We start from the raw sequence: 849,064 nt of genomic DNA, 5'->3' as shown, positions 1-849,064 counted from the left end.
GGCTAACGATGCTGCTAGTTCTCCTGTCTCCTCAGTATCCGGGAACTGGAGCTCGAGGCCCCTACCGCCCGGGGCTCCGACCGATACCCTCTGACAGGATCTTCCATTGAACCGGGGCTGAGGTAACACCCCTTTCATCCATTCCCCGGTTCCCGTTGAAGTCTTGTTTCTCTCTCCAAAGAGGCTGATTAACAGCAATTTCTAGTTTTATTTCAGCTTTCCGCCATCTATTGAATTTTGTTTTCGGATGCTATGCAACTGGGTTTTTAACCGCAGGAATGTCGCTCTCATGCATTCATTTGAAAGGGTAAAGGGATCTTTTTCAAACACACACCTCAGTTTGAATTTTACATGCAATCTTTGCTGGTAAGAGTTGCTCGTTTTACAACCAAGAAACTGCAAGAGTTTAAAACAATGTCCTCTTCGTCGCAAAGTTCTATTCTACAATTACGTTAATACTTTTTGTACAAGCTTACATTTTTAACATAGTTTGAAGAATTTTGAAATAAAAGTTGCATTTCATTGCAAAGCTGAATACATGTGTATTGTACTGGGTTGATCAGACCCAAAAAAAACAAATAATTTGAGTGTCCAGGAGATGTGGTAAAAAGTGTACGAGCACAACAGAGTAACTTAAGCCTAATTATCATAAAATAGAAAGCACAAATAATCCACATAAAATACTACGTAGTATTGTCACAAAGATTTCAGGGTTCTTGGTCGCTCCTCGATTGTCGCTTCTGTCAGGGGACTTGATTAGTGCTGTTGTTGGGGAAACTCCGAATTGTGACTCGTGAAATCACCGTGTCCGTCCTCGGCATCGATCGCAATCTCTCGGTCTGGGTGAAGTCCCAAGAACTGAGCGAAAGGTGCCTCAATAAATAGGTGTTCAATACATAAGCATAGCGAGACAGAGACAGGTAAATTATTTCACCTTTTCTTCTCATGCCCCTAACTCAGCATGGTTTCTTTCATTCAAACAACTTGTGTTAGGCAGACATCCTGATGCCACTGTGCCTGAAGCCAGGGAAGACTCCAGCTGCTATCAATAAACATTAGTCATTAACAATCCTGCAGTGTTTATGCTTGTACAGACACAGTGACACCTTACATTTTGCGAGCTAACAAAGTGTCACTTGGAGCTCTTCAGATTTTCATCCAATATTTGACAAAATTTAATACATTAGAACAACTTGTATTAATGTTCAACAGTTTTATTTGAAAAGTTTATAAGTGAGAAACTATGTAAAGTTTTAATAAGACCAGAAGATATAGGAGTAGAATTGGGCCATTTGGCCCATCCAGTATGCTCTACCATCCTATTGCGGTTGATTTATTAACCCTCTCAGCCCCATTTTCCTGCCTTCTCCCTGTAACCTTTGATGCCCTGATTAATCGAGAACCTATCAATCTCCACTTTAAATGTACTCAATGACTTGGGCTGCAGAGTCATCTCTAGCAATGAATTCCACAGATTTGCTACCCTCTGGCTAATAAAATTTCTCCTCATCTTTGTTCTTAATGCATGTCTCTCTAGTCTAAGACTGTATCTTCTGGTCCTAGACTCGATCACAATAAGAATTGTCCTCTTGAAATCCACTCAATCTAGGTCTCTCAATGTTCGATAGGTTTCAATGAGATTCCCCCTCATTCTTCTAAACTCCAGCAAGTACAGGCCCAGAGCCATCAAATGCTCCTCATACATTAACACTTTCATTCTCAGAATCATTCTTGTGGACCCTCTCAGTGCACGTTATTGATGTGCAGTTGATGTTCTATGGCATCCACTGTTTTTATTAGTGAGAGATGAAATCATTGGAAGAAGCACAAATGAGAAAGCCAACGAAAAGAAGCAAACATCAGAATCAGTAGGCAAGGATCAAGGAAGATTCAATAAGTGTTTCAATAACAAGTATAGAGCTAGCAAATGTTCATCTTAATAAATTTAATTCCAAATGATATGAATAGTGGCATTAATCAATGAAGCTTCTTTCTGTTTTGTGAATTCTGCCTGTCTTCTGCTAGTGAATCAATTCTCCAAGGTGGAAAGAGAAATAAGGACCTAGAAAGGGCATGGATTGGGAGCTTTCATAGAGTAGCTTGGCTACACCACTGGATGACCGTCAAAGGATACAGGTACCAGATTGGACCCATGGCAGTAGTGAGATAACCAACAGAAGAAAATAAGATGTCCTTGACCAGTCTAGCTTTTATAAATGTGTGATAATATTGGTATGAAAGACCACTGCACAGACTTTATGCAGGCTAAGTGCTGTCTTCACACTGAGCACACCCCTTTTTTGTTTGCTAAAGCTGATTGATTCATAACAAATCCAGCACCTCAACATTATGTATGTGTCATAAAATTGTATTCCACAACAGTCTTTAACCTCATTGCTTGACATTCCTTGCTACAGGCTGCTGGAAGTATTTCAGTTTTCAACTTTTGGAAATCTATATAATGAGATAGCTTGGGGATAGAATCCAAGTCTAAACACTAAATTCCATTTACATTAGATATACAACTTATACATATACGCTGAAGTTAGTGTTATATAATACTTCAAAAATAATTTTGTGCATGAAACAATACTATGTACATTGAACCATCAGAAAGGTAAGCTGTCACTACCTCAGCCACTCATGTTGACAGTCAGCGGCTATTTGGCATCGCCTTCATACCCAACTTTTAATTTATGTGCGACCGGTAAGCAGTCTTTCTCTTATACTTGATCATCGTACATATGTACTTAACAGCAAAAATTACTAAATACTATTAATATAACGAAAATCTAATGTGTGCGGGGTAACAAAAGCAGTATTGGGAGAATACCTGAATAGGTTGTTAAGCAACAACAAACAACAGTAGGGTTTCAGTCTTCACCTATGATGTTGTGTTTTGATTAAAAGTTATAGTACATTGTGTTTGTATTTTACTTTTTTTAGGTTTTATATAGGTGTAAAATCAAAAGATTGATCTTAAATACAACGAAAACTGAGAAAAGGCAACATTTTATTTTTAGTGCAAGAACACACTCAAATATGGGATTTTAGTGGAGATGAAATTCAGATTTCACACTGTATTGTAATTACAGAAATATCTAATGTTTTTCACTCACAAAATAAGTTAAATCCAGCACCAAACACTGCACCTACAGCAGGTCTGAGAAATTTGAGGGAGAGGGTACATCATTGTGAGGAGGAACAGAAGAAGCAGTTGAGGGACCTGGAAGCTGATGTCCTTGGGATGAGGAGGCACTGTGCTATATGACTTTTTTAAAATATTTCTTCCAGTGTCGTCTGCTTCATTGACAAAGATTTTTGTCATAACAATCTTCCTTTGATTTTATAAACTGACATGATTTCTTGTTCTATTTGAATGCATGCTGCCTTTCAATAAGTCCATCATGTTTTCACCATTTTGCCTGTGGGCACCTTTTCTACTGTGTTAACAATATGATCTTCACTGTTTATGATCAGATGCTTATCACCAGTATTTTTCTATTTTTCATTAACCAGCTTAGAACTTTTCACAGTTTGTCCTTCAGTTCCTTCACATCATATATACTGGTCATTCCAACACCATACTACTGTGCCAGATGCTTCACACTTACACCACTGTCAAGTTTTTCCAATAATTTGTCTTTCTGTGTTATAGCTAAACATAAGTACTTCCTGTTTTTACCCATAAAGGTAACTGCAAGCCTTCTTACATTTTCAACAATATCTTCACTGCACAGAGCAGAGATTAAGACACATGGTGATCACTGTGAGTAATGCACGAAGGTCCAGCTATGATGACTGCTGAAAACAAACTGGCGCCAACTGGGCCCCACTCAGGGTGTGTGAGATCACTCTCAGAATTGTTTGTGGTGTGCAGAGACCTGCACATTGCCTGGAAACCTTCCCAGCACCTTGTGGAATTTTGAATTTGTGACATCATGTCAGCGCTCAAAAAATTTCATATCTTGGAGTGTTTTGGATATTGGATTTTCGGGTAAGGGGTCTCAATGGCTCTCCGCCCAGCCTTGGAGCACCTGGACAATGCAAATACCTATGTCGGGATGCTGTATAGCTCAGCATTTAGCACCATCTTTCCTGTAGTCCTGATCAAAAAGCTACAGAACCTAGGCCTTTATACCTCTCCCTGCAACTGGATCTTCGACTTCCTAACTGGAAGAACACAATCTGTACGAATTGAAAGTAATGTCTCCATCTCGCTGACAACTAACACTGGCGCTGCACGGGGATGTCTGCTTAGCCCACTGCTCTATTCTTTCTACACACATGACTGTGGCTAGGCATAGCTCAAGCAGCATCTATAAATTTGCTGATGATACAACCTTTGTTGGCAGAATTTCAGATGGTGATGAAAGAGCATACAGGAGTGAGACATACCAGTTAATTGAGTGTTGTTGCAACACAACCTTGCACTCAGCATTAGCAATACCAAAGGACCCATTATGGACTTCAGAAAGGATAAGACAAGGGACTACAAACCAATCCTCATAGTGGGATCAGAAGTGGAGAGAGTGAGTAATAATCAAGTTCCTGCGTGTCAATATCTCTGATATTGAGGACCTAACCTGAACACAACATTGATGCAGCTGTGAAGAAGGCAATGCAACGCCTATATTTCATTTGAAGCCTCAGGAAATGTTATGATAGTCATGGGAGATTTTAACATGCAGGTCCATTGGGAAAATCAGGTTGGTAATGGATCTCAAGAGAGTGAATTTGTTGAATGCCTATGAGTTGGCTTTTTAGAGCATTTTGTCGTTTACCTACTTAGGGGATCACCTATACTGGATTGAGTATTAGGTAATAAACCAGAGGCGATTAAGGAGCTTAAGGTAAAAGAACCCGTGGAGCCAGTGATCACAATATGATCAAGTTCAACTTGAAATTTGGGAGGGAGAAAGTAAAGTCTGATGTAGCAGTACTTCAGTGGAGTAAAGGAAATTACAGTAGTATGAGAGAGGAGTTGGCCAAAGTAAACTGGAAGGAGCTGCTGGCAGTGATGACAGCAGAGCAGCAGTGGTGTGAGTTTCTGGGAAAAATAAGGAAGATGCAGGACAAATGCACTCCAAAAACGAAGAAATACTCAAATGGCAAAATAGTACAACCATGGCTGACAAGGGATGTCAAAGTTAATGTAAAAACAAAAGAGAGGGCATACAACAAAGCAAAAACTAGCGGGAAGATAGAGGATTAAGAAGCTTTTAAAAACCGAAAGAGAGCAACTGAAAGAATCATTAGAAGGGAGAAGTTGAAATATGAAGATAAGGTAGCAAACAATATTAAAGTGGATAGTAAAAGCTTTTTCAAGTATGTGAAAAATAAAAGAGAGATGATAGTGGATATAGGAGAATGGGCACAAAAGTGGCAAATGAAATATAATGTTGGAAAATCCATGGTCATGCACTTTGGTAGTAGGAATAAATGTGCGGACTATTTTCTAAACGGAGAAAATCCAAAAATCTGAGTTGCAACGGAACTTGCAGAACACCCTAAAGGTTAACTTGCAGGTTGAGTCAGTGATGAGGAAGGCAAATGGTCACATTCATGTCAAGTGGTCAAGAACAGCCATTCTCAATGGGGGCCCTGACACATTTCAAGGGGGCCTCCGAAAACTGTGAGAAGGGGAGCCCCAAGTATTTATGGGGGCCTTGGTAACTGAACTAATGAAATACCCAAACAGCAATCTTCATTAGAGTCAATAGTTTCCCTCCTATTTATAATATCTTTCCAACACACCGTTTGAATTCGGCGCACCTGGTAAATTCATTGCTTAAGCTCCTCTAACACAGCTTCACTTCAGAGTCAGTTGCGAATCAGTGCACCAGGTCAATGTATTCAATCAATGGTTCTCCCATCCATTATCGCCATACTTCATCCTCCAAAGATCAGCGTGTCTTGCTAGGCCTTTTTTAGACCAGTAACTTTAAAGTATATGTGTTTGGATATATTATACTTTAAGGTAGGTTGTGAAAAGTGTTTATTACTGCATATGAAGTCACCAAAAAAAAAATCCCTGGCTCCGAGTGAAGTACAACCCACCCAAGTTGAGGCAGAAACTCAAGAGAGTTTGATTGATCTTCAGAGTGATATAACTGCACATCGTCAGTTCAGTCAGTTTCAAAAAGATTTTTGGATCAAGAGTGATCTGCCAAATAAATTTACAGCACTGTGGGAAAAAGCCCAAAGATTTTTTATTGCCTTTCCCTCAACATATTTTGTTGAGAGCGGATTCTGCAAGGTAGTTTCCTTGACAAAATCCAGGAACAGAATTGCTATCGCAACAAGAGGTGACCTCCAACTGTCATTGTCTAATTTGGAGCCTGATATCATGAAACTTGCAGAAAAGCACCAAGCTCAAGGATTGCATTAGGCCTGACAGATGTTTAATTTAATAGTCCTTTTTTTAAGTTTTGTCCAGTATGTCAGAATGTTCAAGTTTTCTTGGTGTTCAATAATAAATGATTTTCTGTCTGTTTGTGTTGTATCCATGTTTGAAAAGGGGGCCCTGGAACCTGAGAAGAGCTCCTAAGGGGGCTGTGGCCAAAAAATGGTTGAGATTCATTAGTCTAGAATACAAGAGAAGGAATGTGATGCTGAGGCTTTATAAGGCACTGGTGAGGCCTCTCCTTGAGTATTGCGTACAGTTTTGGGCTCCTCATCTTAGAAGAGATGTGCTGGCATTGGAGACAGTGTAAAGGAGGTTCACAAGGATGATTCCAGGAATGAAAGGGTTATCATACGAGGAAAGTTTGATGGCTCTGGGTCTGTACTCACTGGAATTTAGAAGGATGAGGGGGAATCTCATTGAAACCTTTCGAATGTTGAAAGGCCTAGGCAGAGCAGATGGGGAAAAGATGTTTTCCATGGTGGGAGAGTCTCAGACAAGAGGGCACAACCTCAGGATGGAGGGGTGTCGATTTAAAACAGAAATGTGGAGAAATTTTTTTGGCCAGAGGGTGGTGAACTTGTGGAATTTGTTACCACAGGCAGCTGTGGAGGCCAGGTCATTGGGTATATTTAAGGCAGAGCTTGATAGATTCTTGATTGGACATGGCATCAAAGGGTACGGGAAGAAGGCCAGGAAATTGGGTTTAGGAGGGGAAGAAAGGAACAGCCATGACTGAATGTCGGAGCAGACACAATGGACCAAATAGCCTAATTCTGCTGCTACATCTTATGGTTTATGGAGATTTGGTTTGTCAACTAAAACACTCAAAAACTTCTACAAATGTACCATGGAGAGCATGCTGACTGGCTGCATCACCATTTGGTGTGGGGAGCTGCTGTACAAGATCAAAATAAATTGCAGAAATTTGTAAAATTAGTCAGCTCCTTCATGGGCACCAGCCTCTGTAGTATCCAAGACTCCTTCAAGGAGCAGTGCCTGAGGAAGGCAGTGCCCATCATTAAGGATACCCATCACCCAGATCATTGCCCTCTTCACACTGTTACCGTCGTGAAGAAGGTAAAGAAACCTGAAGGCATGAGTTCAGCGATTCAAGAACAGCTTCTTCCCCTTTGCCATCTGATTTCTAAGTGGACATTGAACCCATACTACTTTTTTTATTTCTGTTATTTTGCACTACTTACTTTAACTTAACTATTTAATAGACACATATATACTTAGCGGAACTCAGGTTTTTTTCCTCTATTTATTTATCATGTATTTTATTGTCCTGCTGCCATAAAGTTAACAAATTTCACAACATATGCCAGTGATACTAAATCTGATTCTGATTCATATATATACCTAGCAACTTGTGGAAGTGCCAGTACATTTATCTTCCATCACCAGCAAATCACATTGCATTTCGGTTTCCACCTCCAAAGCTAGATCATCTGTGCTTAAATTCCAGATACCATTCTGATGCATCTTATGGTACAGCACTGCATTTCAAGTAAATGACTCCGCACCACCTCCTTGGATATCTAGAGACAAATGAGAACAGTTTTCCAGAGATAAGTGTAAGTTATTGCTTTCAGCATTCATATACTGTATATTCAAAGAGACTTGCAGGTGTGCAGTCTTTCAAACAGTTTGTCTTTTTGTAATTTGTAACTAATTAAGTAGTAATTAGCAAGCCTAACAAATATAAACAAAAAGCGACATTATTGTATTCAAGAGCCCATTTTATAGAAGTGGTTCTATGCATTTTGCCTGGAAAATTTATACTAGAGCTACAAATTCATTGGGAGGAGAGCTTCAGTGATTTTTGCTCACTCCAAGCATTGGGATGTTTAACTGTCCTTTTACTTTGGCTGTTTTTAATAGATCAAGCAAATACAACAGGTACTAAATAATGGAATTGTGCAAAAGCTTATATTTCATCCTTCACAATAGTATTGTCATATATTCTTCCAGATCTGTTCTAGCATTTCATAATTATCATTTGAATTAGGGTGGATAATACTTGCATCAGGATCTGGCAAATCTGAGTTGTTTCTTTGTATATCTGGCAGATAAATTTCAGATGTCTGTTTCAGTTACCATTTGCTGCATAACATTTTTGTAAAGTAAATAAATCTTTTAAAAATAAGTAATTCTTATAATTGCTTGTTATTGTTCTGAAACCTTGTCCAGATAACTAAACTGTTTTAAATTTTAAAACAAATATTGGCCAGGTTTTCCCTCCTTGAGTATCAAGTTTGGGATTCCCACCCAAGTGTGCACAAATGCAGTTTTAAACCTTTGTTCTTGCATTTACCAGTAGGTTTCACATTTATTGTTTAATACCAGTTGTCCTTAAAGTGCTGATAAGTTTCTTGTTGAAGTGCTGCTCTCCTTCAAAAGAAATTACTCTCCTAATACTTTTGACCAACCTTGATGAAGAATAACAATGTATTTCCAAGTCAAAAAGTTATTTACGTTGAAGAGGGACCTGGAGGAGTAATCATCCAGTGCACCTGCTATCCTTGGTTATAGATTTGGTCTGCTTTTCAGAACATGAAGATAAGTAGTTACACAATTTTTATATGCGGTACACAGTGTAACCACAATGTACCAGTGATGGAGGGAATAAATATTTAGGATGGTATTCAGGAAGTGCTCTCTTCTCATTGCTGCCATCAAGGAGGAGAGCCTGAAGGCACACACTCAGTGATTCAAGACCCACTTCTTTCCTTCTGCCATACGATTCCTGAATAGACATTGAACCCATGAACATTACTGTATGTTTTTAAAAAATACTATTATTTCTGTTTTTGCACTATTTTAATCTATTCAATATACACATATATGCCTACTGTAATTGAGCTTTTGCTTTCTATATTATGTATTGTATTGAACTGCTGCTGCTAAGTTATCAAATCTCACGACATGTGCCAGCGATAAATATTCTGATTCTGAAACAAAATATTTCACGACATATGCCAGTGATATTAAACCTGATTTTGATCTCCCAGTTAAATAGGTACTGTTTTCTTATGGATATTGTCAAGTTTCTTACTGGTGCTTGACTTAGTACTCATCCAAGCAAGTGGCAAATATTAAATCATTACATAATCACTCTCTTTCTTTCTTTTTAAATCTTTTTATTGAATTAGTACACAAAAGGTAAACCAGATAGGCACTGATACACTGTTGCAATATAACTTTACAAGAGATATTAATACACAAAAACAAGTACAAACAGTGCAGTTTAGATATAAAATAACAAGGTAATATAATAGTATACTAATTTTCATGCATGTCAATAAGGAAAAGAAAAAAAAAACAAAAAAAACCCACCGTGCAACTAATCTAAAAAGCAAAGCAAAGCAATGGGCTAACTAGGTATCAAGTAGAGTTAAACAACTTAAAACAATCACATCCTCAAACCCGACCTCCATTAAAAACAGTTAAAAAGCAAGAAGGGAATGTAAATATGGACAGAGAGAGAAAAAAAGTTACATTAAATGAAGATGTTGAATAAAAGATCTCCAGGTCTGTTCAAATTTAACTGAAGAATCATAAAGATTACTTCTAATTTTCTCCAAATTCAAACATAGTATCGTCTGGGAAAACCAAAAGAACGTAGTTGGAGCATTAATCTCCTTCCAATGTTGTAAAATACATCTTTTCGCCATCAAAGTACGAAATGCAATCAATCTATGGGCTGAAGGGGAAAGATTATTGGAAATTTTAGGTAATCCAAAGATAGCAGTAATAGGATGGGGAGAAATATCTATATTCAATACCTTTGAAATAATATTAAAAATGTCTTTCCAAAAAGTTTCCAAAGTAGGACAGGACCAAAACATATGAGTTAAGGAAGCTATCTCCCCATGACATCTGTCACAAAGAGGGTTAATATGAGAATAAAAACGAGCTAATTTATCTTTGCTAATGTGCTCTATGGACAACTTTAAATTGAATTAGGGAGTGTTTAGAACAGATAGAGGAAGTATTGACTAGTTGTAAAATAAGCGCCCAGTCATCCGCCGAAATAATAAAGCCCAATTCCTTTTCCCAATCTGACCTAATCTTATCGAATGGAGCTTTCCTAAGTTTCATAATAGTATTATAAATAATAGCCGTTACACCTTTCTGACATGGATTAAGGTTAATTATAGTATCTAAAATATATGTGGGAGGTAGCGTCGGAAAGGAAGAGAGTATAGTACTTAGGAAATTTCTAACTTGGGGATATCTAAAAAAATATATTCTTGGTAAGTTATATTTGTTAGATAATTGTTCAAAAGACATAAGGGAACTATCTAAAAATAAATCCAAAAACCGTGAAATACCATTAGTCTTCCAAATTTGAAAGGCACGGTCCGTGGAAGAGGGAGGAAAGAATATGTTGCCTAAAATAGGATTTGCAAGCCCAAATTGATTAAGATCGAAAAATTTTCGGAATTGAAACCAAATACGTAAGGTATATTTAACTATCGGGTTATAAACCTGTTTGTGGCGTTTCAAATCAAAAGGGAGAGAAGAACCTAAAATGGAACCTTGAGCAGATTGTAATTCCAATACTACCCATTTAAGAATGGATAGTGTATCTTGATCAAGTAACCAAAATTTCATGTGTCGAATATTAATTGCCCAATAATAGAATCTAAAGTTAGGTAATGCCAAGCCTCCATCTCTCTTAGCTTTCTGTAGATGTATTTTACCCAATCTCTGGTTTTTATTTTGCCAAATAAATGAAGAAATTTTAGAGTCAACTTTATCAAAAAAGGATTTTGGAACAAAAGTCGGTAGTGCCTGAAATACATATAAAAATTTTGGCAGAATAAACATCTTAACAGCATTAATACGACCAATCAAAGTTAAATAAAATGGACACCATTTAAATGAAAGTTGAGTAATGTGATCGATTAAGGGTAGGAAATTAGTCTTAAATAAATCTTTATGTTTACAGGTAATTTTAATCCCAGATATGAAAAATGATTATTAACCAATTTAAACAGAAGATTCTGATATAAGGGAACTTGCTTATTAATTGGGAAAAGTTCACTCTTACTGAGATTTAACTTATAACCTGAAAAAAGACTAAATTGTGCTAATAAATCTAAAGCAGCAGGGATAGATTTTTTGAGGATTAGAAATATATAAAAGTAAGTCATCAGCATAGAGTGATACTTTATGGGACTTTAAACCCCGAGTTATCCCAATAATATTTGGAGATTCTCGAATAGCAATTGCAAGAGGTTCTATTACACAATCACTCTCATCAATGGAGATGAATCATTGCCACAGGATACAGAATCTCTCAGCTGTTTTTGATGAGCTTACTAATGAATGCTGTCACACAGGGAACAGTTTAAATTAGACCTTGCCTAACATTTTTTGTATGTATTATTTCAAAAACTTCTCATAAATACATTCTATTAAGTTGACTTCTCAATTATTTTGTCAATTTGTTTTACCTATTTCTTTTATTTACTGAAGATAATTTAACCCATTAGATTAACTTTGCTCAAAATTTTTTTTCGATTAATTTTGTCTCTAAATAGGTGGCCTTCAGACATTCTAACATGCAATTCTTGTTCCTTGTTATATCTTAGTTCCATCCACACTCGCTTCTCCAGGTTGAGATTGCATTCTTCATCATTAGGGCTTCCCTCTTTTGTCTGTCTTTTCAGTAGTCAACTATTGTCACCGTACAGCCATAACTTTGTAACAGCAATTAGTCAGATCTATTTTATCCATTAGGTATCTGTTTGTTTTGAATGTTAGCTAATTTTTAACCACTTTTGAAAATTGTATATTTTAATAGGTATACGGTAATGATATCAGTAAACACCACTGCAATTTTCTGTCATATTCTGCTTGATACCCAAATTGCTGCTTTTTTTTTAATTTAAAGCCAGCACTTACTGTTGTTCTTCAAAAGGTTGTGATAAACTGCTGTCTTGAACCACAACTGAAGATAATCCCACAGTGCTGTTGCGCAGGAAATTCCAAAATTTAGATCCAGCAATAATGAAAGAGTGACAGTATATTTCCACATCACTTCTATGTTTCAGAATCAGGTTTAATATCACTGCCATATGTTGTGAAATTTGATGTTTTTGGCAGCAGTACATTGCAATGCATAATTTTTAAAACTATAATTTATAATAGCAAATATATATTTACAAGTAAAATAAATAATTTATTATTAAATAAACAGTGTGAACAGTGAGCAAAAAAAGTAGGCATAGGTAGTGTACATGGATTTATTGTTCATTCAGATATCTGATGGCGGAGGAGAAAAAGCTCTTCCTAAAACATTGAGTGTGTGTCTTCAGGCTCTTGTACCACCTCCTTGCTTGTAAGAATGAGAACGGGGCATGTCCTGGATGATGGGAGTCTTTAATGACGGATGCCACCTTTTTGTGGCATCACCTTTTGAAGATGCCCTCAATACCGGAGAGGCTAGTGCCCATGATGGAGCTGGATGAGTTTGCAACCTCCTGCAGCTATTTCCAAACCTGTGCAGTGGTCCCTCCATTCCAAGTACTGTAAGTTCCATCCCAAAGAAGGCACGGCATCATCTGTACTTTAGAAGTTTGAACAGATTCAGCATGTCATCTAAAACTTCAACAAACTTACGTAGTTGCGTAGTGGAATGACTGGTTGTATCACTCAAAGCGCAAGAATGAAACAGCTTACTAAAAGAACTAGATACAGCCCAGTCCATCACAGGCAAAGCCTTCCATGCCATAGCACATCTACAAAGTGCACTACCCCAAGAAAGCAGTATCTATCATCATGGACCCTCACCATCTAGGCCATGCTCTCTTCTCACTGCTGCCATCAGGAAGGTGGCACAGGAGCCTTAGGTCCCACAGCACCAGTTTCAGGAACAATAATTACTCTTTAACAATTAGGCTCAAAGTTCAAAATAAATTTTATTATCAAAGTGCATATATGTCACCATATATAATCTTGAGATTCATTCTCTTGCAAGCGTATGCTATAAGTCTGGAATAATAACTAACAATGAAAGACTGCCCAACTAGGGCATTCAATCAGAATGCAAAAGTTAACAAATTGTGCAAATACAAAAAGAAGAAGTAATAATGATAATAAGTAAATAAGCAATAATTATTGAGAACACGAGGTGAACCCTTGAAATGAGTCCATTCACTGTGGGAACATTTCAATGATGGGGCAAATGAAGTTATCCCCATTGGTTCAAGAGCCTAATGTTTGAGGGGTAGTAACTGTTCTTGTACCCAGTGGTGCAAGACCGTAAGATATAGGAGCAGAAGTAGGCCATATGGCCCATTGAGTCTGTTCCACCATTCAATCATGGACTGAATCAATTCTTCTAGTCATCCCCACTCCCCTGCCTTCTCCCATACCCTTTGATGCCCTGGCTAATCAAGAACCTATCTATCTCTGCCTTAAATGCACCCAATGACTTAGCCTCCAAAGTGGCTCATGGCAACAAATTCCACAGATTTACCATCCTCTGACTAAAGTAATTTCTCTGCATCTCTGTTCTAAATGGACGTCCTTCAATCCTGAAGTCGTGCCTTCTTGTCCTGGACTCCCCTATCATGGGAAATAACTTTGCCATATCTAATCTGTTCAGGCCTTTTCACATTCAGAATATTTCTATGTGTGAGTCCTGAGGCTCCTGTACCACTTTCCTGATGACAGCAGTGAGAAGAGAGTATGTCATAGCTGGTGGGGGTTCCTGATGATGGATGCTGCTTTCCTGCAACAATGTTTTGCATAGATGTGCTCAATGGTTGGGAGGGCTTTACCTGTGATGGACTGGGCAGTATCCAATTCTTTTTGCAGGATTTTTCATTCAAGGGCTTTGGTGTTTCCACACCAGGCTGTGATGTAAGCAAGTCAATATACTGTCCACTGCACGTCAATAGAAGTTTGTCAAAGTTTGAGATATCATGTCGAATCTCCACAAACACTTAAGAAAGTTTTGAAGGGATGATGGTTTTGAATACTGAGCTGTAGTGGATAACGAGCATCCTGATGTATGCATCTTTGCTGTCCTATAACATTATATGTTCTATAATTGACAGAAGAGCCAATGAGCTTGCATCTGCGGTAGACCTGTTGGTCCAGTATGCAATTTGGAGTGGATCTAAGTTACTTCTCAGGCAGGAGTTAATATGTTTCATCACCAACCTCTCAAAAAACTTCATCACTGTGGGTGTAAGTGCTACTGAGTGATAGTCATTGAGGAGGTCACCATGCTCTTCTTGTGCATCGCTATGATTGGAGCCTGCTTGAAGCAGCTGGATACCACACACTGCTGAAGCAAGGAACTAAAGATCTCAGCAAACACTCCAGCTGGCTGATAAGCACAGGTTTTTAGTATTTGTCCACATACCCCATCTGGACTGGATGTTTTTCGTGGATTCACTCTCCTGAAGGCTGCTCGCACATTGACTTCAGAAACTGAGGGCATAAGATAATGGGGAGATGTGGGAGTTTCTGATGGTACCTCCATGTTTTGATGGTCAGAGCACGTATAGAAGGTATTAAGCTCATCTGGAAGCAAAGCCCTGCTGTCTCCTATGTCACTTGATTTAACGTTATTAGAGGTGATTGTATTCAAGCTTGGCTACATCTGTGAACATCTTTCATTGATTCAAGTTTGGTCATGTTAAGAGTATTATTTATTTACTAGTTTTTCATTGATTCTATTGTATTTCTTGGTTCTTCTGTGACTGCCTTCAAAAAAATAAATTTCAGTATTATTATACTTTGATAATAAATTTACTTTGAACTTTCAGCTTGAACTTTAAGTATATCAGCCAAACTTTACTTTTCATTCTATATTTGTTACTCATTTTTGGGCACAGCAATTGGATAATAGTTTATTCACATCATATTCTCCCGCAGTCCCCAAAGAAATTCAGCAATGTATGTGACTAAATATATCTTTTAAAAGTTCGATTACAACTTCCTCAACAAAGCATAACATTTGCAATGACTCTGTGATCAGAATAATGTGCAACAATTTGTTCATACAGGTGTCCCAAACCTTTGATTGCAACATCACAAAGAATGTAACTTCTTTGACAACAACTTCTGGATTTCTGCATTTAACCATACATGTGGATACCAGAGATTAAGTAAATTGCAGAGTAATGACATCAATTACTAGTGGTTCTGCTGTCCTCGTAACTAAATCTCTGGGGCAACATGCTAGAGAAGTGATCAGAAACTGCAAGCATTTTATACAACATTATAATAGTCAGTGGACAGATCTTCACCTGAGAGAGGGGGACTAAGAGACATCAGTGAGTGTCCTGATCTCCCCCTGAGAAAGAGGGATTGAAAGGAACTGGTCAGTATACAGATCTCCCCCTGAGAGAGAGGGATTAAGAGAACCCCATCAGTGTACAGATCTCCCCCTGCGAGAGAAGGACTGAGACACCCCGGTTAGAGTAGAAAGAAGAACTGAGAGACACTGCTCAGGGTACAGATCTACCCCTGAGAGAGGGGAATTGAGAGGAACTGGTCAGTGTACAGATCTCCCCCTGCAACAGAGGGACTGAGACACCCCGGTTAGAGTACAGATCTCCACCTGAGAGAGAAGAACTGTGAGACACTGCTCAGTGTACAGATCTACCCTTGAGAGAGGGGGATTGAGTGACACTCATTAGAGTACAGGTCTCCCCCTGTGAGGGAGGGACTGTGAGACACTGGTCAGTGTACAGATCTCACCTTGAGGGGGAGGGGATGAGAGACAACAGTTAGTGTACAAATCTCCCCCTGAGAACAAGAGACTGAGAGACACTGGTCAGTGTTCAGACAACTCCATGAGAGAAAGCAACAGTGAGACACTGGTCAGTGTGCAGTTCGCCTGAGACTGAGAGGCACCAGTTAGTGTACCGATCTCCCCCTGAGAGACAACGTTCAGTGTTCAGACAACTCTCTGAGAGAAAGGAACGCTGAGACACTGGTCAGTGTGCCATTCTCCCCCTGAGAGAGAGAGAGAGAGAGAGAGAGAGACACACACACACACACCGGTCAATGTACAGACCTCCCCCTGAGAGAGAGGGATGAAGAGACACTGGTCAGTGGACAGATCTCCCCCTGAGAGACACCGGTCAATGTACATATCTCTTCCTGAGAGCAAGAGACTGAGAGACACCGGTCAGTGTACAGAACTTTTCCTGAGAGAGAGGGACTATGAGACACCAGTTCGTGTGTAGATCTCCCCTGATAGAGAGAGACTGAGAGACACCTGTTAGTGTAAAGATCTCCCCAAGAGAGAGGTATTGAGAGACACTGGTCAGAGTACAGATCACCCCCTAAAAGAGGGGGTCTGTGAGACACCAGACAGTGTACAGATCTCCCCAGGAGTGGGAGGGACTGAGAGATACTATTCAATGTACAGATCTCCCACCACCCTGAGAGAGAGGGATAGAAAGACACTTGTCAGTGAACAGATCTCTCCCTGTGAGAGAGGGACTGAGAGACACTGATCAGTGTCCAGATCTCCCCCTGAGAGAGAGGGACAAAGAGACTTCATTCAATGTACAGACCTCCCCCTGAGAGAGAGGGATTGAGAAGCACTGGTCCATGTACAGATTTCCCCCTGAGAAAGAGCGATTGAGAGACACCGGTCTGTACAGATCTCCCCTTGAGAGAGAAGGATTGTGAGATTCCGGTCAGAGTACAGATCTCCCCCTGCGAGAGGGGGATCAGAGAGACACTGGTCAGTGTACAGATCTCCCCCTGAGAGAGATGGATGGAGAGACTCCGGTCAGTGAACAGATCTTTCCCTGAGAGACAACGGTCTGTATACATACCTCCTACTGAGAGAGAGGGACTGAGGGACACCATTCAATGTGTAAGTAGGTACAGAGGGGATGTCAGGGGTAAGTTTTTTTAACGCAGAGTGTGGTGAGTGCATGCAATGGGCTTCCGCAACAATGGTGGAGGCGGATACAATAGGGTCTATTAAGAGGCTCCTAGATAGGTACATGGAGCTTAGGAAAATAGAGAGCTATGGGTAACCCTCGGTAATTTCTAAAGTAAGCATTGTGGGCCGAAGGGCCTGTATTGTGCTGTAGGTTTTGTATGCTTCTATGCCATAAGAAGGGAAAAGATTAAATATGAAGGCAAACTAACCAATAATATGAAGCAGATACTAAAAGTTCTTTCAGTTATATAAAGAGTAAAAGGGAGGTGAGAATTAACATTGGATTACTGGAGGTAGTGATGCTGGTGAGGTAGTAATAGGGGACAAAGAAATGGCGGATGAACTTAATGAGTACTTTGCATCAGTCTTCACTAGCAGTGTGCCAATGAGTGTCAGGGAGCAGGAGTGAGCGCCATTTCTTGCAATGGAAAAAGTGTTAGGCAAACTGAAAGATCTTAAGGTGGATAAGCCAATTGATGGACTACATCCCAGAGTTCTGAAAGAGGATGTTGAAGAGATAGCAGATGAATTAGTCATGATCTTTCAAGAATCACTTGATTCTGGCGTGGTCCCAGAGGACTGGAAGATTGCAGTTGTCACTCCACTCTTTAAGAATGGAGGAAGGCAAAAGAAAGGAAATTATAGGCCAGTTAGCCGAACCTAAGTGGTTGGGAAACTGTTGGACTCCATTATTAAGTTTAAGGTTTCAGGGTACTTGGAGACTCATGATAAAATAAGTCAAAGTCAGCATGGTTTCTGTGAAGGGAAATCTTGCTTGACAAATCTGTTAGAGTTCTTCAAGGAAGTAACAAGCAGGGTGGACAAAAGAGAGGCAGTGGATGTCATCTTGAATTTTCAGAAGGCATTTGATAAGGTACCAGACGTGAGGCTGCATAACAAGGTAAAATCCCATGGCATTGGCATGGATAGAGGTATGGCTGACAGTCAGAAGGCAGCGAGTGGGAATAAAGGGGGCCCTTTCTGGTTGACTGCCAGTGACTAGTGGTGTTCCTCAGGGGTCAGTATTAGGAGCACTACTTTTCACATTGTTTTGTCAGTGATTTAGATAATGTAATTGATGGCTACGTGGCAAAGTTTGCAGATGATACAAAGATAGATGGAGGGGTAAAGCAATGCAACTGCGGAGGATTTAGACAAATTGGAAGAATGGGCAAAAAATTGGCAGATGGAACGCAGTGCTGGGAAATGTATGATGATGCATTTTGGTAAAAGGAACAAATGTGCAGACTGTTATCTAAATGGAGAGAAAATTCAAACATCATAGGCAAAAAGGGACTTCAGATTTGTCGTGCAGGACTCCCAGAAGGTTAATTTACAGGTTGAGTTTGTGGTAAAAAAAAAGGGAAATGCACTGTTGACATTTATTTCAAGGGGAACAGATTATAAAAACAAGGGGATAATGCTGAGGCTTTATGAGATGCTTGTCAGATCGCATTTGGAGTATTGTCAACAGTTTTGGGCCCCATATCTCAGAAAAGATGTGTTGTCATTAGAGAGAGTCCAGAGGAGTTTCACGAGGATTATTCTGGGCATGAAGGGGTTAACATATGAAGAGCATTTGGCAGCTTTGGGCCTGTACTCACTGGAATTTAGAACAATGTAGGGGAATCTCATCGAAGCCTACCAAATGTTGAAAGGACTAGATAGGTGGATATGGAAAGGATGTTTTCTATGGTGGGGTGTCCAGAACTAGAGGACATAGCCTTAAAACTGAGGGTGAGCCTTTAGAACAGACATAAGGAAGCATTTTTTAGCCAGTGAGTAGTGAATCTGTGTAATGCTCTGCCACAGGCAGCTGGGGAGGCTAAGAGCATGGGTAGACTTAAAGCGAAAATTGATAGTTTCCTGATTGGTCAGGGCATCAAAGGTTATGATGAGAAGGCAGGTGTATGGGGTTGAAAGGGAGCCTGGATCAACCATGATAAAATAGTGGAGCAGACTTAATGGGCTGAATGGCCTAATTCTGCTCCTATGTCCTATGGTTTTATGCCCATTGATAAATGGATCAAAATTGCATGGGTACAGATTCACATAGCAGGAGACCAACGCTTTCTAATATTATCTAATTCTGAACAAGAAAACTTTGTTAAGTAAGAGAAGTGGTTTATGCTTTATTCATTTGCAATAAAATTGCTACCATGCATTTGCAAGTTTTGAACTAAATTACTGTTCATTTCTGGTAAATATGGCTTTGTGCCACACTAAGCCTGAGAAAATCAGAAATATATGGTTATACTGGACATAGAGAATCATTTCTTTGCTAGGATGGCAGAATTCATATAAGTGCTTTGGCATTGCATAACCTTAAAAGATGGAGTGACATACAGATTTAATTCATCTCAACTTGTAAAGGATTGGTGCAACAGTAGCCTAGTTTCAGTTAACTGCAACTGCTTGCAGCAATTATATAAATGCTAAAATGTGCCAGATTAACAGTGTAACCGAAAAATCTGAATCTGGAGTGCAGCTGAACCTCTTGGCATTCAAGTCGTTCTTTCAGCAATTGAATGGAACTTATAATCAGAGCACAGTAAAAGTATTGTTGAATCAGATGTTGGCTCCTCAGATGCATCTCATGATTACTCAAACCCATTCTGTATATGAAAGTCATAGTTGATTGCTTCAGTGAAGGAATTTGCTTGATTTCTTCAAGCAAACACATGTATGATTTCACTTATCATTCTCCTCATGCTGTATAATAAAATATTTTAATGTTTTGATCAGAGTAGTTTTAACTTGATACAGCTGTTTTTCTTCATACTGCAAAGTTAATCATGAACCACCAGAAAGAATGGGTTGTCTTTGGATCAAGGCCAGTTAGGATGTCAAGAAAAATATTTTTTTCAAGAGGGTCAAGCATAAGAAACAACTGTCGTGTACATACATCTACTGATAACTCTGGACACATCTTCAGTGATGTTCCTGGAATCATCAGGTGTTTTGGGTCTTTCAGCATCATACACCCTCCTCCAGGTGACCCAGCCGGGGCTGATCAGACCCCAGCTTGTGTCCAGATGGCTAGCTACTTATGACTCCATGGCTCCCCTCTTTTGAGCCACAGCCATCTTGAGGCCCTCTCTGCCGCATCGGTGGTACTGCGGATGGCTCTCCTCTTCCTCTCTCCCTCGATGCCCAAATTGCTGAAGGCTCTGGCTAAAGAATGGGCTGCAAATCCCCTACATTCAACCTCCACTGGGAGACACCTCGCTCTCCATCCAGCCTGCTGACAGTTGCTGACCAGTCCTGCATACTTGGAGAGCTTCCTTTCAAAGGCCTCTTCCAAGCGATCTTCCCATGGGACTGTCAGCTCCAGCAGCACCACTTGCTTAGTAGACTCAGACACAAGGACAATATCTGGTCGCAGGGTGGTTGCTGCGATATGGTTGGGGAACTTCAGCTGCCGTTCGAGGTCCACCAAGAGCTGCCAGTCCCTTGCAGAGGTCAGAATGCCTGCAGATGTTCTTTTGGCAGGTATTGGCTGCTCCCCAGCTCTGACAAAGGCAATGGCTTGCTTGGAGGGTGGGGACCACCAGGTCTTCAGGACCTGATCATGCCTCCATCGGTACCGTCCCTCCCCAAGTGTCCTTGTACAGCTGCTGAGGATGTGCTCCAGGGTTCCTTGCTTGGAGCACAGTGGGCACACGGGTGACTCTGCTTTGCCCCATGTGTGCAGGTTTGATGGGCTTGGAAGCACATCGTACACTGCCTGGATGAGAAATTGGATGCGGTGTGGTTCGGCTTTCCAAAGCTCAGCCCAGGTACCTTTCCTCTCAACCGCATTCTCCCACCTTGTTCAAGCTCCCTGTTGCTTCATTCCCACCGCCTTGCAGGTTCTTGTCTCCTCCACTATTGCTCTCACCTCCTCCTGAACAAGGCAACGCCTTTCCTTCCCTCTTATGGTGTCCATTTGGGGAGTTGGAAAGGGTCCTAGCCCAGCTCGGCCTCGTGAGACCACTCCCACCAGCCTCCTGTGACGCAGCCTTGCCTCTGCTTCCTGAACAGCTTCCTCTGCTCTCCACTTCCTGCCAGTCCTGACTTGGATCCTTGCTCTAGCCACCTTCGGATCACTTGAGTCCCAAAACTGTACCACTTCTCTGGCTCTTGTTACCTTGAATTCTTCCTCCAAGGATTTGAAGGGCAGTTGCAGTTTGTTGTGGTGTCCACAGAGTGCGATGCTGCTCAGGCTCTTTGGCAGCCCCAGCCATCTCCTGAGGTGGTTGCTAACCCTCCTCTCTCAGGTTTCAACTGTCAAGATCGGTAACTGCATAAACAAGGAGGGGCCACAGGAATCTGGGAAGAATGTCATGCTGATACACCCGGGCTTTGAACTTCCCAGGTAGGCCAGACTTGTCCACAGATTTCAGCCAGCCATCCAGCTCAGTGCAGGTCACCTGAATGGATGTCGTGTCCCTTAAAGAGCTGTCAAAAGCTTTGCCTAAGCTCTTGACTGGCTTTTCTGTGATGGTTGGGATGGCTGTGCCTGCGATGCTGAACCAGAACTTGTTCTCCACCTTCCCTTTCCTCAGCACCATAGATCTTGATTTGGCTGGTTTGAAACGCATCCGAGCCCACTCCACCTGCTTTTCGAGCCCCTGCAGAATCCACCAGCAGCCTGGGACTGATTCTGTAGTGACTGTGAGGTCATCCATGAATGCCCTGATAGGTGGTTGCCATTGAGCGGAATTCATTCTGGGCCCTCTGCACTCTGGTTCAGGAGACTTAGCGAGCATGTTCTGAGAAAAGTGTCACTGAGATCGTGCACCCTGTGATGATGCTGATCTCCAACTAGCGCCAGGTTGATGTAATTGCTCCTGAAGAGACCCTCATCCTGAAGTTGCTGAAAAATCAATGATAAGGTCTCTGATTCTGCGGGGGACGTGATATTTGGTCAGTGTGAACTGCACCAGCTTGTGCGGAATGGAGCCATATGCATCTGCCAGATTGAGCCACAACACTAACAAGTTGCCCTTGTTCTCTCTGGCCTCCCTGATGAGCTGTGTCACCACACCAGTATGCCCCAGACAGCCTGGCATCCCTGAATGCCACCCTTCTGGACTGATGTATCAATATAGGTGTTCTTTGCTAGGTAAGTGCACAGCCGATTGGAAACGGCACTGAAGAAGATCTTCGCTTGACACACAGCAGGAAGAAGATGCAGAACTGGTCTGTCTGGGTGGCGTTTTCCTCCTTTGGGATCCACACCCCTTCAGCCTCTCTCCACTGTTCTGGGATCTTCCCCGTTCTCCAGAAGATTCTCAGGATCTTCCACAGATGCAGCAGGAGTTTTGGGCAGTTCTTGTACCCTTAGTACAAGGTGCTGCTTGGTCCTGGAGCCGAGCTTGCCCTTGCTTTGTGGACGATCTCTCTTGACTTCCTTTAGCTGCAGCCCTGACATGTCGAACTGCACATCCAGTTCAGGGGGGTCTATCAAGATGTTGCACATTTTCAAAACAAAAATGGTTATGGTGGCCTGAGAAAGAAAATGTTGTGCTTGGGTGTCTACAAATGGTGGCGAGGGAGCATCTGGTCAATCTTGGTGTATCGAAAATATATCCAGTGATACCTTTCATGAAATTGTTTTTCATTTACTCCAACTTCATAACTTTTCTCCCTGTTTGTGAAATTTATCCCCCATCTTGTGTTAGACTGGTTAATTCTGAATGATTTTTCCATAATATGTTCATTGAGGCTAGTAATTGCAATTGCTTGCAGCAACTATGGAAACACTGCAGCAGAATTTGTAGAATTTGTAAATTAGTTTTCAGTCTGACTGTTGTATATACTTTGTAACTTGAATTTTGACAGCATCACCTGAGCCCCTTCAGTTCCACCATTGTTTCAGCAGTTTTCCCTCCGTAGCTTGCGTAGCCGATGCCAGCTGTAAATTTCATTGCCATTTACTGTGTTCTCCAGAGTGTATAGTTATCTGATTCATATGTTCACTGAAATTATGTATAGTATGCCTGACTGAACTGGATCCATGATTTGTATAAGCTGAGAGTCACTTCCTAACATTTCTGTTCTATGCCTTTGGCAATACAAGTCGACACTATTTGCTGCCTTTATTTGTTGGATAATACTAATCCCCAAAATACTTTGTCAAATGTAATAATATCATTTTGGGGATTATAAAGAGGTGCAGAGCAAAATATGCCCACAGTATAATTTACAAGATTTTCCATGCAATTGTTTTGTGGGGCATATTTATCCAATTTCCTTTTGAAGGCTTCAATTGTATTTCTCCCTTGAGTCCAGAAGGAGACATTCACCCTAGACATTTTCTTATTTTTAGGCAATCCTCTTTCATTTTATTCCATGGACTTCAATTTTGCTAATGACCTGATATGGGGTAATTTATCAAATGCGTTTTGAAGGTCAATGTAAACTGTACTATCTTTATCCACACTGTTTACTTCATAATATAAATAAGCAGGTTAGTCAAACACCACTTGCCCTTAACACATCCTGCAAGAATGTAAGAAGCTGCAGAGAGTAATGTGCTCAGCCCAATACATCATGGACATATCCTTGCCCACCATTAGTAGTATCTACTTGAGGCACTGCCTCAAGAATGCAAAATCCATTATCAATGATCCCAACTGTCCAGGCCATGCATCTTTTTGCAGCTACCAACAGGCAGGAGATATGGAAACCTGAAGTCCCACACCATCAGTTTCAAGAACAGCTACTTCTCTTCAGTCATTTGGATCTTGAACTAACTTGCACAATCATAATCACTACCTCAGTATAGCAACACTATGACCACTTCAAACACTTCGCACCACAAATGGATCTTGGTTTTGTTTTTTGTTCTAATTGTGTTATTTTTGTAAAAATTGTGTGTAATTTATGTTTTCTTGTGAATATTGAGTATCTGATGCAATGCAAGTAAATCTTCATTTCACCTTTGCATACATGTACTTATGCATATGACAATAACTTTGATTTTGACACCTATGCTTGCTCTCGTTTATTGGAACAAGCTTGTTCAAGTGACTGATAATATTTTACAAATGTTGTTTTGAAAATCTTTGCATCACTAATCTTAAATTGACTCACTAGTAACAGCCAAGCTTACCCCTTGTTTTTTGAAAATTCAAAATGTACTTTGTAAACACAAAGTCCCGAAGCCTTCCTTTTTGATCCATTCTCCTTTGCTTCCTCCTGCTTAGCTTATTTTAAATAAATTGCAAAAGCATTTCACCTGTATCAAAATTACAGATTTGGAAACTTTCCTGCTGTGTTGCATTGTGTCAAATTTCCTTGGGAAAATCCAAATGATATTTTTTCCCTTTCATCTGGCTATCTCCTGAAAGCTTCATATGGCATTTATGTGCCTGGGAAGGTTTGTATTCAGCTGCCCCCAAGGCACTTGGGCCACAAGTTTCAGCAGAGAAAAAATCCTCTTTAAACTCATACTGCTCCTCTATTGCTCATACGCTTTGGATGTTTTCAAATTAAGGACAATTATAAACATTGAATTGCGTTCATTCAAAACTAGTGAATATTTGCTCTTGGTCTTTTCAATTGTTTCTCTTCATTGTAATGAACAAAATTGTATTCATTGGGGCAGAGAATTGTACACAGCACATATGTTTATGAGGAATCCAACATTGGAGCACATATAGTGAAACCCAGCACAGAGCTAGTTCTACCCCATTAGGCCAGGGTACAGGTAAATGCAATCGGTAGCCAATACACTAATGCAAAGCATGCAACCAGCGACTGTATAAGTTAGGAAAGGTCAAAATAATCACTGATTGTTTTAGTCCAGTAATATGCTTGAATCAGCCAATTTGATAAGACTCCATTGAAGAATGGTGTGTTAAAAATAAGTTATGAGCTGTTGTTCAAGCTAAGCAATACCAAATAGGAGACTTTATAATTGAGCTGACCTCAAGACAAGGCTGCAAGTCACAGCAAGAAAAATAATTCATAATTCTGTTCATAAGGATCTGAAAATAGATTAGCTTTTTCAATGCTTTATTTAACTGGAAGCCAGGATAACATGACAAGCACAGAGGTAGTAGGTTCTTTCATTGACACAGACAACCAGAGCATAGAGGTAAGGGTTTGGATGATAATTTCAAAAGTGAATAAGTTCAATATTAGAAGAGTTGAAATAGGTAGACTTAATATAGGCACAGGAATGAACTCTCAAATTCAACTTGAGGTCAAAATGTCATCAAGTTTGCTTCCATTCTATCAGAAAGTAACTGCTGGAATCATTACATAGATGAAGATCTTGCATATTTTTATTTCCAACAGGTTTTGTGTTCATCAATTCTCAAGTTTGAGAGAATAAGAATTAACATTACAGTCAAATTATCTTTGTGTAACTAAAGTAGTCAACATTCTCAACAGCAGATCATCACAGAGATAAAACAGTGTAAGAGAAAACACATTAAATCAGAATGTAGTTATCAAGAGCACAAGAGATTCTGCAGTGCTAGAAATCCAAAGCAACACATACAAAATGCTGGAGGAACTTAATAGATCAGGCAGCATCTATAGAAATGAGTAAACAGTCTCTACACCAAGACCCTTCATCAGGACTAGAAAGGAGGGGGATAGAAACCAGAAAAAGAAGGGGAGGGGAGGGGAAGGAATACAAGCTAAAGATAATAGCTGAAGCTTGCCCACCTGGCTTCCCCTATTACCTTTTAGGTTATGCTTCTTACCCTCCTCTTATTCTAGCTTCTTCCCCCATCCTTTTAAGTCCTGAAGAAGGGGCTCAGCCAGAAACATTGACTTTATTTATTTCCGTAGATACTGCCTAACATCTACAGGAAGGGGAGAGAAGATGGCGGCGCAACGACAGCGCGCGCGGCCACTTCGGTGATGAATATCTGTTATTTGTCAAGTAGGGGACCGTGCACAATCCTCATTTGATGGAGACAGACGTGAGAGCACAGCAGAACATCTGGAAAACTTCTGAAATGCCTGCTTTGCTACTGTGTGGTAACCGGAATCTCTGGAGCTGAAGGCCCCGAAATCCTCGGCCTTGCGTGTTTCAGCGGCCGGGGAGAGGTCGAAGGCGTTCGGCAGAGGATAGCGCTCGGGAGGCTGTATCGGAGAGGCTGCTCGGAAGCTCGGATTTTTCAGACGGATGGAGTCAGGGTCGGCTGTGGTCAGCTGCTTCCAAGGTATCGGCAAGTTGACGGTGCCTGGAGGTTTATGGCAGGGAGTTTCTCCCTTGTGCCGCCTGCTGTCGGGGACTCGGGCGTCGATCGACTCGAGACTTTGAGAAATTTTTTTACTGTGCCTATGGTCTGTTCTTTATCAAATTATGGTATTGCTTTGCACTGCTGTAACTATATGTTATAATTATGTGGTTCTGTCAGTGTTAGTCTTTGGTCTGTCTTGTTTTCTGTGATATCACTCCGGAGAAACATTGTATCATTTCTCAATGCATGTATGTATTTCTAAATGACAATAAAAGAGGACTGAGTGTTCTCATAATCTAATCTAACCTGCTGGCATCCTCCAATATTTTGTATGTGTTACTCTGTAGCTATTAGGACATGACAAACTAAGATTTCAGGGCTATAAAAGAAAGCAATTACTTATCATTTATTGGGTCCATAGTTATGAGATAGAGAGAAATAACATGAGAAAAAATATGATTAAAGTTTATTCCTACACAGGCTACAGAGAATATATGAGTAAACGGTGCTTTTGGAACTTAACATGAACTGCAATGCAAATCTTAGAGTTAGCTTGATCAAGAAAAGGATTGCAAAAGGGATGGAGAGATATGTCAAGTTGCCAAGAAAACTGTGAAAACTATTTGATTTCACATGGGGAAAATGCACTGGAGTAGCAGCTGAATCCCACTTGAAGTGTGTTTTTTGTTTATTGCTGCCTTATTGACAGTCAGGCAAATCAGTTAGGAAGGGGTGAACAGTCACTGGGAAATTCATAAACATCAGTTTTGGACACAACATTGGATCTTCCTATGGTGACGGTGATCATTCTTGGGCTCTGCATTCGTTGGATCTTTACATTAGAATGTAGGCTAGTATGTTGATATCAATTTGGATGCTTCAGTTGTGGATCAGTTGGTATCTCTCTTAACTATAAGCCAGAAGGAGCCGGGTTTATATTCTGCTCCAGTTGTCTTCTGCTCCACAAAAACTTAAACTGACACACCTGTGCAGTTCTGAAGGAGTACTGCTTTGTTGGATGTGTAGCCTTTTAGATGAGATGTTAATTCAATATTTCCTATGTCCTCTGAGGATAGACATAAAAAATTCCTTTGCACTAATTCAAAGAACAGAGGAGTTATCCTTGCAACTTAATCCCTTGAATATCAAATGAATATTATGGTGGTGTTGTTTATTTCGGACCTTAAACACAAGAGATTTTGCAGATACTGGAAATCCAGAGCAAAACACACAAAATGATGGAGGGGCTTGCAGGTCAAGCAGCATCTATGAAGCAAGAAGCCAGGAGGCAATAGGTGGAAGAGGCTACCAGACAGGGCCATTTTGTCGAGCACCCTTGCTCCATCTGCCACCCATTTTAAATTATACTTCCCATTCCCATTCTGACATGTTGGTCTATGGTCTGCTCCACTGCCACGATTTGCCCACTCTCAGCTTGGAGGAGCAACACCTTATATTCACTCTGGGTGGCCTCCAACCTGACAGCATGAATATTGATTTCTCTAATTTCCAATAAATTCTCCCCCTCCCCCTTCTCTCTTTTTTATTCCCGATCTGGCTTCCCTCTAAGAAAAGATGTGCTGACATTGGAGAAGATCCAGAGAGGTTCACGAGAATGATTCTGGGAATGAAAGGATTAATGTATGAGGAACATTTGATGGCTCTGAGCCTGCAATTGCTGGAGATTAGTAAAATGAGGAGGGATCTTATTGAAACCTATCAAATATTGAAAGGCCTAATTTGTGTGGATGTGGAGAGGAAGTTTCCTACAGTGGGTGAGCCTAAGACCAGAGGGCACAGCCTCAGAATAGAGGGATGTCCATTTAAAATAGACATGAGAATAAGAATTTCTTTATCCAGAGATTGATATATCTGCATAATTCATTGCCATGGACGGCTGTGGAAGCCAAGTTATTGAGTATATTTAAGGTGGAGGTGGAAAGTTCTTGATTAGTCAGGGCATCAAAGGCTACAGTGATGAAGGCAGGAGAATGGGGTTGAGAAGGATAATAAGTCGGCTATGATTGAATGGAGCATACTCAAAGGACTGAATGGCCTAATTATTGTGCTCTTCTCACCTGCCCTCATGTTCTTCTGCTGCCTCCCTGCCATCCCATGATGCACTCTCCTATCGGGTTCCTTCATCTTCAGCCCTTTATGTTTTCCACTTATCACCTCCCAGATTCTCAGTTCAACGCCTGCACCTGGCTTCACCTATCACCTGCCAGTTTGTACTCCTACCCCAACCGCCTTCTTATTCTGACTTCTTCCCCCTTTCTTTCCAGTCCTGAAGAAGCTTCTCGGCCAGAAACGTCGACTGTTTATTCCCCTCCATAGATGCTGCCTAACCTGCTGAGTTTCTCCAGCAATTTTCGTGTGCTATTTGAGACGTTGCTGTGTTTCTTAAATTACAACAGTAATTACAATTTACATGTAATTTCTTGCTTGTAAAACACTTCAGAGCACCATTCAAGATTGCCATATAATTGTAAGTCATTTTGTGAACCAGCAACAAGCAATTGTACCTAATTTTCAGTTCTGTTAAGTGCAACCGTTCATAAAATGCAGTTGATTTACCTACTGAGTTTTACACTCAGTTGAAAATCTAACCCAACATTTTCAAAAGTTTTATTTGGAGAAGGAGTTTTTGATAGAGCTGGAGACCCCTAAGATGACTTCGGGTAGCCATATGCACATTTGGATAAAAGATGGCAATAAACAATGATTTAACTATAACTCCACACTACAAGTGGGTTGCAGCTGTTGCTCAAGTGCAAGAAAATAGTTGCAATTGTGCCAAGTGAAATATTGAGTTGTTGTTAATCTGTGATAAATAAAATCTGGAATTAGAGAAGAATAAGGGGTTATATAAACTACATTATGGCTACATTATTAGGTACACCTGTACACCTGCTCGCTAATACAAATATCTAATCAGCCAATCATGTGGCAGCAACTCAATACGTAAAAACATGCAGAGTGAGTCCAGAAGTTTAGTTGTTGTTCAAACCAAACATCGGAATAGGGAAGGCATGTGATATAAGTGACTTTGACCATGGAATGATCATTGGTGCCAAACGGGATGATTTGAGTATGTCATAAGGGGGCATTGGGAGCGGACCCAAATGCAAGACACAGACACAGGAACTGGACTGGACGAGAGTTAGGGATGGGACTGGACTCAGGCAAGAGGCCCGACTAGGAACAGGAACACAGATTTGGGCTAGGACTTTGGCTAGGAAAGCGGGACCAGGACAAGGAACTGGGAACTAAGAGCCTGGGTGTGGCCTCTGAGCCAGTGACCGGACAAGGACCCAGAACCTGGGTCTTGACTGGGGCTCGGACCCCGGAACTAGGCGAGGACATGACGTGGCTATAGGACTGGACATGTCTTGGGTTCTTCGAGGCTTGACTACAGGACTAGGCGAGGCTTGGGTATGGACACCGAGCCAGAGACTGGGCAAGAACCCAGAACCTAGGTCTAGACTGGGACTCGGACCCCGGAACTATGCGAGGACATGATGTGGCTATAGGACTCGTCAGGGTTGGGGATCGTCAAGGCTGGGGCAGAGAACAGACCTGCCTCAGTGTAACGGAAGGGCAGTCTGGCTTACCCCACAGAGGCGAGGACGGATCCAACTGCAGGTTAACGGCAAGCAACACATATCAAAGTTGCTGGTGAACGCAGCAGGCCAGGCAGCATCTCTAGGAAGAGGTACAGTCGATGTTTCAGGCCGAGACCCTTCGTCAGGACTAACTGAAGGAAGAGTTAGTAAGAGATTTGAAAGTGGGAGGGGGAGGGGGAGATCCAAAATGATAGGAGAAGACAGGAGGGGGAGGGATGGAGCCAAGAGCTGGACAGGTGATAGGTAAAAGAGATACAAGAGGATCATGGGACAGGAGGTCTGGGAAGAAAGACAAGGGGGGGGGAACCCAGAGGATGGGCAAGGGGTATAGTCAGAGGGACAGAGGGAGAAAAAGGAGAGTGAGAGAAAGAATGTGTGTATAAAAATAAAATAACAGATGGGGTACGAGGGGGAGGTGGGGCATTAGCGGAAGTTAGAGAAGTCGATGTTCATGCCATCAGGTTGGAGGGTACCCAGACGGAATATAAGGTGTTGTTCCTCCAACCTAAGTGTGGCTCCATCTTTACAGTAGAGGAGGCCGTGGATAGACATGTCAGAATGGGATGTGGAATTAAAATGTGTGGCCACTGGGAGATCCTGCTTTCTCTGGCGGACAGAGCACAGGTGTTCAGCAAAGCGTTCTCCCAGTCTGCGTTGGGTCTCCCCAATATATAGAAGGCCACATCGGGAGCACTGGATGCAGTATATCACCCCAGCCGACTCACAGGTAAAGTGTTGCCTCACCTGGAGGACTGTTTGGGGCCCTGAATGGTGGTAAGGGAGGAAGTGTAAGGGCATGTGTAGCACTTGTTCTGCTTACAAGGATAAGTGCCAGGAGGGAGATCAGTGGGGAGGGATGGGGGGGACGAATGGACAAGGGAGTTGCGTAGGGAGCGATCCCTGCGGAAAGCAAGGTGGGGGGAGGGAAAGATGTGCTTAGTGGTGGTATCCCGTTGGAGGTGGCGGAAGTTACGGAGAATAATATGTTGGACCCGGAGGCTGGTGGGGTGGTAGGTGAGGACCAGGGGAACCCTATTCCTAGTGGGGTGGCGGGAGGATGGAGTGAGAGCAGATGTACGTGAAATGGGGGAGATGCGTTTGAGAGCAGAGTTGATAGTGGAGGAAGGGAAGCCCCTTGGACAGCCTGACTTACCCCACGGAGGCAAGGACAGGAAGGGAGCTCAATCTGGGGTGGGTCCGAGTCTCGGGGTGGCCAGCAACCTTGGCTGGCAACGGAAACAGCCAAATCCATACCATGATGATTGCTCTGACTAGAGACAACAAGGCTCCATGAAGCAGTGGTCCTCCAACCAGGCCTAGAGATCACAAATGGCTGCTCTAGCTTTCCACCAGCGGGTTGCTCCAAGGTGATACTGACAAGACAAACCAGCACCCACATTCGATCCCAGGGCCACTTATATTCCCAGCCCCAAGAGGAGCATTAGGCCCAAATGAAACAAGGGACAGCTGGATGACCTGGAGTCCACGGACTGGACCGTGAACCGGAATGCAGCTTCACGGAGCGGACCATGACACAGTATCTCTGAAACTGTTGGCATCCTGGGATTCCCATGCACAACAGTCTCTGGTGTTTACAAAGAATAGAGTGGAAAACGAAAAAACATCTAGTGAGTAGCAGTTCTGTGGGCGAAAATGTCTTATTAATGAGAGAGGTCAAAAGAGAATGCGGAAACTGGTTTAAGCTGACTGAAAGGCAACAGTAACTCAAATAACTAAGTGTTACAACTGTGGTGTGCAGAAAAGCATCTCTGAATGCACAACACATCGAACCTTAAAGTGGATGAGCTACAACAGCAGAAGGCCACAAACATACACTCAGTGGCCACTTTATTAGGTACAGGGCATATCTAATAAGGTGACCACTGAGGGTATATTAGTGAATTGAAGATACCAAGAGATATTTGTGTTAGTACTCTTGTTATTGCAGTTTCCTCAACATGCAAATACTTCTTGGCTTGATAACTGACAAATCATATTTGTGCTCTGCAAACGTGCATGACAATTAAAAACCCTAGCCACTTTCATTTATATTCAACCTAACCATCAGTCTTCAGTCGTCAGCTTGACTTTGACCAAAACTTAATATTTCAACCACAAATTATATGGCCATTAGGACAAGTCAAAGACAGGTATTTTGTATTAACTGTCTCACCTCCTAATTTCTGAAGACCATTTGCCATCTGTGAGTTATATCCGCAGCTTGACAGAATACTGACTTGGATGTGTATGCACACTTATTCCCTTAATTTTCACTAGATCAATTTGTTTGTGTTTTCTGTCTCATGGCATTATGGATGCACCTTCAATTTAGTATGTTGGCACACCAACAACAACATAATTCCAAACAACACAGGTGGCCTTTTAGTCCATTGAGTTTATGCTGACATTTGGTGCAATCTCATTACTACTGAAAGTCAATAAATGTTGGGAAATTAATACTGGCCCTAACAACAGCTCTATCTTTGTAATGAGTTGTAATTGTACTAAATAAACAAATTTTGGCCAACTTTCTCTAGCCTGAAGATAGTGATTTTTCATTTCCAAAAACTACATCTGTGGTAGGTCATACCTGTTGCCAATTAGTGAATTCATTCTCTTTGCCTAATGTGGTATGCATGATGCCGATCTAAGACATGTCATAAGGTGCATGTGTTCTTCAACTTGTGCTCCAGTTCCTCCTTGCCCTCAAGTCAACCATCAACATTCACACAGTGCCCAAAGATTCAGGAAATCGGCAAATCACTCCACAAACATCTTCAGAGATGGCTGCAACATGGATAATGCTTTCTTGGTCACATTCTCTCTCAGCTGATTTTACTAGATGATTGTTTTGGCCTAAATGATATTGACTGTTAGTTTCACCAGCAGTATTCTGTGTAATTTATAAGATTTTAATGAGCTTTTTACCAAAAGAATAATTATATTTAGTGTACTGTCTGATAATAATGGAATGTGATGATAATTAAAATAACACGTTGCATAAGAATACAAATCTATCCATTCATGGTGATTTGCCAGTTTTGATTTTGTCATCAATAGAAAACATGGAAAGAACAGCTAAATGTGTGCACCAATTTGGCAGTTGTGTGTGGCCAGATTTAAAGCAGTATACCTGATTAACTGTTCACTCTGGAAGTGTAGATGAAAAGGAAAATATATTATTACAATAAAATTTGTGTACAAGGTTTAATAACCAATTCTCAGTTTAGTCTGTCTGTATTGCAAGAAGGAAGATGATTAAAATATCAAAGTAAAGATTTAAGCATTTCCTTTTGAAGACTATATACATCAACAGTATTTAGAATCTTTAAAAAGAATGTTGCAGTTGGAAGGCTCAGTTACGTTTGGAAAACATAAAGAGAACAGTTAAATTCTATCAGTGCCAGATGTTCTTTAACAGCTGGAAGACTAGTGCACAAACACCAAAAGTACTGGATCTGTTTATAATTGCTGTAATATAATATACTGCAAGTAATGATCTCGACCCAAATATATTTTTGTGTAAATTTAAAATCAGTGGTTATGTGCCTTGTGATTTCCTTAGATCTGTAAACCTTTGATTGGGACTTTTATATTACTTTAAAGTCTAAACAGTGTGACTAATGAAGTCTTTCAAATATTGATGGTTTCAGTGCACACTTTCTGATTTAAAACCCTGTAAAGTACTGTTACAGATGCATTGGTTGTTATATTATTGGATGTGTACAGATATAGTTTCCATTTTTGGTGCAGTTGGGAAATTGTGCCAAATTATGCTAGTTTGGTTACAGCTCAAGTTTCCACAAAATTTTATTTGCATAATGACATACATAATATTTATATGAACCAGAGCAATTCAGGGAATATGACTGAATGTAATTATTTTTTCTACTCTGTTCAAAGGTATTGCTGAATGTTTTTATAAGTCTTAAGCTGGACATTTATCAATAAAAAATGTGTTTTTCAATGAAAATGTCTTTCCAATAGAGTGCCACAGTAGCATTATGGTTAGCATGATGCTATTGCAGCTCAGGGGTTCCAAAGTTTTGAGTTCAGTTCTGGCATTGTCTGTAAGGAGTTTGTACATTCTCCTTGTGACAGAATGGGTTTCTTCCAGGTGCTCTGGTTTCCTCCCACAGTCCAGGATAGAAGGTTAATTAGTCATTGCAAATTATCCTGCATTTAGGCTTAGTGTTAAGAGGATCGCTAGGTGGTGCAGCTCATTGGCCTAGAAGGTCCTATTCCGCACTCTATCTCTACATAATAAATAAATAAATAAGTGTTCAGTCTTCTATAATGAAGACAATTAATTTTAAGCATACTGAAAACTGACTTTGGAAGTAAAACTAAACTCAGCATTTAATGCATTCATTGAAGTAACCTTATAAATTTTTTGTTATTTAATATTTGAATAATTATTTTAAAACATATCTATTCATGTCTTACACCTAATAAATTTTGGATTTAGAATAAGTTTGTTCAGATAAGTTTTACTTTAACATAACATTTTTGAAATCTATTTTCAATACACTGGTAATATTAATCTTTTGAGTACAATTTAAATTGGGTAATCAATATAATGCATTTTAATATCACATGCCTTTAGGTTTTTATCCATATAATCTTGATTTCAGTCAATATCATTCAGGCCAAAACAATCATTTAGTAAAGTCGGTTGAGAGAGAAGGTGATCAAGAAAGCATTATCCATGTTGCAGCCATCTATGAAGATGTTTGTGGAGTGATTTGCTGATTCCCTGAATCTTTGGGCACTGTGTGAATGTTGATGGTTGACTTGAGGGCAAGGAGGAACTGGAGCACAAGTTGAAGAACACGTGCACCCTATAACATGTCTTAGATCGGCATCATGCACACAACATTAGGCAAAGAGAATGAATTCACTAATTGGCAACAGGTACGACCTACCACAAATGTAGTTTTTGGAATGAAAAATCACTATCTTCAGGCTAGAGAAAGTTGGCTAAAGTTTGTTTATTTAATACAATCTAAAAGGAAAAACAAAACAAAATTAGAAAAATATGTTCAAAGTAAAAATTGATCAAGCACAGTGCCCATGTATAAATTCCTCTGCTATTTCTAAACCATATATATTATTCTGGAAACCATTTCACAATCTTGCTTCCTTCAGTTTCAATCAGTGTACTGTCCTTAAAGTGCTGTGTTGTGATACTTAATGGGACAAGTGTTTGTTACAGATCTGTTGTTTCATTTAATGGAGTGAGATAACACTAAGCATAAATTGACAACAATCATCTTACTGATGAATGATATTGCATGAAATAGCAAAACAATTAGAATACAGGCAAAGCAAGACATGGTGAGTAGAAAGTTATATAGTACATAGGAATGTATTAGAAACATTGCAGGCATAAACTCCTAAGGTGCATCTGGTTAATGTCGTTGGTAATTTAGGATTCCAAGTTTGACAGGTTACAATGCTAAACAAGTGAAATTTCAAAACAAGTCTGCCCTTTATTTATCATTAGATCTTTTGATGCCAGGATAGATTTGTTACAATTTTTTTTAAATGCTGATTTTTATAGAGTTCCAATAGACAGTGGTAAAGAGTTGAGTGCAGGATCATATATGTACTTTCCTGCATTTTGAATTTTCCACTTTGCTATTGTGCATGAAAAGTGGGGAAAAAAGCAGCTGGATTACTCCATGTGTTGAGAAAAGGAAATCAAAATAATTATAATCCAGAAACGAGGTCTTGTATTTCTGAAGCTGCATCAGCAGAAACTGTGGGGAAGTGTTTTCAGTCCAAGGCTCTGCACTGAGAACAAAGAAGTTAGGATGAGAACTATTTGAGGTCTTCAAAATCATGATAGAGTAAAAGAAAAAAAACACAAAGATGGTCAAAGACCTGAGGACACAGACATGGTAATTGACTGAAAAAAACGGATGAGCCCCAAATAATCAGTTAAGACGGGAAATTTACTGCCTGAAAGAAGTTAAGTGCTAGCCTTTTCAAAATACAATTAAATAACTAATCAAATTGGGAAAAGAAAATGCTCTGTTTTGGCGAAAGAGCAAGGGGATGGGTCAAGAGCAGAAATGGAACAAATAATTCTCATTCAGAAATAGAGTCATAGAAAAGTCCAGCATAGAAACAGGCCCTTTGGCCCATCTAGTACATGACAAACCATATGAACAGCCTACTCCCATTGACCAATTTTTTCAAAAACTTTAATAACATAGGTATAGGTTTTTACTTATTGCCTTTAGTCATTCTGTAATTAATATTTAGTCTGAGCATGAGAATCTGCCTATAAATAACACCTGTCTCAAAGCAACCAAAGTCAGAATGTTTGCAAAGAGAAGAACAATCAGATATGATACAGAAATGCATGTTGCACTGACCTAACTTGAGAACTTTGCATTTCCCTATTCCTCCTCTGAACATAATGACTATACTTGAAGTACGTATATTCCTAAACTGATCTTAACTGTCTGACTCTCCTGTACATCCTCCTCTATTGTGTTATTGCTGCCAGAACGACTGAGGAGCTATGTTTAGTTTGTTAATGTAGTCTATTGGATACTCAATGTTTCTCAGTCAACTCAAATTTTTAAAAAATGGATAACTGCAAAGAACAAAGAATTGGTCATTTTAATCTTTTTATTATTTATTCATTTTTTGAAAAGTGGACATCAGTGACATGGCCAGCATTTATTGCTCATCCCTCACTGTAGGATTTAAGTTCAGTTGTTACTCCATGCCACTGGGTTTCTCGTCCAGGAACAAAAACTGCACCACCATTGTATCAAATGAATGAGAAAATGTACTGTTCTATATTCTATAAACGAAGGATATGGACATTGTGTAGGCAGAAGGGATTAGTTTAGCTTGCTAGTTGATTCCTAATTTAATTGATACAGCACAACATTGTGAGCCAAAGAGCCTGTTGCTGGGCTGTACTGTTCTACATTCTTAAAATTGAAGGATAATTAAAGAACTATTTACATAGAACATAGAATAGTACAGCACAGTACAGGCCCTTCGGCCCACATTGTTGTGTCGACCCTCAAACCCTGCCTCCCATATAATCCCCCACCTTCAATTCCTCCATATACCTGCCTAGTAGTCTCTTAAATTTCACTAGTGTATCTGCCTCCACCACTGACTCAGGCAGTGTATTCCACGCACCAACCACTTTCTGAGTTAAAAACCTTCCTCTAATATCCCCCTTGAACTTCCCACTCCTTACCTTAGAGCCATGTCCCCCTGTATTGAGCAGTGGTGCCCTGGGGAAGAGGCGCTGGCTATCCACTCTATCTATTCTTCTTAATATCATGTATACCTCTATCATGTCCCCTCTCATCCTCCTCTCCAAAGAGTAAAGCCCGAGCTCCCATAATCTCTGATCATAATCCATACTCTCTGAACCAGGCAGCATCCTGGTAAATCTCCTCTGTACCCTTTCCAATCCTTCCACATCCTTCCTATAGTGAGGTAACCAGAACTGGACACAGTACTCCGAGTGTGGCTTAACCAGAGTTTTATAGAGCTGCATCATTACCTCGCAACTCTTAAACTCTCTCCCTCAACTTATGAAAACTAACACCCCATAAGCTTTCTTAACTACCCTATCTACCTGTGAGGCAACTTTCAGGGATCTGTGGACATGTACCCCCAGGTCCCTCTGCTCCTCCACACTACCAAGTATCCTGCCATTTACTTTGTACTCTGCCTTGGAGTTTGTCCTTCCAAAGTGTACCACCTCACACTTCTCCAGGTTGAACTCCATCTGCCACTTCTCAGCCCACTTCTGCAACCTATCAATGTCCCTCTGCAATCTTCGACAATCCTCTACACTATTTACAACACCACCAACCTTCTACCTCCACATCCAGGTCGTTAATAAAAATCACAAAAAGTAGAGGTCCCAGAACCGATCTTTATTGGACACCACGAGTCACAACCCTCCAATTCGAATGTACTCCCTCCACCATGACCCTCTGCCTTCTGCAGGCAAGCCAATTCTGAATCCACCTGGCCAAACTTCTCTGGATCCCATGCCTTCTGACTTTCTGAATAAGCCTATTGTGTGGAACCTTGTCAAATGCCTTACTAAAATCCATATAGATCACATCCACTGCACTACCCTCATCTATATGCCTGGTCACCTCTTCAAAGAACTCTATCAGGCTTGTTAGACACGATCTGCCCTTCACAAAGCCATGCTGACTATTCCTGATCAGACCATGATTCTCTAAATGCCCATAAATCCTATCTCTATGAATCTTTTCCAACAGCTTTCCCACCACAGACGCAAGGCTCACTGGTCTATAATTACCCGGACTATCCCTACTATCTTTTTTGAACAAGGGAACAACATTCGCCTCCCTCCAGTCCTCCGGTACCATTCCCATGGACAACGAGGACATAAAGATCCTAGCCAGAGGCTCAGCAATCTCTTCCCTCGCCTCATGGAGCAGGCTGGGGAATATTCCATTTGGCCCCGGGGACTTATCCATCCTAATGTATTTTAATAACTTCAACACTTCCTCTCTCTTAATATCAACATGCTCCAGAACATCAACCTCACTCAAATTGTCCTCACCGTCATCAAGTTCCCTCTCATTGGTGAATACCAAAGAGAAGTATTCATTGAGGACCTCGCTCACTTCCACAGCCTCCAGGCACATCTTCCCACCTTTATCTCTAATCGGTTACCATAGAAACCATAGAAACTACAGCACAGAAACAGGCCCTTTGGCCCTTCTTGGCTGTGCCGAACCATTTTCTGCCTAGTCCCACTGACCTGCACACGGACCATATCCCTCCATACACCTCCCATCCATGTGTCTGTCCAATTTATTCTTAAATGTTAAAAAAGAACCCGCATTTACCACCTCATCTGGCAGCTCATTCCATACTCCCACCACTCTCTGTGTGAAGAAGCCCCCCCTAATGTTCCCTTTAAACTTTTCCCCCCTCATCCTTAACCCATGTCCTCTGGTTTTTTTCTCCCCTTGCCTCAGTGGAAAAAGCCTGCTTGCATTCACTCTATCTATACCCATCATAATTTTATATACCTCTATCAAATCTCCCCTCATTCTTCTACGCTCCAGGGAATAAAGTCCTAACCAATTCCACCTTTCTCTGTAACTGAGTTTCTCAAGTCCCGGCAACATCCTTGTAAACCTTCTCTGCACTCTTTCAACCTTATTTATATCCTTCCTGTAATTTGGTGACCAAAACTGAACACAATACTCCAGATTCGGCCTCACCAATGCCTTATACAACCTCATCATAACATTTCAGCTCTTATACTCAATACTTCGATTAATAAAGGCCAATGTACCAAAAGCTCTTGTTACGACCCTATCTACCTGTGACGCCACTTTTAGGGAATTTTGTATCTGTATTCCCAGATCCCTCTGTTCCACTGCACTCCTCAGTGCCTTACCATTAACCCTGTATGTTCTACGTTGGTTTGCCCTTCCAATGTGCAATACCTCACACTTGCCAGTATTAAACTCCATCTGCCATTTTTCCAGTTGGTCCAAGTTCCTCTGCAGGCTCTGAAAACCTTCCTCCCTGTCTACTACACCTCCAATCTTTGTATCATCAGCAAACTTGCTGATCCAATTTACCACATTATCATCCAGATCATTGATATAGATGACAAATAACAATGGACCCAGCACTGATCCCTGTGGTACACCACTAGTCACAGGCCTCCACTCAGAGAAGCAATTCTCTACCACCACTCTCTGGCTTCTTCCATCGAGCCAATGTCTAATCCAATTTACCACCTCTCCATGTATACCTAGCGACTGAATTTTCCTAACTAACCTCCCATGCGGGACCTTGTCAAAGGCCTTACTGAAGTCCATGTAGACAATATCCACTGCCTTCCCTTCATCCACTTTCCTGGTAACCTCCTTGAAAAACTCCAACAGATTGGTCAAACATGACCTACCACACACAAAGCCATGTTGACTCTCCCTATTAAGCCCCTGTCTATCCAAATGCTTGTAGATTCTGTCTCTTAGTACTCCCTCCAATAACTTACCTACTACTGACGTTAAACTCACCAGCCTATAATTTCCCGGATTACTTTTCGATCCCTTTTTAAACAACGGAACAACATGAGCCACTCTCCAATCCTCCGGCACTTCACCCATAGATAGCGACATTTTAAATATTTCTGCCAGGGCCCCTGCAATTTCAACACTAGTCTCCTTCAAGGTCCGAGGAAACACTCTGTCAGGTCCTGGGGATTTATCCACTTTAATTTTCCTCAAGACAGCAAGCACCTCCTCCTTTTCAATCTGTACAATTTCCATGGTCTCACTACTTGATTCCCTCAATTCCATAGATTTCATGCCAGCTTCCTTAGTAAATACAGACGCAAAAAACCTATTTAAGATCTCCCCCATTTCCTTTGGTTCTACACAAAGCCAACCACTCTGATCTTCAAGAGGACCGATTTTATCCCTTACAATCCTTTTGCTCTTAATATACTTGTAAAAGCTCTTTGGATTCTCCTTCACTTTGACTGCCAAGGCAACCTCATGTCTTCTTTTAGCCCTCCTGATTTCTTTCTTAAGTATTTTCTTGCACTTCTTATACTCCTCAAGCACCTGATTTACCCCCTGTTTCCTATACATTTCATACAACTCCCTCTTCTTCTTTATCAGAGTTGCAATATCCCTTGAGAACCAAGGTTCCTTATTCCTATTCAATTTGCCTTTAATCCTGACAGGAACATACAAACTCTGCACTCTCAAAATTTCCCCTTTGAAGGCTTCCCACCTACCAATCACATCTTTGCCAGAGAACAACCTGTCCCAATCCACGCTTTTTAGATCCTTTCTCATTTCTTCAAATTTGGCCTTCTTCCAGTTCAGAACCTCAACCCTAGGACCAGATCTATCCTTGTCCATGATCAAATTGAAACTAATGGTGTTATGATCACTGGAACCAAAGTGCTCCCCTACACAGACTTCCGTCACTTGCCCTAATTCGTTTCCTAACAGGAGATCCAATATTGCATCCCCTCTAGTTGGTCCCTCTATATATTGATTTAGAAAACTTTCCTGAACACATTTTACAAACTCTAAGCCATCTAGACCCCTAACAGTATGGGACTCCCAATCAATGTATGGAAAATTAAAATCTCCTACCACCACAACTTTATGTTTCCTGCAGTTGCCTGCTATCTCTCTGCAGATTTGCTCTTCCAAGTCTCATTGACTATTGGGTGGTCTGTAATACAATCCCACTAATGTGGCCATACCTTTCCTGTTTCTCAGCTCCACCCATAAGGACTCAGTAGACAAGCCCTCTAATCTGTCCTGCCTGAGCACTGCTATAATATTTTCCCTAACAAGCAATGCTACTCCCCAACCTTTCATTCCTCTGCCTCGATCACATCTGAAACATCGGAACCCTGGAATATTAAGCTGCCAGTCCTGCCCCTCCTGTAGCCAAGTTTCACTAATTGCTACAACATCATAATTCCACGTGTCAATCCACGCCCTCAACTCATCCGCCTTCCCCGCAATACTCCTAGCATTGAAATATATACACCTCAGAAGATTTTTACCACCACTCACAACCTTTCTATCAGCGGATTTGCTTAAACTTTCAACATCATTTATTTTCACCCCAGCCACACTCTCAGCTCTGGCACTCTGGTTCCCATCCCCCTGCAAATCTAGTTTAAAGCCTCCCCAATAGCACTAACAAACCTCCCTAAAAGGATATTGGTCCCCCTGTGGTTCAAGTGTAACCCGTCTCTCTTGTACAGGTCCCATCTGCCCCAGAAGACGTCTCAATGATCCTGAAATCTGAAATCCTGCCCCCTACACCAGTTCCTCAGCCACTTGTTCCTCCTCCAGAGCATCCTATTCCTACCCTCACTGGCACCTAGCACAGGTTCTACCTTCACTCCTGTCATCCTTTTGGTCTTCACATAATTGAAGGATGCCTTGGGGTTTTCCTTTACCCTACTCGCCAAGGCCTTCTCATGCCCCCTTCTTGCTCTTCTCAGCCCCTTCTTAAGCTCCTTTCTTGCTACCCTATATTCCTCAATAGACCCATCTGATCCTTGCTTCCTAAACCTCATGTATGCTGCCTTCTTCCACCTGACTCGATTTTCCGCCTCACTTGTCACCCATGGTTCCTTCACCCTACTATTCTTTATCTTCCTCACCGGGACAAATTTATCCCTCACATCCTGCAAGAGATCTCTAAACATCGACCACATATCCATAGTATATTTCCCTGCAAAAACATCATCCCAATCCACACCCGCAAGTTCTAGCCTTATAGCCTCATAATTTGCCCTTCCCCAATTAAAAATTTTCCTGTCCTCTCTGATTCTATCCTTTTCCATGACAATGCTAAAGTCCAGGGAGTAGTGGTCACTGTCCCCCAGATGCTCACCCACTGAGAGATCTTTGATCTGACCCGGTCCATTACCTAATACTAGATCTAGTACTGCTCCATTCCTGTTCCTGACTTCCACCCATATTGACTCAAAAGAGGATCCTGCTTCATTACCCACCCTTTCTGTAGCTGTAATAGTATCCCTGACCAGTAATGCCACCCCTCCTCCCCCCTTTTCCCCCCTCTCTATCCCTTTCAAAGCACTGAAATCCAAGAATATTGAGAATCCATTCCTGCCCTGGTGCCAGACAAGTCTCTGTAATGGCCACTACATCATAATTCCATGTATGTATCCAAGCTCTCAGTTCATCACCTTTGTTCCTGATGCTTCTTGCATTGAAGTACTTGCACTTCAGCCCTTCTACCTTCCTACCTTTACACCCTTTATTCTGCTTCTCTTTCCTCAAAGCCTCTCTATATGTTAGATTTGGCTTTAGTCCATGCACTTCTTTCACTGCTCTATTGCTCTGGGTCCCATCCCCCTTGCAAATTAGTTTATACCCTCCCGAACTATGCTAGCAAACCTACCTGCAAGAATATTGTCCCCCTCGAGTTCAGGTGCAACCCATCCAATCTGTACAGGTCCCACCTTCCCCTGAAGAGATCCCAATGATCCAAAAATCTAAAACCCTGCCCACTGCACCAACTCCTCAGCCACGTATTCAACTGCCATCTCTTCCAATTCTTACCATCACTATCACATAGCACTGGCAACAATCCTGAGGACGCCATCCGTGAGGTCCTGTCTGCCTAGTTCCCGAAACTCACACTTCAAGACCTCATCCCTCTTCCTGCTTATGTCGTTGGTGCCATCATGTATCACAACTTCTGGTTACTTTCCCTCTTGTACCAGGATGTCATGCACCCGGTCAGAGACATCCTGGACCCTGGCACCCAGAAGGCAACAAACCATGTGGGTGTCCTTCTCAGGTCCTTAAAATCTCCTGTCTGCTCCCCTGACTATAGAGTCTCCAATGATGACAGCTTTCCTCTTCTCCGTCCCACCCTTCTGCACCACAGGGTCAAACTGAGTGCCAGAGGCCCTGCCACCATGGCTCACACCCGGTCAATCGTCCCCGCCAACAGTATCCAGGACGGTAAACTTATTATTCAGGGGAATGGCTACAGGGGTGCTCTGCACTACCTGTCTGCTCACCTTCGCTTTCCCCCCTCTGACTGTCACCCAATGACCTGCTTCCAACAGCCTAGGTGTGACTACCTCCCTGTAGCTCTCATCTATGATTGCCTCATTCTCCCTTATGAGTTGAAGGTCATCCAGCTGCTGCTCCAGATTGCTTACAGGGTCTTCCAGATTGCCCAGCCGCATGCACTTCTGGCAGATGTGACCCTGCGGGAGAGGGGAGTTCCCCCAAGACTGCCACATCTCACATGAGAGGCACCTCACTGTCTCAGGAGGTATTGTAAAGACTAACTGGGAACAAACTCGTCCTCCGCCTCTTCTCGTCGAAGCCTCTGGAGTCAAAACCTCAAAGCTCCACTCCTTCACTGGCCCACTCACTCACTGGCCGCTCCGCTTGAGCTACCTCTGTATTTATTTGTTTGAGCTGTTCAAACTGCTTGGTCACCTGACCTCAATTGCCTAATCAGCTGCTTTGTGCTGAATCTGAGCTATTCAAATCTTGATTGTCTAATCAACAGCTTTCTGCTGAGCTATTCAAATCTTGATTTACTTGATTGCACAGTCCAACTGCCAAAACTGACGGAATCTCTCAAGTCAAAGCCTCAAAGCGCCACTCCTTCACTGGCCCACTCACTCACTGGCCGCTCTGCTTGAGCTACCCCTCTACTAATGTTTTTGAGCTGTTCAAACTGCTTGGTCACCTGACCTCGACTGCCCAATCAGCTGCTTTCTGCTGAGTCTGAGCTATTCAAATTTTGATTGTCTAATCAACAGCTTTCTGCTGAGCTATTCAAATCTTGATTGACTTGATTGCACAGTCCAACTGCCAAAACTGCCAGAATCTCCTGAGACAAAGCCTCAAAGCTCCACTCCTTCACTGGCCCACTGAACTCACTGGCTGCTTTCCACATTTAGTGACACATTATGATGGAGTGAAGGTTTCAAATAATTTGTGATGAACAGAAAGTGCTTGAGAAATACGAGGTATAGAGAATCTTAAAAATTTCAAATCCTTGGACAAAATATTTACTGCTATTATTTATAATTTTAAAATATTATCTGTATAAGGTAAAAGAGATGAGTGAGTCCTCTCTCAACTGTTCTGCCAAATTAATCAATGGACATTCTAGGTCAAAATAATCTCATTTATACACTAAGATTCACTGATATGTGGTCTCAAAAGACCAACGTATGCACCTTAGATGGAGGATCCGTACAGCACCTTTTAAAAGTAATAAGATTAGGTAATATCTAAGAATCATTGTTAAAGCTATAAGTTTGTAAATAGTATGCTGAATTGGACTTCGACATATTTACTTCTCTTGCACAAAGCTAGTATGTTATCACTTAATTGAATGTAAACAAGAATGAAGATTTTAAAGTTGAGGTGTTGCTTAACCAAAATGCAATTTTATCCTTATTTCACCAAAGCTTAGCCAAGTCAGAGAACAGGGGTAGCAGATAGATAGATGGGGCTTGGTGTTGGTTTGAACATTGCAACAGAGTTTTGAAAAATCTCAACTTGATAAAGATGAAATAATGGAAAGCTTGCCAAACCACCATATTAGAGCAGGTGAAGATGGGGAAAGTATTAGCAACAGTCACCTTCTGAGGAAAAACATAGATTTTTTATTTTATCCTGAGAAAATGCATTATGTCAACTTTGTGCCAATTCTGGAACTTAATGTTAATTTCTATGAAGTTGTGTCCAGTTAATCATGGACTCTAAGGATTATGTTTATTTTCCCCATGAGTTACAACTACAGTACTTCATGAATGTCTAGAAGAAATTGTCACCAAGTATATTGTATGATTTAGCAATAAGGAAAATGTTTATCTTTGATATGATTGAATTGCTTTTATTATTTGGTAAAAAGTTGTAATCAGTGGATATGTGAATGAATAATCAAGCATGTGCTTGGCTCTGCATGGTTTAATATAATTTAAACAAGTCCATTTTAATGTATTTCATACAATAATAACAATACAGTAATTTGCTTTTATGTAGGTCTTTAAATAGTAAAGTGTCCCAAAGTGTTTAACAAATGAGTTATCAAACAAACATTTACACAGACCCAAATACTAGGTACAGATGACCAATAGTTTGGTCAGAGAATGAGTTTTAATGTACGTCAAAGGATTTTTAAAAAGTCCAAAAAGTTTAGGGAAAGAATTCCAGAGTTTAGGACAATGCCCCTTGTGATGGAATAGATAAAAACAGAAATCAAGTGGACAGAATTATAGCACAAATACTGTATCTTGAATCGTTGCATAGTGAAAGACATTGTGAAAATTGAGATGGTGGGGGTTTTGTAAATGAGGATGAGAATTTTCAAGTTGAGTGTTGCTTAACTAGAAAATTATTCTGATATGAAAGCACGGGGCTGATTGGTGAACAGGATGGCACAAATTAGGACAGCAACAGAGTTTGAGATTTTCTAAAATTGATGTAGGTTAAATAATAGGAAACTGGACAACTGAGGATAGGAAATGTGGGCAACAACCACTAGCTGAAAGCAAACATATAACATTTTGACTTTATCCCACAGAACTGCATTGTGTTTTCCTCTCTTTGTTTTGTTAATGTGCTGACTCTGATGGCTGTGTGCTCTCCTTCAAGACTGTTTCCCCTTGATCTCTGAAAAGGGTCCTTTCCCACTACCAAATGAGCAATGTCGCTCTGTTTCTTTGAGAGGTTTGGGAAAGCTTGTGGCTCTAATTGACTACAGTGTATTGCTCCAGAATGTTTCTGACAGGATTTGATAAATTCTTCCTCACAAAGAGTTTGAAGACTCTTTTATACCTGTTTGGCCATGAAGAATAGATGAATTTGTTACATTATAACTCCATTCTAATTTACAAACATTTGTATATATACAGTACTTTAATTCATTTTTTTCTATATCATGATTGCATTGTACTGCTGCCGCTAAGTTAACAAATTTCATAACAGATGCCGATGATATTAAACCTGATTCTGATTGCTGAAGAAACTATTATCAATCCCAGACCCAAAGAAAACCTCAATGGCTGGTGATACTAGTTCTTCTCTCTAAATTTATCAGGACGTTCAGAATACTTTTCTACTTTTGTCATGGTCCGGTCCGTGAAATCCGCATTCCGGTTCATGGTCTGGTCTATATTCCTTATTCCAGGTTTTCCGGTTTTCCCCAGTTTCTGTTGAGGCAGCTGATTCTCGTTTCGCCTTCGCTAGGTAGGTCCGGCCGTCTGCCACTGCCTTGTGTTGGGAAACCGTCTCGTTGTATTCTACATTCTGTGTAATGAGCCCCAGCCCTACGTCCTGTTTCCAAGGAGGGGTCCCAGCTCTGTGTTCCATGTTCCTGTCTCTCCCTTGACCAAGGCTCTGTATTCCTGTCTCTCTCTCGACCAAGGCTCTGCGTTCCTGACTCTACCTCGACCAAGTCTAGGCTTCGGGGTCTCATCCAGTCCTAGCCGCGATTCAAGAACCTTGTCCTGTCCAAGCCAAGGCTTTGTGTTCTCGTCATGTCCATGTGTCTCGCCCAACCCAGGAGTACATGGTGCTGGGGTTCCCTCGTCCTGTGCTGGGGTTCCCTTGTCCTGTCCAGGAGTCTCACGTCCACTCCTGTTGCCACTCCTCGTCCTGTAGCCATGTCTTGTCCTTGCCTAGTTCTGGAGTCCGAGCCTGAATCAGGTCCCAGGTTCTGGGGCCTTGCCCAGTCTCTGGCTCGGAGTCCATGTCCTCGCCTCGAGGAATCCAAGCCCCGTCATGTCCTCGCCTCAAGGAACCCAAGCCCCGCCATGTCCTCACCTCGAGGAACCCAAGCCCCACCATGTCCTCGCCTCAAGGAACCTAAGCCCTGTCATGTGCTCGCCTCGAGGAACCCAAGCCCCATCATGTCTTCAGCTTGAGGAACCCAAGCCTCGTCATGTCTTCACCTAGATCCAGGGTCCGAGCCCGAGTTAAGACCCAGATTTCGGGTCCTTGTCCAGTCTCTGGCTCAGAGTCCAAGCCCAGGCTCCTAGTTCCAAGTTCCATGTCCTGGTTCCACTATTCTAGTCAAGTCCTGGCCCAGGCCCTGTATCCTTGTCTTGTCCAGGGCCTGTGTCATGTCCAGCGTCCTTTCTTCCCCATCTCCCTTGCTTTCTTGACTACCTAGTCCTGTTCCTTGTACTTCAGTGTCTGTGTCTTGCATTTGGGTCCGCTCCCAGCGCCCCCTTATGACAACTTTATGTTAAAATCCAAGCATAGTATGTCAATGGACCTTGTTGATTTCTGGTGTTCACCTGAAAGAAAACCTCCTTGATTCACTTACGGAATACAGGCAAGGTCAGCATTTATTACCCAGTCTTAATTGCTCTCAGGAAGATGGTGATGAGCCTCTTTTCTGAAGTCTGTTTGGTATTCCCACTGTAAAATGGTAGATTGATTTTTCATTGTCACTTTGTTTTCCATGCCATCTGTAGGAGCCATGTATTCTGTGTTGTGCATTTATTATATTTATTATGGTAACTAGTCACTTTAGTGGGGACATGGTAAAAGCGAAGGGAATAATTTATGTATTAATGCTTAATTTGAAGCAGTTTGTAGTTTGGGGCCAGCGGAGGTGTTACCTTTGCTGATCACTGAGATAATGCTTAATTGTATGTTTGCCAATTGCCAATAAAGGATCAAAATAAGGAATTCAACTCTTTGGAACAATCATTTTATTGGAGTTGTGGGTGTGTCACGCAAGTATGACAACCCCATGGCAGACGTAGGCAGACAGCAATTGTTCTGGTTGACCTTGGATCAGTTTTGCTGCTACACCATCCATACAAATCATTTCATCACATCAAGACATCAGTACACGTGTTAGATAAGAAGTTGCAGTATATACATCCAGCAGTTGTGATGTACCTCCATGATATGAACATGCGTTAGAGGTGAAACTACAAGTGCTATTATTACCGTGCACCTACTGTCCTCTTTTAAGTGATTGTTATGACGCAGGCAACCCATGATGTTAGTTGGAAGGACTATTCATGTTTTGTTCCAATGACAATGAAATATGGGGAAAGATAACTAAACAGAGGTGTCATAAAAGTTAGAGGAGAAATAGGAATTGATTGTGGTGTCATGGTAATGGAACAATTGGTTTGTTGAAAACCCACACTTCTTTCATAAACCTGAGTCAATTTAGTTATTTCCAGTCACCTCAGTCATTATGGGTTTATGAAGACACCAGAGAGTTTGCGGATTGCAGGTGCTGGAAATCTGGAGCATTACACTAAGGAACTGACAGAACTGGACAGGTCAGGCACCACCAATGGATGAAAAATGGAAAGTCGATGTTTCAGGTCCAGACCTTGAGAGACTGTTCTCTTACATCTTATCTAATCAGCACAAATTGAGTAATTAGATGCCCATTTCTGGCTCTAAGTGCTTTGGAGATTTGGTTTGCGATGAAGGCAAAATGCACCCAACATATTATGACTGAACACCGAATTTCATTAGATCTTTTTTGATTGGTTTGAACTGGACTTAATCATGTTGTTATAATTTTGGAAGCTTTCATAATTCATAGGTGTTATAATTTTCAAGATCTGTGTAAAATGTCAATTATGGACAGTTTCACAACCAGTTCAAAGAAATAAGCCAATTTGGTAAAATTTTGGTTCCAATACCGACGTTTCCTCACTGTGAACCAAAGCTAAGTTGACTTCATTTGGAATATAAGTGTGTCTGTGGATCACTCACTGGTTAAGGTGTCAGATCTGTTTCCCGCTCATGCAGTAAAATATAAACAAAATGTTCAAACGGTCAAGCAGCAGCTGTGGCAAGAGTAACAAAGTTAATGTCGGTGATCTAATCACTTCTCGGCTTGGTAAATTCTGTCATTAACCAACTTGGCAGTGAGCATATATTGGACTTATGGAGGCGAATGATAGGGGGGAGTTTTCAGTGTCATATGCTGCTTCTTTTCCTAGGTTTGTTCACGTGAACCTGGTGACATCAGAATTACCCTTGCATCGGCATCTATGTGCTACCCCTCATCAATATTAGCTGCTATGCTGATGAAGAGTTTTGACCTGGAATGTTGACTGTCCATTTCCCTCCAAAGAAACTGCATCACCTGCTGAGTTTCTCCAGCTCGTTTGAGTGATGCTCCTGATTTCCAGCAACTGCAGTGTGTTGTGTCTCTGGTGTTGTTATTGGTAATCAGATGTATTTATCAATATAGATACATAAATCAATATATTTAAAAGTTTTACCCAATGCAAATTGCTTGCCAGCATTTTCATTTAAGGTGAAATAGACCAGAACGATTTTTTTAACACAAACATTTCACATTTACTGTGGCAGCTGACAGGCAAGTTCCAGAAATAATAACCCAGTCCGTAGTATTTATTGATGTTACAATCATCCATGAAGTGTATTTTTCTTTCATTTTGCAGAACAGTTCTTTGATGGGCTTGCTTTTATTTAATTTCTGAACAGTGTCTATTTGACCTCCACTGATCTCTAATCTCCCAGGTATTTTCAAAGTGCACTGTTCATTGTTGTACAAAGAATTTCCCCAAGGCCATTCTCAATGCGCTCCTTGAAGGTTGCTTGGGAATTTTCGCCTGTCAGTGTTAGTGTTAAAGCTTATCAGATGAAAACAATGGACAGTAACCGGCACATGTCTTTTTAAACATTAGATGTAACCCATGAATTTTTCTTGGTTGTCATGACTTGAATATACAAGGTATACTGAGATGTACTACTTATTTACCTACTGAATATTGAGTGGATCTGGAGAAGATGTTTCCAATAGTGGGAGAGTCAAGGTCCAGGGGGCATAGCTTCAGAATAGAAGTACGTTCCTTTGGAACAGAAATGAGGAGGAATTCCTTTAGCTAATGTTTGCTGAATCTGTGGAATTTAATGGAGGCCAAGTCATTGAGTATATTTAAAGCAGAGGTTGATAGGTATTTAATTAGTAAGGGTATCAAAGGTTATGGGGAGAAGGCAGGAGAATGAGTTTGAGAGGGACAATAAATCATCCATTCCTATGTCTTATGGTCTTAAATATACATGAAAATATCAATAGTTAAATAGTTCAATTTAATATCAGAGAATGTTTACAGTATACAACCTGAGATTCTTACTCTTTACAGACAACCTCGATACTTACAAGTATATGTTCAACCATAAGACATAGGAATGGATGATTTACTGACCCTCTCAAACCCATTCTCCTGCCTTCTCCCCATAACTTTTGATGCCCTTACAAATTAAGCACCTGTCAACCTCAGCTTTAAAGAAAACCCTGAAGAATGAATAACAGAAAAATGTTAGAGCCCCAAAACTACCCTCACCTCTCCCAAGCACAAACAGCAGCAAAGCATCAACCCTCCCCCCACCCCTTGTTCCAGCAGGAAGCATCAGTGCCATCACCCATCAAGCAAGTAATAGCAAAGCCCCCAAAGAGACCATAATCTGCAGTCCAACAAAACTATTGCTCACTCAACAATTCAACATGCAAAGGGCTATCTCTCTTTCTCTCTCGCTCACTCTCACTCTCTCACTAACAAGAGACAAAGAGGAGTCCTTCCACGTAAGAGGGGAGACCAACAAGCAACTTGCTGTTTCGATGTTACAGTCTGCCGCTTGGCTTTATATTTCAAGTTTCATTGACTCAAGGATCAACAGCAAACTTACCCCCAACATCGAGAGAGAATGAGTGATTCCTTGAGTGTAGAGGCCTCTGACAACTGCACCCACTGTCTTGGAGTTTTGTTCTTCCACAAAGCCTCGGTTGCTGTCACCAGTGAGGAATTTGAGTCCATAGGGCCACACGCAAGGTGACATCCCAGGGCGCCCAACTTCTAAGCCACATCCAGAGTTATCGAAAACAGTTATTTCTACTGTACTAAGGTTCATAATATGAGACAGTTCTATTAAATCACATTTAACATTCTCTACTCTAAAATGACCAATACTAGTTGGACCAATACAATAATGTCCCTCCACATCATTGATGTCATATTAGGGTTCAAAAATGAAGATTGAATATATATCAGCAGATGTGAGCACAGTCTTTGATCCATTGATAAGATAGTGTTTGAAGATCAAACCCAGCATATCAAGGTCTACTGGGAAGCAATGGTCTCTGCTCTCCTGTGTGTTTCTGAGACTTGGACCACCAATAGCAGGTGTTTCAAGACACTGGCAAAATACCTTCAATGTTGCAATGCTCTACATTCACTGGAAGGGTAAGAGAACTGATGTCAATCTCCTCTTCCAAACACACACCCACAGTATCAGAATCACATATATTATCACTGACCTATGTCATGAAATGTGTTGTTTCGTGGCAGCAGTACAATGCAAGACATAAAAATTCATCATGGCTTGGCTTCGTGAATGAAGATTTAGAAAGGGGGCTGCCCCCGTCTGCTGCAGGCTCGCTGGTGGCTGTCGAGGCCAATATGGGACAGGCAAGTCCGGCCACAGCGGCTGCAAAGGAAATTCTGTTCTGGGTTTGGTGCTGCTGTGTCACGGTTCTTCCTCCTTCTCCTTTTGTCCTCAATGCCAGCCCTGCGTGCGTTCTCGAAGGAGGAGACAGACTGGTGAATGGTGTGTCGCCGGGCCTCGCAATTGGAGGCTAGATTAGACCATTGGCGATGGTCAATGTGACAGGCACCAAGGGATTTCTTCAGAGAGTTCTTGTACTTCTTCTTTGGTGCCTCTCTGTCACGGTGGCCAGTGGAGAATTTGCCATACAGCACAATCTTGGGCAGGCGATGATCCTGCCACCCTGGAGACGTGCCCTGCCCAGCGCAGCTGCATCTTCAACAGCGTGGCCTCGATGCTGGTTACCTCCACCTGTTCGAGGACTTCAATGCTGGTGACAAAGTCACTCCAGTGGATGTTGAGGATTGTGCGGAGGCAGCGCTGGTGGAAACGCTCAAGGAGTCGTAGGTGGTGACGGTAGGTGATCCACGACTGGGAGCCATACAGGAGCGTGGTCAGTACAATGGCTCTGTAAAAATTACAATGTTACAAAATATACATAAAACATAGTGCCAAAGAGGAATAGCAAGGTAGTGTTTATGAGTTCATGCGCCATTCAGAAATCAGATAATGGAAGCTGTTGCTAAAATGTTGAGTGTGGATTTTCAGATTCCTGTACCTCTTGCCCCATAGTAGTAAAGAGAAGAGGGCATACCCAAATCGTGAAGGTCCTTAATGATGGATGCTCCCTTCTTGAGGCACCACCTTTGAAGTATTCGGTCGACTAAGTTTGTCAGGCCCTGTTCTTCGCATGCTAAACACCAGCCTCCTGACACACCATTCTAAACTCTACAAAGAGAACCCCAGGAGAGCAGAGGAAACCATTCAAGAACGTATGCAAAGCTTCCTTACGGGAATGCAACATCTCCATCATCTCTTGGGAATCTCTGGCCCACGCTCGTGCAATGGGCTGAAGGAACATTGGGGATGGGTTTGAGAACGTCACGGTCACGCTGCAGGACAACACAAAGGCCCTATGTAATCAACAGAAGAAGAGGACCACCTCCAAAACTCAGCCACCCAAGTTGGTCGTCCCCTGTCCCATTTGTGGAGAAGCCCATGGTTCTCACGTTGACCTCTTTACACATCTCAGAACCCACAGAAGTGGGAATGGAAGCAAAAATTTCAACATTTAAGAAAAATGTATTTCTTATTTATGTGGCTCACTTGAGTAGTGGCAGCTGGCCCAAGGCTTGGTCCTTGCCCTTCCTTGTCGTCAAACTGTTGAAAGACTGTTAACCAAAGGGGAACTGATTCCATCCTGACTACTTTAAATGGAGGACGATTCGTTTTATTTTAACGGTTAAATCATAAATAAGACTGCAACTTCGATTTTATCTGTTTTAGTGAAGGCAAGTCATGCACTGTCGTCTATTTAACAATGCCCCCTCAAATATCCCAGATTTAAAGCGGATATATTTCCCAACGTGTCTAAACACCACTTATTTGTCATTGAACAAAGGGGGCGAAATTCAGTCACAATCTTCCCCTCCCACTTTGAAATCTCTATACTAGCTCTTCTTTGAGTTAGTCCTGACAAAGGGTCTGGGCCCGAAACGTCGACTGTACCTCTTCCTAGAGATGCTGCTTGGCCTGCTGCGCTCACCAGCAACTTTTATGTGTGTTGCTTGAAATTCCAGCATCTGAAGATTTTCTCGTGAAATGGCTGACGACTTGAGTTGGATGCATGAGGTAACATTGCAAAGGAGATCGCCTTGACTTTTCCTTTGCCCTGCACTGTTTCTTTTGCAGTCGATTAAGCTGCTTGTTTCACAAGCAATGATTTTTAAAGGCAGCGTTTTTCCTTAATTAACTTTGATAATATTCTCGCCTCCAGACAAACGATTTGACGTGATCATTTGCAACAATTACTCCCAGATTTAAAGCGGATATATTTCCCAACGTGCCTAAACATCATTTATTTGTCATTGAACAAAAGGGGGCGAAATTCAGTCACAATATGACCTCAGCTCTAATGAGCAACAGGCGTTGCTTTTGATCCTGGTGGCAAAATACACTGAAATTTAGAACGCTTCAGGAGTTGCAACGCAGAAAGCGGTCGGTAAAAGACATAGCAAATGGAAACTTATTATTATTTGAAAGTGTGTTAAACCTCAATAACATTTGCCTCAAACAATTCAAGGGTCACTATTCAGGTCCATCAGATAGTCGGTTTATCGGTGATCTACTCAAATATGTGACGTTTACACCTAATATCCTTGTATTTCCCATGCTGAGAAAGAATAACGTGCACTTGTATTTCGTCTTTCTCGTCCCGGGGCTTCCCAAAGCCTTTCCATATGTGCAAAACTACTCTAAAGGTATAGACTGTTTATTGGTGGAATTATCACTGCCAATTGGGCTCAGCAAACAATCAGCAACACCAGATAATCTTTTTTTCACATATGTGTGCAATATCTAATCTTGCTAAAGATTTATACGTGTACAATAATATATTTATATGTGGTAAATATAGAGTGTTATATATGCTATGTATACAATAAATCAATATTGATGTTCATTTATATGTACAATTTTCATTTTGTATATATATATACACAATATAATTGATTAATGTCTAAATGTCTGAACTGAGACAGCATCCCCTGCTCTTCGGACCAAGTTGTCCTGCAAAAGGAACTTCGTTTAAGGACGGTATATGTATAAGGTTATTCGTCCTTGCCGGGATTCAAATTGATCCTGTATTTTCTTTTCAACTGTCTCGAGCGTATTAACCTTCTCATTCAAATACAAGAGAGCTACTCCACCGTGACGTGCGCAAGAAATGCGACAGTTTCATATCGGGACGGCGAAACACTTTTGAAACAGGTTTACCGTTGTGAACATCGGATCCACCCAGGTTTTGATGGCATGAGTTACGTTCAGGCGGTGATCATTATACATGGAACGAATGTGCTTAATTCGGGTATCGAGCGAGCGCTTGGGAATCTGTGCAGATCTGCGAAATAGAGTTGCACAGCAGGGAAACATGCCCTTCAATCCATCTCGTTCATATCAACAAGTTGTTTTACTGAACCAGTCCTATTTGCCTGTGTTTACCCATAACCCAAATATTCCTATCCGTATACCTGTACAAAGTATTGTAAGCGTTATAATTATACCTTCCTCTACCACTTTCTCAGGAAGCTCGTTCCACATGCTCATTACTATCTGTGTGGAAAAAGTTGCCCCATCGGATCCTCTTTTATCTTTCCTCTGTCACTTTAAAATATATTCTCTGGATTTAGATTCCAATGCCTTTGTAAAAGGGCTGTGACCTTTTCTTGGTCCCTCATGATGTCATGTACCTCAAAAAGGTTATCTATCTCTCAGGCTCCTGCGCTTCAGGCGAAATCGTCCAAGCCTGAGTTTCTTCGGCTGTCCATCGATTTCGATGTTGACTGTGCTGAGAGTTTAGTCTCTGCAGGCACATTTATGGGCCACAAGACCAGCATTGGATCAGCATTGTCTCCCACGTCAGTTGCATTTGTGATTTGAGTGGTCTAGCACCGAATGTCTGCGTTCATGACCTGCTTCATATTTCTTCTGCCTTTTCTCCTCGATAGCTGGGATTGATTTCTTGACAATGCAGTGCCAGCCTCTTCTGTGCAAAGCATCTTTCTCCTGGGTGTTGACATTCATGTCAGTGTTCTTCATGTGGCGCTTAAGCACACCTTTGTAGCGCAGCTTCTGACCACCATGCTTCCTCTTTCCTTCATGTAGTTCGCCATTGAAAACAGCTTTGGGTAAACGATCATCGCTCATTCTTGTGACATGACCAGTCTAACGCAACTGAGAAACTGTAATGAATGATTCTACGCTGATTGTCCCAGCACGTTTGAGCACCTCCACATCTGGTACCCTCTCTTGCCACTTGATGTGTAATACTTGGCGTAAATGCCTATGTTGTGTCTTGGTCAATTTCTTGAAGTGCCTCTGATACAATGTCATCGTTTCAGTTGAATAAGGCAGAGATGGCAAAACAGCTGTGTTATACACTTTGACCTTGGTTGCCATTTTAATGTCGTGGCGAGACCAAAGTCGCTTCTGCAAAGCACCAAAGACTTTTGTAGCTGATTGAATTCTCCTCTCAACTTCCAGATCTGATGAGCTGGTGTTGGTCACAGCACTTCCTAAGTATGTGAAAGAGTCAGAATATTTCAGCACTACCCCATTGACCGATATGACTGGTGGTTGGGTCTCACTGGGACTACACAGAGGAAGAGGCTGGTACAGAAGTTCGGTTTTGGAGACATTGATTCTTAGGCCAAAAAAAGTGGCAGCAAACGAGAAGCGGTCTACAATTTCTTGAATCACATTAACATCAGTAGCAACCAGGACTGAGTCGTCTGCATACAGAAGCTGTCTGACACATACCTCTCTTGACTTGGTTGAGGCTTTGAGTCTTGACAGGTTGAACAATTTTCCATCTGAGCGAGTCCTGATGTACACACCTTTGTCCAAATTATGATCCATTATTTCCAAAACTGCAGCAAGATATGGTGTGAACAAAGTTGGAGCAAGAACGCACCCCTGTTTTACCCCGTGGTTGATGGCGAAGGTTGTGTAGTCCTTCCCTTTTGCAAAAGCTATCCTGTCCTGGTAACATCCCCGTAAATGATTTCTGCACCTTTTTCAACTTAATGAATCCTTCCAAAACCTAAGCGTCTAGAGCTGTACGCAAGATTTCAAATGCAGCCCCTCTAGCGCCTTGTACAGTATCTGATAATTTCTCAACTCATTGCCCTGTCCAATAAAGTCAAGCATGTCAAAGGCCTTCTTCGCCACCCTTTCTGATCTGTATCGCCAGGGGACTCCACACTTGTACCTACTCTGTTCTACTACCGTCACCGGGGCACTGCCAATTGTTGTGTAAAATTCGCCCTAGTTTTAATTTTACAAACGCAATACTTGGCATTTGTCCAATTATTTCTAAAACATTATCGAATGTTGCCTGATCACACTAATATCAGTGCTCAAAGCCCATAACTCAGCACAACTCCTCATCCCACATCTCAAATTTGAGGACGAGTAGCAACGGTGATGCGAGCTAAAGGAAGCAGGTTCATTCGCACCCAGTGGTGATTTGTGAGGAATTCAGTGCCACTCAGTTTCTAGTTCAAAAAGCAGAGGTCACGTCCGAGGTTGGGAATCAAATTTAATTCTGAAAAGTCGTTTGGATCAACTGCGATTCTGCTTATTTCTACTTATTTCTACTTATTCCTACTTATTTCCAAATTTAAAATGGAAAAAACCAAGAGTTAATGCCCCAGAAATTAAAATGATCTAGTAGAGAAATGGGACAAATGGGCTTGTCGCCGATAGTAATAGTGACGAGCAGTTTAACGTGCTGTTCACTCAAAATCCTTGCGGACAGGGATTAAGCAACCTCTCAAATATACTTCACTCACAGCTATTAATATGAGTAAGATTCACTTCAGCTTTAGCCGTCGCCAAGCTTCTTTACATAAGCTTTGCAGTCTCCCACAATCAAGTTACATACAACGCTACAGTCAGCGCCGAACGGGTTCTCCAATTTCTACATCCCTCGCCAAATGGGAGAACAATCTTGTGAAGCCCTCTTCAAAGGACGAATACTTTGAAAAGGTGCGTCACCTTCTTTGACTTCAACCTTCGATTCCTACGAAATCTACTTTTGCTGACACTATATTCGAAGATGAATGAGTTAATAGGATGTGAGACTGATGTACTTTTGGCATTGGCTGCTTTTGATCAGAGTCCAATCCTCTGGGTTGCACAAACTCAACTTCAATACATTTAAAAGGGCTGAACCGACATTTAAACGTAAATATAAAGGCCCTGACTTCAGATTTTTCAGAAGGTAAAGCTACTTGCCTAGTCCATAATACTGTATATAGTTACTTCCTTTATCTAGGGCTCAATTACACTATTTTAATAAAATTAAAAAATCGAACACCAATGCATTTATAAATGCCGGAGTAGGATATGATCATAACTAAGATTAATGCGACCAATTGATTAATTACAGAATAAATAAACTAAATTTGTGCCATCCCACAGACTCCGTGTGATTGTTAAGGACATTTTGGAGGACTATACTTGAATCTATATACAGCAATCAGCTCCGAGGTATTCGTCTTTTTCTTGAGTTTTCTCTTGCCTTGATTTCTAGGTTTCGTTTTATATTAATTTATATATTATGTCAATCTTTTAGCAATAATACATTCAAAACAAACCTTGCTCTACGAAAGAAACGTGCGGTCAACTGGTCTGGCGAAAACGGTCCGCAATTTTTACCACATTTAGAAACATTGGAGGATTTCATGAAATACTTAAATACACCATACCAATAGCCTCAAATCACTTCCTAGTTTAATCAGGCACATTCTATATTAAAAATATCAACCAGAATCTCACCACCTCACTATTTGCTTTAAACCGATTCGTCACTAAAACTTTGCTTTTACCTCGGCCGGGTAAAGCAAATAACAATCAAAATCATAATAATGAGAGAAAGTGAGGACGAAGTAATCATCAGCAGAAAACTCTGAATGCAAAAAAATGCGCTTTGGGTATGTAAACTTTGAATTTCTTTTTGATTTCTTTTTAAATACCAATTACATTTTCTGGCGGCGGAACTGATAATGAGAACAATCTATCAAAAATGACAAATACTGATGAATCGCATTTGGAAACTCAAAGGTACAGTTAAGAAGTCCATCCGATTTAAGGTGTTGGGATCTATTTAGCCAATTCATTGCTTCTGCGTCCTTCACTTAGTTCGACTGATCTGAGTTCTCTAAAGTATTACAAAGTTTTAAAAAACGAAGGGATAGGAACACCTCTCGTTTCTGTGTACCTACATCCAAACGTCTTGAAAATTTATCCTCCTCCAGCGTGCTGAAGAAACCGTGAACTCCTCCCGGAAGACTTGGTAAACTTTGAATAACAAAATATTACTTACACATTTAGAATTGTCACTACGCAACTAGAGAAAAATAACTATTAGTACACAGACTGTACTGTAATGTAGTTCCACGATATTTACAACTAAACATAATAGATTGCCTTTAATAATGCAGTCGCGAGCTACTGACCTTGACAACCCATTAAAACTAGGGTGAAGTCTTCACTTAATTCGCGGAGAAGTGTGTAATATTTCCAATAAACAACTCTTGTACAGTTTATGATAGTAGCATCGGCTTTGCAAGAAGCTAGAGTGATTTAAACACATTAAGTGGTTGGAAAGACACATTTTAATGCAATCGTCGGTAAAGGTAACTGATCCTTGCGATGGCTCTGCTATTTATTATAGGTTTCATTACACAGGGAGGTGTCATTATTGACATTCTGATAGTTCATTACCGTTGGTCTTCATGCATAGTTATGGTCGCCTTTAAGGAAATTAAATATTATTTAATATTGAATGACATGTTATTATTATCATAAAGATATGCAACAAAATAAAGAGATCATGAAATAAGGAATTTTTGTGATTTTGCGGAGAGAAATTAAAGAGTGTTCTTTACGAACAAATGCATGCTTTCGATACGGAAAGTGGCAACTGTATTCCTAAACAACATTGGGTGGGGGAAGGGCGGGGAAATCAAACCTATTTATTTACTCAGGAATTATAGTATAATAGAAGGTTTCCAGTGGAGACATTCATGTTACATTACAGCAATTTTCTTCATTGGCTATGATTTCTGTGTGGTACCTTGTGTTTTTAAAAAGACTCATTAATTTTCATTCGGTAATGTCCCATTTCAAATTCAGCACACCAGTGACATTCTGTATAGAATATAATAGATTTATTTCTGAGATTGAAATTAGGACTATCCGGATGGAATCTTTAGCCATGGCATACAAATTTATGTTTGTAGAGTTATTTGCCGTTAACCATCTGTTTACCACGTTGCCTACTGATGAAGCAATTCCAATGAGTTGCCTTCAAATGACAGACGTCAGCTGCAGTATATACGTTTTCTCTGTATCGAACAATAAAAAGAAGAAAGATGAATCTACTGAAGGTTTGTGGTAGTTTTGAGATACGGCATTAAGTTGTTCTTGTGAGAACCTCGGTCTGCGGGTGAATCATCATTAAAATGTTTGAATGATCCACCCACGTCTATGATATTTAAAACACCACTGCCTATTCCGTGGCGTCAAAACTGTAAATACTTATGTTCATTAACTTTACTTCTTTTAGAGCACAATGTCGGTGCCTTTTTGACAACTTTGCGACCCTGTTATTTCAGCTTCAAAATATATGAAAGCGGTCCATTCACATAATGTATTGCCTGAGGTTGTAACTACCAGAGCCTCTCTAAATCGAGGCAATGTCATAAATATTTCAGAAATATGAGCCAACTTTTTTTTAATCCCGGAATTCACTTCACACTGTTTTAGGAATTTGTTTATATTTTTATAAAATGATATTTTGGAAACTATTTACGCCTGCTACTTGCATAGAATTGATTGATTTACTATTGAACTATGAACTTTTCAAAATATTAAATACATGTAAAATCGCGTTGTTCTTCTTGTATTAGGTTAGGTATGTTGGGGCATATTACTATGATTTATGTGTATGTTAATACTCTTTATAATGTATATTAATATCACATAAGGATATTAATGTACAATCTATCATCTGAAAGTATATGTCAAATATCTTTGGAATACCATGAGTAAAATTAATATTCTAGTTTGACTATCTTTATGTAGTATATCACGATGATACATTGCAATCCAACCTTAGTGAATATTATGTATTGATTGTACAACGTATACTGATTGATGTGTTGTATAAAATCAAATGTAGAGAAACAATTACTTTGTGCAATTCATTACAGCTATAGCAAAATTTATTCTTTTTTCTGTTTGGCTTCTGGCCGGAGAAAGATTTAGGATGGTAATGATACGATTGAAAAAGTAGATTCTACTTTTCTCTGCCATTTGAAGTAATGCCTCTGGAATGGACGAGAGTTCCCGTCTCTTCATTCACAATCTGGAAAATCAAGAGGTGGTTGTAGTAATAATTCTATGGCACGGGACCGACAAATCAATGCTAAGCGCTTGCTTTTGCTTCTTACGTTTACAATGTATGACATGTAATTCTTAAATCTCAGCATACTTCTGAACACGGCCTCTCTTTTACACAGCCACGCCGCTTAGATTGAAGAGATTTTGCTAATCTTTTTGTCTATGTTTCTATGTCAGTAGAGTTACGTTGTGCTTGTTATTATAGGAACAATACACAGACATGTACATATATCCCTGCGGATATGTCTGACTTGCTTACGCTTAAGGGTTATGAGAAGCTTATTCACATTTGTAACGCTGAAATGCAGTCAAAGCACCTAACATCGCTTTCCACACCGACTACCCTTTCAGGTCCAACACGATTACAAAATGAATTCAATGAAATAATGAGACTACTCTGCATTCAGAATAATCGATTATCCTGATATTTCGCACAACGGTCTTGCTAAAAGCCTGCAGCATTGCCACTCCGAAGAAAAAATACTAAAGCCTATTTTTCATAACAGTTTGCAATCACTCTTACTAAAACGCTAGATGTATAAGCACACAACTGGTTTTAAAACGATCCTAACTTAAAAACAGCGTGGACTTTGGGGGTGGGGGGGGCGGACTCTGCATTCATAGAAAAGGAACACAGGTGATCCAAGGCAAAGACTGCAAGACGCCGCGCTGTTCACAACAAAACTCTCGGACTTAATCTGAGGACTAAAATAAAATAAACTAGAAAAGAAATGAAATGTTGCTTGCCGGTCCAAATATAGGTGTAAAATAGCCACTTTAAATTCAAAACTAAACCTTTCAGTTCTAGGATGGATTTGGGAGAAACTAGCTTAGACAGGGAGGACATGAAAAAAATACTTTTCCTTCTGAAAATATTGTCCACAAACCAAGCGTCCGTTTGTGAAAGCGTCTTTCCGAAAAACACATACAAGCAAGTTTCGGAACGAGGGTCAGTGCCAACCACCACAGCCAGTTCCACTGGAAGGATAAAAGAACCAACGTCAGTATCCTCACACAGGGCCAATGTCCCCAGCGTCCGAAAGATAAAAATTATCATATCATTGTCTGAGAATGCATCTTCGCGTCGCTCCAAAACTCCGCTTGCGCCGCTGCGCAACACAGTTTTCCAATGCAACAGGTGTTCCCTACCCACCTGTGGACTTAAACTGACATAAGCTTAAACCTATTTCATATATCACCCTCTGACTATTTGAATATATTGAGTATTTTAACTGGAGAACGCGAGTCATCAAATAGTTAACGCAACGTTATTAAAGTATTGTATACTCTGTAATTTAAACAGAGAACACTACTGTTTTGATTGTACGATAGGAAGTGATTTATGGACAACTTGAACGCTCCAGTGTACAAAGAATCTTTTTGCTCTCCTCAATTCAAACCAATTATGGTATCGTGTCGCCAAAGCCGAATATATTTACATTATAACTTTTTGCAAGAGGTTGTCCCTTAGAGAAAGTTGGTTGTTTTCCATTCACTCCTTTCATGCGAAGCCATCTCAGCATAATTATTCCCAACAGTCCTAGTGCTTATATGAAGTATAGAAACCTAACTTATTTGGTTGTCATTGCAAAGATCCGATGTATATGAGCACAGAAAGAAAAGAAAATGAGGAAAGAAAGGGAAGAGATGGCTCGTATGAATGTTAAACAGAATGGAACAAGGCCGTTTCCTTGTGATGTAAAAGATATAAAAAATCAAGCTAAAATCTTTTAGTTTTCTATATTTTAATTATGATTGACCATCTATTTAAATAAGTAATATTGGTAATATTAAACCAACCGCTCCCTGAATTAAAATGCACATTATATCAAATTGGGCGCTTGTAACTCAAACCACAAGCAGCCCGGGACGCGTTATACTTGAATAACAGTTTTAAACTTTGATTTGCAAACATTATAATCAAACGAGAGAGTTTGTACTCCAGTTAAAAGTTAATCACAAAGCCACCAACTATCGCAAAGCCTCACAAACAGAAAATACTAATTTGGCATTGAAGAGGGATATAATGAATATTGTTTATCTTGGAGATGGAACAATGAATTTGGGAGCTGTTTGTCCAGGTGTTCACGTTTGTGATTTTTTTCAATGATCTTCGGCCTACAATAGTAAAACTAAGATTTTAAATAAAGCTTCTTTCATTAACCCCAGAATAAAGGTTGGACTGTCAGTGTAAATTGCACTCTCCCACGTTATTAAATAGGCCAGTGAAACATTTGTGAATAACGTTAACAGGACAGCTGAAATAAATTTGCATCGCTACAGTTTCCAGTGTATTCAGTGTCTTGCCGAATAACCGAGTAGGCATTTAAACCTTGTGTTGTGAGCGGTTGTTAGAAAAGCCTACTGTCTCTCAGTCGCTGATATCTGGAATTAGCATGTACTCTCGATGTTATTTAGGTTTGAACCCAATGGAAGATTTGTGAAAGAAATACTTTCTTTAAAAAAAAGTGCGCAGGCTCAAATGCCTATTAAAGAAACACATCTTCAAATTACCAGTGAAAGCGTTTTTTTACATAGTCACGCCACCAAGACTGGAATCCGGAATAAGACATTTTTTTTAAATCACCATAATTACGTAGACAAATACATCCCGGCCCAATAGAAAGTCTTGGGAAAGAGATGAAATACGTTATTATTCCACAGTTCATTTGTAAACCTCAAAATTAGCGCCCTCCTCTCGCTTTAATCGCCTTATTTAAGAATACTGCATGAATTTTAATTTGCATTTTAGGTAGGCGTTGTTTTGTTTTATTTTTACAACATCCAACTGAAAGAAAAAAAACAAAAATAAAAGATAAAATGGGTTTATTTTTATTATTCACATGCTTCCATTTTTCTCATTTGCTGATTGGAAATATAACAGTAAAAAACATTTTATGTACACATTTTGAACACTATTTCGAACAGTAATATGTATCAAACAATTGAATTACATGAGTGCGGTTATTGTCTGTACTTTTTTTTGTTTTGGTTATTTGTTTATTAATTCATTTATTTTATACAAGTATTCACAGCAAATTCAAGTAACGCGGAGTGGCTTGGCTGACGATTCGCTCAATATTCCGCCCGAGGGGTATGTGTTAGGCTGTGCCGCCGCAGGTCACAGTTACGCCGGAACACTTTGCCGCACTGCTCACAGTTGTAGGGCTTGATGTCTGTATGGGTAAGAAGGTGAGTTTTCAGGTTACTTCTTTGATTAAAGGTTCTTCCGCATGTGGGACATTTGTGAGGAGATTCCTGTTCAGATTTGAAGCAAGCAAATAATTAATTCCTCTCTCTTAAAAAAAGAAAGAAAACCATTGTGAATTCCTTCTATCTTACATTAGCGGTATAGAGCCATAGAATAATCGTGCATTGTATATTTTAGTTTACTTTTTTTATTTTTAGAGTAGGTAATAGAACTGTTAATTGCAAGATTGTAACGTAAAAAATACGGCTGAATGGATTAGACATTAATGATAGATTTAATACTTTTTCCAAAGCTGAATCGGCCCATTATAAATAACTGGTAGTCGTACGAAGCTTCCGCACACCCCTAAAATTATCCGCAATACTTCCCACAGGATTTGTCAAAAGTTTTATCCTTTAGATTTAAAGTTGCTTTAAATTGCACGGAAACTTGGTGTTGACCTTACCTGCATATGTAACGTTTTGTGAACTGCTAAGGTCCTTGACTGACAAAATCCTTTCCCACACTCCTGACACTTGAAAGGTTTTTCTTTGGAATGAATATATCTGTAAATCAAGCCAGTGGTAATTCTGAGTAAGGCGTCCGTAAATACACACACACGCACGCACGCACGCACGCACAGACCGTGATACCGTGGCCTGTTCATTTATGTGTCTATCACAATCACTGTGTTTTGAATTTGCTGATGGCGATTAGTTAATGATTCTTTAGCTTCCTGTACTCCTTGCCCTGACCACCCTCAGGATACGAGCGGGGCTCTTTAGGCGCCGATCTAGCGCCCCCTTCAGCTGGAGAAACGCAACGCCGATTTCCAACCCACTTGGGATCCGGACGAAGCCGGTGTGGTTTGTGGTGCTGGGGGTGGAGTAGAGGAGAGGCGTGGAGGGTGATGAGGTGGGCAATATCTCAGCATGATTGCATTTCTGAGATACACTAAAACTAGAGACTACAAATGTAAAACAAAAAAATACATTCTCATATTTCATAGTTAAAATGTAGGCGAATATTGCTAAATATTTAAATCAATTAAATAACAATTGTTTAAAAAATAAGCGGGACATAAAACCCTCTTCTAAATAAAATCCCATTCACAGGAAATTCCTCGGTTCTCTGCGATTCCGCTTGAACCCCCACATACAAAATCTTGAATAAGCTTTCATTAATAGCTCTACGCACCAGGCACGCTAACGCACTAGTACCCCGGACGTCAGTAAATTCATTTACTGATATTCGTTATTTGGCCTCGGTAAAATGGAATGGGTGGTGGATCTGAATGATGGACGAACGCTTACCTGTGGTCCCGCAGGTGATCCTGTCTTCTGAAAGCCTTGTGGCAGATGTCACAGGTGTAGGGTCTCTCGTCTGTGTGGGTCCTCTCGTGTATGAGGAGATTGTAGGATTTGGTAAAATGTCGACCGCAGAACTTGCAAATGAACTCCTTTTTGGTCTTGGATGGTAACCTTCCCCTAGAAGGCTTTCTGTCCAGGGTTAGTTTCCCCACTTCCCCGTGGGAGCCTCCTATCTCGGGACTCAGTTTGGGAAAGTCTCCAGGCTTTGGCGGATCTTCTTGGGTCGCCGCCAGTGCCAAGTTGGCAAAGTCAAAACGGGGCCGGTCTTTCTGCAGGGAGGGGATGATGTGGGCGACCGTACCCTGCTTCGGATGGAAGACATGTGTACTAAACGGCAGTGCCGGAAACGGAAACCGGCCGTCCATGAACCTCTGAGCTGCGGCCATCTCAGTGAAGGTAGACCTGGCGATTCCGTGGAGCTGAGGGTAACCCAAGGTCCATTGGTTCATATGCATGGTTTGAACAGTGCTGAGTCCGTACAAACCCTGTAGGTGGTCCACCGCCGAGGGGAAAGTGTTCACAGCTTGCAAGAAGGAATAGTTGGTCAATTGCAGCGGGGGGTGAAGGGGTATCGGAGCAGGCAACGTTTTGCTTCCCATCTCGGCGGAATGGTAAACACTTGGGGAGTCCACTAGTTGGCCAATTCCTCCCGCCAGCGTCTAGAAAGAACAGAAAGGGAAATAATTTAGTCGTTGAGCGAACTGAGCCGAGGGACCAGATTCAACAAGGGACCGTAAGCCAGATAAAGTTCAATTCAAGTAGAAAACATTTTGAACTCTCGGAGTTCGTATTTCGTGTATCTTTTTTCCCGCTGTGCTTCAAAGCAATCTTGGCCTGAGAACCACAAGAATGACGATAGTCCTTTTCGTTCTCTGTATATATAATGCAAATGAATGGGAAATAATATGAAATATTCACATATCTGAAACTACTCGCACTCCTCCCCGGAATACATTTTAGCAAGGTTGTGCTGCACAGAAGGCCTTGGTGGTATATGGGTTACACTTTGGATTAGAGCGTAGAGTAACTCCCTGAGCATCTAATGGTTTCGCTTTACTTCATGACTTGCAAATCTACATAAATAAATTACTTTGCAGATGGCAATGTATTACATTCTCTGCTCAGTCCTCATGCAGTTTTTTTTACAATAAGGATGAGATCTAATGCCATAGTCACTTTAACTTTACGAGGTGACAGCAGCGGTTGGTAAACACCCTACCAGCATAAATAAAATCGAACACTTCGAAACCCAGGAAGGTAAATAAAAGTCACCACCACCTTGGATGCCGATGAGGGGCAGGTTCGCGGGGACTGTGAATACGCTCAGTTCTTCCCCTGTTACAGTGACCCTCTGAAAACGCCAGCTATATGTCGAAGGGATTACTTCTCACACATAGCCACTCACACTCTCGTCCCTTTCATGGCAGCTTTGATGTTGTGCGGGCTCTTGTTGTTTTCTGTAAATACACTTTTGTCACCCCTTCTACCCCACCACCACGGCTAGCGAGAGAATGTAAACGGTGCAAACACGCAATGTCACTGCGGAGACAGGACCCCGGGCGGTGGAATCGAACTGTCGGGATTCGAACAGACTGTTTATTTTTCTTCCTTCAAGAACAACTCGTTCATCAAGATAATTGAAGGGGGGGTGGGTGGGGAAAGCAACACTTTAGCAAATGCCTCGTGCGCTAAGCAAACCCACTTCTCAGCACTGGTTACCTGCAGAGTGAAACATGTTTACTTTACTCGTAAGAGAATATCTAGCCTTCAGGAACTTAATTTGAAAATGTTCATATACGTTTGATATTCATTAAAATCACTGAACATTAATTGGTTCTGATCCATTTTGTGATCTGCTGCATTATCAGGGCGAGAATTTAAATGATTAAGCATTTCAAACAGGAAGGATTCTGTGAAACAGCTATCACTCTGCAGTAGAAGTTCATGTTGTAGTGACGATATTCGTTCTGTTATTGTATTCAGCGGGAACAGGAAGGTTCTAAGTCTGTTCCCATATGATATTTCAGGGAAGGACTGAAGAATTTATATACGTGCTTAGTTAAAATGAAATTTCTGGTACAAACGCAGAAACGTTGAAACTGCAAATCCACGCTGTCCCACTTACGCTGTTACGCTTTTTAAAAATATTAAACATTTATGACAATTCTCCCAGAGTAGATTCAACTGTTTGCAAATGTGGGGACCTGTGCTCAGACAGTCGCATCAAAAATTTTAAAAAACACACCGTTTTGACAAGTTTTATTACATGAAGCAGGACGCCTCAGGAGGAAAAAGTGACTTGTTTTGTTATTTAAACTCGTATTTTGGCTGTGATATAAATCTGCCCTTTTAGTGAACGCTGGGTGTTCAGTTTGAGCTCAGGACGAATACCTCTGCAGTGACCTGAAAGGACCGAGCCGATTATATTGACCTGTCAACTTTCGCGTTACAGATGACCCTGAATCTTACATATTGCCGAATAGCGAGTAAGGGGTGAATTGTTTGCTGCCTCATCTCCTTCCCTTAACTGCGCTTATCAACTTCAACGCAACAAACACTTTATCAGCCGACCACTAATCGATTTTTCTTATGGAGATCAAATCAGGTTTTGGGAAGGCTAATCTCATTCTTTAATTCTGTTCTGATCAGACAATTAGGGCTCTAGAAACATGTAGATAATAATTAGAGCAAAATTCATTTCGATATTGTGTATACCGTTTGTCACTTCAGGAGTTACCCTATTGGCGCGATTGCTTAACTTTGATAATCATTCCCAATATGGATCTCGACATAATGGCCAGTTTGCATTTATTAAAATAATCGCAATAGCCATCACGCACACCTTTTTAAACGTTACAATATTTATCTGAAATACGTCCCCGTGGTTAACCGGCTGGTACGTCTATTTTCCTGGTGTTCTTTTTCAATAGTTTAGCCGCAATGTTATCTCCTGGAAGTGAAGGGTTGTGCAGTGTGATGGGGTGATTTAAGTCAACGGGCTCTCCCCATAGTGACATTTCTTGTCAGTCTCTCAGATAGTGAGGTCCACATGTGCGGGGAACTATGTTGTCGTCCGATATATGGCGGGAAGGAATCTGTGTATTTGTATGTTTGCATGTGCGTCTTTTAGTGACTGCGTATGTCGGCGTGTAAAGTGTATGGTGTTTGTGTGTGGGTTTATGTTTGTCTGTTGCGCTGGAGTGGTATTTGTCGGTGTCTGTTTATCAGTCGACATGTGTATGTTGTGCAGATACGTGGTGTATATGCATGTTTGTGTCTATGTGCGTTAATCGGTGCTTTTGTGAGTGTGCGAATGAGTGGGACCTGTGGCACTTTCACTTTACACAACGAAAAAACTATATTTAAAAAGCCTGTTTAAGGACTTCGCCTGGAAGATTCTCACACAACCCCGGGCTTTCACACGCCTGCAGTTCACAGCTGTCATGGCACCTAGCAAGAAACCTATACATCCCCGAAGACGCAGGCTTTTCGCTTATGCACTGACCTTCACCATAATTGCCTTAGCAGCTATCAACTTGCTTCAAATTCCACTAAACGCCAGTTTTTAACTCGTTCACAAAGCATGTCCATTAAACTCGTGTGCGGGAGAGCTTCACATAATTTTTTAAAAATGGTTCCGGGCTTCTGTACGCGAAGGCCAGAGCGATCTAACTAACGTAAACACCCCTACAGTGCATCGTGCAAAAACAATTAAAGTAAATCAGAGTTTTGTTCAGTCTCTCACAACGTGCGCGTTTGCAGTTCTACCTTTGAAATTACTGTGCGGGATATTATACACTATGCGGTGCCAGGTTCGTATCTCGACAATATTGGCCAGGTCACTGACGAGAAACAACAGGCAGCGCTAATTTATTTTACTTTCTGTTTTATTAAAGTATTTCCATTTTAATGTGAACCGCATGACTAAGTGCGCTATGCAATATCTGCTTATTAACGTTTTATATATGTATATAACATCAATAAGGATATATACCTGTTTATAAAGCATTAATGTGTGTGTGTGTATGTGTGTGTGTGTGTGTGTGTATGTGTTGACAAAATAATTTATTCCAGCCGGGTTTGTTAATTATTGGATGAGCAAAAGAAGTGAAAGAAACAGAGAAGTAATACAGCGCCGTTCTTCCGTTACTGGAGTAAATGTCTCATTTTTTAAAAAACGTCCAGACGGAGAATACATTGCAGGCCGTACTCTCCAGAGTATGTTCTCTCAGGCAATGTTTTATGCTGTGGGAAATATTGTGTGTAACACAATCCCAAAAACAGCTGTAAAACAGGGAGGCAGATTCACTGTAAAGTTACATTGAGATTTCGACCCCTGTAAGGTTGTCCCTGGTTCATGTATTGAAATCCTGTATTTCACATTCCTGTTCCTTCTTTATAGGGCGTGGAATTGCCTTTCATACTGAACAGAATTCCTAAAGGTAAGCACTTCTTGGGTGCTGTTCAGGCATTTTTTAAACAGAACAAGGCCGATACACATTTTGTCAAATCTGTTATAATTAAAACTTTACAAGACATTTAACGGCACAAACTCACTATGCGCGACATATTTTATTTCCTTTTTAACCATTCCCTTTCCTCCTATTTTACCACCCCATCTAGTTGTCTAACAGCCAGGACCAGTGACTGATCACATTGATTACCTACCACTCCATAAGTGTTACTATATAAAGATGCGAACTTGGAACTATACCTCACTATGATACATCGAGTCACGTAAAACATAAGATATAGATCAACAGCGTTTATATTTATTGTTGTAGCTAGTTTACAAAAATGACCAATATGGTTATTATTAATAATCTTTCAATTTTATAATAAATGCCGTATAATCAAATATCATATAATCACATTCTCCACCATATTTGGAGTATTGAGGAGCTGGCTACTTTCAAATATGCGGACTATATTTTGTTTGGACTGGGGTTGTAATAATACACTAGCATGTTTTCATAATTATTATTGTACAACTTTAACTTCACGAACAAAACCTGTCACCGGAAAATGATTCTCCCCAACTTTTACGTGCAAAGTGCCATGACATGCTCTTGTTACTTGATCATCCCCCTAGTGTCTATGAGTTCCACGAAAGCCCCTCTCCAATCTATTAAATAATACTATCCCGAACTGAACACGTCAGGCGAGCGGCAAGAGTTCACCAACGCACTCCGCTGACTTTGCCACGGGAAGCTTTTGCTCTCCTCCACAAATTCAGTCGGATTCGTCTCGAGAGCAAAGTGCCTGGAAGATGGATTCAAGAGGTGAAGGTAAGCTCACATAATGGGAGAAAATTGGGAATTTACAACATTCCAATTGTTAAAACAATGGTAAACGCGTTTGCAGTTTGTGGTAATCCAACAGGGACCACTGGTTGGGACTGTAAAGTATAGATACGGGCATCTTTGCGGAAAGAACATAGGTGACAATTGGAATTCAGACAAGGGAGGAATTGTTATTATAAAACCTCTGAGGACTACCGCGATTGTGGAAACGCTTTACAGGTGCGGCGTCAATTTTGATCAATGGTTTTCTCAAGCTAACGAAGAAGAAGGTAAGAAAGAGCTACACGCTGAGTTTGGAGTACTCAGCGATGCCCAGAGATTGAACAGGATTGTCAGGACTGGTGTTTATACACACACACAAAGACCATTTTCTTGGGAGAGCCTCAATTCAGCGTGATAGCGGCGAATGACCAATGAAATGAACCGAGGCTTCCTCGTTTCCTACAGTTCTTGGCTAACACTTGTCGATTAACAGAATCTCTCTCTCTCTCTCTCTCTCTCTCTCTCTCTCTCACTCACACACACACACCCCGCGCCCGCTACCACTGTGTTGCACAGCTGTACGCAGCTTTCAGGAGGATTGGCTATTTCAGAATGAATCGCCGTCGTACAGAGTGCTCGGCCCCAGTCCACTGTTAGTTTCGGCGCTGATAAATCCTTGGCCTCAACGAGAAAAACGAAAGAGCAAAGCCTTCGACTCAGATCTTTGCTTTATATACGCGCTGGCACACATTTAATACACACACACAGAGCCTGCGCATAGCCCAACACCAGTTTGGAACTTTGCAACTGAAGTTTTCAACCTGAATAAATACCTTGCGTAAAGCACCGTTAACACTTCGAGAAAATCCAACATATTGCACGGAATTCCAGGTGACTACCTTCACTTTTCATGATGGACTAGTTCACACACGTATCAAAACCCTTACCGGTAACGGGGGATCCCAAACTATGCAACAATTCCAGCGATGAGCAAAAGTAACTTCTTAAATAAATACTGTTTAATCCAGAACGTCAAGAGTGAATCATCCAGGCGAATTAGGAAAAGCTTTTCAACTTGTCCCTGGTAGCTGACGGCATGCTCCGCCAGGGAAGGTCTGTTTTACAGGGGCAGTGGGTGTTGGAAGGTTTCAAGAGCCGTGTTGCAGGCTGCGACCGAGGCTGATGGTGAGTCTTTTCTCTCTTCCTCTCGATTTCTCTCTGAACTCAGTCTCCAGGCTCCATCACATTTCACTGCAGCCCAGGGCGGGCAGCGCGCTTGCGCACAGCCGGGGGGATGATTAACTCCAGCAGTGACTATTGACATGGGTTCAATGTCTCAGTAATGTGTTTACTTCTGTTTGGGTAGCAACACGTCCTTAAAGGGACGGCAGTCTTTTTTAAAACATGATTTGTCTACGATGTCAAAATTTAGGGCGGGCGACGAGAGGTGTGTGTGTGGGGGGGGGGGGCGCTCACTTAATGTTAGTGAAACGAGGAGGGAGGGGGTAGGTAACACCGCGTGCCGAAAAAATCCTACCGAGGCAATAGAGGTGGTTAAAAATTTAACTAAAAAACTTCCATGGAGGAAATTGAAAACAACAATAGTCTAGTTCGAGGAAACTTGCTGAATAAAAAGCGGGTTTGGACTTTTGAAAGTTTTTTATGTATAAAATTGCTAATCTGACAGACTGAAAAGCGAATTCACACAGCAATTACTTCACAGATTATTTCAGAAACAAGCAAAGCACCTACGGATCTCTATCCAGCAAACACAAACATTCCCTCTTTGTAAATGGTATTTTTTATATATGAAAAGGGACATCAGCTTGCCCGTAACAATCTGGGCAAAATTTCAATCTTCTTCACTCACCAACGGAACGCTCGGGTTTGGATGGACAATTAACTTTTATGCATCGTCTAATTTTACCTACTTTCCATATCACCGCATTCATTTGTTGTGCTTCACATGCGTTGGCGTTTGTTTGGCTCTTTAAGAGGGGAGGGGTTGATTTCAATTATTGCATTATGACTGTAGCTTAATTTAAAACAAAACTGCTGAGTTTTTTGTTAATATCCTTAAAGATATGAAAGCTTATTGGCTTCGTTAAAGAATTTACATGCTTTCGCAAACAATGAATTGACAGTAAATGCTAACAAATTAATCTTTTAAAATAGTTATTGTTAATCACTGTAATCATTTGGATTACGCTGCATTGTATTATAAAATATTGAAATATTTTTTATATATTCCGATAATTCTATATATCCTTAGAAGAATTCCCAGGGTTATATAAAAAGTTATTTTAATATTTTATGGAAGTGGTCCATTTTACTATTGCCTCTTGTAATTTTCACCCAAAATGCTTACCTGAAGACCCGGTAGCTCAGACGGACACAACAAAAGCATCACCGTGACTGGGAGTCCGTAACTCCCTTCTCGTATTTAATAGAAACGGATTGTTTTATTTAAAGGAATTAAACCCAAATATTGCTCAGCGTCTGGAATTGGTAGAATAACAAGGTTTGAGTTATTTTTAAGGAAAGTAAAATATACTAATGACCTTAAAATAATCCGTTGTATATGCAGCTGTGCGGCTACTTCGGAAATAGACGTGCTTAACATGACACTGCTGAAACTGACCCGTTCAGAATGAAATCCCAAAAATTCAAAAACGTCTTATTTCCCTTCTTATCCCCACCCCCACCTTCAGATGACCCCTCGTTTCCCAAAAGCGCTGTCGATTCAATTATGGCCGTGGGTTAATCACCGGCATAATATTTTCTGGTAGCCCTAACCTTTACCAATCACGGCTTCTGTAGTTCTACGTTAGAACGCCGCTGTTTGCTTGAGATTTTGCGTTGTATTGGTATAACCTGAATCAAATCCGTCTTATTTTTAAACACAATCCTGTATGGTGACTCATAGAACATATATTTTCCCCAAGGAATTTCACGCCGCACAGGAGAAATGTTAACTCCATCAGACTGCAGAAAACGAGTATAAGGAACTAGACATATATTTGTCAATTAGATGTTACCAAACCAAGTTTTTGGGAAGTTCCTAAGCAGTGCCAATAGGCTAGCACTTGGGCTTTTTTAAAATCAGTAGTTGGGTTTTTGTAGTTATCCTGTTGGAGAAATTAGGAAGCTTGACATCAAGGGATAGAGGCTGTAAATCTGTCTGTTGCAATGCGTGTTCGTGTATCAGGAAGCGGAACTGTATTACGTGGGCACATATCTTCTTTCATACACTAGAAATACAGTATCCACCTAAAACGCACGTCGGTCTTACGGCGAAGAAACCCCGCGTGTTATTTTTAGTTCAATTTCCTCCAAGATATCAGCGAATTTCCTGGTAACCAGGTAGCAAAGAAATGACTGTCACTTTATGCACCATTTTCCTCTCAGTTACAGTCTTGGCGAATTAGACACTTACGCCGGAAGAAGTGAAGATATTGCAAGTGACAATGCGCACAATTTTAGTGCGACTTTTTGATCCAAAATCAAGATATCTCTGATGAAGAAGACGTAAATATCTGTAGAATTCTACATAATTCAACAATAATTAGGGTGCTAAATTGGGCTGATTTGCTCAAGTATTGCGCCAATTTTCCCAAAGAAATCTTTCACTCAGCTCCAGACTTGATTTAATTTACTCGAAGAACACAATTGTAAATCTACATGTACAGCTCAAGTAGCATATCAAATTAGCATCCATGGTCACTTTGCCGCTGGGTCAAAAACCTCGAGCACCCAACCAGATTTCTGTATGGGAGAACCTTCACCACAACAATCATAGTTCTGGGATGGTACTTGCCACTTTCTCAGGGACACCTGGGGATCGGTATTCAACGCTAACCTCACTAGCGATCCCCAAAATCCATAAATGTTGAAAAGTATCAGTAGTCAGCCACTTGTCATACTGCCAGGGCGCGTTTCACCAAGCAAGCAGCACGATTTTACTTGTTATTATGTTTTTTTTCATTTGGCATTGTGGGAATAATATAAAAAATATGATTCAGTGTATGTGGGAGAGAAACGTTCTTCGAACCATTGAGATTTAAAACAAAAAAATCGAATTTATTATCGCATATTTGGGTAAATTAAAATTCAGCAATATTCCAGAAATTGGATAAACTGTGAAGTTACTTAACTGTTAATTTGTTTGTTTGTTTATTTATTTGTTTATTTATCCGTTTTCAATAGATGCCGTCTGTTTGGCTTCATGGCCAGTTTATAATCAACCAAATCAGCATCATTTGCCTTACATATTATATCCGTTTCTGATTCTGGTTCAGAATACCCAGGTAACTCGTCAGCAGGCCCTGTTGATCGGGAAACTGATTAACTTAAGAAAAGCAATGTCAGTGATTGCTTAGTAATCATTGCCGGAATGTGTGTATGACAAAGGAAATCAGAACAGACTGGAAATCTCCGGAGCCTATTCCTTTAAAATTTAAACGACTTAATTCTATGACCACAGCTTGTCCTCTTCCTACCCATGAGGGTTTCCTTTCTCCCATTCAACTATGAGATATAATCTAGAAAATTATGGGCCAAATTTAGTATGAAACAAATTTCAATCCATTGCACATCCAACCCTCAATTTAAATCGCCCATAAATTGTGAATGGTTATCTAATGTGAGAAGTAGATAGGTAGGTCGGAGGGGGTGAGTATATTAAAACTACACCTAATTGGAAGTTGAAAAGCATTTTCGGACTTCAAATTTAAAGGCGCTGAGATGTAACACACCGTGATCTAACACCCCGCCAATAAAATCCGAATGCCCAGGCTAAGGGATCATCTTTATAACTAGTACTGAAATGCAAAATATATCTAATTAACCACCAGATGAATATCTAAACTGATTTACTGATTATATTTTTTTTAAACATACTGTATTATTTTTGGGTCCACCTTGGAATATCAGCCTTAAATACAACAGCAAAGGGTGATTATTAAAGAACTTTAGTTTCTTACTAGTTCGCATTTAGTTTCAATTATTCCTCTCTTTCAAAAATATTTTTAAAGAAAATTCTTTGTTCTGCATTTTTTTGATAAAAATCAGATGTGATTTTTAAACAAGCCTACAGTGGATTAGCGACGGTGATAAATGGTTCAGGTACCAATGATCAAACGGCATAACAAAATGTAGAACATCAATATGCTAATATTAGTTATTCATACGAACAAGTGAAACGGTTAGTTTGTACATTGGATTCTGCAATACATAGTAGTTATGAAATAATATTCAAAAGAATGCAATCAGCTATGCAATTTCATGACGTCGCAGCTTTTCAGAATGTTATTGATTTAAAAGCTGGAGGCTTGGAAACATTTGGTAAAATGTTTCGAGAACTTTGCAAACTCTCTGAAGTGGCAGATCGAGCAAGCATTTGGGAGCCGGTTACCGGCTTGGAGCGCCGCCCAGCGGCTGCCACGGAGAATAAAGACCGGAGTGAAGGAAACGATAAAGCAGTTCCCTCAAAACGTACCTAACTTTAATATTTTCCACCCAGCTAATGCATACCAGATTAAGAAAATCAATGATGTAAAAAGAAAACTATGCGCGACAAATTTAAACCAGAGTGAACATAACGTGATTTTTTTTGAATGAACACTGAAGTTTTGCTTCGGATGTTGGGCACGATGATGACCATTTGGTTCTGACATGTTGTAACACCGGCAAAATGTTTCTTTAAATCGTTTACAGTTTAAAACCAAAAAACATTGGAACAACAAAACATCTTCGTTATATTATGTTAGGAAGAACCGAACATGAAAATAATATCGCGTAATCTCGCAGTTTCTTTTTAAAGAATATACCATAGCTCTTACCTCTTGCATTAATAAGTGGTTGTTTAACAACAAACAGAACCGAAGGTTGCTTTACAGGTGAAGTAACCACATACTTCGTTTCATAATAACCATTAAGAAACGTTTTTATGAAGCGGAGTTTAACACAGATGTGAAGAATTTAATCTGCCCCATAAAGTTGGTGTTAACGAAGTGTCAAAATGTGATTTGATCCCACACTAGGGAACCAGTTCTACCAAGTTGCTGCTATCTGGTAGATTATTCGGACTATCGTTAAAAGTTACTGATTAGTGAATGGGGCTCCACTCGATGGGCACAATAGCGGTTTCACAAATTAATTTTTATGTGTTTTTAAACTCCGATGAGATAAACAATAGGACAATCGAGTCTCGCTGACCAACTTTGCATTTGGCAATCACGCCTTTGTCAGATAAACATAAATAAACAATGAAATATTTGCAACAAAAACAAAGCTTGTACTTTGCCTCTATATGGTTTTCATGTGAACATGAAATACGATTTAGGACCATATGTGCCTGCCCAACGTTCAGTTAAATAGCAGCAATAGCGTCAGATAGATGTGCAATGGTTTTAGTCTTTATATTAATCTTTCCCAATCTCTCCTTTTGTGGTTTGGTATCAGATCTGTTTTCTCGCACTCCCCTGAACGGTCACAACGGTTAGTGGCGCGGCGCAAAACGGGGTGTTATTTTTAATGGACGCAACACGCATTATTTCCTCTGTACACCTGTGTGCTCTTTGCCTTTGCGCCGGCCCGTTGTTCCTCTAGCGACATCCATTGAAATAAGGTCAGAACCGCTCAAGGGAAACTAAGACCGTAGTCTAGTTCGTGTTGGTTAAATGACCTATCTCCAAACTCATTGCCAAAGAAAAAGAATCAGATATTTCCACACAGAGTATTTAGTTGCCTTCCTTAGTACACAGAGGAACTGTAATATCTCACGTTCTCGCTTTAGATTTTCACGCCAAGTCATAGACTGTCACGTCGCCATTATTTGCAGAATTTTGGAAAGCAAAATAGCGATTATTGTCAGGAATCAAACTCAATAAACTTTTTGTATTCCGTTTTATCATTTAAAGTAACAAATATTTGGCTATTATCTAGCTTATATCACAGGCGCCCAATCCATATTTTAAAGATAATATTTGAGGAAACCGCCGACATCGATACTCAAAATAGAACGGATTAATTGGTTTCATAATCAATAATGCTACCTGGTAAATCAGGTATGTTGAAGAGTTATGACCAACACTTAAACGACCTACGAAGAGGCTTGAGTAAATTTTAAGAATTCCATGCATACGCATTTTTGTTATGATTAATGTATATTTTTTCTCCGCAGATGTTGACTAACCTGCCTTTTCTTTTTAGATTTCAAACATCAGCAAATATTATTGTTTTATTTCATTTAGTTCGTTTTCAGAATACAGTACGTTTGAGAAGATGTGTGATTTCATGTTTCGCCGCAGGTACCGTATACCTGTATCGAGAGCGACTTAATCAAAGTCAACCCAAACCATCCTATGGATTTGGCCACTCTTGGAATCCTTAATTTCAGAGCATTAGAAAAGGTGTCGGCATCATTCCATTCTTGTGCTCTGTGCTGTTTAATTTTCATTGTGAGTGCTCACCACCAACTTTAAAGAAACTCATTACTTTGAATAAATAAAGTTTTCCAGCTTTGGATATGTGTACGAAATTCTTGTAATACATCAGTTCAAACTATCCCCTTATGTGAAATGCTCAATGGGACGTTTGTTTTGGCCAAACACCGTGCCGCAGAATTATATGAATGATGTAATTTCCTTAAGTGTAATGTACTTCACAAAACAATCTGCTTCGAAAGTATCATTCCGTCCCGCGCTCATCATCAATACATTTACTCCCTTGGAACAACTTTGCCAGATTTTCTCTGAGCAGGGAAACTCGAAGAATTTAATATTCCCACGTGCCCATTACAAATAAAGTTTGAAATATCAAATCAGTTCGTTATTAAGATAAGTATATACACCCAACCTTGATTCAAAAGCTGGGATTTATTTTGAGAACTTAGAAGAAATATGAAATTTTTAAAAACCTTCTATGTCAAGGGTTCCGTTTAGGGTCAATTAGAAACAGCTCTCCCGAGGAGACAATTGTTCTAAGAAAATTAAACCGTTTGAACTGATTAGTAAACTTTCAACCGTATCTATGAAGTGACCTAGGCTTCAAGATGTTTTTAGATTTAGGATCTGTTGTTTGCGTATTTTAAAATGTTATCAGAGAGACACAGAGAGTGCGTTCCATTTTAAAACGAATAACATTGAGTTAAATTGGGCATCGCCCCTCGGTTCTGTTATTGTACATCATTTGAGGGTTGTTTTACGGTCAAACAATTAAAACTAAACATCCTGAAAGCGCTGTACATTCAGCGTACATTACAACCAATTGGAAAAAGTAAGCAGTTGTTATGTTTTGTTTTTACAAATAAACTTCAAAGTTCATATTAAATTTCACTGGAAACTATTCCACAGCAATGCCATGACAACATATGAACAAACCAATCAAAACACAAGGTGGAACTCAGCTCTTCCCTGGTTCATTGTTAACAGTAACAACCATTTGCAATGACCTAAGGGGATGTCCGGCAAAGGCAGAAAATAATATACTGCACAATGATAAAGCCATCAAATATTCACTGAAGTGAAGAACTTAGGCGTTTGGTAAAAAGAAACACAAGTGACATGGAGGCAAAAAAGTAACCAACGTTTACAAGAAGTCAGAGACTTAGTTTGATTTATTATTTATTCAGAGGCATCGCAATCTCAGAATTGATGAGTAGAAAGGCTGTGCCTTTCAAAATGATAAAGCATTGAGACTCAGGTTAGTTGGAAGAAGCTTAGGAGACAAATGGGACAAATAGGCTGAGCACTATTGATAGTACTTTGGAAGAGCCTCAACCAGCCAGTGAGGGACCAATGTACAATTCACCTTGGGTATCATGACCCATGTCAAAAAGATGTAGCTTCGAGTATGAGAACATACCTATCAGCAGCTTATTTGGATGAAGACTAAGGACAATTTATATAATAGCAATTAATGCCACAGACACAAAGACTTGGATTAACTGAAGGAGCTTCCATGAAATTGAAGGAACAGGAGCATGTTGATGAACTGTCTTATAATATTATGGACAAACTATGTGACATGCTGAACTTATGCCCATGAACTCCCTAATTCATGATTAAATCCCTATGGCCCCAAATTGCTTTGAACCTTGAGGGAAGACAGAGAGTGACTGAACAGTGCAATGTAAAATGAGTGATGGGATAATAAAGGCAGACACTGAGGGGAAGAGAGAACAGGTCCTCTATTGCTCAGTGGGGAGATGAAGATATACATGTATTGTTGATGAGACTAGACAGCTGAATGATTATATTACCATTATTCACAGCAGATAATACAGACTAGTGTGGGAAATGTCAGAGTATGCTGGAGAATCAGCCTTCTTTCTCATTCTTTGAAAACTGATGTTTAAAAATCAAAAACAGGTGCAAAAATGGCAAAAGCAATGTTCACTGGGATTTTTTGAAAACTTGTAAGATACAGTACAAAAAGCACTGCATCAAAAACAACAATGTGAAATTGATGGGCAACATGTGGATAATGAGTGAACTAAACTACACTACCATCACTTCTAAGTGAAGTAAAGCAAACTTACTTCATGTTTAACAAAGTACAGTGCAGCATACGCTGCATGGGCTCATCACGTTTCATTAACCTAGCCATGAAGAGAAAAACAAATGCCAAAATGAAAAATAGTTTGTAATAGTAACTTCACTGATACACTTCATCAATTCAGCAGGATGTTTTAATTCCTGGAAATTAAGGACGAATCTACACAGAAAATATTGTAGATAAATAAACAAAAATTATGTGCTTCACGTTGGTGAATTGTATTAAAACAAATCCAAGTAAAACAGTATTTATTAAGCATTAATTTTGAAGATGTTTAAATATATTTAATTAAATGTTTAAGGTTTAAATAAATAGTTTTCAAAACAAAGTATATTATAGAATTTTCTAAGCAGAGTAGGCTGCTTTCTCATTAAATAAAAGGGCATCACATAGCAGATTTGATTGAGCAGTTTCTCGTCAGGCTACTTCCATCCAGTCAAAGCAATCCCGAGGTCAGAACGTATCCAGCTAATAAATCATTAAGTTAACAGATCATTCAATTAGTAGTCACCGCAGCACTAGAACACATCAGAAGGTTAATTGCATTCAGTTAATTAATCCTGCATAATATTCGACAAGAGGAGTCGTGGCAGAAGACCTGACTCCAATATTTCAATTCTCTCTGGTTACCGCAATGGTGCTGGAGGTTTGGAGGATGGCTATTGCTGCTTTGAAAGGGAGGAAGGGATAAGCAGAGTTATTTACAAGCCATTAGTTAGACTTCATGGTGTTGGAGTTACTGGAATCCATTGAAAGAGTTGAGAGAATAACTTAAATTTTAGAAAGATTATAGATAGGCTGAGTTTATTCTCACTGAATTGTAGGAGTCTGAGTGATTTATATATCCAAAAGTATGTAAAATTATGAAGAGCACAGATAGGGTAGATAGTCCTTTTTCAGGCAGTGGAGACAGGTTTATCGTGAGGGGGTGATACTTAAATGTGATGTGAAGGGAGAATTTTTCACAGAGGCGAGGTGGTTATCTGGAACAAGCTGCCCTTGGAGGTGCTGGAAGCAAATGCAATTACAATACTTAAGCAATGGTTGGACTGGTACTTGGACAGGAAAGGTGAAGAAGGATATGGGCCTAATATGGGCAAATGAGATTCATGTAGATAGGTAACCTGAGACAGTCAACAGAAGGTCATAGAAAAGTACCACACATAAACAGGCCCTTCTACTCATCTAGCCTATGTCAAACTATTTAAACTGGCTAACCCCATTGGCCTACACCTGGACCATAGCCCTCCATATCACTCCCATCAATGTACCTATCTATGTGTCTCTTAAATGTTGAAATTGAAATTGCATCCACCACTTGCTCTGGGAGTTCGTTTCATACTTCCACCACCCTCCAAGGGAAGAAGTTTTCTCTCTGTTCACCTTAAACATTTCATCTGTCACCCTTAACCCATGACCTCTAGCTGCAGTCTCACCCAATCTCAGTGGAAAAAAGTCTGCTTGCATTTACCCTATTATACCACTCATAATTTTGTATATCTCTATCAAATCTCCCCTCAATATTCTATGTTCTAGGGAATAAAGTTCTATGCTTTTCAATCTTTCCTTATAACTCTGGATTTCTAGATCCAGCAACATCCTTGTAAGTTCTCTCTGTACTCTTTCAACCTTGTTTATATATTTTCTGTAGGTAGGTGACCAAAACTGCTATACTCCAATACACCAACATCTTATATAACTTCAGCATAACATCCCAATTCCTGTACTCAGTACTTTGATCTGTGAAGGCCAATGTGCCAAAAGCATCCTTTCCAGCCCTACTTGTGACACACTTTCACTGAATTATATACCTGTATTCTCAGAGCACTTTGTTCGACCACACTCCTCAGTGCCCTACTGTGTAAGACCTACCCTGGTTGGTCCTCCCATACTGTAACACTTCACACTTGTCTGCATTAAACTCAATCTGCCATTTTTCAGCCCATTTTTCCAGCTGGTCCAGATCCTGCTGCAAGGCGCAATAGTCTTCCTCGCTGTCCCACTACACCCCCAATCTTGGTGTCATCTGCAAACTTGCTGATCCAGTTAACCACCTCATCATCCAGATAATTGATATACAAGGCAAACAACAATGCACTGATCCCTGCAGCACTTCTCTAGTCACAGGCCTCCAGTCAGAGAGGCAACCATCTACTATCACCCTCTGGCTGCTCCAACACAAAGCCAATATCGAATCTAATTTACTACCACATCTTGAATGCTGAGCAACTGAACTTTTTTGACCAACCTCCCATGTAGGGCCAAGTCAAATGCCTTGCTAAAGTCCATGTACCAAGACAATATCTACTACCTTGCTTTCATCACCTTTCCTGGTAACTTCTTTGAAAAAAAACTATACAATTGGTTAGACACAACCTACCATGCACAAAGCCATGCTGCCTATCTCTGCTCAGACCCTGTGGATCCAAACTCATATATCTGATTCCTTAGAATACCTTCCGATAACTTTCCCACGACTGATGTCAGGCTCACTGGCCTATAATTTCCTGGTTTATTTTTTGAGCCTTTCTTAAACAGTAGAACAGCTTCAGTTCTCCTCCAACCCACCGGTAACTCACCTGTTGCTATGGATGATTTAAATATCTCTGCTAGGGTCACTGCAATTTCTGCTCTTGCTTCACACAGGGTCCATTAGAATACCTCGCCAGGTCCTGGGGAATTGTTCACCCTAATTTGCCTCAAGACAGAAAATACCTCTGTATAAGGTCCATGACCTTGCTGCTGCTTTGCCTCCCTTCTGCAGACTCTGTCTCCTGAGTAAATACAGGTGCAAAAAATCTGTTCATAATCTCCCCCATTTTTTTAGCTCCACACATGGATTACCATTCTGATTTTCCAGAGGACCAATTATGTCCCTTGCAGTGCTTTTGCTCTTAACATTTCTGTAGAATCCCTTAGGATTCTCCTTCACCTGGTCTGCTAAGGCAACCTTATGCCTTCTTCTAGCCCTTCTGATTTCATTCTTAAGTGTTCTCGTGCAATTCTTATACTGAAGAAATGTAGCGGTGTCCTACACACAGAGCTAGAAATAACGACACGCAGTCTGTAAGTCGCACTCAAGACTGATTTATTCAAACTTCACTGCACTGGCTTTTAAGCAGTTCCTTTCCAGCCCTCTCCGGGTAGAAATGACGTCAGAGGTGCATTACAAAAGTCTCTCCCCACGCGGGGGCTATTTTGTGAGCCAGTTCGCCTGTGTAGAAAGTGGGTCGCCATATAACCCCCCCCAGAACTGGCGATACACCCCACAATGTCCACAGCCTGGATCAGTCTCTGTTTCGGCGGTCTCCCTCTGCACCGTAGTGCCTGAACCTCGACTGGTTACGCCAAGTCCACATGGGCTGGTTTGAGTCGGTCCACCGTGAAAACCTCCTTTTTCCCTGCAATGTCCAGAATGTACATGGACCCGTTGTTACTGATCACCTTGAACGGCCCCTCGTACGGCTGCTGTAGCGGTGCCCGGTGTGCGCCCCTTCGTATGAATACAAACTTACAGTTTTGCGGGTCTTTGGGTACGCAGGTCGGGATCTGTCCGTGCTGTGAAGTTGGTATGGGGGCCAGGTTGCCGAGACTTCCGCGTAGTCTGTCCGGAACTGCTGCGGGTTCTTCCTCTTGCCCCCCCTTGGGGCTGGTTTGAACTCTCCTGGGATGACCAGGGGTGTGCCGTACACCAGCTCGGCCGACGAGGTGTGCAGATCCTCCTTGGGTGCTCTGCAGATTCCAAGCAGGACCCAGGGAAGTTCATCCACCCAGTTAGGCCCCTCCAGGCGGGCCATGAGAGCTGACTTCAGGTGACGGTGGAAGCGTTTCACTAGTCCGTTCGACTGTGGGTGGTAGGCAGTTGTGTGGTGTAGCTGTGTTCCCAACAGGCTGGCCACAGCCGACCACAGGCTGGAGGTGAACTGGGTGCCCCTATCGGAGGTAATGTGGGCCGGTACCCCGAAGTGGGCTACCCAGGTTGCAATCAGCGCTTGGGCGCAGGAATTGGCGGTGGGGTGTCGGTGAGCGGGACCGCCTCTGGCCATCTCGTGAACTGGTCTACCATAGTCAGGACCTTGCGACACTGGCAGGGGCCCCACGATATCCACATGAATGTGGTCGAACCTCCGGCGGGTGGTTGAACTGCTGCGGCAGGGCTTTGGTGTGCCGCTGCACCTTGGCCGATTGGCACTGTGTGCATGTTTTGGCCCATTCACTGACCTGCTTACGAAGTCCATGCCACACGAACCTGTTGGAGACCAGCTGGATGGTTGTCCTGATGGAGGGGTGCGCCAAGTTGTGTATGGGGTTGAAAACTCGCCGCCGCTAGGCTGCCGGGATGATGGGGCGAGGTTGGCCGGTAGCCACGTCACACAGGAGGGTCCTCTCACCTGGGCCTATGAGGAAATCTTGCAGCTGCAAACCCGAGACTGCGGTCCTGTAGCTGGGCATCTCGTCGTCTGCCTGCTGTGCCTCTGCCAGCGCTGCACAGTCCACCCGCTGGGACAGGGCCTGTATGGTAGGTCTGGATAGTGCGTTGGCCACAACGTTGTCCTTTCCCGAGACATGCCGGATGTCCATCGTGTACTCGGAGATGTAGGACAGATGTCGCTGCTGGCGGGCTGACCAGGGGTCAGACACCTTCGTGAACGTGGTCAACGGTTTGTAGTCCGTGAATGCGGTGAACGGCCTGCCTTCTAAGAAGTACCTGAAATGCCAGATTGCCAAATATAGTGCCAACAGCTCCCGGTCGAAGCCACTGTATTTGAGTTTGGGTGGCCGTAGGTGCCTGCTGAAGAATGCCAGGGGTTGCCAGGGCCCCTTGATGAGTTGCTCCAGCACCCCACCGACTGGTGTTGGATGCGTCCACTGTGAGGGCGGTTGGAACGTCCATTCTGGGGTGCACCAGCATTGTGGCGTCTACCAAGGCTTCCTTGGCTTTAACGAAAGCGGCCGCGGCCTCTTCGTCCCAAGTAATGTCCTTGCCTTTACCCGACATCAGGGTGAACAAAGGGCGCATGATATGGGCTGCTGAGGGGAGGAAGCAGTGGTAGAAGTTCACCATACCAACGAACTCCTGCAGGCCTTTGACTGTGTTGGGCCAGGCGAAGTGGCAGATGGCGTCTACCCTGGCGGGCAGAGTCGTTGCCCTGACTTTGGTATTCCTGTGGCCCAGGAAGCCGATGGTGTCGAGTCCGAACTGACATTTGGCCGGGTTGACCGTGAGGCCGAGATCACTCAGGCGGGAGTAGAGCTGGCGGAGGTGGGACAGATGCTCCTGACGACCACTGCTGGCTATGAGGATGTCGTCTAAATAGATGAATGCAAAGTCCAGGTTGCGTCCCACCACATCCATTAGTCTCTGGAACATCTATGCGGTATTCTTCAGGCCGAACGTCATTCGGAGGAATTCTTCAGGTCGAACGGGGTGATGAGTGCTGTTTTGGGGATATCTTCAGGGTGTACCAGGATTTGATGGTATCCCCGGACGAGATCTACTTTGGAAAAGATGCTTGCCCCGTGCAGGTTTGCTGCAAAGTCCTGTATGTGTGGCACAGGGTAGCAGTCTGGTGTTGCAGCCTCGTTCAGTCTGCGGTAGTCACCGCATGTTCTCTAGCCCCCGGCTGCTTTGGGCACCATGTGCAGGGGGGAGGCCCATGGGCTGTCGGACCGCCGTACAATCTTCAATTCCTCCATCCTCTTGAACTCCTCCTTCGCCAGGTGGAGCTTGTCCAGGGGGAGCCTTCGTGCGCAGGCATGGAGGGGTGATCCCCAGGTTGGAATGTGGCGCTGTACTCCGTGTCTGGGCATGGCTGCCGTGAACTGTGGTACTAGAAATGATGGAAAGTCCGCCAGGATTCTGGTGAATTCATTGTCAGACAGCGTGATGGAGTCCAGGTGTGGGGCCGGCAACTTGGCTTCACCCAGGGAGAAGGTCTGGAAAGTCTTGGCATGGACAGGTCTTTTCCCTTGCAAGTCGACCAACAGGCTGTGGGCTCGCAAGAAGTCCGCCCCCAGGAGTGGTTGGGCCACGGCGGCCAGTGGGAAGTCCCATGTGAACCGGCTGGAGCTGAACTGCAGCTGCCCTGTGCGGGTGCCGTAGGTCCATATCATGCTGCCGTTTGCCGCCCTCAGGGTGGGTCCCGACTCCCTGTTGTGGGTGTCGTACCCCGTCAGGGGTAAGACACTGATCTCCGCTCCGGTGTCGACCAAGAAGTGGCGTCCCGGCTGTTTGTCCCAGACGTACAAGAAGCTGTCCTGGTGGCCAGCTACCATAGCCATTAGTGGCGGCTGGCCCTGGCGTTTCCCGGGAACTTGCAGGGCGGGTGACAACGGTGGGCTTCTGTGCCCCACCGCTGGTGGCAGAAACACCACTGTTCATGGGCCTCCTTGCTCCTGCCTCTGGGTTGTTCATTGGCCTCCTCGCTCCGTTGCCAGGCCTGGTCTGGCCTGCTGTTGGGCACGTGGCTTGGTAATCTATCCGACAGATGCCCCGCTCTCCCTTTTGGCTTTCCACAGCACGTCTGCCAGGGCCGCCACCTTCCGGGGGTCACTGAAATCTACGTCGGCCAGCAGCAGATGTATGTCCTCGGGCAGTTGCTCTAGGAATGCCTGCTCAAACATGAGGCAGGGCTTGTGTCCTTCAGCCAGGGCCTGCATCTCGTTCATTAATGCTGACGGCGGCCTGTCTCCCAAACCGTCCAGGTGTAGCAACGGGCACCTCGCTCATGCCGTGAGAGGCCAAAGGTCTCTATGAGCAGCGCTTTGAATGCTGCATATTTGCCTTCTTCCAGGGGTGACTGTATGAAATCCTCAACCCGTGTGGCTGTCTCCTGGTCAAGGGAGCTCACCACGTAATAGTAACGCGTGGAATCTGAAGATATCTGCCGAATCTGGAACTGGGCTTCTGCTTGGTCAAACCACATGCGTGGTTACAGCGTCCAGAAAGTTGGCAGTTTTAGCGAAACTGCGTGAACAGATGAAGAGTTGATCATCTTTGGTCCAAATCCCGTTTGGACTGTCGGGGTCACCAATGTAGCGATATGCAGTCTGTAAATCGCACTCGAGGCTAGTTTATTCAAACTTCGCGGCATTGGCTTTTAAGCAGTTCCCTTCCAGCCCTCTCCGGGTGGAAATGACGTCAGAGGTGTATTACAAAAGTTTCTCCCCGCACGCGGGCTATTTTGTGAGCCAGTTCACTTGCGTAGAAAGTGGGTCGCCACAGAACCTCATTTGTTCCTACCTGCTATGCACATCATTTTTTTCTTAACCAGGGCCTCAATATCGCTCAAAAACCAAGGTCACCCTCAACCATTTATCCTTAACATTTATTCTGACAGGCTTCGTACTCTCAAAATTTCACTTTTGAAGGCCTCCCATTTACCACGTACACCTTTGCCAGAAAACAGCCTGTCCCAGTCCACACTTGCCAGATCATTGGCCTTTCTCCAATTTGGAACCTCAATCTGAGGACCAGACCTGTCTTTTTTCATAATTACCTTAAAACTAATGGCATCATGATCACATAGGTTTATTAATGGAAAATTGTGCTTGAGTGATTTGATTGAATTGCTTGGGGAAGTAAAAAGATGGACACAGTGCAGTTGACATTAGCTATTGTACATGAATTTTAGCAATGCTTTTGACTATGTCCCATGTAGCAAGGTTGTCCAAATTGAAAACACCATGCCCGCCAAAGCAGAGTGTCAAACCATTATTATGAATATTTTGACATGTAAGCTGTGTATAATTTAAGTTAATTTAAATTTAGATTAACTCATTTTGTACTGTAATATGTTGCTGCTGCAAAAAGCTTATCTTAAGGACACTCATACCCTGTGAATGTATTCTATGACAAAGATTTGAACTTGAACCTGAATCCTAAACATCTCTGCGGCGATTGGCACTTTTGTTACTGGAGGTTGTTGCCTCTGGGGTTTCACAGGGTTTAGCCCTCAGTATGCTTTTTATTATGTAAATTCTAATGATTCAGACAAAGGTGTATGGGACATGATAACGAAACAGGCAGGTAATTTTAAAAACTGGCTAAATTGAAGAGGAGCAATATAGTTTGCAACACAAGCAAAATGCTGGGGGAACTCAGCAGGTTTGGCAACATCTATCGTCCATTCTGTTCTGCTCTCAGATTCCTTCTTCTCCAGCCCTTTCCCTCGACACCCATCTGGCTTCGCCAATCACCTTCTAGCTTGTTCTCCTTCCCCTCACTCCACTTTTTTATTCTGATGTCTTCCCTCTTGCTTTCCAGTCCTGATGAAGGGCCTCAGCCTGAAATGTCAACCATTTCTTCATTTCCATAGATGTTGCCTGACCTGCTGAGATCCTCCAGCATTTTGTGCGTATTGCTCTAGATTTCTAGCATCTGCAGAATCTTATCATTATAATATAGACTGCAGCCAGCTGGGTAGAAAAATGGGAGATTTAATCTAATGCAGAGAACTGTGTGATAATATGTTTATTCAAATTTCAAAGCTCCAAGCAGATTTATTATCAAAGTCTGTAGATACATGTTACCATATTTGACTCTGAGATTCATTTTCTTCAAAGTTCAAAGTTTAAAATTTCAAAGTAAATTTATTATCAAAGTACATATATATCACCACATACAAACCCTGAGATTCATTTTCTTGCTGGCATTCTCAATAAATCCAAAATAGAATAATAACCATAATAGAATCAACGTAACACTGCACCAACTTGGGTGTTCAACCAATGTGCAAAAGACACAAACTTTACAAATACAAAAAGCAAGAAATAATGATGATGATAATAATAATAATAATAAAGTAAACAATAAATATTGATGAAGAATCCTTGAAAGTGAGCCCATTGATTGTGGGAACATTTCAATGATGAAGTGAAGTTGAGTGAAGTTATCCCCTTTGACCATAAGACAAAGGAGAAGTCGGCCATTCGGCCCATCGAGTCTGCTCCGCCATTTTATCATGAACTGATCCATTCTCCCATTTAGTCCCATTCCCCCGCCTTTTCACCATAACCTTTGATGCCCTGGCTACTCAGATACCTATCAATCTCTGCCTTAAATACACCCAATGACTTGGCCTCCACTGCCGCCCATGGCAACAAATTCCATAGATTCACCACCCTCTGACTAAAAAAATTTCTTCGCATTTCTGTTCTGAATGGGCGCTCTTCAATCCTTAAGTCATGCCCTCTCGTACTAGACTCCCCCATCATGGGAAACAACTTTGCCACATCCACTCTGTCCATGCCTTTCAACATTCGAAATGTTTCTATGAGGTCTCCCCTCATTCTTCTAAACTCCAAGGAATACAGTTCAAGAGCGGACAAACGTTCCTCATATGTTAACCCTCTCATTCCCAGAATCATTCTAGTGAATCTTCTCTGTACCCTCTCCAACGTCAGCACATCCTTTCTTAAATAAGGAGACCAAAACTGCCCACAGTACTCCAAGTGAGGTCTCACCAGCGCCTTATAGAGCCTCAACATCACATCCCTGCTCCTATACTCTATTCCTCGAGCAATGAATGCCAACATTGCTTTCGCCTTCTTCACCACCAACTCAACCTGGAGGTTAATGAACCTTTGGTTCAAGAGCCTAATGGTTGAGAGGCAATAACTGTTCCTGAACCTGGAGGCGAGTGTCCTGAAGCTTCTGAAGCTTCTTCCTGATGGCAGCAGCGAGAAGGTAGGACGTCCTGGATGGTGGGAGTCCCTGATGCTGGATGCTGCTTTCCTGCGACAATATTTTGTGTCGATATGCTTGATAGCGGGGAGGACTTTACCCATGATGGACTGGGCTGTATCCACTAGTTCTTGTAGGATTTTCCATTCACAGGCGCTGGTGTTTCCATATCATCCATATGATGCAGCCAGTCAATATACTTACATTATTCAAATTTTTCTAAATTTCTTGCTTTCTTTGTGATGGCATTTATGTGGTGGGCCCAGGACAGGTCCTCTGAAATAATAATACCAAGGAATTTAAAGTTGCTGACCGTCCCCACTTCTGATCCTCCAATGAGAACTGCCTCATGGACCTCTGGTTTCCTCCTCCTGAAGTCAATAACCATCTCCTTGGTCTTGCTGACATTGAGTAAGAGATTGTTGTTATGGCACCACTCAACTTTTTTTTCAATCTCTCTCCTATATGATGATTTGTCACCACCTTTGATTTGGAGTTGCATTTAGCCACACAGTCATAAGTGTAAAGCAACTAGAGCAGGGGTCTAAGCACACAGCCTTGTGGCACACTTGTGCTGATAGAGACAGTGAAAGAGACCTTGTTGACAATCTGACCTGACAAGAGACTATCTGAGCCTGCGTGAGGAAATCAAGGATTCAGTTGGACAAGGAGGTATTGAGGCCAAGGCCTTGAAGTTGATTGATTAATTTTGAGGGGACTGCCGAAGTGAAAGGTCAAAGATCTCAGAGAACATACCAGCCAGTTGGTCTGCACAGATTTTTAGCACTTGGTCAGGTACCCCCTCACCCCCACCGCCCCAGCTGGATGCTTTTCATGGGTTCACCCTCCTGAAGGATGCTCTTATGTCAGGTCAGAGATTGAAATTACAGGATCATCAGGGGCCGTGCGAGGTCACGATGGTTCCTCCATGTTTTGATGGTCAAAGTGACCATAGAAGGCATTGAGCTCATCTGGAAGTGAAGCCCTGTTGTGAACTGTGTCACTTGATTTAACTTTATAAGAGAGTATTCAAGCCCTGCCACAACTGTTGAGCGTCCTTCGTTGATACTAGTTTAGTCTGAAATTGTCACTTCATCTGTGAGATGGCTTTTTGGATCAATAAATTTGTGGATGAAGCCAAGATTGGTGGTGTAGTGGACAGTGGGAAAGACTATCAAAGCTTGCAATGGGATCTGAACCAGCTGGAAAATTGGGCTGAAAAGTGGCCGATGGAATTTAATGCAGACACATTGTGGGAGGATCAACTGGGGTAGGTCTTATACAATGAGGGGTAGTATACGGAGGAGTGCAGTAGAAAAAGGGATCTGAGAATACAGGTCCATAATTCAGTGAAAGTGGCGTCACAGGAGGATAGGGTTGTAAAGAAATACTTTGGCACGTTGGACTTCACAGACCAAAGTACTGAGTACAGGAGTTGGGATGTTATGTTGAAGTTGTATAGGATGTTGTTGAGGCTTAATCCAATCCATAATTCTTTGAAAGTCCTATGTCTGTCTATTTGCCTTTTTTCTTTCACTCTTTCTTTTTCTGTTCTCTTTTTCTCATTTATCTCTTCTGTTCTTTCTTTCCTGCCCTGTCTTTCCTAATGTACCTCATCTTATTCACATTTCAGATCAAATCTTTCACTTGGGTCTCTATTGTCGGCTTGGCTGAAATCCACTTAAACTGGGCTGGGGAACAAACAATTAAGGTAGTAAACTGGATTTGAAAAAAATTGTAGTGAGAGAGGTTTGTATCAGAGTAAGTTTATTTAAAGTGTTGGGGGTGTCAAGCAAAATGTTGATTTAGGCAAAATCAAGGAGGCTGTGTCAGCAAGGAGCAGAGATTTTAATGGAGGTAAAAGAGATACTGTAATCTGGAGCAAAAAAACAAACTATTGGAGGACCTCAGTGGGTCAACAAGCAACCGTTGAGGGAAAGGAATTGCTGATATTTTTGGTTGAAACCTTTCATCAGGACCAAGAGTGGGGAAAGATATCTGGCATAAAGAGGAGAGGGAAAGTGGTGAAATCATAGAGGGGGAGAGGTGAGAGAGGGTCTCATAGAATTTCTGTCCTTGAGAGGAGGAAAGCTTCTTGAAAGTGAGCATACCTTGAGGACACTTTGCAGTGGAGTAGTAAACTGGAGACATACAGTAAGGAACTATAGATGCTGGAATCTGGAGCTAAAACCAAACAACTGAAAGAACCCAGTGATTTGAGCCTAGAGTTTAATAATAGTAATGGGGCATAAAACGTCTTAGCAGGTTCGTTCTACCTCCAAAATCCTTTGAACCATCTATAGCAGAGTAGAAGCAGCCACTATGCCCCGACCTTTCAGCAGATTCAGTTGGTTATGAACTTCTAGGTAATTAACTTGAAATTATATCAAACGTGATGTGCTAACACAATGGTTAAATTCTGGTTCAGCAGCCAGAGAGTCATGAAAATGAAATCATGTTGGGGAAGTTGGAGAATTTAACATAGAAGCATACAAAAACCTAGGAATCTACAGCAAATTACAGGCCCTTCGGCCCACAGCATTGTGCTGACTATATAACCTACTCAAGAAACTGCCTAGAATTTCCCTACCGCATAACTCTTCTAAGCTCCATGTATTCTAAGCTAAATGTCTCTTAAAAGACCCTATTGTTTCCGCCTCCACCACCGCTGCTGGCAGCCCATTCCACGCACTCACCTCTCTCTGCGTAAAAAAACTTACTCCTGACATCTCCTCTGTAACTATATCCAACCACCTTAAAACTATACCCCCTCATATTAGCCATTTCAGCCCTGGGAAAAAGCTCCTGGCTAGCCACATGATCAATGCCTCTCATCATAAATAAAAATAATTAAATAAATCTGGAATTAAAACAAAGGGAAGCATAAAGCTACTGAATGGTTTTATTTTTAAATCTCCTAGTTCACTGATGTCCCTAGGGAAGAAAAGCTAACATCCTTTGAACCTAAGAAAGAGAAGCGACATTGTCCAGTCGTCTCTCACACCTACTCCCCACAGCTCAAACACCATCTGTAAATAGGCCAATGACACTAATGTTGGCAGAATCTCAAACAGTGATGAAGAAGCATAAAGAGCGAAATAGATCAGCTGGTTGAGTGGTTATTTTTGCCCTCATTGTCTGCAAGACCAAGAATTGATTATGGAAGAATACACAACAGTTCATATTCAGGGGTCAGCAGAAGGTAGGGTGACCAGCTTCAAATTTGCTGCATGTCAGCAAGTCAGGCAGCATCTATGGAGGGGAATAAGCAGTCAACATTTCAGGCCAATACTCTTGATCAGGACTGAAAAGGAAGGGTTCCTTCATTTTCAGTCCTGGTGAAGGGTCTCGGCTTGAAAGGTCAACAGTTTTTTCCCTACTATAGATGCGACCTGACTTGCTGAGTTCCTCCAGCATTTTCTGTGTGTTGCTCAAGATTTCCAGCATCTGCAGATTCTCTTGTGTCTCAGGGGATCTATTTGGGCCCAACACATTGATGCGTTCATGAAGGAGGCATGGGAGCAGCTCTACTTCATTGGTAGTTTGAGGAGATTTAGTATTTCACCAAAAGCGCTCGTAAATTTCAACATATAATAAATCTAGTCAAGAAGAAAAGAAAAGCTTACAAAAGGTTCAGAGAGCTAGGTAGTGTTAGAGATCTAGAAGATTATAAGGCTAACAGGAAGGAGCTTAAAAAGGAAATTAGGAGAGCCAGAAGGGACCATGAGAAGGCCTTGGCGGGCAGGATTAAGGAAAACCCCAAGGCATTCTACAACTATGTGAAGAGCAAGAGGATAAGACGTGAAAGAATAGGACCTATCAAGTGTGACAGTGGAAAAGTGTGTATGGAACTGGAGGAAATGGCAGAGGTACTTAATACTTTACTTTTGTGTTCACTATGGAAAAGGATCTTGGTGATTGTAGTGCTGACTTGCAGCAGACTGAAAAACTTGAACATGCAGATATTAAGAAAGAGGATGTGCTGGAACTTTTGAAAAGCATCAAGTTGGATAAGTTGCCAGGACCTGATGAGATGTACCCCAGGCTACTGTGGGAGGCGAGGGAGGAGATTGCTGAGCCTCTGGCGATGATCTTTGAATCATCAGTGAGGCTGGGAGAGTTTCCGGAGGATTGGAGGGTTGTGGATATATTGTTCCTTTATTCAAGAAAGGGTGCAGAGGTAGCCCAGGAAATTATAGACCAGTGAGTCTTACTTCACTGGTTGGTAAGTTGATGGAGAAGATCCTGAGAGGCAGGATTTATGAACATTTGGAGAGGTATAATATGATTAGGAATAGTCAGCATGTCTTTGACAAGGGCAGGTCATGCCTTAGAAGCCTGATTGAATTTTTTGAGGATGTGACTAAACACATTGATGAAGGAAGAGCAGTAGATGTAGTGTATTTGGATCTCAGCAAGGCATTTGATAAGGTACCCCATGCCAGGCTTATTGAGAAAGTAAGGAGGCATGGGATCCAGAACTGGCTTGCCCACAGAAGGCATAGAGTGGCTGTAGACGGGTCATATTCTGCATGGAGGTCAGTCACCAGTGGTGAGCCTCAGGGATCTTTTCTGGGACCCTTACTCTTCATGATTTTTATAAATGACCTGGATGAGGAAGTGGAGTGATGGGTTAGTAAGTTTGCTGATGACACAAAGGTTGGAGGTGTTGTGGATAGTGTGGAGGGCTGTCAGAGGTTACAGCGGGACATTGATAGGATGCAAAACTGGGCTGAGAAGTGGCAGATGGCGTTCATCCCAGGTAAGTGTGAGGTGGTTCATTTTGGTAGGTCAAATATGATGACAAAATATAGTATTAATGGTAAGACTCTTGGCAGTATGGAGGATCAGAGGGATCTTGGGGTCCAAGTCCATAGTAGGCTCAAAGCAACTGTGCAGGTTGACTCTGTGGTTAAGAAGGCATATGGTGTATTGGCCTTCATTAATCATGGAATTGCATTTAGGAGCCAAGAGGTAATGTTGCAGCTATATAGTACCCTGGTCAGACCCCACTTGGAGTACTGTGCTCACTACAGGAAGGATGTGGAAGCCATAGAAAGGGTGCAGAGGAGATTTACAAGGATGTTGCCTGGGTTGGGGAGCATGCCTTATGAAAACAGGTTGAGTGAACTCGGCTTTTTCTCCTTGGAGCGACGGAGGATGAGAGGCGATCTGATAGAGGTGTATAAGATGATGAGAGGCATTGATCGTGTAGATAGCCAGAGGCTTTTTCCCAGGGCTGAAATGGTTGCCACAAGAGGACACAGGTTTAAGGTGCTGGGGAGTAGGTACAGAGGAGATGTCAGGGGTAAGTTTTTTTACGCAGAGAGTGGTGAGTGCCGGCAACGGTGGTGGAGGCAGATACGATAGGGTCTTTTAAGAGACTTTTGGATAGGTACATGGAGCTTAGTAAAATAGAGGGCTATGGGTAAGCCTAGTAATTTCTAAGGTAGGGACATGTTTGGCACAACTTTGTGGGCCACAGGGCCTGTATTGTGCTGTAGGTTTTCTATGTTTCTATATGTACAGTGGAGGACATTCTGACTGGTTGCATTACACCCTGTATGCTCCAATCTGCAGAACTGAAAGAGGCTGCAGAGGATTGTAGACTCAGCCAGGCCTATCGTGGACATAACCCTCCCCATCATCGAGGTCATCCTCAAGAAGCGGTGACTCAAGACGGTGGCATCCATCATTAAGTACGTTCACTCTCTGGGGCATGCCCTCTTCTCATCTACTACCAACAGGGAGAAGGTACAGGAGCATAAAGACCCACATTCAATGTTTTATTAACAGCTACTTTCTCTCCATCTTCTGAATGATTCATAAACCCAATGCCCCATCCCACTATACCTCTTCCATACTACTTGTTTATTTAATTATTATTGTAACTTACAGTAATTTTTATTTCTTACACTATACCCCTGCCACAAAACGACAGATTTTACAATATACGTCAGTGATAATAAACACGAGATTCTGCAGATGCTGGAAATCCAGAGTAAAACACATAAGATGCCGGAGGAACTCAACAGGTCTAATAGCATCAATGGAAAGGAACAGAGTAGATGATTCGGGCTGAGACTCCTCGTCAGTCCTAATCAGTCTGGGATGAAAACTACCTGGTCTCTGTGGCTCTGGGTTCCCAACACAAAGGCCATCTGTGACAGAGAGCAATGATATTAAAAAATGTTGTTTGGATATGCTGTTCCTCTGAGGCCAAGGTGCAAAGCACAGTATCAACAGCACACAGCAAACAGCACATATAGTTATGAAAGCAGGAAAACATACAGTCACAAATAAAGTATAGCCCAAGTCCCTGAGCAGCCTGACCTGTAGGTTGATGGTGTTGTCCTGGCCCAGTTTGTCTCCCATCGAGTGAACACCAATGGGGTGGGGGGCAAGCTATCAATGTAGTATGGATTTTAGCATGCCCACAGAGGCCTCTGCTCTCTCTCCCACACTGCCTCCATAGTTTACACTCCCGGGTGGCAGAAGGGCCTGGTCCACACAACATCTGAGACAATGCTGCTCCTCTGCCACCAGTCTCGCCAGTGAATCAGTGAACCAGATTTGCAGGATCTACTTCACCAATGTCAAACAGGGTCTTGCGATCGCAACAAAAACATCCAAGATAATCATTTACAGCATTTGTTGGACCACGTACTGCCTTCACACAACAGTATGCAACAGATCCACGTGACAACATGGTACTTAGTTCCATTGCTATCAAACAGCTCACTGATGGGGACCTGCAGTACCTGATGTTCTTAATATTCAGCAGTGTCTTGCAATCATAAGTAAAGACGTTGAGGGGAAAACAATTGCATCTTTGTTTGGACTCTGAGAGGCCACTGTGATTGTGTGCACTGCCACTTTATCTTACAGGAACCAAGATTATCAGAAACAAGCTTACTATCACTGACATACATTATGAAATTAGTTGTTTTGCAGCAGCAGTACAGTAATACAGAGACATTGCTATAAGTAACAAGAATTTTAAAAAAGTGCAAAAGAGTAAAATAAACAGCCACATAGACATGGGTGTAGAGAGTGTAGAGCAACAGCCTATGAGATCCTTGAGATGTGCCTGTGTTGATTACCAGCGAGGAGTAGATGGTATTTCTGATGCGTATTGACTGTATTTCCAATGAGGAAGTCAAGGATCCAGTTGCTGAGGGAAGTATGGAGGCCCAGGTTTTGAAGCTTTAATTAGTAGTGAGAGGACAATGATATTGAAAGCTGAACTGTAACTGATAAACAGCAGCTTTATGTATGCATTGCTGCTGTCTAGGTGCTGCAAAGATGAGTAGGGAACCAGTGAGGTTGCATATACGGTAGACCTGTTGTGGAGTAGGCAAAATGCAGCTAGTCCAGATTCTTGCTCAGGCTGAAGTTAAGTCTGGCCATGACCAACCTCTCAAAGCACTTCGTCATAGGGGGTATGAGTGCTTCTGGGCAATAGTCATTGAGGCAGCTCACTCTACACTTCTTGGGCACTGGTATGATTGATGCCCTTTTGAATCTGACTGCATCAGGGAAAGATTGAAGTTATCCTTCAACACTCCAGCCAGTTGGTCCACACAGATTTTCAGTACCCTGCCTGGTACACTATTGGGGCCTGATGCCTTCTCCCTCTTGAAGGATGTTCTGACATCAGTCTCTGAGACAAAGATCACAGGGGCATTAGCAGCTACAGGGATTTGAAAAGGTGCAGTTTTATTCTTCCTTTGAAAGCATAAAAGGCAATCAGCTCGTGGGGGGGGAGGGGTGGGGTGTGAAGCATCACCACCATTTATGCTGTCAGGTTTCGCCTTACGGGAAGTGATGGTATGCAAACCCTATCATATGGATTCTGAAAGTTATTCAGAACTGCTTTTGCTGAACCTGGAATTTGGAAAGAGTTGACCCTACTGTCAGTTGCTAATCCCCCATTTTGAATTAGTACACCCTTTTGCATTGCCCTGGGGTATTTGACCCTCTTGTCCGTTTTGTAAAGAGCTAAAATAGTGTTTCTTTTTGGCAGATATCCACAGTCAGCTTTTGCAATGTCTTCTGCCACTTTGAGGGTTATGTTAGTTATTATTAGTGGTGTTTGCATAACTCTTGCTTGTTTTGAATTACTCACAGATCTATGATGTTATTTTTGCACTAAATATTTTGAATTATTTCCAAAATCTCAACTAAGTAATATAAATAACACAACAATAGCACAAATTTGTGCTAAAATTTTGATGATTAGTGAGTTTAGATACTGTAATTTTGGATTAAGGAGCGTGGATATCTTTGTTTCTGAGTCATGGACTCTCTTCACTGTGTCACATTGGAATTGTTTTTCTTCCAGTATGGCAATTTAGGTCCTTGTACTGCACTGATACCATAGAACACAATCTTCACATTATCAAAATCTGATTCTGACGTTCGCTGCCACTCAGGTTCGCAAATTGAGTACATAAGGCAACAACTTGTGGCAGTTTGGTGTTTTCGGCAGCGACCAATCGGAAATCCGAAGCATGAGAAGACGTATCTCACTCAGGTTCACAAACTGAGTTCATAAGTCATCGACTCGCAGCAGTTTGGCGTTTTGAGCAGTGGCCAATCAGGGATCGGGATTGATTACAAATTACAAGAACAAAATAAAATAAGGCAGGGATAAGCAGAGTAGCCATTCTCGGAGTGGACAGTGTTAGAGTGGGGATTTTGAGGTTTTAGCTCTTGGAGGCTTCAGAGAGGAGAGGCTTGAGTGAGAGAAGAAAGAAGCTGTAGGTAGATTATTTTCCTCCCAGTTTATTTATTGTTTTCCCTTCTTTATATTTGCTCAGTTGGAACAGTAGGGATGCCAGGCAGGATAGTTGGATGCTCCTCTTACATAAGTGTGGGAAGGCAGGGAGACCCCCAGTGTCCCTGCCAACTACACTTGTGAGAAGTGCATCCAGCTGCAGCTTCTAACACTCCATGTTAAGGAGTTGGAATAGGAACTGGATGAATTCCGAATCATTCGAGAGGCTGAGGGGTTGATAGATAGAATATATGGAGAGATGGTTACACCCAAGGTGAAGGACACTGGAAACTGGGTGACAGTCAAGAAGGGGAAAGGGATTAAACAGCCAGAATAGAGTACGCCTGTGGCAATCCCCTCTCAACACCAGGTATGTCACTTTGGAATCTGTTGGGGGGGGATGACCTAGCAGAGGTAAGTCGTAGTGGTCGGGTCTTTGGCACTGTGTCTGGCCTCAGAAGAGAAACAGGGAGATGAGGCGAGTTGTGGTGATAGGGGATTCGTTAGGTAGGGGAACAGAAAAGAGGTTCTGTGGGCAACAATGAGATTCCCAGATGATATGTTGCCTCCTGGGTGCTAGGGTTCAGGACATCTCAGGTCGAGCCCTTTGCATTCTTAAGTGGAAGGGTGAGCAGCCACAGGTTGTGGTCCATGTAGGTATCAATGACATGGGTAGGAAGAGTGATGAGGTTCTGCAAAGTGGAAAACGGCCAGTGAGTGAGTGGGCCAGTGAAGGAGTGGAGCTTTGAGGCTTTGTCTCGAGAGATTCTGGCAGTTTTGGCAGTTGGACTGTGCAATCAAGTCAATCGAGATTTGAATAGATCAGCAGAAAGCCGTTGATTAGACAATCAAGATTTGAATAGCTCAGACTCAGCAGAAAGCAGCTTATTTGGCAATCGAGGACAGGTGACCAAACATTTTGAAAAGCTCAAACAGATAAATAGAGGGATAGCTCAAGTGAAGCGGCCAGTGAGTGAGTGGGCCAGTGAAGGAGTGGAGCTTTGAGGCTTTGACTCGAGAGGCTTTGACGAGAAGAGGTGGAGGATGAGCTTGTTCCCAGTTAGTCTTTACAATGCCTCCTGAGACGGTGATGTGCCTCTCATGTGAGATGTGGCAGTCTTGGGGGAGCACCCCTTTCCCACAAAGTCACATCTGCCAGAAGTGCATACGGCTGGGTGATCTGGAAGACCGTGTAAGGAATCTGGAGCAGCAGTTGGATGACCTTCGACTCATAAGGGAGAACGAGGCAGTCATAGATGAGAGCTACAGGGAGGTAGTCACACCTAGGCTGTTGGAAGCAGGTCGTTGGGTGACAGTCAGAGGGGGGAAAGCGAAGGTGAGCAGACAGGTAGTGCAGAGCACCCCTGTAGCCATTCCCCTGAATAATAAGTTTACCGCCCTGGATACTGTTGGTGGGGATGACCGACCGGGTGTGAGCCATGGTGGCAGGGCCTCTGGCACTGAGTTTGGCCCTGTGGTGCAGAAGGGTGGGACGGAGAAGAGGACAGCTGTCATCATTGGAGACTCTATAGTCAGGGGAGCAGACAGGAGATTTTGTGGACGTGAGAAGGACACCCGCATGGTTTGTTCCCTCCCGGGTGCCAGGGTCCGGGATGTCTCTGACCGGGTGCATGACATCCTGATACGAGAAGGAAAGCAGCCAGAAGTCGTGATACATGTTGGGACCAATGACATAGGCAGGAAGAGGAATGAGGTCCTGAAGTGTGAGTTTTGGGAACTAGGCAGAAGGCTGAAGAACAGGACCTCAAGGGTGGCGTTCTCAGGATTGTTGCCAGTGTTACGTGACAGAGATGGTAAGAATTGGAGGAGATGGCAGTTGAATGCATGGCTGAGGTATTGGTGCAGGGGCAGGGTTTTAGATTTTTGGATCATTGAGATCTCTTCTGGGGAAGGTGGGACCTGTACAGGTTGGATGGGTTGCACATGAACCCGAGGGGGAACAATATCCTTGCAGGCAGGTTTGCTAGCATGGTTCAGGAGGGTTTAAACTAATTTGCGAGGGGGATGGGACCCAGAGCAATAGAGCAGTGAAAGAAGTGCATGGAGTAAAGCCAGATCTAACATATAGAGAGGCTTTGAGGAAAGAGAAGCAGAATAAAGGGTGTAAAGGTAGTAAAGCAGAAGGGCTGAAGTGTGTGTACCTCAATGCAAGAAGCATCAGCAACAAAGGTGATGAACTGAGAGCTTGGATACATACATGGAATTATGATGTAGTGGCCATTACAGAGACTTGGCTGGCACCAGGGCAGGAATGGATTCTCAATATTCCTGGATTTCAGTGCTTTAAAAGGGATAGAGAGGGGGGAAAAGATTCAAAGATTCAAAAGATTCAAAAAACTTTATTGTCATTCTAACCGTACATCAGCTCTGCAGGGCAGAATGAGACAGCGTTTCTCAGGAGCAGTGCAATCATAACATAACAAACGCAAAACTAAATAATAAACATAACAATAAATAGTAAAACACAACAGCCACATGTCAGTTAAAATCAAGTTATAAGTGTCCAGTGCAAGTTAAAAGTGTCCAAAGCAGAGTCTGGTAGAGCAGCTATTTAGCAGTCTGACTGCCTGTGGGAGGAAGCTGTTTAGTAGCCTTGTGGTTTTAGTTTTGATGCTCCTGTAACGTTTGCCTGATGGCAGGAGAACAAACAGTTCATGGAGAGGGTGTGAGGGGTCTTTAATGATGTACCGTGTCTTCTGGAGGCATCGACTCTGAAAGAGGTCTTGGACAGAAGGTAGGGAGACCCCAATAACCTTCTCTGCTCCCCTAACCACCCTCTGCAAGGCTTTTTTGTCGACAGCACTGCAGCTGGAGTACCAGGTTGTGATGCAAAAGGTCAGCACACTCTCAACCACGCCTCTGTAGAGTGTAGTTAAGATGTTAGTGGGGAGTGATGCTTGTTAAAGCTTCCTCAGAAAGTGCAATCTCTGCTGGGCCTGTTTCACAATCCCAGTGGTGTTCCTCGACCAGGTGAGATTGTCCGAAACCTGCAGCCCAAGGAACTTGATGTTTTCCACTCTCTCCACTGTGGAGCCGCTGATGCTGAGGGGTGTGTGCTCAGGCTGAGACTGTCTGAAATCGACGATCATCTCCTTGGTTTTGGTGACATTAAGCATCAGGTTGTTATCCCTGCACCAGTTCTCTAGGTGTTTGACCTCCTCCCTGTACATTGTTTCATCTTTTTTGCTGATGAGCTCCACCACTGTGGTATCATCTGCAAATTTAATGATCAGGTTCTCCTTGAATCAGGGGAGGAAAGGTGGCATTACTGGTCAGGGATACTATTACAGCTACAGAAAGGGTGGGTAATGTAGCAGGATCCTCTTTTGAGTCAATATGGGTGGAAGTCAGGAACAGGAAGGGAGCAGTTACTCAATTAGGGGTATTCCATAGGCCCCCTGGTAACAGCAGAGATACAGAGGAGCAGATTGGGAGGCAGATTTTGGAAAGGTGCAAAAATAACAGGGTTGTTAGCATGGGTGACTTTAACTTCCCTAATATTGATTGGCACCTGATTAGTTCCAAGGGTTTAGATGGGGCAGAGTTTGTTAAGTGTGTCCAGGACGGATTCCTGTCACAGTATGTAGACAGGCCGACTAGGGGGAATGCCATACTAGATCTAGTACTTGGTAATGAACCAGATCAGGTCACAGATCTCTCAGTGGGTGAGCATCTGGGGGACAGTGACCACCGCTCCCTGGCCTTTAGCATTATCATGGAAAAGGATAGAATCAGAGAGAACAGGAAAATTTTTAATTGGGTAAGGGCAAATTATGAAGCTATAAGGCTAGAACTTGCGGGTGTGAATTGGGATGATGTTTTTGCAGAGAAATGTACTATGGACATGTGGTCGATGTTTAGAGATCTCTTGTAGAATGTTAGGGATAAATTTGTCCTGGTGAGGAAGATGAAGAATGGTAGGGTGAAGGAACCATGGGTGACAAGCGGGGTGGAAAATCTAGTCAGGTGGAAGAAAGCAGCATACATGAGGTTTAGGAAGCAAGGATCAGATGGGTCTATTGAGGAATATAGGGAAGCAAGAAAGGAGCTTAAGAAGGGGCTGAGAAGAGCAAGAAGGGGGCATGAGAAGGCCTTGGCGAGTAGGGTAAAGAAAAACCCCAAGGCATTCTTCAATTATGTGAGGAACAAAAGGATGACAGGAGTGAAGGTAGGACTGATTAGAGATAAAGGTGGGAAGATGTGCCTGGAGGCTGTGGAAGTGAGCGAGGTCCACAATGAATACTTCTCTTCGGTATTCACCAATGAGAGGGAACTTGATGATGGTGAGGACAATTTGAGTGAGGTTGATGTTCTGGAGCATGTTGATATTAAGGGAGAGGAGGTGTTGGAGTTGTTAAAATACATTAGGACAGATAAGTCCCCGGGGCCAGACAGAATATTCCCCAGGCTGCTCCATGAGGCGAGGGAAGAGATTGCTGAGCCTCTGGCTAGGATCTTTATGTCCTTGTTGTCCACGGGAATGGTACCGGAGGATTGGAGGGAGGCGAATGTTGTCCCATTGCTCAAAAAAGTTAGTAGGGATAGTTGGGGTAATTATAGACCAGTGAGCCTTACGTCTGTGGTGGGAAAGCTGTTGGAAAAGATCCTTAGAGATAGGATCTGTGGGCATTTAGAGAATTATGGTCTGATCAGGGACAGTCAGCATGGCTTTGTGAAGGGCAGATCATGTCTAACAAGCCTGATAGAGTTCTTTGAGGAGGTGACCAGGCATATAGATGAGGGTAGTACCGTGGATGTGATCTACGTGGATTTTAGTAAGGCATTTGACAAGGTTCCACACGGTAGGCTTATTCAGAAAGTTAGAAGGCATGGGATCCAGGGAAGTTTGGCCAGGTGGATTCAGAATTGGCTTGCCTGCAGAAGGCAGAGGGTGGAGGGAGTACATTCAGATTGGAGGATTGTGACTAGTGGTGTCCCAAAAGGATCTGTTCTGGGACCTCTACTTTTCGTGATTTTTATTAACGACCTGGATGTGGGGGTAGAGTGGTGGGTTGGCAAGATTGCAGATGACACAAAGGTTGGTGGTGTTATAGATAGTGTAGAGGATTGTTGAAGATTGCAGACAGACATCGATAGGATGCAGAAGTGGGCTGAGAAGTGGTAGATGGAGTTCAACCCGGAGAAGTGTGAGGTGGTATACTTTGGAAGGACAAACTCCAAGGCAGAGTACAAAGTAAATGGCAGGATAATTGGTAGTGTGGAGGAGCAGAGGGATCTGGGGGTACATGTCCATAGATCCCTGAAAGGTGCCTCACAGGTAGATAGGGTAGTTAAGAAAGCTTATGGGGTGTTAGCTTTCATAAATCGAGGGATAGAGTTTAAGAGTCACGAGGTAATGATGCAGCTCTATAAAACTCTGGTTAGGCCACACTTGGAGTACTGTGTCCAGTTCTGGTCACCTCACTATAGGAAGGATGTGGAAGCATTGGAAAGGGTACAGAAGAGATTTACCAGGATGCTGCCTGGTTTAGAGAGTATGGATTATGATCAGAGATTAAGGGAGCTAGGGCCTTACTCTTTGGAGGGAAGGAGGATGAGAGGAGACATGATAGAGGTGTACAAAATAATAAGAGGAATAGATGGAGTGGATAGCCAGCACCTATTCCCCAGGGCACCACTGCTCAATACAAGAGGACATGGCTTTAAGGTAAGGGGTGGGAAGTTCAAGGGGGATATTAGAGGAAGGCTCTTTACTCAAAGAGTGGTTGGTGCGGGAATGCACTGCCTGAGTCAGTGGTGGAGGCAGATACACTCGTGAAGTCTAAGAGACTACTAGACAGGTATATGGAGGAATTTAAGGTGAGGGGGTTATATGGGAGGCAGAGTTTGAGGGTCGGCACAACATTGTGGGCCAAAGGGCCTGTAATGTGCTGTACTATTCTATGTTCTATGAGTTCAGGAAGTTAGGTGCTAAATTAAAGGGCAGGACCTCCAGGGTTGTGATCTCAGGATTGCTACTCATGCCACATGCTGGTGAGGCCAGAAATAGGAAAATTGTACAGTTTAACATATGGTGTAGGAGGTAAGGTGTTAGATTTTTGAATTGTTGTCTCTCTTCCAGGGAAAGTGGAACCTGCACAGAAGAGACAGTTTGCAACTGTACTGGAGGGGGACTAATTGTCATGGTCCAGTCTGTGAAGTCCGGATTCCGGTTCACAGTCCGGTCCATCGTTTATTATTCCAGGTTTTCTGGTTTTTCCTTTTTTTCTGTTGGATGCTCTAATTGAGGCAGCTTATTCATATTTTAGGCTGGCTACATAAATAGCTCCTTGGTTCAGCTTCAGTTGCTGTATTGTTCCTGTCAAATCCCCCTGTCTGAATCCCTTCTTGGCCCCTTCCTCCTGAAGCCTTGCCCTGCAACCATTGTCTGAAGCCTAGCCTTTCCTTGCCTGCAAGCCTTCCCTGCAATCTTCTCCTGCTCCACTGTCAAGTTCAACTGTCGGAGCAACTGGAGCCTTGCTGTGTCAGGATAAGAAACTGTCTGTCATTGTTTGGAACTGTCTGTGTCCATGCCTTCACTAGGTAGGTCTAGCTATTTGCTGCTACCTAGTGTTGGGAACTGTCTCTGTGTCTCTGCCTTCGCTAGATAGGTCTGGCTGTTTGCCGCTACCTTGTGTTGGGAACTATCTCTCTGTGTTCTGTGTACGAGTCCCGGCCCTATGTCCTACTCCCTTGGAGGTGTCCTGATTCTGTGTAGAGCCCTGGCCCCAAGTCCAGTTCCCAAGGAGGGGTCCCAGCTCTGTGTTCCATGTCTCTGCATTTGTCATAATGGGGGACGCTGGAGGCGGACCCAAATGCAAGACACAGATACCGAAGTACAAGGAACAGGACTAGGTTAGTCAAGAAAGCAAGGGAAATGGGGAAGAAAGGATGCTGGACATAACACAGGCCCTGGACGAGACAAGGATACAGGGCTTGGGCTAGGACTTGACTAGGATAGCGGAACCAGGATATGGAACTTGGAACTAGGAGCCTGGGCTTGGACTACAAACCAGAGACTGGACAAGGTGCCAGAACCTGGGTCTTGACTTGGGCTTGGACCCCGGAACTAGGCAAGGACATGATGAGACTACAGGAATGAATGACGAGAGGCAACAGAACTGGATGTGACATTCCTGGACAGGACAGGGGAACCCCAGCACAGGACCAGGGAACACCAGCACCAGGCTGGGCAAGGTACTCTTGGGCTGGGCGAGACACATGGACAAGACGAGAATACAAAGCCATGGCTTAGACAGAACAAAGTTCTTGAATCGCGGCTAGGACTGGATGAGACCCCGAAGCCTAGACTTGGTCGAGGGAGAGACAAGAACACAGAGCCTTGGTCGAGGGAGAGACAGGAACATGGAACACAGCGCCATGACCCCTCCTTGGAAACAGGATGTAGGGCTGGGACTCATACACAGAACACAGAGACGGGACCCCTCCTTGGGTACAGGACATAGGGCTGGACTCATTACACAGAATGCAGAATACAACAAGACAGTTCCCAATACAAGGTAGCAGCAGACGGCCAGACCTAACTAGCGAAGGCGTGGACACAAGCAGTTCCCAACACTAGGTAGCAGCAAAGGCCAGACCTACCTAGCAAGGGTGTGGACACAGACAGTTCCCAACATTAGGTAGCAGCGAATAGCCAGACCTATCTAGCAAAGGCAAGGACACAAAGACAGATCCCAAGACTAGGTAGCAGCAAACAGCCAGGCCTACCTAGTGAAGGCGTGGACACAGACAGTTCAAAACAACGATAGACAGTTCCTTATCTTGCTCCGGCAATTGAACTTGAGAGCAGTGCAGGTGAGGCAACAGAAGGTAGGGGAACAGAAGGGATTCAGACAGGGAATATGGACAGGAATAATCCAGCAGCACAAGGCTATCTGTCTGTATCTTGTTTTACGGCGGTTGGCATCTAGCTTAATGGTGCATTACCACCACCCTCTGCTCCGGAATGTGCACTGGACATATATTCTAAATCCCTTCACCCAAGCACGCACACACACACACAAGCAGCACAAGGCTGCATCCTGAAGCTATTTATGAAGCCAGCCCAAATGAGAATCAGCTGCCTCAACACAAACTGGGGAAAACCAGAAAACCTGGAATAAGGAACATGGACCGGACCGTGAACCGGAATGCGGATTTCACGGACCAGACCATGACAGCGTTCCTGTCCTCTCACGTCCAAGGCTTTGTGTTCCTGTCTCCCAAGACCAAGGCTCTGCATTCTGCGTTCCTGTCTCTCCCTCGACCAAGTCAAGGCTTCGTCCTGTGCTGGAGTTCCCTTGTCTCTCGTTCTGTCCTGTAGCCTCGCCTAGTCCTATCTCCCAAGACCACGTCATGTCTTTGCCTAGTTCCGGAGTCCGACCCTAAGTCAAGACCCAGGTTCTGGAGTCAGAAACCAAGCCTTGTCATGTCCTCACCTCAAAGAACCCAAGCCTCATCATGTCCTCGCCTTGAAGAATCCAAGCCTCATCATGTCCTCGTCTCGAAGAACCCAAGCCTCATCATGTCAGGACCCAAGTTCTGGGTCCTTGTCGAGTCACCGGCTCAGAGTCCAAGCCCAGGCTTCTAGTTCCCAGTTCCTTGTCCTGGTCCCACTTGCCTAGCCAATGTCCTAGCCCAAGTCTGTGAACCATAGAACCATAGAAACTACAGCACAGAAACAGGCCTTTTGGCCCTTCTTGGCTGTGCCGAACCATTTTCTGCCTAGTCCCACTGACCTGCACATGGACCATATCCCTCCATACACCTCCCATCCATGTATCTGTCCAATTTATTCTTAAATGTTAAAAAAGAACCCACATTTACCACTTCGTCTGGCAGCTCATTCCATACTCCCACCACTCTCTGTGTGAAGAAGCCCCCCCTAATGTTCCCTTTAAACTTTTCCCCCCTCACCCTTAACCCATGTCCTCTGGTTTTTTTCTCCCCCTGCCTCAGTGGAAAAAGCCTGCTTGTATTCATTCTATCTATACTCATCATAATTTTATATACCTCTATCAAATCTCCCCTCATTCTTCTACGCTCCAGGGAATAAAGTCCTAACTTATTCAACCTTTCTCTGTCACTGAGTTTCTCAAGTCCTGGCAACAGCCTTGTAAACCTTTTTCTGCACTCTTTCAACCTTATTTATATCCTTCCTGTAATTTGGTGACCAAAACTGAACACAATACTCCAGATTCGGTCTCACCAATGCCTTATACAACCTCATCATAACATTCCAGCTCTTATACTCAATACTTCGATTAATAAAGGCCAATGTAGCAAAAGCTCTCTTTACAACCCTATCTACCTGTGACGACACTTTTAGGGAATTTTGTATCTGTATTCCCAGATCCCTCTGTTCCACTGCACTCCTCAGTGCCTTACCATTAACCCTGTATGTTCTACATTGGTTTGTCCTTCCAACGTGCAGTACCTCACACTTGTCAGTATTAAACTCCATCTGCCATTTTTCAGCCCATTTTTCCAGCTGGTCCAAGTCCCTCTGCAGGCTCTGAAAACCTTCCTCGCTGTCCACTACACCTCCAATCTTTGTATCATCAGCAAATTTGTGTTCTTGTCCCAGCTCCTAGTCTGCATCCAGTCGCATCTAGTCACATCCCAACCCAGCTCTCTAGTCAAGTCCTGCTCCTAGTACTTCAGTGCCTGTGTCTTCCATTTGGGTCCACTTCCAATGCCCACCTTGTGACACTAATATCTTAGCAGGAAGGTTTTCTAGTGCTGCATGGGTTTGAGGGGATGTGGGGGAGAGGTTTAAACTCCCTGATGGCAGCAGCAAGAAAAGAGCATGGCCTGGGTGGTGAGGATCTTTGATGACGGATGCTGCTTTCCTACAGCAATGTTTCAAGTAGATGTGCTCAATGGTTGGAAGGGTTTTACCCATGATGTACTGGGCCAAATCCACTACCATTTGTAAGATTTTCCACTCAAAGGTATTGGTGTTCCCATACCAGGCCATAATGCAGCCAGTCAGCACATTTTCCACCATGCATCTACAGAAGCTTGTCAAGGGTTTTGATGACATGCAAACCTCCACAAACTCCGAAGGAAGTAGAGGTGCTATTGTGTTTTCTTTGCAATGAAAAGAAAATGATGGGTCCAGGACAGGTCCTCTGAGGTGTTGGGGTTCCTAAAGGCAGAAAAGCTGTTTGTCACGTCGGTAGACCACATGTAAGTAGTAGAAAATGTTTTTGGCAGAGCAGACAAAGCTTATGATGAGGCTTGGGCACACATTCCAGGAGAAAGAAGATATGGTCCAGGTTGAGAAGACAAATCACCCTACTATACCCCTACTAATGAGGGAATGGGACAAACTAGAGTTGGGGAACAAAGGTTTATACAGGGTCACATCTCCTCTAGACAGACCTCGGCCTTTCCAATTGGTTTTGCCTGAGAAGTACTGGATGATTGTACTAAAGTCACTTCATGATGATTCATGATGCACCTCTTCCTAGAGATGCTGCCTGGCCTGCTGCGTTCACCAGCAATTTTTATGTGTGTTGCTTGAATTTCCAGCATCTGCAGAATTCCTGTTGTTCATGATGATTCAGGTTATTTGGGGTTTGACAAGACTCACGGATTAGTCTGAGATTGGTTCTATTGGCCCCGAGTAAAACCTGAAGAGTACTGTAAGTCATGCATTCGATGGATTCAGAGGAGAATGTTGCCTATGAGAGTTGCTGCCTTATCTCACTTACAGAGTGCAGGACCACTTGATTTACTGTGTATGGATTTCCTCTCCATAGAGCTTGACTCAAGCAACACAACAAATGTCTTGGTCATAAGAACATAAGAAATAGGAGCAGGAGTAGGCCATCTGGCCTGTTGAACCTGCTCTGCCATTCAATAAGATCAAGGCTGATCTGGCCATGGACTTGTCTCCACCTACCAGCCTTTTCCCCATAACCCTTAATTCCCCTACAATGCAAAAATCTATCCAACCTTGTCTTAGATATATTTACTGAGGTAGCCTCCACTGCTTCATTGGGCAGAGAATTCCACAGATTTACCACTCTCTGGGAAAAGCAGTTCCTCCTCATCTCCATCTTAAATCTACTCCCCATATCTTGAGGCTATGTCCCTCATTTTAGTCTCACCTACCAGTGGAAAAAACTTTCCTGCCTCTATCTATCAATCCCTTTCATAATTTTATATGTTTCTATAAGATCTCCTTATAGTGGTCATCACTGATCACTATACCAGATATGCTCAAGCCTTCCTCATAAAGCGTTGGAGAGCATCCACTGTTGCCCAGGTGTTATGGGAGAAGTATTTTGTTCATTATGACCTCAGAAGAAGGAAACACAGTGATCAGGGAAGGGATTTTGAGAGTCATCTCATACATGGATTACTGGGCATGCTTGGAGTCAAGAAGTCAAGAACCACATCGTATCACTGGCAGGGTGATCCTCAGCCTAAAACGTTCAGCTGAACATTGCTAGACATGCTTGGAACTCTGGATACCAACAAAAAGGACAAGTGGAGTCAGGATATTGGGCATCTGGTACACTGCTACAACTGTATGCAAAATGAAGCCACTGGATACTCGCTATACTGTTTGATGTTCAGGTGCAAAGTGAGATTCTATAGTCGTACCATGGAGAGCATTCTGACAGGCTGCACCACTGTTTGGTATGGAGGGGCTACTGCACAGGACCGAAAGAAGCTGCAAAAGGTTGTAAATCTAGTCAGCTCCATCTTGGGCACTAGCCTGCAAAATACCCAGGACATCTTTAGGGAGCAGTGTCTCAAAAAGGCAGTGTCCATTATTAAGGACCTCCAGCACCCAGGGCATGCCCTTTTCTCACTGTTACCATCGGGTAGGGGGTACAGAAGCCTGAAAGCATGCACTTAGTGATACAGGAACAGCTTCTTCCCCTCTGCCATCTGATTCCTAAATGGACATTGAAGCTTTGGACACTACCTCACTTTTTAAAAAAATACACAGTATTTCTGTTTTTGCACATTTAAAAAAATCTATTCAATATATGTAATTGATTTACTTGTTTATTGTTTTATTTTATTTATTATTATTATTTTTCTCTCTGCTATATTATGTATTGCATTGAACTGCTGCTGCTAAGTTAACAAATTTCATGTCACATGCCGATGATAATAAACCTGATTCTTATTCTGAGATTACCTGTAGATCTCTGTCTTCCAGCCAATGGTGAAGATTTGCTGCAGAAGACATATCTCAAGTACATGTTTGACATGAGGAGAGAACTGCAAAAAGCTTATGAGCTAGCAGCAGTTTCTGCACCAAGCAAAACCAAGGAAACAAGAGGAGGTATGATCAAAATATTAGGTTCTCTCAATTGATGCCTGGAAAAAGTGTTTTAATAAGAAAATTTGGGGCTTCCGGGGAATAATAAGTTGACCAACCACTGGATGTCTACACCTTACATAGTGGAGAGCCAGACGCCAAATGTGCCAGTTTTCCTGGTGAAGGCAGAGGATGAGGATGGTCATGTCAAAATTCTCCATCGGAATCACCTTCTACTCCTTGGGCAGGAAGTATGTATTGACCCAGAGCCACACCTAGTAGGAGAACTCTGCACAGTAGGAGGAGAACAGAAAGCCTGACAACAGTGATTCCAGTGGAAAGACCTGAAAAGGGACCAATCACTGAGTACTGTTCAGACTGAGAGGATGAGGAAATGGGGGTGTGGTATGCTTTACCTTATGCAAACTCCCCAGGAATTGATGCAGAGATTTCTGAATCTCCCAGCCCTGACTTGGAGAGAATGGGCAGGACGACCGGTGGACAAGCAGATGTGACAATAGACAGTGAGGGGAATCTGGGCTCCATTATAATTGGGGATGAAGCTGAATTCAGTCAGGTAGCCAGGGGACCTGAGCAGCTGGAAAGTACAAGTGATAGACAGTCACAAGAAGGGCCTGAGGCTGCAGAAGCTAACAATGAGATAAGAAGGTCTCAGAGGGTCAGGAAACCCTAAGATAGGCTGTCATATGATGCAACAGAGAGTTGCGTCCATCCCAATAATGAGATATGTTACTGCCTTTTACAAACAGACTGGGGGGTGGGGGTCCTGGCAAGCAATCTGTGAGCCACATGGAGAGGATATTGATGGGCTCACAGAGTGCATCACTGATTTCATCAACTTCTGTGTGGACTGCAATGTTCCGACAAGAACTGTCCTTTGTTATTCAAATAACAAGCCATGGGTGACAAAGGACATTAAGGACATCCTGAACGCTAAAAAGAGGGCGTTTAGAGATGGAAATAGGGAGGAGCTGAGGGCAATACAGAGGGACCTGAAAGCCAGGATCAGGGAGGCTAAAGACAGGTACAGGAGGAAGCTTGAGTGGAAACTCCAGCAGAACAACATGAGAGAGGTCTGGAGGGGGATGAGGACCATCACTGGGTTCCAGCAAACTAGCAACAGAGGAGCTGAAGGCAGTGTGGACAAGGCCAATGAACTTAACCCGTTCTTTAACAGATTTGACATTGTGACCCCTGCCCATCCCCCACATGAGCCATCTGTTGTCGGCCCCCAATCAACACATGTTCCACTCTCCCCTCCTACCCCTCCTCACAGTCCCCCACCCTGCTCTCATGACTATACCCCTTCCCCAAACAAAACCACCACAGTGGGCTTCACAGCTGAACAGGTGAGAAGACAGCTGAAATGTCTCAACCCAAGCAAGGCTGCAGGACCGGATGGTGTCAGTACCAGGGTGCTCAAAGCCTGTGCCCCTCAGCTATGTGGAGTACTTCGCCATGTGTTCAACATGAGCCTGAGGCTCCGGAGGGTTCCTGTTCTGTGAAAGACGTCCTGCCTCGTCCCTGTGCCGAAGACGCGGCACCCCAGCAGCCTCAATGACTACAGACCGGTGGCATTGACCTCCCACATCATGAAGACCCTGGAGAGACTTGTTCTGGAACTGCTCCGGCCTATGGTGCAACTGTAACGAAAACCAATTTCCCCCGGGATCAATAAAGTATGACTATGACTATGACCATGACTAAATCAGCAAATTAATTTGAATACTGTGTTATTAATAATGGTTTAATAAGTTCCAAGGTCATGAGGACATGACTATTTTTGGTGGTGGTGGGGGGGGCAGGGAGAAGAATGTGATGCCCCAGTTAAGGTTTCTATTGCTATGCTGTGAGCTGTTTTATTTTAGTTTTCTGTAAAAGCAGTGAGTCCTGCTGGTAGTGTTTTGGTTCTGGCTAAAGATGAAGATCCACGTTGTTTAATTTAGGAATGGTGTGTCAGCCGATCAGGACAGTGGGATGGAAAAAAGGTTCTCCAGAGAGTTGGGCAGAGAGAGATTTCTGATGGATAGTAGTCAGAGTTTGTGGTCTTTGGCGGGAGATGTGGAGAGGATTGGATCAGTGAAGATGCCTGGAGAATCCTATTTGAAGGGAAGACCTTAATGGAAGGTGTGCTTAATGAGACGAAGGTGTGCTTAGTGCCAGAAGGGTAGTTCTGCCTGTGATTGGTGATGATAATTCAGCTCCATGAGTGAATTGGTACACCCAACTACTACAGACATGAGCAACTTTATTGTGCACTTTTAAACTGGTTTAACTGTAATAGGCCCTTTTATTATTTTTCTCCATTTCTTTTCTATTAACTGTTTGATAAAGCTGAAATTTGGTAAACGTACATTCTTTATAATTTTATGCTGGTGTGTGATCTGTCATTTCTGGTCTACTGATAACAGTGTAAGGGCAGTATTTACACAGCATTTGCTACAACCTGTGTCCCTTAATTGGAACATCCTAACTTTCCTGTTTGGTTGAGCCCCAAATCATACTGACCCTGGACGTATATTGTTTATGAAAGGTGGCCTTCTCACCATTGAGTCAAGTGGCTGTTAGCAGAGATAAGTAATGAGCCGAGTTTGTGTACGAGCCTCAGTAGGTGGGTTACAGTGGGAGGCCTTCCAACGTGAAATTTTAAGAGTACAAAGCTTGTATGTGCGTGTCAGAATAAAAGATGGAAGTAACAGGCTTTAGAAAGATTGGTTTTCAAGAGATATTGAGGCCCTGGTTAAGGAAAATAAGGAGGTGCACAGCAGGTATACCCAGGTAGGAACAAATGAGGTATTTATGGAATATAAGAATGCAAGAGAACACTTAAGAAAGAAATCAGGAGGGCTAAAAGGAGGCACGAGATTGCCATAGCAGACAAGGTGAAGAAGAATCCCAAGGGATTCTACAAATATGTTAAGAACAATAGGATTGCAAAGGACAAAATTGGTCCTCTGGAAGATCAGGATGGTAATCCATGCATGGAGGAAAAAGACATTAGTAATATTTCATGCATTTTTAAATCTGTATTTACTGGGAGATGGACAGAGTCTATAAAAGTGAGGCAAAGCAGCAGTGAGGTCATGGATCTTAAACAGATTACAGAGGAGGAGGTGTTTGCCATCTTGAGGCCAGTTAGGATGGATAAATCCCCAGAGCCTGACAAAGTGTTCCTTTGGACCTGTGGGAGGTAAGTTCAGAAATGGTAGGGGCCCTAGTAGAGATATTTAAATCATTCTTAGCGACAGGTAAGGTACCAGAGGATTGGAGGATAGCTAAGGTTGTTTTACTGCTTAAGAAAAGCTCTAAAAATAAACAGGAAATTATATCCCGGTGAGCCTGACATGAGTAGTGGGAAAGTTATTCGAAGGTATTCTGGGGGACTGGATATAAGGCCATGACCATAAGATATAGAAGCAGAAGTAAGCCATTTGGCCCATCGAGTCTGATCTGCCATTCAATCAAGGGCTGATCCAATTCTTCCAGTCGTCCCCACTTCCCTGCCTTCTCCCCATATCCTTTGATGCCCTGACTAATCAAGAACCTATCTATCTCTGCCTTAAATGCATCCAATGACTTGGCCTCCACAGCCGCTTGTGGAAACAAATTCCACAGATTTACCACCCCCTGACTAAAGTAATCTCTCTGCATCTCTGTTCTAAATGGGCCTCCTTCAATCCTGAAGTCATGCCCTCTTGTCCTAGAATCCCCTGCCATGGAAAATAACTTTGCCATATCTAATCTGTTCAGGCCTTTTAACATTCAGAATGTTTCTGAGATCCCCCCTCATTCTCCTAAACTCCAGGGAATACAGCCCAAGAGCTGCCAGACGTTCCTCATACAGTAACACTTTCATTCCTGAAAACATTCTCGTGAATCTTCTCTGAATCCTCTCCAATGTCATTCCATCCTTTCTAAAATAAGGAGCCCAAAATTGCACACAATACTCCAAGTGTGGTCTCACGAGTGCCTTATAGAGCCTCAACATCACATCCCTGCTCTTATATTCTATACCTCTAGACATGAATGCCTTCTGCACCACCTACTCAACCTGGAGTTTAACCTTTAAGGTATCCTGCACAAGGACTCCCAAGTCCCTTTGCATCTCTGCATTTTGAATTTTCTCCCCATCTTAATAATAGTCTGCCCATTTATTTCTTCCATCAAAGTGCATGACCATACACTTTCCATCATTGTATTTCATTTGCCACTTCTTTGACCATTTTCCTAAACTATCTAAGTCTCTCTATAGGCTTTCTGTTTCCTCAACACCACCTGCTCCTCCACCTATCTTTGTATCATTGGCAAATTTAGCCACAATTCCATTAATACAATAGTCCAAATCATTGACATACATCGTAAAAAGCAGCAGTCCCAACATCGACCCCTGTGGAACTCCAGTGGTAACCGGCAGCCAGCCAGAATGGGATCCCTTTTTTCCCACTCTCTGTTTTCTACAAATTAGCCAATGCTCCACCCATGCTAGTAACTTCCCTGTAATTCCATGGGCTCTTATCTTGCTAAGCAGCCTCGTGTGAGACACCTTGTAAAAGGCCTTCTAAAAATCCAAGTACACCACATCTACTGTTTCTCCTTTGTCTACCCTGCTTGTAATTTCCTCAAAAAATTGCATTAGGTTAGTCAAGCAGAATTTTCCTTTCAGGAAACCATGCTGGCTTTGGCCTATCTTGTCATGTGCCTCCACGTACTCTGTAATCTCATCCCTAACAATCAACTCCAACAACTTCTCAACCACTGATGTCAGGCTAACAGGTGTATAGTTTCCTTTTTGCTGCCTCCCACCCTTCTTAAATAGCAGAATATCATTGTTAATGCCTCCGCAATCTGTCCAGCTACTTCCTTTAGAACCCGAAGGTGCATTCCATCAGGTCCAGGAGATTTATCCACCCTCAGACCATTAAGTTTCCTGAGCACCTTCTCAGCTGTAATTTTCACCACACATACTTCACTTCTCTGATACTCTTGAATGTCTAGTATACTGCAGATGTCTTCCACTGCGAAGACTGATGCAAAATACGCATTCAGTTCTTCTGCCAGCTCTGCACCTCTGATTACAATATCTCCAGCATCATTTTCTATTGGTCTTATATCTACCCTCAACTCTCTTTTACCCTTTATATACTTAAAAAAGTTTTTCATCTCTTCTTTGATATTAGACACCAGCTTCCTTTCATAATTCATCTTTTCTTTCCTAATGATCTTCTTAGTTTCTTTCTGCACATTTTTAAAAGCTTCCCAATCCTCTATCTTCCCATTAGCTTTGGCTTCCTTGTATGCCCTCTCTTTTGCTTTTACTTTGGCTCTGACTTCACTTGTCAGCCACGTTAGTGTCCTTCTTCCATTTGAAAATTCCTTCTTGTTTGTAATATATATGTCTTGCATTCCCTCATATTTTGCAGAAACTCCAGCCATTGCTGCTCTGCTGTCCTTCCTGCTAGTGTCCCTTTCCAGTCAACTTTGGCCAGTTTCCCTCTCATGCCATTGTAATTTCCTTTATTCCACTAAAATACTGACACATTGGAATTCTCCTTCTCAAATTTTGAAGTGAACTCGATTATATTGTAATCACTGTTCCCTAAGGGTTCCTTAGCCTTAAGCTCTCTTATCACCTCCGGATCATTGCACAACACCCAATCCAGAACAGCTGATCCTCTAGTGGGCTCAACAACAAGCTGTTCTAAAAAGCCATCCCTTAAGATATTCTACAAATTCTTGAGGTCCAATACTGACCTGGTTTTCCCAAACCCAATCCACTTTCATGTTAAAATCCCCAACGATTATCATGACATTGTCCTTCTGACGTGCTTTTTCTTTCTCCTGCTGTAATTTGTAATCCACATCCTGGCTGTCATTTGGAGGCCTGTATACAATTGCTATTAGGGTCCTTTTACCCTTGCCATTTCTTAACTCAACCCATAGAGACTCTACACCTTCCGATCCTATGTCATCTCTTTCTAATGATTTAATATTATTTCTCATGCACAGGACCACAACACCTCCTCTGCCTACTAACCCATCTTTCCGGTACACCATATATCCTTGGACGTTCAGCTCCCAATGGCAGCCATCTTTTAGCCAAATTTCAGAGATAGCCACAATGTCATACTTGCCAATCTGTAGCTGAATTTCAAGATTGTTCATTTTATTTCTTATGATGCGTGCGTTCAAATATAAGACTTTCAGTCCAGTATTTGTTGCTTTCTGTTTTAACTGCACCATGCCTCTATTGCCCTGTAATTCATCCCACTGGCTGTGATTATGTCTCATCTCCTGCCTGTCCTTTCTATCATCTCTGTTGCATGCGGTCTTTGATTTATTTCTGTTTCCCCCTTCCTCAGCCCTATCACTCCGGTTCCCATCCCCCTGCCCAATTAGGTTAAACCCTCCGTAACAGCTCTACTAAACCTGCCTGCTAGGATATTAGGGTTCAGGTGTAACCTGTCCTTTATGTACAGCTCATACCTCCCCCAGAAGAGGCCCCAATGATCCAGGAACACAAAGCCCTGCCCCCTACTCCAGTCTCTCAACCGTGCATTAATATGCTGACCATGCTATTCTTACACTCGTTAGCATGTGGCACAAGGCAGCAATCCTGAGATTACTATCCCAGAGGTCCTGCTTTTCAGCTTCCTACCCAACTCACTGAATTCTCTCTTATGGGAATATGGGAGCATTTGGAAATACATGGAATCATTGGATATTGTCTGCACGGTTTTGTACATGGTAGGTCATGTCTAAATAATCTTATAGAGTTTTTGAAGAAGTTACCAGGAAAGTTGCTGAAGGTAAGGCAGTGGATGTTGACTACATGGATTTTAGCATGACATTTAACAAGGTCTGCATGGGAGGTTGTTCAAGGGGTTTCAGTCGCTTCGCCTTCTCGATGAGGTAGTAAATTGGATTAGACATTGGCTTTGTGGGAGAAGAGAGTGGCAGTAGATGGTTGTCTTTGACTGAAGGCTTGTGACAAGTGGAGTACCGCAGGGATTGGTGCTATGAATGTTGTTGTCTGTCATCTATATCAATAATCTAGATGATAATGTGGCTACTGGATCAGCAAATTTACTGATGACATCAAGATGGGAGTGTAGTGGACAGTGTGGAAAACTATTGGAGTTTGCAATGAAATCTGGAATAGCTGAAAAAATAGCAAATGGAATTTAATGAAGACAAATGCGAGGTGTTGCACTTATGTAGGACAAACCAGGATAGTCTTACACAGTGAATGTAGGGCATTGAGGTGTGTTGTAGAACAAAGGTACCTGTGTATACAGGTCCATAATTTATTGAAGGTGGCATCATAGGTAGATAGGGTTGTAAAGAAAGCTTTCGTCACATTGGCCTTCATAAATCAAAGTATTGAGTACGGGCGATGGGATGTTATGTTGAAGTTGTATAAGATACAGTTAGGCTTGAGTCATTCAGTTGTTCAGTTGATGGTTAAATTTTTGTCCATTTTTTCCAGATGAAAAGTTAGATTTATAACATAAACATGAGTTTCAACTTACTTAGTTACAGGATGAAAAATAACCAGATGTCATAAACATGTTGACATTTGGTTCAGTCAATTATTGGAGGCAGATGGATTAAAGTTCATAGTGAACTGTGTGTCCCATTTTACTTTCTTCAGAAGCTGAACAGAATATTTTGTTAAATTGTGATACAATGGATGTTTTTACACTTTAAGGTATCTTATACTGGTGTAAAGCCACACTATTCAGTGGAAGAGTATTCTTGTAAGATATGCTTCAATAAATTTATGATGTATCCAAATAATTGATGCATTTTTGCAAAGCTGTTCTATCCAAACCGCATGCTGCATTAATTTGTAAATGATGATAGCAAGTTCCACAATTTAAAGAATGCCATGTTGAAGAGATGATTCCAGAAACCTTTAAATAATCACACATCTGGCTCCATAGCCAAGTTGGGGACTGTGTTCCTACTTACAGTATATATGAAGTGTGAAGGAAAATGATCACAGTCAATATAAAAAGGCGCAGGACAAATGGAAAACGGATGAATTTTATTCCTAACCACATTGGACTATTTATTAAGACTGGGGACCCATTCTTATTGTACATCAACAAAAGAATTAACCCAAATGTTCCAACATAATTCATAAATCAAACAAAAACTCTTCTGTGTGTAGAGGATATTACATTAAGCAAAATTTGTCAATGGAAATTGGCTACAATCTCTATACACAATTTATTAACTTACTGAATTAGATTCTAGAAGCCTGAACTAACGATCTAGAGACTAGAGGTTAAATCCCACCATGTCAAAAGAGGAATTTCGAACTGGCTGATGAAATAAATCAACTATTTGTATGTATAATTGTGAATGTACCTTTAAGAACGAGGTGTATCAAGTGGCATAATTTATGATACAAAGCTGTACCAGCCATCGCTGTTACTTTATTGTTAACTGTCTTCAGTAAAGAATGCATTATTGGTGGCATATCCTTTTTGCTTGTCCAATATCATAACAACAAGGGCTTATGGCCACTGTAGGATCTGTAAGACTATCGGACAGTCTTTCAGAAATTATTGGATTCATTAAAGTTCTTCAGGGAAAGAAACCTGCTGCTTTACCTTATTTTACTATGGTTGAAAGGATTTTAAAACGTAATGCTCCCTGGTCAGTTAGTTGCATTCACCAATAGATAAAATAACAATCTTCAAATGAAGGGTAAACTTATTTTCTTAAAGCTTGAACAAAAACCTTCCAAAATGTCTTGGATCAAATGCTGTTTTACAGGAACATTCCTTAGCAACACACATAAAATGCTGGAGGAACTGGGCAGGTCAGGAAGTACACGTGGAAAAGAGTAAACAGTCGATGTTTTGGGTCAAGACCCTTCTTCAGGACATTCTTTGCTTCTTATATGAAACATCTATTTATGCATAATGAGAAGTAGCATTCTCAGTAATTCTTGGAACTTATTCATTCCATCGTACACACACAGACCAACATAGAAAGATATGCACAAAGTTGATACATCCATGCTTTTGTCAGAGCTTTTAAGGAAATACTGCATACCACCACTGTGTTATATGTAAAATGAATGAACATGTATGGCAGGTGGGGTAAAAGGCACTATTTCAAGTAAGTAAGTTTGTATTTGACTTCAAAAGATTTGAATGAGGATGTAAGATTATGACCAGTTTTGATGAGATAAGGGGGTTGGGTTGGGATACTTATTCCAACAATAAGTATCTTTAAATGTGCTTCACATCTGCTGAACACGTTGATATGGCCTAGAGTGAGGGAATCACTTTTTAGAAGTGTTTTCCTTCTTACAACAATACCTGTCAGTATAGAAAATGGGGATGCAAGAGATTGCAAATGCTGGAACCTGGAGCAAAAAAAAAAGCTGCTGGAAGAACTCAGCAGGTTAGGCCGTATCTGTGGCAGGAAACGGACAGTCATCATTTTGTTTCGAGACCTGATCAGCTGACTCCAAATGAAAGGTTTTGACCTGAGATGTTGACAGAAACTTTCCCTCCACAGATGTTGCCTGACTGAAGGTTTCTAACTTCTCAATTCACTAAGTAAAGCAGGTCTATAACTTCTCAATTCCCTAAAACTCAGTTGAGGAAAATCTGAAATAGAAATCACATAAAATAGATTTTACACTTGCTTTTACCAAAAAGTGAATGCATGGAGGCTTTTTTCCCCTCAGTTCCTCCAGCAGTTTGTTGCAGTATAGAAAATACCTGGTTGTTTGTGAATTTCATTCAATGGAACTTCAAAACTTGTGACAAAGACAAGTAAAGCAGGTTTATAACTTCTCAATTCCCTAAAACTCAGTTGAGGAAAATCTGAAATAGAAATCACATAAAATAGATTTTACCACTTGCTTTTACCGAAAAGTGAATGCATGGAGGCTTTTTTCCCCTCAGGTTGGGTAAGACTAGAACTAGAGGTCAAAGGATTAAGGTGAGAGGTGAAATATTCAAGGGGAAGCTGAGGGAAAACTTCTTCACTCAGATGGTGGTGTTAGTGTGGAATGAGCTGCCAGTGGATGTGGTAGATGTGGGTTCAAATGTAAGAGAAGTTTAGAAAGGTTAATGGACGACAGGGTTTTGAAAGGATATGGTCTTGGTGAAGGTAGATGGGACTATGCAAAAGATCAGGTCGGCATGGACTGGATGGGCTGTGATATACCATTTGTCTAAAAGATCAAAAATCCCCTCAGTTTTATGGTTCAACCAAGACAAAGGAAAGGAAAAAAATAATGGGTGAAGAAATATAGTATGAGGTTTCAGTGGCAAATTATGTTAATAGAAGTAAAGTGTAATGCCCTGTTATGCTGTAGTCATTTCACTTAGCAGTTCTCTAAGAGCAGTCTGTTCTGCTTTCACCCTGTCTGGGTTATTGTTGAAGATAAGGGATGATGAGGAATGTGTGCCACCTAATTAGAATGGTGGAACTGGGGAGAGGTTTTTTTTTAGTGAGGGACATTAAGGTTGGTCTTGGGTCTTTGGTTTGGCGGGAGATGAAGAGAGAAAACGCTGGGGAGAACCGGTCGTAGGATATGACCTAGTGGGAGGCCCATTCGTTCAAGGTAGATTGCAAGTGACGCTCGGAAGGTGATGTGTGCTTTCACGCTGACCGAGAGCCCAGCACATGAGTGACAGAGAAGTTCAAGGTGAGCTCCAACTTGTGCACATTTGACTGTTTAATTAAAATGAGCTCTTTTCTTTTTGTTGTTCTTTGCTAACCCATTAATTATGTTAAGATTCATGAATATAATTCCTTTAATTGAATGCAGTGTACTGTCAGTTATTTGGTGGCACTGAATTATAACAGGGTAGCAAATGACACAGCATCCACACAAACTGGGGTTTGAGGTGGGAGAGCCAATTCAATCTCATGAGTTTGGCAGGACGGGAGAGTGTCTTCCCTAGACTTTCATAGCCAAGAAAACCGGGGGGGGGGGGGGTTCACTAGGCAAAAGAATCTGATTTGCTAACCAGCAATGAACTACGATATAAACAAGGATGTTATTGGCACTGGAGTGCTTGAGTTTTAAGTGGAGGCTTGATAGGCTGGGACTTTTTTTTTCCCAGGAACGAAGAAGGTTGAGGAGTGACCTGTAGAGGTTTATAAAATCATGAGAGGAGTAGATAAGACAGATGATCACAGTCTTTTTTCCCAGGCAGGGAAGCCCAAAACTAAAGGCTATATGCTTAAGGTAAGAGGGGAAAATTTTCAAAAGTGTTGAGGTTTTTTTTCACACAGAGGATGTGGTGGAGGCTGGTACAATTAAAATGCTAAAAAGAGATTTGGACAGGTACATGGATAAGAAAGGCCAAGAGGGACATGGGCCAAATGGAGACCAATGGGACGATCCGAGATGAACATATTGGTTGACATGAAAGAGTTGGGTCTCAGAGTTTGTTTCTGTGCCACCTAACTCTATGACTCATGATCTTGAACCTTCCTCAATGAGCCAGTGGTGAAGGAATCATTATGTCAAGTTAAGATAACAGAATTAAAAAATCATTGTTGGGTGGATATACTAAACAGGTGATACAGCTATTGGGTGTGTGTGTTGTACTTTATAAGTGAATCCCACTGAAATCAAGAACTGATAGCTGACACCAGGTGACATGGTAAAAGTAGTACAGCTCTCACCACAGAGATCGTTAGCTTGTGTGGGAAGTGATAAACTCTGTTGCTTTACTGCTGATCTCAAACATTTGAAAAAGATAAAGATTAGCTTTTTTGTGACATGTACATCGAAACATTGAAACACACAGCGAAATGTATTGTTTTCGTCAAATCAAATAAACGAGATTGTGCCAGGCAAGTGTTGCACACTTCTGGCACCAACATAGCATGCCCACAACTCATTAACCGTAACTGTACATTTGGAATGTGGCAGGAAACCTGCAAAGTCATGGTGATAATTTACAAACCCATTACAGACAGCGCCAGATTGAGCCCTGATCTGTAATTGCTATAGAGTGATGAACTGATTGCTACACCACTGTGCCAACTGTTGTCCATTGACTTTGCTCACAAAATTCTGGAGGAACCCAGCTGGTCAGGCAGCATCTATGGAAATGAATAAAGAGTCAACGTTTTGGACCGAGACCCTTTATCAGTCCAGCATCTAGTGTGTATTGCTCTGGATTTCCAGCATCTGTAGGATCTCATATGCTTACAATGATAGTTCTGTCTCTAGATATTAATCTAGTAAATCAAAAGTTGAAGAATAATTATTTCATGCTTGCAAGTTGCCAGCAGTTTGCATATATTTAACATATTTAACACCATTAACCACCATTTACTTAATTCACCGTCAAGGGTACGTAAAAGTAGAGAAGGAGAAACAGGAGCATGAAGACCCTGAATGCTATGTACAAGATGAGGGAAAGGAATCTGGTTTGCACTTTACTGTCACCTGCTACCCTTTCACTGTAACATTTATGATGCTTACACAACCTCCTCCATAAATTAAATTCATGCTCTGTCTTCATGATGCAAAAAATATTTGTCATGAAGATCTGAAATAAAAACTGAAAATATTTTAAGTACAATGCATTTGTCCTAATCTGAAAAAAAATGTTTTATATAGAGTCATAGAGTTAACCAGCACTGAAACGAGCCCTTCAGCCAACTTATCCATGCTGATTGTGCCTTCCTGAACTAGACTCATTTGCCCATAACTCTCTAAACCTTCCCTATCAATAAGCTTGCCAAAGTGTCTTTTAAATGTTGTAATTGTAACCAACTCTACCACATCCTCAGTCAACTTGGTCCATTACCCACTACTCTTGGTATGAAAAACTTGCCCCTCAGCTTCTGTTCCCCTCTTATCTTAAACCTATGTCCTCTAATTTTAGAGTCCCCTAGGCTGAGAAAAGAGTGTAACAATCCCTATTATCAATGCCCCCCTCCATTTGAAAATCTCTATAATCTCTATAAAGCTGTCCTAGCCTGTACAGTCCCTCCTCATAACACAAGCTTGCAACATCCCTGTGAATCTTTACTCTCTCTAGCTTAATCACATAATTCCTGTTGTATGGTGACTAGAACTGCATACAGTACTCCAGGTGTGGTCTTACCAAAGACTTATACCACTGTTAACATGACTTCCAAACTCCTGTATTGAATGCCCCATCCGATGAAACCAAGTGTGCCATACGCATCCCTCAACACTTAGGCTACCTGTGTCGCCATTTTCAGGGAACTTCTGCAGGTATTTGGGTGAGATCTTTGATAGGATTGTTAAGATTGGGGGAAATCATTTCCTATCTGCACAAATGATGATTAAACTCTCAAATAATCCTACAGTGTTTTTCATTTTTCCTTAAAAGGAATTTTGCCATCTCTCCTTCATCTGGCCAGACCACCTGATATTGGTGAGACTTAGTTCATGAACAATGCAGGTTGAATAGTAAGTAATGGCCTTGCCAGTAATGTTCAATTGCATGAATTAGTAAAGTATAAAATTAAAAGCATTATTTATTAGAATTCCAACTATCCGACACCCTTTGGATATTGGTACTGCTGGACTAGCAGATTTTCCTGATTATTAGATCAATAGAATCAGAAAAAATTACAGCACAGAAACAAGCCCATTGGCCCATCTAGTCTGTGCCAACCATTGAAACGGACGACTTCCTTTGGCTTGCTCTGGGACCATAGCCCTCCATACACCTACCATCCATGTACCTAGCTGAACTTCTCTTAAATGTTGAAATCAAACTTGCATGCACCACTTACGCTGGCAGCTTGATCCACACTCTCACGACCCTCTGAGTGAAGAAGTTTCCCCTCATGTTCCCTTTAAACTTTTCACCTTTCACCTTTAACCTTTAACCCATGACCTCTAGTTGTCATCCCATCCAACCTCAGTGGAAAAAGCCAGCTTGCAATTCCCGTATCTGTACTCCTCATAATTTTGTATACCTCTATCAAATCTCCCCTCAATGTATTATGTTTCAAGGATTAAAGTTCTAACCTATTCAGTCTTTTCTTATAATCCAGTCCCTGCAACATTCTTGTAGGTTTTCTTTGTACTTTTTCAGCCTTATTTACATCTTTCCTCTAGGTAGGTGATCAAAACTGCACACAGTACACCACATTAGGCCTTACCAACATTATATACAACTTCAACACAACATTCTATCTCCTATACTCGATACTTTGATCTATGAGGGCCAATATGCCAAAAGCTTTCTTTATGACCTTATCTACCTTTGATGCCACTTACAATAAATTGTAGACCTGTATTCCCAGATCACTTCATTCTACAGTATCCTCAGTGCCCTTCTGTTCACTGTGTAAGACATACTCTGGTTGATCCTACATAAGTGCAACACCTTGCACTTGTCTGCATTAAATTCCATCAGCCACTTTTTCAGCCCATTTTTCAAGCTGGTCCTTTTGCAAGCTCTGATAGTCGTCCTCACTGTCCACTACACGCCCAGTCTTGGTGTCATCCACAAATTTGCTGATCCAGTTAACTACATTATCGTCTAGATTGTTGATAAAGATGACAAACAACAATGGACTCAGCACTGATCCCTGAGGTACTCAGCACTGATCCCTGAGGTACTCCACTAGTCACAGGCCTCCACTCAGAGATGCAACCATCTACTACCACACTCTGACTTCTTGCACAAAGCAACTACCTCATCGTGAATGCCTAGCAACTGAAACTTCTTGACTAACTCGCATGTGGGACCTTGTCAAATGCCTTGCTAAAATCCATATAGACAAATTCACTGCCTTGCCTTCATCAACTTTCCTGGTAACTTCCTTGGAAAACTCAGTAAGATTGCTTAGGCATGACCTACCATGCATGAAGCCATGCTGACTATTACTAATCACTCCATGTTTTTCGAAATACTTATATAACCAGTCCCTTTCCAATAATTTTCCACTACTGTTGTCAGGCTCACTGAGCTAGTTTCCTGGTTTATTTTCAGAGCCTTTCTTATAGAGTAGAACAACGTTGACTATCCTTTAATCCTCTGGTACATCTGCTGTGCTAAGGATGATTTAAATATCTCTGCTAGAGCCCTGCAATTTTTGAATTTATCTCCCACAGGGTCCAAGGGAGCACTTTGTCAGGCCCTGGGGATTTATTTAACCGAATTTGTCTCAAGACGGCAAACACTACCACTTCTGTAGTCTGTATAGGGTTTCTGAATTTCCAAGTAAATATAGATGCAAAAAAGGCATTGAAGATCTTTTGGCTTCACACATGGATTACTATTCTGATCTTCCAGAGACCAATTTTGTCCCTTGCAAAGCCCTTGCTCTTAACTTATCTGTAGAATCCCTCACCTTGACTGCTAAGCCAACCTCATGCCTCCTTCAGCCCTCCTGATTTCTTTCTTAAGTGTTCTCTTGCACTTCTTATACTCCATAAGTATCTCATTTGTTCCTACCTGTCTTTCTTGCTATGCAACTCCATTGATTTCTTAACCATGGCCTTACTATCTCTTGAAAATCAATGTTCTCTAAATCTGTTATCCTTGCCTTTTATTCTGACAGGCACATACAAGCTTTGCACTCTCAAAGTTTTACTTTTGAAGGTCTCCCACTTACCAAGTACAGCTTTGCCAGGAAACAACCTATCCCATTCCACACTTGCCAGATCCTTTCTGATACCATCAGAATTGGCTTTTCTCCAGTTTAGAATCTCAATCTGTAGATCAGATTTTCCACATTTACTTTGAAACTAATGGCATTATGATCACTCAATCCAAAGTGTTCTCCTACACAAACTTCTGTCACTTGCCCTGTCTCATTCCTTAATAGCAGATCAAGTATTGCACACTCACTTGTTGAGACTTCTAAATAGTTATTAAGGAAACTTTCCTGAACACTTTTGAAAAATAAACTCTTCTCAGGCTTCCAGGGGACAGGTATCAATTATAACTGATGTTTCAATGACAAACTCTGCCATCTTCTTCAGGGATGATGCCTGGGCAAGTCCAGTCTGTCCTTCTTGATTGGTTAGTCCTCATCCAGTCAGATTTCTGTTCTCTCACCATGTTTACAATCAAATTCCAGTTCTTACTTGGAGCAAGACCTTCATCTCTGTTAGAAATCTTTTTCATTAGTTTTATTTCGATGGCTTCCTTTACCGGGCAGTCCCAAAAGCCATTGTTTTGTGCCATCAACATCAATCTGAGGGATCCTGCTGTAGAATGTTGTAGGTGGCATCACCCAGAATCTGTTGGACCTTCATGTCATATTCCTCCAAGGACATCAGGACCACTGTGACTGGGTTTTGTCATTGTGCACCACAGAAAACATTCTGTCTAGATGCATAACAGTCTGAAATGGTAACTGCTCTGCACTTGACCACAAGAAGCAGCTGAGAGTTGTGGCACAGCTCGGCACATCATGGAAACCAGCTCCCCCTCTATGGACCCTGTTTATGTATTTCCTGATGCTTCAGTAAAGCAGCCAAAATAATCAAAGCCTTGAAGCATATACCACCAGGCTCAGGGACAGCTTCTACCCACAGTTATAAGAATAATAAATAGTTCCCCCATAAGACACAATGGACTCTTAACTGCACAGTCTATCTCTTTATAATCTTGCACTTCATCATTTGACTGCACAGCACTTTCTCATAGTTAGTGATACACTGTGTAATAAATTGATCTACCTATATGAAGAGTATGCAAGACATACTTTTCACTGTATCTGTGACAATAATAAACCTATTCCAATTCCAGTGAGCCTGTGAGTTTAAAGAGAGCAAGAAATAAACAGCAATCCAAACTTCAAACCTAGCCACAATTCTGCACACTTTCCTGACCTTAAGCCTGGCTGCAGCCAAACCCACAGCCCACAGTTCTAACCTCTGATTGGCTGTACTTTGGATCCAAGTTTGATCCACACATCTCATTTGCAGTCTGAAACCCAGATCACATTCTGGACTAATGAGTAAGTCAGATGTCAAACCATCACGATTTCTGAACAAGTGAAGTTTATTAGATTACTGAAGTTTTACTGTAATTGTTTCTCTCTCCTGAGCTGTTATTTTTCTTTCTCTCCAGGTACCTACGTATAATTAAAATGAGAATTATCAGATGAAAGTAATACTGTGATGAGCTTCCAGGAATGGTCAACAATTTCTACAAAACTATGTCTAGAAAACACTGCCAGGGTGGTGGTAGAGGCTGGTGCACAAAGTACATTTTAGAGACTCTTAGATAGACACATGAATGTAAGAACAAAAGAGAGTTATGGGTTGTGTGGGGGGAGGGGTTAGTTTGATCATGTGGTAGATTTACTGTATTCTGATTGGCATATCCTGGGCCTAAGGGCCTGTACTGTACTGCACCGTACTGTGCATGTTCTATGCCTTACTGGACATTACCTCAGAAATATTCTCTCTAGGTACAGCTGTGATGTTCTCCCTATTAATGACACAGTACCTCCACCTCTTTTACCTCCAGCTCAATCATGTCTGTAGCATCTGCCACTGCATCAGTCTAATTTTGCTCTGCTCCTGAACAACTGCAGCACATGTTTGGTGATCTTCCATAGAGCTTTATTAATATGCAATTTTAAAAGAGCTACAATGAAATGGCCTGCCATAACACAGCTCACAGACTTCTTTCTTGATCTGTATTATATGCACTATAAATAGAGGGTTAGTTGTTGAATCTTCTCTGTATTTGAGGACTGTCCTAGAAATGTGCTTATTTTTCCGATCAGTGACCTCCATCATTTAGGTTCCTAATGTTTATTTTTGTAATTTGATGATTGCACTCAACTTTCAGGACATTTTTACGGCTCACGTACCCCTTATTCCACATGCATTTTAATGACTGAATTGTAAGGATTATGAATTATCCCCACATGCTTTGATGAAGAAATAAAAATAGCATTATCTTAATTCTTCAAAGATAAGGTTTTTTTTTGTACTTTGTGGGACAAAATAACACCTCTCACATTGAGGAAGATGGAGACTATTTACAGGAATGTAAAAAAAATGGAAAAGTAAACTTAAATCATTACCAGAATATTATATACTTTAGGAAAACAGGACCATAAAGTTTAGCTTCTGTTGCAAAGGTTGCCTTCATAGTGAAAAAATGAACAAATATTTACATTGTATTTTACAATATATCAAGATAGTCTAAAAACATCAGACAATTTGTCCATAAAAGAGTAAAGCATTTGTCCTCTCAAGCTTGCTCTACCATTAGTAGAATCTCAACTCATCCCACATTGCTCAGCTCCATGTTCCTGTACTTTCCTTGTATTGTCCTTTTTATTATCTGTCTTATCCTTTAAATACCATCAAAGGTTCTTCCCCTACAGATTTCTGCAATAAGGATTTCCAAAGACTTGAAATCCCTCTGAGCCAAAATTCTTCCTACTCTCAGTCTTGAAAGGACACCTTCAGCCCAACTCAATCAAGTAGATCAAGTTGCTTGTCTGAGCTAGTCCCATGTGCCTGCATTTGACCCATATCCTCTTAAATCTTTCCTATCCATTTATCTATTTGAAAGTCTTTAAAATGTTGTAATGATACCCACCTCTACCCCTTCCTCCGGCAGCTCATTCCAAATATTAACTACACGCTGTGTAAAGAAATTCCTCATTAAGTCTTTCGCATATCTCACTTTAAATCTTTGCCCTCTAGTTTTAGATTTTCCTAACCTGTGAAAAAGACTGGCATTCACCTTATCTCTCCTTCCTATGGCTCTATAAATTGCTATAAGGTCACTCCTCTGCCTACTTCACTCCAAGGAAAAATGGCTCCAGTCTATCCAGCCTCTCTTCATAAATCCAGCCCTCCAGTCCCATCAACATTCTTCTCAATTTTCCTGCACTCTCTCTAGCTTAATCACACTGTTCCTACCATATGCCTACTAGAACTGTACACAATGTTCCAGCTGCAGTCTCACTATTGAGTGAAACAACTGCTCTAACCCTTGTACTCAGTGTCCTGTTTGATGAAAGTAAGCAGGCTATATGTCTTCTTCATATGTCACCACTTTGAGGGAAATACGTACTTGTACCACTCGGTCTCTCTGTTCTACAACACTGTCCAAGACTTTGCCTTTTACTGTGTAAGCCTGCTCTTGTTTAACTTACCAAATTACAACACTTCCCACTTGTCTGAGTTGAATTCCATCTGTCATCGCTTGACCCATTTTCTCAGATGATCTCTTGTAATCATCCCTTTCCTTGCTATTTTGCCCTCATAGTTTACTTCCTCTTACTTTAATATCTTGGATTATGAATTTATCCTGGTCTTTAGGTCTACCATTAACTTTCACTTCTTTATGCCTTTTCTCTTTCAATTTAATACCCTCAATTTCCATATTTAGCTATGGTTGATTCATTCCTTCCTTTGAAAATTTTCCTCCATACTGAGGTATATTTTGTCGAGTGTCATATCTCCTTAAATGTTTGCTTTGTTTTTCTCCTGATTACTTTTAGAGTCATAATGTTAGAAAGTGTAGCAGCACCATAAACAATAATAAATGTAGGTTATCAGAATCAGAATTGGACTCATTATCACAGTTTCATATGACACAAAATTTGTTGCTTTGTGTAGTACAAAGGTATAAAATTACAATAAATTACAAAATAAATAAATAATGCAAAAAAGGGATAATGAAGTAATGTTCATGGACAATTACACAGCCATTAGAAATCTGATGGTGGAGGGGAAGAAGCTGCTTATGGATTACTGAATGTGGGTTTTCAGCCTCCTATACTTCCTCCCTGATGTTAGTAATAAGAAGACGGCATGACCTGGATGATGAGGGCCTTTATTGATGGATACTGCCTTCCTGAGGCATTGTCTCTTGAAGATGTCTTTGAAGGTTGTGGCTATGATGGAGCTGGCTGAGCCTACAACCCTCTGTAGCCTCTTATAATCCTGTACATCAGAGCGTCCATACCAGGCTGTGATGCCAACAATCAGAATGCTCTGCATTGTACATCCATAGACATTTGCAAGGGCTTTTGATGCCATCTCAAATCTCCTCCAGCTCCTAATGAGACAGAGCTGCTAGTGTGCCTTCTTCATGATTCCTTTACTGTGCTGGGCCCAAATTCATGATGGTTTCCTTGGTTTTGCTGATGTTGAGTGCAAGGCTGTTGTTGTGACACTACTCAACTGCCTGATATACTATGTGACCTGTACCCCTCTTCATCAGCGTCTGAGATTTTGACAGAGGAGTCATCAGTGAATTTACAGATAGTGTTTGGCATACAGTCATGAATGAGGAGAGTGGAGCAATGGGTTAAGTACCCAGTCTCGAGGTATGCCTGCGTTGATTGTCAACCAGGAGGAGATGTTATTACTGATCTGTCTCCCAATGAGGAAGTCAAGGATCCTGATGCAGAGGCCTGTGTTTAGAAGCTTGGTGATTAATACTGAGGGGTGATAATATTGAACACTGAGCTGTAATTCATAAATCAGCCTGCTGTATATTTTGCTGTTGTCTAGGTGCTCCTAAGTGATAATGCATCCAGCTTAGACCTGATGTGGCAGTAGGTGAATTGCAGTACGTACAGGTCCTTGCTAAGGCAAGAGTTAATTCTGGCCATAAACACCCTCTCAAAGCACTTCATTACAGTAGATGTGAGTGCTACCAAGTGATAGTCATTGAGGCAGCTCATTCTGCTCTTCCTGGGAATTGGCATGATTGGCCCTTTGAAGCAGGTGGGAACTTCAGACCTTGGTACTGAGCAGATCAAGATTGGCTTGAACACTCCAGCCAGTTGGTTGGTACAGTTTTTCATTACCTGGCCAGGTATACAATTGGGATGGTTGATGTTCTGACATTGGACTCCAAGACAGAGATCACAGAATTGCCAGGTGCTGTGGGGATTTTCACGGGAGTAATGTTACTCTCTCTTTCAAAGTGTGTACAAAAGTCATGGAGCTCACTGGGGAGTGAAGCATCACTGCCAAATATGCTGTTAGGTTTTGCCTTATAGGAATAATAGCATGCAAGCCCTGCCACAGCTCTCATGCATCCGATTGTGTATCTAATTCCACACAGAACTGCCTTTTTTGCTCTCATGAAATATAACGTTTTCTTGTTCTAATTATAGTAGAAGCTTGGTTCCATGTTTTAGTCATGGGCCAATACCAAAGCAGAAACCAGGTCAACTCTTTATTAAACTGTATATTTGACTGCATGAATTTGTTTCTTTACAGAATGTTGGTTGAAGAATAAATGACAAATAATCTTGGTAGTACAAAACAGTGCTGTCATATTGCAATGCAATGTGGAGTGATAAGACGTAGCTTCCTGACTATTGTTTTCAATTTTTTGAACCTCTGGTATTCAGGTTGCTGCTATATGCTCTACTTAATACTTGTTATTTGACAGGACTTGATTTCTTCACCTACAGCATATGACTTTGCTCCACTGTCCTTCTCTATCACCATGCTGAATACCCTTCCAAACTACCTCATCTTCCAATTCACATCTACATCCAATTTCCCCTACCCTCCCGGTCAAGCATGTTACCATCCCCCAGAATCAATTTAAAATTCAATACTCTCAGAGGATGATCATTTCCTGAATTTTCTGTATCTATTTCAAATTTTCAGAATCCACATCATTTGCCCTTGATAATTTCAAATAATGATTTAGCTTCAACCATTAATACATTCTCTATAAAATTATTATATCTTTATTTGTCACTTATTCCTTTTCGTAATTTAATCTCTCTAGCCTTCAACCCTAACTTCACATTTCCCTTTTGTTTTCACCTCTCAATCTTGAAACTGCTTTCCTAATACTGTTAAAGGAGTCAAAATGTTCCAAGTGAAGAATGATACCAACCTACTGCATATTTTTGCTGTTTCAGATATCACATAAGTTCATTTTCCCCGCAATCACATCTTCTACATCTCTCCTACAGATGCAGACCCTTATGATTCCATTATTTCCTGCAGTTCCATGACCCTGACACTCAGTGGGCCCTTCCACACATTGCTAGTTTGCCTGAGACTTCTAAAAATGGAAGTGTCCTGGATGGTGTTGTGACCTGGGGAGAAAAGGGAAAGGTAGGGTATTAAAAGAAAATTCTTGAAATGTTGTTTGAATAGTTATTGAAATATCATTGCTGGCGATAAAAGTTGACAAAAATCATCCAATCGGGTAGAGATGATCCTATTTCCCTTTACATAACCACGTCTTCTTTTTTAATATGCTTTAGTTTGAATAGTTATTGAAATATCATTCCTGGCAATATAGATTGACAAAAATCATCCAATCGGGTAGAGATGATCCTATTTCCCTTTCTACAATCACGTCTTTCTTTTTAGTAATGCTTTAGTAAGACTTTGGTTACAAAACACACAATTCATTCCTGCATCATTTCCTCCAAACCCCAAACAATAAATAAACTATGATGAATATGTCACCTAATCATTGGTCACGCTGGCACTGTATAATTGAGTTTCTTTTCTTATTAAGGCTGGAGACTTAGGTTAAGAAGACACACTCACAAAAGACATTCCTGCATCATTTTCTCCAAATCCCAAACCGTAAGTAAACCATAAACATGTCATCTGATCCCAGAATCCTTCATTCTGGTCTGACATTCCCAACCACGATGATCCTGCCGTGCTGAAATTGATTGACAGGCCGCTGTAGCCAAAGAAGTGGCGCAAAGGCAGCTGGTGAGCCATTGGCGTAGAAGGTGGGCGGCCACCACAGCAGCTGACCGTGGTGACGTTGGGCAGGCTGGGTAGTGACCGTGTGCCGCGAGGACGCGGGTTTGAAAGGGGGCCGTTGTTACGGCCGAGCCCAACCGTTTGCCCGATTTAAATCGCTGCAATGGATCCGCCGGCGCCAAAAAGGTAGTGACCTTCCCCCTGGCTGGGAGACGCGGGGAGAGGAGGGGGGCGAGCCCTGGCATCTGACGGGTGCTTGTAGGAAGAAAAACTTGCCTAGAATTCCAGCAATCACAGACAAGTTGTGGTTTTGTTTTTGCTCTCCACTTTATTTCCGTCTGGCTTTTTTTTTCACGATTGTTATAGAGACCAGTTTCTGATTTGAATATTGCTTAAAACGCTCATTATTTAAAAACATTATTCAAATATAAATGATCATTATTTTGAACAAAGCTGAATTAGACAAAATCAATATTTGAAATACGTAGAAATAATCATTGTTAAGGCTAAAATAGAAACTTTTAAAAATAGTCATTAATTTAAGTAGTGTGGCATGTGGCCAAGTGGTTAGGGCGTTGGACTAGTGATCTGAAGGTCATCGTGGTTTCGAGCCTTGGTCAAGGTAGCGTGTGTGTCCTTGAGCAAGGCACTTAACCACACAATGCTCCAGTCTACCCAGCTGAGAATGGGTACCGGCAAAAATGCTGGGGGTTAACCTCGCGATAGACTGGCGTCCTAGTCTGGGGGAAGTCTCGTACTCTCAGTCGCTTCATGCCACGGAAACTGGCATAATGGGCCACAAGGTTCATGACAGACCTTAATTAATTTAAGTAGAAGTGATGTTGTACAGCACAGCTCAGGAACAGGCCCTTTGGGTAACCATGTCTGTGCTGAACATGATGCCAAGAGATTCTGCAGATCCCACCTCCCCTTGGTGCTGCCCTCCTCCTCTTTCTGCCATAGTCCACTCTCCTTTCCTATCAGATTTCTTCATTTCCAGCCCTTTACCTTTCCTGCCTAATACCTTCCAGCTCCTTACTGCACCCCTCTCCCTAACCCACCTGGCTTCACCTATCACCTTTTAGCTTGTTCTCTACCCCCTCAGCTAACCTTATTCTGGCATCTTCCCCTTTCCTTTCCAGTTCTGATGAAGTTTCTTGGCCTGAAATGTCAGCTGTTTATTCGTTTCCATGGATGCTGCCTGATCTGCTGTGTTCTACCAAATTTTTGCTAAATTAAATCTTTTCTGCCTGTGCATGATCCATATCCCTCTATCCCTGCATATTTGTGTGTTTAACAGCCTCTTAATGTCACTGTCAGATCTGCTTCCACCACCCACACCTTTATTCCCCTCCATAGATACTGCACAACTTTGCTGAATTCCTCCAGTATTCTGTGTGTGTTGCTCCTTCCTGCCTCCTTCACCTTAAATTTATGTCTTCAAACATTTGGTACTTCAGCCCTGGGGAAAAAATTCTGACTGTGTGCCTATCAATACCTCTTGTAATTTTATAAACTTCTAAAAGGTAAAAATAATAATATTCGGTGTTATTCTTCAGTTTTTTCTCCATCTCCTGTCTCAGGACAGTGGTGTCAATAACCAGGATAAAAGATACAATATGTTAGAGAAGGGGGGGGTTCTTATTAAAGTTCAGATGAAGGTAATAAATAGTATGATTCCTCTTTGGCCATTGTGAATGGTCTGACATTCAGTACTGGATAAGGAGACAGTGATCACAAACTCTAAGCGACCAATCCTTTTCACTGGTATTTGTCTCAAACTGAACCAGATTGATTGCAGACTTAGAAACAGAAAACACAGGCAGTACTGAAGGTAGCACTCTTGAAGGGAGTCAATGACCTAAGTCAGTGATTGTTCATCTGTAATCTAATGGAAGGTCAGTGACCTGAAATGTTAACTGTTACTTTCTCCACTTACACTTCAGGACTATGATATTTTCTATTTTTATTTGAGTTCTAATATCCATGATTTTTGGTTTTTGATGCCAGACTTGATGGACAGCTACGTAGATAGGAAAGGTTGAAGATATGGACCAAAAGCTTAATATGGCTGAGTTAGACTGACGGACCTGTTTCCTTGCTGTATTACTTTGTAATGTTTGACATTGTTGTACTTTTGATCTTGTAGCTATCGATTAATGAGACCATTTATTTCAAGCTCTATATCAGTTGTCTGATGCAGCCCTGCTAGTGAAGCCATCTGTTAACTCAAACACAAAACTGAAACTCAGTTAGCTTCTCTCATTCTTTCTAGAATATGAACACATAATAGACATACAAGACTGAATAGTCTTTCATCCTCATTCTATCATTCAATATGATTATGATCTTAACTTGATGGCATTTCCCTGCACTAAATTTATATCCAAAAGTAAACCTACCTCTGTTTTGAAATACTGATGGTTGTGCTGGAAAGCATATTTCCATAACATGAATTGAATATAAGGCAATCAATTAATTACACTTTGTATTATGGAGACCAAATTGGTTGTAACACACTTTTGATTGGGAACAAGAGGAACACATAAGTTGACAAGTGAAAGAGTGGGGGAAAGAAAGCAGGAAGAAAAAAGAAGGGTGGGTTTAATAACTCCAAAAGACTGAGGTAGGGTAAATACAGAAAGGCTTTTATTCGCTGTACAATACGACTTCCAAGCTAAGTGTCTGCCCCTGGACTGAGTGGGAGGGGCAAGGTGAAATCACCTTTATTCAGGGATCTGTGGGAGGGGCCACGGGGCAGTCAGCAGAGGGGCATGTCCAGACGGTTAACCCAGTTACAACATATATATGGTTTACCACATTCACCCCTCCCTTTTTTTAAGAGTTCCGCGGGGTGAAATGACTGACAATATTTAAAACAAGTATATTTACAGGTTAAGTCTATCAGGCGGTCGAGTCCGTCGCTGTGATCTACGTAGCACCGCGGGTGATTGCACCGGCGACAGCGGTTGTGCTGGCTCCGGCCTGACTTGAGGTGTCAGCACGTTAAGTGTCGGTAATCCCTCGTGTGTGTATGCCATGCCCGGTATGGGAGTGTCGTGTGGTGTCTGTGTAGGGCTTGGAGTGCGCGGTGTCTGTTGGGTACATACATTGGTGAATACAGGGTTAATAGTCACCACGGAGTGTTCAGGGTAGGGGCCCGGTGCTCCTGCGGGCGCCAGGTCGCGGATGGAGACCGTGTCCTCCCGCCCATCAGATAAAACCACATAGGCACACTGGGGATTCGCATGAAGTAAGTGAACCCTCTGGACCATCGGGGAGTATTTATTGCTCCTCGCATGTTTCCGGAGCAGCACTGACCCCGGGGACGTCAGCCAAGTTGGTAGGGTGGTTCCAGTGGTCGACTTTCTGGGAAAAGAAAAGAGCCGCTCATGAGGGGTGGCATTGGTGGACGTGCATAACAGGGAGCGGATGGAGTGGAGTGCCTCGGGAAGGACCTCCTGCCAGCGGGAGACTGGCAGTCCCTTTGACCTGAGGGCTAAGAGTGTGGCCTTCCATACCGTGGCATTCTCCTTCTCCAGCTGTCCATTCCCCTGGGGATTAGAGCTCGTGGTCCTACTGGTTGCAATTTCCTTAGCCGGTAGGTATTGGCGCAGCTCGTCACTCATAAACGAGGACTCTCTGTCATTGTGGATATAGCATGGGTATCCAAACAGAGTGAAGAGCTTGCACAGGGCTTTTATTACTGACGTGGTAGTGGTGTCGGGGCAGGGGATGGCTAAGGGGAACCACGAGTACTCGTCGATAACGTTAAGAAAGTACACATTGCGATCGGTGGAGGGAAGGGGGCCCTTAAAGTCAACACTCAGTCACTCAAAGGGGCGGGTGGTCTTGATGAGTTGTGCCTTTTTGGGTCGGTAGAAGTGCGGTTTGCACTCTGCGCAGACCTGGCAGTCCCTGGTCATCATCCTGATCTCCTCAAGGGAGTAGGGCAGGTTCCGGGCTTTCACGAAGTGGAAAAGCCGGGTGACTCCCGGGTGGCAAGGATCTACATGTAGGGCATATAGCCGGTCGATCTGTGTGCTGGCGCATGTTCCCTGGTATAGGGCATTGGAGGGCTGGTTGAGCTTCCCAGGACTGTACATGATATCATAGTTGAAGGTGGAGAGTTCGATTCTCCACCTCAGAATTTTACCATTTTTGATTTTGCCCCGCTGTTGGTTAATAAACATGAATGCGACTGAGCGCTGGTCAGTTAGCAGGGTGAACCTTTTGCCGGCGAGATAGTGCCTCCAGTGCCTAATAGCTTCCACTATGGCCTGGGCCTCTTTCTCCACCGCGGAGTGCCGAATTTCAGGGCCTTGAAGGGTACGGGAGAAGAACGCCACCGGTCTTCCCGCCTGGTTGAGGGTAGCAGCTAGTGCAAAGTCGGAGGCGTCATTCTCTACTTGGAAGGGAATGGTCTCATCCACCGCATGCATTGCTGCTTTGGCAATGTCCCCTTTTATGCGGCTTAAGGCCGCACAGGCCTCAGCTGAGAGGGGGAATGTGGTGGACTTGACCAGGGGCGGGCCTTGTCTGCGTAGTTAGAGACCCATTGGGCGTAATATGAAAAGAAGCCCAGGCACCTTTTGAGGGCTCTGAGGGTGTTGGGAAGAGGGAGTTCCAACAGGGGGCACATACGGTCGGGGTCAGGGCCAATGACTCCATTCTCCACGACACACCCAAGGATAGCAAGTCAGGTGGTCCCGAACACACACTTGTCCTTGTTATAGGTGAGATTGAAAGCTTTGGCCGCTTGGAGAAATTTTTGGAGGTTGTTGTCGTGATCCTGGCGGTTGTGACCACAGATGGTGATGTTATCCAGATAGGGGAATGTGGCCTTCAGTTAGCACTAGTCCACCATCCGGTCCATTGCCCTCTGGAAGACAGATACACCATTTGTGACACCGAAGGGGATGTGCAGGAATTGATAAAGCCTGCCGTCCGCCTTGAAGGCAGTGTAAGGGCGGTCCTCCCGGTGGATGGGGAGCTGATGGTAAGCGGATTTTAGGTCTATGGTTGAGTACACCTTGTACTGTGCTATCTGATTGACCATATCCGCGATGTGGGGTAGAGGGTACGCGTCGAGCTGCGTGAACCTATTGATGGTCTGGCTATAGTCCACGACCATTCTATTTTTCTCCCCGTTCCAAACAACGACCACCTGCGCCCTCCAAGGACTTGTGCTTGCCTCAATGACCCCCTCCCTGAGCAGCCGCTGCACCTCCGACTTAATGAAAGCTCTGTCCCCCGCGCTGTACCTCCTGCTTTTAGTTGCCACAGGTTTACAGTCGGGGGTCAGGTTGGCGAACAGCGGTGGGGGCAGGATCCTGAGGGTGGAGAGGCTGCAAGTGGCGTCGGTAGTGCGGCAGTAGGCATGATGTTGGGTGGGATGTGCGGGTCGGGGTGGGTGTGTGATCAGTAGCGGGGTATGTGACGTATCCCTACAAAACTGGGGATTTACGACAGTAATTGGTGGGAGGGGCCCATCATACTCCATTGTCATGCTTTTCAGGTGGCTCTGGAAGTCGAGCCCCAATAGCACAGGGGCACACAGTTGAGGCATGACCAGTAATGTAAAGTCTCGATATTCTGTGCCCTGCACCACTAGCGTCGCTACACAGCCCCCCCGGATGTCTGTTGTATGCGACCGGGAAGCCATGGTGACCCTCTGACTTACTGGCTATATCATGAGTCCGCAATGCTGCACCGTGTCCAGGTGGATAAAACTCTCCGTGCTGCCTGTGTCAAACAGGCAGCTTGTCCTGCGCCCCTCCACCAGGATGTCCATCATTGACCTTGCGAGCTGGTGGGGGGCGCTTTGTTCGAGGGTCACGGAGGCCAGGGTAGAGTTGCTGTCTTGGTCCGGTGTGGTGGGGTGCCCTTGTGAGCACCTGTTGGTCGTAGGCGATGGGAGGGGGCACCGACCAAGATGGCCGCCCCCATGTCTCGCACATGGTGGCGGCGTGCAGGGAAGATGGCGGCCCCCATGTCTTGCACGTGGTGGCGGCGTGCAGGGAAGATGGCGACCCCCATGTCTCGCACGCAGCGCTGCTCGATCCTGCTCGCGGTTTGGACTTACAGACCTTGGCGAAGTGGCCCTTCTTTCCGCAGCTGGAGAGGTAGCTTGTCAAGCCGGGCAGCGTTTCCAGGGGTGCTTCTTGAGTCCGCAGAAGTAACACTTCGCAGAATCGCGACTGGCAGCAGCCGAGGTCGATTTGCTGGTGGGTTGCGGGGAGTCACGACTGGCAGCAGCCATGGTCGATTCGCCGGCGGGTTGTGGGGTCTGCGGTGCCCACGAGGCCGTCGGGGGATCATGTGCCTGGAGAGCCTCAGAGTTGTGCAGAGCGGCCTCCAGCGTGTCGGCCAGCTCGATCGCCGAACTTAAGGTAAGATCAACTTTTTCCAACAGCCGCTGGCGCACATACACTGACCTGGTCCCCGTGACAAAGGCATCTCTCACTAGGAGCTCTGCATGCTGTACTGCTGTCAGTTCTTGGCAATTACAGACTCGCATGAGCGTCCGTAGGGCCCGGACGAACTCAGCATTTGATTCCCCAGACCGCTGGTCTCGAGTCGCTAAATGATGTCGCGCATAGACGCTGTTTATCGGCCGCAGGTATTGTCCGCCGTCGTAGCTCGGCTGGTCTCTGATCAGCGAATAGGCCCGTGGACTGACCCTGGAGAGCAGAACTCTGCGCTTCACTGTGGAGTCGGTCGCTTTAACCTCCTGTAGGTACAATTCAAAGCAGGCCAGACAGAGTTCGAAAGCATTTCCAGCTTCAGACGATTGCGGATTGAGATCTAACTTGTTGGGTCTCGGCGTGTTCCATGCTTTAAAATTACAGCAAATAAAATTGAAGCACCTTCAATAACTCCAAAAGACTGAAGTTGGGTAAAATACTGAAAGGCTTTTATTTGCTGTACAATACGACCTCCATGGTGAATGTCTGCCCCCGGACTGAGGGGGAGGGGCAAGGCAAAATCACCTTTATTCAGGGGTCTGTGGGAGGAGCCACAGGGGCAGTCAGCAGAGGGGCGTGTCCAGACAGTTAACACAGTTACAGCACATATATGGTTTACCACAGTGGGCATTGGGGATGAGAGTGTTTCCATGTAAACTGTAACCTCTCTGCAGTAATCAGATACCCTTGTCTTTTAAGAAAACAGACTACTAGTTTCACCCCAGGAAGCCAATGGAAATTGACAGATAATTGTTTATTGATATTTGTGCAAGGAGATTTTATTATACAATATAATATTTGGCCTTTAATATTTAACAAAACAAACACCTACTTTAAATAAACAAAATGCCTCAACAGGTCAGGCAGCACCTATGACCTGATGAAGGGCCTTGGCCTGTTAATTCCTCATCATAGATGCTGCCTGACCTACTGAGTTTTTCAGAATTTTGTGTTTGTTGCTCAGGATTTCCAGTACACGCAGAATCTCTTGTGTTTATTTAAAAGCTGTGTGGAAAATTAACTTTGCCACCACAGATCTGAAATTCTAGACCTGAACCCCCTTTTTCCTAAAAAAAAGGATCTAGTGCTTTTCTGGCGTGTACGTTGAATAAATGTTTCTTGGGCTTCCAGCCAATACATGTATCGATTATAACCTATGTTTCAATGACAAATTCTGTGATCTTCATCAGGGATGATGCCTGGGCATGTCTAGTCTGGTGGCATATTACGTTCCTGCTGATTTGTTAGTCCTCATCCAATCAGGCTTCCACTTTCCCACCTTGTTTAAAATTGAATTCAAGTTCTTACTTAGAGCAAGACCTTTGTCTTCGTTAAAATTCTTTAAAATTTAAAACAAAGGTTTCGCTCCAAGTAAGAACTGGAATGCAATTGTAAACAAGGTGGGAGAGCAGAAACCTGATTGGTTGAGGACTAACCGTCAGGAGGGAAGGACTACGGGGGGTGGGGGGGGGGAGGCGTATTAATACCACTGAACTAGACATGTCCAGGGATCATTCCAAATCTCCAAATTCATTATTAGCATAAGTGAACCAGTGTTTGGTAAAATCTTAGATGGCGATGAGGAGTACAATAGATTGGCTGGTTGAACGGTGTTGCAACGACAATCTCACACTCAATATCAGCAAGACCACGGAGTTGATCATGGACTTTAGGGAGGGGCTGAGAAGTGACAAATTAGATTAGATTAGATTCAACTTTATTGTCATTGTGCCAAGTACAGATACAAAACCAATGAAATGCAGTTAGCATCTGACCAGAAATGCAAAGAATAGTATTATTTACAAAGTAACTGTGAATAAAAAGTAAGTGCCACAGCACACAAATATAAAAGTACTGAGACAGTACAATATGGGCGCAATACTACTTAGCACTGTGATGTGAGGTTCAGCAGGGTCACAGCCTCAGGAAAGAAGCTCTTCCTGTGCTTGCTGGTGCAGGAGCGGAGGCTCCTGTAGCGCCTGGTGTGCGTGCACCAGTCGTGCATGCAGCCTGTTACAGCCGTTCCGACAAGTATTCTTACTTTTTCAATTTAAGTTTTTTTTTTGTTTTTTTTCACGGTAACACGTTGAAGCTGCACCCTCTCTAACATGCTGGTTGAGAGAGTTTTATTTGGGTTTTTAGCGCTGGAAATAGTTACATGCCGACACATCTCATTAGCAGGGCAGAAGCATGGTCGCATTGTTTATTCCAGGGACCAGCTGATTGAGTTTATGCCGGCCGGTTTAGCGAGCAGAGCAGCGGACACCCCTGCTGAAATCTGGAGGAAAACACACAGAGGATGCGGAGGAGGGTCACGAAGGCGAGGAAGGAGGACCGGGTCGAGACAACAGAGACTTATGGAGAAGAGGAGTTCGGTGGGTAATAAAATGGATGAGTTCACGGCGCTAGCCAGGCGTCAGAGAACATTTCAGGAGAGCAGTGTTATGTGTTTTACTGGAACGGGGCTGCACAAGGACATACCCGATCAAATCTTTTCCATGGAGGACTTCCAGACCGTTCGGGCTGACTGGAAGTGCACTGAGAGCAGTAACCGTAAAGGAGTTGGGTGCTTACTGTTCTGGTTAACAACAGATGGTGCAATCCGGGTCATATTACGATCGAGGAACGTGTTTGTAGACCGGATATTGAACTTTTTACTATTGGACTTGGGCCATATTCCACTGAGATACAACACTGGGCGGCACGGGAGGTTGTTCCTGCCTGTGGACATCGAACTTTGCAGCTCCTCCCATGGAGGGTCAGACACCCTGAGCCAATAGGCTGGTCCTGGACTTATTTCCATCTGGCATGGTTTGCATTTTGTTGTTTGATTGTTTGTGGTTTTTGTATTGCTATATTTACGCTCTATTCTTGGTTGGTGCGGCTGTAACAAAACCCAATTTCCCTCGGGATCAATGAAGTATATCTATCTATCTGTATATCTATCTATCCATCCACCGGATGGGAGGAGAGTAAAAAGTCCATGGTTAGGGTGAGATGCATCCTTAATAATGTTTTTTGCCCTGCCCAGGCAGTGTTTATAGTAGATGTTCTTCATGGTGGGCTATTGGGTGCTGATAATCCGCTGGGATTAAAAAATGTGAATTGCCACATTTTGGAAGGTTCACGATGGCAAAGTACGAAGTCAATTGTAGAATTCTTAGAAGTGTGGAGAAACAGGGATCTTGGGAACCATTTCCTGAGATCCCTCAAAGTTGCTGAATAAGTTAATAGAATAAGTTAATATGAAGACATGTGATGTAATGACATTCATTAGTTAGGGAATTGAATTCATGATGTAATGTTGCAGCTCTATGAAATCTTGGTTAGACCACACATGGAGTTTTGTGTTCAGTACTGGTCACCTCACTATAGGAAGGATGTAGAAGTATGGAGAGGCTGCAGAGAATAATTACCAGGATGCTGCTTGGATTAGAGAATATATCTTGTGAGGAAAGGTTGAGTGAGCTGTTTGCAAAGGAGGATGAGAAGTGACTTAATAGAGGTATAAAAGATGATAAGAGTCACAGATAAAGTGGAGATCCAGCTCATTTTCCTAGGGCAGCAATGGCTAATATCAAAGGACATCCTTTTAAGGTGATTGGAGGAAGGTTTAGGGGAAATGTCAGCAGTAGTTTTTCTTACACTCCAGGGATGGTGGGTGAGGCCGATACATTAGGGACATTTAGGAGACTAATTTAAAAGGGACATGGATGAAAGAAAAATGGATGGTTATGAGCTCTGTGGGAGGGAAGGGTTAGATTAATATTGGAGTAGGTCAAAAGGTTGGCACAACATTGTGGGTCGTAGGTCCTGTACAGTGCTGTACTGTTCTATACTAGATTGCCGCTTTATTAGGTACCGTCAAGGTTCGATGTGTGTGCATTCAGAGATGCTCTTCTGCACATCACTGTTGTGGTGTATGGTTAGTTGAGGAACTGTCACCTTCCTGTCAGTTTAAATCAATCTGGTCATTCGCCTCTGACCTAGTTTCTTAAAAATGTGTTTTTGCCCACAGAACTACTGCTCACTATATGTTTTTTGCACCATTCTCTTTAAGTTCTAGTGGCTGATGTGCATGAAAATCCCAGGGGATCAGTAGTTTCTAAGATACTTAAATCAGCTTGACTGGCACCAACAATGGTCAAAGTCACTTGGATCGCATGTTTTCCCCATTCTGATATTTGGCCTGATGGATTGCTCTGGGTGCCAAGCCAATTCAGGAAAAATCAAGTGCAACTTCGGGCTGGGCGGTAAAATCTGTGCCTGGAGTGAGTGCTGGGTGTTGTGGTCTAGGCCCAGAGCCTTTCACTGCAGTGGTGCCCGAGTCCTAATGTGAGGTACGATATGCTGTTTCGACAATTTAAATGCCAGCCCCAATAGACTGGAAAGACAGGGTATCAGGATCAGCAGCAAGAACTGATTTTGCTCGCTCTGCTGTGATGTTCATTCCTCCCTCCGTGGTGCTGAGGCTATGAAGACTGCCGCGGCTGCTGTGCTCTGTGCCAACTAATATGATGAACCGAGACTTTGGGCATACTCTGGGCTGCTCTGGGTTTCGGATCTAAGACCTCATTTTGGTGTGGAATGTTGTTGCTTGCTTCTATTGTTTGCATGACTTGTGCTTCCCCCCCCCCCCCCCCTTTTTCTCTGCATCACATGTTGGTCTTTTTTTTAAAGTTGGGTTCTTTTGGGTTTTTTGCTTTGTGGTTGTCTGAAAGCAAACAAATCTCAAGTTTGTGTAATTATACATTCTTTGATAATAAATGTACTTTGAAACTGAACTTCTTGATCATGTCTGCATGCTTTTATGCACTAAGTTGCTCCTATATGATTGATTAGATAGTTGCAAGCAGGTGTACCTAATAAAGTGGCCACTAGTGTATAATCTACGTACGTGGTGTGCTCTCTGACTGGTTGCATCATAGCGTGGTGTGGAGGCCTCAGTGCACAGGATTGCAGGATGCTGCTGAGACTAGTAGACTCTGATAGCTCGATCACGAACATAACCTTCCCCACCATTAAGGACATCTTCAAGAGGCAGAGCCTCAAGAAGGTAAGGACCCTCCTTAGCTAAGTACGTGCTCTCTTTTTGTTGCCACTGTCAGGGAGGAAGTTCAGGAATATGAAGACCCGCACTCAGTGGCTCAGAAACAGCTTCTTCCCCTGCGCCATCAGATTTCTGAAAAGTCCATGAACACGTTCTTTCCTATTCTCAATTTATTCATTTTGATCATTAGTTCCGCTCTGCACCTTGTGGCGCATCGGGTGGGCACCCTTGCTGTTTCTTTAGTATTTGTCTTTTTTTTTTAATGAGGCTGAGTTGCTAGTTTGATGCTTGGCCCAGCATGGATGGAAAGTGTGCAAGGAACTGGCGAGGTTCAAACCCAGAATTTGAAGTCTAGTGCAGATGCCACTGTACCACGATTATATTTATTTTGTAATTTATGGTAATATTATGCCTTTGAACTCTACTGCTGCTGCAGAGCAACAAATTTCACATCATAAAAGGTGGTGATAATATACCTAATTCTGATTCCCACCAAGCATCCCAGCATGAGCCTTTAATTATTTTCAGCTAGACTTGCTGGTTGGATCACATCCTCCTGCCTACTTCAAACTGCTTGGTTGATGTGGCACGAAATCTCTATGAGAACAAAAGTACAATTCGAGGATGTTCTCAAAGATTCTGATTTGCCTATTAGCCCACGACTGTCCAGAATGGAGAAGAAACATTTGTGATGGCACTGTCATAGAACACTACAATACAGAAACAGACCTTCAGGTTATCTAGTCCATACCAAACTAATGAATAGCCAAATTCCATAGATCTGCACCCAGACTATAGCCCTCCATATCTCTTCCAGTCAGGTACCCGTCCAAATGTATCTTAAATATTGAAATCCATCACACTGCTGGCAGCTCGTTCCATACTCTCATCACTTGCTGAGTGAAGAAATTCCTCCTCGTATTCTTCCCCTTTAACATTTCACCTTTCACACTTTACCCATTACCTTTAGTTCTGGTCTCACCCAACCACAGTGGAAAATCTTGCCTGCATTTACCCGATCTATATCCCTCATAATTTTGTATGCCTCCCCTCATTCTTCTACGTTCCAGGAAATAACATCCTAACCTATTCAACTTTTTCCTACTACTCAGTCCTCAAGTCCTGACAAAATCCTTGTAAATGTTCTCTGCACTCTTTCAATCTTATTGATCTCTTCCCTGTAGATAGGTGACAAAACTGCATATAATACTTAAAATTAGACTTCAATGCCTTGTACTTCAACACAGCATCCCAACACTTGTACTGAATACTTAGATTTATGAGGGTCAATGTGCCAAAAGCTTTCTTTACGACCCAATCTCCCTGTGATGCCACTTCTAAGGAATTATGGATCTGTATTCTCAGATCCCTCTGCTCTGCCACACTAATCAGTGCCCATCTGCTCATCGTGTAAGTCCTATTCCGGTTTGTCCTCCCAAAGTGCAACACTTCACACTTGTATGCATTAAAGTTTTTAAAAAAGTTGAAATGATATTCATTTTCTTCCATTCAAAATTAATGAATCCAATAACCTAAACAGAATCAATGAAATACTGCACCAACAAGGCAGACAACCAGTGTGCAAAAGATAAGTTGTGCAAATACTAACAGAAAGAGAAAAAAATAATTAATGAGTAAGCAATAAATATCGAGAACATGAGATGAAGAGTCCTTGAAAGTAAGTCCATAGGTTGTGGGAACAGTTTAGTAATGGGGCAAATGAAGGTGAGTTAAGTTATTCCCCCTGGTTCAAGAGCTTGATGGTTGAGGGGTAACAACTATTACTGAGCAACACACAAAATGCTGGAGGAACTAAGCAGGCCAGGCAGCATCTATGGAAAAGAGTAAATAGTTGACATTTTGTGCCAAGACACTTCATCAGGACCTGAGAGTCCTGAGGCTCCTCGACTTTCTTCCTGATAGCAGCGGTGAGAAGAGAGCATGACCAGGGTGGTTGAGGTGGTGAGGTGTCCTTGATGATAGATGCTACTTTTTTGTGTCACAGCTCCATGTGGATCTGCTCAGTGATTGGGGAGGACTTTACCTGTGATGAACTGGACCGTATCCACTACTTGTAGGATTTTCTGTTCAAGTGCATTGGTGTTTCCATACCAGGCTGTATGGTTGGCCATGTAGAAAACATCCACTACCTTATCTTCATCAACTTTCCTGGTAACTTTTTGAAAAATTCTGTATGAATTGTTAGACGTGACCTACCATGCACAAAGCCATGTTGGCTGTCCTATGTTGACTTGTTGCTTTAATTTTGGCAGTCTATAGATCTCACACTGACCTCAGCCATTTCAGAACCCTGGCTGGAGTAACAAAATGGAGACATAAGACTAAATAGAACCCACAGAATGGGAGTCAAAGCCAATCCTCCTCAACCCCAAGAAATTACCATATAACAAGCACACTTCAAAGTTGCTTTGTTGCCTGAAGTGCTCAAGGCTTCCTGATATTATGAAAGGTGCACTAGAAACTTTTACCTTGTAATAATGTTGTTGAGGTCAACAAGTAAAGTCTAATTTTTTGATTAATGCCGTGGTATGTTTTGATTATATTTGGAGTTAGGAAAGACATCATAATGTCTCATCTAGGACTCCCTTCCACAACTATACTCTGTGTTCTTTACTGCTGTATCAGCTTAGAATTTACCTCTTAAATCTCATTAGTTGGATGATCCAGAATAACACTAGAAAATCTAGAAATACTCATCAAGCATGGCAGATTTTGAGATGGAAGCAAAATCTTTCAAGTTGATGAACTTCCATTTGTGGGAAAGCCTGTTGCAGCATTTTATATCTGTCAAGTATGTTGAGGGAGCAATTTGAACTGTATCTCATTAAGGGACAAAATTTCACTGATACCTTGTATGTGCAGCAGGTATAGTTGTAACTTTGGAGCAAGGTAAGGACTTAATTGATAGTGAGAGTAAAGATGATTCTATGTCAGATGTTGCAGAAATATTTGCACCATTTTGCAGGCAGTGTCTGCAGTTTTGTAGGGCGGTTTGATGAAGTGGTGTGCTCAAAGGGAGCCACCTTTATCGTGTTCTCTTACCCAGAGGCCAGTAAGTTGATTGCTAGGATTTCAGCCTTTTCTGTGAACAGAGTACTATTGCCTTTGGTCACATTGCTTTTAGATGCAGCTCGTCTTCTCCGCTCTGTACTGAAACCAAAAGTTATTCTGCTTCAGCGGAATATGCAGCAGGTATGTCAGTCTTGGCAACAAATCATGTAAGCGAATGCCTGGTGTAAATGATGGCCTCTTTTTTTTTGATATTTTACTGTACCAGCTGCATTTGATCCACTATTTGTTGCCAACACATGCGTAGTTGATGACAGACCTAATGATTACAGCATGCAACTTATACAGGTGTAAGTGAAGGCTATGTGTCTACAGTGAAAGTTATCTTGCTACAAAATCTGAGCTGAAATGACTGTTTCACTGATGGTGTGGAGATGATCTGCTACACATCAGACCATTTTGACATCAGTAAAGGACAGCACTTAGTACTTGCTCTATGTAAAATGGAGGATCCAAAGCAGATGATTGCATTAAGGCTGGACTGTTCTTGCATGGAACTACAATTTCAGTATTCCACTTGGTATGTAATCATTAAAAAAAAGTGGTGTGCTACTTTGAACTACTGCAAGCTGCTTGATTAAGGTTCTCCTACATACTCTCATCTTGTGTGTTGGAGATGTTAGAAAAACTTCAGGAATTCTTGAAGTGAATCTCTATTGAATGAAGGCCAGTTCTACAGAACTTTTCTGTTGTAGGGTAGACTTTTCATTCCAGTAATCATTTCTATCATTGAAACATTGTGGCCTCTTTAAGGGAGTTTAATCTTTTTTAGGCAGGCAAAACTACATGTAATGTAATAGCACATTAAATCCTGAAGATGAACAGTTATGTGTGTAAACTTGGTGAATAACGTAACATCATCCAAGGTGCTGCACACCAGCTGCCCTGAATATATTGTTGGATAGTGACCAACATGGAACCCAGATTTAAACCATTTTAAACCCTTTAGATTTTTTTGTCACTCTCTTGAGATTGTATGTTGCTTGGATGGGGTTGATGATCTTTTTCTCTGTTATATTTATGTGCCTTATCTTGCAGTACAGTACTCCCTTTGCACTACTTCATGCCGGTATAGATTATGCATTGATATTCTGCAGTGGGGTTTGAAGGCTGAATCTTCTGGTGTGGGAATTACATCTGGAAATTTCTAAGCCTAGGAAGAGTATCATCACTTAAAGGTATTCACACAAGTTTTGACCTGTATTATTTTTTTGCGAAGATTATGGGCTATTTGATTCCAATTATGTTTATAATTGAGTTGCCTTGTATTTAAGTTCATATATTTTCTGAACATTTTTAAGATAAAGAGATGCAGAGGATACTATACAGGTGTCCCCCCGCTTTTCGAACGTTTGCTTTATGAAACCTCGCTGTTATGAAAGATCTACATTAGTAGACAATAGACAATAGGTACAGGAGTAGGTCATTCAGCCCTTCGAGCCAGCACCGCCATTCACTGTGATCATGGCTGATCATCCACTATCAGTATCCAGTTCCTGCCTTATCCCCATAACCTTTGATTCCACTATCTTTAAGAGCTCTATCCATCTCTTTTTTTTTTTAAAGCATCCAGATACTTGGCCTCCACAGCCTTCTGGGGCAGAGCATTCCATATATCCACCACTCTGGGTGAAAAAGTTTTTCCTCAACTCCATTCTAAATGGCTTACCCCTAATTCTCAAACTGTGGCCTCTGGTTCTGGACTCACCGATCAGCGGGAACATGCTTCCTGCCTGCAGCGTGTCCAATTCCTTAATAATCTTACATGTTTCAATAAGATCCCCTCTCAGCCTTCTAAATTCCAGAGTATACAAGCCCAGTCGCTCCAATCTTTCGACATATGACAGTCCCGCCATCCCGGGAATTAACCTTGTGAACCTACGCTGCACTCCCTCAATAGCAAGAATGTCCTTCCTCAAATTTGGAGACCAAAACTGCACACAGTACTCCAGGTGTGGTCTCACCAGGGCCCTGTACAGCTGCAGAAGGACCTCTTTGCTCTTATACTAAATTCCCCTTGTTATGAAGGCCAGCATGCCATTAGCTTTTTTCACTGCCTGCTGTACTTGCATGCTTGCTTTCAGTGACTGATGTACAAGAACACCTAGATCTCGTTGTGCTTCCCCTTTTCCTAACTTGACTCCATTCAGATAATAATCTGCCTTCCTGTTCTTACCACCAAATACTTCACATTTATCCACATTAAACTGCATCTGCCATGCATCTGCCCACTCACCCAGCCTGTCCAAGTCACCCTGCATTCTCATAACATCCTCCTCACATTTCACACTGCCTCCCAGCTTTGTGTCATCGGCAAATTTGCTAATGTTACTTTTAATTCCCTCATCTAAATCATTAATGTATATTGTAAACAGCTGCGGTCCCAGCACTGAACCCGGCGGTGCCCCACTGGTCACCGCCTGCCATTCTGAAAGGGACCCGTTAATCGCTACTGTTTGTTTTCTGTCAGCCAGCCAATTTTCAATCCATGTCAGTACTCTGCCCCCAATACCATGTGCCCTAATTTTGCCCACTAATCTCCTATGTGGGACTTTATCAAAGGCTTTCTGAAAGTCCAGGTACACTACATCCACTGGCTCTCCCTTGTCCATTTTCATAGTTACATCCTCAAAAAATTCCAGAAGATTAGTCAAGCACGATTTCCCCTTCATATGTCCATGCTGACTTGGACCAATCCTGTTACTACTATCCAGATGTGTCATAATTTCATCTTTTATAATTGACTCCAGCATCTTTCCCACCACTGACGTCAGGCTAACCGGTCTATAATTCCCTGTTTTCTCTCTTCTTCCCTTCTTGAAGAGAGGGACAACATTCGCCACCCTCCAATCCACAGGAACTGCTCCTGAATCTATAGAACAGTGGAAAATGATTACCAATGCATCCACGATTTCTAAAGCCACCTCCTTAAGTACCCTGGGATGCAGACCATCAGGTCCCGGGGACTTATCGGCCTTCAGACCCAACAGCCTATCCAACACCATTTCCTTCAGTTCATCCATTACCCTAGGTCCTTTGGCCACTATTACATCTGGGAGATTGTTTGTGTCTTCCCTAGTGAAGACAGATCCAAAGTACCTGTTCAGCTCGTCTGCCATTTTCTTGTTCCCCATAATAAATTCACCTGCTTCTGTCTTCAAGGGCCCGATTTTGGTCTTAAATATTTTTTTTCCTTTTCACATACCTAAAGAAGCTTCTACTATCCTCCATTATATTCTTGGCTAGTTTACCTCGTACCTCATTTTCTCTCCACGTATTGCCTTTTTAGTTGCCTTCTGTTGCTCTTTAAAAGTTTCCCAATCCTCCGGTTTCCCACTCGTCTTTGCTATGTTATACTTCTCTTTTATTTTTATACCGTCTATTACTTCCCTTGTCAGCCACGGCCTCCCCTTACTCCTCTTAGGGTCTTTCTTCCTCTTTGGAACGAACTGATCCTGCTCCTTCTGCATTATTCGAAGAAACACTTGCCATTGCTGTTCCACTGTCATCCCTGCTAGGGTATTGTTCCATTGAACTTTGGCCAGCTCCTCTCTCATAGCACCATAGTTCCCTTTGTTCAACTGTAATAATGACACTTACGAGTTTCCCTTCTCCCTCTCAAATTGTAGATTAAAACTTATCATATTATGGTCACTATCTCCTAATGGCTCCTTTACCTCGAGGTCCCTGATCAAATCCGGTTCATTGCACAACATAAATCTAGAATTGCGTTCTCTCTGGTAGGCTCCAGTACAAGCTGTTCTAAGAATCCATCTCGGAGGGACTCCACAAACTCCCTTTCTTGGGGTCCAGTACCAACCTGATTCCTCCAGTCTACCTGCACATTGAAGTCCCCCATAACAACTGTAGCATTACCTTTGCGACATGCCAATTTTAAGTCTTGATTCAACTTACACCCTACATCCAGACTACTGTTTGGGGGTCTGTAGATAACTCCCATTAGGGTCTTTCTACCCTTAGAATTTCTCAGTTCTATTCATACTGACTCTACGTCTCCTGATTCTGTGTCCCCCCTCGCAAGGGACTGAATATCATTCCTCACCAACAGAGCCACCCCACCCCCTCTGCATATCAGCCTGTCCTTTCGATAGGACGTATATCCTTGAATATTCATTTGCCAGGCCCTGTCCACTTGAAGCCATGTCTCTGTTATTCCCACAACATCATACTTACTAATTTCCAACTGTGTCTCAAGCTCATCCACTTTATTTCTTATACTCCGTGCATTCATATACAATACTTTTAATTCATTACTCCCCTCACCTCCCATATCAATTCCTATATCACTTGGCCATACTGTGTGATCCCTTCTTGAGCTTTCTGCTCTGTTGATTCTGCTGTCATTCTTAACTTTTCTTATTCTCACTTTCCCTTTATCTCCATCCTTATGTTTCCAGTTCGTCCCTCCCCCCCCCCCCCCCCACTACTTAGTTTAAACACACCCGTGTTGCAGAGGCAAACCCGGCTGCCAGAATGTTGGTGCGCCGCTTATTAAGGTGCAACCCGTCCCTTTTGTACAATTCATCCTTACCCCGAAACATACCCCAGTGGTCCAAGAATGTAAATCCTTGCTTCCTGCACCAGTTCCTCAGCTACACATTCAGATCCATTATCTCCCTGTTCTTGACCAGTCCAGCACGGGGAACTGGAAGCAAACCGGAGATAACCACCCTGGAAGTCCTGCTTTTCAGCCTTCTTCCGAGTTCTCTGAAGTCGCGCTGTAGAATGTCTTTCCTCTTCTTCCCCACGTCATTTGTGCCGACATGCACCACCACCTCTGGATGTTCACCTTCACTCTTGAGGATCCTGGTACCAAGGAGGCAACACACCATCCTTAAATCTCACCTGTTGCCACAGAAACCCCTTTCTGTACCTCTCACTATGGAGTCCCCTACTACCACGGCTCTGCTTGACATCTGTCTCCTCGGCTTTGCCTCAGCGCCAAATGTTGACTCGCAGACCCGTCCGCCTCTCAGGTTGGCAGTCTTCTGTCGCGACAGCTTCCAAGAGGGAGAACCTGTTTACGAGAGGCACATCTCCCGGGGTCTCCTGTACTTCAAGCATCCTTTCCTTGCTCATTGTCGTCCTCCTACTCTCTCCCTGTATCCTGGGTGTAACGACCTCACTGTAGGTCCTGTACAGAAAACTCTTGTTCTCCCGGATTAACCTATCGTCATGCAGTTGCCTCTCCAGTGCTGCAACATGGTCCCTCAGAAGCTAAATCTGGACACATTTTCCGCAGGTGTAGGATCCAGAGGCACCATCAGTGTCCCTGACTTCCCACATCATGCACGCAGCACACTGAATCAGCCTAGCAGTCATCTCTTCTCCACTTCTCACCCTCTCCAACTGTGGCGTAGTCTCTTCCCTCAACCTCCTCGCTGAAGACTCCTGAGCCAAAGACTCGCACTTTTCTCGCAAGGCCCTAGAGAAGCCTAGCTTATGTTTGCTGATAATTTGAGTAATTAGCTTCACCTGCCCCGCCTCCGCCAACCTGGAAGGTCTGGTTAGCTCACTGCTTACGACCGGCTTTTTAAATCAGCCGCTCCTTCTCAGCCAATCCCCGCACTCGCTCCTTCACCTGCCTCGCCTCCTCCGACCTCGAAGTTCCCTGTTTTTGCTTTCAGAAGGTGTTTTCACTGTTACGATAAAAAGGAGCGCGTGATAAAAAATTCAGCGCGTGAAAAAAATCAGCGCGCCATGAAAGGCCCCAAGCAGCCGCTCTCCCCCGGATTGGGAATGGCATTGCTTTAACACGTGCCTGTGAGCAGCCGTTTGCAAGATGAGTTCTATGGTGTCGGAAAAGCCTAAAAGAGCTCGTAAGGGTGTTACACTTAGCGTAAAACTAGACATAATTAAGCGTTTCGATCGTGGTGAACGAAGTAAGGACTAAGTGAGTTTGGCTTGTGGAAGCTGACGAAGATGATGTTGAAGAGGTTTTGACATCCCATGACCAAGAACTGATAGATGAAGAGCTGATGCAATTGGAAGAGGAAAGGATAACAATCGAAACGGAATGCAGTAACAAAAGTGAAGCAACTGCGTGAGATTTTCGCTGCAATGATAAAGTACGACTTTAATTTTGAAAGGGTACGTAGGTTTAGGGGATATTTGCAAGATGGTTTGAGTCCTTACAAAGAACTGTATGATAGAAAAATGCACGAGGCTCAGCATTCAAAGCAGGCCTTCCACATCAGCCACAGCAGACGACGAACCTCGACCTTCGACATCGAGGTGGGCAGTTACAGGAGAAGATGAGCTGCCTGCTCTAATGGAAACAGACAATGAGATGACACCCCAGTGACCCACCACCCCAACACCCCGGCCGCGGACAGATACTGTACTGATTCGCGGAGAATACAGCAGTAGCCGGGAGGCACACAGCACATCTTTAAGAAAAAAGCTGAAATAAACATGCTAATTAATTAGGTGCCACCCCACATGTAAATGTCGGCCCAGATCAAAGGCGATGCCATCGGCACTGATCTGCATCGACAATTATGTGTCGGGCGGCACCTAATTAATTAGCATGTTTATTTCGGCTTTTTTCTTAAAGATGTGCTGGATGCCTCCCGGCTACTGCTGGACCCCTGCGTGCCTCGCGGCAATGTATCGGTCGGCAGCCTGGAGGGTGGGGGCCACTGCACCAGCCAACCTGCGACCACTCAGTCTAACGCACCATCATCAGTGTGCTCTGCGCTGTCTTCCCAATTCCAGTAAGTGATACTACGCTGTACATACATTATTTCTACTTTATATCGGCTGTGTATTTTTACATGTTATTTGGTATGATTTGGCAGCTTCATAGCTTAAAGGTTACTGGAGAGCGTTTGCGCTGTGTTTTTGCCAACAGTGCTTGTATGAGATTTTCTGCCGACGGAGCTTGCGTGAGATTTTTGCTATGGAGAACAGTGCAGTAATGATTGTGGAGAAGTATTTCTACTTTATCTAGGCTGTGTATTTATCATATCATTCCTGCTCTTACTATGTGTTACTGTTATTTTAGGTTTTATGTGTTATTTGGCATGATTTGGTAGGTTATTTTTGGGTCTGCAAACGCTGACAAAATTTTCCCATATAAATAAATGGTAATTGCTTCTTTGCTTTACGACATTTCGGCTTATGAACCGTTTCATAGGAACGCTGTACCTTCGGATGGCAGGGGAAACCTGTATATGAAGTACAGGACAGAAATTTGTCAATCATTCCTCTTAATGACTACTGTTTAATGGTATATACCTCTTTCTGCTCTATGGAAATTTATCAGCATAATTTTTTATTTCTGTTGCATTACTGTATTCATCTCAATTTTATTTAAATGCATCTATATCATACGTCTCAAACAGTCAATATAGTAAGGAGATCTACATTCTTTCCATGCACTTGATAGTTAAGTTTTTCTTGAATTTCTTGTTGGATTTATAATTTTTGTATTTGTTTCCACATTTCTGAATTTGGCATTTGGGCTAATGTTTCTGCTGACTCTCAGATCATTTCCATCACTTCCATTTTCTTATTTAGTTCCCTGTAACATATATACAGATATACAGATTCTACAGTATAAAACCTTTGTCTCAATAGACCAAATTGTCCAGCTAAAATAATCATGTCCCTGAATTGGAGCACTGAACTTCAGTGCACCACGGGAAACTTATTAGGGAAATAAAACTGATAGTTAAAAAGGATCTTTTGCTTTCTCAGCGTATAAGACATATTAACTCTTCTCAGGCTTCCAGCTGGGTCCAGGTGTTGATTTCAATCAACGTTTTAATGACAAACTTTGCCGTCTCCATCAGGAATCCCTGATGAAGATTATGGAGTTTGTCATTGAAATATCATTTAAAATTGATACCTGGACCCGGCTGGAAGCCTGAGAAGAGTTTAAAACTGATAGTTACCGAGGTAAAACACACAGACAGATGTGATTCAGTGCTATGATTTAAATATAAAATACATGAAAAATGTTTGTGTGGGTTATGTTATGCTGAGTACTTGTTTGTTTACAGTCTACAATAGCTTAGATGGAGGAACCAACATTAATGTTTCCAACTTGGGGCCCAGTATAACATATTTGAAGTTGTTGATGGTAGTTTAAAAGAAAGCTCAGGGCACAAAATCTGCAAAGATGTAGGAGCAGGCTGATGAATGGGCAAAATGCACCGTGCATGTAGAGAAGCATTAGGCTGTATACTTTAGTAAAAAGAATTTTTAAAGACTGTTAATTACATTCAGCATTAAATGTTGATGTTTAGGCAGATCTGCGTATATGAGACACAAATTTAGCATACAGGAACAAATAATTACGAAGGCCTGAGCAAGGACTTGGTCCTGCTGCAATAGGTCAGAATCCAAGTTTAGTATCATTGGCATATATGGTGAAACTTATTATTTCATGGAACAGTACAGTGCAATACATAATAAATAAAAACATTACAATAATAAAGTGTATATATAAAGTTAAATAAGTAGTGCAGAAAGAGCAAAGAAGTGTGATAGTGTCCATTCAGAAATCGAATGGTGGCATGGAAGAAACTGTTGTATACATAGACTAATTGTATGTACATGAAGTGATGCTAGGTGATGTGTGTGAAGTGTTGGTGGAGTGAGTTAATGGATGGAGGTGATGATCAACCTGATGGCTTTGGGGAAGTAACTGTTTGAGAGTATAGTGGATGCTGAATAGCCTCTTCCCTGAATGGAACTTGAGGCAATCACAAAGAAGGCATACAACAGCTATATTTATTTAGGATTTTGAGAAGGTTTGGTGTGTCATCCAAGAGTCTTACAAATTTCTATAGATGTATGGTGGAGAGCAATCTGACTGGATCCATTTCAGTTTGGTTTGGAAGCTCCAATATACAGGATTGCAAGAGGCTGCAGAGGGCTCCAGACTCATCCAGAGGCACAGCTCCCCTCACCTTTGAGGATATCTTCAAGAAGCGGTGCCTCAAGAAGGTGGCATTCATTATTTAAGGACCCTCACCAACTGAGTTATGCCCTCTTCTCGTTACTACCCTCAGGGAAACAGTGCAGGAGCCTGAAAATCCACACTAATGATTCAGGAGCAGCTTTTTCCCTTCCATCATCAGATTTCTGAATTGATCATGAATTCCTGAACTTTTTATTGTTGTTATTATTATTATTATTATTCCTTATTCCTTTTTTTTGCATTGGTTATTTTGCACTGTTTTGCTGCATAGCAACAATTTTTCACAACATATAAGGCAGTGATAAACCTGATTCTGAAGTAGAGAAGTGTAATGGAAAATTGGAGAATGGAAGTCTTGCTGAAACTCTTCCAAGTTTAAGACCAAAAGTAGTTACAGTATTAAATTTTGAATTATTTATTTAAAGAAGGACATACTGGCTCTTGATGTGGTGCAGGAATGCCTATTTGGTTTGATTCCTGGGAAGAAAGGATTGTCTTATAAAGAAATATTGGACAGTATAGGCCCTGTACTCTTGGGTGTAGAATAGTAAGAGATTATCATAGTGAAACACAATATTCTGAACAGGATAGATGCTGTGAGGATATTTTCCCTGGGAATAAAGGAACATAGTCTTGGGATAAATGGTTGAACACTTTTCAATAAGATGAGGAATTTCTTCTGGATCACAGGGCAATAGAGTTGAACTCAAAGATTGGGTCTGTTAACAAGCTTTGTAAAAGCAAAGTAGGCTCTGGAGGCTGTAGACTAATCCCTACAATCTACTTTTTTTTTTGTAAGAGGATCCATGGAGAAGTGGTTTAAGATGATAATTGTAAAGTTACATTTCAAAATTATTATGGTACAGGTGTCCCCCGCTTTTCGAACGTTCGCTTTACGAAATCTCACTGTTATGAAAGACCAGGTATTTTCAGTTACGAAAAAAGGCAGCGTGCGAAAAATATCAGCGCGCGGAAAGATAATCAGTGCGCGCCCCTAGCAGCCGCTCTCCCCTGGATTTGGAATGGGATTCTCGCCGGCATTGCCTAAACACGTGCCTGTGAGCAGCCGTTTGCAAGATGAGTTCTAAGGTATCGGAAAAGCCTGAAAGAGCTCGTAAGGGTGTTACACTTAGCGTAAAACTAGACATAATTAAGCGTTTAGATCATGGTGAACAAAGTAAGGACGAAGTGAGTTTTGCTTGTGGAAGCTGACGAAGATGATGTTGAAGAGGTTTTGGCATTCCATGACCAAGAACTGATAGATGAAGAGCTGATGCAGTTGGAAGAGGAAAGGGTAACAATCGAAACCGAATGAGTAATGATAAAGTACGACTTTAATTTTGAAAGGGTATGTTGGCTTAGGGTATATTTGCAAGATGGTTTGAGTCCTGACAAAGAACTGTATGATATAAAAATGTGCGAGGCTAAGCAGTCAAGCAAGCCTTCCACATCAGCCACGGCAGACGACGAACCTCGACCTTTGACATCGAGGCGGGCAGTCATTGGAGAAGATGAGCTGCCTGCCCTAATGGAAACAGACGATGATGAGATGACACCCCAGTGTCCCACCACCCCAACCCCCAGGCCGCAGACAGATACCAATTCACGGAGAATGCAGCAGTAGCCAGGAGGCACACAGCACATCTTTAAGAAAAAAGATTGCCGATTGCGTCGCCTCTGATCTGGGCTGACATTTACGTGCTGGGTGGCACCTAATTAATTAGCATGTTTATTTCAGCTTTTTTCTTAAAGATGTGCTGAGTGCGTCCCGGCTACCGCTGTACCCCTGCATGCTTCGCAGATCGGTTTCGGGTCGCTGCCCGAAGGGTGGGGGCCACTGCACCACCCAAACTCCGACGACTCAGCCTAAAACACCATCATCAGTGTGCTCGGCGCTGACTTCTCGATTCCGGTAAGTGATACACTGTACATACATTATTTCTATTTTATATCGGCTGTGTATTTTTACGTGTTATTTGGTATGATTTGGCAGCTTCATAGCTTAAAGGTTACTGGAGAGCCTTTGCGCTGTGTTTTTGCCAACAGCGCTTGTGTGAGATTTTTCACTACCGAGAACAGTTCAGGCAATGATTGTGGAGAAGTATTTCTACTTTATATGGGCTGTGTATTTATCATATCATTCCTGCTTTTACTATGTGTTACTGTTATTTTAGGTTTTATGTGTTATTTGGCATGATTTGGTAGGTTATTTTTGGGTCTGTGAACGCTCACAAAATTTTCCCATATAAATAAATGGTAATTGCTTCTTCGCTTTACGACATTCCGGCTTACGGACTGTTTCATAGGTACGCTCTACTTTCAGATGGTGGGAGAAACCTGTATCAAGAATGCTTTAGGCTGAAGAGATTTTGTTCAAAAATATCTGGAGGTGTTTTAAACAGTGTCCAGAGGATCCATTCAAGCCTGTCCCCTTTAGATTTGGGGAAAAAGAATGTAAGTTGGGGCAATATCATGGTAGATAGGAAGGTCAGGTGGCAGTAAGTTTTATTATGGACAATGACATTCACAGTGGAATGTGGGAACGGTTGAATCAACACAGGCGTAAAAGTATTGTGATCAATAGAGGTTATAGGCTGAATTGATTGGAACTTTGAAAGTGCATTTGCAAGTGATTTGTTGGAAATAATTTCTTTAATCGGGGTGTGGACAGAAGAAAATAGAGTTAGAAAGAAGTTGTCTTGTGTGAAGAATATGAACACTCATGGATTGTGATGGGAAAAGGCTGTACCATAATTGAATCAAATCTTGTAGGTTATCTGTTTTTCAAATTTCCAGGATACATTATTGAAAAAGGTATAACTGAAGACATTATATCTTTTCCTCCTATTTTTTGGTATTTTGCTTCTATTTTCAATTTTGGTTTTAGCATCAGAGACTTCAATGTGGCAAAATTTATTGGATGAATCTAGGATGGTTTCTTGAAACAGTAGTTCAACGGGAATGGGCCATATCACATCTTGGACTCTGGACAAGTGATCCGAGTTCCAGTGGGAGAGCAATTTGTGTGTAGTGATTATAATTCTGTAAGTTTTAAGATATTTATGGATTAGCATCAGACTGGACCTTGGTGGAATATGTTAAATGGGTAGAAAGCTGACTACAGCAATATTAAGTAGGAAATGTAGGAGAGTATATTGGGAGCAGATCTTATTAGGCAAGTCCACTCCTGACATATGGAAATTACTTAAAGACATATTCCTGTGAAAGTGAAGGACAAGGATAGCAGGGTTTGGGAACAGTGGATGGCATGTCATGTTGCAAATTTGGTCATAAAGCTTATATTTGGGAAGCTGAAATTGAACTGGCCCCTTGAGGATTAAAAAGGAAGCAGGAAAGAATGTAAATAGGGAATGACAAATGTTAAAAAGGCACATGAACTGTCCTTGGCGAGTGAGATGAAAGAAAATCAGAAGGCCTTTTTGTACATGTATTACAAATGAGGGTTACAAGGGAAGGGGTAGGACCACTTGAATACTAAGGAGGGAATATATGCCTGGAGTCATGTTGCAAATTTGGGTGAGTTTTTAAATGGATACTTTGTCAATGAAATGAATACGAAGGTAGTGAGATCAGGGAGGGATATGCTGCTAATATAGGGCATATTAATTTTTTAAAAATTATTCATTTATGGGATGTGGGCATCACCAGTTAAGCTAGCATTTATTGCCCATCCCTAGTTGCCCTTGAGAAGGTGGTAATGATCTGCCTTCTTGAACTGCTGCAGTCCCTGAGGTGTAGGTACAACCACAGTGCTGTTAAGGAGGGAATTCCATGATTTTGACCCAGCAACAATGAAGGAACGGCGATATGTTTCCAAGTTAGAATGGTGAGTCTCTTGGAGGAGGATTTCCAGCTGGTGGTGTTCTCGTATTTCTAGATGGTAGTGGTAGAGGTTTGATTGAGGCACGACTGTGCAGGCGCATGGACGTCAGCAAATTAGACTGGCAGGAAGAATTTAAAAGGAAAGCATTTTTTCATGAGCGGTTTAATCGAGGCATGACAGCGCAAGGGCACAGACGACAGCGAGTTAGACTGGTGGGAAGAATTTAAAAGGAGAGTATTTTTCTTCAGCGGTTTAATTGAAGCATGACTGCGCAGGCACATGGATGTCAGCAAGTTAGACCAACAGGAAGAGTTTAAAAGGAGAGCAGTTTTTCTTCAGTGGTTTGATCGATATATGACTGTGCTGGCGTGTGTACGTCAGCGAGTTAGACCGGCAGGAAGAATTTAAAAAGAAGACAGCTTTATAGAGTGGGTGTCAGAGTAGAGGGAGTCAGATTAGGAGGGCTTTGGCTCAACAGGGCTTCAGTGATAGCGGGTGAGGCGAGGTAAGTTACTTGTGAAGAATAGGAATAGGAAGAACGTCTGCAAGGCTGGTGTTCTGTACTGATTGTTGGATGTGGGATGTCCGGGAGATGGCCAGCCTCCTGGATGGCCACCTGTGTGCCAGGTGCGTCACGCTGCAGCTCATTAGGGACTGAGTTAGGGAACTGGAAATGCAGCTCGATGACCTTCGTCTTGTCAGGGAAAGTGAGGAGGTGATAGATACATTCCAATAAGACAGGGAAAAGATGGTAGTGTACAGGAACCGTGGTATACAAAGGCTGTTGAAAAGCTAGTCAAGAAGAAAAGAAGCTTACGAAAGGTTCAAAAAAACTAGGTAATGATGGAGATCTAGAAAATTATAAGGCTGGCAGGAAGGAGCTTAAGAATGAAATTAGAGCCACAAGAGGCCATGAAAAGGCCTTGGCGAACAGGATTGAGAAAAACCCCAAGGCATTCCTACAAGTATGTGAAGAGCAAGAGGATTAGAGGTGACAGAATAGGACCAATGAAGTATCTCAGTGGAAAAGTGTCTATGGAACCAGAGGAGGTGGCAGAGGTACTTAATGAATTATTTGACTCAGTATTCACTACGGAAAAGGACCTTGGCAATTGAAGGGATGACTTACAGTGGACTGAAAAGCTTGAGCATATAGACATTAAGAAGGAGGATGTGCTGGAGCTTTTGGAAAGCATTACGTTGGATAAGTTACCAGGACCGGATGAGATATACCCCAGACTACTGTAGGAGGTGAAGGAGGAGATTGCTGAGCCTCTGGCAATAATCTTTGCATCATCAATGGGGAAGGGACAGGTTCCAGAGGATTGGAGGGTTGCAGATGTTGTTCACTTATTCAAGAAAGGGAGTAGAGATAGCCCTGGAAATTATAGACCAGCGAGTCTTACTTCAGTGGTGGTAAGTTGATGGAAAAGATCCTGAGAGGCAGGATTTATGAACATTTGGAGAGGCATAATATGATTAGGAACAGTCAGCATGGCTTTGTCAAAGGCAGGTCGTGCCTTATGAGCTTGATTGAATTTTTTGAGGATGTGACTAAACACATTGATGAAGTTAGAGTAGTAGATGTAGTGTATATGGATTTCAGCAAGGCATTTGATAAGGTACCCCATGCAAGGCTTATTGAGAAATTAAGGAGGTATAGGATCCAAGAGGACTTGCTTTGTGGATCCACAATTGGCTTGCCCACCGAAGGCAAAGAGTGGTTGTTGATGGGTCATATTCTGCATGGAGGTTGGTGACCAGTGGTGTGCCTCAGGGATCTGATCCGGGACCCCTTCTCTCCATTGTTTTTATAAGTGACCTGGATGAGAAAGTGGAGGGATGGGTTAATAAACTTGCTGATGACACAAAGGTTGGGGGTGTTGTGCATAGTGTGGAGGGCTGTCAGCGGTTACAACGGGATACTGACAGGATGTAAAACTGGGCTGAGAAGTAGCAGATGGAGTTCAACCTAGATAAGTGTGAGGGTGGTCATTTTGGTAGGTCAAACACGATGGCAGAATATAGTATTAATGGTTAGACTCTTGGCTGTGTGGAGGATCAGAGGGATCTTGGGGTCCGAGTCCCTAGGGCACTCAAAGTTGCTGCGCAGGTTGATTCTGTGGTTAGGAAAGCATACAGTGCATTGGCCTTCATCAAGGATTGAGTTTAGGAGCCAAGATGTAATGTTGCAGCTGTATAGGATCCTGGTTAGATCCCACTTGGAGTACTGTGCTCAGTTCTGGTCGCCTCACTATAGGTAGAATGTGGAAACCATAGAAAGGGTGCAGAGGAGATTTACAAGGATGTTGCCTGGATTGGGGAGCATATCTTATGTGAATAGGTTAAGTGAACCTTGCCTTTTCTCCTTGGAATGACAGAGGATGAGAGGTGACCTGACAGAGGTGTATAAGATGATGAGAGGCATTGATCCTGTGGATAGTCAGTGGCTTTTTCCCAGGGCTGAAATGGCTAACATGAGACGGCACAGTTTTAAGATGCTTGGAAGGAGGTACAGAAGAGATGTCAGGGGCAAGTTTTTTACGCAGTGAGTGATGAGTTCGTGGAATGGGCTACCGGCAACGGTGGTGGAGGCGGGTAAAATAGGGTCCTTTAAGAGACTCCTGAACAGGAGGGCTGTGGGTAACCCTAGGTAATTTCTAAAGTAAGTATATGTTCAGCACAGCATTGTGGGCTGAAGGGCCTGTATTGTGCTGTAGGTTTTCTATGTTTCCATTTCTATGTTCTAAATTACAAAAATAAACAGTAGGAACCTAATAATGGAGGGCACTGATTTGAAAAATGAGCATATTTCTGGGTCAGTCCTCAAATGCAGAGAAGACTCGACAATTAATCCTCTATTTATAGCACATATAATACGGATCAAGAAGGATGTCTGTGAGCTGTGTTATGGGAGGCCATTCCATTGCAGCTCTCTTAAAATTTCGTGGTAGGAAAGTTCTATGGAAAATCACCAAAACGTGTGCTGCAATTGTTCAGGGGCAGAGTTTGCAGAAGTTCATAACATTGCAAAATTAGACTGATGCAGTGGCAGATGCTACAGATATGATAGAGCTGGAGGTAAAAGAGGTGGTGGTACTGTGTCATTAATAGGGAGAACATCACAGCTGTACCTAGAGAGAATATTTCTGAGGTAATGTCCAGTAAGGCATAGAACATGCACAGCACAGTACAGGCCCTTAGGCCCAGGATATGCTAATCAGAATAAATTACCACATGATCAAACTAACCCCTCCCCCCACACAACCCATAACTCTCTATTGTTCTTACATTCATGTGTCTATCTAAGAGTCTCTAAAATGTACCTTGTGCACCAGCCTCTACCACCACCCTGGCAGTGCTTTCTAGACATAGTTTTGTAGATATCGTTTACCATTCCTGGAAGCTCATCACAGTATTACTTTCATCTGATAATTCTCATTTTAATTATACGTAGGTACCTGGAGAGAAAGAAAAATAACAGCTCAGGAGAGAGAAACAATTACAGTAAAACTCCAGTAATCTAATAAACTTCACTTGTTCAGAAATCGTGGTGGTTTGACATCTGACTTACTCATTAGTCCAGAATGTGATCTGGGTTCCGGGGTGCAAATGAGATGTGTGGATCAAACTTGGATCCAAAGTGCAGCCAATCAGGGGTTAGATCTGTGGGCTGTGAGTTTGGCTGTATCACTAAGTAAGAGCTACAGAGAAAGTGCTGTGCAGATAAATAAATAATGAAGTGCAAGATCTTGCTCCAAGTAAGAACTGGAATTCAATTGTAAACAAGGTAGGAGAATGGAATTCTGATTTTTAAAAAAAATTATTCATTTACGGGATGTGGACTTCACCAGCTGAGCCAGCATTTAATGCCCATCCTTAGTTGCCCTTGAGAACGTGGTGATGAGCTGCCTTCTTTAACCTCTGCAGTCCTTGAGGTGTAGGTACACCCACAGTGCTATTAGGGAGGGAATTCCATTATTTTGACCCAGCAACAATGAAGGAACAGCGATGTGTTTCAAAGTCAGGATGGTGAGTTTCTTGGAGAGTGATTTCCAAGTGGTGGTTTCCCAGGTACTTACTGTTCTCCTTCTAGATGGTCATGGGTCTGGAAGGTGCTGCCTTAGGAACTTTGGTGTGTTGTTGCAGTGCATCTTGTAGACAGTACACACTGTTGCAACTGTTCGTCAATGGTGAAACGAATGGTTGCTTGTGGAAGAGTACCAATCAGGTGGGCTGCCTTGAACTGGATAGTGTTGTCACTCATCAAGGTGAGTGACGAGTATTCCATTACACTCCTGACTTAAGCCTTTGTATATAGTGGACAGGATCTGGGGAGTCAGGAGGTGAGTTACACGGAGCAGGATTGTTACCTGGAGTATTCCTCTTCTCACCCTGTCTCTTGCAGAAATGTCATCCCCTTCTCGCAATTCCTTCGTCTCCGCCGCATCTGCTCTCAGGATGAGGCTTTTCATTCCAGGACGAGGGAGATGTCCTCCTTTTTTGAAGAAAGGGATTTCTCTTCCTCCACCATCAACTCTGCTCTCAAACGCATCTCCCCCATTTCATGCACATCTGCTCTCACTCCATCCTCCCGCCACCCCACTAGGAATAGGGTTCCCCTGGTCCTCACCTACCACCCCACCAGCCTCTGGGTCCAACATATTATTCTCCGTAACTTCCGCCACCTCCAACGGGATCCAAACTCTAAGCACATCTTTCCCTCCCCCCGCCCCCCGTGCTTTCTGCAAGGATCGCTCCCTATGCGACTCCCTTGTCCATTCGTCCCCCCCATCCCTCCCCACTGATCTCTTTCCTGGCACTTATCCTTGTAAGCGGAACAAGTGCTACACATGCCCTTACACTTCCTCCCTTACCACCATTCAGAGCCCCAGACAGTCCTTCCAGGTGAGGCGACACTTTACCTGTGAATCGGCTGGGGTGATATACTGCGTCCGGTGCTCCCAATGTGGCCTTCTATATATTGGCGAGGCCCGATGCAGACTGGGAGACCGCTTTGCTGAACACCAACGCTCTGTCTGCCAGAGAAGGCAGGGTCTCCCAGTGGCCACACATTTTAATTCCACATCCCATTCCCATTCTGACATGTCTATCCACGGCCTCCTCTACTGTGAAGATGAAGCCACACTCAGGAACAACACTTTATATTCCGTCTGGATAGGCTCCAACCTGATGGCATGAACATTGACTTCTCTAACTTCCGCTAATGCCCCACCTCCCCCTCGTACCCCATCCGTTATTTATATACACACATTCTTACTCTCACTCTCCTTTTTCTCCCTCTGTCCCTCTGACTATACCCCTGCCCATCCTCTGGGTTCCCCTCCCTCCCCCTTTTCCTTCTCCCTGGGCCTCCTGTCCCATGATCCTCTCATATCCCTTCATATCCCTTTTACCAATCACCTGTCCAGCTCTTGGCTCCATCCCTCCCCCTCCTGTCTTCTCCTATCAGTTTGGATCTCCCTCTCCCCCTCCCACTTTCAAATCTCTTAACTAGCTCTTCTTTATGTTAGTCCTGACGAAGGGTCTCGGCCCAAAACGTCGACTGTACCTCTTCCTAGAGATGCTGCCTGGCCTGCTGCGTTTGCCAGCAACTTTGATGTGTGTTGCTTGATTTTCCAGCATCTGCAGAATTCCTCATGTTTGCGGAGCAGGATTCCTAGCCTTTGACCTGACGGTGTTTGTATGGCTAGATCAGTTCAGTTTCCTGTCAATGGTAACCCCTAGGATGTTGATAGTAGGAGATTCAGTAATGGTGATGTCACTGAATGTCAAGGGATGATGGTTAGAGCCTCTTTTGTTGGAGATGGCCGTTGCCTAGCACTTGCATGGTTTGAATGTTACTTGTTACTTGCCACTTGTCAGCCCAAGCCTGGATATTGTCCAGGTCCTGCTGCATTTAGGTATGAACTGCTTCACTATCTGAAGAGTCACGAATGGTGTAGAACATTGTGCAGTATTCTGTGAAAATCCCCACTTCTGACCTTATGACTGAAAGAACGTCACTGATGAAGCAGCTGAAGATGGTTGGTCTTAGGATACTTTCCTGAGAAACTCCTGCAGTGATGTTTTGAGGATGAGGTGATTGACCTCCAACCACCACAACCATCTTCCTTTGTGTCAGGTATGATTCTAACCACTGGAGGGTTTTCCCCTTAATTCTCATTGACTTCATTTTAGCTAGGGCACCTTGATGCCATACTCATCAAAAATGCTACCTTGATGTTCAGGGCTATCACTCTCACCTCACCTCAGGTATTTACCTCTTTGGTCCATGTTTGGACCAAGGTGATGATGAGGTCAGGAGCTGAGAAGCCTTGATGGAACCCAAACTGGGCATCTGCATGCAGGTTGTTGCCGAGTAGGTGCTGCATGATAGCAGTGTTGCTGACCCCTTCCATTACTTTGCTGACAGAAAATGTCATTAATGTCAGGAAAAAAGAGGTGTTGATTCTCTTTAAGACCCTCAGGGCCTGATAGGGTCTATCCAATGTTATTGAGAGAGTCAAGAAAGAAGATTGTTGGTACCTTGACAAAGATCTTTGTATCTTCTTTAACCAGAAGCCTCAGAGGACCAATAACCAATGTTTGGTTGTTTTAGAAGAGAAAGAAATAACACGACAAATTATATGCTTGTGAGCCTTCCATCAGTGGTAGGGGAATTATTACTCACATTTAGGAAAACATGGGTTTATTATGGATGGCTTTGTGTAGAAAAGGTCCTGTTTTACGACCTTAATTGAATCCTGTGAGGAGGTGACAAAGATGATTGATGATGTATTTTCTACATCGACTTTAGAAACCCACTTGAAAAGGTCCCTCTTGGCGGGCTGATCCAGAAGATTTAGGCACATGGCATGAATGGTGACTTGGTAAATTAGATTCAAAGTTTATTTGACCATAGAACACAGAGGATAGTAGCGGAGAACAGTTATTCTGACTGGAGGTATTCCACAGGGAATCAGTACTGGGACATCTCTTTATGATGTGCATAAATGATTTGAATGAAAATGTAGGTGGGCTAATCAGTAAGTTGCAGATGATGCAAAAATTGGAGTTCTAGGCACTTGAGGAGGTTGTCAAGGAAGAACAACGGGCTTAGATCATTTGAAAAATTGGTCAGAGAAATAGAAGGTGCAGTTTAATCTGGACAAGTATTATACTTTAGGAAGTCAAATGTCATATCAAAGTATAAAGGAAATCATAGGACTCATGGGACAACTGATGTATAGAGAGGTCTTAAGGTGCATGTTCATGGCTACCTGAAAGTGGCTTCACCAGTGGATTGGGTGGGAAAGGAGGCATAGTGCTTGGCCTTCATCAGTTAATACTTCGAGTATAAAAGTTGGGAAGTTAGTTTATAGCAGAATGTTTATAGTAGAATGTTGGTTGGGCCATATTTGGAGTAGAGTCATAGAACACTACACAGAAACAGGCTCTTTGGCCCATCTAGTCCATGCCACACCATTAATCTGCCTAATCCTATTGACCTACACCCGGGCCAAAGCCCATACCCCTCCCTTTCCATGGACCTATTCAAATTTCTCTTAAGTGTTGAAATTGACCCCACATCCACCATTTGCACTGGCAGCTCATTTCACACTCTCACCACTCTCTGAATGAAAAAAGTTTCCCTTCATGTTCCCTTAAAAGTTTCACCTTTCATCTTTTACCCTTAACCCATGACCTTTATTTGTAGTCTCACCCAATATCAGTGGAAGAAACATACTTACATTTATCCTATCTATACCTTTCCTAATTTTGTATAACTCTATCAAATATCCCCTCAATCTTCCCAGATCCTTCTTTTCTACTGTATTCCTCAGTGCCCTATTACTCACTGTGTAAGAGCTACCCTGGTTGAACCTCCTAAAGTGAAACACTTCACACTTGTCTGTATTAAACTCCATCTGCCATTTTTCAGCTCATCTTCCAGCTGGTTCATATCCTGCTGCAGATTTTGATAGTCTTCCTTGCTGTCCACCGCACTCCTAATCTTAGTGTCATCTGCAAATTTGCTGATCCATTTACCCACATTATCATCCAGATCATTGACATAGATGGCAAACAACAATGGAACCAGCATCAATCCCTGCTGCAAACCACTAGTCACAGGCCTCCAGTCAGGAGGCAACCATCTATGACCACTCTTTGGCTTCTTCCATAAAGCCTATGTCTAATTCAGTTGATTACCTCATCTTGAATGCCAAGGGACTGAACCTTCTTGACTAAACTTCCATGTGAGACATTGTCAAAGACCTTGCTAAGGTCATTTAAGCGCCATCCACTGCCTTGCCTCGATCAACTTTCCTGGTTACTTCTTTGAAAAATCTATAAGATTGGTTTTCATGACCTACCACACACAAAGCCATGTTGACTATTGCTGATCAGTCCCTGTCTATCCAAATACTTGTACATCTGGTCCCTTAGAATATCCTTCAATAACCTTCCCACTACTGGGAAAGCTTTTAATTTCGTAGCTTATTCTTAGAGCCTTTTGTAAACAATGGAGCATCATTGGCTATCCTCCAATCTCTGGCACCTCACCTGTGGCTAAGGATGTTTTAAATACAGGTTTCCCCCGCCATCCGAAGGTAGAGCGTTCCTATGAAACGGTTCGTAAGCCGGAATGTTGTAAAGCGAAGAAGCAATTACCATTTATTTATATGGGGAAAAATTGTGAGCGTTCGCAGACCCAAAAATAACCTACCAAATCATATCAAATAACACATAAAACCTAAAATAATAGTAACACATAGTAAAAGCAGGAATGATATGATAAATACACAGCCGATATAAAGTAGAAATACTTTTCCACAATCATTGCTGCACTGTTTTCCATAGCGAAAATCTCACTCAAGCACTCTCGGCAGAAACACTCTCTCCAGTAACCTTTAGGCTATGAAGCTGCCAAATCCTGCCAAATAATGCATAAAAATACACAGCCTATATAAAGTAGAAATAATGTATGTAGTGTAGTATCACTTACCGGAATTAAGAAGATAGCACCGAGCACACTGATGATGGTGTGCTAGGCTGAGTCATCGGAGGTTGGGGTGGTGCAGTGGTCCCCAACCTCCAGGCAGCAAACCGATACCGATCTGTGGAGAATGCAGGGGTACAGCGGTAGCCAGGACGCACCCAGCACATCTTTAAGAAAAAAGCCGAAATAAACAAGCTAATTAATTAGGTGCCGCCCGGCACATAAATGTTGGCCCAGATCAGAGGTGACGCAATCGGCAATTGCCTCTGATCTGGGCCGACGCTTACGTGCCGGGCGGCACCGAATTAATTAGATTGTTTATTTCAGCTTTTTTCTTAAAGATGTGTTGGGTGCATCCCGGCTACTGCTGCATTCTCCGCAGCAATGTATTAGTCTGCGGCCTGGGGGTTGGGGTGGTGGGACACTGGGGTGTCACCTCATCATTGTCTGTTTCCATCAGGGCAGGCAGGTCATATTCACCTTCAGTTCCTGGACGACTTCACTTTCGGTCCGTTCGCTACTGCGTTTGGTTTCGATTGTTATCCTTTCCTCTTCCAATTGCATCAGCTCTTCATCTATCAGTTCTTGGTCATGGAATGCCAAAACCTCTTCAACATCATCTTCGTCAACTTCCACAAGCCAAACTCACTTTGTCCTTACGAAGGGTCTTGGCCTGAAACGTCGACTGTACCTCTTCCTAGAGATGCTGCCTGGCCTGCTGCGTTCACCAGCAACTTTGATGTGTGTTGCTTGAATTTCCAGCATCTGCAGAATGCTTGTTGTCCTTACTTCGTTCACCACGATCGAAACGCTTAATTATGTCCAGTTTTACGCTGTGTAACACCCTTACGAGCTCTTTCAGGCTTTTCTGATACCGTAGAACTGATCTTGCTAACGGCTGCTCACAGGCACATGTTTAAGCAATGCCGGCTAGAATGCTGTTCTGGGGGAGGAGCTTGGCTGCTCGGGGCGCACGCTGCTTTTTTTTGCACGCTGCTTTTTTCGCGCACTGCTTTTTTCGCACACTGCCTTTTTTCGTAACAGTGAAAACACCTGTTAGCGAAAACAGGTAACTAATGTAGGTCTTTCGTAACAGCGAGGTTTCGTAAAGCCAACGTTCGAAAAGCGGGGGACACCTGTATCTCTGCTAGGGCCCCTGCAATTTCTGGACTAGCCTCCCTTGGGGTCTGAGAGAATAGCTTGTCAGGGCCTGCTGAACTATCAGCTGTAATTTACCTCAAGACAGCAAACACCTGGAATTAACTCAGAAAGTCATGGCGCAAACAAACACGTGAGATACAAGAGAATTCTAAGAAGCATGGTTTTCTGCAAGTGGTTCAATAAACAGATATGTAGACCTCAATCTTATTTATAAGCCAATAAAGGCAAAATTACAGACAACGCACAGAGTTCTTCATGTGATCAATCAGCGATGAGACCCCCTCTCTACATCACAATTGAGTTTCTGTAATGACGTCCAGTCATTGATAAATACATAAAAGCTAAGCATTCGGAGGACATGCCACAAGTGAACAGTGCACTGATGACATCTCCTCATATGGCGATGAAACGTTTGCAAATGCATTGCCAAGATCGGAGAACAACTCAATCCAACACAGCAAACATGTCCTCCTCTGTAATCTGTATAGGGTTCATGACCATGCTGCTGTATTGTCTCACATCTCATGTCCGTTTCTTAAATAAGTACAGATGGAAAAGAAATCCATTTAGGATTTCCCTCATTTCTTTTGGCTCCACACATAGATGAACACTCATCTTTCAGAGGACCAGTTTTGTCCCTTGCTATCATTTTGCTCTTAATATGCATATCTGTAAAAGTCCTTGGGAATCTCCTTAACCTTACCTGCTAGAGCAACCTTGTCATCTTTTAGCCCTGCTGGTTTCTTTCTTAGTGTTCTTTGCATTTCTTGTGCTCCTCAAGTACTGCATTTGTTCCTGCCTGCCTGTACCTGCTATGCACCTCCTCCTTTTTCTTAACCAGGGCCTCAATATCTCTTGAAAAGTAAGGCTTCATAAACCTGTTATTCTTGCTTTTTATTATCACAGGAACAGACAAACTCTGTACTCTCAAAATTTCACTTTTGAAGGCTTCCATTCGAAAGAAGTGGTCATCATCACCATCATCATCAGGTGCCGTGCCCAGTTTGAGATTTGACTGCCATGGCCCACACACTCCTGTTTCGGGTCAAGTGGATCAATTCATTGGTATTCATTTCCAGTTCTCTGGCTGCTGTCTCCATCATCATTTGTCATTGTCTTCCTCTTGCTTTTTTCCCTTCAATCTTTCCCATAATTACGGTGCATTCTAACTCCTCTTTCCTAATCACATGACCAATGAAGTTACGTTGCCTTTTCATGATCTCATACATTATTTCTCTTTTTGTGTTTGCTCTGTTCATGACATCCTCGTCAGAAATTCATTTCGTCCATGATATTCTTTGCATCCTCCTCAAAAATCACAACTCTGCTGCTTCAATTCGTTTCCTCATGCTACTAGATATTGTCCAACATTCTGAGCCATATAACATAACTGGATAAACTTAACGTTTCAGTACTCTGAGGCGGGTTGTAATGCCTAGTTTAGTGTTGGTCAGTATACCCTTCATTCTCATAAAGATGTCTTTTGCCATCCCTATTCTGCTTTTGATGTCCATGTCGCACCTGCCATCTGATGTCACCCAGCTTCCTAAGTAGCAAAAGTTCTGTACTTGTTTTATGTCTTCCCCGTTTATTCTCAGCCTGCAGATAAGATTCTCCTCCTTTTTGGATATCACCATACATTCTGTCTTTTTGCAATTGATAGATAGACCCATTTTTGCACTTTCTTCAACAATTATATCAATTAAGTTTTGTAGTTCTTCCTCCGTACTTGCAATTAACACAGTGTCATCTGCATATTTGAAATTATTGATGTTTTTACTGCAAACTTTGATTCCCAAGATGGCTTTTATCTTTTTGTAATATTGTTTCACTGTACACATTAAATAAATTGGGAGAAAACACACCCTTGTCTAACACCTCTCTTGATTTTTGTAAACTGACTCACTTCTCCAGCTATTCTTACAGCGGCAGTTTATTCCCAGTACAGATTTCTGATTAGGCGGAGGTCCTTCGAATCTGGATCTAGAGTTTTCAAATAACTTATTGTGCTTCACTTTATTAAATGCTTTTGTGTAGTTGATAAAACAAACAAACAAATCTTTTTGCACTTGAATAGCTCGTTCTGATAGTATCCCTAACAGCAATATTCCGTTTCTTGTACCTTTGTCTAACCGTTCTTATTCCTCAGTTCTACTCAGAAAGCCTCATTAGACAAGCTGTCCACTCTGTCTTGACTGAGCGCTTATGTGAATTTTTCTCTGACTCCCGTTTTAATCCCTCCCATCTAACACATCTAATACAATGGAACCCTGAAACACTGAGCTGCCAATCCCACCCCTCCTGCAACCAAGTCTTGCTAGTGGCTAAAATGCCGTAATTCCACGTGCTGATCCATGCTGTAAACTCATCTGCCTTTCCTACAGTACTACTTGCATTGAAATCTGCATATCAAAACATTAGTCCCACATGCTCGACATTTTGAATCCTGACTTTGTAAATAGGATTAACATAGTCACGTATGACTATGACTATTTCTCCACAACCACCCCAGTATCTGTTCTGGCTCTTTGGTTCCTATTTCCCTGCAACTTTAGTTTAAACGCTTCCGTGCAGCATAGCAAACCTTCCCATTGGATATTAGTCCCCCTCAGGTTCAGGTACAAACCGTCCCTTCTGCACAGGTCTCACCTTCCCTGGAGGTTTGCCTAGTGATCCAAAAATCTGAAGCCCTCCCTTCTGCATCAACTCCTCAGTGTTAAGTTCTTTCTCCCTCTGCACAATCCGGTGTCTCCTTGGGACGATGGTGTGCAAAAAGTGCTGACTGCCCCTGCGCACTTTAATTCTCTCCCTCCACTCAATGCGGTGTCTCCGTGGGATTGTGGCATGCAAAATGTGTTCTAATATTAAAGTGGTGATTATGTAGGTGTTGTTGGTATTTTGAAATCTTGAAATGAGCTAGTATAATTTGCAGATGTGTGATGCTTTCGTTGATTAGACCTTTTCAGTGGATAAAGAGATGCAAGTCTGGACAGATATTGTACTTTCTGACAGCTGTTGCATTTTTGAGAAATGTGCCTAATAACTTCAGTTCCAGTCCTCCATATTTGCTTTCATGTTGGTGTGTATATAGATGACGGTGAAAGGAAAAGTTGTGTATCTACAAGCCAGTGTTGGTTTCACCTATGGTTAAATAAGAGCCAACAGCAGAAGTTTCTGGTTTACTGGCAATACCAAATCCTTTTGAATAGTTTTGGAGCATTCATTCACCTTTGGCATACAAATTAAAAGTGGCACTTTAGAGGTTAGCAGGAATTGTAGCAGGAATGGGAATAATCTAATTTTTGAAAGCCTGTTCACAATCAACTATTTATTACCCTTTCTGGCATCAGAATATATTTAAAACATACTTCAAAATTCAGACAAATGCTTTGAGAGGGTGCAGAGGATATTTAATAGACAGGTACCTGATGTGATGAATTTGAATACTTACAAGAATGGAGATTGCTCTACTTAAAATAGTTGAGAATAAGTAATTTTATTTAAGTGGCTTTTGCTAAAGTAAGGAAAGCTGCTGCTGCCAGGAAGACAAAATCCATTAATATAACTGGCCAAAGTAGAAGGGGTGAAATGAGATTTGATTTCTCACACACGATGTAATATGGATGCATTTTCTGAAAAACTGTGGCTGTATTTCACTTATTGTTTCCAAAATGATATAGTATATATTCATAAAAATGATAAAATTTGGGTTAAATTGGAAAATTCTTTTAAACTTCTGATATAGACGCCTCTTTCTAGGCTGTATGAAGCCTTTTATGTAGGTGGAAATTTTTGTATGGAACTCTCTTTGCTCTACCATGTTTGAGTGAGTGTGTTTTTATATCTTGGTCAAGGTATCGAAATTGCAAATGAAGTTAGTACTGTTTCATTTGAAATTTGCTCAGTGACAATATGTATTGTCTGTGTTTCTTGTATTTGTGTGTCTTGTATTTGTGATTTTAGCTATCTGCTCTGACCTGTACAGCACTTTGGTCAACGTGGGTTGTTTTTAAGTGTGCTATATAAATAAATTTGACTTCAGTGGATAAAGAGGCAGATATTGTACTTTTTGACAGCTGTTGCATTTTTGAGGAATGTGCTTAATAATTTCAGTTCCAGGCCTCCATATTTGCTTTCATGTTGGTGTGTATATGGATAATGATGAAAGGAAAAGTTGTGTATCTACAAGCATTATTCGATGGAAGCTCTGACTGATTATTTGTAGGGGACAACTTTAATTGAAAGTCAAATGTGCTTGGTAAGTCAAGGAGTGAATCTAGTTCTTAATGTGATTATTGTGATATCAGGTCTACAGGAGAAGCAGGTCTTCAAGTTGATTACACATTTTGGATACAAAGTTAGTTCAGTCCTTATTTATCATTAAAACTTACAAATTTGTATGCCTGTAATTGACCTTGTGTGTGTTTTTTACCTGTATGGGATGTTGACCCGCTGTCACAGCAGCATGTGAACTCAAGTCAAGCTGTCACCTGTCCCACTTATAAGATTTGAGCAATTATTGAAATATTTTTTGAAATATAATTAGTTTTGTAATGTATGGAATGTAGTCTATTTGTACGTCAGCTGCCGTATTATAGTTATCAGGAAATCTGCTTTTCTGAATGGAATTGACTTCAGGTGAAGTTCTTAACTAAAGTTCATGCTGACCTCTGGCAGTAAGGCATTCACTCTGTTCTGCGCAGTAAAGCTGGACTTTATCTGGTGCTCACAATTCCATAGTAGAAATTGAAATAGTAGTGTCCTGATTCAAGGTGACAATGATGTTTGTCAGAATATCACAGGAGCTTGCTTTCATGTAGTGTAGAAATCTATATCACTTGTCCTCTAATTTGAAAGATTCAAAGATGAGGAATTATGTGGATGTATAAAGAAGTTAAGAATTGTGCTGCAGTTTGCTAAGGGTATTTGAGGATATGGATTTATGATACAGATTAGTGGAATGTAGTCTTACTGAGGAGCAATAATTCTTGGCTTTTATTCTTCTTAAACTTGTATTACCTACAGAAGGCATCTCAAGGCACTAGAAAGATATCACCTTTGTTATCTCTGCAAACTTCTCTAAGTCCACCAGGATGATAGGTGAACCAATATCAGCATGGTCTCCAAGGCTGATATGCTCAGTATATTAAAGTCCTAATAACACTCAGTCGGTCCTTTAGGATTGGCTACATCGTTCATACGCCCAATACCAGATGGCATATTCTAATAATTCTACACTATATCCTGAGCACTGTCACAGAGAAGTATTCAAGCCTGTTCTCAAAACCACCTTAGTAACTCTACACTCATGATTGCTTAGGGTAGAGGAGGAGCATTTGGGATGACATTTACAAGAGGTGATGTCTCCGGAAGCACACACATAAAAGTTGCTGGTGAACGCAGCAGGCCAGGCAGCATCTCTAGGAAGAGGTGCAGACGACGTTTCAGGCCGAGACCCTTCGTCAGGACTAACTGAAGGAAGAGTGAGTAAGGGATTTGAAAGTTGGAGGGGGAGGGGGAGATCCAAAATGATAGGAGAAGACAGGAGGGGGAGGGATAGAGCCAAGAGCTGGACAGGTGATAGGCAAAAGGGATATAAGAGGATCATGGGACAGGAGGTCCGGGAAGAGAGACAAGGAGGTGGGGGGGGGGGACCCAGAGGATGGGCAAGGGGTATATTCAGAGGGACAGAGGGAGAAAAAGGAGAGTGAGAGAAAGAATGTGTGTATAAAAATAAGTAACAGATGGGGTACGAGGGGGAGGTGGGGCATTAGCGGAAGTTAGAGAAGTCGATGTTCATGCCATCAGGAAGGTGGAATCCATCATTAGAGATGCTTACCATCTTGGCCATACTTTCTTCTTGATATTGCCATCAGGCAGGAAATACTGGAGGCTGAAGAACTGCACCTTAAGGTTCAACAACACCAGTTTCCCCACTGTCTGGTTCCCAGTTGGGCCTCATCAGCCACCCAGAATCCATAGAACCAGTGCAAAAATTCATGATTGCCCCTGTGGGACTGCTTAAGGAGGAAGAGAAGAACACAGTCATGGTTGATGTTCAGAATCAAATTAATTGCTCTCTGTCTTAATTCACTGACTCCCTTGATACCACTTTACATTGCCTCAAGTATTTTTAGAGAAGAGTTGGCATCTGCACAAACAAATACTTTTCCAGTAACAAGTTGCAGACCAGGATACCATATTTTTATGCTTTATTTTCGGCCTTATCATTCCAGACAGGCAGCCATTTACATTGCAGATGGTTTTACAGACTGTTTTACTTATTCAGGAATCCAGAGGTCTAAGAGGATCTGTTGACTGCTCCATTCAGTAAAGTAGCCCTTAATTGGAATAATACTCATTCAGATGGCTTATAATACAACCCGTCATTTACAATTCGTTAATAATTGAGATAATGTGGGAAGTGGAGTCAGAGCGAACATGAAATGTAGAACAATATAGCACTGCAGCAGGCCCTTCAGCTCATGATGTCTGTATTGAACATGATACGAAGTTAAACTAAGTCTCTTCATATTACTCTACACCCTGCATATTCCTCTGTTCAACTAACAACCTCTTGAATGCCACTATTGTATCTACTTCTGTCACAACCCTCAGCAGCCTGTTTCAGGCACCTGCTACCCTCTATATAAAAAAAACTTGCTCTGCACATTTCCCCCACTCAACTTAAATGCATGCTCTCTACTATTTGATCTTTTTTATCCCAGGGAAAAGATTCTGACGGTCAATCCTATCTATGCCTCTCATAATTTTATGAAGCTCGTATCAGGTCTTACTCTGCTTCCTGTGCTCCAGAGAAAACAACCCAAGTAGTCCACCCTCTCTTGGTAGTTGATAAGCTCTAATCCAGGCAGCAGCCTGGTAAACCTCTTTCCAAAGCCTGCACATGCTTATTGGAACGGGGTGACCAGAATTCCACACAAAACTTGTGTGTGGCCTACCAAAGTTTTATATAGCTGCGTCGTTACTTCCATACTCTTATATTAAACACCGCAGTCAATGTTGGCAAGCATGCCATATGCTATCTTACCAGCTATCCACTTGTGTGGTCACTTTCAGGGCACTGTGGACTTTGATTTCAAGATCCGTCTGTACATCAATGCTTTTAAGGATATGCCCATTAATCATTTACATTCCCCTTACTTTTGATCTCCCAAAGTGCAACGCATCTTTGAGTTAGAACAGGGGTCTGGGGGTGATGAACTTGTATTCCAATACTAGTTTTACCTTTTCTGTTGATACTTTGGTGTTAGTTTTTTTCTGTCACTACCTACATATTCTTTTCCATACATATTCCTGGAACGTTTGCAGAATATAAACCTTTTAGAGTTATAGATTCAAGTAGCAAACTGCCCCTTTTGCTCACCAAGATAATGTGAATCATCCAGCATCCAATGAACGTATCTCACTTTATTCCCCTTACTATCCTCTCTACTTCCCCCATATTCTACCACTCATTTAAACATTAGGGAAATTTTTCACAGGGCACTGTAGGCCCTTCATCGAATTCAGTCTGTGTCGAAAGCTGTTTTTCTGCCTGGTCCCATCTACCTGCACCATAGCCCTCTATAACCCTGTCTTCCAAATACCTTCTCTTCTGTTGGAAGCTCATCCCACATTCACACTACCCTCTGAGTGAAAAAAATTCCCCCTCATTTTTCCTTTAAATATTCACCTTTCACGCAAACCTATGACCTCTAATTTTAATCTCACTCAACCATGGGGAAAAAGACTGCATATATTTACCCTATTTATACCCCTCATAATTTTGTATACCTCTATATGATCTGTCATCATTCTCCTATGCTCTAGTAAATAAAGTTCTAACCTATTTAACCTTTCCCTGCAACTCTGGCAATATCCTCTTAAATTTTCTCTGCATTTTTTTTGAAACTTATTGATATATATCCTGTTGGTAGGTGACCAGATCTGCACACAATACTCCAGATTTGACCTCACCAATGTCTTACACAACTGCAACATAACATCCCAATTCCTGGTTGCTCTGATTTATGAAGGTCAAAGTGCCAAAAGCTCTTTTTACTAACCTATCTGCCTGTGATGCCACTTTCAGGAGTTGGGGATCTGTATTCCCAGATCCCTTTGTTCTACCATACACTTCAGTGCCCACTCATTCACTGTATGTGATACCCTGGTTTTTCCTGCCAAAGTGCAGCATCTCACACTTGCCTGCATTAAATTCCATCTCCTTTTTTCAGTTGGTCCAGGTTCTGCAGCAGCTCTGATAATCTTCCTTTGTGTCCACTATGCCCCCAGTCTTGGTCAATCATCACCCAATTAACCTACCAACTTGTATGTCATTGGATGTAGGAGGAAATGACTACCCAGAGGAAGCCTGTGAAGTCACAGGGAGAATGTGTGAACCGAATAGCACCGGAAGTCTGTATTGAATTCTGATCATTGGAATGATGAAGCAGTAGCTCTCTGGCTGTGCCATTGTGCTCCCCTTTTAGTTTTATAAAATGCTGTTTTTATGTCTTTCAGTATATTTTGAATAAGTAACCACTTATCTGTTATGCTAATTCCTGGTTGCAGACCACCGATTAAATGAGTCAACCCAGTACAAAAGCAGATAAAGACTTGGGCATAAGTAGCAACCTCAACATTGTGGGACTGTTTTAATAAAAGGACTGGAACATATTCAGAGAGACATCTATCTACGACCATCACATTAACATTGATGAATATGCGAGATCTGGGTGTGGTTATATAGAGAAGTGCATTGTGGATGCCACTGTTATTAAACATATCTATAACAGGGCAAATCAGAAGCCATGGCTGACAGCAGAGGATCAGGCATGGCTGAGATTGGAATGTTACCTTCAGATTGAGGGATAAAATGGTTCACAGGTCAGCAAGAGCTGTGCTTTTCTTACACCATTAGGAAGGCAAACGGGATTATCCACAGAAGATATGTAGCCATTTCTGTGACACCAGAGACACAGGTCCTTCAGCCCACCATGTGCTGAACATTTACTTACTTTAGAAATTACCTTGGGTTACCCATAGCCCTCTATTTTTCTAAGCTCCATATACCTATCCAGGAGTCTCTTAAAAGACCCTATCGTATCCGCCTCCACCACCATTGCTGGTAGCCCATTCCACGCACTCGCCACTCACTGTGTAAAAAAAGGAGAAAAAAAACTACTTACCCCTGGCATCTCCTCTGTACCTACTTCTAAGCACCTTAAAACTGTGCAGTCTTGTGACAGCCATTTCAGCCCTGGGAAAAAGCCACTGACTATCCACAGAATCAATGCCTTTCATCATCTAATACACCTCTATCAGGTCACCTCTCATCCTCTGCCGCTCAAAGGAGAAAAGACCGAGTTTACTCAACCTGTTCTCATAAGGCATGCTCCCCAATCTGGGCAACATCCTTGTAAATCTCCAATGCACAGTTTCTATTGTTTCCATATCCTTCCTGTAGTGAGGTGACCATAACTGAGCACAGTACTCCAAGTGGGGTCTGACCAGGGCCCTATATAGCTATAACATTACCTCTCGGCTCTTAACCTTAATTCCATGATTAATGAAGGCCAATACACCATATGCCTTCTTAACCACAGAGTCAACCTGCACAGCTGCTTTGAGCGTCCTATGGACTCAGACCCCAAGATCCCACTGATATTCCACAGTGCCAAGAGTCTTACCATTAATACTATATTCTGCCATCATTTTTGAACTACGAAAATCAACCACCTCACACTTATCTGGGTTGAACTCCATCTGCCACTTCTCAGCCCAGTTTAGCATCCTATCAATGTCCCGCTGTAACCTCTGACAGCCCTCCACACTATCCACAACACCCCCAATCTTTGTGTCATCAGCAAACTAATCCATCCCACCACTTCGTCATCCAGGTCGATTGGTGAAGGAAATGCAGGGCTGGAGAAGGGAGAATCTAATTGGAGAGGACTGAAGGCCATGGAAGAAAGAAAGTGGGGAGGAGCACCCGAGGGAGGCGATGGGCAGGTAAGGAGATAAATAGTGAGAGGGAAAACAGAATTTCTCTGCAGTTTTACATTGGCTCTTCCTCACATCAACTGTGGCCAGACAGAGTGCCTGTTTCAAGGGCATTTGGACCATAACAAACTTCAAACCCACCCTACACATCAATGACAGTGACGCCTCTCTTCCTGATAGGCCTTTACGCTCAGTGCTGAGTAAAGTGCCAGTGAGGAAGGCCTGCCACCCCCCACCCCTGAGGAGCAGGCACTCTGTCTGGCTGCAGCTGATGTGAGGAAGAGCCAACCCATGTAAAACTGTGGAGCAATTCTGTTTTCCCTCTCACACTTTATCTCCTTACCTGCCCATCGCCTCATCGCCTCCCTCGGGTGCTCCTCCCCATTTTTTTTTCTTCCCGTGGCCTTCAGTCTTCTCCTATTAGATTCTCCCTTCTGCAGCCCTGTATTTCTTTCACCAATCAACTTCCCAGCTCTTTACTTCACCCAGCCCCCTCCTGGTTTCACCTATCTCTCTTTTCTACCACCCCCCCCCAACCATTTAACTCTACTCCTCATCTTTTTTTTCTTGAGTCCCTCTGAAGGGGCTCAGCCCGAAGTGTCGACTGTACTCTTTCCCATAGATGCTGCCTGGCCTGCTGAGTTCCTCCAGTATTTTGTGTGTGTTGCTTGGATTTCCAGCATCTGCAGATTTTCTCTGGTTTGTGATTGGTCATTAACAAACCTGGTTGAGTGCTGAGGGACTGTGCACCCCAGTTAACAGAGGTTCTAACAGACATCTTCAATAATTCCCTGGTACAGTCCACTGCCCCCATGGGCTTGAAGGTGGCCACCATCATCTTAATGCCCAAGTAAATGATAGTAACCAGCCTTAACAACTATCATCCAGTGGCACTGACCTCAACAATAATGAAATGCTTTGAGCAGCTAGTTATGGATCACATTAAATCCCATTTCCTATTTTCTTGCTATATCAGACCCCTTCCAGTTCGTTATCACTGAAATCAGTCTACTGATGAAGCCACTGCTTCTGCAGTCTACTCTGTCCTGTCCCACCTGGAAAATGGTGCTTTGTATACCAAGATGCTGTTTATCAACCAGGTCTGGTGTGTAAACTGTCCTTGTTGGGTCTCAATAGCTCTCTCTAACTGGATCTTGGACTTCTTGACAGAAAGGCCATTGGCAGTCCATGGTGGTAGAAACGTCTCTAGTTCCATCATGCTAAACACCAGCACCACCCAGGGTTGTGTACCAAGGGCACCTGATGCATTGCTGTGCTGGTCAATCCAGTTCAAACTGAATCATCAGATTCGCTGATGACACACCTATGGTTGGCCAGTAATGACAAGACAGAATACAGAGAAGAGGTAGAGTGGCTGGTAGAATGGTGCAACCTCAATAACTTGCGTATCAGCGTGAACAAGACTGAATAGATGATTGTGGACTTTAGGAAGGTGCAGCCTGACTACTCCTCACTGCACATAAATGGCTGCTGTGTGGAGAGAGTTAGGAGCACCAAGTTTCTGGGAGTGCACATAATGGATGAGCTCACCTGGTCCCTCAACACTACCTCTTTGGTCAAGAAGGTACAGCAGCATTTCGACTTGAGGAGATTGAGGCAAGCGAGGCTTCCACCATCCAACAGGAGCATCATTGAGTGTATTCTGACCAGCTGCATCATTGTTTGGTGTGCGAATTGCAAGGCATCTGACTGCAAGTCCCTACAAAGGATTGCAAGGAACTCAGCAGGCCAGACAGCATCTATGGAAAAGAGTATAGTCGACATTTTGGGTTGAGACCCTTAATCAAGAATGGAGAAAAAAAGATGAGCCAGAATTAGAAGGTTGGGGGAGGGAAGGGGGAAACACAAGGTGATTGGTGAAACTGGGAGTGTGGGGGGAGGTATAAAGTAGATCTGGGAAGTTAATTGGTGAAAGAGATACATGGATGGAGAAGGGGGAAGCTGAAGGGAGAGCACAGAAGGCCACGGAAGAAAGAAGAGGAGCACCAGGAGGAGGAGTTAGGGTGAGAGAGGGAAAAGGGTATGAGGAATAGTGATGGGGGTGGGTGGTGGGGGGAGGCATTACCGGAAGTTCGAGAAATCGATGTTCATGCCATCAGGTTGGATGTCACCCAGACTGAATGTAAGGTGTTGCTCTTCTAACCTGAGTATGGCCTCATCGCGACAGGAGAGGAGGCCATGGACTGACATGTCGGAATGGGAAGTGGAATTAAAATGGGTGGCCATTGGGAGATCCTGCTTTTTCTGATGGATGGAGCATAGGTGCTCAGTGAAGCAGTCTCCCAATTTATGTCATCAACGCTTCTCTCAACCACACCATTTCCATATCGCACCCGTCTGCCTCACCCCATCATCACCTACCACCCCACCAGCCTCTGCGTCCAACACGTAATTCTCCACAACTTCTGCCACCTCCAACTGGATCCCACCACCAAGCAAATCTTTCCCTCTTCCCCCTCCCCAACTTTCTGCTTTCCACAGGGATCACTCCCTTGTCTATTCATCCCTTCCCACTGATCTCCCTCCTGGCAATTATTCTGGTAAGTAGAGCAAGTGCTACACCTGCCCTGACACCACCTCCCTCACTACAATTCAGGGCCCTAAAGAGTTCTTCCAGGTGAGGCGACACTTCACCTGTGAGTCTATTGGGATCACTTACTGTATCTGATGCTCCTAGTGTGGCCTCCTGTATATCGACGAGACCTAACGGAGATCAGGAGACCACTTCGCTGAGCATCACGGATCCGTTCACCAGAAAAAGCAGGATTTCCCATTGGCTATCCATTTTAAATCCATTTCCCATTCCTTCTGTTGCAATGAGGCCACACACAGGTTGGAGGAGCAACACCTTGTATTCTGCCTGGGTTGTCCAACCTGATGGTATAAGCATTGATTTCTCGAACTTCTGGTAAGGCTCCCCCTTCAGCCTTCCACCATTCCCTTTTCCGTCTCTCACTTTATCTCCTTACCTGCCCATCACCTTCCTCTGGTGCTCCCCCCCCCACCCCACCTTTTCTTCCATGGCCTTCTGCCCTCTCCTATCAGAATCCCCCTTCTCCAGCCATGTATCAATCAACTTCCCAGTTCTTTACTTCACCCCTCCCTCCCCCCCAGTTTCACCTATCGTTTTGTGTTTCTTCCTCCCTTCCCCCCACCTTCTAACTCTGACTCCTCATCTTTTTTTCTCCAGTCCTGCCGAAGGGTCTGTGCCTGAAACATCGACTATACCGTTTTCCATAGATGCTGCCTGGCCTACTGAGTTCCTCCAGCATTTTCTGTGTGTTGCTTGGACTTCCAGCGTTTGCAGATTTTGTTTTGCTTGTGAAAGGATTACAAAGACTGCCGAGAGGATCATCAACATCTCTCTTCCTTCTGTCAGAGATATTTATCTGTAGCGTTATGTACGCAAGGCTGTTAGCAGTGTCACTGATTCCTCCCTTCCATCCAGCAATCTCTTAGGCCTCCTACCATCAGGCAGAAGGTACCGTCGCATTAGTACAAGATCTATTATGATAGGAAACAGCTTCTTTCCCCAGCCGTAAAGCTATTGAGCCCTCTGCCACTACCCAGGTCTCATCACATATGAAATGCCATAAGTGCTATGCTGTTTACTTTTTAAACTTGTCTCTGAAATGCACCTTAGTGTTTGTTAATTTATTTCTGGTAATATAACTTTATGTTGTGTGCGTGATTTAATATGTACTGTTGCGCACCTTGGTCCGGAGGAACATTGTTTTGTTTGGCAGTGTACAGTTGAATGACAATAAACTAAACTTGAAGTTAATAACTTCATCAAATGTTCGAAGGGACAAATAGATAAATGATTGTTTGATAATTCAAACAATACAAAAATACAACAGATGCTGGGACTCTGAAGTAAAATGAGAAAATGTTGAAAACACATATCAGGCAACAGCAGCAACTGTGGCAAATTGATGTTTCAGGTCAAAGACCCTTCATCATGTTTTAACAGAAGGTCTTTGACCTGTGGTGTTGGTTCTTTTTATCTCTATAGTTGATACTGGATAGACCGAGGACTTGCTGCAATTTCTGAATATTTGAAAAACTATACATTTCTCTACTTATACAGTTTCTGTGCTATGGAATTGTAAAGAATATGATGTGTTTTCAGACTTCTGAGAGAAAATAAGTTTTTGCTTATTTGGAAATCAAATTGGTGGCAGGTACTAAATAAAATGGAAACATTCATCACAGTATCTGTAAGCTTTTTTGTGTAATACAGTTACTACAATTGACATAAGTCCTTTTCCTGCAGTTACAATTCAAATTGATATTGATGCTCCTGTTTGGCAAAATGGAGGAGGCCACAGTTCAAGAAAATGGTGGCTTGCAGTTTTTAAATATTTGCTATTGCGGAATAAAGGCCTTGTTGTATTGACATGATAGTGGTGGAGGCTGAATTTTTAAAAATTAAACAACAATATGAGAGAATAAAATGAGACATGGGTGTTTTTCATAAAGAAAGCACAGGATATATCTTTGGATAGATGCCCAGATAATTATTTAGTAGATTAATATAATAGATGAAGGCTGCAGAACAGATGGGGTGATGTAGTTGAAGTTATGGAAATTCAGAGTTTCCAGATGGATAGAATTTGTTCTCTTAATTTTTCAGGTGATGGCTAATGCAGATCGTTTTGACCTTAGTTTCAATTGCAGTGAGAAGAGAAGCCCAGATAGTTCCAGTAGGTTGTGGTTATTAGTTGGCTACAATTAAAAGAATACAAATTCAGAGGACGAAACCAAAGAGACAGATGTTTGGTTTGAATTGTGTGGTTTCTGTAATTCCTGTTGTATTAAGTAAAAAGTTATGTGAGTTTTCAATCAAGATGATTGTGCTAAGTATCATGTTGCCATGACCACTTGGTGACCAAAGGCCAATGGCTCTGATGCAGCAGCCATTGGTTGTGAAAAAGAACTTACTTTTTTCCGGTAGTTCTAGACATTTGAGGAATCAAAGTATTAAAACACCTATAGAAAAGAATTCTAGTACACTTCACATACAGTGCCATTCCCTGAAGCTGTAGAGGATGAAGCAACTTCTGGCTAATGCCATGGATTGCTGCCAATCCAGATAGCTGGCAGATGTCAGTTGCTTTTTGTGAGCTAGTTATTGTTATTTTATGGAGTTTGTGATAGACTTCTATCAATTGCCACGATCAGGAACATTTATCTTCTTTCTCTGTGTTTTGTATAGTTATTGTGTAAGGAATTCTTAGTATCTTAGTGTGTGCATAGAACTCTTACTGTATGCCAAGGTTACATTGAATCATTTTACTCAGCAATTGTGTAAATCTAAAACAGGGAGAAATCAGATACTGCAGATTTTTTTTGCCCAAACAGCTCTGCAGGGCTGTTAGATTTGGCTTATATTTGTTTTTCATTTTAGAGATTTACTAGTTAGACTAAACTTATGCTCACAAATTTCACCTGCTTAGCTTTCATAGTGTATTAGTTGCATGTAGTAGTTTGTGGCAATCCATCATCCCAATATTCATTTTCAGTGTTGCATCAAATTTTATTTGTGTTAAAATGTTTTCACTTAGCATTATACTTACAGGAACATAGGGCATTTTATAAACATTGATGATTGGTCCAACAAACCTGTCCCATTTTTAGTAGATCTGCTTTCTTGGCTTATTACCAAATCCCACAGTCTGTTCTTTCTTCAGAAATTTATCTAGTTGTCCCTTGAAACCATTTATGTTTGCTTCAACAACATTCACTGGTAATGTATTCCACATGTTTACTAGGCTTGGTGTGAAACTTCTCTTTGATTCCTTACTTACCCACTGAGTTAGAATTTTCTGCTGTATATAGAACCCTTTATGAATATAAATTGCCTGAGTCAACTCCATTTTATTTTCAGAACTTCCCTTGTCACTTTGTCTCATTATAAACATTCAGTTTCTTCATGATGGTACCATTTTTGTTATATTCATCCTCATCCTCATCCTCATCCGCATCCATTTTTGTTCTCTACTTTCTCTTTACATTTGTCTACTATGCACTTGATTGGTTCAGTCTGTAAAGTAGGAAGAACTTGGACATGAAGTGCTTTTTAGATCTCTGCTGTTTTCCAAGGTGTTTTCCTACCCATGCATTGCTTAAGATATGCAGTCTCTGGTCTTTGGGTAACAGTAATCGGTCTCTGGGAACATCAAACTCTTCTAAGCAATTGGTTAATCTATTGGTTGATGTTAGGTTTTGGGCAATGTATCAATTTTTCTTTAATTACTACCAAGAAATATTTGTGTGCCCATCTGCATAGGTAGACATTGTACCTGGGTATGATCCTAAAGAATTGGTCTAGGCTTGGCGCTGAAACCCTTTGTTCTGATTTTAGTAAGCATGTTAAACTGACAATAATTACCTTTTGTGCTTACGTTGTTTTGAATTTGTTTTCATCTTTTCTCCGATACTTTTTATGCCAATGGTTTGTAAACTTATGAAACTTTGCTTCTAGAACTGTCATTAAAGTAATTGCTTAATTCATAAAATGTTCCTGGCAATCCCTACATTATTTTCTGATAATCCCATTCCACCCATTTATGGTTATCCTGGTTTGCTGTTTTCAGTCAAGTTTCTGTGTAGCACTTTGTACTTCTTTCCACAATTGCTTCAAGCTATTAACCTTTAGCCTAGAAGCTTGTCAAAAGGCTTCTTTTTAAAATATAATAACTCAATTTTCATTAGATTTCCTTCACATATTCTGACAGGTCTACTGGTTTCTAATTTTGACTTGATCCTTTTAAAAATCCAATGGATTCTGGTTAATTGGAACACATTGGGACCAGTACATTTTGGCCCAATTAGCCAAAGTTTTATGGAAATAGTTAAGAAGTGATGGAAAAATTGTTTAACTGAGTAACAAATTATGTATTTAAATGAAATATAGACAAATTAGCACACTACCTATACTACTAATTTACTATAAAACTGAGGATTGGTTCCCAATCGACGGAGGAATTCATTCAGTTTATGCTGCCATGTTTTTTAGATTGACTGTAAATAAACAAAATCAATGCAGATACCTAGTGTAGATAATTGACTGCCTTCATACAGTCCTTAAACGATTGCATCCTCTAAATCTTCGTTTTCATTGTAACATTTAAGATGACATCAAAGATATCAAAGTATACCCTTAGAGATTTGTTTGCTTCTAGGCAGGCTCAAATCAAGAAACCCACAGAACACAATTTAGAAAAGGATCTTAACCACTATGCAGAGAAAGAGGGGGGAAAAAACATACATCATGCAAATAATAGATGCAAACGACAACATTTTGAACCAGATTTAATGTTTAGATCAGCTCCCTGGAGCAGCCGTAGTAGTAGGCACAAGCCTCGATCTCAGTTCATCATATTAGTGGGGCAAAACTCACATAGACGACAGCTACCGGATTGAGGAATGAACATCGAGGGACAGCGAGCAAAATCAGCCTGACCCTCACTTCCAAACTTGGGATTTCCAGTCTATCTGGTCCGGCATTTAATCTGTCTTAGCACCAGATAGTAACTCGCTCCAAGACCTGGGCCCCAGCCCAGCAACACACCTGAGCTGCACAGCCGGAAGCCGTTTTCTATCTCTTAGAGCAAACCAGCGTGGAACCCAGCTTAGCTGGATGGGCATTGAAACTCTTCTGCATCAAATCCTCTCCAAATCGTTCACTCCAACAGCAATAGCAATACCAACTCCATTTGTGACTGCATCTTGAATATATTGCATTCCGGCTTTGCAATACACCAGTAGGGCTCATGCTTCGAATCAGCTTCGCCTCCGTTTGCTTCTTCATTGTTTGCAGTGTTAGTTGACCATAATTTACATGAGAAAAGGTGTTATTAGTAATGTTTTAGTTGTGTACCTTGCCTTCTGGACTACCATTAAGCTGTCGCACATCTTCAGTAGCACCATCTTATTGACCTCATTCCCAGCCGTTTCTGGCATCTCCAAACCGATTTGGTGAAACGGCAGTGAGGAAAATAGTTCTGAATTGTTTTACTGCTTATTTTTTTTTTTACCAACTATCAGTGATACAAAGCACTGCTTTTTGAACACAAACACATGCAACTGACACTATTTTAAAAACTGTTCACTCTAAGCATGGTGTAGTGTTTAACAAGGGCATGCAACTGAAGCTAGTTAAAAACTTTGGCACCAGTCTCCTGTTCCAATTCCAAATAAAGGAAAAGAATCCCAGCTATTTTCTTGATTAGCTTTTGTTCTTCATGAATTGCCCCAATAAAGTTGCTGCCCCGAATAATCAATGGCCCAATTAACCAGAATCCTTTGTAGTTTTAGTTTTGTTTTGTCTCATTAACTAGTTACTTTGGGCAATCTATTTTAATATGCATTTTAACCGTTTGTTTCCTCCTAGTTGTGTTTGTTTTCTCTGATGTATTCAATAATTTTTAATAATTCAATAATTTCCCATTTAACAATCTTGGGCTTTAAACCACCCTTCAAAGCTTAGATATCTTGATTTGTCCAGTTTGGTTGATTTGTATATTGACACCAATCCTGCATGTATTTTCTGTAGTTCAATGGCTAGATTTTATCATTGCTGTTGCACATTATGAAGATCTGCATTCATCTGTCATTTGGAGGTATAGCTGGGGGAGATTTAGCTGACTTCTGATAATTCCAGCATACGTGGTGATGTCAGTCTTAGTGAGCTGTTCATCTCTCCTGTTTCCTTTTGCATAATGCCATGTAGTTTCTATTGTCACTATTATTAAACATTTGCATCTTGAAATTAATGTTAAATGGGATTGACAGCAATCCTGTATCACATTATATACTTATATTGCAAACTATTCGTCCTAAATAAATTAAGTCTTGGATGCTATTTTTACTGTAAATTTTTTCTCATCATTTTTGTACAGGTGGTTGATTTTAGGACAGTATTTATCTCTGGAGTCCCTTGACATATACAGTAGTAAAGCACGATACTTGTATTTGGAATGATCATTGAGTAGCAAACTGAGGAATCTTTGTCAGTGAGGAAAACCAGTCTTACCTGGTATACATTATGTGAAAGGAGTATGACAAATTGGTTGAAATACAGGTTTCACCTATAAAGTGCATTTGGGGTCCCAAGAGATGGGAATGGGTTGAAGCAAGAGTTGCCGTATTGTTTTCTCAATTATCTTCCATTACCTTGGCTCATATTTACCTTTTAATATTCTTAACTAAAAAGAAGGGACTGAATTTCATTTCTCTTTCAGGCCACCTGATTGTTTTGTAGCTAATGAGTTAATATAATAAGCAAATTTTAAAATATCAAGCTTCAGAACACAGCAATGTGATACGCAAAGATGTCTTGACTTTAGTGAATTGATTGAAGAATAATGGCTAACACGAGAGGGCACAGTTTTAAAGTGCTTGGAAGTAAGTACAGTGGAGATGTCGGGGTGGTGAGTGTATGGATTGGGCTGCCGGCGACGTTGGTGGAGGCGGACACAATAGGGTCTTTTAAGAGACTCTTGAGTAGGTACATGGAGCTTAGAAAAATAGAAGGCTATTTGTAACCCTAGGTAATTTCTAAAGTAATTACATGTTTGGCACAGCATTGTGGGTCGAAGGGCCTGTGTTGCGCTGTAAGTTTTCTATGTTTCTATGTTTAATGCGTTTTGACTACACCTCTAAAGGTAACTTGCATGCTTTTTTTTTGAAGCAACACATTAGTGAACTGCATCGTTTCTTCTGGTAAATCTATTTGCACGGCGTTTGTGTAAGTAGTTCGAAGATATTAACTCAGCAAATGAGAAAAATATTTAAATTCCAGTGGTAAGCTGAGAGCTCTGCCCTCATCAGAGGTTTGGTAAAGCTGATCAAGGGGATTCAAAGGAGAACTCTCTGGTGGCTGAAATCCAACCTCCCAGAAAGGCAAATGGTGTAGCTGTTGAGCGGGAGTAGGGCACCAACTATTCATCACTTGCATATTAGTGTATAGCTTCCGCCCTTCTGATTTTCCTACCAGCCGACTGCACTGGCATACACTGGGGCTTATTTTACAGTAATCAGTTAATCTAACAATCAACTTGTCTTTGGCACATAGGAAAAGGATGGAAGCACCCAAGAGTAATCCACATAGTTACAATAAGAACATGCAAACTCAGTTTAGATGGTACTGGAATTCGGGATTGAATCTGAATTGCTAAGGCTGTGAGATGTTTGCACAACCTGCAACACATTTGTGCCCATCTCTGCCATAAATGAGCAAACCTTTATTTTTAAACAGTGATCCCTAGTCCTGGTTTCTTTCTCATGAGGAAATATTTTTCCACTTCCACTCTGCCAACATCACCCAGGAGCAGAATTGGGCCATTCAGCCCATCAAGTCTGTTCTGCTATTCTATCATGGCTGATTTATTATCCCTCTCATCCCCATTCTCCTGCCTTCTTGTAATCTTAGACACCCTGACTGATCAAGAACCTATCTGTCTTTGCTTTAAGTATACCCAATATCTTGGCCTCTATCTGTGGCAATGAATTCTAAAATTCACTACCCTCTGGCTAAAAAAATTCCTCCTCATCTCTGTTCTAAATGGACATTCTTCTATTCTGAGGCTCTTCCCTCTGGCCCTAGACTCCGCTACTATAGGAAACGTCCTCTCCACATCCACTCCATCTAGGCCTTTCAGAATTCAATAGGTTTTGGTGAAATTCTCCACCCTCTGCACCCTCCCCCCCCCCCCATTCTTCTATGTTGCAGTGAGTACGAGCCCAGAGCCTTCAAATGCTCCTTATCGCACCACACAAAATGCTGAAGGGTCTCAGCCTGAAATGGTTGACTCTTTTCCATAGATGTTGCCTGGCCTGCTGAATTCCTCCAGCATTTTGTGTGTGTTGCTTGGATTTCCAGCATCTGCAGATTTTATCTTGTTTGTGAATGCTCCTCATATGTAAGCCCCTTTCAGTTTTGGAATCTTCTGTATGGTTTACATAACTTAAAAACATAGTCAATTTACTTAATACTTGGGATCATTTAGGGCCCATTTTAATGCTATCTGTCATGGAGATGAGTGAGTGAGAAGATGGAAGAATACAGTATTATTTGTAAAATTTAAAAAGAGAGGTCCACTTTTGTGATCAGAAAAGAAAAGCAGAGTATTTGTTAAATGTTCTTGTATTTGTTAAATGTTCTTATATTTGAATGTGTTGATGTTCAACTAGACACTTAGCCAATTCCTTGGGATTATGGATGGTTTAGTTCACCGAGCAATAGATGCTTGATTTCTTTTGACAGCCATTGCTCATTAGCTATCACGCATCTTGACAGAGCAATGTATTGATCCAATGGCTATGAGGTCCAAAGTAATTGGAAATTAAGCTGTGCTGCAGACCTGGCACACAGACATCCACCAGGTTCATGTTGCCATATTCTGACCATCCTAAACACCCTAAACACAGAAACTTTATTAGCACCCTTCCTTTGACATCTTCCAATTACCCTGATTATCTCCCTTGTCTTCCTACTTCTGATCACTTTTCCCTCAGTGTCTCCCTTAAGTCCTCACTCTCTTAATCCCCTTCTCTCTGAAGTTCTTTCACTTTTTCCTGGTTAGCCCATTCTCTTTCTTTTCCCCACTTGACTACCACACAATATACTGCTCCAGCTGCCTGTTGCTTGCTCTTTCTAAGAGTGAGGTCACTTACCAACTGTTGTGGCTCATCTTCTTCCTGGGTTGTTCCCCAGTTGCCTCACTCCTGCCAACACCCACCTACAGGTCCCAGCATCTGTGCCACTTGAAACCGACAGCCAAGTTCTAGAATTCTAGAATTCTCCTAAGGTGCTTGCACACATAACACTCATGATTAACGTGCAGATGCAGCAGGAGATTAAAAAGGCAAATAGTATGCAAACTTTTGTAATGAGAGCATTTGGTTATAGCAGAAAGGAAGTATTGTACAGTACTTGTCTTATTTTAGAATCAGGTTTTTTTAAATCACTGTCTTATGTGAAATTTGTTGTGTGGCAGCAGTATAGTGCAAAGACATAAAATTGCTATAAATTACAAAATAATAAATAGTGCAAAAGAGAACATTGAGGCAGAGTTCATGGACTATTCAGAAATCTGATGATGAAGGAAAGAAACTACTGCTGAGTTGTTGAGTGTGGGTCTTTAGGCTCCTGTACCACCTCTCTTGAAGTAGGAATGCAAAGAGGGCATGCGCTGGATTGTGAAGATCCAAAATGATAAAAGGTGCCTTATCAAGACACTGTTTCTTGAAGATATCCGCAGGTGGAGAGAGTTGTGCCTTGATGGAGCTGGCTGATTCTACAAACCTCTGCAGCCTTTTGTGATTTAGTGCATTGGAGCCTCCATATCAGGGTGCGATGGAACCACACTTCAGAATGCACTTCACTGTAAATTGATAGAAATTTGCAAGAATATTTGATCTTGCTCAAACTCTGAATGAAATAGATCCACTGGTGTTTCTTTATAATTAGAATTGATGTATTATTGTCATATGCACTGCGGTAGAGTGAACATTTGACGTCCATACTGCTTGAACAGTTCAACTCATTACATGGTACATTGAGGTAGTATAAGGTTAAACAATAACAATGCAGAATGAAGTGTAACAACTACAGGAAAAAGTGCAGGTAGACAATAAGGTGCAACATCAAAACAAGGTAGATTATGAGGTGAAGAGTCTATTTTATCATACTAGGGAACCATTCAATAGTCTTATAACAGTGGGTTAGAAGCTGTCTTGAAGTCTGGTGGTACGTGCTTTCAGGTTTTTTAAAGACTTCTGCCCAATGGGGAGAGAATTTCCATGGTGGGTGGTTGCTTTGATTACACTGATGGAAGTTAAATACAGATCTCTGAACAGTAGCCAGGAATTGGGCTACAAATTACAATAGAAAAGGCATGTAAAAAGAGCTATGTTGTGATAATCGTGGGGCATTTCAATATGCAGATAGATTGGGCAGATCAGATTAATGCTGTATCCCAAGAGAGGGAATTTGTAGAATGTCTACAAGATAGCTTTTTAGAGCAGCTTGTGGTTGAACTCACTTGGGGACCGGCAATTCTGGATTGGGTGTCATATAATGACTCAAATTTGATCAGAGAGCTTAAGGTAAAGGAACCCTTAGGAGACAGCAATCATAATATGATTGAACTTTCCCTGCAATGTTGGAAGGAGAAGCTAAATTCAGACGTATCAATATTACAATAGAGTAAAGGGAATTACAGAGGCATGGGAAAGGAGCTAGCCAAAGTAGATTGGAAGGGGACATGAGCAAGGATGATGCAAAACAGCAAAGGCTGGTGTTTCTGGGGGAAATGTGGAAGGTGTGGTAAAGATGCATCCCAAAGATGATGAAGTATAACAAGGGAAGTCAAACATAGAAACTAAAAAGCCACAGAGAGAAAAGATGAAATATGAAGTAAGCTAACCAATAATGTAAAAGAATATATAAGAAGTTTTTCAGATAAATAATAAAAGAGAGATGAGAGTGGATATTAGCCCACTGGAAAAGACACTGGCGCAGTAGTATTGTGGGACAAAGAAATGGTGGACAAAATCAATAAGTATCTTGCAGTAGTCTTCACCATGGAAGACACTGGCAGAATGCCAGAAATGTGAATGTTAAGGGGAGAAGTGAGTGTCATTGCTATTACTAAGGAGATGGTGTTTGGGATGCTGAAAAATCTGAAGGTAGATAAGTCACTTGGTCCAGATGGACTATACCCCAGTGTTCTGAAAGAGGTAGTTGAAGAGATTGCAGAGTCATTAGTTATGATCTCTTAGGAATCACTAGATTCTGAAATGTTTCTGAAGGACTAGAAAATTGCAAATGTCACTCCACTCTTTAAGAAGGGAGGGAGGTTGAAGAAAGGAAATTATAGGCAACTTAGCCCGACTTAAGTGATTGCAAAGATGATGGAGTCTATTATTAAGGATGAGGTTTCAGAGTTCTTAAAGGCATATGATAAAATAGTCCAAAGTCAGCATGGTTTTCTGAAGGGGAAATCTTGCCTGACAAATCTGTTGGAATTCTTTGAGGAAATACCAGGCAGCTTAGACAAACGAGAGTCAGTGGATGTTGTTTATTTGGATTTTCAGGAGGCTTTTGACAAGGTGCCGTGCATGAGGCTGCTTAACAAGATAAGAGCCCATGTTATTACAGGAAAGGTATTAGCATGGATAGAAGATTGGCTGACTGGCAGGAGTAAAAGAGTCTGAATTAAGGGGGATATTTCTGATTGGCTGCTGGTGACTTGTGGTGTGTCGGAGGGGTTAATTATGGGACCACTTCTGTTCACATTATGTCAGTGATTTGGATGAAGGAACTGATGGCTTTGTGGCTACAGATGATATGAAGATATTTGAATGGCAGGTGGTGTTGAGGAAGCTGGGTGTCTGGAGAAGGTCTTGGATTGGGGGAATGGACAAAGAAGTGGCATATGGAATGTACTGTAGAGAACTGCATGATCATGCACTTTGGCAGAAGGAATAAAAGACTATTTTCTAAATGGGGAGAAAATTTAAAAAATCAGAGGTGCATAGGGACTTGGGAGTCCTTGTGCAGGATTCCCTAAATGTTAAGTTGCAGGTTGAATTGGTGGTAAGGAAGGCAAATACAATGTTAGCATTCATTTCAAGAATATAAAAGTAGGATATAATGTTGAGACTTTATAAAGCACTGGTGAGGCCACACTTAGAGTATTGTGAGCAGTTCTGGCCCCTTATCTAAGAAAGGATGTGCTACCATTTGAGAGGATCGAGCGGAGGTTCACGAGAGTGATCCCAGGAATTAAAGGATTAACATACGAGGAGCATTTGATAACTCTGGCTCAGTATTCTCTGGAATTTAGAAGAATGAGGTTGTGGAAGGGGGAAGGGGTATCTGATTGAAACCTATTGAATATTGAAAGATCTTGCTAGAGTGGATGTGGAGAGGATGTTTCCTGTAGTAGGGGACTATAGGACCAGAGTGTGCAACTTCAGAATTGAAGGACAACCACTTAGAACAGAGATGAGGAAAAACATCTTTAGCCAGGAGGTGGTGAACCTGTGGAATTCATTATCACAAACAGCTGTGCATACCAAGTGAATTTAAGTCTGAGGTTGATAGCTTCTTGACTAATCAGGGTATCAACGGTTACAGGGAGAATGGGGTTGATAGGGATAATAAATCAGTCATGATGAAATGCCAGAGCACACTCAATGGACCAAATGGCCTGATACTATTCCTATGTCTTATTGTCTTGATGGCAGCGAGAAGAACTGACAGAGTTCATGGAAGGGCAGCTGGTTTCTGTGATGTGCTTACTTGTGTCCACAACTCTGAGTCATTGATTGTATTGATGTGTTGGGCCCAGCACAGATCCTCGGAGATGTTGTCATCCAGGAACTTAAAGCTGCTCACCCTTCCCACCATTGTCCCCTCAATGAGGTTTGGTGAATGTTTTGCTTTGCCTATGATGAGATGAATTATGCCAGGTACCTGTCCCCTTACTTTGCTCAGATGATGAACCTCCCAGAGAAGAATCCTTCTGTATATGAGGCCTTCAAGACAGGCCAATTCTCAGTACAGCTGTCAAGTAACAACCCCTTTGGGCAGATCCCTGTGGACCAGGGCTACTGAAGCCACAGTGAACAAAGACACATACAGACTCCTGGAGGCACATCACGGTTCAGCCTGAATGCTGGAGCTATCCAGCTGAGCACCGCAGTGCATTCCTGGGACAGTTAAGGGAGATGGTGCAAGGCAACAAATCAGAGCTTTGTCCTGTGGAGCTACAATGGCTTAGAATTCAGAAAGATGAGGAAGTAGTCTCAGCAGTGGTTAGCCTCAAACATGAACCGGTCAACCCATTTGCAGAGAAGCGGGACCTCATTAGCATCTCTACGGCAAAGGCAGCCCCCAAAGACATTGCCTCCGACCTGATGAAGGCATATGAGATTGGCGAGCAATGCTATGCAACCTTCAAGGATGAGAGACTAGAGGAAGACCCACCAGCAAAGAAATTCCATGACCCAATGAAAACCAACAAGCTGAAAACATTCAGTGATATGTGTAAGAAGAGAGAAGTGAAATCAAATGGGAGGGCGATCATCTTGAAAGCAGGCAGGTCTTTGTTTGGATGCATCATAGTGATGGCCCAAGGGTGCAGTCTACGTATGGAGGATATCCTTTCTCATCCCCTTGGATCATTGCCCTGGGCCCTGTCCACACCAGAAGGATTTCTGAGAAAGACAAATAAAGCTACTTTAGCCACAACCTTGAAGAAAAATATACCAGTAGAAAAGCAACTCCCAGGAAACTCTGCTACAGTAGTTGATGGAATGAACTTGGTCCAAAGAATGTAAGGTGATCCAGTTACTTTCAGAGATGTTGCCACAACAATTCTGGGTATGGCTCTGAGGGAAGGCAGTCAGAGTAGCAGAATCAATGTTGTGTTTGACACTTACAAGGAGAACTCTATAAAGAACAGTGAAAGATCTCTACGGGGTGAAGAGACTGGTCATGAGTTGCAAGGTATCACAGGCACACGGATGGTGAGGCAGTGGAGGAGCTTCCTGACCAAAGTCAGTAACAAAAATAATCTCATTAACTTCATAGTCCATGAATGGAGGAAGGCGGAGTACAGAGCAAAGCTACAGGAGAAGTTCCTGTATGCAACTGTGAATGACAAATGTTACAGAATCACATCTCAAGACAGTGAGGAGGTGTCAACTTTTCAGTGTCAAGAAGAAGCAGATGGCCGCCTACCTCACCATGCTGCCCATGCCACAACAGAGGGATACCAATCTGTAGTGATCTGCTCAGAAGACACAGATATCTTTATCATGTCTAGATTGAGGCCCAGTTGTTCCAGAAGTGTAGCACTAGAACCCGTGCAAGGCTTGGAGACATCAGGAAGTTTGCTGCCACAGTTGGCATAGAGGTTTGTAGGGCTCTCATTGGGCTGCACGCATATACAGGATGTGACACTGTAAGCGCTTTTGCAGGCAAAGAGAAGAGAAATGCCCTAAAACTTCTGACCAGCAACAGGGAAACTCAGGACACATCCTCAGAGTTGGGTCAGGAATGGGACCTCTCCCCAGAACTGATGGACAAACTGGAGGCATTTACATGTCTCTTGTATGCCCCAAAAGCATCGACCACCAAGGTTAATGAGCTCAGGTATCACCTTTTCTGTGAGATAAAAGGTGATATGGAAAGTTATCAACTTCCACCATGCACAGCGAGCCAACTATCAGGCTGATATATGGAGAAGATGCTTGGAGAAGGACCCACAAGTGCCAAGCCCTGTTGGCAGAGGATGGAAGATGGAGAGAGAAGAGGAAGCTGAACAGTTGGTGGTGCACTGGATGGAAGGCCGGCCAGCACCCGATGCCGTCTGGGATCTACTGGCCTGTAACTGTCCAAAAAAATGTTCACTCCCAAGATATATGTATGATTATTTACTAATTTTAACTATTTTTAATATTTGTAATCCAGGGAGTGTGAAGCGCAGAATCGAATATCACTGTGATGATTGTACGTTCCAGTACCAATTGTTTGGCGACTATAAAGTATGTGTGTTGCAAATGGCCTCAGGTGAACTGACATGTGCAGACTGGCAGACTGTGAGAACCAGGCATCCACCTCAGAGAGTGTAGAAAGTTCAGATGAAGACGTGGAAGACTTGGAAAATTATGATTGTTAATCGGTTATAAAAGTATGGAATGCAGTCTTTGATTAAGTATATTCATTTTACAACCAAATGGGGCCTAGGTTATGGCCGTGTGGAACCCCACATTTGAATTACTGTACTGTAATTCTATATGCTATGAAAAAAGCTTAAGATTGTTTTGAATTTGATACAACAATATGGAAAATATCATGGCATTGATAAAACTCCAGAAAACTTTCCAAATGAGGTTTTTTACCTTTTGGGGGTGGGGTAACATTTTCTGCTGTACTGATGTTAATATGGAATATATACAAAAAATGATTACATATTTGAATTCCTGAATAAATTCTCTACAAATCCATGTGATTATATGTGTCCTAGGGTTTTTATTGACTTTTCCAAAATAAACAACAGACAAATATTTTTCTAAAAATAAAATGATTCACTCTACTGAAATCGGGCACTGTGCTGCGAGTGCCACCAATGACATAGTTTTCAATGTAGGATTTTATAACAACATTTGATGAAAAGTGCTTGAACTCAGCTATCATTGTGACAGATCTCAATGTTGAGGGATCACTGATGACAAAGTACCACTAGGTTGAATATATATGTTGTACTTTATATTGGCCACTTTTCAGAAATGCTTATTTTAGGGTAGTGTTATAAAATGCATGATAGCACACATAAAGCTACCACTGGTGCAATGCTATCACATATTTTCTAACTCTAGAGGTGTATACCTTGCCAAAAATCACTATGAGCAATATTCCCCTCAGCTGGTACCGACTGTCACAAAAAACTGTGGGTCAATTGTTTAAGAAAAATAACCAAATGGCTTGAGTCGCAAAAATAAATAAATAAATAAATAAATCCACTCTCAGACTAAACACAAAAGAAAACTAACCCCAAAGCCTTGGTAACTTGAGGCTTATAACCACTAAGCCCCCCCGCCCCCCCAAGACCAACCAAAAGCTAATTGACTCAATTATCCAATTAAAGATGGTATCCTCCACATCAGCACACCTGTGCAGGTTGCTGCTGCCTCTATATGAGACAGCTCCATGCAGCAGCTGTTTCAGGTCCAGTCACTATTACTACTGGGGATGAGTATTGTACCAAGTGCCCCATGTGATGTCCGTAATCAGTGACAGGCCTTCGTCACACTGACCAACCCTACTGGCTCACGGACTATTGAGCTGTTCTTAGCCATACAGTCATGAGTATAGTGAGAGTAGAGCAGTGGGTTTAGCATACATGCTAGAGGTGTGCCTTGTTAAGGTCACACTTCAAGAACTGTGTACAGTTTTGGTCTCCTTGTGTAAGAAAGTATGTACTGTCAGAGAGGGAGTCCATGGAAGATTCACCAGACTGGTTCCAAGGATGGCAGGGAATAAGGAAACATTGAGTATGCTAGAATTATATTCTCTAAAGATTAGGAGATTGAGGTATCTGAAAATTTCTGAAAAGGCTCAACAGTTATGGGGAGGATATTTGTGACTGAGGAGACTGGGGTCAGGGAATGCAGTTTGAGAACATTCAGCAGGCTGTTAATTTTTTTCCATTGAGAGTATGATGAATCTTTAGCATTCTCTGTCCTTGGAAGGTTGTGGAGACTTGGCCAACAAAATCATTCAAAGTAGTAGATCAGTAGCATTTCTGCATATTCTGAATATTGTGATGGTGGAAGAAAATGGCACTGAGGTAGAGCATAGAATTGTGTAACACAGGACAGGAACAGGTTCTTTGTCCCAAGATATTGTCCCGAGCTAATATAGGTAATGTCTAATTAAATTAATCCCTTCTTCCTACACATTAGATGACAAGATTAGCCATGATTTTGTTAATAGCAAAGTGAGTTTGAAAGACTGGAGAATCTTTTCTTCCTCTTATTTCTTATATTTATGTGATTAAAAATAGTAAGTACTGTAAATACTCTGCAGGTCAGGCAACATCTTTGGAGAGTGAAATGGAGTCACCATCCTGAAATATTGCTTCCATAATATTTTGTTGAGACAAGTGAGCTTTATTTGGAGCCTGTAGATTCTAGTTAAAATTGGTTTCAGTTATTAGTTTTTGGTTGTTGCTTAAAATGCTTCATTTGTTAATTCAACATTGTATGTAACTCTTCCCATAAGTGCATAGTCCTGCTGTGAATTTTTTCTTGACATTAAGAAAGTTTCATTGTCCCAGTTTGGGTTACAAGTGGATAACAACCTCTGAATGTAGAAATAAAGGATTCTTATTCATGTTTCATTTTTTTAGAGGCTAAAAGAATAAAATAAATTATGAGCTATAAATTATCAACAATTCCTTGTTTTTTTTTCTTGGCATTCATACATTGTGATGATTTTTTTCAATTGACACTGTTTTAGTATAGATAATTAATGTTGTACATGATGGAAAACATATTGTTTAGTTGAGAATTGATAGTTATGAATTGTTGCAGGAATTTCTATTACATTGGAATTTGGTTCCATGCAAAATTGCGTCTGAATAGAATATTAATATTAACCATTGCCTTAAATATTGCAAATGCAATTTAGCTATATATTTCACAGATGGTTCCTGTGTACAACACTCCCATAATCTTCTGGAAAGCTCATGAAACTTCATTTCACTTCTGTTATGTCGTCTAAGTCTGCTTTTCATCTTGAGTTGTGATCTGGAACTGTTGGAGTTTGTGATTTGCAGTTTGGAGATTGTTTGGGGGGGGGTCATTGCTTTGCTATCTCTGAGCGAATTCTGGGAGGTCGAGGCAGTAAGCGCGAACCTCATGGTGAGAAGACTGCGGGACGGGCGCGAGCTAATTCAAGCTTCCGTTGTCCGCTGCAGCAATGAGGGAGATTGAAACATTGAGGTGAATGCCGAAGTGGAATGCCAGCTGCCTGTCTTTTGACCGCTGGTGGGATTGCTGTGCTACCAGAGAGGGTAAATTGCCTTCTGATTGCTGGTTGGATTGCTCTGCTACCAGAGATGGTAAACTGCCTTCTGATTGCTGGTGGGATTGCTCTGCTGCTGGAGAGGGGGGACTGCCTTCTGATTGCTGGTGGGATTGCTGTGCTACTGGAGAGGGTAAATTGCCTTCTGATTGCTGGTGGGATTGCTCTGGTACCAGAGAGGGTAAACTGCCTTCTGATTGCTGGTGGGATTGCTGTGCCACTGGAGAAGGGGGACTGCTTTCTGATTGCTGGTGGGATTGCTCTGGTACCAGAGAGGGTAAACTGCCTTCTGATTGCTGGTGGGATTGCTCTGCTACCAGAGAGGGTAAACTGCCTTCTGATTGCTGGTGGGATTGCTCTGCTACCAGAGAGGGTAAACTGCCTTCTGATTGCTGGTGGGGTTTCTCTGCTACCAGAGAGGGTAAATTGCTTTCTAATTGCTGGTGGGATTGCTCTGCTGCTGGAGAGGGTAAATTGCCTTCTGATTGCTGGTGGGATTGCTGTGCTACCAGAGAGGGTAAACTGCCTTCTGATTGCTGGTGGGATTGCTCTGCTACCAGAGAGGGTAAATTGCCTTATGATTGCTGGTGGGATTGCTCTGCTACCAGAGAGGGGGGACTGTCTTCTGATTGCTGGTGGGATTGCTCTGGTACCAGAGAGGGTAAATTGCCTTCTAATTGCTGGTGGGATTGCTGTGCTACCAGAGAGGGTAAACTGCCTTCTGATTGCTGGTGGGATTGCTGTGCTACCAGAGAGGGTAAACTGCCTTCTGATTGCTGCTGGGATTGCTCTGCTCCTGGAGAGGGGGGACTGCTTTCTGATTGCTGGTGGGATTGCTCTGCTACCAGAGAGGGTAAATTGCTTTCTGATTGCTGGTGGGATTGCTCTGTTACCAGAGAGGGTAAATTGCCTTCTGATTGCTGGTGGGATTGCTCTGCTCCTGGAGAGGGGAGACTGCTTTCTGATTGCTGGTGGGATTGCTCTGCTGCCAGAGAGGGTAAATTGCTTTCTGATTGCTGGTGGGATTGCTCTGCTACCAGAGAGGGTAATTTGCCTTCTGATTGCTGGTGGGATTGCTGTGCTACCAGTGAGGGTAAACTGCGTTCTGATTGCTGGTGGGATTGCTCTGCTACCAGAGAGGGTAAACTGCCTTCTGATTGCTGGTGGGATTGCTCTGCTGCCAGAGAGGGTAAATTGCCTTCTGATTGCTGTTGGGATTGCTCTGCTGCCAGAGAGGGTAAATTGCTTTCTGATTGCTGGTGGGATTGCTCTGCTACCAGAGAGGGTAATTTGCCTTCTGTTTGCTGGTGGGATTGCTCTGCTACCAGAGAGGGTAAATTGCATTCTGATTGCTGGTGGGATTGCTCTGCTACCAGAGAGGGTAAACTGCCTTCTGATTGCTGGTGGGATTGCTCTGCTGCCAGAGAGGGTAAATTGCCTTCTGATTGCTGTTGGGATTGCTCTGCTGCTGGAGAGGGGGTACTGCTTTCTGATTGCTGGTGGGATTGCTGTGCTACCAGAGAGGGTAAATTGCTGGTGGGATTGCTCTGCTACCAGAGAGGGTAAATTGCCTTCTGATTGCTGGTGGGATTGCTCTGCTACCAGAGAGGGTAAATTGCCTTCTGATTGCTGGTGGGATTGCTCTGGTACCAGAGATGGTAATCTGCTTTCTGATTGCTGGTGGGATTGCTCTGCTACCAGAGAGGGTAAACTGCCTTCTGATTGCTGGTGGGATTGCTCTGCTACGAGAGAGGGTAAATTGCCTTCTGATTGCTGGTGGGATTGCTCTGCTGCTAGAGAGGGGGGACTGCTTTCTGATTGCTGGTGGGATTGCTGTGCCACTGGAGAGGGTAAATTGCCTTCTGATTGCTGGTGGGATTGCTCTGGTACCAGAGAGGGTAAACTGCCTTCTTATTGCTGGTGGGATTGCTCTGCTACCAGAGAGGGTAAACTGCCTTCTGATTGCTGGTGGGATTGCTCTGCTACCAGAGAGGGTAAACTGCCTTCTGATTGCTGAGCTGCTGCGTCCTTCCCCGTGTGTCCTGTCACTGTGCCCAGAGAATGTTACCCAGGTTTTTGTGTTTTGGATATGGATATGGACTTGGACTGTGGACAATGGACTTTTACTCCCCCCCCCCCCCCCCCCAGTATTACAGTTTGTTTTGTATTCTGTGTTTTTTGCCTGATCCTGTTTTCTTTCGTGCAGGGGAGGAGTTATTTGGTGGGTTGATGATCCTGTTCTGTTTTTCATCTGGTTTCTGGGCAGGAGAGGGGGATTTTGGGGTTGATGATTGCGTTGCCTTTCTTTTCTTGGTTTTGTGGCTACCTGGAGAAGAAGAATTTCAGAGTTGTATACAGTCCGTGAGGGATTAGTTCCGAGACCCCCCGCAGATACCAAAATACGCAGATGCTCAAGTCCCTTATTTAACCTGTCTCCGTGTGGGTGGACTTTCGGACCCAGAGCAGCACAGGACCTGCCGCCCTCAGTGTTTCTGTTCCGTTGACTTATAATACCTAATACAATGTAAATGCTATGTTAATAGTTGTTATACTGTATTGTTTAGGGAATAGTGACAAGAAAAAAAGTCTGTACATGTTCTGTACAGACGCAACCATCGTAGCTGTTTTGAGAACGCTGATGTTGCCTCGGCATCAGCAGATGCCGATTCTCCTGTGATCTTTAAGTTCTTGAGGTTGTAGCGCTTTACATAGCCAGCCAGCCCTCCCTAGCACTAACACTTCCACGAATTTCAGCTTCTTTCTGCTTTATTGTACGAATGCTCGATTCATTCTTACCGACCTTACGGTTCACTTCAGAATGCGACATGCCACTTTTCAAAAGATCTAATATTTCTAATTTTTCGGTGAGAGATAGCACTTTACATTCCCTCTTAGCCTTTGAGGAACTGCTTTGACCATGCAATTGCTTTTTAGGAGCCATTTTTTCACAGAAACTAAGTAGCGAACGAATGAGACATGAGGTGAACAATGCTGGAACAACGAGTGCTGGAGAGAGAACTTCTGAGTTTTCCCGATTCGCGGTTGGTTGAACTTGCGCATGCGGAACTTGCGGATAAGGAGGGCCGACTGTACTTTGATATTAAGTTTAACCTTGGATTCAAAATGACTTGAGTGGGTGTTCATTTGAATGTGTATGTGTGCCATATGTCATTTGTGGAACTGGAGAAGCCAACACTCTGGGCCACTGCTATACCACCATCAAGAATGCTTACCATGTCATCCCATGTCCACACTTTGGAAAAGTCTGATCACATGGCTGTATTTCTACTCCCTGAGTATAGCCAATGACCACAGCACCAGTAGAATGAACCAAGAAGCTATGGACAAGGTGGAGGAACGCTTATAATACTGTTTTGAGTTAGTGGACTGGACAGTATTCAGGGATTCATCTTCGAGTCTGAATGAATACACCACAGTTGTCAGTGACTTCATTAAAATCTGTGTGGATGAGTGTGTGCCTATGAGAACATACTATACATATCTGAAACAAAAGCTGTGGATGAACCAGGAGATTTGCAGTCTGCTGAGGGCCAGATCTATGGTGTTCAAGTATGTTGATCCAGTACTATACAAGAAAGCTAGGAATGAATTACGGAGGGCTACTTGAAGAGCAAAAGGACAATTCCAATTGAGGTTAGAGGCAGAATCAGATACATATCAACTCTGGCAGGGTTTGCAGACTGTTACTTCTTACAAAGTGAAACCTAACATCGTGAATAGCAGCGAATCATCACTCCTACATGATCTCAATACACGCTTTGAAAGGGAGAATAAAAATACAGCTATGAGGATCACTGCAGCATCCAGTGACCATGTGATCTCTACCTCAGAAGTTGACGTCAGAATGTCTGTCAAGAGGGTGAACTCTCGCAAGGTAACTGGCCCCAGTGGTGTACCTGGGTACACTCTGAAAATCTGTGCCAACGAAGTGGCGCGTGTATTCAAAGGCATTTTCAATCTCTCATTGCTACAGTCGGAAGTTCCCACTTGCTCCAAAAAGGCAACAATCATACCAGTGCCCAAGAAGAGCAAAGTGAGCTGCCTCAATGACTATCATCCAGTTGCACTTGCATCTTCTGTGATGATCATGACTGGAATCAACTTCTGCCTAATCAAGGACCTGGACCCACTGCTATTTGCCTATTGCCACAACAGGTCTACATTGAATGCGTATCATTGGCTCTTCATATTGGCTGTGGATCATCTGGACAATACTAATACTTGTGTCAGGCTGCTGTTTATTGACTCCAGCTCATTGTTTAACACAATCATTACTACAGTTCAAAAGACTCCGAAACCTGGGCCTTTGTACCTTACTCTGCAACTGGATCCTCAACTTACTCAATGAAAGACCGCAGTCTGTGCAGATCGGAAATAACATCTTTACCTCGCTGATAACCAACAAAAACCTCAACTGCTATACTCTACCTACACCCTTGATGGTGTGGCTAGGCACAGCTCAAGTGCTATCTATAAATTTACTGATGACATAAGTATTGTTGGCATAATTTCAGGTGGTGATGAGAAGACGTACAGGAGTGAGATAAATCAGCTGGTTGAGTGTTGTCGTGGCAACAACCTTGCACTCAATGTCAGTGAGAATTGATTGTGGACTTCAGAAAGGGTAGGACAAGGGAACACACACCAGTCCTCAGTGAAGGATCAGAAGTGGAAAAGGTGAGCAATTTCAAGTTGTCAAGAGTGTCAACATCTGTGAGGATCTATCCTCAGCCCAATGTATTGATTCAGTTATGAAGAAGGCATGACAGCAGCGATATTTCATTAGGAATCTGACAAGTTTTGGTAAGCCAGCAAAGACACTCACAAATTTCTACTGATGTGCCATGAAGAGTATTCTAATTGGCTGCATCACTGTCGAATATGAGTGGGGGCTCTGCACAGGATGGAAATAAGCTGCAGGAGGTTGTAAACTCAGTTAGCTCCATCACTGGCACTAGCCTCCCCAGCATCCAGGGCATCTTGGAGGAGTGATCTCAAGAAGGTGGCATCCATCATTAAGGGTCCCCATTACCCAGGTCATGCCCTCTTCTTATTGCTACCAGCAGGGAGGAGGTACAGGAGCCTGATGGCACACATTCAATGATTCAGGAACAGCTTCTTCTTCTGTGCCAACAGTTTTCTGAATAGACATTTGAACCCATGAACACTACCTCACCACTTCTTTTCTTTTTTTGTACTACTTATTTAATTTAACTTTTTAAAATATATATAGGCTGTAATTTACAATTTTTAGTATTAAGTGTTGCAACGTTCACCTGCTGCATAGAAATATAGAAAACCTACAGCACAATACAGGCCCTTTGGCCCACAAAACTGTGCCAAACATGTCCTTACCTTAGAAATTGCCTAGTGTTACCCATAGCCCTCTATTTTTCTAGGCTCCATATACCTGTCCAGGAGCCTCTTAAAAGACCCTATGGTATTTGCCTCTACCACAGTTGCTGGCAGCCCATTCCACACACTCACCACTCCCTGCGTTTTAAAAAAAACACAACAACTTGCCCTGACATCTCCTCTGTACCTACTTCCAAGCATCTTAAAACTGTGCCCTCTCGTGCTAGCTTATTTTCTCAATAAGCCTTGCATGGGGTATCTTGTCAAATGCCTTGCTGAAATCCATATACACTACATCTACTGCTCTACCTTCATCAATGTGTTTAGTCTCATCCTCAAAAAATTCTATCAGGTTTGTAAGGCACGACCTGCCTTTGACAAAGCTATACTGACTATTTCTAATCATATTATGACTCTCCAAATGTTGATAAATCCTGCCTCTCAGGGCCTTGTCCATTAACTCACCAACAACTGAAGTAAGGCTGACTGGTCTATAATTTCCAGGGCTATCTCTACTCCCTTTCTTGAGTAAAGGAACACCATCCGCAATCTTCCAGCCCTCCGGAACCTCTCCCGTTCCCATTGGTGATGCAAAGATCATTGCCACAGGCTCAGCAATTTCCTCCCTTGTCTCCCACAGTAGCCTGGGGTACATCTCGTCCGGTCCCGGTGACTTAGCCAACTTGATGCTTTCCAAAAGCTCTAGCACATCCTCTTTTTTAATATCTACATGCTCAAGCTTTTCAGTCCACTGCAAGTCATCCCTACAATTGCCAAGATCTTTTCCGTAGTGAATACTGAAGCAAAGTACTCATTAAGTACTTCTGCTCTCTCCTCTGGTTCCATACACACTTTTCCACTGTCACAATTGATTGGTCCTGTAACAACAAATTTCACGATATTAAATCTGATACTAAACCTGATTCTGATTCTTCTGTATGTATTTGTGCTAAGTGAGGTTAGGGTCTTGTTGCTAACTGCTACTACAATCGTATAAATTAGAATGTTCGTAATTACAATTAATCTTGATCAATAATTCCTGATGGGACTTAAGTAATGTAAGTTCTCTCAGACTTGAGTACTTGTATTTTTTTTTGCACTTAGGTACCATAAATCATCTCCAGCTGAGGTGGGGATTAGGGAACTTGATATTTGAGATCTACCAATTACTGTCTGAAACAATCCGCAGGGAGATGTGTGACCATAACCTGTGAGAAATGCCTAATAGTGCATTTAGATTTTGTCATTTATTTAGCAAGTGGCTGAAAATTGAGATTTAGACCTAAAGCAGCGATGTGGATTGCATTCAGCCACTGAAGATTGTAGTGGGGGGAGAAACCTGAAAGAGTTAAAGAATTCTATGTAAATATAAAAGGATATTGGAGCATATTTTGAAGAGAAATTTCCTTCTTAAATGCAATATGGCAAATGATATTAAAGGCATGCATTAATAAATAATAATGTCTGAAAGCATAAAGTGCCTTTTGTATGTAATGGAATTCTCTGAAATAAAATAACTTGTTAAGCAAATAAATTACCAATTATTGATCACCACTTCATCTGTTCTATTTGAAGAAAAATATTCAGCCAGAATATTAGGTATTCTACCTCCCCTTTTCTCTTTGTATGCATCTGAACCCCTCAACAATGGCGGAATTAAAACTCAGTGGAATAAATAAACTATGATAACATTATGGAGTTGTATTTATTACTTGAAAATCAAAATAACTGCAAATCTAAAATAAAAACCAAACATATTGAAATGCTAAGCAGGTCATGCTGCATATGTAGGAATAGAGGCTACTAATATTTTGGGTATAAAACCCTAAATCAGAATCATTTTGAAAGGTCTTTCAGTTGAAATGCTAATTTTCTCTTCTCACAGGTAAGTGTAAATATTTCCAGCATTTTCACTTTTTTCTTCTTCAATTTTTCACAGTATGGGTAAGGCTGGCATTTATTGCCATTCCTAATTACTCTTGTAAAGTTTGCGTGAGCCATCTTGAAATGCTGTAGTCCTTCTGCCTAAGATACATCTGCACTGATATTTGGTAGGATGCTGTGCAACTTGAGAAGAACCAGCAGATGATGGTGCAGTCATGTGCCTGCTTCTGTTGTTCCTCTTGATGGTAAGATTGGAATAGGTTAAGTTATCTGCAGTGTATTTTGTGGCTAGTAGTACATTTTACAGTTAAGGTGAACAGTTAGTGTCTTTATGGTCATAGAGGGAATGCCATTTATGGGCTTGGCCTGTTTTTGATTAGAATATCATTTCTTGAGTGTTGGACTCCATGGAGAGTGTCATAATCCTGCAATAAATCTTGTAGATGAAAGGAAGTGTGTCACTTTCCACAGGATACCTTCTATTGTAGTTTAAAGTTCAAAGTATGTTTATTATTGAAGTATGTATACATTATACAACCTTGAGATTCATCTCCTTACAGGCAGCCACAAAACAAGAAACCAAAATGAATCTATTAAAAAAGACCAAGAACCACTCAATGCACAGAGAAATGGAAAAAAAAACACTTTGGATTGTTAACAACAGGAATTCTGCAGATCCTGGAAATTCAAGCAACACACATCAAAGTTGCTGGTGAACGCAGCAGGCCAGGCGGCATCTCCAGGAAGAGGTACAGTCGACGTTTCAGGCCGAGACCCTTCGTCAGGACTTCGAAGGGTCTCGGCCTGAAACGTCGACTGTACCTCTTCCTGGAGATGCCGCCTGAGCTGCTGCGTTCACCAGCAACTTTAATGTGTGTTACTTTGGATTGTTGTTGTTTTTATTAATGTGTATATCGTAGTTGAGTTTCTGGTCAGTGATGACCTGCAAGATGTGGAGAACCTAAGAGTATTGACTGTTAGTGGTATGTGATTGGACTGTCATAGAGCCATAGAACACTACAGCATGGAAACAGGCCCTTCGGCCCATCTAGTCTAGGTGGATCTATTAATCTGATTAGTCCCACTGACCTGTACTGGGCCATAGCTCTCATCTGTGTACCTGTCGAAATTTCTCTTAAATGTTGGTATCAAACCTGCATCCACTACTTGCGCTGGTAGCTTATTCCATATTCTCACCACCCTCTGAGTGAGGAAGTCACCCTTCATGTTCCCCTTAAACATTTCACCTTTCACCCTTAATCCATGACCTCTAGTTCTGGTCTCACCCAACGTCAGAGGAAAACCACTTTTGGGATGGTTGTTGACAAGCACTTCTGTGACGTGAATCTGACTTTACACTTATCAACCTTGGCACAGTGTTGTCTATCTTTGTATTGCTGTGTGTATGATGAACTGTTTCATTTTGTGAAGAGCTGTGATTATCAGCCAATGTCCTTTATGACAGAAAGAAGGTCATTGATACAGCAGCTGAAGATGGTTTGGCAGAGGACCCTGCTCTGAAGAATTAATACAGTACTATCACAGGGTTAGGAACTTTGTCTTTTCCTGTATGTAATCTGTTACCTTGACATTGTAACGTGCCTTCAAGGGGTTGTGTGTTCAGGTCGCTGAAGTAGATCTTAAACCCACAACAATAACGACAGGGAATTCTGCAGATGATGGAAATCGAGAGCAACATACAAAATACTTAGCAGGTCAAGCAGCATTCATGGAAAGGAATCAGTAGTCAACATTTTGAGCTGAGACCATTAGGATGTAATGTTAAACGCTGAAAGTTCTTATTCAGTAGTCACTTTATTACATCAGCCACCAAATAGAAATAAATGATGGAGTATGAAAAGGGTTTCTTTAATGGTCGTTTTAACTGTAATCAATACTAATTTTAGTGAGGTTTTCGAAAATCAAAGTCAAATTTAGTAGCATATGCACAAGTACATGTATACACAAGTTCAGTGAAAAGCTTACTTGCAGCAGCTTCACAGGCATGTGGCATCAGGTAAGCAGCATTCATAAGAAAAACAGAAATTAAATATTATACACAATTTTCTGAAGGAAAGAACACAATTAGTCAAAAAATTTCCACTTTAGTGCAAAGTGACCAAAGTGGTCATAGTGTTGCTAAATTGAAATAGCTGCTATTCAATGTTCAAAGTAAACTTATTATCCAAGTACATAGTTCTTCAACCTGGTGGTATGGGATTTCAGACTTCTCTCCCTCTTGCCCAATGATAACTGTGAAAAGATGGTCTGCTTTATATAATGTGAATCTTTGATGATGGCTACAATGGTATACAGTATGTCGATGGTGCATTGGAGAGGGTCCACAATTGTCTGCAGCTTCTTCTGTTCCTGCACATTTGAATTGCTCTATCATACCATGATGTAATTTGTCACATGTGCTATAGCACTTACTATTTCATTATTCCTCTGACATTTAATTATTGAGCAAATCAATGTTTTCGCAACTGCACAGGTCATTGACAGGTCATCTGTTGATATTTTGAATCAGTAAAATAATTTTCTACAGTAGAATTGTTGAGAACATTTTTTTGCACAATGTAATTTTGAAGGAGCTGGAAGGGTAATAAATACTGTTTGGAAGTAATGAGATACTTGTTCAGAATTCAACTTCTGGCGGCATTCACTATTTAGAAATTCTGTTGGTGTTTTGTTTTAAATGATCCATCTTGCAGTGATTAGGGCAAATTTATTTTTGTTTGCACAAATTGATTGTATGACTGATAGCTCAATTATTTACAATATAAATAGAGGATGTTAGAAATGCTCAAGTTAGGCAAAGTCTGTGAAGAGAGTAACAGCGTTAGCACTTATAAATTATGATCTTGCAGATTTTCAGGTTTTAAGTTTTTTGCTATTTAATTGGCTTTGTCCAACTTTAATCCAATTTCCTTGCGTATGAAAAACATGTTATTGTCCAGTTTGACAAATTTCTATTGATACAGCTTCCTCTCAAGAGCAGGGATGGAGTTCCCTTGGTTTCTTTCCTTTACACCCCACCAGCCTCATTACTCAACAGGTTATTCACTACGTTTTCCACTATCTTCAGCATTTACACCACTAGACGCATCTTCCCTTATTCAACTTTAAGCATTTCAAGGGGCTATTCCCTTCACGAGTTCCTGGTCCACTCATCTGTTCTCAACAACCACCCTTTTTGGGCATTTTGGTTTGCAGTTGCAGAGAGGGACCCAATCAGTCTTATGAAATGAAACAGTGGTTTACTTACAATTTTTCCTATCCGGTGTTCTGCACCTGGTATTCACAATGTGGCTTTCTCTACAAAAGCAAAACTAAATGTAGATTGGGTGACCACTCTGCATTCAGTCTGCAGTGATGACCCTGAGTTTCCTGTTGTCTCCCACTTCATTGTCAGGATCAGGTTAATCGTGAAACTTGTTGTTCTAATGGCAGCAGTACAGTGAAAGGACATGAAAATGATGATAAGTTACAAAAATAAAGCCAGAGGGGAAAGAAGCTATTCCTAAATCACTGAGTGTGAGTATTCAGGCTTCCTGTATCACCTCCCTGATTGTTGCAATGAGTAAAGGGCATATCCCAGATGGTGAGGACCCATTGTGATGGATATTACCTCTTTGACATACTGCCTCATGAAGATGTCCTCGATGGTTGGGAGAGTTGTGCCCCACCCTGTGTGGCCTCCTGTACTGATGCAATGAGGCCTGGGGTACAGATGAGTCCAGCACTTTATCTTCCATTTTGGGCACACAAAATGGATTTGACGTGACTTGGATTTGGGTCCAAGCCATGTTCAATCTCAGGTGATTTTAATTTGTGTCTTTTGCGACGATTCAGTTGATTCTATTTTCTTGATGCATCTACATTATTCATTTACAAATATAACAATTCACAATGAAAGTGAGCTTTGCAGTAAAACTGACCTTTATTTTCATTATCACAGAAACGTTGGGAAAGAATTATAATTGTTTTAGTCCATTAATATCTAAAGTTTTATGACTTATTTGTGACGGTGTACTCAAGAAAATACCATTGACATCATAAACATGTGACAAAATTTCAGTATGTGTATGACTGTCTTAGTCTTAGTGATGTTTGCATTGTTGGTTTCCTTATGTGGTAGATGAGAGAGTGGATGCTCAAGGGCTACAAACATTCCCAGCCTGAAACATGAGTCTAATTTAGTGTAAGGAGCCTGGGTGTCTGTTCTACAGAGAAATACAGATGTGCATGATTTGGTTGATGTTTGTTAGATATCTGTTTTTGGGTGGAAGTTTTCTACTGCAGAAGTTGGGAAATGGGCTCTGTGTTATAGCAGAAGTAGATAAATTTTGTGTTCTTTGGACGAAGGATGTGACAGTTTTTATGCCATGGACCCTTACTGAGGAGTCTGTGGACCCCAGGTTGGGAACCCCAACTTAAAGAGATAGTAAATAAATATTAAAAAAGCACTGAAGAACAGGGGCCCAGTGGCGTGATATCATGGATCTGGCACAGGCAAAATAGGCCAAATTGCTGGCTCAAAGTTGGAAATATCTTAGATGCTATAATTGAAAACTTTTCTCGACTGTGAGATCTGAATAAATGCAGTTTGCTTGAGCCAAAATGGAAATGTACTGTTGTGACTAATTTATTTTTTATGCTGAATAGTATTTTTTTGAGGAAACATCAAATGCAGCAATATTTAGTGCACACAAATAAACAAGTGGTATCATTATTATGATTTATTATTTGAATCTTAAAACTGTGCTCTTCCTTTGTAATTTCTCCTTCATCTAGTGGAATTTTTAGTAGGAAGTAATTTGTCCACTGTAGAGCCTTTGAAGGGAATGATGACTAATCAATTAGTTGACCTTGTTGGAGAGCTATATACCTACCCACCTACCAACCCACCCCCTCCCCCGGCCCTTAGAGCACAGCAACTTCCGATTTACCTCTTGCCTAATCATAAGAAAATTTACAACGACCAATTAACCTCCCAATCGGTACGTCTTTAGACAGTAGGATGAAACTAGAGCACTTGGAGGAAACCCATGCGGTTAAGGGGAGAACGTACAAACTCCTTCCAGGCAGTGGTGGGTATTGAACCCGGGTTGCTGGCACTGTAATGTGTTGTGCTAACTACTGCGCTACTGTGTTAGTGGAAATGTGATGAACACATTGAAAGTTGAAGATTATAAAGATGTGCTGATAATCTCCATGTTTTGAGGTGTTGACAAACGTTATTCTAAAATTTTTGGGGGGTATTTTTGAGGCATATTTGTCGATAATAGGAACAAAAATGAAGCTGCAAAGCATTTATATCATATTTGGCAGCATTAAAATCACTTGGGAATTTAGGAAATTCCAGGAAAACTGCATAGTATGTTCAGAATAGAAGACCTTTTGGTACAGAAACAGTTAGTGCAAATGAAGCCTGGTTTATTTAAAGAAAGGCATCACTAAACATGGAGAGAAAGGAATAGAAGGATACGTTGATGGCCTTAGATGAAAATGGGTCCATTAGGTTTAGTGGGATATATTTAGCTCAATAAATCTAAACCAGTATTCACCTTTTATAGTCTTACAATGTGGGTAATCTCTGTTTTTAATTGCAAGTAAAAATCATATTTTAGGAACAAGCATATTGTTGTATTAGTAGCAACACATAAAACTTTGGAGGAACCCAGTAGTTCAGGAAGTATCTGTGGAGGGAAATAGACAGTTGAAGTTTTGGGTCAGAACCCTTCCTCTGGACTGGAAAAAAAAGGGAGTTAGCCAGGAGGAAAGAAAGGCTGGAACAAGAGCTGGCAGCTGATAGGTGGATGCAGGTGAGGGGGTGGTGATAGCAAATGAGGAAGGGGAGAGGGTAAGAATGATGTCAGAAGCTGGGAGGTGATCGGTTGAAGTGACAAAGAGGTGAAGGTGAATCTGTTTTATGATGAATTTCATCTGTATGGCGATAATTGTATATGGTATTTAGGAGTGGATGCAAAAGGTGCATATCTTAATCCATACTGCATTGACTTCTTTAATTTTTTTTTTAGCAAGTTGAAGAAACTGAGTGAAGACAGCCTCACAAAACAGCCTGAAGAAGTTTTTGATGTATTGGAAAAGCTTGGTGAAGGGTGAGTGGCATAATGTTTCAGATTTTGTTCAGAGAAATGGTATTCTCTGGATCCTTTCCTGCTGTTACAGAAAACTGGAGTTGTTATTCTGCTGTAAACTAACATGGCTTGAAAATAGTCTGGGTTCACACTGTAATGACTTAAGTGCCGAGGTTTCTGATGCAAATTTTAACCATCATTTTCTTTGCCTCCCCTGCAATATGCAAACCAATTCACCAGTGTTTTATTCTTCTTCTCTGAAAAGCTGTAGAATGGTGTTTTTATCACTTATTTAATTGATCAAAATTATTACTAAATTATTATATTTTTATGTCATTACAGTATATATTGCTTTTTATAGTCAATCATGTTAATCATTTAAACGTTGTTCTTCATTACTAATAGTCCTTAATAAGTGAGTGATTTTGTTAGTCAATTTAGTTACCTGAGATATGATTGTTTTTAGAAAATTGGATTTGAAGCTTAAGTAGTTTTGGAAGTAATTGAATAGAAGTCTTTGTAGTTACCTTGCAGAAACATTATAAAAATTGCAGTTGTTTTAAATTGGACAAAGGTCAGAAACTTTCCACTTTGCATCTTTAATTTATTCCCAAGCTAGGTTTATCCTATCAGCTGTGCAGTTTTGGGGAGCTGGTGAACAAAAATAAATGGAGAGAATAAAAGCATTGAGATTAATATAGGATTGGTAAAAATTAGCAGTTGGTGATTGGCGTGGACTTGGTGGGCTGAAGGTGTTCTTTAACCTTTAATATACCAACCTATGAAACTGCTTAAAATCTGTCTGTTAGTCCCCCACAGCAGCTCTCTTCCTTTTTGTCTTGATGTGTGATTTTCTAATGATCCTTTGGCCCATTTTCATTCAGGATGCAAGAGAAATGCAGATTAGCTGAATAATTCAAATGAATTATTTTGTTTTAATTTTCCTTGTTTTAATTTTCCTTGTTTAAATTATCCTTGTTTTAATTTTCATTGCAACAGTTTAATAAATGTGACTGTGCTAAAGGAAATTGGTATTTGCCTTAATTGTCTGTTATTTCAACAAATGGTAAATTGTTCATGATTGGCATGGGCTGATTGAAATATTTGGCAATATTTTGAATTTAATTGTATTTACTTCAGCCATTACATGAATAAACAGATTAATGTACATAAATGCAAATATATAAGTCCTATATTAACTATTAATTTATTTAGTATATATATTAAAAAAAAATCCTTTTCCATTTCTTTGTTCCAGATCTTATGGTAGTGTTTTTAAAGCAATCCATAAAGAATCAGGACAAGTTGTTGCCATAAAGCAAGTGCCAGTGGAATCTGACCTACAGGAAATTATTAAGGAAATTTCAATAATGCAACAATGTGACAGGTATGAGTAGTGGAATGTGGCAATTTCACTTAGCAACATAGTGTATTTTACAGATGTTTAACCCTAAGCATTATAATTTAGTCAAAACGTAAAACCAGAATATTACAGAGATCAACATTTTTCACTATTTTTTGAATCAAGACTTTTAGAGTTGCTGTGATACGGGTTTGTAACATCTGTCCTTTTCCTTTTCCTTTTATTTGTTCATTCTTTTTCATAGTTCCCATTGAACATGCTTCGAGCAATCATATTTTGATGAATTATTTGTGTTTAAATAGACTATTTTGGTACTGCAATTTAGAATTTGCCATCATTATTCTGTCCGGTTGCTACTGGTCCAAGACCAGCAACTGCAGAATCTTTTAGTAAGAGGCAGAACCTTGTTTATACTGTTTGGCATCAAAGTGAATTCTTACAGCTCTCCACATGCTTCCATGTGTATACTGAGCTCCACCCATTGTTAAGTTTTATATGGTTTGAGAGTGTTGAAATATTTCAGTCGATTTTGTGCAAATTTCAGAAGTATTTGGAATGATTAGTATTGAATGTGTTTCCTGTGCTTTAATATTCAGCTTACATACAACAGATTTGCTTGTGGGTAGGGGTGGGCTTTTACTGCTGCCTCAAAGTATGTCGTGAATCTGGCAGTGTACATTTAGAAGTTTAACTTAAACCAGGGAGCCAACTTGTATCTCCAAAAGGTACTATAATTACAGTGATCTCAATTTCCTGAAACAGGAAAAAGTATCAGGAGTGAGTTGCCACACACCATTCAGATGGTACAGTGGGCACTGATAGAATCATTAAAGTGATAGGGATTGGATTCTCATATGTTATAGGATCTGCTCAACTGCATTGGTTGATTCTGTTCAAATTAAGAGTCATTCATGAAGTAGTATATTTGAGATACTCATAAAAATAATGATTTTTGATGAATATTTTAAAGTTATTTACATAGATTTTTAAAGTTGTTATCAGAATAGGTAAGAAAAAAAGTTGGCATGGTGTATCTGGACTTATGAAGGCCTGTCAAAAGATGCCCCATGAAATTATATATACAATTGGGTCACACATTATTGGTGAAATATTCTAACATGCATTGAAGATTGGTTAACAGACAGAAAATGATTAGTGGAGTGCTGCAGACCGTGCTGCTCAGATGCCAGTTTTTCACAACCGATCTCAATAATTTGGAAGAGGAGATCCATGTTTGCTAATGAGCAAGGTTGTGAAGTAGTGTGGCCCGTGAAGAGGATGCAGGGAAGCTTGAGGAAGATATGGGCAGATTAAGTGAATGAGGAAAGACAAGGCAATTGAGATGTGCTATAGGAATATACGAGGCCATCTATTTGGAAGGGAAGATTAATTTTTAATTATGGGAGATTGAAAGGTATTGCTGTTCAGAGGAATCTCAATGTCTTTGCAAACAAATCAATGAAAATTGATAATTAAAAGCCAAAAAGATTCAGATGTTGGAATTCTAAATCTAAAAAAGAAAATGATGGAATCATTCACCAGGTTAAAAAACATCCAGTGAAAGATTTAAAAAAAAGTTAACATTTCAGTTCAAAGAAGCCTTATTTTTTTTCTATCAAAATAGACAGCTTCATATTGTAAACACAAGTTTCTGCAGAAGCTGGAAATCCAGAGCAGTACACTCAAAATGCTGGAGGAACTCAGCAGGTCAGGCAGCATTTGTGATGAAGAAGAAGAAGAATAAACAGTAAACATTGAAACCCTTCACCAGGACTGGAAAGGAAGGGGGAAAAAGCCAGAATAAGAAGGTGGTGGGGGAGGGGAAGGAATGCAGGTTTTGTGTGCTGCAGTCCCGAGGAGTCATCAGATGGCATAGAGGGAGTGAGAGCTTAAAAGAAGCAATTAGGGGCAGTTGGCACACTTTGTATGCCACAGTTCCCAAGGTGTCATTGGATTGCTCATAATGAGGCGCTTGGGGAGGACCCATAAAAAGATAGGTTTAAGTGCTGCAGCCATTGTGTAAGTGGGCTAGTGTTGGAGAGGGCAGTTTGGGCAATGGCTCATGAAGGCTTCTGCAAGGAGAGATGTAGGCTGTAGGTAGATCCTCCGCCGCCCCCCACCCCCCAAACAATTATTTATTTGATTATTTATTCTTTCTTATTGCACATTTAGAGCAGGGTTGCCATTCAGGATACTGGAATGCTGTACTTGCAGTTTGTGGGAAGACAGGGACTTGTACGCCTGGTGACTACACCTGCAAGAACTGTATCCAGCTGCAGCTTCTAATAGACTGTGTTAAGGAGCTGGAGCTGGAGCTGGAGCTGGAGCTGGATGAACTCCAGATCACTCATGAGGCTTACCAGTTGATAGACATACAGGAAGGTAGTTACATCAAAGTGCAGGACACGAGTAACTGGGTGACCGTCAGGTGTGGGAAAAGAGATGGGAAGCTAGTGCGGAGTACCCCTGTGGTGTTCTCTTCATCAATGGGTATACCATTTTGGATACTGTTCAGGGAAGACATAGCAGAGGAAAACCCCAGTGACTAGGTCCCTGGCATTGAGTCGTGCTCTGTGGCTCAGAAGAGAGGGGGGAGAAGAGGCAAGCTGTAGTGAAAGGGGATTCATTGGTTAGGAGAACAGAAAGGTTCTGTGAATGAGAGCAAGATTCCCAGATGGTTTGTTGCCTCTCAGCGACATCTCGGTGAGCAGTCGGAGGTCGCGGTCCTGCAAAGTGCGTTCACCAAGTTTGTTGCTAAGTTAAAGGACAGGCTACCTTTATGGTCGCCGGTGACTTTAATCGAGCGTTGCTGACGGAAGTCTCTCTGAAGTTTTGTTAGCACATCCAGATGAGCACTCATGGAGATACCGCACTTGACCACTGCTACACTCCCTTCCGCAAAAGCTCTCCTTCACCCAGCTTTTGTAAAATCAGATCACTCTTTGATCCTGCTTTTGCCGACGTACAGGCAGAAGCCGAAACAAGAGGCGGCCATAGTTAAAACCATCCACTGTTGGTCCAACCAGTCGGCCTCCATGCTGCAGGACTGCTTCGATGACGTCGACTGGAATTTCTTCCATGATGAGGATGTCTCTGAGTTCACTGATGGAGTCACGTGCTTCATCCGGAAGTGCATTGACGATGTTGTACCCCAGAAGTTGGTCAGGGTCTTCCCGAACCAGAAACCCTGGATCAGTAGTTCTGTGTGAGCAGCACTTACCACACGACACAAATCTTACGCTGCCAGCAATCAGCAGAAGCTGAAGAAAAGCAGCTATGATCTGTGCAAAACTATCAGGGCTGTGAAACAACAATACAGGGACAAGATTGAGTCAAGATTCACAATGAATAGCATGTGTGACTTGTGGCAAGGGTTGCACGCCATTGCAGACTTCAAAGCCAAATGTAGTGGTGCCACCAACATCGTGGCCTCTCTCCCAGATGAGCTCAATTGCTTTTACGCTTGGTTTGATGTCGCTAACTCTTTTCCTCCGAGGAAAGCCACCGGTACAATCTGCAACCTGGTCATCTCTGAGGCTGAGGTACACAGATGTTTACGAGTGGACAGTTGCAAGGCTGTAGGACTGGATGGCATCCCAGGGCGAGTACTCAGGATGTGCGCAGCCTGTGTGTTTACAGACATTTTTAATCTCTCCCTCTCCCAGTGTACAGTGCCCTCTTGCTTCGAATTATCCATCATTGTCTCTGTACCAAAAAAGACCAAGGTAACATGCCTGAATGACTGGTGTACTGTCACACGCATCTCAATGATAAGCAAATGCTTTGAGGGGCTGGTCAAGGTCTATATCTGTAGCTTGCTACCACCCTAACTGGACCCCCTACAATTCGCCTACCAACACAATCGATCGACAGACAACGCAATAGCCACTGCTCTACATATCATCCTCACACATCTGGAGAAGAAGGATGCTTACGTGAGAATGCTGTTCTTCGACTACAGTTCAGCATTCAACCATAATTCCAGGCTCAACAGGAAGCTCAGAGACCTCAGCCTTGACCCTGCCTTGTGCATCTGGATCCTGGACTTCCTGTCAGATCGCTGGCAGGTGCTAAGAATGGGCTCCCTCACCTCCACCCCTCTGACTCTCAACACAGTAGCCCCTCAGGGCTGTGTACTAAGTCACCTCCTTTACTCCCTGTATAGCCATGACTGTGTCACCACCCACAACTCTAAACTGTTAATTAAAGTTGCTGATGACGCTACATTGATTGGCCTAATCTCAAACAATAGCAAGATGGCCTACAGGGAAGAAGTCATCTCTCTGACACAGTGGTGTCAAGAAAACAACCTCCCCCTCAGTGTCGCAAAAACAAAGCAGCTGGTTGTGGATTACAGGAGGAATGGAGATGGGCTAACCCCTATTGGCATCAATCGATCTGGGGTTGAGAGGGTAAACAACTTCAAGTTCCTCGGTATAAACTTCACCGTGGATCTCAAGTGGTCTGTGCATACTGGCTGTGTGATGAAAAAAGCACAACGGCGCCTCTTTCACCTCAGGCGGTTGGAGAAGTTTGGTATGGGCCTCCAAGTCCTAAGAACTTTCTACATGGGCAGAATTGAGAGCATCCTGACTGGCTGCGTCACTGCCTGGTATGGGAACTGTACCTCCCTTAATCGCAAAATTCTGCAGAAAGTGGTGCGGACAGCCCAGCGTATCTGTAGTTGTGAACTTGCCATGAATCAGGACATTTACAAAGACAGGTGTGAAAAAAGCACGCAAAGGGTCGTTGGGGACCCAAGTCGCCCCAACCACAATCTATTCCAGCTGCTACCTTCTGGGAAACGGTAGTGCCGCATAAAAGCCAGGACCAACAGGCTCCGGGACAGTTTCTTCCACCAGGCCATCAGACTGATGAACTTGTGCTGATCTGAGTGATCTATATTACATTGACTGTTCTATTTATTATAAATTACTATGATTGCACATTGTACATTTAGATGGAGACATAACATAAAGATTTTTACTCTTCATGTATGTGAAGGATGTAAGAAATAAAGTCAATTCAATTCAATGCAGGGCAAACTGGATAACTCATCTAGTGAGGCTTTTTAGGTAGAACTGAGGAATAAGTAAGTTATGACCAAGTTAATGAGATTATATTATAGATCTCCCACAGTGCGTGGGATTTAGAGGAGCAAATTTGTAGAGAGATGGCAGAACTTTTCAAGAAACATAAGGTAGGTGATTTTAACTTTCCACATATTGATTGGGACTTCCATACTGAATGGGAAAGAGCTTGTCACATGTGTTCAGGAAAGTTTCCTTTATCAGTACATAGGAGACCCAACTAGAGAGAATGTGATACCAGATCTCCTATTGGGGAATGAGACAGGACAGGTGGCAGAAGTTTTGTGTAGGGTAACACTTTGTACCTAATGATCATAATGCCATTAATTTCAAGGTATAGTACTTAAATACCAGTATGTTTCTCAACATTTTCTACTATTTATTGTGTATTCCCTTCATTTACATTTTCTTCCCAAAATCTTTTGTCATATTTCTTCTGATCCCTTTATAATTGCCACTTCTCTGTCTGCATGACAAATCTATTGATACCTTCCCGAGGTCTATAGTTTCTTCCTTCCAGGCCATTTTTGCAATTTCTGGAAGTCATTGGTTCTACATTTAAGTGTAATTTTTTGGCATAAAGCACAGAAAAATCAAGGGACTTCCCAGTGAACCCTGTGAAAGCCCTCTGCAGCAATTTGGCAGTTCAAAATCTGGCACCTGCTAAAACAGACAGGGATTTGTTATCCTAATTTTAGCTTCAAGATCTAGTCAATTAAATATCTAATTGACTGTAAGTGACTGGTGGGAGGAGAAGATGGCAGCGCGACGCAGCTTGCAGCGGCCACTCTGGTGAATGATATCTGTTATTTGTCAAGTAGGGTGCCGTGCACAATCCTGATTTGATGGAGACAGACGTGAGAGCATGGAGGAACATCTGGTGAAACTTCTGAAATGTCTGCTTCGTTGCCGCTGCTTCTGTGTGATCCAGAATCTCCAGAGGGGAAGGCCCCGAGTCCTCGGATTTGCTTGTTGCTCGGTGGCCGGGGCAAGGTCAAAGCGCTCGGCAGTGGATGGTGCTCGGTGTCGGAGGGCTGGTCGGAGGCTCGAAGTTTTCGGACGGACTCAGAGTCGGCTGCGGTCGGGTGCTTCCAATGCATCAGCAAGTTTGCGGCACTTGGAGGTTCATGGCAAGGAGAGTTTCTCCCTTCTACTGTCTGCGTGAGATGATGGGGCTATCGGTACTTGAGATTTTGTTTTACCGTGTCCATAGTCTGCTCTTTATCAAATTATGGTATTGCTTTGCACGGTTGTAACTATATGTTATAATTATGTGGTTTTGTCAGTTTTAGCCTTAGTTTGTCCTGTGTTTCTGTGATATCTTTCTGGAGGAACATTGTATCATTTTTTAATGCATGCATTTCTAAATGACAATAAATGAGGACTGAGTGTCCTCATCATCTAATCTAATAATCTAAAACAATGGAATCGGTACGCACAAGTCACTGATTCGGCAGTGCATTTTTAGAAGGAAAAAAATATTTTCTGATATCATAACTCTCTTCCTCCTGGTGCTTAGGTTGTCAGAACTATTTGCTTGAACTCGCCTACTAAGGTCCGCAGTAACAATGGAATGTCCTCCTGGGAAGTGCAAGGAGTGAGGGGTCTTTGGTTCATTGAGGATTCATGAGGGAATCGATGTTCACCTGTTTATGTTGACATAAGTGTGTTTACAGATACAGCTGATCAGCTGTTCTAACATGCATCTCAGTACAGCAGTAACATATCTGGTAAATTGCAGCCTTAAGCTTGCATGGAGCTCTTCTATCACTCAGTTTTGCTGCTACTTTTTAGTCAATTATCACATGAAAATTTCTGATATACTAACACATTTTTTGATTTAACCTGGACCCACAGCACTTCCTTACTAGTCAAGCAGGCACAGCAGCGTCTACACTGTTTTGTGAGGAGGTTGAGAAGTGCAAAGCTCTCTGTCCCCATTCTAACAACCTCCTGAGGAGCACCATTGAGAGTATCCTGTCTGGATGCATCATTGTGTGGTATGGAAGCTGCAAGGCATCAGACTGCAAGACCCTACAAAGTATAGTTAAAACCACTGAGATGATCGCTGGGGTCTCCCCCACCTCTATTTGTGACATTTACTGGGACTATTTCAGACAACGGGCCCAAACCATTATTGAGGATCCCCATCACCCATCCCATTATCTCTTTGACCCACTACCATCAAGAAGGAGGTACAAAAGCATCTGGACTAGGACTGCCAGACTGTGTAACAGCTTCTCTTGGACTGTGAGACTAATGAATATTCTGCTACCACCAAGTTTCGTCACTAGGTCAGCGTGCTGTTTACGATATACTCCACTGTTTACTTGTGCTGCATGCATTTTGAATTATATTTTATTCATTTACTTATGGTAATATTTTGGTTCATGCGCTGTGTTATGTTTTGTGGGTGTATCGTGGTCCTGAGGAAAATTGTTTTGTTTGGTTGTATAATTACAATCGGATGATAATAAACTTGAATTTGATCATCCATTTTTAGTCTCTGTTTCATATGTAATATGATACTTGCATTTTGGCTCAATGCTCCCAATTTCTTGCTGAAAGAATTTTATAAATGAATTGATCTAAGCAAATGCTCACTATTAACTATTCAAATCCAACTGGTTCTGTTTCTTATTCTTTAAAGTATTATTAACATCAGTAAAGGAACTTGAGCTTATGGATATTTGAAATGGGGAAGTTTAAAACCTTGATGAATGCCAAATTAAACTTTAAGAATTGTTATATATTGGATATTTTCTCAGGTACGGGAGTACATAAATTTACATTTGCATATAACTACAGAAGAGAAGTTAGTTGAAAAAGCTTCATTAGCCTCTATATTTCTGTTTGTATAATTTCAGCTCTGCCTTTTCTAACATTATGCAACAGACCATGATAAGTTGGCATTTGTGTTCTGTTGAATTTGTTCCTGTCATCATTTAATCTTTTTTTCTGGAATGTAATACTTCACACATTCAAATCCTTAGTAATATTATTCAGCCATCTGTCTTCACGGTTTACGTAAAGACATGGAATATAATCCACTTGATGCTGCTTTTGTGTAAGTTTGATTATGTATGTATTATGTCATGAAATTTGGCCAATAGTTCCACTGGGATAATGTGGTAAGGGATTTTTAGGGGTTATTCTATTGTAAAGAAGCTGTTTGCATTGTGGTTAGTCCTCACATTAAAAAAAATGCCTATCGGTTCCTTTCATTAAAAAAGCAAGCTAATACCCTTTAGGGCAGAATTTTATTTTTTAAAAAGCTGGTTTTAATTCCCCAGTGGTAATAGGGCAGTAGCTAGTTTTTGTTAAATGTTTGCAGTAACATCAGATCTGTATTGTGTGAGTTATGGGAATTAACAATTCTACTTAGTCAAGGCATGGGCCTATTTTGTCATGTTGTATGTGCCAATTGTCTTGCAGTATGTCTTCAAACTGTTAACTAATCTGTTCCTGGGTTTCCTAAATTGTTAAAAAACTGTATGTCTCTGGAGGAGCAAATCATGTGGAAGGATGGGAAGTTTTAAAATTAATACAAAGGAATTATAACATTACAGCATAAGTTTAAATATTAATAATGAAATAACCAAATTGATGAAATATTTTGAAATTAAATTAGGTTTTCACGTTTCTTTTCACGTATCATTTGCTGGAAATTTTAAGAGTCACTTCAATAAAATCATTGGATTTCTTAGTGCAAAATAAATAACAATATGAAATGCTTGAGTAGTTTTCACATAATGCAAGAAGATAGTGTGTTTGCCTGGTGGGTCTTTAGTATAATGAACAAAGTTGATGCACAGCTGGAAAATGGCTTGGAACAGTGCTGGCTGGTTTATCTTTCTTTTGTTTACTTTAGAGAAAATCAGACTCTTTTGAGGCTGATAATAGAAAAATTATGATTTTTAATGGTTATTTTGTTTTATTTTCAGTGCATATGTAGTGAATTACTATGGCAGCTATTTTAAAAATACGGATCTCTGGATAGTTATGGAATATTGTGGGGCTGGTTCTGTGTCTGATATTATCCGACTACGAAACAAAACAGTAAGTATGTTAAGTTTGTCAACATATGTTTAAAGTAATGTAACTGAATTTTTTCCCTCTTTGCTGAATACTGAAGTAAGTATAATGAGAGGATCAGTTATCGTAGAAAGTACAGAAAAATAGTATCTGGTGTGAGGTGAATTGTGCTGTTCAGACGGATCTGGTGCCTTCAAACAAAAAACATAAAGTGAATCTGGAGATGCAATAAGTAATTGGAGAAGCAAATTAAAAATTGTCTTCTTTATTGCAACAGAAGTGTCCTCATAAAATGCCCTAGAAGTTAAAGCAGATTGCCCTAGAAGATTGTAATGTGGGCCTTAACAGGTTAGATGCTGGGAGAATGTTTCTGTTGATGGAAAATCTCAAACTAAGCAGGATAATTTCAGCATAAAAGAATTCCCTCGCTGGCAGCCATCATTCTTCAGAATTCTTGAACTCAAGCAGCTATGGATGTTCAGTTTTTAAGCATACTGAAAACTGGGGTAGATTTTTGATTACAGGAACATTAAAGGCTATGGGAAACAGATAGGAAAGTGGAATTGAGGCCAATGATCAGCTGTGAATGGTCACATGCTCTACTTTTGTTCCTATTTCTTAAGAAGAGTGACTTCCTTTAGAAATTTGAGGAAGTTTGCATGTCATTTGAAATATGGGATTATATTAAATTTCAAAGTTATTGAAATAAAGTGAGCTTTTTGTGATTCATTGTTGAAAGAATTTGCTCACATCAATCAAATGTGCTGGATGATGAGATATTTTTACTGGTCAGAATTTGCAGGCATTATGTGATAAAAATGGTTCTGAAGAAAATTTCAGTTTCATTGAAAGCTAAGGAAATGCTCAAGATTACACCACCCTCTTCTGATGTAAATTTGCTACTACAGGTTAGTTAAAAATGTTAGAGGAAAGATGTTTGCTCATAAATCAAAGTTTATTTTCATCAGTATAGTTTTATAAAGATTTTTTAGTTGTTAGTATTTTTTTAAGTGAAATTATCATAAAGGATTTTTAGCCTCCAGTGTCTTTGCAGGAAAACATCATTTTATAAATTCTGCTGAAAGCGATATTGGGAATACTGACAGAGCGTCAACTAACAGTCTAAGGTAACTGAATTAATGTCATCCAGCATCCTTCAGCGCCTTGACTTCAGTTATGTATTTTAATCAGTGCCACCTGCAGTTCATTTGATAGTTCGAGTCAGAAGCCTGTGGATTCAAATCCTACTCCAGAAAACACAAAAATCAAAAAGTAGTTGGGATGCTGTAAGGTCAGAATCCTCGATCTCTCTGAGGTTAATCTGCTTTCAGCTGGATATTAATGGTGTTGGAGAGTAAGAAAGTTATTCCTATAATCTTGATCAATGCTTATTCTTCAATTAATTTCAGGAAAACTAATGATGTTATCAGTTTATTGTTGTTTTAGGGGATTTGCTGTGTGCAAATTGATCACATAGGATATAATTGAGCCTTTTCATAATGGCGTGTTTCCTTGTTATGACTTTTTCAAATAAATCTTATCAGTATGGCCTTCTGTTCCTCTGAATTCTATCAAATGCAACAATTTTGGATAATCAGCTTTCCAATTCTGATAAAAGATTAACCTTGTAATCTTAACTCAGTTTTTCTCTTTCAGGGTGTTTCTAGCAGCCATATTTTTCAGTTTCAGCATAGTTGTTTTAACTTTAGTCCTGTAAGTTCCCTTTTGGATTTCTTCATTTACGTTGATGGCTTCAGGTTATGTTCTTTTTCATGGAAGTGTTTTCCCTGCTTTTATTATGTCATCTCTTAGCTACCTTTTCTCATTGTCATTGTCTTCACTTCCTTTCAGTGATAATCAACATTCTCTCAATGCGATTGAATCAAGATTTGTTAAGAATGTTAACTTCAGTTTTGAGTTTTTTTTCCTTCATTCATTTTTAAACAATGGTGTCCCCTTTAGGTTAGAAAGAAGGGCTCTAGATAAAGGATTGGAGGTCAGTGGAGATGAGGAAAAACACTTGAAGCAGAGCTTTAGAGAACTGAAAACACTCACGATATTTAAAAATGCCTAGATTTTTACCTGAGGAACTGTGGCCCACAGAGTTATAGAGCAAACGCTGGAAGGTATAATTAGGTTGAATGTTTTTTTTAATTTTATTGTCATAGTCTTGCTTTGCTAAATGGCCTCTTTTTATGCTGAACATCATACAAGATTACATTCCATATTTCAAAATCCATTTGCTCCTTATCCTAATCAGTCTCGCATCTTTCATGTAAAATGTGATCTATTTTTCCTGCTAGAATATACTGATGTGTTTATCAAAGTTTCTGCCCTTTGATCATTCTGCAACCTTTTGAATGTACTCTGGATACTTGTTACAATCCTCATTATTGATCATCCCTTATAATTTTTGATTCAAAATTTTAAATGATTAATGGAGATCTGGAATAGCAATTGGTCACAATACTGATCCACGATTTGCCTACTGTTGTGAATAGCAATTGATTTTCACTTCTGTCTGTTTACTGTTTTGAAACCAGCTCACAATCCTGCTGATCAGATCCTGCTGCATCACTATGCAAACTGCACTGTGACAGACAGGAAGGCTCTGCAACAGGTAGTCAAAAGTGCCCAATGCATCACCAGCACTAACCTACTCACCATTAAGGACATATGTGCAGAAAGCTGCTGGAAATGGGCCAGTAACATCATGAAGGATCCCACCCATTCTGTTCATAGACAGTTTGTCCCACTCCATTCATACGTAGTATACACATCAGGACCACTGGACTCAAAAACAGTTCCTTTCCCAAGCATGAAGGCTGATCCACCCACTAATCCACCCCTTCACATCCCCCACAACCATTACATTATTATTTTCTGTGACAGTCACCCTACGTACAGACATTCCTATGTCTAGCATCACTTTATGGACGTACAATCAATCTATATATTAAAGCTGTCTAATGTATTTATATTTATAGCGGTTTTTAAAATTATTGTGTTCTTTATCTTATTATCTTATTGTTTGTTTTTTTTTGGTGCTGTATTGGATCCAGAGTAACAATTATTATGTTCTCCTTTTCAATTTTGTACTGGAAATGACATTAAACGATCCTGAATCTTCAATTTTCTTTGTTTTAGTTACTGCTACTCAGATGACTTCCTACTTTTATGACTACAATCAAGTCTAATTTCTTTTCTCCATTATTAAATTTCTTAATAAATCTTCTCTTGTTGGACTTTTTATTTATTGGGTTGGAAAGGAAATCTGTCTATGTTGTCAGAACTCCATCCCTGTGTGGAGTGGGAGATTGTGGAGTGAGTTGGAGACAGTTCCTTGTGGACTTTGTGCGCCAATTTTAAAAAGCAAGTAGGGCTTGTTGGGACTTGTCTGCTGAATGGGAGATCGCAAATTGACTTGGAAACAGTCCCTTGTAGAATAATGCACCTGTTTTAAAAAGCAAAAGGGGCCTGTTGGAGTGGGAGTTTGCAGAGTGTTTAGAGTGTTCCTTGTGGACTTCATTTGCCAGTTTTACAAAGCGAGTGGGGCCTATTGGACTTATCTGTAGAGCTGGAGATTGCTTGGGAGTAACTTAACAATGGCCAATAAGAAGAAGCAAAGTTTAACCAGGATGACCATTGTGCAAGCAGCCATTGTTGGAGCGAGCCAAGGTTAGAGTAGGAGGCTTTGGCTCAACAGGCTTTGGCAAGAGCAGACAGAGGCTAAGGGTGCTGAGTTGATTGGAATCATTTAGTTGATTGTAAGATTTAAGGTTAAGAAGTTAGAGCCAAATGTTTAGTAAGTGTAGGCAGGAAGGTTGTTAAGGCAGTGGAATCCTCCTCCTTTGTAAAATGTGGAATTAGAAACATAGAAAACCTACAGCACAATACAGGTCCTTCAGCCCACAATGCTGTGCTGAACATGTACTTACTTTGGAAATTACCTAGGTTTACCCATAGCTCTCTATTTTTCTAAGCTCCATATACCTATCTAAGAGTCTCTGAAAAGACCCTATTGTAGAATGCCTTGGGGTTTTCCTTAAACCTGCTCACCAAGACCTTCTCATGGCCCCTTCTGGCTCTCCTAATTTCAATCTTAAACTCCTTCCTGCTAGCCTTATAATTTTCTACATCTCTGTCATTACCTAGTTTTTTGAACCTTTTGTAAGCTCTTCTTTTCTTCTTGACTAGATTTTCTACAGCCTTTGTACACCATGGTTCCTGTACCCTACCATCCTTTCCCTGCCTCATTGGAACATACCTCTGCAGAACATCATGCAAATATCCCCCTGAACGTTTGCTACATTTCTGCCATACATTTCCCGGAGAACATCTGCTCCCAATTTATACTTCCAAGTTCCTGCCTGATAGCTTCATATTTCCCCTTACTCCAATTAAACGTTTTCCTAACTTATCTGTTCCTATCCCTCTCCAACGCTATGATAAAGGAGATAGAATTGTGATCACTATCTCCAAAATGCTCTCCCACTGTGAGACCTGACGCCTGATCAGGTTCATTTCCCAATACAGCCTCTCCTCTTGTAGGCTTATCTACATATTGTGTCAAAAAGCCTTCCTGAACACACCTAACAAACTCCACCCCATCTAAACCCCTTGCTCTTGGGAGATGCCAGCAATATTGGGGAAATTAGAATCTCCCATCACGATAACCATCTTTCCAGAATCTGTCTCCCTATCTGCTCCTTGATGTCCTTACCACTGCTGGGTGGTCTGGAGAAAAAAATATAACACCCAGTAGAGTTATTGACCCCTTCCTGTTTCTAACTTCCACCCACAGAGACTCAGTGGACAATCCCTCCATGTCTTCCTCCTTTTCTGCAGCCATGATCAGTTGTGCCACACTCCCACCTCTTTTGCCTCCGTCCCTGTCCTTCTGAAACATCTAAAGACTGGCACTGGAAGTAACCATTTCTGCCCCTGAGCCATCCGAGTCTCTGTAATGGCCACAACATCATAGCTCCAAGTACTGATCCATGCTCTAAGCTCATCCACTTTGTTCATGATACTCCTTGCATTAAAATAGACACATCTCAAACCGTCAGTCTGAGCACATCCCTTCTCTATCACCTGCCTATCCTCCCTCTCACACTTACCTACAAGGTTACTCTATTTGTGAGCCAATCACCCCTTCCTCCGTCTCTTCAGTTCGGTTCCCACCCCACAGCAATTCTAGTTTAAACTCTCCCCAATAGCCTTAGCAAACCTCCCTGCCAGGATATTTGTCCCCTCGGATTCAGGTGCAACCCATCCTTATTGTACAGGTCACGCCTTTCCCAAAAGAGGTTCCAGTGATCCAGAAATCTGAATCCCTGCCCTCTGCTCCAATGCCTCAGCCACGCATTTATCCTCCTCCTGTTGCATGGCACAGGCAGCAATCCTAAGGTTACTACCTTTGAGGTCCTGCTTCTTAACTTCCTTCCTAACTCCCTGTGGTCTGTTTTCAAGACCTCCTCCCTTCTCCTGCCTATGTCATTGATACCAATATGTGCCATGACCTCTGGCTGTTCACCTTCCCACTTCAGGATATTGTGGATGCAGTCAGAAACATCCCAAACCCTGGCACCTGGGAGGCAAACTACATCCATGTTTCTTTCCTCTGTCCACAGAATTGCTTGTCTGACCCACTAACTATAGAGTCCCCTATCACTGCTGTCATCCTGTTCCTTTCCCTACCCTTCTGAGTCACAGGGCCAGACTTTGTGCCAGAGGCACGGCCACTGTTGCTTCCCTTATGTAGGTTGTTCCCCCAACAGTACTCAACAGGAGTACTTATTGTTAAGGGGGACAGCTAATGGGGTACTCTCTAGTATCTGACTCTTACTCAGGGATTGCAGGGTACCTAATTGTCTCCCTGATGATTACATCTGCAGGAAGTACACACAACTTCAGCTCCTGACTGACAAGCTCAAGGAACTGGAGCCGGAGCTGGATGTGCTCGGTACTAACCGGGAGGCAGAAAACCTCGTAGATGAGTCTTTAATGAGGTAGTCACACCCAAAGTGCAGGCTTCAGATAATAGATGGGTGACCTTCAGGAGAAGTAAGGGGAGTAAGTTGTTTGTGCAGGGTTCCCTGTGGCCATTCCCTTCAGCAACAGGAATACCACTTTGGATGCTGCTGGTGGTTTTGACTTATTCGGGCACAGCAGCAGCAGCCAGGCTAGTGGCACTGCAGCCAGTTTTCAGGCTCAGTAGGGAAGGGTAAAGTCAGAACAATAGAAATGGGGTACTCAGGTAGTTAAGGGGATGATTAGAAGATTCTGTGGCTGTGATAGAGATGCCAGATTGTTGTGTTGCCTGCCACGTGCAAAGGTCAAGGATGTCTCAGAGTAGCTGCAGAATATTCTCAAAAGGAAGGGTAAGCAGTCTGAGGTCGTAATGCACATGAGCACCAATGACATAGGTGGAAAGGTTGAAGAGGTCCTGCACAGTGAATATAGGGAATGGGAAAGAGACTGAAGAGCAGGACCTCCAAGGCAGTAATTTCTGGATTACTCCGCGTGCCATGTGCTAGTCAGGGCAGGAATATGATGATGGTACAGATGAATGTGTGGCTGAGGTTTCTGGGTGAACGGGGCAGAGTTTCAGATTCTTGGATAATTTGAAACTTTTTTCAGGCAGGGTGACATCTACAAGAGGGCTGTGTTGCAACTCAGCTGGAGGGGAACCAATATCCTGGCCAGAATATTTGGTAGCGCTGCTCGGGAGAGTTTAAACTAGTTTGGCAGGGGATGGATACCAAAGCACCAAGTCAGAAAGTGGAGGGGTGGAGAGGAGGATGGAGAGGAAGACGGATGTCAGGGCTAGTAAAAACAGGCAGGAGCAAAGTGATAGATACAATGGGAAAGATAGTTTGAAGTGTATGTATTTTAACGTTAGGTGTATTATGGATAAAGGTGATGAACTAAGAGCATAGATCAGTACATGGAACTTTGATACTGTGGCCATTGTAGAGACTTGATTGAGAGAGGGACAGGAATGGGTGTTTAATATCCAAGGGTTTGGATGTTTTAGAAAAGATAGGGAGGTATAAGAGCTGGGGGAGTTGCACAACCAGTTGGGCAATATCACAGCTGTTCTCAGAGGGGAAATAATGGAGGGCTCGTCCACAGAGTCTGTATGGTTAGAATTCAAAAATAGGAAGAGTGTAATCACTCTGGGATTGTACCACAGGCCCCCTCCCCAATAGCCACTAGAACACTGAGGAGCAGATATACAGGCAGATTAAGGAAAGGTGTAAAAGCATTAGGGCTGTTGTCACCAGGGCTTCAGCTTCCATAATATAAACTGAGTGTAAGAGGTTTAGTTGGGCCAGAAGTAGTTAGGCATATGCAGAAGAGCTTGTTAAATCAATATGTAAATAGTCCTACAAGAGGAGGGGCTACACTGGACCTGGTTTTGGGTAATGAGCCTGGATAGGTGGCTGACTTGTGAACAGTTAGGGAATGCTTAACACAAATGCTTAAATTTTAAGATAGCTATAGATAAGGATAAGTATGGACCTTGTGGGAGAGTATTAAATTGGAGCAGGGCAAGTTACAAGAACGTTAAGCAGGAATTAATTTGAATTAATTAGCGACATCTGTTTTTGGGCAATTTCCCATCTGATGGTTTTCTTTGCAACCATCCATGAACACAGAAGAGTGCCCCAAAGAATGAATGAAGTTAAATGTTAGAACCCCAAAGCCTCCCCCAGCTCCCCCCTCCCATGTGTAAGCAGCAGCAAAGCAACGAATCCCCTCCCCCACCAGCAAAAAAAAGTATTGGCACTCTCCACCGAGCACTCAAGCGTGCAGCAAAGCGCCAATAAAGACACGGACTTGCAGTACCCCAAAAACTACTGGTTCACCTGGTATTTGACATGCCACAGGCTCTCTCCTTAATAAGGGAAAAAGAGATGTTTCTGTTTCACAGCGAGAGGGGCGACATAACAAATAACTCATTAATTTATGATGTTAAAAGTCCGTTGTGTCACCTTTTCAAAGCTCTGTGCCCAAAGACCTCATTTCTCTGGGCACACAACCAGCAGCCAGCTTGCTGCTTTCAATCTTCCACCTCCCATGACACACCGATTTCCTGCAGAGACACCGACCTTCGGTCCGCCCGCCTCCAGAGCCATGAAATCCCGAAACTCCGAAGGCGAGCTAATTAGGCCACGTCTTGGCATATCGAATAATGACCAGTCGTCAGACCCTGAGAGCAGGTCGCATTCCCGCAAAGAACCAAAGTCAGTGTGTAACTCCAGGAAAGTGAAAATTGAGATAGAAATAGAGCTGTTTCCGAAAATGCAAACGAAGGAATTGCTGTTAGGTGCCATTGTCTCTCTTAAACTGCTCCTCCTTTTATGAAGTTTGATGAAGCTTTCAAATGTACATGCCAGAAGCAGTATCAATTATATCTTAAAAATGAGGAATTAGCTTTGTGAAACTGTAACATGTATTAAGCAGCAAAAACATGGAATGGACAGAATCCTGTCATTTAATTATCGACAGATCAACATGAATTTCTGCAGCCCTATATCAATTAGCTGTAAATGGTGGTGGGCAATTATATAACTAACAGCACAAGGAGTATCCAAAGATAATCACTTCCTCAAAATGATGATAAGGCATGTGAATACTCAAGGCAGAGCTACAGCTTGTGCAATCATGTTAAATCAGGGTTTCTTCCGAGGTCCCTGCTATCACAGAAGTGAATCTTCAGTCAATTTGATTTGTTTTATGTGATGACATGAAACTATGTAAACACCCAAAGACACCCTTGTCCTTTCCACCACTTTTTCTAGATTCAGTAACTATTCTAGCACTTCCAAGGATATCTTAATCACCAGACTCTTGAAAATAAAGCCTGCCAAAAAACGTTACAGCATTCTAATTTGTGGGTAAATTTGGAATGCGAACCCGATAGCCTTTAGATCTTCTCATTAGTGAGTTCCTAGCCTGAATTTCATTACCTCTTCTTCATTTGATTTCTGGAGAGTTATTCATCCTCCAGATAGTCAAGTGAGGCTAGTTCCTTGGGGATGATGCCAGGACTGGAGTGCTATAGTTGTAATGAGTAACTGAATAGACTGGGGCTGTTTTAATTCTGGAGCATACGAGACTGTGCAGTTAAAAGGGGCATAGAAAATCATGAAGGGCATACATAAGCTTACATACTTCTCTGGGGTAGGGGACTATAAACTAGAAGGCACAGGTTAAAACTGAGAGGGAAAGATTTAAAGGGGACCTGAGGGGCAAGCTATCACAGAGAGAGTGATGGGTGTATGGAATGAACTGCCAGAGAAGTGATAGAGGAAAGTTATGTTTCCAAGTCATTTAAACAGGTACATGAATAGGAAAGGCTTAAAGGGATATGGGCCAAATGCAGGAAAATGGAACCAGGTATCTTGGTCAGCTTATAGAAGGTGAACCGAAGGACTTGCATGCCATGCTATAAAACTCAATGTTATTACGATTCCAGACAAAAGAAGGACTTTTTAAAAAGTCAAGTCTTAGGCGTGCCTTCTGGAAGCAATTCATATATTTTTCACACAATGGTAACGTCTTTAAAATTGTTAATTCTCCCAGGGTACTTCGTCGAAGCATTATCAGGCTCACTTTGACATCAGGAATTCTAGAGTTTGGGGCCCAGGCACCACTGTCAATGATGGAGTGATGAAAAGTGAAAATGAGCAGAAGGCCAATTCTTTCAGAACAATTGGATTTTGGAGTATTGAATGGAACTGGCAAAAATAAGGAGGATCATTGGAAGGAATTTGTGTACTAACCATGTGTTTTGAGGATGTGACAAAGTTTAGTGCAGGACACTCAAAATGCTGGAGGAATTCAGCAGGTGAGGCAGCATCTGTGGAGAGGAATAAACAATTGCCATTTTAGGCCAAGACATTTCATCAGGACTGGAAGACAGGGGGCAAGAATCCAAAAAAAAGGCGGGGGTGGGTGGGAAAGGAATACAAGCCAGAATGTGATAAGTGAAGGTGGGTGGGGGAGGGGAGAATGAAGTGAAAAGCTGGGAGATGACAGGTGAAAGAGGTAAAGTGCTGAAGAAGGAGTCTGATAGGAGAGGAGAATGGTCCCTGGAGAATGGGAAGTAGGAGGGACACCAGAGGAAGACTATGGGCAGGTGAGGAGCCAAAATGGGGAATGGAAAAAAGAGGGAGGAGAAAGTACTAGAAGTTAGAGAAATGGATGTCCATACTATCAAGTTGGAGGCAACTCAGATGGAATATAAGGTGTTGTTCCTCCAACCTGGAGTGGCCTGATTGTGGCAATAGGGGAGGCCATGCACCTACATATCAGAATGGAAATGAGAAGTAGAATTAAAGTGAGTGGCACTGGGAAAGCCTGCCTTTTGTGATGGATGGAGCGAAAGTGCTTGACAAAGCAATCTCCCAATCTATATTGGGTCTCACCGATGTAGAGGAGGCTGCAGCAGGAGCACCGCTTATAGTAGACACCTCTGACAAACTTTCGGGTAAAGTGTCACCTTACTTGGAAGAATTGTTTGGGCCCTGAATGTGGTGAGGGAGTTGGCATGGAAGCAGCTGTAGCACTTGTCCTGCTTGCAGGTGTAAATGCCAGGTGGAAGATCAGTGGGGAGGGACAATGAGTTTAGTATTATTTAAGTATCCTGTGTTGATTTAAAAAAAAACTTCTCTTTATGATTAAGCTTTTAGAGTATCAAGTACAAGCTGTAGATCATCATATATTATCCAGGAAACTATATCATCAATGAACGTTAAGAGATTAATGCATTTCAGGATGTTGCTTTTTGAGAATATGAAGCCAAACCATATAATACTCCATAAGGAAAGAATGTCAACAGCCCAACATTGGCAGCCATAATTTCTTTCAGCTTCAACAATGCAAAAGACTTCTTTTTTTGTTAAACATTGTGAACAAAATCATATGAAATGTCTTTTGATCAGGGAAATTGGCATCATGCCTCTATGCATACTGTAAACCATTCACTAACAGTGAGCACGGAATCAATTTGTAAATTTTTGCTAAATCCTGCTGATTGAGTGAATAGATAATTCAATAGATAGGACACTGAAGGTATTTTTCTGCCAAATCATTTCAGTATGTTTAAGATTGTGTGTAATTTATAATCAGTGAAGGAATTGCATGATCCACACTTGGTGGAAACTGAGAAATGTGTGGAATGTCAGATCCTATGTTATTCTGTTTGATTGTTGAAACCACCAGAATTATTCAGTGAAGATATACCTGAGGCCTGACATGCAAAATCCTTGTTAAAATACTCATTTGTCATTCATCTATTTTCTGAAGTGTGCAGTGGTGTGCCACAGAGATTGTTGCTGGGTTTACTGTCACTTGACTTCTGCATTAATGACTTGAATGGCAGTGTATTAGCATGGTTAGTAAGTTTGTGGCTGATGCCAGAATTGGTGGTATAAGTGATGGTGAAGATAACAGAATCCAGATGAACTGGGGAAGTGATCCAATGGCTGGCAGATATAATTCAACTCTGACAAGTGCAAGATTTTGCATTTTGGTCAGTTAAACCAGTGCAGGGCTTGAACAGTAAGTGGTGGGGTCGTGGAAGATGTTGTGGGACAGAGAGACCAAGTGATACAGGAACTTATTTCCCTGAAAGTAGTAATACAAGTAAACAGAGTATTGAGTAAAAGAGTTAGGACATCATGTTACAACAGTGTAAACTATTGGTGAGACCTTACTGGGATATTCTGTGTAGTTCTGGTCACAAATCTGTAGGAAAAGATGCAGATGCTACTGTGATTGGAGGGCTTGAGTTATAAGGAGACTGCACAGCCTGAGAATTTTTTTTCCCCCCCTACTGTAGCGTAGGAAGCTGTGGGTGACCTTAGAGGTATATATAAGAGAAGATCAAGTGGATGGTCATAGTCTTTTCCCTTAGTTTGGGCATAGATTTAAGATGAGGAGAAAAGATTTAAAAGGAACACGAGGAGCAAATTTTTTCACAGGAAGTGTGGTGGTCCTATGGATTGAGCTGCCAGAGGAGCATAGAGAACAGTAAAGGCTGGAACATTAAGTAATTGTAGGTACTTTTAAAAGACTTTCAGACAAGTATAGGGATTAAACAGGTGGTGGGGTGAAACTATGTGTCTACCAAAGGAGGTGTAAGGCGCTCTTTCCCTCCACTAGCCTGCAGGTCCCCCTTGGGCAAGTGTAGCACCTGCTTAGCCCGTCAGTCAGGGACACATGAAGTCTTGGGAGCAGGTGGTAGATTATCATATGAGCTGCTGGTACGTGCCATGTCCTGGTTATGTGACCACTGATGCCAGGCAGACAGTCTCTGAAGAGTATTGATGTTGGCTGGGGTCACCAGTCTTGTAAAGAAGAAGGCAATAGCAAGCCACTTCTGTAGAAAGATTTGCCAGGAGCAATCATGGTCAAAAGACCATGATCACCCACATCATATGGCACGGCACATAGTGATGATGCTGATATGGATTACAAAAAGTTGAGAGTGATATGGGTCAAGTGCAGGTAGGGGGACTAGCTCAGATGGACATTTAGGCTCATGGAATAGCTGGGTGAAGGACCACTTTTTGTGCTGTGCAACTCTGAATTTTATAATGCTGTGAGTCAGGGAATCTCAGCAAGTGTGATAGAAGAATGAGTTTTTGTTTCTGAACCTCATTTATTGTGAACTTCAAAATATGTTTTGTATTTTTCACTATGGTGCTCTTTTTAAAGTTAATCTAAATGTGAATTTTTGACTGTGGAAAGAATACATTCATATTGTTTCAACCATATATCTTCCAAGTGGCCTTAATTTTGGTGTTGTGGAAAATGTTTCACACATTTTTGACTATAATGCATTTCTATATTAGAATATTAGGGAATGGATTGATGGGAGTCTTGTTAACAAATAGTCTTAACACCCTCCCTACTTGATAAGGATTTTTGCAATAATAGTAACTCTATTGCTTGACTTTGGCTCCTGGTTCTCATTTTGCATTCTAGTCTCTTTTACTGAGTGGTTATTATGGTTATACAAGGAAGGTGTGGCTAATATGTTTCCCTACCATGGTATCTAATAGGAGAAATGTTCAAAGATCTTCACTTTATATATGTATTCTGCACTCTTCAAAGTTCTGCAAGAAAGGGAAAAGAACTCGTTTCAAGTGGTCATTTCACATTAATCTGCAAGGCCACAGAAAATTTGGTTATCTGCAGTGAGGAATGCTGACAAAGCTCTTGACTCCTTTAATTTGTAGTATATGGGAGTTCATGCACAATCTGGGGTGCAGGAAAAGAAGATTAGAATGGTAGCAACTTTATTTTTGTACCAGAAGTGAAGATTTTCAATTTTGCAGACAAATGTGCATCTTTTTATTTGGGGTTAAATTCAGAAATAGCATTTATCTATTAAGTTCAGAAATAGCATCTGTGTTCTAGTACACAGATATATCAATTAATTTTAGTACAGGTGACTCCCGCTTTTCGAATGTTCGCTTTACAAAACCTCACTGTTACGAAAGACCTACATTAGCACCCTGTTTTCGCTAACAGAAGGTGTTTTCACTGTTATGAAAAAAGCAGTGCGCGAAAAAAATCAGCACGCGCCCCGAGCAGCTGCTTTCCCCTGGATTCGGAACTGCAATCTTGCTGCATTGCTTAAACACGTGCCTGTGAGCAGCTGTTAGCAAGGTGAGTTCTATGGTATCAGAAAAGCCTGAAAGAGCTCGTAAGGGTGTTACACTTAGTGTAAAACTAGACATAATTAAGCATTTTGATCGTGGTGAATGAAGTAAGGACCAAGTGAGTTTGGCTTGTGGAAGCTGACAAAGATGATGTTGAAGAGGTTTTGGCATCTCATGACCAAGAAGTGATAGATGAAGAGCTGATGCAATTGGAAGAGGAAAGGATAACAATCGAAACCGAATGAGTAATGATAAAGTACGCCTTTAATTTTGAAAGGGTACGTCGGTTTAGGGGATATTTGCAGGATGGTTTGAGTGCTTACAAAGAACTGTATGATAGAAAAATGCAGAGGCTCAGCAGTCAAGCAAGCCTTCCACATCAGCCACAGCAGACGACGAACCTCGACCTTCGACATCGAGGCGGGCAGTCATAGGAGAGGATGAGCTGCCTGCTCTAATGGAAACAGACGACGACGAGATGACACCCGAGTGTCACCCCCCCAACACCCAGGCCGCAGACAGATACCGATTCACGGAGAATGCAGCAGTAGCCGGAAGACACACAGCACATCTTTAAGAAAAAAGCCAAAATAAACATGCTAATTAATTAGGTGCCGCCTGACCTGTAATTGTCCGCCCAGATCAGAGGCGATGCAATTGGCATTCGGCACTGATCTGGGCCGACAATTACGTGTCGGGCGGCACATAGTTAATTAGCATGTTTATTTCGGCTTTTTTCTTAAAGATGTGCTGTGTGCCTCCCGGCTACTGCTGCATGCTTCGCGGATCGGTATCGGTTCGCTACCCGGAGGGTGGGGGCCACTGCACTACCCAAACTCCGACGACTCAGTTTAACACACCATCATCAGTGTGCTCCGCGCTTTCCCAATTCCAGTAAGAGATATCACACTGTACATACATTATTTCTACTTTACATTGGCTGTGTATTTTTACGTGTTATTTGGTATGATTTGGCAGCTTCATAGCTTAAAGGTTACTGGAGAGTGCTTACGCCGTGTTTTTGCCGACGGCGCTTGCGAGAGTTTTTCGCTATGGAGAACAGTTCAGGCAATGATTGTGGAGAAGTATTTTTACTTTTTATAAGCTGTGTGTTTATCATTATCATTCCTGCTTTTACTATATGTTACTGTTATTTTAGGTTTTATGTGTTATTTGGCATGATTTGGTAGGTTATTTTTAGGTCTCTAAACGCTCACAAAATTTTCCCATATAAATAAATGGTAATTGCTTCTTCGCTTTATGACATCCCGGCTTACGAACCGTTTCATAGGAACACTGTACCTTCGGATGGCAGGGGAAACCTGTATTCTCGATTGTTGAAATATGTTTGTATTTGCATTATAATTGCAGCCTATTTTATTTTCTTCTGCATTACTCAACACACTTTCCATTTCTGTTAATCATTCAATCACTTTGTACTGCATTTCATCAAGAGTTTATTATAGCCATCTAAGAGCTAACAGAAATTGCTTTTGTTTAGAATAAGCAAAACATAAAATACGCCTTATTTTGGTCATATTACAGGCTGGTTAATCTCTCGCCAAGTATGAATCTGTGGAAAAAGTTAAGATTTGAAAAAAAAGCTTAACATCATGATTTTAAAATCAAACTTTTGCTGACTGCTTTTCTTGCATAATTTTGGGGACTTTTTAAGTGTTTAATAAATTAAAAAAAAATTGAGGCTGATGCACACAATATTTTTAAGCACCCTTCTATTGCTTTTCTTTTGTAGCCATCTCCTAATTTCCAAAAAGACAAGTCTGAAGATCTTGTAACTCTAGTCTGAAGCATGTTGGATCTTTGTTGTGCATAGTTTCTTTTCTCATGCTTTAATATTTCTTACAACATATAGAATATATGATGTGGTGTAGACCATCATTTAGGTGTTGACTTATTGGTAAAATGGACCAATGTGGTTTGTTACAGAAACACTCAAAAATTTAGATCTGTACTTTTATTCAAATCCAGGTAGACTCTACATGCAGTTTGTCTGATAACTAATGTAATTGGTTTGGGCAATTCTCTTTCAATGACCCACAGGGACAAAAAATGCAGGAAAAAAAACCCTTATGTTTTATATGAAACTGAATGTATGTGGGTTGAGATAGTGCTATGCAAAAATCACATCAGATGTGGGTGAAACAGGGAGTTAGTGTTGGAGGGTAGTTTTTGGGATGGGGGTGGTGAAGAAAAATATTAGAAAAAATAGTTTTGGATTTGGTTAAATATCAGAATAGAATCATGGGAAATGGTTTATTTATTTGACACCAAGTTGGCAAAGTTTTATCTAATAACTCAAGTCATTTTTATTGGATATTTTTCAAGTCTTGTTTGTGGAGTAGGCCTTTTTGGTTCTTAGAGCTACACCACCCCAGCAACCCCAACAAACCCGATTAACCATAACCTAATCATAGGACAATTTACAAGGACCAATCAACCTACCCAGTGCATCTTTGGACTTTGTGAGGAAACTGGAGCACCCAGGGAAAACCCATGTACAGAAACTTCTTACAAAACTGTGCTGGAATTGAACTTTGAACTCCAGATCACCCCGAGCTGTAATAGTGTTGTGCTAACTGCTTTGCAACTGTGGTGCCCAATCTGGGGTCAAGGTTGGTTATTGGAAAATGTATAAGTTTATATATTTCTAATACTTATTCTTGAAAAAATGGGAATCTTGGCAAACAAACATCAGCATCAGTAGATATAAATAATATGTTAACTGGTTAGAATTCTGCAAAATTAATATTTATGGTGATGTATTTTGAAGTGATTAACAGGTCATCATCATTGTCATCAGGTGCTGTGCCCAGATTGAGCTTTGACTACTATGGCCCACACACTCCTGTTTCGGGTCAAGTGGGTCGAATCATTGGTATTATTTTCCAGTTTTCTGGCTGCTGTCTCCCATCATCATTTGTCTTTGTCTTCGTTTTGCTTTCTTCCCTTCAATCTTTCCCATAATTACCGTGCGTTCTAACTCCTCTTTCCTAATCACATGTCCAATGAAGTTACGTTGCGTTTTAGTGATCTCATACATTATTTCTCTTTTTGTGCTTGCTCTGTTCATGACATCCTCATTAGATATTCGTTTTGTCCATGATATTCTTTGCATCCTCCTCAAAAACCACATCTCTGTTGCTTCAATTTGGTTCCTCATGTTTCTAGATATTGTCCAACATTCTGATCCATACAACATAACTGGATAAACGTAACATTTCAGTACTCTGAGGTGGGTTGTCATGTCCAATGTTGGTCAGTATACTTTTCATTCTTGTAAAAGTGTCTTTTGCCATCCCTATTCTTTTGATGTCCATGTCGCACCTGCCATCTGATGTCACCCAGCTTCCTAAATAGCAAAAGTTCTGAACTTGTTTTATGTCTTCCTCGTTTATTTTCAGCCTGCAGATACAATTCTCCTTCTTTTTGGATATTACCATACATTCTGTCTTTTTGTGATTAATAGACCCATTTTTCTCAACCAGCAGTACAGAGAGATAAAACAAGTTTGGAAATGGTCAACTTACATCAAATGAAAATGCTGAATAAATGGCCTCCAAGTTTTTTCAAGTTTATTGGAAGGGTCATAAACCGCACTTCTAATTTTTTCCAAATCCAAATACACCATAGTTTGTGAAAACCAATGGAAGACAGTCGGAAGGTTAATCTCTTTCCAATTCAGCAAAGTAGATCTTCTGGCCATTAGAGTAAGAAATGCAATCGTCCTACGTGCTGAAGAGGTTAGATAACTTGAATCTATCATTGGTAATCCAAAGATAGTAGTAATTGGGTGAGGTAATAAGTCTATATTCAAAACTGTTGAAATAATGAGAAAAATATCTTTCCAATATTTTTCCAACAAAGGACATGACCAAAACATGTGAGTTAAAGAAGCTATCTCGCAATGACATCTATCACATATTGGGTTAATGTAAGAGTAGTAATGAGATAGTTTATCTTTGGACATATGGGCCCTGTGCACTACTTTGAGCATTTCCAAACTTGTTTTATCTCTCTGTACTGCTGGTTGAGAGGAGCGGAGTCGTCGACACTAAGGTTTTCTTCTTTCCCATTTTTAAGTTGTTAGTACTGCCCAAGTCTTTAGTTTAGTTGACTAATTCTGTTTAGTTTAGTTTTTTTTGGGATAGGGATTTTTTTTTTCTTTTTTTTTCTTTTTCATGTTTTTTTTCAGTTTTTTTTGCTTTGTATTATTCATTCCTATTCTACACGATTGAGAGTTTTGTCAATTTATACTATTTGGTCTTATAATTATTTATTTTAACTGTACCAATGTATCTCCTACTATTTGTAATATTATGTTATGTTTTCATTCTATGAAATTAATAAAAAGATTGAAAAGAAAGATAGACCCATTTTTGCACTTTCTTCAACAACTATATCAATTAAATTTTGTAGTTCTTCCTCCGTACTTGCAATTAACAGTGCCATCTGCATATCTGAAATTATTGATGTTTTCACTGCCAAATTTGATTCCCAAGATGTCTCTTATTTTTTGTAATATTGTTTCACTGTACACATTAAATCGGGAGAAAACACACCCTTGTCTAACGCCTCTCTTGATTTTCGTAAGCTGACTCACTTCTCCATCTATTCTTACAGCGACAGTTTGTTCCCAGTACAGATTTCTGATTAGGCGGAGGTCTTTCGAATCTAGATCTAGAGTTTCCTGTAATATTTCTAATAACTTATTGTGCTTCACTTTATCAAATGCTTTTGTGTAGTTGATAAAACAAACAAACAAATCTTTTTGCACTTGAATAGCTCGTTCTGATAGTATCCTTAACATCAATATTGTGTTTCTTGTACCTTTGTCTTTCACAAAACCACATTGTTCTTTGCCTATTTCAGCTTGTACCTTACTTCTTGCTCTTGTCATCAAAATTTTTAGAAGTATCTTAGTGATAGGACTCATTAAACTTATGGTCCTATGTAATTCACATTCTATTGCTCCAGGTTTCTTAGGAAGAGTGATAAATACTGATTTTTTTTCATCTCTTCTGGAATTATTCCAGTCTCATAAATGTCATTGATTAAATCAGTAAGTTTTTCAATTCCATAATCTTCAAGGGCAATAATTTGTTCTCTTACTAATTCATCAGGACCTGCTGCCTTTCCTTTCTTCATCTTACTTATTGCATTACGAACTTCAAATTTTAAAATACTTGGACCTTCAACATTCTTCTTAATTTCTGGTTTTTCGCCTTGATCATCTTCAAACAATTCTTGAATATACTCAGTCCATCTGTTCATAATTTCATTTTTTTCCATGATAACGGTACCGTCCTTTGCTTTCAAACATCCACCTGAAGAACAGAGGAGCTTTTTAACCAGTGATATTCTTGATTTGTTGATGTACCCTTTTTGGATCAGTAATAGGGATTCTTTCTGTTTGCTCACGTTCCTGGTTTAACCATTCTTCTTTGGCTTCTTGACATAAGCTTTTAACTTTTTTTTATCTAAGGACTTGTATTCCATAGGGTTTGCTTTCTTCAGTCTCCTTTCTTCCATTAGATTTTTGATTTCATCTGTCATCCATTTATTCTTTGTGCTTTTTTCTTTTTTAGGAATCACTGACTTTGCTGATTCTTCCAAGGCATTCTTCAGAGAGTTAAACTTCATTCCTATATGATTGCTATCATCTTGAACGGATTCCATTTCTAGACTTTCAAATCTATTCCTTACTTCAATTGTAAATTTTTGTCTTGCATTTTCTTCTTTACTTGCAAGTAGTCAAGGGATTGTTCAGGTTTTTGCTGCTTTAGTTTTTTAAGTTTTACTTTTACATGACATATTACTGGGTTATGGTCACTATTACAGTCTGCACCTGGATATGTTTTGCATTGAGTCACTGAGTTTCTAAATCTTTGGTTTACTAGTAATATAGTCAATTTGATTTCTGGTGCTGTCAACTGGACTTTTCCAGGTCCTCAAGTGTCTTGGATGGTTTTTAAAGTAGGTATTCATAATGACCTGATTATTTATCTTGCACCATTCTACCCATTTCTCGCCTCTTTTCTTTCTTTTCCCTAGTCCAAATTTATTGTAAGAATGTAAGAACTCTATACCAAGCAGGAAGATTGGACAATGTGATACATGAAATGGAAAGACTAAAAATTAACATCATGGGAATTAGCAAAGTTCGTTGGACAGGTGCTGGAGTATGTCAGAATAGAAGTAAAACACTAATTTATTCTTGTGGAACATCCCATACTTCCTACTAATGGAGTAGGAATTCTTATGGATGAAGACATGGCAAAAAGTGTTTTAGGATATTGGGCAATATCAGAAAGGGTGCTCCTTTTTGATTTAACAATTATATAGGTATATGCATCAACAACAGATGGAACAAATGAGGATATAGATAAATTCTATGAAGAGCTTGAATAAGCAAAGAATGGATGCAAATCTCAAGATATTGTTATTGTCATGGGAGATTAATAGGTAACCAATGTTTAAGACCATTATGTATGTTAAAACTTCGTAGTTTTTAGTAAATTTGATAATATTTGCAACTAAATTATTTTTCCTATTCCTTCTCAAATTGAACAAAGTTACATCTCCACAATGTTATAATATTTTTAGAATATTAAGAATTTTAAAGTAACTTTCCTTTTCTTCTATAGAGTAAGGGTTTCAACTGAAATCCAAATTGATTATTGCAAATACTTAGGAATATGCTTTGAAATTTTTTTCGAGGATTTGTAATCATGTTTCATAAGTTCTCAATATAACTGAATGTGGCAAGAGCTCCTTTCCAAAGTTACCTGTAGCAAAATACTGACCAACACTACCATTTACCATATGCTACCTTGAGATTCATTTACTTGCAGGCATTTAAAAGAAAATAAAGAAGTACAATGGAATATATAAAAAAAAACTATACGCAAAGACCGAGAAAAATCTGATGTGCAAAAGAAAACAAATAGTGCAAAAAATAATACTGAGAACATGAGTTGTAAAGAGTCCTTGAAAGTGAGTCTTTAGGTTGCAGAAACAGTTCTAAAACTACTAGGTATACATCTTCTAGTACATCTCAAGATACTTGTGTGATTATTTGGAGATTATCTTATTGGAGCTTATAACTATTGCTTTTTTTATGACAGAGATCTGTTGTGATCAGATGGTTCATGAAAAAGCTCATTTGTAAAAAAAGTTCTTTAAATTGGAGCTTGAAACTCCATACTTTTTATCAATAAGCAGCCAAATGGAAAATCACTGTTTTCTATAAATGTATTTTATATGTTTGAGAGTGTTTGAAATCCCCCTAGCTGCATTATTCCTGGAGTAAATTTGGGATAGTGTACATTTTAAACAGCTGATTAGATACAAAATATTTAAGTTAATATGATGAATCTGATTTTCAAAAGCTTTGGAAAAATCTAATCCTTGAGTTTGATGTATTTTTCTGGAATATGCAATTGACATCTGACTTGATAGTTAGAATGTGCGAATGAATAACATTTTTGAAATATCCTATGGGATTAGAATTTGACTGTTGTGGCAGATTTTCAGTAAACAGCTATAACTATGACCTTCTGCAGTGTAGGCATACTGCAATTAATAAATGGTCTCTACCATGTTTGTTTTTAGAGTGTTATGACAATAAATTATCAAAGAATGAATACAGTTCCATGAACCTCTCTGCATGGTATTGTTTATTTCTTCATGTTTCCATTACTCTGTGTGATCATTATGTTCTATAGACTACATTGATGGTGTGTACACAAACATTGGCTCATTCCAAGTAAATTCAAGGCGATCTTTCAAATGTCAGAAACACCTAAATAGCCTCAAAGCACATGTGTTGCATGTTTAAATTCAAAATTGCCTTTTGAAGTGGACTTTATTGATATAGCTCATTAATTTAATTGTTTTGTTAAGGCAAACATAATTTTATGATGTTTACTGTGCCATTCAATATCTGATCAGATTGTAACCTCAACTCTTGCACTCCCATACTTATCAAGTATTGATCATTTTCTGCCTTTTTTTCTTTTGAGGTAGAGTTAAAAACACTCACATTTTGCTGAAATTTTTTTAAAAAATTCTCAATTGTCCTAAATGGGTGACCCCCTCAATTTTAAATGTTAGTCTATAGTTCTGGATTCTCCAATTAAAGGACACATTCTCTCAAAGTCCACAATATCAGCACCCCTCAGAATCTTGTATGTTTTGAAATGGATCACGTTTTGCTCTTCCAAACTCAGGCAGATTCAAACCTCACCTATCCAACATCCCTTCTTAAGGTAACTCACCTTTTCCAGGTATTAGTCAAGTAAAACTTATCTGAAGTGCTTCCAATGCATTATCATGCTTCTTTAAACAAGATGTCCTCCAGATGTCATTTTATCAATATTCTATGTTGCCAAAGCATAACCTCTCTTTTGTATTCAGTTATCCTAGAATAAACAATAGCGTTGTTACTTCACAATACTTGCATACCAGCCTTCTGTGGATCATGTTCTATGAAACTTGTATCCCTCTGCATCTCAGAATTCTGCATTCTATAACCATTTATTAATAAATATTCTGCCAATCTTGACACTTTTAATTATTCCCTTTCAAATCCAATTTTCTGCCTTCTTCCTGTAACTGCTGACATTTTTCTAATCAAGAGTCTATCAACCTCCACTTTAAGTTTACCCAATGACTTGGCCTCCACAGCTGTCTATGCCAATTAGTTCCACAGTTTAACCATCTGGGTGAAGAAATTCCTCCTCATCTCTGTTCTGAAAGAACATCCTTCTGAGGCTGTGCCCTGTAGTCCTAGCCCAACTCCCCCCCACACTACTGAAATGCCCCCTCCATGTCCACACTCTGGAGGCCTTCTAAACTCTGAGTACCGACTCAGAACCATTAAATACTCTTGTTACCACCTTGCATCTTTATTGTCTGCCTGTGCTGCACTTTCTCAGTAACTGTAACATTTTATTATTATCTCATCCAAAGATCCACATATAACAGTGCAGTTTTGCTGAGTAGTATTGGTATTGATTTATTATTATCACATGTACTAGGATACAGTGAATGGCTTATCCTGTATACAGTTTATACAGATCAAATCATTACACGGTGCATTGAGCTAGAATAACGTAGAACAATAATAATACAGAAAAAACACAATAAGTACTGAAAATGTGCAGTGCAGGTAATCAATGACATAATAAGATCATAACGAGGTGGATTGTGAGGCTAACAATACATCTTATCGTACAGAGGTGTGTTCAAGACCATAAGACATAGGAGCAGAAGTTGGCAATTCAGCACATTAAGAGTCCGATAATGGTGGGATAGAAGCTGTCCTTGAGTCTGGTGGTCATGGTTTCAAGCTTTTATATCTTCTACCCTATTGGAGAGGGGAGAAGAGAGAATGTCTGGGCTGAGTAGGGTTTTTGATTATACTGGCTGTTATTTTGGATTATATACTTGAATCTAATGACAGACAACAGTAGTTGTGGAGGGTAGGTCATTATTTTATTAATTCAACTGATTGGAAGTGTGAAGTAATTCTACTGATTATTTAAATGCAAGCGAAAAGGGACAAACTTGCAAACTAAAGATGCACATTGAGCACAAATATAGGATGATTAGATTACATGTACGGTGACATTTCCTTGCACAGGTGCCATTGTGTTCAGTATTTCTGTATATGTGTAAAGTCCCATACCTATTGGCAGTTGTAAGCTGGCAAATACTAGACAGTGCAGTTCCATTAAACTCCTTATTGAATCCAGCTGTGAGTTGAGTCATTTCCCCAGCACTAGGACTGGAGAATCTACTAAAAGTATTTGCTTCAGATCAGATCTGATAAATGGAGTTCTCTCCCAGGATTTCAGTGGCAGAAGAATATTATATAGATCAAGGTGTTTGCTTTTGGAGTTGAATTAAATCTTTTCAAGTATGTTTGTTTATACCAGCGTGTATGGGACTTTAACATAAATAAAAATCCTGAACTCACTGGCACCTGCACAAGGAACTGCTTGCACTTCCCCTTAAAATTCAGCCTTTCTTTTTTTGGCCCAGAGCATCCATGCGGACCTTATTGGCAATCTACAATAATCCTCTCTTGGGTCTGTGTTTTCCTCTGCCTAGCCTATTCAAATGCTCAACTTCAGGAACTGACACCACTCATACCCTTCTTTACATAAGTGGCACAGCAGTTTCAAACTCCTACGAGTGCACATCGTGTACAATCTCTCATGGTCCCAGAACACATCCTACACAATCAAAGCTCACAAATGCCTCTACTGAAGGCTGAAGAGAGTCGTCTCTGCATATTAGTACTCACAACCTTCTACCAATGCGCAGTAGAGAGCATTCTAACATGCTGCATCGATGAATGCATGGTACAGAAGCTGCAGTGCAGTGGGTAGTCAAAATTGCCCGATGCATCAGTGTCACCAGCCTACACGCCATCAGGTACCAGAAAAAGGTCATCAATATCATGAAGGACCCCACCTTCCCCCGCCACCCCCCTAGCCTGCTCATGGATTATTTGTCCCATGAGCATCAGGGAGGAGGCTATGCAGCATTAATGCCAGGACTGCCAGATTTAAAAATAGTGACTTTCCCCAAGCAGTAAGGCTGATCAACTCTTCCTTCCACTCACACCCCTGACTACACCCCCCCCCCCACTATCACCACATTATCATTTTCTATCAGTCACCTGATATACAGACACTCTTGTACCTAGCATCACTTTAGGTACATACAGTCAACCTATGCACATAAGCTATCTTAGGTATTTATATTTATTGTGGTTTTTTAAATATTGTGTTCTTTATCTTTTTTTTTGTGTTGCATCGGATCTGAAGTAATCATTCTCCTTTACGCTTGTATACTGGCAATAAACAATGCTGAATCCTGAACTCTGTTTTAAAAAAGAACTTGCCCCTCTAATCCCTTTGAAATTTCCTTTCTCCCACGTTAAGCCTATGTCTTGTTTTTGATATGCCAACCATTAGGAGAAAGCATCTGACTATCTACCCTATGTATATGTTTTATAATTTTATATACCTCCATCAGGTAGCTCCCTCATCCTGCTTTCCTCCAGGGAAAAGAAACCCGGCCTACCTAATCGCTCCCCCATAACTAAGTCCTCTAGTCCAGGTAGAATGTTGGCGAACAACCTCTGCGCTTTATCCAGTACAACCACATTCTCCCTGCAGTGTGGTGGTCAGAACTGCATTGTATTGAAGCTTTGACGTAGCCTCAAAGCAGAAAATTGGGTTAGCATTTAATAGTAGTTCATCAGTGGGCAGAACACAAGTACATTTGTACATTCTATATGGTTTAGGTTTATTTTGAATGACTTCTTTTGTTGCGGGGAGAGGGGGATTTGGGGGCCGATGTTGTGTTTTGTGGGGGGTGGGTAGGCTTGGGGGTCGATGTTCTCGTTGCATTTTGTATGGGAGGAAGGGGTTTTGGGGTTTGATGATCATGTAGCCAGTCTTTTTTGTGCAGGGTGGGTTTGCTGTTTCTCTCTAAACTGACTTTCATAGTTTGCCTTTGTTTCCTGGCTGTCTGGAGAAGAAGAATCTCAGGGTTGTGTACTGCATACGTAGTTTGATAATAAATGAATCTTTGAACCTTTATAATTGCCAAATAAAGGAGCGTGTTCAATAGGTGGAGTTTTGGAAAGCTATGGTAATAAGTTGAATGTTTAAGGAATGATTATTGAAAATATTCCTAAGAAAATTAACTATACCAAAGGGGCAACCACAAAAAAATATAATCCTTTATTGGCCCATCAGAAAATGCTTTGCAATAAATCAGCAACACATCAGAAAGTTACGGAAATGTTTTCCAAACGAGTTTTGTTGGCAGACTTCTACATGATCAAAGCATATACTGGGATTCCTAGCCTGTTGATTTGGACATTGTCAAGATTTCCTGTCTTAATGGAAAAATTATACAATACGTGCTGATCCCTAAACTTTTATCATGAGAGTGTTAATTCATAACATCTGCGTTTTAATATACTTTGTTTTATTAAGTTCACTGCACAATAATCTATGTTAACTGATTAGCAAGGAAGTTGTTCCATCAAGATATTGGCCTAGAATTTGCAGGAGTGGTTCATTTTGCAAATACTGTGGCTGTTCTTCCTTGTGTTTCAGCTTCAATTAGTTTTGCACTGCAAATTGGCTAAGTGTGAATTGATAGTGTTGAGGGAAGGTTGACTGGGCTTATAGTATGTGATATATTGATGCCGTCATGACAAAGGTATGCCAACGATTATGCTTCATTTATAGTTTGAGTAGATCTGGTGTCACCAAACACACTAGCATATTTCTACAGATGTACTGTGGAGAACATTCTGATTTGTCTGGTATGGCGGCACCAATACACAAGATTGTATGAAGATTCATAGGGTTTTATGTATAGCCAGCTGTATCTTGGGCATTAGCCTCCCCACCAATGAGAACATCTTCCAAAGGTAATGCCTCAGGAAGGCTGTTTCTTTCATTACTGACCCTCACGATCTGGGACATGCCCCCTTCTCGATACTGCCAACAGGGAAGAGCCTGAAAACAACACTCAAGTTTAAGGAACAGCTTCTGCAGCACCCCTCCCACCCATATCATCAGATTTCCGAATGGTCCATGAACACTTGCACGCCATTCCTCTTTCGCATGATTCATTTATTTATTTGTTTGTTTGTTTATTTATTTATTTTCATCATAATTTAGTGCTTTGTTATGCCTGTCTTGCTGCCACAAAACAACAAATATCATAAGTTATGTCAGTAATAATAAACTCGATTCTTATTCTAAATGATTGGCTCAGTAGCTTATCTTCTGAGTGAAATTTACTGATGAAGAGGGATCTAAAATATAATGGAATGAACTTAAATGCAGAAAGTAAAGGGAGGAAGGAAGATGAGATCAAGAGTAAGAAAAATAAGATAGAAAGAAAAGGCAGGAAATATTTTTAATGATCTCTTGTAATTGTTTATGTAACTGCAGCAGTGAGTGGACACATTTGAAATTGGGTCTTTGGGTATGGGTGATTCCTCAGGGCAATAAATCTCCTCACACTCTCTGCATTATGAAGTAACAGCCCAAGATAGAACTAGTACAAACTCAGCAAAAGTTTGACTCTCATGGAGATGGTGATGGTTATCATGTTTATGCAAAACTGATTGAGTAGTTATACTTATTTCAGAACTCGTATTTCAATTAAAAGTATTTTACACCCTGCTATTGTTGTTCATGGAGCCAAACAAGTTGTCTGTCTGAGCTAGTCCTATTTGTCTCTGTTTGGCTAGTATCTCTCTAAACCTTTCCTATCTATATACCTGTTCAAATATCTTCTAAATATTCTAATTGTGCCCACCTCTACAGCTTCCCTTGGGCTCATTTCAGTTGCCCATCACTCTCTGTATGAAAAACTTGACCCTTAAGTCCTTTTCAAATCTTTTCCCTGTCCTTTAAACTGTTTCCCTCTAGCTTTAGACTCCCCTAATCTGGGGGAAAAAGCTGTCACTTTATCTCTAATCCTTATAATTGTATAAACCTATTTAAAGTCATCCCTCAGCCTCCTAAGATCCAAGGATAAAAATAGTCTCTCTTTATAATTCAGTCCCTTCAGTCACAGTAACATCCTCGTGAATCTTTCCTGCACCCGTTCCACTTTCTTCCTAAGCCTCCACAACCAGAACTACAAAAATATAGTTCAAATGTGGGCTCACCAGTGACTTGTACAGCTGTAGCATGACATCCCAATCTTTGCATTCAGTTCCCTAAGTGACAAATTCAAAGTGTTCTAAATTATGAAAGCCAGTGTGTCAAGTACCTTCTTCACTGCCCTGTCTTCCATGGTCTCCACTTTCAGGGAACCATGTCCCTGTCTCTCTATGTATTATGTACTATCTGTCTCTGTTCTACAACACTCTCCAGACCTTGCCATTTACTGTGCAAGTCCTGCCCTGGTTTAGCCTGCTGAAGACCAACAGCTCATAATAGTCCGAGTTAAATTCTATCTGCTACTCCTAGGCCCACTTCATCAGAATGGGAAGAACGAACAACTACTCCTTTTGGCACAAATGTAAACACTACACTCTATGGAAAGAGACAGTGACATTAAAACTTGCATTGAATTTCAATGAAGTTATTAGGTAAATAAAAATGGTATAAAGAGATTATGTTGTGGGCCTGGATTTAAATTCCAGCCATGACAATAATCATATTATGCCAGTAATTCTTTGCCATTCAGCTCTGTAGTCAGCCCGTGGCTTCTTAGCACACGTCTTGATTTGTGTGTACTTTTTCGTTGAGTGTATTGTATTTCTTTGTTCTACTGTGAATGCCTGTAAGAAAATGAATTCCAGAATAGTATATGGTTACATATATGTACTTTGATAATAAATGTACTTTGAATTTTGAACATAATGGTTTATGCTGATGGGTCTTACTTTTTAGCTACATTTTAACTCTGTGTCCTGAATGTACCATTATGCTACAAATTGGAAAAAAAAATTGAAGCATAACTAATGTTTTTGTATGTTTATATGTAATATATTTTGCAACAGAACTGTTATTTCCATTAAAGATATACACTTGTGTAATTTAATAGATGTGATGACAGAACAAATTGCAAAGCTTGTCCTTTTGTACATTTGGCATGTGGTATAGAATGCTATTGGAGAGATTGGATAAATGGTGGTATATTTTGCCTCGCCAATCTGCTTTTGCTCTAAAGCAGACTTTCAGGATTTCTCCACAGGGAGAAAACAACAGAAGCAGTTCCATTCTGAGCTGCTGTCCTACTGAGAATCACTTTAGGAGACAGATTTTAAAGCAGTTGGAATCATCTAAGCTTTGATGAACACAATATGAGCTGAAATGACAAGACTGCCTAAAATGTTATTAGGTCCTGAGTAGACGCCTCAGCTTCAATGCCCTACACCTCCATCTTATTGTGTCTGGCATAGTGTTCAGCTGTTCTGCTTCTGTTGTGTTCTCTGGTTCATTGAGGCATGGCATACTCCCACACTCTAGACACCGTGCTCCAGTCCAAGGGGTTCTCAGTCCACCTAATGGCAGAATCAAGAAAGGGCAGAGATGGCATATCTGCTTCATGATAAAGTCATCGTGAGCTTGGGTGTAGTGGTCTCCTGACCAGACTATCTGATCGTTTTACTTCCTGAGAGAATTCTGTGCTGTGATCCCGACCACAGTTTACATACCACAGTTCACACACCGCCAAAGGAAGATGTTACTGTAGTAGCACTCGATGCATGATTAATAAGTGATGCTGTTTACCCTGATGCCATTCACATCCATCCTGGGCATTTTAATCAGACTTGCTTGAAGAAATCACTGCCCAGTTACCATCGGCACATCACCTATAGTACCAGAGAACCCAACACACTCAGCCACTGCTAAGCTGCCATCAAGAACACATCTCTCAACCACATTTCGGGAAATCTGACCATTTGGCTGCCTTCCTCTGAGCTGCATGAAGGCAGAGGCTAAATAGCAAAACACCGGAGGTAAGGACAATGATGAGGTGGTTATGGGGCACAGAGGACTGGCTTTTGAAGTGCTTTGAGTTGGTGGACTGGGCCACCGACTCATCAGTGGACCTGAATGAATATGCCACAATTGCTGTGGACTATTGTGGACACTTGTGGATGACTATGTCCCCATAAAATCATTTAGATTCTTCCCCAACCAGGAGCTCTGGGTGAATCAAGAGATTCACAATCCACTGAGGGCTAGGTGGGTGGTGTTCAGAACTTGTGATCCAGTTAAGTACAAGAGGTCCAGGTATCAATTTCTACTGATGGTAAGAGGAGGACTATTTCTAGTACAGTTGTGTAAGAAACTCATGCTGTTAAATTTATATTGAGATTTTTATTAGTCACCTGAAGTAGCAGATAAAAGCATAAGGGACTTTTGAGAGTAAAACATCCCCTCAATACTCTGTTTTATCATATTAAATTAGTTCCAGTCCTGGAATTGGGCTTGAGCCAAAATCTCCTTAATCAAGCTTATGAACATGTGGAAATGAAGTAAAGAAGGCAAAAAAAAACAGCTAGACTATCATGCCTGCCTATTGTCATGGTATGACTTATATATATGATCAATCCCATCTGTTTGCCCCACCCACTAACTCTGCAATTGTCTAGCGAAAGGGAAATGAAAAATAGCTGCTTTTTGGTAAAGTAAATTAGTGAGGGATCTCATCTCTGACCTCCTGAAAGTGATCAAATAAATCCTACGATATAGTGCCTGTGAGACACATCCACCTACCCTTTACTTGCCCATATGCAAGAAAATCCCTAGCTCACAATTAAAATACAGTGTGAGTCTTTGGAAGATGCTTTTTTAGATCACTTGAATCTTCTGGAAGTTACCCAGTTAAGGCTGTATGGCAATGATGCTATACCAATATGTTGAACTACTAATTGGCTTCTGAACTGGCCTCTCAAGTTACTGTTGTTTCAAATTGGGGACTAGTTATAAATTCTGTCCTCGGAAAAAAAACACAATGAGGTGTTTGCTAAGTTGAGAAAAAAAAAGAGCATTTCACCGGTACAACATGATTTCATTGCTTGATGAATCTAACAACTTTGAGAACCATACAACAATAGATATTCTGTAAAATGTAATGGGCCTTTTGATAGATTAAGTTGGCAGTTAAAACATGCATACCAGAAGGATTATTATGTCAAAGCAAGGATATTTCAAATTTGGAGAAGCAGTTAAGCCTACATAGCAGATTCAGAGGCCTTTGGGAAAAGTAAGTTGCTCTTGATGCTGTGAAGTTTAATAATCTTCTGATGGCAGATGTGATTGGGAGAAAAAGAATCTTTGGTGTTAATTAAACCAACTTTTCCACTTTTAGAAATAATGATGTGTTCTTTGTTTTTCCTAATACAAATACCAACTTCTGTTTCTGCTTAGTGAATTTTATGTTAGTATTTCTCCTGTCTGATTATTAGGTATAAGGCTATTCAGAGCTCATTTATAATAATACTCGTTTTACACTTCTTAGTTGTTTTGATGGCTAGCCAGTAAAGAGCGAAGAATATTACTCTGACTCTGAGTACTGTATTAAGAAATAAAATGAGCATATTATTAAAACTGATAACTGATGCCTACAAGTTGGGGTTGACCTCTTTGCTGATGGGCTCTTTGATAAGGTTCTTCATGTAAGGCTCATTCAGAAAGTAAGGAGGCATGAGATCCAAGGAGACCTTGCTTTGTGAATCCAGAATTGGCTTGCCAAAGAAGGCAAAGGGTGGTTATAGATGGTTCGTATTCTGCATGGAGGTTGGTGACCAGTGGTGTTCCGCAGGGATCTGTTCTGGGACCGCCTACTCTTTGTGATTTTTATAAATGACCTGGATGAAGAAGTAGAAGCATGGGTTAGTAAGTTTGCTGACGACACAAAAAGGTTGCGGGTGTTGTGGATAGTCTGGAGGGCTGTCAGAGGTTACAGCGGGACATAGGTAGGATGCAAAACTGGGCTGAGAAGTGGCAGATGGTGTACAAGCCAGATAAATGTGAAGTGGTTCAAATTTGAAGACAGAGCATAATATTAATGGCAAGAGTCTTGACAGTGTGGATGCTCAGCAAGATATTGGGGTCCGTGTCCATAGGACACTCAAAGCTGCTGCACAGGTTGACATGTTGTTAAGAAGGCTTATGGGATTACGTTCAAGAGCCTTGATGTAATGTTACAGCAAGACAAGACCTTGGTCAGAACCCACTTGGAGTACTGTGTTCATTTCTGGTCACCTCACTACAGGAGGGATATGGATTCTGGAGAGACAGTGCAGAGGAGATTTGCAAGGATGTTGCCTGGATTGGAGAGGGTGCCTTATGAGAATAGGTTGAGTGAACTTGACTTTTTCTCCTTGGAGCGACGGAGGTGACCAAATAGAGGTGTCTAAGATGAGGAGAGATATTGATTGTGTCGATAGCCAGAGGCTTTTTCCCAGGGCAGAAATGGCTAACACAAGGAGGCATAGTTTTAAGGTGTTTGGAAGTAGGTTACAGAGGGGATGTCAGAGGTAAGTTTTACATACAGAGAGTGGTGGGTGCGTGGAATGCACTGCTGGCTATGGTGGTGGAGGTGGATACAATAGGGTCTTTTAAGAGACTCTTAGATACGTACATGGAGCTTAGAAAAGTAGAGGGCTATGCGGTATGATAATTCTAGGCAGTTTCTAGAGTAGGTTACCATGTGCTGTAGATTTCTATGTTCTAATGCACAAATGGGTGATTTGCATAGAAAATGGTTTAAAAAAGTCAATTCATGAAATAAGATGATTTTCGTCCTCAATCATGTGGAATAATTTTATCTGCCAGTTTCCCAAACAGTAACTGTTTGCATACCTCACAGCTGTCATGTCACTGCTGCATTGATAGATGGGCAGTAAGTCAGAAATGAACACACTACATCAACAGCCATCGTGCTGCGGTTACCAGTGAGTGAGAGAAAACCCAGGGAACGGAGTACATGACGATATCCTATCTGTCTGAATACCAACCACAACCTCCACCCACCATTCTAACTTAAATATTTCTTGAAAAAACAACTTGGCCAGAGCTGCCATGCAGTGTAGCATCGTGCACTGAGGTTCATAATATCGAAGTTCAACAACCCTTGTCAATGTTGCCTGTGTTTAAAAATACAGTACCAAAAAAAGTCTGCCAGAGGATGTTGGTAAAACATTGGTGTAGTGGTGAGGATTCTTCAATTTGCTTTCCTTTGTTGACTTTTTCTTTTTGCCTTACTGTGAGGGAAAACACAGATCATATATCACACCTTCTCCTGTCTACTTGTATTGGCAAGTGACCACTGTGCACTGGATGATGTCATTAAATATGTGTTTGACCATAGGCAAATATCATAACAAGTGCTGAGGTGAATCATACCCAGAAGTATCTGTTTGATTATCTAGATGATTGCTAATAATCCTGGCAATTTTATAAATGTGATTTAACAGATATAGAACATAAAACATTACAGCACAGTACAGGCCATAGAGCCTATGATGTTGTGTCAGCCTTGTAACCTACTCTTAACCCTTCCCTTCCACAATAGCCCTCTGTTTTTCTATCATGCATGTCTTTGTTTATGAGCCTCTTAAATGTATCTATCTCTGCCACCACCTCTGGCAATGTGTTCCATGTAACCACGACACTGTGTAAAACAAAGCAGTTTACCTCTGACATCCCCTTATCTTGTTCCTCCTGTCATGAACCCCGTGACGGGTTGAAAAGAACCAGCAGAAATGGAACACACCTGGAGTCTGATTTACTATAAATTAAGACCATATTTATTACTACTACGAATTAATATAATTAAACTGAATAATACAATACAGGTTATAAACTATTTATTTATATATATATAAATATTTATATATATATATGTGTGTGTGCGCGCGCGCGCATATATATATATCCATAAATGTGTGTGTGGATACAAAAAAAAATAATAGTCTAGGAGGTAGATATCAGTCTTACGGTGTCAGGTAAATTTAAGCAGTTCAGTTCACTTTGTGTTGCGTCGAGTTGAGTTGATGGGGGGGGAAGAGAGAGAGAGAAAAAAAAATGAGAATTGTGTTGATGTTCAAGTTGGCAGCTTTAGTTGTTCTTGCTTCCGAAGTCTTCAGAGTCACTTCGTGTGACCTCCACACAGACACAAATGGACAGAGCCCCTTCTAGGGAACAGTCTACTAACCCACGGCACGGGTTCACCACCAACAGACCCCCACAGGCAAGCTCTTACCCGCACTGGTAATCACAGGTAGAAATTAATCGGTCCGTCGCCTCCACCCTCGTGGTGGTCTACCAATGGTTTCGCAAGTAGCTTCCGCAGTTCCCTCGTGTCGTGTCTCCTCTGCCCTTATCAGACCGAAGGATCAACTTTTGAAAATCAATCCAAAATTACAGCATCTGTTAGCTCAACCACTTTGAGCTGTTACCATGGTGACTTCCCAGCTCGTGTCTCAGCTCGCACTGTATTCTCTCTCTCTTTTAATTGCCTCCTTGTTTATTAGACTGCTGCACTTTCTGGCAGTTTCTCACCTGCGTGACATTCCTATCACATTAAAATTATGCCCCCTCGTGTTAGCCATTTTTGTCCTGGTAAAAGTCTCTGGCTATCCATTCAATCTATGCCTCCTATCATCTTGTATCAAGTTACCTCTCATCCTCCTATGCTCCAAAGTGAAAAGCCCTAGCTCGCTCAACCTATCCTCATAAGACATGCCCTCCAATCCTGACAGCGTTTTGGTAAATTTCCTCTGTACCATCTCTAAAGTTTCCACATACCTTCCTATATTGAGGTGACCAGATCTGGACACAATATTCCAAATGTCTGATTTTTTATAAAGTTGCAACATTACCACATGGTTCTTGAACTTAATTCCCCATATAATGAAGGGCAATACACCATATGCCTTCTAAGCAACCTCATCAATTTGTGCAGCAACTTCGAGGGATCTATGGATGTGGACCCCAAGATCCCTCTGTTCCTCTGTCCTGTCATCCTGTATTTTGCCTTCAAATTTGACCTTTTAAATGTATCGCTTTGTACTTTTCTGGATTGAATCCCATCTCCCACTTCTGAGCATGTCTTTGGCATCCTATTAATGTCCTGTTGTAACCCAAAACAACCTTCTGCACTATCCACAGCACCATCATGTCATGTGCATCAATGGAGTCTTTATATGCAAATTTAAGTTTTAAATGGGGAACATATGACTGTTTCTTGGTGGTGTTGTCCTCAGAGTCATAAAGTCACACGGCATGGAAACAGGCCCTTCAGTCCACTCATCCATGCTGACTGATTGTAAAGTGAGCTCGTCCCACTTGCCACTGTTTGGCCCTTAGCCATCCAAACCTTTCCTACCTATGTATGTTCTTATGTAGGTGGCTTTTAAATGTTGCAAATGTTCCCTCAACCACATGTTCTGGCAGCTCATTCCAAATATGCACCAACCTTTGCATATGACATTCAAAGTGGACATATAGCAAGGTGCAAAAGTGAGGAGTATAAGTAATTCTGGCACATTTTTGAAACTGAGACCAAAAAGACCTTGTACAAAGAGACAAAGGTAATATTTTTGCTGTACTTTACAACATTTATTTACATGGTGAAAAATTTTTTGACTTAGACGATCAAATTTAATTCTTACTCAACAGAGTTCTTTTTTTGACTTCTATTGGTCTTTCCTCGCCCTCGTGTTATTTATTTTTTCTTGTGCACTTGGTCTTTTAATTAAATTAGGTTAGATTCAACTTTATTGTCATTGTGCCGAGTACAGATACAAGGCCAATGAACTGCAGTTAGCATCTTACCAGAAATGCAAAGAATAGTGTTATTTACAAAATAACTGCGAGTAAAAAGTAAGTGCTACAGCACACAAATATAAAAGTACTGAGACAGTACAATATGGGTGCAATGTTGCTTAGTGCTGTGATGTGAGGTTCAGCAGGGTCACAACCTCTGAAGAAACTCTTCCTGTGCCTGCTGGTACGGGAGTGGAGGCTCCTGTAGTGCTTACCGGATGGGAGGAGAGTAAAAAGTCCATGGTTAGGGTGAGATGCTCTTTGCCTTGCACAGGCAGCGTTTATGGTAGATGTTCTCAATGGTGGGCAATTGGGTGCTGATAATCTGCTGGGCAGTTTTCACCACACGCTGGAGTGCTTTGCAGTCCGATACGGGACAATTGCCGTACCACACTGAGATGCAGTTGGTGAGTATGGTCTCAACGGTACAGGGGTAAAAGTCCGTCAGTACCTGGGGGCAATGCTTACCACAGCTCATGAAGAAACAAAGAACAGTACAGCAAAGAACAGGTCCTTTAGCCAACAGTGTCTGTGCCTGCCACAATATCAAATTGAACTAATCCCATCTGCCTAAATATGGTCTCCCCATTCCCTGCCTGTAAGCCCAAATGCCTTTTAAACATTTCTGTTGTATCTGTTTCCACCACCTTTCCTGGCAATGTCAAAAGGGCAATGTTATGCTAGTCATGGGAGATTTCAACATGCAGATCAATTGGGAAAATCACGTTGGATCTCAAGAGAGTGATTTTGTTGAATGCCTACATGATGGCAGTTTGTCGTTGAGCCTACTAGGGCATCAGCTGAACTGGATTGGGTGTTATGTAATGAACCAGAGGTGATTAGGGAGCTTAGCATAAAAGAACCCTTAGGGGGCAGTGACTTCAACTTGAAATTTGATAGGTGAAAAGTAAACTCTGACATAGCATTATTTCAGTGGCTTAAAGGAAATTACAGTGTTATGAAAGAGGAGTTGGCCAAAGTAAATTGGAAGGAGATGCTGGCAGGGAATGCAGCAGAGCAGCAATGGCATGAGTTTCTGGGGAAAATGAGGAAGGTGCAGGATAGATATATTCCAAAAACAATGTAATACTCACATGGCAAAATAATAAAACAGTGGCTGATAAGGGAAGTCAAAGCTAATGTAAATATAAAAGAGAGGGCATACAACAAGGCAAAAATTAGTAGCAAGACAGAGGATTGGGAAGCTTTTAAAACCCTATAGAGAGCAGCTAAAAGAATCATTTGGAGGGGAAAAGATGAAATATGAAAGCAAGCTACCAAACCATATCAAAGTGGATAGTAAAAGTTTTTTCAAGTATGTAAAAATAAAAGAGAGATGAGAGTGGATATAGGACCACTAGAAAATAAGGCCAGAGAGATAATAACGGGGGACAAGGAGATAGCAGATGAACTAAGTGAGTATTTTACATCAGTCTTCACTGTGGAAGACACTAGCAATGTACTAGATGTTTAAGGGTGTGAAGGAAGAGAAGTGAGTGCAGTTACTATTACAAGAGAGAAGGTGCTCAAAAAGCTGAAAGACCTAAAGGTGTATAAGTCACCCGGACCAGATGAACTGCACCTTAGGGTTCTGAAAGAAATAGCAGTAGAGATTGTGGAGGCATTAGTAATAATCTTTCAAAAATTATTGGACTCTGGCTTGGTGCCAGAGAACTGGAAAAGTGCAAATGTCCAACCACTCTTTAAGAAAGGAGGAGTGCAGCAGAAAGGAAATTATAGACCAGTTAGCTTGGCCTCAGCGGTTAGGACGTGTAGGAGTCAGTTGTTAAGGATGAGTTAAGGTGTACCTGGAGACACAAGTACAAGATAGGACAAAGTCAGCATGATTTCCTTAAGTGAAAATCTTGCCTGATGAACCTGTTGGAATTTTTTGAGGAGATTACAAATAGGATAGATAAAGGGGATGCAGTGGATGTTGTATATTTGGACTTTCAGAAGGCCTTTGACAAGGTGCTGCACATGAAGCTGCTTACCAAGTTAAGAGCCCATTGTATTACAAGAAAGTTAGTGGCATGGTTAGAGAATCGGCTGATTGGTAGGAGGCAGCGAGTGGAAATAAAAGGATCCTTCTCTGGTTGGCTGCCAGTAACTAGTGGTGTTTTGTAGGGGTTGGTGTTGGCGCTGCTCTTTTTATGCTGTATATCAATGATTTGAATGATGGAATAGATGGCTGTGTTGCCAAGTTTGCAGATGATATGAAAATAAGTGGAAGGGCAGGTAGTGTTGAGGAAACAGGAAGGCTGCAGGAGAATGCGCAAGAGATTGGCAAATGAAATACAATGTTGGAAAGTGCATGGTCATGCACTTCAGTAGAAGAAATAAATGTGCAGACTATTTTCTAACTGGGGAGAAAAACCAAAAATCTGAGATGCAGAGGGACTTGGGTGACCTTGTGCAGAACACCCTAAAGGTCAACTTGCAGGTAGAGTCAGTGGTGAGGAAGGCAAATGCAATGTTAGCATCTAGAGTAGGGATGTGATGCTGAGGCTTTATAAGGCACTGGTGAGGCTTCACCTTGAATATTGTGAATAGTTTTGGGCTCCTCATCTAAGAAATGATGAGCTCGCATTGGAGAAGTTTCAGAGGAGGTTCACAAGGATGATTCTGGGAATGAAAGGGTTATCATATGAGGAATGTTTGATAACTCTGGGTCTGTACTCATTGGGATTTAGAAGGATGAGGTGGGATCTCATTGAAACCTTTCGAATGTTGAGAGGCCAAGACAGAGTAGATGTAGAAAGGATGTTTCCCATGGCGGGGGAGTCTAGGACAAGAGGGCACAGCCTCAGGATAGAGGGCTGTCTGTTTAATACAGAGATGCGGAGAACTTTCTTTAGCCAGAGGGTGGTGAATTTGTGGAATTTATTACCACAGGCAGCTGTGGAGGCCAGGACATTGGGTGTGTTTAAGGAAGAGCTTGATGGGTTCTTGATTGGACATGGCATCAAAGGTTACTGGGAGAAGGCTGAGGAGTGGGGCTGAGGAGGGGGAAAAGGATCAGCCAGGACTGAATGGCAGAGCAGACTTGATGGGCCAACTGGGCTAATTCTGCTCCTATGTCTTATGTTAATGCCAATGTGTTCCAAGCACCTACCACACTTAGTGTAACAAGAAATGTCCTGAATGTCTCCTATAAACTTTCCCTCTCTCACCTTAAAGTTGTGCCCTTTAGAATTTGACATTTCCATCCTGGGAAAATGAATCATTATATGTACCTATGTAAGCCTCTCATAATTTTATATACCTCCGTCAGGTTTTCCTTTAGCTTCTGAAGCTCCAGAGGAAACAGTCCAAGTTTGTTCAACTTCTCTTGATACTCTCTAATCCAGGCACCATCCTGGTGAACCTTTTATGTACCCTTTCTAAAACTTCCACACCTTTCCTGTAATGTAGTAATCAGAACTGAATACAGTGTTACAGGTGTAGCCTAACCAAAGTTCTATACAACTGCAATATAACTTTCCAACTTTTATACTCAGTGCTCCAGCTGACAAAGTTAAGCATGCTGTACATCTTCTTTACCATTTTATACATTTGCGTTGTCACTTTCATGGAGCTTTGGACTTGCATTCCAAGATCCATCTGTGCATCCATGTGCCAAAAATTTCTGCTATTTACCTCTTACATTTTCCTCTTACTTTTGACCTCCCAGATTCCATCACCTTAATCTATCCTGGATTAATTCTCCATGACAGTAATAATTTCCTGAAAATAGGTAGAAATTGCTTGGCATAGAACTAAGAGTGATGGGAAATGATATAGCAGGTTAACACATGATTACATGTGGCAAGTAAAACAATAGAATAAAGTACCATATACATATAACTTCTTATCTACTTTGTCTATATTCTGTGTTATAAATTGATTTTAAAAGCAGCCTTATCATTTTATCTTTGAACATTGACTTTCAGTGATTAAAATATACCTCCTACATTCTCATCTGTAATTTATATAAATTGCACACAGGAAGAGTCCAGCACTAGTCCCTATAGTGCAACACTTTTTACAGCCTTCCAGTCAGAAAAACACCTATTTACCATAACCCTCTGCTTACTACCCAGCCAATTTTGTATCCAGTTTGCCAACATATCTCCAATCCCCTATGTCCTAACCTTTTGGATTATCCTATCATGCAGTATCTAGTCAAAAGTCTTGCTGAAAACCATGACTATGGTTATGGCTTCATTAAGTTTTCAAGACACCTAATCAAAAACTCAGTTGAATTTCTGAGACATGATCTCTTGAACAAATCTATACTGACTTCTCCTAATCATTGTGTGCCTTTCCAAGTGAACGTACACCTTGTCTGTCAGAATCTTCTTTGGCCAATTCACCACCACTGAAGTAAAGTTCACCAGTCTTTAGTTTCCAGGCTTATTCCAACTGCCCTTTTTGAATAAGAAGCGTTAGCTGTCCTCCAGACACCTGGTACCTTAGATGTGGCTAACAAAGATGTAAAGAGCCAGCAATCTCCTCCCTTGCTCCATTTGGCATCTCAGTGTGCTCTAATTTGTCTATCACTTCTTCCTTCCCAAGAAGCACTTCTTCCCAGACATGCTGCAGAAGATCAGCCTATATTTCCCTAACTTTTCAGCTTCCATGTTCTTTCTCCCTGGTAAATACCAATGAGAAGTATTTGTTTTGGTTCTGAATCCTATTCCTTGGCTTACCTTTTGGGTTTCTGAGCTAAATAGATTACATTTTGGATCTCTGAAGCAATCTATTCATAGCTTAGTGACAGCATGCCCATAGTTCCTTGAAAATGGCAAAACAATGGGTAGGATAGTAAAAGAGGCATTTATTATGCTTGTCTTCATAGGCTGAAGCATAAGAATTTAGATGTCATGTTACGGTTTTACAGAACAGTGGTTAGATTGCACTTGAAGTATTTTGTGAAGTTCTGATCATTACACTACAGCAAGGATGAGATACCAATAGGGATTATAGAAAAAATTCACCAGAATGGAGGGTGTGAGTATGGGTTTATCTTCATCGGGATGTAGCAGGATGATCTTAATGGAGATTTATAAAATAATGAGGATAGAAAATTTTTCCCAGGGCAAGGGGGTTGCGTCTCAAATTAAAGGGCACATGTTTAAGGTGAGAAGGGAGAGTTTAATAGAGATAATAGGGTTAGCTTTTTCCATATACTGCAGTTAATGAAGCAAGCTGGCAGAGGCAGTGGAGGCAAACACAATTATGAAGTTTTAAAGGTGTTTAGAAGGTTGTTGAGAGATGTAGATGTAATGCAGGGAAATGGGATTAATGTAGATGAGAATCATGGTCAACATGGATGAGGTCGGCCAAAAAGAACATTTTCTATCCTGTATGTTGCTAAAATACTGCAAAATAGAGTAATCAGAGATGTAACAACATCAAACCCCTGATCACCTCTAATTTTTCCCCACACACAAATGCACCATCTTACTTATGTGCATGTGATGTGGACAGAGCAATAAATTAAATTTTCAAATTAAGAATTGAATAAATGTGGGTTCAAAAGTCATAACATAAAATATTAAGCTACTTTACACCAAATAAACAAACAGGACATTTGAGGTCAAGTTCGCAGCTTGTTTGATACAATTTTTTCACATAAATTTATTGTATTTGTTACATGACTTCATATAATTTAATTATTCATTACTTAATCAAAATTTTATTTCCCCTTGTCTTATACCTTGTTACCCTTTCAAAAGCTCTTTGTTGTCTCTTGAACCCACAAATTATCTCTTCATACCCTGTTTCTGGTTTATGTTTGCTCATAGACAAGTTGTTTTGAAGACTTGATCAATAGATGTGAAATTGACAAGGCAGATTAGTTCAAAAGCAAATACCTGGAAATCTGAATTTAAAAAAAACATTAAATGCTAGGGATATTCAGCATGTCAGGCAGTACTTAGAGACAGAAACAAAGTTTATATTTCAAGTTGATGGTCTTCCATTAAGATTCACAAGAACAATCTAATTCAGGCTGAGTACATGACTAAGTGACCAAATTCAGGTCATAGATCAGTTCAGAGATGCAAGAGGCTGCAGATATTGAAATATGGAACAAAAGATACGTTGCTGGAGGAACTCAGTGGGTCAATTAGCATCTGTAGAGGGAAATGGGCAATCGATGTTTTGGGTTGAGATCCTTCATCTAGTAAGATGAATAGTCTCAACCTGGAGCATTGGCTGTTCACTTACCTCTGCAAATGCTGCCTGACCAGCTGAATTCCTCGTGTAGTTTGTATTCTTTTGATCGTATGTTAGCTACCAGCTTCCTAAAATTCATGCAATTTGCTTGTAACACGAAGTAATTTGTTTCACAAGTGAGGAAATCATTTTTTTACATAGCCAGTGGTTAGGGTCTGGAATGTCTTGACACAGATAAGAGTGGAAAAATATTAAATTGATTCATTTAGAAGAGAGCTGGATCAGCATTCCAAAGAAAATAATTTGCAGGGCAAGAGAGAGAACATTGGCAAATGGGTCCAGCTGAATTTCTCCAGCATGGAAATCTCTCTTTAGAGAGTCAAAAATTCCCTCAGTTAACTGGATCAGGCTAGTTCTGCTGCTATAAAGTTCATATGACAAAAGCATGGAGAAAATGAGACAGCAAAGAGAGAGTTTAGGAATTTTATGAAGCCTTATTCATATCCCTCCTTAAGCATTAAGTCTTAATTAGCAAATTTCTCAAACTAAGCCATGAAGTAAAGCATTTTTGATACTTATTAGGTTAGACCTACACAGAGTTATAAATAAGACCATAAGACATAGGAGCAGAATTAGGTCATTCAGCTTATTGAGTCTGCTCTGCCATTCCATCATGGCTGATCCTGGATCCTTCTGCCATCTTGCCATATCCTTTCATGCCCTGACTGATCAGAAAACTTATCAACTTCTGCCTTAAATATACCCACAGACTTGGCCTCCACTGCATTTTGGGTCAGAGCATTCCACAGATTTACTACTCTCTGGCTACAAAAATTCCTAGTTACCTTTGTTCTAAAGTGTCGCCCCTCAATTTTGAGGCTACTCTCCCTTGTTCCGGATACCCCCACCATAGGAAACATTCTCTTCACATCCAATCTATCTAATCCTTTCAACATTCGGTAGGTTTCAGTGAGGTCCCCCTACATTCTTCTAAATGCCAGTAAGTACAGGGCCAAAGCCGCCAAACATAGCTCATATGTTAACCCCTTCTTTCCTGGAATCATCCTCATGAACCTCCTTTGGACTCTCTACAATAACAATGTTTTATTTTGTATCTTGGGACAAATTTACAAAACAAATTATGTTGTTAATTATGAATATTAATCATCATATGAATGGTATTATTAACATACACACATTGTGAAAGCCAGTATAACAAATGGCACTCAATCAGTAATTCAATATAATTACAAGATGCATAGATGAATAAACTCTTCTCGGGCTTCTAGCAGGGTACAGGTATTGATTATAACCGATCTTTTGATGACAAGTTCTGCCATCTTCGGTTGGCAGAGTTAGTCATCGAAACATTGGTTATACTGTAATCAATACTTGTACTCGGCTGGAAGCTCAAGAAGAGTTTATTGGTTATATATGCCAGGAAAGCACTAGATCCTTTTCCAATATACATTGAGTTTTCATTCTAATGTTTACCTCCAGTGTTTTTGAATTAGTATAGCCCATGGCAAATGATGGTAATGAAGATTATGGAATTTTTTATTTTCTCAAAACTATTTTATGTATCTCTTATTACTTAAATTCTGCCTTGTATTACATGATACACTTATTGAGTTCACTATTTTGTCTCCTTTAAATATACTGCAACAAAAAAGAAGCAAACTACACTATATTCTTAATTGGTGCAGAATAGATGGCAATCCTTATTTGACACTGGCATTATTTGTAACTTCTTATGCTGGGTTATCTGAAGTGCCTGATATAAGTGAATCTTAACTTGGAAAACTTTGGGATGCTATATGGATCTAAAGTGAATCACATTTTTTTTTTTGGCTGAATTCGCATGGTAATTGGTTAAAAGTTCTTACCTTTAATGTTTTGTCATGGGTACAGTTTTGTTGTAATCATCTTGTTAAAATTCTTGACAGTTAAAATGCCCATTTCGCATTTTAAAAAATGAGCCTTTGTGAGCCTTAACTGCCTTACTTTTATGATCTATTTCAATTGCAAAAGTTTGTAAAGTGTTACCTGCTGTAAATAATTTATTTGATTAAAAGTTAGGCTGTGTTTTTGAGGCAGTTGATTTTCATTTCTTGGTTGAAGAATTTGAAGTAATATTTCCCATCAATAGTTTCCTCTGCTTTCATTTTAGCTATGTGTGATTTAACATGCTTAATCAGGAATGCTGTCCAGATGTTTGTAATAATCTTATCAGCCTTTGAATTTTTATGCTGTATTGCAGAAATTGATTTATTCTTGATTAGAGGAAGTTTCCTTTATTTTGTTAAGTCAATCCCTTTGCCAATTCTACATTAATGTAGTGTGGCACGGTTATTAATGCTCCTTGCTATGATAATTTCAGTAATCTGATCCTGTTGTTTGCAATGGGTTCCGCTTCATACAGAACAGAGTACTCTTGGTCTTCTCTAATCTACTTAAGCACAAACACTAGTCTTACACTGTATTTTAATTGTTGAATGTGTTTACATTTAATTTTTCCTCATAAATCTTCAATTACTAGGTTGTCATTAATTCTAAATTATTTTTCTCAGCATTTGATTTGCATACTGTTTCAGCTAGGCAAAGAGAAGGCGTCGTGTAACATGTTCTTGCACAAAAAATCTGTTTTATCAGTTTTACATTAAGCATTTTGTGCATTTTCCTTCTGAAAATTATAGTGCATTTTGAAAATACTTCAGGCTCTGTAACTGAAATATCACATCCTATTCATTTATATAAATACATGTAGTGTTGTACAAGATTCAACTGCATTATATTGGTGATATATATCAGTAGGGAATGGGCATGAAATTTCAAAATAGCTATACAAATTGTGATCTCCAGGCTTCAGAAAGTTAAGTGCATCGCACAATTTAACTGGCAGTTTTTATTTTAGTGAAAATATTATTGAAGTATTGCTCCTTTTTTGCCAATCTAGTTCTTCATGCTTTGCAGATGATTAGGTTAGGATGCGTTCTTTATGATCCTAGCAAACTAGTTACATGTGGACTTTGTTATTATTGCATCTTACTGTGAATCTGATCAATTTTTTCCTCTCTTGCAATTTTGGCTTCCAGTGGTGTTGTACATTCCATTACCACACAATTTGGTATTGTGTGATTACCACATCAAACAACAAATGGTAGCTGTGGTCCCTTGTGTTTAGTTGCCTTTTGGTTGAACTCGAGTGAGTGGGTGTTTTTTTTTACTGTGCACTGAGAATGAGTAGAGCTGAGGCAGAATCTAAGTTTTTTTTCTGAGTTGATATGCTTAGTTTTTGTGTAGGTTCTTAAACTGTGGCGCAGTGGTGCATATTCTACTAGATATAAGACTATAAGACATAGGAGCAGAATTAGGCCATTTGGCCCATCAAGTCTGCTTCACTTTAACCATGGCTGATTCTTTTCTCCCCTCCTCAGCTCCACTTCTCCCCGTAACCTTTGGTGCCATGGCCAATCAAGAACATATCAATCTCTGTCTTAAATACAACCAATGACCTGGCCTCCATATCTGCCTCTGGTAACAAATTCTACAAATTTACCACTCTCTGGCTAAAGAAATTTCTCCACATCTCTGTATTAAATGATGCCCCTCTAACCTGAGGCTCTGTCCTCTTGTTCTAGACTCTCCCACCGTGGGAACCAGCCTTTCCACATCTACTCTGTCTAGGCCTTTCAACATTTGAAAAGTTTCAGTGTGACCCCCCCCCCCCATGATAATCCTAAATAATAGAGAGTAGTAAATCTATAGAGTAGAAAATTTACTTGGCCCTTTCCTTCTGATATTTGATGCAAAGACTCTTTTGAGTAGTCATTAAAGTTATTGGTGTTGCCATCCTGACAGATTTAAAAATAAGGCCCCCCTACTTACTTCATTGAGCATTGTAGTAGATGAGTACACCAAATGATTTAACCTAATGTGTTTGCTGGTCGCAATGAAGATTGCTGTGCTGGTAGCTGAACCTAATTGGCTCAATAAACTGCATATGAAGAAACTCGTAGATGTTACGTTGGCATTGAGTTGGCTTTTGGCCCCAACATCTGAGGAAAGATTGCTGGCCCTGGATAGGGTCCAGAGGAGGTTTACAAGAATAATCCATAGGAATTAAAAGCTAAATGTTGTTATAAGTAGTTTAAAGAATGAACTCATAATTACATTTGAAATTGTGTAACTTCAATGTGAACTATTATTTCATGAAAGTTTTGTAAGTTGCATGTAAGTACCATTATGAAGAAAGTATGGCAGTGCCTCTATTTTCTAAGAAGTTGACAAAAATTCAGCATGCCATTTAAAACTTTGACAATCTTCTATAGATGTGCGATGGAGAGAATATTGACTAGTTGCATCAGAGCCTGGTATGAAAACACCAGTGCCCTTGTTTGGAAAAACCTACAAAAAGTAGTGGATATGGCCCAGTCTATCCCCAGCCAAGGTGGCACTTGTGAACCATGGCAGTGTTCTGAGGGATATGTACAGTATTTCTAAGTTTCCCGAACATCTACACTCACCCCATCTTCCTGCCGCCTTAACAGTGATAGAGTTCCTCTTGTCTTTACCCGCCACCCTGTCAGCCTCCACATCAACTCATCATACACCATAACTTTCGACACTTCTAAACATCTTTTAACACCCGCACCCCACTCTGCATTGCGCAGGGATCACTCCCTATGCAATTCCCTTGTCTATTTTTCCATCCCCACTAATCTCCCTCCCAGCACTTCTCTTTGCAAGTGACCTAAGTGCTACTCCTGCCAATTCACCTCCTCTCTAACTTCTGTTCAGGGCCCAAAACAGTCCAAGGTGAGACAACACCTCACCTGTTAATTTGCTTGGGTTTCTATAGTGTCCTTTGTTCCCGATGTGGCCTTCTCTACATTGGTGAGACCTGTCATAAATTGGGGGACCACTTTGTCGAGCACCTCCGCTCCATCTGCCACAAGCGGAACTTCACACTGGGCAAACATTTTAATTCTGATTCCCATTCCATTTACGACAGATCAATCCATGGCCTCCTTTTGTGCCAAGATGAGGCCACGCTCAGGGTGGAGGAGATTAATCTCCTTCCAGTTTAGATGTCTCTTCTGTACAGGTACCAGCTTCCCTGGAAGAGAGTCCAATGATCCAAAAACCTTTTGCCCTCTCTCCTACACCTACTCCTTAGCCATGTGTTAAACTGTATAATCTTCCTATTTCTGGCTTCACGAGCATGTGACATGGGTAGCAATCCTGAGATCACTAGCCCCTTAACTTAGCCCCTAACTTCCTGAACGCCCTTTGCAGAACCTCATCATTCTTCATACGTTTATCATTGGTAACCACATGGATCACGAGCTCTGGCTGTTCATCCTCCCACTTAAGAATGCTGAGGACTTGATCTGCAATGTCCTGGAATTTTGATTAACTTCTATAGATGTGTAATGGAGAGTTTATTGACTGTCTGCATCGCAGCCTGGCATGGAAACAGCAAAGTCCTTGTACGGACAGTCCTACAAAATGTAGTGGATATGACGTAGTCCAACGGGGGTAAATCTCCCCACCAGTGAGCACTTCCACATGGAGTGTTGTTGCATGAAAGCAGCATCCATCACCAGGGACCCCACTACCTAGGTCATGCTTTCTTCTCGCTGCTGCCATCAGAAAGAAGGTTCAGGTATACCTCAGACTCACACCACCAGGTTCAGGAACAGTTATTAGCCATCAACTATCAGGCTCCTGAACCAGAGGGGATAACTTCACTCAATTTCACTTGCCCCCATCACTGAAGTGTTCTCACAACCTATGGACTCACTTTCAAGGACAATTCATCTTATGTTCTGTATTTATTGCTTGCTTGCTTGTTTGTTTATTATTTCTTTCTTTCTTTATGCATTTGCACAGTTTGTTGTCTTTTGAACACTGGCTGAACCTTAGTGGGTGTGGTCTTTCATTGATTCTATTATGGTTTTTATTCTATTATGGATTTATTGAGTATGCCCACAAGAAAATGTATCTCAGGGTTATTTATATATGGTGACATACTTGTTTTTTGATAATAAATTTATCTTGAACTTCGACTCCAGTGCATTTGATGCCAAATCACTGCCAGTGAGCCTAGAGCCATACTTTAGGTAGTGCTGAGAACTGCCAAAAGAGTGATGTTTTCCTCCTTATTTATCCCATTACTTCATTGGAAGGTTTTGTCACACCTTAAGCTTTGAACTTCTTCAGATGAAGTGTGACATTCCAACCTACTTGTATCTCTCTGCTTAGATGTTGGTCTGACCCATGAGGAATGTGTGTAAGTCCACATAACCACATTTGGGTTTTTAATTAGGTGCTGCTACCAGAAATGGGGAATATTTAATTATAAAGTAGCAACTAAATTTGTATGAATGTAAAGTATTACTTGCATTACGTGTGTGCAAATAACATTGATTCTTAATGCTGTTACGTGATCTGATTATAGCTAACTGAAGATGAAATAGCAACAATTCTGAAATCCACCTTGAAAGGTCTGGAATACCTGCACTTCATGAGAAAAATCCACCGAGATATCAAAGCTGGAAATATTCTACTGAATACTGAGGGCCATGCAAAGCTGGCAGACTTTGGTGTTGCAGGTCAGCTGACAGTAAGTAATCAGTAAGAATAAATCTAAATAATTAATACTACTCAGACATTGCTTGAGTTGAAAGATCTTTTCAAGGGAACTTGAAGACTGGGGTCAAAACTAGCCTTGTCAGTGATAAATCCCAGAGAGGAAAAACAAAGCAAAGCAATTCTTACTTTCTTTAGCCCCAGAAATGTAGCTCATTTCATCTTTGAGGTTTGCTTTGTGCCCTTTCTCAGCAAATTTGCCAGTAAGAACATTTAGAGGCAGTCTTATGCATCACCCTTCTACTTGATAAGTACATCCAAAATGTCCTTCATTCAATGAAGATTTATTTCAACTGACTGGATTCAAATCACAATCTCATAGCTGAAGCTTGTTGACATGTTAATTTTCTCTGACATATTACCAATGGGGATGGATGCTTAAATCAGATAATGGAAATAAACAGCAGTATGCTCAACATTTTAACAAAAATCCATTAACATGTAATATTAAAGTAAACGTGTGCACAGCCTCTGTATTATTTCTGTAGTTCAGTCAATTTCCACTGTCTCATCTGCTACTGAATTATCCTGATGTGCAGCTGTTACAAGATCTGATAGTGATATTAGAATAGTGGTTAAATTATTTGACTTGCAGCCATCCATGTGCTCATCTAAGAGTCTCTTAAATGTCCCTATTGAATGGAGAGAAAATTAAAAAATCTGAGGTGTATTCTTTTCAAGAGGACTAGAATATAAAAGCAAAGATGTAATGTTGAGACTTTATAAAGCACTGGTGAGGCCTCACTTGGAGTATTGTGAGCAGTTTTGGGCCCCTTATCTTAGTAAGAATATACTGACATTGCAGAGAGTTCAAAGGAGGTTCATGAAAATGATTCCAGGATTGAACAGCTTGTCATATGAAGAGAGTTTGATGGCTTTGGGGCTGTATTCACTGGAATTCAGAAGAATGAGGGAAGATCTGGTTGAAACCTATCGAATGGTGAAAGACAATGATAGAGTGGAAGTGGAGAGAATGTTTCCTATGGTGGGAGTGTTTAAGACCAGAGGAGAACACAGCCTCAAAAAAAAAAAAAATCCCATTCCATGGCCTCCTCTACTGTCGGGATGAGGGCATACTTGGGAGAGAGGAACAACACCTTGTAATTTTTACCTTTTTTATGGTCTTATGGTATCATTCTTTACACCCATTCCAGGCAGAGGCAGATTGTTCCATGCACCCATCACTCCCTTGGTGAAAACAAAACCTCTTCTGACATCTTCCCTATAATTTCCTCCACTCACCTTAAATGTGTGTCCTCTGGTATTGGCCATTGCTGCTTTCGGGAAAACAAGGTGCTGGCTGTCCACTCTATCTATGGCTCTTATAATCTTATACATCCCTCTTGAGTTGCCTCTTATCATGCTTTGCTCCGAAGAGAAAAGCCCTAACTTACTCTGCCTTTCCTCAGAAGATAAGGTTAGGGAGAAGAGAGTGCGAAGGTTTGAGACAGCTGTTGGAGGGAGATAAGCAGAAACACAAAGGGCTACCCAAAATTTTAAATCTCAATATGACAGCTGTCATACTGGTATCAATAAGAAAGGTAATTTATAAATCTAGTGTTTTTTAAAAAAATGTCTAGAGAGGAAGCTTGCCACTCTTACCAAGATGATCTGAGATGTAGGTGACTTCTTCCTCAATTTCACATTTCATGTTAGCAAATTTTCTTCAGAACTGCGAGGAGAGTAGAGGGCTTACAGTTTGCAAAGCAGAGATGGGGGTGGAGGTGGTGGCTGGAGTGAGATGTGAGATAAAAGCCTATGTGAAAAAGGTTTAAAAAATCATATAATGAGGAGTAAGTTGTGTACATACATCTACTGATGCTTCTGGACACATCTTCAGTGATGTTCCTGGAATCATCGGGTGTTTCGGGTCTTTCAACATCATACAACCTCCTCCAGGTGACCCAGCCGGGGCTGATCAGACCCCAGCTTGTGTCCAGATGGCTAGCTACGAATGACTCCATGGCTCCCCTCTTTTGAGCCACAGCCATCTTGAGGCCCTCTCTGCCGCATTGGTGGTACTGCGGATGGCTCTCCTCTTCCTCTCTCCCTCGATGCCCAAAATGCTGAAGGCTCTAGCTAAGGAACGGGCTGCGAATCCCCTACATCCAACCTCCACTGGGAGACACCTCGCTCTCCATCCAGCCATCTGACAGTTGCTGACCAGTCCTGCGTACTTGGAGAGCTTCCTTTCAAAGGCCTCTTCCAAGCTATCTTCCCATGGGACTGTCAGCTCCAGCAGCACCACTTGCTCAGTAGACTCAGACACTAGGACAATGTCTGGCTGCAGGGTGGTGGCTGCGATATGGTTGGGGAACTTCAGCTGCCGTTCGAGGTCCACCAAGAGCTGCCAGTCCCTTGCAGAGGTCAGGATGCCTGCAGATGTTCTTTTGGTGGGAAGATATTTTAAAGAAATGGAATGAGAAAAGGACATAAGCAAGATGATGGAAAATAATGAGAGAGCAACTGGTTAGAAAATAAATCAGTTGAGACACAGAAATTGTTAAGACACAGGAGGCCACTCAGCTGATCGAATTAGTCTTGGCTAAACCATTTGGAGTCATGGTATTTTGTTTGACTATTTTTTAAGAGTTTAAATTCTTAAAGATTTTTAATAGCTAGCAATATACAGTGGCATGCAAAAGTTTGGGCACCCCGGTCAAAAATTCTGTTACTGTGAATAGCTAAGTGAGTAAAAGATGAACTGATTTCCAAAAAGCACGAAGTTAAAGATGACACATTTCTTTAATATTTTAAGCAAGATTACTTTTTTATTTCCATCTTTTACAGTTTCAAAATAACAAAAAAGGAAAAGGGCCGGAAGCAAAAGTCTGGGCACCCTGCATGGTCAATACTTAGTAACACCCCCTTTGGCAAGTATCACAGCTTGTAAATGCTTTCTGTAGCCAGCTAAGAGTATTTCAATTCTTGTTTGGGGGATCTTCGCCCATTCTTCCTTGCAAAAGGCTTCTAGTTCTGTGAGATTCTTGGGCCTTCTTGCATGCACTGCTCGTTTGAGGTCTATCCACAGATTCCCAATGATGTTTAGGTCAGGGGACTGTGAGGGCCATGGCAAAACCTTCAGCTTGAGCCTCTTGAGGTAGTCCATTGTGGATTTTGAGGTGTGTTTAGGTTCATTATTCTGTTGTAGAAGCCATCCTCTTTACATCTTCGTTTTTTTTTTACAGACGATGTGATGTTTGCTTCCAGAATTTGCTGGTATTTAATTGAATTCATTCTTCCCTCTACCATTGAAATGTTCCCCGTGTCACTGGCTGCAACTCAAGCCCAAAGCATGATCGATCCACCCCCGTGCTTAACAGTTGGAGAGGGGTTCTCTTCATGAAATTCTGCACCCTTTTTTCTCCAAACATACCTTTGCTCATTGCGGCCAAGAAATTCTATTTTAACTTCATCAGTCCACAGGACTTGTTTCCAATGTGCATCAGGCTTGTTTAGATGTTCCTTTGCAAACTTCTGATGCTGAATTTTGTGGTGAGGATGCAGGAAAGGTTTTCTTCCGTTGATTCTTCCATGAAGGTCGTATTTGTGCAGGTGTTGCTGCACAGTAGAACAGAGCACCACTACTCCAGAGTCTGCTAAATCTTCCTGAAGGTCTTTTGCAGCCAAACGGGGGTTTTGATTTGTCTTTCCAGCAATCCTACGAGCAGTCCTCTCGGAAAGTTTTCTTGGTCAACTTGACTTCCACTGTTCCTGTTACCTGCCATTTCTTAATTACCTTACAAACTGAGGAAACGGCTACCTGAAAACGCTTTGCTATCTTCTTATAGCCTTCTCCTGCTTTGTGGGCATCAATTATTTTAATTTTCAGAATGCTAGGCAGCTGCTTAGAGGAGCCCATGGCTGCAGATTGTTGGGACAAAGTTTGAGGAGTCAGCGTATTTATGAAGCTTTGAAATTTGCATCACCTGGCCTTTTCTAATGATGACTGTGAACAAGCCATAGCCCTAACAAGCTAATTCAGGTCTGAGACTTTGGTAAACGTTATCTGGGAGCTCAAATCTCTTGGGGTGCCCAAACTTTTGCATGTTGCTCCTTTCCTTTTTTTCACTCTGAAATTGTACAAAACAAAAATAATACACTAATCTTGCTTAAAATGTTGAAAAGAATGTTATGACTTTTGAGAAAAAGAAAAAGACTTTATGACTTTTGGAGACCAGTTCATCTTCTACTCACTTAGCTATTCACAGTAACAGAAGTTTTGACCGGGGTGCCCAAACTGTACTTTAATACTATTATAGTGGTGTTATCTATTCAGATTTCAATAGTACAGAAGGTAAATAGTAGTAAAATATGTGCAATTAGTGGGTTTCTGCATCTATTTGGTATATATTGATGAATCTGATTTTGTGAATGAATTGCAATTGGAAGCAGATGGTTTTGAGGGGATGTGATACAGGTGGGTGATGACAGGACTGTACTGAGCACAGTACATACCAGTAATAAAGAAACAGACGTTCCTTGATTTTGAAATGGGGTTCAAATATATTATATTTCCTATGGGAGTGGCCAAATTTACATCTTTGTCAGACATATTTCCAAAATTGTTCTTTGCTCTCTCATAAATGACATGTTGAATTGTATCCCCTGAGCCTTTGGTTCGTATATTTTTAAAGATTTCTTTGTTTCCCTCATACTTGCTTGATTCTACAGTAAGTAAATAAAAAAAGAAAGAAAATTGAAAGATACATTAAGGAAAATATGTAATTGGAATAAATTTACTGTGTTTTGTCTTCTGTTATCACACAATATATCCATGTGGACATCATTCATCCTATAAAGATTCTATAAAGCTGCATTATTGTAGGAAATGAATATAACATTTGTAGTACTGGTCATGTTTTTTATGTGTATTTTTGATAGACCCAATCTGAGTTTTGATAGAAACATATTAAACTTGTTAACTGACATGAGAAGCAGATAGGAGAAAGTGAACTGAGTTGTTACAGGAAGCAATAACATGCACTGTAATATCCAATAGTTTGCCACCATATGACTATCAGAGAGGACTAGAAGGGAAACTACGAGGTGCTAATGTGAATAAGTTGACACTGGACGATGTTGAGCATGTAGTTCTCCTATGTAATGGAGAATAATTTAGGTCTACCTGTCATGAAACAAGAATCCTTTTTTTTTAAAAACAAAGTTGTGTCTTTTTAAAAGTTACGGATCTGTAGAAGCTTGTGACCAAGTTGTTCTGAGGCAAGGAAAGTTCAAAGTAAATTTATTATCAAAATATGTGTATGTGCCATATGTGAAAAACCCATGGATTTTCTATATTTCATGGCTATCTGGAGAAGTCGAATATCAGAGTTGTATTGTACATGCATACTTTGACAATAGCCAGCCAGTGGTTCCTGAGTTCAAATCTAATTGGCTCCTTCAATGCTTTCTGTCTGTGCTGGGTTGAGTGTAGAGCTAGCTTCGTAAAACAAAACTGACAAATTTTACAGATTTGGCAAAAATCTCACCTGATCTGCGTGAAACACCCTGGTTTCCTTGGCTGTGTAAGTCTGGGGAAGACATTCTCAAGTCCCGCCAAACTCGTGAGATTCAGATGGCTCGATCCCACCCCAAACCCTGATTTGTGTGGATGCTGTGTAATTTGCTACCCTGTTACAAAATAGTGCCACAAAATAGCAGACAGAACACTGCATATGATTAAAGGAATAATATTTATGAATCTTAACTTAACTAAAGGGTTAGTAAAGAACAACAAAAAAAAAAGGACCTATTCTAATTAAACATTCAAATGTGCACAAGTTGGAGCTATCTTGAACTCTTTAGTCACTCGTGTGCTGGGTCCTTGGTCAGTGTGAATGCCCACAACACTTTCCGAATGTCGTTCGCAATCCATCTCGAACAATCCATCTCACTGACCAGATTGTAAGCTGTGACTGGTTCTCCCCAGTGTCTTATCTCTTCACCTCCCACCAAACAAAAAAAAACCCAAGCCCGACCTTAGTGTCCCTCACCAGAGAAACCGCCCCTTAATTTGACCATCCTAATTGCATGGCACACATTTCTCCTCATCTCTTATCTTCAACAATAACCCAAACAAGCTGAAAACAAATCGCTCTTACAGACCTGCCCAAAATGAAATACATACAGCAGAACAGTAAAAAATATGGACCAGGGCATTACATGCAAAAAGGAACAACAATACTTTGACAATAAAGTGAACTTTTGACTCTTTAGTGGAATATCATATATTTCTCAAATTTCCTGATTTTTTTCTAATTGTTTTCCGTGTTAATTAGCTTGCTTACTACATTGCTATCAAACTTCATAATGGGTCTTTCAAAAATGAACATGAACAGGTTACTAGTACATCAGACAAAGTCGAATTACTTTCCATGAGAATGTCACCAAAGCAGTATACAAACAGCAGAGTGAATGTGACCTATGTGGAGGTACCACAAGAATGCATCTTTGAAAATTAGCCTACAATCTTGACTTTAAAGCTAAAAAGGGATTGAAAGTAATAGATTGAGGATTTATTTTAAATTCATCTTCTTTACAGTGTTCACAGAATATTCTTCAGAACATTAGTAAATTTCTGAAGTAACATTTAATGCTGAATATTTATTTGGTCCTTGTGCATCTTTGGCCCAGACATCCCTCCTTTCAATTTTATTACAATTACTTTTATTTTAAAATAATTTTCTATTCAGCGCTGAATGAGAAAGTTATGCAAACCCTGAGATGCTTGTGGTCTATTTTTAGAAAAAATCACGTTATTTGTTTTCACTTTAGATACACTGCAATTGGATCTCTGTTAGTTCTAACATGTGTTGGGTCATCTGAACAAGAACCATATGGAGTTGAAATTCCAGCCATTCCCTCCCCGTAATACGAATGGGATTCTGGTTGAAGCCCATGGAAAACATTTGAAATGATAATTTTCACCATTTTCCAATGAGAGCTGCAAGCATATCATCAGGGTTGTAAAATCATTGTTGGAACTCTTAGAATTTTCTCATTATGTAGTAACACAAAATATAATAACTTGTCCGTCCATTTAAAAGGAGCCAAATTTAGTTTTGTTTGCAGAGTATAAGTAGATGTTAAGCTGACATACAGAGACAGGAACCAAGGTTGAGCATGATGGAACTAATGTTCTGCATTGCATCTATCTGAATGCAAGGATTATTGCAGGTAAGGCAGATGAGTTTAGAGCATGGATCAGTATGTATAATTACGATATTGTAGCCATGACTGGGACTTGGTTGTAGGGGGCATAGGACTGGCAGCTCATTGTTCCGGGGTTCCGTTGTTTTAGGTATGATAGAGGGGGAGATATTAAAGGAGGAGAGATGGCATACCTAATCAGCAAAAATGTCAGAAAGGACTGACTGGAGGACCCATTTACTGAGACTATATATGGGTGGATCTGAGGAACAAGAAAGGGATGACCACATTAATGGGATTATATTATATGCATTGGTCAGTAGGATTTAGAGGAGCAAATTTGTGTAGAGAGAGAGAGCGCGCAAGAAAAATAAGTTGTGATAGGAGGTGATTCCAAAATTCCACAAATTGACTAGGATTCCCACAGTATAAAATAACTGGATAGAATAGAGTTTATCAAATGTGTTCTGGAAAGTTTCCTTAATCAATTTATAGAGGCTCCAACTAGAGAGAGTGTGATACTGGATCTAATATTAGGGAAAGAGACAGAGCAGGAGACAGAAGTGTGTGTGGGGAAGTACTCTGGAACTAGTGATCATAATTACATTAGTTTCAAGATAATTATGCAGAAGGATAGGACTGGTCCTCAGGATGAGATTTTAAGTTCGAGAAAGGCCAATTTTTATGGCACCAGGAAGGATCTGGCAAGTGTGGATTGGTATAGGTTGTTTAATGGCATAGGAATGCTTAGTAAGTGGGAAGTCTTCAAAAGTGAAATATTGAGAATACAGACTTTGTATGTTAGAATAAAAGGCAAGGCTAACAGGTTTAGGGGACCTTGGTTTTCAAGAGGTATTGATGTCCTGGTTAAGAAGGAGTTACATAACAGGTAAAGGCAGCAAGGAACAAATGAGCCTCTTGAGGAGTATAAGAAATCCAAGAGAACTCTTAAGAGGGATATCAGGAGTATTAAAAGTAAGCATGAGGTTGCTCTAGCAGACAAAGTGAAGGAGAATCCCAAGGGCTTCTATAGGTATATTAAGAGCAAAAACATATAGCAAGGATCAAAACCATGGAGAATAATTCTGCAGAACCTGTCAAGGTGTCCTCTCAGATCTTGTGGGAGGCTAGTACAGAAATTGCAGGAGCCCTGGCAGAGGTATTTAAAATATTCTTAACCAAGAGTGAGATGCCAAAGTACTGGAGAATAGCTAATGCTGTTCCATTGTTCAGGAAAGGCTCTAAGAATAAGCCAGAAAATTATAAGCCTGGTGTCAGTCATGGGTAAGATGCTGGAAGGTATTCCAAGGAACAGGATAGATACGGCCTGATTAGGGATAGTCAACATGGCTTTGTGTATGGTAGATTGTCTCTAACAAGTCTTAGAGTTTTTGAAGGAAGTTACCATTAAAGTTGATAAAGGAAAGGCGTTGGATGTTGTCTACTTGGACTTCAGCAAGGCCCTTGACAAAGTCCTTCATGGGAATTGGTCCAGAAGGTTCAGTCACTTGGCACTCAGGATTTAACAATGGTGCAGTGGGAAAAGCTAGTGAGTGGTAGTAGATGATTGCCTCTCTGGCTGGAGGCTAATGACGAGTGGTGTACTGCAAGGTTAGGTCCATTGTTGTTTGTCATCTATGTTGATGATTTGGGTGATAATGTTGTAAACTGGCTCAGCAAATTTGCCAATGAAGACAAGACTAGGGGCATAGTGGATAGCGAGGAAGGCTATCAAAGCTTTCAGCAGCATCTGGATCGGCTGGAAAAATGGTTGAAAAATGGTTAATGGAATTTAATGCAGGTTTAAAGTGCTGCACTTTGGGAGAACAAACCAGGGTAGGATTTACTTTGTGGAATATAGGGCACTGAAGAGTGCTATAGAACAAAGGGATCTGGAAATACAGATCCATAATTTCTTTTAAGTGGCGTCACAGGAAGATAGGATTGTAAAGAGGGCTTTCGGCATGTTGGCCTTCATACATCAGAGTACGAGTACATGAGTGGAGATGTTACCTTGAAGTCATATAAGACGTTGATGAGGCCAAATTTGGAATATTGTGTGCAGTTCTGGTCATCTAGTTACAGGAAAGATACCAATAAGCTTGAAAGAGTGCAGAAAAAATTTAGAAGGATATTGCTGGTACTTCAGAGGCTGGGTTATCAGGTAAGGTTGAATAGGTTAAGACTTTTTTTTTCCCCTGGAGCGTAGGAGAGTGAGAAGAGATTTGATAGGGACATACAAAACTATGAGGGGAATAGGTATGGTTAATGCAAGCAGGCTTTTTACACTGAGGTTGGGTGAGACTAGAACTAGAGGCCACATGTTAAGAATGAAAGGTGAAATATTTAATGGGAATCTGAAGGGCAACTTCTTCACTCAGAGGGTGGTCCAAGTGGAAGTGGTAGATGTAGTTTTGATTGCAACATTTGAGTGAAGTTTGGATAAGTACATGGATGGAACGGGTATCGAGGGCTATGGTACTGCTGCAAGTCGATGGGACTGGGCAGAATAACAGTTTAGTACAGGTTAGATGGGGCCAAGCGCCTGTTTTGGTGCTGTGACTCTATAAGTACTTTTGCACATTATTTCAGTTTTTTAAATTCCATATTAAATTCCATACTTCCAACATTGATGCAAGTCATTCTGTTCATTGAGAATATTAGAAAAGGTCTGATGAATAGTAGTCCACATTTGCTTAGGAAAATGTGTTTATAAATTCATTCAGATCTTTAAATTTTTTGGCAGTTAATAATGTTAAATAAAATGTACCTTGCAGGACACAATGGCGAAACGCAACACTGTGATAGGAACACCATTTTGGATGGCACCAGAAGTGATCCAAGAAATCGGCTACAATTGTGTTGCAGACATTTGGTCTTTGGGAATCACCGCAATTGAAATGGCTGAAGGCAAACCGCCCTATGCAGACATTCATCCAATGAGGGTAAGTGTGTAAGATTCATTTTGACGAAAAGTATTTTAAGTTTAAATTACTTCATCCTGAATGCCAGTTGTTCTAATCATGGGGAACATACGCCATTTTGTCAGGAGACTTTACAAAGATTGCTGTAAATATCAGCTGCACATTCTCCCCAGGTTAGGGGCAGGGTTCAATTCCTTTGAACCTTTTCTAACTTGAACAGCTCTTGCAAGTCAGAAACGTGACCACAAACCAGACATCCAGGAGGCAAAAATGCTTACAGTCCCACTGCAGCCAGCAAATCCATCCTACTTGTCTCCCAAATGCTTGTTTGGATGAACGGACTGTATTTCTAACTTGGGAAGGGTTGCTATATGTTTGGAAGTAAGACTGTCCATGTATTGAGGTCTTTTTCTTGATTTTGTACTTCCTGAATGTTGAGCTGCTCTAGGTGAGGATCTCACAAGAAGAACACTGATTGAGAGCTTTATTTTATTTGTATGTTCTTAGCTACATTGAAAAATGCATAACTGCTGTGTGATATTTAAGTTTCAATTATAATCAGATGTAGTTGATTGGGAAGTAGGTCTGATATTGCATTCTTTCTGAGTAACGTAGGAAAACTGTGAGGCTGAAGCTGATTTATAAGTACAGTCACAGCAGCTTGTAGCACAAATAAGCCAAGGTCAAAGACAAGAGGAAACTGAATCTGGGGAGATTGAAGGTAGCTTACTGAGTGATAGTCTATTTAATGTGTAGATCATATAAACAAATTAACACTGCTGAAAAAAGCACAGGTATTATGTTGAACATGCAGTATTGATTGGAATCAATTAAAAAGGTAAGGAGATAAATGCTTACAAGGTAAAAGCCTTATTTTTGGACATTAATTCAGAACAAAGGAATTGAAAAAATGTTTGGTAGATTTGACAGTTAAAATGCTTGGAGTTAACTTCTGTATTGCAGGGCTTAGAAAACTGATGCAAGCAGAAAAATTAGATTTTGAAACTGCAAGTGAAGCCCATTTATGGCTATTTGGGTGATAGAAATTCGTCCTTGCAAAATTCACAAATCACCATCCAAAAACTTAAGGTGTGGAATAAAATTCATTTTTATTGAATTTATGTGGAAAATAAATAAGGAAGCATGAAATGTAATTTTTGAACCTGTGTTTCCTGATGTATATGCAAATAATGTGGCTTTGTGTAAGGGAAAATCACGGTATAGATTGCTTTCTAGGAACTCAACCTCTACCCCCTCCCATAACATTGGGATTCCTGTAATTCTAAATGAGGCATTAGATGTTAAACTTGAATCGTTGCAAATGAAATGTTTTTATGAAATATCTTGGGAGTAATATTTCTTGAAATGTATAAATGTTAACTAATCCTCTGGGTAAAAATTAAATAAAATAATTAATGTTGCTGATTTTTTTCCTGTTTTGTGTTTTCCATATGTTATTAGAAAATTTAATGTATTTTTTTTTTGCATTTTGCCATTATTAACAGTTGTATTTGGTGTGTGCAAGCCAGAAAGTCTGTACAAATTTCTGTGCTTTTCCTCGAGCTAGGTAAAGATTTGTAGTCTTTAGTGCTAGAATTTATAACAATAGAATGCACATTCGAATTATCTTGTGTTTGAATTTTGCTCCAGACCTGTTGGCATTTTGCAAAGGAACTAAATTGTGAGTATACTGTCTTCTGAGCAAGGATACTTCTCCTTACAGTGGAATGCAAAAGTTTGGGCACCCCCAGTCAAAATTTTTGTTACTGTGAATAGCTAAGCGAATAAAAGATGAACTAATTTCCAAAAGGCATAAAGTTAAAGATGACACATTTCTTTAATATTTTAAGCAAGAAAACTTTTTTTATTTCCATCTTTTACAGATACAAAATAACAAAAAAGGAAAAGGGCCCAAAGCAAAAGTTTGGGCGCCCTGCGTGGCAGTAATTAGTAACACCCCCTTTGGCAAGTATCATAGCTTGTAAACGCTTTTTGTAGCCAGCTAAGAGTATTTCAATTCTTGTTTGGGGGATTTTTGCCCATTCTTCCTTGCAAAAAGCTTCTAGTTTCTGTGAGATTCTTGGGCCGTCCTGCATGCACTGCTCTTTTGAGGTCTATCCACAGATTCTCGATGATGTTTAGGTCAGGAGACTGTGAGGGCCATGGCAAAACTTTCAGCTTGCGCCTCTTGAGGTAGTCCATTGTGGATTTTGAGGTGTGTTTAGGTTCATTATCCTGTTGTAGAAGCCATCCTCTTTTCATCTTTGGCTTTTTTACAGACAGTGTGATGTTTGCTTCTAGAGTTTGCTGGTATTTAATTGAATTCATTCTTCCCTCTACCAGTAAATGTTCCCCGTGCCACTGGCTGCAACACAAGCCCAAAGCATGATCGATCCACCCCCGTGCTTAACAGTTGGAGAGGGGTTCTTTTCATGAAATTCTGCACCCTTTTTTCTCCAAACATACCTTTGCTCATTGCGGCCAAAAAGTTCTATTTTAACTTCATCAGTCCACAGGACTTGTTTCCAAGATGCATTAGGCTTGCTTAGATGTTCCTTTGAAGGTTTTGAATAGAACTTTTTGACTGCAATGAGCAAAGGTATGTTTGGAGAAAAAAGGGTGCAGAATTTCATGAAAGGAACCCCTCTCCAGCTGTTAAGCACGGGGGTGGATCGATCATGCTTTGGTCTTGTGTTGCAGCCAGTGGCACAGGGAACATTTCACTGGTAGAGGGAAGAATGAATTCAATTAAATACCAGCAAATTCTGGAAGCAAACATCACATCGTCTGTAAAAAAAAAAACGAAGATGTAAAGAGGATGGCTTCTACAACAGGATAATGAACCTAAACACACCTCAAAATCCACAATGGACTACTTCAAGAGGCGCAAGCTGAAGGTTTTGCCATGGCCCTCACAGTCCCCTGACCTAAACATCATCGAAAATCTGTGGATAGACCTCAAAAGAGCAGTGCATGCAGGATGGCCCAAGGAACTCACAGAACTAGAAGCCTTTTGCAAGGAAGAATGGCAAAAAATCCCCCAAACAAGAATTGATAAACTCTTAGCTGGCTACAGAAAGCGTTTACAAGCTGTGATACTTGCCAAAGGGGGTGTTACTAAGTACTGCCATGCAGGGTGCCCAGACTTTTAATTCGGGCCCTTTTCCTTTTTTGTTATTTTGAAACTGTAAAAGATGGAAATAAAAAAGTTTTCTTGCTTAAAATATTAAAGAAATGTGTCATCTTTAACTTTATGCCTTTTGGAAATCAGGTCATCTTTTACTCGCTTAATTATTCACAGTAATGGAAATTTTGACCGGGGTGCCCAAACTTTTGTATGCCACTGTATGTGGAACCATTATCTCTAAAAGTTTCTCAAGATAGGAAGCAGCACATACAGGAAAGACAAGCTTAGTTTGTCATCACTATTATAATAAGATTACCTTTATTTGCCACGTGTATATTGAAACGTACAGTGAAATGAGTTGTTTGTGTCACTGACCAACTGAGGATCTGCTGGGGCCAGACTGCAACCTTCACCTTGGTTCTGGTGCCAATATAGCATGTCCACAATTTATTAACCCTAACCCGTAAGTCTTTGGAATGTGGGAGGAAATTGGAGCACCCGGAGGATACCCACACAGACATGGGGAGAATGTACAAGCTCCTTATAGACAGTGGCAGAAATTGAATCCCTTATGCTGAGTAAGGGTGTTGTGGACGAGGATAAAGTGGTAACCTCATGATTCAAAAACTGCATTCAACCCTTTTGAGAACATATTGAAGTATAGAGGATTAAGAAAAAGCAATTTAGAAAGCAAAAAAGGTATCACTCCTGGTAACAAATTGATATCTTAAGAATAGGACCAGATGTATGATGTAAGAATATAATGTGTTTAGCCTCATTAGAGGCTGTAGGTATGTTGAGATGGACTTGATCTTTTATCTTGATATAAACCTGTGAGAATTGGCAGGGCAGTGGAATCCAAAGCAGATATGAGGCAGATGGAATGCTGGAAGTTGAGTTAGAATTCAATGACAGTAAGGTCAACAGAGGTAGAGGCATACCATGAAGCAAGGAAAGACTGCTGGATTAAATTGTATTTATTTCAATGCAAGATGTCTTGACGGGTAAGGCAGATGAACTCAAGGCACGAATAGCTACATTGGAATGGGATATTGTAGTCATTACAGAAACATGTTCCAGGCTACAGGTGGGTTAGAGGGGGTGTGGGGTTGCTTTTCAATTTAAGGAGAACACGATAACAGTAGTCCAATATGAATTCATTCTGTGAGACTCTTTAGGTGAAACTGAGAAGTAAAAAGGGGGTGATCACTTTGTTGGGATTGTATCGTACAGTATGCCCCCTAATAGTTAACAGGAATTAGAGGAACAGATATGCAGGGGGATTGCTCAAAGTTGCAAGAATAATAGGAAATTTTAAATTTTCTAATATAGATTGGGACTGCCATAGATTTAGGGACTTGGATGAAGTTGAGGCTGTTAAGTGTGTACAGGTAAGTTTTGTCATGCAATATTATTGAAGGCCTTACTAGGGAAAGGGCAGAGCATCACCTATTCTTTGGAAATGGGGCGGGACAGGTGACAGAAATGTCAATGGGGGAGCACTTTAAGACCAATGATTATAGTTATATTAGTTTTAAGTTAGTTTTGGAAAGGGACCAATCTGGTCCTCAAGTTGAAGTTTTAAACTGGAGCAAAGGAAATTTCACTATGTTAGACATAAACTTGCATAACTTGATTGGATTAGGTGGTTTGCAGTGAAAGGGACTTCTAGCAAGTGAAAGGCTTTAACAATTGAGATATTGAGAGTTCAAGATTTGCATGTTCCTTTTAGAGTTAAAGAGAATGCTGACAGAAGTATGGAACTCTTGATGATGAATGCTATTTAGGTTTTGGTTAAGAGAAACAAGGAGAAAAAGGTCAGGTATAGTCAGCTGTGATCAAGTGAATCTGGGAGGACTATAATGTTTGCAAGAGTATTCTGAAGAAGAAATTCTGAAGATTAGTATACTCAAGAAAGAAATCAGTAGGGCTAAAAGGGGGCATGCGATAACTTTGGCAGAGAAGATTAAGGAGGATGCAAAGAGATCTTGTAAGTATATTAAATGAAAAAGAGTAACTAGAGAGAGACTATGGCCCCTCAGTGACTACAGGGAAAATACTTGTTTGGAACACAAACAAAATGCTGGAGGAATTCAGCAAGTCAGGCTGCATCTATGGTTGGGAATAAACCGTTGATGTTTTGGGCCGAGACCTTTCACCTAAGACCTGATGAAGGGTTTTGGCCTGAAATATTAGCTGTTTATTCTTCTGCATAGATGTTGCCTGACTTGCTGAACTCCTCTAACAGTTTGTGTGTGTTGCTCATGATTTCCAGCACCTGCAGAATCTCTATATTTATCATCTTGGTATGGTGATGCAGGAAGTGGGCAAAGTCCACAATGAGTATTTCTCCTTTCTGTGGAGAAGGAAATGAAGACTTAGGATCTTGAGATTGTTAGTGGGAATGGCTTGGGAATAGCCTGTATTACAGCAGAGGAGGTATTGGATGTCTTAAAATGTATGAAGGCACTTAAATCTCTTGAGCCTAATCAGGTATATCAAAGAATACTCTAGGAAGTTAGAGAAGGAAGGAAGTTGGAGAAGTAATTGCGAAAGCCCCTGGCTGGGTTATATACATCATTATTAGCGGTGGGTGAAGTGCCAGAAGATGGGAGAGTGGCTAATGATACATTTTTACTTAAGGGCTGCAACGGACAGCCCATGAAATATAGAGCAGTAAGCCTAATGTTTTTGGTAGGTAAGTTATTAGAGAAGACTTTGTGTCCATCTCCCGAATAAGTACGGATGCAAAAAATCCGCTTAAGATCTCCCTCATTTCTTTTGGTTTCATGCATGAATGGCCATGCTAACCTTCAAGAGGACCAATTTTGTCCCTTGCTATACTTTTGCTCTTAAGGTAAAATATGACTGTAAGACCATAAGATACAGGAGCAGAATTAGGCCATTTGCACCTCAGAGTCTGCTCCATCATTCCATCATGACTGATTTGTTATCCCTCTCTCTCCCCCATTCTAGTGCCTGCTCCCCTAAATTTTGACACTTTACTAATTAAGTCCCTATCAAACCTCTGCTTTAAATATACCCAATGTCTTGGCCTCCATAGCTGTTTGTGACAATGAATTCCACTGATTCACCATCAGCTGGCTAAAGGAATTCATCATCTCTGTTCTACAGGGAAGTCTTCTATTCTGAGGCTGTGCTCTCTGATCCTAGACTCCCCACTATAGGAAACATCCTCTCTACATCCATTCTATCTAGGCCTTTCTATATTCAATCAGTTTCAATGAGATCCCCCATCATTCTTCTTAACTCTAGAGCCATCAAACACTTCTCATACGCTAGCCCTGTCATGCCTGGGATCATTCTTGTGAACCTCCTCTGAACCCTTTCCCATACCAGCACATCTTTTCTTAGATAACGGGCCCAAAAATGCACACAATACTCCATGTGGTCTGTTCAATGGCTTATAAAGCCTCAGCATTGCATCCTTGGTGGGATATTCTAGTCCCCTCGAAATGAATGCTTACATTGCATTCACCTTTCTTACCACCGACTCAACTTGCAAGTTAACCTTTTAGGAGTCCTGCATGAGGACTCCCAAGCCCCTTTGCACATCTGATTTATGAATTTTCTGCATGTTCAAAAAATAGTCTATGCCTTTGTTCTTTCTACCAAACTCCATGACCATACACTTCCCTACTATCTGCCATTTCTTTGCCTATTCTCCTAATCTGTCTGTTGTTCTGCAGTCTCCTTGCTTTCTCAACACTACCTGCCCCTCCATCGATTTTCATATCATCCACAAACATGGCCACAAAGCTGTCAATTCCATCATCCAATTCATTGACGTATAACATGAAAAGAAGTTTCAACACTGAACCCTGTGGACAGGGCCGGACTTTAGGCAGGGCTAGGCTGGGCTGCAGTCCAGGGGCCAGAGCTGCAGAGGGGCCCAAAATAGGTAGCTGTCATCATGGCGGACGAAAAAAATACGGGAATAGAGCACAGAGAAGTAAAAAGAAACAAGAACAAGAGGACCGTGAGAAAGAAGCATTAAAAAAACATTGAAATTAACAGAATTTTTTAAACCTGTTCTCTTTTTAAATCTTTTTATTGAATAAGTACACAGAATGTAAACCATATAGGCACTAATACACTGTTAGAATATAATATATTACAGGAAATATACAGAAAAAAATTAATACAAACAGTGCAATTTAAACATAAAATAACAAGGTAACATAATAGTATACTAATTTTTATATATATCAATAAAGAGAGAAACCCCCCCCCAAAAAAAACCCACCATGCAACTAAACTAAAAAGCAAAGCAAAGCAATGGGCTAACTAGGAAACAAGTAGAGTTAAAGAACTTAAAATCACGTCCTCAAACCCGACCTCCATTAAAAACAGTCCAAAAAAACAAGAAGGGAATATAAATATGGACCGAGAGAAAAAAAAAATTACCTTAAATGAAAATGTTGAATAAAAGATCTCCAGGTCTGTTCGAATTTAACTGTCATCACTGGAACGCCTTTTCTTGGATTGAAGATTGACACGAGCGTCTGATGGTCAGTCAACAGAGTAAACTTTTGGCTATACAGGTAGTGACTAAATTTCTTGACTCCCCACATGAGGCATAGGGCCTCTCTGTGAGTCTGTGCGTAGTTGCGTTCAGCTGACGTTAACGTATATACAGATATACATATACATATATACAGATCAATACGCTCCTAATAGCACATGCTCAGTAACGTGTTACTACGACATAAAATAGTACAACATGATTTTGGGGCATTCAGAAACCTGATTGAGGGAATTCAGAACAAAGTTAAAGACAATTTGAGAGGTGTCGTGTCAATAATCTTACAGAGGAGAGGAAACTTTGGGATAGCCATGAATTTAGTAAGGATTGGGTTATATAGGCTGGAGAGAATGCTTGGAAGATCATAGAAAGTAACACTGCTGATGTAGAACAGGAATAGATCCTCTACCCCATATTGTTTGTGCTGACCATGATATCAATTTCAATTAATTTAATCTGCCTGCATGAGATTTGTAAAGTTTCTATCCCCAGTTTACTCAAGTTTCTGTCTATGTGCTTCTTAAACATTGCTGTTGTAATTGCTTCCACCACCTTCCCTGGCAGTGTATTCCAGGTGCCTGTGCTTGTTCTGTATGTATTTAAAAAAACTTCCCTGTAAATCTCCTTTAAACTTTCTCCCTCTCACCTTAAAACAATGCCCTCTAATATTTGATGTTTCAGCCTTGGGGATAAAGATTGCAACTATCTACTCTTTCATGTACTGTAGACATGCTATGTTGGTGCCAGAATGTGTGGCAACACTTGTGGGCTGCCCCATTCTTTAGGTGTGTTGGTTGTTAATGCAAACATCACACTTCTCTGTATATTTTCATGTCCTTGTGATAAATAAATCTGAATCTGAACTTGCTTTATGGTGGCGCTATGAAGGCAGTCAGGGTGATTGGCCATTCAGAGAAGAGTTTCTGCCACTGCTACTTTCAGTGCTTAAAATACAATATATACTGCTACTGAAAAGCTGAAATATAAGCAGAAAATGCTGTAACACTCAGTAGGTCAGGCAGCAGGAGTTATTGATTTATGTTGAATTCCTTAACTTTGCCCATAGAACATAGAGCATAGGGAAAGACCCTTCAGTCCACCATGTGTGTTCTAGCCATGATACCAATCTAAGTTAATCTCATTTACTTGCACATGGTTCATAATCCCTCCCTTCCTTACTTCTTCATGTGTCTGTTTAAATGCTTCTTAAATGGTGCTGTTGAATGTGCTTCTAGCTCTTACCCTGGCAGCCCATTCTAAGCATCTACTATGCTTTGCTTTATAAAAAAAAAAGGCATTAAAAATCTTTTAAACTCCCTTCTCCTCAACTTAAAGTTCAAGTTTATTTTCAACTGTCATTCAACCATACAGAGGAATATAGCCGAATGACCAAGGTGCAAAACACAGTACCACTGTCTAGCCTCTTCTTAGAGATAATAATCTCTAATCCTGCCAACATCCTGGTGAACCTCTTCTGTGCCCTCTCCATAGCCTCTAGATCCTTCCTGTAATACAGCAACCTGAGCATGTCAGACATCATCTGTACCACCTTGTCTACTTGTTATGCCAATTGTAGGGAACAGTAGAACTGCACCCCAAAATCTCTCCATTCATCTGTGCTCCTAAGGATCCTGCCACTTACTGTATACTTTTCTCTTGCATTTGATCTCCAAAATTAAGCTCCTCTCTCCTGCCTGGATTAAACTCCATCAGCCTTTTCTCTGCCTGAACTTCTAGCAAATCCTGCTGTATTCTTGGATAACTTTCCACACTATTCCACAGTTCCACCAATTTTACGAAGTTCACAAACTTAGTAATTAGTCTATCTACGCTTTTGTTCGAATCATTAATATGTCCAACTAACAGATGCCCCACCACTGATCCTGCAGAACATGATTGACCTGATGCTACAACATTGATCTGGACCATTGCTGAGGACTCTCAGGCCTACTTTTGCCTGGCAGTATGCCATTAGCAATGATGGATTTGTCTTGCTGGTGTGGCAGAAGGTACGGAGAGATTGTCGATGATGGAATGTGGCACATTATCTGTTAGGTATAAATCTATGAGTACAATTCTATGCGACTGTTGTTTGGACACCAGAAGCCAGATGTTTGTGAGGAGGATTTTGCTGGATCAGCAGGGCTGGGAGTAACCTCTGTGTGAAGTTGATGCCAAGTGGTCCATCCGGTTTTATTCCTCCTTTGTGAGCTTAAAAGTACAATTCTGTGGCTTGTTTGGCAACTACAGAAAGTATTTAAGACTTATACACTGGGATAGGTCGGAATACACAGTGTCAAACCAAAGTCTGGTTCAAGTAATGATGTCAGAATCAGAATCAGGTTTATTATCACCGACATGTGTAGTGAAATTTGTTAATTTAACAGCAGCAGTTCAATGCAATACATAATGTAGAAGAAAAAAATAAAATGATAATAAATAAATAAGTCAATTACAGTATACATATTGAATAGATTAAAAATTGTGCAAAAAGAAATAATATATATTAAAAAAGTGAGGTAGTGTTCAAGGGTTCAGTGTCCATTTAGGAATTGGATGGCAGAGGGGAAGAAGCTGTTCCTGAATCACTGAGTGTGTGCCTTCAGGCTTCTGTACCTCCCACCTGATGGTAACAATGAGAAAAGGGCATGCCCTGGGTGCTGGAGGTCCTTAATAATGGGTGCTGCCTTTCTGAAACACAGCTCCTTGAAGATGTCCTGGGTACTTTGTAGACTAGTATCAAAGGTAAATTTACAACCCTCTGCAGCTTCTTTTGGTCCTGTGCAGTAGTCCCCCCCAATACCAGACAGTGATGCAGCCTGTCAGAATGCTCTTCACAGTACATCTATAGAAGTTTTTGATATACCAAATCTCTTCAAACTCCTAATGAAGTATAGTCACTGTCTCACCTTCTTTATAACTGCATTGATATGTTGGAACCAGGTTAGGTCCTCAGAGACCTTGACACCCAGGAACTTGAAAGTGCTCACTCTCTCCACTTCTAATCCCTCTATGAGGATTGATATGTGTTCCTTCATCTTACCCTTCCTGAAGTCCACAATCAGCTCTTTTGCCTTACTGATGTTGAGTGCCAGGTTGTTGCTGCGACACCACTTCACTAGTTGGCATATCTTGCTCCTGTATGCCCTGTCATCACCATCTGAGATTCTACCAACAATGGTTGTATCATCAGCAAATTTATAGATGGTATTTGAGCTATGCCTAGCTGCACAGCCATGGGTATAGAGAGAGTAGAACAGTGGGCTAAGCACACACCCCTGAGGTGCACCAGTGTTGATCGTCAGCGAGGAGGAGATGTTATCAACAATCTGCACAGATTGTATTCTTCCGGTTAGGAAGTTGAGGATCCAATTGCAGAGGGAGGTACAGAGGCCCAGGTTCAGTAACTTCTATGATGTTTCTTGTTCCTAGGAGAGGAAGGAATTGTTGATAGCACTATGGAATTCTTGATGGCTCATATAAGCCTCTTATGGCTCATACAAAATATCTTGAAATATGGATGCAGTAGGAAGTTCAAGGTGTAGAAATGATGACTTAATATTTGGCTGCCTGCATATTTTTATAGCTTATGTAACATGGGGCGTGCATCCCTTTAAGAATTCTACTGTGACCAACTGCTCTCTATTTTTGTTACAGTGTGAGCATTTAACTAGCAGAGACTGGTTGCCTGTCTGAGAGCATACTTGCTGAATAAGAAATGCTCAGTCCTCTCCAAGTTCTTCACTTGAATTTTGCAATTTAGTAGTTAATTCACTGGCTTTTCTCTAGAATCTTGGAGAGAAATACTGACTCATGGGCTTGTTAATAAAGAAAATATTAAACTGTTGAAAATTTATAAGAAAGCCACTGGAGAGGGAAGAATCGAAAATTAAAACCTAAATTGATGTGGGGACTGGAGGTCCTCAAGGACCTGTTTTTTTAAAATGACAATCAGTCCTGATGTTCAGTGAAGCAATTATGTCAGGATAGTTAGCAGAGCTCTAAAAATTAAGGTCGGACAATCTGATGTATGAAAATTGTGCCATATTTATTTACGTCATTGCACATAAGCATGTACTAGTTTTCCTAAATCTTTCTGTCGTAGATGCTATGCGTACTACTGTAAAATAAAGCACCATCATGACACATTATTTTAAGTGTTATCTTGACCTGCTATCCAGGAAATTGATATGCATGCAATAATCCAAATATCTGTTCCAGATCATATAGATATGATTGTCATCCCATTGTACAAATCCATTATAGTGTGAATTATAAGTGTCAGATTGTTAGACCTCTTAAAGGAGTCATTGGCGCCACTGAAATTGAGATGACAGACTCAAGGTTCATGACAGCACCAGACTTTAATGTGCTAATAACAGTTCTCACATGACACTAATTATTGCAAGCTGCTGATGATACAGTTTTATGTGGGTATTGTAGTCAAAATTTGTGACCAAACTTTGACTTGGCTGGCTGTCCTTCTGCCTGCAAACAGGCAGAGGCTAAAGAGCAAGGCTCCAGAGATTAGGACAACAAAGAAGTAGTCACAGGAGGCAGAGGAGCAGCTACAGGATTGCTTCAAGTCGGTGTACTGGGCCATGTTCAAGGACTCATCTGTGGATCTGAATGAATACACCATGATTGTCATTGACTTTATAAAAACAGTCATAGATGAGTGTGTCCTCACAAAATCATTTAGAGTCTTTCCCAACCAGACGCCCTGGATGAACCACGAGATCCGCAATCTGCTGAGGGCCAGATCAGAGGCATTCAAGTACAGGTTTCCCCCGCCATCCGAAGGTAGAGCATTCCTGTGAAACGGTTCGTAAACTGAAATGTCGTAAAGCGAAGAAGCAATTACCATTTATTTATATGGGAAAATTTTGTGAGCGTTCGCAGACCCAAAAATAACCTACCAAATCATGCCAAATGACACATAAAACCTAAAATAACAGTAACATATAGTAAAAGCAGGAATAATATGATAAATACACAGCCTATATAAAGTAGAAATACTTTTCCACAATCATTGCTGGCACTTCACCAAAGCGAAAATCTCACGCAAGCGCTGTTGGCAGAAACACACTCTCCAGTAACCTTTAAGCTATGAAGCTGCCAAATCATACCAAATAACATGTAAAAGTACACAGCCTATATAAAGTAGAAATAATGTATGTACAGTGTAGTATCACTTACTGGAATTGGGAAGACAGCGCAGAGCACACTGATGATGGTGCGTTAGACTGAGTGGTCGCAGGTTGGGGTGGTGCAGCTCACCCTCCAGGCCACCGACCGATACATTGCCGCGAAGCATGCAGGGGTCCAGCGGTAGCCGGAAGGCACACAGCACATTTTTGAGAAAAAAGCCAAAATAAACATGCTAATTAATTAGGTGCCGCCCGACACGTAATTGTCAGCCCAGATCAGTGCCAATTGCCGATTGCATCGCCTCTGATCTGGGCCGACATTAGGTGTCGAGCGGCACCTAATTAATTAGCATGTTTATTTCGGTTTTTTTCTTAAAGATGTGCTGTGTGCCTCCCAGTTACTGCTGCATCCTGTGCGAATCAGTATCTGTCCGTGGCCCGGAGGTTGGGGTGGTGGGACACTGGGGTGTCACCTCATCGTCGACTATTTCCATTAGAGCAGGCAGCTCATCTTCTCCTATGACTGCCCGCCTCGATGTCGAAGGTCGAGGTTCGTCGTCTGCTGTGGTTGATGTGGAAGGCTTGCTTGACTTCTGAGCCTCACGCATTTTTCTATCATACAGTTCTTTGTAAGCACTCAAATCATCCTGCAAATATCCCCTAAACCTACGTACTCTTTCAAAATTGAAGTCGTACTTTATCATTGCAGCGAAAATCTCACGCAGTTGCTTCATGTTCATTTTGCTACTGCATTTGGTTTTGATTGTTATCCTTTCCTCTTCCAATTGCATCAGCTCTTCATCTATCAGTTCTTGGTCATGGGATGCCAAAACCTCTTCAACAACATCTTCATCAGCTTCCACAAGCCAAACTCACGTTGTCCTTACTTCATTCACCATGATCGAAACGCTTAATTATGTCTAGTTTTATGCTAAGTGTAACACCCTTACGAGCTCTTTTAGGCTTTTCCAATACTGTACTTCAGAACTCATCTTGGAAACGGCTGCTCACAGGCAGGTGTTAAAGCAATGCCGTTCCGAATCTGGGGGAGAGCGGCTGCTCGGGGCGCACTGCCTTTTATCGCATGCTGATTTTTTTCGTAACAGTGAAAACACCTTCTGTTAGCGAAAACAGGGTACTAATGTAGGTCTTTCGTAACAGTAAGGTTTCGTAAAGTGAACTATCGAAAAGCGGGGGACACCTGTATATTGACTGGCTGCATCACAGCCTGGTATAGAAACACCGAAGCCCTTGAGTGGAAAATCCTTCAAGAAGTAGTGAATATGGTCCAGTCCACCATGGGTAAAGCCCTCCCCACCATTGAGCACAACTATACAGTGTTGTTGTTGCAGGAAAGCAGCATCCGTCATCAGGAACCCCCACCACTCAGTTCGTGCTTTCTTCTCACTACTGCCATCAGGAAGAAGGTACAGGAGCTTCAGGACTCACACCTCCAGAAACAGTTATTACCTCTCAACCATCAGGCTCTTGAACCAGAGGGGATAACTTCACTCAACATCACTTGGCCCATCACTGAACTGTTCCCACAACCTAAGGACTCACTTTCAATGACTCTTTAGCTCATATTCTCAATATTTATTGCTTATTAATTTTGTGTTTGCACAGTTTTTGTCTTTTGCACCCTGGTTGTCCACCCTGTTGGTGTGGTATTTCATTGATTCTCTTTTGGTTATTGGATTTATTCAGAATGCCTGCAAGAAAATGAATCTAAGGTATTTTTATTTTGATAATAAATTTACTTTACTTTGAAAAGCATTCCAGGATGTGTGTCTTGCTTGCAGAAACAAATAGAGGATCGAGTCATTCATCCCCTCACTGTATTCTGACATTTAATTGGTTCATATCTTATCTGTACATTTTTTGACCCATGTTAGTAAATGTTCAAAGAAAACCTTTCAATCTCACTTTGAAAATTTCAAGTGACCCAATATGCACAGCCTTTTGTGAAGGCAGAATTAAAGATCTTGTAGGAAGTACTTCCTCTGATCACTCCTATCAGCACCTGCCCTACTTACCTTTTCCTTGCTGAAGAAAGTATTTTCCATCTACTCCATTGAATCTCTCCGTCCTGTCTTGTTTTACGGTGGTTGGCACCCAGCCTAATGGTGCGTCTACCCCATTGAATCTCTTCATTTTTTTTCAAGATTAATCAATTTTCTGAAATTTAAAAAAAAAACAGAAAATGTTGGAACTACTCAGCAGATCATGCCACATCTGTGGGAAAAGAAACTGAGCTGGAATTTTGGGTCAAAGACCCTTCATCAGATTTCCAGCATTTGCATTCTCTTTGATTTTCACTCAAATTTTTTTGAATTTGAGCAATGGTGAATCAAATTTACACGCTGCCCTCATGGTTTAGCTCCTGAACCCTAGGTGTTGTTTCATGTTTTACTTTGCAAGTACTATTCCATGTATTATAACTAATTGATATCTATTAAACACGGAACATTGGGCTAAAGGAACATAGCACTCACCTGAAATGCACTGTGCATTTGTCTAATACTGTACAAAATCTCTGAATCAGTTTGGAACATTTCCTGCTCACTTCCTTATGGAAGAACAATGTTCTACACTTGTATTATTCTTTGTATGATCAGGAGTCTGAGTCACTATTCAAACTGGATCACAGCTTCAAGGTACCTTGATTCCATTATTCACTTTTGATATTCATCTCTAAACACATAGAGCAGTGCAGAAAGTAACAATGTTATTCAAAGTTTCCAGCCAGGGTGAAGGTAATAAACCAAGAATTTCTGCAGATGCTGGAAATCCAGAGTAACACACACACAAGGAACTCAGCAAACCAGATAGCATCAATAGAGAGGAATAAAGGGTTGATGCCTTGTGCTGAGACCCTTCATCAGTGAATCTAGTTGCAAGATGACCCAGACCCATAGACAATATTCTGGATTTGAACTTACCAGGTTCCTATATAAGTGGAACTAGACATCTCTGCTTTTATACGCAAACTCTTGCAATGAAGATCAAAGTTCATTTGCCTTTCTAATTGCTGCCCTGCATATTAATGACATGTGATTATTTCTTGTTTTCAAACACACTTGGGTCTCTCTTAGCCTTTCAGTCTCTGACCATTAAAAATATATTTCTATTTATTTTACCAACTAATTATTTTTGGAGGAAACTTGAGTTGCCACCCAAGAATACTGCTGTGATTCTAAGCACATGTCCCAATCTATCTTCAGTTCATTGGCTGGCAGTGAGCGCTCTGAATGAAAAGAAAATCTTTTGTCTTTGTCTTCAGCATTTCTAGTTCGAACCCTATTTTAACCCCATAATATTCCATTTGCATCGTCTTTGCATATTCACTTAGCCTGTCTGATTTCCCTTGAAGTCTCTGCACATCATTTCCCTCCATCTCAGAGGAAATCCTCCCACTATCAATTTTGTCCAGACCCCTCATTACTTTATATACTTCTGTTGGATTTCTCTTCAACTCTCCTTCTTCTCAAAAGAAAACAGTCCCAGCCTCTTTAATCTGTCTTTGTACTTATAGTCCTTCATCAAAGGAAGCATTCGTATAAATTTTTACTGGATTCTCTCCAATGTTCTCACATGTTTTCTATAATGTGGCAATCAGAATTCAGTCTGAACCAGTGTTTTATAAAGTTCCTTGCTCTTATACACTATGTCTCTCTTAATAAAGCACAAAGTTATCTATGTGTTATTAGCCACATTCTCAATCAGCCCTCCCTTACTTAAATGATTTGTGCACTCATGTCCAAGGTCTCACTACTCATGCATCCCTTTTAGAACACGATCCTTTATTTTATGTTGTACTTCCCCATTCTTCCTACCAGAATCATCAGCTTAGGTTTCTCTGCTTTAACTTTACCCACTCATTCCACCTTATTTCTGTATCTTGCTACAGTCTGTTACGGTCCTCCTTACTATTCACAATTCTACCAAATCTTACTTAATTGACAATTTTACAGGACTAGGTCATTACTACAGATTTTTTAAAAAGAAAGCCAAGGTCCATGGGAAGTGTCTGTCTTCACCTGCCTCTTGCCTGAGAAGCAGCCATTCACCATGATCTTCAATTAGATATTACTTAGAACACCTCTTATCCATTGTTGTGCTTCACATGTACTTGAAATGCAATTATTTGCTTTATCAAAATTCACCTTATAGCTCATGTACACCACATCAATTGTAGGACCCTTGTTGATTCCCTGTTATGTGATCCATATATTCTATCAAATTGGATAATCATAGTTTGCCCAAACTGGCTTTCCTTATGTCATTTTTTTTTATTGGCCCTGTTTCACATCAATGTTTCTAAAAGCTTTCCCATCACCACAGTTGCATTAACTGGATTATACCTTCTGGGTTTATCTTACTCCCTTTCTCGAACTCACTGTGCTGATACTCCTTTGATGTTTAGGAATTTCCATATGTGGATATCTGAATTCTTTTAAGCTCCGAGTTCATGTCCCTCATTATTGGAGGAAATCATTTTGTCCTTCTCAAGTTCATAGCAGATAACTTATATGCAAGGAGGTGTAAGAGACTGCAGATGCATGAATATGGAGCAACAAGAGCTGGAGGAGCTCTACAGGTAAGACAGCATTTGTGGCAGGGAAAGGAATTGTTAACATTTCAGGTCGAAACCCAAAATATTGACAGTTCCTTCCCCTTCCACAGATGCTACATGACCCACTGTGTTCTTCCAGTGGGTTGTTGGCTTATACACTCAATGGCCACTTTAGTAGATACCTCCTGTACCAAATAAAGTGGCTACTGAGTTTACGTTCATGGTCTTATGCTGTTGTAGCCCATCCACTTCAAGGTTTGACATGTTGTGCGTTCAGAGATGCTTTCTTGCAAACTACGTTGTAACGAGTGGTTACTTGAGTTGCTGTCCCCTTCCTGTCAGCTTGAACCAGTCTGGCTATTCTCCTCTGACCGCTCTCATTAGCAAGGCATTTTTGCCCTCAGAATTGCCACTTACCAGCTGTATTTTGGTTTGTGTACATTATTTGTGCACTCAAGAGACTGTTGTGTATGTGAAAATCCCAGGAGATCAGCAGTTTCCAAGATACTCAAAACACCCCGTCTGGCACCAACAATAATTTTATAGTTAAAGTCAGTTAGATCACATTTCTTCTCCATTCTGATGTTTGGTCTGAGCAATAACTGAACCTGTATACTTTAATGCATTGAGTTACTGCCACATGATTGGCTGATTAGATATTTGCATTAATGAGCAGGTGTATAGGTGTACCTAATGAAGTGGCCACTGAACACGAATTGAATTTCATCTGCCATACTTTGTCTTGCAATCACGTGTGGTGTCATGGTCATGCCCCCACAACTTGACAGGGCTTACTGTTTAGTTCATCCTCAAATCCATTTATTTATTTATTGAGATACAGCGTGGAATAGGCCCTTCCAATCCTTCAAATGGCACTGCTCAGCATTCCTCTGATTTAATCCTAGCCTAATCACAGGACAATGATCAATTAACTTACCAACCTGTAGATTGGGGTAACAATTAATTTATCCAAGTAATTAATATATGGTAAAGCCAAGGTCATGGTACCAAATCCGTCGAGCACTCTACTTGCCACTTTCTGCCCATCATATAAGGTTTCTCTTATCTTGTTTTCTATCTGCCAGCTAATTACTAACCCTTATCGAACATTCCATGTAGACTAACTAAATTATCTCTTATGCAGAAGAAATGTCTTCAGGATGTTTTCTCGTGTTATTCAAAGATTCAAAGTGCATTTATTGTCAAAGAATGTATAACTTGAACAACCTTAAGATTTGTTTGCTTACAGGCAGTCTCAAAGCAAGGAACCCAAAAGAACCCAGTTTAAAAAAAAATAGGACCAACCCCCAGGGGCAGTGAAAAAGAGGGAAAAAACAGAACAAATCATGCAAACAATAGAAGCAAGCAACAGCAACAGCATTCCAAACCAAATTAAGTCCTAAGATCCAAATCCCCGTACAGCCTGGCATAGGCCCAAAGCTTCGATATACAGTTCATCATATTAATCGGGCAAATCGCTACAAGGTTCACAGACATAAAGCACAGCAGCCAGGGCAGTCTCACAGCCTTAGTGTCATGGAGAGAGGAGCCCCCAAACTAACTGGGCTGGCGTTTAAATTGTACAGACCTCGCACTAGGACCTGTCCCCGCTGCGGAGAATCACTCTGGGCCTAGATTTTGCTGCCGGAGAAGTTGATCTCAACCTCATTATTTATGTATGTGTTAATGTGTATGTCAGCTAAATTGTAGATAATTCGTGCCACTTAGTTTAAGGAAATAGCATCAAACTTAAATGAGCAATTTCAATGTGACTATTAGCATATTACTGTCAAATTTCCCAGAATTTACTGTTCTTTATCAAATGATACTTATTTTGGATAGCAAAGTAGAAACTTGCTGAGTCATGTTGGCATGATATTAAAACTTAATAAATTTAGACCCAAGGGGGATTAAGCATGCATTATAAGAAAATCATGCAGAATTCAACAGTAAACTAACTAATGCAAACCTTTTAGGATTCAGTTAAAATTTACCACTATTTTATGGATTGAAAGTGCTGATTGGTGTGAGATGAGCAACTATTAAAATAGACAGCTCATTCTTAACAATGGGTCGTACATTTTGTTCTGGCTGCGACTAGTTAGCTGATGCATTTCTGTGGATCATCATGACCTAGTTGATAGGAGAGAGAACTTTATAATAATAACATGTATATGTATAGTCAACTACCATCATCTGGTCTATGTTATTGAGAATAAACTGAGTGTCCTGCATTGAATTAGATTAATTGTAATACAAATAGAACCCTGCATAGCTCCAGTCTTATACAGGAAAGGGAGAGGATTGGACAGATTGTTCTGTTTGATAAACTGAAACTGAAGATGTAGGAGAATGGTTTCAGTGCATAAATTTTACTTCCTCTATTTCATTCCTCAGACTTTTTTTTGCCATCTTATGAACATTACCATGAACTATGTTCCAATGAATTTCTGTGTTCACCAATAAGATTTCTTTAGTTTTCTTTTAAATAAAAGAATCTGATTTTGCTTTTGGTTTGCAAAACCTAGTGCCTCTTGAAACTGATGGGCTTGGTTTGCTGGAAGTTTGGCTCACCTCACCATTTATGCATGAAACACATTTTTAATGACACTAATGCTATTTTATTGAATTTAGATTGGCTATATTTATCACAGTTCTTAAAGGGAGGCACCTTCTGTGATCAAAGAGGACAGAGTGGTGCAGGGAACTTTAGCTTCAAACTCAGTTATAAAATGAAGTGAGTGAGATGAGTTTATTCTAGCAGCTCAAGTAAAATGCTTTCAGAAGCAATGGCTGTTAGATTTATTTTTACCTTAGCATGATTAATACTTTACTTAATTTCTCAATATTTGTTTTTGTTTACGGGAAAGCTGAAAGCACCCAAATCAGTTGATAAATTTAAAGCTCTTTTGTGGTAGTTTAGAGTAACATAATGCAGGATGAACCCAAATTATATGCAAGTATTTTCCTGCTATTATTTAGTAGGCTAGCTGTTGTTAATTCAGGTTTTCCAGAAATGCTTATTATCCCAGGAGGCCTGAAAACAAAGTTATTTTCTATTCAGGCACAGGGTGAAGGTGTCAGTGCTGGACCAGTACATAATGCTCCTCTTTAATTACCCCTCTGAAGGTAGTGGTAAGCTCTTATCTTGATCAACTGCAGTTCTTACACTATGGATGTTCCCAGATTGATATTGGATAGGGAGTTGTAAGATTTTGATCAGTGATATGTATTTCCTTGTATGTGACTTGGAAAGGATTGTATGGATAGTAGTGTTCCTACACATAGGGAGTCATTGTCCTTTGATCGAGTTTACAGGTCTGGAAGATGCTTTCAAAATAGTTTTGCGAAGTTGCTGTAATGCACTTTCTAAGTGTGGCTGCTGCTATGTGCCAGTGTTGGAAGAAGTGACTATTTATGCTGTTCAAGTGGGCTGATTTGTCCTGTTTCAATAGTAAACATTTGACAATACTATCCCTTTTCTAGTTCTGACTACGTTATTGAGATGAAAACAAGTAGAACTTGTAATTACAGAATATAGTATGTAACATTGAAATACATTATGTAGAATCATCTGTGGCACTGAAGGGAGGTTAGTTGCCAAATTGTGTTCTTGCCAAACAAAATTGAACTCATTAATTTTGACCCTATTTTTACTGAGTCCATAGACTTAGAAGTTATAGAAACCCTTTCTCATGTTTATATTGACCTTCATTGAAACTCTGTTAGAGAGCAAAGAGAGGGCAGAATATGATTTGAAGGAAGAATTAAATTGCTAGGCATAAGTGCAGGTTTTCTGCAAATTAATTGATTTCTTCAAGAGGGGACCACGTATGAATAACAAATGCAGAACGCTAAGTTGAAAGAGGTTTTGGTGACTTAATACTTTACCCAGAAGGTGTGTTTGGAGCCCTGGATAACAATTAAAAAGAGAAATAAAAGAACAAGCTTTGATTCTTCTGTTGAATGGGAAAATACAGGAAAAGGGTAGTGTGTCTTGCTATGAGAAGCGTGAAGCAGGACATTATGAAGGGAACAGGAAATAGAGAGGGGCCAGGTAGATGTGCCTGGTAGTTGCATTATACTGAAGGTGACTAATTATATGTGAGGGCTTGTGAGTTGGAAGGTGAAGAAAAGGATAACTATAATCTTGTATTTGCTGGGAGGAAAGTGAGTGAGAGCTGAAGTGCAAGAAATAAACAGCCATGGCCGAGTGCCCCCTCAGCTATGCTGGACAGGGAACCATTGCTAAGGATAAAGGAAAGATGTGGGGAGCACTGGCATGTAAGATGTCAATGTCAGAACAGATATGGTGCAGCCATGGATACGATGAGAACAGACTGGAATCCTTATAAGAAATAGCGTGGGATTAGGTGAAGTCACATTCGGTGTAGGAGTCAATACAATTGAATAGATATCTGACATTAATGTGTCTCATGAGATGGAGAAGGAAGTGAGGAAGGGAAGGAAGGAGCCAGACACTGACATTTGAAACTGAGAGTATGATGTACTGTAATCGGTAGGAAAGAAGTTGGGATTTTATGTTGCAGTTGTACAAGATGTTGGTGAGGCTGCATTTGGAATATTGTGTTCAGTTTTGATGATTCTGCTATCAGACAGATGCTATTAAGGTGGAAAGAGTGCAGAGGATATTTACAAGCATATTGCTGGTTCTCGAGAGACTGAGTTAAGTAGAGAGGTTGAGTAGATTGGGACTTTACTCATAGGAGAATGAGTGGTGAGAATATAGAGGTTTATAAAATCATGAGGGGCAAAGATAGAATGAATGTGCATAGTTTTTCCCCCAGAGTTGAGAAATTAAGAACTAGAGGGCTTCGGTTTATGGTGAGAGGGGAGAGATTTAATTGGAACCTGAGGGGCAACTTTTTCACCGAGAAGGTGGTTGGTGTATGGAATGAGCTGCCAGAGGAAGTGTAGTTAAGAAGACAATAAAGTGCAAGGCCATAACAAGGTAGATTATAAGATCATTTTATTGCACAAGAGGTCCATTCCAATAATCTTATAATACTGGGATTAAAAACTGTCCTTAAGCCTGTGGTATGTGAGTTTTCAACTTATTTTTAAATCTTCTGCCTGACAAGAGGTGGGGGATTATGGATTCCAGTAACAGAACCCTCTTTTCAGAGAAGGTGAATGAAGTTAAAGACTAAGTTGTTCAGTATGAGAGTTTAGCTAGAAAATATGTTTGATGGATGGGTGCTAAGTTGGTCCGCTGTTCAAGGAAGAAGCAGAGGGTCCCTTCAGACCAAGTGTTGTAGGATAGAGATAAAGGGACTAGAATTTAATCTTTTTGGCATAAATAACCTTGAGTACTTAACAATAAATCCAACAGTTCCAGAACGTTAGCCTTTCCAGTCAGTAATTTCTAAAATGTATGCATACTGGCAGAACAACGTATCCTAATTGCCTTTAGATAGTGCCCACCTTCTTGAATTGGTGTACTACTTTCTCGTGGTGGTCTTCTCACAATGCTAATGGAGAAGGAGTTCAGGAGCTGGGACCAGTGATGGAGTAATTTGTGTTTCTCAGTCAGAATGATGTGCAGCTTGAGGGGAATCTAGAAGTTGTGGTGTTCACATGTGGCTACAACCCTGATTTTTCTAGGTGGAAGATACTGTTTGCATGATCTAAGCAATTCATGCACTTTATAGGTGCATGACTCTCTCCTGATTTGTGCTTTGCAGTGGGAGAAAGGTTTTGTGATGTCAGGACATAAATAGCAGGATATCCATCCTCTGAGCTGCTCTTATAGTCCTCATAGTTAAGTATCTGGTTCAGGAACTTCTGGTTGCTGGTGACCACCAGGATGTCGATGAAGGGGGCTCGGTGCTGGTAATGCCATTGAGTATGGAGAGTAGATGATTAGACACTTGTTTGAGATGGTAATTTTCTAATAATTTGGTGGCATGAAATCTGCTCGTCTCCGATTTTTGGAAGCCTGTGTCTGAATGTTGTCTAGGTCCTGTTGCAGACATGCATTTCATTTGGGCTCATCCACTCATAATAAATATTAATGATTTTGATGAAGTAATGTCTCTAGTTATGCAATTAACACAAAGTTGAATGGAGTGATAGGTGTTTGCAGAGAGCCACCAGAGTGATTTGATCCAGTTGAATGACTTGGTTGATATTAATAAAAAATAACAGTCAAAGCAGAAAAGCAGATGATAATTTGACTGGAGAGGTACTAAGATATGGGAGGCGCAGTGAGACCTGGATGTTCTTGTGCATCTATCTTTGAAAGTAAGCATACAAATATAGCAGATATAATTTTCAATCCACATAGTCTGTGGACTTCTGATGAGGAAGTTGAAGCAGGTATAGATGCCCAGGTTTTGGAGTTTTTCCGTAAGACCATAAGAATAGGAGCAGAATTAGGCCATTAGTCTGCTGCACCATTTCATCATGGCTGATCCAATTTTCCTCTCAGCCCCAATTTCCTGCCTTCTCCTTGTATCCCTTCATGTGCTGACCAATCAAGAATCTATCAACCTCTGCTTTAAATATACAGAAAGACTTGGCTTCTACGGCTACCTGTGGCAAAGAATTCCACAGATTCACCACTCTCTGTCTAAAGAAATTCCTCCTCATTTCTGTTCTAAAAGGACATCCCTCTATTCTGAGGTGATATCCTCTGATCTTAGGCTCTCCCACCATAGAAAATATCCTCTCCAGATCCACACTATCAAGGCCCTTTCACCATTCGATAGATTTCAATGAGGTCATCCCTCATTCTTATGAATTTCAGTGAAGACAGGCCCAGAGCCATCAAACGCTCTTCATATGACAAGACATTCAATCCTGGAATCATTTTTGTGAACCTTCTTTGAACCCTCTCCAGTAACAGTACATCATATTTAAGATAAGGGGCCCAAAACTGCTCTCAATACTCCAAGTGAAGCCTCACCAGTGCTTTATAAAGTCTCGACATTACATCCTTACTTTTATATTCTAGTCCTCTTGAAATAAATGATAACATCGTATTTGCCTTCCTCACCACAGACTCAACCTGTAAATTAACCTTTAGGGAATCCTGCACAAGGACTCCCAAGTCCCTTTGCATCTCACTTTGTTGTATTTTCTCTCCATTTAGAAAATAGTCAACCCTTTTATTTCTTCTACCAAGTGCACGACTATACACTTCCCGACACTGTATTCCATCTTTCATTTCTTTGCATATTCTCCTAATCTATCTTAGTCCTTCTGTAGCCTCTCTACTTCCTTAGAATTACTGGCCCCTTGACTTATCTTCATATCGTCTGCAAACTTTGCAACAAATCATCCAAATCATTGACATATTGCGTAAAAAGAATCGGTCCCAACATAGACCCCTGTGGAACACCACTAGTCACTAGCAGCCAATCAGAAAAGGCTTCCTTAATTCCCGCTCTTTGCCTGCTGCCAATTAGCCACTGCTTTATCCATGCTAGAATCTTTCCTGTAATACCATGGGCTCGTAGCTTGTTAAGCAGCCTCATGTGTAGCACCTAGAGAGCCTATGAGATGGCTTTTTAGAGCAGCCCGTAATTGAACCCACTAGGGGATCAGCTATTCTAGATTAGGTGTTGTGCAATGAACCGGGATTAATTAGAGAGTTTAAGGCAAAAGAACCCTTAGGGGAAAGTGATCATAATGTGATCGAATTCACCCTGAAATTTGAGAAGGATAAGCTAATGTCAGATGTATCAGTATTACAGTGAAGTAAAGGGAATTACAGAGACATGAGAGAGGAGTTGCAAGAATTGATTGGGAAAGAATACTGGCAGGGATGATAAGAGAACAGCAACGTCTGGAATTACTGGAAGCAATTTGGAAGGCACAGGGTATATACATCCCAAAGAGGAAGAAGTATTCTAAAGACAAGATGACATAACTGTGGCTTACAAGAGAAGTCAAAGCCAACATAAAAGCCAAAGAGAGGGCATGTAATAGAGCAATAATTAGTGTGAAGTCAGGGGATTGGGGAGCTATTAAAAACCACCAGAAGGCGACTGAAAAAGTCATTAAGAAGGTAAAGATGGAACATGAAAGTAAGCTAGCCAATAATATTAAAGTGGATACCAAAAGTTTCTTCAGGTACGTTAAGTGTAAAAGAGAGGTGAGAATAGATATCTGACTGCTGGAAAATGATGCTGGAGAAGTAGTAATGGGGGACAAAGAAATGTTGGATGAACTGCATAAGTATTTTGCATCAGTCTTCAAGACAATTAGCAGTATGGTGGCAGTTCCAGGTGTCAGGGCCCTGGAGTGTGTGAAGTTACCATAACTAAAGAGAAAATTCCTTGGAAACTGAAAGGCCTGAAGTTAGATAAGTCACCTGGGCCAGATGGTGTACACCCCAGAATTCTGAAAGAGGTGGATGAAGAGATCGTGGCGGCATTAGTAATGATTTGTCAAGAATCACTAGATTCTGGAATAGTTCCAGAAGACTGGAAATTGCAAATGTCACTCCACTCTTCAAGGAGGGAGAGAGGCAGAAGAACGGAAACTATAGGCCTTTTAGTCTTCCCAACCTCAGTGGTTGGAAAGATGTTAGAGTCGATTGTTAGGGATGAGGTCTCAGGGTACTTGGAGGCTTATGATAAAATGGATCATAGTTAACATGGTTTCCTCAAGGGAAAATCTTGCCCAACAAATCTGTTGGAATTTTTCGAAGAAATAACAAACAGGATAGACAAAGGAGAATCATTTAGCAGGGGATTTTCATCAGAACTGTAGTAATTATTGTGTTAAATGCTGAGCTGTTGTCAATAAAAAGCAGCTTTTCATAAGTTTTAGTATTGTCCAGGTGATCCAGGACTGTGTGAAGAGCCAATGAGATCGCATCCTCTGTAGGCCTATTGTGGCAATAGGCAAATTCTAGTGGGTCCACGTCCTTGGTTAGCCAGGAGTTGATTCTAGTCAACAAAAACCTCTTGAAGCACTTCATCATTGTAGGTGTGAGTACTACTGGACAATGGTCATAAAGGCAGCGCATCCTGCTCTTCTTGGACACTGATATGATTGTTGCCCTTTAGAAGCAGTTTCGTACTTTGAACTGTAGCAATGAATTAGTAAATCCTTCGGAACCCAATTAAACCCCAACCCATTTTTAATTAATTTATTTTTCAAGTTTCCCAGTGAAGGAAGATTGGGAAGTTAAGTGAGAACATGACAATTGGGGCTTAGCAGATCTGGAGGGAGTGTGGGGAACTGTAGCCTGGTGAATAGAAGTGAGCATTGGAATCATGGCCCTTCAAGGCAGTAGAGAGCATAGAAACAGGGTCTCAGTGAGTTGTAGAGAATACGGAAAGGTGGCACTCCCAGTGAGTGGAAGAGAGTGTAGGACTGAGCCAGGGCTGTCAGAATGGGGCATTGGAACTGGGGCCCTGGTGAAGCAGAAAGGAGCGTGGACACCTGGCACCTGGTGAATAGTAGTGAGGTGTGGCTATTTCTGCTTGGGATTGTTTTCACTGAAGTTTCAAAGAATGAGAAGGAATTTTAATGAAATTGTTGGCCATTTTGGAGAATTGTGTATAGTTCTGGTCATCACAGAATAGGAAAGATTCAATTAAGCAAGAGAAGGTGCAGGGGAGTCACAAAGATGTTGCCAAGATTAGAGAACTTGGAAAGGGGTGAAAATGAGAAACTAGGTAGGCTGGATCTGTTTTCTCTAATGTAAATGAGGCTGAATGGTGACATTTTAGAGGTATAGAAAATTGAGAGGCGTATTTAGGGTAGATGGCCAGTGTTAGTTTCATATCAGACTCATCTGCTCATGAATGAATTTCAGATTCTAACTGCTTGGCAGTTTATCTCAGATCTGTGCAAAGTGATTCCTTTGTCCATGTGATGTCATAACTGGGAGATGCGCTCCTTTCTGAGATGGTCTCCATTCCATTTCTGCAGCCCTTAGGTGACTGAGGTCAATATGGGATCTGCAGACAGCTGTGGGTGTGTGGTGCACTTGGTGTGTTGGATGAAGTGGGTACTTCGATTAGTGGTGTCTTTCTTCCATTGCTTCCACTTGGCTTTTCTCTGCTGTTGATCATGAATTCAAAGTTTTTATGTTCAATCTAAATTTTCAGAACTAAGGTTACTCTAAAGCCTTTGAGCTTGGACTCTGATACTTGCGTAAATGTGTTTGAGGTTGGAGTAACCTTGGTTCTCAATTGGAGGCAACATAGTTTGAACAGTTGGCTATCAGACTTGTATAGTTTATCTTTACCCCAGTAGCAAGCTTGTTGGCATTGTGATGAGAGATATGGCAAAGTGCTGGGTCAGTATTGTGCCCTAACTTAGCTGTACCAAGATTAGATATATTTAGAACCAATGGTTAGAATCATGAAGCAGGTATGAGATAGAGATGAATTTATGCAGGACACCGGATTTGAGAGGGGTACTCAAAGTTCCTCACAACTGTTGGGGTCAAAACATTTAGTGGTGTCTAAAAAGACCATGTGTACTGTTTTGGTGCTGCTCCCTGCATTTCTTGGAGTTACTGTATATTGAAATTATCTCCACTGTTTCTCTTGATAGACTGAATGCACACTGCATTTTGAGTAGTAGTTCTGCATCCACTGGGGGGTGGGGAGAGGAGAGGTTGAGAAGGATCCTGGGAAGATTTGCAAAGGACAGTCAGATTTGTTTCTTTCATAATGGCAATTACAGTAATTGTGTCTCTGATGTTCTCAGACCTGTTGTCTTCTTCCTGATGAGGGAGATGAGATAGAATTCTGTCAATATTAGGGTTTAGAACTTTAGTAAGAATATCACATATAAGTATAGTATGGTTGGATGCATTTTGTGTTTAATGATAGATAACTGACAATGTAATGGCACACTGCTGTCTCAACTTTTGTTGGTGGATGTTGTTTTTGTGGAGTTTGCACATTCTCTCTCGGACCCTGTGGGTTTCTCTAGATGCTCTAATTTTCTCATTGATTGGTAGGTTAATTGTGCACTGTAAATAAGGTGGCAATAGAATTGGGAGTTGATGGCCATTTGAAATAACAAAATAAGAAGAGTGTAGGGTTGGTGTAAGTGGGTGCTTGATAGCTGTCACAATTAGACTGAATAGTCTGTTTGTTTGGCCAAATTATCTTTGTCTGTGCTGTATAGCTTTTTGACTCTATCCAGCTGATGAAACTGAACAACATTTTGTTTCAGTGCTATATTAATTTTGCTAACTCTTTTTGTATCTTGTTTATTTTGTTATTCATTAAGATTTTAGAATTATATTAAAATCTGTAGTGAGAATACATTTAAAATTAAAAAAGATTTGCTGTTTATTGCTAAATCATAAACCGTACTTGGTTTAATAGATATTTCATGTTGTCGAGGTTTATTCTGTTGGTGGGATGGTGTGCGTAGGATAACTACGGTATTTTGTAAGGGTAAATTTCCTAATTTTAAACAAATTCCACTGTTTTCACAGTCTTTCCTCAAGGAGCCATTCAACAAATGAATTCAGTTGCATTTGACTCCCAATTGACAAGCCATTTTTCAGCGTTAATGAAGTGTAATTAGAAACAGCAATAGATGCAAGCATTTTCTTGCTGAAATGATGAATGCTTATGCACACCATGTTTTTCATAAAGCACTCTATTCTGAGCAATGACTAAATGGCAAAAAAAATTTATTTATGTGCCAATGATTTAAAACTTAGCATATAATTACCTTTTAAGCAGTGTAAGACTCTTAGTCACTGATCTTGTAAAATGGTTTACACAATGCTGTGCCAAATCAAAAGATGATTGTTAGGGTAGTGTGTTAAACATAATTAAAACCGGTTTGTTCTAAATCTACTCTTTGGAAATATTGTCCAGTTTGTTAGTTTGGGGAGCTATCACATTTTAACTGCTATTTTGATAAGTGCTTCTTTGGCTGAAAGATACTTAGCAATATAAAAAGAGTGAAAAGTACATAGTAAATAGCCTTTTATTAAAATAACTACATCATTGTGACCTGCTTTCATTTTCATCAAAACACTTAGATTTTCAGTCAGTTCATTTTCCCATGTGAATGTCTCAACTCTTGTGCCTGCCATTCGATGGGTGTGGTAGGAAGAGAAAGGTTGGATTAATTTGCAAACAACAGGAATTCTGCAGATGCTGGAAATTCAAGCAACACACATCAAAGTTGCTGATGAACGCAGCAGGCCAGGCAGCATCTCTAGGAAGAGGTACAGTCGATGTTTCAGGCCGAGACCCTTCGTCAGGACTAACTGAAGGAACAGTGAGTAAGAGATTGAAAGTGGGAGGGGGAGGAGGAGATCCAAAATGATAGGAGAAGACAGGAGGGGGAGGGATGGAGCCAAGAGCTGGACAGGTGATTGGCAAAGGGAATATGAGAGGATCATGGAACAGGAAGATCGGGGAGAAAGACAAGGGGGGGGGAACCCAGAGGATGGGCAAGGGGTATAGTCAGAGGGGCAGAGGGAGAAAAAGGAGAGTGAGAGAAAGAATGTGTGTATAAAAATAAATAACGGATGGGGTACGAGGGGGAGGTGGGGCATTAGCGGAAGTTAGAGAAGTCAATGTTCATGCCATCAGGTTGGAGGCTACCCAGATGGAATATAAGGTGTTGTTCCTCCAACCTGAGTGTGGCTTCATCTTTACAGTAGAGGAGGCCGTGGATAGACATGTCAGAATGGGAATGGGATGTAGAATTAAAATGTGTGGCCACTGGGAGATCCTGCTTTCTCTGGTGGACAGAGCGTAGGTATTCAGCAAAGTGGTCTCCCAGTCCGCGTCGGGTCTCGCCAATATATAGAAGGCCACATCGGGAGCACTGGACGCAGTATATCACCCCAGCCGACTCACAGGTGAAGTGTCGCCTCACCTGGAAGGACTGTCTGGGGCCCTGAATGGTGGTAAGGGAGGAAGTGTAAGGGTATGTGTAGCACTTGTTCCACTTACAAGGATAAGTGCCAGGAGGGAGGTTTGTAGCAGTGGATGGGAGATCCCCTGAGTGGATAAAGTCGGTGATGGTGTGGGAGAAAATGGCCAGATGCTCCTTAGTGGGGTCACGATCGAGGGGTAAATAAGAGGAGGTATCCGCGAGTTGTCGCTATGCCACACCATCACCGACTTTATCCGCTCAGGGGATCTCCCATCCACTGCTACCAACCTTATAGTTCCCACACCTCGCACTTGCCGTTCCTACCTCCTACCCAAGATCCACAAACCTGCCTGTCCTGGCAGACCTATTGTCTCAGCTTGCTCCTGCCCCACCGAACTCGTTTCTGCATACCTCGACACGGTTTTATCCCCCCTTGTTCAATCCCTTCCTACTTATGTTCGTGACACTTCTCACGCTCTTAAACTTTTCGATGATCTTAAGTTCCCTGGCCCCCACCGCTTTGCTTTCACCCTGGATGTCCAGTCCCTATATACTTCCATCCCCCATCAGGAAGGTCTCAAAGCTCTCCGCTTCTTTTTGGATCCCAGACCTAATCAGTTCTCCTGTACCACCATTCTGCTCCATCTAGCGGAATTAGTCCTTACTCTTAATAATTTCTCCTTTGGCTCCTTCACTTCCTCCAAACTAAAGGTGTAGCTATGGGCACCCATATGGGTCCTAGCTATGCCTGCCTTTTTGTTGGCTTTGTGGAACAATCTATATTCCGTACCTATTCTGGTATCTGTCCCCCACTTTTCCTTCGCTACATCGACGACTGCATTGGCGCTGCTTCCTGCACGCATGCTGAGCTCATTGACTTTATTAACTTTGCCTCCAACTTTCACCTTGCCCTCAAGTTTCCCTGGTCCATTTCCGACACCCCCCTCCCCTTTCTAGATCTTTCTGTCTCTATCTCTGGAGACAGCTTATCCACTGATGTCTGCTATAAGCCTACTGACTCTCACAGCTGTCTGGACTATTCCTCTTCTCACCCTGTCTCTTGCAAAAACGCCATCTCCTTCTCGCAATTCCTCCGTCTCCGCCGCATCTGCTCTCAGGATGAGGCTTTTCATTCCAGGACGAGGGAGATGTCCTCCTTTTTTAAAGAAAGGGGCTTCCCTTCCTCCACCATCAACTCTGCTGTCAAACGCATCTCCCCCATTTCACGCACATCTGCTCTCACTCCATCCTCCCGCCACCCCACTAGGAAAAAGGTTCCCCTTGTCCTCACCTACCACCCCACCAGCCTCCGGGTCCAACATATTATTCTCCGTAACTTCCGCCACCTCCAACGGGATCCAATCACTAAGCACATCTTTCCCTCCCCCCCCCCCCGCTTTCCGTAGGGATCGCTCCCTACGTGACTCCCTTGTCCATTCGTCCCCCCCACCCCTCCCCACTGATCTCCCTCCTGGCACTTATCCTTGTAAGCGAAACAAGTGCTACACACGCCCTTACACTTCCTCCCTTACCACCATGCAGGGCCCCAGACAGTCCTTCCAGTTGAGGCGACACTTCACCTGTGAGTCGGCTGGGGTGATATACTGCGTCCGGTGCTTCCGATGTGGCCTTCTATATATTGGCGAGACCCGACGCAGACTGGGAGACCGCTTTTCTGAACACCTACGCTCTGTCCGCCAGAGAAAGCAGGATCTCCCAGTGGCCACACACTTTAATTCCACATCCCATTCCCATTCTGACATGTCTATCCACGGCCTCCTCTACTGTAAAGATAAAGCCACACTCAGGTTGGAGGAACAACACCTTATATTCCGTCTGGGTAGCCTCCAACCTGATGGCATGAACATTGACTTCTCTAACTTCCGCTAATGCCCCACCTCCCCCTCGTACCCCATCCGTTATTTATTTTTATACACACATTCTTTCTCTCACTCTCCTTTTTCTCCCTCTGCCCCTCTGACTATACCCCTTGCCCATCCTCTGGGTTCCCCCCCCCCTTGTCTTTCTCCCCGGGCCTCCTGTCCCATGATCCTCTCATATCCCCTTTGCCAATCACCTGTCCAGCTCTTGGCTCCATCCCTCCCCCTCTTGTCTTCTCCTATCATTTTGGATCTCCCCCTCTCCCTCCCCCTCCCACTTTCAAATCTCTTACTAACTCTTCCTTCAGTTAGTCCTGACATAGGGTCTCGACCTGAAACGTCGACTGTACCTCTTCCTAGGGATGCTGCCTGGCCTGCTGCGTTCACCAGCAACTTTGATGTGTGTTGGTTGGATTAATTACATCAGTTGACTTCTTCAAATTTAATTTTTTATTCATGTTCCTTTCACAGGTTTCTCAAGTATTGCTGTTGATTGACATTACAGGAAATTTGCTAGGTTGTTCTTTTGACTAAATACACAAAAAAAAAATTTGCATCTATGATACAACCATAGATTTGTGCTATGCTCTACAAGTAGCAGTTTGGAAAGCAGATGGAGCAGGCTAAAATAAACAATGGAGTATAAGCATAAGGAAACTTTAAAAGGAATTTCAATGCAAATATATATATAAGTAGGCCATTTATATTTCTATTTCTGAAGGTGGAAGCAAGTTATTTGAATTTGTGGGATTTGACACCAAAACTAGAAGGCTGTGGCATACACAGACAGAAGATGTGTTGTTTCTTGTTCAAAAATAAAAGCTTGCTTTCTTTAAGATGGTGAAGTGAGGTATCAAATAATCTAAACTTTGAATATATTTTCTAAGAGGTGTTTATTATTTGCATATTGTGTACTGTGTGCTGTCTGATATGAAGAAATTCTTTGCAACAAGGTGTTAAATTCTGTGCTGAGAGTACTGACTGGAGGAGGGGACAGATGATATTCTCATTCACCACTGGTAGTCAAAGTGCTGTGTGTTGCGGATTTGTGTGTGGAGTCTGATTTTATATTTTAGGAGGGTCGAGGGTAAAATTAATTTTAAGTTGCAAAGCAGAGGAGGTAGGGTCGAAAGGACACTGAAGGATTGGGAATTCAAGAGTTAAAGAAGGAGAGGGAAGAAAGAAGACATTGTACATCAATCTTGGATTATAGCTGGATTTACAAGGCTGAAACGAAGTGACAGTGTTTCGACTCATCAGGCAATGATGGAGGCTGGTATGGTCATGAAGGTCCACTGCGGAAGAATAAGAAACAAAAACTCAGAGATGATCCTTTAAACTGAGATGAGGAGTAATTTCTTCAGTCAGAGCGTTGTGAATCTGGAATTCATTGTCATTTGATGTGTATAAGTCAGAGTTTGATAGCTTTTTTTGTGAAGTGTTCAAAGTCATCACGGTGGTGCTAAATTTTAGTGATTAGGGTTTTGCTGATTTGTTCAAGATCTGACTGAAGGGAATTAGTTTCTGAACCTGGTGGTGCAGGGCTGAAGGATTCTGTACCTTCTGCCTGATGATAGCTGCGAAAAGATGAACTGTAAATCAAGCTGGACAAATTTGCTTGAATTCTTTGAGAATATGAAAGGGAGAATTTATAGAGAGAAACCTACAAGTTGTTTGTTTTAGATTTCCAAAAAACATTAGGCAAGGTGCCATATAAGAGGCTGGTGCCTCAATTAAGTGTGTTCACGTAGATTGAAAACTGGCTGTCACATAGAAAACTGAGAGTTAGAGTAAATGAGTCCTTTTCAGGTTGGAGAGATGTAACTAGTGGAGTACCACAGTGAGTAGTTTTTGACTCATATTTCTTTATTAGTTGCATTAATGACCTGGATGAAGGAATAAAATGTAGGTTTCAAGTCTGTCTGTGATATGGAAGTGGTAGGGCATGTTGCCATGAGGAGATTGTGATCATGCAATGATATCTAGATAGGTTGATCGTTTGGACAAAAACCCCAAAAAAATAGTTTTGTGGGGAAGTGTGAGGTCATGCACTTTACCAAACGGAATTGGAAGGGAGATTATTAACTAAATGGAGAGAGACTGCAAATGAGTAAAATTCAGAAGGATCTGTCTTATCTAGTGCATACTTAACAAGAAGCTAGCAGGCAGGTCCAAAAAGTAGTTAAGAAGGTAAATCACATTTTGGACTTCACTGCAAAGGGATTAGAGATAAAGGTTTTGTTGTAGTTGTACAGGGTGTTTGTGAGGCCTCAGCTGGAATATTGACAACAGTTTTGGTTCACTTAGCAAAAATCGGATGTGACATTGGAGACAATCCAAAGGAAATTCACCAGGCTAATTCCTGGGCGAGAGGGTTGTTCCATTAAGAGATGCAAGGGAGTTTGGGTCTGTATTTCTTGGTTTTGGAAGAACGACTGTGATTTGATTCAGACATATAGGACCCAGATGAACTAACAAAGTATGGTGCCTATAAAAAGTATTCACCTCCCCCCTTGGAAATTTTCATGTTTTATTGTTTTACAGCATTGAATCACAGTGGATTTAATTTGGCCTTTTTGACACTGGTTAACAGAAAAAGACTCTTTCATGTTAAAGCGAAATCAGATCTCTATAAAGTGATCTTAAATTAATTACAAATATAAAGCAAGATAATTGATCGCATAAGTATTCATTCCCTATGAGTCAGTATTTAGATGCAGTTTTGGTAGCAAATATAGCCTTGAATCTGTGAATTGGTCTCTATGAGCTTTGCACATCTGGATACTGCAATATTTCCCCATTCTTCTTTACAAAACTGCTCAAGATCTGTCAGATTACATGGGGATCGTGAGTGAACCTCCCTTTTCAAGTCCAGCCACAAATTTTCAATTGGATTGAGGTCTAGAATCTGACTTGGCCACTCCAGGACATTAACTTTGTTGTTTTTAAACCATTCCTGTGTAGCTTGGGCTTTATGCTTGGGGTCACTGTCTTGCTAAAAAAACAAATCCTCTCCCAAGTCATAGTTCTCTTGCAGACTGCATCAGTATTTCCTCCAGGATTTCCCTGTATTTTGCTGCATTCATTTTACCCTCTACCTTCACTGGCCTTCCAGGACCTGCTGCAGTGAAGCATCCCCACAGCATGATGCTGCAACGCTTCACAGTAGGGATGGTGTGTGCTGACGTGCAGTGTTCGGCCTACACCAAACACAGCGTTTAAGTCTGATGGACAAAAAGCTCAGTTTTATTTTCATCAGATCACAGAACCTTCTAGCTGACTTCAGAGTCTCCCACATACCTTCTGTCAAACTCTAGTTGAGATTTCTTTCTTTTTAAATCTTTTTATTGAATTAGTACACAAAAGGTAAGCCATATAGGCACTGATACACTGTTGCAATATAACTTTACTAGAAATATTAATACACAAAAGGAAGTTAGTACAAACAGTGCAGTTTAGATATAAAATAACAAGGTAATATAATAGTATACTAATTTTCATACATGTCAATAAGGAAAAGAAAAAAAAAACCCAAAAAAAACCCCACCGTGCAACTAATCTAAAAAGCAAAGCAAAGCAATGGGCTAACTAGATATCAAGTAAAGTTAAACAACTTAAAACAATCACGTCCTCAAACTTGACCTCCATTAAAAACAGTTAAAAAGCAAGAAGGGAATGTAAATATGGACAGAGAAAGAAAACAAGTTACATTAAATGAAAATGTTGAATAAAAGATCTCCAAGTCTGTTCAAATTTAACTGAAGAATCGTAAGGATTACTTCTAATTTTTTCCAAATTTAAACATAGTATCATCTGGGAAAACCAAAAGAATGTAGTTGGAGCATTAATCTCCTTCCAATGTTGTAAAATACATCTTTTCGCCATTGAAGTAAGAAATGCAATCAATCTACGGGCTGAAGGGGAAAGCTTACTGGAAATTTTAGGTAATCCAAAGATAGCAGTAATAGAATGGGGAGAAATATCTATATTCAATACCTTTGAAATAATATTAAAAATGTCTTTCCAAAAAGTTTCCAAAGTAGGACAGGCCCAAAACATATGAGTTAAGGAAGGTATCTCCCCATGACACCTGTCACAAAGAGGGTTAATAGGAGAATAAAAACGAGCTAATTTATCTTTAGACATATGTGCTCTATGGACAACTTTAAATTGAATTAGAGAGTGTTTAGAACAGATTGAGGAAGTATTGACTAGTTGTAAAATATGCGCCCAGTCATCCACCGAAATAATAAAGCCCAATTCCTTTTCCCAATCTGACCTAATCTTGTCGAATGGAGCTTTCCTAAGTTTCATAATAATATTATAAATAATAGCCGTTACACCTTTCTGACATGGATTAAGGTTAATTATAGTATCTAAAATATATGTAGGAAGTAGCGTCAGAAAGGAAGAAAGTATAGTACTTAGGAAATTTCTAACTTGGAGATATCTAAAAAAATGTATTCTTGGTAAGTTTTATTTGTTAGATAATTGTTCAAAAGACATAAGGGAGCCATCTAAAAATAAATCCAAAAACCGTGAAATACCATTAGTCTTCCAAATTTGAAAGGCACGGTCCGTAGAAGAGGGAGGAAAGAATATGTTGCCTAAAATAGGAATCGCAAGCCCAAATTGATTAAGATCGAAAAATTTTCGGAATTGAAACCAAATACATAAGGTATATTTAACTATCAGGTTACAAACCTGTTTGTAGCATTTCAAATCAAAAGGAAGAGAAGAACCTAAAATGGAGCCAAGTGCATAACCTTGAGCAGATTGTAATTCCAATACTACCCATTTAGGAATGGATAGTGTATCTTGATCAAGTAACCAAAATTTCATGTGTCGAATATTAATTGCCCAATAATAGAATCTAAAGTTAGGTAATGCCAAGCCTCCATCTCTCTTAGCTTTCTGTAGATGTATTTTACCCAATCTTGGGTTTTTATTTTGCCAAATAAATGAAGAAATTTTAGAGTCAACCTTATCAAAAAAGGATTTTGGAACAAAAATCGGTAGTGCCTGAAATACATATAAAAATTTTGGCAGAATAAACATCTTAACAGCATTAATATGACCAATAAAAGTTAAATAAAATGGAGACCATTTAAATGAAAGTTGAGTAATGTGATCGATTAAGGGTAGGAAATTAGTCTTAAATAAATCTTTATGTTTACAGGTAATTTTAATCCCAAGATATGAAAAATGATTATTAACCAATTTAAACGGAAGATTCTGATATAAGGGAACTTGCTGATTAATTGGGAAAAGTTCACTCTTACTGAGATTTAACTTATAACCTGAAAAAAGACTAAATTGCGCTAATAAATCTAAAGCAGCAGGGATAGATTTTTTGAGGATTAGAAATATATAAAAGTAAGTCATCAGCATAGAGTGGTACTTTATGGGACTTTAAACCCCGAGTTATCCCAATAATATTTGGAGATTCTCGAATAGCAATTGCAAGAGGTTCCAATGCAATATCAAATAATAAAGGACTAAGAGGACAACCTTGTCTAGTATCTCGAAAAAGAGGGAAAAAAGATGAGCTTAAAGAGTTAGTATGGACTGAGGCCATAGGAGAATGATATAACAATTTGATCCAGGATATAAATTTCGGGCTGAAATTAAACATTTCAAGCACCTTAAATAAGTAAGGCCATTTGACTCTGTTGAAGGCTTTTTCAGCGTCAAAGGAAATGACGCACTCAGGATCATTTTGTGAGGGGTTTAACAGTGTGCAAATGTTATAAAAAGAGTAACGAACTTTAATAAAACCTGTTTGGTCTTCCAAAATAATATAAGGAAGTGCTTTTTCTAATCTGTTTGCTAACAATTTAGAAAAGATTTTAGAGTCAACATTTAATAAGGATATTGGTCTACAAGATGCACATTGAGGAGGATCTTTATCCTTCTTTAATATTAAAGAGATCGATGCTCTATAGAAGGATTCAGAAAGTTTGCCAAATTTTAATGAGGCCTCCAGAACCCTGAATAACTAAGGGATTAGTGAAGATGCAAAACATTTATAAAATTCCACGGTAAACCCATCAGGACCAGGAGCTTTCCCCAGGCTCATAGAGAAAATAATATTCTTAATCTCATCAGTAGTAAAGGAAGTGTCTAGCATAGAAGATATATCATGTGAAATCTTAGGGAAATCTAGGTTATCTAAAAAGTCATACATATATTTAGAGTCTCGTGGAAAGTCTGTTTGATATAAGGAGGAATAAAAATCAAAAAAGGATTGATTAATCTCAGCTTGATCAAATATCAGTTGATCTTTTTGATTATAAATCTGATTAATTTGAAATTTAGAATAGTTAGTCTTCAACTGATTAGCCAACAGTTTACCAACTTTGTCACTATGTATATAAAATTCGCTTCTTGTTTTCATTAATTGATTTGCAATAGAGGACAAAAGTAATAAACTGTGTTCCATTTGAAGTTCAGTTCTTTGTTTATACAACTTCTCAGAGGGAACTGTAGCATATACCTTATCAATTTCCTTAATCTTGTCTACAATAACCAGTTCCTCGTCCTTCAACCTCTTCCTCAAAGCAGCAGAGTACGAGATGATCTGACCACAAATATAAGCTTTAAAAGTATCCCAAAGGATGTTCATAGAAATATCTTCTGTATAGTTGATTGTAAAAAAGAGATCAATCTGTTCATTCATAAAGTTAACAAAATCCGAGTCCTGAAGCAAGAGCGAATTAAAATGCCATTGTCTATTATTTTGTGTGTTGGCCAGTATTTTAATAGAAAGCTTAAGTGGAGCATGATCCGAAATGGTTATAGAGTCATATTCACATTTAACCACTGAAGAAATAAGACGAGAGTCAATAAAAAAAAAATCAATTCTTAAATAGGAACGATGAACATGTGAAAAAAAAGAAAAATCTTTTTCCTGGGGATGCAAAAAACGCCAAATGTCCGTCTACCCGCAATCTGAAAGGAATGAGTTAATCAAAGTTGCAGATTTATTGGGTAAGGTCCGTAAAGGAGCCGAACAGTCCAAAGATGGAGATAAACAAGTATTAAGATCCCCGCCCCAAATTAGTGAAAACTCATTCAAATTCGGGAACAAATTAAATAATGATTTGTAAAATTCCGGACAGTCCATGTTAGGAGCATAGACGTTAACCAAAACTACCTTTTTATTAAAGAGTAAACCACTAACCGATAGAAATCTGCCATTCGGATCAGAAGTAATATCGTGTTGTACAAAAGTGATTGAGGGATCTATAAAAATAGAAACTCCTCGAATCTTAGTGTTGGAATTCGAATGGAAGTGTTGATCCTTCCAGAATTTGAAAAAACGTAATCTGTCCCCGCTCCGCACATGGGTCTCTTGTAAAAATAGAACATGTGCTTTAAGTCTCCGGAATACTTTAAAAACTTCTTTTCTTTTTATTGGATGATTAAGACCATTAGTATTCCAAGAGACAAAATTAATAGTAGACTCCATAAACCCTAAAGTCAACCCGCAAAAGAAGGAGGATTGACAATAGATTCGTCCCACGCACCCGGAAAGGTAACAGAACAAACAAGAGATAACGGGAAGGAGAATGCGACCAATACTTTGGCAATGTAAGTAGCCCAAGAAAAAAAACCTAAAAAGTGAAGCCCCTCCCACCACCCCCCCCGAACCCCCAAAGCTAAATCTAAGATAGACCAGCCAGAAAGAAGCAAGCGCTAGAACTAACCCCATGACTTCCGATAGACGCTCACTAAAAAAAAGTGTATCTATAAGAGGATCAGCTAAAGTTATAAAACAGTAGAGAAATTTTTAAAAAATGTACACTGATTAAAGCAAACCCGATATAATACAAAGAAAAAACAGGTAAATATAAAGAAAACCATTAACCAACAACAGACCATATAGTTAAACGAGAAAATGAGACCATTAGCATAAACTAACAAGAAAAACTACAAAAAGTATGTTTGAAAACTACGAAGTTTAAGGCCTCAAAGGAAATACGTAAAATGATGCTGAGGGAATAGTCACTCAGAATCCTGAGGGAATAGTCACTCAGAATCCCAAGGGAAAAAGAAAGGAATGACGCAGTTAGAAAAAAATTGGCAACCATATTAATTAAACCGAAAAAAAACTTTTCTGCTCTCATATAAAGCGAAAAAAAATTTAAAAAAAATTAAACCAAACAGATTAACTTCCTCCGAACAAACAGAGATGATTTAATAATTGCGATTAAGATGTTGAAGGCGAAAATGGATCCAGGTAACTCTGGACTTCCGATGGAGAGTCGATAAAACGGGAAGGCCCATCAGGCGATCGAATCTTCAAACATGCGGGATAAAGCAACACTGGTTTTAAATCCATCTTATAAAGTTCCGACATCACAGATCTGTAACGGACACGTTGATCCCGAACCTGCTTACTAAAGTCTTTGACCAGGCGGAACCGAAGCTGCGAGTAATCAATGTAACCTTTAGGTGGAGCGAATCGAAGCAATTTCTCCTTGTCTTGAAAATAATGAAAACGTAAAATAACATGCCGAGGTTTATCTGACTTAGACGAATATGATGGAACTCTGTGAGCCCGATCCAATAGTGGTGGTTGGTCAGGAAATAAGGTAGGAAGTGCATCTTTTAAAAGTTGAGAAAAAAACTTTATAGGGTCATCAGATTCAGCAGCTTCATGAATACCAATAATTCGAATATTCTGTCGTCGCATTCTGCATTCTAAGTCATAGAGTTTTTAAAAGTCAGAAAGTCAAGTTTTTTCTTCATTACAGTAATTGTTTCTTCAATTTTCCCCCATCTTGAGTTCATTTTGTTGCGTGGATTTTTGAAGATTAGATATAGCAGTCTGGTGTTCCCGTGATAGACGTTTCCATTTTATCGATTACATCAATAATTTTCTGCAGTTTAGTTGAAATTTCCACACGAATCAGATCTGTTATAGTAGTTGAAATTTCCGTTTGAATCAGATCCAATATAGCTTTCAAAGTTAACGGTGGTTCAATCGGAGGAGGATTGGTAACTTTCGGTCTAACCGGAGGTTTGCCGTCTTTCCCGTTCTTAGACATAGTAGACCTTAAAAGCACCCAAATATCAAAAAACACAATTTGTTGCAAGGTATTATAAAAATCAGTGCCTTAATGGTTAGCTTAAATATAGCTGATCATAGGAAAAAACTCAGAGGTAATGGAGCGAGTCAAGAACATGACTTCACTCCATGAGCTCTACCGGAAGTCTCCCGAGATTTCATGTGAGATTTTTCAACCGTGGCTTTCTCTTTGCCACTTTCCCATAAAGCTGCAACTGGTGAAGCACCCGGGCAACAGTAGTATGTGCAGTCTCTCCCATCTCAGTCACTGAAGCTTGTGACTCCTCCAGACTTGTCATAGGTCTCTTGGTGGCCTCCCTCATCAGTCCCCTTCTTATGCGGTTACTCAGTTTTTCAGGGTGGTCTGCTCTGGCCAGGTTTACAGCTGTATTGCATTGTTTCCATTTCTTGATTGACTTAATTGTACTCCAAGGGATATTCAGTGACTTGGGAATGTTCTTGCATCTGACTTGTGCTTTTCAGTAACCTTTTGGCGGAGTTGCTTGGAGTATTATTTTGTCTTTACGGTTTACTTTTTGCCAGGGTACTGACTCATCAGCAAGTGGACCTACCAGATACAGATGTAATTTTACTGCCATCAATTGAAACACCTTGACTGCACACAGGTGATCTCCACTTAACTAATTATGTGACTCCTGAAACCAATTGCCTGTGCCAGTGATGATTTAGTGTATTATGTTAAAGGTGGTGAATACTTTATGCATCAATTATTTTGTGTTTTATATTTGTAATTAATTTACATCACTTTGTAGAGATTTGTTTTCACTTTGACACGAAAGGGTCTTTTTGTGTTGATCAGTGTCAAAAAAGCCAAGTTAAATCTCCTATGATTCAATTGTTACAAGAATCACCCCTTGTAATAATGATCGGTGAGGCACAGAGAATCTGTAGTTACCGACAAGTAACTTTTATTGTTTCAACTAAAAGCACATGGGTTCACAAACTGTCTCTGTGTGCACCCTACTAGAATCCCTGACAGTCCATGAACAGTCAGTGAAGAGAAAAGGATATTAACCGGGAAAGGAGTTTACGCTGACCAAGCGTTCCTCGTGGCCCGGATCTCCACATGTCCATGGGGTCCTCGTTATCTGCAGTGGTTGGTCTCTGCCTGCTGGAGAGTTATCGCCCCTGTGTATTCGAACCTCCTGAGTCTTGTGCTGTTCCTCATCAATTGGACCATTGGATCTCCATCACATTGGCTCAAGGTCACCTGACCTACCTGAGTCACCTTCTTACTGGTCATTGTACAGGTCTACAACCAACACTGTTTCATGGTTCTGCCCACTGCAGCTTTGTGTCTCAGTGCCTTTACACTCTTACTGGTCCAAACCAGTGAAATGAGCCACCCAGACAGAGTCTAATGAGATTACAGATGGCTTCTTTGGTAGGTCTGGCATTTTGCATAACAAGTAGCTACTCTTCGGAGAACGATCTCTGAAAATTGCTCTGATTAGATTGTCCCAGAGTCAAGAATCAGTTCAGAGTCCATGACCTTTACATAACAAATGGTTACTTGTTTGAGAATGGTCTCAGTTTTAGCAGATCATTACCTGAAGCTTCCTGTATCCACGTTCAGTTGCTGAATCAGTTTAAAGCAAGAATCAGTTTAGAGTCCACAAAAAGGGGCTTGTTTGGAGTCCACAAAAAGAGGCTTCTCCGTCCTTGATTAGACTGTAGTTTCTTCTGGCCAACACAATATTTAAAATGATAAAACACGATAACTTCCCATGGGGTGAATACTACTTATAGGTACTGTAGATGTTGGGGTATTTCAGAAGTGAGACAATCACGAACAGGAGGACATGGCTACAAAATAAGGGCTCAATCACTTATAATAGAGTTGCTTGACATTTCTACTCTCAAAGGATAGTTAATTTCTGGAATTCTCTGAAGGCCAGATCTGTAAATATCTTTAAGGTAGAAATAGATAAATATTTAAATGATTGAGGAATTGAGGTTTAATTGGAACTGGCGCTGAAGAGTTGAGACCAGTATAAATCAACCATGATTATACTGAATGGCAAGGGAGGCTTGAACGGGCCAAGTGGCCTACTCCTACTCTGATTTTCCTGTATTGAGAGTTTGCATTTCAAGCCCATGAACTTTCATCAGAAACATCCCCTGTCCTTGAATGCTGCCAGAGTACTTCTAGCATTTTACATTTTATTTCAGATTCCTACCAGCATTTTGCTTTTCAGTTGTTGATAATATCGACAGCAATTACTTCAGTAAATATGTAGTAATTACCTTGTAATCATAAAAAGGAAATCTGGAAATTCATCCAGTAGATATCAGTAGCAGGGTGCTGAAGTTGAAGGCCATAGAAAGTTATTATGGGATTTTTTTTTGCCTCCTTCGGAACAACTATTTTATGATCTCTTAAAAAAATACACATAATAAAAATGTTACTTCAGTTCAGAAAAGCCAGGTACTGTTAATGATCTGAATGAGGAATTCAACCTCTTGTATTACTGCAATGCAATAAAGTTAGCAATCCCACACTACTGTAATTTAAAACAGTGCAGTGTTACAGATTTATGAGACTCTATATTGTTTTATAGTTACTTTACAAGAACTTTACAACATGCATAAAATTACATATTAATGTTATTTATTTAAATATTATATAAAACTGCAACAGGAGTCACTTACTTTAAAATTGTTACAGTAATATACTTTATTCTGATCTTTAACTCATAGTAGACACTAATACTTTATTCCTAGTGCTAGGAACCTCTCGAAATATAAGAAAATTCTATTGTTCACTCTGGAACCCGGCTTCATCAGCACCTCACTCAAGTTTTCCCTTCTGTTTGAATTGTTGACTGTTTGCATCATGTCATAGCACTGAATGAGCAAATATTTCCTCCAATTAAATGGTGCAGAAAGTGAATTTCGGTTTTATGTTTCTTTAAGTTTAAGTAACCTTCTTTATCACTAGATCACTGTAATGAAGTTAAAGGTTTGTTGAGTGAAAAAAAGAAAAGATTGTAAAAAGAAGGTGAAATATTGTCCATGGATGTGTGTTTTACAAGAGGTTTTGAAAGAGTTGGAGAAGCTGAGGTGGATTTAGCAATGTTGAAATTTTAAAGAAGTTTGGAATGGTAAGTTGACTAGGGAAGTGTCAAAACCATGAATGAGGTGATGTGCTGGATATGGTGAAGTTAGTTGAGGTCATTGATATTTGTGGTTGCGTTTCTTTGGAGTTAGAGACTCATTGAGAAGATGAATTGACACAGAAGTGCAAACAAGCTGAGGTGGCCACCTGACATTGGAGTTGGGAGCAACAATGCAGTGTTGTGGAAAGCTTGATGTAGATTTGAAGTTTCTTTTTGCTCTTATTTCATTTTCACTTGAGGTCTCAATATTTGTTGTACCAACTCGCACAATATTTCTTCCTGAAATTTTTAGCTATTTAATAGTTCATTTGATGGCCCTTAACATTTGCTTCTTGATTTGTAATGTCCTTATTTTTTTGGTCTTGATAGTTTTCATAAAGGGATGTGATCTTCAAATCTGCTGAATCTCTATTACAATAAAGAAATAATTGTTGAGGTGTACATTTACTAAGATTATGGTACTTTTACAGTTCTAGGTGCGTCAGCTGTTATCAGTGATGTACAAAGGTTTGTCAGTCCAAAGATACCAGTTTACAGTAGTTAATACATAAGCAAAACCAGTAATTAAATAACTAGCAATTGCAATAGTTGTGAAGAGATTGCTACCAGTATTTAGACCACCCTGCTATCCTTGTTGCCAGATATAATTATTCTTCCATGGTTTTAGTAGTTTCTCTTTTGGGTGGAGATTTGAAATACTGAATATTTGTAATTGAGATATTTTTTGAGCGATTTGATTGGAAATTATCCTTAAAACACTCAACTGCACAGCCAAAAATACATTCTTTCCATAGAAAAAGAGTTAGGTGACAAAGAATATAAGTTTAGATTTATTTGTGCTGGAGCGGACGGGATATGGCAGTACTGGTTGCTAATTCCTTTCTATTTCGTAAATATTATTAACTTTTAAATAATTTGTATGAAAGCTAGTATAACATTTACACTGCTAAGATAAAAATCTCTGGCTGAGGACTTAAACATGCAGCGTTATCTTGCATAACAGACAAGGTATCTCCTTTATGGGTGTGATGACTCTTTGTTTATGACTTGGCCAATAGAAATCCAGCATGTTAACTTTGATACTTAGAATGGATTGCCTTCCTCAGTCTCAGTCCCTCCACCTCTCTTCTGCTATAAGTCCTACTTAAAATTTATATACTTGACTTTTAGTTACCTCATGAAATGTTTACTCTTTTGGTTCAGTTTCAAAGTATATGGAATTCAATTACCAAACTGTAGCAAACATGTTAGCACAGGCTAACATAATCTGGATATTTCTTAAATTATTTTGAGTGAAGATGCATACAAAACTTTCACTTGGTCAGAATTGGGTTGAATATCACAGGCATATGTTATGAAATTTGTTAACTTTGTGGCAGCAGTACAATGCCGTACTTAAAAATAGAGAAAAAAACTATTTGTGTATGTGTGTATATATATATATATATATATGTATTTTATTTATTAATAAAATAGTTAAATAAAATAAGTAGTGCAAAATAGAAATAAAAAATCTTCTTTAGTAAACTCTTTCAATTAATGTGTCTTTTTTGCTTGATAGTTTTAACCCACTTTTGTCTTTGACAACAGTAGCAGGTAGACTGATGCACAAAGCTATAAAATATCTTCAAATTAATTAATCATTTAATTAATTTATTTATTTATTATTTGGAGATATCAGCATTGGAAAACATCAATGGGAAGCTTGTTTTTATTGTACGAGTGACAGATAAACTATTTGTGTGTGAGAGGGATTTATTTGGAACTCTGAATTTGCCTTAGTGTAGTTTTTTTTGTAGGTTCGCCATTGCATCTTGACTTTTCTGTTTCGTATCTTTTGACATAAAACCAAGCATTTAACAGTTTTTCATGATTTAATTTATTTTTAATTATTTAAGAACCTGAGTTCCTAAATCACTTTGAGTATTTTACCATATTTTTCCCATTTTCGATACATTTTATATTTTAACCATTCTATCATCATTACTGACTTTTACGTGTTTCAATCTTAAGAATTATTTACTGTGCCTCATATTTTAACACGTCCAGCTGAGATTGTCGCAATACCTATTAGCTTTGTGTCTAAATTACTGACTCGAAAGTTGGAAGTATATTTATTATCAGAGTATGTATATGAGATACAACCTTGTAATTTGTCTTCTTCCAGACTGTCACAAAGCAAAGAAACACAATAGAACTCACTTAAATATCCCCACACAACAAAGACCATCAAACACTCAATGTACAAAAACAAGAACAAGTTGTGCAACAATAAAAAAGTAAACAAATAACACATTGAATATTAACCAAAGTTCAAAGTACTTTTATTATGCAGTATTCAACCCTGAGATTTATCTTCCCACAGACAGCTACAAAACAAAGAAACACCATGGAACCCATTCAAAGGAAACATCAAGCACCTAACACGCAAATCCCACAAATAGCAAAAACAAGCGAAAAACCCATAAAAGTAAAATATTAAACCACATTAAGTCATTGAAACAATCTAGGAATGTTCAGTTCCGTTCAAGTTAGCGCTGTGTCATTCTTTGACTGCAGGCCGCAGAGCCAGTGCGCTCCAATCAAAATCACACAAAAAGCAATAGAAAAGGAGTAACCAGAAACCATAAAGTCCCCGAAAGTGAGTCCACAGCCAAGGAGCCAATTCAGCACTGAGGTGTGTGCTGATGGTTGCAGGTCGCAGCTGCAGAGTCAGTTCAGTGATGAAGCAAGTAAACCTTGCAGGATAGTGAACTGAGCACCTGTTTGTCCTTTGCCCTAAGCCTTGATACCTTGATCAAATTGCGCAAATATTAAAAAGAAGTAAACGAAAACACACGGAATGTGAACTGCAGAGTTTCTGAAAGTGAGTCCACAGCTGTGGAGCCGTTAAGCACTGAGGCGAGTGAAGCCCATGCAGCAGCCTGATGGCTGCAAGGCAGCAACTCCTCCTGAACTTGCTGGTGTGGGACCCAAGTCCTGCACCTCCCACCCGACAGTAGTAGTGAGAAGAGAGGGAGGCCAGTCAAACACAGGCAGATTGCACTGTTTGTTTTCCTCTCTAGTCCTCGAAAATTTTAATCTTGTTGACACTCTATTCAGCGCAGAGTATTGGGCCTTTGGGTTTAACACAGTGTCAATTCCCAGCGATGGCTGCCTCATCTGTACCTGCACTCTTGTGAGTCTAATTTGCTGAATCTCCCGGGAGATCACAGAAGCACCAGATCGTTTAGTCAGATCAAAAGAATATCCTTAAAACAGAAATTACAGGCTGCAGACTGCAGCAATTGCAGTTCAGAAGAAGAATCATATCTACTAGAGAGTATACCAGGATCAGGTTTAATATCATTGGCGAATGCCGTGAAATTTGTTAATAATTATAAAAACCACCATTAATTACATTGTTTATGTTTGTCCCCATTATAGAGATGGTGAAATTTACAACTTTTTGCAGCTTATTTCAATCCCATGCTGTTCCCCACGCCCCATACCAGATGGTGATGCAGCCAGTTAGAAAGCTTTCCATGGTACATCTGTAGAAATTTGCGAGTGCCTTTGGTGACGTACCAAATCTCCTCAAACCCCTAATGAAATATACCAGCTATTGTGCCTTCTTTGTAGCTGCATCCATATTTTGGGTCCAGGATGGATACTCTGATATTGATACCCGGGACCTTGAAATTGCTCATTCTTCCCACTTCTGATTCCTCTGAGGACTGGTGTGTGTTCCCTTGTCTGACCCTTTCTGAAGTCCACAATTTCTTCTTTGGTCTTGCTGACATTGAGTGCAAGGTTGTTGCTGTGACGCCACTCAACTAGCTGATCTATCTCGCTCCTGTATCTTTATTTTTCCCTTTCAGGGTTCTTTTGAAGACCCTAACCTGGAGTTACACACTGACTTTGGTTCTCTGCGGGAATGGGTCCAGTTCTCAGGGCTTGAGGACCGGCTGATGTTCGGCATGCCAAGGGGTAGGCCTGAGACGAAGCCTAAGATCTCGGGGCTCTAGAGACAGGCGGATCAAGGGTCGGCGTCATGGCAGGAGACTCATGTGTCGTCGGGGAGGCCAGAAAATCTTTCGCTGTTGGCCCGAAGACCTGAGATCTTTGCGATCTCCAGGCACAGAGCTTGTAAAAACCGACAAAACAAACTTTTTAACATCATAAACCAGTGGGTTGTTGTTAGATCTCCCACTTGCTGTGAAAATCGGGGACACCTCCCTCTCCCTTATTAGGGAGAGAGAGAAAACCTGTGGTTTGTTGAATCCCAGAGGAATTGCGATAGTCTTTGGGGTAACTGCAAGGGCTGTGTCTTTGCAATCGCTTAGCTCATGCTTGTGCTCAGTAGTGGGCACGCTTTTTGTTTTGCCAGTGGGGGGAGGGGGATTGTTGCTCGCTGCCGCTTACACACAGGAGGTGGGAGCTGTGGGGAGGAACTTTGGGGTTCTCGCATTTAACTGTTGTTCATTCTTTGGGTCACTTCTCTGTTTTTGTGGAAGTTTTGCGAAGAAAAAGCATTTCGGGATGTATATTGTATACATTTCTCAGACATTAAATTGAACCTTTGTATGCCTTATTGACACCATCTGAAATTCTGCCAACAATAGTTGTATCGTCATTTCAGTAGTTGTATTGTCACGTCAATTGTGTATGGAACCAGAGGAGATAGCAGAGGTACTTAATGAGTACTTTGCTTCAGTATTCACTACGGAAAAGGATCTTGGCGATTGTAGGGATGACTTACAGTGGACTGAAAAGCTTGAGCATGCAGATATTAAGAAAGAGGATGTGCAGGAGCTTTTGGAAAGCATCACGGTGGATAAGTCAACGGGACTGGAGGAGATGTACCCCAGGCTACTGTGGGAGGTGAGGGAGGGGATTGCTGAGCCTCTGGCGATGATCTTTGCATCATCAATAGGGACGGGAGAGGTTCCGGAGGATTGGAGGGTTGCGGATGCTATTCCATTATTCAAGTAAGGGAGTAGAGATAGCTCAGGAAGTTATATACCAGTGAGTCTTACTTCAGTGGTTGGTAGGTTGATGGAGAAGATCCTGAGAAGCAGGATTTATGAACATTTGGAGAGGCATAATATGATTAGGAACAGCCAGCATGGCTTTGTGAAAGGCACATCATGCTTTACAAGCCTGATTGAATTTTTTGAGGATGTGACTAAGCACATTGATGATGGTAGAGCATTGGATGTAGTGTATATGGATTTCAGCAAGGAATTTGATAAGGTACCCCATGTAAGACTTATTGAGAAAATAAGGAGGCATGGGATCCAAGGGGAAATTGCTTTGTGGATCGAGAACTGGCTTGCCCACGGAAGGCAAAGAGTGGTTATAGATGGGTCATATTCTGCATGGAGGTCGGTGACCAGTGGTGTGCCTCAGGGATCTGTTCTGGGTTCCCTACTGTTCGAGATTTGTCTAGATGACCTATATGAAGAAGTGAAGGGATGGTTAGTAAATTTGCTGATGATACGGAAGTTGGAGGTGTTGTGGATAGTGTGGAGGGCTGACAGAGGTTACAGCGGGACATTGATAGGATGCAAAACTGGGCTGAGAAGTGGCAGATGGAGTTCAACCCAGGTAAGTGTGAGGTGGTTCATTTTGGTAGGTCAAATATGACAGAGTATAGTATTAATGGTAAGACTCTTGGCACTGTGGAGCATCAGAGGGATCTTTGGGTCAGAGTCCATAGGACACTCAAAGCTGCTGTGCAGGTTGACTCTGTGGTTAAGAAAGCATACAGTGCATTGGCCTTCATCAATCATGGGATTGGGTTTAGGAGCCGAGAGGTAATGTTGCAGCTATATAGGACCCTGGTCAGACCCCACTTGGAGTACTGTGCTCAGTTCTGGTCGCCTCACTTAGGAAGGATGTGGAAACCATAGAAAGGGTGCAGAGGAGATTTACAAGGATGTTTCCTGGATTGGGGAGCATGCCTTATGAGAATAGGTTGAGTGAACTTGGCCTTTTTTCCTCGGAGCGACAGAGAATGAGAGGTGATCTGATAGAGGTGTATGAGATGATGAGAGGCATTGATCATGTGGATGGTCAGAAGCTTTTTCCCAGGGCTGAAATGGCTAGCACGAGAGGGCACAGTTTTAAGGTGGTTGGAAGTAGGTACAGAGGAGATATCGGGGTAAGTTTTTTCCTCAGAGAGTGGTGAGTGCGTGGAATGGGCTGCCGGTGACGGTGGTGGAGGCGGATACCATCGGGTCTTTTAAGAGACTCCTGGACAGGTACATGGAGCTCAGAAAAATAGAGGACTATGGGTAACCCTAGGTAATTTCTCAGGTAAGGACATGTTTGGCACAACTTTGTGGGCTGAAGGACCTGTGTTGGGCTGTAGGTTTTCTATGTTTCTATGTCAGCAAATTTATAGCTCTAGATATAATTTAAAATCTAGTAGTTTCATGAGCTGTCTGCAAAATGTCGCCATTGGTGGCTGGTGCCATCTTGCCTAAAGGTTCACTCATTAAGTAGATCCTGACAGAACACCACCACCCACTTTAAGAAATCATGCTTAATTTCTTCATTATACTTTCTAACTGATTTTTTTTTTGATTTTCTACCTGATTTTAATCCTATTTTAATCCTCTCTTTCAAATTTAATTTAGCAATGTTTTCTATTTTTGTTCTTGAATCTTTACAGGAATGTTTAAAAGTTTATGACATCTATAAATTCAAATACAATCTTGAAAGTTTCTTTCCTCTTATCCTCAGTTAAATCATATTCCGTTTTTACTAAAATTGGTCTTTTACCATCTAATTCTATTGCTGGGGCTTTAAAAATTATGTTTCCTGCTGCAAGGTACTCATGCACTTGAAGCTAATTTTCTAGTTTATTATGTTACTCAGGTACCAGCGTATAATTATTTCAATGAGCTAGAGCAGAAATTTTAGGGGAATTAAGAAATTTTTGAAAATAACCAGTGGCATTGGCTATATATATAAAGCACTCTAGAGCTTGGAGTTTGAGGCCAAGAGATGGTAAGGAGAGGTATTGGGAAAAATGTCATGCAGGTCTGGAATGCGTATTGATATGAAGACTTTAAGGGAAAAGAATAGATTCGGAAAAAAGTGCTTTCCAAGCAATGTGCTGAATTTTTGATTGCTTGAATAAAGAACTGACACAATACCAGATCATTTGTTGTCTCCTCAATGCCAGGGTCAAGGACATCTTGGATTGGAAGAAGGGTGGCTGAGCAGCCAGGGGTTGTAGTCCACATTAGTGCCGATGACATGGGTAGGATGGGTAATGAGGGTCTGCAAAGTGAGTTCAGGGAATTAGGTGCAAAGTTAAAGGATTCGACTTCCAGGGTTGTAATCGCAGGATTGCTACCCATGCCACATGCAAGTGAGGCTAGAAATAGGAAGATCATACAGTTTAACATTTGGCTGAAGTGTTGGTGTAGGAGGGATGGCTTCAGATTTTTGAATCATTGGGCTCTCTTCCAGGGAAAGTGGGACCTGTACAGAAGGGACAGTTTACACCTATCCCTGGAAGCAGACTAACATCCTAGCGGGAGGGTTTGCTAGTGCTGTGGGGTGAGTGGCAGGGGTAGGTGGTGATGGCTTAAAGTTTGCTAGAGTTGCAGAGGAATGGGAACCAGAGTGCTAGAACAGATGGTGGAGTGGCTGTGGTAAAAGATATTGTTAAGCCTACATTCAATGCCAGGAATGAAAAGTTAGAATGGTGGGACTAAAGTTCTGAGCTACATATATTTCAATGCAAGGAGTAGTGTAGGAAAGGTGGATGAGCTTAGGGCAGGACATGGATCATCACATGGAATTATGACATTATAGCTATTAGTGAGACTTGATTGCAGGAAAGGCAGGACTGGCAGCCCAATGTTCCATGGTTCTATTATAATAGATATGATAGAGCAGGGGAGATTAAAGCGGAAGCAGTGGCATTACTAGTCAAGGAAAATGTCACAGCAATATTCAGTCAGGATAGATTGGAGAGCTCATCTAGTGAGGTGTTTTGGGTAGAATTGAGCAATAGGAAAGGTATGACCATGTTACTGGGATTATATTATAGACCACCAAACAGTCTGTGGATTTAGAAGAGCAAATTTATAAAGAGATCGCAGGCAGTTGCAAGAAAATAAATGATTTTTTACTTTCCACATATTGGCTGGGACTCCCGTAGTGTAAAAGGACTGGATGGGAAGATGTGCTCAGGAAAGTTTCCTTAATTAGTCCGTAATCAGTCCCAACTAGAGAGTGTGATACAGGCGGTCCCCAGGTTACGAACGAGTTCCGTTGCTGAGTCCACCTTTAAGTCATATTTGTATGTAAGTCGGAACAGGTACATCCGGTATTATTTAGTATCAGTTAGTCAAACATTTGTCTTAGTATATAGTATATTTTTCCTTTCTATGCATATAAAACACTTAAGAAGCGTATGTATTTCAATAATTAAACCACTGCGTTGCTGAGTAATAATTGTAGCTTTCATTGGGGCAGGGCCTTTCACATGCTCCATTATTCTCACTTCATCCTTTATCCTTTAAAATTGTTCCGATCGTTGACCAACTGTAGCCTAAAGCTTTTCCAATGACAGATGGCATTTCACCTCTTTCCGATCGCTTTATTATTTCCACTTCATTTTCAATCACGATTGTTTTCCGTCAACGGAACAGAAACACTGTGGGTTCAGCAGCAACGGGTCCTGTGCTTCCCCGGGTCCTAAGGTCCTCCAGCACTGAGACAGGTTAAATGGGACATATGGGGTTGGTGCTGACTGGAAAGTGGGGCGGGGGGGGTCAGGGTGAATCTTGCTAAGAAATATTTCAGCCAAATACAAAGTTACACACTCAACACAGTGTTAATGGCAACAACTTAAAATGGTGAACGGCGTCGTGATCCAACTTAAAATGACGGACGGCGTTCTCCTTCCTCTGTTCGTAAGTCGGATATTTGTAAGTCAGGGACTACCTGTACTATATCTGAGGTTCGGGAATGAGACAGGGCAGGTGACAGAAGTTGTGTAGGGGAACACTTTGTATCTAATGATCATAATGCTATTAATTTCAAAGTAATTATGGGAGTCTGGTGGTTGAGTAGAGATTCTAAATTGGAGAAGGGCCAATTTTGATAGTATCAGAAAGGATCTGGCAAGTGTGGATTGGGATAGGCTGTTTTCTGACAAATGTTTACTTGGTAAATGGGAGGCCTTCAAGAGTGAAATTTCTAGACTACAGATTTTGTGTGTTCCTGTCAGAGTAAAAGGGAAGGATAGCAGGTTTATGCAACCTTAGTTTTTGAGAGATATTGAGGCCCTGGTTAAGAAGAAAAGGAAGTGCATAGCAGGAAAAGGCAGGCAGGAACTAATTAGGTACTTGAAATGCAAGAGAGACACTTTAGAAGGAAATCAGGAGGGCTAAGAAAAAGTTAGGAGGTTGCTCTAGCAGACAAGGTGCAGGAGAATCCTAAGACCCTTCATCAGGACAGCATCTGCAGATTTTCTCTTGTTTGGGACTCAGTCTTGGTGTTGGTGGATGGTGTTCGAAATTACTCCGTTCTGACTTTTCTCCACTTCGCACGCCCCAACTCCATCTCGACCTTACTCCAACTTTGCATTGCACCCGCACGCCTTGACCTTTGAGTCAGCCTCACCTCCGCTCGCCTCTTCAGTGTTTGTAGTGATCGCTAACCACAATTTTTACAGAAGTAGTTTTATTAATAAACTATTTAGTTTTATTTTTTGCTTTATGAACCACCAGTAAGCTGTCTTCCGTCTTCAGGAACACCATCTGTGGCTGTCTTGGGGCAGATTAGGGTGGAGGGCCTGACCGTGTGTTCCCTTGGACCAAGTGGGAGGCTAGTGCAGAAATCGCAGGGACCCTAACAGAGATACTTAAAATATCCTTATCCATGAGTGAGGTGCGGGAGAATTGGAGGGTAGCTAATATTGTTCCGTTGTTTAAGAAAGGCTCTAAGAATAAGCCAGGAAGCCAGATTGACATCAGTAATGGGAAAATTATTAGAATTTATTCTAAGGGACCGAATATCTAAGGACTTGCATAGACAGGAACTGATTAGGGATAGTCAACATGGTTGTGTGTGTGGTTGTCGTGTCCAACCAATCTTATAGACTTTTTTGAGGAAATTACCGGGGAAGTTAATGAAGGCAAGGCAGTGGATGTTGTTTACATGGATTTTAGCAAGGCATTTGATAAGGTTCCCCCAAGGGGGGGGTTGGTCAAGAAGGTTCAGTCACTTGGCATTCAAGATGAGGTCATAAATTGGATTAGACATTGGTGTCGCAGAAGAAGCCATCCACCATCTTGCTGATGGTTGCCTCTCAGACAAGAGGCCTGTGACTAGTGGTGTGCCATAGGGATTGGTGCTAGTTCCGTTGTTGTTTGTCATCAATATCAATGATTTGGATGATAATGTGACAACATGGATCAGCAGGTTTGCTGTGGCATCAAGATTTGGGGTGTAGTGGATAGTGATGAAGATTATCAAAGCTTGCAGTGGGCTATGGTGCAGCTGGAAAAATGGGCTGAAAACTGACAGATGGAAGTTAATGCAGACTCCTTCTTTTCTCCTATGGTCCTCTTGCCTCTCCTATCAGATTCCTTCCTCTCCAGCCCTTTATCTTTCCTACCCACCTGACTTCACCTATCATCTTCTAGCTATCCTCCTTCCCCTCCCACCACCTTTTTTTTATTCTGGCATTTTTCCCTTCCTTTCCAGTTGTGAGGAAGGGTCTCTGCCCAAAACATTGACTGTTCATTTATTTCCATAGATGCTGCCTGACCTGCTGAGTTCCTCCAGCATTTTGTGTGTGTGTCTGTGTGTGTGTGTTTTGCCTCACACAATAACCCTTTCATTCCCAGAATGGTCCTCCAATGCTAGCACATCTTTTTTTTTTATATAAGGGGCAGCCAGCTGCTCAAACTACGCCAATTGTGGTCTGACCAATGCCTTAGAAAGTCTCAGAATTACATCCTTGCCCTTATATTCTTGTCCTTCTTGAAATGAGTGCTAACATTGCATTTGTCTTTCTTACCCCTGATTCAACCTTCAATTTAACCTTTAGGGAACCCAGCATGAGGACTCCCAAGAACCTTTGCACCTCAGATTTTTGAACTTTCTCCCTGTTTAGATAGTAGTCTGTCTTTATTCTTTCTACCAAAGTGTATGACTATATTCTGTTTGCCACTTCTTTACCCATTCTCCCAATATGTTTAAGTCCTACTGCAGGCTCCCTGTATCCTCAACACTACCTGTCCCTCCACCTATCTTCATATCCTCTGCAAACTTGACCACAAAGCTCTCAACTCCATCATCCAAATCATTGACATATAACGTGAAAAGAAATTATCTCAACACCAAACCCTATGGAACACAACAAGTTACTGGCAGCAAACTTGAAAAGGCCCCAAGCCCGTGCGCTGCAACTTGTCAAAGACCTTATGAAAATGTAAGTAAGCAACATCCATAAACTATCCTTAGTCTACCCTGCCTGTTATTTTCTCAAGGAATTCTAATGTTTCTGTCAAGTAAGACCTCCTCTTAAGGAAACCATGTTGACTTTAGCCTACTCTATCATGTGCCTCCAAGTACCCCAATACCTCATCCTTAATAATTGACTCCAAGCATCTTCCCAACCACCGAAGTCAGACTGACTGGCTAATAATGTCCTCTGCTTTGGCTCCCTTCCTTCTTAACGAGTGGAGCGACATTTGCAATTTTCCAGTCCTCCAGGACCTAGTATTCTAATTTGTATCATCCTGGTGCAAGGTCTTAATGCTGCCTAACCTGCTGAGTTCCTCCAGCACTTGATTTATTGCTCCTGCTTACAGCATCTGTAGTCTGTTGACACCTCAATATTATATTTATCTCTGGTTTTTGATGGATCACTGTTTCCAATGTGTGGGGCAAGTGTTGGGATTATTCATTTTCCCCCATGCTTCCTACTGTGCATAAGTTCTCAGATAAACTTATCATAGAAAAGGGAAGCAGGATTGTGGCCACATCCCCCAATACTACAAATTTAATTATTCCCTTTTTTTTGGCCACGTTTCATGGACCATCCTTCTCCTGGAATTTACTTGAGAACTACTGCCAGTGATATATAAAATTAATCTTTCTGGTGTGCAAGCTCTCTGTGGAGGCCAAGAGGAACTGTTTATTTAACCTGAAGACGTTAATAAAACCACCAGTTCAACAACAGGACCTCATTGGTCATCTTTTTTTGCTTACAATTGTGTTAAATGTGGCGCAGACAACTAATTTCTACTTATCTCCTGGGATTGGAGGCCTGCCTGCGTGTGAGTGGGTGGGAGGGTGGAAAAGGGGCTTGTTTTGTTGTTGTTGTTTCGCTGAACATTTTGGGCATGCTATGTTGATGTAGGAATGTGTAGCAACACGTGCAGGCTGCCCCCAGTATACCCTTGGGTATGTTGGTTATTAATGCAAAAGACACATTTCAGTGTATGTTTTGATTTACATGTGATAAATGAATAAATCAGAATCTGAATACAGTGCAATTGTTTATATTTTAACTGAAAGTAGAAGCTTTCAATATGAGCAGATGTTTAGCTGGAATAAAATTAGATTCATTAACAAAAGAAAGTTCATTCTTTTTTTGAACATATTAATATTACTTATTGATTTAATGTAAGAAAATTGTTTGGAATGCTATTACTATACTCCTTGGCTTTAAATGCAGTGACCACTGATAAAATTATTCATAACTCAAACTGGACAACCCCCATTTTGATAAAATAACCCAGTTTATTGGTACTTGAATTCTGTATAAAAAATATTGTGCCAGGATGTACTTTGAGCAAAAAGGTAGTTTTACACATGCCATATACCAGGGTAATCTTCATTATCTTTGGACTTTAATTGGCCAATGTTTGAAGCTCAAAGTTTGAGGCATGCTAATATAATTATTCTTTATTATCTGATGAATCTCTATCACAGCTTGCAGAGAGCAGAAAAACTAGCATATGGAGTTTACTTTGCTGAATGGCTTCATTGATAATAATTTGCATCATTTTATGAATGATCATATATAATTTGAATATGACTTAAGTGAACCAGTTACAATCTTGTGATTATACTCTGTCGAAATGCATGCATCTGAGTTTTATGTTGTCTTTGCACTTACTTACATAAAGTGTAATAAACCCCTCAAAAAACAAGCAGGACATACATTTGACTAAATGTGCTTGAGCTTGGTATTATAAGTTGGTTCATCTTCTGGGTACATTTTTGTTGCTCTGACGCTGACAGTTTGAATGGTGTGTATTGAACATGCATGCCTGATGTCAGAAATGTCACTAGCTTGTATTATATCTTTGGCCAAAGTAGTTCAGATTCTGATGAAGGAGCAATTTTTTTGAAACTTCTGGCAGCTCCAAACTTGCCTATATTTCATTGTTTCCTCTCATGGAAAAAAATTCAGTTGTTTCTTAAAGTGCCTGCATGATGGCTGGAAATGGTAGTAGAGCTTAAACTGCATTGAAGTGATATAATGAGCTTTGTTGACTTGGATGATCTTCGCTCAATAATTTTGTTTTGTTCCTAATACTTGGAGAAGATTCAAATGTAGGGATAAGTTAAGAGTTTACTTTATCTCTATTCTATATGATGTTGGAATTCCTATTTGATAGGTTCAGTTCATTGCAGTTTGGAATTTGTGATAAATAAGTTGCATAATCAGTATGATAATTCTCAAGTGCTTATACAGCAGTGCTTCTCAGTGACTGCTTAGCAGTATAATAATGCTGTGGTGCACTACTATTAACCATCTGTCTTTCATTTTCCCCAGTTGTTGATAGGACAGGAGGCTTCTTTCTATAGAACGAGATCAGGGGAGAATTTTATTCAGGCTTCCACCTCTGTCTCACTTGCTCAACTCTAAGGATTGGTGAGATTAGGGATCTTACAATGATTGCATGGTTTCTACACTGGAATCTTTGGATTTATTGATACTTCTCAGTTTTATTTATTTTACTTTCTGAAGTTCAAGTTTTGTACTTTATGTTCATGTAAACTTTCATTCTTAATAAGTGCTTGAAAACAGCATTTAGTAAAAAATGAAAAGTTGATCTGAGCTAGTAACACAATAATTTAAGAACTGCTAAGTAAATTTATAGACAATAGCATTGAATGGCTGATTCCAACAAGACAGGACAGTTCAGGAAAAGATTTACTGTCTCTGTAAAAACAAATAAAGCTCCAGTAAGTATTGTATGTCTTTTCTTGTATGTTTGTCAAGTTATTTTCAATTATGATATGTCCAACTTCATAAATTCTGTAAAGGGAGTTCGACAATATGTTTCTTTAGTTATACTGATAAGCTTCTGATTTTGGCATGCAGGCAAGAAAATCAAACAAGGATCTATGTTTTCGCAAACCTTAGCATTGTGTCTGGTTTTGCCAGTTTTGAAATTAAGTTGACAATCTGTGGCTGGGTACTCATCATCTCATGTATTTCTTGTAACACCAGTTGAAATGCTACTTCTCTGATAGTCAACGTTGTGCTGTCAGGAGTTTCAAAATCATTTACCTTGCCCATTGCACAGTGGATTGCAGACTGGCTCTAGAGAAGGTGGAGATGAGAAAATAATTTGATTACTTTTCTCTCTCCTTTCTATAACTGCAATAAACTCTTGTCAGCCATTCTTCATTATCGCATACATGCCTCACATGTGGTAATGGACTCAAATGCAGGACAAAAAGGAGCTTGGGAGCTTGCCAAATATTTTAATCATTAAAGTCTGTTCAAGTTTGTAGAGAGTGCACAGATAATTCAGAACTGCATTGTGCTACATTAGTGGTAAACAAGCTCGAAGTGTCCTTGGTACCTTATTGGCTATGTTTCCCTTCAACCTGTGGTGTCCTCCAATATTGTTTTGAGTGCTAGGAATTGCGTTACCACCTGATGTACTTGAGTACTTCAAAATAGTATTTAGTTTTAGATAGATTGTTGCATTTTAACACAGAATCATCTTTTCCTGGACTTTGGAAAGGAATATGGCCGATTCTTCTCATTCCTTCCACATATCCCATGAAGTATAGAAAATGCTAGAACGCCTGCATTGTGCTATTTTATCCAGGCTGGAAAATACTTAAAAATATTGCCATTTTGGTTATTTTTGAGGCAGATTGCAAATTAAGACCACCATCATCGTAGTGATCGTTGTCAGAGTGGACAAAGTTACTGTGGTGATCTTGAGGCTTAAAGTGAACAGAGCCACAGTAGTGATCTGAGGCTTTAGCTCTTCGCAGCTTCAGTCAGAGAAGGCAAAAAAAAAGAAAAGCTCAAGATAAAGATTTCTTTCCCTTCTTTATATCTGCTCAGTAGAGATGCCAAGCAGGATAGTTGAAATTCAAAGTTGAAAGTAAAATTTATTAGCAAGAGTACATGCATGCCACCACATACAACCCTGAGATTCTTTTTCTGCGGACATACTTAGCAAATCTATAGAACCGGAGCTGTAAACATTAAATATCAGGAACTGTAAACTGTAAGCAAACTGTGCAAATGCAGATATAAATAAATAGCAATACATAACAAGCACGAAATAACAAGATAAGAGAAGTCCTTAAATGAGTGTAGCTATCCCCTTTTGTTCAAGAGCCTGATGGCTGAGGGGTAGTAACTGTTCTTGAACCTGGTGGTGTGGATCCTGAGGCACTTGTACCTTCTACCTGATGTCAGCAGTGAGAAAAGAGCATGGCCTGGGTGGTGAGGATCTTTGATGATGGATGCTGCTTTTCTACAGCAACATTTCATGTAGATGTGCTTTATGTACTGGGTCAAATCTACCTTTTGTAGGATTTTCTGCTCAAAGGCATTGCTGTTCCCATACCAGGCCCTAATGTAGCCAGTCAGCACACTTTCCACTTGCAGGATGTGAGAAGGCAGGGAGACCTCCAGTGGCCCTGATGAATACAACTGCAAGAAGTGCATCCAGCTGCAGCTTCTGACAATCCACATTAATTTTATGTATTTATTTATTGAGATACAGCACTCAATAGGTCCTTCCGGCCCTTCAAGCCATGCAGCCCAGCAATCCCCTAATTTAAAATCACAGGACAATTTACAATGACCAATTAGCCTACCTTTGCATCTTTGGACTGTGGGAGGAGACCGGAGCACCTAGAGGAAAACCCACTTGATCACAGGCAGAGCATGCAAATTCCTTACAGGCAGCAATGGGAAATGAACTTGGGTTGCTGGTACTGTAAAGCATTGTGCTAACCACTATGCTATTGTGTCACCCTAGGACATGGAGCTGGAACTGGATGAACTCCAGATCATTCGGGAGGTTGAAGTGGTGATAGATAGGACATAGGTAGTTACACCTTAGGTGGAGGAAAAAGGAAACTGGGTGACAGTCAGGAAGGGGAAAGAGGTTTATCAGCCAGTGCAGGGTACCCCAATGGCCACCCCCCCTCAACAACAGGTTGACAACACTTTTGGTGGGGGGATGATCTGACAGAGGAAAGTCACAGTGATTGGATCTCTGGCACTGAGTCTGCCTCTCTGACTCAGAGGGAAAGGGAGGAAAAGAGCCACGCTGTTGTGATAGGGGATTCATTATGGGAATACCATCTATAAATTTGCTGACGACACAACCATTGTTAGTAGAAGTTCAGGTGGTGGCGAGGGGGCGTACAGGAGCCCTCTAGAGGAATGGTGTTGCAGCAACAACCTGGCATTCAACGTCAGTAAGACGAAAGAGCTGACTGGACTTCTGGAAGGGTAAGATGAAGGAACATATACCAATCCTCATAGAGGGATCAGAAGTAGAGAGAGTGAGCAGTTTCAGGTTCCTGGGTGTCAAGAAGTCTGAGGATCTAACCTGGTCCCAACATATCGATGTAGTTATAAAGAAGGCAAGACAGCACTATACTTCATGAGAAGAGATTTGGCATGTGAACAAATATATTCAAAAATGTCTATAGGTGTACTGTGGAGATCATTCTGAAAGGCTGCATCACTTTCTTGTATGGGGTGGGGGGGGGGGGCGACTGTACAGGACCGAAAGAAGCTGCAGAGGGTCGTAAATCTAGTCAGCTCCATCTTGGGTACTAGCCTACAAAGTACCCAGGACATCTTCAGGGAGTGGTGTCTCAGAAAGGCAGCTTCCTTTATTAAGGACCTCCAGCACCCAGGGCATGCCCTTTTCTCACTGTTACCATCAGGTAGGAGGTACAGAAGCCTGAAGGCACACACTCAGCGATTCAGGAACAGTTTCTTCCCCTCTGCCATCCGATTCCTAAATGGACAATGAACCCTTGGACACTACCTCACTTTTTTTTAAATATACAGTATTTCTGTTTTTTGCATGTTTTTTAATCTATTCAATATATGTGTACTGTAGTTGATTTACTTGTTTATTATTTTTATTTTATTATCTTTTTCTCTGTTAGATTATGTACTGCTGTTGCTAAGTTAACAAATTTCACGTCGCATACCGGTGATAATAATTCTGATTCTGATTCTGAATGGACAGGAGGTTCTGTGGGTGAGAACAAGATTCCCAAATGGTATGATGCCTCCCAGGTGTTAGGGATTGGGACATCTCAAATCAAGTCCTCAGCGTTCTTAAGTGGGAGGGTGTAAGGCCAGAGGGTGTGGTCCATGTAGGTACCAATGACGTGGGTAGGAAGAGTGATGAGGTTCAGCAAAATGAGTTCAGGGAGTTAGGTGCAAAGTTAAAGGGCAGGACCTTCAGGCTAGTGATCACAGGAATGCTACACGTGCCATGTGCTAATGAGTCCAGAACTAGGATGATTAAATGGTTTAGCACATGGTTAAGGTTGGTGTAGGGCAGGGGTCCCCAACCTTTTTTGCACCGTGGACCAGTTTAATATTGACAATATTCTTGCAGACCGGCCGACTGGGGGTGTGGTGTTAATCACGACCTGAATATAGGTGATAAGTCTACTATAAGTCACTTATAGGTGGCTAATAAACTCAATTTCGTTTCTCAAATTCCAACGAATTTAATATTAAACACACAGCGCATATTTTCCTCGCATGAATATAATGATGAGTCAATTATAAGTCACTTTTAAGTCAATAGCATCATAACGTTTTAAGTAACGTTTGGATATTAAACACACAGTGCATATTTTCCTCGTATAAACATATAAAATCATTGCAACATACCAATATCACTGAATCAGTAGGAGCCCTGGTCTTGTTTCTGGCAACAAGACCATTCCATCGAGGGGTGATGGGAGACAGTGATACTCGAAGGGGGTTCCTTATGTCCAGTCTATTCCACTTCGCAGAGATATGATGTTGGAAATGGAAGCAACGTTTTCAGTGCTTTTGTGGCTATCTCAGGATATTTAGCCTTGACTTTGATCCAGAATGCTGGCAGAGATGTTATGTCAAACATAATTTTCAGCCCGTCGTCATTTGCAAGCTGGAGGAGTTGATCTTCTTCCTGCACTGACATGGATGACGTGTGCGTGATAACCTCGCATGCATTCAAGTTCAACAGTGGGCATGACAGGGAATGAGGAAAGGTGCAGCAGGGTTACCAGATTGGCGTTTTTGGTGCCAAATTCCAGAAACCTGGCCTTTTTTCAATGTGGTTGGCGTCAGAAATTTCATTTGGCTTTTGGGCTTTTTCCTGGCTTTTTTACATGCTAAATTATCTGCTTGAAAATTACATATCATCCTTTTTCTGAAACATTTTCCTTTAAGAAAAATGTTTTTTGGTCAGTTATGTTTGGCAATGTTTCTGCCGCCGAGAGTCTGGGCAAGAAGGTGCCGACTGGCAAGTTGGCAACATGATCACGTCGCCAAATCATATCGTTTCCTCGCGGCCTGGTGGCTAGGGACCACTGGTCTATGGTACAATGCCATCAGAATGATTTCACCCTTCCTATCTTTGAGTTCTACCCATATAGACTGAGAGGATGAGCCCTCCAGTATTTCCCCTTTGAGTGCAGCTGTGATATTGTCTCTGATTAGTAGTGCATCGCCCCTCCCCCTTTTACCTCCTCCTCTATCTATTCTAAAACATCGCAACCCAGGATATTAACCTGCCAATTCCTGTTGGCTTCTCAACCAAGTCTCTGTAATGGCCACCAACATCATAGCTCCTTTTACCGATCCATGCTTCAAGTTCATCATCTTTACTCATAATGTTTCTCACATTAAAATGCACACACTTCAAGCTATCCATCCCATCATATCTATTACTTTGCTCCAGCCTGTTTCTACTGGCTCAGGCAAAAACCTGCTCTCTATCTTCCACTTTCTGACCTGGTGCTCTGGTTCCATCCCTTGCCAAACTAGTTCTTTTTCCTGATTTTTTTCCCTTTACTTCCAGTATTAATTCCCAAGATTGTGTTAAAAGGAAATTAGAGACCTTTCATTCAAACCTCTTGACGACTAACTAATCCAGGCATGAGCATTCATGTTATATTTGATGTATATCCTTCTGACAAAAATTGAGGCTATTTGGCCAATTGAATTTATGCTGGCCCTCAGAGCAATCACATTTTTCTTCATTTTCCCTTTAACCTATTCTTTCACACAAACCAATTAATTCGCCCCCGATTGTCCTGCCATGCCCTACCATGCATTTGGGACGTGGAGGGAAATAAGAGCATCCAGAGGCAATCTATGCAGACATAGGCAGAAGGTGCAAATGCTGTGCTACCCACAATAAGGGTCAGGATCAAGCAACACACATCAAAGTTGCTGGTGAACGCAGCAGGCCAGCCAGCATCTCTAGGAAGAGGTACAGTCAATGTTTCAGGCCGAGACCCTTCGTCAGGACTAACTGAAGGAAGAGTGAGTAAGAGATTGAAAGTGGGAGGGGGAGGAGGAGATCCAAAATGATAGGAGAAGACAGGAGGGGGAGGGATGGAGCCAAGAGCTGGACAGGTGATTGGCAAAGGGGATATGAGAGGATCATGGAACAGGAGTTCCGGGGAGAAAGACAAGAGGGGGCGGAACCAGAGGATGGGCAAGGGGTATAGTCAGAGGGACAGAGGGAGAAAAAGGAGAGTGAGAGAAAGAATGTGTGTATAAAAATAAATAACGGATGGGGTACGAGGGGGAGGTGGGGCATTAGCGGAAGTTAGAGAAGTCGATGTTCATGCCATCAGGTTGGAGGCTACCCAGACGGAATATAAGGTGTTGTTCCTCCAACCTGAGTGTGGCTTCATCTTTACAGTAGAGGAGGCTGTGGATAGACATATCAGAATGGGAATGAGATGTGGAATTAAAATGTGTGGCCACTGGGAGATCCTGCTTTCTCTGGCGGACAGAGCGTAGGTGTTCAGCAAAGCGGTCTCCCAGTCTGCGTCGGGTCTCGCCAATATATAGAAGGCCACATCGGGAGCACTGGATGCAGTATATCGCCCTAGCCGACTCACAGGTGAAGTGTCGCCTCACCTGGAAGGACTGTCTGGGGCCCTGAATGGTGGTAAGGGAGGAAGTGTAAGGGCATGTGTAGCACTTGTTCCGCTTACACGGATAAGTGCCAGGAGGGAGATCAGTGGGGAGGGATGGGGGGGGGGGGGGAGAACGAATGTCCAGCTCTTGGCTCCATCCCTCCCCCTACTGTCTTCTCCTATCATTTTGGATCTCCCCCTCCCCCTCCCACTTTCAAGTCTCTTACTAACTCTTCCTTCAGTTAGTCCTGACGAAGGGTCTCGGCCTGAAACGTCGACTGTACCTCTTCTTAGAGATGCTGCCTGGCCTACTGCCTTCACCAGCAACTTTGATGTGTGTTGCTTGAATTTGCAGCATCTGCAGAATTCCTGTTGTTTAGGGTCAGGATCAAACCTGGGTTCCTGGAGTTGTGAGGCAGCAACTGTTAATCAGTGTTTCCATTTTATATCAGAGAATGTATGCAATGTACAACCTGAAATTCTCACTCTCCACAAGAATCCTCAAAACAGAAGAAAACCCCCCAAAGCACCCTACCCCCTCCCATGCACAAGCAGCATCAACCTTCTCCTTCCCGCTCTTATTCTAGCATAAAGCATCAGCATTCTCACCACCCATCATGCAAGCAAAGAGAGATCATGATCTACAATACATCAAAAACTAACTGTTCACTCCTATATTTCAACATCTAACAGGCTCTCTCTCTCTCTCATAAACAGTGAGAGAAAGCTATCGCTCCTTCCACAGCAGAAGATCAGTTCTCTAGTTGCTCCCCATCTGTAAAAAGCTGCTTTGTGTTTATTTCTTTATAAGGGAGGATCCCGTATCCTTGTCCCTTCATTTTATTCACACTAAATTTGACTGTCTCAGTGTTCTTCCTAGTCCTAATGCCATGTGATACTGTGAACATCTCCTTTCCTTCTGTCACTGTCCCTCTTCCATCACAAATTCATTAACTCTTTGAAACAGAAAGAGGTTTCGCCTAGTAGTCTGTGATGTGTAAGTTGCCTGTGGTTAACTGGGAAACAACATTACAAGTTATGATGGTAGACAGGCAATCATCAGCATTTTAGGAAATAATTGCTGATTTGAAAAACATGTATTTTGTTAAGGTAAAAATAATCTGTTGGAAAATTTTTAGTCCTTGGCTGGCAAAACAATCAAAGGAAGAGGCTGATAAAGATGCCAGAAATAACAATAGGCCTGACGACTGGGACTATTATACAACTCAGCAAAGGACGACCAAGAATTGATTTAGAAAGGATAGACAGAACAAGAGAGTAAACTGGTTTAAAAAAAAACAAAATAAAAGCTGACTGTAAGAACTGGTAAGGGTATGTAAATTGAGAAATAATATTTTTTCAAATGTTTGTTGCCTTACAGACAGAAATCGGAAAAATGTAGAATAGGAAATACAAGAAAAATTCATTGTGTTCTTAGTTGAGATTAAGACACAAACAATTGCCAAATATACTAGAGAATTGTGTACCTAGCAAGAACAAGGAACTGAAGGTTAGAATTAGTAAAAAGAAAAATACTTAGGTAAGACTAGATGCTCAAAAGTCCTAAAGGTGTGATGATCTAGATCACAGACATTTGAGCACTATAGAATACAGTAGATGTATCGGTTTTCATTTTTCAAAATTAGATTCTGAAGTGGTTCGTTCATTTTGGGAGGTAACAAATGTGACTCCACTATATACAAAGAACAGATAAAGCAGGTATAATTTTTGGAGAAATGTTGGAATCTAAAGTGTGAGTTGTAGTACAGTATACCTACATTTTCAAAAGCCTTTGATTATATCCCACAGGAGGTGTTGGTCAGCAAGCTGAAGGCATATGAATTTGGAGGATAGGAACGTAATATATTGGTGTGAGAAGAGATTAAGAGTTGGACTAATTAGCCCTTTTCAGATTAACAGGATGTGACTACTGAACTACCACAAAGATCATTGCATGTCCCCAGCTCTTCACAATCTGGATAAAAATGTTGGTTAAGGGACCTAAGTGCCATACTTGTAAGTTCACAAATCTAGGTGAAATTTTGAGTAGGAAGGAGGATGAGAAAAGGCTTAATTTGTAAGTAGACAAGCTGAGTAAATGGGCAAGTTGAAAATATTGTAGAAAAAATGTGAGGTGATCCGTTTTGGTGCAGAAAAGTAAGACAACATGTTACGGCTATGAAAGTTGTTGGTGAGACCACACTTGATGTGCGTTTCTAGTCATCCAGCTATAGGAGGGATGTTATGAAATTGGAAAAGGTACAGAAAAAATTTCAGTAAGATTTTAACAAGAGCTTAAGTTACAAAGGGGGGCTGGATACGCTGGAACTTTTTTTTCCTTGGAGTGTAGAAGGGTGAGGTGTGGCCTTTTAGAGGTATATGAAATCATGAGAGGCATAGATAAGGTGAACAGTTATGGGCTTTTTCCCCAGGGTAGTAGAGTCCAAATATTAACTGAATCAAGGGATAAGATGGTTTGTACAGAAACATAGTGCTGAGCTATATCAACTATGATTTTGATAATTAGTGGGGTATAAGGTTGAAGGATCCAAATGACCAGCTTCTACACTTGATTCCCATGTTCTTACGTGCTGAATTTGCTTGCAATCATTTTTCTTTAATTGTCTATGCAGAGCTCAGTTGAATGCTTCATTAACATGCATTAGAGTACAACTTCTCTGTCAAATGAGAATCAATTCTTCTTTACAATCCACGTGTATCTGTAGCCCACAACAGAAATTGAATTGGACAGCATCTGTGGAGAGAGAAATTGTTAACATTGCAGGTCAGTGTCCTCAGTTGAAACTGGGCAAGTGAGAAAATAAGCATGTTTTAAGTTGCAGAGAAGATGGAGCAATTAAATATATTTAAGTTGGAAAATGGTAGACAACTAAACTATTAAGTAGTGAAAGGGTATGGGGGAAAGTGGTGATGAGGTCAAGATGGGATCATCCAAGTTCTTTTAAATAACAGAGTAGGTTTGAGGGGCCAGTTATGACGTTGTGTAAAGGGAGTGTTGTGATAGATTGGAGACTGGATTGTCTAGGTGAGACAGAGCTGGTCTTGGTGCCACCTTAGAGAGGGAATTAAATGTTTGTTAGTCATAGCTGATCTGCCTGGGGGAAAGAAAATGGATAGGGGCAGTAGAGATAAAAAAGAAACACCCTTGAAATGCTGGAAATCTGAAATAAAAGTTATTCCTAGAACTGGAATGGGTAGCAACTGTGGAAAGATAAAACCTAGCTGCTTGTATTCATTCAGTTCTTATGCAGTTCTGGAGTCTCTTTGCCACCGTACATTGACCTTAAGGTGGCTATGCTGGGAATTATAGTTTATGTCAAATTGCTGAGCACTGAGAGTTCCCGTGGTGTTGGAATGTTCATGGGCATTCATGGTGAATGTGATGATAATGTAATATAAATCTTACAGTATATGGCCTGTCACAAAAATGCTGATATAGAAATGTACTGTGTCATATATTTATGAGTACAGTCAACATTTCGGGTCCTGACGAAGTGTCTTGGCCTGAAATGTCAACTGTACTCTTTCTCATAGATGCTGCCTGGCCTGCTGAGTTCCTCCAGCATTTTGTGTGTGTTACTTGAATTTTCAGCATCTGCAGATTTTCTCCTGTTTGTGTCATATATTTGCAAGTTTTAATGAGTAAAGTATTATTATGGTAAATCATATTTCAGATTCATATATTTATGTACAAACATATTGTACAATAGAATATTCAAATTGTATTCCCCTATTTCTATATTGATGTTAAATGAGTGAAAGACATTGATAAGAAAAGAGTTAAAATGTCATATTAATTTATCCTTTGAATCAGCAACATCAGCATTGTTGATCGTATCTGATTAAACACAAAGTCAAAAGGCATCAGAAAAGAAACCTTTTATATCTGTAGGAAACTTCTTCACCAATAATCTGACATGACATTGTGAAAAGAATCATGTTTGTTGTGAAACTACTTAACCAAAATTTAAAAATTTACAGTGAATTTACAGTGATATTTTTTACAAATGTTAAATAGGAATTCATATTTTGTACAATCAGTCTGTTTTGGAAGTGATGTGTATAAGTGATGAAGTACATAATTGTTGTGATGTGTATAATTGACAGAAAGGATGTACTTGGTCTCTTTATTAATTTTGTTGTTAATATGCAAACAGAAACATGATTTTAATAGGGTTTTAAATTCTTTTGAAACTTAAAATTGATGTTGATCAAGAGCATGGTCCTCCTTTTTTCGTCATTCTCCATAAACACAACCTGTCTATATCTGAATATTGCAAGCTCACCCATGATCTTTGCTGATGTAGTAATGTGCAACTAGTAATTTAAAATTGGGAACTACAAAATGACCTTGCAATCAACAATTCATTAACCAATCCCTGTGCTTGTTAATTTGATCTTCCTGTTCTCCTGATGTCTCATATTACAAAATCCTCATTCTCCTGTTCAAATCTTTTCTGTAGTCATAACACTTTTATTGCTGAAACCTTGACCAGGCTCACAACTTGCCAAGCACTGTAGATTCCAATGATCCTTTGCACCCTCTGACTCTCTTTAGTCCATCAGCATTGGCTTTGCCTTCATCCTTAAATCCCTACCTCTCCTCTCAGCATCTCTGCCCTGAAACCTGCTGTCCTCTTCGAAGAATAAGTCACACTTCCAAAACTCACTTTTTCTAGATTACCTCAATTTTATACAATATTCAGAAAGTTTTCATTGCTAAAAGTGTTAGTTATTATATTGTAGCAGTGACCTGACTATAATTTTGACTTTAGTTTTCTATTATGCTGTCCTGAGAATTAATTCATGATCACATAGATTGATTATTAAAATGGCTAGAGCTGTTGATATAGGATGATGGACTGAAGACAGTTTTCCAGCCAAAAGTGTACTGGCAGCTTCATTGCAAATCTTTTTCTCATAGCTTTGATTGGCGGTAGTGTCTGAGAATGATGATTTCATGTTTGAAATCTTACTAGATGAGTAAAGTTCATCTCAAATATGGCAAGGAGAGGACAGTGTTCAAAAGAAAATCAGACAAATGGTTTTAATAGTTAAATCTGTAATTTATTGTGTGATACTAAAAAATGTTGGTTGATTTACATGAGGCTGCCATAACTTTGGCAAAGTTACAGCAATTTGGACCTCTAATTTTTCTTTTGCGCTACAAATCACCACACAACAAATCTGTGTTGATTTATGATGGTCATTGTTAGCTTCACCCCAAAGATCAAAGTATAGCAGGCAACAACATAGACTAGATTTTTGTGCATTACATGAATGTGTAATATTGTACTGCCTCTAATATAAATCTAGTGACACATTTTCATCAGAGCACCAAATACATATGGCAACTTTAGAGTTCTGGACTCAAATTGGGAATCTAGCATTTATTGGTGTTACACAAGCTGAAAGTTTAGAACTGATGGTTTGTAATGCTTTAGAGACAGCTTGTGTAGTGCTGCAACAGCATTTTTTTGCTGGTAAGAGTTCAATGCTGTGTAATTTTTGCTAACGCATTAAAATTATGATAAATGACTGGGCCGCCTTCAGATAGCTGCTGTTTTCAAATAGCTCAGTAATTGGATGAATGAATTGGTTCTGTGATGTCAAGAATGACATCACATGTGGTTTACCACGTCTTAGAAGTCATCTCAAATGAGGGCGTAAAAGTTAATCATTCAAAAATAACTATTTTGATATTGTATTGAGATGTATCTCTGACAGAAATGCAGATTAAAGCAGGTTTATTTTTTAACTTTATGGCTTATGTACTTTAGCCATGAGGCTTTCTATATGATGTGGTACAAATCCAAATCCAGTTTCTACATTAGATTGGAGCTTACTGGATGACTGACAATATCATGAAACAATCACAAAGAAAAGTTTAGATCAAGAGCAATTCTATCGTGATCTTATCTGAAGGCTTTGTTTATTTAGACAACCCAAACTTTGTGTTTTTACACTCTGCTGTGTAAGTCAGCATAGCAGTCCAATTAATAAAGCTCTTTGCATTTCATGTAAAACTGCCCCATTGTTAACTTTCATCAAATAGTTTGCTAACACTTTGCAATCTACTGACAGCTTATGATTGACTATAAGTGAGGATTTATCTTGGACAACATTAAAATTCTTTCACCTCAGTGATTTTGCAGATAAGAGTTATTCTTTGAGGTGGAACTTGGGTCATAATGAATCCTTCTCCCTGAATGAGGCACCTATTCTGTTTGAAGAAAGAAGTGCTGACAGTAAAAGTAAATATTGATATCTACCGCGAGGCTCGTGATGGGTTCAGTTTAACAGATAAAATTGCAATGTCTTTTTTCACAGCTGTAACCAATTGTCTTGCATAACCCTGCAGGCAATAAAGTGCTGGTATAAAGGTTTTATTGAATTTTTAGACTTTTTGTGCAATACAGAAACTAATGGCCAGTGAAAGTTCAAGCATAATTTTTGGAGAAAAATTGCATGTTACATCAATAATTGAAGGAGGGTTGCTCCACATATAGTTAAGATCTAATAATAGAGAGCAACAAAGTTTAAAGAAGATTGCCGATTTTTTTTTCATACGACCTGCTTAGCTGAGTAACCTTCTATTTCAAACAAACCAATTGTTTTTCAGGGTCATCCTCCTAAACAAGGTTCCACAAGGCTATCATAAAGACACCTGTGTGACTGTTAAAGGGATAGTAAAGAATTGTTACCCGTTTTCCCATTTGCAAGTCGGATTTGAGTTATACTAAAGGACATTGTTTTCTCTGGGAAGGTAAAATGAAAACTAGAGGGAATGAGTTTAAGATGAGAGGTGAAAGATTTCAAAATGACCCAAGGGGCATAATGCAGAGGACAGTGAACTGCCAGAAGAGGCAGTGGTTAAGCTGGGTGCAATAATAACATATTTGGACTTTTGGATAAGTACATGAATAGGAAGGGTTTGGAGCGATGTGGCTCAAATATGGACAAGTGGGACTAACTTGATGGACATCATGATCAGAATAAACATACTTGGCTGAAGGGTCTGTTGTCATGGTCTGTAGCTCTTCAAAATTGATTTATGACTCTAAGCTTTTGATTTAAGAGCAGTATTTCTCAATCCTAACTTTTAAGCAATGGAGTACTTTGCAGCATGAGAGACTGCTGTTTCTTAAGAAGCCTCTGAAGCAGCTGTGGGTAGAAGAAACACTGTTGTAGCTTGGGTGATTCAGCCATGTTAGAATGCCAGGGAAACCACAAATCCTTTGTGGTTGTATTGTGTTGGGCAAATGGATCATAACATATCCTTAATGCTTTTTTAATTTCAACCTTGCACATTTTTTTACTGAAAGTTAAGGTCCTACTTAAACCACCAGAGTTGAACTTCAAAGAGTTGAACCTGTAGTTTAGTCAGTTCAGCCCAAAGTAACATTGGCAAATTGCCTACTCCCCTTTCCTTTTCTCTCCTCCTGATTTATCCAATTACTCCTGCACCCACTCTAACACCCTCCTCCACTCATACTGTCTTGGTTCCCTCCTATCCCATTGCTCGCATTTGTCTTCCCTACCACCCTTATCTGGTTTCATGCTTTACTTTCCTTTCCTATCAGATTCCATGATCAGCAGCTCTTTAATACTCCTGTCACCTCCAAGCCTCTGTCGCTATTTCCACACTTCCTTCTTCCATCTACCTATACCCTTTCCTCATCTGGACCACCTATCATGTGCCAGCTCTTGCACCACTTCTCCCCATTTATTTATACTAGCTATCTCCCCTCTAACTCTCAGTCAGGGGGTCTTGATCTATAACACTGACTGTCCATTTCACTCCACAGGTGCTGCTTGACCAGCTGATTTCCTCCAGTAGTTTGTTGTTTGGGATATAAATTAGAATGGAGCCATGTGGGATCTCTGTGGGATATTAATATCATTGGTAGCATTATTCCAATGGTAATTGAAAGGCCTGGAATAATGATTGCAAGGCATGGTCATATCCATCACAACAGGGAATTTAAATTCAATTAATTAAGTAAATCTTGAGTAAAAGTTGTATCATTCATTTTTCTCAAGAAATTCTATAATACCATCAATTTTATTTTATGAAGAAATAGTCCACTTATTTCCAGTACTAAGAGACAAGTCAGTTATTTCAAAACTTGTAAAAAAGATTACCAAAGTGATTCAAAGTTATTAATCTCCCTCACCTTCTCAAGAGCATTTCGGGATGGCAGTGTCAACAATCATTCTGTTAATGAACACAAAAATAAAGCAGAGTGCACACTAAGCTTTGTTATACCGATGGATATCCTATGTTGAAAGAATATACAAATATCCTTTGACAATTAAATGCTGATTATTGGTCACAAACCTGCCATATGTGAAAATTGTGGTATTGAATGTACATATTTTTGCTGTGCAGTTGATATTTGTGAATGCACAGCAAGCTTAATAGCCAAAATCTGTCTGGATCAGGTGGGGAAGTTGGTTTGTTACTTTTTAAAAATTTTCTTTCTGCTCAGCATAACAAAACTTTCAATTTACAGATACATTTACATTTCTTCCCCTCACAGATCTCAGCTATCACAGCACTTCCATCAAAATACAGACATCACCGCAACATCCTATACAAAAGCCCTTATTAGTATAGCAGACAGGTTTACATCTGCAGAAAAGGTTGCCATGTTTTATGAAAACTATTTGTTTTTGAGTGTACCATACATGTCAGAAAGTCCAAAGGAATGTATTCCATGATTAATCTACGCCAACCAAAAAGTCCTGGGGCCTTATCGGATATCCAACAAAGTAAAATGTTCTTCCTTGCACAAAAAGTCGGGATGTTAAAAAGTTTTTTCTGATGTGCATTAATAATATGACTGCTGGGTAAGCCTAAGAGAAAAGACACTGGGTCCAGTTCAAGTTCCATCCTCAGAACCTTTACCATTTCACCCAAAATGTCACTCCAGTATGCCTGAAGCTTGGGACAAAAACAGTGAGTGAAAGTTCCAGTGTTTACTTTACATTTAGAACATATTGGAGAAACCCCCGTCTTAAATTTCGAGAGATGATCTGGAGTCAGATGGGTTCTATGCAGAATTTTGAGTTGCAGTGCTTTAGTGCTATTACAAACTGAAATTTTCTTTGCATTATCACAGATGTCTTCCCATGTTTCAGCTGTAATTTCTACTCAGCTGTTCCTCCCAGACCTTTCCCAGCTGCTCAGCCTCTCCACAAGAACATTCCCTCAGAATGCTGTAAAAGTACTAATGGAGTCTTCACCCTTAGAATAAAACACCCTCTTTTCTATGTCAGAACTATAGAAATCAGTTAACAATGATGTTTTTTTCTGTATATAATCTCTTTATCTGAAAGAAACGAAAAAGATCCTTGTTGGGTATGTTAAATTTCTGTACTATTTGACTAAAAGACATCATCGTTCCTTCATCAAACAAATTTCCTAGATGGAAAATACCCTTAGAAATCCAAAGTTTAAATCCAGAATCCATTATGCCAGGCTGAAAAACTGGACTGCCGGTTGTTGGAGTGAAGGGCGATATTTTCGTTATGTTGCCCTCAATTTATCACACCGCCCTCCAAACCCTGATTGTATTAATTGTTATTGGATTGTGAAAATATTCCTTAACTAGTTTCATCTTATTGAGGAAAAGCAAATTCATAAGACGGCATTTTGCTTGTGAAGCTTCAATGTCTAGCCAAATTGAGGAGGGGTCCCTGCAAACCCGGTCAACCACATAAAATAAAAAGGAACTTAATTGATATTTTTTGATGTCTGGAAAATCCGGACCCCCTAGACTACTGGGAAGCTATAACTGAGACATTTTAATACAGGGTCTTTTTTTCTTCCAGATGGAAAAAACAAACCAGCCATTTATTTTTTTAAGTATTTGTTGGGTAAAAATGACTGGAATCATTCATATTAGATAGAGCAGACGAGGGTGTTCATTTTGAGCAAGGATATTCGGCCAAGCCAAGAAATGGGAAGAGTGCTCTCGCTCAAAATCCTGTTTGATTTTGTCAAATAACTGTGTAAAGTTAGCTTTGAATATTTGATCAAACGTAGGCCCCCTCGGCCTGAGTCGACGTAGTAGTAGGTGTGATAAATATGCCTAAGTAAACAAAACCTGTCTGCGACACACATCAAAGTTGCTGGTGAACGCAACAGGCCAGGCAGCATCTCTAGGACGAGGTACAGTTGACATTTCAGGCCGAGACCCTTCATCAGGACCAACTGAAGGAAGAGTTAGTAAGAGATTTGAAAGACTTGAAAATTTGAAACTTGAAAACCTGTCTGCGACCATTTAAAGGGGAAAACACCCTGAGTTCCCCAGAGGCATAGCTTCTGATTTAGTAAAGTTTATTTTATAACCTGAAAAGTCACTAAATGAATTGATGCTTTGTATAAGGTGGTGCACTGATATAGCAGGGTTTGATAAGAAAATTAGAACATCATCCGCATACAATGTAATTTTATGTGACTTTAGTCCTATGTCTGGAGCAGATATTTTCGGGTCTCGCCGAATAGCCTCAGCCAATGGCTCGATCACTAGTGTGAAAAGTAGTGGTGATAAAGGGCGGCCCTGCTAGCTGCCCCTCAGAATACTAAAATTATCCGACCTAATACCATTAGTGAGAACCGCAGCCAAAGGGTCATTATAAAGAACCTTTACCCACTTAATAAAATTATTGCCCAAACCAAATCATTCTAAAGTGAAAAAAAGATACGACTATTCGACACGATCAAAGGCCTTTTCTGCATCTAAGGAAACCACCAAGCCGTCCACTGCCTGTTGTTGACATGCCTGAATCACATTAAGTAATCTTCTAATATTGTTAGATGATCTACGGCCTTTTACAATATCCATTTGATCCTCTTTTATGATAAAAGGTAACACAATTTCTAATCGCAACGCTAAGGTTTTAGATAAGATTTTAAAGTCAACATTTAACAATGAAGTAGGCCTGTAGGAGGCACAATCTTCAGGGCTCTTTCCTTTCTTAAGAATTAGGGAGATATTAGCTTCTCTCAGTGATGGTGGGAGGAGAACACAGTTAAATGCATGATTGAACATGTTTAGCATAGGCTCTGATAATAACCCTGTGAACTCTTTATAGAATTCACTAGTGAGTCCATCAGGACCAGGGACCTTCCCACTTTGGAGCCATCTCACAGCTTCCTGTATCTCATGTATAGATAACGGAGCATTGAGGAGGGACTCTTGTTCAGAAGAAATGCCTAGGAGATCTAAATTCCTGAAAAAGGACTCCATCCTAGATTGTCCATCATTACATTACTCAGATTGATACAATTTAGAATAAAAATTCTTAAACACAACATTAATCATTTTAGAATTACTAGTGAGGGCTCCTGTCCCATTCCTAATCGAAGCAATAGTCTGAAGGGCATTTTTCTTTCTGGCTAAATGAGCCAAATACCTACTTGGTTTTTCACCATGTTCAAACAATCGTTGTTTAGCAAATGTCAATTTTCTTTTGGCTGCTTGTGTAAGTAAAGAGTTTAGTGTACAGCGTAGGGATGTGATATTCTGTAACTTGGCTGCAGAAGGCTTATTAATATAATCCTTTTCAGCTGCCGCAAGCCTTGCTTCCACTAGGCACTGCTGTTCCGCAGCTCGTTGCTTCTTTCTAGCAGAGTAGAAGATAATTGCATAGGCCTTAGCGGTTTCCCAGTGCATCGATGGACTACTAGCTGATTTGGAATTAATAGATAGGAAAGTTTTAAATTCGGAAGTAAAGTAGTCTATCTTTTAGAATAAAAGGATTCAGCCTCCAATGTCTAGATCGTGCTGAATTATCTTTGGGCTTAATATTTAAATATACTGCTGCATGGTCAGAAATAGCGATATTTCCAATTGTGCAGGATACAACTAAATCTAGGAGGGTTTTGGGGGTTAGAAAAACGTCTATTCTGGTATAACACTTGTGTGGATTAGAAAAAAACTGAAGTCTTTGTCTGGGGGATGTAACAACCTCCAGACATCCACAAGTCCTAGTTCTCCACATAAACCCATGATTTGTTTGGATTGTGAGGAGAGCAACGAGGGACCACTAGGCACTCTGTCTATCAATGGGTCCATGAGACAATTAAAATCCCCACCTACAATAATATTTTGTATTGAAAAGCTTGTAAGTTTTGGAAAAAGCATCTATTAGGAATTTGGGAGGATGAGCTGGAGGGCGGTAAACATTGAGAATACCATATTCCTCTCCATATATTGAAGCCTTAACAATCACAAATTTCCCATACTTATCCTTAATGCAGTCTAATAACTTAAAAAGTAGGTTCTTCATAATTAAAATGGCCACCCCCTCACTCCTGGTATTAGAAGATGAAAAATAGACTCAATTAAATCTACTCTGTTGCAGTTTCAGATGTTCTTTATCATTTAAATGTGTCTCCTACAATAAGGCTATGTCCACCCTTTCCTTTTTTAGGTTTAATAGGATTTTCTTTCTCTTGATTGGTGAATGACTCCCCTTAATGTTCCAAGTGCACAATTTTAATACATTACTGGTCATAACCCTTTATAACAATCATTTGACTCTGAAGGAGAAGAAACCCAACTTAAGATCAGCTGAGCAGCAATAAGTGGATAAAAAAACACACAAAAAAAACAAAGCGCCAACAGCGTTGAACAAGATGACTTACTCCACACTTAAAGGGGATATCTGAACCTTCTAGCACCCCATATTCTGCCCCACTGCCAATATAGCATTTAACATAGTCAAAAATGAGAACAGGACATAATTTATCGATCCACCGATTTGTTACCATCATGTTTAAACTCCTTCAGGCTGAATCAGCACCGCTAATTTAAACAAATAATGAAACTATATTAATCAAAACAAATACGTTACCCATCCTGTAAGATACCTTGCCGTCGAGTAATGAAAAGGTAAAATAAAGCGACCATCGAGCATATATCGCTCATAACCAGGGCTACACAATATATACATTCTTTAGCCCAATGTGTCTACAAAAGTTTTAGCTTTGCTAGGAGAATCAAATATCTTGGTGGTTTCGTTGTAGGTGATTTTCAGCGCCGCTGGATACAACATAAAGTACTGGATTCTGGATTCCCTCAGCCACTTCTTTACTTGGTGAATTCCTTGCGCTTCCAAATAACGGCTGCTGAAAAATCTTGAAAAAACATAAGCCTGGATCCCTCATATATTAAAGCCTGGGCATCAGTCCCGCGGCGTCTCGAAGCCTCCATCACTCTTTGCTTATCACCAATTATGGAACTGCACAAGGACAGATCGAGGGCGTTGGTCTGGGCCCAGTTTTGGAGCCAGCGTACGATGAGCTCTTTCCACTTTAATGTGTCCAGCCTTGGTTTCCAAATCAAGGAAATTAGGCAGCCAGCCCTCAAAAAACTTCGCTGGTTGGCTGCCTTCTGTACCTTCAGGTAGACCCATAATTCGTATGTTCTCCCTCCTACCTCTATTCTCGAGACCATCAGTATGGTCAGACAGGTTTTGAACTTGCTTTTCTAGCATCCGAATGCAGCTTTGGGCTTGAACAGCTACAGTCTATACCGTGGAGACTCGGACCCCGGCCTCGGTCGTTCTTGTATCAAGATTTTTAAGCTCCAGTGTGTGGTTGTGGAGTGTTAGAGAGAGTGGACCCAGCTTCTCATCCATCATTTTGGATATGTTCTCCATAACTTCCTGAATTATTTGATGAAAAGCAGGGTCCAACGTGTTAGCATAGCTGGCTTCTCAGCCCCAGGAGGGCGCTCTGTGCAGTCCATCCTGGCTGCCTTTTTAGTGCTTTTCGATGGCATGGTATAGAAGCAGCTCAAATAAATACTCATCAATGTTCACGTTATTAAATCCAACACTTGGGCATTTTAAGAAAAAGTTGGAATGGATAGGTTTATATGTAAAATTATCAGTGTTACAGTGCTGAGCTCAGCAAGCAGACTGCGCCACCATCTTGAAACCTGGTTTGTTACTTTGACAAATCAATCTTTCTTTTTCCCATAAATTCACTATGATGTTAAAGGTGGCAGTATTAACATGGAGTTTTATTTAAACATTCTCATTGTTTTTGCCAGACACACCAATTAGTTAGTTACATGTGCTTGCCAGAGACTAATGTCTGTGGTTCCCTCTTCACATGTGCTCCCTGGAAAATTGCCAGCTAATTCTGGGTCAAGCTATATATGGCACTACTTACTGTTTAATTAGAATCCTGTATGTATTGGTTTATTATTGTCACATGTACCAATGCACAGTGAAAAGTTTGTCTTGCATACCATTCATACTATCAGTTATTGCAACAGTGCAATATAAATCTACTGTGGCCCTTGGCCCACAGTATTGCTTGACATCTTACTTCAATGAACTGGGTAGAGTCATAGAATGGTACAGTATGGAAACAGGCCATTTGGCCCATCTTGTCCACGCTGACTAGTGGACACCCTTTGGTATTAATCCAATGATCTAGCACTTGGTCTATAGCCTTCTATTGCTGAAGCAATTTGTAGCGATTACTTGAAAACAAATCAAAACTGCTGAGAGACTAAGTCAGGGTGTTCGTACATCGTCGACATCGATGAGGACCTCGACACCATTATTATGGTGTCGAGACTAACGCGTTGTTTGGATTTAAGTGAGGGAGAGTTGCGCAGCGTCAGCCTCACGCTCTCTTCCCAATTCCCATCTGGATCCAGTGGCAAGACAGAGTCGAGACGACTGGAGATAGGACTAGGCGCAGTGGATGACTAGGACGTCTTCTGTGTCTTGTCCTGCTCTACACATTCAACGACGCTTGCAGAGACCGCCTTCTTGACCATTGGACCTTTGGTTTCGTCCTCTCAATCCGCTGGAGTCTGTCTTCACATGCTGGAATAGACAACTCCCTTATTTCACCAAGGGTTTGAGACCCGTTGGCTACCCTCGCCTGGTTTAGCTGGCTTGTCGAAGCCATTGCCCAGGGTGTGGCCGCTGTCGCATGCAAACAGCTATGGAGAGCCACAGGTGAGTGCTGAGTGCCAGGTGGGGACCAAAGTCAGGGTAATCAACACTGTATAACAAGCTTCCAAATAACAAATTTTCAAATCGAACAAGTTATGTTTGACCCTTAATTACGAAGCCAGCAAAGATGAACAATCTTGTAGCGTTAGCAATATAGTGATTTTAGTGTTCAAATTAGCGTAACTAAGTGTTTCAATCAGTGATCAAATAGCGATATAGCAGTTTAACTTGCCCTCTGATATATCAGCATTCGAATAGCGTAACTAAGCATTCTAGTTTGCTCCAGTTTGTGGTTCAGTTAGTGAAATAATGAAGTTAGTATAACTAATTAGCGTATTTAAGCGGTCTTCCAACACATTTGTTTTTCAATAATCATTGGCATGCAATTAATGCAGTTAAATCAACCTTTGTTTTAATGCATGCAGAGGAAACAGTAGATACAGAATATTTTCTTCCTGCAGCAGAGCTTCAAGTGCTGACATTAGACACACTGTCATTTGATTTCATGTCATTCTGTGGGTCATCTGCTCTATGTGTAGTCAAAACATGCCTTAGAATTGGAGAAAAGTTGTCTGATGGAAGGTGAGACACATATTCACTTGTTTTAACAACTTAACCTTCAATGTAACATGTTTGGTTCACATTGTTTCACATCCCCTGTGAATGCACTTCTATAGCCATCAATGATTGAGAGGTAATGAGATTAGCATTTGATGTTGCTTAGCAACAGCTTCACAGAGATTAGTCAATTTCTTGAGATGAGGTTGCAATTGTGAGGCATTTTCTTTAATTTTCATAAGATCATTAATTGATTTTGTTCACATTTGTTTCATGCTCCATTTGAAGACTTTTGATTGGATTAGCCTCGGTTTTAGGTTTAAATTCTCTTTTGCAAGCCCCAACTGCAGGATCATTGGCACCAATCCCATGCTTTGATGCACTCATGTTTCTTTCTCTAGTTGCACGACTCGCAATTAACTCTGTTTGCCCACAGCTCCAGCAATATTCGATTTAATAAATGTAGTCAACAAACAGTTTGCGCATCCACAGCGCCTAAACCAGACTGACCAGACAGACTTCAATTCAAATGCCCACACCCAGAATATTTCAGCATTTCAATAAAACAAAGTGACAAACCCTTAAGCAAACACCACATGATCGAGCAATGGTCTCCAGTGGACGGGTACCATTGTCCATTCAAAACTGTGTTCAAACCACAAACACACAGCATGAGTCAACAAAAGGTCACAGATAATCCTGTCGCAAGCCGTTCCTTTTTCCGAAGTGTTATTTTCAGTGTTTTGATTCTAATTTCACCAATGGGTCCGAGGCAGTCCTTTGCCATAGACTGGTGCTTGTTTGGTATAACTTTTTTTTTGTTGACAAATGTTGTGATTACTTGAAAACAAACCAAAACTGCTGAGAGACTAAGCCAGGGTACTTGATACTATATGACACGCTTCCAAATAACGAATTTCCAAATTGAGAAAGGTACATTTGATTCTTTGTTACGAAACAAGCAAAGATGACTGATCTTGTAGCAATTAAAAAAAACTAGTGAAACTAAATTAGCAATATAGCAACCTTAACGTTTAAATTAGTGTAACCAAGTGTTCCAATTAGCAATGGAATAGTGATATAACAGTCTAACTTGCCATCTAATAGCGATATTAGCATTAGAATAGCATAACTAAGAATTCTAATAACGTTCCAATTAGGGATCTAGTTAGTGAAATAATGAAGTTAGCGTAACTAATTGGCGTATTTAAGCGGTCAACAAAAAAATATCATTCCCCGTGGCCCAACCTCTCTCCGCTAGATTAACTTAAACAACTAAGACAAAGTGTTAATACATAACTATACTAATTTGCTTCTACCACATCCCAATCCACGTGACAGATTGGCGTGATAAATGGAAACCCTCTTCGTCAAGATTCTGAACCTTCATGGCAGAATTGAGGTGAACCGGCTGGGGGTTTAAAAATCCATTTAATTCCTTTTTGAAGAAGGATATCACTGATCCATGAATGATCCCACTTCTTGATGGTTGTTCACAACTCACGCTCAGCTCCAACTAAGTTTGTTGCATTATCAGAGCACAGTTCACAAACCTGTCCTTGTCTTGCTATAAAGTATTGAAGTGCGTTAACAAAGGAATCTGTGTCTAAAGAAGATGCCACTTCAATGTGAACAGCTCGTTTAGCTAGACAGGTAAATTTGAACCCCTATGACCTCATACCTCTTCACAGTACTCCTGTTTTTCACCTCAAAAGGTCAAGGTAGTCCACTCCTACACGTGTAAACAGAGTCAAAACGTGAATACGTAACTATACTCATTTGCTTTTACCACGCCCCAACTGCTGTCTGGATGAAGAAGCCCCCCCCCCCCCATATTCCCTCTAAATCTCTCCCCTATATTGTCCTATATCTATGTCCTGTGGTTTTATTTTCCTTTGATACGGGGAAATGTTTCCTGCAGTCTACCCTATCAATATCCCTATAATGTAATTGGGTTAACCATGTCCTGTTTTGACCCTCTGTGCTTCAGGGAAAATATGTAGCTTCTTCAGTCATTTCTCATAACTGAACTGCTCCATTCCAGGCAACATCTTGGTGAATCTCCTCTGTGTCCTGTCCCAACACATTCTTTATTAGTATAGTGATCAGAAATGCATGTTTTATTTCAGCTAAGGTCTGATTAAGGTTTTGTAAAAGTTCGAGCATAACTGCCGTACTTATGTATTTATTGCCTCAACTAATGAAGGCCAGTGTTTCATATGAGTTCCTTATCATGTTATCTACGTGTGTTGTCACTTTGTAAGGATCTATTGCCTTGTTTTCCACATGTGGTTACACAAAAAATTCACCGTTAACTTTGAAGAATGCTGTTTAAACATAGTGATGTGTTTCTGTTATTTATCTTATTCTCCTGCTCTTGATGGAGAAATTCATTTTCTTCATTAGTTCTCAGTGCAGTGGATCCATCTTAGTTAGTGTATGCTTCATGCGTTTGAAATTGAGGGTACACATCCAGTGACTTGAAGACAAGAACGTAGATGGATATCACCATGTAATGGGGTGCTGCATTGATTGCAGGTGCTGCCTTTCTCAGGTGCTGTTAAACCTAAGGCTTCATCACCTTTCACAGGTAGATACAAAATTCTGTCACATAAGACCTTGTAGCACTATTTGGAAAGTAAGCAAGGAAGATCGCCATTTATCTGATTTTCTTCCCCCTTGAAAGGATTTAGACATTCTTGAATAATTGTTTTGAGCACTTTTTAATTTGCTCATGGCATGCAGACATTCTGAGTAATTACTGTTCATCCCCATTTCCCCCTACTAGGTGGAGTGCTGTAATTTTCAAAGAAATGGCCGTAGGAATGGTGTACAGTATGTACTGAGTGTAAACTTGCATTGACCACAGGTGCACAAGTTAAAGTCCTAAACTGAGGCAAGACTAATTTTGGTGGCATTTTCAAAGACAGAAACCATAGAAAAACTACAGCACAGAAACAGGCCTTTTGGCCCTTCTTGGCTGTGCCGAACCATTTTCTGCCTAGTCCCAAACTTGCAAAGGTTGATTGAGAAAGGCTGTTAGTAGGTTAAAGAGCAGGTAGGAAGCTTTTAAAAGGGAGAAAGGACTGCATTCAGGGACAACTTGTTCCTGTGAGAATGAAGGGCGAGGCTGGGGCTGTTTATCCTGGAGTGAAGGAAACTGAGGGTTGATCAGAGGAAAGAGTGGCCAATCAGAGAGATCAGAAGGCTGAGAAGACGTAGTTCACTCAGGTTCACTGATCAAGTAGAAAAGGCAGCAACTTGTGGCAGTTTTGAAGCTTTGAGTAGTGGCCAATCAACGTTTGAGATTGATTAGCAAGAACAAATTAAAGTAAGGCAGGGGCAAACGGAGTGACCATTGTCACAGTAGCCATCGTTGGAATGGACAGTTAGAGCGAAGATTTTGAGACTTTAGCTCTTCAAGGCTTCAGTGAGGAGAGACTTGAGTGAGAAGAAGCAAAAAAAAAGCTGTAGGTAGTGTTTTTCCCCCTCCTTCTTTACATTTGCTCAATTAGAACAGTAAAGATGGCAGATAGGATAGTGGAATGTTCCTCTTGCAGGATATGGGAAGGCAGGGAGACCTCCTGTGTTCCTGACAACTGCACATGTGAGAAGTGTATCCAGCTGCAGTTTCTAGCATTCTGCATTTCAGAGTTGGAGCTGGAACTGGATGAACTCCGGATCATACGAGAGGCTGAAAGTGTGGTACATTGTACATAGAGAGAGGTAGTTACAGCCAAGGTGCAGGACACAGGGAACTGGATGACAGGAAGAGGAAAGGGGCTAAGCAGCAGGTACAGAGTACCCCTGTGGTCATCTCCCTCAACAACAGGTATATCACTTTGGATACTGTTGGTGGTGGGGGTGGGGGGGGGGGGGAGAGAGAGGCGTGGAATGACCTAGCAGAGGAAAGTCACAATGGTCAGGTGTCTGGCACTGAGTCCGACTCTGCGATTCAGAAGGGAAGAGGGGAGACGAACCAAGCTGTGGTGACTGGGGATTCGTTAGTTAGGAAACTAACTAACTTCTGGTCGCCCTACTACAGGAAGGCTGTGGAAATCATAGAAAGGGTGCAGAGGAGATTACAAGTTGTTGCCTGGATTGGGGAGTATGCCTTATGAAAACAGGTTGAGTGAACTTGACCTTTTCTCCTTGGAGCGACAGAGGATGAGAGGTGACCTGATAGAGGTTTATAAGATGAGGGGCATTGATCGTGTGGATAGTCAGAGGCTTTTTCCCAGGGCTGAAATGGCAGCCACAAGAGGGCACAGGTTTAAGGTGCTTCGGAGTAGGTACAGAGGAGATGTTTTTTACACAGAGAGTGGTGAGTGCATGGAATGGGCTGTCGGAAACAATGGTGGAGGCGGATACGATAAGGTCTTTTAAGAGACTTTTGGATAGATACATGGAGCTTAGATAAACAGAGGGCTCTGGGTAACCCTAGTAATTTCTAAGGTAGGGACATGTTCGGCACAACTTTGTGGACTAAAGGGCGTGTATTGTGCTGTAGGTTTTCTATGTTTCTGTGTTTTTCTATGAAACACAAAGGAGGTTCTGTGTATGACAACGCGATTTCTAGATCAGCGGTCCCCTACCGGGCCGCAAGGCATGCGCTACCGGGCCGCGAGGAAACGATATGATTTGGTGATATGAGTCAGCTGCATCTTTCCTCATTCTCTGTCACGCCCACTGTTGAGCTCGAACGCACGCAAGCTCATTACGCATGCGTCATCCATGTCAGAGCGGAAAGGATATCAACTCCTCGAGCTTGCAAATGATGGCAGGCTAAAAAGTATGTTTGACATAACATCTCTGACGGCATTCCGGATCAAAGTCAAGGCTAAATATCCTGAGATAGACACGGAAGAACTGAAAACATTGCTTTCATTTCCAACATATCTCTGCAGTGAATGCACTGAAAACTAAATTGCGCAATAGACTGGACATAAGGAACCCATTCGAGTATCGCAGTCTCCCATCACTCCTCGATAGGACCGTCAGGAAAACAAGTACTCAGCCCAGGGCTCCCACTGATTCAGCGATGTTGGTATGTTGCAATGATTTTATATGTTCATACGAGGAAAATATGCGCTGTGTGTTTAATATCCAAACGTTACTTAAAATGTTATGATGCTATTGACTTATAAGTGACTTATATAACCATACAACAATTACAGCATGGATATAGAACATCTCTGCCCTTCTAGTCCGTGCCGAGCGCTACTCTCACCTCGTCGCACCGACCTGCACTCAGCCCATAACCCTCCATTCCTTTCCTGTCCATATAGCTGTCCAGTTTAACTTTAAATGATAATATCGAACCTGCCTCTACCACTTCTATTGGAAGTTCGTTCAACACTTACTTCAAGCTCCCCTGATAATTGACTTATCGCTATATTCATGCGAGGAAAATATGTGCTGTGTGTTTAATATTAAATCTGTTAGATAAACCCTTTTGGAAACAAAATTGAGTGTATTAGCCACTTATCATCTATATTCCGGTCGTGATTAACACCCCCCCCCCCGCCCCCCGAACAGAATCGCCAAAAATGATTTGCAGGAAAGAAATCACGCATGCACACTGGTGCCCGTGCAAGGCTTCATGGTCATTTTAGTCTTCCTCGGGATAAACACGATGTATTTGACTGCTACTCTTGTCCATTGGCAACCATTCCCCCCCCCCACCACCACTGGTCGGTCGGTCCACAAGGATATTGTCAATATGAAACCGGTCCACAGTGCAAAAAAGGTTGGGGACCCCTGTTCCAAATGATATGTTGACTCCAGCGTGCCGGGATTCAGGTCACCTTGGATTGTGTCTTCAGCGTTCTTAAGTGGGAGTATGAGCAGCCAGAGGTTGTGGTTCATGTATGTACCAATGACATGGGTAGGAAAAGTGTCAAGATACTGCAAAGGGAGTTCAGGGAGTTTGATGCTAAGTTAAAGGGCAGGACTTCTAGGGTTGTGACTTCAGGATTACTACCCGTGCCACATGCCAGTGAGGCTATAACTAGGAAAATTATACAGTTTAACACATGGCTAAGGAGTCGTTTTAGGAGGGAGGGCATAAGATTTTTGGATCATTGGGCTCTCTTCTAGGGAAGGTGAGACCTGTACGGAAGAGATGGTTTGCCCCTGAACTGGAGGGAGACTAATATCCTACAGGAAGGTTTCTTAATTCTGCACAATGGGGTTTACACTAGAGTTGCAGGGGGATGGGAACCGGAGTGCCAGAACAGTTAGTGAAGAGGTTGTGGAGACGGATGTTGGTAAGATTATAGACAAAGTCAGGAATCAAAAGGTTGAGAATGGTGTGACTGGTGTGCTAAGCTACGTATATTTCAATGCATGAAGTAGCATATGAAAGGTGGATGAGCTTTGGGGCATGGATCAACACTTGGATTTATGATATTGTAGCCATTAGTGAGAGCTGGTTGCTGGAGGGGCAGGACTGAAAGCTCAGTATTCTGGGTTTCCATTGTTTTGGGTGTGACAGAGCAGGAGGGATTAAAGGTGGAGAGGTGGCATTACTAGTCAGGGAAAATGTCACAGTAGTGCTCAGTCAGGACAGACTGGGGTTGAAAAATGGCAAATGGAATTTAATGCAGACAAATGTGAGGTGTTGCATCAACCAGGGTAGGTCTTACACAGTGAACGGTAGGGAACTGAGGAGTGTGGTAGAACTAAGGGATCTAGGAATACAAGTCCATAATCCATTGGAAGTCTCATCACAGATAGATGGGGCCGTGACATAAGTTCTTGGCATATTGGCCTTCATAGATTAAAATATTCAGGAATTCAGGAGATGGGATGTTATGTTGAAGTTGTATAAGACGTTAGTGAGGCCTAATTTGGAGTAAAGTGCACTTTTGGTCACCTACCTACAGGAAAGATGTAAATAAGGTTGAAAGAATACAGAAGAAATTTAGAAGGATGTTGCTGGGTCTGAGTTATAAGGAAAGATTGAATAGGTTAGGACTTTATTCCTTGGAATGCAGAAGATTGATGGGAGATTTGATAGAAGTGCACAAAATTATGAGGGATATAGATAGGTTAAATGCAAACATTTTTTTTCACTGAGTTTGGATGGGACTACAACCAGAGGTCATGGTTAAGGATGAAAGGTGAAAAGTTTAAGGGTAACATGAGGGGAAACTTCTTCAGAGGGTCATGATAGTGTGGAACGAGCTGCCAGTGCAGGTGGTGCATTTCAACTTTTAAGAGAAGTTTGAATAGATACATGGATGGTCGGGGTATGGAGGGCTGTGGTCCTGGTGCAGGTTGATGGGAGAAGGCAGTTTAAATGTTTTTGGCATGGGCTGAATGGCCTGTTCCTGTGCTGTACTTTTCTATGACTCTGACTTTATAGGGGTTCCTGAAGTCTTGAGAGGCATAGATAAAGTGAATGGTTGCAGTCTTTTTCCCAGGGTGGAGAAGACTTAAACTTGAGGAACACACACAAAGTGCTGGAGGAACTCAGCAAGCCGTGCAGCATCTATGGAAAAAAGTACAGTAGAGGTTTTGGCCGGAAACTTTGACTGTACTTTTTTCCATAGATACTACCTGGCCTGCTGAATTCCTCCAGTATTTTGTGTGTGTTGCTTGTATTTCCAACATATGTGGATTTTCTTTTGTTTCTTAAATTAGAGAGCACGGATTTAAGGGGAAACATTTAAAGGGGACTTGAGTTTCAAGCTTTTCATACAAGAGAGTGGTGGCTATATGAAGCAAACAGCCAGAAGATCTGGTGGAAGTGGGTCCAATTGCAGTGTTTAAAAAATGTTTATACAGGTACAAGTATAAATGTGGTTAAGAGGGATATCAGCCAAATGCAGCGAAATGGGAATATCTTCATGAGGCACCTTGGTTTGCATATATGAGTTGGGCAGAGACTTGAAACTGCTCACCTTTTCCATTGTTGATCCCTCGATGAGGTCTAGCATGTGTCCCTTTGACTTCCCCTTCCGGAAGTCCACAGTCAGTTCCTTGGTCTTACTGACGCTGAGTGCAAGGTTGTTGTTGTGACACCACTCAACCAGCTGATCTGTCTCACACTTGTACACCTCCTTGTCACCATCTTATATTCACCCAACAATAGGTATGACATTGGCAAATTTATAAATATCATTTGAGCTGTGCCTAGCCACACAGGCATAGGTGTAGAGAGAGTAGACCTGTGGGCTAAGCACACATCCTTGAGGTGTACCAGTGTTGATTATCGGTGAGGAGGAGATGCTGTTTCTGATCTGCACTGACTGTGGTCTCCTGATGGGAAAGTCAAGGATCCATTTACAGAGGGAGGTACAGAGGCCCAGGTTTTGGAGCTTGTTGATTACTACTGAGGATAATGGTGTTGAACACTGAGATGTAGTCAATAAACAGCAGTCTGACAGAGGTATGCTATTGCTCTCATGGGCTGAAAGGCCTGTTTAGTGGTTTACTGTTCTATTTTCCATGTTAATTAAAGATGCAAACATTGCAGGTTGGTGGTAGAAAATTCTGATAAGTGCCAATGCAAAGGGGAGGGAACGTCGACTCAGACCATGAGAGGCCTGCGTTGGGCATTTTCATGCCTTACAAGATGCAAGTTGGAAGTCTTTGTGGGGTGCCACTCCTCGCACAGACACTAGAGCAATGTGTGGTTAAGTGCCTTGCTCAAGGACACAAACGTGCTGCCACAGCTGAGGCTCGAACTAGTGACCTTCGGATCACTAGACGAATGCCTTAACCACTTGGCCACGTGCCCAACATGAATGTAAAGGGTTAAGAAAAAACTCGAAAAGACTTTTAGGAAAACAAACAGGAAGTAAAAAATTAAATGATGAAAGAACATAAAAGGAACATAAAACATAAAATATTGACATCAATAACAAAAGGGTTAGAGAATAGTGCTTTTAAGGGAGAGGATACTGTCTCAAAGTTCAAAATAAAACGTCTACTGCACAATCTCCATCAGTACAGGAGCAGCACAGGGATGTGCGCTTAGCTGGCTGCTCTGTTCACTTTACCCCTATGGTAAAGTGGCAAAGTACAGCTCCAACACCATATACAAATTTGCTGATGACACCATTGCTGAGGGTGTATCAAAAGTGATGATGAGTCAGCATCCAGGAGGGAGACTGAAAATTTGGCCGAGTGGTGTAATAACATCAACCTCTCAATGAATGTCAATAAGACCAAGGAACTGATTGTAGACTTCAGAAGATGGAAACCAGAGGTTCATGAGCCAATACTCATTGGAGGATCAGAAATGGAGAGAATCAAAAACCTTAAATTCCTGTTTGTCACTATCTCAGATGACCTGTCCAGGGCCCATCATATACAGTGCCTATAAAATGTATTCATTCCCTTGAAAGTTTTCATGTTTTATTGTTTTACAACATTAAATCACAGTGGAATTTATTTGGTATTTTTTACCTTGATCAACAGAAAAAGATTCTTTCGTGTCAAAATGAAAACAAATCATTTCAAAGTGATCTAAATTAATTACAGGTTTCCCCCTCCATCCGAAGGTAGAGTGTTCCTATGAAACGGTTCGTAAGCCGAAATGTCATAAAGCGAAGAAGCAATTACCATTTATTTACATGGGAAAAATTTGTGAGCATTCGCAGACCCAAAAATAACCTACCAAATCATGCCAAATAACACATAAAACCTAAAATAACAGTAACATACAGTAAAAGCAGGAATGATATGATAAATACACAGCCTATATAAAGCAACACACATCAAAGTTGCTGGTGAACGCAGCAGGCCAGTCAGCATCTGTAGGAAGAGGTGCAATCGACGTTTCAGGCCGAGACCCTTCGTCAGGACTAACTGAAGGAAGAGTGAGTAAGGGATTTGAAAGTGGGAGGGGGAGGGGGAGATCCAAAATGATAGGAGAAGACAGGAGGGGGAGGGATAGAGCCAAGAGCTGGACAGGTGATAGGCAAAAGGGGATACGAGAGGATCATGGGACAGGAGGTCCGGAAAGAAAAACGGGGGGGGGGGACCCAGAGGATGGGCAAGAGGTATATTCAGAGGGACAGAGGGAGAAAAAGGAGAGTGAGAGAAAGAATGTGTACATAAAAATGAGTAACAGATGGGGTACGAGGGGGAGGTGGGGCCTTAGCGGAAGTTAGAGAAGTCGATGTTCATGCCATCAGGTTGGAGGCTACCCAGACGGAATATAAGGTGTTGTTCCTCCAACCTGAGTCTGGCTTCATCTTTACAGTAGAGGAGGCCGTGGATAGACATGTCAGAATGGGATGTGGAATTAAAATGTGTGGCCACTGGGAGATCCTGCTTTCTCTGGCGGACAGAGCGTAGACGTTCAGCAAAGCGGTCTCCCAGTCTGCGTCGGGTCTCGCCAATATATAAAAGGCCACATCGGGAGCACCGGACGCAGTATATCACCCCAGTGGACTCACAGGTGAAGTGTTGCCTCACCTGGAAGGACTGTTTGGGGCCCTGAATGGTGGTAAGGGAGGAAGTGTAAGGGCATGTGTAGCACTTGTTCCGCTTACACGGATAAGTGCCAGGAGGGAGATCAGTGGGGAGGGATTGGGGGGATGAATGGACAAGGGAGTTGTGTAGGGAGCGATCCCTGCGGAATGCAGAGAGAGGCGGGGAGGGAAAGATGTGCTTAGTGGTGGGATCCCACTGGAGGTGGCGGAAGTTACGGAGAACAATATGTTGGACCCGGAGGCTGGTGGGGTGGTAGGTGAGGACCAGGGGAACCCTATTCTTAGTGGGGTGGCGGGAGGATGGAGTGAGCAGATGTACGTGAAATGGGGGAGATGCGTTTAAGAGCAGAGTTGATAGTGGAGGAAGGGAAGCCCCTTTCTTTAAAAAATGAAGACATCTCCCTCGTCCTAGAATGAAAAGCCTCATCCTGAGAGCAGATGCGGCGGAGACGGAGGAATTGCGAGAAGGGGATGGCGTTTTTGCAAGAGACAGGGTGAGAAGAGGAATAGTCCAGATAGCTGTGAGAGTCAGTAGGCTTATAGTAGACATCAGTGGATAAGCTGTCTCCAGAGACAGAGATAGAAAGATCTAGAAAGGGGAGGGAGGTGTCAGAAATGGACCAGGTAAACTTGAGGGCAGGGTGAAAGTTGGAGGCAAAGTTAATAAAGTCAACGAGTTCTGCATGCGTGCAGGAAGCAGCGCCAATGCAATCGTCGATAAAAACGCCATCCCCTTCTCGCAATTCCTCCGTCTCCGCCGCATCTGCTCTCAGGATGAGGCTTTTCATTCCAGAACGAGGGAGATGTCTTCCTTTTTTAAAGAAAGGGGTTTCATCTGGTGAAACTTCTGAAATGCCTGTTTCGTTTCTGCTGCTACTGTGTGATCCAGAATCTCCGAAGGGGAAGGCCCCGAGTCCTCGGCTTTGCTTGTTGCTTGGCGGCTGGGGCGGAGTCAAAGCTCTCGGCAGAAATGGTACTCGGTGTCGGAAGCTCGAAGTTTTCGGACAGACTCAGAGTCAGCTGCGGTCGGGTGCTTCCAATAGTGCTGTATTGGCAAGTTTGCTGCGCTTTGGAAGTTCATGGCAGGGACAGTTTCTCCCTTCTACTGTCTGCGTGAGATGATGGAGCTATCAGGACTTAAGACTTTTTTTTTACCATGCCCATGGTCTGCTCTTTATCAAATTACAGTTTTGCTTTGCACTGTTGTAACTATATGTTATAATTATGTGGTTTTGTCAGTTTTAGTCTTGGTTTGTCCTGTGTTTCTGTGATATCTTTCTGGAGGAACATTGTATCATTTTTAATGCATTGTATTATTTTAAATGACAATAAACGAGGACTGAGTGTCCTCATAATCTAATCTAATCTAATCTAATCTATGTGAAATGTTGTCATAGAAGGGCATCATCGAAGATCCTCACCACCCAGGCCTTGCTCTTTTCTTGCTGCTGCAATCAGGTAGAAGGTACAAGTGCCTCAGGACTTGCACCACCAGGTTCAAGAACAGTTACTACCCCTCAGCCATCAGGCTCCTGAACAAAAGAGGATAACTACACTCATTCTATTTCTGGTGTTCCCACAACTGATAGTTTCACTTTAATAACTCTTTATCTTGTTTCATACTTTAATTATTTATTGCTATTTATTTATATTTTCAATTGCAGTTTGTTCATTGATCATGTTACAGTACTGCTCTATAGTTTTGCTAAGCATGCCCTCAGGAAAAACAATCTCGGTTGTTTCTGGTGACATGTATGTACTTTGATAAGAAAGTTTTCTTTGAACTTTGAAACCAGAGCATCTGGAGGAGACCATGTGGTCATGGGCAGAATGTACAAACTCTTTACAAAGGTTAGCAAGAATTGAACCCAGGTTGCTGACACTGCAAAAACATTAATATAACGGCTGTGCTACTGTGCCATTCCAATTAATGTGCATTTAAAATAGAAAAATGAATATGAAGTGAAAATAGTGGCAGAGCCATTTGGATATTTGGATATAGATTCAATTCTGATTGTGTGAAATATGTATATTTTCCCGGAAACTTTTCCCTGAAATATTTTCCCAATGACATGCAGGTAGGTGGGTTATTTGTCCCCTGTGTGTAAGTAAGTGCTTGAAATTAACAGGAGTTGATGTGAACATAGGGAGAATAGGTTTGCAGGAAAGTTAGTGGGAGAATGGGATTGCTTTGTTAGCGGGCACAGGTTGGGTGGGGTGATGTGGCCTTCTCATATGTTAAAGGAATATGGAAGTATTTTGAAGTATTACTCTAAATTTCAAAAAATACAAAACCTATGTTTGTGCCCATTTAAAAGAATCTAGAGAAGACCTGTAATAGGCATTACTACACACATTGAGTAACTTGTTCAAAAACATGTATCTTCAGAAGTGGTAGACAACTAAAAATGGGGATAGAATGTGTTCAGTACACAGTAGACTAATCAGCATAGCATCAATGGTAGAAACAATAATTGAATCCCTTTTACCATTCAAGGCCATGGTAGAACTTTGGGCCCAATTAATTTTGTTGTATTCTCATAAAAAAATTTCTAGCCTCATATATATAGCTGCACAGGAAATGCTTTGAGTTATTTGTACATCTCCATTTGTTAAAGGCAACAATAGTTGAACTTTAGCAGAGATCACAGGGCTAACTTCAGTGGAGCCAATGTATCTTTTCTGTTTAGACATGCTTATTATCACATGTATGTTTTTGTTTAGCAGTCTCTTTGCAATGATGTTGGTGGGGTGTTTTAGTATTTGTCTTTCCTTGTTTCTAGCCATCTAGAAAAAGACTGCGACCATCTACCTAATCTATGTTCCTTATGATTGTATACATATGTACAGATTCAGATTTATTGATCACATGTACTTTGAATCATACAGTGAAATGTGTCATTTGTGTTAACAATCAGCATACCCAAGGATGTATGATGCCAACATAGCATGCCCACAGTGTTCAGCAGAACAACGCAAGCAGCAGCAACAACAGAACAACACACATAAAAGTTGCTGGTGAACACAGCAGGCCAGGCAGCATCTCTAGGAAGAGGTGCAGACGACGTTTCAGGCCGAGACCCTTCGTCAGGACTAACTGAAGGAAGAGTGAGTAAGGGATTTGAAAGTTGGAGGGGGAGGGAGAGGGGGAGATCCAAAATGATAGGAGAAGACAGGAGGGGGAGGGATGGAGCCAAGAGCTGGACAGGTGATTGGCAAAAGAGAGGATCATGGGACAGGAGGTCTGGGAAGAAAGACAAGGAGCGGGGGGGGGCCTTGTCTTTCTTCCCGGACCCCCTGTCCCATGATCCTCTCATATCCCCTTTGCCAATCACCTGTCCAGCTCTTGGCTCCATCCCTCCCCCTCCTGTCTTCTCCTATCATTTTGGATCTCCCTCTCCCCTCCAACTTTCAAATCCCTTACTCACTCTTCCTTCAGTTAGTCCTGACGAAGGGTCTCGGCCTGAAACGTCGACTGCACCTCTTCCTAGAGATGCTGCCTGGCCTGCTGCGTTCACCAGCAACTTTAATGTGTGTTGCTTGAATTTCCAGCATCTGCAGAATTCCTGTTGTGAGCAACAACAGAAGCTGCTTTCCCTCCCAAACACCCACCCACCCACATACACCACAAGCCTCCAACACCAGGACAGACCTCCTCTGCGCCTCCACTCCCTGGCCCTGGACTCTTATATTCTCAGACATCAAGCCTTCAGCTCTGGACTTGTCAGCTTCGGTCTTCGACCCTCAGGCTTTCAATGACTGGATTTGCTGAGCTCTGGACTATGACCTGCTGTAAACTAATGATGTACATTTATTTAATGTACATCATTAGTTTACAATAGTCTTTTAACTTGTTGCCATACAGTTTATTTTTGGTGTAACAGACTGCTGCACCAAATAATGACAATTAGTTTCTAAAGTCCTGTGGTCAAAATGCCACTATTGATAAAGGTAAAAATTGGAACTTTTTAAACTTTTTATGGTTAGTCAATATTTTACAAACATACATTTGATCCCCAGTGCTTTAGTTGTAATTACTTTTTGAAGTGGGGCAAAATAGAGGCTTACAGCAATGGAATATGATGGGAATTTGGGCTATGCCAGATTAAGGGTAGTGAGTTCTTGGAACCTCAATGAAAAGCCAAGCACTATTATGGAAGTTCACTATCAATATAGCAGACCATGAAATGAAGTTGGATAAATTTATGTTGAATTTAAAAAAAGGTAGCATGAAGGAAGAATGCCAATTTTAAGAAAGAATGTGCACCTGTCATTGTGAATTGGATCTATGAATACTTAGTTGCCATAGAAGGCTTGATTCTTTTTGGCTTTCAAAGTTGTTTCTCTGACCCAGTTCTTTATCCTTTCAAGTATTCTACCTTGGCATAACTTATTTTTAATTTTGTGATTAAAATAGTGCTGAATAAATACAAACTTTTTTGAGTGTTTTGCATCAATTTTTATTCTCCCTGGCACTATTCAGATCTCAATCCGTATTCAAAGAATCAAAGTACATTTTTTCGAAGTACATTTATTATCAAAGTATATGCACAGAATACAGCTCTGAGATTTGTCTTTCTGCAGGCAGCCTCAAAACAAAGAAACACCATGGAACCCATTCAAGAAAATATTAAACACACAACGTGTGAAAAAAGAATAGTAACTAGCAAGCGAACAGCATATAGAATATCAAACATCAAGCTAGGAGTCCAGTACTATTACAGGCTGCATGCAGAGCTATTCTTCGTTGAAGCACCCCAGTTCACATCCATTGCCCTGATCAAACTGCTCAAAAACAACAAAGAAAAGAGTAACCAGACCCAAGAACTATATGCACCATGAACCTCGAAGTCTCCTAAAATGAGTCCAAGTCTTGTCAATCGATCCTTGCAGCATGGAAACCAAGGCAATTTCCTCCCAACAGCAGCTAGCGAGAGGGAGAGGAAGACAGGCTAAAAGCAGGGAGACAGCACCAAACACCAGCCTGTCCTCTGCTCTCCTCCTCGTTCACTTTAACCTTGCTTGACACCTCAGTTGGAGAGAAGCAATAGAGTGGATCATGGGCTTGCGCCCCGTCTCCAGGCTGCACACACTACACCAAACCTCATTGAACTCCCTCAGAGACAGCAAAGCATCAGATTGTTCAATTGGCCCCAAAATACAGCATCGAAATGTAAATCACAGGTTCTAATTGCATAGAACTTAGTAGTAGAATCATATTTGAAAGAAGAAGTAGTAAAAGAAGTAATTTTGGGAACTGCCCGCAGGACATCGCTGTTGGTGCAATGAAGTAAATTTATTATCAAAGTACATACGTTATATGTCAGTATACACAACTCTGAGATTCATTTTCTTGTGGGCATTCACAACAAATGAAGGGTCGAGGCGAGGTAGGTTACCTGTGAAGAATAGAAATAGGAAGTATGTCTGTGAGGCCAGTGTTCTGTACTGGGTGTCAGATGTGGGATGTCCGGGAGACTCCTATCCTCCCGGACGGCCACATCTGCGCCAAGTGCGTCGAGCTGCAGCTCCTTAGGGACTGGATTAGAGAACTGGAGATGCAGCTTGATGACCTTCATTTAGTCAAGGAAAGTGAGGAGGTGATAGAGAGAAGCTATAGGCAAGTAGTCACGCCGGGGCCCGGGGAGACAGATAAGTGCTGATCAAAGATAGTGCCACGGCCGTAGAAAAGGAGGAAGCCATGGAGAGATTGTCTGCAGAGTCTCTGTGGGTGGAAGTTAGGAACAGGAAGGGGTCAATAACTCTTGTCATCTTCAGAAGTTTTCTGATGACTCTGCCATAGTTGGATGTATCAGCAAGGGAGATGAGGCTGAGTACAGGGCTACGATAGGAAGCTTTGTCACAATTTCCCCTGGGATCAATAAAGTATGACTACTACTATTATGACATGGTGTGAGCAGAATTATCTGCAGCTTAATGTGAAAAAGACTAAGGAGCTGGTGGTAGACCTGAAGAGAGCTAAGGTACCGGCGACCCCTGTTTCCATCCAGGGGGTCAGTGTGGAGGATTACAAATACCTGGGGATATGAATTGACAATAAACTGGACTGGTCAAAGAACACTGAGGCTGTCTACAAGAAGGATCAGAGCCGTCTCTATTTCCTGAGGAGTCTGAGGTCCTTTAACATCTGCCAGACGATGCTGAGGATGTTCTACGAGTCTGTGGTGGCCAGTGCGATCATGTTTGCTGTTGTGTGCTGGGGCAGCAGGCTGAGGGTAGCAGACACCAACAGAATCAACAAACTCATTTGTAAGGCCAGCGATGTTGTGGGGATGGAACTGGACTCTCTGACGGTGGTGTCTGAAAAGAGGATGCTGTCCAAGTTGAATGCCATCTTGGACAATGTCTCCCAATGTCTCTACATAATGTACTCGTTGGGCACAGGAGTACATTCAGCCAGAGACTCATTCCACCGAGATACAGCACAGAGCGTCATAGGAAGTCATTCCTGCCTGTGGCCATCAAACTTTACAACTCCTCCCTTGTAGAGTCAGACACCCTGAGCCAATAGGCTGGTCCTGGACTTATTTCCTGGCATAATTTACATATTACTATTTAACTATTTATGGTTTTATTACTATTTAATTATTTATGGTGCAACTGTAACAAAAACCAATTTCCCCAGATCAATAAAGTATGACTATGACTACTGGGTGTTTTTTATAGACCACCCAATAGTAACAGGGACATGGAGGAGCAGATAAGGAGACAGATTCTGGAAAGGTGTAATAATAACAGGGCTGTCGTGGTGGGAGATGCTAATTTCCCAAACATCATCCTAGTGCAAGGGGTTTAGATGGGAGATGGGGTGGAGTTTGTTAGGTGTGTTCAGGAAGGTTTCCTGACACAATGTGTAGATAAGACTACAAGAGGAGAGGCTGTACTTGATCTGGTATTGGGAAATGAACCTGGTCAGGTGTCAGCTCTCTCAGGAGGAGAGCATTTTGGAGACAGTGATCACAGTTCTATCTCCTTTACCATAGCATTGGAGAGGGATAGGAACAGACAAGTTAGGAAACTGTTTAGTTGGAGTACGGGGAAATATGAAGCTATCAGGCAGGAACTTGGAAGCATAAATTGAGAACAGATGATCTCAAGGAAATGTACGGCAGAAATGTGGTAAATGTTCAGGGGATATTTGCATGGAATTCTGCATAGATATGTTCCAATGAGACAGGGAAAGGATGGTAGGGTACAGGAACCATGGTGTATTAAGGCTGTTGAAAATCTAGTCAAGAAGAAAAGCTTATGAAAGGTTCGAAAAACTAGGTAATGATGGAGATCTGGAAAATTATAAGGCTAGCAGGAAGGAGCTTAAGAATGATATTAGGAGACCAGAAGGGGCCCTGAGAAGGCCTTGGTGAGCAGGATTAAGGAAAACCCCCCAAGACATTCTACAATTATGTGAAGAGCAAGAGGAGAAGACGTGAGAAAATACAACCAATCAAGTGTAACATTGGAAAAGTGTTCATGGAACCGGAGGAGATAGCAGAAGTACTTAATGAATACTTTGCTTCATTATTCACTACCGAAGAGGATCTTGGCAATTGTAGGGATGACTTACAGTGGATTAAAAAGCTTGAGAATATAGACATTAAGAAAGGGGATCTGCTGGAGCTTTTGGAAAGCATCAAGTTGGATAAGTCTCCGGGACCAGATGGGATGTACCCCAGGCTACTGTGGGAGGCAAGGGAGGAGATTGCTGAGCCTCTGGCCATGATCTTTGCATCCTCAATAGGAATGGGAGAGGTTCCGGAGGATTGGAGGGTTGCAGATGTTGTTCCATTATTCGAGAAAGGGAGTAGAGATAGCTCAGGAAATTATAGACCGGTGAGTCTTACTTCAGTGGTTAGTAAGTTGATGGCAAAGATCCTGAGAGGCAGGATTTATGAACATTTGGAGAGACATAATATGATTACAAATAGTCAGCATAGTTTTATCAAAGGCAGGTCATGCCTTACAAGTCTGATTGAATTTTTTGAGGATGTGACTAAGCACATTGATGAAGGTAGAGCAGCAGATGTAGTGTATGTGGATTTCAGCAAGGTTTTTCATAAGGTACCCCATGCAAGACTTACTGAGAAAGTAAGGAGGCATGGGATCCAAGGGGACCTTGCTTTGTGAATCCAGAATTGGCTTGCCCACATAAGGCAAAGTGTGGTTGTAGTCGGGTCAGTGTGCCTCAGGGATCTGTTCTAGGACCCCTTCTCTTTGTGATTTTTATAAATGACCTGGATGAGGAAGTGGAGGGATGGGTTAGTAAATTTGCTGATGACACAAAGGTTAGGGGTGCTGTGGATGGTGTGGAGGGCTGTCGGAGGTTACAGTGGGACATCTATAGGATGCAAAACTGGGCTGAGAAGTGGTAGATGGAGTTCAACCCTGATAAGTGTGAGGTGGTTCATTTTGGTAGGTCAAATATGATGGTAGAATTAAACAATGTTGTAATTAAACAATTCTGATTAAACAATGTTATAATTTGAAGTATTAATGGTAAGACTCTTGGCAGTGTGGAGGATCAGAGGGATCTTCGGGTCCAAGTCCATAGGATACTCAAAGCTGCTGCGCAGGTTGACTCCGTGGTTCAGAAAGCATACGGTACATTGGCCTTCATCAATTGTGGGATTGTGTTTAAGAGTTGAGAGATAATGTTACAGCTTTATCGGGCCCTGGTCAGACTCCACTTGGAGTACTGTGCTCATTTCTGGTCACCTCACTACAGGAAGGATGTGGAGACTATAGAAAGGATGTAGAGGAGATTTACAAAGATGTTGCCTGGACTGGGGAGCATGCCTTATGAGAATAGGTTGAGTGAACTCAGCCTTTTCTCCTTGGAGAGGCGGAGGATGACAAGTGACCTGATAGAGGTATATAAGGATGAGAGGCATTGATCGTGTGGATAGTCAGAGGCTTTTTCCCAGGGCTGAAAAGGCTAGCACGAGAGGGCTCAGTTTTAAGATGCTTGGAAGTAGGTACAGAGGAGATGTAGGGTAAATATTTTATGCAGAGAGCGGTGAGTGCGTGGAATGGGCTGCCAGTGACGGTGCTGGAGGCAGATACAATAGGGTCTTTTAAGAGACTTCTGGATAGGTACATGGTGCTTAGAAAAATAGAGGGTAACCCCAGGTAATTTCTAAAGTAAGTAAATGTTCGGCACAGCATTGTGGGCCAAAAGGCCTGTATTTTGCTGTGGTTTTTCTATGTTTCTATGTTTCTAAATGCAAAGAAACAACAAAATAATAATAATAAATAAGTAAGCAATAAATATCAAGAACATGAGATGAACTGTCCTTGATAGTGAGTCCATATGTTGAGGGAACAGTTCAATTTTGAGGTGAGTGAAGTTATCCTCTCTAATTCAAGAACCTGATGGTTGAAGGTTAATAACTGTTTCTGAACCAGGTGGTGTCGGTGCTGAAGCTCCTGTACCTCCTTCTTGATGGGAGCAGTGCAAACAGAGCATGGCCTAGAAGGTTGGGGTCTCTATTGCTGGATGCTGCTTTCCTGCGATTGTACTCCATGTAGATATGTTCAATGGTGGGGAGCGCTTTCGATTGGGTTTTTTGTAGGCATTTCCCTTCAAGTGCATTGGTGTTTCCATACCAGGCCATGATGTAACTAGTCAATATAATCTCCACTGCACATCTATAGAACTGTGGAGTAAAAATCAGCGGCGTTTAGGTTTCCTAAAAGACCCCAAAGTATGTTATAAATCTAAGCAATATATTAAGCTAAGTTTTGGTACTGTATGTAATTCAGGGAACTCATTAATACCATATTGAGCATACAGCATTGTAATAGTGTAATTTGCACCATACTATGAAGATGTTTTATAGAGGATTTTAAAATTGTAAAGTTGACCTCTCAAGCATTTCTAAATTGTCAGACAATTCTTTGAATATTCAATAATAGATGAGCAAAAATTTCCTTTAATATTAAAGGCATTGTTTTCAGTCTCTACTGCAAACTCTTTCCCTCCTATGGTTAGTTCTTGAGACTAAATGGGCCATTTGTGCTGGACATGTTTGCTACCATGGTATTGTTAAACCTTCTATTTTCTCCGGCTGACTTTGTCTATATTTAGCTCACCTGCTACTGAAATCCTCTTCATTGTAACTCTTAACATGTGACTTGATTATTCTAAGGCACTTTGGAGGCTTTCATCTGCCAAAGGTCTCCAAACTAGTCTCAAGACTCATTTACCTCTGTAGTTGCCCTTACTATTTTCTGATTAAACAATGTTATAATTTGAAGTCCTCAAACTGTTTTAAGATGTCTCTGGCTACATCTCTATCTATCTTTGCAATTATGACATATTGAGAATCTTATCAGTTCCAGCTTCTTCATTATCCTCAAATTTGCTTACTCCACCACTAAGGCCACCAAGCTTCTAAGCTTTAGAATTACTTCTCCAGATCACTGCCTCTTGAAACCATTTCACCTGTGAATATGGTTAAAGATGAATGGTGGCTCAACAGTTACGATAGTGGACAGTCACCTAGAGGTCTGGATAGAAAATTAAGAGATTTAATTTTCTGGAAGTTAAATTCAATTAATAATCCCAAGTAAAAAAAAAGCGGTTGGCGCACTGCTTTACAGCACCAGCAATCACCGAATAGGGTTCAATTCCTGGCGTTGTCTGTAATGAGTTTATACATTCTTCCCGTGACTGCTCGGTTTTCCTCCCACAATCCAAAGATGCACAGGTTAGGTTGAGTAGTTTGTGGGCATTCTATGTTGGTGCTGAAAGCATGGTGACACATGCTGGCTTGCCCCTAGCACATCCTCAGACTGTGTTGGATGTTGACACATATGACACATTTCAGTGTGTTTCAATGTACATGTGACAAATAAAGTTAATCTTATCTTAATCATTGATAGTTCTTCCATTTGTTCAACTCCCATTTCTTAAAATAAATCCAGAACTGTCAATTGTCAATTCTGGATTCCCCAATTCCCTACCGCTCTTGTTACGATTGCTACACTGGGTTGAAGAGTTCTCCTGAATGTAATGCAGAAATTCTGTGACCTTTATATGTACCTGACACAGATTGTTTCCCAGTTAATAGTTGGTTAAATGAAATATCCCTGTTACTGTTTCACTGCATTTCCCTTGTTGGAAATTTGCATAGTTTTACTGTTCTGTCTCCTTGCTTCAGCGCTGGTAGTACATTTGGAAGATCTTTTGTCAGAACTGTGAAAGAAACAAGAAAAGCTTGTTAAACTATAAAAGGGGGTGGGGTGGGGGTGAACGTCACTGGGTGACTAAGAGGAAATGCTGTAAAGAAAGTTATTTGGTCAATGATTGAATGAGAGGACGTAGAGACTGAGAACGTAGACAAAAGAACATAGCAATTGCAAAATAGAGAAAGAAGACATGACCAGCACTTTATACTGAGCGTGTCCACAATTACCAGAGAGGAGAAAATGATAAAATGAAAGTAAGAGGGGAAAAAATAACGAACAACTGAGTTAACTGTCACTCCACAGATGTTTCACTGATAAGGGCAGAGCTCAAGTAGCTTGAATATGTAGAATTCCATATTGATTCCAGAAGGCTGCTGTGTACCCAGGTGGAAGATGAGGTGCTGTTCCTCAGGTTTATATTCGGGATTATTGTAACATAACAGGAGGCCATAGACTGAAGTTTGAGTAGGATGGAGAATAAAAATTGTAGAAAATGGGAAACTCAGGGTCACCCCCATGGACTGAACTTGGGTGTTTTGTTGCAAAGTGATCACATGATTTGCATGTGGTTTCTCCAATGTGAAGGAGACTATGTTTGAGCGTCCACTAGACTGGAAGAAATAAAGTGAATTATTGCTTCACTTGGAAAGGTTGTTTGGTCCCAGGGTGGTGGTAAGAGAACAGGTAATGCACAAGAGTTGCATTACCGCCAGTAACAAGAAAAATATTGTAAGTAGGGAGTTGTTAGTGGGAATGGAATAATGAACCAGGGACTAGTCCCTGCAAAAAGCTGAAAAATAAAGCGAAGAAGATGTGTCTGGCGGTGCAATCTTTCTGATGGTGGTGGGAATTATGGATTGTGATCTATTAAATGCATACTTTGGTGGGGTGGAAGGAAATACTCAGGGGGACTCTGCTCTTGTTCTGACCTGGAGGAGAGGTGGTGAGAGTAGAAGCCTGAGAAATTGATGACCTGTGGCCAAGGCCTTTATTAACAATGGTAGAGGGGAAGCCATGCCTCAGGAGCAAGGAAGACATTTCAGTGGAGTATGTATGGAAAATCAAAGCAAATACAATGGAGATGGTGGAAATAGGAAGCAGTGTGGGGAGAAGTGTGGTTGAGATAACTGAAGGAGTCAGTAAGCATGTAATGGATGTTAGTTGCTCGTCCAGCTCCTGAGATAGAGACCAAGAGATCCAGAAAAGAGATTGATTAAGTGATGGTATGGACAAGATGGAAATTGGCAGCAAAAGTAATCAAATTATTGAGTTCTGCATGAGTACAGGAAGAAAGCAGTACCAAAGCAGTAATCGATTCCACCAGAAGTAGAGTTGAAAGAGTGGACCAGCAGGGAGTTGAAACAAAGACTGTTCCACATACCCAATGATAAAGACAGGTCTTGTTATCCCAACCTGGAATGTCTAATGATTAAGCACCAACTGTTCTACTTACTGAGAGAGTTCTTTGCTGTGATCCTGATTGCAGTTTATATACTGCTAAAGACAGATGTTAAGCAAACACTCGATGAATTGAGTGTCATGATTAGGAAATAGTCATAGTCATACTTTATTGAGCCCGGGGGAAATTGGTTTTCGTTGCAGTTGCACCATAAATAATAAATAGTAATAAAACCATAAATATTTCAATAGTAATATGTAAATTATGCCAGGAAATAAGTCCAGGACCAGCCTATTGGCTCAGGGTGTCTGACCCTCCAAGGGAGGAGCTGTAAAGTTTGATGGCCACAGGCAGGAATGACTTTCTATGACACTCTGTGTTGCATCTCGGTGGAATGAGGTGAAACAAGGAACAGCCTACCCCAAGCATTTTCAAATCCTTGGTGGGGAGTTCAGTTAGGCTAGCTTCAAGAAATCTCTGCCCAATTGTCATCAGCGTATCACCTGGAGCACAGGGGGGCCCATCTGCATACAGGCAGAGGCTGAAGAGCTAGGCACTAGATGTAGGGACAATTAAGAGGTGGTTGTGGGAGGCAATGGAGTGGCTACGGGATTGCTTTGAGTCAGTGGACTAGGCCATGTTCAAGGACTCATCAGAGGGTTTGAGTGAATATGCCTAGATTTTCATGGACTGTAAAGGCACTTGGGGATGAGTGCGTCTCCACAAAATCATTCGGGTCTACCTTATCAGAAGCTCTGGATGAACTAAGAGATCTGCAATCTGTTGAAGCCTCGATCAGTTGCATTCAGGTCTGGCCATCAAGGAGCATGTAAGAGGTCCAGATAGTAACCTGTAGAAAGCAATCTCACATGCAAAGTGACAACTTGGACCAAACCTGAATCACGGAGGGATGCTTAACAGCTGTGGCAGGGCTTGAACGCTATCATGTCCTACAAAGTAAAACCAAGTGACATATATGACAACAAGGGTTTGCTCCCAGATGAGCTCAATGTTTTTCATGCTCACTTTGACTGTCAGAACTTGGAGGCAACTTAAGAAACTCCTGGAGCCCCCAACGACTCTGTGATGAGAGAGCATCTGTTGGAGGGTGAACCCACAGAAAGCATCTGGCCCAGGCAGTGTACCTGGCCAAATACTGAAGACCTGTGCTACTCCACTGGCGGGAGTGTTTACTGACATCTTTAACCTCTTGGTTCAGCAGTCTCAGGTACCCACCTTCAATCATACCAGTGGCCAAGCAGAATGTGGTAACCTGTCTCAATGAATATTGTCCAGGAGCACTTGAATCCACTGAGATGCAGTGCTTTGAGAGGTTGGTCATCAAACATATTAACTCCTGCCTGAGGAGTGACTTAGATCTACTTAAATTTGCTTAGTGTTACAATAGATCAACAGCAAATGCTATTTTTTTGGCTCTTCACTCACCCCTGGAACATCTGGACACGATCATCCCCTCAGAACTATTCAATAAGCTCCAAGACCTGGACTTCAATACCTCCTTGTGCAACTGGATCCTCAATTTCCTCACTTGCAGATCCCAGTCAATTCAAATTGTGACACCAACGCCTCCTCCGCAATCACTATCAGCAGAAAACAACGTGCTTAGCCCCCTGCTCTACTCGCTTTGTATTTATGACTGTGAGGCTAAGTACAGCTCCAATGCCTTATTCAAGTTTGCTGACGACAGCACTGTTGGCCAAATCAAAGTTGATGACAAATTGACATATTGGAGGGAGATTGAAACAATGGTTAAATAGTACCACAGCAACAGCCTCTCACTCAGCGTTACAAAAACCAAAGAGCTGGTTGTTGACTATAAGAGGAGGAAACTGGAGGTCTGTGAGCCAGTCCTCATTAGGGGATTGGAGGTGGAGAGGATAAGTAACATTAAATTCTTTGGCATTATCATTTCAGAGATTGGTCCTGGGACCAGCACATTAGTGCCATTACAGAGAAGGCATAGCAGCACCTCGATTTTTTTAAATATATATAAAAGTTTGCGCAGATTCGACATGACATCTAAAACTTTGACAAACCTCTATAGATGTACAGTGGTGAGCATTCTGACTGGTTGCTTCACAGCCTGGTATGGAAACACTAATACCCATGAACAGAAAAGCCTCCAAAAAGAAGTGGATACTGCCCTGTCCATCTCAGGAAAAGCCCTCCCCACCATTGAGAATAAGTACAAGGAGTGCTACCACAAGAAAGTAGCATCCATTATTAAGGACCCCCACCATCCAGGCCACGCCCTATTCTTGCTGTTGCCCTCAGGAAGAAGGTACAGGAGCCTTACCACCAGGTTCAGAAATATTTGCTACCTATCAACCATCAGAGTCCTGAACCAGTATGATTAATTTCATTTACCTGAACAATGAACTGATTCCATAACATATGGACTCACTTTCAAGGACTCTACAACTCATGTTCTCAAAAAGATTTAATATTTATTTACTTTTATTTGTACAATTTGTCTTTTTTAGTTTTTCATTGATTCCATTGTATCTCTTTGTATCTACTGTGAACACCCGCAAGAAAATAAATTTCAAGGTAGTATATGGTGACATATACATACCTTGATAATAAATTTACTTTGAATTTTGAACTGTAGCTACATCTATGGTCAGGACATTACACCGCATCTACTTCCTTTTCCCTTTTTAGCATTTCTCTGACCATTCCTTTCAGAGTTTCCTAGTCAATCCTCCATTTCCTGGCACTCATTCCTCCTCTTATGGCACTTAACCCTTGCATCCACAGGTGATGCATACTTCTCCTTTCACCTGTTTGTTTCCCATTATTGAGGACCTGAACAGTATTTCCAGGTGAACCAATGATTAATTTGAACTTCTTCCAATACAGCATACTGCATTCACATTGTGGGCTTGTCTATACTGGAAGGAAACACGAACAGAGTTTTGCAAAATGCTTCCCATTGCCAGCTTCTTTAATCCTCTATCCCACTGCCACTCTGACTTGTCGGCCTGTTCTATTATATTAAGGCTCAATTATCATCATTGTCAGGTGCCATGCCCAGTTTGAGCTTTGACTGCCATGGCCCACACATTCCTGTTTCGGGTTAAGTGGATCAATTCATTGATATTCATTTCCAATTCTCTGGCTGCTGTCTCCATCATCATTTGTCTTTGTCTTCCTCTTGCTTTCTTCCCTTCAATCTTTCCCATAATTACTGTGCATTCTAACTCCTCTTTCCTAATCACACGTTCAATGAAGTTATGTTGCCTGTTCATGATCTCATACATTATTTCTCTTTTTGTGTTTGCTCTGCTCATGACATCATCATTAGATGTTCGTTTTGTCCATGATATTCTTTGCATCTTCCTCAAAAACCACATCTCTGCTGCTACAATTCGTTCCCTCGTGTTACTAGATATTGTCCAACATTCTGAGCCATATAACATAACTGGACAAACGTAACGTTTCAGTACTTTGAGGCGGGTTGTCATGCCTAGTTTAGTATTAGTCAGTATACTCTTCATTCTCATAAAGGTGTCTTTTGCCATCCCTATTCTTCTTTTGATGTTCAAGTCGCACCTGCTATCTGATGTCACGCAGCTTCCTAAGTACAAGGCTCAATACGGGCTTGAGAAGCTGCACTTCATCTTCTGTCTAGGCACGTTATAGCCTTCTGGACTCAATGTTGAATTTGAGAGTTTCAGGTTACTTGATTGTCATCCATTTGTGATATTGGCTCATTTCTATTGTTGTTTCTTCTTTTTTTCTTTCTGGGAGTGGGAGATATATTCAACCTGATCTGTCTTAAAGCACTGTGTTCTCAACTTCCACATCCTTTTATCTATTTTTTGTTTTCGCTCTCACTTTCTAACTGCTTCGATTCATTCATTGATCAGTTAACTTTGTCTACAGCCTATCCCATAGCACACCAGTTATACCCTGTCAGAGACATATTCCCTTCCCCCAACCCTCTCTTCAGCTTTGCAACCTTCTTTTGTATCCCTCCCAATCTGATGGAGTCTTTGACCTAAAACATTAGCTCCATTTCTCTTCCCGCTGATGTAGCCTGGCCTGATGAGCATTTCCAGCAGTTTTGCTTTTTATTTCAGATTTCCAGCCTCTGAAGTGGAATCACTTGTTTATCCCCAATGATTACAGATTTGAGTTAAAATTTTACTTTAAAGAATGCTAATTTCTACATCTAAGGGATGGACTTTTGCTTTGGTCTTATTAAAGATAGTGCCCAAATCTTCATATTACAGTATAAAATGTATTAGCTTTTAAGGTTCTGCGATTGCGTTGTTTTTTGTTGGCCATGAAAAGCTGCCAGTAAGTCTTCATATTTTGGCAGCCTCTTGTGGTTCTAATTGGTAATGCTGTGCTATTTTCAACTTGTTCTTTGTACTTTTAGAAAACTGTTAAGATGTGGCATTTTACAAAAACCACATAATCCTTCAGTGTGCCCAATTTGTGATGATTGGGGCACTTCTCTTTTTTATTGGGAAATCAATTATGAAATTAAAGTTTGCTGGTTTTGTAACTTATTCAAGAAGTTTAACACCATAGTCATTATATTGTAAGATCAATGGAGAAACTAAAGCTGTTATAGTTTCACACAAAGTTTAATGGCAAATGTAAAGCAACCAAGGATTCAAGACTTTTCTAAATAACTATGGAGGAAAGTAAACAAAGTGAAAGTTTAGACAGATTCTCAGTTCATTTATGGTATTTCCAATTTTCATGGTAAGCTCACAGTAATCTGTGATCTCCATTGAATATATTAAGCAAAAGAAGAAGATTGATATGGTTTGTAGAAAGACTCAATTGTGATTGAGCTTTGCTGAAGGAGAAAGAAGATAGAAGTAAACCCAAAAGGAAAGGAAAGCCATAGATCATTGAGAGAGAAACTCATCATAAAGCCCTATTTAATAGCTGATGTGGAGGAAATGCTGCTTGAAGGTCTTTCATAAATGTGATACATGATCTATCCATGTCCTTTACCCACTCTCCATATTGGAGTTCACCTTTAAGGCATTAGACTCAAATTACAGGTTAATCAGCAAACAAGGCAGTTTTTATCAATCTTCAGATGTGGATAAGAGCACAGAGGACCTTTGGCTTGGTTTGACCATCTTCACATCCCCTTGTTAACCTTCTCCCAAGCTCTTAGTATGGTGAGGTAACTATAGTAAGAATATTTAGTATATTGAGTTCACCTTTATGCATCTCAATATTGTCATCCTGCAGAGGTAAAAATAAATTACAACAATTTAGAGTCAGAATCAAATTTATTATTACTGATATATCTCACGAAATTTGATGTTTTGTGGCGCATTACAGTTCCATATATTAAAAAACTACAAGTTACAACAAGATTCAAAGTACATTTATTATTAAAGTATTTATACAGAATACAGCTCCAAGAGTCATCCTCCCACAGGCAGCCACAAAGCAAAGAAACAAAGAAACACCATGGAACCCATTCCAGAAAACACCAAGCGCAAAAAAACAGATAGTGAAAACAGTAAAAAATGAGTGAACAACACAGAATATCAAACGCCAAACCAGGAGTCCAGTAGTATTGAGTTTAGTTCAGTTCAATGCTGCACCACTAACCGACCACAGGGTGCATTCTTCACTGAAGTGCCCAGGTCCACATTGATCAGACTGCTTAAAAACAGCAAAAAAATGAATAACGAGAATCCAGAAACACATGCAACATGAACCTCGAAGTCCCCCAAAACGAGTCCCCAGCCTCACCGATCAATCCTTGCAATATGGATCCCAAGCCTCCTGCTCTTTCCTTCGAAAGCAGCTAGTAAGAGGGAGAGGACGGCTGGTCAAACGCAGACAGACAACGCTGAACACCCCACCTCCCATCCTCCACTCTTGTCCTCATTGGCTTCAATCTTGCTCGATGACTCAGTCAGAGAGAAGAAATTGGGTTGATCCTGGGCTCACGCCCTGTCTTCAGGCCTTCAGGCTGCACACTCTCAGAATCAGAATCAGGTTTATTATCACCAGCATGTTTCATGAAATTTGTTAACTTAACAGCAGCAGTTCAATGCAATAGATATTATAGAAAAGAGAAAAAGAATAAATAAATCTATTACTTTATACATACATTGAATAGATTAAAATTGTGCAAAAAACAAAAGTAATATATATTAAAAAAGTGAGGTAATGTTCAACGGAAGCTGTTCCTGAATCGCTGTGTGTGTACCTTCAGGCTTCTGTACCTCCTACCTGATGGTAACAGTGAGAAAAGGACATGCCCTGGGTGCTGGAGGTCCTTAATAATGGATGCTGCCTTTCTGAGACACCGCTCCCTAAGGATGTCCTGGGTACTTAGTAGGCTAGTGCCCAAGATGGAGCGGACTAAATTTTCAACCCTCTGCAGCTTATTTCAGTCCTGTGCAGTAGCCCCCCCCACCACCCCAACCAGACAGTGATGCAGCCTGTCAGAATGCCCTCCACAGTACATCTACAGACGGTTTTGAATGTTTTTGTTGACATACCAAATCTCTTCCAACTCCTAATGAGTATAGTCACTGTCTTACCTTCTTTATAGCTGCATCGATATGTTGGGACCAGGTTAGATCCTCAGAGATCTTGACACCCAGGAACTTGAAACTGCTCACTCTCTCCACTTCTGATCCCTCTCTGAGGATTGATATGTGTTCCTTTGTCTTACCCTTCCTGAAGTCCACAATCAGCTCTTTGGTCTTACTGATGTTGAGTGCCAGGTTGTTGCTGCGACACCCTCCACTAGTTGGCATATCTTGCTCCTGTACGCCCTCTCATCACCATCTGAGATTCTACCAACAATGGTTGTATCATCAGCAAATTTATAGATAGTTTTTTAGCTATGCCTAGCCACACAGTCATGGGTACAGTGGCATGCAAAAGTTTGGGCAGCCCTGGTCACAGAACTAGAAGTCTTTTGCAAGTAAGAATGGGCAAAAATCCCCCAAATAAGAATTGAAAGACTCTTAGCTGACTACAAAAAGCGTTTACAAGCTGTGATACTTGCCAAAGGGAGTGTTACTAAGTGCTGCCATGCAGGGTGCCCAAACTTTTGCTTTGGGCCCTTTTCTTTTTTTGTTATTTTGAAACTGTAAAAGATGGAAATAAAGAAGTTTTCTTGCTTAAAATATTGAAGAAATGTGTCATCTTTAACTTTATGCCTTTTGGAAATCAGTTCATCTTTTACTCGCTTAGTTATTCACAGTAACAGAAATTTTGACCGGGGTGCCCAAACTTTTGCGTGCCACAGTATATAGAGAGTAGAGCAGTGGGCTAAGTACATACCCATGAGGTGCACCAGTGTTGGTCGTCAACAAGGAGTAGATGTTATCACCAATCCGCATAGATTGTGTCCTCGGTGTCAAGATCTCTGAGGACCTAACCTGGTTCCAACATATGAATGTAGTCATAAGAAGGCAAGACAGTGGCTACACTTTATTAGGAGTTTGAAGAGATTTGGCATGTCAATAAATACACTCAAAAACTTCTATAGATGTACCGTGGAGAGCATTCTGACAAGCTGCATCACTGTCTGGTATGGAGGGGCTACTGTACAGGACTGAAAGAAGTTGTAGAAGGTTGTAAATCTAGTCAGCTCCATCTTGGCACTAGCCTACAAAGTACCCAGGACATGTTTAGGGAGCGGTGTCGCAGGGTCCATTATTAAGGACCTCCAGCAACCAGGGCATGCCCTTTTCTCATTGTTACCATCAGGAAGGAGATACAGAAGCCTGATGGCACACACTCAGTGATTCAGGAACAGTTTCTTCCCCTCTGCTATCCAATTCCTGAATGGACATTGAAGCTTTGAACACTACCTCACTTTTTTTAATATACAGTGTTTCTGTTTTTGTACATTTTATAAAAATCTATTCAATATACGTAATTGATTTACTTGATTATTTATTATTATGTTTTATTTCATTTTTTTTTCTCTCTGCTAGATTATGTATTGCATTGAACTGCTGCTGCTAAGTTAACAAATTTCACATCACATGCCGGTGATAATAAACCTGATTCTGATCCTGATCCAATTGCAGAGAGAGGTACAGAGGCCCAGATTCTGTAACTTCTCATTCAGGATTATGGGAGTGATGGTATTAAATGCTGAACTATAGTCGATGAACAAAATCCTGACATAGGTGTTCATGTTGTCCAGGTGGTCTAACACCGTATGAAGAGCCATTGAGATTGCAACTGCCGTTGACCTATTGTGGTGATCGGCAAATTGCAATGGGTTCAGGTCCGTGCTGAGGCAGAAGTTCAGTCTCGTCATGACCAATTTCTCAAAGGCATTTCAACACTGTAGATATGAGTGCTACTGGGTGATGGTCATTAAGGCACTGGTATAATTGTTGCCTTAATGAAGCAAGTGGGAATTTCTGCCTGTAGCAGTGAGAGGTTGAACCAACAATAAGAAGTATCTTAAGAAGAGTGAAAAAGTGAGCAATATAGTGACAAAGTGTTTGTGGGTTCATGGACGAGTCAGAAATCTGATGGCAGAGGAGAAGAAACTGTTTATAGAATGTTGAGTGTCTGTCTTCACGTACCTGTTCCTCCTACTCAATGGTAGTAATGAAAAGAAGGCCTGTCCCGGATTGTGAGGGTCTTTAAAGATGAATGCTGCCTTCCTGAGGCACTGCCTTTTGAAGATGCCTTTGAAGGGTTGTGCCCATGATGGAGCTGCTTGAGTCTACAACCCTTTGCAGCTTCTCTCCTCAAACACCTAATGAAGTATAGCCATTGGCATGCCTTAATCATGTTTCCATCAACATGTTGGGCCCAGGATAGATCCTTAGACATTGATCCCCAGGAACTTGAAGCTGCTCATCTTTTCCACTGCTGACCCCTCAGTGAAGACTGATGTCTATTCTCCCAACTTACCCTTTCTGAAGTCACAATTAATTCATTGGTGATACTGATGCTGAAAGCAAGATTGTTGTTGAAATCAAAATGGATTATGAATATGTAAGTTCATTGTACTAATGTGTTATTTCCCATAACTTCAATTAAACTCAAATAGTGTGATTTTAAAATGGTTAGCGCAAATGAACATGGTTGCAGATATACAGGCTAATGGTATGATGATCAGTGAGTGTCTATTAATTTGAGGAAATTGAAAATTGATCAAAGGTGGCATGGTAACATAGTTACTGTAATCCTATTACAGCACCAGCAACCTGAGTTCATTTCCACCGCTCTCAGTAAGGAATTTCTACATTCTCCCTGTGACTGTGTGGGTTTCTTCCAGGTGCTCTTGTTTCTTCCCATATTCCAAGGATGTATGAAGTAGTAGGTCAATTAGTCACAGGGATGTACAAGCGTAATTGAATGGCCAGGAGCACCTTTTACTGTGCTATATCTCTAAAATAAAAACAAATAAAATAAATTATCCTTCTGTAGGAAATTGAATGGTATAGTTATATCACAGAAACTGTGGAAAGCATAACAAACAATAATAAGGCTTATAAGTCAGTTTGTAATTTATTTGGAAGTAGAGATTTGGTTAATTCATCAACTGTATTCTCAAAAAATAAGAATCAATGGGAGTAATTGCTGAGGTGGGAAATGACCCTGGCACGAAACAGCACTTTGTTAGTTTTTATCTGTTCAGGAAGGCTCTTTAGTTCTACTAAGCAGGTTAAAAATGGAAAGTTTCTCTGGAGACTGATAAACAATAATAGATAAAAATAAAGCATGAAGTGGTCAATGAAGCTCAGTTTGCACAGAGGAAATTTAATGGGAAATAGTTACATTGGTTGCAGATGGACTTGTTTCCTGAACCTCATTCCTGATAGAAATTCTAGAGCTGTAAAAGGTTTGTACATCAGATTTACAGTAAGATAGAAAAGGTGAATTAAAGGATTTGTTTGTTTGACTGCACTAAAACTCAGATGATGCTGATTTCCGTGTCCAACTGATTTTCCCCTTCCTTTTTTCTTTTAAAATAGGCTATTTTTATGATTCCCACCAACCCACCACCAACATTCCGGAAACCAGAACTTTGGTCAGATGAGTTCACAGATTTTGTAAAGAAGTGTCTAGTGAAGAATCCAGAGCAAAGAACAACTGCCACACAACTATTACAGGTTTGGTAAAATGTTTTTCAGTAAATCCTTAGTTTTATGTGATGTAATAAATTTCCAGGTCTGAATTATGTACAGTTTAAACAAACACTTCAGCTTTCATCAGAAGGATGCCTGGCCAATGGATATGGATTATACATTTGAGCACCTGGATTTTAACATGTTCATTTATACAGCATTCCTGATTTTGATATGGCTGTTCTAGACATTTTACATAATTGTTCTGGCTGCAGATGAAAGCTCATTAATATTATGGTACATTATTAAGTTCAGATATATCCCTTAAATTTAGAGAAAAAAATATCAAAAGCAGAGAGTCGTCTGTGTGAGTATTAACGTTCATTATTTTACTGACGTTTCACTGGCTTCCTGATGCATAATCATGATCGTTTCTGTAAGCCTTTAAAGTGACAAACTACTCAACAACAACTGAGAGCACCAAAGAACATTAGATATTGGATCTTGAATTTTTCAATCCCTTACAATTTCTGGACAAGATGAGGAATAGGATTCTATGAATCAGAGACACTAGGTTGCGGATGTGCTGGAGCTGATCGTGTATACATACATTTGGATATCCTGGATGAAATCTATTTCATACTTTCACTTAATTACTAACTCAATGATTGAGCTCTACGCCATCTTGCAGTCTTGTCTGCAATTGGTCGAGGACTAGGATAGCTTTTCCTCTTGCTGCCATGTCACTTTGGTGTTGAATTATTCAATTCAAAAAGCTGGTTGAATGCCTATACTAATTAGGTATCTGGTGGCTTGTTTGCTGGCAGAAATACATTTATAACTTTCCCATTGGGAATTATATAATTAACTGGCGAATAGGTTTCATTCTTTGAGTATCCAGGTTAAAAAATATGGAATACATCTTATCTAGAATACAGAAATGGGGCATTGGACTATTGGGCCAGGGCCAGTGCTTCTGTTCCAATTTTACTAGTTTTTTTTTCCTATGTCCTCCTATTCTTTATCCTTCATGGACTTAGCTACCTTTGCCAAAATATATATATAAGCTCTTCTGTACATGCTGACAGGTAGTGAAAGTGCAGCTGAATTTCCTATTGGATTCTTTCTTTCTTTTGTTCTTCAGCAGCCCATTGCGATCAAGAATGACTTGCACTCACTCAAGTTTAGTCATAATCATAGTCATAGTCATACTTTATTGATCCCGGGGGGAATTGGTTTTCGTTACAGTTGCACCATAAATAATAGTAATAAAACCATAAATAGTTAAATAGTAATATGTGAATTATGCCAGTAAATTATGAAATAAGTCCAAGACCAGCCTATTGGCTCAGGGTGTCTGACCCTCCAAGGGAGGAGTTGTAAAGTTTGATGGCCACGGGCAGGAATGACTTCCTATGACGCTCTGTGTTGCATCTCGGTAGAATGAGTTTCTGGCTGAGCGTACTCCTGTGCCCACCCAGTACATTATGTAGTGGATGGGAGACATTGTCCAAGATGGCATGCAACTTAGACAGCATCCTCTTTTCAGACACCACCACCAGAGAGTCCAGTTCCATCCCCACAACATCACTGGCCTTACCAATGAGTTTGTTGATTCTGTTGGTGTCTGCTACCCTCAGCCTGCTGCCCCAGCACACAACAGCAAACATGATCGCATTGGCCACCACAGACTCGTAGAACATCCTCAGCATCGTCTGGCAGATGTTAAAGGACCTCAGTCTCCTCAGGAAATAGAGACGGCTCTGACCCTTCTTGTAGACAGCCTCAGTGTTCTTTGACCAGTCCAGTTTAATTTTCAATTCGTATCCCCAGGTATTTGTAATCCTCCACCATGTCCACACTGACCTCCTGGATGGAAAGAGGGGTCACCGGTACCTTAGCTCTCCTCAGGTCTACCACCAGCTCCTTAGTCTTTTTCACATTAAGCTGCAGATAATTCTGCTCACACCATGTGACAAAGTTTCCTACCGTAGCCTTGTACTCAGCCTCATCTCCCTTGTTGACGCATCCAACTATGGCAGAGTCATCCGAAAACTTCTGAAGATGACAAGACTCTGTGCAGTAGTTGGTCCGAGGTGTAAATGGTGAAGAGAAAGGGAGACAAGACAGTACCCTGTGGAGCCCCAGTGCTGCTGATCACTCTGTCGGACACACAGTGTTGCAAGCACACGTACTGTGGTCTGCCAGTCAGGTAATCAAGAATCCATGATACCAGGGAAGCATCCACCTGCATCGCTGTCAGCTTCTCCCCCAGCAGAGCAGGGCGGATGGTGTTGAACGCACTGGAGAAGTCAAAAAACATGACCCTCACAGTGCTCGCTGGCTTGTCCAGGTGGGCATAGACACGGTTCAGCAGGTAGATGATGGCATCCTCAACTCCTAGTCGGGGCTGGTAGGCGAACTGGAGGGGATCTAAGTGTGGCCTGACCGTAGGCCGGAGCAGCTCCAGAACAAGTCTCTCCAGGGTCTTCATGATGTGGGAGGTCAATGCCACCAGTCTGTAGTCATTGAGGCCGCTGGGGCGCGGCATCTTCGGCACAGGGACGAGGCAGGACGTCTTCCACAGTACAGGAACCCGCCGGAGCCTCAGGCTCAGGCTGAATACATGGCGAAGTACTGCACATAGCTGAGGGGCACAGGCTTTTAGCACCCTGGTTCTGACACCATCCGGTCCTGCAGCCTTGCTTGGGTTGAGACGTTTCAGCTGTCTTCTCACCTGTAGAGCTGTGAAGCCCACCGTGGTGGCTTCGTGTGGGGAATGGGTATAGTCATGAGAGCAGGGTGGGGGACTGTGAGGAGGGGTAGGAGGGGAGAGTGGAATATGTGTTGGTTGGGGGCCGACAACAGATGGCTCATGTGGGGAATGGGCACATACTGGGTTATGAGGTGGCTGGTTAAGCCAGTGTATGAGCCACAGGGTTATGGGCTGAATGAACACAGGAAATTAGGACTAGCTGGGTGGGCTGCATGTTCAGCATGGAGTGGTTGGGCCAAAGGGCCCATATCTATGCTATATTGTTCTATGAACTATTACATAGATAGAGAAGTGATAGCTCATGGAGCAAACAGGTGGGTAGGTAATTAGTGAGCTGATACATCCTTTGTGAGGTATGATCTTTTTATGTGGCCTCAAGGTTCTGAATACTGAATGTTTCTTCTCCACTTTGAATGGTTGTGGGCCAGACTCTTGGGAATCTTTTCCTCTGTCCATCTCGTAAACTTCCTCCTATGACAGAGCTTGAAACAATGTTAACTATTATAGTTTGGAATTGGGGCTGCAAAAGCAATAGAACTTCTTTCCTATTTTAATAATACAGAAGTAAGGACTAAATATTCAGAGAGACAGAACCCCAAGTTTATGTTGCCAAATTTGTTAAGAGTTTATTGCTTACTTATTAAATCCTTTATTTGTTTGCAGACAGATTATAGGCAGATCTGTATAATCATGATAATCTATCTTCACATCCTGATTTGACAACTAAGTATTTTTTAAATATTAACTAAGTTAACTTAAATATTTCTGATTCTAGTCTCCGTGTCTGGAATAAGATATGCAAACTTTGCTAACGTGAAGTACAAGGTCTGTGTTTTATAAACTCTCAAGTCCCTTTCAAATGTAGACACAAATTTGGATTTATAGCAACTACCAGCTAAAATAATCCAAGACACGCGTTATAGTACTCGACATCAGAATAAGCACTTCCATACTTTTGCACTGAGGCAGACACGGACTAGTTTGTTTTAAATTCTGTAACCATTTGATGTGACTCTTAAAGTTCAGTGAAGGTGAATTGCCATTGGCCTAGAATTTGAGGTCAATAGCAAACTGCCTGTTCTAAATTATGTCTTTCAAATGAAGAACAAACTTATCTGGAGTTAACCATACAACAACTTGAGGTAGAGAACTATCAGATGCTTTGGAACAAAACTTTCTATGATGTGCTGAATTTATGTTGGATTGAGAATGCCAGGATCAATTTTATTTCTAAAAACAAAATGAAAACATTTTGGCATCTGACTAAACCTTAAATAGTAGTCAAGAAATTGCAAAGGCTGTTTTAAATTTCCAATGTTCAAAATATTTTTTTGAATAAGCTATTGTAACTTATACAATAAAACAAAACATCCAAGGCACTTAAAACATTTTAAAATGTCCATTTAAAATAGAATGTCTAAGTGAACATACTTGACCCTCCTCTGCAATATCAGGGAGACGGTTTTTGCATTAGCCATTAGTGTAGATTCTCTTGTTAAGTAGTGAGACCACGCATCAGAGCACATTCAGCTGAACTGTGGCAAAGTGCTGACTGAAACCTTGGGACTTCCACATTCAAGTGAAAATCCCAAAGTTGCTCAGTTACTAACAAATCATCTCAGTAAGAATGCAGATATTTCCCCACATTGTGGGAATCTTGTGATCACCGTGTAAATTGACCTTTAGACAACCTCGATGTAAATACAATTGAGCTGTACACCATTTGCTTCACACAGATCTCCTGAATAAGATTACAAGATTACATGGAATTGACACAACATTGTGGGCTGAAGGGCCTGTACTGTGCTGTACTATTCTATGTTCTATGTTCAATGACAAGGTAACCGAGCTATGAACTCTTTGGAAGGCAGTGTTGAATGACACAACAATGAAACAATGTTGCTCTGTTGCATCACACACAAAATGCTGAAGGAATTCAGCAGGTCAGGCAGTATCTATGGAGGGAAATGAATAATCAACATTTCAGACTGAGACTCTGATGCTGTCTGATTTGCTGAGTTCCTCCAGTATTTTGTGTGCATTGCTCCAGATTTGCAGTATCTGCAGTCTCTTGTGTTTCCCGTTTACTGTCTTGCACACTTTGTCATAAAACAATACCATGGATTTAGGCCCTTCAGCCCAAGAAGTCCACATCAACTATGGTGCCCATCTAACTAGTCCCAGTTTGCTGCATTCAGCCCATATCCCTCAAAGAAAAGCCCCTCCATGTACCTATCCAAATGCTTCTTAAATGATACTATTGTACCTGTCTCAACCATTTCCATTGACTGCTCGTTCTATATTCTCACCACCCTCCGCACGGGAAAAAGTTGCTTCTTAGGTCCCTTTTTGAATCTTTCCCTGTCACCCTTAACCTGTGCCCCTTGGCTTTGGATTCCCTTATACTGGGAGAAGATTGTTACTTACCTTCTGAGGAAAAAAGACCCAGATTGACCAATCTTTCCCAATAACTCAGGCCCCCTAGTTCCAGCAATATCTTTCTAAATACTTTCTGCACACTTTCCATCTTTCCTGTAACCCTACGCCATAGGGTGACGTGTGCCTCCCCAAAACTGTAACTCACGCGTCATGGCGACGCAGACCGCAACAATTGTGATTAGTCCACTTGGTAGCATCGCGTTTCCTCCTACACATTTCCGGTTGCTTTTCTCTGCCATGTCTGTACACTGATGCGAAGTAAATGGTTGGAGGCGATGAACCAAATTGTCAAATCTACCTGCCGACATCCGAAAATATTTGAAATGCATTTCCTTGTCCATGTCTGTCATGAAGAAACTCAACACAGTGGCATAGAAACCCCTCCGCCAACTAGCATTTTGGCGGTGAATTGCAGAGCGACGCAGACACAACTATGCATGCTCGCTACAGCGTAGGGCTACGCAAAAGTATAAATCAGGCCTATGGTGTAGTCTGTGCGCACAAGTATAAATCAGCCTTAAGTGTCACTTGACAACACTGATGACACATTCTATCATTTTGCTAATGAATGAAGATAGACTGATGAGGTGCTAATTAGTCTAATTTGTATTTGGTGACTAGGATATACATGGGCTGTTTTTCTCTCTGCTGGATAGATGCCAGTATTGTAATTGTAAGTGTTGTATATTTATGAGTAATTTTATAAATAATTGTTTGATTAAGCATTTTTGTTGTTTAAATATTTCATTATGGTTATATGTACAAAGTACATGAATGGCATATGTCAATGTGTCACTACATCATACGTGCGTGCCTCGCTAAAAGTGGAAAAACAAATTTAGACTTGAATTCCTGGTTCCCTTGTTTTCCTTTTAATCAGTTTTATGTTTTGGAGTTACAAAACTTGACAGTAGAGACGATGGAGTTATAAACGGGCCTGAGATGACTACCTACCTGTTGAAGTGCAGTGAGACTTTCGAGATAAGGAAGAACGCAGCAAAAAACAGTGAAGTAAAAAATAAAGCAGCACAGCATGTTTCTTTTTCCTTCACCAGAGGAGGAAGTTGATTGAGTTTTAAAAAAGGCAGAAAACAAACTGATTCATGGTTTCATAAACAGTGAGTACCGAGTGATAATAATCATAAATTTTAAAAAAAAGCAGAACTGACTGATAGTATAGGAAATATAGATAGATGTGTTTGGTTGTTCAGTGGGTAACTGGCTCATGTGTACAGAGCTAATTGAGCAGTATCTTGAAAGCAAATGGAATAGCCAATGGAGACAAGTGCTTATTTTGCTGAGTTTCATTGGATTTAAAAGCATACTGTTTGATTAGAAGTTTGACTGCTCCAACCAAATCAAGCAAAACTAGCTTTGTTAATGTTGTCAGAATAATGCAGGAACATTTAGAAACAAAAGGCTTGTTGATTACAGAGGCTTTAGGTTTCATAAACAGAATCAAAAGGAGGGAGAGTCCATTTCAGCATATGTGGCTGAATTGAAGAAATTGTCCAAGCATTGTCAGTTCAGTAATGGGCTTAATGATGCACTGAGAAATCATTTTGTTTGTGAAATCTTACAAGAAAGCATTCAAAAATAGTTCCTAACTGAAGCACAATTCACACTTAAATGTTTAAATTGCTCTATCAATGGAACCAGCAGATAGAGACACAATTGAGTTGCATTCCATAAGACTATAAGACATAGGAGCAGAATTAGGCCATTGAGTCCACTCCACCATTCCATCATGGCTGAACCCAGAACCCACTCAACCTCATACACCTGCCTTTTTGCCATATCCTTTGATGCCCTGACCAATCAGGAAACCATCAACGCAAACACGAGGAAATCTGCAGATGCTGGAATTTCAAGCAACACACATCAAATTTGCTGGTGAACACAGCAGGCCAGGCAGCATCTATAGGAAGAGGTACAGTTGATGTTTTGGGCCGAGACCCTTCGTCAGGACTAAAAGAGCTAGTAAGAGATTTGAAAGTGGGAGGGGGAGGGGGAGATCCAAAATGATAGGAGAAGACAGGAGAGGGAAGGATGGAGCCAAGAGCTGGACAGTTGATTGGCAAAAGGAATATGAGAGGATCATAGGACAGGAGGCCCAGGGAGAAAGAAAAGGGGGAGGGGGGAAAAGCCAGAGGATAGGCAAGGGGTATAGTGAGGGGGACAGAGGGAGAAAAAGGAAAGAGAGAAAAAGAATGTGTGTATATAAATAAATAACGGATGGAATATGAGGGGGAGTTGGGGCAGTAGCAGAAGTTTGAGAAGTCAATATTCATGCCATCAGGTTGGAGGCTACCCAGATGGAATATAAGGTGTTGTTCCTCCAACCTGAGTGTGGCTTCATCTTTACAGTAGAGGAGGCCGTGGATAGACATATCAGAATGGGACGAGGAATTAAAATAAACGTCGACTGTACCTCTTCCTACAGATGCTGCCTGGCCTGCTGAGTTCCACCAGCAACTTTTATGTGTGTTGCAGGAAACCACTAACTTCTGCTTTAAATATACCTCTGGTCTTGGCCTGCACCATAGTCTGTGGCAGACCATTCCACAGATTCACTCCTCTCTGACTAAAAGAAATTCCTCCTCCCCTCTGTCTAAAACGTCGCCCCTCAATTTTGATGCCGTGCCATCTAGTTCTGGATACCCCCACCATAGGAAACATCCTCTCTACATCCACCATTTCTTGTCCTTTCAACATTCAGTAGTCTCAGTAAGCTCCCCCCAACATTCTTCTGAATTCCAGTGAATACAGGCCCAAAGCTGCCAAACACTCCTCATATGTTAACACCTTCATTCCCGGAATCATCCTCGTGAACCTCCTCCAGATTCTTTCCAATGACAAGACATCCTTTCTGAGGTATGGGGCCCAAAGGTGTTGACAATACACCAAGTGTGGCCCGACTAGTGTCTTATAAAGGCTCAGCATTGTCTCCTTGCTTTTATATTCTATTCCCCTTGAAGTAAATGTCAATATTGCATTTGGCTTCTTTACCACAGACTCAACATATAAATCAACCTTCTGGAAGTCTTGTACAAGGATTCTTAAAGTCCCTCTGCTTCTCTGATGTTTGAACCTTCTCCATATTTGGACAATAATCTGCACTATCATTCCTTTTACCAAAAATGCATTATCATACATTTCCCAACACTGTATTCCATCTGTCACATTTTTGCCCATTCTTCCAATTTGTCCAAGTCCTGCTGCAATTGCATTGCTTCCTCAGCACTACCTAACCCTCCACCTATCTTCATATCATCCTCAAACTTTGCCTCAAACCCATCAATTCCATTATCCAAATCATTAACAAACAATGTAAAAAGTAGCAATCCCAATACTGACCCTTGAGGAACACCACTAGTCACTGGCAGCCAACCAGAAAAGGCCCCTTTTATTTCCACTCGCTGCCTCTTGCCTGTCAGCCATTCCTCTATCCGTGCCAATATCTTTCCTGTAACGCCATCAGATTTTATCTTGTTAAGCAGCTTCATATGTGACACCTTATCAAATGCCTTCTGAAAATCCATATGTGACATTCACTGCCTCTCCTTTGTCGAGCCTGCTTGTTACTTCCTCAGGAATGCTAACAGATTTGTCAGGCAAGATTTTCCTTACAGAAGCAATACTGACTTTGACTTATTTTATCATTTGTCTCCAAGTAAACAAAAACCTCATCCTTAATAATAGGTTCCAACACTTTCTCAACCACTAAGGTTAGGCTAACTGGTCTATAAATTTCCTTCCTTTTGCTTTCCACCCTATTTAAAGAATGGAGTGTCATTTGCAATCTTTCAGTCCTCCAGGACCATGCCAGAATCAAGTGATTCTTGAAAGGTCATGACCAATGCATCTGTTATCTCTTCAGCAACCTCCGTCAGGACTGTGGGATGTAGTCCATCTGGTCCAGCTGACTTAACCACCTTAAGAGCTTTGAGTTTGCACTTTTTCCTTTGTAATAGCAGTGGTACTCACTCATGCTCCCTGACACTCACAGAGCTTTGGCACACTGTTAATGTCTTCCACGGTGAAGACGTGCAACTTACCCATTAAGTACATCTGGCATTTGTTTGTCCCCCATTACTGCCTCAGCAGTATCATTTTCTAGTGATCCAATATCGACTGTCACCTCCCATTTACTCTTTACATAACTGAAAAAACTTTTGGTATCCTGCTTTATATTATTGAGCACTCTGCCCTCATATTTCATCTTTTCCCTTCTTATGTTGCCTTTTGTTGGATTTTAAAAGCTTCCCAATCATCTGGCTTTCCACTCACTTTTGCTACCTTATATGCCCTTTCCTTGGATTTTATTTGTCCTCTCAACACTCCTTAACTGTCTTTAACTTTCTTTGTCAGCCACAGTTGCCTACCCCTGCCATTTGATAACTTTCTCCTCTGTGCGACTTATCTATCCTGTTCCTTGTGAACTGTTCCCAGAAACTTCAGCCATCTCTGCTCTGCCATCATTCCCTCCAGTATCCTCCTCCAGTCCACTTGAGCAGGCTTCTCTCTCATGCCTCTTTAATGCCCTTTATTCCATTGTGATACTGATTATGTGACTTATGCTTCTCCCTCTCAAATTGCAGTATGAATTCGATCATATTATGATCACTGCCTTTTAAGGGTTCCTTTACATTCAGCTCCCCAATAAGACCTGGGTTATTATATAATACCCAATCTAAAATAGCCTTTCCCTGAATAGGCTCAAGCACAAGGAGCTCTAAAAAGCCATCTCATAGGCATTCAACAAATTTTCTCTGTTGCGATCTGACACCAACTTGATTTTCCCAATCCCCTTGCATGTCGAAGTACTCCATTACAATTGTGTCATTACCCATATCACATGCCTTTTCCAGCTCCCTTTCAATCTCAACCCCACATCTTGGCTACATTTGGAGGCCTATATATGATTCTCATAAGGTTTTTTTTTAGCCTTGCAGTTTCTTAACTCCATCCACAAAGATTCACCGTTCTCTGACCCGAGATCACCTCTTTCTAAAGATGTAATTCCATCTCTTACCAACAGAGCCACCCACTGCCAATATCTTCTTGCCTGTCTTTTCAATACAAAATATATCTTTTGATGTTAAGTCAGGAATGAAAGTGAGTGTGAACAAAATTGCAATGTCTAAACAGAACCTGGCCAGGCCAAACAAATTGTGTTACCGTTGTGGCAGGGGCATGCAGATTTAAAGGTGAAGCTTGCAGAAAATGCAACAATGTAGGATACATACAAAGAGTATGTTGAGTACAGGTTTCCCCAGTCATCCGAAGGTAGAGCGTTCCTATGAAATGATTCATAAGCCGGAATGTTGTAAAGTGAAGAAGCAATTACCATTTATTTATGTAGGAAAAATTCGTGAGCGTTCGCAGACCCAAAAAATAACCTACCAAATCATGCCAAATAACACAAAAAACCTAAAATAACAGTAACATATAGTAAAAGCAGGAATGATATGATAAATACACAGCCTATATAAAGTAGAAGTTCTTTTCTGCAATCATTGCTGCTTGTCCACCGTAGCGAAAATCTCACGCAACCGCTCTCGGCAGCACTCTCGGCGCAAGCGCTCTCGGCAGAAACTCTCTCTCCAGTAACCTTTAAGCTATGAAGCTGCCAAATCATACCAAATAACACTTAAAAACACACAGCCTATATAAAGTAGAATTAATGTATGTACAGTGTAGTATCACTTACCGGAATCGAGAAGACAGCGAGCACACTGATGATGGTGTGTTTGGCTGAGTCGTCGGAGGTTGGGGTGGTGGGACACTGGGGTGTCATCTCATCGTCGTCTGCTTCCATCAGGGCAGGCAGGTCATCTTCTTCTATGTCTGCCTGCCTCGATGTCAAAGGTCGAGGTTCGTCGTCTGCTGTGGCTGATGTGGAAGGCTTGTAAAACGACAGTATACTTGACTGCAAACAACAGGAATTCTGCAGATGCTGGAAATTCAAGCAACACACATCAAAGTTGCTGGTGAACGCAGCAGGCCAGGCAGCATCTCTAGGAAGAGGTGCAGTCGATGTTTCAGGCCGAGACCCTTCGTCAGGACTAACTGAAGGAAGAGTGAGTAAGGGATTTGAAAGTTGGAGGGAGAGGGGGAGATCCAAAATGATAGGAGAAGACAGGAGGGGGAGGGATGGAGCCAAGAGCTGGACAGGTGATTGGCAAAAGGGGATACGAGAGGATCATGGGACAGCAGGTCCGGGAAGAAAGACGGGGGGGGGGGGACCCAGAGGATGGGCAAGAGGTATATTCAGAGGGACAGAGGGAGAAAAAGGAGAGTGAGAGAAAGAATGTGTGCATAAAAATGAGTAACAGATGGGGTACGAGGGGGAGGTGGGGCCTAGCGGAAGTTAGAGAAGTCGATGTTCATGCCATCAGGTTGGAGGCTACCCAGACGGAATATAAGGTGTTGTTCCTCCAACCTGAGTGTGGCTTCATCTTTACAGTAGAGGAGGCCGTGGATAGACATGTCAGAATGGGAATGGGATGTGGAATCAAAATGTGTGGCCACTGGGAGATCCTGCTTTCTCTGGCGGACAGAGCGTAGATGTTCAGCAAAGCGGTCTCCCAGTCTGCGTCGGGTCTCGCCAATATATAAAAGGCCACATCGGGAGCACGGGACGCAGTATATCACCCCAGTCGACTCACAGGTGAAGTGTTGCCTCACCTGGAGGGACTGTTTGGGGCCCTGAATGGTGGTAAGGGAGGAAGTGTAAGGGCATGTGTAGCACTTGTTCCGCTTACACGGATAAGTGCCAGGAGGGAGATCAGTGGGGAGGGATGGGGGGGACGAATGGACAAGGGAGTTGTGTAGGGAGCGATCCCTGTGGAATGCAGAGAGAGTGGGGGAGGGAAAGATGTGCTTAGTGGTGGGATCCCGTTGGAGGTGGCGGAAGTTATGGAGAATAATATGTTGGACCCGGAGGCTGGTGGGGTGGTAGGTGAGGACCAGGGGAACCCTATTCTTAGTGGGGTGGCGGGAGGATGGAGTGAGAGCAGATGTACGTGAAATGGGGGAGATACGTTTAAGAGCAGAGTTGATAGTGGAGGAAGGGAAGCCCCTTTCTTTAAAAAATGAAGACATCTCCCTCGTCCTAGAATGAAAAGCCTCATCCTGAGAGCAGATGCAGCAGAGAGGGAGGAATTGCGAGAAGGGGATGGCGTTTTTGCAGGAGACAGGGTGAGAAGGGGAATAGTGCAGATAGCTGTGAGAGTCAGTAGGCTTATAGTAGACATCAGTGGATAAGCTGTCTCCAGAGACAGAGGCAGAAAGATCTAGAAAGGGGAGGGAGGTGTCGGAAATGGACCAGGTAAACTTGAGGGCAGGGTGAAAGTTGGAGGCAAAGTTAATAAAGTCAACGAGTTCTGCATGCGTGCAGGAAGCACTGTGCCTCTAGTATACTTGACTGCTTAGCCTCACGCATTTTTCTATCATACAGTTCTTTGTAAGCACTCAAACCATCCTGCAAATATACCCTAAACCTACGTATGCTTTCAAAATTAAAGTTGTACTTTTCTGCAGTCATTGTTGTCAATTTCAGCGAAAATCTCACGCAGTTGCTTCACATTCAGTTCCTGGACGACTTCACTTTCAGTCCGTTCGCTACTGCATTCGGTTTCGATTGTTATCCTTTCCTCTTCCATTTGTATCAGCTCTTCATCTATCAGTTCTTGGTCATGGAATGCCAAAACCTCTTCAACATCATCTTCATCACCTTCCACAAGCCAAACTCACTTTGTCCTTACTTCGTTCACCACGATCGAAACGCTTAATTATGTCTAGTTTTACGCTAGTTTTACCCTTACGAGCTCTTTTAGGCTTTTCCAATGCCTTAGAACTCATCTTGTTAACGACTACTCAAAATAAATCGACATAAAGCACAGATGCTCACAGGCACGTGTTAAGCAATGCCAGTAGAATGCAGTTCCGGGGGAGGAGCTTGTCTGCTAGGGGTTCGCGCTGCCTTTTATCGCGCACTGCCTTTTCTCGCACGTTTTTTTCACACGCTGCCTTTTTTCGTAACAGTGAAAACACCTGTTAGCGAAAACAGATAACTAATGTAGGTCTTTCGTAACAGCGAGGTGTCGTAAAGCGAACGTTCGAAAAGCGGGGGACACCTGCAGTCAAAAATAAATGTATTTATTTATTGAGGTACAGCGCGGAGTAGGCCCTTCTGAACCTTGGAGCCACGCTGCTCAGCACCCTCGATTTAGCCATGGCCTAATCAGAGGACAATTTACAATGACCAATTAACCTACCAACCAGTCTGTCTTTTGGACTGTGGGAGTACCAGAGTACCTGAAGGAAATGGATGTGGTCATGGGGAGAACATACATACTCCTCACAGGCGGCAACGAGAATTGAACCTGGTTCATTGGTATGTGCAGTGTTGTGTTAATCACTACACGGCCAGCCGTGCCGCAAATGGACTGCACAGGGAATCGTTGCAGTTTCAAAAAACGCATTAATCTGTATGCTGTTGATGAAAAATCTGGTAGGTCTGAGTAGCCTTGAGATTTACAGAGTGAAAAATAACTAGAGGCAAGCAATATGGCTTATACTAGAAGTGAACAGCAAATTAATTAAAATGTAATTGGATACTGTCTCGGCTGTTTCAGTCATTCAACAAAATGAGTTTTAATGAAACTTCAAAAATACTGAACTGAAACCTGCAGATATCCAATTAAGAACTTGCACTGGAGAAAAGATAACTCTTGTAAGGATGACATTTGTATCAGTGAAATACAGCAACCAACAAACTACATTAGGTTTGTATAGGTGAAAACAGGATGGCCAGCATTGTTGGGATGTGAGTGGCTGAGACAACTACAACTTGATTGGATGCCATATCCTCTGTAACAGAGTCAACTGAAAGTGAATGAAGAAAAGTACTGGATGATTCCACACTCTCTCCAAGCTGCACACCATGAATCATTGCCGAACAAAGGACAAACAGGTGTTGGTGCCAACCACTGTGCCTCTAGTTGTAAAGCAATTTGGACCAAGGAAGGAACCTGCTGCTTGGAGGAATCGTGTAAGTGACAAAAGCAGTGGTCTGAATAGAAGTTGGAGGTGTTGTAGATAGTGTGGAGGGCTGTCAGAGGTTACAGTGGGACATTGATAGAATGCAAAACTAGGCTGAGAAGTGGCACATGGAGTTCAACCCAGATAAGTGAGAAGTGGTTCATTTTGGTAGGTCAAATACGATGGCAGAATATAGTATTAATGGTAAAACTCTTGCCAGTGTGGAGGATCAGAGGGATCTTGGGGGTCCGAGTCCATAGGACGTCAAAGCAGATGCGCAGGTTGACTCTGTGGTTAAGAAGGCATACAGTGCATTGGCCTTCATCAATTGTGGAACTGAATTTAGGAGCTGAGAGGTAATGTTACAGCTATTTAGGACCCTGGTCAGACCCCACTTGGAGTACTGTGCTCAGTTCTGTCACCTCACTACAAGAAGGATGTGGAAACCGTAGAAAGAATGCAGAGGAGATTTACAATGATATTGCCTGGATTGGGGAGCATGCCTTATGAAAACAGGTTGAGTGAACTCGGCCTTTTCTTCTTGGAGCGACGGAGGATGAGAGATGACCTGAGAGGCGTATAAGATGATGAGAGGCATTGATCGTGTGGATAGTCAGAGGGTTTTTCCCAGGGCTGAAATGGTTGCCACAAGAGGACACAGGTTTAAGGTGCTGGGGAGTAGGTACAGAGGAGATGTCAGGGGTAAGTCTTTTACGCAGAGAATGGTGAGTGCGAGGAATGGTCTGCCGTCAATGGTGGTGGAGGCGGATACGATAGGGTCTTTTAAGAGACTTTTGGATAGGTACATGGAGCTTAGAAAAACAGAGGGCTATGGGTAAGCCTAGTAACTTCTAAGGTAGGGATATGTTCAGCACAACTTTGTGGGCCGAAGGACCTGTATTGTGCTGTAGGTTTTCTATGTTTTTATGTTTCTACAACAGTTGTTTTTGTAGGCAACATATCTGAGAAAGTTTCTGATTTGTTATTCAAGCAATTACTTGTGAAATGTGGCTTGGTTTTAAGCTAAAAGAGAATTCAAGGAGCTTCAGGAAAGTTGCAAGCATTAGGTTTTTGAGAATATAAAGAACCAGAATATGTTCCGCATATATTAAGCTTATTGCATGAACTTCAAGTGGGAGTCAAATGGCTGCTTGTAAAAGTAGATGCAAAGACCAGATCCCTTCTTGATGAATAGTAGGCTGAAGAGAAAAGAGTCAATGGAGATACAAAAATAAGAATGTCTCCAGATGATGTTGTGGATGAGGAAAATAAGAGGAGAGGTCAGATCATAAAGGAAGCAACAGAAGGATTAATAAGAGAATATTCCAGAGAACTGCTTACATCTTCCCAAGATCAAGATGCACATCTGAGAAAGAGGAAAAAGGGAAAGAAAGAGGAGGAAGACAGAAGTGCTATCAAAATGAAGAGGATGAATGAGACCTAATTCCTTGAGAAATTGGCAAATTTAGAGATACTCACAAGAAACTAGAAGGAGAAAATGGAACGTGAAAAAAGGACTAGAAGTTGAAAAGGAGAGAAGATATAGAGAGAAAGAACGTGAGCAAGAAAGAGAAAGGCATGAAAGAGAGGAGTGTGAGAAAGAAAAAGAGTGGGATAAAGAGAGAGAAAGAAGCCAGGACTACAAAAGAAGCAAAGACCAAAGTAGATCAGCTGGTTATGCAACCACTGACGTCCGGCAGACAATCTCTAAAGAGTGTCTTGTAAAGACACTGCCCAGAAAAAGGCAATGGCAAACTACTTCTGTCAATCTGATAGTGGAGGGAAAATGAATAAACAACCTTTACCTGTCTTTTGTATATGAGAATTCCAGATATAGGAAATGGCTGTGGGAGTGTTTCTTAACTTTGCTCCTGAAAAGCCTGACATGTTTTTTGAACCTGCCCCGTCCCAGATTTTCCAGCCCGTAGGATTAGTTTCTATCCACCCTATTGACTCTCCTCAATAGTTTGAAAGCTTCAGTTACATCATCCCTAGCTGGCTTCGTTCAGGAATGCTCATTAAACACGACAGGCAGAATGAAATAAAAATGGAAAATGCTGGGATCATTCAGCAGGTCAGGAATCATTAAGGAAAAGAAACAGTTAATGTTTCAGGTGAATTGAAGGATTTTTGATCTGAAATGATGATTCCATTTCTTTTCAATAGATATTGCCTGACCTGCTGAGTGTACCTAGGGATTTTTGCCTTTATTTCAAATTGCCAACATCTGTAGTCTTGTGATTTTCATCAACAGGGAGGATGAAGTGGATGAAAGTGAGAGAAATTCTTCAAGATAGATGGATTGGTGCAAATGCCTGCAAGAGTAGGGGATTGATCTAGCTGATGTTCATGAGAGGAGTAGATTGCCCATGGGTCATCCTGGTGAAAGATGGAAATTCTACTACCTTGTTTTAGTGGATAGAAAGATGATTAAAATTCTGGGATATGAAATTACTAAAGTAGAAGAGGAAAAAAATTAAGTAGGTAATTATTGGAAAAGGAAAAACACTTACAGATAGGTAACAAATTATAAACACAAGTAAGTCTGCAGATGCTGTAAATCCAAAGCACATACATAAAATGCTGGAGGAACTCAGCAAGTCAGGCAGCATGTATGAAAATGAACAGATAGTCAATGTTTCAGGCTGAGACCCTTCTTCAGGACTGAGAAGGAAGGGGGAAGATGCTAAAATAACCAGTTGGGGGGGGGGAAGGGGCAAGAGACTAGCTGGAAAGTGATAGGTAAAGCCAGGTGGTTGGGAAAGGTAATGGGCTAGAAAAGAAGGTATCTGATAGGAGAGGGGAGTGGAGCATAGGAGAAAGGGAAGGAGGAGGAGATGTAATAGGTAGGTGAGAAGAAGTAAAAAGCCAGAGTGGGAAGATAGGGTGGGAACAGTTACAGTTGAGGTAACTTTGGGAATAAATAGGTTGATGAAAGATGTTGGTTGACAGTTTGTCTCTAGAGATGGAGACAGAGATATTGAGAAAGAGGAGGGAAATAGCAGGGATAGACTCAATCCAAGATGTCCCTAATCTTGGCACCCTTGTGGCAATAAACTATCCAGGAATCTTGCTCTTCTCCATAGAGCCTCCTTCCTGTTCCCCTAACCAATGAATCCCACCATCAGTCAGGACATGCCCTGTTCTCACTACTACCATCGAGGAGGAGTTGCAGGAGCCTGAAGACATGTACGCAACATTTCACAAACAGCTTCTTCCCCTCTGTCATTAGGTTTCTGAGTGGACAATGAACTCACAAATACTATCTCACATCTTTTTGCTCTCTTTTTGCACTACTTAATTTAATTTTTAGATAAATTTCTTATAGTAATTTATAGTTTTAAAATGTTATTATGTGTTGCAATGTATTGCTGTCAGATAAGGAACAAATTTCATGACATATATTAGTAATATTAAACCTGATTTTGTCTCTGAACAGTTTCTCGTATTCTATCTTGGTAGTCTACAGCAACACACACAAAATGCTGGAGGAACTAAAGTGATCAGGCAGCATCCATGGAAATGAATAGGTAGTTGACATTTGAGGCCAAGACCCTTCTTCAGTACTGAAAAGGAAGAGGAAGTTGCCAGAATAAAAAGTCGAGAGGAGGGAAGGAGACTAGCTAGGAGGTGATAGGTGAATCAGGTGGGTGGGAAAGGTCAAGGGCTGAAGAAGAAGGAATTGGTGATCTGCAACCTGGTGACATGAACATCAAATTTTCTTACTTCTGGTAACCACTCTCCTTCTGTCCTTTTTCCCCTTTACTCTAGACCCTCTCCTGATTCAACTGGCTCCATTAACTGTATATCTTTTACCTCTCACCCTGTCCATCTGCACATCATCCACTCACTCCTCCTATCTAAACGTAAGTATAAGTCTTTCAGAATTGAAATTAGGAAGCCCTTTTCGATGTGATAGATTTTTAGAGATCTTTTCTATAATAAGAGTTAGAGACAGATTAATTGCTGAGTATTACAAACAATTTTGGAATATTATTGTCAGAAAAAATAGTTCTACATTCAATTAAGGAAGATGAATCAAAGAATATAAAGGTCTACTGCAGATTATGATAATTTACCTAAATAGTGGAAAAGTGTCGAGGTGAATAATAGCTTATTTGTAAAAATGCCACTTTGGAACTATTTGATTCAAAATATTTGCATAGCATATTGTTAAAGATGTTCTTTGTACACCATATGGTCTTGATATGGGTTCATTGCTGTAATATGCAATTATGGTCTTGATAAGTAATTGTCACATGTTAAAAAAGTAGCATTATTCTGCAAATTGTGCTCCATATTGACAAGGATTTATCTGTATCTTCTCTGATAATGCAGAATTTCTTCCGCATTATGTTGAAGTGCCACTCAAGGTTTTGGGTGGAACTCAAACTAACTTTTCGGCAATAAAGTGTGTAGCAGCAAAATCAAACAAATACTAAAACAAAACAATTGCTGCTAGCCTGTGACTGCTACATAGTGGTTATACTTACATGACGTGCCCACAGCTCCAAAAGTCAAGTCCTTTATTCAATCAGCAAACATGCAGTCTTGAAGTGATGAAACTCAAGTGTACAAGTACCCAAATGTAAACCAAGTGCTATTCAGTAGTCAGCAAAAGATGTGACCACCGCTGGTCCCAAGCTACGAATCTGCCATGAAGTAAGCAAGAATATGTAAATTATTCCCTTTGCTTTTACTGCAACCCCACTCTTATGACTAGTTAACATATAAACCCCACAACACAGAATATAAAGCAGATAGAGAACAGATACGTATGTGGGTCCCACATTGTATACTGAATAAAGCTGTTGGAGAAGTAAAGTCTGTTTTATAGCTTGTTATTTTCAACCATTAATACCATGAGAGTTCCATTTTTTGGTGTACTATAAAATAAATAGAAATTTCGAAATGTAACACATTTCTTTGCTTAACTCATGTCTTGTTCCTTGCCAAACAAGTACTCTTTAGTATCTGGAGACATGATTTTTGTACATTTCTCTCAAGAAACAGTGAGAATTCTTGACACCCAATCAAGTCAGCCTGAAATTCGCACCTCCACTGTTGATGGATGGAATTTGAAAGCTAATTGCTTAAACCATTGCCTCTCAAAATATTTGCACTGTTTTTTTTCATCTTTATTTGGTTGAAGCTGAGACTGCCTTTCCCAAAATACTGTGTGTGCTGTAATTTCATACAGTCCTTCTCAACAGCATTTGATACAGTTCCACAGCAGTGCCCTCACTTGATTCAGCTTCAAGCTCTCCAAGCTTTACATTCTGAGTTGATAAAGGATTTAATTTATTTATTCCTGTGATGTGAATAGCAGTGATAATTCCATTGTTTATTCTCCGTCCCAAATTATTCCTGAACTAACGAGGCATTTGAGGATCAGTCATGTGACCAAAAGATGTAAGGATGGAAGGATGGATCTCGTTTCATGATTAACAATATTACCACTAGATTTATTTTACAGCCACCAAAATGTTAAGAAGTGGATTGAAATCTCATTTGCGATTATATTGTAAGCAACTGAAAATTAATTTTTTGCTTCAAAGGGTTTTCGCAAATTCATGTAGACAAGATGGCCTAAAGGCAATGTTGTTGAATCTTTCTGAAAATTATTTGAATGACTGAAAATTATACTTCTGAATCACCTGAAAAGTCCTGTTTTATAAAATAGGCAACTTTGCTGTAGATGTAGAACTTGAATCAGAATCAGGTTTATTATCACTATCTTTTATGACATGAAATGTGTTGTTTTGCGGCAGCAGAACAGCTTTTAAATTGAACTTAAAATGAAAGAACAAAGGATAAATTACACTGTTAAAATTGGTACTTCAAAATACAATACTTCAGTGGGAAAAAAAGCAGCTATTTTCAAGTACAACATGAATCAGAAAATGAAAACTTTGGAAAGTAATGGAACTCGCTGAATTTTTACACTGGCTAAGTAACAGAATGAAATGCCAATACGGTAGGGAAATGTGAAATACATTCTCAATGGGGAAGAGATGGCGGCAGGCGAGTAGGGAAAACCACCAAGTATTCCAACAAAGCAAACCATGAAAATAAACACTTAACATGAAGCAGAACTAAACAGAGAGATAATATTATTGCTCTGTCAAGTTGTGACTAACTTAGTGAACCTATGAAATGTATAAATATTCCATCACTGAAGTGTTTTGTCACCTATGAAGTGTTGATGATTGTTTATACTGCGGTTATTACTGAAAATATATGGGTGATAAAATCATAAGTCTTGTCACCATTCATAAAACTCACTATACAGTTAAAAGAAATTAAGTGTTTGGAGAAAGTGGGAAGGTAAAAAAGTAAAATAAAATTTATCTGGAATTCTCTTCATTAATTGTCACCAGGCACCACATTCCACTGAATGATGGGTCTTTGTCCTAAAAAGTTGACTTTATTTCTGTTTCTACAGATGCTACCGCACTTGCTGAGTGTTTCCAGCATTTTTAGTTTTTATGCCAGATTTCCAGTAGCTAACTGTAAGACAGAGGAGCAGAGTTAGGCCATTCAGCCCATCGAGTCAGCTCCACTATTCGATCATAGCTGATCCCTGATCCCACTCAACCTCCATACCCTTTGATGTCCTGACCAATCAGAAAATTATCAATTTCTATCCTAAACATACCCACCGTCTTGGCCTCCACTGCAGTCTGTGGCAGAGCATTCCACATTTCACTACTCTCTCTGGTTAAAAAAATTCTTCTTATCTCTGTTCTAACAATAAGTATACCGTTTTGGATACTGTTGGTGGGGATGACCTACCAGGAACAAGTTGCAGTGGTCCCGTCTCTGGCACTGAGGTTGGACCCTCGACTCAGAAGGGGAGGAGGGAAGAGAGGACAGCGGTAGTGATTGGGGATTCTATAGTCAGGGGGACAGATAGGAGATTTTGTGGGGGAGACCGGGAGTTTCGGATGGTATGTTGCCTCCCTGGTGCCGGAGTCCGGGACACCTCAGATCGGGTGCAGGTTATTCTCGAGAGGGAGGGCAAGAATCCAGATGTTGTGGTCCATGTAGGGACCAACGACGTGGGTAGGAAGAGTGAGGGGGTCCTGTGTAGTGAGTTCAGGGAGTTAGGTGCGAAGCTGAAGGGCAGGACCTCCAGGATAACAATCTCAGGATTGCTACCTGTGCCACGTGCGAGTGAGGCGAGGAACAGAAGGATTATACAGATCAATACGTGGCTGAGAGGATGGTGTAGGAGGGAGGGCTTCAGGTTTTTAGATAATTGGGCTTTGTTCCAGGGAAGGTGGGATCTGTTCCGATGGGACGGTTTACACCTGAACTGGAGGGGTACTAACATTCTTGCAGGAAAGTTTGCTAGTGCTGCTTGGGGGGGGGGGGGGTTAAACTAAATTTGCAGGGGGCAGGGATCCAGAATGTGAGAGAGGATAGCGAGATGAAGTATAAAGGACAGGTGGGGACTACACGGTTCCGGAATATTAAGTGTGAAGTAGAGAAAGGTGAGGTGGAACGAGTGATAAGGAGAATACATATGCAGAGGGATGGTCTGACAGAGCATGGAGTTAAATGTGCAGAAAGAGTAAGTAAATTTAAGAAGGACAACAAAATTCAAGGGGCGTATAGCCCGGTGAGAGTTCGGGGAGCTGGGTTATGCACAATAAGTAGCGATTTAAACAGAGAGAGGAGAAATGGGTTAAAAATTCTATATCTGAATGCTCGAAGTGTCAGAAATAAGGCGGATGAGCTTGAAGCTCAGGTGTGAATGGGCAACTATGATGTTGTTGGGATAACGGAGACATGGCTGCAGGGAGATCAGACCTGTGAATTGAATGTACAAGGGTATACATGCTATCGAAGGGACAGAAAGGTGGGCAGAGGGGGTGGGGTGGCCCTGTTGGTGAGGAATGAGATTCAGTCCCTTGCAAGGGGGGACATAGAATCAGGAGAAGTAGAGTCAGTGTGGATAGAACTGAGGAACAGTAAGGCCAAAAAGACCCTAATAGGTGTTATCTGCAGGCCCCCAAGCAGTAGCATGGATATTGGGTGCAAGTTGAATAGGGAGTTAACAATGGCATGTGGCAAAGGAAATGTCGCAGTAGTTATGGGGGATTTCAACATGCAGGTGAACTGGGAAAATCAGGTTTGTACTGGACCCCAGGATAGGGAGTTTGTAGAGTGCCTACGGGATGCATTTTTGGAGCAGCTTGTACGAGAGCTGACCAGGGATAAGGCTATTCTAGGTTTAGTGTTGTGCAATGAACAGGATTTGATAAGTGATCTTGAAGTAAAGGAGCCATTAGGAGGTAGTGACCATAATATGATAAGTTTTTATCTGCAAGTTGAGAGGGATAAGGGCAGATCAGAAGTGTCAATATTGCAGTTGAACAAAGGAGACTATGGAGCCATGAGGGAGGAGCTGGCCAAAGTTGACTGGTCGGATATCCTAGCAGAAAAGACAATGGAACAGCAATGGCAGGTATTCTTGGGAATAATGTACAAGGTGCAAAATCAGTTCATCCCCTGGAGAAGGAAGGATTCAAAGGGGGGAAAGTGGCCACAGTGGTTGACAAAGGAAGTCAGAGATAGCATGGCATTAAAAAAGAAGTATAACAGAGCTAAGGTGAGTGGGAAGACGGATGATTGGGAAATTTTTAAGGAGCAACAGAACTTAACTAAGAAGGCAATACAGGGAGAAAAAATGAGGTATGAATGCAAGCTAGCTAGGAATATAAAGGAGGATAGCAAAAGTTTTTTTTAGGTATGTGAAGAGAAGGAAGATAGTTAAGAACAATGTTGGGCCCTTGAAGAATGAATTGGGAGAAATTGTTGTGGGAAACAGAGGAATGGCAGACGAATTTAATAAGTACTTTGGATCTGTCTTCACTAGGGAAGACACAAGCAATCTCCCAGATGTATGGATGGGCCAAGGACATAGGGTAACAGAGGAACTGAAACAGATTGACATTAGGAAGGAAATGGTGATGAGTAGACTGATGGGACTGAAGGCTAACAAATCCCCAGGTCCAGATGGTCTGCATCCTAGGGTACTAAAGGAGGCGGCTCTGGAAATTGCGGATGCATTGGTGATCATTTTCCAATGTTCCTTAGATTCAGGATCAGTTCCTGAGGATTGGCGAATGGCTAATGTTATCCCACTTTTTAAGAAAGGAGGGAGGGAGAAAACAGAGAACTATCACCCTGTTAGCCTAACATCAGTAGTGGGGAAGATGCTAGAGTCCATTATTAAAGATGAAATAGCGGCATATCTTGATAGCAGTGATAGGATTGGGCCAAGCCAGCATGGATTTACCAAGGGCAGATCATGCTTGACTAATCTATTGGAGCTTTTCGAGGATGTAACCAGGAAGATAGACGCGGGAGATCCAGTGGATGTGGTGTACCTTGACTTTCAGAAGGCATTTGATAAGGTACCACGTAGGAGATTGGTGGGTAAAATCAGAGCTCATGGCATTGGGGGGAGGATATTGATGGCATGGATAGAAAACTGGTTGGCAGATAGAAAGCAAAGGGTAGCAGTGAATGGGTGTTTCTCGGAATGGCAGGTGGTGACTAGTGGGATGCCACAGGGCTTGGTATTGGGACCACAGCTGTTTACGATTTATGTCAATGAATTAAAGGAAGGCATTGTGAATAACATTAGCAAGTTTGCTGATGATACTAAGCTGGGTGGCAGTGTGACATGTGATGAGGATGTTAGGAGAATTCAAGGTGACTTGGATAGGCTGGGTGAGTGGGCAGAAACTTGGCAGATGGCGTTTAATGTAAATAAGTGTGAGGTTATTCACTTTGGGAGCAAGAACAGGAAGGCAGATTATTATCTGAACGGTGTGGAGTTAGGTAAGGGTGAAATACAAAGAGATCTAGGAGTACTTGTTCATCAGTCTCTGAAGGTGAATGAGCAAGTGCAGCAGGCAGTGAAGAAGGCTAATGGAATGTTGGCCTTTATTACAAAGGGAATTGAGTACAAGAGCAAGGAAATCCTTTTGCATTTGTACGGGGCCCTGGTGAGACCACACCTGGAGTATTGTGTGCAGTTTTGGTCTCCAGGGTTAAGGAAGGACATCCTGGCTGTGGAGGAGGTGCAGCGTAGGTTCACTAGGTTAATTCCTGGGATGTCCGGACTGTCTTACACAGAGAGGTTAGAGAGACTGGGCTTGTACATGCTGGAATTAAGGAGATTGAGGGAGGATCTGATTGAGACATATAAGATTATTAAGGGATTGGACAAGATAGAGGCAGGAAATATGTTCCAGATGCTGGGAGAGTCCAGTACCAGAGGGCATGGTTTAAGAATAGGGGGTAGGTCATTTAGGACAGAGTTGAGGAGGAACTTCTTCTCCCAGAGATTGTGGAGGTGTGGAACGCGCTGCCTCAGAAGGCAGTGGAGGCCAATTCTCTGGATGCTTTCAAGAAGGAGCTAGATAGGTATCTTATGGATGGGGAATCAAGGGTTATGGGGACAAGGCAGGAACCGGGTATTGATAGTAGATGATCAGCCATGATCTCAGAATGGCGGTGCAGGCTCGAAGGGCGAATGGTCTACTTCTGCACCTATTGTCTATTGTCTATAAAGGGTTGCCCCTCAATTTTGAGGCTGTACCCTTTAGTTCTGAAAACCCCCACCATAGGAAACATCCTCTCTACATCCTCCCTACTTAGTCTTCCAACTTTCAGTAGGTTTCAATGAGATCCCCCAGCATTCTTCTAAATTCCAGTGAGTACAGGCCCAAAGCTGCCAAACACTTCTCATACGTTAACCCTTTCATTCCCAGAGTCATCTTCGTGAACTTCCTCTGGACTCTCTCCAATGACAAGACATCCTTTCAGAGATATGGGCCGAAAAGCATTGACAGTGTGGCCTGACTAGTGTCTAATAAAGCCTCAGCATTGGAGGATGTAAAGCTTAATTAGTTGTGGCAAGTTAAATGCATTGTGGTTAAACTTGGAAAATAAAATAACCATGTATATATTGCTTATCTACAATTTATGTTGGCATTTGTTAGAATCTTGTGTAATAATACAACAAAATCAGTTTGCTTTCTTATGATAATAATCACTGGTCTTGCACATCAGTTATTTATTAAGCTCTTCCATGTTATTACCAAATAAATGAATTAAATTTGGGTCTTTTGGTTTCCTTTTTGTACTTTCAATAGGTTTCAATAGGTACATTTTTTGTCAGAGAAGTGTATACAGTATACATACTGGAATTCTTTTCTTTGCAGACATCTATGAAAAAAGAGAAGTACCCCAAAGAATGAATGACAGTTAAAGCATTAGAACCCCAAAGCCCCCCCCCACCGCCAACTCCCCCTCACAAGCAGCAGCAAGGCAATGATCCCACCCCCACCAGCAAAAAAGCATCGGCACCTTCCACCAAGTATTTAGGCATGCAGCAAAGCATCAATAAAGACACAGACTTGCAGGACCCCGAAAAACTAATCGTTCACTTGGTAATTCAACATACCACATATCTCTCTATCTCTCGCGCTCTCTTGCTCTCATATATATGGGAAAAAGAAGTGTCTCTGTTTCACAGTGACAGGGGAGATATAACAACCCACTTACTGATTTATGATGTTGAAAGTCTGTTGCGTCGCTTTTTCCAAGCTCTTCACCTACAGAGTCAGCACCAAAAAGGTGCAGCTCTGTGGACACACAACCTCCGACATCTAACCTGCTGCCCCCAGTGTTCCATGTTTTCCTGCGACACTTCAGTCAGGGGCACCAGCCTAGAATCAACACGTCCCCAGAGTCACAAAAATCTGGAACCCCGAAGGTGTACTTGTCTTCCAGGTTGCGTCCTTGGGATGTCAAAATGCAGCCGGTTATGAGGCCCTGAGAGCGGGTCCCTTTTCCATAAAGAACTGAAGTTAGAGCATATCTCCAGGTCAGGGTCTTCAAAAGAACACCCTATGACCAAAAAGGAAAAAAAGAGATATCAAAGATAGAAATAGAGCTGTTCCTGATTATATATTAACTCAGGATATTGTTCCCCATTATCTTACCACCCTAGAAAACTTTTTCCCCTACAAAAGATGGTGGCATATGTGATTAATGCAATTGGCTCTGATAACATTTCTACTCCACAAAGGAATCATTATCCATGCATACAGCGAACTAGCAACTGTTACGTCTATTTTAGCGTCACAGCAAAGGCATTCATGTCCTGAACAAACCTTGGTTCAGACACACTTTGAGGAGGAGCAAACAGTGTTTGCTATTTGTACATCTCTGTAGTTGTTGGACATTAAATCAACTGGAGAATCTAAACACACACCAAAAAAGAAGGACCCATCTCTCTTCAATATTCACAGAGAAGGTGGTTGAAAAAGCAACACAGAAATGCTTTTTACTCTTCACCTTTCTTTTCTTAAGAATTAAGAATTATAGTTTAGCAAGTTTGAATTCCTTTGACTGTTTTCAAGTATTGAGAGTGAATTTATTCATTTGTTTTGTTTCTTTTTCTTGATGCAGCACCCTTTCATTAAAAATGCCAAATCAGTTTCAATTCTGAGAGATTTAATCAGTGAAGCAATGGAAATCAAAGCTAAAAGACATCAAGAGCAGCAAAGAGAAATTGAAGATGATGATGAAAATTCAGTAAGTCTTCTAACCAAAGGATTATTTAATTTTATTGTGATATATATATATTTTTTCATTAAGACTCTGCTATAAATAAAAATAATAATTTTTTAAAATTGGTATTATTTCCTAAATGCCAAATTTCTCTTCGCTTTGAATGCCATCCACGGCCAAGAGCATCGACAATCACATCATAATTTTACATTAATTCTGTTGATTGATTTCTCAGTATCTTGCTTTGATGTTGTATCAATCTGATTTGTGTGCACTTTGTATTCAGGTGTAACCAGATTTTGCATTTCAGTTTGTATGAACTTATGAAGCATTTGACAATTAAAAATGCAGGAACCAGATACTGCATCTGACTTTTCAGTTAGTGACCTAAAATGCTCACACTTTGCAAATTGAGCTATGAAATGCCAACCTAAGTTAGTAGTGGAGCTACTAGGACTTGATGTTTCAATCCCTGTGGTAAGTTGGCACTCTCGATGTTGGCAGTGGGTTTGGAGTGGTGACAAGGAGGGAGGGTAGGTACGTCATCGGGGTCATCAGGTGGGCACCCTCCTTCTTTGACATTTCATTGATAAGCCCACGATGTCTCCAGAGAGCTCAACGGTGCTACCTGGCGTCCCAGATACACCCCCCCTCAGTTCCATATCCTCCTGTCTTCATCTTGCAGCCCAGTTGTTGTCTTTCCTTCTAATCCAAATCCAATTGCTGCTTTCTTCTGCTGCACTTGACAAGGACTTGATTGCTTGTTGGAGGAAGTGATCCCTCACCCCCATCTTCTTCAATAGACTGGTCGTAGATGTAAGAACGAATCCCCTGCTTCCCACTTCTACAGGGAAAATCTTGGTCTTCCAGCCATTCTGGGCAGCTTCAGTTGCCAGTTCAGAGTATTCAGTCTTTTTCCTCTCATAAGCTTCTTCAACACCATCTTCCCATGGTACCGTCAATTCCACAACATATGCCAGCTTGGCTGTTGTGGACCACAGGACCATGTCTGGCCGGAGTGTTGTAGCTGCAATGTCTGGGGGAAACACAAGCTTTTTTTCCAAGTTCACATCCATTTTCCAATCCCAAGCAACCTGCAGAATGCTTATCTCTTTTGATGTTATATGGTGCTCTGGAGGTTGGCCTGCTGGTACAAATCGTGTAATGTGGACATTTCCTGCTGATGTTTGTAGGAGAGCATTTGTGATGATTCACCTCTGTTACAAGATTGATGCCAGCTGTCTGAGAACTTGGTGTGCCGCCAAGTGTACCGCCCCTGGGTGGGGCTTGTGGTGCATCCTGTTAAAATGTAGAATCAGGTTTTATTATCATTGACTTTGTTTTGTGGCAGCAGAACAGTGCAAAGACATAAAATTACTATGAAAGTAAATAGCACAAAGAAAGGAAGAACAAAGTAGTGTTCATTGACCATTGGATGGCGGAGGAGAAGAAGCTGTTCCTAAAGTTTTGAGTGTGGGTCCTCAGGCATCTTTACCTCTTACACTGATGGTAGTAACATGATGTTGGGAGCCTTTCGTGATGGATGTTGTCTTTTTGGAACACTGCCTCTTGAAGATGTTCTTGATTGTAGGAGGGTTGTGTCCATGAAGGAGCTGGCTGGGTCTACAATTCTCTGCACCCTCTCACATTCCCGTGCATTGAAGAGTCCGTACCAGGCTGTGATGCAACCAGTCTTCACTGTACGTCAGTAGCAATTTGTAAGAGTCTTTGGTGACGTACCAAATCTTCTCAGACCCTAATGAAGTAAGACTGCTGACATGCGTTCTTCATGGTTGCATCAGTATATTGGAACCAGGATTGATCCTCCAAGATGTTGAAGGAATTTGAAGCTGCTTATTTTTCCAATGCTGACTCCTCAGAGGGCTGGTATGTGTTTTCCCAACTTCCACTTTCTGTAGTCCACAATCAGTTCCTTGGTCTTGTTGACATTGAGTGTGAAGTTGTTGTTGTGATACTTTACTTTTACTTTATTACTTTATTGTCGCCGAACAATTGATACTAAAGCATACAATCATCACAGCAATATTTGATTCTGTGCTTCGCGCTCCCTGGAGTACAAATCGATAGTAAATATAATAAAAATTTTAATTATAAATCATAAATAGAAAATGGAAAGTAAGGTAGTGCAAAAAAAAAACGACAGGCAGGTCCGGATATTTGGAGGGTACAGCCCAGAACCGGGACCACTCAAGTAAAGGTAAATGATGAGAGGTCTGTAGATTCTAAAGGATTCTTAATACATAGATAGGTGTAGACCGTACTTCTTAGGTAATGTGTCACTACATTTAAACAAAGTTACACATTCAAGGATATCCATTGTATCAGAAAGACAGGCGGGGGCAGAAGGGGTGGCTCTGTTGGTAAAAAAATGAAATCAAATCCTTAGAAAACAGTAACAGTAGTGATGTAGAATCATTGTGGGTAGAGTTAGAAAACTTGAAGTGTGAAAAGACCCTGATGGGCATAATTTACAGGCCTCCGAACAGTAGCCAGATTACAAGTTATAACAGGAGCTAGAAAAGGCATGTCAAAAGGGCAATGTTACAATCGTCATGGGGCTTTTCAATATGCAGGTCGATTGGGAAAATCAGGTTGGTGCTGGATCCCAAAAGAGAGAATTTGTAGAATGCCTACAGCTTGACTGTTTAGAGCAGCTTGTGGTTAATCAGCTATTCTGGATTGGGTGTTGTTGTAATGAACCAGATTTGATTCGAGAACTTAAGCTAAAGGAACCTTTAGGAGGTAGTGATCAGAATATGAAAGAATTCACCCTGCAATTTAAGAGGGAGAAGCTAAAATTAGGTGTATCAGTATTACACTGGAGTAAAGGGAATTACAGAGGCTTGAGAGAGGAGTTGGCCAAAGCTGATTGGAAGGGGACACAAACGGTGAGGGTGACAGATCAGCAATGGCTGGATTTTCTGGGAAAAATTCAGAAGGTGCAGGATAGATACATCCCAAAGAAGTAATATTCTAAAGGCAAGATGATGCAACCATGGCTGACAAGGGAAGTCAAAGCCAACATAAAAGCAAAAGAGTGGGGCCATATAATCGACCAAAAATTATGGGAAGTTAGAGGATTGGGAATTTTTTAAAAATCAACAGAAGACATCAATAAAGCCATAAGACGGATAAAGATGAAATATGAAGGTATGCTAGCCAACAATGTCAACGAGGATACCAAAAGTTTTTTTCAGAAATATGGAGCAAAATAGAGGGGAGAGTAGATATTGGACCACTGGAATATGATGCTGGAGAGGTAGTAAAGGGGGACAAGGAAATAGTGGATGACGTGAATAAGTATTTTACATCAGTCTTCACTGTGGAAGATAACAGTATGCTGGAAGATTGGGAGTGTCAGGAGGCAGGAGTGAGTGCAGTTGCAATGACTGAGGAGAAGATGCCTGAGAAACTGAAGAAGTCATCACCCTGACACAGAAAACAACTTCTCAATGTCACAAAGACAAAGGAGCTGGTTGTGGACTATAGGAGAAATGGAGGCAGGCTAGCCCCTATTGACATCAGTGGATCTGGGGTTAAGAGGGTGAACAGCTTTAAGTTCCTTGGTATAAACATCACCGAGGATCTCACTTGCTCTGTACATAGCGGTTGTGTAGTGAAAATGGCACAACAACGCCTCTTTCACCTCAGACGGTTGAAGAAGTTAGGTATGGGCCCCCAAATCCTAAGAACTTTCTACATGGGGCACAACTGAGAGCATCCTGACTGGCTGCGTCACTGCCTGGTATGGGAACTGTGCTTCCCTCAATTGCAGGACTCTGCAGAGAGTGGTGCGGACAGCCCAGCACATCTGTAAATGTGAACTTCCCACTCTTCAGGATATTTACAAAGACAGGGGTGTAAGAAGGGCCGGAAGGGTCATTGGGGACCCAAGTCACCCAACCACAAACTGTTCCAGCTGCTATCATCCAGGAAATGGCACCGCAGCATAAAAGCCAGGACCAACAGGCTCCAGGACATCTTCTTCCAGCAGGTCATCAGACTGCTTAATTAATGTTGATGCAACTGTATTTCTATGTTATAATGATTATCCTGTTGTTTGTCATATTTATTATAAATTGCACATTAAACATTTAAGCGGAGACATAACGTAAAGATTTTTACTCCTCATATGGTAGATCGTGTTTAACGAATCTTGTAGAGTTTTTCGAGGAGGTTACCAAGAAAGTAGATGAAGGAAAGGCTGTGGATGTTGTCTACAGGGAATTTAGTAAGACCTTTGCCAAGATCCCACGTGGGAGGTTAGTTCAGAAGGTTCAGACACTAGGTATTCGAAGAAGGAAGTCTGAGAATCGGAGCGGGAGTGCGGAGGAAGCCATTTTTGAATTTTTTGGGTTTTTTTCCCATTGGTGTTCAGAGAGGCGGGACTGCGCAGGCGTGTGACGTCGGGCAGTGCAGCGCAGTAGATTTAAAAGGAACAGAGCCTTATACAGTGGGCAGCGTCGTTTGCGGGCTGCGGAGTGAGCCGGGAGCAGAGTGAAGGCTTAAGGGCTTTGCCTTACCGGGCTTAGGTGGAAACGGACGAGGCGAGGAAGGTTTGGTATTCATTTTTTGTTGTTATTTGAGGAGAGGGGCAGTATGAGTGTGAAGGCAGTTTGTTGTTCTCAGTGCCGGATGTGGGTGGCCCTGGAGTCTTCAAGCCTCCCGGACATCCACATCTGCGCCAGGTGCACCGAGATGCAGCTCCTAAGGGACCGCATTAGGGAACTAGAGCTGCAGCTCGATGACCTTCGTCTGGTCAGGGAGAGTGAGGAGGTGATAGAGAGGAGTTACAGGCAGGTGGTCACGCTGGGGCCACGGGAGGCAGACAAGTGGGTCACGGTTAGGAGGGGGAAGAGGAAGAGTCAGGTAATAGAGAGTACCCCGGTGGCTGTGCCCCTTAACAACAGGTACTCCTGTTTGAGTACTGTTGGGGGGGACAGCTTACCTGGGGGAAGCGACAGTGGCCGTGCCTCCGGCACAGAGTCTGGCCCTGTAGCTCAGAAGGGTAGGGAAAGGAAGAGGAGGGCAGTTGTAATAGGGGACTCGATAGTAAGGGGGTCAGATAGGCGATTCTGTGGACGCAGTCCAGAGACCCAGATGGTAGTTTGCCTCCCTGGTGCCAGGGTCCGGGACATTTCTGATCGCGTCCAAGATATCCTGAAGTGGGAGGGTGAGGAGCCAGAGGTCGTGGTACATATAGGGACCAATGACATAGGTAGGAAAAGGGAAGAGGTCCTGGAAGGAGAATATAGGGAGTTAGGAAGGGAGTTGAGAAAGGGACCGCAAAGGTAGTAATCTCGGGATTACTGCCTGTGCCATGCGACAGTGAGAGTAGGAATGCAATGAGGTGGAGGATAACTGCGTGGCTGAGTGATTGGAGCAGGGGGCAGGGATTCAAGTTTTTGGATCATTGGGACCTCTTTTGGCGCAGGCGTGACCTGTACAAAAAGGACGGGTTACACTTGAATCCCAGGGGGACCAATATCCTGTCGGGGAGATTTGCGAGGGCTACTGAGGTGACCTTAAACTAGAATGGTTGGGGTTGAGAATCAAATTAAAGAGACTAGGAGAGAGGAGGTTAGTTCACAACAGGGGCATGGGAACCAGTGCAAAGAGACAGAGGGGTGTAAATTGAGGGTAGAAGCAAAAAGTAGTAAGGTGAAAAGTAAAAGTGGCAGGCCGGCAAATCCAGGGCAAAAATCAAAAAGGGCCACTTTTCAACATAATTGTATAGGGCTAAGAGAGTTGTAAAAGCGAGCCTGAAGGCTTTGTGTGTCAATGCAAGGAGCATTCGTAACAAGGTGGATGAATTAAAAGTGCAGATTGTTATTAATGAATATGATATAGTTGAGATCACAGAGACATGGCTCCAGGGTGACCAAGGATGGGAGCTCAACATTCAGGGATATTCAATATTCAGGAGGGATAGACAGGAAAGAAAAGGAGGTGGGGTAGCATTGCTGGTTAGAGAGGAGATTAATGCAATAGAAAGGAAGGACATTAGCCGGGAGGATGTGGAATCGATATGGGTAGAGCTGCATAACACTAAGGGGCAGAAAACGCTGGTGGGAGTTGTGTACAGGCCACATAACAGTAGTAGTGAGGTTGGGGATGGTATTAAACAGGAAATTAGAAATGTGTGCAATAAAGGAACAGCAGTTATAATGGATGACTTCAATTTACATATAGATTGGGTGAACCAAATTGGTAAGGGTGCTGAGGAAGAGGATTTCTTGGAATGTATGCGGGATGGTTTTTTGAACCAACATGTCGAGGAACTAACTAGAGAGCAGGCTGTTCTAGACTGGGTATTGTGCAACGAGGAAGGGTTAATTAGCAATCTTGTCGTGAGAGGCCCCTTGGGTAAGAGTGACCATAATATGGTGGAATTCTTCATTAAGATGGAGAGTGACATAGTTAATTCAGAAACAAAGGTTCTGAACTTAAAGGAGGGTAACTTTGAAGGTATGAGACGTGAATTAGCTAAAATAGACTGGCAAATGACACTTAAAGGGTTGATGGTGGATATGCAATGGCAAGCATTTAAAGATCGCATGGATGAACTACAACAATTGTTCATCCCAGTTTGGCAAAAGAATAAATCAAGGAAGGTAGTGCACCCGTGGCTGACAAGGGAAATTAGCGATAGTATCAATTCCAAAGAAGAAGCATACAAATTAACCAGAAAAAGTGGCTCACCTGAGGACTGGGAGAAATTCAGAGTTCAGCAGAGGAGGACAAAGTGCTTAATTAGGAAGGGGAAAAAAGATTATGAGGGAAAACTGGCAGGGAACATAAAAACTGACTGTAAATGCTTTTATAGATATGTGAAAAGAAAAAGATTGGTTAAGACAAATGTAAGTCCCCTACAGACAGAAACAGGTGAATTGATATGGGGAGCAAGGACATGGCAGACCAATTGAATAATTACTTTGGTTCTGTCTTCACTAAGGAGGACATAAATAATCTTCTGGAAATAGTAAGGGACAGAGGGTCCAGTGAGATGGAGGAACTGAGGGAAATACATGTTAGTAGGGAAGTGGTGTTAGGTAAATTGAAGGGATTAAAGGCAGATAAATCCCAGGGCCAGATGGTCTGCATCCCAGAGTGCTTAAGGAAGTAGCCCAAGAAATAGTGGATGCATTAATGATAATTTTTCAAAACTCTTTATATTCTGGACTAGTTCCTGAGGACTGGAGGGTGGCTAATGTAACCCCACTTTTTAAGAAAGGAGGGAGAGAGAAACCGGGGAATTATAGACCGGTTAGCCTAACATCGGTGGTGGGGAAACTGCTAGAGTCAGTTATCAAAGGTGTGATAACAGCACATTTGGAAAGCGGTAAAATCATCGGACAAAGTCAGCATGGATTTGTGATAGGAAAATCATGTCTGACGAATCTCATAGAATTTTTTGAGGATGTAACTAGTAGAGTGGAGAGGGGAGAACCAGTGGATGTGGTATATTTGGATTTTCAAAAGGATTTTGACAAGGTCCCACACAGGAGGTTAGTGTGCAAACTTAAAGCACACGGTATTGGGGGTAAGGTATTGATGTGGATAGAGAATTGGTTGGCAGACAGGAAGCAAAGAGTGGGAATAAACAGGACATTTTCAGAATGGCAGGCAGTGACTAGTGGGGTACCGCAAGGCTCAGTGCTGGGACCCCAGTTGTTTACAATATATATTAATGACTTGGATGAGGGAATTAAATGCAGCATCTCCAAGTTTGCAGATGACATGAAGCTGGGCGGCAGTGTTAGCTGTGAGGAGGATGCTAAGAGGATGCAGGGTGACTTGGATAGGTTAGGTGAGTGGGCAAATTCATGGCAGATGCAATTTAATGTGGATAAATGTGAGGTTATCCACTTTGGTGGCAAAAACAGGAAAACAGATTATTATTTGAATGGTGGCCGATTAGGAGAAGGGGAGGTGCAACGAGACCTGGGTGTCATTATACACCAGTCATTGAAAGTGGGCATGCAGGTACAGCAGGTGGTGAAAAAGGCGAATGGTATGCTGGCATTTATAGCAAGAGGATTCGAGTACAGGAGCAGGGAGGTACTACTGCAGTTGTACAAGGCCTTGGTGAGACCACACCTGGAGTATTGTGTGCAGTTTTGGTCCCCTAATCTGAGGAAAGACATCCTTGCCATAGAGGGAGTACAAAGAAGGTTCACCAGATTGATTCCTGGGATGGCAGGACTTTCATATGAGGAAAGACTGAATGAACTAGGCTTATACTCGTTGGAATTTAGAAGATTGAGGGGGGATCTTATTGAAACGTATAAAATCCTAAAGGGATTGGACAGGCTAGATGCAGGAAGATTGTTCCCGATGTTAGGGAAGTCCAGAACGAGGGGTCACAGTTTGAGGATAAAGGGGAAGCCTTTTAGGACCGAGATGAGGGAAAACTTCTTCACACAGAGAGTGGTGAATCTGTGGAGTCCTCTGCCACAGGAAACAGTTGAGGCCAGTTCATTGGCTATATTTAAGAGGGAGTTAGATATGGCCCTTGTGGCTAAAGGGATCAGGGGGTATGGAGGGAAGGCTGGTACAGGGTTCTGAGTTGGATGATCAGCCATAATCATACTGAATGGCGGTGCAGGCTCGAAGGGCTGAATGGCCTACTCCTGCACCTATTTTCTATGTTTCTATGTATCCATGGAGAGGTTGTAAACTGGATTCAAAATTGGCTGTGTGGGAGAAGACAGCGAATGGTAGTGGATGGTTGCTTACTTTAACTCTAAGCCTGTGACTAGTGGTGTGCCTCAAGGATTTGTGCTGGGACCATTGTTGTTTGTTGCCTATATCAATGATCTAGATAATAATGTGGTAAATTGGTTCAGCAAATTTGCTAATGACACTAAGATTGGAGGTGTTGTGCACAGCGAGGAAGGCTTTCAAAGCTTGCAGAGGGATCTGGACCAACTAGAGGGGTGGGCCAGAAAGTAGCAGATGGAATTTAATGCAAACAAGTGTGAGGTGTTGCATTTTGGAAGGACAAATCAAGGTAGGTCATACACAGTAAATGGTAGGGCCCTGAGGAGTGCGGAGGAACAAAGAGATCTGGGAGTTCAGATACATAATTCCCTGGAAGTGGTATCACAGGTAGACAGGGTTGTAAAGAAGACTTTTGGCATTCTGGCATTCTTAAATCAAAGTATTAGGTACAGGAGTTGGGATGATATGGGGAGGTTGTATAAGACATTGGTGAGGCCAAATTTGGAGTATTCTGTACAGTTCTAGTCACCTAACAATAGGAAGGATATCAGTAAGAATGTAAGAGTGCAGAGAAGATTTACTAGGATGTTGCCGGGTCTTCAGGGGTTGAGTTACAGGGAAAGATTGAACAGGTTAGGACTTTATTCCTTGGAGCGTAGAAGACTGAGGAGAGATTTGATAGAGGTTTACAAAATTATGAGGGATATAAACAGAGTAAATGTGAATAGCCTCTTTCCACTTAGATTTGGAGAGATAAATATGAGAGGATATAGCTTTAGAGTGAAAGGGGAAGGTTTAGGGGGAACATTAGGGGGAGCTTCTTCACTCAGAGAGTGGTGGGAGTGTGGAATGAATTGCCATCTGATGTGGTAAGTGCGGGCTCACTCTTAAGTTTTAAGAATAAATTGGATAGGTACGTGGATGGGAGAGGTCTGGAGGGTTATGGACTGGATGCAGGTCAATGGGACTAGCGGAATAATGTTTTGGTACAGACTAGAGGGGCCGAATGGCCTTTTTCTGTGCTGTAGTGTTCTATGGTTCTATGTATATGAAAGATGTAAGTAATAAAATCAATTCAATTCAATTCAAAAGTCTGAAGGTGATAAGTCACCTGGACCAGATGGACTATAGCTCAGGGTTCAGAAATAGGTACGGTAGCTGAAGAGATTGTGGAGGCATTGGTAATGATCTTTCAAGAATCACTAGATTCTGCGGTAGTTCCAGAGGATAGGAAAATTGCATATGGCACTCCAGTCTTCAAGAAAGAAGAGAGGAAATTATAGGTCAGTTAGCTGACTTCAGTGGTTGAGAAGATTCTGTTGATTGTTAAATATGAGGTATCCGGGTGCTTGGAGGTACATCATAAAATAGGTCGTAGTCAGCATGGTTTCCTTCAAAGAAAATCTTGCCTGACAAATGTGTTGGGATTCTTTGAGGAAACAGGTAAGATAGACAATGGAGAATTGGTGGATGTCATGTACTTGGATTTTCAGAAGGCCTTTGACAAAGTTCCACGCATGATGCTGTTTAACAAGATAGGAGCCCATGGTATTACAGGAAAGATAATAGCACAGATAGAGCATTGGCTAATTGGCAGGAGGCAAAGAATGGGATTAAAGGGAGTCTTTTCTGATTGGCTGCCGGTGACGAGAGCTGTTCTGCAGGGGTCGGTGTTGGGACTGCTTTTTTACATTATATGTCAGTGATTTGGATAATGGTATTGATGGCTTTGTGGCCAAGTGTATGGACTGTATGAAGGTAAGTGGAAATTCAGGTAGTATTGAAGAAACAGGAAGGCTGTGGAAGGACTTGGAGAAATTAGGAGAATGGTCAAAGAAGTGGCAAATGGATTAAGTGTCAGGAAGGGTATGGTCATGCATTTTGGGAAAAGGAATAATTGTAGAAAAAAAATCAATCTTCCATAAGACCATAAGACATAGGAGCAGAATTAAGCCATCTGGCCCATCGAGTCTGCTCCGCCGTTCAATCATGGCTGATCCTTTTTCTTAAAATCTCCTCCTCAACCCCAGTTCCCGGCCTTCTCCCTGTAACCTTTGATGCCATGTCCAATCAAGAACCTATCAATCTCTGCCTTAAGTACACCCAATGACCTGGCCTCCACAGCTGCCTGTGGCAATAAATTCCACAAATTCACCACCCTTTGGCTAAAGAAATTTATCCGCATTTCTGTTTAGAAAGGGTGCCCTTCTCTCCTGGGACTGTGCCCTCTTGACCTAGACTCTCCCACTATGGGAAACATCCTTTCCATATCTACTCTGTCTAGGCCTTTCAACATTCAAAAGGTTTTATTGAGATCCCTCCCTCCTTCTGTAATCCAGTGAGTACAGGCCCAGAGCCATCAAATGTTCCTTGCATGATGACCCTTTCATTCCTGGAGTCATCCTTGTGAACCTTCTCTGGACCGTCTCCAATGCCAGAACATCTTTTCTAAGATGAGGGGCCCAAAACGGTTCACAGTACTCAAGGTGAGGCCTCGCCAGTGCCTTATAAAGCCTCAGCATCACATCCTTGCTCTTGTAATCTAGTCCTCTTGAAATGAATGCTAGTATGGCATTTGCCTTCCTCGCCACTGACTCAATCTGCAAGTTAACTTTTAGGGTGTCCTGCACAAGGAATTCCAAGGTGCAACTGGTCTTGGGAGTCCTCATGCAGGATTCTCTAAAGGTTAATTTGCAAGTTGAATCAGTGGTGAGGAAGGAGAATGCAATGCCAGCATTCATTTCAACAGGACTAGAATGTAAAAGCAAGGATGTAATGCAGAGACTTTATAAGGCACTGGTGAAGCCTCACTTGGAGCATTGTGAGCATTTTTTGGACCCTTATTTAAAAAAGGATGTGCTGATGTTGGAGAGGGTTCAGACGAGGTTCACAAAAATGATTCCAGGAATGAAAGACTTTTTATTTGACAAACGAGAAAATCTGCAGATGTTGAAAATTCAAGCAACACCCACAAAGTGCTGGAGGAACTCAGCAGGCCAGGCTACATCTATCGAAAAAAGTACAGTCAACGTTTCGGGCCGAGACCCTTTGGCAGGACTAGGGTTTTCATTTGAGGAGTGTTTGATGGCTGTGGGCCCTTACTCATTGGAATTTAGAAGAATGAGGGGGAATGTCATAGAAACCTACAGTGTCTAATGTTGAAAGGCCTAGATAGAGAGGGATGTGGAAAGGATGTTTGCTATGGTGGGGAAGTCTAGGACCAGAGGACAGAGCCTCAGGATAGAGGGACGTCCACAGAATGGAGGTGAGGAATTTCTTTAGCCAGAGGGTGGTGAATCTGTGGAATTTGTTGGCACAGGCGGCCATGGAGACTAGGTAATTAGGGTGTATTTAAGGTGGAGGTTGATACGTTTTCTTAAGTAGTCAGGGTATGAAAATGTATGAGGAGAAGGCAGGAGAATGGGGTTGAGAGGGAAATGGGTCAGTCATGATGGAATGGTGGAGCAGACTCAATGGGCCAAATGGCTTAATTCTACTCCTATGTCTTATGGTCTTATGGTTCGATTTATCTAGCGTGATTGAAAACTTTATGCGTTAATTGTTGTTGAAACGCTTAAATCCTTGATTTGAGTCAAACAAAATGATTGTTCATTTGGCGTAAGTGATCGCATTTGTATACTGGAATTTAGAGGATGGCCTCCATGTTGATTATATAACTTTGCTAATAAGTAGATTTATATTGGTTAAAACTGGCACTTGTGAGAAGATGAAGTCAAATCAAAGAGTATTAGAAAAACTCAAAGTGCTTCATTTACCTAATATTGATTTTTTGCTTTCAAATGCACCAAGTTTGAAATTACTACAAAATGAGCACAAATGTTTTCTTGCATGTTTTTAGCAAGCTGTTTTTCGCACAAAAGGGAGATTCTTACATAATGAAAAATAACTTTCATTTAATCACACTGTGGCATCTGCCCAAAAGTGGATTCCATTAAAAGACATCCTCACTGTCTAATTGGGAAGAAATGAATAGATGTATCCTGAAATTATTGTTGCACACATGATGAGTAACTAAGAAGATGAGAGTGTATTCTGACAAAATGGCATGTTTTGATAGCTGTACTCCGCTGCTGTGGTAATTGTACAGGTTGTTTTAATTAAGAAAAATTACAAGCAGAGGACTCTACAGAAGGTTAATTCCAATATCAAAGTTTAAATGTTAGTTTAAGCATTACTACACGTGGTTGCTTTTTTTCCCCTTGATGTGTTTTTTTTTGATGTATGATGTGAATCTAATATTCAGCATGAGCAGCTGCTAAGGAGTGATCCGTTGTTGCCTGGCAGCTTGCAGGAAACATCTCCAAATATTTATATCGTACCCTCAGAAGGGGAGGCTGGTAATTTCTGCTTTATGTGCAAGCAATGTAGTTTCCATGGTTTTACTTTGAATTAGTGCATTGGCTACCATTTACAGTCAGAGTTGCTGAAACAAGCCATGTTCAAATATGGACAATAAGCATTAGTGATTTTTTTTTGAAAAATCATACAAATGAGAAAAAACAGCCATGTGTCCTACCTATGTGCTTCTGCAAGTCAACGGGATTTTATCAGAATGCAATTAAACAAAGATCAAGGGGTGCTTTTCAAGCACTGAAAGTTTTGCTGACAGTCTCTGACTGGCATGGAGATTCTCTGTGATTGAAAACAACTGCTGAAGTTATCTGCAATTTTCAATCATTTGATGTTAAAAGGTGGTTCAGAAAGCTACTTGAGTTTCTTCTAAAAATAAAGGACATTAAGAAATGTTGAGCACTATTTGCGTTGTTGTCCTCTATCCGTGTAATATCCCAAATAGTTCTCACAACTCTCCATGGGTAAATCAACAGCTGATATGAAGGTATCACAAAGATCATAGAATGAGCTGCCAGACGAGGTGGTAAATGCGGGTTCTTTTTTAACATTTAAGAATAAATTGGACAGATACATGGATGGGAGGTGTATGGAGGGATATGGTCCGTGTGCAGGTCAGTGGGACTAGGTAGAAAATGGTTCGGCACAGCCAAGAAGGGCCAAAAGGCCTGTTTCTGTGCTGTAGTTTCTATGGTTCTATGGTTCTATCATTGTTTTCCTTTGTAAATTCTACAGCCTAATTGGGGGTTTTACTGTTTTAAAGCCGGTTGTAGCTATATTTAGTAACTAAGTCTTATAAAAGCAAAACCTTGTGGAAGAAAAATACTGAAAATATTCAGTTGGTCAGATACTCTCCGTGGAGGAGAATCCAGAGCTGACTTTAGCAACTAATAATCTTTTAATAAAGGTTTTTCTTTCCTCGTAATGAAAGCAAGAACCAGGCTACCTAACCCAAGCTGAATGATAAGCCTTGGTGGGAGCACATTTGGGAATGTCATATGTAGTTTTGGTCATCTTGCTGAAGTAAGGATAAATCGCAGTAATGGGAGTGTATTAAAGCTTCACTGGACTGATTCCTGAGATTCCTGCTGTGTGCGAAGAATTGTATTCACTAGAGTTCAGAAGAAGGAAGAAAGAGAAAGGATCCATTTGAAACATACAGAGTTCTGTCTGGGCTAGACACACTAGGTGTTACCCTTGGCTAGAGTGTGTAGAATGGTAAGTCACAATTTGCAGGTCCAAAGATTTACGATTTGTGAAGGGAAATTTCACTGATGAATCCATTACCTTGAGGCTAAGTTGTTGAATATATTCAAGAAGAAGATGGATAAATTTCGAGATGTAAAAGTCATCAAGGTATATGAGGAGGGAGAGTGGGAATATGTAATAAGATTGATGGTCATCATAATCACATTGAATGTGCAGCTGTTTAAAACTCTGGCTGGACCAACATTTTTTCAGTACTTACTGTCTCACTATAGGAAGGGTGAACTTCAGAGAGGATGCAGAGGAGATTTGCCAGGATGCTGAGTGGGTTAGAGAGCATGTCTTATGAGGAAAGGTTGAGCAAGCTAGGACTTTTCTGTTTGGAATGAAGGGGGATGAGAGAAGGTTGATAGAGTTGTATAAGATAATGAGGCATTATAGAGTGGACTGTCAGCACCTTTTTCTCAGGGTGGTAAAAGAGGGCATACTTTTAAGGTGATTGGAGCAAAGTATCGGGGGTAATGTCAGAGGTAGTTTTTTACACAGCGTGTGGTAAGTGCATGGAGTGCACGGCTGAGGTTGCTGGTAGAGGCAGATACATTAGGGACATTTAAGGGTCTCTTACATCAGCACATGGATGAAAGAAAATCAGGGGGCTACGTGAGAGGGAAGGATTAGATTGATCTTGGAGTAGGTTAGAATTTGGTACAACATCATGGGTTGAAGGACCTGTATTGTACTGTTCTATGTTCTTTGAAGGGCAGAGCAGGCTCAAGGGGCAAATGGTCAATTCGCCATATCATATTCTATGTTCCTCTGAAACTTTATAGTTTGTCATTGGCTTGGGTTGGGTTTGTTTCGGCTAAATTCAGTACTTTATCAGTACTTTGTTAGAGTGATTTGCTTTGTACAATATATCTGTGTACGTCTGCTGTCCTGATTAATATTAGGAGTTTTATCCTCAAACAGATTAAGAATGCTATGTTTATGACTTTAATTAAATCGGTATGGAAAAGTTTATAGGGTTCGAATTAACCAGGTTTTAATTTTATACCACTGCAGACTTTTAGTGCAGACACTCAATTTGTGTATTTTTTCTGGTGAAATTATTCATATTTACATAAATTTAAAAATTATTGCCTTTTTGTCGAAGTTCCAATGTTTCTTCTGCTGGGCGATCTTTAGAATTTATATATATATTACACTTTATGAGGGGGGAGAAATGAGATGAATGACCTATTAATTCAAGCAGTAAAGTCCTGTTTTCCCATCCAGAAGATTTTGAATCACATTCTTGACTGGTATGTGCAAGTCTTGCCAGTTTTTAACTTTGCTGTTGAATCTGCAGGGCAGTTTACTGCTCCATTGGGGTAAAGCTTGCCAAGAATGTCTCATGTGATTTCGAGCAGTTAATGTCATATTGAATCTACCTTACTGAGCTTTTCTCTACAGGTAAAATATAGCTGTGCTCTCTATATTGTATACATATACATCAGAAAGGTTCCTGATTCTAGATTGAAGAATAGGTATTGGTAAACCTGACTTTTGCAACACTGTGAATGTTGTGTTCAGTTCTTCCTACCACAGGAGATATCTATACAAAAAATAAATAAATGTCCAGCTGGGAGTATCACTGTATTGAAGATTATTTTTTCACTGTTTAATTTCCTATAGGTACTTCTGGTGGGTGAATTACCTCATCAGGAAGGAGCATAATTGGAAAATTACCAACTGATGTCTTTCAGTCCCACTCATATCAACTTGTACTATTAACTGCTGGTTTTGGTGTCACACTTGTGCTTTTATGACATCATCAAGTAACAGCTTTAGTGATGGCAGTTGCGAATAGCAGAGTCTGAATAGCTGGGAAATCCAGCAAAAAAAAAACTTTTGAAGATGTAGTGGTGTAATTGGAAGCTGGTATTAATTTTCCAACCTTCTTACTTTGACATTTAGTATCATGGAATGTTTGAGTAATACTTTTGAGCTTAAATGAACTTATAAAGATTGTATGTAAAGTTGAGTAGCATAGTGATTTGGACCAAGAAGCAAGATGTGCAAATGTCACCGTAGTTTCACTGGTAATTTATTGACAAGATGGTTGATTGCAAATCCCAAAAGGAAATCGACAATACTTGGGGATTTACTAATGATGCTTTTACACTATATTAACTGAAAAATTGAACTGAATTGGTGTTCCAATTTGAGTACTAGGGTCTTTCGAGATACAGAACAATTAGTGGCTGACTGCATAACTTTTTGCATCATGATTGCAGCAGCAGGTCATCATTACAGATGACAAAGGAACTTTTGAATCCTATAATTGAAACACTGAGAGAATGTCACCTTCAATTAGAAATGACCTTAACTGACCGCTCCCCCTTATCAATATCAGCACTATCCCATTTTCTAAAATGCCGTGAAGGAACATACCATAGACCATAAGACATAGGAGCAGAATTAGGGCACCCGGCCCATCGTGTCTGCTCCACCACTCCATCATGGCCGATTTATTATCCCTCTCAACCCCGTTCTCTTGCCTTCTCCCTATAACCTTTGACACCCTGACCAACTAAGAACCTATCAACCTCTGCTTTAAATATACTCAATGACTTGGCCTCCACAGCTATCCGTGGGAATGATTCACCACCCTCTGGCTAAAAAAATTTCTTTGCCTCTCTGTTCTAAATGGACGTCCCTCTATTCTGACGCTGTGTCCTCTGGTTCCCGATCGTAGGAAACATCCTCTCCCCATCCACTCTGTCTAGGCCTTTCAGTATTTGAGAGGTTTCAATGAGATCTTCCCTAATTCAGAACTCCAGAGAGTACAGGCCCACAGCCATCAAATGCCCCATATATGTTAACCTTTTCATTCCTGAAATCATTTTTGTGAACCTCTCTGGACCCTCTCCAGTACCAGCACGTTTTCTTAGATAAAGCAACCCAAAAGCCCTCACAATACTCCAACTGTGGTCTGACTGTTGCCTTATAAAGCCACAGCATCATATCCTTGCTCTTATATTCTAGTCCTCTCGAAATGAGTCCTGACATTGTATTTGCCTTCCTTACCACAGAGTCAACTTGCAAGTAAGCCTTTAGAGAATCCTGCAGAAGGCCTCCCAAATACCCTTGCACCTTTGATTGTTGAATTTTCTCCCCATTTAGAAAATATTCTACACATTTAATTCATAATGCATGTCCATACATGTCCATAACCATATTGCACGACCACACACTTCCTTACACTATATTCTATCAACACACATCAAAGTGGCTGCTGAACACAGCAGGCCAGGCAGCATCTCTAGGAAGAGGTACAGTCGACGTTTCAGGCTGAGACCCTTCATCAGGACTAACTGAAGAAAGAGCTAGTAAGAGATTTGAGAGGGGGAGGGGGAGATCCAAAATGATAGGAGAAGACAGGAGGGGGAGGGATGGAGCCAAGAGCTGGACAGGTGATTGGCAAAAGGGATATGAGAGGATCATGGGACAGGAGGCCCGGGGAGAAGGAAAAGGGGGAGGGGGGGAAACCCAGAGGATGGGCAAGGGGTATAGTCAGACGGACAGAGGGAGAAAAAGGAGTGTGAGAGAAAGAATGTGTGTATATAAATAACAGAAGCCTCCAACCTGATGGTATGAACATTGACTTCTCTAACTTCCACTAATGCCCACCTCCCCCTCGTACCCCATCCGTTATTTATATACACATTTATATTGGTTTGATATAGGAAAGGTATAGAAGAGTTAATCTGAATGGAAAAGAATTAGTAGTTTGTTTGCGTAATTAAGTTGCTTTTGAATTTTTCCTCCTTCTCTGCTGCCCTCTAGTGCTTATCAAAATTAATGGCCATGGAAATGAAAGGATCTCTATTGGGAATTACGCTTACATGAAAACTAGGCAATGATTAATTACCTTTACATTATTCATTATTGTTTCTAAATCCTTGAACAAAGCTTTGGATCAGATTTGAAAATTGGTATGAGCAGTAACTAAGTAACTACTTTGGGGAACAAATCCCTCCTGAAATATTTCTAACACAACTACTGCCAGCTTGTAATGTTTTATTGGTTTGCCACATATAGAAAGTTCTGTGTTGAGGCATTTATTATTTGTGTGAAACTTCTGAATTTTGTGATATATGAAGCTGAAGTTCTATTGTAAGGGTGCATACAGAAGTGGTAGATCATCAACTAAAAAGTATTAAAAGATTATTAAAAATGAATCTATTATTTAACGTATGAGCTTAAAGCAATTGAAGTGTTTGTGGGTTCATATTTAAATCTTATTTTCTGAAAAGTCTTCAACTGAATATTTGTAATTTACTTTTGGATGCCCCCAAATGTTGTGTGTAGAGCACATGACTTCACTTCCTGAGAAGTATGAGGTATAAAAGTACAGCCATGATATTCATTCTATTTTTATGCTTAATTAGGGTGAATCTCATGAATTATGTGCAAAGTTCCCAGATGGAACGTTTTACAGACGAATAACATTGATGTCTATTGCTTTGCTTGATTTGGATCTGATAACTAATCTTGAGAAAATATTGAACTTCAGAACTTGCTGTGTCCTATTATTCAAGAGAGAGTCAGGAAACATTATAGTAATCATGTTTTCAGAAGAAAATAATGAGGAAAATGTTCAATTAACCATTAACATATGGTTAATATGTTATACTGGGAAATGTGATTGAAACATGAAAGCATCAGTTCATCTCTTCAACCTACCTTTATTTCCCCTACAGATCTAAATTTATAGCAATACACACAAAATGCTTAAGGAACTCAGCAAGCCAGGTTTGCATCTATAGAAAAGAATAAACAGTTGATGTTTTGGGCTGAGACCCTTCATCAGGACCTGTTTATTGTCTGTTTCAGTTTATCAGTTTTTAACAAAAGTTCAGCAAATGTATACTTGTGTATGGAATTCTTTCAAATTAATTTGAGTTCATTCTTTTTACTATTGCTCTGTCATACTTCACTACTTTGAGCATGTTAACCTTGAATTTGCCTGTACCTTATTCAAATGTTTGGGTTCCCCAAATATGTTGCATTGCCTTAAACTGCATTTGAAATGTAACTTTTCTTTTGTCAAAAAATATATTGCAGTTAAGTAGGCTTGGGTTAAGATTCACACTTAATAAGCACCAGGTAGTCCTGGAATCTCCCAACGATGTTTAATATAATCTGAATTAATGTGAATGTTTTACCTTATATATGAAAATGTGTATCTACTATAGTGATTTCTACAAGATAGATTACACAGGCAGGAGGCCGAGGGATTACCAAATGGTTATCAAAACAGCTCTAATAAACAGTACAGGAACCAACATAAAAATAACTGCATCAAAAGAAGAAGCTTTGCAAAGGACCATTGCATAATTCTGAAAATGACTGAATAACATCCCAGTTGTTGAATCTCTGCCCTAAACGTCCCTGAACATCAGCTCTGGAGGATGTTAATTAGTAATGAGTCTGCATGCTTGCATAATAAGCCTTTTTTTTCTAAATACTAACTGGAGAAGAAACAAAAGTTCAAAGTACATATATGTCACCATGTACAAGCTCGAGATTCATTTTCTTTTGGGATACACAGTAAAATCCAAGAAACAGAATTTAATCAATGACATACTGCACCCAACATGACAGACAAACAACCAATGTGATTTCTCCTTGTTGAAGTAATTGTGACAGAACCTGCTTATGTAAAATCAAATCGAAATGTAAATTGTCCTGTGTTCAAATGGCAACTGTAGAAAACAGAGGTAGCATTTCACTTTATTGAACATTTGTCATCATTGAAAATCTTAATGATGGGCCGGCTGGTGGCGCAACGACAAAAAAAAAGAAAATCTTAATGATGTAATGAGCTTCAGAAAAGTACAGAGGTAGGGAATAGGGGAATGTTGATTGGTGGGTGGAGGAAAACAAGAGGAACTCTGCTAATGTAAAGGCAGTAAGAGGATATTGTTGCTGCTGAGCAAATTGAGGTGATAACTGGATAGAAAAACACAAGACTGATACGGAGGCAAAACCAGAAAATACTGGAGCAACACACACAAAATGCTGGTGGAATGCAGCAGGCCTGGCAGCATCTATAGGAAGAGGTACAGGCAACGTTTCTGGCCGAGACCCTTCATCAGGACTAACTGAAAGAAGAGGTAGTAAGAGAAGATTGAGAAAGTTGATTGGCAAAAGGGATACAAGGCTGGAGAAGGGAGAGGATCATGGGACGGGAGGCCTTGGGAGAAAGCAAGGGAGAGGGGAGCCCAGAGGAAGATGGAGAGCAGGCAAGGAGTTATAGTGAGAGGGACAGAGGGAGAAGAAAGAGAGAGAGAAAAAGGGGGGGGGAATAAATAAATAAGGAATGGGGTAAGAAGTGGAGAAGGGGCATAAATACTGGATTTACTTAGCAGGTCAGGGAGCTTCTGTGAGGATCAGAATTACTATCTCGGTCATTCCTCGTCAGACAATAAGTTCTCCCTTATTTCCATTTCCTCCATTTTGCATACAATTTTAGGATTCTCTTCCGTACTGTAAAAACCTTTCAGAATCCCATCCCATCCCACCTCCACAGCCTTAAACAACCAAAGGTGTCTTCTCACTCTGTTCAGTGATTTGTCAATTTCTTTCTGAAACATTTACATATGACTTTCCATCTGTGACTATGACTAGTTTTTCAAGCTCTTTGCTTCATCCTGTCTTTAATCACTTTTCATAATATTAAAATTTAAGACATTCAAAACATTTTCAAACAAACTAAGTACTTTAGAATTAGAATCACTTGCATTTTATGTAGTTTGACTTAATATCTTATTCTCAAGGTCACCCCTGCTATGCCATACACCCCTTCATATTAAACAGGAAAGCCTTTTTGGAATTTTATCCAAATTTTTTTGTGAACTGTGTACCCATAGCAGTCACCTTCAGATCTAAGAATGCTACCAGCTGAGCGGTGCTTGAGTCTTAAAGGCATAAAATACAGTACATAGAGCATAATGTCAAAAGGTACGAGGCATACTCAGCACGTCAGGCAGCATATGTGGTAAGAGCAACAGCATTAATATTTCAGGGCAATGACTTTTCATATCTAAAATTGATGACCAACATCCTTAGTGTAATTGGAAATTGATTTATTATTATCACGTGCACAGAAATACAGTGAAAATGTTTTGTTTACTAACCTTCCAGACAGATCATCAAAGTAATACAAGAGGCAAGAAACAGAATGCAGAATATGATTCAGATGCAGGAAAAGTGCAGTGTAGGTAGACATATAAATCACAGGGGCTATGACAAGGTAGACTGTGAAATTAGAAGTTCATATGTAGCATATAAGAAGTCCAATCAAGACAGTTATGACAGTGGGATAGAAGCCCTCCTTGGTGCTACATTCTGGGGAGAAAGGAAAATGACTGAGGTGGGAGGGGTCCTTGAATATATTCAAACTAGAATAATAGAAAATCGTAATCATCCTAGAAAATAATGCTGTGCTTATCTACTGATATGTGAATGTATAATGAATGTTCCATTTGAGGTGAACCACCTGCAAACATGTTTGTTACATAAGTGATCCAAGTGACTGAAATTCTGAGATGAATCATAAAACCAAGGATAAAGAACTCAGTGGTTCACGTCTCTGTGGATTGTTTGTCAGAACTGTACTCTTTCTAATAGATTCTGATTGTGTTTTGCATATGCCCCTTATTAGGAAACTCGATGGCAATTGCATGATATTCTGGTAACACAGAAAAACATCTGTCTGTTATTTATGTGGGGTCTGAATATGAGATATTTACCTCAGTGTTGCTACTAGTTATGGGAAGAAATGAACTGATAGCAATTCAGAGGGTCATTTTGTAATATCCCCTTATTTTCTTTTACATGGGAAAGAAACAGGCTGCCGATCTGCTGTCAGCTTGTTTAGCTTGCTTGACCTGAATTATTCTCCTTCACGAAAACTTGGCTGAGTCACGATTGTAATTTCCATTGGTGCATGGCAGACTAATTGACCAGTGGGTCAAAATAGCAGTTGAGGATCAGTAGGGACTTAAGCACCAATTAGAGCATCACGGTGGTTTAGCAGATGTTTGAGTTATTTTCATTTCTGATTTGCGGAGACAGCTCAGTTGGCTATTCTAAGTGACAAGGTTGACATGTCTTTGAGTTTAAGAGTGAGTGTGTGTGTGTTTGTGTGTGTGTGTGAGTGGCTCTGCTTTGTTCTAAAGCTGTGTCTTATTTAAAGAGATAGCTTTCAATTCAGTTTAAGTTCAGATATTAAACCTGGAGCTTTTTTTCCCAAAAGAAATTTCCAAGATTGTAGACACATGTATATAATCAACTTGAAGGGAAACTACAAAAAATAGTTCTGTTCAGAACTTGTTTTGACAAAAAGGATACATAAAGAATAATATTTCTGCTGTACTGCATTTTAATTAAAATGTACACATGAATTTTTTGATACTTTTGTTACTTTTTTTCTAAATGAAAGAAATTGATCATAAAGGGGCCACATTATTCTGAAATGTTGCAAGATAAATGCAAGTTTTCTGTAGCTATTTTGCCTTTGGCTTTGCTAATTATTAATAACTGTGTAGAATTTTAGGAGTGAGCAGGTGACTGAAAATCTGCAGCCCTCATGGCAGAAGCAGATCTCTGGCAGAGGTATACTTGAAAGATTGCAAGTTGGACCAGGCCCAGTACTTGTTGACAGATGTGGCCTCAAGCCATTAAAGTAAAATGCAAGTTTTAAAAATTCTAAGTTACAATGAAGAAATAGAAAAATTATTTTATAGTTTTAAATCACTCTCTTAGAATGGACACATTTATGTTCTTTATAATAGGGCTTCTCGTTGTTAATATTAAAATATAACTATCAATAGTGAGCAAAGCAAAATAGTGATGCAAAGCTTCATATATACTGTTTATTACGTAACATTTCTGAGTAATGAGCTGCTCAGGGTTTTTTACATTTTGGTAACAGGTAAGGACTGACAGAGTCAGCCATTCCTTTGAAGGATCTCCCACTAATCCCAGAAAAGTCAGGAAGTAATTTTAGTAATTTGGAGAGCTTCTGTCCCAGTGCTATCAGGCTCTTGCACGAACCTCTTGTATGCTAATGATAAATTCTTGATCTCCCAACCTACTTTGTCATGGCCCTTGCACTTTATCCATTTTTTTAAACCTGTACTGCACTTTCTCAGTAACTGCTACTCTATATTCTGTGCAACTCACACAAAATGCTGGAGGAACTCAGCAAGTCAGGCAGCATCTATGGAAAGGAATAAACAGCCAAAGTTTCAGGCCAAGACCTTGTATTAGGACTGGAAAGGAAGGGATAGAAGCCTGAATAAGAATGTGCGGGGTGGGGAAGGAGTACAAGCAAGAAGTTCCAGTGGCGGGGGGGGGGGGGGGTCTGAGAGAAAGCAGTACAAGCTGGCAGGTGATAAGTAAGACCAGGTTGGGGGGGGCGTGGGAAGGGGGATGAAGTAAGAAGCTAGGAAGGGATAGGTGGGAGATGTAAAGGGCTGAAAAGGAATCTAATGGTATACTCTGTTTTCTTTTTACTACCTCAGTATACTTATGTATAGCATGATCTGCCAGATGGCCTGCATACATATGCTAGTCTGGGTACATGTGACAATAATCAACCAATAATATTACATGCACCTCTCTGACATCACAACTGATCTTGAGTTCAAAATGGTGATCTGTAAGTAAATTTACCAATTATATCACAACTGGAGATTACTTCAAGGGTTTAACCATATAACCATACAACAATTACAACACGGAAACAGACCATCTTGGCCCTTGTAGTCCGTGCCGAACTTCTACTCTCACCTAGTCCCACCGACCTGCACTCAGTCCATAACCCTCCATTCCCTTCCTGTCCATATAGCTGTCCAATTTAACTTTAAACGACAACTTCGAACCTGCCTCAACCACTTCCGCTGGAAGCTTGTTCCACACAGCTACCACTCGCTGAGTAAAAAAGTTCCCCCTCATGTTACCTCTAAACTTTTGCCCTTTAATGTTGAATAATCTAGTCGATAATCCATTTGTCATTAGATATCAGGTTAAGTGACTTTAAATTTGAATAGATCTATGATGGAATTAAAGTCAGATATCTGGAGTATTATCTTTTGAATTACTATTCCATTATCTGCTATATCATTATTTACTTGGTCAAAATGCCTTTCCTACTGCTTCATCATCTACAATCCAGAAACTCCAGAAATTTGTCTGTAATGATGAAAGAGCAATAGCTTATTTTCAAGACAGAGTAATGTGTGACATGGGAGAGGCTGTCAGCGAAGCCTGAGTTAGTTGCTGTTTTTCATTTGTAAATAGTTTATCTTGTAGCCATGATACATTGACAGTAGAGGGAGTTATCCTGGTTGGTTTGGAGCTACATTTGGCTAGGCAAGTGGATGGAATATCATTCCATTGCTGGCTTATGTGGTTCATCTATTTCAACTCACAGACATGACAGGACGTGACAGAAATGGACTGTTCTGCCACTTTATCCCCATTGGTTTTTTTGTCCATATACAATAATCCCATCTGCCCACATGAGGACCACGTCCTTCCATACCTGACCTATTTAAGTGTCTGTCTATATTCTTAAACATTGTAATTGCATTTTATTTCACCACCACCTTTGGAAGTGTTTTCCAGATATCAAGCATTCTGTGTGAAAATAAAAACTTGTCCCTAATATCATCTTTAAATCTCCCACCTCTCACTTGAAATTTGTGTCCTTTTGTTTTTGATACCTAGTCATTTCTTTGCTGGTTATAAATAAACCCCTCAGAATATTGAAGGTGGGGAATTCAGCTATCAAAAGGCATAGAATAGAGAGGTGATTTGACTTTTTCTTCTTGGAGATGGTCATTACCAGGCAAATTGAGTTTATTATCACATGCATAAATGTGTAGAGTTGCAGTACATTGAAAAACTTGCTTGCAGTTGCATCATAGGCATGTAGGTACAGACAAAACACAGAATATTAATTATACATACTTATATAGTGAAAAAAGATGAAGAAAAACAAAAACAGTGCAAAAAATAAACAAACACACAGTCAGAGTCAAGTCAATGGTAGTACAAGAGGTGGTCCAGGTAAGTTCAGTAACTTGTCGATTGTAGGAAGTTAACTGTTCCTAAATCCAGTGGTATGGGACTTCAGGCTTTTGTGCCTCTGTTGCCTGACGACGGCAGAGAAAAGAGTGCGTGGCCCAGTTGGTGGAGATCTTTGATGATAGGTGCCACCTTCCTGAGACAGCGCTTCCTGTAGATACTCTCAGTGATGGGGAGGATTGTGCGCCTGATGGACTGAACTGCGTCCAAACTTTCTGCAGTCTCTTGCATTCCTGTGCATTGGAATTGCCATACCAGACTGTGATGCAACCAGTCAGGATAGTTTCAACAGTGCTTCTGAAGAAGTTTGTTTGTGTGACATGACAAACTTTCTTAAGCTTCTAAGAAAGCCTTGTGTATGTGGCATAAGTTTCACTTGTCATTCATCAGTCCATGCCTGATTATTGTTTAGGTTTGTCTTGCACAGATATCATTAAAGAAGTTCAGAAGAAAGCATTGTGCAGTCATGAGCCAAGATTCCCATCTCTGAAGCTGCCAGAGACATTTAGGCCCAGGGCACCAACCTGAGGAACTTAAACTGACAATTGGATGCACATTGGAAATGGGGACAGGAACGTCCAGTAGCATGTCCCTCTCCTGTCAATAATCATAACTATGTTAAAGTCATATTGCCTCTTATGTGCATGTGCATATGGTCTGTGTCATTTTAACATAGCCTTTCAAATATGGTGATTTTTAAATTTCTTCATATGCCCTGCATGTAGCAGAATCCTTGACCTGAGGTGATTGGCCTCCAGCCATTGCAATCATCGAGATATGACTTAAGCCTGCAAAGTGATTCCCTTGATTCCCACTGATATGACTTTAATCAGAAATACTTGGCCTAATACAGCTCCTTTGTTGTATGACTACACAGAAGTTTTAAATCATAACTTGCAGAAAAATGCAAATGTAATTTTAGCACAAGTTTGTCTCCTTATAATAATCTGCTGTGGTACATTCTCTTCACCTTCAGTAAACAGTCTATCAAATGAAAGCTAAGCCTTAAAATAACAAATAATTAACTGATGTCAATTTTTTTCCCTCATGTGGTCAACACCTGTTTCCAAGAAAATAGGGTTTGTAACTTGAGTGTTTAATTATCATTGTTAGCTTTTGGATTTGTTTATTGTCTGTATTTCTTGTCAAACAAAGCGTAACAACTTCACTTGACTTAGCCTTGATCCTGAAATGTTTTGTAACTTAAATGTGAATTTCAAACCTGTTTAAAATCCACTACAGAGAGTATGTCAGGAAATAATTGCTAAAAAGGCTGAAAGTTATTGATGAATTTGAAAACTGAGTAAGTTCAGCCAAATCCTTGCGTAGAGATCATAAATACTTCAAAGTGAGACATCATCACAGAAATGAAACTATTTAGAATTGGTTACTTCAATAGAGTCATGCAATCTTTGTCGACCTTTCTAAAGGAGAGGTGAGATACGACACAAGCATTTGGAAAAGCATGTTTAGTAGGTGCCATTTACTGAATCATGCAGTTGATATATTGTAGATTAATTAGAATGTGGTTGTTTCTGACAACTTCCAAATATTTTTGGGATTTGAGTGAAAGATCTAATTTGAAGATTTCTGTCCCAGCCCAAACATTCTATGAAATGTTTTTGTGGGTGGTATTTCTGAGTTTGAATGGCTGATTATTGGAAATGTGCAATTAAGTAACTATACTATTGTACAAAGAGTAAGTATTTTTGTGTAATATTGTACAAAAAGTAGGTAAATAACGAACTGAAAGACAAATTGTACAAATTATAACAGCTCACAGAATATCTACAATGACTTTTTAACCCTCACCGAAAAATTAATATTGACAAGTTTCAGGTATGGAAGAGCATAAAATAAGACCATAAGATTATAAGGATAGAATTAGGCCATTCAGCCCATCATCTTTTCCAATATTCAATCATGGCTGTTTTCTCAACCCTATTCTCTCACCTTTTTCCTTAATTCCTGTAGCCCCCCCCCCCCCCCCCCCCGGCCAGCCTCAGGGTCACTCGGCTCGCTGTCGTCTAGGGAAACAGCCCTCGGCCCCGGCAAACTGGGTAATTAGTTTGTGTGGATGCTGTGTGATGTACCCCACCCTGCCCAAATAACAGATAATACACCAGATACGGTTAAATGATTTACAGTTTATAGATATTACTGGAACTATATAATTAATAGAGAATAAAATATAAAAGGAAAATAAAAGGCGCCACACTTATCAAAGTTCAGTCTCTTCATGCACAAACAGTTGGAGCTCAGGACCCTTCTTCTTTACCCTGCAACCCCTCGGACCACCTCGACCGGCTGCCTGGGACCAACAACGGTGGTCGACCAGACGCTCCACACAAGTCCGTCTCCGTCTCCTCGCCGAATGCCCTGCTTGGGGTCCGACCCCGTTAGCGGACTCACAGCACCTGGCCCATCCTCTGTCTCGCTCTCCCACCTTCTCCCACCAAACCCCGCGCATACAATATCTTACAGACACACCAGAAGCATAACAACTATCCCAATTGGTTCGTAACATCTTCATATCAGTAACATGATCCAAACAAACTGCTAGCGGGAGGACTTTCTCAGCAGTTAACATAACAAAGAAGCCATTTTAATTAGACTACGTGGTGACATAAAAAAAAGAAACCCCCTTACATTCCTTTATCAAAGAAGAACTGTCAATCTCTACCTAATTACAGCCATTTACTTGGTTTTTGCAAACCACTGCAGCATGAAATTTCACAGATTCATCACCCCACCCCCGTGAAGAAATTCCTCCTCATTCCAATTCTGAAGGGACATCACTTTATTCTGAAGCTGTGCCCTCAGTTCCTAGACTCTCCTGCTAATGGAAACATTCACTCCATGTGTACTCTATTCAGTATCTGTTAGGTTTCAGTGAGATTTCCCCTACAGCAACCTCCCGCAATTCTTTTGAACTCCTTTGAGTACAGACACTAAGGTATCAAGTGATCCTCAAATATCTTTCCTTTGTTATGGGGTCCAAAAGTGCTCATAATATTCCAAATGCTGTCTGAATAATGCTTTACAAAGCCTCAACAGTACATCTTTATTTTTATGTTCTAGTCCTGTTGAAATGAATGTTAATATTACATTTGCCTTTCTTACTACTGAATCAAGCCAATCCTGAGTTAGCACTCTGTACTCCCTTTGCACCCCTGGTTTCTGATTTTCCTTCCCATTTAGAAAATGTTCACACCTTCATTCTACCTATCAAATTACATAACACCATGCTGTATTCAACATGAACATGGACCATGTTGACACCACTGCGAAGACAGCTGCTCAGGAGGCTGAAGAAATTTGCCAGATCCCCTCTGAGCCTCAGTAATTTTTATTGATGCACCATAGAAAGCATCCTATCTGGATGCACCACAGTTTGGTATGACAACTGCTCTGTACATGACTACAAGAAGCGGCAGAAAGTTGTGGACACAGCTCAACACATCAGAAATCTCTTAAGATTCCTCTGCATGGACTCTCTGTACTTTTTGCAGTTGTTCAGTTGTTACATGTCAACGTTTTTTTTTTACCCTGTAAGCATCATTTTAGGCGCCTGGACGAGGAGGGTGGATGACATCATTAACAAAATGCGGAGAGGTTGCTGGAACATTCAGCAGTTAAGGGACAGCGGACTGTGAGCTACCAGCGGGAGTGCGAACTGGGTGGAGTTAGTTGAAGAGTTCGCTACAACAGTGGGCGAGTCTAACACTTCTCCATGTCCAGAAGATTGTGATAATTAGCAGCACACAGTGCATATTGGATACGTGACTGTCACTTTGTAGGATCCATACTTGGATTTCTGGAGTATCCTGTGGCGACCACTTTTTGTTAATTTGTACATGGATTCAAGTGTGTTACCTTGTGTTGAGATTCAAAGATTTCAAAGATTCAAAAAACGTCATTGTCATTCTAACCATACATCAGCTCTGCAGGGCAGAATGAGACAGCGTTTCTCAGGGGCAGTGTAATCATAACATATGTGACGAAAATACACATAAATTAAGATGTTTGCTGGCCTGGGCTAGCACCAGTGGCATCAGCAGTTGGTCTGCCACCTGTCTTCGGGAGAGAGAGAGATAAGGAAGACAATGGAGCAGCATTTGGAGATGTGTAATGAAGGGACGGGAGAGAGAGCTGTCTAGAGCGGCTCCCCCTTTGAACCCTGAACTGTTTGAAGTGATGGACAGGCGATACCACAGCAGGGGGATAAAAAGGGACAGGTTCGCTAAGGCAGAACACACACGACACCCCGAGGTAATGAGACCCTGGAAGCGGTGCGCCTCTCACAAGTCGGTGGGAAGCTCTTGGACAGCTGATCGCGGGATCAGCCTTAGAAGCACAGGGTGGAAAGGTACGATCAGCGGGAACCCGGTGTGTGTCCGCCCTTGCTTGGGTGCCAGGTTCACTGCAGAGGATCGACCGCATCTGGAGGAGGGGTCACAGTCGGTGACCTCAGGTGACATCACAAAGGACTCGCCTGAAAGCTGCTTGTGAGCAATATCGCAGGTCTGTGAGTGGAAGCCATTTTGAATGATCATTCGTTCTTGTTCTCTCTCTCCTTCCCCCCACATTGTCCATCGCCATGGCAACGAATACTGCGAACTGAACTAAATTGAACTGGACTTTGTGTCACTTTGAAATTGGTCATTTACCCCTAGACAACGATAGAGCTTGGTTGATCCTGTTATCTTAATTCTGTGCACATGTGTGTTTATCATTGCTGAACTGTTGCATTTATTATCCTTTCGATTACTGTGTTGCTTGTTTCTTTAATAAAACTTTCTTAGTTCTAGTAATCCAGACTCCAACTGAGTGATCCATTTCTGCTGGTTTGGCAACCCAGTTACGGGGTACGTAACATAAGTGGGGTTCTCGTCTGCGATTTTGAACGCTAAATTTGGGACGGAGTAAATTGATTGGGTTAAAATTCCTGAAAGAAAGAAAAGACAAACAGCAGAAATGGAGGCTGAGGAATTTATAAAGGCGCCGACCTTGGAGGCATTAGAGGATGCCAGGAAATCGGAATTGGTAGCTGTGGCCAAACGGTTAAATCTTGCTAAGGGGAAGTCGATAATGAGGAGAGAGGAGATACACAGAGCTATCGTAGAGCACTATGTATCTAAAGGTGTGTTTCCCCAAGGTGAGCTGGGGGTGGTGTCTATTGAAAAACCTGCTGGAGATGCGGTACAGGTGCAGCTTGAAAAACTGAGACTCGAGCACGAGTTCCGGGTACGGCAGCTGGAGCGAGAAGAGAAAGAGAGGGACAGACAGTTGCAGCGAGAAGAGAAGGAGAGAGAGTTAGAAAGGCAGGAGAGAGAGTTAGAGAGGCAAGAGGAAGAGAAAGAGTTAGAAAGGCAAGAGAGAGAGAGGGAGAGACAGTTGGAGAGAGAAGAGGAAGAGAGGCAATGGGAGCGAGAAGAGAGAGAGAAACAGAGGGAAAGGGAATTTGAGCTGGAGAAGTTAAAGATAAGGGCCGAGCAGGGGCTCGTGCCGAACCAAGGTGGAGGGTTCCGGGCGACCTAGGAGGTTAGGCTGGTTCCCCCATTTGACGATACCGACGTGGATTGGTACTTTCTCCATTTCGAGAAAGTGGCTATAAGTCAGGACTGGCCGAGGGATAAGTGGGTGGTTTTGCTTCAGAGTGTACTGAAAGGGAATGCCCAAGAAGCTTACTCAGCTTTGTCCGTGGAAGATGCCCAGAGGTATGAGGTGGTGAAAGAGGCCATCCTCAGGATTTATGAGTTGGTCCCGGAGGCATACCGGCAGAGGTTCCGGAATGCGAGGAAGCAGTGGGACCGCACATATTTGGAGTTTGCCCGTGAGATGCAGACATATTGTGAGCGTTAGTGCGCCTCAAAGGGGGAAGAGGGGGATTATGACAGACTGCTACAGCTGATCCTGATTGAGCAGTTTAAAGGTTGTGTCCCTGAGGGTATGAGACCCTACCTAGATGAGAAAGAGGCAACTGCTAAGTTAGCGGATGAGTATGCGTTGACGCATAAAATGAAGTTTGCCCCGAGTAAAGGCTACCAGAAGGGTAGTCAGGACGGCGGGGAGAGTCCGCCGGAAAAGTCAGAAAGTAAGCCGGGGACTAGTGAGAAGGATAAGGTAGACCGGGAGCAGTCTGGCAGGAAGTCTCCTGGGGTCGTCTGCTATAATTGTGGGAAGGTCAGACACTTTGCGTCCAGGTGCTTTGCCCCAAAGAAGGAGACGGGAAAAGGGAAAACAGCGATTTTGACTGGCTGTATCGAGCTGGTACACGAACCGCTAGGGAAGGACAGGTCTGCCAAAGCTCAGGAAGGGCGCGAGAGGTTTATCTCGGCCGGATTGGTGTCAGTGAAGGAGGGGTTAAAACCAGTTCCAGTGCGGATCTGGAGAGACACGGGAGCATGTCAGTCACTAATACTGAAGAGTGTATTAGAGTTTAGCTCAGAGACCCAGACTGGGGAGGTCAAGGTCAAAGGTGTTGGGGAAGGGACAGAGTCAGTCCCTTTGCACCAGATACACTTACAAAGCAACCTGGTCTCTGGACTAGTCACGATCGGGGTGAGGTCCAAATTACCGATGAAAGGTGTGGAAGTCTTGCTCGGTAATGACATCGCCGGGGGAATGGTGTTCCCAGTCGTGAGATTGACAGGTCAGCCTGCCAGCAGTGAGGCCCCGCCCATGGACTCACAGGTTCATCATGGGGCTGCGGTGGTAAATTTAGCTGAGACGTTTCTGCCAGTCTTGTATGAGACGGGGGTAGAAAGTGAAAAGAAGGAGTGTAGTGAGACAAGAGGTAGTGAGGGAGCTGGAACAGATGTAGCATTAGCCAGGAAAGAATTTGTGCAGACGCAGGAGCAAGACGAGGGGCTGATGGTTTTGGCAGAGACAGCTCTCTCTGACACAGACTTGACAAGGGAACTAGTAGGCTATTGTGCGGAGGAGGAAGTGCTAAGGAAGAAAGGGAGACCAAGTACCGTACCCGCAGATGAGGAATGGGGGGTGGTGCAAAAGAGTTATGGGGATGAGGTTTTTAACCTGGCCCACAAGGTACCCCCAGGTGGACATTTTGTGGTGCTGGAGGAAACAGTTGGTGGAATCATGAAAGAGATTTACCGGCTGCCCAGGGGGAAGGATGTTATTGATTATGGCCGACGCGAACTGGGACGGTCACAGGCTTTTGATACGCTAACAAACCTAGTCGGGGTTAGCGTGGAAATCAATGAAGCTAGGGGCCCCCTGATAAGAGAAAAAAACCATTTTGAAAAGATTAGTATGGTATCGATCAGATGGGAGAAGGCTATTGTTTTGGCCAGGTCTGCTGATAAGGTCTCTCCCTTAATCCCCGAACAAAGCGACTCTTTAGGAGAAGTAATTAAACGACTCGCACCCGTGTGTTTGATTGTCCCGAGGCGATGCAAAGAACTGGGACGCTGGGTGGTGGCTGTTACAATAGGTCAGCCTAGTAAGCAACAGCCATATAGAATGAGTAATTCAGTGACTAAAGGGCTGACGAACACAGAGGTGTGTATTGGCAATTTAATACGGCTGTCTGAAGCCAGCTTGATAGTGAACCTCGAAAAAAATGAGTTCGGCAACACGAAGGTCACTTACCTGGGAATTGTGACACAGGGGCAGCTAGCAGCGATGCAAGCTACAGTGCAGGCTATCGCTGACCTCCCAACCCCGACAAACAAGAGGGCCCTCAGAAGGCTCTTGGAGATGGTGGGGTACTGTAGGAAGTTTTGCAATAGCTCTGCGGTCACTACCCCTCCTCCTCCTACTAAGCCCTTGCGAGAGAAAACTAAGTCGGAATGGGACGACCCTTGTTATTGTGGTCCGGGACAAAACCAAATGAGAGGTTACATTGATCGCAATTCATCAGTGCTTTTGGCCACTATGAAGTTTGCTAAGTTGGAGCCTGGTCTAAGGGATTATAAATAACACATATAAAAGGGACGGAAAATGTGATTTCTGACTGTCTGTCAAGGTGCTGACAACTTCAAATTCTCTGTATTAGCCAAATAGCTGATAAAGATGTATATTTGTGTGTATCAAATAATGTACTCATGTTTGTAATTTTTACCCCGGTAAAAATCCTTAAAGGGGGGGAAGTGTGACGAGAATACACATAAATTAAGATGTTTGCTGGCCTGGGCTAGCACCAGTGGCATCAGCAGTTGGTCCTACCACCTGTCTTCGGGAGAGAGAGAGATAAGGAAGACAATGGAGCAGCATTTGGAGATGTGTAATGAAGGGACGGGAGAGAGAGCTGTCTAGAGCGGCTCCCCCTTTGAACCCTGAACTGTTTGAAGTGATGTCCGCCCTTGCTTGGGTGCCAGGTTTACTGCAGAGGATCGACCGCATCTGGAGGAGGGGTCACAGTCGGTGACCTCAGGTGATATCACAAAGGACTCGCCCGAAAGCTGCTTGTGAGCAATATCGCAGGTCTGTGTGTGGAAGCCGTTTTGAATGATCATTCGTTCTTGTTCTCTCTCTCCTTCCCCCCACATTGTCCATCGCCATGGCAACGATTACTGCGAACTGAACTAAATTGAACTGGACTTTGTATCACTTTGAAATTGGTCACTTACCCCTAGACAACGATAGAGCTTGGTTGATCCTGTTATCTTAATTCTGTGCACATGTGTGTTTATCATTGCTGAACTGTTGCATTTATTATCCTTTCGATTACTGTGTTGCTTGTTTCTTTAATAAAACTTTCTTAGTTCTAGTAATCCAGACTCCAACTGAGTGATCCATTTCTGCTGGTTTGGCAACCCAGTTACGGGGTACGTAACACATAACAAACACAATACTAAATAATAAACATAACAATAAATTGTAAAACACAACAGCCACATGTCAGTTAAAATCAAGTTATAAGTGTCCAGTGCAAGATAAAAGTGTCCAAAGCAGAGTCCGGTAGAGCAGCTATTTAGCACTCTGACTGCCTGTGGGAGGAAGCTGTTTAGTAGCCTCGTGGTTTTAGTTTTGATGCTCCTGTAACGTTTGCCTGATGGCAGGAGAACAAACAGTTCATGGAGAGGGTGTGAGGGGTCTTTAATGATGTACCGTGTCTTCTGGAGGCATCGACTCTGAAAGAGGTCTTGGACAGAAGGTAGGGAGACCCCAATAACCTTCTCTGCTCCCCTAACTACCCTCTGCAAGGCTTTTTTGTCGACAGCACTGCAACTGGAGTACCAGTTTGTGATGCAAAAGGTCAGCACACTCTCAACCACGCCTCTGCAGAATGTAGTTAAGATGTTAGTGGGGAGTGATGCTGTTTAAGCTTCCTCAGAAAGTGCAATCTCTGCTGGGCCCGTTTCACAATCTCAGTGGTGTTCCTGGACCAGGTGAGATTGTCCGAGATCTGCACCCCAAGGAACTTGATGTTTTCCACTCTCTCCACTGTGGAGCCGCTGATGCTGAGGGGTGTGTGCTCAGGCTGAGACCGTCTAAAATCGACGATCATCTCCTTGGTTTTGGTGACATTAAGCATCAAGTTGTTATCCCTGCACCAGCTCTCTAGGTGTTTGAACTCCTCCCTGTACATAGTTTCATCATTTTTGCTGATGAGCCCCACCACTTTGGTATCATCTGCAAATTTAATGATCAGTTTCTGCTTGAGGAATATTCCGTGACTGTCACTTTGTGATACACCTACGAGGATTTTGGAACTTAGGCGTCACTTTGTTACCCCTGCATGGACTCTAGTATTTCAGTGACGACTTCCCGACTTCTGGAATCTTCTGTGACTGTCTCCTTGTGTCATCTTAACATAGATTTATGAGCTCTCCTTCACAGACACCTGTACCTGTTCCCGTGGCTTTCTGGATTGCTATCCTAGGACTCTGTTTGAGTAAGACTTGGGAAGAACTGTTCCTAGACCTCCGCAGTTTGCTAATGCATAGCACTGTTAATTTCTCTTTAGGGGAGTAGTTTGTTTAATTGTCTGTATTTGGGTAGATACTGAAAATATAGCTGTTTAACATTAAAAACGGAGTCTGTGGTCTATTGCTGCTGGCACATAACACAGTCAAACAGCCAGTATAATCAAAGATCACTCCATCCCAGACTTTCTCTCTTCTTCCCCCCCCCAACTGGGCAGAAGATACAAAATCCTGTGATATTGTGTCCAGGCTCAAGAATGACTTCTATCCTGCGATCATAAGACTTCTGAATATTTTCCGAGTGCAATAAGGTGGACTTGATCTCACAATCTACTCATTTTGACCTTGCACCTTATTGTCTAGCTGCAATGCAATTTTCAGTACCTGTAAAACTTTATTGTTACCGTTTTCTCTTGTTCTGCCTCAGTGTACCGTGTAATGATTTGATCTGTATAAATATTATTCAAGACAAACTTTTCAATGTATCTGGGCACATGTGACAGTAATAAATCAATTCAATTCCAATATTCCATCTGCCACTTTTTTCCCCACTCTCCTAACCTGTGCTGTTCCTTCAGCAGAGTTGCTTCCCCCAGGACACTACCTGCCCTTCTACCTATCTTTGTGTCATCTGTAAACTTTGCTACCCTTAATTAACACATCAGTGAATAGTTGTGGTCCCATTGACCTCTGCAGGACTCCACTGTCATTGACCGCCATTCTGAAAAGGACTCTCTTCTCACCACACTGCTTTTAGTTAGTCAGTCTTTTATCCATGCTAATATCTTGACTCCATCAGCTCTTAAATTTTTAGGAGCCTCATATGCAGCACCTTGTCAAAGACCTTCTAAGTGTAACATATATTGATTCTTCCTTATCTAATCTACTTGGTACCTCCTCAAGCAAAATCTCCCCTTAATGAAAGCATGCTGACTTTGTCCTATTTTGGCATGAGTGAAAGTAGATCGTACATGAAAGAAAAAAAAGAGAATTCCTGAAGTGCCTGAACAAGCAAATTCAACATGGAATATTGGACCAGGAGTATCCCACATGGACCGTTTTAGCGTTTTCTTCTATTTAGGAAGTATTGCTATTGTGTGGAGTCAGATGAACCCACACCTAGAAAATTGGATACAACTTTTATTTATATTTTAGAAAGGATATGTTTGCCAGAGAGGCTGTGCATTGGAGGTTAATTATACTGCTACTTTAGTTAGCAATTGGGCTCCATTTGAATGAGGGGGCTGATGGAATTAGCACCAAAAAGGGTCATTATAGGCTCATACATAGTGTTCCTATCATCCCACCACTGTGCCATAAAGGTGAATGGTAGGATTCCTGGCAAAAGCCCTACGTTCTTGTTGCTGTGTGCTGCCATGCAGGAAATCTCATTAATCTAGTCGTGTATTGCCCCTAGAGCTTGAGCAAGTTCCCCCTAAGTTTCTTTACAGCTGCGAGGACCAACCATTGCTTTGAGCAGGAAATTTTTACATGATGTGAGAACTGCATGGTGTTTTGAATACTTTTTATTATTTGGTAAATTTATGGATTACATTAATTAATACATATACAGCACATTACAGACCCTTAGGCCCACAGTGTTGTGCCGACCATGTAACCTACTCGAGAAACTGCTTAGAATTCCCTATTGTTTAGCCCTCTATTTTCCTAAGCTCCATGTACTGATCTAAGAGTCTCTTAAGAGACCCTTTTGTATCCACCTCTACTACCATAGCCAGCAGTGCATTCCACGCACCCACCACTCACTGTGTGAAAATCTTACCTCTGACATCCCCCTTGTACCTACTTCCAAGCACCTTAAAACTATGCCCCATCATGTTAGCCACTTCAGCCCTGGAAAAAAGCCTTTGGCTATCCATACAATCAATGCCTCTCAACATTTTATACACCTCTATCAGGTCACTTCTCAACCTCCGTCATTCCCAGGAGAAAATGCCAAGTTCATTCAACCTATTCTTATCAGGGCGCTCTCCAAACCAGGCAACATCCTTGTAGATCTCCTCTGCACTCTCTCTATCGTATCCACATCTTTCCTGTGGTGAGGTGATAAGAACTGAACACAGTACTCCAAGTGGGGTCTAACTAAGGTCTTGTATAGCTGTAACATTGCCTCACTGCTCTTGAACCCAATCCCACAGTTGATGAAGGCAAACACATCATACACCTTCTTAACAACACTGTCAACTTGAGCAGCAGCTTTGAGTGACCTATGGACCCCAAGATCTCGCTGATCCTCCACACATCCAAGAGTCTTACCATTAATATTACATTCTATCTTCAAATTTAACCTACTGAAATGAACCACTTCACACTTATCTGGGTTGAACTCCGTCTGCTACTTTTCAGCCCAGTTCTGCATCCTATCGATGTCCAGCTGTAACCACTGATAACCCTCCATACCATCCACAACACCCCCAACTTTTGTGTCATCAGCAAACTTACTAACCTACCCTTCTACTTCCTCATCCAGGTCATTTATAAAAGTCACAAAGAGGAGAGGGCCCAGAATAGATCCCCGCAGAGCACGACTGGTCACTGTCCTCCATGCAGAATACGAACCATCTACAAACCACCCTTGCCTTCTGTGGTCAAGCCATTTCTGGATTCACAAAGCATGCTCTCCTTGGATCCCATGCCTCATTACTTTCTGAATGAGCCTCACATGGGGAACCTTATCAAATGCCTTACTGAAATCCATATACACTACACTCACTGCTGTACCTTCATCAGTGTGTTTTGTTACATCCTCAAAGAATTCAATCAGGTTCATAAGGCATGACCTGCCATTGACAAAGCCATGCTGACCATCCCTAATCAGATTATGTCTCTACAAATGCTCATAAATCCTGCCTCTCAGGATCTTCTCCAACAACTTGCCAATCACTGAAGACTCACATTTTTCCACCACTGAAGTATGACATATGGTGGTGTAATGACATATGCCAATTCTGTACTTTTACATATAACCCATAATGAATTATGTAAACAACAATGTTTAAACAATACATTTACAATATTGCTCAAATTTTATGGAAATATTGAATACATAGCACTCCTACCTGCTTAGCAGCGTGCGTGCACACACACACACACACACACACAACTATGTAGGCAACCACAACATGGTAAATTTTAAATGGTCCCACTCAGGCCGAAGGATTTAAGATTTAATTGCTGCCTAGGAAGTGGTTTTGACTGCTCTAGATGCCTTTCTTCGCTGACAATTGACTGTGCTCTTCTCAACTGATCGGTTTGTCATCTCCAAATGACATCAAATGCAATCTCCACCGTGTAGGAAAAAGGTCTATTTCTGTACTTAATCTTAATCTTTCCAAGTACCCACTTTTGGTCACCTCTGTCGTCCCTTTGCCAGGACTTCTTGTCCGGGAATGAAACATCAAATCTCCTTATTTGGGGAGCCTTCAGTTTGTCACAGCTGTTTGTCTCCTTCTGAGTTTGCTTTTGAGAAGATCCAAGTGAGAGTGTAATGGATGACCCATGAACAGCATAGGTGGTGAGTTGTTGGTTGTGGAATGTGCTGCATTGCAATATGCAGGAAGGAAATTGCTGATCTTCTGATTCAGTGTTATTGTGGTGTGTTCTGCTGACATTGCTTGTAGTGCATTCTTTGGACTTTGCACAAATGTTTCTGCCAAACCATTTGTAGCTAGGTGGTATGGTGCAGATGTAATATAGTGCCTATCAAAAGTAGTCGCTCCCCCCCCCCCCCCCCAGCAGTGTTCATGTTTTATTGCTTTACAACGTTGAATCACAATGGATTTAATTTGGCCTTTTTGACACCAATCAACAGAAAACAACATAATACACAAAATAATTGACTCCATAAGTATTCATCCCTTTTAATGTGACACACCAAATCATCATTTGTGCAGCCAATTGGTTTTAGAAGTCACATAGTTAGTTAAATAGAAATATGTTTTTGGAGACCTGTGTACAGTTGAGGTGTTTCAAATGATTGCAGTAAAAGTACACCTCTATCCACACAGACTCAAGGCTGTAATTGCTGCCAAATACTGATTTGAAGGGGTGAGTAATTATGCAGTCAGTTATTTTTCATTTAATAATTGTGATAAATTTAGACCAATTTGTAGAAATCTGTTTTCACTTTGACAAAACAATAAAATATGAAAATATCTGGGGGGGGGGGTGAATTTTTTTTATAGGCACTTTACTTATAAAATAAAACCAGGAAGGATATGGATTTCTAATGCAGCAAGTTACAGTAAAAGCTTTATCATCTGGCCGTTGACTAACTACACAATTCCATTAACTGGCATATTTTTCCAGAAGCCAATTCAAATTCATCCTTCTCTTTCTGGGAAAACTTTTGATTCTCTGCAGCAAACATCCCTTTCCACTTCTATCTGGCATGCATCACACATCCAGTATCAGGGCTAGACCATTAGCACATGGACAGAAACAGCAAGAAAGAAATGTGGACAAAAATAATAGTGACTGGAGAAGGATAAAAGTAAAAATAAATTATTGAAGGCATTTGAACCTGGCTCATCGACAATCTGTGATATAAAAGCTTAGAAGGCTCACACTGAATTTCTTGGCTTTGTTGGAGATGAGCACAGCTATCGAAACATATCATACTCTTCAAAATGCAAAACTAGCCCAGCTGGATGAGGTTTTGTTAATGTGGTTTGATTTGAAACACTCTGATGGTGTACCGATTTCTGGACCAAAGTCTAAGAACTTTTATAAGAAGATCGAGATTATGGATTTTGCAAATTTTCAGATGCTTTGTTGTTGAGCTTCAGACTTCAACATGGCATATGAAGGTTTAATATTTCAGAGCAGAAAAAAAGCTAGCTGGTCAAGAGAGGGCTGAAAAATATTGGATATTCTTTCTAAAATCCGTAGATAAATGTGGTTTGATTTACAGTATTGATAAGACTGGTGTTTGATATTGTTGCTTTCCAGAATCGATATTAGTGGTTATAAGCCAAGAATATAGCATCTGGCTTTGAGCAAAATAAAGGCTATTTTCCTGTATTCACCCCTGCCAATGCAATAGGACTACACACAAAATTGGTTTTTAGAGAATTCTGAAGCCAGGAGTTTTCAAGTGAAGCTTGCATCTAGCAGTGAAATATATATAAAGCACAATCTTGTACCCGGATTTACAGGGAAATGTTCTTACATTGTTTCCAAATTGAGACAAGGAAAGTCGATTTCCAAAAGACACTTGATTAGATGCCACACAAGAGGCTGATGTGTGTAAATTAATAGCCGAAGGTATTGGGGCAGTATGTCACCATGGATTCCAAAATTATCATCAAATGGAAGATAGAGAGTTGGAACAATTGGATCCTTTTTACACTGGGAAGATGTGACTAGTATAACTAGGGATCAATTGTTTAGCTCTCAATTGTTTACTATTTAAATTATTAGCCAGGAAGAGGATCCAAAATGTAAGGGTCCGTGTTTGCAATGATACGAAAATAGGTAGTGATGAGGACATTGTGATTTTTCAATGGGAGATACATGGAGTGATGGGGTGAAACCTGTCAAATGCAGCTTAATGTGGGGAATTGTGGGGCATGCACTTTGGTAAGAGCAATCAAAAGACTTATTTGCAGCTTTTCTCCATTTGTAACAATGAGTGAAGTTCAGAGGGATCTAGAGTAAGAAGACAAATGGATTGTTGGCCTATAGTACAAAATAGTTGGAGTTTAACGAATAGGGGGTTTTATTGCAGTTGAATAGGATGTTGATAAGGTCACATATGGAGTTTTAGTCCCTAATTTAAAAAGATGTATTAGCATTTGAGGCTGTTCAAAGGAGGATTACTAGAATAATTACTGTGATGAGAGGGTTGGACAGTTTGAATCTGTGCTTCTTGCAGTTAGAATTTGAGGGGTGATTTTACTTAAGCATTCACAATCTTAAGGAAACATAACTCTTGATTTTGAGATATTTTCATCAGAGGGAGAGTCCAGAACAATGGCAGATTGTTATGAATGAGAGGCTGGTCATGTAAATCTGAGGAATAAAGGACCTTGGCCTGAAACGTTGACTATATTGTTTTCTATAGATGCTGCCTGGCCTGCTGAGCTCCTCCAGCATTTCCTTTGTGCTGCTTGGATTTCCCACATCTGCAGATTTTCTTTTGTTTGTGTATAAAGAAAGGTCTTCTCTCAAAGGGTGGCAAATCTCTGGAATTCTCTGCCCTGAGGGTTGTTGAGTGCCTGTAGATTTTTTTTAATCGTCTTGCTTTTGTAGTCTTTTTCTCGCTCTTTTCACTCTGTTGTATAATATATATATATGTATGATTTATAAATATTATTTTGTGTGTTGTCTGTATCCATGTGCTGCTACAAGCAAGATTTTCATTGAAAATGTACCTCACTGTGTTAGTGCACATAACAATAAACTTGACTAGAAATACATAAGGTGGAAATACATGTATATTTAAAAGCTTGAGATTGATGGGGAACTGGTATAGAAGAATTGAGACCAACATAGATCAGCATTGATCATATTGAACTATGTGGCAAGCTTGTGGGGGTCTTGTGGCCGACTCGTGCTCCTATTTTCCTATGTTTCAGTGTAAAGGAATACTTAAAGCAAGCAGGAAAGCTGGAAAGCACCAAGGTGATTGTTCCTCTTGACAATTTCAGATTCTGAGTTAGAATATGCAGTTTCACAGTTTTTGTGCCTGCCAGCGTGACAGCTGTTAGGCAGCTGATGGATCAAACATTTTTGTTTTGATTTCTTACAAATTATTTGATGATCGCAATCACAATCTTCCAGGCCTTCTCTGTGTTGAAATTTAAACAAATGAAGTGGATAGACTTGTTAGACTATTTAAAAAGAGCCTGATTAATATGTTGGCTTAGCATTAATGATTCAGGCAATACGGGTTGTTTGTGTTTTTTTACACGTCATTGACACACATTCAGTGATTATAATTCCTTTTGGTAGGCTTTAATATGCTTTTGTAAGTGTACAAATCATTTCAAAATGTATGCTGTAATGTCTAGTTACAGTAATTTAAGATTTAAGAGCAATATTTTTGAAGAAATTATTACAAAAATGTAACTTTTGCTGAATTTATTGACTTATTCATGTAGCAATACTATTGTTACATTCAGTCCAACAGTGCTAACAATAGAAGTATTTGACAATATCAAGAAGCAAAAATATAATATAAAATTATGTCTATTTTAATGGTCGATCCAATTTTAAATGTTGCAAAGTGAAAGCACATGTTAGTCTTGTATGAAGATAAGTAAAATAGAATGTTACGGGCGTAAGATTTTATTGGGACAGTAATTCTCCCCGCCCCAAGCAAAACTCAAAGTTGATTTGGTAGATCAAATAACATTTTGAATTTCAAGCTCAGTACATTGTCTGATTAAATGTTAATTCGTATGACAGATGTATATTCTAAAATTATACAGCCTGAATCATTGATTGCATTTTTAGGACTGCATATTTGCTGTTACATATCTTCTTCACTTCAAGTTCAGTTTATTGTCATTCAACCATACACATGTATACTGCCAAACGAAACAATGCACCTCTGGACTAAAGTGCAAAACACAGTACATATAATTCACACATGTAACATATAAAGTAATATTACCACAAATAATAAGGTGCATAGATGATACAAGTTAAAAATTAAACAGTATAACGCTACTTGCACTTCACATGGGATGAGACCCGGATGGTGTCAGGGAGTTCAGTGGTCTTGCGGCCTGGGGAACAAAGCTGTTTCATTAAAAGTTCTTGTCTTAATGCTCCAGTACTTCTTGCCTGAGGGTAGGGGGTCAAAGAGATTGTTAGATAGATGGAAGGGTCACTGATAATGCAGAGTGTTCCTAATAAATATCTCTAATGGGTGGAGGAAGGACTCTAATAATTCTCTCAGCAGTCCTTGCGCTCCTTTGTGGGGACCTACAGTCAGATGCCTAGCAATTTCCGTACCAGATGGTGATACAGCTGGTCAGGACATTCTCGATGGTGCTCCTGTAAAAATTGGTTAGAACGGAGGGGATGAAGGAGCCTTGCTCATCTCAATCTCCTTAGGAAGTGGAGATGCTGCTGTGCTTTCTTGACCAAAGAGGTGGCATTGAGGGACAAGGTAAGATGGTCCATTATGTACTGTACACTCCCAGAAATTTAGAGTTCCTAACTCTCTCCACAGTGGAGCCATTTACTGGAGTGAGGCTGCACATTCCTAAAATCCACAATCATCTGGTTGGTCTTGTCCACGTTGAGACTCAAGTTGCTCTCACACCATTCTACGGCCATCTCATTGTCGTTGATGAGGCCAGCAACTGTTTTGTCATCAGCGAACTTGATGAATCCATTTGAACTGAATCCAGCAGTACAGTCATGTGTCAGCAGCATGAACAGCAGTGGGCTGAGCATGCAGCCCTGGGGAGTACCGGTGCTCAGGTTGATGGAGCTAGAGATGTTTCTGCCAACACAGACTGACTGTGGCCTTTCTGTCAAGAAGTCTAGGGTCTAGTTACAGAGCGAGGTGTTGAGACCCTACAAAGACAGTTTACCCACCAGCTTCTGATTAAACACTGAACTGGATTCCATAAATAACATCCTGGCCTATGAAACACCATTTTCCAGGTAGGACAGGAAGGAGTGGAGCTCAGAGGCTATGGCATCATCAGTAGGCCGATTTGAGCGATAAACGAACTGGAAAGGGTCCAATGTAGCAGGAAGATAGAATTTAATATGATCTATGACTAGCTGCTCAAAGCATTTCATTATTGTTGAGGTCAGTGCCACTGGATGATAGTTGCTGAGGCAGGTTATTATCACCCTCATGGGCACTGGGATAATGGTGGCTGCCTTGAAGCCTGAGGGGACAGTGGATCTTTGTTAGAACCTCTGTTCACTGGGTTGCATAGCCCCTCAACACCCGAGCAGGTACACTATCAGGCCTTAGTGCTTTATGTGGATTGACCTTGGGAAGGGTCTTCATCACATCAGCTGCATCCACATAGAGTGCCTGGTCCTTGAGGAGATGGGGGAGCCTTTCGTGCCAGCATGTTGTTCCGTGCATCAAACATTCAATGAAACGTTTGGCCTATCAGGAAGAGAAGTGTTACTGACATTGACATGCAAGGTGGACTTGTAGTCTTTGATGGACTGAATACTCTGCCACATGCACCTCATGGAGGGGTGGGGGGGTGGGGGAGAGAGCGGCTTTGTAAGCACCAAGGATGTTGGTTTAAATCAGTTCTAAAGTGTTCTCACTTTTAGATTTTTTTAGATTATGAGGACACTCAGTCCTCATTTATTGTCATTTAGAAATGCATGCATTAAAAAATGATACAATGTTCCTCCAGAAAGATATCACAGAAACACAGGATAAACCAAGCCTAACTGACAAAACCACATAATTATAACATATAGTTACAACAGTGCAAAGCAATACTGTAATCTGATAAAGAACAGACCATGGGCACAGTAAAAACAAGTCTCAAGTCCCGATAGCCCCATCATCTCACACAGACGGAAGCGCCACAAACTTGCCGATGCATTGGAAGCACCTGACCCCAGCCGACTCTGAGTCTGTTCGAAAACTTCAAACTTCCAACCAGCCCTCCGACACCAAGCACTGAGCACCATCTCTGCCGAGGCGCCAAGCAACAAGCTAAGCCAAGGACCCGGGGCCTTCCCCTCCGGACATTCTGGATCACACAGTAGCAGCGGTAGCGAAGCAGGCATTTCAGAAGTTTCACCAGATGTTCCTCCGTGCTCTCACGTCTGTCTCCATCAAATCAGAATTGTGCACGGCACCCTACTTGACAAATAACAGATGTCATTCACCGGAGTGGCTGCTGCAAGCTGCGTCGCACCGCCATCTTCTCCTCCCACCTGGTAGCAAAGTCAAAATATTGATAGAATTTTGGTTGAATTTGCCAGCAAGACTAAAGAAACCATAGGGCTGTGTGGTTTGCAAGTCACTGATGGTGTTGTAGAGCTCATGCAGCGCTTCCCAGTGGGCGATGTCTACAGGCACTATCACAATAGCAGGTAAATAGAAGGGCCTGCGCTTCACCATTAAGAACTTTACCATAGGCGAACAGTGGGTCCTTGCTACTAAAGCGTGCACACACCAGTTTTTATTAATGAAGATACATACATCTCCACTGTGAGTTTTGCCAGAGACAGCGGAAATTCTGTCGACCTGAAAAGAGATGAAACACTCTAGCTCCGGTTCCTAACGTGGGATCCATGGACTCTTTGGTTAATGGTAAATGTCCGTGGCTTAAAAAAGGGTTTGGAAACTCCTACTCCTGGATGGATGGCTGCTTCAGACATAGTATCCTGAAGCCACGTTTCCATCAGAATGAGCACACAGCTGTCCTTCATCACGCTCTGATTCAGTCTCAGTCACAGGTAATCTCGTTTCTGGTGATCAAACATTTGAAAGCTGAATCGGCAGGAGAGATGGCCTGAAGTGTTTTGCCTTTAGTCTCACAGGATTACCAGCACACCTTACTCACTTTGGTATCCTTCTGCACCACTTAAGATCTAGCAGAAGAATTAGGCCATTTGGCCTGTCGAGTCTGCTCTGCTATTCAATCATGGCTGATCCTTTTCCCCCCTCCTCTGCCCCACTCCCCAGCCTTCTCCCCATAACCTTTGATGCTGTATCCAAACAAGAGGCTGTCAAGCTCTGCCTTAAATACACCCAACAACCTGGCCTCTATGACATTGGAACTGGTTCAGAGGAGATGCAGAATAATGATTCAGTATTGAAAGGCTTGTCATATGAGGAGCACCTGATGGCTGTGGGCCTCTGGGCTCTGGCCACTTAAGGGGTTATCATTGAAAAGTCGTCATAAGATTGGATGTGGAGAGGATGTTTCCTATGGTGTGAGAGCCTAAGACCAGAGGACAGCCTCAGAATAGAGGGACGCCCATTTAGAATGGAGATGAGGGTGGATTTCTTTAGCTAGAGAGTGGTAAATCTGTGGAATTCATTGCCACAGGTAGCTGTGGAAGCCAAGTCATTGGGTATATTTAAGGCAGAGGTTGATAGGTTATTCATTAGTCAGGGCATGAAGGGATATAGGGAGAAGGCAGATGACTGGGACTGGCTGAGAGGGAAATAGATCAGCCATGATGAAATGGCGAAGAGGAATCAATTTTAATGAGAATGTACAAGGCCAAGTAAGTTTACAGATGACACTAAATAGATGGTGTCATTGCCAGTGAAGTTGGTTATCAGAATTTACAGAGGGATCTTGATCAGGTAGGTGCTTGAGCAGAGCACTGGCAAATGGCATTGATAAATATGACCTGTTGCACTTTGGTAAGACAAATGAGGGTACAACTTCCACAGTGAATGGTAGTGCCTTGGAGAGTGGTGTAGAACAGAGGGACCTTGGAGTATAATTACACGGCTCCCTAAAGTGACATAAAAGGTAGACAGGGTGGTGGAAAAGGCTTTTGGTAGGTTGGCCTTTATCAGTCAGGATACTGAGTATAGAAGTTAGGAGGTTATGTTGCAGTTTTACAAGAAGTTGGTAAGACTGTAATTGGAATATCTTAGTCAGTTTTGGTAACCCTGCTAAAGGAAAGATGTCATTATGCTGAAAAGAATGGAGAGGAGATTTACAAAGATGTTGCCAGAACTTGAAGGATTTAGTTACGGAGAGAGGTTGAACAGTTTGGGACTTTTTTTCTTTGCAGTGTGGGCAAAGGAGGGGTGATCTAATAGAGGTATATAAAATAATGGAAGGGCATAAATAGGGTCAATGTGCATAGTCTTTTTCTCAGGGTAGGGAAATCAAGAACTAGAGGGCATATGTTTAAGGGGAGAGGGAAGAGATTTAATAGGAATCTGAGAATTCTTTTTCGCCTAGTTGGTATATGGAACAAACTGCGAGAAAAAGTGGTTGAGGCAGGTATTTTAACAACACTTAAAAGGTACTTGAGCAGATGTGGATATGAACAGTTTAGAGGTGTATGGACCAAATGCGGGCAAGTAGGACCAGTTTAGATGGGAATCTTGGTCAGCTGGACCAGTTAGGCTGAAAGGATCTGTTTCTGTGCTGTTTGACTCCAAAACTCTGTGACTCTTTAACTGTCAAAACATTGGTGCACTTATCACTCCTACCATTGAGCAAATTGGTGCTTTTACTGACGTCTAGGACAGTAGGAGGGCAGCAATTGAAACAAGTGTTGAGCTGCATTCATATACAGAATGCAAATAAGGACTGCACTTTGGCAACTTAAAGCAAGATATGGGAATGTTGAAAATTTGAAAGTGAAACATACAATGTTGGAAGCACAGCAGGTCAGCCACTCACCATTTCAGATCGGTAAAGTGAAAATGATGCTATGAACGGCTGTCAGTATTTAGAGGCATAGATAATCGCCTGTGATCGTATGAAGAGTAGGAGTGACTCAGTGATTTGAGTGCTGCCAAGTGAAAAGAAGTGGTAAGGAGATAAATAAAATCTGGATTCGGAGGTGCTGTGAATAGAAGAGGATGAGAAAACTGGAGGATCCAGCATTCTTGGAAATGTGGCATGTAAAAAAGGCTGTTAAACTCTTGGAATGAAACACAGCAATAATAAATTTCTGCTCCAAGTAGCAGGTACTGTTTATTTCCAATACCCATGGTCGTTTAGTCTATTATGAACATGTACTTTCTGAGAAAAAATGTAAGTTGTGATTAAAAATTAAGCATTGCAAAGGATAAACATAATCATTTTATCAGATCATTCTTTGATGTCCAAATGAATGTCCAAAAATATCTCCAGCGATTATTAGCAATTCTCAATTCTCTTATTGGATTGCAAATTTCTGCAAATTCTGTTTGTAGCTTGATGATATACAGCTGAGAGCTATTGATTTTCATCACTAAATTTAAGGTTTTTTCATGTAGTCCAACTAGGACAGGCCTTTCTCTTCCCATTCATTAACAAAAATAGATCCCATATTAGATGTTTGATTAGTCTACTTCTGAATGAATTTTATGATTGTACATTTGACCATTGTTACCCTAGCTTCATTTATTGCTCTTGTTTCATTGGCCATAATGCCTGTTAGGTTTCGTACAATTTCTTTATCTAATATGGTTATTTCCTTCATCCCTGATGGTGCTATCCTTTTGCCTTTCAGATAGATGAATATTGAATGCATTCCTGTGGTCCTTCTGATTCCCTTCTTTGTTTGATTTTAATGCTTTTTCTATTTCTCTAGTCCCTAATAGATCATTAGCCTGCTCGTTGCACATTTTTTCTTATGTAAGGAATTTGGGATTTTACACAATCTTTTTCTCATGGTCCTAGTTTGCTTATCTCTTTAATTCTTTCTGATTGCTGTTTTATCAGCCTGATGTCCCATCCAATTATCCGTCAATATTTTCTTACAGTAGCTCTTATTGTAAACTTTTGAATTGTCTGTAATGATCAGTTATAACACTTGTCAAAGACTTTGAGCAAGAAATTTTAATTTCAATCTATGTTTTATTTTATTACCTGAGTGCTGTTTAACATTCCTAAGGCAGTCTCAAGCATCTATTGAGGTATTCCCATAACATTCAAGAATTTGAATTTTTCTAATTTTAACATTTTTGTGATACTGCCACTGATACTGTTGCTTTAATATTGCTTTAACTGTGATTTCATTTAATTAGAGTTATTTAGCAATTAAAAGTAATATTTGAATTTTCATGGTAACTGAAATGTCAAAATACCTCCAAATAGTTCATATAGTAAATTAATTGTTTAAGTAGCAAATGCACTGTACAAAATGGTTGATATGACATTAATAGAATGGTTTTGCTGTAACTTCTTGTGAAATCCTTAGAGAACAAAGCTGGTCTCTTCCATATTGTTTTTATCAGATTCAGGGTAGCTTATGGGTCCAATATTTGAGGTGCAAATCTATGGACTCATTGATCAAATGAAGACTTGGCTAAGTTTTTTTTATTACTCTTTTTCACCTTTTCTTTCTTTTTCCTTTTTGCCTGACTCATATGACTGTCACACTAGCCAAATTGAAGTGGTTTTGACATTGGTCTATATCGTTAACTGAGTCAGAAGCCTTAAAAAGATAAGTAAAATGCAGTTCTTGGAGTTGCTCTAAATTTTTTTTATAAGATTTGCCTGATCTCAAAGATCACATCAGCAGTTCTTCATTGTACAATGGTTTCATAAAGGAGGAAGAAGTCAGTACAAAATAATTCTGGCAGGGAATTATTTTGGATTGGTGGATTGGAATAAATGTCACAGCATAGTCAGACTTATTCCCCATCTTGAAGATATTGCTAATCAAAAAGAGGTTTCTCTTTCCAGGTCTTGTTTATTAGGAGGTAGCACCTTATCCAATTTGGAATAATTCTGCAAGAATACTACTTGGGTTGAGCACCTTGTTTTTCATCAATTTGATTGCATGATAAAGCTTGTCAAGAGATGAGGCAGTGAGAATGGAGGGCAGGAGAGGAAGGGATATGCAAGGGTGGAGGGAATGTGGTTGCATCAATCATTTTTGTTTGGCGCAATGCCATGGATTCATTGGTGCTATGAGTTTACATTGACTCATTGCTTAGAATCATTCACCTTTGACAGAGACACTGTCCTTGAGGATTTTGTATTGTTTTGCGAGAATAAGGTAATTTGACCATACTTGAAAATGGATAGAGCGGTAAGTGAACTTAGTAGAATTGAATCTCCTCATATCATGCTGGAGAAAAACCTGATGGATTTCCCTCATTTCTTATTCCACCTGTTCTTAATTTCTTGAATTTTATTTTGTACATATTCCTTTGTTTTTAGTTTAGTTGGACGCTTTGGTGTGTGACAACTCACATTATGTACATGCTACTCTTATAATGTGTTGATAAAAATATAAAGAAATGAATTCAGATAGGTAGCATATCAGTAGTGTTTCCTCTTCTTACTGAATAATTTGTTTCCTCAATATAATTGTTATTAGATGTTCTTAGCTATTTAAGAAATGTAACTGGTAGCTCCAATTCTGATTATAATGTACAGAAAAATGATATAATGGCAAAATGGCCAAATTCAATACTGTAAAACAGTTTCAAAAATCTGCCAATTTCAGCATCTTTCCAAATTCTACACTTTAGCTTTGAAAGTGTTCAGTCTCTGGTGAATTCTGAAGATAAGTTAATGAATGTAACTGTAGTAACAGCAGTTCTGCGCTGTTGATAAATTTCCTGTTTGTCCTCAACTGTTTTTGGCTGAAATTCTTGGTGAATCATTTTATAGAATTGTGTTTTTTTTTGCCTCTTCTATGAATGAAACAACTTTATACTGATGTTCTGTTTCTGTGATAGAAAGTGATTAAACATTTTTTATAATTTATATAGTTATTCATTTTAAATGTTTTTCACAGGAAAGGAATAACTTTATTCTAGGTAAAGTAATCCCTCAGTAACACACACAAAATGCTGAAGGAACTCAGCAGGTCATGCAGCATCTATGGTGAAGAATAAAGAGCTGGCATTTCGGGCTGAGAGCTTTCATAGGACTGATAATCTGTTTGCTACTCCCAACAAAGGATTGCGAGGACAGCCGAAGGGATTATTGGGATATCTCTTCTATCCATTAAAGATACTTATCAGAAATGCTGCAAATGCACGGCTTTTAACATTATCAATGACCCTTCTTATCCATCCAACAATCTCTTTGACCCCCTTCCCCCCACTATCAGGCAGCAGGTATCATAGCAACACACATAAAAGTTGCTGGTGAACGCAGCAGGCCAGGCAGCATCTCCAGGAAGAGGTACAGTCGACGTTTCAGGCCGAGACCCTTCGTCAGGAGGTATCATAGCATTAGGATGGGAAACAGCTTCTTCCTAAGGCCATAAGTCTACCGAACTCCCTACCACTATGTCAGACTCTCATTATACAGACTCAGGATTCAAATATTCAAAGAGCATTTATTATCAAAGAATGTACAAATATTGCATCCTTGAGATTTGTTACGGAGGTAGAAAAACAACAAAACGTGCAAACAATAGAAGTGAGCAACAGCATTCCAAACCAAATTAAGTCCTTAGATCAGAGTAGGCCCAAAGCCTCGGTATTCATTATATTAGCAGGGCAAATTGGTGCATAGTTTGAAGGCTTGAAGTACAGTAGCTGGGGGCAATCTCACAGCGTCAGTGTGCAGAGAGAGGAGCCCCCAGACTGTCTGCGCCAGCATTTAAATTGTCCAAATTGCACACTAGGACCTGGGCCCGGCAATAGGGAATTGCACCAGGCTTATATTTTGCTGATGAAGAAGCCATCCTCGACCTCTCCAAATCGGCTTGGTGCCCAGACCAATGCAACCTCACCTGACCTCGACACCCTGCCTTTCCAGTCTATGTATGCCGGCATTTAGATTGTGCAAACAGCAAATTGTACCTCATATTAGGTCCTGGGCCTCACCATGGTGAATCGCTCTGAGCTTAGAACATGCCGACTAGCAATTCACTTTAGACCTGGAATTTGCTGCCAAAGAAGCTGTTCTTGACCTCTCCAAATTAGCTCGGCACTTTAAGCGATCTGACCTCACATCCAGGCCAACTGGATGGGCATCAAAAGGGGCTCTCCTCTGTCCTGTCTTCTCCCCTCCAAATCATTCACTTCAATCAGTACAGCTTAAGGTCCAAATGCATTGATTTTGCAGCACACCAACAGGGCACATCTTTCGAGTTCATTTTGCCCTTCACTTGCCTGTTTGTTCACTGTTTGCAGTGGTAGTATATTGTAATCTACTTTTAAAAAAGTGTTATTGAATGCAATTATCAGCTTATATATAAAAAAAATTAAGGAAGATATAACAAGATGGAACCTAATTCCTTTTCTTGGTCTCTGTTCGAGGATTGAATCTATTAAAATGAATATACTGCCCAGACTGCTATATCTCTTTCAGACCCTACCAATAGAGATTAACCAAAATCAATTCAATGAATGGAACAAGATGCTATCAAGATATATATGGCAAGGTAAAAGGCCTAGGGTTCATCGCAAAACTTTGCAATTAGCCAAGGAAAAGGGGGATGGGGCCTACCTTCTCTTAAGAGATTACTATTTTGCAGCACAGTTGAGGCTGTGATATGCTGGTGCAACCCATCATATGACGCTCAATGGAAAAATATTGAGGAGAGGATACTTTCCATCCCCATACAGGCAATTTTGGCTGATAACAACCTACAAAGTTACATAAATAATATTGACAACCCGTGGGTGAAATGGACTCTTAAAATTTTGAACACTATTATAAAAGAATATAAACTAGAGAGAGACATTGCAATTCTTAAATGGTGTGCATATGACTCGGATTTTGCACCGAATAAACTGGATGCTAGATTTAAGGACTGGACAGCTGAAGGAATAACAGCTATTTGCAATATAATGAAAGAAGGAACACTGTTCAGTTTTGAAATGCTCAAAGAGAAACACTTACTAGAAAAACAAGACTTTTACCTGGATTTACAGGTGTGACAGTGGGTTAATAGGATGGTTAAAAATGTAACCAAGGCAAGTACATGTCTGATAGAGCTATTTAGAAAAGCAGATAATTCAGACAATGGTAGTAGAATAATTTCAAGCGTGTATAAGAGTTTGTCAAATCGTAAAACACATTCAACTTCATACATTAAAACAAAATGGGAGAAGGAAGGAGGGATAATAATATCTGAGGAAGAATGGACAATAATATGGAGGTATCAATGGAAGTGTACCAGTTCACAGAAATGGAGGGAGTTTGGGTGGAAAAACTTGATAAGATATTTTATTACACCCTCTCAGAAATCCCATTATGATAGTAACCCCCCTGTTTGCTGGAGAAATTGTGGAAACCAAAATGCAAACCATTATCATATTTTCTGGGAATGCCCCGTTATCAAAGACTATTGGAGTGGGATACACAATGCCCTACAAGAAATCTTTAAATGTGAAATACCCTTAGAGAGTAAGACAGTACATTTTGGGTATATACCTCAAGAATGGCTGAAAAGAGATACATATTTAATGAATATACTGCTGGTGGCTGGTAAAAAGACCGTTACCAGGAAATGGTTATCACAGGAGAGCCCAACTTTAAATGTATGGATGGAAATTACAATGGACATTTACAAAATGGAGAAGATAACAGCATCTGTTAATCATAAGTTGGAACAACTTTATTCATACTGGAAAAAATGGTTTAACTACATAACACCTCATAGGCCTGATTTTATTCTCACAAGTCAATGAATATGTTGTAAAAAAAAGATCACTCCCTACTCTGTACATACTTTTCTTCTTTTGATTGTTCTTTCTTTCCTCTGTGACACCAAACCAAGTTATCGGACGATTGCTGCTGATGGGGACAATGGAGAAACGTTCAAAATGTTAATGAGAGAGGAGAGAGAGATTAACGGAAAATAAACACAATTCAGCTATTGACAGACCAGTTACTTTGAACCTGAACTGTTTGAAGTTAGATGGACAAGTGATACCCCAGCAGGGGGATAAAAAGAGCAGGTACGCTAGGCACGCAACACCACGAGATCACGAGATAACGAGACCCTGGAAAGAGCGGTGTGCCCCCACAAGTTGGTGGGAGTTTGGAGGTCCGGTTCACGGGAACCGACCATAGACTCACAGGGTGTAAAGGTACGATCGGTGGGAACCTGATGTGTGTGTCTACCCTTGCCTGGGTGCCAGATTCACCGCGGAAGAACGGTCGTATCCGGAACGGAGGGGTCACAGTCGGTGACCACAGCGGGATAGAAGATATCAAAGGTCTGCCTGAAACAAACTGCATCCCCTCCCCTCTCTCTCTCTCTCTCTCCAACGGCACAACAGCGATTACTGCGATCTGAACTCTGCGTCACTTAAGACTGATCATTTTACCCCTAGACTGCAATAGAGCTTGGTTTGATTCCTATTACTCTAGTTCTGAGTACATGTATGTATTATCATTGCTAACCTGTTGCATTTATATCCTTACGATTAGAGTACTGTGTTACTTATTTCTTTAATAAAACTTTATTAGTTCCTAGTAATCCAGACTCCAACGAGTGGTCCATTTCTGCTGGTTTGGCAACCCAGTTATGGGGTACGTAACACCTCTCCTTCCTACAAGTGTATACCTCAGGTAAATATTATGTGGAGATTTGTGACAAATATGATTATATGATATATATGTACAGTATCTGAAATACATCTTATGGAAATGTTTGTTTGATGATGAAATTCAATAAAAAATAAATTACAAAAAAGTGTTATTAATAATGTTCTTAATCGAATTCCTTTGCTTTTGAACCACCAGTAAGCTATCTCATGTCTTTGGTAGTGCCATCTTAAAATGGACTCATCATGTAAGGAGCACCAGTTCATAAATTTTTAACGTATATGCACCTTATAATTTATTAATTTATTTGGTATAGTATTATCTTATGTGTTGTGTGTGAGTTATATGTACTATGTTGTGCACCTTGGTCTGGAGGAACGTTGCTTCGTTTGGTCGTATGCCTGTGTACAGTTAAATGACAATAAACTGAACATGAACTTGAATTCCCCGTTTTATACATTTGCCAGGATGAAGATGAAGTTGATACCTACACCATGGTGAAGACTAGCCATGCAACCACAAGTACAATGAGGGCAACCAGTACCATGAGTGAAGGTGCCCAAACAATGATCGAGCACAACAGTACCATGTTGGAATCAGATTTGGGGACCATGGTAATTAACAGTGATGATGAGGATGGAACCATGAAAAGTAAGTAAAATACATTACTTTTTAACTTTTTAGCACTTCTAAGTGTTGAATACTACGGATTAACATTTTTTGCAATAATGCACATTTATAATAGTGCTTTTACCAATATTACTACAAATCCTAAGCCCTGAATCAAAATGAATGTTAAGTAAATTAAGGGGAACTATTTAGTGAGAAGGGTATAGTGGATGACACAGATGCCATGAATGTCTTGTGAACCTTATAGTTAGCAAGGGTCTTGGCCCGAAACATTGATAATACTCTTTTCCACTGCCTGGCCTGCTGAGTTCCTCCAGCGTTTTGTGTGTGTTACTTGGATTTCTAGCATCTGCAGATTTTCTCTTCTTTGTAGCAAGCATCCTTTGATAGAATTAACATCTATGAGAAAATAATCCTGAAGTTTGCTGATTTCTGAAGTCAGCATTGTTATTCATCAATAATCAAAGACAAATGTGTGAGGTAGTGTACAGGATACAGACAGGGGTGGTGCTGAGGTGGTGCTAGCTGGTGCTATAGCCCCAGCAGAAATTACAATAGCACCGCCATAGCACCACCAAGAAATAAACTGAAATTTGACATACAAATTGCAGCTGCTTTGCTTTCTCTGTATAGTTTTGAATACAGCTTGTTTCTCCAGTTGATCTGGTGAAACGGCACCCCCAATTACCACAGCACCAATGCAGCAATAAAGTTATAATCTCTGTCTCTGTGCTGGTCTAAGGTCACATCCACTCTACACTTCTGCTTATTAGTTCGTTGTCAATGTCTTGCCATTGCTGTCCTCAGATCAGTTAAGCTGATCTAAGATCTCTTAAGGTGGTGATGTCACTCACTCTCACTCACGCGAGAGATTGATAGTATACATCCAGGCGCAGATCCATGGTCTCGCGAGACTAATGGATGGCACCCCCCCCCCCCACACACACACACACACACACACACATTGTGCTTTTACAAGCTAGTGTGGGCTTGGCATGTGCATTATTTTGGCCGGCGTGAAAAATGGATCGATTTTTAGTCAGAAAGCGACCTCATCCAGAGGAATCAGTGGTGTCTCAGCCTGAGCCTGTCTTAATTGAAAGTGACATCCAGAAAGAAATAAGTGAGGATGAGGATGACAGCAGTTCATCGAAGGAGTGTGAGGGCGAAGTAGAAGAACAAGAAATGGAGCGGGATTCGGAAGAGAACTTGGATGAAGCTGCTCTTAGTGCGAGTGGGAATACTGTTAGCGATGTTAGCCAGCAGCCTGAGGAAGGACCCCATCAGCCAGCATTGAAAAACTACCCTTCGCAGCAGTTTGGCAATCAGCAAAGCAGTTTTATTCGTGGCTGGTTTGACCTGTACTCCTGGCTGGAATATTGGATCACGAAAGGTACTATGTTCTGCTTCGCATGCAGGCATTTCCTGTGTGGAGGACATTGGTAGCATTCTGAGTCTACCTTCACTGTCACCGGTTACCGCAACTGGCGGAGAGCTACAACAGCTTTCAAAACCCACCATGTGAGTGCAGCTCATAAGTTTGCTATGGAGGCATGGGCCGAATTCAGAGTGAGGAAACAAGATGGTTCAAGATTGGGAAATATACATGACAAAGGACATGCAAAGATTGTCCAAGAAAGTCGTGAGTATATGTGAGCAGTGGTTGAGTTTCTACGCATGCCAAGGCATTGTCCAGCGAGGACACCAGGAGGATGATGGATCTGGCAATAGGGGAAACTTTGTTGAGTTGCTCAGTGTAATTGGGAAGTTTGATAAGACTGTAGCTAAAAAAAATAGAGGATAATCCTGGAAATGCAAAAAACACCCATCACGATATCCAAAATGAAATTATGGGTATTATGGCAGATATGGTCAGCTGTCAAATAAGTGCAGAAATCAAGGAGGCTGGATATTTTGCCATCATGGTGAATGAAAGTAAAGATTTGAGTAAAAGGGAGCAAATATCAGTGGTGGTTCAGTATCTGAATAACGAAACAGTGCTTGAAGAATTCTTGCACTTCACTCCAGCAGAAGGGTTGGACGCAGAGTCGCTTCTTAAAAGCATTGAGCAGACACTCGCCCAGTGTGTTATTGATAAGAACGTGTCAGTGTTATGACGGGGCGGCAGTGATGTCCGGGTGCAATAACGGGGTACAAGAGAGGTTCAGGAAAGAGGTCCTGCAGCCGGACCCCGGTGTTGTACAGTAAACAGCCGGAGGACCAAGGCACTTGACATCCAGAAAACCATTGATGCTTTCACCACCAATCACAACAACAGGCGGATTGTGCTTCTCTGAAAACATCAATGGTGAACGCAGTTGATTTTTTAAAAAATTGGGCCAAGACTAATGCTGATTATTGTTATTATTTTGTGGTGGATACCCCATAGTCCTTATGTTTCCTGCAAATCCTAAAATATTACATTTACTGCTATTAAGCCTACTGGTTTTGCTTAGACTTCCAAGCAGTGATTCTGTTGATTTTTGTTTAAATTCAATAGCCGAATTAATTGAGGTATTGCATGATCAGAGTACGATTTGTCCAACTCCTGGTAAAGCCTTGCATCTGTTGTTTGCCTTATTTGACTTTAATAACGGTGTATCTTTTGGCATTGCTGAATATGTAATGCGAATAGCAGTGGGTCCATATTGTGTTTTTCAGTTGAAAAGCATGCATTTGACGCTGATTGCGGGATTGGTGCGTGATTCACGTTGTCCGCTGTTGCGCAGATGCTCTGTTTGGTTTTTTTGTTTATGCTCCATGTAGCCCAGGTTGTCTCCGATGCCGTTGACACTGTAACAGTTCACTTCTATATTAGATCTATCAATTGCTGTTGCTTGTGAATCAACAGAGGCATTTATAGTAGTCACATAATGCTTGAAACTGACTTTTTAACGCCACGTGTCTGGCCTTGCGAATACATATTACCATACAGTGCATCCCTCAGCACCATCACTGAATCATTCTGCCCCTCAGTAGCACCAGCAAGAAGAAATCTCTGGCGCCGCCACTGGATACAGAGTTCATATGCCAGTGGGTTTGGTGGGGGTGGGATCATCTTTGGCAGGCACAGCAGTAAAAACTTGTGTGTTCACATTGGTCCTGGGTAAGGTTCCAAAAAGCATATGTGACTGATTTCTTATGGTTCCTTTAGGAATAGTGGATTCTGGTTAATTGGACTATCAGTTAATTGGGGCAGCCAGTTAATTGGGGCAACTCTTAAAGAACAAAAACAAATCCAGAAAATCCAGATACTATGCTGCTTAATTGGGACAGGAGACTATAGCCGAACAGTTTCTAATTAGCGTCAGTCATGTGGCCGTTATGCACTACAGCATGCTTAGAACGAAGAGTTTTTAAATAGCATCAGTTGCATGTTTGTGTTAAGAAAGCAGTAATTTTGTCACTGATAGTTAGTTTAAAAAAAAGCAAAAAGACAATTCAGGGCTGTTTGGCTCACTGCATTTTCAAGCATTCAGGCTCGGTGATGCTAGAAACAGCCAGGAGTGTAAATGAAACAATTTCATGACTTCAGGAAGTTAGAAACTATGAAGAATTTGAAGGCATTGACCAGCATCTTGAATGTTACAATGAAAATTAAGATTTGGAAGATGCAGTTGTCGAAAGCATTGAATGGAGGCAGTCCATTATCTACACGGTTGATGGACTGATTTTGTTCACTACAGTCAAAATCAAAAGAACACTGGATGAATTCCTCCATCAATAACTATCAAGACCTAATACACAGTTTTATAGCACTGTAGTAGTATTGATAGTGTTCTAATTTGTTCTGTATTTCATTTAAGAACATAATTTGTTACTCAGATAAATGGTAGTTTGTCTTTTTTTATACCTTTTTAACTATTTCTGTGAAACTTTGGCTAGTTGGGGCAGTGCCAAAATGTACTGCTCCTGATGTGTCCCAATGAGCTGGAATTCACTGTATATTCATTTAGTTACCTTAAATTATGATATTGTGAACAATACTTACAGACTGTAAATGTCTGTAGCTTCATCAATCAAAGCTGCAATGTCATCCTCTCTGAGCCTTGGGATCATGTTTGTTACTTTGAAATGAGGCTTTGGTTCTTGAAAATCAGAAACTAATACACATGTTGAAAATCTGGAATAAAAACTGAAAATGCAAGAAATATTTGGCTCTTAGCCCCATCCCTCCCCCTCCTGTCTTCTCCTATAATTTTGGATCTTCCTCTCCCCCTCCCACTTTCAAATCTCTTACTGTCTCTTCTTTCAGTTAGTCCTGATGAAGGGTCTCGGCCCGAAACATCAACTGTACCTCTTCCTATAGATGCTGCCTGGCCTGCTGCGTTCACCAGCATTTTTTGTGTGTAATGCTAAATTTGCCTTTTATTGACTCATTTATTTTTCTTATTGTTTGTTTTATTTGCTATTGATAATTAGTAATGAGATAGTGACTTTTGCTGGGTTTATTCTGTTCCACGGTGATACCTCTTAATTTCTGAAAGGCCTGAAGTTTTTGCATGTTTCTTTTACAGTATTGTTTAGTACTTTCAGTGTAGGAAGTCATTTAAATGATCTTGCACTGCCTTGGTTGTCAGCTTTTCCCAAGAAAACATCACAGGAGGCAGTAGGTGATTAAGGCCTGTCAGCTAATGTTGGTTAGTCAGTCTCTGTACTAGTGTTCCAAGTCTGAAGTGAACAAATTCAACTTGAATTTAGTTAAATTATGATATTCTTGCCACAACAGTGAAGACCTATAGATATCATGCATCTTCCATACCTTTTACAGTACACCGTATAAGAGTTAAGATTGGATTGAATCTGGCTGGACTTTAATCATCACACTTGCACTCTGCTGCTGTTTGTGATTCTTTCCTCAAATTGCCTACTGAGTCTACACTGACCTTATTTACACATGTCAATGCCCTTTGGCTTCTAAGTTGTCAGTTAGGTGGAGTAAGTGATAACACATAGCAGCTGCTAGGATCAACTGATCTGTGAAGGTTCTTCACTCTATTCAACAGAGATTTTCAAAATGGAGTTTACAGAAACAATCTTGTAAGCCACATTATGATATGCTGAATCATCTATGTTTTATGTTCAACTCTTGAAGATGTATTCTCTACCTTGCATATATTTTTTGCAGTGCTTTTCAGGTCTAACAAAAAAGGAGCCAGTGTATGTAAGGTTGACCTATAGATATTGAACCAAACTTTTATTTCTGATAAAAAATTAAATTTTTATTATGTTGTCCACAAGGTCATAATGTTAAAGAGTCTTTCCAAATGTGGGGCTTAATTACCAACAGTTCTATATCACACCTATCTAATAAGTTCTCCCAGAATTCCTAAAAAAAAGAAACAAGATGGAGGACCAACCAGGTTAGGTCTTACACAGTGAGCGTAGGGCACTGAAGAGTGCGATAGAAAAAAAAGGATCTGGGAATATAGGTCGATAATTCAGTGAAAGTGGCGTCACAGGTAAATAGGGTCATAAAGATTGCTTTTGGCACATTGGCCTTTTTTGATCAAAGTACTGGGTACAAGAGTTGAGATGTTATGTTGAAGTTTTATAAGATGTTGGTGATGCCTAATTGGAGTGTTGTGTGCAGTTTTGGTCACCTAACTACAGGTAAGGTGTGAAGAAGATTGAAAGGGTACTGAGAAAATTTACAAGGATGTTGCTGGGACCAGAGGATCTGAGTTATAAGGAGAAATTAAATAGGTTAGAATTTTATTCCCTAGTATTAGAAGATTGAGGGGAGATTTCATAGAGGTATACAAAAATATGAAGAGTACAGATAGGGTAAATGCAAACAGGCTTTTTCCACTGAGGTTGGGTGAGACTACAACTAGAGGTTTTGGGTTAAGGGTGAAAGGTGAAATGTTTAAAGGTGAGCATGAGGGGAAACTTCTTCAGTCAGAAGATGGTCAGAGTGTGGAATGGGCTGTTAGCATAAGTGATGGATGTGATTTTGATTTCAACATCGAAGGGAAATTTAGATAGATACATGGATGGGAGGAGTAGGGATGTCTATGGTCCAGGTGCTGGTCGATGGGACCAGGTAGCTTGCAAGGTTTGGCATGGACTAGCTGGGCTGAAGGACCTGTTTCTATGTAGTAGTTTTCTATGACTCTAGGATAACAAATGTTTTTCTCAGATATACCATATAAAAAGTAAAAGAGAGGCAAGAAGACATATTGGACCAGAGGAAGATAATGCTGGAGAGGTAGTAAAAGGGAACACGGAACTCGTGAACGAACTAAATAAGTACTTTGCATCTGTCTTCACTGGAAGACTCTATCACTGTGCCGGAAGTTCAATCCTGCCGCCAGAGAGCAGAAGTAAGTGTAATTGCTATTACTTGGGAGAAGGCGCTCAGAAAGCTAAAAAGTCAGAAGATAGATAAATCACCTGGACTAGATGGACTACACTCCAGTGTTCTGAAAGAGGTAACTGAACAGATTATGGAGGCATTAGTAATGATCTTTCAAGAATCATTAGATTCTGGCACGGGTCCAGAGGACTGGAAAATTGCAAAAGTCACTCAACTCTTCAAGAAGGGAGGCAGACTGAAGAAAGGACACTGTAGGCATATAATGTATGGCAATAATTATAGAATTGCAGTTATAATCAGCCATATAATTACCAGATTAACAGGCTGTACCATTTACTAATATAGGTGCCCCCGCTTTTCAAACGTTTGCTTTACGAAACCTTGCTGTTACCAAAGACCTACATTAGTTACCTGTTTTCGCTAACAGAAGGTGTTTTCACTGTTACAAAAAAAGGCAGTGTGTGAAAAAAGCAGTGCGATAAAAGGCAGCACGCGCCCCGAGCAGGCAAGCTCCTCCCCCAGAACTGCATTCTAGCCGGCATTGCTTCAACACGTGCCTGTGAGCAGCCGTTAGCAAGATGAGCTCTGAGGTATTAGAAAAGCCTAAAAGAGCTCGTAAGGGTGTTACACTTAGCGTAAAACTAGACATAATTAGGCGTTTTGATCGTGGTAAAAGAAGTAGGGACAAAGCGAGTTTGGCTTGTGGAAGTTGACGAAGATGATGTTGAAGAGGTTTTAGCATCCCATGACCAAGAACTGATAGATGAAGAGCTGATGCAATTGGAAGAGGAAAGGATAACAATCAAAACTGAATGCAGTAGCGAATGGACCGAAAGTGAAGTCGTCCAGGAACTGAACGTGAAGCAACTGCGTGAGATTTTCACTGCAATGATTGCAGAAAAGTACGACTTTAACTTTGAAAGGGTACGTCGATTTAGGGCATATTTGCAGGATGGTTTGAGTGCTTACAAAGAACTGTATGATAGAAAAATGTGCAAGGCTGAGCAGTCAAGCATACTGTCGTTTTTCAAGCCTTCCACATCAGCCAGAGCAGATGACGAACCTCAACCTTTGACATCAAGGCAGGCAGACATAGAAGAAGATGACCTGCCTGCCCTGATGGAAACAGATAACGTTGAGATGACACCCCAGTGCCCCACCACCCCTACCTCTGGGCCGCGGACCAATACATTGCCACGGAGAATGCAGTGGTAGCCGGGACACACCCAACACATCTTTAAGAAAAAAAACTGAAATAAACAAGCGAATTAATTAGGTGCCACCCGGCACGTAAATGTCAGCCCTGATCAGAGGCGATTGCTGATTGTGGTCAGTGGCCCAGAGGTTAGGGACTGCTGCACTGTGTTAGGCTGAGTCGTCACCCCAACCTCTGACGACTCAGCCTAACACACCATCATCAGTGTGCTCGGCGTTGTCTTCCCGATTCCGGTAAGTGATACTACACTGTACATACATTATTTCTACTTTATATAGGCTGTGTATTTTTGTGTGTTATTTGGTATGATTTGGCAGCTTCATAGCTTAAAGGTTACTGGAGAGAGTGTTTCTGCCAAGAGTGCTTGCGCCGAGTGTTTCTGCCAAGAGCGCTTGCGTGAGATTTTCGCTACGGAGAACAGAGCGGCAATGATTGTAGGAAAGCATTTCTACTTTATATAGGCTGTGTATTTGTAATATCATTCCTACTTTTACTATATGTTACTGTTATTTTAGGTTTTATGTGTTATTTGGCATGATTTGGTGGGTTTTTTTTGGGTCTGCGAACGCTCACAAATTTTTCCCATATAAATAAATGGTAATTGCTTCTTCGCTTTACGACATTCCGGCTTACGAACCGTTTCATAGGAACACTCTACCTTCGGATATCTTAATCCTCTCACTTTGGCAGCCTGATGTTCCCACCTGCTTCAGTCAGGGTTCAACCACTCTGGTGCCTGAGAAGCAGGTGGTAACCTGCTTCATTGACTATCTTCTAGTAGCACTTACAATTCAGGGGTTCTCAACGGTGTCCATGGACCCCTTGCTTACCGGTATTGTAGCATGGCATAAAAAAGATTGGGAACCCCTAACTTACATCCACTGTGATGAAGTGCTTTGAGAGGTTGGTGATGAAATACATCAACTCCTGCCTGAGAAGTGGCTTGGATCACCTCCAGTTCACCTACTGAAGCAACAGGTCCACAGCAGATACCATTTCATAGGTTCTTCACTCAATAGCTGGACAACAAAGGTAAATACAATAGAATGCTCTTTATCAAGTACAGCTTGGCATTTAATACTACCATCCCCTCAAAACTAATCAATAAGTTTCAAGAACTTGACCTCAATTGGATCCTTGATTTCTTTACTTGCAGACCCTAGTCAGTCCAGATTGGCAACATCTCCACCAATCTCTATCAGCACATGTGCACCAGAAAGCTGTGTGCTTGGGCCCCCTGCTTTATACTTATAACTGTAAGGCTAAGTACAGCTCTAGTGCCTCATTTATGTTTGCTGACAACACCACTGTCATTGTCCAAATCAAATGTGGTGACGAATCAGCATATAAGAGAAAAGATTAAAAATCTGGCTGAATGTGCTAAACAACTTCTCACTCACTGTCAGCAAAATCAAGAAGCTGATTACTGACTTCAGGAGGAGAAAACCAGAGGTCTATGAGCGAGTCCTCATCAGGAGATCAGAGTTGGAGAGAATCAGCAACTTTAAATTCAGTGGTGTTATCCTTTCAGAGGATCTGTCCTGTGCCTAGCATGTAACTGCAATTACGAAGAAAGTACGGCAGTGCCTCTACTTCCTTACAAATTTACAAAGATTCAGGACAACAACTAAAACTTTGACAACTTCTATAGACGTGTAGTGGAGAGTATATTGACTGGTTGCATCACGGCCTGATATGGAAACACTGAGGCCCCGAATGGAAAATCCTACAAAAAGTAGTGGATACGGCCCAATCCATCACAGATAAAGCCCTCCCCACCATTGAGCACATCTATATGGAGCGTGCCACAGGAAAGCAGCATCCATCATCAAGGACCCCCACCATCCAAGCCATGCTCTCTTCTCACTACTGTCACCAGGAAGGTCCATGAGCCTCAGAACCACATCACCATGTTCAGGAACAGTTATTACCCCTCAACCATTAGGCTCATGAACCAGAGGGCATAACTTCATTCAACTTCACTTCCCTCATGACTGAACTGTTCTCACAACTTATGGACTCATTTTCAAGGACTCTTCATCTCATGTTCGCAATATTTATTGCTTGTTTATTGATGTTGCACAACAAAGTGCAACATCTCACAAATGCCTGCATTAAATTCTATCTGCCATTTTTCAGCCCATTTTTTCCAGCTGGACTAGATCCCACTGCAATCTTTGATGGTCTTCCTTGCAGCCTACTACACCCCCAATCGGTGGATGTGGAGAGGACGTTTCCTTTGGTGGGGGTGTCTAAGACCAGAGTACACAGCCTCCAAATTGAGGGAAGTCTATTTAGAACGGAGTTGAGGAATTTCTTTAGCCAGAGATTTCTGAATTTGTGACATTCTTTGCTACAGATATCTGGAGGCTAAATTATTGGGCAAATTTAAGGCAAAGGTTGATAGGTTCTTGATTAGTCAGGGCTGGAAAGGATACAGGGAGAAGGCAGAAGAATGGGGTTGAGGGGGAAACGGATCAGCCATGATGAAATGGTGGAATAGACTCGATGGGCTAAATGGTCTAATTCTGTTCCTATATCTTGTGTCTTATGGTCTTATAATAATAAAAAAACTATAAATTACAACAAAAGTACTTGTAAAAAATAAATTATGTTAGTTTAAAAAGAAAGCAAAAAAGAAGTGAGTTAGTGTTCATGGGTTCATTGTCCATTGCGAAATCTAATGGCAGAGGGGAAGAAGCTGTTTCTCAATCGTCCAATGAATGTCTTTAGGCTCCTGTACCTTCTCCTTGATGGTAGCAATGAGGTGAGGGAATGTCCTGAGTGATGGGGTCCTTAATGATGGATGCCACCTTTCTGAGGCATCGTGTTTTGAAGGTGTCCTCGATCCAGGTGGGGTCTAGTGCCCATGATGGAACTGGCTGAGTTTACAACTTTCTGCAACTTTTTCCAATGCTGTGTAGTAGCCCTTCGTACCAGATGGTGATACAACTAGTTAAGATACTCTCCACAGAAAATTGTGAGTCTTTGGTGACATACCAAGTCTCCTCAAACTCTTAATGAAATATAGCCACTGTCATGCCTTTTTGTAATTGCATCAATATGGTTAGATTTAGCCCAGGTTAGATATTCAGAGTTGTTCCACTGCTGACCCCTCAATGAGGACTGGTGTGTGTTCCCTTGACTTCCCCTTCCTGAAGTCCACAACCAATTCCTTGGTCTTACTGAGGCTGAGTGCATGGTTGTTATTTAGACACCACTAACCACTAATTAATCTATCTTCCTCCTGTATACCTCCTCGTCACCATTGGGAATTCTGCCAACAATAGGTGTGTGATCTTCAAATTTATAGAAAGCATTTGAGCTGTGCCTAGCCACACAGTCGTGGGTGTAGAGAGTGTAGTGCAGTGGGCTAAGCATGCATCCTTGAGGTGCACCAGTGTTGATTCTCAGTGTGGGGATGTTATTTCCTATCAACATAGACTGTGGTCTCCTGATGAGGAAGCCATTTACAGGGGGAGGTACAGAGGCTCAGGTTTTGGAGCTTGTTGATTAGTACTGAGTGTATGATTGTGTAGAACACTGAAGTGTAATCAACAAACAGCAGCCTGGCCTGGATATTACAGTTCCCCAGGTGATCCAAGGCCAGGTGGAGAGCCAGTGAGATCGCATCCAATGTAGACCTGTTGTGGCAATTGGCAAATAGCAGTGGGTCCAGGTCCTTGATTAGGCAGGTGTTGATTCTAGCCATGATGAACCTCTAAAAGAACTTCATCACAATAGATGTGAGTGCAACTGGGCGATAGTCATTGAGGCAGCTCACTTTGCTTTTCTTGGGCACTGGTATAATTGTCACCCTTTTGAAGCAGATGGGAACCTCCGACTGCAGCAGTGAGAGATTGAGGATGTCTTTGAACACTTCTGCCAATTGGACACAGGTTTTCAGAGCTCTACCAGGTACATCATCAGGGCCTGATGCCTTGCAAGGGTTCACCCTTTTGAAAGTTGTTGTGACGTTGGCCTCTGAGACAGGGATCACAGGGTCTCCAGATGCTGCAGGGATTTGCACAGATGTAGTTTTATTCTCCCTTTCAATATGTTAGATTTTGGTTTATAGGAAGTAATGACTTGCAAGTCCAGCCAGAGCTGATGTGCATCTGATTCCATCTCAAACCTCAGACTTTTAATCTTAAAATAGCCTTCTGTAGGTCATACCCAGACTTCTTGTATAGGCCTGGATCACCGATCCTGAATGCAACAGATCTAAACCTCAGGAGATTACGAATTTACTGGTTTGTTCCCAGCTTTTGATTTGGGTATGTTCTGTAAGGTACACAATCATCTGCACAGGTCCTGATGAAGTCAATGACAACTGGGGAGTATTCATTCAGATTCAAAGATAAATCCCTGAATATTATCCAGTCCACTGACTCAAAGCAGTCCTGTAAGCACTCCTCTGCCTCTCTTGACCATTCCTTCTTAGTCCTCACTACTGGTGCTGCAATCTTTGGTTTCTGTTTATGTGCTGGGGAGTAGAAGTATAATCAGGTGATTGGACTTTTCAAAGTATGGGCTTGGGATGGCATGGTTTCGTATATTTGATGGTGTATAACAGTAGTCAAGTGTATTGGCTACTCTAGTTCAACAGGTGATATGTTGGTGGTAGTTGTTCAGAGACTTCTTGAAGTTTGTCTAGTTGAAATCCCCCGCAATGATAGGGAAGGCATCAGGGTGCGTTGTTTTGTGCCTGCTGATTACAGTACTCAGCATCTCCAATGCCTGCCTGACATTGGCCTGAGGAGGAATGTACACTGCTGCCAGGATAATAGCAGGAAACTCACTCGGCAAACAAAATGGATGATGTTTTCCTACTAGTTGTTGAGTCTTTTGTGTTTTGAGTCTTTGTGAACACTGAGGTAGAATTATGGAATCTTGGAGAGGGTATGTGGTCCATCTGAGGAGATAATCCAATGATGTGGCTTCTTCGACTTCCATCTCTCCTCTTAGAATCATCATTACCTGACATTTTTGACAGTGTGTTCGGAACCTGTTCCAGTACCGTAATATCATACCCTGTTCCTTCAGCTGTGGTGTCCTGGCTGTTAATTCTAAATGTTGAATACAACTTGAGTTATTGAGCCAAATTTGTTTGACAATTATGGCCCATCTCTCAAAACTAGTTTACTTGTCCAAACATTGGATAAACCATAAGGAGTCAACATGCCAGGTTTTGGTTATAATTCCCTCAACTCCAAATCCATCCTTTCAGGGGATGAAGCATGTGAGTGTGTCTAAAATCAGTTTCCTACTTCCATCCCCCTCTTTCATTCCCCTCACCAAAAATGCTGATCTGGTTATGTGGAAGTGTACTTTATTTTTAAATTTATCCTTGGTTGTGATGGAAAAATTGACTCTGGCACATTAGCATGTTGTATCCAGCTTCCAAAATTCGCTCCCATTGGAGGCAGAATCCAAAACACTGATGTTAAAATATATCTTGTTTAGTGCAACTGACTGGAGATGGATTTCTAAACACTTGTGTTCTGGCAAGTGTTGTTATTCTATTTGCTTTTTGCCTGAGAAGTGTAACCAGTAAGCTGAGTGCTTGAGTAATTCATATTTTACTACAAACAACTTTCACTCAGAGGAGGGTGAGCAGCCAGCTGTCATGGTGCACGTAGGTACTAACAATATAGGAAGAAAGCGGGATGAGGTCCTACGAGCTGAATTTAGGGAGCTAGGAGATAAATTAAAGAGCAGGACCTCAAAGGTAATCATCTCAGGATTATTACCAGTGCCACCTGCTAGCCAGAGTTGGATTAGCAGGATAGCTAGAATGAATATGTGGCTTGAGCGGTGGTGCAGGATGGAGGGTTTCAGATTCTTGGGGCATTGGAACCACTTCTGGGGGAGGTGGGACCAGTACTGTCCGGACAGTCAACATCTGGGCATGGCCGGGATCAATGTCCTAGGGAGATTATTTGCTAGTGCTGTTGGGGAGGTTTTAAACTAATATAGCAGGGGGATGGGAACCCACACAGAAAAGAAGAGGGAAGTGATGCAGAGACCAAAGCTAGAGTTAGTGAAGAAAAAATTAAGAGTAGAGTGCATAAAAGTAAAAAGCAAAAATTGCATAGGTCACTAGATTCTAAAAGGACAATGAGTATAAGGGCACTTGAACTAAATGCCCGTAATATTAGAAACAAGGTTAGTGAACTTGTGGCACAGATCAGTACCAAGGCATATGATTTAGTGGCCATTACAGAAACCTGGTTGCAAGGTGGAGATGACTGGGAATTAAATATCCAAGGGTATCAGGTAATACGGAAAGATAGGCAGGAAAGCAGAGGAGGTGGGGTGGTGCTCTTGATTAGGGATGAGATCAGGGCAATTGTGAGAGACGATATAAGATCCACAGAGCAGAATGTTGAGTCCATCTGGGTAGAGATTAAGAATAGTAAATGGAAAAAATCACTGGTGGGAGTTGTCTATAGGCCACCTAATAAAAATATTGCAGTGGCAGAGGGGATTAACCAAGAAAGAACTGAGGCTTGTAAGAACAGAACGGCAGTTGTCATGGGGGATTTTAACTTCCACATATATTGGGTGAATCAGGTTGGTCAAGGAAGTCTTAAGGAGGACTTCATAGAATACATCCGTGATGGCTTTCTTGAGCAGCATATTCGTGAACCTACAAGGGAAAATACTATCTTAGATCTAGTCCTGTGCAATGAGACAGGTAAGATTAATGATCTTGTAGTCAGGGATCCTCTTGGAAAGAGTGATCATTGTATGATTGAATTTCGCATACAGATGGAGGATGAAATAGATCTAAAACTAATGTATTATGCTTGAACAAGGGAGACTACAACGGGATGAGGGAGGTGTTGGCTAATGTGGATTGGGAGCTCAGGCTCTCTGGTAGGACAGTTGAGGAACAGTGGAATACTTTCAAAGAGATTTTTCACAGTGCTCAACAATAGTATATTCCAGTCAAAAGTAAGGACAGTAAGTGTGGGGAGAGCCAGCCTTGGATAACTAAGGAAATAAAAGTTAGCATCAAATTAAAAGCTCATGTGTACGAAGTCGCAAAGAGTAGTGGGAGACTGGAGGATTGGGAAAACTTTAAAAAGCAACAAAGGACAACTAAACAAGAAATAAGGAAAGGGAAAATAGAGTATGAAAGTATATTAGCACAAAATATAAAAACAGATAGCAAAAGTTTATATAAATATATAAAGCGGAAGTGGGTGGTTAAAGTCAGCGTAGGTCCCTTGGAAGACGAGAAGGGGAAATTGATATTGAGTGATAAGGAAATGGCTGAGGCATTGAACGACTATTTTGTGTCGGTCTTCACATGTAATATGCCAAAGAATGATGTTATGGACGAAATGGGAGGTGAAGACCTCGATAAAATCACTGTCACTAAAGAGATAGTGATGAGCAAACTAGAGGGCCTGAAGGTAGATAAGTCCCCTGGTCCTGATGAGATGCATCCCAGGGTGCTGAGGGAATTGGCAGAGGTTATAGTAGACACGTTGGTAATCATTTACCAAAATTCTGTAGACTCTGGGCAGGTCCCGACAGATTGGAAGACAGCAAATGTCACGCCACTTTTTAAAAAAGCACGTAGGCAAAAGACGGGCGACTATAGACCAACTAGCTTAACATCTGTAGTCGGGAAAATGCGTGAAGCTGTCATTAAGGAAGAAATAGTGAAACATTTAGAAAGAAGTGGTTCCATTAGACAGATGCAGCATGGATTTAGAAAGGGCAGGTCCTGTTTGACAAACTTACTGGAGTTCTTTGAGGACATAATGAATGCAGTGGATAGAGGGGAACAGGTGGATGTCGTATACTTGGATTTCCAGAAGGTGTTTGATAAGGTGCCGCACAAGAGACCTATAAATAAGATACGGATGCATGGAATCGGAGGAAGTGTATTGGCATGGATAGTGGATTGGTTAACCAACAGAAGGCGAGGAGTTGGTATAAATGGGTGTTTCTCTATTTGGCAGTCAGTGGTGAGTCGGGTGCCACAGGGGTCGGTAACTGGGCCCACAGCTGTTTACTGTTTACATTGATGATTTGGAAGAGGGGACTGAGTGTAGCATAGCAAAATCTGATGACATTAAACTGAGTAGAAAAGCAAATTGTACGGAGGATGTGGAGAGCCTGCAGAGGGATATAGATAGGTTAAGTGAGTGGGCCAAGGTCTGGCAGATGGAATACAACATTGGTAAATGTGAGATCATCCACTTTGGAAGGAATAATAGAAGAGCAGATTATTATTTAAATGGAGAAAGATTGCAGAATGCTGTTGTGCAGAGAGACTTGGGAGTGCTTGTGCATGAATTGCAAAAAGTTAGCTTGCAGGTACAACAGGTTATTAAGAAGGCATACGGAATGTTGGCCTTTATTGCTAGAGGGGTTGAATTCAAGCGCAGGGACGTCATGCTGCAACTATACAGGGTACTGGTGAGGCCGCACCTGGAGTGCTGTGTGCAGTTCTGGTCACCATACTTGAGGAAGGATATACTGGCTCTGGAGGCAGTGCAGAGGAGGTTCATCAGGTTGATTCCAGAGATGAAGGGGTTAACCAATGAGGAGAGATTGTGTTGCCTGGGACTGTACTCTCTGGAATTCAGAAGAATGAGAAGAAGTATCGTATAGAAATATACAAAATTTTGAAAGGGATAGATAAGATAGAAGTAGGAAAGTTGTTTCCATTGGTAGATGAGACTAGAACTAGGGGACATTGCCTCAAGATTCAGGGGAAAAGATTTAGGACGGAGATGAGGAGAAACTGTTTTTCCCAGAGAGTGGTGAATCTGTGGAATTCTCTGCCCAGGGAAGCAGTTGAGGCTTCTTCACTAAATATATTTAAGATACAGTTAGATAGATTTTTACATAGTGAGGGAATTGAGGGTTATGGGGAAAAGGCAGGTAGATGGAGCTGAGTTTATGGACAGATCAGCATGATCTTATTAAATGGTGGGGCAGGCTTGATGGGCCAGATGGCCTACTCCTGCTCCTATGTGTTATGTTCTTATATTCACTCATGCAGTTCTGGCCCTTCAAGCAACACCGCCCCAGCAACCCCCACCAACCCTGACTTAACCCCAACCTAAGCACGGGACAATTTACAGTGACAGTTTAACCTATCTGGTATGTCTTTGGACTGTGGAAGGAAACTGGAGCACCTGGGAAAAACCTATACATTCCATGGGGAGGACATACAGACTCCATTCAGAGGAAGTTGGAATTGAAGTCCTAACTCCAATATGCTGAGCTGTAAAACGTCATGCTAATGGCTACATTTTCCTGCCAGTGAATTAGTGACATTGACAACAGGCACAAGGTGCTCCATAGATGGCAGACTTTAATATAAGGTTGGGAATTTTAACAGGCACATGAAATGTGTACATTTTATGGGTTTCATGAGTGGGCCTGTAGTCTTTTGGCTCTGCTTGCCAATGCTGCAGAAGTGTAAAAGTACTGAGCATTGTTTCTTCAAAGTTGCTGGTGAATGCAGCAGGCCAGGCAGCATCTCTAGATCTCTTACTAACTCTTCCTTCAGTTAGTCCTGACGAAGGGTCTCGGCCCGAAACGTCGACTGTACCTCTTCCTAGAGATGCTGCCTGGCCTGCGTTCACCAGCAACTTTGACGTGTGTTGCTTGAATTTCCAGCATCTGCAGAATTCCTCGTGTGAGCATTGTTTCTTCTTCCTTCTCAACCTTTATGCTCCTGTGTAGTGAGTGGCAAAGACTTTTACAGCTATTTTACACCAGAATCTAGATTAGGTTTATTATCACCGACTTATGTCATGAAATTTGTTGTTTTGTGACAAGTGCAGTGCATAACACAAAAATTACTATAAGTTACAAAATAAATAAAGCGTACAAAAGACAATTAATGAGGTAGTGTTCATGGACCGTGCAGAAGTCTGATGGTGCAGAGAAAGACACTATTCTTAAAATGTTGAGTATGATTCTTCAGACTCCTGTACCTCCTCACCAATGGTAGTAAAAGAAAAGGGTATGTCCAGATGGTGAGGGTCTTTAATGATGGATGCAAATTTTGTGAGGCACTGCCTCTTGAAGATGTCCTCAGTAGTGAGTTAAATTGTGTCGGTGATGGAACTGGCTGATTCTACAAACCTCTGCAGACTAATTTCTGTCCCTAGTCTTTTTTTTTTCCTGAGCTCAGATCTGTATTTCCTCCAGTTTTGGCTCTTGAGTATAAGGTAAAAACTAGAAGTACGGTATACTCTTATTTAGTTTTAAAGTGGTGTATATACAGTGGTGCTAGAAAGCTTGTGAACCCTGTAGAATTTTCTCTATTTCTGCATAAGTATGACCTAAAATGTGATCAGATCTTAACGTAAGTCCTAAAACTAGATAAAGAGAATTCAGTTGAATAAATAACACAAAAACATTATACTTGTTCATTTATTATTGAGAAAAATGATCCAATATTACATGTATTTGTTGGGAAAAGCATGTGAACCTTTGCTTTCAGTAACTAGTGTGACCTCCCTGTACAGCAATAACTTCGACCAAACATTTCTGGTAACTGTTGATCAGTCTTGCACATTGGTTTGGAGAAACGTTTGTTATCCTTTCCTCTTCCAATTGCATCAGCTCTTCATCTGTCAGTTCTTGGTCATGGGATGCCAAAACCTCTTCAACATCATCTTCGTCAACTTCCAGAAGCCAAACTCACTTTGTCCTTGCTTCGTTCACCACAATCGAAACACTTAATTATGTCTAGTTTTACGCTAAGTTTAACACCCTTATGAGCTCCTTTAGGCTTTTCTGATACATCTTGCTAACGGCTGCTCACAGGCACATGTTTAAGCAATGCCGGCTAGAATGCAGTTCCAGGGGAGGAGCTTGGCTGCTTGGGGTGCACGCTGCTTTTTTCGCGTGCTGCCTTTTTTCATATGTTTCTATGTAACAGTGAAAACACCTTCTGTTAGTGAAAACAGGTAACTAATATAGGTCTTTCGTAACAGTGGAGTTTTGTAAAGCGAACGTTCGAAAAGCAGGGGACATCCGTATAGAAAATAACAGAAATGGGTCAACCACCACTTCTGGCCAGTAAGATTGGAGTCTAGGTCCTTGATCAGAATTTTGAAATTGAGTCTGTACCTTAACGCACCAAGCTTCTGTATCTCCAGACCTGGCTGTGCATGTTTTGCAGCAGATGTCCATTCGCTTTGGTTATTTTGGAGAAATAAATGTTTGGAAGAATTTTTCCATGTAATTTTAACAGGTGTGATTTGACCACTGTTCTGATATCATGGCGTCTGGTTTAATATGGTACTACCGAACCCGTGTGACAGGTTACTGGTAGTTCGAAAGCAAAGGAGTTTGACTTGGTAAACTATCACCACAATCAATGAAGAGGCTAGCGAAGGCAAAGTAATTTCATGACATGTGCCCCGCTAGTGTACTGCAAAATCGACACATTTGGAGTTGGAGCTGTGCCGGTTGGAGTGGATAATTCGGAGGGGAGAAGACAGGACTGAAAAGTTCTGATGCCCATCCAGCTGGCCCAGGGGCAGAGTTGGATCGCTCTGAGTGCCAAGCAAATGTGCAGAGGTCGAGAACAGCTTCTTTGGCAGCAAAGTCCAAGTTCAAAGCTAATCGTTGAGCGGCGTCTTCTAGGCCCAGAGCTATTTGCCGCATCAAGGCCTGGGTCCTAATTCAAAGTACAATCCGCTGTTTGGACAATCTAAACTGGAAGGGCAGGGTGTCGAGAGTTGGGCGAGCTTGGATTGCTCTGGGTGCCGAGCCAATTTAGAGAGGTTGAGAACGGCTTCTTTGGCATAAAATGCAGGCCCAGAGTGATTCGCTGCAGTGGGACCCAGGTCCTAGTGATCTGCTTTTCGGACAATTTAAACGTTGGCCAGATAGTCTGGGGCCTCCTGTGTCCATAACACTAAGGTTATGAGACTGCCCCCGGCTGCTGTGCTCTGTGTCTGCAAACTTTATGGCGACTTGCCCTGTTAATATGATGAACTGAATACCGAGGCTTTGAGCCTTCTTTGGGCTGCTCCAGGGATTTGGATCGGAGATCTCAATTTCGTTCGGAATGCTGTTGTTGTTGTTCGCTTCTATTGTTTGCATAATTTGTTTTTTTTTCTTTTTCTTTGTGTGCATTGAGGTTGGTCTTTTTTTAAAAGTTGGGTTCTTTTGGGTTCCCTGCATTGCGACTGCCTGCAAACTAAACAAATTTCAACTCCCCCATTCATGTACATCTGCTCTCACTCCATCCTCCTGCCACCCCACTAGGAATAGGGTTCCCCTGGTCCTCACCTACCACCCCACCAGCCTCCGGGTCCAACATATTATTCTCCGTAACTTCCGCCACCTCCAACGGGATCCCACCACTAAGCACATCTTTCCCTCCCCCCACCGCTGCATTCCGCAGGGATCGCTTCCTACGCAACTCCCTTGTCCACTCGTCCCCCCCCATCCCTCCCCACTGATCTCCCTCCTGGCACTTATCCGTGTAAGCGGAACAAGTGCTACACATGCCCTTACACTTCCTCCCTTACCACCATTCAGGGCCCCAAACAGTCCTTCCAGGTGAGGCAACACTTCACCTGTGAGTCGGCTGGGGTGATATACTGCGTCCGGTGCTCCCGATGTGGCCGTTTATATATTGGCGAGATCCGATGCAGACTGGGAGACCGCTTTGCTGAACACCTACGCTCTGTCCACCAGAGAAAGCAGGATCTCCCAGTGGCCACACATTTTAATTCCACATCCCATTCCCATTCTGACCTGTCTATCCACGGCCTCCTCTACAGTAAAGATGAAGCCACACTCAGGTTGGAGGAACAACACCTTATATTCCGTCTGGGTAACCTCCAACCTGATGGCATGAACATCGACTTCTCTAACTTCCGCTAAGGCCCCACCTCCCCCTCGTACCCCATCTGTTACTTATTTTTATACACACATTCTTTCTCTCACTCTCCTTTTTCTCCCTCTGTCCCTCTGAATATACCCCTTGCCCATCCTCTGGGTCCCCCCCTTGTCTTTCTTCCCGGACCTCCTGTCCCATGATCCTCTCGTATCCCCTTTTGCCAATCACCTGTCCAGCTCTTGGCTCCATCCCTCCCCCTCCTGTCTTCTCCTATCATTTTGGATCTCCCTCTCCCCCTCCAACTCAAATCCCTTACTCACTCTTCCTTCAGTTAGTCCTGACGAAGGGTCTTGGCCTGAAACGTCGACTGCACCTCTTCCTAGAGATGCTGCCTGGCCTGCTGCGTTCACCAGCAACTTTGATGTGTGTTGCTTGAATTTCCAGCATCTGCAGAATTCCTGTTGTTCGCGTTTTTAAATTTCAAGGTTGTATAATTTATAATTTCTTTGGTAGTAAATGTACTTCAAATGAAGATTGAAAGTAATTATGAATAACCATTTGGACCAGGCTAACATGTGCAATATCTGTGATGGATTTGTTTCATTGTAATAATGCTTCTTTTGTTGGCTTAAATTTATATCTTAGATATGCTCCTGATATATAACTGATAACTGGAAAGATGCATTCATCCAAAATTGGCAATTCTAGTACTCCCCATTCTAACATTTCAGTATAACACATTTGATGTTGAATTTTTTTAAGCTTTCTTACATATGGAAAATGTTTTAAATCTTGCAACTGAGCTTGATTGTAGTCTTGGTTATTGTAAGTTTAAATGAATGAAAAGTCATTGGCTAGAAAAGCAACAATTTTATGCACTGTGCAGAAAAGTTTACATTTTCCTAAACTTGTTCCAGATAAACACTTGTATTTGGAGTCTGTTAGATTGGGCACTGAGTTGTGAAGTGACAAGCAAAACATGTTTTGAAGCCTCTCACACAAAATTCATTAGTGCAGACAAGATGTATGAATGGTACAATTGTTTATATAGAAATGGACTGTAATTCAGACAGTTAATATTGAATACGGAACACAGAGCAGTATGGAACAGCCACGAGGTCTGTGCTTACCATGATACTAGTTTAAGTTGCACATGGTTTATATTCTACCATTCCCTGCCCGCTTACGTTCCAGTCTATATGCCTCTTAAAACTTGTATCAGATCTGCTACCACCACCTTCTCAATTTCTGGCATCTACCACTGTCAACGTATAAAGAATTTGCCTCAAATCTGCTTTAAACTTCCTCCTTTCTCAGCTTAAAGTTTGACAATTTGACAATTCTATACGGAGAAAATGACTCTGAGTGTCTAATATATACTGCATTGCTAACAAGGTAACAGCCACTGTAGTTGGTCCCTGGACGTGCTGTCCGAGACATCAGTCTTTAGTCAGCAAGGTTCTCCTTTGCCTTCTTTGAGCATAGCATGTTAAGGTCCCCTTCTCATCTTTTGTTTAACATGCTTCTTCAGTCCAGGTGCCATGAAATTTTTTGATTCAGGTTTTCATAGCTTTTCTCTGTCTCTGGACTAAGTGATTTCTCATCCCAAGAGATTTCACCTCTATCACCATTTATTATGCTCACATTTCCCATTGCTCTCAATCAACCTGCCCTCTCCATGTGAAATCCCCTTACCATATTCATGTATTGGCTCCTGGTGTTGCCAGTTCTTGCAACCTTCAGACCAACTCATCTATGCCAACTAAGATGCTTAGCTGAGCTAGTCCTATTTGCCTGCATTTGGCCTATATCCCTCTAAACCTTTCCTACTTACTTACCTGTCCAAATGACTTTCCAACATTATAACTATACCTGCCTCTACCACTTCCTTTAGGAGTTGGTTTTACATACCCCTTGTCCTCTGTGTGGAAAAACTTCCCCACCAGATCACCTTTAAATCTTTTATTATTGTCACATTAGCAAAATGCAGTGAGCTTGTCTTGTATGTTGTTCATGCAGCTAAAATCGTTAGTGCATAGAGCTAGAATAACATAAAACAGAAAAAGAATGCAGAATAAAGGATAATTTAGATCTGAAAGAGCAGAACGATTATAATAGAAGTCATGAGTGTTTCGATCTAGCACCAGCTTGTCCCCCTTCACTTTAAACCTATGCCCCCTCTCCTGGGAAACTGATGTGACCATCCATGTTATCTATTTTATAGACACCTGTAAGTTCATCCCTCAGCCTTCTATGTTCTAGGGAAAACAGACCCAATCTCGGCTCACCATGTAGCTCAAACCTGGTAACATACTTGTGAAACTTTTCTGCATCCTTTCCAATTCAATGACACCTTTCCTCCTGCTAGGCAATCAGAAATGTGCACAATATGCAATCTCACCAATGTCTTGTACAGCTATAACCTGACATGCCATGCTCAGTGGCCTGACTGACGAAGGCAAGCATGCCAAATGGCCCTTCATCATGCTGTCTACCTGTGTCACCATGTACTTACACCCTCAGGTTTCTCTTTTCTATAACCCAGGGTCCTGCCATTTACTGTATAGGTCCTGTCATAGTTTAACTGAGTAAAATGAAACACCTCATACTGTTCAGAGTTCACTGTCACTATACAACCAATTTTGATGTCATCCACAACTTACCATACCACTTACCACCCGCATCCTTATTGTAGCTGACAAACGACGGAGGATCCAACACTGATGCCTGTAGCACACCACTGGTCACAGGCCTCCAATCTCAAGACAATTGTCGATTGACTTCTTCCACCAAGCCAATTTTGTACCCATTTGGAAAGATCACTCTGGATCGCATGTGATCTAACCTTCTGGGCCAGCCAACCATGTGAGACCTTGTCAAAAGCCTTGCTAAAGTTCATGTCGATAATATCTATTATGCTGCCTTCATCAATCCTCTTCACCTCTTTAAAAAAGTCTGAGATAAATTTGTAAAATTTGCTTACCCATTCACAAAGTTACGTTGACTATCCCTATTCAGTTCTTGTCTTTTCAAATGAACATAGAACCTTGCTTTGAGAATCAGAATGACGTTTATTATCATTGACTTCTGTTGTGAAATTTTTTTGTATTGTAGCCAAACTCCGTATAAAGTATAACCAACACACATCAAAGTTGCTGGTGAACGCAGCAGGCCAGGCAGCATCTCTAGGAAGAGGAACAGTCGACGTTTCAGGCCGAGACCCTTTCACTGTCTTGCCTTCTTTATGACTACATCAATGTTTGGGGACCAGGTTAGATCCTTAGAGATCTTGACACCCAGGAACTTGAAGCTGCTCACTCTCTCCACTTCTGATCCCTCTATGAGGATTGGTATGTGTTCCTTCGTCTTACCCTTCCTGAAGTCCACAATCAACTCTTTTGTCTTACTGACGTTGAGTGCTAGGTTGTTGTTGCACCATTCCACTAGTTGGCATATCTCACTCCTGTACGCCCTCTCATCACCACCTGAGATTCTACCAACAATGGTTGTATCATCAGCAAATTTGTAGATGGTATTTGAGCTATGCCTAGCCACACACTCATGTGTATACAGAGAGGCTAAGCACACACCCCGAGCACATTTTTAAAAATCTTTTCAATACACGCAATTGATTTACTTGTTTATTATGTTTTATTTATTATTTTTTTCTCTCTCTCTCTCTCTCTGCTAGATTATGTACTGCATTGATCTGCTGCTGCTAAGTTAACAAATTTCACGTCACATGCCAGTGATAATATACCTGATTCTGATATACTGATTTGTCACCACCTTTAATCCAGCCAACAACAGTGCTGTCATCAGCAGACTTGAATATGGCATTTTAGCTGTACTTGGCCTCACAGTCATAAATATAAAACAAGTGGAGCAGGGATGTAAGCACACAGCCTTGTGATGCACCTGTGCTGATGGTGATTGTTAGTGTTGAACAGGTTAGAACTTGATGGGAATTTTTCTGTTTAGTAAAGCACTTTATTAGTTTGACTTTCCGTTACTGATACTGATAAATGGCACCTGCAGTACTGATTAATCAAACTGTGAAGTTTCGACTTCATGCCTGAAAATTAAGGCAAGTTGTGGGCAAGGGCTAACATGCAGTGAGTTGTGTGATTCAAGTGAACTTTTACATGATGGAATAAAATATAGTCATTTGAAACTTCTGATTTTCATATAAGTTCTCTAGAGGGGCGATGGTGTTGTGTAAACTTTGCACTCACTTTATATTGAGCTGCCTATAATAGGTAAACCAGAACAGATGGAAGTAATTATACTACCTCAAAAGAGACCTTAGAGAATGCACTAGATTCTTTAGAAGCACATTTCAACCCACCTAGAAACGAAACATCTGAACATTACCAATTGTTTTCTCAGTCAGGAGGAGCAAAAATCCTTTGACATTTTCTTAATGGAGCTAAGGCAATTAACAGGTAATTTCAGTTTCACAGGACTCCCTTGTCAGAGATTGGATTGTTCATGGAATCTGGCAGTCTAGTCTGGGGGACTGACCTCAGTGTTGACAAAGTTAACTCTGGAAAAGTGCTTAGTAATTTGCACAGCTGCAGAGCTATCCAAAGCCAGACTAGAACCAATGGACAGTCAATGAAGGTAGTAGATGCTATAAAGTGCAATGTAAAAGGAAGAACAAATAAAGCACATCCAAGGCTACATAGGAGGTTCAAGTATTGTGGATGGCAACACCAGCAAGGTAAAAAGAAATGTCTTGTGTGTATGTGCATTAAAGATTGTGAAGCCATTTCTTGGCGGTCACAGTTGCGTAGGAGTTTGTTGGAGTTCGGAGTTCAATTCCAACATCATCTGTATGGAGTTTCTAGGTCCTCCCCTCAAATATGTGCGTTTCCTCCAGGTATACTGGTTTAATCCCACTGTTCAAAGATGTACCTGTTAGTAGGTTAATTGGTCATTGTAATTTATCCAGTGATTAAACTAGAGTTAAATCAGTGGGTGATTCTATTCAGAAGGGCCTACTCTGCAGGATATCTCTAAATACAGGTTTCCCCCGCCATCCGAAGGTAGAGCGTTCCTATGAAATGGTTCGTAAGCCGAAATGTCGTAAAGCGAAGAAGCAATTACCATTTATTTATATGGGAAAATTTTGTGAGCATTTGCAGACCCAAAAATAACCTACCAAATCATGCCAAACAACACATAAAACCTAAAATAACGGTAACATATAGTAAAAGCAGGAATGATATGATAAATACACAGCCTACATAAAGTAGAAATACTTTTCCACAATCATTATTGCATTGCTGTCCGTAGCGAAAATCTCACGCAAACGCCGTCGGCAGAAACACGCGCAAGCGCTCTCGGCAGAAACACTCTCTCCAGTAACCTTTAAGCTATGAAGCTGCCAAATCATACCAAATAACACGTAAAAATACACAGCCTATATAAAGTAGAAATAATGTATGTACAGTGTAGTATCACGGTAATCGGGAAGACAGCGCCGAGCACACGATGGTGTGTTAGGCTGAGTCGGAGTTTGGGTGGTGCAGTGGCCTTAACCCTCCGGGCCGCTGAGCGATACGTTGCCGCGAAGAACGCAGGGGTCCAGCGGTAGCCGGGAGGTACACAGCACATCTTTAGGAAAAAGCCAAAACAAACATGCTAATTAATTAGGTGCCTCCCGTAATTGTCGGCCCAGATCAGTGCCGATTTCCGATTGCGTTGTCTTTGATCTGGGCTGACAATTACGTGTCGGCGGCATCTAATTAATTAGCATTTTTATTTCGGCTTTTTTCTTAAAGATGTGCTGTGTGCCTCCCGGCTAGCTTTGCATCCTCTGCGAATCGGTATCTGTCGTGGCCTGGGTGTTGGGGTGTCATCTCGTCGCCTGTTTCCATTAGAGCAGGCAGCTCATCTTCTCCTATGACTGCCCGCCTCGATGTCGAAGGTCGAGGTTAGTCGTCTGCTGTGGCTGATGTGGAAGGCTTGCTTGGCTGCTGAACCTTGCGCATTTTTCTATCACACAGTTCTTTAATAAGGACTCAAACCATCCTGCAAATATCCCCTAAACCAACGTACCCATTCAAAATTAAAGTCGTACTTTATCATTACTCATTCGGTTTCGATTGTTATCCTTTTTTCTTCCAATTGCATCAGCTCTTCGTCTGTCAGTTCTTGGTGATGGGATGCCAAAACCTCTTCAACATCATCGTCGTCAGCTTCCACAAGCCAAATTCACATTGTCCTTACTTCATTCACCATAATCAAAACGCTTAATTATGTCTAGTTTTACCGTAAGTGAACACCCTTACAAGCTCTTTCAGGCTTTTCTGATACCATAGAACTCATCTTGCAAACGGCTGCTCACAGGCACATGTTAAAACAAAGCAGTTCCGAATCCGGGGGAGAGCGGCTGCTCGGGGCGCGCTGCCTTTTATCGCGCGCTGAATTTTTTTTTGGTAACAATGAAAACACCTTCTGAAAGCGAAAACAGGGTTCTAATGTAGGTCTTTCGTAACAGTGAGGTTTCGTAAAGTGAATGTTCGAAAAGCGGGGGCCACCTGTAAATAAATTGAAAGCCAATGGAGAGGTCATCACAGATCTTTGTATGATGAGATGAATCATGCAGGGACTGAGTCAAATTCACAGAGTTATTGAGCTCAAGTTCAATTCTATGTTGATATAACAGGAACCAGTTGAGCAGTGAAATTAAAATGAACGGGTTTTGATGAAACTCATACATTTTAAATTCGTTCAGCCACACAAATCACAGGTGCAAATACAGAACAAGTTTAGAAGGTTCCTCAATGAAATTCTGAATTTCAAGTGGTATATTTTATAACTCTAATAACTTAAAAGTAATTGAAAGAAAAACATGGAACTGGGAAATGCTGTGCTTAGTTTTATACATCAAAGTTGCTGGTGAACGCAGCAGGCCAGGCAGCATCTCTAGGAAGAGGTACAGTCGACGTTTCAGACCGAGACCCTTCGTCAGGACTAACTGAAGGAAGAGTTAGTAAGAGATTTGAAAGGGGGAGGGGGAGATACAAAATGATAGGAGAAGACAGGAGGGGGAGGGATGGAGCCAAGAGTTGGACAGGTGATTGGCAAAGGGGATATAAGAGGATCATGGGACAGGAGGCCCAGGGAGAAAGACGGGGGGGTGGAACCCAGAGGATGGGCAAGGGGTATAGTCAGAGGGACGGAGGGAGAAAAAGGAGAGAGAGAAAGAATGTGTGTAAAAAAATAAGTAACGGATGGGGTACGAGGGGGAGGTGGGGCATTAGTGGAAGTTAGAGAAGTCAGTGTCCCCCATCAGGAAGGTCTCAAAGCTCTCCGCTTCTTTTTGGATTCCAGACCTAATCAGTTCCCCTCTACCACCACTCTGCTCCGTCTAGCGGAATTAGTCCTTACTCTTAAGCCACTCCTTTGGTTTTATGCTTGGAGTCATTGTCTTACTGGGAAACAAATCTCCCAAGTCGCAGTTCTCTTGCAGACTGCATCAGGTTTTTCTCCAGGATTTCCCTGTATTTTGCTGCATTCATTTTACCCTCTATATTCACAAGCCTTCCAGGGCCTGCTGCAGTGAAGCATCCCAACAGCATGATATAGCCACCACCATGCTTCACGGTGGAGATGGTGTGTTTTTGATGATATGCAGTGTTTGGCTTACAGCAAACATAGCGTTTAGTCTGATGGCCAAAAAGTTCAATTTTGGTTTCGTGAGACCATAGAACCTTCTTCCAGCTGACTTCAGAGTCTCCTTTTTGCCTTCTGGTAAGCCCTAGCTGAGATTTTATGTGAGTTTTTTTTTCCAGCAGTGGCTTTCTCTTTGCCACCATCCCATAAAGCTGTGACTGGTGAAGCCCCCGGGCAATAGTGGTTGTATGCACAGTCTCCCCCATCTCAGCCACTGAAGCTTGTAACTTCTCCAGTGTTTTCATAGGTCTCTTCGCTGGCCTCCTCACTAGCCCCCTTCTTGCACAGTCACTCAGTTTTTGAAGATGGCCTGCTCTGGGCAGATTTACAGCTGTGCCATATTCTTTCCATTTCTTGATGATTGACTTAACTATATATTCAGTGACTTGGAAACTTTCTTGTATCCATCTCCTGACTTGTGCTTTTCTTATATTCATCTCCAACTTTTTGGTGGCATTGCTTGGTGTTCTTTTGTCTTCATGGTGTAGTTTTTGCCAGGATTCTGACTCACCAGCAGTTGAACCTTCCAGATACAGGTATATTTTTACTACATTCAATTGAAGCACCTTGACTGCACACAGGTGACATCTAAAACCAATTTGCTGCATCAGTGATGATTTGGTGTGTCATATTGAAGGGGTTTATGCAATCAATTATTTTGTGTTTTATATTTGTAAAGAATTTAGATAATTTTGTAGCGATCTGTTTTCATTTTGACACGAAAGGGTCTTTTTCTGTTGATCAGTGCGATAAAAGCCAAATTAAATCCACTGTAATTCAGTGTTGTAAAACAATAAAACATAAAAACTTAAAAGGGTGTGAATACTTTTTATAGGTACTGTATGTGTGTGTATACACACACACACACACACACACACACACACACACACAGTATATCTTATTCTTGTGGGATAACGTCTTTCCATGCTTGGCATATGGGACTTGGGCTTGTGGCTGTGAAACAATCTCAGGTTCTGGGCATCCTCCATGGTGGTCATAGGAGTTCATTCCTGGACTGCAGGAAGTCATTCTGATAGCCCTGGGTACCTTTCTTCTAGATGTGTTGGCACCCCAATAGTGCATGGCAAGCTGCTCAATTTGCTAATCTATCCCAGGCCACCAGACAAAGCTTCGAGTGAATGCTTTACCTTTGACCACACCCAGATGACTGACATGTAGATCCTCCAACACTTTCTCAGCTTGGATGGTATATATCTTTCAATTCCCACATAAAGCAACCTGTGTCAAGGGCAAGTTCAGATCAATGCTGGTAAAAATTGGGAAACTGGAATTTATGCTTACATTCTAGCTATTTTAAGTGGGCATGTAAACCTGAGACATTGTGGGGTCTTTACTACTTTCCGTTTGGATCATCTCTGCTGTAATACGGAGACCTCCGATGTACGTTAGGAAGTATACATCAAGAGGAATGTTCTCTTTTGTAAATTTTTCAGGATTTTCCTTTTCTAAGGGTAAACAGGACAATCCATCAGTATTTTTATGATTACTTGTTTCCTTGTAGCATCTGGCCCATAGCTTTCTGCCGAAGTGCAGGTACAGATGCCACTCTTATAGCAATAAAGCTCTTTGTGAGTGTTTATGATGAGAAACACTTTGGATTCTTCATCCATCTTCATATGTAAGTAGGCCTCAGCAAAGTCCACTTTGCTGAAAAGTGTTTCCTCCAGAAAGGTTTGAAAAGATAGCCTCTATCTTGAACAGAGGGTATTGATCTGGACAATAAGACCATAAAATATAGGAGCAGAATTAGGCATTTGGCCCATCGAGTCTGCTCTGCCATTTCATCATTGCTGATCCATTTTTCTTCTCAGCCCCAGTCTCCTGCTTTCCCCCTGTATCAATGACTTGGGCTCCATGAGATTCACTACTCTCTGGCAAAAGAAATTCCTCCCATCTCCATTCAGAGGGGCAGCCTCAGCCTTCTGAGGCTGAGTCCTAAATCTTAAGACTTCCTCAGCTTAGACATCCTCTCCACATCCACTCTATTGATGTCTTTCAACATTCAATAGGTTCAAGTAAGCTAACCCTTCATTCTTCGGAATTCCAGTGAGTAGAGCCCAGAGCCATTTGATGCCTTTCAATCTCAGAATCATTTTTGTGAACCTCCTTTGACCCTCTCCAATGTCAGCTCATCCTTTCTTAGATTAGGGACCCAAAACTGTTCTCAATACTCCAAGTGAGGCCTCACCAGTGCTTTATAAAGTTTCAAGATTACATCCTTACTTTTATATTCTAGTCCTCTCAAAATGAATACTAAGATTGCAGTTGTCTTCCTGAACACCATACTCAATCTGCAAATTAATCTCCAGAAATCCTGCACGAGAACTCCCAAGTCCCTTTTCACTTCAGATTTTTGAATTTTCTTTCCAATTAGAAAATAGTCTACACTTTTATTTCTTTTACCAAAAAGCATGTCCATACATTTCCCCACACTGTATTCCATCTGCCACTTCTTTACCCACTCTCCTAATCTGTCTAAGTTCCTCAGTAGCCTCTCCATCTCCTCTCCGTACTTGAGGAAGGATATACTGGGTTTGGAGGCGGTGCAGAGGAGGTTCACCAGGTTGATTCCAGAGATGAAGAGAGATTGAGTCACCTGGGACTGTACTTGCTGGGATTCAGAAGAATGAGAGGAGATCTTGAAGAAAAATATAACATTATGAAAGCAATAGATAACATAGAGGCAGGAAAGTTGTTTCCTCTGGTAGGTGAGACTAGAACTTTAGGACAGAGATGAGGAGGAACTGCTTTTTCCAAAGAGTGCTAAATCTGTGGAATTCTCTGCCCAATGAAGCAGTGGAGGCTACCTCAGTAGGTATATTGAGGACAAGTTTGGATATATTTCTGCATAGTAGGAAAGTAGGTGGAGATTACTCTCTGGTCTGATCAGCCATGATCTTATTGAATAGCAGAGCAGGCTTGATGGGCCAGATGGCCTACTCCAGCTCCTATTTGTTATGTTCTTAAAACTACCTGCCCCTCTATCTATCTTCATAGCATCTGCAAATAGCCACAATGTCATCAATTCTGTCATCTAAATCATTGACACATAATGTAAAAAGAAGTGACCCCAACACAGACCTGTATGTGCCAAATGTCTTTGAGCTACAGCTCCAGTTCCTTAATGCATTCTTTGAGGAGCTGCTGCTTGGTGCTCCAGGTGCAGATGTGGCTAGCAGTCTCCCTGAATTCCCACATGACACACAGAACAAAACATTGCCCCGGAGGTATTTTCACTGCACTAACTGTGCCCTAACAGATAAGGAATGAAAAATAAAGAAGAGAAAAGAAACTTGTCAAATACTTACCTCAGCCAAGCCTGATCTCACCTGAGCACAATGAGGCAAAGCCACTCCAAGAGTGGGCCACTCACACAATGGCACTCCAAGAATGGCTGTTCTGCTTGGGCTTACCTTAATTTTTATTCACCCTCTGTAATGAATCCCTATCAGTGATTGGTTGCAGTTTAACTCCCAAAAACTGCCACAAAGCACGGCTTTTTTAATCTTGAGTGCGAACCTGTGAAAACGTAGCTCTCTTGTTGTACTCCCACTCAGTGATCAGTCACAGTCCAAATCTGAAAAACTGCCGCAAAGCACTGCTGTTTTAATCTTGAGTGTGATCCTAAGTGAAAGATAGCTCTTTTCTTGCGCTCCTGCTTAGTGATTGGTCGCAAAACTGAAACTCCAGAAAACTGCTCCAAAGCCATCCTTGAACTGCTATGGCATCATCCAGTACCTTTCTTAATTCAGCCCCAGTTAACTCTATTGCAGGCGATTGGGCATGCAAACTGTGGAGGGATTTCCAATCGAGTTGTAGTTATCTCAGCTCATCATGTCTCCACAATCCTTGCCCTCCTGTTTTTACCACAGATAAACCCAATTTGTTTATTTGGCTGTTGTAGTTCACTGTTACAAATGTCATTCCCACAGAAGTCAAATTGTCTCCAGTATAAGTTCTCAGTTGGACACCTGCAGTGTTCAATATAATATCTTTAAAGTGCCATGTAAACTCATTTTGTGGACTGACTGAAACAGCTGTGCCCAATTCCATTTTAATTAATTTGTCATTCACTTCAAGCCATATTGCTTGCCTCCTGTTAGTTTTCACATTTTAAACCACAAGGCTACACAGTCATTTGTCACTCATATCATATATTTCATCATATATTTATCATATATTATATATTTAATCAACAGCATGCAGATTAGTGCTCTTTTTGACACTGCATCTTGATTTTCTAGCTTTTTTTCTTCTCTGTCCAGTCCATTTACTTTTGTCTGCCCAACGTGCTCTTGGTATCTGTCCTGCTTTGATACATTTCCACAAGCTTTGCCTTTAAATGTGCATTGGTTTGGTGTATGTTAGCCCATGCCACAACAGTAACACAATTTGTTCTGCCAGGCTGGTTTCTGATTAGATGCTGCAGTTTTGCTTTAATTCCTGACTGCAACTCAGTTGAGTCTCTGTTTCCACCGACACAGTGATTTCAGCTGCTTTTTTACATGTGATTGTCGTTCAGTTCAGAGCCAATTTTGAATGCTTTCTTGTAACATTTCACACACTAAATGATTCCTCAGTGCATCATCAAGCCTATCACTGAACTGACAATGCTCAGACACTCTCTTTCATTCAGTCACTTATGATGAAATGGACTCCCCTTCCTTTTGATTCTGCTTGTGAAACCTAAAGTGTTCTGCAATCAGCAATGGTTTTAGATCGAAGTTTTCCTGCATTATTTTCACAATATCAGCAGAGCTCATTTTGGCTGGTTTGATTGGAACAGTCAAACTTCCAAACAAACTGTATGCTCTTCCACCTATTAAACTCAGCAAAACTAGCTCTTGCTTTGTGTTGGCTATTTCATTTGCTACTAACTACTGCTCAATTCGTTCAGTACACATATTCCAGTTATCTCTTATGCAATCAAATGTGCCCATCTTTCTGATGTAGCCAGCCATGTCTGCTTTTTAAAAAAATTTATGATTATTGTCGTCACCCCGTACTCAGTGTTTATGAACCCGTGAATTTTGTAATCTTCTTTAAACTCGAATACCTCTCCGCACTTTTGGGATTTGTCTCAAGACTACTCATCACCACTGTTATGTTTTGTAACTCCAAAGCATAAAACTAATTGAAAGTAAAAGGTGGAGTCAGGAGTTGTGTGTTGACTTCCTTTTTAACTTTAGTGATGCATGCACATATGATGTGGTGGCATAATGATGTTTGCCATTCATGTACTTTTGCATTCAATCCCTATGAATTATCAACAAAGAAAACTTAATCAAACAATATATTTCCAAAATTATTCAAATATTGTTGAAATATTTAATACACAACACGAAGTATCTGCCAAAGCACAGATATTTTGTATGATTTTCCTTTTTGTTTCTTAGGAATGTAACATGTATGGCACAAGTCATATTCTACAATGTGATCAACTACTCTGTATGTCTGATTATTATATTATTAGTATCGAACTGGTTGGGACTAAGAGGCACATACTGTAGAGAAAGAAATGCTTTGTCCATTGCTGCAAGTTTATTTTTTACTTAATGAAACGTTTTGTTATTTTAGCTTATCAGCTGTCCTCCAGCATAAGCTAAGTATAATTACTTTTATGAAATGTACCAAGGTTGATCTTTGCAAGTATTGGTGTTCAGAGGTTTTAGTCAATGCCTATGGAATGCCACCACTGGAAATTTCAGATAACACAATGTAAGCATTGTCAACCTCAAAATGTTCCTTTCTTCTTCAATGCTCAGTGTGGGATTTTTCATCTAAAAGTTCAGAACTTTTTTTTTTCAGTTGGACTGTCCAATAACAACATATTACATATGCATGCAAGGAATAGTGGCAGAAACAAAGTGCCCTGTGGTCAACATCAGAGTAAATTGCACTTAACAAAAAAATGTGTTGCCTTATAAGAGCTCTCCATGCAGGATACGTGTGTATTCAGCAATTTTTATAACATTCTGCACTGAAATAAAGAAAACCTTTTTTTTTGTTGTCAGCTTAGATGCTTTGATTTCATTTAATATGTATTAAAGACATATTGATCCTTGGCTCAGGATATCCATGCCAACCATCAAGTACCTGCCTATACCAAGCCTCCATTTCCAGCATTTGCTCTGTAGCTTACTATACCTTGGTTGGATGATGAATGGAAATTTGGTAATGGTATATAAATAAGTACTAAAACAGATAAAATAACAAAATTACTCTGTTTAGAGTGTATAGATTTTGGGATGGATTTTGTTCAGTGGTCCTAGGTCCGTTTCTTCCTTCCACCTCCCCCCCCCCCACCGACAGACACACATGCAAAGAAAAAGCTATAAAGCTACTTAAACATGATTATGAGAATTGTAAAATGTGAATATTGGGTATCTAGCAACCAACGTGGGGCTACAAACCAATAGTAGGTTCATAAATGTAGGAATGATGGACAACAGGTTTGGGTGCAAGTGGAAAAAGTTGGTGTACCCCAGTTTGCAGAGCACCGTGGTTGTCCAGAATTGCAAACTTCTGTCTGGCTGTGATAATTGGATAAATTGTTTCAACAGCATATGAGAGTGAGTTAGGAGTAGTTTGAATTTGGAGCCATGGATTTAGTTGATTCCAAGACTGAAATATTCATGGGATTTGCAGTTCAGAAAAAAGGGTATTAAATGGGATGCTAAGGTTTGAAATGGTCTAGTTGAAGTTGACTCTATCACCTGTCACTTGCAACCGTGTACTTGAGACAGAAAGGATTACTTCAGTCTTTACAATTTTTGATAAGAGGAAGTTGCAACTCATCTACGACTGGATATCAGACAACTAGTCTGATAGAACAGACAATGAGCAAATTGAAAATGAGTGGAGAGCTGGATGCTGTCAGAATACTTGTCATGCCTATGTCTATGCCTGCTTGATATCTTGATTTAAAAAAACCCATAAAACAGGCAAAACACCTATAGTCAGATGTTTTAGATTTAATAAAATAAGTGTATTGCATCTAGTTGTGTCATGTGTGTGTAATGTCTTGGTACTGCTGTTCAATGGCCAATAAAAACAAGTTGGCGAGCTTCATATCATGTGGGACACTTATAACTGGCAGTGGCTGCAAAACTAGCATTAAAATATGCCTTGGAGCAAACAGTCATCTGTTTGCCTTTTAAGTTAAGGAAACTGAATGGAAGTAGGAAACGCAGGAATGTAAAGATGAAATAAATTTTAAAGAAGGCAAATAGTTTTAGCTGTTATACTTCTTGGAATTCAAATTAAATTCAGATATAGAAAAGCTATCATAAAATCAAAATGCAGTGATTGAAAAGTGTTCTTAGCATTCACATTTGGTTTGCATTTGATGTTCAGATGTTTAGTAAGCCACTGGTTTGAGTTAGAACATCAGAGTGTACTTGGTTCATTTAAAAATAATTGATCATCTATTTTTGCTGTTCAGTTCATGAATCCGAAAGCCATTGATGGTATATGTGAGCCTTGTGATTTTCCAGTGAAGTATTCATAATATTATTTAATTTGTGATCTATTCCAATAATTAAACAGAATTTAATACAATCATAAAATTTAATAGTTGATGTCTTATGGGCTAATAAAGATTGATCTAACCTGATTCTACTTCCAGCCCTTGGCATTCAGTCCTGAAGATTGTGTCATTTTGAGTGCATATCCAATTACTTTTCAATGTACTGAAAGTTTGCCTCCCTACTACCCTTGTAAATGTTCCCATAACTCTACTTTAATTCTTAAACCAATGTTTATCTTTTCTTCCATAATTTATCCTCCCCATCCACTCCATGAAAGCCTATCATAATTTTATGCAACTCAGTTACATCTCCCCTTCACCTCTTCTGTTCCTAAGAAAGGACTCCAGTCTATCCAGCTAGCATTTTTTGGAAATAGGAATAGCGTTAACATTTCAGGTTGAAGGGCCTTTTGTCATCCAAGGGTCTTCAACCTGAACTGTTAATTGTTTCTCTTTTCACAGATACTACGTGTTCTGCTGAGCATTGTCTGATTTTATTTCAGATTTATACCATCTGTGCTTTTTAAAATTTATTTTCATATCTCATAGCTAAATTTCAGTAATGACAGTATCCAATGCTGTATCCACTGTAATCATGTCTTGCTTTCAATGCCTAACGACACCTAAGCCTAACTGTGGAAAAATGTTCATGCCACTGTATTTAGGGCATTAGCCCTCTACTATCCAACCAGTTCATTTTTATTTTTTTGACTTCATGCTCTCCCCAAATGCATAACTTCATACTTCTCGGCATGAAATTTTCTCTGCCCATTTTTTACCCACTTTTCTCTGCCCATATTTTACCCACCTGACAGGTCCAGTATAGTCTGCAGCTTTCTTCATATTATCAACCAGGTAGCTACATTTTTTTTATTATCAAAAACAAGTGTAATTCCGGTCTCTAAATTTCAGTAGAAAGGAGCCTTCATGGAAGTTGATGGAACTCTAACTGAAATTGTCTTCTGTCTCTGCAGCTTTGTATGTTGTTACTGTCCCACTTGCCACTTCCCCTTGGATCCCGTTGTTTTTACATCATTTACCAGGACACCATGAAACTAATCATACCGAGTCTCTCTATAACAGATCCTTGCTAGCGTTTTGGTATGTCACCAAAGTCTCAGGAAAGTTTCCACAGATGTACAGCAAAGAGCATTCTGCCTGGTATGGCGGCTCCAGTGCACAGGATCGAGAAAAGCTGCAGAGGTTTGTAGACTCAGCCAGCTCTAGCATGGGTATTAGCTGCCCCACCATCAAGGACACCTTCAAAAGACAATGCCTCAAAAACGCAGCATCCATCATTCAGGACCCCACCCTGAGAACCTTTTATCAGACTAATGATAAAATAAGTCAAAGTCAACATGGTTTCTGTAAAGGAAAATCTTGCCTGACATATCTGTTAGAATTCTTCGAGGAAGTAACAAGCAAAGGAGAGATAGTAATTGTCATTTACTTGGATTTTCAGTAGAAATTTGATAAGGTGCCACCCATGAGGCTGCTTAACAAGATAAAATCCCATGGCGTTACAGAAAAGATACTGGCGTGAATAGAGGAATGGCTCACTCCAGGCAGGAGGCAGTGAGCTGGAATAGAAGGGGCCTTTTCTGGTTGGCTGCCAGTGACCAATGGTGTTCCTCAGGGATCAGTATTGGGATCACTACCATTCACATTGTTCGTCAATGATTTGGAAATTGGAATTAATGGCTTTGTGGCAAAGTTTGTGGATGATATGAAGATTGGTCGAGGGGTGGGTAGTGCTGAGGAAGCAATGCGATTGTTTCAGGACTTAGACAAATTGGAAGAATAGGCAAAAAGCGGCAGATGGAATACAGTGTTGGGAAATGCATTTTGGAAAAAAAAACAATAGTGCGGACTATTATCTAAATGGGGAGAAGGTTCAGACATCAGATCTGCAGAGGGACTTATGAGTCCTTGTGTAAGACTTCCAGAGGTTAAATTTACATGTTAAGTCTGTGTTAAAGGCAAATGCAATGTTGGCTTTTATTTCAAGGGGAATAGAATATAAAAACCAAGAGATAATGCTGAAGCTTTAATAGACACCAGTCAGGCTGCACATGGTGTATTGCCAACAGTTTTGGGCCCCATATCTCAGAAAGGATGTGCTGCTATTGGAGAGTCCAGCGGAGGTTCACGAGGATGATTCCAGGAAAGAAAGGGTTAACATTGGAGGAGCATTTGACAGCTTTGGACCTGTACTCACTGGAATTTAGAAGAATGCAGGTATCTCATTGTATCCTACCTAATGTTGAAAGGACTAGATAGGATGGATGTGGAGAGGATGTTTCCTATGGTGGGGGTACCCAAAACTAGAGTGCACGGACTCAAAATTGAGGAGTGACCTTTTAAAACTGAAGTATGGAGGAATTTTTTTAGCCACAGAGCAGTGAATCTGTGGAATGCTCTGCCACAGACTGGTGGAGGCCAAGTCTATGAGTATATTTAAGGGGGAAGTTTATGGTTTCCTGATCAGTCAGGGCATCAAAGGATATGGCAAGAAGGCAGGTGTATGGTGTTGAGTGGGAATGGGATTAGCCATGATGGATTGATGGAGCAGACTCGATGAGCTGAATGGCCTAATTCTGCTCCTATCTCCTGTTGTCTTATGGACATGTCCTCTTTTCATTACTACCATCAGGGATGAGGTAAAGGAACCTAAAGATGCACACTCAACATCTTACAAACAGCTCTTGTCCCTCTGACATCAGATTTCTGAATGGTCCCTGAACGTTAATTTTGCTCTCTTTTTGCACTATTTTTAAAAAATTTTTTTAATATATTTCTTATTGTAGCTTATCATAACTTTTGTAATGTATGGCACTACACTGCTGCTGCAAGGCAACAGATTCCATGACATATTTCAGTAATAATAAACCTAGCTCTGATCCATGCTGCCTTCGATTAATCTAGTGCTTTTCAAATGATGTCTAATATTGCAACCCAGTATTTTTTGATTTATTTATCTAGCACTGACATCATGCCAAATGACCTGTAATTACTTGGACTATCCTGTTCTCCCTTTTTAAACAGTGGCGCCGAGTTAGTAGTCCTCCAGTAATACACCAGCAATGGAGTATTGAAAAATGATCTTCAGACTCTGGAATATGTTTGCCTTGATTCTCTTAACAATCTAGGATATATTTCTGGACAGACAGTTCAATCTACTTACAAATTTGCTAAATAACTTAATATTTACTCCATCATTTTTATCCTCTTAAAATTTTACCCAGGTCTCCCTTAGGTAAATTATTTAAATGATTCCACTCTTCTAAATATGTGTGAAGCCATACTCAAGTCTTCATGTGATTCTTTGGTATCAAAAAGGCCCAACTCTTTCCACTGTGATCTCCTTGCTCTTCATGTATTTATAAAATAACTTGCTTTTAATTTTTTAATAACCGCTCTATACTTTCAGTTTTGGGCTTCCTACAGCATTGAAGTCTTACATATCCTTCTTTTACCTTTGTTCTGCTCCATTCCAGACATTCATAGGATTTAAGGTTTAGGGTCTCAGCAGTTTTGTAATAACATGTTTGCTCTGAATCTCTTTTCTGTAGAACCTGAATGTCTTTCACAGCCCTGACATTGCTTTCTTTCCAACCAGTTTCAGTTTACTTTTGCTAAATCATAGGCTACAAAAACTGACATGTATCCAACTGTGATTTTTTTTAAACTCCTGGTTAATTTTTCTTTGTATTGACTTATTAGACTTACACCATGCAGCACCAAATTAGGAAATGAGCTTTGAAGCTAAGTGAATCTTTTCCTTTGTTTTTGACCCTTAAGAATATTAATTCTCATGGGGTGTATTTCCAGATGTCTGTTTACGCAGCACTTTTCTGACCACATGTTATTCTGTTCTGTGTCATTACCATGACTCAGTTAGTATTATATATTTAGCGATACAGTGTGGAACAGGCCCTTCTGAACCAAAGAGCTGTACCTCTGTGCAAGTAGCTCTCCTGGCTCTTAGCTAATGGATTAAATCAAAATACACAAAGGCTGACACTGTAGTACTGCAGTGAGTACTACACTGATGTCTGTCATTTAAAGTTGATAAGATGAGATGATAATTTGTTCCCCTGGATGGACAATATTTTGAAAAGAGCAGGATAGTTGTTTCTGTTGCTTCACCTGTAATTATTTCTCTCTCAACATAACTAAAAGAGGAAGGAGGTGGAATAAATTATATAGCAGCCCCTTAGAGCTCTGTCATTTTATAAGATCATGGTTGATAGAGCTTTCTTCATCCACTTTCCCCTCCTATACCCATAATGCTTGATTTCCTTATTGATGATAAATCTCCTAGTTTTGAGTATACTCAATGATTCAGCCTACATTTATTATCCTAGATTGTTCCACAACCATGCACTGAAGAATTCTCATAGCAGTTATCTCATCAAGCCACTGAAACCCACATAAACCGATATTGTTCAATAAGTTTGTCTCTCATTTTTGTGAATTCCAGTGAATACAGATCTTCAGCATAAGACAATCCATTTATATTCAGGACCACCCTTGTGAATCTCCTCTGAAATACCTCCTGAGGCAACATTGGTGGTATCCGTCCAGTACTCTGCTGTGCTTTCTGTGGTAGACGAGCTCTCAGAAGCAGATAGGAGGCCAAGGAGCACTGCTGCCCAGTGGATCCTAAGTTTTGTTTCAAGTCTAAAGTTTTGATCTTAAAAGATCCTTTTCCTTAATCACCAACAATTATGCTGACACATTGAGGACAGCTATGAAATTAATATTAATGTTACTCTTTGACAAGAGGTTGCACCCAGGGTACTGGAAGTGGTTTGTGTTTTTTGGGATCTTGCTGTGAGCCATTATTGCCAGAGAGCAGTAGGGATTATTACATTCCAGCATAGATAGGTTCAGCAGATATTATTGATTGTAGGGTACTTTGATGTATCATAAAAAGTGCTTAATAAAGATATTTATCTTTCTTCAGTTTTTAAAATAGTAGTTTGCAGGATACAATCTACTTATCTTTGAAAACTTTGAGGTGTTATGATTTTGCATCATAGATATCTGCATAGTACTTAAGAAATTGCATATTTTGTGGCTCTTCTGTAACATTTGTTAAATATAGTAAAGGAAGTTTTCATGAACTGATTTATGATTTTGCTCATGTATCATCCCGATGCTGTTTTCCTTATAACTCAATTCCATCTTTCTGTGTATCTGAAATGTAAATACATAAGTGTACATTAAAAGCATTTTTAAAGATCAGAGAAAGTGACAATGTTGACTATCATTGTAATGATAATTCATGTTTCTCAACCTCCAATATAGTTCAACTGCTCTGAACTACCTTCCAATCTCTGATGACTCCACTGCAGCCCCATGCAATAAGACTGAAATATCATCTGTGCAAAATACAAACACCGTAATCATTTTCAACAAATATAAGTCATAGGGATACATCATTGCCGAATGTCAAAGGGAGGTGAAGATCAAAAATATAAATGTGGAAGGAAAATTTCCCTATTTTCTTAAAGACTGTTTAGCATGGTAGGTGACTCCAATAATTGCCTGCCACTGGTGTCTGATAATAGCTGATGTTGGAAAAGCATGTCACAGAAACGGCTGTGAATTTTTCACTGAGATTAGTGTGAGCATCATGCCTGCCACAGGCCACAAAATCTGGGCCATTATTTCCATGGTAATTTTATTAACTCAGTTATCCAGATGTACTTACCGCATTTAGCCACAGGTTGGCTCTATATGGACAACTGAGTTCTCTTATCGAAAAATGTTGAATAGTGACCAACCAGTAATAGCAAATACCAACATTTTGGGTAACAAGGGCAATTTACCAAAGTTATAAAGAGCAACAACAACCAAAAATTTCTGTCAAAATTAAATTGTTCTTGGACTTCTAAAGAAGGTGATAAACCATTCCAGCTTTTATCTCTCTAACATATGGTGTAACATTCAATTTTTAGTGATTTGTATGGCTCTCTTGTAATTATGTTGCTGTATTTGCCTTAAAGTTATAAAATTTGACCTTGGGATTACAGAAGGGTGAGATAAAATGGCTGTAAGGCCATATTTATCTATATTGCCAATAAACAGAAAACAATTATGTTAGGCAGACTTGAAAATGAAAGAATTAAGTGCAGTGCTTAGTATTTGTTTTAGATTCTGCAGCTTGATGCAAGTAAGTTTTTAAAAGACAGTTATATATCTATCTATTTATCTGTCTCTGGGCTTTTGGTTGGGTGAATGGCAGTAGTGATTAAATGTGTAAACTGAAGAGATATTATTGGCTTTAAAAAAAAAAGATGCTGCCTTCCTGGATGGTAAGTCTGAGCTACTAAATTATTAGGAGCTTACTGACTGCCATATCAAGAATTTAGTAGAGTTCTGTCTAACTACTGGCTGCACACTTAAATCTAAGGTCATCAGTATGACTAGCTCTGGACAAGCAAAATAAGAACGCTGTTCTGAGCTTTATTATGGCAAGAGATTTCTAGGAGGACAGAGAAAATTATGCAGCACCCTCACTGACTCACAGGAATTCTTAGCCTATGATTGCTCAAAATATTGAAGGTACTCCCAGGAGGGCATTGAGCACCTCCCAGGTGCATACAAAGACTATACACAGAAGTGGATACTGTTTCAATTTTTTTCAATATTTGAAACAAGCACATTATTTCAGTAGCTTTCCATCTGCCCTGCCTGTGCTAAAACTTTGAATGGATGTGTGGGATCATTGATAATGCTAAGGGCCCTGTGCATGGAATGCTCCTGATGGGTAGAAGAAAAACTCCGATGATCCTCTCAGCAGTCCTCAAAATCCTTTATAGGGACTTGAGGTCAGATGCCTTGCAATTCCCAAACCAGACAATACTGTAGCTGGTCAGGACATACTTAGTGATGCTCCTGTAACAAATGGTTAGAGTGGGTGGGAGGGGATCTTGCACACTTCAGTCTTCTCAGGAAATGGAGACACTGCTTTGCTATCTTGACCGAAGAGGTGGTGTTCAGGGACCAGGTGAGATTGGGCATTAACTGCACTCCCAGAAATTTGGTGCTGCTAACTCTCTCCCTAGAAAAGCCACTCCAGCAGTGATGAGAGGACTGTGTTGCTTTCCTTTTTCCTAAACTACAGTTTAAAATCTGTTCTTTTTAGACATCTTCTGTTTCCAAGCAAACAGCATTCCTCTGGGTCCAATTCCAAACACTTTGCTTGAGTAGGCACTGAAAACGTTCATAATCCTTTACCTGCTTTGTGATTTTGTCAGGCAAACTAATGTAAAAGCTGAGAGAAATTAAGGTTGTTCCATCTCTTCTGACGTCTCTGTTAAAGGGAGATACAAGCTGTAATTGGCCAACCTTCTGAAGAATTTTGTGTCACTCAGTAAGGATAGTAACTCAACTGATTGCAGCTTTCTCCTATGCATGTTCATATGAGTAGACATTTATTGCTGGTTAATTACATAATGTTTTTTTTTAAGTTTTTAATAAATATTATTTGCTTTGCACTAAAATACAATTTTGTTTGTCATTTTCAACCATTAAGCAGAAACTTAAGCTGACTGTGGGTTCCTGGCTGTGTACTGTGTGTTCTAGCTCGTGCCTTTGGCATAATTCACAATTTCAAATGGTAGTTTCATTTAGAGAACAGTTCAAGTGTTTCCTCTTGAGATTTATGATTTTACAAGATAACAAATGTGAAGCTATGCCTAAGATTCAACTTGCATTCTGTGGCAGAAATTTCACACATTCACTGTTGATGAGACTTAATGCAGAATTTGAAGATTATGTAAAAATTTGGAACAAACAGATCCTTCTGTTCCTCAACATTCCTTAGTTCCCTACCACTTACTATATATGCCTCTGTTTGACTTCCCAAAATCTATTATCTAGCATTTTTGCCTCGTGTGACTCCATTTATCTTGCGCTTGTCAGGATTAAATTATCTCTGTCAGTGCTCTTCTCAACTTTCCATGTGATTTATATCCCACTATAGCATAAGGTATCTTTTCTTGCTGCTCACAATATCACCAGTACAGCCCTCATATGGGCAACTGGGATTTGTGTAGGCAGGCATCCTAGTGGGCATTGATGAGTTGTGCTGAAGGGCTTCTTGTTGTACTATGCAAATCTGACTCAATCCAAGTTGTTAGCAAACAACAAGGGTTTCATCACTGGTCTTTGGATCGTACTGTTAGTCATAGATTTCCAATCAGAAAAGAAACCACTACCCTCTGCCTCCCAACATGAAGCCAGTTTTGATTCCAGCTCACTACAGATGCATGTGGCTCAATTTTCTCAACCAGCATTGAGGGAACCATGTCAGCTACTTTACTGAAGTCCTTATAGACCAGGGGTCCCCAATCTGGGCTCCATGAACCCCTTGCCTAATGGTATTGGCCCATGGCATAGAAGAGGTTGGGAATCCCTGGTTTAGACAATGTTTACCGCCCTACCTTCATCAGTCTTCTTGTCAACCCGCTCAAAAACTCATTCAAATTAGAATTTTCACCACACAGAGCCATGTTGACTACCTTTAATCAGCCCCTGCCAGCCCAAAATTCCTATCCCTTAGGATTTCCTCCAGTAATTTCCCTACCAATGATGGAAGGCTCACTGTCCTATAGTAATAACAATAATGAGTTCTGTAGTATAATAATAATGAATTTTAAAAGAATGTTTTAGTTAGTTAAAATTATAATAAACCTCCAGCAATAAAAATATCAAGTTTAAAAAGAATGTTTTAGTGGCTTTACTGAATTAGTTACAATGCCCTGCCAAATAACAGTAAGGTTCTCTTTTTAGTGTGTCGCATTATTTGTGATTAAAAAGAAATTTCAGGGTATAACTTGAAATTCAACTATTTGTGCAGTTTATTTCAACGAAATCTTCTCATAAAGTAGGTGCAATAAGAATTAACTATTTCTGCTTAGTTTTCCATGAAAGCAGAAATGGACGAAAAGAATGAAAGTAAATGCAGTAGAGATGCATTTTCAGATTATAGGATTTCCAAAATGATTTAATTTCATTATTTATCTAGGAATATAATCAAGGCTGTTTGAACAATATTTGGGGTTCTAATCAAATTTTTGATACTTCTGCTTCTCTGCTTTATTTGTTTTGCTTTATGCAGTATAGAATGAGCTTTAAAAAAGTATAAAATTGTTTTAAAATAGTAGACATTTAAAATCTGAAATAAAAGCAGAAACATTAATGCTGTTCTGCTTTCTATGGATGATGTCTAACCAGCTGAATGTCTGCAACAAATTCTGTTTTATAATTATAACCTAGAATGATTCTTTAGACACTTGAAAACAATATGTTTTTATCCTTGTAGGGAATGATGCTTCAGAACAATTGCAAAGACCAGCATTTATGGATTATTTTGACAAGCAGGAGAAAAGTACTAAGCATCTTGGAAATTGTGACCAAAATCTGCAGGAGCCTTTCCATAAATCAAGAAATCCTTTCCCTGATAACTGGAAGGTTCCACAAGATGGGGACTTTGATTTTGTAAGTAGAGATTTTTAAATTAGTAATATACATTGTCTCCTTCGCTGACAGGCAACATTTGATGTTGGTGTCTAATGAGTTTGATCATAAAATATTCTGTTAATACCATGCAAATAAATGAGGCCAAAAATAGCAAATGAATTCATATCACTCAAGCCAGGATGTTGTTAATACTGTGTGTGGTTTGGCAATTATAGCAGTAAAAAAATTGTTGTCTTTAGTATTTTGGTTTTCAAACTAACTTTCTACTGCTTTATTCACATTGCAATCTCTTTTAACTTAATTTATAGAGTTTGAGTGCCATGATTAGAGAATTAAATCATGCATATCTCAGGCAACTACTGTATCACTAGAAGGCAAACTAAGTGGGTCTTAATATTTTTAGCTGCAAATTTCTACATTGTTTTCCAATTATATCAGAACTGGCCTTAAAGTTTCATACAGGAACTGTTCTTTTTGATTAGGGAAGGTGAGAAAGGGAAACTGGGGAATTGTCAATAGTTAGCCGAAGTTCAGTAACTTTATTTTAAATTACAGATTCTAGTAGGTTTTGTAAAACTACCAGAATCTGTAATTGGGGATGGAGTTACTGAATTCCTTGAAATCATTGTTCAAGTTGTCAGAATACTTTTTTTTTGCATGTGCGTGCGTCTGTGTGTCTGCGTGCGTGCGTGTGCAATGTTGGTGGGACGATGTCTTTTTCATGCCTTTACAAGGCACGGAGCGAGAGAGGGAGAGACTGTGTGGCACGCCACTCCTCACGCAGACATTTCGCAGTATTTTTCCCTTTATCTTATGAGGTCGAGTTGTGATCTCGACACTCAACCCAGTACGGATGGAAAGCATACTCGTGAGTAGACCCGACTGGGTTCAAACCTGGGAACCTCCGTTCCAGAGTCAGGCGCTGATGTCATTGCTCCACCAGCCGGCCCACCAGAATACTTTTCAAGGGGAACGTCATGCCTGACAAGCCTGACTATAATTTTTAAAAGGTGGTGGAAAGAGATGTTCTTTTTATTCATTCATATGATCTGGGCATTACTGGCAAGGCTGGTATTTAATATCCATTTCTGATTTCCCTTGAAAAGAAGGTACTGAGCTTTCTTGAACCAGTGCCTTGGTTTTAGTGAAGAAACCCTTGGCACTGTTGGACAGAGTTCCAGGAATGTGACTGCGCAGTGAAGGATCAGCAATATATTTTTAATTTGGATGATGTAACTCAGAGAGAAACCTGCAGATGGTATCATCCCCTGCACCAGCTATTGCTGTCCTTCTAAGTGAGGGGTTCATGAAGTCATAGAGAAGTACAGCACAGAAACAGGCCCTTCAGCTCATCTGGTCTTTGCTGAAACACTTAAACAGCCTCCTCCTGTCTACCTGCACTAGGACCATATCCATACCATCCATACCCATACCATCCATGTACCTATCCAAACTTAATTTTAAACATTGAAATCAAGCTTGCATACATCACTTGCACTGGCAGCTCATTCCACACTCTCATGACTGAATGAAGAAGTTTCCCTTCGTGTTCCCCTTAAACGTTTCACCTTTCATGAGGTTAACCCATGACCTCTAGTTGTAGTCCCACCCAACTTCAATAAAAAAAGCATGCTTGCATTTGCTTATCTACACCCCTTGTAATTTTGTATACCTCTGTCAAATCTTCCAACATTCTTCTACATTCCAAAGAATAAAGTCCTAACCTATTCAATCTTTTCTTGTAACTCCGGTCCTGTAAACACCCATGTAAATTTTCTCTGTACTCTTTCAACCTTATTTTCATCTTTCCTGTAGATAGGTGACCAAATCTGCATGCAATAATTCACATTAGGCTTCTACAACATCTACAACTTCAACATAACATCTCATCTCTTGTACTCATCAGTTTGATTTATGAAAGCCAATGTGCTGAAAACTTTGCTTACAATCCTACCTACCTGTGGTGCCACTTTCAACGAATTATGGTTCTGTCTTCCAAGATCTCTTTGTTCTACCACACTCCTCAGTGTCCTACTCTTCACTGTTTAAGACCTACCCTGCTTGGTCCTACTGAAGTGCAACATCTTGTACTTGTCTGTATTAAATTCCATCTGCCATTTTTCATCCAGCTGGTCCAGATCCTATTGAAAGCTGTGATAGTCTTCCTCGTTGTCCGCTACACCCCCAATCTTGGTGTCATCTGCAAATTTGTTGATCCAGTTAACCACATTATCATCGAGATCATAGATACTGATGACAACAACTGCTCCATGTCCCAGTCTCAGCTCCGCAGCCAGACAGGCAACCACCTGTGACTCTTGCTCCTCACACAAACCAATGTCTAATCCAATTCACTACTTCTTGAATGCTGAGTGACTGAAGCTTCTTGACCAACCTCCCATGTGGGATCATGTCAAATGCCTTGCTGAAGTCCATGTAGACAACATCCACTGCCTTGCCTTCATCTACTTTTCTGGTAACTTTCTCGAAAAGCTCCATAAGATCGGTTAGATACGACCTACCACACGCAAAACCATGCTGACTATCCCTAATTAGTTGCTGTCTATCCAAATACTTGTATATCCGGTCCCTCAGAATATCTTCCAATAACTTTCTCATTACTGTTAACAGGCTAACTAGCCTATAATTTCCAGGTTTAATTTTTTTGTTTTTTAAACAGTGGAACAACATTAGCTGTCCTTCAGTCCTCCAGTACCTCACCTATTGCTATGGATGATTTAATTATCTCTTCTAGGGCCCCTGCAATTCGTGAACTTGCCTCCCCACAGGGTCTGAGGGAACACCTTATCAGGTCCTGGGGATTTGTTCACCCTAATTTGCCTCAAGACGGCAAACACCTCTTCCTCTGTAATCTGTATTGGGTCCATGAGGTCAATGCTGCTTTGCCTCCCTTCCATAGACTTTGTGTCCATCTGCTGAGTAAATACCGATACAAAAAATCCATTTAAGACCTTCCCCATCTCTTTTGGCTCCACACATAGATTACTATTCTGATCTTCCAGAACAGCAATTTTGCCTCTTGCAATCCCTTTGCTCTTAACATATCTGTTGAATCCCTTAGAATTCTCCTTTACCCTGTCTGCTAAGGCAACCACATGCCTTCTTTTAGCCCTCCCAATTTCTTTCTTAAGTGTTCTCTTTCATTTCATATACTTCATAAGCACTTCATTTGTTATGAAGTACTATATCTGCTATGCACCTCTTTTTATTTCTTAACCAGGGCCTCAATATCTCTTAAAAACTAAGGTTCCCTAAATCGGTAATCTTGAAAACAGCCTTTCCCCTCTGCACTTGCCAGATCCTTTCTGATACCTTCAAAACTGGCGTTTCTCCAATTTAGAATCTCAGCCTGGGGACCAGACCTATCTTTTTCCATTGAAACTAATTGTATGGTGATCACTAGAAGTAAAGTGTTCCCCTGCACAAACAGATATCACCTGGCCTGTCTCGTTCCGTAATAGCCGATCGAGTATTGTGCACTCTCTCATTGGGACTTCTACATACTGATGAATGAGACTTTACAGAATACATTTGACAAACTCTATCCCATCTACAAACAAGAGAAAATCTGCAGATGCTGAAAATCCAAGCAATACACTCAAAATGCTGGAGGAACTCAGCAGGCCAGGCAGCATCTATGGAAAAAAGTACAGTCGACGTTTTGGACTGAGACCCTTCAGCAGGGCTGGATAAAGAAAGCAGGATCTCCCAGTGGCCACCCATTTTAATTCCACTTCCAATCCCATTCCGATATGTCTATCCATGGTTTCCTCCAATGTTGTAGTGTGGCCACACTTTGGTTGGAGGAACAAGACCTTATATTCCGTTTGGGTAGCCTCCAATCTGATGGCATGAACGTCGATTTCTCGAACTTCCAGTAACTCCCCCCTCCTTCACCATATTCTATCCCCTTTTCCCTCTCTCACCCCATCTCCTTACCCGCCCATTGCTCCCCTCTGGTGCTCCTCCCCCCTTCTCTTTCTTCCATGACCTCTGTCCTCTTCTGTCAGACTCCTCCTCCTCCAGCTCTGTATCTCTTTCACCAATCAACTTCCCAGCTCTTTAGTTCATTCCTCCCCCTTCAGCTTTCACCTATTACCTTGTGTTTCTCTCTCTCCTCCCACAACCATTTAAATCTACTCCTCAGCCTTTTTTCTCCATTCATGCCAAAGTGTTTTGGCCCAAAATATCGACTGTACTCTTTTCCATGGATGCTGCTTGGCCTGCTGAGTTCCTCCAGCATTTTGTGTGAGTTGTGTGGATTTCCAGCATCTGCAGATTTTCCCTTGTTTATGATTGGATTCCTAGGCTGCCACATCTCTTCCAGAGATATCTACCCTGAAGAGGTTTAAATCAACCCTTCGACAGGAATTCAATGAATGCTCCCCCTTTGTGATCTCTGCTGCCCTCCGGCTCTTCCACCACATGCTCACCCAGTTCCGCTACCGGAGACAAGTATCCTTTTTGGGAACATGTCTTCGCTGCCAGCTTGTTCCACACAATTTCCAAATTCAATTTCTTTTTTTTTATTTTATTTTTATTTGGATAAGGAATTCACAAGTATCATGTACTTTTTTCACATATATAACCTTTTCCATTTTTTTATATGTATAAAACTATAATTATTTATGCATTCTTAAGTACACATTGAGATGATATAAAAAGAAATTAGACACTTAAATAGATAATTATGTACAGTGGAAATTCTAATCTATTAGGCTAAGTAATGGTATTAATTATTAAGAAAAATAGTAATAATAGTGGATTAGTAATAGTTTCCATATATCTCTTCTGGATCATTTCTTCTGGTCCAAAATGTTGTATGTAAGCCTATGTAACAACCATTGTGGGTGTTTATATCCTAACTTGTTCATACTTGCTCCTGCCCCCAAACATAATTATCCAATCCCTATGTACTTATTTACTTAATTTTATCATTTTTTATCCCTTACCCAAATCTTTTCCTTTACTTGTATTAATTCTCTATTTTCCAAAAAAAAACAAAAACAGTAAACGTTTAGACTAGGGGTGCTTACGTTAGCAATATTACTGTGTTGATTAGAAGAGCAGTATAATTCATTAGGAGAGTCATCTAAAGTCTGCTCGCATTGGGGTTATATATTCAATCCATTTATTCCAAATTTGATAAAATTTTTCTTTTTGAATTCTCAGGGAGTAAGTCAACTTTTCCATTTTAAATATTTCCAAGATAATTTCGTGCCAATCTTCTAATGTAGGTGGTTTTGGAATTAGCCACTTTCTAGTGATTGATTTCTTACTTGCCGCTAAAAGGGCCTGCAGCAACTTTATATCTTCCTTCTGTTCAAGAAACAATACATGCCCCAAATAGAGCCTCTCAAAGTTCAGAGGTGTCTGGGTCTTAAGCACCTTAACTAATGTTCTATGAATACCTTCCCAATATAGACTTAATTTAGGACAATCCCAGAAAATATGGAAATGATTTGCCTCCTTGGAGCCGCACCTTCTCCAACACGTCACGTTTATATCTTTATATTTTTCCTGATATGGGGTCTTGAAGTATCTTATAATATTTTTCCAACAATGTTCTCTCCAAGTCAAAGAATTAGTCGAAGACCACTGAAAGCTGCATATTTTCTCCCAAGCCTCCTCTGAAAGTACCAACCCCGCCTCTTTCTCCCACTTCTCTTTAATATACAATGTGTTTACATTTTTAGCATGGGACAGTGCATTATATAATCGAGAAACTGTTTTACTAGGTATTGAACCGCAAGCCGAATTAAGAATCTTGAAAAATTCTAATTCTACTGTTGATAGGTCTGTATATCTGCAACTCTGGTTAACATAATTTCGTACTTGAAGGTACCTAAAAAAGTCATTGTGTTCTAGGCCATGTTTGTCCTGCAGGATTTGGAAACTTTGTAATACTCTTTTATGTATAAATGAGAGGTAGGTTGTAAGACCTTTCTTTATCCATAGTTCAAATCTTTTATCTCCTCTGTTGGGAAGGAATTCGGTATCATATGCACACCATCTGAAGAGTTTTAACATGTTATTAATTCCACATGAATTAACCACCTTCTGCCATACTTTTAATGTAAGATTTATCCAACTGTTTTAAAATTTTTCCAATTGGGCCATCAATCCTTTGTCAGCTATTGAGGCCTGTAGAGGAAAACTGTCAACCAATCCAAATTCTATTTCCTTCCATCTAGCCTTATATTCCCTATTACACCAATATAACAGAGGGGTTATCTGTGAGGCATAAAAATAATTTCTCAGGCAAGGAAGAACCATACCTCCTCCTTCCTTCCCTAACTGCAAGGTGTTATATCGAATTCTAGGTTTCTTTCCATGCCAAATGAAGCGGGAAATCCATTTGTCCCATTCCCTGAATTGATTATCATCCACCTCCACAGGTAAAGTACGGAAAAGGTACAGTAACCGAGGAAGAATATTCATTTTTATAGTATTTATCCTTGAATTTAAACTTAAAAAGGGGATAAGATTCCATCTATGCATATCTGCTTTTATCTCTGAGATTAATGGCCCATAATTTACCTGTGACAGCGTTGAAAGATCCTTCAGCAGGGTTATTCCTAAATATTTTAATGATTTAGCTTCCCACTTAAGATCATATGTATCCTGCAATTTTTTGGATGGTGTATAATTTAGGGACATAACCTGCGTTTTCTTTACATTTATTTTATAATCTGATATTTTCCCAAAGTTATCCAACAGCGTAAACAATCCTATAAATGATTTTTCTGGTTCACTCAGATAGACTAAAACATCATCTGCGAATAATGCCACTTTCTGTTCAATCCCTGCCACCTTGATACCTCTTACGATTTCGCTCTGTCTTATTGGTTGGGCAAGCGGTTCAATATATAGCGCGAAGAGGAGAGGAGAAATTGGGCATCCCTGTCTAGTGCCTCTCTCTAAAATAAAGGAGTCAGAGAGGTCCCCATTTATCTTAATTCGAGCTGTAGGGCTGTCATATAGAGTCTGAATTACTTTAATAAACTTTTCCTGAAAGCCGAATCTTCCTAACACTCTGTATAGGAATGCCCAACTAACCGAATCAAAAGCTTTCTCAGCGTCTAACCCTACTACCATTGTCTCTGTCTCGTTCTTATTAACCTGTTCTAATATGTGTAGAGTTCTCCTTATGTTGTCCTGTGTTTGTCTTTGTTGAATAAATCCAGTCTGGTCTAAATGGATTAGGCCAGGTAAGAGCTTTTCCAATCTGCGCGCTATTACGGATGTAAATAGTTTGTAATCTAAATTAAGAACACTAATTGGCCGATAATTGCCACATTCTAGTTTATCTTTACCCTCTTTAGGAATAACTGAAATAATCGCTTCTCTCCAGGAAGGTGGAGTTTCTCTTCTCTGCAAAATCCAATTGAAGGTGTTAAGTAGTAATGGGGCTAACTGTGACTTCAGGGATTTGTACCACTCTGAGGTAAACCCATCTGAACCCGGGGACTTTCCAGCCTTTAACCTAGAGATGGCCACATTCAGTTCTTTGGCAGTTACTGGTTCTAATAGACTTTCATTTTGTAAATCTGTAAGTTTAGGTAGATCTAAAGAATTCAATAAACTGTCTATATAGGGTTCATTGGAGGCCCAGGGTTGGGAGTACAGCTCTCGATAATATGTTTCAAAACTCTCTTGAATTTTCCCTATTGTACTCTCCACAAGCTTCATCTTTGGATTCTTTATTTTATGAATTGTATTGTCTGCTTGTTGTTTTCGTAATTTATAAGCTAAAAATCTAGGTGATTTACCTCCTACTTCATAATTCTTTTGTCTCAGGTAAAGAAAATTTCTTTGAGTTTCCAATGTATAAATATCGTCAATTTCACTTTGCAATTTCCTAATTTCCTGTTTTAAATTTGAATTACTTTTGTTGCTATTTACAACTTGAAGTTGTTTTAATTTTCCTTGAAGGTCTGCTAATTTTTGTGCATTGATTTTTTTCATGTGAGTGGTAATGGAAATAATTTTCCCTCTCAGTACAGCTTTCAATGTATACCATAAGATCACTGATGATGTTTCTCCCGTGTCATTAAGGTCTAGGTATTCTTTGATTTCTCCCCTTAATCTCTCCATTACTCTCGGGTTATTGAGTATACTTGAGTTTAGCCTCCATAGTGTTTTCCTCATTTTCCTTTCCAGGATTAGAGACAGGGCTATGATCCGACAGATCAATTGTTGCAATATTACAGTTTTTTATCCTGAGTCTATCTGTATTAAAGATAAAGAAATAGTCTATCCTTGAATAGGCTGAATGAGGGAAAGAATAATGTGTATAATCTTTACTAGTGGGGTGTAATTCCCTCCACACATCTATAATTCCCAATTCCTCCATCAATAAATTCATTTTCCGAGTCAGAGGTTTATTCTGAGTGACTATTCTTGAAGAATCTAATATAGGATTTAATCTAATATTAAAATCTCCTCCACAAATTACTTCCCCTTGAGAACTGACCATTAGGTCAAAAATGTGTCTATAAATGACCATTCACAACCTGGAGGAGCATAAACATTCAGCAATGTTATTTCTGTACCTTCTATTCTTCCTGTAATTTTTACAAATCTTCCATCTTTGTCTTTAGTCTCTGAAATATGTTCATAATTAAGAGTACTTGATATTAAAGTAGCTACCCCTCTTTTGTGGCTCAATTTATATGATGAATAAAATACATGCTTAAAGCCCATTCTTTTTAATTTTCCATGTTCAGATTGGCTCATATGTGTTTCCTGGAGGAAAGCTATTTGTGCCCTCTCTTTTTTCAATTTAGACATAATCTTATTTCTTTTAATTGGATTCAAAACCCCATTAACATTATAGGAAATTATTTTTACCAATTCAATTTGCATTTTTCTCTAGTAGAAAAAAAAACTCTCCTTTTCTAACCAAACAGTAAGCAATCCCTTCTCAACAGTAAACCAAAATATATAACCACACCCTCGACATTTTTGAACGTATAACATTTGAAAATTTTTCCCAACTTCCCACAGTGAGACCTGAGCATCGACCCGCCTCAGTTCAGAGGGATAACCTCTATCTTCACCCTGTGTTAGAGGGCCCTCAGCAATTTGAATAACCATAGAGAATTTTCTCCTATTTATGTCTCGACCATATTGCTATCATTCAAGTTATTCCGTCTAGTTTATTTTCAGATACCAGCTTTCTTTTCACCTTTAAGTCCGATTTACTCTTTTCAGTCATTTCTCTTAATTAGTCTGTATTCTCTGTACATTCGCGTCTGAATATTTGCAGCTTTTCCTTGTAGTTTGACACTCTGGTTCGTGTGGAGTGTCCTCGCCCCACTAACTGCCACAACTTCTGCCGAATCCTCTCCAGTAGCGACTCCGGTTGGGTGATAACCTTAATAGGTAGTCCCCGGTCCGCCAGGTCCAACGTTGCCTCCTCCACCGTAGTGTAAATTTTTGTCCCTTCGTCGTAAAAGACTTTCAGCCGAGCTGGATACAGGGTCTGGAATTTGATGTTGTTTTCCTTCAGGACTCTCCGTGTTTCCGCATATTCCTTCCGCCTGGCAAGGATCCCCGGTGCGTAATCGTGGTCTAAACTGATTTTACAGTTGCTCCACATGAAACCTTTCTTTTGCCAGGCCCGTTTAAGCACCTCTTCCTTCGTTCTGTATCTGAGAAATCTGACCAGAATCAATCTGGACTGGGCGCCTGCCGGAGGCTGTGGTGCCAACGCGCGGTGAGCCCTTTCTATCTGTAGGTCTTTTGCGGCCGGTATATCAAGGTTCTCTCCAAGCAGCTTCTCCACGAAGGGAATCATCAATCCGGGTTTACCTTCGGTTCCTTCGAGAACTCCGTAGATCCTCACATTTTCCCTTCTTGAGTGGCCTTCTTGGTCTATTAGTTTCCACTGGAGCTGCTCTTGTAGCTTTAGCATTTCTGTTATCACTTCCTCGGCGTTTTGTAGCTTCTCTTCAATTCCAACAATCCTCGCTTCGGCTTCATCTATCCTCGAGTTAGTTTTTACTATTTCTGCTTTAATATCCTCCAGCTGTTTGTTGTTATCTTGTCGGAACTCGCGAACCTCTTCGAGAATCAAAGACAGTCACCGATTCCTGCTCATTATCTCCGTCCTGGCTTGCCGTGGGGGAGCTAGGCCCGTCGCCTTGCTGCGCCTCTTTATGTTTATCAGCCTTTGGATCGGACTTTTTAATCTTGTTCTTAGACATCATCCTTGCCCCTTTTATTAATATAGTTATGCAATATTAAGTATTCGTCTAAACTCGATTTTGGGGCAGTTTACCTTCTTTTTGGCCGAGAGACCTTTTCCTTACGCCACCATTCCCTTGCTGACCCGGAAGTCCTCCCAAATTCAATTTCAAGCTTCTCGATTTGGACCCTCTGAGGACCCCGGGTACTCACATTCAATTGATTGCTTCCCCCATCACATTCTACGTGCCACGCTTTTCACCATGAGGAGGTACCTGGTGTCCCTATCCCAGTCACTTCCACAACTCCAGGATTCTCCCTCCGCCGCAGGTAATGGACCTGTATGCTATTTTATCCTCTGTCAGATCCACGCTTTCAGTCGCCAGTTCTTTGACTTTCTAATGTCCTGCAAGGATTGGAAGATCAGCTGTCTACAGACCACAGAACCTGTTGACTCCAACGCCAGCAGGCCTGATCTTCTCCAGACGTGATCCTTGATGCTGACCTCAACAGCTCTAACGATCCAGAGCAGATTCAAAACCCAGACTTCACTGCCATCAATGTGAGTTCCAATGACCTCGCACACCTCCAAAGTGCCAATTTCACAACCTCCAATCCATCACTCCTTCCCCCACCACAACTCTATAATCCCACTTCTCTCAGGTCGCACCACCAGCTCTTGGGTACTCGGAGACTCCATCTTCCTCTCACCACACCATCCCTGAAAACCTAAACCTCCTTTCCTGTCAGGCACTACCAACCCCCTACCCCCTCCAATCCCAGCACACATCCATGCCAGCTCTTCACCATCCCCCCTTTAAGGCAGAATGAACTTTTGTCTGCCTCACTTTTGATCCCCTGCACCCACACCTCAGTGAGTTCCGCGCCTGCCATGACGCTCAGCTCTTCTTCTGTCGCCTCCATCTCCGAGCCTGTTTCTTTGGCAAGGACTCTCCATCCTGCACCAATGACCCCTTTTCCAGTCTTCAACCCTCCTGTTCTTCCTGGACATCCCGCCCTAGTCTTCTGCCTGCTCTGGACCTTTTCATTGCCAACTGCCGATAGGACATTAACGGTAGAGACTTTAACACCCCTCTCTCCTATTCCAATCACACTCCTTCTGAATGCTCGGCTCTCCACTCCCTCTGCGCTAACCTCACCATGAAACCCACAGATAAGGGAGGTGCTGTAGTAGTCTGGTGAACTAACCTCTACCTTGCTGAGGCCCAGCGCCAACTCTCAGACACCTCCTCACCTCTTCTTATTTACCCCTCGAAAGGACCCCACTAAGGAACACCAGCCCATTGTCTCCCATACCGTCACCAACCTTACTGACTCTGGGGATCTCCTATCCACAGCTGCCAGCCAAATAGTTCCCGCACCCTGCACCTCCCATTTCTACCTCCTACCCAAGATCCACAAATCTGCTTGTCCAGGTAGACCCATTGTTTCAACTTGTTCCCGCCCCACTGAACTCATATCGGCATACCTTGACTTTGTTTAATCCCCCTAGTTCAGTCCTTTTCTACCTACATCTGTGACACTTCACACACTTCGGATCTTTTCAATGATTTCAGGTTCCCTGGCCCCCATCATCTTATTTTCACTAGGAGTGTCCAGTCCCTATACACCTCCACCCCCACCAGGAAGGCCTCAAAGTTCTCTGTTTCTTTCTGGTCACCTGACCCAAACAGTACCCCTCTACCACCACTCTCTCTGCCTAGCGGAACTTGTCCTCACTGTAAATAGTTTTTCCTTTGGCTTGTCCCACTTCCTTCAAACTAAAGGTGTAGCCATGGGCACTCACATGGGTCCCAGTCATGCCTGCCTGTTTGTTGGCTACATGGAACAGTCTATATTCCAAGCCTACGCTGGTGACCATCCCACACTTTTCCTACGCTACAGCAACGACTGCATTGTGCTGCTTCCTGCACCCATGCTGAACTCGTCAACTTCATCCACTTTTCTTCCAACTTCCACCCTGCCCTCAAATTTACCTGATCCGACACCTCCCTCCCCTTTCTCAATCTTTCTGTCTCTATCTCTGGAGACAGCTTATCCACTGATGTCTACTATAAACCCACAGACTCTCACAGCTACCTGGACTATACCTCCTCCCATCCTGTTACTTGTAAAACTGCCAACCCTTCTCTCAGTTCCTCCGTCTCCACTGCATCTGCTCTCAGGATGAGGCTTTTCATTCCAGAACTAAGAAGATGTCCTCCTTCCTCCACCATCGATGCTGCCCTAAACCACATCTCCTCCATTTCATGCACATCTGCTCTCACCCCATCCTTCCGCCACTCTACCAAGGATAAGGTTCCTCTTATCCTTACCTACCATCCCACCAGCCTCCACGTCCAGCCACCTCCAGCGGATCCCACTACCAAGCATATCTTCCCCCCCCCACCCCCACTTTCTGTTTTCTGCATCCCTCCCCACTGATCTCCCTCCTGGCATTTATCCTTGCAAGCAGAATAACTGCCCCTATACCTCCACTCTCACTACCACCTTTGGCCCTAAACAGTCCTTCCAGGTGAGGCAACACTTCAAATGTGAGTCTGTTAGGGTTATATACCGTGTTTGGTGCTTCTGGTGTGGCCTCCTCTCTATCGGTGAGACCCGACGTAGATTGGGAAACTACTTTGCCAAGCACCTATGCTCCGTCCGCCAGGAAACGTGAGATCTCCTAGTGGCCACCCATTTTAATTCCACTTCCCATTCCCGTTCCAAGGTCTCCTCCACTGTCGTGATGAGGCCACGCTTAGGTTGGAGGAACAACACTTTATATTCCATCTGGGCAGTCTCCGAATTGATGGCATGAACATCGAGTTCTTGAACTTCTGGTAAAGCAACCCCCACCTTCACCATTCCCAATCCCCTTTTCCCTCTCTCACCGTATCTCCTTGCCCACCCTCTGGTGCTCCTCCTCCCTTTTCTTTCTTTCTTCTATGGCCTTCTGTACTCTTCTCCAGCCCTGTATCTTTATCACCAATCAACTTCCCAGCTCCTTACTTCACCCTTTCTCTTCAGGTTTCATCTATCTCCTTGAGTTTCTCTCTCCCCACCTTTTAAATCTACTCCTCAGCTTTTTTTCTCCAGTCCTGCCGAAGGGTCTTAGCCCAAGATGTCAGCTGTATTCTTTTCCATAGATGCTGCCTGGCCTGCTGAGTTACTCCACCATTTTGTGTGGTTTGCTCCATCCCATCTAGTTAATTCACAGTTTGGGTGTCCCAGTCAATATGTGGTACTATAACAACCTTAACCTTATGTTTCTTGCAGCAGTCAGCAATCTATCTACAAATATGTTCCTCTAAATCCCGTAGACTGTTGGATGATCTGTAATATAAAGTTCAAAAGCTCAAAGTAAACATTATTTTCAGAGAGCATGCATGGCACCACATTCAATCCTTGCGGGCATACTTAACAAATCGATGGAACAGGAACTATAAACAGGATCAATGAACAACAAACTCTGCAAATGCAAATATAAATAAATAGCAATAAATACAAAGTATGAAATAACAAGCTAGAGCGTCCTTAATGTGAGACAACTGGTTGGAGGAATAATGAGTGTAGTTATCCCATTTTGATTTTGAACCTGGTGGTGCGGGTCTTGAGGCACAGCGAGAAAAGAGCATGACCTGGGTGGTGAGGATTTCTGATGATGGGTGCTGCTTTTCTATGGCAACGTTTCATGTAGATGTGCTCAGTGGTTGGGAGGGCTTTACCTGTGATGAACTGGGCCGAATCCATTACGTTTTGTAGGATTTTCTGCTCAAAGGCATTGGTGTTCCCGCCCCAGGCTGTAATGCAGCCAGTCAGCACACCACAGTCACTAGATGAGTTCTCTAGTTTCTCCTGACTGAGCACTTCCATGATGTTTTCCCTGACTAGTAACCATCCCCCCCTCCCCCACCAATTAAGCAAGTGTTCCGTGAACCCCAGGTTGGGAACCCCTGTTCTGAGCAGTGTGGGTTCTGGCTTTGAGGGACTGAGAGCTGCCAGTCATCAGATTGTTTTGTCTGGAATGGTGTCGTACTTGAGTGGAGTTTGAGCTGCACTCACCCAGGTGCATAAAATGTATTTAATCACGCTGTTAGCCTCCACACAATGGAAAGGCTGTGGGGGATGAGTGACTTCTGAGCAGTTGGTTTAAGCAAAGTATTTCCAAGCCTGTTTTAATTCAGATCACTGGAGATTCCCAGGTAACTGGTATTTGTTCAGACTCTGAGAAGGCTTTTGTTAAATCCTTTCCATAGTTCCTTTGGCATGATAAAATGGTCATTCCTTTTCACACCACTGAGCCCATGCTGGGTCACCAAAGCATTCCCATGCTTCTAACTGATTTCCTTGTAAGCTATCCTTCCCCCCCCCCCCAAATTCACAACACCACCTTCCATGTTCTATCACCCACCTACATATCTTACAATTTGCCCAATTAATTTACAGCTTACATTGCCCAATTAACCAACCAGCTTGCACGTCTGTGGAAGGTGGGAGGAAACCAAAGTATCCAGGAAAATCCCACATGGTCACACTAAGGACATGCAGACTCCCGACAGAAAGCATCTGGGGTCACTGGAAACTGTGAGGAAGCTGCTCTGCTACCTGTATTATTTCATTCCCTCTGCCAACTGTGTCAGGTTATTAGCAAAAGTTGAAGTGTGTAGAGCTGAAGAAAAATTATTGACTTAGAAGGAAGTAGGTTGAACAGAAAAAGAAGGCTCAACAGAATAAGGAATATTGATATCTATTCATAATAACACAATGTGACTAATGGCGTTTTAAAAACTTTCAGCTATTCAGAACACAATGTAGAGAGTATGGTTGAGCAACATGTTCAATAGTTCAAAATTGAAACTAAATTTATTATCAATGTACTTGTATGTTACCCTATACTACATTGAGATTGATTTTCTTGCAAGCATTTTACAGGGAAAAAAGAAATACAATAAAACTTTATGAAAAACTACATAAACAAAGACTGATAAAGAGCAATGTGCAAAAGAAGACAAACTATGCAAATAAAAATAATACTGAGAACATGACTTGTAAAGAGTCCTTGAAAATGAGCAAAATCAGTTCGGAGTAGTTGAGATTGAAGTTATCTATGCCAGTTCAGGAGCCTATTGGTCGTACAGCGATAACAGTAATAGTAATATTAATTGAAATATAGCCATTGAACAGTGAAACTACCACTTTTATCAGACAACACACCATTGATTTTTACTCTTGTTTTTTTTCATTACAAAATCAATGATGGATTAATATAAATTATAATATTCTTGAGCAAGATTGTAACTGCAACTGAACATTCACAATATCTTATTTCTCTAAACATAATTATATTACTTTAAATATAAAGAAATTAAATTCTCTTTCATTTATATCTGTTGGAATTACTTTGCTTAATTTATTATCATCCAACTGCTTGTGAAGAAGCAATTGTCACTTCTTCAGATCTGTTTCTCCCTTCCTTCCCAAAGCTGTTAAACTTTGTTCCAGTAAGAGATTTGAAAGTAGGAGGGGGAGGGGAGATCCAAAATGACAGAAGACAGGAGAGGGAGGGATGGAGCCAAGAGCTGTACAGTTGATTGGCAAAAGGGATATGAGAGGATCATGGGACGGGAGGCCTAGGGAGAAAGAAGGGGGAGGGGGGTGAAGCCCAGAGCATGGGCAAGGAGTATAGTGAGAGGGACAGAGGGAGAAAAAGGAGAGAGAGAAAAAGAATATAATAAACAAACAAAAAAACAAATAAATAAATAACTACCTAACTAACTAACGGATGGGGTACGAAGGGGAGGAGAGACATTAACGGAAGTTAGAGAAGTCAGTGTTCATGCCATCAGGTTGGAGGCTACCCAGACGGAATAAGGTATTGTTCCTCCAACCTGAGCGTGGCTTCATCTTGACAGTAGAGGAAGCCGTGGATAGACATATCAGAATGGGAATGGGACGTGGAATTAAAATGTGTGGCCACTGGGAGATCCTGCTTTCTCTGGCAGACAGAGCATAGGTGTTCAGCAAAATGGTCTCCCAGTCTGCGCCGGGTCTCGCCAATATATAGAAGGCCGTATCGGGAGCAGCGGACGCAGTATATCACCCCAGCTGACTCACAGGTGATGTGTTGCCTCACCTGGAAGGGCTGTCTGGGGCCCTGAACGGTAGTGAGGGAGGAAGTGTAAGGGCATGTGTAGTACTTGTTCCGCTTACAAGGATAAATGCCAGGAAGGAGATCAGTGGGGAGGGATGGGAGGGACGAATGGACAAGGGAGTCGCTTAGGGAGTGATCCATTCATTCCCTCCCCACCGATCTCCCTCCCAGCATTTATCTTTCCCCTCATGCCCCATCCGTTATTTATTTATTTATTATACTCTGTCTGCGTGTGTGTGTGTGTGTGTTGGCGCGTGGCCAAGTGGTTAAGTCGTTCGTCTAGTGATTTGAAGGTTGCTAGTTTGAGCCTTGGCTGAGGTAGCGTGTGTGTCCTTGAGCCAGGCACTTAACCACACATTACTCTGCGACGACACCGGTGCCAAGCTGTATGGGTCCTAATTCCCTTCCCTTGGACAGCATCGGTGACGTGGAGAGGGGAGACTTGCAGCATGGGCAACTGCTGGTCTTCCACACAACCTTGCCCAGGCCTGCGCCCTGGAAACCTTCCAAGGCGCAAATCCATGGTCTCATGAGACCAATGGATGCCTATATATATATTCTTCTTCTCTCTCTCCTTTTTTTCCCTCCGTCCCTCTCACTATACCCCTTGCCCATCCTCTGGGCTTCACCCCTCCCCCTGTCTTTCTCCCTAGGCCTCCTGTCCCATGATCCTCTCATATCCCTTTTGCCAATCAACTGTCCAGCTCTTGGCTCCATCCCTCCCCCTCCTGTCTTCTCCTATCATTTTGGATCTCCCCCTCCCCCTCCCACTTTCAAATCTCTTACTAGCTCTTCTTTCAGTTAGTCCTGACGAAGGGTCTCGGCCCGAAACGTCGACTGTACCTCTTCCTAGAGTTGCTGCCTGGCTTGCTGCATTCACCAGCAACTTTTATGTGTGTTGCTTGAAATTCCAGCATCTGCAGATTTCCTCGTGTTTGCGTTTTTAAAAAAACTTTGTTCCACTTTAGTGTTCGCTTTTTTTTGAGCGAATCTTTCAGTATTTAATCTCTTTGCAGCTAACTCTATCTCTTTCTGTTATTGACACTTGAACTCATTGCTTAATGTGTTTTCACAATTCAAGTCCATTTCCTTAAGTCTTAAATGCATGTGTTTCTTTGTGAGCACACCACACATAGGGTATAAATGCCATGAGAATTAACTGTTTGCAGCAGTGGAGAAAAGCTGAGCATTGAGGTGTAGGTCTTCAAGCTTCTGTACCTGATTGCAGACATCCCACCTCTCCCGGAAGATCCGGGAGTCTCCCGCATATCGATAGTGGCTCCCTGACGCCCGGAAATAGATTTTTTTGAGAGGGAAAGGGAGAGCGAGCATCCTGATTGGTCTCTCTTCGTGCTAAGAGTGGTCCCCAACCACCGGGCCGTGAGGAAACAATATGATTTGGCGATATGAAACGATATGAGTCATTTGCACCTTTCCTCATTCCCTGTCACACACTGTTGAACTTGAACGCACGTGAGGTCATTACCCACGTGTCATCCATGTCAGCGCGGTAAGAAGATCAACTCCTCGAGCTTGTAAATGACGGCGGGCTGAAAAGTTTGTTTGACATAACATCTCTGCCGGCATTCTGGATCAAAGTCAAGGCTAAATATCCTGAGATAGCCACGAAAGCACTGAAAACGTTGCTTCCATTTCCAACATCATATCGCTGCGAAGCGGAGTATTCTGCAATGAGTGCAACGAAAATTAAACTGTGGAATAGACTGGACATAAGGAATCCCCTTCGAGTATCGCTGTCTCCCCTCACCCTCGCTGGGACCGTCTTTTTGCAGGAAAACAAGCCCAGGGCTCGCACTGATTCAGCGATATTGGTGTGTATTATATGTTCATACGGGGAAAATATGCGCTGTGTGTTTAATATCCAAATGTTCTGATGTGATTAACACCCCCCCCCCCGCCCGGTCGGCCGGTCTGCAAGGGTATTGTTATTATTAAATTGGTTTGCAGTGCAAAAAATGTTGGGGACCCCTGCTAAGTAGACCTATCAGTTTTCTCTGTGGGCGGGCTTTACAGTCGACCTCAAAAATAATGACAGTGTTGCTCGCTGCACTGTTTGCAACAGTGACTTTTCTATTGCCCACGGTGGGTTAAGATGTAAAAGACATGTTGAGGTGGGTTTAACAGGTGTCATTACAGCATAGCTAACGTTATTTCAACTAGCTGGCTAGCTGCTAAGGAGCTACGCTATTGATGTCCTACGTGATGAGGCCAAACTCCCTGTAGACTTGCTTAAAGTTGTAATAGAATAAACATGATAATATAATATAAGCACATATTTTAATGTCACATTTGCTGCATATACCCAACTTGGTTTGCAGATTAGACAAAATCACTAAACAAAGTATTACATACACCCTTGGAGGTCAACGGGCGGGAGTGGGGGTGCTACCTCCCTGAAATGGTGGTGATACCTCCCTGAAATGAGTTTTTGCAGGGTGGGATGTCTGTGATTGATGTCATATTCTTACGACTTCACCTCCCGAATTCTGGCTTGCTCCTTTTCTTCACCCTCCTTGCTGCAATTGTCCTGTTTACCTTACAGCAGAAATCAACCATTTCCTGCTTTGTTTTGAATCAAAAGTCACTTGTCATTTTTCAGCTAGTGGAAATTTAAACTTCCTTTGAGAAAGAGCCAGTATTAAAACTGAGAAGTGTCCAGGATGGACATCATCCGCTACCTCATTTTAGCACAAGCACATTTCCACCATTTTATTCAATATTTTAAAAAACTATTCAGAAGTGTCGAGTGCATCCAAAAATACCAACAGAGATTGGGATCAGGGTAGTCTTCTGGTCCATTATTTGCTTGAAGTAGTTTTATGCGAAGTGGTTTCTGCATTTGACTATACTTCAAAAGGCACTACTTAAGAGTGTTTCAGTGTATCCCACAATACATTTTATAAAACTCTTCCTACATAGTTTCTAACAGTATTTTTTTATATAAAGCATGCCATTTGGACTAAAGGGGTAATGAATCATGCATGCAAAAGTGTTTGTAAGGCAAAAAGCCCAGAAAATGATGAGTAGTTATTTACCAACCTCAAGAGGAATGTTACGTGGTTTCATCTTGGTACTAGTATTAAGACTATTTCAATATAGACCTGAGGATAAGTATTCATCATTGGTCACTAGCTCTAAATGTGTACATAGCACATTGTTTTCAACTTCCAAAATTCTGTGTCAAATTCCAGAAACAGAGTATAATATGCAGCCACTTTTATATGTGCATGTTTAGTACAAGTGACAAATTTTACTCCCTTGCATCAAGCTGAATGATCAGACAGGTTGAGAAATTTGTTTTGCTTCAATATGCATTTCCTCATCTGATGATTTATTATACAGATTTGCAATATTACCAGCATCATGCATGAGTTTTGGTAGTTTTGCTATATTGACATCGAACTAATATTCTTTATTACTGCATTGACCAAACAAATCATCTGCTAGTTCTTATCAGCGCACACCAGCCAATTTACATCCAAAGCCTCAGAAGTTTATGTTTTCTGAGACCTTTTCCTCCAATTGAATTTCAGTTCTCTCAATGAGACTCCATAGTCAAATGTTGACATTGAGAGATACTGTCAATTGCACTGGTCCAAGAAGACTTTTTATATGTACAAGTGCACATTCCTTTATCCGAAATTCTGAAATCCAAAAAGCTCGGAAAACTGAAGTTTTTTTCGCCAACTGCTGACGTCACTCAGGTGTGACGTGGCAGCACTAGCAGAGGCCGCCAGATGTCAGTTGTGGCTCAGCGCTCGTACTGGTTACATGTGCATTTGCTGTTCGCTGATATTTTGTGTTCACTGTTGACTTTGTGTTTAATTTCACTGTGAAAATGTCAAAAAGAGCTGCAGATACCCCTATGGGTAACAATAAGAAAAAGAGAAGAAAAAGAGAAGGAAGCATCTATCATTAACAATAATGCAGAAAGTGGAGTTGTTATAGAAGCTTGATCGTGGTGTGTCTGTGCGGCGTCGTACTGAAGAAAATAGTGTCGGAACTACCACTGTATATGATTTAAATAAACAGAAAGACAAGTTACTGAAGTTTTATAGTGACAGTGGCAGTCACATTCTACATTTATTACAATAAGTCATTGACCATGTGTTTGATTCAGTTTGTTTGAAGCTGTGTATTTTTATGTTTTATTGAATGTTTTTGTTGGAAATAAAATTTCTTCTTGTCATTATTCCCTAAACCAGGGGTTGCCAACCTATTTTGCACTGCGGACTGGCCGACCGGAGCGGGGGGTAGGGTTGCTAATGGACAAGAGTAGCAGTCAAATACATTGTGTTTACCCCGAGAAAGACTACAATGACCGTGAAGCCTTGCGTGGGCAGCTGTATGCGCATGCGTGTACGTGCTGATTTACTTTTCCACAAATCGTTTTTGGCAATTCTGTTCGGGTGGGGGGGGTGGAGTGTTAATCATGACCAGAATATAGGTGATAAGTGGCTAATACACTCAATTTCGTTTCTAAAAGGGTTTCTCTAACGAACTTAATATTAAACACACAGCGCATATTTTCCTCGCATGAATATAGTGATAAGTCAATTATCAGGTGAGCTTGAAGTAAATGTTGAATGAACTTCCAGTAGAAGTGGTAGAGGCAGGTTCGATATTATCATTTAAAGTTAAATTGGATAGCTGTATGGACAGGAAAGGAATGGAGAGTTATGGGCTGAGTGCAGGTGGGTGGGACTAGGTGAGAGTAGTGTTCGGCACGGACTAGACGGGCCGAGATGGCCTGTTTCCGTGCTGTAATTGTTATATGGTTATATAAGTCACTTATAAGTCAATAGCATCATAACATTTTAAGTAACGTTTGGATATTAAACACAGCACATATTTTCCCCGTATGAACATATAAAATCATTGCAACAGACCAATATTGCTGAATCAGTGGGAGCCCTAGGCTTGTTTCCCTGCAACAAGGCAGTGCCATCGAAAGGTGATGGGAGACAGCGATACTGGAAGAGGGTTCCTTATGTCCAGTCTATTCCACAATTTAGTTTTCGTTGCGTTCATTGCAGAGATATGTTGGAAATGGAAGCAACGTTTTCAGTGCTTTCATGGCTATCTCAGGATATTCAGCCTTGACTTTGATCCAGAATGCCGGCAGAGATGTTAGGTCAAACATACTTTTCAGCCCACTGTCATTTGCAAGCTCGAGCAGTTAATCTTCTTCCCGCGCTGACATGGATGACGCACGGGTAATGACCTCGCATGTGTTCAAGCTCAACAGTGGGCGTGACAGAGAATGAGGAAAGGTGCAGCTGTCTCATATCGCCAAATCATATTGTTTCCTCGCGGCCCGGTACTGGTCCGTGGCCCGATGGTTGGGGACCACTGCCCTAAACAATACAGTATAACAATTATTTACATAGTATTTACATTGTATTAGGTATTATAAGTAATCTAGAGATGAATTAAAGTATATAGGAGGATGTGCATAGGTTTGGTGCGCCGCCGGGTCCTAAAGTCCACCGCACTGAGACAGGTTTTATAAGGGACTTGAGCATATGTGTTTTTTGGTATCGTTGGGGGCGGGGGTCTGAAATCCGAAAAATTCTGAATTCCGAAATGCAACTGGCCCCAAGGATTTCGGATAAGGGATTGTGGACCTGTATATGAACGAATAGATAAAAGTAATAACATGTAATGAATGGTGCCTCCCAGCTCTTTGAAAGCTTTTTACAGATGGAAGATTAGAAAATTCTACCAAAGAAGACATACTTTTGACAGTAGTACCAATCTCAGTTGTAGTAACAAAACTGGATACAACTCCTCTTTGATTTAACATGTTGATGGAAGGAAGTGATATTGAACTAGTATACTGAAAATTTTGTTTTTGTAATTATGCACATACATTTTAGTTCAAATCTGCTCAAATATACAATACCCCCTTGTAAAATCGAGATCTGAGTGATTAGGATATGTAAATTAAAATAACAATGAATGCTGTTATACTGTTTGAACTTCATGGAAAAGTTAATACAAATAGTGGTCTTCTGTTTGTTCTAAACTAGTGTTATATGTCTATTTATGGGATGTTAGGAGCACTGACAATGTCAAAGTTTATTAGATAAATGTGGTTGCAGTATATACTTTAAGTTTTTAAATTTATCATTTGGAATTGGAATTGGTTTCTTATCACGTACGGAGATACAGTGAAAAGATTGTCTTGCCTACTTTTGCATACAGATCATTACACAGTGCATTGAGGTAGTACAAGATAAAGTAATAACAATGCAGAATAAAGTGTAACAGCCACAGAGAAATGCAATGCAGGTAAACAATAAGGTGCAAGATGATAACAAGGTATGTTGTGAGGTCAAGACTCCAACTTATCTTACCTGGAAATTATTTAATAGTCTTATAACAGCAGAGTAGAAGCTGTCCTTAAGCTTGCTTTTGTTTTGACCCTTTGCTTTAGAGTTGAACTAATAGTTGATCTATTCTGATAGAAATTGTTCTTTTTTGGGTTTTTGGAAAGCATACGTGAGTACTTTGGTTACTATTCAAGTTGGACTTATTTCTTGATTGCCTATAGGCAAAATATATATAGTTTTCCCTCAGATAGAATTCACAGGTTCCACAAAACTAAGATGTATTTACACAACTGTCTTACGATAGCTAAAAGTCTCAGGGCAGTTCACTGGAGCGTTATTCAACAGAGTTTGGCACAGGCAAAAGAACAGGTGATGAAGTGCAGGACTGAGCCATTGTGAAGTACTGCCAGTGCAATAGAAATGATAGTGAGTGAAAAGCAGAAAGGCAACCGTCTGCAGGAGAATGATCAGCTAAGGCACAGAAAAGGAAGGCTGGTCACTGCAGGAAGGAAAATAACTGCTGAACATGATATTCCAGCTTATATAAATTGCACAGTTTTAAAGGGCTTGAAGGAACAGAATGATCTGCATGTATCGCTGCAAGTATCATTGAAAGTGACAGGCCGTTCTGAGCGATTTGTACAAAGGCATATAGAATCTTGAGATTCATAATTGGAGCGATAGAATATAAAGTATGGAGTTTTTATTGAACCTTTGCAAAATAACAGTTAAGTTATGGTCGGATGATTGTATCCAATGCTGAACACCATTTTTTAGGAAGATATTTCAAGTCCAAGCTAAGAAGTGGAAAAGATCAACTAGAATAGTTGATCTTATGGTCTTATGGTCTAATAGTTCCAGATAAGAGATTTCAGTTGCAAGTGCAGACTGAAGAATCTACATTGCAGTCATTGGAACAAAGAAAGTTGTGGGCAGATTTGATTCAGTGTACATGATCAAGAAGAATCTGTCAGGGTTTTTAAAAAGAGAATTGTGTAGACATTCGAGAAAGGACTTAAACAGCTGTGAGGAAAGGGCAGAGGGAATGAGAGTAATGGGATTGCTCTTTTAAGAGCTGGCAGAGACTGATAGGGTGATAGGTTCATCAGTCCCATAACGATGTTAAGCTTCTATGTTTAACTGTAAGTTTGTAATCTGTAAATGAAGGGATCTCTGATTGAATGAAAGTAACTGCAGCTGAACATGGACATATACTTTACATTATAAAGTAAGGTTAAAAACTAAATGGTATATAGACTATGTTCAGAAGGTTTATTTTGGAATTATCTTTTCAACTGATGGAATCTATAAATAGTGAAGTACTCTTTCAAAACAGAGTTGTGCACAACCATTTGTCTTGTCTGCCTTTTTTGGTGGTTCATTCTCGCTTCTTGCTCTCAAGCTGTTGATCTCCCCTCTCGCTGTGGCAAGAGTGATACCTCTCTCTCCCTTGTTAGTGAGAGAAAGTGCCTGTGGCAAGTCAAATTGTCAGGTGAGCTGTGGTTTTTGATGGACTGTAGATCATGGTCCACCTGGGGGCTTTGCTGTTGCTTGTATAATGGGTAATGGGGAGGCTAATGCCTTTCACTGGAATAAGTGGGGGAGAGGGAGGGTTCTCACAAAGGTCCTCACACTGAGCTACATATTTTGCTTTTGCAATAATGCTCTAACCCACCACTTCCCCAAAGGCTGCTCAACTTTTCATTTTAAGTCTTTTATATGAGGTTAAGCTTCATGGAATTCAGGTGATATATCCAGACAAGGGGACTTCAACCTGAAACCTTAGCTCTGTTTCTTTTCCTACAGATACAGAGTAACTGTCCTATTGAGCATTTGCGTTTTTTTCCCTTTATTTTATATATCCAGTTATTAATTTCCTTTCAACGTGCATTTTCAGTAACTTGAGTAAATGTGAATGCTGTTTTAGTTATAATTTGACAGTTTTACAACAGGCAGCTAATATGGATGTTCATCAGTTATCTGTCAACACCATACTGTTCTACAAGGTTGGTGAGACCTTAACTCTGCATTTTCTAAAGCATGGTGATCTTCACATTACAGCAAGTCATTTCACACTTTTTTTTGACTGTAGTTGGATTTAGAATATTACTCTTTAAATGTATTTGTTTTTAAAAATTATGCAATATTTATCCGTATACAGTATATTAGCATGTGGCCATTTTGGAAAATATTCTGTTAAGCAAAATGTTGTAAATCGAAAGTACTGGACCAAATACATTGCCAGCACTGTATTTATTTTATATTCCCATGGGCAGAAAATGGGGCACTCTTTGAAAATATGTGACCCAAAGAGTAAAAAAAATAATAAATCAAACTCACATATTACATAAAGTATCTATAGTTCGGTCCATGCAAGCTTATGATCGCTTGTCATTTATCTTTTACGAGTGGCCTGTATGATAAAACCTGTTTAGAGAAAGAACAACGAGAAATCTCTTTGAGACCTCTGCCACATATGGTTTATCTGCTGTTGAAATTTCAATCCCTTAACTTAAAATTTTAAATTATTTAGCTACATGTTTGCTATCTATACTCTTTGTGGATTTGAATATTAATGTCATATTTAATATTTTGTTCTTTAACACAATGTTCAATTATATAAATTTCTGCAAAAGTTGTAAGTACTGGCTTTCCTTTCAATCCCTTTGCGTCAGTAAGTCTGTTGGAACAGGATGACAGAGGAGGATGTCAGATGAAATATCATCTTGCTTACCATTAACGTAGCATGAGCTTTGCCTTTCTGTTATCATGATCTCACAACTAATCGCTGAACTTGCGTCCCATCGAAGATAACTAAAGTAAAAAACAAAAAAAAAACAAATAATACAATACAAAGAAAAACATTTAAGATGTAAAAACTATCAGAGATGTAAGCATGGAGCATGACAGAAACAGAAAAGTTACTAGAAGGTGAGAGTTGCAACCACCAAGAAGATGACATAGGTTGCTATGTTTAGAAACATCAGAAGAATTAAAGTGTGATCAGCCTTAGCAGTGAGTGAGTCAGAGATAGTACTATTCTCCTACTGTTCCTTCAGTCACCTCTCTCATGAGCAAACAGAATTATTCAAGAGATGAAAATATTTACAAATAGTCTGTAATTTCTTTGAAGTATTTCATTCAGACAGTCTAAAACAATTCAATTAAAATTGTGCTTTATGTGTAGGATATCTCCTTACAGTACATCTGCAATGGTGATCAGAATCCTTACAAGATATGAAACTCCCATGAATATTATACTGTATAATTGAAATATGTGTTTTGATTTTGGGTGTTGTATCTTATGTTTTCACTAATATTTTTATTGTTATTGCTATTTGCATGATTTTTTTTGCGCGTGGGGAAGGGGTGTTTTTAAATGGGTTGTTTCCATAGTTCTTTGTTTCATGGCTGTCTGTGTGGAAGATGAATTTCAGGGTTGTATGCTGCATACATACTTTGAAAATAAAAGTACTTTGAATCTTCGAATCATGAAAATAAAATGGTACATTAAACATTTCAAATCTTTACTGACCATTAAACTAATTCAGTGTGGAGAGTGAATTAGCTGCTTTGGATATAATACCTAAACCTCAGGGACTACAGCAATTCAACAAGGCAGCTCATCACCACCTTCTCAAGAGCAACTAGGGATGGGCAAAAAATGCTGGCTTAGGCTGGCGATGCCCACAGCCTGTAAATGAATAAATTTTAAAAAATGGATTTCCCAGTGCTTCACTGTTGACCTCAGTCATGTGGATCCTAGTTAGACATTCTTTTCTTTCAGTCTACTGCACACTGCTGTTTTATTATCACCAGTGAAGAAGGAAATCCGCAAAACAAGAGATTCTGCAGATGCACACAAAATGCTGGAGGAGCTTAGCAGGTCAGGCAGCATCTATGGAAGGGGAGGAGAAGCAGTTTATGTTTCAGGCTGAGATCCTTCATCTGGACTCAAAGTACTTCTATACCCAAGGTGAAATTCAGCTTTTGATGTGGGAGTAAAAACTATCATGAGATCCTGTATTGGCATATGAACTTGTAGTTACTATTAGAAAAAAACTACTGTCAGAGGCCTCAGCAGAAAGATAGACCACATTTACAGTAACTTAACAATATCATTTTGCTAGAAAAATATTGCTATATTTTTTTCTCAGATGCAGTGGATTCCTGCTAATTGGGCCATTGGTTAATCAGGGAGCTACTTATTTGCAACAACTCTTAAAGCGCAAAAACTAATCGAAAAAATTACAGAGATTCCCTTTGTTTAATTGGGGAACTATGCCATTTAATTGTCAAACAGGTTCTAAAAAGTGTCAGTCACGTGCCCTTGTGTGGTCATTAGACGCTACACCGTGCTTAGAGCGAACAATTTTTAAATGGCGTCAGTTGCGTGTGCTTGTGTTCAAAAAGCAATGCTTTTTGTCACTGATAATTGGCGAGAAATAAGCAGTAAAACAGTTCAGAAACTGTTTTGCTCAGTGTGATTTCAAGCATTCAGGCTTGGAGATGCCTAAAATGGCTGGAAGTAGAAATGAAATGATTTCACTACTTCAGCAAGTTAGGAACTACGAAGTCTTTGAAGGTATCGACAATCATCTTGAATGTTGCAATGAAAGTGAAGATTTGGAGAATGCAATTGTGAGAGTATTGCATGAAGGCAGTCCATTACCTGCACTAGGTCTCTGTGCAGATTTTGTTTATTGCATTAACTGGATGAATTCCTCCATCGATAACTATTAGGAGCTGATACATAGTTTTATAGTACTGTACTATTGGCAGTGTTCTGATTTGTTCTGTATTTCATTTAAGTGCATAGTTTGTTACTCAGTTTGTTTTTTTATGCCTTTTTAACTATTTCCGTGAAGCCAGCTAATTGGGGCAGTTGCTTAATTGGGCCAAAATGTAACTGATCCTGATGTGTCCCACTTAACTGGAATCCACCGCGTTCAGATTGCTAGCTACTGTGTTATTCAGCTTAACACTTCATCTGTTGCTACATGTTAGAACGCAGTACCAATGAAAAGAAGTTTGAATTAAAAGTAATTCATGTAAATGTCATGAATTACAATCTTATATAAAATAGTAGGAAAAGGATATTACCTCACTGGCTGGTAATTGTGATATCAATATACCATTCAGCTGTGGTTCAGTTGGTAGCATTCTCAACTCTGATTAGAAAGTTGTAGGTTCACAACTTAAAAATCTAAAATAAAAAGCTGATACCAGTTGTATAACATCAGACTTAAGAACAGCTTCTTCCCCACTGCTATCAGACTTCTGAGCAAATCATCAGTTTCACATTTCTTTCCCGGTGACACTCTCATGTTCATAGACTTCTAGCTCTACTTCTCTAAGCTGTTCTGCCATTGTCACTTTCTTTGTACTACCTCAGATTAGACCACAAACTTTTTGAAGATTCAGAAGTTCATTTTATTGTCAAAGTATGCATGTACAATACAACTCTGATATTTGTCTACTCCAGATAGCCATTAAATACAGAAAGACCGAGGATGTTGATGAAAGAAAAGGCATCATCTCCCTTCCTGCATGAAAAAGAAAAGAAACAAAACTCACAGACCTCAAAACTCACAGACCTCAAAACTCCCCGCAGCAAAAAATAGCAACAATAACAGTCCCCGACCTCATCATTCACAGAAAAGGACAGCGACAGTAGCACCATTTGCACCATTTTACTGTTTTCTGTTCATCATTGTACAAGTTTGTATTTATTGTTCCATGTATAATGTTAATTCTGTGAGCTTCTATGAACAAGGAACCCTAGGGTATTTGACAAACTAATCTAAGCACTGAGTATTGATGAAGGGTGTTGCCTCGAAACAGCAACTCTTTTCCATAGATGCTGCCTGGCCTGCTGAGTTCCTCCAGAATTTTGTGTATGTTGCTAATCTAAGCAGTCTCAGTGAACCAGTGCAAATAAATAGAATTAATTATTTGTACGTTTCCATGCATATATTAGTACAGTTTCTTTTAGATTGAATAGTAACCGAAATAACTACAGTAATTAAATGAACAATGCTTTTCCTATCCAAGTCAACTATATACTTTTAATTTCATATATAGTAATTTTCATCAGAAGTGAAAGTTTGGCAGGTTTTCTGATTATTTGGTGAAATTTACCTGAGGCATTAATGAATGGAACAATGACCAAGGCTGAGCCTAGTGCAGTTCAACTTTCTAGTAGCAGAGTTTTGTCTGCATTCTTGAAGAGAGTGACTTGAGCCCAACCAGAGAGCATGGTAACAAAATCAGAGGTAATAGTTTTATAAAACAGCTGGTCTAAGTTGCATGGAGCATTATAGTATTGCGAAGTTATCTGTTTTTCTTTGTGCCGTAGAGGCTGTAGGACTGGAAACAACTCAAGAATGGATAAGATGTTCATACTGCAAAAGGCTAATTTTATCTGAGACACTAGGTGGGAGAGGTGAAAGTACCCACAAAGAAGATGAGTTAATGGAAGGGGTTGAAGACAATTACAGTTTCTAGTACTGTCAGTGGAAGACTTTCACAGCTTTTATAATTTTTTCAGATTTTGTTTAGTAATCTGTGAGATGTTGTCTCTGGAGGATGTCTGCTCTGTTATACCTCTACACCAAATAATGCAACTAAACGTAGAAAGGAGTTCCATATGTGGAAACTGCTGGGAATTTTATTCTAATATGGGATCAGAAATATGCGAATATTTATTATTCTCCTTGGAATTTACATTGGAGTCTAAGCATTGCTCCGTGATAAAAATGCAGTTGTGTTTAGAAGTCCACCACCTAAATTGTTTCTTGGATTAAATGGATTCATGCTAATAGCATTTGGATTCTTGCTGTTATATCAATAAAAGGATGAGAAATAGGGATGCAGGATGAACATTGGAATAGATTCCAAAAATCAATTAAATTTAAGTACAGTTATGGCACACTTTAACATCCATCCACCATCCTCTCTGACTTTCTACTATCAGGCAGGAAACTCCAATGCATAAAAATAAGAATGGTCAGGATGTGAAACAGTTTCTTCTCTCAGGCCATTAAGCTTCTGAACTCCCTGCCACATCGCATTCAAAGTGTCACTGGTTAATCTGATCTGCACCTTACAATATTTAATTTATGAACTTTACTTTATGCATAATTCATCTGTAGATTTTATCCTTTTAAAAGTTATTGTCTGTATACAACTGTGCTTTACACTCTGGTTCAGAGAAATGTTTTCTCATTTGGTGGTATACATGTACAGTATATAGTTAAATGATAATAAACTTGACTTGAATGCAGATGTGTGTAAAGGAGCTTACACACATCTGCATTCAAGTCAATTTTATCTGATGCTGCAACTTATTTTTACTGTGATATTCTGGTGCTGCTACAACTTATTTTCTGCTACTTATCTATTTAATACTGTTTTTCTATTACTGTCTTGTTTTTATCTACCGCTTTATTTAATTGCCTGAGAGGAAGCCAAACAGACTTTCATTGTACCTATGTATAATGACAATAAAGATCATTCAATTCAATTCAATTACCATGCAACAAGAAGAATTGTTGAATTTTAAATCTGATGAACTGAACTGAAAAACTGAACTTATGCAATCTCAAGGAAACTTTGAGAGTTGATTTCATTAAAGGAGTTAAAATAATGTTCTGAAGCCTATTATCAACATGTAAAGTCAGTTCGTGGGAGTGCACTTGAATTTTATCGATAATACTTTGAAACTGATCTACAGAGAACTTAAGGATCATTGTACAAGAGTCACAGAAAGTAAACTTGAAGGTCCGAAGTTTTTGGAGTATGAAAGTAAGAGCTGTGATAGCATCATGCTTTGATTGAGGTATAAATCAAGAAGGATATGTTTGAATCTAAGGAATTTTATCTCAGGAAGGATATGTTTGAATTGGAGAGGGTGCTAATAATACAGACACTAGAGACTACTAATACTGGAATCTAGCAATAAACAAAATGCTGGAGGAAATCAGCGGGTCAAGCATCTGTGGAGGAGAATGGACAGTCAACATTCATCATTCTGACTGAAAGATCAAGGGGAGATAGCCAGCGTAAAAGACAATGGGAAAGAGTGAAGCAAGAGCTAGCAAGCAATAGGTGGTTCCAGGTGAGGAGGGAGTGGAAATAATGATGGAGACTGGAAAGTGATAGGTGAAGAAGACAAAGGGCTGCAAGTGCTGGAATCTGATTGGAAAGGAAGCTGGAGCATGGAATCAGGTTTAGGAGGTGGTGAGGCCAGATGGGAACTGTGGCGGGGGGGGGGGTTGCGGGTGAAGCTGAACCATGGAATGGGTGAGTAACTGATGGACAGATAAAGTGGGTTGAAGGAGGGGAAATTAATAGGGTGATGGGGGACTGGGGTGGGGGTAGAAAGAATTGAGTAGATCAGGAGAAGGGACAAAAGAATGGAACAGTTTTTGTGTTTATCTCCAGGATGAGAAGACTGTTCTAAGAGGAGAAATTGAATAGCTGGGTCTACTATCTCATTAATAAAATTGACATAATCTCAAGTTTTAAAATTCTTGAAAGGTTAGACAGTTTAAATGCTGAGAGGCTTTTCTGTCTGGTTGGAGAATCAGGAACCAGTGCCCAGAAACTGGAGTTCATCTTACTCTATACCCTAAATAGAGGCTGCAATTGCTACCTAATCATGTGACTCCCAAAAATTAGGGAAACTCATGAACAAACCAGCTTAAGAATTCGTAGGATGATCTTATTTATGAATCTGGAGCAAAATTCTTATTTCCAGGTTTGAGGATGTTAGCAGTCTGCAGTGCTTATAGCTACTGTGTCACTGCCAAGCTGATCACTTTTTAAAGAACACTCCGTGACAGCAGAAAGTTAACATGGTGGAGAGAAAAATGGAAGATGGTAGGTAAAGGGGAATATAGTACTACCTTGCAACTCACCATAGGTAACAAACTGGACCTCTACCCCCTGTACTCCAACCCACACCATTGAAAGGTATGGAATCACCACGAAGCCAGTGATCAGACTGTCTTGACGAGGAGCGTGATCTTTGTCCAAGGTACTTGTAGGGAATAATGGAGTACAGAAAATGAGTTTTATGTTCCAATGGAAAATCTTTATGTTTCTATGCCAATTTGCTACAGGCTTATCTCAATGTTTTACAGTGAGTGAAAATTGCAGGTTGCTGTTCATTAAATAACATCATTATAAAACTAACTGATACTAGGCAAATGAGATCAGCACTAAAGAGAATCATCCCAGGCCATTTTCCAAGTGATTGCTAATTAACTTGGAGTGATTGCTAGCATGATCTAATGGGCACAAAGCATCTTTGTACATTAAAGCATAAGCAATTTCAGGAGTATCATTCTCAGGATATAGGTTCAGATATTTGGGGCTGAAATTTGGAGAAATTTAAGAAAACTTGTGCAATCTTTAAAGTGACATACCCCGGGATGCTGTGCTTGGTGGAGCAGTATACTCAAGATCCCAATCAGCAGATTTTAGAGGATTAAAAATTTCAAGGTAATGGGGCTACCTCAGGGTAATTGAGTTGGTGTGACGGTTTAGCCATGGCACTGAACAATGAAGCACGTAGGACGAGTAGAATGAACCACTCCTCATAATATTTCCATATTACCTTGTGATATACATTGACCCCACTAAGTCCATCGTATCTATGGAAGCTTGCATAACAATCACATTTCCCATCACTAATTTCTGCTGTAACTAATCTCCTAATATTCCTAATTTCCCCAGATTTGCCTCCTCCCACTCCAAGTTCTTTCCAGCGTAGAAGTGATGACACCTAGCAAGAAACTGCAGTTCAAATCCAGATTCAGATTAGTTCATTGTTAAATACACTGGAGTGCAATATAATTTAATGCTCACGTGTAGCTCGTTGAAGTACAACATACTGTACATGATAATAAATTGGGATTAGCTGGGTGAGCACTATGGTTGGCATGGACAGGTTAGACTAAAGGGACTGTATCCATGCATGTGACAGCTATAGGTACAGCAACAGTTAAGTGCAAAACAGCAGAAAGGTGAAAAGATTGTAGTGCTAACTGAAGTTGTGTAGAAAGAAATACTAAAATGACAATAACAGAATTAAAAGCAGAGGTAGAATTATCAGTCTGAGACCCACTGAGAAGATGATGTGAAGGAGGTGATTAGTTCAGAAGTCTGATAGCAGTGGGGAAGAAGCTTTTCTTAAGTCTAGTCATCTGAGCTTTCAGGTTTCTATATCTTCTCCCAGAAGGTAGGAGAGAGAAAGGGTAATGGTCAGGGTAGCAGGCACCATTGACGTTAGTCCTCCTGAAGTAAAGCACCAGGGAGATGGACTGGATGGAAGTGATGAACCTGTGATGGACTGGGCAGATGAAACTGATAGAACTGCTCAGCTCTTCTCACAGCATCTGTGGAGAGAAAAGCAAAGTTTATGTTATAAGAACATAGAACACTACAGCACAATGCAGGCCCTTCAACTTATGGTGTTGTGCCGACCTCTGAACCTACTCCAAGATCAATCTTAACCATCCCTACCACGTAGTCCTCCATTTTTCTTTCATCCATGTGTCCTCTTAAAGTTCAAAGTAAATTTATTATCAAAGTACTTAGTATCACCATATACTACGCTGAGATTCATTTTCTTGTGGGCATTCACAGTAGATACAAAGAAATGTAATAGAATCAATGACAAACTGCATACAAAGACAGACAAACAACCAATGTGCAAATGAAGACAAAATGGGCAAATAGAAAAAAATAATTAAAAGCAAACAAACAAATAGATAGATAATATTGAGAACATGAGTTGAAGGGTCCTTGAAAGTGAGTGCATAGGTTGTGGCATCAGATCAGTGTTGAGGTGAGCGAATTTATCATGTTGGCTTAAGTGCCTGATAGATGAAGGGTAATAACTGGTCCTGAAGCTGGTGCTAATGCTGCTGTACCTCTTTTCCAATGCCAGTGTTGAAAAGTGAGCATGGTAGTCTAGGACAATGCAAGCTGGTGTCTTGTGGCAGCGCTCCTTGTACATGTGTTCTGTGGTGGGGAGGGCTTATCCTGTGATGGATGGACACTTTGGAAGCACTTAGGCTCTTGGGCATTGGTGTTTCTGTACCAGGCCGTGATGCAACTAGTCAGGATACTCTCCACTCAGCATCTATAGAAATTTGTTAATGTTTTAGGTGACATGCTGAATATGTGTACACTCCTAGAAAGTAGGGGCACTGCTGTGCCTTCTTTGTAATAGCACTTATGTGCTGGTCCCAGGACAAATTTTCTGAAATGATAACACCAAGAAATTTAAAGTTATTTGATAATTGTAAAAGAATCCTATATAGATCAATGACTTTTCATTATCAACTTTGTTTCTCTTTACCCTGTATGATCTGCTAGGATCTTTCAGCATGTTGTTTTTTTTTCAAATCTCTTAGATTTGCACATTCCTCTACACATTTATCTTTGCCTCCTTTAGACCCATCATTGGCAGCTATGTTAATGTCTAGGTCTTAACTTTGAATCTCCCTTCCTAAATTTTCCTGTCTTTCTACCTCTCTCCTCCTCAAAGCCCATCACATTCACCTCATGACCAATATTTTATTTGGCTCTTTTAATAATGCCTTTGGCTCAGTGTCAGCATTATCTGATTACACTCCTGTGAATTGTCTCGGAGAGTTTTTTTTTGAGGTCCCAAGTTATTTTTCTGGTTTATACATATAAGCAGACACTTGAATTTGATTACTTTTGAAATATAACGCCCACTGTAGTTACTTCATAGTATCATCATAAGCTATTCACAAAGCATAATCAAGTACTTAGTAGCAAGGACAATGCTGGATATTGAAATTCCTTACAAAGGAAGAGCAATGTAACAGATCCATGGTATCATTTTGGATCTCTGAGTTAATATTAACCCCTTGATAAACACGGCTAAAACCTGATACTTTGTGATTTGTTGCTTTGCTACCTGTGGAATTATTCTGCTTGCAGATTAGCCACTAGTTCCCCTTTATTACTACAAATACCTTAAATTGTTTATTATAATTATAATGAGATCTTGCCAGTATCTCTAGTTTACAGATTGAAACCCTTCACTGCTAATTAAAATGAAAAATTACATGTGTTCGGGGTGTGGGATGTGGTGCATTGTTATTGTGAAGCCAGTTTACATGCAATAGGCAAGAATAGATTAAAAGCTCTCTTTCTATATTGGCCCACCTTAACTTGTATTTGACATCAAAATGGCTCTGTTATCCTTTTCTGTCCCCAGCATGTTATGATTGCTTTCAGAATTGAGTATGGTTCTTAAAGAGTTGCATATTATGTCCTAAAACTAAAAAAAATGGCCAAAGCATTTTGGCTTATTTACCAGTGAATTTCAAGATAATTAATTGTAAATAAAATAAGAATGATATCATGCTGTAAATACAACTGTATAATCATATATCCGATTCCAGAAATCTAACAAAAGCAAAATGAGAAATGGCATCATGTCCAAAAAAACTGCAGACACATGTACACTGTCACTTGAAAGTAAGTAGCTTGTTTCATTGCTGTTTCAAATTAAGTGAAAAATATTTTAGATGCAGTCTTTGAGTTGCATTGGAGGGTAAAGCAACATTAAGTAGATGAGAGCTGGAGCAAGTCCTTTTGTTTTGCTCCAGATTCCAGTATCTGTAGCCTCTTGTGCCCCATTAAATGGCTAAAAGCTGGAGGGACATATCCAAGGGATTAAGTATTCAAAAAGACTTAAATGTTCCAGAAAATATCAGGTTATTATCCCCAGAAAAGGAGTTTCTATTCGTGATATATTCTCAATCAAAATGAAAGCACAGTTTGAATTTTCTCCCAAATTACTTCTCCATTCAAGTCAAGTTCAAACTTATTGTCTTTCAACTGTGTACATGTGTACTACCAAATGAAACAATGTTCCTCCAGACCAAGGTGTACAACACAGTACATGTAGCATACACACAACACAAAGTAATATTACCACAAATAGATTAATAAATAATTAATATATTGCAGAAGGCTGACATTTAGTATAAGGTGAATTTACGATCCACATGAAGACGTATATAGTATAACGCTACTGGCACTTCATACGTGATAAGACCTGGGTGGTGGCAGGGTGTTCAGTGGTCTCATGGCCTGGGAGAAGAAGCTATTTCCTATCCTAACAGTCCTTGTCCTATGATGTGGATGGTGGGGGTCAGAGAGTTCGTGGGACGAATGGGAGGGATCCTTGTCAATGCTAAGGGCCCAAGGGCCCTGCATATGCAGTACTCCTGATAAACACCGTATTTCAGATGAATATCTGATCGGTGAAAGAGAATTCCAAATGATACTCTCAGCAGTCTGTGCAATCCTTTGTAAGGTCTCGGAGACAGGTGCCTGCAATTCATGGACCAAACAGTGATGCAAGTGGTCAGGGCACTCTCAATGGTTCTCCTGTGAATATTGGTTAGAATGGGGGTGGGGGGGGAATCGCTCACTTCATTCTCTTCAGGAAGTGGAGGCACTGCTTTGCTTTCTTGACTAAAGAGGTGGTGTTGAGGGACCATGTGGGATTGTCTGTAACGTGCACTCCCAGAAACTTGGTGTGCCTAACTCTCTCCACAGAGGAGTCATTGATGTGGAGTGAGGAGTGGTCACCCTGCACCTTACTAAAGTCCACAATTATCCCTTTGGTCTTGTCCACATTGAGACTCAAGTTTTGTTGTGCTGCACCATTCTACAAACTGCTGTACCTCTTCTCTGTACTGTCTTGTCATCATTGTTGATGAGGCCAACCACTGTTGTGTCATCAGCAAACGATGACTTGGTTTAAGCTGGATCTAGCAGTACAGTCATGCATCAGCAGCATGAACAGCAACGGCTGAGCACACAGCCCCAGGGAGATGCTGGTGCTCAGCATGATGGAACTAGGGATGTTGCTGCCAATATGGACTTACTGTGGTTTTTCTGTCAAAAAAGCCAAGATCTAGTTGCAGAGGGAGGTGTTGACATATAATTCCATGTCTGGAATTATTTTTCTTTTCCCCTTCTCCCTGCACACGACTACCTGAATTACAACTAAACAGTTCAATGCTCAGGGCTCTCTAGTTTGCTGCAAGTGAATTGATCACAGTTACTCGCGATAAAAGGAAAGTATGTCAAGATTCAGTGATCATTGATTTCACAACCCAAGGGAAAAGCACCCTTTCTCATTTCTTTCTAAATAATTGCTTTTTAAATAATTCAAAAGTTCACAAACTGACCAATTCTTTCTAAGCATTGGCATAGAAATAGTAGACTATATGGTAGTTTACTCCACATTAGGATATTAATAAATGACAAAACAAGGTAACCATGTTCATCAGAAAGGTTGCTTGTTGACCCCATAGTCAAAGATATTCATTCAGCTCGTTATTGAGCTCATAACTTGCATAAGGGGTCATCACTGTAATATGGCCAATACAGTTAGTTTCTTTGCTGTCTTGCACTAAAACACTCATTAAAGGCATCAGAATGTTTTCAGCTACTTTACAGACTCATTATTTCACTGTGTGCTGCTGGGTTATTGTGCTGTCCAACCATTATACACTTCACACTGTAAAGCAACACTTGCTGTATGGTGAAATGAATTATGCTAAATGTGTTACCGTTTATAAGGATTTGTGATAATTTTCCGAGATAAATAGTTCTGTTAATTTAGTTCAGCAAGATGGACTTTCTGGGATGACATGAGCCAGAGGATATGTTTAACTATGTGCTCCAGCCAAGTAAATGTGTCTTGTGAGCCAGAGTTTCAGTTAAAGTATACTTTCAGCTGACTTAGCAGTTTATCAAATACTTTATCAATTACCAAAATGTGACATCTGCAGGAACATGATAAACTACAATAATTGAAAAACACGACTTTGCCAATTGTAATTTTATAAGTAAACTTTAAGAAGTGATTTCATATGTTGATGATGTGGCAAGGTGTAGTGGGATATGTAGAAGAATTGAAGTTGAGTTTTTTTCACACTGTTATTTTTCTCTCCCTAATAAATTAGAACTTGCACAGAAATTTTAACCCTCCCCCTCCCCCATTTGGTAGGGCTAAGCACACTGAATAAATGTATGTATGTGAACTGTATGACCAAAATTCACTTCCATTAACTTCAATGGTATGACATTTTAGAAGGGAAGTAGACAATATAATATGTTTAATATTTCTAAAAGAGGATGAATTTCTAAGCAGAAATGTTTGGGAGTTCTCTCAGTCTGACAAGTATTACAATGGGATAATAGAACGTGCAACACTCAGTTTGACTTCACAAAGCTTATAGCTTCCTGTGGTTCTGGATCATTATTTTAGGACATTAATGCAGTCACAAAACTTCAGAACTGTTTGATATCTAACTGTTGCCTCATTTATCATGTTCAAAAACTGAGATTTGTTTTAATGAAATTAATTGCTGCCGTTTCAATGGGAGGAATTTAGCTGGTGTCACTGTACTATCGCGTGCCTCTACTACTTAACGTTTTTTCCCCAGCGGTCAGTTTGATCATCCCCTGGTTCCAACAACAAAGTACATTTAGCTGCGTAAAAGTTGTCTGTATCAATAAGGGACACTTGGAGATACAGACAACGTTTACACTGGTAAATGTCTTTTCCTTGTAGTGTTTAGGTCCTAAGTAGAAGTCAAAGGAACCAGCAAGTTAGTGGCTTCCTTTTGATTAATTATAGTAATCATCTTCTGTTAATTAGTATGTAATAAGATTCTAACATGATGATTAAGCCTGTACAAGGTTGTAGAGTGACTTGGGAATTCTTGTTCAAAATTGTTATGTTTCCTGACGAAGGGTCTCGGCCTGAAACATCGACTGTACCTCTTCCTAGAGATGCTGCCTGGCCTGCTGCGTTCACCAGCAACTTTGATATGTGTTCCAAACTTTAAGTCATGTCTCAAGTTGCTTGTCGTCAGTATTACAACATGTTCTTTTTTACACAATTGTACTTGAATGAATCAATACTATTATTTTAACCAATGTCTTAGAGAACTGATCAATAATTGTGTTTTTCCTGAAATAATGGACTATATTTTCGTCTGATGCTCAGTTGTGGGACGGTGGAGAGGTGGCTGTTATGAGGTCAAGACCCCATAATATTGAGTTTCCTAAATTTCCGCAGTATTGGCTTCATTTCTCCTCTCAATGATATATTGCCAAGTTCTTTTTCAGTGGTTGTGTAATTGACAAGTTGAAGACCCAGGAGTTTGGTGGTGGATGTAAAGACCTGCTTTACAAAGCTGAAATCCTGAGATTAAGAGTGAGGGGTACAGTGGGAGAATGAGAGCATGGGGGCAGGAATGAAGTCCAGTTTTGGAATGTGAGTTGAATTTTGCATCTGGCACCAATGAGGGCAAAGATGGCTATCTGATTTGGGAGTGGAAGAGATAATAGGAGAGGGTGTCATCTGCAGTTTGCTCAGCCTGGAGTGAAAACCTCTGCACTTCTTGGCCACAGGCTGTGTGGATTTTTAGTCCAATATGAGTTGAGAATTGAATGATTATTCAAGTGCAGGTGGACAGCCTTATAATATTTAACTGATGAACCTGCTCCCATTATCAAATTTGTCTATACTTTCTCTATTAAAATATGTATTGGTTGGGCTTAAAGAAGCTTGAACTTCTGTTTCAGCAACTTTAAGAGTTAATGTTTAGTTTAATGTTTGTTGAATTGGAAAAAATGAAACAGTTTGTCATGGCCAGTTTAAATAAAAATCCAACAAGGGCATTGTGGTTAACACAACACTTTATCGTACAGGTGACAATACAGCATACTTACCTCCTTTAAGGAGTTTGTACGTTCTCCCTGTAATCGCATGGGTTTTCTTTGGGTGCTTCCTTTTCCTGGAAAAGGGAAAGGGACACTTTTTTAAAGAAAGGGGCTTCCCTTCCTCCACCATCAACTCTACTCTCAAACGCATCTCCCCCATTTCACACACATCTGCTCTTACTCCATCCTCCCACCACCCCACTAGGAATAGGGTTCCCCTTGTCCTCACCTACCACCCCACCAGACTCCGGGTCCAACATATAATTCTCCGAACTTCTGCCACCTCCAACGGGATCCCACCACCAAGCACATCTTTCTCTGCCCCCTTCTGGCTGCTCTTCGCAGGGATCACTCCCTACGTGACTCCCTTGTCCATTTGTCCCCCCATCCCTTCCCACCGATCTCCGTCCCGGCACTTATCCTTGTAAGCTGAACAAGTACTACACATGCCCTTACACCTCCTCCCTCACCACCATTCAGGGCCCCAGACAGTCTTTCCAGGTGAGGCGACACTTCACCTGTGAGTCAGCTGGGGTGATATACTGCGTCCAGTGCTCCCGGTGCAGCCTTTTATATATTGGAGAGACACAACGCAGGCTGGGAGACCGTTTCGCTGAACACCTATGCTCTGTCCGCCAGAGAAAGTAGGATCTCCCAGTGGCCACACATTTTAATTCCACGTCCCATTCCCATTCTGATATGTCAATCCATGGCTTCCTCTACTGTCAAGATGAAGCCACGCTCAGATTGGAGGAACAACACCTTATATTCCGTCTGGGTAGCCTCCAACCTGATGGCATGAACATTGACTTCTCTAACTTCCGTTAATGCCCCTCCTCCCCTTCGTACCCCATCCTTTATTTATTTATTATTTTTTATTTTTCCCTTTTTTTTCTCTCTCTCTTTTTTCTCCCTCTGTCCCTCTCACGATAACTCCTTGCCTGCAGTCCATCCTCTGGGCTCCCCTCCCCCTTTCTTTCTTCCAAGGCTTCCCATCCCATGATCCTCTCTCTTCTCCAGCGTTGTATCCCTTTTGCCAATCAACTTTCCAGCTCTTAGCTTCATCCCTCCACCTCCTGTCTTCTCCTATCATTTCGGATCTCCCCCTCCCACTTTCAAATCTCTTACTATCTCTTCTTTCAGTTAGTTCTGATGAAGGGTATTGGCCCGAAACATTTACTGTACCTCTTCCTATAGATGCTGCCTGGCCTGCTGCATTCACCAGCATTTTTTGTGTGTGTTACTCAATAGTGTATTATAATAGTGATAGCTCAGGTAATGATGCAATTAAGTTGTGTTTATTCCTGTACTTATTAAATCTATAACATTTAAAATGCACTATTTGAGTACCAGTAATGATTCTCAATGGTTAACACTGTTGTATCATTTGATAATATGCACTTGAATTACACTGTAATTCTGATGTGAGTATCTTAATAACTATATTGAACAGCATATTGTAGAATCAGGGAGGGTGTATTCTGAACTTTACATGCATATTTTAAATATTTTTGAATGTAGACAATTTAATAGAGATGACCTGAATATATCTGTAAACAACAGGAATTCTGCAGATGCTGGAAATTCAAGCAACACACATCAAAGTTGCTGGTCACCTGAATATATCTGTCTTTTTTTTCTGATACCTTTGTGCTTGCCTAATAAAACTTAAGAAAGTATTTCCCTCGCTGGTTGTGCTTTAACATGCATTATTTTATCCTTACAGTAGATGAGTAGAAAAAAAGAATAATTGTTTGTAAGATGTAACTGTACATATTTTCTGTTTATGCATTGCAATCCAATATTTTTAATCAGTGTGAAAATTAGTGGTAAATTTATTGAACCAGTAAAATAGAAAGTTAATTCTTTCAACATGTCAATTGTGAGGTGAAGTTCATTGTTAATGACTTGTAATTGAAAGCTTTCATTAAATTTGCTGTCCCTGGGTATGTGTGCAGTCCTGTTTTTCTTTTTTACCTTCAAATGATTATTATATTGCTGCCATGAGTGTTTGTTGCGAGCAAATTGGCTGTTGTATTTCTGAAGAATTGTGAATCACGAGTAGAATATCTTCACTGTCAAGCCCAAATAAATCATCAGCATGTAATGTGGATGTCTCTATCAAGGCTAGCATTTATTTATTTAGCACTATAGCGCGGAGTGGCCCTTCCAGCCCTTTAAGCAGCGCTGCCCCAGTTACCCCCAACAATATCAATTTAACCCTAACCTAACCACAGGACAATTTATAATGAGCAATGAACATAACTGACACCTCTTTGGACTGTGGGAGGAAATATGAGCACCTGGGGAAAGCATGCATTCCAAGGGGAGGATGTACAGACTCCCTGCAGAGGATGCCAGGATTGAACACTGAACTCCAACTGCCCTAACCTGTAATAGTGTTGTGCTAACCACTGCACTACCATGACATCTTGTTCTTCATCTCTCGTTCCTGGGGTGAGTGGCTTACTTAGGTATTTCAGACTGAGCTATTACTTATTTTGCCAGCTCCTGTGTGCTGAAAAACTGCTGGAAAAAATCAGAAGTAAAATTTCTTCACAGGATCCTTCTTTATTTTTTGTTTCCACCACTCCTTGTGGTAACAAGGACTGTATTCTAAATATTCATTTGATTTTGCATGTTATGTTCACCAATGAAGCTCAAAACTGTTAATGTAAGTGCTAATTTCCCCACCCTCCAATTTCTTATTCTGACTTCTCCCCTTTCTTTCCCAATCCTGATGAAGGTTCTCGGTCTGAAGAAGCATTGTCTGTTTATTCCTCTCCGTAGATACTGCTTGACCTGCTGAGTTCCTTCAGCACTGTGTGTGTGTGTGTTGCTTTGGATTTCCAGCATCTGCTGAATTTCCAGTGCTTTTGATAGCCATTATTAAAACTCAGTGATAACAATATAAATCAATAGCACTAGAAGCTATTGAATGTGGACCAGTTGTTCCCCTGGATGATAAAGGAGTACAGAAAGGCCATGTCTGAGATTCAACATACAGTATTTTTTCTGAATGTGTGTATAATAAGCATAAGGTAAATAAGAAATGGAGGTAAATCTCAGACAATGAAACATTTGAGTATTTTAACTTTGACTGATCTCTCTCTTGTCAGAATTTTCAAAGTTTATCATTTGTTCTATTTCCTTTGGAGAATTTGTGATAAAATTCAAGAACATACATGTTTGCAAATCTGAAGACAGAGATGTAAAAAAAAATCTGTGTGTGACATGCAAAATGAGAGGTGCATTGCAAATAATGGCTCAGAACTGAGAATTTTAAGCTGATCTATCTGTTCCTCTGGCTCAGTTCTGGATGTTCCTTCATTTGGAGTCTGCAAACTGTCATTCTTGAAAGCATTTATGAGCAAAGATGATGTTCACTTAGCATCTCTCTCATCTCTAGAGCATATTATTTCAAAGGAAATTTAAAAATGTTATTTTATTTAATATTCTCCTAAATTAATCTGAAGTACAACTCCTGGATACCAGGCAATTTTGATGTCTTCACCTTTAATGTGTGAGTCAATACAGTCAGTGCCAACAGCCAATTATTTTTAACCTCTCATACCTGAACCCAGTTCCATTGTTACTTATACACAGTTGAATGAATAAATAGCAACAGTTGATGTTTCAGGCCGATACCCTTCACCAGGACTCTTGAATCATGCTGAAGGGTCTCGGCCCAAAACATCGTCTGTATTCTTTTCCATAGATGCTGCCTGGCCTGCTGAGTTCCTCCAACATTTTGTACATGTTGCTTGGATTTCCAACATCTGCAAATTTTCTCTTGTTTGAATGAATAAATAGGTAACTTTCATTAAATTCTTAGTTTGTTTTTACTGTCTTCTTAGCTTCAGGTTTCACAGACAATTTCATTGCTTCTGATTCCACCTGGCAGAAATCAGTTAATTCAACACAGACTGATGTTTGACCTCAAGGCTTTCCCATCCTCTTCGCTTCAGCAACACATAACACAACCTGCTTAGTAACAAAGCCATCAACTTGTGCGTATGTTAATTGTCTGCAGGGACAGGGTAAATTGAATTTGTCTGTCCAGAGTCTTGTGGCCAAGCAGTTCACCAACTGGTGTTGTCTAGTGGGATATTTATGTATTTTTGTTCAGCATTTGTTTTTCATCTACTGCACAGACTTGTGTTTGGCAAACTGTGATCATTTTTGTCTTTGCAAATGCATCTAAAAGCAGTCTGGCTACGTATATGAGGCAACATGAGATTTTCCAGATTGACATTTAGTTGGAATTCCAAAGGAACCAAGCATTTTTAGGTCCCATCAAAGGCACCAGATCCTGGAAGTCTGAAATAAAAGAAGAAAATGATGGAAATACTTAGCATCTTTGGAGAGAGAAACTGAGTTATTGTTTCAGGTTGATGAGATTTCATCAGAACAGAGAATAGTTAGAAAATAAGCATGAGAAATGGAGTGGGGGTATAGAGAGAATAAAAGGAACCTTGTAAAAATGTAGAGATTGACGCAAGTGTTTCTGGAGAGAATGGTGAAGACTTGCTAATCACAGCTGATTTGTCCAGAGGGGATGTGTGTAAAAGAACAAAAGACGATAACAAATATAAGAAATTATAGGCCATTTAGCCACTCAAGCCTTCTTTGCTGTTCAACAAGATCATGGAAAGACTTCAACTCAACACCATTGATCAATCATTACACACTAAATTTTTATGTCTCCATGTAAGACATTGGTGAGGCTACACTTGAAGTACTGTATACCATTTTGGTCACTCTCTTATAAGGAAGATGTTTCTAAGCTGGAAAGGGTGCAGAAAAAAATGACCAGAATGTTGCCTGGATTTAGGAGCCTGAGATACAAAAGAGGTTTTGTAGACTAGGACTTTATTCCCTGGAATATAAGAGATTGAGGAAGTGAACCTGACAGAGGTATATAATGTCTTGAGTGGCATAAAAGAAGACCGCCATATCAGGCGGGCAGCGGGGTGAGAGGGCTTTGGCTCAACGGGCTTCAGTGGTAACGAGGCGAGGTAGGTTTACCTGTGTTATTGCGGAAAGGGAGTATGTGTGTGAGGCCGGTATTCTGTGCTTGGTGTCAGATGTGGGAAGTCTTGGAGTCTCCCAGCCTCCCGGACAGCCATATCTGCACCCAGTGTGTCGGCTGCAGCTCCTAAGGGACCAAATTAGGGAACTGGTTTTGCAGCTCGATGATCTTTGATCAGGAAGAGCGAGGAGGTGATAGAAGTTATAGGGAGGTGGTCACACCGGGGCCACGGGAGACAGACAAGTGGGTAACAGTCAAGAGAGGGAAGGGGAAGAGTCAGATCCTAGAGAGTATCCCTGTGGCTGTCCCCTGAACAATAAGTACTCCTGTTTGAGTACTGTTGGGGGGGGACAGCCTACCTGGGGGAAGCAACAGTGGCCGTGGCAGAAGGGTAGGGAAAGGAAGAGAAAGGCAGTAGTAATAGGGGACTCTATAGTTAGGGGGTCAGACAGGCGATATCCTGCAGTGGGAGGGAGAATAGTCAGAGGTCATGGTACATATTGGTACCAATGACATAAGCAGGAAAAGGGAAGAGGTCCTGAAAACAGACTATAGGGAGTTAGGAAGGAAGTTGAAAAGCAGGACCGCCAAAGTAGTAATCTCAGGATTACTGCCTGTGACACGCGACAGTGGGTATAGGAGTAGAATGAGGTGGAGGATAAATGTGTGGCTGAGGGATTGGAGCAGGGGGCAGGGATTCAGATTTCTGGATCATTGGGGCCTCTTTTGGGGCAGGTGTGACTTGTACAAAAAGGACGGGTTGCACTTGAATCCCAGGGGGACCAATATCCTGGCGGGGATGTTTGCTAAGGCTACTGGGCAGAGTTTAAACTAGAATTGTTGGGAGGTGGGAACCAAACTGAAGAGACTGGGGAAGAGGAGGTTGGCTCACAAATAAAGAAAGCTTGGAGACAGTATGAGAGGGAGGATAGGCAGGTGATAAAGAAGGGATGCACTCAGATCGATGGTTTGAGATGTGTCTATTTTAATGCAAGGAGTATTGTGAACAAAGCGGATGAGCTTAGATCGTGGATCAATACTTGGAGCTATGGCGTGGTGGCCATTACGGAGACTTGGATGGCTCAGGGACAGGAAAGGTTACTTCAAGTGCCGGGTTTTAGATGCTTCAGAAAGGATAGGGAGGGAGGCAGAAGAGGTGGGGGCATGGCACTGTTGATCAGAGATAGTATCACAGCTGCAGAAAAGGTGGACATCATGGAGGGATTATCTACAGTGTCTCTGTGGGTGGAGATAAGGAACAGTAAGGGGTCAATAACTGTACTGGGTGTTTTTTATAGGCCGCCCAATAGTAACAGAGATATCGGGGAGCAGATAGGGAAACAGATCCTGGAAAGGTGTAATAATAACAGAGTTGTCGTGGTGGGAGATATTAATTTCCCAAATATCGATTGGCATCTCCCTGGAGCAAGGGGTTTAGATGGGGTGGAGTTTGCTAGGTGTATTCAGGAGGTTTCTTGACACAATATGTAGATAAACCTACAAGCGGAGAGGCTGTACTTGATTTGGTGTTGGGAAATGAACCTGGCCAGGTGTCAGATCTCTCAGGGGGAGAGCATTTTGGAGATAGTGATCAAAATTCTATCTCCTTTACAATAGCATTGGAGAGAGATAGGAACAGACAAGTTAGAAAAATGTTTAATTGGAGTAAGGGGAATTATGAGGCTATCAGGCAGGATCTTGGAAGCTTAAATTGGGAACAGATGATCTCAGAGAAAGGTATGGAAGAAATGTGGCAAATGTTCAGGGGAAACTGTAAGGAAGATATTGATCCAGTTTTTCTGATTTTTGGCCTTGCGTTGGTTCAATATTTGTGTGGCATCTCTCATTATTATAAAATTGCATTGCATTTCTCAAGTTAGAAATGTCAGAGAGGGTATTTCAAGATGCCAGAGAGAGTATCTTGTTCTAATTTTTATTGAGGTATGCAAAGACACACATAGCTCCTCCACTATGTATGGATGCCTGAATTTGGTGGCAAATGTGGACCTTCTTTGGTGATTTTCCAAGGCAAAAATCAACTGAACCTGCACCTAAGTTAATAAGACCACAAGACATAGGAGCAGAATTATGCCATTCAGCCCATCAAATCTCCTTCTTCATTCGATCATGGCTGATTTATTTTCCCTTCGAAACACATTCAGCTGGTCTGAGACAGGGACTTCAGAGTGCTTTGACATTGCTCTATATAGTTCAAACGTAACTTTTCTAACATGCCTCGCTGAAGTCCATGTAAACAACATCCACTGCCTTACCTTCATCAAATTTCCTGGTAACTTCCTTGAAAAACTCTATAAGATTGGTTAGACACAATCTACCATGCATGAAGCCATGCTGATCATCCTAATCAGACCATGTCTATCCAAATTTTCATATATCTGGTCCCTTCGAATACTCTCCACTAACTTTCCCACAGCTGATATCAGGCTCACCAGTCTATAATTTTCTAGTTTATTCTTAGAGCCTTCCTTAAACAGTGGAACAATATTAGCTATACTCTAATCCTCCGGTACCTCAGCTGTCACAAAGAATGATTTAAATATCTCTGCTAGGGCCCCTGCAATTTCTGCACCTGCCTTCCACAGGGTTGAGGGATCACCTTGTCACGCCCTGGGGATTTATCCACCCTAATTTGCCTCAAGTCAGCAAACACATCCTCTACTGTAATCTATATAGGGCCAGTGAAGCCAGTGTTGCTTTGCCTCACTTCTATAGACTCTGTGTCTGTCTCCTGAGTTCAGGAGGTTTCTTGACACAATATGTAGATAAACCTACAAGCGGAGAGGCTGTACTTGATTTCCTATTCAGGAAATAGAGATGCAAAGAAATCCATTTAAGATCTCCCCCATCCCCTTTGCCTCCACACATAGATTACAATGATGATCTTCCAGAGGATCAATTTTGTCCTTTGCAATCCTTTTGCTCTTAACATATCTGTCAGATTCATTGGGATTCTCCTTCACCTTGTCTGCTAAGGCAACCTCATGCCTTCTTTTAGCCCTCCTGATTTCTTTCTTAAGTGTCCTCTTACATTTCTTATACTCCTCAAGTACCTCATTTGTTCCTGCCTGCCTGTACTGCTATGCACCTCCTTTCTTCTTAACCAGGACCTCAACATCTCTGGAAAAGAAAGGTTCCCTAAACCGTTTTTCTTTATCTTTTATTCTGACAGGCATATGCAAGCTTTGTACTCTCAGAATTTCACTTTTGAAAGCCTCCCACTTACCAAGTACCCCTTTGCCAGAAAACAACTTGTCCCGATCCACACTTGCCAGATCCTTTCAGATACCATCAAAATTGGCCTTTCTCCAATTTGGAATCTCAATTCATGGAACAGGCCAATCTTTTTCCATATTTACTATGAAACTGCTGGCATTATGATCACTAGATGCAAAGTGTATCCAACAAACTTTGTGTACTTCTGTCACCTGTCCTGACTCATTAATAGCAGATCAAGTATTGCACTTCTACGTACTAATTGTGAAAACTTTCCTGGACACATTTGACAAACTCAATTCCACCTAGTCCTTTTACAGTATGGGACTCCCAGCCAATATGCAGAAAGTTAAAATCACCTCCAATAACAACCTTATGTTCCTTGCAGCAGTCTGATCTTTGTACAAATTTGTTCCTTGAAATCCTGTGGACTGTTGGATGGGCTGTAACATATCCCCATTAAAGTGGTCATACTTTTCTTACTCCACCATTCCACTCATAATAGGAATGTAATATTTAGGAGCAGAATTAGACCATTTGGCCCATCGAACCTGCTCCGCCATTTCACACTCAGCCTCAGTCTCTTGCCTTCTCCTCATATTCCTTCATGCCCTGACTAATCAAGAATATAGCAACCTTTGCCTTAAATATAACCAATGGCTTGGCCTCCACAGCCGCCAGTGGCAAAGAATTCTGCAGATTCACCACTCTTTGGCTAAAGAAATTCCTCCTCATCTCCATTCTAAAAGCACGTCCATCTATTCTGACGCTGTATCCTCTGATCTTAGACTCTCCTACATAGGAAACATCCTCTCCACATCCACTCTGTCAAAACCTGTCACCATTTGATAGGTTTCAATGAGATCACCTCTCATTCTTCTCAATTCTGGCGAGTTACAGGCCCAGAGCCATTGAACGGTCCTCATATGACAGGCCTTTTAATCCCAGAATCATCGTGAACCTCTTATGAACACTCTCCAATGTCAGCAATCCTTTCTTAGATAAGGGGCCCAAAACTGCTCACAGTGCTGCAAATGAGGCCTCACTAGTGCTTTATAAAGCCTTAAGATTATATCTTTTATATTCTAGGCCTCTCAAAATGAATGCTAACATTTGAGTTGTCTTCCTCGTAACTGCAAATTAACCTTTAGGGAATTCTGCACAAGGACTCCCGAATCCCTTTGCACCTCAGAATTTTTAAATTTTCTGCACTTAGAAAATAGTCTGCGCTCTTATTTCTTCTACTAAAATGCATGACCATATACTTCCCAACATTCTATTCCATCTGTCACTTCTTTGCCCATTCTCCTAATCTGTCTAAGTCCCTCTGTAGCCTCTCTGCTTCCTCAAAACTACTTGTCCCCCTCCCTGTCTTTGTATTGTCCACAAACTTGGCCACAAAGCCATCAATTCTTTCATCCAAATCATTGACATATAAAGAAGTGGCTCTAACACAAAACCCCTGTAGAGCACCACTAGTCACTGGCCAACCAGAAAAGACTTCATTCCCCTCTCTGCCTCCAACCAATCAGCCAATTATCTATGCGAGTATCTTTTCTGTAATACCATTGACTCTTAACTTGTTAAACAGTCTTGTGTGTGGAACCTTGTCAAAAGCCTTCTGAAAATCCACTGATTCTCCTTTGTTTATCCTGCTTGTATTTTTCTTCAAAGAATTCCAACAGATTTCTCAGGCAGGGTGTTCCCTTTAGGAAACCAGGCTAGCTATGACCTAATTTTATCAGATGCCACCAAGTTCCCCGAAACCACATCTTTAACAATCAACTCCAATGTCTTCCCAATCATTGAGGTCAGACTAACTGGTCTATATTTCCTTTTCCTGTGCCTCTCTCGCTTCTTGAAGAGTGGAGTGACATTTGCAATTTTCCAGTCCTCTGGAACAATGCAAGAATCAAGTGATTCTTGAAAGATCATTACTGCTGCCTTCACAAACTCTTCACCCACCTCCTTCAGAATCCTGAGGTGCAGACCGTCTGCTCCAGCTGACTTAGCTCACTTCAAAACTTTCAGTTTCCCAAGAAACTTCTCCCTAGTAATGGTAACTTCATACACTTCTGCCCCCTGACACCCTTGATCTTTCGGCATATTGCTAGTGTCTATCAAAGTGAAGAATGATGCAAAATACTTATTCAGTTCGTCCTCCATTTCCTTGTCTGCCATTACTACCTCTCCAGCATCATTTTCCAGTGGTCCGATATCTACTCTCACCTCTCTTTTACACTTAATACATCTGAAGAGATCTCTTGTATCCTCTTTTATATTATTGACTAGCTTACCTTCATATTCCATCTTTTCCTTCTTTATGACTTTTTTTAGTTGCCTTCTGTTGGTTTTTAAAAGCTTCCCAATCCTCAAACTCCCTGCTAGTTTTTGCTCTATTAGGTGCTGTCTTTTTGGCTTTTATGTTGGCTTTGGCTCTGTTGTTAGCCACGATTGTGTCATCTTGCTTTAGAATACCGCTTCTTCTTTGGGATATATGTATCCTGCACCTTCCAAATTGCTCCCAGAAATTCCAGCATTACTGTTCTGCCATCATCCCTGCTGGTGTTCCTTTCCAATCAATTTTGGCCAGCTCCTTACTGATGCCTCTCTAATTCCTTTTATTCCACTGTAATGCTGATACATCAGAGTTCAGCTGTTCCTTCTCAAATTTCAGGTGAATTTTATCATATTATCATGTACCCCTAAGGATTCCTTTATCTTAAACTTTCTAATCAATTCTGGTTCATTGCACAGCACCAACCCAGAACAGCTGATCCCCTAGTGGGCTTAACTATAAGCTGGTCTAAAAAGCCTTCTTGTGGGCGTTCTAGAAATTCTTCCTCTTGGGATCCAGCACCATCCAGATTTTCCCAATTTACCTGCATATTGAAATCCCCCATGACCATTGTAGCATTGCCTTTTTGACATGCAGTTTCTATCTCCTATTGTAATAGGTAGATCACATCTTCACTACTGTTTGGTGAGTGGGGGGGTTGTCTGTATATAACTCCCATCAGGGTCTTTTTACTCTTGCAGTTCCTTAGCTCTATCCACAGCGATTCTATACCTTCTGATTCTATGTCACCTCTTTCTAACGATTTGATTTCATTTTTATCAACAGAGCCATGCCACTCCCCTGCTTCCTGCCTGTCCTTTCGATACAATGTTAACCTTTGATGTTAAGCTCCCAGCTATAATCTTCTTTCAGCTGCAACTCAGTGACACTCGCAACGTTGTACATGCTAATGTGTATCTGTGCTACGTTTATCTACCCTATTCTGTATACTGCGCACATTCAAATATAACACCTTCAGTCCTGTATTCGCCCTTTTCAATTTTTTCTGCCTTTTACATTGCAACTGGCCTTGTTAACTGTTGTTCTGCCCTATCATCAGCCTCTCCTTGGGAGCAGTCTCACTACACATTGCCACTGTTTGTAAACCAACTACCCCATTCTCAGCACCGCCACTCTGGTTCCCATGCCCTGCCAAATTAGTTTAGACCCTTCCCAACAGCTCTAGCAAACCTGCTTGCAAGGATATTGGTCCCGCTTGGGTTCAGGCGTAACCCGTCCCCTTTGTACAGGTCATACCTTCCCCAGAAGAGATCCCATTGATCCACGAACCCTACCACCTGCACCAGTTCCTCAGCCATGCATTCACCTGCCAAATTATCCTATTCTTACCCTCTCTGGCATGTGGCACAGGCAGCAATCCAGAGATTACGACCCTGGAAGTCCTGTTTTTCAGCTTTTTACTTAGCTCCCTAAAATTTCCCTTCAGGACCTCCTCACCTTGTTTACCTATGTCATTGATGCCAATACGTACCAGGACCTCTGGCGACTCCTCCTCCCGTTTTAGAATGCTGTGGGCCCGATCCGAGACATCCCTGACCATAACACCGAGGAGGCAACGTACCATCCGGGTATACTTTATACTTCATACTGGATATCTGTATCACACCCACAGAATCTGTTCTCTATTCCTCTGACTATGGAATCTCATATCACCAATGCAGTCCTCTTCACCTCTGTTCTCTTCTAAGCCATAACACTAGAGTCGGTGCCAGAGACCCATTCACTGTGGCTCCCCCTCAACAGTGTCCAACGTACTATACTTATTATTGAGGGGTATGAACTCGGGGATATTCTGCACTGGCTGCCCAATTTCTTTCCCTCTCCTGACTGTTACCCTGTTACCTACCTCCTGTGACCTAGAGGTGAATACCTCCCCATAGCTCTTATCTATCACTTCCTCAGTCTCCTGTATGAGGCAAAGGTTATTGAGCTGCAGCTCCAGTTTCTTAATGCATTCTCAGAGGAGCTGCAGCATGGTGCACCTAGTACAAATGTGGTTATCTGGGAGGCTGGAGGTCTCCCAGAATTCCCACATCTCACACACACACACACACACAACAAAACACAGCCCCTGGAGCTGTTCTCACTGCACTAACTGTACCATAACAGACAAGGAATGAAAAAAAATAAAGAAGAAAAGGAAACTTACCGGATATCTACCTCACTCAAGTCTGATCTTGCCAAAGCCTGGTGAGTCAAGGCCTCTCTAACACTGGACCACTCACACAATGGCTGCTGCACTTGCGCCTGCCTTATTTTAATCGCCCTTTCTAATGAATCCTGCTCAGTATTTGGCTGCAGTCCAACTCTGAAAACTGTCTTGAGGCGCTGCCTTTTTTCAACTTCACTGGATGAGTGCATGACCATGCTGCACTGTAGGCACCAGATAATGTCTCACTAGATGAGTTTTCCATTCTGTCCTGGCTGAGCACTGCCATGACATTTTTCCTGAGTAGTAACACCACTCCCCCTCCTTTAATCCCTCCCACTCTGTTGTGTCTAAGAGAACAGCATCCCAGAATATTGAGCTGCCAGTCCTGCCCCTTCTGCAACCAAGTCACACTAATGGCTACAACATCATAATTCCATGTGTTGATCTGTGTCCTAAACTCATGTGCCTTTCCTACAACACTTCTTGCATTGAAATATCAATAGCTCGGGACATTAGTTGCACCATGCTCAACTTTTTGAATCCTGACTTTGTCTGTGGTCCTAACAACATCTGTCTCCACAATCTTTCCACTGTCTGTTCTGGCAGTCTGGTTCCCATTCCCATTAAACTCTTGTTTAAACCCTCCCAATGCAGCACTAATAAACCTTCCTGCTAGGATATTAGTCCCCATTCAGTTCGGTGCAAATTGTCTCTTCTATACAGGTCTCATCTTCCATGGACGAGAGCTCACTGATCCGAAAATCTGTTGCCCTCCCTCCGACACCAACATCTCAGTCACATGTTAAACTGTATAATCCTCCTACTTCTGATCTCACCAGCAGGTGGCATGGGTAACAGTACTGAGACCACAACCCAGGAGATCCTGTCGTTTAATTTCGCACTTAACTCACTTTGCAGAGAGCCTTGTCACTCTTTTGTCACTCTTCCTCCACAGTCATTGGTAACTACATAGACCACAACCTCTGGCTGTTCCCCTTTCCACTTAAGTGCGCTGAGGACTTGATGTGTCATGTCCCAGACCCTGGCACCTGAGAAGCAACATATCATCCGGGAATCTTGTTCTGGTTCACAGAGCTTCCTTTCTGTTCTCCTAACTAAGGAATCCCCTATCACTACAGCTTGCCTCTTTTTGCCCCTTCCCTTCTGAGTCACAGAGCCAGAATCAGTGCTAGAGATCTGACCACTGTTACTTTGCTCTGCTAGGTCATCTCCCCTAATAGTATCCAAAGTACTATACCTGTTGTTGAAGGGGATGGCCACGGGGTGCTCTGTACAGCCTGTTTGATCTCTTTGCCCTTCTTGACTGTCACCCAGTTTCCTGTATCCTGCACCTTGGGTGTAACTACCTCTCTATTTGTTCTATCTGTCACTCCCTTGGCATCCCAAATAATCTGGAGTTCATCCAGTTCCAGCTCCAACTCCTTCAATGCAGTGTGTTAGAAGCTGCAACTAGCTGCACTTCTCACAGGTGTGATCATCAGGGACACTGGAGGTCTTCCCTGTCTTCCTGCATCACACGAGGAGCATTCAACTATCCTGCCTGGCATCCCTACTGTTCCAACTGAGCAAATATAAAGAAGGAAAAACAATAAATAAATTGTGGGAAAATAAAGAGAGCTTTTTGCTCTTTCACTCACTCAAGCCTGTCCTCACTCAAGCCTCGAAGAGCTAAGGCCTCAAAATCCCCACTCTAGCACTGTCCACTACAATGATGCCTGCTCCACTTTCCCCTGCATTATTTTAATTAGATCTTGCCAATCAATCCCGATTGCTAATTGGCTGCTGCTCAAAGCACCAAACTGCCCTGAGTCAGTTGCCCTGCCGTATGTACTTATTTGGCAAACTTGAGTGAGCTATGTCATTTCGTGCTTCAGATTGCCGATTGGCCACTGTTCAAAGCACCAAACTGCTGCAAGTTGACACCTCATGCTTCGATCTCTCATTGGTCACTGCTCAAAATTTCTCAAGACTTTTTTTTTATTTATAAAACAGATACAGTTGGCATACAGGTACAGAAAATAATGAAGACAGCAAATTACTCTTTGGCACTTTACCAGGCAGTTAGAATTTGAAAATAGTGAAGTACTGCTATAATTGTACAGGGGCTTGTTGATAATGTACTAGATGTCACAATGAGTAAAATTATTAAGGCTCTCCCTTATTAATATAAAGCATTAAATTAATTGGAGATGTGGGACATCGGGGTTTTGTCAAGAAAGTATTTTGGATGAGGACACAGAGAAAAGTCAACAACCCACTTTTCCTTCTCATTAATCTTAATCATAACTGCTCAGAGTGTAACCGACTGAATACTGTACAATATGCTGTTCCATCTAATGCTGTGCAATGATTTCATCAGTCATTATATTCATTTTTTTAAAATGATCAGTGCAATAAGAAACTTAAAATGTGAATGTGTAACACGTATGCTAACTCTTCCTTAAATTGAACAAAATATTTTCTCAACAGGTGGCTAACAATATGATTGAGTTCAACTTGAAATTTGATGAGGAGAAAGTAAAGTCTGACGTAGCAGTATTTCTGCGGAATAAAGGAAATTACAGTGATATGTTAGAGGAGTTAGCCAGAGCAGAAAAGGTGTGAGTTTCTGGGGAAAATGAAGAAGGTAGAAACATGGAAAACCTACAGCACAATACAGGCCTTTCGGCCCACAAAGCTGTGCCAAACATGTCCTTACCTTAGAAATTAACTAGGGTTACCCATAGCCCTCTATCTTTCTGAGCTCCATGTACCTGTCCAGGAATCTCTTAAAAGACCCTGTCGTATCTGCCTCCACCACCATCGCCAGCAGCCCATTCCATGCACTCAGCACTCTCTGCGTAAAAAAACTTACCCCTGATTCCTCCTCTGTATCTACTTCCAATCACCTTAAAACTGTGCCCCCTTGTGCTAGCCATTCCAGCCCTGGAAAATGCCTTTGACTTGACTTTGATCAATGCCTCTCATCATCTTATACACCCCTATCAGGTCACCTCTCATCCTCTGTCGCTCCAAGGACAAAAGGCCGAGTTCACTCAACCTATTCTCATAAGGCATATTCCCCAATCCAGGCAACATCCTTGTAAATCTCCTCTGCACCCTTTCTATGGTTTCCACATCCTTCCTGTAGTGAGGCAATCAGAACTGAGCACGGTACTCCAAGTAGGGTCTGACCAGGGTATTATATAGCTGCAACATTACATCTCAGCTCTGAAACTCAATCATATGACTAATGAAGGCCAATGCATCGTACACTTTCTTAACCACAGAATCAACCTGTGCAGCAGCTATGGATTTGGACCCCAAGATCCCTCTGATCCTCCACACTGCCAAGAGCCTTACCATTAATACTATATTCTGTCATCATATTTGACCTACCAAAATGAACCACCTCACACTTATCTGGGTTGAACTCCATGTGCCACTTCTCAGCCCAGTTTTGCATCCTATCAATGTCCCACTGTAACCTCTGACAGCCCTCCACACTATCCACAACACCTCCAACCTTTGTGTCATTAGCAAATTTACTAACCCATCCCTCCACTTCTTTATCTAGGTCATTTATAGAAATCACAAAGAGCAGGTCCCTGAGGCACACCACTGGTGACTGACCTCCATGCCAAATATGACCTATCTACAACCACTCTTTGCCTTCTGTGGGCAAGCCAGTTCTGAATCCACAAACCAATGTCTCCTTGGAAGCCATGACTCCTTACTTTCTCAATAAGCCTTGCATGGGGTAACTTGTCAAAAGCCTTGCTGAAATCCATATACACTACATCTACTGTTCTACCTTCATCAATGTGTTTAGTCACATCCTCAAAAAATTCAATCAGGCTCGTAAGGCATGACCTGCCTTTGACAAAGCCATGCTGACTGTTCCTAATCATATTATACCTCTCCAAATGTTCATAAATCCTGCCTCTCAGGATCTTCTCCATCAACTTACCAACTACTGAAGTAAGACTCACTATTCTATAATTTCCTGAGCTATCTCTACTCCCTTTCTTGAATAATAGAACAACAACCGCAACCCTCCAATCCTCGAATCTCTCCTGTCCCCATTGATGATGCAAAGATCATTGCCAGAGGCTCAGCAATTTCCTCCCTCACCTCCCACGGTAGCCTGGTGTACATCTCGTCTGGTCCCGGTGACTTATCCAACTTGATGCTTTCCAAAAACTCCAGCACATTCTCTTTCTTAATATCTACATTTTCAGTCCACTGTAAGTCATCCCTACAATTGCCAAGATCCTTTTCAGTAGTGAATACTGAAGCAAAGTATTCATTAAGAACCTCTTCTATCTCCTCTGGTTCCATACACACTTTTCCACTGTCACACTTGATTGGTGCTATTCTCTCACGTCTTATCCTCTTGCTCTTCACATACCTGTAAAATGTCTTGGGGTTTTCCTTAATCCTTTCCGCCAAGGCCTTCTCATGGCCCTTTCTAGCCCTCCTAATTTCTTTCTTGAGCTCCTTCCTCTGGCCTTATAATCTTCTGGATCTCTGTCATTACCTAGTTTTTTGAACCTTTTGTTAGTTCTTCTTTTCTTCTTGACTAGATTTACAACAGCCTTTGTACACCATGGTTCCTGTACCCTACCATCCTTTCCCTGTTCATTGGAACGTAACTATGCAGAACTCCACGCAAATATCCCCTGAACATTTGCCACATTTCTTCCGTACATTTCCCTGAGAACATCTGTTCCCAATTTATGCTTCCAAGTTCCTGCCTGATAGCCTCATATTTCCCCTTACTCCAATTAAATGCTTTCCTAACTTGTCTGTTCCTATCCCTCTCAATGCTATGGTAAAGGAGATAGAACTGTGATCACTACCTCCAAATTGCTCTCCCTCTGAGAGATCTGACACCTGACCAGGTTCATTTCCCAATACCAGATCAAGTACAGCCTCTCCTCTTGTAGGCTTATCTACATATTGTGTCAGGAAACCCAGTAGAGTTATTGACCCCCTTCCTGTTCCTAACTTCCACCCACAGAGACTCCATAGACAATCCTTCCATGTCTTCCTCCTTTTCTGCAGCCGTGACATTATCTCTGATCAACAGTGCTATGCCCTCACCTCGTTTGCCTCCCTCCCTGTCCTTTATGAAACATCTAAAGCCTGGCACTTGAAGTAACCATTTCTGCCCCTGCACCATCCAAGGCTCTGTAATGGCCACAACTCATAGCTCCAAGTACTGATCCACGCTCTAAGCTCATCTGCTTTGTTTATAATACTCTTTGCATTAAAATAGACACATCTCAAACCATCGGTCTGAGCGCGTCCCTTCTCTATCACCTACCTATCCTCCCTCTTGCACTGTCTCCAAGCTTTCTCTATTTGTGAGCCAAATATTCTCTATTTATGAGGTCTAGGATAATGTATTCCAAAAACGAAGAAATACTCAATGGCAAACTAGTACAACTGTACTACTGACAAGGGAACTCAAAGCTAGTGTAAAAGCAAAGGAGAGGTCATACAACAAAGCTGAAATTAGCGGGAGGTTAGAGAATTGGGAAGCTTTTAAATACCTACAGAGAGCAACAGAATCATTAAGAAGGAAAAGATGAAATATGAACGTAAGCTAGCAAACAATATAAAAGTGGATAGTAAAAGCTTTTTCAAGTATATAAAAAATAAAAGAGAGATGAGAGTGGATACAGGACCACTAGAAAATAAGACAGGAGAAATAATAACAGGGAACAAGGAGATGGCAGATGAACTGAATGAATATTTTGCATTAGTCTTCTTTGTGGAAGACACTAACGGTGTGCCGGATTCTGAAGAGTGTGAGGGAAGATAAGTGAGTGCAGTTACTAATACAAGGGAGATGGTGCTCAAAAAGTTCAAAATCCTAAAGGTGCATAAGTCACTCAGACCAGAAAAACTGCACCCTTGGGTCCTGAAAGAGGTAGCGGTAGAGATTGTGGAGGCATTAGAAATGATCTTTCAAAACTCATTGGACTCTGGCATAGCGCCAGAGGACTGGAAAATTGCAAATGTCACTCCACTCTTTAAGAAGGGAGGAAGGCAGCAGAAAGGAAAATATAGACAGACCAGTTAGCCTGACCTCAGTGGTTGGGAAGATGTTGGAGTCAATTGTTAAGGAAGAGGTTATGGAGTACTTGGTGACACAGGACAAGTTAGGACAAAGTCAGCATTGTTTCCTTACCGGAAAATCTTGCCTGACAGATCTGTTGGAATTCTTTGAGGAGATGACAAGTACAATAGATAAAGGGATGTAGTGGATGTTGTATACAGTATTTGGACTTCTGAAGGCCTTTGACAAGGTGCCATAGATGAGGCTGCTTACCAAGTTAAGAGCCCATGGTATTACAGGAAAGTTACTGGCACCTTTAGAGCATTGGCTGATTAGTAGGTGGCAGCGAGTGGGGATTAAAAAAAAAACCTTTTCTGGTTGGCTGCCAGATATTAGTGGTGTTCCACAGGGGTCAGTGTTGGGACTGCTTCTTTTTTGCTGTATATCAATGATTTAGATGATGGAATAGATGACTTGGTTGCTAAGTTTACAGATGATATGAAGGTTGGTGGACGGGTATGTAGTGTTGAGGAAACAGGTAGGCTGCAGAAGGACTTGTACAGATTAGGAGAATGGGCAAGAGAGTGTTAACTTAAATACAACGTTGGAAAATGCATGATCATGCACTTTAGTAGTAGAAATAAATGTGCAGACTATTTTCTAAATGGAGAGAAAATCCAAAAATCTGAGATGCAAAGGAACTTGGGAGTCCATGTGCCAAACACCCTAAAGGTTAACTTGCGGGTAAAGTTGTTGGTAAGGAAGGCAAATGCAATGTTAGCATTCATTTCAAGAGATCTAGAATACAAGAGCAGGGATGTAAATCTGGGGCTTTATAGGGCACTGCTGAGGCCTCATCTCTGGTGTTGTGAACAGTTTTGGGCTTAGAAAAGATGTACCGGCATTGGAAAGGGTTCAGATGAGGTTCACAAGGAATGAAAGGGTTATCATCTGATGAGCGTTTGATGGCTCTGGGTCTGTACTCGCTGGAATTTAAAAGGGTGAGGGGGGAATCCCATTGAAACCTTTCAAATGTTGAAAGGCCTAGCCAGAGTAGATGTGGAAAGGATGATTCCCATGGTGAGAGAGTCTTGGACAAGAGGGCACAGCCTCAGGATAGAGGAGCGTCCATTTAATACAGAGCTGTGGAGAAATTTCTTTAGCCTGAAGGTAGTCATTTTGTGGAATTTGTTGCCACAGGCAGATGTGGAGGCCAGTTCATTGGGTGTATTTAAAGCAGAGCTTGATCGGTTCTGGATTGGACATGGCATCAAAGGTTACAGGAAGAAGGCCAGGTCGTGGAGCTGAGGAGGGGAAAAAAATGATCAGGCATGATTGAATGGTGGGGCAGATTTAATGGGCCAAATGGCCTAATTCTGCTCCTGTGTCTTTTGGTCCTATGGTCTTAATATGATCAGTTCAATCTATTTGTAATGAAAACAGATCCTTAACATGAAATTGATACTCAGCACCTCAGGCAGGTTCTCTTTTTATTTGTGGTTTTCAACAAATCAGTTTTTTTTTTGCTTTTAAGATCCATTTTAAGGCTAAGGCATGGCGAACAAAAATTATAATTATATCTGAAATACACCTGTTTAAAAATGTCAAATATATATAGAGTGGCATTTTTATCTATGGTTACACCTTGCATTTTTATTTTATGTTTTATTACTTAATTGATCTTTCTTGCAAGAGTTAATCTGGTATTTAATAAGAGACTGTCTCAACACGAAATAATTTATTATAAACGTTCATTATTCAGCCAAATACAACAAGGAGCAATGAAAACCTGAAATATAGAAAATACTGCCAGTGGTCAGCATAATGGCAGCATCTATGAGGAGATAAACATTCAGTATTTCAAACCTGTGACTTTAGTATTTTTTAGTTTTCTCTTAGGAGGTGTAGATGTAGCTGGCAAGGCATTGAGCTGTTGTCCTAAACCACTAATATTTGTGGCAACTGTATTCGCACAGTAAGGGGTTCCAGAATTTTAACCTTTGATGATGATAATAAGGCTGACAAAGGGTTATCAACCTGTGCCTCTCTGCAAATGCTGCTTGGCTTCCTGACTGTTTCAGGCATTTTCTTTTTAATGATGCTTTTGAATTCCCTGTATATCTATTAAAAATAGATCTTTAGCTTTCCCATTTCTGACCTCTTTCAAACAGAACTCATTTGAAATACAGGACGTATGATATATATCAGCAGTCTTTTCAATAATTCATTGTTCAACTAACTTTATCCCATTTTGACTAAATTTATTAACTTGCTGTTGTGGGAAATGAGGTTTGCGGGTTCGGTGAGTGGTGACAGAAGAGACTCACAACCAGTCAGTAGGTTAACTATTTATTTACAAGACAAAACAAATACTAAACATTCAGTAAACCCTTCAAGCTAAACTTGGTTACAAATACTTATCTAAACTGGGTGTCCGAAATAGCAAGACAAAACAGACACTGAACATATTATACACACAGTGGCAAATACTTATCTAAAGTGTGTGCGCTGCAGCACACCCCCTCTGTGTACCATTTCCGTGACACCCTCGTTCATCTACCTGGTCCATGGTGACCCAAGAGGAAAAGAGATTACCTGGTTACCATGAGCTAGATTTAAACCCCACCGCAACATGATGTCATCAGCTAAATGGGAGCTAGTGGGAGGGACTGCAACGCTCCTTACATGAGCCAGTCCCTGCCTCCCGTAGACGTGTAGCTTTCAATAAGCAAGTAAGTTAAGGCACTTCCTGCAACATTCTGCTCCTCAAAAGCCATGATACTGTGATACTTGGCCTGCAGGCTAGTATAACCCCTACGGACACCCCATTATACAATACATAATACAATAATACCTACCCAGATTTGTCAACCCACCAGTTACTACCCAGTGTGTTACAGCAGCCCACCAGCTTCTCAGTGACCTTAAAGACCACCAACTCCACCCCTCCCCCCAGGGTATAATAGTTATGGAGCTGGCTCCCTACTTTCCTGATCTTATTTGCTAACTACTGTATATGATCAGACCAGGTGAATAATGTTCCCAGACTCTTCAGGGATAAAGATGAAGCATTCCTGCCATCAGGAAGAAGGTACAGGAGCCTCAGTACTCACACCATTCAGTTCAGGAACAGCTGTTACTCCTCAACTGTCAGACTCTTGAACCAGTGGGGATAACTTCACTTCTGACCAATCACAGCACGTGCCACCTTTCTCTGCATGTTATTAGTATCAGTTCCCAGAACAATCTGATACAGGGGAAGGGCTGTCATCCAGAAAATTTTTGCTCTGTAGTACGCCTCTTGTGTTGACCTTCATGCGCAGGTTGCACATCCAGGCTATGAACGCAGAGTATGTATGGTACCACATACCCCAGACAGCAGCAGCTGTACCATCTTGCAAGAAGTCATGGGTAGGCCTGGGTGCTGCATATCCAGTAAGTAAAGTTTAGCATGCATGGACTGCCCATCTTCTTGGAACCATTTGGTGTTGACACAGTCGTCCCAGGATAGTCCTTCCTTACACATTCGCTTGTGCCCCACTGACTGGTTGGACTCGTGCCCATCGTACCACTAGCACCAACACTCCTTCCCCTTCCCTGTTGGCAGAAGGATTACTCACTGAGTCAGGACCTTGGGATTAGACAAATTGTACACTGGGAAGTAAAACACTTACTCCATTGGAGGTCACTGATATTTTTGTTGGAAACTGATTGTAACAAAAGTATTTCCATATTATTCCGTGTTGTAACTAAATGCAGCTACTTCACTTCTGTTGTCGAACCCCCTCCAAGTAAACCTCAGCCAAATGTTTTACTGCTAACTAAAGCCAGTCTTTGGGGGTAAAACTCTGGACAATTCTTTTTAATACGTGAATGTTTTGAAAGAAATGTTTGAATATCAAACTGGCTTTCTTGGTGTCTGGTTCGGAGGTACAAATGAGTAACCAAAAGAATGCCTGCTGTGCATGTACAAATTGTGCCATCCTGGTCAATGCATTAGCATGCATGCAGCTGACATCTGTTGAAATATGCAGAACAGGCAGATTATGATGTCAATCAGCTTGCAGTGCAGAAATGAAGCCATTCTGGAGCTGAATCCATTAGCCAACTCCTTTCCTTAACTTCACATATGAGATCTAAATTCAAATGCTCCTGATAACCGTCTGAACACTTTTTTCTTAATGTATAACTGATAAAGCTATTTGTACGAAGTGGAATTTCATGCTCATTAATTGATCATTCAGAAGTTTTATTTTAGCTTCTGCCATTTATTAATGATCTGAATAATGTGCAGAAACTGGTGTACAAGTTGGCAGCTGGCTGGGGTACAGAAGCAATTTTGCTTATTTCTACATTTACAAGCTCATGATACCACCATCTCTTTTCCTCAAGTATACATTTGAACTGTGTTTTCAAGGATTATAATTAATCACAGCATTCATTTCAAATAGTGAACAAAGGAATTCACTGACCTTGTGGATTTCATCACTGGAATTTAGTGGCACTAAAAATAATCTTTTGTATTCTGAAGAACACATTGATGCAATCACGAAGAGCACATGCTACCAGCTATACCTCATTAGAAATTTGAGGAGATTTGGTATGTTACCAAAGACTAGCAAATTTGTATAGATGTACAATGTAGAGCATTCTGACTGGTTATATCACAGCCTGGAATGGAGGCTCCAATGTGCAGGATGGACAGAGGCTGCAGAGGGTGAAGGTGGCAGACTCAGCCTGTTCCATCACGAGCACCATCAGACGGTAGTGATTCAAGAAGGCATCACTGAGAACCCTCATCATCCGGGACATGCACTATATTCATTGCTGCTTTGGAGAAGAGTACAGGAGTCCAAAGATACGCACTAAACATTTTAGGAACAGTTTCTTTCTTTCCACCATTAGATTTCGGAGTAGTCCATGGACCTATAAACACTACCTCGCTATTCCTTTATTGCACCATTTATTTATTTACTATGATTTATTGTAACTTTTATGTCTTGCACTGTAGTACTACCACAACCATCAAATTTCATGACCTATGTCAGTGATAATAAACCTGATTCTGATTCTATGTGAACATTAACAGCAAATCAGAATCTCTATTCCAAAAAAAAAAGGCACATTTCATTAAGATTTAACTTTAGCAGAAACCAAAGTAAGAGGAAGCTGTTCTTTAGTCTGTGTTGCACCCGTCTTTCTGTTCTATGTCACAGTCCTTTAAGTACTTTGGTGCAGCATACATTAGTGTGATTGGAACAATTGTACGGTCTGTGTCTTTTGAAATAGCTACAGGGGAGGCAGATCAGGGAATAAAATGTTCTCCAGCTGTGTTCATTAAAATCTCATCAAATCACTCCAGTCACACCATTTCAATGAAATGTACAGTTGGCTTTGAAATATTGATCACTGCCTGGTATAAGCTTTTTTTTTACTCATTGTATCGAAAGCAGACACATTGTGTGCAGATGAGAGAAGAACATTGACACCTCATAGAAGGTAGAACAGTACAATACAGTACAGGTCCTTTGGTTCATGATGTTGTGCCAGCTTTTTAACCTACTCCAAGATCAATCTAATGCTTCCTTCCCACATAGGCCTACATTTTTCTTTCACCCATATAACTATTTCTTAAATATCCCTTCACCCATCACCTTATAGCTGGTTCTCATTCCCCTCCCCCACCATTTTATTCTGGCATCTTCTCCTTTCCTTTCCCGTCCTCAAGAAGAGTCTCGGCCTAAAACGTCGACTGTTTATTCACTTTCATAGATGCCGCATAACCTGCTGAGTTCCCCAACATTTTGTGTGTACGTGCCTAATGTATCTGACTCGGCCATCACTCCTGGCAGTGTAAAAAATCTACATCTGACATCCCCTCTATACTTTAATCACCTTAAAATTATGTCCACAAGAGTTACAGTGGGATGGGAACCAGGATGCCAGAACAGATAGTGGAGGTATCATTGAGTCAGACCTCAGACAAAGCCAGGAATTAAAAGGTTGAGCATGGTGCGACTAATCTGCTGAGCTGTGTGTGTTTCAATGAAGAAGTATTGTAGGAAAGGCAGATGAGCTCAGGGCATCAATCAACACATGGAATTCTGATATTGTAGCCATTAATGAGACTTGGTTGTAGGAGGGGCAGGACTGGCAGCTCAGTGTTCTGAGGCTCCATTGTTTTAAATAAGACAGATCATGAGGGAGTAAAGGTAGAAGTGTGGTGTTGCTAGTCAGGGAAAATGTAATGACAATGCTCATCTGGGCCAGACTGGAGAAGTTGTCTAGTGAGGCTTTTGGTGCAACTGAGGAATAAGAAAGATATGACCACGTTAATGGGGCTATATTATAGACTCTTCAACAATCCACAGGATTTGGAGGCACAAGTTTGTAGAAAGATCGCAGACTGTTGCAAGAAACATAAGGCTGTCATATTAGGTGATTTTAACTTTCCACATATTGACTGGGAATCCCATACTGTAAAAAGGCCAGATGGGATTGAGTTTATCAAGTGTATTCAAGAAAGTTTCAGCACATAGAGGTCCCAACAAGAAAGTGTGCAATACTTGATCTGCTATTAGGGAATGAGACAGAGCAGGTGACAGAAGCTTGTGTAGGGGAACACTTTCCAGCTAGTGATCATAATGCCATTAGTTCCAAAGTAAATATGGAAAAAGATAGGTCTGGTCTGCAGGTTGAGATTCTAAATTGGAGAAAGGCCACTATTGATGGTATCTGAAAAGAACTGGCAAATGTGGATTGGGACAGCCTGTTTTTCAGTAAAAGTGCACTTGATAAATGGGAGGCCTTCAAAAGTGAAATTCTGAGAGTACAAAGTCTGTCTGTGACTGTCAGAATAAAAGGTAAAGATAACAAGTTTAGGGAACCTTGGTTTTCAAAAGCTATTGAGGCCCTGGTTAAGAATAGACAGGTGATGTATATAGGAGGTAGGGTCAAATGAGGTACTTATTGAGTATAAGAAATGCAAGAGAACGCTTAAGGAAGAAATCAGGTGGGCTAAAAGGAAGCATGAAGTTGCCCTAACAGATAAAGTGAAGGCAAATCCTAAGGGATTGTACAAAGGATTGCAAAGGACAAAATTGCTGTTCTGGAAGATCAGAATGGTAATCTGTGTGTGGAGCCAAAAGAGATGGGGAGATCTTAAATGATTTTTGTTTTTGCATCTGTATTTATTCAGGAGGTGGACACAGAATCTATAGAAGTGAGACAAAGCAGCAGCAAGGTCATGGACTCTATATAGATTACAAAGGAGGTGTTTGCTAACTTGAAACAAATTCGGGTGGATTAATCCCCAGGACCTGACAAGGTGTTCCCTTGGACCCTGTGAGAAACTAGTGCAGAAGTTTCAGGGCTTTAGCAGAGATACTTAAATCATCCTTAGCAATAGGTGAGGTATTAGAGGATTGGTGGATAGCTATTGTTGTTTCACTGTTCAAGAGAGGCACTAGAAATAAACCAGGAAATTATAGGTTGGTGAGCCTGACATTAGTAGTGGGAAAGTTATTGAAAGGTGAAAAAGGATCTAGTGCTTCGTATCATCCATGAAGAAGATAGCAGAGTTTGCCATCGAAACATTGGTTATAATCGATACCTGTACCTGGCTGGAAGTCCAAAAAGTGCTTATTCATTATTAGAAGGTATTCTAAGGGACCGGATATATGAGTACTTAGACCATAAGATCATAAGACAAAGGAGCAGAAGTCGGCCATTCGGCCCATCGAGTCTGCTCCGCCATTTTATCATGAGCTGATCCATTCTCCCATTTAGTCCCACTCCCCTGCCTTCTCACCATAACCTTTGATGCCCTGGCTACTCAGATACCTATCAATCTCTGCCTTAAATACACCCAATGACTTGGCCTCCACTGCCGCCTGTGGCAACAAATTCCATAGATTCACCAACCTCTGGCTAAAAAAGTTTCTTTGCATCTCTGTTCTGAATGGGCCCCCTTCAATCCTTAAGTCATGCCCTCTCGTACTAGACTCCCCCATCATGGGAAACAACTTTGCCAGATCCACTCCGTCCATGCCTTTCAACATTTGAAATGTTTCTATGAGGTCTCCCCTCATTCTTCTAAACTCCAAGGAATACAGTCCAAGAGCGGACAAACGTTCCTCATATGTTAACCCTCTCATTTAGATAGATAGGAACTGATTAGGGATAGTCAGCCTGACTTTGTGTGTGGTAGGTTGCGTCTAACCAACCTTCTAGAGTTACCAGGAAAGTTGATTAAGACAAGGCAGTGGATGTTGTCTACGTGGACTGTAGCAAGGCATTTGAAAAGGTTCCGCGTGGGAGGTTGTTCGAGAAGGTTCAGTTGCTTGGCATTCAAATGAGGCAATAAATTGGATTAGACGTTGGCTTTGTGGGAGAAGTCAGAGTACGGTAATAGATGGTCATCTCTCTCACTGGAGACCTGAGACTACTGTAGTGCTGCAGGGATCAGTGCTGTTTGTCATCTGTATTGATGATCTGGATGATAATGTGGTTAATTGGATCAGCAAATTTGTGGAATGACACCAAGATTGTGGGTGTAGTAAACAGCGAGGAAGAGTATCTGAGCTTCCAACAGGATCTGGATCAACTGGAAAAATGGGCTGAAAAATGTCAGATGGAATTTAATGCAGACAGGTGAGTGTTGTCGTACTTCGGTAGGACCAAACTGGGTAGGCCTTACACAGAGAATGGTAGGGTAGTGAGGAGTGCAGTAAAGCAAAGAGATCTTGAAATAGAGGTCCATAATGCATTGAAAGTGGCAGCACAGGTAAATAGGGTTGTAAAGAAAGTTTTTGGTGTATTGGCCTTCATAAATTGAGTACAGGAGATGGGATGTTATGTCAAAGTTGTATAAGACTTTGATGAGGCCTAATTTGGATATTGTGTGCAGTTTTGGTCACTCACCTACAGGAAAGATGTAAATAAGGTTGAAAGAGTACAGAGAAAATTTACAAGGATGTTGCTGGGACTGGAGGACCTGAGTTACAAGGAAAGATTGAATAGGTTAGGACTTTATTCGCTGGAACATAGAGGACTGAGGGGAGATTTGAATGATGTATACAAAACTATGAGGGGTCTAGATAGGGTAAATGCAAGCAGGCTTTTTCCAGTGAGATTGGGTGAGACTACAACAAGAGGTCATAGGTTAAGGGTGAAAGGTGAAATGTTTAAGGGGGAACATGAAGGGAAATTTCTTCACTGAGAGAGTTGTGAGAGTTTGGAATGAGCTGCCAGTGCAAGTTGTGCATTGAAGCTCAATTCCAACGTTTAAGAGAAGTTTCGATAAGGAGTTGAACATGAAGGGTATGGAGGGCTATGGTCCACGTGTACATCTATGGGACTAGACCGTTTAAACAGTTTGGCACAGGCTAGATGGGCCGAAGGGTCTGTATCTGTGCTGTAATTTTCTATGACTCCATGACTCTAAGGAGATTTCTGTCAGTACGGAGATGAATCTACTATAGAGGTGATCAGTTTTCTGGCAAGTGTGTGTGCAGTGAACAGTGCCAGGGTCTATTGCCTTGGGAATTCAGAAGCTGCAAGCAACTGAGCAAGAAATATCAGCAGATATTCAAGTAACTGATGATGTTTGGGTGCTGATGCAGACCAACCATCTGCTTCCACAGAAGCTGGTGCCTATCTAAGAATCTCTTAAATGTCCTTAATGTCTCTGTCTCTACCACCACCACCACCACTGGCAGTGTGCTCCATGCACTTAGCACACTCTGTGTAAAAAAAAAATCTACTTCTGACATACCCCTATACTTTCCTCCAATTGCCTTAAAATTATGTCCGCAAGAAGATGGAGTTGCTATACAGGTGGTCAGTTTCAGGCAAGTAGGTTTGCAATGAACAGTGCCAGGGACCGTTCTCTTGGGAATCCAGAAACTGCAGACAACTGAGGAAGAAACATCAGCAATTACTCAAGTAACTGATGAAATTTGGATTGTGATCGTGAAACCCTCTGCTTCCTCAGATGTTGCCTCACCCACTGCATTTCTTCAGCAGCTTGTTGGTTTTTGCTTCCTTTCTCAGCATCTGCAATGTGTCTTGTATCTCAACTGTCCAAAGACATACTGATTGGTAGGTTAATGGGTCATTGTAAATTGGCCTGTGATCAGGCCAAGATTAAGTTGGGGAACTGTTGGGCTGCATGGCTTAAAGGGCCAAAAGGCGTCATGGTAAGAGAGGAACATGAGTGAATGTGATTCTGAGATTCTGAACTTTATTTATATTTTTGCTGAGTTATATCTTGCCTCTGGATTGATGATTCCTACTGACATAAACACCAACAGTCAGTCCCAACATAACTTGATTATGCATCTACTCTTCGTATGTCTGTCTAGAAAGTGTTTGACCTAGGCCATTTGACTATTGATACCTTCACTGAAGAACTGCATTTAGTTCATCATTCACTTCCCAGTAGAAATAATCACTAGATAGGCAACTCTCAACAGAAAACTTGACCTATTGTATAGCACACACGATAGCAAACAGCGTTGCAATGTTGTAGTATTTATTGTACAGATGTGCTCTAAATTGTCCACTCAAATCTCTTTCAATTCTTCTTCATCTCTTCTCATCAACATATTTATTTTCTCCTTTGTTTCCTTTTAAGTGCTACTCATTTCAATCTTTTCATGCGAGACATTTTATTGGATTTATTATTCTAGTTTAGCCACAATCATTTGAGTTGAGATCATCTTGCTGAGCACACCTATCATTCTGCTTTGCTTTTCATCTGTAGTTACTCGATAATGCACTACACCTGGGAATGTAGCCAGTTCTTTCTCAGTTTAAGTTGGACACAGAATCTAGCTGCAGTATTGCTGTCATCATCCATCTGAGACTGGCTGCCTCAGTAAAAAGCAGGTACTGCAATAAGAATTTTTCTAATTCATGTACCCCACCACTTTGTGTATAAAGTTACTAGATTATAGATGGGATTCTAAAACTGACTTTCTGATTGAGAATTGATATGAGACATAGTTTTAAAATAGTAGGACAAAAATAACATGGTTTCTGTAGCAAAAGCACAGCAAAGCAGTTCTCTCATGGGTTCTGTTTCATCAAAGTGGAACCTCATCATTTTTCATGGGAGGGAGTGATTTGCAGAGTTATTGTGGATAAGCTGAATCTTTCCAACACCTATGCCAGCAGTTCATGGAACAGTTGTAGGAATGATCATGTGAGGTTCTTCACATGCTCAAAGCTGCACTTTGATCTTGGTGACAGCGGACTCAATGACTTCATCCCCAGCTCATGTAAATGAAATTGATCTGAGTTATGTCCTGAACTGAACCTGCAGAGGGGATTTGTCTGCACTGTGTACTCACAGGAATATTAAGAAACTTTGTATTTTAAGAATTTTGGAAATCAGCAGCCAGAATAAATGTATAAATGTTAGCATCTAATTTGAAGAATTTTTGCTATCATTTTTTGAAGGAGGGAGTTAGTGAAGAAGTAAACAAATCATTTAGTTTTCTCACCCTTCTCTATGCTTATGTAATAAAATTATCTATATATGTCACCCCCATGTCCACCATTAAACGCAGTGAAAAGAAGAGCTCATCTTGTATTAATGTTTTAAGATGTCAGTACCTTTGTGCCTGTGATTAATTAGGTTATAAATACACAGAATGCTTTGGTTAAATACTGTTCTGAGCCCTCTGTACCAGAGATTTAAGATTTAAAACAGCTTATTTTATGGTTTTTTTAAGTTACATTTTTAAAATAATGACATTATTAACTATTTAATATTGATAACCTAGTGAAGAACTATAAAGGTAAAGAATAGAGCTACAAAGTAATTTGAAAGATAACTGGAAAATAGCTAAAAGTTTAAGATACTGGGTGAGTGATTGAAATTCAGTATTTTGCCTAAGCAGAATTAATTAGCAGCTCCTGAATATGACCTACATATTTTAAGGCTAATTTGAATCAGTGCCTTTTTGATCCTTAATTTGTAAAATCTTAGATAATTACATGATGGCAAAAAGTTGCCTTTTGAACTCAATAGTTGTATTGCATCAGTACTTAATCTGTGAAATTAATGCATTTGCATTTACTATAAAAAGCAGCTTTTAAATAATAGTGACTTGAAACAACAGGTACGGCATTGTTGGCGATGCTTTTGAGGGAAATGTTGATGTGTACCATGTCATTGTTTAGTTGTGTGCATAGTTCTATATTTTGATCTTTTTTTTAATGACAAACATATTCCCATAAAGAACCTGTTTTTTTAAAACAATAAAATACTTAGCAAGGTCTTGATTTAAAAAAAAGTCTAAAGTAATCTTTCTGTATGGACATTATGCCCCGGTGAGTCATGACGAAATGTAGCCTTCCACAGTAGTGGTATAAGATAACTAGGTCTCTGGGACATAAGTCAACCATTTTAATCACTTTATATTATAAATATATAATATAAATAGTGAAATTTTAAAATTGTAATATAGCGCACAAGAAAGAAAGCAATGATTGAGCTACATAAATATTGATTTTTGCCATACTTTTGGCATGGTAGAAAAATATGAAGGCAGAGCCATGACAGGATAGATTCACCAAAATTAGACAGAAGACCACGGAGTTTCCCTGAGATGATGCCAAAGATAGAAAGTTGTGAAGAGTGACTTGAGATATTGACACCTTCCAATTGATCAGAATCAGGTTTATTATCACCAGCATGTGACGTGAAATTTGTTAACTTAGCAGCAGCAGTTCAATGCAGTACATAATCTAGCAGAGAAAGAAGAAAAAAGAAATAATAATAATAATAATAAAATAAAACATAATAAATAAACAAGTAAATCAATCGCGTATATTGAATAGATTTTTAAAAATGTGCAAAAACAGAAATACTATATATTTAAAAAAGTGAGGTAGTGCTCAAAGCTTCGATGTCCATTTAGGAATCGGATGGCAGAGGGGAAGAGGCTGTTCTTGAATCACTGAGTGCATGCCTTCAGGCTTCTGTACCTCCTACTTGATGGTAACAGTGAGAAAAGGGCATGCCCTGGGTGCTGGAGATCCTCAGTAATGGACACTGCCTTTCTGAGACACCGCACCCTAAAGATGTCCTGGGTACTTTGTAGGATAGTGCCCAAGATGGAGCTGACTAGATTTACAACCTTCTGCAGCTTCTTTTGGTCCTGTGCAGTAGCCCCTCCGTACCAGACAGTGATGCAGCCTGTCCGTGGTACAGCTATAGAAGCTTTTGAGTGTATTTGTTGACATGCCATGTTTCTTCAAACTCCTAATAAAGTATAGCTGCTGTCTTGCCTTCTTTATAACTACATCAATATGTTGGAACCAGGTTAGATCCTCAGAGATCTTGACACCCAGGAGCTTGAAGCTGCTCACTCTCTCCACTTCCGATCCTTCTATGAGGATTGGTATGTGCTCCTTCATCTTACACTTCCTGAAGTCCACAACCAGCTCTTTCGTCTTACTGATATTGTGAGCCAGGTTGTTGCTGCGGCACCACTCCACTAGTTGGCATATCTCACTCCTGTACACCCTCTTGTCACCACCTGCGATTCTACCAACAATGGTTGTATCATCAACAAATTTATAGATGGTATTCAGGGAAGATTGAAGACATTTAATGGATTTTTTGATACTATAAGGGGATGTGTTGGAGTAAAAAAAAAACTAATGGCATTAGGAAGTCAGTGATAAGGAACCAATTTCTAAAAAATTGAAATACAGTAGACCATTTAATTGGGCCATTGGTTAATCGAGGCAGCCGCTTATTTGAGGCAACTCTTAAAGAATGAAAACTAATGGAGAAAATAGCCAAGATTCCCTTCATTTATTTGGAACACTATGCCACTTAAGTGGGCCAGGAGACTGTTGCTGAACAGTTCCTAACTAGCATCTGAAGTGTGCACTTGTGTTGCCATTAGACACTATACCATGCATAGAGCAAATATTTTTTAAATAGTATCAGTTACATACACTTGTGTTCAAAAAACAGTGATATTTGTCAGTGATAGTTGGCGAGAAATAAGCAGTAAGACAATTCAAAACCGTCTTGCTCACTGCAGCTTCAAGCATTGAGGCTTGCAGTTGCCAGAAATGGCCAAGAGTGAAAACGAAACTATTTCACTACTTCAACAAGTTAGGAACTATGAAGAATTTGAAGGTATCAACAATCATCTTGAATGTTGCAATGAAAATGAAGATTTGGAGGATGTAATCGTTGATAACATTGTGTGAAGGGACTCCAGTATCTTTACTAGGTCTCTGTGCTGATTTTGTTCATTTACGGTCAAGCTAAAGAATGCGTACACTGGATGAATTCCTCCACTGGTAACTACTAGGAACTGATACAAAATTTTATAGTATTGTAGTAGTGTTGATAATGCTCTAATATATTCTGTGTTTCGCTTACAAACATCATTTGTTACTTAGTTAAATGGTAGTTTTTTTTATACCTTTTAACTATTTCCACTTAATTGGGTCAAAATAATTATAATAATTATAATAACATTATTTATAGAGCACTTTTGATACAAATGGTGTAGTTCAAATTCCTTTACAATGAAAATAAAATAATAAATATAAATATAACAATAAACATCAAAATAAAAGACAAAAAGATGTTAATTAATAACAGGGTTAATAAATAGGTTTGGAGCTGGCATTTAAAAATTTCATCAGAGTCTGCATCCCTTGTGGTTTTGGGTATTGAATTCTACAGTTTAGGAGCATGGTTCAAAATACGTGTCCTGCCAATTATGTTTTGAAGGAGATTGTTTAAACTTAAGAGACCGGCAGAAGAAGACCTTAGAGCTCGAACAGGCTAATAAAACGAAAATGATTCTGTGCTGTAGTCTGGTCCCAGACTTTTTAAGAGCTTTAAAAGCAAGTAAGAGAACTTTAAAATCCATACTAGAAGATATAAGAAGCCAATGTGGAGTAGCTAGTACAGGAGTGATATGCTCCCTCATCCTGGTTTTAGTTAAAAGTCTAGCAGCAGTGTTCTGAATGAGCTGAAGTTTGGGAATAGATTGCTTTGGAAGGCTGGTAAAAAGTTTATTGCGCTATTCTAGTCTATTTGATTTAAAGGCATGAATTAATTTTTCAGCATCAGTATGTTGCAGAAACTGACGTACCTTTGGAATATTTCTTAACTATAAAAATGCTGCTCTTGTCACTTTCTGGATGTGGGATTTAAAATTTAAATCTGAATCAAGGATAACACCCAGGCCTGTTACTTCTGATTTTACAAGGAGAGCCGTTCCTAAGTTTATCAAGTTCATCTCTTTCGGTATTGAGACCAACCAAAATTATTTCGGTTTTATCTTCATTTATAGTTTAGGGACCCAGCTGGTGGCATAGTGGCATCAGCACCGGACTTCGGGACGAAAGGTCCCGAGTTCGAATCCAGCCAGCTCTCCTGCACGCCTTACATCCGTGCTGGGTTACGAGCTGGTGATCTCTTTGGAAACTCACCTGACAGAAGGCAATGGCAAACCACTGCTGTAACTTGCCTCGTATGCGGATCCCCACTACGTCAGAGAGGCGTGGAGGGAAATCGTCCGCTAACCAGAGAAACTCTGGATGCGACGTAGCTTTCCTTTTATAGTTTACGAAATTATTGCTCATTGACTTGTTTATTGCAGCCATATTGGAAGTCAGAGAAGGTAGGGTGTTATCATCATCAGGCTTATTTAGATATACATTTGTGTGTCATCTACATAACTGTGGAAATCAAGTTTATATTTTCTAATGATATTTTCTAAGGGGAGCATATATACGGAGATGAGTGGGGGACCAAGGCAGCTTCCCTGAGCAACACCAAAAGGTAACATTGTATCTCTTAGAAAATTTAGTCTCCAACAAACAAAATATTTTCTCTCTAAGATATATGAACAAAACCAATTAAGGACACTACCAGAGAGGCCAACCCAGTTCTTAAGGTAATCTAGGAGAATGTTGTGGTTAATTGTGTCAAAGGCAGCATTTAGAGCTAGAAGCTTTAGAACTGTGACTCTATTGGCATTAGTACTGAGTCGAAGGTCACTGACAATTTTGGCAAGGACCGTCTCTGTGCTGAGGTTTCCTCTAAAACTTGACTGAAACGTTTCTAGAAAGTGGTTGAGTTGTTTGAAAAGGACTGTCTCAAGAGTCTTGCACAGGATGGACACATTTGATTTAATAATCGGCCTGTACTTAGTACCTCACTATCAAGGTTTGGTTTTTTAAGTAGGAGTTTGACAGTCGCAATTTTAAAGGCATCTGGAAAAACTCCAGTTTCAAGGGTTGTGTTAATAATTTTCCCAACAGAATTGAAAACTCCATTTAAGGAGTCTTTAGAATGTACTGTCCCTGATTAACCGGAATGCACTGTAATCACAAAGTGAGCAAGGACAAAAGTTAGGGTAAGTTTATTTGCTGGGGCACAAGACAGCTTTGCTACTGTGAGTAACTAAGGTGATGAACATTGTATCTTTTAAACACAATAAAAGTGTTAGATGAAGCAAATATAGTCAATGGGATTACTGAAGCATAGAACTTAACAAAATGATGGTGTGGCTTTGTGCTTATGAATGAACTATTCTAAATTCCATTTTAAGTGTTCTGAGCAGGCAGTGGAGTGAGAGGGTAGCAGAGTGAGAGGTCTTTGGCTCAAATGGGGCTTCGGCTAAGAAGGGTCAAGGCGAAGAACTGATTCGCAGAGACTCACAGATAACAGTCTTCAACTTCTCTAGTGGGCTCTTCCCGTAGTCCTCTTCCGCGAGCATCCGTTGCTGTGACATGGCAGGTGAGCTCAAACCCATGCCATGCCCTCCTGTGCCATATGGGAACTCAGGAAGGCTGACAGTGTCTCTGAAGACCACGGGTGCAGGAAGTGTGTCCAGCTGCAGCTCCTGATAGAGCGCATGGCAGCACTGGAGCTGCGCATGGACTCACTTTGGAGCATCCAAGATGCTGAGAATGTTGTGGATAGCACATTTAGTGAGTTGGTCACGCGGCAGTTTAAGGATCTAAGGAAAGATAGGGAATGAGTGACCAACAGGAAGAGTAGTAGCAGGAAGATAGTACAGGAGTCTCCTGCGGTCATCTCCCTTCAAGGCAGATATATGGCTTTGGAGTCTGTTGGGGGAGATGGCTCATCGGGTGAAGGCAGCAGTAGCCAGGATCATGACACCGTGGGTGGCTCTGCTGTGCATGAGGGCAAGAAAAAGAGTGACGGAGCTGTTGTGGGAGGGGATTCCATGGTAAGGGAAATAGAGAGGAGCTTCTGTGGCTGCAAAAGGGACTCCCGTGTGTTGTCTCCCGGGTGCAAGGGTCAGAGATGTCTCAGAGAGGCTGCAGGGCATTCTGAAAGGGGAGGGTGAGCAGCCAGCTGTCGTGGTGCATGTAGGTACTAACGATATAGGAAGAAAGTGGGATGAGATCCTCCAAGCTGAATTTGGGGAGCTAGGAGATAAAAGAGTAAGATCTCAAAGGTAATAATCTCAGGATTATTACCAGTGCCACGTGCTAGCCAGAGTTGGAATAGCAGGATGGCTAGAATGAATATGTGGCTTGAGCTGTGGTGCAGGAGGGAGGGTTTCAGATTCTTGGGGCATTGGAACCGCTCCTGGGGGAGGTGGGACCAGTACTGTCCAGACAGTCTACATCTGGGAAAGCCTGGGATCAATGTCCTAGGGAAACTGTTTGCTAGAGCTGTTGGAGAAGCTATAAACTAACATGGCAGGGGGATGGGAACCCACACAGAAAAGAAGAGGGAAGCGATGAAGAGAGCAAAGCTATAGTAAAGAAAAAAGTAAGAGTAGAGTGCATAAAAGTAAAAAGCAAAAATTGCATAGGTCACTAGATTCTAAAAGGACAATGAGTATAAGGGCACTTTATCTAAATGCCCGTAATATTAAAAACAAGGTTAGTGAACTACAGAAACAATATAGAAACCTGGTTGCAAGGTGGAGATGGCTGGGAACTAAATATCCGAGGGTATCAGGTAATACGGAAAGATAGGCAGGAAGGCAGAGGAGGTGGGGTGGCGCTCTTGATTAAGAATGAGATCAGGGCGATTGTGAGAGACGATATAAGATCTACGGAGCAGAATGGTGAGTCCATCTGGGTAGAGATTAAGAATAGTAAAGGGGAAAAAATCACTGGTGGGAGTTGTCTATAGGCCACCTAATAAAAATATTGCAGTGGCAGAGGGGATTAACCAAGAAATAACTGAGGGTTGTCATGGGGATTTTAACTTCCACATAGATTGACTGAATCAGGTTGGTCAAGGAAGTCTTGAGGAGGACTTCATAGAATACATCCGTGATGGCTTTTTTGAACAGCATGTTAGTGAACCTACAAGGGAAAATACTATCTTAGATCTAGTCCTGTGCAATGAGACAGGTAAGATTAACGATCTTGTAGTCAGGGATCCTCTTGGAAAGAGTGATCATTGTATGATTGACTTTCGCATACAGGTGGAGGATGAAATAGATATAAAACTAGGGTATTATGCTTGAACAAGGGAGACTACAACGGGATGAGGGAGGAGTCGGCTAATGTGGATTGGGAGCTCAGGCTCTCTGGTAGGACAGTTGAGGAACAGTGGAATACTTTCAAAGAGATTTTTCACACTGCTCAACAATAGTATATTCCAGTCAAAAGTAAGGACAGTAAGTATGAGGAGAGCCAGCCTTGGATAACTAAGGAAATAAAAGATAGTATCAAATTAAAAGCTCAAGTGTACAAAGTCACAAAGAGTAGTGGGAGACTGGAGGATTGGGAAGACTTTAAAAAACAACAGAGAACAACTAAACAAGAAATAAGGAAAGGGAAGATGGAGTATGAAAGTAAATTAGCACAAAATATAAAAACAGAGAGTAAAAGTTTTTATAAATATATAAAGCGGAAGAGGGTGGCTAAAATCAACGTAGGTCCTTTGGAAGACGAGAAGGGGAAATTGATATTGAGTGATAAGGAAATGGCTGAGGCATTGAACGACTATTTTGTGTTGGTCTTCACAGTGGAGGACATGTCTAATAGATAGATAGATAAATAGATATACTTTATTGATCCCGAGGGAAATTGGGTTTCATTACAGCCGCACCAACCAAGAATAGAGCATAAATATAGCAATACAAAAACCACAAACAATCAAACAACAATATGCAAACTATGCCAAATGGAAATAAGTCCAGGACCAGCCTATTGGCTCAGGGTGTCTGACCCTCCACAGGAGGAGCTGCAAAGTTCGATGGCCACAGGCAGGAAGAACTTTCCGTGACGCCCAGTGTTGTATCTCGGTGGAATATGGCCGGAGTCCAACAGCAAAAAGTTCAGTATCCAGTCTACAAACATGTTCCTCAATCGTAATATGACCAGGATTGCACCATCTGTTGTTAACCAGAACAGCAAGCCCCCAACTCCTTTACGCTTACCGCTCTCAGTGCACTTCCAGTCAGCCCAAACAGTCTGGAAGCCATCCATGGAGAAGTTTTGATTGGGTATGTCCTTGTGCAGCCCCGTTTCAGTAAAACACATAACACTGCACTCCTGAAATGTTCTCTGACTCCTGGCTATTGCCGTCAACTCGACCACTTTATTACCCACCAAACTCCTCTTCTCCATAAGTCTCTGTTGTCTCGACCCGGTCCTCTTTCCTCGCCTTTGTGATCCCCCTCTGCATCCTCTGTGTGCTTTCCTCCAGATTTCAGCCGGGGTGTCTGCCGCTCTGTTCGCTAAACCGGCCGGCATTAGTGCAAACAGCTGGTCCCTGGAATAAACAATGCGACTATACTGCTGCCCCGCTAATGAGACGTGTCTGAATGTAACTATTTCCAGTGCTAAAAACCCAAATAAAACTCTCTCCACCAGCATGTTAGAGAGGGTGCAGCTTCAACGTGTTACTGTGAAAAAAAATACAACAAATAACGCAAGTTAAAAAAGTAAGAAAACTGATTGGAACGGCTGTAACAGGCTGCATGCACAACCGGCACATGCGCACTGTTTGCCAAATGCCAAAGAAGGACGTTATGGACGAAATGGGATGTGAAGGCCTTGATAAAATCACTGTCACTAAAGAGATATTGATGAGCAAACTAGAAGGTAGATAAGTCTCCTGGTCCTGATTGGATGCATGCCAGGGTGCTGAGGGAATTGGCAGAGGTTATAGTAGACGCTTTGGTAATCATTTATCAAAACTCTCTAGACTCTGGGCGGGTTCCAGCAGATTGGAAGACAGCAAATGTCACACCACTTTTTAAAATAGGATGTAGGCAAAAGACGGGCAACTATAGGCCAGTTAGCTTAACATCTGTAGTCGGGAAAATGCTTGAAGCTGTCATTAAGGAAGAAATAGCGAAACATTTAGAATGGAGTGATTCCATTAGACAGACACAGCATGGATTCAGAAAGGGAAGGTCCTGTTTGACAAACTTACTGGAGTTCTTTGAGGATATAATGAGTGCATTGGATAGAGGGGAACAGGTGGATGTCGTATACGTGGATTTCCAGAAGGCATTTGATAAGATGCCACCCGAGAGACTTATCAATAAGATACGGATGCATGGAATCGGAGGAAGTGTATTGGCATGGATAATGGATTGGTTAGCCAATAGAAGGCAGAGAATTGGTATAAATGGGTGTTTCTCTGGTTGGTAGCCAGTGGTGAGTGGGGTGCCGCAGAGGTTGATGCTGGGCCCGCAGCTGTTTACCATTTACCTTGATGATTTGGAAGAGGGGACTGAGTGTAGCGTAGCAAAATTTGCTGATGACACTAAACTGAGTGGAAAAGCAAATTGTACAGAGGATGTAGAGAGTCTGCAGAGGGATATAGATAGGTTAAGTGAATGGGCCAAGGTCTGGCAGATGGAATGCAATGTTGGTAAATGTGAGATTATCCACTTTGGAAGGAATAATAGAAGAGCAGATTATTATTTAAATGCTGAATGATTGCAGCATGCTGTTGTGCAGAGGGACTTGGGAGTGCTTGTTCATGAATCGCAAAAAGTTGGCTTTCAGGTACAACAGGTTATTAAGAAGGCAAACGGAATGTTGGCCTTCATTGCTAGAGGGATTGAATTCAAGAGCAGGGAGGTCATGCTGCAACTATACAGGGTACTGGTGGGGCCGCACCTGGAGTACTGTGTGCAGTTCTGGTTTCCATACTTGAGGAAGTATATATTGGCTTTGGAGGCACTGCAGAGGAGGTTCACCAGATTGATTCCAGGGATGAAGGGCTTAACCTATAAGGAGAGATTGAATCGCTTGGGACTATACTCTCTGGAGTTCAGAAGAATGAGAGGGAATCTTATAGAAAAGTACAAAATTTTGAAAGGGATAAATAAGATAGAAGTAGGACAGTTGTTTCCATTGGTAGGTGTGACTAGAACGATGGGACACTGCCTCAAGATTCAGGGGAGAATATTTAGGATGGAGATGAGGAGAAACTGTTTTTTCCCAGAGAGTGGTGAATCTGTGGAATTCTCTGCCCAGGGAATCAGTTGAGGCTTCTTCACTAAATATATTTAAGACACAGTTAGATAGGTTTTTACTTAGTAGGGAAATTAAGGGTTATGGGGGAAAGGCAGGTAAATGGAGCTGAGTTTATGGACAGATCAGCCATGATCTTATTGAATGGCGGGGCAGGCTCTATGGGCCAGATGGCCTACTCCTGCTCCTATTTCTTATGTTCTTATGTAAGTTTAAAATGTTAAATGGTAGATCACGTAAACATTATTTATTATTTACTAAGTAGTTAGTTGATCTATAGAACTAAAGAAAGTACAAATAATATAAGAAAATATGCAATGAGAGTATGCCATTTGGTCTAATGAGTGTTTACTTCCATTGTGTTCTTAGAATTGAACAACAATTTCAACAGTGGTCTGGCTTCTGTGTAGTGTGTGACATTGATGATATCACAATGTAGTGCATATCTCTGAAAATGAGTGGATGATCAACACTTTTCCAGCTGGCTGCTGTGAACTATAGAAACATCAGCTTTCATCATTCTTACCAGTCTGACTGCAGTTTCTAAAATGCAGTTATACATTATCTACTGGACAGTCCTCAGTCATTTCTTTGCCTCCTCAAAAGTTTTTTTCAAACTTGTATATATGATTAAGATGGAATTGTCACAATATATACTAATGTGATTTTCTGATAAAGCTGAAGTATTCTAATGTTAGATATGAAGTAATGCATTGTGGCCTTTTGGATAATATCTTGAAATGCTATTGCATAATAATAGTATTCATTGCTACTTCATAATCGGCTATCGAATAATAGGATGCAGAAACTCTTATTGAAATACAGGAAACATCACTTCTGACTTTGACATAATTTCAAATTCTGATTTATGTTAAATATTATATTTTCCTTGAATTAAAAATATGATTCATTTAGAATATAAAACCTCATTTCAGTGTGTAAGTAACTTTAAAATAGGTTAGAGATTAAAATAGTTGTTCATTACCAAATGGCTACTCTGTGAATTCATAATTTTATTTTAAAATCTCATAATATTACATTTACATTTGTTAAAGTCAAGTTTTTATGTTGTTCATAATTGCTTGAAGTGCAAAAGTAAATAGGCTTTTTCGTGGCATACTAAAAGAAATTGGGACTCCAAGTGCAGTGCCAGGGAGTGTGGTTTTTAAGACCCCTCAGTTTTATATTATCAATAGCACTCTAATGAAGAACTGTGTGCAACTAAGGAGATTTTGGACTGCAGCTTTAATTTTGAGGTTAGTAAATTATTCAAATCACTTCAATGTCTCGAAGCAATAAAACAATGCCAGCTTTGCCTTTAGTGCATGAATAATCAACGATCTATATTTTAAACAAGTAACAAATTCATGTTTTACTGAAAAGACAGTGTCCCAGTTATTACTCTGAGGACGTTAGGGTTATTTTAATAAATCTACTGGGACTTAACCTGCAAGTACCTGCTTCTGAGGACTAATATAGAGCATAAGTTTCAATGCGAACATATAATTAGATATGAAAATAAGAAGGAACACAGTGGAACCAGCTTAGCCATTCAAACTTTGCTTCACAGGTGTGGACTCAGTAATTTCCTATGTTGATACTGCATAGATAATTTCACATCCTTTTCATTAAAAGTAATTTTTGTATAAATATATGCAAATTCTTTTGTAAACTCTTGTTCAGTCTTATGTTATTAACTGCACTGCATCTAATTTACAGAGCAATAGTTTTCTGCATGAAGAATACGTTTTGCTGCAGTTCGTGGACTAGTTAGGTCTGCTAGCCTATCCATTATTTCTGTGCTTTTTCTTCAGCAACTTTCCTCAGTCTTCTTGATTTCTGTTTTTTATTCATGGCAGGGATAGTGATCCAAAAGGTCAAAGTTCAAAGTAAAATTTATATCAGAGTGCATACATGTCACCACATACAACCCTGAAATTCTTTTTCCGTAGGCATACTTAGCAAATCTACAGAACAGTAACTGTAAACAAGATCAATGGACAACAAACTCTGCAAATACAGATATAAATAAATAGTAATAAGTAATGAGCATGAAATAATAACATAAAAGAGTCCTTAAATAAATGTAGTTATCCTCTTTTGTTCAAGAGCCTGATGACTGGGGGTTATTAACTGTTCTTGAACCTGGTGGTGTGAGCTCTGAGGCACTTGTACCTTCTACCTGAATGCAACAGCGAGAAAAGAGCATGGTCTGGTGGGTGAGGATCTCTCATGATGGATGCTGCTTTTCTATGGCACCGTTTCATGTAGATATGCTCAATGGTTAGTTGGGCTTTACCCGTGATATACTGTGCTGAATCCACTACCTTTTGTAGGATTTTCCACTCAAAAGGCATTTGAGTGGAATACGAGGCCATAATGCAGACAGTCAGCAGATGGGCCTCTGGTTTACCTCTCCTGAAGACTACAATCAGTTCTTTGGTTTTATTGACATTACACAAAGGTTGTTGTTATTACACAGTTCAGCCAAGTTTTCAATCTTGTTTGATAATGTTGAATAGATTGCCCTGATTTAAGATGTGGAAGAGGAGATCATGGGGGTGGGGGTGGGGGAAGGGGGAAGTTGGACCAGGGAAGGGATGTGTAACACCTGAGGTATTGTCCACAGATTTCAGGATCCCAATATATATACCTACACATAATAGAAGAAATCTGGTTTTGTTACTTAAGATTTGTTTGGGTTCTATAATCAGTATGTGTGCTTAGTTCCCTGCTCTACGTGCTTTACGATTATAACTGTGAGGCTAAGCATAGCTTCAGTGCTATATTTAAGTTTGCTGACAACACCACTGTTGTTGGCCAAATCAAGGGTGGTGACGAATCAGTATTTTGGAGGGAAATCTGGCTGAGCAGTGCCACAAAAACAACCTCTCACTCAATGTCAGGAAGACCAAAGTGCTGATTATTGACTACAGGGGAAGGAAACTGGAGGTCCATGAGCCAGTCCTCATTGGAGGATCAGAGGTGGAGAGGGTCAGCAAATTTAAATTCTTCAGTGTTACCATTTCTGAGGATCTGTCTGGGGTCCAGCACACAAGTGCCATTACAAAGAAGGCACGGCACTGCCTTTACTTAGAAGGTTGTGAAGATTCAGCATGTCATCCAGAACTTTGACAAACTTCTTCAGATGTGTGGTGGAGAGTATATTGACTGGTTTCATCACAGTCTGGTATGGGAACACCAATCCCTTGAATGGAAAATCCTACAAAATGTAATTGATACAGCCCATTCCATCATAGGTAAAGCCTTCCCCACTATTGAATACATCTACATGGAATGCTGTTGCAGTAAAGCAACATCTATATCAGGGCCCCCACCATCCAGGTTGTGTTCTCTTCCCACTGCTGCCATCAGGAAGAAGGTACAGGAGCCTTAGGATCCACACCACCAGGTTCAGGAGCAGTTATTATCCTCAACCATCAGGTTCTTGAACCAGAGGGAATAACTTCCCTCAGCTTCACTCACCCCAGCAATGAACTGTTCTCACAACCTATGGACTCACTTTCAAGGACTCTTCATCTTATGTTCTCGATATTTATTGCTTGCTTGCTTGCTTGTTTGTTTGTTTGTTTATTTATTAATTATTTTTTATTTTACATTTGCACCATTGGTTGTCTTTTGCACAGTGTCTGTTTGTCTTGTCTGTGGTCTTTCATTGATTCTGTTGAGTTTCTTTGTATTCACCAATTGTGAATGCATGCAAGAAAATGAATCTCAGGGTTGTATATGGTGACATATATGTACTTTGATAATACATTTACTTGGAACTTTGACAGGATGACTTACAAACAGTATTCAGAGCAGGGAAACCCGTTCTCATTTAGCTGTAAGTATCACAGCTAAAGGTATTCTAACATTTACAGATTGATAATTAGCGTCAAATCTGAATCTGCTGTTCAAACAATTTAGCAAAATGTTGAGAAGGTTGCTTCTACGAGTCACCAAGCTATGCGGTCAAGAAACAAATACATGAGAAGGGAAGCAATTTTTGAATGAACGTGAATTAAGAAATGTCATGAATAAAAATATTATAGCAAATTGCAAGTGTGTTTCTAATTCCCTTAAGGAATGAGATGCTACTAGTAAGATCACTTAGAATGATACGGAACAGGAACAATCCATGTCAGGGCTGTGTAACAAGAGTTACCTTTTAATCAGGAGGGCGATTGAGATTTTAAAGGCAGAGTTTCACCCCAGTCTCTTTTGAGTTGAGGAGTGACCGATCAGTAAGAGGGATTTATTAGAAAGGGCCAATAAAAATAATTCAAGTGTAAGTGGAACGGCCATTCTTTTGCAGTGTGTCAGTGTTCAGAGTGGTTTTGGCTCATAAGGCTTTGATGAGATCAAGTTTGGGCGAGGTACATTGCAGACATCCCACCCTACAAAAACTCATTTCAGGGAGGTAGCACCATCAATTTTCGGGAGACTCCCGGAACTTCTGGGAGAGGTGGGATGTCTGCTGTAGAGTAGCTCCTTAGCAGCTAGCCAGCTAGTTTAAATAACGTTAGCTATGCTAATGAACGAATGACACCTGCTAAACTCACCTCAACACGTCTTTTACAGTCTTAACCCACTATGGGCAATAGAAAAGTCACTGTTGCAAACAGTGCAGCGAGCAACACTGTCATTATTTTTGATCCCTATTAGGCAGGGGTACACTTTAGGGTAGTCTGGGGTGACGTACGTTTTATATTTTCTTTTTTTGGAACACTCTCCCATGGCGCGCACTCGCTCTATCTCTCTCGCGCGCTCTCTCGTTCGCTCGCTCTCAAAAAAAATGATTTCTGGGATATTGTATATAATTTGCGGGCATCAGGGAGCCACTATTAATATGCGGGGACTCCCGGAACTTCTGGGAGAGGTGGGATATCTGACATTGTCTTGCAAGTTACTCTCTCTCTGTCCTTATTTGTTCATTCCTCATCTGTTAGGACATGATAGATTAGTGAGAATGACTCCAGCGACAGTGTTTTGTATTCTCATGTGGGATGTGGGAAGTCTGGGAGACCTCCAGTCTCTCAGATAAACACATCTGTACGAGGTGCACCGAGTTGCAGCTCCTGAGAGAATGTATTCAGGTAATGGAGCAGCAGCTTGATGACCTTTGACTCATACAGGAGAATGAGGAGGTGATAGACAAAAACTACAGGGAGGTAGTCACCCCTAGGTTACAGAAGACAGGTAACTGGGTAATCATCAGGAGAAGGAGGGTAAATGCACAGCCAGTGCAGAGTACACTTGTGGCTGTTCACAGTGACCGGTTCTTTGTCACTGAGTTTTGTGCTGTGGCTAAGAGAGCAGAGAGGTGAAGAGGACTGCAGTGTTGATAGGAGATTCCTTATTCAGAGGAATGTAGATGAGGTTCTGTGGGTGTGATAGAGACACCTGGAAAGTATGTTGCTTCCCTCATGCCAGGATCAGGGATGTCTTGATTGTGTCCATGGCATTCTCAAGGGCAAGGGTGAGCAGCCAGAATTCTTGGTGTATATTGTCACCAGTGACATAGGTAGACAAGGTAAGGAGGTCCTGAAGAGACATTTTACAGAGTTAGGTCGAGGGTTGCCCATGGAAGGCTGCTGGACCAGACAATATTCCTGGCAGAGTGCTTAGAGGATGTGCAGACCAGCTAGCAGAGAAAGAGATTCTCACTGACATCTTCAACATCTCCCTGAGCAGTGCCGTCATTCCTACATGCTTCAAGGCCACCACCATCGTCCCAAAGAAGTCTTCAGTGTCCTGCCTCAATGACTACCGTCCTGTTGCACTCACATCCACCATCATGAAGTGTTTCAAGAGGCTCATCATGAGGTACATCAAGACCCTGCTGCCCCCCTCACTGGAGCCCCTGCAGTTCGCGTACCGTCCCAACTGTTCAATAGATGATGCCATTACCATCACCCTCCACCTGGACAAAAAAAGACACGTACTTTCGAATGCTGTTCATAGACTCCAGTTCAGCATTCAACACAATCATTCCTCAGAAACTGATTGGAAAGCTGAGCCTACTGGGCCCGAACACCTCTGTCTGCAACTGGATCCTAGACTTCCTGACTGGGAGACCTCAGTCAGTTGGGATCGGAAGTAGCATCTCCAACACTATCTCACTGAGCATGGGGCCCCCCAGGGCTGTGTGCTCAGTCCACTGCTGTTCACTCTGCTGACCCACAACTGTGCTGCAACACACAGCTCGAATCACATCAAGTTCACCAATGACACGACCATGGTGGGTCTCATCAGCAAGAACGATGAGTCAGCATACAGAGAGGAGGTGCAGCGGCTAACGGACTGGTGCAGAGCCAACAGCCTGTCTCTGAATGTGAACAAAACAAAACAGATGGTTGTTGACTTCAGGAGGACACGGAGCAACCACTCTCTGCTGAACATCGACGACTCCTCCGTAGAGATCGTTAGGATCAACAGATTTCTTGGTGTTGACCTGGCGGAGAATCTCACCTGTTCTCTCAACACCAGCTCCATAGCAAAGAAAGCCCAGTTGCGCCTCTACTTTCTGCGAAGGCTGAGAAAAGTGCATCTCCCACCCCCCATCTTCACCACATTCTACAGAGGTTGTATTGAGAGTATCCTGAGCAGCTGCATCACTGCTTGGTTCGGAAATTGCACCATCTCGGATCGCAAGACCCTGCAGCAGATAGTGAAGTCAGCTGAGAAGATCATCGGGGTCTCTCTTCCCGACATTACAGATATTTACACCACACACTGCATCCACAAAGCAAGCAGCATTATGAAGGACCCCACGCACCCCTCATACAAACTCTTCTCCCTCCTGCCATCTGGCAAAAGGCACCGAAGCATTTGGGCTCTCATGACCAGACTATGTAACAGTTTCTTCCCCCCAAGCCATCAGACTTGTCAATACCCAGAGCCCAGACTGACACCAACCTACTGCCCTCTACTGTGCCTGTTGTCTTGTTTATTATTTATGGTAATGCCTACACGGTTTTGTGCACTTTATGCAGTCCTGGATAGGTCTGTAGTCTGGTGTAGTTTTTATGTTGTTTTACCTAGTTCAGTGTATTTTTTGTATTGTCTCATGTAGCACCATGGTCCTGAGAAACGTTGTCTCGTTTTTACTGTGTACTGTACCAGCAGTTATGGTTGAAATGACAATAAAAAGTGACTTGGCTTGACTTGAGGGTTGAGAAATAGGACCTCAAGGATAGCTGCCTGTGCCATGTGCCAGTGACGGTAAAAATAGAATGATTTAGCATGTGAATATGTGGCTGAGGAGGTTGTGCAGGGGGTAGAGGTTCAGATTTATGGATCATTGGATCTCTTCTAGGAAAGGTTATGACCTGTACAAAAGGGATAGGTTACAATTGGACTGGAGGGATCCAATATCCTTGTGGGCAGATTGGCTAGAGTTGTTCAAGTGGGTTTAAACTAATTTGGCAGGGGAAAGGGAGCTGGAGTGACAGTGCGGAGGATGAGGTAGTTGGTTTACAAACAGAAGCAATGTGCAGTGGGACTTCTAGCAAGGAGAGGCTGATGACTGGGCAAAATTGCAGGCAACAGGATGAGTTGCAACATTAAAGGTGGACAAAATCGAAAAGCGTGAATACAGGACTGAAGATGTTATATTTAATTGCCTGCTGTATATGGAATAAGGTCGATGAACTTGTAGCACACAGTTACAGATTGGCATCTATGATGTTGTAGACATGACTGAATCATGGCTGAAAGAAGATTATAGCTGGAAGCTTAATGTCCAAGGATACACATTGTCCTGAAAGGAGAGGCAGGAAGGCAGAGGGGGCGACATTGCTCTGTAGGTAAAAGATGAAATCAAATCATGAGAAAGAAGTGACTTAGACTCAGAAGGTATTGAATCAATGTGTATAGAGTTAAGGAACTGCAAGGGTAAAAAGACCCTGATGGGACCTCCAAACAGTAGTAAGGATGTGGTTTACAAATTACAATGGGAGATAGAAAATGCATGCCAAAAGGGCAGTGATACAATAGTCATGGGGGATTTCGATATGCAGGTTGATTGTGAAAATCAGGTTGGTGCTGGATTCCATCTGGGGGAATTTCGAGAATGTGTACAAGATAGCTTTTTAGAGAAGCTAATGTTTGATCCCACTAGGGAATTAGCTATTCTTGATTGGATGTTGTTACAATGAACCGGAATTGATTAGTGAGCTTAAGGTAAAAGAACCCTTAAGGGAAAGTGATCATAATATGATCAAATTCACCCTGAATTTTGAGAAGGGGGAAGCTAAAGTCAGATGTATCAGTATTACAGTGGAGTAAAGGGAATTACATTGGCATGAGAGAGGAGCTGGCCAGAATTGATTGGAAAAGAACACTGGCAGGGATGATGGCAAAGCAGCAATGGCTGGAATTTCTGGAAGCAATTTGGAAGGCACAGGATATATACATCTCACAGAGGTAGAAGTATTCTGAAGGGAAGAACTGTGGCTGACAAGAGAAGTCAAAGCCAGCATAAAAGCCAAAGAGAGGCATATAATAGGGCAAAAATTAGTGGGAAGTTAGAGGATTGGGAACCTTTCAAATACTATCAAAAGGCAACTAAGATACCAAAAGTTTTTTCAGATACAGAGTAAAATAGAGGTAAGAGTGGATATCGGACCACTGGAAAATGATGCTGGAGAGGTAGTAATGGGGGACAAGGAAATGGCGGATGAACTGAATAAGTATTTTGCATCAACCTTCACTGTGGAAGACACTCGCAGTATGGTGGGAGTTCCAGGTGTCAGGGGGCATGAAGTGTGTGAAGTTACCATAACTAAAGAGAAGGTTCTTGGGGAACTGAAAGGTCTGAAGTTAGACAGGTCACCTGGGCTGGAGAGATTGTGGAGGCTTTATTAATGATGTTTCAAGAATTACTAGATTCTGGAAAGGGTCTGGAAGACTGGAAGATTGAAAATGTCACTCCAAGAAAGGAGAGAGGCAGAAGAAAGGCAATTATAGGCTATAGTGGGAGAGTCTAAGACCAGAGGACACAGCCTCAGAATAGAGGGGTGGAAGACAAGGAGGAATTTCTTCAGCCAGAGTGGTGAATCTGTAGATTCCCTGAACATTCACGTGCTTACCTAAAAGCCTCTTGATCACCACTATCATATCTCCTTCAAACAGCATCCCGGCAGTGTGCTTAGGTACCTACCACTCTGTGCAAATAAAAAAAGCTTGCCTTACACATTCCATTTAAACTTTCCCCCTCTCACCTTAAAGCTATGCTCTTTAGTAATCAAAATTTCCACCTGGGAAGAATATTTCTACTCCATTTGCTAGGATGCCTACAATTTCTACACTAGTTTCCCATATGGTCCAAGGGAACACCTTATCAGGCCCTAGGGATTTATCCATCCTAATTTGCTTTAAAACAGTAAGCACCTCCTCCTCTGTAATCTGTATATAGCCCATGATCTTACAGCTATTTTGCCTCAGTTCTATAGATTTTCCGTCCTATCTCCCAAGTAAATTGAGATGCAAAAACCCATATATGACCTCCCTCATCTCTCTTAGCTCCATGCATAGATGGCCATGCTGATCTTTAGGTGGTATTTAAAATGTCCTTAGCTATGGGTGAGGTGTCAGAGAGTTCGAGGACAGCTAATGTTGTTCCTTAGTTTGGTCTAAGAATAAACTGGGAAATTATCAGCCGGTAAGCCTGATATCAGTAGCAGGTAAGTTATTGGCAGGTACTCTAAGGGACCAGATATATAAGTTTTTGGGTAGTCTGGATTTGACTATCTAACCAATCTTACAATGTTTTTCAAGTAAGGTCGCTTGCAGTCCATGCCCTTCTCTTTTGTCACAATAAGTCATACTCAGGCTGGAGGAGCAGCATCTCATATTCTATCTAGGTAGCCTCCAACCTGATGGCATGAATATTGATTTCTCCTTCTGGTAATTTTTTTCCCTCCCCCTTCCTCCTCCTCCTGTTCTCCACTATGGCCTCTGACTACTCCTCCTCACCTGCGTATCACCTCCCCCTGGTGTCCCTCCTTCCCTTTTCCTCTCCTATCAGAATCCTCCTTCTCCAACCCTTTACCTTTCCTACCACCAGGCTTCACCTATCACCTTCTGGTTAGTCCTCCTTTCCCTCCCCCCACCTTTTTATTCTGGCATCTTTCTCCTTCCTTTCCTGTCCTGCAGAAGGGTCTTGGCCTGAAATGACAACTGTTTATTCATTTCCATAGATGCTGCATGACCTGCTGTGTTCCTCCAGCATTTTGTGTGTGTTGAACCTGAAAAGGCAGCTTTTATTCCCACTCTTTGCCTCATGCCAGTCAGACAGTCTTCTGTCCTTCATTCTTTGGTTGAATAGTTTAGAACTTTACTCTCTGGAGCATAGGAAAATGAGGGTTGATTTGATAGAGATATACAAAATTATGAGGTGTATAGATAGGGTAAATGCAAGCATGTTTTTTCTATTGAGGTTGTTTGAGAATAGAACTAGAAGTCATGGATTATGGGTTAAAGGTGGAAAGTTTAAGGGGAACATGAAGGAAGACATCTTCACTCAGAGGCAATTGAATGTGTGAAACGAGCTGCCAGTGGAAATGGTGGATGGGGGTTTGATTTCAACATTTAAGGGAAGTTTGGATAAGTATATAGAGGGGTATGGAGAGCTAATGTCCAAGTGCAGGTTAATGATATAGGCAGAATAATAGTTTAGCATGGACTAGATGGGATGAAAGACCTGTTTTTGTGCTGTAGTGCTCTATGACTATGTGGCTTTGAGGGAAATTTTCAAAGAAGCCCTGATGTGTAATTACAGGACATTTTGTAAATAGAATACGGAGCCAGTGTTAAGTGTTTATATGCACACTGTTTTATGTCTTGAATATGGGAGTGCCCACATTCAGTACAATTCCAAAAGGAGTCGTTGCAAATGCATAGAAAACCTTCAATAAATAGGAAGCTTTGTTAGCACATGAGCAAGTCCAAGAAATAACATTTTATTATATCCTTGTATTATTTCATTCTTACTATATGGACATCAATGGTAATGCTGGCATTTGTTGTCCATCTGTAATTGCCCCCGAACTGAACAACAAATTAAGAGTTAATCATAACAGTGGGTCGGGAGTCACGTATACAGTAAAGACCGTTGATTCTGTTCTGTGGTCTATGTGTCTTATGGTTACTGTTGCTTAGTGAGCATTTTTTAAAATCCAAATTTATTTATATTTGTATCTTAAGTCCCTGTCACTCAAGTGGGATTTATATTCATATCTCTAGATCAATAGACTGGAACTCCAGGTGCTTACTAGAGTAATTTGGAAACATTCATGTCAGCACTAGCAATGTTTTAAAAGTCATAGCTTCTTGACAAGTTATTCATATCAAATATGTATGCATATTCTATTCAAAGACTTTTCAAAGTTCAGTATAAATTTATTATCGAAGTACATACATGTCACCATATAGAACTCTTGAGATTTATTTTCTTACAGGCATACTCAATAAATCCATTATAGTTTAATAACTATGTTAGAATCATTGAAAGACCAAATGAACTTAGGCATTCAACCAGTGTGCAAAAGATACAAAATGCAAATACGAAAAGAAAGAAATAATAATAATAAATAAGGAATAAATATAGAAAACATGAGATGAAGAGTCCTTGAAAGTGAGTCCATAGGTTGTGGGAACATTTCAATGATGAGGCTAATGAAGTTGAGTGAAGTTAACGTCTTTGGTTCAAGAGCCTGGTGGCTAAGGGGTAATAAGTATTCCTGAACCTGGTCATGTGAGGGCTCCTGTCCTTCTTCCTGATGGCAGCAGCGAGAAGAGAACATGTCCTGCATGGTGGGGTTCCCTGAGGATAGATGTTGCCTTCCTGCGACATTTCATATAGATTCACTCAATTGTGGGTGAGAGCTTTACCTGTGATGGACTAGACCATATCCACTATTTTTGTAGGATTTTCCATTCAACTGCATTGGTGTTTTCATATCAGATGGTGATGGCATCAGTCAATATACTCTACACTACACATCTATAAACGTTTGTCATAGTTTTAGATGTCATGGCAAATATATGGGTACTGCGATTATTCCTAAATAAGAGAGACCGAAAGCAAAATATTGTCGATGCTGGAAACTTGAAATAAAACAGAAGATACTGGAAATGCTCATCAAGCTTGACAGCATCTTAAGAGATAATATTTCAGGCTGGTGATATTTTATCAAAACTGAATGGGCCTGATGCAGGATTTTGACCTGAAACATCGACAGTTCCTTTCCTGTCACAGGTGCTACTCGGCCTGCTAAGTTCCTTCTGTGGATTGTTCGTTGCTCCAGATTCCAGCATCTGCAATCTCTTGTGACTCCACACTCAATAGGAATTATTGTGTAAAATTGCATTCTTTTAAAAATAGTTTTCCCACCATGGCTCTTTTTATTTTGCAGCTGAAAAATCTGAGCTTTGAAGAACTACAGATGCGATTGAGTGCACTGGATCCAATGATGGAGCGAGAAATTGAGGAACTGCGTCAAAGATATCAGGCTAAACGACAGCCCATTCTAGATGCCATGGATGCAAAGAAACGGAGACAGCAAAACTTCTAGCTGAACTTCTTATCCATCTAAACCTACCCACACTATCCAGGGTAGTACGTCTTTATCTATAAAATGTAGTGTCAGAACAGTAACAGCAAAAGTAATTAAACACTGGTCGAATAACATTAATTATAATCTGCAATCTTTCCTACAGGCAATGAAGCAAACAGTTTTAGCAGCAATGTATTGTTCATTTCTTGGCAACTTTTGTTTCACCACAGCTTCAAACCATGTAATGAAGCTATAATTCAGTTTGAAACATGCTGTGTTGAGTGAGGCAGCATCAACAATCTGGAGTGTCCTTAACGTGGTAAAACATCCAAGCAGCTTTGCAGAAATGTTACCCCACTAAATTTGATTCTGTAAAAGAACTTCAGGAGATCCTAGGGCAGAGGACCAAAACTTTGGGGAAGAGGTAGGTTTTAAGGAATGTCTGAAATGCAGTCATTGAGGTAGGCAGGCAGGCTTGAGGAAGGAATTCCAGAGCTCAGGACTTTAGCAGTTGAAGGCACAGCCACCGTTAGTGGTGTGAGTAAACTTTGGAATGCTCATGAGTCCAGCTTAGAGAAACACGCAGCATCCTGTCCAGAAAATATATCACCATTCTTTCATTGTAACTGGGTCTAAGTTATGACACGCATTGGCCAATGGCACAGCAAATGAATGCTTCACAAGAAGACTTGCAGTGTGTCGATATGCACCTTACCACCTCCACCACCACCTCCAGCTGAAGAGCCAATACGATGGGGAATAAATAATAATAGTGACCACATGGTGTAAGCTCATTTAAAAATAGTTTGGCTCCTCAATTCAAACTATACCCAATATCTGTCACGATTTACATTATAATTATTCTTGACATGTAAATACTGGCCAGCTCTTTTTATACTTCCCCGATGCACAATGAGCTGAAGCAACTGCCACCTTATTAGTTGCCTTCAAGACTGCCAATGGCAACTCTGAAGTGTCCAAGTGTAGAAGTACACTTGTGGCAGTGGATAAGAACTGCAAAGCAACTTAAAACTTCTGCCTCTAGACATCTGGAAAACTTTCATGGGAAATACCTCACAGCAAAGGCAGACGTCAGTAATTGAATTCACCACTGCTTTCAGTGCACAGCAAAGGAAAAGGGCTTTTAAAGATCCAGATTACAAACTTTGCCACAAAGCCCATGGTCTCCTGGGCAGGAATGATCTTGATATAAGAACCACAAGTCCCTTTTGCATGAGCTATGTTCCGGACCCATGCAGGTAAATATACAATGTGTTGGTATGCATCTTCAGACACAGATGGTATCTGTATGCTTAATGAGGTGATGCTTTTCCTTCAGTGGCCCAGAGGCAAATCATCCTTTAGAAATGGACCTGAAAATAACTTGTGCCAGTTGTTTGTACAAGTACAGAGATTCAAGTCTGCTACTAGCGTTTGTATGGTGATAAAATAAACACACGGTTCCCACTGTAGCTTGGTAGCCCTGCTGTGTGGTATAACGATGCACTGGAAAACTCATTTGCGGACTTTATTTTGACCACAAATTCTTCAACACTAATTAATGTACAGAAATTGATGTTTCATCAAGGACTACCACTGATTTTATACAGGATTAAAGTGAATGCTTCATTGCCTGTGAAGGTGTTCATCAACCAGAATGCCAGAGTGCACATAACCGTGATAAAGATTGTAGTTAATTTATTTCAATGTAAATACTGATTTTATTGATTCATACAAGGATTTAATGGTATCAGCAGGCATCAGTTTTATATTTGCTTCTGCTCTACCATGATGCCAACAGAAAGTGTCTATTTTCTAAATGATTACTTTCATGCTCAACTAAGTGACTATTGTTACAGATGCTGCAGGCTGTATGTACTGTAAGTTCATGAAAGAGGCTTCCAGTGTTGCAGATACCCCAAAGAAACACATTATTTATTGTATTCCAACAAAACTCCTGATTTTTCTTGCTAAGTATTTTCATAGATATTGATGCCCTCATGGTTGGTGGTGACATTTGAAAATGATATTCTGCAGGGCTTTCTTTTTATCCCAAACAACCTTACATGAACACAATTTGATTGCATCCCCTACTCCCTTAAAATTCTGACTCCCACTTGAGAACTGGACCTTATTCAGTTAAGCTCATTTATAACTGCTGTAAATTAAAAGAGCTCAGAAATTATTGTGCATTTGTGTTTAATTTGTTACACATGTTATTCATCCAGTCTCAACACAAAGCATCACTTGCTGGGGTTGGGGGTGGGGGGTGGGCGTGCACTGGATATGTAATACCTTAACTCAATTCAGTGTGACTTAACGGACTTTTCATGATATTGGAAATGAAACAATGACTCCTGAGGTACAGTACTCTGCTAGGCATATGCTGCAGCTACTGTTTATATTGGTCTGTAAATGCACCCAAAACATGACCTTGCTTAAGGAGAAATTTAAATGACACTGGTAGGTAACAAGGGTGACATTCATTTATCAGTTGTCAAATTAGATTAATGTTAGAATATCTTTAAAAAATAATTAAGTTGCCCTCTATACTGTGTTGACATTAGAATCTGTAGTATTTAAAATGTTTTGTACTTATAAGTGAACTTCTGTGTGGTAACTTGTTCAATCAAGACACTGATGATAAACAGTTAATTGGAAGGCTCTATGCAAGATGTCTATACTGACCCAATTACCCCAATCTTATTTCTGTTCTAAAATGGGGAAGTCTTTTGCTCATTGGGTTCATCCTTCCTCCCTACAGAGCAATCGCAACAGTCAAAGTCTTCCCTTTCATATTTAACTGTAGCCCTGCAACTTGTTCTCTCTCATGAATCTTTTACCTGCACTAGTGGTAGTTTATGCCAGTTAACTTAGCCTTGGGATGCAGCAGGAAATAAGAGAACTAGGGTGGGAGAGTGGAACCATTCAGTCATGGGGAGACCATGCAAACTCAATGCAGACAACACCCACGATCAGGACTGAAGGAGGTGTGAGGCAGTACTCCAAGTGCTGCATTATTGTGCACAGTGAGACAGTTTCGCTGAGCAACTGCACCATGTCATACCATACACTTTGATCATCCCTTCAGGACTGATTCTTCCTCCACCACATTTAGGGTCTGACAGTATATTCAAACACACTTTTAGCTAAATCTGGAGTTAAAACATCTCATGTAAGTAGGAGTGTTGTGCCTTGACAGAAAAGGGCTACACAAGTTTCCTGGGATTGGTGTGGACAGTGCTGAATGAACTACCAGAAATGGATGCTTCTGTTTGTGCTCAAGGAAAAGTGGAATGTGTATATACTGTCTTATAAGTAATTTATTATTCTAGTAATTAAAAGCAGATTATAGTTTAAATCTTTAAATCTCTATCCATCTAAAAACTTAAATAATGACTGGATTCCAAAAATCACTGCAAGTTGCCAAATTGGAATAGTTTCAGTGCCTTTTAAATATATTCACTTGATTAATGTGAACATTTCAAGTTAGAATGAGTTGATAAAGTGAGATGCTGCTCAAATTCTTTCTCTTGTAACAGGACATGCACTGAACAAATATGAGTTTTTCCTCTATTTCCTTAAGTGAACCTTTGTGTGCATACTCAACAGGAAAAGCCACACTGTAAGAAGTAATGATTCACTGTAATCAGCCCACAGTGGATTACATGAAGGTTAAGGCTTAGCTTGCATAAAGCCATGTCTGCTTTATTTAACTACGTCCCATAAGGCAATATTAGCAATAATAGGTGACAGTCTTACCCTACAATAATAGTGTTCCAGTATAGTGGTCTCAATATGTGTTAAACTTGGAGATTTGAAAGATTTGGCTCCACATAAACTTCTGAAGACCATTATTAAGCTCTGTTTGCATTCAAAATAATATTTTCTTCAAAACTAAAGTTTTGCCCATGTGATTGTATTGTGGTGTTCTTTTTTTTTGGAAATGTGCTGCTTTCTTATGAACACCAATAATAAATAACAAAGATCAGGTGAATGTGTAATGCTTTTAACTATAGTATCATGGTGGGACTTTTAGCGATAGTGAGGCAGTAATCATGAGCAGTCAACATTGTGTATCGCAGTGTTTAACTGTTGATGTATGCTGAGATTCTTTGCTTAAAGGGAGAGTTGACTCAACATGTGCCAAACAAGAATGGTAGGAAAGGAAAACGAAGTAAGGTGTGAAGAGGTTGTGTAGAACATAACTGCCACCCTGTGCTCTAAATTTAATGTAATTACTTTCATTTCTCTAAAACTGATAACCATTTCAATGAAGAGTTAATTATATCAGTTGTACATTGATGCTGGTCTAAAACTGCCTGATTCTCGGTAAATCCTTGAGAAAATATTATATTATTAATCAGTAATTCCAACAGCATTTACAGAGCATTATCATCTCAGGAAAACTTCGCAAAAGAGCTTCACAGAAGCATAACCAAAAAGAGTTGTGCTGGCAAGAAAACAGAAGCTATGCTGGCAATAAAGCAGCACTTGTGTTGGCATCAGCATAACTCCTGTCCACACACATACCTTCTCTACTTCAGGGCTATCTGCTCTGCTTTCCTCAGACTTAAAACAGCTGGAGTGTAAACTATAATGGAAGATAACTTGTATTCCAAATACAGCACCTCAAATGAATGCAGATATTTAGAGTTCCAAATGGAGAAAATATTACTTGTCCCAACATCTGCAGATTTAGAGTTAATTTCTCCCAGTGCTGGTGTGTTTCTCTTAGTGCATGAGAATTTTATAACTCAATTTGCTCTAAACAAATTATGGCCTATTGTCACCACTTTTCAGCAACTCCTACTGACTTGAATTGGTAAGTGTATTTATCAGTGATGTTGTTAGTCTTTCTTTGACTTGTTGGATTATTTAAAATTTTAATCTTTGGGTATAGCTGGTTGTTGTTAACAAGAAAATCTATATATTTTGGATTTCATATGTTCATTTTCTTAACATGGAACACTAACTTATTTTTTGATGTACCTTCTGCTATATCCCACAATAAAGAAAGTTAATATCTATAGCATTTGGGGTGTTTAGTGATTAATATTTATGTTTTAAGTGTTTTCCAAATAGCAGTGTATGCCTTACAAGCTTGCAATTCTATGGCTGTGATTCACATCAGTGCCAAGAAATACATCAATTTTCACAAGCCCAGTTTCCATAAACCCAGATGTCTGCAAATATGCATGGGAATCAAACTGAGCTTCATGTTCCAGGTTAGCATATAATTTGGACATTTGCTGGTCACTGCCTTTGGAGTATACGAGATACAGATGGAACCAAAATTTTTATTATTTTGCTTCTCATCTAATTTTACTCAATGTATCCCCCTTTTTCTTCTGCTTGCTACAGTTATTTTCAGTTGTTCAACTATACACTGTTAATACTGAGTTTGAAGGTCTTAATCAGTGCTCAATCATGTGCTTACATTTCATTAGAATTACTTCCGGGACTTAATTTTTAAGTTCTCTTGTAATAAGAATTCCAAGACCAGAGACTGATTAGAGAGAAATATAGAAAAAAGTGTAGCTGAAAATCATTTATCTAACCATTTAGTAATGGTCAGAATTTAGTAATTCATATCTGGAAACTGATGAACCAAGTTAAATTGTACTGGTTTTAATTATAATCAGGGTTCTGATCCCAATGTAGCTGAGGTGTACTTCCCATTCTGTCCTGGGAATGCAATCTCAAAGGTGCCTTTGGCAGTGTTGAGTGGGTCTTTAGGCTGCTGTACCTCACCTCTGATTGGAAAAATGAGAAGAGGGCGTATGCCGCATGGTGAGGGTCCTTAGTGATGGATGTGCCTTCCTGAGGTGCACCGCCTCTTGAAGCTTTCCTTGATGTTTGGATGGGTTGTGCCTATGAGGGAACTGGCTGCGTCTTCAACCCTCTGTAGTCTCCTGCAATCCTGTGCATTGGAGCCTCCATACCAGGCTACGATGCAACCAGTCAGGATGCTCTCATGTTCCATCTATAGAAAATTGCAAGATTTTGGTTGCATACCAGATCTCCTCAGACTCCTAATGAATGTCCTAGCAACATGCTTTCCCACTTCACCACCAGAAATTCTGCAGCTGTTTGAAATCAGAATGCTAGAGGAACTCAACAAGCCAGGCAACATCTGTGGAGGAGAATTGAATTGAATTGACTTTATTATTTACATGTTTCATATACAAGAGGAGTAAAAATCTTTACATTACGTCTCCGTCTAGATGGGCAATGTGCAATTATAGTCATTTATAATAAGTATTATGTACAACAGGATAGTCAATATAACATAGAAATACAGCCGCATCAGCATGAATTAAGCAGTCTGATGGCATGGTGGAAGAAGCTGTCCAGGATGGTAGTAGCTGGAACAGTAATAGTTGGGGTGACTCAGGTCTCCAATGATCCTTCGGGCCCTTTTTACATACCTGTCTTAGTAAATGTCCCTGGGAAGTTCACAACTACAGATGCGCCAGACTGTCCACACCACTCTCTGTAGAGTGCTGCAATTGAGGGAGGTACAGTTCCCCTACCAGGCAGTGATGCAGCCAGTCAGGATGCTCTCAACTGTGCCCCTGTAGAAAGTTCTTAGAATTTGGGGGCCCATACCAAACTCCTTCAACCATCTGAGGTGAAAGAAGCGCTGTTGTGTCTTTTTCACCACACAGCCAGTATGTACAGACCACGTGAGATCCTCGGTGATGTGTATGCCAAGGAACTTAAAGCTATTCACCCTCTCAACTCCAGATCCATTGATGTCAATAGTGGTTAGCCTGTCTCCATTCCTCCTGTAGTCCACAACCAGCTCCTTTGTTTTTGCGACATTGAGGGAGAAATTGTTTCCTTGACACCACTGTGTCAGGGTGATGACTTCTTGAACCTGATGGCATGAATATTGATTCTTCCAACTTCCAGTAGTTTCTTCTCCCCCCCCCCCCCCCCGTTATCCACTACGCATTCTGGTTGCCCTCTCGCTCTCTCCTCACCTGTTCATCACTTCCCTCTGGTTCCTTCCCTCCTTACTTTTCTTCCATGCTCCACTGTCTTCAGTCCTTTACCTCTTCTACCTGGTAGGGGAACTGTACCTCCCTCAATCGCAGCACTCTGCAGAGAGTGGTGCAGACAGTCCGGCGCATCTGTAGATGTGGACATGGTGAAGGATTACAGATTCCTGGGGATATGAATTGACAATAAACTGGACTGGTCAAAGAACACTGAGGCTGTCTACAAGAAGGGTCAGAGCCATCTCTATTTCCTGAGGAGACTGAGGTCCTTTAACATCTGTCGGACGATGCTGAGGATGTTCTATGAGTCTGTGGTGGCCAGTGCTATCATGTTTGCTGTCGTGTGCTGGGGCAGCAGGCTGAGGGTAGCAGACACCAACAGAATCAACAAACTCATTCGTAAGGCCAGTGATGTTGTGGAGATGGAACTGGACTCTCTGACGGTGGTGTCTGAAAAGAGGATGCTGTTCAAGTTGCACGCCATCTTAGACAATGTCTCCCATCCACTACATAATGTACTGGGTGGGCACAGGAGTACATTCAGCCGGAGACTCATTCCTCCGAGATGCAACACAGAGCGTCATAGGAAGTCATTACTGCCTGTAGCCATCAAACTTTACAACTCCTCCCTTGGAGGGTCAGACACCCTGAGCCAATAAGCTGGTCCTGGACTTATTTCCTGGCATAATTTACATATTACTATTTAATTATTTATGGTTTTATTACTATTTAATTAATCATGGTGCAACTGTAACGAAAACCAATTTCCCCCAGGATCAATAAAGTATGACTATGACTATGACTACCTTCTCACTTTGTCCCCCATCCCCAACACACCCATCTACCCCCTTAACTGGTCTCATATATCACCTAATAGCTGGTAAACCTCCCCCTTTCCTCACCTTATTTGATTTCTATCACCTTTCTTTCCAATCCTGATAAAGGGTCTTGGCCCATGATGTTGACTGTTTATTTCCTCTATAGACCCTGCCTGACTTGCTGAGTTCCTCCAGCATTTTGTGTGTGTTGCACATGTTTTCTCACTTATCTTTGTACCGTCAATAATTTTGTTACTATCCACTGGGTCCACTTGGCTAAACCATTAATATAGATCCCTGTGGTACACCACTAGTCAACATTTGCCAGCCTGAAAATGAAGCCATCTATCCTGACTATAGTTACCCAGCCCTCTTTCCATGAAAATTTGATACTCCAATACCATGAGCTCTTAACATTTGCATAGGGCATCTTATGAAATGATTCCAATAAGTTCAAATATATTACATCTATTGGTTCCCCTTCATCCACACAGCTTATTATAACCTTAAAGCATGTGAGGATGTCAAGCATGATCTCTTTCATAAACCATGGTAAGTCTTCTTGATTCCATTGTTTTTCTAAATGGATTTATCAAATAGCAATTAGACTAAATGGCCTACAATTTCCTGCATTCTGCTTCCCTCCTTTCTTGATAGAGATATAATATTCATGTTTTTCCAATCTGCTGCCGGAGAGACGTTGGAAGAACATAACTAATACACCAACGACCTCTGCAGTCACTTTTAAAATGGAGAATTCCCTTTCAACAATGGATTTTAAGCCAAAATATTTTGAACTGAGAGGGTATCACAGGTTTTGCCACGGTCATTATAAATGTCTTATGAGTTACTATTGAATTCACTGAACAGCATAATTCATTGAAATCATTAATAGATACTGACCAACTACAAAGCAAATAAAACTCCCAGAACAATACATGTCAGAAATCAGAAAACTGCTCCCACATTTTCTCTGACAAGAGAAAATCTGCAGATGCTGAAATGCTGAAGGAACTCAGCAGGCCAGGCAGAACCTATTGAAAAGAGTACAGTTGAAATGTTGACTGTACTCTTTTCCATATTCCATAGACGCTGCCTAGCATTGAGCATTTTGTGTGTGTGTAGCCTGAATTTTCTCTTTTTGTTCTCATAACAAAGTAGGGTCTTCCTTTCTGTTTTATTTCCCTTGCACAAGATTTCTGTAAATATTTTGTCAAAGTTGCATCCGAGGATTGGAGCAGGCGTGGCGATCTGTTACCTCACGCAATTTTGTTTTGGAAATTACATTCACAAGTAGAACATGAGTATCAGCACAGGGAATCTTTCTCACTTTTTTTTTAACATGATGAAAGATGCCTTAGTTACTTCAGTAGAACCAAGCTTGGACTACATTTACCTCCTCTGTAACTGCCGAGAAGCTTGACTCTAATGTGAGGATGTGAAAACAGAAAAGTACTAAATTTTCTCATGGATTTAGGCGATGGACATCAACCTTCACGGAACGTGGGCCAGGTTAGATGTGGCACAGTTTCAATGGCTGCATCCATTCTGATGGAGACAAAATGTAGAGAAGGAGAGAGTTAAGTTTAAAGTAAGTTGCGTTTATTTGATTTAATTGAATTAAATGAACGGAATTTTGACATTAAATTTTAAAATAATTTTAAAATTTTAATAGTATGATTAATTTTTAGTAGCTATAGAACATTTGAATGTCAGAGCTATTCACAAACATTTAGATTATTTGATGCCAGGACTCGAGGGACTAAGAAAAGGTCAAACAGGCTGGGACGTCTTTCCTTGGAGCATAGGAGATTGAGAGGTGAACCAAGGTGTATAAAATCATGAGGGGCACAGATAGGGAGAGTACACTCAGTTTTTTTCCAGGGAATCAAGCACTAGAGGAAGCGGTTGAATTAGGTATAATAACAACCTTTAAGATACAGTTGGATAGGTACATGGATATGAAAGGTTTAGAAGGTTATAGGCCAAATGCTGACAAATGGGGTATCTTGATGCCAACATGGGTTAGATGGATCAAACATCCTGTTTCTATGCTGTCTGACTCTAGCTTTGCTGTGCCATTAAGCTGCAAAGAGTGCAGAGGACATTCACAAAGATGTTGCCGGGACAGAAATTAACACATTTGACAGTTGGTTAAACCAGGGTGGACATTGGCTGCAGGTCTCAGCTGAGCATCAAAATTGATCTGTGAGCAAGACTTCTTTGGGCCCTGTAACTGATGATGATAAGCCCACGGTGAAGTAGCCTTTGTGGTTGAACTATTGTATAAACTCATGGCTGAGTTTGAGAACAGGCTGGAGGTGGCTCACTGCTACCTGGAATTGCTTCATATTTATGTGCAGAGAATGCTTTTTGCCCTGTTTAAAATTAACTTGAAAAGTTAGTGTAAATTGTAACAATATACCTGGCTCTAAGGTTGTTGTCCATCTAAGTGTGCAGGTTAATAAACAAATAAAACTCTTCGATGAAATTCCCAGAACTCTGAAACTCCTATAACAACTACTCAATCAATACCTTTCACAGAGTTTTTGTAAAGGACTCCATTAAGGCTTAAAAAGAGAAAAATATTTCTCAGCAAATTCCGAAGTGCCATTCAAGTTTAAAAAAATGTATTTGACGTTTAGTCCTTGAGGTAGTGCAGCAATCAATTGACAGTCCTTGCATTCCCAAGGCCAACAATGAGTATGGACAGATTATCTTTAACAGTGTTAATTTGATGATAAACTTGATTAATATTCTTCCCACTTTCAATTACTCTCAATCCTACCAACAATTTTAAAATGCCCCAAATTGCCTTATGTAACATGTAACATTCTCAATGAAGAATTTTTGTTTCTATTATACCTATTGAAGTGAGTTGTAATGCTAGTAAAATTTTCTACAGGACTTTGGAGCAGTTACAAAAGAACTAAACTTGTATTTGTGTTATATTGTTAAACCTAACACACTTAGAGCAGCTTTTTAATCAAAGTTGAAGGAGATAGTCAAAAGTTGGCCTAAGAACTGGATGTGTGATTTAAGTATAGATTAAGTATCTCATTAGTTTTATCTTTTAAGATTTGGGTTTTAAAATTTAAAATTTGTTTACTTTCTTTTACCCCTTATTTTAATCTCCTTAAATTTTGTCAATATTTTACCCTTTGGCAGGCGAAGTCAGTGATTTGGATTATAGAATTGATGGCTTTGTGGCCAAGTTGCAGACTATGCAAAGACACTGTAGGTGGTGGAGCAGGTAGTGTTGAGGAAGCAGGGAGTCTGCAGAAGGATTTAGACTGATTAGATGAATGGCCAGAGAAGTGGCCGATGGAATATATTGTAAGGAAGTGCATGGGCATGCACTTTGGTAGAAGGAATGCAAGCATAGACTATTTTCTAAATAGGGAGGAAATTCAGAAATGAGAGTTGCAAAGGGACTTGGGAGTCCTCGTGCAGAATTCCCTGAAGGTTAACTTACAGGTTGAATCGATGGTGAGGAAGACAAAGGCAATGTTAACAATCATTTTGAGAGGGCTGGAATATAAAAACAAGGATGTAATGCAGAAGCATTATAAGGCATTGGTCAGACCACACTTGGAATATTGTTGAGCAATTTTGGGCCCATGACCTAAGAAAGAATGTGCTGGAGAGGGACTGGAGAATGATCTCAGGAATTAAGATGTGCGGAATGTTTGTGGATCTGTACTCACTGGAGTTTAGAAGAATGAGGGGATTTCATTAAAACCTAACAAATATTGAAAGGCCCGGATAGAATGGATATGGGGAGGATGTTTCCTGTAGTGGAAGAGTCTAGGAGCAGAGGGCACAGCCTCGGAATAGAAGGATGCCCCTTTAGAACAGCCTTGCAATATAAAAATGCCCCTTTAGAACAGAGCTGAGCAGCAACACACACTCCTAGCAGGGATGTCAGTGGAACAACAATGGCAGGTATTTCTGGGAATAACACAGAAGGTGCAGGATCAGTTCATTCCAAAGAGGAAGAAAGATTCTAAGGGGAGTAAGGGGCGACAGTGGCTGACAAGGGAAGTCAAGGACAGTAGAAAAATAAAAGAGAAGAAGTATAACAGCAAAGATGAGCGGGAAGCCAGAGGATTGGGAAACTTTTAAAGAGCAACAGAGGATAACTAAAAAGGCAATACGGGGAGAAAAGATGAGATATGAAGGCAGGCTAGCCAAGAATATAAAGGAGGATAGTAAAAGCTTCTTTAGGTATGTGAAGAGGAAAAAATTAGTTAAGACCAAAGTTGGGCCCCTGAAGACAGAAACGGGTAAATTTATTATGGGGAACAAGGAAATGGCAGACGAGTTGAACAGGTACTTTGGATCTGTCTTCACTAGGGAAGACACAAATAATCTCCCAGATGTAATAGTGGCTGGAGGGCCTAGGGCAACGGAGGAACTGAAGGAGATTCACATTAGGCAGAAAATGGTATTGGATAGACTGATGGGACTGAAGGCTGATAAATCCCCAGGGCCTGATGGTCTGCACCCTAGGGTACTTAAGGAGGTGGCTCTAGAAATCATGGATGCATTGGTAATCATCTTCCAATGTTCTATAGATTCAGGATCAGTTCCTGAGGACTGGAGGATAGCTAATGTTAACCCACTTTTTAAGAAAGGAGGGAGAGAGAAAACAGGGAATTATAGACCAGTTAGCCTGACATCAGTGGTGGGGAAGATGCTGGAGTCAATTATAAAAGATGAAATTATGACACATCTGGATAGCAGTAACAGGATTGGTCCGAGTCTGCATGGATTTATGAAGGGGAAATCATGCTTGACTAATCTTCTGGAATTTTTTGAGGATGTAACTATGAAAATGGACAAGGGAGAGCCAGTGGATGTAATGTACCTGGACTTTCAGAAAGCCTTTGATAAGGTCCCACATAGGAGATTAGTGGGCAAAATTAGAGCACATGGTATGGGGGGTAGGGTACTGACATGGATAGAAAATTGGTTGGCAGACAGGAAACAAAGAGTAGGGATTAACGGGTCCCTTTCAGAATGGCAGGCTGTGACTAGTGCGGTACCGTAAGGCTCAGTGCTGGGACCGCAGCTATTTACAATATACATTAATGATTTAGATGAAGGGATTAAAAGTAACATTAGCAAATTTGCAGATGACACAAAGCTGGGTGGCAGTGTGAAATGTGCGGAGTATGTTGAGATAATGCAGGTTGACTTGGACAGGTTGGGTGAGTATGTAGATGCATGGCAGATGCAGTTTAATGTGGATAAATGTGAGGTTATCCACTTTGCTGGCAAGAACAGGAAGGCAGATTACTATTTGAATGATGTCAAGTTAAGAAAAGGGGAAGTACAACGAGGTCTAGGTGTCCTTGTTCATCAGTCACTGAAAGTAAGCATGCAGGTACAGCAGGCAGTGAAGAAAGCTAATGGCATGTTGGCCTTCATAACAAGGGGAGTTAAGTACAGGAGCAAAGAGGTCCTTCTGCGGCTGTACAGGGCCCTGGTGAGACCACACCTGGAGTACTGTGTACAGTTTTGGTCTCCAAATTTGAGGAAGGACATTCTTGCTATTGAGGGAGTGCAGTGTAGGTTCACAAGGTTGATTCCTGGGATGGCGGGACTGTCATATGTTGAAAGATTGGAGCGACTGGGCTTGTATACCACTGGAATTTAGAAGGATGAGAGGGGATCTGATTGAAACATATAAGATTATTAAGGGATTGGATACGCTAGAGGCAGGAAACATGTTCCCTATGTTGGGGGAGTCCAGAACCAGAGGTCACAATTTGAGAATAAGGGGTAGGCCACTTAGAACGGGGTTGAGGAAAAACTTTTTCACCCAGAGAGTTGTGGATCTGTGGAATGCTCTGCCTCAGAAGGCAGTGGTGGCCAATTCTCTGGATGCTTTCAAGAAGGAGTTAGATAGAGCTCTTAATGATAGCAGAATCAAGGGATATGGGGAGAAGGCAGGAACAGGGTACTGATTGTGGATGATCAGCCATGATCACAGTGAATGGCGGTGCTGGCTCGAAGGGCCGAATGGCCTACTCCTGCACCTATTGTCTAAATGCTGGAGGAACTCAGATGGCCAAGCAGCATCTATGGAAAAGAGTAATCAGTTGATGTTTCAGACCAAGGTCCTTCATCAGGACCGGGAAAAGAGTTGAAAAGTTAGAGGAAGAAGTACAAGATGGTGAAACCGGGAGAGAGGGAGGGGGAGAAGTAAAGAGCTGAGAGGTTGATTGATGAAAGAGATAAAGGACTGGAGGAGGGAGAATTTGATAGGAGAGGACAGAAGGCCATGGAAGAATGGGAAGGAGAGGTGATGGGCAGGTAAGGAGATAAGGTGAGGGAGGGAATCGGGAATGGTGAGGGGAGGGCAATTACCAGCTGTTTGAGATGTTCATGCCATCAGGTCAGAGTCTTCCCAGACGGAATATAAGATGTTGCTTCTCCAGTCTGAGTGTGGCCTCATCACAGCAGTAGAGGAGGCCGTGGACTGACATATCAGAAGGGGAATGGGAAGTAGAATTGAAAAGGGTGGCTTCTGGGAGATCCCGCATTTTCCGTGGACAAAGCCTAGGTGCTCATCGAAGCATACTCCCAATCCACGTTAGCTCTCACCAACATACAGGAGGCCACACCAGGAGCACAGGATACAGTAGATGACCACAACATACTCACAAGTGAAGTGTCACCTTATCCGGAAGGACTGTTTAGGGCCCTGAATGGTAGTGAGGGAAGAGGTGTAGGGGCAGGTGTGGCACTTGTTCTGCTTGCAAGCATTAGGTACCAGGAGGGAGATCAGTGGGGAGGGATGACTGGACAAGGGAGTCACATAGGGAGCAATCCCTGCAGAAAGCAGCAGAGAGGGAAGGATGTGCTTGGTGGAACGACCCCGTTGGAGATGGCAGAAGTTACCAAGAATTATGTGCTGGATGTGGAGGTTAGAGGGGTGGTAAATGTGGATAAGAGGAACTCTACCCTGGTGTGGCAGCGGGAGGATGGAGTGAGGCCTGACGTGTGTAAAATGGAAGAGGTGCAGGTGTGAGTGGTGTTGAAGGAAAACCCCTTATTATGAAGAAGGAGGACATTTTGCATCATTTTTTGTGTGTTGCTTTGGATTTCCAGCACCTGCGGATTTTGTCGTGTTAGAGATGGGTAGGGATTTCTTTAGTTAGAAAGTGGTGAATCTGTGGAATTCATTGCCACAGACAGCCGTGGAGGCCAAGCTAATAGGTATATTTAAAATGGAGGTTGATAAGTTCTTGGTTAGTAAAGGTATCAAAGGTTACAAGGAGAAGGCAGAAGAACGGGGTTGAGAGGGATAATAAATCAGCCATGATGAAATGGTGGAGCAGACTTGAAGGGTTGAATGACCAAATTCTGCTCCTGTGTTTCATGGTATTTTTTTTATTGGCACTTCATACATTATTTCAACCAGATATATTGTAAATGAGGGAGAAATGATTGGCCGAATTGCCTGGCTGTAGTCGTTATCTCTGAAGGGGAACCACAGGCATGCAACCACTTAAATGGGAGAAACACCCAGACTGACCTGTACATAAATCTGTCACAATGTTCCATCCTGCACTCACCATTGAGTCCAATGAGGTTGTTTGACCTTGCTCAGACTTTCCAGATTTATTCTAGAGCAAACTCCAAAACCCCAGTATTCATAATGAGGATAAGTTTTGCAGATTAGTAGGCTTTTCTGAAACAATATTGCCTTATTTTAAAAGTTCAAAATTCAAAGTAAAATTTTTTATTGGAGTACATGTCACCACATACAGCCCTGAGATTCTTTTTCTGCAGGCATACTTAACAAAGCCATAGAACAGTAACTAAACAGGATCAATGGACAGCAAACTGTGCAAATGGAAACATAAATAAATAGCAATAAATAACGAGCGTGAAGTAACAAGAGTCCTCGAATGAGTGAGGTTATCCTACTTTGTTCAAGAGCCTGCTGATTGAGGGGTAGTAACTGTTCTTGAAACTGGTGGTGTGAGTCCTGAGTCACCTGTACCTTCTACCTGTGGCTTCATTTTATGTAGATGTGCTCAATGGTTGGGAGGGTTTAACCCATGATGTACTGGGCTGAATCCGTTAACTTTTGTAAGATTTTCCACTCAAAGGTATTGGTGTTCCCATACCAGGCCATAATGCAGCCAGTCAGCACAGTTTCCACCACACATCTGTGGAAGTTTGTGAAGGTTTTTGATGACATGCTGAATCTCCACAGACTCCTGAGGAAATAGAGGCACTGTCATGTTTTCTTTGTAAAAATATTTATATGATGGGTCCACGACAGGTCCTCCAAGATAGTGACATCCAGGAATTTAAAGTTACTGACCTACTCCACCTCTATTGGTTTCTGTCTCATGGACCTCTGGTTTTCCTCTCCAGAAGTCTGCTGTCAATTCCTTGGTCTTATTGACATTGAGTGAGAGGTTGTTGTTATTACACCACTCAGACAAGTTTTCAGTCTCCCTCCTGTATGCTGACCCCCTTGATACAGCCCACAACAGTGGTGTCATCAGCAAACTTGTATATGGTTAAGGTTAATGTTTCTTTTCATTGTTTATATACTTTAATTCACTTGTTTTATATGCAGTTTCATAGTTTAATTACGCATTTCAGTTTTAATAGATATTATTTGCCTGTGCATGTCAACTGTTTAGAATCCACAACTCTGATTACTTGAACAAAAGGGAATAACTGCACTCATTCTTTTTCTGATGTTTCCACAACAAATGGTCTCACTTTAAGGACTTTTTATCTTGTTATTTCATGCTTGTTATTTATTAATATTTGCATTTGCACAGTTTGTTGTTCATTGATCCTGTTTACAGTTACTGTTCTATAGATTTGTTAAGTATGCCCACAGGAAAAAGAACCTCAGGAAAAAGGATTTGTGAATTCTAATCACCACCACAAAGTACTTTTTCTGAGCCACTGTTTGCAGTACTAAGCTTCATTCCCTGAAACTAAACCCAGAATTTCCCCACCTCTCTTGTTGGTCTTGTTACACACTGGCTAAAAATAATCAGAATCAGATTTATTATCACTGAAATGTGTTGTTCAGTGTAGCTGTACAGTGCAAGACATAAAAATGACTATAAGTTACAATAAATAAATATTGCAAGAAGGACAAGCAAGGTAGTGTTCGTGGGTTCATAGATTATTCAGGAATCCGCATACAGCTTAGGATTTAAGTGCACACTGATGGAATCTGGACTGTGCTTTGGGGAGATCTTTGCTCACAGGGAGGAGATGGTTGAGGAGGACCATGGTAATAACGTTCCCTGTGGCAGACAGCAGAGAGACTCCACTCTTAGTTATCACAGTCAGACTGGTCTCTGAGGATGGGTACAATTACAGTACCCTACCCACCCCAGGCATTATCTCTTTCCCCCCTTCCATCAAGCAGGAGATAGAAGCCTGAAAGCATGTACCACCAGACTGAAGGACAGCTTGTACTCTGGTGTTATAAGATTATTAAATAGTTTTCTTGTATGATAAGTTGGACTCTTGCCCTCACAATCTACCTCTTTATGACCATCCATCTTGCTGTCTACCTGCTCTGCGCTTTCTCTTAGCTGTTACACATTTTTCTGCATTGTTATTGTTCTACCTTGTCCTAGCTCAATGGTTCAATTTGTATGAACAGAATGCAAGCAAGTTTCTTACTGTGTCTCAGTAGATGTGACAATTATAAACCAATACTGTTTGCATTCTAGCACCTCCTCTTTTTCAAATGTTAGTCTTTTCAGATTCCCCATTACACCATAATTTGCTAAGACTCCCGCAGCATCTTATTCCTGAGTGAAGACTGACGTAAGGCACTGGTTTAATACCTCAGCTGTGCCCTCTGCCCCCAAGACTTATCCATATTGGTCTTTGAATGACCCCATCTTACCAAAAGTACTGGAACTTTTTTGAGCTCTCATCATCTAGGACATGGTCTCTTCTCATTGCTACCATCAGGGAGGAGGTACTGTACAGGATTCTTAAGACCCACACCCAATGACTTAGAAACAACTTCTTCACCTCCGCCATCAGATTTCCGAACGGCCCATGAACACTACAAGATTTATTTAATCTTGCAATTTATGGTAATTTTGTGTTTTTGAACTGCACTGCTGCCACAAAACTAGAAATCTCATGTAATCTAAATCGGTGATAATATATCCAGTTCTGATATAAAAAATTATTACGAGCCAACAAGTTAATGTAATGTATTTGGACTTTCAGAAGGCCTCTGATAAGGTGCCACACAAGGGATTATTAAACAAAATTAATATCTGTGGATGTATGGGTCTGTCTGTGAATTTCTGCATGTGCAACTTTACCAGACCACCACCTACAGTGATTTTGTTCTATTGCTCGTTTAAGATTTCCCATGCCTAATAACCCTTCAGTCCAAGAATGGTGTTAAATCTGATTTCTGATTCTCCAATCCCATCTGCAATAGCCTCTAGAATTTTTTGCAGATATTCCATACAGCAGTTCCAAGGAACCATATTCCACTTTCTTTTTAATAAAGGATGTACTCTGAAATAAATGAAAAACTACAAGGCTTTGCATGTCATCGCATATCACTACTGCCAATGCTGTATCTTTGAAGGATGGTCATGTATCACCTAAGATTAAGATAGGAAGCCACTTCTTTATCAGAACTAGTGGAGTTTTCTTCCGTGGAGGTGTGAGGATGCTCAGTCACCGTGCTTGTTTAAGACTGAAGCCTGGGAAAATAGAGGAGGTAAAGGATCTGGGATGAACCTGTGCAATGTCAGACAGACAAGTCATTTGCTCTCTTCAGTTTCTTGTTAAGCGAGCTAGGAAAATAAATGATCATTGAACAATAATGTGAAATAAGCTTAGCCAGTTCAACAGAACTGAGTATATACCGGAATATGCTGACTGAAATAGCTGGATTTATGAATAATTCTTTGTCTTCCTTTGACTCTTGACATTTCTCCCTGCCTCAGTAAAGCAGCAATTACTTAAAAGACCCCACCTACCCTGTTCATTTTCTCCACTCCCTATAGGCAGAGAATACAGAAGCCTGAAAACACATACCACAAAGTTCAAGGACAGCTTGTACTCCATTGTTATAAGATTATTGAATGGACCTCTTGCATTATATGATGGACATTTGACCTCACAATCTATCTCATTATGGCCTTGAACCTTATTGCCTGCCCGCATTGCACTTTCTCTGTAACATAACGCTTTATTCAGCATTGTTATTGCTTTTTTCTTGTTCTGATGTGATTAAATGATCAGTATGGATGGCATGCAGAACAACATTTTTCTCTGTACCTTAGTACATGTGACAATGATAAATGAACTTACCAAATTGTTAATATACAAGTTTCTTCTAGTTATCTCACTACATTGGTGTGCTCCATGAACTTGAAATATTTCAACTTTTATTAGTTTGTACAGGTTAAATTTTCCATAGTATATGTCTGAAATGTCCTTCTCATTGTTACTAAAGTCATGAATAAATATAAACTTCCTGCTCGGAAGGCTTAATCCAAATCACACAGCAGGAAAAATAAGCCGCATACTAAGATTTCAGTAATTTGTATGCTTTATTCTCATTCATGTGGTAGAGCAGTTTTTCTCTGCCCTGTGAAGGCATAGCCAACTGTTCCAAAAAGAGAATCATCCAGACAGTTCTGGCTTAACATTCATAGCACAGATGTGTGGAATTTCCAGAAGCGATTCATGCAATTGAAAGATCAGACTTTGACATGCAGAGGTCCATTTATTTGCTCAGTCACCAATATATCAAACAACAAAACAAAAGCTACACTGAATACTCCTCAAGAATTTCTCTGCTTCATTGCACAGGCTTTACCCATTCCCTGCTTCACACAAAATCTGCATGTAATTGTTTAATAGTATACATTATTTCTGTTACATTAGAATACAATTGTTGGCAGGGAAGCCATTTTACAGGGCACATAGAACACTGTACGTTGATACAGATGGTTCAGACTGGTATTCCAAAGTTCTGTACCAATTTTGTCATGGGAAGAGTGTAGCAGTGGATAGAGGAAAATAGTCAAGGATGTGCTTGAAGTCTCCTTGAAGAATTGCAGAACCCCTGATCCATGACTAAAGTGGAGAAGCATTTGTGAGCAAGAGTGAGCCACTGAGGACTTTGAGGCCAGGCATCAGGAAGACAGAAACAGTGGGTAAGTGGTGGAAGGACTGGACCACTCACAAATCACACCTGTTGTTTGTCAGTGTTTATGTGTGGTTTTTCATAAATTCTATTGTATTACTCTATTTTGCTGTAAATGCCAGCAAGAAAATGAATCTCAAGGTGGTGTTGGTGACACATATATACTTTCATAATATATTGACTCTGACTAACTACCCACCGTCAGACACCAGCTGCCCCCACACCTTCTGTGTGAAAGGGCCTGGCCTCCTCAATCACCAAAGAATTCAGAGAACCAGAAAGGAAACAAGTCACCCTTCATTCGGGGTGTTGACTAAGAAGGAGCAGGAGGAGAAGAAGAAAGTTCAAGTCCTGGGCAGTTACATTTTAGGGAAGGGGACATGTAAAATGACACCACCTCCCTGGTCCTACACACACTTCTGGAGCATCTGAATAACAAAGACACCTAGGTCAAACTCGTATTTATTGACTACAGCCCATACGCAACTCACACCAAATTAATCTTGAAATTCCTAGACTTAGGACTCAGCACATCCCTTGATGGATTCTTGACTCCCTGACCAACATGCTGCAATAGTAAGGATAAGCAGCAACATCTCTGCCAAGATTATCCTCAACATTGGTGCTCCATTGGCCCCCCTCAGCCCCTCACACCCTATACACTTATGACTGTGTGGCTAGATGTTGCTCTAACTCGATCTAGAACTCTATAAGACCATAAAATATAGGTGCCTTTTAACATTCAGAATGTTTCTATGAGATTTCTCCTCCTTCTCCTGAACTCCAGGGAAAACAGCCCAAGAGCTGCCAGACATTTCTCATACGGTAACCCTTTCATTCCTGGAATCATTCTCATGAATCTTCTCTGAACCCTCTCCAATGTCAGTATATCCTTTCTAAAATAAGGAGCCCAAAACTGCACACAATACTCCAAGTGTGGTTTTACGAGTGCCTTATAGAGCCTCAACAGATGATACCACTATAGTGGGCCAAATCTCAAGCAGTGACAGGATGGAGTACAGGAAGGAGATAACCCAATGACATGATGTCAAAAACAATTATTTCAGTTAATGCCAGAAAGCAATAGAGCTGGTCATTGACTTGTGGATCTGACATCACAAACAGGTCAGACCATTTAAAGGTAGCTGTTGCTTTCTTGATGGTTATTGATAGGTTTTAACAATTATCTGTTGATTTACTAATTACCATACTGAGATGTGTTGACAGGGCAGATGTGGATGTTTCTTCTTGTGGGAGAATATAACAATGAGAAATCCCATTTACAATTAGCAGTCACCTATTCAGACAGGAATGAGGCAAAATGGTTTCTCTCGGAAGCTTGTGGCTCTCTGGAAGGCTCTTCCCTGAAAGGCTGTGATGGAAGCAGAGTCTTTGAGTATTTTTAAAGCATAGCGATTGGAGATAAGGAGGGGTTGAATAGTTACTTTGGGTAGTTGGGACTGAAGTTTCAATCATTATTGTGTCAACTGACAGAACAGGCTTGAAGGAGCAAGTAGCCTACTCCTCCTCCCTTATACATTTGTATGTTTGTATGTTTTTTTTTCAATAAATCGCTTAAATTTAAATTCCCCATTTATCTTGGTGGGATTTGATCTAATTTATGATCAAAGATTTATGTTCTAGCCCTCAGGAAATTAGTCCAGTAATTTAACCACTCTGTTTTCAGTCCAGGGTGGAAATGTCAAATACTAGCTTTATAGTGAGAGAGGGAAAGTGTAAAGGAGATGCGTGGGGCATGTTTGTTTACAGGGAGAGTGGTGGGCTGCCAGGAGAAGTGATGGAAGCAGGTATGATAATAATAATAATGAGGCATTTGGACAGACGTGAACTAGAGTTCATAGGTTTAGGGTGAAAAATGAAATATCTAAGGGGAAACTGAGAGGGATCTTCACTCATAGGGTGGTACAAGTGCGGAATGAGCTGCCAGCGGAACTGGTGGCTATGCATTTAGTGGTAACATTTAAAAGAATTTTGGATAGGTATATGGATGAGAGGGGTATGGAGAGCTATAGTCCAGGTGCAGGTAGATGAGACTAGGCACAAGATCAGGTCAGCACAGACCAGATGGACTGAAGGGTTTGTTTCTGTGTTGTAGGGTTCTAATAAGCAGGGAATAGAGGGATATGGATTATGTGCAGCACATAGGTTTAGTTTAATTTGGCATCATGGTAGGAACAGACATTGTTGGGCTGACAGTCCTGTTCTATGTTGTATTTCAGATTCTCAGCATTAAAAATATGATATGATGATGAACAATATGAACAATGGGGACTGGAAGAGGAGCACAGAATTAAAACATAAGTAAGGCCATGTGTGCTGGGTATTTAACATTTCCGTTATATCTGAGTAATATTATAGTTTGATTAAGCGTTCTTTGTTTAAGTAATTCATTACCCCAGTTTTCCCATTCTTACCTGCTTCAGAATGAACTTGCCCTTGTCGAGGGAGTTGCCTTGTGTGGGGATTGAGGGTTGTTGTACCATCCAAGCTGAGCGCTAAAGTGTTGGAGGAGCTACATGCTGGCCATCTAGGCATGGTCAAAGTTAAAGTGGTGGCTCGAAGCTTTTCCTGGTTGCTTGGGATAGATCAGCAGATCTAATTTGAGATGCATTCTATATTAAGTTGGAGTATATAGCTAAGCAGGGAGGAGTGTTGTGTATTTACTATTTCAGTAATATTTGAGTATTATTGTAAATATATTGTTTGATTAAGCATTCTTTGTTTAAATAAGTTATTACTGGTTATACGTAAAAGTATGTGAATGGCACACATCATCACACCAATACGTCATATATGTGTGCCTTGCTAAAGTAAAAATGAAACTAAGAGTACATGAGCTCCTGGTCTCCCTGTGTTTTTCATTCAATTAGTTCTATGTTTTGCAGTTACAACACACAACAACTTGGCCCATCAAGTCTTTGGTGACCCTGTAAAGGGCATTGCAGTGGTCCCACACACACTGGCCTTTCATCGTGGCTCTGCAGCTTTATCATTTTTGTGACAGGTAAGAGGAACATCTTGTAAAAAAGAGGTAATAATGGAGAAAAATCAATATTCCTAAGTATGCAACACATGAAGAAAATAAGGTGTCCCTCAGCCACGAAGAACAGCCCACTGAAGCAATGTGACTTACTCCAGAGGGAAGATGGTTTGGGCTCAGGATTAACAGCAGAATAAGGAGGGAATATAAGGTGTGAGAGCCAGGATCAAGACAGCTGGCTCCCTACTGATGGATGGTGGCAAAGGGTTGTGTGTGCAAACCTCCTGAGCTGTTTCAGTTCATCCAGTCAGTGGTGCTCACCACTGAACAGGACTGTTAGCCTCAGTGCCACGAACCTGACTTTACCAATTCTCTTCTAGTGATGAGAAGCAAATAGAATGAGTTGCTGCCATTCAGAAATGCGTATTTATATCTGAACCAGATGGTGTAGGAAGGTGAATGGTGAAAAAATCAAAGAGGAGACAACAAACAGTTCGGGTCTGGAATACAGTGTCTGAGTAGTTAGAGTCATAGAAACAGTCTCTCTGGCACATTACTTCTGCGACAACCTTTCAGCTCATCTACACCCATCCCACATTAGGACAATACCCTACTATGCCATGCCTACTTAATTAGTTTCATTCATATATCTTAGAAGTTTTTTGTCTGTCTTGGAGACCAGTTTACCAAGAGATACAATGCTGTTGCTGTTGCTCAGGGAAGATCTCTTAGTCCCCTACTCTTGTCATTGTACGTGCTCCCCTTAGGATACATCGTTTCAGTGCATGAAGTTGATTTCCACAGTTATGTAGATGACGCACAATTGTACATCTCGGTTGAGCTTGATAACGCCCATGCTGAGGCAGAACTCTGCATGGATTCCTTAAAGGAAAATCCTGCCTGACAAACCTATTACAATTTTTTGAGGAAATTACCAGTAGGCTAGACAAGGGAGATGCAGTGGATGTTGTACATTTGGATTTTCAGAAGGCCTTTGACAAGGTGCAGCACATGAGGCTACTAAACAAGATAAGAGCCCATGGAGTTACGGGAAAGTTACATACGTAGATAGAGCGTTGGCTGATTGGCAGGAAACAGAGAGTGGGAATAAAGGGATCCTATTCTGGTTGGCTGCCGGTTACCAGTGGTGTTCCACAGGGGTCTGTATTGGGGCCGCTTCTTTTTACATTGTACATCAACGATTTGGATTATGGAACAGATGGCTTTGTGGCTAAGTTTGCTGACGATACGAAGATAGGTGGGAGGGGCCGGTAGTGCTGAGGAAACAGAGAGTCTGCAGAGAGACTTGGATAGATTGGAAGAATGGGCAAAGAAGTGGCAAATGAAATACAATGTTGGAAAGTGTATGGTTATGCACTTTGGCAGAAGAAATAAACAGGCAGACTATTATTTAAATAGGGAAAGAATTCAAAGTTCGGAGATGCAACGGGACTTGGGTGTCCTCGTACAGGATACGCTTAAGGTTAACCTCCAGGTTGAGTTGGTGGTGAAGAAGGTGAATGCAATGTTGGTATTCATTTCTAGAGGAATAGAGTATAGGAGCAGGGATGTGATGTTGAGGCTCTATAAGGCGCTGGTGAGACCTCACTTGGAGCACTGTGGGCAGTTTTGGTCTCCTTATTTAAGAAAGGTTGTGCTGACGTTGGAGAGGGTACAGATAAGATTCACTAGAATGATTCTGGGAATGAGAGGGTTAACATATGAGAAACGTTTGTCCGCTCTTGGACTGTATTCCTTGGAGTTTAGAAGAATGAGGGGAGACCTCATAGAAACATTTTGAATGTTGAAAGGCATGGACAGAGTGGATGTGGCAAAGTTGTTTCCCATGATGGGGGAATCTAGTACGAGAGGGCATGACTTAAGGATTGAAGGGCGCCCATTCAGAACAGAAATGCAAAGAAATTTTTTTAGCCAGAGGGTGGTGAATCTATGGAATTTGTTGCCATGGGCGGCAGTGGAGGCCAAGTCATTGGGTGTATTTAAGGCAGAGATTGATAGGTATCTGAGTAGCCAGGGGATCAAAGGTTATGGTGAGAAGGCTGGGGAGTGAGACGAAATGGGAGATGATAATGGGAGATGAAATGGGAGCTCATGATAAAATGGCGGAGCAGACTCAATGGGCCGAATGGCTGACTTCCGCTCCTTTGTCTTATGGTCTTATCTTCTCTGACATCAGGTATGGCTGCAATAAACAAATGCAATAATTTCTTAAAAGTAAATGAAGATAAAACTGCTATACTTTTGGTTGGTCCCAAAGCCAAAAGAGATAAACTTCTTGATAAACTTAGGAACTTGGCTCTCCTTGTAAAATCAGAAGTAACAGGCCTGGGTTATCCTTGATTCAGATTTGAATTTTAAATCCCACATAAAGAAAGTGACAAGAGCAGCATTTCTACACTTAAGAAATATTGCAAAGGTATGTCTGTTTCTGTCATGTAATGATGCTGAAAACTAATTCATGCCTTTAAATTGAATAGACTAGGTTACTGCAATACACTCTTTATTTGTTTTCCGAAGCAATCCATTGACAAGCTTCAATTCATTCTGAACATGGCTGCTAAATTTTTAACTAAAGCCAGGATGAGGGAGCATATCACTCCCATCCTGGCTACTCTGCATTAGCCTCCTGTATCTTTTAGAATTGATTTTAAATGTCTCATATTTACTTTTAAAGCTCTTAATGCCCTGAGACCAGACTACATCACAGAACCATTTTCATTTTATAATCCTGCTCAAGCTTTCAGATCTTCGTCTGCTGGTTTCTTAAAATTAAATTTAAACAATCTCCCTCAAAAGATAATTGGAAGGTCAGCTTTTTTTTGAACCATACTCCTGAAGTGTGGAATTCAATCCTTAAAACTATGAGGGATACAGACTTAGCTAACACTATTAAACACCAGCTCAAGACCTTGCTTTTAATTAGTATCTTCTTGTCTTTTATTTTTTTCATGGTTGTACTTTTAGCCCATTGTAAAGCACTTTGAGCTGCATCATCCGTTTGAAAAGTGCTCTATAAATAAAAGTCTTTGTGAGTATTACTTTAGTGCCTGTCTAACTGCTTCTTCACTGACTGTATCTAACTTCATCATCTCCTCTAACAACATATTCCAAAAACCAGTACTCCCTGTGTCAAACCGATCTCATTGCAATCTCCCAAGCACCTACACCCACTTGTTCTTAATACCCCAGCCATGCGAAGAAGATTCTATCTACCCTCTTTATGCCACTCATCAGGTCGCTCATCAGCCTCGCTCGCTCCAGGGAAAACAAGCCCAACCTCTGCAATTTCTCCCTGTATCTACGCCAGTCAACATCCTGGTGTACCTCCTCCACCCTCTCCCCAAAGCAGTAATGTGCAGGCAGATTCAATTGTGGTGTTAAAAGGGGAATTGTATGAAAAGGATTTGCAGGGGTAATGAGGAGTGTAGTGAAGTGGGATTGATTAGATTACTCTTGCATCAAGCTGGCATGAATTAAATGAGTTGGATGTTCTCCTTCCATGCTGTAACCTCTGTAATGTGTACAGCTTTGCCCTTCCCTCTGCACATTAAATTTATTCTTCTGTTTCTCAGAGTATCATATACCAATCAAATGAGGTCCCCTTTCAGTGTTGTGGCTTCAGTGGTAGGAAAATCTGCGTGACTTATACTTGGGTTTCTTCCACTTTAGGGAGGGTCTTTGCCAAACTTTTAACATGGATAAGCCACGTAGAAACTTGGAACTTGCACAATTGTAACTATAGAATTTATAGACGGGACGATTCTAATTATTACCACTTTGGTACACATAAAATGTTTTATTATATTTTACAATGAATTATATTTTAGTATGGTCCTAATTATACATTCTATTAGTCTCTGGGTAATGGTTTCTCCAGCCTAAAGTGGTTTGATCTCCTGTAAAAATAAATAGACTAGTAATTAATAGTTCCTGTGCAAATTAGTGTCAGTTTAAGAACAAGGTTGAACCATTGGATGGTAGTCTTTAAAAAAAAAGGCCAGTATTTAAAATTCTCTCCTCTGTGTTCAAAGCATCTATTGTCTCATTGGGATGTAACTTCCTCTTATTCTCTGAGGCTCATCCTTGAATTTGTTGTGATTGCCACTGGCAGCAAAGCTTCAGCAGTCTGATCCCGAGGCTCTGGAATTCTCTTCCCAAACTCACCATTTCTCTCTCTCTCTCTCTCTCTCTCTCTCTGTTAAAGTGTTTCTAAAAATGATTCCTCTTCCATTCTTGTACTGCTCAGACTTAGTTTGCATCAGAATTATCTTGGGAACGTCTTACAATGTTAAAACTGCAATATAATTGGAGGTTCGTGTGTGGTGAACAAGGTAATGGCTCATCACTGTGTACATTAACTGGGTTTGAAACACTGGTTGGTGGATAGTTGTTTCCACATGCTTTAGATCCACAATATCTAATGGTTTGGGTTGTGATTACGTGCTATATCATGATGACTACATTCAGGTTGGATTCAGTGCACTGAATTGTTCATACTGTGCTCAGTGGAGGACCCTCTGCTCATGTTGTTCAGGCTAACCATCAGCGACTTCATCCTGTCTGCATAATAGTCGCGCAGGTTAAGCAGGGGTAATTCAGCCAGACCCTCGTCGAACTCACAGCTCCTCATGGCATTTTCCAAGTTCTTTTGACGCCGGTAGAAGTGGGAGAACTTATTGAAGATGAGTGTGATCGGGAGCACCACCACCAGGATCCCAGCCAGAATGCAGGCGGAGGCTGTTAATTTACCCCCGATGCTGATGGGGACCACATCTCCGTATCCCACTGTGGTCATACTGACAGTGGCCCACCACCAGCAGGAGGGGATGGTGGTCAGCCCGGAGTCCTCCTCCTTCTCGATGGTGTAGGCCACCACGGAGAAAACAGACACCCCAACCGACAGGTAGAGGAGGAGAAGCCCCACCTCCCTGTAGCTGTGTTTCAAGGTGGCTCCCAGTGACCTCAGGCCCGTGGAATGGCGGGCAAGCTTCAGAATGCGGAAGATCCTCATCAGCCTGAGGACCTGCAGCATCCGGCCGAGATTAGGCAGGGCGGGGCTGCTGTCGACGGCTAGGTTCACCAGCAGCGTCAGGTAAAAGGGTAAGATGGACATCAGGTCAATGACATTCAGTGGGAGCCTAAAGAATTGCAGCAGACTTGGTGAAGCAAACATCCTGGCCAGAAGCTCAAGGGTAAACCAGCCTATGCAGAAATGCTCGACAATTTCAAATCGGGGATCGTCTCTGTTGTTTCCCTGTTGATCCACCAGCTGGAACTCAGCCATGCTGTTCAGACACATGGTGGCTATGGATCCCAAAACCATCATTATTGACAGCACACTGTAAATCCTGCTAATGATGTTGTAACCGGGGTTTTCCAGCATTAACCACAGCCGCCGCCGGCAGTTCCCAAAGACCTGGCTGTCATACTTTGATGCATCCTTGAAGAAGGTTAGGACCTCGTCGAGGGATGAGGTGGTGCTGCCTCGATCACTGGCCGTTTCCTCGCCTTCGTCCAGATCAGTTGCCATGCTGTGGCCCTGGTGATCGGGGCTGCAGCAGGGTGGATCGATAAAGAACTCCTCAATGCCCCAGTACTCAATTTCCTGCATGAAGATGCATGCTTTGCCCGTGGTCCTGAGTCTGCCCGTATGGTAGAAGTTCAACACCAGAGGGAAGAGGGCAGGGTTTCTGTCAAAGTAAAATTCCTTCTCCTCCTCGTCGTAGTCATCGCACAACTCGAGGACAGATTCTGTGGAGCAGCATCGAAGAAGTCGGCCCAGCCTGGTCTCCGGGAACCTTGCTAAGGTTTGGTAGCTTAGTTTCTTCTTCAAACCCCCAACATTGATGCTGATCTCCCCATCATACTCGGCCACGAGGGCATTCCCAAGTGGAGCGGCCATGGGTGGAGGGAGGGGTGTGAGAGGGCCTGAAACAAAGCAGGAATGGCATGTTATAGTCTGACAGTCCATAAAACCATAAGGTATTGGAGGAACATTAAACAGTACAGTACAATCCTTTCAATGCAAACAACTCAGTCAAAATAAACCAATGGAATTTGATGAATCATCACTTTTGTATCCAGCCAAATAATACTCCAAGGCATTTATTAAGACTATAATTTCAGCCAGTTCTTAGTACAGTGTCATAGCAGCTAAACTGCTTGATTGATTCACTGAAGTCTGAGCTGTTGATCTGGTGATTGGTTCAAATTCCACCATGATGAGCTGGGAATCAGAATTCTATTTTTTTGAGTAAATTCTGGAATCAGTAAAGAAGAATCTCACAGCAAACTCAATGGGCTGAATAGCCTAATTCTGCTCCTTCGTTTTATGTCTTATGGTCTTAATGACAGCTGGAAGACAACCACACTGTTGTAAAGTGCAACTTTGGGAAGGATATGGAATATGGAACATAGAATATTACAGCACTCAATCCAAGATCAATCTAACACCTCCTTCCCACATAGCCCTCCATTTTCTTTTCATCCATGTGCCTATCGAAGAGTGTCTTAAATGTCCCAAATGTATCTGCCTCTGCCACAACTCCTGGCAGCACATGCCATGCTGTTACTGCTCTCTGTGTAAAAAATATATTACTGATGTTCCCCCCCCATACTTTCCTCCAATCACCTTAAAGGTACGTCTTCTAGTATAAACCATTGCCACCCTGGGAAAAAAGCTGCTGGCCATTCACTCTGTCTATGCCTCTTATCATCTTATACATCTCTATCAAGTCTCCTCTCATTCTCCTTTTCTCTAGAGAAAAGACTTCGATTACCCAACCTTTCCCCACAAAACCTTCTCTAATCTAGGATGCCTCTTGGTAAATCTCCTCTGCACAATCTCTAAAGCTTCCACGTCTTTCCTATAATGAGGTGACCAGAACTAAACGCAAGAAGAATTAGGCCATTTGGCCCATCGTGACTGCTTCATCATTCAATCATGGCTGAAATTCTTTTTCATTTCTATTCTGCTCATAACCCTTAACCAGACAAAAATCTATCAATCTTTTTCTAAAATACACCCAATGACTTGGCCTCCATAGCCTTCTGTGGTGACAAATTCCACAGATTCACACCCTCTGGATGAAGAAACCTCTTCTCATCTCAGTTCTAAAGGGACATTCCTTGGATCCTCAACTCTCCTATTGATGGAGACATCCTCTCCATGTCCACTCTATCCAGGCCTCTCAGGATTTGGTAGGTTTCACTAAAATCCCCTCTCCTGCTGAACTCCATAAAATACAGGCCAAGAGGCATCAAATGCTCCTCATATGTTCATCATTTCATTCCTAAGATCAATTCAGTTCAAGGCTTGGGGGTGGTGAGGAGGGGGCGACTGTGGAAGGAGAAGCAGGGGTTGGTTAACTGGGGACTGGATGTGGCCAGGTTGCAGGTGGGACAGGGTGGTGATGGAGGGGTAGCTGTGGGAGGGTAGGACAGCAATGTGCAGGAAGTGGGGTTTAATATAAATTTTTAAATAAATTTCTAACTAACAACTCACAAAAAGCTGGAGGAAATTGCTGGGTCATCTACAGAGGGAAATACCAATGGAACAGTTTTTTTTTTAAAATCACCTTCAATTATTAAAATCAAGAAATGGAAGGATTCAAGAAATAAGGAAAGAAAAAGTAATTTGCTTTCATGCCCCAGTGAGCTTTCTCTAAGGTGTCAATCCCAGATAGTTATGGGAAAACACACACACACACACACACACATCTCTCTCTCTCACACACACACGCTCACACACATACACACACACCTGTTAAAATTAACCCAACATCCATCACACTCTAAAACAACGGAACCCAGAACATCGAACTGCCAGTCCTGCCCCTCCTGAAACCAAGTCTCTCTTTCTCCACAACCACTCCACTGTCTGTTTTGGCTTTCCGGTTCCCATCCCCCTGCAACTCTACCTGAAACCCCCTACCCCCATGTAGTACTAGAAAACCTTCAGGTAAGGGTATTAGTTCCACTCCACCCCCCCCCCCCTCCAGTTCAGGAGCAAACCATCCCTTCTATATAGGTCCCACCTTCCCTGTAAGAGAGCCCAAAGATCCAAAAATCTGAAGCCTTCCCTCGTGCATCAACTTCTTACCCACGTGTTAAACTTTATGAGCTTCCTTTTTCTGGCCTCCCACTGGTAGCAATCCTGAGATCACAACCCTGGAGGTTCTGCCCTTTAACTTAGCACCTGAGTTCACTTTATAATGGCACTCTTATTAACCATCCTTGGTGTAGTAGTTCTACTAACTTTTCCTTGGTTCTCTGGGAGTCTTTAAGTGTTCACTAAATTCTCAGTTAACTTTACTCCAGCTCAATTATCCTTCAAGGACACTGCCTTCCTCCAGTTCTGTCTTTCAACACATCTTGACTTTCTTTGTCACCTTACTGGTAGGTGGATCTTCATATCCACAGCACCCCCCCCCCCCCAGTTTTCTCCATCCTGTTTCAGATTGTACTAAGCCAAGTTTTCTTTTTCTGTTTTGATCTGTAATAACTCTTTGTAGCCAATTCCCTAGTTGCTGAGAGGTATTCCCTAAGGTTGGTGAATCTACAACTTAAAGCAGGATCCAGGACAAGAGTTCTTGCCCTTAGGACTGAGATGAGGAGTTCAGAAAGTTCTCTCTGAGAATTCTCTCTTCCAGATGTTCAGGCATGTTCAAGCTGAGATCGACAATTTTTACAAAATAAAGAAGGGAAATGGAGGAAACAGGTGGAAAATGAAGTAAAGACATAGAATTGGTCAGGATGTTGAGTCTTTTTAAAGGCCAAAGGACTTACTTTTTGCTGCTCCTTAATTCCAGTACAAAGATTCACCTGGTACCATTCTTGCTGCGTAGCTAGCACCTTTCCTTTGCCAAGTACCTTTGCTATTTCCTTCTTCATAGTCATAGAAAGGTAAAGTACTGAAAGTACCCACTAAGTCTGTGCCAACCATTAATTACACACTTACACTCATCTGAAATTAATCAAATCCCATTTTATTCTTCCCACATTCTCATCAACTGCCTCCAGAGTCTACCATCCATCCACAAACTAGGAACAATCTGCAGTGGTCAATCGGGCTAGATAGAGTCTCTGTGCAGAGGATGTTTCCTATAGTGGGTGAGTCCAGAACCAAAGGGCACAGGCTCAGAATAGAGGGATGTTCATTTAGAACAGAGATGAGGAGTAATTTCTTTAGCTAGAGGATGGTGAATCTGTGGAATTCATTGCCACAGACAGCTGTGGAGACCAGGTCATTAGGTATATTTAAAACGGAAGTTGAAAGGTTCTTGATTAATCAGGGCATCCAAGGTTAAGGGGAGAAGCAGGAGAATGGGGTTGAGAGGGATAATCAGTCAGCATGGATGAACTGGGGGAGCAGACTCGACAGGCTGAATACCCTAATTCTGCTATTATATCCTATGGTCTTATTGCCTTAACCTCCCGACCTGCACGGCTTTGGAATGTTGGGAGGAAACTGGAGCAGCCGAGAGTAAGCCACGGAAGTCACAGGGAGAGCATGCAAATTTCACACAGACAACACCGGAGGGCAGGATTGAACCTGGGTCTCTGGCGCTGTGCAACGGCAGATATACCAGATGCAGTACTGTACTGTGCCTGTATTGGATACAAATGGTGAGAGAAAGACCATCCACAGTATAAATCCTTCCCACACGAGCAGACTGTCAGTGTAGGATACTGGTCTGTGTACACTGGAATTAGAATGGACAGAGAAGAATAGAAAGTAAAATCCCACAGAGTAATTCCATCCCAGTGTCTGTATTCTGGAATTGTAAGTGTACTCTGTACTCTTGAATCATTATGGGTAGACAGATATTGACCATGAGACCATAAGACATAGAATAAAGCCATTGAGTCTGCTCCACCATTCCACCATGGCTGATTTTTTTTTTATCCCTCTCAACCTTATTTTTCCACCTTTTTCCTTTAACCTTTCAAGTAACCTTTGACACCCTTACTAATTAAAAACCTATCAACCTCTGCTTGAAATATACCCAATTGCCTCTGCAGCTGTCTGAGGCATTGAATTCCACAGACTCACCCCCCACTGACTAAAGAAATTCCTCCTCATCTCTGTTCACTCTCCCACTGTTGGAAACATCCTCCCCACACCCACTCTTATCTAGACCTTTCAACATTCAGTAGTTTTCAATGAGATCTCCTCTCATTCTTCTGAACTCCAAGGAGTATATGCCCAAAGTGAAATACTTCATTTATTAACCCTTTCATTCCCAAGCTAATTCTCACGAAATTCTTCTGGACCCTCTCCAATACCAGCGCATTTTTTTTTATAGATATGGGGCCCAAAACTGCTCACAACACTCCAGCTGCAGTCTGACCAATGCCTTATAAAGACTTAGCATTACAACTTTATTTTTATATTGTAGTCTTCTCAAAATAAATGCTAACACTGCATTTGTCTTCCTTACCATCGACTCAAACTACAAGTTAACCTCTAGGGAATCCTGCATGAGGACTCCCAAGTCCCTTTGCACCTCTGATTTCTGAATTTTCTCCCCACTTAAAAAATAACCTGTGCCTTTATTCATTCTATCAAAGTGCATGACTATATATTTCCCCAAACTATATTCCACCTGTCACTTCTTCGTCAATTTCCCTAATCTAAGTCCCTCTGCAGACTTCCTGTTTCCTCAACACTACCTGCCCCTCCACCTATCTTCATATCATCCACAAACTTGGCCACAAGGCCACCAATTCTATCATTCAAATCATTGACATATAATGTGAAAAGGAGCTGTCCTAATACCAACCCCTGCAAAGACTACTAGTCACTGGCAGCTAACCAGAATAGACCCTCTTTATTTCCATTCTTTGCCTCCTGCCAGTCATCCAATCTTCTATTCACGCTAGCATCTTTCCTGTAATATCATGGGTTCTTAGCTCATTTCGCAGCTTCGTAAGTGGCACCTTGTCAAAGGCCTCCTGAAAATCCAAGTAAACTACATCCACATTGTCTATCCTGTCTGTTATTTCTGCAAAGAATTCTAACAGATTTGTCAGGCAAATTTTCCCCTTAAGGAGAAAATACTGACTTTGGAGTATTTTACCATGCACCTCCAAGTACTCCGAAACATCATCCTTAATAATGGATTCCAACATCTTACGAACCACTGAAATCAGGCTAACTGGCCTATAATTTCCTGTCTTTTGCCTCCTTCCCTTTTTAAAAAGTGCAGTGATATTTGCAATTTTCCAGTCCTCTGGAACCATTCCAGAGATCCTTGAAAGATCATTACTAATGCCTTGACAATCTCTTCAGTTACTTCTTTCAAATGCTGGGCTGTAGTCAATCTGGTCCAGGTGACTTATCTACCTTCAGATCTTTCAGTTTCCCAAGAACTTCCTCCTTAATATAGCAACTACATTTAGTTCTGCCCCCTGATACCCTGATACCCTTGAACTTCTGGCATACTGCAGCCATCTTCCACAGCAAAGACATAACACAGAATATTTATTGAGTTTGTTTGCCATTTCTTTGTCCCTATTACTGCCTATCCAGCATCATCTTCCAGTGGTCCAATATAAACTCGTGCCTCTCTTTTACTCTTCATACATCTGAAAAAACATTTGGTATCCTCTTTTATATTCTGGCTCTCTTACCTTAATATTTCATGGTTTCTCTCCTTCTCATTTTTTAAAAGTTTCCAATCCTCTTGTTTCTCACTAATTTTATACTATATTGCTTTTATGCTGTCTTTGACTTCCCTTGTCAGCCAGGATGTCTTATCGTCCCTTTAGAATACCTATTCTTTGGGATGTATCCATCCTGAACCTTCCAAATTGCTCTTAGAAATTCCAGTTGTTGTGCTGTCACCTCTGCGAGTGTCTCCTTCCAAACAACTTAGGCTAGCTCCCCTCTCATGCCTCTGTAGTTGCTTTTATTCCATTGTAGGAGTAAACAAGACTGCAGATACTGGAATCATAAGCGAAAACCAAACTGCTGGTGGAACAGCAGTCAGAATCGAACCTTAGTTTCTGGTGCTGCGCAATAACAGCCTGACACATTCTGAAGCTGTGCTGCTCATTTCCTAGATCAGTTTCAAGATTGTCCACCCAGGTAAAGCCACAAAGTTGACACTCCACAAGACATCTCTCAATTGCTTGATAATTACTGCCAATAATCAGTGGATGCTTCGAAGAGAGATGTAGCTGGCCATTTTTATCATCTGAACCAGTTTCTCTTGGACTTCCACCTGCACGGCAGGGAATGCTTGGGGTTTCTACCACAGCTCTTGTAATTTTGTTCTGTAATTTGAAGCTTTCAAGAAATTAAGAAAAACAGCATTCACAGAAATGGACCATTCAGCTGAACCAATACACAAAGCTTCCTTTTCTCATCCCCCTCCCCCTCCCCCCGAGTTAGACCATAAGACCACGATATAAGAGCAGAATTAGGCCATTTGGCCCATCGAGACTGCTCCGCCATTTCATCATGGCTGATCCAATTTTCCTCTCAGCCCCAATCCCTTTCCTTCTCCCTGTATCCCTCGATGCCCTGAACAATCAAGAATCTATCAACCTCTCCCTTAAATATACACACAGACTTGGCCTCCACAGCTGCTTGTGGCAAAGAATTCTATGGATTCACCTCATCTTCGTTCTAGAAGGACTCCCTTCCATTCTGAGGCTTGATATCTGATCTTAGATCTCTCCACATCCTCTTCACATCCACTCTATCAAGGCCGTTCAGCATTTAATAGGTTTCAGTGAAGTCACCCCTCATACTTCTACATTCCAATGAATTCAGACCTAGAGCCATCAAATGCTCTTCATATGACAAGCCATCCAACCTGGAATCATTTTCATGTACCTGCTTTGAACCCTCTCCAGTTTCAGTACATCCTTTCTATGATAAGGGGCCCATAACATCACAATACTCCAAGTGAGGCCTCACCGATGCTTTATGAAGTCTTAACATTACATCCTTGCTTTTATATTTTAGTCCTCTTGAAATGAATGCTAACATTGCATTTGCCTTCCTCACTAGGGCCTCAATCTGCAAATTAATGTTAGGGGAATTCTGCACAAGGACTCCCAAGTAGTAATGCACCTCAGTTTTTTGTCCCATTTTCTCCCGTTTAGAAAACAGTCAACCCTTTCATTTCCTGACACTGTATTCCATCTGCCATTTCTTTGCCTACTCTCCTAATCTGTCTGTCCTTCTGAAGCCTCTCTTCCTCCTCAAAACTACTATCCACTCCACCTATCTTCATATCGTCTGCAAACTTTCCAACAAAGCTATCAATTCCATCATCCAAATCATTGACATAGAATGTAAAAAGAATCAGTCCCAACACTGACTGCTGTGGAACACCACTAGTCACTGGGAGCCAGCCAGAAAAGGCTCCCTTTATTCCCACTCTTTGCCTCCTGCCAATCAGCCACAGCTTTATCCATGCTAGAATCTTTCCTGTAATACAAAAGACTCATACCTTGTTGAGCAGCCTCATGTGTGGCACCTTGTCAAAGGCCTTCTGAAAATCCAAGTACACAACATCAACAGATTCTCCTTTGTCTATCCTGCTTGTTATTTCTTAGAACCATAGAACATTACAGCACAGAAACAGGCCTTTTGGCCCTTCTTAGCTGTGCCGAACTATTTTATGCCTAGTCCCACTGACCTGCACCTGGACCATATCCTTCCATACACCTCTCATCCATGTACCTGTCCAAGTTTTTCTTAAATGTTAAAAGTGAGCCCGCATTTACCACTTCATCTGGCAGCTCATTCCACACTCCCACCACTCTCTGTGTGAAGAAGACCCCCCCCTAATATTCCCTTTAAACTTTTTCCCCTTCTCCCTTAACCCATGTCCTCTGGGTTTTTTTCTCCCCTAGCTTCAGTGGAAAAAGCCTGCTTGCATTCACTCTATCTATACCCATCATAGTTTTATATACCTCTATTAAATCTTTCCTCATTCTTCTACACTCCAGGGAATAAAGTCCTAACCTATTCAACCTTTGTCTGTAACGCACTTTCTCAAGTCCTGGCAACGTCCTTGTAAACCTTCTCTACACTCTTTCAACCTTATTAATATCCTTCCTGTAATTTGGTGACCAAAACTGCACACAATACTCCAGATTCGGCCTCACCAATGCCTTATACAACTTCACCATAACATTCCAACTCTTATACTCAATACTTAAATTTATAAAGGCCAATGTACCAAAAGCTCTCTTTATGATCCTATCTACCTGTGACACCACTCTTAGGGAATTTTGTATCTGTATTCCCAGATCCCACTGTTCTACTGCACTCCTCAGTGCCCTACCATTTACCTTGTATGTTCTACCTTGGTTTGTCCTTCCAAAGTGCAATACCTCACAGTTGTCTGTATTAAACTCCATCTGCTATTTTTCAGCCCATTTTTCCAGCTGGTCCAAATCCCTCTGCAAGCTTTGAAAACCTTCTTCACTGTCCACTACACCTCCAATCTTTGTATATCAGCAAATTTGCTGATCCAGCTTACCACATTATCATCCAGATCATTGATATAGATGACAAATAACAATGTATACCTAGCGACTGAATCTTCCTAACTAATCTCCCATGTGGGACCTTGTCAAAGGCCTTACTGAAGTCCATGTAGACAACATCCACTGCCTTCCCTTCATCCACTTTCCTGGTAGCCTCCTTGAAAAACTCTAGCAGATTTGTTAAACATGACCTATCACGTACATAGCCATGTTAACTCTCCCTAATAAGTCCCTGTCTATCCAAATATTTGTAGATCCTATCTCTTAGTACTCCTTCCCATAATTTACCTACTACCGACGTCAAATTTACCAGCCTATAATTTCTCGGATTACTTTTTGAGCCTTTTTTAAACAACAGAACTACATGAGCTATCCTCCAACCCTCCGGCATCTCACCCGTAGGTACCAACATTTTAAATATATCTGCCAAGGGCCCCTGCAATTTCAACACAGTCTCCTTCAAGGTCCAAGGGAATACCCTGTCAGGTCCTGGGGATTTATCTACTCTGATTTGCCTCAAGATAGCAAAGACCTCCTCCTCTTCAATCTGTATAGGTTCCATGACCTCACTACTTGTTGGTCTTATTTCCATTGACTCCATGCCAATTTCCTTAGTAAATACAGACACAAAAAAAACATTTAAGATCTCCCCCATTTCTTTTGGTTCCATACATAGCTGAACACTCTGATCTTTAACAGGACCAATTTTATCCCTTACTAACCTTTTGCTCTTAATATACCTGTAGAAACTCTTTGGATTATCCTTCACTTTGACTGCCAAAGCAACCTCATGTCTTCTTTTAGCCCTCCTGATTTCTTTCTTTGCACTTTTGCAGTTTTTTTTTGCACTTTTTATACTCCTCAAGCAAATTATTTGCTCCCTGTTTCCTATATATGTCATACATCACTCTTTTCTTCTTTATCAGAGTTCCAATGTCCCTTGAGAACCAAGGTTCCTTATTCTTATTCATTTTGCCTTTAATCCTGACAGGAACATACAAACTCTGCACTCTAAAAATTTCTCCTTTGAAGGCCTCCCACTTACCAATCACATCCTTGCCAGAGAACAACCTGTCCCAATCCACGCTTTTTAGATCCTTTCTCATTTCTTCAAATTTGGCATTTTTCCAGTTTAGAACCTCAACCCGAAGACCAGATCTATCTTTATCCATGATAAGGTTGAAACTAATGGTGTTATGATCATTGGAACCAAAGTGTTCCCCTACACAGACTTCCATCATCTTTCCTAACTCACTTCCTAATAGGAGATCTAATACTTTATACTTTATTGTCGCCAAACAATTGATACAAGAGTGTACAATCATCACAGCGATATTTGATTCTACTCTTCGTGCTCCCTGGAGTACAAATTGATAGTAAATATTAAAAATTTAAATTATAAATCATAAATAGAAAATAGAAAAGGAAAAGTAAAGTAGTGCAAAAAAACCGAGAGGCAGGTCCGGATATTTGGAGGGTACAGCCCAGATCTGGGTCAGGATCCGTTCAGCAGTCTTACCACAGTTGGAAAGAAGCTGTTCCCAAATCTAGCTGTACAAGTCTTCAAGCTCCTGAGCCTTCTCCCGGAGGGAAGAGGGACGAAAATTGCATCCTCTCTTGTTGGTACCTCTATATATTGATTTAGAAAACTTTCCTGAACACATTTTACAAACTCTAACCCGTCTAGACCTTTAACAGTATGGGAATACCAATCAATATGTTGAAAATTAAAATCCCCTACTATCACAACTTTATGTTTCCTGCAGTTGTCTGCTATCTCTCTGCAGATTTGCTCCTCCAATTCTTGCTGACTATTGGGTGGTCTATTAATAAACCTATTAATGTGGTCATACCTTTCCTGTCTCTCAGCTCCACCCATATGGCCTCGGTAGACAAGCCCTCTAATCTGTCCTGCCTGAGCACTGCAGTAACATTTTCCCTGACTAGCAATGCCACCCCCTACCCTTCATTCCTCTGCCTCTATCACGTCTAAAACATCGGAACCCTGGAACATTAAGCTGCCAGTCCTGCCCCTACTGCAGCCAAGTTTCACTAATGGCTATAATGTCATAATTCCATGTGTCAATCCATGTCCTCAGCTCATCAGCCTTCCTCACAATACTCCTTGCATTGAAATAGACACACTTCATAAGATTATTACCACCACACACAACCCTTCTGTTTGTGAGTTTGCATGAACTTTTAACATCATTTATTTTCACCCCCGCTCCACTACAGTATCTGCTCTGACACTCCGGTTCCCATCCTCCCTGCAAATCTAGTTTAAACCCTCCCCATAAGCACTAACAAACCTCCCTGAAAGATTATTGGTCCCCTTATAGTTCAGGTGTAACCTGTCTCTCTTGTACAGGTCCCATCTGCCCCAGAAGAGGTCCCAATGATCCTGAACTCTGAAACCCTGCCCCCTACACCAGTTCCTCAGCTATGAGTTCATCCGCCAGAGCATCCTAATCTTACCCTCAATGGCACGTGGCACAGGTAGCAATCCTGAGATTACCACCCTCAAGGTCCTGCTTTTTAACGTTCTACCAAGCTCTCTATACTCACTCTTCAGGACCTCCTCACTCTTTCTTCCTATGTCATTGGTACCGATGTGTACCATGACATCTGGCTGATCACCCTCCCATTTCAGAATGCTGTGCATGCAATCAGAGACATCCCTGACCCTGGCACCTGGGAGGCAACAAACCATCCGGGATTCTCTGTCACGACCACAGAACCTCCTTTTTGTACCTCTAACTATCGAGTGGCCTATCACTACCGCTCTCCTCTTCTTCCACCCTCCCTTCTGCACTGCAGAACCAGACTCAGTGCCAGAGATCTGGCTGCTGCAGCTTGTCCCAGCTAGGTCATCCCCCCCAACAGTATCCAAATCGGTATACTTGTTGTTGAGGGGAATGGCCACAGGGGGACCCTGCTCTCCCTGCCCTTTCCCCTTCCCTCACCTGACGGTAACCCAGTTACCTGTGTGCTGCTCCTTTGGCGTAACTATTATCTATAAACACCTCATTCTCCCGAATGATCCGGATGTCATCCAGCTCCTGCTCCAGTTCCCTAACGCGGTTTGTTAGGAGTTGCAGCTGGATGCACTTCTTGCAGGTGTCATTGTCAGGGACACCGGAGGTCTTCCTGACTTCCCACATCCTGCAAGGGGAGCACTCCAACATCCTGCCTGGCATTCTCTCTACTCTAAACAAACAAAACAAAACTTACCAGAACCTACCCTCGCCTCTGCCTGTTCACGCCGAAGCCTGTTGAGCCAAAGCCATCCCATTCTGCTCCCTCTCACTCCGCTGCCCACTGTATATGGTGGTCTTTTTTAAAACCTTTGGTGCTCTACGTCACGTGCCTCCGCAGTCTAGCCTCTTTTCCCCGAGCAGCGTTAAAAAAAAGTCTTCTCTCCGAGATTCCTTACTCCTTCACTCTCGGCCTCCTGCTCCGATCTTCAAAGGATTCCAACAGATTTGTCGGGCAAAGTTTCCTGTAGAGACAGTTTTCTCTTGAAGAGACTTTGCTGACTGCAGCCTATTTTATCATGTGTCTCCAAGTACCCTGAGACCTCATCCTCAATAATCAACTCCAACATCTTCCTAACCACTGAGGTCAGACTAACTGGCCTATAGTTTCCTTTCTTCTTCCTCTCTCTCTTCTTGAAGAGTGGAGTGGCATTTGTAATTTTCTAGTTTTCCAGGAACATTCCAGAATCTAGTGATTCTTGAAAGATCATTACTAATGCCTCCACAATCTCTTCAGCCACCTCTTTTAGTACTCTGGTGTGTACACTATCTGGTGCAGGTGAGTTATCTACCTTCAGACCCAGCAGCTTCCCAAGAACCTTCTCTCTAGTTATGGTATCTTCACACATTTCATGCCCCCTGACAGCTGGAACTTCTACCATACTGCTAGTGTCTTCCACCATGAAGACTGATACAAGATACTTATTCAGTTCACTTGCCATTTCATTGCCCATTACTACCTCTCCAGCATCGTTTTCCAGCAGTGTGATATCCAGTCTCGCCTCTCTTTTACACTTTTGTATCTGAAGAAACTTTTGGTATTCTGTTTAATATTACTAGCTAGCTTACTTTCATTTTCCACTTTTATATTTTAATGACTTGTTTAGTTGCCTTACGTTGGTTTTTAAATCCTTTCCAATCCTCTAACTTCCCACTATTTGTTGCTCTATTATATCCCCTCTCCTTGGCTTCTATGTTGACTTCAACTTCTTTTGTTAGCCACGGATCTGTCATCTTTCCTTTAGATTCTTCCTCTTTGGTATATGTATATCCTGTGCCTTCTGAATTACTTCCAGAAATTCCAGGCATTGCTGCTCTACCACCATTCCTGGCAGTGTTCTTTCCCTATCATTTCTGGCCAATTCCTCTCTCATAGCTCTGTAATTCTCTTTACTTCATTCTAATACTGATTCATCTGACTTTAGCTTCCCCTTCTCAAATTTCAGGGTGAATTGAATCATAATATGATTATTTGCCACAAAGGTCTTTAATCAATTCTGGTTCATTGCACAACACCCAATCCAGAATAGTTGATCCCCTATTATTCTCCCAAATAGAATAGTTGGGTTCAAATGCAAGCTGCTCTAAAAAGCCATCTCTTGGGCACTCTAAAAATTCTCTCTCCTGGAATCCAACACCAACCTGATTTTCCCAGTCTACCTTGGTATTGAAGTCCCCCATGACTATTGCCCTTTTGGATGCATTTTCTATCTCCCGCTGTAGTTTGTAGGCCACATCCTTACAACTGTTTTGGGATCTGTATACAATCCCATCAGGGTCTTTTTACCCTTGCAGATCCTTAGCTCTATCCATAATAATTCAACACCTCTGACCCTATGTCACCTCTTTCTAATGACTTGATTTGATTTCATTTTTGTCCAACAAAGCAATGCCACCCCCTCTGCCTTCCTGCCTGTCCTTCTGATACTACATGTACACTTGGACATTAAATCTATCAACGTTACATTTTGTTCCCTTCTCCCACTTTGAGCTGTTATTTATCTTCACCAATCACTATGGGAGCTTCTACCACATCTGAAGTTCTCAACTGGATTTCTTGATAACAGAGGGTAACATATTCTACTTGTTAGTGAGGCAAGGGGGAAAGAATACGGAACATCAACTCAAAGTTGGAACCAGACTTTTCAGAAAACCCTCTCCAAGCAGCTGGCAATGGAAATTTACAACATCCTTCCACAAACAGGACAGATAGGAATGCTCCAAGAGCCAGTCTAGACTCGATGGGCCAAATCTTTTCCTTCTATGTTATAAGAAGATATGAAATATGAAGTATAATAATTACAATTAATTCTGGGTCAAGTGTCTATTTTAAATCCAAGAATCACATGTCATTAACCCATGGTATTAAAAGATATGAAGGAAAATTAACATGAGGTTAGGGCACGGAATAGCCATTAAAGTCCTATATTCCCTAATAAGTTGGATCATTTCAGCTCCTTGAATGGAAACAAGACACATTGACAGGAACTCCTGAGGGGTAACGGTAGGGTTGTGTTATGGAATCTCCCTGTTTAGAGAAGAACAAAAGTAAATAGGAGCAGGAGTAGGCTTTCGGCCCCTCAGTCCTGCCCCCTTCATTCAATACGTTCAAGGCTGGTCTAGCCCAAGCTTTATCTCCTCTTTGTGCTTTCTGTATCCCTCAATTCACCCAATGATCTGGCCTCCACAACAACCTGGTGGAAAGAACTCCAGAAATCCACCACCATCTGTGAGAGGAAGTCCCTACAAACCTGAGCTTCAAATGACTATCCTCTGAAGTTGTACTATCATTTGATTTCTTTCTAACATTTTCACTATGGTATTGCAATTAAAATAAAGACCATTTTATAAACACTCACAGTAAGTCTTGAAGAAAAATTGTGTTACAGTTCTTGCCCAGTGTGCAGCTGTAACAGGTGTTAATGGTTTTTCCTTGATCAGGGCAGTGACAGGCAACACAAGATCACCACTGCAGTCATCTACAGATGGTCATCAAATGCATCCTTGATGGCACAACACACACCTTGAGGAAGAACATTTCAAAAGGAAGCTTTTACACCTTTGTACAATAAACGCATTTTCGTGTTATACCTGTCATGATGCAGCCTCTGCTCTCAATACTGAATTCAACTATTTCAGGTATCAGAACTGGCCAACCTTGCTGTTAAGGTCATCCACCTGTTTTATTAATTTAGTCGTTCCCTCTCCACACACATTGCCTGACGTGAGGCTTTTCCAACATTCTTCCTAAGATTTCAGCTTCTCCTTGCTGACAATCAACACAGATGCACCGTAAGACATTGCTCCCATTAGGGAGGAGGTACAGGATCCTAAAGACACATACTCAACATTTTAGGAACAGCTTCTTCCTGTCTGCCATCATCACAATCCTTGGCTTTGCCCTAACAGAGACAATCCCTTCATGTTATCCCTCTTCCCTCACCCTAACAGAGATATTCCTTTAGTCCTGTCCTTCTTCCTTCACCCTATCAGAGACATTTCCTTATCCCTATCCCTTTCCCCTCACCTTATCAGAGACATTCCCTTAGTGTAACCTCACTCACCCTCTCTGCAAATTTAAACAGGCTTTTTTCCACTTTCTTCATTCTGAACAATGGTCTGTGACCTGAAACGTCAACTCTGATTTTCTCCCCATAGAAGCTATCTGGGCTGTTGTGTCTTCTGTACTTTCTGTTTTTATTTTGGATGTCCAGTATCTACAATTTTTTGATTTTCAACTACAGCTATTGACAGTCTTCAAAGTTATTGTGATGCAAGGAAATGCACCTAAAAAATAACATTTCTCTCTCACTGCAGATGCTGTGTTTTTCAGCACTCAGTAGTTATGACATGTGAAGGCATCTTCACATCTGATGGCACAGGGGAAGAAGCTGTTTCTAAGATTCATTGTGTATACGGCCCAGACCATCATGAGTAACACCCTCCACACCAGTGGGCACATCTATATGAAGCACTGTCGCAGGAAAGCAACACCCATCACCAAGGACCCCCTCCATCCCGGTCAGGCTTGCTTCTCGCTGCTGCCATCAGGAAGAAGGTACAAGAGGCTCAGGACCCACACCACCAAGTTCAGGAACAGTTATTACCTCTCATCTATCAGGCTCTTGAACCAAAGTTCATGGTACATTTATTATCAAAGTAGATACAGTACACATTATACAATCTTGAGATTCATCTCCTAACAGGGTGTCAGGAAACAAACCTAAAAGAACCGATAAAAAAAAGACTGGCAAACGCCCAATGTGCAAAGAGAAAAAAACAAACCATGCAAACAATAAATGCAGGCGAATAGTGTTCAGAACTGAAGTCCACAGAGCGTTTGTCCACAAAGCCTTACTTTAGTGTAGGGCTGAGTAGACATCACAGAGCAGTGAGCTGAACCGGCCCGTCCCTCTCCTCGGGCCCCGACACCCTGAGCTTTCCAATCTGGCCTGGCACCTAAATATCATTCAAACATTGGGTTCAGTCGCTTCTATACCTTCTGGAGCCTGCACCCTGTCACCTCATTTCGGCCTGTACCCGACTTTTCTGATTCATCGTCCAAACATCGTGTTCAGACCAAAAAGATAACTTCACTCGCCTCCAGAACTGAACTGTTCCCACGAGCTACAGACTCACCTTCAAGGACTCCCCATCTTATGATCTCAGTATTTATTGTTTGCTTGCTTATTTGTTTATTTGTTTATTTATTTGTTATGTTTTTCTTCTCTTTTTGTATTTGCACAGTTTGTTGCATGTTTTATTTTGCACGTTGTTGACCAACCTGTTGGGACATTAATTCTATTTAGTTTCTAGTATTTACTGTGATTGCCCATAGGAAAATGAATCTCAGGATTGTATGCAGTGAGATATATAAACTTTGATAATAAATTTACTTTGAACTTCAAACTCTTGAAGTTTGCTTTCTGAACTCATGAACACGACCTTGTTTTCCCCTCTTGCACAATTTAATTTTGCAACTTTTAGTAATTTTTACGTTTTGCACTGTAACTACTGCCGCCAAAGGACAAATGTCATGACATACAGTATGTCAGTGATGATAAACCTGATTCTGCTACTCATTCGAATGTCAGCTGAGGTGGGCAGTAAAGAAAGAAGCATGTCAATGCAAAGATGCAGTAAATCAATGATAAATTGCACTTGTTTTGACAAGCTGGAACTTACAAGTGGTTCATCCATTGTTGCCGGAAGGAAGACTACAGGAGCTCAAGAGAATAGTTTCTTCCATGTTAAACAGCTTGTTTGTTTCCTTTTCATTAACCTGATCAAAAAGACTGTAAATGTTACTGATTTTCACCAAACTGCATTTGGAAGATATGTTGCCCATTTTATTGCACCAAGCAAAACCCTCCTACAGCAACAATTGTAATTAATTTAAACTCTTTGTTACAGCAAACAAAAATCACATGATTTTGCTAACAGGGAGATCTTAAATAGATCTAGAATAAAAAGTCAGTTTTGTTAATAGAGGCCACAGAACTACTGGGAGGTAAAGAGGCCACAGAACTACTGGGAGGTAAAAATACTTCGGTCCTGTTGGGAAGGAAGTGTGTTCCTATTCTGTCTGGTCTACAAGTAACAGTGTGGTTAGAAACGTAGAAAACCTACAGCACAATACAGGCCCTTCGGCCCACAAAGTTGTGCCGAACATGTCCCTACCTTAGAAATTACTAGGGTTACCCATAGCCCTCTATTTTTCTAAGCTCCATGTACCTATCCAAAAGTCTCTTAAAAGATCCTATCGTATCCGCCTCCACCACCGTTGCTGGCAGCCCATTCCACACACTCACTACTCTCTGCGTAAATAACTTACCCCTGACATCTCCTCTGTACTTACTCCCAAGCATCTTAAACCTGTGCCCTCCTGTGGCAGCCATTTCAGCCCTGGGAAAAAGCCTCTGCCTATCCACACAATCAATGCCTCTCATTATCTTACACACCTCTATCAGGTCACCTCTCATCCTCCCGTCGCTCCAAGGAGTAAAGGCTGAATTCACTCAACCTGTTCTCATAAGGCATGCTCCCCAACCCAGCCAACATCCTTGTAAGTCTCCTCTGCACCCTTTCTATGGTTTCCACATCCTTCCTGTAGTGAGGCGACCAGAACTGAGCACAATACTCCAAGTGGGGTCTGGCCAGAGTCCTATGTAGCTGCAACATTACCCCTTGGCTCCTAAATTCAATTCCACGATTAATGAAGGCCAATACACCGTATGCCTTCTTTACCACAGAGTCAACCTGCGCAGCTGCTTTGAGCATCCTATGGACTTGGACCCCAAGATCCCTCTGATCCTCCATTCCTGCCAAGAGTCTTACCATTAATGCTATATTCTGCCATCATATTTGACCTACCAAAATGAACCACTTCACACTTATCTGGGTTGAACTCCATCTGCCACTTCTCAGCCCAGTTTTGCATCCTATCAATGACCCGCTGTAACCGCTGACAGCCCTCCACACTATCCACAACGCCTCCAACCTTTGTGTCATCAGCAAACTTACTAACCTATCCCTCCACTTCCCCATCCAGGTCATTTATAAAAATCGTGAAGAGTCAGGGTCCCAGAACAGATCCCTGAGGCACACCACTTGTCACCAACCTCCGTGCAGAATATGACCCGTCTACAACCACTCTTTGCTTTCTGTAAGCAAGCCAAATCTGGATCCACAAAGCAATGTCTCCTTGGATCCCATGCCTCCTTACTTTCTCAATAAGCCTTGCATGGGGTACCTTATCAAATGCCTTGCTGTAATCCATATGCACTACATCTACTGCTCTGTCATCAATGTGTTTAGTCACATCCTCAAAAAATTGAATCAAGCTCATAAGGCACGACCTGCCCTTGACAAAGCCATGCTGACTATTCCTAATCATATTATACCTCTCCAAATGTTCATAAATCCTGCCTCTCAGGATCTTCTCCATCAACTTACCAACCACTGAAGTAAGACTCACTGGTCTATAATTTCCTGGGCTATCCCTACTCCCTTTCTTGAATAAAGGAACAACATCCGCAACCCTCCAATCCTCCGGAACCTCTCCCATCCCCACGTTGATGTTGCCTGGCCCTCGGAAAGGGTTTGCCATCTAATTAAAGGTAGATAATAAATGCAAACAATGTCCAAACCCAGTGAATGAATGTAAACAAAACATAGCAACAATCAGAAGTTATTTTAATTTATCACTCTTTCAGCAGCTGAACAGCACCTGAAATGCCAGCATTATTTGCCTCAGCACCAATTGTCTTTGAACACTACAGTAAAGTCCACAGCTTTGGTACCCTGTTGCAGGAAAGACATTATTCAGCTGGAAAGAGTGCAAAGAAGATTTATATGAATATTGCCAGGACTTGAGAGCCTGAGTTATCGGGAATGGTTGGACAGGCTACCAAATTTGTTCCCTGCAGCATTGGAGATTTGGGGTAATCTCCTAGAGGTGTTGAAAATCATGATTGCCATGGATAAGGGGAATGCACACTGACTTTTTCCTAATGAACGTGAGAGAAAGAGAGTGTGAGTTTGAGAGTGTTTGTGAGTGAGCTAGATAAGTAGATATAGATATCTGCAGATGCTGGAAATCCAAAGCAACACACATAAAATGCTGGAGGAACTCAGCAAGCCAGGAAGCATTTATGGAAAGGAGTAAATGGTCAATGTTTCGGCTGAGACCCTTCTTCAGGACGAGAAGCTGATTTCTTGGCCACCACTGACAGATTGAATATGGGGTGATCGAGAGATTGACATTGGCAGGCTATTGATGTCTCAAAGGGGGACAGCACTGGAGGAGTTCACAGAGAGCTGAAGGGCCGAATCTGTGCAATAATAAGTAAACCAGAAATTGTTGGCAAACTCAGCATTTCAGTCAGCATCTTTGGAATGCAAAAGAGTTCGCATTTCAAATCTGGAACCCTCCAGGTGTTTGTAGAGTACAGCAATGGTGGACCAAAGGGAATTTCTGTGACAGTGTAAAATAATCCAACTCTTCAATAGTCAATAGTCATACTTTATTGATCTCGGGGGAAATTGGTTTTCGTTACAGTTGCACCATAAATAATAAATAGTAATAGAAATAGTAATAGAATAGTAATAGAAAATAGAAATAAATAGTTAAATAGTAATATGTAAATTATGCCAGTAAATTATGAAATAAGTCCAGGACCAGCCTATCGGCTCAGGGTGTCTGACCCTCCAAGGGAGGAGTTGTAAAGTTTGATGGCCACAGGCAGGAATGACTTCCTATGACGCTCTGTGCTGCATCTCGGAGGAATGAGTCTCTGGCTGAATGTACTCCTGTACCCAACAAGTACATTATGTAGTGGATGGGAGACATTGACCAAGATGGCATGCAACTTAGACAGCATTCTCTTTTCAGACACCACCGTCAGAGAGTCCAGTTCCATCCCCACAACATCACTGGCCTTACGAATGAGTTTGTTGATTCTGTTGGTGTCTGCTACCCTCAGCCTGCTGCCCCAGCACACAACAGCAAACATGATCGCACTGGCCGCCACAGACTCGTAGAACATCCTCAGCATCATCTGGCAGATGTTAAAGGACCTCAGTCTCCTCAGGAAATAGAGATGGCTCCGACCCTTCTTGTAGACAGCCTCAGTGTTCTTTGACCAGTCCAGTTTATTGTCAATTCGTATCCCCAGGTATTTGTAATCCTCCACCATGTTCACACTGACCCCCTGGATGGAAACAGGGGTCACCAGTACCTTAGCTCTCCTCAGGTCTACCACCAGCTCCTCAGTCTTTTTTCACATTAAGCTGCAGATAATTCTACTCACACCATGTGACAAAGTTTCCTACCGTAGCCCTGTACTCAACCTCATCTCCCTTGCTGATGCATCCAACTATGGCAGAGTCATCCGAAAACTTCTGAAGATGACAAGACTCTGTGCAGTAATTGAAGTCCGAGGTGTAAATGGTGAAGAGAAAGGGAGACAAGACAGTCCCCTGTGGAGCCCCAGTGCTGCTGATCACTCTGTCGGACACACAGTGTTGCAAGCACACGTACTGTGGTCTGCCAGTCAGGTAATCAAGAATCCATGACACCAGGAAAGTATCCACCTGCATCGCTGTCAGCTTCTCCTCCAGCAGAGCAGGGCGGATGGTGTTGAACGCACTGGAGAAGTCAAAAAACATGACCCTCACAGTGCTCGCTGGCTTGTCCAGGTGGGCGTAGACACGGTTCAGAGGTAGACGATGGCATCCTCAACTCCTAGTCGGGGCTGGTAGGCGAACTGGAGGGGATCTAAGTGTGGCCTGACCATAGGCTGGAGCAGCTCCAGAACAAATCTCTCCGGGGTCTTCATGATGTGGGAGGTCAATGCCACCGGTCTGTAGTCATTGAGGCCGCTGGGGCGCGGCGTCTTCGGTACAGGGATGAGGCAGGACGTCTTCCACAGTACAGGAACCCTCCGGAGCCTCAGGCTCAGGTTGAATACATGGCGAAGTACTCCACATAGCTGAGGGGCAGAGGCTTTGAGCACCCTGGTACTGACACCATCTGGTCCTGCAGCCTTGCTTGGGTTGAGATGTTTCAGCTGTCTTCTCACCTGTTCAGCCGTGAAGCCCACTGTGGTGGTTTTGTGTGGGGGAGGGGTATAGTCATGAGAGCAGGGTGGGGGACTGTGAGGAGGGGTAGGAGGGGAGAGTGGAATATGTGTTGGTTGGGGGCCGACAACAGATGGCTCATGTGGGGAATGGGCAGGGGTCACAATGTCAAATCTGTTAAAGAACAGGTTAAGTTCGTCGGCCCTGTCCACACTGTCTTCAGCTCCTCTGTTGCTAGTTTGCCGAAACCCAGTGATGGTCTTCATCCCCCTCCAGACATCTCTCATGTTGTTCTGCTGGAGTTTCCACTCAAGCTTCCTCCTGTACCTGTCTTTAGCCTCCCTGATCCTGGCTTTCAGGTCCCTCTGTATTGCCCTCAGCTCCTCCCCATTTCCATCTCTAAATGCCCTCTTTTTAGCGTTCAGGATGTCCTTAATGTCCTTTGTCACCCATGGCTGGTTATTTGAATAACAAAGGACAATTCTTGTCGGAATATTGCAGTCCACACAGAAGTTAATGTAATCAGTGATGCATTCTGTGAGCCCATCAATATCCTCTCCATGTGGCTCACAGAGTGCCTGCCAGTCTGTCACCTCAAAACAGCCCTGGAGCGCCTCATAAGCCTCCTCCAACCATTTCTTCACTGTCCTCGAGGTTGCAGGTTTACTCTTCACCAGAGGCACATAGCAGGGTTTGAGATGCACCAGGTTGTGATCTGACCTTCCCAGTGGGGGGAGGGGAGAGGAGCTGTATGCATCCTTAACGTTAGCGTACATCAAATCCAGAGTCCTCTCCCCTCTGGTTGTACAGCTCACATACTGCGTGAAGTCAAGGGGGCAGTTTGCTTTGTAATGTGTGTCTGTGTAAATGTTCAACAGACTGGTTAACTGGGACACTCCCAATAGGCCTGACAATACAAACAAAAAGGAGATGGTGGCAAAAATGGCGGTTCTGGTACAGTTAAGACTTAAAATGAAGACTCTGCTTAACCAGAATCTAGTGAAAGGTCAACTATCCAAATCATTAACCTTGCTTTTCTTCTGTCTCCTCAGATGCTGCTTGGTCCTACTGAGTTTCAGTTTTTATTTCACTTTTCCTGCATCTGCAGTTTCGACAGTCCTTTGAAAGAGAAATCCATTTAGTCTGCGTGCTCTCCTCTTTTTAAGGCATCCCTTTCCAAATGCAGATCCTACTACTGCATCTGCCTTTCTGGCAAAGCATGTCAGTTCATAAACATTGTTTCTCACAATATTCTCTTTAATTACTCTAGTCTCTTTAGCAAATCACCTTCTATAACTTGAGGTCCTTCCGGCAATTTTCCTTTACATCGTAAAGGCGCAGAAGAGGTTCACCAGGATGTTGCCTGGATTGAAGAGCATTACCTGTAAGGAAAGCTTGGACAAACTTGGATTGTTTTACCTGGAGCATCAGAGACTTGATAGAGGTTTATAAAATTATGAGAAGCATAGACATGGTATTTAGAGCCTTTTTCCCCCAGATGAAAATATCATATGCTGGAGGGCACAGCTTTAAGGTGAAAGGGCAGAGGAGAAAGATTAAAGGAGAATTACAAGGCATGCTTTTATTCAACAAGAAGAGTGGAAGGTGCCTGGAACTTACTGTCATAGAAACTGAGGGAAGCAGATATGAAAGCAATATTTCAGGGGCTCTAGACAGCCTCGTGAACAGGTAGGGAATGAAGGAATGTAGGCCATGTGCAGGCAGAGATACAGTTTAAATTGTCATTATTGTTAGCACAGACATCGTGGGCCAAAGGGCCTGCTTCTGTTTATACTGTTCTATATCCTCTTTTCTGAAAGACACTTCATATTGTTAATTTATGAATATAAATTTTCTCTCTCTAAAAGCAACATCAGTTTCTCCAGACGTTTTGTGTAACTGATGCTTCATCCCTGGGACCATTCTTGTGAGTTTCCTTTGTACCACGTGTGAACACACCTGAACTAATGCATCACTAGCAGAGTGTGTGCTGAAATCCATCCCTAAGACTAGAGCGTTTTGTACACAAACACAGCAGAGACTTCGCTGAATGTTACTGGAAATCTAATGGCACAGATAGTAGAGCCGCTGCCCCTCAACATCAGAAACCCAGGTTCAATTCTGACTTCAGATGCTGTCTTCGTGGAGTTTGCATGTTCACTTTGTTACCACATGGGTTCCCTCAGGTGCTCCACTTTTCTCCCACATATTAATTGGCTTCTGTAAGTTGCTTTGGTGTGTAGCTGAGTGGCAGAACCTGAGGGAGTTGAGAATAAAAGATGGGATTGGTGCAGGATTAGTGTAAATGGGTGGTTGATAGTTCTCATACACTCATTGGAGTGAAGGGCTTGAGTTAATGCTGTATTCCTCCAGGACTCTGAAAAATCATAAGTCTCAAAAATTCCTGCAAGCCGTTCATTGCCACGTTTTTGGAAAGATTTTTTCCATCATTTGACAGGCAGGGAGAGATATTGGTCTGTGGTCACCAGCTGTAAACATCTGGGGGTGTTTCGCTGCTGGGTGTATCACCTCCTAACATCTGGCTCTGATAACTTCAGTGGGATGGAATGTCAAGTCCAAGATATGACTGGTGACTGACTCCTCGCTTAGCCCTGTAACCAAAGACTAGTTTTGCCCTGATAACTTTTTAAGATAGGGAAACATCTGCATAGAAAACACAAGGTCACTGAGGCAGCTCCACCAGCAAGGTCAAACTTGAAAACAGCTGCATGGGAAACGCAACCAATCTGGAATGCCTTCGGGTTGGGGCAAATTTGAGTTCCAAATCCCAGAGAAAGCTGAATCCCAGAAAATGAGGATAATAATCTGTGGACTAATTAGAATACAGCACAGAGACCAAACAACTACATGCACAAGTTGCTCAAAAGTTTTCCTTCTAATGTATGCGAGAACTGGAGTAACCATTTAACAATGCAGAACGTGTAAATTACACCTTAATGCAATGTTAATTTCAACATACATTTCCAATGCCTTTTTGATGGGTGATGTTTGGTTAATTTTATCTCAAATACTTTCACTCCCTCACTATGAGGTTGCCTAACTAAAAAATTCCTTTGGAGTTGAGTAAAGCCTGGCATCCATTGTAATCATTTATCAGCCAGCTATCTTACACAATGGAACTGTAAACACTACAAAGTATAAACACATTGCATAGCCACGGCCTCATCACACACAGCAGAAACATATGTGTCCTTCTGTGCCGTGTTACCAAGAAAAGCATGCCCCAAACAAACCCCCACCAAGACTAATAAGTTTGCTAATGCTGATAAAGGAATGAATTTTCACATGTTGTCTCAACAAGTCAGGACAGTAGAGATTTTAAGCAGTATCCTCTCAAACTAGAGAGATGAGGGGTCATTTTAACCTAATACACATCTTCAGAAAAGACCTGAAGTTCCATGAGGATGGGAAGGTGTTTCAATAATTGTTCCGTTAGTGACTGGTATTGACCTGGTACACAGAATATTTTGGGATGTAACTCACCCTCCGGTGTCAAAATGGTTGTTGAGATGCATCTAGTGTGGTAGTGTAGTGGGTAGTGCTTGTCATTCTCACTTTCAACTTCCACCGCTGGCTAGCAGTCTCGTGAAAAGGAGAGCTGAATGTGTAAATCTCTCCCTGCCAGTACATAGCCTCACCAACAGCAAGCCTCGTGTAGTGCCTCCTCGCTGGCGACACACAGAAACTGAATCCTTTCAGACTCAGGCTGAGGATGGGGAGGAGGTCTGGCCCCTCCATATGTAGCATGCAGGCCCACTGGCGTGTGGACATGCCGTGGTGCTCATGAATCAGATCCCCAGCTATGGGTTAATAGCCTCACTACCTTGTGGGCTGCCTTGGGAGAGACAAAGGCTACATGAGTAAACCCAGATACCAAGTCCAGAGTGGAGCCTCTAAAGCAGCTGGGAGTCATTGAACATCCTTCTGACAGTTCGTGCAGCCAAGGTGGTGCCAAACACATTGCCTCCTAAGCTTTCCTTTGGACTACACTGGTGAGGTTGAGAGGGGGATCTCAACAACTGGGCACCTCAGGATCTCCATACCTTCCATCCAGGCTTGTGCTGATGGTGATGGTCACCTATTGTCCTTTGGGACAGATCCTGAGGTCTCACACCATCAAGTTTCAAGGATGTGGAGACTGTAGGTCTACCAGGGTGCTGCTTGGATTATAAAGCATGATCTATTAGGAAAAATTGAACACAGTTGGGCTGCTTTCAAACGTTTTTAGAGGCTGCAGGTGACCCGGTAGAAGTGTATAAAGTTATGAGTACTATAGATAAACATGTAAAATCTTTTTCTGAGGGTAGAACTGTCAAGTTCTAAGGACGTGTATTTAAGGTGAGGTGAGAGGGAACTTTAAAGGAGATGTGTGGGACAAGTTTGCGTTACATAGAGTGATGGGTGCCTGGTACAGGCTGCCCTGGTGTAGTGATAGAGGCAAATATGGCAGTTGCATTTAAGAGTTTGTTAGACACATGAATATGCAGGGATGGGGAGGATAAGGATCACCTACAGGCAGAAGAGATTTAATTTAATTCAATTCAGCATCATGTTCAGCACAGACATCATGGGCCAAAATGCCTATTTCTTTGCTGAACTGTTCTATGTTCTGAATCTTTCTCAAGAAATTGTCCTTTCAAAAAAAACATTGAAGACATTGCATGAGTTTAGTTTGTTGAACTTTATAGAGACTTCTGTTAAGTAGATTCTGTGAACTGTTTATTGCTGTGTCCCATTTAAATAAGTGTTTGTTTAGAAAGACAATGAATGTCATTATAAAACAGAATGCAGTAAATCCTTGTGTTTGTTTTGTTGATTTCAGACATGGACTTAGAACCATAGAACCATAGAAACTACAGCACAGAAACAGGCCCTTTGGCCCTTCTTGGCTGTGCCGAACCATTTTCTGCCTAGTCCCACTGACCTGCACACGGACCATATCCCTCCATACACCTCCCATCCATGTATCTGTCCAATTTATTCTTAAATGTTAAAAAAGAACCCGCATTTACCACCTCGTCTTGCAGCTCATTCCATACTCCCACCACTCTCTGTGTGAAGAAGCCCCCCCTAATGTTCCCTTTAAACTTTTCCCCCCTCACCCTTAACCCATGTCCTCTGGTTTTATTCTCCCCTTGCCTCAGTGGAAAAAGCCTGCTTGCATTCACTCTATCTATACCCATCATAATTTTATATACCTCTATCAAATCTCCCCTCATTCTTCTACGCTCCAGGGAATAAAGTCCTAACCTATTCGACCTTTCTCTGTAACTGAGTTTCTCAAGTCCCCGCAACATCCTTGTAAACCTTCTCTGCATTCTTTCAACCTTATTTATATCCTTCCTGTAATTTGGTGATCAAAACTGAACACAATACTCCAGATTCGGCCTCACCAATGCCTTGTACAACCTCATCATAACATTCCAGCTCTTATACTCAATACTTCAATTAATAAAGGCCAATGTACCAAAAGCTCTCTTTACGACCCTATCTACCTGTGACGACACTTTTAGGGAATTTTGTATCTGTATTCCCAGATCCCTCCGTTCCACTGCACTCCTCAGTGCCTTACCATTAACCCTGTATGTTCTACGTTGGTTTGTCCTTCCAACGTGCAATACCTCACACTTGTCAGTATTAAACTCCATCTGCCATTTTTCAGCCCATTTTTCCAGATGGTCCAAGTCCCTCTGCAGGCTCTGAAAACCTTCCTCACTGTCTACTACACCTCCAATCTTTGTATCATCAGCAAACTTGCTGATCCAATTTACCACATTATCATCCAGATCATTGATATAGATGACAAATAACAATGGACCCAGCACTGATCCCTGTGGTACACCACTAGTCACAGGCCTCCACTCAGAGAAGCAATTTTCTACCACCACTCTCTGGCTTCTTCCATCGAGCCAATGTCCAATCCAATTTACCACCTCTCCATGTATACCTAGTGACTGAATTTTCCTAACTAACCTCCCATGCGGGACCTTGTCAAAGGCCTTACTGAAGTCCATGTAGACAATATCCACTGCCTTCCCTTCATCCACTTTCCTGGTAACCTCCTCGAAAAGCTCCAACAGATTGGTCAAACATGACCTACCACACACAAAGCCATGTTGACTCTCCCTAATAAGCCCCTGCCTATCCAAATGCTTGTAGATTCTGTCCTTTAGTACTCCCTCCAATAACTTACCTACTACTGACGTTAAACTCACCGGCCTATAATTTCCCGGATTACCTTTCGATCCTTTTTTAAACAACGGAACAACATGAGCCGCTCTCCAATCCTCCGGCACTTCACCCGTAGACAGCGACATTTTAAATATTTCTGCCAGGGCCCCCGCAATTTCAACACTAGACTCCTTCAAGGTCCGAGGGAACACCCTGTCAGGTCCCGGGGATTTATCCACTTTAATTTTCCTCAAGACAGCAAGCACCTCCTCCTTTTCAATCTGTACAGTTGCCATGATCTCACTACTTGATTCCCTCAATTCCATAGCTTTCATGCCAGCTTCCTTAGTAAATACAGACGCAAAAAACCTACTGAAGATCTCCCCCATTTCCTTTAGTTCTGCACAAAGCCGACCACTCTGATCTTCAAGAGGACCAATTTTATCCCTTACAATCCTTTTGCTCTTAATATACTTGTAAAAGCTCTTTGGATTATCCTTCACTTTGACTGCCAAGGCAACCTCATGTCTTCTTTTTGCCCTCCTGATTTCTTTCTTAAGTATTTTCTTGCACTTCTTATACTCCTCAAGCACCTGATTTACCCCCTGTTTCCTATACATTTCATACAACTCCCTCTTCTTCTTTATCAGAGTTGCAATATCCCTTGAGAACCAAGGTTCCTTATTCCTATTCAATTTGCCTTTAATCCTGACAAGAACATACAAACTCTGCACTCTCAAAATTTCCCCTTTGAAGGCTTCCCACCTACCAATCACATCTTTGCCAGACTTCTCTGGCAAAACTGGCTAAAAGTCACTGCATCATGGGGATGAGTCACATATCAGCTAACCCAGAGTTAACGCACACAAAATGCTGGAGGAACTCAGCAGGTCAGGCAGTATCTATGGACAGGAATAAACTATCAACATATCAGACCAAGACCCTTCGGCAGTGTCCTGGGGAAAATAAAATGGGGTAGGGAAGGACTAGTTATTGGTTCAGACTCAGTGGGTTGAAGAATCCGTTTCTGTGCTGTACCCTCTCTGCCATCACCTTTCAACACTCATCTGAGCTTTATTCATGTTCTTGTCCTGGAGCTGGCAGGGACTTCAGTCAGAGACCAGCACATTCGTGTACATTTCATAGTTGAGAGAGCACTTGGGTTGGGATCTCTGAAGGACTGTCCATTCCTGATTTAGCAACTATGCCTCCAGCTCAGCCTACTTCCCTGTATGCAATATGAGCCAATACCAAAGCTTGTATATGATATCTTTACATAGCACCAATTCTCCAAGGTTGGTCCCTCTCTAGACAGACTTGCATGCCATCTGTACAAATCATTTCATTACATCAGAGCACTGAGGTAGTGCATGGGAAAATGATAACAGAATGCAAAATAAAGTGTTACAGCTGCAGAGCAAGTGCAGTGCAGGTAGACAATAAGGTGCAAGACCATAATGAGGTAGATTGTGAGGTCAAGAGTCTATCTTATCATACCAGAAGCCTTCAATAATCTGATAACAGTGGGGTAGAATCGGTCCTTTAGCCTGGTGTCATGTGCTTTTAGGCTTTTGCATGATGGAAAGGAGAGAAGACCATGGTGGATGGGCTCTTTGATTATGTTGGTTGCTTTACAGAGGCAGTGAGAAATATAGACAGAGTTCATGGAGGGGAGGCTGGTTTCAGTGATGTGTAGAGCTGTGTCCTCAACTCTTGGCAGTTTCTTGTGGCCACAGGCAGGGCAGTAGCCATACCAATTCATGATCTTGGTTGGGTTTGGAGATTCTGACTGGAAAACTTCTGAACATCCATCATGGACTGCCGAACACAGAAATTCAAGGCTTACTGAGTGAGAGAATGAGCTACAATCGTCACAGTGACTCCCCACTGCTACCAACTGCCACAGACACTTCACTCTACCTAGCTTTGGAGAGAGCACATTGCTACTGGCACCAAAATAAACTGATATTGAGACCCATGCAAGTTTCCTAGCATCAGTCTAAACCACCAGTGAGATTTTCAAACCATTCCCTGTTAATTGTGGCTGAAATTCCCACACCACACAGGGAAAAAAAAGCGAATGTTCAGAGAGTTCCAAATTCCCAGAGAAAATCTGTATTGAAATTTCAGTTTTTAATTAATTTTGCATGTATTTGTTTCAGTTAGATTTTTAAAAAACGTCTAAAAATGATGTTGCTTACTGAAGTACCCATGGCATCCGTTAGTCTTGCGAGACTATGGATATGCGCCTGGAAAGTCTTCACTCTCCAGGGCGCAGGCCTGGGCAAGGTTGTATGGAAAACCGGCAGTTGCCCATGCTGCAAGTCTCCCCTCTCCACTACACCAATGTTGTGCAAGGAAAGGGCAAGGGTCAATACAGCTTGGTACCAGTGTCATTGCAGAGCACTGTGTGGTTAAGCGCCTTGCTCAAGGACACAACACGCTGCCTCAGCTGGGGCTCGAACTCACAACCTTCAGATCACTAGTCAAATGCCTTAACCACTTGGCCACATGCCAACATTAAAGATAAAAGGAAACGTTTTTAAACAGATATTACTTTGGATACTGGTATTGCTTGCTGTTTAGTGACTGCAGCTTGCTGCTTACACTGATTCAGGCCCCACAAATGGTGCTGGGAGCCCTTATCCCAGTGGTAGAGCCCGGCAGGGGTCCAGGCAGGAACCAACGGTGCAGCCCAGGAGCCATTTCAGAGCACTGGCACATTTGCCTCAGTTATCAAAAGTACAGCAAATCTTTGGCAAGGCTAACACGACATCTCTCTTCATTGCTACGGGAACTGTATACAGAAGTAAGGATGATATATAGGGCCCATCAGGAGCACTGTATACAGTGTTGTACAGATGGGAGGGGGGAGAAGAGTCACAAAAGGCACCGATAAGTGGCAACTCTTTAGGTACAGCTATATTGGGAATCATCAGATATTCCTGTTTAGGACTACTACAGCTGAAATCCACAGTCATTCTCATGAGTACTTCAGTAAGCAACATCATTTTTAGACGTTTTTAAAAAATCTATCAATTCTCAAAATGGGATGGCAGATTTCGGGCACACGTGCAGTTCCTATTAAAGAAAATGGAAGCGGCAAAGGCCCACAGATCTACAGGCTCAATTGAAACACACAAGCTTTGGAACTTTTCCCCCAAAAACCCACCTCCCCCACCACCACCACTAATGTACAGTCACCGGAAAATGAAACTGAAGATCTCAGAGCAAGATTGCAGCACCAGAGGGACATCAGGGACTGCTGTATACTTTACCTCATTGAAACATGGCTCACCCCTGCCATCTTGGGCGTAGCACTGCAGCCTGATGACTTCACTATTCTTCACAAAGACGGGTCAGTTGAGGCTTTTAAAAGTAGAAGGGGGGAGTGTGCTTCATGATAAACTCATCACTGTGCACATGATGGTTTTGTCTCGGTCCTGCTCACTCAACCTGGAACATCTAGCAGTCAAGAGTCATCCATTTTATCTGCCGAGGTAGTTTTCCACCATCGTCCTGGTAGCAGTGTACGTTCCACCTCAGGCCAGTGCCATGCAGCATTGGAGGAGCTGAGTAACGTGATCAGCAGTCATGGAAGTGTTTGAGTAGACTTGGTATTTCACCAAAGATTCTCACAAATTTTTACATAGGTACTGCGGAAAACATCTGGCAAGGAGGGGTAACTTCATGGGATTGGAAAAAGCTGAAGGAAGTCACAAACTCAGCCAGCACTAGCCTCCCCGGCATCAAGGACATCTTCAAAAAGCGATGCCTCAGTATGGCGACATCCATCATTAAAGGCCCACATCGCCCAGGACGTATCCTCTTCTCAGTGCAACCATCGAGGAGGTGCAGAAGCCTGAAGATGCACACTCAACATTTTAGGACAGCTTCTTCCCTACCACCATCAGCTTTCTGAATGGACAATGAACCTATGAACATCACCTCCCTATCTTTTTCTTCTTTTTTTGCTCTCTTTTTGCACAGCATACTTAATTTTTAAATATCTATTTCTTATTATAATTTATAGTTTTTAATGTATTGCAATGCACTGCCGCAGCAAAACAGCATACTCCATGACATATGCCAGAGACGCTAAACTTCATCCTGGTTCTGACAAGATAATGTCCGGGGTGGGTGGGGCCTTTGATTATGCTGATTGCTTTCCTGAGGCAGTATGAGGTACAGCCAGAATCCATAGAAAGGAAGCTGATTTTCATGATGTGGATGTCACTGGTAATACTACTGATTAACTGATTTTGAACAACCGCAATGGCTGGTCTGGAGTCCTCTCAAGGCCTGACAGTTTTAAGGAGAGTGGAACTCCCTCCATAAAGGGCATTTGTGTACAGACACACTGTTACAACAATCCAGTAGGTTTGAAGTCACCGTGACTAAGAAAGATTTCATTTGAGATTTAGTTATTTAACTCAATTTAAGAAGTTCTTGTCTCTAGATCAATGGGCCAATCTTTAGCTGCAGGTCCAGTTATTTAACGACTACAAAGACACCAGATGCAAAGATCTGGAGCAACAAACAAACTGCTGGAGGGGCTCAATGAGTTAAGCATCTATGGGAGGAAAGGAATTCCTGAGGCAGGGTTTCAGATCAAATCATCGACAAACCTTTCCTCCCACAGATGCTGGTCAACCCACTGAGCTCCTCTAGTAGTTTGTTACACTGAACCACGACAGTTCCTTAAGCTATTTTGCACACAGTTCAAAATGTAGACTGAAGAGCCACACTGGTCTCCAAACTAATCTTCTCCATGTAAGAATAAGGTTAGGAAGAGGTCATTCATTCCCTTGGATCTACTCCATCATTCAAAAGATCATGGCCAACCTTCTAGCTGACCCTAACCACTTAGAACACAGTACAGCACAGCTTTGGACAGGCTAGTTGGCCCAAAATGCTGTGCCAATGTTGACGCCGATATACACGAAATGTCCTCTGCTCGTGTATCCATATCCCTCCATTCCTCCATATTCATGTCAATCAAAAAGCCTCTTAAACTCTACCAAACTGTTTGTTTCCACAACTATCCCGATAAATCATTTCAGGTACCTATTCCACTCTGCATTAAATATTGTCCCTGTGACAAGAATACACATAGATTACGATGTAGCTGTCCTGTGCTGGCACCGGTGGGATCAACAGTTGGTCTGCCACCTGCCTTCAGGGGAGAGAGAGATAAGGAAAACAATGGAGCAGCACTTGGAGATGTTAATGAAGGGGAAAGAGAGCTGTCAAGATCAGCTCCCCCTTTGAACCCTGAACTGTTTGAAGTGATGGACAGGCGATACCCCAGCAGGGGGATAAAAAGGGACAGGTCCGCTAAGGCAGGACACACACACGACACCCCGAGGTAACGAGACCCTGGAAGCCGTGCGCCTCTCGCAAGTCGGTGGGAAATTTTGGACGGCTAGTCGCGGGACAAGCCATAGACGCTCAGGGTGGAAAGGCATGATCGGCGGGAACCTGGTGTGTGTCCACCCTTGCCTGGGTGCCGGGTTCACCGCAGGGAAACGATCGCATCTGGAAACGGAGGGGTCACGGTTGGTGACCTCAGATGACATCACAAAGGGCTCGCCCGAAAGCTGACTGCGAAGAATATCGAAGGTCTGTGTGGAAGCAATTTGAATATTCATTCGTTTTGCTCTCTCTCTCCTTCCCCCACACTGTCCATCTCCCACGGCAGCGATTACTGCAAACTGAACTGAACTAAATTGAACTGAACTTTGCGTCACTTTGAAACTGGTCATTTACCCCTAGACAACGATAGAGCTTGATTGATCCTGTTATCTTAATTCTGTGCACATGTGTGTTTAGTTCTAGTAATCCAGACTCCAACTGAGTGATCCATTTCTGCTGGTTTGGCAACCCAGTTACGGGGTACGTAACATCCCCCATGTTGTCTTAAATATCCCCCTCTAACATTAAAAGCCTTCCTTTAGAATTTGACAATTCTATCCTGGGCTAAAGGATCTGACTGTATACCCTATCTATGTCTCCCCTCAGCCTCTGACACTCTAGGGAGAGCAATCCAGGTTTGTACAACCTTTCCTTAGAGTTGATCTCCTCTAAACCAGGCAGCATCATGGTGAAACTCTTCTTTAGCTATTCCTTGGATCCCCATGCCCACCATCCCAATATCACTCAATTGCCAATATATACTTGTCAGGTATATTGTGATGAGTATATTCTTGCTGTCTGGATATTTAATGATGGTAAGTCTTGGCAAAGAAACTTTCCCAACTCTAAAAACACTCTTCCTCATCACTCCTTGTAACTTCTCCAAGCAAGAAACTGCAGGGAGTTTTGCACACGGCTTACCACATCATGGGAACTAGCCTATCTTCCAGGCACTAGGTCTACATTTCTTACTGTCTCAGTAAAAAAGCCAGAACAATTAAAGGCCTCACCCATGCAGGTCATATTCTCTTATCCCCTCTTATATTAGGCAGGATATACAAAACCCTGGAAGCACATAGGACCAGGCTCAAGGAAAGCTTTGACTCCACTGTTGTAAGACGAGTAAATGGTTCTTGATCTCAGAATCTACTTCCTTATGATATTTCATCATATTGTTTACCTGCACTGCCGTTACACTTTATTCTGCATTCTGTTACTGTTTTACCTTGTTCTACTTCGATGCACTGTAATGAATTGATCAGTATGCAAAACAAGCTTTCCACTGTTTCTTGGCATTTGTAACAAAAATAAACCAATTCAAATCCCAGATGACACAAAAGCCTGAAAGCACACACCACCAGGCTTGAGGACAGCTTCTACACCACTGTTATAAAACCACTGAACAGAACCCTGGTACAATAAGAAAGACTCTTAACCTCACTATCTATCCTGTGTGGCCTTGCACCATGTGGTCTACCTGCACTGCACCTTCTCTGTAGCTGTTGCACTTTATTCTGCATTCTGTTATTGTTTTACCTTGTACTATGTTATTACACTGCTATAATGAAATGATTTGTGTCAGGAGTATGTAAGAGAAGTTTTTCACTGTACTTCGGCGTATGTGACGATCATAATAAACCAATTACCTTGTCTGCTTCCCAATTGTAGACCAGTTTTGGGCTTTGTACAAGTATCCTATCTTTACCTTTACTCTTCTCCCACAAACAGAAAGAAAGAATCTGAACCCTATGGCATTTGACACAGTAATCTCTCACTAGCCCTTCTTTCAGTTGGTCCTGACAAAGGGTCTCCACCCGAAACGTCGACTGTACCTCTTCCTAGAGATGCTGCCTGGCCTGCTGCGTTCACCAGCAACTTTGATGTGTGTTGCTTGAATTTCCAGCATCTGCAGAATTCCTCGTGTTCGCCTGTTGCATTTTAGATGGCACAAATTTAAGGAGAATGACAATGGGCTGGATGTGAAATGCAGAATGTAATTATGTTGTTGTGATCTTGATTGGTGCTGCAAAAGGGAAAATTAATTTTCCAATAGCAAACTGGATAAATAAGAAAAAATATGCAAAAAGTATGTCAATGGAGAAAGAGCATTGATTAGAGTGGTTCCTTTAAGAAATTTGCAGATAGAAACGAAGAGACTAGGCTGTTCTCCTCATAGCTAAAGTAGCTGCGAAGTGATCCTTAAAGATCAAGAGGTGAGTAGAAAGGACTGATCGGGGGAGTTGTGGACACAGCTCAGCACATTTAGAACATCAGTCTCCCTTCCACGGATCCAGTCTGTGCTTCTCGCTGCCTTGGAGAAGCAGCCAACCTAATCAAAGACCCCTCCCACCTTGGACATTTTCTCTTCTCCCCTTTCATATCAGGCAGAAGATCCAAGAACCAGGCTCAAGGACAGCTTTTATCTTGCTGCTCTGAGACTGTTAAACAGGTCTTTTGTATGATAAAATGGACTCCTGACCTGACAATTACTTTGTCACGGCCTTGCACCTTATTTGTCTGCCTGCACTGTACTTTCTCTGCAACTGTAACATTATATTCTGCATTTGTTACTGATTTACCCTGCACGACCTTGAAGTACTAATATAGTGAAATGAACAAACAACAATGTTTTTCACTGTAGCTCAGTACATGTGACAGTTATCAACCAATTACCAAAGGGCTGATTAGAACTGGGCACTAATTTAAGGTGAACGGAAGGAGTTTGGAGAAAAAGCTACTCAGCGAGTGGTGTTCAGGGTCGGTGTCTACTGCCTGTAGGGTGTTGAAAATTGATTCAACAGCAGTGTTCAAAGGAGCTATCAGGAAAAACACTGACCATTGGGAACGAGCAGAACTGCCAACCTAACTAAACTGCTCTTTCAAAGGGTGATTATAGAGGGGATGGGCCAAATGGCCTTACTTTGCTGGACCATTCTATGATTCTGTGATAGTTGTAGATGGGTGAAGTTCCTTTCTCAATTCTTAGTTATGTTCTCAGAAATTACCTATTAATGTTGAAACACAGATCAGCTTCTGATCTCTCATCTTTTTATTTGGGGTCCTGTGCCAGAGTTGTTTAATCAATTGCAATTTTCAAAGGCAATAACAAGGCTAATTATGGTCATGAGAGGAATCAGTAACCTTTTTCAGCTGTGGGCAATAACAAACTCCCAGCTGAGAAAATTCCATGTCCAACCTCCATAAATAACATTATTACACCAGGGTGGGGGTTTGATTTGCTTCGTATTTGGCACTCAACCCCCAGAGGAGCAAGGAAGCATCTCTTCTTCAGCAAGCATCCAAACCACATGAAATTTGGCTTCATGTAATTTGGAAAAAAAAAGTATCAAAAGAAGTTGGATCATTGTTGCTTTAATCTCATAATCCTGCCAAGTGTTCCCATGTGGATATGGAGGGCAGGGATGTGGGAGGAGGGGTGGGGATGGGGTAAAACGGTGGAATAATATGCCCAAAATTTACAAGGGAAGGAATGATTAAGCTTTCAGAGGAGACATTCACCCTGTTTTTTGTCTTTCAGAAAGCCTGTTGCATTAAGTGTGTGGCCATCTGCTGTATAACAGTGCTTACCCTGACATGAAGTTGGACTGATTTCTGTACAAGCCGACATAATCAAGCAACCCTCTAGGATCATTTTAACAATAAATATTTCTTCTTCAGCCTGCAGTTTTATAAGTTTCCTCTTTCTGGGAATGTACCGAATACTGAAATTCAAAATGACTCCAAACTCCAAGGCAGAGCTTGGAAATGGAAATAGACAGTTCGGAAAAGTCATCTTGCACAATTTCAGGAGGTCCCAAAGAAAGTATTAAAGCCAATTATTTTGTTGAGACGGTAGCGTGGTGGTGAAGTTACTGGACCAGCAGCCAGAGTTCTGGACCATTGACTCGGAGGCATGAGTTCAAATCCTACCATGATAGCTGGGGAATTTAAATTCTGGTAATTAAATAAGTCTGGAATAGAAAAACATAGAAAACCTACAGCACAATACAGGCCCTTTGGCCTACAATGCTGTGCCGAACATGTACTTACCTCAGAAATTACCTAGGGTTGCCTATAGCCCTCTATTTTTCTAAGCTCCATGTACCTATTCAGGAGTCTCTTAAAAGACCCTATCGTATCTGCCTCCACCACCGTTGCTGGCAGCCCATTCCACGCACTCATCACTCTCTGCGTAAAAAATTGCCCCTGACATCTCCTCTGTACCTGCTTCCAACCACCTTAAAACTCTACCCTCTTGTGCTAGCCACTTCAGCCCTGGGGAAAAGCCTCTGACTTTCCACACGATCAATGCCTCTCACATCGTATACACCTCCATCAGGTCACCTCTCATCCTCCATTGCTCCAAGGAGAAAAGGCCGAGTTCACTCAACCTATTCTCATAAGGCATGCTCCCCAATCCAGGCAACATTCTTGTAAATCTCCTCTGCATCCTTTCTATGGTTTCCACATCCTTCCTATAGTGAGGCAACCAGAACTGAGCACAGTACTCCAAGTGGGGTCTGACCAGGGTCCTATATAGCTGTAACATTACCTCTCGGCTCTTAAAAACAATCCCATGGTTGATGAAGGCCAATGCACCATATGCCTTCTTAACCACAGAGTCAACCTGCGCAGCAGCTTTGAGTGTCCTCTGGACTTGGACCCCAAAATCTCTTTGATCCTCCATACTGCCAAGCGTCTTACCATTAATACTATATTCTGTCATCATATTTGACCCACCAAAATGACCCACCTCGCACTTATCTGGGTTGAACTTCATCTGCTACTTCTCAGCCCAGTTTTGCATCCTATAGATGTCCCGCTGTAACCTCTGACAGCCCTCCACACTATCCACAACACCACTAACCTTTGTGTCATCAGCAAATTTACTAACCCATCCCTCCACTTCCTCATCAAGGTCATTTATAAAAATCACGAAGAGAAGGGGTCCCAGAACAGATCCCTGAGGCTCACCACTGGTCACCGACCTCCATGCAGAATATGACCCGTCTACAATCACTCTTTGCCTTCTGTAAGCAAGCCAAATCTGGATCCACAAAGCAAGGTCCCCTTGGATCCCATGCCTCCTTACTTTCTCAATAAGCCTGGCATGGAGTACCTTATCAAATGCCTTGCTGAAATCCATATACACTACATCTACTGCTCTACCTTCATAAATATGTTTAGTCACATCCTCAAAAAATTCAATCAGACTCATAAGGCACGACTTGCCTTTGACAAAGCCATGCTGACTATTCCTAATCATATTATGTCTCTCCAAATGTTCATAATTCCTGCCTCTCAGGATCTTTTCCATCAACTTACCAACCACAGAAGTCTCACTGGTCTATAATTTCCTAGGCTATCTCTACTCCTTTTCTTGAATAATAATGATAAGGAAAATTTTGAAATGGTAACCATGTAACTTCTAGACTAGTGATGAAACTACTATTATTCAGGGAAAGTAACCTGCTGTCTTTATTACTCTGGGTGACATGTGAATCCACCAATGTTAATTACAGTCATTAAGTTATAAAGCACAGAAACATGTCCTTTGACACACTGGCTGCCAAATACCGATCTATACTAATCCCATTCACCAGCACCAGGTCAGTAGGCTTGATGATTCAAGTGCTTGTCTATGGTTGACTCTTTACTGTCTCCTTAGGGGCTGCTAGGGATGGATAGTAAATCCTAGTGTTTGCACTACATCTAAAGTTCAAATAAGTTTATTATCAAAGTACATACATGTCACCATATACAACCCTGAGATTCATTTTCTTGCAGGCATTCACATTAAGTACAAAGAAGCACAATATAATCGATGAAAGACCACACACAAGATGGATAAACAATCAATGTGCAAAATACAACAAACTATGCAAATACAAGAAGATAATGACCTTCAGTTCATTTTTGTTCCATCTACTTTCTAGTAAAGAATTGTGATAATTTATTCTCAAATTCTGTTTTTTTGTGAATGTTGTCTATGTGCTTGTGATGCTGCTGTCAGTAAACTTTTCATTGCACCTGTACATGCATGTACTCATGCAGATGACAATGAACTCAACCTTGACTAATAACGGTTTAATCGAATTCTTTATCACCCACGTGCAATTTTCCTGTTCTTTTATCAATGCGCCTATCACATAAGTTTTAATTGGATTATTTTTAGTCATCTTCAACTGCTTACGATATTAATGGATTATCTTTATTTTTCCTTCTTGCTCCATTACTTCCACCATATGCACAGTCTGGTATGAGAACTCTTGGGAATTTCAGCAACCCAAATGGCAGATACTAATTTGTCCATGTTTAACTGCTATTTGATATACACACAAAGGCTCTGTTGCTACTGTTGCCTTCCAAACAGCGGGTTTTCTTTTAAATTACTCCATCCAAAATACAGCAAGTCTCAGCTGGATCAAGCTCAGACAACCCATTTTCTTTTTAACCTGTCCAGGAGAACTCAAAGTACAGGAGCAGAATTAGTCCATTTGGCCCAATGAATATGTTCTACCATTCAATTGTGGCTGATTTAAAAAAAAACATTCTCTTGCCATAATCCCACAGAAAACACTGCACAGAAACAGGCCCTTCAGCTGAATGACTCCGTCAACTGCCATACTCACGGATGCTGCATTTGTCCCATTTTTACTCTTCCCACGTCCCCATCAACTTCCCCAGAGCCCAAATTCTATAATTTACCCACACACTAGGGACAACTTACAGTGGCCAATTAACCTGACAACCTGCATGCCTTTGGACTGAGAGAGGAAACAGGACCACTCATGGGGAAACCACACAGACACAGGGAAAAACATGCAAACTCCACATAGACAGCACCAGATTCAGGATTGAACCTGGGTCTCTGGCACTGTGTGACAGTGGTTTCAACAGCTTATCATAGCACTGTGTCAGTATTGGCAGAGAAGGTGAGAGAGGAACCATCCACAGCATAAATCTTTCCCACACTAACACATTGTCAGCGTTGGATATTGGGCTGTGTATACAGGTATTATAATGGACTGAGAGGATTGGAAAAGTAAAATCCTACAGGGTACTTCCATCTCAGTGTATGTAATGGGAGATGGTCACTGTTTTATAACGGGTATACAGACACAGGAGTCACACAAGACTAGATGCTGGAATGTAGAGTAATAAATAGTCTGCTGGAGGAACTCAATGAATGAAGTCGCATCCGTATAGGAAAATGGGCAGGTGAGATTTCCGATCAAGACCTTTAACTGCACCTTATAAGGATTTTGACCTAAAGTATCAACTGCCCATTTCCCTGCACAGATGGTGCTTGGGCTATTGAGTTCCTCCAGCACTTTGTTTTTGTTGCAGACAGCCCATAGGGCCCTGGATTCTGGAGGAACAACAAATGCAAGTGGTGAAGCCACTATATTTGTGATCATCAAGAGGCCAGAATTAGAGCAGCTTGGATAGGTCAGCGGTGAAACTAATGGAGAGAAATCAAGCAATAGAAAGAAGAAACCTTTTACTCTCAGTAGTATATGACATCCTCTCTCCATCCTGCTTCCATCTGAGAGAATATATAAAAGCCAGAAAGCACATTACTACAATGCTCCAGTACAGTTTCTGTCCCACAAACTCAGACTCTCGATTGGACCTGTTGTACAATAAGATGGACTCTTGACCTCACAATCCGCTTTGTTTTCATCTCGTACTTTATCGCTTATCTGCACTACACTTTCTCTGTAGCTCTTACATTTTATTCTGCGTTGCTATTGTTTTACCTTGTTCTACTTCAATGCACTGTGTAATGAATTAGGCCACAAGACCATAAGACATAGGAGCAGAATTAGGCCATCTGGCCCATTGAGTCTGCTCTGCCATTCAATCATAGCCAATCTTTTTTTTCTATCTTCCTCAACCCCAGTTCCCGGCCTTCCCCCCGTAATCTTTGATGCCATATCCAATCAAGAACCTATCAATCTCTGCCTTAAATATGCCCTGGTCTCCACAGCTGCATGTGCAACAAATTCCACAAATATACCACACTTTGGCTAAAGAAATTTCTCCGCATCTCTGCTTTGAAAGAGCCCCCTCTATCCTGAGGCTGTGTCCTCTCGTCCTAGACTCTCCCAGCATGGGAAACATCATCCAGGTGACTTATCTACCTTTAGGTCTTTCTGCTTTTTGAGCACCTTCTCTCTTGTAACAGTAACCGCACCCACTTTTCTTCCTTCACAAACTACAACATCAGGAATACTGCTAGTGTCTTCCACAGAGAAGAACGACGCAAAGTGCTCATTTAGTTCATCAGCCATCACCTTGTTCCCTGTTATTATTTCTCCTGCCTCATTTTCTAGCGGTCCTATATCCACTCTCATTTCTCTTTTATTTTTAATATACTTGGAAAGACTTTTACTACCCACTTTGATATTATTTATTAGCTTGCTTTCATATTTCATCTTTTCCCTTCAAATGATTTTTTTTAGTTGCTCTCTGTAGGTTTTTTTAAAAACTTCCCAAACCTCTATCTTCCCACTAATTTTTGTTTTGTTGCATGCCCTCTCTTTTGTTTTTACAATAGCTTTGACTTCCCTTGATCTGAAACAAGTATGTATTTTGGTTCATGGGACAATAATAAAGCAAAATGAATACCAATACAGTGAGCTGTCTCACGCTCCTACATCCTGTCACACAACATTTCTGAGATACCCTGTGCAAACTTATCTTTTTCCAAAGCTGGGCAGTATACCAGAAAGACAATTGGCTTCAGCTGCCCTTTAAAGAAGTCAAATAGTTTCACGAGATTGGACTTCAATTTCCTGGAAGCTGTGCAGAGAATCCACAATAAGCAACCCTTCCTCAAAGCTAGCATAAATCAGATCCCAAATAATGCTTTCCAAAGAATTCCCTATAGTACCATAAACCTCACTAGTCTGTAGCTCCCATGGTCCAATACATTCTCCTTCATTAATATGGAAAATAATATCATAGCTTTTCTAATTCTTTGGAAGCAGCCCAGAGGTCAATGAATTATTGAATCTGTGCATGCTATTTCACGATAACATCCTATCTCTCTTTCAGCATATTATGGTAAACAGCAACGCATTTCAGTGTGGTAATTCTCCCAGTTCTTGCTGATAGCTACAACTATTCCCAGCCAAGGTTCTTCAGCCACACATCATTTCAGTACATGGCACCATCTCCTTCAGAAGTGAAGGCAAACCCAAATGTAAGTGAGTCCCGGGTTCACACAGGATCAAAGCATACCTCTTGCTGATTTAGGTTCAATGCACATCTGCTTGTTGGGTTCTGTTTCCAAACTTTGGTTCAATTGAAGTTGTGACAATTAAACTTGGAGTGTAGTTGTTTCTGTACAGTAATTTATGTTGGGTAGAGTGACTAGCAAAGCTGCTACCTCCAGTGTCCCAGTTTTGATCCTGACTACCAGCGCCCTCTGCAGAGATTTTGGATGTGACCAGATGCAGTTTCCTCTCATGGCCTAAAATATGGGCAGTTGCTGGGTTAATTGGCCACTGTGAAATGCCCCAGGTGCATAGGGTAGAATTAGGGTGAAACTGATGGGAATGTATGAGGGTAGGGTAGGATTAATGCTAAAATGGGTGTTAGATAATTTACACAGACTCGGTGAGATAAATGGCCTGTTCCTGTACTATATCTGTGACAAGGTTACAAGAGTGATTTTCGATTCTTATGGCATAAACCAAGTCCACTCTGCCCATTGTTTCTGTGCTAGCTCCTGGAAACTCTGTTTAGTTTGATGTTGGAACCCTTTCCTGGTGAATCTACTTCCAGCTCCCAGCAGATTCGTGATCATAGCTCCCTGAGTAAATAGAATTCTCGTCCCTTGTTTCTCATTTGTCAATTACCTTAAGTGTGTATCCCCAGTCACTGACTCCGCTGCAGGAAAACAGGTTCTTCTTATCTGGTTTTCCAAAGCCCTTCACCTTATCTCCCTACCTAAGCTCTACTGTTACGTGTGTTTTATGATTGCTTCCTGAATCCTAACGATGCATAGCATTGCCCATTGCCTCTCGAGGGTTTCTAACGTCTTTCCCTTTATCTTAAATGGCTTCAGTTAATTTTTATTTTTATCCTCTCCCCATCTATGCATAATGGAATCTTAGATTAATTTATTACTAAAGCAATGATTTGCCTCATTGACTGGAATTTGATGATACAAATGATAGTCTTTTGAACTGGGAGGCTCATTATCAGATGTTTTAATGGATAGATTGTTCAGATCTCCATGGTAACTGCAGCACATTGCAGCTGTAAATGATTTACTCATATGACCAACTTTCATAATCAAAATCCTTTGGACACCTTTGTGCTCTCTAATATCCTGCTCATTAACAGTGAGAAATAAGATAGATAAGTAGATAGATAATTTATTGATCCCAAAGGAAATTACAGTGTCACAGTAGTATTACATATGCCCAGAAATACAAATAGTAGAAGAGAAGTAAGAAAGAATAAAAAAATTAGTTACCTCAAACAGTCTAATGGGAGGGGGTCATCACTTCCCCGGCTACAGGTTGACTCATTATAGAATCTAATGGCTGAGGGTACGAACGACCTCATATAGCACTCTTTGGATCAGCACAGTTGTCTTAGTCTATTACTGAAAGTGCTCTTCTGTTCAGTCAAGGTGGCATGCAAAGGTTGAGAAACATTGTGCAAAACTGCCAGGATTTTCCGGAGGGTCCTTTGTTCTACCACAGCCTCTAGTGTGTCCCATTTGACTCCAATAACAGAGCCAGCGTTCTAATCAGTTTATTGAGCCTGTTGGCATCATCCATGTTGATGTCATTGCCCCAGCACACCACCAGATAGAAGATTATATTGGCAACAACAGACTGGTAGAACATGTGAAGGAGAGGCCTACATACTCCAAAGAACCTCAGTCTCCTCAGGAAGTAGATGTGACTCCAGCCCTTCTTGTACACAGCCTCTCTGTTGGTGCTCCACTCAAGTCTGTCATCCAGGTGCACCCCCAGGTACACTTGTAGGTCCTCACCACATCCACGTCCTCACTATCAATAGTAACAGAGATCAATGCAGGCTTAGTCTTCCTAAAGTCCATCACCATCTCCTTTGTCTTACTGATGTTGAGCTGCAGATGATTCAGCTTGCACCATTTGACAAAGTTCTCCACCAGGGCCCTGTATTCATCCTCCCATCCTCCCTTTATATACCCAACTGTTGCTGAGTCAATAGAGAATTTCTGCAGATGACATGACTCAGTGTTGTATCTAAGCTCCGAGTTATACAGCATAAATAGGAAGGGAGTCAATCTGTGGCAGCATAAACAAAACGACGCTGAGCAGAGAGACTGTCAGAATACCCTAGGGAGATAGAATCTCTTTCCCCAAAAGCAAGAGGGTTTAAGAGAGAGGAAAGAGTTTTAAAGGGGATATGAAAAGTAAGGTTTTTTTTATATACAGAGGGCTTTTGAAGTCTAGAGGATGTTGGCAGAGGAGATGCCAAATCAGATGCCATCACTACAGTTCAGGAACTTTCACACAGATTCTTGAATAGGCAAGGCATTGAATATGGACCTAATGTAGGGCAAATGGGCAAAAAGGTCAGCATTGACGTGGCCTGTTGCTGTGCTGTATGACTCTATGACTCTCTACTATTCAGAATCTTGAGCCTGTCAATTTCCTTAGTGGCTGAAAATTCAGCATTCCCTTTGATGAGTACATGGATTGGAGGGATTTAGTGGGATGTGGGCCGATCACAGGCAAATGGTTCCAATACAATTGTCAGCAGGAACAAGTTGGGTCGAAGTACATGTTTCCATTTAATATTAGTCTATGATGCTGATCTGAATTCATAACAAAAGATCTCCAGTTCAAATCCCCAGGGACTGTGTAGCTTTCAAAGTACAGATGTACTTGGATTGTAGATATGGATCTTTGCCAGCCTGTAACATTGACATTTATGTGTATGTATTGTAATTTTAAAATATTATTTGTATGTAATCACTGAGTTTTTGTGTAAAGACATTGGCATCTTTTCTGGTATGTACAATACCTAATCCAACAGCACATAAAAACTGAGTTCATGAACTACTTGGGGAATCTGAAATGTCTAAGCAATTGGGCTTTGGGTGTATTCAGACAGTTGATATTGAGATTGGATAATTACAACGTTCAAAAGATATCTAGTCAGGCATGTGGACGGAAAAGGTTTAGAGGGATAAAGTTGGCAAATTGCTTTATTATTGTCACATTTACCAAGGCACAGTGAAAAACCGTGTTGCGTACAGATCACACACATCACGACAACACTGCAATGAGGCGGTGCTGAAAGGGGACAGCTCTGGTGGAAGTCAGGTCAGAGGCAGCATAGTCTAGGGGGTTGAGTGGGTTGAAGACCAGCTAGGGAAGTGCTGGAAAGGGAGAGTGTGGAAGAGCTAAAGATTTGCTTTATTTGTTTCAAGTACATCAAAACATACAGTGAAAAGTGTCTACTGCGTCAATGACCAACAGAGCATGAGGATGTGCTGGGGGCAACCATCATTCCGGCATCTAGCACCATCATTGCATGCCCACAGCTTGCTAATCTGTACATCTTTGAAATGTGTGAGAAACATAGCGCCTACAGAACACACATGCAGTCACCGGGAAAATGTACAAACTTTTTACAGAGAGCTGTGTGAAATGAATCCAAATTGCTGGTGCTGCTTACCAACAGTTCTGCTACCATGCTGCAAGATGGATGCAGTAGGCCACTGTGACAATGAGGTTTTGTGGTGAAGTGACAGGATCCATTCTAATCAAATCTTCATCAAACAAAACATGCAATAAGGAGATTCAAAACAAACAAATGGCTTTAGCTGTCCTGCACTGCAACGTGATCTCATCTTATCCTTCCAGCTGGAACCCTGCTTTTGATCCCTTGCTCATCTGGCTCTATGGTTAGTTATGGCAAGTCTGAGGCTAGCCAACTGGACGATACAAGTGTAAACCCTCTGGACCACATGCTCCAAAACCTGTGCTACTCTCAAACCCTGCAACCATGGAAAAATGTGGTGTTGCTCCAGTTCTAGCCTCTTCTGCATTTGCATTTTCTATCACTTCAGCCGGCAATGATACCAACCTGGTCGATGACCAAGAGGTAGGTACAAGGATTTGGATTTTAGCCCATAGATGGCAGTGGTGATATGGTGTTACCTTGGGGTATTTTTAATACTGATATAGTAACATACAAGGATTTCTTATCTTTTTCATGGGGCACAGTTGGTGGCAAGCCCAACACTTACTGCCTGTCCCTTTCCCTGAAGGCTTGCTGAGCCATTCTAGAGAACAAATGAAAATATGAGCAGAGTAACCCCTCAATCCTGCCCCGCCATTCCATACAATAGTGGCTGATACTGGTTTCAACTCTTCTTATGCGCCAATTCCCTGTAACCCTCTGTTCCTCAATATTAACTACTTTTGATATTCCAGCTTCCACAACCCTTTGAAATATACAATTCTAGATATTCATCACACTCTGTGAAAAGTATCCAACTGCATTTTAAGTGACTGAACCCTTGTCTTGTAACTATGTCCTCTATGAAACTCTTACACTCGTGAAAACATCTCAATGTTTACCTGTTGCACACCTCAGAATCTTATATGTCTCAATGAGGCAATTCCTCATTATTCTAAATTTCAATGAACATAAAGCCAAAATGCTTATGATCTCAAAGGGAACTAACTCACAAGACAATGGCACTGGAGCCAGATACATCATGGGCACATCCCTCCTCACTACCAATGGTATCTACATGAGGCACTGGCTCAACGAATTAACATCTATCAGCAAAGGTTCTCGGGCAGGAGGGACAAAAGCCAGAAGTCCCACAACTCCAGGTTCAAGAAAGCTATTTCCCTTCAATCATTTAGTTCTTGAACCCACCTGCACAATCCTAATCACTACCGCAGTATAGCAACACTATGGCCATTTTGCACTAAACTGGACTTTCTATTTTTGTTCTAATTGTGTTCTTTCTTGTAGAATTTTTGTATAATTTAATTCTAATTTATGTTTTTCTTGTGAATGTTATGTATCTGATGCTACATGCCTGTGCATACATATATTCGCACTTATGGCAATACACTCAATTTTCAACTCTGACATACAAGTCAGACTTCCTGCAAAGCAGGACATTAATTAGCCTTTAGTTTAATAGTCATCAGCACTAATACTCATTCTTTCCAGACCTCTAGCCCAGGCCTTTAAATTAGCAGTACGTATTCTGCAGTAACAACTCCTGACTGAGTAAGCAGAAGGATTAAACCAATTGATTGATAACCTAGACACCAATTAGGAACCAAACAGCAGAACAAGGGAAAAAATAGAAACCTCAAATATTTATCATTGAACTGTTAGGTATCAATGCACTGAATTTGTTATGAGACAATTTACCAAGCAAAGATCTACAGGGAGCATGTAAGGTTAGATCTACAAAAGACAAGACATATAGCTTCCCCTCCCACTACATAATGAGGACATTTCAGAAGTGGTTCATTGCCTGCAAATGTTCAGGGACATTCTAAAGGTCATAGTATTCAGGCAAATCTGCCTTTTCTCTGTGAGGGGGACTACACAGCGGACGCATCTTTGATCTAAGATACCTATTGTGTTTATCAAAATGTTGTTATGACTGTATTTGTTTATTTTCATGCTATCAGTACTAACATTTTCAAAATTTAATGAAAACGGGAGAATTTCATGAGTTACAGAATTATGCGGAAACAAGCCCAACTTATTCAGGCCAAGTGAGCTGCATATCTAAGCTAGCCCCGTTAGCCTGTGTTTGGCTCATATCCCTCTAAACCTTTCCCAACCAAGTCAGAATGCCCTTTAAGTGTTATTGGACTGGCCCCAACCACTTCCTTTTAAGTCCCAGAGAATAAAGTGGGTGAAGTGTTTGAAAGGTGAGCGCATCGCTGGCAGCTATTGTGGAAGGCTTCCTCCAAACAAAACTACTCCTACTTGCCTCCCCAATTGAAGAGTGGAGAGTATCCTAACTGACTGCATCACAGCCTGGTATGGAACTACCAATGCCCGGGTACAGAAAGATCTACAGAAAGCCCAGTTCATCAAGGCACCATTGAGCACATTTCCATGGAATGCTGCCACAAAATAGCAACATCCACCATCCAGGCCACGCTCCCTTCTCACTATTACTATTGGGCAGGAGGTACAGAAGCCTGAGGTCCCACGGCACCACGTTCAGGGGTATCTTGGTATATGTGACAATAATAAATCAAAACAAATCAGCGCCATCAAAAAAATCACTCGATCTAACTCCACTTTCTAGCACCACTCTGTAATCCTTATAGGTCATAGTTCTGCAGCCACATATCCAAGTACAATTTAAACATGAGATGAGGGTTTCCGCCTCTCCCCTCCTTTCTGACAGTGAGCTTGAGACCCTACACCATCCGGGTGAAAATACTTTCCTCATCTCTTCTATAATTCTAGCAGTAATTTTAAATCTGTCCCCCCTGGGATGTTGACCCTTGTGCTAAGGGAAATCGCTCTTTCTTATTCACTATATAATTGAATATGCTATTCTTATACACTGTACTTAGTAAACCAACTCCCATTTCTGATATTTTTAGAACTTTTCAAATAGAAATATTCAAAGAAAATGAATCGCTGATGCTTAGATATTTTCAGATCTTAAAAGACGCATTGAACAGGGCATGTGGGGATGGCCCACACCAGTTATATGCTCTGCCATCCTATCCGAGTGTTTTAGCACAGGCAAGGCCCCAAATCCCATCAGATGGGTCTATTGAGGAATATAGGGTAGCAAGAAAGGAGCTTAAGAAGGGGCTGAGGAGAGCAAGAAGGGGGCATGAGAAGGCCTTGGTGAGTAGGATAAAGGAAAACCCCAAGGCATTTTTCAATTACATGAAGAACAAAAGGATGACAGGAGTGAAGGTAGGACCAATTAGAGATAAAGGTGAGAAGATGTGCCAGGAGGCTGTGGAAGTGAGCAAGGTCCTCAATAAATACTTCTCTTTGGTATTCACCAATGAGAGGGAACTTGATGACAATGAGGACAACATGAGTGAGGTTGATGTTCTGGAACATGTTGATATTAAAGGAAAGGAGGTGTTGGAGTTGTTAAAATACATTAGGACAGATAAGTCCTCAGGGCCTGACAGAATATTCCCCAGGCTGCTCCATGAGGCGAGGGAAGAGATTGCTGAGTCCCTGGCTAGGATCTTTATGTCCTCGTTGTCCACAGGAATGGTACCGGAGGACTGGAGGGAACCTTTCCTATCCATGTATAAGTCCACCCACCTCTACCACTTCCTTTGGCAGCTTACTCCATGTACACACTATCCTCTGTGTGAATAACTTTTCTCACAGTTCCTGTTCAGGTTTTTATTTGTTAACTAATAACCCTGCTGACTTTTATTTTGAAATTCAGTTGGACCACAAGAAGGCAGCCATTTTTATTATTAGTAGAGTTTTTCAGTCAGACTGAAGCATACGTACACAATCCTTCCTTATGTTTGTGCCATCAAAATCATTGACTGTAAGTGTTGTTTTAGTGCATTAAGCAGAACACTATCTGAGCAGCTTTTTGTGTTAGTATTATGTAAAAGTTTATTCCTGATGATCAGCCTTGGTAATTTAAAGAAAAGCTTACATGATATTAATCTTGTGTACATAAAAGCTTTGTTTACACATGTTGTGTATAATTTTTGGACATTTTACATGTAAGTCTAGCTTCATATATTCCTAATTTCTTATGAAATGTGTGTGACTTAATTGTCGTAAGTTTGCAGCATTAAGTACTTATGGTACTTTTCTGTTTCTTTACTCTTGTTCGTTTGTATATATGAGTGCTGCCCAAGAAAGCATGTGGAGCTTGGATGCTGTATTGGTAGATAGATAAATACTTTATTGATCACAAAGGAAATTACAGTGTCACCGTAGTATTACATGTGCACAGATAAACAAATAATAGAAGTAAAAAAAGAAAAAAAAGTTACATCAAACAGTCAAACAGGAGGGGGTCATCACTTCCCCGGCTATAAGTTGACTCATTATAGAGCCTAATGGCTGAGCGCATCCTGACTCCTGTGTTTAATTGAGTGGAGTTCGGCTTACTGCTGAATTCTGTACTTCTGACCACGTGCGGACGCACGACTGCACTACCAGATCCAGTCCAAACCAAATCACCAAGTTTGCTGATGACAGAACAGTGGCTGGCCTCATTAACAATGATGACGAGGTGTACAGAGAGGAGATAGAGCAGCTGGTAGAATGGTGCGACCACAACCACTTGGACATGGACAAGACCAGAGAGATGATTGTGGTGCAGGCTGACCACTCCTCACTCCACATACACGGCTCCTGCATGGAGAGGATTGGCAGCACCAGGTATCTGGGAGTGCGCATAGTGGATGATCTCACCTGGCCCATCAACACCATCTCTTTGGTCAGGAAATCACAGCAGCATCTCCACTTCCCTAAGAGATTGAGGTGAACGAGGCTCCCTCATCCCCGCCATTCTAACCAATTTTTACAGGAGCACCATCGAGTGTGTCCTGACCAGCTGTATCACCATCTGGTACGGGAATTGCTTGGCATCTGACTGAAAGTCCCTGCAAAAGACTGCGAGGACTGCAGAGAGGATCATCGTGGTCTCTCTTGCACCCATCAGAGATACTTATCAGGGTGTCAAGGACACAAGGCCTCAGCCTTGTCAATGATCCCTCTCATCCATCCAACAATCTCTTTGAACCCCCACCATCATGCAAAAGGCACCATAGCATTAGGACAAGAACTGTAAGGATGGGAAACAGCTTCTTTCCCCAGGCTGTAAGACTACTGAACTCCCTACCACTACCCAGGTCTTATCACACATGAAGCACCAGTAGCATTATACTGCCTACTTTTTAAATTTGTGTTGTAAATGTACCTTATTATCTGTTACTTTACCAAAGGCAATATTAGGTTGTGTGTAACAGGTCTTGCGAAAGTATTCAGCCCTCAAGCCCTCGTTCACATAAATGAGTATTACAACCAGGGATTTTTGATCAATTTAACAGAGAAATTTTAAGTCACGAATCACATGCTCCTTTGTCCATAGTACAGCCCCCTCCCAAAAAAAAACAGGGAAAATTTGTAAAGCATGAAAAACTAAAAATTCAAAAAGACTGAAATGGCAGTAGTTCAAAAGTATTCACCCCCATTGCTCAGTACTATTTTGAATAAGTCTCAATTAGCTTTGCACAATGTCATGGAGCAAAATTTGCCCATTCCTCCTTGCAAAATTGCTTAAGCTGTGCCAGGTCAGTTGGGGAGTGGTGGTAGACAGCAATCGGTTGGGTTAAGGGCTGAACTTTGCCTAGCCCACTCAAGGACATCAATTTTCTTCATTTGAAGCCACTCCATCATTGTTCTGGCAGAGTGCTTTGGGTCATTGTCCTGCTGAAAGACGAACTTTGTCCCCAGGTGAAGCTTTCTGGGAGAGGCTAGCAGGATTTTGTCCCAGATCTCTCTGTATTTATCAGCATTCATCTTCCCATCAATCCGGGCCAGATTTCTAGTCCCTGCTGATGAAAGGTATCCCCATTGCATGATGCTATCTCTGCCATTATTTACAGTAGGATTGGTGTTATAAAGCTGATGTGCAGTGTTAGATTTACACCACACATAATGCTCAGTGTCGAGGCCAAAATATTCCACTTTAGTCTCATCCAACCACAAGACCTTCTTCCACATCTTTGTGGTATCTACTAAGTGACACTTATACAGTATGTGCTCTACAGTGCCTTGAAAAAGCATTCATTAGCTCAACTCTTTGTTCACATAAATGAGTATTACAACCAGGGATTTTGATCAATTTAACCGAGAATTTTTATGTTACATGCTCATTTTTTACAGTAGAGCCCAATAACAGGGAATATTGTAAAGCATGAAAAATCAGAAATTCAAAAACTGAAATATCAGCAGTTCAAAAGTATTCACTCCCTTTGCTCAGTACTTTGTTAAACCACCTCTCGTAGCTATTACAGACAGTAGTCTTTTTGGCTAAGTCTCTGTTAGCTTTGCACAACTTGATGAAGCAAGATTTTCCCATTCCCCCTTGCAAATTGGCTCAAGCTGTGCCAGGTTAGTTGGGGAGCAGCACAGGATAGCAACCTTGCGGCCTTGCCAGAGACGTTTGATCAAGATAAGGTCAGGACTCTGACTGAGCCACTCTAGGACATCAATTTGCTTCATTTGAAGCCACTCCATGGCTGCTCTGGCATTGATCTTAGGGTTGTTGTCTGTTGAAAATTGGACCCTCCCCATTTGAAGTTTTCTAGCAGAGACTAGCAGGTTTTTATCCCAGATCACTCTGTATTTATCAGCATTTGTCTTCCCCTCAATCCTGAGTAGATTTCCAGTCCCTGCTGCTGAAAAGTTTCCCTGTAACATGATGCTCCTTCCACCATTCTTGCTTTTATATTCTAGTTCTCTTGAAATGAATGCTAACATTGCATTTGTCTTCCTCACCATAGTCTCAACCTGCAAAGGAACCTTTAGGGAATCCTGCAACGGACTCCCAAGTCCCTTTGCACCTCAGCTTTTTGTATTTTCTCTCCATTTAGAAAATCGTCAACCCTTTCATTTCTACTATCAAAGTGCATGACCATACATTTCCTAACACCGTATTCTATCTGCCATTTCTTTGCCTAATCTCCAAATCTGTCCAGGTCCTTCTGTAGCCTCTCTACTTCCTCGAAACTACCTGACTCTCCATCTGTCTTCATATCATCTGCAAACTTTCCAACAAAGCCATCGATTCCATCATCCAAATCATTGACATATAATGTAACAAAGAACTTGTCCCAAATCAGACCCCTGTGGAACACCACTAGCAACTGGCAGCCAGTGAGAAAAGGCTCCCTTTATTCCCACTCTTTGTCCCCTGCCAAATAGCCACTGCTTTGTCCATGTGAGAATCTTGCTAAGTAGCCTCATGTGTGGCACCTTGTCAAAGGCGTTCTGAAAATCCAAATACACAACATCAGCTGATTCTCCTTTATCTATCTTGCTTGTTACTTCTTCAAAGAATTCCAACAGGTTTATCAGGCAAGAATTTCCCTTGAGGAAACCCTGCTGACTACAGCCTATTTTATCAGGTGCCTCAAAGTACCCTGAGACCTCATCCCTAATAATAGACTCCAACATCTTCCCAACAACTGAGATCAGACCAACTGGCCTATAGTTTCCTTCCTTCTGCCTTTCTCCCTTCTTGAAGAGTGGAGCAACATTTGCAATTTTTCATTCTCCTGGAACCATTTCGGAATCTAGCCATTCATAAAAGATCATTACTAATGCCTCCACAATCTCTTCAGCCACCTCTTTCAGAACCCTGGGATGTACACCATCTAGTCCAGGTGACTAATCTACCTTCAGATTTTTCAGTTTACCAAGAACCTTCTCTCTAGTTATGGTAACTTCACACACTTTATGACCCCTGACACCTGGAACTACCACCACACAGTTTTCCACCATGAAGACTGATGCAAAATACTCATTCAGTCCGCCTGCCATTTCATTGTCCATTACTACCTCTCCAGTGGTCCAATATCCACTCTCGCCTCCCTTTGACACTTCATGCACTTTCGTTACCTTCTTAATGACTTACTTAGTTGTCTTCTGTTGTTTTTAAAAGCTTCCCAATCCTCTAACTTCCCACTAATCTCTGCTCTATTATATGCCCTCTTTTTGGCTTTTATATTGGCTTTGACTTCTCTAATTAGCCATGGTTGTGTCATCTTTTCTTGAGAACATTTTTTCCTCTTTTGGATGAATATATCCTGTACCTTCCAAATTGCTTCCAGAAATTCCAGCTACTGCTGCTCTACCGTCATCCCTGCCAGTGCTCTTTTCCAATCAATTCTGGGAACTCCTCTCTCATGCCTCTGTAATTCCCTTTACTTCTCTGTAATAATGAGACCTCTAACTTTGGCTTCTCCTTCTCAAATTTCAGGGTGAATTTGATCATATCATGATCACTTTCCCCTAAGAGTTCTTTTACCTTAAGCTCTTTAATCAATTCTGGTTCATTGCACAAAATCCAATCTAGAATAGCTGATCCTGTAGTGGGCTTAACCAGGTGCTGCTCTAAAAAGCCATCTTGTAACCACTCTAGAAAATGCCCTTCCTGTAATCCAGCACCAACCTGATTTTCCAAATTTATCTGAATATTGAAATCTCCTATGATTAACATTTCCCTTTTGGCATGCATTTTTTAGCTCACGTTGTAATCTGTAGGCCACAGCCTTACTACGGTTTGGGGGGGGTCTGCATACAACTCCCATCAGGGTCTTTTTACCCTTGCAGTTCCTTACCTCTATCCACAATGATTCAACACCTTCTGACCCAATGTCACCTGTTTCTAATGATTTGATTTTTTTTTTTACAAACAGGGCAATGACAGCTCCTCTCCCTTCCTATTTTTTTTGATACAATGTGTCTTAGACATTAAGCTCCCAGATATAATCTTTCAGCCATGATTCTGTGATGCCTGCAACATCATACCTGCCAATCTGCAACCGTTCACCTACCTTATTCCATATACCGCATGCATTCAAATACAACACCTTCAGCCCTGTATTCACCCTTTTCGATTTTTTTCACACAACTTTTTGGTTCCTAACTTTGTGTGAGGTGTTACCAACATCTGCCTCCACAACCTCTCCACTCACTGTTCTGGCACTCTGGTTCCCAGCCCCCTACAACTCTAGTTTAAACCCCACCATGCAGCATTAACAAACCTTCCCATTAGGATATTAGCCCCCCCTCCAGTACAGGTGCAAATCATCCCTTCTATATAAGTTCCACCTTCCCTGGAAGAGAGCCCAATGATCCAAAAATCTTACGCTCTCCCTCCTACACTTCTTAGCCCCATATTAAACTGTGTAACCTTCCTAGTTGTTGCCTCACTGGGATGTGGCAGGGGGAGTAATTCTGAGATCACAACTCTGGAAGTCTTGCACTTTAACTTAGCACCTAACTTCCTGAACTCACCGTGCAGAACCTCATCACTCGTCCTACTCATGGTACCTACCTGCATCATGACCTCTGGCTGTTCACCCTCCCACTTAAGAGTGCTGAGGACTCGATCTGAGATATCCTGGACCCTGGCACCCAGGAGGCAACATTTCATCTGGGAATCTCTTTCTCGCCCACAGTATCTCCTGTCCAACCCCCTAACTAATGAATTTCCTACAACCACAGCATACCTCTTCTTCCCCCTTCCCTTCTGCGTCACAGAGGCAGACTCAGTGCCAGAGACCCAGCCACTGTGATTTTCTTCTGTTAGGTCATCCTCCCCACCAGAATCCAAAATGATATACCTGTGGAAGCCCTTCTTCCACATCTTTACAGTATCTTCTAAGTGATGTTTTACAAAGACTTTAGGGTCAAGGATATGCAATTCTTTTTAGCTAGAGCTTCTTCCTTGCCATTCTTCCATAAATACCCTTTTTGTGCAAGGCTTTAGAGTTTGTGGAGCCATGAACTTCATCTCCAGTTGCAGCCACTGACCTCTGCAGCTCACTCAGAGTGACTGTTGGCATCATAGTCACCTCTCTTACAAGCGCCATTCTGCAGTGACTAAGTTTAGAGGGTGGTGTGACCGAGGCAGTGTGACTGTGGTTTCATATTTTTTCCACTTTTCCACGATGGACTGCACTGAGCTCCAAGGTATGTTCAGTGCCTTTGAAATGGTCTTGTACCCTTTCCCAGATTTGTGCTTCTCTATTATAATTTCCCTGACTTGTTTTGAATGCTGTGTTGTCTTCATTTTGGGTTGGTCTGTTGAAAACCTACCATACTGTTGGACCTTACAGAGAGAGGGAGTACTTATTCAGGTGATCTATGTCAACAAATTGGGTGAGTTGGTAAGGTAATATTGCACCTGAGGAAAGTTAACATTGTAATTACAAAGGGTACGAATACTTTTTCAACCTCATAATTTTGGTTTTTAATTTTTCGTAAACTTCTGCCAGATTTTGGAATTTTTCTTTTGATTTGGCATGATGCACAGTATTTTGTAAATTAATAAATTCTTCACGGGTTTCCAGCCGGGTACAGGCATCAAGTACAATCAATGCTTTGTTGACAAGCTCAGCCATCTTTATTGGGGATGATGCCTGGGCATGTCTAGTCCGGTGGTATTTATACCCTGTAGTCCAACCCTCCTGACGAGTTAATCCTCAACCAATCAGGTTTCCGGTCTCCCACCTTGTTTACAATCAAATTCCAGTTCTTACTCCGAGTGGGACCTTTGTCTTTGTTAAAATTATTTTCATCTAGTTTTACTTCAATGGCTTCCTTTAGCAGGTGGTCCCAAAAGCCATTGGCGTGGCACAGTAGTTTTGTGCTGTTACAGTCAGTCCTATGGCCATTGCAAATGCAGTGTTCTGCTACCACCGATTTCTCCGGGTAACCTAAATGGTACCTCTTGTGCCCCATTAATGCGGGTTTCTACTGTGCGTCCCAATCTGGTCGATATACACTGCTCCACATTCACAGGGAATCCTGTAAACGCCAGCCGACCAGAGTCCCAGGTCATCTTTGACCCATATAAACTGTGGTTTGAGATTCCTTATGGGTTTGTGGATGGTACTGATCCGGTATTTCTTCGAGATCCTGGCAATCCTTCCAGAAACCATGGAAATATCCCTCTAAAAACCTGTGAATGCGGATCAGTGTATATCGGCTAGATGGGACGCATAGTGGAAAGGTGCATCAAGGTGCACAGGGGGTGTAAACATTTGGGTTACCCTGAGAAACCAACAATAGCAAAACACTGCATTCCCAATGGCCATAGGAATCACTTCGATGTCACAGCACTACTGTGCCATGCCAATGGCTTTTGGGACCCCCTGGTAAGGGAAGCCATTGAAATAAAACTACAGGAGAAGAATTTTAACAAAGACAAAGGTCTTGTTCCAAGTAAGAACTGGAATTCGACTGTAGGGCGGAAACCTGATTGGATGAGGACTAACCAATCAGGAGGAATGGACTGGGGGGGGGGTATAACACCATTGGATTAGACAGGCCCAGGCATCATCCCTGATGAAGATGGCAGAGTCTTTCATCAAAACATCAGTTATAATCAATACCTGTACCTGGCTGGAAGCCCAAGAGTTTATTCATTGTATATGCCGGGAAATCACTCGATCCTTTTTTGTAGATGAGTTCAAAAGACTTACTTCAATATATTTTAAATTTAGAAAATGAAACAGTAAAATGTGAAAATAGTTATGGGGGCTGAAAAGTTTTTCAATGCACTGTACGTGTGTGAGTTATAGGTACTGTATTTTGCACCTTCGTCCGGTGGAAAGCTGTTTTGTTTGGCAGTATATACCTATACAGTTGAATGACAATAAACTGAACTTGAACTTCCTACTTCACACACAAGGAGAGCAGTACAGTAAAACGACAGGAATACAGCTGACCCTACAGCATATGAACAGTCAATGGCGGTAAACAACAAGCATCATGGGTGAGAGGTAGTCAAAACAGACAACACCACAAGAAAGACAAAGCTTATGAGACAGTCCTCATCACAGTTCACTGCGATCATCCAGATCATCAGTGGGTGCTGCAGCAGCACCAGCTAGGGCAAAGTCTACATGAGCACGTGTTACATTTGCGGGGAGGGAGATTGCCATTAAAATAGACAAAGCTCAGCTAGAGGCTAATTTGGAAGGTCTGCACCTTGAAAAAGAAGCTGCAGCTGCTATCGCCCAGGCAGAGGTATTGGAAGCGGCAGCAGAGGAAGAGGGTGAGGAGCTTTACAGTTAAAAAAATGTACCCAGCAATAGTATAGGACACACACGAGTGTGTGACTGATTATATCAAGGACCAGGCCTAACTTCTTAGCCAACAGTCTGAATCTCCCTGTAGCACAACGCAGGATGAGAAGTCACGACTCTCCATTCAATTTACCTCTCACACTTTACATAACTCTCGTAAAAGACAGCAATCAATGCACTGTAGCCAATGGTTGCCCTGCAGTAGGTTGCTTACAGCAAAGCTCAGAAATACTTAATCCTTCACATACAGTATATTACATAACTCTTAATTACCTGTCCAGCACCAGATAAGGAATTCCCCTACTGTTAAAGCAGAGGAGATAATGCTTTGACAGCAATGATCCACATTAACAGCCAAGGTCTAACAAGCCTCAGTACACAGGTAGATTACCAGTAGGCTATCCAGTCTTCAGTTATATGGATATGACAAAGTATCTGGCACGCAAAGAGCTTGTGAGCACTGGCCTGTCACACTTTAATGACTGTCCAGAAAGCTATAGAGAATGGAAGTTCTCCTTTATTAATACGATCAAAGACCTGGATCTCACTGCTGGTGAGGAGTTGGACTTGCTGTCAAAATGGCTGGTGAGGAATCCTCAGACTGCCCAGGAAAGCAACCCGGCTGCAGCTTTAAGAATGACCTAGGGTAGGCTTAATGGAAGTTACAGTGTGCCGGAGGTAATAGAAAGTGCACTTTTCAAGAAGCTGGACAGCTTTCCAAAGATTGCAAATAAGGATAACTGTAAGTTGAGAGAACTCGAGGATCTGTTATGGGAGCTGCTTTCAGCAGAGGAAGATGGTTGTCTGACTGGCTTAGGTTTAGACATTGCCCGTGGCATTAGTCCTATTGTTGAAAAGCTGCCACATTCTTTGCAAGAGAAATGGATTTCTCGAGGTTCGAAGTTCAAAGAGGAGAATGGAGTCACATCTCCCCCCTTTTTCCTGCTTCAATTATTTTGTCTGCCATCAAGCTAAAACAGGAAATAACCCCAGCTTTGCTGTTTCCAGCCACCAGCTCATCTTGGAGTGAAAAACCTCCTCTAAAGCACACAAACATTAGGAATCCATTGTCAGCCCAGCTCAGAATAAAAGATGATGCAGCAAAAGATTGCCCCATCCATAATACACCTCACCCAATGTGAACGTGTCGTGGCTTTTGGTTAAAAACCATTGAGGAACGAAAGGGATTTCTTCAGATGCTGTTCTTCATCATTACATCCCACAGAACTGCAAGGCCACATTAAACTGTAATGAATGCAATGACAACAGTCTTATATCCTGGTCCTCCTCCGTGGGCATCAAAGGTTTTAGATCGCACTTCAGAAAGCGGCAGGGAGGAAGAGGAAAAAACTTTGCCATCTATGAACTCTTTAAGCACAGATGTTTGTAACAGCAATCTAGTTATTGAGCACTGTTCCAAGATATGCTTAGTTAAAGTGTATCCTAAAGGGCAACGAGAACATGTTTTCAAGAGGTACGTCACGTTTGATAACCAGTGCAACAAATCCTTAGCCCAGTCGGACTTCTTTGATCTGCTTGGCATCCATGGCGATACATCGTCCCACATCTTGAAGACCATAAGAAAATAAAGACACAGGAGCAGAATTAACTCATCTGGCCCATCTGCTCCACCATACCATTATGGCTGATTATTTTATCCCTCTCAATCGCATTCTCCCACCTTCTCCTTGTATCGTTTGATGCCCTGACTAATCGAGAACCTATCAAACTCAGCTGTAAATATATTTAACGTCTTGGCTACCGCAGCCGTCTGCAGCAATGAAATCCACAGGTTCAGCCACACGTGACAAGCTGTGCCATTTACCCCAGGAAGGTTTGAAAAATACTCTACCTAGAACTCCTCGCAAAGAGCACTTGCAACTCTGATTCACATTGCGCACGCTTTTCAAGTTTACCTCACAGCTCCCTACCAAGTGCCAAGGTTGTCATAAATGTTTGCGACCCCACACTGCCAGCATACAGTCCAAGGCAATGAACACAATAATCCACTCCGTGTAGACGGCCACCTTCCCTGATCAATTAGACATTCATTCTAAGGTAGGAAACCTCCACAGGAACAAGATACTCACTAAATCCGGGCTTCTCGACCAGGCTCCCTCGGAACCCTAGGGTTCTGTGAGAGGTCGCAAGGGGTTCCGCGCGAGGTCTTGATTTAAAAAAAACCCTCATTTTTTTGAACTTCATGCAACATGCAATGCTGGTGCTCGCAGTGGTGGGCAATGACTGAGCAGCCCCATTAGCAATCTCGTTAGTGGTCTCTCAGTCCAATATGACAGTGCGCAGTACGACTGTGTTTACTTGACTGAGTCCATTCTCAGTTTTTGACACGAGATGGGGAGGCCGCTGATAATTGGTGAGTGCTATATTTTACAGAGTGGAGGATGGTGGGCTGATGGACAGCGTGAAGTGTGTTTTCTGAGCTTTGAATGGACTTGCCCAACTGGTGCTGTGATGTCTGCCTTTCCCTCCCAAATTATCTCCCCCAACGTCCCCTTAAGTGCTGCTGACTGACTTATGGGAGTGAACGAACTCTACTGGTGTAGTAGAAAATTGGAGGGAAATTTTCATTCTAAAGAAGGAATTCATACACACCACGACTCAGCTGCTGGTCTGTCTGAAAAATGAAATCTTGAATTTTTTCCACTGTTGCTTGGGCTTGAGAGTAAGGAAGGATATCAGAAAGTCTCGAGACTTATTGAAAACCACCTCGAAGATCTGCAGGACAAAATTGAACAGCATTTTGTCCCCTTTCAACACAAGTGTATGGCTGGGTGAGGGACCCTTTCTCCAAAACTTCTGCTCAGCCTGAGAACTTGACTTTGAGAGAAGAGGAAGAACTTTTGTGAGCTGCAGTCTGATCGTGCACTCAAGATGAGATTTACTGACCTGCCCCTGAACAAGTTCTGACTTCTGTGAAAAAAAAGAGTATTCTGCCATTCATAGGAAAGAAATGAACATTTTGCTGCAGTTTTCAACTTCTTACAAGTGTGAGCAAGCTTTTTCTTGTTTAACAAGCATAGAAGGATAGAAAGAGCAAGGACAGAATTCATCTCATTTCAGTTGAAGGTGGAATCTGTGGTGCCTAGAAGTGACCCAGAATTAAGTACTGGTATTTGTGCTGCAAAAAACAAGCACAAACAAACCTTTTTTTTTCCAAGAAAGGTTGGCTAAAAAATTAATTCTCTACTCAAAAGACCATTGACAATTATTTTTGGGTTATTTTATCTACAATTTACTAATCACACTAATGTACCATGAGCTGTAGATATAATAATTTTTACACAGAGGTTCCCTGAGACCTGAAAATTATTTCAAGGGTTCCTCAAGGGCAAAAAGGTTGAGAAAGGCTGGACTAAATTGAATCTAACCATGGGCAAATCGGCCTGCTGAGAGTTGGAGAAGATTAAAGCAGCTCAGGCAGGAGCCCCATTATTTTGCCTGGCAAGCATCCACATTGCTCAGATGCCAGTATCATGATCAGCTAGAGTTTCACGTTCATGGAAGGAGACATTAGGGCTGCTGGTATATGACAGATTGGTGGTAAGAGGTGCATGAGTAGCATTATACATGACTGTATCACTTTTTGCAAGCTGTAGGGTAAAATGGAAAAGCAAATGACTTCAGAGTTGCCAGATGCACAACGAAACACCTCTCCACCCATCACATACACTGGTCTGTATGCCTTTGGTCCTTAGACTATGGTTAGTAGATGTACAAGGGGAGGTCTGGCTCACTGTAGGCAATGGGCGATGATCTTCTGTCTGTCTGTATCTTGTTTTACGGCAGTTGGTATCCAGCTTAATGGTGCATTACCGCCACCCTCTGCTCCAGAATGTGCACTAGACATACATTCTAAATCCATTCACCCAATCGCGCGCACACACACACATATGTGTGTATATACACACACACACACACACATACATACACATACACACACACATTATATATATATATATATATATATATATATATACACACACATACACACATATATACACAAACCTACACATCACCCTCCCACCTTTGACCATCCTAGTATCCTATTCCTGTTTATTCGTCATATTCTATAAAAAACCCGGACTTGTGCTCTCTCACCCATGCCCAGCAACCCTTTTAATGTGAATTCCTGCATCCCTAACTCCCTTAATTTATTTCTCATCATCTCTCTCATACTTCCTGCAACTCAGAACTACATGCTCTACTGACTCCTCTTCCTGACATTCCTCACACAATCCTGTTTGGTGTTTCCCTATCATTTTCAATGTTTTGTTTAATGCACAATGCCCCAGCCTTAACCTAGTCCACACAATTTCCTCTCTTCTGTTTCCATTACCTACCCTAGTAACTGTAACACTTTTTTGCATTTGATATAAATGCCTCCCTTTCCCCTCCCTGTCCCATCTTTCTTGCCACATTCGGTTGACTTTTTCCTAGATTACACACTTAACCTCTGCTTTACTGATACTAATGTGCATTTCCACATTTTCTTTCTTTAACGCCCTCCTTGCCAACTCATCCACCCTCTCATTCCCCTTCACCCCTACATGTGCTGGAACCCATAGAAATTTTACCTGACCTCCCTGATTTGCAATTCTTGTAACTAACTGAAGGACTTCATAAAGTACATCTTGCCAACTGTTTGTGTGAAAAGACCTTAAACTTGCTAGAACTGAGGATGAATCTGAACATATCAATGCTTTGGCTTGTCTGGCTTTCTGCACCCATTGCAACGCAACCAACACTGCCAGCATCTCCACTGTAAACACCCCTAACTTATTGGATGTTCTTCTGCTGATTCCAATTCCTTTTGCTGGTATTACCACCCCAAACCCTGTCACTCCTGTTTCAGGTTCCTTCGCACCATCCGTATAAATGTGAGTATAATCACTATACTTTTCCATCACATGACAGTTAAATGCATTTACCAAATCTGTTTTATATCTTTCTTTCCTTTTTACCTCTAACAAATGCCAGTCTATGTCAGGCCATACAAGCTTCCATGGAGCTACAACCGGATAAACTACTGAAGGACTTATCCTCAGATCAAACACTCCACATTCTTTTGCGATATCATTCCCTACCCGACTAAAGGTATCCCTCTGAAACCTCCCATTTTCCCAGCACTCCTGCAACACTCCTTTAGTAGGGTGAGAATCATTGTGCCCCTGCAAGAATCCCGGCGATGATCTTTACGTGCCTGAGTACTCGAGCTGATCACTTAGGAGTGATTGAGTTCATGGATGCATTTAGCTGCACTAATGCACTGAGAAGACTCTTTGTCTGTGGTTCCTTTACAAGGCTATACTCTGACTGTGGTATGAATTTTGTTGGTACTTGCCATGAACCTGAGATCCAGAAAGTGATGGAAGACTCTAAGGTGCAGAGGTATATTAACACCCCAGGCTCCACTAGGGACTTTAATCCACCACACTCCTCACACATAGGCAGGGCATGGGAGCACATGATCGAGGTGTTGTGGAGAATCTTGGACTTTCTGCTGATGTACATATGGTTTTCCAGCTTGAGTCCTGAGGTCTGTGCACTCTCATGGCAGAAGTAATGACTATTATCAACTGGGGGCCATTGGTTCCAGTCTCTGCATATGCAGACTCACCTTTGATTCTCACTCCTACAATGCCTCTCATACAGAAGCAGAGTGCACCCATCCCCAAATGGAAACTTTAAAGAAAGGGACCTCTATACACAGCACTGGCATTGAGTACAGAATTTAGCTGATCAATTCTGGAGGCAATAGAAACAAGAACATCTGTAGACACTGCATGTTCACCACAAATGGCAAGAGTCATGATCTAACGTTGAAGGTGATGTCATGCTTCTGAAAGACAGCAGTGGAACCCAAAATGACTGGCCCATGGCATTAGTAACATGCACCTTTCCAAGTGAAGATGGAAGAGTTTGCAAAGTAGACAAGGCAGGGGTCAAGCAAGAAGCTCGTCAGGCCTATGTCGGAGATTGTTCTCCCTCTGAAAAAGTAGGACTGAACTTTGTAACTTGTTCCATTAACTGTTTGTAGTATCTTTATAGATGTCAGGTGGGGAGTGTTCAAGCTTACTAGTTAACTAATAATACTGTGGATTTTATTTTGAAATTCCATTGGACCACAACAGGAAGGTAGCCATTTTTGTTTATAGTAGTGTTTTTCAGTCGACTGAAGCACACGTACACAAATCGGTGCTGCCTTTCTTTTGTCTGTGCCATCGAAATCATCATCTGCAAGTGTTGTTTTAGTTCATAAACGAAAACACCATCTGAGCAATATGTTGTATTAAAATTACATAAAAGTTTATTCCTGATTATTAGCATAGTGTTTGACCAGCCTTGGTAACTTAAAGAAATGTGTACATGATATTAATCTCCTTGCATACTTTAAAACTTTCTTTATTCACATTGCATATAATTCTTGGATATTTTACATTAGTTTAACTTCATATATTCCTAATTTCTTTGGAATGTGTGCTTAATTGTCATAAGTTTGCTGCATTAAGTGCCCATGGTACTTTTCTGTTTCTCTCAGTTTTACTCTTATTCAATTGTATATGTAAGTACTGCCCAATAAAGCACGTGGAGCCTGGAGCAATATCTTGACTCCTGTATTCAACTGAGTGGAGTTTGGCTTGCTGCTGAATTGTGTACTTCCTACTTCACACACAAGGAGAGCAGTACAGTTCCACTTTAAATCTTTCCCCTCTCAACTTAAACCAATGCTCTCTAGTTTTAGACTCCCCTACTTTGGGGAAAAAAGTTTGTGTCCACCTACCCAGCTGTGCTGCTCATTATTTTATAAACTTATAAATAGAGCTCTCTGTCCTAATGAAGGGAATAAACGTCGACTGCTTATTTCCTTCCGTAGACACTGCCTTACCTGTTGATTTACTGCACCCATTTTGTGTGTGTGCTCTGGATTTCCAGCATTTGCAGAATCTCCTTGTGTTTCTAATTGTTTGCATTCTGTTATTGCTTTCTCCTCTTGTATTACCTCAATATACTTGCGTATGGAATGATGTATCTGGATAGTGCTCAAAAAGAGAACTCTTCACCGCATCTTGGTGCATGTGACAATAACATCATCATGATCTGAGTTTACAATAGGTTATGGCTGATCTGACTGTAACCTCAACTCCATGTTTTCATTTATGCTGGTAACCTTTCACACTCCTTGCTAAAGAAAATCTAGACCTTACAGACTTTAAGGATCTCAACTGGTCCCTTTTTAACATGAACAATAAAAAATACACAGCACTACTTCAAATTACAGCACAAACATAGGTGGTTTGGTGGGACTAATGATCTACTGTGGCCTTGATCTATCCTTCCCCAGCGAACTCTCCTGGCAAACTTGCTCTTTTCTTTGCTCTCACACATGCTCCATTTTCTTCCTAAATACTTCTATGCTCTTCTTTCCAGTCTACTGTTGCGAGATTTTAGCTCCAGTGGTAGATTTGGGAAGCTGTTCTGCTTGGAGTAAAGGGGTCAAAAATGGACAGTGGAAATGGACAAGATCATGATTAGTTTAGACAGGGTTTAGGAAGCCATCCTCATTAGAGTCATAGTTATAGTCACAGAGCACCACAGAATCAGGCCCTTCTGCCCATCTAGTCCACACCAACCTGGTTTTCTGCCAAGTCCCATCTACCTGCACCCAGACCATAGCCCTTCATATCTCTCCCATCTATGTACTTATCCAAAAGTCTCTTAGATGTTGCAAACAAACCCATATCCATCACTTCCACTAGAAGCTTGTTCCACACTCACACCACCCTCTGAGAGAAGAAGTCTCTCCTCAGGTTCCTCTTAAGTATTTCACCTTTCATCCTGAACCTATGACATCTAGTTCATACAGTTTGAGAGAAAAGAGCCTGTGTGTATTTAAGCATCTATATACCCCTCATAATACTGTATCCTTCTATAAGATCTCCCTATGTTCTCCTGTGCTCCAGGGAAGCAAGTCCCAACCTATTCAACAACTTCCTATAACTCAAGTCCTCAATTCCTGGCAAAATCCTTATAAATGTTCTCTATGCTCCGTTGAGTTTGGTAGATGGATTATGGACCAGGACATGGATTTAACCATTTGGACAAAAGAAAGAAGAGGAATGTGAGAAAAAAAAACTTCTGTTTAGACTTCATCATTCCAAACTTTCCAAATCACTGCTTGTGATGGAAACCAAATCCACTTGGGCTTTTGAAAGGAAATCCAACATGCACTCGATATATAAAAAATTGTAGGGGAAGGGCAGGGATTGGCACAGAAAGATTTTGATGGACTATATTTTTTCTTCTGTACAAATTTTGATACTCCCACAAATGGAGACAGTCAGAGAGAGAAATTGATGCTTGGTTGAAAAGGCAGTCATCTGTACTCCCCAACGTATTGGAGTCCTTTTGGATCAGAATGTGTGGGGTAAGTTAGTCCACAACAAATACCTGAGCGCATGTTTAGCACCAGAAACCAGAAAATCAAAACATTTTCTACACTCAGTACTAGCAGTACCTCAACATTGGAAGCTGCAAGAGGTCACATGACTGCTCAAGTGATCCAGAGAAATGGCTCATCAAAAGGAATAGGAACAAGATACACAATAAAAGCTGGGATATTGAAATTTACTTAACTAGACTTGGGTCTATTGTTGATTTTTAAATTCATTCACGGGATGTAAATAAATCTAAGATATTCATTGTCCATTTCTCACAGCCTTTGTGGGGCCATTTCTGGGTCAACCATTTGGTGGGTCTAGAGTCACGTAAAAGCCAAAGTTTTCTTGATAGATATGGTTTAACTAATTACATGAATATTTACCCCCATCTACCCTGGTTGAGTTTGAACTCTCATCCTTGAGCGAGCATGCAAGCATGAAGATATGTCAAGTAACTTAACCATTCAGGGAATGTATTCTGACAAAGGGTGTGAAATGTTAACTCTCATTTCTCTTCCCAGAGATGCTAACTGACTTGCTGAGTTTTTCCGTCATTTTCTATTTGTCTAACATGAAAACCTATCAGATTTTCCAGCTGAAACAAAAGCTGCCATCCTTACCCAATCTGGTCCATATGTGACAACATACAGCAATGTGTTTGAGACTCAAGAGCAGTTAGGATTGCGCAGTTAATGGTGATGTTGCTATATCTGTAGAGGAATAAAAAATATCTACTTGAGAAGATGGGGAGTCAGTTTGCCTTTTAATTATTAAACTTTTCAAACTAATTTCTACCAGGACCACATTGCACATTAATGTTCTATGGATCTTCTTCAGTAAAGCTAGTGCCTTGTACAGTAATATAATTTAAGAATGGGTCAATTAGTTTAATGTTCCACTGTTGAAGTATTATTCAATACTGGGTCCAGTTAAACCATTCATAAGGATAAAGAATGAGATTGCCTTATAGTTCAGACTGAGGGAGAGAGATTCCTCAGGGATGCCCACAATTAAACTCACAATTATAAATTACTATGTTTGCACATTTAGATGGAGATGTAACGTAAAGATTTTTACTCCTCGTGTATATGAAGAATGTAAGAAATAAAGTTAATTCAATTCAATTCAATCAGCTTACTGAAAAGTTTATGGTGGCCTTAATTTTCCTTCATTCACTTGGTTTCTCTGGAGAGGAATAACCAAATAAACTTTAGAGCAAAAAAAGGTTTACAAGGATGTTGCCAGGCCCTGAGCAACTGGGTTAAAGAGAAAGGTTTGGACAGGCTAGGACCTTATCTCTTGGAGCATAGGGGAATGACAGGTGATCTTAGAGAGGTGTATAAAATCATGAGGGGCATAGATAACGTGAATGCACACAGTTTTTCCCCCAGGGTTGGGAAAATTAAGAACTATATGGCATAAGTTTAAAGTGAAAGGGGAGAGATTTAGTAAGAAGAAGAGGAGCAATTCTATCCGCCGTGGAGGGGCAAGGATAAATATTGGATAGGTAAAGTGACATACTTGTTCAACACAATCAAAATGCTAGAGGACCTCAGTAGGTCAGGCAGCATCTATGGATTAAGGATTAAAGATTACTTCTATTTGTTACATGTACTGTACATCAAAATATTGAAAGGTATAGTGAAATATACGTGTGTGTCAACAACCAACACATTCCGAGGATGTGCTGGTTGCAGCCACAAGTGTTACCATACACCCTGCACCAAAATGACATGTCCACAACTTACTAACCCTCACCCATATGTCTTTGGAACATGGGAGGAAACCAGAGCACTCGGAGGAAATCCACAGGGTCATGGGGAGAACCCACAAATTCCTTACAGACAGCGGCAGAAACTGAACCCTGGTCGTTGCCTCTGAAAAGCATTATGCTCACTGCTGCATTTTAGTGACGTTCAGGGGAATAAACATGTGACACTTTGAGCCAAGACCCTTCACCGGGACTGGAAAGGAAGGAGTCAGATTAAGAAGGTGGGGGGAGGGGAAGGTGGGGAACACAAGCTGGCAGGTGAGAACAAGTGAGAGGGAAGGTGGGTGGGTGGGGGAGGAGGATGGTGTGAGAAGCTGTGAGGTGATAGATGGATGAGGTGGTAGGCTGAGGAAGGAGGAATCTGATAGGAGAGCACAGTGGAGCGAAGGGAAGGAAATGGGGAACTGGAGGGAGGTGAAAGGCAACATGCACAAAATGCTGGAGAAACTCAGCAAGGCAGGCAGTATCAACGGCAGGGAATAAATAGTCAACATTTTGGTCCGAGACCCATCATCAGCAACCACAGCTACAGAATTGTTTGCATTTATGAGGGTGATGGGCAGGTCATGGGACGGACGAGAAGAGTAGGGGTGAAAGGGTCACAAGCAGAAAAAACACAAAGAGGGTGGGGAGAAAGCAGGGTGATATCCTGTACTGACTGCCTATTTCCTTTACCTCCCCGATGGGCACCAAGCTACCTGCATCCTGCTACTTAGGTTTGACTGCTTCCCTGTAACACCTGTAATTGTACTCTCATCTATGCTGCTTTTTCCTCCAAGAGGACCACAACCCTGTCGAGGTTTGGAGGCTTGTGTGACTCAACGACCCAGAGAGCTCTGCTGGCTGGAGTCAGGGCTTTATGCTTTGGCTCTTGATAGGGTCACCAATGCCAAACAGGTCAAAGGGTAGAGGACAGACTAAGAATGGTCCACCGGTCTCCCAGGTTCAGGGTTCAGCTCAGGGTTAACAACCCTGACCGGTAAAACAAAATGGTTACAGAAACAGCAATGAAGAATCCTTTCACATCTGAGTTTGATGGTATTCCTGCGTCTCCACCCAGGACTTGAATGACTGACAGTAGTGAAAAACCGAGGGGAACCTACTGACATGATGAAGGAAGCCGTGAACACTGCCAGAGATGGAGGACCCTAATTGCTGCCCTAAACTCCAGTGCTGTAAGAGGCATTACTTACTGACTGTAAACAACAGGAATTCTGCAGATGCTGGAAATTCAAGCAACACACATCAAAGTTGCTGGTGAACGCAGCAGGCCAGACAGCATCTGTAGGAAGAGGTGCAGTCGACGTTTCAGGCCGAGACCCTTCGTCAGGACTAACTGAAGGAAGAGTGAGTAAGGGATCTGAAAGTTGGAGGAGGAGGGGGAGGGGGAGATCCAAAATGATAGGAGAAGACAGGAGGGGGAGGGATGGAGCCAAGAGCTGGACAGGCGATAGGCAAAAGGGGATACGAGAGGATCATGGGACAGGAGGTCCGGGAAGAAAGACGGGGGGGGGGGGGAACCCAGAGGATGGGCAAGAGGTATATTCAGAGGGACAGAGGGAGAAAAAGGAGAGTGAGAGAAAGAATGTGTGCATAAAAATGAGTAACAGATGGGATACGAGGGGGAAGTGGGGCCTTAGCGGAAGTTAGAGAAGTCGATGTTCATGCCATCAGGTTGGAGGCTACCCAGACGGAATATAAGGTGTTGTTCCTCCAACCTGAGTGTGGTTTCATCTTTACAGTAGAGGAGGCCGTGGATGGACATGTCAGAATGGGAATGGGATGTGGAATTAAAATGTGTGGCCACTGGGAGATCCTGCTTTCTCTGGCGGACAGAGCGTAGATGTTCAGCAAAGCGGTCTCCCAGTCTGCGTTGGGTCTCGCCAATATATAAAAGGCCACATCGAGAGCACCGGACGCAGTATATTGCCCCAGTGGACTCACAGGTGAAGTGTTGCCTCACCTGGAAGGACTGTTTGGGGCCCTGAATGGTGGTACGGGAGGAAGTGTAAGGGCATGTGTAGCACTTGTTCCGCTTACACGGATAAGTGCCAGGAGGGAGATCAGTGGGGAAGGATGGGGGGGGACGAATGGACAAGGGAGTTGTGTAGGGAGGGGGGGGGAGGGAAAGATGTGCTTAGTGGTGGGATCCCGTTGGGGGTGGCGGAAGTTACGGAGAATAATATGTTGGACCCGGAGGCTGGTGGGGTGGTAGGTGAGGACCAGGGGAACCCTATTCCTAGTGGGGTGGCGAGAGGATGGAGTGAGAGCAGATGTACGTGAAATGGGGGAGATGCGTTTAAGAGCAGAGTTGATAGTGGAGGAAGGGAAGCCCCTTTCTTTAAAAAAGGAAGACATCTCCCTCGTCCTAGAATGAAAAGCCTCATCCTGAGAGCAGATGCAGCGGAGACGGAGGAATTGCGAGAAGGGGATGGCGTTTTTGCAAGAGACAAGGTGAGAAGAGGAATAGTCCAGATAGCTGTGAGGACAGGGTGAGAAAAGGAATAGTCCAGATAGCTGTGAGGACAGGGTGAGAAGAGGAATACTTACTGACTGTGCTGTTTTCTACTTTGATGTAACAGCACTCTGTAAAACCATTTCTTCACCAGTTGGCACTCTGTTACTGATTCATTAGCAAATGCGACCAATATGTCAGTACTCTTAACTAAGAAAACTCCCATCATCTTTACATATGTACATCTGTTTGGATAAATATGGAGAAACCAGATGCTTTGTTTCAGCAATAAACAACATGCTTTCTTTATTATCAGTGAAATAAAATCTAAATTTAGCTCTTTAACATGTAGTTTACAACACAGAAGGGTTATTTCACGGATATGGAGGCACTGTGTTGAGACATACACCTCAGCAATTTCTACAAACAGGAAATTTTCAGATGCTGGAAATCGTGAGCGACACACACAAAATGCTGGGGGAAACCAGCTTATCAGGTAGCATCTACGGAGGGAAATAAACAGTCATAGTTTTGGGCCAAGACTCTTCATCAGGACTGGAAAGCGGACATCCCACCCTGCAAAAACTCATTTCAGGGAAGAAGCACCCCTACCCCCCACAACCCCATATTCCCCCTCCACCGGTTGACCTCCAAGGGTGTATGTAATACTTTGTTTAGTGATTTTGTCTAATCTGTAAACCAAGTTGGGTATATGCAGAAAATATGACATTAAAATATGTACTTATGTTATATTATATTATCATGTTTATTCTATTACAACTTTAAGCAAGTCTACAGGGAGTTTGGCCTCATCACGTAGGACATCAATAGCGTAGCTCCTTAGCAGCTAGCCAGCTAGTTTAAATAACGTTAGCTATGCTGTAATGACACCTGTTAAACCCACCTCAACATGTCTTTTACATTTTAACCCACCGTGGGCAATAGAAAAGTCACTGTTGCAAACAGTGCAGCGAGCAACACTGTTAGTATGTTTGAGGTCGACTGTAAAGCCCGCCTACAGAGAAAACTGATAGGTCTACTTAGCACGAAGAGAGACCAATCAGGATGCTTGCTCTCCCTCTCAAAAAAATTGATTTCCGGGATATTGTATATAATTTCTGGGCATCAGGGAGTCACTAACAATATGCGGGAGACTCCCGGAACTTCCGGGAGAGGTGGGATGTCTGGGAAAGGAAGGGAGCAGAAGCCAGAGTATGAAGTTGGGGATAGTGGGAGGTGTACAAGCTGGCAGGTAATAGGTGAAACCAGAAGAGGGGGGGAGAAGTGTATGGGTGGGGAGGGAGGGGGAGAAGTAAGAAGCTGGGAGGTGATAGGTGGAAGTTGCAAAGGGCTGAAGAAGGAGGAACCTGTTGGGAGAGCACAGTGGACTGTCCAGCTGGGAGATTTGAGCTGGGCCATCGAGCCGGTCCTTAGGCTGCAAGAGAAGCCAGATTGGGTTCAGAAGAGCTGACCTGGGCTGCCGCCTGTTACCTGGGGGCATGAAAGTGGTGTGAAACCATCTTGGATGTTCCTTTTGCGATCACCAGACCCTGTTGGATGCTGATTGCCACAGGCCTGCTTCCCTTGTTTGGTGGGAAGGCAGGAGGCAAGGCAGCAGTGTTGCCTCAGTTGTAGATAGGACTAAGCCTCAGTCCTCAGGCTTGCAGTGTAGCGTGGGATCAAGGATTGGTTGTGGGTGCCTCTCCCATCGACGCTGCCCTCCAGTAGTGTATCAGTAGAATTACAGGCTCTTCTGCAGGAAACCATCACTTTGCAGGACTTGTTGCTCAGGAACTTGGCCTAATTTCTTACATGACTATGTTCTTTTTTTCCTTTCTCATTGCTTTGAATGCGTGTGTATGTTTTTGCACCTTGGCCCAGAGGAATGCTGCCTCTCTCGGCTGTATCCATGTCCGGTTTGAATGACAATTAAACTTCATTTGATTTGATTTGAAATGGAAGGAGGTGTGGCACCAGCAGGAAGGGGGACAGGCAAGTGAGAAGAAGAGAAGGGGTGAGAGGGGAAGTACGAAAAATTACTGCAAGTTACTGTAGAGAAATTAATGTTCATATAACCATATAACGATTACAGCACGGAAACAGGCCATCTCGGCCCTTCTAGCCCGTGCCGAACTCTTACTCTCACCTAGTCCCACTGACCTGCACTCAGCCCATAACCCTCCATTCCTTCCCTGTCCATATATCTATCTAATTTAACTTTAAACGGCAACATCGAACCTGCCTCAACCACTTCTGCTGGAAGCTCGTTCCACACAGCTACCACTCTCTGAGTAAATAAGTTCCCCCTCATGTTACCCCTAAACTTTTGTCCTTTAACTCTCAACTCATGTCCTCGTGTTTCAATCTTCCCCACTCTGAATGGAAAAAGCCTATCCACTTCAACTCTATCAATCCCCTTCATAATTTTAAACACCTCTATCAAGTCCCCCCTCAACCTTCTACGTACCAAAGAATAAAGACCTAACTTGTTCAACTTTTCTCTGTAACTTAGGAGATGAAACCCAGGCAACATTTCAGTAAATCTCCTCTGTACTCTCTCAATTTTATTGACATCTTATAATTCGGTGACCAGACCTGTACACAATACTCCAAATTTGGCCTTACCAATGCCTTATACAATTTCAACATTACATCCTAACTCCTATACTCAATGCTCTGATTTATAAAGGCCAGCATACCAAAAGCTTTCTTCACCACCCTATCCACATGAGATTCCATCTTAGGGAACTATGCACCATTATTCCTAGATCCCTCTGTTCTACTGCATTCTTCAATGCCCTACCATTTACCATGTATGTCCTATTTTGATTAGTCCTACCAAAATGTAGCACCTCACATTTTTCAGCATTAAACTCCACCTTCTAGTGCGCATGCGCCGGTCGCGCATGCAGCCTGTTACAGCCGCTCCGACTGGTTTTCTTACTTTTTTAACTTATGTTATTTGTTGTATTTTTTTTCCACGGTAACACGTTGAAGCTGCACCCTCTCTAACATGCTGGTGGAGAGAGTTTTATTTGGGTTTTTAGCGCTGGAAATAGTTATATTCGGACACGTCTCAGCGAGGCAGCAGGATGGCCGCATTGTTTATTCCAGGGACCAGATGATGCGCTTATGCCGGCCGGTTTAGCCAACGGAGCGGCGGACACCCCGGCTGAAATCTGGAGGAAAACACAGAGGATGCAGAGGGGTGTCAAAAAGGCGAGCGAGGAGGACCGGGTCGAGACAACAGAGACTTATGGAGAAGAGGAGTTATAAGCCATGTCTTCCCTCTCTCATTATGGGCAATGTGAGATCGCTGGGTAATAAAATGGACGAGTTGACGGTGCTAGCCAGGAGTCAGAGAACATTTCGGGAGTGCAGTGTTATGTGTTCTACTGAAACGTGGCTGCACGAGGACATACCCGACCAAAATGTTTCCATGGATGGCTTCCAGACTGTTTGGGCTGACGGGAAGTGCACTGAGAGCGGTAAGCGTAAAGGTGTTGGGTGCTTACTGTCCTGGTTAACAACAGATGGTGCAATCCTGGTCATATTACGATCAAGGAACGTGTTTGTAGCCCGGATATTGAACTTTTTGCTGTTGGACCACGGCTATATTCCACCGAGATGCAACACTGGGCGTCATGAGAGGTTGTTCCTGCCTGTGGCCATCGAACTTTGCAGCTCGTCCCGTGGAGGGTCAGACACCCTGAGCCAATAGGCTGGTCCTGGATTTATTTCCATCTGGCATAGTTTGCATTTTGTTGTTTGATTGTGGTTTTATATTGCTATATTTATGCTCTATTCTTGGTTGGTGCAGCTGTAATGAAACCCAATTTCCCTCGGGATCAATAAAGTATATCTATCTATCTATCTATCATCTGCCATCTTTCAGCCCACTCTTCTAACTGGCCTAAATCTCTCTGCAAGCTTTGAAAACCTACTTCATTATCCACAACGCCACCTATCTTAGTATCATCTGCATACTTACTAATCCAATTTACCACCCCATGATCCAGATCATTAATATATATGACAAACAACATTGAACCCAGTACAGATCCCTGAGGCACACCACTACACACCGTCCTCCAATCTGACACAGTTATCCACCACTACTCTCTGGCGTCTCCCATCCAGCCACTGCTGAATCTATTTTACTACTTCGATATTAATGCATAACAATTGAACCTTCCTAACTAACCTTCCGTGTGGAACCTTGTCAAAGGCCTTACTGAAGTCCATATAGACAACATCCATCGCTTTACCCTCATCAACTTTCCTAGTAACCTCATTAAAAAATTCAATAAGATTTGTCAAACATGACCTTCCACATGCAAATCCATGTTGACTGTTCCTAATCAGACCCTGTCTCTCCAGATAATTATATGTACCATCTCTAAGAATACTTTCCATCAATTTACCCACCACTGACATCAAACTCACAGGCCGATAATTGCTAGATTTACTCTTAGAACCAGGTTCATGTCATCAGGTTGGAGACTACCTAGTTAGAATATGAGGTATTGTTCCACCAACCTGATCGGTCTCATCGTTTCAGTAGAGGAGGTTATAACCAAAATCTTGGAATGGGAATGGGAAGTTGAATTGAAATGGGTGGCCACCAGAAAATCCCACCTTTTGTGGTGAACTGAGCAAATACAGTTGAAGTCAGAAGTTTACATACACCTTAGCCAAATATATTTAAACTCAGTTTTTCACAATTCCTGACATTTAATCCTAGAAAACATTCCCTGTCTTAGGTCAGCTAGGATCACTACTTTATTTTAAGTCTGTGAAATGTCAGAATAATAGTAAAGAGAATGATTTATTTCAGCTTTTATTTCTTTTATCACTTTCCCAGTGGGTCAGAAGTTTACATACACTTTGTTAGTATTTGGTAGCATTGCCTTTAAATTGTTTAAACTTGGGTCAAACTTTTTGGATAGCCTTCCACAAGCTTCTCTCTTTTGCTGAACCAAGTTTCCAATATCCCTTGAAAACCATGGCTCTCTCAAACTTTTAACCTTTCCTTTCAACCTAACAGGAACATAAAAGATTCTGTACCCTCAAAATTTCACCTTTAAATGACCTCCATTTTTCTATTACATCCTTCCCATAAAACAAATTGTCCCAATCCACTCCTTCTAAATCCTTTCGCATCTCCTCAAAGTTAGCCTTTCTCCAATCAAAAATCTCAACCCTGGGTCAATCTATCCTTCTCCATAATTATATTGAAACTAATGGCATTGTGATCACTGGACCCGAAGTGCTCCCCAACACTAACCTCTGTCACCTGACCTATCTCATTCCCTAACAGGGGATCCAACACTGCCCCTTCTCTAGTTGGTACCTCTATGTATTGCTGCAAAAACAAACTATCTTGCACACATTTTATAAACTCCAAACCATTCAACCCTTTTACAGAATGGGCTTCCCAGTCTATGTGTGGAAAATTAAAATCTCCCACAATCACAACCTTGTGCTTACTACAAATATCTGCTATCTCCTTACAAATCTGCTCCTCCAATTCGACAAAATAAATATTAGAGCCCAAAATCTTGATCAGGGATATTATTCCTTGTGATAAAGGATAGCGACATTATAATGATGAGAAATGAAAAAATTTACAGAGTGTGGGCGGAAAATCAGAATCAATTGCATATAAACTCTAAAGTTTAATGAGTTTGAAAGGAATACAGTACTCAAAAGCCGCTCTCACAATGTACACTAATCTAACATTGCTGACTGGATCACTGCACTGCTTTTCCCAGATTACATTGAGTTCATTTCTTGCAGGATACAGTGTGCGGAATAAACTGCATAATACAACCTTGTTCATTATTGATGGTCTTCCTGACAACAAATGGGTAGCAATGTTTTACTCTAACACCACTTCATCATTACAACCCATGCAACCAGGCTATGACCAGAACATTCAAAGCTGACTGCCTACAGGTGGAATGAGACATTTCATTTCAAAATCAAGCAATAAAAAAACTCACCAGACAGATGGCTAAGATTATCATGATAACTACAGGTTACATCAGTCCTGAGATCACCTAACCCATGCAACGAGTAGTATTTGAAGAAGAGTACAACCAACATTGGTGCACAACTCCCTTGAGTTTACACACCTGAAAGGATGTTGTCAAGTTATCAGATGAAGCTGGGTTTGTTGAAATAGTGGAAAAGTTAACAGAATTTCATGACAGATAGCTGACAAATGCCGATCACTTACAGCTACATAGAAACACCACACCACACTGAACAACCATTACCCATTTTCAAAGACAATGATGTTAGACCACAAGACCATACGGTAAGACATAGGAGCAGAAACAGGCCATTTGGCCCATTGAGTCTGCACTGCCTTTCGATCATGGCCGACCTAATTTCCCTCTCAACCAGATTCTTCTACCTTCTACGTGTAACATTTGACACCTTTACTTGTTGAGTATTTATCAACATCCACTTTAAATATACCCAATGACTTGGTCTCCACAGGCATCTGTGACAGTGAATTCCACAGATCCAGCACCCTCTGGCTGAAGAAATTCCTCCTCATTTCTGTACTAAAGGGTCGTCCTTCTATTCTGAGGCTGTGCCCTCTGATCTGAGGCTGTCCCACTTTATTTAAATAAATAGTGCAGCATTAAATGTGAACACAGGATTTTTATTGATGCACCATAGAAAGGATTCTATCCGGGTGCATTATAACTTGGCATGGCAACTACTCTGCACGTGATTGCATGTAACTGCAGAGTGGTGTAGACATCAAGAAAACCAGCCTCCGCTCCTTGGACTCTGTCTGTACTTCTCACTGCCTCAGTAAAGCAGCCAGCATAATCAGACACTCCATCCACCCCAGACATTCTCTCTTTTCCCTTCTTTCATCTGCCAGAGAATACAAAAACCTGAAAGCAGGCCGATTTGGATTCAGGTGCAGGCTGAAATGTGGTGGCTAGGTCCAGGCCCAGAGTGAATCAAAGCGACAGGGCACGGTTCCCAGAGCAAAGAACGACCTGATGTTTGGACGATTTAAATGCCTGACCAGATTGAAAAGACAGGGTGTTGGGAACAGAGGTGAGGGTTAAGCTGGTTCTCCTAGTTGTTCCTTGATGTTTACTCAGCTCTGCACTGAACTGAGGCTGAAGCTGTGGCCTGCTCCAGGCTTTGTGTCTCTGAACACTGGATGTTTTACAGTCTTTTTTTAAAAAATGGGTATTTTTTGGCTTCTTTGTTTTGTGACTGCCTGCAAGGATATGAATCTCAAGGTTGTATAATGTATATATACTTTGATAATAAATGGATTTTGAACTTTGAAATTGTCTTTGAGCCTAGTGGTACATGCTTTCAGGCTGTTGTATCTTCTGCCCAGTGGGAGAGTGGAGAAGATTACAGATTGGCATGGTTGATTTTTAAGACTATTATAGTCCTACACTCTGATAGGACTACTTAATAGTATGCTAATACAGCCTCTACCTCGTTATGATCTCGACACTGGAAAACATGGATTTTTTCCCAAAACATGGATCTTTTCGGAGCCACCTCTCAGCAAAAGCTTTTATAGAGTTTTACAGCATGGAAGCATGCCCTTTGACCTGTCTGAACCATGCTAATCTGTATCTTCTCCCCTCTCCCATTGGGCCGAAAATATAAAAGCCTGAAAGCTTTGTTATAAGACTATTAAATGGTTCCGTAATGTAATAAAATTGACTCTTGACCTTGCAGCCTACATTGTTACGATGTTGCACATTACTGTCTACTTGTATTGCAATTTCGCTGCATTCTGTTATTGTTTTACCTTGTTTTAGCTCAATGCACTGTGTAATGATTCGATGTGTATGAACATTATGCAAAACAAAGCTTTTACTCCCTTAACCTAATTATGCATGGCATGATTTGTTTGGATGACATGCAAAACAAAAGCTTTTCACTGTACTCACTCCAAGGTACAGTGAAAAGCGTTTACTCCTGATGATAATAATAAACCAATACTAATGTTTTTTTTCCTCAGTAGTTACATCTTTTCAAAATAAATTCATAAGCTTTTACATTGAAGTACCACTTAAGAATTCTCATTTAAATCAACATTTTCTGAGGACGCATCCCTTTAATAAATGGAGAAATGTCTGAATGGATCATTCATAGAGTCATTGATTTATACATTTGTGGAAATGGTTTCTTTTTGTGCAGTGAATTCCTTGTAACTTGTCCAACACTGATGACATTTCAGAGCAGCAGAGCTATCCTTACCTGTTTCATGGGTACTGACAAGCCCAAGGTCAAATGCTCCCTTGGTGGTGCAACATGAGTAACACAATCAAACCTGTCTTTGTTCAACAAGACAAGGAACAAAGCAGAATGAGTCAGACCTCCTGCTTCCCAAGGCGATAGTGCACATCAATTTATCAGTACATTTCCAGGTCCCTTTGGATTGTAAAATAGAGAACCAAACCTTCTCCTGTGAATAGTCTTATTTCACTGGAGGTGTTCTTTATTGATTCCTAGAATAATTGAATAAGAAAGCACAGGAGATAATTCATGATGGAACTCTTCTGATACTCCCTGTTTTCCTTGTAATCCCTCTTTCCCCTTGAAAAACTTAACGCTTCACTGCACCTGCTTCACTTGAGACTCTTTTGCCAATTACCATAAATTTACTACTTTGCTTCTGGAAGCATTTCTTGATTAATTATACCATTAAAACTCCTGTGCAACTTACAAATTAAATCTCCTTTAGTTTCTTTTTTGTCAGCTTTTTCAATCTCCCCATGCAAAGCGAGGTTTGTCATCCATAGAACCAGTCCACATCCTCCCCAAGACCTTTAGTTCTTCCTAAAGAGCCCAAAGTTGAACTCAATCCTCAAACTGGGGTGCAGTCAACATTTGATAAAGATTTGGGCCAGTTACAAAATCCATTCCTTTTACATGACTAGGATATTCCAACTAAACATGCAATACTTCAACCAGTGAGAATGAACAACTGTGAAACCCCAAACTCCTGACTTGGAAAACCTTAAAAAAAGAGGTTTTCACAGGGTCCAAATCTTTAAACTTCTTATTTGGCAGTGCCCTTGTGTGAACCATAATCTGAAGATCTGTGGCATATCAGGTGTTTAGTTTATCACTGCCTTCTCAAAGGTGATTAACTTTCCATTTGAAGTTAAGCACAGTCGTGGAGAGATAAAGCTCTGTAACAGACTTTTTCACTCTCTAAATCGCTGCCAACCATTTACTGTCCATTTTTACATTAATCCTATCCTAACCCACTCTATTCTCCCCAATTTCACATTAACTGCCTTCACATCTACTCCCTACTGCCCATCCCTCAGATTCTACCATTCACCTACATAAAGGGGCAAGTTACAGTGGCCAATTATCCCACTAACCCACCGGCCTTTGGGATGTCGGTGGAAACCAGAAACCTGAAGGAAATCCTCACAGTCACAGGAGAACATGCAAACTCCACTCAGACAACACTGATAGAACCGGAGTGCCTGGAGACTGGGGCAATAGCTCCAACTCTTGGCACTGTCCCGTTATACTCAGCTGAGTCACAGGAGAATGAACAGCTCTTCCATCCTGGCAGACTGATCAAATACACAAATAGCTGGCAGGAGTATATGGCTTAGCCCCTCCTAGCAACATCTCTGAACAACCTCGGCCTCTCCAATACAGCCTTGCAGCCCAAATCCTTCAACTTTGGAACCAGTCTTGGAAATTTTATTATACTGTCATTCATCCTAAGATGGGGTGACACAATATCCCAAGGTTCTTTATGTTTTACAAAATCCTTCACTACGTTCACTCCCTCTTGACCAAATATGTTTGCTATAAAATGCAAGGATTGGAACCAGCACCAACTATCATGTGAGATGTAGACACAGAGACTTTCTCATTTCTGGTCCTGCCACCAATGTGTGCAGATTGACCTATCAACTTTGGAGAGTTGTACGCAGTTCAGGTCACCAAAAGAAGATATGGAGGAACAGGAGAGGGTGCAGTGAAAGTTTACAAGGACGAACACCAGAAATGCAAAGACATACATATCAAGGAAAGTAAACAGACTGGGTGGCCTATTTACATTCTGAAGAAAAGGAGAGGTAGGGATGACCAGAAGTCTTTAACACTTTGGATACTGCTGTGGGGGGAAAAGACCTAGCAGAGGATAGTCACAACAGAGCAGTCAGGTCTCTGGCAATGAGTCTGCCTCTGTGACTCAGAAGGTAAGATGGAGAAGAGACAAGCTCTGATGTTAGGGAATTCATTAGTTAGGGGAACAGAAAGGAGGTTCTGTGGACAACAATAAGATTCCCGGATAGTACATTGCCTCCCAGGTACCAAGGTCCAGAACACCTCCAATTGAGTACTCAGCATTCTTAAGTGGGAGGGTGAGCAGCCAGAAGTCAAGGTCCAAGTAGGTACCAATGACAAGGATGGGAAGAGAGACGAGGTTCTGCAAAGTGAGTTCAGGGTGTTAGGTCCAATCACAAGCGAAAATCTGCAGATACCGGAAATCCAAGCAACACACACAAAATATTGGAGCAACACAGCAGGCCAGGCAACATCTATGGAAAAGAGGACAGTCAACGTCTCGGCCTGGAATGTTGATTGTACTCTTTCCCATAGATACTGGCTGGCCTGCTGAGTTTCTCCAGCATTTTGTTTGTGTTGTCAAGTGTTAGGTGTTAAGGACAGAACCTCCAGAGATGTGATCTCAAGACTGTGATAACAGGTGATTTTAACTTTACACATATTGGCTGGGACTCCTATACTGTAAAAGGACAAGATGGGATAGAGTTTGTCAAATGTGCTCAGGAAAGTTTCCTTAATCAGTATGTAGAAGTCCCAATGAGAGCCTGTGCGATACTTGAACTGCTTATAGGAAATGAGATAAGGCAAGTGCCAGAAGTTTGTGTAGGTGGACACTTTGCACGTAGCGATCATAATGCCATTAGTTTCAATGTAGATATGGAAATGGATAGGTCTGGTCCACAGGTTGAGATTTTTAGTTGGAGAAAGGTCAATCTTGATGGAACACACATAAAAGTTGCTGGTGAACGCAGCAGGCCAGGCAGCATCTCTAGGAAGAGGTGCAGTCGACGTTTCAGGCCGAGACCCTTCGTCAGGACTGAGACAATGGCCTGGTGCTCGTTAGTGGGGTCACGATCGAGGGGTAAATAAGAGGAGGTATCCGCGAGTTGTCACTGTGCCTCGGCAAGGTAGAGGTCAGTACGCCAGACTACAACAGCACCCCCCTTATCGGCGGGTTTAATAATAAGGTTAGGATTAGTGCGGAGGGAGTGGAGAGCAGAGCGTTCCGAAGGAGTGAGGTTGGAATGGGAACAAGGTGCGGTGAAGTTGAGATGGTTGATGTCCCATCAGCAGTTAGCGATAAAGAGATCCAGAGCAGGCAGAAGACCAGAGCGGGGTGTCCATGAAGAAGAGGAGGGTTGAAGACGGGAGAAGGGGTCATCGGTGGGGGTGGAAGAGTCCTTGCCGAAGAAGTAGGCTCGGAGACGGATACGGCGGAAGAAAAGTTCCGCATCATGGCAAACACGGAACTCGCTGAGGTGTGGGCGAAGGGGGACAAAGGTGAGGCCCTTACCGAGGACAGAGCGCTCTGCCTCCAACAGTTGAAGGTCAGAGGGGATGGTAAAGACCCGGCACGGATGACAGCTGGGATCAGAGAGGGGAGGGGGGAGGCTGGGGGTGTCAATGGAGAGGGGAGGGTTGGGGTGAGAGGAAGATGGAGCCTCTGAGGACCCAGGAGCTGACGATGGGATCTGAAGGAGACGGGATTGCAGAGTATTGGTGGGGAAAGGGGAGACGGGAGTCACAATAGCAGCACATAAAGACCCAGCCTGGAGTTCAAGGCTGGAATCTTGAGAGCTGGGATCAGAGGGGGGAGGGGGGAGGCTGGGGGTGTCAGTGGAGAGGGGATGGTTGGGGTGAGAGGAAGATGGAGCCTCTGAGGGCCCAGGAGCTGACGGTGGGATCTGAGGGAGACGGAGTTGCAGAGTGGTGGTGGGGGAAGGGGAGACGGAAGTCACAATAGCAGCACATAAAGACCCGGCCTGGAGTTCAAGGCTGGCGTCTCAGTTGGTGGTTGCGCAATCGCTGTGAAGGTGTCCATGGCTGTTGCTGGAGTCTGGGTTTTGAATATGTCCTGAGGTGTTGGAGCCGGCGAGATCAATGGCAGAAGCCGCAATCTGAAGTTCATGCCTGCTAGTGTCGGGGCCGGTGGGCTCTGGAGTCCGTAGATGTAGGATCTTGCGATCTTTGCCTAACATGACAAAGTCAAAAAAATGGCGATTGCAGGCGTGAATCCGACGGAGGATGAAATAACGGGTAGGACCATTACAGACGGCGAAGAAAGTGTCCCGAAGGTGTGGAAGGGTCTGGGATAGGGACACCAAGTACCTCCTCATGGCGGAGAGAGTCGCCTTCAGAGTTTGACGGGAGAAGCGGCGAGAGGCAGAGTCAATAAAATGTGAGTACCTGGGATCCTCAGAAGGTCCAAATTGAGAGGCTCGAAAACGAATCCTGAAGCCAACTGGAGTAAGTTGGCAGCGGAGGCACGTTCCAAGAAAGGATATATGGCTGTGATAGCGAGTCTGAGTCAAAATGTGGTCGAAAAGTTGAAGAGCCGAAGAAATTACAGATGGGGAGCAGTGAGAGATGGTTTCACTGAACTCCCGTCGAAGAGAGGATCTAAACTTCTTCGGTGTGGGCATCACCGGAAGAGGCTTCGCAGTAGTGAATTTAAAAACGCAAACAACAGGAATTCTGCAGAAGCTGGAAATTCAAGCAACTCACATAAAAGTTGCTGGTGAACGCAGCAGGCCAGGCAGCATCTCTAGGAAGAGGTGCAGTCGACGTTTCAGGCCGAGACCCTTCATCAATTTTGATGGTGTGGATTTGGACAGGTTGTTTACTGGCAAAGGTGTACTTGGTAAATGGGGAGTCTCCAAAAGTGAAATTTTGCGAGTACAAATCTTGTATGTGCCTGCCAGAATAAAAGGTAAAGATAACAGGTTTAGGGAACCTTGGTTTTCAAAAGATATTAAGGCCCTGGTTAAGCAAAAAAAAGGTTGGTGCATGGGGATACAATAGGGTCTTTTAAGAGCCTCTTAGATAGGTACATGGAGCTTTGAAAAAGAGAGGACTATGAACTAGGGAAGTTCTAGGCAGTCTCTAGAGCAGGTTACATGGTTCAGCCAACATTGTGGGCCCAAGGGCCTGTAATGTACTGCAAATTTCTATGTTTGATGTTCTAAAAGGTGGAGGAGAATCCCAAGGGATTCTACAGATTTATTAAGAGCAAAAGGATTGCAAGGGACATAATTGGTCCTCTGGAAGATCAGAATGGTAATCTATATTTGCAGCCAAAAGAGATGGGGAAGATCTTAAATGGATTTTTTGCAGCTGTATTTATTTGGGAGACAGATACAGAGTCTATAGAAGTGAGGCAAAGCAGCAATGAGGTTATGGACCCTACACAGATTATAGAGGAGGAGGTGTTTGGTGCCTTGACTCAAATCAGGGTGGATAAACCCCAAGGGCCTATTAAAGTGTTCCCTCAGGCCCTGTGGCAGGAAAAGGCAGAAGGTGCACAGATAGTTAAATCATCCTTAGCGACAATTGAAGTTACCAGAGGCTTGAAGAATAGCCAATATTGTTCTGTTGTTTAAGATAGGCTCTAAAAATAAGCCAGGAAATTATGGGCCTGAAAAGCGTGACATCAGTAGTGGGAAAGTTATTGGAAGGTATTCTAACTGACCGGATATATGAATATTTGGATATACATGGACTGATTGGGGATAGTCAGCTTGGCTTCATGCGTGGTAGGTCATATCTAACCAATTTTGTAAATTTCTTAAGACCATAACAGACACGCCACCTCTCCCGGAAGTTCCAGGAGTCTCCTGCATATTAATAGTGGCTCTCTGATGCCTGCAATTATATGCAATATACCGGAAATCAATCTTTTTGAGAGCGAGAGAGCGACCACAAGAGAGAGAAAGAGAGAGTGAGAGAGCAAGCACGAGAGCAAATACGAGAGAGAGAGAGCACGAGAGAGAGCGAGAGCGAGAGAGCGTGCCATGGCAGAGTGTTCCAAAAAAAGAAAATGTAAAACGTACGTCACCCCAGACTACTTTAAAGTGTACCCCTGCCTAATAGGGGTCAAAAATAATGACAGTGTTGCTCGCTGCACTGTTTGCAACAGTGACTTTTCTATTGCCCATGGTGGGTTAAGACTGTAAAAGACATGTTGAGGTGAGTTTAACATGTGTCATTTGTTTATTAGTATAGCTAACGTTATTTAAACTAGCTGGCTAGCTGCTAAGGAACTACTCTACAGCAGACATCCCACCTCTCCTGGAAGTTCCAGGAGTCTCCCGCAAATTGATGACGCTACCTCCCTGAAATGAGTTTTTGCAGGGTGGGATGTTTCCATAAGACCATAAGATATAGGAGCAGAAGTAGGCCACTTGCCCATGGAGTCTGCTCTGCCATTCAATCATGTGCTGATCCAACTCTTCCAGTCGTCCCCACTCCCCTGCCTTCTCCCCATACCCTTTGATGGCCTGGCTAATCGAGAACCTATCTATCGCTGCCTTAAATGCACCTAATAACTTGGCTTCCACAGCCACTCATGGCAACAAATTCCACAGATTTACCACCCTCTGACTAAAGTAATTTCTCCGCATCTCTGTTTTAAATGGACATCCTTCAATCTTAAGTCATGTCCTCTTGTCCTAGACCCCTCTACCATGGGAAATAACTTTGCCATATCTAATCTGTTCAGACCTTTCTAAAATAAGGAGCCCAAAACTGCACACAATACTCCAAGTGTGGTCTCACGAGTGCCTTATAGAGCCTCAATATCACATCCCTGCTCTTGTATTCTATACCTCTAGAAATGAATGCCAACATTGTATTTGCCTTCTTCACCACCGACTCAACCTGGAGGTTAACCTTTAGGGTGTCCTGCACAGGGATTCCCAAATCCCTTTGCATCTCTGCATTTTGAATTCTCTCCCCATCTAAATAATAGTCTGCCTGTTTATTTCTTCCACCAAAGTGCATGCCCATACACTTTCCAACATTGAATTTCATTTGCCACTTCTTTGCCCATTCCCCTCAACTATCTAAATATCTCTGCAGGCGCTCTGTTTCCTCAACACTACCCACTCCTGCACCTATCTTTGTATCATCAGCAAATTTAGCCACAAATCCAAATTATTGACATACATCGTAAAAAGCAGCGGTCCCAAAACCAACCCCTATGGAACTCCACTGGTAACCGGCTGCCAGCCAGAATAGGATCCCTTTATTCCCACCCTCTGTTTTCTGTCAATCAGCCAATATTCCACCCATGCTAGTAACTCTCTTGTAATTCTATGGGCTCTTAGCTTGCTAAGCAGCCTCATTTGCAGCACCTTGTCAAAGGCCTTCTGAAAATCCAAGTACACCACATCTACTGTATCTCCTTTGTCTACCCTGCTTGTAATTTCCTCAAAGAATTGCAGTAGGTTAATCAGGCAGGATTTTCCTTTAAGGGAGCCATGCTGGCTTTGGCCTATCTTGTCATGTGCCTCCAGGTACTCCGTAATCTCATCTCTAACAATTGATTCCAATAACTTTCCAACTACTGATGTCAGGCTAACAGGTCTATAGTTTCCTTTCTGCTGCCTCCGACCCTTCTTAAATAGCGGAGTAACGTTTGCAATTTTCCAGTTACCCAGTACAATGCCAGAATCTATCAATTCTTGAAATGTCATTGTTAATGCCTCCGCAATCTCTCCAGCTACTTCCTTCAGAACCCAAGGGTGCATTCCATCAGATCCTGGAGATTTATCCACCCTCAGACAATTAAGCTTCCTGAGCACCTTCTCAGTTGTAATTTTCATTACACATACTTCACTTCCCTGACACTCTTGAATATCCGGTATACTACAGATGTCTTCCACTGTGAAGACTGATGCAAAATATGCATTCAGTTCCTCTGCCATCTCTGCGTCTCTCATTACAGTATCTCCAGCATCATTTTCTATTGGTCGTATATTTACCCTCAAATCTCTTATCCCCTTTATGTACTTAAAAAATCTTTTAGTATCTCTTCTTTGATATTAGTCATCAGCTTCCTTTCATAATTCATCTTTTCCTTCCTAATGACCTTCATAGTTTCCTTCTGCAAGTTTTTAAAAAGATTCCCAATCCTCTATCTCCCCACTAGCTTTGCCTCCCTTGTATGCCCTCTCTTTTGCTTTTACTTTGGCTCTGATTTCACTTGTCAGCAAAGTAAAAGCAAAAGAGACAGCATACAAGGAAGGTACCAAGAAAGCTGATGAAGACAAGGCAGTGGATATTGTCTACATGGACTTTAGAAAGGCATCTGACAAGATCCCGCATGGGAGGTTGGTCAGGAAAATCCAGTCGCTCGGCATTCAGGATGAGGTAGTAAATTGGATTAGATACTGGCTTTGCAGGAGAACCCAGAGTGTGGTAGTAAAGGGTTGCCTCCCTAACAGGCCGCCTGTAACTTATTGAATGCTACTGGGATTGGTGTTGGGTCCATTGTTGTTTGTCATCTATATCAACGACTTGAATGATAAGTGGTTAACTGGATCAGAAAATTCGTGGATGACACCAAGATTGGGGTTGTAGTGATCATCGAGGAAGACTATCAGACGTGGCAATATGATCTAGACCAGCTGGAATAAATGGATTGAAAATTGCCAAATAGAATTTAATGCAGACAAGTGCGAATTGTTGCACTTCAGTAGGACCAACTAGGGTAGGTCTTACACAGTGAACACTAGGGCTCTGAGGATTGTGGTAGAACAAAGGGATCTGGGAATACAGCTACATAATTCATTGAAAGTGGCATCACAGGTGAAAAGAGTTGGAAAGAAATCTTTTGGCACATTAGCCTTCATAAAACAAAGTATTGAGTGCAGGAGATGGGATGTTATGTTGAGGTTCAATGTCATTGCGATCACAGTTTGAATATCATTGTACACTCTGGGCAATAATTACAATGGCATTTTACTTCACATGGCATGTTCTCATTTCTTAGAAGCATTGTGTATGCCTTACTACATTTCAGGTCTTGACCTAATGTAGCATGAATGTTACTTGCCATTATCAGCCCATGACTGAATGTTGTCTAGGTCTAGTACATGCAAGGGTGGGCTGCTTTATTTGTTAAGGAGTAGTGATTGGAACTGAAATTACACAAGATCTCTGCTTACAATCTAATGAAGAAAACGCGGCCATCGATGAAGCAACTGAAGATGAATGGGTCTAGAACTCAGTCCTGAGAAGTTGCTATTAAGGGGTTGAGATAATTGATCTATAACAATCTTACGTAAGGCATAATTCCAATTAAATATTTTTACTCTGATGTCAAAGTGCCTTTATGCCACACTTGCTCAATGTTGTCTTGATGTTAGAGGCGGTCACTTCCACTTTTTACTGTTCTTTGGTCTACATGCGTAGGAGATGGAATGTTATGTAGAAGTTGTGTGAACCATTGGTGAGGCCTAATTTGGAGTATTGTGCGCAGTTTTGGTTATCTACCTACAGGAAATATGTAAATAAGGTTGAAAGAATACAGAGAAAATTTATGAGGACATTGCCAGGACTGGAGGACCCTGAGTTTAGGGAAAACTGCATATGTTAGGACTTTATTCCTTGGAACGTAGAAGATTGAAAGGAGATTTGACAGAGGTATACAAAATTATGAGCGGTGTAGATAGGGTAAAGGCAAGCAGGCTTTTTCCACTGTGATTGGGTAGGACTACAAATGGAGATTAAAGGTGAAAGGTGAAAAGTTTAAGGGGAACATGAGGGGAACCTTCTTCACGCAGAGGATCATGAGGGTGTGGAATAAGCTGCCAGCGCAAGGGGTAATGTGAGCTTTTTGTCAATTTTTAAAGAGAAGTTTGGATAGTAGGGATATGGATGGCTATCAATGGAACTAGTTAGTTTAAATGGCTCAGCACAGACCAGATGGGTTGAAAGGCCTGTTTCTGTGCTGCACTTTTCAATGATTCTTTGACTCTACAGCTCAATAGCAAAATTTTTCAATAAAGAGGATATTGAGAGAAGTTTTCTTCCTGTTGGGAAAACAATCAGCAGCCTACAATATAAGGGACTCACCAAGAAATCCTGTTGGTGTTCAGAAGAAACTTTTTTTTTAATTTAAAGACCCAAAATGTGCCTAAACAAATGTGGAATGAGCACTCACATGGAGTGATTCAGGTGTATTTGAGGGAGATTGGATAAGCAGAAGGGGAAAGAAGCAAATAGAGGGTTGTGCTGATAGATTTAAATGACAAAGAAATGGAAGCAAACAAAATTGGGTATAAATGCCAGCATGCAGAGTTCAGACCAAATGGTCTACTTCTGTTTTGTATGTTCCACTTACAAACGTCCTTTGAACCAGAGATTGCTCCACAAAATGAATGCCTATTGAATGTGGAGTAACCCAGGGAACGCGACTGAGCTCCATCCCACATCTCACACAACAGTATTCTTTATGGATTGTTGGCAACAGATTTCTCCCTCTGAGCTCAGACCATGGAGCTTGTTCCCATAAAGAAAAAATGTACTTATGAATGTTGCTGCTTGCAACGTTCACCACTTATTCGTGCCCACTGAAAATGTTAAAATGTAAAATCAAATTAAAATATGTAAAATACCACTAATCAGGAAGACTTTGTTAAATATTCAAATTCCCTGATATAAAAGCACATACTTACTCAAATAAACTATGGCCACACCTAGAAATTCAACAGCTGGCGAGATTCCAAGTTTACAGGCCTTCATATTTACTTCTTTATGTCAGAGAAACATTTGAACTCAAGAGACTGACAGATATTGCAAACGTAAAAACACAAGTGAACCAGTTAAAGACATCAAAATAGGTCAGCACTGAGTTACACTGGCCAATATCATATAACCATAACAGCACGGAAACAGGCCATCTCGGCCCTTCTAGTCCGTGCCGAACTCTTACTCTCACCTAGTCCAACCGACCTGCACTCAGCCCATAACCCTCCATACCTTTCCTGTCCATATATCTATCCAATTTAACTTTAAACGACAACATAGAACCTGCCTCAACCCCTTCTGCTGGAAGCTCGTTCCACACAGCTACCACTCTCTGAGTAAAGAAGGTCCCCCTCATGTTACCCCTAAACTTTTGTCCTTTAACTCTCAACTCATGTCCTCTTGTTTCAATCTTCTCCACTCTCAATGGAAAAAGCCTATCCACCTCAACTCTATCAATCCCCTTCATAATTTTAAACACCTCTATCACGTCCCCCCTCAACCTTCTATGCTCCAAAGAATAAAGACCTAACTTGTTCAACTTTTCTCTGTAACTTAGGAGATGAAACCCAGGCAACATTTCAGTAAACCTCCTCTGTACTCTCTCAATTTTATTGACATCTTTCCTATAATTCGGTGACCAGACCTGTACACAATACTCCAAATTTGGCCTTAGCAATGCCCTATACAATTTCAACATTACATCCTAACTCCTATACTCAATGCTTTGATTAATAAAGGCCAGCATACCAAAAGCTTTCTTCACCATCCTATCCACATGAGATTCCACCTTCAGGGAACTATGCACCATTATTCCTATGCACCATAGATCCCTCTGTTCTACAGCATTCTTCAATGCCCTACCATTTACCATGTATGTCCTATTTTGATTAGTCCTACCAAAATGTAGCACCTCACATTTTTCAGCATTAAACTCCATCTGCCATCTTTCAACCCACTCTTCTAACTGTCCTAAATCTCTCTGCAAGCTTTGAAAACCTACCTCATCATCCACAACGCCACCTATCTTAGTATCATCTGCATACTTACCAATCCAATTTACCATCCCATCATCCAGATCATTAATATATATCACAAACAACATTGGACCCAGTACAGATCCCTGAGGCACACCGCTACACACTGTCCTCCAATCTGACACACAGTTATCCACCACTACTCTCTGGCGTCTCCCATCTAGCCTAACGCAGTCTCTTAGGAGCTGCATCTGGACGCACCTGGCGCAGATGTGGATATCCGGGAGGCTGGGAGACTCCACTACCTCCCACATCCGGCACTGAGAACAACAAGCTGCCCTCACACTCATACTTTCCCTCTCTTCAAATAACAGGAAAAAAATGAAAAATCAAACCCTCTTCGCCTCGCCCGTTTCTGCCTAAGCCCGTTTAGCCAAAGCCCTTAAGCCTTCACTCTGCTCCCGGCTCACTCCGCAACCCGCAAACTACGCAAATATCTTCTACTTCTTGATGGACTTAATTTTGGGATAGTAAACCAGACTTCAAATCCCAGCTGGGAATTTTAAATTCAGTTTATTAAGTAAGTCAGGTAGTTTTTAAAAGACAGTTCTGACAATGGTGACCACAAAACCACAGGATAATCATTCTGACTGGTTACATCACAGCCTGGTAAGGAGGTTCCATTGCACAGGATCGGATCGCAGGGCTCCCCACCATCGAGGACATCTTCAGGAGATGGTACCTCAAGAACATGGCATCCATCACTAAGGACCTCACTAACTGGGACATGTCTTTTTCTCATTGATTCTGCTGTCCTTAACCAGTCTGGCTTTTATGTTCAATATGTGCCCAAAACCGTCCCCTGAAATGGCCCAGCAAACTGGGTATATCTGCAAATAAGCAGCGGAACCACCACAGCAGTTGAAGGAACTTCCTACTGCCTTCACGAGGGCAATTAGGGACGGGTACACCCTCACCCCCCTGGGAGTTAGGGATGTAAATGTGACTACATCACATGGGACGGATGGGCATTGCTGGTGTGATCACGTTCCAAGAGAATTTGAAGAGTAGAAGAGAATGGAAATAAGTGATTCAGTCCAACTGGTCCATACTGACTAATGTGCTCATCTAAATTAGACCCATTTCTCTGTCCGCCAAAGAAAGCAGGATCTCCCAGTGGCCACACATTTTAATTCCACATCCCATTCCCATTCTGATATGTCTATCCATGGCCTCCTCTACTGTAAAAATGAAGCCACACTCAGGTTGGAGGAACAACACCTTATATTCCACCTGGGTAGCCTCCAATCTGATGGCATGAACATTGACCTCAAACTTCCACTAATGCCCCACCTCCCCCTCGTATCCCGTCTGTTATTTATTTATATACAGACATTCTGTTTCTCTCTCTCCCCTTTTTCTCCCTCTGTCCCTCTGACTATACCCCTTACCCATCCTCTGGGCTTCCCCCTCCCTCTTTTCTTTCTCCCTGGGCCTCCTGTCCCATGATCCTCTCATATCCCTTTTGCCAATCACCTGTCCAGCTCTTGGCTCCATCCCTCCCCCTCCTGTCTTCTCCTATCATTTTGGATCTCCCCCCCGCCACTTTCAAATCTCTTACTAGCTCTTCTTTTAGTTAGTCCTGACGAAGGGTCTCGGCCTGAAACGTCGACTGTACCTCTTCCTATAGATGCTGCTTGGCCTGCTGCATTCACCAGCAACTTTGATGTGTGTTGCTTGAATTTCCAGCATCTGCAGATTTCCTCGTGTTTCCATTTATCTGTGTTTGTCCTACATCCTAGTGGGAAGGTTTGCGAATGCTGCACAGGGGTGTTTAAACCAGAGTTGCAAGGAGATTGTTATTAGAGCACCAGAACAGATAGTGGAGTGATTATTGAGAAAGATGGTGTTAAGAGCCTACATACAAGGCCAGGAATCAAAAGGTTGAGCATGCTGAGACTAATGTTCAGACCTGTGCATATCTCAATGCAAGGAGAATCGCAGGAAAGTCAGATGAGCTTAGGGCATGGATTAGCAGGTGGAATTATGACATTGTAGCCATTAGTGAGACTTGGTTGCAGGACTGGCTGTTCAGTGTTCTGTGTTTCTGTTGTTTTAGTTATGACAGAACGGGAGGGATTAAAGGAGGAGGGTGGCGTCACTAGTTATGGAAAATGTCACGGCAGTGTTCAGTCAGGACAGACTGCAGAGCCTGGCTTGTGAGGCTTTATAGGTAGAAGAGAGGAATAAGAATAACGATCCGTGGGATTTGGAGGAGCAGATTTGTAGAGAGATCGCAGACTGTTACAAGAAACATAAGGGTGTGATAGTAGGTGATTTTAACTTTCCACATATTGACTGGAACTTCCATACTGTAAAAGGCCTGGATGGGAGTTTGTCAAATGTGTTCAGGAAGATTTCCTTGATCAGTACATAGAAATGCCAATGAGCGAGAATGCGATACTAGATGTGCTATTCCAGAATGAGAAAGACCGGGAGACAGAAGTTTGTGTAGGGGAACACTTTGCATCAGCTGATTATAATGATATTAGTTTCAAAGTAATTATGGAAAAGGATAGATCTGTTGCTTGGGTTGAGATTCTAAGATTGGAGAAAAGCCAATTTTGATGGTATCAGAACAGATCTGGCAAGTGTGGAATGGGACAGTTTGTTTTCTGGCAAAGGTGTTTTTAGTAAATGGGAGGCCTTCAAAAGTGAAGTTTTGCGAGTAAAGTGTCTGTATGTCTCTGTCAGAATAAAAGGCAAGGTTTTCAAGAGATATTGAGGCTGGGGTTGAGAAAAAGAAGGAGATGCATAGCAGGTAGAGACAGGCAGGAACAAACAGGGCACCTGAGGAGTACAAGAAATATGAAAACACTGAAGGAAATCGTGGGCTGAAGGAAGACACAGTTGTTCTAGCAGACAAGGTGAAGGAGAATCCCGAGGAGTTATACAGATATATTAAGAGCAAAAGAATAGCAAGAGACAATATCGGTTCTCTGGATGATCAGAGTGGTAATCCACGCATGGAGCCAAAAGAGATGGGGGAGATCTTAAACTGATTTTTTTGCATCTGTATTCACTCAGAAGACAGACAGAGTCCGTAGATATGAGGCAATGCAGCAGTGAGGACATGGACCCTCTACAGAGGAGGAAGTGTTTGCTGTCTTGAAGCAAAATAGGGTGGATAAATCTCAGGACCTGACAAGGTGTTCCCTCGAACCCTGTATGAGGCCAGTGCAGAAATTGCAGGGGCCCTAGCAGAGATATTTAAAACCTCCTTAGCCACCAGTGAGGTGCTGGAGAATTGGAGGATAGCGAATATTGTTCTGTAGTTTAAGAACAGCTCTAAGAATAAGCCAGGAAATTATAGGCCGGTGCGTCTGACATCAGTTGTGGGAAAGCTATTGGAAGGTATTCTAAGGAACCAGATATGTAACTATTTGGATAGACACGGACTGATTAAGGATAGTCAACATGGCTTTGTGCATGGTATTTCATGCCTAACTAATCTTGTAGAGTTTTTGGAGGAAATTAGCAGGAAAGCTGACAAAGGCAAAGCAGTGAAGATTATCTACGTGGACTCCAGCAAAGTCTTTGTCAAGATCCGGCGTGGGAAACTGGTCAAGAAGGTTCAGTCGCTTGGCATTCAAGATGAGGCTGTGCCAGAAGGATCATTGCTCGGTGCTGAGTTCATTATCATTTGTCATCCATATCAATGATCTGGATGATAATGTACTAAACTGGTTCAGCAAATTTGCAGATGGCATCAAGATTAGGGGTGTAGTGGATAGTGAGGAAAACTATCAAAGCTTGCAGTGGGATTTGAACTAGCTGGAAAAGTGGGCTAAAAAATGGCAGATAGAATTTGATACAGAAATATGAGGTGTTGCACTTTGCGAAGTCCAACCAGGGTAGGTCTTACACAGTGAGTGGTAGGGCACTGGAAAGTGCAGTAGAACAGAGGGATCAGGGAATACAGGTCCATAATTCCTTGAAAGTAACGTCACAGGTAGGTAGGGTCAGAAAGAAAGCTTTTGGCACATTGGCCTTTATAAATTAATCTATTGGTACATGAGTTGCAATGTTATGTTGAAATTGTACTGTATTTTTGTGAGGACAAATTTAGAGTATTGCGTGCAATTCTGGTCACCTACTTAGAGGAAAGATGTAAGTAAGATTGAAAGAGTGCAGAGAAAATTTACAAGGATGTTGCCCAGACTTTAGGACCCGAGTTATGGAGAAAGGTTGAATAAGTTAGGATTTTGTTCCCTAGAACATAGAAGATCGAAGGGAGATTTGACAGAGGTATACAAAATTATGAGGGGCATAAATAGGGTAAATGCAAACAGGTTTTTTCCACTGAGGTTGAGTGAAACTACAATTAGACATCATGTTTTAAGGGAAGGGTGAAAGTTGAAAAGTTTAACAGGAACATGAGGGGGAATTTCTTCACTCAGAAGGTGGCGAGAGTGTTGAACGAGCTGCATGTGCAAATGATGGATGCAGGGTTGATTTCAACATTTATAAGAGATCTGTACAGGTACATGGATGGGAGAGGTATGCAGGGCAATGGTCTGGGTGCCCGATGGGACCGGGCAGATTAATGGTTCAGCACAGACTAAAGGGGCTGAAGGACCTACTTCAGTGCTGTAGTGTTGGATGATTTTATGACTTCTATTTGTCTAAACCTTTCCTGTCATTGTACCTGTCTGTCTACTGTATGTTTTATCATCGTCAGTGTCCCTACTTCAATCACTGATTATTCCATATGCAGATCATTCCATATAGATTCTATATGGACCACCTCCAGAGGAAAAGCTTGCCCCTCAGGCTCCTATTAAATCTCTCCCCTTTTTGACTAAGCCTATGCCCTCTAGTTCCTGATTCCCCACCTCTGGGCAAAAGATTCTGCACATTCTACACCCCTCATCATTTTGGGCATGTGTTCGACAGGAATCTGCAAAAAGCATCAAGACTGATGAATATTGGGAATTACCTGCAGTCAGTCACATGGTGGAGTGACGGCTCGGTTAAGGGTCAGAAGCAGCAAGATTGTCACCCACTTCTTTCCCGCTTTGGCAACAACACATGTTCTTCCTGTGATGTAGGTGTGTTTGATGTATTATAAACCTCCCCTCTCACCCCCTCCCAAGGGCAACTTCTGAAGCTTATCCACCACTTGTTCCAAAACAGAAGGGTCACCAAAATGCATGAAAGTGGGGGAGGAAGTGGGATGATTACAGATGAAGAGCTCACCACTTTAGCACCAGTTAAAAATTAGACACTACTGTAGTAAGTAAAAGCAGACCACACCAACACACTGCAGGTCGGACAGCATCTATGAAGAGGGAAACAACTAACGTTTAAGGTCGATGACCACAAGCACCCCTCCCCTCATCAGCATCAGGGACTTGAGATGCTATTTCCCTGGGTGTGACACAGCTGGTGTCTGCCTCGGTGTCTTCCCAGTTCACTGTGCTGAACGACATTAAAATGAAAAATATCTGCACCACACAGTTCCACATGAGACTCCTAAATTTGCTACAAATTAACAAATATTGTCGTTTGCAAGGAATCATTTACAACGCCTGTTACCATGTGAGGTGCTGCAAGGCTTTGCAGACAGAGCAGCGCACTATTTAATTGAAAAACACATCCCACTCACCGGTACGGAGCAGAGGTGTTGGGGTTTAGCGGAGGGCAGCGGTCTTTCCCCCGTGGTCGGCGACGATTTGTCTGGAGATGCCCGACAGCCGCACCTCATCCATCCCCCGGCTGAGCCGTGCAGGAAGTATCAGGAAGTTTCAGCGGCGGCGGCGGCGGGGCGGTGCGTTGCTGCCTCGGTCTGTGCGGGAAGTGGAGGTTGAACGGGCATCAGCCCTGCCCACGTTAGAGAGAGAGAGAGCGCGGATGGCGAGTGCTAGCTCCGGGATCACGCTCCGGCCGTTTAGTAATGCCACCCAGCTACAGCTTGCCAAAAGCACTGTGCCTCCAACCTGGAGTGGCTTGCACCTTTACCAGGTGAGAGGGCTCCCTCTTTGCGCGGGTTTTCAACGGGGGAGGGCAGGGATGTATCCTTCTCCGTAGTGGGATTGCTACAGTTCGGTTGTGACTCTTAATGGGAAGCGTGGGTGGCAAAGACTTGCCCCCCCCCCCCGTTTTCTCTGTTTCATCATTGGGATGTGTTTTAAAGTCAGTCTTTAGTTTGGGAGGAGAGGTGGGGCCTTAGATGTTTCCAGGGTAAGGAGATACCCCAACCACCATGGGGTCTGTCCCCGAAGAGGTTACCACCCTGATAGATGGTGGGGTCTAACGTGTTAAAGTGCCCCCCCACCCTTCCACAGAGCGGTAGGGCGTTGCCTCTCTGTTGGTGATGAATCAGCTGGTAACCGGAGCAAACGAAATGTCCTTGCAGGGCTGATTATGCCCTGCTTTGGGAACCTGGGTTGTTTTTCTCTCTGCATCTGTGTCTCAAATCTTTTGTGGGTTGAGGCTTACTTTGAAAGTGAATTCGTGCGTGATTTTTTTCCCCCCCCAGAGATTTTGCTTCTGGTGGTAAAGGTAAAGGTGGTTAGGGGAAAGAGTGGGCTATTTTGACAGAATCTGGGACCTGGGTGGTGACAGAAACATTCAGGGGTTCTCAGCAGAAGTCATTTGGTGCTCTTGAACTCTTGGAGGAGGGTTGATGAGGGAGAATATTGGATATAGATCTTTAGCAAGGGTGTCCCATGTGGCAGGTGGATTGAGATAAAGCTCTTGGCATTCAAGGAATTAAAATTTGGCTCAGTGTTAAAAAGCAGTGGTTAATGGGGATGGCCATATTGGTGACAGGAGGGCTGTGTGTGGTGAGGTTTTTGTGGGGTCAGTATTGGGGCCCCTTGCTTTCTGTGGTTTAACTGAATGATTTGGATTTAAATACAATAGCCAAGGAGTTGAATGGCATAGAAATAGGCCCTTCAGCCCATCTCATGCATGCTGTCCAACTCGGCTACCTGAGCCAGTACCATTTGCCTGCTTCGGGTCCATATCAGTCTCAACCATTCCTGTCCAAACATCTTTTAAGTGTTGTAATTGTATCCATCTCTAGCACTTCCTCTATCAGCTCGATCCATGTACCAACCACCCTCTTTGTGGAAAATGTTGTCCCATAGGTCCCCTTTCAATCGATCGCTCCTCACTTCAAGTAGAACATAGCACAGCAACAGGGCCTTCAGCTAACAACGTCTGTGCTGAATATGATACCAAATTAAAATAATTTGCTTCTGTCTGTACAGTATCCCTAGTCCTCCATTCCCTCCATATCCGTGTGTCTGCCTAACAGCCTCTTAAACACCTCTATTGTATTAGGTTTCGACACCACCGCTGACAGCATGTTCTGGGTACCCAGGACTCTGTGTGAATAAACATTTACCTGTACCCAGGACTCTGTTTGAATAAACATTTACCTGTACTTTCTCCTCTGAGCTTTCCCTCTTTCAACTTAAGTGCGGCTGCTCTTGGCTTTGACTTTTCTACCTTGGGAAAAAGATTCTGTTTACTCTATTTATGTCTGTCATAATTTTATAAACTTCTCTCAGGTCTCCCCTCAGCCGCTGAAGATCTGTAACACAGTCCTGTCTTGCTGTGTTACTTCCTGACCAGTTGACTTTGCAGTGGTGCCAGTTTACAGTTGTCTAGGAGGCTATTTTCTCCTCTGGCTTCCAGTCCACCCTCTGTAGGAAGATGCTTGTCACTCTGATGGTCTCCCTGCCCCTTGGCTGAGATCTGTCAGGAGTAGGCTGTCAGCTCTTGCAGGACTTGCAAATCTCCAGCTGCTTGTTTTGAAGATGGTACAGTCGGGAGAGTCACTCCCAGTGGCAGAGACGAAAGTTCAGTCCTGACCTCGGATGGGGTTTGCAGACTCCCCCCGTGACTGTGTGGGTTTCCTCCCATATCCCAAAGTCATGCAGAGCGGGAGGTTAGTTGGCTGCTGTAAATTGTCACTAGTGTGTAGCTGAGTGTTAGGATCTGGGGGAGTTGTTGGGAATATGGGGAAAATCAAAAATGGATTTGGTGTAAATTGTAAATAAGTGTAAATAAGTAGTTGAGTGGGGAGGAAATATAGGAGCCCGAAAATCCACACTCAACATTTTAAGAACAGCATTTTCCCCTCTGCCATCAGGTTTCTGAACGGTCTATGATACTACCTCATTATTGGTCTTTTGCACTATTTGTTTATTTTTGTAATTTAAAAATAAATTTTAAATTTTTTTGTAGAAAATGTTTATAATACAGAACACCACTTGCTGCTGGTTTATTATGGTTGTCACGAGTATGGAGATAAAATGCACCCAGACAGATCATTCCATACAGACGTACATTGAGGTAGTTAAAAGAAAACAATGCAGAATAGAGTGTTGCAGCCACAGAGAAAGTGAAATGCAGGTAGACAAATAAAGTGCAAGGGCCACAACGGAGTACACTGAGAGATCAAAGGTGATCTTTATCGGATGAGAGGTCCATACAAAAGTCTTTTATCAGCGGGATAAAAGCTATCCTTGAGCCTGGGTGTATGAGTTCTCAAAATTGTGTATCTTCTGTGTATGGGAGTGGGAGAAACTGAGGATGGTCAGGGTGCGAGGGGTCCTTGATTATTTTGGCTGCCTTCCTGAGGCAGTGGGAAGTGTAGATTCAGTGGAGCACAGGCTGATTTGTATGGTGGACTGGAACCATTTGGCCCATTGTGTCAGTGTTTGTCAAAGTTGAGTTAGCCCTCCCATCTTCCACACCCAAGTCTATTCCCTTGCAAGGACTGTTTTCTCAGGCACACATCCAAGCGCTGTTTAAATGAGTTCATTTATTGCCTCTGACACATCTCTCCTATGTTCTTTCACACCAGTCAACATCCTGCCATTTATTATGGAGTTTGCTGACTTGTTAAACCCTCCTGGATGTGTGATCATATGATATTTGCCAACTAAATGTGATTGAGATGTTTCAGGTGGAAGTACACCTTGTGTTGGCTTTTCTCTATCTGATCTCCTCGACATTAATTAACTCAGTGATCCTCTCCCTCCTACAGCAAGCTTTCACTCTGTGACAGCCGCCTTGCTTTTGTGCCTTCACTCCCTGAGCTTTCCCTGATCTCTCTCCCTCTCAAAAACCATCATCTTATCTGACCATTCTCATACCAGAGCTCATTTTTAAAACCTTACAACCATCAGCCCCTCAACCTATCAGTGTAAATTCCCTTGAAAAGCTTTTCATATCATGGAAATTAAGAAAAATGAATGACTGCTTTAACAAGTTGCAGTCTATCACTCAGCATGAATTCTAACGCATTGACGTATTACACTTAACATCCTGACCTTATGATTCCTGCACCTTGGAATATGACGGGACTCAAAATAGAGAGATCTTGGGATGGAGGCCAATAGCTCCCTAAAAGTCGTGCACAAGTCATAGTTTGGTTTTTTTAAAAAGCATATTTATCTTTATTAGTTGAGGCACTGAGTTCAAGAGTCAATAAGTTATGTTGTAGCTGTATAAAGCTCTAGTTAGGCCACATCTGGAGTAGGGCTTTTGGCCTGGAGGGATGTGAGGGCTTTGAAGAGTGTGTGTAGGAGGTTCATTGGGATCAGAGGGCATTTGCTATAAAGTGAAGTTAGACAAACCTGGTTATTGTTTTCTGTAGAGAAGGAGAGGCTGCGGGGACACCTGACAGAGGTTTATAAAATTATGAGAAGCATTGACAGAACAGGCAGTCTGTATCTTTTTCCCAGTGTTGAAATGTCTGATATGAGAGGACATCAGTTTAAGAGGAGGGGGAATAAGTTAAAAGGAAATATGTGTGGCAAGTTTTTGACACAGGCTGGTGGGTACCCAGAATGTGCTGCTGGGAATGCTTGGTGGAGGCAGAAACAATTAACTTGTTTAAGAAGCTCTTTGATAAACAAATGAATATGCAGGGATGAGAGGTGTTATACTCTGGTTCCGTGGGCTGTGTAAGTCTCGGCAGGACACCCTGCAGCCCCGCCAAACATGGGAGATTGTAATGCAAGCCCCCCAAATCCTGCTGTTTGTGTGGATGCTGCGTGATTTGTTACTCTTTTACAAATCAGTACCACAAAATAACAGACAGTGCAGCACATACAATTAAATGATTTAGCTTTATAATTCTTAATTTGACTAAAGGGTTAGTAAAGAAAAAGCAAAAAAGAGAAAAGGCCCCATTTTAAATGAAGCAGTCTAACGTGCACAAGTTGGAGCTCATGGTTTCCCCTTCGCTGATCCTCCTTCGATCTCCCCAGGCTTCATCGAATCACAGCTCCACTCCGCATCGACTCCTCCAACTTCATCTCTCCAGCGTCTTCTCTCTTCTCCCCTCTCAAATGCCCCAAGCCCAACCTTAGTGTCCCTCACCAGAGAAACCTCCCCTGAATCCGTTCATCCCCATTGGATGGTGCACATTTCTCCTCACTCTTATCGTCAACGGTAACCCAAGCAAGCAGCTTACACAGAGAAGAGAAAAGCACAACAGAGGAAAAAGTATGAACCATGTGAGCCAGGGCATTACAGAGGCATAGAGTCTGTGCTGGCAGAAGAAATCAGATTTAATTAGGGGAAACACTATAGGCCAAAGGGCCTGTTCCTGTTCTCTACTGTTCTATATATTCTATTCAACATCCACTCTGTCTCTATACCTGTATCTTGAAATATTCCAGTCAACATCAGGACTAGTAAGTTTCCGATAGACCAAGTGCATCTTTCACTAGGTCGATAATCTTCCTGTGGTATTTGATATCTGTGTGAGTCCCTGGAACAGCCCAAGAGCACACAGTCCTGTGTTATGCAACTAATCAGAGTGAACCTTAACTAAAGCGACCACACCTCTTTCTGGATCTCCCTTCTCCAAAGTATATTCAAGGACCTTCTTGTTGTTGCGTCCCCAGCAAGACCATCTTGAAGGACATCTGATGAGAGAGCCCTTCCATCATCACCCAAGCAAGGTCTTGGTGCTTGCTTGTAAATTCTGGTAAAGAGGGTTTCTGCCAAGTGACTTTGTCTGCCTGACAAGGGCCACCAGCTCCCTACATCATAGTGTTGTGTATTTAATATTTCAGTAATATTTGAGTAATGTTGTAAATATATTGTGAAGCATTCTTTGTTCATTTAAATAATTCATTACTGGTTATATGTAGAAGTATGTGAATGGCACACGTCATCATGCCACCATGTCATACGTGCACACCTTAAAGTAAAAAACAAAACTAAGACGTGCATTCTCGGCTCTGTGCTTCCTATCAATTAATTTTATGTTTTGGTGTTACAAAGCATAACAGTGCTGATGAGGAAGTTTTAAATGAACCTGAGATGACTACTTACCTGTTGAAGCACAGTGAGATGTTTTGAGTTTTTTTTAAAAAAAGCACAATGAGAAATGATTGAGTAAAAAAAACAGTGCAGCACATGATTCCTTTGGAAAAGGGGACAGTCAAGTAAAAAAGGCAGAAAATGGACTAAATTCACACATTCATAAACAGTAAGTATCAGGTGATGAGCATAAATAAAAAGATAAAGCTGAAAAGGCTGGCTGCATCGGAAAGATGGGCATGTTTGATTACACAAGAGGTAACAGGAAAACCTATACTGAATGAATTGAATGATATTTTGAAGCAAATGAAATATTCAATGAGAAGCAAGTGCTATCTTTGTTGAGTGCATTGCGTGGAAGAGCATAGAGTTTACTTAGAAGTTTAACTGCTCTAACCAAACCAACTGAAATGAGCTTTGCTGATGTCATGAAAGTAATGCAGGAATATTTAGAACCAAAACTGTTGTTGACTGCAGAATGCTTTAGGTTTTATAAGTGGAATCAAAAGGAAGAGGAGTCCATTTCAGCATACGTGGCTGAATTGAAGAAATTGTCTGAGTGTTGTCAGTTCTTTGATGAGCTTAGTGATCTTTTACTTTATGGAATCTTACATGAAGGTATTCAAAAACGGCTCCTAACTGAAGCACAGTTTACATTTAAAAGAGCAGTTGAAATTGCTGTACCAATGGAAATAGCAGACAGAGGTGCAATTGAGTTGCAGTTAGGAATGAAAGTGAGCACAAACAAAATTGTAACATCTAAGCAGAAAGTGGAAGGGCAGAGCAAATTGTGTTACCATTGTGGCAGTGGCTCACATTCAGCAGGCCAATGCAGGTTTAAAGGTGAAATCTGCAGAAAATGCAACAAAGTCAGATACATAAATAAGTAAATGGACTGCACAGGGAAAAAGATAACAACATCAAGTTCCAGTTTTAGAAAGAGATCTAATCTGCATGCTGTTGATTTAAAAACTTTGATAATGATGAGAGTGACTCAAGACTTGGTAGTCTTGAGCTTTATAATGTGAAAACTAACAATAGATGAGCAGTATAGCTTACACCAAAAGAGAATGGCATATTAATTTAAGTGGAATTGGACACTGGCTCGGCTCTCTCAGTCATTCCATAAAAAGAGTTTGAACAGCATTTCAAAGATACTGCAGATATCCAACTAAGAACTTATACTGGCAAGAAAGATAACTCCTGTGGGAATGACATTCGTAATAGTGAAATACAACCACCAACAAACCGCAATAGGAGTGCCAGCTTTGTGGGGGTGCAGTTGGTTGAGACATCTACAACTTGAGTGGAGATCCATCCACCATTTTCATGCTACATCCTCTGCAGTAGAGTCAACAATGCGAATCAAGAAGGGTACTGGATAATGCCACAGCACTGGAAAACTCGAACATATCAGGGGTAAAGTCGTGTTAAATGAAACGGCCACACCCAAATTTTATAAAGCCTTGTACCATCGATGATAAAGTAGCTAGTGAGCTAGATCGCATGAAGGCTGAAGGAATTCTTTCCGAGGTTGAGTGGAGCTAAAGGGTAATGTCAGTAGTCCCAGTATGCAAGAAGAATGAGTCTGTCAGGACCTGTGGTGATTTTAAGGTTACCATCAGCCCAATGCTGAAAGTAGATCAATACTCTCTGCCCAGGACAGAGGACGTCTTTGCAAACCACTATGTATGGAAACACTTCAGCAAAGTGGACATTGCTGAGGCTTACCTACAGACGGAGATGGAAGAAGAGTGCAAAGTGTTTCTCACCATAAGTGCCCACAAATAGCTTTATGACTGTCATGGGCTTATTTTTTGACTAGCATCTGCACCCGTACTCTGGCAGAAAGCGACAGATCAGTTGTTGCCAAGTACTCAGTGTTACCCGGATGACATCATTATTACTGGTAAGGATGTCAAGGAACATCTCCAAAATCTCAAGAGAGTATTAAAAAGATTAGAAGAGTATGGGTTCAGAGTATGATGCATCAAGTGCAAATTCTTTACTGTGAATTCTTCACTGACTGTGAAACACCATCAATGCACAAGGGTTACACAACTGTGCTGAGAAAATTCTAGTAGTGGTGGATTCTCCAAGGCCGAAGGACATTTCACAGTTGTTATTCTTTTTAGCATTTGTCAATTACTGTAATAGATTCCTGCCAAACCTGGCTACTGTGCTCCACCCCTTGAATTCATTACTACGGACCAGGAAGAAATGGCACTGGACAAGGCAGTGTGAGGTTGCTTTCCAAAAGACGAAGGAAATGCTGACATCAGACACTATATTCACACATTATGATCCACTGGTAAAACTAGTGGACCTTGCTTGTAAAATCCTGCCTTTTGGTTCAGGTGCAGTCATGTCACAGGTTATGAGTGATAGAAGTGAACGCCCCATAGCCTTTGCATCGTGTTCCCTTGCCTCAGAGAAAAATTATGCACAGATTGAAAGAGAGGTCTTGAGTCTGGTTTGGGGTGTAAAACATTTCAACCAGTACTTGCGTGGGAGAGAAATTACTCTCATCACTGCTCATCAACCACTAGTGTCCATTTTCAATCCACTAAAAGCAGCAGCACGAGTACAGAGATGGGCTTTGTTTCTTGGAGGACACAATTACTAGATCAGAGTCAAGAGGACAACTAATTGTGGAAATGTTGATGGATTGTCCCTTTTACCTTTGGGAAAGGAAATAACTGAAAATTTACAAAAGAGGGCATTCCTCTTGGCGGATTCTCCCTAATGCAAATCAGAGATCTCCCTTTTATGGCAGAGATGATCTAAAGGGAAATCAGAAAAGAATCTCACTATCCAGCTCTTCATGCCGTGTCAAAATGGCTGGAATGTGCAGTAGGAACTCTTGTTTCCTCCCCACTTTTTTTTTAACCAGTGCAGGGATGAACTTGCCTTTGAAAGAAGTTGCCTTATGTGGGGATTGAGAGTTGTTGTACCATCGAAGCTGGGAGTTATAGTGTTGGAGGAGCTAGATGCTGGTCATCTAGGTGTGGTCCAAGTGAAAGTGTTGGCTCAAAGCTTTGTCTGGAGGCCTGAGATAGATCAGCAGATCGAGCAGCTTGCCGTGCATTGTTTGAGATGCTAACACGTCCAGAAGAAAGGTGTCCAGAGCTGTCAGAACCACTTCCTGCAGTCCCAGAGCCAACTCCTACAACCATCACAGAGTAGGCCCCAGAACTTGAGATTGTTTCACAGCCACAAGTCTCACCTGCCAAAAAGAGTAACCCTCCTTGTCAGAAAAGATATTATCCCACAAAAGTAAGAAATCCTCCACGGCGATTAAATCTATAGGTCTGAATGGAACAATCTAAAATTTACTCTGCTATGGATGTCTATATACATAGTAGTTGTATTATATAGTATACTGTGTGTGTATAAAATAGTTGAGATGGATTCTATATTGAGGGAGTTCATAGCTAAGCAAGGAGGAGTGTCGTGTATTTAATACTTAAGTAATATTTGAGTAATATTGTAAATGTATTGTTTGGTTATGCATTCTTTACGGGTTATATGTAAATGTACGTGAATGACATACAGCATCATGCCACCATGTAACCTGTGCATGTCTCACTAAAGTAAAAACAAAACTAAGACGCGCATTCCTGGCTCTGTGTTTCCTTTCAGATGCTTTTATGTTTCAGAGTTACAAATCATAACACACAGGGTCTCACTGAGTACCCATGTTAGGCAACCCTTACCTTACAATTTCCGGTTGCCCCATTACGGAAGGGTGTGGAGGCTTTGGAGAGTGTGCAGATGCAGGCTATCTGGATTGCGCTGTATTATCTTTTAAAAGAGAATGGGCAAACTTGGATTGTTCCTCTGGAGCATCAAAGGCTGAAAGGTGACCTGATAGAATGATATAAAATTATGAGAATCTTTTTAATTCCTGGGATAGAAGTGTCAAGCACTAATGATGTGCAATTAAGGTGAAGGAGGGCAATTTTTTTATTCCCCAGAAAGTGGTGGGTGCCTGTAATGGGCTGCCAGGAGTAGTAATGAAAGCAAATATGACAGTGGCACTTAAGAATCTGGCAGATACATGAACGTGCAGGGGATGGAGGGATATGGATCATGTATTGGCAGAAGTGCTTCAGTTTAATTCAGCATTGTGGCTAGCACAACATCGAGGACTGAATGGCCTGATCTTGTTCTGTATTTGATGTGTTATGAGACTGATCCTGGAAATGCAAAGGTTGACATATAAGGAGCATTTGATGGCTTTTGGCCTTTACTTGCTGAGTTTAGAAGAATGAGGGAAATCCCATTGAAACCTACCGAATACTGAAAGGCCTAGATAGACGAGACGTGGAGAGAATGTTTCCAGTAGTGGGGGAGTCTAGAAGCAGAGGGCTCAGCCTCAGAATAGAAGGATAACCCTTTAGAAGAGAGATGAGAAGGAATTTCTTTAGCCAGAGGGTGGTGGATCTGTAAAATTTATTGACACAGATAGCTGTGGAGGTCAAGTCATTTGGTATATTTACAATGGAAGTTGATGGATACTTAATTAGTAAGGTTGTGAAAGGTTATAAATAGAAGGCAAGAGGATGGGGTTGAAAGTGTTAATAAATCACCCATGATTGAATGGTGGAGTAGACTCCATGAGTGAACGGCCTAATTCTGCTCCTATGTTTGTCCTATGGTCTTGTGGTCTTTTACAACGGTTAATTTTCCACCTCTTCTTCCACACCAATCAAATCCTGTCATTTATGAGGGAGTTCTGTGCTTTGTTGAACCTCTTTGGATGTGTGATCACGTGACATTTGCTAAGTAAACCTGGTTCCGATGTTTGTAGTTGAAGCACAGCTTGCGCAAGTTTTCGTGTTGCTGTTTCTGGAAGTGTGTCTCAGATGCTATTGTACCACAGATATTTCAAAGTAGCTCACTGAGAGCAAAAAAATCAGCAAGCTGGAGGAACTCAGCTGGCCAAGCACCATCTGTGGAGAGAAATGGGCAATGGATCGACTCCCTTACCTGCATTGAAAGGCAAAGGGGAGGTCGCCAGCATAAAGCGTAGAGGGAGAAGTTATGGAGCTAGAGGTGGCAAGCTGATAGGTGGATCTAGGTGAGAAGGGGTGATAGGCAGATGGAGAAAAGGAGAATGAGAATAGTGACGGAGGCTGGGAGGTGGAGGTGACAAAGCTGCAGATGGTGGAATCTAATAGGAGAGGAAGGTGCATCTCCCTTAAATAAGGGAGATGGGAAGGGCAGATGGGAATGGTAGGGGAGTGGATACTGCATGATGGGCAGATAGGGTGGGGAAAGGAGGGCAAAAGATCAGTGATAAGTGGCTGGGGATGGGCTGGTGCAAAAGGGAAAGAGAAAAGGGTCAGGGGGCACAGGTCACCTCAATCTGAGAAATTCAATGTTGATGCAGTTGGGTTATAGCCTATCCAGGTGGAAGACAAGGTGCTGTTCTCTCATTTGTGTCTGGCTTCACCCTGGCGGTGGAGGAGGCCAAATACAGATAGGTTGGTGTGGGAACGGAGAGTGAAATTACAATGGCAGGCAACAGGAGCTTTATTCAGCTGCGGTGGATAGAGCAGTGGTACTCAGCAACTCACTGAGAAGCAGGTGAAAATGTTCCTCACAGGTGCCGTGGATGTTACATGGGTCACCTTATTAAGTTCAGGAATGGAACCCAGTATGATTTTCTGTAGCTGAGCCACTTCATCTATTTATCATGTTGTATGTTTAGAGATGTTCTTTTACACACCGCTTTGATAACACGTGATTATTTGAGTTACTGTCACCTTCTTGTCAGCTTGAACCAGTCTGGTCATTCTCCTCTAACCCCTCTGACCTCCCTCAGTAAAAAGGGCTTTCTGCCCACAGGACTGGATTATTTTTTTGTTCTTTACACCATTCTCTTTAAACCCTGGAGTCTGTTATGCATGCAAATCCCAGGAGATCAGCAGTTTCTGAGGTATTCAAACCACCCAATTTGCACCAATAATCATTCCATGGTCAAAGTCACTTAGATCACATTTTGGTCTGAACACCAAACAGCAGTTGTTGCTACATGATTGGCTGATTAGATACTTACATTAACAAGTAGGTGTACCTAATAAAATGACCACTGAGTGTATATGTCTTCCAATGTGTAAAGTTCGAATCAGATTCCAGATCATTTCTGGAGTATACATTCTCTGTGTGCTTCGTGTAAATCATCATATCATTGGCAATTACTGAGTAGAGAATAGAAATTGAAAGTGCTCTTTTCCATTCCATTGGTGGGACACCCATATCCCTGACAAGGCCAGACAATTAATACCTGTCTTCAGTTTTCCTTGAACTGAGCTGCTCATTAGGTCTGGGTTGTGGGTGTAGAGTCACATATAGTCCCAACTGGGTAATGGTGGCAGATTCTTGTGACAAAATGTGTTTGTTAAACAGGTTTTATCTTTGAGGTAACCTCTCATTGTTTACTGGTCCACCATTAATGACACTGCTGTTCCTCATGTGTTTTAATTAATCAAATTTAAATTCCTAAACTGCCTTGGTGGTGTTTGAGCTTGTGACTCTGTGTCTTTAGCCCAGTGTTCTGGATTGGTGGCCTTGTGATTTAATATTGGTTAATTTAATCAGAAGATCTGCCTCCCTTCAAACCATTCTAGGTCAGGTAATTGGTAACTGGGTTATTGTTGTATGTATTAAGGTACAGTGGAAGACTTTATTTTTCATGCTATCCATATAGATCCAATAGAAGCTCTTTTCCCATTACTATTGTTAAGGAATGGGTACAGGAGCCTGAAGACACACACTGAAATGTTTTAGGAACAGTTTCCTCCCCTCTGCCATCAGATTCCTGAACTGTCCAGCTCATTGTTCCTCTGTAGCTATTAACAATGTTTATGTCTTACACTGTATTGCTGCCACAAAACAACACATTTCAGAACATATGTAAGGGATAATAAACTTAATTCTGATTCATTTCATGGCATACAGTGCAAATTCCAAACTATAAAAAATGCAAATGAAGTTTTATAGTTACATAGGAATTGCAGTGCAACCAGACAATCAGGTGCAAGTGTCAGGATGAGGTAGGTGGTGAAGCCAGAAGTCCATCTTTATTGTACAAGAGAACTATTCAATAAAACAGTGAGTGGAAGCTGCCCTTGAGCCAGTTGGTGCATGGTTTTAAGTTTTTGTTTCGTCTGACTAATGGGGGAAATAATTAAAAGTAAATTTTAATATCAAAGTACATGTATGTCACCATGCACAACCCTGAGGGCATTCTCAATGAATTTATAGAACAGTAACTATAACAGGATCAGTGAATGACTTCCCAACTAGGGCACTCAACCAGAGTACAGAAGACAACAAGCTGTGCAAATGGAAATATAAATAAAAAGCAATAAATTACGCAAACATGAGGTGAAGAGTCCTTGACTGTGAGTCTTTTAGTTGTGGGAACATTTCAATGATGGGGAAGTGAAGTTAACCCCTTTTGTTCAAGAGCCTGATGGTTGAGGGGAAGTAACAGTTCTTAGTAGTGCAAGCCCTGAGGCTCTTGTACCTTCTACCTGAAGGCAGCAGCGAGAAGAGAGCATGACCTGTGTGGTGAGGATCTTTGATGATGGATGCTGCTTTCCTATGACATCATTTCATACAGATGTGCTCAACGGTTGGGAGGGCTTTACCCATGATGTACTGGGCCAAATCCAATACTTTTTGTAGAATTTTCCATTCAGGGGCATTGGTACTTCCATACCTGGCTGTGATGCAGCCAGTCAATATATCCTCCACCACACATCTACAAAAGATTGTCAAAGTTTCAAATGTCATACCAAATCACCGCAAACACTGAGGGAAGTTGAGGCACTGCCATGCTTCCTTTGCAGTTGCGCATACAGGTCCTCTCAGACAGTAACACATTGGAATGGAAAGTTGCTAACCCTCTTCATCTCTGATCCTCTGATGAGGACTGGCTCATGGGCCTCCGGTTTCTCTCTCCTGAAGTCTATAACCAGCTCCTTGGTCTTGCTGACATTGAGTAAAAGGTTGTTGTTGTGACACCACTCAGCCAGGTTTTCAATCTCCCTCCCACATGCTGATTCATCACCATCTTTTACTCGGCCAATGACAGTGGTGTCATCAGCAAACTTGAATATGGCATTGGAGGTGTGCTTAGCCGCACAGTGTAAAGCAGGAATGGGAAGGGGAGAAGTGAGAATAACTGGAGTGCATGGGTCCTTGATTATCTTGGGTGGTTTCCTGATGCAGCAGGAAGTACAGACAGGGTTAAAGGGAGGGAGACTGGTTTCGGTAATGGATTGAGTTGTGTCCACAACTAATAATTTCTTGTGGACAGAGTAGTTACTGTAGCAAGCTGTAATGCATCTGGATAGATGCTTTCTATGTTGCACTTGTAAAAATTGGTGAGGGTTAATGGTGATATGGTGAATTTCCTCGTGTACGGCTCTGCCTTTAATAAGGAGAAAATGTTGCCCCTCTGTTTCCTTGGCATCAGTGGAAAGATAAATGGATTTAATACTTAGAGCATTTAAGCTGCAAGGATGATAAGTGGTTTGGGAAGAAAATGAGGAACTGATATTGAGGACAACATCGGATCACCCATAATCCAGTTGAATGGCGGAGGAGGTTGGAGCAATCCACTATTGTTCCTTCATCTTGTATAACTTGGGAGAATGAGCATGCTTTAAACTGCAGGGAATGGGGAGCGGTGTAGGACTGGTGATGAGGTGGCAACTGCGAGAGACTGAATGGTATGATTAATGGTGATGCTGGCTGAGAGAGAGGAGAGTCTTGTTCATTTCAGATGAATTACAATTGGAATATAACTTAAAAGCTATTTGAAGGGGTACATGGATAGCAATGGTTTGGTGAGGGATGGGCAAAATGCAGACAAATGGGACTAGCTTGAATTAACATCTTGGTCACAGGGAGAAGTTGAGCTGAAGGTCCTGTTTTTGTGCTGTTATCCTCTGTGACTTGATGACCTGATGGGAGGAGATGTAAGTAGAAGAGATAATTGAGGATAAGAGAGAGAGATTTAAACACAAAATGTGCTAGAACTGACAGACGAAGTAGAGTAGTTGTTGGGGGTAAAAGCCTGCTGGAAAAGTAAGAGCTAGAAGACCAGGTGATGCATCTCCTGTTGTTGAACTTAAGGCTTGGTGTTGAGGATTGTGGTTTGCACAGATGGAATATACAGTGCTGCTCCTCAAGCTTACATTGGACCAATGTATGGTAGGTGGGCAAAGACAGAGTGAAGTGGAGAATTAAGGTAACAGGCGACTGGAAGTGCAGGATCTCTCTCAGGAACTGAACTGGTAATTAGTGCTGGTTTATTATGAGTGCCAGTTGGACACATCGTAACTGCACCAAGGCAGTACAAAAGGAAAACAAAAGTTAATGCAAAATATACTGTTAGAGTTATAGACAAAGTGCAGTGCAGATGGACAATAAGGAGCAAGGGCCCCAATGAGGTAGACTGAGAGATCAAGAGATAATTTTAAGAGGTCCATTCAAGTGTCTTATAACGGTGAGATAGAAACCGCCCTTAACCTGGGTCGTGTGTATTCTCGAGGTTTTGTATCATCTGCCCAATAGAAAGTGGAAGGAAAGAGAATGTCCTGGGTGGGAGAGGTCTGTGATTATGTTGACTGATGTCCTGAGGCAGCAGGAAGTGTAGACAGAGTCCATGGAGGGAAGGCTGGTTTATATAATGTACTGAGCTGTGTCCACAACTCTCTGCAATTTCTTACCATCTTTGGCAGAGAAATTGTCCTATCAAACTGTGATGCATCTAAGTAGGTTGCTTTCTGTGATACGCCTAGAAATTCAGAGAGGTCAGCAGGGGCATACTAACTTCCTCTGGCTTCCTGAGGAAGTAGAGGTTAGTGCCTGTACTGGCACACTAAACATGGGAGCAGTCTCCACAATGCCTTGCACTTTATTGTTTACCTGCATCACATTTTCGTTGTAAATATAACACTATATTCTGCATGCTGTTATTGCTTTACCTTGTACTTGATCTGTATGGATGGCATGCCAAAAACAAGTTTTTAATTTTACCTCAGTACGTGTGACAAAAATAAACCGATTACCAGTTGCAAGGCACTGATCTCCATGTAGCTCAACTCTCACCTAGCAGCACCCCTAACTCTGAAACAGATTGGGAATCAGATGCATCGGACAGCTGGAAACACCCTTTCAGTCCACTGAGTTCGTGCATCAGACACTTATTCACGCAAGTCCACCAATTACCTACCGATTCCGTCTCCCCTCCCCACCCTCGAGCCTGATGCGGGGTTTTGACCTGAAACATTGGAAGTTCCTTTCCCCTGTTACAGATGTTGCTCGACAGACTGAGATCCTCCATCAGATTCTTTGTTGCTTTCCTATTCACACTATTTCGATTTATTCTCCCCACATTTCCATCAACCCCCCCCCCCAGATTCCGGCACTCACCCACACAATTCATTGTGGCTGATTAATCTACCAATCTGCACTTCTGCGTGACATGGAGTGATGGAGTGTCTGGGGGGAACCCACACAGTCACAGAAAGGACATGCAGCTTGCACACAGACAATAAGGAGGTCAGGATAGAACTTGGGTCCACAGAACTGTGGGTGTCTTCCCCTTCGGGTTCCCACTGAGCCTCTTCACCTGAGACCCCTTCCTCCCAACTCATCCAGTGGTCTTGTTTACCACTTATCCGTGGCATATGTTGTGACAGATCGTTGCATAAAAAGATTATCAGCGATTTAAGCAGTGACTTTCTCACACACTGATTAAAGCAAACTGCAATTTCTAAGCTGCAGTCTCTTAAAGCACAGAGAAAATATAATAAATACAGATAAGATCGTTTTTAAACAATCTTCTGCATGACTCACAATGCACACCTTCTTCACATTGACAAGTGCAAACACTTCCACTGCCAAAACCTAACACCATCAATGATTTAATTAAACTAGAACAACTGGAACTCAGATTTTCATTCACTGTTTTAAACCAGAGGAATTTTCAACAACCCCAAAGCACAGCACTTAAAAGAGAATTAATCAAGTATTTAAGCAGAAATAGTATTTTATTAAAAATTAGGAAGAACCAGAGGAAAGATGAAATTCTATGTTGTTCACATAGTGCGTTGCTGTGATTTGGGATCTGCTGCCAGGAATGATAATGGATGTAAATTCAACAGGAAATTTCAAAGACATGATTGGAAAAGGGTTTTAAAAAAACGAGATGCTACATTGCCATGGAGACACAACAGACTGCAGATGCTGGAATCTGGAGCAACGAACAAAATGTTTGAGGAACTTGGCAGGTCAGGCAGCATCTGTGGGGAGAATATGGAAAATTAACATTTCTGGTTAAGACCTTCCTTGAGACCTCACTCTGAAGAGGTTTCCCTCTACTGCAAACTCAGTGAGTTTCATGAGACCCTCTCTCACTACAGTCCCTCTCTAATTTACACCTATCACTTGCCAGGCCTCGTTCTCTCTTCCCTCTCATCTTCGAATACTTTGGTTTGCGTGGAATAATGGGCCTTAGGGCATATTTTGTAATCTGTATGACTGTTTTAAAAAAAAAACGGGTGGTTAGAAGCTAGTGAAACAGGTTTAAAGTGATTGGAGGATAGATTAGAGAGGGGAAATAAAATTATTTTCACCATAGGGTGGTGGGGATCTGGAACCCTCTGCTTGCAGGAGTGGAAGATGCAGAAACCCCTCACCACAATTGCCAAGTGCCTGGAGGACTGCAGTGAAAGTTGCTGATGTTAAGCAGGGTAGGCAGCATAAGCTGAATAGCCTCTGACATCTCAGTTTCTGTTTTCCTATGAGAGTGTGTAGATGGTTTAATGATCTTCTGTGCCCTGTCATCTTAAAACCACAGAGGTGGTGGACTGGTGGTGTAGTGGCATCAGTACTGGACTTTGAAGTGAGTGGTCATGGGTTCGAATCCTGTTCCTTTCACTTTTCCAGCATGATGTGTGTGTTGAGGTGGTGGAAGATGGTGATTATGTATTGGATATACAGCGAGTCATACAACATATTACCAAGCCCTTCGGCCCAACTGTTCCACGCCCACCAACATGCCCCATCCAAACCATTTGCCTACATTTGGCCCAGATCCCTTTGAACTGTTCCTAACCATGTATATGACAAGTGCTTTTTAAATGTTGTTAATGTACCACCTTCAGCTACTTCCTCCAGCAGCTCATTCCATATACAGACTGCACTCTGGATGAAAAAGTTGCCCCTCAATCCTATTCCTATTCAATCTCTCCCCTCTCACCTCAAACCTATGCCCCCGAGTTCTTCATTCCCCAATCCTGGGAACAAGACTGAGTGCATTCACCCGATCGACACCCCTCATGATTCTACTGTCAGCAGTAATTATTTTTCACAGAAGAGCTTTGAATATTAATAACCAACATTATACTTTGTAAAGCTGTTAAGCTGTTAGAGTAGATTGCTCCAACGTGTAAAGGTGTGGAATTTCATTAATTACAGATTTTGACAAGCATTTTATATTAAACACTGAAATAAAATCCTTCTGAAAATATTACATTACAATTCAGAATAAAGTATTGTAGGACATTACTGACCTGGAATTGTTGACAAAAGTGCTGACGGGTTTGGGAACTTCTGGGAGATGTGATTCCCCCACCTCTCACCACTCTGACCAATTACACAGCCTCTTAATCTTCAGTATTTTAAACTGAGAAATGTAAGTGTTCAAGGAACAATTTCATTTTAATTATTCTTTTTCTCCCAGGAATTCAATGAGGTTAATCTTGCCTCCAAGCCTGTTCAGGGATAGTCAGTATCCCCACTCCCTCGCTGGTCTCTAATGCTCCAAGAAATGTAGAATCCAGTGTGGTTGTTTGGTGTGGTACATCATTTTTAATGATATTGAAAGGAAAAAACGTTTATATATGTGTGTGTGTGTTTGTGTATGTGTGTGTATATATATGTATATATGTGTGTATGTATATATATATATATATATATATATATATATGTGTGTGTGTGTGTATATATATATATATGTGTGTGTGTGTATATATATATATATATACACACACATACATATATATACATACACACACACACACACACAACCCTGAGATTTATTTTCTTGCGGGCGTTCAGAGTAAATACAAAGAAACACAATAGAATTAATGAAAAACCACACAAAAAGATGGACGTAAGTGACCACTTCAGCCAGTTGATCAGCACAGGTCTTCTGTACTCAACCAGGTACCCTGTCTGGGCCAGGTGCTTTCCTGGTTTCCTAGTTCACCCTCCTGAAGGATCCTCTCACGTCATCCTCAGAGAGTTAAATCAGAAGGTCGCTGGGGGCTGTGGGAGTTTAGGAATGTTCTTCCATGTTTTGCTCCATGTTTAAAAAAAAGCTTAGATAGCGGATCTTGATATATCATCACTGAAATTTAAACAAAAACAGGGTTTTATTTTAATTCATCAACAAAGGCAGATAGGTGACATTTTAGGTTAAAAATTAATCCATTTTTGAATAGCAAAGCGAAATCGAGGACTGTGTTAACTGTGGCAGGGAGCTAGTTCAATACTTCCACTTTACCTGGTGTTTACGGGTACTGTAGATCAGAACCAGAAGAAAACTAAAAGATAATCTGTTTCCTCCCTTTATCTGAGAATTTGAAAGATTCACTACCTTCTGAAAAAAGACATTTCTTCACATATGGTTCTAAATGACTAACCTCTACTTTTGGACTTTGACTTTTGTTTCTAGACTCCAAAGCAAAAGTAAATATTATCTCTATCATGCACAGTAAAAATTTGTACTCTTCAATGAGATCATCTCCCTTTCCAAAGTAAATGGGCCCAGCCTACTTACTTTCTCTAAGTATGTTCTTCCTGTGGTAGACACACCAGATATGTACACAATGTTCTGGCATCTTGGCAGCATTCAGTGTAGTTGCCCTGAGATGAAGTTCAAGTTTATTGCCATTCAACCAATCAGAATCAGGTTTAAATATCACCAGCATATGTTGTGAAATTTGTTAACATTGTGGCAGCAGTACAATGTAAAACATGGTAAACATAGAAAAAGAGTAAATAAGCCAATCAATTACAGTAAGTGTGTGTATGTGTATATATAAATATATATATATATATTAGTTAAAATAGTTCAAAAACAGAAAATATAAAATTGAGGTAGTATTCGTGGGTTCAATGTCCATTTAGGAATCAGATGGCAGAGGGGAAGCAGCTGTTCCTGAACCGTTGAGTGTGTGACTTCAGGCTTCTGTACCTCCTACCTTATGGTAACAGTGAGAAAAAGGGCATGTCCTGTATACAGTTAAACAAAATAATTTTCCTCGGGACCAAGGTCCAAAGCACAATACATATCACATAGAGCGTATCAAATAATACTAACACAATAATATTAACATATATTTTAAAAAGCATTCTGTAGATGTACAAGTGAGATTAAGTGCATATACGGCATATCGATAAGTATACAAATGATATATAGCAGTTGTTTTGTACTGAGAGCTTGTATTTGACCATGAGATATCGGAGCAGAATTAGCCTCTTCAGTCCATTGAGTCTGCTCCACCATCTCAACATGGCTGATTTACCATCCCTCTCAACCCCAATCTCCTTTTAAACTACTGAATGACTTTGCCTCCATAGGCATCTGCAGAAGTGAATTCCAACTCATTCTAATGCTTCTCTGTTCTAAGTGGATGTCCCTCTATTCTGAGGCTGTGCCCTCTGGCCCTAGACTCCCTCACTATAGGAAATATCCTCTCTGTCTAGGCCTTTTAATATTCGATAAGCTTCAATGTGATCCCCCCCCCTCATTCTTCTAAACTCCAGCAAGTACAGGCACAGAGCCATTGAATACTCCTCATTCATTAACCCTCTCATTCCTGGAGTCATTCATGTGAACCTCCTCTGGACCTTCTCCAATGCTAACACATCTTTTCTCAGATAAAGAGCCCAAAACTGTTCACGATACTCCTACTGTGATCTGACCGTTGCCATATAAAGCCTCAGCACTACATCCTTGCTTTTCTATTTTAGCCCTCTCAAAATAAATGTTCGCTTTGCATTTGCCTTCCTCACCACTGACTCAATATATAAGCTAACCTGTAGGGAATCCTGCGTAAGCCCCTTTGTATTTTTCTTCCTGTATAGAAAATAGCCTACACATTTATTGACATATAACATGAAAAGAATCAGTTCCAACAACAACCCCTGCAGAACGCCAACATCTTTCCAACCACTAAAGTCAGTCTAACTGGCCTTTTAATTTCCTTTCTTCTGCCTCCCTCCCTTTTTAAAGTGTGGACTGACATTTGCAATTTTCCAGTCCTCCAGGACCCATTTCAGAATATAGTGATTCTTGAAAGATAATTACTAATGAGATTACACCTGAACCTGGGGGGGGGGGGACCAACGTCCTTCTGGGCAGGTTTGCTAGAGCTGTTTGGGGGCAGGGTGGAGTTAAACCGATAACCTGTACCTCAAACAAGAGAAAACCTGCAGATGTTGGAAATCCAAGCAACACACACACAATGCTGGAGGAGCTCAGCAGGCCAGGCAGCATCCATGGAAAAAGCTATCGTCGATGTTTTGGGCTGAGACCCTTCGGCAGGACTGGAGGAAAAAAAGATAAGTCAGAGTTAGAAGGTGGGGGGAAGGGAGCACAAGGTGGTAGGTGAAACTGGGAGAGGCAGAGGGGGTGAAGTAAAGAGTGGGGAAGTTGATTAGTGAAAGAGATGCAGGGCTGGAGAAGTGGGAGGCTGAAAGAAGGGGGCACAAGGCTGTGGAAGAAAGAAAAGGGGGAAGAGTACTAGAAGGATGTGATGAGCTGGTAAGGAGATAGGTGAGATAGGGAAAAGGGAATGGGGAATGGTAAGGGAGTTGTGGGGGGGTGCTTTACTGGAGGTTCAAGAAATCAATGTTCATGACATCAGATTGGAGGCTACCCGGATGGAATATAAACTGTCACTCCTCCAACCTGAGTGTGGACTCACTCTGACCAACTTGTTACTTGTATTATACCTTTTCCGACCCTGTTACTTGTAAAAACGCTGTCCTCTTCTCTCAATTCCTCCATCTCCACTGCATCTGTTCTCAGGATGAGGTTTTTCATTCCAGAATGAAGAGATGTCCTCGTCCTTCAAAGAAAAGGGCTTTCCTTCCTCCACCATCAATGCAGCCCTTAACTCCATCTCTTACAGTTCACGCACGTCTGCCCTCACCCCATCCTCTTACCATCCCACCATGGATAGGGTTCCTCCTGTCCTTACCTACCACCCTACTAGACTCCGCACCTAGCACATAATTCTCCATAAATTCTGCTATCTCCTATGGGATTCCACCACCAAGCACATCTCCCTCCCCCCCGCCAAACATTCTGCTCACTGCAGGGATCGCTCCCTTCTCGACTCCCTTGTCCGTTTGTCCCTCCCTACTGGTGCCTCTGGCACTTACCCTTGCAAGCAGAACACGTGCTACACCTCCTCCCTCACTACCATTCAGGGCCCCAAACAGTCCTTCCAGATGAAGCAACACTTCACCTGTGAGTCTATTGGGGTTATCTACTATATCCAGTGCTCCCAGTGTGACCTCCTGTATATTCGCGAGACCTAGTGTAGATTGGGAGACCACTTCGTCAAGCACCTAAGCTCCGTCCACCAAAAAAGGCTGTATCTCCCAGTAGCCACCCATTTTAATTCCACTTCCCATTCCCATTCCAACATGTCAGTCCATGGTGTCTTCTACTGTTGCGATGAGGCCACACTCAGGTTGGAAAAGCAACACCTTATATTCTGTCTAGGTAATCTGCAACCTGACAGCATGACCATTGATTTCTCGAACTTCCAGTAATGCTTTCCACTCTCCATCAGCATCCCCCATTTCCTTTTCCCTCTCTCACCTTATCTCCTTACCTGCACATCACCTCCCTCAGTGCTCCTCCCCCTTTCCTTTCTTCCATGGCCTTCTGTCCTCTCTTATCAGATTCCTCCTTCTCCAGCCCTTTATCTCTTTCATCAGTCAACTGCCCGGCTCTTCACTTCACCTCCTCCCCCTCCTCCTGTTTCACTTACCACCTTGTGTTTTTCCCTCCCTTCCCGCCCACCTTCTAACTCTGACTCCTCATCTTTTTTTCTCCAGGCCTGATGAAGGGTCTCGGCCCGAAACATCAACTATACTCTTATCTATAGATGATGCTGCCCTGCTGCGTTCCTCCAGCCTTTTGTGTGTGTTGCTCTTCTGTCTGATTTCTCCATTACACTAGCACAGGTCTTTTGGCAAGGGGATGGCAACTGGAGTGATAGGGTGATGGTGTGCAAGTTGCTGCAGTGTGTATTGAAACTTTGAGGAAGGATAGGTGACAAGATGGCGCAAAATTGCTGTCAATGTGATGAGTTAAAGTGTAACATGAGAGCAAAATCAAAAAGGATGATGAATACAGGACTGAAGGTGTTATATTAGAATGCACTCAGTACACAGAATAAGGTAGCTGATCTTTTGGTGCAGTTAGAGATTGGCAGGTATGGCATTTTGGGCATCATTGAGTCGTGACTGAAAGAAGATCATATTTGGGAGATTAACATCCAAAGTTACACAATGTATTGAAAGGACAGGCAGGTAAGCAGAGTGACTGGAGTGGTGCTGTTGGCAAAAAATCAAATCAAATCCTTAGAAAGAGGTGACATTGGGTTAGAAGATGCCAAATCATCATGAGTAGAGCTAAGAAACTACAAGGGTAGAAAGATCCTGGTGGGAGTTATAAACAGAGCACTGAATGGTAGCCAGGATATTGAATATAAACCTCAACAGGAAATAGAAAAGGAATGTGATAAGGGCAATATTACAATAGTCATGGGGTTTCAAATAAGCAGGTAGAGTGGGAATATCTGGTTGGTTCTGGATTTAGAAAGAGGGAATTTGTAGGATGCTGAAGAGATGGCTTTTTAGAGCAGCTTGTGTTTGAATCCACTAGAGAAAAGGCCACTATGGACTGGATGTTGTGTAATGAACCACTTTTGATTAGGGAGCTTAAGGCAAAGGTACCCTTGGGAGGCAGTGATCATAATCTGATAGAATTCAGTCTGTGAGGGAGAAGATAAAGTCTCATGTATCAGTATAACAGCAATGCAAAATGAATTGCAGAGGCAGGAGCTAGCCAAAGATGATTAGAAAGGGACACTAACAGGGTTGATAGTAGAACAGGAATGGCTGTAGTTTATGGGGGCAGTTTAAAGGCATAGGTTAGATACTTATTATTGTCGCCAAACAATTGATACTAGAGTGTACAATCATCACAGCAATATTTGATTCTGCGCTTCCTGCTCCCTGGAGTACAAATCGATAGTAAATATTAAAAATTTAAATTATAAATCATAAATAGTAAAGAGAAAATTGAAAGTAAGGTAGTGCAAAAAAAAGAGAGGCAGGTCCAGATATTTGGAGGGTACGGCCCAGATCCGGGTCAGGATCCATTCAGCAGTTGGAAAGAAGCTGTTCCCAAATCTGGCCGTATGAGTCTTCAAGCTCCTGAGCCTTCTCCCGGAGGGAAGATGGACAAAAAGTGTGTTGGCTGGTACATCCCAAAGATCAAAGAGTATTTTAGAGTGAGGAAGAGGCAAACATGGCTGATGAGAGGTCAGAGAAAGCATAAAAGCAAAAGAGAGGGCATATGATATGGCAAAAATGAGTGGGAAATTAGAGGATTGGGATGCTTTTTAAGAGAGAAAAAGATGAAATATGAGGATAAACTGGACAGTAATATCAAAGAGGATACCAAATTTTTTTTCAGGTATAGTACTGTGCAAAAAACTTGGGCATCCTGGATATTGGACCTCCAGAAAATGATGCTGGAGAGACCATTCGATATAGGAGCCACACTTGGTCATTTGGCCCATCGAGTCTGCTCCACCATTTCATCATGGCTGATCCATTTCCTTTTCAGCCCCGAACTCCTGCCTTCTCCCTGTAATCCTTCATGCCTTGAGTAATCAAGAATCTATAAACCTCTGTCTTAAATATACCCCATGACTTGAGCTCCATAGCAGCCTGTGGCAATGAATTCCACAGATTCACCACATTCTAGCTAAAGAAATTCCTGCTCATTGCTGTTCTAAATGGATGTCCCTCTATTATGAGGCTGCATCCTGTGGTCTTAGACTCCCCCACCACAGTAAGCATCCTCTTTACATCCACTCTATTGCAGTCTTTCAATGTTCGATCGGTTTCAATGAGAACCCCACCCTCCCTTTCTTCTGAATTCCAGAGAGGAGGAGTAGTAGTAGTAGTCATACTTTATTGATCCCGGGGGAAATTGGTTTTTGTTACAGTTGCACCATAAATAATAAATAGTAATAAAACAATAAATAGTTAAATAGTAATATGTAAATTATGCCAGGAAATAAGTCCAGGACCAGCCTATTGGCTCAGGGTGTCTGACCCTCCAAGGGAGGAGTTGTAAAGTTTGATGGCCACAGGCAGGAATCACTTCCTATGACGCTCTGTGGTTGCATCTCGGTGGAATGAGTCTCTGCTGTGCCCAGCCAATATGTTATGTAGTGGATGGGAGACATTGTCCAAGATGGCATGCAACTTGGACAGCATCCTCTTTTCAGACACCACCATCAGAGAGTCCAGTTCCATCCCCACAACATCACTGGCCTTGCTCTTTATATATTTGAAGAAACTTTTGGTATTCTCTTTAATATTATTGTTTGCTTATCTTCATATTCGATCTTTTCCTTCTGATGACTTTTCAGTTGCCTTCTGGTGGCTTTTAAAACTTCCCACTAATGTTTTCCTATTATATGCCCTCTCTTTGACTTCCCTTGTCAGCCACGATTGTGTCATCCTGACTTCAGAATATTTATTCTTCTTCTAGGTGGATATATATGTATCTATATGCTCCAGCCATTGCTGCTCTACCATCATCCCTTCTAGTGTGTTCTTCCAATCAACTTTGGCCAATTCCTCTCTCATGCCTCTGTAATTCCCTTTACTCCACTGTAATACTGACGCATCTGACTTTAGCTTCTCCCTTTCAAACTGCAAGGTGAATTCTATTATATTAAGATCACTGCTTCCTCAGGGTTCCTTTACCTTAAGTTCCCTAATCAAATCTGCTTCATTACACAACACCTAGTCCAAAATTGCCTTTTGCCGATTGAGTCAGCCACAAGCTGCACTAAAAAAATCATTTTGTAGGGATTCTACAAATTCTCTCTCTTGGAATCCCGCACCAACCTGATTTTCCCAATCTACCTGCATTTTGAAATCCCGCATGACTATCATAACATTGCCCTTTTTACATGTCTTTTCTATCTCCTCTTGTAATTTGTACCCCACATCTTGACTACTGTTGGGGTCCTGTATATTCCTTCCATCAGGGTCTTTTTACCTTTGCATATTCTTAACTCTACCCCAATGATTTGGCATCTTCTGATCCAATGTCACCTCTTTCTAAGGATTTGATTTGATATTTTGCCAACAGAGCCACTCCAATCCCTCAGCTTACCTGCTTGCCTTTTCAATACAATGTGTTCCCTTGGATGTTGAGCTCTCAGCTATGATCTTCTTTCAGCCACGGCTCGGTGATGCCCACAACATTCTACCTGCCAATCTCTAACTGTGCTACAAGATTGTCTACCTTATTCCATTTACTCCTTGCACCTTCATCACCCTTTTCAATTTTGCTGCATTGTTAACTTCAACTCCTCCTGCAGACTGCAATTTTGTTTAGTAATTAGCCTGTCGTTCTGCACAGTCTAACTGCTCACGACATCTAATTGTACACCTATCTGCCCCAACCTCCGTACTATCACTCTGGTTCCCATCCCCCGCCAAATTAGTTTATACCCTCCCAACAGCTATAGCAAACCTGCCTACAAGGATATTGGTCTCCCTCGGTTTCAGGTGTAACTCGTCCTTTTTGTACATGTCGTACCTTCCCCTGAAGAGATCCCAATGATCCAAAAATATGAAACCCTGCTCTCTGTACCTGTTCCTCAGCCACATACTCATCTGCCAAGTCCTCCTATTCTTACCCTCACCGACATATGGAACAGGCAGCAATCCAGAGATTATTACCCTGGAGTTCCTGCCTTTTACTTTCTACCTAACCCTCTATATTCTCCCGTCAGGAAATCCTCCCTTTTCCTGCCTGTGTTATTGATACCAATATGTACTACAACTTCCAGCTGCTCACCCTCCCCCTTTGGAATTCTGTGGATCCAATCTGAGACATCCCTGACCCTGACACTGGGAGATAACATAGCATCTGGGAGTCTCTTTCACATCCACAGGATCTCCTCTCTGCTCCTCTAACCATGGAATCCCCTATCACTACTGCACTTCCCCCTCCACAACTGTGTTCAAAGTGATATACCTATCATTGAGGGGAACAGCCACAGGGTACTCTGCACTGGCTGCTTATTCCTTTTTCCCCCTCTTGACGGTCACCCAGTTATCTGTGTCCTGCACCTTAGGTGCAACTACCTCCCTATATGTCCTGTTGACCAACCCCTTAGCGTCCCAAATGAGCCAGAGTTCATCCAGTTCCACTTCCAGTTCCTTAATGTGGTCTGAAAGAAGCTGCAGATGGATGCACTTGCAGGTATAGTCATCAGGGACACTGGAAGTCTCCCTGCCTTCCTACATCCTGAAAGAAGAGCATTCCACTATCCTATCTGACATACACTTAACTATGCAATAAGAAGAAAAGAAAGAAAAATTAAACAAAACATCTTACTACAACCTTCACCTCTCCTAAGCTTCAATGAGCCAAAACCTGAACTCTCCACTCTAACACTGGCCCACTCACACAATGAGTGCTCCTACAATGGTCACTTAAACCAAGTCTTTTTTTAATTGGCCCTTGCCAAGTGCCTAAACGTGCACAATCTAAATTCTCCTTGGGAACCCTGGTGTGCAGAAAGTCCCAACTTCCCCCAGTCACTTCTTTTGAACACTCTCTTCTACTATGCAATCCAACATCTCCTCTGGAACTGTGGCACGCACTGAGGACTAATGGAATAGTATGGAGGACATGTATTATGAGGAAAGGTTGGTCAAGCTGGGGCTGCTTTATAGGCTGCTGAAGGGAGATTTGATAGAAATTTAGAAAATTATGCAAGGGTTCAATAAAATAGACAGCCAGTATCTTTTTCCCAGGATTAAATGTTTAGTTGTGGGGGGTTTGTAATTAAAATGAGGTGGGGGGAAGTACAAAGGATATGTGTGACTCTAGTATTTTACACAGAGAGTGGTGTTGCAATGCCAGGGTTGGTGGTGGAAGCAGGTGCAATAGAAATATTCAAGAATCTCCTGTGCCGGCACATTTGTGTATCAAAAGGGGAGGAATGTAGTCAATGTGCGGGGAAGAGGGGTTAGATTAATTAGGAGTCATTGGTTTAATTAGTTTGGCGCAATGCCATGGATTGCAGGGCCTGCTTTGTGCTATAATGTTCTATGTTCTGTGTATGGCTGTACACAGAACATAGAACAGAATTTATGGCTGTACCTGCCTGTTAACTTCCAATTATTTTCCTAGAAACACGTTCGGTTCCTCCTGAACACTAACAGCTTTTCGTTTCCTACCATTTAAAAGATATTTCACTTTTCTATTTTTCCTACAAAAGTGTGTGACAGCACACTTCTCCACATTATTTTCTATTGGCCTGTCTATGCCCATTCACTTAACCTATCTATATCCCCCTACAGCTCCTCTGTCTCCTCCACACAGCTCACACTGCCAGCTTCGTATTATCATTCCACCTGGGTGTTGACCCTTGGTTCTCTTCACCTGACTGATGGGCAAAGGATGAAAGCAATCCCTACCTCACAGTGTCCGCGCTCAAAAATAAGCTGATTATTCACACTCTCGGATTCCTGACCATTAACCAATCCTCCGTCTGTGTCAACACACACAAAATGCTAGAGGAACTCAGCTGGACAGGCAACACCGGGGAGGAGAATAAACAATCAATGTTTTGGGCCAAAACCCTTCATTGGGTCTGGAAGGGAAGAGAACAGAAGCCAGAATAGAAAGGTTGGGGGAGGGGAGGAGTATAAGCGGACAGGTGATAGGTGAGACCAGGTGGGGTGGAGGGGATAAACGGGAATGATGTGAAATGCTGGGAGGTGGGCGGAGGATGAGAAGAGGCAAAGGGCTAAAGAAGATAATTGTGATTGGAGAGGACAGTGGATCATGGACAAAAGGGAAAGAGGGGAACCAGGAGGCGATTAGCTGACTGTGCAAATGGGTAGGGGAAAGGGAGAGGGATCCGTGCACGGGAATGGAGGAAAACAAAGGGGTAGGGGAATAGAAAACGGAGAGGAGGAATCAATGTTGATACCACCAAGTTGGAGATTACCCAGATGGAAAATGAGGCATTGTTCCTCTAAGCATCAATGTGGCGTAGAGGAGGTCACAGGAAGAACGTGCAAACAAACACCCAAAGGCAGGAAGGAACCCACGTGGCTGGAGTATGAGGGAGTGCTGTGTTGCTGTTTGTTTAAAGTACTAGATTAGTTGTCCGCAGTACATGAATTCACAGCTCTGGGATTCAAACCGGCAAGGTCGATCACTCGAGGGCGTGGATCGAAGTGGGTGGGTTAGAGGGGACCTGAGTGGGAGAGGTCTGAAGCTCGCAGCCTGAGAGGCTGGTTGAGGGAGAAACCCTCACTATATTTAAAAAGTGCCTGGAGGTGTCCTTGATGTGCTGTGACATACAGGGTCCAGTGCCAAGAGCTGGGAAATAAGAATATTCTAAAACACCTCTGTTACCAAAGACTCCAGCTATGCATGAATTTCTCTGGTTATCTGTTTAGTATATGCGGAATGACCCGCAGATTATTTTTAGAACGCACAACAGTACAACACAAGATCAAGCCCTTCTGCCCACAATATTATACTGGATTACTTAATGACGTACTAGTTAAATAAATCCCTTCTGCCGTATCTCTCCATTCTCTGCATATGCATGTGCCTATCTAAGAGCTCTTAGGTGCCTTGTAATTGCCTCCACCACCGCCTCTGGCAGTGTATTTCAGGCACCAACTGCTCTGCGTGTAAAAGAAAAACTTGCCTTGCACATCTCCTTTAAATTTTCCCTCTCACCTTAAACACATACCCTCTAGTGTTAGACAGTTAGACTCGGGGAAACAGATATCTACTGTTTATTCAAACTATGCCTCTCATAATTTTATAAATTTCTGGCAGGTATCCCCTTAGCTTCCACTCCTGCGGCACATTTTTGGCACCTAATTAAAGAAATCCCTATACCGCTGCCGTAACACAACAAAATTTCCAGTCATATGCCAATGATAACAAATCTGTTTCTGATATCCATATCTCTCTGTTCTCTATAACCTCAGCAGGAGTTCCATCACCTACCTCTTCTGATTGCTATGTGTGTAACTGTAAATTGAACGTAAAAACTGACTGTCTGTGGCTCCTACCATTTTACTGGTGTTGTATTCATCAGGAATGTGATCGAGTCATCACTCGAATCACACTCAGCTTACTCCAGATACTCTCCATTTACTGCTCCCTGGATTGTGTGAGAGTTGAGACGTAATCAGCGCCACTCAGTAGGAAATGGAGCCTGCTAATAGATGCTGACGGCAGAAACTGTGCTAATAGTGTTGCAGGTATCTGTAGCAAGGAAAATTATTAGGCAGGCATTCCAGGTAGTTCCAGCTCAGGTTTCACTGTTGGGATTTGCAGGAACATGCAATGACTGCCCTGAGCAATTCATCCCTGGTCAACCGCTTCCACTTCAACTACCAGAGCTCAAGACGCTGTGTTTTAAAAAAAAATCTCTTCTCACCACCACCCTCCCCCCACTGGTTTTTCCAACCGTTATTGTCAATCTGTGCCCTCTGAGAGTTACTGACCTTCCTGGGAAAACACGCAAAAAGATGGGAGCAGGAGTACTGAAAAGTTGATTTTATTGTTGGATGCACAAGTGCAATGAAAAACTTATTGCAGCAGCTTCAGATTCAGATTTACTTCCACTGACTTAGATGATTTGTTGTTTTGTGCGGCTGCACAGTGCAAAGACATAAAGTTACTACAAATTACAAAAATTAAATAGTGCCAAATAAAGGAATTACATGGAGCTATCACAGGTACGTAGATATAGAGGCACAACATTCACATGAAAAACATAATTTAAAGATATACAAAATTATACAAGGTACTGGCACAACATCGTGGGCTGAATGGCCTGTACTAAAGAACACAATTAGAAAAATAAATAAAGTCCATTTTAGTGCCGTTGCGGTACTGAGGCAGTGATTAGTGTTGTGCTGGTTGGTTCAAGGATGGAATAGTTGAAGGGAAATAGCTGTTCTTGAACCTGGGCAGGTGGGATTTCAGGTTTTTGTTCCTCCTGCCTGATGGTGCCTACATCTTGGGAGTAAGTTAAATGAACAACTACTCATCAACATTGCTCTTCAGCAACAGATAAGCATTTTTGTCATTGGTTGTAAGGTTTTAGAAGGTGCCAAGATAAGATCCAAAAAGGAAATTGTCAGATATTGGAAAGGTAAAAGTGGGTTTAGCATTGAAAGGGGTGCAGGACATATTGGAGAGTTCTTCCAGAGTGCTAGCATTGCCACATGGGCAGATTGGCCTCCTCTTGTCCTGCATCTCTTCATTGCTAGCAGTTGGAAGTGGGAGGGTGTATACTCAGTATACAGTTAACAGCACCGATATACAGAAGGGGGATCTTGGTGTCCCAGTCCATGCCTCTCTGAATAGAACAAAGCAAATAAATAGGGTGGTAAAGAAGGTGTATTTCATGCTTGCCTTTATCACTAGGGACATAGATTATAAAGGTCAAGAGGTCATGTTGCAGTTTTATAAATCTTTGGTTAGGTTGCACTTGAAGTATTATGTGCACTTCTGGTCACCCCATTACAGGAACGATGTAGAGGCTTTGAAGAGATTGCAGAAGAGGTTTACCAGATACTGCCTGGATTAGGAGGGATTAGCTATAAGGAGTGGTTGGACAAACTTTGGTTGTTTTCTTTGGCGTTTTGGAGGCCGGGAGAGATCTAATAAATTAAACTAAGAATATATAAAATATAAATTGTGCAAAAAGAGAGCAAAAATAGTATTTCTGGGTTCATTGACCATTCTGAGATCTGATGGCAGAGGGGAAGAAGCTGTTCCTAAAACACTGCATGTGCATCTTCAGGCAGTTGTACCTTCTCCTTGATGATAGTAATGAGAAGAGAACATGTCCTAGATGGTGAAGATGGTGGCTTCATGGGTTCGAAATAAATGTATTTTCACAGTACATATTGTCACCGTATACAACCTTGAGAATTGTTTTCTTGTGGGCATATTCAGTAAATCCAAGAACCGTAATAGAATCAATAAAAGATCGCACCTAGCAGGGGCAAACAACCAATGTGCAAAAGACAACAAACTGCAAATACAAAAGAGAAAAAAATAATGGAAACAATAAATAAATAAACAATAAATATCGAGAACATGAGATGAAGACTGCTTGAAGGTGAGTCCATAGGTTATGGAAACAGTTCAGTGATGGGGCAAGTGAAGCTGAATGAATTTATCCCTACTGGTTCAAGAGCCTTGGTGGTTATGGGGTAATAACTGTTCCTGAACCTGGTAGTGAGAGTCCTGAGGCTCCTGTACCTCTTCCTGATGACAGCAGTGAGGAGGGAGCATGACCTGGGTGGTGGAGGACCCTGGTGGTGGATGCTGTTTTCCTCTGACAGAGCTCTGTGTAGATGTGCTCAATGGTGGGGAGGGCTTTACCCGTGATGGACTGGACTGTATCCATTACTTTTTGTGAAATTTTATGTTTAAGGGCATTGGTATTTCCGTACCAGATTGTGATGCAGGCGGTCAATATACTCTTCACCACACTTCAATAGAAGTTTGTCAAAGTTATAGGTGCCATGCCGAGTCTTCGCAAGCTTCTGAGGAAGCAGAGGTTCTGATGTGCTTTCTTCATAATTGCACTTACCAGGACAGGTCCTCTCAAGTGATAACATCGAGAAATTTAAAGTTGCTGGCCCTGTCCATCTTTGATCCGCTGATGGGGTCTGGCAGGGGTGAAGTACACAGCTTTGTGGTGCACCTGTGCTGATGGAGATTGTGGAGGAGAGGTTGTCGCCAATCCAAGCTGATTGGGGTCTGCAAGCGAAGAAATCCAGGATCTAATTGCACAAGGAGGTATTGAGGCCAAAATTTTGAACCTTATTGATTTGTTTTGAAGGGCCGATAGTATTGAATGCTGAGCTGTAGTTTATAAAGAGCATCCTGATTTATGCATCTTTGCTGTCCAGATGTTCCAGGATTGAGTGAAGAGCCAGTGAAATGACATCTGCTCTGGACCTGTTGCGCTGGTAGGCAAATTGGAGCAGATCCAAGTCATTCTCGGCCAGGGGTTAATATGTTTCAACACCATCCTCTCAAAACACTTCGTCGCAGTGGATGTAAGTGCTACCAGATGACAGTCATCGAGGCATCACCAATTGTCGATGCCTTTGCTGGTGGGGCGGCTACTGCCCGTGCTGGAGTTGGCTGAGTTTACAACCCTCTGAACTTTTGTTTCTGATCCTGTGCATTGGAACCACCATACCAGGTGGTGATGCAAGCACTCAGAACGTTCTCCATGGTACAGTACTCTGGTCACTAAGGATGAAGAAACTGCCATCTTCTTCCCCTTCTTCGCTCAGCACCACTGAAGCACTTTGTGTGTTGCTTTTGTCATTCTTTTCAACGTAGAACAGTACAGCACAAAACGGGCCTTTCAGCCCACAATGTCTGAACTGAATACAATGCCAAATTGAACTGAATCTCTTCTGTCTGCACATGATCCATATCCCTTTGTCCCTGCAGATTCATGTGCCTAACAGCCTTTAAATGCCTCTATTGTAACAGCCTCCACCGTCACCCTGACAGTGTGTTCCCAGCACCCCCCAACTCTCAATGACAAAAAAAGAAACTTGATCCCTGTATTTCTTTTAAACGTTTCCCCTCTCACCTTAAATGCATTCTCTCTAGTAGTTGATATTTCTACCCTGTGAAAAAGAGACTGACTGTCCACCCTATCTATGCTTCTTATAATCATATAAACATCAATCAGATCTTCCCCTGCTTTTTTTTTCTTTCTGAGCAGTGTATTCACCGATGAAATTGCTTTAGGGAGAGTTTGGACAAACATTGTTTTCTCTGGAGCTGAGGGAAAACCTGACTGAAGTTCATAAAACTATCAGAGGCTTAGACAGGGCTAACAGCTTGTAGCTTTTTCCTGGGGTTGAAATGTCTAATACTAAAGGGCAAGCATTTAGGGTGAGAGGGGCAAAGTTCAAAGGAGTTGTGCTGGACAGGTTTTTTGACATAGAGCGGTAGATGCTGAGAATGTGTTGTCAGGGCGGTGATAGAGTCAGGTGCAATAAAGGAATTTAAGAGGGTGTTAGATAAACCCATAAATGTGCAGAGAATAAAAGAATATGGATATTGTCTAGGTAGAAGGAGTAATTTGGATGTATTTAATTAATTTGGCACAATATCATGGGCTGAATGGCTTGTTCCTGGTGCTGTACTGTGCTATGTTCTATATATTCCATGGGATATCCTCGAATTGTCCTCGCATTTTTTTGGGATGTGTTAAAAATGATAAAGAAAGATGGACAATGTTACTCTTGACATTGAATACAACCAGTGGCTCAGAAACTAGCATTCGGTATTGGTATTAATTTCCAGTTCTGTTTCGAAGGAATGTTGAAACCTGTTGGGATCTGTATGGTGTAATACAGCACAACGTGTCTGTGTCAACCTCTTTTCCCCATCTACACTCATCCTTCTTATCTGCATTGGAATGGTTTTCTTCTATGCCTTGGCATTATAAGTAACCGTATCTCACTCCACTGACCCTCCTGCCTCTGGAAGCAGCCAAGAATAGTGGTTGATGCAGGCACACTGGCAATATTTAGCATCCATCAAGATACCGACATATAAGACGGTTAGAAGACTATGGGCCACATGTGGGCAGATGGAACTTGCTTGCAGGGCAGTACTGTCGGCATTGACGCATTGCTCTGAAGAGCCTGTCTCCATGCTACATGACTTTATGACTCTAAAGTATGATAACTCTGACAGTTCTGAATTCCCTCGGTACTACAATGAAGTCGCAACCAAGGCTTTTGTGCTTGTCTCCCTGAATTGGTACTAGAACCCACCACCTCTGACTCAGAGAGAAGGCACTATGCTGTTTGGCTTGAATTAGTGTGCGATAGACAAGACAGGCTGGAGGACAGAAGGAACTGGTTGAAGTAAGGGCAGCAGTCTCCGAAACAAATGATGCAACTCTGCCCAAGATGATCAAATTAACAGGAGTGAGGGTGAGGAGCTGAGCAGGAGGCACTGTGGCCTGTGCCAGTTTGGGACAGCTGGTCTCACTCATCCTGGCATCAAGCGTGCTGTTAGCCTCTGCACAAAGGGCCTGTTGTGGTCTGATGAACAATGGGCGTCAGTGCAGGGAGCAGTTCATTCCTTGTGTTACTGGTGTGAACCGTCACCAGTTTGCAGACAGAAGGAGGTTGTGTGAGACCTTCAACACGTGACCCAGAAGCAGGAATCTCATTCAAGTGTAATATTCTGTAATAAGAGCTGTCTTCTTCCGTCACTGAATGATGCTTCGACAGTGGATCCTGCCTATCTAATCCAACCCGACAGGACCATGGTGTCAGTGTAGGAATAGGTGTCTTGTTGGATAAAGCAGTGGGTCAGGCTATGCAGTATCAGCCCCAGTTTTAGTACTATATTTGGGTCAGGGTGATGCACTGGATATAATCGCACCTGTTCTCCGTCCTTGACAGACTCAGACATCACAGAAACAGGTTGGTCAGCCTAACTGATCCAGGCCGGCCGAGATACCCATCTAAGCCAGTCTCATTTGCCCTGTATGGCCTATATCCCTCTAAACCTTTCTTATTTATGTACCTGTCCAAGTACCTTTTTAAATATTAATGCACCTAACTTATCACTGCCGAAGGCAGCTCATTCCATATACTGATCACTATCCAGGTGAAAAGTTGCCCCTCAGGTTCTGATTAAATCTCTCCCCTCTCACTTTAAACCTATGCTCTCTAGTTCTTGATTCCCTGACACTGGGAAAAGGACTGTGCCTTCACCCTATCTCTGCCCCTCATGATTTTATGCACCTATATAAACTTGCCTCTCATTCTCCTGCGCACCATTGAAAGGTGTCCCAACCTGCTCAATCGCAAACTGAGCAACATCTTTGTGAAGGATGATTGTGACATACATGTAATGGCCTGAATCCTCTGTTTACCTTTCATGCAAACACCTCCGTATGGTGTTGCATCAGGAAAATATCATAATCCTTCGGGTTTAAACTGGAGTTGCAGGGGGACGGGGACCAGAGTGCCAGAACAGTTGGTGGAGGGGTTGTGCAGGCAGATGTTGGTAAGACCTCAGACAAAGTTAGGAACCAAAAGGTTGTGCATGGTGCAACAAAATCGAAAAGTGTGAATACAGTGTTGTACTTGAATGTGTGCAGTATACAGAATAAGATGGATGAACTTACACAGATTGGCAGGTATGATGTTGTAGGCATCATGGAATCATAGCTGAAAGATTATAGCTGTGAGCTTAATGTCCCAGGATACACATTGTATTGAAAGGACAGGCAGGAAGGTAGAATGGGTGGCGTTGCTGTGTTGGTAAAAAAAAAATGAAATCAAGTCATTAAAAAGAGGTGACAGAGGGTCGGAAGATGTTAAATCATTGTGGATAGAGGTAAGGAACTGCAAGGGTTAAAAGACCCTGATGGGAGTTGTATACAGACCCCCAAACAGTAGTAAGGATGTGGCCTGCAAATTACAATGGGAGATAGAAAATGTATGCCAAAAGAGCATATAGTCATGGGGGATTTCAATATGCAGGTAGATTGGGAAAATCAAGTTGGTGCTGGATTATAGGGGGGGAATTTCTAGAATGCCTATGAGATGGCTTTTTAGAGCAGCATGTGGTTGAGCCACTAAGGGATCAGCTGTTCTGGATTGGGTATTGTGCAATGAACCAGAATTGATTAGAGAGCTTCAGGTAAAAGAACCCTTGGGGCAAGTGATCATAATATGATCAAATTCACCCTGAAATTTGAGGAGAAGCTGAAGTCAGATGCCTCAGTATTACAATGGAGTAAAAGAAGTTAGAGGCATGAGAGAGGAGCTGGCCAGAATTGATTGGAAAAGAACACTGGTAGGGATGATGACAGATGCAGCAGTTCACGAAGGCAGCTCATCACCACCTTCTCCAGGGCAACTAGGGATGGGCAATAAATGCTGGCTTAGCTGGCGATGCCCTCATCCCGTAAATAAATACATTTTAAAAAGGAGAGCCACAAGTGTCTGGAATTTCTGGAAGCAATTCAAAAGGCACAGGATATATACATCTCAAAGGAAGAAATATATTAAAGGAAAGTTTACACAACCATGGCTAACTAGAGAAGTCAAAGTTAACATAAAAGCCATAGAGATGGCATATATAATACAGCAAAGATGAGTGGGAAATTAGAGGATTGGGAAGCTTTTAAAAACCAACTGAAGGCAACTAAAAAAGTAATTAAGATGTAAAGATGAAATACGAAAGTAAACCAGCTAATAATATGAAAGAGGATACCAAAGGTTTCTTCGGATACATGAAATATAAAAAAGAGGTAAGAGTGGATATCGGACCGCTGGAAAACTATGGGGGAGAGATATTAATGGGGGACAATGAAATAGCAGACAAACTGACTAAGTATTTTGCCTCAGCCTTCACTGTGGAAGACACTAGCAGTGTGGTGGAAGTTCTAGACGTCAGGGGGCATGAAGTGTGTGAAGTTACCATAACTAGAGTGAAGGTTCTTGGGAAAACTGAAAGTTCTGAAGGTAGTTAAGTCACCTGGACCAGTTGGTGAACACCCCAGGGTTCTGAAAGAGGTAGCTGAAGAGATCGTGGAGGCATTAGTAATGATCTTTCAACAATCATTAGATTCTGGAGTCGTTTCGGAAGGCTGGAAAATTGCAAATGTCACTCCACTCTTCAGGAAGGGAGAGAGGCAGAAGAAAGGAAACTACAGGCCAATTGGCCTGACCTCAGTGGTTGGGAAGATGTTGGAGTTAATTATTAAGGATGAGGTCTCAGGGTACTTGGAGACACATGATAAAATAGGCATGGTTTCCTCAAGGGAAAATCTTGCCTGACAAATCTGTTGAAATTCTTTGAAGAAGTAACAAGCAGGATAGACAAAGGAGAATGGGTTGATGTTGTATACTTAGATTTCCAAAAGGCCTTTGACAAGGTGTCATACATGAGACTGCTTAACAAGCTATGAGCCCATGGTTTTACAGGAAAGATTCTAGAATGGATAAACCAGTAGCAGATTGGCAGGAGGCAAAGAGTGGGAATAAAGGGAGCCTTGTTAGATGCTGGTGACTCGTGTTGTTCCACAGAGGTCTTTGTTGGGTCTGATTCTTTTTACGTTATACGCGAATGATTTGAATGATAGAATCGATGGCTTTGTTGCAAACTACAGAAGGAATTACAGTTTAGGAGAATGGGCAAAGTAATGACATATGGAATACAGTGTCAGGAAATGTATGGTCATGCACTTTGGTAGAGGGGTTGACTATTTTCTAAATGGAGGGAAAATATAAAAAAACTGAGGTGTAAAGAGTTTGGGAGAACTTGTATAGGATTCTCTAAAGTTAATTTGCATGTTGAGAGTGTGGTAAGGAAGGCAAATGCAATGTTCGCATTCATTTCAAGAGGACTGGAATATAAAAGCAAGGATGTAAATTTGAAGCTTTATAAAGCACTGGTAAGGCCTCACTTGGAGTATTGTGAGCAGTTTTGGGTCCCTTAGAAAGGATGTGCTGAAACTGGGGAGGGTTCAAAGGAGGTTCACGAGAATGATTCCAGGATTGAACGGCTTGTCATATGAAGAGCATCTGATGGCTCTGGGCCATCGTGAAAGATGAGGAGTGACCTCATTGAAACCTATCAAATGGTGAAAAGCCTTTATACAGTGGATGTGGAGAGGATGTTTCCTATGGTGGGACAGTCTGAGACCAGAGGACACAACCTCAGAATAGAGGGGCATCCTTTCAGAACGGAGATGAGGAGGAATTTCTTTAGCCAGAGAGTGGTGAATCTGTGGAATTCTTTGCCACAGGCAGCTGTGGAGGCCATGTCTTTATGTATATTTAATGTTGATAGATTCTTGATAGGTCAGGGAATGAAGGGTTATGGGGAGAAGGCAGGAGATTGGGGCTGAGAGGAAAGTTGGATCAGCTATGATGAAAGCCGGAGCAGGATCGGTGGACAAAATGGCCTATTTCTGCTCCTATATCTTTTGGTCTTATGATGAGAATGCTAAATAAATTTGCAAATGGTAATTGGCTTTTTATTGTCACGTACCAAGATAGAGTGAAAAACCTTTTTTTTATATGACATCCATACAAATTATTCCATATATAAGTACATAGAGGTTGTACAAAAGAAAAAAAATCAGATTGCAGAATCAGTTACGGTTATGCAAAGTGCCTACAAGCAAATAAAATGCAAGGTCATGACTAGGTAGATTGGAAGATCAAGAGCTTGTCTTTATTGTGTAAAAAAAATCAAAACGACAGTCTTATAACAGTGGGATAAAGCTGTCCTGATATGTGTTCTCAATATTTTGTATTTTCTACCCGATGGGAGGGGGAGAAGAGAGAATCACCAGGGTGGATTGTGCCTTGATTAGTTTGGTTGTTTTACCATGGCAGCAGGAATTGGTAAATTGGTTCATTACTGTCACATTTATTTTACTAATATTTTTAGAGGCCTAGCAGAGTTATAGGCATTTCCAACACAAAAAGCCCCTGCTGCCCAATTATATCCATGTGACCAATTGACCTAATAACCCATACGTCTTTGAAAAGTGGGAGGAAAATGTGGGAGTCAAGCTCCTTGTAGACAGTGGCGGAATTGAACCCCTATTACTGGTGCTGTAATAGCTAACCATTACACCACTGTGCTGCCCCTTGTAAATGTACCAAGGTACAGTGGAAAACATTGTTTTGCATGCCATCCATACAGGTAATAAAAGGGGAAACGGTAACAGAATGCAGAATGTAGTGTTACAGTTACAGGATAGTGCAGGCATTTGGGCAACAGAGTGCAAGGTAATTACGAGGTAAGTTGGTGTTTAGTGGTCAGGGTGTTCCAGATGGGTTGAAGGGCCTGTTTCTGTACTGTAAGGCAGGGAAGTGGGGATGACTGGAAGAATTGGATCAGCCCATGATTGAATGACGGAGCAGACTCGATGGGCCGAATGGCCTACTCCCGCTCCTATATCTTATGGTCTTGTGTTTAAAACATTTCCTAAACAACGGAACATTTGTTATCCTGCAATCCTCCAGCACCTCATCTGTGGCTAAGGATAATTTAAATCTCTGTTAAGGCCCTTGTAGTTTCTGCACCAGCCTCCCACAGAGTCCAAAGGAACACTTGTTAGGTCCTGGTGATTTATCCACCCTAATTTGCCTCAGACAGCAAACACCTCCTCTTCAGTAATCTGTGTAGGGACCTCGCTGCTGCTTGTTTTACATCTTTAGGCTCTGTGTCAGTCTCCCGAGTAAATGCAGATGCAGAAAATCTACTTAAGATCATTCCCCCCATCTTTTTTGGCTTCACACATACAAACTGTAGATTACCACTTTGATCTTCCAGAGGACCAGTTTTGTCCCTTACTATCCTTTAGCTCTTAATACATCTGTAGAAGACATAGGATTCTCCTGCACCATGTCTGCTAGAGCAACGTCATGTCTTTTAGCCCTCCTGATTTCTTTTGTATGTGTTCGCTGGCATTTCTTATACTCCTCAAGTACCTCATTTCTTCCTGAATCCCTATGCACCTCCGTTTTCTTAATCAGGGCCTCAATATTTCTCAAAAACCAAGGTTGCATAAACCTGTTATCCTTGCCTTTTATTCTGACAGAAACATACAAACTCTGTATTCTCAAAATTTCACTTTTGGAGGCCTCTCATTTACCAAGTACACCTTTGGCAGAAAACCGCCTGTCCCAATCCAGACTTGGCCAGATCCTTTCTGATACCATCAAAATTTGCTTTTCTTTAATTTAGAATCTGAACCCAAGGACCAGACCTATCCTCTTCCATAATTACTTTGAAACTAATGGCATTGTGATCACTAGATGCGAAGTGTTCCCCTACACAAATTTCAATCATCTGCCTGTCTCATTCCCTCACAAGAGATCTAGTATTGCACTTTCTCTGCTTGGGACATCTATGTACTAATGAAGGAGATTTTCCTGAACACATTTGACAAATTCTTTCCCATCCAGCCCTTTTACACTAAGGGAGTCTCTGTCAATATGTGAAAAGTTAAAATCACCTGCTATTACAACCTCATGTTCTGGTAACAGTCTGCGATCTCTCTACACCTTTGCTACTCTAAATCCCACAGACTTGGTGGTCTATAATTTTATCATTAACATGGTCATACCTTTCCTGTTCCTCAGTTCTCCCTATAAAGTCTCATTAGACAAGCTTTCCAGTCTGTCCTGACTGAACCCTGGAACACTGAGCTGCCAGTCCTGCCCCTCCTGCAACCAAGTCTCACTAATGGATGCAATGCTGTAATTCCTTGTGCTGATCCATGCCCTAAACTCATCTGCCATTCCTACGATACTCCTTGCATTGAAATATATGTAGTTCAGAACAATAGTCCCACGATGCTCACCCTTTTGATTCGTGACTTTGTTGGTAGATATAACGTCGTTCTCCTCAACCACTTCACTAACTGTTCTGGTGCTTTGGTTCCCATCCCCCTGCAACTCTCGTTTGCTAGCAGACCTTTCCGCTAGGGTATTAGTCCCCTCTGCTTCAGGTGGAAACCTTCTCTTCTGTACAGGCCCCTCCTTCCCTGCAAGAGAGCCCAATAATTCAATAATCTGAAGCCTTCACTCCTGCACCAACTCCTTAGCCATTTGTTCCACTGTATAATCTTCCTATTTCTGGCCTCATAGTCATGTGACATGGGTAGTAATCCTGAGATCACCTCCCTGGACGTCTTGACGTTTAACTTAGTACCTAACTCCCTGTACTCACTTCGCAGGACCTCATCACCCATCCTATCCATGTTGTTAGTACCAACATGGACCACGACCTCTGGCTATTCACCCTCCTGCTTAAGAATGCTGTGGACCCAATCAAGTTGTCTTAGACCCTGGCACCTGAACAGAAATCTAGTTCTTGTCCACAGAACCTCCATTCTGTTCCCTGAACCACCGAATCCCCTGTCACCACAGCACAGCTCTTCTCCCCCATTACCTTCTGAGCAACAGAGCCATACTCAGTGCCAGAGACCTGCTCGCTGCGACTTCTCCCTGGTAGGTCATTTCCCCTCTCAACAGTATCCAGAGTGGTATACTTATTATTGACGGGAATGACCACAGGAGCCGTTCTTTTTGCAAAGTTAGGAGAATTTTCTCAATAAACCAGACCTTCTATGTCTCAACACCAGGATGAGAGCGATTGTATATTTTTTCATCTTTCTGTTGCCTAATCTTACATTCAGTTCACTAATGCCTTTTTCTTTTACCTTTCTCTAGACAACCATCCTGGGAACAATCTTAGCGATAACTGGGAATATCCTTATCAGTATATCCCTAAATATTCAGGTACTGTAACATTCACTGTCTCAGAATTGCTTTTATTTTCCTGAAATCTGGAAGTCAAATTGGTAAATCTGGTTTATTATTGTCACCTGTACTGAGGTACAGTAAGAAACTTTGTTTTGCATGCCATCCATAAGATTATCGGATCCAATTGAGCTCAAACCAGGGAAAAACAATAACAGATTGCAGACTAAAATGCTAAAGTTACAGAGAGATGATAACGTGTAGAACTATGAAGTAGATTGCAAAGTCAAGAGTTCATTTTATTGTAATAGGGCCTTGGTTCTCAATGTGGGCAATATGCTGGCTTTTATAGGAGTCACAAGTGAAGGACGAGAAACTGGGAGCCACAGGAGCTTCTGAATGGGCCATGATAAGTTTACTGTTTGAATGAAATATTACTAAAATATGTAAATATAAAAGAAATGAATATTTCTCTGGAAGAAAGCAAAGTTGTTTTTAATTGGATTTCCTACTTCTTATCTGATTGAATGTGGTTTTAATCTTGCCCTTCACCTGCTATCGAAAGCTCTTTACCATCTTGATGTTGTGAATAGGAGTTATCTTTGATTATCTTTAACCAAGTTTCAACCAGATATTCAAAAATCTACTTGTTTGCATCAGTTGAGCAGATCTCACAGAAAACCCAAAGTAACAATATAATGCACTTTTTCTTTGATGGTTGGAAGAATATTATATAATATAGGATAAGTTATACAATAACTTATCCTATTCAGAGCTTTGAAATAGTTTTTATTATTTATTTACACCTGTAACATTACATTTAACATACAATACCTATAACCTGTTTAAGCATAATTATTGACTGTATTAGAATAATTAGTACAGTTGACCAATAAAAACTTTAGCAAGTAGCTTAGACTATGGAAGGTAGGGACAAAAGAGATATTTGAAAGTCACAAATGTGCCGCAAGCAAAAAAAAAAGTTGAGAACCATGTTTACTGTGGATTGTTAGCTGGGAAAAAACTAGTCTATTAATCAGTGGTTTCGAATGAATCAAGGACAATGGAAGTAGACAAACTCATCGTCTTTGTTCTTGCCTTGAGGTTGAAGGAGTGGAGACTGACATTTTAGGAAGCTGCTCTGTAATCTCTATTTTGTGAACTGTTTGAGAACTGATTCTTGCTCTGGGATAATCTAATCAGAGCAATTGAATATGGACACAAGGAGTTTGAGCTGCTAAACCTGAGATCATTCTCAGATAAACTGTGTAATGTGTACCATTGCAGGTCTACAGAAGTAATCCCATTATAAGACCATAAGATATAGGAGCAGAATTCAGCCATTTGGCCCATTGAGTATGTGCTGCCGTTCAATCATGGCTGATCCTTTTATTTCCCCTCCTCAACCCCATTTTACGGCCTTCTCCCCATAACCTTTGATGCCACGTCCAATCAAGAACCTATCAATCTCTGCCTTAAATACACCCAATAACCTGGCCTCCACAGCAGCACATGGCAACACATTCCATAAATTCACCACCCTCTGCCTAAACAAAATTTCTCAGCATCTCTGTTTTGAATGGACAGCTCTCTATCCTGAGGCTGTGCCTTCTTGTCCTAGGCTCTCCCACCATGGGGAAACATCCTTTCTCACACCTACTCTGTCTAGGCCTTTCAACGTTCGAAAGGTTTCAATGAGATCCTCCCTCATCCTTCTAAATTCCAGCGAGTACAGACCCAGAGCCATCAAACATTTGTCGTATGATGACCCTTTCATTTCTGGAATCATCCTTGTGAATCTCCTCTGGACCATCTCCAATGCCAGCGTATCTCTTCTAAGATGAGGAGCCCAAAACTGTACACAATACTCGAGGTGAGGCCTCACCACTGCCTTATAAAGCCTCAGCATCACATTCCTTCTCTTGTATTCTAGACCTCTTGAAATGAATGCTAACATGGCATTTGCCTTCCTCATCATTGACTCTACCTGCAAGTTAACCTTTAGGGTGTTCTGCACAAGGACTCCCAAGTCCCTTTGCATCTCAGATTTTTGGATATTCTTCTCAGTTAGAAAATAGTCTGTACATTTATTTCTGCTACCAAAGTTCATGACCATGCATTTTCCGGCATTATATTTCACTTGCCACGTTATTGCCCATTCTACTAATCTGTCTAAGTCCTTTTGCATTCTACCTGTTTTCTCATCACTACCTGCCCCTCTACCAATCTTCATATTATCTGCAAACTTGGCAACAAAATCATCTATTTCATCATCTAAGTCATTTATATACAGCATAAAAAGAAGTGGTCCCACCACTGACCACTGCAGAACACCACAAGTCACTGGCAGCCAACTAAACAAGGATCGCTACCTTCTTCCAATCAGCCAATGCTCTAACCATGTTAGTAACTTTCCTGTAATACCATGGGCTCTTAACCTGGTGAGCAGCCTGATGTGTTATGTTGGTCTAATGTCTGAGTGGCCTGGTTTAACTGGTTTAAGGCATGAAGTTGCATAGCCCTTGGACCAGAGCCAATAAGAAGGTGGTGTAGGTCAATCAGGTGACTTACAGCCAATAACACTGACAAGGCGACATTTGAACTGGTAAGGAATGAATGTAAATGGGAAGGTTTCAAATACAAGGTATACAAGATTAATCATCGCAGATACAAGTGGGAGTGACCTTACGTGAAACGTGTGGAGGGTTAATCAGGATTATGAGGAATGCTTGGCAATAGTAGATTCCTTTCCTCGGGTGTTCCCTTTTCTATTCTTCCACTATCCAGGACAGTCAGGGAAAGCTAATGAGTGTGCACGCAGGTTAGACAATAAAGGTACTTGTTGGTAATCATAGATCCTTGCTGTGCTGCTCTGATCATTATTACTAAGGGTGGCCCTTGTAACAGACCGATTCAATAGAAGCTGTCCTTGGGCCTAATGCTATGCACTTTAAGGCTTTTTTAAAAACTCCTGCTCAATGGAAGGGGAAAGAAGAGAGAACGTCCAGAGCAGAAGGGAGTCTTTGACTATGTCTTCTCTCTTCTGAGCACCCCCTCCAGCGCAATAGGCACTGATGAGAGGTGATTCCTAACAGGAATATAGACATAGTAGAAAACTCTGTCTTCACATTCCTTTCATTGGTTCAATTCCCAGCCAATTGGAAAGAACACAGATAGTTCACTGGCCAGTTGGATTAAACTTCAAGAACAATTGAACAGCTGCACTCTTGAACCTGTTGCCAATATTTTGATACTCAACAAATAAGTGTTCACAGAAATTGAAAGACAATAATTTTTTATTGCCTATTGATTTTTCTCCAGGATTTACTGTGTTTTGGAGTTAATGTTCTACTATCAGACAAATCCAGAACGGAGCTGAGGAATTGGCAGCTTTACTGATTTGAGGGGACATGTGTCCTTTTTCATAGAAATCACTGAGTGTCTCAGTCAGACAGAAGAGAAACAGGCCTCTCACCCTAATTCCATCTGTGTCAGCCACACTGTCTGTCGGAGCTAGTCATGTTTGCTTGTGTTTGTCCTGCATCTGTCCAGGACTTGTCTCCCCATGCATCTGTCCAAATGTCTTTTAAGTGTAACTGACTCCACCTCTACAGCTGCTTCTGGGAACTCAATCCATAGACAATCACCAACACTGGATGAAAAAGTTGTCCCCTAAGTCCCTTTTAAATCATCCCCCTTTCATCTTAACCCAATGCTCTCTAGCTTTAGACTCCTGTAAACTGGGGGGCGGACCCTATAACCCAATAACCCCTTAATTTACTATTGTCACGTGTACTGAGAGTGAAACCTTTGTTTTACACTCCATGCATGCAGATCACTTAATCATAACAGTGCATTGAGGTAGTACAAGGGAAAACAATAACAGATTGCAGAATGAAGTGTAACAGTTACAGAGAAAATGCAGTGTAAGTGGACAATAAGCTGTAAGATCATAATGAGGCAGAGTCCATAATTATCAAACTAAGGGGCTATTCACTGGTCTTTTTACTGTGGTATAGAAGCTGTCCTTGAGCCTGGAGGTTGGTTTCTGTGGTTTGTTGAGCTGTGTCCACAACTCTGCAGGTTCTTGTGGTCTTGAGTTACCATACCAAACCATGGTGCATACGGATAGGATGTTTTCTGTGGTGGATCAATAATGTAGAGGTTCTGGTGAACTTTCTTGGCCGTGGCAGTTATGGTTGTACAGGACAGGCTAAAGGAGACTCCTATGCTCCAGCATACCCAGTCCATTCTCATAACTCAAGTTCTCCAGTCCTGTGAACATCTTTGTGAATGTTTCTGGCACCCTTTCCAGCTTAATGTCATCCTTCCTATAGCTGGAACGCACATGGTAATGGAACAGGGAGCATTTGCCATCATGGCCTAGGTTAATATTGCTTTCCCTGGGCTCTGATGTTCAAAGTTTAAGTTCTAAGAAAAATTATTATCAAAGTATATATATTTCAGTGTATATAGCTCTGAGATTTGTTTTCCTGCGGGCATACACAGTATTCAGATGACATCAGGCAGTTTGATCATTTGATCAGAATTCGGATACACAGTAGTGAGAAGCAGGAGCAGATCATTTGATCCCGCAAGCTTGTGCTACCATTCCATACGGTTGCTGATTCTATACATTATCCTGCATGAATCCCCTGGTGTCCAGGGGATTGCTTTGGTTAATGAGCCACCCACAGTGTGGCTTTGGAGAGTAACGTGCTACAGGCAGTGACTGCTATGTTAGTATCCAGCAAGGGTGAGGAACCAGCCCCTGGAACATCCTGATGCTTTTGTTAGGTGTGCACGTAATCATGGATTTATAAAACTGCACAACCCAGGAGGGAGGCATTATTCAGGGACACAGTAACAATGGTCTCATTACAGGAGGCCTATATAGAGATATTTCTATATATCCCTATATATAGAAATTCCACACCAGCCATCAGGGATCTTTAGCTAATTAAATAACTCCAGAATAAAGAGTGGACCCTGTAATGTTTAGAAAAGTCCCTGAGATTCCCATCTATATCCATATCGATGTCCATGTCTTTCAGAGAAGTAGATATGAATGGGCACAGTTTCTCCCCCCAAGGTTGGGGCATCAAGAAATAGAGGGTGCAGCTTTAAGGTGAGAGGAAAATGATGTAATGGGAACCTGAGGGGCAACTTTCCACCCAGAAGGTGGTTAGCATGTAGAATGAACTGCCAGAGGAAGTGGTTGAGGCAGGTACACTGACAGCATTTTAAAGGCACTTGGACACGTACAGGGATAGGATAGGGATACAGGCCAAATATGAGGAAATGAGACTAACTTTGATGGGAATCTTGGTCAGCATGCACCAGCTGGGTCACAGGGCCTGATGCTATGCAGTGTGGCTCTCTGACTTTCTATGTGACTCCAGGCCCACAGCACGTAGACCCCCAACTGAAATGCCTGAGCTGGTCACTCCCCCGACTCCCAGCTCTACATAGCTCTGGCAGTCCCAGAGGGCAGCTCACCAGCACAGACTTGGTTCTGTCAATGACACACACTCCTCCTTGTTATACCTCAATTACTTATCCATCAGTTATAATCGGTTTTCCTCCCTTGATCACAGTATGCAACCGATTTGTTGTCTCTGTGTGGTATTCTGAGAACCAGTGTTCCCCATGATAAAGATTTACTTTGAACTTTGAAACCGCTGTACGTTATTTGAATAAACAGCTGAGTGATTATTTTTCCTGAAGTGATGCAAGATACGTACGATCATTACCAAATGTCACTGAAAAATTTGAAACCAGCTTGAGACCCAACCAATCACTAATCAATTTCAAGTTGGATTGTATTGGTTGCAACCTTTCCCACCTTATAGAAACTCCAAGTGCTATATCTATCAGTCATCTATTTGTCAGCCACATTGTGCAGAGCACTGAGTTTTAGAATTCTTAATCACATTTACAAATCCTACCATGACCTTAGCTTATAGCCACGCTCCCCTTCTTGTTCTGGTCTAGTCCACTGTGAAAGGTGCTTTTGTGCTTTACAGCTAATTATATTCAAGAGTGCTCACAATTGCAGTGTAGCAACTTCCCACTAAGAGTAACCTTTTGTGTACACCTGACAGAACAGAGAGATGAACATCTCTCTCAGTACCTCACAGTTCTCTCAACTGCAATGCCAGTTTAGTCATTTTCCACTTGTGCTCTACAGTGGGTTTTGAACCAACAACCTACTGACTCACAGCAGGCCAGACAGCATCGGTGGAGGCAAATGGACAGTTGACATTCAACGTGATGATCTGGAGTTACACTTGCTTTCTAGCAAAAATTGGAATGCTGAGAGAACTGAAATTAAAATGAGGACATCTGTTTCTGATCCTAAAAGTGAAGAGGTCCCAAAGCCTGCTCAACTCCCTTGCTCTTCTCTGTCACACCCTTGTGTGTGAAACGACTGATAACAAGCAAAACACACAACAAGGAGAGCAGCAACTGGTAAATTGGTTTAGTATTGTACCGAGGTACAATGAAAAACTTTGTCATGCCATCCACACATATTTCATCACATCTGTACGTTGAGGTAGTACAGGGGAAAAACAATGACAGGATTGACAAATTCTTGTTAGTTTCAGAGAAAGTGCAGAGCAGGAAGACAACAAGCTACAAGGCAACAACAAGGTAGATTTTGAGTTCAAGTCCAGTTTATCAGATGAGAGATCCGGTCTTTGAATATGTTGGCTGCTTTCCTGAGGCAGGGAGAAGTGTGTAGACAGGGTCCGTGGAGGAAAGATTGGTCAGATTGCCTGTGACCCAGGTAGTGGTCTCTAATTACTTATCCAAACAAAGATGACTCTTTCACCCTGAAATTTGAGAAAGAGAAGCTGAAGTCAGACAGCAGAGTAAAGAGAATTACAGAGACATGGGAGAGGAGTTGGCCAGAATTGATTGGAAATGAACACTGGCAGGGATGATGGCAGAGCAGCAATAACTGGAATTTCTGGAAGTAATTCTGAAAGCACAGGATATATACATCCCAAAGAGGAAGAAGTATTCTAAAGGAAAGGTGAGACAACTGTGGCTAAAAATTAGTGGGAAGTTAGAGGATTGGGAAGCTTTTAAAAACCAACAGAAGGCAATTTAAAAAAGGCATTAAAAAGGTAAAGATGAAATGTTGAGAAAGCTAGCCAATAATATCAAAGTAGATACCAAATGTTTCTTCAGGTACATAAAGTGTAAAAGAGAGGCAAGAGTCGATATCGGACTGCTGTGAAATAATGCTGGAGAGATAGTAATGGGGGACAACAGAATGGAAGATGAACTGAATAAGAGTTTTGCATCAGTCTTCACAAAGACACTTGCAGTATGGTGGGAGTTCCAGCTGTCAGGGGGCATGAAGTATGTAAAGTTACCATAACTAGAGAGAAACTTCTTGGGAAATGGAAAGGTCTGAAGGTATATAAGTCACTGGACCAGATGTACACCCCAGAGTTCTGAAAGAGGTGGCAGAAGACATTGTGGATGCATTAGTAATGATCCTTAAAGAATCACGAGATTCTGGAATGGTTTCTGAAGACTAGAAAATTGCAAATGTCACTCAACTCTTCAAGAAGGGAGAGAGGCAGAAGAAGTGAAACTATAGGCCAGTTAGCCTGACATTAGTGGTTGGGAAGATGTTAGAGTCGATTATTAAGGATGAGTCACAGGGTACTTGGAGGCACATGATAAATAGGCTGTCGTCAGCATGGTTTCCTCAAGGGAAAACCTTGCCTGACAGATCTGTTATAATCCTTTGAAGAAATAACAAGCAGGATAGACAATGGAGAATCGGTTGATGTTGTATACTTGTATTTTAAGAGAGCCTTTGACAATGTGCCACACATGAGGCTGCTTGTCATATGAAGAGTGTTCGATGGCACTAGAATTCTGAAGAATGAGGGGTGAGTTCATTTTAACCTATTGCATGGTAAGATGCCTTGATAGAGTGGATGTGGAGAGGATGTTTCCTATAGTGGGAGAGTCTAAGACCAGAGGACATGGCCTCAGAATAGAGGGGCGTCCTTTTAGAACAGAGATGAGGAGGAATTCCCTTAGCTAGAGAGTGGTGAATCAGTAGCATTCTTTGCCACAGGCAGCTGTGGAGACCAAGTCTTCATGTACAAACGTTTGTATATTTAAGGCACAAGTTGATAGATTCTTAGTTGATGAGAGTATGAAGGGATATGGGGTGAAGACAGGGGACTGGGGCTGAGAGGAAAATTGGATCAGCTATGATGAGATAGTAGAGCAAACACGTTGGGCCAAATGGCCTAATTCTTCTTCTAAATCTTGTCTGCGGCCTGTAAATATTATTTTCTGTTCTTTTGATTCTTCAATGGTAGTTAATTTACTCAGGGCTAAATAACCCAAAGGTGGGTATAAACAGGCATATTACATCACAAGGGACGTAGATACAGTTCTTTTCCCAAAGTATGGGAGTCTGAACCAAGAGAGCATGGATTTAGGGTGAGGGGGGAAAGATTTAAAGAACGTGAGGAGCAACTTCTTTCCAGAGGGTTTTGAGTATATGGAACAAGCTACCTGAGGAAGTGGTAGAGGCAAGACAAATTACAATATTTATAAGATATTTGGACAAGTATATGGATCAGAAAGTTTTTGTGGGATATTGCCAAAACATAGACAAATGTGCCTAGTTCAGGTAGCACCTTGGTCAGTGTGGAGGAATTGGGCTGAAGGCCCTGTTTCTGAGCTGCTTAGCTCTATGAATCCGTGTTCTTGCAGTTGGAAGTAGTCTACCAGGTCATTACCCATCGTCTTTTCTATGGAAGAAGAACTCAGCAGCAAAGAAACAACATTTAACAGTCATATTGTCTCTTGCAATTCAAGCTGGGACAGGTCAAGTAATCAACTTCAATGATTGGTCAGATTTTAGCCAACTGTTTTGTAAATCTCACTGCAAGTTTTGTAACTCTTTAAGGTGGAATTCTCTTTCCGAGGGAATAATACGTTCAGGAGGAATATTGTGAAAGGGCAAGTGAGGCTTTAGAGAAGGTGTAGAGAAAAAAAAATACCAAGAGGGATGGTAGCAAAACCGGTTAAGAGTGGCCAATTGGAAAGGAGAAGATGGGGGAAAATCTGCCTTTCAGATTCTGAAAAGTATTGATGAAGCAGAAAGAGGAAGGTTATTTTCAAATAAGGGAGTCCAAAACTAGCTCGTTGGTGTGCCGCTAACCTTTTTCCCTAGGAATGGAATTAGATTTTGTCTATTGTCACATGTGCCAAAATGCTTGTCTTGCATAGTGTTCATACAGATCAAATCATTATACAGTGTTTTGAGGTGGAACAAGGTAAAATAATAACCAAGCAGAATGCAGTCGTCACTGCCACTTCTGTCGAATCGACACCAACCATTGCCATGACTGAACGACAACTGGATTGTACTTGGGTTGGATGAGATGTCTTCCTCAGGACCTCAAGTACTGGGCCAGAGCCAGGTCTTTATCCAGCCTGATAATTAAATGCCCAGGTCTGTGCCGTCACTTGTAGACAGATCAAGCCAGTAAGCTCTGATAACTAATTTGGCAGAAGCTTTGAAGAAAAGACGGCAGTAACCTTATTGATTCTCAGCTAAATGATAAAAGCAAAGCGATGTCAGTTTCAATTACATTTGTTTTATTTTGATCTTTAATTTCTCTCTTTTTCCTGAACTATTCATTTAAAAGCCACTCTAACCCTGTCTGAATTGTATAAAATGCTGTGTTTTAGCTTGTAAAACCTACTTCAAACGATAAAAAAAGCTTATTTCACAATCCAACGTGAGGAACATTTACTAAAAGATATTTTGTACTTTCTGTGATTCTTTGACACTCATTGGCCACTATATTAGGTACACCTGTTCACTTTGCTTCCTCATTAATTCAGACATCCCACCCTGCAAAAACTCATTTCAGGGCGGTAGCACCATCAATTTGCAGGAGACTCCCGGAACTTCCGGGAAAGGTGGGATGTCTGCAATAGAGTAGCTCCTTAGCAGCTAGCCAGCTAGTTTAAATAACGTTAGCTATGCTAATGAACGAATGACACATGTTAAACTCACCTCAACTTGTCTTTTACAGTCTTAACCCACCATGGGCAATAGAAAAGTCACTGTTGCTAACAGTGTAGTGAGCAACACTGTCATTATTTTGACCCCTATTAGGCAGGGGTACACTTTAGTGTAGTCTGGGGTGACGTATGTTTTATATTTTTTTGGAACACTCTGCCATGGTGCTCTCTCGCTTTCTCTCACGCTGTCTCTCTCACTCGCGCTCTCTCTCTCTCTAGTGGTCGCTCTCGTTTTCTCTGGCTCGCGCTCTCACGCTCGTTCGCGCTCTCGCTTTCTCACTCGCGCTCTCTTGTCGCTCTTGTGCTGTCTCGCTCACGCTCGCGTTTCTCTCTAGTGGTCGCTCTCGCTTTCTTTGGCTCGCGCTCTCTCTCTTGCTTTCTCGCTTGTGCTCTCTCTGGCTTTCTCTTTCACTCGCTCTCTCGCTTGCTTTCTCTCTCGCGCTCTCTCTCGTGGTCGCTCTCACACTCTCTGTCTGTCTCGCTCAAGCGCTCGCTCTCAAAAAAATTGATTTCCGTGATATTGTATATAATTTGCGGGCATCAGGGAGCTACTATTAATATGCGGGAGACTCCCAGAACTTCCGGGAGAGGTGGGATGTCTGTTAATTCATTGTGATGCACTGACATGACGGTTCTGTCTCAGTCATCTGAAACATCTAGCTGTCAGATGTCGTCCATTTTATCTGCCAAGGAGTTTTCCACCATCATCCTGGTAATGGTGTACATTCCACCTCAGGTCAATGTCAGACAGGCACTGGAGGAGCTAGTCACTGTGACCAGCAGTTACAAAACAGTGCTCCCTGATGCCTTCCCTATCATTGCAGGGATTTTAACCAGACCAGCTTGAAGAAATCTTGAACAACTGCCACGAAAATATCACCTGTAGACACAGGACCCAACACACTTGGCCACTGCTATACCACCATCAAGTGCACTTACCATGCTATCCCACACCCCAATTTGGAAAGTTTGATCACTTCTATTCCTGGCGTATCGGCAGAGACTAAAGATTTCAGCACCAGTTGTGAGGAGCAAGAGGATATAGTCAAGGGAGATGGAAGGGCCCTTACAGGATTGCTTTGAGTTAGTGGACTGGACAATACTCAGGAGCTCATCTTTGGATCTGAATGAATATGCCACAATTTTCATCGACTTCACCAAGATGAGTGCGTGCCTTCGAAAACATACCAGATAAAATCAAACTAAAAGCCACGGATGAATCAGGAGATTCATAGTCTGCTGAGGGGTAGATTTGTGGCATTCAAGGCGTCTGATCCAAGAAGTCCAAGTGTGACCTATAGAAGGATATTTTAAGAGAAAGAGGAAAAACCATTGAGATTGAAGTTAGAGACAGACTCGGCTGCACGTCAGCTCTGACAGTGTTTCGAGATGGTTGCTTCCTACATGGTGAAACCTTACATGATGAATGGCTGTGATGCTTCCCTGCCAGATGAGCTCAATGCCTTTTATACATGCTTCGAATGCTACACCCGTGTGAATCCCTGTAGCATCTGGTGACTGTGCAACCTCTGTCTCGGAGGTCAATGTCAGAACATCTCTCACGATGGTGAAAGCTGCCAGGTGTTGGGTGGTGTACCTGGTAGGCACTGAAAACCTGTGCCAGCCAACTGGTGGGGGACATCTTCAATCTCCCACTGCTGCAGTCAGAGGTTTCCCCCTGCTTCAAAGTGGCAGCAATCATATAGTGCCCAAGAAGAGCAGGATGACCTGCCACGACGACTGCCTCCCAGCTGCAGATGAAGTACTTTGAGGTTGGTCATGGCTAGGATCCTCTCCCGCCTCAGCAAGGATCTGGACTTGCTGCAATTTGCCTGCTGCCTCAATAGATGTACAGTGGATGCAGTCTCACTGGCTGTCTGTTTGGCCTTGGATCACCTGGACAATAGCAATATGTACGTCAGCTGCTGTTTATTGATGACAGCTCAACGTTCAACACAATCATACCCTCAGTACAAATCAACAAGAAGCAAAACCTGGGCCCTTGCATCTTCCTCTCCTTGATGCCTCTTTGGGAGACTACAGTTAGTGCAGATCGGAAGTAACATCTCCTCCTCCTTGACAGTCAACACTGGTGCACCTCAGGGGTGTGAGCTTGGCCCACTGCTCTACTCTCTCTACACCCATGACTCTAGGCACAGCTGAAATGCCAACTATAAATTTGTTGATGCCAAAGCTATTGTTGACAGAATCTCAGATGGTGGCGAGGAGGTAGATCAGCTGGTTGAGTGGTGTTGAAGGAACCTTGCACTCAGTGTCAGTAAGACCAAGGAATTGATTGTGGACTTCAGGAAGGGGAAGTTGAGCGAACACATGCCAGTAATCATCGCGAGATCAGCAATAGAAAGGGTGAGCAGTTTCAAATTCCTGAGTGTCTGCATCTCTAACCTGTGTGCAACATATTGATACAATTACAAAGAAGACACGACAGTGGCTAATTTTCGTTCAAAGTTTGAGGAGACTTGGTATGTCACTAAGGTCTCTATATAGGTGTACCACGGAGACCATTCTAACTGGAGGGGCCACTGCACAGGAAAAAAGCTGCAGAAGTTTGCAAACTTAGTCAGAGGTGGCATTCATCATTAAGGATCCCCATCACCCAGCACATGCGCTCTTCTCATTGCTTCCATTAAGGAGGAGGAGCAGGCCTGAAGATACACCAGCAACGCTTAGGAACGGCTTCTTCTCCACCACTGTCAGATTTCTGAATGGACAATGAAACCTCATACACTAATTCACTATTTTTTTCCTCTTTTTGCACTACTACTTTAATTTAATGATATATGCTTCTTACTGTAATTTACAGTTGTTTATTATGTATTACAGTATACTAATGCCACAAAATAACATATTTTATGACATATGCTGGTGATTTTTAACCTGATGTTGATTCTTCCAAAAATTTTTCAGTCCTTTAGTCACTTCATAAAAAAATCTAAGGAATTCCAGATGGTTGTAACGTTATGGAAGCTGTGTAGCAGGGCAAGTGATTCGCTGAGAAATAATTGCCACAGTACAGAAATAACTTGGTTTGTTTGGGGAAATTGGTTTGAACTTGTGTGTGGGTGTGTCCACACTTAACCAGTCTGTTCACTTAAAGCGAATAAGCAGGCAGAGTAAGTTACATCTGACTACCCTTTCACCTGGACTCGCCTAACATTACAAAATAGTTTCTTTTGAGCATAAGGTAATCTAAGCCTGCTGTTGTTTTTCCGATTAGTATAAGATTCCGCCTTCCCTGATCTCCTATTTAAGTATGCAATCACCAAAAGGTTTAGGGTGCCAACCAATCATGAATATGTTGCCATGGGATACCTCCTCATTACATTCAGGTTCAGCAAACAGTTGGGAAGTACTTAGTTGCAAGAGGATTTAAATATTGGTACAGATACCTTGTTTCTGTTATAATGTGAAACTGGAATATTGTATGAAGGTCTGCATTCTATACTGAAGAAAAGATCTACTTGGCATAGAAGGAATGTGGGGAAGGTTCATTAGATTAAGTGCTGGGGTGTTGGTTTGTTGCTTGGTCTTGGATGACATTACGAATGTAACGAGAGCCATGTTTTGTTTTGCACTTGTACGTATTTCTTATGAATTAAGTTCATAGTTGAAAGTCAATGCCATTTTTGCAGCCTTGACGGGGGAGTGTGAATCTGGGATCTGAACCTTGCAATAAAAGTCTTCTGTCTGGCGGACAGTTGAGAATAAATATGTTCATCTAGACACGGTGAGTCTTTGGACTGCCATATTATCCGGGAGGTGTATAGGCGTAGTTGCTGAGAACATTACTGAAGGAATCTAGTTAAAGTCATGTTTATTGTCATAGGCATATGCAAGTGTAAATTGATTTGTTATTGTCATATGTACTGAAGTATTGTGAAAAATGTTGTCTTGCATGCCATCCATACAGATCATTTTGTCACATTAGCAATTGAAGTAGTACCAGGCAAAACGATGACAGAACATAGAATGAAGTGTTACAGTTATAGACAAAGTGCAGTACAGGCAGATAATAATATGCAAGAACGTAATTAGCACCACACACAAAATGCTGGAGGAACTCAGCAGACCAGGCAGCATCTATGGAAAAGAAGTACAGTCGACATTTCGGGTCGAAACCCTTCATTAGGACACTGGGGAAAAGAAAGATGAGAAGTTAGAGCAAGAAGCTGGGGGGAGGGGAGGAAGAAGTACAAGGTGGTAGGTCATAAGTGAAACCGGGAGAGGGGGAGGGATGAAGTAAAGAGCTGGGAAGCTGATGGGTGAAAGAGATAAAGGGCTGGAGAAGGGGGAATCTGATAGGAGAGGGTAGAAGACCATGGAAGAAAGGGAATGGGAAGGAGCAACAGTGGGAGGTGATGAGCAGGTAAGGAGATGAGGTGAGGGAGGAGAATGGGAATAGTGAAGGTGGGGGAGGGGCAAGCAATTACTGGAAGTTCAAGAAACCGATGCTCATGCCATCAGGTTGGAGGCTACCCAGACGGAATACAAGGTGCTGTTCCTCAACCTGGGAGTGGCCTCATTGCATCAGTAGAGGAGGCCATGGACTGACATGTCAGAATGGGAATGGGAAGTGGAATTAAAATGGGGGGCCACTGGGAGATCCTGCTTTTTCTGGCGGATGGAGAGTAAGTGCTCGGCGAAGCTTTCTCCCAATCCATGTCAGGTTTCGCTGATGTACAGGAGGGAACACCAGATACAGTGGATGACACCAACAGACTCACAGGTGAAATGTCGCCTCACCTGGAAGGACTGTTTGGGGCCCTGAATAGGAGTGAGGGAGGAAATGTAGGGGCAGGTGTAGTACTTGTTCCAATTGCAAGGATAAATACCAGGAGGGAGATCAGTGGGCAGAGATGAATAGAGTAGGGCGTCACTACTAAGCTCCCTCCTGCTACTTATCCTTATGAGCAGAACTCGTTTAACAGCAGGATAGATGCTGTCGTTGCACCTGATGTAACATCTTTTTGGGCTTTTATACCTTCTGCCCGATGGGAGTGTGGATCAGTGCAAATGTCTCAGATGGGAGGAGTCCTTGATTTTATTGGCTGACTTCCCAAAACAGCATGAAGTCCAGACAGAATGAAAAGTTTACTTGCAGTAGCATCACAGCCTTATGCCATTAGAGACATTGCATTCACAAGAAGGGCACAAATTAATTGTAACTTGTGCCAGAGGTATGTATTTACTGCCTGACGGTGATGCTACAACAGAATATCAGCGTTGATTTTGTAGAATGGCAGAAACAGACATAAGGGGCAAATGGCCTGCTGCTGATCTGTTATGTTCTGAAGGGAGAATGAGGATCTGTTATTGCATTTAGTTGAGGAACAACAATAAGAGGCAGAGTGGAGTCAAAAGACCAGTATGGACTGGCTGGGCCAAATGGCCCATTTCTACAATGCATATCTATCACCTTCCAAAGGATTCACTCAATTCACCATCCAGAAGACCAAAATATATGAAGAGAATGATAGCATGAATGTTGAGAATTTTCTATCAACACCATGTTGGGACCGGAATTCAGCCATCAGCCCGTAACCTCTTCTCTGACGTTCGATCATGACTGATTTATTTTTCCTCTCAACCCCATTCTCCTGCCTTCTCCCTGTAACTTATGACATACTTGCTAATCAAGAATCTATCAAACTCCACTTTGGCCTCCACAGCCACCCATGGCAATGAATTCTACAGATTTATCATCCTCTGGAACAGAAGTTCCTCCTCATTTCTGTTCCAAAGGTACATTCTTCTACTCTGAGGCTGTACCTCTGTTCTTAGACTTTCACTATTGGGATTATCCTCTCCATTAGGTGGGAGTATCTCAAACAATAGTTACCCTGGAGTTACAAGAGACTCTAGATGCTGAAATTTGGAGCAATACATGAGATGTTGGAGGAACTCAGTGGGCAAGGCAATACCTATCCAGATGAAGAATCTTGACCTGAAATGTTGACCCATTTCAGATGTTACCAGACTTAGTTACAAAGTTAGGAGGGTGGTCATTTAAAACTGAGAAGCATAGAGGCTGGTAAATCTCTGGAATTCTCTGCCCTGGAATGTTGTGGAGGCTAGAACAGGGAAAACCTAGATCAATGTTGCAAGAATGAGAGAATTAAGGACGATGAGGAACAGGTACCGAGGTGGAGGTGAGGCCTAGTGAAGGTCAGCTTTGGCAGGAAGGGTTGGAGGGACTATCCCTGCTGCTGTGTCATAGAGTCATAGAGCTCTACAGCACAGAAGCAGGCCCTTCAGCCCATCTAACCTTATCTCCTGTCTAGTACCTGGACCATACCCTCCAAATCCCTGTTATCCATGTTTCAGTCTGTGCCACCCTGGTCTTCTGCCTAGTTCCATATAGCTGCATCTAGACCACAGCCCTCCCGTTAATATACTTAATCAGACTTCTCTTAAATATTACAATTAAACCCACATCTGCCACTTCCACTGGCAGCTCATTCCACCCTCATACCATCTTCTAAGTGAAGAAGCCGCCCCTCAGATTCCGCTTGAATATTTCATCTTTCACTCTAAACTTATGATCTGTCCCTGACTGAAGGAAAGCAACTGTATCTGTTTACCCTATCTGTACCCCTCAAAACTTTGTATACTTCTATAAGATCTTCTCTCATTCTCCTGTGCTCCAGGGATCAAAGTCCTAACCTATTTAGGCTTCCCCTATAACTTGGGTCCTCAAGTCCTGGCAACATCCTTGTCAATTTGCTCTGTCCTGTTAATATCTTTCCTGTAGGTAGGTGACCGGAAGTGTGCACATCCATCAAATTCAACCTCAAGATCGTCGTGTACACTTTTTGTACTCAATGACAGCCAATGTGTCTAAAAGCTCTCTTTACAACCCCGTAATATCTACTTGTGATAACACTTTCAAGGAGTTGTCAATCTGTATTCCCAGGTCCTTTTGTTACAATTGTTTACTTCGGTCTTTATGTACACATGACTATTCCAAAGTTCTGCAGGAGCCTTCAAATTCAAAGTTGAAAAGTTCGAAGTAGATTTATTATCAAAGTACACATACACTCTGTCACCACATACAACCCTGAGATTAGTTTTCTTGTAGGCATACTCAATAAATCCAATATTTCATAACAGAATCAACTGGGCCTACAACCAGTGTGCAAAAGACTATAAACTCTGCAAATACAAAAAGAAAAATAATAATAATAAATAAACAATAAATATTGAAAATAGGAGATGGAAGAGCTCTTGAAAGTGAGTCCATAGGTTATGGGAACATTTCAGTGATGGGGCAAGTGAAATTGAGTGAAGTCATCCCCTCTGGTTCAGGAACCTGATGGTTGAGGGGTAATACCTGTTCCAGAACCTGGTGGTGAATCCTGAGGCTCCTGTACCACCTTCCTGATGGCAGCAGCAAGAAGTGAGCATAGCCTGGGCGGTGAAGGCTGCTGATTTCCTGCATTTCCTGTGGATGTGCTCAATGGTGGGGAGGGCTTTACCTGTGATGGACTGGGCTGTATCCAGTACCTTTTGTAGGATTTTCTATTCAGGGGCGTTGATGTTTGCATATCAGCCTGTGATGCAGCCAGTCAGGATGCTCTCCACCACGCACCTATTCAGGCACTGTAGTACACCTGGTCTCACACTGTAGCACACCTGCTTCACATCTCCAGAAATTCCAGACTAACCCTGTTCTCCAGTGCTGCCTGTCTGGAGTTTTCACGTTCTTCCTGTGACGTACGTGGGCTCCCTGCAGGTGCTCCACTTTCCTCCCACATCTTAAACTGTGCAGGTTGGTGAGTTAATTGTCTTTCGTAAGTTGCTCCTCATGTGCAGGTAAGAAGTATAATCTGGGAATGAGGGAGGAATTGAGAGAAAAGTAGGGAAGTGGATTTCAAGGAAAAAAAAATTGTGAGGAACAGGAGTGGCATGGACTCACTGGCTGAATTTCTGCTTCTTAATCATAGTGAATGGTTTTGTCTCAGAGGTGAGCCTTGCATGAAGTCCACATCCTGGAGTACCTAACTCATGCAGAGAAGTCAGGTTATTAGTCAAAGACGCAAGCGATTCTGCAAATACTGGAAATCTTGAGCAACACCCACAAGATGCTGGAGGAACTCAGCAGTTCAAGCAGCATCTATGGAGGGGAATAAACAGTCAGTGTTTAAGCCAGAGGCCCTAACTTGAAATAACAGCTGTTCATCTCTCTCCAGAGATGCTGCCTGATCTGCTTGAGTTATTCCATCATTTTGTGCATGTAACACTGTATCTGGGATTTCACTGAAAGGAAGAAACACTTGCATTTCTATAGCATCTTTCACATTATTACAAAATGCTTTACAGCTGTTGGATTCTGATGCTTTTAATCCAGGGTTTGTTTCAAAGTCAGGAAAGAGGCACAAGACTTGTTGCTTCATGATTGTTTTATTAAGCTTTAATAGAATGAAGAAAATTGAAAAATGGATAATGATACAGGTCTATTAAGTGAAGGGAGAGAAGAAGCTGAAAGATATCATAACCTCATGGTTAACTCTTTTTATACTCCATAGCTAAGAAATATTCAATTCAAATTTGAAGGTAATAATTAACCAATCAGATTGAAATAATACAACACTGGAGAAGCTTCCAGAGCTTTCCAAAATACAAAGAACTGTAACCATTAGGGGACACACTGAACAACGGCAGATACATATTGTGACCACTAGGAAACACACTAAACAATTACATGTATATAAAATGGTTATATAAAATACAAACAGACTATTAATTGTTAAGATGCAAAGAAAATAACAAGTAAGCAGTCTAATCCAATAACTCCTCATTGATTCTAAATTACACATTTAGAATCACTACATCTGAAAATTCAGAGGCAGAAAGCTTGTGGTATCCTTAATAGGTATAAAATAATCGAAAGCTTCTTAAATTAAGACCAGAAGCTATATATTCTTCACGGCATTCATAGGGTTATGTAACAATTAGGCTGATTAGTAGACACACTTACCTGAGTTTGAACTATTCTATTAATGCTCACTCTTATACAAGTAAAAAAAATGTAAAATATGATAAAGTATATTAGTACAAATATTAGTACTCATTTTAAGTAGGCAAGAATTGGCAAAAAAATAACAACTAATATTAGAATAAACATAATATCCAATCGTTGTTGATTTGTTCAAAGTCTTCTGGCTGTTTAGGCACTGTGTGAGAGGTTGCTAGCACGTTAACCACAGCACTTGTTATCCTCATCTGGTTTCACTTTAGCTCGCTTGCAGTGACTGATGTGCATCCACTTATTTTTGCTTTCTACTTTGACAGCCAGGTTACTTAAGGGATTATGTCCTTCCCATTGAGCTCCCATTGGTTCCTTATACAGTGCTTAATCACCATTCACCAGGAATCAGGTGTGTCCTCCTTCTGTTGGATCATGTCAAGTAGCAGAACATGTTGAGAAGCAGACTGGACAGCTTGAGTTAATTTCACACAATAGTTAACTAAACTATTTGCCATAATGTGTACATCAGCCTCTCTGAGACCCATGGCTCGCAATGTTAACATCTCGAATGGATTTAGTTTCGTTTTCTTGTTTAGGGTTGTTCTGCTGCTACATAAGGCCTTGGGAAGAGCCGTAGGCCATGGTACACTTTCCTCATAATACATAGTCGTTGCTTGATGTTACATTCATTCATTCAACTTGTCCTGATGACTCTGGGTGATGTGGACGATGACATGACCATTCAATGTTCATCAGTCTACTTAATTCCTGTCAAAGCTCCCAGTGAAATGTATTCTTTGGTCAGAGTTGATATGACACAGCCAGATGAAGACTTTTGAAGCATTGCTCATGGTGCAAGGAACTCAACAGTCAATTTCCCCACAGTTATCTCTTCCAGCATTGTGACATAGCAGAGAATTCATTTTATTGAGACACAGGCAACAGATGCTGGAACCTGGAGCAGCAAACAGCCTGCTGGAGGAACTCAATAGGTCGAGCAGCATTTGTAGAGGGGAAAGGAACCGTCAATCAGTGTAACTGATTGAAGGATCAACCAAGACACGAGAGAGAGCTCCTAGTCAGAACAGTGGGGTGGTTTGTACCCACCTGCGATGTCAGAAAAAATCAGTACCCTTGAGAATGCAGCAGTCCTACAGTCTAGCACTGGACTTGTCAGCCTGTGCTCAAGATGGGACTTGAACCCACAGCCATCTAACTTGGATGCCAGTTTGGTACCAACTGAGCAACAGATGAGATGTAGGCAGAGTATACAGTCACTATTTTATGAGCCTAGTTATTCATAAGATGAACAAAATGGTGTATTAACATGTTAACTACATTCTCAATTCTCAGTTGGGAGGTTATGTGAATCACAGTGTGCTGTAACTGGGGCACATACATTCTATTGCAAACATACTTAATCTTAGAACGTAGAATGAACAGTACAGCACAGAAACAGTCTCCTGGGCCCACGATATATGTGCTGACCACGGCACCCAATTAAATCTCTTCTGCCTGCCCATATGCTTCCATTCCCTACCTGTTCATGTGCCTCTTAATCACCACTATCGTATCTGCTTCCACCACCATATCTCGCAGCTCATTCAGGAACTCACCCCTCTGTGTAATGAAAACTTGCCCCCACATCTCCTCTCCTCTTAAATGCATGTCAAATGCTAGGACATTTTTACCCTGGAGAAAAGATACCGGCTGTCTATGCCTCTCATAATTTTATAATCCTCACTCAGATCTTCCTTCAGTCTCTGATACTCCAGAGAAAACAACCTAAGTTTGTCCAACCTCTCTTCTTTAGTTAGTATTCCCTCATCCTGGCAGCATCCCCATGAACCGCTTTGACACCTTCTCCAGAGCCCCCGCATCCTTCCCGCAATGGGGTGACCAGAAATGTGTGTGATACTCCAGAGAGCCAATGAAAGCAGTGGTTATGCTCAGGGGATGGAGTGATGTGGAGGACAGGGACATTGGGAAGGGGAGGGAGATGTGGTTGGGAAGCTAACTGTATTTAGTACTCCTGTATCCCATGTGTACTGCTGTTGGGAAAAACCATGAAGTGCAATTACGTTTTAAAACACTTCTTTAAAAATTTTAACGCATAAAGACATATTTATTGAATGTTTTCACCTGACAAAAAGAGTTTTTAATTTGCTGACAGACTTTTGATAGTGTCATTGTGTGTTCTTGCTCGTAATCCCACAATTTTTGTTTCCTCTGCCACAGAAATATACACACATCCGATTATTATGTCAAGAAAGTCTAACACCTTATTACAAGAGCAAGCTATGGTGGTGTGGAATCTTCCTGATGGGATTGGGTGAACTGGGGAACTTTGCTGCCTATGGTTTTGCACCGGCTACTCTGGTTGCTCCTTTGGGATGCGTGTCCGTTATCGGTAAGGATGACCTGCTGTCTGAGGAACGACCAGGACAGGGGAATCAGGAGCTATAGAGTAGGAACTGAAGGACATCCTTGTAAAACCATGAGAGGCATAGACAGGTAAATACACACAGTTATAGAAAATACAGAACATTACAGCACAGTACAGGCCCTTCAGCCCATGATGTTGTGCCAACCTTCTAGTCAGTCTAACCTTTCCCACCCACAGAGACCTTGATTTTCTATCTAAGAATGTCTTAGATATCTCTAATGTATATGCCTCTACCACCAACCCTAGCAGTGCATTCCACGCACCGTGTTTAAAAAATATCATACCTCTGGCATTGCTCTTATACTTTACTCCAATCTCCTTAAAATTATGTCCCCTCGTATTAGTCTTTACAAACCTGGGGAAAAGATGCTGGCTATCCACTCACTATACCTCTTCTCATTTTATACACCTCCAACAAGTCACCTCTCATCCTCCTTCACTCCAAACAGAAAAGCTAGAGAATATTCTCATTAATTATTTAATTTAAAACACACTGGATTTAGAAAGCTGGCCTCAGGAAAAAAATGATTGGATAGTCATCAAGAATAGCTGTGGTTCACTAAGATCCTAACATTTTCCAGGAAGAAGTAGGACACAGTGGTAGAGTTAGTAGAGCCTCTTCCTCGCAGTTTGAGTGACCGAGGTTCGACTCCAGCCTCCGGTGCTGTGTGTGTGGAGTTTACATGACAGTGTGGGTTTCCTCGGGGTGCTCTCATTTCCTCACATGAAGGTTGGTTAGTTATTTGGCTACTGTACTTATCACTTGAGTGAAGGTGAGTGGTAGAATCTGGGGAGAGTGAGGGGAGAATAAAATGGGATTAATGACTGATTAGTGTAAATGAGTGATTGATGTTCAGCACGGACACAGTGGGTTGAAGGGCTTGTTTTTATGCTGTATGACCATAGCAGTGAATATACCTGGTGTCCAAAGAGTGCAGGCACAGGTGCTGATGAGACCGAAACAGATGGACTGGGAGTCATACCATGCGGATGGATTTTAATTGCCCCCAACAACCTTCTGCAAGGCGACAACTGCCCCAAAGGCCTTCCTCTCCCCTCTTCAAGATGCCAATGTGGTAGGTCAGATTAAAAGTAAAAGCTTGCACTTAATGCACGCAAAATGTCCCAACCTTGGAATATTTGTAATCCTAAATTGACTTTGCCAGTTAAAGACACATGAAACTGAGACCTTGTGGGTGAAAAAGACCCCATTGTGAGATTTCACAGGAGTGTTCCTCCCTGTATCCTGGGAGTACTTTATTCTGTTGGACACTGAACTGCTAGTGGTGGCATTTTGGAGATTGTCAAAGGCATGGAACTGAATCACCCCCACCCCACTTCCCTCACACGGATAGGCCCCTGCTGGCTATTTACAAACTGGGATTGAAGCATGGCGCAGCGCTAGTGAAGGTAACTCCGCCCCAGGTAGTCTGCGTGGCCCCCAGAGCATTCAAACCATGGTTTTAATCAGTCCATTGCTTAAAAGACTTATCCAAATTAAATTGAAAAACAGTTTCCTTCGGTAAGTTGCTATGGTGATGAAGAATTTAGGAGATGAAGTCTGCATTTATACAGCAATGCCACATCATAGACTCCCTAATCTACATTGAAATTTTAATATTTATGTTATTTTTAGGTTTAGATTATCCAGGCGAGTTGGGAATGAGGTTGGGGACATTTTAGAGATTGTTACTAGCTTTCAGCGATATGGGAGAGCCTTCAGAGAGAGGGATGACGCCTGGAAAGGAAGATGCCTTTGCATTGTACTGTACATTTCATGGTCTAAAGATGCTTCAAGATGATTTGGCTGGTAAAGTTGTTTCAAAACAATGAAACAATAGACTTCTCTTGGTCCCTATCCTGTCACAGACTGTTCTCTTTACCATCCCTCTTCTCTAGTTTGACTAGGCGAGGGGTCTCAGTCTGAAAGATTGACTGTTTATTCCCCTTCATAGATGCTGCCTGACTTGCTGAGTTCCTCCAGTATTTTCTGTATGTTGCTCAAGATTTGTGGCTACTGCATAATCTCTTGTTTTTATGTTTGACTTCAAATTTTTGCAAAAGCTATTGACCCGAAGTATTAATACTGTTTCTTTCTCCAAACATGCTGCCTGGCCAGTTTTTTCTGTTTGGTTTAGGTTGTTTGGAAGTATTTCACAATGTGCAATGTCGGGTGTGGTCTGCAGATAAAGGATATGGTGCAGGAGCAGGGATTGGCCATTTAGATCCTGGTTCCTGCTAGGCCTTTCAATAAGGTGGGAGTGGTTCAAGCTAATATGGGAATGGTTTAAACTAATATGGCAGGGGGATAGTTCACAAGAGGCAGGATAAATATGTCCCACAGAAGAAGTAGTTTTCAAATGGCAGGATTGGTATCCATGGCTGACAAGGGAAGTTAAGGATTGCACAAAAGACAGAGAGGGCATGTAAGGTAGCAAAAGTGAGTGGGAGCAACAAACATAAAAATTGCTGGTGAACGCAGCAGGCCAGGCAGCATCTATAGGAAGAGGTACAGTCCACGTTTCAGGCCGAGACCCTTCGTCAGGACTAACTGAAGGAAGAGTGAGTAAGGGATTTGAGAGGGGGAGGGGGAGATCCAAAATGATAAGAGAAGACAGGAGGGGGAGGGATGGAGCCAAGAGCTGGACAAGTGATTGGCAAAAGGGATACGAGAGGTTCATGGGACAGGAGGTCCGGGGAGAAAGACACGGGTGGGGTGGAAAACTCAGAGGATGGGCAAGGGGTATATTCCGAGGGACAGAGGGAGAAAAAGGAGAGTGAGAGAAAGAATGTGTGTAAAAAAATAAGTAACGGATGGGGTACGAGGGGGAGGTGGGGCATTAACGGAAGTTAGAGAGGTCAATGTTCATGCCATCAGGTTGGAGGCTACTCAGACAGAATATAAGGTGTTGTTCCTCCAACCTGAGTGTGGCTTCATCTTGACAGTAGAGGAGGCCGTGGATAGACATATCAGAATGGGAATGGGATGTGGAATTAAAATGTGTGGCCACTGGGAGATCCTGCTTTCTCTGGCAGACAGAGCGTAGGTATTCAGCAAGTGTTCACTGCTACCAACCTTATAATTCCCACACCCTGCACTTCCCATTTCTACCTCCTACCCAAGATCCACAAACCTGCCTGTCCAGGTAGACCCATTGTCTCAGCTTGCTCCTGCCCCACTGAACTCATTTCTGCATACCTCGACACTGTTTTATTCCCCCTTGTTCAATCCCTTCCGACCTATGTTCGTGACACTTCTCACGCTCTGAATTTTTTCAATGATTTTAAGTTCCCTGGCCCCCACCGCTTTATTTTCACCATGGATGTCCAGTCCCTATATACCTCCATCCCCCACCAGGAAGCTCTCAAAGCTCTCTGCTTCTTTTTGAAATCCAGACCTAACCAGTTCCCCTCTACCACCACTCTGCTCTGTCTAGTGGAATTAGTCCTTACTCTTAATAATTTCTCCTTTGGCTCCTCCCACTTCCTCCAAACTAAAGGTGTAGCTATGGGCACCCGCATGGGTCCTAGCTATGCCTGCTTTTTTGTTGGCTTTGTGGAACAATCCATGTTCCAAGCCAATACTGGTATCTGCCCCCCACTTTTCCTCGCTACATCGACGACTGCATTGGCGCTGCTTCCTGCACAAGTGCTGAGCTCATGGACTTCATTAACTTTGCCTCCAACTTTCACCCTGCCCTCAAGTTTACCTGGTCCATTTCTGACACCTCCCTCCCCTTTCTAGATCTTTCTGTCTCTGTCTCTGGAGACAGCTTATGTCTACTATAAGCCTATGGACTCTCACAGCTATCTGGACTATTCCTCTTCTCACCCTGTCTCTTGCAAAAATGCCATCCCCTTCTCGCAATTCCTCCATCTCCGCCGCATCTGCTCTCAGGATGAGGCTTTTCATTCCAGGACGAAGGAGATGTCCTCCTTTTTTAAAGAAAGGGGCTTCCCTTCCTCCACCATCAACTCTGCTCTCAAACGCATCTCTCCCATTTCACGCATACCTGCTCTCACCCCATCCTCCCGCCACCCCACTAGGAATAGGGTTCCCCTGGTCCTCACCTACCACCCCACCAGCCTCCGGGTCCAACATATAATTCTCCGTAATTTCCGCCACCTCCAACGGGATCACACCACTAAGCACATCTTTCCCTCCCCCCCCCCGCCCCCCGCTTTCCGCAGGGATTGGTTCCTACGCGACTCCTTTGTCCATTCGTCCCCTCCATCACTTCCTACCGATCTCCCTCCTGGCACTTATCCTTGTAAGCGGAACAAGTGCTACACATGCCCTTACACTTCCTTCCTTACCACCATTCAGGGCCCCAGACAGTCCTTCCAGGTGAGGCAACACTTCACCTGTGAGTTGGCTGGGGTAATATACTGCATCCAGTGTTCCCGATGTGGCCTTCTATATATTGGCGAGACCCGACACAGGCTGGGAGACCGTTTCGCTGAACACCTATGCTATGTCTGCCAGAGAAAGCAGGATCTCCCAGTGGCCACACATCTTAATTCCACGTCCCATTCCCATTCTGATATGTCTATCCACGGCCTCCTCTACTATCAAGATGAAGCCACACTCAGGTTGGAGGAACAACACCTTATATTCCGTCTGGGTAGCCTCCAACTTGATGGCATGAACATTGACTTCTCGAACTTCCATTAATGCCCCACCTCCCCTTCGTAACCCATATTATTATTTTTTCTCTCTCCTTTTTCTCCCTCTGTCCCTCTCACTATACTCCTTGTCCATCCTCTGGACTCCTCCCCCCCCCACCTTTTTTTCTCCCTAGGCCTCCCGTCCCATGATCCTCTCATATCCCTTTTGCCAATCAACTGTCCAGCTCTTAGCTCCATCCCCCCCCCCACTATCTTTTCCTATCATTTTGGATCTCCCCCTCCCCCTTTCAAATATCTTACTATCTCTTCTTTCAGTTAGTCCTGACGAAGGGTCTCGGCCCGAAATGTTGACTGTACCTCTTCCTAGAGATGCTGCCTTGCCTGCTGCATTCACCAGCAACTTTTATGTGTGTTGCTCGAAATTCCAGCATCTGCAAATTTCCTCATGTAAAAGTGAATGGGAAGTTGGAGGATTGGGAAGCTTTTAAAATACAACAAAAAGCAACTAAAAAAAGCTATTAAGAAGAGAAAAGATAAAATATGAAGCAGATTAGCCAATAATATATAGCAGGGTACTAAAAGTTTTTTCAGTTATTTACAGAGCAAAAGGGAGGTGAGAGTTGATACTGGACCACTGGAAAATGATGCTGGTGAGGTAGTAATGGGGGACAAAGAAATGGCAGATGAATTTAATGGGTACTTTGCATCTGTCTTCTCTGTGGAAGACACTAGCAGTGTGCCAGAGGTCCGTAAATGTCAGGGAGCAGGAGCAAGGCTGCTTAACAAAATAAAATCCTATGGTGTTTCAGAAAAGATGCTGTCATGGATAGAGGAATGGTTGACAGGCAAGAGACAGCAAGTGGAAATAAATGGTGCATTTTCTAGTTGACTCCCATTGACTAGTGGTGTTCCTCAGGGGTCAGTATTGAGACCACTACTTTTCACATTGTTTGTCAGTGATTTGGATAATGGAATTGATGGCTTTGTGGCAAAGTTTGCAGATGATACGAAGGTGGAGGGGTAGATAGTGTTGAGGAAGCAATGCAATTGCAGTAGGACTCAGACAAATTGGAAGAATAGGCAAAAAGATGGCAGGTGGAATACAGTGTTGGGAAATGTATGATAATGCATTTTGGTAAAAGGAATGATGGTACGGATTAAACATCAGAGGTGCAGAGGACTTCAGGAGTCCTCGTGCAAGACTCCCAGAAGGTTAATTTACAGGTTGAGTCTGTGGTAAAGAAGGCAAGTGCAATGTTGACATTTATTGCAAGGGGCATTTGGAGTATTGTAAACAGTTTTGAGCCCTTTATCTCAGAAAGGATGTGTTGTCATTGGAGAGAGTCCAGAGGAGATTCCAGAGGATGATTCTAGGAATGAAGGGGTTAACATATGAGGAGCATTTGGCAGCTTTGTGCCTGTACTCACTGGAATTAGAAGAATGCCAGGGTCTGGGAGGTGGGGGGGGGGGGGGATCTCGTTGAAACCTACCAAATATTGAATGGACTAGATAAGGTGGATGTTGAGAGGATGTTTCCTATGGTGAGAGTATCTAGAACTGGGGGGGCACAGCCTCAAAATTGAGGGGCAGTCTTTTAGGACAGAACCTTTTTTAGCCAGAGAGTATTGAGCATGTGGAATGCTCTGCAACAGACTGCGGTGGAAGCCAGATCTGTGGATATATTTAAGGCAGAAGTTGATAGTTTCTTGATTGGTCAGGGCATCAAAGGATGTGGCAAGAGGCAGGTGTGTGGAGTTGAGTGGGATCTGGTATAGAATGGTGGAGCAGACTCAATGGGCTGAATGGCCTAATTCTGCTCCAATGTCTTATGGTCTTAAGATCCAGGCTGGTTCTGTGCCTGAGGTCCACGTTCCTGTCCAATGCCCTTATTCTTTCAGTGTCCAGTTACTGAGCAACACACAAATGCTGGAGGAACTCAACAGGTCAGACAACATCTCTGGAGGGACGCTTTGGGCCGAGAGTCTTCACCAGGACTCAAAAGGAAGAGAACAGACACCAAAATGGGAAGGTGGAGGGAGGGGAAGGAGATCAAGCTGGCAGTTAATAGGTGAGACCAGGTGAGGGGGAAGGTGGGTAGGTGGGACAGAGGGGATGATGGGGAAAGCTGGGGGGTGGTTCCCTACCTCCTCCCCTTTATTCAATGGATAGCTGTGCTCTATTAAATTCCATCAACTTCAGCCCTTTGACTTGATGTGCAGTTCTGTTGCCCCATTGGAGGAAGGATGTGGAGGCTTTGGAAAGGGTACAGAAAAGCTTTACCAGGATGAAGTCTGGATTAGAGGTCATGAGCTACAGGGAAAGATTGAATAAAGTCGTGTTATTTCTTTTCAGTAGTGTCAGAGACTAAAGGGAGACCTGATAGTAGGTTATAAAATTATGAGAATCATAGGTGGACAGTCAGAATATTTCTTCCAGAGTAGAAGTGGCAAGTACCAGAGGTCATTCATTAAGCAGAGAGGAGGAAAGTTCAAAGGAGATGTGCATGGAAAGTTTTTTTACAGAGAACGTGCTTGGTGCCTGGAATGGCTGGCAGGGGGTGGGTAGAAGCAGATACAATAGTGGTATTTAAGGGGCTGCTAGACACGTGAACACACAGTGAATTGAGGGATATGGATCATGTATAGGCAGAAGAGATTTAGTTTAATTGGGTGTAGTGGTTGGCGCACACACACCATGGGCCAAAGAGCCTGTTCCTGTGCTGTACTGTTTCATAATGGGACCTTCAGTTTAATCTAGTAAAATAAATCTGTCACTGCAGCACTCTCTCTGTATTGCGTCTGGATATCAGTGTAGGTATTCTGTGCTAGCTTACACTGACTCTTTCATTAGCAATCAAGTTGACCCAACATGATCACAGTGTGAAGCTTCAAACAACTCCCTTGTTTCTATGGTTATCTGTGATAAAAACAATTACTGCTGTGCTGGGCTGCGTTGCTGAATTGAACTGCTGATCTGTGCAGCCAGTTCCTGAATAGGTATGAAGGTTCTCACTATTCGGAGTGTGAAACTGGATTCCAAGCTACACCAAGGGAGACTAGACCAGGTGACCAGTCAAAGAGGGGAGGGTTTTTGGGGCATTGAAAGAAGAGAGAGACTTAAGGAGAGAATTCAGAGCTTGGCACAGCCACGACCGGTGGATTGATTAAACAAGATGGGGTGCCTACTATTTGGAATGTCACTCCTTCGTCCTGACTTGTTGCTGCCTATGGGTGGGGGAGTGCACAGGGACGGTGCTTGGCCTGTGAAGGCTAGGAGTTAAATTCTAGGCTGTAGAAGTCTGGCAGTTTTCCACAACAAGCATCAAAGAACAGAAAGTTACTCCCATGTGTTCAACATTCCCACCGCTGCCTGTAAGGCGTTTGTATGCTGTTCCGGTGACCGTGTGGGTTTCCTCCAGGTGCTCTGGTTTCCTCCCACAGTCCAAAGACAAACCGGTTAATAGGTTTATATAGGCTATAAATAGCCTAGGATTAAATCAGGGGATTGCTGGGCAACGAGGCTTGAAGGGCCCAAAGAGCCTACTCCACATTGTATCTCAATAAATAAATAGATATAAATAAAGTACAGGCAACCTCGGAAAATCCTGAGTCTAACTGCTCTGTGGTCCAAAATGGGAAACAACAGCCCATAATATGGTGACACAGGTGCTGGAACATGAACAATAAACAATCTGCTGGAGGAATTCAGCATGGAGTATTACAATAGAGAAACAATCTTGGCCCAACTCGTCTATTTTGACTAAGGTGTCAACCGTGCAGACACTGTGGGCTGAAGAGCCTGTTCCTGTGCTGTACAGTTCCACTCTATGTTCTAAGATGGGTAGAGCCTGTCTCATGCAAGAGGTAGCAGGATAAAATTAGTTCTCAGCCATCTAACATGGGACGTTGAACAGGCCCTGCGGCTCACTGTGTCCTCACCGGCGTGACACCAAATTAAGATAAATCTCTTCTGCCTGCTCATGATCCCTGTCCCTCCACTTATGGTGAATGCTCAGTAGACCACCAGCGTGTGCTGTATTCCAAAATTTGGTTCTTTCAAACTAGTTGAGCTAGATTTCAGCAGTGTACAACACACAGCTGACAAAATATCATCCATTTACTGAGTGACTCTAGTGTACCTTGGCCTCAGCACCTTTAACAATCTGCTCGCATGTCTGGGGTGAGATTTGAACCCACAGCCCAGGAGGTGGGAAGACCATCACTTGTGATTGTATACTTTCAGGAGAGCCTAACAAGACCTTTACTGCATCTGTTAAATTTCCTTCGGTGGGAGATGGTGATCCCAAATCAGTGAATTGTTGTTCCTTTTGATGTGATAGTGTGGGTACCCTGTACTAATACCAAAAAATATTGTTTTTCGTTCAGCAAGTGCAGCAGTGTCGGTGGTGTTCCTGAAAGAAAAGCTGCGGTCTTCAGATATCTTGGGTAATTCATATTTTCTATATGAGTCTGTGTTTAGATAATTACTGAAGATTACCAAAAATATTTCTCATAATGCTTTTACAACATAACAAGCCCTTTGGCCCATCAAATCCATTCCTGGTGTCAGAGTGATCCCATCAGTCCAATACCCCCACTTATTTCCCTGTAACCCACACGCCCCTCCTCCTCCCCTCCCACGGGTTTGTCTCCAGAAACCAGAAAATAAGAGCTGGATTATGCTACCAGACTTCTCCAGTCTGTCCCACCATTCAGTCTGACCCTGGCTGATCTCTGGAGGGAAATGGGCAGCTGATGTTTCAGATTGGAATCCTCAGGTTTTTTGTGTTGCTCTGCATTCCAGCATGGCAGTTTTTTGTGTCCCCATGGTTGATCTGTACTAGTACAGGAAAGGAGTGAGACAAGTTGTCCCATCACCCTTAATTCCCTAATCATTCCAATGTTTATCTGTCCTCTCCTTTAATATGTCCAATGATCTAACCCTGGGCCAGAGAATCCAGCGATTCACTACCATGTGAAAGACGTATGTTCTATGCATCTCAGTTTTAAATGACTAGTTTACTATTTTGTAGCTAAAATTGATAAATTGGTTTATTATTGTCACATGTACCAGGATATGGTGAAAATTTTGTTTTGCATGTCAACAAGTCAGATCATTTCTCTACAAAACTACATTGAGGTAAAACAAGAACACAATGCAGTGTCGTGTTACAATTACAAAGAAAGTAGCGGTTAGTGCATCGCTTTGCAGTGCCAGTGACCCGGGTTCAATTACTGCCACTGCCTGTAAGGATTTTTTTTTGTTCTCCCTCCCTGTGATCACATGGGTTTCTTCTGGGTGTCCAAAGACACACCCATTAGTCATTGTAAGTTGTCCTGTGATTAGGGTAGTGTTAAAAAGATGGGTTGGATTAGGCTCATCGTGGCATTAGGCTATGGTGTAGTCATATAGCATGAAAACAGGTCCTTCGACCCAACTGGCACAACCCAGCTAAGGTTTCCATTTAAGCTAGTCCCATTTGCCTGCATTTAACCTACATCCCTCTCTATTTTTCCTGTCCACTTACCTGTCCGTGTGCTTTTTAAATGTTAACAATCCTGCCTCAACCATTTCCTCTGGCTCATTCCATTATGGACCACCCTCTGGGTGGATAGTTACCCCTCAGGTTCCTATTAAATCTCTCCTCCCACCCTAAACTGGTGTCCTTCAGTTCTTGATTCCTCAACCGTGAGTGCATTCACCCTTTCTAAGCCCCTCTTGATTTTATTCACCTCTATACGATCACCATTCAATTTCCTGCACCTCAGTGAATAAAATCTCAACTTGCTCAACATCTCCCTTTAACTCAGTCCTGTAAGATCCTGGAGAACCCTGCACTGTTGTGATGGATGTAGTGGCTCTTTCACTCCCATGCTCTTCCTGCACACTTTGGTGGCATGTTTTCAAAGTTGGAACATTGCTGGCCAGGAGCTGAATGGACTGGATGGCCAGCAAGCACAAGGACAAGCCCAGTTGGACCTCAGGCTCTGTCTGGTTTGATAGAGGGGAAAGGTTTGTGCCTTGAAATGTTGGGGAGGTGGGAAATGGGTCACCACTTCACTTTGAGTCAGCAGTCAGGAGTGGGGTGTGTTCTGATTTCAGGAAGAGAAAGGAATGACAGCAGCAGATTGGAATTTGGGCTGATGAGCAGCAATGGTAATGAGCAATGTCTGCTGGAACTCAAGGTCAAGTGCAAATGTCTGAGCAATGTCTGCTGGAACTCAAGGTCAAGTGCAAATGAACGAGCCTCTGTCCTGACTGATCTGAGAATCCAGACTCAGGGGATGCAGGTTTGGGGAATTGGAGGGATTTGGCAGTGTGGAGTTCAAAATTCAAAATAAATTTATTATCAAAGTGCATGTATGTCACCATATACAACTCTGAGATTAATTTTCTTGTGGGCAGTCACAGTAAATACAAGAAGCACAATAGAATCGATGAAAGACCGCACACAGCAGGACTGACAAACAACTTATGTGCAAAAAACAACAAACTGTAAATACAAATACAGAGAAAAAAATAATAAATAAGCATTAAATATTGAGAGCATAAGATGAAGAGTTTGTAGGTTGTGGGAACAGTTCAATGAAGAAGTGAGTGAAGTTGAGTGGTTATCATCTTTGGATCAAGAGCCTGATGGTTGAGGGTAATAACTGTTCCTGATGGTTGAGGGTAATAACTGTTCCTGAACCTGGTGGTGTGAGTCCAGAGGCTGCTGTCCCTTCCTCCTGATTATTTATTTAGGGGTACAGCTCGGAACAGGCCCTGAGGGCCCAACAAGCTGCACCGCCCAGCAACCACCTATTTAACCCTAGCCTAGTTATGGGACAATTTACAATGACAGATTAACCTACTAACTGGTACGTCTTTGGACTGTGGATGGCAGCAGCGAGAAGAGAGCATAACCTGGATGATGGGGGTCCTGCTTTTCTGCATCAGTGCTCCTTGCAGATGTGCTCAACGCTGGAGAGGGCTTTACCTGTGATAGACTGGGTCATATCCACTACTTTTCATAGGATTTTCCATTCAAGAGCATTGGGGTTTCCATATCAGGCCATAATGCCGCCAGTCAATATACTCTCCACTACACATCCAGAGAAGTTTGTCTAAGTTATAGATGATATGCCAGACCTTCACAAACTCTGAGAAAGTAGAGACGCTGTGTGCTTTCTTTGTAATGTCACTTACGTGCTGGTCCCAGGACAGATCTTCTGAAATGATAACACTGAGGAATTTAAAGTTGTTTTTGCTCTCCACCTCTGATCCCCCAGTGAGGACTGGCTCATGGACGTCTGGTTTCCCCTTCCTGATATCAGTAATCATCTCCTTGGTCTTGCTGATATTGAGTGAGAGGTTGTCATGGCACCACTCAGCCAGATTTTCAAGCACCCTCCTACATGCTGACTCATCACCACCTTTGATTTGGCCTCTGACAGTGGTGTCAGCAGCAAACTTAAATATAGCATTGGAACTGTGCTTGGCCTCATAGTCATAAGTGTAAAGTGAGTAGAGCAGGGGACTAAGCATGCAGCTTTGTGCACCTGTGCTGATAGGAATTGCGAAGGAGATTTTGTTGTCAATCCAAACTCACTGGAGTCTGCAAGTAAGGAAATCCAGGATCCAATTGCACAAGGAGGAACTGAGGCCTTGGACTTGAAGCTTATTGATTAGTTTTGAGGAGATGGTATTATTGAATGCTGAGTCAATGAGAAGCTTCCTGATGTATGTATCTTCACTGTCCAGATGTTCCAGGGTTGACTGAGGAGCTAATGAAATGGATTCTACTGTTGACCTGTTGTCAAATTGAAGCAGATCCAAGTTGCTTCTCAGGCAGGGGTTGATAGGTTTCATCACCAACCTCTTAAAGTACTCCATCACAGTGGACGTAAGTGCTACTGGAAAATAATCATTCGGGCAGGTAACCATGTTTGTCTTGGTATAATTCAGCACAATTAAGCCTGCTTAAAGCAGGTGGGTATCTCAGACTGCTGAAACGACAGGTTAAAAATATCAGTGAACTCTGCAGTCAGTTGATCGGACCAGGTCTTTCGTACCCGGCCAGGTACCCCGTGTGGGCCAGATGCTTTCGGTTGACTCCCCCTCCTACAAGGATGGTCTCACGTTGGCCTCAGAGACTGAAAGTACAGTGTCATCAAGAGCTGTCGGAGTTCATGAAGGTGTCTCTTGTCTTGATGGTTAAAGCAAGCATAAAAGGCATTCGGCTCATCTGGGACTGAAGCTTTGTTGTTACTTATGTCACTTGGTTCATTTTCAAACATTTCAAAGGTACAATTTAATGTCAGAGAAATGTATGCAATATACATCCTGAGATGCTTTTTCTTCGCAACCATCCATAAAAACAGAGGAGTGTCCCCAAAGAATGAACAACAGTTAAATGTTAGAACCCCAAGGTTCCCCCCCAGCTCCCCCCTCCCTCCTGCGTGTAAGTGGCAGCAAGCAACGATCCCCCTCCCCCTCACCAGCAAAAAAAAAAAGCATCGGCACCCGCCACCGAGCACTCAAGAGTGAGCAAAGCAACAGCAAAGACACAGACTTGCAGTTACTCCAAAGACTACTCGTTCACCCGGTATTCGACATGCCATAGGCTCTCTCTGTCCCTAATAAGAGGGAAAGAGAAGTCTCCGTTTCACAACGAGAGAGGAAACATAACAAACAATTTACTGGTTTATGATGTTAACAGTCCATTGCATCACTTTTTCGGAGCTCTGTGCCCAAAGGTCTCAGGTCTCTGGACACACAGCCTTAGATCTCCCATCCCCCACGACACACCAATCTCCTGCCTGGACACCAACCTTCGATCTGCCTGTCTCCAGAGCCACGAGATCTCAACCATCCGAAGGCAAGCTGAGCTCTTAGGCCACACCCTTGGCATGCCGAATAATGGCCAGTCGTGAAACCCTGAGAGTGGTCCCATTCCCGCAAAGAACCATAGTCAGCATGTAAGAGGTGATAGCACTCAAGCCCTGTTGTTGAGTATCCTTCAGTGATTCAAGTTTGGTCCTGAATTGCCATTTCACATTGAGACCTCTTGTATTTAACTTGGTCGCCAGACTTTCTAATCAGTTTATTGAGCCTGTTGGCATCACCCGTGTTGATACCATTGCCCAGCACACTGTCACATAAAAGATTATACAACAGACTGGTCAAACATGTGAAGGAGAGGCCTGCATACTCCAAAGAACCTTCGTCTCCTCAGGAAGTAGAGGTTACAGTGGCCCTTCTTGTACACAGCCTCTGTGTTGGTGCTCCACTCAAATCTGACATCCAGGTGCAACCCCCAGGAACTTGTAGGTCCTCACCACATTAACATCCTCAACATCAATAGTAACAGAGATCAATGCAGGCTTAGTCTTCCTAAAGTCCATCACCATCTCCTTTGTCTTACTGATGTTGAGCTGCAGATGATTCAGCTTGCACCATTTGACAAAGTTCTCCACCAGGGCCCTGTATTCATCCTGCCTTTATACACCCAATTATTGCTGAGTGATCAGAGAATTTCTGCAGGTGACATGACTAGGCATGGAACAGTAGGCACTCCTAATGATTGTGTAACAGTGGTTGAGTGTGTTGGGACCCCTGGTGCTGCAGATGATATATTGATAATTGGGAAGAGATTTCTTCAAACAAGCCTGATTGAAATCCCCAACAATGATTTGAAAGTCCATTGGGATAGGCTGTTTCTTGTGTGCTGATCACGGCAATCAGTACCTCGAGTGTCTGCTTAATGTTGGCCTTTGACGATATGTAAACTGCGATCAGGATCACAGAGGTGAACTCTCTTGGTAAAGTAGAATGGTCTGCACTTAATTATTACATGTTCCAAGTTGGGGAGCAAGAGTGCGACAAGACCACTGCATTAGAGCGCTACTAAAAGTTTATCATTGAAACCTTTGCCTTCTCCGAATCAGCAGTCCGGTCCATTCAGTGTATTGAGAAGCCCTCAGGTCTTACCAACATATTCAGCGTGTCCGGAGTGAGCCATGTCTCCATGAAACAAAAAACACACCTATTCCTCATTTCCCTCCAGAACAGCAATCTTGCCCTTAGGTCCTCAATTTTGTTCTCCAGCGACTGTACATTTGAAAACAAGATGCTGGATGGAGGGCATTTCAGTCTGGCTAGGAGTCCTCCCCTTCTCCCTCTCTTTTGGCCCTGGTGATATACCTTCATTTGCCTAAAAGTGCCATGCCTGCGTGCTTTAGAGTTAGGTCTGCAATAGCATTCAGAAGAATGTGAAAGCGCTAGTTCATTAAGACGGTTCAAAAGTTTGTTACTTAAAAGGAAATTGCAGGCTGCAGATTGGAGTGAGAGTAGTTCAGAAGTATCTTTGGAAGTTTTGTAAGAGAAAATGGGGTATGGAGAGGATGATTGTGAGGGTTATTGAGGCTTCGGGTGTAGCATAGATGGGTACCCACAAAGGACCGAAAATGCGTAACAGTCTGGGAAGACGTGGAGGTGTCCAGCAAAAGGGTCATTTCAGGAAAGCTTAGTCCAACCTCACATAGAGTGTTGTGAAAGCACAATGCACAGGGAATCCCAAAACACACAGACTGTTCGAGGAACTCAGCAAGTCTGCCAGCATCTATGGAGGGACATAAATAAGTCAATGTTTCAGGCTTTCATCAGGACTGGAAAGGAAGGGGGCAGAAGCCAGAATAAGAAGGTGGGAGGGAAAGGAGTGCAAACTGGCAGCTGATGGGTGAGACCAGGTGAGGGGGAAGGTGGGTGGGTGGTGGAGGGGGGGGTGAAAGGGAATGATCTGAGAAGTTGGGAAGTGATGGGTGGAAAAAGTAAAGGGCTGAAGAAGGAGGAATATGATGGGAGAGGATAATGGACCATGGAATAACGGGAATGTATTGGAGAACCAGAGGACGTGATGGGCAAGTCATGAGAGTGGGGGGAAAGAAGAGAAGGGGAGAGAGGACCACAAGAAAGAGGGAAACCAAAGGTGGAGGGGAACAGAGAATGAATTAGAGAAATCGATGTTCATGCCATCATGTGGAATGATATCATCCCATGAGAGACTTTCATAGATATGAGGGATGCAAGGGAAACCCTTGACAGAAAGTGACTGGGTGAATTTACAGATTGACCCAATCCCACCTACAATCATTCTTGCTGAACTTTACGCTGGGGTAGATAAACAGTTCCCCATTATGTGTTTAACATTGAGTGACGATGTAATACTGATTGGACTTGGTCTATTAAATGTGTTAATGGTGGGTTGTGTTTGTTTTCTCTGCAGGGGGGTCACTGGCTGTTCTGGGAACCTACCTTCTCGTGACCTTTGCCATTAATGGACAGCAAGACATCACAGCCATTAAGATCCATAACTATATCGTCAGTTGGGAGTTCTTGGTTTACTTGGTAAGAGACCATATCATCTACAGTTGCTTCATCTTGTTAAAACTTGTACAGTAATTCAATGACAATTGGATACCATCCCTGAAAAATGAAGTGATTGGACAAAGAGTATGACCTTTGATTGTCTCACGCCTGAGAGCTCAGAAAGATCCCAAGTTCCAGCGGGGAATTGGCTGCTGGTTCCAATGACCTGGGAGGTCAAAGTCGAGTTTGCACATGTGCAATGAAAAACTCACGTGCATCAGCACATAGTAGCATTCAGAAGAAAAGCATATGCAGGTGTCCCCCGCTTTTCGAACGTTTGCTTTATGAAACCTCACTGTTACGAAAGACCTACATTAGTTCCCTGTTTTTGCTAACAGAAGGTGTTTTCACTGTTATGAAAAAAGGCAGCGCACGGGAAAAGTAGCGTGCGAAAAAAAGCAGCACGCGCCCCCAGCAGGCGCTTTCCCCCGGATTCGGAACTGCATTCTCGCCGGCATTGCTTAAACACATGCCTGTGAGCAGCCGTTTGCAAGATGCGTTCTAAGGTATCGGAAAAGCCTGAAAGAGCTGGTAAGGGTGTTACACTTAGTGTAAAATTAGACATAATTAAGCGTTTTGATCGTGGTGAACGAAGTAAGGACTAAGTGAGTTTGGCTTGTGCAAGTTGACGAAGATGATGTTGAAGAGGTTTTGGCATCCCATGACCAAGAACTGTTAAATGAAGTGCTGATACAAATGGAAGAGGAAAGGATAACAATTGAAACCGAATGTAGTAGCGAACGGACAGAACGTGAAGTTGTCCAGGAACTGAACGTGAAGCAACTGCGTGAGATTTTCGCTGCAATGATCAAGTACGACTTTAATTTTGAAAGAGTACGTCGGTTTAGGGCATATTTGCATTCAGTGATGTGTTCAATTGGCCTTCCTGACTAGCTCTCTTCTAATGCTTAATGATGATCAAATCAGATTTTATTATCACTGACTTAAGATATGTGAAATTTATTCTTTTGAGACAGCAGTACATGTAAAGAGATTTAAAAAATTGGAAATTACAAAAATAAAGTAGTGCAAAAAGAAGGAAAAAGGAATAATGATGTAGTTTTCAAAGCTGAAAGTAAATTTATTATCAAAGTACATGTATATTACCAAATACAATCTGAGATCGTTTTCTTGCGGGTATTTACAGTAAGTACAAGAAACACAATAGAACCAATTGAAGACTGTATCCAACAAGGTGGATAAACAACTTGCATGCAAAGGATAACAAACTGCAAATGTAAAAAGAAAAAAAGAAATAGTGCTAGTAGTAGTAATAATAATAAATTAGCAATAGATATCTATCATGAGACGAAGAGCCCTTGAAAGTAAATCCATAGATTGGTAGTTATCCCCTCTGGTTCTAGCCCTTGAAGGTTGAGGGGTAATAACTGTTCCTGAACCAGGTGATGTTGGCCCTGGTGCTCCTGTGCGGCCTTCCTGATTGCAGCAGTGAGAAGAGAGCATGGCCTGCATGGTGGAGGTCCCTGATGATGGCTGATGCTTCCTTGCAACAGCATTACGTACAGATGTGCTCAGTAGAGGGGAGGGCTTTACCCATGACGGACTGGGCTGTATCCACTACTTTTTGTAGGACTTTCCACTCAAGGGCATTGGTGTTTCCATAGCAGGCTGCGTTGCAACCTGTCAATATACTCTCCACCAGACATCTATAAAAGTTTGTCAAAGTTCTAGGTGACATGCAGAATCTTCACAAACTTCTAAGAAAGTGGAAGAGCTGCCATGCATTAAAGCTGCTGACCTTGTCCATCTCTGATCCCTCAATGAGGACTGTCTCATGGACCTCCGGTTTCATCCTCATGAAGTCAATAATCTGCTGTCAGCTCCTTAGTCTTTCTGTCATCGAGTTACCAGTGGTTGTTGTGCCACCACTCAGCTAGATTTTCAGTCACCCTCCTATTTGCTGATTCGTCATTACCTTCGATTCGGCCTTTGACAGTGGTGTCGTCGTCAAACATAAATATGGCATTGGAGCTGTGCTTAGCCCCTCGGTCATAAGTGTAGAGCGAGTAGAGCAGGGGGCTAAGTACACAGCCTTGTGGTGCGCCTGTGCTGATGGAGATTGTGGAGGAGATATTGTTGCCAATCCAAATTGACTGGGGTCTGCAAGAGAGGATCCAGTTGCACAAGGAGGTGTTGATGTCAAGGTCCTTGAATCTTATTGATTAGTTTTGAGGGGATGATGGTATTGAATGTCAAGCTGTAGTCAATGAAGAAGTTCATATAAGGGTCTTTAACCTGATGTGTTAGCTATATTCTTCCAGGATTTCTGGTTTTGTTGCTGAAATGGTTACTTATTTTATAAACAGCTTCACACACTTAATGTCAAAGTCACATCAAATTGCTTCTGGAGTATTGCATTCATTTCTGGTCATCCCATTGTAGGAAGGATATGGAGGCTTTGGAGAGGGTGCAGAAAAAGTTCACCAAGATGCCTGGATTAGAGGACAGATGCTACGAGGAGAAGTTGGACATACTTAGGTTGTTTTCTCTGGAGCAGTGGAGAATGGAGAACTTTAATAACCCTGATAAAAGTTTATAAGAATGTGAGTGACATAGATAGAGAGCCAATAATTTTTTCCCCATCGTTGAAATACCTAATGTTAGAGAGAGGGGGTAAGTTTAAAGGAGATGGTTGGGACAGGTTTTTTTTAAAAAAAACAGAGTGTGGTAGGTCCCTGGTGTGATGGTGGTAAAAGTGGGGTTGGAGGTGAATATGATAGAAACATTTAAGAGGCTCCTGGACAGGCACGTGGCCATGAAAAAAATGGAGGGATATGGACCTTATGTAGATGGAAAGAATTAGTGTAGATGAGCATTGTTAGCTTAGTTATTTTGTCGCAATGTTTTGGATTCATATGCTATACCCTGCCATGTTCTGTGTCTCTATGCAGTCTCAGTGATAGTTTCAAACCCTGAACCATGTTTCTGGATAATCTGTTCAACCATGGGAACTCCTTTACAGCATAACCACACAGTTTCCTTTCTGCTTCCTTGCAGACATTGGAGTTTATATTGTTCTGTGTTTTGCTGTATCTCAATAAGAGAAGAGGCCTGAACCACATTGTAATCTTACTGCTAATGTCCTCAATACTTGGTAAGTACTCACAACTCCTTATTAATGATCTCTCCATGCCTTCTGCATTTCCTGATCCCTGCCACCTCCAGCCACGGTAGAGGAAGTGATACAGGGAGAACATGTAAACTCCACACAGACAGTATGATTGTATCCAGTTTCCTGGGTCCTACCTTGGACTATATTTCCTTCAACTTGCACAAATGCCATTATGTCTATTTTTATTTATTTTGATATGCAAATCATGTATTTATATGCATAATTTATGTTAATTTAAATTTGTAGTAACTTACATTTGTCATGACTGTGCCACTGCTGCTATAAACATCTCATTTTCATGGCATTTATAACCTGGGTTCAACCTAAACACAAAATAAAACAACAAAAATATAGTAGTCATAGTCATACCTTATTGATCCCAGGGGAAACTGTTTTCATTACAGTTGCACCATAAATAATTAAATAGTAATAAAACCATAAATAGTTAAATAGTAATATGTAAATTATGCCAGTAAATTATGAAATAAGTCCAGGACCAGCCTATTGGCTCAGGATGTCTGACCCTCCAAGAGAGGAGTTGTAAAGTTTGATGGCCACAGGCAGGAATGACTTCCTATGACACTCTGTGCCGCATCTCGGTGGAATGAGTCTCTGGCTGAATGTACTCCTGTGCCCAATCAGTACATTATGTAGTGGATGGGAGACATTGTCCAAGATGGCATGCAGCTTGGACAGCATCCTCTTTTCAGACACCACCGTGAGAGAGTCCAGTTCCATCCCCACAACATCACTGGCCTTACGAATGAGTTTGTTGATTCTGTTGGTGTCTGCTACCCTCAGCCTGCTGCCCCAGCACACAACAGCAAACATGATAGCACTGGCCACCACAGACTCGTAGGACATCCTCAGTATCGTCCGGCAGATGTTAAAGGACCTCAGTCTCCTCAGGAAATAGAGACGGCTCTGACCCTTCTTGTAGACAGCTTCAGTGTTCTTTGACCATTCCAGTTTATTGTCAATATATAAACTTGAATATAGCAGAACTATACCTAAACAGACAAAGACTGCCAAAACGCCACTGTGCAAAAGAAGTCAGACTGTACAAATAAAAATAATACTGAGAGCACACATTGTCAAAGTCCCTTGAAGGTGGGTCTCTAGGTCATAGAATCAGCTTTGAGTCGTGGTGAATGATGTCATCCACCCCAGTCTATCCCATGACTTTGTCTGGTTCAGTTTTGCGGCTTCTCATCCAATACCCTTCTGGTTGTGTGTTCCAGCCTCGCTGACCGTGATCTCTGTGAAGGCAGTGGCAGGAATGGTGACCACGTCAATTGAAGGCCAGCTTCAGCTCCAGTACCCCATCTTCTACGTGATGGTTGTCATTATGATCACGTCCTGCATTTTCCAAGTACAGTAAGTCTGATCAGAAACATGCCAGAGGGGGGTTAATCTGAGTCTTTCAATCCAGCCTGTCTCTGTTGCCCTGTCAGTTTGTGATTATCTCAACAGTGGCTTGTGCTCCACAATTAGATAAGTGGTGAAATATCACCGTGCCATGTTGTCATTGCTGATTAACTGCCCTGTGAAAACTCACACTCATTCCTCAATCATACTTTGCTTTGCTTGTGCACAAGGAGAACAGCATGGCCCCTGTCACCCACACTGTTCTGATGGCAGAACAGAAAAATGCAACTTTTATACAGAATTGTCCAGCAGTTACAGATGTTGACCATTTGGCAAACTGTGCATGTTTGAATCTTTAACTTGATGATCAATCACCATTCACAGTACAGGTGTTAAAAGTCAATAGAAACTACAAGCTAACAAACGATGATACTTTGAAATTAGTAAACCAATTGTCCCTCAGTTGATGTGTGTAGTTTGCATCCTTTCACTATATTCTTATCTTATCTCACATCTGCAGTGATGAAATGCTTGAGAGGTTGGTTATGGCTAGATCAATTTCTGCCTCAGCAAGGACCTGGACCCACTGCAATTTGCCTATCGCCACAAAATCTCAGTGGCTGTTCATGTGGCCTTAGATCACCTGGACTATACAAACACCTATGTCAGTATGCTGTTCCTTGGCTATAGTCAGCGTTTAGCACCATCATTCCCACAGAACTGATTGATAAGCTGCAGGTCCTGGGCCTCTGTACCTCCCTCTGCAATTGGATCCTTGACTTCTAACTGGAAGACCACAGTCTGTGCGGATTGGTGATAACATCTCCTCCTCGCTGATGGTCAACATCAGGGGTGCTGACCAGTGGTGCAGCTCAGGGGTGTGTGCTTAGCCCACTGCTCTACTCTCTCTGTACCCATGACTATGTGGCTAGGCACAGCTCAAATACCATCTATAAATTTGCTGATGATACAACCATCGTTGGTAGAATGTCAGATGGAGATGAAAGGGCATACAGAGCAAAATATACCAACTATTGGAGTTATGTCCCAGCAATAAACTTGCACTCAATGTCAGTAAGATGAAAGACTTGATTGTGGGCTTCAGGAAGAGCAAGACGTGGGAACACAAATCAACAAAACAAAACAAAACAAAAACAAAACAAGCTGGAGAGAGTGAGCAATTTCTGTTTCCTGGTGGGGGGGGTGGCGGTGGTTTGGCATGATCTCTGAGGATCCAACCTGGTCCCAACATATCAATGTAGCTATAAAGAAGGCAAGTCAGGAGCTACAGTGCCTATAAAAAGTATTCACCCCTCCCCTGCTTTCATGTTTTATTGTTGATACAACATTGAATAACAGTGGATTTAATTTAGCTCTTACAACACTGATCAACAAGAAAAGACTCTTTTGCGTCAAAGTGAAAACAAATTTCTACAAGTTGGTTTAAATTTATTACAATTATTAAAAACAAAATAATTGAATGCATGATTACTCACCTCTTCAAGTGAGTATTTAGTAGATGCACCTTTGGCAGCAATTACAGCCTTGAGCCTGTGTGGATAGGTCTCTATCAGCTTTGCACATCTGGACTGCAAATTTTCCCCATTCTTCTTTACAAAACTGTCAGCTCTGTCAGATTGCGTGGGGATTATGAGTGAACAGCCCTTTTCAAGTCCAGCCACAAATTCTCAATTGGATTGAGGTCTGGACTCTGACTTGGCCTCTCCTGGACATAAACTTTGTTGTTTTTAAGCCATTCCTGTGTAGCTTTGGCTTTATACATGGGTAATTATCCATCTGGAAAACAAATCTCAGATCTCTTGCAGACCACATCAGGTTTTCCAGCAGGATTTCCCTGTATTTTGCTGCATTCATGTTACCCTCTATCTTCACAAACCTTCCAGGACCTGCTGCAGTGAAGCATCCCCACAGTATGATGTAACCATCACCATCATTCACAGTAGCGATGGTGTGTTTTTGATGATGTGTGGTGTTTGGCTTACATCAAACATAACATTTAGTCTGATGGCCAAAAAGCTCAATTTGAGTTCCTCCAGACCATAGAACTATCTTCCAGCCGACTTCAGAGTCTTCCACGTGCCTTCTGGCCAACTCTAGCTGAGATTTCATGTGAGTGTTTTCAACGGTAGCTTTCTCTTTGCCACTCTCCTGTAAAGCTGCAACTGGGAAAACGCCTGGGGGATTAAATACTTTTTGTAGGCACTGCATATTTCATTAGGAGTTTGAGGAGATTTGGTTTGTCATCTAAAACACTTGGAAAGTTCTTCAGATGCACTATGGAGTGTATTCTGACAGGCTGCATTACTGTCTGGTATGGGGGGGTGGTGATACTGAACAGGATTGAAAGAAGCTACAGGAAGTTGTTAAATTAGCCAGCTCCATCTTGGGTACTAGACTCTATAGTATCCAAGACATCTTCAAGGAACGGTGCCTCAGAAAAGTGGTGTCCATTATTAAGGACCCCCAACACTCAGCACATACCCTCTTCTCACTGTTACCATCAGGAAGGAGGTACAGAAGCCTGATGATAAAAAATTAGAAGCAGGAGCAGGCCGGATGATCCTAGATCAACTTTCTGAATGAATTGGAGGTTGGTGTGGCACTTGTTTAACTTCAGTTCCTTCAGAAAGTTGACCAAGTGCCACACTTTCTGATTCACTGAGTCAAAAAAAACCCCAGCATTCTTTGATTGTGGTCCTATTCCTGTGCTGTACTCACCAATATTTTCTGCTCTAGATGTGTTGTGACTGGTCCCTCCTTGATCACTTCAATGGTGGGCAGGGGAATAGAAGATGGAATTTAATCCTGATAAGTGTGAAGTGATGCATTTTCAGAGTAACACATGGTAAGACCCCAGAGAGTATCAAGGAACAGAGGGGCCTCAGTGTGTACGTCCAAGGATCTCAAAAGGCGGCAGAATGGGTTGAAAATATGATGAGAAAGGCACATGGGATATTAACCTTCAGAAGCTGGGGCACAGAATAGAGCAGGGGGGTTAACATGCAACTTTATAAAGAAATTTGGTTAGGCCACAGTGGAAAACCGTATGCATTTCTGGTCCTTAACCTATAGGAAGGTTGTAATTACAGAGAGGGTGCAGAGGAGATTTGCCGGGATGTTACCTGGGATGGAGCAGCTGAGTTATGAGGGGAGACAGGACAAGCCAGGCTTGATTGAGGAAGATAGGCCAGGTGTGAGCAGAGGAGCCTGACAGAGGTGTACAAAACCATGAGGGGCAAAGACAAATAAGGGTTGTAAGAAACTCTCCCTCATGACAGGTATCAAAACCGGAGGATTAAGGGTGAGAGTGGATCTGAGCAAGAACTTCTGCCACCCTGAAGATGGTGGAATATGGAATGCACTGAGCAAGATGGTGGTGGAGGCAGAGACTCTTGTCACCTTTGGCAAAGTATCTGAGTGAGAACTTGAATCACCAGGATACAGAATTCTGTGGATCCAGAGCTGGTAAATGAATTTAGTGCTGATGGGTAATTGATGATTGGCACGATCATGACGGGCTGCAGTCTGTTTCTGTGGGGGTTGACTCCAGGAGATCCTTCCTCAATTCTGTCCTACACAGCTGACCCCATTACCATGAACCAATAACCCTTAGTGCGAGACGTTCCAGCCAGAGGAAGCAACCTCTTGGCAGGAACCCTCCCAGCCATTGTTGTTCTGAATAAGATCAGCTCTCCCTGCAAATTGCCTCGGTTACAGGCTCATCCTTAGTTATGCCAGGCTTGTGGTGAATGAAGCTCTGTACTGAAATTCTCCGGGTCACCAAATCTGTGAGCAAAGTGTGGATCTCTCTGCTTTAACTAAGACAATGGTATTTCCTTGCAGGTTCTTGAACCAAGCCATGCGCCTATATAATGCAACAGAAGTGGTACCAATCAATTTCGTTTTCTTTACAACCAGTGCTATTATTGCAGGTAGGGTTCTGTCTGTATTTATTTATCTTCCTGCTGAAGAATTGCCTACCATCTAGAAGAGGGTCGTAGCAGATCCATCATCCTCTGTGCTCTGCACTTGTTGGTTGAAAGTCAGGTTGCTATTTATTTGAGTATATGCAAGGAAGTTGCCCAAATTAAAAAATCCAGGGGTGGGTGGGGATTTAGCAATCTCAATCCTGACATGTGGCATGTCTCATATCACTGATAAGTATTTTCTTAACCCATGTTTAACAGTAAGCTGTTATTCTTTGACCAATCTGAGAGAAGACCTTTTACCCTGGTCAGTATCCAATCATAACAAACTGTCTTTCAAACAATCAATGCAGAGAGCATTTGTATATTGAGAGCTATATTTCCTCCACTGTATATTTATGTTCACAAGTCCAACATCTCTCCCTGAACTCCTAGATTCCCAGAACGATTATTGTTTTAGGAACAGCCTGTGAACCTCCTAGCATCTTTTGCATCCTAGGGCTATTCCACATTCTACCACACCTGTAATGGTTATGGAGTATGAATTTACATTTTGCTGAAATTTCTAAAAAGAAGATTTGTTCTGTAAATTTACATCAGTTTTTCATCCACTGTGCATGGCATCCCAGTAGAGAGTTCTGTCTCTTCCAGTTTTGAATTATGAATATTTCTGATCAGAGGATCCTGGTTAGATGACACAATAATTGAGAGATAATTAGTTTGGTAAATAATGGCCTAAAAAGGATGGCAGAGGTTTGGTCGGACATTATGAGAGAGGAATTCAAGTCTAAGTTTATTGTTGTCGTATGTAGGGTGCATACTGGCAGGAGTGTAGAAAGCTGCTGTCACCTGCTGGATGGTGGGACATACCCAGAATTAAAGCGTTATACAGCACAAAAATAGGCCCTTCAGCCCATCGTGTCCATGTCAACCTCCTTACCTACTACACTGCTCCCATTTGCCTACATTGGGACTGTATCCTTCAATGCCTTGCCTATATAAGCATCTGTCTAACTGCCTCTTAAGTGTATCTCCCTCCTCTATCAGTTAAACCTCCTGCCTGTGGAGATGCTTTATTTCTTTATTACCCTCGATATCTCTCTCAGAGCATCCCAAAAGAGCCAGTGAGGTCCATTGAAGTGGGAAATATAGGCCAATATGAAGAGCAAATTAAAATTCATTGTCATGGGCAAATATACCCTGCGTACAAATGCCATGAAAATTAGCTTTTTACAGCTGCAGCAGCACTGTGCATTACAAGATGAGGACAAGGATATCTTAAATTTAAATTAACATAAATTATATATAAATTACACACGTGCAAATTAGTAACAACGCTGGTGCAGGAATTTCTCTCTGCTAGTGTGGTACTGTGGCACCACAGAAAGCACTGCTGCATCGCAGCTCGGGCTTTGACCCTGATCTCGGCTGCTGTCTGTGAAGAGTTTGTGCGTTATCCCTGTGACCCCGTGGGTTTCCCCAGGCGCTCCGGTTCTTCCCACAACCCCAAGGTGTGCCGATAGGTTAACTAACTGCTGTAAGTTGTCCCAGGTGTAGGGCAAGGAGAATCAAAGGGGGAGTTAATGAGCATGTCAGATAAAATAATGTGCAGGGGAGGACGAGGAATATTGAGAACTCGGGGCTGAATGGTCTCCTTTTTGTAATAATAAGTAAGCAAGCTGGTCCCTATAAGTTAGTGCATCCTGGAATATCAGCTGCTGTTTATACTGATCTTATCCCAATGGGGTCTGTACCACTGTGCTAAACACAGGCAAATGGGATTGGCATGGATAGGCACCATGGACAAATTGGACCGAAGGGCCTGTTTACATGTTGTATAACGCTATGGCTAAATCAAAGCCTCAAGGCTAACAATCAAAAGATCAAATCCTGCCACAGCTTCGGTAAATTTGGATTTAAGTACTTCATCTCAGTAGTAGTGACAATGTAGTAGTAACTAGATTGTCTTGTCATAAAGCTCAGAAGCATCTTCCACATCTGCAAGTCCAGCTTTGTTAACTTGGTGTGGTCTGCATCTGACTCCAAGGTGTTTGATTCTTAACTGTCTCAGCCTGCAGTTTGACTCAGTTAAAGTGAAATTAGGGGTGCTAACAGGGCCAGAGGAGTCCGCATGAACAGATTTTTTAAAGGAGTGCGAAGAAGTATAGTCAGCTCAAACATGCTTTTACTGCTGGTGCTCAGAGGTAAATTTCAGTGAGGGCAGTTTCAGTGGTTGAGAAGGGAAGCCTCGAGCATGGCAAAATCTGCCTTTAGCTGTAAGTGAATAAATACTTCAGAATAAACAAGTTAACAGATACATTAATCAAGGTGCTAGTTTTGATAACGTTTGGAGCGAGTATTAACGAATGTAGTGGAAAGGGATATTCTTGTTGAACCATGGGTCTGCTGGAACTGGTGGATCACTCTCCAAGAAGTTAGAACTCGTAACTGGCAATTATTTTATTGCCACATGTACGAAGTACAGTGAAGATTTTCAGCCTAATTTCTAACAGCCTGAAGTGCAAATATACTATTTGCTGTGTTAATTGCTTTATTGCATCTGTACATTCACATTAATTGGCTTATTAAAGTCACATATGTTGAGATACAGTGAAAAGCTTTGTTTGCATGCTATCAGATAGGTTAGTAGTACAAAAGGAAGAGCAGTAACGGAATGCAGAACATAGAGATCCAGAGTTCATCTTTATCCTTCAAAACGGCCATTCAAGAGTCAAATAACTGCAGGAATGAAACTGTTCTTGATGTGTAAGAATATGTTTAGAGATTTTAAAAAATCTGTTTAATTGTAGGAGTGATATTTTATCAGGAGTTCTATGGTGCTGCTTTACTCAATATCTTCATGTTCCTGTTTGGGTAAGTGATGAAGCCAACCAAATGCCTCACTTCTCCAGTGTGAATTGGGATTTGTGCTGGGGCATAGTTTATGGGTGACTTACACCCCGCCCCCGTACCATGGAGGGGTTGTGTTCCCATCTAACACAAATAGAGTAAGGATGGGATGGGATTGCTGGGATATTTTCCTTGGAGTGTAGGGGACTGAGGAATGACCTTATAGAGGTGTATAAAATTATGAGGGCATAAGACAGAGTGAATGCACAGAAGGTTTGAAGAATCAAGAGCTGGACTGCACACGATTAAATTGAGAGGGGAGAGGTGTCATAGGAAGCGGAATGGCAACATTATTTGCACAGAGGGGCAACTTTATTTGCACGGAGAGCCATGCGTTTATGGAATAAGCCGCCAGAGGAAGTATTTGAGGCCAGTACGATAACAATATTTAAAAGACAAGTGCATGGATGAGGAAAGTTTAGAGGGATATCGGCCAAAAGTGGGCACATTAGATTAGCTTACACGGGTATCTTCATCCACTTGGGTTGAAGAGTCTGTTTCTGTGCTATATAATATATGTAACAAATCCACATTATCTGCGTGTTCATCGAGAAAAGAGAGCTGAAAATAATTTTTTTTAAAAATCCATTGAAGTAAATTGTTCTGCTGTGTCTCAGATAATTTGTGATCTCCATAAAGCAAGTTTCCATTCCCCGAGCTTCTGTAACACCAAGGTTGCCTGTAACATGGCTTATTATATCAGAGCGTGGGTTTTGTGAAGTTGCTTTCTGTTGAGTACATTCTCAGAGTGTGACTGCATCTGTGAACAGCCTTTGCAAGCTAGAACCATTAGAGAATTGTGTGAGAAGTCAGAATCCAGATGGAGTGCATGTTTTGTCTTCACAGGTGCTGTAGTATCTTGTTTGAATATTTCTAGGTGTATGCTGTCATTCCTCGGTGTTTTCCTGATCGCCAAGAACAGGGAGAAGCGGACAGCTGACATTCGATATATTGATTTGGGCACCATTCCAAGTATGAATCTTTTATTATGTTCATCAATTTTGGTTATTTTATAAAATATTGTGGAGAAATAAAACAAAATCTGGCAGCAATTAGGTCCGCAAAGCCTTATAGGACCTAGAAACATGGAGAAGTGTCAAATAAAACTAGACTTTGGTGGCCTTTGTTTAGCTTGGAGAGTTGGCAAAAGTGGCAGGGGTAAAGTTGACGAAGAGTGCAATTCTTTCTGGACTGTGACGAAGCAGACTGCCTATTTCACAGTAAGATCTTGCAAAGGTGGGGATGCAAAGAATGAGTTAATGGTTGGTGAAATCTTCACTGCTCCCACTCCACGTGTAGAATGTGACTTTGGAGATCTGCTGTCAAGCCTGTTTTTAGTGAACAAACTAAGGGTTTCTTTAATAAAATATAAATATTGACCAGTTATCCTGTTTTCCTATAACATAATTCTGTCAGCCTATAAGTTTACAACCTCATTGCTATAAATCCTTTTATCAATAGCATTTAAAACTCAGAGCACCAAACAGAACATTACAGCACAGTATTGGCATTTCAGCCCATGATGTTATGCCAACCTTTTAACCTACTCAAACTAACTCTTTCCTTGTACATAACCCTTCATTTTTCTGTCATCCATGTGCCAACCCAAGAGTTCTTCACTGCTACTATCAGGGAGGAAGTACCGGAGCCTGAAGACCCACATTCAGTGTTTTAGGAACAGATTCCTCTCCTCTGCCATCAGATTCCTGAATGGTCAATGAACCGTGAACACGATCTCACTATTCCTCCTTTGTACTAGGTATTTTAATTGTAACTTACAGTAATGTTTTTATTTATATATTGCTGTGTTGCTGCCACAAAACAACAAACTTCATGACATATGTCAGTGATAATAAACCTGAGTCTGATTTCAATCTTATCCTGAGACTGTAACCCCTTACTTCTAAACTCCTCAGCCAGGGAAAGACAGAATCTCATTTGTTGACCTTTCTGAGGTCATTCTTCTAAATTGTACAGATTGGGGACTTATCTCCTGTATCATCCCTGCCTCAGCCTTCACACCCCCCTTTCCACACCTTACTCCATCTGCCTCTCGTTTATTCCCCCTCTCTCTGTCTGCCTCCATCTCTCATTAACCTGACTCTGCCTCCCCTCTCCATCTCTGCTCTCCTCCACTACCTGAACCCCTTCTCAATCCACCAATCTCTTGAGACTCCTGTTTCACCTATTCCCTTCTCTTCCTTATACCATCCTTCTCAACTCCCCACTCTCAGTCCTGATACTGGGTTTTGACCCAAGACATTGACAGTTCCTTTCCTCCCGATTCTCTCTTTGCAAATGCTGCCATTTCTGATGAGTGTTTCCGACACTAGAATTTTACGTAGATTTACATCGCCAGGTTGTTTGCTGCTGATGAATTCTTGGTGCACTCTACCTGTGATAAAAAATATTTAATAATTAGGTAAACATATCAAAGTTATACACAATGATCTGCGCTCGTGTTCTCTCCATGACTCTGTGTGTCTGTAATAGGGATCATGAGGCCAGTACAGGAGATGAACATGACAAGTAGCCTATCCCCAAATGGTGATGAGTCTCTGAACTATTGAGCATTTCTTTCTTCAGTCTTTTATGGGGATCAATTACTGTGAGGAAGAGTCTTCACATTCTACTTGGCAAAGGCCACAGAATCGCAGGAGGGGGAAAAAAATCTACCTGTAGTACAAGTGCTGATTACAAAGCACTTCAGGTCACAGATATTCAAAAATAAAACTCTGCAGATGCAGGAAATCTGAAATAAAATTGCTCCTTTACAGGAAGCATGTTGGAGGCTTTGGAGAGGTTCCAGATTAGGTTTGCCAGGAAACTGTGTGGATTAGAGGAAAGGATGGACAAATGTGTGTTGTTTTCTCTGTGTCAGAGGCTGAGGGGTGATCTGACAGAAGCTTATACAGATGAGGAGAATGGACAAACAAACGGCAGAAGGAATACAGTGTCAGGAAGTGTCTGAACGTGCACTTTGGTAGAAGAAGTGAAAGGGTTGACTATGTTCTAAATGGAAAGAAAATACGAAAAACTGAAGTTCTTTACAGGATTCCCTAAGGTTAATTTGCAGATTGACTGTGTGAGGAAGCCAAATGCGATGTTAGCATTCATTTCAAGAGGACTACAATATAAAAGCAAGGATGTGATGTTGAGAATTTATAAAGCCTTGGTGAGAGCTCACTTGGGGTATTGTGAGCAGTTTTAGGGCCCTTATCTTAGAAAGAATATGCAATAATTGGAGAGAGTTCAAAGCAGGTTCAGGAAAAATGATACCAGGATTGAATGGCTTGTCATATGAAGAGCATGTGATGGCTCTGGGCCTGTCTTCACTGGAATTCAGAAGAATGAGGGTGACCTCATTGAAAACCATCAAATGGTGAAAGGCCTTGATAGAGTGGATGTGGAGAGGATGTTTCCTATGGTGGAAGAGTCTAAGACCAGAGGACACAGCCTCAGAACAGAGGGGTGTCCTTTTAGAATGGAGATGATGAAGCATTTCTTTAGCCAGAGAGTGGTGAATCTGTGGAATTCTTTGTCACAGGCAGCTGTGGAGGCCAAGACTTCATGTATATTTAAGCTGAAGGTTGATGGATTCTTGATTGGTCAGGCATGAAGGGATACGGGGAGAAGGCAGGAGAATGGGGCTGAGAGGGACATTGGATCAATCATGATGAAATGGCAGAGCAGACTCAATGGGCCAAATGGCCTAATTCTGCTCCTATATCTTATGGTCTTGTATCAGACTGCTGGAAAATTATGCTGGAGAGGTAGCAATTGGGGACAAGGCAGACAAACTGAATAAGTATTTTAGACCATAAGACATGAGAGCAGAATTAGGCCTTTGGGCCCATCGAATCTGCTTTGCCATTCAATCATGGCTGATCCTTTTTTCCCCTCCTCTGGTCCACTGTCTGGCTTTCTCCCCATAACCTTTATGTCGTGGGCAATCAAAAACCTATCAATTTCTGCCTTAAATACACCCAATGACATGGTCTCCACAGCTGCCTGTGGTAAATTCCACAAAGTCACCACCCAATTTGTGGAAATTTCACAAAATTCACCACCAAAAAATTGCCCTGCGTGGTTTAAGTGGCCGTCCCTCTATCCTGAGGCTGTACTCTCTTGTTCTAGACTCCCGCACCATGGGAAACATCCTTTCCACATCCACTCTATCACATCAGTAGGCCACAACAGCATACCAGACAATCTGTAGTAGTGCAGCAAGGTCATCCATCTTATTTTTATACTCTGTGCATTGAGATATAACACCTTGAGTACAGTATTTGCTACCCTTTTTGATTCTGCATCCCTAATGCACTGATACTTACCCTGCTGGCTGCAATTTTGCCCTATCATCTGCCTACCCTTCCTGACAGTCTGATAGCATGCTATCTTTGCTTTTTAGCCATCTGTCCTATCCTGAGTCCCTTCACTCTGGTTCCCATCCCCCTGCTAAATTAGTTTAAACCCTCCCTAACAACTCTAACAAACCTGCCCGCGAGAATATTGGTCCCCCTTAGGTTCAGGTGCAACACATCCCTTTGTACAGGTCATACCAACCCCAGAAGAGCTCCCAACCAGAAACCCCTGCTCCCTGCACCAGCTCCTCAACCACACATTAATCTGCCAAATCATCCTGTTTCTACCCTTCTGGAAAGGAAAGGCTCATCCTGAGAATAGATGTGGCGGAGACAGAGGAACTGAGAAACGGAATGGCTTTTTTTTCAAGTGACCAGGTAGGAAGAAAAAGTAGGAATAAAGAGTCATTGGGCCTGGTTTGTTCTACACTGGCATGTTAGAGAACTGTTTCTGAATTGAAATTTCAGCTTATGGCTGGATTGGTTTATTTGGCCTTCCTTGATCCTGCCTGGAAGTTCTTGAATCTAAAATTGGATGATGCCTGTTTTATTTTTCAAGATGCAGCACAGTAACTGAGCCTACCAACTCAACAAGCCTGCATTGCACAATTACACCCATTTAACCAATTAACCTAATAACCTGTACGTCTTTGGAAAATGGGATAAAATCCATGTAATCACAGGGAGAATATATAAACTCCTTACAGCGGTGGAATTGAATCTGGTTTGCTGGTGCCATTGTAGTGTAATGCTAACTGCTACTCTACCAGGGGCCTTTGTTGGCTCCCTATTAAAATATACTTGCAGAAATGCCCAGAAAAGCTATTTTAGAATGAAGCTGAGTGATTCTGTGCTTGGATGTTAAAAAAAATAGTTTTTCCTTCTTTCACTGATTGGTGTCATTTGCAGAGAAAGGAACAAGTTAAGATCGAAAGTCTTGGAATGGTACAGCATAGAACAGGCTCTTCAACACAGCATTCCTATTTACATTGTGCCTATGTGTACTAATCCCATATAACCACATGAGGTCTATAGTCTTTTGTGATCAACAATGCAAGTACTTGTCTAGATGTTTCTTAAATACTTGGTGTGTTTGCCTCCACCACCTCTACAGGCAATATATTCTAAACTCCAGCCACCCTCTGCTGAGGAGAAATATTCATCTTCATCTACCCTCATGTGGTAACCCTTTCATTCATTTACCCTTTCTGATTTTACATCCCTCTTGCACTGATAGTCACCCTATTGGCTGCAAGTTTGTCCTATCATCTGCCTGCCCTTCCTGACAGTTGATTACACGCAGTCTTTGCTATTTTTTGATTTTTGCATCAGTCTTCACTGTGGTAGGCACTAACAATATGCCTGAAGTTCAAGAATATCCGTGGGAAAAAGTGAATAAAGTTGCCATTACCAGGGAGAAAGTGCTTGGGAAACTGAAAGGTTTGAAGGTAGAAAAATCACTTGACCAGATGGTTTGCATCCCAGGGTTCTGAAGAGGTGGCTGAACAGGTCTTGGAGGCATTAGTAATGGTCTTTCAAGAATCAATAGATTCTGGCATGGTTGCAGAGGACTGAAAAATTGCAACTGTCACTTCACTCGTCAAGAAGGAAGAGAGACAGAAGAAAGAAAATTACAGGCTAGTTAGTTTGACCTCAGTGGCTGGGAAATTTTTGGAGTTGATTGTTAAGGATGTGGTTTGGGGTACTTGGAGGCACATGATAAAATAGGCTGAAGTCAGCATGGTTTCCTTAAGGGAAAATTTTGCCTGACAAATCTGTTGGAATTCTTTGAGGAAATAACAAACAGGATTCGCAAAGGAGAATCAATAGATGTTGTGTACTTGGATTTGCAGAAGGCCTTTGACAAGGTGCCGCACACGAGTCTGCTTAACAGGTTAGGAGCCGATGGTATTACAAGAAAGATACTAGCATGGATAGAGTGTTGGCTAATGGGCAGGAGGCAAAGATTGGGAATAAATGGATTATTTTCTGGTTGGCTGCCAGTGACTAGTGGTGTTCTGCAGTGGTCTGTGTTTGGACTGCTTTTTAAGTGGCATGGCAATGACTTGGATGACAGAATTGATGGCTTTGTGGCCAAGTTTGCGGACTGTACAAAGATAGGTGGAGTGGCAAATAGTGTTGAAGAAAGAGGGAGGCTGCAGAAAGACAAACAGATCAGGAGAATGGGCAAAGAAGTGACAGATGGAATACAGTGTCGGGAAGTGTATGATCATGCACGTTGGTAGAAGAAATAAAAGTGTAGACTAATTTCTAAATAGAAAATTCTAAAAATCTGGGAGTCATCATGCAGGATTCTCTAGAGATTAACTTGCTGGTTGAGTCAGTGGTGAGCATGACAAATACAATATAAGCATTTATTTCAAAAGGATTAGAATATAAAAGCAAAGGTGTAATGCTGAGAACGGAAGATGAAGAATTCTTGAAACAGTCCAGTTCAGTGGGAATAGTTCAGTGATGGGGCAAGTGAAGTTATCTCCTCTGGCTCAAGAGCCTGATCGTTGAGGGGTAATAACATTTCCTGAAATGGGTAGTGCAGGTCCTGAGGCTTCTGTACCTTCTTCCTGGTGGCAGCAGTGAGAAGAGAGCATGTCCTGGAAGGTGGGGGTTGTTGATGATGGATCCTGTTTTCCTGTGACAGTGCTCCATGTAGATGTACTCAATGGTGGGGAGGGCTTTAACCATGATGGACTGGGCTGTATCCACTACTGTTAGTAGAACTTTTCATGCAAGGGCATTGGTGTTTTCATTCCAGACCATAATGCAACCAATGAATAAACTCTCCACTACACATCTATGGAGGTTTGTTCAAAGGTTTAGATGACATACTGAATCTTCACCAACTTCAGAGAAAGTGGAGGCACTGCCATGCTTTTATTGTAATTGCACCTGCATACTGGACCTGGGCCAGGTCCTCGGAAACGATAACACCGAAGAATTTGAAGCTGCTGACCCTCTCCACCCCTGATTCTCTGATGAGGACTGGCTCGTGGACCTTCAGTTCTTTCCTCCGAAGTCAATAATCAGCTCCTTGGTCTCGCCAGTGCTGAGTAAGAGGTTGTTGTCGTGACACCACTCAGCCAGATTTTCAGTCTCCCTCCTATATGCTGATTCATCATCTTTGATTCAGCCCACGACAGTGATGTTGTCAGCAAACTGAGATATGGCATTAGCCTCATAGTCTTGAGGGTAGATCAAGAGGCCGCGCACACAGCTTTGTGATGCACCTGTGCTGATGGAGATTGTGGAGGAGATGTTATTCCGAATCTGAACTGACTGGGGTCTACAAGTAAGGAAATTTGGGATCCAGTTGCACAAGGAGGTACTGAGGCCTTGGACATAAAGCTTATTGATTGGCTTTGAGGGGATGATAGCCAAGCCATAGTCAATTAATCGCTTCCTGATGTACCCACCTTCACTGTCCAGATGTTCCTGGGTTGAGTGAAGAGCCAGTGAATTGGCATCTGCTGTTGACCTGTGCAACAGTAGACAAATTGGTGTGGATCCAAGTTGCTTCTCAAGCAAGAGTTGATATGTTTTTCATCACCAGCCTCTCAAAGCACTTTGTCACGGTGGATGTAAGTGTACTGGACTATAGTTATTGAGCTGGGTTACCATGTTCTTCTCAAGCACCAGTATAATTGAAGCCTGATTGAAGCAGGTGGGTACTTCAGACTGCCAAAGCAAGAGGTTAAAGAAATCGGTGAACATTGCAGCCAGTTGACCAGCACCAGTCTTCAGTCCTTGACCAGATGCTTTCCATGGGTTCACCCTCCTGAAGGATGCTCTCATGTTGGCCTCAGAGCCAATAGGCTGGTCCTGGACTTATTTCCTGGCATAATTTACATATTACTATTTAACTATTTATGGTTTTATTACTATTTATTATTTATGGTGCAACTGTAACGAAAACCAATTTCCCCCGGAATCAATAAAGTATGACTATGAGAATGAAATCACAGGGTCGTCAGGGGCTGTGGGAGTTTGTGAAGTTATTTCCAGGCTTTGATGGTCAAAGAGAGCATAAAAGGCATTGAGCTCATCTGGAAGCGAAATCCTATTATTACATGTGTCACTTGTTTCAGTTTGGTCTAGAATTGCCACTTCTTTCGTGACATGGCTTTCTGGAGATTTCTTCCTGGACCTCTTGTATTTAATTTGGTTACTAGACCTGAATGCCACTGATCTGGCCCTCAGCAGATTGGTTAGTGAAGACTGAATGATTTTGTGGGGACACACTCGTCTACAACTGGTTTTATAGAGTCTGTAACAACCTTGTGTACTTGTAGAGATCCTCTGATGAGTCCTTGAACACGGCCTAGTCTACCAACTTGAAGCAATCCCATAGCCACTTCCCTGCCTTCTGCACCACCTCTATGTTGTCCGTGTCTCTGTAGCCTTGCTCTTCAGCCTCTGTCTGTGTGCAGATAGGAGGAGGACTGTTAAGTGATCAGACTTCCCGAAATGCAGTCTCGGCATGGAACAGTAGGCATTCCTAATTGCAGGGTAACTGTGGTCGAATGTATAGGGACCCCTGGTGCTTCAGGTGATATGTTGATGAGAATTGGGCAGAATTTTCTGCAAACAAGCCTGATTGAAGTCCCTGACAATTATTTGAAAGGCATCAGGGGTAGGCTGTTTCTTGTCGATGAATTGTGGGATTCGATACATCAAGTGCTTGTTCAACATCTGCTTTTGGTGGTATGTAAACTACGGTCAGGATCACGGAGAAAACTCTTGGTAGGTAGAGCTCTGTCAGTCCTCAGTATTGCTCTCCAGTGACTGTACATTTTCTAACAAGATGCTGGGTAGAAGGAGCTTCATTCCTCTGCGTTTCAGCCTGGAGTGGAGTCCATTCCTCCTGCCATGGCGATGTACCTTTGTCTGTTCAATGGTTCCATACCTGCATGCATCACATGCAGAGTGGCGTTTAGAAACTTAGTCATGCAGCAGAGAGGCAGGCCATTCAGCTATCATGCCCATACGGAATTTTCAGCCCATCTGCGCTAATCCCATTAACCCGCACTAGTACTGTATACCTCTAATGCCACTGAAACATAATAACTAGTTGGTTCCACCATCTCCTCTGGCATTGCATTCCAGATATCAACCACTTTCTGTGTAAAACAAAAGCTTAACTCTCAAATACCCTGTAAAATGCCTTAAATCTATGCCCTCTTGTTTTGATTCCTGAACCCTATCTGTGCTTCTTGTCTTATACACCTATATGTGTCACTCTCTAGTGAGCTTCATCACAAGGAAAACACACTCAGCCGATACAATCTCAGTCCGTGGCCAAAGCCTTCCAATCTATTGAATCTCCTTTGCACTCTCTCCAATGCAGCCACATCTTTCCTCAGTAGGGTCCTGGCATTGCGATTTCAACCCAAAATATTGACAATGCCCCCTCGCCCAACAGATGTTGCTCAAACCGCTGAGTTCCTCCAGCAGGCTCTTTGTTGCTCTGGATTCCAGCATCTCCTGTGTCCACATCTTTCCCACAGTGTGGTGAGCAGTCTTGAACACCATACTCAAGTGTGGCCCAAGCACTGTTTTGTAAATCTTTGCAAAACTGTAATGTTTGATGGCACCTTTCAAACTATGAACCCTACTACTAAAAAGTCTGGGGCAGCTGGGAGCCCCACCGCCTCCGGGTTCCCTTGCAAGCTGCACGTCATCTTGACTTGGAAATGTGTCATTGCCAAGTCAAACTCCTGGATCTGCCTCCTCAGCAGCACCAAGGGAACACCAGAAGGACTGCAGTTGTTCATAGAGGTAGCTACCCAAGGAGCAGTTGGGGATGCGCAATAAGTGCCCACCTCTGTATCACTACTTTTGCCAAATATACCTTTGGAAAATCGGACTTCCGATTTCATCTTCATTGTGGCCACATTTCTGAAGTAGTTCATTGTAAATATATTGTCATTCACAACTTTTCCTTAGATTTTACTTTTTATTTTTTATTTATTGAGATACAACCCTTCAATCTGCGCTGTGCAGCAATGCCCCGACTTAATCCTAGCCCAGTCACAGGACAATTTACAGTGAACAATTAAGCTACCAACCAGTACGTCCTGGGACTGTGGGAGGAAACTGGAACACTTGGTGCAAACCCACGTGGTCACGGGGAAATCGTACAGACTCCTTACAGGCAGTAGCGGGAATTAAACTGGGTCACTGGCACAGTAAAGCGTTGTGCTAACCACTATGCTACTCTGCCGCCCTCTTAAGAATGTTTAACTTAGAGCACTGTAAAGCGTTCCACTCCTTTCTGATATAGTGTGGTTACTCTCCTTGGCTTTTAGATTGCATGATGATAACTGACGGAGGTGTTTGGTCTGGCTGTTTAATTGTGATTTTCTATGAAGTTTAACAATTAATTGTCTGCTGTTTAATATGGCTCTTAGTGCTCATATGTAAATAGCAGCTGTTTAGGCAGCCCCCTAGAGGTTACATTTGTAGATTCTGGAAAGCTCTGGAGGCTTCTCTTGGTATGGAATTATTTGAATAGTGGCTTTTGGATTGTCAGATTTTTACCTGCAAATTTGAATGGAATGTTTCTTCCCTATGTGTATAAAAAGAGCTGACTACATAAAATCACTCCCGCCATGACTCCCTTGACCATTTGTCCCTCCCCACTGATCTCCCTCCTGGCACTTATCCTCGCAAGTGGAACAAGTACCATACCTGCCCCTGGACCTCCTCCCTCACCACAGGTCAGGGCCCCAAACAGTCTTATCAGATGAGGTGAGTCTGCTGGGGTCATCTACTGTATCTGGTACTCCCAATGTGGCCTCTTGTATATCGGTAAGACCCAATGTACATTGGGAGACTGCTTCGCCGAGCACCTACACTCCATCTGCCAGAAAAGAGTAGGATCTCCCAGTGGCCACCCATTTTAATTCCACTTCCCATTCCCATTCCGACATGTCAATCCATGTCCTCCTCCTCTACTGCTGCGATGAGGCTACACTCAGGTTGGAGGGGCAGCTCCTTGTATTCTGTCTGGATAACCTCCAACCTGATGGCATGAACATCAATTTCTCAAACTTCCAGCAATGCCTCCCTCCCCCCACCCCATTCACCATTCCCCATTCCCTTTTCCCTCTCACCTTATCTCCTTGCCTGCCCATCACCTCCCTCTGGTGCTCCTCCCCACTTTTCTTCTTTCCATGGCCTTCTGTCCTCTCCTGTTAGGATTCCACTCTTCTCTAGCCCTGTATCTCTTTCACCAATCAACTTCCCAGCCCTTTACTTCACCCCTCCCCCTCCTCCTGGTTTCATCTATCACCTTGTGTTTCTTCCTCCCCTCCCCCAACCTTCTAACTCTGACTCCCATCTTTTTTTCTTCAGTCCCGATGAAGGGTCTCAGCCCAAAATGTAGACTGTTTAAAGATATTTTACAATGCAGAGTATTATTGCCTTCACTATCCCCTCCCCTGACATCATTAGCAACCCCAAACCACTTTACAGCCAGTGAAGTATTTTTGGGCTGTAAGCACTGTTAGGAACATGGCAAGCGATGTATGCACAGACAATGACATGGTTATTGATAGTTGACTGTTAGCCCAGGGCGCAGGAGATAACTTCCCTCCTCTACTTCAGAATAGTGCCTTTGGAGCTTTACATATCTGACAGAAGCGAGATTAATGTTTCATTTGATGGTGAAGTACCAGTCGGAAGTGTGTGTGATAACAAGCCCCGAGTGACGCTCAGCTGAAATATATATCTGTATGTTAATGTGCGTAATACGTATGATGTGCACCTGTTTAGAGTGCCTCTTCCAAACAGTCACAATGAACTCCGGTGTTGGCCTAGAGTTATGTTAACAGGCACAGGAGAGGATTTGAGTTCTGGGGACAATTGACTATTATCATATTGAATACTGGGTAAGGACAACGTGACCACACACTATTTTTGTTTGTATTTTTGTGGATCTTGAGTGTATCCATAAACCTCCAAGCTCAGGAATGTACTCAGGGCCCCACAGCTGAGAGCGCCAAACATTATTGGCTATAGTCAACAACATCTTATAGTTTCGGCCTTGCCATCTCAAAGCTCCTGATTACACTGGGTAGATTCAGACACATGACCACGTGTGGGGAAATTACAATTCGCACATTCCTAGTGGCTCTGACGGGTTTAACATTGACAAATTCCTTGCCACTTACGTGTCAGAGGATCTGTCCTGGGACCACCACATAGTGTCATCATGAAGGAGGCCCCTACTTTCTTAGAAGATGACATAGAATCAGCATGTCACCAAAAACTACGACAAGCCCCTATAACTGCAGAGTGCAGCGTATCCGAACTGGTTGCATCACAGTCTGGTATGGAAACACTGATGCCTGGGAATGGAAAAGACTGCAGAAAGTGGTGGACACTGCTAAGCCCACCACAGGCAAAGCTGGCCCCACCATTGAATATATTTACATGGAACACTGCCACAAGAAAGCAACATCCATCATCACGGACCTCTACTAACCAGGCCATGCCCTCTTCTTGATACTAACATCAGGCAGGAAGTAGGTCTCACACCACCAGGTTCTGGACAAATCATTACCCTAAAACCATTGGGCTCCTCAACCAGCATGGATAATTTAATCACCACTACTCTGAACTGATCCTACATCCTACAGACTAACTTTCATGGACTCCTTGTAAATCATGTTTTCAGCATCTTTTTAATTTGCACAGCTTCTCTTCTTTTGCACATTGGTGGTTTTTGATCTTTGTTTATATATAGTTTTTGGTAATTGCTATTGAATTTATTTTTTTCTCTATAAATGCCTGTAAGAAAATGAATCTCAAGGTAGTATATGGTAACATATTCCATATTTTTACTTTGAACTTGGTTTATTATTGTCATAAGTACTGACGTAAGTGAAAACTTTGTTTTGCATTCCATCCATACAGTTCATTTCATTACAACAGTGCATAGAGGCAGTACAAAGAAAAACAGTAACAGAATGCAGAATAAAATGTTACAGAAAATGTACTATTTTATCATACTAGGGGACCATTCAATAGATTTATAACAATAGGATAGAATTCTAAAGTAAGTACATGTTCGGCACAGCATTGTGGCCAAAGGGCCTGTGTTGTGATGTAGGTTTTCTATGTTTCTAAGCTGCCCTTGGGCTTGGGGGCTTTTCATTTCAGGCTTTTGTAACCACTGCTCAAAGGGAGAGGGGGGGAGAAGAGAGAACGTCTGGGGTAGGATAAGTCTTTGATTTTGTTTTTGATGGGGGCAATAAGAAGTGTAGATAGTCCATGGAAAGGAGATTGGTTTCTGTGATGTGCTAAGCTGTATCCACAATTCTCTACAGTTTCTTCAGGTCTTGGGCAGAGCAAGCTATGATATATTTGTTTAGGTCAGTGATATTAATGCCATCTTAAGCAATTAAAAGAAAATATATTAACCATATTTTTCTGTTTATTTTTCAGAGCAGAAAAAGTCAGGAAAAATCCAGCCGGAACTCAACAATATCAGTTCTTACGGAACTGTATGGGATGGAGAACAGAACAATGATTCTGTGGGTGAAAATGCAAAGTAACCAGCAAACGGCAGATTGAAATGGATTTAATACTTGAACTAAGTATTAACTCAACCTTAACACCTCATCACGTTAGATGTTCTTGGTTTGGATTCTGGATTCATCCTACGTTGTACTGTTGAGGGGCTGTGGTCTAATCACACTTCAATGTTTACAGTGGAAAATGTCACTTCATCAGTCATGTGACTTTTAAAAAAGAAATTTATAAAGGGGCATTCTTTTGATTTTGGACTTTGAAATCCATTTGACAAACAAACATATTTATTCCAAGATTTAAGCAGAAAAGCAGGATGATAATTCTTTCTATAATTTATTTACAGTTTGCATTGTTGGAGGATGCTGACTTTGAAGGATAGAGGGAAAGTTACTAAGTGAGGCAACAGTTCCAGGTTAATAGAAGATTGCCTGAAAAAACAAAAAATTTGTATTTATCTAGCATCTTCAAGAGCTCAGGGTTTCCCTGCATGCCTTACTGCAGAAGATACCACTTCTGAACATGGTAATGTTGTCGTATAGAAATTGCGTAATATCTCACAGGGCATGAACATTGATTTCTCTAACTACTGGCAGTTTCTCCCCACATCTTCCCTCCTCTCCTTTTCCATTCCCTATTCTGGTTCCCCTCATACCCTATTTCTTATCCTCATCTGCCCATCGTCCTTCTCTGGTTTCTCTCTTCCATGGTCACTCTTCTCACAGCTTCTCACTTCAACCCTCATCTCCCCGTCCCCATCCTTCATCCACTTGTACCCTCCCACCTTCTTATCCTGTCATCTGCCCTCATTCTTTTCCAGTCCTGATGAAAGGTCTCGGCCCAAAATATCAATTGTTCATGGCCCTGCATGGATGCTACCTGACCTGCTGAGTTCCTCCAGCATCTTGCATGTGTAGACCTCCTGCTGATATGTTTTATTGACGTTGGTTGTAGGGGATTTATATTGGCTGGGGGAGTTGAGATATCTGCCTGTCAGCAAAGTGATACGATATGGTATTTTACATTCACTGGTGGAAAAGGACTGGACTTTCAACTATCATCTGACCCATGGCACTTCCAACAGTGCAGTACTCCTTCAGTAAGGCACTGGAGTGTCAGTGTGGACTGAATACCCGTGTCTCTGGTGTTGAACCCTATAAACCTTAAGTACTGTAATTACAAAGTTTAGCTGTTTATATTAATCAGCACAGTAGCATATTTAATTTTAGTTACTTTCCAGTATTTACTTAATATTTGATATTTTCAGGTTAAGTTCTTTTATCATTATGACTAAAATAGTTTCTTGTTTAAAATGTTCAATTAACTTGTCAACAAATGGAATAAAATGTTGTTTCCTGTAACGTTTCACATGAATGTTCTCTTGTTTGCTCCTGCTTCTCTCCATAATGCTGTCAGAGTCAGAGAGACATACAGCATGGAAACAGGCCCCTCCCTCATCTGAAACTGGTCCATGCTGACCAAGATGCCCATTTCAGCTCGTCCCATTTGCCCACATTTAGCTCACATCTCTTTAAGCCTTTCCTATCTATGTACCTTTCCAAGTGCCTTTTAAATGTTGTTAACATATCTGCGATTACCTCTTCCTCTGGCAGGTTGTTCCTTATATTGACCACCCGCTGCTTGGAGAAAATGCCCCCCCAGGTCCCTATTAAACCTCTCCTCTCTCACCTTATGCCTTCTAGTGCTTGATTTCCCAACCCTAGTGTGTATATTAACTATATCTGTAATCCTCATGGGGAAGTCAGAGGTAAGATTACTAGGGTGGTGAGTGCATGGGACACACTGCCATGGGTGGTCATAGAGGCTGCTGCAATAGGGACATTTCAGAGGCTCTTAGATAGGCATATGAGTGGAAGAAAAAATAGAGGGTTATAGGCAGTATAGGAGGGAAGTGTTAGATTGATTGTGAAATATGTTCATATTGGTCATAACATAGTGGGCTGAAGGGCTTGTACTGTTTATTCTTGTTCTCA

General features: G+C 41.7%; 4 protein-coding genes across 8 annotated transcripts; 2 read left to right on the top strand and 2 right to left on the bottom strand.

Annotated features, from left to right (window-relative positions):
* Positions 1-64,098: 64,098 nt before the first annotated feature.
* osr2 (odd-skipped related transciption factor 2) lies at positions 64,099-72,389 on the bottom strand. 3 transcript variants are annotated; one of them, XM_072264892.1, is made up of 4 exons: positions 72,064-72,389; positions 65,775-66,490; positions 64,928-65,027; positions 64,099-64,447 (listed from the first exon to the last, which is right to left on the bottom strand). In XM_072264892.1, exons 2-4 carry the CDS (start codon positions 66,428-66,430, stop codon positions 64,373-64,375), a joined length of 831 nt encoding a protein of 276 aa, XP_072120993.1. In that variant the 5' UTR covers positions 66,431-66,490; positions 72,064-72,389; the 3' UTR covers positions 64,099-64,372. The 3 variants fall into 3 exon arrangements, with proteins under 3 accessions (XP_072120993.1, XP_072120821.1, XP_072120901.1); XM_072264720.1 differs by having other exon boundaries at positions 64,099-64,529; positions 72,064-72,388; XM_072264800.1 differs by lacking the exon at positions 72,064-72,389 and adding an exon at positions 67,110-67,399 and having other exon boundaries at positions 64,099-64,529.
* Positions 72,390-134,203: 61,814 nt separating this feature from the next.
* stk3 (serine/threonine kinase 3 (STE20 homolog, yeast)) lies at positions 134,204-622,045 on the top strand. The gene is made up of 11 exons (XM_072258090.1): positions 134,204-134,324; positions 215,646-215,726; positions 216,964-217,092; positions 226,103-226,217; positions 273,860-274,024; positions 283,980-284,147; positions 397,470-397,607; positions 424,321-424,446; positions 479,368-479,551; positions 524,476-524,651; positions 616,902-622,045. The coding sequence occupies exons 1-11, from the start codon at positions 134,302-134,304 to the stop codon at positions 617,058-617,060; spliced, it is 1,464 nt and encodes a 487-aa protein (XP_072114191.1). The 5' UTR covers positions 134,204-134,301; the 3' UTR covers positions 617,061-622,045.
* A 21,727-nt stretch (positions 622,046-643,772) lies between these two features.
* On the bottom strand, positions 643,773-742,138 carry LOC140197693 (delayed-rectifier potassium channel regulatory subunit KCNS2-like). 2 transcript variants are annotated; one of them, XM_072258043.1, is made up of 2 exons: positions 741,842-742,138; positions 643,773-646,007 (listed from the first exon to the last, which is right to left on the bottom strand). In XM_072258043.1, the coding sequence occupies exon 2, from the start codon at positions 645,979-645,981 to the stop codon at positions 644,554-644,556; it is 1,428 nt and encodes a 475-aa protein (XP_072114144.1). In that variant the 5' UTR covers positions 645,982-646,007; positions 741,842-742,138; the 3' UTR covers positions 643,773-644,553. The 2 variants fall into 2 exon arrangements, with proteins under 2 accessions (XP_072114144.1, XP_072114154.1); XM_072258053.1 differs by lacking the exon at positions 741,842-742,138 and adding an exon at positions 662,813-662,866.
* On the top strand, positions 741,854-848,431 carry LOC140197701 (NIPA-like protein 2). 2 transcript variants are annotated; one of them, XM_072258065.1, is made up of 11 exons: positions 741,854-742,197; positions 784,219-784,287; positions 805,553-805,724; positions 814,776-814,835; positions 821,657-821,778; positions 824,818-824,914; positions 826,174-826,309; positions 830,165-830,253; positions 833,058-833,121; positions 834,035-834,129; positions 846,987-848,431. In XM_072258065.1, exons 1-11 carry the CDS (start codon positions 741,919-741,921, stop codon positions 847,094-847,096), a joined length of 1,293 nt encoding a protein of 430 aa, XP_072114166.1. In that variant the 5' UTR covers positions 741,854-741,918; the 3' UTR covers positions 847,097-848,431. The 2 variants fall into 2 exon arrangements, with proteins under 2 accessions (XP_072114166.1, XP_072114176.1); XM_072258075.1 differs by lacking the exon at positions 784,219-784,287.
* The last annotated feature ends 633 nt before the right edge of the window (positions 848,432-849,064 follow it).

This window comes from Mobula birostris, chromosome 1, assembly GCF_030028105.1.
Source record: "Mobula birostris isolate sMobBir1 chromosome 1, sMobBir1.hap1, whole genome shotgun sequence".
Taxonomy (NCBI): Eukaryota; Metazoa; Chordata; class Chondrichthyes; order Myliobatiformes; family Myliobatidae; genus Mobula; species Mobula birostris.
Note: the sequence above shows the minus strand (reverse complement) of the source record. Positions and strands in the feature narration are given on the sequence as shown.

Bases quoted from the DNA above. Each gene is read 5' to 3' on its own strand.
- LOC140197693 (XM_072258043.1), bottom strand. From the start codon at position 645,981: ATGGCCGCTCCACTTGGGAATGCCCTCGTGGCCGAGTATGATGGGGAG.
- stk3 (XM_072258090.1), top strand. From the start codon at position 134,302: ATGGATCCGCCGGCGCCAAAAAG. The intron at 226,218-273,859 runs GTAAGTATGTTA...ATCTGATTATAG, and splicing joins TCCGACTACGAAACAAAACA to CTAACTGAAGATGAAATAGC. The intron at 479,552-524,475 runs GTAAGTAAAATA...TTATCCTTGTAG, and splicing joins TGAGGATGGAACCATGAAAA to GGAATGATGCTTCAGAACAA.
- osr2 (XM_072264720.1), bottom strand. From the start codon at position 66,430: ATGGGAAGCAAAACGTTGCCTGCTCCGATACCCCTTCACCCCCCGCTG. The intron at 65,028-65,774 runs GTAAGCGTTCGT...CTTGATTTACAG, and splicing joins GATCACCTGCGGGACCACAG to ATATATTCATTCCAAAGAAA. The intron at 64,530-64,927 runs GTAAGGTCAACA...AAATCTGAACAG, and splicing joins ACAAAACGTTACATATGCAG to GAATCTCCTCACAAATGTCC.
- LOC140197701 (XM_072258065.1), top strand. From the start codon at position 741,919: ATGCCCGACAGCCGCACCTCATCCATCCCCCGGCTGAGCCGTGCAGGA. The intron at 742,198-784,218 runs GTGAGAGGGCTC...ACCTTTCTCTAG, and splicing joins GTGGCTTGCACCTTTACCAG to ACAACCATCCTGGGAACAAT. The intron at 814,836-821,656 runs GTAATTCATATT...TTTTCTCTGCAG, and splicing joins GCGGTCTTCAGATATCTTGG to GGGGGTCACTGGCTGTTCTG.